We start from the raw sequence: 1,153,433 nt of genomic DNA on the forward strand, positions 1-1,153,433 counted from the left end.
GAGTTAAAAAATAATCTTGTTAAAAACAATTTGAGCCGCTTGTATGCATCGTATAAAGATGTAAAATGGAATATTTAAACAAAAACAAAACTTTTTTCATTACTTATTAACATTAGTCAACACCGCAACTGTCAAATAAGCGTTACCAATTTATGCCAAACTATCACCTTCCTTCGATTCGTGTGTTCCGAACAAATATTCTTCATAAAAGCGCTTTATAATGCATTTATACAAATTAAATGAAACATATTATTGTGTATTTCTTTAAGTTAACATTAATAGAAATCGTTAAATATTATTTCTACGCGTATATAATAAAATATATCTTGTGGCTGTAATGCCAGTGTACTCGGCAAAGTGATTCTAAAAAAGAACACACCTACCGCCTAAATATTTCGTGTTGGTATCATGTGAGCTCACGGGCTATGACACGAATAACGTGAAACGGTAAGTAAATTAAATGAAGTATAGATACTGTAAGCTTCAAATATAAAAAGAGACAAGCCTTAGAAAAGTACATTTTGTTTATATTATGTGATAAATTCTGCAATTTTTGATTTATATAAAACAAGAATGAGTATGTATTTGTTTCTTTGGAGATTTAAATCGACTTTACACTATATGATCTATCATGTGATTTGTCATATGATTTGGTCATGAAGTGAAATTTACATGTTTACACTGTGTGATTTGTCATATGATTTTGTCATAAGCACTGTCATGCGGCTCGGCATAGCTTGTCACAGGAGAATAGGACGGTATACTATTTTTTATATAAAAATGCGTGCACGTCATGACGATTTACGACGTCAGAACCCCACAGCGTTGCCAAAAAATCAGAATAGTTAGTAAATAAGGAATTTTTAAAATGTCAACTATTTGTCAAACTATTATATTAATAAATACACTTAGTTTTAAGATTATTGCAACACACTAAAATACATAAGAAAACATTTTAATACAAAATTATATATTCTAAATTTGAAACTTACTACTTTTAAAGCATTAATAATAAAACCGTCCCGCCATTATTTGTTGTTCAAAATAATCTATGTTATATGAAAGCTTATTAGCTTTCTACAGACTATTTAGTTGTTTTTGTATAGCACAATCACAATACACAACAATAATTAGTTTTTAAAGCTATTAATCTAAATTTAATATGTATTTATAAATACAATTGATTAATATATAATATATTATGATCAAATTGTGTAAGAAATTAAAACATAAACAAAATTCTTACTTTAAAAAAGCGGCAACACTTTAAACAATTTTACCGTATCATTTGCGTACAATTGTCTAATATTTAATTAAAATTATTATTTTGTGGAATATTAGACTTAAAAAGTTATTTCATAAAATTTATATTAGTAATAATAACAAATGTTTTTGGTTATTTAATCAATATAATTCTAAAATTCCCAATATAATGAGGATTACATTTTTTCTGATTATTATACCATGTTGACGCCTATGAAAGATCGAGCAGTTCCGTATGGGTTTCGTATTATTAGATGTGTTAGGAAAATTTGAACTCTACGGTTGACATTCTGGAAATTTTAAATGTCAGTGACGTCACTTTATATAAATTGTGACGTGCACACATTTTTATATGAAAAATACTATACCTACTCCGCATGATAAAATCATATGATTTTCGGTAATAATACGGGTAACACCAACATATTTAAATATTGCTTCTTCTTCTTATGTCAATTCAGCAACATTCCCTTACCGAGAGACAACATTCTTTATTTATTTATTGAAGTTATACTTCTATACGCGCGCTCGACGTTGGAAATTTGCACGGGGGTGAATCGGTGAAATCATTACATATGTAAAATATGAGTAAGAGAGAGACAGAAGATATATTTTCTTTCTTTCTCTCTCGAGAATAAAAATGTTCCTTTTGTATATATATATTTAATATTATATATATATATACATATATATATATATATATATATATATATATATATATATATATATATATATATATATATATATATATATATATATTATATAATATAAAATATATTAATATTATTATTTATGTGCTATGTTTTGCATTATTTACTAAATGTTCATAATTATTTTATTATTAGATTTCAAAATAATAATTACAATAAATCACTGTATGACCGAAAACTATCAATTTTGAAATACGTTAGTGTCATGTCTAATTGGCAAATTTTTGACGTGACAACGTCTTAAATTAGGTTGTGGCTCGGAGTCATTCATGAAAAAGTGTAACGCCTGCTCACGTCTGTTACAGTGAGTCACCGAACGAGAGAGAGGCCCGCCGGACCGGCGAATGCCTTGCGTCTCTCTCCCACTCAAACATGATCGGTCCGCTGCGCGCGCAGCACTAGAGAATTAGGCGCGTTGAATCGGTGCGTGCTTCCGTGCTTGTGTCTCTGTCTTTCTCGAGCGTTCTTGGCGTTCAAGACAGATTACAGCAGAAACACTTCTTTTCATTTCATATTTCTCCTATCATCGTCCTATCCTCAACAAAATCACTCAAATAGAAATTAGTTAAGTTTAAGTTTACATGTACAATGTTTTAGTAAACAAAATATATTTCTATAGTTAAAATTTGTGCAATTCTTATTTTCATTCAATTCCTTGTTCCTATTGTGCAATTTAATAATATTCATATCAATAAATATTCTACCGAGAAAAAGACGTTGTCACGTAAAATCTTCGCCCGTAAAACCGACTTTACAGGCAACCGATTTTTTTTACGTGTTTGGTTCATACGCTGGTATATGTGAGTTCGAATCCCAATATGAATTTCCTTTTTTATTTTTGAAATATTTAAAAACCCCACCTTAATTTAAAATAAAATGAAAATTTACAACATAATCCAAGTTGTTGGTTTTTTATTTTTATCTTCCACAAACATTTTTAGTTATACTTCTATACGCGCGTTCGACGTTGGAAATTTATACGGGAGTGAATCGGCAAAATCATTACATATGTAAGATATAGGTAAGAAAGAGAGAGACAGAAGATATATTAATATTGTTCTGAAGCTATTTTCTTGTGGCATTTTAAAGTAATTACTATTTAAATGGGAATAAGCCACAATTAAAGGTTAAATTACGTTTATTGACGTTTCAATTTCCACTTCGGAAATCGTTCTCAAAATACAAACATTAGTTTGTAATTTAACCTTTAATTGTGGCTTATTCCTATTTATATAGAAGATATATTTTCTCTCACTCGAAAATAAAAATGTTCCTTTTGTAAATATATTTAATATGTATTAATATTATTATTTTTTTATTAATATTATTATCATGGTAAATTAAACATATGCGTAAGTAAGTTATGTATATTGTCATTTGTAAATACTTAGAAATATTGCATTTTAATTTGTATTGTATTATTATATTGAATTATGTTGCAGTGTATTGTATTGTATTTTTATATTAATAACAAAATAAACAATGAATTTTACTGCAGAGTATGTGTAAAAAATTTTTTGCATTCAACTCCTTTTATACATATATATGAAAATAAATATATATATTTTCATTAAAATATTGATTCAATCCTTCATTTACTATACTTCTATTACAGGTCAAATGTTTATATACAGCAAACGATGCACCATATACCTATATACCTAATTATTTTTCAATTTCTGCTCTCTCTTACCTATAACATTACATATGTAATGATTGTGTAGATTGACTCCCATATAAATTTGTAACGGCGAACGTGTGTATAGAAGTATAACTTCTACTGGCACTGCCACACCTGTTTTTTTTTATTTTTTGTTTGTTGCATTAATATTGAACCTATCATCTAATGTGTGCTATTGTGTCGTATTTTTCTTTTATTATTTATTTAGTTTATTTTATTCTTAGTTTAGTGTTTTATAGTCTTCTTATTCATAATTTTAGTTTACTTTCTTTATTAATTATTTTTAATTTCGTATAATATCAACACTAAATTTGATATACTTACCTTATCCACGTTTCTTCGTAAGAGCCACCTACAAGCCCAAAGGCATCTGATCTTTTTCTTCTTACTGCTGTATGCTGTACGCAGTTGTTGCCGGCGTATTATTATTAAAAGTCGGGAAGCCAGTTTAAAAATCTAATAGTTGATACCTATACTGTGTCTATCTCTATGACCATAAACAAAAAGAAAAATCAATAAAACATCACTCATATCATAAGTCATATCTTATCATGCAGTGTAAACACGATTTTTTAAAACATCATAGAAATGAGGAATCATAACAAATCTCATATGATATTGTCATATGATAAAATCATGTAGTGTAAAGACTACTTAATTGCAGTTAATCATTACACATTTGTTGTGGCAATTACCCTTTGATAGGTTAGGGGCATCGATTAGGGGATACATTTGGCAATCGTCAAATCAGCAGTTGCCAGATTGCAACAGATGTTTGCAATTAATCTCGAAAGAGATAAATATTTACTCGTTATTGTTTCATATAAATTTAAAAACGGGTGTGGCAGTCCGGTGGGACTGCCGGTAGAAGTTATACTTCTATACACGCGTTCGCCGTTACAAATTTATATGGTAGTCAATCTGCACAACCATTACATATGTAATGCTATAGGTAAGAGAGAGCAGAAAGAGAAACAGAATTAGGTATATAGGTATATGGTGCATCGTTTGCTGTATATGAACAACATTTGACCTTATAGGAGTATAGTAAATGAAGAATTGAATCAATATTTTGATGAAAATATATATTTTTATTTTCATATATGTATGAAAGGAGTTGAATGCAAAAATTTTTTTTTACACATACTCTGCAGTAAAATTCATTGTTTATTTTGTTATTAATATAAAAATACAATACAATACACTGCGACATAATTCAATATAATAATACAATACAAATTAAAATGCAACATTAAAATAAGTTCCACCTAAACAACTCTTTTCTGAACCTTAAAACTTGAATTACTAAAGTTTTAGGTAACTAAACTAACCCTCAGTTTTATTAATAGCGTCTTGATACTTTTAGATAGATACTTTTAAATGGGACCATGGAGAAATTAATATATTATTTGAAAGCACTTGTATAAATCATTAGGTCCTTGAATTTTTTGATTCTTTGTGGCATCGTTTCAAAATCCTCACTAAATTGTAAAAATCCTATTAAATTAACTCTCGGTGAAAGAATAAGTCTAGAATTGAATCAAGAACTGCAGAATATCTACAAGCATACGTTTGGTGGTAAAGATATTACCACTATAATTAAGCGAAACCGCCTGCAGTGGGCAGGACATGTAGCCCGGGCCCCTGAGTCAAACATGATAAAAAAGATTCTAACAGCGCAACCCGTGGGAATGAGAAGACGGGGCAGACCAAAGCTGAGGTGGATGGACGGGGTAACACAAGATGCCGAGAAGATCGGAGTCGGCAACTGGAAAATGCAAGCGAGGGACAGAATAGAATGGCGTAGAAAGCTTGAGAAGGTCGAGGCCCTCTAATGGCTGTAGCACCAAGATGATGATGATTGTGATGAAAGAATAAGTCTTTCCTCCCAGATGGATAACGTCACTAGTATCATATATATGCCAAAAATCATAATTTAAAAATAAAATCGACCTTTTTTGAAATTTATGTCATTCATATAAACATAATTAGGTATACATAAAAGAATTTTAAAATAACAATCATTATATTTGTCCCTTTCATCTCTACGCCCATGACTACTATATGTACTAAATAATCAATGGTAAATAAAATAGTTTGGAAAATTAAATAATGTATAAATTAGCGAAACAATATTAAAAAATATATTATGATTTATCCATTCTTTGATTTTTAAAACTGAAGTGACAAAAATCAGAACATAATAATTAAAAAAATACATTCCCTCGTTGGGAGCGAACTCGCGACTTCTGGTTCTAAATACCGCGCCTCAACTTATTCGACCAAAAGTCTTAAGTAATAAGGTGGCTAATCAATGTCATTATTTGTCAAAAACATTATGTCAGTTTTTTGATTGTATTTTGTGTTTGTGTTTATTTATTTATTGTATTCCAAAAATGAAAAGGTTATTACGAATCATAGAAGTTCCCGGAAGAATATTTATTTGCAAAGACTTTGGCCAAATGTATATATCTACCGAATTAATATAAAATAATGGTTGAGTTTACCGAAAATACAAGCTGAATATAGCCGCAAATGTCAAAAATATTTCGGTTTGGCAGTGTTGGCATGTTTTTATAATGCATGTGTTGTATGCTTCAAATATAAAGAGATAAAGCTTTTAAAAAGTCCATTTTGATTATACTATTTTATGAATTTTGCAATTTTTAATTTATATGAAGCAAAAACGAGTAAATATTTGTCTCTTTCGAGATTAATTGCAAACATCTGTTGTAATCTGGGAACTGCTGATTTGACGATTGACAAATCTATCCCCTAATCTATCAAAGGGTAATTGCTAAAAAAATTTCTAATAATTAACTGCAATTAATCTCCAAAAAAACAAATATTTACTCATTGTTGTTTTATATAAATCAAAAATTGCAGAATTCATAACATAATATAAACAAAATGTACTTTTCTAAAGCTTTATATTTGAAGCATACAGCATCTACATTATAAAAACATGCCAACATTGCTATACCGAAATTTTTTGTTCCATGTTTGACATTTGCAGATATAATCAGCTTGTACTTTCGGTAAACTCAACCATAATAATAATACTTATACTTAATATTAATAAATATTAAATATATTTACAAAAGGAACATTTTTATTCTCGAGAGAGAAAGAGATAGAGAAAATATATCTTCTGTCTCTCTCTTACCTATATCTTACATATGTAATGGTTTTGCCAATTCACTCCCGTACAAATTTCCAACGTCGAACGCGCGTATAGAAGTATAACTTCAAAATTGCAGAATTCATAAAATGGTATAATCAAAATGTACTTTTTAAAAGCTTCCTCTCTTTATATTTGAAGCATACAACAGTTGCATTCTAAAAACATTTCAACACTGCCAAACCGAAATATTTTAATTCTTGGTTGATATTTGCGGCTATATTCAGCTTGTACTTTCGGTAAACTCAACCAAAACTGTAATCTAAATTTTAAAGATTAATTTAATCTATTCTTCAACTAAAAGTACGAATAAAATAATGCATATTATGTCTGTAGTTGCCGTAAATAAATACCGGGTTAATTTTTCTATGCACACCAGATAAAATGTCACTGTACAGCACTGGTTCCGTTTAAAACATGACTGATTCCGTCTGCGCGAACGAGATGCGCGTACTTATTTTTTCAAGCAGAGTGGGCATTCTGATTGTTTATTATTCTGTGGTAGGGTCACAGAATAAGGGTCATGTCGACAACACTGTCAGCACTGCCACAGAACACAGAATAGAAAACAATTACTATTTATGTGACATTGCCGCATCGAGCAAAAAGACAAAAGAGGGAATGTAATCCTTATGAAAATGAGACCAAAAAAGTTGGCTCTGATGGCGGACATATCCGGAAATGCGAATGCGCCAAATTTAAATTTTCCGACACTTATTAACAGTAGCTATAAAATATTTTTCGAATGTGTCTTAGACGAGAAAGTTTTAATTAAATATTAACGATAATAGTCTAAAATGCGACACAATTGTTAAAAAACTTCAATATAAATAAGATTTTATGTGACAGTTGAGACAAACAATAACATAACCCAACTAAATTTGGTGTCTTAAACAAGGAAAGGGACTCTCTTTCCTTGTTTAATGTGGCCTCTCAAGATGGCACTTCCTGTCTAACAATATTTTTGCCCCCACCAACTTTACATTCCCTCTTTTGTCTTTTTGCTCGATGCAATTGCCGCATAGATAAGAGGGTTAAGTTAGGTGCATTGCCGTTAGTTAATCGCCATGGTACAATGAATACACAAGGTATGATATTGCGCATCACATTTGACAGCTGGCCCAGGAGTGTGACGTAGTCAAGACCGCTCGAACCACCTCGAACCCATTATTACAGCTTAACGTACACATTAATTTTGAAATTATGGTCAAAAAATGATCTAATTTTTTTTTAAATGTTTTCTTTTGGTTATAATTGAATAAAAAATATATTTTCAGAAGCGTAAAACCTTTACTTTTCCTAGGGATTCAGGCGAAATATTTATTTTTGTTTTCATACATATACTAATAATATAAGCACTCTTTTTGTATGCAATCCGTTGAAATTTAAAAAGTTTCTGCAGAGGAAATACTGTGAATAGGTAAATAGTAGTAGATTTGCTTATTCTGATTCACTGTCACTCACTTTCAAGCTGTTTTACTGAAATAAAAACAAAACAGATTCCAATTAGGAAAAATCTGTTTTACAATTCAATATGGTATTTTAGATGAGTTATAATGAAATTTAGTAAAATAAAAAATATACAGATTACTATAACCTACCGATTATTATATGCAAAATTTACTTATCAAACAATATAATAATATGAAAATAAGACACTAATTAGTTCAAACGCAAAACACAATAAATATCGACTTCAGACGACTTTACACCGGCAAGACAGAAAGCTTGCTATTGCAAATTGCAAGTTATGAGATAATAAATATATTTTAAAGTAACTCAATACTGACTGAGTCATCTATTTTATAATAGAAAAATAATTGAGATATATGCTTACATATGTGTCTTTATACCAATGGTGTTTAGTTATTGTTTATTTATACTGTATAGTATTTTTTTGCAAAACTGAAAGTTTTTATTTGACATTGTATATCTGGTTTTGTACCTTTTTCAAAGTACGCTGTGCAATTGCTTGTTGCAGTAGTGACAATGAAGATAAAATCTTTAGGTTTCATACATTTCCTAAAGATAGTGTGACCAGAAAATTGTGGATTATATCTTGTTGTAGATAGGATAATTTTAATTGTAATACTGCAAGAATTTGTTCTAAATATTTTAAAACTGAAGATTACCAAAGAAATCTACAACAGGAACTTTTAAATTACGTTTCTAAAAAGGGTCTAAGACTCAAACCTGAGGCAGTACCTAGTCTTTATTTGCCTAAGTCAAAATCGGCTACCCTTTAAACCAACCAAAAGAAACGCGTACAAAGAACCGAACACAGGGAGTTCAGAAAGTATGTTGAGCAGCTTCTTACTACTTCTAGGTCAACGACGTAAGTCTAAATCTTTATTTTTATTAATTATTAGTCATGAAACCTTAAAAGGTTTTTTCATATCGATTTGTTAAGTAAGAAACTAGCCGCATCCTGCTATGCAATTTGCAAGAAGAACTGTTTCGGGGGAAATCAAGTTAGCATCTTCCAAAATAACATATTTTTCTTTGTTAAATCATGTTATCATTATTAAAATATATAACGTTATTATTATTATAAACAATACCAAGAAAATTTTATGTGTGAATATTACAAAAGATGTCATTTTAAATGTTGTGCAATATTGTGTGACCTCACTACACTCATATTCGATGGCCAGCTAGCTTATTTGATATAAATAAAGTTGACTTTATCATTATTTATTTTGATTTTGTGTTTAGTTCAGTAGGTATATACGTACAAATTTTGTGTACCTTAATAATAAAAGATAACTAAAACTTGTTTTATAAAGGATATCTATGTTAACAAAATAACTGTACCAAAAATCAATAAACTTAAATTAACTTCAAAATTTTATTTATGATTAAATATTATAATAAGATAATTTTATCATCTCTTTATAATTACTATAATTAAATTAGCCAAATTATATAAAAAAAAACTTAAAATTAAAAATCTTTCCTATACAACTACATTCAAATGTTGCGGGAATAAGCGTTCTTGACTACGTCATGCGCGAAAGCGAACCGATTTTAAAACATTATGTATCATACCTTGTGTATTCATTGTACCATGGTTAATCGCAATCGCTTGTGTAGTGAAGTTATTGACTGATGACAGGTGACAGGCTACTATCTGTCTAAATTTCCTCCATGTCCATTGCTTTGCTTTACCGGCGGTTGATATTTGTATCTCGTCCTTATTATCTGTGGATTTGGTTATAAACTAGAATTTTAGTTATAATCATTCGATTGTACTTAAAATCAATATAAATTTACGTTTAATATTTGTTTAAAATAAAAATAAACAAGTTATTTCGTAGAAGTAAACATGGAAAATAGCGAGGAGAACAACACAACCAAACCGGAGTTCCTGCTTACTCCTGAAGTTGCAAAGAATTTGAAATGCACTTTCTGCAGTTTGTATCTATCTTACCCTCCAATAATAATTATGCCGACTCAAGAGGAAAGTAAAGTAAAATACAAATGTGGAAGATGTTCACTCAAAACGCGATTTAACTTTAGAAACTCGCTGTATGAAGATTTAGCGGCGTACATGAAATTTCCATGTATTTTCAAGGGCTGTTCTGAAACTGTGGACTTGGAGTCAGTTAGGGACCACGAAAAGGTTTATATTTTTATTACGTTCTTTAAAAACTCAAAACTTAACCTATATTTTTAATATTTAATTTGAGTAAAGTGAATAATTTATATAAATTCAGGAAATGCCTAGATCAAATTTTCCTAAATACATAATTTTTCACCAGAAAAGTAAGTAGTGACTCAATCAGCTGAGCTATATTGGGAGAGCTGTCCCAACAATTTACATTATTTGAAAAGCTGCTGAAAACATAAATTAATATCAGTAGCTTTTTATTTGAATTCATTTTGTAGTATCTGAGGGATTAGCGGTTAACTTTAAATTCTTTCATATGTAGGTATATTATTGGAATAATAATTTAAAGCATAAAATACAAGTAAGTAACATCAGATTTTAGTAATTCAGATTAGACTAAAAATATCAAAATAAATTCATGTATGGTAATTTGGCTTAGGTTAGCTTAGATTGACCAAATAATCTTTTGTAGACATTATTACTAAGTGAACATATGTGATACAGTATGCTCCCTCTATAACGAACACGGTTATTATGAGGTTTCGCTTATAACGAGGTACATTAGATGTCCAGTGAAATTTCTATTGAACTATAACTCTCTATAGCGAGGTAAATTTGCTTATAACGAGAGAAAATAAAAATGAAAAATGTGTTTTTACACATTACATTTTGACCCTGCTGTGGTTATAAATAAATACTCTTTTTAACTGCTCGGCAATAAACTTAACTGCCACCCGCAATAAACTTCTTTACAATAAAGACAACTGTTTCACATCATTAGAAAATATGATAGATAGAATGGTACTGGACAATATAAAGCAGTCAAAATAGTTTATGTTATCCTTCAAAATGCGGTTTATACATTATGTAGTTGGAAAACAATTTAAGTACAGATTTTTTGTTTTAACGTAAGTATATCATTGACGATATAGAACATGTAAATAGATTCACATACCTAGGAATGGATCTGGTCGCAAGCAATGAAGAAGAACCGGAAATAAATAGAAGGCTTGTGCTGGCAAATAAAGCCTATTTCGCGATGGGCCACATATTCAAATCGCGAGACGTACACCGGAAAACAAAACTCCGGGTCTATAAAACAATAATCAGGCCCATAGTAAGTTATGGTTGCGAAACATGGGTGGTGACACAGAAATCTGCCAATGCATTAGATGTGTTTGAAAGAAAAATATTACGTAGGATCCTGGGCTCAATAAGTGAAAACAACAACTGGCGAATTAGGTACAATAGAGAAATATACGAGCAATATAGCGAACCAACTCTAGCACAACATACTAAACTGCAGAGATTACGATGGGCAGGGCACGTGGTCCGCATGCATGAGAATAGAATCCCCAGAAAATTATTAAATGCAAGAATGCAGGGAAAAAGACCTGTTGGAAGACCTAAAAAGAGATGGGAAGATGAAGTCGATGAGGATGCCAGGAACTGCCTGGGAACGCGTTCATGGAAAAGAACAGCGGTAAATAGAGATGGTTGGAGAAGCCTGTTGAGGGAGGCCAAGGCCCGATTTGGGCTGTAGCGCCATTGGATGGATGGATGGATGGATATCATTGACAATAAAAGTAAACAACTCTTTTTTGTTTTAACATATTTATTTGACAATAAAAGTAAACAACTTTTTTTCAAGAATGCCATTCAAACAATATTTATTAGTATCTTATATTGCTCTGAATGGCTTCACTATAGGAAGTTAATGATTTAGAATTCATAATGTATGCACTGTAATATTGTTGTCTGATATAACGAGATTCGATTATAACGAGGTAATTAGTCTGTCATTTTAGTTCTCGTTATACAGGGATTCTAGTGTACATTGAACATGAACAGGTGAAATAATGCTGTAACATATAAATTTCCCACATTTTTATGAATGAAGCATTTCTCTTTATATATCATCTGGAGTCTTCCATTAACTCCAGTCAAACTAACTGTTACTCAATTTAAGGCAATTTTTCAACTAGCATATACCTTTGCTAAATTGTTTGAATACAAGTGAGACATAATCCATGCATATTGGAGTAGCAAGTCTGACTTTTAAACAGTGTTGCTATATTTCTGTTACATCATTCCTTCTAAAATATTAGTAGGATACATGAGTGTAAAATAATATTTAAATCCACTACAGTTTATATAGTCATGTAACTGTTATTTTTTAAATGATTCCATCAATTGATTAATTAACAAAGGACTCTGAATTGAGGAATTGATGTGTGACAATAGCTTGAGATCAACAAACAGCACACTTCAGTAGGCAGACAGATAGTTAGTATAAACATTATTCCCCTTCTGGGTGCATAAATTTCCCTAAAAAGAGTATATATTATAAGGATGGGAAAATATCATTAAAAATAAAAAAAATATATAAAATATTACCTAGTTACAATAAAAACATTAAGTATTTTTATAATTAAGTTAAGTTTCCACACTCTAAGGTACCAGTAACTCTTTTCTACAAATATTTATATATTATGTATTGAGAGACATTAAATACATCTACATTCAGGTTGTTTAACAATCTATTCAGATTGTTAAACATTTAAGTATCTATTAAAATAATTTAATTTAAACTATTAAGTATCTATTTAGTGGGCTATTAGCACCATAGGTTGTTTTACAAAATAAAACATTAAACGTACTTAGATGATAGAAACCATGGTAATATGGTACTCTAAGACCAATCTGACTCACAAGAGAGGGACAATCAATTCTACCATTTATTAATTTAAAAATCAAAGTTAAACCAAATAGATCCTGCTTACACTTAAAGCAGGCAAGCTCATAGACCTCTCCATGATAGTGTAGACATGGTCTGCTATTCTACTCCCACTTTGAAAGGCACAAGACCCATAGGAGTTTATGGTCTAAGGAATCAGAATATATCCAGAAAAAAAGGAGACCATACAACTGAACAGTACTCCAGCATAGATCTGACCAAAGAACAACTTGTGGCTGCCATGGAGAAAAAACTAGAATTTCTAGTATTATTTCATGGTTCATCAGTCTTCTATATTCTTCTTGTTCTGTCTGTATACAGCATCATATTCTCATAATTTTTCTTTCGAGTACTCTTAGTTTTCCTTCATCTTTTCTGGAAGTCATATCACTTCCACTCTATATGCTATCACCAGTTGAATTGCTGCTTTATATATTTTGTCTTTGTTTTTTTCCTCAGATTTTTGTGTATAAATAAAATCAGTGATATTTCTAGTACACCCTGTTAGCCTCTTTAATTCATTCAATTATTTCTGCACTTCTTCCATTTTTGTCATCCACTAATACACTTAAGTAATCAACCCTTTGGAATTTATTTTCACCTATTTTTATTTCTGTTATCCTGTTACATTGTCTCTTGTACTTATTATACTGTTATATTGTACTTAAGTATTGTGATTATGAGTCATCTGTTCTTTGCTTCTCTTATCAATGTTAGAAGCTTCTAGCTTTTGCTTGTCACTTTCTACCAATGCTAGATCATCCATGTATCCTATGATTTGTATTGAACTTTGAATAATTGTTTTTTTCGTCTCTGTGTCTCTGATTACTCCTAGTATGATATCAAATAGTGCTGTTGACAGACTACCTCCTTCTCTTATGCCACATTCTATATTGGTGTCATTTGTATCTTCTTCAGTTTTAACTCTTGCTGATGAGTCCTTAATTGTCATTCTACTGAGTCCTATTGACTTTACTCGTATACCCATCCTTATTTCTTCTAATAATTTTTGTCTGTGTATGCTGTGAAAGGCCTGTTGGAAGTCAAACAATATGTCTAGTCCTATGCAACTTTTTTCAATGGTTTGTATTAGTATCTGTATTGCATCTATTGTTGATCTCCCTGTTTTAAATCCCTGTTGATAGTGTCTTATATTTTTTCTATGCAATATTTTAGTTGTTTTCTCCCCTCCTTAAAAATTGGTATGATGTGTCTGTTTTTCTATTCTACAGGTATGTTTTCATATATCTAAATTTGAACCATTAGTTTGTACATCTGTTTGAGCAACTCCTCTCCTCTGTTTATTGTCAGTTCATTGTTAATTTCATCTAGCCCAGAGTTTTATTTAGTTTTAATGGCTTTTTGACATCTATGAATTCGATAGGTAGTTGCATGTTCCTCTGCATCTCTATTAAGTATCTGTTATTTCTTCATTTTCTGCATATATCTCTTGGTTGGTTTTGTATAGAATAGATCCATAAAATGTTTTTCCCAATCTTTTTTGTTTATTTTTATGGTTGTTTTTTTGGTACTAGATTGTTGTTTTATATATTCAAGCAGTCTCTTGTCCCTAGTATTTATTTTTAAGTGTTGAATTTGTTCAGATATTCATGTCAATTTGTTTCATCTATAGAGTTTTGTGGCTTCTTGCTTTTCTGTTCGGTATTGTTCTAGTTGTTCCTGCCTTCCATTCTTAGCCATTTATTTCTCGCGAGGTTTTTAATTTGAGATTCTTCATAAAATCATGCTTTTGATTTTTTGGAAGCATAGCTTTCTTATCGCAAGCTACGGTCGATGGATAATGACAAACCGCTCAACCACACACTACGTTTGTGTTTCAAGCGTGTTTCTTAATAAAATCAACTAAAATAAAAGAACTTAACCTAATGTAATATAACATAAAATTTGAGTTAAATCGATTGGAATCGAAATTGAATCGCATCAATGGAATGAAATCGATTGGAATGGAATCTAATTGAATCCATTGGAATTGAATCGAGTCAAATCAATTCGATTTTACGATAAGGAAGCTATGCTTCCCCTCCTCTGTCATTCCTGGAGTGCCACATCTCGTTTTTAAGTTGTTTTCTTGAGGGGTCTTATTATTTGTTCTGCAGTTTCTATTACACTGTTTTTTATGTTGTACCATTCCTTTTTTATGTCCTTATTGTTCTATCTTTTCAGTTTTTTAATTTTGATATTAGTAAGTAGTATGTGATCAGTGTCTGCATTTGCACCTCTATAAGATCTTACGCTTTGTACTGTTTGTGTTCACTTTTTTTAAATTAACATATGGTCTATTTGATTGCTATCCATTCTTCCCGGTACTATCCATTTTATGTTGTGTTCTCTTTTGTGTTTGTTTTGTACTGACTATATATGTTTTTGTTCCAGATTCTAGGTTGAAGATTTTTCCTCCATTTTAGTATGCGGCTTCATATATGATTTCTTTGCCCGCTAGTATTGTATATTTGCTTTTTAGTTATATTTCTCTTATCTTTTCCTCCCTTTGCTATTTTCCTAATTATTGCCTATTGCTTTATCTCTCTATCCGAATATTATGTATGTATATATATTTATGTATATATATATATATATATATATATATATATATATATATATATATATATATATATATATATATATATATATATATATATATATCGAGAAAAGGAGTACAACCGTCAATCCAATATAAATTAAGGATCATTCAGAAGAGTGGTGGGTTTTTTCGGTCAAAAGGTGGAGAAAAAAGACAAAGTTGATGGCTACTTCATCTATTTATTGAAGACGTTTCGCTTTCTTAATCAGAAAGCATCATCAGTTCATCTAAAAAGAACAATATGAAAAAACCACACAAGCATGGAAAAGTTGTTACATGTGTTACCTTAAAAAGATATGTAGCAGTCAGTGATATTAAAGTTGTAAAGACACTTAACTAAATGGACATTATACGATTACGATGTATAAACAATAAATTGAACTAAATAAGTTAACAATTTGTTCAAACTAAGAACACTAAGCACACACAGCAAAAAGAACATGTGGTTTTGTTTTTTATATAAAAAATGTATAAGTAAAAAACATTGAAAAAGAGAATGAAGCACTTCCAACAATACAGCAATAGTTATGATTCGATTTTAACTTTAGGTAGCATTATTATATTAATTAAAATTATTATATTAATTAATTGAATTAATTATAATAATTAATTCAATTTCAATATTAATTAATATAATAATGTTACCTAAAGTTAAAATCAAATCATAACTATTGCTGTATTGTTGGAAGTGCATCTATGATTTTCTTAGTTCTTCATTCTCTTTTTCAATGTTTTTTACTTATACATTTTTTATATAAAAAACAAAACCACATGTTCTTTTTGCTGTGCTTAGTTTGAACAAATTGTTAACTTATTTAGTTCAATTTATTGTTTATACATTGTAATCGTATAATGTCCATTTACTTAAGTGTCTTTACAACTTTAATATCACTGACTGCTACATATCTTTTTAAGGTAACACATGTAACAACTTTTCCATGCTTGTGTGGTTTTTTCATATTGTTCTTTTGTTCTTTTTAGATGAACTGATGATGCTTTCTGATTAAGTGATCCTTAATTTATATATATATATATATATATATATACATCTTTCCAACAATGTCGCGTCTTTTCGTACTTGCACCTTCTTGCGTCTCCTTGATGACGATGAGTTACGTTCGATTCGATAGTGAATATTTGTTATAAACTGTTTATTAATAAGGGCTGCTAATTTTGGTTTTTATAAAATATTTTTTTTTTAATTCAAATTTTCATTCAATTTGCAAATATTGCTAACTCCTTTAGGTATCTCACTTTATTAGCTCCAATTTAGCGTATATTATATATTATTGCGTCATTACAGTGTTGCCACACTTACTTTCCACAAAATGTTTAAACACCTGTTCATTCATGAGTCATGAGTTAAATTTAGATTCCTACAAGTGGAATCTGTTGTAGATGCTTTATATGGACTTTTTAACTTTGATTAGGTCCTAGTGAATAAATTGGGATTTATTTGATAGGAGCATTAATAAAACGATAATAAAATATTTTCTAGTTTTTATTGGTTAAGATAAAATCAAAAATTATTTAAAATACAAAACTTTTATTCTTTTAAATAAACAATCATTCTTAAAATGACTTAAAACCCAAAATTTAATAAAAAAACATACGTTAATTTGTATGTTTGCAATATCTATTTTGTATAAACACTTTAATCTTTAACCAGTTTTTATTGTTTAATAGCTCAGGAAATTGATTCTTTAGTTCTTCACACTCCCTTTTTTTGGATGCCGTCTAGATTTGATATGATTCTTGAAAAAGTTTATAGTGACAGACTTTTGTCTTTCAGTCCATGACACTAGTTTCCGCGCAGTCTTATTTTTAAATGTTTCATTTTCTTTCGTTGGAGAAACGGTATTCTCTATTTGACTAGTTGATGGTTCATTATCATCTTGCAGCAAACACTTTAACTCATCGTCATCATCATCATCGCTTTCAGAAAAGTTATCTTCGAACAGATTTTTGTCCATATCAATTTCCACTTCGTTTAAAGATTTCCCTTTATAATTGTTGGCTGTTCCATTTTCCATTACCATCAACAGTTTCGCTATTTTAGTAGTTTGGTAAATATCATCTGGCAGTCTGTAGGAATTTCTATGCACACCGGGCGTATGTCCCATGAAAGTAGCTAATTGCTCAATCTCTCCATCAGATAAATTTAATAATTGTGACAAAGTTGCCAGATGCTTACGCAAACGAGTTGATATTATAGAAGTAGCATTTTTCGCACCGGATAATTTTGCGTGCTTTCCTAATATTTTGTAACCGATTAAATGTGAAGAAGATTTAGCAGGAGCAAATAGGTAAGGATTATCCCTTGGTACAAATGAATTTCTAACCGCAAGCAAAATATCGATATGATTTTGTACCTCGGGGTTGAATAAAACTGGAACACCCCTGCCCCTTTTACCTCTAATGACTACTCTCTTCATTGAACTTAATAATATTTTTTCAGAAGGTGAAACTGCTTTTTGAAACTCTTCATATTTTTCATTTCCGATAGAGTTAACATAAGTGTGAAAGTACATTCTCTGTAATTCTCCAGAACGTTTTCTGTTTAGCAAAATTACTCTACAGTATACGGATTCAATGAGATTGTTAAACGCTTTAATATCTTCTAATTTTAGTATAGTTTCGGAGTCAGTCTTTTGAGGTGCATTTTCAACTGTAGCGTCATTTAAATAATTCTGCAGAATTTTCGTTGCATCGTCAGCAAGTTTAACTAAATGGGATCTTAGCAATTTTAGATCATTTGCTAGTGGAACTATTGTGACCTTATTCCATTTGTTAAGATTTAAATTATTAGCTGCTTGGGACGAGACCTTAAAACTCCAGTTTGTTTCAAATAGATGAATTAAGGTTTTAAGTTCTGCCTCAATTGTTGCAGTTGAAACAGATAAGTATGCAGTTTGTTTCTTATAGGCAAAAGTGATTGCAATATCGCAACATTGTTTGAGTGATCTCACTATATTCATGGCAAAAGTTGGAGACAAGTAAATGTCTTTTTCAGGATCATAACAGGCTATTCGTTTTGTGGCTTCAACAAAGGCATCAAAATACTTTGGTCGCAGTGCTGAAAACATAGTGGATATAGATGGGTCTATTTTTCTCATTTCTATAAGTATATTTGACAGTTCCCTCATTTTGCGTGATGTAACGGCTATAAAATGCTTTTCTCTGTGCGTCTTCAAATAGCGGGTTCCAAATGCACGAATTAGAAAGTCGTTCTTAGCTTCCATTGAAATCTTGTCCGCTCTCATCCTAGGAAACACTTCTTCTTTTAGTCGATGATCAATTTTAATATTGGGAAACATTTTTGATTGACCAGCAAATTGTGACCTCTCTTGATTGCTTCTATTTCCACAATTTTTTCTATGTCGGTATAATAGTTTGGAAGAGAAAAATCCTAAACAATTGTCACAAGGAATGAGAACCCGATCTGGTACATAAGTCTGTCTAACAGCCTTGAAACAGTTTCCCCCATCCGCTAAAAAATTTCCTTTTCTTCTGAGTTTATCAAACAGACTTCTTCTTTCTCGTGATCTGATTGGTTTGGAGATAATTTCAGCCACATCGAGTTCCATAGAATGGTTCCTTATAATATGGCGACCAAAATTAAGAACTTCCGTTTCACAGTAGTAACAATAATCTGGTTTTCTTTTATAAGGAGGTTTGAGATTACCAGTGTTTCTACACTTTTGTTTATTGGAAAAGTGTAGATCTTCTTGTACCTTAGTTAACGTTGCATCGAGTGCTGAAATATCTTTCACTTCATGGGTTAACTGGTTGTTCGTACAAGGTTCTGTGAGAATCCTGAGATTTTTTTGACTTAAGTTTGTAGCACTGCTGTTATCTGAACCATTCTCCTATAATAAAAAAATATAGAATTAAATTATATACGAGCTTTATTCAAGCAATCCGTCAAATAATTTTGTTCAGTATGAGTTATCTACTGAATAAATATCTTTGTACTTTACAAAGTAAATGGGGCATAAAGATATTCTATATCGCTAAGAAAAAGAGCACACACCAAGCCATAGATTGTTATCAAAATAAATTAAAGCTACATAGGTTCGTTCATAGCTACATAGGTACATACAGTTCGTAATAGTATTAATATTATGAAGAATAAATTAATATTAATAATGAGGTGTGCTGTTAAAAATTGTAAAGACTGATAAAATATTTGCATATGTTTATATACTGTGCAAAAACAGTAATTTCTAATGTAATGGGCATTATGATCAGAACACGACGGGGTACTAATAACGGAAGGACAGGTAACAGAATTACACCCTGGCAAAAATACTGCTTGGGAAGATTGAATTACTGCGTAGCGATATTGGCTTATCGAAAAAGTACTAAGAGGCAAAAAAGTTTTAAAAACATTTTGTTTAACTAATGCTACCACAATAATAATTCCATTGGAACGTACATAAATATTTAAGAGGTTTAAGGGAATAAAACCCCTATAAAATTTGTGTGGGGTGCACAAACACTGTTATTTTGTTTTAAGATGTTCCTTCCATAAGAGTGCCACATATCCATTTTCAATAAAAAATCTCCAATAGTTTTCGATATATTGGAAAGAATCGATTCTCATTTTGTACCTTCAAAGGGCTATAAATTTTTTTATTTTTTTTATGTGCAGATTTGTACCAAGGTAAGTTAGGTTCAATCGAACTATTTTTGGTCCCAGAATATGTGATTTAATTATGACCTGTATTTTTGTACACACTGTATATTAAGTATTACAATAATTGAAACTTATAAGTGGTCATTTTGGTGCTGTGTTGGTAAGTTTATCTCAATTTATTCAATAAATAAAAACAGTAACTGCTTTCGTTAAGGATTTACTAAACAAAGTTGTTTATTCAACTTCTTTAACTGATGATTAAAAAATATTAACAAAAAACATTTTTAATATATTTTCCACTTTTAGTGCACAGTTTAATAAATAATCTCGAAATCAAAAAGAAAAAATAATTAAAAATATTTTCCTTCTAATAAAAATATTGACAAAGAAATTCACTTACCTATTTGAGGGTTAACATAACACATTTTAAGAATCTTCTTGCTTCTAGACATGGTAATAAATATACGACGCAATAAGCGCTACGAACAAGCTGATATTAAAATTAACATCACATCAACGTCAACGGATCAACATCAACGAGAAATAAACCGAAGTCGAAAGATTCTGTTCTAAAAATAGATACTAACAGCAACGTTGCCATATATCCTATTTTGACGCAATAAAGTACTAGACGAAACGAAGTATACGATAAATATGTATATTATAACCGCGCCACTTCCGTCAATTCGATGAACTAACATTATTCATTTGGTTACAGTTTTAGAATATTATTGCGTCTCCCGATTTTTAGAAGAAGTTTAATATTTCAGAAATCTAACTAGAGAGCGCTATGACGTTTTGGGCTATGACAAAATATAGAAATCTGCATTTAACTAAGGGGCCATTTTTAAGTAGAAGTAGCGGGAAGTCCATAAATTCAGGATGGTTTTATTGCGCCCAATATTCGGACGTAATAGCTCGAAGGACGCAACATTAAATGCAACAGTATATAATATGGAAGCAATAATGATATAAACATGAATATATATATATATATATATATATATATATATATATATACATACATATATATAAATAAATATATATATATATATATATATATATATATATATATATATATATATGTATATATATATATATATATATATATATATATATAATATTTATATATTTTAATATTTATTATAGAACATTTATTTTGTTTAATACCCTTGTTATTGTTGGCACCATCATAGTTAAGCCTTTAATTATTATCTCTTTTTTCTTTTGTCTCTCTCAATTCATTTATTTCTTTGAGTCCTTTATCTAACTCTGATACAATCCAAAGTCGATCTTTGCTCTCTGCACAGGTTTTTTATTTCGCTTATCATATCATTATGCTTTCACAGAATTTCACACATCATTTACACAATGTCCTCAGTTTGGTTACCACTCTTATTTGGTGATTTCCTCGTAGCTCTGCTATTTTCAAATACCTCTTCTTCGTCATACTCATCTCTGCTTCTCTTTTTCCAATTCTCTTCACTGCTACTCTCATACTTTGTTCTTAGTTAGCAGTTAGCAGTTAACAGTTTCTTATATGCTCCGCTGCTGGCCATTTAATTTACTGTAAATAAAGTCTAATATTCTGTATAATAATATGTAATGTATTGCTTATTTACGGACTTGCCATTTTTTTACAAATCAACTTAAATTTAGCTTAAACTATTAAAACACAATGTGATTACATAAAAAGGTATTTTTGATCTTATTCTTAATAGTACTTAGTGGTAAATGAAAAAAATCATTACTATTAAATTTATTTGCATTTCTACACATTCTCTGTAAGGGTTTATTTACTGTATAAGTTCAATTATGAAATTCTAAATAAAATAAGTCTTGGGATCTGGTGTCTCTACAGGGAGTTTGGAAGTAAACCTTTTCCAAAAGAGCACTAGCATCAATGCCTCCTAGTATTAATTTATATATAAATGCTACATTTATACAGCGTTCCACGTTAAGAAAATAACATTAGGCTTATGGAGATCAGTGTTGCCAAAACTCTCAGGCATGCGATTTACTAGATTGTCGATATATGTTTCGAATTTCCATTTGCAATTAACATTTAACTGTAAAGTCAGAATAACAACTGAAGAACCACAAAGCCTTATTATCATTATGTAGTCTCAGAGAACTACATAAAATCGCTGACATACGTACACCGTATTATTTTAAGTTGCAATTAGTAATTAGATATATGCATTCCAAGCGGTCCGTTTATTTGCTTTTAAATCTTTAATATTTTCTACTGATTTCTATGATTCATGGTATATGATATTCTTACCGAAAAACAAATCAACTGTGGTTACTATAATTAAAATAAGATAAAATAAAATTATCTTTTGTAAATACTATTTCTATAATTAAAATCATTTCCCTACTTTTCATCTCTTGTTTCGAATGGGCACTTTTGGTCAATTACGTTAAAAAACATTAATTTAATTGATGTCTGTGAAAATGAAAATACAAATAATTATACAACCCTGAATCGTGCTTGTGTTCATCGTGGCATCGCTGCGCTTCTATCGTCCATAAGAAATACATGGCCCTATCTCCGCAATGTTATTTTCTTAACTTGGAACGCTCTATGGCATTATTCGCCTTTCTTCAAGAGTAGGCAATTTAAGTAAAGATTGCAAAACAATGTATTCAATTTCATTTACAGGTATTCTCAATTTAAAAGCAATAAATCTTAAGAACTTTTTCTGTACTCTTTCTAATAGATCTTTGTAGCATTTATAATGAGGAGACCAAATATTGCTACCATATTCCAAAACCGATCTAATAAGGGAACAGTAAATATTTTTGGGACAATAAATATTATCAAATTCAGAGATCTTTAAATGTTGTGATTACCTCTAACAATATTCTGTCCAATATGGTATTCAAATGAAATCGGATGTTTGTTTCTATCCAATATAATCTAATGTTTGTTGTAATAAAATTTAATTGTACACCTTTTTCTTTTGTTGTACTAATTAACGTTCTTATCACATGTAGAGATCTTGACCCTTATCCGTATGGTGGCTTAAAACTGCTAATGGATTCTCAGTATTATTTATTATAACATTATTTATCTTCACTTACAGTTTTTAATGATCTAGGCACTTCCCTTTCAAATACTATTTGTAACCATTTAATTGTGGAAAATTAAACACTTCTTCCCAAACTAATAGTTTGAAACATTAGAGCGCAAATTTATCATATCTCTCCCTTATTTATTATTATGCACATGTCTATTTGATTAGTGATTAGTGTTTAAAGACCACATTCATGCAGTATTTAATATTTTTTTAGGACAGCTAATGATTTCTGTTTATGAATATAGTTAAGTGTGTCATCAATGCATTCCTGCATTTTATTTCTCTTTTCTTAAATTATCATCTGCTCATATAGTTATATGCACGCCTCGATCTTTCTTCTTTATGAGTTGACAAAATTTAATAATTCCACTTTTACTAGGAATATCATTATATGTGATGGAATACCACATGTTTCTACATAAGACTTGAAATAAATGTTATATTTTTGCTCCATTGATTTATGTGCGTTTCTATGTAAAAATTAATTTGATCATTAATCGTCATTCTTTAAGTATATAAAAAAATTTTATTACAGGATTGTCAACATCGAACAATACCATGCCTGGCATCTGACTGTAAAGAAGCAGTATTAGAAACAGACTTTGCCTCTCATTTCAAAGAGAAGCACAAGAAACTATATCATTCCGAAAAAATATATATAGAAAGTTTCCATGGTAGTGGCTTAGCTGTACTAGAGAAAGATAATGTGTGCTATATTTTGTTCTATGATCTGAATATAGACACATATCGATTGGCTTTATGTGGTATAAAGAACAATGACAAACAATTTGAAATAGTTTTGAAGGCTAAAGATAGTAAAAATTCAATACATTTGACTGAAAATAACATTGTGATGCATAATGATCGTGTTTACTGTTATAGGTGTCTTAAAGGAGATTGTAAATATGAGTATCACTTACACTCTCACTACAGACGAGGTATGTTAAAGTATGCTAATGCAAAAATTGAAAAGTACATTTTAAAACGTACATTTGGTAGTGATTATTCTTGTACTATAAATGTTGTTGAAGTAAAAGCTGAAAATGACAATGACCTAGAAGATCTGCTTTTGGGGAAAGATGTTGTTATTGACGAAGTTACAGAAGAAGATGAGATAGAGGAAGAGAAACCTTCAGAGCCAACAAAAGCTGATGCATTGAAAAATTTCCTGAAATGTCCTGGTTGTGAGATTCCCTTCACAGAACCCATTTTCCAGGTAATTTTTTAAATAGTAAAAGTATTTAAGTACTCATTAATTTTTTTTCAGTGTTTAAATGGCCATGCTCTTTGTAAAGAATGCAAAGAAAAGGCTGATGGAGATGGTTCCAAGTGTTTCTTCTGTGATGCTCATATAGAAACTACAAGAAATTACATAATTGAAGAAACAATTACCAACCTAAAACTAAATAAAGATTCTCCAAATACTTTCCAAGATGCAGAAGTAGTATGCCCAACATCTAAGTGTCATCAAAAAGTCAAACTATCAGCTATCAGCACCCACTTCAAAGAGAGTCATATTGAAAATTTCCATTTTAATAAAGTAAGTATGAAAAAATAACAAAACCATGATTATGCTATGATAAAATATTTATTTATTTTTTAATAAAATTTAATAATGGAGTCAGATAAATTTAAGTTCAATTACATTGTACTGTTTCGTAATTGTTTGACTAAAGTCATTAGTAAATATTCAACAGTAAATTGTATGATATAATACCTGCAGTTTTTATTTAACTCCATTGAGTACAGCAATCTGCCACATGGGCCTTAAACATTTATTTTGTTAAATATACTGACATGTAGGGGGTTACTCCAGTGAGTAACCTCAACATTTAGATTTTATTAGTCTGAATGTACTTCACTAAATTGGATTTGGACCTGAGTGCAGAAAGGCAGTAATCGTTTCAGTCTATGCACTTCAGAAATGTGCACATTTAATTGTTAAACTAGCAAATTGGAATGCATAAGTACTAGTTCACAGTATTCAGCATTAAAACTTTGTATGGTTTCTTTGACATATTCTACAGGGGATGTTGTGTGGAATCACCTCTTTGACAACGTAATATGCCACATTGACTATGGCATGCAACACCTTATTTTGAAATTTCTGTAAGATGTTTATATTCGAGACACTGGTGGTGCCCCATAGCTGGATCCCATAAGTCCAAATGAGCTCAAGATAAACTTGTATAATAAGACATTGTTAGCCAAGGACAATTTTTATTTGTGCTCAATCAGGCAATACATATTACTTAATTTAAGTCCAAGGTTTTTGCATTTGGTATATGTTTTTTCCATGTCAGGCGGTGGATCTAAACACATGCCGAAATATTTGGCATCTTTGGATTGAGAAAGTTGATAATTATTGTTAATATATACAGTTCTCTATGTATCGTAAATGTTACTTAAAGTCATTAAGTTTCATTAGATTTGATGCACCATGTTTTTAACCATTGCTGAATTCTATTTAGGTTTGAATGGATGTTTCTTGAGGCTGATGATGAATCTGTGTGGAATGCCAAAGTAGCAGTATCATCTGCATATGTTGCTACTCTTGTTGATCTTGTTGGAATGTCCACTGTATACAAGAGATATAGTATTGGGCCAAGGACGGGGCCTTACGGGACACCTTAATATATAGGATATATCTCAGTATACCTGGTTCCTTGTTTCACCAGGAAGTATCTATTTTTCAGGTAGGATTTTAAGACCTGGAAATAAAGATAGGCTAGGAGCTTCTTTAGTTTTATTTGCAGTGCTGTATGCCAAACTTGATCCATTGTCTGAGAAATATTAAGGAAAGCAGCGGAGCAATATCTTTTGGTGTTGCAAAAAGTGCACAGAATTGCATTGAATATAAAATTTATTAGTTTTATGCGCTTATCTGAGACTTCTTTCAGAATCTTGCCAGAGATTGGGTCAAAACGGGCGGCTTTTTTTTACATATTGATTTCTTATATTTTATTTGTTTTACTTAGTTTGCAGTAAATTTTGTGTAAGGGCAGGTACATTTGAAACGGTGCTGTTACAAATTTGGTTAATTCTGTTTCTTCCTCTGTGGAGAGTGTAAAAGGATATAACCACATAAACACATTTTGAAGGTGGTTGCCAAATAAATCAGCTTTGTCGTTATTGTTCCTAGTCCAGTTATTGGATGGGTTATGTTATTGGGACCATTTGAGATTTCTTGTGGTTTTCCAAAGCGAATAATCTGTAGCTTCTGTTAGAGATATTCCCGAATTCCAAAGTTTTCTTTTTTATGAATTAATTCTTTTACTTCTTTTGTTGCTTTATTAATTTTTTTTCTTATTTTCTTCCGTTCTTTATTGTTGCCAATTTTTTTACACATTGTTTTCTTTTGGGGGTGACTCATAGTCAGGAATCACATGACAAGCTGCAATTTGTATGTTTTTTGTTAGGAACACTGCTGCTAATTCTATTTATGATCTATGGGCAGATTTAGCGAGATCATACTGTCCATTTTTTCTTGAAATTTTTGCTAATATCAGTGAATAGCAGTAAATCCTGCTGAGTGGGGCTATTGTAAAATCCAGGGCAGTAAAATTATAATAAATTTGAAAAATATAATAGATGAGAAAAAATAATCCTCAAATTCAATTTTATCGCATTAAATAATGGTTAATCGTTATTAATTGTTGTTATGACATTGTTTACATACATCAATTGAAGTAACGATTGATGTGTTGTATGCTGAGAAATGTAACAAAAATGTACATGTATCAACAGTTAATTCTGAAAAATTAGTTTTTTCTGTCTAAAAATTTGGTTTTCGAAAATTATAATAAATTTAGGAATTATTGTAAAGGCATAGTAAACATTCATAGTAAAAAGGAGTGTAATTATAGTATGTCTTCTATAATTATCATAGTATGGTTGCTAATACTGATTTTGAGCAATTTTGTATCTAGAAAGTCCTTTGTTATGGGCCACAATAATGGAATTTAGTAAATCGTTAGATAAACAACAAGTAAATAAATTAACTCACTCACTTCAAACTTGCAGGAATTCCAGAAAAAATATACAAGAGATTTTATTGGAAAAATAAATATTTATCACTGATTGGGTGATGGTTTAATTAATTTGTCAATAATTTCATGTCTCCAATATTAAATCTGAATTATAAAGAAATTCCATTATTTATTTACTAGTCAGTTGTTTGGGATTTTTAGCAATAATTTTTTTTATGTTTGTGTTATGTGAAATCTGAGGGGACAGTTAAAATTCCTTCATTCATTTCACCAATAACCCAAATTTACGCATAGGTCACAAATTCCTCCTTATTAATTTCATTACGCATTCTGTGAACTACATAAGCTTCGATGCCACCTTCGAATAGGTGAATAACATCAAGACTTTATAAAGAACAAATATTACCGAAAACTACTTCAGCTAGGTGAGAATATGCGGATACAATTTTATGATGTAGTCTTAACTACAAGATTTGTATTAATACATTTTTTTTTGTGTAGCTTCCCATTTTTAATAAATTGAACTATTTGCATGTAGTTTGCAATAATTTGCCTGCTTTTGTTACGTTTCTTAACAACTGCTTTTATTTGTTCCAGTTTTACTTAAAGAATGTATATGGTTACTATAATGTGGAAGTACTGGTTAAAAATGAAAAAACTTATCTTTTATTCTTTGATTTCAATGAACAGCAGTTTGGAGTTAGCGTATGTTCAATTGAAGATACTGACGAGACGTTCGACTTAAAGTTGCTGTCAGAGAACAAGAAATATTTTATATTGGCTGAAGATCAGAAAATTATCAAATTCAATGATAAAGAACATTGCTTCAAATGTTCAAGAGGTAAGTTGTTTAACCAAATAAGTCAAATACCGCCAAAAAATTGATTAAAAGCTTTTTTGTTGTCGATATGTGCTATATTGTATCAATAGCATAATTCAAGCGATGTTTATTTATCCAAATCAAATCCAAATCAAATTTAGTCAGTGTTGTTCAGACAACAGATAAATGAAAAAATCACAACTGTAGTCATATCCTTCTTTAAATATTTTTTTAGGAACATGTAAAATTACGGACCATATCTATAGAGTGAAGAGAAAAGAAGTCTTCCGCCGGCTAACTACTAAGTTGAACAGAGATTCTGTAAGAAGGTCATTCAGAACTGATAGTTTGAATTACCAGATCGTACTGAAGGAGTACAAAGAAGATAAAACAGATAAATTGATAAAACAATTATTTGAATGTCCCATCTGTAAAGACTATATGGTGCCTCCAATTCACCAGTGCAAAGCAGGACATACTCTGTGCAATGTCTGCAAGGCAAAGGTAAGAATATATTTTCCAAAATTGTTATTATATAACCATTACTTAAGAAACTAAGAGCCACGTAGAGTTTTTAGGAGTGTTGTTTAAAATTCTATGAGTATTTTTGTTATTCAAGCAATTTCTATTTTTATATTGATTATGTTTGTAATTGAAAACGGCTCCATTTGGTAAAGAATGTGCTGCGAAAAAGAAATTATTGTTTCTCGTGTTGGAGCATGGTCCATAACTTTCATTCAAAAAATTTCTTGTCAGTGAATGTAAGGTTAACTGTTTTAATTGGTGTAAGTTCTGCTTCCAAGTTTTCTTTAAGCAGAGCACCATTTGCCAATCTTCGAGTTATTGGTTTGCAATGGTGCTTGTTTGTAAAATTCAAGCAGTTCTTAAACTGGATCGTCACTTCAAACAAATCGTTTAAAAGACATTGCATTTTAAATAGCAACAAATCAATTTTAAACAGCAAGACTAAATTGAGCTGGACTGAACACGCTGCTTAGATGGCTAAATTTTGAACTTACAAAATAGAACTGATGTTTTTACTAGCTGCAAATTCCATAAGATATCCTCTGGCGCAAGGACATCTGGATGTCCCTCCAACGAGGGCAAAAGAGAATCAACCAAGAAAGGAAAATTTAGAACTGGGAAAACTGACAATACCAGAAACAAAGAAATTTGAAGAAGAAATAGAGAAAGTTGAGTAAATATGAAGAAAATGAAGAGAGATCATTAGAAGACCAGTGGAACCACATTAACTGCTGCAAAATCAATGCTAGGAACTAAAGGAAGAAAAGCTGACCAATAGTTTGATGATGAGTGTAAGGCGGCACTTAAAGAACGAAATGAAGCACATAGAATATATTTGACTAGACGAACTAAGAAAGAAAAATGGTATTTGAAAACAAAAGACGAATAGCTGATACACTGTGTAAAAAAAAGAGAAATTACATAAACAAACAAAACAAACAAAACACGGAATGCATATAAATTAAAGAAACTTGAAAGGTATATATTGAAAAACTGCTAACAGAAAACTGTCACAATGATAATGTAGAGAACACAAAACATGAGCTATTAGAAGAGGCAGAAAATGAAGAGAATGAGATAGCAAAGCCACCGATGATAGAAGAGGTTGAAAAGAAAATTAAACTGCAGAAAAATAAAGGCCCCTGGATGCGATTGAATATCCACAGAATTGTTCAAGTTGGGAGGAAGGGAAATAACGAAAAGGATATATAAGGTCATACACAGAATATTGAAACAAGAGAAAATGCCAAAAGAGTGTAATAAGAGTATCATCTGCCCAATCCATAAAAAGGGCGATAAACTCCTGTTAAAACTATAGGAGAATCTCCTTTGCTATGTTGGAATATAAAATATTTACCAGTATACTTAACCATAGACTACAACCCCTCGCAGAGATGATCATCAGAGTATGTCAGACAGGATTTAGGCAAGGAAGATCAAGAATCGACCTACTATTCACGGTTAAGCAGGTATTAAGCTAAGCTTGGGAACATGAAATATATATCTATAATATTTTCGTCTACTTAAAACAGGCATACGACTCAATTAACGGGGCACAGTTATACAAAATATTAATTGAATTTGAAATACCGTCCAAACTAGTTAGGCTCATCCGAATGACGGTGACGGATACAGTGGCTCAGATACAGATACAACATGAACTGAAAGACCCATTTCAAATAACACATGGATTAAAACAGGGTGATGGGCCCTCACGAAAATTGTCTAATTTAACACTGGATTACGTTTTTAGAAAAATAGCAAAAGGTAGAAACAACACACGTATCAATAAATCAGTCCAACTGGCAGCATATGCAGATGACATAAATATCATGAGCAGAACCAAAGCAACAAGTGAGGATACATATGCGGAACTTAAATCACAGGCTAAACAAATAGGCCTGTCAGTAAATACAAAAAAGACTAAAATCCTAGTACAAGTAAAATCCTAGTACAAAGTCGATCAGACAGAGTAACACGACCCTACCTGCCAGTTGACAACTTAGAAAAACTAGATAGCTTTATCTATTTAGGAGTCAACATCACAAAGTACAATATTGACTATGCAGAGCTTAGCAGAAGCATTTAAACCACAATATGTCCGTCTACAGACAGACAGACAGCGTCTTCAATGGACAGGCCATGTATTTAGGATGGAAGAAAACAGGCTTCCAAAAAAACGGAAGAATGGCTACAAACTGTAACACATGGAGAGGTTGGCTGAGGGAGGCCAGGGCTAGAATTAGGCTATAGACCCATGGGATGGTCATCGCACACAATACTGGTACTCAATTTCAATAAGTATCTATTCTACCTTTACTCGCTTGCTCTTTCTCTCTCTATCTGTGTTCCTCTAATTCAAGATTTTCATCTTACATGTAGTGTAAGTAGAGCATACTTTCTCTTTTTTATTAAAAATCGTACTGGAGTGTAAACAGAGTAATTTTTTAGGTTGAAAAATGTCCATCATGTGAGGGCAGTATTGAAGACACTCGAAACTTCATCCTTGAAGACATTGCAGAAGGTGTTGAAATTCCATGCAGCTTTGAATCTAAGAGTTGTAACTTTAGAAGCGGAGTTAAAAGGATGGCAAAGCACGAACTGGAATGTCCTTTGAATAACAAGAGACGGTGTGTAGAAGAGCCTAAGCCATCTAAAGATGAAGATAAGCCTAAAGAAGATAGTACTGCGAATTCAACTGAGGTGACCAATAATTCACAAGAAGAGACAACTAATTCTGAAGATCTAGTGGAACTGTCGCTGGTGTAAATGAAGCAGAAAATCGAGCTTTAGCTGAATTTAATTAGGTAAATATTGTTTGATACGTAGATATTTATTACGTTTGCCGTATTTTTGAGGCTTGAGGAGAATTATAGTCTTCTTGTGGTAGAAAGAATTTCGTGATATTTGTTTACCTCTTGGGTTATTAGGAAAGGTATGCAGTTGCAAAATCAATTATATTTTATTATGTGAACTTAGGTTTAACAATGCAATAGTTAGTGCTAAGAAACAAATAAATTACTAAAAAAATAATAGAAGTGTCACTTACAAACTTACAATAAACCAAAAATGTCATTAATAAGTTGCAAAAAGGAGAATAATGCTAAATCCGCAAAATTATTTATCATATCTCGAATGATATTCCTACATTTAGTACATGGTAAATGAAGGTAAAAATCAAATAACAAATTTCGGTGAACCTCCATCGATTTGCATGAAAATTTGGGATTGAGTATATTTTACCCCCAATTTGAAAAGTGACATATGCTCGACTTGCGCTTTTTGCGTACAAGGGGTAAAATATACCCCTTTTGTTAAATATGGTAAAAAATGCAGATTTGAGCATTCTGGTGTATGTAATGTCGTTTAATTCAATAAAATTAATATTTTTCAACATATATACGCATGATTTATGATTTTAATTAATTTTTCAACCCATTTAGCAATTACCCCTTTTACCAATCACTCCTTAAATCTTATATTTTATATTTCTGAAATATGAAACCGCTTATTAACATTACACAAACAGTTCGTTTAATGTTTAATATAATTTTTTGTTGACAGCAAATTAAGCATTGAAAATATTGGTCTCAAGAAACTTTAATCATTTCAATAATATATTACTGAATTGAAATCTCATTTACTGAGTATTAAAGTGCTTATTTATTGCGAAATTTTTCACTTTGAAAACTACCCGTTGTCATAAAATAATGGAAATTTTTTTTTATCGGCTTTAATTATTTAGAATCTTTTTATTGGTTATGATAAACTTTATTAATATATTTCAAATTTTATTAATATTATTCCTTCTACATTCCCCAAACAATTTTTAGTGCTTATGTGACTTATAAAAATTTAATTTATTAATTAAGAGGAAAATGCTTAGAAAAGGAAAGAGAGATAACAGGTAACGTTCATTTAATAAACCTTCGAAAAGTGAAGCCAGTTTCGATGTGACCGCCATGTTTTGTGACTGTACGTTGCCCATTACTACCTCTCGCAGGATTACCAGGTCTACTGATTTCAACTTCAATTTACTGATTTACTGAAATACGATCTACTGATATCGATCTACTAAAAAATATGTAATGATAAAATCATGTGATCAAAAAGTGATCATTATGCCAGTTCAATTATAAATTAAAAAAAATCTATTTATTAATATATATCCATTATTCTCAATCTACTGAAGAAATAAAATATGAAGTGGCAACTTTTTTGGTGCCGGTTGGTGCCAATTTAGGCTTCAGTCAATTCCATACGCTTGCGCGTCCCCTCTCTTTCCTTGTCTAAGGGAAAATGTATTAAAATAAATATTAAAATATATAAAAAGTTTATTCATTTTTTATGTAAATAATGTTTCATAAATTAATCAAATATGAATTGTACATTAATTTTTAATTTATCACTCTTCATCAGAGCTCTCTTCGCCAATTTCTCCTTCGTCATTAATTGGAGGACTATTTTTTCAATTGTCCCCACTGCATGATCCGGAAGTTGCATTGCAAAATAATCCTACTCTTTGACACCCGCAAGAAGCGTCGAATCCTTTTTTTGCAGTTGCAAAAAATTATTTTTAACAATCCAATTAATAAAGGACTCATAACGCATATGTGCCAGATGAGCTGATAGGATTTCGATGCGTTGCAGTGTACTCATTTCCGTACGCACTTCCGTACAATAATATGCAGTACCTGCCAGCTTCTAAAATGGCTATTTGTTTTATACAATAACTCCCTTAATTTTTATGATATCATATTCATCCAAAAACCTTTTGAATTCCTTATTTTGTAAAAGATTAAGGGTTAAAGGGCCCCGGTTACATGGTTCTCGCAATAAAATTTAGGCTTTGAACGTTTCTATCTCGGATTTTTTTTATCTTACAAAAATAAAAGAAAAGTAAAATCTTTGTTAAAAAAAACTGAAATTTCGTTCTGAATCATTTTTTACGTATATCGAGTATTTTTTGGGTTAAAAGAAAGAAAATTTAGCAAAATTTGAAAAATCCTGATTTTTTTAAATCTTTTGTTGTTTCAAAAATATGTCTTTTAAACCGGTCAAAATGTTTGAGATCATTACTTATGCTAAAAAAAGAATGTCCTATAGGAAATACTATAAACTTTAATTTTTGTGGAAATGGATGTTTTACTTTTCACTTTTTCCTAAAAAAATCGAAATGGTCCTCTTATTTTCAGCAGAACTTAATTAATTTTGATTCTATCAACTTCTTCTAGAACTCATTTGATAGGTATTTCTGAGTACTTTAAAAAGTGTTCAGTAACTATATTTTATAAAATTCATCGTTCTCCCTTTATTCAAAATACTTAGATTTGAGTACTCGCCGAAAAAAAAAAAATACATATACATTCAATTACCTAAATTCAATTTCCCTTTGAATTAATATTTAAAAGTTTTTAAGTAAGGAATTTATTTGATTTTTTATTAGCTTCAATTTTAGTAATGACAACTTTTTTGTAAAAACTTATAGTTTTTGAGTGATTTATGAAAAACCTCTTTAAAACATGAATTTTTTTCACGAAAAATCAAAATATTAGATCTTTAATAATTCAAAAAATATTGATTTATTTTAATCACTTTTTGTAACAAATTTTTAATATTTAAAGGTTAGGATTGCGAAAATTTTAACTTATTTTACTGGCGTACACTAAGTCAAACTGCTGTAGAGTTGCTTGAATCCCCGGCCAGTGTGGTAAACACCCATTATAATCATAGAAACCTACGCGTTTTATATCAGGGAATCCCCTAATAATATGTGATGTTCTCACTTTCTGTTACAATACAAATGTGTAAATTTATATCTCGTGTGCGTAGATACATTATATATGTTTGTTTATGATAAAATATTATGTTTCTCTTACAAATGCATTATATCCGAAGTCTGTTAAATAGAGGTCTATTATATCAAGGTATTACTATAAAGATGGATTTATAGTTTGACGGACTGTAGACAGACTGTAAATATTATTTCAATTTATTTATAAATCGATGGAGTGGAATTTTTGTGCATGAGTAGAAACAGTGGCTAGAGTTGGTGACCATGATACTATAATATCCTTTTATTATTTATTATTATTTTATAAATTCTTAACGTCCATTGTAACAAATCAAAATTCTAATATGTTGATACAAAACTTCACAAAATGGTGGGCGGGTCAGACAGTTCACTTTGGTTGACAGCACAAAATTCTTCCTTTTGATTGGCCAGACGCAAGTAACGCACTGTAAAAGATGAAAGTTGGTCAACTCTTCCGTTGCATTGTGTTTTAGTTACGTTTCGTCATGCGTTCACGTTCATTTATAATAAGAGTACACAAAATTTTATGTTGATCTTTTTCCAGTGCGTCAAACTATAAATCCAGCTTAATGCAGCCAAATAAAAATTTAGTCAAATACATTAAAAGAACATAAAAATGAATGTATAGTTAATCAATTTTAGTTTAAATTGTGATTAAAGTAGAGACTAAATTACAAAATATACTATAATATTAATTTGTCATATTAAAATAATATGATATTCAGATGTTAAATTTAGATACTAAAATTGATATAAATTTATTGGATAAATCCAATTTCGCTGTCAATTTTATTATATACAAGTTTGTAACCGTGTAACAAATCAGTAAATGATTATGACCATTATATTGGTTGCAAAATTGGGGACCTCGCTCCAAATGGGGATTCTACATATTAAGATAAGGAACACTGTCCTGAATTGGGATATTGGGATATTGAGGCAGCAGCCTCTCCACATTGAGATCAGAGACCTATGGGAGTTCACATTGGGATGAGGAATTTCTGATATTGAGATTGCAAGGTCGGGCTAGAATTGGAACCTCCACATTAGGCCTCTAATTAAACGAACAAATGTACAAAGATGATCGAAGAAACGATAAGTACAAAAATAAAGAAGATAATTGTAATATAGCTTATCCAAATTATCTAAAGAATGGGTCTCTTTCAACGAATATAAGTTATGTTTTAGATCTTACTGCCCAACGGTACTTAGACGGCAAATAACCGTACTCTTTTTGTGGCTAAGATATTATCAAGGGTGGTTTAATATAAGTTTTAACGGGATTTTATGTTAATACAGAAAATTTGGAAGGCAGCCATAAACTGATATTGTGGAAAATGTTCGACGAGAAATGAGTGACTATACTGGGTGTTTTGCACATTTTAGCAAAATAAAACTTTAGATAATAAAACTAGAAACTTAGAGAAACTTAACGTGGCGGTTTTTAACGCGTTACAAAACCACACAACAGTACACAAAACCCGCAAAAAGTGTGCCTCTTGCTTAATGTAAAATGCATATTTTGAGATGTTTTCCGATTATTTGATTTATGAAGGAATTATGTACCAAACTTGACTTCACATGTCTGGAAGAAAAAAGAAGGAAAGAGAGAGAGACAGACAGACAAATATGTGACGCGGCTATCACTTATATATCAATTTATCATTTGACTTAAGATCGTGATAAAGGTCCAAAAACATGAATGTCAGAGGTAGAGCACGGACATCATCAAAGTTTCCATCCCTAACGGAATGATTGCTGTTCTTTTCTTAGAGCTCTTTTGATTGCGGTGAATCAATCCTCATTATTTTTCAATTTTCACATATTGTCGCGTGACTTGGGTTTCGCATAAATTTTTCTCAATTCTCCATTTTTACATAGCTCTCTACAGTTTTCCACTTTCATTATTTTGATGTGTAACCATTGAAATACCCCTTAGAAACGGCCGGTGCCAATGTGTAACCATTGAACGACCCATCAGAAACGTTGGGTGCCAATGGATAACAATATAATTACCTCCGAAAGTTGGGAGACAATGTAGAACAATAAAACGCACAACTTTCTTTGGGAGCCAATTACTGTCTCGTTTCTTTCTTTGGGAGCCTCGTTTTGCTCAGTCCCTCAGATGTGAGAACGTCTTATCTTATAAGTAAATCTGAACAATGAGTTTGGCTGAAACAAATAAACCAGGATATTAACTAATCATATTTATTGTACATAACAAGATATAAAATAAGTTTTAATAAGATATTAAAGCCTATAAGCTTTAGAAATATAAAATATGATACTTATGGCATTACTAGATAACTTGTTGGTTTCAAAGGATTTCAGAATGTAGTGGTTAATTGCTGATGTTGGCTTCACAGTCATGATAACTTGCTGAAGATGCCGGGATCGAGACCGTTTTATTTCTGAGCAGCATATGTGTGGTGCACCACAAGGCTTTTATAAAGTTTCACCCGGCAAGGGGAACAGGAAAATTAATTAGGCCAAAAAACTAAAAAAATTATCCTTGTGTTAGCCACTGCACGTGCAGTGGCTAACTGCCACTTTAAAATATTTCCTTGCCATATGAAAATTGAAATTAATTACAATATTAAATAGAAAATAGCAAATTGGCAAGGATAAAATGGATACAATTATTATTAAACAAATTAGTTAACTGATTGATGACGAATTATAAGTTTAAAATAAACATGTGCGGAACAGACTGAAGTCAAATAGGGGAAATATAACTGAAATAAATGAACATTGAAAATGAGAAATAAAGACTAAGTAGGATATTTAGTTGATTGAAGAATTGATACGATAAGAATTGGACGCCAACTATTTTTAGAATAAAAATAGTACAATAAAAGATAAAGTTAATAAATAAATAAAATCAAAAGAAATTGAAATAAAATAATTATTAATAGAAAAATAACAAACATGTGGCGTTTATAACGTTACAATGCCTCTAATAACATGGTCCTCTCATTTCTCTAAGGTCTTCCTATTTCTAGCTTCCATCTGGTAACATTCTTAATACGGGAGTCGGATTTTCATCTAAGTATCTATGCTTTGATGAAGCTGTGTCTACATGAAGCTACATAGCGTGTCTTATTTTGTGATTCATTATTTTTCTCAGTTTTCCATTTATTCGTAAAAATTTCGTCTCAAATATACTTAATATTTCTTTATCTGTGCTTTTAAGGCACGAAATAAAATAATTATTAATAGAAAAATAACAAACATGTGACGTTTATAATGTTACAATGCCTCTAATAACATGGTAGTCTCATTTCTCTAAGGTCTTCCTCTCAGTCTTCCTATTTCTAGCTTCCATCTGGTAACATTCTTAATACGGGAGTCGGATTTTCATCTAAGTATCTATGCTTTGATGAAGCTGACTATATATTTTCTGTACATAGCTTGTCTTATCTTGTGATTCATTATTTTTCTCAGTTTTCCATTTATTCGTAAAAATTTCGTCTCAAATATACTTAATATTTCTTTATCTGTGCTTTTAAGGCACGTTGTCTTGACTGAATGTGTGACTATTGGTGAAATTGCCACTTATATATTTTTTGCTTTGTCTTTTTTTTGCTCAGTTTCCTTTATTTAAGTAGTCTGTGGTATCTCTAGTAGCTTTTGTTACCTGCTAGTATACGCTCGTATTATTCTCTTCTCTCGTTTCTTCCGCTTATTATTAGTCCTAGATATTTGAAGTACTCAAGTTTTTCAAATATATAGTTTATTTTGTTATACTCTTTTTGAAACATTTTAGGTAATTTGTTTTTCTTTGTTTTAGTTCTAGCTCTCTTTGTTTCGGTTATGAATTATAATATAGGACTCCTGGACTCAAACGCTATATTGATGAGAGTGGATGAAAAGCAGTCAGTCACCTTACTAGTCGTTTATGGTGTTATGATTTTTGCTTGAGATCCTTTCATTATCATGTTAATTAATCTGATTATCTTTGCAAATAATGTACTGGTTTTCTCCGGTTGCATATCTCGGCCGTTTGTGTAATTTGGATGTTAGGATCTTATATGTCTTAATAAATATTGATATCATCCTACCGCCTTCCAGTTCTCATGCATTTCTCTTGTTTCCCATACTCCAACTATTAATTTGTGGATGTTCGTGAGTAATTTCGTACCTGGGTCTTTAATTAAATCATTACATATTCGTAGACCGGATGGTTTTTCTGCTTCATTTTCTCATAAGTTTTAATTTCCTTCATATGCTTCTTTCTCTCATTACCTCTAAAGCATGATATAAATAATAGAAAAACTAGAAAAGTTCTTCAATGTTAAAAAATTAATACATTCTAAGGATATCTTGATTTTTGAAAAACTACCAATTATTTAACGTTCTCAATAAATATGTGAAAATATCACCGAAATATATCAAACAGTATCTTCTTTAAGTCGTTTAAATGTATGTGTTACTGATGATTTTTTATTTTTTCAGGGATATAGAATTTGTGCAGGTTTGACTTAAATTAATCGTGTATGAATTTCTGAATTTTAAAAAAATATTTAGAAGAATATTTCTGTATAGTTGGCACATTTATTTGTGATTATAAGGATAATATACTTCTTCAATATTGTATTTTGATTATTTAAGTAAATATAATATTTCACATTAGTTGTTTTTATTTCCCTTATAGAAAAAAAAAAAGAATTTCGTTCTATGGAATTGTCGAAGGAGAAACATTTTCAGCCAAATTAAGAAAAGATGGATTATTGATAATTTAAAACCCACAGTAATACTACGATATAGAATAGAAAGTAGTGGTTTCTTTCTCCTTTAACTAGGAGACCTAGCACATATGGCCATCCATACGACCGGTCAGTTTAAACGTGGTCGTGTTACTACAAATATTTAACTCACCGATTGTAGTATGGCAGATGGGCGATATATAATCTATTATGTATATAAAAATGAATTCTTATTGTCCTATATCACGCCATAACTTGAGAACGACTACCGATTTCATTCAATTTTTAAGTTTTCTAAAACTGTGTAGAACAGGGGGAGCAACCTTTTTATCAGCGGGCCAATTTAAATTTTAAAATTTTTTATATAAAAATATACCTATTTTATATAAAGGAATTTTTGTGATACATGGTAGGCAGTAGGTAGGTATACAGCCAACTACAGTAATTCAGTTTCCTTGTGGATCATACAGCAATACTTATTAATAATTTACAAAACTTTATAATAAACATTAGAATAAAAAAATATAACATTTAAGAAAAGTAAAGTATTTCATGTACTTTTAATGCAAAATAAAAAGAAATAAGAAAAGAACAGAAAAACGAATTAACTTGATTAATGAGAAATTTGGCATTGTTTTTTCGATACAAGCTGTTCAATATCAGCAGGAATTGATGATATAGCCACACGTACGCAGCTTTCTAATCGTGCATCACTGTCTTGATCAGTGGTCATTTTGATTAATTTCATGGTTGAACATAATTTTTCGCAATTATACGTACTTCCGAGCATTTCCAACATCAATGAACAATCATTTACTTTGCATTTTTCGCCAAAAGTGGAAATTTGTCAGGGCTCGCATAAGTAAATTATACAACAATAAATTATATTCCACATATAAAACATTCGCAAAGTGTCGATTCAACAGTAGTGACGTAACCAGGATTTTATTTCGGGAAGTGTCCACTCGTTTTTAATATATTTTTTAGTAAGGAGTAGTTTTGTCAACGAAAAAACTACCACAGAAAAATAATGACAATACATTGGTCCTGAAAAAGTATTTTTGTAAGTATTATTAATGAATATGTAGGCTGTTGCGTTCTGCACATACGATGACCTCAATATAACAATTTTGGTCATCCTGAAGGGGGAGAGAAGATATTCTGTTCAATCTAGAACTCGCTGGTTTCCCCCTTTCAGATTGGGTATGTATATTCAAATAAAGAAAAGAAATGAAAACCAGTGGACTGTATAAAACTCTATTTTAAACAAGAAGGTGAAATTAAACATAAATACACATAACCCAATATACAACTATAAATAAGGAAGAATATATTACTTAAAAGAAGAAGAATATATGTAGTACAAACTTAAATATTAATCAATACGTAACGACACACAAAAAGAGAACCATAAACAAACCATAGATAGAAATAATATACAAAAAAGAAATAAAAATATGAATATATATGTCATATAAAAAAATTGATATTAAACGTGAAAGAGTGAAAAATATACGCACATATTATAATATACTTAATTCGTAATAAAATGAATAAACCTTGTTAATACAGTTACACAAAATGCAATCAAAAATATCATATATGAATTATATCAAACTCAACTCAAATTATATATTCAAATACAAATATTTAAACTCAATTCAAATTATAACCGGGAATGACATTACAAAAAATAAGAATAGAGTAAATACTACACAAAACAAAAGCAAAATGTCCAATTGACAACGTTTAATGTTCTGAATAAAGTTCAAAATCGCGACACAATATGTAATAATTGGGCACCAAATAAATGTACTTAGCCCATGCAGCAACAAAATTATGGTATTGTTCCTTACCCAATGAGAAGATGGCACTCCGGCCACCGCAAAAAATATGTCTTCACCGACGAATAACAGGAACCACAAAATTCCTAATGTAACTTTTCTGCATCAAAACGACTTCCTCGGTCAAAGGACCGATGCTAAGTGTCGTAAGGTACTTTTAACCCAAACGCACACACGTGTGTGGTTTGAGAGATAAAACTCGACTCTGATTGTGTAGATGCATCGCTTATCTCCAATACACATCTGTGTCATTTTGCAGATTGCCCGTCTCGTAGCATGTAGTTTTTAACCCAGATGCACCCTTATACATGAAATCTTGATAGACGGGGAGAATCAAAACTACCATAAAGTCTTAATATTTAATAAATGTTTATTAACAGTTGCGAAACTGCAACATAGGCATATGAAAAGCATTATTTGAAAAACAGTATTTGTAAGAAAAATAATTCTTTTAATTTTTTAAAAATTATAATAAATAAAAATTTATAAATTTTGTTTTTCATCATCAACGTCATTCTGGCTTTACAACCCTGCGTGGGTCCTAGTATCCTCAAGAATTCCTCTCCAGTCGTCCCTATCTATCGCCTTCCTCCGTCAAGCACGTATTCCCATATTTTTCATGTCTTCATCGATGTTATCAAGGAATCTTGTTCTGGGTCTTCCTCTTCTCTGGCCAATGGGTCTATCAAGGAGGGTTTTTTTAGCTGGGTCATTTTGTTCCATCTGCATTAAATGCCCTATCCACATACGACGTCCTATCTTAATATGTTTTACGATATCAGGTTCCTGGTATATTCTATAAAGTTCGAAATTGTGTCGTCTTCTCCACACTTCATTGTCATTCACTGCTCAATAGATTTGCCTTAGTACTTTTCTTTCGAAATATCCCAACATGTTTTCATTACTTTTTGTTAGAGCCCAAGTCTCTGAACCATATGTTAGGATTAGACGTATTATTGTTTTGTAGGGTTTTATTTTTGTATTTCTGGATATATGTATTTGTGGATTTAAGGAGGAGATTAAACCCAAAATAGCATCTCTTGTTTTCTACGTCGTTTTCTATAACAAGTGGTCGTAGGATTTGTGGTTGCGTGCTTATTTTCATTTACTTCGTTTTGTTGGTGTTTATTATTAAACCCATTTTTGTAGCTGATTCTTTTAATGCTACATACGCCTCGCGTACAGCGTTTTGCGTTCTCCCAGCAATATTGATATTATCAGCATAGTCAAGGATTTACACTGATTTATTATATATTGAACTGATTGACTTACGTATTAATTTTTCCAGAGCCAGATTGAACATTATACAGGAGAAAGGGTTTCCCTGGCGCAGCCCGTTATTTATTTTAAAAGGTTCAAACAGTTCCCCCTGAATTCGTACTCTACATGCAACTTTTTCAAGAGTTAGTTCTGTTAAATTTAACAACTGATTTGGTATTCCTAGCTCTTTCATTGCTTTGAACATTTCTCTTCTATTCACAGAGTCGTAGGCTGCTTTCATCATGGTGCTACAGCCCTTAGAGGGCCTCGACCTTCTCAAGCTTTCTACGCCATTCTATTCTGTCACTCGCTTGCATTTTCCAGTTGCTCGACTCCGATCTTCTCGGCATCTTGTGTTACCCCGTCCATTCACCTCAGCTTTGGTCTACCCCGTCTTCTCATTCCCACGGGTTGCGCTGTTAGAATCTTTTTTATCATGTTTGACTCAGAGGCCCGGGCTACATGTCCTGCCCACTGCAGGCGGTTTCGCTTAATTATAGTGGTAATATCTTTACCACCAAACGTATGCTTGTAGATATTCTGCAGTTCTTGATTCAATTCTAGACTTATTCTTTCACCGAGAGTTAATTTAATAGGATTTTTACAATTTAGTTAGGATTTTGAAACGATGCCACAAAGAATCAAAAAATTCAAGGACCTAATGATTTATACAAGTGCTTTCAAATAATATATTAATTTCTCCATGGTCCCATTTAAAAGTATCTATCTAAAAGTATCAAGACGCTATTAATAAAACTGAGGGTTAGTTTAGTTACCTAAAACTTTAGTAATTCAAGTTTTAAGGTTCAGAAAAGAGTTGTTTAGGTGGAACTTATTTTAATGTTGCATTTTAATTTGTATTGTATTATTATATTGAATTATGTCGCAGTGTATTGTATTGTATTTTTATATTAATAACAAAATAAACAATGAATTTTACTGCAGAGTATGTGTAAAAAAATTTTTTTGCATTCAACTCCTTTCATACATATATGAAAATAAAAATATATATTTTCATCAAAATATTGATTCAAGGTCAAATGTTGTTCATATACAGCAAACGATGCACCATATACCTATATACCTAATTCTGTTTCTCTTTCTGCTCTCTCTTACCTATAGCATTACATATGTAATGGTTGTGCAGATTGACTACCATATAAATTTGTAACGGCGAACGCGTGTATAGAAGTATAACTTCTACCGGCAGTCCCACCGGACTGCCACACCCGTTTTTAAATTTATATGAAACAATAACGAGTAAATATTTATCTCTTTCGAGATTAATTGCAAACATCTGTTGCAATCTGGCAACTGCTGATTTGACGATTGCCAAATGTATCCCCTAATCGATGCCCCTAACCTATCAAAGGGTAATTGCCACAACAAATGTGTAATGATTAACTGCAATTAAGTAGTCTTTACACTACATGATTTTATCATATGACAATATCATATGAGATTTGTTATGATTCCTCATTTCTATGATGTTTTAAAAAATCGTGTTTACACTGCATGATAAGATATGACTTATGATATGAGTGACAATGAGTGATGTTTTATTGATTTTTCTTTTTGTTTATGGTCATAGAGATATTAGACACACTATAGGTATCAACTATTAGATTTTTAAACTGGCTTCCCGACTTTTAATAATAATACGCCGGCAACAACTGCGTACAGCATACAGCAGTAAGAAGAAAAAGATCAGATGCCTTTGGGCTTGTAGATGGCTCTTACGAAGAAACGTGGATAGGGTAAGTATATCAAATTTAGTGTTGATATTATAATATAATAGTCTCCCATTTTATACCGCTTCGCGGCTTTGGGAGTATAGCAGGGTAGTCTGCTATATCTAGGGCCTACGGTATACAAGGAAGGTAACATGGCCAGTGCTACGCTTCAACCGCCTATTATTACCCCTGGTTTTACCCAAGGTACTCATTTTATTCAGGCTGAGTCGACCTGGGGCCTATAGACATTTTTTAAAAATGTCTAGTTGTTCTTGCCGGCGGTAGGATTCGAACTCCGGACCACCGACATGCGAGGCAAGCATCCTACCGCTTGCGCTACGCAGGCCCTTTGTTGATATTATACGAAATTAAAAATAATGGAATATCCTATGAATTTGACAATCGCAAGTTAATAGTGAGGTTAAAAGTTTCAAAAGTTTGAGATTATTTGGTCTCTTTGCAACTTGTTGAAACATTAATGCATACTTTTTCAATAAGTCAGCGCAGCCAGATTAACCTAAAATTTCAAATTAGTGCGCACGGAATGTCATTCTGATCGTTTGCTAATTGTCGACATACTCGACATTGTCGACATTGGCAACAACTTTAAATCACTCGACATCGACATGATTGTCGACAATCGAATTGTCGACATGACATTATCGACACCGCCCATCCCTGATTGGAAGTCGGAAAACGGCGGAGAACGTTATAAACCGACAAGTAGTAGTAGTAGTAACAGCAACTTCACAAGTGTGACTACTTATATGTTTTTGAAATTCAGTTTTAAACTCCATCACTAACTGGATACGGAACTACAGTTCGATGCTTAAAGCTGGGAAAAAACTGAGTAATAATGATGAGAATTTATTAGAGTTGCCACCAATAGTGATTTGACCGAATACCGAATATTCGGCTAAGCTCTTGGCCGAAGCGCCAAGTATTCCGCAAAAGATGTGTGCAGTTCGTGCGTGACAGGTTATGACTTGTCTCAATGCGGTGCTTACGATAGTTGTTGTACTATCGTAACAAATATAGCTGTTTGTTTACCAAAATGACATCATTGAATAAAAAATCACCTATTTGGAAATATTATAAGATTTTTAGTGATACTAATAAACTGACTGTATGTTTGCCATGTTCAAGATACTGGCAGTTCTAGGCACGTCTAGAAAACAGTTAATTCTGAAGAAAATAACTGAAAGAAAATTACTGTGAGAAATTAATGACCCCAAATAAATAAAATATTATTTAATCGATGAGATGCCTTAAGGCAACAACCGCTTTCACTTGTTGAACGAACTAGCTTTAAAAGGCTTATGGAAAGGGCAATGCCTCAATATAAAATACACTGGCTTCACATTAGTGAAGACACACGCGAGTTCTTAATGAGCATTGCTAAGCTTTGTGCCCTCCAATTTTTAAAACTGGCAGGACCTTGGTCTACCTGGCCTTTCGGCTATACGACCGTTAACGAATCCACTGCCCCTACGAGTCCGACACCAAAATGAAGGTGCCACGCCACGTACGCCAGGCACGTTTCGTGGGGCTCAACCTTCCCCGTAGTACCTGTGTTGCGATTACCTCACCTACCCGTTATCCCCTCCCACAGGCGGATAGGTGATGCAGGCAGAGGAATTTCCACCTCGCACGTAGACAGGTCGCCGCCGAGGATCTCTCCTCTACCACTCTTAAATCTTCTGGCAGTTACGTGCCGGGACACCAACACCACGCTTGACGCAAGGCCAAGAGAGGTGTGTACGGGCCCAGCTCGTTCTACCTCGCCTGGTTCTCTTGGAATGAGAGTAGAGAGTGGTCCCACGAGAGTCTCGTCTCGGATAGTAGGAGGAGTGTAGACCGGTGACCGTGACGCCTAAGCGTCCGTGTGCGTTTCTACAAACCCGACACCTCAAGCGACGGCTTTCCACGTCTCAATTCCTACCCATTAGTCGCCTCTTACGACAGGCAGGGCCTTCTGACCTCGGCCGTATTCTTATCTCCGCGAGCCGAACGGAGAGTTCTTAATGAGCAGTGGTAAAATTCGAAAAAATGGTAAAAGCTCCACTCTCTCTGAATTCGCAGAGCTGATATATTCATATAAAATGTGCGAATACGGCAAGTTATAATAAATCATCAACCGCAAGAAGTAATTTATAACCTTTTAAATAAAAAAAAAAAAATAAAGCCGAAAACGTGTTGCTGATTTAATTTGTAAAGATTTAATCTTTTACACATTTCGCATAGACCAGAGGATAGAAAACGATATTATTATATCGTTTTCGTTCACGGCCGCCAAAGCAGGTGGCGCCACTGTACGCTAACCACTGTAATGGTGAAGTTTTAGGAGACATTTGTTGGACTTTCCGAGTTTGAATTTTTATCAACCCAAGTGTCTGATAAGGCTGGGATAGGCCGAAATGATTCATAACACTTTATTGATACCGATTCGAGCACGGGAAGTTTAAAGAATTTGTCCTCCTAGGTCATATTATATATATATATATATATATATATATATATATATATATATATATATATATATATATATATATATATATATAGTTATCAATAAAGAATGAAAAAGTACAATCTTTATTTTTCCGAAGTGAAACTTGGATAATCGGTTGGGCTAGCCGTGTGAAGGTCAATTACCGATAAAACCTATTTGCATTCAGTTACACTAAAAAATATAATTGGAGTGAGGCAAAAGCAGACAGGTCTTTGAAAACCCGTTTGTAAGAGGCAGAAGCTTATAATTGTTGGTGCTGAAAATGGTTTTGTGAAAGGTTCCCTACTTAAGGTGGAAATCACAAACAAAAAATCGAGACTATCGCGACAAAATGGATTCTATAAGCAGTGGTTGATAGAAAAATTACTTGTAAATTTACCACCCAATATGTTGACAACACATCATATTACAATAAACAATCGGGTAAAGCTGCATTATAGTAGTAAAAAAGTAGGCATGAAAACACGGTTAAGAGATAGAAATATTTTATTTGATGATAACATACTCCCACCTTACCTTCTTTTTTTCATGGAGGTCGTCTATTTTAAACCGGTTATACTGCAGTCAATTGGCTTATTGTGCATCTTATTCCTTCATGATAAGTATTCCAGGGTTCTGGAACCTTATACCAGCTCATACAGATCTAGTGGATGAGTCTCTCTCTCTCCAATTCTGACCTCCCCAATCCTGAGGGAGTGTAGTGGTCATTGTGATGTCGTGTATTGTGCTCTTCCAAAGATCTCTCTCGTCATTTCTTTTAACTCATGCATAGGTCTTTTGCATATGCTTGTAATTTGATCGATCCATCTTGTTGGAGATCTTCCTCGTGATCTTCAGTCTTCTATCTTTCCTTGGATAATAAGTCTTTCCATTTTTTATGTGCCTGATCTCATAACATGTTCAAAGTATTTTAATTGTTGGAGATGTACTTTGCTGGATAGCCGTTTGCTGACTTTTAGCTCATTTAAAATTGAAATATTAGTCCTGTGGTCGGTCCACGGAATTCGTAACATTCTTCTCTAACAGAACAATTCAGTGGCGTCTATCTTTCTTCGTTCCGCTTGTTGTAGGGTCCAAGATTCACATCCGTATGTCAGTATTGGGGATATTAAGCAGTTGATCAACCTCATTTTTAGAGTTCGTGAAATTTGAGAGTCCTTCCATATTTTGGCCATCTTTAGTAAGGCGATTTTTGACAGATAACATCTACGTTTTATTTCTTCCTATAGTGACCCTGTGTTTGTGATCAATGATCCCAGATATAAATATGAGCTCAGAACCTCAAATCGGCCAATCGTGGTTATGTGTGGATGATTGTTATGTAGTCTATCCACTATCATGATCTTTATTTTTGATATGTATAACTGCAAACCAAATATTTGACTTTCGTTTTCAACCAGTCGTATAATATCAATTAACCCTTATTGACTATTTGCAAGAAGGGTTGTGTCGTCTGCAAAATGTAGGTTGTTTATTTTTCGGCCATTTATTGAGATACCTTTTTCCCATCCATCAAGCGCTCTTCTCATAATATGCTTCCCATATAAATTAAATAATTGTGAAGACAATATACATCCTTATCTGAAACCTTTTACTGGGTGGAATTCGTTTGAGAGTGTGTCAAGCACTTTAACTGACTATGATTAACTAATGAACCTCGATTCTTCGTCTACTCTATTTATATCATAACACATATGATGAATTGACTCGTTCACTAGGCCAGATATTATTGAAATTGCTTAGCCTGCAAGGTTGCACTTTGCTTCAAGAATGTATTTAAATAGCATGTTATACAACACGTGCTCTAGTTTCTAATTCTATTAATAAAAATGGATAAACAATTTACGTAATTTATAATAAGTATTCTTTCGACTTTTTTTATGAATCTTTAATATCTTAATATCTCACCACATAGGGTTCCGCAAATTCCTCATTTCGGTACTCCAGTTCTGTGTTGTAAGTAGGTTCCCCTTCCAGCAACTCTTAAGTGTTTTACTCATTGTAACAGGATATCCTCTTTATTGCTAAGCAAGTTGCCTTATTCTTTTTCTCTGTGTAAGTATTCCGTATTTAGTCCTTTGACTTCGATTTTTGTTTGTGTTAGCGCCGCTCAAATTAACTAAATAACATGTCAAAAAAGAAAACACCATGGTTTATAAAGGAAGTGACGAAAAACGAAGAAATAAATATTGAGAAGGAAGAGGTAAAGGAAGAATTAAGGAAATTAAAAAAAAAACAGAAAATCACCAGGAGAGGATAGAATAGCTAACAAACTTTAAAGTACGGAGGACCAGATCTGACCAAACAATTATTAAAACTAATTCAAAAAATAATACAATAAAACAGAATTTCTCAAGAATAGAGATCAAGCATCCTAATACCTCTCTTTAAAAAGGGAGACAAATCGGACCCGGAAAATTACAGAGGAATTAATTTATTAAACACAACACTAAAATTAACAACCAACGTTATAACAAATAAACTGAATGAAATTATAACATTAGCAGAAAACAACATGGTTTTAGGTCAAGAAGATCATGCGCCGACGCTACATTTATAATGAAGCAAGTGCCAGAGAAATCATTAGAATACAACAAACCGGCATATCTATGTTTCGTGGACCTTGAGAGATCATTAGACCGGGTCAAATAAAAGGACGATATCCACTTATTGTACGCAAGAGAGATATCTCTAGTAATAATCAAAACGATCGAAAATATCTACCAAAGCAACACAATAAAAATAAAAGTAGAAGACGAACTAACTGACCCTATTGAAAGTGGCAATGGGATAAGACGGGGAGATTCCCTGAGTCCCCTATTGTTCAACCTGATTATGGATGAAATAATAAAAAAAGTAAGAACTAAAAAAGGATACCAAATGAAAGAAAACCAACTTAAAATAATCTGCTATACAGACGACGCAATAGTACTCTTACAAAGTGAAGACGATTTACAACGTATGCTACACCAATTCAATATAACCGTCAGAAAATTTAACATGTTAATTTACCGAAAAAAGACAAAATGCATGGTTACAACAGCAAATGTACCAAGATGTAAATTGATACAATTGATAAATTGAACAAGTGATATAGTGTAAATATCTAGGCTTTACATTATCTAGCTACCGAAAGCTCGAAACTGAAGTGGAGAATCAAGTGAATAGAGCAAATAGAGCCGCAGGCTGCCTGAATGAAACAATATGGAGAAATAAAAATATCGGGAAAGAAATGAAAGGCAGAATTTACAAAACAGTCATCAGACCAACAACGACCAACACGACCTGACACAGAGAGGACCAAATTGATGGTAAGAGACTATGGTGGAGCTAGAAGTACAGATATACGACGTAGATGCAAGGTGGAGAACATCAAGAACTGGGTAAGAAATAGAAGAGTAGAATGGAACGATCATATAACCCGAATGACAACAAATAGAGTCAGCGTCGGTTTAACCAGGGGTCTTTTCGGTGCTGTAGCACCGGGCGGTAGAAGGTTTCAGGGCAGTACGCGCGAAGCGCCTGCTTTTCGGAAATTATAAGGTTACGGTAACACAAAATTTGCATACAAATCCACGTGATATAATAATAATAATTTTTTTTGTGTTTGATCATTAACTTTGAAACTTAACAATTTATAAATAAATTATTATTATTAACATCGACGTATATGGTTTATGCACGGTGTTCAGTTTATATGTTATCTAAATGTCAGATAATGCACAAACATGCCGCCGTAAAATTATATCATTTTACAGCGTTTAAGAAGAATGTGCGAACACCGCAAAATAGCCCAAGTTTGGATTGGCGAGCGGCGGATTGAATTGCGGAAAGATAAAAGTTTGGATATTTTATACATCCTGTCTGACGAGCGCCGTAGCGATGAGTATTATAAGAGGTTTGTCTTACATTTGAAACTGTGTAGGTAATTATAATTTAATAATTTGTGAATAAAACATTAATATAATAAATATTCAATAGAAAAATATAAAAGGGCGGAAACAATCTGGATCTTTCTGGCGTAAAAGGAAACAAGAAAAGCAGGAAAGGCAAAATAAAATTTTGAAATGTATACCCAAAATGACAACATTTTTTACAACGGATGGAAATCAAGAAGACGACACTACAAATATTTCCCAACCTGGTCCTAGTTCTACTAATGATAAATGTATTCACATGCGACCACATGAACCTATTTTGGAGACTTCAGAATCAGTGCCAGAGCACTTAGTTTAGTATCACCTGTTTCAAAAGTATTAGAAGATGAAGCAACCACCAGTAACACGGGTAAGGCATATTTAAATCTTTTGTGACGAGGCTAAAATGCAAAAAGATAACGGTATCTTTACAAATGGTAATTCAAACAGGACAATCACAAACAATTTTTTTTTGTTTCTTTTCAGAGCCAAAACAGGATTTACTTAATTTTAAAGATCCAGCACTTTGGCAAGATTTTCACAATTATGCAGAAATGATTCTAGAAAAATGGGTCGAACGGAATCTTACAGATATAGACTTTTCAATGTCAAAGAAATTTCAGCGAACAAAACAGATGCCAGTAAGCAAATATTTTATAAAAAACTGATTAATGGAGAAGTGGTTCGCCGCGATTGGGCAATTTACTCCGAGATCACTGGCAATATATTTTGTCTGTATTGTGTCTTATTTGAAAAAAAAAAACAACCGATTTAAAACAGAATTTTCATTATGGAATAAATGTAAGGAAAGATTTGACGAACATGAAAAATCCAATGATGATATAGATAATATGAAAATTTACACCACTCGCTTATTAAAACAAGGAAGAGTCGATGTAGAACTCGAAAAGGAAATTAGCACTGCGAAAGAATTATTGGGTTAAAGTACTAGAAAGAATCATAACTATAGTTCGTCCCAAACCCTTCTTTCAGTGCGTCATAGTTGATCGAATTCTCTCTAACACATTAAGCTAGAAGTGACAGAGAAAAACGTGAGTCTGTGATTATTATACATAGAACTTAGAAAATTATTTATCGTAAAGCTAATTCTACTTACGGATGTATAATTGGTTGGAGTTTAGAATTCGCTAAATAGATATCCAATGAATGATGCGCATAAATATAATTTGACGCAGGTCTCGATCTTGACAGTACTTTCACAACGTCAACTGATAAAATAATTGTTATTCCAGGTTAGTATTATCAGACATTTTACAGTGAAAATTTAATTTTGTATTTATTGTCATAAAAATATTTTAAATATGCCGAGATATATCGAGAAAGAACAAAGACTAATATTAAAATTATTAAATTATTTTCAATTAGAAAAAGAGGGATTACGATCCTGCAACTGTCAAATTCAACTAAAATGACATGCAATAATTCTCGACATTCTTAAAATCCTATATTATGTCAAAATTATTGATGCACTGAAAGAAGGGTTTGGGACAGACTGTATAATAAAGTTCCTGGCTATCAGGGAATTGGCATTTAGAGGTACTCATGAAAGAATTGGCGAAAAACGGAATGGAAACTACTTAGGTTTACTGGAACTATTGTCAGAATATGATCCATTTTTAAAAGATCATATCAATAAACGAGCAAATTTAGGTAAGGGCAAAACGTCATATCTATCAAAAGATACATGTAACGAATTATTGAATATTTTGTCCAATCGAGTCATTAATGAAATTGTTAGGCAAATTAAGGCAAACAAATACTATTCTATAAGTGTAGATTCAACACCTAACATAACACACCATGACCAACTTACAGTAATTTTGAGATATTGTAACAATAAAGGGAATCCCGTGAAAAGATTCGTGGGATTTTATAAAAATACTGGGCATAGCTCACAAGAACATGCGGAAACAGTTATAGGGATGTTAGAGCCTTTGAAATTAGAGATTAAGTACTCTAGAGATCAGTCTTACGACAATGCCAGTAATATGAGTGGCAAGTATTCTGGTTTGCAAGCACGTATTAAAGTTTACAATGATTTAGCTCTCTTTGTGCCGTGTGCTGCTCACTCTTTAAATTTGGTTGTCCAAAATGCAGCAGATTGTTGTTTGGAAGCAACATCTTTTTTTATGTTGGTACAAGCTATCTATAATTTTTTCTCCGTGTCTACACACAGTTACCTAAAAGAGTGAATACAACTCGTTGGTCTTCTCGTTTTGATGCCGCAAAAGGCGTTAAAAAGCAATTATGGTTTAATCTCTATCGGAAAAACTTGATTTGTTGGAAAACGGAATAATTTTATCGTTCTGGCTTGACGTTTTACAAAGGGTTAATGAGGTCAATAAAGCAGTACAAAAGGAAAATGTGGATTTAAGCACAACCACTCATATGTTATCATCTTTAGCAGATTACTTTGATTTCTTACGTGATCGTTTTAATCACTACGAGGCCTTAGGAATGTTGTTAACAGGAAACAAAATTATGCTGAGAAGAGGATTATCAAAAAAAAACTGCAATTAGGAGAAAAGAATTCGGAGACAAGTTTAAGCCAAAAAGAAAAAAATGCGAACACAATGTTATGTTTTTATAATAGACAATCTTAAGTCGGAGATTATTCGCCGATCTGAGAGTTATAAATATTGTTCAAGACCATTTGAATTTTTGTTTAAACTAAAAACTACGGAAGATAAAGATATTTTCAGATCGACAACCGAATTACAACAAAAATACAAGGAGGATTTGGATGAGTATTTTCCCCAAGAATGTGTTCATTTAAAGCATTTGTTAACGTCTCTTCCCCAATTAAAAATAGACACTCCTTTAGAATTGGTACAGGTTTTATACGATAACAAATTAATATCTTCATTTCCAAACGTTAATATTTGCCTGCGTATTTTTTTCTCCATAACGCCATATTCTTCCAATTATGACGATATCATCAGCGTATGCCATTATTTGTATACTACGGGTATATATCGTACCTTTTAAGTTTCTACCTACCTATAGTTCTTCGTCCTATTTTCATTGTTACATGATCCTAAATGTCTCGTTCTTCCCATCTGTTATTTTTTTGCAATATTGGTCGAACCAGTCGTTTCTCTCTTGGGTTCGGGATATTCCCAATGTGCTTACGCCTGTTAATTTCAAAGCTTCCTTGTAGTTGTTCCACATTCCTTTGTTTGACTAGTTGGACTGATTTTATAATGTAACTGAAACTGTTTCTCTATGTTTTCATTATTTAGCATAGGTAAATTGTATTGTATTTGTCTAGTTCTTCTTTCTTTTTTGGCGTTGGGAATTTTTTGTCGAAACTTGGCTACTACCATGAAGTGATTTGAGTCAATATTTGCGCCTCTGTAACTTATGACGTCCATTAGGTTTGTAAACTGCCTTCTGTCATTATAACATGGCCAACTTGGTTTGAGGTGTTTCCATTTGGTGATATCCAAGTTGCTTTATGGATATTCTTATGATTAATACATGTGCTTCGCATAATTTCTTTGGCAACTGCCATAGTAATAAATATTAACTCATTGCCATTAGTAACATCGTGAAGACCGTATCGACCAAAATAATCATGGTAGCATATCTCTTTTCCTATCTGAGCGTTCATGTCTCCAATGTTATGCCCAATTATCCTATGCTCATTCAAGGTCTTCGTATAATTGATCTTTAATTTCTTCGTATTTTTCCTCGGTTGGCACATGCACGTTAAAAAATGTTTCTTTTATACGAACGATACATGTTCGATCATTTACGGCTTTAAAACCAGTATCATGATTTATAGTTTATATATAATCTGTGTTACCAATATATTCCATTGTTTTCTTTTCTGCTACTTTTTCCCGCTTTCCATTTAGCTAAAATGTTCCCTCCATCCTCCTTTTTTCCCAGGGTTTTAAGGACCTATTCTATAAAATATTGATATTTCGTCAAAAATTGTTCTAACTTTTCTATTTCTCATTTTTTAAACTTTTATATTATCCATATTTTTGTTGTTACATATCTTTTCCACCACAACATTGATGGTTTACACAATGGTAAGAGATTTGAAATGCAAACCGTGTGTTCAATATTTTAACCTTTTTTCTTACCAACCGCACTGGATATTACCTTTAAATACATAAAATTGACGCAACCGATTTGAATGATGTAAAGGACGATTGTTGTGAAATTAAATATACGTAATAAACTAACAAACTCCCTTTTACCAAATAAATTTTTTTTTTATTTCCGATGTATCATAATCAATTAATATTTATACCGGTTACTGTCTGTTTTATGATTAATTTTATTTTTCTCGTTTCAGATCTAGCACAATTTTTGTTCTGATTAGCCTATGGTTGCTGCCTGTTTGAAATTTATTTATTACATTGACATATTCTATTGTAACAATCTTGTTGTTTAGAATGAAGTCAATTTCGTTCTGATTGGTGCTACCCAAGTTTGATTTTTTCATTTCTCTCACCGACTCCATACTTTCCGATTACTTGTTCCTTGCCGTTTCTCTTTTCCACTTGGCATTAAAATCACCAATTAAATACTTGCAAGTGGCATTTAATGCTTCAGCTCTGTTGCTGTAAATTACGATAAAATAATATTACGTTTTGCTCATATGTAAATTAATTTCTCCTTTAACTATGTGTAAATAAATTAAAAGAGAGACCTAGTTCACTTCTCACATTTGAACTAAACTGAGCGCTCTTTATGATGAACTATTATGCCCAACACTAGATTAAGGTGGGCACAAGAACATGTGCAATGAGACTTACAAGAATGGAGTTCTGTGTTATTCACAGATGAAGCTAGGTTTTGACTCTACCCTGGTCCAAGAAGAGAACCTTGTCGACAAGAGACTCTGGCATGTACAAGGTATTCGCCATCGAGTTAGAATCTATGAGCATATTAACGTATGTACAAAAACGGCGTAGGTAGGCGTGGCTAACTGTGATATCAATATGGCGGTGGGATCATGGCCGGACTCAATAATATTAAAATTACTATAAAACTATGACTAGTTATTCAGAAGATTTAATCATAATCTAAACAAGTGCAATACATTTTTAATAAACTATGATTTATTTATCCCGCGGTAAACACTAAAAACACGATATATTATACATAAAGATAAATTAATACAGTCAAATACTATTAATTTATTCTCTGAAGTACGGGCCATTACTTTGTTTACATATTGGTATACTAACCTGTAGAACGTAATTCCTGAAGATTTTTTATTAACATTGCTTCTGCCACTGCAACTACGTTGAGAACAAGAAACCATTATTATGCACTATCACAGTTTTTATAAAAGTATTATAAAACTAAAAATATTCGAAAAACAACATACGTAAATAAACATATACGATCTGTCAAAACAATATGGCCGAAGTGAGGTCGTTTTTAGTCACGTGATGCCCTCTCCATAGATTCTAACTCAACGGTATTCGCCCATCTATATGGACGAACTGTTCCCGTTTTTGTGGAAGGTGCTTAGGCATGTATAAGGTTCGTCCACCTACATGGACGAACTGTTCCAATTTTTGTGGACGGCACTTTGAATCAATCTCAATATATTGGTAGTACAGTAGACTCCCTCTATAACGAGAACTGAAATGACAGACTAATTACCTCGTTATATCAGACAATCATAATACTGCGCATACACATGAATCTGTAGTTTTCTAAACCATTAACTCCCTATAGTGAAGCCATTCGGAGCAATATAAGATGCTAATAAATATTGTTTGAATGGCTTTTTTGAAAAAAAGTTATTTACTTTTATTGTCAATGAAATATATTAAAACATAAAAGAGTTGTTTACTTTTATTATCAATGATATACGTTAAAACAAAAAAGCTGTATTATATTTTTTCCAACTAAATAAGTCGTATTTTCAAGGATAACATAAACTATTGCTTCTGCAATTTTAAGAACTCTGTTATTTTTAACTGCTTTAAATGGTCCAGTATCATTCTATCATATATTTTCTAAAGATGTGAAACAGTATTTATTCATTGTAAAGAAGTTTATTGCGGGCTGCAGTTAAGTTTATTGAGGGGCTGTTTGAAAAGGTATTTATTTATAGCCACGATCGGACTAAAAACGTAAAAAACACGTTTTTGGATCTTATTTTCTCTCGTTATAACCAAATTTGCCTCGCTATAGACGGTTATAGTCCAATAGAAATTTCACGGGACATCTAATGTATCTTGTTATAAGCGAAACCTCGTAATAACCTCGTTCGTTAGGGAGTATACTGTATATTATAACCTGTTGTTCTTTCATTTTCCACTGCTGCAGGTCCTGATTTGCGTTACGTGCAGTATAATTCAAGGCCACCAACAGTGAGCGATTGGTTTTATGAGGATATTACACTGGCCAGGTCAATCGCCAGATCTAATACCATGAATCATGAATGGGATATGCTTCAGACAGGTTGCTCCTGTCTAATGTTTATACTAGACAAGGTTTTTAACATGGACGTATAAACACGTTCAAGATCTTTTATGTATCTGCCACTCATCTATTTAAAACTATTCAGTTTTTCTTTTTCACTTGTGACTTGCACTTTGCATCTTCACTCGATCTCGTTTGTGGTCGACCGACCCCTCGATATGGTTTATAGTATTGACGGGAACTGTATTGTGCCCATTGTTTATAAATTTTTCTTTCTGTTTCGCAATAATATTCCCGGTATTTTTGTTTTTTTTTAATGTTGATTAAAAATCTAAAAAACGCCGTCCTTCCCACTATTCATATTATTCTTCAGTAGTAATTGTGTAAAATAAAACTCAAAAGGCATATATAGAAAGAATGTTTATTTTTTAGAAATTTCATTAAACCTAAATACAAATTACTAAGAAAACTATTGATTCATTCAAAACTTACAAATTAGGTATGTGCACACATAAAACTTCAACTATACAATTAATCATGTCAGTTGAGCTTTTTTTAGCAAAAATTTGGTATATATAAACCAAATTTTTTGTAAGTAAAAAATGTAAGGACACAACATAATGACTCCAAATAATTTAAACGACTGTTTTTTATTTAAAAAAATTTCTAATTTTATCAACTGTTGATTCCAATCAGTTATTTTATTTTGAATTTAGAATAATCACACAAATAATTTTTTATTTACCTAGTTAATTTTGTAATTGTACAGGCGGTATGATATAATCTCCGTTGCAAGTTTAAGATCACTTGGTAATACTAATATACCTAATAGTTTTTTTTTTGCCCGAGCTGAGCTGATAAATCCGTCAGTTAAGATAGGGTTTCTTAGAAAAGCGGCGATGTTATTAAATGTACTTGTATGTTGTGATTCGAGGAACTGCGCTTAGATTCACAATGATCTAGACATAGCATCATTGCTTTTACTAATGAAGATTTCGTCAGTCACCATGTAAAATGGTAATTATGAAAAATTGAGACAAACTTTCGACTAACGATTGACGACAGGAGAGGTCCCGAAAGATGAAGAATCCTAACTTGTGAAAGTAGCTTGGAACAACGCCAACCAAATTATTTCAGTGGAAGTCCGTATTGCACGGGTCACCTTAAGTCCGTATTACATGAGATGCATTAAAAGTTTAAAACCATAGACACAGAAACAATTTGCCTAAAGGAAAAGCTAACTTTTTAAGGGGCTTAAAACACTACAAAACAATGCTTTGTAAGTGAAGTTTTGAAAATAATTTGTCAACGGTTTATTCAAGAACTGCAGCGAACATTTGATGAAACATTATACACAAAGAATGTCTGCTTTATATAATTATAGACCATCTCGTTAAGATAAGATAGTGGCTTCGATATTTTGATTCCATTAAGTGCAACTTCACGGACAGCAAGCAGAAAAATAGATGGAAATACATTAAAAAAGCGTTAATAATTTCATTTTCAATAGCCATATCTACTTTATGTCCATTTGATAATTAAACGAAATTGTCACGGTGTCAAACTGTTTCCGACGCCGTCACAACACACCATTTGATTCACACACTGAAATGAGTAATACCGCTATCTACAAAACCATTTCCATTACTTTCTGTAGATGCTTTTGAGCCGTCATCTACCGGCACTTTACTGGTGCTTCCTAGCGGCATCGGTTCTCTAGATAAGTTTACAGTCCAGAAAAAAGTAACATTATCAATTCAAAATAAATAAGATTAATATTCAATTAGGAATAGAATAAATAGTATTATACTTTAGTTGGAGAAAATTTCTGAATACTACCAAATAGTCATGAACACCACATAACATATACATAGAACTGATTCATACCAAGTCAGAAACAAACTATCATTTACATTTAAACTTTTGTTCATTCCGTACAAATATTGAAAAAAAAGCGTTTGGGACCTAGCGAGTCGTAGATCGTCTAGTTTCTGATAACCGAAATTAAATACGTGCAAATTGGACATGTACTCAAACCGGCATACATCACTAACTATTATGTGATCAACGTAGTAAACACACCCAGATTAAAAAATATATTACCAAATATAACTTGGTAAAAAATATGGTTTTTCCATTGTAACACTGAATCTCTTTAACATTAATACTTACATGCAAATCCCACGATGGACAAATTTAGCCGCAAAATCGTGTGCTTCAAAAACTACATTGTACCAAAAATGAATTGTTTAATTAACTTTGTTAAAACGATCTGCCAAATGTTGTACATATTTCTTGTACTGTCGCCATAATACAAAAAACAATAATTCCAGTAATTATAAGAACACTAATTAATGATTAAAAAAAAAACATTTTCACCTTGGCTCATCGGAGGTCAATTGAAAATTAATTTTTCGCAATTTTTGCTTGATTATCGGCATTGCCGTTTTCTTCAGCAGCTCTCTTTAAGCTCGTGTCAGGTTTGACTTTCTTATCATCAGCTGGTAACTCCACTTTCTTGGACAATTCCTCCAAGGTGAAGTTACGGGTTTTCTGGATGAGTTCTTCACAAGACGGGCATTTCTCATAGGTCGGTTTACACACATTGCAGACTGTGTGCCCTGCCAGACACTGATAGATAGGTGGAGACATGTACTCCTTGCAACACGGACATTCCAGCAGTTGCAAAAAGATTTTCTTAGCTTTTCTGATTATGGCATCCTTAACCTCAATCTTCGAGTCATCCTTGGGTTTCTCACCTGAAGAAAAAAGTTTAATACTTAAAAAATTAAAATTCTTAAAAGTGAACAAAGAGGGCCTCTTGTTCCTCTTTTAGTAAATAAAGAATAGGAACTAACACAAAGCAATTAATTTTCTTCTATGACTTGTGCTTTTTCATGTTTGGAATAAATTTATGTATTCCTTACATCTTCGTGTTATTTTTTCCCAATTTTGATTCTATTCACCTGATTCTCTCGTATTTATTTGTGCTTTTCCTGTTATGTATAATTGCATTTGTAAATTGTTTTCGTATGTATCTTGTTGCTGTTCTAGCTTCTTTCTGATCATTTGTTACAATATTTCTTCTTTAAATTCTTTTAAATTCGATTGTTTCATTTATCTTATTATTTTTAAAAAAATCCATATTTCTTTGACTGACTGTCCAATTAGGTTTACTGTTAGCCTCTCAGCTTCTGATCGCTTCTAAATAGTGTCTCCATATGAATTCAATTATTATGTAGTTGTAGTCATATTTTCCTCCTATGGATTTCCCTATTTCCATACATATATCTGAGTTTATATTTAAAAATATTTCCATCTCTTGAAGCCATACTGTTCGCAAAATTTGATTAATTGATTTTTGTTATCATTTCCATGTCCCATTCTCTGCTGCCCATCATTAGTTCATGTTCAGTACTGTTATGACCTAATTTATGGTTTTAAGTTTCTGATTCTGAGGACTCAATCTTTCTGAGTAAGTAAAGTTTGCCGTTTCGATGGCACTCGATTTTTGCTTTAGGTGAGTTTGCCTAGTTTAAGTCCAGATTGAAACACTGTTTTTTTACTTCAAATTTCAAATGCTGTCGGGTTCTTTAATAGCCCATCATAGAGCTTTATTATTTTTTTTAACATTGTTTCTGTATTTATTATTTATATTATTGTATGTCACTTGTAATACTTCAAAGAATTCTTCTATATGATCTTGGCTGCTTTCACTTGTATGAGCATAAATGTTCAACAAAATTATATTACAATGTCTCACCCAAATATTCTTTCCAATACTGCTCATATTAAAGTACTTTTTCCTTCTTGGGGTAATATTGTGACTCATTTTCTTATTCATTTGTTTTAACAGTGTATATTATGAATTGTTGGTATCCTACTTCAATTGATCTATTGTCATTCCAGCGTGTTCCGCCAACACAATAATTGTCAAATTCTATGTACTATCTCTTGGTTTCCTTGTTCTAATTTGTCAATTTCAGGCTGCATTATTACATTGTACATTACAATGGATATGGCATTTCTCGTGTCAGTTTCAGTATTAACTCCCATTCTCCTTCTACTTCTACATTTGCGTTTCAATCCAGTTAATTTGCCATGTTCGTCGTTTGTGAACTGAAAAAAATTTCTAACTGGTTTGTGCTCATGTTCTATTTTCCCATTATTAATAATTTGTCCATTTGTAATGTTTATGTAAAATAAATGAACATTTATTTTTGTATAAAAAAACTTACCAGGAAGGAAGTGTAAAACTCTTTATGTAATTTACTTGAACTCAATGATAATTATGGATTTTTGTATGAATTATGGAAACTTTTTTTATGTGGTTTTTTGCAAAGTATCACTGATGATGGCCTGATCAGACCAAAAACGTTTTGAAAACAATTTTGTAATCCTTTTAGATATTTTCATTATTAATTTAATATACCAATTACACAAGAAGTTTACACTTTCTTTGTAAATTTTTTTAAACTATGGTATGCAGCCAACCACTGGGAATTTTCCCTCTACAAGTTTATTTTCATACTTTTATCCTAATTTTTTTCTTCATTGGCTACTTACCTTATTTTTATATATCTATGATTCTACTTTTTCTGTCATTATTTATGTATTTTTGTGGTTTTTTATGTGCCTCATGTTTTTTTCTCATGTTTATTTCATGCAAAAATACTAACACTTTTACAATTAAGTAATTACAAATATATAAAAATTAAAAAATATTACAAGCTTGAAAGGTGGAAGTAACAAAAAAAGTACACTGGTCTTACCTTCCTCATAAACATTGATTGTATAGGACAAGTTTCCAGTTCCAATCATTCTCTTGATGCAGTCTCGGTTGATTCGTGTAGTCATCCGCTTTAGAATATCCCTGCGATTTTCTCTATACATGTGAGATTTAGACTTGCATGTGCCACCTATACATTTAATACAGTGTTCACGGTCATTAAAAGCGATAACATTTTGGCCAGCTATATTGATGGTATAGTTGCTCTTCTCATTTCTAAGTTTTACTTCATACTGACCATTGTCTGAGGGATCAAGAGCACATACACTCAATCCAAAATTAACATCATCAAAATCGAAGATAGCTAAATATGTCTTTCCATTTTTTTCCAATACATCTATATTAGAATTGATGTAGATGTTCTTAATCAAAAATGAATTGACATGGTGAGCGTCAGCATGCTTTTCTTTAAAATGAGCTCCAAATTTAGATACCTTAACAACTTCATTACATTTTTCTTTCGGACAGGCTACACTTTTTTGGTCACAAACTTTTTCATGATCCCTGACATCAGTAAAGGGAATCTTCTTTCCACATCCGCTGTAGTTACAGGAAAAGGTCATAAGTTTAGCGAGATGCTCATAAATAAGGGCTCTCGTGTTAATAATGGTTTTGACAGTACTACAACGTCCACACTTGTATTGATTTCCATCTTCAGAAATTAATGTGATTGGCAGAACTGACAAATAGCTCTCACATAATGAGCACTTAAGCAATGAAAGAACATTATCAGGAACTGCGCATAAAGGTTCCATGGTCTCTATAAAAAAAGAAATATATTGTAAATATTGCGCATTTGATCAGACAATAAACCAGATGTGTTTTTACATAATTTTCCAAAGAGCTGCAGTAATATGGCACTATAGTAAAATTCACAAGAAAACTTCAGCATTGGCTCTTAAGAACAACTTAAATCAAGTATTGAACTTTGCGAATGTAAAAGTGTATTGATCTTAAAGGCGAATACTTTGAAAAACCAGCTACTTTTTTCCAAAAATATGTTTTCCTTCTATTACTTGTGCAAAATATTTATTGTACTACTCATACTCTCTACCCACTATTGAGAGAGATACAGTTCATTTATTTAAAAGAGGAAAGAAACCAGTAGTGGAGCATCCTCATTATAAATTGCGAAGAAGAGTTTTTAAGAAAATTAAGAAATATTTATAGGAAGGGTACAATATTTTTTTCTTAAATGAAAGTTAGGTAAATATCGGACATACAGTAAGTTAGGTAGGTATATAAAAGATCCAAAACAATCTAATATATAAATTAAGTGCCTCATGTTGATAATGCACTTTTGTTTCATTGATGATGTGCTGGCCAAATTGTGCAGGACATGATGCTGATAGAAAAGTCATCTAGGAATCAAATATCTGAAAATCTTTTCAAGCCATAATAATGAAAAGGTCTTCTTAAATGTAATAGATATTACTGAAATAATGGTATCTCCCAAGATAAAATGTTCCGGAAGCAAACAGCCTCAATTCAGATTTCCGGGTGAAGACTATTTCAGTGGACTATTACAATGTTAGAAAAATCTGGATATCGTCTTGGAAGTCTTATAGATACGAGCACAGAGTTGTTACATTAGCTTAAAAAAAGGAGAGCATGAATTTCTTGCATTCCAAATATAAAATATTTCTTACATTTAAGAAGTTGACAGGACAAAGGGTGAAAGAACTATGTAAAAGACACAAATTCTGGTTTGTACAGAAAAGTAACACTAGGAATGAAGTTGGAATAATTGCTGATAGAGAAATGAAAAGGAACGTAATAGAAGTTGTAAGAACAAGTGATAGAATAATGTCAGTGAAATTTGTACTCGATAAAAAAGTGTTAAAAATTGTGTGTGTGTAGGCAGGGGCGCGCGCGCGGGCCTAAGTCGGTCTGGGTGAAAATGAAAGAAAATCAGAGGAGATGGCGATTTAAGATGATTTTAATGCATATGTGGAACAATTCAACTAATGGAAGGGGGCGAATGGTTAGATGTGTGAAAAAAGATTCTGATCAAACTGAAAGAAAAATTTTATATAACATAAGATGAGCTCTGATGATTGGAACTGAATATTGGATAATTAAAAAGAAACAATGAATGCATGTGGTGGAAATGACAATGCTTAGATGGATGACTGGAGTGATAAAAAATAATAAAATTAAAAATGGGTATATTAGATGATTAGGACATGTTCAATGTCGAGATGCTAACCATCAAATACAGAGAATTGCTGAGTTGTAAGTTCTTGAAAATAGTATGAAGGGAAAACCAAAGGAGATCTGGTAGGAGAAGCTTAGGCAGGGCATGTCTGTGAAGAGGACTGATATTTTATATATTCTCTTGATATGATAAAGAGAATGATGATGACAATATCCAAAAGTCAAACAATTTTACCCTTCATTGTCTCTTTACAATCTTCCGCTATTATACTTAAGAATTATAAATAATTCCCTAAATTCTCGTTCTGTCTTTTTTTCAATAATTATCAGAAAAAGATGTCCTGCAAAAAGCCATATATTTGGACCATTGTAATTTTATTATTATGCATTAATTAATTAATACAGACACTAATTTTAAATGTCTAATGAAGTTACACCACACTACTTCAAATTATTTTCCTGGCTGCAAATACTAATGGTAGGGGTGCTGAGAATCTTACCAAATTTGTATCCACTAAAGACATATTTCACATGAGCTAAAAGTATCACTATATAAATAAAAAAGAAATGTTTTACAACCAAGTGCATCTACTTGATTAAGATATGAAGAATTGGCCAAATATATCATCTGCAAGTGTAGATCAATTGAACACCAATGTCAGAAGTTCCCGGAACAGGTCTTTTTAGAACCTGACCATTTAACACATATCTCTTATATACTTACTGATATGTTTTCTTAGAACCTAAATCTTTTACATTTAATATAGATGGCATGTAAGCTATACACATCTTTCAGGTTACAGTGTAGAAACATTCTGAGACTAAAAGATCTCTTGAAAACTACAATCCATTCCATGTACACTAAACCATTTGGCTGCAGTAAGACCAATATATAATAAATTGCTTTCCAGAAAAAAAATTTACAACAAATTTATTTGTTAAGTGCAGGGTAAAATAAATCAGACAAATCCCATATTGTTTGTAAGGTTAAATGCTCAGAACAAGTAGGTCTCTGCCTTAATTCAATCTTCTCAAATAACATCTTATCAGCAATGAATAATAGTCAGCAATTGTTTATATCATTTTTTATACCTTCACTTGATTATTAAATTATAATTTGACCAAGCCTATCCTGTGTAAAACAAAAATTATACAATTATATGTAGAAGAAAGAAACTTAGACCACATTTATCTAACTTAAAATTTAACTTAGACCAAGTACAAGAAAAAACATACAGGAAACCTCATCTCAACTCTATTAACTGCTAACATAAATGATAGAAATGCCAAATGGGAGGATTTTAAAAGAGCAAGAAATGTGGTAGTTAATATTTTAAAAGCAAAAAAAGAACAATATTATTTTGATAAAATCGATAGGTATAAAAATAACTCTAGACTTATGTGGAAAACGCTAAAAACACTAATTAACAATAATTGTCAAAAATTCACTAATCACATTGAATTTAAGGTTCAGAATCAGTTATACATTCTGAGTGACAAAGTTGAAATGGTGTGTCATTTTGGTGAGCATTTCGTCTCTAGTATTCAGCAAATTGTTGAAACTATCAACTCTGAAGAATTATGGAGTTATGATAATCAGAATTTGTATCCCAGTATTCATGAATTTTGGTTACCATCACTGAGTGACTTGGAAGTCATGGTTAAGACGTTAGATAATAGGAGTAACATTAATGAAATACTAAACTCCAACATATTATAAGAGTTTTTTGTAACTTGGCGTAACATTATCTTCAATTTTATAAATACTTCTCTTAGATCATCAAATTTTATAAATACTTCTCTTAGATCATTCTCAAATCTTAATGAATATTCAGTAAGGTTTTCGTAAAAAGTATTCATGGGAAACTGAACTGCAACTTTCACTTTGTAAATTCAGGTCTGAATTGGACAATGATAATTATTTAGTAGTATTATTCCTTGATTTAAAAAGAGCTTTTGAAACTATTGATCGTAATATACTAAATTAGAAGCTATGGTATTGGAGGAAATTTTCTTGAATGGTATAAAAATTACTTATTGGATAGAAAGCAACAAGTGAGGATTAATGATATTACTTCTTCTGCAATTAGTGTTAATATTGGGGTACCTCAAGGTAGTGTCTTAGGACCCCTTTTGTTCATATTGTATTTAAATGATATAAACTTGTTTGTTAAATGTGATTTCTTTAATTTGTATGCAGATGACACCCTACTTGCATGTTTTGATTCAAACTTAAAAATGCTGTATCTAAAATGAATTCAGCATTGCAGTCTGTTAATAAATATTTAAAGATCAACAAACTAAAGTTAAATGTGTTAAAGACGAAGGCTATGATAATAACTAAATACAAATACTCAAATATTGATATAAATACTATTAATCTTCAAATTGACAAAATAGAAATCATCAAAATTAAATACCTTGGTTTTCAATTGGATAATTTATTGTCTTTTAATGACCATTTTAATTACATATTAAAAAGATTTCTAAAAAATTATACTTTTTTTCAATATCTAAAAATTTGTCAACTTCAAATAAAATTACAGTTTTTAATGCAATTATTCAACCTCACTTCGATTTTTGCTCGTCAGTTATTTTTCTCTTCAATTTAAATCAATCGACCCAGTTGCAGAAATTACAAAATCGTGGAATGAGAATCATTCTTGGTAGAAGCAGATATACACCTATAGCAACAATGCTTAGCATGCTGCAATGGGTTTTAGTTCAAAAAAGGGTCTTTTACCTTACAATGGTGTTCATTTATAAAATTTTAAATAATTTGGCCCCTGCTTACTTTTGTGAGTTTATTACACGGAATTGTGATATTCACAGTTACCCTACTCGAGGTAAGTGCAATTGACACATTGTGAAAACAAAAAGGACAGCTTTAAGGAACTCTTTGTTGTTTAACGGTTTTGATCTTTTTAATAAGCTTCCTCAAACAGTAAAAAGTTGTTCATTTGTACAAATGTTTAAAGGCAAATTAATGGATCATATTAAAAGCACCAATAGTTAGGTAGTTGTTTTGTAGTCATGTTTTATGTTATATATTATTGTTTTATATTTTTAATAAGTGTAGGTACTATATTTTAAGTGTAATTGTTATTTTTATCCTATTATGTATTCATGTTATAAATTGGTTACTTTTGTATGTATTACGCTATTTTTGAATAAATAAACTTCTTCTTCAACTGTTAATATTTTGTGTGTCAATTTATACCAAGATCATAAAACCATAATAGGTTTTTAATATTTTATGTACCAATGGCATACATGTGATCCACATGGTGCCTTCACCAATATGCAGAAAGAATGCATATATGTGACTGATTATAAATATTTTTATCAATAAATAAGTTTCAGTTCCGAGTATAATCTCATGATCAGACATTCGCACACAATGTGTCAACAAATACTGAAATATATATACTATATTAACATATAGATTGATTAAGTGTCTACAAGATTCCTTTATGTATAATTATTTCTTCCTCATGACATTTTTAGAAAAATATAAGTTATGTTTGCCTTATTTAATTGGTAAATTTTACTATTGTATTCTATATTCATTGTTTCATGAAACATGTTTATTTTTTTATAACCAAATTAAATTTTACAGGCTTTGATTGACAATAACATATTTCCTATGAATATTTGATTCAGATCATGATTATATTAAAAAAAATAAAAGTTTTTTTATATGTGAATTTTTTGTTGTTATGAATTTAAAGAAGGTAATCAAATTATATTAGTCAGTCAGATAGCTACATGGGACAGGCAGCTGACTGGCATTTGCTTCATTGTTGAAGGATTTAGAGGATGATGGTTCAGACCTAAGACCTGACCATAAAAACAAAAAAGCTAATATAGTAGTTTAAAATTATAAGTGAATCTGCTAGAGTCTGCTTAACTTTGGAGGAGCAGTATGGTCTGAGATGAAGGCGTGAGGCTTAACCATATCTACTGGATAGGCATGTAAACACAAAAAATAAAACAGTTATAATTCATTATAGTAGATTTAACCTTTCACACCCCAAAATTGCACCTGTGGTAGTTTTAAGAAGTTGTTCAAATATAAATAATTATTGGAAATGGTAACAGTAACAAATATATTTAAATAGAATCAGATTCCTTATAGACATATAATTAAAAAATTTGATACAGAGGATTTTTTTTATAAAATACATGTTTTTTGAACATAACCTATGTAAATGTAAGATAAAATGAACGAAATTGCGACAAATCGAATTTTCATATAAATATGAAGTGCAAATTCATAGAGACTTAAACTACAAATAGCGCTTAATAAACTTTATTAGTAGATAACAATATTGGTTCAACCGGTTAAACAAAGCGGCATTATACTACTGGGCGACCCTCCTTAACTCATAACCTATCTACGAATACTGTACATAGTATTGAAAATTTAGGTATTTTATCTTTAAAATATAAAACTATGGAATAACAATATACTTACACCGAAAAGTTTTAATACACAGTAAAAATCGATAATTAAAACGGCTTACAACGCTTCACCTTTTTTCCGGTTTCCTTCCGAATCGCCAATCCACGAAATGACAGTTTACTAGCCTGAAGTTAGCTTAGCCGTAGCGTCCCGATTACAAAACACAAATTAGCGTTAGAATATGTGTTCCGTGCTTCGAATACAAACAATGACGTATTATATACGTCAAACGTCATTGAATACAAATCTCAACTTGACGTCTGCATAAAATCGGTTAATATGTTATGTTTGGCACAAATCGCGCAATTCAGTGATAATTTGATTATAAAAAAAGAATTACCTATTTATTTCTTAATCCCTTTTAAAAAGTATCGGTTATAATTATTAATGTACGAAAGGTAGGTACAGTCTGTCCCAAACCCTTCCTTCAGTGCGTCACTAATTTTGACATAATATAGGATTTTAAGAATGTCGAGAATTATTGCATGTCATTTTAGTTAAATTTGACAGTTGTAGGATCGTAATCCCTCTTTTTCTAATTGAAAATAATTTAATAATTTTAATATTAGTCTTTGTTCTTTCTCGATATATCTCGGCATATTTAAAATATTTTTATGACAATAAATACAAAATTAAATTTTCACTGTAAAATGTCTGATAATACTAATTGATACTAACCTGGAATGACAATTATTTTATCAGTTGACGTTGTGAAAGTACTGTCAAGATCGAGACCGAGACCTTCTGCGTCAAATTATATTTATGCGCATCATTTATTGGATGTTTAGCGTATTCTAAACTCCAACCAATTATACATCCGTAAGTAGAATTAGCTTTACGATAAATAATTTTCTAAGTTCTATGTATAATAATCACAGACTCACGTTTTTTTCTGTCACTTCTAGCTTAATGTGTTAAGAGAGAATTCGATCAACTATGACGCACTGAAAGAAGGGTTTGGGACGAACTATATACTTGGTTTTCCCTCCCAATTGTCTATAATCCAGCCAAGAAATAATGAAATGAGTCATACGCGTGATCTGTTTGGACAGATTTGTACGAAGTTATGAGGTCCGAATCGTTTTATAATGCCCCTTTGTCCGCTTCTTGTCGATCGACGATGATAAATATAATAAAAAGTTGAAGTTGTCTAGAAAAAATGTTGATTTTATTGACAGCTACTACAAATTACACTATATGATGATGTTTAGGTAACTCTCTATAATAGACTGTGTTCACATGAGCTCAAATCCCCAATTCATAATCTCACAAATAATTCATACCTCAGCACAGAGGTTATTGCTTCTATCATACTAACCAAGGCCCTGATTCTATTTCATTTCGATGTCGAAATTTAAAAGCGACTACGCCATGACAGTCGCAACCGCTAGCGATTCTCATTCATTTCGATTGTAGTTAAAACTGGGGATATTTACTTTATCATTTTGACACTGCTGAAAATTTGGGTTGGCTCTGTTGTTTATTGGCTGCACTACGCTTGTTGAATGTTTGTTTTGTTTACGTTACGTGAACGTCTTTTTTTTCTTGTTTGAGTTGTTAAATCATAAATATTGGCCATTCTCAATTATATTTTGAATTGAAAGAAAAGATGGCAAGAAAAAAAAGGCGATGTGGGAGATCCTTAAGTTATAACCACTAAGATTTGACTTAGTGGTTATATTCTAATATATTTTTAAATTTACTGCAGCTTAGTAATACTAACCCTAAACATTTTGGGTATCCTAGAGGCATAAACACCTTCTTCCAAATATGGTTCTAATACCCTTATTAAATAATTTGCAGCTTGTTTATTAAGCCGGAATTGCTGCCTAAATTGAGCATCACTTAGTGAAAAAGAATTTTGAGTATCCCGTAACATTCTTCTTATCCTCCGTTATGAACGTCGGATATCTAACCTCTCTAATTCCTCCAAAACTAGCAAATGTCCGTAAAACACAGCCATATTGATACTTTTTGCCTCAGTTTTCCTTGCAAGGATCAAAACACCGCCTACTTAAACTGAACCTAAGTTCACTTCTCCCAGTCCAGTCAGTCATGTCAGATTAATTTCGACTCGAAATGAAATTTCAACCACTTTCTTGTGGTTGAAATTAATTTCGATAAGTCGAAAACTAGTGACGTCGTTTGGTTAGTTCAGCTGAAATCCACAAGGTTCGCAAAGTCGCATTTCGACGTCGCCATATTAATTTCGACATGTTTTGAGTCGAAATCTCAATTAGAATCAGGACCCAACTTTGAACTATTAGCTTACATTACAATTTAATTTAGGCCATTATTGCAATACTTAGGAAGTTTAATTAGAAAAAAATATATTATTCGACAATTCATTAACAGGTGAATGGACTTTAATTATTAAAATATTACTCGATATCATTTTCACAATGTTTGAATTATACACGGTGAAACCATAAAATGTTAAGAAGTTAAGAATAATGTGAGATTACAAATTAAGGGATTAATTTGTGATTGGACATCTTAAAACTGGATTTATAGTTTGACGGACTGTAAACGTAGACGCACTGGCAACAGATCAACATAGAATTTTGTGTACTCTTATTTATAAATAAACGTAAACGCATGACGGAACGTAAGTGAAACGGACTGGAACGGAAGAGTTGACCAACTTTCATCTTTTAAGTCCGTGTCAGACGGTCAAATATTTGATCAAACTAGTTTGAGCAAACTGACGTAATGACGTCATAATTACAGTTTGTTCAAATTTTAAAAATCTACCTGTCACACGATCATTCAAATTTGATCAAATTGACGTATGTTAATGAAATTAATCGTCTTTTTTTGCATATTTATTAGTTGCATGTGCTTTAATTACGATTTAAATTTTTTTATCCACAATAAAAATAAAAAGACTGAAAGGATTTTTTTTATAGTAATGTGGATGCTCGACATTATATAAACAGCTTCTTTTTCGATATAAATCAATTATGAAGAAACTTATTAGAGCCTCCAAGATATGTTAAAATTTTATTTTTATTTTATAACAAAATAGGAAGTTATGTCTAACTGCTAATTTTCATTTATCTTAAATATTTTTCGACCAATCAAAATTAAAGTTTGGCCAAACTGACCTTGAAAAATAGAAGATCCTGTATTTTTAGAGGATTTGATCAAACTCAGGATGTGACGTCATGTGCTGTCAATTTTTTAGTTTGGTCAAACTAGTTTGATCAAATATTTGACCATATTGTTCAATCACAAATTAATACCTTAATTTGTAATCTCACATTATTCTTAACTTCTTAACATTTTATAGTTTCACCGTGTATAATGAAAGTGATATCGAGTAATATTTTAATAATTAAAGTCCATTTACAATATTTTATTATTAAAAATTTAACTTATTATAAAAGCAATTAGTACTTTAGCAAAAAAATCTTTCTGTCTTTACTTTAAATTTTAATCACTTAAAAAGTTACCTGAATTTCACAGTTTAACTTTAAATTTCTGAAACCATAACTGGAAATATAACTGGGGTTGAACTATCTGCCACACGATCAAATACAAACTGCTCAGGGACAGAACAGGAACAAAGCGAGGTTGAAGGGGGCACTTATGCAAATCTTGAAAACGGGAACCATCTTATTTACTTGTCAGATGTTAATACAAATCTTTAGAAGTTAGAAACAGTGGTCACTCTTCCAAATTCGACATATTACATAGAGTGAAAATTCCACTATTTCGACAAATTTTTGCCGGTCTCTTTACCGACACACTAAAACGTCTGCATACTCTCGTTACCCATTTCAACCTGACCTGAATTCTCCTCGGCCGATCTTTCTGTCTCCACCGGCCGGCTGCTATCCCCCTTTTTTACCTAAAAACTCGTTCTCGCAACCAAATTCTTGACAAACAGGGTATCTAACCTTGAATCAAAACAACTCTTTGAAATTGTAGTAAACACGTACCAATCGATAAAATCATATTTTCGTAGTAGTTAAAAACTGGATTTTGGAATTTGGGGTGTTTTCTTTACATCACAATATAACCAGAATCGGCGAAATATTATACTTGGCCAGGAACGTACTAGGAAATTGTTATACCTTAAATATTGAATAGTTTAGGAATTTCAAAATGCTACACAGTTCATTTCAACGTCAATTTTTTTTAATATATGTTTTTTTCCATACTATTTTTCTATTTAAAGTTGCCTTATACATACATAAACAAAAATTACCCCTGTTTTTATAGTTTACAAAGAAAAACAAAAGATTATTTATAAGGTAAATATCAAATATGTTACCTGTCACTTCAAGGGCTGCCATCGAAAAGATCAACGGTTTATTTGGGGATAACTATTAATACTTTTTTTCGATAGCAATAAGTTCTGTTTGTATTGCTTTTTTTACAGTTACCAGTTTGTCTAATATGTATATCATAAATAACGAAATTATTCTAAGAATTCTTAGTGTCACACCAAACATGGTCAAATATGTTACCACTGACGTTATACGATTTTTGTAAGACTTGGCAACATTGAGATTCAGTGTCAGTTTACGTTTACCCTTGAGTAGGGAATTTTACTCGTCAAATGAGTGACCGCAACGATAACAACAGTGAAGCCGAGTGAGCACCAAACACGTGTACCAGTGGCGTATCACCTAGGTCAATAAGAACAATATAAAACTAGATAAAAAAATTCCAAATAATAGTAATCATAATTTTAGTTTAATTTTCTATTTTTATTAATGTTACATAACATTATGCAAGACGTACACAAAAGATTTTAAAAAATGACAGTCTTTTAATTTGTCGAACTTTTATACATAGGTCGAAATAAACCATGATTAGGGATTAGGGGATGTGATAGAGGCAAAACAACTTTTTGAATTATTGATTTATTGTCTACTAAAAAGTATTCACAACTACACGCTAATAGCAACCAAATAAAAATCCAAAGAGGTATCCGACAAGGTGACACGTTGTCACCTAAACTTTTCATATCGGCTCTAGAAAAAGCGATCAAAACCCTCGAATGGGGTGACAAAGGAATACATGTGGATGGAGAGATGCTACACTACCTAAGCTACGCAGACGATATAGTCCCGATTGCAGACGATTTGGGACAAATAAAGAAAATGTTGGAAGAACTTAGTACAGCCTGTCATAAAATAGGTTTAAAAATGAATATAACAAAAACAAAATATATGACGAACTTAGTACCAAGTAAATACCTTGAAATACAAAATGAAGAAATAGAACTGGTAGACAAGTATATATATCTTGGTCACGAAATTAAGATAAGTAAGGACAATCAAACAACCGAAGTATCCAGAAGAATAATACAAGGATGAGCAGCATACGGAGCTCTTAGGAACGTTTTTAAGAGTGATATCCCAACTAATATGAAGAAAAAAGTTTTCGACCAATGCGTGCTACCGGTGATGACCTATGGTGCAGAAACATTATCGCTCACAAAGAAAAACGCACAAAAACTAAGAGTAGCTTAGAAAAGAATGAAGCGATTAATGATAGGGGCCACTTTGCGAGACAGGATTAGAAACGAAGATCTACGAGCTAAGACCAAAGTCATAGACGTAATTGAAAGAAGCTATAACTTAAAATGGAAATGGGCTGTACACGTTGCCAGAATGTATGACGGAAGATGGACTCGCAAACTAGTTGAATGGAGACCAAGAGCCGATAAACGTAGCAGAGGAAGACCACCAACACGATGACAAGACGACTTACGAAACACAACAAAAAACTGGATACAGCAAGCACAAAATAGAATACTTTGGAGACAAACAGGGGAGGCCTATGTCCAGCAATGGATTGATAGAGGCTGATGATGATGATGAAACAGTATTCATTTGTTATATTTATTTCGAATAACATTATCAAATTCATTTGGTTTTTTTGTTATAAAATGTAATCTTATGTTTAAATATTTATCCACTATTGCTTCAATTAAAAAATATATATGATTTGAAGCACACCCTAAAATATGTTCTTGTAGATTGCAAAAATATTGTTCAAATTGAACGCAGTTGAGCATGATTTTATTTTTTAGAATAGAGATAAAATTAGGTTTTCCCAAATTTTGCTCGTTTATTCTTAAAAAATAATCCGATGTTTTGTAAATTACAATCACATCTTTGGACGGATATTTTAATCCTCCTTGATTTTTTCTCGTAATTAATGAGTTTAAATAATTTAATTTGTTTCCAGACAATGCATCTACACAATCTACACATTTTATTGTGATTTGCAATTTTCGGGCTACAAAACCTGCTATGTAAGTAATTATTTGAATGGAACACTCGCTAATTACAGTCGAATTCATTATGTAGTCATGTTCGCTCCAAATAGTTTCTAAAGATTGTTCATACACTGTTTCTAATAATCGAGCTTCAGGTGAACAAATATTCAACTCAGGTTTTTTAAATCGACTTGAACCACTTAAAATAGGAATATCGTCAAAAGGAACACAATTTCCTAAACCACCAGATCGAATTTCACTACGCACTAACAACCTCTTTTAAGCAGCAGTGAATTGTCTGGCAGACGGATTATTATTCAATCCCCCTTTTGATCTAATACTAGAAAAAAAAAGTTCAACATGATCTTGACTAACTTTGTATAAGGGAAGGTAATGCAATAATTTTTTCTGATTAACAATGTCATTGTACAACCCAAGAGCACTTTTTAAAGAGACGATAACTCCCAAAAATCCAGTTTTTTTCCCGACCCGGTTACTAACTGTCCATTATCAAATTTAAGATTTGAGAAGTACGTAATAGCCTCTTTGTTTTATGGCACTGCCGTAATGGCACTGTACAATCATTTTTAACTGAAAGGTTCACATCAGTGACTTCAAACTAGTTGTACTTAATCTATAATTTTTAATGTGGACTCAACGTAAAATTATTTTTTAAGTTTTTAATTTTCAATCCAAAGACTTCTTTTTGGTTCGTTTGTTGGAAACCTATATAAAAAGTAAATGTTATTGATTTCATTTTCGTAGTTGCCATAATATATTTTATAAATCCCATTATAAATTAATTTAATCATACACCACTGGTAAAATGGTGCTCCTTTATGCTGTTTTTAAGTTTACATGTGAATTTTTCGAAATGTAATTTTAGTTATGTAATTAGGTACATTAAGGTGTTGTTTTTTAAATAAATAACAGTTTAAAAGGCAATATGTAAGAATAAAGGAGTAGGTATTTAGTCTCATAACACAACTATTTATTTACCTGTGAAATGTAACTTCCACTTCATTCTTTCTGTTGTTGCTTTTAAAACTGTAAGCCAAACACATCACCATTTTAAAGAGTTAAAAAATTGCTACTTTTCACTCAGAAATCGCACAAAAATAATTAACAAAACGAGTTGTGTCAATCCGAAAATGAGCACCAAACGAATGGCGGACCGGTTAAAATCGGCTTCACTTTCGATTGAAGGCTAGATGGCGCGTTACCTCTCCTGTGACGAGTAGAATTCCCTACTCTAAGCGTTTACCGAATGCACGAGTAACGTTTTCCGTTTTTATTTTTGAAACATTAGTAGTGTTTTTTAGTAAAATTTTACAGTTTTTTGGCAACAAGCTATTGATATCAGGTACGAATGCTTATTATATGTCAAATATGTTATTACAATTACTTTAAATAATTCTAAATTAAATTTATTACATTGTCGTAAAACATAACCTTAAATATGCATGCTGCTTTTGGTTAAGCAACCGTCAACATCTGAATGAATCTGGCGGCAATTTTAAAATATATATTGTAAAATGTCAAATATGTTACCGGCAATAATGTTACCACATCTATGGTAACATATTTGACACTAGGTAGCATAAATGACAGGGTTAAAAATTAACCAAGAAAAAAATATTAAAGTATTCTTAAGTTTTTTTATAGGTGGCTTAACAGCAGCGGAGAAGCAAAGGCGCTACAGAGAAAGAGTGAATGCAGACCCAGAGCGACGAAGTGAATTTCTAAGGAAATTGCGGGAGCATGCAAAACGAAGGAAAGAACTTAAGATTGATAAACCCATAAATAAGTTATCGGAGCGAGAACAGAGACGCAAAAGAAAATACTGAAAAGAAACTCAACGAAAATATCGTGAAAATAAGAAAGTTCGTGGAAGAAGATTGGAAGCTATTGTAAACAATGCACCACCGAGTAGCCCATCCTGCGAATTACAAGTTTTACAAGTCAATGCATCTACACGAGGCATAAAGAAAGTACGAAGATATCGAGCAGCAGCTTATAGGAAAATAGCAAGGCTAAAAAAGGAATTAGATGATGCAAAGAAACGAATTAACCGATACAAGACTAAAGTTCGGCGTTTAAAGAAAAAAGAATTGGAAACACCTAATACATCTCAGTCTCCTCTTGTACAAATTTACCATAAATCTGTATATTGTAAAAACTTTTATTTTCATTTAAATACTCCCCTTATTTATAGTCCCTCAACTAGTCCCTCAAAACCAGTCGATTCTCGGCCCTGAACTATTAACAACCAACAAGTTCCTCAAAAATATAGTCGTCAAGCTGACTTCGTTGACTCCAGGTCATTTTTTGATCGGTGGCCCCTTGACAGCTTATCCTGATCGTGATATCTCATCTATCCCAAAAAAATAGGTTAACCTTCTGGAATCGTTGTACCAAAATAGAAGACAAATTCTGGAAAAGATGGAGCACCGACTATCTGCATCGACTTCAGCATAGACCTAAGTGGTGTAAATCATCTAATAACCTTCAACTTAATCAGCTTGTATTAGTGAGAGCTGAAGACCGTTCACCTATGAACTGGCCTCTTACCAGAATCGTTGAATTAATAACTGGCAAGGATGGAAAAGTCCGGGCCACTTGCGTAAAACGCAGGATGACTTGTATACTCGTCCTATCATCAAATTGGCTCCTCTTCCTTTTGAGAATTAGGTGATATGTTAGTAGAAAACTTTTATTTTCATTTAAATACTCCCCTTATTTATAAACTTGTACTAGTCCCTCAAAACCAGTTCATTCTCGGCCCTGAACTATTAACAACCAACAAGTTCCTCAAAAATATAGTCGTCAAGCAACCTTCGTAAGTAAAGGTCCGACAAGCAAGAGCTTGCGACCAGTCAGTTTCATTTCTTAATACACTATTTCTCTATTATAAGTTTTCTAGTTTTGTGGCCAGTATTGTTGGCAGTAAGTGAATGTGCTAAAAAGAATTAGATGCTGTTCCTATTGTAAGTAATAATCTAACTTATATCTACTTATTCAACCTCTCAATTGTTCTAAGTCGCGGTGGTGCCATAACGTGTCGCGAGTGCTTATAAAACGATTTGCCGATCCAACAACGGTTTGAATATTACATAAACATTTACTGTTCTTATCTATAAACAATACACTTGTCTTGATATTTTCTACATTAATATATGATATTTTCTACAGTGCTATAGGCTATTATTCCTTTTAATGAAGATACATTTTGACTAATCTTAATTAAGACTTTTACCAATTTAATGTTTACTCCTATCCCTTATCAAGGGAACAACCTTTCAGGTGCTGGATTCCCCAGCTTGTCCTTCGAAGCTAAGGAGTATGTCAGAAGCTTTGTGCGGTAAGAAAAAAAATCTTCCATCGAACTTTAACTCATTCGTACACGTCTATCTAAACTCAATCGAGAACTTAAATACCAAGAAATTTCAAAATCGGTAAAACAAAAATTGTTATTTCAAGACGTTCTTCTTGGAGAATTAAAAACGACTTACAAAAGAAGTCCCAATGAAAAATAAAGCAAACACTCTCACAAGTTTGTAAAGGACCAAATTTAAAAAAATATAAATTTGTGACTTTGGTTTCTAAGAAAATGGGATTCAGATCCGATGCCACAAAACAAGATGCTCAGAGAAAGCGGCTTAGTAAATTATGCTTAAAGGTAAAGAAGTTTTTTGTCGAGATAATAGCCAACAAACGCCTAGAAAAAATCAAACAATCACTTTTCGAGGAATTAAAAAACAAAAAAGATTTTTGTTGCAGTCAATTAATAGTCTTTATCAAAAATTTTGCAAGGAATTTAACATAAAATGTGCAAAAAGCAACTTTTTCAAATGGCGTCCTTTTTAGGTGGTGAATACACGAAGCAATTAAAGACAAAACGAAGTTTGAAGGTTCTACATAAGTTTAAACACATTTTCGACTCCAATTTTTACTCATTTTTTTCAAATTTGTTCACATCTATTCACTAGCCAGAGATACAAACTACAAGAAAATTTTTAATTTTTTGAGTTCAGATGAAGCTAGACCTAGATATCATGTCCACCGCAAGAAAAAGACTGTTGGCGAAAAATTACTGTGAAATTAACAAAAATTAATATTTTTGGCTGAAATTCTTTTTTCAGAGTACTTCAAATACTATACTTTTTTATATGTCTTAATTACAAATAAAAATAATTTTTAGTTTTTGAGATACCCTCACGACCTATGTAACCTCTTAATTTTTAGTTTTTTTTTTTCAATCAAAACATTTAACAAATATAACTCGTCCAGATAAAGAAACAGTCTATAAAGGGCTGCCTGTGATCACGATTTTTCGCTCACACTAAGACTAAGGCTCACATATATATCAGGCGTTCTTGTTTTCTCATTCACGCTCACGTTCAGATAGCCGTCGCCATTTACAGTTTGTTTCTTTATCTGGACGAGTTAAACCTACACCTTATTTCACAGAAGTTTTTTTTCTTTTCAGATTTAATGCTGCTCCAGTTACACCAATATTAGTTAAATGTCTCTTGAAGATGATAAAAAAAAAATGTGTGGTACTTGTTCACAAAACTGGATGAGGGGCGAAGTGGAAGATGCTCTTTATGCTCAAAAAATTGTTGATTAGTAACCGCCCAACAACAGGCTTAAAAGGACATCTGAAAAAGATACACAACGTCTCTTCTTCAAGTTTTAGCACCAGCACCATTATACCAGCTCCCCATGCCCCCAAAGCAACCTCGTCAAAAAATGAAGATAATCAGGAAGTAGTTTCGAGCAAAAAGTCGAAGAAGACTATTGATTTCTACTTTGAAAGAGAAAATTCTATGGAAGATATGGTTTCTAGGATGGTTTGCAAAAATGGTTTTAGCTTGAGTTCATTTTGTACCTCACCCGACTTGAGACGGTTATTCGGAAAAAGTGGATTCCAATTACCAACTTCTCCGAACACTATAAGAGCGATAATTTACAGGTATGCAAGAAAGTACAAGCAAACCATATAAAAGAATTTACTATTTACGTTGGTCAAAATTTGAACTGTTTGAATTTGATTGGAAGTGGCTAGAAGTTACTGTATAATTATGTAGTGGTGTCAGTAGCCAATAGTAATTGTAACTTAAAAAATATTAACATGCAGTTATTAACGAAATAAAACAGCCTCAATTAAAACGAAGGTTTCAATGTTTATTTTTGACATTTTATAATAGTTTATAGATTGGTATTAACAAATGGAAAATTTTGGAACTTAGAATAGACGGCTTCCAAAAAGAAAAACAAATTTTTAATGAAAATTAGTGAATATATAGGACTATACCTACTCTAGGAATATATATGGACCTACTCCCATTATTCCTGATTATTTTTGTTTTTCCAATAAAAAAGTTCCAACATTAAATTTATTTAAGCTAGTAATACTCGGTTCGCTGATCTCAGTTCCAACTGACTAGTAAATATACAATTGCTAATATAGAATGCTAAAAAATAACAAATAACAATATGTAGCTAACGGACCTGCTTCCAAGCCATATTATCATACACACACAATAATCGCAAGGATTCAAATCCGGCGACCTTGCAACTGGATAAGCAACTGGGTCGCCTTCTCCAATCCAGTGGTCTTTGTAGTTATTTTTAAAAAAGTCTCGTTCATTCCTGCTAAAATGGGCCGGACAGTCGTCATATAGAAACCATAAGTTTTGCCGAATATTGGCACGTCATCTAACAAATCCGGTAAAAATTTTTGCAGGAAATGTAAGTAATCAACACCATTTAAATGAGCAGGCCATTCCACAGGTCCAAGTAGATAATCGTTAACTACTCATATCCAGACGTTTATGCTAAACCTATGCTGATGCTTGAACCTATAAACAACGTGTTGAATGTCACCAACGTACGAATAATAATGTGCATTATGTACATTAAAAATTCAATATCGTTGCAAAACAAAATGTATCTGAAAAAATCTTCATTTTGATTTTTCTGATTTTTTAACCATCTAACGAATTCTTCACGAGCAAGAAAATCTTCTTCTAGCAGTGCTTGTACCTTTGTAAAATAAAGCGGATAGAAATTTTCGTTGTTCAAGATATTTTTTACGGAAGATTTTGCAATTGTGGGATACACGGTAGATATTCGAACGCTAATTTCTGGATTTTCCTCAATTTTCATTAAAATAACATCTTCATATACCTACTGCTGTTACATCATTATGTTGTCCTGTTTCATTATTTTTTGGGGCCACTGAAGCTGTTTCTCTTAATGGTTAATGAAGAGCTGTAAACGTTAAGTGAGTGGGATGGTCACGATTGGAACATTTTTCAGCGTATCTACGTTGTGCTGCTCGAGCGCTATACCTCATTTCGCCATAAACTAAATGCATATTAAATTATTCCTCATTAGTAAAAACCATTTTTCTTGAATTGAAATTGTTTTGCTTTAATGACTCAAAGTAAGAGTACCATTAAATACTAGAATACCTACAAATTTAATAATCTAGTATCACGAAAGCTTGAAATTAAAGACAAAAAAGTTATGCGTTAAAATAACCGCTGACCTACCCAAAACGGACGCCTATGACCGGTACTAGGAATTCGCAATTGATCGAATCGATTTAACTCTGGTGGGTACATAATTGTACCAGTTTTAGTTTTACTAAATAGAAGCGTTCTGGAGGTATTAAAAAAATACAAGGCGCCATCTTCAAAGAGCTCTAGCTCCCTTAGGAAGCATTTTCGGGCAAGGTGAATTGGGTTAAATTGTCTGAAAATTATCTGAGGAATCTCTTCCATTCGTTTCTCAGGAGAGCTTCTGGACGAGTGTCTGAATATACAGGGTGCTGCAAACGTCTGGCTTTCTTTGATTATGGCTAAACTATGGAGTATATAGATAAATGTTTCAAACAAAACTCATGTACAACAAAGAAATCTATAATTTAAAATTATTTTTGATTATACAGGGTCAGTCAGAACAACGGAATGAATCAAAGTTGTGTTTTTTAAATTGAACACCGTATATATTAAAGCATTTTTGAATATATTGTTACGATAAATAATATGAGTCATAACTTTAAACAAACATAGTATTTCTAACCCATTCGTCTTTTCTAGATCATAAATATACCTGCCGGCAGAAATTTCTAGATCCAAGGGTCCCCATACGATATAAAAAAACCTGCTTTTGATGGAATTCCTTCGATGGAAGGTCATCGATTCTTCGCCGTAATTCCAGAACTAACGGTTACTTATATATATGGGACATTTTATTTAAAGGGACAGTTAGTTTTGAACATCGCCTCGAGTTTTTAAAATGTAACGCACCTATTGTAATAAATGTAAATAAATTATATAATTATTAGTGTGAAATAAATTAGTTATATTGTACAAATAAAGACTTTCGTCCATAGTGTTATAGTTGCTGACATCGAAGAGGATGTTATATTAGGAATGGACGTAATGAATATGCATGGATTCCAATTGGATTTTAAGAATAAGGTTATCAAAGTTGGCAACGAGGAGGTATTTCTTCATCCACATGATGACAACACTGTGCAAGCAGCCATTAAAGAAGATACAGTCGTGCCTGCGAGAAGCGAAACGATCATAGCAGCACGGCTACAAGGAATTGTGTTCGAAGGGACACCTGTTATGATGGAGCCCTGGAACAATGACGACGAGGTTGGCGGTGGAATCATAATTGGAAAGGAATTGGTGACTTCGGCAGGGAATTCGAAAGGGAATTTCTTCGGCAGTATCGTGATATTTTCGTACCGAAATGAGGAAAAACGAAAAAAACAACCGTTGTTAAGCATAAAATTGATACTGGTAATGCTAAGCCAATTCGTCAAACAGTTCGACGATTGCCACATGCGAAAAGAGAGGAAGCTGAAACAATTGTTCAGGGAATGAAGAAAGACGGGGTGATAGAACCTTCTACGAGCCCATGAGTCTCTCCGGTGGTCCTGGTTAAGAAGAAAGACGGAACGACGAGGTTCTGTGTGGATTGCCGTTTGCTGAACAACATTACCAAGAAAGATAGTTATCCTCTGCCTCGGATCGACGATACATTGGACACATTGGCTGGAAGTAAATTGTTTTCTACTTTGGATTTGAAGTCAGGATACTGGCAGGTAGAAAAGAGAAGACAGCCTTCACCACAGGATCTGGATTGTGGCAATTCAACGTTATGCCATTTGGACTCTGTAATGCTCCTGCGACATTTGAGAGGCTTATGGAAAATGTGCTGAGAGGATTATCTTGGAAAACATGCCTGGTTTATCTAGATGACATAATCGTCTTGGGGGAGACATTTGAAGATCATCTGAAGAATTTAGAAAACGTTTTTAATCGACTTAAAACTGCCCCATTGATGTTAAACCCCAAGAAGTGCCAGCTATTTCAAGGTAAAGTCAATTGTCTGGGTCATATAGTCAGTAAAGAAGGAGTGGCCGTGGATAAGGGAAAAATCGATTCCATTAAGGAATGGCCAGTACCAACGGACAAACATCAAGTGAGAAGTTTTCTTGGACTATGTACTTACTACCGGAGGTTTATTAAGAAGTTTGCAGATATCGCTAAGCCATTAACGCAACCTACAGAGGAAGCAAGAGACTACCGCTGGGATACAGACTGCCAAAATGCCTTTGAGACCTTAAAAAAGCATTTAATCACAGCACCAATTTTAGGGTATCCGCTGCCAGAAGGAGAGTTCATCTTAGATAGTAGCAAGTAATGTGGGAATTGGAGGAGTGCTGTCTCAGATTTAAGGAGGACAGGAACGAGTCCTTGAATATTATAGTAAAGTTCTTTCAAAACCTGAGCGGAATTAATGCGTCACGATAAGAGAACTTCTAGCAGTAGTGAAATCAGTAGAGCACTTCTATCAATACCTCTATGGAAGGAAGCTTTTAATCCTAACCGACCACGCCGCCCTTAAGTGGTTGATGCAGTTTAAGAATCCAGAGGGTCAGATAGCCAGATGGATCGAACGACTCCAAGAATACGATTTTAAAATTGAGCACCGGGCCGGAGTTAGCCACAGAAACGCTGATTCTCTTTCCAGAAGGCCATGCCCAGCAGAGTGTTCCCACTACAACACAACGGATTCCAAGGAAGCAGCAGTACTAAGAACAACGATGGTCGACGACGATTGGACGCCTACTAAGATAAGGAAAGAACAAGAGAGAGATCCAGTTATACAAAAAATCCGAAAATGGAAAAGGAAAACCGTCGACCACCTTAGCAAGAAATATCAAACCTATGCTCAGTAATTAAGACGTATTGGGCCCAGTGGGACTCATTTATCATGGAAGATAGCTTGCTCAAACGAGTACTGGAAAATGATGAGGGTTCAGAGAAGAGAAGACAGTTGGTGATCCCAAAGAGCAGAATAGCCGAAGTACTTCGTCAGCTACACGACAATCCATCAGGAGGGCATTTCGGTGTAAAGAAAACCATTCAGCGAATTCGGGAACGGTGTTATTGGATGAACAGTTCAGACGACGTAAAGGAGTGGTGTAAGAAATGTACTATTTGTGCTACGAGTAACGGGCATCACCGAAAAAGGAGAGCTCCTATGAGACAATATAATGTTGAAAGCCCGTTTGAAAGAATAGCTTTGGACATCGCCGGGCCATTTCCAGAAAGTGAAAATGGAGGCAAGTACATGTTGGTAGTAATGGATTACTTCACTAAGTGGGTCGAGATTTACGCACTTCCAGACCAGAAGGCCGCCACCGTTGCAAATAAGTTGATCCAAGAATATATCAGCCGATTTGGAGTGCCTTTGGAGATTCATAGTGACCAAGGAAGGAACTTCAAAAGCGACCTATTCCAAAGAATATGTGATAGACTAGGCATGAAGAAAACAAGAACTACCGCGTATCATCCGCAATCGGATGGTATGGTAGAACAAATGAATAGGACAGTTGGCAAGTATTTGAGAAAGATGGTGTCCGATCATCAGCGAGACTGGGACCAATATCTTCCGTTCTTCACAATGGTCTACAGATCTGCTGTTAACGAATCAACAGGCCAGACACCAGCCAGAGTCCTATTCGGACGCGAGATGCAACTACCTTGTGATCTAGAATTTGGGTGTCAACCTGGAGAAGATGTATCAGGTGAAGATTATGTGATCGAATTACGAAGAAGAATGGACGATGTACATGTGTTGGTCCGTTCTCACCTTCAGATCGCTAGCGACCGAATGAAGAAACGGTACGATACACAAGCCGAAAAGGATTGCTTTAAGAAGAACGACAAAGTCTGGCTCTATAATCCCAAAAAGCGAAAAGGTTGTTCTCCCAAATTGCAGCAGTTTTGGGAAGGTCCATACCTCATTATGGAGAAGATCAACGATGTCATCTACGAATAAGCAAGATTCCGAGGGGAAAGCCGATGATAGTACACCATAACCGGCTGGCGTCTTTCGAAGATGACCACGACGTAGATGAAGAAGTGGAAGTAAACCAAGTCCAAGATGTATCTGAGCTCACGTTTGAGGAATTCATGGGGGCCTATGGAGGTACCGGTAAAGCAAGACATGGTGTTACCACTAAAGAAAAGCAAGATCTACTCGCGATTCCCGATGACTACTCGCTGGCCCTTACCATCCCGGCCAGTATCAAAGACGCACCAGGGTTGGCATCCGTATTTCGAAGGAAGTTCGGTCGAGTTGCAGAACTTCAATACCAAGTGCCAGCTCCCGGGAAAGCCTTGAAACTCCAAGAAGCATCGCGTTACCTTTTCCACCTGGTAACAAAAGACACTGCCCGTGACCAACCTACCTACCGAGGTTCCAGGAGGAACCATCTTTTAAAAGGGGGGCAATGTTACGATAAATATTATGAGTCATAACTTTAAACATTATTTCTAACCCATTCGTCTTTTCCAGATCATAAATATACCTGCCGGCAGAAATTTCTAGATCCATGGGTCCCCCTACGATATAAAAAACCTGCTTTTGATGGAATTCCTTCGATGGAAGGTCATCGATTCTTCGCAATAATTCCAGAACTAACGGTTATTTATATATATGGGACATTTTATTTAAAGGGACAGTTAGTTTTGAACATCGCGTCGAGTTTTTAAAATGTGACGCACGTATTGTAATAAATGTGAATAAATTATATAATTATTAGTGTGAAATAAATTAGTTATATTGTACAAATAAAGACTTGTAAGTGTTATAAATGTAGAACCTTTGATAATAAATAAAGACAATAAATTAGATTAATTAAAAATATTACAATATTGTAGCAAGATTAAATAAAACGAGCGGTTCGAATTTATATAAATATATTTATTTATAAGTTTATAGTTCGATAGTATCTTAATAACTAAAACTCATAACATCGTTACATATATATACCAAAAGTATTATTCTAGAATAATCTAAAGTAGTCCCACCTCTAATTCGCCTACGTGACGGGTTGTTCTATCTCGCACTCGATATCGCCGGAAACTTCTAGTCGCTTTCGAGATGCAACCGTTACACGGGCTACGCTGAATGCATGTTCGTAACAATATTTTTTAAAAATATCAAGAATTTTAAATTTAAGGTAATTCATATTTAAAGATCTGTGGATTAGGTTTCCAAGGTAATGAAAATGTAAATGATGTCAAAGATTTTTTAGTGTACTGTTATTTTTAAATAATTTACTATCTTTGAAATCGAGCTATACAATATACAGTGGGATCACTATTTACAAATACAAAATTTTCTGTCGCTGTAGTTATTATTTAGCACACGCCTAACATTATTTATTGTACGATGCGATGATGATCCGTCATGTTGACCTCACATGTTTCGTATAATTCTCAATATCCTCTAACAAGCCAGGCAACTCGTTTGTTAAAAACCTATGACACTCATTGCCAGTAACCGTTTGGAAAAATAACATATGATCCAACAATGCCTCTTCAAATATTCAACGACCACCTGTTCTCTGAAGTAACTCCTTCAGTCTTGTTTGATCATTCCTAGCGAGAATACGTATATTTACAGGTGCTTAAATAGTGATTAAGACCAGTTTTTTGTGACTATTAATATAGTTTATTTTTATGAACGAGAGAGTAATTAGCATAATTTTAACTGGTAGCTCCGACCACTCCATGGGCGTGCTCAAGATTAATTGAAAAATTACTTTGAATAATTGTAAAAAATAAATGAATTATTTCAGTGTTATAAAGTGTTATGTGTATGTAAACAAAAGTGACCTCTTTTATCACACACTATATTAGAACTGACTGGCCTACATTAAAAAGGGTTTTAAAAAATTCACATTTTTTTTAATTTTTAAAAATTACAAAAGAGAAAAAGAGTTTTTAAAACCGTCTAAGGTATGTTAAATAGATGAATAAAAATATTAATATAAAACTTACAGCTACTTGTTACAAATCCAAATCAGATTCAGAAGATGAACTTTCAGAACCAAGATTTTTTAATAACTGGCTCGATCATTTTATCAGTAATATTGTCCAGCTTCCACATTTTTTCCTCTTCTTTAATAGTGTGATTTACTGCCTTTTCCCAGTTTTCAGGTTTTACATTATTTACGGCCTCCAAAAACAACTGTTTAACATCATGAATTTTAAAAGTGGTATTTTTCTTGAAACTTCACTCTTTATCTGTGCCCATACCAGTTCAATCGGGTTTAATTCACAATGATATGGTGGGGATCTAAGTACTGTCATTCCACGATTTTTGGCACGATTCCTGGAATTAAAGAATTAAATGTTTGATTGTTGAAACCCTTACTTCGTGGAATGCACTCATTTCAGATAAAATAAAACGTTTTATTTTATCTAAAGAATTAAACTTTATTTTGCAAATAGGCAAAGAATTAAACTTTATTTTGCAAATAGATAAAATAAAACGTTTTATTTTATCTAAAGAATTAAACTTTATTTTGCAAATAGCTACGTACTTATTAAACTTTTATTGGTTATATATATAACCAATAAAATAAACATCTTACATTTCTTGCAAATTCATTAGTACCTGTTAACCTCCATCACTCCGACACCGGCAACCTTATTTAGGGATTAGTAACCCTCACAACTATTGTATTCTATTCTGCTCCAACCTTTATACCTGGTGGTCATACTCAATTTAAAATTGTTTTCCTATATACTTCTGTAAACTTGTTGACAAATATCTGTTTTTCATTGAGTCACCCGTATCAACAGTTTAGGGATTTGCATACATAATTTATTGTTTTATTACTCTCTCATACATAAAAATACACTATAGTAAACCAATTTCACTCCGGGCAAATAAGTCCAGTTTTTGTGTTTACTTAAGTGTTTATTATTGTTTTTGTTTGTGTGTATGTAGTGGTAGTTTACAAAAATAGATGAAAACTCTCCCCCTGACAAAGGGGGATCCAAAATATGGACCAAGTGGAAGAATGCCTACAGACCAAGGAACAGGAAAAAGGAAGTAAGCTGTTTAATCTACAAAAAGGTATATATACGGATAAGGTATATCTATTCATTGAAAAAACAATTGAAAAAAATATTGGCAAACTGCATCTTCAAGAATATTCTTAGTATTGACAGAGTAGGGAAGAATAGGGTAGGAGTACAAGTTAAAAGCCCCAAAGATGCAAACAATTTAGTAAAAAGTGAAAATTTAAAAGAGGAAGAACTAAAAGCATATATTCCAAATAATTTGCTTCAACGAAAAGGCATAATAAGAAACGTAGATACTGCCCTTAATGACGAATATCTTTTTGATAATATAATATCCAATATAACAGTAACGGAAGTCACTTGACTCAAAAGAAAAATTAATTTAATGGAGAAAAAGCATATCAGACAAATGGTGTTACTTACTTTTGAAGGAAACATTCTACCCAGATATGTATATATAAACAGTGTTGCCTATTCCGTAGATCCCTATGTGTATAGAGTTATACAATGCTTTAAATGCTTGCAACATGGATACATATTTCGTAATTGTAACAGTACAAAAACCAGATGTATTAACTGCGGATAGGAGAAAAACGATGATCATAACTGTAGAGAGCCACAAGACAGAGTTATTGTATACACTGTAAAAATTATGAACATAAATCCATTTCCAAACAATGTCCAAAATTTAAAGAACAAAACGAAATTAAAAGACATATGGCCGAAACAAAGGACAGTCTAAAAAACTCTTATACATCTACTGTTAGTACAAGGAATAGTTTTGAGATATTAGGTATGCTAAATAATTAAAGCTTTTCACCTCTTCCAAGTCAAACTAACACCAAACATATACCTAAACCATCTTCATCCATTACCCAAAAACAAACACAAAAAGTACCTCCAAGTCAACCTGAAACTTCTTCACATTTAAAAAAAAAGAAAAGCCCAATATCCCTTACCTGAAGCTACGTTTCTTTTTGAATTTGGTCCAAAAAGACCTCTTCCCTTAAATATTTTACACAGTGCCGATCCTGATCCTAATACAGATAAATTTATAAACATATTATTCAATATTTTTAAAAGTGTACCTACTCGAAGAGTTTGATTCTTTTAGCGATTTAGAAAAGTTAGATAAAGCATACATTTATGATAAAATTAACAAATTCAATAAATTTAAGTAATGGCTAATAAAATAAAAAATAAAATAAAGATTTTACAATGGAATGCACAATCGGCTGTAGCTAATAAACTGAGTTTAGTTAGATGTTTAAATGAAAATATAATTGATATTGCCTTAATTTCAGAGACATGGTTTAAGCCAGATAAACAATATAATAAGATTATAATATTCGTAAACATAGAAATGATGGTTATGCAAGTGTGGCAATCCTTGTCAGAAATGTAGGTATTTTGTTTTAAAGAAATTTTAATTAAAAAATAATTAATGAAAATATTTTAATGTGTGGTATACAAATATTGAATAACATTGAAATAACGCTAACATGTTTCTCATTATACTGCCCACCTGACATACGAACAACAACTGCCGATTGGGACGCAATTCTTAACTGTACCAAGTCAAATAGTATATTTGGAGGTGATTTCAATGCGCATCATTTAACATGGGGATCATACAAAAGTAACACCAAAGGCACGCAAATTTAACCGCTTCAGATAATACGGAGTTAGTATTTTTAAACACTGGATCACCTACAAGGTTCACAAATAGTGGGAATAATTCAGTCATGGATTTAACTTTTGCAACTCCAGATATAGTAATTAATTGTGCATGGGAAACTTTACCTGATGTACTGGGTTCAGACCATTTTCCAATTATTATAGAAATTAACAAAGGCATGGAAAGTAAAGACATCATAATACATCTAAAAATAAAATGGAATTTGAATAAAGCAGATTGGAGTCTATATCAAGAAGTTGCGAATACATATTTCTCACAACACATTAATAATAGTAATAACGCGGAATATAATTATAACTTATTAATTGAAGGGATAAATAACGCAGCCAATGCCTCTATACCCATTCATCATCATCAGTGGCATTACAGCTCGTTATGTCCCCTGTCTCTGGCAACTCTTCTCCATGCTTTAACTCCGATGGATTTTAGATCATCCTCTATGTTATCTTGATACCTAAGTTTTGGTCTTCCTCTGGCTCGTCCTCCCACTGGTCCTCTTCGGTCGAAAATTTTTCTGATCGTTGCATCTTCATCTCGCCTAATTACATGTCCTACCCATCGAATGCGTGCTAATTTAATATATTTTACAACGTCAGGTTCCCCAAAACTTCTATATAACTCAAAGTTGTAGCGCCTACGCCACAAACCCTGTTCTTGGATTCCTCCATATATTTTTCTTAGAATTTTTCTCTCGAAACGTTTAAGCAATTCTTGGTCGTTCTGTGTAAGTGACCACGTTTCAGACCCGTATGTTAACACTGGCCTTATGAGTGTTTTATATATGGTAACTTTAATTTTTCTGGGTAGTTTTGGGGCCATATGTTTCCTCAAGCCATAATAGCACTTATTGGCAAGCACTATTCTTCTTTTAATTTCTTCGCTGACATTGTTGTCTTTGGTCAGCAGCGAGCCCAGGTAGACGAAGGTATCCACACCTTCCAGTTCCAGATGATCAATTAATAGTCTAGGTATCTGGTTGCCTGATCTAGTACAATACATAAACTTGGTTTTCTGTGCGTTTATTTTTAATCGCATTCTAAGTGCAGACGCCCTTAGTGATCGAAATGCTTCGATCAGAGATTCTGTGGACCTAGCAATAATGTCTATGTCATCTGCATATCCGACCACTTGTATGCCATTGTGTGCCATTCGTATTAATATGGCACTCTCGAATTACTTTTTCTAGTGCAAGGTTAAATAAGAGACACGACAGTCCATCTCCCTGTCTCAGTCCATTTTTACAATGGAAGGGTCTGGAAAAGTCGTTTTGGATTCTGATTACACTCTCTACGCCTGTGAGTGTAAGTTCCGTTAGTTGAACAAGATGAAGCGGCATTTGAAATTCCACCATAGCCTGTAGAAGTTTTTGTCTGTTGACTGAGTCGTATGCGGCTTTGAAATCCACGAATATGTGGTGAGTGTCGACTCCGAACTCAAGCGTTTTCTCAAGAATCTGCCTGACTGTGAAGATTTGATCCGTTGTTGATTTATTGGGTCGGAAACCGCACTGGTAGTTCCCAACTATTTGTTCAGCATAGGGGATCAATCTTCTGTACAATACGTTGGACAATACTTTATATGCCACGTTAAGTAGGGTGATGCCCCTATAATTATCACACACCATCATATCTCCCTTTTTGTGAAGAGGGTACATTACACCTAATTTCCAGTCCGCGGGCGTTTCCTTCCATTGCCAGATTTTGGTTACTAATTTATACATGTGTTTAAAAAGGGTGTCACCACCATTCTTAAAGAGTTCGACAGGAAGATTGTCCAAACCGGAAGCTTCGTTATTTTTCAGTTTTAAAATGGCTTCTCTAATTTCTTCTTCGGTGGGGGGCGGCTCTTGAGCGTTTTCATCAATTTCAGGCAAAGTAATTTCTATTTGGTCTTCTTCACGACTATCGCTATACCCATTTAACAACCCTTTAAACTGAACAAAAAAACTTTTCTTCTACCATGGTGGGATCAAAGCTGCGAAGAAACAATTAAAAAAAGAAAACAAATGCTCAACATGTATAAGCAACAAAGCACTATGGAAAATTATGTGAAATATAAAAACGAAATTTCAAAAACAAAAAAGTTTTTTAAATTTAAAGCTAAACTACATTGGCAGCTCTGGTGCGATAACTTAAATAGAAATACACCATTGACAAACATATGGACTCAGGCCAGAAAAATGAATAGGATATATGGAAAAGGTAATACATCGGGGAATTATAATTGGCAAGAACAATTTTTAGATAAAATTACACCAGCTATGCTTTGGATGATACCTCACACATTTTCTCAAAACAAAGACAAAATAACACCAACCATAAGATTTTTAGTCAATCAATTAGCTTACCAGAATTAAATTATATCATAAAAAACAGAAAGAATACATCACCTGGATATGATGATATTAGATATCCTATGACATTCCAATTACCAAACAATGCCAAGATGTTTCTAATCAAAACTCTAAATGATATCTGGATCAATGGGGAAAGTATAGAAGAATGGAAAAAGGCTATTGTAATACCAATACACAAACCAAACAAAGACCCCCACCTATGTGACTCATATAGACCCATTTGCACTTATGCCATGTATACTCAAGGTTTTCGAAAGAATAATTAAAAACCGATTGGAATGGTGGTTAAATACAACCGGCACTCTGCCAACTACACAATATGGTTTTAAAGAAGGTTTTGGCACCACAGATGCGGTGACACACTTAGTTACAGACACACAAATAGGCTTAACTGAAAACGAGTATAATGGAACGATGTTTCTAGATGTTAAGTAAAGGTGCCTACGACAATGTCAACTGGTTCATCTTACGGGAAAAAATGATGCAATTACAAATCCCTCAAAAAGTTGCTAACACGATATGCAAATTATATATAAACAGGCAAGTAGGGCTCAAAGGATATTATAGGTGCCCAGTAAAATACCAAACTGCAAATTTAGATTTGCCACAAGGATCTGTCCTTGCACTATTACTTTTTAATATATATACTACTAATTTACACACCTCCATATCTAAAGCAACTATTATACAATATGCCGATGATTTTGTTGTTTATACATGTAGCAAACATCTGGACGAATGGATCAATAGTTTGAATTCAAGCCCGAAACTCGTTTTAAGATCCATAAGTGATTTAAGGCTACAAATCTCCGCAGAAAAAACCAAAGTTATAATCTTCACCAGGCATAACATGAAACCGATGCAGAAAATTACAATAGATGGTATAGAATTTCCGGTGGATACCAATGTCAAATACTTAGGAATCACATTAGACAGAAAATTGATCTGGAAACTTCATATTGAACAAATAGAGACAAAATGCAATAAAGGACTAAACTTCTTAAAATCCATTATGAGAACTTGGTGGGGCGAAGAACCTCAAACAGCTCTAATCTTCTATAAAGCTTACATAAGATCAATAATTGATTATGGTTGTACACTTTATGGAACAGCCAATAAAACAAATCTACGTAAGCTGGATATTATACAAAACAAATCACTCAGAATATTGAACTGAGTTTATTAGTCTAATTTATTAACTTTATTATAAAATATTCTAACACTTAGTTTATTAAAGTCTTTATTTGTACAATATTACACTAATTTATTTCACACTATAATTATATAATTTATTTACAACATTTACTACAATTTATATTCCCGACAATACGCGCGTTATATTTCAAAACTCATTTCGATATTATTATTCAGACTAGCTTCAAAATGAAAAGGACATATATATATATATATATATATATATATATATATATATATATATATATATATATATATATATATATATATATATATATATATATATATATATATATATATATATCAAATACCGTTATTCTATAGTCCCCTCGGCGACCTGTGTTGACCTTTCTCGAACAGAAGGGAGCGCCAGACAGGTTTCTAGCGGGTCGAGAATCTACGAGAAAATTCTTGTTAGAATAATAACATGTTTACAGGTTAAATATGAGTCATATTTATCGTAACAGTTGAACCGTTAAGAGTTGAAACAATCGAACCTCCATTAGAACTGAGAAGATCATTTTTAGCTGAAAAAATGATTAAGTCGCTAAAGAAAAACTCACCATTCATTAGCAGCATATATAAGTTAAACGAATACGGCCTAACTAAGCCTTTTTGGATTCATAAAAACTCTCCTCCTATTTGTGATGGATTAAGAAACGTGACCTTAAAACCACAAACAAAGGTAGGGACCGACTACTTTGATCACTTTGTTTCTTGTGATGTGAATATACCCCTTTATTCATAGTTAGCATCATTTAATAGTATAGTCATAAATCAAATTTTAGAGGAACATCCAAACTACGTCACTATATACACTGATGGATCAAAAAACACCGAAGGTACAGGTTGCTCTTTCGTAATACGTAAACGTATACAGAAAAAATATAAGTTCAGAGGCAATATCAATTCTAAAAGCACTAGAATATGTTCATCAGGAAGAGTATCAGAATGCTATAATCTTTTCCGATTCACTTTCCGTTCTTAAAATTTTAAAATCAAACTCAAACACAACCAATGACATTATTTTTAGCATCCAAGCAATACTTAAAACATTTACAAGATCAAAATAAATATATAAAATTCTTCTGGGTCAAAGCACACGCAGGAATAACAACAATGAAATTGCAGATCAAATTGCCAAAGAAAGCATAGTAATGGGGGAACAAATAAATTACGAATTAACCACAGATGAACAAATAATCATAGCAAAACGGAGAATGATGAAGAAATGGTCATATTTATGGCAAGAGTACAGCTTTACAAATCCAACACGTTACACCAGACTTGAACTCAAATTAAGGAGAAAACCTTGGTACAATGAGTACGATTACAGTCGAAAAAGTATAACACTATCAGCAGAATGAAGTTTGGTCACGCATGTTATCCAGCACATTTATTTAAAATAAAAATACTTGAGAGTGATCTTTGTGAAGCCTGTAATAAAATCGGTAATCTGGACCACACCTTTTTTGATTGTTTAAAATATAGAGCATCAATCTAATGAGCTTTTCAGAAAACTTTTAAAATTAAACATTGAAAGCCCATATAATATACTGCATCTTCTTGCTTTAGACAGAAAAGAAATTTACGATTGTTTGCTGTCTTTCGTCAGAACAACGAATATACAAATATAACTACCTTTGTTGATACCTGATGTCTTTCCTTAATGTATGTATACCTATCTGTCCGAGGCCTACCTTTTATCGTTTATAAAAATGCCCTAATCGGCCCCTGGGCGAGAAGAGTGTAATCCCTGTGTAATCCTTGTATTGTACATATCTGTTTTTAAAAATTTGTGTCTGGCTGTATGGGTATTTACCCTAAAGCCAATAACAAAAAAAGTAACTCATTTCGATGTAATTTACGTTTCGACTTAACATTTCTTCCGCCCATATACAAAATTCATTTTTCTTAGAAAATCATTTTCATTTAATTTCTGATACACATGAATTTTAAATGGGTAAAGTTTTTTTAATTTGTTATTTATGTTTTTTTATCATCGTTATGTCCTTTATTGTTGCTCTGTTTTAGTGCTCGATTGGTGGATATTTATATGTGAATTCTCTATTAAATGTACCATAACTAGTTTGTTCATTCCCATCATTCCGTTTTTGGTATTAATGGTTATAAATATTGCACATTGCTTGAAGGAACGAAGTGATTTAAAAGTTTAACGAAAGTTTTTTTTGTATGATGTCTTCTGCGCAGATATATCTGATTATACATGTTTAAAACTAGTAAAAAATTTCTAAAGCTAATAAACAGTTCAGTTGAAAAATTCATAGTTAAAATATAAAAAATTGTTACAAATATGCTGTAACTACAAAAATATTAATAACCTTTGTGACACAGGTAGATATTTTGACAGATACAATTAACGTTTTTTTAAGGCATAAGTACTTTATACGTTCTCAGAATGTTGTATTGACATTAAAAAGTCATTTAACTGATCTTTCTCGAAAAAGCAAAATAACCTGTGAATGTAACTTAGGATAAATTTAATAAAGCAAAACGATCATAAATTCATTTATTTGCTCAATATAACTAAGTTAGATTTTAAAATATTAGTTATTCATTTCTAATAATTAATTTATGGATTTTGATTACATTTATTACTTTGATATTTTGATTTATGTTTATAAAATTAGATATTTTTATAATTATTGTTTCGTTATTTGTTGTTAATTTTGTTGTTGTTATAGTTCTTCTCTAAATATCTGCAAAACTAAACATTCCAGGTATATGTAAAACATCATATAAAAAGAAAGGTTATAATGTTTTCTACAAAATACAATACTAATATACAGGATGTTCAATTTAAAAAATGAGAAAATTTTGAATTTGAAAATAGTGATCACACTGTATATTGTATGGCTGGATTTCAAAGATATTCAATTATTTAAAAACAAAACTACACTAGAAAATTTTTGACATAATATTTACATTTCTATTACCTTGGAAGCTTAATCCACAGCCCTTTAAATGTTACTGTTTTTATCAAGAAAAGTGTAAATATTTCGACAATTAATAACTTAAGGTCTATAAAACCTTTTATAAACTCTTCATATTTTAAAAAAATACATTCAATAATATACAGGGTATTCCATTAAAAAAAAACAAAACTTTGGTTCACTTCGTTGTTCTGACTGTATAATCAAAAAGAATTTTAAATTGTAGACGTCTTTGATATTCATCAGTTTTGTTTGAAACATTTTTATATACACCACAGTTTAGCCGTGGTGAAAGAAAGCCAAAGGTTTGGCGCACCCTGTATATATATATATATATATATATATATATATATATATATATATATATATATATATATATATATATATATATATATATATAATATATATATATATATAAATATATATATATATATATATATATATATATATATATATTGTTATGTTTTTTCTTTCCCAACTTTTTCCGTTTCAAACAAAATTATCAAAAAACCTTTGTTTAGAATTAGAAGACATTTTACCTGTAAGTTAATCTTTTCATTGTTTGTATAATCGAGTATTAAATGACCATATTCTAATCTTTTAAAATATGTATAAATTGTGTATTGACAAAACCAATTTTAAAGTAAGCTATTTAGTTTTTCTCTGAAACCAAAATTCGGCTTTTCCAAAATCATGGTAAACACAATTTGAGCTTTTGATTGGACGGTCGTTTTTAAATGGGAATTTGTGAGCCGATCATGAGAACCGGAGAAGGCAGTTATAATTTGGTCATCGAAGGAAACAGTCGTTTGTTTCAAGATAGGGTGTGGTTCGTGAGTTGGATACCGGCATTGTGTAAAAGAATTGAATAGTTTTGCAGAAGGAGATAGCAAGTAGATTGAAAGAGGTTCTTGTATCTACCGTTGGCATTTTGTGAAGATTTGTGAAAGTAGTTTTACGGCATCAAGTTGACAAAAGGAGGTTGTGTCATTAATAAGTAGTTGAGTTTTTGGAGAAGCGCATCAGGTGTTTTTGGTTAGTGCAGCAGGTTTGCAGGAGAGATCACATCGTTGAGGAGACTGGATTTTTCTGGGTATGTTCCAACATACAACTCAATAAGAAAATAAGCTGTAAGTGTTTTGTACAATTGAATTTTATATCTGTGAAGGATCGGTTTGACATCATGGTCATTAGCATTCAAATTTAAGAACTGAGGTTTTGTTAGGCTAATCAAAAGTTTAAAGTTTTGTTGTTTCTTGTTTCAAGTAAAGAAAAATTTAAGTAAAATTGGTTTTCACTTAATATAAATGTATGTAGATTTAAAATCTGATTATTATAAAAAATTGATTTATTTTCTTGAATGATGATTGATAAGATAACGACAGAATTTGATAATTGTTTTATTCGTTCATATAAAATAAAGAAACGTAAATTTTTGTAATATAATATATTTTTTATTCTTATCCTTCTTCTCTATCCCGATAAAAGACAACTAGAAAATCTTTGAATCCATCGAACACAGGTAATATAAGGAGTTTATTTTACTTTTGATAACAAATAAGTTATATTTTTTTATTGGCTCAATAAACTAAGATTAAAGTCAAAATAAACAATCATAACAATATATATAGGGTATATATATATATATATATATATATATATATATATATATATATATATATATATATATATATATATATATCCTATATGAGTGTGATCTTATGATCTTGTTAGTTCTCGGCAAATACTTATTTTTTACATAAGTTTTTTTTACATACTTTTTTAAATTACATGTACAATAACCACATGGTCTCTTGCTGTGCTATGTTTAAATCAAACTGTAAACTGTATTTAGTTTCAATTGATTGTTTATACAACCTAACTATTTAATGTCTAATATCTTAAGCTTCTTTACATATTATACCATTGACTGCTACATGTCTTTTTGAGGTAACACTTTTATATTGACTTTTCTATGGATGTTTGGTTTTTCATATTGTTCTTTTTAGATTAAGTGTTGATGCTTTCTGATTAGAGAGCGAAACGTCTTCAAATAAATAGATGAAGTAGCCAACTTCTTTGTCTTTTTTCTCCACCTTTTGTCCGAAAAAATCCACCACTCTTCGAGTGATCCTTAATATATATATATATATATATATATATATATATATATATATATATATATATATATATATATATATATATATATATATATATATATATATATATATATATATATATATATATATATATATATATATATATATATATATATATATATATATATTGTTGTGAATTTATTAATTGTTTAGTCTTTAATTTATAATGTCTTGTTCTTATCTTAATTCATTAAAAAGCACAGTAACTGATATTTATTTATTTTCACTAAACATACATAATTTATTAAAAAGCGAACGTAACATTTTATCGCGAGCGCGTCATCCGAATTAACTGTCCCTCCATAACCAAAATTCCTCTATAAATATAAAGTCCTGTTATTCGAGAATGAAAACAGTTGTTTCTCGAAACACATCGAACATAGACCGCTGTTTTGCTGAAAGGCCTTCTAGACAGAGCGGCGAATTGTTCTCAGAACCGGTATGGTTAAATCGGCTTGTCTCCAGAAGGTTCGAACTGTTATGTTTTTATTACAAAGGGGGACCCATCGTGTGTCAGGTAGGCATTACCTAAAAAATACGTGAATGAATGAAAATATTAGTAATAAATATATATACGGTTTTGGGTCAGAATTTATCGTAACATTGCCCCCCTCTTAAAAGATTGTTCCTCCTGGAACCTTGTCGGGACTGGAACCGGAACGGTATGCTGGTATCGGCAACTGGACCCTCTTTTACAACTTCCAGTTTTATAAAAATGACAAGGGACGGTTTTCTCTCCGCACCAGTAACTATGCGGATTGCAACAGACTAACACCCGGACTTCGGTGTCTTTAAAGATCTCTTCCACCATATTTCGGATAACTCTCCAATCTAATTGGCGGCACTCCAACTTTGGCATGGCTAACTTTTGCACGTCGGACTCCAGTACGTGCTCTCTCAATTGAAGTAAGGCTTCCCATACATCTCGGTAGGTAGGTTGGTCACGGGCAGTGTCTTTTGTTACCAGGTAGAAAAGGTAACGTGATGCATCTTGGAGTTTCAAGGTTTTACCGGGAGCTGGCACTTGGCATTGAAGTTCTGCAACTCGACCAAACTTCCTTCGAAAGACGGATGCCAACCCTGGTGCGTCTTTGATACTGGCCGGGATGGTAAGGGCCAGCGAGTAGTCATCGGGGAGCGCGAGTAGATCTTGCTTTTCTTCAGTGGTAACACCATGTCTCGCTTTACCGGTACCTCCATAGGCACCCATGAATTCCTCAAACGTGAGGTCAGACACATCGTGGATTTGGTTTACTTCCACTTCTTCATCTACGTTGTGGTCACCTTCGAAAGACGCCAACCGGTTATGGTGTACTATCATCGGCTTTCCCCTCGGAATCTTGCTTATTCGGTAGATGACATCGTTGATCTTCTCCATAATGAGGTATGGACCTTCCCAAAACTGCTGCAATTTGGGAGAACAACCTTTTCGCTTCTTGGGATTATACAGCCATACTTTGTCGTTCTTCTTAAAGCAACCCTTTTCGGCTTGTGTATCGTACCGTTTCTTCATTCTGTCGCTAGCGATCTGAAGGTGGGAACGGACCAACTCATGTACATCGTCCATTCTTCTTCGTAATTCGATCACATAATCTTCACCTGCTACATCTTCTCCAGGTTTACATCCAAACTCGAGATCACAAGGTAGTCGCATTTCGCGTCCGAATAGGACTTTGGCTGGTGTCTGGCCTGTTGATTCGTTAACAGCAGATCTGTAGGCCATTGTGAAGAACGGAAGGTATTGGTCCCAGTCTCGCTGATGATCGGACACCATCTTTGTCAAATACTTGCCAACTGTCCTATTCATTCGTTCTACCATACCATCCGATTGCGGATGATACGCGGTAGTTCTTGTTTTCTTCATGCCTAGTCTATCACATATTCCTTGGAATAGATCGCTTTCGAAGTTCCTGCCTTGGTCACTATGGATCTCCAAAGGCACTCCAAATCGGCTGATATATTCTTGGATCAACTTATCTGCAACGGTGGCGGCCTTCTGGTCTGGAAGTGCGTAAATCTCGACCCACTTAGTGAAGTAATCCATTACTACCAGCATGTACTTGCCTCCGTTTTCACTTTCTGGAAATGGCCCAGCGATGTCCAAAGCTATTCTTTCAAACGGGCTTCCAACATTATATTGTCTCATAGGAGCTCTCCTTTTTCGGTAAGGCCCGTTACTCGTGGCACAAATAGTACATTTCTTACACCAGTCTTTTACATCGTCGGAACTGTTCATCCAATAAAACCGTTCCCGAATTCGCTGAAGGGTTTTCCTTACACCAAAATGCCCTCCCGATGGACTGTCGTGTAACTGACGAAGTACTTCCGCTATTCTGCTCTTTGGGATCACCAACTGTCTTCTCTTTTCCGAACCGTCATCATTTTCCAGGACTCGTTTGAGCAAGCCATCTTCGATGATAAATGAGTCCCACTGGGCCCAATACGTCTTAACTACTGAGCATAGGTTTGATATTTCCTGCCAAGGTGGTCGACGGTTTTCCTCTTTCCATTTTCGGATTTTCTGTATAACTGGATCTCTCTCTTGTTCTTCCCTTATCTTAGTAGGCGTCCAGTCGTCGTTGACAATCGTCGTTCTTAGCACTGCTGCTTCCTTGGATTCCGTTTTGTTGCAGTGGGAACACTCTGCTGGGCATGGCCTTCTGGAAAGAGAATCAGCGTTTCTGTGGCTAACTCCGGCCCGGTGCTCAATCTTAAAATCGTATTCTTGGAGTCGTTCGATCCACCTGGCTATCTGACCCTCTGGATTCTTAAACTGCATCAACCACTTAAGGGCGGCATGGTCGGTTCGGATTAGAAACTTTCTGCCATAGAGGTATTGATAGAAGTGCTCTACTGATTTCACTACTGCCAGAAGTTCTCTTCTCGTGACGCAATAATTCCGTTCAGGTTTTGAAAGAACTTTACTAAAATATCCGAGAACTCGTTCCTGTCCTCCTTGAATCTGAGACAGCACTCCTCCAATTCCCACATTACTTGCGTCCGTATCTAAGATGAACTCTCCTTCTGGCAGTGGATACCCTAAAATTGGTGCTGTTATTAAATGCTTTTTCAACGTTTCAAAGGCATTTTGGCAGTCTATATCCCAGCGGTATTCTCTTGCTTCCTCTGTAAGTCGCGTTAATGGCTTAGCGATATCTGCAAACTTCTTAATAAACCTCCGGTGGTAAGTACATAGTCCAAGAAAACTTCTCACTTGATGTTTGTCAGTTGGTTTTGGCCATTCCTTAATGGAATCGATTTTTCCCTTATCCACGGCCACTCCTTCTTTACTGACTATATGACCCAGATAATTGACTTTACCTTGAAATAGCTGGCACTTCTTGGGGTTTAGCATCAATTGGGCAGCTTTAAGTCGATTAAAAACGTTTTCTAAATTCCTCAAATGATCTTCGAATGTCTCCCCCAAGACGATTATGTCATCTAAATAAACCAGGCATGTTTTCCAAGATAACCCTCTCAACACATTTTCCATAAGCCTCTCAAATGTCGCAGGAGCATTACAAAGTCCAAATGGCATAACGTTGAATTGCCACAATCCAGATCCTGTGGTGAAGGCTGTCTTTTCTTTATCGACTGGGTCCATTTCTACCTGCCAGTATCCAGACTTCAAATCTAAAGTAGAAAACAATTTACTTCCAGCCAATGTGTCCAATGTGTCATCGATCCGAGGCAGAGGATAACTATCTTTCTTGGTAACGTTGTTCAGCAAACGGTAATCCACACAGAACCTCGTCGTTCCGTCTTTCTTCTTAACCAGGACCACCGGAGAGACCCATGGACTCGTAGAAGGTTCTATCACCCCGTCTTTCTTCATTTCCTGAACAATCGTTTCAGCTTCCTCTCTCTTCGCCTGTGGTAATCGTCGAGCTGTTTGACGAATTGGCTTAGCATTACCAGTATCAATTTTATGCTTAACAACGGTAGTTCTTCCCGTCTTTCCTCCTTTCGGTACGAAAATATCACGATACTGCCGAAGAAATTCCCTTAATTTCCTTTTCTCCATCTGATTTAGAGACTGTCCTGCAACTGCAACCATTTGGTCGAATTTGTCGTTGGAATTATCAGATGTTGTCGCCTGACGGATTATGGATGTCACAGGTACACAAGTTCCTACCTTTGTCTCTTTCTTGATGGTCACTGGGTAGTCGTTGACATTGATAAGTCTCACAGGAATTTCTTTAGCCGAAGTCACCAATTCCTTTCCAATTATGATTCCACGGCCAACCTCATCGTCGTGGTTCCAAGGCTCCATCATAACAGGTCTCCCTTCGTCCACAATTCCCTGTAGCCGCGCTACTATGATCGTTTCGCTTCTCGCAGGCACGACTGTATCTTCTTTAATGGCTGCTTGCACAGTGTTGTCATTATGTGGATGGAGAAATACTTCCTCGTTGCCAACTTTGATTACCTTATTCTTAAAATCCAATTGGAATCCATGCATATTCATTACGTCCATTCCTAATATAACATCCTCTTCGATGTCAGCAACTATAACAGTATGGACAAACTTTTCTGCTCCAATTCCCAATTGTACCTGGATTTCTCCATGAATGTTGGCATTTTCACCTGTAGCGGTCCGAAGTCGCAACCTCGTTGGTAACAGTTTCTTTCGGCTGTTTATAACTGTCGGGCGTATAATGGTTCTGGTCGCTCCGGTATCCACCAACAACGTATGCTTTTTGCCATTTATGTCTCCATCTACATATACACTATCTTCACGACATTTCAAAGAAGCTATTAGTATGAGAGGGTCTTTGGAAAAGTTCTGGGTCGAAGCTGCCCCCCTAAGGCTGACCCGTTCTAGTTTTCCTGATGGTGAGTTTCTTGATTTGCGTCGTACCTAGGGTGCTTACAGGAGCTTCGTACGTGTCCTATTTCGCCACAATTCCAGCATCTGATGGTCTTCGTTTTCTTGTATGTCATGCTTTTCATCATATTAACGAGCTGGTCAAGTTTATCTTCATCTCCTTCCTCTTTTACAGTCCTAACTTTACTGTACCCGCCAGAGGCCTGCGTAGCTGACTCGTATTCGAGGGCGGCGGATAGGACATCAACCAGCGTCTTGTGACGAGCTAATCGCAGTGTTCTCTGCATTTCATGATCACGAAGACCATCAATAAACGTTTGAACGGCCAATTTTTCCATCATGTCTTCGGGATCTGTTGGATAAGCATATCGTACTAATCTGGCAATATCTACCTCATATTTTTGAAGAGCCTCATCTTTCTTCTGTCTACGATTTTTAAGCTGTGACTGATATACATGCTCCAAATGTTCGTGGCCATATCGCATATTTAACCTCTTCTTCAGTTGTTCGAAATCATCGGTCTCCTCTACGGCTATGGTCTGAAGCACATCTAAGGCATCTCCTCGAAGAGCGATAGTCAGGTTTACAGCCTTTTCTTTTTCAGACCATCCATTCGCTCTTGCTGCTGATTCGAACTGTTTCATGTAGTTGTTCCATGACGATTTTCCGTCGAAAGTTGGGACTTTAACATGAATAGAGCCTCCACTTCCTTCAAATTTCGGCCGTGTCTCCAACTTACATTTCGTCTCGTCTTCCTTTATCTCCACTGTAATCGGATTGTTACCTCTCTCTGCTGTCCCTGTTTCCTCCATCTTCCTTTCCATCTCTTTCATCTTTTCTTCGAAGGCCAACATATCGGCAGCAACTTGATTTTTTAACGAAGATATTCTATCGTCGAGGGCAGACATCTCAGAAGTTACTTTAGAGATGTTAGCAGAAACTTTACTTTCCAGAGACGAAATCTCGTTAGAAACTTTGTTTTCTAATGATGCGATGTCACCAGAAACTTTCGAAATATCGCCAGAAACTTTGTTCTCTAATGATGCGATGTCACCAGAAACTTTCGAAATATCGCCAGAAACTTTGTTCTCCAATGATGCGATGTCGCCGGAAACTTTGGCTACATCAGAAGAAACTTTCGAAATCGACGAGAGGACAGCATCTTCAAATATATAAGTCTCTGGATCTAGACCTTCTTCTAGCAAAGCGTTCTTTAGTCGTTGGACTAACTCAGCCTTTTTTCCGGTAGAAGCTAATTCTCTGTCTTCGAGATGTCTTCTTAAATTAGTTACTGTCAGCTCATAAATCGTCGTCATTTTCACAATTTATTTTATATTCACTTGTATTATTATTATAAGTCTAATTTATGTTCGATCTCACTTCTGCCACCATTTGTTGTGAATTTATTAATTGTTTAGTCTTTAATTTATAATGTCTTGTTCTTATCTTAATTCATTAAAAAGCACAGTAACTGATATTTATTTATTTTCACTAAACATACATAATTTATTAAAAAGCGAACGTAACATTTTATCGCGAGCGCGTCGTCCGAATTAACTGTCCCTCCATAACCAAAATTCCTCTATAAATATAAAGTCCTGTTATTCGAGAATGAAAACAGTTGTTTCTCGAAACACATCGAACATAGACCGCTGTTTGGCTGAAAGGCCTTCTAGACAGAGCGGCGAATTGTTCTCAGAACCGGTATGGTTAAATCGGCTTGTCTCCAGAAGGTTCGAACTGTTATGTTTTTATTACAAAGGGGGACCCATCGTGTGTCAGGTAGGCATTACCTAAAAAATACGTGAATGAATGAAAATATTAGTAATAAATATATTTACGGTTTTGGGTCAGAATTTATCGTAACAATATATATATATATATATATATATATATATATATATATATATATATATATATATATATATATATATATGTATAGCTATATATATATATATATATATATATATATATATATATATATATATATATATATATATATATATATATATATATATATAATGTTATATGCATTGTACCCACCAAGGTTACTTATAACTTATAACGACGATTCCCATTGTAGTAGAGGTTCCAAGTTCTAACTACCAGAGCCGATAAGGATCCCTGCACATGCAGTATCCTGAGAGTCAGCAAGACCCGAGGTTTTCACACCTTCCCACTGAGTCAGCAGTGACCAATATTATAAATTAATTTTTCGTTCTTTATATTCACTCATTATAATTAAAATTGTAGCACGTACTTTGCTTTTTGTATTTTTGAAATAAAATTGTTTTTAAAAGTCAAAAAAGTGTTTGGTGATATAAAAAATGGTGCAGTTAGTAGGATCTGGAAACGTTTACAGAACAAGGAATAACTTAACTGACAACTGTGGATTCCAATCCTTTAATCAGTAAAGAACCAGTGAACTCCAAAAAGCAGGGGCATCCTAACTTGGCAGAAATCTACGGAAGGAACACTAGTGAAACCCTTGGTAGAACAGCTGTAGAGAAGAAGACGACTTGATGTTTTTGGAACTAATGTAAGTCTAACATTGAATCATCTCGTATATAATTTTTTTTGTACTTTTTATTATTATATACTGTAAGTACATGCCGAATCTGAATATTTTTGCTTATAAATTTTTGGCGGTTGGACTATAAATCATCGATCTCTTTTTATTTTTATTTCATTAAACGATTATTTTAGTCGATTCTTCCGCTAATCAGACAGTGTCTTAGAAAACTACTTTTCCGATATTTTAATTAATTATTCAGCTAATCAATCCATAACCCAATATTTGTATTTAGTTTATTAATTTTTTGACCACCATGAATGACAACGTCAACACTTTTCGTCCCGCGTCTCGCACCAAGAAATAGCCTGAAATAGAACCTTATAAATTATCTGAAATATTTTCGATCGTATCCAAATTTGAAGGCGATCAGATATTTTTATACACATATTTAAATGCTTGTGAATATGCCTACAATATGTATACGCGTGATCAAAAACAACTATTAGTAATTCACGTAAAAAATAAACTTCGCGGAACAGCAGCGCAACTAATAAGTTCAAGAAATCCATTATCGTATCTAGAAATCAAGCAGCTTCTTAATTCCCATTTTGAGGATACTAGATACCTTCTTTGATACAAGATTTACAGAGTGTCAAACAGCTTCCGAATAAATCGGCTCTTGCATTCTCCAATCGTGTCTAAGTCCTTAATGCAAAGATGTATTCTAATATACAGAAATCTAGCCTCTCTGCTGTAGAGAAATAAATCCAAATTGTATTAATCAAATGAATGGCGCTCAATACCTTATTGACAGGCCTTAATCCAAGGATCGCTCATATTATTCGTGCTAGTAATCCAAAAGATCTTCTTGAAGCTCAGGTCTGCATCAAACGAGAGTTACAATTATCCTATTTCGAAATACAGAAAATCAATCGCCCAATCCTCCAAAATCTAATAAAAATAATCAAGCCATCAGAAGACCAGTCCTTCAACTACTAAGATACACATTTTGTGGACATATGGGCCACTCGAAAAATGAATGTCGTTCTAGGCAAAATTCTCAAAATAACTCGCAGAATTTCAACAATTCCCGAAATAACGCCCAAAACAGTGGCTTCCAAAAACCAACTTTCAGTTCAAATAATAATTACCAAAACAATAGACCTAATGTCCAACAAAGACCTCAATTCACACCCAATCAAAATAACTCGCAAGTACGCCTTTCTGTAATCAATAAGAATCCTAATTTTTTGTTTTACAACGTGACTATGTTAATGATTATACCCTAGCTCCCAATGAAAGCTACAAGTATGATGATTTCTCTGTTAATAATTATCCACCTCCTGATTATTACCATTCATTCAATCAATCAACCGATTTAATTGATAGTCACGGCTATCATGATTTTCTCACAGTTCCGAATCAGAACTACCCACCATACAATGCCAGTTCAATGAACGAATATTTGTTTCAAATACAGAATCAGATCCCAACTCTGAATTTAGACGACATGAACCAATCTCTGAACTTTCCAGAACAGAATTTTCTCTGAACCCTCTTCTTGCTGTGAACCCTAAGAACATGTATTATATAAAGGATGCATCAAATACGTTTAAATTACTCATCGAAACCGGTGCTGGTATCTCTATCTTTAACACTTTGGCTATTGGCTATAAATTTGAAGTTTTTTTGTCAGAAACTGAAACTATATTTTGGTGAAATTCACAATATTTAATACTAAAAACATGTAAACATAAACATTTAGGTATTTTTTGAAAAAAAAATCATGTGTAAAGACCGTGTCAAAAAATGGTACACACAGTTTGTGACAGATATAAACGCGTAATTATCTTCTTAGAAACTGTGTGTACTATTTTTGGACACAATGTTAATTTTTTTTGCTTGATAGTAATGAGTGTCAAAAAAGCAGTTGTTACACAAGAACTTCTCACAGCATGCTAGACAAGATGTTTTAACACGTTTTGTTTCTTTTATAGCAAAGTTACGTCCATTTCTATCACTATTAATTTTATAGCATCTTGTACACCGAACTCTGTTCCACTTCGAAAAGTTTGTGATTTCTTTCTTGGTTAACACGACGATCATCCAAATTTTTAATGTGATGATTTTAACTACAAAAAATTTCTGAGGCGATTTCTTCTCTAAATTTAGTGACACCTATTTTTTTGTTTGTTATAGTCTACTATGCAGTATGTGCATTTATAATAAATGTATTAAACAGAAGTTATATGTAAAAGTGGTTCCATAAGCTGTAGCACCACTTTTGTACCAATTGGCTTTTCATTAAGTGTTTGCTCTTTTCCTGTATACATTTTAAAATTGTGTGTGTAACGTTTCACTCCACACAACTTAATAAATTGACACCGTCATCGTGACGCTTCCTCGGTATATATTGACGAAAGCTCAGTCGTCCTCGAAAAGGAATCATCGTCTCATCTATACACATATTCTTGGCAGTAACATAGGCTGATTGGAACTTCTTGATTAGCAAATTTTGCAAGGGAAGGAATTTTTTGAGCCTATCATCTGAGGCAATTTCGTTGTTTGAGACGTGTAAATTGGACAAAAGGAGCTCAAACCTTATCCTGGACATATACACAAATTTTCCAATTTTATTTTTGTAGACCATATTGGTGCTAAAATGATCTTTTAAAGTGGGTTTACGATTCAACCACATCCAAAATAAAAGACCTAAGAAAACAATAATTTCGGATTGATTTGTGTTTCTCCATTGTCCCAATAATGTTGTTTTTGTTAATGTTTCATTTGTAATTCCTAATATTATTTTCTGTTCAGCATATCTGTTGGTTTATTCGGCAATAAGTGATAAGATTTCGTCAATAAATAATTTATAAAAATGAATTGGATGATCTCCTTCCCTCTGAGCAAAAAAACTTTGGAAAAATCCTTAATTTTCCGTGAAAGTAAATGTGTTCAAATTACCTACAAAATTGTAAACCAAACTCAAAACTATATAAGTGAATACTAATTTATATATTATTCAAAAAATTATCAGGTTCAGAATCGTTGTTGAGAGATTCAAAATCAGATTCGAATTCTAACTCTTGTCCATCAAAGTTAATTTCTAAATTAGAGGAAGAAGAACACAAATATTGATAATTTGGATCATCTATTGAATCATCATCATTTTCAATAATAAAGTCATACTCCATTTCACTCAAATTTTCCGGTATTTCAAGCGTTCAGCATCACTTAATTTTTTATTTGCCATTTTACTAATTTTAGAAACGTAAACACACAAGAGTAATGTTGTACAAATTAATACAGCGAATCACGCCTGCAAGTCAGTAATATGCCATCTGCTGAAGGTGTCTCAAACTGTTCCGACAGAATTTTAAATAATCGGTCAAAAATCGGCCATCTGTTGAATAAGTTTCAAACTGCTTCGCCAGAATTTAGCCGTAAACTGTAGGAGCCTAGATGCGCATATAAAAGCACCAGAACTGTGTTTACCAAACGTACACACAGCTTGAAACATTACCACTTCATGTTCATGTGACCAAATTTGGTACACGCAGTTTCTGGTAAACATTAACTGTGTACCAGAAATGGTACACGCAATAGCCAAAGTGTTAAAAGAAAATATCGCGAAAATTTTCGAACCACGTTTTCCCGAAAAAATTATCATATACTGAATCAACTTTGGTCCCGTTTCAAGTGGGAAACCCCCATAAGGTGTTCATCCATAATTTAGATATTGATTTTGATGGAATCTTAGGCCTCGATTTTTTAGAACATTACGAATATACAATAGACCTCAAGAGCAAACAACTAATCACAAACTTTAAAACAGTACCTCTCTACAAAGTAGAAACTAATTCGCGTAACAATGAACCCCTAATCAAATTAAAATAGATCCGAGATTCGAGCAAATATTCAAGCTAACATGTCATCTGTCGAATACAGATACCATGTTGTACAAAAAAGAAAAAGATAAAGTCCATATCCCCAACGCGTTAGTATACGTTAATGAAAAAGGAGAATTTCTGATATCCGTAGTAAACGCAAATGCAATATCCAAAATTATCGATTTTTCCGATATCGTAATTGAACCCTATTCAATTACGATGACTTGGTAAATTATTGCTCTAATAAAATTGACCGAACCAACAACATCAAATCTCGACTTCGAATAGAACATCCTAACGAGGAAGAACAAGAACTAGTTACAAATCTTTGCTTAAAATATGAAGATATATTTTATTTAAAGGGATGCAACCTCACTTTCACCCCTGATATCGAACATCAAATTCCGACCAATAAGGCCAAACCCATTTTTACGAAGTCATACAGATATCCGCAGGTCCACAAAGAGGAAGTAAAATCTCAAGTGAATAAGATGGGGAACAAAGGCATCATGCGGATACTTCTCCTTGGTCATCTCCTGTTTGGGTCGTTCCCAACAAAAATGGACTCTCCTGGAGAACAAAAATGGAGAGTAGTAATAGACTACCGTAAGCTCAATGAATGTATCATTGACGATAAATATCCTCTTCCTAATATCTCCGATCTCTTAGACCAGCTTGGAAAGTGTCAATACTTCACAACTTTAGATTTTGTTCCCGGGTTACATCAGATCGAGATCGATCCCAAAGACATTCCAAAAAGACACTATGAATTTACGTGTATGTCTTTTGGACTTAAAAAATGCACCATCCAGATTTCAGCGTGCCATGGATAATATTCTTTTAAGTATTTAGTATTATTTACTAACGTAATGGATACGAGGCAACTTTATATGTATTCCCCGCTACTGTACACATACAATCATACGCATATTCTGCGTACTTTACCTCATCACTACGAGACTCGCACTAAAACCAATCAACATGTTCAATTGGGAAATATCAAAAAATCAATAGGACAGAGATCTGCTATGTATCTTGCTCCAAAAATATTTAATCACTTGCCCAACATGTATAAAATAGTATATATTAATACTCTTAATTCAATAAATATGGTAAAATCTATATTTAAAAAGTATGTGTTAAGTCTGGATCGTATGTTCCAGTTGTTCAACTTCGGTATATAACCTAATGCTATGGTAGCCCTAAATATTTTTGTTAGGATGGGCAAGTTTAGGTCATTCTAGGTTTTTAGTCTAAGTCTGCTCATCAATATTTGTTGAACCTGGGAAGTAGTTCTGTAGTAAAAACCTAATATACCCTACATGGAGTGTTCTTTGCTTCTTTATTTCGTATTCTTTGCTGCTTCTTGGAGGCTTATTTTCATAAGGTGTTAATTTTTTCATTATTAGGAAATTGTTTGATTCTTAACTTCTGATCTAGCCTATTCCTCTATAATTCCCTCAGACTTTCTTGTTCTAAGGTGTTATGTTTGCTATATTTTTTTTTCAAAGAAGCTATCTGTTGTAAACTCCAATGTGAAACAATGTATCTGATCAATCGGCAGTTCGTGGAAACAACAAAGCATCACAACAAGCATATACATTGAGAGATACTTTTAAAACATATTTGTTAACTCATTAAAATTTTCAATACATTATATTGTATATATAGGTGTTTTTGGGAAATTGTTTATTACTAGCATTAGCAACATTTAACTTTTATTGTCTTGATTATTTGGGTATTTTGTTACTGGAAAAACTATTATTATTTATTAACAACACTAACGTTAACATTTTTATATATTATTCAGAGTTCTGTTTAATTAGTTTTGATAACCCAAACTAAACTAATCTTTTTAGCGAAGTCTTCATTTTCGGACAGAATGTTTTTCCAATAACAAACACCTCAAATAAGCAACCACATATGTAGTAGCGTAATTATAAATAAATAGTGATTTATACTTACTTGTCACTTGTAACTCCTCTGCAACCCAACCCATAATTTATTCACCTTGTCCCTATTGTGATAGTCTTTTGATTGTTGATCCCATAGGGCCGGACATCGCTCGCTAGACATGCGGCTACTGGCGATGAAATCAAACATTCTCGAAAACCAAACCGAAGCGCATACTAGCCGCTACTAGCATTGCATCGCACTAAATCGCGCGCTATTTGAACAAGGCGCTTAAAATACAAGTGTTTGATATCATCGCATCGCTGATAGCGCCATAGCAGTCTGTGTGAACGTACACTAACATACCCTACATGGGAGTGTTCTTTGCTACTTCATTTTGTATTCTTTGCTGCTTCTTGAAGGCTTATTTTCATAAGGTGGTAATATTTTTCATTATTAGGAATAACTTCTGATCTAGCTTATACCTTTATAATTCCCTCACACTTTCTTGTTCTAGGATGTTATGTTTGCTATATTTCTTTTTTCGTGGAAGCTATCTGTTGTAAACTGGTTGTACAAGTGACTTCCCCATGTACCGGTACATCAGTTTCGTTTTTTGCTTAAGGATTGTTTAATCTATAATGGATTTTAATCGTCCCGTGTTTTGTCCACGTGTATTTGTATTTGTCTCGGTGTTAAAATAACCTCTTGGTTATTTTCATTTCGTTTTATGCATAGAGGGCAATCATTCTGATACATTACCATTTAGTATCTTAGTCATATTTACCTATGACTGTACTACGTTGTTTTCTCCCTTTTATACTATTTCAGTTTTCCAGTAATATGATTTCTCGTATTCTAATTTTTATAATTGCTCAAAGAAATTACCTTTAGCATTGATCAGTGCGTCATATTTTACTGCCATACTCCTGTAGTTGTTAATTTGTGTCCTCTCACTTCCGGTTCATTTTTATCAGCCATTCACTGACAGCTTCCCAATAAGTTATGATTTTCGTCCGTATAGGTATGGCCACTCTCTTATCTTTTGTCATACAGCTGTAAAAATAATCATATTCGCCGATGTTTTCCGATCCTTGATCTTTCGCTTTGTTTCTCATAGAAATGTGATGTTCACATTCTGTCTAATTAGTTCATAAATGACCTCGTTTATTTTTCGGTTAAAAACTTTTAAAGTTACAAAATTCATTTTTCTTTTTTGCTGCGTATGTCGTCGTTTTTTCATCAATACGTTCTTTAGTAATTTTATCCTGTTTTTTTAACATTTTTCGTTTTTTTTTTCCGAGTAACGTGGAGTTATCCCACTGTCTTAACCCTCTACTTGAAGGGCCAAGTTTTTGATTTTGGAGTGTCCCTTCTTCCAGACACCTCGCTTCAACGGCAGCTTAAAAGTGTGATCATGTCTTTCATTTAATCCATTAATCTCGTTGCTTCTTATTCTTCATGTATCATATAATATAGTCGTATCGGACCCTATGCCTTTCTCTCAAATATACTGTCTTATGTTATGACAAAAAATCATATTTTTTTGTCATACCCCAGGTCTCATATCCTAATAGCTTGCTAAGGATTTAATTAGGCGTATTTAAATGATCATTTTGGTTTTTTTATCTAAAAATTTGATGTCATCAATCTTTTATTGACATAGGCAGTACATTTATTTTGTTACCTTTGGAATTTTCTTGATTGGTTTATGTACGTGAAGATATCCATATATATTCCAAGGTATATTTGTTTCATATATGTATTTCATTTTTCAGGCATTCTTTTAACTGCCACATTTGGTTTTATCTCTCTTTCTTAACTTCTCCGATAGTTGCTTCTGCAGCTTTCCTTATTATCATTATCATTTTCATTCCTTCTCTGCAGCAGTGTTTCTCTTTAAGAGTCGAAAAATATCCTACGGCAGAACTGGCACTTTCGATGAATCCTACATCCTCAGACGCTATAAGAAAAGTAACATAATACCTCTATTGTTAACCCGTTTTCTGCTAGCGTAACCGTATGGTCACACTAAATGGCCCCTTTTAAATATACAACATTTAACACATACAGCGATATATGCAACTAGTAATACGACCACGCGGACTAGGGATATCAATGTAACGAATGACATACCCGGTACCTGATCTATTCGCTGGCAAAGTCGTGTTATAGTTATTGTTTGTTGGTTTTACAACGAGAAAGCATCAAAATGGACGTTCGCTTTGAGTAAGTAATATTTTTTAATCTTATTTTTAAAGAAACCAAAAATATTTTTGAACAAATAAGATCTGGAGACATGTGTTTAAGATATATTTATATAATTTATCATAAAAGTATTGTATCAAATTCGGTAGAGCTTCTAATATTTGTTTGTGACCATAACGTCACACAGGGATAATATGTGATAATTATTAGGTTTTCTGTTTTTTTCTCTTTAGACGTGGTTTTATATTACAAGAAGCATTGACCATGTTATATGATGACGAAAATATAGAAAATGATGAAACATTGTTTATTTCTCCTCCAGATGTTCATGAGGATACGGATGAAAATTCCGGCGACGAAGACGATGGTCGTTTAGTTGACAATTTGTCTCATAGACAGTTATTAGCGCCAGCTGAAGTTCGAATAAATCGTATCAAAAATATGGAACAAGGAGAGGAAGACTCTGTGGATAAAATAAAGACAACAGAACCTGATGAACAGGTGAGTCAAATAAATAAGGGAAAAAATAAAAAATATAGAATTTCTAAAAAAACTGAGATCAAGCAATGGATAGAGGAAGATTTGATACATAATAAAAAATTTAAAAACGGGAATAAATCTGAAAGTTATGAATTTTATGACATGATTATTGGGATCAACAGGATGACATGGCAGTACACATGGTGAAAAATTCTATGCGCAGGAATAGATTTGATCAAATCATGAAATGTATACATTTTGCCGATAACAGCAGAATTGGAAGGACTGATAAAATGTGGAACCTACGCCCCATTAAAGAAAAAGTACAAATGAAAAGTACTTTCAACCAAACCAGCACATGAATTATGATGAATTAATGATCAAGTATTTTGGGACACATAGCTGTAAACAGTTTATCAAAGGTAAGCCAATACGCTTTGGCTATAAGGCTTGGTGTTTGAATTCCGAAGACAGTTATTTGATTCATTTTCACTTATGTCAAGGTAAACAGATTTGAACTGATAACAGTTATGTAGAAAAATTTGGAAGTGCAACAGCTCCTTTACTTCAAATGCTTAACGATCAACCAAATAAGATGCCAAATTACCATATTTATACTGATAATCTATTTACGAGTTTCAATTTACTTGCAGAATTAAAACTAAGGGGATATGACTGTACTGGAACAATAAGACAAAATAGAGTTCCTAAGTGTTGCCTTTTGCTGGACAACAAAGTAATGGCTACTAAAACTAGTTCTGTTGATTATGTTATATATAAAAATGACGGAATTATCTTGGTCAAATGGATGGATAATGCTGTAGTTACGGCTGCATCAACTTGCTACGGCATCAATCCTCAAAGTTACGTCAAGAGATACTCTAAGCAACAGAAGAAAATTATTCGAGTACAAAGGCCTTTGATTATTGCAAAATATAATACATTCATGGGTGGCACGGATAGAATGGATGAAGATGTGGCACGATACAGAATTGGCATCAGAAGTGAAAAGTGGTATTGGCCTCTTTTTACTTGGCTTGTTGACGTATGCCTACATAACGCCTGGGTGCTTTATAAGAAGTCCTCAAAGGAAAGAAAAAAAAACACCTAATATAGTTTTCCGCCGAGAAATTGCACAGATGTATTTGCGGAAATATGGAGTACAGCCTAGACGTCCTGGTAAGCTTTCAGTCAGCGGGAATAGTCTGTCCATAAATAGAATGTCCGACAATCTACGATATGACAAAATTGACCATCTTGTTCCAGTTCCTAACGGCAAAAGACGTAGGTGTGCAGGAGAAGGATGTTCTTCTGTGATACGTACACAGTGTAAAAAATGTAATTTAGGACTTTGCATTGAGTGTTTTGAAATTTTTCATACACGTAGTAAATACATAATGTATATATAGGTAACCTCCCTGTGTGACCATATGGTCACAGCGTTTTTTTCTTGTTTATAAAAAAAAATAATAAAAACATATTTTTACGTTTATTTAGTTTCATCCCATTGTCATCTGCAGTTATATTTATGAAAAAATATATTTATTGATATTCTGGTAGAAAATGGGTTAATTACAAGTTTGGCCACGAAAAAGTATTACTTAAAAAAAGAATACTGATAACCATAGTTTAATTTGTGTATCTACAAATGTACGAAATTGACCAAACAATAAGCAAACATACAAGGATTAAAAAGATCCCAAGAATACGTAAAATGTCTCCCTTAAAACCTATTACGTTTTGCTGTATCCTCTTTTCCGATATTACAGAGATATGAAGCTTAAGTATTGCGCAGAGTGTAGAACGTTGTAATTACGTTTTTGCTTGCCTTTGACAAATATATGGGTCTTTCATATGGGATTAAACAGTATCGACTACACAGAAAATAAAAAACAAGGTTAAAATGAGATTTGTTAAAATTTTATTTGGTGACTCTTACGCATATCAACAGAACCAATGAATGAATATTTACAAAACAAAATATATCAATCATCAAAATTATCAATTACAAATTTCGAAATTCATTCAAATAAAGATGGATTGTTATTTTGGAACCAGTACAAAAAGATAATTAGTGCACATACTAATAATGAATAAGTGACACATTTTTTTTTTGACCATATTTACAATTTACTCATTCATAAATCTATTTTTTACCTAATTTAATAGTTACTTTTGGCATGAGGGATGATGTTGACAACAGTGTGACATATAGTTATTGTCTCTAGATTTGCTCAATACATATTTTTTTATTATACATTTGTTTTATAACCGCCTTTGAGAACAATTTGCTTTAAAAATTAATTTATTTGTATAGTTTTTTCAACGAACATACTAATCTAGCAGAGAATATTTACAGAAATATATATATTGATTCAACAACTATGGGCACCAATAACGAGCTAAGTGCCAGAAATTAGGCCAGACCACAAAAAGTTAGCTAAATGCGTTCACCAACAACCTATACAGTCGACTGAGTCAGTTATGTTAGTTTAAACTATGCCTGAAAATGCTTATTGAGCACTCGGTATTAACCAATTAACTAGTGCCGACATTTTACAGCTGATCACGAAATTTATGTTTGAAAACAACCAATAACAATAAACCAATACAATGGAATGTCGAAGGACCCGATGGCATATTTCATAATGTATCTAATATTATTATCGAATTTGGATCAATTTAGCGCGAACCAAATTGTTTTGACCTGCAGAATATTAGCAATTTAAACTTCTGATGTAATTCGATAACATCGGACGTATATTTTGCAACATATGTACCTTTTTACTCCAAATTTGACACGCCGTGTATTTGTTGTTTATATACCACGTTTCAATCCTCTATCTGGAGATATCTGTAACTTTGCTCCTACATTCAATACATTTCATCCATGGGCCAAAAGGAATGTATGTATCAAGTTTCAGTATTCTAGAACTCTTCCTTCAACAATTATTGCAGATAGACGATATGAATTCAAGGACTTGTCAGGTCTTTTATAAAATAATGGAATATTTGGTTTCTTCCCATTAATATTTGTACTGTGATATTGATTTGAACACCCTGATTACACTTTGAAGGAGCAACATAAAACACAATCTCTGTGTCGTTACTAAACTTCAACTACTAAAAATTCTGACTTTAAACGAGTAGCTGATTTATACATAAACAAAAAAAAACTTAATATTTCCAAATGCAGTTGATTAAGAGTTAAAAACCTCAGCCGGAATTGTTTAAACAAGAACTATATAATAAAGTATGGAGCACCTGCAAGATATGAAATATAAATAAATTTAAATAGACTGGCGGAAAATGACGGTAGCTGTCCACCGACTGCTCGGGTCGTAAATTGTATCTGCGCCAAATATAAAATTGATGAACGCGCAACTTGAGTGAGGGGCTTATATCGGCCACACTATAACATATGAGCAGTAATAATGTTTATTATTGTACAGTAAAAGTAATAAATGTATTAAATTTACCAAAACAAACTTCTTTTGCTGGCACTTACCTCGATGTTCCAGATAAATATTCTCATTAGCATATTTTATGTATTCTTAATAAAATAAGTATGGCATATTTAAATTTAAAAGTTGGGGTGCCCAAAAATTGACTTGTTTTAGAAATTCCTATGCTAGATCTAACTACCTACTATTTTTTAAATTTTATTACTAATTTTTATACTAGGAAAAATATTGACTATTTAATGCTTAGTTAGAAAGCTATTTTCTTCCTTATTTTTATTACTGAAGAAATATCTCAGATTGATACCATTCTAATTTACAGTTATCCTGTGTTGTGATGGCACTGCCTTCTTTCTATCGACATCGGTTGGCGACTTCTAATGCACAAAACTATTTATTTAAAAGTTTGACATTATTAACACCAAATTTGTTCTTATTAAAAAAAATCCATAAATAGTTTGCCGGTTTATAGGCTGCGATCTGCAATTATTAATAATTAACATGATTTCGTCTATAACTGGTAGACATTATCAAAGGCGATTCAGGTTCACTGATGATGGTTCTCCTCTAGAGTAGGAACCTACCATCAACAGAAACGTTGGTGGGTTTCATATTGGGACTAAACTTTCAAGTTTGCGTCTAGCTCAAATCATATATTCTTTCTCAGTCCATTTTCTCAAATTGGATTGTCTGTCCACGACTCGCATCATCAAGTAGCTATTATTAATCAATATTCCCATGTAGATATAGAGGAGGAGCGAATATTGATAATAACTAAATAAATATAACCTCCAAACATTTTATAGCATTAACCTCGTTACCTATCACGTTTCATACATTTTATTTAAGTATAAAAAAAAACATAATATTTGGACTGGTTCCGACATAACATTTTCTTTACTAACAAGTTCCTCTAAGTAGCAAACACGCACGAAATTTGGCGATGAAAAAAAATAAACTGAAACGATTGTATATAAAAATATATTTATACAGAGTCAGAAAAGAACTGTGTAAAACATAAAACTGTTTCTATGTGAACCGAAAAAAAAAAAAATTTGAAAGAAAAAATAAATAAGAAATATCGATTTGTAAATTAAGAGAAGCCGTTTCCATTATTTGAATTGAATATCCTAAGTATGTTGTTTATCTAGTTAAATAAATAGATATTACCCTTTTCTAGTAATATCAGATATAAAATAAAGTAAAACGGCCGAAATAATGCAACATTTTAAATACTAACATTCACTTCTTTTTAAGAATATTGAGAACTTTATTATTATATAGTTTACTATCCTAACCTATAAAACAACCAACAAAAACATGAAGAAATCTTAATTTATCTTTAATCTTTTTAACCTTTAGAAAATTTTAGTATTTAAAATGTTTTGAACATGTTTATGTTGCGACTAAACCTAACCTTATAAATATATTATTCATTCACTTCTTCTTGTTTTTATTCGTTGCGCCTCTTGGCGGCGTCACAGGTCTGCCTGCGTTCATGTTGTACTGGAATTTCCTCTTGTCTGCTGGCTTTAAAATTTGAAAACTACACATTAGTGTCTCATCCACCGACATCATCGCACCTGCGTTATCAAACTCTCCTGAAAAATCAAATTATCATTAGAAATAGTTAATTTGCAGATAAATACTTAAAAGTAAATTGAGAATATACTAAATTGAGTGGTACACGTTTAATACAAAAGTTGCTAAATCAAATTAGACGATAGTTCAAACGTTTTGTGATTCCTTGATTTTATATTAGGCCTATTTCCTTTTATAAATATCCTCTATAATTCAAATTTATTCTGGTTAATTAAAACTGCCATGTCTCTGTTTTGAAATGCAGTATGTATGTATTTTGATGGCTGAACAGATTCTGGTTCAGGAAATTAACGGTTATTTCTTTAGCAGAATTTGGAGAGAGGGTGGAGAAGTTTCTGAATGCATTAGTTTCGTTCGCGGTACTACTAATGGACGTGTTCAGGATCTATTCAAGGCTCTCTTAAGCGGGTTCACGTTCCGATATTTAGTCAGACTTGTGGTCCAACCTCCGAAGTTGGATTGTTGGAAATCTAGTTGTATGAGTCGGAACATTTAGATGACGGAGACATTTAGACTGGCGACGGAGTGGGAGCATGAATGAAGGAGTCGGATCAAAACTTTATTCAGTCAGCGCTTTGGAAAAAACCCTTGAGTACCTACTACACGCCTTCAGTAATGAACAGCGAAGTAATTTCTGAATTTATTGATAGACATCTTGTCAGACATCTTTAACTATCTTATAACTTTATTCTTTATTAAATTTATTCTGTTAAAAAAAAATAATAACAGACGATTCAAAAATAACCCACAAAATCAAACGATGTAAAAAATAAATGAAAACCCAATAAACTTCTATAACTTTTGAGTTAAACAAAAACAAACACATAACCAAAAGTAAATAAACATAGGCCAATGCTAACGAATCAGCTGTTTAAAGATGTGGTTTAGCCCTAGCGCACAAAGAGAGAAGTCAGGCGTTCTAAGTTCCTTGTAGTACTTACATTCTAATCTAATAACACACACTGCCAATGGTCAGAACTCGGCGGTCACTGAAAACTCTGCTAGGTCGGAAACAAAATTGATTTAGTTTGAGAAAGATATATCAGACTCAGTTAGTTTCTGATAACAATCCAAAATGATATGATTCTCTGAATAGGCAAAACAGGAAAACAAAGCAAATATGCACAACAGGTACCCATAACAGATGGAAGGCAACCCGTAAATACATATATCTGACTATTTGGTCATTATCAGTACGGTGCAAGTTATAAAAGTAACATGTTAACTTGGGAAAGGATCACAATAATAAATAAAAAGTTTGGCTTGAAATCACAAGAGAGACGGGAAATAATGATGGTAAGTAAAAGAATATTTTTATTTTTTTTTAATTTATATTTAGTGTACTATTTCAAGCACTACTCATTAAAATATGAAATGTCTTTCTATGTATCTACAATTTTATATAACTAATAAAAACATTTATTTCAGGTAAACACTGGAGTATTAAATGGAAGAATCTCAAGGATAACTACAATCAGTTCCAAGAAAAATTTTTCAACTCACTCAGGCCAAGAGTAAAAAAGAAATATAAAACTGGCCCTAGGCAGATCTAATGAGATTTTTAGACGCTTTTAACCAGAAGGACAACCGAATCAATGAAGATGATTAGCATTTATTTCTAAGGTATGCTCAAAGTTTTAAAAAGTTTGCACCCAGAACGCAAGATACGCTAAACTAAATATAGCAACTTTATTTGCTCGGTATGAGTTGCAAGCAGCAAGGTATAATAGTGATTTTATCCCTGAAATTAGGACACAGTTCCAATCAACAGATCTTTTCACCAAACATCACCAAGACGGTTACATCCCCATCATCAACAGGGCAGATCGCTGTCGACACATTCAAATTTATTTACTTCTAGAATACGTCCTGGAAGTAGATACCAGTTGATACGATTAGAGAAAATGCTAGTCTTTCTACATTGACATCACAAGCAGTTCAAGAAGAATCACAAACTTCTCAAGAATTCACCAACTATGTTACTACGCTGAGATCGTAGCATACGCATTTCCGGATTCAGACACAGATTGTTTGATTCTTTCACCTACTTACCAAAACTCGCAAACAATAAAATGCTTAGTAATAATTTGTTCAGTAGTAATCATAAGTAGTTTTTAGTTAATTTTTTTTTTAATTATATATTTATATGCAATTTCATTTCTTGATGTATATCCTTTAAAATAAAGAAATACTATCTTAAAAAAACTTCCAGCCTCTTTCGCAAGAATGGACTTCTACCAGTTGGTATCTTGTTTTTATATAGCATGCCTTATTAAAGTGTACAATGTACAATATTAAGTTCTCCTTGATCTTCTCGCTTGCTGTTAATTGGGTCCACCCAGCATTTTTTTTTCGTTTTTTTCTCTTGGGCGCCACCAGACTCAGTAAAAGTAATGCTTCGTCGTCGAAAGAAGAACTATCTGAGAACATGTTTCAGGTTAAATACTCAGAAAGAAACTGGAAAGCTGTTAATTGACCGCCACATGTGTGCGCTCTGACCTAAAAATAAAAGAATACAGAACTCGGAACGCCTGACCGCTGTCTGTGTATGCGCGCGGGCTTAAGACACCAACATAGCATATTAACCAACATTAATTTGTTTCAAATATTTACCTTATATAAACGTGTTCGAACCTTAATTTCGTCATTTCCGCCATTTAAAGACTATTCGCTAAACTCTTTTGGAATGTGTATGAATTGCAACAATTTTAAAATAACATTTATATTTTAGAATACTATCAACAAAAAAATTATTGATAATTACATTTTTTGCTTACAACTATCAAAAAAATCATTTTAAATGTCAACATTTTAAATACTCAAAAAGTTTTTATGAAGCTTTACTTTTTGTTTTTTAAAATTTCCTCGTTCAAGTTGGTCCAACCAACATTTTGCGTTTTGACTTGCATCTCTATTCTATATAATTATCCAAATATTTAAGAATAAAGGAGAGAAGAAACAACCTTGATTTTGAAAGGGTTAACTTACCACAATAATTTGGCGCACTAAAGAGTGTCACTAACTGTCTTTTGGCGAAGAATTCATATCCATCTTCTACGACTTGATGCGCTCGACATATCAAATCAAAATCGTGTTTGTGCAAGAACTTTCCTACAACTTCGGCACCAAAAGTAAAACTAACTCCTCTATCGTTTTCTCCCCATCCCATCTGGTCTTTGTCTGGATCAGACCACAAAAGATCACAAAGAAGTCCTTGGTCAGGTACATCGGTCGGTCTCATAATCCTTCTAATTTGTTCCATTGATTGTAAGTCCGGACTTAAACCTGTAACAGAGATAACAAGCGTAAATAAAGGTACTATTGAGTTCAAAATATAATACACATACTCATACACATTAAGAATTAGTCATTAAAAGAAATTGTTTCCCTTGCTCATCCATAAAATTGCTGCGGTTGCTGCCAACCACAGTGACTTAAATTATATCAAAATATGGCAGCAAATGAAAGACTATGTAGCTTTTTCTACTTTTCGCATTTCTTGCGAAAATTGCGAAAGAGCGTCGGAGGTCTGTGTAGCTACACATAATAAAAAAAAATTAATGAAAGATAGTCGTGAATTTATGAAGTATTCATAGACAACTGCAGAAAATTGGAGAGCTGTTGTGAATCATGTGATTAAAGAAGAGGAGACAATATAATGTTCTGGATAGCCTCACATAATAGACTGTAAAACCAACAATAATTTCCGTAGACGGTTCTAACGATTCATATAATTTTAGCGAATAGGATGATGCTGTAGACTGAATTTCCTATCCTGTAAAAATTTAATATTTACCTTTTAGAGAGCACCTTAAATAGTATTTAAAATTTATTACTCCATTGAATTTTTTAACTATAGAGGTATGCAAGAAAATACATACATATACCCGTTTGCGAATTAGCATTTTAGTATGTATTTGTAAAATTGTTAGGATCTGTGTAAGAGATAAATCTCATTTTGAATGTATGCCATTGCAGACTGGTCTGACATTAAGAAATGTGATAAAATTTGATCGAGTAAAATATACACAAATGAGGTCTTATCGGCAAAGATCTTCAAGTGACTTAAAAACCTGATATAAAAATTAAAAAACAAGAAGTAAAAACTGTGATGTTTGCCAATGTCTGTAAAAAAGACTAAATGAAAAAAAATGTCTGTAAGAAAAATCAACACACGTTAAAAAAAACTATGCTTCTCAAAATAATAATATATGACTTCTATAAACGTGATTAATTAATTAACTTAGATATCTAGAAGGAGAAATAATTATCAATATGCAAAACAAATATTTTTACCACTTCATAACAAGATGTTTTGCAATAATTGTACTTGACCTATTTTATCTTTATACAAATTATTTGAATATGAACCAAAACAAACATGTACTCATTTTTATTATCTTATTTTTATTGTCTTTATGTTAATAGAACAGACTTCAATAGAAAAAAGACAAAAAAAGCAATTTTTGAAAAATATAAACGGAAACCACATAATTATACAGACAAATTTACTAAATAGCAATCCCGATCTTTGAAATATATCCATGAATACCCTGTGATACAAAAAATCTAAAAAATGTAAGCTATTTTAAACCCCTTTGACAGTAAACTAACTAAATATATTCCTTCAATAAGTTGAGATTCAGTGATATTTTCAATTCTCTTTTGGTTCAATCAATAATAGAATATATAACTATGATATCGAAATAATAAGGCCTCTCGTTCACTGGATCCGGAAACGGACGAAAGTTCCAAACACGTGGCTAGGAGAGGTGCGCGTCCACTGGGCCCGTACCATTCGTACGTTTTCGTCCGATTTCGGACGGTGCCGGATCCGATCCCAGCCTGTTGGGATCTAATTGCGAAATGGTGCGAAACTTGAATCAGGTGAGATTGACACAATGGACCGTGAACGGTTAATTTTGCTAATACTGAAGAGAAAATATCTATGGAAGCAACGTGAATAGAAGTATCAGATACGAAATGTACAAAAACAGTTGTGATATGAGGTTTCTACTGAAATGTAATTTCCAGATAGGTGAAGGCTAAGAATGTGTTGGAATATGTCCTTTTTCATTTAACAATAGTGAGAAGTGGTGGTCATCGTCAACTTGGAGATCGTACCACAAATGAGCCAATATACCCACACTTCTCTTCTTCGTCAATATTGCCTGACACGTCAATGAATCAGAGGAGATTGTTAAAAAAAAAAAAGCACGTTCCGTAGAGCTTTCATTACACCATAGAGTTCGGACATACTGAGACAATAGACGATCGGCGTTCGCACAATTTCCGACGGAAGGATTAATACAAAAATAAAATTTCGATCCTATAAATTATTTTTGTCTGTCCGTTCGTATGTCCAGCCTTAGATGAAAAAAACTGTAATAGATAGGGAAAAACTGGCGATGGATTCTACTCAGCACTTAAAAGTTATTACGACAACAATTGCCAAAACTGAAATAATCACTTTCGGTTATGAGAAAATTAATAAAAAGTATATAACTGGCAAACGACGGTAGATACATTTCTTTTGACAACGGATATTCGTGATCAGTGTGCGAATACTTCTAGTGAATACTTTTGTTGACTTCCGGTTTATTTTTGATCTTTTCAGATGTAGATTTAGTCATGGATCATGCAAAAGTTGTTAAAAATTAGAAACTCTTATTTAAAAAGATTCCTTATTTAATCGAAATAATTTCGATCCACAACTTTTTCCTTGCAAAATAAAAATTCATACATAAAAATTGTAATAATATAGCCGCTGGAGATTTAGTACATAATACCGGGCGATGATAAATGAATAAATACTGACACTAATCAACGTAGTGTCATTAATGTCATCACTTTTTCCCATCTATGTTCTCGACTTTCTAATGCTCGCCTACAGAATATTTGTTCGGAAAAGAATATCATCTTCTTGTATTACGTCTGTTCTTGTGACATTGACTGCCATATATCTCGCCATCTTTTAAATGAACTTCCTGGTGGTCTGGTGTCTATTGGCCTTTTGTTACTGGGGTTAGTCTTTCACTATTCATTTATGTAACATGTTGGTTCCACTCCCATCTTCTCTGTCTTCCCTATCATACAATATCCTGTATTTTATAAGATCTTTTTTTTTTGGTTATTTGATCTCTAGTTTCCATCGCATATGACATGATTTTTCTTACACATGATTTATATATACATACTTTCCTTCCGAATCTCATATCAGTATTTTTCCAGGTGACATCCCTTAGCCCTTAGACATCCCCTAATATATAAGCTGCTTTATTTGCTTGTTTTCTGACACGCTCTTTATTCTATAACTGCATATTTCTACTCCCAGATGTCTTACATTGTCATTATCTTGCATTTAAAATATTGTTCCCACACTTTTTCAATTATTTCATCATTAAAATCTATTTTGCATCATTTGGGTTTTATTACCACTAAAGATTTCATTTTAAATGTAGATATTTTCATATTGTATGTCTCAGCCACTGTATTGAGTATTTGTGCCTTTCGCTTAGGTTATCTGCGTTATCTTAGATCAGGATTGCCAGATAATCAGATTGATAACCAGACTAATGTCTGTCAGGAGAGTAATGTTGATCGCCAATATAGGAAATGGATAGTCAACATACGAAGAAGTTTAGTGTTATCTTTAATTATCTTTACCATTCTGTTACACATTTTTGTAATGCTACATTATACTCGATATGCTTTCCTCTTCTCTTGTGTCAAATCTCTGATTACAGTTTGAATCATGGTTGATATTTTTGTTGCGTTAAAGTTAATTTTTCTGACTTTTCGAGAGGCAACATCATATACGTAGTTATCTTGTTAGCTGTGAAATATTTTTAGATCCAATTAATAAACATGTTACCAATGAGAGAAAACTTTTACATGAACTCGGAAATAAACCATAAATATTTATGATACATAACATTTATAAAATTTCTTTGGAAACTGGAAAATTGCCAGGAAATTCTAACATAAAAAGTGTACTTCTAGTATTAACGGATATATGATTCAGGGATAAAAATAGTTTATAATTTGAGACTACCCAATTAAATCTTTTTAGGTCTTACCATATCTAGAATTATAGAAAATTTTAAATATGGTTCGTTATATTAGAAAGAATGTTTTCTTCCTAGACGTAAAGATAATTCGATAGTATAAACAGATCTCAACACAAAAAAAAATAAATAAAATGAGAAATTCTTCTTTTTCAGGTTATATCTCATCGCCGGCGATTGTGAGATAAACATGCCATGATCTTATTTGCAATAGTCTCGAATAGTCTCGGAAGTTTTTCATCCAAGAAGTATTTATTCATATACATATAGGTCCTCTAATATGTCTATAATATGTAAGTGAAAAGTGTGCCGATTATTTCATTTATACATATAACCATTCAAATATTTATATTGATTTATTCGCTCTATAAATCTCTCTTATCAATCATCCTGTCTTATTTTCAGAATGCTAGGAATTTCAGAAAAACAGTGTGAATTAGTTTTTGACTAGTCTAAATAGTAAAAGAAAAATTAAAGTTCTGTAGAGATACAGACAGCATAAAATGTACAGCTGAGAATAGACAATTACGAAGAGTAATTACACAATTACTATTGTTAATGATAGTGCAACGGCAGCCAATCAGAAAAACAAATCAATATCTCAAGGGTTTTTTTGGTGACATTATAAGAAGGAACCCTGAAATTCTATCTCCAACTAGGTATTAAAATTTAAATGAATGCAATATTACTGTAATGTATGTTTCTTACTGTTATGTATGTATGACTGGAAAAAGTTCAAAAATGCATCCCAGAAAAGTGTGAAGATAACAACAATTTATTAGATAACAACATATGTTACACAAAGTTTTGGATTGGCAAAAAGACTTGCAAAAAGGCAAAAAAAATTTGTAGTTTTATGTAAAGTTTGAGTCTAATTTTTCCATTAAAAGAATTATTTGTTTTTTTTTGTTGTATCATCTTTTGGTTTTAAAGTTTCTACTCTGCCCATGTTTTTGTGGGCTGAACTGAGTAGCTCTATACCCGATACAGCCAGTCCGAAACCCGGAGAAAAAAAAAGAGAGAGATATCTCAAGGTAAAGCATATAAAAAACCAGAGTTCGGTTGCCCCAGCTGATAGCACTCTGTAGAAATCCTTGTCCAGAGTACAGAGACAAAGACCATAACGACATTGAAGGTATTGAAAGATAAGAACATTCGAAACGTCTAATTCGGCAGAAGCGGCAGCTCACGAAAGGAAACGAAAAGGACGGGAAATCTTTTACCATCGACCTCGTGTCACTTGTAATTTTAATTTTTAATACTTTTAATATGTAATCTTAAAGGTTATTACACCTTTTCAAGTGGTTAGCTTCAATTGTTAACTATATGTACACTGATGATTGTCTGATAAGACCGTAAACATTCTAAAAATTTAATCCATTTGGAAAATATAAATTTTCCTTTTTGTACACGGTTCACAATTTGTTGATAGCTCACTACAAGTTTAACCCTAATTAGAAAACTGAAATACAGAGAGGATAGGTAATACGATATAATAGTAAAAACCAACCTAAAACTGATGGTTTAAGACGTTTTCAACTAACCCACCTTATATCTGAAGGAATACAATACCTTATAATCCTATTACGGGGGTATTTTGAATGGTTAGAAATGAACGACCAGTGTCGTAGAGTATATGATTGAAACATTTATTTGAACTAAATAAATATATTTTTTAAATTGTACTTATGTAAATTGTATTTTTTAATAAAACTTATTTATTTTATTCAAAAATAAAAAGTTTCTTGCCATTTGTAAAAGATACGTTTATTTAATTAAGGAAAAAGGCGCCAAATGTCGCCTGGCAAAATTTCCAATGTGTTTTAAATGTATCCATTATTTTCGAATCCGGAGAAAACTAATAAATATTTTTGAAAAATTTAAACGCAGAATGAAAGATTACATTATTACTCAGGGCAGAAAGTCCCTGAAAACTTCTACAATGTTTATTTTAATATGTTATGTAACAGGGGTGAAAATAAAAGAGAAAATATAGTATAATTTTTAATTGAAAATATTGCATGCAAAAGAAACTTTTTATTTATTCTAAAAAATATTTCATTCTGCCTTTAAATTTTTCAAAAATGCTTTTTAGTTTTCTCAGGATTTGAAAAAAAAAATGGATACATTTAAAACACATTGAAGATTTTGACAGGCGACATTTTGCGCCTTTCCCCTTTAATACCTTACGATTACAACTACTATTACTTACCTTATATAATTACGATTAGAAAACTATTCAAATTCAAAATAAATAGGATCAACTTCGGAATCCGAGTCGTCTTGAGGGTTAATAATTAGGTTAATAATCTCTACGGTCGCATTAATTATGTTATCAAGATCCCACATTTTGTGTTCTTCTTCTATTACATGTCTTACTGCATCTTTCCAGTTTTGTTTTGTAATATGTTATAAAGACTCGTATAACAATTCACGTACAGCTTGTATTTTATATGACGTATTTTTTCTAGCCACATAACTTTTCATTTGTGCCCAAATGAGTTCAATTGGATTTATTTCGCAGTAGTAGGGTGGAAGTCTAAAGACTGTGATGTTTCGCCTTTCCGCCATTTTGTCAACTACGTATTTCTTGAACTTAGATTTGTGTTGCCGGGCAATTTTTAAAAGTTCTGCTTTTACCATTCCATCTTCGTAAGGCAGATACTTATTCCGCAGCCAGTCAAGAACATCCTGTTTCTTCCACGCATTCGTTAGAAGTCTTTTTACTAGTCGTGAATGATAAGGTGCATTATCTAATACTATAATTGAATTTGGTGGTATGTGTTCAATCATTTGCTCAAAATACTCTTCGAAAACATCAGCTGTCATCTCCTCGTGATAGTCTTTTTGCTTTTGGAATGAAATTCCAACAAACCATGCTTAACAAATCCTTTTTCACTGCCAATGTGAGAAATTATTAATCTACTGCCTTTACCAGAAGGTAGACCAACCTTCCATAAAGGCTTGCCTGGAGCTTAATATATTTTTATCTGACCAAATTTTTTTTAGAGTATGACCTGAATTTACCTCCGTTTCATCCTGGTAGAAGATGGGTCTTTCTTCAGCCCGGAATTTTCGTATGAATCTTAGATAATTTCTTCTCCAACATCATCTTCTCCTCCCGGTCAATCAAAAGTGATTTTCGGTCTGATTTCTCCCACCGGAAATTTAATTCTTTTAAAACTTGCCACAATTTAGTTTGTCCGATATGAGGCAAATCCGGGTCGTCTCTAACTTCTTGTAAAATTTTGTTTAGGTTTGGTATTTCTTTTTTGAAAAAAAATCCATGAATTTTTCTTCGAATACCGTTTTTGGCAAATTCATCAATTTCAATAGGCTTTTTCCCTCTCTTTAAGTTTTCGTTTGTGTTTGGGTTAGCTATACCGTGTTTTTTTCTTTCTGATAGGAACCTATATAAAGTTGACTCTCCTACGCCAGTCATGTTGGCACAACTTTCGACTATGTTGCGAACAGTGTTTGTGGGATTCTGAGAAACCAGAGCATCGTGAACATTCAGGACAATAGTCTTCTCTCTTGGTGAATAGACAGACTTACTGACTGTACGCAACAGTACCGGTGTAAAACTTGATGATGAAGCCATCACAAACAATCCAACAAAACGAGCACGAGCGAAAGGTACGTATATGTTCGTAGGTATATGGAATAAAAAATCACTCACGCACTGCATATAATTCGCAAAAGAAATATTCGAGACGCTAATTACTGCCGTAGACGCGGAAACACCGACGAGCCGTAAATTACATGCGATCAAAAACGTACTAAACAAAAAAATTGTTTTCGTTCGTAATAACTTCACCCTTTCAAGTTAGTTTCGAATATAATTATATTATTAAAAATCTGGGGAATTCCATCTTAATTATCTTGCAACGAATAGTACATTCGGATATGAATTCCAGGTTTTCTAGTAAAGTGATTAAACGCGAAGATTAGTATTGAAATATCCAAAGAGATAAGGTATTCTTATTTACAAAATTGTTAAAGGTTAAATTCTTATTTTTATTAATATAATATAATAACCAACATTAGTCGTGAAAGTTTTAATTGTTTTTTTGCTAAATATATTAGTATTAAAATATTATCAATATTATATATAACAGTATTAAAACATTATATTATTATTTAATGAATAAACACCTTAGGAACGCCTATGATTTACGACCGTTTTATTAGTTTGAGGCATATTTCGTGCTCTCAACAATTTGTGAACAGAGAATACACTAGAAGTTTTTACTTCACTGTAAGTTTTTTCAAACTATGGTATATGGTATGGTTTTCCTTTTATTAGTGAAGGAATGGAAGTTTTTTATTACCTAATGAAATTATCAAAAACTCGTTTAGACTGGAATTCTCAAATTTATTGATGGTTGAGTTTACCGAAAGTACAAGCTGAATATAGCCGCAAATCTCAACAATGAAATAAAATATTTCGGTTTGGCAGTGTTGGGATGTTTTTATAATGCATATGTTGTATGCTTCAAATATAAAGACAGAAAGCTTTTAAAAAGTACATTTTGATTATACTATTTTATGAATTCTGCAATTTTTAATTTATATGAAACAATAACTAGTAAATATTTGTCTCTTTCGAGATTAATTGCAAACATCTGTTGCAATATCGAAACTGCTGATTTGACGATTGCCAAATCTATCCCCTAATCTACCAAAGAGCAATTGCCAAAAAATATTTCTAATACTTAACTGCAATTAATCTCCAAAGAAACAAATGTTTACTCATTCTTGTTTTATATAAATCAAAAATTGCGAATTTATAACATAATATAATCAAAATATGCTTTTCTAAAGCTTTATCTCTTTATATTTAAAGCATACAGCATATACATTATAAAAACATGCCAATACTGCTACACCGAATTTTTTTGTTCCATGTTTGACATTTGCGGGTATAATCAACTTGTACTTTCGGTAAACCCAACCTTGATTGATTGAATCATTAGTAGAAGTTTTAGGAGAACAATTCCAAAAAATTCGAAAAGAACAAAAATGGTCGTTGTCAGTGAGCAAATAATTCCTTTCAAGTCATTTCATTTCGTACATATCAAAAAAGGCTTACATACTATAAAATTTATATATTGGCAGGTTCATAAGATTTTGAGGAATATACTGGAAAAACTTCTGTTTTTCAGGTTGCAATGATATTGGTTCCAGCTGCAATACTATTGTATCACTTTGTAAAAGTATCAAGAGGAAAACAATTTCCCTATATTGACAATTGGTTTTCACCAATATCTCTCTTGAACGATCTGGTTGAAAAGAAAGAATATTGCCTAAAAACATCACATTCAAATCCTCTTCCTAGATAGCCTTTATTGCCTGACCTTCAAATAGAGTTAAAAACGGAATATTTGTCTAGCAGAAGCATAGTGTTGCTTATCTCTAACTTTTCTTCTGCCAAACTTGTCAATACCATTATAAGATGGGATACAAGAAAAGATAATCTAGATTTTCAGTTCTCTTAATAAACATTACAGTTGTGAATTGTTGGCTTTTAAATATATTGCAACCATTTTGGTATTCAAACACTGAATTGTTCCTCTTTCAAGAGTCTCAATGCCGAGACCTTACTGAAACAAGAAAATACGTTGGAACATATTCAAAAATTCATCAATCATATAAAATATTTTGAAAGTTAATGCAACGGTATGTACTAACAAATTTTTAGTACTAGTTTTACCCAATATAAATGTTTATTCTCGTTACATATATCGAAAAATCAGTTTTGATTTGTATACATATAATACCTAAAGAAATTTGTAAACATAATTATGTATGTAAATTTATTTAACAACTTCCAAGATTTACGTTAATCACTAGATAATAATAGGAAAAACCTTAACACAATCACTGGTAAATAACAATAATTGTAAACAAGAATTTGTTACCGTAATTTGTAAAAAAATATATATATATATATATATATACAAAAAGGGAAAAGCTCGGTTTAGACACCCCAAAATAAGGTTCGAGAAGTCGCTCGTGCGAAAAGGTGTCCTAATTTCAAAGTAAACGGGAAAATCTCTGTGGTTGGCTGTATACCAACTTGAAAAAAAAAATTACAAAGATGTAAAGACTTCTGATGTATGATGGAATATTTTACATAAAGGAACATACAGGAAAAATGTATGTTCCTTTAAAGTGATATACTATAACACCAACCTTGTATCATTACAATTTTACAATATATCTTCATTTAATCTAAATACCCCAGGAAACGAAGCAGACAAAGCATTTAAAAAATTGAAAAGTTACTGGGCGCTATTTTTCAACTGGAATATCTGGGAGAAGTCAATAGAAAAGGCTCGTGAGCCTCGAAATTTTTTCTGCGTCATGATTTTTTATTAACATTTAAGCAAAAAAAAAACGACTTTTTTCATTAATTTCAATATTGTGAATAAACTACGCATTCTAGATGAAAACGATCAACAGAAGACTTTATTTAAAATACATATTCAATAATTATCTATAAAATGACATATTCAAAATTAAAAAATGTTTATATAAAAAAGACATTGCAAATTAAACCCGAAAGTAAGCAATTTTTTCAAGTGTTTATAATTATTAAATTAAACGATAAAAATATTTAAAACACATTTCACAATGTGAGTTTTTATGTAATTACTTATGCGAAATATGGGCCCGATTGGTCGAGTAGTTTTTATTAACAATTCTATTTGTTTGCTCTGCTACATAGGAAACATTGGAAGATCTGATATGTTCACTTAAAATGCAATCTAATAAATCGTTTTGGCCTGAGCTATGTTTAAAGAGGGGGCTGTATTTGCACAGTAGATCAAAAACGTGCCGTCATCCTTTTACTTTGAAGTCAAACCGGTAGTCACATGAGTTGAAAAGAGCGGGTGAAACCGTCCAAAGCGACAAAAAAAAAACGGGATATGGCAATCCGGGGGCAACCGAGGAAGCATATCTTTCTCATCGTCTAAGCACAGAGCGCTGGATATATATATATATACATATATATATATATATATATATATATATATATATATATATATATATATATATATATATATATATATATAATTATTTTATTAATAAACATGTATGGAACTGCATTTACTACTCCATGTAGCATGTGGTCGCGCGATCTGTTGTTACAGTCGTTTAATTTTATCAATCGCAATACAAGCCAATCGCAAAACACAACAGTACATACATTGCGCTTCAAATAGCTGCTGCATACAGTATTCTTCAGATTTCGTCCCAGACACCAACTGAAGCAAAGAATACTCCAGGGAAAAAGATTTGAATCAAATAAAGAGTTGGAATCAGTGTATCACCCTAGAAGGAAAATAGGTTGAATAAGTTCGAATTTTGACTTAGGTACAAGGTTTTATTTTAATAGTTAGATCTGAGACTTATGAAGTGATGTATTAATAAACAAACTTATAGACCAAACAGGGACTAATTTATTATTAATTTATGCTTAGTACTACATAAATGGGAGAGAAAAAATCTAAATATGTTATAGATGTAGAGCAATGGGATGTAGTATGTGAGACTAAATAAAAAATAAACTGTTGCAATTGATGAAGTCTAATAAGTTATCAGTGCTTAATATTCTGTTACTTCTCTCAAATAATACCACCTACACTAATATAAAATTAAATACTTAAAGTATGTTATGATTATTTATGTCTTGCAAATCACACAACTGCAAAATAAGTGATATGGAAGTAATAGGGATTCAAAAATCACATTAAAAGTAATTAAAATTCAATTCTAAGTATTGTATTATAAATTCGCTTTTTATTAGCTTTATGTGGCTTGTGTAAAAAAACCACTTTTAAAATCATCAAAAATTCCTATTAGTCACGAACATAAAAGCTAACTTACCACCATGACAACAGAAAATTTTCTCATCGACGATGGCTGCTACAGGTAGGCAATTGAAACAGTCCGTAAAAGTCTTCCACAACTTGATGTTATACCTTCTTTTACATTCATCATAGAATCCATATATACGATTAATTGATGCGCATTCATGGTTGCCTCTGAGTAGGAAAAAGTTTTCTGGGTATTTAATTTTGTAAGCGAGAAGTAAGCAGATGGTTTCCAATGATTGTTTGCCACGATCTACGTAATCTCCCAAAAATAAGTAGTTTGATTCTGGGGGGAAACCTCCATATTCAAACAGACGAAGCAAGTCATAGTATTGACCATGTATATCACCTGAAACAAATTACAAGTTATTTATAATGTATCTATTATACAAATAGGATATTTACTACGTTAAATGAAAATAATAAAGTATAATCTCTAGTTAGGATAGTGTAGTTTTCCTAATAAAAATTGAAATTACATAACTGATATAGCTTCTATGAAAGAGTATTCTTTTCCAAAATATTCCTAATATAAAATGTATGTAAGTAGTTCTGCTGTGGTTCAATAATTCTATATGTTTGACAAAATAAGATTACTACTATTAGTCACTTCACGATTTAACTGGCTGATTGGTTTCACGGTAACGGTAAGTAAGGTACATTCACAAATATAGTGCATTGACATTGCATAATTTTGGTTAGCGAAAGTACGAATGTTATACGGAATATCGCGATTTACAGAGAAAATTAAAGTTACAAAATCATTACCAATTTTTATAAAAAATAAAATAAATAAATAAAAAATAATTAAATATTTATTTACAAAATTATAACACTGCTATACAAAAATATTAATATGGGAGGTCAGTGTCACTATCACTATCATCTGTTAAATTAATTACAATACTTTGAAAATTATCTATATGAAGATAGGGTTTCTTAATTTTTATAAACAAACAAGCTATGAATTCAAAGTGTACTCCGTACGTAATTGTATTATGACTTTTTTTTAATTTCTGAAAAAATGCCAGCTTTTCAAATAAGAAAAATAAATTCACGAGCAAGGGCGAAAAGAATATTATAAATGTTTATAAGCAAAAAATTGCAATGATTTTGCAATTAAGTTTTGCAATGTTGAAAATGGTCTTTTTTAACTTTTTTTAAACAACTCTCTCTCTCGCTTATGCTACCTGTAGAATCATTGTTCAAGTTCATTATTTTCTAGAGTTATACTTAGTTATTGAAAAAAAGTTGTTTAGGATAAACAAATTGAATAAATTTTAAACTAATTTATGAGGCACTCTGAAATTTTAACCACATTTTTAATTCTATAAGGACCAAATTTCCACGCAGTATAAACTTTTTCTATATGCAATTGCATTTTGACAGTTGCTAAATTAATATTTTGTACTTCACTATTAATAAGTTGAACTACCTACAGGATTAAAAACACAGTATGGTGGCAGTCTTAAATTATACGACCCATCCTTTCTACACACTATCACATATTTTTTTTTATAGATAAGGTCTTTAAAATTTGTAATAATTCTTTTTTGCGATATGTTTCTTCAAAATAAATATCATTATCGAACATGTAATTTTGAATAGTAACTTTAGTATCGTTGGCACAAAGAGCTTTTTATTAATTGTCTCCTATGATCAGACTCATTGTCTTATCTTATATAATATAGTCTTATAAGACTATATTTGGTATTAATTTATTTTTAAACCAGGCTTCAAATATCTCCACGGTTGGGTCTTGGTTATAATCGACGCATAATTCACAATGTTTTTGACAAATAAAGACAGAGCGTTTGGGACTCATCCGTCTGATCCGGTTTGGAATATCGTTACGCGTTTTCTCTTATTGGATGGTGCTTTTGTTGCAGTGTTCGCTGTTGTCAAACCAACCTTTTGATGAAGTCTTATTTGTGTCGAACCATGTCTCATCTACACAAATTATTTATTTTCTCCCCGGTACTGTTTTATTTTCCTTAAATATTCTGTTCGTCATATGCGTAGACGATCAGGTCTTTAAAATTTGTAATAATTCTTTTTTGCGATATGTTTCTTCAAAATAAATATCATTATCGAACATGTAATTTTGAATAGTAACTTTAGTATCGTTGGCACAAAGAGCTTTTTATTAATTGTCTCCTATGATCAGACTCATTGTCTTATCTTATATAATATAGTCTTATAAGACTATATTTGGTATTAATTTATTTTTAAACCAGGCTTCAAATATCTCCACGGTTGGGTCTTGGTTATAATCGACGCATAATTCACAATGTTTTTGACAAATAAAGACAGAGCGTTTGGGACTCATCCGTCTGATCCGGTTTGGAATATCGTTACGCGTTTTCTCTTATTGGATGGTGCTTTTGTTGCAGTGTTCGCTGTTGTCAAACCAACCTTTTGATGAAGTCTTATTTGTGTCGAACCATGTCTCATCTACACAAATTATTTATTTTCTCCCCGGTACTGTTTTATTTTCCTTAAATATTCTGTTCGTCATATGCGTAGACGATCAGATTCCATAATTATCTGCCTTCTGTTTATTTTCTTAAACCTAAATCCTATGCGCCGCAAACATTTCCACAAACTTGTTATATCGTTTTTAATTCCAGTGTCACCTGCATAGAGTTTTTTGTTTATTAAGAAGATTGCCTAATGTCAAAATCAAGGCAGGAGTGCCACAGAGAAGTGTGCTCAGCCCAGTTCTCTACATGTTATACACTAGCGATATCCCTGAACTAGAACATGGAACAATCGCAACATTTGCGGACGACAAAGCTGTTCTGACAGTGGGAAATATTCATGAAGAAGCTGCAAGAAATCTACAATCCTCACTGAACAAGATCGATGATTGGACCAAAAAATTGAGGATAAAATTGAATGGGACCAAATCAGTGCATGTGAATTTCACTAATAAGAAAAAGCAATATGTGCCAATTGAAATAAATTACACCCAGATCCCTGTTGCAGATACTGCGAAGTACCTGGGTATACATCTTGATGCGAGACTTTGTTGGAAGGTCAATATAAAGAAAAAACGAGAGGAACTTCTTCTTAAAGTGCCTATCCGTTTCGGATGTTGGGATCATCCGGCGAGAGGAACTGAAAGACAAAAAACTGTACTGTTTGCTTGAAATAAACTCAAAGCTCTCTATAGATAATAAATTTTTGATCTATAAACAAATACTCAGACCGGTATGGTCATACAGTGCGGTTATGGGGTTTTGCCAGCAAGAACAATATTTTAAAGATACATCGCTTTCAGAACAAAGTATTAAGGATTAGCGTCGATGCCCCTTGGTACGTAAAAAACAGCTACATTCAGCTAAGGAATTGTGTTAACAATAATGGGCAAAAATTGCATCATGGAAATATCGAGGCTCTCCAACTTCTGGATAAGACAGAGTTAGTGAGAAGACTGTTGAGAGAGAAGCCCTTCGAGTTAGTGTAGTGATTAGTTGAGTATAGTGCGGCTTAGCGTACATAGAGTGCTTGTGTAAATGATTACTGTCAGTAAGAAACATTCTTGAATGTAACTATAGTTTTAAGATTTCTTAGTATTAATTTAGGACAGTGCTCATTGATCTTTCTGATCAAATTGCAGTGTGAAACACACATCTTAAGAGGTGATTTTTTAATTATAAAAAAAATCATTTTGACCCGTTTAATTTTATTCATGATTTGGATAAAGTTTTAATATTTTTTCAATCAACTATTTAAAAGTCATTTAAATGTCACCCTTTTTTAATGCATTTTCCTTTCTTAAACATACATTGCTAATCGAAGAGTAAAAACCCACAACAACAATAAGTAAAAACAAACAATAACAAACTGTCTGACAAGAGTTTGCTCTCACATTCTGAATTCGTTAAAGACGTGTAGCCCAGTCTAAAGGTCGATGATATATATATATATATATATATATATATATATATATATATATATATATATATATATATATATATATATATAAAGCCGAGTGGTAAGACACTCATCACTGTATATATATATATATATATATATATATATATATATATATATATATATATATATATATACAGTGATGAGTGTCTTACCACTCGGCTTTTTAACGTAAGAGATAGAAAACAGTTACCTTGTGAAATAAAAAGAGATGAAACTCATAGAGGTGAGAAATAATGTGTGACGTATTTCCATTTTTTAATTTCGCATAAAGTAAAAACTGATTGACCACAATAAAGCAAAAATGTGAATAAAATAATTTAATTAATAGTGATTATTTAATCTAAAGTTTTAAATTATTAACCAAGAATAATTTCTACTATGATTTGAATAGCAGCAGAACAATAACCCAAACTGTCACTAAGATGGATCAGAGTTCAAGGCACGATGTTCTCATCCAGGCGCTCAGTGTTCGAATCCAACATGAAGGTTTTACTTTTTTTAAAATTAAAATTTGAAATTATGCAGATATTATATCGTTTTGCTTTAAATCACTAAACATTTATTTCAGTCTTTATTAGAAGTGTTTATAATAAAACATGAAAATCTTATTGAAAAAAAAAAATGTCATACTTTCGAAAATAAAGTAAAAATTCTTCAAACATAAAAGAACGTTCTAAATAAATGTACTTACAAAAAATGTTTAAATAGGTAGAAATTCTATAAAAATATTCTAAATAAACGTATTTTATTCTAATGAAATGTATTTACAAAAAATGTTCAAATAAGCCTCCATTAGCAGCAGAACAATAACCCAATCTATATATTATAAAAGTTTCGTCTAACATTAGTTAATGTTTCTGGACTAATACCTCTCATTGAATCAGAGATTTTTTCTCTTAATTCTTGGAGAGAATTAGGCCTATCGTCTTCAATTCCATATATTTTGGACTTGATATATCCCCACATAAAAAATCACAAGGTGTAAGATCAGGTAATCTTGCAGGCCAAAAAATATCTCCGTGACCACTAATCAATCGATTAGGAAAAGTCGCACTAAGATATTCACTGACGATGCGAGAATTATGTGCAGGACAACCAAAGTGTTGAAACCATATGGAATCGAAAGGTATTGGTAAATTACGAAGGGCTGGGACAATTTGATTTTGCAGAAGTTCCAAGTATTTCCGCCCAGTCAACATACCGTCTACAAAAAATGGACCAATGACATGATTCCCTATTATGCCTCCCCAAACATTTACTTTTCGAGGACGCTGAGTACGAGCGACATAAATCTGACGAGGATTTCCGACGGCCATGCAATGAAAACGTACATTCATCGGTGAACAAAACGTTCTCTAAAAAATGTTCATCTTGATGTGACATTTCCATTGCAGTTTGACAAAATCCTAAACGTCTATATTAATCCCCAGGGAATTGTTCGTTGGATTTATTAAGTTTATAGGGACGGTATCCATGTCTTTTATTGTATATCCAATAATTGTTTTCGGACTGAACATACCTACCTTTAGTTTAGTCAAATATTTTAGTTGAGTTATTTTTATTATTAAATAAACTTTTATAATTTAAAATCGCTAGTAATTAATGTTTTTTACTATAATATATCTTAATTTTTTATTCAATCATTTATTCTAACATCAGAAATTATTAAAATAAAATATTTTCGAGGTCATCCGTATAATTATGACTGAAGTCAAATAGCCACGTCTAGAAGAACTAGTTTATCTCGTACTATCTCACAACTTAATCTGTCTTCTATCCTTTCCGCTATTTTTCCGGGTGGTAAGACACTCATCACTGTATATATATATATATATATATATATATATATATATATATATATATATATATATTATATATATATATATATAGTATGTTGATTTTCCGGAGGGTGGGGGTGAAAATTATGTCATCATTATTAATACTGCGACAGACTATTCCGGCCAAATTTAAAAAAAAGTAAGTTTTTACGGTGAATTTCAAATGGACTCAATTTTTCCGAGGTTTCCCATATTTGCCGGCCAGTGAAAACTATGTAGTTATTCATATTTCGACGAGCTACCCCAGATTTTTAAAAAGAGGCTTCTAGCTGCAATGGAAGCCGAGATAATGTAAAATTTTCCTACGTGTTTCAATTTGAAATTCCGATCTCGAAAAAAAAAACGGAGCTGAAACAGTTATCCCCTCCACTTTCCTACGTCGATCTTTCGAAAGTACCTTCGTTGTGAAAAGCTGTAAGTTTCGAAAAATTGGATGAATTTTATAGCTATAAGTTTCAATATAAAGTTTAGATTTTCATTCAAAATTTGTGCAAATTTTACTTCTTAATGTTTATAAACAATGGAGATATGATTTTTCAAAAAATAGTCCCTAACTTCGTTCCTATTCGTCATAGAAGGTTTTTTTTAATTGTGAGTTTTTTACCAGCTATCCAATGGTTGACGTGGTTGTACGTGTCTGTAGCTTGAAAAATATAGAAGTTATTACAATTGTTTATAAGTAAAAAACCCCTTTTTCAAACGTTTATTTTGTAAATAATTTCGATGAAAACGCAATATGCAGGGATAAATAAATTAAATAACTTTTAAACTATTTGTCCGATCGGGGAGAAACTTTCGCACAGATTTAAAAGACGGTAATTCCTCGATGTTCAAATGTATTATAACATTTTATTTTGTTAATAAAAACGTTAATAAAATTTATAAATTAGTGCAAAACAAAAATGTTTTTTTGCAAATATCTCCGTAAATTATTTATCAATTTTAATTTAAAAAACGGGAAAATAAACATATTCTTAATATAAAAAAAATGATATAAATATTGTTTATGTAAAATATATGGGAAAAACTTATAGAAAAAAATCAAATTGTGACCATAAATTATTGTTTAAAAAACACAAGGTAAAAATACGAGTAATTTTTCATCTATTCGTTATCTAGTAACCCCCACCTTTGTCTTAAAAGCTTCAGATAACTGCCAAAAATTTTGCCGTGAAATTGATGATTTTTTGCATAACCAGACTGGGCTAGTGCATCTTTGGCTTGTGCTTCCTTTTCTATCATCTGCGCACCTCGCGGCTCTTCGCTATTTTTAGCTAGCGGGTGATACAAGGGTGATTAAGGGTTGTTGAAGTAAATAGTCGTGTTTTCACTATATTTTATGTTGAAGTTTTCTAATTTTTTTTTGTAATTGGACCCTAGGGATTAGGAATTTCAGCAAATTTAACAAATTTCTAAATTCTTCTTACTGATGCTTCAACACAATGGCTTATTAATTATAGGGTGTATTCGAATTTTTCCATAAAAAGCTTGCATTCACTGATGAAAAATATGGATGATGTCTTCTGAGAACTGCTGACCAATTCAATGTATTTATAGTTTCTGTTATGAAAATTGGTAATTAGACTTTTGTCATAATCACTCAAATGTAAAGAACACCCAACTACATGTTCATATGTCCTAAGTCCGGAAAAGAATTGATCATGATAAGATACTCACTGTAAAAGCCTGCTGTTTTAATTTGCGTTTTTATAAATTTCTTGTTCGTATCAGGTCAAACTTGATATTAATTTTTTAAGGGGTGAAATACAATAGGTCACAGCTTATTCAACATCTACTAATTTACTAGAATTAACCTTGCTTAATAACCTAGCCAACTAATTTTCTAAAATTAATTTATTTTTATTAACATTTATAATTGCATTTAAGCAATTAAAGAGATCTCCTTTCATTTTATAATGAATGGGTCATAACAATTAATAAACATAATAAAGTCCATTCGCTCAGCTCAGAAATATTTTGACAGATTCATAGTCGGAAACCTACAACACAAAAATTCTTACCTCACACTATTAACAGCTCAAGTAAACTTACTATTGCAGAAAAGAAGCATTATTATAAATAGTGGAAGTGTATACTAAATCCATAAATGTTCTGTATACATATATTTAAAAAATATATTTGTTGTTACAATTTAATATAATAGTAAATATTTGTATTATTCACGCTGTTTATTTTCTTTAGTATAGTTCTCTTAAAATATAAATATAATTTTAAACTTATTTACATAATGGAAGTTTTCAACATTGCCGAATTTTAATTAGTAAAAATTAATATTCGACACAAATCTGACTAGCATAACAGCGTCAATTGTTGAAAAATTACTATTATTTGATTGGCTAAATCTTCTTTCCATGGGGAATTATACTTACTTTGTAAGGTAAAAAACCAAAGTTTATGGTTGGATCTATCATACAAAAATGTCAAAAACAATGAAGTATGTCACATTGCCTTAACCTTTTCTGATTGAGTGCCTAATTTTGTGGAATTTATTTTCTTAAAATTTTTAAAGTTTTATTTTATTTATTATCTTTTTACTATATTTACACCAAACAAATGGTGATGGTACAAAAACTATTTTGTAAATGGTAATTTTTCTAGTTGTTATACAAATATACATAAACGATTATACAATTTCAAAAATATAAACATGAAATCTTTGATTTATGGTTTTAATTTACGCAGTTTTATTTTGTTAATAAACTGCATGTGAATAAATGCTTACGTACAATTGATATTGGCTATGAGCACATGTGCTTGGTTGTAAAGCAGCTATTCTAGTCTATCAAAATATAACTAACTTATAATAAATTAAAAATAATTAGTAAATTTACTAGACAGTTGGAGACTGGCATTAGCGAACCGACTATAGGATGATCTCCACAAGTTAAATAAATTACTGAGTGTTTTATTAAACTGCTAGCAGAACAAAATGATTTAATACAGTAGTACTCACTCGTTAAGTTACCTAGCTTTTAAATCAAACAATATATTGATGAATATAATTATGAATTTTCTCCACAAGAAATGACAACTCTCCTTACTTAAACCCAGAAAAATATTGCATTTAACTGTTGACTGTCTGTACTTTCACATTTTACAGAGCGATTGACAATAAAATATGCGTAGCTATGATGATAACCCATAGTATCATGATGATAACCCACCTCTGACAGGGATGGGAACCACAGGAAGAAGAATCCTTTTAGAAAAGCTTTAAAGTATATCGGTGGTGTAATATCCCTGATTTGTATTTTGATCTATTATGTTTTATGGTTCTCTTTTTTTCGGAAGCCATTTTTTGTTATAATCATTGGCTTATCATATATTTTCCATTAGTGTAACTTTCTGGCTCCAGTTTTAGTATTAACGAGAAATTGAAAATTTTCTAAACCCTATTCATTCTACAAATTCCCAGTCGTCAACAGAACCACGTGTAAGCCAAACAGGGTCGTACTGATGTACGACCTATGTATCATATGATTTTTAAAAATATTTACTTTTGAAACTGTTAGTGTAAGAATTTCTTGAAATTTAATCATTATATCACAATTAAACTAAACTCTAAAAAATAACACGACCAGTAAATAACTTAACAATAACTATAACATAAATATAACACAATATAATAACTTAAAAATCAACACGATACAATTAGAATTTAAAATAATCACAAGTTGGGATCTGTAACATGAGAATCTGTCTCGCTTACGGTAATAAATTATATTTTATTGCCTCTTGACGAATGAGACGGCGAATATCAACACGTGCTCATGTTTACTGATGGGAATTTGGTAAACGAATATACTTTAGTGCCTGTACCGGGATGGAACCAGGGCCGTCCAGCTTACAACAGATCTCATATTAAAATTTACAATTTCGCAGTTGGTAATACTTATACAAAAATATATTTATTTCTTCTTTAACCTTGTAGACGTTGCATTTTTCATGTATGGGAAACGAAATATTATATTGTAAGCAATGACATCACAAGAGACCAGGCCAATAATGTTTGAGTTTATCGTCTGGCTTTAAAAAAAAAAAGAATATGTGTTTAGTTTAGTAATCAATCAGTCACAATTTGCATCGGTCCGCGATACATACAAAAATACCTTTCCTCCGAGAATTAATTACGTTTTACGAAAATAAATATTATTAACAATTTTTTCTACGTTTTATTCGATTTTATTATCATTTTTATTTTATTTCCGTGGAAAATAAGTTTATTACACACGCATTCACACAACCACGGTACACATATATTATTTGGCGTGACTTCTTCTAGCTTAATTCTCAATCTTTGTTTTTCTTGTAGGAAAACTTTACATTCGAAAATGCGACGTTCCGCTTCATATTTATTCTGTACCTACATTTATACTAGTCTTTTACATCAGGTAATAACATTTTTGTCCATTGTGTCCCCATTCCGATTGCTATGCATCAAGCATTTGGTTTCTAATTTCATCTCTTACCTGTATCAGGTGGCCGTTCCCACTACTATATAGGATGGCTCTTTCTTTCGCTATGAGGTGAATGGAGACTGGAGAGCGTACCTGCAATCGCCTGTAAGGGAGTTGTTATACGAGCGCTAATGCCGTCGCGGAAAACAGGGCGAATAATTTTAATGTTATAAGTGACTGTAATAGTTTGCGTCATATGTTACGTCAACGTCAATAGTTAATCTGTTTTAGTTGCGTCTCGTTTACATCACTGTATCCGCGTTGTCAGCGCTACGTATAACTTGATGAGCGCTATGTGCAACGCGTGAACTGCGTGCTACTAACACGACCTGTCGCGCTAGCAACGGATATCGTTCGTGCCATTGACGCTAACGTGACGACATTAGTGCACGTATAAAAGGGGTCCTTAGCCAATCGTAGATGTAGTTCGGTATGCACTAACTACTTTAAGAAGGTACTTTCTTTGAGCTCTTATAATCAAATCTATATACCTGGCAAACTTTAAGATTTCAATTCATATGGGATTGATTGGATATATACATACATACAAAAGGGTCGAATGTACTATTTGCAGGTACATTCTTGTTTTATGATTAGTTGGCCGCCTAAAGAGAGAAATTTAATGGTTTGATACTATGTACCAAAAGGCAATCAACTGAAGGCCCTGATTAGGCATAATTTTCATAATGGCTGCTGTTCTGCTGTCTGAACTATATTTATCACGTGTTTGGTAAATCTTAGACCTGTATCAAGGTGTATGCCTAGATATTTAGCACAATTGGTTGATACTATATTAATACTTGCAAAATGAAATGTCAGTTTGGATATCGCTTTGGGTCCTTTTAGTATAATTATCTGTTTTATTAGATGCCAGCTCTAAGTTGTAAGTTGTAGCCAACTTATTATCTTTTTCCAGCACATATTAACTTTATTTATTACATCCGAGTTTGTGTTACCTTCTATTAGTATTGCTAAGACATCTGCAAATGCAATTGCTCCATTATACAAGACCACAACGCTTGACCTAACACAGATTCCTGAAATACTCCAGTTGCCAGTTTTGTTTTTCTTTACATGCCACTTTAATATATCTGTCGGTGAGGTAACTATATTTATTAGGTAATCTGACACTCCAGCCGTTTCCATATAATGTGTACCCAGTTGGCAGAACTGAAGGCATTCTTTATATCGAACATAACAAGGATTGCCCATTTATTTTGGCTTGGGATGGCTTATCAAGAATTTCACCATAATATCTATAGCTGATCTAGTTTTCCTAAAACCATACTGCTGGTCAGAAATGGTACTTGTCTTTAAGAGCTTATTAGGCTTTCAATATAATCTAATAAAAATACAGTGTACCTGTCCAGTGTCAGTAGGTACCTGTACAAATTATTAGGCCAGGCATTGAAAATTTGCATTTTTTAGAATTAACAATTTTTATCACCAGATGTTTTTTTTTCGCATAACAATATTTAATATAGTATAACTTTATTTTACTATTTTAACGTTGGCAACACCGACCTATCCACCATTTCTAGCCAGCATTGCGTCCTGTCAAGTAGTGTGCATTTTATAATCTCTAATACCCTGTGGACATTTGAGTTTTAAACAGTTTTGACCTTGAAATTTAATTGCAGAGGTGAGTGTTTTTTTATTATTTTTTTTTAGATTATAAACATATGCAATGCAGTTATTTGTATAATTAATGTTACTATACATTTTTAGATGGGGAAAACACTGATCTGTCACCAAAAACAGTAGGTCTAAAAGCTGTCCAAATGTATCAAAATGAAATAGCAACAATGGTAGGATTATCAAGAAGTTCTTTCTGTAAGGAATGTAAAACAAAAAATTGCGCCTGGAGTCAGTTTGGATACAAAGCGAAAAGGTCCCAGCGGAAGACATCATGTGACTGCTCCTAGGACTGATGGCAAATTAAGAGATATTTGTCTAGAAAACAGAAAAAAACCACTGCTTACCGAGGAGATAAAAGAAAAGGAATTAGCATTTCAGAAAGAACAGTTCGTCAGAGACTTGTCAAAAACTGCTAGCTAGGACACCAGTTCGAAAGCCAAGACTTAGTCTGGCCTATGTTTTGAATGGACACAAAAATACAAAAACTGAAAAGGTATATTTGTGTTGTTTTGATTGAATATCAATGTGAAAATTAATAAAATATGAGCATTTCTTAAAAATTTTCCGTTTTTACAAAAAAAAAATAAAGTTTCTTTGGAGATGTCCCAACGAGAAATACAAGCCTGAATGCATTGTGCCCATCATCAAACACCAACTGTCACTAATGGTCTGGTCTGTGGTATCCGGCAATGGTATAGGCCATCTCTATGTGGTGGAAAACATGATAAGACAAGACCAGTACCAGAAAGTACTTGATACAAGATTTTTGCCACAGCAGCAAGAATAGTTTCCTGAAGAAGCGCAACCCATAGTTATGCATGATGGTGCTTCTTACCACAAGGCTAAGAGTATTTCAGCTTATTAAAAAAAATTACAAGTTCTTGACTGGCCTGGCAACTCGCCTGATACGAACGCTAATGAGAATGGATGGGAACTACTGAAATGAGATTTGGAAAAAAAACATTACTAATAAAAGAGGGTTACTTAAAACGCTCATATATGAATGGAATCACAATTCTCACCTCCAGGAAACTATTCAAGCTGTATCTAGAGCATGCCTTGACATATTCAAACTCTTCTAGCAGTCAAAGACGGACATACAAAATATTGAACTAATTAGTATGTACTTTGTAAAAATTAGTTTTTTAATAAATAAATGTTCTTACTCAATTTTTTAACACTGTTTTATTACCTAAGAGTTAATAGTCACAAAGAAAAATAAAACAGTAATTTTTTTCAAATATATTCATAATCATGAGAGAAATAACTTCATATAGTAAATTTTTCCTAGCTTGTCCTAATAATTTTTCCAGGCACTGTATACTCTATGAACTACAGTGGTTTCCAGGTTTTAATATTAATGCTAAATTTACAATATTCAGTTGATCTGGGACTTCTTGATTGTGTTGGAGCTTATTAAATACCTTTCCGGCAGTAAAGAGTGGTCATGTGCCAACACACTCCTGCTTAATGAAGCGAGGACCAACAAAGCTATTTTTGCTCTTAGGAACACGTGGGCTAAATACTCGTACATGGATGTGACAATTGTAAAGTTCCTAGGACTACATCTGGACCTCAAGCTTCAATGGAGTCAACATATTGACTACCTGAGTAAAAACCTAGCAAAGAACCTATATGTGCTCAGAAATTTAGCATCAGGCGTTTCATATGAATCTTATAAACAGCTTATTATGCCATTTTTCACTCCTGTTTAAACAATTTTCAATAATTGTGTTTGCTAAAAGTTTGGTTAAAAACTTTTGACTTTTATCATCAAAGATTGGATAATTTCAGCCCTTAATGTTGTTAATTAAAGTAACAGTGATTTTAAAAGATCTTTGCTACTAAAGGTCGTAGGACCTTTTTTTTTCTGAAAGTTGTGTTTTTTAACTAGCTTTCTGAATATTGTTTGTCATTTAATTTAAACTAAATTCTATGGAGGTATTGTAAATGTTTATAAGCTTAAAAAGTGTTATTTATTATGAAATCATTTTGTGTACATAAATGTAATTTTTAAACTTTTTATTCCATAGGTTATTAACATATGTCTTAACAAGGAAAATAAGCCCCTGTTTATTGAGATACATTGGGTCAGATTATCTGGACTGGCATTAGAAATTAGCTTATTTTTAAAAAAATCTTATAAACAAATTAAATTTCGCAAAAACTATTCAACTGATCTGACCCATCCATCTGGATCCTTCTTTTGCACATAATTCAAACAGGATAAAACTTAAGTTCAGGTACATTTAAACAATAAATAAGTTTTTGTATATTTTGTGTATCTTTTTTTTTTTTCAAAAAGTTGTCTGTTGATGTTAAATCTCTAATAGCCCAGTCTGGTTAAAAAAAAAAGGTTGAAAAATGTTTCGCAGATATCTGAAGCTTTTAAGACATAGTTGGGGGTTACTAGATGACGAATAGATGAAAAGATACTCCTATTTTTACCTTGCGTTTTTTTAAACAAAATTTATGGTCACAATTTAATTTTTTGTCTAAGTTTTTTCCCTTATATTTTAAATAAACAATATATTATTTTTTTATATCAAGAATATCTTTATTTTCCCGTTTTTTCAATTAAAATTCATAAATAATTTACGAGATATTTGCAAAAAAAGCAGTTTTTTTGCAATAATTTATAAATTGTATTAATTGTTTTATTAACAAAATAAAATGTTATTAATACATTTAAACATCGAGGAATTACCGTCTTTTAAATTTGTGCGAAATTTCCCCCCGATTGGTCAAATAATTAAAAAATTATTTAATTTGTTTATCCCTGAGGCTAATTATTTAAACTATTGAGCTTGCCCTATGCATGATGCTAGACACATTTAGCAAATTTCATAGGATTCTTTAAGACTTTCTCAGAAATTAAATGTATATTGCGTTTTCATCGAAATTATTTATAAAATAAACGTTTGAAAAAGGGGTATGTTTTTTACTTATAAACAATTGTAATAACTTCTATATTTTTCAAGTTACAGACTTGTACGTACAACCTTGGATAGCTGGTAAAAAAACTCACATTAAAAAATAAAAAACCTTCTATGACCAATAGGGACGAAGTTAGCGACTATTTTTTTTAAATCATAACTCCATTGTTTATAAACATTAAGAAGTCAAATTTGCACAAATTTTGAATGAAAATCTAACTTTATATTGAAGCTTATAGCTATAAAATTCATCTAATTTTTCGAAACTTACAGCCCTTCGAAACGAAGGTACTTTCGAAAGATCAACATAGGAAAGTGAAGAGGATAACTTTTTCAGCTCCGTTTTTTTTTCGACATCGGAACATCAAATTGCAACACGTAGGAAAAATTTACATTATCTCAGCTTCCATTGCAGCTGGAAGCTGGAAGTTTTCACTGGCCGGAAAATATGGGAAACCTCGGAAAAATTGTGTCCATTTGAAATTCACCGTAAATACTTACTTTTTTTTAATTTGGCTGGAATAGTCTGTCGCAGCATTAATAATGATGACATAATGTTCACCCCCCATAAATCTCGGAAAATCCCGGAAAATCAACATATATATTTTTTCATTTTATATCAATGATGTAATAATACTTATATATTTTATAAATTAAATTTCAGGTAATTTTTTACACAATATATTAATATATTCCTTATATTAATTATATTTTTTTGTATTTTTATAATTAACAATATTGATTTTTATTCTATTTTTCGTACAAATATGATATACAATATTAATCTAATCTGCGTTACTGCTTTGATAAAATAAGTCGATTTTTTCATCACTTGTCTTATTAAATTTTGCAATGTTTATTAAACTTTACTTTTTTTATTTTCTTTACATACATTGGTTATAAGTTAAAATTTGGTTCATTCATTTGACTTCACTGCCAGCTCTGAACCTTTTTGTTGCAGGTTGTTTGTCTTCACTTATTAAGTCAGTCTATAAATATACATCTTCAGAATTACTGTCGTCATCAAACGTAACTGTACCGAGGTTGCAGCATATTTTCTCCTCTTCTTCTTCCTCAGTACAATTTATGCACAAGTTCGTTCATTTTAAACCACGTTTTCTGCACCCACATCTAGTAGTTTTGCAACCTGTGGTGCATTTGCATGTAATGTGCTTTAATGTCTCTTCGAGAATTAAATTATCTGCAGTATAAATTGGTTCAAAACCAGTGGCACTTTGTCTCCAACCATAGACACAAGCATCTAACTTATTACCTAACCACATTTGTAATTGATAGCAAACCCGAAGAACATGCTGTTTGGCTGCACCTTCAGTTGGTGGCAGAGTTTCTAGTTTAAAAGATGATTTACCGATATTTCTGTTGAATTGTAAGTATCTTAAATCATTTAAAGATATTGTATTGTTGTGTTTTTTTATAATTTATATCAACTGCAGTAGAGTATAGAACCACAATCACCTCACAACCAATTCTCATTATATTTTCTTTACTTGCGTTGGAATCATAGAAAATATCCATAAAACTAAGAGTTTCTTCGTTTGCGTTGAATAATGTAAATTTCCCCTGATTAAAAAAGCATGAAGTGGTATCACATCCAGTGAAAATGTACAAAAAGCCGGCGTACTTTCTTAAATGAGGGTGTTGGAAACTGTTACAACCATAAAGTGTGGATTTATCCTTTTCATTTTTCTTCTCAAAAAATATATTCATGGGTGGAGAAGAAAGTTGAGTCATAATCACGAGTAAGTCAGTGTCATTACCTATTATTACTGTACTCATTTCTGGTTCATTTCTGTACTGCTGTAGAGCTGTTTGTACGATGAGCAAGTCAGCATCTTCCTCTGCGACTTTAGTCCGATACCCAGCTTTGTTTAATTCTATACATAATAATTGTATTAGCCGCTCTTTATTTTTGGAAACTATTAAAAAAAACTTTTTGCTTTATAATTATCGTTGTATTTACGTCTAATTTAATTTCCAGTGCAGATACACCCACCATATTTCGAGGTAGTCGTTCACAACTTTTTATTCCAGGGGTGCCGTATCCATCGAAAACGATAATACTGTTCTTAGCATGTCTTTTCAGTCTTTAATTTCAGCTACTTTAGAAAGCGAACCCCATACCAAATGTTGTAAAGTATCCTCCGTCGATTATATGCAAAATATTATCTGTCGTTATTGCTGTAATTTCATTAAATAAGCTACAAGATGCAGACTTTTGCAATTTACTCATACCACCTTCATTAAATAAAGACAGAGGGAATGGGGCACGTTCATACTGTAACTTACTTTTCATATCAATCTAATTTTCAATGCTTGCTCAAATTCTTTGAAATAATAGTAGAGGATTGATAGGTATGGTCTCCTATCACATATGGTAACTTTTGAATTTAGTGAAAACATATTTGCAACTTTATCCTTTCTTTTTGCAGTGACATCATCAACATTTTTACCAATTATTTTATTTTGTATATTGGTACCTATTTCAAAAGCTTTAAGGCAATTGATATTTTTATTTCCAACGAACCCTGAGGCAATAGATGTTACTTAATCACTTTGTTGAAAAGGATCGTGCGCCGAAAAAAATTCTTTGAATTTAACCAAATCTGTGGCATCTCTACGCATTCTAGATGGTAAACACTCAACATGCTGCTCGGAAGTTGGTCATGCAAAATCTCTCCATTTCATTACATATTTCAAGAGAAATTATGGAGCCAGCAATCCATTTGGCTACAACGCTGTCTGTGATTCCTCTACCATGAGCAATACCACCAACCAACTTGATTGCTCTCATTAAAACTTGTTCTATCGTCATATCATTCCATATGCCACACCAAAATTTAGAAGATCTTCTTATAATAACCAAACTTTATGGCAAAAATTATTGTACTCGACCATATCCATTATATTTGGCAGTTGGTACATATCCTGTAAATACAAATGACAGGACTTTCCTCCACTTTCCTATATCGATCTTTCGAAAGTACAGTACAAGGACAGTAATTCCTTGATGTTTAACCCTACAATGCGCAATTTTTTATTATCAAATAAAAAAAATATAGGAGGATAGATAAACTGATTATAAGTAAGGGAAAAATAGTAAAAAAAATCAACCATCAAAATTTTGTTTATAATTTGATATTTTATTGGCGATGCATATATGCATCATTGCGAACAAAGGAGCACAGCATAAAGTAGTAAGGTGAAAGTAACTAAGATTTATGAAAGGTTTTAAAACAGTTTTTTTGTGTAAACACAAAGCTGTATTACACTTTTCACACACTATAAAAGTTTGATTCTCACACAGAGGATTCTTACAACGTAGATGTGTATTGTTCCAAATGGAAAGTTGATTATGGTTGTCCAATTTGACATCCTGATGTGACAAGGGAGCAACATTAGCTTTTTTTCTTTTAAAATCGATTTGTTGTTGCAAGTCAGATGGTCGTCTTCTTTTCGTCGCATTTTGTGAGCCAATAGTAGATAGTGTACATGCTAAGTCAACTCTAAATTGTGCAAGTTTTGAAAGGTTTGGCTTGCCTTCATTACATCGTCGATAAAGAAGCCAAGCATTTATTACAGTTACGTCAATGAGGTGATAAAATAACCTCATGTCATAGAAAAACTATTAGTAGAAGTCTTGTTGGATTTGATAGCAGCTTCTTCCACTTCATCTCCAGTGTCATCTGAGTTATCCACGTTACAGTATTCGTTTGATTGATTATGTTCGACATCAGATACCATAATCTTTATTTCATTGGTGCCTCGCTGATTTATATATTTATCCAACAAATCCGCAGAAATAGATACAGGCATATTTGTAGATTGTTTAGTTTCATCTTCGTTGTCAATAAAATCATCTAATACATCTTCACTGCCACTGGGTATGTTTACTAGTAAATCAAGTAAGCCATCGTTGTCTAATTCATCCAACCGAATTGTTTTATGTCCATCTTTATATAAAAGAGACATCTGCAACAAAAAATGATAATATCAATGAATCTATCATTTTTGCGAACGTATTATAGAATGTTACAACTCTTATATTTTTAGGTGCAATTATGTATCCGAAAGCTCAGTGATTCAAATATGAATCGACTGTTATTTTTCCAATTACAAAATAAGTAAATATATTCTTCAATTATTATATCAACTAACATTATTTTATTAAAGTTACAAATAACTCAGTAATTTTTTTGTACTCACCCTGGTAATAATTAACAAGTTATTAGCAAAATAAAACACCACAAAAGCACAAATAGTGCAACCACGTGAACGAATCCGTTTACACTGAATAACTAAGATTATTGTGTAGCCCACGATGTTCTAGGTCTGTTTGCCAGATGGACGGGTAGTACATAATTGAATCAAGTCGTTTTCTAAGCATAAAATTTATTAGAGGGTACCGTGGAAGCGAAAAACCAGGGTGATGCAAATATGCATCGCTGCGCATTGTAGGGTTAAATGTATTAATAACATTTTATTTTGTTAATAAAAATGTTAATTAAATTTATAAAAAAAGTGCAAAAAACTGCTTTTTTGCAAATATCTCCTTAAATTATTTATCAATTTTAATTGAAAAAACGGGAAAATAAAGATATTCTTGATATAAAAAAATGATATAAATATTGTTTAATTAAAATATTAAGGGAATATGTAAGGGAAAAAACTTACAGACAAAAAATCAAATTGCGACCATAAATTATTGTTTAAAAAAAAACGCAAGGTAAAAATAGGAGTATCTTTTTATCTATTCATCATCTAGTAACCCCCACCTATGTCTTAAAAGCTTCAGATATCTGCGAAAAATTTTGCTGTGAAATCAATGATTTTTGCATAACCAGACTGGGCTATAAATAGAGTTTTTAAGTTATGAGCAAAATAATGATTTTCACATTTTGATTGTTTATTTAAACATATTTCCATTAAAAAATTGATGAATCACTAGATAAGAATCTTCTTGTATTACCTCATATTACACATTTCAACTGTCAAACCCATCTATATGGTGATGTTGAGTAAAAATCTAACTTAATTGGCTGGCTCTCTTTTATGGTTTATCACTTTCTACATTCTATTTCATCCTTTTTTAATCAATTACCCTATTAACCATTTTCTCTTTTGTCTTTCTCTTCATTCTTATCTTTTTAATATGTGAAGTCTTATATTCTTAGATTTTAATACCAGTTCAATTTTCAGCTATTTTTTTACAATTTGGTTTTTCAGTTAAATTAACATTAAAGTGGCAAACTACTACATTCATTAAGCTGACCACATTGCCACTAAATCTTTTACAATTCAGTAAAAAATTATTAGACAATTATGCGACAAAAACAAAATATTAGTAAAGAAATACAACATGAAAATTTGAAAATAAGAAATACTATTATTTCTCCAATAGGTAAGACAACATCATTTTGATGGTTTAGCACCTGTGATAGATAAAAATAAATACAATGAAAAATAGTTATGACACTGTATTTGTCATCAGAATATTATATCATCTAATACAAGTTTAAGCAACACTTGACATAGTATATATATATATATATATATATATATATATATATATATATATATATATATATATATATATATATATATATATATATTTATTTTAAAACATGAGATAACATTATTAATCTTTATTTTGGCTCTCTAATACCTTTATCTCCATATCATAATAAATCTACATAGCAAACAAGCTACATAATATCTTCTCATAGCATATTTCATGTCAAATATTTGTAATATTGAAAATCTTATCTAATATCCAAAGGAAGCAAAAACTGTACAATTGTTGTAGCACATTGTGTCAAAATAATAAAGAAACAATAATTGTTAAATTTCTACATATATTACACTACAAAAAATTAACAGGTGATGTTTTCAGAAATTTTCGTATACTTGAGAAGTGTCATAATTTTTTTGGGATGTAATAAATAAGTATATGCTAATCACACTGAACTCTGACCAAATAGGTTGCATTTCAAAGATTTTTGACCTGGGCAAAATAAATAACAGTTTTGCTGTCTTGGACCCAGATGCTTCATAAGAGAACACACATTGGATTAAAATCTTGTCAGACATATTAAACAAACAATAATAGTATAATTACATCTATTCTGCTTCAAAAAATCACTAAAAAGTATTTTTGTAATGAACATTATTACATACAAAAAATGACTAAATTCTTTCACCCCTTAGAAAAATAAAATAATATGTTGCTTTTGATCAAACTCATCTATAAACATGTATATCACTCATGATTACTGCATATCCTTTCAAAATAACACTGACAAACAATGTGATTAAACATATATTTGCTTTCATCTATTTCATCATACATTTTTCAGTACTGATATGTGAAAATTAAGTGATAGCTATTAAATTTATCATTTATATCTGAGAAGAAAATGTTGAATAGTAATACCTGATAAATTGAATTCAAATTTCTTACAATCATATTGGAAAATAATCATACCAGGGAGCAGAGATCAATTTAGATCTCAAAGTTTTCCATTATCAGGATATATAGAAAAAATCTACCACAAGAGAATATAGCTCAATGATTTAAAAATGTTTTAAATGATTCTATGAAGTCCACAATTTCAGGGTAGTTTCAAGAAATGGTCACATTTACTGGGTGGTATCTATTTAATGTACAAGGTGACAAAAATCTCTAATATAGACATTCTTGAATTTTTTGGAACACCCTACAGTTGACATTAATGAAAGTAGTTTTAAAACATAGTGAAATTTGTGTAAAACACAATAGCACAGGGTATGCTGGTAATCATCTAAATTTCTATCCTAAAAAGGATTTCATGTAAGGCAGGGTCTATATTACTTAAGTTTCACTATAATTTCCATTATCTAAAATATTTCCTTATAAATAAATATTCAGATTATTGAGTGATTTCATACTTTATTAATTTAAAACTAAAATTTTGGTAAGTGCTATGTGGTGACTGTTATTTATTTGTATAGTTTGACATCTTGAAACAAATTTACAAAAGAAAAAAATAGTTATTTAAATTTGGATTTGACTGAACATCTGTTAATAGTATTACATTATGAATTTTTAGTGGAATGTGAGGTGTTAATTCCATTAGCTGGTCATGTGATACAGATCATTGGCTTGTACTGTATTTGGCCAATAATTGTAAAATATTTAAAAAAAATAAAATTAAAGATCAACAAAACATTTAAATATCTAACACTAATAAGAAAATTTTGTACCCCAACATAATTGAAGATTGCATTACTTACTCCATACACTACTGACGTGAAAAAAACAGAAAAATTAATAAAATGGACATATATGTTGGTAAAATTTATGCATATTCTACAATCTGATATAACTACTAGTTAAAGAATTCAATTCAATAAACTCCATCCTGATAAATGTTATACTTTTTCTAATAAGAATTGAAATAAAACTGAAATGAGTTCTATCAGGAGTATTATTTTGCAAAATATCTGTAATATTTTTTCCTGCAGCCTTATCACTTTTTGGTGCCATTTTATTTCTTGAGGTGTTTTACATGTTTTCTGTAGAAAGGGCACATCTTCATATACCACAACTTAACATAAAAGACAAATAAAAATTGAAGTCTGTTTATAAATGGCACAAGTCCTGGACTTTCTAATGAATAGGAGTGGTAGTTTTAATTAATGGACTTGTGTCCTTTTCCAAATGTTGAATTCAATTAGCTTATTGTAAATAATAATTATAAAGGTATATACTTTCACTGTTCAGTGTTAATTCCAATAAATGCACCTTCTATACATGTAAGTTCACCAATATAATATTTATCTAACAGTGATCCCATTTGTGGACTTATCTTAGCTCCAAACAGGTCTTAAGCACTAAAGGAACCCAATTATGTTCAATTAGCCTTAGTCTATTAGTTATTGCTAGAGAACATAAAAGTGCTGAGTACTTGTATATTAATTGAAAAAGTAGGCAATGGGCTCTGCAGTATGACAATTTCAGTGGAAAAGACAGCTTCAGAGATGAAAAAGATTTTAAAGAATTTTTAGTAACACAGTGACTTATTGCATTTAAATTTAAAATAAGCAACAATCACAAAAACAACAACCATGATTCAATCTGCATAAATTTTAAACCAGTCAGATTACAGACTGTTTAATAACCAAAGTATGGTTTGGAGATAAGATTGCAAAACATCTCAGCAAAATTGATCAATAATTAACTTTCTACAATTTGTTGAATATTAAGTAATTTGAAAACATCTCCAATATTTATATTGGAAAATAAAAAATAAAATTATTCACAACTTAATTTGTAAATAAACTTTTTTTAAATACCTGTATTCTTTATTATTGTTGAATTATGCATTGGCTACAAGTATAGTTAACTTCAAAGAGCTGACAAAATAGGATCACAATACCTTAGTATTGTAATTTGGAGCTAAGTAGTAAAATCAGCGACAAAAAAATACGAATTTTTATTTTGTTTTCACAAATTTCAAGGATTTATTGTATTATCGTATAGGTATTATAGGCAATTTATCAAATTAATTCGATTTGATTTACTTTAACAAATAAAATATGAAAGTAGATACATACAGCAATTTATTAAAACCAAAAAAACATTGACTTACTTAGAATGTGTCTCATATTTGAGTTGATATGCAAAAAAATAGTTTAATATCGCTTACCGCAAATTTTCAGAGGGGCTTCAAGTTCCAACAAAATTGGCTGGCTAAGGAAGATCTCTCTAGATTTTAAACAGAGTCCCCTAATTTCATTTTCTGTGAGTTGTACATTTTTGCCAGGTCTTGCTCCACGCACTAAAATTCCACAAACAAAAATTATTTTTGACGTTTATCTAGCTAGGCGTTCACCAGACGCCATTATTTTTGTCAACATAACTTGACCTTCATTAAATTACCTTCTAATAAACGGGCTATTATACTGTCGATATTCAATTTATCTGCTTCTGCCATTTGAGAGATCCTTGTGATACTCTTTGACAATATTTAAAAAACTTAAAACTAAAAGATGGCTCGGATTTTTAATGATTTTTACAGAGCCTTTTTACTACAAACCAAACAACACTTTTTTGCGGCAGCTTGAACACGGTAGCGTAGAGGTCGCTTCTGTCATTCGTTTTTCGTATATATGTCACTTGTCACTTTAACACCACATACCAACATTATTTCGGAGATATTTTGGTTTGCAATAAAATTAATTTTACCAAAGTCCCTTGGTACATATGAGGAATAATTATAAAATACATTATAAATAGGAAAACTAAAAATGATGTATTGTTATTACTTTTTAAAGAATATATGTTATAACAATTTATTCAAAACTATTAATTTTTGACAGATGTATGCATGAAATGACATCGAGTGTCACTTGCAATTGTAGCGGTAACTTCAGAGTAATTGATATGAAAATTATCATTTAAATTTGGTAGCAAAAATCAAACATATTTTAGAAAATTTAGTGAATTTATGATTAAAATTAATAAAAGAACATATTTTAGTCATTAAACTGAAAAAAATGTAATTTTAAATTTTAAAAACATCAATTTTTAAGTTATAAGTTTTGTGACTATCTTCAGTATTATTCAAAGAGATGAATAGGAAGGTTTATAAACATTTTAATTTAATTTAAAACAATGGGGGACATTTCTCAAGAAATATCAAAATTGGAGTTAAGAGAAAACTTATTTTGTGAAATAAAGTTTTTTGTCAGTGGAGAAGTTGATGAAAAGGTTAGAAATGCATATATAAACTATGGATAAATTAGTTTGTGTACACATAGTAATATTTTATATTTATTTTGCAGATCATTGAATTATTGAAAGCTGGGGGTGCAGAACGGTTAAATTATTTCTCTGATTATATCACACATTTGATTGTAGGAGAAAATCCAGAAGAAAATGATATTGTTGATGCAAATGATTTATATGAAATACCAGCTTTGACTCCAAAATGGGTTTTAATGTGTGTATCCCTTCACAAGCTTGTCAACATAAGGCCCTATTTGTTTGCTGCAAATGGCAAACTATTCTCAGATTTTACATTTTGTCTTTCACAAATTAGAGAAGACAGAAATTTCCTATGGTCTTTGATTACCTATCATGGAGGAAAAGTTCAATTAAACTTTAATAAAAACTGTCAATTTCTTATAGCTATTGAAGCAAAGGGACCTAAAGTTGAAAGGGCTGAAGAGTTAGGACCTAATTTAGTAAAAATTGTTACTCCAGATTGGGTAGTAGAAGCTGTCAAGAACAATTCATTTCCAGATACTTCATTATTTCATCCAAAATTGATCAACTGGCCTAAACCAATTGAATATGCAAGTACTGCTGCTATTACAGGATTTGAGCCAGAACAGCCTTCAGAGGAGGAAAAAAGTGAAGAAAATATTATTCCAGGTATTTTATTCAATGTTTTGTGTAATTTACTAAAGGGTAGCCCTTAAAATGCACAATTTTTAGTGAATTTAAATGAAAAAGTAAAAAAAAAACTCAAATTTTAATGTTTTCTTTGGTGCAAACTAGTAAAGGTATTAAAAAATGATAGGTACTTATATAAAGTAATAGGATATTCAAAAATTTTAACTGGAAAGAAAACACATATATAATTGCTTTAATCATAACAAACAGAAGTAGAAAATAATAAATATCAATGATTTTTACTAATAAAATTGTGTTAAAATATAGTCCACTTGGATTGAATAATATAAAAATCATTTACAGGTTTAACTAAATAAGTTTATATAATAAAAGGATACTAAAAATATAAAATGTTTTATAATAAATTTTTGCTGAAAAGACCAAACCTCACATATTATGATCTGACTTATTTTAAAAGCACTACTAAGTAAATTTATTAAAATAGTATATTTATGACATATTTAGTGTTATTTAGAGTCCACCACAGATCTTGAGAAACTCTATCATATGATTTCTCAAGATCAATGAATACCATAGAAGCATTTGTTTTTTTTGTTGTTATTGCTTTCTTTTTCCATCAGCTGCCTTATAATGAAAATTGCATCTGTTTTTGATCTGCCTTGTGTAAATTCAACCTGATTTTTGCATATTTTGGTTTCTTCATGTATCCATTTATCAATTACTTTCTCTCATATTTTCTTGGTGTGGCTAAGTAGTTATATAGTAGTAGGTATTCATTATATATAGTGTAGTATATATTGCTTGATGTATATCTTATTTGTTTTTGTAAACAGGTACTAACATATCACTTCTCTATTCGTCTGGCATTTGTCCCACTTCCATAATTCTATTACACAAACCTGTTAGCCAACTTGTTCCTATCTCTTCTAAAGCTCTCCACACTTCCCAAGAAAGTTATATTATTTGGTTATACCGCTTTACCTTATTTTATTTTTTGAAGTGCTTGAGCAACTTCCTTATTTATTATTTTGGTGACCATTGCTGTTACTGTCTCCATTAGCTCAATAGGTTTGCTGTAAAATTTTATTTAGTGCAAAGTATTTTTCCATCATTTCTTGACATTCTTTTCCTGAACGAATATTTTAATAATGAATTGGTTGCTCTTGTGAGTTCATTTCAAACTAAGTAGTAGAAATAAATGACAGACTTACTGACAGTCTATTTATTTAGTAAGTGACGACCAGTTGTAACTACTACAGTTTTCTAGTCATCATCAGGTCACCAGTAAAGTATAATCTTTAGAATGCTGAAAAAATTACATATTGTAATTCTACCAATTTGAACAAACCATACATCAGGTATGGTACAAAAGGTATGTTAGTTAAAAAATGGGGAGGGTTTTTTACTTTATTTAATGAATGTAAGGGTGAGATTAGTATAAAATAATATAAGCAGTACTTACATTCTGGTACAAGGTCTATTGTTAAGATGGGGTGTTTCAAATACTCATTTATGATTGTATTGTCTATGGATTTTCAACTTATTATACATCAACCTTAAAGGGATGTTTCTTGAGGAGCTAGTCTAGAAGCTTCTTTGTGTTTTGAATGATTGGAAACAAGATGGATGTTATTGTTTGTAACTGTATCAGTGATGTTGTATTAAAGAAGTTATTGCCTGCCTAAAGAAGCTATTCCACTTGGAAAAAAAGGCTTGGGAAGAAAGAAGAAATCTTGGCTAAGGAATATCAGAGATTGGAATAGCCTCAGTCTTCTTCTTCAGCTTTTCCCTTTTCAGGGGTTGCTGCTCCTTAGTCTTTGTTGCCGATCAGTTCTGTCTATAGGGTCTTCTTCACCTAAACCTTTCTCTCACAAGTCCTCTGCCACAGTCCTTCCATTTTTTCCTCGGTTTTCTTCTACCTCTCCTTCCATCAACTTCTAACAGCTCTATCCTTTGTCCCACATAGTTTTCATCTCTATGTCTGACATGACCAAACCATTTCAGTCTTTGTTCTTGAATTTTTTTTTGAGACTATAGTCAACCCGGCTCTTTCCCTAATCAAGTCATCTCTGATCCTGTTCCTTCTAGTCTTACCCAACATTCACCAAAACATGTTCATTTTAGCTACATCCATCTTCTTTTTCTGAATCTTCTTTACTTCACCCTTCACCGCCATACACCAACACAGGTCTCACCACACTATTGTATATCTTTCCTTTCAGTCTTGCTCGATTTTTTAATCACAAAGTACAACAGTAATTTTGAAAACTCACTATCTGAGAGATTACAAGTTGCTCTCATACTAGTAGAAACTTGGTGCAAAGAATACTCACTATCTATAAATCCTAAGAAGACAAAGATAGTCTTCTTCACCAGAAAAAGAAGGATCACAGGCTTAATATCCTTAAGGATTCTAAACTACAGTCTAAATATCACAACTCCTCAGGCCAGACACGTGCACAAGGATCTCACTATGCTGTACAATTTATTTCTCATCTATCTAGGTCTGCAAATCAGTATACAGTGTGAAGGGTAGCTCTTTTTTAGACAACAGAATGAGTAAAACGCAGGTTTAAATTAAAAGAAAAATATATTTGGAACAAATAAATAAAAAAATAAAGCTATATTTAAACCAATAAAAATAAACTGCCAATCCTGCGGCTGCGACCATTATGTTACGGCTCGGCGACCCACTGTTTAATACTTACGAAAATAAAATACAATTATTGCCATAAAATCTAAACAGTAATTATGGTGTCTTAATCGACACGCGGCGAAGAAGGGAAAGGACGTGTCAAAGTCATAGATATGGAACGGGCTGATCAACACTCGGTCCAGCGAGGAGCGGAAAGCGACTAATCAGTACTTAGTCACGGGAAAGAATAGGTCTATCCGAATCCGAAATCAATACTCCAAGACCAGGTACGGAACTACACTGCACATCGATGGAATAGGAATTTGTGGTGGGAGTGCGTGTGTACGGAGTGCTGACGAGACGAAGGCAATGCACATCGTTACAACAGATAGGTTAGATTGCTTTGAAAAGCAAAGTATTTTTAAAGTGCAATTAATATCGCACGTGATTTTTGATGCTTCTAGCTCTGTATTTGGTTTAATCGATTTTAAATTGTGACCTGGTTTTTGTTTTGTTTTGTTTCTTTCTTTTTTGTCTATGTTAGTTTTGTTTTTATATCGTGTTACAATATATTGTTACTTTATACTGTGATACAATCGTGGTTCGATATTATTCAGCGATTTGCATAAAATATAACTATATATACTTTATTAATGCAAAATGCAAATGCAAAATTGTTAATTTTGATATTACTCTGGTTTTAGAGGCATATTTTAAATAAAGAATATATTGGGGTTAAGTGAACCTCATTCATTTGCAAAAATAATGTGTAAGTTATGTTTTAAGTGCAACAAAGACTGTCATACCGACAAATGCAACAAAACAGGCATTTTTGGCTATCCCTGTGACTTATGCTCGAGATTTGTATGCCGTATTTGCACAGGCTTACAAGTGCAAGAAATTCGGTGCATACCCAGCCCATCTACGGTTATGCTGTTTGTCTGCCCAGATTGTCGCAAAAACATAGGAGTACCTGGTAGCCCCAAAGCCTCAGTTGACATGACTGATGATGTTTATGATGTTAATGTCCCTGATTTTCCTAACACCAATGTTGACATGATTTCAAACAGTTTAAAAACTTTGATTTATTCTGATTTGACACCAAATCTCAAAGCATTGATTTCTTCCTTTAAAGATGATATCATTACACATATTACAACAAAACTGAGTGCAGCCCAGGAGGCTGTGGCGAATAATCATTCAGTATCACTTAAAAATCACTCGGATCAAGTTTCATCGAAGGTGGATGGTTTGAATATGGCTATACAAAAATCCAACAAGAGATTGTGCTGAATAGACAAACCTTACTGACGAGTAAAATTGATAATGAACCCACTCAAAATCAGAGTGACATAACTTCTACTGCATCAGTCATAAGTTCTGCTGTGCCGAGTGCTACGCAGTCTCTCTTGAGTAGTCCCAGGCCCAGTGAAGCTACCCATCATAATGCTCTCAGAAAATCTTCATATGCACTAGTGTGCGATACTGGCGCCTGCTCAGACCAATTAAAAGGTGTGCCCAAAGCTAATCATATTAAACACTCATGGTTTTACCTAGGTAGGGTTCAAAACTCTGTTGGTGAGTCCATTGTAAAAGATTACATAAAGAAGGTTGCCAATATTGGTAATGAAAAAGACATTTATCTTAAACTGTTAAAATCTAATGAAGAATTTAACTCATTTAGATTTGGAATTCCTACTGAGTACGAGACAATAGTGAATATTAGTGATTTTTTCCCCAGATGTCCTTTTCAGGAAGTTTGTGTTTAACTACCATAGAAACGTTTATGCTGCCGAAATCCACAACAGTTAACCTGCCAAAAAACTGAGAAGTAGCCTAAAATGTTACTTTCATAATGCTGGCAGACTTCGAACTAAACTCTCTCAGTTAAGGGACTCTTTGCTACTAAATGATTATGATATTGTTATTTTGATTGAATCGTGGCTTTCTAAAAAGTTTCTGGTTAGTGAGACTGATCTATTAAACTATAATGTTTATAGACAGGACTGCTATCAGCATGGATTGGACATTGTGGGCGGAGGGGTGTACATTGCAATCAAGAAAAACCTATCCTCTAAACTAATAAGTAAGTCAAATTTGTTTAACATAGAACAACTTTTTGTGGAAGTTAAACTGAATGATGATCAGCGTATAATAGGAGGAGTCTATATACCACCTAGTTCATTAGCTGAGGCATATGAATATCACTGCACCTTTCTTGAGGAACTGATAAGTCAACATCCACAAAGTTCTTGGCTGGCGATTAGAACCTGAGAGATGCTCAATGGGCTAATGATCAAAACGGGGTTTATTTATCTACCTTACTTCCTGATGGCTCTCATGCGAATACAGTATGTGGATAATATACCAAACAGACATGGAACATTCCTGGATCTCATTTTTTTACATATACCTGATCTAAATGTGTGTACGCCGGTAGATCCATTGTTTTGTGAATCATTCAGGCATAAGCCATATGAATTTTTTATCCCTATTGGCTATTTTAAAGAGTCGGTTTTTTATGAAGACTATGTTTATGGTTTCAAAAACTGTAATTTTAATTCTGTTAATCTTTATCTGTCTTCAGTTAATTGGGATGCATTATAATATTGTAATAATATAAATGAGGCTTGTCAAATATTTTACAGCTGTATGTATCAGTGTTTAGATATTGTTGTTCCTATGAAGGGTGTCAAGTGTTCCTACAAGTTCCCAATTTGGTTCTCAATAAAACTTGAAGATCTTGTTATTCAAAAGAAAAAAGCTCATCTGAGGTTTAAATTATCTAAATCAAACGAGGACTACTTATTGTTCTTTAATCTGCGTGATCAATGTAAAGTTGAACATAAACTTTGTCAGAAACAACATTTTTCGTCTCTTGAAAAAAATTTTAGTAATAACCCCAGGGAATTTTGGGGATACATTGGCAGACTTCGTAAATCTTCGAGTTACCCCCAAGAAATGTATTTAGGTAACAGAAGGGCACAAGGCAATATCGAAATTGCTAACCTTTTTGCTGAGTTCTTCTCTAGTGTATATGAGAACGATAAAGGTGCTCCCATTCCAGATTTTGAAAACTGTGTCAGACACATTGACCCTGTAAACCTAATTCAAGTTGACACTATATCAGTGTTTGATGAATTAAGAAAACTTCCAAACAAATTCTCCTCGGGCCTGATGGAATCCCACCGGTATTATTAAAGCACTGTCTATGCTCTCTTACTATGCCCCTAAAATATCTTTATAATTTATCTCTTATGACTGGTGAGTTCCCTTCTTTCGGGAAGAACAGTTATATTGTACCCATTTTTAAGTCAGGTAAAAGGGAAGATATTGAAAAATACCGAGGAATTTGTATACAGTCAGCAATCCCAAAACTTCTTGACAAGCTAGTGACTTCTCACTTATCAAAACTAACAAATAATATAATAATACCCCAACAGCATGGCTTTCAAAGGGGGAGGAGCACAGTGTCAAACTTGTTGGTCTACCAAGATGATATATTGGGTGCCTTTGAGAGGAAGTACCAGGTGGACAGCATCTATACTGACTTCTCAAAGGCATTCGATAAAGTAAATCATCGTTATTTAATCAGTAAATTAGGAGCCATTGGTATAGCTGGCAAATGGCTTGATTGATATGATAGTTTTCTTGTGGATAACACCCAGAGCATTAAGATAAATGGTGTGTTGTCTCAATCTGTTGATATCCTCTCTGGAGTACCACAGGGGTCACATTGTGGTCCTCTACTTTTTGTTCTCTTTGTTAACGATGTTGAGAAAGTCATTAAGTATTCAAAATTTCTCAACTTTGCTGATGATAAAAAAATTTATAAAGTCATTACTTGTCAGTATGATCAAATTCAGCTACAAGAGGATCTCAGCAGATTTAGCGATTGGTGCAAACTAAATGAATTAAAATTGAACATTAATAAGTGTTGTGTTATTACTTTTCACAGGAAGCAAACAATTTTAAATTACGATTATATCATTGATAACACTCAGCTGTCTAGGCAGGACTGTGTTAAGGATTTAGGTGTTTATTTTTATTCTAAATTAACATTTCGTAAGCATCTAGAGGTCACAGTAAATAGTGCATTTAAACAATTAGGGTTTATAACTAGAAACACTTCTCAATTTTCATGTTTTGTTTTACCAATTCTTTTTAATAGTCTCATTCGCTCCAGACTAGAATATGCAATAGTTGTATGGGGACCTTACTATCAAACATCTATAGACAAGCTTGATCGTGTTCAGCATAAATTTGGTAAACACTATCATTACCGTAGTGCTTTTCATGACCTCTCTGTCCCATACAGTTATAGTATGATAGCTGATCACTTGAAAATGGTTTCTATGAATCAGTGAAAAGATTATTTTTGCCTAATATTCCTTTACAAAATTGCTAATAATTTCATAAATTGCCCTGAACTTTTAAATCGATTAGGTCTTAACACTCTTCATGGAACTAGGCATACTTCGTTCTTTCATCTACCATTTCATCAATTGAATTATGAATACTTCAAGCCTCTTACTTATATGGTGAGACTATATAATAGGTACCAAAGTGATCTGGACTTATTTTTCCAGTCCATAGAACAATTTAAAAATGTGAAAAAGAGACTGCTATTTGTGTGATATTAGTTTGTATTCAAGTTAATTATTAGTTTTTGTTAAACTTTACTAATTATTTTCCAATGTTATGCTTACTTTGAAAAATTTTATATATTATATTTTGTTCCAATGTAAATGATATATCCGTTAATAAATAAATAAATAGTTTCAAATTTTATGACATAATAAATTGGGCAATTATTCGTTGACAATCAAATAATAATAACTTTACTGAAGAGGTGAAATATCTTGGTATTACCCTTGACAGGAAGTTAACATGGAACTCCCACTTAGATTGTAAAGCTAAAAGAGCATGTAGTGGCTATGAACAGTGTTCGCGAACGGTCAAACGCACCTAGGGCCTTTCGCCCATGGTGATCGCTGGATCTACACTACTGTCATTAGGCCAATGCTAACTTACGGAACTATTGCTTGTGTACCAAAAGTTCAACATTCAACAGCAATCATAAACTAAATCATATTCAGCAAATATCTTGCTTAAATATCACAGGTGCCATGAAAACAACATTAACTGCTGCAATGGATTTGCTCATTGGCGTCACCCCTTTAGACATATATGTCAAAGAGGTGGCGCTGGTGACCATGATACGACTGCGCTCGGTGGGTGAAAACCTTGATATAGGAATGGGACAGTTGAGATGTCGTTTCTTGAGGGGAGAGCTGGCTGCGACTCAATTAAACCTAAGTTTGTTTTTGACAAAAAATGATAAATGTCTATTGTATATACACTGATGGCTCCAAAATGGAACAAGCCTCAAGATACAGATATACTCTAGATCTAAAAAGGTATAGCTGGAAAAACCATAATAAGTGTCACATCAGGTTAGTAATGGACTGTCACAAGTCACTAACTCAATCTGCGGATGGTAATAACATCATTTGAGGTGGGTTAAAGGACACAATAGGTATAAAGGCAACCTTATTGCTGACTAACTAGCTAGGAAGGCGGCAGGCCTAACACTTTTAGGACCTGGGGATCTTTCTGGTTATTCAACAACAATCGCGGCAAAATATGGGAAGAAGTACAAGAATGTAGACTTGCCAAGGTAATACTAGGGAACATTGAAAAGTTTGCATCAAAGAAGTACTTGGGAATGGCCAGGAAAAACCTACGCTTGACAGTTGGTTTTTAACTGGTCATTTTCAACTGAACCTACTGGGCATACAAGCAAACACCTCCACATACTGGGGCTAGTAGACACACCTCTATGCAGGAAGTCTGAACGAGAATATGAAACTGTAGAGAATGTCCAATGCGAATGTCCAGAGTTATCATCAATTTGAGAGTGTGTTCAGCGACCCCTAGCCTACACCTGTCCACATAAGGGAGATATCCCCTGGTGACATGTTCATCTTCCTGAAAATGGCAGGGTGGACAATGAGCTGAGTACCACAGCTCCATGGGAGGAGGCACAATGGGTCAATTGTGGCATAAGTTCTGTGAGACTTGACTCGCCCTCCCTACTTTACAGATATAGATATCATGCGCATTCGCTTCCAGTTAAACCAACCAGCCTGTATCCTGTGGGCAATTTCTTGATCTAGTGTTCCATTTTTCATTTTGTAGAAGCCAAGGTATTTAAATGCTCCTACTCGTTCTAGTTTTTCTCAAAGCAATTATATGTGCCCAACCATTCCTCTTCCTCCTAACCACATATTCTCCGTATTCTCCTGCTAACCTTAAGTCCTCCCTCTTCAATAGCCCTTCTTCAACACTCAAACTTCAACATTTTTTTGCTCCCCTCTACTAACATATCATCAGCAAAGAGCATTGACCAAGGAGCCCCCTCCCATATTTTCGCTGTCAGTACATCCATAACAATCTTAAATATGTAGGGACTCAGTGAAGAGTCTTGATGCAAACCAACCGTCACTAGAAAACTTTCTGTCAATCCGACATAAGTCCTTACTTTGGTGTACGCTCCCTCCTACATATACTATTAACCTTGGCTCTACAGTTGTCTGCCAAATTTTCTTTGTGTGCAACATTAACTTTATACCTCTATAGTCCTTACAAGCCTGAATGTTCCCTTTTATCTTTATACAATGATACTTCCTCATATCCTATCAATCATTTGCCACAAAATATCAACCCCTTCCTCTTCTAGAGCCTGGACTAACCTTGAACTAACCTCAGTGTTGAACAGATATTTCATGTTGCAAAAGATAGGGAAGCATTTAAAGAAGTGGTCGTCAGCCTAGAAGATGGCACAATAAGAAGAAGAAGAAGTTCCTGCCACTAGGAGGCACATACTTTATGTTATATATATATATATATATATATATATATATATATATATATATATAACAATCAACACAGTATATTAGGGTTACAGTCAGAAAGTTGGCCGGGATGTTAATGAAACACTCTTTTGACTTTGTCTACCTTTCGGAATGGTTTTATTCCTTTTTCAAGACATTGTAATAAGAAAAATATGTAAATATTTATAAAATATCACAATTCTTCAGTGCAACTTACTAGTCGTTGAGATTATTTGTAAAAGCAATTACCCTAGTTTCAACTTGTCACACATCGAGTTCAGAGACAAGGAACTAAAAAAGCTGAGATCTATATTACAAGAGAACTCCTATCCTATAGGGCTGTTAAATAAACTCATTTTCGGTTCTTCTTTTCCTTCGTAATTTTCTGACAACCAAAATTTTCATAACAATGAGGTCCGACAATTGACACTGACACACAACACATCAGTGATACCATCTAAAATATCTTATGGTTGCCTACCCTACATTCCATTTCTGACACCGAAGCTAACGAACATCTTCAAAAATTAGTGGTTTAAAAATTACAACCAAAAATGTGAAAACGATATCGAAGTTATACACAAAAACAAAAGATCCTTTCACAATACAGGAGTCATCGAATGTTGTTTATTCTATACCGTGTACCAATTGTAACAAAATATACATAGGAGAATCATCTCGTAATTTTCACAGTAGGGTGATCTCACATCGTAGTGGTATAAAAACCAAAAAAATAAATGCATGTGCATTGACAGAACATGCATTAACGTTGAAACTAGAATTTAATTTCGAGGATTCCTGTATTTTGGCATAGGAAAAGAACCATTCAAAACGTGTTTTCTTGGAAATGTGTTCCATAAAATCTAGTACATCGTGCATCAATAAAAAGTCTGACATAGATAAACTGGGCAACATTTATTGTTACTTACTGGAAAAACATCCAAAATAAAATAAATATTTACCTGTACATAAATTACACTTGCTTGCATAACATGTTGCATACCATTAAGACAGGTTTAAAAATTTAAAAATTAAAAAGTAAATCACCCAAGATGGGCATCTAGTATTTCTTAAAAAGAAATATAATATTTAGTGCACCTAATTACTTTTTAATCATAGGGTTTTTACTTTCTGTTCTCTATGTGTCAGAGTTAAAACACGCCAGTAAAAGATGCCATAAACTAAGTTTTACTAGCTGTACCAAAATTTTAAAAATTTTAGAATGTATTTTGTCCATTATTTTATATGTGTGTTATTAATGTTGAGTGTCAATGCTTTTACAAATAATCTTAACGACTAGTAAGTTGCACTGAAGAATTGGGATATTTTATAAATATTTACATATTTTTCTTATTACAGTGTCTTGAAAAAGGAATAAAACCAGGGGCGGCTGGTCCTATGAGGCAGGTGAGGCAGTGCCTCACCAGTATCAATCGACTATTTACGTTCTTTAACTACAATTTAACTTTTTGGAATTTTCTAAATAACTTTATTTTCATTATGATAAAAAATTAAAATATGTACACCCCTGATGTCTTATCTTTGTATATTTCTTCATAATCTACGGACCGGACAAGGGACAAGCTTAAACCACAAAATATTAAATAAACAACGGCTCAATTTTCCGCGCCAGCTTCTAATATGTATATCATCTGTGCATCTCATTCTCTCTTTAAAAATTATAGCCGCCGAGGCAAGCCTCACGGCATTGCTCTGTCTGACATATTAGACATCACATTATCTAGCGAAATTCAACATGATTTATTTATTTTCTGCCCACGATTTCACCGAACAAGAGAGGCATGCCGCTTGCCGCTCTGGTTTGGTGTTTTTAACTAGCAGCGTTGCCGTTTGGGTACAAAGGTACCCAATTCGCTACATTTTTTCCCTCGGGGTATAAAAGTACATTTTAAATAAAACATAGATTTTTATTTGAAAATTGTAACAACATTGTTATGTTGTAGTAGAGTATTTTCCTTTAGTAGATGGTACTATACATATTGTTCTATTGTTTTCCGATTTAACAAAAAATATTTTTTTTCTATGCATTTACCAGATTGGCAACATTGGTACATTTTGGAACATTTCTATTTCTGCAAAATTGTTGTAGTAAGAGTAAGTAGTAGTTAAATTACTTCCTGTTGACCTCTTTGTGCGGCAGGATCACGTTTGACGTATCTCGTGTTGTTTTTCATTAAAAAAACAGTAAGATTACATGTTATATAATAAGTGCAATTCTAATTAAGTTTTTTTAATAATTTTGGTGGGTTTGTTGTTTGTTTTTGTCTGCAGGATTTTCGGTTTTAGTGAAAAATGGATTTAGCACCGAGCACTTCGTCACAACTTTCCCAGGTAAATGTAAATATTCGTAATACTTGTGATCTCGTAAATTTTTTAGTCAATCAGCAGAATTTTTCAAGTCATTCATATGAAGATAAATTATATATAGTTAAAGTCGTAAAACGACCTATTCCAGATTTAAGTAAACATCTTGTTTCTATCGGTGGCGTCGGAAAACCAAATCGGGGATTTCAAAATGCATGGTACGAAAAGTTTGACTGGCTTACGGGTAGTATAACATTAAATAAATTGTTTTGTTGGCCATGCATTTTATTTGCCACAGCTAATACTAGCGACAAAGTTTGGTTCAAAAGTGGTTATACTGATTTGAAAAATTTGTCTCGGAGTCTATTGTTACACAATAAAAGTTCTCAACATATTACATCGAATTGCAAGCTTACTCTTATGAGAAAACAAAAGCAAAATATCGCCACAGCACTAGACAATTCGCGTAAAATAGATATTGAAAATTTCAATGCTAGGGTTAAAGAAAATCGGCAAATTTTAAAAAGCCTTATAGATATTACGTTACACCCCTGTATGCAAGAGTTACCGTTTAGGGGGCATGATGAATCTAATGAATCTTTAAATCGCGGGAATTTCAAAGAGCTAGTTGTTCTTGTTAGTAAATTTGACACTAATTTAAAAACATTTTTAGAACATGATAATGACTCTAGATCAGTTTTTTCTGGGACATCTAAAACCATACAAAATGAATTAATCGATTCAATTGCTTTTGTTATAAATAAAAAAATTGAGGAAGAAATTTCAAAATCATTATTCTTTTCCTGGCAGGTGGATGAGACTACTGATATAAGCTGCCATTCACAACTATCCGTTATTTTTCGATACGTAATAAACGATAAACCAGTCGAACGATTCATGGGATTTTACGATGTAAGTTCCGGGCGTTCTGCTCAAGATTTATTTGAATTTTTATCTACCAAATTTCGAAAGTTCAACTTGCATAGTAAATTAGTGGCTCAGACATACGATGGAGCTTCTGTAATGTCGGGAGAAGTGAATGGTCTACAGGCAAAAATTAAATCTATAGCGCCTCAAGCCATGTTCATTCATTGCTATGCACATGTATTTAATTTAGTTTTAAGTAACGCATGCAGTTCAATTCAACAAGTTAAAGTTTTTTTCTCAACCTTATCCGGTTTTTCTTCATATTTTTCTAAATCTACAAAGCGTACCCAAGTGTTAGAACACATTGGAGGAAATCGTATACCTTCTAATGTAGCAACTCGCTGGAATTTTACTTCACGCGCAGTTCTCACAGTTAATAATAATAAGGATAAATTACTTGAGACCTTTGATTTTATTATTAATAGTCGCGATTTTGATGACAAAACAATAAGAGAAGCAGTAGGTTTAAAAGCTTTTTTAGAAGATCCTCAGAACATATTTTTTTTAGAAATATTTTCGTTGATTTTTCATCAAACTGATACTGTTTTTTCCATTCTACAAAATAGAAATACAGACATTGTTAAGGCCAGAAATTTACTTCAAAATACCCTAAGTAAAATACGTGAATTTAGGAGTAACACTACTTATTTTGATACAATTTATGAAAAACTGGATACCGCTGCGTTACACTCGAAACGTCGTCGTAAGGGAGTTGAAATGACTGATAAAACTCAACAATTAAGGCAAATTTTTTTTGAAATTCTTGACATTATAGCAACCCAAATAGAGGTTAGGTTTTGCGACGTTGAAAAATTACATTTCTTTGATCTGTTGAATATATCAAAATTTCCCATTTTTGCTAAAGAATTTCCTCACGATCTATTAAAAAACTTGACAACGCAGTATAATATTTTTGATATAAATCAACTAAAAAGTGAGTTATCCGCTATGTACGGGAATGATATAATAGAAAATTGCGCAAGCCCTTATGAAATGTTAACTTTTTTTCACGATTATGATTTAAAACTTTGTATGCCAGAAGTTTTTAAATTATTATGCATTTGTGTTGTTTTGCCAGTGACAAGTGCTTCTGCAGAAAGAAGTTTCTCCGCGCTAAAAAGGATTAAAAATTACATCAGAAATACAACTGGACAGACACGATTGAGTAATATGGCAAAAATCTCAATTGAAAAATCATTTATAAAATCACAGGATGAGAACGTTTTTATAGACGATGTAATAGATCATTTTGCAGAACAGAAGTCTCGCAGAATTCCTTTAATTTATAAAAAACTTTAAATTTTAGAACTCAGTTTTCCTTTTAGAATTTATATTTTTTGAAGTTTTTCTAAAATAATTATACTTTTTAAAAATCGTGAAATAAAAAACCAAAAAACAAAATTTAACCCTTTGTTTAAGTTTATTTAACGTAAACGGCCTCACTTTATGATGTCACAAAATCGACCTTCCGACTAACATCTTACGACGAGAACGATCAATGGAGATATGCTAGACCGAAGCTTCAACTGAAGGGATATGTGAGAGCGTGAAGAAGATGGCACTAGATTAGCAGTCGCCATTTATAACACTTACTAACAAATCTCCCAGATAAAAAATACCTACTAACCCCCAAAAAAATATAAAAATCCCAAAAAAATTAATAAAAAATATAAAGATTCAAAAAAAATATAAAATAATAAAAAATTCACAAAAAAATTATAAAAATAAAAAAAGGCCACGGGAGATGCCACCTAGATCCTTGAGGCTACAACTTGGCCGCTAACCAAGGTGCAGGCTCGAGGATTAGAGCTCCCTCGTTTTTCGTTCGCTTTTATCTCACGATACGAGATTTCATGATAAACCGGAGTAAGTCGCTTAACGACACCTTGGGTATCATTTAAGTTACATTTATGAGCACCCTATTACACATGGTGCTCATAAATACAGCTCAATCGCGGACTTTTTCAAAAAGCAGTCAGCCCTTATGTTGCACCTTCAGTGCACATAAGGGAGGGTGGAGGAGGGCTTAGGAGAGCTTTGAGGTGAGGATGACTTTTGTTGATCCGCGCGCGTATCGTCAGAAGTCCTTCTCACGCCAAGTCATTGTTTGCTGGCGCGAGCAATGCCTCCTTAGCCGGGTATGACTGGAGCAAAGAGAAGCTAACCATAATAATAATAATTTTCCTTAAGTGTAGTGTGCCTCACCATCTTGTACTATCACGAGCCGCCCCTGAATAAAACCATTCCGAAAGCTAGACAAAAAGTCAAAAGACTGCAACCCTAATAAACTGTGTTGTTTGTTTATATCGACAGTCACTAATATCCAGTATTTCTTATATATATATATATATATATATATATATATATATATATATATATATATATATATATATTTAAAATATATTCAATAGTTGAATAGCAGAGGTTTGATCGGTCAATAAGTGGCAAATGAAAGTCGTCAACTACTTCATTGATTTATTTGAATACGTTTCGCTTTTATTTTTAAAAGCATCATCAGTTCACTACAAATAGAAAAGATCTTAGAATATAAGTAAACAACGAACAGAGTTCATACTTACAAAAACAATTTGTAGGTTTTTTCTAGATGTTATAAAAACTCTCCGATAACTTAACATTAAAACTTACTAACTAAACGAGAAAAAAGAAACAAAAACACAAGAAAAACTGTAAAAGAGCACTATTGTTCATTTAATTTTGACCGATGGCTTCATTTGAATGTTGGTTTAAGCTCTTTTAGGTTTCAGGGGTCAAACCACACTAATCTTTTTGATTGTTTTCTATCCGCTGTAGGATGTCATAATTTCACATGTGGCTTGTTTTCGTACATGTGTTTTATTTTGAATGCAGGGAGGTACGATTATCGAGGGAATTGGTAAACGAAACGGGACCGACCTTTTTTAAAAAGGGATTCATTTTTTCTTTAAAAAAAAGGAAGAAGAATAGGAGTGAAGTTAATGTCTTGTAAGGGTTTTTTTATGTTTTGTATGATGAGAGAGTGATATATATGGCTCAAGTTGTCGATGTCGGTTCTTTTATTTAGGGACGCTGGATGTTTTAGAATTTGGCACATTTCTAGGATGGATCGCTTGTGATAATTTTGTTGTTTGCACAGTATTTATGTATTCGTGAAATCGATACTGTATTTAGTTAGAATGGCATGTTGTGCAAGGGCACAAGATGGTTTAGAAATCCTAATGTCGCTTTTGTGGGACGTTAGTCGACCTTAAAGAGAGCGGCTGGTCTGGCCAATGTAGCAGGAGTTGCACTCTGCACAGGGTATATGATAGACGACATTAGTTTGTTCTAGAGGGGCCAATGGAGTTTTTGTCTTCGAAAATAACTTTCCTAAGGTTCTGGTGTTTTTTAAGGCTATTTTAACAGGTAAGTTTTTGAAAAGTTTGTTAAGTTTGTTAGTGATTTGTGGGAAGTACGGGAGCGAAGCATATTTTGTGGTTTGTTCAGGAGTAAGAGGGGACTTCATCTGTATTTTGTTAGAAATGGACGCTAATGTTAGCCCGTTGGGTGTTTCAATAGTGGACTGCCCATAGCTTTTGGAATATAGAAATTTATTGATGATGGATGCCGGATAGGAGTTATCTATGAGAATGGATTTCAGTAGATTGAGAGATTCTTCTTTGTAAAGCGGGTGTGTCAACATGTGTACTCTAAGGCTGAGGGCTTGTACCAGTTTGAGTTTATATCTGATTGGTTGTGTGTCGAATGGTAATTTAAGAAACGGTTGCTAGCCATTTTTTTTCTGTACCAGGTAGTGACTAATCTGTTATCTGGTGTGCGAATAATTCGCATATCTAAAAACGGGATACTGCTATCAACCTCAAATTCACATGTAAATTGTAGGTGAGGATCAAAGCAGTTAAAAATTGATAAGGTGTCCACCGTCTTGTCCGGCGGGGTTGCTAAAATCAGATCCTCGACGTACCGTTTTATAAAGGGAACCTGGAAATCTAACTTCTTGATACTCTCATTAATAAGATCGTCTAGTACAAAGTTGACTATAATAGGGGAAATCGTGGATCCCATAGGAGTTCCAAAAATTTGACGATAATATTTGTCATTGAAAATTACATAATTGGTGTCAAAAATCAATTTTAATGATTCGGAAAAAGTTTCCCAAGATATCGGCCTGTGGGGTTGGATTTGATTCCAATGGTTACGGAGAGAAGTTAATACACTGGAAAGTGGAAGATTTGTGAACAAGGATACTACGTCAAAACTTACTAAGACAAAGCCTCTGGGTACTTGATAGTTATTAATAAATTCACTGAACTGGAAAGAATCTGTTATGTTGAAGTCATTATAATTTTATGCTTGTGAAAGAATGTTCGTTAGAAATTGAGCTATATTCGTGTTCGGAGTATTTATTGATGATAATATGGGTTGCATACTTAGTTGTGGTTTGTGAATTTTGGGGAGACACTAAAATCTAGGAGCATAGCCATTGTAATTATGGAGGGATTTGGCTAGTTTCTCGTCAATAATTTTTTTGTTCTTAAGTTAATGTAATGCTCTCTCATCATAAGGACTGTGGCATTACCTTTATCGCTACTTAATACCATTAGGTCAGGGTGTTTTTTTAGAAAAGTGGACGCTTGTTCATATAATGGATCAATATCGGTTTTAAAAGGCTTATGTGAGAAGTTAGTGAGAATGTTATTGGCAGATGATCAATGAATCAATGATTAATTCGAGGTCATTGGTTTCAGAGTGAGTGAGATAATATGTTTTCTATGTCAGCTACGAAATTACATACAGAGTAGTCCTTGAATGAGGGCTTTAATCCGAACTTTGGTCCGAGAGAAAGAAGTTTGAGGACGTTGTTGGGTATTTGGATGTCTGTGAGATTGTGTATCCATTTCTTGTGAAATGGTAAGCGATTGAACGGAGTGGTCCCTAGCTTGTTTAATTTGTTTTGGAGATGAGATAGAGATTTATGTAGAAAGAAGGAATTTTTGATTAGGGAATATTCAAACTCATCCAAAATGGTGGAGGGAAGGAGATGTTCAAGTTGGATGAATAGATGAATGAATGCTATATCGGAATATATGGACGAATGTATGGATATATATATATATATATATATATATATATATATATATATATATATGTATGTATGTATATACATCTATTACACATTTGTTAAAATTATCATATATAATCAAATTTAGCTGTCCAAAATATTATACATTATTTTTTCTTTTTATTTGTGTTGTTTTAAATTTACATCTATCTGATACAGTTAGTACTATTATTTAATGGTATTTATATAATTTATTGAATGTTTTAGATTCTACACAAGCTTTGCTGGACAAGCTCAAGCAAAGGATGCCATGGAATCAACCCAAGGTACCAACCTCAAGCCCAATGACTTCAAGTTCAGATCCCATAGCTCCTCCCAATGTGGTTGCACCAAGTTTCATGCAAAAAACGCAACAGATACAACAACAAAATCAGTCTCAAAAAATGCAGCCACCAGTTGTACCAACTTCCCAACAACAAGCTCAACTACAGCAGCAGCAAACCCAAAATACACCCCAATCTCCTGTTAATTCCAATTTCCCTCAAATTCCACAATCACCTACTTCCCTGAGCAGCCAAGTTCCAAAGAGTATAATACATCATACACCTAATCAACAACAGCAAAGTTTTCAGCAGCCACAACAGCAAATATCACAGCAAGCTCAGCTTCAACAGCAGCAGCAGCAACAACAGCCACAACATCCCTTAAACATTAATAGATTGATTGGGCAACCCCAAGCAAGAACTAACTTACAGTTAAGAGGTCAGTTGGGACAAAACCAGTTGCATCAGCAGCTATTACAACAGCAGCAACAACAGCAGCAGCAGAATCAAGGTAGAAACTACCTTCACATATCTTCATTTTATCTTACATTTATATATTTCCTTTTAATCCAAAAGCCATTATTTTTAAGGTATTCAACAGCGGGGAAGTGCTCCTCAGGTTTCAACGCCACAACATATCCTCCAACACCAACTTGCTCAAAGACAGTTAGCACAGAGACAATTGTTGCAGAATCAGCTAAACCAAAATCAGTTGTTACAGCAACAAATAAATACAGGCCAACAACAAATTATCCAAAACCAACAACAAATAACAACTTCTCAGCACATAAGTCAGTTGACATCCCAACAGCTTGCACAATTACAGCAACAGCAACTACAACTTAAACAGAACAAGCAGATGCAAATGACTCAAAATCAGCAATTGATAAATCAGAATCTTCAGCAACTTAACCAGTTGAATCAAGGGCAGCAGCAATTGCAGATAAATCCAAATCAACAGATTCAGCTCAATCAGAATCAGCAACAAATTCAATTAAACCAAAGCTCTCAGCAAATTCAGTTGAACCAAAGCCCACAACAAATCCAATTGAACCAAAGCCCACAACAAATTCAGTTGAACCAAAGTCCCCAACAAATTCAATTGAGCCAAAGCCCACAGCAAATTCAATTGAACCAAAGCCCACAGCAAATTCAGTTAAACCAAAATCAACAGCAGATTCAGCTCAATCAAAATCAAATTCAGTTAAATCAAAATCAACAATTACAACTTAATCAGAATCAACAACAGATACAATTGAATCAAAATCAACAGCAGATACAATTAAATCAAAATCAACAGCAGATTCAATTAAATCAGAATCAACAAATACAGTTGCCTCAACTTCAGTTGGGCCAAAGTCAACAGATTCAGTTGAATCAAAATCAGCAAATTCAAATTAATCAAAACCAGCCTCAGTTGCAGCTTACTCAAAATCTACAACAAATCACAGTTAATCAGGGCCAGCAAGTTCAGAATCAACAAATTTTGCAAAATCAAGTAATTCAACCCCAACAAAATCAGATTATTCAACAACAGAATCCTCAACAAATCCAGATGAGTCAGGCACAGAACTTCGTGCAACAGAGTGTCAATCAGCATATAATTTCTCAGCAAAATCAGCAAATTTTACAACAGAAACAATTCTTATTAAATCCACATCAAGCTGTAACTAGCCAGCAACAGTTTGTTACAACCACTTTTAATCAGAACCAAGACTTAAACCAGCAAACCATTAATCAGCAGCCAACTCTTAATATTCAATCCCTGAATCAACAGTTAAGCACACACAATCTGGGACAACAACTGAATCAACAACAGTTGACACAACAATTGACACAGCAAACCTCGATTGCCCAACAGATAAATACACAAAATCAACCCAATCAACTAGTGCAACAAATTAATCAGCAGGATCAATTAGAACAAAGAATATCTCAACAAAATCAGCTAAATCAATTAACACAAAATAGACTTGGACAACAAAGTCAACTTAACCAACAAATCAATCAACAATCTCCACAAAACCAAATCTCTCAACAAAACCAACTGGCACAGCAACAGATAAATCAACAGAATCAGTTGGCACAGCAACAAATTGGGCAACCAAGTGCATTAAATCAGACAACTTTAGAACAAGAATTGGGCAATTTAAATCAGCAACTGAATCAGGGCTTGAATCATCAAATTCAGCAACAACAGCAACAGCTAAGCAGACAAACTCTTCAGCAGCAGCAGATTGGCCAGCAACAGGGTCTAGGACAACAAAATATACAACAGACAAATATGCAGCAGCAGTTAAATCAGGTAATAAAGTTTATATTGGGTGTTCTATTAATGATAGGAAGTACACTAGTTCAAAAGCATTAAGAAAATAAAATTATTATAAATTACTCAGATAAAATTATACAGTCACTCCATTTTATACATTTGTGCACCATTATAATTTACAATCATATACTTTTATATACCTACTATTCATACAAGTAAAGTAACATAAACATAACTTTCATCAAATTTATATATATTTAGGGATTCTACAGTATTCACTGCCTTCCCTCGCTCAACCGTTTCCATCTCTCTCTGTTGTTCCATTCTCCATCGTTCAGTCCTCTCTTACTCATGGCGTTGTCTACTTCGTTCCTCCAGGATTTTCGGGGTCGTCCTCTTTTCCTCCTTCCTATGGGGCTCCATTCGGTTATTTTCTTTATCCATCTGCTGTCGCTAGTTCTTCTTACATGTCCATACCACTTTAGTCTTTTTTGTTCTATATATGTTAGTATGTCTGTTTCTATTGATGTTCTTTGCTTTATTTCGTCATTACTTCTCCTATCCATTCTTGTTACTCTGCAGCATCTTCGCAGGCATTCCATCTCTGTTGCTACTATCTTACTGCTGGTTTTCTTGTTTATGATCCAATTTTCAGCCCCATATGTCATAATACTTCGCACTAATGTTTTATAAATCTGCGTTTTTGTCTTCATATTTAGGTGTCTATCCCACCATACTGAGTTAAGTTGTCGGATTGCTGTTCTTGTTTGTCCTAATCTTTGTGTAATTTCTTCCTCTGTTGTTGCCTTTTTCGTGATTATAAACCCCAGGTATTTGAATTTATCCTTTCCTTTGATTGTTACGTTGTCATCAATCTGTAGATCTTCTATGTCTTCTTCACTTGTAGATAGGTACTCTGTTTTCGCGAGGTTAATATCTAGGCCAGCCTTGGTATATTCTTCTTGTAGTTTTTTCATCATGTAGCTGAGGTCGTCTTGGTCTTGTGCAATCACTACTTGATCGTCTGCAAAACTTAATGTATATAGGTATTCGTTCCGTACCGGTACTCCCATGCCTTCGCATTTTCTTTTCCATGTAGTCAAGGCTTTCTCTAAGTATATTGTGAATAGGGTTGGAGATGTGGAACAACCCTGCAGGAGCCCTTTTGTTGTGGTGAAGTCTCCTATGATTCTTGTTCCCATTTTAATGGACACTTTATTTTCTTTATACAGAGCTTTTGTAGCTTCTATGAGTTCCGTCTGTATTTCTAATTTGTACATTGCCTCCCATAGTTCTGACCTTGGTACAGAGTCATAATTTAAACAATAGTAAAAATAAATTTTTAAGCAATATTGTCAATAAGAGAATTTTATTTGCGTATTATATTACTTCCTTGTAGATCTTAAACTACACTCAGAACATTTTCTTCTACTTTTTGTGTAGAGATGACTCTGTATTCTGTCTTTTTGAGGAAATTAATATGTTAAATTTTCTGTCGGTTATATTAAATTGGTGCAGCATACGTTGTAAATTATCTTCACTTTTAGAGATTAGTTGCGTCGTCTGCATAGCAGATTATTTTAAGTTGTGTTTCTTATCCTTTTTTAGTTCTTACTTTTTTATTATTTCATTCATAATAAGGTTGAATAATAGAGGACTCAGAGAATCTCCCTGTATTATCCCATTACCAGCTTCAATAGGGACAGTTAATTCTTCTTCTACTTTTACTTCTATTAATTTAATCGCCTGTGACTGTTACTTCTATTGTGTTATTTTCGATAATTTTGACTATTCTTAGACGTATCTCTTATGCATACGATAAGTGGATAAAGTCCTTTAATTTGACCCTTCAAATGCCTTCCTAAGGTACACGAACATAAATATGTCGGTTTGCTGTATTCTAATGATTTCTCTTTCAGTTGCGTTATGACTTTAGTTGTTAATTCCTCTGTAATTCTTCGGGTCCAAGAGGAAGATCTCCAACACGATGGGCAGACCAAATGAAGACTCCGATATGGCACAGGATTGCAACCAATGGAGACAGCAAGCTAGTAATATTTAGAGAGGAGGAGGAATTTTCCGGGTCCGATTTGTCTCCCTTTTTGAAGTCTGTCCATCTGCAGCTCGTCTCATATATTCCATTTAGACAAATCATCCTTGTGATTGTTTCGTAGGATGTTTTGTCGAATGCTCGCTCTATGTTGAGAAATGCGCACATCTATATTGAGAAATGATATAGTGGATACCATTTTATCTCCCGCTTGATCAAATACACTTTGAGTACAGTATTTCTGGAGAACTAATTTCGTCAGTTGATGTTGTACGAGATTTAGGTGTTTATCTTGATCAAAAATTAACTTTTACTGCGCATTATGATTATATTATTTTCAAAACTTTTAAATGTTGTTTTTCATATTAGGAACAGCAGAGAATTTAAAATGTGACCGCAGTTAAAATTTTATATTTTACGCTTTTAAGATCCATACTGTTTTTTTTTCTTTTCTGAGGGTGGAAATTTTATAAAAACCCTACCAGGTTAACCCATCCCTAGTGATGGCTAGGGATGGGAGTGTGTTGGATTCAGGGTATAGGAGTACTTCCGAGTCCATTTCCTCCTGGAAGGAGGTCCTACAAATGGATGCTTTCCTGTTATTCTGCGTACCAACTAAAACCATCATCTCCTACTCAGTTGGCTGTCGCATGTACCTTACTCCAAAAGTGGGATGGCCGCTGTATGGCTGACGACACTTTGAGGGCATTCTTTTCTCTTATCTAGACCTTATCTCTGTCGTTGGTCCGGCTGCTGTTTCTCTTCTTCTTTCTTACAGCCATGCCCTATGAGCACTTGCGTCAGGAAGTAATTTAATCGCCTGTGACCACATTCCCCCAGTCCCTTAGGCTCGAGATCAGCATCTTAGTACACTGGGCAACATCTTCCGTGCTTCTTCCCTTTCTTCTTCTTTTATGGCGGTAGTCAAATGCTCTTTTCTATCTTAAAGATATCTCCTTTCTACTGTTAACACATGCAGAGTGTGATACGCAACCCGTGATAGTCCACAATGCCACCGCAGATGCAGTCCTGTAGGCGCATGGCGCATGGTACATGCAACAGACTCGTTCTGTCCACTCGTATTATGAGCCCCTTATAGGTCGGTATCTCTACCGCCCCACTCCAAACTGGTGTCGCGTAAAGGATGATTGACTGCACAACACCGTGTAGTTCCCTCCTTTTTAATTTGGTCCCCCATTGTTGGGCATCACCCTCCCTAGCGCAGCCGCACTCACGTCACTCCCAGATATTTGACGCATTTATTTGATGTTAGCTGTGCCCCTAAACATTGTAGTACCATCCCTTATCTTTTTCGTTTACCCTTCAGAAGGATGACTTCGGTCTTCTCTGACGAGAGTTCCAGTCCGTGATTTGTCATCCAGTCCTTCACGATGTTGCCCGTATGTCTCACCCGAAATCGAAAATCCAGCTCGTCCCTCGCTACTACCATTCAGGGTTATACATTCTCTGTATTCGCAGTTTATGACCCCGTAATATGCCAGGTTCAATAGCGTCGGACCCAAAACCGATCCCTTTGGGACTCCAGCCGTTACGTCAACGAGCGTGCCCTTCTTAAGATCCATACTGGAATATTGTTCTAGCGTTTGGAATCCTCTATATGACATTCATATTGATGATATTGAAAATGTATAAAATAGATTTATTAGATTTCTTGCATTCAAAATCAATATGTGATTAAGTAGGTATCATCCAAGTTTAAATTGCTGTAAATATCCTGTGCTTGGATTCACTAGAATTCACTTGATTCACTAGAATTTAAGCAGATGTTATCCTGTATAAATTACTTCATTCTATCTATCTACTTCACTCTCCGGAATTTTTGTCTTAAAGTAACTTTCCATACCATAGATATAATTATGATAAACTTTCACTAATATCAAGGATTCTGAGCAGTGGCAACAAAGTTAAGAACACTTTTAAGCACCTTACAGAAAAAATTATCCCAATTGTTTTAAATTTTTTTTTATATTTTTTGTATACCTACTTTCTGACACTTAACGTAATACTTTGACTATAGTTTGTGACATACCACGGATTATTGAAAACGCGGATACGATGGTACTTACAGTAGACCTGCTGAATCTTTGCACGTTGTCACCATCCGTATTATATGAAATAAACCAAAACATTTGAGCTAAACTTACATGAGTTGTAAAAATTAAAATATTCCAATGGTTGTTTTTATAAATCTCTTTTATTTCATTTATTGCATTTTGATAACTGGTAATACATTTATGAACGTGATTTTCCAATTTTTTGAAACCTACAGGTTGTCCAACAATAACTACAGTAAATAAATATTTAACCGTATTAATCAGAAATAAAAGTGTTTTCATTGCATATGATCTAAAAAACTGAATAGAAATCTATCTCAGGGCTCCATCATCTTGATCATTTTGTTTATTCAGTGTTAAATATGGTTTTCGGAATTAATTAATGACTTTGTTTTTACTACTGTTAAGGGGATTGATGGATTCAATATAGCAGAGCTTTGAGCCTAGCAACGGGTATTATTCATACAAAATGTCTAAAACTCTAATAAACATAACCAGACTAGTTGTGAGTTATATATGTTATGAAACTAAATTGAAAAAAAATGTATCTACAAAAATAACACAACATTCATATAAAGAACCGATGTAAAATACATTGTAAAACTTTTGAGCTGGGTAAAAAAACAATTTATTTAAAATATTTATTTAAGCATCGTATACAATCATAAATTTCAGATTTCTTCACTGTCAGAATCTAAGCTACATATTACCAGTGTTTATTATGATTGGTTTAATGTTAACGTGAACCATATTTTTTTCGAATATACCACTTTTTAATAATTTCATTGGTATATCTCACACATTTTCTCAAATTTCTGTGTTACATTGGTTTAGTGCCTGTTTACACATATTTATAACAGCACTATCAGAATTTCTATCTCTACCAATATCCTCATTGTAATATGACTTGCAGTTTGCCCAAATAGCGTTGAAATTGCAGTATATAGTAGCTTATATATACATTCTCTTAATTATATACATTCTCTTTTCTGTTCATATTATATTTACAGTAATATTTACAATAATAATTCCGATTTTCTGAGCTTAGTTTTCAACCAGTTAATAATTTCTATTCTAGTTAAAACAATAGAAGGTTGTTTTTCTAAAAAAAACACTTTGATATTTTTTCCCCTTGGCTTGGACAATTGTCATTCAGCCAGTCTCAATCAACATATTATTTTTTATTAATTTTTTTCTATAATTTAAAAATAAACAAATCATACAAATTGGAACCTGGAATGTCAACAGTATGTTTGAAGCCGGCAAAATCCACAACACCATCCAAGAAATGAATAGACTTGTTATTAGTATCCTTGGCATCAGTGAGATGAGGTGGCCTAATTCAGGAACGATGAAAATTGACAACAAGACAATATACTACTCAGGTAACAATCAAAGACAGCATTGGAATGGAATTGGTATCATCGTAAGCGAAGGTATAGAAAAATGCATTAAAAACGTGGTCTACCACTCGGATCGTATGCTACTTCTACAATTACATGGAAGTCCAATCGATATCAATATCATACAGGTATATGCTCCAACAACTGATAAATCCGACACTGAAATTGAAGAGTTCTACGGAGACCTATAAGGACTAATGCAGCTTACAAAAAAGCATGAAATATCGATAATAATGGGAGACCTCAATGCAAAAGTGGGAAAAGGTAGATCTGAGAAATCACTGGAGAACATGGATTAGGTCAGCGAAATGAAAGAGGCGATAGGTTGTTTCAATTTTGCCAAGAACTACTTACTTACTATTATGAATACATGGTTAAAATTACCTGCGCGCAGACTATATACATGGAAATCGCCACAAGACAATGATAAAAATTGCATCAGAAACCAAATAGATTATATCATGGTCAACCAAAGATACCGAAATAGCATACAAAGCGCAAAAACTTACCCCGGTGCTGATGTCCCTTCCGACCACACCTTGCTCGTCGCCAAATTCAAAAACACATTGAAAAGCATAAAAAGAAAGAAGAGAGAACAGAAATCAGACATGAGCTTACTCAAGGATATAGAGACGAGACAGAAGATATCACAAGAACTTAACCACGAATGTCGAGAACTTAAAAGCAGACAAAAGGAAAATGATGTTCCAGAAGAAGCCGACGACTTAAACCAAATATGGAAATAACTTAAGACTGTGTTTCTAAAAGCTGAAGACCACCTTAAATACACGAATCAAAGAGGCAAGAAACCATGGATAACTGATGAAATATTAGAAATGATGAATGTGAGACGACAACACAAGAACAAAGACTGGAATAAATATAAAGAAATACAGAGACTAATAAGAAAAAAGATAGTTGGAAGCAAAAGCACAGTGGCTTGTAGAAACTTGCAAAGAAATAGAAGACCTACAGAATAAACATGATGATAGACTTCTCCATAAGAAAATTAAAGAAATGTGTGGGATCAGAAACGCTAGGCAGTATGTCACAATAACAAGCACGGATGATAGAGTCCTGACCACAATAGAAGAAATAAGCGTTGAATGGCGAACATACATACAAAACCTATTCTCAGACGATAAAACAATAAATATTGATAGACAAACAAACATCGAAAATAACGACTTGCCCATCTTAACATCAGAAATAAAATACGCCTTAAAAAAATATGAAAAAAATATTTTAAAAAGCCTCTGAACCTGTTTGTGCCTATACCCAAATCAAACTACGCAAAAAAATGTAACGACTTTCGATTAATAAGTCTCATGCCCCATATTCTGAAGCTATTTCTAAAAATTATCCATAACAGAATTTACAAAAAATTCGAAGAAGATATGGGTCCGGAACAATTTGGCTTTCGAAACGGTATGGGAACTCGAGAAGCTTTCTTCAGTTTCATTGTTCTCATGCAAAAGTGTCGGGATCAACAAAAAGATGTCTACTTGTGCTTTATAGATTATGAAAAGGCTTTTGACAAAGTCAAACACGATCAGCTAATAGAATGCTTGCAAAAAAAGAACCTGGATCCAAACGACATTAATACAATACGTGAACTCTACTGGAACCAGAACGCCTCTGTCAGAACTGAAATGGGTGATACTGAAACCATAAACATCCAAAGAGGAGTTAGACAAGCTTATATACTATCACCATTATTATTAAACTTGTACTCAGAGGACATCTTTGCACATACTCTAGATGAAGCAAAAGAAGGAATAAAAGTCAATGGAAAAATCGTGAACAATATCAGGGATGCCGATGATACAGTACTGCTTGCTGGCAGTGAAGAAGAACTACAAATTCTGTTAACCAAAGTAGTGCGAGAAGGAGTACTATATGGCCTTAAGGTGAATGTAAAAAAAACCAAAACAATCGTAATTTCAAAAAAACACACACCAGTTATAAACATACTAGTCAACGACAATCTAGTTGAACAAGTGAAAAAGTTTAAGTATCTAGGCTGTTAGGATACATGAAACCTTAGACCAAGAGCAAGAGGTTAAATGTAGAATAGAACAGGCAAGAAACACCTTCTTAAAGATGCGACAGTTACTCACTACCCGTAATCTTGATTTATCCCTACGATACCGCATCATAAAGTGTTATGTACATAGTGTACTATTACACGGCGTGAAAGCTTGGACGTTAACAGTCAGCTCGTTACGACATTTAGAGAGCTTTGAGATGTGGGTATTTCGTCGTATGCTGAAAATTCCATGGACCGACCGTGTTAGAAATGAAGAAGTTTTAAGGCGTATGAATAGAGAACGTGAACTCACAGAAATTGTCAAGAAGCGTAATACGTCTTATCTTGGACACATATTTAGACACGACAGGTATAACTTCCTTCACCTTACTATAGAAGGGAAAGTAGAAGGCAGACGCGGCCCGGGTAGACGACAAATGACCTGGCTGCGCAACATCAAAGATTGGACAGGATTAGACTTTCAAAGTTTAATAAGGAAAGCCCAAAATAGGGAAGACTTTGCAGAGGTCATCGCCAACCTTGGCTAAGAAGACGGCACCTAAAGAAGAATTTTTTTTTAACATAGGTTACCAATCTAACTTATTACAGGCATACTTTACTATCAGACAAAAAGGTTATCATTCTGTCAAACATTTTCTTTTCATTGAGTGATAGTAGAGAATATTAACAGGAAGTGGGATGTTCTTGTCTATCATTATTCTAATTACATAGGTTGCTGGTGGGTTGTTTATACTTTTGACATTCAAAAAATATGTGGTTTAAGTCACTTTTAATCTGACATTCTTGACAAATATCCGAATCTAATATACACTCGCGATCCTAAAATCCGGGTCATCTTGAAAATTTCAAGTTTCTTAAATATTTTTGCCTCTGGTGCAGTAATAACCTTTTTTTTTGGCTAATGTATTTTTTATTTGTTATCAATGTTTGTTTTGAAAGAAAAAAAAATGCTTTTTTCTTGTTTTTATTGAAAAAAGCAGAAAACAAATCAAATTGTTGATAAAATAGACATACGAAAAAAAAATGGAAAATACAGAACGTGGTAAAAAATCAGTGAAATTTCAATGACCAATATCGTGTATTGCCTCCCCTTGCTCTAATAACCTCTTGCAGATGACGGGGCATACTCTCAATTTTTCTCCGGATTACATGTTGTGGTATGTTATTCCATATTCCACTCTTTCACTAACAGATCCTTAAGCTCCTGTGCGTTGTTAGGAGGAGGTTTATGGGGTTGAATACGTTTTTTCAAATCGTCCCAGAGATGTTCGATGGGATTCAGGTCCGGAGACCTAGCTGGCCAGGGTACCCTCGTAATTCCAACTTCGTCCAAGTATTACATACTGATCCTGGCAACGTGCGGTCGCACGTTGTCCTGCATAAAAACGGCGTTTTCTCCAAGCCCTGCCATGTTGGGCATAACATGTTCTTCCGGAATCTCCGTAATGTACCTTCGTGCAGTTAGGGACCCATTTTCGATGAAGGGTAATTCTGTGTGGAAGTCAGAAGATATACCTCCCCAAGCCATGACCGAGCCTCCACCAAATGGCATTCTTGGAGCAATGCAAGCTTGTGAAAATCGTTCACCGGTTCTCCTCCAAACTCTTACATGTCTATCGGATCCAGTTAGGCAGAAACGGGTTTCATCTGAGAATAACACTTTGCTACAATCGTTAATTCCCCAATGCGCGTATTGTCGAGCAAAAGCTAGTCGTGCAACTCGAGGCACCCGACGAAGTGGCGGTCCTCTAGCCATTACCCGAGAAGATAGTCAAGAAGAACGAAGTCTTCTTCTGACTGTTGCAACACTAAAATTGCGGTTTCGTACTTCGTCTAGACGATTTTGATGCATAACCGCAGTTAAGGTCCGGTTTCGTAAAGCCTGAAACACAAAGAAACGGTCATCTAGTGCCTTGGTCGTTCTTCTTCGTCCAGAGCCAGGTCGCCTGGTTAGCAAACTTGCCTCCTGAAAGCGTTGAAGCACTCGTTGAACCGTAGAAAGGCTTACGCCAACAGTTCTTGCGACTTGCCGTTTAGTGTGACCGTCTTCCACAAGTGCAACAATTTGTGCCGTTTCAACAACAGTCAAAGGCATTTTTGTTAAAAAATAAACACTAATAATGGCACTAATAAACACTAATGGTGGCAATAATAAACGTTTGTCCGTTGCATTTGAACAGAAAGTCGAAGTACAAACGAGACATTTAAAACAAGCGGAGTTAGCAGGTAGCGTTCATTTTGGGAAGTGTGCACTTTACAGCGAAATCGGCACTATTGGAATTTTTTGTTACAAAGGAAACCGCAACAATTCTCAGAAACATGCATTAGTTTGTATTTGCGTTATTATTATTTACGATAAAGCTCGTTAAAAATGAAATATCGGTGATTTTCAAGGTGACCCGGATTTTATGATCGCGAGTGTATTTATTTTAAATAAATGTGCAGGATAACATGCATGGTAGTCTACTGATGGTAGTTATGTATTTGCAAGGGAGCATGAAATTCTTATACCAAGGTTTTTTTGGAATAATTGGTTGTATCAAACATACAACTTATTAAAGGGTTCTCATGATAAATAGGTTGTATATATGTACTTAATTCAGTAACTCAAAGAAATCTTCAAAATGTACCACTTTGTTTGCAACTGTAAGTTCAGTATCGTTATTTGTAGTATTTCGAAATGCTTCGCATAACGGTGAAGAATTCTTGTGAGTCCAATATTTATCGAAATAATTTAAACTACTAATATCTTTATATAAACAAGTGTTGTAACAACGAACTTTAAGAAGAAATTTTTGACTGGGCGGACTGAATTTACTGGGCGGTTCCATTGTCTCAACATAAAGTGGTTCAATAGGGGTAGATCTCATAGCACCCATGCAACACCGCAAAACACTTTGATATGGAGCATTATCTATCACAATTAATGACTCTTCTAAATTAGGAATTAGTTGTTCACTTATCCATCTAGTGAAAATTTCACTGTTCATGTCCACATGATAATCGCTACTTTAGATTTTGAGCAAAACAATAAACTTGCTTCAGTAACAAATCCTTTCGAAGAACCAGTGTGGACAATTATAAAATATTTACCATCATACTACCCTTCTGGTTTACGTGCACTTTTAACACAATTGTCTTGCAAGAAAATTGTTTTATTTCCCTTTAAATAAGTCCATGTTTCTTCCAAAAAATAAGGTCTCAGGGATGCACACTATTAGATTTTCCGTATATTTTCGAAGGAACTTGGCTCTTGAAGCAGCAATACTGGTGCACTCAATTAATGCTCTTCTAATATTGCCTTTTTCGTATTTAAATCCCAATTCTTTTAACAAAATGCCAACGTATGGTTTGCCAATAAATACAACTTCATTATCCCTTAAATCGATTACTTATACTTTGTAAAGTAACATGTTTCTCTAAAAAAAAAAAACAGATAAGTACATAATAAATCGCACTTCGGTTCGATGTTAAGAAAATAAATACTTTGCTTTTATAAGACTATAAATTAATGCAAATTAAAAACTCACAAGAAAATTGATTTAATATCCCTCAGATAGATCGGTTGCCTTGTTTTTCGGACGAGGTCTACTTTTGCCTGGTTTTGAAGGAATATGATTATTTTCTTTCCTTTTCATAATTGTACATACTGTCTGTCGTGATATTTTTAATGCAGCAGCTACTTTCTTAAGTAAATAATTGTTCAATGGTACATTTTTGTCACATTCCAATATGTTATCTCTTGAACAGATGAAAATAGCTCCAAAGGCCCTCCATTCATTTTTTCAATTCGAAATATTTTAATACATTTAGCACAAGTTGTGCTTGAGAATACAATGGTTTACCAGGCATGTTCTAAAAATAAAAACCCTTAAAAATATGTCATATCACTCCGTTGACATGGTTTTAACCATATTTAAATAACTAAATGTCAATTAAGAGGTTAGAATAAATATTATATTATTCGTCATTAGCTAATGAATAAATCGAATACAAAGGTAACGATTAGTCGTTATAGCCACTGTTTGTTAAAAATATGTAAGTATATTTAAATTATGAAAAAGGATTTAATATTCAAATTACACGAAATAATTTATAAACACTACTAAAACGCTGTCAAAACAAAACTTACAATTCCCAGTAGGTGACTCAATCAGAGTAGATTATGTGAGTAGGAAAGAGACGTAATATAAAAAATAATTCGTAAATTATGTCATACTTGTGCAAAGATCCAGCGGATGGACTGTATGTAGTAATAAAATACTATATCTAAGGAAAATAAGTTTTGTCTTTACTAGTCTTACTAAAAAGACTATTATGTTGTATTAAATGAATTACCTTTGCTGAACCATATATTTTTTAGAATATCCAGATAAACCAGCAAGTGAATCCTGGCATGCAGCAAGTTGTCAGAACACAGTTTCAACAACAGCCAAATATTGCCCAACAGATTCTTATTAACCAATCTGCTCCTCAAACCCCGACTCCTCAACGTCAACACATTTGGACTCAACAGCCAACTCAAATAGCTGGACAACAGATAATACGACATCCTGTTAATGTTATTCAGCAGGTATGTAATAAATAAAACTTTGTAATATTAATATATTTAAAAAAAAAGCAAAGGTTTTCCAATTGAAATCTATTTAGTCCGGCGAGTATTTGTACACACTCCATTATCAGTTAGTTTATACGTATTAAATCTAAACATTTAAGTCAAAATCTTTAAATTAAATTATGGAAAACTTATATGTGAGATGTGAGAAGAAGGATATACCAAATTAATTAGAGATTAGAATATCAATTAAAGCTTAGGACATTATTCTTTTTATTAGCTTATAAATGTACTTACCCCACGAAATCAAATCCTAAGGTTGTTATAATACTTTTTGAAAAAAAAGTTATAGCTTTAAAAATGTATTCAAAATTGAAATCATAAGAGACTCTTATACGATATTAATACTATATTATATAATATGCCCATATTTATGATCTCATTACTCATTGTTGTTTCTCGGTTCGTGCAGTGTACATCATGATAGGCCGAATTGCAAAGTTGTAAATGCGTTTTTTTTTTATTTTAAGTATTTGTTTCTCGAATATTGTTGTCAACTGATAAATTCATTCCAAGGTATTTAATTTCATTATTTGTTTTATTTATTATTCATTTTTTTATATTAGAATTTTTGTTTTTTTGTTCTGACCTACCATTGTTTGTAGATCATCTTCCTTCTTCACTATGAGAACTGCGTCTTCTGCATAGTATACTATCTTTATTTCCTTCTTTCCCGATGCAAAAAATTTTGCTACTTCTACTCTAAAACCCCTCTCGTTTTTATACTCTGTAGAAAGAAATTGTTGTCGATCGGATAGCCAAGCGGGCTGGGCGGCTGGCTTCTCCTTCGCTTCAATGCGAGAGATGTCAGTTCAAATCCCCGGCTCGGTGAACAGAAACCAAAAAGGCTAACGCAGTAGTTTAAAATTCTAAAATCAATCTGCGGCTTAGTCTAGAATATGCTGGTATCTGATCGGCCTATGGTGGAGCAGTACGGCAAGAGATAAGGGCTTGCGGCTAGGTGATACTCCTCCATAGATCCCTACCGGAAGGGCGTGGAACGCCTAAATACCGGGTATATATATAGAAAGAAATTGTTTTAACAAGAAATGTAGCTGTAGATTTTTAAATAGAATTTGTATCAACTCGACGGTAAAAATTCGATATCTTTTGATCAGACTCCTATCAACAAAAATCAAAATGCATTTTAAAAGTGAAGTGTGTAGCTTTCGGATGCAAATTTGCACATTTCCGTTAATGAAGTCAGTTTCTATAAAGCTGTTAAATAAATAAATGTTGCACAATATTTGCCATTTTTTACGATTCTCATGAAACCAATCAAATTTATGACGTCCATTGACCGTTCACTATGGAATTTCCATTCTTAGAACCTAATCTAAAACCTATAATATGAAATTTCGATTCTGAGTTTTGGTAACAAATATGTGGCATTTGAAATATGCCTAAAAAACGCTGAATTTAAACTTTCACATTGCAAACGATCTAAAACGTTTAAGACTGTTTCTTTTTTAGGCATATTTCAAATGCTTCATATTTGTTGCCAAAACTCAAAATCGAAATTTCATCCTATAGAAAATTAGGCTCTAACAACGGAATTTTCACAGCGACCGGTCAAGGAAGTGATTGATTTCATGAGAATCATAAAAATCGCGCAATATTTATTTATTTAACAGCTTTATCGAAACTGATTTCATTTGTGACAAAATTCAAAAATTGTATGCGAAAGCTGCGCTCTTCACCTTTAAAACCCATTTGGTTGGTTTTTGTCGATAGGAAACTCTGATCAACAGATATCGAATTTTTACTTTTTATTTTATTTAAAAATTTATTATCAAAGAAATAGATCGGCAGCGGTTTATTAAGCAGATAAAAGTAAATTTATTTTTCTCCTACTAAAACCCCAAAAATCATGATTAGTAGCGAAAAAAAATCATTTACGATTTGTTTACATATGTGGATTTAATATTGTTCTGAAGCTGTTTTCTTGCGGCATTTTAAAGTAATTACTATTTTAATGGGAATAAGCCACAACTATATTTAAAAGGGCTTCGTAATAGTGCAGTGAGAAATTTCTAAAAAAAAAAATCCGCTTCCAATAAAATTTTATTTATTTAATTAAAAACATTACGACGATAGTTCACATTTGCGGGGCATCTCGTAACTACCGTAATATATTTTTTACTATTTTGAAACTATTATTTTTTTATATCTAGCCTGGCGGTCCTAGAGTCCAATGGTCCCCAACTGCTCAACAAGGAAACGCTGTTCCACAAAGACAATTCATTCAGCTGGACGCTAGAACACATCAAGAGTTACAAAAGATGCCACCAGAGCAACAAGCCATTTTTGTTGCTAAGATACAAAGACACAGGCAGTTTCTTAAGCAGGTGCAACAAAGAGGCAGTCATATTTTGATAAGAGGTATATTTCTGTTAATTTGTAACGCATACATACAATTTCCATAGCATACAGCTTTATTTATCGAATTAAGATAGGACCATTTTAATAGTTTACTTAGGTAAACTATGGTGGGTTCAAATGAAGACTGTAGATCCCCTGTTCTGATAATCGGTTTTGTTTTGTCTAGGTATTCTATTATTCCAGTGGGGATATGCTTAAAAATAGTTTAAATCGGTTTCAGTGATATGGGACTTAAATTTTTTAGTAATGAGGTTCTAAATAGACTGCAAAAGAACAAAAATAATGCCAACGTTCAAAAAGAGTAAGCTAATGTACATCGGACATCTAATGAGAGTGTACCAAATATAGTGAACTAAATACTAAGAAGTAAACTTAGGGCACTAATACACTATGTGACTTGAAGTCCCAGTTGCTCGGTCCTTGTAGATTATGGGTGGGGTCGTTCATAGAGGCGAGAAACACAAGAAAGATAGATACAAAACACGGAAGAAAACAACTCTTCAAAAAAAAGACGCCATTGTTTTTAAATATTTTAATCCCAAAAAACAAATTGAATATTCATAAGAGGGGGCTCCGTGCTAGGATGAGAGAGGTACTCTGTCCTAGGACATAAGGTACATAAACAAAAACTAAAAGGTGTCTGGAACACACCTGAAAAAAATAAAAAGAATTGAAAAGGTAAGCTGTTTTTATAAACACAAAAAAAATGCCTGGGCAAAATACCGTTTCCTAATTTTAACTGGAATAATCAGAATTCTTGGGTGGCCTTTAACGGTATCCTTTAAAAGAGATTTAGAATATTTAAAAATAAATAGATAACGGTCTGTTCTAGACCCTTTACGATAACGGGATTTTATAAAAGTTCGGAACCGGTACCTTTTAAGCGGATTATAGCGGCGTGTTTATACGAATTAGTTTAAATATTTGCAAACAAATGGTATAATGGGTAGGTTATCCAATACAGAAAATTTATTTATACAGAAAATTCGAAAGACTGTCGTAAACTGATAAAACAAAGAATATTTAGTTAAGAATTGCAATGTTTACTGTTTTACAAAATTTAGTAAAATAAACGAAATTTAGACAAAATGTAACTTATCGGCTTTTTGACAAGTTACAAGAGGGGATAGATACGAATTAGTTCGGTTGATCATCGAAGCATATATTGCTCCGATTGCGTCAATTGGATTGCCAACCTTCGACGTGTGATTATGCAATAAGAAGAAGAAGGAGAATTTTGGGAAGGGTCTTAATATATTTGGTTATAAACAAATAGAACATCCTCGCAAGTTTTTACTCAATATAATTTAAAATTTAAAGGACGAAATTTTATGAAAAAAGCTGCATAGGGTTTTTAATTTATTTATATGCAGAGTTCATGGCCAAAGCAAATATATATTTTTTCAAGCATTGGCCTTGTAGCATTAAATATTTACTTGCCAATACAAATTTATTATACAAGAACAAAAAACGTATTGCATTTTTTTTTCGCAATTGTTTTGGAAATAACTCCAAATTTATCATATCAATTTTCATACTGGACAATTTTACCTCTATCCATTTTTGTCGTGATGGTGACTTGTAACGTAAAATTTTTCCTGATTTTTTCACAAATTTTTCAGCTGAGACATATCGAAATTCTAGTTTGTAAATAATTTAAATTGTTATAATATAAATTATAAAGAATAACAGTTTAATTCAATATCTTCACTTATTCAGGCAACGTTCCACCGGGCTTGACAACACAGCAACAAGTCCAGTGGCTGCAGCAACAAGCCAAACAACAAGGAATAGTTTTGCCGCCAAATATACAACAAAATATAACCCCAGGGACACTGACACAACCTACTTTGGCTCAAAATATGCAGCATGCACCTGGACTGAGTCCTATCAATCAAAATAACACTCAGTTCACTGACCAGAATCAGCAGCAGCAAATTCAGCTGAGACAGTTCCGGCTTCAACAACTGCAATTGCAGAGAGAACAAGCGCAGAAAAACCATTTGGCCCAACAAGGTTAGTTACTGTTTAAAAGCATCCGAGATATTTATTTTATTTAACGCTTTCACTTTTCTGTATGTGGTATTATTTCGTATTCCTAGGTGCAATTACTCCGGCTGCAGTAATCCGTCCAATCGGCCAACCTCAATTGGCAGATTCGACCACCAATTTACCCCATGTTCAAGAAGCCAATATTCCAAGCCCCTTGGTTGTCAATGCCAAGACTAAAACTGCCCTAGCTAATATGTTAAGCATAAAGTTACAGAGCGGAGGCTCTTCAGTTGGTGTTCAGAGACCGGAAGCCATCCAAGAACCGTCTGCTGCTGGAACTTTAAGGTATAATTTTAATTTCCTAGGTCACTAATAATTTAGTATAATAAGTAGTAAGAGAAATCATACGATTTCCTACCTGGCGAAACCGAATTCAAATTTTTAACACTGTGCCTTCTACAACTTGCAAAGCAAACAGCTTGATGAATTACTCGGCAAGGGAATCTAAAATATGCATTCCACCTGCCGTTCATCTTGGTCAAAATTCGTAGTGAATTCAGTTTCTGGTACTCCAAGAATAGTAAAAAAATAAAACATAATGACGGTATTAGATTTTTGTTTCGATACAAGGCAGCGACAAGCCGCTTATACGTATTTCGACCTCTTTAAGTCTCATCAGAGCGGTATATGCTACTGCTCTGAATCAAAACAAAATCTATTCCGTCGTATGCCAATAATTACCGAAATAACTATTTACAGACGTAACAACACCATCTAATAACAAGAGAAATCATACGATTTCCTACCTGGCGAAACCGAATTCAAATTTTTACCACTGTGCCTTCTACAACTTGCAAAGCAAACAGCTTATGTAATATATAATAATTTAATACATTTTTGAATAATAACAGAAACCGAAGCTTTTAGTACTATTTCTTTAATGTTTTTATAAATAGGTTGATGACGGCGCAACACAATGCTGCACTGAATTCGAAACCCCAAGAAATTATAGCTCTGCAAAGGAGGACCATCAACGGTCCAAGCGGTGAAATTATAAAGCCACCTGGTGCTCAACCACATCCTCCTACACCTACGACCGAGCCGCCAAAGCTACAGTATGGTACAAAGACTACACAACCTGTACAACATCGACCAGGGCCATTCTATGGTCATAATCCAAATCTTAAATGTAAGTACTGTAACAGCAGCGTTTTTACTTACCTATTTTTATTACACGTTAATAATTAAGCACGTACGTGGTAAGAGAATGAAAAAAGTGCCACGTACTTTTTATTACATAAGTTAATGCCAACAATCCAGTTGGAAGTACCACAGAAACCCATTTTAGGACCTTTTTACCAAGAAAACAGGGCACGACATGGTAAATATCCTCTAAATTTGAGATCTGGGATTGTCCTAAACTAGAAGATCATTGAATTGACTGTCAGAGCCATGAAATCAGAAGAATCTGACCATAATATTTCGAGACGTGTACTTCTTATATTATTAACTGTGAGGCTTTTCGCAGGAAAAGACCATACTCACAAGACCAGTTTGCAAACTCAAGAGATCTTTGAAAGAGTTGAGACTTTTCGATTGAAAATTGGAGGCGCTGAACAGTATTCCAGAAGAGTTCTCAGCGTCCTTCCAGCAGAGGAGACGACTTTGGAAAAGTTATATACGTTGCCAAGGAAGTACTTTGTAGGAGATAATGTTGAATGATTTATAATAATTATGTTTATAAGTTTTAAGGAGTATGTAAGCCCTTGGAACTTTTTGATTACCCTACGTAAGTCATATGTAAAGTTTATAAATGATGTTTATGTTGATTTTAGTGCCTCCTGATTTATTTTTGTTGGGATGTGTATTTGTTGTGGTAGAATTGGAAGATTTTCTTGAAGAAAAAATACCTGGATGGCAACAAAAGATTGCAAAACATGGTGGTAAGCTTTTTTTTTTAATAATTTTATTATAAGAAATGATCCGAAATGTGCAAATACTATTTTGATTCGAAGAAAAAATTTATTATTTTAAACATTTTTGTATTCTCTTAATTACAAATAATTGTCTTCCAGTAGTCAAATAAAAGGCCTAAATTTTAATAAAAAGAAAGAAAATTTTTAGCTAGATTTTATTTTAAAATTGTATAATTTGTGAAACAAATATATTTTAAATTAAATTTTTTGATAGCTATGCAGGGTAGGACCTCCGGCAACTGCATCGATCGATTATGGAAAAACTATAGTTAGTAAAATTTCGATAGGTAATAGATTTCGTGTACCATATCCTATATCTAAGTAAGTTCAATTGTTTCTTAGTTATTGATGTTTAAAAAGTGGCCATTTTTACAGTTTGGACAGTTGTGATATCCAAACGGTTTAACTTAGAGCGAAACGGTTTGCACATTTCTATTCCAACTTTTCATAAGCTATCAAAAAGCTTTCCAACGGAAAAATACCGAATAGTAGGGGAGAGGTAGGTACAGTGAGACGGTCGGAACACTGAGACAAACGCGGTAGAGCTTACCACGTTCGGTATTATAAGGTAGAACTAAACGAACATGCCTATTACCACCTTAAAGTGAAGCAAACAAGAAACCATTAAGATTCAACAAGAAATGTTTTAGTTATCGCTGGTCATTTGAAGTGAGTGCATCGTAGTAAATATACCGTATCCACGTGGCCGCTGTTTTCACGAAAATTGAAGTTTCTTAGACAAGGTAGGTTATTCTAACTACAAAGTAAACCATTTTACGAAACAATTAAATTAAAACAAACGATATTTGTACATATTTTATTAGTTTTTTTCATATATTTTTATTAACGATTTTTTAAGGAACAGTGAGTCAACACAGCAGATGGAACAGTGAGACGCGTCTCACTATTCCTTTACTGTCTCACTGTTCCGTTATAGTTGTATAAGCCAGGTCATTTGCAAAATAATTTCTCTTACAGAACGAAGATGCCAAGAAAAAATAAAACAGATCGGAAAATAGGAAGATTCTCTGAAGATATGATGAAACAGGCTGTTGAATTAGTACAAGGTGGCACTTCTATACGGCAAGCAGCACGAATAAAAGGAGTATCTTTCCAAACAGTCCACAGATATGTTAAAAAATATCAACAAGATGAGAACGTCCGTTTATGTCCTAATTACAAAGTAAAACAAATTTTTACTATCGAACAGGAGAACGACTTGTGCGAATATATAATTAAATGTTCTAAAATGTTTTATGGCCTATCAAGAGAAGATACCCGAAAACTGTCATATGAAGCCGCAGTCTACAATAACATAGTGGTTCCAGCAAACTGGCATACTTCAAAAATCGCTTCACTTGCCTGGATGAAAGGATTTCAGAAACGTCATTCCAATAATTTATCCCTCCGGACCCCAGAAGGTTGTAGTCTTGCAAGGGCAACCGGTTTCAATAAATTTAATGTTGAAATGTTTTTCAGTAAACTTGAAACCGTTTTACAGCGTTTCCCTGTGTTTGGAGATGGTAGTCGCATCTTTAATTTAGATGAGACAGGAACCGTTACCGTTCAAAAGTCCCAAAAAGTGTTTGCAGAAAGAGGTATACGACAGGTTAGTAAAGCCACAAGATTTTATGATAAATGGATCGCCTCCTGGAACTTTAGGACTAGCTTCAAAAACAGGTTGGATGAATACAGAGTGCTTTGTGCAAGTTGTTAGGCATTTTATTAAGCACACTGGTAGTACTAGAGAAAACCCTTCTTTATTGCTAATGGATAATCATCAAAGTCATTTATCGATTGAGGCAATCGATTTATGTAAAAATAATGGCGTTACAATCCTGACTATACCGCCACACTGCACGAACAGATTACAGCCGTTGGACGTAGGTTTATTTAAGCCATTTCAGACTTTCTACAATGCTGCAGTATATGCATGGATGATGAACCATCCCGGTCAGACATTTACAATTTACAACGTAGCAGCCTGTGTGGGCACAGCATATCCACGAGCAATGACGCCAGTTAACATCGCAAGCGCTTTTCGAAAATCTGGAATATTTCCATTCGATCGGCATGTCTTCTCTGAAGAAGATTTTTTGTCAAGTTTTGTGACAGATAGGCCGCTTGTTGCAGTTGAAGCTGCTGCTGAAAAGATAAGTGAATCTCCAGATGTAGAAAATCCAGGTCCAAGTCATACTGCTACTACTACTAAAACCTTTGTTAGTACAACAGTTTTTAAGGGTTATCCTAAAGCTCCGACAAGAAAATCTGTAGAGGGCAACAAAAGACGCAAAGGAAGGACGATGATAGCTACGGATACCCCGGAAAAAATGTAGCTGATTAAATCTAAAGAAAAAACACCAAAACAGAAAAAAATAGCAAGGCGCGTATTAGATAGTGATTCTGACGAGCAAGACGAAAATGAGATGGAACTACAAGATTTCAGCGGAGGGGAAGATTTTATTGGTGAAGATCCAGAACCAATTATTTTCGAAGATCTTGATCGCTGTCCAAATGATGGGAATTATGTGCTCGTTGAATTCAACTCTAAGCAAAAGACATATTATGTAGGCAAAGTTTTGTCTCAAATAAAAGAAAATGATTTTAAAATATCGTTTTTGCGAAAAAGCGCTAAATGTGAAAATAGGTTCTTCTTTCCAGTTGTCCCAGATGTCTCACATGTATTAAAAAGAGACATTAAAATGATTTTGCCGCCCCCTTTAATGCAAGGGTTAACCAAGCGCCAAAGTTCGCTTTTAAAATTTGAATTAAACTTTGATAGTCTTAACGTCAAATAATGTTAATTGTTACGTCTCAGTGTTCCCACATTGAAAGGAACAGTGAGACATTTACTAATTTTTAATTTTTATATTTTTGAGGTTTTAACATTAATTTTTATGAGAAAACGACATGATTTTTCAGTTCTTATTTATATACCAAATATCATTGTACAATATAAGTTTAAAGTAGCATTTAATAAAAAAGTTATTGGCATTGAAATTTTTTCGTCTCAGTGTTCCTACCACTCCCCTACTCGATTTCTATGCACCCAGCACAATACCCGAAAAGCTCGTACTGTGATTGGACTGCTAAATGCATTTCATTGGTTATAGAATAATCGAGGTTACTCACAGATATTTAATTATACTAATGTCGTCCTCTACAAACGTCGCTTTCGCTACTCTCCATTGTGTTCGCGTGTATAATCAATTGATCTACGTCATCTGGCGTCGTCTTGGTTGTCCGCAGTCCGCATCTCAGTTTCCGTTTTCTCAACGACATGAGTGACATAATTGCGCCAATTTTGCTTTGTTACATGTGCGAAACCGTCGTCCATCAACTCATGCACCTCTTCGTTTTTAAACGTGGTTCTATGGGTAGCTTCATATCGTTTAACTTGGTTCCACACCATTTCTATAGGATTTAATTCGCAATGATACGGAGGAAGCCTTACATCATGTTGTGTAACATATTTATCAAGATTATATTTACCGTATTGATCTTTAAAAGCACGCGCTGCTTCTAATAGCTCGGATTTCAAATAGCACTCCTCAAAAAAATGTCTTTCCGCTAGCCATTCCTTGATTGCAGCTTTATTCCAGGAATTGTTAGGGAATCTCTCTTTACGGGAGTGATGCGATGCATTGTCCATTACAATGACATTCATGTGGTCATTATTTGGTAAATTTGGTATTAAAGTCTCTTTAAACCACGATTCAAAATATGCGGCATCCATTTCATCATGGTAGCCTCCATCATTTTTCTTTGCCTTAAAAACACGCTATGTGTCAGGAAGGAAACCTCCTGAAAACCCTGCATGTAATAAAACATATCGTGGACCTCGTTTCGTAGGTGCTTTTAAACCAGTACTTAAACCTTTAAGGAAAGCATCGCGACTGTTTTGTATACTGGTATAAAAAATTCCCAATGAACTATTCTCTATAGAGAACTTCTTACAACCTCGTCATATGTGAATATTTTACAATTGGTTTGACTCACCTGTTTTTTACGTTCTTTTTTTGCGATTTCAACGTTCCACTTAGTTCATTTTTTTTTTGATATTGTTAATGCTTCTTTCGCTAACACCAGTCATCAACGAAGTACGCCTTACAGCAGTCGTATTTTGTAAAAATCAAGACATTCAATACTAGCAGTTTAGCGCAACCATTCAATGATCCACCAGGTTTAAATTTATGGAACTTTATGCTCTCTGCTCAAAGTCGGACTAAATACTGAAGTGTAGTTTCGTTTTTCAAATACACTTTCAACTAGTGTTGTGTCAATCGTTCATTTTACAAGGACCGAATCAATCAGTGACCGACTCTGAAAACGATCGAATCATTTTAATCGTTCCTTCGTTTCAATACTTTTCGTTGCCGTTTAGAACAAATAACAAGTAACCGATTGATTGAGCTGAATCAGTCGATTCAGCTCAATCAATCGGTTACTTGTTATTCATATCATCTGTATTCACCTTCATTGTCCTTCATACGTTTATGTTAGTGCGAGTAGGGCTTAGATTCTTAAGAAATATTCGAGAAGCTAGAATTTATTATGTTTTTGTTTTTAGGTTCTTAATGTAACTCAGAAATAATTATAAATTTATATGGAAATATGTGCTGCATCCAAATATAAATATTTATTGTCATTGTGCAAATTTTAATTTTGCGATATTTTATGATTTTAACTACCTAATAACTATTAACACAAGCGAAAGCAATCGCTTGGGCCCGATAGAATAGTTTCCAACTCCAATACTCCCGGTCTGTAGCTAAGTCGCTGCCTTGCACGCAATTCTTAATTCAATATGTAGTATTTTACTTTTTCAATCATTCAAACCAACGCAATCATTCAGCTGCATGGCATATATCGGTCTTCGTCGCAAGTGTGGAACGACCGAGGACCGAAAGTAATGACAAAGAATAGACACATATAGAAGGACAGTTGAAATGGGAGATTTGGTTACGGTTATCATACTTCAAAACAATCCTTAAGAGGGCGACTGCATAAACTTAAACTGTGGCCGTCGGCTTAAAACCATCATGAAAGATATAGTCAGGGGAAAGTGGGAAAGGAGTACGAACGCAGCTATTTATTTAACTTATGCATTCATGCTTAAGCAAATTTAAATGCCATTGATTTGCAAACTATGTTTTTTTTTTGTTTTTTTCACAATAAAATCTTTATTTTTAATGTATTAAATTGTTAAATTTTTAATTTTAAAACTTAAAAAGGTATGAAATTTACAATATTCAGAGTATTTTTTTTATTACATGTAAATAAAATTTTATAACTTTGAATTAAAAATAGGTTTGTTCCAACGCTACGAAAAACCGGCACGTAACTTTTTATTGTACTGTTTTCCTGCCCAAAAACATAAGAAACATTTTAAAAAATTTTCAAAATATATTCAACTAAAAATTTCATTTTCTCAGGACTTTTCATTAAACTTTTTAAACTATTTTCGAAATTATTTAAATAAAGAATTTTGTCCTGTCCAAAAAATATTTGATGAAACTTTTTACTAAATTTTGAAATTTCCCATTTCCCAGAAATTCCAAACTTCGATTTCACCATAATCTCTTAATAATCACTTTTAATAACCATTCCAAAAAGCATTCATAAATTATTTTTGAAATATTTAAGAGTAACTTTTAAATAATAGTCTCTGTGAAAGTTTTTACGCTGTATGGGTACTGTTTAATCTTGTTTTAAAATAACAACTACTAGTAAAACATAATTTTCACAATGAATAAATATTAGTGAAATTATTAGTCTTAAATTGATTTATACTTGATTGAAAATTAACTGGCGACATTAATTAATATTAAAATAAATTTTATGTATAAATTTATGACATTTACTAAAATATAATTTTCATAACTGGTTTTTTTATTCATATGATATAAATAAATTAATAAATTATTTAAATTAAAAATTTGAATCATATTTTTTTTAAAAGTTAAAATAATATTTTATTTTCTTCAAAAAATTTTATAAAATGCAAAAATTTAATGCTATTCTACGACCACAAGGCATCTACATATAAAAATATCTAAAGTTTCATTTGTTGCCCCACTCTTTCTTATTTTAGAAGCAGAAGTAATAGCGCTGACATCAACTTCTATTGTTTTGTGTATAACCTTTGCTGACGCTGAAAAATGACAGTGAAAGATCCTTCTATATGCGTCTATATTCTTTGGTAATGAGAATGAGAGTATTGGCTGTGCGATTTTGTTTTGGTTCGATCTCGATCGGCGGTCGATCAATAGATTTTTGTCACCATACGATTGGATCGTTTTGAACTAGCGGGATTCGGTCGTTCAATACATTGAAGTGATTGAATCAAAACGAACCAATCAATCGCGATTGACACAACACTACTTTCACCCATGCCCATCCGTAATTACAAATTGGAGGTTTCTATATGCTATAGCCATATTTGGCTGGTTATGTTAATAATAGTAATTTGCAGCGGAACTTTTACAAAATAAAATGTTACTCTTACGAATATTATTCAATTTTGCATAGATCGAGAATTATTTGTTATGTTATTTGACACCTTTTTATTATTTATGAATACGATACAAGTAGGTACATAAGATACGATATAAGTATTTACAAAATCTTCCTCAATATTGCTCAGTTTTTGTCAAAGAAATTATCCATTTTTTTTGTTTGCAATTTTTTTTTGCTGTTTCGCTAATCTACTGTCTTACAACAATCCTCATCGAACCGATACTTGTGTCTTGTTCGTTTGTCTATTGGTACTACCTATTTGACCGTATTCAGTATTAGACGATTTATTTTAATCTATCCATCTTCTATATCTTATGATGGATAGCTCTATTAGACACCAGACTCAATTAAACACAAGTTTAATATAAATAAAAATGTATTCAAAATAAAATTAACCTATATTTATAATATGAATAAACCAATATACAATAAAATAAAATACCAATCCTAGTGAATAAATCGACGACGCTACGATCCGCTGTTGATACCTGCGAAAAATCATTAGGGAAAGTCTAATCAATACTTAGTCTAGGCGGCCGAATCGATGACTACTCTATACAGACGAGGAATGGAAAGCAATCAATCAATACTTGGTCGCCTACTGCCCTTAAATGAATACTCCATGATCGGGGTAGCTCTTATCAGTACTTCACTCTTGAACTACCGACGATCTTTTGATCGATACACAAAGGCTTGGGCTGGAGTGCTTACCAGATCAGTTCTCCGGTTTGAACTCAGTTCTATGCCAATATCTACGCTGTTTTATACCTTCGCCGATATTACACCTTCCGCGCGCATCGTATGGTAGTAGTAGGTATCGGTGGGAATCTTTTTTTTTAAGCCCTTCTCTCTATTCGAATTGCCGAATATAGGCCTCTCCTATTCTCGTTGGTGGGAATGCGTGCATACAAATAGGTGGCAAGCAGGCGGCGAGAGTCAGCGATCCCATCGTTACAATCTTCCGTTGATTTTTGGGTTGCTAGTCCTTCTTCTATTCATTTTCTAAATTTATTTGTGATCTCCTCCTTTTGTAGCTCTTCTGCCATTATACCTCTTGCTTAAATTACTTTTTGGTCAATGGGTTGAAGAAATCATTTGTTCCATTTTTACTCTTACTAGTAAGTGGTACGAATTTGCATCTGCCCTCTGTAAGTGCGACTGTCTTTTATAGACTTGATAAGTTTGGCTTCTCTTAGTATGTGGTTAATTTGATTGATTGTTTGTTTTGTAGCTTTGTGAATTTCTTTGTGATCGAAATATACACTCATGATTCGTATACTATGCATATGTATATAAGCAGTATACATACAGAAGTTTCTAATTGACCTTTCAATTTTAATTAAAAAACCATATATCATAGTTCAAAATAACGTAATTGCTTTTTATTAGTCAGAGATCTTGTGATTGTGAAGTAAAAAAGTGCACGATTTAATTTCATTTAATTGTAACAATGATATGTGAATAATAATTATTTAAATGGCAACTTTTGTCTAGGTGAGGTAGAAAAGCAATACTGCAGCAGAGTGACACACGTTCTCTGTGAGACCCAGCGTCACGGTGTAGTAATGCAAGCATTAAGAGATTGTAAAAGGTGCGTTACTATACTTTGGTTATCCGACGTGATGCAAAGAAAACAAGTATTACCACCTTGGACTGCTCTACATCTTCCAAATATTTACTTAGACACTACACCAGCAGCAAAACACTTGATTTCTGTCAGCGGATTCGAAGGGAACGATAGAGCAAGAGTCAAGCAGATGGTTAAATATACAGGAGCAAAGGTATGTAATTTTTCTTACGCTATATACGCAATTCATATTATAGGTATTGGTCATTTCCTTTTAAATCCGTTGTATATCATTCAATTCGTCCTTATCTTTTTCGCTTAACTTTGTCTTACTGTCGGCATAGTAGAGAATGTCAGGAATTATGAGATAATAAAAATTTAACTTGGTTTCGTTATTATTACTATTGTATTGTGTATAAGAATTTGTATTAATAAATTTAAATACAAAACAAACTGTTATTGACAAAATGTTAACAATGAATAACGTTATCCAAAGCTGCTTCTAAATGAGCAATATTTTTACTGCAAAATATGGGTAGAATACTGGCAACAATGGCCCAGCCATTTGTGACAATATTGAATGCAGCATATGGCTCGACAATATATTTATATCTCAGCAACAGTATGCCCCTTAAATTTGTTCGTAAACGGGAAATACAATTGGGTGCAGTGGATGACAAAATCATACTCGTTGCAGCGGCTTATGTTGCGTTAACCCATTTTCTACCAGAATATCAATAAATATATTTTTTCATAAATATAACTGCAGATGACAATGGAATGAAACTAAATAAACGTAAAAATATGTTTTTATTAATTTTTTTTTATAAACATAAGAAAAAAACGATGTGACCATATGGTCACACAGGGAGGTTACCTATACATACATTATGTATTTACTACTGTGTATGAAAAATTTCAAAACACTCAATGCAAAGTCCTAAATTACATGTTTTACACTGTGTACGTATCACAGAAGAACATCCTTCTCCTGCACACCTACGTCTTTTGCCGTTAGGAACTGGAACAACAAGATGGTCAATTTTGTCATATCGTAGATGGTCAGACACTCTATTCATGGACAGACTATTCCTGCTGACTGAAGGCTTACCAGGACGTCTAGGCGGTACTCCATATTTCCGCAAATACATCTGTGCAATTTCTCGGCGGAAAACTATATTAGGTGTTTTTTTTTTCTTTCCTTTGAGGACTTCTTATAAAGCACCCAGACGTTATGTAGGCATACGTCAACAAGCCAAGTAAAAAGAGGCCAATACCACTTTTTACTTCTGATGCCAATTCTGTATCGTGCCACATCTTCATCCATTCTATCCGTGCCACCCATGAATGCCATTACTTTGTTGTCCGGCAATGGGCAACACTTAGGAACTCTATTTTGTCTTATTGTTCCAGTACAGTCATATCCCCTTAGTTTTAATTCTGCAAGTAAATTGAAACTCGTAAATAGATTATCAGTATAAATATGGTAATTTGGCATCTTATTTGGTAGATCGTTAAGCATTTGAAGTAAAGGAGCTGTTGCACTTGTAAATTTTTCTACATAACTGTTATCAGTTGAAATCTGTTTACCTTGATATAACTGAAAATGAATCAAATAACTGTCTTCAGAATTCAAACACTAAGCTTTATAGCCAAAGCGTATTGGCTTACCTTTGATAAACTGTTTACAGCTATGTTTCCCAAAATACTTGATCATTGATTTATCATAATTCATGTGCTGGGTTGGTTGAAAGTACATTTCATTTGCACCTTTTCTATAATGGGGCGTAGCTTCCACATTTTATCAGTCCTTCCAATTCTGCTGTTATCGGCAAAATATATACATTTCATGATTTGATCAAATCTATTCCTGCACATAGAATTTTTCACCATGTGTACTGCCATGTCATCATGTTGATCCCAATAATATGTTCTGCCCGGTAAGGGATGGTAGCCGGATAAAATTAAAATTCCGAAAAAACATTTTAATTCATCAATGGAGAGATTTGGATCTGGAAAATTCTTGAACGCAGCATATTTTTTTGTTTCTTGTAAAATATGCTCAAACATATCGTTGTCAAAAAATAGTTCGAATAGTTCTAATGGACCCGTGTCATAAAATTCATAAGTTTCAGATTTATTCCCGTTTTTAAATTTTTTATTATGTATCAAATCTCCCTCTATCCATTGCTTGATCTCAGTTTTTTTTTAGAAATTCTACATTTTTTATTTTTTCCCTTATTTATTTGATTCACCTGTTTATCAGGTTCTGTTGTCTTTATTTCATCCACAGAGTCTTCCTCTCCTTGTTCCATATTTTCTATACGATTTATTCGAACTTCAGCTGGCGCTAATACCTGTCTATGAGACAAATTGTCAACTAAACCACCATCGTCTTCGTCACCGGAATCTTCATCCGTATCCTCATGAACATCTGGAGGAAATATAAACACCAATGTTTCATCATTTTCTATATTTTCGTCATCATATAACATGGTCAATGCTTCTTGTAATGTAAAACCACGTCTAAAGAGAAAAAAACAGAAAACCTATTAATTATCACATATTATCCCTGTGTGACGTTATGGTCACAAACAAATATTAGAAGCTCTACCGCATTTGATACAATACCTTTGTGATAAATTATATAAATATGTCTTAAACACATGTCTCTAGGTCCTATTTGTTCAAAAATATTTTTGGTTTCTTTAAAAATAAGATTAAAAAATATTACCTACTCAAAGCGAATGTCCATTTTGATGCTTTCTCGTTGTAACACCAACAAACAATAACTATAACACGACTTTGCCAGCGAATAGATCAGGTACCGGGTATGTCATTCGTTACATAGACATCTCTAGTCCGCGTGGTCGTATTACTAGTTGCATATATCGCTGTATGTGTTAAATGTTGTATATTTAAAAGGGGCCATTTATTGTGACCATACGGTTACGCTAGCAGAAAACGGGTTAAAAGAAAATTGAAAGAAAAATAGGATTGTAGATTTGACCTTACTTAAACAGGCATGAAACTTTATATAACGTAAGTCTAGAAGTAAGAGTCTTAATAACAACTTATTTAAAATCCACAAGGAAACTAAATTCCTGTAGTGTATACCATGTATCACAAAAAATTTTTATTTAAAAAATTCCTTTATAAAAGATATATGTATTAATTTTTTACTAGAACGTTTTTGGAATATCTAATCCATCATCAATGCTATCTGGATTTACATGTATTAAGCCACTAAATATGTTGGTAAAAATGCTTTACATGTAGTTAGATTTACTTTGAATTACATATTTGATATTTAAAAACTATGATGTTTAAGTTATAAACGGAATTGGTCACATGGTAACATAGGACTCCATTGGGTTGCTAGTCCTTAGATGTAATGTCTGTGAGGACTTGTTGATAGCTAAAGTTACTTTAAACTATGAACTATTGTAAGAATAGTGATAAAATTATTGTTTTATGTTTTAATTCGCTGAACATAATGACGCTCGGGATAAGCAGCATAGTAACCAAGAACATTAATTGTTTGATTATTGCTATCAACAATAAGTTTCGCTTCGTTAAAAAAACAAAAAAAATATGTTAAATTTTTAAGTAATATCTTCACAGTCTCACGGGTTCTTCGTCGATCTGAATATCTTTTAGCAAATAAAGCACATGTTCTAGTAATTAGTAAGTAACTGTTAGTCAGTTGATGGGAATGAATATTCCTAAAATATCTTTTGTATCACTTCCGTTCATTAAGGATGTCTTTCCCAAATTGACCAGAATTTTTGCTCAGTACTTACCAGATGTAAATTATAAAAGCACTCTAGTAGTGTGATCGTTGTACAATGTGTTTGACTCTTTACAAGAGTGACATTAGGTTACACCCTGATAGATGTTCCCTAGCCACACATGCAACCACAACAGGGTACACTTTCGATTTTCCGAATGTAAAAATCCTATCCACGGAGAGTAATTATTCAAAAAGATTGTTTCTCGAGATGGCTTTCATTTTTCAAGAGAAAGAAACCCTTAATAAAAATACATATACCAACAATTTAAGCAACTTATACTCATTATTGTTAACTATATATACTCCTTATATATGAGATATATAATATCTCTTCTACTTCATAAAATAAGTCTTTTTGCCTCTTCTTTTTCAGAAAATTCTGCGTCTATCAGGTATACTATTACCTTTACATTGTTATCATTTTAATATCTAAAGTTCTGTCGTTTTAAGTTGGTAGTAATGAATTCACAACCAATTCTTTTGTTTATGATAATATTATTTATAATCTAAATTTTATATTATGACTACATGTTTTGTAATTATTTTATAACAATTTTATATTTATTTATTTATTTAAATGTTTATATATGTGTGTTTTTAGTGTTTTTAAATATGTGTTTCGTGAAAGAAAGTTTTTTAAAACAATTTTTTGGATAGTTTTCGCCATTAATTGTAGGAGTCATATGAGTTGTTTATTTCATTTTATAAAACACCATGACAACTAACCTCAATTACTATAAGATACAAAATAATTTTTATTCTGTAATTTGTACTAATTTTCTTTATTTTAGCACCCTGATGATGCAAATAAAGATTTGCAAAAGCTGGGTAGACTAAAAAGAGTACTTCTTTGTCCTATGATCCGCTGCATACCCAAATAGTTGTTTGTATATATATATATATATATATATATATATATATATATATATATATATATATATATATATATATATATTCACTGCACAGAGCTTTCGACATTATCTCTGATGTCTTCTTCAGGGCTTCGGAGGTCTCAGTCTCCCCAGACTCTACTACGCTGATCACTAATCAATCCATTACTGCTACTGGGAATAGCGGACGGTTCATTTATACCGTCGATGGTGACGTGGTTTGGGCGGTGGTGGGTTGGCTTGGGGATTGGCGTGAAGGTTGGCGCCAATATTTCTGACATATGGATTTTAATTGGAGAGTTCAGCGGACGATATTTTCTTTATGAGCGGCCTCCATGTCGAAGGTAACCGAATGCCGTCATCTCTTTTATTGAGACAATTTAACCTTTTTTCAATTTCTATGGCTTCTCGGATAATTCTTGGTTTATAGAAGTGGATGGGGGCTATGGTTCTGCAGTTTTCAAAATCAATTTTATGACCTGTATAAATATGGTGTTGACCTAGAGCTGAAATTGAATCGGAAATACGAACATAAATCCTATTTTGGATTCTACGATTTGTTTGCCCCATATAAGATCGGGGGCAATGTACACAGGGAATTTTATAAACTCTGTGTTGTTCATTTGGAATTTTGTTGTTGTCTTTGATTGATCGGACAAGACATGCAAGTTTTTGTTGGGGGATAAATATTGTCTTTATTCCTCTTAATTTAAGAATTGTGTCAGTGACACCTTTGATGTAAGAAAGAAAAGTTTTCATATGATGAGGGTCTGAGTCCATATATTTTGTTTTTTTCCTCATTTATTTATCATCCATACTCCTTGGTTTTCCCGTCTAATCTATTAAAAATTCCTTTTAATTCTGCGAGTCTTATTATGATAAGATCATCTGCTTATACATTCTTACCTGTGATGATATATTTTTAATCTATAGTGTGGATGTTACTTTCTCATAAAATTTTCTTTAAGATTAAATTTAATAATAGAGGTGATAAAGCTTCACCTTATCATAGGCCTCTGTTGATATTAAAACGGTCTAAGACTTTATCCTTCTATTATACCTGTTCTTTTAGTGTCACTGAGTATGCATTTAGTTAATCTTATTATTTTTTGTCGTACTTAATTCAAAAATATTTTAATGTTTCGAAAGTTTGATTTGTTTATTCTATCATAAGCCTATCACATGTCGGAAATCGACAAAAATATGTTTAATGCTAAATTCAATTCGTATGAGCTAAGTACGATTTGTTTCATTGTAAAAATTTCGTCTACTAGTGATCTGTCAGCTCTAAAGCCTGCTTGCTGTTCGTCCAGATTATTTTCAACTTTTGTTTTAATGCTATTAAAACCAAATCTTGTAATGCTATTCAGCTATAGTTTTTACATTGTGCAACATCTCCTTTTTTGTGTCTTGGATGTAGGATGGTTTCTTTCTACTGCTTGGTTATTTTTTTTGCCCACATTTCTGTATCAACTCTTGTGATTTCTTCTTGCAGCCTTTTGCCACCTTATTTGGAAACTCAGAAATGATATCGGTTTCCCAAGTGCTTTGTTGTTTTTGAAGTAATTCGTTTATTAGTTTAGTAATTTTTATTATCGTTAATCTGGTAGTTGCATTTGTTGGATTTGATATTAATCCTGTGGGTTTAATGTATTTGAGAAATATTTGGTCTCTTCGTCTTTATAATATCTTATAATGTTATGCTTATAACAGCTGTTTTCCTTCTACATATCTTCTTCGATTTCCGCATTTTTTTGGCAAATACTTCTTTACTTTCTATATTGTTAATTCTTATGTTATCTGTCTTGGTTATGTCGGTCATCAACTGCTCTCTTACAATCTTCATCATACCAGTCTGTCTTTTTTCGTCTATTCCTTAGTAGTACTAAGTCGTTTGCTTCTTTGCATCGTCGTTTGTATTTTTAGTTTTTGACATCAGCTTTCTATATCATCTAGCGTTGTCTGGCTTTTAAATCTCTCTTCTTCAACCTGCTCTCTGGACATTTTCTTAATATTTTCATTCAGTAATAATTCGTCGTTATATATTTTTACGTTTTTACATTTAAACTTTAATTCAAGACAGATATATACAGTAATTAGAACACGAAAAGGAAATACTCGTCACTAACTATAGTATTTGCTATAGATTTTAATCAAAACATTCAGATTGCGCCAAACAACAGTAGTTAAATGTTATCTAGAAATCGTTTAAACGGTTATCTTTTCATAAAAAGTTCGTAAAATACCTTATTTTTAAAAAGCCAAAGTGCGTGAACAACGGGGTTAATCAAAATTTATTTTTTCAACTATAAATTCTGTCAATTTTAAAATATTCGCTGAATTTGTTCATGTATGTATCGGTCCTAGACTGAATATTGTTTATTATAAATTTTCTGTTTTAGTGCACAACATATTTCTCTAAACACAACACATTGTTGATATCTGCCAAGGCTGATGGTAAAAAATGTTCCTATGCTAAGAAGTGGCAAATTCCGGTAGTTAATCTACAGTGGTTAACCGATATCATGTTGGGACACTTTACAGCACTGAATCAACTGGAGCACCAAATATATCAACAGTTTCATAACCCACCAAATTTCAGTTTCGATCCCAAACTCGTACCTAATTTAATGGGTAAGCAAAATAAATATATATTTACCATATAATATGAAGCCTCTAACTTTCTTTTATAACTAGGTCACTCCAGTACATATTTACTATCGTTATATCGCAATAACTATTATACTCGGTCCACTGGTTCTTTGCATATGTGTAAGTAATAAATTTATACATAAATCAAAACGTTTACTTCAAACGTATGTTGTCGATGTAAGAGGTAGGAAATAACTTAAAATTCCGGTGAACGGTATATTAAATATCTTGGATTTTGAAAATCTGGTATAAATTTGGTATAAGACGATTTTCAAATTTTCTGAAACATACAGGTTGTCCAAAAACCATGTCTTTATATAGCACCAAATTTATTTTAGTTTTTACTTTAGTTATGTGTCTAGATAGTATATAAATACATCTTTAGATACTCCTTTTCCTTAATTCAGCTTAGTTTCTACTTCAGGTGAATTGAAACCTATCTTGTTCTTCTACTGGTAATATTTAAAATATGATTTATGAATGAATGATGAATTACAGAAATTTTTATTGCGGATGAACATATTGGTGATATTTATAAACCAAAAATGGGTAATATTTATTCAATAGACAGTCGATGGACGTTTCCATTTATTTCAAATATTCATAAGCGTTCTTCTCAAAAATGTTAGCCGGTGCATTAACCGTTCTAATTCTTACATCTACGATATACGTTTGACTGAAACATTTGATTTCATTCATATAAGTTAAATGATGATGTTTATGCAAATAACCAACGTACTGATTATATCTAGCTGTTAAATAACCTGCGTATTTTACATACAGTTAACATTATTAAACATTCTAATTGTTTTAGTGGCATGGAAGGCTCCGATTAACATTTCCCAAGAATCTTATGAACGTGTAAAAAGAAGTGCCTCCCCCACGGTTACACCTAAGAAACCAAAGAAGCCTAAGATTGAACCGACAGACGAAAACGATAATATTAGCGATGAAATAATGGCCAATTGCTCGTATAAAATACTCTTCTCGTTGGTGAGCAACCTTAACAAAATGAAACAAATGGTCAAGTAAGTATGCATTTTTCCTACTGAAAAAGTGATATTTGAGTAATCCTAGAACATACCAGTTATTTTCTTAGTTATCACAGGTAACAAATAAAACAGTTAGTCTTTTGCAATTTTTTGGTTGTCAGAAATACTCTATCAGCTTCTTCTTTCTTTCTCTACCGGCTTTTAATCAATATTTGGCCTTGGCTAAAGCCTGCACCCTTCTAGAAAATCTTTATGTACATGTTGAGGCAATTTATTGTTTATTTGCATGCATGTTTATTTAATCTATCACTATAATTTTAGTGATAAATAATCTCTTAATTAATTTTCTTCGCGTTTGTATATCTTTTTAGTTCAGGATATACAGCAGTTTTCTTAAGGAACTTCTAGACATTTTCAATCAGATTTATATCTTGTGAAATAAATTAAAACTTCGAGTAGGTTTCCTATACATACTTTTACGATTTTATTCGGTCTATTAGTGTAATTCTAATGGTAAATTGTCATTTGAATCAACTATATTCACGTTTTTATATCTTTTATATCGTTTGGAAATACCTTAAACAGCTCACGATCTAAGGAGATATCTTCTTAGCTCGTGAGCTGTTTAAGGTATTTCCAAACATTTTCAATCAGATTCATGTCTGGTGAATTTCATAGGTTATAGTATCCACCTCTCGATGGAGGCTTCCTCTATGTGCCATTTTATGTGATTTTATTCGGAGTGTCAGTGTAATTTTAGTGATAAATAATCCTTTTAATCTAATTCCTTCGCGTTTTATGGCTTTCTAGCTCACTAGATTTTTCAGGCAATTCCAAACATTTTTAATCAAATTTATGTCAGATGTGAACTGAATTGATCTGTTCTGTTAGATAGAACTAAAAATTGGTTTTTTTGAAAACCTACATGAAAAATTTTGAACCATTCTCAAACCATTGGGGTAGTTAAGTTTTGTCTCTAAAAACATTTTATACTAATGTCTTGTCTTAAATCATTTTACCTTCGACCGCATACAAGCAACTCGCACCTTTTCTACTTATAACTGACCATATCACTACAAATTTTCGACGCTGGGAGTACACAATCAACACAACACAATACAAACTACCTCATCCTTCCTGCTCATTACAATCTGCGACTTCTCTTCAATTGAAAGTCATTTTATCGCTGAAGGATACTTCAAAAATACAATTACTTCCTTTATTCTTCTTCTTTCATATAGGCATATAGTCTATCTTATATTATCATTTCAGAGTTTTTCAGTGGTCATTCCATTGGGGAATGATCTCTCTTTATTTTACTACTCTGTTTGCAGGCATTCTATCTATATATATATATATGTTATACCAGTTGTCAATGTGGTTCTTTCTTGAACTGTTTTGACGTACTTTAGAGGTTTACTTTCTGTAACTTCTCGCTGCATTAATTAAATAACATTATACATATAACTTCACTTGTTTGACTACACAATACTTAATTTTGATCTAAACTCCATTCTCATCCTACTTTCTTCCAATACCTTATTTCTAGATCGACTGTACAAGATGCTTATTGTGTAAATGTCACAGTCAACTGACAAAGCTTGGAACTGCTCGCCGCTACTGTCTAGTGTACGCTGTGTTCACGAATCGGAATCTTTACTCTTTTGTAAAATTTGATAAAGGGCTTTTTGACGGTGTGTATCACTTCAGTCACAGGTCACACTTCTTATGGTGCCTATCCTTTGTTGGATGTTGAACACTAACATGGCTATTTTGACTTTATTGGCTGCTGCCCTAAAAAGTACTGAAGTGGTCAAGTTAAACCACTTTTGTAGATTATGAAGCCAGGATATTCTTCTTCGTCCTGGACCTCTTTTCCCATGCACTTTACCTTGAAGTATGGTCCTAAGTAGATTGTATCGTTGTTCATTACGGATTATATGTCCCATGTATTCCAGTTTACGACATTTTATGATTAGTTCGCTCTCTTTACCCATTCTGTGTAGAACTTCTTCATTGGTAACTTTGTCTATCCAGGAAATCCTCAACATGTGTCTATTGCACCACATTTCAAATGCTTCGAGTATATTCAGTTATGCGTCAGTTAAGGCCCATAGCTCCACTCCATATAGAAGAACGGATAATGTAGCATATTAGTAAACTAACTTTTAGTGTAATTTTATATCGTGACTGTTAAAGACTTTTTTCATTTTAACTCGCACATTCATCTTCCCTCGTCTATATCAGTTAGCGCTAGGTTCATAATCTGCTCGTATATATATATATATATATATATATATATATATATATATATATATATATATATATATATATATATATATATATTTGCAAAATGAACAACAAAATCGTTGTTTTAGAATATTATTAATAACTGTCTTGCTATTTATTAAAATTTGTTTAAAAGTACCTGAACTTGAGGGTCTTATCTTGTTTGAATCGTGTGCAAAAGATTAGCCAGATCAATTGAATAGTTTTTGCGAAATTTAATTTGTTTATACGATTTTTTGAAAAATTAGCTAATTTCTAAGACTGGTCCAGATAATTTGACTGAATTGATCTTAATAATCCAGGGCTTACTTTCTTCGGCAATACGTATACTAATAACTTATGGAAAAAAGCCCATGGTTTAAAAAATTACATTTATGTACACAAAATGATTTAATAATAAATAAAAACGGGTGTGGCAGTCCAGTGGGACTGCCGGTAGAAGTTATACTTCTATACACGCGTTCGCCGTAAAAAATTTATATAGGAGTCAATCTGCACAATCATTACATATATAATGCTATAGGTAAGAGAGAGCAGAAAGAGAAAAAGAATTAGTTATATAGGTATATGGTGCATCGTTTGCTATATATAAACATTTGACCTGTAATAGGAGTATAGTAAATGAAGGATTGTATCAATATTTTAATGAAAATATATATTTTTATTTTTATATATGTATAAAAGGAGTTGAATGCAAAAACAAATTACAAATACTCTGCAGTAAAATTCATTGTTTATTTTGTTATTAATATAAAAATTACAATACAATAAATACACGGCAACATAATTCGATATAATAATACAATATAAATTAAAATGTAATATTCATAAGTATTTAAAGCTGCCAATATACATAACTTACTTTACGAAGATAAAAATAAAAAACCAACAACTCGGATTATGTTGTAAATTTTCATTTTATTTTAAAATTTATGTATTTTGCGTATATTACATATATTTAATAAGATTAACGTGAGGTTTTTAAATATTTCAAAAATAAAAAAGGAAATTCATAATTGGGATTCGAACTCACAACCACCAGCGTATGAACCAAACACGTAAAGGATTTGCCAATTAGACATGACACTAACGGATTTCAAAATTGACAGTTCTCAGTAAAACAGTGATTATTTTGAAATACAAAAGCCTGAAATACTTATAAACGTTAATTTTAAATAATACAAAACATATCACATAAATAATAATATTAATACATATTATATTATATATAATATTATATATATATATATATATATATATATATATATATATAATATAATATTAAATATATATACAAAAGGAACTTTTTTTTCTCTATATATAAAAGGAATATAAGGGGAATATAAAGGAATATAAAAGGATATAAAAGGAAATATATATACAAAAAAGAATTTTTATTCTCGAGAGAGGAACAGAGAAAAAATATATCTTCTGTCTCTCTCTTACTCATTATCTTATATATGTAATGGTTTCACAGATTCACTCTCATGCAAATTTCCAACGCCGACCGTGCGTATAGAAGTATAACTTCAATAGCACTTTTTAAGCTTATAAACATTTACAATAACTCCGTAGAATTTAGTTTGAATTAAATTCCAAAAAAATATTCCTAAATCTGGTTAAAAAACACAACTTTTAGAAAAAAAAAAGAGTCCTACGACCCTTAGGAGCCAAGTTAACTGGTTTTTTTTAATCACTGTTGCGTTAATTCGTAACATAAGGCCTAAATTTAACCAATATTTTATGGGAAAAGTCAAAGTTTTTAACAAAACTTTTAGCTAACAAAATTATTGAAAATTGTTTAAATAGGGGTGTTATAACCAAAGAGTACCTTGCAATCCGACTAGAGTAAAATGAGTAAGGGTAACCGAATGAAGAGCCAGCCGCGCTCTTCAAAAAATCTAACACAGTTTCAAAATATAGCTCTCGGAAAACAATAACTTATCCCTGGATCCACTGGACTAATTTTTTTTAACATCCTATTTATTTACAATCTGTAATAAGGATTATAATAAGTAAATTGTTTAATTAGATTACAAGAGACTTGCAGGAGACTGTCCAGTGACAATAACCTATTAAATCATAATTTTAGCAAATTTAATAACAAAATTATTTGACTCTAATATAACACTGGACTAAATTTGCTCTTTCTTATTTTAAACTGGGGTACAACGTTAAAATAATAATATTTATCGTATTTTCATTGCAAAATTCAAATCCAAAAGTAAGCAGCTAATGACTACGGGATGTATAAATCTTTTCTTAAGTCACCTGTTTATTGTTATTTATATATTTATTTAAAATATAATTATATTCTTCTTCCGGTGCACTCCATTACTGAAGGTTTACAATCACCGCATCAAAATGTTCTCTACTCTGCACCACTTAGTAATTGTTGAATAATTATATTAAATAAATGTTATTTATAAACATTATTAAATTGATATTTAAGTAGAAACAATTTTTTTCATATACTCTTATTAAATTTGAACAAATCAGTTTTTTAGTATTAAAAGTTTTTTTTTAATTTTATATTATATATATTTTATATTATATTTATTCTATATATATTTTATATTATATATTTTTTATATAAGCCGAGAGATGCGACAATTGCAGAACGGTACTCGGAAAACATCACCAACAGGCTACGGCATCAAAATGTAAATGAAGAAGGCCAGACAGATACAGATTCCTATTGGACCAGAATAAAGGAAGACATTGAAGCAGCAGCGAAAGAGGAAATAGGAACAGAAATTTGTGCCTGTAAATATCATTGGTTTGACGATGAATGCAAGAATGCAACTAGAACAACTGTAGAGAATTACCAGGCAAAGAGAAAAGAAGAAAAGAGGATACACAAAAGAAAAAAACGAAACCACCTTAATGAGGAACTTAAATATATAGAAAACCTCAACAGAGAGAAAGAATTCAGAGCATTCTATAGGAAAGTTAACATCAACAGAAAAGAATTCAAGGCAACCACAAGACAATGCAAAGGACGGAATGGAGACCTATTAATAACAAGGAAAGATATATTGAATAGATGGGTGGAATACTTTAACCAGGCACTTCATATAGCGGAAGAAGAAGAAAACCTGGAAGACGAAAAGAATGAGGTAAGGGGAACAGACGAGAGGGAAGAGGAACCACCAACGATTCTTGAAGTTAAAGATGCAGTTAAAAAGCTAGCCAGAAACAAATTCCCCGGAATAGATAATCTCCCAGCTGAACTATATAAAGTTGGCCATGATACCATAATGGTATTACAGCAGCTTATAAAAGAAATATGGACATAGAAATGCCCCCGATGATTGGAATATTGGAATACTTAGCACCATACACAAAAAATGCTCTAACCACAGAAGAATTACGCTTCTAAATGCAGCGTATAAAATATTTTCCACAGTACTATGTCACCGTATAGCACCATATGCAGAACGGATAGTAGGAAAATACCAGGCTATTTTCAGAAGTGGTAAATCGACAATTCGTCAGATTGCAACCCTGAAACAAATTTTGGAAAAACACTGGAATATGGCATTGATACTCATCACATATTTATAGACTACAAAACAGCCTACGACTCTGTGAATAGAAGGGAAATGTTCAAAGCAATGAAAGAGCTAGGAATACCAAATTAGTTGGTAAATTTAACAAAACTAACTCTTGCAAAAGTTGAATGTAGAGTACGAATTCAGGGGGAACTGTCTGAACCGTTTAAAATAAATAACGGGCTGCGCCAGGGAGATCCTCTCTCCGGTATACTATTCAATCTGGCTCTGGAAAAAGTAATATGTCTCTCCCAAATCACAACCACTGGTTCAATATATATTAAATCAGTGCAAATCCTGGTCTATGCTGATGATATCAATATTATTGGGAGAACGGAAAACGCTGTACGAGAGGCGTATGTAGCATTAAAAGAATCAGCTACAAAAATGGGTTTAATAATAAACATCAACAAAACTAAGTATATGAAAATAAGCACGCAACCACAAATCCTACGACTCTATAGAAAACGACGTCCGCGAAGCAGTGAACAAATTTGTATACCTGGGAGCGCTAGTTAACACTGAAAATAATAGTACCGCAGAGATAAACCGCAGAATTTGCACGGCCAACAGATGCTATTTTGGGTTCAATCTCCACCTTAAATCCACAATTATATCGAAAAACACAAAGATAAAACTCTACAAAACAATAATACGCCCAGTCTTAACATATGGTTCAGAGACCTGGACTCTAACAAAAAATAATGAAAACATGTTAGGATGTTTAGAAAGAAAAGTACTAAGGCGAATCTATGGAGCAGTGAATGACAATGGAGCGTGGAGAAGACGATACAACTTCGAACTTTATAGAATATACCAGGAACCTTACATCGTAAAACATATTAAGATAGGACGTCGTAGGTGGATAGTGCATGTACTGCGGATGGAACAAAATGACCCAGCCAGAAAAACGCTCCTTGATAGACCCATTGGTCAGAGAAGAAGAGGAAGACGCAGAAAAAGGTTCCTTGGTAACATCGATGAAGACATGAGAAATATGGGAATACGTGCTTGACGGAGAAAGGCGATGGATAGGGACGACTGGAGAAAAATTCTTGGAGGCTAGGACCCACGCAGGGTTGTAAAGCCAGAATGATGATGATATATTTTATATTATACGAAATTATAACTTCTTAAATATTTTATATGTGGTTTCGACACCGTATATGTATATATAGCGGTCGCGGAACTAGGCGCGGCGCGAAATTAACAATTAAAAAACAATGGATTACTATAAAGTTATTGCTAAAAACTCTTCGAGATCTAAAATAGAGTTTTAGGTTTAATTTGATGATTGCTAATCTTATAAATATTATTTTTTCACTGAGTTATCGGGCCGTGAAAATGGCCATTTGCGCGCTTTTTAAGAACTTAAATTGTTTATAACTCGAAAACGATGAATTTAAGAGAAAAGTAACATTTAAGAATATTTTTTGCCGAGAATGAGCCAATTACCTAAAAAAAAACTTGTTATGGTTATGGTATTATGGTCAAAAAAATTTAATTTTACATTTTGTTTAAAAGAAATTACTTAAACCATTTTTGATTATCATTTTCTCTTGTCAACATGTACTTAGAAGACTATTTCAAGTAAGATTGTGCAAATATATGAAATAGAATATTTTTCCAAGCCAGTGTGCCCATACTACCCGGGATATAATTAAAATATACGAGGCAAATTCAATTAGTGAATTTAAACTTTAAGAAGTTATAATTTCTTATATGATATTAATGTGATATATTATATATGCGATTTTATGTTCTAAAAATTTTTTTTAGAACTAAAAAACTTATTTGTTAAAATTTAATAAGACTATATTGAAAACTTGTTTATAAATAATAATTGAATACTGTTTATAATAAATAATATTTATTTAATATAATTGTAGTTTAAAAAAATAAATAAAAAATAACAATAAAAAGGTGATTCAAAAAAAGATTTGTACATTCCGTAGTCATTAGCTCCTTTGTGGTGGATAACTTGGCAATAATAATAAGATTAGTGTTATTATTGTAACGTTGTACCCTAGATTAAAAAAAGAAAGATCAAATTTAGTACAGTAGAACCCGAGATATATCATTTTTTTCCGAGCGCACTATTTTGAAACCGTGTTAGATTTTTTGGAGAGAGCGGCTGGCCCTTCATTCGGCTACCCCCACCCCTTTTACTATAATCGAAACGCAAAGTACTTTTTGTGTACAACACTCCTGTTTTTCAGTCATTTTGTTTGCTAAAAGTTTTGTTGAATAATTTTCTCTTTTCTCTTAATATATTGGTTAAATTCAGCCCTTAATGTTGTTAATTATTAACGTAGGTGATTTAAAAAAAAGGGGGCTATCTTGCCTCCTAAGGGTCGAAGGACTTCTTCTATTTTCTAAACGTTGTATTGTTTAACCAGCTTTCTGAATATTTTTTTCCCATTTAATTTGAACTAAATAAGTTCAGGTACATTTAAACAAATTTTAATAAACAATAAAAAGTTATCAAAAACAGCGATTTTATTGTTCATGTTGCAATAATTTTTGTATTTATTAACCCCATTTTAATTTAGTATATCTCATTTTCTATATCTTTTTTTCTAAAATGTTGTTTGTTGACGTCAAATCTCTAAATAGATTAGTTTTTAACTTGTGAGCAAAAGAATGAGTTTGATGTTTTCATTGTTCATTTAAAAATAGTTCCACTAAAAAATTGATAAATCCCTGGATTAGAGTCTTTTAGTACTATCTCAAACTTATCTATAGAGTTGTGTGCAGTAAAAAACCAATTTAATTGGCCTATAAGCAATTTTCTTGCATACTATTTTATTAGTTTCTGACCATATAGGCTATATTTGTTATTTCTGACATTATGGAAAAACGTACTTCTTATCGGTCTTCTACTTATACATGTAGTTGCATATAACTAACGAATATAGAAGCTTATTGCAAGCTAACGCTTATGCAGACGATGTCCTTCTTTAAATGCAAAAAAAAAGAGTTTTGTAACTCGCTCTAGAGAGGCGCTGTTAAAACACGCGATTATTATTCTTACGGATCTGGAATCGAAACCAGGTCGATTTTTTAAAATTTTTGTTTTACCGTTTATTACACTATTTTTACACTAAATTACTAAAAATAGGTATAAGAAATTCATAGTTACACATAAAATATAATTTTTCAGATATCAGATCTCAGATATCCTGATTTATTATAAGTACTTTTAAGAGTTCAGATAGTCAAATTTGTCATGCACGTAAAAAAAATCGCGCCATACATACATAATATCAGTCAATATTCGTGGCTTTATCAATTATGCTTAAATTTCATTAAAGCCAAACCATTTGATTTATATTTCGGTGTAATCACCAGAGTCAATTTTGTCAAACACGCAAGAAAATTACGTCAAATATTCAGCTGAATGTGATGGAAGAGTGGTATAAGATTACATCATAGACAATAATTCAATTTTATTACAATATCGTAATGGTTAAACTACTAAATATTAAAAAATAAATAAAAAAGATTATTTGGTGCCGGATTTTATCCTCCAAATAATTATTACCAGGTGCGCCGGTCCCAGAGCTTCATCTTAAAAGTACTTTCACGAGTTTTTATATGAACTGCACAAAAGTTGATTATCAGCATCTCTATTGACTGGGTTACAAAGCTTGTTTGTTCATATTCCGACATCGTCTGAATCGAGGGACACTTTTTTGTTAAGTAATGGCCTTTGAGGTGAAAAAACTGTATTTTACGTGATATACACCAACATACATTAGTTTCTGGCCATATAGGCCATGTTTGTTATTTTTAGCATTATAGAAAAACATACTTTTGATTTGTACATTTTTATAGTTGGAAAGATTATTACATTTGAATATTTTGATGTTTTAGAGAATTAGGTGGATGTGTAGCTAAAGACCACCACGACTTCACACACTTAGTAATGCCGCAACTTGCCCGTACTAACAAACTCTTCTTCGCCATCTCCAAGGAAGCGTATGTGGTGTCGGAACATTGGGTGAGGGAATCCCACGAATCGAATCAATTTCTACCAGAAAACAAGTACGCTCTGCATTCCAAAGACTTCAACTTCGAATACAAATGTGATATAGACCAAACGTTTCAAACCCGTAACAGGAACAGGTTGTTCGAAGGAAAGTTTTTCTTCGTAACCCCAAGTGTGTTTCCAAGTAGGCAAGTAGTTGTGGAGCTCATACAAAATTGTGGAGGAATCGTAGAGAAACATAGGCGCAGTTCTTCGCAAGTGGAAGCCACTACTCTCAACTCCCCTTATAGTTACTTTATCATAACACACGAAGATGATCTTCATCTCGTTGCTGACTTGCTGCGAAATAAAAAGGATAAACTGAAAGTAGTTTGTAATGTAGAACTAATTTTTAGCGCTATCTTGAAACAAACGTTTGAAGTTGAACCTTACGCTGTATGTGTGTTATGATTTTCTGATGATTCTAGTAATGAAGACGATTTGGATTACTGAATATGCCAATATTATCTATATTTTTATTGCGTACACGTATCAGTGGATGAAATTGGGCCAAATTTTCAAAATATTTTGACATGTTAAGTACTAACAACTAACGATTATTCCAAAACTAAAGAGATTATATTTTAACTATATTACCTGGCTAGATGGTTGTGGTTGGTTGCAACACGACCAGTTTTACCCAAGATAAATTCGGGTAACGGAAACTCAATTGTCATTTGTAATTGAGGTTGTACTTTTTATCTGGTATAAGTACTGGCAGTACTTTTTCGTAGGCGTGTATAGGATAATTTATTCGTGAATTTTTTATTGCAAAAATATTTCATCACTGAATTTAGAGTATTCCCAGTATAAAAGTTTATTTATTAATAACGAAGTAAGAAAATCTTACTGTAGATAGTGCTTCTATCGATATTTCTCAAAAGAAGGTATGTTACAGCTATGACAAAGAACTTTAACACGTTCGCTGCTCTTAAACAAAAGATACATGGCTGGTACCACGTACTTAAAAACTCAATACTGCCTCTTCTCATGCCGAGGAATGGTAATATGCCCATCTTTTATATTATTACCCACGCTTTTTTGCTTTAAAACGTATGATGCCTACAGTGCATCGTAGGCACGGTCTTTGAGTTTCTGAACACCAGTGCCCACTGATGCCCCTGTCGTCAGGATTGAAATACCAACAAAATCGTCCTATGTTTATTATATGTAAAAATGGCAGGTATTATATTGTAAATATCATAAAAAAAGGTTACTTACAAGTACATGTACATCCAGATAACACTGATGATGGAATATTAATTCCGAAAACGTTCTGTGATGTAGCCCGATAGGGTGGTTTAATTATATACCTCTTATACAGGAATTTTTAAATAAATTTTTTACTTACAAGTCAGCAAAATTAAAAAATATATATATTCCTTTATAGCACAATGCAAAAAAATGTCGAATGTTAAAACCTAAACTGAAAGAACGAAAGGAAAATAGAGATCATTATCACTGTAGACTACTGTGGTATGCCCCAAAATAAGGCTCTAAACATAGCACTGATGAGGCTGTACACTTTCTGCAGTAATACATAGCATATTTGCGAATTCACTGTTCGAATTCGCAGTTAAAGTTTTCAGCCGTTTCGCACTTCGATGGTAGGTGTAGCTCTGGATCTTCTTCTCCATTAGCATGGTTTGTTTTCCGTTGGTTAACAACGGCAACAAAACTTCTATGATTCATTGTCGAAAATTAAGAAATGACATCTTTCGTGCTGAGTATTTATTATGCAATATGTACGCATTGTACAACATCATTTCAATTATGTATATACCGACTTTTTTTGTACCAACGAATGGTTTTACTTTGCGATGGATAATATGACCATTTGATGAGCATTTGATCTTGGAGATCAATGCTCGACATGTATTTGTTATACTAACATACGGGTGTCGTGATAATTTTTATATGTCCAGACGTGGAGGTGACTTCTGTCATACGTGCTTAGTAGAAATATAAATAACTTCTCGTTTGTCTTTCCAACATATACACGTCCCCCATAAAGTTGAATCGATTCGTCCGTTTTTAGTTTTGCCTTACCTAGTTCGACCGGCGCGCGGCGTTTCTTTTCGTCGCGATCTGAGAGTTCCCATACAGTAGGTACTCCTCTCTAGCAATTGTCTTCCGAATGTCTACCGAATTATAAAAATTATCCGTATACAAGCTATGGCCTCTCATGAGGTGAAGTACAACATTGGCAGCGTTTCCTTTTGCTCCCATGCCATCACATACTCCAGTATAAATCTGAGCCTTGATTATTGTTCCATTGCTTTCTGTTAACAAGTAACATTTCACGGCATATTTATGTTTTTTATTTTTATATATTGACGAAACGGAAGCTGACCTCGCCATAACATCATAGATTCGTAAATACACAGGTTTTTCATAGGGCTATAAATGGCATGACTTTCTGGTATTGAAAAAGTCCAGTAATGATCGAACTTTGTACAATCTATCGATAGGGATAGCCTCACCTACTTAAAGGTTTTGAGCAAAATGGAGACACAGTAAAATGATCATGAATCGATTCCTACCCATAAACTTTCTTATCGTAAGCTGATGCCCAAAAATACTGACATTTCTCGCCTATCAACAGGCTTTCAGCGATTTATCCTTGAATGAGGCCTTGGATTGTTCATGAAGACATACTTAGCATAAGAGTTTGTTTCTCTGCCCAGCAACTCGAAGAAATCGTCAGTAGCTAGAAGATAAAAGTAGTCTATCGCTTTACCCTCAGGGGGTACGACCACGTTCAATTTTGGTTGCCCAGTGAACAGAATCCTTCGAAGATTAGGTGGATTCTCCGCCCATTGCAAAGTTGTCTGCAGTACTTGCAGTTCTTCAGGAACCACAAGTTCAATTTCTGGTTCAGGGATGTCTTCCGTAAAACCTTCGGCTTTTAGTTCTAACTTCATTAAGAATTAATCTATTTTTATAATATTTTATTCATTACTAACTGGTGGTACTAAATCCAGTGACCAATAATATTTGTAATAAAAAATTTCCCATTTACAACTACGAAAAAGAATAGATAGATAGATTAGAATAAAATATTCTACAGAATGAGATATTTTATTATCAGATTTAAGCCATACGGCTGTCACTCCCTCTAATGGGAAAACTCTCCCATCCCAGGTAACTACTGTATCAAAAAGATTGACCTCGGGTAAGTTAGTTCTTTCCGTATCGAGCTTGGTATACTGAAGTATCTCCAAAAAATTCTAGACGTCGAAGTTTTCAAATGATCTTATGAGCTATTCACTCAACCCACCTTTTTTATGCTTTCTAGAAGGTTCTTAGGAAGGTTCCGTAAATAGCGAAATTAATGCACGTATTTCCAGTGGGAATCGTACATATATGCTTATAAAAGATTGACGATATCGAAAGTATTAGACAAAAGAACCAAAATGACGTATCTGCAGAATATTAATTAGACCCGTAGTGTAACCTATGGTTGTGAGGCCTGGGTAATGACAAAAATATATGAAGCGCAACTCAAGAACTGAGGGAGTTTTCCCATTTCCCCACCCGCTTAACAAGGTCTAAAATTAAAGAAATCCTATCATTTATATCATTTGAGTTTGTCTTTTTGTCTTTTTTTTTTTTTGGTTAGTGTTAGAAAAATATACGGCCCGGTGCAACAGGAAGGCCATGGAGAATCAGGAGAAACGATAAGATTAATGAATTCAATGAAGGGCACGATATTGTAGCATTTGTTAAAAGTGAGAGATTGTCATGGCTGGGACTTGTCTAGAGACATCAAGAAGATACAAAATCAACAAACAAAAAAATATTACAATGGACGCCGATTCGCCGAAGACGAAAAAAAGAAAGACCCAGAACGAGTTAGTTGGATGAAGCGGGAGATGACCTGACAACTAAGAATGTAAGACAAGGGAGGAGAAGGACACAAGACAGGTCTGAGTGGAAGGACACAGCCAGACGGGCAAAGACCCATCCAGAGTTATGATGCCAAAAGAAGAAAAAGAAGAGAGGGGGGTTCTTCGGAATAAACTAGTATAGAGGATAATAGGTATCGGCTGGTTATCTCTATACCTGGCGGTCTTATATTTAACACGCATATTATTATTGTTAGGTATCGCCACATTAATCAGTGTTGTTTGTCTAGTTACTTTATTAAGTAGTATACTATCTGGTCTATTATGCGCCACTGATTGGTCTGTGAGCACTGTGCGGTCCCAGTATAGCTTGTAGTTATCATTCTCAAGCATAATGTCTGCGACGTATTGATAATAGTAGAGATGGTTGGTTTAGAGAAGTCCCACTTTATCAGCTATCTCTTGATGAAGGATCTCCTGAAAGCTGGACTGCCAAGCTGCCAAGATGTTGTTTGGATTCTTGGGCTGAACATCCATATCGGCATTTGTAGTTTTGGACCTAGGATCTTTGACGATATATTTCAGGTAATTTTTGATCCACGAGGAAACTGAATTCCTGTATTGTATACCATGAATCACAAAAAATTTTATTTAAAAAAAATCTTTTATAAAAGGTATATTAATATAAAAACCCTATCGGCTACATCACAGAATGTTTTCGGAATAACTATTCCACCATATCAAAATAATATAACCTAGGTTGGTATAACCTAATCCTGAATGGCGAGTAGGGAACCTTGTGTTTCAGAGAACATCTTTCCTGGATGACTTCATTGGGATGTCGCCCATGCAGAGGTTTATCCTTCCAGGTGCATATCTTTTCGTCCTTAGGAAGGTGGTTTATGCGCATTTGTGGTTTCCTTAGTTTAAGCGGTGTAAAGTAGATGTCTCAGCGTGCATCTGAAAATAAGTTTTTAAATTGACAATCTGTTTTTCTAATTGTTCGCCTATATCCCTCTCTGGTAAGTAGATCCGCTTTTTTGTTCCCTGTAATATTAGCATTTCCGGTTGTTAGTAACTTTGTACCTCCTTAGTCGGCCTAAATTATCAGGGACTTTTTGTTTTAATCTATCGAGGCACTATTGGGCCGTGTTGTTTTCTGGATCATATTGTGAGTGTCTTGCAGTGCTCGGCACTATTTCTTCGGCTTTTTTTATTACTTTTCTACTTGTTATTCCTCGAATATATTCCGTGATTTGACCAATATCAATACGGAATAATCTTCCTCAGCAGCCATTTTTCCAGATCTGACTTTCCGATATTATTACCCCGCCGTGTTCTCATCTTAATGCCCATAACATTAGCAATTGCTGTTGCTTCACAGTAAATTTGTATGTGTAAATATTCCAATGTATGGGCTTCTTTTAATTGGGTATGACTTCAGTGTTTACAATTTGTAACAGCGCACTTAGTTTCATACAAAAGTTTATTTTTAGTATCGGTAATCTGCTTACCGGGTTGATTATACGTACTTATAAAGTACGTGCCATTTCACTTACCAGGCTATCGTGCAACTCATTGTTATCACTATGTATTATCAGATTGAGTTTCTTGTATGGCAAGTTTAGAAATCTGTTGATGTATTTTAACTTGATCTACAACTGCCTCTTGGTTGAGAATCTCCCGTTTGACTTCGCTTGATGGTATCGCGTTTAGTTTCTGTGATAAGATTGTTATAATTACCCGGTATTGCTCTGCTAGTCGCTGAACAGATACTTGAATCTCTGGGTACCTCTTGCCTAAGTCGACATACACATGTTGCTATCAACTGCCAATGGTTTCTTGACCGAGGTTTGTACCCTTGTAATAGGAGCGCAAAATATTTTCCTTCATGGATTTTCATTCATTTTTTACTATTCTTATTATCTGTTAATACGAAGTGTTCATTTGTTAGTGTGTTTGTAAGTTAAGATATTCTGTTTTCGTTATTAATAAATAATAATATTAATTAATTAATAATAAAATTTTTATGAAAGTTATTTTGTACTTTTTTATGAGATTTTAACTAAAATTGATTAAAATGCAAAAGGAAATATCTGATTTTAATTTTTACATGTAGGGCCTTCTCCTTTTTGAACACATATTTATGTTATCTATTTAATAGCAGAGTAAATATCTATATAAACAAAAGAATCTGGTGAGAGTTTTTTTAATTTTTGAAGGTGTAAATCAAGTATTACAAATGTGGTATCTTTAGTTGTGGAACAAATCATTGAGCCTATATATGATGCTTTGATAAATTCTATTCTTTTTACTCTATTTCTTTTTGTTTTTTATTGTTACATTGTAAAAATATTTAAAAGAAAGTCTTTATTATATTTCTATTTCATTTTCAAAACCTTTATTCATTATATTAAAATTTTTATATTTTTTGGTTACATATTTTAGTTTCGATGAAGTAACAGACATGAATCATTTTATTTAAATTGTTTGTTTCATGCAAGAAATTACAATTACTAAACTATTATCGACTCATCAAATACCGATAAACAAAAGTTTTAGAATACAGTAAACTTATGATTAAGAATCATAAGAATAAATAATAATAATTTAACTAGATACTTGGTTGGGCACTAAAGTGTACTCGGCAACGCTTTTGGATTTACACAAAGATTTCGGAGCTTCAGTCTTCTAGAGTCCATAGATACTTGTTACTTTTATACCGTCAATGGCGATGTAATAACTCAGTGTAGAATGTCACGAACGTTTTTGACGACAGGACTGGATGGATGGAAGAAATGGACTGAATGCCGTCATCTACTTTGTTCAGAAAATCGAAGCCATTTTCGATCGCAAGGGCTTCTTGATTAATCCTCGGTTTATGAATATATATGGGGCAATATATCTGAGATTTTTAAAAGCAATTTTATAACCACTTTGCAGATGATGCTTGCCTAGGACAGAAATAGAGGCGAAATTGCAGACTGAAACGGAATGTTCATATATTCTATATTGAATTTTTCAGTTGGTTTGATCTATTTGAGAATAACTGTTGCAGAATCTTGTTGTGCTAAAACTTTTGTCGGTGCTTTAGTTTCTTTCATGAACATTTCAAACATTTTATTAAATATTGTACATAGTACTGCCGTATAATTGTTAAGCTCTATGTATATATGTATTTAAACGGGTAGTTAGCTATAGTAATTTCCAAACCTATTGAACCGTAGACCTAAGTGTACAAAATAAGCATAGAGATTTTGACGGAAACGAATTTGTGGATTTGCTCCTTATTGAAGTCATTTCTAAGTTTAATATTTACCATAAATATTCAGCATGGTTTGATTATATGTTTCGTTAATTTATGTCAGATTTTTGCGTCTCAGTCTTAATATTTTCGTCACAATAAATATTTTTCTTACTTATTCTTTCTTTAAAAACTTGTTTTCTATTTCTATAAGATCTTTCTTGTATTTATAACTTTAGATTTTCAAACTGTAAGAACTGTTCTTGACGTCAGTTTTTATCAAATATATTGTTGGGAATAAAGAAAAAAATATAAAATACACTTATTTGACGTATTAGATCGTAATTTAATTCAAAAACTTTACCAATAGATGGCGCTAATGGGCAATAAGATGCGCGGCTTAGACGGTGAGGAGCAAATTCTATGTCGTTTTACTTTTTCATTTAGCCGTTAAGAAGCTCCGTTTCAAACATCATAATTCTACAAAAATATTATTACTATTACTGAAAAATATATTATGAAACGATTCAACTTGCCTAACTGCTCTCTAATATTCATGCAATAGAGTATTCAGTTAATTTTTTCTATTTTTTTTTGGTGAAGGTTTATGATTTTTATTAGCAACTTTTTACTCTGTTTCTACATGTCAATTCAATATTTCATGTTTGATCTTAGCTCGGAAACATAGTGAAGTGCCAAACAATAAATTCTTGGACAAAATTAAAGCACTACTTTATTAAATTTAAGTAAATAAATTAGAAAGAAAAATAAATTATAACGAAAACAATTCATTTGAGAAAGAAATCGGCAAAATAACATGCAGAATTGCATGCCAATATCATCCAGCTACCGTCACATAAAGTGTATGCCGATACCTTCACTGACCTTCATGTATCTGGCGTGCAAATAGATTTCACATTTGATTTTTTATGCCAGATTGGTGGTAGTCGGATACAGTTCACATGCTTGAAGAACTGGCAGCTACCGGCATATGATATACCAATCTATCTCCCTCTTTGGACGTGACGTCCAGTAATCGCCTTCTTCTTTAAGTTCCTTGTATCGTAGGTTGGAGATCATTATGGCGATTCTAACTTTATTCACAGTTGAGTTGAACTAATATTAAACTATTCTCCTGCATTTTTAAGCCGTCTTCCAGCCAAGAAAGTATCCATCTTACTTGCGATAGTAGATTCCCCTTTATCTCCTTTCATTATTAGACGCCCTTTCATTATTAGACGTAGCATTTCATATCTAGGTCCCCTTATTATATGATCAAAATACTACAGTTTTTTCTTTTTCACTGTTCGTATTATTTACACATTATCATTATTATTATTTATAATACGGTATATCCACGGTATACGTAGCATTCTAAGGTAGCACCATCTTTAGAAAACTCGTAATCGCCAGTAGCTAAAAATATAGGTAAGAGTTATTTTCAAATTACTTCTGGCTGGCATTTCATTTCGGACATGGATATTTTAAAGTTTTGTTTCCAATGTTTACTAACAATCCATCCAATATTTCAGGAAGCATTTTTAAATGGTCTCTATAACCCCCTCTTTATGTTTTGGTGTTATTTCTTTAAACCATTATTTCTTCATAATTTTCTAGACTGCTATTGTAATCTTTTACCCAAATTTGTTTTAATGTTTTATTCGTTGTAGATCGCAATAATTTGCCTACATATTCTACTGCATGTAAAAATCATACCGTTAAATTCACTTCATATACTTCGCATGGGTGGTTTTCCTGCCATACCTTCCAAACTTTTAAATACTTACAAGAACTGAACAGAGTTAATACACTCGCAAAAAGTACATGTATACCCATGCTTGTCTTTTCAGTAATGTCACGAACACGCATTCAAACAAGTTACATGCCAATTAATTGCAAATATATTTTTCGTGTGTCAGATCCTAACATAAGCCAGAAAGCTACTTTCAACAATGACAGTGCGTCTAAAAAAAATAATTTTTTTTAGAAAGCGACATAATTAATTTCCAAAAACAAATTTCTTTAATTTATTTAGGGGGTGGAGTATTATGTACCAGAAGATATGAATGTCTATCTTTTAAAAGTCTGGCTTCGTTCACACTACGACATGTATCGACCTAGGTCGGGTACTTGTAGTGAAGAGAGAAAGGCAGTATTCTTAGCCCAGCTTACTAAACAGTATAGTCACGCTATGTAGCACCATCTAATTTAAATGCCATAAAATAGATACCACTATGTGGTAACAATGCTGTCTCTGAGTTTTTCTTCGAGACTACCAGTGACAACGAGATTGAAACATTTAATGTTAACGAAATGGATGTTTAGAGGGAATGACGGGCATTCATATCTTCTTGTACTTTCTCCGCACTACAGAAACTTGTTTCTTGCTGAAAGAGGTGTTTCTCAAATCATTCAGAAACAAATTTCTGTAATTTGTTTTATAGATGGCGGCGCATTATGTACCAGAAGGTATGAATGTCCATATTTTCCCTATAAACATCTGTCTATATTTACGTGACGTTTCGATCTAGTTGGATCTCATTAGATAGGGTTAGAGCCGAAGATCTACGTGGGAAATCATTCTTAGCCAAGCTAAGAGTATTTTTCAAATATTTTAGTAGATATCTTAGCCAACCTAAGAAATATTTTTCAAAGTAGATACGCTAATTAGCTCCTTGACAGGGCTGTCGAATGTCAGATGCTGTTTCTGATTTCAGTTTTCAACTATTTATCTGCAGCCTTTTACACGTGTAAAATTTCAATCAAGCTGAAGGGAAAATTCTATAAAACAGCAATAAGACCAGCTATGATGTACGGAACTGAATGTTGGGCAGTTAAAAAGAAAGAAGAACAACGGATGCATGTGGCGGCAATGAGAATGTTTAGATGGATGAGTGGAGTGACAAAAAAGGATAAAATTAAGAATGAGTATTGAGACCAAAATGAGACAGCATAGATTAAGATGGTTTGGTCATCTTCAACGTCGAGACGTTAATATGAGAAATAAGGATTACTTGTAAAATGAGAAAATTGCCACACCAGATGTGGCAACGGTATTTACCTAAAACATTATTGCAAATATTGAAAAGCATATCTTGCCAAACGTACATTTTCGCTTATCTTTGTTGGAGTATGCAAATATGAATAGCAACTGGTATCTAAAGCGAAAGAAATGATTAATAATTCTTACTCATAAGACGTTCAATGGTTCCATTTTTAGCCGCTACTCAGTGTAGACCTTAGTCTATCTCCTCCATGGTCATGTACGGACCGAATACTAGTATATTAAAAATGGTTGTTCCCCAAATATTCTTAAATTATTTTTTGTGCGTTAATGTTGTCCAGGAATTTTTATTTCTTTGAAATACATGAAGATAAGCTTGTAGAGTAATAAAGCCATTTTAATTAATATTTCGCATGTAGAAGAGTACTCATCGTCATTCCAAATAAAACAAGAGGGTTGTTTCAAATTTGTTACTTTACGCGATATCCGGATAAATTGTAAAATGTTTTATCAAACTAAAAGTTATATAATGCTTTTGTAAATAGTGTAAAATTGAATTTAATAGTATTGCTATTACATAACGTAAATACGAACATGTAAAGACTAATATAAGAGCAGTAAATATTATAACATTTACTATACTCAACGACTTGAGGGACTAAAAAGGGATACACAGTTACTACGAGTTAATAAGGTCGCTCGTTTACGTCTTCCTTTTAAAATATACTAAAACTAGCGAATGATATCTTGAAACAATTGCTATTAGATCACTGTATTCGTTCAAACCATTGACTTTCAAGTTGCCTACAGGGTTCTCTTCGGAGAAAAATATAATATTAGAGTTGAACTATTGATGATTCCAGTACGTCGTATCCCAACTTTCAGTTTGTTTGATTTATCAATTCTTAAAATTGTCACTGATTAGAGAAATAAATAGCATACTTACTTAAATTTATGTTCTAAAAGAATTTAGAAATTAATATATTGATTTGAACGGATCGTTCACAAGAGATTCACTGTCAATTACAAATCAAGCAAAATATTGTTTAATGTTGTGCATGAATAAGTAAAAAATTGTATTGTTCGATATCTAACTGTCAAAAACAAGTACACATATTTTTCGAAGTTTAACTTTTCAAACTTTATACGATCCGTTATATGTTGCTTAATACGCCCAATGTGTCAATAGCCTACTATAAATAAATGATTGTTATGTCTACTGTTTCTTCTTCTCAATCATATTTCGTATTATAAAAATATTGTCATAAAATGTGCTATATTAATATTTTGACAGACAGTAGGGACAGTTTTTTTTTAAATATTCAAAATTTATGTCGTTGAGCGTATTTTTTATTGGGAACATTATTCTTATAAACTGGTATAATAAATGTAACTGTAGAAAACTTCCAATTGACTATTACGAATGTGTAAAAAGATAAAAGAATTATGGGTGTTACTTAAATTTTTAAATACTTTTTAGGATATTTTAGCCGTAAGAAAATTATATTATCACGAATTTTTGTATATGTTTTTGTGATATGAATAGATATGTATACAAGTTATTTATTAAAATAAAAGATTTCTCTTGTGCAACTTTTTTTGCCTTTAATAATATATTTAAAAGCGGCACAAAAACAATTGTAAAGAATGGAGAATACTCTAATCAGCCTTCCTTTCATACAGTGAGTTTTTTATGAGAAGAAGGTAGTAAATCTTCTAAAGACCGTACCAGGCAGCACCGGTTTAAGCAGGGGTCTTTTCGGGGCTCTAGCCTAGCACCGGGCGGTTGAAGGTTCCCGGGCGGTATGCGCGAAGCGCGTGCTGTTCCGAAATATGGTTATGAAATAAAATTTGCATACAAATCCACATGATATAATAATAATAAAATTTTGTTTTATCATTAACTTTGAAACTTAACAATTTATAAATAAATTATTATTATTACCGTCGACGTATATGGTTTATGCACGGTGTTCGGATTATGTTATCTAAATGTCAGATAACGTAAAAACATGCCGCCGTAAAATTATATCATTTTACAGCGTTTAAGAATAATGTGCGAACACCGCAAAATTGTAACACCGCGTTTGTACCGCGTACAAACGTACAACTAAACTACGGTAAGAGATTTGAAACTGTATAGGTAATTAGAATCTGCAAATAAAACATTAATATAATAAATCTTTAATAGAAAAATATGGAAGACGGAAACAACCTGGATCTTTCTGGTGTAAAAGGAAACAAGAAAAGCAGGAAAGGCAAAATAAAATTTTAAAAGGTATACCCAAAATGACAGCATATTTTACAACGGATGTGTTCAATTTTTTCACATGCGAAAAATCATGTCAATGTAGAAATACAGACAATTTTAAAATAGCAAGAAGAAAGACTTTCTCTTGATTGTTGACTGTCACTAGGGACAGTCGTTGGCTCTTTCGTCTGCTGAGTCTCGCTAGGCAGTCGTATACTCTCTCTCGCCTGTTACTTATCACTTGGGACAGACGTACCTCTCTTGCCTGTTACCTTCCGCTTGGTACAGACGTACCTCTCTTGCCTGTTGTCTATCGATGAGACCGGACGCTCTTTCTCCCCTGTTGACTGTCGTATGGTGACAATGGTTTCTCTCTACTGTTGACTGTCGCTAACTAATTATCTTTCTCCTGCTTTTAGTTACGCGAAAAATACCGCAAATGCTGTTTTAAATTGTGTACAGTCGCAAAATATCAGATAATGCGATTACTGAAACTGTAATATCTGCATCGCCTATACTTCTTAACATTTCTTCCCCACAAATATTGCAAGAATCCAATACTTTGGTTTCAAGTCAAGTTCTACATACACAAAATGTTTTAGTCTCTGCTCCTATTCTAAAAACTGTCAATTTGTCTCCATTAGTTATTGAAAACTTAACTCCAGTACCGCCTTCCTGCGGTGTGCCAGTAGAATTAACAAATATACCTCCCCCAACTCACATACAAATTAAAGATATCTCTCAACCTGAAACTTTAAATGCTCTAAATATACGACAGGTTAATAAACTCTCTATTCACTGCATTGCACTGATATGGTGAACGTTAATGTAACGTGCCCCACTCCGTTGTTTACTGTCTCTCAGGTTCAAACTTTTGCTAACCAAACCCCGCACTCAATGGCTTCTCATACTTTTAAAGTTTTGCAATTATCGACAATATCTTGACCAGCGCCAATAACTTGGAAAGGATACACATACCTTATTCTCAACTACACTCGCTTCTGAACATTCGGTTTCCAACTCTATAAAATATATTCAAATTCTCGTGCCTTTTCTAATGGGTGTAATATGGTCTTCACTTCAGAAGTCAATCTTGACTTAGTTAGTAGCTTCTCTAAGGTAATAGGTATTAACAGGTCACCTTATCAAGACGATTTCTCTTTTAAGTTGCCTATTTGTGAAGAGGCGCCTTCCTTAACAAAAAGAAAATTATGTACCTGTTTCTCGAATGTGTAACTCCTTAGGAAAACTCGTTATCTTTTAGAGTACACTCTAAATCTTTCTTACAACGTATCTGGTCATTGCCCTTAGACTGGGACAGCGATATACTAGATGACCTATTGATCTCGGATTGGAAATCATTATTGGATATATTCCAATCAATTAATTACTATTTAAATGGGAATAAGCCACAATTAAAGGTTAAAATACGTTTATTGACGTTTCAATTTCCACTTCGGAAATCGTTCTCAAAATACAAACATTAGTAAATTAGTAAATTTTTTTGTATTTTGTAGTTTGTATTTTGAGAACGATTTCCGAAGTGGAAATTGAAACGTCAATAAACGTATTTTAACCTTTAATTGTGGCTTATTTCCATTTAAATAGTAATTAATTTAAAATGCCACAAGAAAATAGCTTCAGAACAATATTCCAATCAATATATAAAATTCCATTTCCCAGATGCCTGACGCTTCCACTGCTTGTATCGGATATGTTACTGCGACAAAGTAGGATTAAATGGAACATCGCTACTGATATTTTAAAGATAGTTGATGTGGTAGTAATCAAAGATGAAGAGACTTACCCACTCCTCTGGCCTCTGACAACGGTCATCGAGTTGCTCCCAGGCAAAGATTATCTTGTTCGAACTGTTAGGGTATCCACACCTAATGGCGAATACCTTAGGGCAATAAAGAAAGTAGCTAGGTTACCCTTTAACCAATAGTAGCGCTTTCAGCCAAATATATATATATATATATATATATATATATATATATATATATATATATATATATATATATATATATATATATATATATATATATATATATACCGATTCGGCAAATTTTCAACTACCGTATACGTTATTCAGTATGTGGAACAAAGATAACACTTAATTGTTTGAATACGAGTGAGACACAATCCACGCACTTGGAGTAGCGAGTCTAATTTTTAAACAGTGTTGCGAAATTTCTGTAACATAACTCCTTCTAAAACATTAGTCGGATACATGAGTGTAACATAATGTTTAAATCCACTACAGTTCATTGTAGAATGAAAATTAATATTGCCCCAACAAACCTTACATGAAGTAATCATGTAAGTATTATTTTTTAAACGATTATATCATTACTTCATTAATTAACAAAGAATACTGAATTGAGAAATTGAGATGCGACAACAGCGTGAGCTAAATAAATATCGCACTTCAGTAGACAGACAAATAGTATAAACCATTTGCCCCCTCTACGACTTCCCCTCAAAAGAATAGGCGGTCCTTATCTGTACAGCAGGTTTAAGGTCAATAAGGTAAGGTCTATTTCTTTGATTTTTAGCTGTCGTGGTAAAAGGTTGAAAACAAATAATTAACATGCCAAGCGTATACAGTAGTAGAACCTCGATAAGTTAAATTCCAAGGGAAAAACCAAATATTTTAAGTTATGCAGGTTTTAAGTTATCAAGGGTCTATGTTGTGATGGATTAATATAGGTCAGAAGTTCATTAAAATATAGGCATTTATTATACACTACATACACTACATTCATTTAATATATTCGTTACAAAAAGTTAAAGCAATAATTAAAGGTATAGTCTACTAAAAAAAGTCTGAGATTTTCTTTTGATTTAAACAATTCATAGATTCTAAATCGATTTGATTTTAAATAACATAGAGAAGAAAATACGTTATCTTTTATGTTTCTACACTGCTCTATAAATGATCGTACAGTCGTTATAGCACTCTTGCTTCGTTGATTGATATGCTATTAGATGAAGTTTGTGGGTCGTCATTAAATTCATCGTCTTTATAACTTTAAATACAGTGCATGTTGTTATTCCATTATTCAGGATCATTATTATCTTCCTCTTCAAAATGATTTCTTGAGGTTCTGAAGAAAAACCACAGGTTCTAAAGCAGTTTTTCACTGTGAGGAGTGTTACGTTTTGCCATGTTTTGTTCATTATCCTCATTACTTGAAGAACATTGATAGAAGAAATCGTATTTTGCTCCATATCAGCTATCATTCTTCTAACAACTTCTTTTCTGTATAATGTTTTAAAATTTTTAATGATACTCTGATCCAAAGGTTGATGTTGTGTTGAAGAAATTGTACTTTGATTGCCTTTAATGGTGGTATGCCTCCGTGTGCTGTTCAGTTGTCAATAAACAGAACAATTTTTCTATTTCAAGTTGCCCTTTGCTAATCTATATTATTCAGCCATTTTTTAAAAAGTTCTGCTGTCATCCATGCTTTTTTATTGGCTTCATAATCCATGGGTAGTGATTTTAAACCTGCAAAACACCGAGGTTTTCTTGACTTACCTATATAATTAAAGGTTTGAGTTTTTCTGTGCCCTTAGAATTTGCACAAAGCAGAATCGTAAGTCGTTCCTTGCTGTGTTTTTCTCCATGACATTTTTTATTTTTGAATGTTAATGTTTTTTCGGGAAGACATTTAAAAACAGACCAGTTTCATCAGCATTAAAAACATCATTGGGATCATAATTATTCACTAAATTATGCAAGTCAGATTTCCATTCTTGGCAGACTGATTTGCTTACGCTTGTACTTTCGCCGCACATTTTTTTAAGGCTAAATCATTCGTTTATTGAAATTCCCTAACCAGCCATTGCTGGCTTTAAAATTATCGATTTTTAGTGAATTAGCGAACTCTATAGCCTTTTCTTTCAGTATGGGTCCACTGATACTGATGTTTTTGTTTCGATACTGTTTTAACCACGTAAGCAAACACTGTTCCAAATTAGAGAATTCGGCAATTTTTGTCTCGTGATTCTTGTTTTTTCAATAGTTCGGTTTCTTTTTTTATGATGATTGATAATGTATTCTCGTGTATTCCAAACAGAGCCGCAACTTCTTTTCTTTTGAATCCATTTTTCACTGCTTCTATAGCTTTTAATTTATCAGCATATGTTAGCGTTGTTAATTTTCTTTTTGAACTCATTTTAAGCAAGGTATCACACAGTACCTAAATCGATGTTTCTAGAACAGTGATCAAAACTTATGATACAGTAAGCTGTTCAGCTGTCATTGGTAAACAATTTTATGTTATAGGGATTGTGAAAACATTTCTTTAAGTTACTGAGGGCCAATATTGATATTATTTATTTAAGTTATCGAGATTGTGTATTTTAAGTTGTAGAGGTTTTGGGCTCCGATGGGAAGGGAACATATAATTTTTTGAAGTTATAGAGGTTTTTAATTTATTGAGGTTTGACCTATCGAGGTTCTACTGTATTTTCAAAAAGAAAAGATTCAAATGGTGAAATGGTATTATGGGAATCATTCTATTGTAGAAATAATACAGTTATTTATTGCTGCTTTTTAAAAACAATAACTTTTTAAAAAATGTTTTCCGATGAATCTTCATTCACAATCCATAAACGTCATAATCCATCTGTCGTCCGCTATTGGTCTAGGGAAAAGAAACATTTGAGTATTGCTGTGAAAACACAATTCCCAAAGAAATTAAATGTGTGGGACTGGCATTTATAACGATAATATAATTGGTCCATTTTTTATTACGGGAAATCTGAATGGGCGAAAGTATCTAGATTTATTACGCAATCAGATTATTCCAGCTGTTCGAAACCTTGCGGTCAACTTCGATGATGTTTGGTTTCAACAGGATGGTTGCCCAGCACATAATGCAATCGAAGTTACAAATTATTTGGAACAAACATTTCCTGGACGAATAATTTCTACACGAGGAACAATAAAATGGCCCCCGAGATCACCAGATTTAGCACCTTTGGTATTTTATTTCTTAGGAATGCTAAAATCAAAATTATATCGGCATGATTTCGAACGAGCCACCAATTTAGCAGAATTGTAAGAAAAAATTGTTCAACTTTGTAGTCGAGTACAACCAAATCAGCTAAATGCAATGAGACTTGCTTTAATTGATAGATTCGGATTTTGTTTAGCTTAAAATGGTGGTTTGTTTGAACATTTAATTGGTTAGAGATTTTTTAAAAATGCCTTTAATTTTAATTATTTAGAATAATTTTTTTGATTGGTTTTTTTCTTATAAAAATAATATTTATATTTAGTTAATGTTTCTTAAGTTAATTATTGTTTTATTTCCTAGCTACCAGAGCTAAAAATCTACAAAAATTACATTTAAAACTCGAATTCCTATAAGTGTTTGAGTTTTTCTTAAAGATTTACTGACGGAAAGTTGGCGACGAAATAATTTTATGCAAAGAACTACACCCCATCAACGTCCGATAATTACTGTCGGTCATCGGTGTATTTTTATGCCGCTTCGCACTGTAAAAGAAGGCGTTGCTTAAAATTTCAAACTCTTCAGGGGAATAATGCTTTGTTGCCACACATAAATTACTTAAATCACTGTTCTTTGTTAACTAATAAAGTAATTGATAAAATCGATTAGAAAATAACAATTACGTGGCTACTTTATTTGAATTTTTTTGGGACAATTTTAATTTTTATTCTACAATGAACTGTAGTGGATTTAAATATTATTTTAGACTCATGCATCGGACTAAAATTTAGAAGGAAATATGTAACAGAAATAATAGCAACACTGTTTAAAAGTCATACCTACTCCGTCGAGATGATGACTGCCTCTCACTTCTATTCAAACAATTAAGTGTTATCTTTGTTCCACATACTGAATAACGTATACGGTAGTTGAAAATTTGCCGAATCTGTATATATATATATATATATATATATATATATATATATATATATATATATATATATATATATATATATATATATATATATATATATATAGTTTCTCTAGATTTTAAATAGTTCTTAGTTATCTTAGTTCATTACAACAGTATCCCTAATGTATACTGGTTTACCCTCGTTCTCGAAGTAGCTGTTTAATACCATATCCCAGTGGCGTAACTCTTCTCGCCCGCCCCCAGTTCAATTTTTTCACATGCGAAAAATCATGTCATTTTTTCGCTGTATTATTAACTATCCTTCTACCTTCTTCTTCTTCAGGTACCATCTTCGCTACGGAGGTTGGCAATCATCATAGCTATTTTAATTTTTGAGGCAGTAGCTCTAAAAAGTTGTTTTGAGCTGCATCCAAACCATTCTCTCAGGTTCTTGAGCCATGAAATTCGTCTTCTTCCGATGCTTCTTCAGCCATCTATCTTTCCTTGCATTATGAGTCGCAGGATGCCATACTTCTCGCCCCGCATCACATGTCCGAGATACTGTAGATTTCTTTCTTTAATTGTTAGTTCAATTTCCTTCTCTTTATCTGATCTTCTCAGTACTTCATTGTTCGTAACTCTGTCTACCCAGGAAACCCTCATAATTCTTCTATAGGTCCACATTTCAACGGCGTTATCCTTCCTATCATTATATCCTATCCTATATCCTATCCTTCTACCACAATTTTACAATCATTACCTTAGTCCAACCCTTGATAACCCTTCCTATTCCAGTTCAAGCTCCCCTCCTTTAGAAATACAGACAATTTTAAAATAGCAAGAAGAAAGACTCCCTCTTGATTGTTGACTGTCACTAGGGACAGTCGTTGGCTCTTTCGTCTGCTGAGTCTCGCTAGGCAGCCGTATACTCTCTCTTGCCTGTTACCTATCACTTGGGACATACGTACCTCTCTTGCCTGTTGTCTATCGATGAGAACGGACGCTCTCTCTCCCCTGTTGACTGTCGTTTGGTGACAAGGGTTTCTCTCTACTATTGACTGCCACTAACTAATTATCTTTCTCCTGCTTTTAGTCCTCATTAACTGAAATTATATTTATAATTTCACATATGTACACCCTTTTTGTACAGGATGGAAATCAAGAAGTCATTACAAATATTTCACAACCCGGTCCTAGTTCTAGTGCTACTAGTGATAAATAAATTTATTTTAGACCACATGAACCTATTTTGGAGACTTCAGACGCAGAGCACTTAGTATCACCTGTTTCAAAAGTATTAGAAGATGAAGAAGCAACCACCAGTAACCCGTGTAAGGCATATTTAAATTTTTTGTAACGGTGCTAAAATGCAAAAAGACAACGGTGAGTTTACAAATGGTAACTAAAACAGGACAATGGCAAATCATTTTTTTTTATTACTTTTCAGATCCAAAACAGGATTTACTTAATTTTAAAGATCCAGCACTTTGTCACGATTGTCATAATTATGCGAACAAAATTTCGCCGAACAAAACAGGTATGCCAGTAAGCAACTATAATATATATTATAAAAAACTGGTTAATAGAGAAGTGGTTCGCCGCGATTGGACAATTTACTCCGAGAGTACTGGCAATATATTTTGTCTTTATTGTGTCTTATTTGAAACAAAAGAACCGATTTAAAACAGGATTTTCATTATGGAATAAAAGTAAGGAAAGATTTGACGAACATGAAATATAGATAATATAGATAATCTGAAAATTTATACGACTCATTCATTAAAGCAAGGAAGAGTTGATGTAGATGTCGAAAAGGAAATTAGCACTGCGAAAGATTATTGGGTCAAACTACTAGAAGAAATCATAAGTGTAATAAAGTTTCTGCTCCGCAGTCCCTCCAGAGAAGTCATGCTCACAGATTCGTCTATTCTACCAACTAAAGTCCACTCCCTCCTCCGGACTACTCATACGGTAGGTCCTCTCTAGACCAGTGCATCGCATGAATAGCCCGTCTTATCTCTCATTTTCTCTCTTATCTTTGCTGCAGATTCTTCTCTAATATTTCCTTCTTTCTGACAATTCGAGTTACAGCCTCTACTATTGCCTTGTATTCAGTATTTCCCCTCATTGCTACCTGCATTATGGCATTTTTACTTACACCCTGTATACCTATCTGTGTAATTCGTTTCTGTCCTCATCGAACATTCTGCACTCGAATACACAATGTTCGGCCATGTCAGTCACTCCACAGTCTGTGAAGTTTCCATCCGCAACCTTTTCTACCCTTTCTAGGTACTCTGAAGAAGCCGGACCTGTTAGGAATTGGGTGAAAAAGTAATTAGTTTCTCTGTCCTCGTACTTCATCCAAGTCTATTCCAAATATCCGCGATATTTGGAATTAATACGTTCGTCTAGGCCGCCCTGTGCTCATTTCTCCATTCCTCCTGCCACTCCGTTATGCTGCTATTCCTAGCTACTATTTTCTTCTGCTGATCCTTCCCGAAGGCTTCCGCCCTTTCCTTCGCCGTCTGGCCGATGGGTAACATACCCGCGATCACTTGTATGGCCACCGTTGATGTTCTGTGTGCAACTGTTATCCTTACTAGTGCTTTTGTTTGGACGTTCTCTAGCATGCTCCTATATTTCTTGATGTTTATCATTTGTTGCCATACCAGTACCGCGTACATTACAGTAGAGAGACCACTTTCATTAAAATTCTCCTTTTGGTAATCCCTGGTCCTCCCACATTTGGTATAATACTTGTCAGCACCGAAGTACTCTACCTTGCTAACGACGTATATCTCGTATTCACTAAAGTTCACTTCGTATCTAGAATTACTCACAAGTACTTTACTTTTTTGGTAGGTAAGGTCCTTTCTCCCTTCAGGACAAAAATGATATGGTCTAGTCCTCGGATTCTTGAGGATAATAGCTTTAATTTCTCGGCCGCTAGCATGAGGTCCCTGCTTCCCACCCACGTCTTCGCTTTGTTGTGGAATCTGTTCCCTCTATGCATGATTGGCCAGTATTCGTTGTGCTCCACTATCACCACCAGGTCATCCGCATGTGCTATTGCATGTACACCCATATCCTGGTCTGCATCCAATATTTTGTTGTACAGAACAATTCATAGCAATGGCCCCAGGTCAGAGCCCTGCTGCACTCTCGTCGTGGTGATTGGTGGTCATAGAGTTACCCCTTGCAATGGTTATGCATATATCCGTGAAGTAGTTCCTGAACAAGTTCTTCAGAGAAGGACATATCCCCAAGTCGCCCAGTAGTATGACGATAATTTTCCAGCTAGTACTATTAAAAGCATTTCTTATATCGAAGAAGAAAGCCACCATCCACCTACACCTACATATTGATATCTCCCTCTTGATCCTGCTTATGGCGTCTACCGTAGATTTTCGCACTTACTGGCGGTCGGAAATGCTACTTTTCCCCATGATCTTTCTCTCCAGACTTACTGTACTCTGATTTGTACTCAATATTAATGTATTCCTTTTATCCTTCCATTTACATTTAACTGTTGTGTGAGTACAAAGAGTACCCATAAGATAGTGGACCGTTTGGCTAAAGCGCTAAATGAGCAATTGAATAAAAATTACTAGTGTGAAGGCATCATATATGTTTTTAATTAAATTTAAAAGTATTGACAAAGCGATGGGTAGTTCTGATTGACCATGTTGCTGCGACTTATATATGAATGAAATGTAATTAATTTCTATTATCATGTAGGTACCTAATCTTGCCTCCAGACCCCATGAATAATATCTGATTCATGGCGATAGCTATTAAGAAAAAAACTGATACCATTGTAATAAAAGGGTATGGCCTGTACGAACCTCAAATTTATATCAAAAGGTCCTGTTTCAATTAGTGATTGATGTAGATACAATGCTTTTTATTTGGTATTTAATGTTAATTTCGATGTATTTTTAATTTAAAATATGCCTGTTTTTAAAAGCCACTACAATGAAATTACAAAACTCAAATTTCTTCATGTGTATTTTATCACATGCATTAAGAAACTAAATAGTAAGTAGTTCCTCGGCAATTTTTTTTGTTAATATGGCAGTCAACGTGTTAAAAATGTCCAATAGTTCACAATAATATAAATTTTGGGACAATCTGTATAGAACATTATAAATCATGGTGTCCCATGGTGTAATAAATGACGTCCTGTGACTCCTGTGTCAAAAAATTAATCTGCATGTCTATATACTACTTAAGCGTCTATATTCTTTGCGCAAATGCACAAGCACCAAGCACATGAGCTAGTATGTTAGGTTATGTTTTTATTTGAATGGGGTTTCTTGTTCTTGTAACACTTTTTTGTTTTTAAAATGAATAATTCTGAAACTGTAGAAAAGAAGACATGGACCGAGCAAGAAAGGTTGGAACTGGCAGCCAAATTAGATAAAGAGTTAGATGAGTTTATTGACAAATTACCAAGAAAGAAATATGAAGATGGATGGCCCGAAGATCGTTGGGAAGAGGTAAAGATATTTTAGCATTTATGTATAAAAAGTATTTAAGACACATAAAAAAATTAATGATATTAGCAAACATTTTTTAAAGAGTTTTCAATGAAATAAGCAAAACTTTGCTAATGCACATGTTTCTGGTCTTTATGTAGTAGATTGCAGAATATACTTTATTTTAGGAAATGGCAAAACATCCATTTTTTATGAAAGAACCCCCAAAACCTGGTGATGAGCTTCATCCCCTTTTTGAAGGACTTCAGAAGTTAAAATATGATCCTGAAGAAAATGAACCAGAAGGTATGAGCACTTCTGTAAATGTAAAAGTATTATAAACATGAAATATCAAATTAAATTTTGCAAGAGTTCATCTTCACAACCTTGCTTATAAAATTAAAGAACGAGATCATCATTATCTTTGGCTTGAAAATCCTCTGTGGATCCTTGCCTGCTCTAAGATTCATTGTCATTCTGTTCAGTTTGTGGTGACATGCTGCCATCTTCTGATTTTTGAATCATATAATGAATGAGATCAACAATACATTAAAGTCTATCATTAATAATAATAAAATATTAAATATTTTGGACATATTTAAGCATTATCGTGAGAGTGTAATTGTTGAACCTAAAGGCAAAAGTTTGGGTAGATCGAGAATTGTGTCTAATAGGAATCAATGATTACTGATTAAAATTTATATACTGGTCTGTCACAACACTTTACGAGCTATCAGAGCACAATGTAACACAGAAATAGAAAAAAAAATTATCAAGGGAGAGCTGCAGGAAGTGGATACACAAATCAGGACTGTGAAGAAAAACCTATGCTAACAGAGAAACAACAAGCAAATCACTTCAATTGGGCAATGTCGAAGATTGTATGGACCGTTAATGACTGGCCTAGGGTTATATTCAGTAACAAATTGAAATTTGATCTTTGCGACTTTCAAAAATGGTTTATTAGAAGTAAAATGAAACATTCCCTAAATATTGTCCTAAAAGAACTGTGAAGTTTCCCAAAGGAATTATGATTTGGGAGTGCATGTCATCAGAGGGTCTCAGAAGATAAGAGTGCATGCCATATGACTAAAATAACTAAAAAATGGTTTGGAGACAACAGCATTAAAATCCGCTCGTGGCTTTCAGTCCAGACCTGATCCCCAGAAAATTGTCACTGACTTGAAGAGGAAATTTGGTGAATTATGGGATAGTTTCTTGGAAACGTCACCAACGACAATGGAAATAGAATAATAGGATTTGCAGCATCCAAGGGCATGGTCGTTGGAAGTACCTACTTCCCCCATAAGAATATCCATAAAGTAACATGGACGTCGCCTGATGGTACAACCAAAAATCAAATAGATCACATCCTAATAGAAACCAGGCACTTCTCTAATCTAATGGATGTACGTACTTATCGTGGAGCTAATATAGATTCAGACCACTTCTTAGTAGGCGCAAAAATAAGAGCAAGAATCTCAAATGCAAAAAAAGAAAAGGGCAAGAAAAGTACTCGCTACAATTTAAAACTCTTGAAAGAGCCCCGTGCACTAGAAAGGTATCAAAATTACCTTGAACATGAAAGCACAACAGATGAGAATTTAACAGCTAGCGAGCAATGGGATATATGTAGAAGAACAATTAAGGAAGCGGCAAACAACGTCCTAGGACCAGAAGAATCCACTCCACGCAACAGTTGGTTCGACGATGAATGTGAAGATATCACTAAAAGAAAAAATTATGCATATAAACTTATGCAACAAAGAAGAACACGGGATAAGGAGCAAATGTACAAAGATCTTAGGAAGGAGGAAAAACGCATACATCGAAGGAAAAAGCGGACCTTCGAAAACCAGATTATGCAAGAGCTTCAATCATTAAAGGGGCAAAATGAAACTAGAAAGTTCTATAATATCCTAAATAAGACAAGAAAAGAATTTAAACCACGGCTGACGATGTGTAGAGACAAAAATGGACATATAGTCAGTACCGCTGACGCAGTACAAAGCAGATGGGTTGAGCACTTCAAAGAACTACTTGGTACCGAAGTGGAAAATGATGCGTCACCCCAAAAACCAAGAAATAACACTCACGTAGAACCTCCCTCAATATTTGAAGTGAAAGACGCAATCACACGACTCAAAAATAGCAAGTCCCCAGGAGTGGATTGTATCCCCGCAGAGCTCATCAAACATGGAGGTAACAGCATTATGCACCAAATTCACAACATCATAGTCAAAGTCTGGGAAGAAGAACAAATGCCAGAGGAATGGTGCACTGGAATCATATGTCCACTGCACAAAAAGGGAGATTTGTTGGAATGTAAAAATTATAGGGGTATAACTCTTCTGAATACAATGTACAAAATATTCTCCAACACCCTGTACAGCCGTTTAAGTACGTACGTGGAAGAAATCCTTGGTGAGTATCAAAGCGGTTTTAGGCCAGGTAGGTCAACAATTGACCAGATTTTTGTGCTACGTCAAATCTTAGAAAAAACCAATGAATTTAATATTGACACGTTCCATCTCTTTGTGGACTTTAAGTCAGCGTATGATAGCGTCCTAAGAGGTAAATTATACGAAGCCATGAATGAACTTAACATTCCCCATAAATTAATAAGGCTCGTAAAAACAACTATGAGTAAAGTGATCTGCAGAGTGCAAATACAAGGCGATATGTCACAAGCGTTTACGCTGACGATCTGGATTTGATCGCACGTACTACACAAGGACTTAAAGAGATGACTTCCACCTTCTTGACAGCCGCACAAAATATGGGCCTTAAAATAAACGAGGAAAAAACCAAAATGTTAGCATCTATTCCAAATAACAGAGATAGAGCTAGAAACGCCGAAGAAAACTTCAGTATAGACCAATATAATTTTGAGGTAGTAAATAAGTTTACATATTTGGGTTCTCTCATAACAAACGATAATGACACATCTAAAGAAGTAAAACGGAGGGTACTGCTAGCAAACAAATGTTATCTTGGACTAAGCAAGCAGCTAAAAAACAGAAATTTAAGCCAGAAAACCAAACTAATAATATATAGAACACTCATCCTACCAGTGCTGACATATGGGTCAGAAACATGGACCATCTCCAAAACAGACGCAAATCTTCTGCTCGTCTTTGAAAGGAAGATACTAAGAAGAATAATGGGCGCATTCTGTGAGAATGGTATTTGGAGAAGGCGATATAATTTCGAATTGTACGAGAAGTATAAAAAAATAGTAAATGGTAGAGATGTAATATCCTTCATAAAAATAGGTAGGCTTAGATGGGCTGGACATGTGTCAAGAGCAAATGAAAATTACCCACCCAGACGAACTCTATTATCGGTCCCAGTGGGAAATAGGAGTAGAGGCAGACCACGACTGAGATGGAGGGACGGTGTGGACGAGGACGCAAGGAAAATCGGCGCGGCAAATTGGCAACGGTTGGCGATGAACAGAAACGACTGGCGAAATAGACTGGGGAAGGTCAAGGCTCAACTAGAGCTGTAGCACCACTGATGATGATGATGGGATAGTTTCTACCCTGACTTGTATCCATCCTTAGCAAGAACAATGCCAGACATGATTGCTGCGGTAGTAAAGGCACATGGAGATGTAACCCCATATTAACAAAGTAATTTCTTGAATTGTCTGAACATTTAGTTCCCACAATATTATGCAATATTTTTGTTTATTTTTCCCCCAACACTGCAATTCAAAGCTTATAGAAACCACCTCAACCAATATTGTACTGTTTATGCTAGACTTTAATCTATTATTGCTTTTATCATTTAATTCAAAAATCAAGGTTATAAAGATGAACTTTTTTGAATAAATTTTCGTTTATTTTAATATTTAATTGTTAGGGCTCATATAACCACATATCCTAAGAGTTTATAAAGGAAAATTTGTCCAATTGTCAGTTATTTCATTTTTTTTATTATATTTCTTATAATCTTATCTACTACTCCCATCATATGAAAAATGGCAAATCTTCTAGATTTTAATTATTGTTTTGGTACTAAAATTTTCAATCCTGACTTTTTAAGTGTTTTATTGTTAATGTCTCATTTTGTGCTTGGATTTTTAATTCAGAATCCTAATTATCCTTACATTACATAATATTTCCCATTAAGCTTTGGTCTCCCACAGCATTTATGTTTTATTTCCTTAAAATCTGATAGATCCCACGAGTTGGCTGTAAACCATAGAGTTGAAAACACTAATCGTTTTTGGACTAACCAGTCCATCTTCAGTGAACTTTGTAGTACTTGCAAAATAACCTCAAAAACAAACAGTGGTTGGTTTAACCATACTTAAAGTTATTAAATTATCTGGCAATAGGCTGATGGACTTAGATTGCCTACAGGGAACATAAGTCCCTACTTGAAAGTGTTTGTACATCTGACCTGTAGGAATGTTAAATGCCAGCTGTTTCAGTTGGCATGTTATTATGTTCCCTGTAGGCAATCAGCAGGAAGTTCATCGGCATATTGCCAGATAATTTAATAATTTCAAGTATTGTTTAATCCATTTAAACCCAACCACTGTTTGGTTTTGAGTTGATTTTGCAAGTACTACAAAGTTCACCACCCAAGATGGACTGATTAGTCTGAAAACGTTTTGAACTTGATCCTTTTGGATTTTAAAATTTAATTTAATAATTAAATATACCAATTACAACAGAAGTGTTTTACTTCAATGTTAGAGTTTTTTATTTCCTTATGTACTTGTTACAAATCTTATAATTATTTCTTAAACTCTTCTAAATAAGCAAGACAAAGAACAACATCATTTGTATTTCTGTTACAGTTATTGTTTTACCAAGTACTAATACTTTCTTAAAGATCTTTTTTTTAGCTTTTTAATATGTTTTATTATTTTCTCTTACATGTCTTACAACATCATCATTAATATCCTAAGGGCCAATTGTTCGAATGCCAATCAAAACTTGATTGTAATCAAATATTTAATTAAAATCAAATACGTCACATTTTGAAGTTATGTTGACTGATTTATTTTATTCAATTTTATTATTTTGCGTTTTAATTTAAAATAAACCATAATTAAACTCTTTCTAATGTTAATTTCATGTTTTTATTTACAAATCAATAATCATAATAAGCAATTTTTAATAATTTTGATAGCTGCTGTAACGTTTTTGATTGTAATTAAATATTTGATTACAATCAAGTTTTGATTAGCGTTCGAACAATCGGCCCTAAGTGTTAAGAAACCATTGGTATAACATACATATTTTTCATTTCAATTTGCTCCTGCACTGTTTTGTCATAAACTTCTAATCCTATTTTCTAGGTCTCTAGATCTAATTTATTCTTCAACCTCTATAAGATTGTTTTCACCCTTTTATATCTTTGTTTTAAAATATTTTTTAAGTATGTAGTATTTAAGATATTAAAAAAGGAAGGATATCTAAAATAAAGAGTAATTGTATTTATCAGTTGTAAATATTTGAGACTCATGCTAGGAAGGATTCATAAATAGGTATATATACAGAAATATAACAAAATAATTAATTATTGTTGTTTGTGGGTGCACCACAACAAAATCAGAAGGTTTGCTTTTTAGCTCTTGTTTAGATCTGTTATGTGATTTGGAAACTATTTTTTGTGGCATTTCTATATAAACTATTATATTTTACGAGAGTAAACAACAATTTTAATTAAAAATACATTATATTTGATGTTGGTGACGCTGAGCTGTAGGATACCAGCAGGATCACAGATGATAGACACTGAATGGCCTTCGGATATGAATGATATGAGATAAAAATGGTCATAATTATAGTGATCAACCTTTTATCATTTGGCATATTTTTTAAGCAACATCTAAGGAGTTATATAGTGGGAAATAATCCGCAGACTGAGAAGGAAGAATCATCAGGAATCAGATTTACTTCATTCTACTTGATCTGAACTTTAGGAAGTAATTGAAAACTTATTCTGTATCAGACATTTATGAATGAATGAAATCTTTATTGAATTAGGAAACCCTGATATGGACGTTAATATAATACATAATATTGACATATTAAAATATTAAAATCATTAAAAACACTACATAAACTTAATAAAAATTGTATAATACCATTATAATTCTAAAGTTAAAAAAAAAAGAATTTTACATAAAAGCAGTGATATATATATATATATATATATATATATATATATATATATATATATATATATATGTACATATATGTATATATATACATATATATATATATATATATATATATATATATATATATATATATATATATATATATATATATTTTTAGTGGATTTTCTTGGGCTTAGGTTCATAAAAAAATTTGATTTGATACTAAGGCATTTTCATATATTTTTTCGACGTTTCGGCAGGAAATCCATGCCTTTTTCAAGAAGTAATATTGACTAAAAAACATTTTATGATAGACATAATACGATTTAAAAGTTAAACTTTTGACTTACCAAGCATGTAAAAATTTGTTACTAACAAGTAGACGTCACAATTAAAATAATATTAAAAACATAGGACATACCCACTAAGTCACTACATGTAAAATATATTTTAGATCTAATGTGTTGTTTATTGAAGTTAGTTTATCGTTTAAACAACCAGTTATTTTAACATCATAGGCGTTCTGAGATTGTCTTTTTATGTGTTTTTAAATTAAGTTAAAATATATTTTGTTCAAATTTTTGACATCTTTTTTATCATTTATTGCATTATTATTTTTTTTTATTTGTATAGACTCTAGAAGCTCTCTCTTTTTCCTGTTGGGTTCACTTTTTAGGATCTTGGTTTTCTCAAAATCAAATTTATGTTTTTTTTTCGTTTTCATGTTTTGTGAGGGCGGTTGAGTTTTTTTTGTCATATTTGTGGGAACGTATTCTTGAGTTAAGTAGCTGACTGGTTTGTCCAATATAAACTCCATCACAATTCGAGCAGGGAATTTCATATACAACATGCGATCTTTTTAATAGAGGGGTTTTTGTTTTTAATCTTGTAAAATTCTTTTTCAAAAGATTGTGCCCTTTATGAGCAACCATAATATTATGTTTGGACAGAAGATTTGCAATTTGTTCTGATAATCCTTTTATATAGGGAAGAGACATATAGTTTTTCTTTACCGTGTTGGTTTCATTGTTATTATTGTTATTGTAAAATTTATGCAGTCGCGATTTGAAAGTGTTGTCGATAAGGTGGTGTGGGTATGAATTAAGTGTTAGTGCTGTTTTTGCTTTTTTAATGGCCTGAGGTCTATTAATAGGATCGGATAATCTAATAGCTCTATCGGCGAGTCCGATAACTACTGATTTCTTTTGAGACAGGGGATGATGAGAGTTGAAATTCAGATATCTCGATGACCAGGTTTTTTTGGTGTACCATGAAGTAGTTATAGTGCTGTTTTCTCTATGTAAGGTCAGGTCCAGAAAATTAATTTGATGATTTTTTTCAATTTCTAATGTAAATTTTAGTTTTTGGTGAAAGTTATTGAATTCATTTAGTAAAATATCCATTTTATCCTCTGGTGCTGCGCTCAAGCAGTCATCTATATAGCGATAGAAAAAAGGTATATCAAAATCTATTTTATTTAAAACAGTTTCCTCTAGATGCTCTAAAACTAATTGAGCGATGGCACTGGATATGCTAGCACCCATAGCACATCCATCTGTTTGTTGGAAGATTTTGTTTTTATATAGGAAATAGGTTGACTTTAATGTTGTTTCGACTGCTAGCAGAAATTCTTCTAGAGGGATGTCTGTGAACGCTTTGATTTCATTCCACTTTTTTTTAATAATGTCTTTCGCTAAAGCTATTGGAATATTGGTGTATAAAGATACCACATCGAGAGAAACTAATTTATAATTTGGAGGTAAATGTATATTTTTGAGTTTTAATTTCAGGTGATCAGCGTCTTTTAAATAGTGTGGATTTTTATTTATTACGTTGGAAATAATGTTCTTCAAATATTTTGAAAGGTTTTCAAAAGGAGACTGAATGCATGAAACAATAGGTCGCAGCGGCACACCCTCTTTATGTGTTTTGGGTAGACCGTATATCCGCTAAAAAAATATATATTAAGGTTCAAGAACTAAACTCAAACTATATATATATATATATATATATATATATATATATATATATAAATTAAGGAAGTGGTGGGTTTTTCGGTCAAAGTGGAGAAATAAAAAACAAAGAAGGTGGCTACTTCATCTATTTATTGAAGACGTTTCGCTTTCTACTCAGAAAGCATTATCAGTTCATCTAAAAAGAACAATATGAAAAACCAAACATCCATAGAAATAAATCCGCAAAATAGTTTCGAAACACAATTCAGATTTCTGCCTTAATCTGAGCCTTCTAAAAATTGCAAGGCAAAATTCATTTTATCCATAGAAATGTTTGGTTTTTCATATTGTTCTTTTTGACATCAAAGAAAAGCAAGAAAAATGACATCACACAACGATAAAAAGAGAGTAATACACAATGTAAAAAACTAAATAATCTAATTTGCAATATTAAGATTTATAAATTTAACAGATATTATATTCAGTAATAGCGAGATACAACTTTTAGAGAAAGGATTTAAACACAACTTGCCTCAACATAATAATCAAAAAACTTTAGAATACTTGGGGGTAGAATGTGAAGTATCGTTAAACAAAAATGCCAATAATATAGATAAAAGTGTCATTGCAAAATCTATTGCCGATAAGTGTAGTGAAACTAAAAAGTCCTGTTGCAAAGAGAACCAAATAGCCATTTCAATTAAAAATAAATCGATGGAAGACAACATAGTGTTTACAAAAGCAGACAAAAGTAACACTACTATTGCTATAGATACAATAGAATATAATAACAAAACAATAGAATTTTGAAAAAACAAAATATAACAATAAACAAAGATCCGACCGAAAAGTATCAAAAACAAATTAAACTGACGTTAGAAAAATCAATATTAAATTCAACAGAACAGAAATACCTCAATATTATGAACCAACAAACCCCTAAATTATACTCTTTTATTAAATCACACAAACCTGACCACCCAATAAGACCTGTAGTTTCTTTTTATACAGCTCAGTCATATAAAATTTCAAAAAAACTTAGAGATCATTTTAGAACACACACACAAATTTTTACCTAAATTTATTGTAAAAAACACAATAGAACTAGTTAATAAAATAAAACATTTTCAATTATCCAACAATTCTAGATTAATTTCATTTGCTGTAAAAAATCTTTTTCCTAGTATTCCTCCTAAAGAAACTTTTGTTTTAGTATAAAACCTTTTAGTTTTAGATATAGAAAATGTCACACTGAGAGTGCAGTACGGCCAAGATACGGCAATGCTTTTCTTATGGAGAATAAACGCGCAGGGTTGTCGGTTTTCTCCAGCTGTTGATTGCTCATTGTCTCACAGGACCGGCTTGGATAAAATGCATCTGCCGTCAGTACGAGTAAAATATTTTATATCATGTATACGTATACAGTAGAATAAAAAGGCATTGATGAGTTATTGACAACGAAAACTATGAATTTTGCATATAAAAACGTCAACATGAGATATACAATTGAATCATATTCATAAGAGTAACATTTGAACACCTCTTTACAAGAACAACATACAATAACTGTAGTTTTAATGTTTTACATAAAATAGAAAAAACCTACATAATTTCTAGGAAAGAATTTGGAAACTTGGAAATGATATTATTTATAGATATATATAATATTCAAATTTCCAATTCTTTCATAGAAATTAGATTTTTTCTATTGTATGTAAAATATTAAAAATACAGTTATGTTGTTTCTATAAATAGGTCTTCATTTCTTTTGAAAAACTTCTGATACAAATTACCATCATTAACATAATCACCTAAATATGGCCATAAACTTGTTTGTCATAATTAGTATTTGATAAACTCCAAGCTTTCCCTATTTCACCCCCTACCCATCCTAAGGATGCGTAGGGGGTGAAAGTGCTTTTTGAAAACGAAACTACACTTCAAAATTTAGTCCGAGTTTTAACAGAGAGCATGGAGTCCCATAAGTTTAAATCCGGTGAATTATTTAACGGTTGCGCTAAACTCGTAGTGTTAACTGTGTTGTGTTTTTTACAAAATACGGAACAACTTAATGTAAGTGCTGCTGTAGCAAGAACAACTTCGTTGATGACTGGTGTTAGCGAAAGAAGCATTTACAATTTCAAAAAAGAAAAACAGAGTGGAACGTTGAAATCGCCAAAAAAACGTAAAAAACGAGTGTGTCAATCAAATTCTAGAATATTCACATATGACGAGGGTGTAAGAAGTATTCTACGGAGAATTGTTCATTGTGAATTTTTCATGAAAAATTTGCCGCCATTCTTAAAGCATATACATAACTTCATACAAGGTAATGAGAATATACAGCCGTTGTCTCTTTCTACTTTATACAGACAGAAAGATATTGGATTTGTTTATAAGAAACGTGGCCGAAGAAGCATCATGGTGGAGCGAGAGGATATTATTCATTGGCGCCATAATTATTTGAGAACTATACGACGTTTGCGAAAAGACCATTGCAATATCATATATTTGGACGAATCGTAGGTTAATGTTGGCCAATCTATAAATTACGAATGGTGCGATACTACGATACAAAACAGTCGTGATGCTTTTCTCAAAGGTTTAAGTACTGGCTTAAAAGCACCTACTAAACGAGGTCCACGATATGTTTTATTGCATGCAGGTTTTTTAGGAGGTTTCCTTCCTGGCACCAAGCGTGTTTTTATGACAAAGAAAAATGATGGCGACTATCACGATGAAATGGATGCCGCATATTTTGAGTCGTGGTTTAAGGAGACATTAATATCAAATTTACCAAATAATGGTCGCAGGAATGTCATTGTAATGGACAATGTATCGTACCACTCCCGTAAAGAGAGATTCCCTAACAATTCCTGGAATAAAGCTGCAATCAAGGAATGGCTAGTGGAAAAAGACATTTTTTTCGAGGAGTGTTATTTGAAATCCGAGCTATTAGAAGCAGCGCGTGCTTTTAAAGATCAATACGATAAGTATCATCTTGATGAGTATGCTTCACAACATAATGTTTATATTTTAAGGCTTCCTCCATATCACTGCGAATTGAATCCTATAGAAATGGTGTGGAACCAAGTTAAGCGATATGTAGGTACCCATAATACCACTTTTAAAAACGACGAGGTACGCCAGTTGATCGACGACGGTTTCGCACGCGTCACAGAGCAAAATTGGCGCAATTATGTCACTCATGTTGTTGAGAAAACGGAAACTGAGATGTGAACTGCGGACAACCTGCAAGATGACGTAGACCAATTGATAATACACGCGAATACAGGGGAGAGTAGCAAAAGCGAATCCGACATCTCGGATGTAGAGGACGACTTTAGTATAATTAATTGAATATCTGTGAGTAACCTCGATTATTTTACACTGTATAACCAATAAAATGCATTTACCAGTCCAATCAGAGTATGGGCTTTTCGCATATTGGGCTGGGTGCACGGAAATCGAGTTCCCGGAGGTTCCACCCTGTATATTTATAGCTATCAAGAAATGTAATGTAAAATATATTTGTTAGTTTAATAAAGTATAAATATAATATAATGTTAAATAACTTACACTATAAACCTTATACCTGCTCGTGTGGGCAAGGAAAACTATTATCCCATATGGAATAACACAAGGTTTCGCTGAAAACTACCAGGTTGCTATGCCAAGGAACTAGGTAAATTTATGTTGTGTGTAAAAAATGCGAGACTGTATTATGTTTTAACAAGGACAAAAACTACACTTCAGATTTCCACAAAAAAAAATTTCATAGGTGTTAAAATTTCGCAGTGATTCAAGTGCGCAACTTGTTTTTTTAATAACATCGCCGGGATTAAAAAATGTGCAAAGCTTTTTCAATATTCCCATTCCTGATAATTTTTCACATATTTACAAAAGAAAAAGTTTTTCTTGGATATTGGGCTGGGTGCACGTAAATCGAGTTACCGGAGGTTCCACCCGGTATATTTATAGCTATCAAGAAATGTAATTTAAAATACGTTTGTTAGTTTAATAAAGTATACAGTTTTATAATAAAATTCTCGCTAAAAACTTAAGGTCTTTTTCATTCAAATTCATGCCTCTTATTTGGCTACTTGAGGCAATTATTTTATCAATATATTATTTTATAATAAATAACAGAGCCCGGCGTAGAGATCTGGGTATGGTTCTGTGACTACCACTTGGACCTGTTTGTATCGCCAAGCACAAGGCGTGAAATCCGGCAATTGTGCATTCCTATATTAGCCGTACTGCACTCTCGGTGTGACATTTTCTATAGACCATAATATAAAAAATCCAATCATTACATCTGAAATTTTAGGTCTGCTTGAAATTTGCATAAATCAAGACTACTTTTAGTTTAATAATGAAATATATACAAATAACAGTGTAGGACATCATGGGTAATCCTTTAAGCCCATTACTATCAGATATTTTTATGGATCATCTATAAACAAAGATTTCAAAACATCCCGTATTCAAACAGTTTTTATATTGGTGGAAATACATGGACGATATATGTATGCTTTACAGGAACTAACAGACAACTTGACCAATTCTTATCTTCCATACCTCCTCCATAGTCATATTGAATTTACAATAGAAACAGAACAGAATCAATTCATAAATTTTCTAGATTTAAACAAAAACAAACATGAGCTTTCCGTATTCCATAAACCTACCCATACTAACACGACTATATACAATTCCTCATCCCATCTTATACAGCATACATTGTCAGCGCATCATAGTATGTTACACAGATTAAAAAATATTCCCATGTCAAAAAACAACTTCGAGATATAATTTAATATCACTGGACAAACAGCAGTAAACAATGGCTACAAGCCCTGAAATTAGTCTTTCCACCAACAGGAAAAACCCAATACTTTTTGCTCGATTACATATGCAAGCAAGATATCACCAAAAATGCAAACACATAAAAAAGAAAGGAATAATGTCAGCTTTCAGAACATTGAATAAATTCGTGTACCCTCCAATAAGAATATTGGCAGGACCCAGGTCTTCCTGGCCTTTCGGCATACGACCGTAAGCGGAACTCTACCCCTACGAGTCCGACAACATTTGAGGGTGTCGTGATTACATAAAGTAACACGGGGCTCTACCCTCCCCGTCCTCCGTTAATTTAATGAAGCCAAACGATTCCTGTAAAATCTACAGTCTACGATAATATGTATTTTATTGTTTCAGATTTGGCTGTAAGTTATAAGGATGATGGAAACTTTAATTTTAAGTATAAAAACTACAGATTAGCTGTTATTTCATACACGGAGGGAATTAAAGTTAAATGCAAAGATCCAGATATCAATGCAACTCTATTAAATAACAGGGCTGCAGCACACTTCTTTTTGAAAAATTTTAGGTAAGCTTTACATTGTACATTATTGGAAATATTTTTACTAATAAAACATATATAAAATAAACTACTGGTAGGACTTTTAAATTCAAAAATAATCTTGAAATCTTTGACATAAGTAATCTGAAGTGTGTAAAAAGCAGTAGTTAAAAGGTTTTTATTTATAAAATAAATTCTCCTAACGTGATTTTTTTACGTGATTGTCTAGTGATTACGAATAAGAATTTCGAATATAGATACAAAATAATGATTTCAGCAAAAGTACCAATTGCAACATTCAAATCATTACAGTAAAAATAAAAGAACTCACAATTGCTAATATATATATATATATATATATATATATATATATATATATATATATATATATATATATATATATATATACAAGCCTCCAGAAATCCAATGGCCCCTGAAGTACTGCCTCATCTTCACCATCCGCAGTATGGGAGGTTTTAATAGCCATCACACGATGTGGAAATATGACAGCAATGACAAGAACGGCAAAACACTTGTAGAGTGGGCAGAAAGTAACCTTAGTCTAATATTTTATACAAAAGACAGGGGAACATTTAGATCCGTAGCGTGGAATTTGGATTTTTTTTTTCTGAAAAATGGCTAAATGGCTTTGGCAGAGCCAATTAGCCAGACTTGTTTGTGTTTATTGTTAAAATCGACTGAATTTCAATTATTATTGATTGTAGATTCATAGTCAAATGTTAGTACTACATATGGCTAATATTTTTATGGATAGGTACATACATTTTGTTTTGATATATTTTTATTTTGTTTTTTTTATTCTTTTATTATTTTTTTGTTTTGTTGCTGTTTTGATTTTTTTTTGTTTTTTGCTTTTTTTTGGATTTATTTTTTTGTTTTTTGTTCTATTTCTATTTTCTTAATTCTTTTATGTTTTTTTTTTAATTTGTGGTATACTTTTTTTTTTGTTTTATTTTGTTTTTTTTTTTTCAAACCATATTAACAGATTACGCCTATATACTATTTACAACTTATATTTACATATTTTAACATGTTTGTAAATGCAATGAAGAATTTCCATATTATTTGAAAATATTAAAAGATTAAGGTTTGTTGGAAAACAACACTTAGAATTTATTAATTCTTTATAAAGTTCGTTTATATTAATAATTTGTAAATCACATTCTAATATAATAATATGTGTTAGATCGCCTATTTTACCACAAGTACAATTGGGAGTATTTGATAAGCCGATTCCATGCATGTAAGATGGCGTAAGAGCATGATTTGCTCTCAGCCGATTAATGGTCTTTATAAAATGTCGATTAGATTCTGTGTAGAACCATCTTATGGAGGGTATCCTAGTGTTACAATGATAAAAGTTTAAGCCAGTCTTACATTCTCTGTAATGTAAATGCCAATTATTTTTAAGTTTTTGTCTACTAACGGTGTCAATATCTGTCGCTGGAATTAAATTTCTGTTTACTTTTTCTCCAAGCATGTATGCTGATTTAGCCAAATTGTCAACGATCTCATTGCCTTTTATTCCCGAATGGCCCTTGATCCATGTAATTATTACATTTAATCCTAATTGTATAGTTTCATAAAGAATTTTAAGAATTTCCAGTTCAATGTGGTTTATTTGTTTAACTGTTTGAATGTTGTTAAATCTGTCGACCACGCTTTTACTGTCAGTAAATATAACATAGTTGCTAGTCGGATTCAGTACTACATACTGAAGAGCAAACATTATTGCCATCATTTCTGCTGTGTATATTGAGCATTCACTGAGTAAGCTATACTGGTGATGGTAATTTTTATTTTCGTGGAACATTGCACAGCCCGTTCCATTTGCATCTTTTGACCCATCAGTAAAAATGTACTGATAATTTGTCCATTTTTCTTTAATAATTATATCAAACATATTTGGGAGTAAATGTGAGTTTAAGTAACATATCCTAACCTTTCTAGAAAATAGTGTTTTTGCCATTTCACCGTAGTAGGGCGGAATTTGGTTTTTATAGAGAATATCGTTATATTTTACCGTACTTAGATAGCTTTCTACCAAAGGTATAGATTTTTTAGTTCTCCAGTACCTATGGGTGAGGTCTAAAACTGATAGCTCATTAAGATCTTGAAGGTATTTATAATTTTTGGACATAATTCGGACTGTGAATTTGTCGCTAAGAAATTGGCGGCGTAAATGCAATGGAGGTTCCACCGCTTCATTTTCCATTATTTGGACTGGAGTGGATTTTAAATAACCTAGGCATAATCTCAGGCATTTATTTTTTTGAATTTCAAGTTTGTTTAGATGTGTTTAGATTTATACCAAGATACTTAATACAGTTTTTTATAGGGAAATTAAACTTTCCCACATTAAGATTGCCTTGTGGAACTCTATGTTTTTGTGAAAAGTAACACACCTCAGTTTTTGTGTCAGAAATTGATAAACCTATTTCTTCATAGTACTGATTTACGATTTCTAATGTGACTTTCAAATTATCCTCACAGGTACTTAACAATTTTCCTGCTGTGTATAAAACAACATCATCAGCATATTGAAGAATTTTTGTATGGTTCGGTATACTAACTTCAAGATCTATGTTGTACAGGATGTATAAAATCGGGCTTAAAATACTCCCCTGTGGCAATCCAATATTAGTGAGTCGAGAGTATGAAAATTCCTCATTATTAATTTTTAAAAAAGTTAGTCTGTTAGAATACAAAGATTTTAAAAAGAGAGCAAATGATCTAGGGATTCCAATATACAACATTTTTTGGTAAAGAATGTTTAAATTAACATTATCAAAAGCAGCAGAAACGTCAAGGAACGCAGCTGCTGTAGACTTATTTGATGTAAAATTAAGCTGAATTGAAGTAACTAGAGCTGTAGTTGCGTCTTGAGTGGACCTAGACTTGCGAAAACCATATTGGGAACTTGGAAGTATACTATCGTGTTCTAGCCAATGTTCAAATCTATTTTTAATTATTCTTTCAAATGTTTTTAAAACACATGAAGATAAGGAGATAGGTCGGTAAGAACTTGGATCACGTTCTGGTCTGCCAGGTTTTTTAATCGGAATTACCAGGTACTCTTTCCAACTATTTGGTACCGGTGTCTTATTTTTCCAAATATTGTTGAAAATGTTTACTAGTGAAATTTTATATTCTATATGTAAGTTGTATAACAGCGAATATGACACATTGTCAATACCTGGAGAAGTATTATTTCTTTGTTCAAGGGCTCGATGCAATTCCCATAAATGAAAATTTTCGTCAAAATTGTGGTTTTGTCGGGGTACTGTTTGGATATGTTCTTGTACAGTGTCGTCATTTGGAACCCATGCCGGTTGGATTCTGTTTATAATTTATAAACGCATGTTTTCTATTTTCAGCTGCTAACTGACAATGATTGTTCCACCATGGTTTCGGAATATGACCTTTGTTTTTTTCTTTAATGGAAGAATGTTTTGGGATAGCGACGTTGGCTGCTTGGTTTATATTTGTCAACAATTCTTCGTAGATTAATGGTATTTTCATTGTTTCCAAAGTACTGGTATAGATCATTCAATTGGCTCTGCTAAGGTTCCATATTCTATGTTTTCTACTGGATGTGGCTTCTGCTGCGGAGAAACTTTGTGATGAAAAAATAATTGGCACATGATTAGATCCATAAGGTTCTTGTAGAGTATTCCAACGAAAATGAGAGGCAATATCTCGGGAACAAATGGTTAAGTCTACAGCAGAAGGTTTATTGGAAATAGCAAGAGTGGGGGATCCGTCGTTTAAATATTCTAAATTACAGTATTCTATAGCATCTAGAAGATCTTTACCTAATCTATCATCAACTTCGCAGCCCCATGCCAAATTGTGTGCGTTAAAATCGCCTCCAATTATAAATGGTTTTGGTATATTTTCTAAAAAATTGATCCATTGTTGAATTAAAACTTTATTCCTGGGTTCATTATATAGAGAAATTATATGTAAAGGTTTCTTGAAATGTGAAATTTTTATTGAAATACACTTATATGTAAACGAATACGTATTTTGAAAATTTATTTCTTCATATATGATGTTGGATTTCAAAAGGATTGCACAACCGCCATATCCATCAAGGCGATCAGCTCGAACACAATTAAATTCTTTAAAATTATAATATTTTCCCAGTTTGAACCAGGTTTCAGATAATAGAGCTATAGTGATGTCGTTCTGATGAAGTAAATATTCTAAATTTTCTTTATTGAATACTTCTTTCTGCTTTGTTTTATATTCAGATGATACATATTTTGACCTTATCATTAATTAAAGTGTTGATCCGTCTTCTCTTACTTGTACTGAAATTTGTCATTTGTTCTTGTTTCTAATTACTAATGCTATTATGTAAATAGAATACAAATTTATTATTCAACTACTCCTAATTTTTCAGATCTTCGCTGCAGGATTGTGAACTAGCTTTAAAACTCAAACCTAACTATGACAAAGCGCTAACAAGAGCTGCAAACTGTTGCTTTGAAATGAAGAAATACAAAAAAGCTGTTGAGTACTGTGATATTTTATTAACGAAAGACAAGGAAAATAAAACCGTATTAGATTTAAGAAAAAAGTGTACTAATGCAGAAAAGTTAAAAGAGAGGGACGAAAGAAAAAGAGAGCAAGTAGCAAAAAAGAGAGAGAAAGAAGAAAAAGTGCTAATAAATGAGATTATTAGCAGAGGTTATAATATAGAAGGAGGATCAAAAGGTAAGTTAACAATACATACTATATATATTTATATATATATATATATATATATATATATATATATATATATGTATATATATATATATATATATATATATATATGTATATATATATATACATATATATATACATATATATATATATATATGTATATATAATATATATATATATATATATATATATATATATATATATATTATAGCGGTTATATTTGCCTACCACATTGGGTAGGAAAACTGGGGACAGAAATTACTGGGCTGGAGATAGTCTAAGCAAACAAACCGAAACGTCTGCGAATGGCTACTCTTGGTTTGGTTGGAGAGCTGGGTCGTAAGTAAGTGAATAAAAGAGGGACTGGAAAGAGGTAACTACAAAGAAATGAATCAAAAAAATACTTACATAGATTTCCTGGGCAACACACACAAGAAGGTTCCTAAACTATTTTAAAAGGACGCCGTTTACAAGAATCTTCCTGCTGGATGGAAAGAAAGGCATTTCTTTCCTAAAAATTATTAAAGGAGTGAAAATCTTTTTAAAGGAAATAATTCTACACTTGGTTTAGAGAGAAACATTACATATTTATTATTACTTCACCATAAACAGTTATTACAAATAAAATTAACGGAATTTAAAAACAAACTTACAATGGTGGTATTTGTAACGGTTTACAACAAGCTCCAGACGTTGGGGACACAATAGGAATTTAAATTATTATTAAAATGAGAATATCTAGATTTTTGAGGTTAACCTTTTAAAACAAAACAAATCAAATTTATAGTTATGTACCAATTATTGTCAGAAAAAGATAATACTAACTGTCATATGTTGAAATGAAATATTTAACCTTGTGAAATATTAATTAAATTTTTAAAATTAATTGCATTTACCTACCTAATATGACTATCAGCTAATCCATAAAACGTATAATTTTATTTATTACAATTTTTTAACTTGTCATGAAAGCAATTTTTTTTATTAATGAAAAATGTCTATTTTTACTTAAAAAATTTTTTAACAAAAATGTATCTTATATCACTCTGGCTGATGTATTTCCGTTAAGAAAGTTTTTGGGATCTGAAATGAACCAAAATACTGCAAAATAACACACAACTGTGTCCCATAAGCTACAAATTTGTCTGAAATGACCAGGGAACACAAATAGACGATTCTTTGGAAGTTGGACACTGGATTCGGGCCTCGGATTATCCTGGATGACAAAAAACTGCAATCTTCAAAGCTCGGTCTCTCAAACGGTCCTGCTTGAAACCATGTGGACCTCTCAAATTGTTGTAGCGCTGCTTTACAAATCTCCCACTTAGGACACAATACAACAAAACGGTGATTAAATCAACAAAACTGCCACATTGCATTTGATTAAATTCACCTCTCCACAAAAAAATTTGCCGGCTTTTGAAGACTACAAACGCCGAATGTTTTTTCTTCGAAATCTTAATCCAAACTTCACTTAAACTACACATTTAACTGCTACTATGACTTTACACTGTATTTCCATGAAAAAAACGAACAACGAACAAACAATAACGAATTTGATGAAAAACCAGGACTCACAATAAAACCAAACGCTATGACGTTCTATCGTAGAGTAAATCACTTATATAAATCACTATATTTCCATGACAAAAAAAAACGAAAACCGAACGTACAATATCGAATTTAAAAAAATAAAAATCCGGACTAAACAATGTAGTGACCACTTCGGCAATCCATTGCAGAGTGATGTCATTCTCTTCCCCGCAATACTTTCTCACCAACCCAAATGGATATTTATTTGACGCGGAATATTAGGCGGCATCACGATCAAAGGATGCAATTAATAATATATGCAAACCAGAAATGTTTATATTGTTACGTAAAAATATGAGTCATAGTTTTTAACCTTTAAAACATGTTTTTATTCTAATATGTTGTAGAGATTACGAGAGGCCTCGATTTACCTGAGCGACCTTCCAGAACCAGTGCGAGGGAAATCCAGTTTGCCTTTACCGTTTCGCCATCGAAGGTTTTGGATTTTTCGAGATAACGGCACTGGTATATAATAACGGAACTTTATTTGGAAGGGACAGTTAATTCGGACGACGCGCTCGCGATAAAATGTTACGTTCGCTTTTTAATAAATTATGTATGTTTAGTGAAAATAAATAAATATCAGTCATTGTGCTTTTTAATGAATTAAGATAAGAACAAGACATTATAAATTAAAGACTTAACAATTAATAAATTCACAACAAATGGTGTCAGAGTGAGATCGAACATAAATTAGACTTATAATAATAATACAAGTGAATATAAAATAAATTGTGAAAATGGCTACGATTTATGAGCTGACAGTGACTAATTTAAGAAGACATCTTGAAGACAGAGAATTAGCTTCTACCGGAAAAAAGGCTGAGTTAGTCCAACGACTAAAGAACGCTTTGCTAGAAGAAGGACTAGATCCAGAGACTTATATATTTGAAGACAAACATGATGCTGTCCTCTCGTCGATTTCGAAAGTTTCCGGCGACATCGCATCATTAGAGAACAAAGTTTCCGACGATATTTCGAAAGTGTCTTCTGATGTAGCCAAAGTTTCCGGCGACATCGCATCATTGGAGAACAAAGTATCCGGCGACATCGCTTCTTTAGAAAGCAAAGTTTCTAACGAGATTTCTTCTCTGGAAAGCAAAGTTTCTGCTAACATCTCTAAAGTCACTTCTGAAATATCTGCTCTTGACGATAGAGTGTCTTCGCTAAAAAACCAAGTTGCTGCCGATAAGTTGGCCTTCGAAGAAAAGATTAAAGAGATGGAAAGGAAGATGGAAGAAACAGGGACAGCAGAGAGAGGTAACAATCCGATTACAGTGGAGATAAAAGAAGACGAGACGAAATTTAAGTTGGAGACACGGCCGAAATTTGAAGGAAGTGGAGGTTCTATTCATGTTAAAGTCCCAACTTTCGACGGAAAATCATCATGGAACAACTACATGAAACAGTTCGAATCAGCCGCAAGAGCAAATGGATGGTCTGAAAAAGAAAAGGCTGTAAACCTGACTATCGCTCTTCGAGGAGATGCCTTAGATGTGCTTCAGACCATAGCCGTAGAGGAGACCGATGATTTCGAACAACTGAAGAAGAGGTTAAATATGCGATATGGCCACGAACATTTGGAGCATGTATATCAGTCACAGCTTAAAAATCGTAGACAGAAGAAAGATGAGGCTCTTCAAGAATATGAGGTAGATATTGCCAGATTAGTACGATATGCTTATCCAACAGCTCCCGAAGACATGATGGAAAAATTGGCCGTTCAAACGTTTATTGATGGTCTTCGTGATCATGAAATGCAGAGAACACTGCGATTAGCTCGTCACAAGACGCTGGTTGATGTCCTATCCGCCGCCCTCGAATACGAGTCAGCTACGCAGGCCTCTGGCGGGTACAGTAAAGTTAGGACTGTAAAAGAGGAAGGAGATGAAGATAAACTTGACCAGCTCTTTAATTTGATGAAAAGCATGACATGCAAGAAAAAGAAGACCATAAAATCAAGAAACTCACCATCAGGAAAACCAGAACGAGTCAACCTTAGGGGGGCAGCTTCGACCCGGAACTCTTCCAAAGACCCTCTTATACTAATAGCTTCTTTGAAATGTCGTGAAGATAGTGTATATGTAGATGGAGACATAAATGGTAAAAAGCATACGTTGTTGGTGGATACCGGAGCGACCAGAACCATCATACGCCCGACAGTTATAAACAGCCGAAAGAAACTGTTACCAACGAGGTTGCGACTTCGGACCGCTACAGGTGAAAATGCCAACATTCATGGAGAAATCCAGGTACAATTGGGAATTGGAGCAGAAAAGTTCGTCCATACTGTTATAGTTGCTGACATCGAAGAGGATGTTATATTAGGAATGGACGTAATGAATATGCATGGATTCCAATTGGATTTTAAGAATAAGGTAATCAAAGTTGGCAACGAGGAGGTATTTCTCCATCCACATAATGACAACACTGTGCAAGCAGCCATTACAGAAGATACAGTCGTGCCTGCAAGAAGCGAAACGATCATAGTAGCGCGGCTACAGGGATTTGTGGACGAAGGGAGACCTGTTATGATGGAGCCTTGGAACCACGACGATGAGGTTGGCCGTGGAATCATAATTGGAAAGGAATTGGTGACTTCGGCTAAGGAAATTCCTGTGAGACTTATCAATGTCAACGACTACCCAGTGACCATAAAGAAAGAGACAAAAGTAGGAACTTGTGTACCTGTGACATCCATAATCCGTCAGGCGACAACATCTGATAATTCCAACGATAAATTCGACCAAATGGTTGCAGTCGCAGGACAGTCTCTAAATCAGATGGAGAAAAGGAAATTAAGGGAATTTCTTCGGCAGTATCGCGATATTTTCGTGCCGAAAGGAGGAAAGACGGGAAGAACTAGTGTTGTTAAGCATAAAATTGATACTGGTAATGCTAAGCCAATTCGTCAAACAGCTCGACGATTACCACAGGCGAAAAGAGAGGAAGCTGAAACGATTGTTCAGGAAATGAAGAAAGACGGGGTGATAGAACCTTCTACGAGCCCATGGGTCTCTCCGGTGGTCCTGGTTAAGAAGAAAGACGGAACGACGAGGTTCTGTGTGGATTACCGTTTGCTGAACAACGTTACCAAGAAAGATAGTTATCCTCTGCCTCGGATCGATGACACATTGGACACATTGGCTGGAAGTAAATTGTTTTCCACTTTGGATTTGAAGTCTGGATACTGGCAGGTAGAAATGGACCCAGTAGATAAAGAAAAGACAGCCTTCACCACAGGATCTGGATTGTGGCAATTCAACGTTATGCCATTTGGACTCTGTAATGCTCCTGCGACATTTGAGAGGCTTATGGAAAATGTGTTGAGAGGGTTATCTTGGAAAACATGCCTGGTTTATTTGGATGACATAATCGTCTTGGGGGAGACATTTGAAGATCATTTGAGGAATTTAGAAAACGTTTTTAATCGACTTAAAGCTGCCCAATTGATGCTAAACCCCAAGAAGTGCCAGCTATTTCAAGGTAAAGTCAATTATCTGGGTCATATAGTCAGTAAAGAAGGAGTGGCCGTGGATAAGGGAAAAATCGATTCCATTAAGGAATGGCCAAAACCAACTGACAAACATCAAGTGAGAAGTTTTCTTGGACTATGTACTTACTACCGGAGGTTTATTAAGAAGTTTGCAGATATCGCTAAGCCATTAACGCGACTTACGGAGGAAGCAAGAGATTACCGCTGGGATACAGACTGCCAAAATGCCTTTGAGACCTTGAAAAAGCATTTAATAACAGCACCAATTTTAGGGTATCCACTGCCAGAAGGAGAGTTCATCTTAGATACAGATGCAAGTAATGTGGGAATTGGAGGAGTGCTGTCTCAGATTCAAGGAGGACAGGAACGAGTCCTCGGATATTTTAGTAAAGTTCTTTCAAAACCTGAGCGGAATTATTGCGTCACGAGAAGAGAACTTCTGGCAGTAGTGAAATCAGTAGAGCACTTCTATCAATACCTCTATGGAAGGAAGTTTTTAATCCGAACCGACCATGCCGCCCTTAAGTGGTTGATGCAGTTTAAGAATCCAGAGGGTCAGATAGCCAGGTGGATCGAACGACTCCAAGAATACGATTTTAAGATTGAGCACCGAGCCGGAGTTAGCCACAGAAACGCTGATTCTCTTTCCAGACGGCCATGCCCAGCAGAGTGTCCCCACTGCAACAAAACGGAATCCAAGGAAGCAGCAGTGCTAAGAACGACGATTGTCAACGACGACTGGACGCCTACTAAGATAAGGGAAGAACAAGAGAGAGATCCAGTTATACAGAAAATCCGAAAATGGAAAGAGGAAAACCGTCGACCACCTTGGCAGGAAATATCAAACCTATGCTCAGTAGTTAAGACGTATTGGGCCCAGTGGGACTCATTTATCATCGAAGATGGCTTGCTTAAACGAGTCCTGGAAAATGATGACGGTTCAGAGAAGAGAAGACAGTTGGTGATCCCAAAGAGCAGAATAGCCGAAGTACTTCGTCAGTTACACGACAGTCCATCGGGAGGGCATTTTGGTGTAAGGAAAACCCTTCAGCGAATTCGGGAACGGTTTTATTGGATGAACAGTTCCGACGACGTAAAAGACTGGTGTAAGAAATGTACTATTTGTGCTACGAGTAACGGGCCTCACCGGAAAAGGAGAGCTCCTATGAGACAATATAATGTTGGAAGCCCGTTTGAAAGAATAGCTTTGGACATTGCAGGGCCATTTCCAGAAAGTGAAAATGGGGGCAAGTACATGTTGGTAGTAATGGATTACTTCACTAAGTGGGTCGAGATTTACGCACTTCCAGACCAGAAGGCCGCCACCGTTGCAGATAAGTTGATCCAAGAATATATCAGCCGATTTGGAGTGCCTTTGGAGATCCATAGTGACCAAGGCAGGAACTTCGAAAGTGATCTATTCCAAGGAATATGTGATAGACTAGGCATGAAGAAAACAAGAACTACCGCGTATCATCCGCAATCGGATGGTATGGTAGAACGAATGAATAGGACAGTTGGCAAGTATTTGACAAAGATGGTGTCCGATCATCAGCGAGACTGGGACCAATACCTTCCGTTCTTCACAATGGCCTACAGATCTGCTGTTAACGAATCAACGGGCCAGACACCAGCCAGAGTCCTATTCGGACGCGAAATGCGACTACCTTGTGATCTAGAATTTGGGTGTCGACCTGGAGAAGATGTAGCAGGTGAAGATTATGTGATCGAATTACGAAGAAGAATGGACGATGTACATGAGTTGGTCCGTTCCCACCTTCAGATCGCTAGCGACCGAATGAAGAAACGGTACGATACACAAGCCGAAAAGGGTTGCTTTAAGAAGAACGACAAAGTATGGCTGTATAATCCCAAGAAGCGAAAAGGTTGTTCTCCCAAATTGCAGCAGTTTTGGGAAGGTCCATACCTCATCATGGAGAAGATCAACGATGTCATCTACCGAATAAGCAAGATTCCGAGGGGAAAACCGATGATAGTACACCATAACCGGTTGGCATCTTTCGAAGGTGACCACGACGTAGATGAAGAAGTGGAAGTAAACCAAGTCCAAGATGTGTCTGACCTCACGTTTGAGGAATTCATGGGTGCCTATGGAGGTACCGGTAAAGCGAGACATGGTGTTACCACTGAAGAAAAGCAAGATCTACTCGCGCTCCCCGATGACTACTCGCTGGCCCTTACCATCCCGGCCAGTATCAAAGACGCACCAGGGTTGGCATCCGTCTTTCGAAGGAAGTTTGGTCGAGTTGCAGAACTTCAATGCCAAGTGCCAGCTCCCGGTAAAACCTTGAAACTCCAAGATGCATCACGTTACCTTTTCTACCTGGTAACAAAAGACACTGCCCGTGACCAACCTACCTACCGAGATGTATGGGAAGCCTTACTTCAATTGAGAGGGCACGTACTAGAGTCCGACGTGCAAAAGTTAGCCATGCCAAAGTTGGAGTGCCGCCAATTAGATTGGAGAGTTATCCGAAATATGGTGGAGGAGATCTTTAAAGACACCGAAGTCCAGGTGTTAGTCTGTTGCAATCCGCATAGTTACTGGTGCGGAGAGAAAACCGTCCCTTGTCATTTTTATACAACTGGAAGTTGTAAAAGAGGGTCCAGTTGCCGATACCAGCATACCGTTCCAGTTCTAGTCCCAACAAGGTTCCAGGAGGAACCATCTTTTGAGAGGGGGGCAATGTTACGTAAAAATATGAGTCATAGTTTTTAACCTTTAAAACATGTTTTTATTCTAATATGTTGTAGAGATTACGAGAGGCCTCGATTTACCTGAGCGACCTTCCAGAACCAGTGCGAGGGAAATCCAGTTTGCCTTTACCGTTTCGCCATCGAAGGTTTTGGATTTTTCGAGATAACGGCACTGGTATATAATAACGGAACTTTATTTGGAAGGGACAGTTAATTCGGACGACGCGCTCGCGATAAAATGTTACGTTCGCTTTTTAATAAATTATGTATGTTTAGTGAAAATAAATAAATATCAGTCATTGTGCTTTTTAATGAATTAAGATAAGAACAAGACATTATAAATTAAAGACTTAACAATTAATAAATTCACAACAATATTATCAATCATCCCAATGACACAAAAGGACTGAGAAAATATTTCGGTGTTTTAATACATACAGGATGATTTGAAATGCTATAATATATATATATATATATATATATATATATATATATATATATATATATATATATATATATATATATATATATATATATATATATATATATATATATATTCTTTGACAGAAATCTTTCGTGCAGCAGTTTTCAAAGCTACAATTGCCATTTGGATCGCCAACTCTCTAAAAGAGACAGCGCAATAAGAAGAAAAAGAGTTCGGGATCTCAATCTGCCTACTCCCCTCACTCGTGACGTACCAGTATCTTGTTCTCCAGAAATATGAGAATCGTCAAACGGCACTGAGGCCTCAATCTGCCTACTTCCCATTGACGACTGGTTTTACTATGTGTAGCTGCTTTTATACTCTCGCGGTATGAGCGGAAACGCTCTGAGTGAAATCAGTTGGCGCGGGAGGTCGCTGAAGCACCGATCGCCATGTTGCCGGCAGTCTTTTGGCGTCATCGCGCGTGTTTAAGCTGTGTTTAAGCTGTTAAAGCGTTTTTCAATTTCGATGAAGAAAAAGTTTACATAACTCATTTACACTTAACAATGCAAACTTTAATAATGTAGTACAGTAGACTCCCTCTATAGCGAGAGCTGAAATGGCAGCCTAATTACCTCGTTATAATCCGATCTCGTTATATCAAACAACAATAATACTTATGAATATGTAGTTTTCTAAAACATTAACTTCCTATAGTGAAGCGATTCGGAGCAATATAAGATGCTAATAAATATTGTTTGAATGACATTTTTGAAAAAAAGTTGTTTACTTTTATTGTTAATGATATACGTTAAAACAAAAAATCTGTACTTACATTTTTTTCCAACTACATAATGTATAAAGCGTATTTTTAAGGATAACATAAACTATTGCTTCTGCAATTGGAAGAAGTCATTCATTTTTGACTGCTTTAAATTGTCCAGTATCACAATGACACTTGTGATTTATTGTGTATTTATTGTAAAGAAGTTTATTGCGGGCGGCAGTTAAGTTTATTGCGTGGCAGTTAAAAAGGGTATTTATTTATATCCACGGCCGGCCAAAAATGTAAAAAAACACATTTTTCGATCTCGTAATTTTTTTCTTTTTTTTTTTTTAATTAATAAAACTCCAACAGGAATCTTATGATTATTGCTATCTGATCATTCACTCTGATCAATAAGCAAGTTAGTTCTATATACAAATATTACGAAAAACTTATCTAAGGTTACATTCAGCAATATTCCTTAGGCTCTAATACATTATAGTACTACTAGCTAACGTGTACACTTTAGCCGCACTTTGCTCTGCTTTTTCACTTTCACTCACTTATAGGCACTAACGCACTAACTCAAACGACTTCGTTCTCTTAAGTCTTCTTATCTGGTTGGCATTGTCTAGGAGTTTGATGGCCTCGACATTCACGTGATTGGAGAGCCTTTGTTCATGACTCTCGGCAAACTTACTTATTGTCTGGATAACCGTATCCATCTGGAGTTATCGATGAAGATCACAGTTTCTGAAGTACCATGGAGCGTTAGCGATGTTCCTTAATAATTTATTCTGATATCGTTATATAATTTGGATGTTACTTTCTTTTGTACAGCCCCATAGCTGTATCCCATATGTCCATATCGGTTTAAAGACTTGCTTATACAATAACAATTTGTTATAAGTAGACAGAGTGTATTTTTTTCCCATCAACCAGTACATCTTTCTGAACTTAATTTCTAATTCCTCTTTTTTTTCTTAATATGTGCTTTCCAACGTAGCTTGGAATCTAATGTCATACCCAAATATTTTGCAGTATTTTTATAAGGTATTTGGTATCTATTTATACTAACTGGGATATGTTGTTCTCTTTTGTTAGTAAAATTGACATGAACAGATTTTGTTTCATTAAATTTGATACGCAATCGCTTGGTCCCGATGTTAATTTGTTCAACAGAGTTCTGTAGCATGGTTGCTGCATCCTCGTGGTTTTGTCCGACTGCTAAAATGCATGTGTCGTCTGCAAATGTCACAATTGTGTTAGGTTCTAATGATGGAATATCGCTGGTATAGAGCAGATATAGCACTGGCCCCAGGACACTTCCTTGTGGAACTCCAGCTTTAACTTCTCTTAATTCTGAGTATGCTTCCTCATATTTAACTCGAAAGTATCTGTCTGATATATATTATTCTAGTAGTTGAGAATATTGTTTTGGTAAGTAGCATCTCATTTTATGATATAATCCGTCATGCCACACTTTGTCAAAAGCCCGCGCTAGATCGAGGAAAATTGCGGAACCGACTTTTCCTTCTTCTAGAGCTTTTTCTACTATATCTGTTATTCTATGCACCTGATCTATCGTTGAGTGGCTTGCTCTGGCCTAAACTGATGATTAGGAATTAGATTTTTTTCCTCTATAATCGGTTTTAGTCTCTTCAAGAGTAATTTTTCGTATAATTTAGACATGACAGGTAACAGCGAAATAGGCCTATATGAAGAAGCTTCTTGTGGAGGTTTTCCTGGTTTTAGTGTCATTATAATTTCTGCAACCTTCCATAACTTTGGTACGTACCTCAGCCTAAAGGAAGCGTTTATAAGATGTGTTAATTTTATTATAGCTTTCCTTGGAAGTTGCTTTAACACTTCCCCAGTAATCAGATCAAATCCAGAAGCTTTCTTTGGATTTATATTTTCTTTTATTTCCAAATATACTTCTTTTGGAGTTACAGGGCTAATCTTCATTTCATCTTATTCGGGGAGCTCCCAGTTAATTATTTCTTGTTCTTCATTTGGTTGAAAAGTATTTTGTAGGTGGTCAGCAAACCTGTTGGCTGGCCTTTTGTATATTGCTTCTTGCCCAGCTACCATTAGTATTTCTAATTGGTGGATTCTGTAAGATTGGCCTTTTTAATCGTTTGGTAGCCTTCCACAATGAGTAATCAGTAGCGCTATCATTTGATAGTTCACTTAGGTCTCGTTATAACCAAATTTGTTTCGCTGTAGGGGGTTATAGTTCAATAGAAATTTTACGGGACATCTAATTTACCTCGTTATAAGCGAAACTTGTAATAACCGTGTTCGTTGTAGAGGGAGTATACTGTACTTTACTATAGGGCCTGTATATCACGGTGTTTATCATATCTCAGGTTAGGGAGGCACCTGAGGGATTATGTAATTAAGCTTCTAATTAACAAATAAACATTTAATGAAGTTATTTTAATTCGTAATAGGGTATAAAGGAGCCCTTTTATGATGCTTGTCTTCTTTGAACCATTCTATTCCTGCAATGCCATATTTAAAAATATTGCTGCATTCCATGAAGAGCTCGGTAGTATAAGTTGATTTTATTTATTAGTAACCAGAATTAGTAAACATAACATTTAGTAAATTCAAGAAAATCACCTTTAACAACACAAAATTCTCATTAGATTTCAATTTTTTTAACATAGGATAAAGAGAGTAAAAATTTAACGTTACTCCCGGCATAAAAAATGCTAAAGCACAATGAACATCAAAAATTAAAACGACCAACAGTTTGTTAAATAGTTTTGAGGTCAAACGCTGTGTTTGATGTGGCGTATAACTCGTTAGCTATGGTCCAATTAATTACAAGATATCCTCTATAATAAATAATAAATTCATTATAAAATTCTTGAAACTGTGGTATTTTATTGTATGTTCAATAATGTTTTTGTTTCAGGAAATCTCTCATTAGATAAGTTGGAACCATGTTTTCCACAATTGGTACACAATAGAGTGTATTTGGATGAAAATAGTATTTTGGTATGGCCTGTAGTATTTATATATCCGGAATATAAAATAATGGATTATATACAGGAATTTAGCGAAAACCAAACGTAAATATTTTCTTTACATTTAAATATATGTTACGGTTCTGGTAGGTCTATTTTTCAGTATTTACAGATACATACTATAATTATATCGTCAATAAATATACGCTGTTCACCAAAATTAACGCATAATTTTAAAATTATAACGTTAGCCGATAAATATTTACTATATACCGATATAAACCGGTATATTGTAATGATTTATCGGTAGAACTGCAAAAAGGCAGTTTTTTTCATTTGTTTGTAAGTAAATTGAAGTTTATTTAGTGTTTTTCCTTAAAATGAACCACCAGCACCAAAAAAATGAAATTTGTTAGAATCTGACTGCATTAGAATACACTTAAGGATACACTTAAGTTGAACTCGCTGAAAGGTTTCAGTATTCAAATAGTAACAGCAAGAAAACTAGGAGAAAAAGCATGCCTGATGCCATTTCTCCGAAGTATTTACTCCCAATCTGATATATTCACCTGTGGCAGTAGACGTATCTTCATTTATTAAAATCCCCTAGTCACCTGAAGTCACGTTAGCTATTAATAATTTAAATGATAGAAAATCTCCAGAGTATGACTTGATCAGTGGAAAAGTGATGAAAGAATTACCTCCCAAATGCATGAAACTTATAACGTTTATATTAAATGCATACTAAACTTAGGTTACTTCAACGATCAATGTACAGTATCTCAATCTCAGATAATAATTCTAAAACCGTGAAAATCTCAAGTAGAAACTACATCTTACAGACCAATCAGCCTCTTGCCAATCACGTCTAAACTGTTCGAAAAACTTTTAGTCAAAAGACTCGAACCCTGGATCAAAAATCTAATTCCAGACCACCAGTTTGGATTTCGGTATCATCACTCAACAATCCAACATGTTCACATTGTGGTAAAACATAAATGACGATTTTGAGGCCAAGAGGTACTGTTCAGCGGCGTTTCTGGACGTTAGGCAGATATTTGACAAGGTGTGGTATTAATGCCTCCTGTACAAGCCAAAAAGGAAATTTCCGCATAGCTTTTACATCGTTCTTGAGTCATACTTTTCAGCTAGGTGTAACGTCATTAAATATCGAGATACAACTTCCAAACTCTATTCTATCAAAGCTGACAGGGTACCACATCTCCTTCAAGCGTATCTAAACAGAATACAAGATTGGTTATAGTAAATATGTATTGGTTAATGGGTCGTTCATCAAGATTATATCTGGATAACAAATTGCTCTACAAGGCAATACTTACGCCCATCTGGACATATGTGTTAAAACAATGGGAACAGCTATTTACTCCAACATCAAAATCATTCAACAGTTCCAATCAAAAATCCTCCGAACTATCACCAATGCACTGTAGTACATCAACAACAGAATTATTCATCGTGATCTTAAAATAGATATGGTACAGGAGGTCATTTAAAACGTAGCACGGCATACATTACCAAGCTAGAAGATCATGAAAACCAGTTTACACTTAACCTCCTAGACAATTCCCAGGAAAAACGTAGGTTAAAGACATTCAAACCACTTACCATTTAGAGTAAACTTGTAAACTAATTAGTTATAACATGTATATCTATTTCCTATATAACTTTATATAATTGTACTTTGATTTTACCAGTGGGTAAAATCATTTTTGTCTTAGTCTTTAGAATCGGGTAAAATTGGTTTCGCCAAAATAACAATTCTAGAATAGAAATTGATTTGGAACAAAGATTCCAAGTAAGGGGATTAACCACAATATTGTATTGCTAGAATATAATATGACCTTTATATTATAAACTAACCCATAACAAAATATTTTTTAGATTTTTTGATCAGCTTAGTGTGGTATTTGAATATCCACCTGATTGGGACGATCAAAGAAAATACAAAACTGATCAACTCAATATTTATTTCGAAACACCACAAAAGAAAATGAAACATGTTGAACATGGCACACTTCTAGGCACGATTCTTAAATGCAAAGAGTAAGTACTTTTAAGTTTATTTTGAGAATGTATTTTCACTATCAGAATTTTCTTCCTTCATATAAGTCATTTTGCTTGTTCATTGGTGGTATGTTGCCTCTGAGGTAGATTGCCACCCCATCCCTTGCGCGATCGGCCGATACTTCTACTACTTGATGATTTGTCCCTTGCTAATTTAACGACTTTTATGTCCGCCATTCTACTGATGTGATTGTTTCATTTTCATTTATCTATTTCATTTACTATTCACTCATTTCTTCCACTGACATTATTGATCTTATACTGGCCTTATAGAATCTTGATTTTATCTCGCATTTATGTGTCGGTTACACCATTGCGTTACGGTTACGGTTATTAAGGAATCCTGCTATTTTATTTGCTCTTTATACTTGATCTTTTAGTTCTTTTTCGACGTCTCTATAGCTGGACAGTGTAATCCCACCGCTATGAGAATCTTCGCCTAAATTATTGTACATGACGTCATGGCAGCATCAATTCATTGGCACGTTTGTTTTGTTGTATATTAACTTTTAGTGAAAGTCAAATTTTGACCAACATAGCACAATAATTCCTAAATTTTCTAGATATTTGAGCTGAGTTTGGGATAAAGAATATAGCCAATATTAATTGTATCATTGTTCACATGCAGTTTATCAACAAAATAAAATTACATTAATCAAAACAACGGTTTAGATGATTATGTTTCAAATTTTATAGTAGTTTATAGATTAGTGCATATTTACAAATGGAAAGTTTTTAATAAAATTTAATGAATATATACTTCCATTATTTATGATTATTGTTCTTTTTTCAATTAAGGAAGTTTGCAACAGTAAGTTTTGTTTGAGCTGTTTGTAATGGGTGGCAGGAATGTGTATGTTGTATGTTTCCGACAATGACTCTGTCGAAATTATAGACATATGACATATAATACAAATAAAATGACTGCTGCCATACAGTCGCGTTCCCCCAGTGCGACAGAGCAACTGACTGATGCAAAGCAGTCCCTGCATCTCTTTCTAATGGGACGGATTTATCGACCGCGTGACCTTCTCATTGGTCATATAGGTCACGTGGTCGATAACCCTGGCAAATTCAAAATAGATGCAAGGATTGCTTTGCGTCAGTTTTCTCTCTCGCACTCTGTGACGGCTGTTGAGTTCTCACGTAATGTCATTATCGAAGGTTTAATGTCAAACCACTCCTGTATTAGTCGGAATTGGTAGGAACAAGAATTAATCTTTTTTTTTTATTTAAGGTATGTTATCAGAGGTGGAACTCCTTCCTTTATTATTTTGGTCAAAAATAGTCCCGCCGAGAAAAGATTTTTGGAAGAAAGTTAATGGTTTTATTTTATATATTTTTTATTAATAAAAATAAATTAAAAATTATTCTCTTTGTAGTTTGTTTATACAAGTATATATTTTTGAATATATTTGGTAGAATGGAATATAAAGAAGAAGTAGATTGGAGGACATTTTTGTAGTAATTATTATTAAAACTGCAGAACATCAATAATGAACTTAAATTGCGTTAGGCTTTCACGGCCATCGTCTAACTTGTTAAACTGTTTGTTCGGGCTGTTAGGCCGTTGTCTTCTGAGATTAGTTCTCGACGTTTCGCCAACACTAGGGGTTGGCATCTTCTGGAGATGTTACTGCTTCGCTTGTAACCTGAAAATGACGTCATTTTCAGGTTACAAGCGAAGCAGTAACATCTCCAGAAGATGCCAACCCCTAGTGTTGGCGAAACGTCGAGAACTAATCTCAGAAGATAACGGCCTAACAGCCCGAACAAACAGTTTAACAAATAATGAACTTGATGTTCAAAAATTAGTTGAGTTGCCGAAAAAACTTCTACTTGCTATTTCTGACGAATATAAAGCTGGGTAAGTACCATGATCAGATCAGAGGGCCTGCGTAGCGCAAGCGGTAGGATTCTTGACTCGCAAGCCGGTGGTCCGGGGTTCGAATCCCACCGCCGGCAAGAACATCTAGACATTTTAAAAATGTCTATAGGCCCCAGGTCGACTCAGCCTGAATAAAAATGAGTACCTTGGGTAAAACCAGGGGTAATAATAGACGGTTGAAGCGTAGCACTGGCCATGTTACCTTCCTTGTATACCGTAGGCCCTAGATATAGCAGACTACCCTGCTATACTCCCAAAGCCGCGACAGCGGTATAAAACGGGAGACTATTATTATAAGTACCATGATCATGACAGTAGTCCATACTAAGCCCCAAAAATAGTCTAAGATGCTTGAAGGGCGGAGTGCCATTAACTTTATGACGGAGTGCCATTAAGTTCATTATGAACAACTAACAATTTATACAAGACAACTACCAATAAATGATTTACATTTTTTAGAATACAACCTCATTTGAAAATATTTAGTTTTGTTGTATGGTGCATCAACTTTTTAAGGTCATAGGATATGATAGGTTGGAGCATATTCTTCTTGGGATGCCATATCCTTACCGCTGTTTTGCAATTACCAATACAATACCGATTTTTTTCGCTGCACCATGAAATAATTCGGATGCAGTTGTTCCAAACCAGTTGCGTAAATTAGAAAGCCAGAGGTTCGTCCTTCGAAACCGGCAATTTGTCCTTTTGTGTATTTCTTCCTTTCATAATGTTTGATGGAATCACGTGTAATTTTGGCACTTCCTCCTCTATATGCTCCACCATCTGTTTTTCGTATGATACAAATTGTAATTAGAAATTCGCATGTAGTGTTTTTCTGTAAATTATGTCTCAGATATCATTATTATATCAATATTTTGATAAATGTTTTAGATTCGTTGTCTCGTTGATGAAGGCTATTGGCGTTCCAAATGACTATTTTATAGTTTGGTTGTAGAGCCATTTGCATCATAACCAATTTATGACCCTTTCCTAACTAGTTATTGAAACTAAAAGTAAAACTGGAACAAACCATGAAGTGGAGATATCCAGGGGGTCATGTAAGATGCCCCCATTTTCAGTTTTTAATAATCAACAAGTTAACAGTCTATTGCATTTACCTTGATAAATACCATGAGGATTTTTTAATACGGATGTCCTTCCAATGTTTTTATGTGGCCATACAATGTTTTTGACAACTTTTTATGTAAGTAGTAAAAAACCAACGTGTTCTTTCTATATATTTAAATTTTAACTTATGATTTAATTCCGAAAAGATCTTCTTTAAAATAAAAATTTAAGCTTTTAATAAGCATTTTTTATACCTTAATACACACGAACACCACGTGCTTAGTTATTGAAACCTAATTGTCATCTTCTTCTCATTGCGCCGTCTCCTTTCGAAGGTTGGCGATCCAAATGGCAATTGTAGTTTTGGAAACTGCTGCGCGAAAGATCTCTGCGGATGAGCGGTCGAACCATCTCCTCAGGTCTTTCAGCCACGAGTTCTGGCGTCTTCCTACTGATCTTTTGCCCTGTACTTTTCCTTCCAGTATAACTTGAAGTAATTCATATCTTTCGCCTCTCAGCACATGACCCAAGTATTGCATTTTCCTCTCTTTGATTATTCTTAGTAATTCTTTTTGTTTACACATGCGACGAAGTACCTCAACATTTATATAAAAATATAAAAATTTTCGAAGATAAAGCAGACAACCATTATTAAAATACAGAAGAAAATGAAGACCATTTAGATTACGATCTGAACAAATTTCCTGTATTCTACTCTACAAGACAAGCAAGAAGGCACTATCATTGGATAAAATTAAATGAAAAAACTGTTATCATCACTGAGTTGGTCAATTTGCTCACCAACAAGTGCTAGAGGGAGAATAGACACAGAAATGGAAATTATATTTAATGTTAAGGAAAGGAAGCTAAGAAGTTCCTGGGAAATATTTCTGACAATCCAAAACATGACATACTTCAACTTATAAGGCAGGGTAAAATCATAGGCCGAAATAGTGTAGGACGTAGTAGAATTTTCTGGAGCTCAATCTGCGAGAATGGTTTGGACTAGTATTTTGCATTGGTACATTATTTTCGGTGATTATACGCCGTGAAAGGTATAAAAAAGCAGAAGTAGGTATAAAAATAAAACTATGATTTATATGCATCGTGCGATATACTGATTATAAGAGATGTAGAGTTACATAATAGGGGAACAATCTTTAATAAGTTGACGCAGATTATGACTTTCGCTGGTGATTGGAATTTGATCGCACGCACAACACGAGGACTTAAAGAGATGATCCCCAACTACTTGACGGCCGCACAAAATATGCGCCAATATAAAATAAACGAGGAAAAAAACTAAAATGTTAGCGTCGATGCTAAATAGCAGAGATAGAGCTAGAAATGCTGAACAAAACTTTAGCATAGACCACTATAATTTTGGGGTAGTAAATAAGTTTACCTATCTGGGTTCCCTCATAACAAACGATAATGACACATCTGAAGAAGTAAAGCGAAATTATGTAAAAAATATAAATTTAAGTTAAAAAACCAAACTAACAATATATAGAACATCCACAAGGAAACTAAGCTCCTGTAGCTGGCTGTATACCATGTATCACAAAAAATGTATTAAAGGTATATAATTAAAAAACCCAATCGGGCTATATCATAAAGACAAAACGTTTTCTGAATCCATATTCCATCATCAGTGTCCTAAAAAGAAAAAAGTGGTTATATACTTTTTTGGACACTGATGATGGAATATGGATTCCGAAAACGTTTTGTCTTTATTATATAGCCCGATTGGGTTTTTTAATTATATACCTTTTATAAAGGATTTTAATATATAGAACACTTATCCTACCAATTTTGACGTATGGGTCAGAAACATGGACCATCTCCAAAACAGACGCAAATCGTCTGCTTGTCTTCGAAAGGAAGATACTGCACAGAATAATTAGCGCAATCTGTGAGAATTTTATTTGTAGAAGGCGATATAATTTCGAATTCTAAGAGAAGTATAAAGAAATAGTTAATGGTAGAGATGTAATGTGAAATCTTTCATAAAAATAGGTAGACTTAGATTGGCTGGACATGTGTAAACAGCAAATGAAAATTACCCACCCAGACTAACCCTATTAGCGGCACCAGTAGGAAATAAGAGTAGAGGTAGAAAAAGATTGAGATAAAGGATAGGGTGGACGAGAACGCGAGAAACATCGGCGCAGCAAACTGGCAACGGGTGGCGATAAACAGAAACAACTGGCGAAATAAACTGAAGAAGGTCGTGGCACAACTAGGACTGTAGCACCACTGATAATGATGACGTGATACAGGTACTGTATTGTTAAATATGTGGATAGCAATAAATTGGTCGTTCAAGTATTACCTAACGAAATTAAGGGGAAGGGGGTCTTGTAAAACGTTACGGTGCATTACAGGAGTATGAGGGCGATTACCATATCGCGTTACGTAACATTGTTTTTTTACTTAAATAGAAAAAAAACTATGGAAATTAAGTCTTCCAACTTGGCAATCCTTTTCGTTTATGTTTTATGGAGGATCCTTCGATCGTATTATACAATATTGCTATTTTGTTCCTTTTGTTTGTTTTACAGGGAATCCTTAGAGTGTGTTGTAAGTCCGTTTTATTTTGTTTTCGTTGTACATATTACACGTTTTCTGTGTAATACACATAAACACGTTGCTGTAATCACTGAAAGCATTTAAGCAGGTTCCCTACTATTTCTTTAGTCCATCAGTACAATGCACAACCGGTAAGATTTATTGCACATCCTACAGCGACTTAATGCCAAAAAGCCAAATGAGCATAAGTTGATGCAAGTGGTTTAATAATTCCGGATGCCAGTATTGATATAATGTGAGTGGCTGACAAACCTATGGACTAGTAGACCTAGTAACTCCAATTAAATTGTTTTTTAAATACCTACCTCTTTCTTCCATTCTTATCAACAAAAGATTTAGGAACTCTATCAGTAGAGCTCCATACCCTGGACCAGATATTGGATCTAATCTCACCCTTTAGCCGCCGATGCAAGAGTTGGGCTAAAACGAATATCGAGAGAAAAAACATCAGCAAAGAATTTTATTTTGGCTTCCAAAACTTTTAATGTTCCGGCCACGACACTCCGTAGACGTTTTGCAAACAACTCCGGTGGAAGAAAAGGAGATTTGGATGGCCGAAGAATTACACTACCTCCTCATCTTGAGCAAGAGTTAGCTACTCATGTGATTGATATGAAAACAAGATTTATTGGTCTCACAACACTAAATTTGAGACGATTAGTTTTCGAACTTGCTGAGAGAAATAACATCAAACACAAATTCAACAAAACGACTCGTGTTGCTGGATGGAAGTGGGTGAGGGGTTTTTTAAAAGAAATAGTACCATTTCACTCAGAACACCAGAAAATACATCTCTCGCGCGAGCACATAAGAACAATATTAAAGCATATTTTATCTCTTTAACAAAAGTTTTAGATACATACAATTTTCAATCCGAAAATATATTCAACGTTGATGAATCAGGTCTTAGTACTGTTCAAACAAGGCGTCAAAATGTGTTTGCAACCAAGGGACGGAAACAAGTTGGAGCACTGAGCAGTGCGGAACGAGGTCAGCATTTAACAGTTGTATGTTCAATGCATGCAATAGGTACTTTTGTACCACCTGCATTTATTTTTCCCAGAAAAGGTTCAAAAATGAATTAATGGACGTTGCCCCACCGGGAAGTGTTGCTTTTTGCCAGGAGAAAGGGTGGATGTCTTCAGACATTTTTGTTCAATGGTTTAAACATTTTATTCACTATACCAAAGCTTCGAATGAAAACAAAATATTATTATTGTTAGATGGCCACAGTAGTCATAAGGGACTGGAAGTCTTACAAGTTGCAAAAGAAAATGGTATTGTACTTTTCTGCTTTCCACCACACTGTTCCCATCGGGTGCAGCCACTCGACGTGGGCTTTTTTAGTCCTCTACAAACCTATTATAACCAAGAGATACAAAATTGGTTAAAACAAAATCCTGGAAGACTCGTTATCCACTTTCAAGTTGCTGGGTTGTTTAAAACAGCTTACCTTAAAAGTGCTACTCGTGCCAATGCCATAAATGCTTTTGCCAAAACGGGGATTCAATCTTTTAATTTTTTTTTTTTTTTTGGAGGAATGGATGTTCGCTCCCTCAATGTTTACAGATAAACCTATAGAGAGCAATCAAGATCGAACTCAAAACATCCATCTAAACAATCCAGATTATAATCTAGAAGAAAACCTAGAAAGTGGACAAAATCACCCACCTAAAGACTGCCAACGGGTCCTTCTAGAAAATACTCAACAGGATATTCTTCACATAACAATCCAAGATTTATCGCCCATTCCAAGTGTTTCGCAGTCAAACATAAGAAAGCAAAAGTAACGTGGAAAAACGATGGTAATAAATTCAAGAATTAAAGATAAGGTTGTTGAAAAAGAAAATGTAGAACGAAGAAAACTGTCAAACAAAGTTAAATGCCAAATAAAACAGAAGATAGAACCTAAAGGAAAAGCTACGTACAACAGTGGATTAGAACGGAAATCTGTGGATGACACTTTTCCTGAAAAACGAACATTATACCGAATGGCAAAAAAAGCGATAGAGAGAAATGATGAGAAGGAACAGGAAAATTTTGAAGATGATGATTCCGACGTCGCTTGCTTGTATTGTAATGGCCTGTATTTCCTCTAAAAGTCGAAAGAATGCTGGATTAAATGTCAAGAGTGCCAATCCTGGTGTCACTCTGAATGCGTGGAGTCGATAAAAAATGTAAGATATTTTATTGTGATTTATGTTCTTAATTGTTTTAATGTGTGTTACTTTTTTATTTGTTGTATTATTGTTCTCTTTGAATAAAATGCGAAAATTCCACTAAAACATATTTTTTTTCTATTATACTGTGCAGCCATGCCATCATAGGCAAGGAATGTGCCTATGATGGCACACTTGACATTTCTGATATTTCAATTTTTTAATATAAAAATCCACATTCCCTTTGACCTTTATATGTCCAGCTTAATTGGTACATTCAACTGAACTAGAAAAAAAATTGAAACAAATATGATCATGTATTTTAATAAAAAAAAACGGGAGGTGAAATTATGTATGCCATCATAGGCATACTTCCCCTATGACCAAGATAGTAGAAGAACATAGTGTAACTAATATATTCAATGGATGACGGAAGAAATACTAGACCTTTTTGAACAAAGAAGGAAATACAAGGCAGACGAATACAGAAAAAACAAAGAGAAATAAAACAAAAATTACGAGCAGCTAAAGAAAAGTTGCTTTAGAAATGGAAGAATTAGAAAAGAAACATGACCTGTTCAATTTGCAGCACAACAAAGTTCGAGAAATATATTTGAAACATGAAGTAATTATATAACTGAATTGTTCCAAGATAACAGGCAAAACATACCGAGCAATCTAAATCAAGAAGGACCTGAAATTTTGAAATGGTTTATACTACTGGTTAAAATAACTGAGGAATGGCTAAAGTCGGTTTTTATAGCAATTCCGAAGAAACAGCGGGTAAAAAGTTGCGATGAATACGGATTGATTAGTCTCATCATTGAAAATTTTTTTCTTCGAATTATTCATACCGAAATAGACCTACGTGAAACCCAGTTTGGATTTAGGAATGAGCTGGGTATCCGTGAGCCACTTTTTGGCTTAAATGTACTTCATCAAAAATGCCGCGACGAACGTAAAGGTATTTATGAGACTTTCATCGATTACGAAAAAGCTTTCGATACTGTGAAACCTGGAACAGTTTTGAATATATTAAGCATCAAAAGTTATTGATGGTAGAGATCTACGTATCATAGAAAAGTTATATTGAAAGCAGTCGTACGAGCCAATGGGAGATTAACCAACAGATGTTACATTCAAAGAGGCATGAGATGAGCATGCCTTCTACCCCCACTGTAATTTAATATCTATTTGGATATAATTTTCAAACATGCTTTGCAAGATGAAGATGTTGGGAGTGAAAATTAGTAATGAACTGATTAATAATAATCTTAGATACGACGACACTGTAATCTTATGCGATAGTCTCCAGGGCATTCAAGAGTTGTTGCATTTCGTAAACACGACAGGAAGAGAGATGAGTCTAAAAATGAATGTTCCTAGAACAAAATTTACGATTTCAGTCGCCAACCTCACGACAATACTACAGAGAATTACTATTTTTAAATATTTGGGATGCTAAATTGCAGACCAACTATTATAGACCCAAGTAAAGAGATCAAGGTAAAATCAAGGGCCGCAGGAAATTGGAAGGAAGATGTTATGGCTCAAGAACATTCGCGATTTGATAGAAATACGCAGTGCTACACAACTATTTCGATTAGCTGGAGACCGTGAAAAATTAGTCAATGCAATTGCCAACGTTGGAGACCTATAATGGCACCCGAAAGAAGAAAATACCTACCACTTGATTGTAATTAAAAAAAAATTAAAATAGAAGAATGTATGGGAAGGATCATAAGGATGAAGCCAAAAATGTAAATAAGGATGGACTAACGAAAACGTAAGAAATTGTAACGTTAGCAGTAAAAATTTATTAGTGCGAGTTATAAATCTCTTGTTTTATTTATTATTACCACTAATGCGATTAAAACATTAACAAAGTTATTTTATCGATTTTCCGGTACTTTTGGCAACATAATTGTTACTTTTAGGTAAAAATGATCACTTGGGTGTTGCGTAACATTTAGGTAGGGGACGGAGGAGGTCTTGTATAACGTTACAGTGCGTTACATGGGAGGGAGGGGGTCAAAAATCTTCAAAAGTTGCGTTACGTAATACTTGAACGCCCCCAAATACGCAGAGCCCATGACAGAGACCAATTGCAGAACTTGGGTGAGACCATCTCCAGAAGTGAATAAATATTGATTTAAAAAGAAGAAGAGAAAAATGCCACAAAAACAGTTTTGCTCCATGGATCAAGATCTTATAAAAAACTTTGATGGAAGAACAAAGTTGATGATGATGCATGAAAAACTGGTGTGGCAACCGTCAATGAATAGGACTGAATGGCGAAGAATCCTAAAGAAGGATGAGGCCGTACTTTAGGGTTGTAACACAAGTAATGATGCCCAGAAAAACCAGTACCCAAGAGCTAGATACAAGAAAAATTTTGTGAAACGTAAATATTTAATGAGTCTGAGTTCCCCTCAACACCACGCAGGACACACCTAAAACACCTCCCCAACACACATTGGGTACACCTTAATGACTAATGGGAAACTTTCGGTGGGTATGTAGGACCACAGGACAGGGTAAATAAGGTACAAACATCCGCGTATCAACTGAGAACATAGCATGGGGGTTGCAGCTATGTAATTAACTGTAGATTTGTGATTGAATATGTGAATATGAGACCTTCGAAGTTTCTCAAGCATCGGTGACTCATTATTCCAGCCATTTCTCAATACATATTAGCCACTCCTGTTCTAGACTGCCGTTAGTCTGACAATTTGTGAATCTTACGCTACAATATATCTGTGTTTTGGTTTACACGGTTAAGTGTCTATCCCTCTAGATAGGGTTCATTTGTCCAATTACTGTGCTTATTTTCCTGCTTTGGTTTAACTTTTTCTTCTGTTAACGCTCGTGTTTTGACGATATCTTCACCCCCAGATAATTTTATTTAGCTTTCTCTTTTATTATTAAATACTAAAGTCTTCAACTCCCCAAATACCATAAAAGCCCTAATTATGCAGGAAAAACAACTGGGTTTGCAAACCAAAAATCCTGAGGTGGATGTACACGGCAATAATGAGACCAATCGCAAATTAGAGCCACTCTAATCAACACGAAGAACAACCCCGCGAAGCTTCAAAGATTAGCTTGTGTATACATAACAGTTGCATTGACTACATACTTGACGGCTGCCATGGAAGTAATCCTTGATTTCACACCTCTACACTAGTATCCCAGTGGAGAGCATGCAAATGAAGACGATATGGCATGACCAATGAAGAAACCATTAGAACAAATTCTCGATTAAATTTTCAAAAAAAATTTATTTTTTTTTAATGAGTTTGCTATAAAATTAACTTACAAAAACTAATGGGACAAAGACACAATTCCTAAGCTAAACAATAATGCCATCGAGTGGACACCGATATAGCTCTAAAACAGCAGAAGGAACTGGAAGAGGAGAGAGCGGGCCTAAAACTAAACATTCAGAAAATGTTCTCAGAATATCAACCATAGTGGAAATTGACGCTATTGAAAGATGGGCCCAGTTCAACTTACAGAAAAAATATCGAGGTCAAAAAATTGGCATTTTTTATGATAATAAAGTAGCCATCAAAGCTTTGAAACCATATCTGATCAGCTCCAAAGGAGGGGGTAGGGGAAGACTTCCGATGGAACACCAATCAAAAAACACAAAAATATAACGTTCCCTTAATTTTCATAACTAGCGGGTTTATTCAGTTGAATTTGTCTGTTAGTAGTTTAAGTTTCGTGTCATCTAATATATTTTTATATTTTTGGACATTGTAGGAGGAGTGAATTTCCTACCCCCCCCCCCCGTGTATCCGCCACTCAAAGGGTCAGAATTAGCCAAAAGAGGGATAAATACAACTTTATTGCACCGGAATCCTTTTGCGGAATTATAGTAACAGCTTAATACTGAAACCAGGCAAAAGAGAAGTAGACCACAAAAAGAAAACTGCTACTATACTACTATAATGCTACTAGGTACTCAGGGCCGCCGCTACCATGTGTGCCAAGTGTGCATCGCACACGGGCGGCCAACAATAGAGGCGGCCAAAAGCAGTCCACTGATGATAATACTTTTTTAAAACGAAAATAAATTCAAATAATTAAATAGTAATGATTCAGATAATTCTGTGAACTCTAATATTCCAAACAATAATAATTATTCAGTACGTGATAATACTCAAATGCGTTTCATTTATCATGTATACTTCTTTTTTTCATCCTAATCTAAAAAAATGTCAGAAAATATTATTTATTGTATGAACTGCCGCCCTTTTGCAGGTAGAGCCATGAAGCAGTTTCGGGAATACTTTTTAATTCAAAGCGGCTGGCGGCTTTCGGACTTCAGTTATTTGGGATTTCACACGTAGATACTTTACAAGAATTTAGGCAAGTGGTTGTGAAGTTTCTGTTATAATATTATTCCTATGGTTATGTTTATAGATAGGTTATTATGTTCAGTCTTAGTTGAGAATTCGATGAATTTAGATGTTTGTAAAATATAGTAATGTACCCGTTTCTTTTGCACAGTAGGTACTGTATTTCGAAGTAACGTCGAGATCAGAGCAATTTTATTCGTATACGCGTTGCGGCTAGATAATATTTGGATAAACATTATTTGGACAACTTATTTGAAGTGTTTTCGGATTTATTTTGTTAAATTCGCCCGGCTTCATTCTTAAGTGATAATTTCAAAATGTCCGAAAGAAAAAGAAAACGACTTTCAGGCTTTCAATATAGAAAAATAAAAGAGGCAAAAACTGAGGATAAAAAAAAATCGGTTGCCTGTAAAGTCGGTTTTACGGGCGAAGATTTTACGTGACAACGTCTTTTTCTCGGTAGAATATTTATTGATATGAATATTATTAAATTGCACAATAGGAACAATGAATTGCCGCTATAAACTCAGTTTCTCAACTTTTGTGTCAATCTAACAATTAATCAATCAATCATAGTTTACGATAATGAAATATTAGTGTACAATTATTTACCTTTATTGTTGTAGTTGTTGTAAATGACGAATCTAAGCACTCCACATTTTCACTACAGACACAGCTGACGATACTTTAACCACACGTGTGAACTTGTATTATGACGCTTTCTCGGTTTTCCAACGCCAAGAACGCTCGAGAAAGACAGAGACACAAGCACGCACCGATTCAACGCACCTAATTCTCTAGTGCTGCGCGCGCAGCGGACCGATCATGTTTGAGTGGGAGAGAGACGCAAGGCATTCGCCGGTCCGGCGGGCCTCTCTCTCGTTCGGTGACTCATCGTAACAGACGTGAGTGGGCGTTACACTTTTTCATGAGTGACTCCGAGCCACAACCTAATTTAAGACGTTGTCACGTCAAAAAAAAACTTAGCGGTGTACTGAAATCATTTTTGATGAAAAACATACATGAAAATATAGAAGACTCGGATATAAATTTAGGACCTTCAACTTCAAGCGAAGTCAAAACCATAGAAAAAAAGTACCAAACAATTGAATATTCCTGCGGATAGAGATGGAGGATTTGATGACAATAATAGCGATAGTGTGAGTGCTGATGCTAAAACGCCTGAACCTGAAGGTCAAGTTCAAGTGAAGTTCAATTTGTTGTTGAAAATTTTCCTCAGCAAATTAAAAAATTAACTTCCCCAGAGATACAAATAATAGGAAATTTTCAAAAACTTATAATTATTGCACATTACCTAATCAAAACCAAATTCATCGTCCGTGGTTACTTTACTCATTATCACTAAATAGTGTTTTTTGTGCACCTTGTAAACTGTTTTGTTGTGATGAAAGCAGTCGACAATTACTTAGTGGAATTAATGGGGTAAGTGACTGGCAACATTTAGCTATTATTTTAAAAAGATATGAATCCGGTGCAGCTCATATAAAATATTCTCAAAAACTGTTTGAACTATCTACAGCATTAAAAAAGGATTAACAGTTGACTTTGCTCATCAAAAATTATATGAAATGGAGAAAAAATATTGGGGCGCTGTTGTTAAAAGATTATTATCAATTGTAAAATTTTTATCTAAACAATGTTTAGCTTTTAGAGGATCATCCAATAAGTTATTTAAACCAAATAATGGAAATTATTTGCAGTTAGTTGAAATGATTTCTAAGTTTGACGCTGTATTATCAGGACATCTTCGTCGTGTGGAATCCAATACTACAAATATACCACATTATTTAGGATGGCAACATCAAAATGAATTGATTGTTTTATTGGCAAACTCTGTTCAGGACGTTATCCTAAAACAAATTCGAGAATCTAAATATTTTTCTATCATATTAGATTGTACCCCAGATATACCGCACGTAGAACAAATAACAATTATAGTAAGATGTGTTTCAACTTCAACACCAGTTCAGATATTTGAATACTTCTTGGGCTTTTCTCCTGTAACTGACGTAACTGGACAAGGTCTGTTTGAATTTATAGAAAATAAACTGAATTAATTAAATATAAATATTAATAATTTGCGTGGACAGGGTTACGATAATGGAGGCAATATGCGTGGTAAACACATTGTATTGCAGAAGAAAATCTTAGACGAATATCCTCGAGCATTTTTTATTCCCTGTTCTGCGCATAGTTTAAATTTGGTGGTGAATAATGCAGTAAAAATAAGTTTTGAGTCAGTGGAATTTTTTAATACTGTACAGGAACTATATGTATTTTTTTCTTCTTCCAATATTAGATGGGACATTTTATTAAAGCACCTTCCAAAGTTGACATTAAAAGCATTGTCGGACACGTGATGGGAGAGTCGGATCGATGCAATCGCACCATTAAAAACCCAGATTAGTGAAATATGTGATGCTTTAGAAGAATTGTAAAATGATAACACAAGAGATATGAATACTAGGACTTTAGCAAAATCCCTTAAAAATAAAATGTAATAAAAATAGTGTAGCCAGATATTTTAAGTAAAATAAACGTGGTTAGCAAAATCCTTCAAAGTCCAAAATTTGACATAAAATCTTCACTTGATGCACTTGATAATAATTTAAAAAAATATTTTGCGTTCTGTATCATTGAATGTTATATACGTTCTGATGAACATTTTCAAAATTTTGTAACCGAATCCAGAGAGATATCTACAAAAGCTAACATAGAAGAAGATTTCCCTAGCTCCTCTACCGAACGAATTAGAAAAAGAAAAGTGCATTTTGAGTATGAAGGAGCTGATGAACCTATATTATCTCCGGAATTGTCATTTAAAATAAATTTTTGTTTTAAGATTTTGGATGCCACCATAACAGCAATTGAAGAACGGTTCCAATTACTTCAACAGCACACAGACATTTTTAGTGTAATATATGGCATAACCAAAGTTAAAAACGATGATGAACTTAAAACCAATTGTGAGAAAGTGAACCAAGCCCTTACAGACATAAACAGCTCAGAGACTTACATTAGTGCAACCGATTTATATGAATAAATTAAAGCTATTCAACCATTTTTTCCGCAGAAAAAAGTCCCTAGTGATATTCTTGAATATATTTACGAAAATAATCTTGTATGAACATTTCCCAACTTAACTATAATAGTACGTATATTCCTAACTCTACCTGTTACTGTAGCTACGTAAAACGGTCGTTTTATTAAAAACTATTTGAGATCCTCAAACAAGATAGACTTTCTGCTTTAGCAATGTTATCTATAGAACATGAAGTGTATACGACATTGGACATTAAAGATATTGTCAAAAAGTTTTCCGAAAAGAAAGTTTTCCGTTTTTTTATGTGTTTATGTTTCTATTTTATGGGTTTATTTTAAATTAATGGACGTTTAAATTAGGATATTAGGATATACATATTTTGGACGTTGGATCATGGATCATGGTTATTAAATTAGGATAAAGGACGTTTAAATTAGTATATTAGGATGGGATATTAGGATATACATTAGGATAATATATGAACGTTGGATCATGGAAATTAGTCCAAATGTTCGTCAGTATTTATCTATTTACAAATTATTATTGTTATATTATGCATCTTCTGAACATTTCTTTAAATAATAGTATGTATGTCTAAAGTGTTGGAAGGGGGGCGGCAAATATTAAGTTGCACACGGGCGGCCAATACCTTAGCGGCGGCCCTGTAGGTACTACTACAAAAGCCTTTTTGTAAAGTTAAACTTTTTGAGAGGAATAGGACTGCGTGAGCTTCTCTAATCACTGAGAAACCATCAGAGAAGGCAAAAAAGGGTAATAAAATAGATCTTATAGATCGCAATGTAGGCTCCTCTAAAAATAATAACAGCAACAGCAATTGTATATGGATAATTTTTGTTTTTTCTTTTTATTTTTATTACGTTTTTTGATCAAAAGATCAAATGTTGTGATTTAACCCTTAATTATGTCTCTTGAATTAATACTAAATAATATTCATTTATTTACGGAAAAGTCCACATTAGCTAACTAAGTGCTAAAGCCAGAAACAAGTCCACATTATTCCTTTCAAAACATGTTTTTTTTTTTATCTATCAGTTATAGAAATTGATTATGTACTTCAACATACTGGTAGAATAATATGACGAAAAATAGTTTGCTAATATTTTATTATAATTGAAATATTGATTTATATTTAGGTATATAAAGAACACTTGCTAGAGTAATGAAGCTGGTCAATAATAATAAATTATCTACCGGCAAAGACAGAATAGTATCTGTAAGATATATTTCAATTACAATTATTTTTTTAATACAATTAAGTAATCAGAATAATTTATAAAAGAAAGTAATACCTATTATTTCGAATATTATTTCGAAATTATTCTTTAAATTTTTCTTTATAATTCGAAATTTGGAATAAATAATACTAATAGAAATATTTTGCTACTTAATATTTTATTATAATTTAAATATTAATTTATATTTATATAAAGAACACTTGCTAGAGCAATGACAATAATTAAGTATCTACCGGCAAAGACAGAATCATATCTGTCATAAGTGTAAAATTTATTTCAACTGCCATTAAATTGCTTTATTACAATTAATCAATTACTTCTTTACAAAAGAAAGTACCTAATACCTAACTATTATCATTCCTAACATTATTTGAAAATCATACTTAAAATTTTTCTTTATAATTCGAAATTTGGAATAAAGCCGGTTTTATATTCGTTTGATGCCACTTATTCATTGCAGTTGTTACATAATAGTGTTTATATTATTATTTACTTAGTAAAACGCAGTGCATAACACTGTCATTCTAGAGATTAGTCATTTTCTATTGAAAAAAAACAATAAAAACATTAAAAGGCTCAGCAACTTTTTATGTTATTGTTGTGGTACACGAGCAAGTGTGCATTCACCTTGATCACAGATTTCGGTCTTCGTGCATGTGGCGTGGCAGCACTGTTAAACAATATACAAGATGGCGTCGTGATGTTAGTCGCTGGATTCGCGGACGTTATCAGAATACTTATCAAAATAAGTAAACATTTTAACACAACCGGCGCCTGAATTCGCGTTCGATGCATTTGAACATAATTAAACTAAGTGACAAGTGCACAAATATTGACCCTCGTGAAGTGAATGTGTGAAAAACCCCGTTGAAAAATGTAATGTTTCTTTGTCTACACAAGTAGACTATGCAAAGTGTTCATGATTGTTTTTTACTTCTGGTGACTGTTTCTCATCGTTTAACCCTCTAGGATTATTTTTTGTGATATATACTCGTAAGTAGAGCTTTAACATTGCATGTTTCATTGAATATTTGGTAGTTTTCATACAGAATTTTAAGTAGGACAGCGAGAATCTTGGGCGTATACAAGAAAAATGTGAGCACTATACAACTGGTCCACAAATTTGATGTGTAGAGGTTTCTTCCAATTTTTATTAAAAATATTGATTTTATCCAACCTTACGTGCTTTTTGAGTCTTTAATAGGTACTTACAAGTACATCTAGACATTTTTTATTACCCATAAAATCCTGTTTAGCCGCATTGTAGTAAACAATGTGAGGACATTCTTTGGAGATGATCAAGATGATCTCGAAGCATTCAAACCAGCATCCTATATGTTACAGTCACTTTTTTTTATTGCAGATTCCCTATTTCGAAGACTGGTTCAACATTCCTGTGACTTTCATTAATCTGTAAGTAAAATACTTTAATTGTTGGCTTGCTGCAGACATTTTTATGTTTGTTTCTTCCATCTCTTATCTGTTTTGATGAATGAGATCTCATTTGTTTTTTAATGTTTATGCCTTTTTGTTGTAAAATAGCTTTTTTAGTTGGTTCTCAATTATTTTTTTATGTTACTGCGTGAATGTTTTATTTTTCTCAGTTGACAAAATTCATTTTGTTTTCATTTTTATTTGTTTCAATTGATTCTCAAAAGTTATAATAATTGTTTTTGTTGTTATAATTTTTATCAGATCTATATGTGGTTAGAGGTTTAATTGTACATTTTTAGTCAGAAACAAAATATATACTTTATAAATCTTTTTACCATAATAAACAAATCATAATAAAAAAAGTCAATAACCAATGACATAAAACTACTTAACAGTTAATATAACAGGATAATTAATTTGTGTTATGATTATTGATTTGACAATAACAAAAAATTGCTCACAAATACCAATTTTCTATTATTTCATATTATGAACAGATATAATCTCATATTGTATAACACATTCAATTAACAAAGGTCCACAGAATATCTACAGAAGATAAAATACTACAACAAAAATTGTAGAAAAAAAATTTATATCTGATTTTTTCAGAAAAATCACAAATCAAGGTAGTTAACAAAAAGAGATAATTTTTCCGGTTAAAACAAGGCTAAAATTCAGCAGAATGAATAGAAACACAAATTAAATACTTCACAGAAGATTAAAGAAAAATTATTTATTATTGTCTTAGTAGAAGACAGAATCTGTAATTAGGAAGTAAAGTCACAAAAAATAGAAATGGAAAGGTCTAAATTGCATGTAACCAGTGGCGGATATATAGGCAAATGGGGAAATCTCCTCCCCCCAACAAGGTCTAAAATGAAAGAAAAAAATTGTCCAAACATAAAAATATATTAGCTCACATGAAACTTAACCACAGACAGACAAATTCAACCCAATTAACTTGGATGTTAGGAAAATTATGAGAACTTAATGCATACATACTTAATATGTTAATTTATTTAAACATTAGGAAAATTGGATTGTACAATTTATTTCTTTTATGAGTTTGGGTTATTTTTTTTTGTCTGTTAAAAAAACTTACAATTAAGTAAAAACTTCCTGTAAATGGTATATTTAGAAGTATGTTAGAAATTTTTATTTCATTATAAGTTTTTTTAAATTATTGTATACAGCCAACCACTGAGATATTTTTAATGTCTTTTGGTTGGTGTTTCGTTTCATTGGAAGTTTCCCACCCAAGGCAAATGTCTAGATCCACCACTGCATGTATCAGGAATATATTATAAAATAAATACAATTACTGACATATATCCTATGACATTACTTTTAGAAAAACTATAGAAACCTATAGAAGGGAATTTGCTTTTCCAAGAAACTTGTTTTTCTTTAGCTACTTTCTTTAAATACAGTCATATTTACATTAATTATAATTTTAAATTTTAATTTACTAAGGACAATGCAATTCTATAACTGGACAATGCTTTTTTCTTGTTATTTAAAAGATCTGAGCCCTAATAAGTTAGTCTTGATGAATGAGTAATCAGTTTTTACTGTATTTTAAATACTGAATGCTTGTTTTATCAGCTTTGAGGTATAAAAGTCAGATGAAGGGGAAAATAAAAACTTTGGTTTTTATTTCAAGTTTTTATTTTAAGTCTAATATAGCATGTTTAGATAATAACAACTGGAAAAATATAGTTGCTGGATTATTAAATGCACCTACATAATGAAAAGAGAACAAAAAATTGAAATTCTGTTAGCCACTAATTATAGAAATACATACACAGGTTCATAAAAATATTGATATTCTACTTTATACAGACAGTGTCCATGGAGGAGAAACTGGGAGGTTTTGAAACTTTTTTCTTGTGGCATGTTAAGTTAAATATTATTTAATATGGGATTAAACTACAATTACTATCAATGTGGTTTATAAACCCATATAAAATATATTAAAAAAGTTTTATTTGTTCTAAAACCCTATAAAATGATATACAATTGCAAGTTTTCAAAACCTACTTCATTTTATAGTTAGTTTTATGTAAATCCATATAATTCTTTTGTACTAAGGTCAGAAACATAATAATTTAGTGAGTGGAGTTTTACTCAATAATCTAGAGACATTTATATCATTACTTAGGCAATAATACTTAAAATTGTTAGACAACATTACATTTTAGTTATAAGCAATAGCAATAATAATAAAGAAAACTAACAATAAATAAAAAAAAGCAACTATTTCGCATAGCCTCCACCAACTTCAAAACATCTCTATACTGTATGGCCAAATCATAAACATGTTTGTTGTAATTTCATTTACCGAATTCATTATTACCTGTTTTAGATTCTCAATACTTTGGTTTAAATTTGTTTTATAAACTTCCTGTTTTCGGTGGTCCTGTAAAAAAAATAATTCAAAATCATTAACTTTCATGATCAGGGCGGAAAAAATATCAGTTCATAATGTTCTATCCATTCTTAAGGAAACTATTCATTCAGCCATCCCCTTATCAGCAAAGTTGAATGTGTCTAAATATAATTTGTGATTTAATGCCTCCTCCAGAAAATACAGTCCATTTATTCCATCTGGTAAAATTGTCATTAACATTGCTACACCAGAAAATAAAATATAGTTGTGAAAGAACCAGACATTTATTAAGTTTTTAACCAATGATTGGTCCAAAAAATTTCCAAAACAACTTTTGTTGCTCTTTTTTGTAAATGCTACTTTGGATTTTTTCTTACTGAATGAATAGCTAGGGCAGTAGCTGCATGATCATCCCCATTTGTTTTTCGATTTTTTTGTCTTTAATAGAACTTGTCTCTTGAATTTCTTTAATAATCATTTTAATCCACTCCTTGTAAGGGATACTTACATCTGGACATTTTCGATTAAATATTTGAATTGCATACCTATTCAAATCAGGCCAAGTACCATAGCACTTTACAAGATATATTCTTTGTTAAAGAGTTAGCCTTGTTGAATTTTAAAATTATGTACTGGAGTTGAAAGGTACTTAGATCATACATTGTAAATGTGACTCACTAGATTATTATTACATTTCCAAACTTAGTACAAAAATTCATAGGGATTTAACATTGACTATACAATGAAAAACTTTGAATGAATTTTATTTCATTTTATGAGGTTTTAGAACAAGCAAATAAGTATTTACTATTTTTACTGTGAAATTTATTTCCACTTTGGAAATTTCCGAAGTGGAAATCAAAATGTCAAAAAGTAAACTTATTTTAAAGTAAAATTGTGGCTTATTCCCAGTAAGAATAGTAAAAATAAAAAAGTTTTTTCTCTTGGACACCCCATCCCAAAGGTCACCCTTTATTGTGAATGTTATAACTGCAACATCTCCAATTTTACAGTCAACATGTAAAAAATTATTAAATATTTATTTTTGCTGCTCTTTAACATCATCATTGTTTGTAAAGGGTCTTTTAATAAATTAAGATAGTGTGGGAATGTTTTAAGTGGGATCAGGGACATAAATACTTGTGTAAATAACTTTAAGGCATAAACAAGTATTAGTTAGACAAACAAGATTGTGTGCTTGTTTGTTATATATGATAGAAGATTATGAGATCAAAGCTTTAAAACATCTAAAAAGTAAAAAAGTTTTTATGATCTCTGTTAGGCATGCATAAAATTCCTCTATTTTTGATACCTTGTGCAATCATGAGCGGCAAGAAAGAACATAAAGAATTTTTAAAAATTAAAATCACTTAAAATAAAAATTAAATTTAAATTTAAAAGAAAGTTAGCGCGCAACGACACTGATTTGACAAGTAATAATATGTATATTATTATTTATATCTAGGTATCGACGCATGCTTTAAAAACTCACGTAAATGACACTTCAAACGCGCTAGCTGTCTTATACTTTATCTTTGATACCTCGCGTTTTTAACAGTTAGCAACCCTAATTTGCGACCATTTTTTTTCTCAGACAGCTTTATTTTGCATAAGCTTTAATTAACTTTAATTTGATATAAAAAACATGCATATTTGTCATGGGCAGCATATTTTATTTAAAAAATAAATTACTGAAATAAAATTTTTTTTCAAAAATTAATTACTATTAATTGAATTAAAAATATTTGAGGCCAGTTTTTTACTATTATCAATGCAATACCTATCCTAATTTTGAATGTATGTAAAAATGTGTGTTTGATTAACTACTTTATGAACGTAGTGATCCTGCAGTGGATCTTAGACTATTCGATTATTGTAAATAAAAACTTCATGTCTCCAATTTTAAAAATTGATAATCGTTTACCTGTCTTGACAACCTGCGTTAAAATTAAGATCAGAAAACAATTCAATTAAATCTGATAACTCATCAGTAACGAAGTGGAAAGAGGGTTAACTTCTTGCGTAAATTCTCAGGTTTATTGGATCGGTACTCGCCCGAGGTATAATACCGCAGTCGTTCGGATATAACAAGGAATGCGTTTTTAAGGCAATGAAGCCGAATGTACTTCTTAGTATAAGTTTGTCTCAAAATATATCGTTTTGACTTTCCCGTCGTTAAAGGATTAGTGGTATTATCGCCATTATTAATAGACAAATACGTTTTAAATTTCTACCTGACCGCTCAGGGTTGAATCAGGTACTGCTAATGTAATCAGTCATTAAAAATCTCTACTTGCTACTCTGTGTATAGTATATTAGTGAAGATTGTTCGTAACAAATATGTTTCGTCCACGGAAAAATAATCGCTCGAGATCTACTAAACATAATCAAAAGCATTTGTCATTGGACGCAAAAAATAGTTAAAAATGTGTGTCATACTTTAATAGATAGGGGCCTAATCAAACACGAAATGTTGTGAAAAGAACATATTTACTTACAAAAACGTCGATATCGTCGACAAAGGCTATTGTAAGCGAAGTACCATTGACAGGACGAAAAAAAGTAGTAAAAAAGAGTAGCAAGTAGAGATTTTTAATGACTGATTACATTAGCTTTACCTGATTCAACCCTAAGCGGTCAGGTAGAAATTTAAAACGTATTTGTCTATTAATAATGGCGATAATACCACTAATCCTTTAACGACGGGAAAGTCAAAACGATATATTTTGAGACAAACTATACCAATACATTCACTTAACTCACTATATAAAAGATTATTCCTTTAATAACCTTGTATAGTTATATAGTTTCATTCTCGTTTTCTTTGGAATCCCTATCTGACGGTATCATGTACTTTACACTTGTCTCTGATTTGTGTATTAGGGATTCTGTCTCTTGAAGTTTTACCTGCTATCTCCCTTATAACATAGGTTAATATCGGTCATACACAAGTCTTATAATATGCGTTTTTCCTTCTATCCTCGTATTCTTATTTCTCCATATCACGTCTCGTAGGCGTGCTGACACGTACGCTGCTTCATTAGTTTCAAAATATTCACATTACCAAAAACTATCACTATCCTTGTTTTCAGAACTTGAGTTTTCATTTATATTTATAACCACCGTTTTAATTGGTGGTAAATTGCAATACCCTTTTTAGTTGACGTGAGATGGAGATTCCATATTTTTTTCTTATCTGGAAGCGTTTTGTGGAATACCAGTGGCTTGTTGGCTTATTTTACATCTATTAACTACTATTATAGTAGATTTGCTATACATTTTCCGGTCACACCCGATATATCTTTTATTTGGCCCTGGTATACTGGCCTCTTTTATCAAGTCAATATCAAATCCTCCCATAGCACCCGTAGAGATTCACCTGGAGGACCCTGATTGGATCATCCTTTCTACAATTCTACGTCTGGCAAATTCACATGTTCTCCTGAGAGTCGTGTTTTCCGAAAATATAGAATGTTCACCTCATAAAAAGGAAATATGAAATTCAAATGGTCGGTGTCGGCTGTCGCCAAAAAATTGAAGGCATATTTGACTAATTTAAAATTAAAAAGAATATACACCAGCTTACATATTGCACAAAATTAGAGATTACAATAGAAATTATTATAAACAAAAATTTTCAAGTACATATACAAAATTTTGCTTTCACTAGATCACTGATATGATATGCAATATGACGCCAAAAAATACCCAATAAAATTTTGCCTATGATACCTCAGTAGTGCCCAATAAGATCCCTGCAATTGAAATAAATAACGCCCTAGTCCTTAAGATATAACAACAGAAGAGGTTAAATACGCAATTATCATTATCCAAAAAAATAAATCGGTAAGACACGATGACATACACTCATAGGTCTTAAATGTCATAAAAAATGCGACTCTAATTTAAATCTACGTTTATCATATTTCTAAAAACATTCAACAAGGAAACACTCTGATCACCGCCCAATCAGCCATGTTTTAAAAATGTTTTTAAAGGTAATTCATGTTTTGAAACAAGAGAAGCATTCTTTAGAATTCAGGCCCTAGTGCAAAGCTGTACTTAGTAGAGATGTGTCAGTGTCAATATACGCTTGTTTTATAGATTATGAAAAGTCTTTCTATCATGTCTAACACGTAAAACTTCTGGATACCCTTAAAGAGGTTGCCTGGATAATTATGATTTAAACTTAATTGTCAATTTGTACTGCAACCAGACTGCCCAAATAAAAGTTGATGACTGTTGATCTGAAGCGATCAGAATTAAAGGAGGTGTATGTCAGGGTTGCTGTTATTCAACGTTTACAGCAACAAAATAATAGATAATTCACTTCTATGAAAGCCTAACCATAAATGGTATAAAAATAAATAACTTAAGGTATGCCGACGATACCGTTGTCATTGCAGATACTATGGATGGTTTACATGAGTTGCTCGATCGAGTAGCATCCAAAAGTTCTGATTTCAAGCTTAACCTGAATGTAGGAAAAACAAAGTAGATGGTGGTCTCAAAAATATAAAACATTAGAGGTATGTTGAGAGCGAATGGCCAACAAGTAGAACGGGTTCAATTCTACAAATACTTAGGCTGCAAGCTTAATGAAAACTGGGATAATATGAAGGAGGTTGCTGCAAGAATCGAACAACCCACGACATCATTTTTCTTACTAGCGCCATGTGTAAAACACTGGTAGCCTTTGAGATGTGCTGCTATCGTAGGATGCTTGGAATACCATGCATGGACAGAGTGTGTAACGAAGTCTATCTATCATTGAATAAGAAACATGAAGCTTTATTTACTATAAAAAATACATGCTCGAATATTTTAGATACATCTTTAGAAACAGGACAATATTTAGACCAATACGAATTCCTAAAATTAATAATAGAACGAATGATCGAAGGAAAGAGAACTCCAGGTCGTAAGCGTACTTCCTGGCTAAAGAACCGTAAATAATGGTATGGAGTCAGCACATCGACTCTCTGCGTTCACCACGTTCGTTGTGAATACAGTGTTCCCAACCTTCGAGACCTGGAGAGTTGGATTATTGTGCCAGGGCCATAAAATTCTAGTCAATTTGAAATAATTATACTAGATGAGAAAACATAATCGTCAAATTCAAGTGTTCAATTAAATAATAGATAATGGTTATTAATTGTTTTTATAAAACTATTGAATTAAAAGATCAATTTAAAATCAGTATATTATTTAAAATATTATTACTGACTCGTTATTGGTTTACATAAAGGCGCGTTAAAATTCGCATTTTAAATGTCTACAACTGTAGTATAAAAACTTGGGAGTTTAGAGGTATTAAAATGTATGCCTATTTCATAATCACAACTATTTGAGCTGTCACTGAAGCAGAACAGACTCAGCATTTAACTTTATAAATATTATTGTAAATATACAATATCTATAGCAGGGCTTCCCAAACTTATTCGTACTGTGACGCGCATGGGACTTTGCTATTTTTTTGCGACGCCCCTCAACCCAACTCCCAATAATACTTTTACCAATTTTAGTGCTAGCATAGTAATATGTTATGGTTATAACATAAAAACATAATAAGCACAGCTTATGAAACCGGGGTTCCAGTTTGGAAATTGTCACTCTCATTTCTTTTTCTTTTTTAAGTTTATGTTTGACCTGTACTTGTTTTTAATTACTGCAACTGCAGAAAAGCCCATTTCGCACAAGTACGAAGTCGCAAATGGTAATAAAACCTTTAATGCAGCAGTGCTGATGGCATGATATTCATCAGAAAGTGTGGACTCAGTTCAAACAGTTTTTCCTTGTCGTATTGAAGCTTTAGGCTGCAATTACAGGACAATTTTGTCAGTTGTTTTTCTTCCTCTGTTGAATGTGTCTTTTGGCTTACCGTGTAAATGAATGTGAGTTGATTCCAAATGCCGTTTTAGTTTATTAGGACGCATACTTTCAGCCGCCAACACTTTGTGACGAACATCACATGTCCGGATAATTATCCGATTTTCTCGTATAAATTTCGTAATAATAATCGTAATAATTTCGTGGACCATCGGATAATTTTCGGATTGCATAATTTCGGATAATTTAAGGGTCTATCGATGTTATATTTTTTATTTGATTTATTTATTATTACGTATATTTTATACTCATTTAAAATCAAATAAATATATTTTCTGTGTTAAAAGTCCACGCTGACACGCGACACCCCTGGGACAACGCAGCGACGCCCCAGGGCGTCGCGACTCACAGTTTGGGAAGTCCTGATCTATAGTAAAGTCAGCTTTATTGAACCAAAACTCCCAAAACTTTCGTGCAGTTTTAGTATTGAGGCCAATTTTCTTTTTCGGTGGAGTATTTTCAATTTTCATCATCTGGTGATTCACTCATATTTTGAACAATTAAACACGAGATTTATCTAAGTACTACAAGACACCGTGAACTGTTGAATTCCACAATTTCAGCGACGTCGTCATTTCATTATTTTTTTGGGATTGAATTATTTTATTACAATATACTTAATTCCTTCGTAAAAATATGGTTTAGGAAAATTGTAGTAAATTAAAGGATTATTGTAAAATCATGATAGTACGCAGTAAAACGGAGTGTAATTATAGTACATATGTCTACTATAATTATAGTATAGTTGCTAACACTGTGCGTGAACATGGTACTTGAAGAAGAAGAATTATCATATACCAATGTTTCTCTATATTCCAATGATCATGGAATATTACTGACCATACTTCATAAATTGGTTTGACTCAATTGACATCCTAAGCTCCTTAGATACATAGATGTGCTTAAATAGTACATAGGTATTCAATAAAAATTGATAAATGCGGTCTATGTTTAAAACAGTTGTTTCAGTTTAAAGCAACTCTTAAGTTACCCATTCAATATTATGTGAATTATTATTTTATAATTTTTTATTTAATTCTTTTGTTTGTGTAACCATTTTTTTGCTCGATAATTCAAAATTAAATCGGAAGTTATTTTTATGCTCAAATTCATTTGTAAATGATTTAGTACATATCTAATGAATATGTTTATAACAAACATTGGCTTAATTAATTTTTTCAGTTATCTAAGGAATTGTTAGTTTTTGTTTTGTTTGTGGTTTTTGTTTATATTGTGGTTTATTGAGAAAATTGGAATAGAATACTTCTATTTGATAGTTTACATTATTTTGATTGCTATTTTATAATGTAATAAAGAAGTTATTTAATTCTTTAATATAGGGTGATTCATTAGTAATAGTAACATGATATGCTAGATTATGGTGTTTTGTATCACTAAATATTTCTCAGTGTATAAAATCTTCATTCTCACTAGGTCTCTAGGTGATCTGGCTTTTTATGTACAATCACTATCCATGTATTTCTAATCACTTTCCTCCAAATCACCTTTTCCAAATCACCTAACTTTTTTGTAATTCGATCTTGATGATTTTAAAACTTGTACTATACTTTTTTATACCATCGTGATTGCGGCAATTTTACTGTTCTTTTTCTTTCTGTTTGCAAATTTGTTCTGTTTGTTATGTATTTTGCATTATAACACATCTAATTTAACTTTAAGGTATTTTTAAGACTCTTGAATATTGCACCAATATTGTTGTCCCTTTTATTTGCTTACATACATTTCTTAATCGTGTGTTTTTTCATATTTTTAGTATCGTTTAGTTGTTTATTGTCATACTTCATTATATTCCTGTAAGTTATGTTTATGTGTGCATTTCTTGATACAATATTGAGAGAAGTTGGTTTTGTTATTACTTAATTGTTATATACTTAATACATCTCGCAATAAGTCTCGGGCCAGACATATTTTTATAGCTGATGCTTTATAATAACAAACCTTTAGATAGTTGCTACATAAAGTTGCTTGGTACCAACTTGCTACCAAGTTCAAAGGTCACCCGCCAAAAGTCCTGCGTAATCGGACCATTAGTTTTTTTTTTAATTACGGTGGTTTAACTAACGCCACATTTGCAGTTTTGAAAATAATGGAATATCTGAATTTCATGTCGTATTGATAAGAAATTCTAGATGGTAAGAAATACTTTTTAACTAAAACAATGGCTTGATAAATGTTACTCGGATACTGTTTTCCCTAAAACAATGAGTAATAGGCCATATTTAATTCTGGCAGTACAGGTAGAATGCTGTGGTGACCCAAATTCATAAATTCAATTTTGCGTGAATATTTGTCAATTAAAAAACTGTACTCAAAGTGGGTACCGTCTTTGCTCACATTCGATCTCATTCAGAGCATTGATTGCAACTTTTTCAATGCTATAAAAAGGGGTTTTTGTGGCGATATGTGACAATAGATGAATCACGAATCCATCATTTCAGTTCCAACTTAAATCGGCAGTCGGCTGAGTGGATGCGAGTAGGGAAACCCGTCCAAAGCTGCCAAAAACGCAAATATTAACTGCTAGGTTTGAAATGATAGTAGATTTCAAAGGGGTAGTTTTGTCCCGTAGATCTTTCCATATCGCGACCCGGAAGATCTTTTGTGTATACCCTACATAGTCCAAATTATACAGACTTCTTAGAAAACCTATCTGTTTCGGAAATACGGTTGTGACCTGATCAGATTCTAAAAATAAGTATTCCGGGAATTTTTAGCGTTGGTCTTGGTGAATAATTACATTGCAGTCACAGACAATATGTTTCGGTCAAAAATACTTTGCCCACTTGTCAGAGATGATTTGTGTGGATAGGGAACCCCTGTAGTTAATCTGAGTTGAGTTTTCTGAAGCTCTAAGAGTATCTTTTGTTGCAGTTTCGCAACTGTTAATAAACATTTATTAAATATTAAGACTTTATGGTAATTTTGATTCTCCCCGTATATCAAGATTTCATGTATAAGGGTGCATCTGGGTTAAAAACTACATGCTACGAGACGGGCAATCTGCAAAATGACACAGATGTGTATTGGAGATAAGCGATGCATCTACACAATCAGAGTCGAGTTTTATCTCTCAAACCACACACATGTGTGTGCGTTTGGGTTAAGAGTACCTTTGACACTTTGCATCGGTCCTTTGACCGAGGAAGTCGGTTTGATGCAGAAAAGTTGCATGAATTTTGTGGTTCCTGGTGTACGTCGAAGAAGACGTCGTTGGTAATATCGGTTGGTGCTGTGATTTATGGGGTAAGCTACAATACACCATAATTTTGTTGCTGCATATATCAAGTACGTTTACTTGGTATATAGATGTCATATTTGCTTCGAACTTTTTATCAGTTGTGCCGCGATCGCGATTGAACTTGATTGAGAACATTTCATTACCTTTATGTAGATTTGTATATTTTTCATATTATAATAATTTCACTATTCTTTTTGTATATATATCACAGTGTTGTGTATTTTATTACCTAATATTAACTCATAATGTGTATTATGAGTATACTTTTGCATTGAGTTTAATAATTTGTTTTTATATGACATATATATTCATATTTTTTTATTTTTTGTATATTATTTCTATCTATAACGTGGTATATATACAATCGACAGTTTTGTTTTGTTTATGGTTCTCTTTTTGTGTGTCGTTACGTATTGATTAATATTTAAGTTTGTATATATTTCTTCTTTATTTATAATTGTAGGTATATTGGGTTATGTGTATTTATATTTAATTTCACCTTCTTGTTTAAAATAGAGTTTTATACAGTCCACTGGTTTCATTTCATTTCTTTTCTTTTAATATACATACCCAATCTAAAAAGGGGGAAACCAGCTTGTTCTAGATTGAACAAAATATCTTCTCTCCCCCTTCAGGATGACCCCAATTGTTATATTGAGGTCATCGTATGTGCAGAACGCAACATCTTTAATACAATTTTTGTTTGTCTTCAGTCTGGAATTTTTACCCAGTGGTCTGCAGTAAGCTCCTTTTTTCATTTCATTAAGACATATTCTATGATACAGAAGAATGGCGATGATCTGATAAAATGAGTACTCATTCTTTATCAAGAGACTCACCAATCTCATTACTAACTATTCCTTTATACCCTGGCACGGACATGCGAATTGTAAACTTCACAGCCTTTAGTAGCTTGATTGTCAGAGAATAAATATTTTAGATGAATTAAGGTGTTTTCAGACACTCTTGAGCACAAAAATCTATTGCTTGTATTTTCGCTTGAAATATTTTATGAGAGTGATTCCTAGATCCTTACGCGTATTTGACTCATCAGTATAAGTAAGGTCATTTCTTATATTTTGAGCAATTTCTTTTTGTGTTAACTCATAATCGTTTATAATGCATTTACATTTAGTGAAAATTCGAAATTAAGTTTCATCTACCTTAAGAATGAAAAAATCGTCAATAGCGAAAATTATGTAGCATTAATTATGCTACTAACTACACTATTGCAAAAAACCGCCACGAATCAAGAAAAAAGTGCTCTTTCTCCAAGATAATGCATTGCATCGTAGTTCAATCGAAGCGAAGACACAAATATATAATGAATTCAACTTGCGAATAACTGCAGTACCCGCTGTATTCTTCAGATTTCGCCCGTACTTATGGCCGCTTGCAGACTTCAAAGATTGTTTCGTGAAAGAGATTTGGATCAATCGATGAGTTTATTGCCAAAACTAAGCCATATTCTCTGGCCAGTTCTATGGCCTTACAAAAAAGATGTGGAATTATTAGAGAATCGAATTAATGTGAATCATTCGAATATTATATTGATGAATAAGGTCGGATTTAGCCTAACATCTGTTGTTTTATTATTTAGAATGGCACTTATTGAATGATTGTCCATTATGTACTTAACTGTAGTTAGATAAATTATTTATTTTCTAAATACCTGGTACACCCACTGATGCTAGAGTAACCAATTGTCTTTGCATTGTTACCATTTTAGTTCTAAACCATTTTGCTCCATTACAAATCAATTTTTATTAATGATTTTTATCTTCAGTAGTAACATTCATTACCTGGAAATGTCAACTTTTATTAATAGCACCAATTCATCTACGTCTATTTTTAGTTTTGAGTATACAATTTACTTGTGAACTTCAATTTCGAGCATTAATGGACGTTTAAGAAGACAATAATGGGTATTTAAAAGTACAGAAATACGAGTTTATAAAAGAATATGAATATGTGTGTAGAAAAGTTGGGATTATTAGTGAACGGTATGAAATGATTAAGTACTATACTTTATTTCCTAATGGTTGACAGCACGCTCAAGGGTCAGAGGTTGTAAACTCTCCCCTGAAATGTAGGTAATAACAATTTAACGTATATCTCGGCCCGTGGTGGCCAATTCTCGAAAGGAACATTTATAAACCAAGTACTATTCATCGTCTGATAAACCCTATAATGGAATTGAGATTGTCGGAATTTTGATAATCACATTATCTACAAAAATATCGCTGTGTTTATAGTTATTACATAACTGTGTTGTAAAAAAGTCGTCAACGTTTACCCAAGTAAAGTGTAATGGTGTACATAATTTACAAAGTCGTTAGTGTTGAATGTGCATGATGCTGTTTTACATCAAATACCGCTTGCTACTATTAGAACAAGTCTCAAGATGTGCTAATATGACAGGAGTAAGTAAATCTACTGTTAAAGTGCTTCTTAGAGGGAGGAGAAATGGAAATGTAGCACCTCCTACGAAATCAAGGAGGATAAAACCACGTGACATTAATGAACATAATATGTTAAATAAATTAAAACGAAAAGTGCGTGGCTTTTATTCTAAAAAAGAGATCCCAACACTTGACAGCATTCTAAGGGCTGTAGAGGGATACAAAAATTTGCCACATATAGGCAGCATTTTTTGGAAAACCTTTCCGTAAGTGAAAATAAATAAAGCCTTCCTCAAATAAGAAACTTTCTCAACTTGAGAAAGGCACTCTGCCGAAACAGCTGCAGTGATAAGATGTTATAATAAATTTTGTGGAAGTTTTGAAAACAAAAGTTTTCAGTGTTTTATTGTTATATAATAGGTACTGATATTTTCAACGCTATTATAAAAATTAGTTACTTTCCTGTTACGTGAAAAGTAGCTAAAGTGATTATGATGCCAAACCTGGCAAAGACCCAAATGAGATCTCATCATTCTCTCTCTTGCAAAGCTTTTTGAAAAGATTCTTATGCTTAGAATCAAACCTATTATCTGGGAAAATATCTTAGTATCAAACTACCAATTTGGCTTTAGAAAAAAACATGGTACCATCGAGTAAATACATAGAATAGGCAGAACAGCTAGAGATGCCTTGCAAACAAGTCCTAAAGCACAGCTGCCTTCCTAGACATCTCGCAGGCATTTGACAAGGACTGGCATGATGATCTAACTTACAAAATCAAGTCATAGCTATCTCATCCCATAGCCAAAATTCTAGTCATATGTAACATCCTTTCTACTTAATCATGACGAAGCTTACACTTCACTAGGTAGTGTACTCGGTCCAAAACTGCATTTACTGTACACAGCTGACATCCCTACCACAAATAATACGCTTGCTATATATGCAGATGAATATATATATATAGCAGCTTGCTATATAGTGTACTCGGTCCAAACCTGCATTTACTGTACACAGCTGACATCCCTACCACAAATAATACGCTTATATGCAAATGATACCGTTATAATGGCCACTTATGTGAATCCAAGATTAGCATCCAGAAATTTGCAAAACCATTTAAACCAATTGGAACGTTGGTTTAAAACTGTGGCGTGTAAAAGTAAATACTAAGTACTAAATCGACTCACATCACGTTCACGTTAAAAAGAGATAACTGCCATCTTGTATCTATAAACCGAAAATTGTTACCTGCTAGGAACGATGTCAAATATCTGGGTGTCCACATAAAATAGATAGATAATCACTTAAATATACTGATTTATGAATCGTACTTCTTCTGTATAAGGCAATATTGAGACCAGTATGGATATACGGGATTCAAATCTGGGGAACTGCCAGTAATACAAATATGCAAAGACTACAAACATTCCAATCCAAAGACCTTTGTGATGTCTGCAATTCCAAAAAAACTATGTCATGCATCATGATCTGAATGTTGAAACTGTTAAATAAGCAACCGTCACTCAGTGTAGAAATTACTACAAGAGACTATCATCTCATTCAAATTCACTCGCCAATTACCTCCTGATTACATACATTTAAAATTAGGAGAATACATTGATAATATATTGCCAGTCAAAAAGTGGACTCCAATATTTTTAATTCAATTAATAGTTATTAATTTTTGACAAAGATTTTGTCAAAATTTTGGCAGATATTTAAGATACGACCCTGAACCACTCCTATTTTAAGATACTGACACTTCAAACCAATAGCGTTGCGCCCTTGCTGTCTTTTCTTTTATCTTTGACACCTCGTTTTTAACAGCTGGCATCCCTAATTTTCGACTATTTTTCTAAGGCAAGCTTGTATCATCATATTAAGAAAAAAATTAGCTTTAATTTACGTATACGCATATACATATTTAAAAAATAAATGAACGAAATAAGATTTTTGTCAAAAATTAATTACTATGAATTGAATTAAAAATATTTGCGGCCACTTTTTGACTGGCAACCTATTATCAATGTATTCTTCTAATTTTCAATGTATGTAAAAATCTGAGTCTGCTTAACGACGTTATGAACGTAGTGATCCTGCAGTGGGATCTTAGGCTATTAGAAGACTAAAAAGGCTGGATCCTCTTGATCTCTGCACTGCTAGGATTTAGATAAACGTTCGAAAATACAATACAATAAGGAAGAAAAATCTATTATCTGGAAAGAAAGTGGATCAATGAAGGACATTCAGTTAAAAAACTATGGCAGGATAAAAATATTCAAACCAGTCGTCAAGTTTTCATAGAAGGCTTATCTAGTGCTTATATTTTTCATAGAAGGAGATAAATGCAGATGCCTTTGAAGAGTATTTTACATAAATGATCAAGTTGATTCCAGAAAATGCTGTAATCGTTACACCACTTATCATTCGCGATTAACAGAAAAATTTCTCTCAACCTCTTGGAGAAAAGCAGAAATTACAAACTGGTTAATCGATTAAAATATATCATTTGGAGATGACATGTTGAAAAGCAACTTTTAAAGGTAGCTTCAGGTAGAATGGTACATTTTATAAAATTGAAGAGAAAATAGAGAATGATTTCCCCAGACTCTTCTTGTGAAGTTCCCCAGACGCCTATAGCAGCGAAGAAGATGATGCCATGGACTGCATTTTCTATTTCCAATAAAAATATAAATTTACTCGTAATATATGTAATAAATAAAAAGCTGAAAGTACTCGTAAAAGTTACATTGTCTTCATACAATTTTTAAAACTTTCAAGGCGTCTCCTAGAAAATTAAAAAAAAATCAGTTAAGTACCATTATTTACACTTTAATAATCTCCGCTACTGTAGAAACATTTATCATTTATCAAGCCTTTATATATATATATATATATATATATATATATATATATATATATATATAAATAAGGTAAAAGTAAACAGTAATGGCATGTCTCGCAAAACAGAAAACCAAAAATGGTATATCGATGGAAGGCAACCGTATATACGTATTTCTGACTATTGGTCGTCTTCAGTACGGTGCAGCCAAGTTAGAAAAGGAGCATACTAACTTGGGAAAGGATCAATACAGGAACAATGCAACCAATTTGTGTATATTTACACATATACACATAAGGAGCACATACATATATTTACACATAAGGAGCATATTAACTTGGGAAAGGATCAATACAGGAACAATGCAACCAATTTATATATATATATATATATATATATATATATATATATATATATATATATATATATATATATAAAGAGGCTTGTATAGAATGAGAAAGAAGATTTCTTCGAATTCGTGTCGTATATGTAGTCAGTCCCCGTATTAGAGTCAGAATTCGTCAAACCTCGCCAACCTCCGACAATAGGGCGGATGTCAAGTAAAGAGCAATACAACATTGTAAATAAACATATTTGTTTTATCACACCCTATAAACTGAGGCGCCCTATTTTAGCCAATTTGTTTTCGTTGTATCATCACATCATCGATAAACTCAGTCGATAATACCATCAAAAAGCAAATCCCCAATCTAAAAGCATCAACGCGAACTTCGAAACAGAAAAGTGAACATCATTAACATGGGTAATAAATTACGATGGATGGAGCAGTAAGCCCGCATATAGCCAGCCGTTTCGAATACTTTATAGCACCTTAAAAATAAAACACAAACTTTCCAACATCTCTAAACATCCTCCTTTACAATCTTCCTGTTTTAGTTTTAAACGACGACAATGCTTGTTTTCGTTTTTGTGACGAGTCAAAACCAGAAGGAAGGAAACGTGTTTTCTTTTTAATCGGAAGGCACAAAACCATGTTTGCAAGTTTCGGGGACAATCCATTAATTTTCAAAAGTTTCTGTCACAAAAAGAATGTAATTTATAAGTTTTATAAACTGACTTCTGGGACAGGTTACAGATTTATGTATTTAAAAAATCGGTTCAGTGTTCCTAAACTGCTTCTATCGTAGCCGTTGAAATTTCCCGTTACCTATTTCAAATTCAGATTTGTTCCAGAAAGGAAACGAAGAATTTATGAAATTTGCAAACACAAGCATATTCATTTGAAAAAGTTGACAATTTCAGTTATGTTAGAGAGAATGTTTTTTTTTTATATAAGGAGCATAAAAGTGGCGAAAATAATCGATTAATGGGGTTGATAGTTCATTGGGCTGACAGACACAATCTACACACGAAGTATCTTTCTTAGAGGTAAAAATTCTCCCGATGTCGTTTTCAAAGATTGCACCAAAACTTTTAGAAATTGTCCATGTTTCAGATCCATGTGTAAGCAGTGTTTGTATTTTCGTATTTCTAGCTCTAATATTTGGTATGGACATCATTACAATAGTTTTCCCTTCGTTTATAGTGGGACCCATATTTTTGCGGCAGATACTTAAACACATTTACAGCACACTCGTAAATAATATCGCACTGTCTAATGTTGTAAATATGAATAGAATACGACAAAGAATATTGAATTTACCCTGAAAAATGTTGATACGAAACTAACATACGTGAAGATTATGCATAAAAATCAACGGGGATGGAAAAGACATTAGAAAAATATCACCCAGAAAAAAAGCAGGCGAGAGCGAAAACAAGCGTGGTACAGTGACATCGAAAAATCAAAGAACACGAGAAACTGTATTGTTAAGATTATTCTGGAGCTGTTTTCTATGGTATCTTAATGAAGTTTACTATTTTTGTTGGGAATAAGCCACAATTTTTCTTTAAAATTAAGTTTATTTGACCTTTCAATTTCCACTTCGCAAATTGTTCTCAAAATACAAAACATTAATAAATTAAACAAATTTTGTTTTTGTTGCTTGGTGATTTTTTTTTCTAATAATTTAATTTTATCCGACTCATTCATATTGACAATTCAGATATATATCTTGTACATTTTAAAGTAAATGGCTTTAAAATAGTATTGTCATTATTTTTGAGTTGCGTTCCTGGGACGACTTTATTGTAAGATAGTTAGATCATTCGATAAAATGAAATCAACTCTAACTTAAGAATATCCTTCAGAAAAATCATAGCATGTGACTTGTCTTTACCATGGTAAAAGGCAACCATATGCAATGATGACAGTGAAATTCTCCTGTTAGTGATCTTGTCCCGTCCCGTCTCCCGCATATTTCCATCTGTCCCGTCCCGCAAAGCTAACTGAAATTATATTTTGTAAATTATATTTATATAATTTTATTATTATATTTCTATATTATGGAATTTTATATATATATATATATATATATATATATATATATATATATATATATATATATATATATATATATATATATATATATATATATATTCTTCTGAGCAAATTTTGTTTATACAAATTTTATCAATAATTAAACATCAAAATTATATTACTTATTAGACCAATTTAATAATTACTTCAGTTTCAACAAGTAGTACCTTTCTCTGTACAATGTATGTGCAAAAAATTATATTTGTTTCGAGTTTCTCCCGTTTAAACTGTTTCAGATGCTATATTATACAGGATCATTCACTCAACAAGGCAATTAGAAGTTTTCAATGTTTTATTGTCGTATATTTCTGAAAATTTAGACCAAGAGAAGTGAAAATGCTCCACCCTCTAATTTAATAATTTTTTTTTATTAATTATTACTTTTGGTTAGACTGAAAATCCCTGTAAACTTTCTTATTTTAAATGGAATGTTGCAATTCTATGGGTCATATACGTATATATACGTAATTTTGGAGTGTAATATTATCAAATTATATTATTGATAACAATGTGTTTATTATTTTTTTTTAAATTTACAAATTGTCTATCCATCGATATTTAATATAAGATGGATTGACAAACCAATGAATTTTTGGCTGCAAACGTTTAATCGCTAATTAGAATTTATAAAATAAAAGAAATAGCACCTCTAGTAACACACATTTCGGACCGTTTTTCATAATCTTTTTCCATTAATGTATGTACAAACTGGTTCTTGTATAGAGTATAGATGATATAAACCCTAGTTTTTAACTAGAATCAAATTTTCTAAATAGCGGTGTCGCATATTTTTTTTGACAAACTGCAGAACTTTTTAAAGAATAACTTTTTTCATAAAACCAAAGTTTTATTACGAGGACTTAAACCAAAACAATTTTTTGCATCCCAGTCGTGCATCGCAATAATAAAAAAAGAATTGTCGATATCATTTTAAAATTTTCTGTTATTCTAAAAATATTAATTATGTTTCATTAATATGAATTATTTAATAAAACAGGAAACCTTTATTTTTACATTGCAAATATAATGCAGGTGCTTGTATAACTTTAATTACCAAATCATTCCCATAATAATAAAAGTGCAGTTTTTGTGGGACGTCCCGCGGGGATATTTTAAAACATAAATGATGTATCTTCGATATATTATTGAATTCCTAATAGTGGAATTTTTTTTTATTGATTTCTTTTTTAATATGGGTAACCAGATCTTACTGTATTCTGCCGAGGAATTTGTAACGCAATTGGATTCATTATTTATCATAATTAGAGCCGCTTCATTGATTTTTCTCTTTTTACAATCTGTTTCTTTCAGGACTATACTTACACTTAAATCTTTCCACTTTGTTCATTTTCCCAAGCGTGTTTACATATTTGAGATCGTATCAAATTCTCTATTTTTAATATAAGATTAATGTTCACTTCTTTTAACGTTTAATGATCTTGATGTTTCACCTTAAAAAAATGTTCGCATTCGCAAGGTATTTTATAAATACAATTCTTTGTTCTTTCTTGTTTATTGTTAGGCTTAGTTTTAGATAAAATAGATTTCAATATATTTGTTTTTTTGGATGTTGTTAAAATTTCGAGTGTTATAGGATCCCGTTCTAAGTTGTTATGTTCCATTCGGTCTATTCTTGAAAATTTCTTATTTATAAGCGAAACGGATAATCGTTTTTTAATAAAACAGATGTTAACAAATGTTTTTATTGTAAGAACGAATTTTCGGTAGAACAAGTAATTTTGGCTCTATCGTATGATTTCATGATTCTCTTTTTAATATTAATGTTGTGATTTGATTTATAATTTAGATATCTGTTAGTGTGTGTTGGTTTTCTATACACCTGAGTCTCATATTCCTTTTCCATCGTAAATGTTATTGTTTCTTCTTTATCGTTTATATTATTTAGGAATGTGTCCACTAACTCTGATCCATGAGGCAATATTGAGACATCATCTACACGTCTCAACCATATTGTAGGTTTTAAATTTTGTTTAGAAATAATATTTGTTTCGAAATCTTCCCTAAATACATTAATTAATCGTGGAGTTAAAGCATAGCCCATTGCTAGATCCAAATTTTGTTTATAGAATTCATTATTTAATTGAAAATAGGTATTATTAGTACATAATGTCAATAACTCCATTATAGTTGATACATTTAGTCTTGTTCTTGTTGCCAATGTATCATCATTCTGTAATATTGTTTTGATTTTATTTTAAAGTCTTATATAATGGTATATTTGCAAATAAACTATTTATGCACAAAACTTATTAAAATATTATTTGAATTAAATTCAATATTTGATAATTTATTTAAAAAATGATTATTCTTTATAAAACTATTTCATTATTATTTGCAAATGATTGTATAATATGTAATAAAATATTTAATAAACATTTTGAGAGTTCACTACAAGGAGAATTCATGGTACTACGAAGTACGAACAGGTCTAAGTGGTGTATTCGCTTTATGAATTTTCGATACTCCATAAAAATGAGGTGTATATAATTTTCTTTGATAATTTAAACTTGAATAAAATTCTATTATCCTGTTTTCTAAATGAGTCAGATAAAATTAAATTATTAGAAGAATGTTTCACCAAGTAACAAAAAACAAAATTTGTTTAACTTATTAATGTTTTGTATTTTGAGCACGATTTCCGAAGTGAAAATCGAAACGTCAAATAAACTTAATTTTAAAGTAATAGGTGTCCCAGGTTGATATTAGTTTATTTCTATTCTTTCATTAATTTTTTTTACAGCCATTCATTTCCCCATTTTTTTTTAAACCATCGACCGATGCTCTACTTTTAAAGTAGCAATTGAAGTGAAAATAAGTAACAATCGTATAAAAGGTAGATATCATAGCGTACAAATACCTGCTGCAATGAATAGAAAAGTTATGGTACCTTCCTAATCATAGAGCATCCCAGTTATTGCTGCGTTCCAGTTTAAGTTTGTAATGAGGCAATTATCTATAGGACTGAAGCAGGGTTGGATTATCAGGAATATCTGATGTTACAAGGATAGAAGTTAGAAGAGAACACAAAGTCAGGTCTTAAAATAAATTTAAATTGGACATCTACATGTAGGAGGCATATCTTGAACATGAATATAAATATGTAAGTAGGAAGGTATATAGAACATATACAGTATAATCGAAAAGGTTAGTAAAATCGAATAAGACAAGTATTATTATAAAAAGAAATAATAAACTTACACTTTCTGGTTTATTTCGCGTTAATTTTAACCGACTTGACATTTTTAGGTAGAGTTATCTTCAGAACGGTTTTGTTGCTGAGACTGTCTGCTCCAGATTACTTCAAAAATGTGTGCTTTTGCTACAGTAATATTATGTTCTAGTATTGAGTTTGGAACTCGTATATGAATACTCGATATCTAGTATCTTTGACGTATTGGTCTTCTTATTTTGACCTTCGATAACCCTGATTGGGCCTTTGACTTTCCCGTTGTTTTTCCTTTATTCAGACCACTCGTGAGTATTTTTTCTTTATCCTCTTATATTTATCGTTCTTAGTCCATTCTCCACGTCATTTGAACATTCAATCTGGATCTTCCTCTTCATCTTCCTATCTGTTTCCTCATTAAATTTGCTTTTTGTGTCTTCTAGTCTCTTGAATGTTCCCAGCCGTATTGGTCTCTGATTTTTTTATAAATCGTTTAGTGTAATGCTCATTATTAAATTAAGTGGTTTCATGTACTTTTCTCAGTAACTTTCCTTCAAATATCTTGAGATGATCTATATTTTTTATAAATTTGTTAGTACGGAGACTTCGCAGCCATGCGATACTTACTACAGGTTTCATAAGTATTCTGTTGATTATAATTTTTTTTTTTGTAAATATTTACTCTTTTATTGGTAACACAATTACCAATAGCGATATGTGCTTTAATTTCTTTATTTATACAGGATGTCCAGAAACTCTCCTGACAAACGAAGAACGGAGATTCCTCAGATAGTTTAAAGACAATTTTACTCAATTCACCTAGTCCGAAAATACTTCCTAAGGGAGCTAGAGCTCTTTGAAGATGGCACTTTGGTATTAGTCTTTTTTTAAATACCTCCAGAACGCTTCTACTTAGAAAAACAAAAACTGGTGAAAAATTATTTTCAACGGTCAACGGTTATTTTAACGCATAACTTTTTTTATTTTTAACTTTTAACCATTAGTGATACTAGATTATTAAATTTTGAGGTATTATATTATTAAAAGGTATTCTTACTTTAAGTCGTTCGGATACACCATTTTGTAGAAAAATCGATTTGAAAATTTTAAAAAACGTTGGTGACAATCCCCACGTTGTTCAATAATTTAAGCATCAGCATAGGTTTAGCATAAACGTCTAGATATGAGTAGTTGGCGATTATTTACCTTGACCTGTGGAATTGTCTGCTCCTTTAAATGATGCTGATTGTTTTCATTTCCTGCAAAACGTTTTACCTAATTTGTTAGATGATGTGCCTTTAAATATTCGGCCAAACCTATGGTTTCTACATGACGGCTGTCCGGCTCACTTTAACAGAAATGTACGAGACTTTCTTGATAATAACTACGAAGACCACTTGATTGGAAGATGCAGTCCAGTTGCTTGGCCAGCAGGGTCGCGGGATTTGAATCCTTGCGGTTATTGTGTTTGGGGATACATAAAAGCATTTGTTCATTCCGTTCGGATACAAAATCGTGCACAAATCTGACTAAGGATACAAGATACTTGCACCTAATTTAGAAATAAGTTTGGAATATTTCCAAAAATTTAATAATCCAATATCACGAATGCTTAAAAGTTAAAGACAAAAAAAAAGTTATGCGTTAACCACACACCCTTAATTGATAGAATTGATTCAACTCTGGAGGACAAATAATCGTACCAGTTTTTGCTTTTCAAAGAGCTCTAGCTCCCTTAAGAAGCATTTTCGGACTAAATGAATTGGGTTAAACTGTCTTAAAAGAGGAATCTCTGGTCTTCGTTTGTCAGGAGAGTTTCTGGACACCCAGAGAACTCATTTATTCATTTCTGTACCTCAATATCAAATTAGATGTTCTCTTGACCTCCGACGCCATTACTTGGTGTTTACTTCGTTGATTCTAAATCCTCTTAATTATGTCTCAGGATCAATTGCTCCTAACAATACCTATAACCTTGCTCGCGCCTGCTAATGATAGCTGAATCATCAGCGTGTGCAGTGGTTTGTATTGAATTTGTATTTATATTGATTTTTCGATTGGTTTCTTCAAGATCTAGGTTGAACGATCTGTTTGACAATGCTTCTGTCATCCTCACTCAAATAGATTAGTATGTTCTTCTTCCACCATAATTTTATGACGCTGATATATTCGGTAGGTATGATCAGGATGATGATATCTTATAACAATTTTTTTTCTCTTCCCACTGTATCGAGAGTGTTGGCTTTTTGGTATTATTAATTAAATTTAAATTAATCTTTACTTTCTTCTTAGGTGGCATTTAATTTTTGATGTTTTGATGAAGTTATTACAAATATATGAGGTTTACACCTCGGTCAGTTGTCTTATATGGCGTTGAAGCATGGTCCTTGAACATATCTACTATTAAGTAACCACTTAGAAGCTTTTGCAATGACGAATACTAATAATACTATGGATGTCTAAGCAGACAAATGAAGCGGTTCTTAACAGAGCAGAAGCTACTCGTCAACTGATTGATAGCGTCAAATCCAGACAAATAGCAAATCTTGAACATATAATGCAAGGAAAACAATATATAATATTCTTTGACTAATTATGATAACTAAAATGGAAGGATGTAGGGAAATTGGTAGAAAACAAACCTCTTGGTTTAAGAATGTCTTCCCGTGTTAATCACCAGCGTTAAGGGGAATTGATAAGGCACGTTAAAAAGAAAACACCTCTTAACTTATACTGTTTATATACCAAACAAAACTATACTATGTCTAAGGAGAATATAAGTTAATAGAAAAATTTCAATCTTAACACAAAAAAGTGAAGATTGAACAATTACGAAGAAACGTTAGTACAATTAGTGTACTAACGTTTAAACGTTTTAACGTTTACTAACTAATTAAAATAAATCTATAATAAAGAAAATACATTTGTTCTACGATCATATAAAAACCTGAAGTTTGAACACATTCTAGAGCTGGGAAAATTGATTGACAATTTTAACTTTTATACTTTTTTTGTTATTTATTTGATATAATAATGGAGATATATAAATTAAACGTCAGTATTACAAATATACAATTGTTGTGTTTACAATTTGACTCTACTAGTTAAATTGGAAATTTGTGGAAATTTTAAAATTTTTATCATGTAAACTATTAGAGGACTCTAAAATTCTTTTGAGATCTATTTCTAGTTCCTGATACCTTACAATATCAAAAGCTACATGATTCTTCATAAAAAAGGAATTTTATACACTAAAAATACATTAAGTCCTCTTGCTTTAATCTTGTAAATATTCTGAAACCTCTAGAGAAACTGATTAGCTACATTATTTGACATTTAGACAAGAATCTTTTTGAGTTAAGTGTCCTAAAGCCGTTCCTGCGACTGCACTATACTCCTTTTAGTGTGCAATGGAGGTCTGCGCGCATCGGTTCATTGTGTTTGAAAATTGGACTTTGATTATCTCGATGGTTGATGTGACCTTAATGCTACAACAGCTTTGTACCAGCATAGATAATAGAGACAGTATTTGTGGAAGGTACGATTCGAAGCGACATCGTCAGAGGTACATAAACTCTCACGATCTTCATTAAGGATTTTAGGGAAAATCGTTAAGTGGAGTTAATTAAAACGATACGTTACATACATGTGGTCACTTTTAATTGTTTCGTTTTCTCGCTCACTAATGTAACTAACTCCTAGATTCGGTAATAATTATTGATATTGAGGTATTAAGTTAATTAAAGGAAGTAGACGAAGATTACATATTGGAAATGAGTGCTAGGATTTTAACGAGTAATATCTATATTTAGATTTTTGTATTCTATGAATAAAAGTCTACTTTCGAATAGCCACAACTTTGTTAAGTAATATTAAGTTTACGGGAATACTGCAAAACGAATCTTTTTGTTTTATAAGCTTTATTTTATATCCAAACAGTTTTTTAGATTAAATCTAAATCTTTGGAGTTATTCGCGAAAAACTCAAAAGAACAAAAATTTACTTTTCTAGCGGCTACCATGATTTGTTTTTAATAAAATTTTTCCACCCCCTAGTTGGGGTGGTAATCACCTCCAGGGTAAAAATAAAAGTTATTAAATTTATTCACTAAGTTATTAAACCACTAAGTATAACATTATTTTTTTGGGGAGGTATTTTAAATTCGTACATTACAAGTTAATACACAAATTATTAAGTTGAAAAATTAAACTCATTGATTGTGGGGTATTAACAAACAAATGTACTATTACAAATTAATAGTACTTAATTAACAGAACTATTCCTTCGGTAACTCTGGCGAGAAAATGGACTTTTCCTCATTGGTGCAAATAATTATTAAAATTTAAATGGTTGCAATAAACAATCAAAGACAATTTATAGGTTTAGGTAAAACTAGGTAAAAACTTACCGCTGGGTCTAATTACCAGGGTTTGCACTACAAAACAACGAACGAAATCAATTCAATATGCGTGCATGGGTTCCCGTGCCGGGTTGCGTCTGTTCTTTTCCACGACTGGTGCTCTTCTGTCTTAAAGGGACGCATTCCACGAGCCCGATGGCGGTACTTATAGGGATCGTAGGAATACAGGGAGGACAAATGTATTGATTAATTTATACAACCATATTTAAATTTAAACATTCTCCCCCCTTTAAAGGCCATAAGGTCTTTAAAAAACAAAACGAATTCCAAATACTATAATTACTTAAACAACTAAAACGATAATTAATACAAACAATTCCTATACAAATCTTACACAAATATTCAAAACTTAAACTACAATAAAAAAATTAAAATTAAAATGGTGGTTTCGTCGCGGTTATATTGACAAAAGCCGAACAAAACAAAATTAATAAAAACGTTGTAAAGCGGCCAAAAAAGCTTCCGCGGTCAAATCACTAGCTAATTCAAGATTTAAAGCCTTTGTAGCGCAACATACAAACAGACACAAATAGGCCTTTTGAGTTCTAACTCCCCTGTAACGAGACATGGTTATCGAGAACGGTCCACCATAATCTAACCCACAAATCGAAAAGGGTTTAATGGCACCGAGACGAAATTTAGGCAAATTACCCATAGGGGGTTGTAAGTTTTTAGGAGATTGTTTCCAACATCTAATACATTTGGACAATACCAAATTAACGGCTTGTTTAGAAGACATTATCCAAAACCTTTGACTAACCAAAAACTGAGTACTCTTAAATCCAGCATGTAAATACTTCTCATGATAATGACGAACTAGAAGAGTAGTAAGGCGTGATTTCTTTGGTAACAAAAACGGGTGTTTTGCTTCATACGATAACGAAGACTGCGATAGACGACCACCTACTCTTAAACACTGAGTACTATCATCTAAAAATACTCCCAGCTTACGAAATGGTTTTGGAAAAGAATTTGATTGAAGATGTTCTTCAAAATACTTTTCTTGTGTAAATCTGACAAGAATAATCAACGAGTCTTCTAATTCTACGAAAGTCAAGGGTCCTGACCGTTTCGACCTTTTATAACGAGAGTTGTGCGCGAATCGCAACATAAAAGCCAAAATTCTTTGGATCGAGGTAAAAGACGATTTATTTTTTAACAAACAAGACAAAAAATGTTCCTCACGAGTGGAAACAAACACTAAAGCTTTCTTTATCTCTTCCAAAGAGGATTTTTCCTGCAATGAGGGAGGAACCTCTGAAAAAATTAATGGAATATTACACAAAAACGAAGGACCTGTTAACCAGTCTAATTTTGATAAAAAAGCGGCCGGTAGCATGCCTCGCGAAGGCGCATCGGCTGCATTATTTCGAGATTCGATATAATGCCAAGAATAATTTTGACTATGGGACTGGATATACGAAATGCGATTTGCAACGAAACTTTTGAATCTCGAGTGGGAGCTTTTAATCCAGTGCAATACGATTTGAGAATCTAACCAAGCATACACATTTTGAAATATTATATGCTTCCACGACTCTAACACAAACGACATAAGTTTTACCAAATGAACAGCAGCTAACAATTCTAATCGAGGTATAGTAATCTGTTTTATAGGAGCTACTTTCGATTTGGCACACAGTAAATTAACTTGAACTAGGTTACGAGTATCAATACTACGAATATAAACGACACAAGCATATCCCTTTTCACTAGCATCGGCAAATCCATGAAGCTCTAAGATGGGACATGAGGAAATATTCAAAAAACGAGGAATTTCGAACTGTGAAATAAGAGATAGTTCGCTCTTATATTGCTCCCATACACGAATTATTTCCGAAGGAGGGCGATCATCCCATTTAAGACCGGTTGCCCAAAGTTGTTGGATTAAATGTTTAATAAAAAAGGTAATAGGTGTTAAGTAACCACAAGGATCATAAATTCGAGCTAATTCGGACAAAAACGATCTTTTGGTACAAGGGACGTCTTGCAATTTGACTGAAAATTGAAAGACGTCGGACTGTGCAATCCACTTCAAACCAAGGATTTTTAATGAAGGACCATTTGCTTCTGGATCAAAATTAATGGAGTGAGGATTAATATGGGATTCAGGAAATTGCGACAACAATTTGGATTCATTCGAACACCATTTCCGTAACTCAAAGCCTCCTAACTTTAACAAAGCGACTAATTCGTCAACTAAAGTTTGTGCTTCTTCGAGAGTCGAAGCACCAAAAACAAAATCATCAATATACGAAGCATGACGAATAAGCGAGACGGCTTTAGGAAAACGAGAGCCTTCGTCTAATGCTAATTGTTGGAGAGTTCTTAAAGCGAGATACGGCGAAGATACTATTCCAAAAGTAACGATTAATAAACGATATTCCTGAATTTCCTCAGCGCTAGAAAATCTCCATAACACGCGTTGATAATCCGTGTGTTCAGGAGCGACTAAAATATTACGATACATCTGACGAATGTCCGCACACAGCGCAAAACGATCAAGTCTAAAATTCAACAACAGCGAGACTATGTTCTGTTGCAGCTTAGGACCGACCAGTAAATAGTCGTTCAAAGATTTACCGCGACTGGGACTTTTCTGAGACGCATTATATACAACTCGAATTTTACTTGAAACACTATCTGGTTTCACAACGCAATGATGTGGAATATAATACTTTCCCCTTTTCTTTTCGGCATTAGGGACTAACTGCATATGACCTAAATCAAGATACTCCTGCATATGAAAAGAATATTCTTTTTTCAAACTTGGTTGACGAGATAAGCGTCGTTCTAATGATAGCAATCTATTTAAAGCAATATCATAGCTAGCTTGCAAACAAGGCGGCGATTCACGAAAAGGCAAAGACACAACATATTTACCCGAGACGTCCCGATTATGCGTTTCCAGATAAATGTTCTCACACAGAACGTCTTCTGGTTCTGAAACTGGCTTTTCCGGTACGTTTTCCAGTTCCCAAAATTTCGTTAACGAAGAATTTAGTGGGTCTTCAATATTTGAAAGACAAACAAGCGAAGTCGACGAAAGGTTAGGTGTGCTAGTAGGTCCTAACAAAATATAACCAAAAACGGTATTTAGGGCATCTGGTTGTCCCGCTTTACCTTCAATTTTACCTTCTAACAACACCTTCGAAAATATGCTACAACCAATTAACAAATCTATAGATTGACTACAGTTAAATTCGGGATCGGCTAACTTCAAATTTTTAATATAATTCCACGTCGATATGTCAATTTTGGTGCTCGGCAAATCCGAGCAAACCCGATCTGTAATAATAGCCTCCAAGTGAAACACCGGTGACTCCTGATGACGAGGTTGGATAGAAAAACTTATTTGACCTTGATTCAGTTTCGTTTGCATCGAATTGAGTCCGTTAACTTCAAATGAACAAGGAGTTTTAGGCCAACCTAATCTACTGGCAGCTTTACGACTAATGAACGAACTCATTGAACCTGAATCTAGCAGACATCTCAAGGGCTGTTTACACCCCTTACTATCAATCGCGTGAACTAAAACAGTACCGAGCAAGATTTCCTTTTTTGTCTCGTTTTTCTTCCCTATAAAACTAGCAGCACAATGTGATATTTCAGGCGAATTTTGTTCGACTCCCGATGCCCCTGGATTATTAGTATTTTCTATGGACGACTGATTATTGGAAAGATTTCTATCAAAGTGCAACAAACTATTATGAAGGTGACTATTACATTTACTACATTTAAAGGCCTTTGGACACGACTTGACAGAATGATTAGCCTGATTAAGACACCTAAAACACGAGGAAGATTCTTTACAAAATTGGTATCTTTCTTTTGGAGATTTTTTCAAAAAAAAACGAACAATGGTTAAGAAAATGACTTTGTTTACATAAAGCACAACATATTGACGACGAATTTGTAACAAAGGATGAACTACTATTATGCCTTGACTCATTGGAATGTTTATAATTACACTTTAGCTCCGTATAAGTTGGATCCCTCGACGATTTCTTAGATTCACTTAAGCTACTATTCAAATTATCGTAAGCAATGTACTGAGTTTCAATAAACTCTACCAATTTTTGAAATGACGGGATTTTATTCGATTTATTTTCTAACTCAAATAACTTTACTGAATCCGCGTCTAATTTCGACAAAAGTAAATTAAACATAATAAAATCCCAATGTTCTGTCGGAAGACCTAATGTTTTCAATGCGGCTAAATTTTCTAAAAACGTATCTACTAATTTAGCCAGATTTTTCGAATTAACTACCGATATTTTCTGCACGCCCAAGATCGCATCCCAATGCGCGGTCGCACAACGACGAACATTTGTGTAGCGTTTAACAATTAGATCGTAAGCAATTTGATAATTATCGCTATTTATTGACAAATTACGAATCAAACTAAGTGGAGTCCCTTCTAAACATCCTTTCAAATACTTAAACTTTTCTACGTCTGCTAGGCCTGCGTTATTATGTACAACCGAATTATATAAATCTAAAAATGAACTAAACTCCTTAAAATCACCCTTAAATTTAGGCAGCTCTATTTTAGGCAAGCGAATATTTGATTGTGGAACTACTACCGATCTAAATGGTTCTGGAGTTTCAAATTGTGGCTCAGATAATTCCGCACTAAATAGTTTTATTTTATAAAATTGTTCCAAAAATAATTCCCGAACATTTTCTTCAACCCTCGTATCCGCGTCTGGTACAGAAAGAATATTACTAATAATATTAGTGTGATGTTTTAAGAACTCTTCGCGAATCGAATCTAATTCTTCCAGTCTAATTTTAAATAAAGGGCGAATAGAAACGTCTGAAAGGGCCTTAAAACCTAAATCGAAAATTAACTGAATATCATTTAAAGCAGTTTTTCTTAAAAATTTGAGCTTCCTATTCTTTTCTTCAAGTTTTTCCATTTTAAATTTTTAACAAGTTCCAATAATATTACACAAACGAAAGTGTACAAAAATGTGGTCTAAAACCCCGAAATTACCGATTTGTAATTCGATACTTTATTAAAACGACGATAATTCCCTTCTAAAAAGTCCCATATGGTCGACTTTACAAAAAGGTCATAAATTATTCTCGAGCCACGACAAGAGACGCAAACTTAAGATAAGAACCCTCAAAACGATAAAAAATACGACGAGACGAAACCAACCATTCAAATTTAAATATAACAAAAAATATTTTTTCAATAAATGAGTTCAAATCCGGCTAGATAGGCCAATGTGGGGTATTAACAAACAAATGTACTATTGCAAATTAATAGTACTTAATTAACAGAACTATTCCTTCGGTAACTCTGGCGAGAAAATGGACTTTTCCTCATTGGTGCAAATAATTATTAAAATTTAAATGGTTGCAATAAACAATCAAAGACAATTTATAGGTTTAGGTAAAACTAGGTAAAACTTACCGCTGGGTCTAATTACCAGGGTTTGCACTACAAAACAACGAACGAAATCAATTCAATATGCGTGCATGGGTTCCCGTGCCGGGTTGCGTCTGTTCTTTTCCACGACTGGTGCTCTTCTGTCTTAAAGGGACGCATTCCACGAGCCCGATGGCGGTACTTATAGGGATCGTAGGAATACAGGGAGGACAAATGTATTGATTAATTTATACAACCATATTTAAATTTAAACATTGATGGTTAAAAAAACAGTAACTAAGCTATGGGCACAATATATTCGCACAGCTAATATATTCTTTTCTTCCCACGGGTTACGTATTAAGCGAATAATCCGAATTCGTACACGAATATTCATCAGCCACCATATGCCTAAATACATGTCTACATAATATATGCATGTATTAATATGTACATGAACGGGTTTTGGTAATATACTTGATGACTACTTGCATTGACTAGTACAATTTATAAGTTTGTTAATTAGACAAGGCGAAAAGCTCGGGTTCGTTCGGAAAAATATTCCCATGAGATTTTTTTGCATAATCACTTTCATGAAATATCCCGAAATAAGGCGTATTTTGTCAGAATAGCCCAAAAAATTCATTGTTACAATTTGTTTAAAAAAATTTGAGCAACTTTTCGCCTGGATGGCCTATTTTGGGGTATCTCATAAAAGTGAATATGCAAAAAACCTCATAGGAATATTTTTTCGAACGAACCGGAGCTTTTCGCTATGTGTAAATATAAAATTTATACATAAAACGCCGTCTACACTCTCGATCGAAGTTCTTCGGAAGAAGTGTCGAAGTGAAGTTAATCGAGGCGAGGTGACTCTTCTACATACTCGTGAAGTCGATTAATGCAGTGTGACACTTCGTATTCGAACTTCGGGCCCTTTGACTCGAACGCTAAAAACCAACACAGAACGGAAGTAGAACGAAGCGAAGCGAAGTCGCATGAAGTACCTGTCTACACTCTCGTACTCTCTGAACTTCGATCAACTTCGCGAGTAGTATAGTGGCCGCTTAAAGGTTTGTTACATCAGTGAGTAGGAAGTTTTACTTACACTTTAACGTTATGAGTCATAAACTAAGAGCTTTTTTCTTTTATATGCTGCTTTTACTACATCAGGATTTCAAGAATTATTGGAATATACATATTTGTGTCCGGTCATAGGTGTGAGTCTCATGATTATTTATTTCTCATGATTAGTTACTTATTTATCAGTCCCAGTATATTTACGGTTCGTAACGCATATTTATCATTTTCAGAAAAAAGTTTCCCAATCCCAATGAAGAAAATTGCTGTTAATATAAACTGGAACACGAGATTCATTCGCAAAGTGGGAATACATGTCCATTTGAATATGAATTTGAACGTAATCAGCTTAATACCTGTTTCCACTCTATCTCGGCGAAGGTTAAATGAGGTCGGGTATAAACATCCAGGTAACCGGATTTGTGTGAATTTTTAACTGCCAATGATATCATTATCTGACCGGAAATCATTCCTGGATATTAGTGCGGGTTGGATACTAAATTTGAATTAATGCTTTCGCTCTATTTTCTTTTTACGCGTTTTATTTGGTAACACAAAATTGCATGTATACGAGTTGTTTAATATATCGCATCAACACCAGAAAATCATGAGCTATATCGTCCAGAAAATCATTTAATAATCTTACATTTTGTGCGTATAAATGCACAACGCTTCGTAGCCCAACATTGAATTCGGATCCTATAGAATAATCTTTTATACCAGGTTAAAGGCTCAGGCACACAAGACGCGATCGGTTGCGGTGGGCTGCAATCGTCGCGGCGGTCTGCGATATGGGACATCACATAGGACGCGATATCTTTGTAAGCTTTTCAATATACTGGGTTCCTATTTAGAGAATATGTCGTGTTAGCTTTCATAGTTATTTTATTATTTATGGTTCAACATACTAATTTTACCCGAAAATGAGTAGTTCGGATGAGGAAGAACTGTTGTTTCTATTATTGTTGCGAAATTTTAGAAAGAAAAGACGATGTTGGGTGCATGATATCAATAAGAAGAGACAACATTTGGAAAAGATCACCGTTTGTGTATTTAACTGCAATCATATGAAGATAGATTTTTCAAGTATTCTCGTATGTTGCGAGAATATTTCGATCACCTGATAAATGAGAGCATTGAAAATGCACAACTAACTAGAAAAGACTAATTGAAACAAGAAAAAGACTAGCCATTTGTTTGAGGTAATTTCTCTCTTTTTAATCCTGACTCCCGGAGGGAGTGTAGTGGTTATCGTGATGTCGTGTACTGTCCGTCTCCAAAGATCTCTGTCTCTGGATTGATCGATCCATCTTGTTGGGGATCTTTCTCGTGATCTTCGACCTTCTACCTTTCCTTGGAGAATAAGTACTTCCATATTTTCTGTGTATGCTCTCATAATATGTCCAAAGTATTTTAATTGTTGAAGATGGACTTTGAAGTGAGCTATATATTTATTGATATCAACGATCAAAATTAAGTTTATGTATGAAAAATAAGAAACGAATGTACAAAAACTACTTTGAATACAAACATCATTATAAATTAGAAAAATTCTCGTAAATATTACGATAAGAAATGAAGGTGGAAGATGATTCCGTAGTATTTAATTTAAGGTAAGTTTTGGGTATAGGCCTCTGTCTCAAATTTGTTCGAAAGTGTGGACGATGTTCCAAGTGACATCGCTTTCTCACCAAGCGCATTAGCTATTTCATTCCATGGTTGTACCTTCTTTACCACATTAATATTTGTGGAAAGTGTCAAACAAATTCACATTTTCGCACTTTTTCAATAAGTAATTCATGTTTAAAAAACTGACCGCACCATAAATCTGTAATTTTGTACAACTTTATCGCCAGGCAAAACGATAAAGACTGGCTCGCTGCGACAGATTGTCCTTTGTGTAACGGGGATGATGTAATACGAGTAGATTGCCCGTCGGCCTCGGCCAGATATTTCTGCCCGCCGCGACAGATCGCGTCCTGTGTGCCCGAGCCTTAATTATGACAGTAGATAATGATCTATCAATTACATAGTTTGTTTTTGAAAATGCACCGCGTGTGATTTTATAAAAACTATAACTTAAAAACGTGGTTTGTTCTGTGTTATATTATTATTTATCAACTTGCTTTCACTTCTTGTTATGCCTGCCATAGTGTCTTCGTTACATTAATTCCTTATATTATCTTCTATTGTGTGCCTCACTTCTTCAATTGTTTATTTTAAGTGTCCCCTAATCTTCTTTGACGTTTTAAAAATTCACTTTTTTTAAGAAATGGCCTGGTTTTGTTATGTTACAGTACTTGTACCGACAATTTGGATATATTATGTATTTTAAAATAAAGAATTTTGTTCATTTACTTTAAAAGCACCCAGGAGAATCTTACACGAACCATTAACGTTTTTGCTAAAAAGGAGCGTTTTTATCCTATTGTACATCTTCCTCTAAGCTTCTGGCTCAGGTCTAGTGGTAAGGTTTTCACTCGCGCAAGCTCCCCTAACATGACAAGTGCTAATTACTTACGCAGTCGGGACAGACGTCTTTACGTGTCCTAAGCCCGATGGCGGCTCAGTTAGATTAGAAATTGAAAAATTTATGGTGTCAATGTCGGGAATCGAACCTGGGTCATCCGAATTGATAAGTACCATAGCTACTGAGCTACGGCCGTCACTAAAAACTTCTATTTCATCAACCAAATTTAATGTCTGTTTTGAACATAGTTCGGCATAATTCGTCAATATGTAGTATTTATCTTCATATAAACAGCAGCTACTATATTGGTTTATTGTAGCGTTTAAAGACCGAAATTGCAAAGAAAAGGCCTCATTTGTTCAAGAAAAAATTGTTGTTTCACCAAGACAATGCACCGTGTCACAAGTCGATGAAAATGATGGCAAAAATGAACCAATTGGGTTTTGCATTGCTTCCGCACCCACCGTGTAGTCCAGATCTAGCCGCCATAGATTACAACCTTCTCTGATCTAGAAAAAATACTCCGTGGTAAGAGATATCGCTCCGATGAGGAAGTAATCGCCGAACCTGAAGCTTATTTTGAAGGCAAAGATAAATCGTTTTACAAGATCGAAAAATTAGAAAAGTGTTGGAATAAGCGTATCACCGATAAACGAGATTATTTTCATGAATAAATAATAATTTTTTCAAAAAAATATTGTTTTAATAGTTAGGCGAGAGACTTATTAACCGACGGGTTAGTTTTTTAACTAGAGATCTATCTCTGTTTTGTTTGGATATTCTAAATAATGATCTTCTCCATACGTCTATTTCCATGGCTCTTAATTTTTTGGAAGTATAGCTTTCTTATCGCGGGCTACGGATGGAATGCATTGGATCGAAGTGAATCGCGCAGAGGTGTGAAAAAAATAAATAAAAACAAAACAAACGCGATGAAACGCAACGAAACGCTAATCGTGCGATCACACACTACGTGGAGTAGTAAACGCAGTCCCGTGCGTATTTCTTAATAAAATAAAATCAAATCAAATAATACAAAATAAAATAATCGAGTCGAATAGAATCGAAACGAATCGAATGGAATGAAATGGAATCGAATGAACTGGAGTGGAATCGATTAGAATGGAATGAAATCGAATCTAATGGAATTGTATCGAATTGAATTGTAATCACTGCAATTAAAATTAAATTCATTTAAATTAAATTAATCACGATCGCTTCGTGCGTAGATGATAAGAAAGCTATGCTTACCCTCCAGGGTCCTTCCGGAGTACCACATCCCGTTTTTTGTCGTCTTCTGTCCATTTTCATGTTTCAGCATTATATATTTCGTAAGTTGATATAAATGAAAACTATAGTTCTCACATGCTTTTATTTTCTAATTCTCATTATGTAAAATTAGGTCCGTTGTTTTTTCACTAGACACTGATATTTGTCTTGTTAACGTCGATTGTCAGTTTTGTTCCTTGATTTTCCTTTTTCTTTTTAATACCAAATAAAGCGAAGAAAAGGTCTATTATGTACCTACTGGTTCCCAATAATTTATTCCCATTATTATGCACTTCCGTCTCCAATTAGTTAATGCCTTGTGGGTGTACAATTCGTTGGGGATAAGGAACATCTTTGCCTTATCTCGTTTTCTGGCTGGAATCTGAGAGAACGGTCGTCCCTGCTTTAATTGCATAGCATGTATATGTTCATTACACCATTGCTTGTGTATTACTTAAATTATTTACATTACTTTGTCAATATTTTCAAGAGGTTTTTAACAACTTAGCTAACGTGCCCAACCGATGGGACCGGCACAACAATATTCCATCACGCCACACCGATTCGACGGGACCGGCAGTCAAGTGGTGACATTATTTTAGTAAAAAATTGGTGTTTGGAAAAATGAACGGTATTAAATAATTTGTCAAATTCATTCGGCTTGTAGCACCAATTTAAAAATGTAGTTCGGTATTTAAGTTGTTAAGGGCAATGCTGTATTAGTTTAGTAAAACTATTATTATTTGATAATACCATCTTGTCATCCAATGTGCAATTGAATAACTAACTTGTTTTTGCTATTGTTGTTTTTATCTTAATATAATTGGAGCATATTTACATATATCTGATATAGTTTCATATTTTTGTAGGATTCCAGTCGGGTTTTTATTTCGTTTGACAAAAAACCCGCTAATTGTAGTTTATGAGTTTGCTGTCATCAGTAACGACTTTTCAAAGTAACTTACGCAAGGACGAAGTCCTAATTTACCAGTTTTTTAGAGAAGCACGCATTGCATGTCTAAAATGTAGAGATTGCTACGTTTTAACCGTATCCATTTAAATATTCTCGTCGAATAAAAATGAAACTTTTACAATTGCTGCGAATTTGCATAATTTATTCCCTGAAAAATATGCATTTCTGTTATTTTGTTAAAAACTCCTCTTTTGTTCTTTTACGTTTGAAGTTTGACAATTCCATGCAAATGTCTAAATTCTTGAATTTGATGACCTACTTCTACGAAAAACAGAATAATCAGAGTACACCAAAGTTTACCGTAGCTGCATTAAATATTACAATAAATTATTAAGTTTCAAATGTTTCCTATTATCTTTTATATCTTGTTACTTGTAAACATGTTTGAATTATTATAGGACATGACGATATGTGCTGTAATTTCTGTTTTTAAAAAGAAAGACAGTCAATTCACCTAAAACTATCGTCTCGTATTCAAATGTTATGTTTCTAAAATTTTTGAATCTGCTATGCTGGACCGCTTATCGGACTACTTAATTAAAAACTGATTTGTAGTTGGTAGAATCAAGCTTGTAGATTGTAGACTTGTTCAATTTTCAGGACAAAATTCTGGATCTAATTATAATCGAACCTTACTCCAAATCTTTGAAAAACAAAATGTACAAACCGTTATTTACGCTTAAGGAATATTTACCAGATTACTACAGGAAATCATTGATGCTCAATAGAAAGTTATTGAAACAAGAAGATGACAGCCGGCTTTATTACAGGATTCTTTAATACAGTACGAAATAATTCATATCTAAAAGAGAGTTATTGCTAACATGTTAAAGAAATCTGTTATTTTGTCTAATGACATCAAATATTTTTGTATAATATAAATAACCTATAAATGCCTGTAAGCTCCCATTTGTTACTTATATAGCTAATCCTAGATTAAAAATTAAAATTAAGATCATTGAAAGGAGTAAAAATTCAATTTAATTAAATTGTTATTTAAAGAATTCCATAATCCATAATACTCAGCTTACAATGTGGAAGAACCATTTCAAGAAGCCAGACCAACCATACCTAGTTTAGCTGGTGCAAATGATGAAGAAATTGAGTTGTTACTTATGAAAATTATCGGTATAACGTAAAACAATAATCATGAAGATTGACTAATTAAGAATAATAATAAAAATAATACTAACAACAATTTTGATTAAATAAAACAAACAAATTTGATCAAATATCTATATAAGTAAAGTTAGATGTCTGTCTCCCTACTACACGTAATTTGGCAGGTTACGTCAAAATAAAGCCCGCCACTCACGTTCCAACGGCGCAGTATGATTTTGTCGAATGCGATTGCAGTACAATAATGTTGAAAATCGGATGGGAACACACACGTACCGATATTGCAGTACGAGTTTTACTTTCAAATCAGAAACATGTCAGACAACGATATACTTTTAGCGGCTCTTGCTCTTTGTATAAACGAAAAAAATACAAGAAACGTTGGTGGTGGTGCAAAGATTGGTTTCTGAAAAGACTACATACTGTCACGTATATTTATTAGAAGAATTGCGATTATATCCAGATAATTTTAATTCTCTTTTGTAACATGATTAATATTCTTTTTTACCAACTCTTCATTAGTATCCGCTCTCACTTCTTGAAATTTAGCAACCTAAATATTCACAGCTTTTTTCTAGCGGGCTTATCCTGATATCATATCGATTTTATTTTCCTTGAGACACTCTTGTTCTTTATAAATGTCAAAGAAATCTTAAAAACTTCTAGCTATAAGCCGTTTTCGAAATTTACCAGCAAATAATTTTTTTGCAGTCGTACGATTTTGTCGTCACAATATACACGATCAAATTTACGACCCAACCAACTGTGCCGTACTGCTGCAGACTGACTTGATTGTCTGCCGTCAAATCGCGCCGATTTGGTCAAATGGTGCAAATATACGATCAAATTACGTTCACTTTTGTAGCATTCGACAAAATCGTACTGCGGCGTTGGAACGTGAGTGACGGGCTTTAAGGATCTTTAAGTAAAAGTTCTCTGGTCTGTATTTAATTTAAATACAGGCGTCCTATATTTTATTAAAGAACAAAAATAAAGGACGCAATACTGCACATGCGTATATGTCAAAATGAAGGTGCTTTTATTACAAGACGACATAAAACACCTCTTTAATAACTCTCGTATTATAACAAGACCTCATCTTTATAGATTACCTAAAATACTCAAAGCAAGTACACCACTTAAATCCATTTATAGTAATTTGCATTCTCCTTACAGTAAGATACCAAAATTGTTATAAGATGTTATACAACCTTTATAAGCACATCTTAAAAAAAATATGAATTTAATTTAATCCTAATAACATTTTGTCATTGAAAACCAAAACAAACCTGAATATATCAGCTATAATAGAATTATTATGTACTGAGAATACTTATTTTCGATTAAGTAAATAATAATTTCTGCATACAAAATTTTGGTCTACCAATGGGCTTTTCTTAATCTTCATCATATTATATTTATAGAAGCTATATATTTTTGTTTTCATACAGGGCAGCGACAGCCGCTTATACGTATTTCGACCTCTTTAATCTCAAAAATCTAATACCGTCATTATGTTTTATTACTTTACTTCGGTTGGAGTACCAGAAACTGAATTCACTACGAATTTTGACCATGATGAACGGCATGTGGAATGCAATTTTAAATTCCCTTGCCGAGTAATTCATCAAGCTGTTTGCTTCGCAAGTTTTAGGAAGCGAAGTGGTAAAAATTTGAATTCGGTTTCGCCAGGTAGAAATCGTTTGATTTCTCTTTTTGTAAATTCTGATAGTTTTCTGTGAGTTTTGTGTTATATATTTGTGTAAACTGTAATTGAGATTATGTAACGTAAAATTGTGAAAACGGATTTGTGTTTTGTATATTGTGTTGCATATATGTTGTGTATACGATTGTAGATGATGTTTTTGACCCCCTGTTACTCCGCTCTTGTTGGTATATTCGTTACTCCGCTCTTGTTGGTATATTCGTGTTGTTGACTTCTTCTTTAAGTATTGGCAACCAAAGCCTGCTACATTCTGCTGATGGGTTTGCTACACATTTTTCTTTGTTAAGTAGGATGAGGGCTGCTTCTTTGACTTTTCTCTTATTCATGTCTGGTTCTTTCATGATTATTGATGCATCTTTACCTTGTGGTCTGTGTTCGTTGTCCCAGGCATGTTTACATATCTGGGATTTCTAGAAGTTTCTGTTCTTGATGTATGTTTCATGCTCGTTTGTCGTGACACTTGATGGTCTTGTAGTTTCTTGATTTTTTTTGTTTGTTGTTAGGTTTCGTATTGGACAGGATATATCTCAGTGCGTTGTGTTGATTTGAATGTTGTTGTGATTTTATACTTGTTTCCTATCTTCTTCAGACTTTCTGATACGCCCTTTGTATATGGTATTGTTGTTATCTTTGAGTCCCTTCTTATGAGTGCTTCTGGAGTGCTTTTTTCTTCAATCTTGTGGAATTTATTGTTTATGAATGACAATGGTTAGCCATTTTTAGTCAAACCGGCTTTGTTAGCCGGTTTTTTCTTCCCGAAATTTATTTTTATTGGAGCGGATGCTTCGGGTTCTATCATATAGGGATTTGATAATTCCATTTTTGATGTTTATGTTATGATTGGAGTGGTAATTTAAATATCTGTTGGCGTGGGTTGGTTTTCTGTAGACTTTGGTTGCATATCCTGTGTCCTCTTTCATGATTAGCACATCCAGAAAAGGAAGTGAATTATTGTTTTATGGTGAGTTTTATTGTTTCTTCTATATTGTTGATGTCCATCAGAAGTGTGTTCAATGCTTCTGTTCCGAGAGGTCGAATGAAGAACACGTCATCTACATATCTCCACCATACTGTGGGTTGTTTGTCTTGTTTTTGTACGCAGTGCATTGTTCGAAATTTTCCATGAATATATCTGCTAATAGTGGAGATAAGTATGAGCTCTTGGCTAATCCGAAATTTTGCTTATAGAAATGATTATCTAGTTGAAAATAAGTGTTATCTGTGCAAAGTGTTAGTAGCACCATGATAGGTGATACATTCAGTTTGGTATTTATTATCTATGTATCATTCCTCTCTAGTTTGCCTCTTAATATTTATAGAGTTTTCTCCAACGGTACATGCGTGAACAGACTGGTGATATCAAAACTCACTAGCATATTGTTGGAATTGTAATGTATTTCTGCTAGTTTTTGCCATCATTTTGAATTTAAAAATAAACAAAACATTTTCCGAGAAGTATTTTTTGACGACAGGAAAACCTCCCTAATTTTTTATTTCCAAAATAGACTTCTGCTGACCTAAAAAGCCGAGAACTAACAAAAAACCTTTATTTAAATTTTTCAATTTCACAGATAATCTCAAACTCTCACTTGTGAGAATCAAATGAGAAATCATATCCGAGAATATTAATGCTAAAACCATCAATATGACAACATCGAGTTAAAAGATAATCTATTTCTTTAAGTATAAGTAATCTATACAAAGTTGCTTTAATTCATTAGTGATGATTTCCATTGAAATATTTAAGTACCTAGTTAATTAACTTAGGTAGGTATATATTTTTTAAGAATATTTTCATCTTATCTTTCTAAGAGTGTTATTGACTAACAATTAAATACTAAACATGTTTATGTTGGAAAATTGTGCCTAGATAAGCTATACTAACTTTTTGTTTTTTAATTAATCCTGAGTAGTTTTCTGCTTTCTGAAATAATAATTCCATTCAAGTAGATAGTATATAATATGGAAGATGTCACAAAAATATTGGTCATAAAATATCACAATTTTTAGAGTGCATTTCATTCCATTGTCAATTGTCCGTTGTAGGGTTATTAGCGGAATAATTTTTTTATAGTGCGTTTTGAGTAAATGCCTTATTACTAAGTAAAGTCGGCGTCATTGCCTTTACCATGAGTCGCTTATTATATCCGAATAACTGCTGTATCTTGAGTGAGCACCGATCTGACTAGAATGAGAATTTCTATTTTTTTTTAATAAGAATTCCTACTTACGGCCTTATTCGAACACAAAACCTTTTGAGTTTATATGCTTAGTAAGTTGAAGCTACTACCATTGCTCCACTGAGCTCAGTACTGTAAGTGACAGAAACGTTTATTGTTCACTCAATATTGATTTAGGGGTCATTTCCCTTCATAGAAATGATGTAATACCAAGATGCTCTGGTTTCATTTATTTGGACATATAAAGAATTTAATTAAAAGAGAAAAAAATAAAGTAGAAAACGTCATAAGAGATTATATAACTGAAAAAAGTTCAAATTGAAGAGCTTCAGCGATTGATGAACAAAGAAAGAATACCATCACTGGTTGGAAATTAAACACTAGCGCCAAGAAGAGAAAAAACAAAGAAGACACGAAAAAGAAAAAAATACATTCATATGGAAATCTAGCAGAGATAGAGACAAATTACTAATAAATTCATACCTTTTTTGATGATAAAATATCATGACTACAAGTCGTGTGCGTTTGTTGTATGCCATATGTATGAGCTTATTCTTGTTTTTCACCAGCGAAACTTGGATCGATCCGGCATTGAAAATAATAAATAATCCATAAATAATAAGTTGCAGTTATGACATCACCACTAGTTTATAATAAATAAAGTATCTTTATTAAGATTTTACTCGTATATTACCGATATCTATAGCTATTTACAATCGTTTTGCAGTTCAACCCAAATTCCAAAATTGTATTGAATCATTCGACCTTAAATCAATAAAATTTAATTCGAGCTTATAATATAGCTGACCTTTGTGGAGGCGGATTACAATATTAATAAATGTTCTAAATAGTATTAACTACCATATTAGGCCAGTAGTTTCTGTACCATTTGTATATAAAATGTGAAGATGAATGAATAGAATTCATTCATTTTCATTATATTTTTGAGTTTTGTTTTGATATTTTAGTCGTATTTTTTGTTTGTTTCCATTTGTAGATGTGCCTATATCAACTTCACAAATCAATAAAATCCCATATTTTATCGCATATTGTCATGGTGTGACTAAATAGTTTTACGTCCCTGTAGTTTGTGAATTATTAATCATATTTGTGTTTGTTATGAAAGACTTGTTCATAATACTGTTTTGAAGCTATTTTCTTGTAGCATCCTAATGCAATTACTATTTTTGCTAGGAATAAGCCACAATTTAAGTTTAAAGTAAGTTTACTTTTGACTGTTCATAAATTAGTATTTTATTATTTTCGTGTCGGATACTGTAACCGTTTCAAAAGTTTAAAATATTTAATTATTTTAATTCCTCGTAAATATTCAAATCAATGTTCTCCCTCTCTCTTTCTTTTTTTGAACGTCCAACAGCCAGGACGAAATTTTTTTTAAGTGGTCTCTTGACGAGGTAAGCCGAAAAATTCCTTTTCTCTTATATATTTTCAAAAAAATATTTATTTTATATATTTATTTTATACCCTTACCGGGAGCCCTAATAGTTGCTAGAACTATGTTTATTGGCCCGAGGTTAAGTAAATAGCTATGGATTTATGGTATGTGTTCTGAAACCATCAATTCGTTTGGAGAATATCCCGTTTGCTTAGCCGCACAAAGACGAATTACATGCTATGATTTTTTCTGACGGATATTCTTAAGTTAAAGTTGATTTCTTGTAATCGAGTAAAGTTGTCCCAGGAACGCAACTCAACAATATTGTCAATATCATTTTAAAGTCGTCTACTTTAAAATGTATAATGTATGTCTGAATTGTCAATATAAATGAGTCAGATAAAATTAAATTATTAGAAGAATTTTTGATCAAGTAACAAAAAAACAAAATCTGTTTAATATACTAATGTTTGTATTTTGAGAACGATTTCGGGAGTGGAAATTGAAACGTCAGTAATCGTAATTTAACCTTTCATTGTGGCTTATTCGTATTTAAATAGTAATTACTTTGTCTGACAATAGTCTAAAATGTGACACAATTTTTAAAAAACTTCAATATAAATAAGCTTTCATGTGACAGTTGGGACAAACAATAAAATAACCCAACTAAATTTGATTTCTTAAACAAGAAAAGAGACTCTCTTTCCTTGTTTAATGTGGCCTCTCAAAATAGTAATTTTTGCCCCCACTACCTTTACATTCCCTCTTCTGTCTTTTTGCTCGATGATACACGCACACAGGATTCGACACTTCTTATTACAAGTATCACTGATATTACTCTATTACTCCTACTTAAAACTTGTAATATTCCTATTCAATTCCTAGTTCTTGGTCTTTCTATTTCGTCTCTTGCATGTAAGCAATTTCTTTTCTATTCCTCTATTAAACGCATCTACCAACTGCATATTTTTACCTGTAAGACTCCAAGATCCTGATTTTTTCAAACTGTAATGGTTTCCCTAAAATAGTCCTCACCCGGAAATCTAAAGAGAGCCCTGTTTGTTTCCGGAACATATTACCTTAGAGGCCATTTCAGTATAATTTTTGTTTACCAGAGAACGTCTTTTCATTATTACGGCTTGAAAATAATTTCTGATATTTGATGTCTGAATTCCTTTGCTATCAGCTCAAGTACATCATACGTTTTTAAGTATATACCTACTATACATTATTTCCTTTTAGATTTGTTATACGACATGAGATTTTTGCTTCGTCACGGTGTAACCAACTGCTCAGAAATTTCTTAAAACTGTTCGATTAATAGTTTTAGAGCTGTTGAAGCGAAGCTTCTATACTAGCGTTGTATTACTTTTTCTCTATAGTAAAATGCTGAGGCGAGCGTCACGGAAGAAGCGCCTTGGTAAGACGCTGTAAACAGTTGGAAGAGTCCATTTACGCGACGAGTAGAGTCCCTTGTACAACAAGTAAACTTTTTCAATGTTATTAAAATCTTTAACAAAATTAAGCTGTTACTAATTTCTGCAAATGGTATCGGCGCCATAAAAGGTATTTTTAAATCTCGTCCTGGAAACTAAATTTTCCTTGACTTTGGGGCTGATCATATGTATATATGTTTAACTCCGTTTTGTTAATTTAGAAGAAATGCTAGATATTAGTATTGTAAGAATAATATAAATATGGAAGTCTCAAGAAAGGAGAACCAGAGGAAGGCTCCGTAAAAGATGATTTCATTATCTAGACGAGGATCTAAACGATGAACATTAGATAATCGAGAAGGAAAGTAGCTGAGAGGGCAAAATAGATTGTTAAGCAAGCCAAAACCCACAAAGGATTGTAGTGTCAAGAAGAATAGTGGAAATAAATAATTAAATAACGCATTCGGTGTCACTGTTACTCACAGCTGTGAAAAAACTGAATATTTTCTTTTTTATTTCATTTAATTCCCATCCGAGATTTTTACAGTGCCAATCTTAAGTTTTCAAAGGATTTCCTTTTTTTACTGCTTAGTATCAGTAATTTATAATAGTTCTTATGATTCGTACGATTTGGGAGAATGTTTATCTATCTATTAAGACAATTGTTTTTCTATCAGCGGTATGAATGAAAGTCTTAAATGTTTCTATAAGACATTGTAACATGCTATTTTTAACTTATATCCATTTAATTTAAATAAATTACGAAAGCGATAAGGTCTGCAATACCCAACTAAAACAACGATAGTTCAAAGCTTACATGACTGCAATTATAGGCATTTAACAAATTTGGCGTAAAACAACCATTCATAACGAATCTTAAATAATAGAAAGTCTCTGGCCTATTACGCTTAACATTCTGTTTGTTTTGATTAATAATCGTTTCTGAATTTTGTAACAGTTATGCCAAACCTTCGGCTAATCCACTAGGTATTTCTCTTGACGATTGCCTAATCATGTAGCTAGCGAGAGGTGAACTCCACAGTGCGGGAAGTCTACTCTTTACTCTCGTTATCGTGAAGGTCCTTTGTGGTTGAACATGATACTATATGCAATCGTGTTCCGTTTTCTATTTTGTTCGTGAGAGAAAAAAATAAAACACGTTGGGGCGGAAACTATTTGTGATCGAAATCGAGAATTTTTACTACTGCATTTTAATTCGTTTCAACTGAAGGACGTACAGTGTACCAGGATTCTTTCTTATACTAAATATCCCCGTTTTTCAGGTATACTTCTACGTGAGCTTGTCGTTAAAGTATCAAAGACATGGTTTCAATATTGGAAAGCTTTAAAAACGAACACAATAATAGTCACCATTCAAATGTGAAAATTGAATTAAATGAGACCAGGACACATATAAATGAGGAGCACAAAAAACTCATAATGTAGAAACGTATGTAATACAAACTATTCATGTACAAAAAGAAGAATTGACTACAATTGCCTCTATACACTGTGATCCTATCGGTATGGATGTGTATATGAGTTGATATTCACAAAATACTGCGTACTAACCGAAGGGACAGACATTTTCTAGAAAATTTTTATAGGTTCGGACTACTTGATGCATTCGTTGTGTATCAATATAGATATTGGCACTATATTCGGCGTTCTGTTCATTCTGAGTAAAAGTTCGTTCACTTGGAGAAATACTTCGAATAAACCAAATGAACGTTTTCTCGAAATCATCTAGACTATTCTAGACATAGTTGATTGATTCGGAATATTTTGCCAATTTTACACCCATCGTTAGAATAAATTAATCATGGATCTTAAAGAGCTATTTCTCTATTAAGTAATATGCCCAATAAGCTAATCTTCACTATTGGTTACCTGCTTATTGCAGATGTCCTCACTATGATTATGTCACTTCTAACAGTTACCAAGTTCATTTGACTGATGTTTCAGCTTTGCCACCTTTCAAACTCACTAAATTACTTAAATTCTGTACCAAAAGCAACTGTCGAATATTGACAACAACTTGCTTAACTGCAAATTTGTAACTTGAAATATTTGTGTATATCAGTCAGCATGTCTACCAGAGAGTTAGAACTCTTTCAAGAATGGCATACCATAAGAATGCCATTAGAAACAGTTGCAAGCATGTACACATCTACCATTTTAATACAAATTTCCTATTCCTTATGTACCATCTCCCCTAAGTCATGATCAGAGTTATTTGTATTTTTGATGTCGCATCATCTTTAAACAGGTCAACTTAACTACATTTCAACCAGTTCCCTACATTGTTCAACCAGGTAATACGTCAGTAGACCTTTTCTTTTCCCATTCTTCTCAATACCTCGACATTTCTAACTCAATCCTCCAGCTTATTCACAATATTCTATTGTTGGTCGAATTTCTAAGGCTTCCAATATGTCTGTTATATTTAATAGCTTATATTTCTTAGAATATGGACCAAGTATGAAACGTAGCATCAGTAGCATTTTAAGACCTAGATTGGAAGGGGTAAAGGAACTTCACGCCGAATGTAGGCATTAAATTTACCGAAGGCAGTTTTAATGGCCACTTTCCATTTCTATTTTATTTTTCAACCTAATTACTTTATTAATTTGAATTGGATCATTTTGGCTTCTTTACAAAGATCTTCAACGGGTTAAATATTATCAACTGCGTTGTTGCCCCCATTTTTATTCAAATTCTCAGTATACACAAATTTATTTTGAAGTTTGTGAAAATTTGATTATAACTCGTTCATTTTTGAGGCGTAAAAAATCACTTACTGAGCCTAAAAAAATATCGAGCGTTACCTTTTAAGTTTATCTTAATTTTTGTAGACAAAGGGCCATTCCATTTACGAGTAGAGTAGCTATTACAACTAATGCCTTTTTTTATGACAGTAGTGGGAAAAATAAACAACAAACTAGTTTTCACTGATGTTTTTTTTATTGTCTAGCTGGTTAATGACGATGAACTATTTATATTTATAACCCGAATTATTCAAACTTTTTAGGTTATCTACTGTGTTTAATTGGAATAAAAATAACAAATTTAATTGAAAAATACATCGAACTTTCGATTTTCATTTCATAAATTGTTTTTCATGTTTGAACCATACCATGGTTTGAACCATTTTCTAAACATATGTTTAGAAAAGCTGTCACTATAACTTGTATGTTTCAGTCTGAAAATAGCTATCATGACCCTGCTATTAGAAAAAACGGAAAAAATATATGAAAAATCTTTCTTTATTTACATGCAGTTGGTTGTGTGCTAAAAACATAGGAAAAATATCAAAAAAGAGGTTTGTCGTATTTTGGGCATGTTCTGGTCTGAAAATCACAAACCTGATCCTGGTAGTAGAAATAACAGAAAAATATATAAAAAAATCGTTATTGATATGCAGTTGAGGTTATGTGCTAGAATGGGTTTTTTCTTTTCGAATTTTAAGGATGTTCCGAATTTTAAGGAAAGAAAATGGCAAATTTAGCCCTGCCATTTAAAAGAACGAAAAAATACATGAAAAATAATTATTTTGCCAAAAATTTCCTACATAACCTAAAAATTCTTGGAAAAATTCAAATAATTTTCCTGACTTCAATTTTGGTCCAAAAAATCTGAAAAAATCAGTAGTAGAAAAAAGAGCATTTTTGGACATTAAAATGTATGTTCACGAATTTTTTCAGATTTTTTAAAGCAATGGATCGCTCAGGAAATTTGTTTTTCGAACAAACACATTTTTTGCGATGTGGAACCCCTGAGGCCAGCTAGGGAGCTAAACATTTCGCTAAAGAGGTTTCTAGACATGTACTTTCGAGTGCCCAATTCCAAATAAGAGTCCAGCCGAGTGCAGAATTTATAGACTTCCGCTATAGCCTTTTACAGAATCAAACAAATTTAAGTTTATTATTCGTCACTTTAATTTATCTAATGAAGTAAACTTATTACGATTTTTTTATTTTTGGACTGTGCCATTTTTAGTGCAACGGTACATAAATATTACAAGTGATATATGTAATAATTAAAATCTAGTTATTAAGAATGTCAAATAACAAATATTTCTCCTGTGGAAATTATAATCAAAGTATATATCCGTATCGTACTGGTCATTACCACCCTCCATTAGAATCAAACGTAATCTTGAGATAAAATTTAATGTATTATGAGTTGAAAGGCTTTCCTTCAAATACTTAAGATATTAATAGTTGGGAGATAGTGTCAATATCCATAAACGATGAAATAACGCCTCTAATTGTTTATTAAAAGGATCATAAATTTATATCCTCATTAATTAATAACGAATAACGTTTTAGTAATGACGAAAGGCCAATGACATCTTTGTTTTTATAGATGCCGGTCTTTTTATTTATTACCCTTCAAACAATCTAAAAGAATGGAAAAAAGTGACTAATGCCAGCTAATCATCAGATTTATGTCTGTGCCAAAGTGTTTTGTTCTATTAGCCGAGACATAACTTCGACCGTTTTAAATAATCCACATAATTAGCTTAATCTTATCTTAATTATATTCATATTTATTCGATATTGATTATTGATGTATATATACTACGCATTTTTATAAAATGAAGTTAAACTACTTGTTTCAAAAATATCGTTAAAATGTTTGCCGAAAGCAATAATTTTTCGTTTTTCAAAAGAGGTTTGCCTAGGGCAACCTCTTTTTTTTTTTTAGATATTTAGGTATATTGTACTATTTTCTTCTGATAACTAACAAGATAGGATCTTCCCGTAGACGCAATTCGTCGCGTTCGCGCATAAAGTATTTGGAGAGATGAATTTGAAGTCATAGTTAAGTTAAATGGGACTTGTAATTTGTATGCGTTCTGCGGTGAAATTTAATCATCTTTTAATGAACAGAATAAACGAAATTTGGATTTAGGTTATACTTACCCTCCACTGGACTTTGCCGTTGGTTGCTTTTTATTTTTCAGGGGTGAAAATACCTTGTCTCCACTGATTTGCATGGAAATTGGGATTTAGGTTATACTTACCCTCCACTGGACTTTGCCGACTGTTGCCGTTGGTTGCTTTTTATTTTTCAGGGGTGAAAACTATACAATTGTAAATTCAAGCAATTTGGAATTATTTAATTATACAATGACATTCAATTTAGATTTCTGTATTGTTTTCATTTTATACCTCATAATTTCTACCCTTATAAAAACCACCCTTTGCGAATAAGTTCGAATAGTTGTAGTTTTTTTTTTTCATTGAAACTATAAATACAATAAATTTTTTAATCAAATGTTATGAATTTATTTTATTTCAACTTAAAAAACAACCCTTATTTGTTTGTAAAGATGGCTGAAAGCATGTCTGTGTCTTCATAGCATATTATGTGTATCTTGCAATGCTTCAGTATACGCGTTCTGGTAGCTCCTAAAATATCTTCTTCTTTGAGTACCGTGCCCAAGTTTTTTGCCATTTGCCGATATCGTTCTCAATCTTGCGCGGCATGTAAGAATTCATCTGCTGATAAGCCAGTCCATTGACGAAGGTTTCGGAGCCATGAGTATTTCTTCCTACCAATTCCTCTTTTTTCGTCGATTTTTCCGTTGAGTATCAACTGCATTATCCTGTATTTCATTTCTCTCATTATATGCCCCAGATATTCAAGTTTTCTCTTTTTTATTATCTTTATTAAGTCGCCTTCACCTTGACCTACTCTGTTCAAGACTTCTCTGTTTGAAATGTGTTGAACCCATGATATTCTGAGCATTCTACGATATAACCACATCTCGAAGGCTTCTAATTTGTTCATCATGTTAACCTTCATAATCCAGGTTTCACATCCATACAGTAATACAGGATACACATAACATTTTAGGAACTTAATTCTTAGCTGTAAGTTCAGCTGAGAATTGCTCAGAATAGATCCAAGTTTTATAAATGCTCCTCTTGCAATTTCTATACGAGTTTTAATTTCTTTATCCGAATTTAGTGTCTCTTTTATCCAACATCCTAGGTATTTAAAATGGTTAACTTTTGTTATCGGTTCATTATTGACAATTAGTTGTATAGCGCCGAGGTCTTGTTTACTAACCACAAGTAACTTTGTCTTTGTTGTATTTATGCTTAGTCCGTTATTAGAGCATTCTCTTGTGACTCAATCTATAAGGAATTGAAGATCTTCGATACTTTCAGCCATGATCGCAGTGTTATCTGCATATCTGATGTTGTTAATAGTTTCTCCCCCGATTCGAACTCTACATTGCCCTTCCAAGGCTTTGTTAAAAATTATTTCTAAGTAAACGTTAAACAAAGTTGGGGACAACACACAACTATGTCTAACACCTCTTTGAATACAAATTTTGTTTGTTTCTTTGCTGTCAACCAGAATAGAAGCTTCTTGATTCCAATATACAGTATTGTGCGAGTTAATATGAACAGATATCGAAATTCAGTTTTCATAAGTTGGCACACCTGCTGTGCCTATTCGGTTAACTGTTTTGTCAAAAAAACAACATAACCTCAAAACCTTATTAGTATATTGTTCAAAACACGTGCTTTGTGTTTTATATCATTATTATATTTTGTTGTATCTCAGGTTATGTGCAATATCACTCCTAGGAAAAGAGAAAGGATCATAACACTTAGTGAGCATACACCAATGACTCAGAGGGACATTGCAAATTAGTGTTGTGTAAGTTTGGGTGCAGTAAACAAAATAATTAAACAAAAAAAGGAAACAGGGTCAGTTGAAGTGCAGCGGAAAGGAAAATGTGGAAGAAAACGGAAGACTACTCCTCGAGATAAAGCCTTTCTTTTGCGCGATAGCAAACTTCATCAAAGAAAAACAAGTTATGACCTCCAGCACGATTTAGAAAAGGCTGGAATAAAAATTCACGACTCAACGGTATGCAGACGTCTCTTAGAAGGAGGGAGAAGAGCCGTGAGACCGCAGAAGAAACAACTTCTGACATCGCCTATGATGAAAAAAAGACTAAATTGGGCAAAAAAATACGCTCATTGGAGTGCAGAAGATTGGAGAAAAGTGTTATTTTCTGATGAGACCCAATTCCTAGTGCAGGGCCAGCGATCAAAATTCGTACGAAAGGCAGCCTATGAGTCACTTTCAGCTTGCCATATTAACCAAACAGTTAAACATCCCACCAAAAAAATGTGCTGGGACTGTTTTTCATACTCAGGAACTGGCACTCTTATTCTTATTGAAGGTATGATGAACAGTGAAAAGTACAAAGCCATGCTAGCGCAACGGTTAGCTATAGAGCTTGACAAAATACAGGCCGAAGAGACTGTAATTTTTCAACAAGATTCAGCTCCGTGCCATGTATCGAAGGTTATGATGAAATACTTCAAGGATAATAATATTACCCTTCTTGATTGGCCTGGGAATTCACCTGACCTTAATCATAATGAAAATTTGTGGGCAATATGTAAGGCTAAACTGCAAAAATTTGACTGTACGACAAAAACAAAAATGGTGGAAGCAGTGATTAAGGTGTGGTTTAGAGATGAAGCAATCACAAACAATTGCAAGAAACTTGTGGATTCCGTGCAAGTCGAGAATAATTTTACCTTTGGAGTTTCTCATAAAGTGAGGAGTTCTGTTTCTCTGAGTGTAGGTAATTTTTCCTTAAGTTCTCTGTGTATATTAAACTCATCACTTATCATGTTTTCTTTGTAGTTCTTCCATCTCACGACATCTCTGTTCCATCCAGGCCTCTTTTGCTCGCTTAACCTCGTATCATATTTGTCGATATATTTCTCTATATCCAGTCTCATCTTTATTTTTACAATTTCTTCTTTGCTGAATAAGGTCTAGTATGTTATCGGTCATCCAATCCTTTTTCTTTACTGGCTCTTTTTCCAATTTCAAAACTTCGTCTGCTATGGTAACCATGGCGGAATTCATTATATCTATATTTTGTCCAATATTTTCTTGTTCAGATCTTTCTAGCTGTTTTTTAATTTCATGATTTATCTTATTTTCGAACTCATCTGCTATTTCGGCATTTCCTAGGAGTCGATTATTATGTTTTTTTCTGAGCTGTCGAGGTTTTTATTATTTTTAATTTTAGTTTGAATCCAGCACATAGCAGATTATGATTAGTTACTGCGTCTGCACTTAAGAATGTTTTTGCAGATGTAATACTGTTTCTTTGACTACCTTTCCTTCTTGATCAGCTGGAGATTTTCAGGTATATAGTCGTCTTTTAGGTTGTTGAAACAAAGTATTTTCTATAATGCAATTCTCTTCTTGCCAGAACTGTATTAGTTTCTGCCCTCTTTCGTTCCTTTCTCCAAGTCCATACTTTCCGGTTATATCTTGTGTTAATTCGGCTCCAACTTTTGCGTTGAAGTCTCCCATATTAATCGTAGCTTCATGTTTTTTTGTGCTCCGGAGATTTTGTTTAATTTGGTTGTTGAATTGCTCAATTTCTTCATCTGGTTTGTCAGCTGTTGGTGCATAGACTTGTATTATATTAACCCATTAGCGTCGAGAATAATAAATTATTGATTTTGTATTATTTTTTGCAATATTATTAATGAACTGTGTTTAAATAATAAAAAACTTCATAAAATATTTTTTCTGAGATATTTCATTTCTGAGATGTTAAGTGTTGCCTTAAAGCAACGCTAGGCGCTTACACTACCTAGTTGTTGTTGAAAATAATAAACCAAAAAATTAAAGCATTTGAGATACAGTAAAGTAGACAATAAAACAAAAATGGATATTTATTCATAAAAAATGTAATTCGGTGTGATTAATTATAAAAATTTACACTATCGAGAGGGAAACGGTATAAAACAAGAAGTACATAGTCCAATATCACATTTTAAACACATTGTTTTCCTTTCTGCCTTTCCCGAGTGGTAGACAATATATCCATTGCTCTTAATTATGTTTGACCCTAGCCATTTCGTCTCGCAGATACCTAGGATAGGAATGTCTAGTCTGGCCATTTCCAGCTGAAAATTATGTAGCTTCACGCCTTCAAACATAGTTGTGACGTTCCACGTAGCTATCTTGTGGACTTCTACGACACGGGGTTTTCGTGGGTTTACTACCTGAGAGGGTCCGTGGTCTGATTTTGATTTTCCTCCCCTGCTTGGATCTTGGATTCCGAAGTCCATGATCATTAAAAGTATGCATACTTTCTTCCTCTGTCATGGGAAGCTGTACTAGACATATTCACAAGGATCTTTAATGTAGTGGTTTCTCCTGGCCTTCTACATCCTGATGCCGTTGACCATTTCTTGGTTCCTCCGCCTTTGAGACCGATTTCCCGGTCTCAGGACAACAGAATGCCCTACCACTCACCAACTCATCCTTCCCGAAGCCGTTGGCTAGTAAGTGGGAGATTGCTTATACCGGCAATCACTCGGTTTATCCGTAACCATAGACAAGGGGTCCTTACAACGTGCTATCAGCCGGGCCAGCTGAACCCTGGTTTTTTATAGAGGTGTTACTCCTATCCCCTAAAGCACATCCTAAAATATGTGATGGTTTTTTACTCATAACTCGGTTAGCTTTTAAGCTATGAAGTGATTAAACAACTATTTTTGTAGGTTTTTTAAAGGATAAGATCGTTTAAATAATTTTTTTTAAACCCTTATTTTTAAAAGAGTTGTAGTTGAAAGGGCTTGAACGAGTCACTAATCACGAGTGTATGCAAAATTTGAAAAGCCATATCTTAAACAATTTTTGTCTTCAATATTTTTTTACTCTTCAAGATTTTTCATATTACTAATTGTTTTTAAGTTATTTTGAAAAAAGCTCAAAAATTTTTCTTTTGCTTTAAAACCAATTTTTTTTACACACAACACAACACTTTTAACCGCTCAAACTTATAAATCATATACATAAACAATATACATATTATATTGTTTATGTATATGAGTACATAAACATAGTACTAATATACATAATATTAAAATTACATAAACAAAGTAAATTATAAACCGGTATCGATTAGTATTTTGGGGTGCTAATAATTAGGGGGTGATTTTCACGATGTTTTTACCATAAAAAATGGCCAACTTTATTTTGAACGTAACTCGCTTAGGTTTGATGGTAGAAATTAAAGAAAAAACAAAAATAATGCTTTTTTAAAACACTTTCTAAAAGTTTTGATGAGTTTTTACTGAAAAGTGCATAAGTTTTTCGCTATTTCACGTTAAAATATTCGATTTGGAATTTGAAAAATAAAAAAATACTTTTGATGAGCTTCAACTCTGCTTGGACTGGATCTGCAGATTTCATAAATAGACAATTATATTTGGAATTTGAAAAATAAGAACCTACTTTTGATGAGCTACAACTCTGCTTGGGCTGGATTTGCAGACTTCATAAATAGACAATTTTTTTGTTTTTTTTTATAACTTACATTTTTGTTAAGAAATTTTTTTCGATAAATACTTATTTTTTGAGTTATTTGTGAAAAACCGTCTGAAAATGTGGTTTTTATTTTGAAAAATGGACATTTTCACTCGCAAATAACTCAAAAAGTATTAACTTAGCTAAAAAACTCTAAGAAACGCTAAAAATGCTTAAAATTAGTCTATTTATTTCCGGACTTATTTTTAACGTATGTGTTTTCATCCCTGAGAAGGAGTGGCTTTCACCACCCAAGTAAAATTAACCCTGGGTTTAAGTCCAAAAGTAGAGTGGATGATAAGGGGAACTTAAATTAAAATTTTCAAGCAAATCCGTCGTGACGATTACACTCCAAAACAGTCATTTACTGGAGTATTAATAATATGACAATGATCGTACACATAATATCTCAAAACTGTTTATTAAACATTACTTATTTATATAAAAAAAAAATGGTACAGTAGGCGGTACTGTAGACTAGCGCGAAGCTTTATATTATGTTTCTGTATTTTTAAATTTTAAAAAAATAATGTCGCCTTTAGACGAACATCAGGGCATTATAAGGAACCAAATAGTTTATGTGACAATTAATAGAAGGTACAGGAATGCTATTACTAAGGTATCTGCATTACCTGGAGCAGACATAGGATCCGACCACAATCCCTTAGTAGCAAATATCAAACTGAGGCTCGCTACAGCTAAAAGAAAACACCAGAAGGCATTAGTAAACATTAGAAATCTCAAAAACAATGAAACAAATGAAGCGTACACAGAGGAAATAAACAATAGGTTCTCTAATATGGCAACTGAGAATGATGTTGAAAAGTCATGGACCACCATAAAAGAATCATTTGATGAGTTGAACAACACTTTTCTACTCGAGAGTAAAACAACTACCAAGAATGAGTGGATGACAGAAGAAATATTAGAGATGATGGAACAACGCAGGCAGTGTAAGATCAGTCAGGACGAAGTAGGGTACCGAAATATACACAGTCAAATTCGTAAAGAAATTATAGCGGCGAAGGAGATCTGGATGACTACACTTTGCGCCGAGGCCGAAAGCCTATATAAACTCGGCGACAGCTTCAATCTTCACAAGAAAATTAAGGAAATTGCTGGTGTCTTCAAGAAAAAACAAGTCACTGGTATACATAATGACCAAAATGAATTAATAACGGACCCTAGCGATATACTTAATACTTGGAAAATGTACACAGCCAATTTGTTCAATGATGACAGAACAAAAAAACCACCACAACTGGGAGACCATTTGTATGGCCCAAGTATTTTGAAAGCTGAAATTGTACACGCTATCAAACTATTAAAAAGTAACAAAACCCCAGGACCAGATGATATGTACGCAGAAACAATCAAGTTACTTAATGAAGAAAACCTAGACATTATTGTCAAGCTCTTTAACGACATCTACGATACGGGCCAGATTCCAAAAGATTGGCTTCGATCCACATTTATCGCCCTACCAAAAACACCACGTGCGAACTTCTGCAAGGACCACCGACTAATAAGCCTAATGAGTCACTTTTTGAAACTTTTCCTGAGAATACTTCACACTAGATTGTTTAAGAAATGTGAAGAGGTCAGTGGATGGAGTCAGTTTGGTTTCAAAAATGGACTTGGCACGAGAGAAGCGATCTTTAGTATGCAAACATTGATACAGAATTGTTTAGATCAAAGAAAGGATGTTTTTATCTGTTTCATCGATTACGAGAAAGCATTCGATAATGTAAAACATGAATTGATGATAAAATACCTACAAGAGTTGGGATTGGATGCAAAGGATATAAGAATCATTGCCAATCTGTATTGGAATCAGACAGCAACAGTACGTCTTCAAAATTCCAACGAAACAGAAGATTTCTCCATTAAAAAAGGAGTAAGGCAAGGTTGTATACTGTCTCCAATGCTGTTCAATTTATACGTAGAAAAAGCCTTCGCAGAAGCAGTGGAAGACTCTAATAAGGGTATTAAAGTTAACGGCATATTTATTAATAACATCAGGTATGCCGATGATACAGCCATAGTGGCAGATAACATCGAAGATCTTCAATGCCTTTTGAATGATCTAACTTTTGCAAGTGAAGCTCGGGGTTTGAAAATAAATATCAAGAAGACAAAATCAATGATTATAAGTAGAAATGATTACCCCAACGCAAAGATATATGTCTCTGGAGAAGAAATCGAACAAGTCAGGCAATTCAAATACTTGGGATGTTTGCTGAATGAGGGTTGGGACCCCGAGAATGAAATAAAGAGCAGAGTTGAACAAGCCAGAAATGCTTTTTTGAGGCTTCGTAAGTTTCTGACTGATCGCAAATTGGACTTCAACCTCAGATACAAGATGCTTAAGTGTTACGTGTGGCCTGTTCTCCTGTACGGAATGGAAGCATGGACGTTAAAGGCCAGTTCCATTAACAAACTTGAAGTGTTCGAAATGTGGTGCCTGCGTCGAATGCTCAGAATATCATGGACGGACAGGGTCAGAAATGAGGAAGTACTCAGAAGAGCGGGCTTACAGGATAGGGAACTTTTTAATTATGTAAAAAGTAAGAAGACTGCATACTTGGGGCACATTATACGAGGAGAACGATACACTTTTCAGCAACTGATACTCGAAGGGAAAATAGAGGGTAGGAGAGGTCTCGGACGTAAAAAAAATGTCATGGCTGCGCAATATTCGACAATGGACAGGAGTCCACAGCTATGAAATGCTTCGCAATGCTGCTAAAAACAGAATTATTTAATCCAGAATATTTAACATCTCACCTGACAAGACGATGTACGGTGGACGCCTACGCAGAAATGCATGGCACCTTAAGAAGAAGAAAAAAATTATAAAACATTTCAAAAATCAAATTAACAAATTATGATCAGTTTTGAAATTTTGTAAACCCAACGCCCATTCCTTTGTTAGATACACAAAAATGTTTTACTAATTGTATTTATATTATATATATGTATATACAGTAGGCGGTATTGTAGACTAGCGCGGAGAATTGTTATAAAAATTTAAACAGATCATTCAATGTTGTTATTAATCCGAACTTTTATTAAATTTTGACAATCGTTACGAATCGTTATGTTTTAGTGACAAATATTCTTTAAATTTTTTACTTCTCATTTAATGTATCTATTTTGTTACTTATTTTTAATGCAGTTTTTAATTTAAACTTGCTTAGAGTAAATATATGATGACTAGAAATGAATTGATGAAGAGTAGTGAATCGATGTCAAGAACCGCTATTTTATGACACTACCGGTGACGACGCCTTCTCGTGGCGCTAGTTCTGTAACGCTCGCCTCAGCATTTTACTGTAAAGAAAAAAAGTGATACAACGCCAGTATAGAAGCTTCGCTTCAAAAATAATATAAGCTCTATGAGTTTCATTTAAAAGTGGATAATATGAATTACGTAATCGTAATATTATTGAAGGAAAAATGATAATAGACAAAGAAATTAGCAGATTCGAAGTAGCGATTTTCCTTATTCGAATCTGCTAATTTCTTTGGCTTATTATTTTTCCTTCAATATTATTTCTTATTTCATATTATCAACTTTTAAATAAAACTCTCATAGAGCTTATATTTTTTTTGTTATTGTTGTTTTCTCTAAACAAAAATAAGACACATTTTATATCTTCCTCACGTACATTTTAACTTGGGAATTTTGTATCTCATTTTTTTTTCAAAAATTAGTCTCCAAGTTTCTCCCAAAGTCATTTATTTCTTCACCCATCCCTAATACCTCTAAAAATCACAATCACGTCCCGTTTTTATTTTTCGTAATTATACTCCAACGCGTCTCAACGCCCTAACGATACAGCTAACCAAATGCCATTCAACCAATAAGGCATTTTGAAAGTATTACCTGTTATGTAACCAGATATGTTATTTTAGAATGTTATAAAAATAACATGAGAATATACATCCCTCGCGGTTGTTAAGACCTTTCCCTTGCATCATGCCGGAGAGGGTAGCATAAATAAATCAGCGGCGTACAGAATTTATATTAAGATTGTTGGCTGATATTGTCTTGATTATTTAAAAACTTTTTAAAAAACTGTAAAAATAAAGATCTAGTCTTCCAAAAAATCGTAATGATAATAAGCTGGAATTTAAATTTACATGTCGTTTTTCGTCAACTGGATGATGAGCAATTACGAGATGGCTATTTCCAACACGACTGTGCAACAACACGTACAACCAGTGAAATAATTCAATCTCTTGAATATATATTAGATAACAAAGTAATAAGTAGTAACATTCCATTGTCAACTTAATGATATTTAAATATACGAAATACATTTTTCATGGCTATATACGAGGATTGTCTTTTTAGTTTTATACAGACTTAAAGTACTTTATTGCTTTTCAAAATATGTCCCACCAAGATCGATACACTTTTCAAACCAATTGGTAAAACAGTTATTCCAGTCTTCAGTTGACACCTGCAAAATCGTTGTTTTAAAGGTATCGATGGCTTCTTCTGGACAGTGGAATCGCTGCCCACTCATTGAATTCTTGATCTTTGGGAACGTGAAGAAGTCGTTGGGACTTAGGCCGGAGCTATATGGTGGATGGTTAAACAATTCGTTGTTTTGAAGCTCCAAAAACTCTATTATCTTTAGGATAGTGTGAGCACTTGCATTGTCCTGATGTGGGATGATTCGCTGTTATTTGTTGCTTTGTCGGAGTTTCGCGATAACTTCTGGTAAACAAACGGTTATATACCAATTAGAAGTAACCGTTCTTCGATCTTTTAAGGCAATTATTGCCACATGACAAGATTTTGATCCAAAAGTTGCGACCATTTTCTATGACGATCATTTTTGTTGGTTTTTCCTCATCGTGAAACGCCCACAAAGCGAATTGGCGTTTACTTTCCGGTTCGTACGAGTAAATCCAAGATTCATCGTCACTAACAATACTATAAACGTTTTTTGAGCGTCCTTAGTTGAACCGTTCCAATGATTTTTGACACCTATTGACGCGAACCGCTTTTTGAACTTCTGTGAGCAAATGAGGGATCCAACGGGAAACCAACTTCGTAACACCCAGTAATTCATGTAAGATATTTTCGATCAAGGTCTTTGCCAAAAGGTGCCTCTATCTTCCGGTATGTTACACGGCGGTCATCCTTAATTATCTGACGAACCGCATCAATGTTTTGCTGTGTGACTGCTGTTTTGGGTGGACCTGACCTGGATTCGTCGCTGAGACTGGAGCGACCACTTTGAAATTCGCAATACCAGCTGGAAATAGTTAACTGATGTAATGTTTCATTTCCAAACACAGAAACCATTTCAGAGAGACATTCCTGTTGGGATAATCTTCTCCGAAAATTATAAAAAATTATTGCTCGAAAATGTTCTCGGCTCGATTTATGTCAAATATTGAGGTTACATTTGTGTCGGAAGGTTTTATTGGTTCTAAGCGGATATATGCAAAACTAAAAAGACAAAACAAATGTTAAACTAAGTTTTGACTGAAAAAATTTGACTTGAAGTGACTGGAAGTTATTACCAAGCACAGGTGCTCATACCCAATATTAATTGTAACTTAAAGTAAAAAATATTCACTTTCAGTTCATTAACAAAATAAAACTGCATCAATTAAAGCAGAACTTTAAATGTTTATTTTTGAAATTTTTTATCGATGTGTAGATTAATATAATTAGGTATACAAATAAAAAGTTTTTAATCAAAGCGAATGATATCCACTCATATTAATCATGATTAATCTTCTTAGAATACAATTTGTACTTACGTTGACTAGCTAACATTAATAATAAAGTACAAAGGATAATTGAAATAGAACATTTGGTATTTTCATGACATACGTGTTTTGAAAGTTTTGTTAAGTCGTGGACAATTCCTAGAAAGTCATGCAATAGCGGCGTGTTTGACAGAAAATTTCGATGGACAAATGGTCAAGGTTTTAATTCAAATGATCCAAAGACAGTAAGTTACCACCGATTTGTATTTTCTTCCTATAGCTAAAATATAGCCACCGTTGTTTCCGAGAAGAATACCTTGCGGACCAGATGGAGGCGAGTTACCAATTATTCAGGAGATCAAGATAATGGTGACAATGTGCCGACGAACTCAGCTAGACTGAATTAATGGAAGACATTGGGATTGCTGCGTATCTGCAGCACTCTTAACAAACCATTTATTAACCCGAATAAGATACAAAACAGAATAACATATATTTGAATAGCATATATACCATTTGACAAAACCCGTACAGAGTCTCTAAAAAGAGCTTTTAATCAACCATCCCAGAAGCCTCGAAGTACTAAAATAATTTTTCACTGGATGAAATTAATGAAGCGCTTAGCCCAACCAACGCAGAGAAAGCGGCTTGATGTAAGCAGTATATTTCGAGTTCCTGGTCTATGCCGATGCCAAAACTGGACAGGGGTGCAATTAATTTTTTAGCGACATTATGGAGACTTGTAGAGAGAAATGTGGGACGTAGGAGGATTTCCTGGTTGCGAAATTTAAGGGAGTGGTATGGGTGCAGTTCAATACAGTTGTTCAGAGCTGCAGCCAACAAAGCATCGAGTTAGAATCTACGGAGAGGGCATCAAGTGACTAAAAACGACCTCACTCCGGCCATATTGTTAAGATTGTTTTGACACTTTTGACAGATCGTATATGTTTGTTTACGTTTGTTGCTTTTCGAATATTTTTAGTTTTATAATACATTTATAGAAACTGTAATAATATATTGTGATAGTGCATAATAATGGTTTCTTGTTCCCAACGTAGTTGCAGTAGCAGAAGCAATGTTAATAAAAAATCGTCAGGAATAACGTTCTATAGGTTAGTATACAAATATGTAAACAAAGTAATGGCCCGTACTTCAGAGAATAAATTAATAGTATTTGACTGTATTAATTTATCTTTATATATAATATATCGTGTTTTTAGTGTTTACCGCAGGATAAATAAATCATAGTTTATTAAAAATTTATTGCACTTTTTTAGATTGTGATTAAATTTTCTGAATAACTAGTCATATTTTTATAGTAGTTTTAATATTATTGAGTCCAGCCATGATCCCACCGCCATATTGGTATCATCGTTAGCCACGCCCACCTACACCGTTTTTAATACACACGTTAATATGCTCATAGCCTCTCCATAGATTCTAACTCGATGCAACAAAGTAAAGATTGCTATGATGGAAGCCAACCTCCGATAGGAGACGGTACTGCAAGAAGAAGAAGGAGACTTGTATTACCTCCAGAATTTAAGAAAACCAGGTTCTTGCGGTCCTGAATCTTAGGAAAGATAGCAAACAATATGATCGGCTCATCGCCCTTCTCAGCTGATATTAAAAATTACTGGAGGCACTCATATGAGTGTGAATATAAGTATCGGTGCCTCAGTATCAATCAGAACAGTCTGGATTTAGAGGCGTCTCTGCAGTTACATTGATTAAATACTGTCTCTAACATCATTAATTGACTAATTTTGAAAGGCGGGAAAGTAGTGTCGTATTGTTTACAGATCTTACCGCAGCAAACGATAGTGTATGAAGAGCCCTATCTGTAAACTGACGAAAATTGTACCACGTCTGAAAACTTAACTATCTAATAGACGACCTAATTTATTAAAACAGTACATTGTTTTCGATGTTTGTAGGCCATGGTCTGGTCTAAAATTATTTCTTCTTGAAGTTTCTGCTAGTGAGCGGAAGCTTAATTTTTTAATTTTTATCGGTGTTTATTTGTAAACGCTGAATCAAATTGACGTAGTCTTTAGAACAATCGTGAGTGTCAGTTTTCTGCATTTTAGTTAAAACTCGTTCTACTCCAGTAATTATGTAAAAATATTACTAAATAGCAATATGTATATAGCTAAATACCAAATATTTTAATTCCACAAAAAAGTCATATTTTAGTCATTTTACTGGTTTGCATACTTGTAAAAATTGTATAAAACTGCTACCGAGGGAAAATAAATGTATTTCCTGGGAGCGTAGGCATAAACATAAAAATATGGAATATATCCAAACCATGTTTTGAAAAATTAACAACCCTTGAATGTGCGTAGTCGCGCCAATGGACGAGGGTTAGTAACTTGCAGTACACGAAATCCCTATCAGGAATGATAAATGAAGTATTAAGTATTCAGAAATAGAAAGAGGTTTTTTCTCTTTCATTTCAAAATAAACATTCGTGAATGTTTGGAGAAGTTTCGGTGACGGGTTTATGTAAACTTGAGTGGAAGAGATTTCGGTTCGGGCTTCGAAAGGTGGTTTAAAGGAATGAAATGTCTCTTTCGACTGCTTTTTTAGATGATTGCTAGGTGCTTTTGTGAATGGAAAAAGGGATGCGTGGAATTATTCCGAATACTCCACAAAAGACTCCAAAACAAATGTGGTGTCTACATAGCATACATAACGGGGACGGATAAAAATCAGGAATTCGCGTTATACTGGAATTCATATTACCAATATATTTAGGAGAATTATTCATATTTTATGTATTAGTTTTTATTAAAACTACATATATAGATATTTTATGTATGTCTAAGTATGTAGTTTTCTCCACCTGTTAAGTTTTACTTGGTTCAATTCAATGTTAGGTGATCCTTGTTTGTACATAAATTATCTATATTATTATAAAAATAAAATAGTGTAGTGACAAAAAGAAAGTTTTGATTGATATGAAATAAGCTAGTATCTTCTTTATATGGTTACATTGCAGTGGCCACGTTTTCATTAGTACAGGATCAAGTTCTTTTCATTGGGGTACATCATATAATAATTATTTTGCATATACTACCACGTTTTGGTTAGTAGGTTGTAGTTAGTACAAGTTCAAGTACATTCCCTTGGGGTACATCATAGAATAATTATTGTTTTGAATTTACTCGTATACATTAGGGTCACCCAATTTAAAGAGAAATTTGAAGTATTTTAGAAATCCTCATTTTTTATTTCGCATTTTTTTTAGGTTTTAACTTAAGTTATACGTGCAACAGAATGTTTTTTGTTTACTGTTTACAGTTTAAAAGTAATTATAACGAATAATTTTATTGTGATGTGATTTAAGTTAGAATAAACGAAATTTTAACTACTTTAGTATATTTTCATATGGACTGCCAGCAGGCCAAACCAATCGCATGATTTGTACTTTGTCAAGATATTCAGTAACTATCTTACACTGTAGGGGTCATGCATTTTTGATAAAGATCAACTCCGTGTGATCGTCAATAGATTCCTTTCCCTGTCATAACTCATCATCCACCAAATGGAGATCGTTCTCTCATACACTCTTAAGCATTTTTCAAACAATCTTTAGGTCTATCTAAGTCCGTAAGTTATATTTCCGATTTCTCGGAAAACAATACACGACTCCAATCCGCTATTGTCCAAGCCAAGTTTTCTCGTGAAAACCTATATATTATGGCAATCCTTTGTACACAGACAAAGAGCGGTCCAGTAGTTTCAATTTTGGAAGATAATCTAACAGAATAAAATCGTTTCTTAAATGTCATCACATCATGATTTACCCTGAATCAGATGTTCGAGTGACCAGACCATTACTTCTTCGTAACGCCATACTCGTTGCAGTTTCCCTTAGTTTTGAGTTGACCGCTGCCATCTTCTAAAGCCGTCACAACTTATTCTTTTCCAACTTATTCGCAACATCTGTAGCCACATTTACATTTTAAATGAGTTCAGACTTTTGATGTCATCTTGATTCAGTATCCATATTTTGTATTCGTGTAGTACTAAGGCCCATATATAGCATTTGAGAATTTTAAATCTTATTAGTATGGATATTTATGGGTTACAAAGCATTTTACGCATGTTCATAAAGCCAGATCTTGCTATTTCTTTGTGCCTTATAATTTCTTTAGAGTGGTCTAATAGGCTCTTTACCTATCTGCCCAGATATATGTAAGTGTTCATTCTGAAGACTGATGCCGTCTAAATTTATATCGGTTGTAAACGGTTGTAATCGGTTGTATATAGTTGGGATTTCTGTTAGATACCAATTCTGTTAAATACCTTTTAGGTTCAGTTTTGAGAGCAATGATTTCGAAACCCATCTTGTGCCTTTCGCTCAAAAGTATATTCATTACTGCTATTCGCGTATTCTCTTTGTTCTTGCACCTTCTAAACGGTCGTGAAGGTACCTATACTGTGATGACGTCTTTAGCATATACATTAAATGGCAAGGAAGTTAAAAGCAACCATGTCGAACTCCTTGCTTTATATCTATCTAATTTGTGCAAAATCACAGCTTTGTTTTTATTCGGCACGTAAGAATATATTGTAAATTTTTCATGAAAGCCAAAAAGAGTTGACAAAGGTTCTCTTGTTTTTAAAACTTTTACTTCTTGAGAAATGTATGGCTTGTTTTTTTAAAGTGTCAAGGATAGTGGGGTTTCACGAAAGAAGAGCTTTAGCTAAATGCGTGAAGTCGTGAAAATCTATCCATACAGTTTTTGTCAAGATACGTTACAGGAACTAAATCTACAGGAACAAAAACTATCGATGACATCGATCGATAAATAAATAAACAGTGAACGTTCATAATGGTTCACATTATTATAAAAATACAATATTTAGGTAAGTGCCACAATGCCTACCTAAATATTTTAGAACAAAATCATTAAAGACTAGTGAGAACTCAACTATGTTGTTTACATACTAAACTGAATTGTACACCATACACAGTGTTGCTAGAGATGTATACAAATTGGAAAATAAACTTGTGACATCTCCGCATGTACATCTAAATCAACTTACTGTCATAATAATTGCCATATAAGCTTTTTGAGATTCAGATCCTGACTTTTAGATGTCGACTCCAGGATCTACATATTTACTTTGAATATTGACATGAACCTAACCCACTACTTGTAGACGGCAATTAAAGAAGTTTTCGTCAATAAATGGATCAAACGGCACAGCATGCGCTTCTAAAGTATTGTCAATATATACAACAATTTGGGTTTATTTACGTCCTGTAAATAGGTACCAATTATGTGCAAGCGTCTAAAAAAATTGCTCGCTAGAACATTACCGACCCACCAAAAAAATAGAAAAATAAATATATCATTTATATATCATATATCATTTCGTATATCATTACTTGTAAGCTCTTGTGTACTATCTTTCCTGTACACACTTTCTGGTGACTTATCTTATCACACAATCTGGTGACTTCAGATTGATTCGTATTTCATCCGAAAACATTCCTTGTTTCCAGTCATCAGTTGTCCCGTTTACATAAGCTGTAACAAACAGAACTTAGTATATATATGTTCCCTGGTGAGCATTGGTGCAATTACTGGTCTCTTGAGTATTGCTCCATTAAGCCTTCTGGCTGTTAGTCAAGAAAACTCTACATTTCGAACTTCTGCGAAAGCTATGACCGGTCGATCGTCCCCATCTTTAGTAGAGTTGTCTAGAAATCGATAATTTCTGACAATTGGAGATCCCTTAAGTTCATTATTGTTGATTGTTCCGCTTCACAAATAAGACTATCATTAAGCAGATGTATTGATTGCATTGACCTTAATGTTCACCTAAATTGTCTCGACAATTCGTATGTTCAACTGCTTCTAAATTAAACAGGACGATTATATGGTTATGATTTTAAACAACTGAAAATCACACTAACGATCAACAAAATTAAAGTGATCAATTTTGCTATAACACGTTTTTACGAACTAAACACTAATAATTAAAAAAAAACGAGATGTGTAACACCAGGAGTGACGTAGGAGGGGAAGCATAACTTTTTTATCGTCTACACACGGAGCGATGGTTTTTAATTTAATTTATTTTATTTTATTGAGCAACACTCATGGTACTGCATTTAGACATACGTAGTGTGTGCTCGTGCGATCTGCCGTTACAGTCGTTTCATTGCGTTTCAGTCGTTTTTATTGTATCCTCCGCTCCGTCCGTAGCCCGCGTTAAGAAAACTATGCTTCCAAAAAATAAATTAATTTAACTCCACATAACATTCAAAACATTACAATAGTAAAAGTAAAAAGCGATGTGATATTTTTTCAGTTTACAATTCATAAAATTACCAGAAGCCGTAATGTAAAAAGTTATACTAAGTTATTAAAAAACTATAACTAGCCCTATTAAACCGCAAATCCTGTATGTATACAGGTAATTTATGGTAATTATTTTTTAAGAATAGATCCGATGTTTTGCTACAGTGCCTTTTTTGCGATAATAGGTATCAATTAAAACACCGATGCAAATAATTTTATATAACCGTTTAAAGCGAGATCGCTGATTTAAATTCCAACTATAATTATCTTTGGAATATTAATACGTTGCTTACAACTGTAGGTGTTCCATAAAATTGTCGTTCCATTAGCTTAATAGGATTCTTAAATACTTGTTATCTTGGAACGGAAAATTGTTTTAAAATCCTAATCCTTGTCTCTTCAAACTTTTTATTACTTGCTTAATCACCCTAAGAGTACTGTATAGACTAAAGTGATTAGCATTAAGCTCTTTTAGAACTTTGATAAGAGTTATATAATATTAACCCTTAACGTAATATCTAATATATCAAGAGATCCCAATATATAGAAACTTCGTAATATTCACTGCTTGTTTTTTCGTTTACACATTTTGGATGTTTCGGGATGAGTTTTTACATAATCTTATCTGTTAGTCTGTAGATATTTTTAATATCCGCCGCGGAGGTATAAGCACATCTCTAAAAAATCCGGACGTGACATGGTTCTTGCCTTTAACGTCCATCCCTTAACTTCGTACAACAACATAGAACTGTAGACTAGTGCTTTCATTGTGAAGAACGTACTTCTGGTTATTTCCATTCTAATTTTGACTTCATCATCAGGATCCCATTTACCGTTTACCTAGCATCCCAAGTACTTAAATATTTTTCTTTTATTAATTCATTAATTTATTATTATTTATTAATTTATTAATTGGCTAATAAGCTCATTTTTCTGACCAGTTGGATAACGTAATATTTTATGACTTTACGAGAGCTTAAAGACAAACCGGTCTTAGAAATCAGGCAGTTACTAGTAATGTGTTAAAAAAATTAATCAATATTTAGTAATATACCTAATATTTGCGCGAATCATCAGATTACGTTTAAATGAAGTCGGATTTTACTTATATTAGTGTAATTATTATTTAACTAATTTATAAGTTAACCCTGTTAAGTTTGTTACACTGTTACTCGTATATCATTATTTGTATCGTCTTTATGTACTACCCTTTGGCTTCCATATAGAAAGAGCATTAAGCCTACCGCACTATAAATAGAAACAAAACGGAAATTTCCTTTTACTATTAAAACGTCCTCATCAACATTGGTAAAGTGCTCTATAACGGCTTTTCTTCAACATTTTTTGTCGTAAACAGATCCTAATGCCTTTTTTATCTCAAAATAACGAAGACTGAGGGAAAAAAGGAATGACTTCTTGTCCCATGTCTAAAACGCGAGACAGCAGTCGGCTACCAACAATTTTTGCGGAAACACGTTGAAAACGTAATAATCTCCACAGACAGAAAGTTGGATGGTTTTTGTTCTGGAAGTTCTTTTATCCTTTTGTGCGCGAAACGAAGGGTCCTTGTCCCTCCTTCTGATAAAAATATTAGCTATATTAAACCTCAGAAACACGCAACGTAATATTTTGTAATTATGAAACTCTGTCGAGATATTATTCTGGAGTACATTTTCTATTGACGGTTGTGCATTACCTCTAAAGACCTCTTTTTGAATACGGTTTCCATTGTGAACAGAAAAGCTCTATTTCGAATGAGAACTGTAACAACTGCAAACTGTGAAAGCCTTAAGAAAACCATAAGTGAACATTGTAATTACAACATATTCTGATGCTATCCAGACTATATTCTATTGAAAACTTAAATAGATCGAATGAAATTTATCAGTTTATGTTAAATGTAATTCTAAAAGTGAATTTAGTATTGGTAAAATAATTGTTATAATAAGCTAGTCATTAGGAAAAAGCAAAAGACAAAATTGAGGACGAACCATAAACAAAGTAGTCAAATACATAAATGCGACAGTCGTCAAATATTAGGCGCAAGCCTTCACTAATTTCTTCCATTCGTCTCGATTTGTGACATAATATCCTCTCATGTAGTCGTTCTCTTATGTTTTCCCAAGGTCTTCACAATATGATGAGATATTCATACTTTTAGCAAATTTTACAAAATTTTACAATTTATCAAACACCCAAGCACACCTTGTTCTTCTTTTTTTTTATTATTTCTAATTGTCTGTCATACACTGCTAATTATATCAGAAAAATTCTTTAAAAAATGTTGTTTCATAAAATAACTACTTGCAAAAATTTTTGTAATAATGTGAATTCTTATTTTCACATTTTTGAATCAAAATGTTTACTAAGAATAATTTCGACATTATACATATTTATAAGTTTGATAATGCGGGCGTAGTGAACGCAGAACACCCTCGGCATTTTTAATGCTATTTACTAAATTAAACAATTGGACTCTTTTAAATCTGTAGTAAAAACATTTTAATAATAATTTTGTCCCATATAGTTTTGAAAGGAATATTCAATGTTCTACACTGACTACAGTCCTCTTATATAATATTGCATTGTCGTACTTGTATTACGATCTAATTATTGTAATAACAAATACATTCCGCCAAAATGTTGCCTCTATACCGGCAGATCACCAGCAAGTACACCTGAACGTGTGATCCGTAGTAGTGATGGGTCGTTTATCAACGATATATAATCTTTACAGTGATACTTAAGACTAGGTTCTCAAAATTATTATGAGGTGGGTCTCTTAAGATCCGTTATAAGTTTTATTATTATTAATTTATTCTTGTTCTTCTTCTTTATTTTGACTTTGATCTTAGTTTATTGAGCCAATAAAAAAATTTGTTATCAAAAGTACAATAAACTCCTTATATTACCTGTGTTCGATGGATTCAAAGATTTTCTAGTTGTCTTTTATCGGGATAGAGAAGAAGGATAAGAATAAAAAAATTATTATATTACAAAAATTTACGTTTCTTTATTTTTGTATGAACGAATAAAACAATTATTAAATTCTGTCGTTATCTTATCAATCAGCATACAAGAAAATAAATCAAATTTTTATAATAATAAGATTATAAAGCTACATACATTTATATTACGTGAAAACCAATTTTACTTAAAATTTTCTTTACTTGAAACAAGAAACAACAAAACTTTAAACTTTTGATTAGCCTAACAAAACCTCAGTTCTTAAATTTGAATGCTAATGACCATGATGTCAAACCGATCCTTCACAGATATAAAATTCAATTGTACAAACACTTACAGCTTATTTTCTTCTTGAGTTGTATGTTGGAACATACCCAGAAAAGTCCAGTCTCCTCAACGATGTGATCTCTCCTCTTTGGCACCTCGGCTCCTTCTTAACGTCTCTGCAAACCTCCTGCAGACTACACAAAAAACACCTGATTCACTTCCCCAAACTCAGCTACTTATTTATGATACCAGGACCTCCTTTTGTCAACTTGATGCCGTAAGATTACTTTCACATATACTTTATAAAATGCCCACGGTAGATACAAGGACCTCTTTTAATCTACTTGTTATCTCCTTCTGCAAACTATTCACTTCTTTTCGTTACGCCGGTATCCAAACTCACGAACCACACCCTATCTTGAGACAAACGACTGTTTCCTTTCGATGACCAAAATATAACTAACCCCTCCGGTCTCCTGATCGGCTCACAAATTCCCATTAAAAAACGACCGTCCAATCAAAAGCTCAAATTGTGTTTACCATGATTTTGGAAAAGCCTAATTTCGGTTTCAGAGAAAAACTAAATAGCTTACTTTAAAATTGGTTTTGTCAATACACAATTTATACATATTTCAAAAGATTAGAATATGGTCATTTAATACTCGACTATACAAACAATGAAAAGATTAATTAAGACAGGTAAAATGTCTTCTAATTCTAAACAAAGGTTTTTTTGATAATTTTGTTTGAAACAGAAAAAAGGTCGTTTGCCAAACAAATTTCTATTCTTATCTACACTAAATCTTATCTTAAATTACTATATTATACATTTTTGTTTATAATGATATCTTGAAATTTTATTTCTATGGATTTTTTTATTTATTTTTCTTTGGTTGGGAAAGAAGAAACATAACAAATCCCCGCCTTTGCATATGATAAAAATTACTGAATTATTTAGGGATTTTTCTCTATGCAAAAACAATAAAGAATAGTCTTTCAACATTTTATTAATTTCTTCTTTCACCTGTTGTCGATATTTATATGGGATCGGGTACGTCTTCGATTGAAAGTTTCCCAAGTTTTTAACCTCAAAAGAATGTTCGTACTTTTTTGCCACTCTGTTTTCCTCATTTATTAAAGTTTCGTGTTCTTTTAACATCAGACGGACCTCATTTTCTTTTTCTTCTCCACATATCAATTTTCTTTCTTTTTCCTCAGATTCTTGACACATATTTATCGCACATTTTTCCTCCTCTTTTTCATCAATCTCTTCTTTAAATACCACTGTTTCAATCATATCCTTTTCATTTTGCTTTGTTGACACTATTTCTTCTTCTTCTTCGGGGCTCATCCCTTCTTTTGAGGAATCTCCGGTATTGACTTCCTTTATCCTTTTCTTAAGTTTTCTTCCTTTTCTTCTTTGTCCTTGCTTCGTTGCCAAATTCATTTCCACTGTTTGTTCTTTTTCCGAATTATCAATTTTCTTTTTCCCATGTTCATTTTCCTGTTCTCCTTCTTTTTCTTCTGTTAGTTTCATCGTATTATTTTTGAAATCTATGACTACCTACATGTTTTTCTGTCAGTTCGTCCACTCCTACAATCATGTCATGCGACATGTTTGGCATTATTACACATTGTAGTGCATATATTTTCTCATCCAATCGTACCCTCACTCGTATTCCTTCATTTATCGTTGCCAATGTCCGTTTATTTGTACCCACCAAATTTACCCTTGGTATTTTGTAAATTAAATTTGTCAAACTCACTTCTTCTATTAATTTTCTGTTTATCAGTGTTATTTCTGAACCGGTGTCTATCAAAATTTTGATTGGTCTATTTTTTATGAAACCATCTACAAATTTTAAATTAACTCCTCTTCTTTCCTTATTATTTCCTGCTAATTTAATGAACTCCTTCGGGTGACAAAAAATTCCTACCTGGTTTTTTGGTTTTAGTTGGTGCTTTCGTGAAAAACCGTCTGTTGTTCTTCCGTATTTCTTCTTTCATCGCTGTGTCTTTCATTCTCATTTTCCTTTATTTGTGTATGATTTACCTCTCTTCTGTTTTCTTTTGGTCTGTCATATCCGTTCCGGTTTCCACGATATTCCTGTTCATTTCGTCTATTGTAATTTCTGTTTTCGGGATATGCGCGTGTGTTATTTCTGTTTTGATTTTCTCGATATCTGTCCTCATTCCATAGCCGATTTCTGAAATCATCATTTCCTCTTCTGTTTTCCGTATTTTCGTTTTCCCTCCTGGGAATAGATTCTCGTCTAGTGTAATCCCTCCTAAAATGTTGTCCTCTCTCTCTGTATTCCTGAGTTTCTCGGTGTCTGTAATTTTCTTGTGACCTTCTTGCTCTTTTTTCCTGTATCCGTGATGCCCTTATTTGTAGGAATTGGCATAAACTATCGATGTCTTTGTAGTTTTTTAGATTGATTTGATCTTCAATTGTGTCATCAAAGTGTCTTGCAATCAACTCTACTAATTGCTCGGATGAATAATTGTATTGCAGATGTTTTGCGTTATTGTACATTTGCAATGCGTATGTTATTTCTGATATACCCATCCTCTCATGGTATTTCCCATTTTGCAATTCCTTGTTTATCTGTAATTGCTCTGTCTTTCCCCAGAAAAAACTCAGAAATTTATTTTCAAATTCTTGCCAATTTTCAAATTCCTCCACTTTGCTGTGGAAGCATAGACACGCCTCATCTTTGAGATGATTTCTAATCATTTCCTTAGCTGTCTCAAAATTTCCCATGTATTGTATCTTCTTCTTTAGATTATTCATGAACGGTACGGGGTGAAGTTTTCTTACATCCCCGCCAAACTGTAATTTTACCTCGCTTGTTCCATGGACGATAACTTCTTTTCTCTCTGCTCCTCTTAGTTCAATTTCTGCAATATGTTTTTCATTTTGCTTTAATCTCCTTTCTACTTCTTTCCTGTCTTCTTGTAGCGCCATTTCAAATTTTTCTTCTAACTGATCTAATTCCTTTTTCTGGCCAATCTTGATTTCCTTCATCATATTTTCTACTTTCTTTTCTTGTTCTCCCATTTTATTTTTAATTTCATTAATCTCTTCTATTTGTTGTATCAGTTCTTTCTTTATCCCCTCAACACATCCTTTAATTTCCTGTTCATAGTTTTCCAAACGCTGCTCTATATTGCTCATTGTTTGTTTTGTTTCTTGTTGATTTCTATCCATTTTTTGTGACGATTCTTGTATTTGTTGTGTCTGTATTTGCATCATAGCTAATAATTTTTCTAACATCCCTGTTTCTTTTCTTTCCTCCATTATTGTAGCATTTCCTTCATTATCCGATCCTTCATCTATAATTGTTTCCTCTTCTATCTTATCCTCTTTCCTTTCTTGCCTTTTGCTTTGACTCCTTGTGGTCGACATGTTCGTTAGATTATTTATCCCCGCCAAATATGAAGCTTTGAAATGTGTGCAATAATATCCCCGCCAAATATGAAGCTTTGAAATTTGTGCAATAATATCCCCGCCAAATATGAAATTCGAGTAATGTTGCAAAGACGAAAACTTTTCCTCTTATCCCAAATGCAATAAATTCAAATAAATGCAATAAAATATTAAAACTTTTGTCAGTTGTAAAAATCAATCAAATATCATAAATTATATCATGTAAAAATTTGTACCTAGAAAAATTTGAAATGTAATGTCATAAAAGCAAATATTATAAACTTTAACCATCGGCAAATAAATTTTCAATCAATCTGCTTTCTTTCTCTATCCGTTTAAATTTTAACTAGAAATACTTTCTACGCCTTACACGTTGGGGGCCATTTATTATGATTGTTTATTTTGACTTTGATCTTAGTTTATTGAGCCAATAAAAAAATTTGTTATCAAAAGTACAATAAACTCCTTATATTACCTGTGTTCGATGGATTCAAAGATTTTCTAGTTGTCTTTTATCGGGATAGAGAAGAAGGATAAGAATAAAAAAATTATTATACATATTACAAAAATTTACGTTTCTTTATTTTTGTATGAACGAATAAAACAATTATTAAATTCTGTCGTTATCTTATCAATCAGCATACAAGAAAATAAATCAAATTTTTATAATAATAAGATTATAAAGCTACATACATTTATATTACGTGAAAACCAATTTTACTTAAAATTTTCTTTACTTGAAACAAGAAACATCAAAACTTTAAACTTTTGATTAGCCTAACAAAACCTCAGTTCTTAAATTTGAATGCTAATGACCATGATGTCAAACCGATCCTTCACAGATATAAAATTCAATTGTACAAACACTTACAGCTTATTTTCTTCTTGAGTTGTATGTTGGAACATACCCAGAAAAGTCCAGTCTCCTCAACGATGTGATCTCTCCTCTTTGGCACCTCGGCTCCTTCTTAACGTCTCTGCAAACCTCCTGCAGACTACACAAAAAACACCTGATTCACTTCTCCAAACTCAGCTACTTATTTATGACACCAGGACCTCCTTTTGTCAACTTGATGCCGTAAGAATACTTTCACATATACTTTATAAAATGCCCACGGTAGATACAAGGACCTCTTTTAATCTACTTGTTATCTCCTTCTGCAAACTATTCACTTCTTTTCGTTACGCCGGTATCCAAACTCACGAACCACACCCTATCTTGAGACAAACGACTGTTTCCTTTCGATGACCAAAATATAACTAACCCCTCCGGTCTCCTGATCGGCTCACAAATTCCCATTTAAAAACGACCGTCCAATCAAAAGCTCAAATTGTGTTTACCATGATTTTGGAAAAGCCTAATTTCGGTTTCAGAGAAAAACTAAATAGCTTACTTTAAAATTGGTTTTGTCAATACACAATTTATACATATTTCAAAAGATTAGAATATGGTCATTTAATACTCGACTATACAAACAATGAAAAGATTAACTAAGACAGGTAAAATGTCTTCTAATTCTAAACAAAGGTATTTTTTGATAATTTTGTTTGAAACGGAAAAAAGGTCGTTTCTATTCTTATCTACACTAAATCTTATCTTAAATTACTATATACATTTTTGTTTATAATGATATCTTGAAATTTTATTTCGATGGATTTTTTTATTTATTTTTCTTTGGTTGGGAAAGAAGAAACATAACAATATATATATATATATATATATATATATATATATATATATATATCCTCTCTTATACAAGTGTCTGTTCGTAGGAGGCCCTTTACTAGATGTTTTTCTAGCACTTCCTCTCCCACTCGTACCACAAATTTGCTGTTCCAACACTCTACTCTTAAAGACTTTTGCCAACTGCTTATCCTTCAACTCCTACCACTTTACTTTCTAGTATCCTACTTGCTTTCCTTTCCAACTCACCTTTATCTCCGTATTCACTATCACCGGTCGGTTTTGACTAGCTATACACTCACCCTTCATCACTTTACAGTTGGTGACCTCTGATCTGGCTTCTACACAGCACAAAATCTGTCTGACACTCTCTTACTTGCTACATACTGATCTTCAGTCTTCATAAAGAACATATTAATCACAACCAAATCTAATGCCACTTCGAAGTCAATCAGACTATTTCCTTCATCATTTCTTATTCCCATATCCAAAACTCCATGATTTCTTTATATTACCGCTCTTTCTCTACCAATATGTCTATTCAAATCACATCCAATAAAAAACTTTTCGTCCACAGGAATCTTGAGCATCTCGCTATCAACGGCACTCAAATTCTTTGTTTTCCTGTTCTTCACATCCTAGCTGTGGGGTGTAGGCACATATGATGTTCACGTTGGTATTGCCTGTATTTAGTTGAACACTCTTTATCCTGTTACTTCTTCTGGTTACCCTTACAAAATAATACCCACTTCATTTCTGCCATGACTATTCTCACTACTGTATATTAACTTGCATCCATCTCCAAGATCTCTCAATTTCTTACCTTTCTGACGAGTTACCGGCATACAAAGTACACCAATCCTTCTCTACATGACATCGGCGGCTGTCTTCCTTTACTAGTCATATATCCGACGTTGAGAGTTGCAATCCTCAGGACTAGCTTCTTTGGCCCCTTTCGTTCTCTAAGGGATAGTCCTAGTTCACTTTTCGCAGGGGCCAGGTGAGGCCGCAACTGCACGTCGCTTACCGGGAACGCCCTAGCCCCTAAATTGTTTTCCATATTCCTTCTTTCCATGGTTTTAGCAAGGTTTTAGATGCTCTTTTAAAGGAGATACCCCTTTAACTGGGCTTGGGACCACCACAGACAGATACCGAGCTACTAAATCCATCCAGTCACTACCAGAGGCTAGTTATTATTATTAATTTTTTCTGAGATCTCTTTATTTCTGATTGGCATACTTTCTGAGTTCAAAGTTTGAAAGTAAGTTACCTTGAAAAGTAAGAACCATCAATATCGAATATTATAGTTATAGCGTTATTAGTGCATTTAAAGGAAGACATTGCGATCAAAAAAGGTCATAAATGAAGAAGAAAAAATTATTAGCTCAATTAAGATAATCAATCCTGTCATAAATCCAATCACATTAAAAACAAAAATACATAATATACAGGGTGATCCTTAAGTAATTGTACAAACAAAAATCGTAGATTCTGCACTTTAAAATATTACGATTTAAGCCAACTTGCTTTAATAAAATTTTGATATTAAGAAAGATACAGGGTGTTAAAGTGGAAATTTAAAATTTTATTTTTCGCTATAACTTTTACGTTTGTAAATATTTTTGGACAAAAATCTACAATTGGATGCTTTTGAGTAGGATAAATTATAATTTTATACATACTTTAATGTAACTGATAGAGGGCGCCACATATGCCACATGTGCGGCATAAATTTGTGCTTAACTTTTTTGCTCTTCAAGTTAGCTCTATTTGTGTTAAAAAATATTAAAGATACATTATTTTTACAACGAAAAGGGTGGAGTTAGTAACAACCTTAAAATTCAACCGTTTTCGAGATAATCGCATTTTATAAGTCAGCTGCATAATAATTAGCCAGCTGTAGATAAGCTTAATTCATAGTTTATTCTTATTAAAACAACTCAAAGATGATAATGTAACATCACAAAATCTTTTATTATAGCTGCTAAATGTCTTATTGCAGAAAAGATTCTTCATCTTCTTTTTTAAGTGCTGTGTCCGTATTCAGACGTTGGCCGTCATCATGTTTACAATTTCCCTTGTCTATCGCTTCTTAAGTTTCTATACTGACGTCGTATTGAAAGAAGGCAGTGAAGAAGGCAGTGAGAACATATTTAAATACAACTTTTCTGAACGTTGGATTGGTCGTTGTAGTCATATTCCTTGGCAATGTGGTGAGATATTAATATAAGTATTTAATTCATAAAAAATCCAAAAGAATACGTACTATTCATTAGGTAAATTGTTTACCCATTTTTATTAAGACAATTAGAAACTAGAGCACAGGTATTGAATAACACATATGTGTCTTGTTTCATAATACAATTGCTACAAATCCAACCTTAAAGACTCAAAATTTTTACAAAAACATCATCGTTGGTCTAATAACCAATATTGTTATAAATATAGTAAACACACAGGCAATTTAGTTTAGCATAATATTAGTTCGTTAGTAAATCATAATAGTCTATTTGTTCGAGATGTAATTATAGTTACTCGTAAGCTGTAACGTAATAATATAAATAAGTAATGTCATCGATAGATTATTCCTTGTATATATAAGTAACCAATTAACAAGATACATCACAGTTTAATATATTATTTAACCCCTTCAACAAATAAGATGTAGTTCCATAATATACCATAAGATTGGATATGGATCCAAAAGAATATATTCATCCATTATACGTTATAGCAACCACGTAGCCCAGAATTTAATCCGCTTGATTTTGGTGTCTGGGGTGCATTAAAATAAACGTGTATATAAGAATCCCATAAACATTCGTAACCAACTATGGGAAGAAATAAATACTGCAGCAGTTTCTTTAGAACCAATGATGCTATTTAATATGAGACGATCTTTTATGGAATATATTGACAAATGAATTAAAGAAAATGATGGACATATCGATCACTTACTTTGGCAAAAAGTTATGTTATTTAGTTTAACTACCTATTAATTTGTAAAGTCCTATTATTCTGTTATTTTATCAAATCCTATTATTATTTATCCTGCTGATATATTTATTTTATTTCACATTTCGTTAACTATTAACTTCAGTTAAAGGTATTTTATACCAAAATCCAGAAGCAATAATGTTTTTGTCTATTTTTCCTTCGTTGCCTGGAGTGATTGCCTTAAATCAGAATTATGCAGCTGATTTGTAAAATGTGATTATCTCGAAAACTGTTGAGTTTTGAAGTTATTAACAAGTATACCTTTTTTTGTTAAAATAATGTATCTTTAATATTTGTTGTCACAAATACAGGTAACTTAAAGAGCAAAAAAGTTAAGTGCAAATTTGTGCCACATATGTGGCATATGTGGCGCCCTCTATATACCCAGTTGTAAAGTTTTATACATAAATGTTTACGAACATGAAAGTTATAGCGAAAGCTAAAATTTTTAATTTGTCCTTTAACACCCTGTAACTTTCTTAATATCAACATTTTATTAAAGCAATTTGGCTTAAATCGTAATATTTTAAAGTGTAGAATATACTGTTTCTTTTTGTAAATTTTATATTCGACAAGTTAAAATTTAAACTGGTTCCGTAGTTATTTCATGTTTGTTCAAATAATTCTTCGTACAGAATCCAATAGTTATTTTCTTTGTTAGGCTATATTCAGTATTGTGGTACCTGTAAACGTGAAACAAAATATACGTTCTGGCTGTCGACGTCGATATGAATAGACTGGGTATTGTTCTGAAGCTATTTTCTTTTGGCATTTTAAATTAATTACTATTTAAATGGGAATAAGCCACAATTAAAGAATATATTTTGAGAACGATTTCCGAAGTGGAAATTGAAACGTCAATAAACGTATTTTAACCTTTAATTGTGGCTTATTCCCATTTAAATAGGAATAGACTGGGTTCAAAGCTGCAATGTATAATTTTTGTTAAGTTTGCCATACGTGTAATTTTTTTTTAGTAAATGCCGTATAAACCCATCAATGTCATGATACTTCTGCAATTATATTTATTTTGAAATTGTTGCAAATGTTACAATATCGTTTCTGCAATCAAGAGCTACAAGTGAATACCTCAACATCTCGCTTCAGTAGATGATGTGGGCCGTGATACAATATACACTGGATTTATCCAAGTTTCAATTAAGGTCAAATGCAGATATTCCTGCAGAGCAAAGTTTGTTTTACCTTGTAAAGTTCAGTTTCGCAGGAATGTCGAGTAAGCAACTTTCCTCATATTGCCTACAATTAATTATAGGAGTAGTGAACTACGAATTCTAAAACACCCGAGAAATACCTAGAAGGGTTTTTACTAATTTACTAGAAAAATAGTAGTACGTACGGGAAACGAATATCAAAAAACTTTCCTCCATAGTTGTCCTGTTACACAATTTTAGTTTTTTTCTGAGATTGGTAAGTGTTAGTTAGTACGGATGTCTCACGGTGAAACTTCTTAATTCTTAATTTCCAAAGTAAAAATCGAAACGTCAAAATAAACGTATGTTAAATTAAAATTGTGGTTAATTCCCAATAAAAATAGTAAATTATATTAAAATATATTAAAATATCTTCAGAACAAAACTTCTAAACTGTCTGTTTTAATGATGAGAAAATCGTTCGCCTCTTTCCATTCGGAAGACACTTCCTTCCTTTATTCTCAAATTGAACAGAGTGTTATGTGTCTTACATGTTCGTTACTGCCAGCAGTAATAATTTCTATAGTGTGTACAGTGGCTTTATTATTTGACATTTTAGCCACAACTGTTTCTATTTTTTCCTCCATGAACTGATACATTTTACCCATACAGCATAACTAATAAACCAAGTATAAAACTTATACTCAGAATAAATCAGGTATAGACAAAATCACTAACAATAAACATGGAATAACTTAGATATAGGTTATACTTGGTGTAAGAATTTATTCCAAGATTATACCGACCCACACCCTGGTTTAAGTCTAGTAAACTCGGTTCGCTATTCCCAGTCCTAACTGTCTAGTGAATTTAGTAATTATTTTTTTGCGAAGTTAGTTACTTTTTGACAGACTAAAAGTGGCTGGAAATTACTATACAACCAAGCACACTTACTCATAGCCAATATTAATAGTAAACAAACTAAATAGTAAATAAAATAGAACTTTGCGAATTACTGACAATAAATATTTATTTATCTGCACCATATAATAAATATTTATGTTAAATTATAACAACTAAAATATATTTTTTAAAATATATACTTCCTAAAATTTGATGTGTTTAGTATACACTTCCACTATTTAGAATAATTCTTCTTTTTTTAAACAAAGTAGTATGCAATGGTAGGATACTTTAGCTATTAATACTGAGAAGTAGGAATTGTTGTGTTGTAGGTTTCCGACAATGAATCTGTCAAAATATGCCCGAGTTAAGCGAATGGAGTTTATAACCGTGGTATAACCTATTTTATGAATGTCAAAGTCATCAGTGACAAGAATATTTTATTTTTTGTATTGTTTTGTGAGTAGCTATATAATAAAAAATGTGTTTAAGAGGTGTTGCTTTCAAAGAAAGAATAAATCCATTTTCAAAATACCTACACTGGTAATTTTTGCAATTTTTTGCAACTTTCTGCAACTTTTTTGCAATTTTAAAATACTCAAACTCAACATATAAGATAACAAATAAAGAAAAAGATATATTTGGTATCAGTTGTCAGTTTCAAAGAAAATCAAAATTGACATATTTCACTCAATATGTCATTGTTCTATGTATTTGTGCAAAAGATTGCGACATTGCCAAACTATTATTTCGGAATAAAGTGGGAATACTTATAACTAACATATACCGAGTTTATTTGTAACAAATTATTTTAGTATTATATTTACCTTATACATAGGATAACTACTCGTATTCTAGACGGAATAACCTTAGAATACGAGTGTTTTATTAGTAAGACAGAGTGTTTTGATAATTTAGCCTCGGGCTTCCAGCTAGTTCTGTTTGTTGTCTAGCTATATCTCGTATAATGTTTTGTGTGTTATTAAGGAGAAACTTGATATCGTTCTTGGTGTGTTCATCTGGGCTTTCCCAATTCCATTTTTCGTTGTCCCTTTTATAGAATGTGTTTTTCTTCTGGTGTCTTACAGAATGTGTTCTTCTTCTGGTGTCTTACATTTTCATCATGTATACGTTTATCTTACGTTTTAGTTGGCTATGTAGAGTGTCCCTTCCTCTGCATTTCTGAATATAGTCCAATCCTCACTCCAATATCAATTCCTTATGTCTCGAAGACACGAGTATTATTTGCGTCCGGAGGCTTTTTTGTCGTTTATTTTCTTCATTGGTATTAACCTTAATAGTTCATATTTTTTATTTAACGTGGCGTAAGTCTGAGACTTCGAGTTGTTGCACCGAATGGAGTTCTCGCCCAGTTTCAGCTCATAGTAAGTCAGTCTTGGTTTGTGACGTGATCTACCCAATGAATTCGGAGAAGCGTCCGTAACGTCCACATTTCAAAAGACTCTGCGAGTTTAAGATTTAGTTTCATTGACCATGTTTCATCGTACTACTTGATTATGCGGTATTTGCAGTATTTGACCACAGGCTGAGTCAAGAGGAGTCCCTCTTTGATAAATATATTTGATAAATTTGTAAAACAGTAAAAACTTTTTGGTGTTTAGTAATTATTGATTTCTGCGTATCTTTTTCAATCCTATAATGTCCGATTTAATGTTATTATTTATATTACCTTTTAGATAGTCTAGTATATCTATCCTCCGCGTTTAGAGTTCTTATATTGTAGGTTCATATTTATCGGATGTTTTGAGCGCTTATATTTATGGAATCAACCCATAGCCCCACCCTTAATTAACGGGACAGACCGCAGCTGCGATGTGGGATTTTGTACTCTTTCTTCTTCTCTTCTGGGATCCAATTCTCTTCGCTGAAGAGTAAATTGTTTCAGATCTTGACCTTGCAATACAATATTCAGTTTTTCGAAAAAAAAAAAAACAAAAGAAAGAAAAAACAGTATGAACAGTTGGCATCTAGTTTATATTTTTCCTTAAATTTACAATATGAAAAAGTTATTCGTCATTCTGAAAAATCAATAGATTAACATTTTTTGTAATAGATAGCATTTTCATTGTTGCTTATATTATTCTACTGACAATTGTAATGTCTACATAAAATTAAAATAAAATTTGAGAATTACGGATATAAATATCCTTATTTTTTTTTTTTCAAATATTCAGTTAATATAAATTCTTTATACTATTGAAGTAATACAAGATTTTTGACCAGTTTTTAATTTCAGTATAATTTCACTAATAAAGTGTTTCCCAAAATCCTAAATTGTTTCCCAAATTTTAGGGTAATAACGTGCTACAACAAATTGCAACGTAACTGCGACCGCGGGTGCTAGGTCGAACAAAATCGATTTCAGACTAATTGGGAACTAATTATTTCAGTTGGATCGCCTCATGGGGGAATCCCCGTGATATTCACTGCCAAGAGCACAAAGCAGTTGCGAGCCGCAGTCGGTTTCAGACCGTAGTTTTAAAACAGTTGCACTGTGGCGCTGGAACTTACCAGTTAAAATGTAAAATTTTAGATGCTGATGTCAGACTTGAAATTTCTAAACAAATTTTGTTAAATCTTCAAACATTAATTAGATATTCTCATTTATTATATTGTTACATTAAAGGACACATTTTTGCAGCTGATACTAAAATGAAGATGCTCTTGCCATATAAACACCTTTGTATAATTTCTCAAAACAAACAAAACGTCAGTTGGATCACTTATGTTTCTCTAACCACTATCCAAAAGGGACCCACGTTTACCCTGTCACAAATAACAAGTATATACATAAATCGTGGTAGCAACCATCAACCGCAACTACCCCCGGGAATTCTGTTTAAATATTAAATATTAATTCTAGCAAGAAATAACGAAAATACGATCGTTGGTCGACGTTTTGGTGACAGCTGTCAGACCTAAATTCCTTTGCCGGACGTTACCGCCGTAATACCACCTACGCTCCGTGAGGTGGCTGGGGAATTTTAATTTGGTGGTCTAATGAACCTCTAACAAAGATAAACGGCTTTGATAGTTATTAAGTGAAATTGAAAAATGCTGTAACTGGCTCAGAATTTTAATTTATTTATAATATCGCTGAAGTGGTCACGGTTATGTGGGAATGATAATTTAAATATGAAATTCTCACTATTAAAAAACTTTCAAATCCTTCGACGAATTAGCCTCTGTCTGCAGTGTTGTATAAAAATATTGATTGCTATAAAATAATTCGAAGATCCAGGAAGAGATAAAAGAAGAGAAATGCTTCTTAACTTCTTACTTCAGAACGACCTTTATCAAATAATCTTTTTACCGAAAAAAGTTACAGGAGATGGACATTGAAAAACCGAAACATGAAACACCAAAACACGGAACAAATTTATTTCTTCATAACAGATAAAAAATAAATGTTCAATTGCCCAATTGATTCAATACGAGAAGCGATCAGAGAACGGTAAACAAAACATACAGTACAAAACAGAAAGATACAAAATAATAAAAAGTAAAGAAGTCCGAAAAATGTTTCAGTGCCTCTTTAAAAATTCAAAAACTCATCAACACTGTAATAATAAAAGTAAAATAGGAGATCAAAATCTATGCCTCAAAAGTGACCAAAAACTTACCAGAAAACAAAAATTCTAATAAAATAAAAATGAACTTAAAAAGCAAAGGAAACTTATTTAATAAGATAAAGAAATATCAAAAGCCATAAATCGAGACTTCGCTCTTCTCAGCCTTTACTTATTCACTTCTGTTTATAGGCCTCTTACAATTTTCCATCTCTTTCTCAATAGAAATAAGAGTTTTCTAGCGATACTTTGTGTAATGTATTCCTCTTTAGGACTGTTGGACATAACATAAAGCTACTTACGATAGGTTTTATTAATTTATTAAGCTTTATAAGAATTGTATAACTTAACCTTAATTCAGTTCACATGTAGTCCATGACCTAAATCTATTGTCATGTGTGGTTGTCATGTCACTGCTGTCACTTAAGGTTCCGTTTGCCAAGTGCAACGTTGCCAAGTATATCCGTACATGAAAACCATACATAACACGTCCCCTTTAATAAAAACAAAATAAACAAAAATTAATTCACATAATATATCATAAGTACATAAATAACAATAATTCACAAATATATCAATAGGTAAATCTATCAGGAGGGCGAATGACTCTACCACTTCTGGAGGTTTTCAAACCAGGTGAAGTACTGTATGATGTAGAAGGTACATTAATGTCATTGATGGGTGATGTTCTATTAGATGTTGAAGGTACATCAATATCTTTGATAGTGTTATTTGTTTTACAGTCCCTTGTATCATCAGGTACATCAGGACAAAGAACTGCTCTCATATTTCCCATACTTGTCCTTCCAGTAGTCACAATATCATTTTCATGACTAGTTTTCACATATGCTTGCTCACAATTTGCATTTGCATGTTGCTGTGCTTCTGACCGTACAGGTCTAAGATAGTGTCTATTACGTCTATAAGCAGTATCATTTACTTTAACCATGTAATCCCTTGATCCTTTCTTTGCCATAACCACTCCAGGGTTCCATTTCCTTTTCTTTTCTTGAAGTAAAATTTGTTGTCCTGATTTTAATTCTGGTAACCTATTTGTTCCTTTGTCATAATAGTGTTTTTGTTTTCTTTGATTTTCTCTCAATTGTGTAAAATATCTTTTATTAGAATGTCTGGGCTTTAGAAATTCCATACTGACTGGTAAGTTGGTTCTGAAATTTCTTCCAGTTAGCAACACACAAGGAGCAGGTAAATTTTGTTTTGGAGTTGTATTATAATCTAATACAGCTAGAAATGGATCTTTCTTAGTTTGTACAGATTTTAAAAACAAGTTTTTTATTGTTTGTATTGTTCTTTCCACCATGCCATTGCTACCAGGATATTGTGGACTTGATGTTGTTACTTCAATATTATATATACGGACAAAATTTAAAAATTCATGAGAGCTGAATGGAGGACCATTATCAGAAAATATTTCACAAGGCAGTCCATTAATAGCAAACAAATTTTTTAATTGTGTTACAACACTGCTAGCCGTTTTGTTCATTAGTTTATTAACAATTGCAAACTTCGAAAAATAATCAACCACAACTAAAAAATCTTGTGAGGCTACTGTCATGAAATCAATACCAATTTTTTGCCAAGGTATTTCAGGTACATCATGTGATTTTAATGGCTCCTTATTGTTGCTCTTATAGCTCATTTGACAAGTCAGACAGTTCAGAACAATGTTTTCTATATCCTTCATCAATCCCAGATAATAAATTGCTTCTTGAGCCTTCTTCTTACATGATACTACACCCTGATGAGACTGATGTATAACATCAAGAAATTCACCCTTCAATTCTTCAGGAATAATTAACCTTTTTTTATAAAATAATACAATCTTTAATAAATATATATCATGTCTGTCAGACCAGAATTTTTTCACCTCAGAAGGTACAGAGCTTTTATGCTCAGGCCACCCATTTAAAACATAATATTTAACTTTTTGTAAAGATGGGTCAGTATCAATTGCATTTTGCAATCTTTTTTCATTTTCTTTTGATGTTGCTACAATAGAATACACTTTTAAATTATTTTCATCATCTATAAAATTAGTATTTATGGTTTTATTCAAAGGATCTCTACTTAAATTGTCAGGAACTTTGAGATTTTTACCAGGAACATATTTGAGTGAAAATTTATATCTCATTAATTGCATTGCCAGTCTTTGGATCCTAGGTGACATTTCATCTAAAGGTTTTTTTAACAAACCTAAAAGAGGTCTGTGGTCTGTCTCTATTTCAAAATCTATGCCATAAAGATAGAATGAAAATCTTTCACATCCATACACTATACCAAGAAGCTCCTTTTCAATGTGGTTATACCTCCTTTGGGTTGGAGTTAATGACACTGATGCAAATTCAATTGGAAACCCATCTTGCGAGACCATGGCCCCCAAACCATATGGGCTGGCATCAACAGAGAGTATGGTCTTTTTGTCAGGGTTAAAATAATGCAAAGTAGTGGCTGACGCCACAAGATTCTTTAGTTTATCAAAACATGCCTGTTCATTATGTCCCCAATGCCACTCATTTTTACTAGAAAGTAAACATCTTAGAGGACTAGTGTGTTCTGACAGGTTTGGTATAAATTTTGCAAGATATACTATGGTTCCCAAAAAACGTTGTAATTCTTTTTTATTACTTGGTGGTGTCATTTTTGTAATAGCTTCTGTTTTATCATGATCAGGTGAAATGCCAATATTACTAATCTGATGACCTAAAAATTTCACTTTTGTTTGACAAAATTTAGATTTTCCTAAATTCAAAGTTAAGCCACTCTGTTTAATTTTTTCTAAAACACATTTCAAATTTTTATCATGTTCATTTTTAGAACATCCAAAAACCAAAATATCATCAAAATATGTTATTGTTCCTGATATACTATCTAAAAGTTCAGACATATATTTTTGAAAAATTTCAGGTGCACAGGTAAGGCCATATGGTAATCTCAGATATCTATAACGACCAAAAGGTGTAGTAAAAGTACATAAAAGTGAACTTTCATAATTCAAAGGCAACTGAAGAAAAGCAGATGACGCATCTAATAATGTGAAATAATTAGCCCCTGAAAGCTTAGCAAATAAAGTATCTTGAGTAGGAATTGGAAACCTTTCTCTTTTAACATATTTATTTAGATACACAGGATCCATACATATTCTAATATCAGATCCCTTATTTTTCGGAACAACTACAATAGGATTTTGCCATTCTGTGGGTTCACTAACTGGTACAGTAAGGTTTTTACGTACCATATCATCAAGTTTATCTTTAACTTGGCTCCTTATAGCCAGTGGAATTTTTCGTGTCCCACTTATGAATGGCACTGCATCACTAGATAAAGTTATATTAAAATACCTGTTGACCTTTCCTACACCTGAAAAAATGCTCTTATAACTATTTATAATATGATTTGTTTCATTATCTATCATACTAACACTAGGCTGATCACAAACAATTTGAAAGTCTCTTGCTGCCTTTAGGCCTAATAGAGATTTTTGTTTATCATTATCTAAAATATAGAACAGACAATCTTTAAATATTTTCTTGAAAGAGCAAGGTATATAAATTTTACCAACAACATTAATAACATGTCCAGTATAGCTAGATAATGAACTATTAGTATTTTCAAGCATTTTATAATCAATATTTAAATTTTTAAAATCACTACTGTTCAATATATTGACTTCACTTCCAGTATCAACTTTTAAAATACTCTCTTTACCATTAATAATGATTTTTTGGAACCATTCTGAAGAGTTCGGATTAATTTCATTAACAGTCCACACTAGTACCTGTTCATCAGTTAAATCAGTGTCAGAATTGCTACAACTACTATCGTTATCATTGATTTCATGGACTTTGTTGTTATTATCAGGACAAAATTTACGGTAGTGTCCTTTTTTAGAAGACAGAAGACAGAAAGAACAATATCTGAAAAATGCAGGACACTTACCCCTAATATGCTGAAGTCCACATTTATAACACTGAATATAATGGTTACCTGTATTTTTGTCAGTAACTTTGTGGCTTGTAGACTGCTCCTTCTCATACTTTGAACCATACCTTGACTGTCCTGTAGATCCAGGTCTGTTTTCTTCATTTCTTTTCTTCACAACACTAACACTTTCACTTTCTTTGGATATTTCACGTTGAGTAACAGCACTATTTTCCATAGCCCTACAGATGTCTATAGCTTGTGCTAGTTTTAAATCAGCACATTGTAATAATTTTTCTTGAATTCGTAGATCATGTGTACCCAAAACAATCCTGTCCAAAATTAAAGTATCCTTTTCTTTAAACTCACATGTTGATGCCAATTGTTTCAAGGCAGTTACAAACTGATCGATACTTTCATTTTGTAATTGATCTCTTTTAAAGAATTTAAAATGTTCATAAATTAAATTCTTAAGAGGGCTGCAGTATGTATCAAACTTACACAAAACAACATTGTACTTCTGATCATCTCCAACATTTTCATACTCGAAGGTATTGAATATCTTTAGCCCTTCATCTCCCAGCTGATTTAGGAGAATAGCGATTTTTATGTGGTCTGGTTTTTCACTTTTGCCGGAGGCTGTTAAAAATAACTGGAACTTTTGCTTCCAAAATTTCCACTCGAGAGAAATATTATTTCCTTGGAAACTAAACGGTTCTAAGCCTTTACAAGTATCTGTCATATTGATTCGAGCACAGTATAGCTCCTTTACTTACATATATTTTTTATAGGCTTTTGTCACATGCACCGGCTTTTAACACAACTTAACCTATCGTCACTTTTCCGCTGTCACCATGTAATGTATTCCTCTTTAGGACTGTTGGACATAACATAAAGCTACTTACGATAGGTTTTATTAATTTATTAAGCTTTATAAGAATTGTATAACTTAACCTTAATTCAGTTCACATGTAGTCCATGACCTAAATCTATTGTCATGTGTGGTTGTCATGTCACTGCTGTCACTAAAGGTTCCGTTTGCCAAGTGCAACGTTGCCAAGTATATCAGTACATGAAAACCATACATAACACTTTGTACATCATCTCGCCGTCTACTCCCCACACTTCTTTTGGTTTCTGCAGCACGCCAAACTAACCGTCTTTGTAGCCATCTATATAAAAGCCGCCCAATACTGTTCCAAAATTCTGTCCACATCAGAACTCTGGTTTTCTTATCCCTACTTTATTTTGTGTCTATATTCAGATACGTTTATCAATATATTCTAAACCGAACTGAGACATTTTAAGTTAAATATAAAATTATAAAATCAAAATTTTTGCATTTTTCTTCTTTATTAACATGTCCCCCACCCAAATCAGAAAAATTATTAAGAAAAGTTAAGCAGGTTTTATTACGAATATTTTGGTACCAGATTTAGTCATACTCATCTTTTTGGGGTCTCGATGCTGGCCTAAGCAAACCATAATAATCAATCATACAAAAATACCAATTTATTCTATCTAAGAATCAAAAATATTGTATGTTCAGGAAAAAAATCTTATAAAAAAGTTATATTGAAATGACAAATTTATCTTTTTCGACTTGCTAAATGATTTACCAATTTTTATATATTTTTTAAACCGATTTCTCGAGTACACCTGCGATTTAAGGTGTTTAAATTCTAAACAAAGTAAGTCGCTTCGTTCCATAGCGAGCGCTAAAGTTTTCACTTGATTCGGTAGAGTTAGCGACAAAATGCTGCACCTAATTTGAATTTAGTGGTGTCATTACCCTTCATGTCGTCACCAAAACAAAAATTGAGCACAACCTTACACTCCCACCCCGGGGTAAATTTAGACGCATAGGTAATTTACATGCGATATGGACCCATTCGGGATTTTCGGTATCATATTCGGAGAGTAGGAGAAGCTGTATTAGGGGAAAGGAGATTGGGGAGCGCCGTCTAGACTCAGTTATATACATATATCGAGAGAACGCTCGGGATAGATACCGCTAAAATCCCTCATAAAAACTGCAGGATTACCGATGATTGCGTGTACCTTAGAAACTGAAATGGAGACGTTCCCGGCTATTTTTTACAGTATTATTTACATTGGGGACGAATTTTAAAGGATGAAAATGAGAATTCAGATCGGTCTAGTGTTATAAAGCTTTGATATGGGACTAACATAACATCAAATATTTACTTAGGTTTATACGCATTATACGAAAGAACCTGTTTCATAAAGAAGATACGAAACGAAAATATAAAAAGATCTTTGAGAATTAATATATTTATAAAAAGCACAAAAAATGGATGTAAGTTTGATTTAGACATCAGCACTTCTTTGAGATTTTTTTTTCTAGTTTTATGCAAAAAATAAAACTGTCCATTTAGTCCAATGCAACTAGAACTCTAGTAACGTCAGTCGCACATTTATTCTGACAATTATATAATTTAAAGTTTTGAAATGAGTAATATCATTGAAAAAATAGATAACAGCGTTTTACAGCTGACTTCTTTAAATTTTTGGTATATTCTTGAATGAAGAATTCTTGGTAATATTTTCAGGCGCCATTCATTAGTTTATAAGTCTGTAGTCTACACATTTGTACGCGTTGGCCTTTATGATAAAGCAAAATTGTGACACTGCCACGGTTAAAAATTGACAAAGGGCGAAATTTTTTTGGTTGAAAAAGAGGTGGAACAAGGATTAAATTTGATCGATCTGTATCATAAATACACGAAACTATGCTCCAGTATTGTTCCACACAAATATTTTTTATCAAATGCCGTGTTCTATCCAAGCTATTATTGGGAACATGTTTGATAAATCCGCATGAAATTGAAAAATCTCGGCATTTGAAGAATCCACTATACGAGTAGTCAAGGAACTGTTTCAAAAGAGCCTCCGCAACGCTTCTCGCAGATACTGGAGCATAATACAAGATCTCTACGACACGGCGGATGTAAATCGTCAACAGTATTGTAGGGATAGGTATACCAATCGAGCAAGACAAGCTAAGCTTTTAAAGAACTTTTCTTGTATACGCAGTATACAAGAATGGACGGCATTCACTAAATAAACATAAACAAAAAAAATCCATTAAAACTTTTCTTAGGAAATTCTAAAACTATGAGTACGTCAACATTTTTGGATATTCTTCCGGGTGTCTTATTAGATGCGCAAAATACGTTAATTTTCCTAATTTAATGGCCAGAACTATTAGTGACGCAACCAGTTGCTTTAGTCTAATAGGGTACATATAACATAATTCCCCAACTCTGTGGCGCCACCAGATCATGTTACCCTTCTGGTAGCCGGGTTCGGTCACCAGAACGACAAAAATGTCTGGTTGCGCAACCAGTTGTCGTAGTCTAATAGGTCACGTTTACTTAAATGCCCCGTGACGTAATGAGTCACTAGTGGAGCATCTTGGTGGCGCCACCAGTTGCTTAGTCTAATAGCGGCATTAGCTCTACAATTTAGCGTATTGGTAATACAACTAACATTTGCATAGGATATATTATGACTAACTGATATTTTCTTTATTTTAGCTTTGAAGAACTGAATAAACATTCACGAAAACGTTATACCGTACAATTGATACACTTTTAGATTTAAAACTTATATATTTATTATGTATATATGTATATATATATATATATATATATATATATATATATATATATATATATAGATTAATGTAAACTAACGTTAATATCTGCAGTAAAATAACCACACACATTCAACAAATATCTATTTTCTAATGAGTAACAAAGACACATCATGGATTTCCTCCTACTGACAGTTTTACAATTACCTAACAATTTACTACACTAAAGTTTTACCATACTTACATATACGAACACCTCTTGAGTCAAGACCGTGAAATTGACTGAACCTAATTTAACTTTTCCGTCCAACCTTTGGTGGATTCGAGATTAAATAAAAATAATAACTGTAACTGATTAAGTAAACTGTTTACCGTAAGTAGTGGAACATATTCACCACTCACTTTACTCATTTGGCTGTGACAATTAAAGATCATACATACTCACAGTAGTCCCTGTATCGTTTAATCTATGGTACTGGTTTAACAATCTAGCATTATATTGGTCTAATTAAACCAAAACTAATATTGGAATTAAAATTGTACACTTTACAGGAATGCTAGGAATGGAATACTTGTTATTATCGAACTAATTTTTAATAAAAATTTAATGATATAAAAACTTATCAGATCTCAGTTGCCCCCATTAGTCTTCTTCTTCTTCTTCTTCTTCTTCACGTGCAATATCACAGTTATCCGACGTTGGCGATTACCATTGCGAAGGCTTCTGTCTCTTCTGCCACATGGAATAATTATTGTAATTATAACAGTCATTGCCATTTGCCGAAAGATCTCATAACAGTTAGTTTATTACACAAGATCTCACAAAAAGTAATGCAGACCTTACGATAGCACTTTATTAATTACTCACCGAAACTTACCTACCTTAAATATACAGAATATATGTGGTATAATTTTCTTTGTCTCAGATTTTTAATCGAAAATTAACAATGAATATTCCATCCTATGACGATGATAATTTATAATGAAACATTAAACAAAAGATTATCTTTAATTTAAACATAATTATAGTCAACTTGACACTTTTCTTTGAAAAATAATCTTAAACTTAAAAGGGTATGTTTTTTGTTATCTGTCATAAAATGAACTATAGATTCTATATTTAACTATATTTTCTTTATTTTAGGTAATTCAACTAAAAACAATGTCTACTTAGCTGTAAGTACCAATTACTGTTTTATTTTTATTAAAAGGGTATGTTATAATATTAACTAGAAAGGAAAAATCAACTACATCGACCTGAACCTAGTAATCATCGTCGTCAACCTCCAGCCTCTCATCTTCACCACCGGACATAAGCATCCTCCATACGCTTCTAGGAATTTCGTATGTTTCATGTTTCAGACCCGTATGTATTCCTCTCCGATTCCCTGGTTTCTGACTGTCTCTAGTAATTTTTAAATCCTTATGAAACTATTTTATATTGTGTAATTTTTTCTATGGTAATTCAGAAGTTGATTTTATGTAACAATTAAAATATTTTCCAATAAAGCTGTCTCAGGAATGCATTTCAAAAATTCTTCTGTGGTGTTATTTTCTAATTCTTTTCTAATTGTTTTTCCGATAATCAGGTTAGTCATAAAATTAATTTTCTTTTAAATGTACCTATCTTGTAGATATGTTGGCGACCACATTGACCCATCTTATTCTATCGACTGTGTTAATCATTCAGAATTAGTAAGATTGCTCCAGGAACCTTTGATGGATGAGAATGACCTTAAAATCATAAAGAACCTTTATATGAATCATCTGTGGCATCTGTGAGAGTAGGACTGGAATCTACATCATATTTCTTAATCGAAAAAAGTGTACGACAGGGTTGTGTTCTGTCATCCCTCCTTTTTAATCTTAACTCTGAAACGATTTTCGATAGAGCCTTAAGTGACACTGAAAATGGAATCAAAATCAACGGACAGACTATTAGTAATCTTCGCTATGCTGATGATAGTCATAATAGCCGATAGCCAAGAAGCGCTATAACGACTAATATATAGAATAAACACTGAAGGAGAACGACTGGGCTTGAAGATAAATATAGACAAGACGAAGGTAATGGTGGTTAGCAGAACACGAAATCTGCAATTAAATAAGAGGAAACAATAAGAACATCCAAAAGGTCCCCAAGTTCAGATATCTCGGTAGGAGTTGGATAACTGAAGATCTAGATCCAGACTGCTATATGGCGTAGAAACCTGGACCATAAAGGCCAATGTGATGAACGGATTGGAGGCCTTTGAAATGTGGGTATTTAGAAGACTACTTAAAATTCTCTGGACAGATCACACAACAAATGTCGAAGTATTAAATCGAATGGACAGTGAACAAGAATTGCTTCCAATAATAAAAAGAAGAAAAACTGCTTATCTGGGTCATATGTTTCGAAATTCCAAGTACCAGTTTTAAAGTTTATTATGGAAGGGAAGATAGAAGAAAAACGGGGCATCGGAAGAAAGAAATACTCATGATTTAAAACATAAGGGATTGGACAAACCTCGATGCCCATGCACTCTTTAGAGCCACACAAGACCGAGAGGAGTATGCCAGAATTGTCGCCAAATCCACTAATTGCATATGGCACCATAAGAAGAAGAAGCAAAATATTTTTAATCATAATTGTGATTTATTCTCAAAAATATAGTAGTTGATACATTTCACCGGTTTGCAGAAGAAACTGGAGAAGAAATGATGAATGATATTAGTTTATTAGGAGTATAAGCTCTAGAAAGGAGTTAAATTTTATAGTGTGCGCTGGAAAATCTTCGGATGCACATACAGAATTGTTAAATTTTTCTAAGTCTACATTTTTTCGGAATACTGATAGAGGTAAATGAATTAGATACTCGATTATATTATCCTATGTGCATTATTTATTGAAGAATATGCTATACCTATGCATGAAAGTGCAAGCAATGCCTCTCACATTGTTAGTGGATATTTCAACGAATTATTTACCAAAAGCCGTGGTCAGCGTCTAGTTCCGTCTTTAATTTCCATTTAGCATGTTTGGGTTAGGTATACGAAGCCTGTTGCATCAGCTTATAGTGTGTCTTTTAGTGGAATGGGACACAGTTCGATAAAATAGATGCCTATCTACAGGATGGTGCATGTAACATGGGTTATTAGTTGCACAGACAAGTGATTACTACTGTTATAGCTTATAACGCTTGTCGATATTGGATGTCGATTTCAAACAAAAACTGCCTTTAGTCGAAAAAACTAAGCTATCACTAAAATAAAAATTTTAACCAAATGTTTTAATTATTTTGTGCAAAATATTTTTGAATTCGTTCTATTAATCAATATTTGAAATTTTTATATTCAAGATAGGACAGAAGAGCAATTTCTCTTATAAATTTTTCTGTGGTCAAATATTTTTAACTGTACTAATATGCACGTGTTGTCCAATTTTTATTAAAGCCGAATATTCCTGTTGAGTGAAAAATCATTTGCAATGAGTAATTAAATATTTAACAGAGATATAATTTTGAAGGGAGAAATATCGATGGTGTGTACTGTATATTTAAAAAAAATCGTTTTTTGTGTTAAACTAAATTTTCCAAAACTGTTTTTTCTACAAAACATACTTGATAACCCAGTATTTATTGCCAGTGAGTAGATTGAAGTTATTATAAAAATCTCCTACGAACTAGATAGAAATCATAAGATTGTTTAAAGTGTTTATATTTTTTTGAAACTGTCGCTTTCGTGACAAGTTCGACGAACATTTTTTACAATAATTAATTTTACTCCAATTAAGAAGCCGTTCTCAGCCTAATTAAGTTGAGAAGCAATTTGGTACTTTATTATAAATTATAGTAAATAACAATGATTAATGATACCCTTAGCGCATTATAGATAATTTGCAGGTCAGGTTTATGTCTCTGGTATTAAATTGTTCAAACACATAAAACAAAATACAAATGTAATTATGTCTAAACGTGAATGTGTGTGTTTCCTGTTGCTATTAGCGTCGCTTGTCGTTTTGTTCTGTTCTTTTTTTTTAGAATGAAAACGCATTAGATTCCATTAAGGTGCAGCACAGTCGTCACAAGCGCAGATCTGGAAATTTTCACCAGATTCGGGAAATATTCCAGTGCAAACTGACAGGGATGGAAGACGTCTACAGTGTGTGGTCATTTAATGTATACGTTCAACCATTTTTTTTTTACAGTTTATGTTTTCTCATAATCTTTCTTTCCCAGGAAATTTTTTGAAGGCCTAGTTTGAATAATTTATTTTTATTTTTGAATATTAGTCTGTTTCAAATTCAGTTCATAGTGTGATTTATAGATCATTCATAATTTTTATTTCAGATTTCTTTCTTACACGATTTCCGGATTTGAAATAGAAACGTCAAATCAAATGTAAAATGTAATTCTAAGTACATCAATTGTACTTTTATCCCGTATAAAATAACAACCTCAGGCTAACTCCTTCAAATATTTCATTGATAGGTCGAGTATAGATTTAAGGCGATTCCTGTGATTATTCTCCGTCCAGCAAAGTAACTCTTGACATTATCAAAGTCATGCTTTTAAACCAATACTTCCAACGAGAAGGAAGCTTAAGGCTTGAATCTTAAATCACACACAATATAACGGAATTGTGTGTGACCGCTGAGATGCCAGAAAAGAACGAAGAAATGTCTGATGAACGAAAAATTCTTCGAAATGATCGAAGAACCGGGATCATTAAGCTAATAAATCTGAAATATGTGCATTGTTAGGTTTTATTGTCTTCGAAATTTTGATGATTATTGATATTAGCCACTGTTAAAGAAGATTAGTCCAATGTACCATCGTAAAAATATGGTATAACCTCAGATTTACGTCAACACGCATTGATTTTTGACAGTTTGGAATTAACCTCTATTTACCCTTTTCAAAATCTACCCCATGCCTAAGTGTGCTTTTAACACATTACACATTTTTTTGCTTGGAATACCTATAAATATTTTTCTATCGATTTTTAAGCTGTTTGTACGAGTGAATCCTTACTTTTATAAAGTTACAACAAAATATCCAAGGGCCCGACAGAATTTCTGAACGTAACTAAAGTAACGTGTTAAATTAACACGTCTAACGGCCTGATGCAGTTTGACGATATCACATGTGTGTTTTTGCAATTTCTGGACCATTTGTTTCCAAATTTAACACACCGTGTCCGTGTCTATATGTCTTAAAGGAACTACATACAAAATTACACGCGTCTACGTTAGTTCTACCCCGAGTTAACGGTAATGTTGGTACCCTTTGATCTATTGACCCCGGATTAAAGAAGTTTCTTCTATGAACTAAGACGTATATACAAAGTTTAAAAACTCTGAAACTTTTTCTTCAGGAGTTATCGCTTAGACAAAGAGTCTGACAGAAAACGAGATGATTTCAAGAAGGACCTTTCGGGTCCTTGACAATATTGTCAAAATGTTTAGGTTAATATTTCGGTAACTGATTATATGGCTCTATGGCGTACGTAAATAAGTATATTTAATACACTTATCTAGGTTTGAAGTGTGATTTTTAATGCTACTCATAGTCGGTGGGTCACGTGTTTCTTATGAAAGAATTATTTGGCGGACAGCGTACAGTTGAGAATTTCTAAAAGTGTGTAAACTTACTTTACTCCTACTTAAAGTATAGAATTTCTTGGTAATTTTCGGCACAAAATCGAAGAAAGGACCAGTTTAGATACATTTAAAAATCTATAAAAATCCACGGATCCTTCGAATTTTAGTAAGACTCTACATCATTGAAATTATCCACATAAAATTAGAGTTAATGTAATATACATGTTTTTTAGGGGCGCCCTGGATTAAAATAATAATATCTATTCTAGATAATTTCCACTGCTAGATTTGAATTGAATATAATAGTGTCCAGTATACACGGAAGGTAACAAGGAAGGTAACGGGCCAGTACTATGCTTTATCCGTCCAATATCCTGCTTGTTATCTAAGGTACTCATTTGATTCGTTGGGCTGCGCCGTTGAAAATTTTTAAAACGATCTCGTTGATTTCGCCGGTGTCATATCAACCCGGACCTTCCACGTGATAGTCAAACATTCTACGGTTTAAGTTCTCGGTGATTTGAATTTATTTGTAATTACAGAAGAGCAATTTTTTATCATAACTACTCATAAATTTGATACAAAAACTGTCGGTGAGTGTGCATGTAGTTCTCCTCATCGCCATGTTTAGATCGATAAGATTTTCTATGAAAAGACCTTCTACCTATGTGCAGCATGACAGCGCACTATAAAAGTGCGAACGTATCTTTTGTTTTCTAGATAAACTCGTTTAAAATATTTCCTTGCGTGATTAAATGAAGCGTTGAATAAATTTTAGCACTTCTTATCCACAAATCTTGTAGCACTGCAATAAATTACAAGTTAGTATATGTTTTTCCTAAAATTTATGGGATTTCTGTTTATTGTTAGTGCCTTTGCAACTGGCAAAAGACTTCCTGAAACGATGTTTATTTCGTAAATCTTTCGGCGATTGTCTTTTCCGATGAAACAATTAAAACAACAAAACTTTGAGCAATATACCACGGGAAAATTTATTATTCAGTCTACATTCATACCGAGAAGAGATTCAGATGACTGAATGAGAGTGCGAATACAAAAGACATCTTGGGAAAATGTTTGAAAAGGTAACAGCTAGCTGTGCCGTTCGGCGCCTCGCAGCACGTCAAACTTTATGGATCGTTCCAGAAATCGGGATTGTCGTTTGTCGAAAGAAGTTTCAGGTTCTCGGAGATAAGTGTAAAAAATGTTTTTGTCGTGATTGTTGCTCGTAGTTTTTATTCCCCGTTCGCTTTCTCTAAGGCCGAATTACAGAGTCGAATTTGTCGTAAGCTCGTATGGAAACCAAAAACGATAGTTGTTATTTTCAACAGTACATATTATTTACAACAGATTATAATCATGTACTTTGTTTTTCCTTTACTTATGTCGTTTTCTTAACGATTACCCTTAGCAGTTACCCCCTGTTGTTCTTCAATTGTTTTCCATATTATTCGTGCTAACTTGAGTTTTAAATTGATAATATCGGTAGTTATCAATATCGGATTCAAGCTCTGCTCTATTTTATTTAGTCGAGCTTATTCTTCTAACCACAATTATCATTTGTCGTTTTAATCTTATGTCCCTTTAAATAACAGGTTCTGTCATTTTCCTATGAATAGAATATTTACATCTTTTATATGAATATAGATTATCTTTGCTGCGTATTTCTTCTTCTTCCTTCACTCCTTTCGCCTTTCTTTTTATCTTCCATTATGTTTTTTAATGTGCATCAGACCATTACTTGTTAAAAGGAAAACTTTATTTTTTTAATATTTTAAGTTGTATAAATTAGGAGCTATTTGCCCAATTTATTTAAAAGAACAAAAGTCCAAATGACCTCTGGAGACTGTATTTATTCACCCATACTTTCGTTCAGAATCACACCCCATAGAGATGCCAAACCGTGTCTCCAAAGCGTTTAGATAAGATTAGGATAGTAAATACCGAGTTCTTTAAATTCAGGTTTAATTACTGTAAATAAACGTAAACAAAAAAAAAGGAAAAATATACCCTATAATTTTCACAACATAAAACATACTCACATACACAAAAAGGAAAAATTATTAATGTACACACTCTAGTAAAATTCCACATCTATATTTATAAAATATAAACTAACTCACGAAATATATTTTAAGTTTGTTGTTTTAAAACCCTTGAAAACTGTATATAGCTACCGATAGACTTTTCCACACACTGCCAGCGGAACTTGGTAAATAGGCCATTATCACTATCTTTCAAAATTTTTATGTACACCACATATTGACTACAATTTCAATTAAACACAGTAACTTGACGCTCAACGGTCAACCACATTTCTCACGTGATAGCACTTTTACTCCATACATCTATTTCTCCAAGCGAGAAATGGTACTAACTAACTGGTAGCTGTCCGGAGCAGCCCCAGCGTTCTTTTTGTTGATAAACTTAAAGATTTTAACGGCTCACTTTCAGAATACGAGTCACACAGAAACGGCCTTTAAACAAGATAGCATTATTGTCCATTGAAAAGGACATTTACATTTAGGATTGCATTTTTCATAGGACGCAATTTTATTTTTTTTTTATGTGTAGGAAGGTTAGTATAAGCTCAAGTTCAAGTTTGTGGGGTCGTCACCTTTGTCTCCCGGCTGCCATCTTGGGAAAAGGGATGTAAAGGTTTTTTTGCGCTGTATCTCGTAAATTAGCAGCCCTAAAGAAAATTTTATTAGACATCATCTGTTGCAAATTAAATTGTCTACAACTTTATTCATTATACATAAACTTAATTGTTTACCTTTTATCGTAAAATGGAAAATAAAAAAGTTATAAACAAAAATAACTGCAAATTTTTAAACACATATTTTTTGGGCGTTATAACTTTTTCATGGTTATTTTACAAATATATTAGAAATTATAAAGAGGTTTTTCAACGAATAATTTCCACTACAAATTTGTTTAATTTCATTAAGTTATCTGGGTTTTACAGCGTTTCGAAATTGACGGGGTTCTTGAATACTTGTAATACGATAAAAACGAACCAGGCTTAGTTTTTCATTATATATTTTTGTATTCATATAATTTATCTTTTTCTTAACATTTCTATATTGCTATTAATTTATTATCGACTCTTTCCCCACACCAAAAATGAATATCATCGGTTTTTACAATAATTTCCAATTAGTGTACATTTCATGATTATATGAGATAAATGTACTTATTATTAGCAACTATGCTAATTCGGAAATTATAAATTATCATCGCGCCATTGATCTAGGAGAAGGATTGATAAGTAACATCATAGGATTTGATTTTTGACGACTGTCATTTCATTGTAAATCTAAGGTTCTTCCCTTTAGTGCCATGACAAGTACTATTGAAGTCGAAAAATTTGTCGTCATAAATCCCTTTCATTTATTTTAACGGATGTGCATTTCGAGAGAAACAGTCCCTGATATCAAACAATATTGAAATGAGTTTATTAATCTAGTTTATTAACTTTATTTATTAGAAAATGTTCTAACACTTACAAGTTTATTTAAAGTCTTTATTTGTACAATATAACTAATTTATTTCACACTAATAATTATATCATTTATTTACATTTATTAATACGCGCGTTACATTTGAAAAACTCGACGCGATGTTATTTTTCAGACTGTCCCACACAATGAAAGTTCCGCTATATATACCAAAACAGCCGTTAGCCTGGAATTTCTCGAAGCCCATGGATTTTGACCTGAATTGTCTCGAATGAACGGGAACCCAGGACTGGTTTTATAGCGGCTCGCAGCTGTGTTGACCTTTCCCAGACAGGTTTTTTAGCTGAGCGGCGAAATTAATATAATAGAATAGAATTAGAAATAATATGTTTACAGTTTTATGAGTCATAATATTTATCGTAACAATATCCTGCATACGAGTGAGCACCTTAACATTATTCGCTGAGGATGGCATGATAAAAGGTACCAAGTCGTCTTTGTTTAATGCTTTTACACCAGTAGAACGATTCTCTAATAACAGACACAAAAGTCATTTTGTTATCGATGGTGGTTTTCTGTTACTTACATAAAGTGGTTTGTGATCGGAATTCGTTAATTATTATTTGAAAAATATTTTTGAGAAGTATGTTGGGTGTGTATCCGCAGGTATAATATTTGATGGCTACTCCGAAAATTCTGATATCGCAGGAATAAAGTCGTGGGAGCGCTTGCGTTGCACGAAAAAGTACCAATCGACACAGATAAACTTTAGTAAGAGCACCGTACCAACATTATCCCAAGATATATTTCTTGGTAATGAAAGAACAAAACAAACTTAATAGACCTTCTCAAAACTGCTTTATCCGATGTAGGTTTTAGTGTCGACCAGGCTGAATCAGATGCAGATGCAGTCCTCATCCGTTCTCCATTTACTGCATCACTATCCTATGATAATATTTAATAATTGCTGTTTTTCCATTCTTTTACATAATACATTTGCAGCTTACAAGATCGGCAAACTTAAATTCTTCAAAATTTTACAGAAACATCCTGAGTTACCTAGCGATACAGCATTATGTCACAAAACAATTAACAATAAAATCTCTATTTCTAAAAATAGAAATTGTTCAATTTTTTTTTACTTAGTAAGACGTATTTCCACCCCTGCTACGAATGACAGCTTGGCATCGACGATTCATACTTAAAATAAACGGTCTTAAAGTATTCTGATCCAGTTCATTCCAAATTTGGACAAGACGTTGTTCCAGTTCCTGTAGAGTGTTTGGTTGATTAGGAAAATTCCGTAGACGTCTACCAACCAAGTCCGAAACATTCTCTATAGGATTGAGATCGGCACTATTCGCTGGCCATTCCATAACGTCGATTCCAACTTCCTCTAGATAATTTTGCACTATATTTGCAACGTCGGTCGTGCATTATCGTGCATTAGAACAAAATTTTTGCCAATATAAGGAGCAAATGGCACAACGTAGTCTTGAAGAACGTCAATGTTATATCGGTAAGCGTTGATGGTACCGGTATTCAACACCACCAAGTCTATACGACCCGTTAAAGAAACGCCACCCCAGACCATAACCGACCCTCCACCGAATAACGTCGTTCCTCGCATGTTATACTCTATCCCAATCAGCCTCCAACCAATGGATATGATTTCATGCAAATTCTAAACGCGCTCTGCGATGAGCTACGGTCAAGGCTGGCCCTCTGGCAGATATACGATTTACCAAATTACCTTCCTTGAGACGTTGGCGAACAGTTTCACAGCTGATTCGAACATTATAAACATCTTCAAGTTGGGATTGTAAGCTTCTGGTAATTACAAATCGTGGTCTTAGGGTGCGAAGTCGTAAAAACGGTCTTGAACGGACGTTGTTACACGATGTCGACCTTGTCCTGGACGCCTAGAGTGACTACCGGTCTCTCTGTACCGTTCCATCATTCGTGAGACCGATGTATGGTGTACGCCGAACCGTTCCCCTAAATGTCTGTAACTCCAACCTTCTTCGTGCAAAACCACTATTTGAGACACTCTTAATTAGTCAAATTTATCGATTCGCGTTGCATTTTGATTAAAACAATAGCAAAATGTTACCACCAAACGGCAATATTTCACACAACGACTGAAAAATGACACTAACCTCTTATCGACATTAACAATTTTACAGCACCTGTGTTTTGTGTTCCTTAGAAACCGCTTAAAACAAAAAAACAATACAAGTAACCTGATAAAAACATTCCAAATATATGATATATTCCATAAAAAAAATAAATACAATTAAATTTAAAACACCAATGGATTGCTTTTTTTGTTTTTGTAAATGGTGCGTTAATTTCTTGGAGTAGTGTATAATGATGCTCAATATAGCTTAGTTTTTAAATATATCTCACCTGAAAATTGCCGCGGATTAGGTCTATTGGGAATACCACGAAAAAATCGCGCCACGCCGATAATACTAAGTAGCAATGTCAAGAAAATGATAAATTATATGAGTATATATATATATATATATATATATATATATATATATATATATATATATATATATATATATATTGAAAAAGTTGTATTTTATTAATTTTATTTTTATTTATAATAAATGTTGTAATTTTTAAAATATGTGGTTCGTTGTTTAATTTAATATATACCTCAGCTAGCTCAATTATGTGTTCTAAGCCATCTGTCACTGTGTGACGTCGACTCTGTAGTCTCCTGGTAGAGTTCAAAAGAAATTAAACCAAAATTTACTTTAGACTTTTGATAAATTAACCCAAATGAAGCACGTTATTTATTAATATTGAACAAATTTAATATAAACAATAAAATTCGTCTGCAACTGGGGTTGCCTTTAAAAATTTACAAAAATGGGAATCGTATAAATCTTAATGTGGTTTAGTGTCGTGACAATAAAAATTTATTACAAAATGTGGAGACTCTCTACAAGTACATAAAAACTAAATAAATATTGCAACTTTATAAAGTGTTTAAATGAACTATAAAGAAAAAGAAAATGAACCCTTTATTCCGCTGACTTTTAACTTGCATTCAAATATAATCAAAATTTCAAATGATCCCCAAAATTATTATCCAACCTCACTTTAAAACAGTTCTGATTTATTTAAAGAAAACTAACTACTCACAAAATAATCGGTGAAACTGGAATATCAATCCTCTCTTCGGAAGTTAAGGTACGTACTATTCTATTTTTAATTTAATGATCATTAATATTTTCCATTTTTTAAGGCCTATCGCAATTATGTTAATTCATGAATTTTAATTTTCTCAATTTAAATGACATTTCTGTACTCCAATAATAATTGATAAGTCAAATTGTTTCTCTTACTCTCTGGAACAAATTCTGGATATCTCTGCTGTGGAAACTGTGGAAAAACTAAAATTCTAATTAGACGAGTTAAAAAACACTCCCGACCTATTCCACAGTTTCAGGGCTCCCCTTCGTCCAAAAATCCTCCTCGGCCTCCCCAAAAAAACGATTATCCGTTGCTAACAGCAACCAACGTTCTTTTTCTTTTCGTCTTCTATTTTTTTTAAACCATAAAACTGTCCTGTTCTGACACATTTGTCAATCCACATTCATTTCTCATAATCACTTTAATCACATCTAATTTGGGAATTTATAAAAAAAAAATGTTCAGATATAAAACTTATTCTATTACAATGCTAATACAATTTATTCTTTTCATCTCCACATCATTGTAATTTCTTTTTGACATTTAACAAAACCCCTATTAATTTAGCTCCCACAGACTTGCTTGACAGTTTATTTTCTGACGTTTTTTAAAATTTCTATATTTAAATATTTTTTAAGAATTCTTCTTTTTGTTCTTTTTAAGGTTTAGACGATTCACCTATACACTAGGCAACTATACTATTCAGAAATTATTAACACTATACCAGGTAAGTCAAAATTAATTTATTTAACAATTTACTAATCTTTTTCTCTCTTTTATTTCAGAGTCGAACCCACATTGTGATGGCTTCATGAAATTCATGAACAACAAACTCATATAAAAATCCATTTAAGTTGTATCCTTTTTAACATATTGAAATCATTTATATATATATATATATATATATATATATATATATATATATATATATATATATATATATATATATATATATATATATTAGTCTCAGTCATAAATTAATGAAATTAAACAAATTTGTAGTGAAAAATATTTGTTGAAAACCCTGTACAATATTGTTCTGCTGTCATTTTATTTTAAAATGATCATAAAAAAGTTATAAGGCCCAAAAGATAATTTGTTAAAAAATTTTTAGTTATTTTTGTTTATAACTTTTTTATTTTAAATTTTACCATAAAAAGTAATAGAAATAAAGTTGTAGACAATTTTAATTGCTTCAAATAATGTATAATATTTTCTGTAGTTGCTAGTTTAGAGATAAAGTGCGAAAACTCTTTGCAACGGTTTTTGCAACCCTCCTACACATAAAAAAAATGGACTGTTTTTGGACGACGCAACATTTAAATGGACTATTAGAATACCGTGTCAAGAACGATTAGACTGAAAACTGAAAGAGCATGTAGGTATACGAATATATTGAGAAATACATGAACATATCAAAGAATCGATTCATGTGGCAGCGTTGGCACTAACTGAAAAAAGAGATACGTAAATAAGAACATGCGGTGGACAGAAGAGATCGAGGACGAAGTCAATATAAAAAAGTAAGTATACTAAAAAAGAAAAAAAAAAAAAAGGGCCTGCGTAGCGCAAGCGGTAGGATGCTTGACTCGCAAGCCGGTGGTCCGGGGTTCGAATCCCACCGCCGGCAAGAACATCTAGACATTTTAAAAATGTCTATAGGCCCCAGGTCGACTCAGCCTGAATAAAAATGAGTACCTTGGGTAAAACCAGGGGTAATAATAGACGGTTGAAGCGTAGCACTGGCCATGTTACCTTCCTTGTATACCGTAGGCCCTAGATATAGCAGACTACCCTGCTATACTCCCAAAGCCGCGAGAGCGGTATAAAACGGGAGACTATTATTATTAAGTATACTAAAAATAGCTACGTAAAAGAAGTTAAGAAGACAGTAATATGCTAGACAAAGAAACTTAAACATAGGGGAAAAGATGCATAGAAGCATTGAAATTCATCCAGCTTACAATTAATGAATTAATAAAGAGAGAAGAATGGGAAACATATTACAGAAATCTGCAAAACAATAACCAAAAGAGACCCAAAAAACTAATAATGGATACAGTATTATCCATCAAAATATTAAAAAATTGAAGACCGAGTGGACCGGGTAGGATCACAGCAAACTGATAACAGGATATTTAACACCAATACACAAAAAAGGAAAAAATATCACTTAAAATATATGACAAGGAAATTACGAGAGAAATACCAAAAGGTTAGACCAAAAATAAAATAAAACGAAATACATTAGTATATGTGAAGAGTCAAAAGACCTAAATTTAGCCGAAAACGACATAATAAGGGGGGTGTGAAAACTAGGGGGCAGGAAATTAAAGAAAGATTAACGCAAGGACGAAGAGCTCTAAGCAGATTAAATATGGCGGCACAAAAATATCAGCAAAGGAAAGAAAAGAAATATTTACAATACTATCATCCAAAGTATCACACTATGATGCAGAAACATGGAGATGGACAAAATATGAAAAAAACGATTGAAAAATATGTAAATAGATATATTACAGAGATCGTTCAGAATGTTTTAACGTACATATTTATTATTATTATATTAACGGTCCTCTAGCCATTACCCGAGAAGATAGTCAAGAAGAATGAAGTCTTCTTCTGACTGTTGCAACACTAAAATTGCGATTTCGTACTTCCTCTAGACGATTTTGATGCATAACCGCCGTTGAGGTCCGGTTTCGTAAAGCCTGAAACACAAGGAAACGGTCATCTAGTGCCTTGATCGTTCTTCTTCGTCCAGAGCCAGGTCGCCTGGTTAGCAAACTTGCCTCCTGAAAGCATTGAAGCACTCGTTGAACCGTAGAAAGGCTTACGCCAACAGTTATTGCGACTTGCCGTTGAGTGTGACCGTCTTCCACAAGTGCAACCATTTGTGCCGTTTCAACAACAGTCAAAGGCATTTTTGTCAAAAAATAAACACTAATAATGGCACTAATAAACACTAATGGTGGCAATAATAAACGTTTGTCCGTTGCATTTGAACAGAAAGTGGAAGTACAAACGAGACATTTAAAACAAGCGGAGTTACAGGTAGTGTTCATTTTGGGAAGTGTGCACTTTACCGCGAAATCGGCACTATTGGAATTCTTTCTTACAAAGGAAACCGCAACAATTCTCAGAAACATGCATTAGTTTGTATTTGTGTTATTATTATTTACGATAAAGCTCGTTAAAAATGAAATATCGGTGATTTTCAAGGTGACCCGGATTTTATGATCGCGAGTGTATTATTTCAGTAAGGTCTGTTTGCTTCAAAAACTTGTTAACTTTAGTTACAACACTATAAAATAGAAGAAGAACTGTCACACTTTAACCTACATTAGCTTATCAAATTTACCTCTTAAAATGCTAGTAGACAACAAAAACCTCAATTTTACCAGTTCCTCTCCTAAAAAGTGATGTAGTGCCAATAAGCCTCCTTTTTTAAAAGTTTTATGTCTGTTTTGTTCTTTTAATGGTGTTCTGTTTGTCCCTAATTGTCCTTAATTGTTTTTAGTTTTATAATTTTAGCATATGACATCACAATTTTCTGCCAAAACAGAAATTAATTGCCTTTTATCAAAAAATTTTATAATTACAAGTCAAAGAAATTGCACACCCACAAAATAGTACATCTAATTTCATTCATTGTCATATAACTGTCCTCATACTGTAAAAAATTTCAATAAATTAACACACATTTCTAAAATATATCTCTTGAATAAATATAAATAACTTTAATAATTTAAATAATATAAAACACCACTTTCATTTCATTTAACAAACAATCACATATACCTTACTCCTATTTCATTTGTTAACATCTCTCCCCTCAAGAAACTTCCTCGGTAATTGTCAGACAGTTACAACATTAACCGAAGATCACCCATAATCAGCAATTACAGGATAGTTTGAACTATGTATCACGAATCATTATATAAAAATTCTTGTACAGGAATGTAAGTAGTATTTTGTTTGTTTCTAATTCATTACAATTCAATAGATTATCTCTTACCAATTTGTGGGTTTTCACTTTGTCTGCTAAATCAATTTTATTCATATTAATAAACACAGACATGTAATATGGGCATAATTACTATAACCTTTTTTGATCTTTATCTTTATAAGACAGCACCCTAATATGGGCTTTTTATAATTTCAGCGTTTAATTTACTTTGTACCGTTTGACCTGAAGATGCTTTGCAAAGTGTAGAAAGCGAAACCGTTCGTTTTGGTAGTAAAATTAAATTGATTGTGAGTAAGTCTAATTTTATTTCTTTTACCTATTTGAAATGGACTCACACAAGCAACACATTCATGATTTATTTATTTATTTAATTATATGATTGGTCTTTGATTGGTAATTTGTGGTTAAACTGTGCTTCAAGTTTCAACATTTTACTATATTATCTCGTAGTAAACATGGCACTGATTATAAAATTCACTAAATATTTGCAATTTTTGGAATATAAGTAATTTGGGCATTTTCAAAAATTGTTTTCAGTACATATTCAAATAATGGGTACACGTAAACTCATCACCAATTACCATAAATACCCTCGGACATAGTACAAACTCATCACCGCCATAAAAGTAGGGTTTTCAAAATACACCCTAAGAGATTGGTAAACTGATCACTGGCCTACCTGCAGCCTGGATCAGGTATAGACCATAAAATCCCAGCAAACTGCTTTTGGTGGATTGCCTTTTGTGGACTTGTGCGACGAAAGGGCTAAATGTCATACAACTGGTGAGTAGAAATGTTATACCGTTTTTGTTTAGTTGTTTCGCACTGGTTTTCGCGAATAATCCTGATCAAACAGAAAAAAATCAGTGAAATTAAGTTCTTTAAGTTAACTGTATAAGATGTTTCTTGTAGGCAAGGCATAATATTACTTTGTTGCTGTAGATTACCTTTTCTGATATTATATTTTGAGATTTCTAAATATATATATATATATATATATATATATATATATACATATATATATATATATATATATATATATATATATATATATATATATATATATATATATATATATATATATATAAAGTCGGCACCATATGTGAAACCTTTTTATTTTTAGTTCTATGAATTTTGTTATATAAAATAATTAATTGGTCTGAAGCTATTTTCTTGTGGCATTTTAAATTAATTACTATTTAAATGGGAATAAGCCACAATTAAAGGTTGAAATACGTTTATTGACGTTTCAATTTCCACTTCGGAAATCGTTCTCAAAATACAAACATTAGTAAATTATAATTATGTTACATAAAAAGTTTTGAATGATCTAAAACCTAGAATACAATGATCAGATATAAAATTTTTTTTAGTTGTATACGCGGTTTGTCAAAAAAAAAAATGAATTGTGGATATTCTCAAGTCTTAATAAAATTCATGTTGTTTAACGAACCGCGTAACTGACTGAAGAATACTAATATCTGATTCTGATGACTGAAATTCTAGATCATTCAGAACTAGAGAATAATTTTTTTTTCATAAAACTAAAAATAAAAAAATTTTCCATATGGTACCAACTTAATTGGACTCTTAGATACATATACTGAAAAAGCGATAAACGCTTGTAGTCAACGCTGATCAGTTAGACTACAAACACAACTATATATTTGGGTGTGCAGCCGAAGATAGGACAAAGAAGTACTCTTTTTAAACTACCAAGCATTCGCAAATCTCTATTTGCGTTATCAGGGTGCTACAATAAACAAAATTAGTACAAATTACAGAATCAAAATTATTTTGTATCTTACACTAATTGAGGTTAGTTGTCATGATGTTTATGAAATGAAATGAACAACTCATTTGACTCCTACAAATAATGGCGAAAACTAACCAAAAAATGTAAAAATATTTCTTTTAAAAGCACTTTAATTGTGGGATCTTTGTACAAGTCATTGAAAGATAAAGTACAGGAAGCTGTACTTAATACATTTTGATACATTCTGTCATAATAAATGCATTGCTGATTACTTCAAATTTAAAAATTTCCGCCAATGATGCCATAAAATTTAAAGCTTTGCACGTGTAAAAAATTAGGTTTCCTTCGACTTCAATGCACTAATAGCACACTCAAGTTTTTAGCTTTTCCTATTTTTCAGATATTTTATATTTACTAACTGTCCAAAATCATGTATTATTTTCAAAATAGTCAAATAACGCCAAAACGGTAAGACTTAGACCGAATGTATGCTTAACAAATTATCTCGAGAATTCAATGAGAAATATAAAAATGCAATGAAAATCAAATAACGAAGTTGGGACTACTTCCGATATAAACAAAAATAACACATATTGACAAATATTTTCATTTTAAAGTTCACTATCGAAATCCTATGCAACTAAATTTTTAGATCTCAAAACCATTTAGATTGGCAGATACGTCTAATAGGCCACACCGTGAGACATATTAATATCTCAGTTAAATTTTAAAGCAACTTACTTAAAATAATTTATGAATTTATTAAATTATCACATAAACGAGAAGTATAACAGGTAAGAGGCAATCTTTCGCATTAGAAACCAGGCAAAAATCCCGGTGATGAGTTTACCTATCTGCGGTGATGAGTTTACCAATCTCCAAAGGATGCCGGTGATCAGTTTACTATATCTCCGAGGGTCTAATAATTTTATGAGGGGCTATATAGTGATGAGTTCGTACACGTCCCAAATAATTTCTAATAACTTTTGACTAGGCCAGAGCTATCATATTTCTATATTTTATAATGTAAAATACAATAATTTTACAGTCAACATCCACTAACTTAATATCTCTTATACACTCTTAGTAATCGAAAGAGTTAGAAACCGTACAAATAATAAAAGCAATGAATTTTAAGTTTGCAACTCCTGTCCTGTCCTATCTCGTCGAGACTTCTACTTCAAATTTTCGAAGACGAGAAAAAAATCATAAAGGCCCGAAATAACAATGGTGAGATATATTGCATTCTTTTCGATCTGACATAATACCAATCTGAAAAAATTGTCCTTATGTAGGTCACGATTTGTCGTAAAAACTTAAACCTGTTATATATAACTTGCGGATTGTCAGTTTATTATGGAGCATCCATCAATTAACTGGAGAAGAGATTTACTTGACAAATATATATATATATATATATATATATATATATATATATATATATATATATATATAATGTTTATATGGGATTACGTCACAATTGATTGTAATGAAAATTACATTTTATAATTTTTGTTTGACGTTTGGATTTCCACACTGGAAATCGTTTCCAAAAAAGATTATTTTAAATTAGGGAGTTATTATTACATCTAAAGTTGTTTCGCGGTTACGTTTTCCAAATTGACGGGTAAATTACTTGGCCTCGATCCTGTAGGCAAATAGCCATGCTTTTAGTTGAAAATTCTGGGGGTGGTTTTGGTACCCTCTGGATAATATCAAATTTTGATCATTTGGCGTATTTGTTTTGGTGTATTTATTTACTGTGTTTATGCATATACGTGTATGTATTGTGTGTTGTATATGTATTATCTATAATTTTGTAGATGATGTCTCTGAATTTCTATTAATCCGCTAATGTTGGTATATTCTTCCTGCTGACTTCTTTTAGTATTAGCAACCCGAGCCTACTACATTCTTCTGATAGGTTTTACTTATTTCCTATCCTTTTTAATTTTTCTGATAAAGACGACATATGGTATTGTTGTCATCTTTAAATCCTTTCTTGTGAGCGTTTCTGGATTGCTCATGACATTTTGTCCTTTCTTTAATTTTGTGAAATTCCTTGTTTATAAATAACATTGACTCCGTCATTATAATGATTTGATAATTCGCTTCCTGACGTTTATATTGTGGTTTGAGTAGTAATTTAAATATATCTTGGTGTAAATTACCGATAAACCGAACAACTAAGTAATGCACTCCTAATCTTCGCAAATGTTTTTATAATGTCGAATACACTTACTAATAAAGTTTGTGCCACAATATATTTTAAGTTTATAAATTATATAAATGATAAATCCGACACTGAAATTAACCGGAACGGGAATTAATTTCAGGGTTCGATTGGTTTACATTATTGTTTTATAATTTTTACAATTGTTTACAAACTTCTGCTTTCTAAAACTAAAAGTTCCATAAAAATAACTCGTCTTTACATAGCTAAGTAATAAGTTCGAGATAATTCGGTTAAACCGGGTAAGAATCCAGAATTCTCTGTAGATCATTCCTCCGAATCCGGTTTACAGTCCAACATAAGACGTTCTACTAAAATGGAATGGTGACTTATTATTCGTGTCCCATGTCATATAAGTGTTGTAAAAATTGCAGGTCATTGAAATGAGGAAGAGAAAGGCGTCTAATGAAGTTACGATCTTAAGAAATATGCTGGAACAGGTCGGATGACAGGAAGACTGCCTACAGACCACTGGGAAAGATCACCTGAGGTCTTCCTCTTTCTCTCTTGCTTTATCATTTTGCCGAACGGAATGGTATAAAATGCAAATTACGATTTTTTACCGGCTTATAAGTAATGTTTTTCATTGTGTGCCCTTCCCTCGTCCTAGTAGTAGCAAAAGAAACAATATGATGCAGACTTGAGATTAAATACTAAATGATATAACAAGCAATATATTTTAAATACCTTGGAATGAAGTTAAGTATTAGGATATTGGGGAAGTAGTGAGAGAACAGGTGACAAAAGCAATCCGAACACTGGGATGCCTCAACTCCAATGGAGAAACAAACAGCTAAAGAGAAAAAACAAGCATATACAAATATTTATATGCGCATAGTGGTAGAAAATGGAATTGTTAGAATAGTGCTACGCCAAGCCCTTACTACGCCACGATTGGATCCACGACTGTCTAACACCGCCGAGAAACTTTCGCAGGGTTCCGCAACGACTGAAGCGACTATATTTATATAAAGATAAATTAGATTGTACATAGAAGTCAGTCAAAAATATACTAAGTGACATAGAAATCCGAACACCCAGTTTAAATGATTTTATTTTAATAAAATTTTGTATAAATACTTAATGAAGCATAATAAGTAAATGATTAAAATTTCAAAATGATTGCATTGCTTTAAAGCCCTTTTACCTTTAATAATGTGTGGATGCACCCCGATGTGTTACGCATTCTCCAACGCGCCTAGGCATGCTTCTGATCAGGTGGTCAATGTCCTCTTGTGGTATCTCATTCCAGGCAACCACCAACTCCTCTCGAAGTGCTTGTAGAGTCTGAGGAGAACGTTGCAAATTGAGCAATCTCCTACCTATCATATCCCACACGTGCTCAATTGGGGATAAGTCGGGAGATCTTGGTGGCCATGCTAACAATGTGACATCATTATATAGAAAGAAGTCTATTGTGACTCTTGCAACATGTGGTCGGGCATTATCTTGTTGGAAAGTTGGATTTGCCAGGGTGTCAAGATAGGGTAAAAGGTGGGGTTCTAGAACTTCTTGGATATAACGCTGCGCGTTCATGTTACCTCTGATGAAGATTAAAGGTGACCTGGAACCATAAGCTATAGCACCCCAAACCATAACTCCAACAGTGTGATGAACATGTCTTTTAACAAAAAACTGTGGATTCCTCCTTTCACCACGTCGCTTTCTAACCCTCGCTCGACCATCGTGCATGTCTAAACAAAAACGAGACTCGTCACTAGAGACAATACTGTTCCATTCCTGATTCCAGAGTGACCATTATCTGCACCACTGAAGGCGATTACGGCGGTGTTCTGGAGTTAAAGGGAGGACCCAGTGTGGTCGGTATGAAAACAGGCCAAAACTTCTCATTCGTCGGTAAACACTTCGCATGCCAATAGGACTTCTGTGTTCTGCAAACCATTCATTTGCAATGGAGCTGGTAGTGGAGAAACGGTCTCTTAAAGCCAATAATCTTAGGCGGCGATCTTCACGGTCTGTTGTTCTACGGCGGCGTCCAGTGCCCCTTGCTTTTTGCGTACGGGCTTCTTGAAGCCATGCCTGACAACACCTAACCATGGTGTCTACACTTCTTTGCACTCTAACTGCAACTTCCCGAAAAGAAAGTCCAGCTTCCTGAAGTCCCATTATACGGCCCCTATCAAACTCACTAAGTTGACGAAATCGTACAGGTCTCCGTACTCTAGGCATCGTAACCAATCGTAAAGAATGTCAAGAACCACAATCCGCCAAATTTGAACAAAGTATAAAAACCGGAATCTCCAACTGATAACGCTAAAAACTTTATCACTTGTTTTTTTTTTTCAGTAAGATAAATAAATTACACCAAATTTTATTGAAATAAAATCATTTAAACTGGGTGTTCCGATTTCTATGTCACTTAGTATATAAATTTGTACGGTTAAGTAAATAAAAATTAATTGTGTTTTAGTGTTAGTATTAAAAGAGTTTAAATAAATTAAAATAAACATTATAGTAGCCTGAGACAAGTAAATCGGAAGAAGTAAGAATGGCTCTAGGAGATGGAATGATAATATTCCAATAGTATAAGAGGTAACGTTGAAGGAAAACGTAAAATATGTCTCCTCCTCAGTCCTAATCCCAACGGCTTGGAGATCTTCCCCTAGGTCTCTTTCCTTCAGTCCGGTCAAAATATGTCTAAACACAAGAAAAAAAATACAAAATATTTGATATGCATCATTTTACGTCGTGATACAATATTTTCCTTATTGATCATATTTTTATTTTAGTTTAATATATAGCTAGCTGTATTTGTTCATTGTGCTTCATTGAAATAACGTAGCCATAAATACATTAAGTATTCCATATATTTATGACTTTTTTTGCTAAAGGCCGCTTCTGATATATAAATCACGAATAAAATAAGCGCAGATATATCTCCGTCGTCCATAAGCTGACGATACTGTTTGTATATATCGTATATCATTTCCTGTCTATTAAATCTTACATAAAGTCATTATACACCAATGCCACAGAATAAATTCAAAGAAATATAAAAAAAAATGCTTAAATCATGCATGAAATTGTGTAAGTAAAAGTGTACTTGTTCGGAATATAGAGATGGAATTAATGCGGAAAATTTTGTGTAATTTCAATGTTTAATGACCAATAATGGGCTTGGAAAAAGCGACGCCAGTGAAGCATATCTGAACTAATCTCAATCGAGGACAAAAACAAAAAAGTTTGAGTAAAGACAGTAGATCGATAAATTTAATTTAAAAAGGTATCAATTAGTTGTGGAATAAATCAAAACGTTATGGAGAACACAAATACTTATCTTATTCATAATCTTAAGCAATTGATATAAGGAGTTTTTTAAACTATGTTTATGGTTGGGAGTAATATAGTACGACTGAAACTTAACAATAAATTATATCGAACGTAATCAAAAACTAAAGATCAAACCGTAGTAGGGGTGTTTAATGCAATTTTTTCTATATGGATGCAAACTGTTTTGGCAGTTTTGAAGTGTCAATTTTTACTTTCATGTGAAATTTTTCTTCTGTTAATTTCTGGGGTTGTCACCAAATATAGCTTAATCATTGTGATTAAGATAGGCCGGGGATCGAGGCACCTTCAAATGGGCGTCATGGAGATAATAATACAACCCAGGTGAATGTTTTGTCAGTAAAAAACAGGAAAACTATCCCTTTCCAACCAAGAGAAGAGTACCTCCTGACTTTCCGCGTAGCCAGTATATGATTATTATCGAGATTGTCATGGAACTTTAAGAAAGCTAACTGTTCGTTTTTACCGACAAACTCCATAAACTCTTGCGATGGATACCACCAACATAAATATTATAAAAAATTTAGACGTGCAGTAATTTCTACAGTAAAGAAATATATTCCCAAATGCTACCAAGCAGCAGTAAATTGAATCTCTACACTTCTAATCTAGCCCCAAAGCGGTAAGGGGGCACTACAAACCCGTCACATCAATCTCAACAAAACTACTTCATACATAGTTCCAGAGGAGGACACGCTAAAATAATTGATGACTATGTTCACGATAATTTACTATAAAAAATGAAGATTTAAAAACTCCTACCCATGAGAATCAGAGTGCTCCCTACCGTTCACTCTAGAATAAATCGCAAATGCTATCAAAGAGATTTAACCTGGTAAGGGACCTCAACGGATGGCATACCTCGGAATTCCTGATCAGTTGTGGGAAATCTTGCAAAACTCTGGTTATTTAAATTTTGTATAGATATACTTATATCACGTAACCTACCAAACCTCCTCAAACAAACCCAAATCATAGCTATCCTTAAATCAGGAAAACTAACAGACCCGTCAAAGAGTTACTGCCCCATCGCCTTACTTAGCTCAACTTACAAGGCAGGCAGGTTACTAAGCAAAACTAAAGACTTGGGCATTTATTGACTTATTTGTCAGCGTCTACCACAAATCTGTTTTAAAACAACGGTTAAAAACTAGTTGTATCTGCAATCGGTTACAACCATTTTACAACCTAAATAAAAGCTGTGTCCGCCCATGGTGCGACTGGTTTTGGTTCAGTTGTGTTATATATACAATGTGAAATGTGTCAAAATCGTGGATATAATAAAGACCAATTTAAGAAGTTCGCTTTTAAAATGTTATTCAGTTTTTCTGAAACAAAAAAAAAAACAATGCTTTTGTTCACAAAATATTTCTCGGCTACCATTAGGCATAGGAACAAATAACATCATGTTCAGATTTTTCGTTAAATTTACAAATGTGAAAAAGGTTATTCTGAATAATCAATATTCTTATTTTTTTTTGTAATAGCCTCTTCATTTTTACTTATCTGCAACTGACAATTATTGTAATGTCTACACAAAATTAAAATAAAATCTGAAAATGGAAAAATCAGTAATTTTTTTTGTTAATAATAAATTCTTTATACTATTGAAATAATCTAAACAAGAGTTTTTGACATGCCTTCCTTTCCGTATAATTTTAGTAATTTTAAAGTATTTATATACTAAAATGTTTCCCAAATGTTCTGGTAATAACGTGTTACAAAAAATTGCAACGCAACTGCGACCATGGGAGAAGGGTCAAACAAAATCGGCCTTAGACTTATTGAAAACTAGTATAAGTCGAATCGCCTCTTGGCGAATCCTCGTGGTTTTACGCTGCCTAGCTCACAAAACAATTGAAAGAGCAATCGGTTTCAAACCGTGGTTACGCAGTGGGCACTGGACCTAAATAAAATATCGGGCCAAAATAAAATAACAGAAACCTTCGTGCAACAAGTATGCATACAGTAAGCAAACAGAAAAAAAGGTTATCCCAGGGATCCGTACTCGCACGGCTTCTATTTAGTATGTGTATAGCTTATATTGGATATGCAGACCACTGGGTACTTACAACTCAAAACGTCTTCTTCTTCTTTTTATGTAGACATGAGTTTGTCTGTTTTTCAATGTGTCTGCAGTAAGTTGTCGTCCCATCGTTTTCGTGGTCTTCGTACTGATCGTCTTCCTGTTGGGGAACTTAAAACTGTTCGATCAAAAACTTCGAGGATATCCTAACGGCTGATCTTGATAGATTGGTTAAGTACTTCAAACAACGGAGACTTAAATTTAATCCCTATCTGTTGTCTGACACACAGTCTCTGTTCCACACTGAATTTCGTGAAGGTTTTCTAAAATCTTTTGTTGTGCAGAAAACACGGGTGTGTGACCTGAATTAAGGTTTTAATATTGTTGTATACCTTACAATGAAATTTAAATGTGCTTGAGCATTCCACTTACGTAGAGATTTGGGTGATAAAAAATATGTTCACTTCGAATACTGATAATTTTATAATCGTTAGTTTAAGGAATCATGAATATATGAACGTATTCGATATATCTAAACAAATTTATATTATTAGGAGATATACTAATTAATATTTTTTTATTTTAGGTAAGTTTAACCAACAAGAATCTATACATATAGATGTAAGTACCAATAACTTAATTTTATTTCCAATCAGTATATACAGGGGATGACTAAAAATGGAATAAGTTTAATAAAAATTCCGGAATTTTTCAATAATTAACATTTTAATTGAATTTATTCCAGTTAAGATTCACTACTCTGCAATATTCGTTTGTATTCTATATCTTATCATTATCAGCTTCGGCTTATGGACAGTTTATTTTATTGCTTGGTATGCTTGTGTATATTTCTGTTCATACGAAAACCAAGTATTAGTACGAAGACGGTTGCGTTTCGATTTAATTCGAGTCTCTTACCACTCCCTGACACGTGTTTCTGGGTCCACCCGTCATCAGAGAGAGTTTGTAAGAAGACTCAAACTAAATCAAAACGCACCGACTACTATGGCAATTATAGGAAAAATAATTACCAGAGTATGCTACTAGAGACCTCTAGTGAGGAAAGATGAAGTTAAATGTGTCGATAGCAATTAAAGTAAACTGTATACCCAAGCTTAATCAAGCCATTCAGAGCGATGCTGAGAATATTTATATTCCACTATGCATAAGTATGCATAAGTATTAGTCTTCTTTTTCCTATTTTTCCATAAACCCTCTCACTTAATCAAACCCTGGTGATGAAAAAGAAAACAACTTTTAGACAAAATTCGACATTATTAATCAGCATAGTTTCCTTCTTGAGTGGTACACTAATTCCAATGCTTCCCATAATGCGATGTCTTGTTTGTACAACATTTCTCAGTTCACAGGATCCGCCATAAGCTCATTTGACAGAAATCTCTTGTCCTGGAGCATTCTTTAAATAACCAGTAGTCGCAGGGTGCCAGATCTGAAAAATATGTAAGACGCAGAAGCAATTAGAATTACAGTTGTTTATGTACTTCGCTTAGATCTACTTGTGACAGGGTGCATTTGGAGTTTTTGCGGGAAAACACTTTTTTCTTCTATATTTGTAGCTTTTTTGTACAATTATTTCTTTTACAGGCTTCAATGAGGCCATATAATATTCGGTAGTCTTAGTTCTGTCATTATCATGATGATAGTGGACAAATTAAGCAATTTATCAGTATACCTCTGATTATTTAGAGTTTCACCCCTCATTCTTCCAACAAAAGGTCGGGATACAGCCCTGTTAGAAATTGCGCACAAACCAAGGATTTTATCTGCAAATTTAGATTTGTTTTGTATCTAACGTTGTAAGGGTAATCTTCTACGTTGTCCGTATAAAATCCATCGTTTCCCTTCATTTCAGAATTACTCAAAGTGAAATATTCTTTTTCATCTAAAATAATGTTTTCATTGGCAAATTGTACCCGCCTCAGTTGACAACAGCATCTTGGTATACGAAGGAGTTGCGTTTGAGAGTATTTAGGGGGCACTTACATCGCTTTCGATATTTAAGACCACTCCTCAATTTCAACAATATTGTATTGACAAGCCAGTCTCATCGTTGACATTTCAACGTGCTTCTTTGCTCTTCTCGCCAATTTCTTTGACCTCTGTAATAAATGCACGTGGTCTTCCACTTTTTGGGAGATTCAGACATGGTACTTCCTGATCGCACTCTGCTATTGTTATATAAATGGTTCTGCTTAAAATGTTTTAATTTTGGAATATTTGACTGATTTCCTCTTGGAGTACCCGCCCAACCAACTTGTAGATATTTTTTCTTATCTCTAATTACAATATCTTAAAGCGAAAACCTCAAAATAAATAAATCTCAACTGACAGTAAACAAAGGAAACAAACTTTTATACCCAAAGACAACTTAATATTATTTTGTTTTTGTTAGTATTAAAGCCAAGGAATTTTGTGCCGAAAAGTATTTGTTATAAAATATTTTTTTAATTTTTTAACCAGAACGTTCAGCAATTTTTGTTTTCTAGCACTTTTCAAATATATCTCCCAGTTTTAGTATGTACTACTTTGCAAATTTATTTATTTTCGTAATAAGTAATTGATACCTGACACATGATGCCTACACAATGAGCTGTGCAATAGTCACGTTCTAGGAACATAACGTTGCAGTATATGCAATTATACAATCGTCAATTGTTTATTAAATCATCATTTGATTAAATCATCTAAGAAATTATATGTTTTCACTATTTGAAATTAAAAGATAATGGTACCTATATGTATATTATTAATGTCTTTTCTAATTGTATATTTATCATTTATCTTATTCATATTCAAGAAATCTAACGCGGATATTGTATGCACAGGTTTTTTAATATACCTACTGCAGTTACGGGGAAGATTCCAGAAGTACTGAACATAACTAATGGATTTCGATTGATTAGCAAAATATTACAGATATATATTACAATGATTGAAAGTACTACAGTCATAAATTTTAAGTTTTAAATGTGAGTACTCTATGTTACTTAACATTATTTAGTTAAATCGTTGATTGAATAAGTTATTCAATCAACGGTTAAATGCATATCAACCTACAATTCTAGAATGATCCGGTGATAGTTAGATTGTCAGCAGCAAACCTTGATTCATGTTTAATTATCTGGATATCCAAGTTCTTCTAATTATCCTTCAACAACTAGGTACCATTCCATTTGACGTGTAATTCAGTGTGAACTTAGCGGCTCCAGCATGTATAAGAAGTCTTGCCAAAAAGGTACGGCCGATTATATTGTGATAAGACCTATACTCATAGTTCACATACCGTACCAAAAGCATGGGACGACGGTAAAAATATATGTTTACCCGTAGCTATAGGTCAACTGCTTATTATCATACATGCTGGAGGTGAAGAAGGATTCGTGTCTGAGGCACTGGCTATTTTTAAATTGGGAATGAAAACTAGAGAGTATCACGATGATATGAATAATGCAAACTTTTTCAAGTGAGGCACTATTAGATCCCCTTCCAAATTTTTCGTGCAAAAAAGATGCAACAGTGAACTGGCTTGATGAAAGAAATATTTTCTATTCGGCAAAATCAAATAAAAATTAAATTATTAACAATTATAAAAGTATACAACAAGCCAGTTTGTAAAACGTACATAATAAATAGACCCAATTCCAGCAAAGCATGATATTTTCACGTTGCGTCTACACCTATTAACCGCAAATGAACCCAATAGAAAAAATATGGAGAAAAGAATTTTGTGAAGTCGTTGTAGAACATTGGAAAAACATTTGCGCTAATGTGATAAAAGGCGAAAACGATTATAGGAAAAAAGATATGTTATGGATATTGTGGTGGATTTAATAATAAACACATGAGATACTAGCAGTTACCAGTGAAAGTGAATTTTCATATGATTAAATAGACAATTTCAGTTTTAGGTTCCAAGTCATTTGTTTAATAGTAAATCTTTTTGTATCGTATGTACATTTAACTATCAATCAATTTGTGATAAAAGAATAAAAACATAGCTAACAATTATTGCTAAAGGGGATTAGGTATTAATAGTAATACTGAACACTGGGTGGCGCACATCAGAAATTTTCCATGACTGGCGCATAAATCAGTCTGAATTTGACCAATGGCAGATTCATTAAAAAAATGGGCTACTATAAATAAAATGATATCTTTGGATGGTGAAATGATTGTGAAAAGTAATAGTTTTAAGTACCTAGGATCTGTATTACAGAGTAATGGGGAATAGATGGAGATGCGTGCAGTAGAATTATTGGATGGGTGAAGTAGAAGGAAGCGAGTAGAGACGTTAATCATCCAGTAGGAGTAGGAGAAGACCTGGAGGTGATACTTAGAAATGATATGACGGTAAAGGGGATTGATATTGGTATGACCTTAGATAGAAACATATAGAAATGTAATTATGAAAGCCGACCACGCATAGGGATAAAGGCAAAGAGAATGATGATGATGCGACTTCCAGCAGGATGGAACGTTCTGTCATACGGCCAAGACTTTTATGGAATAGTTGAGAATCTATGGACTTTTTAATAGAAAACGTAATTCGAGATTCGGGTCGAGTTGGTTGTTTATCCAGAAACCCAGGTACTTTATCTTGTTTACTTGTTCCAAGATTTAACCATTCGATATGATAGGTATTGGAACACTCTGAAATCGAGAAAAGGTCACAGGTCACCACTTTGGTCTTATGTCTGTCAATTTTCATGTTAAATTCTATTATAATAATATTGAGTCTGTCGATAAGCCTTTGTATCTCTTTAAAATAACAAAAGAGATATAGCAATATTAACTATATAATAAAACTCTGAAACTTCTGCGTCAATATCAGTTATGTTTAATGGAAAATGCCAATTGATTCCGCATAAGTTTTTTAGTTTTGAAGCCATCCTCGTATTTTTAGGGATTTTATATTATGAATTACTTTATTAATATTGTATCGACAAACTTTATTACCGCTATCACGGTATGTCATTTGTCTTCTCATTTTACAATAATTCATTGTTTACAAAAAACGACAATAGTACTGTCATTATTTATGATTTATGGACAAAATATATATATATCATTTACCGATATTTCAAGTGTCATAGAGTATGTTTAATGGAATTCAAGTCAATACTAAGTGGTTAACGGCAAATTAATTGTTTAAACTGTCACGAAAGCTTTCGAAAAAAAGTCTTGAGTGGAAGTAAATATAACATGCAACAAAAGTGAACAAATATATATACATCGGTTTAGAACGTCTTTCGACGTTGTCCGATACCTAAACACCATCTCTTCCTATCTTCGCAGTCGTTTGTTGTTAAATTTCTTTCGCTCATGGACTTGTTTACGCCGTGTTGCCATTCTAATCTGGGTCTACCTCTTTTCCGTCGACCTATCGGTTGCCATTCTACTACTTTTTTGGGGAGTCTTGTTGCTGGCATCCGTTGAACATGCCCGTACCACCTTAATTGTTTCTTCTCTATATCTTGAGTTATATTTCCTTCTATTCCCATACTTTGTTTTATTACATCATTTCTGATTCGGTCTCGTCTGGAAATAACTAAAGATCTTCTCATTGCATCCATATCTACTGCTTCTATTCGCTTTTTGTTCTTTTGTAACCTTTTGTAACCAGGAATTCTTCCGTTAGATATTTTCCTGTTTTTATCTGTGCCTTTGAGTCTCCATATGGTTCTTGTACAGCATTTATCAATGTGTGGTTTCACGCATAGTGGAAGTTTGGACTCCCCTCACGACTTCCACTCGGATATCATAAGCCATGCTTCATACCCTCTGAAGCCACGCTCCTTACTACGTCCACTCATCCAAATCTAGAACATGTCTCAAGCAGGTCTTGATCAGGTCTCGAAGATATCTCAACCATGTTGAGTAATAATGCTATTGGTATGCACTATGTTCTGCGGAATAAGTTGAAACCAGGCGGGTGATGCAGGCATATTGTTAGTTTCGACTCCATGTTTTATGTTTATTTCAGTTTTTATAGTCATTTCCACGGTCTTGTTAGTGGGTTTTTAGTGCGTGGTCAATTTTGTTGATATCTTCAATATTTTTGCTATATTTGCCCATTGCTGTATACATTTACAGATATGTACTCGGCCATTCTACGAATCCATTCGCTAAAGGTGTAATCGGCGATGAATATGTTAGCAACTTTGTGTATTTGTTTGTCATGGTGTTGTATAAGCGAAGGTGTGGCGATGCATTGACTAGAGGGACCGGATTTGATTACGCTAGCAATCAGTCCAATCGTTGAGTGTTTTTTTCATCTTTGTTTCCGTGTTTGTTACGTGTTTTGTCCATGATATTTTCCACATTTTTCGATAACACCACATCTCAAAGCTGGCAAGTCTTTTTTTCAGTTGCATCCATAATTGTCCAACAGACTCCATATAAAAGGACAGAGAATACGTATTAATTAAGTAATATTACCACATGTTTTTTTATAAATTACTTATTACTTTATTAATTACTTACTTTGAGGACTCAATGATGATGGTCTGATAAGACCGAAAACGTTTTGACATTTCAACTAATCCATTTTGAAGGAATTTTAATTTTTTTTCCTAATTACTGGCTCAACAACCCTTTTTGTCCGAAAACGGAATAATTTAAACATCTAAGATCTGATATTACAAGAAAAACATACATTCTAAAAAAGCGATAAGAAACTACTATTTTGACATCATAACATTTATAAATACAATTTTGTGGAAGTGAATTCTTTTAAATTTTCCTATATTTTTCTAAACACCCTCATATGTTACGACAAACCCTCATATAATTCTCTCAGCTAGTAGCATGAAAATGGACGAAAACTACGTGCAGAGTTGGCAGCAGTCGGTAATTTTCCGGCGGACTGGCCTCTACCAAAATAATATCAGATTAAAATCAAGAGACGGAGAGAGATACGGAGATAGCGTGACGAGAGAGCGAGAAAACGTTAGAGAAGCGGAAGTTGACACAACAAGTTATGCATATCCAAGTGGGAGGGTGAAGTGGCAAAAGGGGTAGTAGTTGCGTTGCGGTGGTTCCTGTAATAGACTTAAGAGGATTTTGCTAGCGATGGCGGTGGCTGAATTTCAACACTTTCGTTAGCCTCCAGCCGGGGAAAGGTATGTACGAATATTCGCGAGGATGGACAGACATCGGCTTATTCGCTTATACCTTAAAATTATAATACAGCGGTGTCCCACTAACAACTTATCGTTTATAATGGTCATACAATCGTTATAAAGTCAAATTTAATTAATTTTAAACTGAGTAGTAGAAATAAATGACAAACTTACTCACAATCTATTCATGTAGTAAGTGACGACCAGGTTTCGACAACTACAAGTTTCTGGTTATCATCCTGTCACCGGTAAAGTACAATCTTTACAAAGCTAAAAAAATTTACATATTGTAATACTACTAATTTAACCAAACCTTACATCAGGTATGATACAAAAGGTGCCAATATTGTGTCACAAAAGGTGACATTAGTGATAATATAAGCATTACTTTCATTCCGGTACAAGGTCTATTGTTAAAATGCTCAGTTTTACTAACGTAATTACTAAATAACGAAATCAAATACCTGAGAATGACACTTGATCAAAAACCCATTGAGAAAGCACACATGAATATAAAAACCAGGTAAAATATAAAACTACAACACATGAGTTTTTTAATAGGTGGCAAATCACAGTTCTCCGCACTTATCTTCTATGTATGTAAGTGTATAATGAAATATATGTGGACATATGAACTGTAACTATTGGGAAATTAAAATATAATAATAATAATAGTAAATTAATATAAAAATGAATAAAACCAATCCAACATAATCCTAATACTCTACAACGCGCCGTGTTTCAACAGTAATTAAACCTTGCATGCCAATTCGAATATACTATTAATTGCAAAAGAAATCAGCAGATTAACAAGAAACTACCATCAAGATCTACCATTCCACCTGAATAAGGAACCAAGAAAGTTGTATCTTTATCCCGAAGTAAGAGGACACTTTTCTACCGATATAGTAAATCAGTTACCCCAGTCTATCTTTGAAAAAATCATCAATTTCACGTAAAAATCTTATACAAATTTAGCTGCTGACATATCCTTGAATACGTACCTCTGCTGGTTTTGCTTTGTTTGATTTTGTGACTATAAAACGTTTTTTATACATTTTAGAGAAGAATGGTTCATATAAAATTTGTAAAAAGTTCTTTAAGTTGCGAGGTTTTAAATTAAAATACATAATTAATTGACCGAGATAATTGCAAAAAAGCGTTATTTTTGCAGTAATTTATAAATTTTAATAATACTATTTTTAATCATCATCATCATCGTTCTGGCTTTACAACCCTGCGTGGGTCCTAGCCTCCTCAAGAATTTCTCTTCAGTCGTCTCTTCACACTCCACACTCCATTGTTATTCATTGCTCCATAGATTCGTTTTAGTACTTTTCTTTAGAAACATCCTTTTCAACACGTTTTCATTATTTTTCATTGGAGTCCAGGTCTCTGAACCATATGTTAGGACTGGGTGTATTATTGTTTTGTAGAGTTTTACTTTTGTATTTCTCGATATAATGTGGATTTAAGGAGGAGATTCGTTGTGTTGGTGTTTGTTATTATACCTATTTTTGTAGCTGATTCTTTTAATGCTAGATACGCCTCTCGTACAGCGTTATCCGTTCTCCCAACAATTTTAATATCATCAGCATAGGCCAGGATATGCACTCATTTATTATATATTGAACCAGTGGTTGTGATTTGTGACATACGTATTACTTTTTCCAGAGCCAGATTGAACAGTATACAGGAGAGAGGGCAGATGCAGCCCGTTATTTGTTTTAAAAGGTTCAGACAGTTCCCCCTGAATTCGTACTCTACTTTTTTAAGAGTTAGTTTTGTTAAATTTACCAACTGATTTGGTATTCCTAGCTTTTTCATTGCTTTGAACATTTCTCATCTATTCACAGAGTCGTAGGCTGCTTTGTAGTCTATAAATATGTGATGAGTATCCATGCCATATTCCAGTGTTTTTGACATAGTACTGTGGAAAATATTTTATACGCTGCATTTAGAAGCGTAATTCCTCTGTGGTTAGAGCATTCAAAGATATCTCCTTTTTTGTATATGGTACAAAGTATTCCAATATTCCAATCATTGGGGAGGGATATCTGTGTCCATATTTCTTTTATAAGCTGCTGTAATGCCATTCTGGTATCATGGCCACCTTCTTTATATAGTTCAGCTGGGAGATTATCTATTCCGGGTGATTTGTTTCTGGCTAGCTTTTTAACTGCATCTTTAAGTTCAAGAATCGTTGGTGGTTCCTCTTCCCTCCCGTCTGTTCCCCTTACCTTATCTCTTTCGTCTTCCAGGTTTTCTTCTTTTTCCTCTATATTAAGTTCCTGGTTAAAGTATTCCACCCATCTATTCAGTTCATCTTTCCTTGTTGTTAATAGGTCGCCATTCTGACTTCTGAATTGTCTTGTGGTTGCCTTGAATTATTTTCTGTTGATGTTAACTTTCTTATAGAATGCTCTGAATTCTTTCTCTCTGTTGAGGTTTTTTTATATATTGAAGTTCCTTATTTAGGTAGTTTCGTTTTTTCTTTTCTGTATCCTCTTTTATTCTCTTCTCTTTGTCTGGTAATCCTCTACAGTTGTTCTAGTTCGTCGGGTATCTTTTCTGTAGGCTTCATTTTTTCCTTTCGTTGCGTTCTTGCATTCATCGTCAAACCAATGATTTTTACAGCCACAAATTTCTGTTCCTATTGCTTCTTTCGCTGCTGCTTCAATATATTCCTTTATTCTGGACCAGTAGGAGTCTATATCTGTCTGGCCTTCTTCATTTACATTTTGATTCCCTAGCCTGTTGGTGATGTTTTTCGAGTACCGTTCTGCAATTGTCGCATCTCTCATCTTTTGCACATTTCATTTTTTGATCCATTTTATTTTCTTTACTGGTGTTTAAAATTCTAGCCCTCAATGTTGAGATCACTAGGCAACGATCTGAGTCTATGTTTGCGCCTCTATAACTTCTGCAGTTTATTACGTCTGTTTCATGGAATCTGTTAAGATGTGATCAATCTGACTCGTTGTTCTTCCATCAGGAGAGGTCTAGGTTACCTTGTGTATGCTTGTATTCTTGTGTTCGTATGTTCTTGTGTTCAAAATAGGTGCTAGCGACTGTCATATTGAGTGTTGCTGCTAAGTTTATCAGTCGTAATCCATTATCGCTACTGATCTTGTGTAGGCTATGCTTTCCTATCGTGGGCATGAAAACTCGCTCTCGTCCTATTCTTGCATTCATGTCACCTAATACAATCTTAATGTCATTTCTGGGACATTCCTGTAGGCTTGCTCTAGGTCTTCAAAAACTGTTCTTTTATTTCCTCTGGTTTGTCATTAGTTGTTTTTGTGAATAATGACGTGTAATATAACTACCTGAAATTATGGGAATTAGTGAGTTATTGAAGTGTGCTAAATCTTAGCGAGGTCGACCAAATAGTTTATATGTTATTCAATTTGTTTATCCCGGAGAGCGATTGTTTAAACAACTATACTTGCCCAAACAGTGACTTTCGATGTATGTAACAGAGCGCAATCGATTCTTTTAGGCTTCAATTTTAAGATATATTATACTCTCAAAATGTGTTGTAGCCACTATGGGCTGTTGGCCTACAAGATTTAGGTCAAGCATGTCAACTTTGAAATGACATAACCAATAACAAAATCTTTGGTTATATGAATGTTTACATGTTTATTTTTGAAATTTTATTGAAGTTTATAGGTTTGTAACTACAAATGGAAAGGTTTTACTTAAAAGTAAATGAAGTGAACTGTCGTTTTTGTGTCATCACCCTTTTTTTGGTTTAAATAAGGTACTCTTACTGCTGCCAAAAAAAAACCTTAAAACCAATTACAGACCAATTAATATTTTTGTCATTTAGAACAATTTTTCTTTCAGAAATTTTTGTATTTTTAAAACACTAAAATTAACAAACATTCAGCTTTCAAACTTCACATATAGAATAAAAATTTTATAATATTTATTTAAATTAAGAATCACACTAATTATATTGTTACAGAGTCCCTTTACTATAGTTTAATGGAACACGATATTTACGGAGTTTAAAAGTTAGTAAAATAAAAGCGTTTCATGTCATATCGTATCATTTTATAAATGAATCGAGCTCATATTTTGCTAACAAATAAATAACGATTTTTAGAATATCAAAATAAACTAAACAACAGGAATAATACAATGTTTACTACAATAATGTCAAACTATGACATGTAAATTTTATCATTTTATTTTTCGTATTTGAATTAAAAAATATGCAACCGTAGATTTATTCCAGCTATTAATAACGAGTTATAGGAAATTTTATGTCGTTTTCTACAATTTCTCAAGCTGTGAATTGACGTGAAAATCAAATTGTGAAACCAAGCTTTCAAGAGCAGGTTGTAAATTTTCAAATAAATAATTTAAAAAAGAACTTACTTATCATGCTTTCAAATTCTACTATTATTCTACTATAATACTATAGTGTAACGATACACATTATGTTCGTTTATTGCGGGAACACTGTTGTGTCGAACATCGTAGAACAGTTCTAGGAGGTTCTTATCCAGTGCAGTAAACGAACGAATTGATAAGATGATGTTGCTAAGCTATTTGATAATTTATGCAATCAGAATTATAATCAGCAAAAATGTTCTAGAAAAAGTTGATCTTAAATAAAAAAGTTAACTTAGCAGATGAAGCTAGGCTAAATATTTTTTCCGTACACGCATTATGGGTATTAATTTGGGGAATATTCCGTGTAACATTGAATGCTTTCAAGTTCCATGCATTGAGATATTTATTGCAAACATACATTTTTAAAAATGCTATGCTATGTTGCGTTCTGCACATACGATGTCCTCTATATAACAATTGAGGTAAACAGAAAGAAAGAAGAATGTCTATATTCAACCTAGACACGCTGGTTTCTTCCTTTCGCTTTTGGTATTAACAAGTATTAATATTAAAATAGAAAAAATGAAAGCCAGAGGACTAAATAAAACTCTATTTTAAAAAGAAGTAAAATACATACAATAACAAACATACAATATATAGGTTAATCAGTTTTAAAAATAATTAATAGGTTTTAAAACACATTAACAACAAAGGAATTTGAGATTGCGGTTGCTATGGTTGAGTAAGATTAGAAATAACGCATAAATTGATATTAGACGTTAAAAAGTAAGAAATATGCGCACATATAATAATATAATTAATCCGTGGTAAAATGAACAAACCTTGTTGATAAAAGGTACACAAAATGCAATCAGACATAGAATATATGAATTATATTGAACGTAATACAAATATTAATAAACTCAATTCGAAAGTCTAAGCTTTTAAACACAATTAACTTAACAAATTAATTAATTAAGAAATTAACACAATTAGTAAACTCATCACTTAAACGCTGTGATATACATACAAAAAAAAAGAATAGTGAAATTATTACAATCTAATAAATATACAAATCTACGATAAAAGTAATAACGTTTAACCAAACGTAAAATATTCAACACGCGATATAATGTGAAATATAGTTTAGCACAAACAATTTTAACTTGCCAAATAATTGAATAATAATGTAACGATTCTGTATATAACTTACGTGTATATCAGCATCAATGTAATGGTTTATATAAGTTGTATATCAGCATCAATGTAATGGTTTATATAAGTTGTACTTTACCCCGTGAAGCGGTTTCAGCCACGAATGGATTGCGAACCCTCTGGTTCGGTGAAATTCAGGAATCAAAAACTAGCCCATTTATACGCCAGGAACGCACAGGAAAACGTGCTCAAATAAACGGTTTGAACCGAATGAACGTAGGATATGGGCCTGTTGTGAAAACAACAAGTTGTATTAAAATTAGTTTATTTAGTAGTATATAGTGCCGTAGGATATGGGCCTGTTGTGAAAACAACAAGTTGTATTAAAATTAGTTTATTTTTCGTTTTCACAAATATTAGCTTAAATCATATGTGACAGACTGTACTTCTTACCTACAAAATATTTGTCTCATAAATGCCTTATAAGGGCGTTGGGTTATGACCTACTCATCTCTATGTCTAAATAAATGCAGTGCAAACTGCATTAGTTTTCGCTATATTCGCGAGCCAAAAACACCGAGATGAATAATAAACAATGTGGTAAAGCAAACTCTTTAAGTAGTAATAGTTGTCTCTAATTATTAAATGTGTAGTATCGATTGATCTCGCTTTATTTTTCTATAAGTACAACCCGATAAAACCAAACCCATAGGAATCATCGCCGTGAAGGTTGCTTACGTATATCGAGGGAATTTCTTTAACAGTCCATGGTCCTAAAATATTTGGTACTGTACCCGCTGGGGAAAGGAATTTAATAAGCTTCCCCCAACAATTGGTGGAGATCAGACAAAGTTCCATCAGCGGCTTTTAGTCTTGCCCAATTATTCTAAAATATTTTGAGCCTCCTACCACTTCCGGTTATATCGGAAGCTGACTAAAACTTCCTTATTCTAAATATAACGCCTGTATATTATTATTCCATATGGGCATGGGCGTCCCTCAGTCTCTTCCAATGTTTTCTACACTGGACCACTTGTAGCCAGTTTTCCGCTACTATTTTCTCGTCGTCGGTCCGTCTAGTCGGTGGGCTTCTCTTATAGTTTCTGGACCTCCATTCCATGATTGGTCTTGTTCACCATCTATCTTGTGCCCTCGCTAATTGCACTGCCCAGTTCACTTTAGCGTCATTATTCTTTCGATGACTCTTTGCCTGATCTTTGCCTGATTTGTTGGTTTGTTATGGGGTATCGAAGGCTCACGCCCTGTATTGCACGTTCCATGGCTCATTGTCCTACATTAAGAAAAAATTAATCCTAGATATCACAGGGAAGTGCACTTGGACCTTTACCTATTATGCCCTAGTGATCTGCATCAATTAGAAACTTGCCACATTCGATGATGATACTGCTATAATGGCAGTAGACAGCAGTAATAAAAAACGCGTCTCGATCTACACAATAGACTTTTCAAACACAAGAATTGTGTATAATACCTTGGCATAACTCTTGAGAGGCTTCGTTGAAAAGCTCACGTAAAAAAGAAAAGAAAAGCTTAGTCTTAAATATAGACATTTGGTACTGGCACTGGTAATGGTAATGGAAGAAATTCTACTCTGTCCATATATATGAAAACCTTAATTTACAAGCAGCCTGCAAGTCAGTGGGGATTCGATAAAAAATTTAGTAGTAACATTATTCAATGATTTCAGAATAAAATACTAAGTAACAGGGTAAATGCTTCTTCTTCTTATTATGGTGCCTATCCGTTACGGATGTTGGGCACTAACATGGCTATTCTGACTTTGTTGACTGCTGCCCTGAAAAGTCTGGTAGTGGTTAAGTTAAACCATTTTCGCAGGTTATGCAGCCAGGATATTCTTCTTCGTCCTAGACCTCTTTTCTTGGACATCAGAAATCAAGACATTCATAAGGACATGGGCGTTAAAATAGTCTGTAAAGAAACCAGAACGTATGCAGAGAACCATGAAAAATGGCTTTGTTGACATATCACTGCTCTACATCGATGCTTTTCAGCTACTCGACAATATATGCTTAATAAAAAGGCTTAAAACGATGACGCCATTAAAACTATTTTAGTAGTGTTAGATGTTTAGTAGTGTTAGATGTGAAAGCAGGCAGTAGAGCTAAAAAGTGTGCATGTTATTGACTAATGCAATAATTTGTGAAATATCTTAACACATTATTGTTTGTTAATTTTAGGTTAGAATAAAATTGCTTATTGGTTTAAAAGAAGACCAGACTGTTAGAAAACAGATCTTACAACATTATGTGATAATCTGGTGTTAGAAACGCCAAAGATTGATGCTTTAAAGCATTTTTGAAAGCTCGCCTCAATAAATGTTTTCAGCGTTTATGTCTAATTTTAGCCGCTGTGATATAGTGGCTATGTAAAAATTATATTTATGTCAAATGCCCACAACGGAGTGGATATACCTATCCATTCGTTGTAATAAAATGTAATCTTATTCTTCCCGTAATAGCTGCAATTGTGTTAGATTTCTCACAACGTTATTGCAACACTTATTTCTGTATTCGAGTGCGAAGGGTTATTTCCGTTGGGAAGAATCGAGTATTCAAATAAGTTGTACGAACAAGAGTTCTCGTTGTTTTCGGATGTTCGAGAGATCGGAGATAACTATAAATCGCACAGACCATTCTTAAAATTTTTGAAATTTTACCAAAATAAAAGACGCGACTGGCTTCGTTCCAGATAGTTGTACAGACCATTGAGAAAACGAACCGGACTTTTCGGAATGTTAATGTAACGAACTATTTATACATCTTCACTTTGAATTAAACGAAGGCACTAAGATTGAAATCGAGTGATTTATTTGTAAAACGGAACATATGTTTTTGTTTATTCGTGTTATCTTGATTTTAAAATAAAATAATAATATTTTTCCTTGCCAGTATATCTATTGCCGTTCTTTGAGAAATAAATGGCCGAAAATAACATGCAGAACAAACGAAGGACAGTATAAAGCCATCAGCAAGACGAAGTATTTTAAACACAAAGAGACATCGGACCAAAAAGTTACTAAATTATACAACTAGATCTTTATCCATTCCGTTTATGTAAAAGAAGCTGCTTAGCTGCAGTATGAAAAGTACATAACAGGGGGCTTTCAGGAAAAAACTCTATATGTACATATCCATACTGTAAGATTTGTTTCTGGCGTTCATCAATAATAGTTCTTTCTCTTGTAACAATATGACTACCCTCACAAAGTTTCGTCTAGCTCATTCTCTCAGGTGTAGGTGTCTTATCTCTCTGCAGATAAGTATAATATCCTCATTATAAAACCAATCCGTTACTGCAGCTGCAGTATATGGCCTTGCATTATTCTGCATGTATCACAAATCAGGATCTGCAGCAGTGGAAAATGTAAGGAAAACAGGTTAAAAGATACGATCAAAATATTAATATTGATTCAAAATTCTTTCCACAAAAACGGGAACAGTTGGATGATGAAAAATTATTCGAACCCATATCATAACTTGTAGACCACTATTTGGACGAACCTTCCTTTACCATCCTGAGTCTCTCTTGTTGATCAGGTCATCTCCAAACTCCAAACCCTCTTCTTGAATCAGGATAAAGACCAAACCTTCACTGTGAATAACACAGTACTGAATTTTTGTAAACCCCAATGCACATGTTGTCGTGCCACTCTTAATCTGAGACCACGATTTCCATGGCGTAACATGAAAATCCTGAATGAACGTCTGGATTGAAGGCCAGCTTCATGTAATTTCTCAAAGTTTGGTCACATACAGTAACGTTGTGGGTATTTTCTAATGCACATTAAGACAAGCTAATCCTACCACATATCGATCCTGTCGAAGAGTAGTTGCACGTTAACGACCTCTGTGTTTTTTAGCGACAATACAAAATTGTTCATATCAACGTCGCAATCGTTAAATCACGCTCCGAGACACGTAAAAAGGACGTGCAACATCAGCTTGTGAAAGACCAGCCTCAATCATACTCACAACACTTGCCATTTGTACATAGTTGTTAAATATCGACGCTCATGACTATCGTTGCGTTTAATAATCTTGTTTTAATAAAATTTTTAAGTGAATACAGTTTATTTTTAAAATTTAAAGCACTTTTTCTTTAAAATTTGAAGCAATTAATCGTACGAATTTGAGATGCTCTCACTTTTGCCTTTATAAAACAGTGCAATTGACAGATTAATTTTCATGGAATACCTTGATTTGTAGAGAACAAATTTTCAATCGAATGGTATGTATTAACAAAAAAGTTTTTATTGAAAAAAGTGGAATAATATTGCTGTTCCTTAGACATTTTTGATGTGTATATTTTCTTTCTTCATATTTCAGACTGAATATTTTATATTTTAAGAATAAAGCACAATAGTTAGTAATTATTTTGTTTTTGGTGTTTCGCCTTAAATAGAACTATAAAAAACTAATATAATCGGTAAACTATTGTTTTTGTCACTTGGTCGTCAATATCTCGATCTAGGTAGGCGTCATACATGTACTGTATATTTCTAGAGCTGAAAGTCACTCTAAAAGATACTTCTGATTGTATTATTATTAATTATTAATTATGTGTCCCTGACATATGTTGCTACCTTATTAGTGTCTGTATGTTCTTATTGCTAATTTCTTCTATCAGAACCTAGTTATCTAGTCATGGGGATCTATTGGATTGTGAAGATTAGGTTCTAAAACAAAAAAAAAGTTTATGTTAGTTATGCCATTTTAGTGAGGAGATGAGAGTGTACAGGGTATCTCAAATTGGTATGTGTTTTGCAGGGTATACCGAAAACTAGAGGAAAGAGAAAAAAGTAGTTAAAAGGTCATGACTTCTTTTGCTCATCATTTTCAATCAAATCATTACTAGCTACCCACATTAGCGAGATACAGGGCGATTATTGAAAAATGTCGAAAACGACAAGGATTAAATATCTTCTTTATTAATATAAGAACATTTTTTAAAAACTATATATATCTTGTAGGAATTAGCACCACTTCAAAACAACTCTTCAAAGACCAACTCTTAAAAATGACATTAAGGTTTAAATAACTCTAGTCTAATCACAGGGACGTCTACGAACTCAATAATAATAATGATAATAATACTTTATTTCCTTTTTGACAAATACAATTTGTATAGGATCAGTCACAGTTTAGTAAACAAAATAAGTAAATATAAATGTAAATCTAAAATTACGCTAAACCTAACATTACAAGACAAACACAAATAGAAAATGTAAAATTACTAGTGTATACTTAAAATAATGTCAACTACTAAAATATTCATCAACAGAATAAAATGTATTCTGCAATAAAAAATCTTTTAAAGTTAATTTAAATATTTTCATATTCTTACATTTTTTTATTGGCTCGGGTAACTTATTATATATTCTTTGACCTATTATTGTAGGTGAGTAAAAATGCATATTTCCTTTAGAAAAAGGCACATGTAATTTTTGATTCTGCCTTGTATTTATATTGTGAATTTGACTATTAGTTTTAAATTTCTCAAGATTTGAATGAATAAAAACACAAACTTCAAAAATATACAAACACGGCACAGTTAAAAGTTTATATCTAGTAAAGTAACTCTTACAGCTAGTGATTCGAGAAATACCAGCAATACAACGGACTATTCTCTTTTGAGACAGAAAGACTTCATTGAATTTACAAGACCTACCCCAAAATACTATGCCATACCGCAAACGAGACTCCACCTGAGCATAATACAGCATAATTAGCTGTTTTTCACTTAGTATATCTTTGAGGTTTCGAAGTAGGTAGCATGATGAGTTCATTTTGGAAATAATATCATCACATTGCCTTTTCCAATTGAGACATTCATCAACATACAAACCCAAAAACTTTAGGCAATGAACTTTTTCAATTTGTTTAGAATATATTGATAGTTCGATATCTAACAGATGTTTCTGTCTATTGTGGAAATGAATAGCATGCGTTTTATCCGCATTAAGATGTAAGTAATTCGAGGAAAACCAATTACTAAGATCACACAAAAGTTCGTTACATTTATTTTCAAGAGATATATGTGATTTATCTGATATAAGTATTGAAGTATCATCTGCATAAAGTGTAAACTGTACAGCAGAATTTATTGAGACAATATCATTTAAGTAAATAAGAAATAATATTGGGCCAATTACAGAACCTTGTGGAACACCCATATGAATGTAAATGTAATCTGATTTGCAAATATTTACTGATTGTTGGGATACATCTGTTAAGGAGACATACTGACGACGTTCTGATAGGTAGGATTCTATCCATTTTAGAGAGAGATCTTTTATTCCAATATTTTCTAACTTATTAATGAGTAACGTATGATCGACACAGTCAAATGCCCTACTGAGATCACAAAAAATCCCGACAGGGCATTCATCCGCATCAATATAGTTAGTTAAAGTCTCATAAAATGAATGAACTGCTGTATTTGTAGACTTACCTGTCTGAAAGCCATGCTGATATTTACTAACAATACCTTTCTCCAATAAATAAGAGTTTAATCTGTTAAGATAACAGTATTCAAATATTTTTGAAAACACTGAAGGGACAGTTATTGGGCGATAATTACTAATATTCTTTGGATCACCTTTCTTATGTACAGGAACGACTTTTCCCACCTTTAGATAATCCGGGAAAATACCATTGCAAAAAGACAAGTTTATTAGAAATGTTAAAGGTGATAATATGAATGGAATTACTTTTTTTAATAAAAATTGAGGTATTTCATCAAATCCACACGATTTTGAAGATTTCAATTTTCCTATCAATAAACTCATCACTTTATAGCCCCCCATAAAATTATTAGACCCTCCGAGCTATAGCAAACTGATCACTGGCATCCTTTGGAGATCCGTAAACTAATCACCGCAGATAGGTAAACTCATCACCAGCATTTTTTCTACACGCTGATTTCTAATACCTGTTTACCTGTTACCTGATTGCCTGTTACCTGTTACACTTCTTGTTTACTTGGTAATCAGTCAAATTGCTTAAATACCAGCCAATACATTGCATTTGCATTTAATATCTTATATTTAATTTTATTGCGGTAATGAGTTTGAACTATCTACGAGTACATTTATGCTAGTTTGTGATGAGTTTACGTGTACCCATTCACGGAGGGAGAGTATTATATAATAAAGTAAACTAATGAAAAACACAAAATTCTGTTTATTGTAGAAAATTAAACATTTACTCCGATGAGGGTCTCTTACTACCCTGTTATTACCTCAACTTCTATACAGGATAATTTAACCTTAAGATAAGGGTTAAATGATTTAAAGCAACCGCCGTTAAATCATGCCTTTCATCCAATATTTTCGGCATAGATATTAAACCGAACATTTTCCATATTGCAACTATAAAATCCGAATGTCGCTGACTAAACAGACCATCTGCCTCATGTCAAACGCTTTCCTAGTGGGTGGTCCATAGACAAAAACGACGAACATTGTGCAAAAACGTATCTAATACTAGCAGCGATTTAAGTAGTCAGCCCAAACGATAAAATAAATACATCTAGACAGACAAAAAAAAGATTGAATCTGTCTGGGACGATATTTCTCTACGGCTACAATTTAAAAAATGACAATCCGTTATTTGACGAAGAAAAGAGAACGGAATCTACACTAGAAAAAGTATGTTTTCCAGAGAAAATGACGCAAAAATCTGAATTGAATTGTATCCGTCTTGTGATAATAAATAAGTCTAAGAATATCCATAGATTCTGGACTGTGATGAGTTTTTGTATCATAAAGAGTCATTTGACAAAGGTTGTTTTTCTTTACGATGTGGGATCTTAGACAAGGGTCAAGGAGATTTTATATAATCATAAGGTGAGAAAGGTATATCATATTAACATAATGTAAACATTAATAATTAATATATCCTTATATCGCCGCGAATGTTGTCTTCTAAGTTTTTAATTATTTCTGGCTTATCAGCGTAGACTAGCGACTTTATATATCTTAGGAACGAAAAAGTCAGTGGTCATGGCTCTATAGCGGTCAACATTGACTGTAACATCTGACCAGCATCGTTTTTTAGTCAGTTTTTTTGGATGTAACGATTTGTTAAAATACCCTTGAAGATGATCTTCACTCCAAATATGGCAGTTTTGTTTATTGACATAGCCATTCAACCAGAAGTGAACTTTATGAAAATCTCTGACTTGCCCGGCGATTGTGTGGCTTCAATTCTTGCACGATGGCGGATGGACTCATTCGGGACTTCCTGTATGATATGCTCTAAAGCAGCAGTAACTTCTATGCACACTGTACGAGGTTTCTGTGGATGCTTGTTATCATTCGATGTCAAAAATGGACATAGTCCGCGAAACTTATTTCGGACAGAACCATGATTTTCGAAATAAATTTTCATTTGGAAGCGTTGTGTCGGCGGCAATCTGTTCATATTGAAATGATACGCAAATGACATGATAGGCAAACCTAAACATACGTCACTTGACAGCTGTCAATATGTACAAAAATGTATTCTTAACCTAAGTTCTAACCTTTAGGATATTTATATATAATTTAACAAAATTGTATCTAAATTATGTGAAGTAACTTATTCTGCAAAAGTTTCTTATATCGCGACGCACCGCCTTATATTATCACGTAGATTTCTATTATATTATTAACACTTCTAATTTTTAAATATGTGACGGTTGTAAAGATAAGTAATATTTCAATAAAACCGTATATTAATGCATGTTTACATCAATAATTACTTTTAAAATGAGCATGTAACAATTCGCATTTGTTTATGTTGCAGAATTGTCATTGTCGATGTAAGAAGTTCTGGCATAATTTTCGGAACTAATTACTGCATCAAATTTAACAATTTTTTTTATAAAAGCATGTGTTGATTTTTTTATAAAAACTGCATGAAATATGAACATAATCAAATACAGTTTTTTAGTGAAAACATGCGTGAATAAAAATTATCAGGTGTATTTTGATGTACGAATATAATTATTATTCTGTAGAATATATTTCTCGAATGGAAGAAATAAATTAGAAAAGTAAAGGACAATAAAGAGTATAAATTAAAATTTACGGTACATTACTGTAATAATATCTAACATAAACTAAAAAGTACTGCTGTGTCTATCTCTATCTCCATATATTGTGAATATCTCAAGACTGAAATTTTTGCAAATGCGATTTTCTCCAATTTCTTCTTTGCAAATTGTGCGGTCTATATTTTCCGAGTTAAGGGGAAAAATAAAGAAAAAGCATAATTATTGAATTATCTTGTTTATTATTAACTTTACGACATAAATGTACATAAACAAAAATGAAGAGCATTATATTTTATACAGTTTTGATTTCTTTGATTTTTTGCACTATAATCGGTATTTAAGGTCCTACGCCTAGGACAAGCCTAACGATACACAAGTGATTAACGAACCCTAGGCGCTGATGTCATCAGTAGCAGGCCATAAACAGGAACGAACCTGTCTCGTGAACAAAGGTTTAGTTTGTCGATCGACGATTTTCGAAGTAGACGTATTGTAATCAAAATAGAGTAGTGTTTTGTGTTTGGAGACGTTACAACCTAAAATAATATTAATGAAGTGGAGCTCAAACTCTTTTATCATCAAGGATTATACGTGAAGTATCATACGTGTCAGAAAAGGTCTGTGAACAAGAGGCTAGCGGAAATCTCACGTAGAAGATGCACTGACGCATCGCAACTATCATTATACCTACATAAGATGTACTACCTTAAATATTAGTTATAGCAAAAAAATGAAAAGGATCAAAATTGTCCAAAATATCATTACCATACCACCTACCCTAAAGGTTAGAACAATAAAATTGGGGGTAGATTGCCATTCATGGTCATATGATATCCCGACACATCTCTTGCATTACACAATCTTTCTTTCCTCTTCGTTATTTGCTATATTCCACTTCTACATACTTTTATGAAACTATTTCATACTTGTGAACAATTAAAAAGTACTTAAAATAATTCTAATAACATGTCTGAATTGGATGCCAATTTGTCGAGTCATGTCCAAAAAACTTTTTTGTTTCAGTGTAGAATACGATCCCTTCGGGAGCTAGTACAAACAGGGTCTAGAATGTCTTCTATTACAAGTTATTTTTCCGCACGACAGAATTGCGGTTGGTTGAGGATTTCTAAGGTGTAAGGGCTTCGTCGCGACGCCCCGAGCTATTTCTCATCTAAATTTGTTTTAAATTAGGTTTGTGGTGATAACTCCATAATTGGAGTCATAATTTGGAGGGTTAGATGTAATTTCCAAAAATGTTTTGAACAGCAGATATCTTTTACGTATACAAGAATGTTAGGAGTTGTATAAATCTCACAAGTTTCAAATTATTGTTTGTTTATGCAGAGAAAATTCGGTCATACCGAAAATAATGATAAGCGTTAATGGTTTAATCCTTTATTTTGTTTTAAACGATTGTTTTAAACGATTTTGTCGAATGCAATTGCAGTACAATAATGTTGAAAATCGGATGGGAACACACACGTACAGATTTTGCAGTATGAGTTTTACTTTCAAATCAGAAACATGTCAGATAAGGACATACTTTTAGCCTCTCTTGCTCTTTGTATAAACGAAAAAATACAAGAAATTTATTAGAAGAATTGCGATTATTTCAAGATAATTTTAATTCTCTTTTGTAACATGTTCGAAAATTATTAATTTTCTTTTTTACCTACTCTTCATTAGTATCCGCTTTCACTTCTTAAAATTTAGCAACCAAAATATTGACACGTTTTTTTCTAGAGGTTTTATCATGATATAATGTCGATTTTATTTTCCAAATACACTTTGTTCTTAATAAATGTCAAAGAAATCTCTTAAAAACCTCTAGCTATAAGGCGTTTTCAAAATTTACCAGCAAATGATTTTTTTTGCAGTCGTATGATTTTGTCGTTGTCACAATATACACGATCAAATTTACGATCCAACCAACTCTGCCGTACTGCTGCAGACTGACTTGTTTGTCTGCCGTCAAATCGCACCAATTTGGTCGAATGGTGCAAATACACGATCAAATTACGTTCAATTTTGTAGCATTCTACATAATCGTACTGCGGCGTTGGAGTGCCGGGCTTCAGGATGCTGTATCTTTCACCTCGCTTATGTGCCCACGTATTGCAATTTTCTTTTTTTTTTAAGACTTTTATCACCTAATATCTGAATACGTTCCAAAAATGTACATCAATTATAATTCAAATCGCTCTATATTTTCCATTGACAGCACTTTTGTGGAAGGGCTATTTTTCCGACAAAAGACTTAAACAACAATGGTGATGGCTTCTATCCCCTTATTCGACTGTTGTTTTCATTTAGATTGAAAATCGTGAACCGAAATTACTTAAAAATTTAGCTTACTACAAAGCTTAATACAGCTTTGATATCCGAGTTTTGAATATTGAATGTAATATTTTTCAACTTCTGTTCACCTCCATTTTGTAAATTACGTAGTATTTTTGATCTTTTCCTTCCGGGAACACTTTTATTTGCCGGATAATTACTTATTTCTTCGTCACTACCTAATTCAAAATTTTTATCCCGAACGCTATCATCGCGGTCTTGGTCTGCAACAAATTTTCCAAAAGCTTTGTAAATGTTCATACGACATGATAACTTTTAAGAAACACTTAGTAACACCTGGCCCACCGACAACTAGTAACTAACGCGTAGTGCGTATTACATTCGTATAGCGAATCCAACGTATAAAATAAACAAGTTACAACAAGTTCATTCGTGTCTTATAAGAGAAGCAAGTGTGCACCACATGACTTTCTGAATCCAAAAGTTATTTGTGGCCACGAGATGCATAGTTGCTTCTCAATGTAAGGTTGTAACAATATAAGATTTTAAATTAATAATGTAAACGTGTTTAATATTTTAGCCCATTCGATTGTTTTATCTGTATAAAAATCGTTTTGCTGAATAAATTATCATCTGGTATATTTTTTTTATATGTATTCCAACATAATTGTAGCGCTGTAGAAACGCTATAAGAAATATATGTTAAAAAAACATACTTAAATCAAATTATTGTAGATTAGACGCACAGATAGTCTAAAAATAGTTAGTGGATAAGTTAATTTACTCAACTCTCATAGCGGGAGCCTGTTTGTCCATTTTCTCTTATTTCTTTTAATGATAATTGAACTAATTTATATATATTTAAAAAATTTCTTATTTTTTACTAGTTTAATCTCATAAGTACAGAAAATACAAAAATGTTTCTCTATCAAATACTTGGTTTACTATTATTATGATAGCAATAAACGTGATAAAGAAATGTTTCTGTCTTTGGTCCCAAGCACGTGAAAATTCCCAGAGCAATAGGCTTGCAAAACGTGAGACAGTTCAAGTCACATAATTTTGTACTGTCGTATTTTCTTACTAGAGCTGTTTACTTCAGTGTACTATTTTTTTAATATACCAAAAATAATGTGAAATATATATTGAATGAAATTACGATCAGGAATAAATGACAATTGAAAACAATATAGCGAACTGGCTTAAAAAAAGTAGCAATAACAAACGAGTCAATAAAAAAAAGAAACAAATAAGAAACTTCTCTTAATTAAAAAAAATGTAGCTCATTTTGGCAACAATAATTGGTGCCATACCTATCCCTAACACATTAATTTTTAATTTTGTTATTTGATTTTTTTATTGATACTAGTCTACAGTCAACTTCATAAGGAAAAAGAATTTCAAGTAAATGTGCTGAGAGCGGTTTGATGTTTCGTCGACGACATTGTATGATATTATTTCGTAAGAATATTCTAGTGTAGCTGTAATGTACCTACCTACTCACATGTAAGATAATTAAAGTATCTATGTATTTCTATATAGTTTTTAGTCACCTGGTATATGTTATTTACAATTATGAAAAGTTCTCATGTATAATCACTAATAATTATTTGCTGTTAGAAATCAGAATCAATACTCTTCATAAATATTTTCCTATTTAGAATAAATAAGTTTCGCTAGTTTATTCACCTAATACTTCGTATCTATGGAATAATAATAATTTATTTCTCTTATTTCTTTGTTCGATAAGCTATCCGTATTTGCTATTTTAATATTAATATTTGAGTCCAATCTCTTGTACTCAAATCCATCCAGAAACATCGTTAAATAATTGTAGATAACAGAACTTATATATTCATAGTTTTAAGAAATAACAAGCAGAGTGTAATTTTCATCCTCTAATATAATAAATTTATACATGTCAATATATTCTGTTTAATTCCAAAACAAAGAGTTAGTCCGGAGAAGAAATAAACGCATAGTATTCCATAACAAAATTTGGTGTCAGAACGTGGGATATTAGTAGCAGAGTTCCTCTGATTGCTGATAGAAGGAGAGCTGAGGAATTTTTGAATTGACTTGTTTCCTTCGAGGAATCATTCAAAAAAAAACTGTCAGTGTGGAAAAATCGCCACTACAACTAATTACATTGGGGTCCAGTACATCCAGTTCGAAATCCAGTTCCAGTCATAACCCAATTGTAGTTCCATCGGAAGTAGAGGTGAACCCGTGGAATAATAGACTATGCGACCAACAACAATATTCTACTTGTAAGTACATTCTATCTTAAATTCTGTCTCATATTTTAAAAATCTTGTAAACGTATGTCTACTTTATATCCTGATATAAGTAACTTATTTGACGAACAAATACCTTCTCCCGACTCAAATTCTCTTTCAAATTCTTCTACTTCTAATTCAAATAAAATGTCAGTATCAATTGAAATAGCTGAAAAACTTCTCATTCGATTTGATGGTACAAAATCAAAATTATACGAATTCATAGACAATTGTGATAAAGCATACAATTTAGTAAATCCGCAATCCAAACCCATCTTATTAGCCATTATAGAAACTAAATTAACCGATAAAGCTAGGGCCATAACTAGAAACAGAACATTTGACGAATGGAAAGATTTAAAAGACTTCTTATTAGATGCTTATTCTGAACGCCGAACTGAAGGTCAGTGGCAATTGGAATTACATTCCTTACGTCAGATGCCCAGTGAAAATGTAATGTCATTTGCAAATAAAGTTGAAAATTGCTATATAAAATTAATAAATACACTTGATCCAGACTTATCTCCAGATGCAAGAAATGCATGTACTAAACTCTTAAAAACTCAAGCACTAAATGTCTTTATTAGAGGATTAAACAAAGACCTCTCTATTTTAATCAAAGCCCGAAATCCAGATTCCTTAGAAAGAGCTGTTGCTATAGCAATTGCCGAAGAACAAGAACAGTTATCAAGACAAGAAATTTTCAGACCATTCTGTAATATTTGCAAACGAAATAACCATTCCTCAAATAACTGTCGATATAAAAACAATTCAGATAGAAATGTTAGACATCTTCAAAATTCTAGTTTTCAAAACCCAAAATATCCTAATTCAAATCTTCAAAGGTCAAATTCTCAAAATCAAAATTATAAACCTTCAAATTCAAATTCCAATTCTGATTTTCCTCCAAACTTAAGAAAAGAAAATACCAACACTTCCCAACGTTTTTGCAGATACTGCAAAAAACCAGGTCACGTTATAGAAGAATGTAGAAAACGCGAATTTAACAATAAAAACAAAAATCCAACAAATTCTTTAAACTTCCAGAATCCTCGACAACCAACGGTCGATTCTCGAGGAGTTCGTTCAGTTCAGGCCGTATCACAACCATCAACTTCTCAGTCACTTCCTATGTAGATTTACCCTTAGTAAATAATTCTAATCCATCCTCTTGCAAGTTTCTAATCGATACAGGCGCAGATATTTCTTTAATTAAATATTCAAAAATACTAAACATTCCAAAAATTTATTCTAAGTCTATTACTCTACGAGGCATTGATAAAAATGTCTTAAATCCAAATAAAACTATATGTAGTTGTAACGTAAATTTCAAGATAAAAGATTTTGTCCAAACTCATGTTTTCTATGTCGTAGAAGACGATTTTCCTCTTCATTTCGACGGTATATTAGGTAGCGATTTTTTTGAAATAAATAAATGCCAAATTGATTATAAAGAAAATAAATTAAACTTTAAAAATTGTTCTATTTCAATCGAATATATAAAATCTCCATTAAACAATGACAATGACGAATTTCTGAGAGATCAAAATATCGAGACAAGTTCTAATATCGATGAAATATTTCCTTATGATGCTAAATCCATAGAGGATCATTCTTATTTAGAAACCAATGATATCCAAATAACCTTAAGTAGTGAAGAACTACTATCCAATCCAATTCAATCTAAATCTAACTCTAAATCCAAAGAAAATTCAAGTCCAAAATGTGTAAAATCCACTGAGATATGCACAAATAAAACTTGTAACTCTTCACGAAATCATAAATCAAAATCCTGTTCAGAAGAAAAATCCTGTTCAGACGATCTTATACTAAATCAAAACTCTAATTCTAACTCAAGAAGTAATAAAACTATTCTATCCGCAAGAACTGAAACAATTGTTCAAATTAAAGTAATAAATAATGAATTAAGCGAAGGATTATGTCCCGAACGCGAAATCTTTAAAGGTGTATTTTTATGTCCTAGTGTTGTTAAAGTAAAAAATGATTTCTTTTTAACCTCAATCGTAAACACTACTGAAACGGATGTTGAATTAAACGATATTCAAGTAGCAATAGAAAAAATTCCAAATTTACAAAACAATGCAAATATACGAAAAATGTCTTCTTATAAAGATAATACGAATTCTAACAGAATTGCTAAATTAAAAAATGCCTTGAGAACAGATCATTTAAATAGTGAAGAAAAATCATCTTTAATTTCTATTTGCAAGGAGTACAATCATATCTTTTATCTGGAAGGAGATCAACTTACCAGTACAAATGCCATAACTTGCAAAATTCCTTTAAATTCTAATGTACCTATTAGCACTAAATCATACAGGTATCCTGAAGTACACAAACATGAAGTCGAAACTCAAATAAAAGGTATGCTAGATCAAGGTATTATCGAAGAATCAACTTCGCCATGGAATTCGCCCCTTTGGGTTGTGCCAAAAAAGGCCGATGCTTCAGCAAAGAAGAAATGGCGAATTGTTATAGACTATCGACGACTAAATGATATTACTATAGGAGATTCATTTCCACTTCCGAATATAGTCGATATATTAGACCAATTGGGTCATTCAAAATATTTTTCAACAATAGATTTAACATCAGGATTTCACCAGATCAAAATGGATCCTGAGGATTCTCCAAAGACTGCTTTCTCAACTCCGTCTGGACATTATCAATATTCACGAATGCCATTTGGATTAAAAAATGCTCCCAGTATTTTTCAAAGGCTAATGAATACTGTCCTCTCAGGAATACAAAATTACAGATGTTTTGTCTATCTCGACGATATAGTCATTCATGCCGATACATTAGAAAATCATAATAAAAGATTAAAAGAAGTATTCGAAAAATTGTCTACATTCAACTTAAAAATACAACCAGATAAGTGCGAATTTTTTCGTCGCGAAGTAATGTATTTAGGACATTTAATAACTGAATTTGGTGTCAAACCGGACGAAAAAAAGGTATGTGCTGTTACAGATTTTCCTATACCCAGAACACAAAAAGATATTAAGAGCTTTTTGGGTCTCACTGGTTATTATAGACGCTTTATAAAAAATTTCAGTGCTTTAACACAACCTTTAACAAAACTGCTGAGGAAAAATGTTGAATTTAATTGGACAAGCATTCAACAACAGTCATTTGAGAACCTGAAATCAATACTTTGTTCAGAACCAATACTTCAGTATCCAGATTTTACCAAACCCTTTGTCTTAACAACGGATGCTAGTAATTATGCAATAGGGTCCATACTTTCTCAAGGTAAAGTACCAGATGATTTACCTATTGCTTATGCTAGTCGTACCTTGAACAAAGCGGAATCAAACTATAGCACAACAGAAAAAGAATTACTTGCAATTGTATGGAGTGTTAAACACTTTAGACCATATTTGTACGGAAATAAATTTTTCATTTATACGGATCATAAACCACTCACATGGCTATTTAATGTAAAAGATCCCGGATCAAGACTCGTTAGGTGGAGATTAGCATTAGAAGAATATAGCTATGAAATTATTTATAAACCAGGTAAATTAAATCAAAATGCTGATTGTTTAAGTCGTCCTCCTTTAACCATATCTGAAACAAATATTTGCGAAGAAAACAAAAACCCGGCAACAATCACCTTACAAATAAACAAAATGAGTAAAGAAAATAATGACACTTATTCACAGTTCTTATCTAAATCCGAAACTATATTAATAACAAATGATAATATAAAAGAAACAAATGAAAAGATTACATCATTTTCACAAAATTTAGCATTGTTTGTTTCCGTAGATTTAAATTTTAATGAGATCGTTCAGAAACAAATAAATAAACAATTCAGTCATATAGAAAAATTGAAAGCCAAAAATCCAAGACTAAATGACATTATATATATTTCTGATCAAAATAAAAACTTTTATTACATATTTATAAAAAATAATTATTGGGACAATACCTCTTATGAAGATATATTTAATTCCCTAATAAAATTAAGAGACTGGTTATTAAACGATAAAATATTAAAAATTTGCCTACCCAGAATAACTTTTAGCTACGATAAATTAAGTTGGGGAAAAATTAGATCTATGATTAGATTTATTTTTAGAAAAACTGATATATCTATTATCATTTATCATGATATACTAACAAATCCTGAACCTGAGGAAATAACTACAATATTACAAGAGAATCACACTAGTCCTACGGCTGGACACTCTGGTTTTCATCGGACATACAATCGTATAAAAAAACATTTCAAATGGAATAATATGAAAAATGATATTAAAAACTTTATAAAAACCTGTGAATCTTGTCAGAAAAATAAACTCGTTAGAAAAAAATTCGTAAAGCCCATGGAGATAACAACAACAAGCTCAAATCCATTAGAAAAAATATTTTTAGATATAGTAGGTCCTTTACCTTTAACCGAGTCAGGTAATAAGTTCATATTAACATTACAAGATGACTTAACAAAATTTTCTCAAGCTTATGCAATTCCGAATCATGAAACCAAGACTATCGCTGAAAATCTGGTTCGTGGATTTATTTGCAAGTTTGGAAAACCCGATATAATAGTTACTGATCAAGGCCGAGATTTTACTTCCAAATTATTTTCTCAAATCGCCAAGCTTTTTAAAATCAGACATATAAATTGTACTGCTTATCATCCAGAATCAAATGCTGCATTAGAAAGGAGTCACGCTACTTTAGCAGACTACCTTAAACATTATATTAAAGCTGATCAATCCGATTGGGACGAATGGCTAGATTTTGCTATGTTTTCATATAATACAACTAATCATACTTCAACCAAATTCACACCATATGAACTAATATTTGGATATACACCTAATCTACCTAGCAGTATAATACGACCAGTAGAACTCAAATATACATATGAAGATTATTTAGATAATTTAACACTTAAGCTTAGAAAATCTCATGAGTTAGCAAAAACGAATCTATTAGAATCTAAAGTAGTCAGTAAAAAATATTATGACCAAAAGATTAATGACACCGTTTTCTTAGAAGGACAATTAGTATATCTCCAAAATGAGCAAACAAAGAAGGGTCAAACCAAAAAACTTACACAAAATTATAATGGACCTTATAAAATTCTAGAGATAAATTCTCCTGTCAATTGCACAATTTTAGTAAATAAAAAACCAATAAAAGTTCACATGAATAGATTGAAACATGCTTTTGTTTCAGGTATGCAATAATATGGCTGACAAATAGTGAACAAATTCACAAGAAATATACCAATACTCCTATCAACAAATCACCTGGAATCTATTACGAACACATAAAAAATGTTCAATTTATTGAAACTCATTGGAACATATTAAGTCATATTCCTTTACAACCTTTTACAGACAAATTAAATTTTGTAGATCTCACCTATCAAAAAACATTAAGACTGTGTCAAAACAAACCAGTTCTTATTGAATTACGATTATGCGATACTTCACTAAAACTCTTAGGACAAATCATACCTAGACTCTTTCAAGATGAACAAACTTTAAAAAACATAATTCTGCATGAACATTTTAGACCAAAACGCGCTCTATTTAATGCAATTGGATCTGTTTTCAGGACCTTATTCGGTACCTTAGACAGTGATGATGCTGAAAATTTCAATAATGCTATTAACAAAGCTGAAAGTAACGAAAATCATCTTCTTGATTTACTAAAACAACAAATTCATGTAGTAAAAGCCACGATTGCAAATTTTAATAACTCTATTACAAATCTAGACCGAAACAAAGTGATTTTTGATAAAAATTTTGAATCAATTACCAATTACACAGATAAAATGAATAATAAATATTTTAATTTAGATTTAAAACAAAAAATTGAAGAACATTTTACCTTACTAACTTTCTTTATAACAGAATTACAACAAGAATATTCTACTTTAATAAACGTTATTCTATTTGCAAGAAATAATAACCTTCATCCTTCTGTTATAACACCTGAGCAACTAATTCAAGAATTATCTAAAACGGTAACGCATTTACCTAGTACATCGACTTATCCATTTCCATTGACTATCGATTATGCTCATAAATATTTCGATATCATTTTACTTAAATATATATATTTTGATAACAAGATTTTAATTACGGTTAGTATACCTTTGGTTAGTAATACTCCTTATTCTCTTTTTAAACTAATATCTCTTCCTATAATTCATCCAACATTAAAGAGACTTACCTTTATTCTTCCATCTGTCAAATATCTTGTTCTTTCAGAAAATAGAAACATTTATGTTACTATTGATACATTAGAAGACTGTTATTCATTAGATGAAGAAAAACTTATTTGCAAAAATCCTGATACTTTCCGATTTACACACACTAATCCAATTTGTGAAACTGAATTGTTAACTTCAATAACAAACATACCATCTAGTTGCGATACTCGTATAATTCAAACAGAATATGAAATTTGGCATAAATTAAACAAACCAAATTCTTGGATATATGTTTTACCCAAACCAACAGATTTAACTTTAAGCTGTCAGACTAGTACGCCAATATCTATTGTTCTTTCAAACACAGGTATTTTTTCTACTTCGAATAATTGCAAAACTTACACCGGATCAACTATTTTGATATCTGTCTCAAATCCAAAAGAAAGTAATTTTCAGTCTATCATTCCAGATTTATCCCTTCCAGAAGTCTGTTGTGATGATATTAAGATAAATAATGAATCCAAATTACACCTTGTTCCCTTACAATTAAATAATCTCGATCGAGATGCATTAAATTTAGCAAGCCATAAACTAGATAATTTAGAGAAAATGACCTCAGAAACAAATATTAATTTTTCAGACACAATAAAAAATAGTTCTTATTTCACTTATGCAATCTTATTTTTGATAAAATGTATGTTACTTTATATTTTATACAGGATAATTAAATATTTTTACCGACGATTTCGTAGAAATCCGTCACATAGTTGTCAACAAATTACAAATTGTTTAACACTAAATATATGTCAAAGTAAACGAAAACATGTACATGAGACAGATTTAAGTATAGATTGTAAACATAATAAAGACAATAATTATAGTGAATCCAAAAAGTGTGAAGAGACTAGTTTCACAGAGACTACACCGATAAGACGAAGTGAAAGACTATCGAGACTAAAAGAAACTATTTAAATGTGTTAAAATAAAATAATAATGTATACAAATGTTTTATACCATTTAAATGAAAATTCATTTTACAATTATTTTCATTCTTACAAAAGGAGGTGTAATGTACCTACCTACTCACATGTAAGATAATTAAAGTATCTATGTATTTCTATATAGTTTTTAGTCACCTGGTATATGTTATTTACAATTATGAAAAGTTCTCATGTATAATCACTAATAATTATTTGCTGTTAGAAATCAGAATCAATACTCTTCATAAATATTTTCCTATTTAGAATAAATAAGTTTCGCTAGTTTATTCACCTAATACTTCGTATCTATGGAATAATAATAATTTATTTCTCTTATTTCTTTGTTCGATAAGCTATCCGTATTTGCTATTTTAATATTAATATTTGAGTCCAATCTCTTGTACTCAAATCCATCCAGAAACATCGTTAAATAATTGTAGATAACAGAACTTATATATTCATAGTTTTAAGAAATAACAAGCAGAGTGTAATTTTCATCCTCTAATATAATAAATTTATACATGTCAATATATTCTGTTTAATTCCAAAACAAAGAGTTAGTCCGGAGAAGAAATAAACGCATAGTATTCCATAACATAGCCAAAATGCAGAAAACCTTCTATTTTTCTAGATTCTACCAAAACACTAGCATTTTACGATTTCAAAACCTTCCATTTTTGTTTTAACGGCCAAAACAAGTCCAAACTTCCAATATTATAGCTTTTAAAAATAATGTAATAAAAATAAGAAAATATAAAGTTTTGTGGGGCATTCGAGATTATTTATAGAATTTATATTTATTGGATTGGACGTTGCGATCTTATCATTCATATTAATCGATGTTAGGGAAACTGTGAACACGAATTTTATGGATTTTACAGTACGTATAAAACTCGACGCGTACGAGTATCTCTCGTGGAACAGAAACATAAAGAAGATTATGTAAAGAGTGTCTAGTGTACTTAAGGTTATTTGCAAAAACATTCAAAGCAAGCGCTTTATGCCTGTTTTTATGGGAACGCCAGTAAATTTGTTTAGAGCTGTGCTACTGGCACGTTATCCCCTAAAATGTGGGATTATCGTCGACCTACATATTTTTATTTCGTATTTTGAAACTGTTGGCTCTTAGTATTACGATATATTAAGAGTAGAGAGTATAATTTATAGGGTAATTTGGAAAAATATATGCATATAGACTATTGTTTTACAATTTTTCGAATAAGAAAACATCTGTTTGACATCCCAACTACGCAGAAGCTTACAATACCCTTAAAAATATACACAATTTAAGACTTTTTGGGACATTTACTTAAAGAGTAAATAAAGTACAATATGATGAGTTTCGTATTTTCCCTCCCCCATTATTTTGTTCTCTTTTGACGTTTGTATAGACCGTTAATAATAACACTTACTAAAAAATATAAAAGTATCAGCTGAAGCTATGTATTTATTCCTCGTATGACGACTCTACGGTTCTTATCTTTCTTTTTCTTTTTCTTTTTTTTGAACATCTTTGAACGTGTCCTGTTGTTGATAATGATCGTGTGCCGCTTTAAATATTTTTTTAGCGTATCCAGTTTGATTCCACATCATTTTCATATTCGATAGAGTTAGTTTTGATTTTATCTTTTAGGTTTGGTATATCAATTGTATTGATTATTCCTGAAAACTCTCTATGTTTAGTTTTTTGACCCCACTGGGCTGCATCTCTCTTTTCTGACATTACCAAGGCGAAGCTTGCCGTTAAATCTACTAATAATTCCTCTTATATTTTCATTGAACCACTGCTTCACTCTTAATATTACCGAGTCTTCAATTTTGGCATTGGAATTGCGCAGTATTATCGCTGATTCTTTGTTCTTTCTTCCATCCATCACATGTCTAGTTATCATATGTTGTAGTTCATCATAAAACTCTGTCCAACTTTCCTTCGCGATATATAGTGACACTCATGTATTATATCTGATGTATTTTTTCTAACCAATAATGCCACTTATTTTTTGGTTTCTTGGTATACACCTGTATACTGATATATAATGTACAGTTATTGCTTGTCGTTTTCACTCATATCCTTTAAGGTACATAAATATGTCGATGTTATGCTATTCTAACTCTTTTTCCTAATTCTAATATCCTGTAGTATTGTATCCACAGTATCCACAGAAAGTTTTGGCTTTCCAGATAAGTTGGCTTCGCCAGAATAGGTATGTTCATTTATTTTTTTAGATCTAGTGAGGTGAGACCTCCGCCATACCATCTTCACAAAAGTCTTTCTTTTCAGTTCGGATAAAAAATTGCAAAAGTAGGATCACATAAACCTCTGTAACTTTTAAGCTTATGGTTCGATTGAGTTTAAGTTGTCTCAGGTGACGTTTCAAGGTTGATACTTTCTAAATTATGTAGTTAATTATTACTGGCGCCCTCTAGTTATTCTGGCCCATCTTTGGTCTAGAAAAAATTGATTATCAAATATATCTATAAATAATTACCACTATAATGAAAGCACATCCACTGTTTCACTTGCTTAAAGAGTTCTTGTGACAGTTTCTCAAAGAATTCTTTTACAGCTTTTCGTACTTTTTCGTCCTACTGAAAACTATTAACTTTTAACGTCTTTTTCAGTTCCCAAAGATGTTAAAAATATGGCGATAAATCGAGACTATAGGGTGGATGCTTTAATAACCTTCATTTCTTTCGTTGTAGATTTTATTTCAAAACTTTGGCAACAGGAGGCTGAGCATTTTCTTGCAGAGGAATGACAGCACGTGAAAGCTTTTCTGGACGTTTTCGTCTTATTGCTTGATGGAGCTTGTTCAAAGTTTCATTATACAGGTTTGTGTAGATATGCATTCTAGGTTTTGTAAGCTGTATGAACAAGGGCTACTCGTGGTAAAAACCATCCCTGTAAAAGATTGAACTTTAAACTTCTTTGGTGGCGAAGAGTTTGCGTGTTTCCATTGAATCGATGACAGTTTACTGGATGGTTCGAAATAATGACATCAGGATTCGTCGATAGTCGATAGCAATTATTGACAATAGAAAGTCATTACCGTTTTGCCTGTATTCTGTGAGGTGTTGCAAGGATAAACCCATTAGCAAGCTTTGGTCCTCTTCGCTGTAACTCAGTTTATGTGCGATATAATGGACATATCCTATATTCACACCAACATTTTCTAAAATTGCTCTGATTGAAATTAAACGATTTTCTCTAATAAAGTTTTCCAGACATGGCACATTCTTGTGTGTTGGCGCAGTAAGCATTCGTCTCCTCTCTTCCACTCTTAAATTATCCACATTATTCCTTGATAGTTGGATATGCAAAACACGCGTTTCCATACACTGCTTGTATTCGTGCATGAATTTGGAATGGTTGCAAACATACAGGACACAAAAATTGAATGACTACACGCTGATGTATATTTGCACGGATTGTTAACAACAAACGCCACTTTAAGTCACAATACTTAAAATCGCAGTCCAATACAAATGATTGGAACTGATCAGTGTGACTTTTACAAACATACCTAACGTTGCAGAATGTCAGTTGAGTAATTAAAATTTATTGCTTCCAAGGCTAACCTGACCAAAGATTGGTTTCAGTTGAACAAGCGTACATTATTAATAAAGAATGTATAGATTCTACTAGAACTAAATATTATTATACACAAAACTATAATAAATTATACAAAAAAATAAAATAAAAATGCAAAAATTTTCTCATATTGTGTGTGTGTGTGTAGGTAAACAAGAACTAAATTTAATAACGACGTTTTGTTTCTATCAATGTTAACAAATTGATATGGGTAGGACAAAACAGGCAGGGCAATGCAGGCATTATTTTGCTTTTCTTTTAATATATACATGTATCCCACATAAAGCTCTTCTAATGTTCTTTTTTCCATTATTATGTACATCCTTTTACTTTACTTTATATATCGTTGTTAAGAAAATCTTTAATAATAATTACTACAAATTATGTACCTGTTTGTGAATAATTACTTTAAGAATATTAATTAATTTGACAACATATTTTCAATTCCTTCGCGGCTATTTGCTTTTTTTTTTAAATAACACTTAATAACTCGCCTAACAGGGCAATTTTACACGAATCCTTTTGGTTTAAATAACACATGGAAGACCGAGTAAATATCAGCTCGAATAATCTGCATACGTACACTATAATAATTCAAGGATAATTGGTCTCTTTCCTGTGTTCAAGATCAGGCTTTTTGATCTCTCTTGCTACGCTTGAGAAAGAAATGCGAAGATATAAAAAAGGTGAGTTATATTGAAAGAAATTTTTTCCCTAGACTGAGACCTTTGAGGATAAGATAATTGAAGTTTTATTTAAATCTTTGGTATCTTCGTCGATTCTTGACGTCGTACTAGGGGTGCTTTGTTTAAAAGAATATTCGCTTAATATACAGGGTGTTTCGACACAATTATCTTATTTGTTGACAAATCGGTTTAAGAATGTTTCATTATTTTAGAATTCAAGCCACACATGAATTACATAATCAAAACTGTACTGTTCGTAAGTATACTTAAGTTTAAAAATCTATAAAACTATTAAGAAATTTATTTATCTGGGTATATAACTTTGTAAAACGGTATCAGAAGAAATTTAAAGGTTTCAAACGCTACTGTGGTATTTTAAAATATATTTCTAACAAAGCTATCAAAGAGACTCAAATTCATAAAATTTATTAACAAAATTGACACTAGAAAACTGAAAGAAGAAGAACATAAATATAAATAATGACATCAAAAATCGCTAAAGAATATAAACAATACAGACGATATAAACGATATGATGGAAAAACGGACAAAAATCATAACAGCGAGCCTTAGAAGTTGCTAGAAAAAAATATAAAAAAAATAAAGTTACAAAAGGAAATGATAGAAAGGTGATTATAGTTACTATACATAGATGAAAAAAAAAACAAACGAATACAAAGAAGTAAAAATAAAAATTAGACAAATTATTAAAAATATACAGTAAGTGTTAACAATAAGTGGAAAAAGCCATAGAACAGAACAAAAGTGTGAAATGCATGGGAAATAAGGAAAGAAAAAGAGAGATAATAGCGTTAAAAGATGAAACAGGTAAGGGACACGGAAAGAGTTACAAAAATCATAAAAAGCTACTACAAAGAATTGTATGACTCAAAAATGAATAAACCAAAATAAGTAAAAAAATATTAAATAATTAACCTAGCGTTCGAAAAAGCGTTTGACTCCTTAAACACTTATTAATCATGGAAGAGTTAGACAATGCAAGCATAGACTACAGATTTCAAACTCCTATTAATAATATCTATAGCAGAGTAACTTCACAAGTACACGTTCATGAGAAGATCACAACCTTCCTAATCAGAAGAGAGATTCGACAAGGAGACATAATATGTCACCACAATTTAACTGCGATGGAAAAGATTTTCAAAAGCTGAACTGGGAGGACTTCGGAATAAATATATGATATCATCTTTACTTTTAGAAAACTTAAGAAATTATGAAAACGGGTAAGAGAACTAGAGGTCTAAAAACAAAAGAGGTAGGTAAGTCTAAAGATGAATGTGTAAATATGAAAAGAAGAAGACATTGACACGAGACAACGTTTAGGCAGTGTGGATCTGCTGCTGTTCTGACCTGACACCATCTTTGATTTTCCCTGCCAAATGATTTTAATTGTCTTTTCTGACCATACCCTGTATATCTTTTTAACTTAAGCCTAGAATAACATAGTTGATGTACTGATCTTAAGTAAAAAAGAAGACGACGACATGACGAAAAAGAAGAAGCCGACATGTCACATTACAGGTTTACAAGAAGCCAACGAAAGGAAGAAGACGAAATGGTACGAGACGAAAGGAAGACGAAGACTTTCACGACTTCGTCTTTAGCTAAAGCTCTTTTTTCGAGGAACCCCACTATCTTTGGCAACTCAAAAAAATAAGTCAGACATTCCTCAAGACATGAAAGCTTTGAAAACAAGAGAACCTTTGTCAACTCTTTTTGACGTTCATAAAAATTTACGATATCTTCTTATGTAACGAAGAAAAACAAAGCTGTAATTTTACTCAGCACGATGCACTATGACGATAAGACGTCTGATGCATAAGATACCAGAAATGGTTTTTTTTTATAATAATTACAAAACTGGTGTTGATACAGTGGATCAAATTTGCGCGAGATACACCACGCAACGGGGAACCTGCAGGTGACCACTGCTTTTTTTCTACAATATCTTCTCTTTGGCTACATATTATTATATTGTTTATTATTGATACCACTGATGAAGAGAGAGCTTCAAATCAGCAGCTCACGTGACACAATTCGACAACCTATTGTGATAAGCCGATTACAGTTAAATCAACACATTTGTTTATGTGTAGTTTTTTACTTCCTTTTTGCATAATAATATTTAAACGTTATTTAAAATCTATGATTTTTGTGGGCGGGTACCCGGTTGGCCTATACGTGTATTTATTTTCAAAACGAAAATTTTCTTGATTCAAATAAAATCAAATAAATCTTTTAGCTTACACGTCTATGGAGAATTATTCAAATCATGTGGATTTGGGAGATTATTAGTGAATTATTGGTTAGAAAAAAATTATTCAACCATTTGTAGGTCGATTGGTACCCGAGTTGGAAACACAAGGTAATCTTAGTTGGCAACACAAGGTATAAATAACAAGAGGAATACACAAGTATTCCCCTTGTTATTTACACACATATGCATTCAACTCAACTTTAAACAAAATTTGTTAAATAAAACCGGTCAAGAATATTACGGCGTGCAATTTTAACTATTTGAAAACATTTTTCAAGTTAGAATATTATTTTCCTGCACAGAAAGGTTAATTATTGCTGTTCACGAGCCTTAAAATCACCTCCCACTTGAAAAATAATTTGCTATTAATCTTGTGAGATTTTCCTTTAGATAGAGAGTTAAATTAACGCAATTATTCACATTTCACGCCCAATCGAAGAATGGAATGCTTATTTATTTAAGTAATAACTCATGAAATTTCATTTCGTGTTTTCTCACTGCAGAAAAATATTTTTACACACGTAAAAAATGCTCTGCATTGTTAACCTTATATGCATGACAGAGAGCTGCTCATGCAGCTCCATGCCACGATAGTGGTTCTGCTTGAACAAAGGAAATCGAAAGTTTTTTTAGTGAAAATGAGTCTTAAAGAGTCAACAACACCTAAAAATATCGAAATGTAACCAAAGTTATATCAGATTACTTTCTGTTTTAATTAATTTAATGTACGTATGGAACTATATTTTTTTTTATAGTACATATTGGTTCTGGAAGATAGCCTAAATGATGTTCGACACAAAAAATGTAAAAAACAAAGATGAAATTTCGGCTTCTAAATCTGAAACGGTATAAAACAAAATAAAATAATTATAGAATATTTTTTATCTCAATAAATGAACCCTATTTTTTTTTAATTGTAAACTAAAGATTTTGTAGACTCCACCTCTACAGTTGTATAATTTAATGTATAATTTAATCTATATATGAAAATTAAATGACGTTTAACAAACGTCATTTTATTTTCATAACTTTTTTATAACAACTCGAGAGCAACTGAATCAATTTACCTAATTTTGATTTTGACATATTTGCAGAAGTCCAAGAAGGTTTAAAATGTGATGAAATGTAAGGAAAATAGTAAACACAACAATTTTATTTTCACATATTAACAAAACCGTAGTTATCTTCACGTCTATTTACTTTTTTTACTTTGCACGCGAATGACGAGTTCGATTCTCCTCGGAGGAGAAATTTTTTATTTTATCAATCCATTAACTTTTAATCTTTTATTATTTTAAATCTTATAAATGATTAAATTCAATCAAATTAAAATGAAATAACTTAACCAGTAAAATTACATTTTACACCCTTTAAAAATGCCCCATGGGCATGAATTGGTGCATTATTATAGGTATTGTCAATTTTAGCTCCCAGTGATTATCGTATGTTGCCAAATGTGAAGAAATGCCTCGGTTGTAAAAAAAATTGTTTATTTCTAATGTATTCCATGCTATAAATAACATGTTGGTCTACATGTTTTTATTTAGCAACTAACTCTATTGATAAATACAATGGTTTTGGCCGAAAAAATCCTCGTACAATATTAAAATATTAAATAAAAATTATTTTTTGTGGTTTGTCAATTATTTTATTGTAATGCCGAAGCGGATTGAAATCGTTATATCTGTCATACAAAATTATGTTTACTTTGAAGGTACAACTCAAGGCATTCTTAATTTAGATATTTTCAAGTTAAATTCATCTAGATAATCCGAGTGGTGTCAGGCGCTTACGTTTGTAACATAGTTTATAATACGATTATGAAAATGTGTAATTATCTAGTAAATAATACAACGAACTGCGGAAACAGCCTTCGGCTCAACTTATTCACGTTAAGACCTTAAAAGCTGTTCGGAACAATTACACCCCTTTCGAGTGCTGCTGCCGGTTAAGGCAATTTTTCCGTTTTTCTTTTTTATCAACATGTGTTAAAATGGAAAATTTTGTTTTCTTTTGGGTTTCTCGGTTGCCGTTGAAGGGCCAAAATTAAACTAAAAATGAGAAATTAAAAAGATCAAAAACTTTAAAAACTTGGTTTGATATTTATAGATTTATTGAGATGTTGATTCCGGTGATATAGCATGTCTTGGGATGAAGATTCTCAGTTACCATTTTCTTCTATATATGTCATCCTTTGAATGATTGCTGCTTTCTGCTTATAGCCGTTCGATTTCTTTCATTGCGGTGAATCACTCAGTACTCTTCTTCTTTTCAATGGTTTTGGTGACCTGGTGTTTACATTTTTTTTCATTCTTTTATATTTTCACATAGTTCTTTCCAGCTGTTATATTTATTATTTGTTCTATGCTATTATTGCGCGGTGTAGCTAAATACACGTGATTCTCGTGTACTTGCCAGAAACATATTCGTGGATATCCACACGTAAATATCCTATACTGAATGGTCTGAATAAAAGTGGAGAAGTGTCCTTTTTCACTTTTTCACATTTTAGCTTCCCATCCTAAAAGTATGTGAAAAGTTGTCGCTTTAAAACTTCTCCTACTTTGTTTACCAGAATGGTTGTTCAATAGTGGCCTAACAGCCTAACGTAGCGATTAGAAGTAACATTTGAGTAACCTTGATAAAAAAGTACTTAAAGAATAGAACTATTTGAAGCAGTCTGTTTTAATCCGTCTTTTATGGTTGTTTCTTCTTGATATTTTCTTCACCGTGTTATTTTCTTTCATGATTTGTGGCTTCAAGTTGTTTCTCCCACGTCTTTTTTTCTTCGTTAGTATCTTAGTAATAAGTAATCATGTTTTCTTCCAAAGCTGTTGTTGTCCTTCGATATTTATTGATCATCATGATTATTTGTATTCTGCTTGCTACTGCTCTAAAAATTTGGCTGGACGAGTAATGAAACCACCTAGTGGGTAGCTATCCATTTCAATTGGGAAATAAGCAGGGACATTCGCTGGCGGTTCTGTGTGTGAATTTGTATATACCCGGATCCCTGACGATGCAGGGTTATGCTGAAATAACGTTTGATACCGATTCATACACGGAACGTTTGACAAATTGTGCTCTTGCGCCACCATAAATATTTTCAATATATATATATATATATATATATATATATATATATATATATATATATATATATATATATATATATAATAAAATGTTGATATTAAGAAAGATACAGGGTGTGAAAGTGGAAATTTAAAATTTTATTTTTCGCTATAACTTTTACGTTTGTGAATATTTCTGGACAAAAATTAATAATTGGTTGCTTTTAAGTAAGATAAATTATAATTTTATACATACTTTAATGTAACTGATAGAGGACGCCACATATGCCACATGTGTGGCATAGATTTGCGCTTAACTTTTTTGCTGTTTAAGTTAGCTCTATTTGTGTTAAAAAATATTAAAGATACACTTGATTTTTACAAAGAAAAGGTATACCTTTTAGTAACCTCAAAAATTTAACCATTTTCGAGATAATCGCATTTTATAAGTCAGCTGCATAATAATTCTTAATTGTGATATTTGTGCGGTAAAGCACTGAATACCTGTAGATAAGCAAAATTCATAGTTTATTCGTATTAAAACAACTTAAAAATGATAATGTAACATTACAAAATTTTTGTTATGGCTTCTAAATGTCTTATTGGAGAAAATATTCTTCATCTTCTTCTTTAGGTGACGTGTCCGTATTCAGAGGTTAGCCGTCATCATGTTTACAATTTCCCTTTTTTATCGCCTTTTAAGTTTCTATGCATACTGGCTTTGTATTACTTTTTCCCTATTGTAAAATGCTGAAAACCCAAAATATATGATTTATGTAAGATGGTACACCACCACATTCTAGAGAGAAGACTTACTTAAATATCTGAAAGTTGGATTGGTCGTGGCAGTCATATTCCTTGGCAATGTGGTGAGATATTGATATAATTATTTAATTTATAAAAAATCCCAAAAGAATACTTATTATTGATTACATAAATTGTTTACCCATTTTTATTAGGAGAATTAGAAACTAAAGCACAGGTATTGAATAACACATATGTGTCTTGTTTCGTAATACTTAGAGGTAATATTTTTGAAGCTACATCTGTCAAATTAGCTGTCATTTATTCAGTATGTTCTTCCATGAATTGATATAACATACAATACGTACAAATGATATAATTTTTTTATCAAAATGGCTGTTCTGTTCGGACAAAGTCGCCATAGTCGTCCTACGGAGAGGAATATTCGCAGTATGGTGGTTAAAATTCGGTAAACATTCTGGTTTAGTAAACAATCAACCAATATACGTCGACGGAATGCAAGCTCTACCGAAATCATCATCGCTGTCCGTGAGAGTGCCGGAGAATTCGAGGCAGTTGATTTCATGGTGTTCACAAGAACTCGGCCTTTAACAGACCACAACTTGGCTAACTGTCTGTCCCTACTTGGGCAACTCTATAAAATTCAATTGACCCAGGGGCTGAAGGTAAAATACCGACATAGACATGTGTTCGCGGAATGGACTCTGGAGCAGTTGGACACTGACACTAATTTTCATTGAAAAATCATCTTCCGCAATGATGCCCATTTTTGGATGAATGGATACATAAAAAACAGCATTGTTGAATTTGGGGCGATACCAATCCAGTTGAGATCCAAGAACGTCCAATGCACCTTGAAAAACTTAGTTTGGTGTGGATTTTAGACTGGAGGTGTCATCGGTCCCTATTTCTTTACGAACGTCGTTAGACAAACCGTCAAATTCAAGCACTATGGGTCAACGATTACCAACTTCTTTTGATGATACGAACACGCCTTTACGTGTCTATATACCTATATTCATCTTTTTATTAATTTTCCGTACAACCTGCTGAACGATGGTGTTACTGTAATGCATCAATAGTTATCGCATGTGGTTTTATCCCCTTTTTTGTGTATTGATCTTAAATATCCCGTTTTTAATTCGTCCGGTATTTTCCCCATGTTAATACTATTGTTGTAATACATTTAACTGTGTACAAATTTCAAGAGTCTGGGACCATTACTTGATGAAAAAGAAAGAACATAAAAATATGAGAAGAAAAATACCCAGTGACCTCAAATTCAATAGGGTTCTATCTTATATCTAGAGGAACATATGTACTAAGCTTCAAGACTTTTTCTTTAAGAGCTATCCCGCAGACAATTAACGACACAATTTCAATAAGGGCCTGTCGGGACCTTAATAATGACCAAAATGAAAATATAAAGAACTGTCAAGAGGGATAAAATAAAAACACAGGATATTACAGAACACTACTCTGATGAGGTAGTTTGAGCACACAAGCGATGTTGGAAAAATCATGTTGGCGGAATGTCGGAAGAGAACATCATAAGACCCAGAAATCCAACATATAGAGACCAGTAGGAAGTCCACTAAAAACGTGGTGAGCGTGTTTGAGTTCAGCGTTATAGAGAGAACTCTGAACACTAAATAGGATCTAGTCTAATTAAAAGAAGAAGAAACTTCATTATATTAACTCTAAAATAAAAAATAAAACAAACTAAATCATATTATTTATTGGAACTGGAACGGAATCACTCAATTCACACTGACCTGTCGTTCCTATGGCCATCCACTCACAACCTCACCTCTAGTGCGCATTCTTTGTTTCTGTAGTCAATACTTCCTGACAGTGATGTTAGATATTAGTAAAATAATGAAATTTGTGTTTGACGCGAATTTTAATTGGAAACAAGTTTCATAATGAGTTTATTTGATGATTTTAGTTGTTTATATTGCGTGTAATTAAAATTGTTAATGAGTATAACATACGTTGTGGTAATAGATTAACGGAGAACCGACGAAAAACACTGTCAATTCTCTATGATGATTATATTTTTTTAACAGTCCATACACACAATACAAAGTATAGTGAATAAATAATCATAATGTTTAACAAGTGACGATTTATGGCATAATTTAATATTTAAATTGATGTAAATTAATACAGACAACTCTAAAGAAATCTTGTTTTCGAAATTTTCACATAATTGATAAAATTTATAGAAGACCAGCTATTTCTGAATCAGGTTCTTTCTTAATTATTATTTTAATACTCTTTTTTCGTTTGTAATTTTTAACCAGGTATCAGAATTTCGCTGGATTTGGTATAAATAAAAGAGGTCTGTTTGTAGTACTTACGTTTTAAACACAAAATAAGCGGCAGCTTTGAATTATGAATAAGTTTTGATCTTAAACCTTTTTTATACATTATACGTGAAAAAACTTTATATTTGTCGTCTTTATTTGAGACTCTGTGGTGAAATACTATTATAGCTTTTGGATAACATTCAAATCTATCCAGTATGTAACCTGATTCATTCGGTATACCCTATTACATTTTTTCATTCATTTTGATATCTCGATTCGCTTCAAGTAATGAATTATTGAATTGAGTTTTGATTGCATTTTTTTAAATTTTGATCATAATTATGAAAGAAAATATATAAGAACACAATAAGCCAATTTGTTAATATCAGGTGTTGCTCCCTTATAGATTTTACCATGGCTTGACAAAGTCATTTCACGAATTAGCGTTCGAATCTACTCCTGGAACATGCTACGAGTATTAAACTCTCTATTAGCGACACGAAGTTAATTTTTGTTTATCGGTGGTCTTGCACTACTTCTTACACCTCTATCTCAGACATGTTTAATTTGATTTCCATACGGCTAGTATGCTTTCCAATTTAATATCTCTATTCTAACTTCAATTACGTAATCTTTAACATAACTCTACGTGCCTTGCCTGAAAATAAAGACTTTGTCTATAAAGTTTTATTATGGAAAAATATGATCGGCTAAAATATCATGAATGTATCCTCGTGCTGCCCGTGGTCCATTTTCAACAAACAATCACTCAATAGCACAGTCCATTGTTATTCCAGTCCATAACATTAGCGATTCTCCTGTTTGAATGATGCAGGAGCTAAAAGTAATCTCCTTAAATCTTTCACCCGTTCTCCTCCAAGCGCGCTTCCTACGTTTCGGAGAATGGACGCAAAAGCTCGGCTACGGAATCATTAGAATTAAGATGTAGATGAACAAATGCACTTACCACCCTCTGACGTCTAATCAATCATGGATCGCTGGCCGGTCTGCAAGCCTTAACTCCGTTGCACTTAACCGTCGACGTACCATACAGCTTTTTTAATTCTGTGCTCTGCGAAGTTGATTTTTTATCTGGACTGTGTCCATTTCTTGAGGCAGTCTAAACAATAAACGTATTATGAGCATCGAAAGTCTTATATCTTCAACCATTTCATTTTTAATCACAGATCTTCGTTCATTGCTATCAGTTTTTCTAAATCACTGATTCTGTTTATAATGGAACGAGTGACATCTTCTATTGTTCCTAGTTATAAAGCGGTTGGTACATTGGACGTTAGATAATTTCTGGTTTAGATTCTTTCTCGGGCTCTAGAAGGGCTATTGCTTTTAATATACTCCATAATTTAGTCGACACACAAAATTACCTCAGGAGATTTTTCATTTTTCGTGGCATTTTTAGTGTTTTCAAAATAACTATGCTTGATACGCATTGCTTATATGGTGCGGAAAGCTGGTCACTAAAAACGCTAAACCGGATTGAAGCATTCGACATGTGGATTCTCTGCAGGTTACGGACGAAGCGTCATATGAACGAGTAGGTATTGAGCACACGCAGAGATGTAACTTTTATCTAACAATAAAACTCTGAAAACTTTTGTTCCACAAAATATATCACTAAAACTGTTTCGGCAGAGTGACTTTTTCAAGTGAGCTATTTTTGTTATTCGTCTACACTTTATAGTGTATAACTGAATAAGTTGAGGAGGGGAGAGCTGTTTTTCTCATGTTGATAATTCAGAATGGCCAAAAAATAAAGATTTCAAAACATCCCGTATTCAAACAGTTTTTATATTGGTGGAGATACGTGGACGATATACTGATATGCTTTACAGGAACTTACAGGCAATTTGACTATACTCCATTCCACGAATATACGACTGTTTTAAATTCGCTTTAAGGAATCGATTCAAATGGTCCAATGTGCTGAATTATACAATAGTAAATTCTCCCCATTTTTAAAATACTGTTATGACGAATATAAACCTTAGATTTAAATATGAAGTTATGATATAAATATAGAGTTAATAGTTTATAGAACAGTAATTCAGATTTTGAAGTATATAATTACTATCATTGAGTTTAGTATTGTAAACAAGTTGGTTTTTGAATTAATAACATCTATTAACTGAAATAATTTTAGTTTAGATGTCATACTAGTAGATCCTTTTTATTGGAATAATGATTAGACCAATTTACCTTCATACTTCTACTTGCACAGTAAAATCAAAGAATATAGATGCTTAAGCGTCTATAAGCGTCTATATTCTTTGGTAAAATATTCGTTTTCGAAGTAATCCAAAACAGTCGTATATTCGTGGAATAACCTATAATTCTTATCTTATATTAATTCACTCCATAGTCATATTGAACCGAATCAATTCATAAATTTTCTAGACTTAAAAATTATCAGACTTGAAAAAAAAACATTAGTTCTCCGTACTCCATAACCTATCCATACTGACACGACTATACACAATGCATCATCCCATCCTACACAAGATAAATTGGCAGCCTGCCATATCATGTTACATAGATTCATATAAATACACATGTGAAATAACAAATTTGGGATTGAATATCATGAGACAAATAGCAGTAAATAATGGGTACAACGAGCAAACAATAGATCATATTTTAAACCAAAAAATGCATAAGAAAGTCCTGAAAAGACGCAGTGGTGTATACAAACAAGCTTATATGTGGCGACTGCCCAAAAACTTACATCTGTCAAACTGGTAGAGCCTTTAACAAACGGATAGCACGACACAAAAGGGCTTTCAATAATAGAAAAACAGATTATACGTACGTACTTCACCTTCGAGATCATAATCATTCTCTTAATGACCAATTTCAAATTCTTTACATTCAAAATAGAGGTCTAAAGCTATTTTTATTAGAAGCTATGGAAATTAACAAATTAAAAAATACAGATATAATTCTGAATGATCAACTTGACAAACAGCTCTCATCTCCTCAACTTATTCAGTTAAATACTATAAAGTGTAGACGAATAACAAAAATGGCTCACTTGAGAACGGCATTATGCCGAAACAGGTGTAGTGATAATAAATTATAATAAATTTTGTGAAAGTGTTGAAAACAAAAGTGTTTTATTGTTAGATAAAATGAACTTTCATCAAATAACGGTCGAATCCATCACTTATATAATTTTTAAATACTGTAGAACAAAGAAAGTATCATATTCGGTACCTTACTGAGAAGTTGACGATAGTCCACATCAAAGATGTGGTACACTAGACAAGTACCTTACAAGGTACACTAGAGGATAGAAGAAAATGTTCGTGTGTGCGTATATACGAGACTATGTGTGAAATTTTAACATATTTCGGCATGCAGAAAATAATACCCTCTAATTGTTAAATGAACAGTGGAGAATGTGAAAGGTTAAGCTTAGCATGTCAAAATATGTACGGAATTGAGGTAAAAGCATTGCTGGGTACCACTTTAGGAACCGTCCTTTATGAGTGAAAGTTAAAAAAAAGTCTATTAAACACGGTTTATTCTACTTGTAGCAAAATCCGAGTAAAATGAATTATGTTGCTAAACAAAAACCCATTATGAGGTCATTAATAACACATACACAGTTATGACACTGTATCATTTTACGTACACTCTTTTCTAGCAATCAATTGTACAATTGAAATATTTTTCATATTACTACTCAATTATTCATTTATGGTACATTAACAATGATATCATTCTTAACATATTTGTAATAACAAATGTGAATAATTGATATTAAGATTAATGGATTCGATTATGTTTTAAAACCTTTGATATATTGTTAGTCTGAGTGTTTGTTTCTTCGGTTATTATTACATATGCCTGGTTGGTTAAAAATTGACCCAATGGTTAAGTATTTTTCTTAAACACAAGTTGCTATTATCATTATGAATTTTCATTATTAATTTTACTGCTATCCACAATCTTCTTTAGATCCCGTCTCCTTTAACGAGACTTTCATTTTTGACAATGTAGCTGTGAATAGTTCTACTGATTTGCATTTATGCAACTTTCTTAGATTATTTAAGCATGAAATGCGTCTTCTTTCAAAACTCTCCTCGTTCCTTGTATTTTATCTTCTATCGTCAAATTACCCAGATATTGTAACTTTCTTATGTTAATTGTATTTATCATTTCTATTTTTTTCCATTCTACTCAGTATTTGTTACTTTGTTCATCTAACTTATCTTTAATATTATTCTGTAGGACCACATCTCAAATGGTTCTAGCCTATCACTAAGTCCTTTCTTTCAGTTGTAAGTTAAGATCACTACTGACTAGCATTTTTCTCATTTTATGATTGATAATGATGGTCCAATTAACTTAAACTTTCAATTTTGTGTTTGTGCAATTTTCATAAATTTGTTTTTTTAACGTTTTCTTAACTACACTTTTTTTGCTAGCATCTATTACTCGATCCAGAGTGTCTTTAAATCTCATAAATAAGATTTGGAAACTTTGAATTACAATTTTATTATTTTATTATATTATATAATATATTCCTAATAAATTACTATTAGATAGAAAAAATGGTTCATTCCCAGAAGAAAAAACACTAAAGTTAAAATATTCTTTCATCAAAAAATGTTTACATGAAGTGGCAGATAAAGTACTTGACCGAATAGAGAAAATAAAGAATAAAAGGATCCCTTGGTAAACGGAAAACTGGTACAAATAAAGAAGAGATTCTTAAAAAAGTGCTTCAGTATAAGAAATAGCGAGAGCAGAAAAACTTTTAACGGAAACAAATATGAAGTTAAAAAACAAATTAGTCAACAAAGATCAAGAATATATACTGGAAAACATCACAGATTATCAAAATGAACAGCAGAGAATAAGAACTATTGTGTTTGGCATAGAAACATGAAAACTTACTTTCAATACTTACTTAATTACTTATTTCCTTACTTACTTAATACAAAGAATATGGAAATCGATACCAGAACAGGCTAAACAAGGAAAAGTTGCAATAAATTGGATGCAGTACCTTTCGTTGGCATAGCAAGAAGTATAGCTAAAATAACGATGTAGGACTAAATGGAACGGATGAAACTGAAAGGTAATTCACCCTTGAATCGCTAATTATTATTTAACAGAAAAATCCTACAAAAACTATAAACAATTTGCAACAATGTTAATTTTTCAATATACTAACCAGCTTTGTGAATTACCTCGCGAACTTGAACCTAAATACTGAAATTCTTTTAACGCACATTTGCGCACAAATAAGATTCTACCTACATATGATGATCATTGTGTATTTGATAAAGTTATGATTCATGCTAGTCAATAGGTTTGCTATTGTTCACATTTGTGCCCGGTTAATATTCGAAAGTATAAACATAAACAATAAAATAATATAGTGAATTAAAATGTATTCGTTTACCAACTAAGCCTAAAAGACATCTCATCATAACATCATTTATTTATTATTATAAAACGTAACGATTTGTACGGATATGGGTATTGAGTATTTGAAGGCTTTTATACATGAAATGTGACTTTATTGTCGAATCCTGAAGATACCCACGTTACTAACCAGGACGTTTTATTAAGAATGCAAAAAGGAAAAGAGTTGTTAACCACAATAAAAACAGCCAAAATTGAATACCTCAGTCACATCATGGGGAACAGCGAAATATATGGGTTGCTGAAATTAATTATACAAAGAAAAGTAGAAGGAAAACGTGGACTAGGAAGGCGAAGAATTTCTTTGTTGAAAAATCTACGTACGTGGTTCAACACAACAACCACAAAACTTTTCAGAGCCGCAGTTTTCAAAATTCAGATTGCCATGATGGTCGCCAACATCCGAAACGGATAGGCACTACAAGAAGAACAAGAAGATACATGAACATTTGAAAAAGAGATCCAACGATCTACTAAGATATGAATAGGAATGATCTGTGAATTATCGTAGGTTTCCTAACAGGACACTGTCGCGACAAGGGATACGTGATTAAAATCGGACTGACAGAAAGTGCGGATTGCAGATTTTTTCAGGATGAAGACGAGACGATGGAACACTTTCTGTACAACTGCTCAGGGTTGTATAGGATAGGACTCAATACATTTGAGCATTATCAACCCGAGACCTACGATTTCGTATAACTTTAACCTATTGATGAACCACAATAGACCTCTTAGGTCGAGTTGAAGGTTTAGGTTCAATATGAGCCACTCATATTTAACCTAAACCTAACGTAACCGATACACCATATTATTTTTATAGCAGTAGTTTCAAAAACAATTGGAATCCTATGCAGGTTTCAGACGAATTGCATATCCGATTTTTTATTATGCCCATAAATTTTTTGTGTGCTATTTATACAAATTGAAAAATGGCATTTACAAATACATCAGCAACTTAAAGGACAGTTCTTTTTCCACAATAAGATGAACCAATTTAACCAGAGGAACCAGATTTATCACATTGTGCCGATTACGGTTAATTTATAGTTAATTTATTCTCGAAGGAAACAGTAGTATCCTTTTCTCAGTAGAATTCTGGAAACTCTAGAAGATATTTGTGGTGATCATCGCGTCAAAATGTGGAATAGACGATCATAAATATTTGATCCCTAAATCCAACATTAATTCGGAATGGTTTCGTTATTGTTTTACCATATCTTCCAACTCGTCCAAAATTGTGACTTTATGTTTTAGTACATGTTTTTCTTTACTTTCTTCCTGGCTTCCTTGAACATAGCTACAGATCATCTTTTTATCTGCTTAATATGTTTAGTCTGGCCTTATTTTATTAATAACCAATAACACATACAAATATATTTTTGTTGGTTTTCACTCGTAACTTCTAGATAAAATATTGGTTGCTCAAGCCTCCTTACTAATATCAAACCGTTAAGGAAAACTGCGAATGAGCGCTAAGCACTTACGTTTATTATAGCGCGAAAAAATGAACAGCAAAGAAAGGAAAAAAATAAGCGAAAATAAATATACAACCATTTTTATCTACGAAAAGGCTCTACATACAACGGTCGGCCAAACATCGTCAACATATGAATGGGGAACATTTGAAAAATGACTAGAATATACGTTATTGCCAAATTTGGCCACAAACGCCGTTATTGTAATGGATGCAGCTTTGCTACAGCTGTCGAATAAATAAAGCCGAGTTACGACAACGCAACGGTGCTGTTAGAAGAGGAAAAAGGGAAAAATCGCGAGATTTATGAAACGCGATCTAAAAACTGAAACTACTAAGATACTATGTCGGTACAGTTGTAAGAGGGGTTGCGGCAAAATGGATAATCGATTGATCTTGATGAATCGATGAATTTTATGAGAATCGATTTTACAAGTTTTCAGTATGTTATCTAAGTTAATTACCGTATCCTAAAAAGTATATTCTATCTACTATTTTGAATAAATCAGCAGATTTATACAAGGAATGATTGACTTCGATTTTTGTTTGTCCTCCTAAAGACAGATGCTAAAGAATGCAACATCATGGCATAAGAAGTGTGATGTCTGTCTTACATACTAAAAATGTTCCTAAAGATCATTTACAAACGTATATACAAAAAACTCGACATGGACATAGAACAAACACATTTTGGATTTCGTAGATTCTTTGGAAAAGACAAGCGCTTTGTGCATTCAGTCTTAGTCCAGTCGGGATGTCATTTGACCTTGCATGGCAAGCTACCACAAATTTTATTGTTCTTACCTTTAGGGGGATTAATAGTAGTGTAAATTTAAAATCACAACTGAATTCCGCCGCTGCGTTAACTAACATCTTGAATTTAAAGGAGAACCGTTTTTGCTCAATATATCCGCCATTTTCAACTTTTCGACAAAACTGGTACGAACTGAAATTGTTGTAAATACGATTTTCTACAATTTCTTCTTTGCAAATTTGTTCGTACGGTCGATACTTTCCGAGTTAAGGAGGAAAATAGTGAGAAAGCATACTTTGCTTTGAATTATCTCGTTTATTATTAACTTTACGACATGAATGTACATAAACAAAAATGGAGACAATTTTGATATCTTCCATTTTTTTGAAAAAAATAATATTTAAGATCGTACGTATTTGGTAAAGGCGCAAGTGTAAAAACGCACACGCAAAACACTGCTCTATTTTGATTGCAATAGGCTAGGCTTGTCATAGGCGTAGGACTTTGAAAGGTTGAAAATAGCATAGATATTGAGAATATTCTCAGTTAATTTTAAGTTCGGCTTCAACATCTTCTATTGCTTTTTAAAAGATTTCCTCAGAGTATATGTTGAACAGCTTGGGTGATAGTATACATCCCTGTCGGACCCCACGTTTGATTTTGATATCATCGGATTCTCCTGCCTCTGTACGGATAGATGATGTTTGATTTCAGTAAATATTGCTAATAATTCTTAGATCAAGTGTTTATTCCAATATTTGTTAATTATGTAATATTAATATTAATACATATTATCATCTTGTCGTTGTTTGCTGTATCGAACGCTTTATGGTAACCAATGAAGCATGCATAAATATCGCAATTCACGTCTCTACATCGCTGAAATAGTACTTGTACGCTAAAGAGAGCCTCTCTCATACCCAATGCATTCCGAAAATCAAACTGTGTATGGTTGATTATTTATTCGCATAGTCTATATCCTTTGATGTATCATTCTTTGTGTCATCAAGTGCTAACACATTTTCGTATGTTTATTAATTACACCGGAGACGACATTTGTTTAATATATTGTATTGCGGACGGACGGATATATGAGACTGAGAGGCAACGAACAAAATCTTGACCAGACTTGTTTAGATATACCTAAGGCCAGGAAAATGAGTACAGCTTTTATATCGTTCATGCCTTCAACTATCTCTGAATATTACAAAAATAAATTATCTTGGAGATTCCGAAACGAATAGCTAAAGTTAGTAAGAGTGCTAGAAGCCAATTTAGATTATTAACACATTGATGGACACTCTTAAATTAAAGGGTATGCCTGATACAGCACACAATCTCTTTTTATTTTTACAAAAGATATCTAAAAAATATTATTTATAGCAGTAAAAAATAATGATAATTAAATAGAAAACAACCGATATAGACGCCGGTGCCACATTACAAACATTTTTCTATAGTTAATAGTATATAGACGTTTTTCTTATTTAAGAAAAAAAAAATTAAAGAAATTTATTGTCTCATAAATAACACAAACTTTTTAAGTATGCCACAATTTAACACACGATGCAGGACATAAAGGTGGCTTGTCTGGACAGCTTTCACATCTGTACCTTGTTTCTTTTATTTTCTTCTGTACACTGTCTGTATTTTAGAAACAAATGTTTCTTATTACAATTGTCTGGTAATGGAATCTCTTCTAAATAATGTATGTATGATATTATTGTCTTCGTTGTTTTCTTAGATGATTGAAATTTAACGAAAACAATATCAGAGACATTTTCAAGCTGTAAAAGTGATGTTACTAATGTTTTCTTGGAACAGGGAAACATAGAACATAGAACAAGGGAATTCCAATATCCAATAAATGGAATAACACTTGTTTGTACCATCTAATTGTCTTGCGAGGGCAGCTATAATAACATAACATTTGATCGCTTTTGTTAATTTCGGACAGATTATGTTGATTGTATGCATGGATTTCGGAAGGGTTTCATTTTTCTATGCCGCGTCTGTTTCTGACTGAACTATTTCTGGTTGATAAGCGGTTTTTATTAGCGTGAACATCGCGTTTGTCCTTTTACTTGTTCATATATACACTGGGTTTGATTTTTTTCTCCACACGTGCTCACCTTAACGGAATTTCTTCTTGATAACAACTGCAGGATTGTCTTTTCGGTTAGCTCTTAAAGTTCCAGTGATATAATTATCAATAAACACGTCATGCCCCTTTGTTAAGATAAAGCCCCAATAATCTTAAAACAAGTTCTTCGGTTTTAAAACTATCACCTGATGCTGGATGGTTACTGTCGACTTAGATAAATTTCTAAATTCAAACTGAAACCCTCCTGTGTAGTGAGTTCGTGGAACTTAATCTTCATACTTTAATTTTTTATTTTTGATATACTGTTTAAAAACAAGACGCCCCTGAATAATAATAACATCAATTTATCAAGGAATAAGTGTTCACAAGGGAATAATATTTTGTATCAACAGATCTAAGAGGCTTCTGACTTTTCTGGAACAGCATTAAAACATCTAGGTATTTATTATAAATTATTTTCATCAGTTGACTTTATTTCTATATGATCCGGCGGCTTCTTTAACTTTTTTAGATATATATATATATATATATATATATATATATATATATATATATATATATATAATATATATATCTATATATATATATATATATATATATATATATATATATTATATATATATATATATATATATATATATATATATATATATATATATATATATGTAGATTTTCGATTTCACTACACTGAATAGACCGCCAGAACCACTTCTGTTTTGCTTGTCTGATCTTGTTTCTAATTCCCTTGGCTCGTGGGCATACTTTTCTTGGTTTTTATTTTTTTTATATTCCCTTCGAAAAGTAATATACTTATTATCAATGAAAAGATAGAAAAATGTGATATAATAAAATCATTTTGAGTTTTGGTAGGCGAATAGATTTTACAAAAAATATTACGAAGTGCCTGCCATTGTAAGTGGTAAATTTCGACCCACTGGGCAATTTATGGATCAAACACCAACAAACCAACTAAAACAATAATTTTTCCCATTTTTAACAGACAAAATAACAGTTTACTCCATCATACACAATTTTTATTCCAAAATCATATTCTTGAAAAAACTAAATCACCATAATTGATCCACCATCTGTTTGTTTGACTGACAATTAAACATTTGTTAAAGATCATTAAGAATAATATACTGGTCTGAGAAAATATGAAATTCAGAATTATGGAGAAAAACAAAACAAGAGAAGATAACAACTATCATGATTGGGTATGCACTAATGAAAGATCAAACCAACATATCTACTCATGCAATCGTGCAGGAATCTGACGAAAAAAGAAGAAGATATGTGATAATAGCTGGCAATGAACCACAACAAGAGAACATGAAAGAATTAAGAGTGAGAAATAGAGACGACCGGAGAGGACTAGTAGAGGGCACGACGATGTGGAGAGAGAGAAAGAGAGAAAGATGAATAGATAGAGAGAAATAAAAAGATAGAGAGAAATGTAAAGATAGAGAAAAATGTAAAGATAGACAGAAATGTAAAGATAGAGAAATAGAAAGATAGAGAGAGATAGTTAGATTTTCTGCTTATTATGGCGGTTTTGACGAAGGTAACGAAAAAAAGTTCTTTTCACTTTTATGCCATTTTAAGTGAATGGCCCATATGTATTCGTGTCCTCTCCCTACTGAAATACAGAGATGTATAATCATTTCTTTTTTGAGTTTGTGCTCAATTTACCTTAGCTGGAAAGTGACCAGTACAGCGAAACTAATCCTAGAGTGGCTGGAATACAAACTTTTTACTGGAAATTTATTATACATGTTAAATGTCCTCTATAAATATGTAATGCCGTAACCGATATTGTACACGTACCATTTGAGATAAGAAATCGATATCGCTGTTCGAAGAAGAAAAGTTTCGGGTAAAAAGTTGGAAGGAAAGAAACACACGAATTTGCATATAGACGACCGAAAAGAACAAGAGGCTGCGAGAACCTCATTATTGAAATCGGGCGGTACGTGTCAAAAATCGAGAAAAATAAGAGAAGGATTGGCTATTGAATTGAAATTGATTGATCGCCTTATTTCATGGATGGAGGAGAATCGCGTCAAAAAATTGAAATATATACGTTATTAATCAAAAAGTTTGCAGAGAAAAATTGTATTTGTAAATATGCAAAGGAAATCTTCACTAAATCGATTGGAAGATATTCGGTAGACTTATACGTCTAAAATGACAAAAGATCTTTTCTGTTTTAATATGAAAAACTGAGGTCAAAAATTTTATATTATCTTTGAATGCAACAAATATTAGTTACAGAAGAATATTATAAGTATGAAAAAACAGATAATATAAAATATTCGAAGTCTTTCGGTGGTAAAATATTTTTAAGCCTTTTGGTGATAAATGGTAGTCGTAGCTCAGATGAATCTGAGCTGAGGGTTCGGTTCTGTGAATATAATTGTTTTATTTTATTTAGACTCCCTTTCTGTAGCATCTCATTTATAGCTTTCTTTATTTTTCCCATTTTATAGTGATGAACAGCTGCCAATTGTTTGCAGGCACTGAGGTATATTTTGTATCTCGTGATATATTTGTGAACTAATAGGGCTGATGAGGTTTGTTTATTCCTTAGCTTTAAATTATTTGAAGTCTGACGGAGTTCTCGTCTATATAGTTGCTGATATGAGTCCATACTGACTGTATATTTACACAAATAGAAACAAGTACTCACAATCCAAATTAATTTTTTTTATCGTTATCATCAGACACGGTAAAATAAACTCTTCATGCTAAAATAGTACATTTTTTAAAAAGAGTTTATTGAATGATTTATGAAATTAATTTCCAACTTACACTGGAACTGACTCCGGACAACCGATTCTGTTTTGTAGATGTGGATCAGTAAGGAGTGACCAATATGTTTCTTACGACTAATGGACGATTCCAACAAACAACATGAACGCAAATAGGACATACTGGAAGTCTTTTTGATTTTGTTTTTCTTTGCTATACAGTTCATAGTTGAGAATGAAGTTAAATGAAAAAGACCGGATATATTAAAATACGCTTTCCTTGTTCCAACAGGTCTGTAGTTTTATACTTGCTCAAAAACAAATATACGTCAGAGAGGTATCGAGTTTCTGCAGTTTCCCGATCCCATTGGACAATAGATTTTAGAATCGTATTGAAAATCTTACAACTAAAGTGCTACTGCGAATTAGCTATAAAAATATTCCGAAGAAAAGTACCAATAAACCAAAAAGATCCCTTGAGCAGCAGTTAGTACAAAAGCTACCAAGAAAGCACGACAACCACTTAATATAATTATATAAAGTACGATAAATATATCATAAGTACCATTACTAAACTCAAGTCTTCGGAAAAAATCGAAAAAAAAACCTACTAACAAAATAGTCACGCATTTTTTAGGTCTGCTCCCAAAGATTTAAGATCTTTTGTAGCTTCTAAGGATTTAAGATCTTTTTATCATTATCATCCCACGCATACACGCATAAGCCTTCCCCGTAGGCCTCTAGGAATTTGTATTTTACTCAAGTTATAGACAATTATGTTCAATTCTTCGTATATTTCTTAATTTTATTACTTACTTGTTACTTTTTCTATAATCGTATGCAGTCCAATCTAAGCCTATTTTTTATATCTCTTGGATATGGTTGTGTCTAGAAACTTTTATGTACTGTCCAATGCATCTTAATGGCTACCCAAAAAGACGCATCCAGAAAGACCCACGTAATAACTGGTTCGATGCTGAGTGTGAGGAAGGAATATTATTCGAAGGAAGAATAATGCATATAAACTGTAGTAAAACAGCAAAAAAAAACAACAAAATTAAAAACAGCTTAAAAGAGAAAAGAAGTACGTATATTGAAAAAAAGCAGTTTTTGAAAATGGAATATTGAAAGAACTTTCATTAAAAAGGCAAAATCAAACCAGACAACTCTGAACAAGAAAATAATGCAAACCAAGGCTGAGAATATGTAAGATAAGAAGAGACATAAACTCAATACACAAGAAGACGTATTGGACCGGTAGGTGGTATAGTATATCCACCGAAGTAGAAGATCAAAATCCACCACCTCCAGGAGCTAGAAACAATACACCATTAGAACCTCTTTTAATTCAAGAGCATACAGTATTCAAAATATTTTCGAGTATCTTATGTGGTCGCCTAAGTGCTTACTCAGAGAAGTTTCTTGGCGAATACCAAAGTGGTTTTAGGTCCAGTTGATCAGCAATGAGACATGTACTGGCGTGTCTCCTTTTCAGTATAGTCCTCGAAAAGGCGGTTACGGACGCCAAAATAGACAACAGTCTATAATAAATCATTATGGCTACGTAGATGATTTATACCTCATTTCGCCTACAAAGCGCAGTGTTAAAAGAAATGTATACTACTTTCTCAAATGCCTCAATAAATATGGGCCTGCAAATAAATAAGAAAAAAACCAAAATAATGGCGTCAATACCCAAAAGCCAGAAACATCGGCTACCAGGTCAGAGCCTACGAGAAGTAGGCGGAGAGGTAGGCCAAAACTGAGATAGAAGGACGAAGATGCTAAAAAAAAGTAGTGCAGTAAACAGGAAGCGGTTGGGAATAGATAGGGCTGACTATCAAAATAGACTTAAATGTGGGTGCCCTAGTATAGGCTGTAGCACCATTGATGATGTTGATGATTTTAAATTAAAAAATCCACAAGGAAAACAAATTCCTGCAGCTGGCTGTATACCATGTATACAGCCATCAGCCTTTTAAATTGTTATCAGAATCGAAAGATAGTGATTTATTGCTCTGATACACATCAGATAAGAACTCTAGACTTTATTCTTGGTTACCTTATATAATGGTGGGAGAGTAAACATAAAATCTATATAATTTTTCCTTACAGATCATCGTCATATTATCGTCATATCAATCATCTAAATAAACCTGGCACATGTTGAGCTGTGTTTCAGTGTCTAGGAAAAATTTCACTTATCTTATCTACTAAGGCCAATTGGTAGATTCTCGCCCAGAAGTATTAGTTGTGTAGCCATTTAAAATTGAAATTGCATTCCGGACAGCATTTAACTGTAGGGCTACAAAGATTATATTGAAAAATAAAACTTATTTGAAATCATAAAGAGTAGGTTTGACTATCATACCATGAAATTTTTAGGTCATCAACATAACAGAACTATAATTTTTAAGAATACATTATTTTCTCTTTTCCCAAGCTTAGTGTATACTCATAAAGTCTTTAATTAACTTTTTAATAGTTTACCTAGAACATTAGCTAGAACATTTTTTAAAGCTATTCGATATATTTCGCTTTCGTGCGTGTATCTAATTTAATTTCTTTTCCATTCCTTGAATTGGATGCTTAAAACAATTGCAATTGCATACTGAAACAGTTGACTTTGTAATAATGCATTAAAGAATGTCTAAGTAAAAAACACACACCATTTGAACTTTATTTTATGTCTGACATCGACTACATATTTAATTGCGATCGATTTTGAATGCACCCTTAGAAAGAAACACCCCCAGTCTGTTGAATATTGCATTAGTTGTAGCAGTTTGAAATCTAAAAAATAGGAAGAGCTTTAGTTTAGCACAATTTGTTCTAGTAAGAGTAGTTTGGTCCAGAAACTGTTGCCAAATTATAATAAAAATTGGATCTCACGTGTAAAATACTTCCATATTTTTTCTCTATTGCAGATCTGTATTTTAAGGCTTCTCTGTATCTGTCCGTTTTTTTTTCATTACTTTTGCAAGTTTCTCTCTACTTTTTTTTTCTTGTGTTTTCTATTAATCAGAATATTTATTTCGGTGCATTTTGAATGCCTTTTTGTGTACTAGCATCTTATTATTGTGAAAATCTACATTTTTTTTTTCACCGCGCTTTATGCAGTTTTCTCTTTTCTTTTATTTTTTCTTGGACTTAGTTCACCACTACTTATTTTAATTGCATTACTTTTAGTATTATTAGCCATATTCCTCCAAATTTTATTAAAATTACTTTTCATACTCCCAACTCATTTTTTCTTCTATTTTCTCCAGAATACACATTCTTTCCTACTTTTAATTTTTACCATTTTAAACTTTGTTGTGATCTTATCAATCTCCTTAATTTTTACCTTGCATTTTTTACTATCAAATTTATCTTCTTTGATTGGCATAAATAATCTATTTGAGTTTGTTAACTTTTGCATTGTATTTGCATTTTTTCATTCCTGTATAGTCCGGTGAGTAGCATACATTTAGCAATTCTCTGTCAAATAGATTGATGTTTCTCTGATATTATCCTCATTTGACAACTTCCTCGACGCACGCTTTCAGTTCTCTATAAGAAATTATATCAACTTCATTTCACCTAGTTCTTGTGCCCTTTGTGCTTATTTTGGATACAAGAAATTTTAACTCATCGTCTTTTAAGCGCATAAATTCATTCTGTTAGATTTCCAAAACAAAGATCGGAGCGTTGGATTTCAAGAGTTAACATAAATTCAGTATAATTTTGCTTGTTTTTTAAGGTCTTACAACACAGCCTGATGGAGTAATTGAACAGGACAATCTTGTCCACCTCCAGCAGCCAAGTAATAGAACCCACGTTCAAATGGTGGACTTACTCTGGTGAGATCATCAGAGTAGTCTGTGATGACGATGGGGCGCTTGCATTGCTGGAAAAGGTTACAGCCGGCTTCAAACCGTGAGAAGAGGCATCACTGGCTGTTGTCAGTCAGGATATTCTCCCGAAGCTTACCAAAGCCAGGCTAATGCGCAATATCCAGACAAGGCAGTTGAGAGATGGTGCATCTTCCACTATGAGGTAAAAACGGATCCTAAAGCACACCTGTTCGTCTTCGGAATGGGAGATGAGGACATGACTGTCCTTAGGAAAAGAGAAATGAGGCTGAGCTACGCATTTGCGTCATTGACTTTAAAAGCAAGCACTACCAAAGCGGGGGACACCTCCTCGGAACCAGGAACATCAGACACTCGGCAGCCGAAGACGGCCATGGAGACTGAGACACCCCTGGTCGCACAAAATGGAGACGACTATCAGATGGTGGTCGCCGAAATCTGCAGAGGAGGCACCAAAACGACTAAGGCTGCCTCCTCCTTAACCGAGAAGGAGATAGACATCTAAAAAGAACCGGAATGACACCTAAGCCATGGGCAAGGACGTCGGAAAAAATAAGGTTAATATTAACAGAGAGTTTAAGAAAGGCTGCAGACCAAAACAAAGAGCTGCTTGGAGAGCCTACTATAAGGAAATCGCAGATTTCTCGCAGGCTTCCAGGCTACAACAAGCGCTCGCAAAACATCCACATCGGCATATCAGCTTATTAACGAAGAAGATGGAAGCAAAACTTCCAACTTCCTTCCAGTTTTAGTGCCTCAACGGCACCGAACTGTCTGACGCCTTGCCAAAACAATGATTAGTGAAGAAATGGTAAGATGGGCCATATCGTGCTTCACTCCTTTTAAGTCACCAGGGTCTGACGGCATATATACAGCCCTACTACGGTGGGTACTTGATACTTTACTATCGCACCTTGTGGAAATGTTCAGAGCCTCCTTCGGTCTGTGATATATTCCTAGGAAGTAGGGAGAGGTACGTGTGGTCTTCATACCAAAACCAGGTTGAACTGACTACACCCTACCAAAGGCTTACCGACCAATTAGCTTAACATCGTTTCTCTTAAAAACGATGGAATGACTATTCTAAAGGTACATAATGAATGACTTTCTTGTTCATAGCCCACTTCACCCAAATCAGCATGCATATTCTTTGGGAAGATCTACCGATTCTACACTGTATTAAGTAGTGGGAAGAATTAAAAGATCGCTGCATAATAAAGTATCCACCCTAGGTATATTCATAGACATCGAGGGAGGGTTTGATAAAACTACACTCCCAACCATCACCTAACAGCTCAATGTCAGGAATGCTCTCTAATAGATCAATAAACATAAATGTAGAAGACGTGTTAGAGGTTGGTTACGAGGTGGTGTCCACAGGGAAGGGTGCTAACACTATTCCTCTGGATCTATATATCCTGGTTAACCAACTCAGCAGCAACTGGTTCTACAAAATAGCCTATGCAGACGATATTGCTATCCTGCAAAGCGGTAAATTTGAAAAAACACTATGTGAGAGATTACAAGTTGCTCTCAGACTAATAGAAACATGGTGCAAGGAACACACAAAAGAAGAATTATGGGCTTAATACCCCAAGGATTCTAAACTACAGTCTAAACTTTGACAGAAAGTTAACATGGAGCTCCCACTTAGAATAGTAGAGCTAACAGAGCATATATTGCCTATGAGCAGTGTCGACGAATGGTTGGACGCACCTGGGGCCTTTCGCCCAAGGTGATCGATTGGATCTACACTTCTGTCATTACGCCAATGCTAACGTACATAATAATCTACACGGATTATAGCAGACAAGAGCTACTACCCTGGAATAGTCCACTTGTCACATCAGGGTTAGTAATGGAGTATCACGAGTCACTAATTCAAGCTTCGGATGGTAATAACATCATTCTGAGGTGGGTTAAAGGACACGATAGGAATAAAGACAACCACATCAAGACGAGAATGTAGGTTTGCCAAGATAATACCATAGAATAATAAACAATCAGAATGCCCACTCTGCTTAAAAAAATAAGTACGTGCATCTCGTTCGCGTTGACGGAATCAGCCATGTTTTAGTCGGAACCAGTGCTGTTCAGTGACATATTATCTGGTGTGAATAGACAAATTAACCCGGTTTAATTTATTTACGGCAACTACAGACATAATATGCACTATTTTATTCGTACTTTTAGTTAAATGTGTTGTGAACAATGTTGTGTTTTTATTAATCTAATTTATTGTCTTTATTTATTATTAAAATGTTTTAACACTTAGTTTATTTAATCTTTATTTCCACTTATTCTAATTACAGTCTTCTACACTTATTTTAATTCGCTAAAAACACAATAATTTATATTAATTTATTTTACAACTTATTCGATACAACCATTTATTTTCGACTAACTGTTCTCAGCAAAGTTCCCTCTTTAAATATGAAATGACGTTTTCGAGAATTCCGGCGATTCCCCTTCGAAGAGACGAGAAGGTCACTCATACTGGTTTTGTTCGGCCTGCTTCTAGAAATTTCGAATCGTGGGTGACCCATCAGAATTCAGGTTGGCAAACAGATCTTTCAACTGAGCGGCGAAATTACTAGAATAGAATAGAATTAGTAATAATATATTTACAGTTTTATTGATGTTCTTTGCTTTATTTCGTCATTACATCAATAGAAACAGACATACTAACATATATAGAACAAAAAAGACTAAAGTGGTATGGACATGTAAGAAGAACTAGCGATAGCAAATGGATAAAGAGAATAACCGAATGGAGCCCCATAGGAAGGAGGAAAAGAGGACGACCCCGAAAATCCTGGAGGAACGAAGTACACGACGCCATGAGTAACAGAGGACTAAACGATGGAGAATGGAACTACAGAGAGAGAGATGGAAACGGTTGAGCGAGGGAAGGCAGTGAATACTGTAGAATCCTATATATATATATATATATATATATATATATATATATATATATATATATATATATATATATATATATATATTGTTATGATGTATTGTTTGTTAATGATGAGCAATGAGTATTTTTATTAATATAATATATAGGGTTTTTATCGCGGTTCTCAAAGAATTAGTTTGTAAGTACTTTTTTAAATTATCTTTATTAGATCTACTATGAAACACACATATATATCTAACCTAGCCAATGTAAATTTAAAATAAACTATCTTTAAATTGAAATTTTTATGAAACTAATTAAATTCTATAGACAATGTAACATTTAAACAAACTATCTTCAAAATTGAAATTGTTATGACACTAACTAAATTATATTAACAAAATTTTGTACCTTTCTGTCACTGAATGCCTAAATGAACTGTATTCCACTATATAGATTCTAATCACTACTCAATGTCTTCCTGCTTCGGTTATCCTTGTTTTTGTGAAATTACTTTTTCCAATTATCAGCTTCCACCAATTTAAAATATATTTCTTCTTAAGCATTTATAAACCACCAAGCAAACCAGCAAACAGCATTTATATTTATTCTTCTTTTCTATATACCAATATCCAATCACCAAATATATTATTTAATTTTAATATTCAATTAATACTTCTTCCATTATCCAATTATCATTTATACATAACATAATTTTTAATCTTCAATAATATTTTCTTTATACTGTTTCTTAATCTTGATTTAACTCACTATATTGAACAATTATAACTGCTTGACTGTCTCTAACTAACTTTCATACTAAAAAACTGGCCATCATAGTAACTGTAATTCATAACTAATTGACTAACTGAATGGACATCTTGAATCCAAATCACCGGGTATTTATATCTTTTTTTCATGTTCCAGAATCATCTAGCAAGAAATCATATTCCATTTGTTCTATTAAATACATGTCTGAATTTTCTGGAACAAACCATAGAGAATTCATTACTTTTCTTATCGAGAATTTTGTCGACATTTAGGCTTTTCAGATCAGAATATACACTTAAATCAGTAACTTTATATAAAATAAACATTTTAAACTAACATTATTATTATAACCCCACTTTATATTCCTAATTATGAATTTCTATCTGTCACTTTAAAGAGTATGTATATCTGTCTGTCACTCAAATGTATAGTTGGTTGCCTAGTCACATGGCTCACTTAAATATATCTACCACATTATAATTACTAAAATACAACTTTTTACAATTATTATATGCTAATTTCTTAAAAATGCCCTCACATAAATATATTTTTATAAAATTCTCTAGTATATAACTTATTAAAATAACCAAATACTTTTTATATCTAATATTATCTAGTATATAATTTATAAATTATTTTCTTTAAACACCAATCATCTCAATATATATATATATATACACAGTTTTATCCGTCATAATATTTATCATAACAATAGATTAAATTATTTCAAATGTACTAAATTATTAATCTCTATTAAATTTAAATTTAAATTACAGTTCTGTCACAGGTTGTCACGAATTTCTCAATTCGAGTCTATGTTTCCGTCTAAAACATGGCGTTCGCGTGCTGACAAACTTCAAAGGCGGCATCTGAGAGTGGGCATTCAGATTGTTATTTATTCTGTGATAATACTAAGGAACCTTGAAAAGTCTGGATCAAAGAACTATTTGGGAAAAACCTACGCTTGACTGTTAATTTTTTAACTGGTCATTGTCAACTAAGCAAACACTTCCATCCACTGGGGCTAGTAGACATACCTCTATGTAGGAAGTGTGAACGAGAAGACGAAACTGTAGAGCAAGACCTATGTAAATGTCCAGAGTTATCGTCAATACTAGAGTACGCGTTCGGTGAGCCCTGGCCTACATCTGCCCACATAAGTGTCCTCTGGTGACTTGTCCACCTTCCTAGAAATGGTAGCATGTTCAATGAGCTAAGGACGATAGTTCCCTGGGAGGATGCACAATGGGTCAATTGTGGTCACAAGTGACCTACTACTAATGCAGCCAAAGTGTCCTTATCCTGATACTAGGAGTCTCGTACTATGGGATACCCAAAATAGATTACAATATAAAGGATTGCTATTTATTTTCAAAAAATACATATGTACTCGTATAGATAAATATTATATATATATATATATATATATATATATATATATATATATATATATATATATATACATATTATGTAGATAATCAATTGAATTATTTAGAAACTGGCCGTAACAAGCTGGAAAACCGACACTCTAAAGAATGGCTGTCGCAGTGTAAATTCGAGGGAGAAAAACGAGACAGCGGGCACTTATCACTAATTAACTGTCTCCAAACTGCAGCCTGTTTCGGTGTCACTCGGGAAACTACCATTTGGCACCGTTTTCCGCTTTTTTATCCGAACTTAATTTCTACAGCATAACGCGCCGCTTTATTTCCTAGCGGCAAACTTTAAGAAGTAATACAACTTTGTAGAAGTGCAAAAATACATCAAAAGGAAATTTAAGATTGGCGTTGCTAAACTACAGCTTAAAAATTAAGAGGTTGTGTATATATAAGAGAGTATAACGGTATTCGATAAAACTTAGAACTAAGTTTTTACTATAGTTTCATAATATAAGATGATGACAGAGCAGAAGACCAAAAAGAAGGCCACGATGGGAGAGTCAAATTGGCAGCGGATGCGCACAATTTGTTGAACGTTAGAACATGGTGGCGAGAGGCGAGCCACGTTGAAAGAAGAATATGAAGAATACATTAGATAGCAGTCTATAATACTAAGAGATATAAATGAGTTTTGACAATTATTTTTCTCTTTCTACACAAAGTCATACAAAAATAAAACCATGAAATTACACCACTTGTCGGTCCACAATAGAATACATATATTAAATAAAGACAATAATGGACAATGATGGACATATCATAATTGTTCTTCTTTGACCTATTTTGTATAAATTTAATGATGGATATGTGCAGAGACTTGTCGAACTGAGTATACTAAACTTCTTGCTAAAAGGATCTATAATATAGCATGTTATATGATGTATTGCACTGATTCGCAGGACGTAAACTACATCTACCAGCTACATCTTACATGTCATAAGAAAAACATAAAAACTGACAGTTTTAAAAACGACATAGAAAACACTTCTAAACATAAAAAATGTTCGATCGATTGTTCGTTCAATAGTAAATTAATTAATTGGGGGATTTATTTATCCTGGTATATAGTGTCATACTATTTAGTATTGTATTTGATAAATAATATATTATTGTTTTGAGCACGACTTTGTTTTCCATAAATCTTAACCTAAAAAGCATTAACCGAAAATAAAAAGCACCGTTATGTCAGTTCCTATACGCGAAAATTCAATATTGTATACATATACCTATCGTTCGCTGGTTGTCATTACGAACATGTCGCCTAAATATTTTCAAATGTGATTCCAGGAATGCGTCGCATCGGCTCTGAACCGGTGTTCCAAATACTACTGGATAACTGGATAACGAACAAATATTTGATCAATGGTATTTACATCTGTCATTCCAGTGACACGGCCTCTCTCGCGTCCAAAAATTTATTTCGTTTGATCTGATTTAGCAAGAACGTGAGACATACTGGCATTTCGCTTTTTTATGTGTACACAACATTTATTCTTATTTGGGCTTCAGTCTAGACGGGCCTTCGGTTTGTTTGCTAATGAATGGATCTAATGATCAGAAAAAATGTGGTGGATGGTATAGAAAACGTTTTAATTCAATCCCGTATTGCGGTTGGTGAATTTATACGCCTTTTATTATATATATCAAAAAAACTAACTGTATTTTTGGTTTTATTACATCGAATACCTTTCGGGGTTGGATTTCACATTTAACCTATTTAATGAGTTTATATATATATATATATATATATATATATATATGTATGTATATATATATATATATATATATATATATATATATATATATATATATATATATATATATATATATATATTGTGACGATTGGGGTTTATAGAAAATAATTTATAAGTTATATACTACATAATATTAGATATAAAAAAGTATTTGATTATTTTAAATAAGTTATATACTAGAGAATTTAATAAAAATATATTTATGTGAGGGCATTTTTAATAAATTAGCATATAATAATTGTAAAAAGTTGTATTTTAGTAATTTTAATGTTGTAAATAGATTTAAGTGAGCCATGTGCTTAGGCAACCAACTATACAGTGGATTGACAGATAGAAATTAATCATAATACGAATATAAGTGGGGTTATAATAAAAATGTTGGTTTGAGGTGTTTAATTTATATATATTTGATGATTTGAATGTTTATTCTGATCTGAAAAGCCTAAATGTAAACAAAATTATTAATAGAAAAGAATGGAATTCTCTGGATCAGCGGAGATGGCCATGTTTGCGAAATGGTTTGTTCCAGAAAATTCAGACAAGTATTTAATAGAACTAAATAATACATGATTTCTTACCAGATGGTTCTGGAATATCCAAAAGATATAAATACCCGTGATTTGGATTCAAGAGGGCAGTTTTGGAAGTTTTTAGTCAGAAGAGAGTTTTTAGTCTGAAGTCAAGCAGTCAGGCAGTTTTTAGTTAGAAGTCAAGCAGTTTATTATGAAAGTTAGTAGAAGATAGACACAATTAATTAGTGAAGTCAATTGTTCACAGTTTTAGTAAATCAGTCAAGCAGTTTTATAAGAAATATGAAAGTTAGTTGGAGATAGTCCAATTGTTTAATACAGTGAGTTAAATGAAGATTAAAAATTATGCATATAATTTAATGCACATTTATAATTATACACAAATAATTATTGAAGATTAAAAAAAGTATATTGGAAGAAATTAAATTATATTATGGTTGGAGATTAGTATAAATCAACTTATAATAAGTGGATATTGGTATATTGAAAAGAAGAATAAATATAAATGCTGTTTGCTGGTTTGGTTGGTGGTGTATAAATGCTGGTGAAGAAAACTATATCTTAAATTGGTAGAAGCTGATAATTGGAAAAAGTAATTTCACAAAAAACAAGGATAACTGAAGTACGAAGACATTCAGTGGTGATTAGAATCTATATAGTAGAAAACAGTTCATTTAGGCATTCAGTGAAAGAAAGGTACAAAATTTTGTTAATATAATTTAGTTAGTGTCATAACAATTTCAATTTTGAAGATAGTTTTGTTTAAATTGTAGATTGTCTATAGAATTTAATTAGTTTTATAAGAATATCAATTTAAAGATAGTTTATTTTAAATTTACATTGGCTAAGTTAGATATATATGTGTGTTTCATAATAGTTATAATAAAGATAATTTAAAAAAGTACTTACAAGCTAATTCTTTGAGAACCGCGATAAAAACCCTATATTATTAAAAATACTCATTGCTCATCATTCAAACAAAAAACACATCATAACAATATATATATATATATATATATATATATATATATATATATATATATATATATATATCTATATCGTTTAACGTCTTTTCACTATTTTTGCAACATTAGTTCGTCTTAGTTTAAAATGCTACTACTTCGGTATATAAGGTTTACAAATTATCGGCCTAACTTTGTGTTATTTTTTTGTTGAAATACTAAAACTGGCCCTCTGTTCTGGTTTTATCCAAAGCGCAGTCGTCGGGTCTTAAGACTTCCTTCTTGCTTCGTGCTTCTAACTGCTGGAGAAGTTGGTGTACAAATATAATATATAGAATACGCACAACAAATGCAGTTGTACATCACATTTATTTTTGCCGTGTTGACAATCTGGCAACACAAGCTGAGATCAATCAGAATTTAGTTTCAGGTCTTATCAGCATATGATTACCTGCCATGTCCTTTCTGTCTAAAAGTTTGTGCTCCGGTCATTCTATGACATGTTCCGATTTATATTGGAGTCATCAGTGTTAGGTCACAAATAGGAAGACAAATCAAAAGAGAGGAAGGCAGACCTTTTACTTATATTTTCCACTACATAGTAGATACGTGAGTACGTATCTAGTCTGACACTTTCAGTTAGGCTCTGAATAAATACACAGTCGCCATTCTTAATTGAAACTGAAACTTTTTTTAATCTAAACTCTAAACTTTTTTTATTGACATCCTAATTTATTTACCATGTTCAATATAAGTACAAATGTGCTAAGTTGTTTGGGCGGTTTGTTAGTTTCTGTTCACAAATTTGGTGACTTCCTTTACGATCTTTAGATATGCTGTTATTTGGCAAAATATCAATGAACATTAGTTATCGTACAATAGTACGGGGTACATTGCATTGACATGTTTTCTTTATATTAATACTGGAATTAGACGATCTAAATCTGGTCTAAATAAGAACACAAATAAGCCCCCAGGAATAAGAACTAACTGAAGGCTCCGTTGAAGATGGTTGGATGTTGTAAAGAAGGATCGTAAAGCCAAGAAAATCGTGCAATGGAGAAGGAAAGATCACGCCAACATAATGTTTAAGAAAAATTCAAAATGAACAAAAATAGATAACTTGTTTTTAAACAGTTACCAAAGCTGTATGATAAACAAATAACATCGCAAGGAAAAGATGATATAATGATTATTACGAAATGAACAACAATAATGAAACTGTCTCATGTTTTGTATTTTGAATTGTATCTGTCATAATTATATAGAAAATAAAATATATATATTAATCGATATTTTTTGTTTTAGGTAAGTTCTACATGTCTATTTAGATGTAAGTACTATACATTATTATATATTTTGTATCCAACGAGCAGTTCTTGAATATTTAGCATACCGGAAAAAATAGCTATATCTACCTGAACTAATAAGTTAAATAGTAAGTACGTTCAGTGAATTTTTTCTGATCACAAGAGCATTTTCTTTTTTAATTTAATAACAAAATACACAACAAAGCTTTAGAAAATCAGCAAATATAACAATACATTTCTTTAACGACTAAAAAGACGTCATTAATTTACTATTTTCCTAGAAATGCAATATGTGGTACTCCCTTGCTCTCCTGTGATTGATTAGTTTATACCACAATATCTGAAGTGACATAACTTATTTAGGTTGCAGTAGATTGTTTTAAAGAGTTTTCCACTACATTAGTGCTTTTTTTCTTCTTTTCTAGTTTTCTGAAACGATTTTTTCACATAATTTACTTAGAACAAACCTCTCAAACAAATTTCGTTTCGTCTTCTATAAATAAGATTATATTGAAAATTGAGAATATGTTGCTCGTGATTGAGCTATTTAAATTCTATAAGAGAAACACTCACTCATAATTGTGTATTTAGGTGCTGGCTTAATTTAATATGAAAATAAGTTATATGTAAATTTATCAATTAATATAAATACTGTGTGTGTATGCAATCAAATTACGGTACTTGTGATGTTGATGTAATACTTCTTCTTCCTCAGTGCACTGGGTTGATTCGGGAACAAAATCTTCTCACAAGGTCACGTGGTCAGGTTTACACAAAAAATACTGAAGTGTTTATCGCGCCGATCTATACAAGACTGTTTCTAAACTAAGATTAAGATTGAAGTGCGTAGCGTGTCGTAGCCCTGCTCCCTTAGGACTTTTAGGGGGGGCGGACTGTACAGGTCCGTATTAATTCACGATTGACAAGACATACACACACGTTAATTAAAGAATTAAATATAAAAATAAAATAATAAAAATTATTAATAAAAACTAAGACTATGTGTGGAGGGACGTAACATTCCTACCCACCAAAATGCATATTTGCATTTTTAGTCAATATAAGGCAAAGGGTATAGCTTAACCAAAGGTCGCCTAAGTTCACCTTTCGCGGTTTGTACGATAGCTACGCGAGCAATATCATCTTGACCGAAAATTAAAGTTTTAATTCGACCCATTTGCCATTGTAAGGGAGGCTTGGTCTCATTACGTATTAATACGAGTGTACCTACATTAGGGTTACCCTCATTATGCCACTTCGAGCGTTGATGAAGAGTATGTAAATATTCTCTGCTCCATCTTTGCCAAAAGTCTGCATGTAACCGTTGCAGCAATTGCCAACGACTTAGTCTATTTGAATGAACATCATTGTAATCCCGATCGGGAATTATCTTTAAAGGCTCTAGTGTAAGAAAATGACCAGGTGTTAACACTGAAAAATCATTTGGATCATTACTGACAGGACATAAGGGACGACTATTTAAGACAGCCTCTATTTGTATGAGTAATGTATTGAATTCTTCATAGATTAAAACCTGTTCGCCTATGACTCTAGACACATGTGTTTTTACGCTTTTTATACCCGCTTCAAACAATCCACCAAAATGGGAAGCTGCCGGAGGATTTAAATGCCATGTAATGACGTCGTTTTTATCAAAATGTGACTTAATGTCTTCTAAATAGGATTTTGCTCCTACAAAATTTGTTCCGCAATCAGAATAGACAACAGAGCAACGTCCTCGACGTGCTATAAACGTCTGAATGAGGCTAAAAATGCCTCGGTACTAAGTTCGGATACCAATTCTAAGTGCAAAGCCTTAGTGGCAAAGCATACAAATAGGCAAATATAGGCTTTCGTTCGTTTAGCATTTTTAAGCTTATTGGCTCGTATCAGAAAAGGACCGCCAAAGTCGACGCCAACGCAAGAAAATGGTTTGGCCTTGGATATCTGTAGGTCAGGAAGGTGGCTGATAATTTTGAGGTTTTAGCCTCCAACAGGAAAGACACTTTGAAAGAACACTACGAATAACACGTTTGGATGAAATTATCCAAAAGTTTTGTGACAAGGCGAAGTGCGTACCTTGAATGCCTGCATGTAGATGTACAATATGGATTTCCAAAATAAGTAATTTAATAAAATTACCTTTGGAAGGTAAAAGAAGAGGACGCTTGTCATACGCTAATTCTGACTGGCTAAGTCTTCCGCCCAGTCTGAGGAGATCATGTGAATCAAAGAAGGGATTTAATTTTGTCAAATATTTGAATTTTATAGAATTACCCTTAACCTGTTCTATTTCCTCCTTCAAATATCTTTGTTGCACTAATCTAATTAGTTGATTAGTGGCGTTACTTTGATCCTGAATAGAAAGCTTTCCAACTGTTCGTTGATTGGCTGATTTTATTTTACCAACAAATCTAAGAACATAGGAAAAGATACGTTTTAATTTTAAAAAGGAAGAAAATCGATTACGGAGATTATCGACAAATTCATCAGATGGAAAAGACAAAAGACAACTTTTCTGTTTCAATTCTAAGTTATGCTCGATAGAATTGGTCAAGGAGAATGACCAGTTATCTTCAGTAGTGCGAAGAAATTCCGGACCCACCTACCAAGCAGAAGTATTTAAGAAATCCTCAGGGAAAAGTCCACGGGATCCGTGATCCGCACTATTTAATGAAGAAGGAATATATCGCCAGTGTATTGAAGCAATTCTGGCTTGAATATAAGAAATTCTGTTACTGACGAAGGTTTCCCATTTATATGGCTGTGAATTAATCCAATGAAGAACAACAGTCGAATCAGACCATGCGTAAATTCTACTAAACGGTATAGTGAGAGTCTGCAGTATATAAGATAATAATTTACTAAGAATTACTGCTGCATTGAGCTCGAGACGAGGAATAGTTTGTACCCTGGTAGGAGATACCTTTGTTCGGGCTAAAAGAAAATAAGTTTTGATGACTCCTGTATCATAACACACACGAAGGTATGTAACAGCAGAATATCCACGTAAAGAAGCGTCGCAAAAGCCATGAAGCTCACAGGAAATAATTCCATTTAAAGAAATATGACGAGGTATAGTAAACTTAGACAGTATAGGCAGTTCAATTTTAAATTGTTCCCACCTTGAAGTAATTTCCAAAGGTGGAGTTGCATCCCAATCTAAATTAAGTAGCCAAAGACGTTGAATAATAGTCTTCACTATCAAAGTGACAGGATTAAGAATACCGTAAGGATCGAATATGCGAGCTATTTGGGATAAGAGATTTCGCTTTATACAGGAAGCTTGAAGAGGTAAAATTTTGTAAAAGAAATCATCAGATGATGGATTCCATCCAAGTCCTAATACCTTCAACGAAGATTGATCTAAGTCAAATGAAAAAGACTGTTGCAGAATATGATCCAAAGGAATATTAGCGAGAGAGAATAACTGATGTGGAAGAAGACCTACAGATTCTAGGGGTTAGAAGATGGAGGGAAGTTGCCAGGAATCGACAGGAGTGGCGACTTCTTTGTGAGCAGGCCAAGATCCACAACGGATTGTCGAGCCGCTTATGATGATGATGATGATGAATAACTGAGGGGCATTACTTGCCCATTTTCGTAACTCAAATCCACCACGTTTCAATAAAGATATTAATTCTTTTATAGCAAGAACACTATTTTCTAAAGAATCCTTTCCTGTCACCACATTATCTACGTAAGTATCTTTTAGGAGTATAGATGAGGCTACAGGTAAGTCCGGTTCGTCGAGTGCTAGCTGCTGTAGAGTACGAATTGCAAGATATGGTGAGCTAGACACACCGAAAGTAACCCGAGTAAGTTCGTATTCAGCAATAGATTCCTGTTCCGAAAAACGCCAAAGTATTCTTTGAAATCTTTGTTGCTCAGGAGCGATAAGAATCTGAGTAAACATGGATTTAATATCTGCAGTAAAGACATATTTATGAAACCTGAATTTAAGCAATAAATTTACAAGATCATTTTGTAATTTTGGACCTGAATATAACGTATCGTTTAAAGACGGAAAGTTAGGGGCGTGTGCGGAAGCATCAAACACAACGCGCAATGGAGTAGTACTGGACTCCTTCTAAATACAATGGTGTGGTAGATAATAAGCATTATTTATTGCCGTATTTGGCTGAATAGGATTTAAATAATGATTATCTATGAAACTTTTGATAAAGCTTGAATATTGAATCTTAAGTGATTCATTTTTGGCAAATCTGCGCTCTAAAGAACTAAATCTTTGTAAGGCTAAACGTTTCGTGTCGCCAAAAGAAGATATTTCGTTTTTGAAAGGCAGCTTTACTACAAATCTGCCCTCGGAATTTCTACAAGTGGTATGAGTATACAGCTTCTCACAGAATGAGTCTTCCGGAGAATAAGATTTAACTTCTGGTACTTCCTCAATGGCCCAGAATTGTTTTAATGTCGCATCTAATTGCTCAGAATCATTAGCAGAAAATGACGTGAAAAAGGAATGAATATTTGTTATATTTGTAGGTGGAATATTTCCCATCAAAACATAACCGAAACTTGTTTCAAGAGCTGAAAGCTGATCATTACGGGTTTTAATAATTCCTCCTGTTAAGATGTAAGGAAAGATATTTGCTCCTAATAGAACATCAACTTTACCTGGAATATTTGCCATTTTATCAGCCAACCTTAAATGTTGAAGATACGGCAAGTTGTCTAAAGAAATTGGAACAGTTGGCATGTTTTGACAGATTTGAGGAAGAATTATTGCATCTATTTCGCAATGAAAGTTTATGTCATAAGACGAAGAAATGTTCAATTTTACGCCTGATTTGGCTGGGGTGCACATTCTATCAAGACCTTGTATCGATAAAGCCGCATTGAATTTAGGGAGACTTAATTTGTCTGCACATTCTTTACTAATGAAGTTAGCTTGAGACGCACAGTCTAACAAGGCTCTAACTTCCAAGGCTTTACCAAAACGATCGAGAACATGGATTGTAGCTGTAGCTAGCAAGACATTATTTGTCAAAGTATTTGATAAGGCGGAAACAGAGGGGATAGGATCGTTAGATGAACTAGCAACCTCGTTGTGAGAAGAAGAAGAAGAAGAATGATCATTCGCATTGAGATTATCAAAATGAAGAGCAGTATGATGTTTTTTATTACAATGTGTACTTCTTTTGGATGAAAGGCATTTGATCGTAACATGAGTTTTAGACAAGCAGTTTATACAACATTTATTCTGTTTAGCAAAGTCAAAACGTTTTTGAGGTGATTCAGCAAGAAATTGATTACATTTAAATAAAGCATGATCCGAACCACAAAATAGACACTTATTTTTGACAGAACTGGTCAAAAATGTAGAAGTTTGACGAGATGAATACCTTACGTTATTAGATGTATCGGAATTAATAGATTTAACATTTTTGCTAACTTGTCTTTTATACGACTCCAATGAAGTGCAACGCTGCAATGCGAACTTATAAACTTCCTCATAGGAAGGTACATTTTTTGAAGCAAAGTGTAATTCGAAAGCTGTAACTGTTTCTACATCCAATTTGTCCATCAGTAAATTCATTAGAATGAAGTCCCATTGAGAGGGAGAAAAAAGTAATTTTTCTAGAGAGGCTAAGTTTTCATTGAAAATATCTAATAATTTTCTAAGTGAGATAGGATCATCAGTTTTAACCACACTGGCATTTTGAATATTTTTCCATAATGCTCTAGATAAGTCTCGTTTACCTTCATAGCGATCAATTAAGGTGTTGTAAGCAATTATATAATTAGAATCTTGAAGCTTAATGCTTTTAACTAAATTGTAAGGTACTCCCTTAAGTGATTGCAGAAGATAACTAAACTTTTCTATATTAGAAAGATCAGAATTATTATGTACAAGAGCATTATACAAATCTATAAATGTGGGAAAATCGGTAATCTCGCCCGCAAATATACTTAAATTTAGTTTCGGAAGATTTACATTAGTTTTTGATCTAATATGTGAATCAGCGGACACATTTTGAGTTCCACTAGTAGTATTGTTTAATAAAGAATTATGTTTAAAATAAAGAGAAGCTATTTTATTAATACTATTAGCAAATTCAAATCTAATTAATTCCTCCGAATCCAAATTTGCGTCATCCTCGACAGCAATTAAATTAATTAATTCAGTATGTTGATTATTAAAACTATTATTGATAGCTTCGTAATCTTTTGCAGCAAAGAGAAACCCTGGAATTAATGAAGCATCAACTAACACTTCATCTGCCAGCTTTTCCATTTGTTTAATCTTACAAATGTCAACGTTTCTCAATGCACGCAAACGAACAATTCTATTTGAATTTCTGGAAGCCATTATTATTTATAGAAAGAGAAATTTATGTAACACAAAGAACCTTTAAAGAATGATCTCAATAAATTCAGTATGTACTCGTATATGTAATATATGTAATACTTTTAAAGTTATGAAACTCAATAAGTATCAGTAAGAATAAATATTTATTATATGTGAGTATGTATAATCGAGCAAATAAAAACACTCCAAGTATTATTTAAACAAAATCAAAATATATTTATTTAATTGTAACTAGAAATATACGCATAAATATTTTTAAAAACCAGTGTTCAATTAATATTGCGTTTTTTACAATTTCCTAAGTTATTTAAAATAAAATATATAATCATATAAACCCCTTGTATTTAAAGAATTCTAAATTGTAGATTGTACTACCTAGTCACAGAAATTGTACGTGATTTTTGAGAGTTTTGAAGGCTATACCTAGATTTAACAATAGTTCAGGTAGAGACCTCGTTTGGGATTAACGGAGCTAAGATGCCAGATGTGTACCGCTAGTGGAATTTTTTCAATGATTTTAAACGAACTTTGAGAGAAGCTATGCACAAAAATTTAAAAATTTATATAATTTGATCACGTTTTTAATTGAATAAATTACTTTAAACTAATTTTAATGTGGATCTGAAGCACCAAATGATTGAGCTATTTAAATTCTATAAGAGAAACACTCACTCATAATTGTTTATTTAGGTGCTGGCTTAATTTAATATGAAAATAAGTTATATGTAAATTTATCAATTAATATAAATACTGTGTGTGTATGCAATCAAATTACGGTACCTGTGATGTTGATGTAATACTTCTTCTTCTTCCTCAGTGCACTGGGTTGATTCGGGAACAAAATCTTCTCACAAGGTCACGTGGTCAGGTTTACACAAAACATACTGAAGTGTTTATCGCGCCGATCTATACAAGACTGTTTCTAAACTAAAATTAAGATTGAAGTGCGTAGCGTGTCGTAGCCCTGCTCCCTTAGGACTTTTAGGGGGGGGGGGCGGACTGTACAGGTCCGTATTAATTCACGATTGACAATACATACACACACGTTAATTAAAGAATTAAATATAAAAATAAAATAATAAAAATTATTAATAAAAACTAAGACTATGTGTGGAGGGACGTAACAGCTCGTTATATATTTTTATATTGTTATATTATTTTTTTTTTAATTTATGACTTAAGTATGTTTAATTTAGTAATTTAATGAATTTAGCATTTTTTAGTACATCATATGATTTTATTGTTACTTCAGCACACTGTATCCGTGTAATAAAATATGAACTCATGTACCAACTATTTTTTCTATCTTAATTGCTATATACTACCCTTTCATGTACTGTGTCGCATATTAGTATTCGATTTGTTGTTTTTTTTGTATTCAGCCAAAGGCATTCGTTAAGTCAATAAATCAAAATTTGTCTTAGTGGAAATATATCAATAGTGCCCTATGATATCTCGTATGTAGTTATATATTCATTAATAATGAAGATACTGTGTACTGCCCTTCTGGTAGTCGCTTTGTTTATTTTTTTATCTTCATAGATTCTTTATATCATCCCCTTCCATTTAACGTATCACACGCTCCAATCGGACCAATAACAACGGAGATATGATGTAATGCCCTTTAGGCAATGCCGCCATTTGTGTTTTTTCTCTCTCAACATATTTGCTACCCCTCTCCTTTCCAAATATGTATTATACGTCACGATCCGACGAACTTTTTTACCCCCACCATAAAACGCTCATAAAATGAGCGGAACAAACCTTAGCGTTTTCTTATGGAATTTTATATGGGAAAAGAGGCAGAAACAGTGCCTCGTTGCTTCTAACATAAAGCTTTAAATTATTTTGCTTGGTAAATCTTACCTTACAATTATAGTAACCTATATTTTTAGCAGTTTTGCGAAAAAATTAATTACTGGTGAAGTAGTAAAATTTCCGAGTAATATATATATATATATATATATATATATATATATATATATATATATATATATATATATATATATATATATATACCAAACGAGTCACAAGTATATATCACCTTTAATAATGTCTACGACGAAACGCCTGGAAAAAACAATTCCACATCACGAGCTATAAACCTCGTTAACAATGTATCTTTACACACAAAAAAAAACATTAGTATCAGGGTCAAATGAAGAATCTGCGAAACATGTATAAAAGTTATCACCGCATAAAATATGTATGTATGTACAGCGTTAACAGGCCTTTTAGGCCCATTGCTGGATGGATAATTTCCATCGTTTTCTATTCTTAGCTAACAGCTTCCAATCTCTGATTCCCATCTCTCTGACATCTTCCATCACTGCATCTCTCCATTTCTTTCTTGGTCTTCCTCTCTTTTTTTTGCCCTCAGGTACTCTCCAAGCAATATTCTTGACTAGTCTATTACCTTGCATTCTTTCTAGATGGCCGAGCCATTCTAGTCTACGTTTTTTCACCACATTTGTTATTGTAGGGTTAGCATACAACTGATACACTTCTGCATTAGTTTGTCTTCTCCATTCTCCTTCTACTACTTTTCCACCAAATATTCTGCGAAGTATCTTTCTTTCCCATGCTTCCAATGTGTTCTGTACGGTTTTGTTCATAGTCCATGTCTCGGCAGCGTATAGCATTGTGGGTCTAATTATAGTTTTGTATACTCTTATTTTTGTATTACGAGATATATCTTTGGCCTTAATTATTTTGCTCATGGCTCCAGCACACCTGTTGCTCTTGGTCAGTCTCAGGTTGATTTCAGTTTCTTCTTTACATGTCTGATCAATAAGAGTACCTAAGTACATATATTCATCCACCTTCTCGAATTCTACAACTGATCCATTCTCCACCTCCAATTTAAAGGATCCCCTGGTGCTTATTCCTTTTTTGCTCGAGATCTCCATGTACTTCGATTTATTAATATTAACTTTCAGTCCCATTTTAGAGCTTTCCCGAATCAGTCTTTTTGTTATATTTGATAGTTCTTTTCCGCATAAAATACCGCATAAAATATAGAAACATCAAAAACCAAGAGACTATCGAAATCAGTAAAAATGAAAACACTTCGTTAATTAACTGGGAATTGAAAAGAAAAAGAGAGCTGAATAAATAGTAATTGATAGAATGGAAGAAGCAAAGTAGTATAAATCGCTCGAGATAAATCACCAGTAGGGCATTGTGGGCCATCCCTTAAAGATATGGTGCAATAACTTAAGAACGGGAGCAAAACGAACAATTTACTGAAGATCAAGAAAGAATCATTTTTATTTACATTTTACTTGTCCCCAGTTCAATCTCTTTAAATTTCACTTGATTTGGACCACCCTATAAATATATTCCATTTGATTGTCGCTGCTCGATAATTTCTCGGGCGTTAATCGAGTTTTCACTTATCAGTAGCATTCGCTTCACCTGTTGTTCCCGTTGTCACTCTGTTGAAAATATCCGTAGGCAGCTATCTAAAAGACGCCGGTGATCGAAACGACGATAATGAGTTGGCTGGGATAAAAGAACAAACAAGTAGGTAAATAATAAGGTTGTCTAGACTTCTTCATTTCGGTGTTTGTGCCCTCTTAATGAATTATAGTAACTGATCCTGGTGTTCGTCTTCTGGCGTTTCATATGTAGACAATGGATCACGAATTTGTATAGTAATACATAGCAAAACAACGGACTGAGAATTACTAATGCATATCTTTCCAATAAACTTCATTACATAGCTTGAGAATAAATAGACCTAGTGAAAGTCAAGTGAAGGTCAAAAAAAAAATAAAGAGAAAAAAGAAGGAAAGAATTGATTTATACCAATAATAGAAAAACAGATTCTACGTACACACGTCACTTTCTAGATCATAATCATTATTTTAATGACGAGTTTAAAATTATTTACATTCAAAATAAAGTCCGTAAGTTATCTTTATTAGAATCTATGGAAATTAATAAATTAAAAAATACAGACATAATTCTAATTCAAGAATACCTTCAGACAAACAGTTCTCCCCTCCTCAACTTATTCAGTTAAAGACTTTAAAGTCTAAACGCATACCAAAAACAGACGAATGAACTAAAAACAGATCACTCTGCCGAAACCGCTGTAGTGATAAAGAAATAAAAATTATAATAAATTTTGTGGAAGTATCGAAAACAAAATTTTCATGGTTTTATTGTTAGATATGTTTATTCGCCTAACCTACTGTAATGCCGGGCACATGCATGCGGTAGGTATTCGGCGAATTACAATATTATTCACTATTCGCTGAACTACTAATTTGTATTTGGCGAACAAGGTACACATACATAATAATATGGCTTAGTTGCCGAAGCCAGCTCCGTGTTATTTGTCTTTGATTCGGAACGCAAATAAATACACATTAAACTGAAAATATTTATATTTCCTTCAACAAGACAGTAATCATTTGATTCCAAATGAATTCGAAAATATTGGAAATTTTGTTTATTTTAATAGACTTGTGTTTTTCACTTTTTTATATACCTTCTTGTATGTTTTCAACACTTCCACAAATTTTATTCTAATCTATTATCACAACAGCTGTTTCGCCATAGTGCCTTTCTCAAGTGATAAAGATAGCTTAAAGCCTTTATTTAGAATATGAAAATTTTGAAATTGGTCATTAAAGGAATGATTATGATCTAGAAGGTGAAGTTGTTACTTAGAATCTGTTTTGCTATTATTTAAAGTGTACAAATTTACCATAAATCTGTACATTGTAAAAACTGGACTAGTCCCTCAATACCAGTCCATTCTCGACCCTGAACGATTAACAACGAAAGACAAACAACAAGTTCCTCAAAAATAATACAGTCGTCAAGCTTACCTTCCTAAGAAAAGGTCCGACAAGCAAGAGCTTGCGACCAGCCAGTTCATTTCTTAATATACACTATTTCTCTATTACCTAGTTTTGTGGCCAGTGTTGTTGGCAGTAAGTGAGTGTGCTAAAAATAATTACATGATGTCCCTCTTGTAAGTAATAATCAAACTTATATCTACTTATTCAACCTCTCAATTGTTCTAAGTCGCGATGTTGCCATCACGTGCATAGAAAACGATTTACCGATCCAACAACGGTTTAAATATCACATAAACCTTTACTGTTCTTATCTATACAACATATAACATACAAGGAGACGAAGGTCCAGAAATAACGGAAGAAGAAGTAATGTACGCACTAAAAAGAATGAAAAATGGTAAAGCCCCAGGTCCAGATGAAATACCAACGGAAATCCTTAAACTAATAGAAAAAGACTCGATTCACATTTTGGTTAAACTTTTCAATAGCATTTATACATCAGGAAAAATACCACAAGAATGGCTTTTATCCACCTTTGTTACTATACCAAAAAAGATAAATGCCAAACAATGCAGTGATTACTGTACAATCAGTCTGATGAGCCATGTACTGAAAATATTTCTGAAAATTATACACTCTAGAGTACTCAGAAAACTGGAAATGGACATCAATAATACCCAGTTTGGATTCCGAAATGGACTTGGAACAAGAGAGGCGTTGTTTGCACTGAACGTTATGTCTCAAAGATGTCTTGACATAAATCAAGATGTATTCATGTGTTTCATAGATTACAACAAGGCCTTTGATAAAGTGCGGCATGATCACCTAATCAGACTCCTGACAGAAAAGAATTTAGATAAACGAGACATCCGACTAATAGCAAATATGTACTACAATCAGAAAGCAGTAGTGGGAGTAGAGAATAATACCACTGAAGAAATCGAAATAAAGCGAGGTGTGAGACAAGGGTGTATACTGTCACCAACCCTGTTTAATCTCTATTCCGAAGACGTAATGAATAGAACACTCTCTGAGCAATCCGTAGGTATTAAAATAAATGGTGTTAGATTAAACAATCTGAGATTTGCCGACGACACCGTTCTGATCGCAGAAACACTTGAAGAGCTACAGACATTGGTGAATAAGATAGCAGACTGCAGCGAAGAATATGGACTATCTTTGAACATAAGGAAAACTAAATTTATGGTAATATCGAAATCAACACAAAATGTCCAAAATTTATATTTACACAATGAAATTATCGATCAAGTTAGCAAATACAAATATTTAGGCACTTTTATAAATGAAGACAACGATAGCTCAGCAGAAATCAAAATAAGAATAGAAAAAGCCAGATCCATATTCACTAAAATGAAGAGAGTGTTCTGCGGAAGAGATTTGAGCCTTGAAATGAAACTTCGCCTGATGAGATGTTACGTACTTTCTGTGCTGTTCTACGGAATGGAGTCATGGACGTTGAAAAAGATTGATACCAAAAAATTAGAGGCATTTGAACTGTGGATGTATCGCAGAATCCTGAGAATATCATGGACCGAGAGAGTCACAAATGTCGAGGTCTTGAGAAGAATGAATAAAGAAAAGGAAGTCATATTTACGATCAAAAAACGAAAACTGCAATACTTGGGACACATTACAAGAGGCGAAAGATATGAACTGCTTCGAATAATTATGCAAGGGAAAATAGCAGGAAAAAGGTCCATAGGAAGAAGACGAAACTCCTGACTAAAGAATCTACAGGAATGGTATAGCTGTAGCAGGAACGAATTGTTTCGGTCAGCAGTTTCGAAAATACGTATAGCCCTGATGATCGCCAACCTTCGGAACGAAGATGGCACTTGAAGAAGAAGTTCTTATCTATAAACAATAAACTTATAACTGATATTTTCTACAGTGCTATAGGCTATTATTCCTTTAAATAAAGATACATTTTGACTAATCTTAATTACGACGTTTACCAATTTAATTTTTACCCCTATCCCTTGTCAAGGGAACAACCTTTCAGATGCTGGATTCCCCAGCTGATCCTTCAGAGCTAAGGAGTACCTCAGAAGCTTTGTGCGGTAAGAAAAAATCTTCCATCGAACCAGCAAAGTTCTCTACGGCGAACTCCTTATTCGTACACAAAGCCTTTTCGTGTTCTGCTGTACGTTTTTTACAGGTTCTACCAGTTTGACCGATGCATGTTTTGTAGACCAATAACTTACATCGGTCAAACTGGTAGAGCCTGTAACAAGCGTATAGTAGAACACAAAAGGGCTTTTAATTCACCTTCGCACTTCACCTTCTATATCAAAATCATTCTTTTAATGGCCAATTTCAAATTTTCCATATTTAAAATAAATTTAGAATCTATGGAAATTAATATATTAAAAACACAGATATCATTCGGAATGACTAACTTGAGACAAACAGCACTCCCTTTCTCAACTTATTCAGTTAAAGACTATAAATTGTAGACGCGTAGTAAAGATACATACATCACTTGCGAAAGGCACTCTGCCGAAACAGCTCTAATAATAAATGATAGTAAATTTTGTTGAAGTGTAAAACATAAGTTTTCAGTGTTTTATTGTTAGATAAAACGAATTTTCATCAAGTAACGGTCGGATTCATCACTTAATTATAAATAAAATTAGGCTAGTACTTAATTCAATTCGATTGGAATAAACTATTCTTTTTTTACGTTTAAAAAATAAAAAATTGCAGAAAATGTACGGCATATGGCGCGTAATTTGTTTTTTTTTCTTGTGAGGCGACGTTTTTATAAAAGAAAACTTCTTAACGCGTGTTGTTTATTTCTTTAATACATTGTCGAGAACTATCTAATACAATAACTTTTTTTTTAATACCGATCGGCTAGACATGCATTTTTGTTATTTAATATAAAAAAATCCTGTGCCCGACAAAGACTCAAGCGATCCTTTCCTTATCTTAATATATTCTCTATTTCGTATTTTTGTTTCGTTTTCCTTCATATCTCTTAATGATTAAACTACAAGAAAAATTCTCAATTTAGCTGTCAGAAATTTTATGTAAATAAAATGAATTTCTCTAAATTTACCTATTTGTTTTAAGTATCTATTTTACAATTTTCTAACGTAACTTACATTGACTTCAAGATCTTATTTCGCTAGGCATTGAAGAATGTTTTACAATTCTATTTCATATTAATATTAAATGCTTAGATAAAATTTGAGAAATTCATATATATATATATATATATATATATATATATATATATATATATATATATGAATATATATATATATATATATATATATCTTCTCCCTAGTTCTTAATAAATATTTCATATTAAGAACAATAGAGGTAAAACCTCGCTCACTACTGGATGCCTTTTATATTTTCATTATAGATAGTTTTATCTACGGTTCTTCTGGTCATGTATGTTTATCAATATCATTATCATCCAAGCTGTTACTGCCTTTTTTAAGTATCTGCCCATCATGTAGATGGTCTTCCTACACTTTGCTTCTCGCTTCTCCTGATTTGACACCCCAATCCTTTTGTCCATAGATTATATGCCACTATGTGTCCTATATATCTCGATTTTAGCATCGCAATTTATCTTGATGACGTCAATCATCTTAACTCTGATTATTATTTCTAAATGTTTTTTCGGGAATGAGTGGTAACAACTATTTTCATTTTAGTGGCTTTTGTCAGTGTGTCTTTCTGCTCTACATATCATTACGTCTCTTAAAACCGTAACTTAATGTTATCTGGGGTGTTTTTATTCGTCTCTTGTATTTCTATATTCGCAGGCTGAGAAAATATACCCGGTCAAACACATGACAAAATATATATTGGACAGATATGTGCTAATAGGGCTGAAGTACTGCGTAAAACAAGCATGAATCAGCTCATATCATCATCATCAAATCAGCTTATAATCAGAGTTATACCAGGCTTCCTTACTGGACATTCGCCAGTCAAGGGACACCTGTATACAATTGAGCTATTTCATGGAAACGTAAAGCTGCAGACTTTGTCTGGCGAATCTGAAACAGTCAACCATATCCTACACGTCTGATGTATTAGAGGCAAACACTTTTTTTTTGAGATTACCAAGTGACTCAAAAAATGTATGGTATCCATCCACTAGACCTCTGTAAGCTGGTACAGAATTCCAGAAACCTGAAATGGATGTATCATGAAAGAATGGGCTATGTACAATAAGCCAACTGGCTGCAGTACGATGGATGCTTCCAAGAAAAAGAGCTTTAAAATTAACAGTCCTGTTATGATATTTATTTCAATGTCTATTTAATTTATAATGTCTTGTTCTTATCTTAATTCATTAAAAGGCACAATAATTTATATCAATTTATTTAAACGAATAATACACATAATTTATTTAGGCGAGCGTAACAATAAATATCGCGGCCGCGGGTTCAGAATTAACTGTCCTCTTCAATCAAAGTTCGGTTATTTTATATGAAATCCTGATATTCGAGAACAGCGTCGTCTCGCATCGAAAGATCGAGAAGCTCAGACCGGCTCATTCACCATAATTTGATTCTAGACCTCCACCGAAATTTCTACAACAAAATAGAATTAGTCATAAAATTTAGGCCAGTATATTTATCGTAACATTGCCCCCCTCTTAAAAGATGGTTCCTCCTGGAACCTTGTCGGGACTGGGACCGGAACTGTATGCTGGTATCGGCAACTGGACCCTCTTTTACAACTTCCAGTTGTATAAAAATGACAAGGGACGGTTTTCTCTCCGCACCAGTAACTATGCGGATTGCAACAGACTAACACCTGGACTTCGGTGTCTTTGAAGATCTCCTCCACCATATTTCGGATAACCCTCCAATCTAATTGGCGGCACTCCAACTTTGGCATGGCTAACTTTTGCACGTCGGACTCTAGTACGTGCTCTCTCAATTGAAGTAAGGCTTCCCATACATCTCGGTAGGTAGGTTGGTCACGAGCAGTGTCTTTTGTTACCAGGTAGAAAAGGTAACGTGATGCATCTTGGAGTTTCAAGGTTTTACCGGGAGCTGGCACTTGGCATTGAAGTTCTGTAACTCGACCAAACTTCCTTCGAAAGACGGATGCCAACCCTGGTGCGTCTTTGATACTGGCCGGGATGGTAAGGGCCAGCGAGTAGTCATCGGGGAGCGCGAGTAGATCTTGCTTTTCTTCAGTGGTAACACCATGTCTCGCTTTACCGGTACCTCCATAGGCACCCATGAATTCCTCAAACGTGAGGTCAGACACATCTTGGACTTGGTTTACTTCCACTTCTTCATCTACGTCGTGGTCACCTTCGAAAGACGCCAGCCGGTTATGGTGTACTATCATCGGCTTTCCCCTCGGAATCTTGCTTATTCGGTAGAGGACATCGTTGATCTTCTCCATAATTAGGTATGGGCCTTCCCAAAACTGCTGCAATTTGGGAGAACAACCTTTTCGCTTCTTGGGGCTATAGAGCCAGACCTTGTCGTTCTTCTTAAAGCAACCCTTTTCGGCTTGTGTATCGTACCGTTTCTTCATTCGGTCGCTAGCGATCTGAAGGTAGGAACGGACCAACTCATGTACATCGTCCATTCTTCTTCGTAATTCGGTCACATAATCTTCACCTGCTACATCTTCTCCAGGTCGACACCCGAATTCTAGATCACAAGGTAGTCGCATTTCGCGTCCGAATAGGACTCTGGCTGGTGTCTGGCCTGTTGATTCGTTAACAGCAGATCTGTAGGCCATTGTGAAGAACGGAAGGTATTGGTCCCAGTCTCGCTGATGATCGGACACCATTTTTGTCAAATACTTGCCGACTGTCCTATTCATCCGTTCTACCATACCATCAGATTGCGGACGATATGCTGTAGTTCTTGTTTTCTTCATGCCTAGTCTATCACATATTCCTTGGAATATATCGCTTTCTGCCTTGGTCACTATGTATCTCCAAAGGCACTCCAAATCGGATGATATATTCTTGGATCAACTTATCTGCAACGGTGGCGGCCTTCTAGTCTGGAAGTGCGTAAATCTCGACCCACTTAGTAAAGTAATCCATTACTATCAACATGTACTTGCCTCCATTTTCACTTTCTGGAAATGGCCCAGCGATATCCAAAGCTATTCTTTCAAACGGGCTTCCAACATTATATTGTCTCATAGGAGCACTCCTTTTTCGGTAAGGCCCGTTACTCGTGGCACAAATAGTACATTTCTTACACCAGTCTTTTAGGTCGTCGGAACTGTTCATCCAATAAAACCGTTCCCGAATTCGCTGAAGGGTTTTCTTTACCCTAAAATGCCCTCCCGATGGACTGTCGTGTAACTGACGAAGTACTTCGGCTATTCTGCTCTTTGGGATCACCAACTGTCTTCTCTTCTCTGAACCGTCATCATTTTCCAGGACTCGTTTGAGCAAGCCATCTTCGACGATAAATGAGTCCCACTGGGCCCAATACGTCTTAACTACTGAGCATAGGTTTGATATTTCTTGCCAAGGTGGTCGACGGTTTTCCTCTTTCCATTTTCGGATTTTCTGTATAACTGGCTCTCTCTCTTGTTCTTCCCTTATCTTAGTAGGCGTCCAGTCGTCGTTGACAATCGTCGTTCTTAGCACTGCTGCTTCCTTGGATTCCGTTTTGTTGCAGTGGGAACACTCTGCTGGGCATGGCCTTCTGGAAAGAGAATCAGCGTTTCTGTGGCTAACTCCGGCTCGGTGCTCAATCTTAAAATCGTATTCTTGGAGTCGTTCGATCCACCTGGCTATCTGACCCTCTGGATTCTTAAACTGCATCAATCACTTAAAGGCGGCATGGTCGGTTCGGATTAAAAACTTCCTTCCATAGAGGTATTGATAGAAGTGCTCTACTGATTTCACTACTGCCAGAAGTTCTCTTCTCGTGACGCAATAATTCCGCTCAGGTTTTGAAAGAACTTTACTAAAATATCCGAGGACTCGTTCCTGTCCTCCTTGAATCTGAGACAGCACTCCTCCAATTCCCACATTACTTGCATCCGTATCTAAGATGAACTCTCCTTCTGGCAGTGGATACCCTAAAATTGGTGCTGTTATTAAATGCTTTTTCAACGTCTCAAAGGCATTTTGGCAGTCCGTATCCCAGCGGTAATCTCTTGCTTCCTCCGTAAGTCGCGTTAATGGCTTAGCGATATCTGCAAACTTCTTAATAAACCTTCGGTAGTAAGTACATAGTCCAAGAAAACTTCTCACTTGGTGTTTGTCAGTTGGTTTTGGCCATTCCTTAATGGAATCGATTTTTCCCTTATCCACGGCCACTCCTTCTTTACTGACTATATGACCCAGATAATTGACTCTACCTTGAAATAGCTGACACTTCTTGGGGTTTAGCATCAATTGGGCAGCTTTAAGTCGATTAAAAACGTTTTCTAAATTCCTCAAATGATCTTCGAATGTGTTCCCCAAGACGATTATGTCATCTAAATAAACCAGGCATGTTTTCCAAGATAACCCTCTCAACACATTTTCCATAAGCCTCTCAAATGTCGCAGGAGCATTACAGAGTCCAAATGGCATAACGTTGAATTGCCACAATCCAGATCCTGTGGTGAAGGCTGTCTTTTCTTTATCTACTGGGTCCATTTCTACCTGCCAGTATCCAGACTTCAAATCCAAAGTAGAAAACAATTTACTTCCAGCCAATGTGTCCAATGTGTCATCGATCCGAGGCAGAGGATAACTATCTTTCTTGGTAACGTTGTTCAGCAAACGGTAATCCACACATAACCTCGTCGTTCCGTCTTTCTTCTTAACCAGGACCACCGGAGAGACCCATGGGCTCGTAGAAGGTTCTATCACCCCGTCTTTCTTCATTTCCTGAACAATCGTTTCAGCTTCCTCTCTTTTCGCCTGTGGTAATCGTCGAGCTGTTTGACAAATTGGCTTAGCATTACCAGTATCGATTTTATGCTTAACAACCGTAGTTCTTCCCTTCTTTCCTCCTTTCGGTACGAAAATATCAAGATACTGCCGAAGAAATTCCCTTAATTTCCTTTTCTCCATCTGATTTAGAGACTGTCCTGCAACTGCAACCATTTGGTCGAATTTGTCGTTGGAATTATCAGATGTTGTCGTCTGACGGATTATGGATGTCACAGGTACACAAGTTCCTACTTTTGTCTCTTTCTTTATGGTCACTGGGTAGTCGTTGACATTGATAAGTCTCACAGGAATTTCCTTAGCCGAAGTCACCAATTCTTTTCCAATTATGATTCCACGGCCAACCTCATCGTCGTGGTTCCAAGGCTCCATCATAACAGGTCTCCCTTCGTCCACCATTCCCTGTAGCCGCGCTACTATGATCGTTTCGCTTCTCGCAGGCACGACTGTATCTTCTGTAATGGCTGCTTGCACAGTGTTGTCATTATGTGGATGGAGAAATACCTCCTCGTTGCCAACTTTGATTACCTTATTCTTAAAATCCAATTGGAAACCATGCATATTCATTACGTCCATTCCTAATATAACATCCTCTTCGATGTCAGCAACTATAACAGTATGGACAAACTTTTCTGCCCCAATTCCCAATTGTACCTGGATTTCTCGATGAATGTTGGCATTTTCACCTGTAGCGGTCCGAAGTCGCAACCTCGTTGGTAACAGTTTCTTACGGCTGTTTATAACTGTCGGGCGTATAATGGTTCTGGTCGCTCCGGTATCCACCAACAACGTATGCTTTTTACCATTTATGTCTCCATCTACATATACACTATCTTCACGACATTTCAAAGAAGCTATTAGTATAAGAGGGTCTTTGGAAGAGTTCCGGGTCGAAGCTGCCCCCCTAAGGTTGACTAGTTCTGGTTTTCCTGATGGTGAGTTTCTTGATTTTATGGTCTTCTTTTTCTTGCATGTCATGCTTTTCATCAAATTAAAGAGCTAGTCAAGTTTATCTTCATCTCCTTCCTCTTTTACAGTCCTAACTTTACTGTACCCGCCAGAGGCCTGCGTAGCTGACTCGTATTCGAGGGCGGCGGATAAGACATCAACCAGCGTTTTGTGACGAGCTAATCGCAGTGTTCTCTGCATTTCATGATCACGAAGACCATCAATAAACGTTTGAACGGCCAATTTTTCCATCATGTCTTCGGGAGCTGTTGGATAAGCATATCGTACTAATCTGGCAATATCTACCTCATATTCTTGAAGAGCCTCATCTTTCTTCTGTCTACGATTTTTAAGCTGCGACTGATATACATGCTCCAAATGTTCGTGGCCATATCGCATATTTAACCTCTTCTTCAGTTGTTCGAAATCATCGGTCTCCTCTACGGCTATGGTCTGAAGCACATCTAGGGCATCTCCTCGAAGAGCGATAGTCAGGTTTACAACCTTTTCTTTTTCAGACCATCCATTCGCTCTTGCGGCTGATTCGAACTGTTTCATGTAGTTGTTCTATGATGATTTTCCGTCGAAAGTTGGGACTTTAACATGAATAGAACCTCCACTTCCTTCAAATTTCGGCCGTGTCTCCAACTTACATTTCGTCTCGTCTTCTTTTATCTCCACTGTAATCGGATTGTTACCTCTCTCTGCTGTCCCTGTTTCCTCCATCTTCCTTTCCATCTCTTTCCATATCTTTTCTTCGAAGGCCAACATATCGGCAGCAACTTGGTTTTTTAACGAAGACACTCTATCGTCAAGAGCAGATATCTCTGAAGTGACTTTAGAGATGTTAGCAGAAACTTTGCTTTCCAGAGAAGAAATCTCGTTAGAAACTTTGCTTTCTAAAGAAGCGATGTCGCCGGATACTTTGTTCTCCAATGATGCGATGTCGCCGGAAACTTTGGCTACATCACCAGAAACTTTGGCTACATCACCAGAAACTTTGGCTACATCAGAAGAAACTTTCGAAATATCGTCAGAAACTTTGTTCTCCAATGATGCGATGTCACCAGAAACTTTGTTCTCTAATTTCGAAATCGACGAGATGACAGCATCTTCAAATATATAAGTCTCTGGATCTAGACCTTCTTCTAGCAAAGCGTTCTTTAGTCGTTGGACTAACTCAGCCTTTTTTCCGGTAGAAGCTAATTCTCTGTCTTCGAGATGTCTTCTTAAATTCGTCACTGTGAGCTCATAAATCGTAGCCATTTTCACAATTTATTTTACGTATTCCACTATTCCGACACCAATGTTATGATATTTATTTCAATGTCTATTTAATTTATAATGTCTTGTTCTTATCTTAATTCATTAAAAGGCACAATAATTTATATCAATTTATTTAAACGAATAATACACATAATTTATTTAGGCGAGCGTAACAATAAATATCGCGGCCGCGGGTCTTCAGAATTAACTGTCCTCTTCAATCAAAGTTCGGTTATTTTATATGAAATCCTGATATTCGAGAACAGCGTCGTCTCGCATCGAAAGATCGAGAAGCTCAGACCGGCTCATTCACCATAATTTGATTCTAGACATCCACCGAAATTTCTACAACAAAACAGAATTAGTCATAAAATTTAGGCCAGTATATTTATCGTAACAGTCCCTTTTCTTCATCCCAGTTTTTCAATTAATTTATTTATCCCAGACTTATACTTTCTTATTCATTTTTTATTTATTTCATAAGATCTTTATTTATATCGACGCTTTTATTCATTTATTTCCATTTTTAAATTAGTTTTTCATATTTCATATACTTATTTTAATACATATAATCCTCTCTTTGCAGAACTTATTCGCTTAATAAGTTTTTCGAAATAACAAATACACGAGTTCATTGATTTTTGTTTCAAATAAACCACTCTACATTTATTTTTTGACCTATAGCTCAATGGACAGCAACACATTTAAAACACAGTAAGTAGTTTTGAGTGTTTTATTCATAAAATGAATATTATCCAGTGTTAGCGAGTCAGTCAACAATTTAATTGAGGGAGTTGATTAAAATGTGACATTAAGTGGTGGTGATCTGCAAATAGGTCGAGTGTATCGTTTATTAGTTTATTTACGGGAAAAAGACAAACAATAATATTAATTAATTACTATTTAAATGGGAATAAGCCACAATTAAAGGTTAAAATACGTTTATTGACGTTTCAATTTCCACTTCGGAAATCGTTCTCAGAAATCGAAGTGGAAATTGAAACGTCAATAAACGTATTTTAACCTTTAATTGTGGCTTATTCCCATTTAAATAGTAATTAATTTAAAATGCCACAAGAAAATAGCTTCAGAACAATAATAATATTAATTACTATTTAAATGAGAATAAGCCACAATTAAAGGTTAAAATACGTTTATTGACGTTTCAATTTCCACTTCGGAAATCGTTCTCAAAATACAAACATTAGTAAATTAAATAAATTTTGTTTTTTGTTACTTAATGAAAAATTCTTCTAATAATTTAATTTTATCTGACTCATCTATATTGACAATTCAGACATACATTATACATTTTAATGTACATTATACATTGTAAAGTAAGACGACTTTAAAATGATATGGCCAATATTGTTGAGTTGCGTTCCTGGGACGACTTTACTTATAAGATAGTTCATTCGATTACATGAAATCAACTTTAACTTGAGAATATCCGTCATAAAAAATTCTCCTTGTAGTGAACTATCAAAATTTTTATTAAATATTTTAAAACCAATGGCAAATAAAAATGACACATTTATAAAAAATACACATTTTTTAAATAAATTTTTAAATATTGAATTTAATTCGGAGAGAGTTGCTAGGAAATCCGATTTTAAATAAATGTGCAATTATTATTATAAATGCAAGTACAAAATATATTTATATAGAAAATTTTGGCATCAAGATCCTTGTAGGTATGTAATGTGAAGATGATGGTATAATAAAAACTTGGAGTATAATAAGAAATGTGAATATTGATGAATATTTCACATTGTGAAGTATATAACATAATATTAAAAGAAACTACTTCCTTTATCCTAAAAAGCATGTGGCCTTTCGGTCTTATTCCTAAAAACCGATGTTCAACTTGTTCTTTACATCTGTTCGATTAAAAAATACGCGAAATTTTTATCGAGACTTATTTCTGCCATTAAAATTATCCCGGATATAAAAATGCCATAAAAAATATTTAAAACGTTGATCAAATTGCTATCCCCAGTTGTAAAGAAAAAAAGCAGCAGCGATCGTGGCGTATTTCCGAGCAATGTGATAGAATTTTAAACGTTTCGTGATCCCCATCAAGCCGCCCAGCCCAACAAGCTCGCTCCATTTTCCAACGATTGTGTAGTTTTATGGATTTTTGGGGATTATACGGATATATATGTATATATTTACCTTCCAAAGAATACGAAACAGGCAGATATACTTATTTCAATAATGTACGAGCTTTCAGGCTGAATTTATCGTGTTAAGCCTACATTGTGAAATCCCTTTTGTATTCAACGTGACTCCATTTTCAAGGGAAAAGTTTTTAGTGTCTCGGAAAAATATTTTCTATTGCTGCTCGACTGACGGTAACTGTAGCCGTAGCCTTTCTAGGGTCGTTGGACCCCGAGAGTTTTAAAAATCATTTGTTAACCATTGGTTATGATTTCTAGGGAGAAATTAAATTAACACCAGCTAATAAAGTTGCACCTTTATTATGTCAATAAAAAACATTAGTTGATATCGATCGATTGGTCAGGTTTGATAAAACGCTAAAGTGAACGGTTCGTGTGATTATATTAATTAATGTAAACATCTGAGTCGAGGGTAGTGACCCACTATTTTCAAAGTAGAGCTGAATTCAATTCTATTGGAATCCCTTCCTTGGTGTTCCAAGTGTTTAGCAATTGAAATCGAATTTTGACTCAAAAATTCCACAAAACTTAATAATGGTTATTGATGACATATTTAACTATTTTGTGTAACATGTTCATTTATTTTCTTAATATTTACCTAACAAGCGGAATGTTACTGCTCACTAAAAATTACGTACCGTAATAGACCCAATTATTTTTGATTTTGCAAATGATGTTTGGAACACTCATGCTTTTTCATCTTACCATTAAAATGAACTAAGCCTGTTACATAAACGTCTGTCCATAATTTATCACCACAAAAAATTACACAGAGAAAATATTTTTTTTTTCAACACTATTTTATTTTGCCATTATAATATTCGGCAGTGGACATAATTCGCGTTTTATTTTAATTTTTTCCACAACTGAGTATTTGAAGAACTTCTTAACATATAATATAGTAAATATCTTAAAGCAGCTCAATTATTAAGACACCTTATATAAAATTCTACTAGTATACAGATCTCATTTCTACCATATAGATTTTCTGAACAAATATTAGCTCACTGTCGCATGCTTTATGTATACATGGTTATCGGGCAAGTATTGTGGGGTGTTGAAAAAGAGTTCGAAGTTTAAATGTTAGCAGTGTTTGTTATTTAGAGCGACCGAAAAAAAATCGTAATTGAGATAGGTCATGGAATCGCATAAATATACAGCCTGGCCACCATGTTGAATGATGTGACATTTTTGATTTGACATTGTGAATGTAAAGTTTGGGTAGGTCAATGTTTTTAACAAGCTTTTTTGGATAGTGGTATTCAACACAGGAATTATCGAATATATTACTTCTATATAGATGTACAAGTAAATAGCCAATCGCAAAACAGTGTAAGTAAATAGTGTGCCAATTATAAAAATAGAGACAAACTATGTTCAGTTTTTAAGAGGATTGACGGAGATTTACACAGCACTGGTTTACAAATTTTCTACAGTGACAATAGTGTATGATTGATAATAGTCAATATAATAAATATTGGTTGGTACTATTCTTTTAAGGCAAACTGGAAGCAGTAAGCTGTACAATATCATAATGAGATATAGTTGGAATACGAATTATGGTTTATATACACAACCAGAGAAACGATTCAATAAATTTTAGTGTTTTGATGACAGAATAATCAGCAGGAACACTAGATATTCAATTAAGATTGAAACGTATGAATGCTTTGGTATGTTGCAAAAAAATTTGTTTGGTTTTTTTGCATTTTTTGCATGTTTTTTTTTTATTTAGTGTAGTAATGTTGTGACGTGTCAAATTCCGATACGCTACATCTTGTCATTTTCATTATTTCATTAAAATATTATTTCAACCTGTACATACATTTTAATTCTTATAAATATTCCCCCACGAGTTCATTTTCAACCACCCACTTATCTATTCTGACTTACAGTTAGGTCAGTTAGTATATTTTGATGTATTTTATCCTCTTCAGACTGAGATTATTTCGAACCTTCAGTTTTTTCTACTAAATTAGACAGCATTTTTTGAGTCAAGCAAATATCTTCTGACGTCGAAATATCGCTTGGCAATTGAGGACTTTCTATTGAGCTGTTACTTACGCAAGATTCACTAGTTTCAATAGTATTGCGACATTCTGTAAAGATCGCCGGCGAATGTTTTTCTAAAATATACCACCTTAATCTATATTTAAAATCTATTGGCGAAGGATGATCATTTGCCTCACCAATTCCTCGAATATAAGAAAAAAAGTTTTCTAGCACGTCTTGATTTGAAGTTAAAATATAGTTAACGTTGTATTTTGTTTGTAGGCAAGGAAGGAACTCTTTCAGAGATCTATTAGTTTACAATATTATTTACTCTTATTATATATTATTTATATTATTTACTCTAAGTTACTCTTTTTGAAATGGAATAAGTCCTTTATGTTTACCAACCAGCATTGAATTGACCATTTCTGGTATTTCATTCAGTAGACGTGCCTGCTTATCTCAATCTGTACAATATGCATTTCGTGTTCCAGTAACTATCTTTTGGCATAAGTCCATTTTCTCCAGCATAACTAATAGTTTTTACTACAGAATTTGACAATGATTGAACTGCAGGTCTCACTCTTTGCCTCATAGAGCCTTTTAAACAGAGATGATGTAGTGTCAATTTATGCGCAATTGTCAAATCTAAAGTTAATATATTTAGTAGCGCTTCAAAGTAATCCTTGTTGATTATTTTATTGTCAGTAATAAAACCATCATCAAGTACTTGATTTCGGCCAAGTTTAATCAAAATGTGGAGGATGTGCGGAACTAAAAATAGTTAAAGCCTTATCAGAGGGGTGATTAATAAAACAATTTTTGTCATATCCAACACTCAGCTGAGACCAAAGGGCAGTATTTCCAATATCCATCTCACTGGTGATCTTATATAAGGGGATATTATAATTTTTACAATTAGCTACGGCACAACCCGGCATGTTTGTAGATAATACACAAAATTGAAATAAACAGACTAAACACTAGAAAAAGAGATCGAAATGAGAGGCTTTGTAAAATCAATTTAAGTACCACACGATGTACAAATACAGGGACAGGGAATCCTATATCTCGAACACCGTAGTACCTTGTATTGTTGCTTCACAGGTGACGTCATGCACGTCGGAGTACACATTTCTATTCCTTGAGTATCATACCGCTATTTATGTATCGTGTACAATAATACGAGACAGTGGATAAAGACATTTTTTAAGTTGCGGGTTATATGTGTTAATAGTTATATTATGATTTTTTGTTACATATTTAATTTTAATTAATAATTTTAGACTCTATTAAACATGTTTAATCGGAATGTTAATGATTTCGCTTCGTTTTCTAAATATCCCATTTCTGTTTTTTTTTTGGTAACTCAAAAATTTAAAAATAGTGGCGCCCCTTTTGTTTTGAAGATTTGCTCTCTTCCCTGTTTGTTTTTGTTGTTTTTATCTATTATTTCTTGTGTTTCTCACCTCTATAAACAACTTCGCCCATAATCTATCAGTACTAAGCAACGGATCCTTCGAGCCTATTGTGTACCGGTGTCCTCAGATTAATTCTTCATAATCTAGATCACTAGCTATGGTACAATCTTAGTAGATAAGTATTATCAATATTATTACATACTGTCTTCATGTTGTCAATTAGTTTCTCTAGAGCATTTGTTTTTGTTGACTTATAACTCTTTCAGATAGTACCGTCGCTATTCTTCATCTTTCAAATTTTTCACGGCTAACTTATTGTTCTTTAATTTTTATTCTAAATTTTTCCACTAATCGTTTTTGTAACAATTTTTAACCCCGTTAGTAAATCTATGATTCTATGGAAGCTTGTGTCTTTCTCTTGTATCTCAAACGTAAGTGGAATACGATATTTTACAACATAATTGAATTTTTTGATTTTCTCTTTTTTTCAGATACTTCAATTATTTCACATACTTTTATTCAATGTAACTGGAGCTTTTTGCCTTATCGGCGGCTTTTTTCTTAGTTCTAAATTTATAAAGTGCTAGTATAAAATAAATTAAAACTACACACAAATCACAATTTTTGAATTCATAAATTCATGTGAAAATTATTTAGGCAGCTTATTTAATATTGAATATGAGGTTAAAGTTAATATTGATGATAAGATTCTTAATCTTCACCAAACAATTCATATTTATTAAGTGTCTGTTTAACAAACAAGTTCCATTTCTTAAAAAAATATTTAATTACCTTCTCTTTAATTAGTTTAAATTCCCTCGAAAAGTCGGCATGTCAAACGCAGACTTTTTGACTGTTACCCAACGAAATTTAAAATTAAAAGATCTGTTATTTCCATAATTGTTCATCATTATTCAGTGACCCACAAGAAAAGTAAAACAATATGGCAAGAAAAATACTTAATTATTGTAAAATATTCAATGTTCTTGTCGACAAGCATAATTAGCAGTCATTTGCCATCATTTGTTTCACAAATGTGGGGACGGATGGGATTTTATTTATGAAAGTTGTATAATGTTCCGGAATAAAATGATGAGCCGTTTCTATCATCGGACACCGACTGATCGCGGACGACCTACAGGTGGATTCATATTTTGTGTCACTTATTTAATGTACAATTATGTAAGAGTTGGAACGTACGAGGACCACTTCTTATTTTCTCAATTATGTTTTAATAGTTATAAAAAATTATATAAAGTATATAAAGATGACGTAAAAAAGGTGTACAATAAAATGTTTAAAAAACTGACTAATTCTAAATTGACAATATGTTTATATTAATAAAATTACAGAATAATAAAACATGGTGAACGGTTATACAGAGCAAACATCAAATTATTAAAAATATCAAAATAAATATCAAATTTTAGTGCACATGTGGGCTAATCCAAGGCAGTATATACAGCAATACATGGAGGACTACAGCTACTAACAGCATTAGATATGGCGATTATTATTTCAAAAGAGAGAAACTGAACTTATTACAATAAAATTAAAGACAGTCAAGATTTCCTTTCACGCAAAAATAGTCTATGTATCTGTTGATACGTATTTCGCTTTAATAAAGCTCATCAGAACAGTTATTCATAGGCTTTCTCAACGTGAAAATTAATCTTTTCCTGTCTTTGTGAAGCAACGATAAAATGGCTTCGAAACGGACGCAATAGCGACATCTGATATTAAATCCGTAAAATAGTTTCGAAACACAATTCAGATAACTGCCTTAATCTGAACCTTCTATAAATGCAAGGTATAACAGACGCTGATAAAGATGTTAATAGAGACATGGGGAATCTAAAATTTGCATTCCACGACATGTCTCCTCAGCTAAGCAGAAATCGTTAGCGAATTGGTTTCTTGTACTCATACAGAGTAGATCCGAATAAAAATAAAATTAAAGACAGTCAAGATTTCCTTTCACGCAAAAATAGTCTATGTATCTGTTGATACGTATTTCGCTTTAATAAAGCTCATCAGAACAGTTATTCATAGGCTTTCTCAACGTGAAAATTAATCTTTTCCTGTCTTTGTGAAGCAACGATAAAATGGCTTCGAAACGGACGCAATAGCGACATCTGATATTAAATTATTACATTCAAAAGTGCAATCACATATCGAATATTTCATGACAAGAAAAGAAGATATACATGAATGCAAGGATTGCAAGGTAATAGTTAGTGAGACAATAAGCAAACAACATAAGTTGCTCTTATTGGACATCGAAGTAAAAAGCAAAACTAAAATAAAATATCGGAGAGGACCACAAAAAATCAAGTGGTGGATGTTCAAATATAAGAAAGAAGGTCTATTCAGGGCAAGAATAGTAGAAAAAATGTGTTGGTACATGAACGGAAGTCCCCTAATACAATTTGGAGGAATATGACCAGTATCATTAGAGATTCTATCACAGAGCAAAGAACATCAATAGAAACAGACATACTAACATACATAGAACAAAAAAGACTAAAGTGGTATGGACATGTAAGAAGAACTAGTGACAGCAGATGGATAAAGAGAATAACCGAATGGAGCCCCATAGGAAGGAGGAAAAGAGGACGACCCCGAAAATCCTGGAGGAACGAAGTAGACGACGCCATGAGTAAGAGAGGCCTAAACGATGGAGAATGGAACAACAGAGAGAGAGAGATGGAAATGGTTGAGCGAGGGAAGGCAGTGAATACTGTAGAATCCCTGAATATATATATATATATATATATATGTATATATATATATATATATATATATATATATATATATATATATATATATATATATATATATATATCATTAGAGATTCTGCTATTGAAATACCTCCTTGGAAAAACGTTAGGACAGAAGTTTAAGTATAAGGAGACCTGGTGGCGGTCAAACGAAGTTCAAGAAAAAATAAAAGAGAAGAGAAAATTATATAAACAGTGGAAGACAATAGGTCGGACACAGATCTTCAAAACTATACGGTCGCCAAAAAGGAAGCGAAAGTGGCAGCAGCAAAAGCTAAAGTAGAACCGCATAGAAATCTATACGATCAACTTAATATCATGGAAGAAGAATCAAATATCTATAAAATACGCAAACATAGAGCAAAGAAAGCAAAAGATTTTAATTAGATTAGATATATCCGAGGTGAACAAGTACTTAGACAGTTTATTAAATGAAGAACTTCACAGAAAACCAGTTGAATTAACAAAGACAGTAACAACAATGGTAACCAAAATAACAAATGGGGAAGTGGTTGAAGCACTTCAAAAAATAACGAAAGAAAAAGCAGTTTGGTTAACAGGTTTATTTAATAGAATTATGAAAGTTGTATAAATGCGAGACGAATGGAGAAGCAGTACCCGCTTTTCCACATCTGTCAACTCGTTTATTTTAAAAATAAAACAAAATCGCTCGGACCCATCGATTTTTAAACTTGTTCTAATAACTGACGGTATCCAGTTTCGGTATTTCCATAAAACCCAATCAGGTGACAGCCACACACTCAATTCTTTTAAATAGCAAAAGGGTCATGTGGTATTTATTTGAAATGTTATCAAAGTCTGATTCCAAAAATGTATTAGGTACAATAATAATTTGTGTTCAAGTTAGTTTAAGATGCTACCTTAGACTTTTTTCTATTAGGTCTAAAAAGTAGCGGATTCACAGTTGGTATTGCACCTGGTTCCTGTACTTTTTAAAGCCATTCCAATGTTTAATTTTTTTGTAACTTACCGCCACATGAACAAAGTCATGTTACGAAATATTTCTACTCTCGTTTGACTAGACTACATTCTGCAAGTTGTTTAATGATGTTAATGTGTAAAAGTCAAATTTGAATGACAAACACAAAATGTTTTCATTACGACTATTAAATCTCTTTACTTTGTAATTTACAACATGTCACAACTCTTAAATAATTTTGGTAAGACAAAATTCCCTACACCTTATTATTATATCAGATAACACTCTATTATAGTGGCGTATTCGATTGTACCATTAAATTCGTATTTATAATATCACATATAACACGAATAGTATCTATATAATATGCGTTGGTAAACCCTTATTACAAATACATTACAACTAATCTCTAACCTCACCCTATGCGTACGTTAGTGTCAAGTGGATCTAAAACGAGAGAAACTAATGTGTTTTTAATTAAAAAAAAAAACCCTAATGCATAAAAAATGAAATCAATTTGATAGCCGTGTAGGAGAAAAAATAAAAGTCACCGTAGGCGACCTACATTCGGAGGAAAATCTATACTTTGGATATCGTTTAATTCAAAAACGATTCCATTTCAATATGAATACATTTTTTATTCCATAGTAAAATGGATGCTAATCCAAAAATGTTTGGGTGTGGCTGATCAAACATATGTAAAAATTGTAGACGTAGTTAATAATAGTTAATATAGATAAAATAATAGTTAATAATTTTATTACTAAATACATGAAATAAGAATTAAACCAATTCTGTTTAATAAATAACAGAAAATAGGAAGAAGTTACAAAAATCTTCTTAGGCAGGCCGGAAAACATAAAATGTTGTAAGACTTAAATATTTCAATAGATAAGCTCAAGCAAAGAAGCAAAAAAAGTACCCTGTTACTTAGGTATTTTATAAGTTTTTTACGTAGTATAGCCTTCTAGGACAAAAGGGGAGGTCTAAAGAGAGGTCTCAGGCTTCTTATTGCTTCATAGAGGTCTCTGCTAGCATGTTCAGGCGTATTATGTTACTATAATGACCAAAATAGATTGTATTTCATTTCAGTTTGAACTACCACAAGTTTTCGAGATGAGAGTTAAATAACTAGAAACATGTGTAAAAGAATGGTGGAATTCGAATTGAAAGGAAATTGGAAGGCAATGCAATCGTCTATAATAATATAAACATATATATATATATATATATATATATATATATATATATATATATATATATATATATATATATATATATATATATATATATATATATATATATATATATATATATATATGGTAATAATTTAAAATAAATTTTGTGGAATTGTTGAAAACAAAAGTTTTCGGTGTTTTATTGTTAGAACTCTTTTACTTTTTGCATTCTTAATAAAACGTCCTGGTTAGTATCGTGGTCAGTATAGAATATGTATAACGTATGTATAAAAAAGTACCCTGTTACTTAGGTATTTTATAAGTTTTTTACGTAGTATAGCCTTCTAGGACAAAAGGGGAGGTCTGAAGAGAGGTCTCAGGCTTCTTATTGCTTCATAGAGGTCTCTGCTAGCATGTTCAGGCGTATTATGTTACTATAATGACCAAAATAGATTGTATTTCATTTCAGTTTGAACTACCACAAGTTTTCGTGATGAGAGTTAAATAACTAGAAACATGTGTAAAAGAATGGTGGAATTCGAATTGAAAGGAAATTGGAAGGCAATGCAATCGTCTATAATAATATAAACATATATATATATATATATATATATATATATATATATATATATATATATATATATATATATATATATATATATGGTAATAATTTAAAATAAATTTTGTGGAATTGTTGAAAACAAAAGTTTTCGGTGTTTTATTGTTAGAACTCTTTTACTTTTTGCATTCTTAATAAAACGTCCTGGTTAGTAACGTGGTCAGTATAGAATATCTTCAGGATTCGACGATAAAGCCTCATTTCGAAAGCCTCAATTTTCTTGCAGGTAGCCTCTGTGAGAGTCCACGACTCAACTCCGTACAGCAGTATAGGAAAGATATAACATCGTAGTAACCTGATTTTTATGGGTACTGATAATCTAAGAATTTAGTTTTTGATATTACTGCCATAAAACTTGGCTCTTAATTATTGAAAATTATCTATTTTGTTATTTAGGTCAAATTACCGGACAAAAGATCAATTCCTATAACTTCTTGATTTTAATTGACACAAATTGCCGTCTCAGAAACCGGGAATGATCGAAGATGGATTATTATATTAATTTTTAATTAGATTCTGAATTATAAATGAAGTGTTCCTACTGACTAGAAAATTGGATCGTATTCTTTTATTTATAGTTAACAAGAAATAACGAGCGTGATAGTTTTTAAGAAACGATTTATTCATCAGAACTTTTAATGAATATACTTGTGAGCGAGGTGTAGTTTACTTTGCAGAAATTTAAAAGTCAACAGACATTTTTCAGAAAAGTTAAGTAATTGGCGATCATAAGTTACATGAATTTGAAAATACGAAGTTTAAAAATTTGTAAAGTGTAAAAAATAACGAGAAAAAAATGGAACAGATCTATTAAAAAAATAATAAACAAAATGTTAATAATAAAAGTTGATCTTGAAAACTATGCAAGCTCTGTATCATGCAATGAATGTGAGGAGACACTGCAAAACTTTGGCCTGTTTCATTATCTTTAATAATCTTCTGAACACGTGGAAAAGGCTCAAACATTTTGTTTTGCAGAGAGGTTGACCACAAACGAAGTTTTGCTTAAAATGCTTTTACTTTATCTTTAGCTGTTAAAATATTTTCTTCTTTTACTTGAAGATTCTTGTTCAAATTGTTAATGTGACTAAAAATATCTGCCAAAAATGCTAATTTCAAGAGCCAAATAGGACCAGAAAAACGAGAAGCATATTCAGATTTTGCATCTTGTAAGAACATTAACAATTCAGCTCTCAGTTTCAGAACTCTTGTCAACACCTTTCCTTTGGATAGCCACCTGAATTCGGTGTCATAAAGGAGATTTTGATAAAGCGAGCCCAGATTTTCACAAACGATTCTGAATAGTTGGGTTTACAAAGCTTCCTTTGCCTTTGATAGAATTCACAATTTTTATTACCTCCTTGAGCACTTCATTTAAATCAGAAGATACTATTTTAGTAGTAGACGAAGAAACGAGTGTGTTCAGGATATGTTTGGTACCTATTATCGATTTTAATTTTGCAATGAGTCCGCTTATTTTGCCAGTCATAGTTTTAGCGCCATCGCTACAAATAGCGATACATTTTTTCCAATCAGTATTGTAGTTGCAAGTGCTTTCTAAAAACGTCTCGTACAAACACTGGCCAGTAGTGTTTGTAGGAAGTGCTTTGCAAAATAAGATTTTTTCCGTGATACTGTCATCTGTTGCAAAATAGGAAAAAATCATTACCTAATGTATGTAGTCTTATAATTAAATTATTTCTTTTACTTTCTATGAGACAGGGTGGTCGCCAGAATATTTCATACCTGTAAAGGGGTCGCGAAAACAAAAAGATTGAAAAACACTGCTCTAGACAATGAAAAATTTAGAAAAAGTTCAGAAATTGATTATTCGCTAGAAAGCGTATACGACAGATGAAACTGTGACTGAGCTGCTAAAAGTTCATAATCTGGTAATAACCATCTGGAATCAGCTGATTCTCAGTAGTGACGCTAAATCGTGGTCAATCAATCGGTTTCTAAAAGTGTTAGTGCCAAGCTTCATAGTAAAAAACATCTGTTCACAGATGTATAAAGTAGTAAATATCGCAATTATCTTTTGCATATAGTTCAGGTTTGGTAAACCTGATTTTGACAGGGCCTTGTAGAATTCAATTTTAGAAACGTTGGAAAATAGTTACTTCGATTCAGATTTCACTCCGCCCTTAAAGTAAGAAAAAATTTCTGACTGATATTCTTAAGTTAAAGTTGATGTAATCAAATGAACTATCTTACAATAAAGTCGTCCAACGATCTCAACTCAGCAATATTGGCAATATCATTTTAAAGTCGTCTATTTTAAAATGTATATTTCACCAAGTTACAAAAAACATGTTTGTATTTTCAGAACGATTTCCGAAGTGGAAATTGAAACGTAAATAAACTTATTTTAAACTTCAATTGTGGCTTATTCCCATTAAAATAGTAATTACTTTAAAATGCCACAAGAAAATAGCTTCAGAACAATATTATATTGATATATTAAACGTTCGTTTGTAATACTCCATTTAATATTTTTTATAAAAATATTGCTTTTAATTATATGTGTTCTCACATAATTATGTTTAAATTCTCCGCTTCTGACACGATTCTTGGTAAAACTCATAGGGACATACGATATCTTAAGAGATCACTCGTATGACTGATTTCATTATTTCTTTGCTGGAGTATATGATGACAAATACTGCGCAAAGCCGATCTGACACAGTAAGAACAGAGCCAACGCTAGAAAGCGCAAAAATAAAAATCTTCGAAAGAATTGATGTACAAAAAACTTATAGGAATAGATCTAAAAGCGCATTATGTAAATGCAGATGTAAAATAGAAAATATTGATGAATTGGTAAAAAAAGGGACGAAACGACCCTATTAACAAAATGATCTATTACAAAATAGTAAAAATAGCAAGAAATCATTCACCAATTGGAAGGTGATCAGTTGGACAACCACGAAAACGCTGAAACGATACACACTGAAAAACATACTATATTTCTATATGAAGTAATAAACAGAAGAAGATTCAGAACCAAGAAGATAAAACGATACACACAGATTTTTGCAAACTCCTGCAAACTTTTGCAAAAAGATCTCCTACAAACATCTTTAACGTGAATATCCGGACCAGTAGCTATTCTGTATATATCCAGTTTATTTGATTCCGTCTCCTGTGTTTCCTACGAAAATTGTCGGTGTTGATTGGTTATCAAATCTGCAAATCAATTATTCGTATTTTCTATTCACGCTTATTTTTGATATATCCTTGATAATCTATTTATTCCTCTTGTTTCAAATAATCCTACATAAAAACTAGGTCGTTCAAAAAAAATACAGCTGAAATTAAATCCTCGACATTTGAAGCTACAAGCAAAACATTTCTGTTTTTCAGTAAAAAGTCTGTTTCACAATTGTACACAAAAACAGAACTTTTCACTCGGATTTTTTTCAGGCTTAAGTGCAAATCGTTTATAGTGACAACCCCTGTTATATGTTTTTCCTTTTTGTATCGGGTTCATTCATCTAGTTTAGAATTAACCCGTGGTCGGTTACCGGCTGATTTATTGCTCATCTTCAATTAAATGCCACTGGATTTGGTTGTGTCAATCTCGAACTTTTAAAATAAATGGAGCAGCTCTCGAGCGACTGGCTGTACAGAGAAGACTCCAATTTGTCAGTTTGTAATGAGAAATGAGAATTTTGCTTGTATACTTTGTAGGTACAATAAATCATTATTATTTTTTTAATTTTATTTTATTTTTATTTAAAATTTTACATTAAAAATATAAGTTTGGCATGGCATATTAAATGCTTATTTTTTTTGTTCTTGTTCTTGTCCCCTACATCTCAGCGAAATATACTTCCTTTTTATATTAACTTTATATATTATTACTCTAAATATTTAGTGTTACCATGTACTTCTTGCTGTCAAGAGTCTGCTTTCTTCTGGACATACTTTTTATTAGGTCATCGATAAAACTTTGTGGAATTAAATCACATTCTTCTATTTAAGCATGTGTCAAATCTTGTAGTAAATTAACTGATGCTGAGGTTATATAGGCCTTCTTATGTTTTTCCAGTTTATTCCAAACCTGTTTCGACGGGTTTAGCAAAGACGTTGACCGCTCCAAAACCTCGATTTGGACTTAGCTCAAGACACTCACTGTTCGGTGGAGAAGAAAATTATTTCCAATGTATGGGACGAAAGGTATCATAGCCTTCCTCCAACAATGTTACTCTAAGCGTATCTTCTTCAATGTTGTATCCATACTTTTGGCTTCTTTCATCATCTAGCTTCTGGCAAAAAGATACTGATCATTAAGCAGTAACTGGTTTAGTAATTTTATTCTAGTTTAAGTATGAGCAAGCGAAAGTAGACTAATGTACACGATTTATTGTAAAAAATAAGAGTCTTTTGTCAGGCAAGTATCATCATATTCCAGTACAGGTGGATTTGAGTACGAAGGACAATTTCGTTCCATGTTTTCCATGTGGCTTCCCCGCATTTTCTTTCCGATTGGTTTTCTATTTAATACCATTTTAAATTCCAATTCTGTTGTTTTCCGACCAATTATCTTATTCGCTGGGTTTTTATTACTGATATTATATTTGGTTGATTGTAAAAAGTTCCTAACTCCTTGTTAGTCCTTTTTTCTCTTTTTGTGTGTATGTAATCCTTCCTAAATTGATTTTAGAATTTTCTTCTCCTATCTTTCTAATTTCTTGTCTTCAGTCTTGTTTAACACACTTATTTCGGATCCACATAATATAACCGTAGGTCTAATTTCTCTCTCTTAGATTCTACCTTTTGTTTTCCTTGATACACATTTTGATTAGTTTATCCAGGATCTTAGAATACCATACTTTGTTTCTCTTTTGTAATTCTTCTTCATCTATTTTTTACCTTCATATACTTTTATATTTACACCTAAATATGTAAATTGTTGGGAGTCTTTCATATGTGTAAGGTCGTTCTTCATCCGCTAGTACCATTTATAATTGTCATATCACTAAGGACCAAAATCCAAACAATGTAAAAGTATCAACAGGATATTAGATTAGTTAAAAATAGACTAAGACGTTAAAATCACGTCTTAGTCTTCTTCTTCTTGATGTGCCTATCCGTTACGAATGTTGGCGATCATCATGGCAATCTTTATCTTATCTGCAGCAGCGCGGAAAAGCTGCACAGATGTATTGAACCAGATTCTGAGGTTCTTTAACCAAGATGTCCTTCTTGTTCCTGGACCTCATTTTCCAAATATTTTTCCTTGCAGGAGGGCTTGAAGGAGAGCATATCTGGATTCATTTCGCATAATATGTCCGAAGAACTGTAACTTTCGAGATTTGATGGTGGTCAGTACCTCTCGGTTCTTATTCATTCTTCTGAGGACCTCCTCATTTGTGACTCGGTCAGTCCACGGGATCTTAAGCATTCTCTGATATAGCCACATCTCAAATGCTTCCTTCCGTCTTAGTCTTATTCATGTTTTAAAATTTACTTTATCAAAACGGACTTTTTCATTGTCAGAATACTCGTAATACATCTAATACATATTTTTTATGTGTAATTATTTTATTTGTATTTTATTCAGAAAAAAATTATATTTTATTTGTTAATAATTATGTTTATATCGATAAAAAAAATATCCTTTATTTCTTGTACTCTGTATCCATAAACAACATATTTTCTTTCGTCAACTAAAAAGCTAACACATTACACCAAAATTTAAAAAGCTAAACATTGCACCAGGTAGTTCTTAATCTGACAAAGAATTTATATTTTGTAAGGCTAGCGGATTACTAGAAAACTTTTTCAATTTCAAAAGAGGCTTTCGTTCTAATATTTCTACGCTGCTTAAGATTGAGATATTAAATAAAAAAGTAATCAGAGGAAGAAACGAGCTACACAAGGATATATTTACTAGAATATGGAATGTTATCGTAACTAAATTATTTACAAAACATTTAAGAAGTAAATATGAGTCTTGATCAAATGTTAAGGAAGATAATCAAATAAAGATAAAATGTAAAAACTCAGAATTGGAAATAGTAACAACTTACGAATACCTGGGAAGTATAATAACTAATGATGGAAAAATAGACTGGGAAATAACAAATAGAGCAAAGAAATCAAACAAGTTATATTATGCGTTAGCCCCAATAATGGGAAAAAGAGAACTTGCACGAGAAACAAGAATAAAAATATATAACACAATAGTGATACCGACTGTGCTCTATGCAAGTGAAAACTGGACAATTCTGGAAAAACATAAGAGCAGGATAAACGCAATGGAGATGAGACATCTAAGAAGGATAGTTGGAAAGACAAAATGGGATAGATTAAGCAACGAGACTATTAGGAGAATGGCCAACCAGGAACCGATAATGAACAAAATAGCAAAGAGACAAATGAACTGGTATGGGCATCTGATGAGGATGCAATCCAATAGAATAACAAGAAAAATTTATGAAGCAAAAAACATCGGAAAAAGAAAAAGAGGCAGACCAAGAAAAAAATGGATACAGCAAGTAGTAGAGGCGGGAAAACTTAAACAAAAATCACTCGAGGAATTGAAAATAATAGCAGGAAACAGAAAAGAATGGAAGAGGTGGGTAAATGGAAATTAAAATAGCTAGCCCAAATCCGACACCCTGTTAGGGTAAAAGGAAGGGGAGAAAGAAAGAAAGAAAGAAAAGATCAAATGTTTGACTTTAAAACGATCTTGATCACATTACTGGACGCAAACGATAATCACCAGAAGCAAACAGTAAAAAATTTACCGATTATTGTATCTTTCTAAAAATGAAAAGGCTAACAGAATCATAAGTTTGACGAACCACGTATTAAAACTCTTTCCATTATACACAATAGAATATACCAAATCCTGTAGTAAATAGTAGTAAAACAATTCAACATTTAGAGAGAAATTCAACAGGGACGTGTTTTGTCACACTTATTATTCAATATTTGTTCTGAAAAATATAGTTGCGATGGCTGACACTGAAGACCAACTTAATACTTAATCTCCTACTTGCGGATAGTGAAGATCTGTAATTATTTCAATTTAATTCTATTTTACCTAACTATTGCAGAATGAAAACTGGAAAATATGGGTGCCACAGGATTGTGTATTGTCGATACTACTGAATAAAGGACGATGAAACACCGATTAACAACATTAGGTATACGAACAATGCTGTTATATTATAGGACAGTCCCCAGGACTTTCAGGGACCGATGAACCAGATAGTTGAGTCTGAAGAAGAATATGATTTATTAATAAAGATCAAAAAAAATATTTATTATTATTATATATATATATATATATATATATATATATATATATATATATATATATATATATATATAATCGGAAAAATTTCCGCGGTTAGTACAATTAAACCTAGAGCTAAGATTAATACTATTATAAAAATGTATTGTGATGGTTTTATTTCAATGTCTATTTAATTTATAATGTCTTGTTCTTATCTTAATTCATTAAAAAGCACAATAACTGATATTTATTTATTTATCACTAAACATACATAATTTATTAAAAAGCGAACGTAACATTTAAATTCGCGAGCGCGTCTTGAGAATTAACTGTTTTCTATTCTCCAAAAAGTCCTGTTATATATTCACTACTGTTAGACTGGAAACGTCTACGGCCTTCTAGACAGAGCGGCGAATTGTTCTCAGAACCGGTATGGTTAAATCGGCTTGTCTCCAGAAGGTTCACATTGTTGTTTTTGTTACAAAGGGGGACCCATCGTGTGTCAGGTAGGCATTACCTAAAAAATACGTGAATGAATGAAAATATTAGTAATAAATATATTTACGGTTTTAGGTCAGAATTTATCGTAACAGTATATTAAACTCACCAGTCTTCCGGGTTGAACCGCGTCGATATCCATTGGGCCGAGCTTTCGACATCTCTCTGATGACTTCTTCGGGGCTTCCGAGGTCTCAGTCTCCCGAGCCCCCAGACACTACTACACTCACTAGTCACTTAACTACTGGTGACTAGTGAAGTGCGAGTGTGTAGTGAAGTGACTAGTGAGTGTAGTAGTGTCTGGGGACTCGGGAAACTGAGACCTCGGAAGTTCTGAAGAAGACATCAGAGAGGATCTCGAAAGCTCGGTCCAATGGATATCGACGCGGTTCAACCCGGAAGACTGGTGAGTTTAATAATAATTTTTATAATATTATGAATCTTAGTTCTAGGTTTAATATATATATATATATATATATATATATATATATATATATATATATATATATATATATATATATATATATATATATATATATATATATATTCAGGGATTCTACAGTATTCACTGCCTTCCCTCGCTCAACCGTTTCCATCTCTCTCTGTTGTCCCATTCTCCAACGTTTAGGCCTCTCTTACTCATGGCGTCGTCTACTTCGTTCCTCCAGGATTTTCGGGGTCGTCCTCTTTCCCTCCTTCCTGGGGCTCCATTCGGTTATTCTCTTTATCCATCTGCTGTCGCTAGTTCTTCTTACATGTCCATACCACTTTAGTCTTTCTTGTTCTATATATGTTAGTATGTCTGTTTCTATTGATGTTTTTTGCTTTATTTCGTCATTACTTCTCCTATCCATTCTTGTTACTCTGCAGCATTTTCGCAGGCATTCCATCTCTGTTGCTACTATCTTACAGCTGTTTTTCTTGTTTATGATCCAAATTTCAGCCCCATATGTCATAATACTTCGCACTAATGTTTTATAACTCTGTGTTTTTGTCTTCATATTTAGGTGTCTATCCCACCATACTGAGTTAAGTTGTCGGATTGCTGTTCTTTTTTGTCCTAATCTTTGTGTAATTTCTGCCTCTGTTGTTGCTATTTCGTGATTATAAACCCCAAGTATTTGAATTTATCCTTTCCTTTGATTGTTACGTTGTCATCAATCTGTAGATCTTCTATGTCTTCTTCACTTGTAGATAGGTACTCTGTTTTCGCGAGGTTAATATCTAGGCCAGCCTTAGTATATTTTTCTTGTAGTTTCTTCATAATGTAGCTGAGGTCGTCTTCGTCTTGTGTAATCACTACTTGATCGTCTGCAAAGCTTAACGTATATAGGTATTCGTTCCATACCGGTATTCCCATGCCTTCGACATGGGATATATACACATATACACATCGGAAATCGAAGACTTTCAAATGATATTGTCAGTATTTTTGAGGTGCGTTCCTGAGACGAGTTTATTGAAGGCTAGTTCATTTGATTACATGAAATTAAAATACAATGTTATATTATAGGACAGTCTCCAGGTCTTTCAGAGAGGGATTAACCGACTAGTTGAGTATGGAGAAGAATGTGGAGTATCAATAAACATCAAGAAAATATTTATTTTGTTTGTTATGCACGAATAAACTTAAAACAACAAAAAAAAAGTAAGTAAGTTTTACAAGATACATGAAATTAAACTTGAGAGTTAAGCTGACAAGGTGACACATTTTCTCGACTCTGCTCTATGGAATGGAAACGTGGAACGTTAACGTGCTGACTACTAAGAAACTGGAAGCATTACTGTTATGTATATATAAGAGAACTCTGGGGATATCATGGATAGAGCATGTAACAAGCAACAATGTTATGAGAAGAATTAACTAAGAAATGGAACCATCAGAACGGGAAAGCTGCAATATCTGACACATTTTATGTGTGGGGGAGATAGTAAAATTAATTACTAAAATCCACTACAATTCCTAATGCTGTAAGGTCTACATATACCGCAAAGGAGATTATAAACGACGCGTGACTGAAAAATAAAAAACTGTGAACTACCAAAACATTATTAGAACTGATTCTGAAACTATTTTGTTGTGGCCTGTTTCGCACTTAATATTTTATATTTTTGAGATCCATTGTGGATCATTGAGAATCAATCTGGTTTATTCCCAAAAAATATAAAATATTCAGCATTGAAACTGCTCTTCAAGAGAATAAAACCAATTTATTGAAGCAAAAAATTTGATTCCGACACATTATTTCGGATTTATAGATAAGCACTCAACAATCGACCATGTGCACAGAATCACGAATATTATCGAAAGATCTTTAAAAGAAAAGAAAGTATGTTCAACTGTCTTCCTTGATGCTGCACAGGCTTTTGATAAAGTCTGTCATGAATGTTTAATACCTAAACTAATGTTTTTTACCTAAAAAGTACTCAAAACTTTTACAATCGTACATAAAAGAACGAAATTTTAGAATTAAGCAAGAAGACTGTTTTCAGACTTCAAAGAAATTAGAGCAGGTGTTCCACAAGGCAGTGTGTTGGGTCCGGTCCTATACCTACTATACACGTGTGATATACCTGTACTGGAAGACAACACAGTTGCCATCTTTGCTGATGATACAGCTATCCAAGCAGTAGGAACGACTAGTGAAGTGACCAACAAGATCCAAATAGCAGTTAACCAAATCCATAAATGGACACAAAAATGGAGAATCAGGCTGAATGAAGCTAAATCTGTCCATGTTAATTTCACCAACAAAAAAATACAATGTATACCAGTTATAATCAATAATATCCAAGTACCATATGCAGATACTGTTAAGTATTTGGGTATAACATTAGATGCAAAGCTACGCTGGAAGGCTCACGTAAAGAAAAAAGGAAAGAACTAAATATAAGGTACAAAAAAATATATTGGCTAGTTGGAAGAAACTCCACATTGTCGTTGCATAATAAGTAATTACTTTACAAACAAATATTGAGACCTGTATGGACTTGTGGATGTCCACTATGGGGGTGTACTAGACCAAGTAATATAACAATAATACAAAGATTCCAGAATAAAATACTGAGAAATATTGTAGATGGTCCTTGGTATGTGACAAACAGTGACCTCCATAAGGACCTAAGAATGGAAACTGTGGATATAATCATGAAGAAGATGGCAGGAAGGCACGAGCAACGACTTCATAGACACTAGAATATTGAGGCAATCCAGCTTTTCGATACTACAGGGCAAACTAGAAGATTTAAGAGGACAAAGCCTTTTGAACTGGTTTGAGGTTAGGTGATAGTTAAAAGCAGAGCATAGTGCTTGTGCGCGTGTGCATGTTAGAGTAGTGCACTATCTTGTTAGTTAAGGTAAGAGACGCTATAGGATAAGCTCTTAATTGTAAGGAACAGTAGTAATTTAGGTTAAATTAAAATTGCTCATTGGTCACTTATGACCAGATTGTAGTTGTAATAATTAATCATCGTAGTGATGATTATATAGAATAAAAAAAATCATTGGAACTGTTCCGATTCGCTGTAAACCCACTTACGTGGACTGAAGGTGCGTGCATTTTTTATAACGGTAAGCCAGTACATACGTCACGCAAATTTTTTTTTGTTGGTTAAACAAAAAAATTTGGAATTTTTAATTCGTTCTGAATTTTAACGTATTATGTTAACAGTATGCAGAGAGTCTCAAGGTAATCCCCTGCTTGATTTGATGTGGATTCTATCGTAGATATTGCAACAAAAGCATAGCCAGGCGCTGATGTATTTTCTAATCGCGTCCCTCTTATAGCTAGATTCCCACTCAATTTAAAAAGATACAAATAAAACACAAAAACGAAAGGCTAAATATAAACAAGTTAAATACGGAAGACATGACACAGAAACTAAAACAAGACATCAGTGACAATCTAGAAAGATCTCAAAGTTCACCTAGATTAAAAGATTGTAACGATCAAAAAATTATTAAGAATTCTTTGTTGTATAAAATTTTAATTCACGTATTTTAAATTCCAAATGATTCAGAAATCAGTAACTTTTATGCGATTCTTTATAAGGTTTTAATTCAGCTTATAAATTTGAACGGTAATTTTTTGATATCATAATTGAATTCCGAACGGATAGACGTATTATGACTGTTTATTTGTACAATATTTCATTACAGCAGCCGCGTCCTCTTTAATTCGTATTCTCTGTAAGAATTGCGTTTAACAAATAAGCACAATATGTGTCGAATTCGTTATGAGGGTGTGTGATTTTTTTACAGGCAAAAATTGTACATGTGTGAAAATTGAAATCATTACCGGTCCAGCTTCCGAATAAACCGGTAGTCTGGCATTCTTTCGCCAGTACTAAGGGCTTTGAGCCCTAGTACCAACAATTTCCATCCATTAAAAACTGAGTAAAAATATCTGTCTTCGTTTACCCGCCAAAGTTGGTTTAGTTAATATTGGGAAAAATTTTTATTAAAAGAACGCGCAAGTCTACAGTGAAACAAAGAAATTCACAATAAGTTTTTACCTTTTTTTTATACTGGTTCAGTAGATAATTATTAAGCTGGATATTTCCGTTTGATGGTCAATATGAAAAAGGAAACACATAATTTTATTTTTATTTTTCTGTGCTACCCAGTGTTGTGCAGTGTTAGTAATTTTTGAAGGGGCACATCCCGTATTTTTTTTATGTTGTGGTTACTATTGTTTTTTGTGTATACGACACTAAATTTTGTATGTATGTATGTAGATTTTAAGAACCGAAAACTATATATCATGATATAATAAGGGTCCAGATAAATTTTAAATTAACTTTTTTAAAAAACATTTAATATTAAAATAATTTTTTTGAATATCTTAGAAGGTATTAAATTTTAATGGACATTTCTTTTTGTAAGGTCTAAATTAATATGTCCAATTAAATCGTATGTTTTGGCTAATATTAAATATGGCTTGTACGTAACAATTTTATATTGTTTAATTTCTCCAACAACCTTGTTTTCTCTTGGATCTTAAATAAATAATGGCTAACAGTATTACGGAGCGTATATACTAGGTAGGTGTAATTATAGTAGTTATCATCTCCCTAATTTTTCTTTTGTTTATGTGCTAGTAAGAATGATGGTAAGAACCACGGCTACATCTCGTCCGATTGTGAACAACGCGGTCTCGTTCATTTTGTGTGCTTTAGACACTGTCTATTGTGTGATGTGTTACAAAATAACCACGTTGAAAATCAGTGGCAGATTGTTAAAACAGCGGTCCCATTGTTATGGGACCAAGTGCTTTCAACAACAAGATACAAGGAACAAGACTAGACGACACATGAAATTTTTGAGATAATGAATGAAGAAAGAAAATTTAAATTACAAAAAATTAAGAGTGTCAAAAGAAGTATACTGTTCAGAAAAATGTAAGGAAATAGGTGATTTGTAAAACAATTATAATAACTTCAATTTGCTTAAAAAAGTCAAACACTCGCTGGATGAAGAAAGCGGAGTAACTAACTCAAATAAAGAGACAAAGATCTTTATGGAAAGAGAATAAAAGTTACCCAAATGAAAAGAAAACATTATTTCAAGATATGTTTACGTTAAACATAGGTTAGAAAATAAATTTCTTTACTACACATAATTATTATTCCCAATTACAAAAGTAATACTTTTTACTAGAATATATTCAAGGTTTTAAAGCATACAAAAATCAACCTAAATTTGATTTTTAAAGCTATTTATTTGCGTTTCTTATCTTTATAATTTTTGAAATTATTATTTACTAAATAATTATGTTCCTAATAGTATCCTAATTTTTGGCTTCCCTTCAGTATTCATATCCATATTCCACAAATATTGGATTAGGATACATCAAATCCTTGAAATATGATCAAATGAATATCTGCATGTAAATTTAATCAATGATGTATCCCATCTATTATTTAATCATATTAAAGTATATTTAACCATACGTTATTTGCGCCGCAACCCTCGGCATTTTGAACGGAAGGCTTTGACGTTTTTCAATTTCTATTAATATTTCCGAATTCGTGTATCACATACACCCACGATCCCGACAGCGCTGTGCAGATAGGAGACATTTTTACTATAAAATATTCATAGAATTTCTCCGTTTCTAACGACTTTCGACTTTTTCCTTTAATCACTGCTCGTACGGAACACTACCTAGTTATTATTAAGTTTTATGGGACTCTTTATGCAATGTTATGATAATGTGTGTGGGTCTGTCACGATATTTACCTATAAAAAGCACTGATTGAAATAATATGACTTTCCTAATTAGAGATTAGCTATTTTTACAACTCAAAACCAATAACAAATGTCACTAAAGAGGTTGTAACATTAGATTAAAAGTCAGAAAAAATAATGTCGAGTACTTTGTACAATATTCTTAAAGCAGACTTAAAAATGATATCAATATTTTTGAGGGGCATTACTGGAACGACTTTATTGAAGGCTAGTTTGATTACACATAAAATCAAAATACAAATTAACTCATTAACCGTAAGGTAAAGGTTCCATATTATTCTAGAAGGTTCCATTATAGTTTAAAATTTTCTGGAATTTTCTAGATTGTTTTAGAAGATTCTGTTAAATTGCAGAGTTCACTGGAAGGTTCTTGGTTTTAATAATGTTGTGGAGGCTATACATACACCTGCTTGTTGTCTTAATTCTGCCTTTTATCTCTTCCAATAAAAGAAGCAAGACAGCATATTTGGAGCTCACAGAAATGAGAAGTACGAGTTGTTGCAGCTGATTATGAAAGGTAAAATCGAAGGAAAAAGGGATCATGTCAAGGTGTCAAGGGACTACAAATATCCTGGTTGAAAAACATTGGCAACTGGACGGGGTTGAACACACAGACGCTTTTAAGAAATGCAGCAGATAGAGACGAACTTGCAATGGTTATACCCAACCTTTATTAGTGGACGCGGCACTAGAAGAATAAGAATGTCTTCTGTGATATATGGTGATCGTCGTTCTGAGATATATAAAACGCCTTACCTTTATCTTTCAAAGTTTATTGAGTCTATTGTTACATTTTACCCTATTGTATCTCCTTTTTTGTCTGTTAAGGCACATATATTGGGTTATCTCTTTATTGACCATTAGACCGTTTTTTGCCTATATCCTATTTTGTTGAAAGTTTCCTTTACAGTGGCGACGGTTTTTCCAACAATGTCAATGTCATCCGCGTATGTTAGTAGCAGTTTTGGTTCATTTACTTTCAATAATTCTATTTTAATTTATGCTGTTCTTATTATTTTTTTCAGGATTGTATTAAAGAGGAGAGTTGATAGTGCGTCTTCTTGTTTTAGGCCATTGTTTATTACAAACGATTCTGAGAGTTGGTTACCTATACGCACTCTGGGATCTACAGCAGTTACACAAATTTTAACGAGATAGATCCGTTTTTTTTGAATAGAAAGTTCCGTCATTCCACATCTCATTCCTTTTAATGCTGTCGTAGGCTTGTCGGAAATATATGAAAATATTATGGATAGTTCTATTGAATTACTATCCTTTTTCAAGCTGCCTTAGAGTAAAAATCTAATATATGATCGATCTATTTTTTTTTTTTTTAAATCTACTAAGGGCATTAGTCTACTTAAATCTTCTTCTTCTTTTTAAGTCGACATGACTCTGTTCAATGCGCTCTCCAGTAAGTTGTCGTTTTATCGTTTAGGTGGTCTTCCTGCTGATCGTCTCCTTATGAGGGAACCGTATCTTGCCGTCTTTACTACTCTATTTGATGTCATTCGGCTTATATGATCGTTCCATTCTACTCTTCTATTTCTTACCCAGTCCTTAATGTTCTCCACGTTGCATCTAAGTCGTGTATCTGTACTTCTAGCTCTGTCCCATAGTGTTTTACTATCAATTTTTTTTTCAATATCAAGTGTTTTCATCTCTGCTGTTTCTAACATCCTTTTTGTCCTCTCTGTGCCAGGTCATATTTCTGCCGCGTATGGCATTATTGGTCTGATGACTGTTTTGTAAATTCTGCCTTTTATTTCTTTTCCGATATTTTTATTTCTCCATAGTGTTTCATTCAGGTAACCTGCATCTCTGTTTGCTCTATTCACTTGATCTTCCACTTCCGTTTCGAACTTTCTGTAGCTAGATAATGTGATACCTAGATATTATAACTCCGTCGCTTGTTCTATTATCTGATCTTCCAGCTACAATTTACATCTTAGTAATTTGCTGTTATAACCATGCATTTTGTCTTTTTTGGGGAAATCAACATTTTAAATTTTCTGGCGTATATATTAAATTGGTGCAACATACGTTGTAAATCATCTTCACTCTGAGAGAGTAGTATTACGACGTCTGCATAGAAGATTATTTTGAGTTGTTATTCTCCCATTTGGTATCCTCTTTAAGTTTTTACTTTCTAATCTTCTATCTAATATTCTAATTTCATCCACTATCAAGTTGAACAATAGAGGACTAAGGGAATCTCCCTGTCTTATCCCATTATCAGCTTTAATAGTTTCAGTTAGTTTCAGCTAGTTCTTCTACTTTTACTTTTATTGTGTTACTTTGATAGATATATTCGATCGTTTTCTATTCCTAGAGATATCTCTCTTGCGTACAATAAGTGGATAAGTGGTCCTTTAATTTGAGCCTATCAAATGCCTTCTTAAGGTCCAACAAATATAGATATACTGGTTTATTGTATTCTAATGATTTCTCTTGCACTTGCCTTATTATAAATATAGCGTGGATGCATGATCTTCCCGACCTTGTTGTTCTTCTGCTAACAGAAAAACAACTGCATTATAATTTCATTCAAGTGTACTTATATCGAATGGGATATTCAATTTTTAAAAGATTTTGCACATCGTATTAAGTAGGCAGATTTCTCTACAACTAGAGCACTTGGTTTTTTCTCTCTTTTTATGGATAGGGATTATTAATTCTATAGTACGTCTGTTTGAAATGAACATTGTGTTTAAATTTATTTTAAGCTCATAACAGTTTGTCTGGATCTCTTGTTGATCCTGAAGCCAGCTTGATATGGCCCCAATAAAGATTCCGCTTACTCATTTAATCCTCTCAGAATTCTGCTAAATATTATACAACAAGTGTCCAACAGATATATTATCTTTTAAAACATATAGTTCCTCGAAGAAGTGTTTCACTAATTTTGTGCAGCAGTGTAAAACGTCATCAGGTAACTTTACTCTAATATTTGTTTACCTGTGTTTACAAAGTGATGCACATTCCCTGCTGTTGATCTAAATATTAGCTCACAGATGCATGACCAATTTAGAGTAAAATCTAATTATTGTAAAACTATTAATTTGAAGGAAGAATTGTGTTTCTTTGTCAAACGAATAATATTGGAAGAACTAAACATAGTTATGTGCCACTTTGTTTTATAGTTTATTTTTCATTGGCTTTCCCAACAATGCATCAGCGAATTTCCAATTTTTATAGCATTAAATATAATCGATCTAAGGATTGTAGGTAGGTATATACGCCGCATTATTTTGGGTCAGCAGTTCGATCTCGCAATCCGTTTCAAATTCAATTTGTTCCATTGATTTCATTTTTGTAATCCATTAATTTTGGGTTTGGTGGTTAACTTTTACCAATTTTAACATTTTTACAACGAATTCAATTAAAAAATACTAGATTTTGCAGATAGTGTGAACTGCAAATACTAACTATTAAAATAATGCTCCAGTTGGCTAGTCAGCTATTGAAATTAGTGAGATAAAGTACTTAAAATAAAAACTATCAAAGTGAATAAAATTATATGTGTATAAAAATGAGCCTTTTAAACACGGGCAACGGGTTTAAGGCCACCCACGGCACAAAGGAGAGTATCCACAATAATAAAAATTAAAATAGGAAACAAAATAACCTTTTAATTCCGTATTCACAAAGCTTTAAACAAGGATGTTTGTTATTTTCAACAGTTTTCATAATATATGGAATCCACACCATATCACGGAATGGGTATATTTACTTATTTATTTATACAATACAAGCGGAGACCGAATTATCTTGACACTGGACAAGGACAACTTATAGGACGTAAAGAAGAAACTAAGAGAGAAATAGCTAAAAGCAGAAGTGACAACAAACAAAATTTGTACATAGGAGAATCTGTTTTGAAGTTATACTTCTATACGCGCGCTCCACGTTGGAAATTTGTATATATATACATATAATATTATACATATAATAAAATATTTATTAATATTATGATTTATGTGATATGTTTTGTATTATATATTAAATGTTCATAATTATATTATTCTTTTGTATTTCAAAATAATAATCTCAATACATCACTGTATGATCCAGAACTGTCAATTTTGAAATACATTTGTGTTATGTCCTCGGTAGTGTAGTAGTCAGTATCCCCGCCCGTCCCGCGGGAGACCGGGGTTCGATTCCCAGTCGGGGAGGACTTTTTTATTAATGTTATTACATTATTGTCATTTTTAAATACTTATGGATATTGCATTTTAATTTGTATTGTATTATTATATATGGAATTATGTTGCACTGTATTGTAGTGTATTTTTTTATGTATATTATTGTCATTTTTAAATACTTATGAATATTGGAGTTTAATTTGTATTGTATTATATTAATAACAAAATAAACAATGAATTTTACTGCAGAGTATGTGTAAAAAAATTTTGCATTCAACTCCTTTCATACATATATGAAAATAAAAATATACATTTTCATCAAAATATTGATTCAATCCTTCATTGTTAGTAAGTTGTTATTAATTCTGTTTCTCTTTCTGCTATGTCTTACCTATAAAATTACATATTTAATGATTGTGCAGATTGACTCCCAAATAAATTTGTAACGGCGAATGCGTGTATAGAAGTGTAACTTCCACCGGCAGTCCCACTGGACTGCCACACCCGTTTTTTTCAAAGAAAAATAACCAAACACATCAGAACAATAATAAAAAGAGTGCGGATAGACAAAATGTCAGGGACAACCTAGTAGAGAAGGAAGAGGATATTTGGTATATTAAGCTCTAAGATGATGGCAAAAGACGTAATAAGTATTTATGGTGTAACGATAAGACTACCAAAGAGAATTGAAATACTATTATAAAATAATACCTCAATCAACTATCGGAGCTTATCGTCTATGCTTCGCCTAGCTCAGTTTCTCAAGTGTGAATCCGTCTTGTCTTAAACTATGAATTAAACAATGAAAATTCAGTTGGTAACAAACAAAACAATGCATGAACTAATCATATTTATTCAGCATAAAACAAAATAATATTTAGTTTGTACAAACAAACCCTGCCTAAAGTTTTACAATAAACAAATTTAAAACTGATACGTATGGCTTCATGTGGTTGACAAGGTAAGTTATTGATTGCTCCTGATGGTGGTTGGATGGTCTTAAAGACAGCTTAGTTGGTTGGATATGTGGTTAATCCATCGTTTAATTTAATAAATTATCCCATAATTTATTCCATAAATTATTTCATAAAGTATTCCATAAAATATTCCAGAAACTAGAATATAACACAGTCTGTATCAGAAAGACATTAAAGGGGATTAACTTCTTTGCCAATTATTTTACAAAATCACAATCAAACAAATACCAGATGGCAGGGATAAAGTGAAATAGAATTATTATTCAAATTAGTTTAGTTTTGTAAGATTCCTACATGCATAAAATCGAAAACGTTGCTTTGGAAGAAGTAGGGTTATGAATACTGAAAATACTGTCAGAATTATAAAATATAGGTTACAATGAAATTACTCACCCCAAGAGATTTCTGCAGACCATAAAATGAACCATATAATAATTTTTACCTTCTTTTATAAATTTTAACTACACACACAAAAGAATATCCTACCACGTTAGAAAAGAAATAAGCGGGAGACAAAAGTTGTGACTACAATGAAGTATAGCACAGATGCCATAGAACATTTATATAGGACATATGTCTAAGATGAAATTAGCTCTTCTGTCAACATAGAACAGAATATTTAGTCTAACGAACGGAAAGAGAGAGGGCGCCAACTATTTTTTGAAGAAAAAATAGTAAAAAAAGAAGCTGAAGGTTAAGGAATTAATAAATTAATAAAGAAATTAAAATAAAATAATTATTTAAATATAAATTAATAAAGATGTGACGTTTATAACGTTACAATAGAAATAAAAATAAACAAAGAAAGAGTATCGATTTCTTTAATAGTCAAACTTGGAATATCCATACGATGCAACGAATAAATGAAATAATGGGAACCAAACAGACAATTATTATAAAGAAAGTACAAAAACACCAGTTGAAATGATACGAACACGTAAACTAAATCGAGGAAAAGCAACAATCCCATAATCCGGTAATAAAAAGCACGTGGTGTCAAGTCTTGACATTGACGGGTACTAACTGATTTTTCATACCATCTTTCTATCAGTTAGCCCTAGACTCCAGAACAGATCAGAGGCAATGTAAGTCGATAAAACCTCACCAGCTACAGGGGGTCATGTAAGATGCCCCCATTTTCAGTTTTTATTAATTAACAAAGTTAACAGTCTATTGCATTTACCTTTGTAAATACCATGAGGATTGTTTTTTAATACTGATGGCGTTCCAATGTTTTTGTTTGGCCATACAATGTTTTTTAACAACTTTTTATTAAACTGATGATGGAATGATTCAATTCCGAAAAGATCTTCTTTTTAAAAATTTTAAGCTTTTAATAAGCATTTTTATACCTTAATACACACGAACACCACATGCTTTGTATTTAACAGGCATATTCATACTAGCCACTCCTGGATATCTCCACTTCATGGTTTGGTTCCAGTTTCACTTTTAATTTTAATCCGGTAATAATTATATACCATAAAACACAATAAATACGACTGTAGAACCAAACACAAAAATTTATATAATTTTAAAAGTGTCTCTCGCTGGATCAGGTTTTTGGTCATCTTCTAGCTCAGTAGCTCAGTCCATTTTGTTCTGGCTTATTATAGTTAAGTATAGATGTATAGATGATTTGTCTCGAACCTGCCATTAACTTAGTATTGGTATGTTCTTATTGCTAACTTCTTCTTTCAGTATTGGTAACCAGATATTACTACATTATATCGATATATTTGCTACCGATTTTTTTTCATTTAGTAAGATGAGTGCTACTTCTTTGATTTTCCTCTTTTTGTTGTCTGTTTTTTTCATGACTATCGATGCATCTTTCCATTGCACTCTGTGCTCATTATCCCAGGCATGTTTTCAATTCTGGAATCTGTCAAAGTATCTGTACTTAATATAAGATTTATGCTCATTTATTATAACACTTCTTAGTGGACTTATAGTGGTCTTGAAGTTTTTCCCACATAGATTCTCATTACAATCAATTGTGCTTTAATCCCAAATAATATCGAAAATTGTTAATTTTTAAAACTTAGCATATTAGTAAAATTGTTAATTTTCATTACTTTCAATAAACTTTAACAACAATTTTTTTGCAAAAATCAGTTAAACTAATTTACAATCGAAAAACATCCGAGCAAAGTAAAATTTTCAAAAATAATTTCAAATTACAGGATAACCCTAATTTTATGCTCGATAAAACTTCATTTATTTGTAATATCTACTATACAAATAGTAAGCATGTACATGGACAAAGAGATGTCAGATGTTATTGAAATAATTAAATGGCATTAAAAGAGACAGACTCCGTTTGGACCCAAAACTTTATTAAAAAAGCTTAAATAAATAGATACACCGCAAACATTTAGTTTTGGTCACAAAAAATAAATGAAATCTGTCATAACAGTTTAATTACCCCATAACAAGACAATATATCCATTGATAAAGCTCCCAATAACAATAAATATAACTAACGAGGGAGCATTGAACCGGCGTTAAAACCAGTTCATGTGTAGCTTTTTATGTGCCTAAATGGACATTTCCCACAAATGACTTAATTAAAAATGCTAGTATGGTAACGTTATGCCACCCATTAGGTGTCGTTTCTATTGTTCATTAGATATATTTACCTACCTACATCACCTTATGCGTTGTATCGCTGTCATTAGCTATTATAGATCCATTAGAGCAATCTACTAAACTTTTTAGTTGATACAAATTGAAAATGACTGGTTTTTATCTAATGTTCCTGTTTATATTACTATTTCTGGTAAATTTAATTGATTTTATCACGTTAGAGCTATTTTATGTGAAGTGCTTATTAATAATCTACACTTTATATATTTAATCATTATTAACGAATAGAAAATCATAATATTAAAACAAAGTCAAAATTGAGTTCTCTTTAAATAGGGAAAATTATGAGATTTTGATAAAATTTAATGTCGGTCAGATAACCAAGCAGAAACGCATTCACTTTTGTGAGAAAAGTGATTGCAGAATTGCTTGTGCTTTGGCAGAGCATGTAATCGATAAACACCATATTATGGATTTTGATAACATTAAAATTTTATGTAGTGAAAGTAATAAATTCAAAAGGACTTTTTTGGAAATGGTTTGTATTAGCAAAAGTGATAATAGTTTAAACAAAAGATCAGAAATTCAAAACCTAAGCAAAATTTATAATTTATATATAAAACTTGAAAAATATCACATTTTTATTTAATTTTCCATATATCTGTTACATTTTTTCAGACATCTATCAATGGTGAATAAATCTTCTTCTTTTTTGTTACTAAACAAAAAAGAATTTTTAAACAAAATTTTGAAAAATTATTAAAATTTCAGGGAAGAATTTATTAGGTAAGGGCATTTTAGTATTAATTCTTTTTGACATGTATTTGCAGCAATTTTTATTAACGAAACTAATTTTATTTGGTGAGTTAACAAAAAATGTTTTTCTTTATAGTTCAACTTTGTAAGATATTTTGTCTTTTTTAGCAGCTCTTGATAAGAATTGTAAACACAATTGAAAGCTCGAGATATTAAATAGTTAACCAATCCCCTTTTATTGACTCCAACCCATCAAAAACATTTATATATTTTTTCCAAACGAGTCACAAGTACTTCTTTTTTCTTACTCTTATATATATATATATATATATATATATATATATATATATATATATATATATATATATATACATAAATCATCATTTATATCATCATCAAATGACACCATCCGAACGGCATCACTAGCCTGCCAATTTCTCAAAGCTCTGTCTTTTGCTTCTTTCTTTTTAATTATTTTCGTTATTAATTGGTACCCTCGTTGCTAGTTTTGCCACTCTCTAGCTAGCATGTAATTTATCAGGTTTCTCATCTGGGTGGTAACCTGTTTTAGTAATAAAATGCTGTTTTTCTTCGACTCATCTATCGCACTCAAAAATCGCGTATTTTAAGCGTCACATTAATGGCAGTTTGGGCTTAGAGTCTTCGAATCCTATGTTCGAAAATAACCATGACCTTTCGAAAACGTCTAGAATTATTAGGCCCTTATGTTTGCAATCTATCCAATTTCTGATGTTCGGTGTTTACTACCGTGTGCACAGTCCCTTATCAATGTTGTTCCATAAATTTTCTATTTTTGTATGATCGTCTCTCTGACTTCTTTCCTATTTTCACCAGCGTTGCATTGTTCAATATCTCTCTCCTGCACAAATAAAATTATTGAGATTGATTACGTTATGACTTTAGAGCCGTCGTAGATATTGTCCTGAAACCACTATCCATACGTAGCATTATTTTCCTTGGAGCACTCTCCAGCTTACTTTATAATCGACTGCACTACTGCTCGGAGTGCTCGCTTACCTGAAGTTGGTCCTCCTACATTGGGTAAAACTCTATATGCTGCTTAAATTCTTCAAATGTGAGATTGTTTCCTATTTCGATCCCCAGGTACTTTATAAAGTATTTTGGCACTATAATTGACTGCTCTGTTTCTTTGGCCAGTAATTTATTTCTTACGGTGTTTTATTCGCTAGAAGAATCAGGACCAGTTAAACTTATTACTAGTAGGGCTGTTATCACTGCAAACCATATTGTGCAGACCAGGTTTCTTAAATATATAGAGACCTGAGGTGCTTCAAGATTCTTAATGTCTATATATTCTAGACCGTGGCGTGAGTGGTGCCGAATTGAAGGCATTACGAGTATCTACCGTACTATTTTCTTTTTGGGGTAACTCTTCTAGCTTCTAGAGCCAGGTGCATCACTTTCTGGACAGTTTGGATGATTGAGCGTCCTTTTCGGAGTACATACTGGTTTTCGGATAGTTTCTCTCAGGATTCCAAGTATTGTTATATTTTTTACTTCAACACTCGTATAATTTGTAGATTAGCATCAAGAAGACATAGAAATCGCAATTCGTTTGGCACTAGTTCAGTTTTTTCGGTTTTGGTGTTAACACTAACCGTGAAACTTTCAAAATTTTAGGGAATTCTTGTTCCTTCAACAAGTTGTTCATTGCGTTCAATGTATAATTTGGTTCTAACTGGGTGGTTACCTTAATAACTTCAGGTGTTATTCCGTCGGGACCAAGTGCTTTTCCATTTTTTAAATGTTTCACGACTTCGTCAAGTTCTTTCAGGCTGAAGAGGTCTACATCTTCTGTAGGTGGGTCTGCACTCTAATTGTCTTGCGTTGGAAAGAGTTCATTTATCCTCTACAGCTCTTTGTCTTTCATCAACTGTATATGTGACCTGCACTTTGGAGTTCTCTTATCACCAGTTGAGAGCTTTTTCCCCATATGTTTTCTTCCCATAGAAATATTTTCAATGGCTTTTCTGATATTCATTTATATTAGCTTCTTAACAGCATTTTTCTCGGCTTTGTAGGACTATTAACAGTAGAGCTTCGTCGTTTGTCATACTTCCTTGACCTTGTCTATTTTCTTCTTACTTTTCCGCTGCCTTCAATAGCTTCGGACCTGCCAATAGATATTAGGCTTTTGAAGGTCCTTATTCTAAACTGCGACTTTTTATAATAATTCTTGATTAATTTAATGCAGGTTTCTAAATCGGGTTGGATTTCTACCCGACATCGCTTCTTTTATTAAATTTCCATACACATTTTGGTCAAACATGGATTTTCTCTACGGCTACTTTTGTCCCGATAGCTCTTGGAACTATCTACTTCAAATAAAATGTGCTGGTGTTATGTTAACGTTTTCGTATCCAGCACATTCCAGTTGATAATCTTGGGAGCTATCTTCTTGCTGCTGAATGTAAGATTAATGAATGACGTGGATCTCTCTTGTATGAAAATGGGCTTCTTTCCTTTGTTGCTATTATTAAGTCCCTTGCCGAGATAAGCTTTAAAAGTATTTCGTTTCTTTTCTCGATTATGGTGGAACCCCATTCTGCGGTTTTGGCATTCAAGTATCTCAAATTATCTCTCCTATAGTCTCTTCGATTTTGCGTGAAATTATCTCTACTTGCTTCTCAAAGTTTTCGTTTTTCGTTTGGTGACATATAGCAATCCATTAGAGTAAAAGTTTCTGTTGTTACTGTCAAAATACCATTTAATTTTCTTATTTTAATCTGATATTTTTATTTTTTACTAGGATTCCAACATTTCGCTTTTTATCGACGATTCTTTTTATCGACGATCCAGTTTGTTTCAGTCTATGTTTGGTTCGCTGGGTACTATGATATCGACTGAGTTCTCTATGAATATATCATGTCACGGCCGCGGTGAGTTCGACCGATGTTGACTTATGCAGTATCGTAATGTTAATCAGTGTGTTTTTTGACTATGCTGTTATTTGGCAGTATCGACTTCCAGTATGATGCCTCTCTTGATCGAAAATAGGGTAGGAAGGGTCGTTGTTGCAATCTTTGATTAGGTGTGCTTCTTTCCCACATTTATAACAAAAGTTGGTCATGTCATTACAATCGAAGAAGTTGAAAAATTTACCTTTGTCTTCGTATGTTTTAGTACTAATTGATTAATAATGCCTTATTCTTAACATAGTCGAGACAAATGGTTGCTGAGGCTGAGGGTTACTAAGGATAAAATTGATATTGAGAACACACCTTAATAGTAAAAATTTAGTTAAAGTACTAAACACCTGCTGAAGTCTGGTCTTAGCTATTCATTTGTTATAATTAATTGGAGTACATCATTCTCGGAGTGAGATATGATGAACAATATTATCAGAATACGTGGAGGAAGAACGACTAAAAGATAATAAACAGTGTAGCTAAGCCGACTCTGTGCGCGGCATCTACGCTCCGACTCGTGAGCAATTGTCAACCGAGGAGACAGATCCATGATGGCGACAAAAGGGACAGTTCATAGTTTTTAAGTTTTGATTTGTAAGAATGCGGTATTATCTCTAAATATAAAAATATACAGTCCACTTAAATCGTACGGATTTAATTTCATACCGAACTTCGGCGATCCAATACAAACCAGATAATAAGTCAAACAATTAGGAAGACAGTCTGAGACATTTATTTTGCACCACATAATTACCGTAATATATGACATAACCTCACTTAAATTTGTGCAACAAAAACTGCACACACATCATCTAACGTGGAATATCCACACCTGCCTGAAGAATCCTTTTCATGGGTGATGATCCAATAAAGTCATACAAGAGTATGGTAACAATACGTCCAAACTATTGGTTGACGTCAAGAAAGATGTTTCCTGTAGAAGAGGGATTTCTGTTTAGTATTCAAAATCATATAATTCCAACAAGAAAAAATTGAAATATCCTTAAAGATCCTCAGCTCAAAAACAAGAAGAAACCATTCAGTATCTTATAGAGTCCTTCCAGGCATTTGCTTTATCTGAATATAAGGAACGGCATGACCAGTAGACATCATATTTCATCATGTACTAGCCATTAAACTGGAAATTTTTTAAACTGACTATCTCCCGTGTTATAAATATGTCTCTAATAGTATAATTAAAAATGACAAATACGATAACGTAATGTGGTTCATAAAGAGACGCCGTGGGTTGTTAACTTCCTCAAGATTTATTGTGTTCGTTCTTCTGACTGTTCAAGTTTACTCACTGACTCTTTAATTTAGCAAGTATGAACGTACTCAATTTGAGGTATAAACACTGTTTTTTCGGCAGAGCGTAGGTTAGACATCCTATCTTCACTCATTGAAATAATTTAATCACTCTCATTTAAAACCTTTCAGTAGCGTTAAAAAGCCCTGGAATAGTATACAGCTGTATCTTGTATCTTTTCATATTTTACACCGCGAGGGATAGATACTTTGAAGAGCACGATTAAATGTAGATGTAGTTCCCATACAACTTTAAAATAGATGTATGATATTAAAAAATACAAAGGCGCCATACATACAGGCAAATTAAAGTTGCAAATATATGTCTTTAAGAAATAAACAGAAGTGCTCAGCTATATTTGTTCACGAACACACGAGAGATACAAGATAAATCCCAACTCCTGAGACTAAACAAAAGAGACGCCGCCCTAGGTCACCATTCAACGAAAGCGTTCGTTGCAACCCTAGGTAAAAACACCAATAAAATAGTAACTAAATTATTCTCGAGAAACAAGAGCATACAATGAATTCCATGAGATTCTACTTCCGAGAAGCTCGCAAGGCACTCCGCTCAACAAATGTATAAATCTCGGCAGATTTAGGGCGGGCGATCAGTTTAGATGACACCTCAACACGTCGAGAATGGCAAATGAGGTTTATTTTTCTCGCTGAAGAAAAAAACAATTTTGGACGTTAAATACCCGGAAAAATACGAATCTAAAGAAGTTTTTGTGATATGGATAAAAAAGGTATGTTTTTCCTTTTTACCTTTTACTTTTCCCATTTAGAACGTTAATGTGTTGTTTAGTTTTGTTATTTCGAGTTAAAATAAAAGTATTTAGGGCAAATCGTTATTTTTAGTAATATTTCAACAATATTATATAATATAAGATTATAACAACATTCCAGAACCTAAAATGTCTCTTCTTTTTCTTCCTCAGCTTTTCCCTTTTCAGAGGTCTCTGTCCCTTACTCTTCTACGACACTCATTTCTCTCCATCGTGTCTTCTTCATTTAAGCCTTTCTCTCGTTAAGTCCTCTATCACACATTCCTTCCATCTTCTCCTCGGATTTTCTCTACCTCTCTTTCCCTCAACTTCCAACACTCTATCCTTCGTCCCACATAGTTCTCATTTCTACGTCTGACGTGACCAAACCATTGCAGTCTTTGAACCTTTTTTTAGACTGTAGTCACCCGGGCTCTTTCTCTAATCACGTCGTTCTTGATCGTGTCTCTTCCAGTCATATCTAACATCCACAGTAAAATTTTCATTTTAGGTACCTCCATACTCTTTTCCTGAACCCTCTTTGCAGTCGTCACTTCACCGCTTTATGCCAATGCAGGCCTCACCACACTCTTGACTCTTGTATATCTTTACTTTATCCCTTTCCCGATATTTCGATCACAGAGTACCCCTTTCATTGGCTTCCAGTTAAACCTACCAGCCTGTATCTTGTGGGCAATTTTTAGATCTACGGTCCCATTTTCCGTTTTGTAGGAACCAAGGTATTTAAATTCCCCTACTCGTTCTTATTTTTCCCCAAGTAATTCGATGTCCTGTACCATTCCTGTTCTTCCCAACCACATATACCCCGTTTTCGACATGCTAACCTTAAGTCCTCCCTATTCAATAGCTCTTCTAACCTTAAGTCCTTACTTTTCATTAGCTCTTCTTTAACACTCCAACTTCTCCGACCTCATTTCTTTAATCTCCTTGACTAACACGATATTATCATGAAAGAGCATTGACTAAGGAGCCCCCTCCCTTACTTTCTCTTTCAGTACATCCATAACAAGATAAAACAGGTAAGTACTCAGTGAAGAGCCTTGATCTAACTAACCGGCACAAGTCCTTACTTAGGTGTACGCTCCGTTAGGTTAGGTTAGGTTAGGCTCCGTTATATACATGTGTAAAATGGGTCTTTAATATCACTATTTTTTTGTTCTATACATCTACTATATACCCTTATATTTTTATAGACCAAGCGGTATCTGTTTTGGGTTGGGTAAATCCAATTTTGCTTTAATCGCTTCGAAATATGATTAGAAAGGATAATTTCACTATGCGAACCCTTCAAAAGGTGAGCTAAATTTTTATGAAACAATTTGTGAAAAAAATTGGAAAAATTCAATTTTTTCCTCTTTTTGTTACTATATCTAGGTAGCAATGAATTTTAGAAAAAAAATTTAAAGACAAAGACAAAAGAGTTTTGCAATTAAAATTCCTACAAGATACTTATTGATTTCAAATTGAAAAAGGAGTTATTTTTGCAAAATTAGCAAAACACGTTAAAAAAAGGTTAAAAATAAATTTTTTTTATAATTTTTTTCAGGCATTTACATTAAACAATAGTTTAGCACAATCGATCAAGTAGTTTTCGCAAAATAAATTTGCAATCTAAATTTTTGAATTTTTTTTATTATTTATTTTTCCATTTAAGTATATTATAATATAATATCAAGGTACACTGTACTCTTTTGTATCAATTATTCTATATACATTCATTTGTAAATAATAATTTTAGCTAAATAATAATTAATAAATAAATTTCATCAAAAAATCATTCAATAAAAAATTAATTTAATAAATCCCGGATCGATTACTTATTAAGTAATTTTTTAAATGCAAAAAAAAATATTCGTATTATTGTATTTGTGTTAAATACAAAAATATGCAAAAATAAGAAATTAAATAATTTTATAAATCACAACTGTAAAATCTAGTCTAAGTTTAGAAAAAAATGTTAATTGAAAATTAAAAAAGTTTTTTGTTTATTAGCTTAAAATTTGTACAGTTGCTTAAAAATTCCCTAGACTCTTCTATTCAACTGATTTCAATGATTCGAATTGTATTTAAAAGAAGTAACGCCCTTTTATATTCAAAAAGAAATTTCAATTATTTACACCTTTTTGTTGGCTTTTTTGCTGCTGTGTAAATCTTGAAGGTTCTATGTGGCTTTTATATATCTGAAAAAGATTATTGAAAAAATATTGATTTTTGACCCTTTTTAATGTTTTTTTTTTAATTTTTCAGTAATAATAATTATTGTTTTCATTTGCAATTAAATCTATCTTATAGAAAATTTAACTGCAAAACTTTTTTGTTTTCACAAATTTTTCCTAAAATGCATAGCTGCCGAGATATAGCAAAAAAGGAGAAAAAATTGAATTTTTCCAATTTTTTTCAAAAATTGTTTAATAATTTAATAAAAAATTTAGCCCAACTTTTGAAGTGTCCGCATAGTGAAATTATCATTTCTTATAATATTTCGAAGCCATTAAAGCAAAAAATAGGATCATATACGATTTGCCCAAATGAGAGTGTTTTAGATATTGCCTGGTCTATTATACAATACTCGAATATTAAGCAGACAAAAAAGTAATAATACGCTAATATTATCGCAAGGTGTACGGGGAAGAGTTCCAGCACATTATTTTCGAGCATTCACTTTTATTCTTGGAGGTCGAAATTGATATTATATCACGAAAGAGGAAGTAAATTACCTATTGTCAAATAAGGCTGACATTACTTATCGATTGTGTCGACAGTGGAAATCGTCGTTGTCGTCTATTCTAATTATATTATTCTTTTTGAACTGTATGACACTAAGTATATGTGTTGGAGCCATTGTTTCTGGCTTATTTGAGATGATTTGACAGAATGTTATGGCACAACACACAAATTAAATAATAATAGGAGTCTTGTTTGTTAAGTCGTTGTTATTTACATGAATTGCTTAGAAATTCACTGTTGCAGGTAATATGTAGAACTGCAGTTGTAATTAAGGTATTCAGCTTTTATATATCTAGAAAATTATTAGTCTTGGGCGCTACTCATTATACGCAAAATCAGAGCTGAAGTAACATTTTTTCAAAATTTTCTTACTGCAAATTTTTTTAAGTACCAATTCAGACTCATTCTGTTGGAGTTAGATCGCGATGATACCCTTAATAAGCTAATAACTAACTTCTTTAGATTCCACCTTTGGGATTCTTCTTTCCTGAATTCTAAATTTATAGAGGGTTCTTTCATGTTAAAATAGTTCAGAAATATGTTAATAATTAATAATATATTTAGAAAACCCTCACAAAATTCAGAAAACAAGTTTATCAAATTCGTTTATTAATAAATTTGTTTATCTTTCCTGCTAGCAAAACCGTTTATTTCATTGGTGGCGGAAAAACTTTGTTTATTATTAGGAATGTTCTTTGAATTCGACAGTAAAATGGTAGAGCCAGGTTTTATCGACGACCCAAAAAATCCGTAGAATTATGACGAAAACGTCCCAAAGGTTGCGTTTAACACTAAACAATTTCACTTCATGTGCTGTTACTCTTCTTCTTTTCTTCTTTATATATATTATTAGTTACATTATTGAACAGCGTATGTGCAGAGATTTTCTGAACCGAGAATTACGCTATATATGAGATTTTATTGCAAATGATGGAATTGATTCACTTTTACAATGAAAGTTATGACGAAATGGGATCCTATTAAACATTTTTTTTTAAATAGAATTAGGTACATCGCTTTTAAATGAGCGAGTTAAATATTTAATAGATTTTATTATGGATAAAACATTAAAATAAAAATTTATTTTTAGTGATCATTAATTTATTTCTGTAAAATTTTCTGAACGGATTCTCTGAAAATTATGTTCTTCGTTCTTAACCGTACTAATTAATTACTCAATTACCCCAGAAAATTCACAAAAGATAGAATTTAAAACTAATTTTGTGAAATAATATCTTCGTTGAAATTCATGAAACCATAAAATCACATTATCACCGTTCATAAAAATTGTTCCGACAACGAATGCTTCCGAGTGCGGCCTCTATGAAGAAATTTAAGCTTATTAACATTCTGTGACAAGTATAATCGCATTAAAATTATATAAGTGCCCGAAAAGGCTTTTCAATGCTCTCAAATCCCCCTTGTTTACAATAAATATGTCGAGCGGCCAGTAAATTATAAACTTGAAACTCGCTTTTGAAACCGTGCCATAAAGGGACGAAAAAAATTACTTTCTGAAGGGCTCTAATAATGAGTGACGGGTTCAAGACGAGGGTTATGCTGTGATTGCGAGTAGACGAATGATTACTTCAGATTATTTCACTTCGCCGAATGAGACGTGAATTTTAAACCTCAATCGTATCTCGGTATAACTAAATTTACTGTACTCGGTCAGTGATATCTCGTTACTCAGTGGTATTGTAGGTCTATTTAATAGATTCATTGAAGTGGGACAAATGTCAGGTAATTGGGGAAATAGTATCTTAATATAGTGCAATTCAAAATGTAGTGTTTTATGACTTTGACTTTTTTTGATGAAAATTTTTACAACTATACTATAATCCCTCTTGTTGTTATATAAACATTACGGAATTAATCGACACGTGTCAAAAAACTCATGACACCTAGCGTGGAAAAAGAGAGATTATAGACGATTATAATTGTTAAAAGGTTAAGGAGTGAAACTTAAAAAACACTATAATCTTGATTTACCTTGTTTTGATTACAAATCAAAAGTGAATTACAGATTTAAGATTACAAATCAAGTGAACCAAAACAAAGATTATATCCAAAGTGTCCAAAATAGAGCTATAAAAGTATGTAGTCATTCCATAAATACATTGAAGAGAATAACTACTAGACAGATACGTGGAAGGAAAAAAATATTCGTAAACCTTAAGAGATTTTATGCCAGACATTAAATGGAAAAGCAGTTTGCGGAGAATTCGTAAAAATTGTGAAATACGAGTATATGTATGATAGAGTAACAATTATGGTAGGAGAGATGTAAGCGTCACTTCAAAAAATTCATGTGAGTTGCATTGCTCTCTCTCTCTCCCTCTCTCTCCCTCTCCCTCTCTCTCTCCAATGGCGCTACAGCCCAAATCGATCGAGCCTTGGCCTCCTCCAAACTATGCGTGCAACCTTGCCGGCCCCGCGCCGATCTTCTCCAGGTTCTCATCTAGTAAGTAAGTTTTGCGCGTCCGCTGCCACTTCATCCTCCCAACTTTTCCGTGGCCTTCCTTTTGGTCTTGCACATTTTACTATCTAGGTCTCTTTTTGGCAATCTTTCAGTCTCCATTCTCACTACATGACCAACCCACCGAAGTCTCTGATGGTTAACGAATTCTGAGATTGGTCCTTTCACCGATCTCATCACCTATTCGTAAATATATTCTCATTAATGTTAAATTAGATAAAATTTAATCCCGAGAGGAATGCCCTGGAAGAAAAAGGTTTACTTCAAACATTGTAGGATAAAACAGACTATTTGGAATGTTCATTTGATGATGGATGTTAGTACTAAATGATGGCCAGTTAAAAAAAGATACAAAAAATGTATAGGTGGGGTTTGTATTTCTACTTTTATTATGTATTGTATTATTTTTATTATGTAGGGGGGTTTTTTCTCTTTTAGTATTTCTATTACATGTAGTCATACCGTCTTGGATAAATCTGCAAAACACGTATATGTTGGTGTGTTAAATTCTCCGTTTTTTTATTTTCTAATACTTAGTGCGTTTATTGTAGATCTGTCATCTGTCAGGTTGTAGATCCCTGTTACTCTGTCTTGATTTCTATATTTCTGATATTCCTTTGTAGTTTTCTGGCCTGGTTTTTTTTCCCATTTTAGTGATGGTTATTGTTATGCTTACGTACCAATTTTACGGTACCTCTGCATTTTCTAGTATTTTAATAAATAAGATAGTTGATGCTTTAGCTAATTCGGGATCGACATACTTTAGTAATCCATTTACTATACTGTTCTAAGAATGGAAGGATTGAACAATGGAATAGATTAAACATTGTCAAATATGGGGTTCCACAAGGTTCGATAGATACTAGGACCCACTTATGTTTTTTATTTATCTAAAATATTTGTTTCATTCTATTTTTTCTATAAAATTTGTATGCTTTGCAGACGATACAACTCTCAATAGGTAATATTTATATTAATCAAAAACTAAATTGATATTGATACTCAGAAATCAAAAAACCTATTTTTGCATAATAAGCTGAAACTAAACGAAGACAAAAATCAGAATTTGATTTTTGTTCCGATCGGAAGTATATCTTAGAAAATAGTGTTAAACTATTAGGAATCTTTCTAGGCGATAATTTAGACTGAAGTGCTTATACAGACTACTTACGTTCGAAACTTGCTAGAGCTATGTTTGTACTACGCAACTTGGTTTATATGATTCCTAAGAGTACCCTTAGAATGTGCTACTCTGCACTGGTCCATAGCCATTTAAAGTACAGAATAACTGTTTGTGGTAACTCTTGTCACGCAAACATACTTTTTAAACTACAAGAAAGAGTAGTGAGGATACTTGCAAGAGCATAGTAGAGGGAATATTGTAAACTTCTATTTTTGGATTTAGGTATTATTCTATATATATATATATATATATATATATATATATATATATATATATATATATATATATATATATATATATATATATATATATATATATATATATATATATATATATATGAGAGGCTGATTGAAATTCATGCCAACAAAGTTAAGTTTAACATAAACTGCACTTCCATGATCACGATACATCTAGAGATTCTATTAGAGCACAACGTTTTAGGTTGACAAACAGTATAAAATATTCGAATGATGTTGGTTTGTATAACTTTTTGCCAGATGAATAGCCCAGTCGTCAGACGAGTTGACCCCTAAAAATCATACGAACAAGCTTCGTATATTTTGCAGAAAATATTAATTTTGGGACTCCAAAAAAGATGCAAAAAACTTTTACCACTGAGCTTCCCCCTAAAACACCACTCGCAGGGGGTAAAAACGTGAAAAATGATTCTGACCAAAACGACCAAGAATCTGTACATCGTAGAAAAAAATATTTCAAATAAAAAATGAAGCTGAGATAATTTTAAACAAAAATGTTTATAAGCATTTTTTGTATAGAATGAACCGTTCTCTTAGAGACAACGCTTGAAGCGACCGTCACTTTTACCTGTCAGTTACGCGCGGAATCAATGTTCAATAAAATTTGTATCAGCTGGACGGTAAAAATTCGATATCTTTTGATTAAATTGTGCTATCGACAAAAATCAAGATGGGTTTTAAAGCCAAACAGTGCAGCTTTCGTATGCAGTTTTGTATTTTCCCGAGAATAATCTCAGTTTTTATAAAGGTGTTTTGGATTTAGATTATTGCAGTAGTTTTGTTCTTTTGAAAAACGTACTAGTGTAATCGAAAAAAAAGTTTTAAATGTTTTAGTTCGTTTGTTGTGTAAAGTTTAAAATCAACGTTTTTTAAGCATATTTCAAATGCCTCACATTTGTTGTTAAAACGCAAAACTAAAATTTCATGCGATAGCTTTTAAAGATTAGGCTCTAGTTATCAAAACTTCCTAGTGACCAATCAATGAAAGGGTTAGATTGTATTGATCTCGTGAGAATCATAAAAAATGGCAAAAATTGCGCCACGTTTATTTATTCAACACCTGTATAAAATATGAGTTTATTTGCGGCATAATACAAAAACTGCATACAAAAGCTAAACCCTTTACCTTTAAAACGCATCTTAATTTTTGTCAATAGGTCACTCGAATTAAAAGATATCGAATTTTTAACGTCAAGGTGATACACATTTGATTGAACATTGATTTCGCGCGCGTAACTGACAATACAAAATCGACGGTCGCTTCAAGCGTTGTTTCTAAGAGAACGGGTCATTTCACAGAAAAAATGTTTATAAACATTTTTGTTTAAAATTATCTCAGCTACATTTTTTATTTGAAACATTTTTTTCTACGGTGTACAGATTCTGTGTAAATAGATTTTTTTGCGTTTTACCCCCCTGCGAGGGGAGTTTTAGGGGGAAGCCCTGGGGTAAAATTAGTAAACTTTTTTGCACCTTTTTTGGAGTCCCAAAATTAATATTCTCGGCAAAATTCAGCTTGTTCGTATAATTTTTAGAGGTTCAGTGGCATTTTCGTCTCTGACGACTGGAGTAGAAGTGAAGACTTTTCATTTAAGCTTAAAATCGATTCACATTGTTTATATTCAAACAGAGTACCTGAATACAGCTTTTACACAATAGTGCTAATTTGGTCAGGGTATTTGCCGGTCTATTATGACTATATTTCATTTTTTTATGTTTTTATTTAGTGTGTTTGTCGTTTGTCACTATTTCTTTTGACTTGTCAAAAACAACTATTTTGTATATTGTAATATATCACCAGAAAGTTATTTAAAGCTTACATCAAATAGTAAAACTGAATACATAATATGTTGGGGCCAAAATATAAACCTAGAAATGAGCAACGGATATACAGATTGAACGAATTTAAAACGGAACATACGAAATCAATGTATTTCGGCTCAACTCCGCTCTAGGTGGTTGGCCAACAAAAGGTTGTCAAATAATTATATTATAAAAATCCAATACTTCAGCGGGCTGCTGGATTCTGAATTCTTTCAAGAACAAGTCAAAACTCCACCCAAATAGGTTGCCTAGAATCACTGAAAAAACTAGACTACACAAGCAGTTATTATGCTGTCAAACCACTTATCGCTTCCTTATAGTCCAAGAGATAGAGCCGAAATTTTGAACTGATCAGTAATATGACATTTCTCTATTGGAATATATTCATTGTAACTGGGTTAAGACTTTGCCTTACAGGCGGACGCCCCTCGTGGTACAGGGGGTGGCTATACAGGGATGAAGTTGTCATTTTTTTCGGAAAAATTAACGATCGATAATATGGCTGAAAATTTGCCCAGAGGTATATTTAAGAAAAAAATGTGATTTGTAAAGTAAATATGACTTTAGTTTGAAAAAAAAAAACATTATCATAATATCATTTTAAAACTACAAAATATTCTATAAAATATTCAGACGATGACGTAGAGTTTTATCAAATGTTTTAGAAAAGTTTTTCTAATTTTTTTTTCTTATCGGAAAAATCGTTTGAAAAAAATCATGGTATAACTGACAGAAAATCGAAAGGATTCTACAAATTAGATTTTACCTCAAAAAATTACGAAATTTTTCATTTACGGTAATTTTTTTGGAAAATTTTGAGGAAAAATCTACTTGACGCTTTTCAGAATAGTAACAGAAGTGAGCATACAAATTTTCAAATCAATCGGTATAAAAATATCATAATAAAATCAGTTTGAAAATTGTTACCGAGACCTAAAATGCGCAGGCAAGTGGTACATTTGATCCCGTTTTATGGCTCCCTGTAACAACCCAGCTGTCCGCTCTTTTCGATTTAGAATTTTTAGGGGCTAAATAATGAGCCATGAAAATGGCGGACATATTACTTATCGTTAATTTTTCCCCAAAAAATTGCAATTTCACCCCTGTCCGCCACCCCTTATGTATCCACTCTCGCGTCCGCCCTTTGGGGTTTCGTCTAGTTATACCAAGATCTTACTCTGGGCAAATTTTCAGCCATATTATCGATCGTTAATTTTTCCGAAAAAAATGACAACTTCATCCCTGTATAGCCACCCCCTGTACCACGAGGGGCGTCCGCCTGTAAGGCAAAGTCTTAACCCAGTTACAATGAATATATTCTAATAGAGAAATGTCTTATTACTGATCAGTTCAAAATTTCGGATCTATCTCTCCGACTATTAGGCAAGCTCTTCTTTCCTTTAAAGGAGACAGATAGTTGAACGATATTTTATACAATGTCTATCACCGGGTATGGATTTATTTTTGTCCAAGTTTTATATTGGTCCACTATTTCAAATGCAGTTCAAACAGACATATATTAAATTGTATGTTCCGTTTTAAATTCGTTCAATCTGTATACTAAAATGGAAAGTATGAAAATATGAACACAAGATTATCTCTAGAATAAATAATGCTCGCAAAATCATAGGAGCATTAAATTGAGTCATTTGGCAAAAAATACCTTTACAATAAAGTTTCACATTTTTGTGATTCTCTTGATAAAAGTTCACTCATATACGGAAGCGAGGTTAGGGAATTCAATCGCCAGCCAGTGCCGAACCGAAAATAAACTAACGGTAACGGAGATTGATTTTCTCAGCAGATCAGCATGAAAATTCAAACTAGAAATAAAGAAATGAAGACACCAGAGAAATGTTCTTATGGGAAAGACTGTTATTGAAGATATGCGCCACAAATAACTAATATGTTACGGATATATAAACGTAATGAATGCCACTCAAGGTGTAAATATTTTCATAAATACTCATACTCATCAAGTAAAAAAGCTGTTTACAGCAAAACGTTATAAACAACTTCCGTATTGCGGGAATTTAAAAAATTATTCTTTTTCTGATACTCACTTCTGCTGGGCAAATAATTTGGATGTTTTAAAGTAGAAAGAAGGACTTAAATATTCGTAACCAATAAGTTCAATTTTTAATGACTTGTTGCATAAGAAACATAATATTTCTTAGTAGATGTTTTGCTGATTAATATGCAGTTACTGATTGGTTTCATTGAAACTATTTTAGACGTATCATTAAATAATTTTTATTTTATAATGTGAAAATCAATAGGAGGTAGTAATGATAAAATATTCATTTTCACGTTTACTTGACATATTTTAATAACATATACGTGCAGCTGTTAGGACTGGAGTGGGTTATTGATAGAGAAATGGAAGAGAACATAGTAGTTCTGTCCATTTCACAACACAAGTATTGCACAAATTTTTTTGAAAGAGAGAAAATAAATATGTTTTTCAGCCTGTTTGTACCCACTTCTGGTCAAAGGCCTTCCTACTTTTGTTTTGATGTTGTCTAGCCACGTAGTTGTTTCACTTTGGTGCAAACATACGTTGAATAATTCCTTTATATTTCTCTAAAAGTCTGTCTCCTACAATGTTCGCGACTTCTATAACGATATTATCTTCTCCCAGAGCTTTATTTCTCTTCATTTTCTTCACTGCGTTCCTTATTTCGTCTGTTGATATATCAGGCATCAATTCCGATCCTTCCTTGACTAATCTTTTTCCTGAATTTTCTAACTTTTCTGTTAGTTGCTCATTATGATATTGTTGACTTCTGTATAATTCTGTATAGAAATCTTCTACTACCTTTAGTACTTCATCTCTGTTGGTGATGGTATTTCCATCTTTAATCTTTAATTTCGTTATTTTTTTTTTGCCGTTTGTTAATTTTTTCTTTAGAACTTTGAAGCTCTTGTTATCTTCAATCGTTTGTTGGATTTGGTCACTTTTATGCTTTTGGTTGTCCGTCCTAACAGATTTTTGTATTCCTTTTCTTATCTTTTTAAGTTCATGGTGTTCTTTGCACCTATTACTTTGCATTTTTCTCTCTCTGCCATTAATGCTTACTCTTTCGTTATATGATTTCTTTTAGCAGTGTATCTTCTAGCTTTCCTCTATAGCTTCTATTATAATGTCACTCAGGGATTTGACATTTAGGTCTGATTTCTTATTGCTTTCGAGATGCTGTGTGTGTTCTTCAAATGCATTTATACGAGTATTATTAAGCTCTCTCCAGGTAGATGTAGACTTCTTTTTGATCATGCGGTATCCCTTTTTTCCAAGGTCTATTTCATTCGACGCTTTTACCATTCTATGGTCGCTACCTGATGAAAACTGGTTTAGGACTGTAACATCTTTAAAGATTTCCTTTTTATCAGTGATCATAAAATCAATCTCGTTCCTAGTTTTTTCATTCGGTCTCGTTGAAACCTCGGAAACCTTTTTTGAATGGTGCTAGAAAGATCACCAATGGAGACACTGCGGACGGCAGCCAGATGGTTGGTGGAGAGCGAGTCGTGGGTTTGAAACTAGCTTTTGGAACCGGGAATGGGTCCAACGGACGAAATAGTAAAGGTAGAACAGGATAATAGATATTAGAAAAGATATAGAAATAAACAAAAAGATAGACTGGCAAAATTACCAAAAATAAGATAAGATAGAAACAGGGCGCCACTTAACTTTTTGGGTTCAAGTATCGGCATATTTGGGTATTTGGGATATCGACAGTTAATTATTAAATAAATTTGGTCAACACACTATATAAACAAATAATAAATATTTAGGTGGACTCCGTCCACCTACTTACCTACAAAACTTAATCAGCCTGATCTTTCTTCTGGTCGAAGGTATAATAATTATTTAATATAATAAACAAACATTCAGAGGTATTGTTTTATGCAAACTTACTAGGAGTCGAGAAATAAATTTCATTGATAAAACAAAACAATATATTCAACACCACTATGATATAGGCAGCTGAATGTACACACATGTTAAAAAAATGCACCATCAATTATTGAATGGTGGTATACATATAACAATAAACAGTATTATAATTCGGAAATAAATTTACAAATGCACTATAATAAAATTATGCACAAATTTAATTATCAGCGAAGAGAGCCTGATAATATTTAAGAAAATTCAACTAATGCTGATATAAATCTCTCTTTGCTGTTTATGGGCTTATCTCGAGATAACGGGTACACTAAATAAAAAAAAAATGAATAGCAAATAAAACAAAGTGAATTAAAGTTAAATTCAAAAGAATACAAGAATAAGATAATAACAAACAATAATAAAAAGGTTACGAGAATTCTATATTATAAAAAATAAACCAACTCGCACTTGGCTAGTTAATTATCTGTATCGCACTGTTGTTTAATGATTGACTGAGAATTAAAATTTTCGTAATTTAGAAGTTCTTAATAGCTGATTAAAAGTTCGTATGAAAATATTAAATGTTGCTTGATTGAATGCTAACTCAGTAGTTAACCTTAACTACAGGAGAAGAAATAGTCGACGGAGATTCGCCCAGATAGTTGAAGATAAAATGATTATGATAACTTATGATAAGTCTTGATGACTGCTGCACTCTTCACTGAAGCTAAATACTTTACTTGTATTAAAGACTGAAGTTAATTAACTTAAAGGTAGTTTATACCAATCTTTAATCTAATATGATATTAGATTAAGAACTGAAACATTTAAGTGTTTACACACTTAAAGAAAAAATTCACAGAGACGGTAAGATAACACATAGACGGTAATATCAGCAAGCGAATTTACGCAAAGATCGCCCTGCCAGAAGTGCCGTTCTTTCTCTCAAAATTTCACAAGCTTCCCCAAAAATAGCTGAGATAACCCCCACTTAAAAATGATAGCTTAGCCTGTATATATTTCTAAGAAGGTAAAAAGTTCGAAAGGTTCGAGGTAAAGAACGGAACTAGCAATTGGAAACGTGAGAAACATAAAACTTTGTGAATTACGTTCTCTCAGAAAATTACTATAACGTGCCTTCGACGATGTTTATCAAATTTATCAAAAGAAATCGCCTGAAACCGGAAAGAATTAACCGAGGATTAACGAGAATAATAAGTCGGACCTTCCGTGTTGTGAGACAGTCGGTATATTCCAAAGATTTTTCCTAATGGTAAACACGACCAACCGCGTATATATTATTTGCAAATACGGCCAAAGGCGTCTCAGCAACAGGGGTAAAAGGATTAAAAATTATTTAATATTTTAATTATATAAAAAAAATGTTACAACGTTCATCTCCGATGTTCTTTTTTTGTAGAAGAAGCTGTTCATTTGGAATATATTTTTTCCAGTAGGAAACTAAGTAATGTTTCACCGCTCTAGTTTCTGTTTTCCAAACCACATTTTCCCATTGATGTTTCTGACACATTTGCCTTTCTCCCTGTTTTAGCGTTGAAGCATATATTGAGCAAAAAATAAAAACAATTATAAAACAACAAGTTATTAATATCCAGATTTAGCCATACGCCTCACACTCCCTCTAAGGGGAAAATTCACTAATCCCAGATACCTACGGTATCAAAAGGATTGAGCTCTGGTGGGACTCTTTCCGTGTTATCGAGTTCCAAAAATTTTCGTACACATCTGGACGTCGCGAGGAGTACAGCTTTCTGCATGGCCTTATAGTGATGTTCATTTAGACCCAGCTGTTTTATGTTCACTAGAAGGTTTTTGGGAATAACACCACAAGTAGGTAGAATAATAGGTACTGTCTGGGTACTTTCCAGTCTCTATTGTCTTCTGATTTGTATTTCTAGATCTCTGTACTTGGCGATCTTTTCGTTGTATTTAACACGTAAATTATTGGTGTTGGGTATCGCCACATCAATAAGTGTTGTTTGCTTAGTAGCTTATTCACTAGTATGAGATCCGGTCTATTATGCGCCACTGGTTGGTCTGTAAGCACAAAGCGGTCCCAGTATAGCTTGTAGTTGTCATTTTCAAGCATTCTGTCAGGGACGTATTGATAATAAGGAAGATGGTCGGTTTGGAGAAGTCCCAGTTTGTCAGCTAGTTCTTGGTGGATAATCTTTCCTTCTGAGTCATGGCGTTCTTTATAATCAGTAACGACAAATGCCTGGAAGCCACCGGTAAGATGTTGGATGGTTTCTTGGGCTTGGCATCCATATTGGCATTTGTCATTTTGGACTTGAGGATCTTTAACAATATATTTCAGGTAATTTTTAGTTGGAATAACCTGATCCTGAATGGCAAGTAGGAATCCCTCAGTCTCGGGAAACATCTTTCCTGATGTCAACCAATAGTTCGACGCTGTATTTAGGTTTACTCATCCAGGTGCCAGTGGCGGCTGGTGTGGTAAAATTTTGGGTAGGCCAAGCCAGCAAATTACATATAGCTATGTGTAATCAGTGGCGGATCCAGAGGGAGGGGTCACGGGGTCATGCCCCCCCCTAAAAATATTTTAAAACCCACTTATCCTATTGGTGGTAAGACTAAAAGTGACCTTGCATCAGAGAAAAGTAATCACCCTCAAGATCCATGACCTCCCCAAACAAAAATTCTTGTAGCCGCCAGTGTGTGTAATACATTTTTTTTTGTGAGAGGTAATCTTTTTTTTTTCGAATTTTACGATTTTTTTTTTAATTTATTTGGGCAACCGTGCACTTGTTTGCAATTGTGTTGTTTGTTTAAAAATATGTTACAATTATAGATTATGTTACATATTTTTTTATCATAATTTAAAAAAAAAAATTTATATTACAATTCGATAATTACGTTACAAGTGACAACGATGATCGGCGTAGGCCCGATCGTCTGGTGCCTAAACAGCAAGCATAAACACGACAATATAAATCGTTGTCTGGCAAGCTGCTTAAAGCCGCGTTTACACGATGACAATTGGCGAGACAATTCTCAGAAGACAACTGACTGGCATGAAATTATTGTCTTCGTTTTAACACTTCAGGCCAATTGCCTTGCCAACTGCCCTCACAATTGGCCCAAAATTCAGTTATCTCCGGTAGTAGACTGAGGACAATGAGCTGCGCCCAGTGAGCCCCCCCACCACTCGAAATCTCAATTGTCGCGACAATTGGCACTGTGAACGGTGTAGGCCAGTAGTGCTGTCTTGTTTTTTGCCAGTTCCCTCACCGGACACAACAGATTACGAGCAGTCGGCCATGTTTTAGCTGTCTACTGCCATGGCAATAGTTGGCCCCGTATAAACATCTTCTCGTTCAACTGGACTGGCCTCCGACAATCCTCAACCACGTGATGACAATTGTCCAATGACAATTGTCTCGCCAATTGTCATCGTGTAAACGCGGCTTTACTTCAAACGCTTTTTGTACGGGGATCTTATGTGAACTGGGTCGGCCAGTTCCCATTGGGCCTATTAATGCTATTTAAAATGCCTGAATACGATTCGATGCTTTCTATGGTATTATTGGACGCTAATGTATTAAGTTATTTAGTACATTTAAAAGTTATTTACATGCATTAACATAATTTTTGAATATAGGTTTTTCAATTTTAAAGCTCTTTAAATTATTGGGTAGGCCCGGCCTATCCTGCCTACCCCCAAAAGCCGCCACTGCCAGGTGCGCATTTTTTCTTGCTGAGTCAGGTGGTTTATGCGCATTTCTTGTTCCCTTAGTTTAAGCGGCGTTGTATCATCTACTGCGCAAATTGCTCGATGTAAAGCAGATGTCTCAGCCTGTACCTGAAAATAAGTTCTTAAATTAAAAATTTGTTTATCCAATTGCTTGTTCATCCAATTGCTAATATATTATTATTAATAATATTATTAATATTAGTTGATTTTTCGTTTTCACAAATATTGGTTTGAATCTTATGTGACAGACTCTACTTCTTGGCTACAAAATATTTGTCTCATAAGTGCCTAGAAGGGCGTTGGGTTATAACCACTGATGCGGCCTGTCAACCCTTTTAGATAAAAATGGGTTCAAGCAAAAAGAATGAATTGCAGATGAGTGTGTGGTCTCAAGTTGCTAGTCGAATGTGCGGTACGCTCTCTCTTCGTCTCCAAAATGCAGTGAAAAGTGCATCAGTTTTCGCTATATCTCCGCGCCATTCAAATACCGCTGGAAATAATGAACAATGCTGTAAAGCAAGTTCTTTTATTCGTACCAGTTGTGTAAATATTCTGTTGTTAGTTAATGTGTAGTATCGATCGATTACTCTTTATTTTTCTCTAAGTATAACCTGATAAAACCAAACACATAAGGAATCATTGCCTTGAAGTCTGCGTACTTATATCGAAAGGATATCTTTAACAGTTCCATGGTCCTAAAATATTTGGTACTGCACAATGTGAGGAAATGAATTCAATAAACTTTCCCCCAACAATTGGTGGAGTTTACGACAAAGTTCCACCAACAATATTCGGAGAGAAACAAATAAATACAAGAGTTAAACTCTATTGTCCCATCTATTACATATGCGAGTGAAGCATAGACATTACATAACAATAACAGCTATGGAAATATAATATAAATATCTTAGAAGAATTGCTGGAAAGACCAAAATGTATATATACAGAAATGGATAAATTAGATAACAGATAAATCAAGAAGCTCTACTGGAAAAAATTGAAAGGAAACAGTTGCGACTGACACAGACATATTCTTCTAAATGTGCTTATCTTCTAGAGATATTGGCGACCACATTGACCCATCTTATTCTATTCACAGCAGCTCGAAATAAATCAGTTGACGTTAGACCACTCCACTTCCTAAAATTAGCCAGTCAGGATATACGCCTACGTCCAGAGCCTCTCTTACCCTCAATCTTGCCTTGTAGAATCAACTGTAAAAGTCGGTATTTATTATTACGCTTGATGTGGCCGAAGTAAGCCTTTTCTTAGCCTCGTAAAGAATAGTTATATTACTTGTGTGGTGTATATATGACACCCTTAACATACGTCGGTAGCACCACATTTCAAATGCCTTTTTTATGGCATCTTCTGTATGAAATCAATGAAAATGCATACACATCGTTGACATCCCTGGCTCTCTATATTAGTACTTGCTAACTAAAAAGTGCTTCCCTCGTTCCGAGTCCTGCTCTGAATCCAAATTGAAGTTCACTCAAGTGTTCTTCTAATTTGGTGTATATGCGCGAGTGAATGATAGTAAGGAGTACTTTGAGTACATGGCTCATCAAACTAATTAATCTACGGTTTTGACATTTTCTAGCATTGGCTTTTTTAGGAAGTGGAATGAATATTGATAGTAGCCAGTCTTTTGATAAATAACCAGTCTCGTAGATGTTGTTGAATAGCTTCGTAAAAGCTGTGATTTGGTGTGCCTCTAATAGCTTTAAAATTTCACCATTCACCTCATCAGGTTCTGGTAATTTCCCATCTTTAATCCGCTTAATGGCCACAGTTACTTCTTCGTTTGCTATTTCTGGGCCGTAGGGATTGTTTATTTCAGTCGGATTTCGTGCTGCATCTTCGATATATAATGACACATAAACACAGACATATAATGAGGAAAATCGAAAACAATTTAATTAAGAGGATAATAAAAGCAAAGGAACCAAAGAAAAGAAAAAGAAAACCAAAAAATGAATAGATAGAATAAACGAAAATGGACCAAAAAGAAGAAAGGGAATTGAAGAAATTAAAGCAATGGATGAATTCTAAGAATTGGATAACAAACAAACATTAAGATAAACAATACGACGCTGAGAGGCGTAATCATTCACGCCAAGAAGAAGATGAAGTAACAATTCATTAGCAGAATTTTTTCATACAAAGATAATGCACTATTTTTTGCTTACTTAGATTTTTTTCCCTAGAGGCGCTCTGTTGTACATCGGTCGAACTTCAGCCAATTAGTTGCTAGCCGCATGTTATCGTACATCTTCCATTAACTATTATATAAGTTTCGGCAGATCTGCTATGTATATACCTTTTACAGATTTTACAATATAAGAATAGGTTAATTTAAGTGAACGTTGTTACACATTTGTTGCTGGCTGGATGGGCACTTAGCCCGATTGTCAAGAAAAAAACAAACTCAAAAACTGCCTTGGTCATATTTGTTCAATCTGTTCAATCAATACAACAGTATAGTGGTCAATCTAAAGTAATTATATAAAGTTTCATAACAAATCATAAAGCCATAAAGCCACTGGTAGTATATATATATATATATATATATATATATATACCGGTATATTAGGCATCAAGCCCTTCTGGTAGGGATCTATGGAGGAGTATCATCAAGCCGTATTATTAGTTTGAATGTTTGAATGTACCTGGCCAGGATTCTTATACCCCCCACTAGAGCATGAGCATAGAGTTGACCGCCGGCCTCGCTTGGCTATCTGACCGACTGGATATATACTACTTGACCGTTAAAAAAGCTAAAAGTTAAAAAAACCATAAAGTTAGAACAACAAAAAATAAAATTAAGAATGCTAATTGGAAAATAAAGAAGACTTAGAAATAGTCAAACAGTAAATTCCATTAGATCGAACATTTACAAAAAAAACAATGAAACTTTTTAAATTCATTTATGCTTTACTTTATCTGTCATCTATAACATCATGGCTTAATTTAATTTTGAGTTTAAATAGTGGAGTAGAGAAAAAACGTTTAAATATTAAGCAAGATTCTGGATCTTCATTTTTTGTTTCTCTATTGTTGGCACGTAACCTTAGTTTGCCCTTTAATGCCCATATCAATTTTGGCGAGGAATTTAAAAAGTTTCGTATAACTTTTTGACAGCTTGACGCCGCTCCAACCCAACAATTGGAAAAGCGTTTTTTTTTCTATCTCGGCGAGTCTCCTGAAATATTGTTTTCAATTCAGCCGTCTCAACTAACTGGATTAAAGTTGTTTTCAGGCGATCCGGCCAGACTGAGATTGAGTTGCGATTTCACGATCTGTGATTTTAACGCTGCGACTCATTTGTCACAGTTGCAGACTAAAGAGTTAATCAGTTTCTTAGGTAATAAAGAATGAATATGCTAACACAGAAAATCAACCGAAAGTTGTAACAGAACTAATATAAATTGTCAATGTAAGCAATTTTTTAAATCTAACTTATATTTAACTCTGAAAGACAATTGTCCAATCCACTATTGTGTGTACTTTTGGGTCTAATAATTAGAGTACCCAAACTACGTAAAGTGCAACAATTATTCCGTATAATATTTGTCTTTTAACTATTATTATCACTGAGAAAGTTCAAAAGGCTTGGACCTCTTCAGGTTTATTGCTAATATAATGATGGGATGTCGGGATATCGACCATAACAAGAAGGACACTGCATTATCACTTCATAATACCTACGTTTAATCTGAACAGTAATGAGTTATAAGATGACTGCTGGTCCTACGTGTAATATTCGAAATATCTTACTGTATAAACATTTAACCATAACAATACGTGTCTGCACTCATATCGTTAAGTAATCAGTTGGCTCGCATAGGGAAGTTACCTACAAAAGTGTCGTGACAGCTGTAGTAGGGTGATGAGTTGGCCATAAAATGTAAAGATATCAACGAAACTATCATATTAGACAAATACAATCAGATTAGAAAATCACACAACAGCAATAAAAATGTTTCTGCCACTTTAGAAGGCTATTAACGAATGTCATTTCTGGCTAGTTATAAAATATGTTTTGCTATTTTATGCTTGACTAGTAGTTTATAGAGCAGTATACCAACAAGGATATCCATAAAGCTAAAGGTGCTAAAATCTGAAACTGCTACAGTTTTTACAAATTTTAAACGAAGCTTTACCAAAAATCAAAGAAAATCTAAGCATAGAAGAACACTGGACTAAATGTAAAGAATCTATACATTATACATACAGCGGCTAAAGGCGTTTTAAAATCTAACAAGGCCAAAAGAAACGAAGATTGGTTCGACGAAGAATTTAGATCTATTGACCAACAAAAAAATTAAGCATATAAGATACTTCAGCAGCGTAGAACGAGGTTAACAGGAACAAATCTTTAGTCAGGCAGATTCTTGAAAAAACTCTGTGTTCTGCGTCGAAACTTCCCACAAATTCGTGGATTTCAAAGCTGCATAAAACTTAGTTAAAGATATAAACTTCTACTGGCTATGGTGAAATTCCAAATACTGGAGCAGCGGGCATGGTCAGAATCCAGAACGATTTATCCTTCCATTGCAAAAATGGACTGACAGGGTGATGAACTATCGTATCTCTTATTTAACCTCGCTTTAGAAAAAGTAATTCGAGAGTCTCAGATTAATACGAATGGTACTATCTCCTACAAATCTGTACAAGCTGTCAGATATGCAGATGACATCGACATCATAGCTAGGTCTACAGAGTCTCTTACCGAAACAATGGGACTATAAATGCACAAAAGACCAAATGTATGTGTTGTATTAGATCAAGTAAGCAGACATCTAGAATAATAATAATAGAAGTTTTGGGAAACCTGACGTTAAGATAGCCTTAGATGGATAGGGTATGAAATCAGGCGAGAAGAAGGTGCAACAGTCAGACAAAATTTTTGACCGAAGAGAGCCGATGAGACAACGATCCAGAGGAAAACCGAGACTTAGGTATCAAGACAACCTAGAGAATGATCTAAAATCTATATAGGTTAGAGCATGGAGAAGAGTTACTAGCGACAGGGGCTCATGAAGGATTGTTCTGAAGAAGGCTTTGGCTCATAACAAACTGTGATGCCACTGATGATGATGGAGTCTCTAGCAGAGTATCAATGTCGTAAAATTGCTTTAAATATTAATCGTTTTTTTAAAGACTAATTCGAATGATATCTAGTTATGATATCTGCTTGATGTTGTATTGTACACACCATAACGCATAAATGTATGCACCACTAGTCCCAGTGTGTATGTGTCTCATTTATGTAATATCTGTCGTATTCATTAAACACTCAGATTTCGTTCACAAATGTCTTTGATGTTCACAAATGATTTTCGTTCACAAACTTTGCCTCTGATATGCTGTCGAGATGCTGTGTCTGATTCGTAACTATTTGATTCTATTTGCTATTATTTCGTTTTTCCACTGAAGGCCTATATGTGTTCTAATTTCTTTCATTGGTAGGTATATTACTATGAAATATTCTAAAATTGCCGTAGCTATAGTTTTGGAAGCATAGCTTTCTTATTATCTTTTCATTTAGAATGTTTATTTAGAATGTGTGTCATTACATTTTTAACTAGTTTGCATTGGATTGTTACGGTATACAGTTTGATTTGATTTGGTTTAGGGGAAGGTACTATCGTGTCACTGCATACTATGTACATCAAAGGCCTATTGTAGATTTGGTGTGATTACAATGAGTTTGAATATGTGTTACTCTTGCCATCTAACAATTAGGACAATTCTTTACAAACTTGGCGACATCATATGCCATATATTTTCATTTGTAAGATTAAATGTATCTAATAATTTTTTTGGCCACAGTGTAATCCAAAAAGTGGGTCTTTATGAAATGTTTTTATCAGTTTTCATTTCAACGTAACCGAAGTAATGCCCTTGTGCGTAATGCCTATTCTACATAGCTTTATACATTCTTTAGATTTTCATTACTTTTTAACTTAAATTAAATTAGAACAAAATCCGTAAACTAATTTTCCTTAAATTAGAACAATTTTATTTGAAAAGTCCTTTATAAAAAGTATAATTTATAAACCCTATCGGGCTAATATAGCACGTTTTCGAAATAACTATTCCATCATCAGTGCTTTTCTAGGTTTACATGTTTGAAGCTACTAAATACCTCGGTAAAACCCTTTAGTAATAGTTAACTTAATTTCAAGTTACATATTTAACTCTTTTATGGGGTTACTTTTTGAGGAAATTTTGTGTCTATATCTTTTCTATTTAATATTGATGCGGTAAGCATTGGTATCTGCGTGATTTATTTGTTAGCGATCGTCTAGTGAATGAATCACTTACATTATTGGTACCGTTGATAAATTGTATATCAAAATTGTACGCGCCTTTATCTAATTCTGGTTAATTAAGGAGTATATATCACTCACTAAAAAGAGATATTGTAATGCTTGTGATTTGATTGTACTAAAAAATTGTAGTTCTGAACGAATATTGAATGCTCCAATAATAGATCCTTTAAAATATTTGGTTTTCTTAGTTGGCCCTTTGAAAAATCTCCTGGTGCATGCTCTATTGGTAGTTATTCTTCGTCCTCATTTTGAAAAAGTTCTTAAAAGATCTAATTCTTAAAAATTCCATGCTTAAATTGGTATATTGTAAAATTGTAGGGTTGATTCGAGTGGTTTTTAGTGTATCAAAGGTAGGTTGTCGTATTTGAATTAAGCAATTTTTAGTTAACGTGTTCAGAGGTAGACACGTTTACGGAGAACCATTTAGGTCTGCCTAGTTGATCCTGGCAAGATCGTCATATAATAGTGAGTTATCAGAATAGCAAACAGAACAAAAACGATATCACAATCTTTAAAATATATTTAATCAGAACATTAAATAATTTTGTACAAGATGATAATACTTATTGATCGAAGTAGCTTATATTTGTACGACTAATAATGAAATGTAAATTCATGCTACATTCGAATCTCTCTTTAAATAACATATTTATATACAAGCATACAAGCAACAAAAGAAATCTGCTGCATTGAAATTGCGCGATCAACTTTTATCAGAATGAGAAAACTTTTCTGTAATCGCAATATCAATATAACGCTCCGGATAAGAATGCTTCGATGTTATATTTTCTACACCCTTTTGTATAGTGTTAAGGCATGGACACTGAAACATTCCAAAATTAAAAACCTGGAAGCATTCAAATAAATGTGGTGTTACCAGCGTGTTCTGAAAATGTCATAGATGGATCGCAAAACAAACGCACAATTTTTCGAACAACTTGGAAAGCAATGCGAAGTTTTAAATTCCATAAAAATCAAGAAAGTGGAATACTTAGGGCGCATCAGGGAAGGTAAAAAATATGAACTATTAAGAAATATAATGCAGGGCAAAATCATGGGCAGAAAAAGTATAGGAAGATGTAAAATCTCATGGCTACGAAATCTCCGTGAATGGTTTAATTGATTTCTTCAGGCGCTTAACCAACAAAATTATAATTGCCAGAATGATTTCCAATCTCCGATAGGAGCGGAACTTAAAGAAGATACAAACATGCAACCGTAATAATACGTGTCTACCCTTATATCGTTAATAGTCATGGAAAATACGGATCTTTTTAAAGACCCAGATTAATGTAGGATCATTTTAGAGACCTGGGACAGTTTCGGATAGTCATTTGGATCTTTAATGATGGAACTACTCTCTAAAGACTTCATTTTAAACCAATACAGATCTGCGTCCTAAAAGACTCGGGATGTAATAATGTGGAGAACGTGTCTTTCGGGTTAGTGTAAAGATCCGGAACTTTCGTGAACGACAGACGTAGCACGTATCATTAAGTAGCGAAGGTTGGCTCGTGTAGGTATGGGTCCTTCAAAGTGTGTCAGGAAATTATATCAATTATAAATATAACAATATACGGCGTGACGTCTTATGGCCGTTACATTGAATTGGTATTATCGAGGAGCTGAATAATATCAATATTCTCATGCTGGAACAGTCATTGTTCGCAGCTTTTGGCAAATTTGTTTATGATCTTGTCAACAGTTTTTATATCACGGCTCCTAGAAGATCACTATTGCCATAGCAATAAATTGAATTGAAAATATTGAATATTACTGTTTCATGCACAATCCTAAAGCTGACTGCCATATATTCAAATGTATTTCAATAACTGCTTGTGCAGAAGCAACTTGTTGCATAAATACCTTTAATACGCTGTCTTTTAGTCAAGTGTTAGCATGGTCTATAGATATTTGAAATTTCGTGTCAACTTTTTTTAAAAACTAGAATGGTAGCACCATCATTAATTTCGCAATAGTGTCTTACTAATTTACTGTTATTGTCACAGTAAAGTAAAGTATTGGTCCTAATAGGTACAGTACCTTGAATTACTCATGTAATTTGTCAGAAACATTTTTTCATTTTATTCTGAAATATTTGTCTAATAAGTAGAACTTTAATAGTTTCGCATCCAGACTTTGAAATAACAAATTTAAATTATAGTAGTTAAAGTAGGTAGCTAATTTAACAAGTAACTACTGATCTGTTACAGTTCCGCAATCCCCATCTCTGTTTTAAAAAATAAAAACAAAAACAGTTAGAAATATTAACATCAACGAATTAATTTAAACTTTGAAAGATTCTCTGACAATAAGGAAAGTTCAGAAAGAAAGAACGAAAAACGTAATTGGTGATTGTAACCGTTTCATAAGTTTGAGTTTGCAAATCCCATCAGTGAAGTTGGACGGTAATGACTTTCTTTACTGTTCCTTTTTTGTTTTCGCGACATAGAACTGCATTATTGAGAATGAGTCATATCAAATAAAATTGATGCTGAATCTTTATTCAAATTGGTATTTATGGCCTTAATTTTTGGTAAAAATATGGAAGACGATATTTGGAATACGGAAATTTCAAGAAAATACGTTTAATGTCTGTTTATTTTGCTATATAAATTTGGATATATTTTATGTTTGTAAGAAAAGTAATTTAAACTATTTTATTACGTAGAATATGATTTATCTCCAATACCGGTATTTATACATTGGCACTTATTGCCACGTGTTTTTTCTTCTCCTTTTTCCTTTTTTGTCTTGGTATCTGTTCCCTAAGGTTTACAGACATTTTTAAATAGACAGCATATTGTAATACTATTAAAGAGAAATTTTAAGACCAAATCTTTGCTTTCCTACAAAAATTAAAGTATATTTTAAAACTGATAGATAAAGAGAATATAAAATTGTAAAAGTAGTAAAACTTTTGAATGCGCTATATAACACGGGGGTAATTCCCATATACAGCGTAGAAGACTTCCAATCCTACTAATTTTTTGCTGCTGTTACGATCTACTATAAGACCTTGTAGGACCATGAAGATTTTTTATCTTTCTCATGACTAAGAACTCCTCAGACTCTCCTCTGCCAGTAGGTTTTCATTTTAATCGAATGTTCTTTCCTTTCTTGTGACTACTTGCTAGCTAATAGAGGAGCTGGGATAGTCAGAGGGATAAGGTCTTTAGTTGATTTCACCGATGCTTTGACCATCTTGAAGATTACCAGGTGAAATTTTCACTTGTTGAAAATCTTTTTTTAACCTGTTCATTCGTTCTAGGTGACCATAGCACATCATCCTCCGTTTTCTCTTGTTGGTAACTGTTTTGTATAAAACTTAAGAGGTCGCTGGTTAAATGATATTAGATAAATAATTATAAAGTAAAAAAGGTAATATTTTGTTTGTGAATAAATTAGCGACAAATAGCAAACACAACTGTAAATAAATTAAGAAAATTAACTGGTCTTACTCATTATTGATGTTTGTACAAAGAATATCGACTTACCCTTTGAAATATTGATGGATTCTTAGCCAAGGAGATCTCGTTGGTACGTCGGGACGCCCGCCGACGCGGCTCTATGGCACGAGAGCCAACAAACTTGGTGTGTTTCGTTCGCTGTCTTGGGATGAAGTCTTGAGATTGCAGGTCAGAAAAGAATCTTTTGGCCGTTGGGTGGAAGAGGGTACATCAATAAATCACCTTATTGTATTGTGATTTGTGACCGTAATACGAAACCGTACACTTGTGTGTATTGGCGACACAAGACAAAAGAGAAGTCAAATTCTCCGCACTTAAAACATAATACATGAGATGGCCAGTTTAACAATTTTACAGGAAGCAATATATTTTACGAAAGTCGTTAGAATACATAGCATTGAATTAGACCACATTACAGTACCGTAACAGAAAAATATTAAATATAAAAATAAGAAATAAATAGTATATACTTTCCCAAACAGTAACAATGTCTTCCAAGTGTTCATATAAGTCATGATTGTGTCTTTGGCGGAATTCTTCATTTTTTTTATTGGTCCTAAAAGTTTTCTGACCTTTTTTTTTCAAGTTTTCGTAATGGATCTTTTTTTGCCACACTTTAACATTCGGATGCATGTAGAACCGACGGCCTGATCACTCTCTGTTGAGACCTTTTCTTTTGTATATTCCATAGTTTGACGGTATGGTTGTTGTCCACTCTCAATAATCTTTTCTAAGACTTAGTTAAACAGAAGAGCCAAAATCAGATCACCTTGTTTGATTCCTCTATGGATTTCGAATGGATTTATACTTTACCTCTAAATTTTACCTTTGATATGGTATTTTTTAAAGTGGCACCACTTAAGTTTTTAGTTTTTCTATCTAAGGCAAATTCAAACAAGGTATTCTTTATTGTTTCTTGATCATTATGTTTAAGATCAAAACAAACATTTTTGATCTAGATTTAGCATATGTTCTTACTGACTTTATGGTATGGATTTGTTCCGCATAGGATCTTGCTGTTCTAAAACCTGCTTGGTACTTGCCCAATGTTGATCTACAATTAGCTGCTCTATTTAATAATAGCCCAGATAAGATTTTGTAGATCATTGGAAGCAAAGAGATTTCAGTGAAAGAGAATAGATTGACAATACTGCAACTGAATCTCATTTGGAAAACAAAAGAAAAAAAGCAAGACAACTTTTTTCGGCGAAGACTGTGAAGTCTTCGCCATGGTGATCTCCAACGCAGTTTGATATGGCATATAAAGAAGAGTTTTCCTCGTAGAAATGTGTATTTTATGTCAATTTTTGTAAAAATTTAGGAATACAGTAAATATGTGGTTTGAACATTCAGTTTACGTCTTGTAATTCTGAACTTAGTTTATTATCTCGTTATATTACTCTGGAATACCGGTCTCTGATAAGTCTGATAGACCTAAAGTAACATTAGTGATGGAAGATAAATATATGGATAATTTTATCAGGAGATCTAAGTTTCTCCCATTAGTTTACGAAATCCTTTTTTAAGAACATGCCGGTGGCGGCGGTTAGTTTCGAAAGAAAATTACTTTCCCCTCATGTAGGGGCAAGAAAAAGGGCCAATGTGCTTTTTTTTTCTACTAGGCCTGGTTTAGCGTACTGAGTGATACTTAACGGAAGAGCGTTTAGAGGTGTTCAGGAAAAGCCGAATTACTTGCATGTTTTGGAGTGCTATGTTTTATCTCTATTGTGCCATTAATGGCTGCTATCTTGTACACAGATAACTTTATTGAAAGAGTCGTTCTGCTATTTCGAAACGAAATTGGGGATGATTCAATTTTTAAAAATGATACTGGCAGACCATATGGCCCGCAAAGTTTAGAAAATATACTATCACTAGGAAATATCCAGAGTGAACTGTCCAACCAAAACACCCTAAATGAATCCAATTGGTACTATTGTACATAATAATATATAGGAATATATTCAATCGAGAAAACTCCCTTATAACCTTTTAGTATTTAATTGTCTTTATACAAGAACAATGGAAGCTCCAGTAGTTTATTACTTTATTCGCGTGATGCCAAGAAGTGATGATGAATTGAGTATTAATAATAAAACAAAATGATAATTCCACAGTTTGCAAATGAATTTTTAGGCTTTTGGAATTGTATAAATTTTTATTAGTTTTGTAACATTTTTTAAGATCTAACTACATTTCCTTCTCTCTCGCGCGATCAAACAGATTTCATTTCAAAATCGGAATTTATTTTTAGCTGTATCGATATTCCCAGGTGCTCGATGAACCCGAATAACCCCTCGAAATAAATAAGCTGGCCCAATTAATCTTCTCGAATTGTCATTCCCACATAAATGTTTTATCAAATTTTTACATTTCGAACGAACATTATTCTCTTCACACGTTATATTTTTCTACTTATATTGTAAATTACCGACTAGGAAAGTGGCCAAATCATAATTATATACTTGAAGAGCGTAAGCATGTTTATCATCTTGCTTAATAGATGATGATGGGATGATATAGTCAATATCACGTGTGATGTGTGTTTTGATGTCTTCATTTACTCTAAGCTATAATTCAAGATTGGTTAGAAGAGATTTGAAAAAAAATCAATAAATAACTTCTTAACGTGACTTCGATTTTACGTTCTAGGAGTATAAAAAGAACCAATTTAAATTAAATATCTTGCTGAGTTTATCTGATCGTTAAGATATCTATACATATGGCTTTTAAAAATCTTAAATTACAAATAGGTTACGAACAATAGTGGAATTGTATGTCTCTGAGATAACTCTTAAAGAATTCTTGTCCTTGCTTGTTTTATTGTGCATTTACCCATTTACCCAATTTTGTGCATTGACAGCTCCTCTGTATACATCTGTACCGTGTATTCTTCTTCTTCTTCACTGGCTTTAGAACTCATCCACTATCGCCCTCCATCCTCTACGATCTTGCGCTTCTATTTCTTATTGTTGTACCCCAGTTCTAGATAAATCGGCTTCAACATCATCCTTCCATCTTTTTCTCGGCCTACTGATCTTCTACCATCTGGTCTCTCAAAAAACACTGTCTTTAACACTCTGTCATCCTCTGATCGTACCACGTGACCTGCCCATCTTATTCGGTTTGCCTTGATATGTCCAACTATGTTTTCAGTTCCATACAGAGTCACCAATTCAGCATTTTGGCGTCATCTCCAATCCCCTGTGAATTCATCTCTTTGAGGGCCAAATATTATTCTGAGAATACCGTGTATTATTGTGAACAGATATATACTAGATGTACAGTTTAACGTCGATACCGAAGATTAAGTTTAGTGGAGCTGACAAATTACGACTTAGTGACTTGTCAGGGCCTTCGAAGCGGTAACCTAAGCAGTATTTTTAGATTTTGTAGCATTAATCGAACCCATATCATTTGGTACCAAACGATACGCTCACTCACCTTTGAGCTAGCTAGACAAGATAAATCCCAGCGGCTTGAAACTTGGGACATAGTTCTTCTTGGCCCAGGAAGGAATTATTTAATTTGGAGTTAATAGATCAAAAAATAGATCAAAAACTTGACATAAAAGCGGTTTGCTTAGAACATAAATAAACTGTGTTTTAAATTTTGGGAAAAAATTACTCGGCCAATATTGTCGAATTCCTTTGTATATACATATAACTAAAATTTGAATTATTTTTGAATTTGATATGCTGCACATAAAATTACCTTAAGCAAACTAGAGAAGATATAATTTATAACTTTAAAATTGGTACTTGGATATTTAGCATTAGAAACTGAACTCGAAACAACATAAATAACATCTATTCTTTCAAATTTACAATACTAGCATTTAATCTGCCAAAAAACAAAAACCTGCAGACTTCTTATATATAAAACTTTCAAATTTGAATGTGGATAAATTAAGTATGTCTTTAAACATACACGTAAATTCTCCTTTTCGGTGGACTGCCCATCTGTTGACTCTTAATCTAACACTCACAAAGAATACCAAATGAAGTACGAACTTCCATAATTGACGGAAATTAGGTTACATTACTTAAACTGATATGATGAAATGGACAAGTATATGCTTCTGCCTACTATTTTAAGAAGCTTCTCCTTGTATCATAACTACAATTTTATACTTCCACACACCTATTTTGGAAGTGTAAATTTCTTCAAAACGAGTGGGGAGATGCGGCCTCAGTACAGATAAAAAAAATAACTGGAAATAGATAACTTTACAGATTTACTGGGTAATGTCAAAAACACAGTTATCTACCACAGCTATCTATTGGTTATAAACCACACCCTAGATAGCTCACCTCGTGGTAACCGAAAGACGTATCAACAACTAGATGGCGCCATTCGAAAACCGTATCGAGATTTCTCATTCTCTCTCTGACTTGCGAGGAGATAGGAGTAGTGTCAGGGCCGAAATTACCCTATAGGTGTATTATCTGTGATTAGTGTTGTGAGAAGTTATAGCGGAATTTTATCAAAAAAAGGATTTTAAATAAAATGGCCTCTGTAACGCATAAGTGTGTTTACGCGGGATGTTTTGAAAGAAACGATGGAACAAATAATAATATATCTTTCTTTAAATTTCCCCTGAAAGACGCAGAGCGCACAAAAATTTGGCAAAGAAATTGCGGGAATATTGATATTTTATTGATGGATATCAGTGACCTGAAACAGAGGGTAAGTTGCCAGCATCATTTTGCAGTGGAACATATTTACCAAAGTGGCCAAAGAAAATTATTAAGGAAAAATGCAGTTCCTCTAAAATTTATACAGTTAGCAGCTGATTTAGGTGAGTACTCAACTTAGGAAATATTTTTATGTTTGCCTAATGCGCTTTGTCAATGAGAATAATACTGTTAAAATATATTTTATATAAAATCAGTTGATATTGAGTGATTTATATATTTTTTATACAATTAAATCAAAAGAGATTTTTTAATATGAATGCGTTGTTAGTATCATCATCATCACTGGCTCGATGATGATGATGCGACCTTTTTGGGTCCTGGCCTGTTCCAGGATTCTTCTCCATTCTGATCTGTTTCGTGCTTTTTTTCTCCAGTTTTTTATTTTTAAGGTTGTTATATCATTTTCTATTTGTTCTAAGTATCTCAGCTTCGGTCTTCCTCTTGTTCTTTTTCCTACTGGCATCTGTTTGAATATTTTGTTTGGTATTTCGCCTTCTTCCATTCTTTCTACATGTCCTATCCAATGCAGCCGTCATATTTCCTTATCTCTACACATCGTTGTTCTCGGTTTGAAGTCTTTTCTGCTTTTGTTTAGTCTCTGATAAAATTTTCTTGTCTCTGTTGAATTACTTAGTTCTTGTAGTTCTTGAAGTTCTTTGTTCATATATTCTCTCTTTTTTCTTCGGGAGTTTTCTTTTTTTCTTTGCGTAGTCGTTGATATTCTTCTTCTGCTTGTCGGGTTTTGTGCCCCTGTTGCATCAGTAAATATGCTCTGTTTTTTTTTAATCTGTTATGATCTGACATTTTTCGTCAAACCAGTCATTCGTTCTTGTTCTTCTTTCTCTACCTTCTCTGTCTTCTGCGTTGTTAGTATCACTCCAGAAATAATGGAGATGCTTGTTTTGCTTTAATTAAAATTACACATACATTTCAATGATTACCTATTTTAGGTGATACCCCACCAGTATGCTCTACATACGTTAATTGCGGTACGAAACGTAAAAGATCTACAAGTGGCGATTGTATGGTTAGGTCAACTCCATCGCCTAAGAGATCAAGTAGTAGTCTCAGTGATATTTCCAGTTTTGAAATTAATTTGCCCCCAAAACTTGAAACTGAATTGACGGAGAAGGTAAAAAAATTGGAGTATAAAGTAAATGTTTTAAAGAAGAAGTGCCGTTAGAAGAACAGTCAGCGTTGTAGAAAAACAACAAAAAACAGAAAATCGGCAACCAAATTCATGTTACAGGTACTGTTAGAAAATAAAAGCAAATACGTGCACATTTTTGTTAATATGCAGTTTTCACACAAAACTCGTTCACAATGGAGTCACAATGAAAATGATTTAGCTCTGGCTATTTATTATAAGTCTCCTAGTTGTTACAAATTTTTAATTAGATCTCTTAACTTTGTATTACCTTCAGTAAAAACAATTCAAACTTGGTTGCGTGTCATAAAATTAAGAACTGGTTTACACACTTCCTTAATTGACAAGTTGAAGAAAAAAGCAGAGACAATGGATGAGTGGGAAAAAATTTGTGTGTTAATGTTTGATGAAATTTCTTTGAAAAAACAATTGGAGTACAATAAATTAGATGACATTATAGAATGGTTTCAAGATTTAGGTGCTTTAGGAAGAACAAACAAACTTGCCAACACAGGTCTGGTTTTCATGATGCGCGGCTTGCTACATAACTGGAAGATTCCTATTTGTTATTTTGTTACAGGTGGTCCAATACATAGCGACAACTTAAAAAACATTGTAGTTGAAGTTGTTTTAAAATTACAAAATATTGGGTATATACCAAAAGTGTTAGTGTGTGATCAAGCATCTAATAATAGAGCTTTATTTAAGCTGTTAGGCGCATGTAAGAATCAGCCTGCAATAGAAATAGGAAATCAGAGGATTTTCACTGTATTTGATACACCCCACTTATTAAAAAGTCTAAGAAATAATTTTCTTAACAAAAAGTTGACGTTTTTTGCCGATTCTAAACAAATGGCTGGTACTTTATTGGCGGTTGCTCTGAAAAGATCTATTGAGCTGCAACTATATCACTCTCTTAAGTTTTTCAGCCAGGAAATTCTTCTTCTACCTATGGATCTCTTACCCTTAATTTTACCTTGTATTATGAGCCTAATATCTCATATTTCGCACCTTCGGTAATGTGACCTAAATATTCCAGCTTTCTTGAATGTTCTTTATCACCTCGCAATCCTTTTGTAACATTGTAACCTTCTTAACACTTTTGCATTTGTAACTCGTTAGATCCGTTAGATCTCGTTAAATCGTGAATAGACTAAATCTGGAAATAAATACTGAATATTAGCTTGAAATATTTTAATTTGCATCAATTCTCGAAATTAATTTGTTTGAAAAGTTACAAAAAAGTAATTTACATGAGATGTAATTTATCACTGCTAATTGTATTATGTATTTTATATTTTGTTATTTTTTTTGTAGTGTATTGATAAATAAATAATTTTTAGAAAACCTCTACTGTTTTCATTAATCAATTTTTAGCGTTTTTTCTGAAGTAAAATCGGAATTCAATAATATAGATTACAAGCACGTTAAAATTATTTGTGAAAATGCTGAATGCCATCCTTATATTGTCATCTATTGCACTAGACAATGGCCGGAGCAGGTAACTCAAATTTATTTTTCAATCTTGGCAAAGATTTGAATTAATGTCGCCACCATACAGTCTGGTAGTACTTAGGTGTGAGGGGCAAAGAGGTGTAAGTGGGCGGAGTTTAACACTGAATTAGTTTTTACCTTAGAGTGAGGTATCTATGTGTGGTTTATAATCAATGCTAAAAGCAAATACTCTCGAATAAATTTTCAAGCAGAAAAAAACAAATTATTATCAAGAATGAGAATTAGTCATACTGCACTAACATAAGAATGTTAAATGAAAAGATCTACCTCTAACATGTACCAACTGCTTCGTTACTTTGACAGTAAAACTTATCGTGCTATTTAAACTAGTTTAACCCTTGAATGCCTAAGCGGGTACCACAGGAACCGCAATAAGTATATTTATTAGTAATAAAATTTCTTTTATATTAAATTTATTAAATTTATTTATAACAACAAAAATAAAAGACATAATTTGTTGTTACACAAATAAAGAAGCATATAGATATGTTAACAACTGGAATAAAGAAGCCTACTAATCCAAAGCAATGTTCAGGGACAGATTTGAACAAATTTCGGTACTTACAGATAAACTTGCTATATTTAGAAAAATTTGGGATATGTTTGTCAGCAACTGTCAAAAGGCCTTCGAGCCATACGAATGTATTACAAAATTGTTGAACTATTAGTTTCCTTTCGAGGAAAATGTCATTTTCGACAATTCATCAAATCGAAACCAGGGCGGTATGGCATTAAAATTTGAGCAGCTCCTGATACCAAGACTTCTTATTTGTGCAACCTTCAAGTATACACTGGCAAGAATGCTGGAGCTCAACCAGAAAAAAACCAAGACTATCGAGTGAGTAGTAACCGATTTAGCAAAATCATACCATAACAGCGGGCGAGCCATTACCACCGATAACTTTTTTACTACTGTTTCACTAGCCAATTATCTACTGACAAAGCGACTAACTTTACTAGATACTATTCGCAAAAACAAACTAGATATACCAATATTACTAAAAATTAAATCCAGACCTCCACAATCGTCAATATTTCCAATTACAAAGAATCTTGCCATGGTGCCATATGTTCCGAAGAAAAATAAAATGGTTCACATTTTATTAAGTCAGCACAATGACGATAGTGTGAAAAAAGATGGAGAGAACAAGCACTTATGAATATGATATTAGATTATAACAGGTCCAAAGGTGGGGTCATCAACGCTGACAAACTCATAGGGGAATATTAGTGTAGTCAAAAAACTTCTAGATGACCCTACAGACTCTTCACAAATATGATAGATATTTTTATTTTGAATTCATTTGTCATATTGAAGCCTGAAAAAAAATTCGTTCTCATCGACGATGGCATGTTACAACTGGGAGATGAACTTACTAGAAACAAAGGTGGCACATGCAGGAAACGTCATTCATATGTAAAAACAGCTCTGGGTAACTGCGGAATATTTGTAAACATGACGGAGGAGAGACGCGAATTGGCCACCTATACTAGAAAAAAAGGTAGATGTTACCAGTGTCCGAGAAATATTGACAAAAAAGTAAAAACAATTTGTCATCGGTGTAAAATATTTATGTGACTATTGTTGCAGTTTCGCAACGATATATAAACATTTGTAATATGAACAGACTTTTTTGTGTTAGTTTTGATTCTCCCCGTAGTATATTTAAACGAGATTTGCGTGTACAAGGGCACAGCAGTTTTAAGGGCTAAACATTCCAAGACGAGCCATCTGCGAGATAAGGGCGAGTTCCATATGCCAGATAAGAATATGTGTTTTTGAAGTTAAGATCAGCGCGTCGAGACACTTCATTGCGGTCAAAATCAGAGTCGAGTTTTATCTCTCAAACCACACACATGTGTGTGCGTTTGGGTTAAGAGTACCTTACGACACTTTGCATCGGTCCTTTGACCGAGGAAGTCGGTTTGATGCAGAAAAGTTGCATGAATTTTGTGGTTCCTGTTATTCGTCGTTGAAGACATATTTTGGCGGTAGCCGGAGTGCTATCTTTTCATTGGGTAAGGAACAATACACCATAATTTTGTTGCTGCATATATCAAGTACGTTTACTTGGTATATAGATGTCATATTTGCTTCGAACTTTTATCAGTTGTGCCGCGATCGCGATTGAACGCGATTGAGAACATTTCATTACCTTTATGTAGATTTGTATATTTTTCATATTATAATAATTTCACTATTCTTTTTGTATATATATCACAGTGTTGTGTATTTTATTACCTAATATTAACTCATAATGTGTATTATGAGTATACTTTTGCATTGAGTTTAATAATTTGTTTTTATATGACATATATATTCATATTTTTTATTTTTTGTATATTATTTCTATCTATAACGTGGTATATATACAATCGACAGTTTTGTTTTGTTTATGGTTCTCTTTTTGTGTGTAAGTTTGTACTACATATATTCTTCTTCTTTTAAGTAACATACTTCTTTATTTATAATTGTAGGTATATTGGGTTATGTATATTTATGATTGCTTTTACTTCGTGTTAAAATAGAGTTTTATACAGTCCACTGGTTTCATTTCATTTCTTTTATTTTAATATACATACCCAATCCGAAAGGGGGAAACCAGCGAGTTCTAGATTGAACAAAATATCTTCTCTCCCCCTTCAGGATGACCAAAATTGTTATATTGAGGTCATCGTATGTGCAGAACGCAACAACTATAATAACTAATAACGTGAATTTAAAATAATATATTATCTGCTCCACTTTACTTCATTAGTACAAGTTTTAAACCCTTAAAAAAATTTTAAGTGTTGAGACATTTAGTAATATCTAGATTAAGTAATATCTAGATAAACTAAATTTTTATGTGAAATAATATTAAAAAATAAGTTTTGTTAACAATTGGCTAAAGAGTTGATATTTTACATAAAAATTAGTTGGGGTTCCTAAGGTACTTCGCTTAGGCATTTCCGTTACATTTAGTTGCTTTGACACTCAAGGGTTAATGTAAATCGTAATAAACCAAAATCCTTGTGTATGCCATTCCCACTAATAGCATTGCGTATTTGACACCAACATAAGTGTTAAAAATGTGAATATGAATATGAATTGATGTATATAAAAATATATAGAAAAATGTATCAATATTTAATAATTCATATAAATAACAAATGCATTATGTTATATTGGTGAGGACTCAATGAAAAATACATTATTAAGGTTCATAAAAGAATTATTTCAATAATGGATATCGTAACAATGGATATTATAACAAAAAAAAAACATTAATTAGTGGAAAAAAGGAGAATATGTATATTTTTATTAATCCATTACTAAATTGAAACAAAGTTCAAACATATAAACAAAAGTATAAAATTAAAAGTTTTTAAGAACATAAACAAAAACTATTTAAACGTTAAAACATAATGACGGTATTAGATTTTTATTTCGATGCAGGGCAGCGGCAAGTATTTCAACCTTTTTATGTCTCATCAGAGCAGCAGATGCCACTGCTCTGAATCGAAACAAAATCTATCCCGTCGTAGGACAATAATTATCGAAATAATTATTTTATGTAAACATTATTTGCAAGAATAACAAAATTAACTAAGTTCAATCTGGTCTAACACTGAACAAAATTTGTCAAACCTTTTAAATATCCTAGCTCGAGTGAACTGGTACTGATTGTAAATCTAACCCACATCTCGGGCATGTTTTCGGAGAGAATATAGATAAGACATAACTTATGGTAAATCGATGAATCCGCTTGGTTTGCCCGGTACCGGCTACCGGTACCGAATCACCCTTTCATTGACCTCTTTTCCTTCCAATGGTAAATAGCACAGTTCGCCTCGATCAAAATCTACTTCTACTGAAATGAACGTACAGATCAAGTATTAAATGACTTAATCGAGACCTGATTGTTAGTGGGATACTTAGTTCGACCAATCTCGTGCCAGGCGATCGAGATCATCTGGAATAAGTACCATGCAGTCAAAAGCTAATAGTGTATGCGATAAGAAATACAATATATTATGTCATATTTACGGAACGTTTTTCGAAAGAGAGAAATATGAATGGATTTTAAGTATAAGATAAAATTAAATCTTTAACTGGAAACTTATTTGTGCTAAAGTAATAATGAGGCTCATCTAATTGAAATTTTTATGATGGTCGGGACCAAGTGCACGGAGTTATTATTATCATAAACCAAGACTTGAAAAAGCGCTATTGTTCTACAGTCTTCTTGGACAGCACACAAGCTTTTGATAAAGTGTGGCTTAGAGGTTTGCTGTATAAAATTAAACAACAACTGCCATCTGAATACTATAGGACATTCAAATCCTACGTATCAGACAGATATTTTCTAGATAAAATACGGTGCCGTAGTAACATCATTGAGACATAAACTTCGGCGTTCCTCAAGGTAGTGTGCTTGGTCCAGTCTTATACCTATAATACCCGGCCGACCTACCGACTTTTGATCAGTGTTCCTTAGCAACATTTGCTGATGACACCGTCATCCTTTCGTTCCACACAAGTTGCATAGAAGCATCTAGAAGGTTACAAGTCCACTTAAAAAACATTCAGATGTAGTTAAGAAAATGGCGAATCAGGGTTAATGAAAGTAAATCAAACCATGTAACTTTTACAACTTAACGTTTGACATGCCCACTTGTAGAACTAAACAATCAAAATTTACCGCAGTCTGATAGTGCAAAATACCTCGGCATTCATCTTGATAGACGACATACTTGGAGAAACAATAGCTTCAATAAACGAATAACAACTTATATTAAAATTAAGAAAACTACTGGCTACTTGGAAGATCTGAACTATCTCTAGAAAACAAATTATTAGTGCATAAAGTAATACTAACTCTAAAACCCATCTGGACCTAGGGTATTCAACTGTGGGGGGTGTGCAAGCGAATCAACTATTATAATCCTGATGTCTCTTACGAAGTCATATATCGTGATCTTTCAGTGAGTGTTGTGCGCGAAGAAATAAGAAAGCGTGGCAATAGACATTTAAACCGGTTAGAAGCTCACCAAATTCTAGTGCGGTAAACCTACTAGACAACAGCATGGAAGTGAGAAGACAAGAGACACAAACTCTTGGACTTACCAAATTTTTTAAATATTGATTTTAGTTCAATTCCATTGGGAAGTTTGTATTTTGAGAACGATTTCCGAAGTTTAAATTGAATCGTCAATAAACCTAATTTAACCTTTAATTGTGGCTTATTCCCATTTAAATAGTAATTATTTCATTGGGAAGGTACCATCGCTGGCAGTTAATCTTCGCTCATGTTAATATCTCTGTTTGAATTATCAAATTTTATTATTGTGCAAACAGGACAGATTGCAAATATTTACTTCGAAAAAAAAAAAAATAATAATAATAATTAGAGACGAGGTTGTTGCTGTTTTGACAAACATACCGAAATGCCACTGATCGGAGCTGTTCGAATGAAAATCTTTTGTTTCGTAGGATGGAGTTGTAAGAAAATATTTAAACGCAATATTTCTTAATAGACGGATTGTACGAAAAGGTAGGTATTGAATGGCCCAGCTTCATTACCAGATCTTACGCTGTAGGACTTTTTTGAGTGGTTATCTGAAGTATAAATTATAAGGTATGACCAACACAACCAACTAGCATTGCAGATATTAAAGGAAGAGAAATTAAGAATGTTTCACCTGAAATTTTAAATAAAGTTGTTGATGAGTTTTATCGTCGCACAGGTAGCCAAGCGGACCAGGAGCGCGAAGCTCACTAACTTTACTGTGAGCGGTCTAGTGTATTGATGGTTCAGATCTCGCCCAGAAAACAAAAAGTTTAACGTAAATCTATAACTTAAACTAGCATACATTGCTGTATTGGATTGACCTGTGGGTGAGCAGTACCGTAGAAGGTGGATCTTGCGTCTCTGTATACGTTTTAACACATGCGTAGTGATTATGATGAAAGTTACGTTTCTTTCAGGGATCGTATTGCTCTTTTTACGCTGTCTATCCATCTATTCATATTTTGAATGACACATACCTCATTAACGTGAAATTCGTGTTTAATATCTTCTTAACTGCATCAGTCCATCGGGATGGCGATCGCCCTCGACTTTTTCATAGCTACAGGCTACTATTGACAAAAAGGGTAGCGATAATACTAGTCTTACATGAATCACCCGGTACATTTATATTTTTGTTCAGAGAACGTACAATCACGTTTGAAAGTTGACTTGTTCCTCCGTTTTTATAATTTTCTAAAATAACGCAAGTAATGAATTATTATATTCCAAATAGTTTTCCGCAAAATATACAAATGATTTTAAAAATTATTTATTGAAATTTTCGTATTAATTTTTTTTCTTTCTTTTTTTCAGAAAGCTGATGTTTTTATTTGGTAAGTCATCTTTTGTGTTAGTAGTATAGAACCATCGAAAAAAATCGTAATTTAAGCCGACCATGAAATTACGGCTCGTTAATAGCATAGTCATTCTAAATGACGTGACATTAATAGTTTTACAGTGTCAATGTAAAGTTTGGCTAGGCTTATATTTTTAAGATTTAACTGATTTAATAACTGAAATTTCTCCACACTTTTTATCCATATCCAAAGTCAAAAGGTAGAAAGAAATGTGCTTGTTTTGCCATTACTGCTCCAATATTTTTAATTATCTGTTGTCAGTATCACTTTTCATTTATGTTAATGTTTATCGTCATTGCGATTTTATCAATTTTGTATCTATGTAAGTGTCTAGATTTGTGAACGATAAATAAAATAAATTATTATAAATTTCACCATTTTTCAATTCCATTCTTTGTACAATTAAAGAGTATAACATCTACAAGCTGATTTTTATGAAAACTATTATTATTTTTTAATTTTTAGTTGCTTATGGTTGATGATATTTCTTTTTCAAGATAAATAAAAGTTACAATAAAAGACATTTAAAAATAAGCAGAAACAGAAAAAGAATACTTTTACAAATTGTTATGGGAAGTATGCATCAAGATAAAAAAAAACGATATAATAACCATGGGAGACCTAAATTCTCAATTGAGTAAAGAAGAACATCGCAAAACATTAGTAGGAAATGGGAACAGAATATGTCAGTTAGCAGAAATAATGAACTTAAGATTCGTAACGACAATTAACGCAGAAAGACACATAAAATAACTTGTAGATACTCAGTTGGGGATATAGAAAACCAAAACTGAAAAATATTATAGATATGATGGATGACAATTGGTATTTACTTAGAAACAAAGCCAGAGGAACTATTATTTCAACGTTATCTTTTCGTGTACGAAAAGATGCTGGCGAATAATAGTTCCGAAATTTTCCATTTGTGTTTGGTAAATATACATTTTGTAACGAGTCTGTCACTTAATAAATTCTGAAATCATTTCTAACTAAAATTAAAATTACTAATATTCATTCGTTAAAGTTGGTATGCGCCGCCCTCATCTCATAGACATCTCAAGAGATACTTTTGAACTAGCAGCCAAGCAAATCGGTTGTTTGTGGAATCGACGATGATATTATGATTTACGAATATATAGTTTTGTTTGTTGATGATAGGGTTTAATTTTTAGTATTGGATTAAGCTTTTATTTATGTTTTTGTAATACATTTTTCTAAGAATCTTTCTGAACCGTCTATGCTAAGTCAAAGAAGAAAATTTAAGTTGAGGCCTTTCGTTTTTTTTTTTTTTGGATCAACAAGAATTGGGATTCCTCCGGACGTCGGTAGTTTTCCTGTTCGGCACAACACCCGAATCTCCAGAACCGACAGGAAAATGCACATTCATCGTTTGAATTAATTATTTGTACTTTTTAATATCTATTTCTTTATCTTCAAGATTTAAAATTGTTATTTGCATTTTCTATTTTGTGGTTGATCAAATCAGTATACAATAATTAGTAATTCTATTTTTTTTTTCTAAATAATATTAGCTTTTCAATTATATATTAATTAGTATCGATCGATTAGAAGTTGAGGTCATAAGCCCCCTTTAATCTCTCACCTGTCGGGTAACTATGTACACAATTAACCGTAGAGAGTACAATATTGTTTTTTATTTGTTTTAACATTATATACTTCTCGTTTACCCTGTCAGGGTAAATCTTCATTTAACTTATTTCTATATTTCTTAGATCGAACGCCGAAGTTACAGAAATACTCTTTCTAGTAGGTTAGTAAACTATAATCATTGTTAAAGCCTAAGTTCCTACTGCGGATCACTACATTCATAAAGTACTTAGTTAATAAATCTAATATTTTTACATACATTTAAAATTACTAGAATGAATTAATAGTAGGTTGCCAGACAAAAAGTGACCGCAAATATTTTTAATTCAATTAATAGTAATTAATTTTTGACAAAATTTTTATTTCGTTCAATTATTTTTTAAATAAAATACGCTGCTCATGACGTATATATGCATGTTTTTTATATCAAATTAAAGCAATTTTTTTTAATATGATATGTTTGCCTGATAAAAAATGGTCGAAAATAAGGGTTGCCAGCTGTTAAAAACGCGAGGTATCAAAGATAAAGACAGCTAGCGCGCAACGTTACTGATTTGAAGTGTCAGTTGTGTGAGTTTTTAAAGCATGCGTCGATATATATATATATATATATATATATATATATATATATATATATATATATATATATTTATATATATATATAAATATATATATATATATATATAAATATATATATATATATATATATATATATATATATATATATATATATATATATATAATATACATATTATCACTTGTTAAACCAGTGTCGTTTCGCCCTAACTCTATTTTACTTTATCTTCGATACCTCGAGTTTTTGACAGCTGGTAACTCTAATTTTCCACCATATTTCCCAGGCAAAATATTTGTCAAAAACTCATTACTATTAATTGTATGCAAATGTATGTAAACATGTGAGTTTGATAAACTAGGTTATGAACGTAGTGATCCGGCAGTAAAATCTTGTACTGTTAGTGTTTTCACTCTTTTCATTCTTATAACCATTACAATTTAAAGTCAGGGTATTTTTTGTTGATATAAATTCATGGATTATAATTATTAAGCTAGTTTAACTGTACGTATAGGCGAAGGGTGACATACAGAAATTGAACAATCCTTAAGCAGTATAATATACTTTGGCAAGTATTGGCTGATACTTTCCTGGCACTCATTTATTCATTAGAGCAACTTCCTGACTACATTTTTCATATTTTCATCAATTTATACCTTTTTATTTATTTTCCATCATATTCTCATTTAACTGTCTATGAAGGGCATGCAAATTGGCCGAATCCTTCCTTTAGTTTCAAGTGGTCATCCTCCAACATAGCCTGATAGCCAACCGTCAATTTTGTTACATTTCTATATTACTATTTTGTTATATTTATACATTTTTATTACTTTGCTCCATTCCAGTACCTTCATAGTTTAATTTCTTGTTACGTTGGCCCTCGTTCAGATCGCCACACTCTCGCACTTTTTGTTACAATTTCTGGAATTAAAGTTAAAAAAAAAAACAAATAATTTCGTATTTGGTATTTGCGTAGTCCGACAAAATCCATAAACATTTGTCTAAGGCAATAAATCTTACATAAGATACTATAGCCTATGCGTTCTCAAATTTTCGTGTCATTGCATATTTTTTCAACATTATAACTTTAATTTACTGTACTATAGTTTCTGGGAGCCAAAAAATCTACATTATTTATATTTGCTATGGTTATTATAATACGACATACGATCAATATGCAGTAATAAAAAAACAAACTTATTTATTAAGAGATAGTTTGACAGCTTCATGAATAATTTTTTGAACATACTAAGAATTATAAGGGTATAAAAATTACCTATTTGTGAGTTCAGTTATAACACATCCTAAATTTAGACAAATATTTTGTCATAAATATCGAAAATTCGAAGAAATCTTCATGGAATATTTAAAATTATTGTGTATCAGCATTTCCGGTGGTTTAAAAATAGTGTACTAAATAATAGATAGGGCGGATAATATCGCATGTTGTAACTTTCAACGCTGGATATTTTTGTATTTTTTTAAATAACATCCAGAGTAAATATAGGAGCATTGAAAGATATGTATGCAAACATTTTCTAGGAACAACATATTTGGGTCATAGATATATACTGTGTGATATTAAAAATACCACACCCATTAAACTTCAAAATATTTTTTGGGTTTCTTACTCTTTGCGTCAAAATTTTAATAACATGTTGATAACCGTTTTAATTTCACTACAGTCCTCATATATCCCAAGAAGGTTAAAAAATAGTCACTAAGGAATGTGGTACTCCACTGCTGGATAATGAAGTGTAGCCTCGTTCTCTTTAAAAATTGGGTTTTCTAGTTGCTATAATTAGGGTATAGCCACTAGTTTAAGGACATTGTAGATATAGTCCTAAGCATTTAAATTTCTTTTAGGGAATACTAGAATACTCTAGGACGTTGTCGTCTTTGCTCTGAGGTCCAGTCATTCCCAATTTAACGTACCATGGATACTATCCTGTTGCCAGTTTCCCGAATCAAAATTTTAGACGTTTAGAATGTTTTTAAAACGAGCAATCTAATAATCATGTAAAAAATCGTCCATAATTCTGGTCCTATGTGACTTGTAGCCTCCTTAAGAATTGTTTTGGGTCTTCCTCCTCTTCTCTGCGCATCACATATCAAATAGTGTTTTTTCTACTTGATAATTTTGCTCCAAATGAATTAGTCACCATGCTGAATGAGTGACATTTTTGGTTTGACAGGCATTTGTAAAGTTTGCTTCGACTTTTATTTACAACAAGCATTTTTAGAAAAATTAAATAGATCTAGGTACATTCATTAAAATAGGACGGCTGCGTTGGATAGGACATGTAGAAAGAATGGAAGAAGGCGAAATACCAAACAAAATATTCAAGCAGATGCCAGTAGGAAAAAGAACAAAAGGAAGACTGAAGCTGAGATACTTAGAACAAATAGAAAATGATATAACAACCTTAAAAATAAAAAACTGGAGGAAAAAAGCACCAAACAGATCAGTATGGAGAACAATCCTGGAACAGGTCAAGACCCAAAAAGGGTTGTCGAGCCAGTGATGATGATGATGAAATAGATCTAGGTATATGTGAATAGTAGGTATTCAACACAGCAATGATTAACGAATATTACTTCTATATAGATGTAAAAGTAAACTGCTGGTCGTCAAATAGTACTGAATTCCACGAAATCGGTTTCAAAAATATTTTTTAATAAGTACTTATTTTAACCTGTAGTTTGTTTATTAATTGGCACTTTGTTTAGCATATTGGCAGGTGACTTCCTTGTCTAGATCTTTGAGATCATATTGTCAATAGATATACTTTGAGTTTATTTTTGTATGTTTATATGTTATGTTTTTGTGTATTATGTGCTTAAATAATATGTGAAATTGTCTGGTCTTGTTGCTGAATTCTTGTTTTAGCATTTGTAACCATAGCCTGTCACATTCTGTTGTTTTTGCTACACTTTTTCTATATTGAGTAATATGAGTACTGCTTCTTTGATTTTTCTCTTTTTGTAGTCTGTTTCTTTCATGGCTATTTTTAAATTTGAAACCTTCTATTTCACTATTTTAAGCCTGGGAATTTGTAGCACCCTTTGCGCATCTAAGAGCTGTCCAGGAGTAGGGACCGATTTTTTTTTGTTTCTCACCATAGTGATATTCTTGGATAATTGTTATGCGGTGGTTTCCCGTTGCCTTCCGCATGGCACTATCACAGTCGGTTGAATCAGTATGTAACTTCCGATTGTGACTGTCTGGAATGAAACCTATGGAATATGCAATTTTCTACAGCTGCGACCGTTACAGTTTGGACCAAAATACGTTATGCCAGAAGAGCGTGAAGCTTTCGAAGTGGTAATCGCCAACGCCGGTTAAATTGTGATATGGTACGTAAATAAAAACGTTAACAAACACAACAACCGTTTCGATGTTATTCCACTTATTCAACTTATCCGCAACTATTTATTGTTAGGTGTGCAAAGCAATATTATAGAAGTGAAGGTGTTTTTCACCTTTTTTTAGTTTTTGTTTTGTCATTTTTATATATCTTAGTAGATTGCTATTCCTAAACAGTTTCGCGTATAATGTAATATAGCAATACCTTTTATGCATTGCTTTGTTACAGTATACTGGAAAAAATATTGTTTTCATTTGTAACGATAAGACTACCAAAGAGAATTGAAATACTATTGTAAAAATAATACCTCAATCAACCATGGGAGCTTATCGTCTATACCTTGCCTAGCTCAGTATCTCAAGGGTGAGTTCGTCTTGTCTTAAACTAGGGATTGAACCTGAGTTCTCAGTTGATAGCAAATAAGACAAATTTTAACCAATCATATTTATTTAAATCAATAAAAAAAACAATAATTAACCCTGCCAAAGCTTAACAGTTATAAGTGTTACTTATTGCTTCGATGGGCGGCTTGTGTGTTCTAGCTGTTGGATCCTCCAATTAGAAGTTGTGGCTTCTGGAGAGCTGCAGTCACACGTGGCTGTATGTCCTGACTAAGTTTTGGTGTCCAATAAACCAATAAATTCAATAAATCCAATGAAATGTCCAATAAAAATAAACTGTCCAGTAAACCAATAAGGTTTATATCTCCAATAAACTAAAAGGATAAGAAACAACATGCATTAGAAACACATCAAAAAGAAAGGTTTAACTTCCTTGCCATCTTACAAAATTACACTTAAAAAAATAGCATATGGCAAGGATAAAATGAAATATGAATGTTACTACTTAGTTAAATTCTGTTAAAGAGTCCTAATGCATATATCAGAAAAAAAAAACGTGCTTTCGAAAGAAAGTAAGGTTAGAAATATTGGAAATGTGGTCAGAATTATAGAATAAATATCACAATGAAAGTACTTACCCCAAGAGAATTTGTAGACTATACAAATGAGTCGTATAATAATTTTTGCCTTCTTTTATAAATTTCAAAAAGAGGCAAAAAATAATCCCACTACAGAAAAGTTGTTTTGACAGAAAGTGGGAGACTGAATGAAGTTAGCACAGATGTCATAGAATGTTGGTATAGATATCATGAAACTAGCTTGTCAGTCAACACAGAACAGAATAGTCTGCCGAACAAAAGTGAGAGGGCAAATATTTATTCTATGGGACAGAAAGAGAGAAAATAAAGACAGAGGAAGAAGAGAAAAACAGGGGCGCCAACTATTTTTTATAAACAAAAAAATAGTAAAAATTAAACTGAAGATAAAGAAATTAATAAATTAATAAAGAATTTAAAATGAAATAATTATTAAAATATAAATTCATAGAGATGTGACGTTTATAACGTTACACATTTATCCCAATCTAGATTTTATAGTTCTCCTTGAAACGTCTTAAAAGTATCTGTCATTGCTCTAAGAAACATCCACTCCCCTTTACCATCAATCACGTTTAGCGACCACCCCGTTGCCCGAAGGGTATAATATCAACAGCCTCTTGCGGTTGACTGCTACTGACGACAGACACACAGACACTTAGGAGTTTGGGCTCCGGCACCTCTGCAGAAATCCAAGTTTTATATGTTTCGAAAGCGATCAGAGGTGGTTTAGGGTGTGTCGAAAAGAAATATTGGCCAGGAGGAAAAACATCACTTAATGTTAACAATTTATTATGGAGTGTGTTGAGGAAATTTATAAAAACTTTTTGTACAATTTTACTCCACCTGATACAAATTTCTGTGTATGTTCTTATTAAAGTAAAGTATTAGAAAAATGTGGAATTAGTAGTTTAAATATCATATAGATTTTAAAGTAATTCCTTTTTTACTACTGTTTCAACTTCCAAAGCGAAAAAGTTTGTTCTTGTCCCGCAAATTGAAACATTCAAAACAATTAAATTCATTAAATCGTTTTTAGTATTTTTTATGGTAGGATATAAGCAAGTGATTATAATATTTGAGCATTTAATTAATCATGTTTTTGAGTATTAAAAAAAATTGTTTATTCAATAATAGTACTAAAAATCGTTGCTGATGTTAACGTATGTTAACAAAAAAACTATATTTTGTATATACAAAACTTTTCGGAAAAATATAAATCAAGGATTTAAAGAAAATGGTAAATAAAGTTCATTCAAATAATATTTTTAAAAACGTATTCCTTAATAGCTAATTAACTGCAATACAATTTAAATTAAATTTGAAGGTCCATATTCTTCAATGATACGCAATTTTCGATTCACGTATGGCATTATGTTCTGGGTGATATTCGAGATTTTTTTGAAATATTCGGCTTAATTATTCGTTTTTGGGTTCTCAACCATTATCGCAAACACTATATATTATAATATTCCTTTAAAATCTTCAATCGGACGAGCATGGTGTACATTTGGGGGATTTTCATCTTATTTTTGTGCTCAAATGGGAAGTTGTGGGTCTCTAACGACAAATTATTGTTGTTTTAGAGTATTGACTAGATGCAAACTCAGGACCAAATGTAATTTCATGGATAGCGTGATGTGAAATATGTAAATGGTGATATTTAACTTCTTTGCCATTACGTTAAATTTATGGACCAATCTTTGTACGTTGTCCTCATTTCCTGCTTTTAGTATGACTTCGTGTGCATAGCATAGTATCATAGTGTATATATTTCCCACCTTTGCCGCTCTTCACGGCTTTAATTATTTCATTCATTATGAGATTAAAGAGTAGAGAGGGCTTAAGAAGTTTCCCAGCTTTATATCTGTACCTGTGTGTATTTCATCTCTCAGTTGTCTATCTATTCTGGTTTGTATTTTGTTGTCCTTGTATATATCTTGGATTGTTTTAATGATATCTAATGGAATTTGTCTATTGTATAAAGGGTGACTAACGCCCTTCAACCTTACTCTGTCAAAGGCTTTTTTAAGTCAATCAAGCAAATTAACGCCGGTCGATTGTATTCTAGTGCCTCTTCCGTGATATCCATTCCTATAGTTTTTCGGTTCTTTTTGTCACCTTTTTTTAAACATCCCGATTATCACGCTTATTTTTCATTCTTTAGGTACCTTGTTTTACTGTAATATTTTGTTGATGAGCTGTTCTAATTAATCTGTCATCGCATGTTCCGCAATATTCCGCAATACTGTTCCGCAATATTCCGCAATGTTCCGAAATATTGTAATGGCCAATTTGCTATTCCGTGCATGCCTGCAGCTTTTCTGTGTGCTTCCTCCACTTTCACTGTGTCTGTTCTGGTTTGTTCATTATTGCCGGTTGGTCTTCTGAAATCAGTTTCTTCAAGTACCTAATCTATCCACTTGTTTGTCTCTACGCTTTTCTACAATTTCTCTCATTTCTTGTCTCTGTTCTCTTATAAATCTCCAAATTTCCTTTTGTAATCCGTAGAAGTCATATTCCAGTACTTGTTTTTTTTTGCTCTAACACGCTTATGTTGTCTCATTGGGAATTCTCTTATTGTTTTGATATGAATGTGGTGTCTTATTATTCATATATTTCAGATACCTATGACTTTTTTTTTGACTTCTGAAATCTTTGAAGAAGAAGTAACACCATCACTATTCCTCGAGAGATCCCGTTTGTAAATGGATAAGATACATTATAATTATCTTAAATAGCTCTTTTTTTATTTTTGTATTTCTCGTTTCTTCGTCGGTTCGATATCTTCTTGTTAATATCTAATAGGGTCTTATTTTCGACTGATGCTCTGCAAAGTTTCACCACCAATATTCTTCATTTCGACGGTACTTTCATTTCTTTCATTAATACTTTGGAAAGAAAGATATTAAGATTGATATTTGAACCCATTTGCGACAATGGTTTGTGGAGAATAAGGTTGAAATGACAAACCACGAGATATACCAATATTACAAAGAACCCTCTATAGCACATTATGCAAAATTACAAAGATTGCGCTGGGCAGGTCACCTTGTAAAAATGGATAATAACAGAACACCTAGTAGAACGCTTAGTGGAACTATGGAGGGACGTCGTCCAGTAGGAAGAGGTGGATAGACGAAGTGAGAACCGATGCGATATTGAGGGTAGATAACTGGAGGAGAGCAGCCAAGGAAATGGATGCTTGGAGGCGAATGCTGTGGGAAATCAGGGTCTGACTTGATCTGTAGCTCCATAAGAGATAGAGAGATAAATGGTTGCATTTCGATTCAATTAAAGTCTCTCATCATTATCCTACATGTGTTTCAACTTTTAAGTTTCATCAGGAAGACTTTGTGAGAGGACTGAATTGAATCGACGTGTACCATCCAGGTGACCATTATTAACAAAATAATGCACCAATAAATGCTAATATAGGTATATTATATTAAATAAATTTTTTTATATAATGACTTTATATTTTTTTATTTTATTATTATTTTTGTACTCTTTTTACACCTGGTTGACGTTTATTTACGTGACTATATGCGTATATTGAGTATACCTACTTTCTTTTCTTTTTTGACATTTACATCGGTGCTTCCATTTAGTCTTTCTTTTTGTATTATGAGTATCCCCTTTGATTACATTCTAAACACTTTTTTAAGTGGCTAGTTTCAATGGTTATATTTTTACTGATAAGACCGAAAACGTTCTGATGAAATTGCTTGCAATCCGTTTGAAAAGTTTCATTTTTATAGTTTCTTACTATATGAAAAAAAAACTGTTGAATCGCTTTAAATATTTAAATTTGTTCCAGTTTTGTATAGATCCCCAATTTTCTCCCAGAGTCGATATAAAAAATAATTGGAAATTAAATTCTCCATAAAAAAACACCCGCTTAATATCGATTATCCATAAATGACCGTAATAACTTCAGTGTAAGGTACTTTTAAATTTCATACCTCTCGCAGATTAAGATTAACTATCCTCAGCCTGATTTTTCACTACTCACACCGTTACTGGAGCGGAGACAAACGTTAAATTCTCTTCAGCAGTGCCAGTGCCATACCGTCAGTTGACGCGCATTCGAAATTTGAAAGGCAAACGGAGTTAAAATTGGATAAAAGTATTTACCTAACAGTCAACTATTTACAGTCCACCGGCTGATTTAGCGCTGTTCTCAGTAAGTAGATGAATTTCGGAGAGTAGAGTGAGGCATTTGAATCGAAATCGACACGACTCTCGTTTGCCGTTGCCGATAGAACACCGCGCCGGCGAATCATAGCCACCCGATTGCGATGGTGGTATACTGTACTGATGATGGTGCGCCTTGCCTTAGTTTGAATTTTCACTCGTTAATAAACCATTAGAGAGGTGGACGTTAGCTTCAGCGCTTTTTTAATGGGAAAAACTATCATTCATGCCCGTTATCTGCGGTGACAAGTGTTTTGGTGCTGCTACTTGATTTATTCGAATTTATATTTTCGAAATGCCAACAGGCGGCGCATTTTTCGGGCAAACAGTGATTCATAAGTGTTGTTTTGTATTTTAGTGTATGTGAAAAGGCTTTCTGTGATAAATTGTGGGTGATTTTGGCGTACTCGAGCTTTTGGGGGTTTCGCTCCTCCAACTTTTCAATGGATTAGCTGAAGTTTCCGCAATTAATTTTCACTTGATATGTAAGTTGACACGTTTGTATTATGCTTTAACTCAACTTCCAGTGGCACAAATATGTTTTATATAGTTACGTTGCTGTGCAGACCACAATAAAAGTACACGGCTTACAAATATTTAGTTAAACTATTTTGCGGGTTTCATTGTTTGGGACATTAAAACAAACTTTGACATGTTTAATGTTTCAAATAATTACAAGTAATATATCCAATGCGAGTTATTCCGTTGTAAAGCAGACTTTTGCAAATATGATTTTTCTTCTTCCACTTGTTGAAGTTCTGTCAAAAATTTTCACTAACATCGCATCGTTTATTTCTTAACATGACATGTAAACTGTCAATAATACTTCTGCCATATTTTAGTTCTTTTTAGAGGAGTTTTTACTACTAATATTGACATTTTCCTAAAATAAGTTACTATTAATTTTCTTTTGTTTTCAGCCTTTTTTTAAAAGTACATCATTATTTTGTTTGACAATGAAAATAGAAATTCGTACATACGTACAAAACAATAATTTTTTGTTTTTTTTTTATAATGGTGCTTAGAATGTCACAATACATTTCTATATCTTAGTCTTTTCTAAATCTTATAAATATCTCCGGTGTGTCCATTCTGATGTCTGGCCGCAGTCATCAGAACTTTCATTGTATCGAACAGGTGAAACTGACCTCATAACGGAAATTATTTTTGGCCTTAATGCAGAAATATGAAAAAAGTCCAAATGTAATGTTTTTCGTTGTGGAATTTATTGGCATTGTTGATAAACCAAGAAAAGTATACAACATTTAAAGAAAGTCGGATAGCGGAGCTACAGAAAATGCTGATTACTGTCTTAATCATACGATTAAGCCTTTTAGGCCTTGGAAATCACATAGCAATAGGCCTTGGTTTCACGTTTTCAATTTTTATTCCATTTCTGTAGTATACATTGTTGTCACATCACATTTATTAAATTTTTTTTGAATTAAAGTTACACACTTGATCTTGGTACTAGTATAGTAAAAAGGTACGATGTCTACGGATATGTAATTTACATCAATGAATTCTGCTTCACTTACTAATGATTGTACAATAATTTTTATTATATTATGGAACACGTTGTTTTATGTAATTGTTATTAAAAATATTCTTATTAGTCTTATTTTTAAAGACCACCGCTATTATCCACAAACGTACATCCACCATTATATAGGTACCATGAAACAACAAAAAATGACACTAATGACAACCGTAAGTAAGGTAATTCTAACCAGTGTTATACAATAGTATAGTGCAATAGTTATAGTCGGTTCGCTATTCCCAGTCCGAACTGTCTAGTGAATTTAGTAATTATTTTTTTCCGAAGTTAGTTACTTTTTGACAGACTAAAAGTGGCTGGAAATTACTATAGAACCAAGCATACATACTCATAGCCAATATTTATAGTAAACAAACGTAAATAAAATAGAACTTTATTAATTACCGACTAACTGGATAAACTTTAAATTCTGGATTAAACTTGATTAAACTTTATTCGTTTATTGAAACTATTCTTAAGAAACTCAAGCTAAATGTTACCAAAAACTTTAAGTTGGTTGCCTACATTTAACGCAACTCAACGATATAATTTATATTAGCCCAACTTTTTTATAAAATATATTTTTTATATACCTATAATAGAAATTTACTTTCTTCATAAATGGGATACATTTTCAAGCGAATTTGATTTTTGACGCTTTGTCAGTCGTTAATTTCCTTTTGCGACTTTTATTCTTTATCCCTCCGTTCATCGGGTGACCATTCTGAAACACTTTCGGTCGGGTGTGGTCTGTAAGGACCAAAATGAAATACCGCCTCCCGAGCAACAGCATACATTTTATTGCTAATTTCGCATCAACGTGTTTATTACAGAAACAATTCAAAAATTGTTTTAAGTTGTATTAGGTAAATTTTAAAAATGTTTACAATTTCAACGCATATTATTTCAAATTTGTGAACAGCGACTAAATAATGAAAAAAACATTTAAAACTTTAATTAGAAACAAAGTACTACAAAAACATATATAAACTAAAAAATTTAATTGTGGATACAAACTACAGTGGTCAAACTTTGGTGGTCAAATTTTCTAAGCAATCTTTGCAGCATGCCATTGTGTGGTCCATACATAGCCAGGATTTGCAAATTTTGCAAAAAAAAGCGAGTTTTGCGTCTTTTGTCATACCTAGGTTTTTTTGGAATAATCTTCGCGTTTTGGAAAATTCTTCATCTGAGTTGTTGCCTTTGTAAATTACAAATGCATTAATTGCTGCGAGATTAAGGAGATTATAAACTAATACCATTGGCCAACGTTTCGTATTTCTGGAAATGATGTGATCATTCTGTCTACAACATCTACTCCACTCTTTGTGGAATTATAAACAGTAATTATTTCTGGTTTTTTCTGATCACCAGTATCTTCATCAATCCGATCATCTCTGTGCACAGTGCAAACAGCAATCACATTTTTTCCTTTCTTCGGTATATATGATACGGCAGTCATATCGTTGCTAAATGCAAAAACTGAAGAATATACCTGCCTATTTTTAATTTGCGTTATTTCTGGCCAAGTGAAACAAGATTGCAAGAAAAATACAACTAAGAAGCAGTGCAAATATTGTTACACATTTGATCGGGTGGGGTCTGTCAGGGCAAACGGCCATGCAGCAGCTATTTAGAAATTTCACAAACAGTTTTGTATAAAAAAAAACGAATGGTATTTAGTTTCTAGAAAGGTGCTGAAAAGGTAGAAATTTAAAAAGATAAAATGAGAGAATTATCCAAAATTTTTATTTTGTCGTAGACTCACAGACCACACCCGATGAACGGAGCTTTAATGTGAGGGTTGTATTAGGCTCATCTTTATATTTCCGCACACTTTTTCCTGAGACTTTCAGACATTTGGATGTTAACTGAAATGTTTTTGTTATTAAGAATATTTTTAACATTTACATAATTTGATAAATACATTTTATTGCTCAACTTATCTCAACAGGGTTTTCATACAGCAAATAATTTAAAAAAACATGTTAGACATTTTGAATTAATCTTATAGAACTAACTAATTAACTAAATAAAACTAACAAAAAAGTAAACAAAAATATTAAAACAATAAAGCTATAATAAATAAAATAAACAATGCGAATAATTCAAATATTTACTACAATGTGTTAAATTGTAATACCTCAAATATTATATTTTAATTATAAAGGGAAAATTTTATGGGTTTAGTATACACTTCCACTATTTAGAATAATTCTTCTTTTTTCAAAGGAAGAAGTCTGCAATAGTAGTATATTTGAGCTGTTAATACTTAGAAGTAGGAATTTTTGTATTGTAGGTTTCCGACTATAAATCTGTCAAAATATGCCCGAGCTAAGCGAATGGACCTTATACAAAATATGTTTCCTTATGAAAAAAGAAAATTAACAGATTTTTAATTAAATATTTTAACATTTTATTCTTGAAAAAAAAAACTGCTTTTAACAAAAAATTACTGGTTTGATAGCAGGTTTAGCTTAGTTTCGGTTAGTTTATGGTCTAACTTCTTTAAGTGTGAATGTGTATTTTGGGTTTGTACGCCTGTATGCGTGTGCATATATGTGACATTTTTAATAAAAAAAATCTACGAACTTTAACGTACTCGCAGCCCCTACTCATTTGATCCACGGGTGTTTATTTGGTTATACCTTATTCACACTTGTCCTATGTACTGATAAGACGTTCCCTATGACTATAAGACTTTCATGCATAGTTCGGCTTCTGGATACAGTTCCGTATACATGGAAGGATTGATAGAAAACTATTTTATAGTATGTAAAATGATCAACTATCCACACTTCCATGTATACAGAGAGATACCCAGCCGCCGAAGTATGTCCCGGACCTAAATAGTAACGATCGAAAAACTGTCGTTGTTTTATCGAAGTTCATTCAGAATTTATCAGATCTCTTCAAGCGAAGATTTCACTTACAAGTAACCAGTATATCGTTCTTGTTGCCACGCTGGTTATAAAACCATAGTTGGGATTTGTAAGGAGGTTTGCAGGGTCTAAATTTCGTACTAATTTATTTATGCAATCAACGTAAACGCTTCATGCTCTGAGCGACTATTTCCTGTTTAATTTTTCGTTGTTTCCTATGAACTTTCCTGTAGATATGTTTTATGCAATGCATCAAAGTAGCAACTGTTTTCTACAGAATTATATATACAACAAAAACGGCGCACTTCCTTTTAAGGATATTAATTTTTTATTCAAAATTATTTTTATAGCTTATAATATACATTATTATGTATATAGTTAAGTACAATTTTAATATTTAAAGTTACACTTTCGGGCTTTCAGAACACAAAATTGTCTCTATACCTAGCAGAAGAGGATCTATATCTAGCAACATGTTTAACGTTGTGGTCGAATATGTTTTGTGTAAGTAGCTAGGTTAAGTTATTGCTGAGAATTGTAGTACGAGGGTAAATTAGTTCCGGGCCTAACCATGAGATGGCGACTCTAATGAATTATCCACATGGCATTTCGTTAGTGCCAACCTTCAAAAACATACTGTCAAAATTTGATGTCATTCGTATTATTAATTACCGATTATTAAAGTTATCAAAGGGTAGAGTAGTCACTATTATATTATACGAATATTTGAGTATGAGAAAGCTGTTTTCCAAATGGGTGATGCGTTTTCTCACACCGAAGTAAAACAACAACGAATTGATGAGTCTCAGCGCTGTTTAATTGGAATTAGTCGGAGTTTTTGCATTGGTATGTCACAATGGATGAAACATGGATCCATTACTTCACTCTGGAATTCAAATCCGTCACAGTTTCGTTTTAACCGAAAAATGAACATAGGACAATGGCAAAAAAATGTAACAGAAATGACGTAAATAAGGAAACTAGAGTAGAAAATCCAGAATTACTTACGAATGACGGACTGACTGCATTTTTCTATAGGAGTTAAGGAAAGGATCTTTATTAAAATAAATATAAGGTTAGAACATGCCTTGCTATTTAGTCCCTGTTAAGGATTTTGTAATCAATCGTCTTCAGGGATTGCGGTTGATGTGTTTTGTTAAGTACAAAAGCCCGTTTTAGAGTGTTATGGATTTAGTGGAGGGAGGGCTGCTTGAGATGACATTCTGAATCGGAGGAGAGAGAAGCTAACTGTTTTGCAGATGCGAAAGCATTGCTTTTCTATATTGAGGTGAAAAACATATTACAAAATCTTTGTTAGTAAGGGATTTTTGTATTATTAGATGCCGACACTAAGAATATATCTACACTTCATTCAGTATTGGGAGAGAGTTATTAACTCCAAATATGTATGCGAAAAAATTTATATTTAGATTCTATTTAGATTTACATTGCAATTGGACCTACATTTTCTGTATTCGCTTTACTCACAATGTAACAAGTCCGAATGCGATAGAAATGGGTTTCTATATTTTCTCTTATTGGCAGGCATAGGTTTGTCTTCAAGTGAGGTGACTGATTAGCGATATATTTTTAAAGTATACATCAAATAAAAAAAATTAATAGCCAGTGTATTACCCCCTCTTATTTGGCACATATTTTTTCACTGTTTGTAGGCTATTTCACAGAAATTCTGACCTTTATTTATACGAAATACTTTAATTTCGGAATTTTTGTCCTGAAATAGGTAATCAGTTTATTATTTAGTTTTGCAGTTATATGTAGTATAATTGTACGCGTATAAACAGGTACTTTAAAGGAATGCCCATACATGATTTTTTAGTTACTTTTTCACAATACCAAATACATTTTAGAAAAACGGAGATATTAATCCTATTCACTTATACCTACCTTAAAATAAGGGAATATTAAGGAATAAGTAGAATTGACGTGAGATGAATGCAGAAGTTAAATTGGAAAATGGAAAAGAGCGACTGGGGTTTGTGACAGAAAAAGTTTATATTAAACTGAAGAATAAATTCTTTAAAACCAGACCAGGACACAAAACTGAAGAATAAATTCTTTAAGATCAGGCCAAGACACATACTTTTTTATCGCAAAAAAGATAGTGGGATCGTACGAGGTTTAGTGACACTGTGAGGGTGAGAAAATTTATCAATGTTTTAATATTATATTTGCTTTGTGTATATTTAATTGTGATTTACATTATTGATCTCTTGGCCTGTCCTGTCTTGCCAAAGTTTGCTGATTTGTTCAGGATGGGACTCTGGTAGGATCAATGGGTAATTAGACCATCGATCAAAAGCAGGAATATTAAAAATGAAGATTTCTCTCGTATAGCCGTTTTGTATGAAACCTCAAATGACTCAAAATTGTGAAATTTGAAGACAAAGATTGGAACTCCTGTAAATTAATTCATTTTAAGTCCTCAGTTTCTAATTATGGACTCATAAATCAGTATCATTCGTAATGTGTAGTTTTAAAATATAAAATGAGACGTTAACATCGTAACCCTGGAAGTATATCTTGTTAAAAATCTTATTCACGATCGTATTATTATTCTCAGTAGTTACACACATACTAACACAATACTATTGATAGTTTTATGATCTTATTGACATAGGAGTGTGTAATGAATTTATTTTATTGTTAATTATAATATTTCGTATTGTCCTCGAATGCAACAGTATCTTTAATATAACTTAACTTCAGTCTCCGACAATGTTTTGAATAACATTTTCCGTATATGTATCATGCACACTCAAAGCTGCTTATTAGAAACTAGATCTTCGGCATTTGCTATAGCTTTAATATGTTACACAAGGGGACTTTGTATCTACGAACCGGTACATCCTGGTGTACGATGAAAATCCATACTGCTGAGTCGCAAAGTCATTTATACAGGTTGCTTGTAAGGTCACTAGTGGTATGTTATATTTGCGCATTAAATTGATATTTTTAGGGGACAGTTATTAAAGATTGTCACATATTGATAGTAAGCCCTTTATTTCTTGGTTATTAGTTTGTATTTAATTATACTCAGGTGCACAAAACTATGTTCACGCTTAAAAAATGAAGTCGTATAGGATTATTCTAAAATAAAAAAAAAATAGCAGACTATTTTCAACAAAAAAAACGGTTATAAGAGAATAGAAGCTAATCTGATTTGTTAATTAATATCTAGTGTCTTTACAACACTTGTTCCAATTCGTCCCGTCTTGCCTAAAGTGTCCCTTCGATTTATGATCGGATTGAGATCGAGATTAAAATGTTTTAAATCACTCATGCATATTTAAGTCGAAAGACACACAGATGTCGATACTGCCAATGATCAGGACGTCCAACAACAGTGTCCTCGCGGTAAACGAACATACTTAAAAAGGGTAACACACGTGTAAATCGTGTAACAATGGCACAATTCGCTGCCTTGTTATTTTTTGCCTCCACAGAAATAATGCGCTTAAAACAAGCCAAACAATCAGTCTCGCAATAAACGTGTGTAAGACAGGAGCTTTAATGACGATTAAATAATTCTGAAGTGAACAACGTATGACATACATCCATGGAACTTTATAGTTAAAACATACTGAACGTATGCGATATGAATATCGGCCGCAACGTGTTTAAAGAATTAACTATTTTTTACAAGTCATCTGTTCTACACAGGTTGTTGTGGAACTAATTCACTTATTGTACATTTTCCATTAACTACTAAACAAGTCCTCGAGGCTTCAGAGCAGACTTGTTATATATAGACTCTCCGCCAACACCCGATGGACTCTCTGTTTACGGCAGCTGCCTACTGTGTTGAAATTTGATCTGCAGGATCTAATTGGGACTGAGACAGAGTTCGTGACCGGGCTCGCCCTCTGCTCGTTCCCACTACATTTTATTGGTGGACTCTAAGAGTCAACTCTTTTCAGAGCGCTCTTCTGGGCACCTCTTTTTGTCTCGTGTTCTCTCTTTCCGATGAGTTAAAGAGAAATGCTGTCAGGCACGGCATGGGCGCTCAGCCTAGTCTCGGGGTAATCTATCTAATCAGAATTTGCCAGTTTTCTGGGAAATTGTTTAAGGAAAACTTGCCTAAACGATGCCATGCATCTTCTGGGTACGATGGTGTTACACCTCGGGATGAGGAAGTGCAGCAGTCGCGGAACAAATTTCACCGTATTATGAGTCATTTGTGTTGTAGCTGTATACTGATATTTGTGTTTTTCGCGTGTGTATGATTGTATGTGTGTTTGCGTGATAGTAGGTGTAAGTTTGTATATGTTTGAGTCATGTCAACCAATATGCAGTTAATAAGTTTATTTGGTTATATCTTATTCACAACTATTCTATGGTTGTATACACATATAGGTCATTCCATAGTATCTATTGTAACGAGCGATGTCGGAGATCAGAACTTTCTCATCCAGTTTGTACTTCTCGTGTAGTACTGGCGAACACAAACTCGGCATAGTCTCGGATACGCACGGAAATTTTAATAATAAATCATTATTTATTTTTTAAACTTTTAAACTAAACTATTAATGTTTTAAACTAAAAGCACGGAATATTGTGTTTTTGATGATATCATATTCACTTTCTTTAATGAACTAGGTTTGATGCATATTTTCTATACGAAAATAGTTTCGGCGTTTCACATCTACCAGGCGTCCCGCAAGGGCACATTTTTTTTATTCGTTACGATGATTCATATATGAGTAATGTTAATAAATAGTTTTAATGAGTGTCATACTTGATGACTACTAGGTAGACCATTGTGGTAAATATCATATTAGTATCAATAAAAGGCGAAAAACAAGATGTACTGAAAGTGAATTAATGAGATCTAGTTTTCTTTCATTACCATTTCACTGTTTAAACATTTCTATTACGATCGTTACGAAACTTTATATTTTGCTGCTGGTGAATTCTTCTCCAAAATACACCATAAAAAAGAATGAAATGTTAACAAACTACTAAATATACCTTCTTTAAACTTATTTATTGGCAGATTACTAAAGAAAAATACCCGATTTTTTTTCTTTTTCTCCTTAAAAACAACCAAGGCTAAAGAATATTGTTTTCACCGAGCTACACAACTCAGGGAGATCGTTAATTTCAATTTGTTCGATAATTTATAAGCTTTCCCAACGAGATGAAGTGAGATAAATTTATGAACGAGTCTTGAACAAAAAGTAAAGGGGAAAATTACCAACAAATCGGGAGCCACTCCAGTCCGTCTAAGAGATCTTAATCGTTTAATTAGATTTGATTTTGGCGTTATATCCATTAAGTAATCTAAAATAATTATTTGGAGAGCACCGACTGACGATTGTTTTTGTAGAGTCTGCAAGCAGAGAGGGGTGGAGTTGTATTACACTTGTTCAAACAGAAGCACTGAATAAATCCCCTTCTATATTGTTCTTTATGTGCCGAAGGTCAGCAAGATGATCGGCCGGAATTGTGAATTACCAAAGGACAATGTGGAATAAATATATAGGGCTGTTTTTGTTCCTTGGGTATTATTGCGCGTAAATAATTTATTTTCTCGAAGGTTCTACACTTGTTATTTTGAGATAAATAATAGTGTGAAACTGAGGATGTGTTATCGATTTGTTCTTTAACATACTTTTGAGCAGAATTTGTAAGGGTAGGATTTTTTCCTTCGATTTAAGATTTGATTTAGATTACTCATATTTTTTATTGTTAACTCCACTGTTCTGATGAAATAATTTTTTCGGATTATTTCTAGTAGGCTTTTTAATTGTTTCAGTTGTTTGAAAAAAAAAATTAAAAATTGTGATTTTATTCCAAGAAACAATAAGAACAAACAGTCTTTTCTTTTATGTATAACACTAATTACTAATTCCAAACAATTTATACAGATACTGCCTATGTGCTCTGGACATGTTTCGTATATTTTTTACATGTTTATTTTTTGTATTGGTTACTTATTAAGAAATGTCTTGGGTATTTCCTGGTCTAATTGTTGTCTAATTATATCTTGGAGTTCAATTTTCCTAGTATTTTGATCTCTTCTTTGTCAGATTGACAGTTTAGCATAATGTGAGTACTAGCGGTAGTTATATTTAGCAATCCAGCACTTTACAAAAAACTACCTTGTTCAGCGCCTCGTTCATCATTTACTAGAATAACTAGCGCGCAATTGATCTAATGCATTCACGCTGGCCTGAATCATATTGTAATTGTAGATTATTTCTGGCTTAGACGCATCATGCGTTGTTGGTTTTCATGCACTGTTGAAGTTAGTGTAAGTCCAATTTTTTTGACACATTCAGCAAATTGCCAATTTATTATTATTACCAGGCAATGATGATTCTACTTGTCGATTCTCTTTCGATTTGAATTCAACTGGTTATACTTGTGACTGATTGATTCCCATAATTCGAAGAAGATTCAGTGCATAATCTTTCAGTTTTTCACGCAATTCAGTCGAAAAAAAACCAGTGGTCTGTCTTAATATTGCAATTTGTTTTCTATATGGGGAAGACAAGTGTAAAACCATAGCTAAAGTCCTTTTACCCTATGACGGCCGATATGCAATTAAGATATGATCAGTTGGCCTCAAACAGTGGGGCGTTAATATTTAATTCCGATCGCTTGAAAAGTAAAAATATTTAATTTCCTGTATATTATGTTCAGTAATAATATTGGATTTTACTGTATCAAAGGCAAATAAAATGAATATAATATGTATATACAGGGCGTGTTAAAAGAAGTGGTACGGAATATTTCGAATACTCGAAATTATTTGTCGACATCAAATGATCATCAAGGTCTCTATAAGTCTCTATTTTGCGTAGAGTGAAAATTATACGAATGGTTTTGCATGCAGTAAAATTGGAAAATACTTGCCAATTTGCTGGTATGTCCAAATTTGAATAAAATACATCCAAGACTTTACTTTCTGTAGACACTGTATTAAATATAACCTTGAAACAAATTGGCACTAAATCACTTTCGAGTTTTCAACAAAACAAAAGGGTTAAACACGTGTAGTCCAGTAATTAATACCAAAGCTATTGAGAGTATGCAGTCCAGTAATTAGCCCGAAGGTACTTTATCGTTTAACTAAAACACACCACAAAGTCCGAATTGAATTCCCGAAACATTTTTTTGTTAGTTCTTTTTAGAGTCCTGAGTCACCTGTATTCTTTTTGGACGAAAAAATTAAACTAGCGTCAGGAATAAAACCCTCATAATTTCCAGCATGAAGTATAATGTAGCGTTTACTATTACCGTAACGGCTAAAAGAATAACATTTCGTGGTGCCATCTTCCCAGGATGATTTTGACATATTTCCTTTAGCGAAAATCCAAGTTTCATCTAAAAATACAACTTGCCTCGGACTATCAGACGTTTTATTGTTCATCTGTTTTCTTAAAAAATGCCACCGTTTTGAAACAACATTAGAGAGTTCACAGAATACTTGTCTATTATTTGTATTTTTATATCGAAAACCTAAATGTTTCAGCACTCTCCACAAACTTGTTCAACTAGTATCACACAATTCCTTGTCTTTTATTTTTTGTAACAGCACTAATTGTTACATGTTCTTTGGCTTTATACATATTATAAATATATAATATTTTTAATTGCAAGTTTAATTAACTGGTGCAAATCTAAAGTTTTTGGATGTCGACGATTTCTCTTGCTTACTTTATTTATATCATCCTCATTCATGTTATTAATTCTTCGGAATGTCCTCTCTGAGAGACCATAACAGTTTCTGAACTGCCATAACAGATGTCAATGGACCCATATTATTTTTTTCCAAATTAAAATAACTTTCGACTTTCAGAACTAAACGCCGTTTTTCTGGAGATAACATACGTTTCGACTGTGTTTTATTTTCTTCCAAATTATTCATTTTACTTTAAAGTACCGCTTCACTACACTACTATAAAAAAAATAGGTACTTATATACAACTACTACACCCTAAAAAGGACGAGGGTTGTACAACAGACGGAACAATCGAACACAAATTATTTAACAGCAATGTTAAACAAGCATAGACGCTGCATTGATTGTGATTGCAAAAACCGTTCGCATGTTTTAAATAAGATTTTTGCTGATTATGTATTTTGCTAAATTATTAAATAACACCAATACAACCCACGACCATAAATTAATTTTTAACGATAAACAGAAGTGTAATATGATGACAAGTTTGAATTTGATCTACTTCTTCGATAACAGTATCGTTAACAGAAAGATATTTTTAAATATCATGAATCATTTTTCAATGATTGTGTGGATTTGTATACGATACGTCAGAAGAAATTAAAAAAAAATTAAAATGTAATAAATTCACTGTTTAAATAAATATTCCGTACTCGTACCTACTATTGCAATAAAATATTAAAACCAATAAACGATAACTTGTTGAGCAGTGCTGATTGAAACAACAGAGCAGTAAAATGTTATTCATAAAGGTAGTGTAAAATATATCGCCGCTTATCTGGTCCACTAGTAATAAAGTTATCAGCATTTAATTGCAAAGCGGTCTTCTTAGGTGGAAAATACTTTAGTAGAGATTTATATATCTGCTTCTCTTGCCGATGTAAACAAAATACAACATTATGTTCTTGTAAAATGTACCTACGTGCATCACGTACATGCATTATCTTTAATCCATATTTATGTGGATCCTTGGGGAAATTCATTTTAAAAGAACGTGTTCTCCGATCTATACATTTTAAAAGAGCATCTGGAACGGCACAAGTACTTCATCTATAACCAAATAATCTCAAGAAATATAATAAGAAAGTTGTTTTGGCGTTTGACGCAGTTGTATATGAAGTTTGTTTTAACTCGTTTAAATGGAACTAAATAAAAACTAAAACTAACTTGGCACCACCGTTTATTTAATGCCAAAAATGATTTCATGGTTTTCCGTAACTGCTATATAGTTTTTCTGTTTTACATACTTAATATGTGTATGACTTTGTTTGATGGTATATTTACAATGTTTAAACCATTTCATTTTATATGGATTTGGATATTAATAATTATTTTTGGGTTTCAGCACTAAATATTCAATATTTATTAACAATATAATTTGAAATATACTAGTCGATTTATTGTCAGCGTTTATACTTCCTCTGTATACACAAAGATTCCTTTCATTTGCATTTCAGACAGCTATTTAGGTAATCTAATCATAGCGCTAATTGTGTTATCGCTGTGATAAGTAAGTTTAACATGGTGCACATCTCTGCCATAAGTCCTTTGAGCATTAGTTTCGACTCTGTTATTATGGGGAATACGTAACGTACTTTAGGCTTCACAATCCGAGCTCGTAAGTTTTCATATCATGTTAAGTATTTCACTTTACAAATCGACAATTTTGACCTTATGAGCAAGCAGAAAACTAAAGGGGCCAATATTACACTGATAAATATATCTAACAGCAATAAAAGTAGCTGAATTCGAAATTGTGAATTTTTAAAATAGTTTCTTTTCTCATTTTATTATTTTGATTTTTACAATTAATTGTAATAAGCAACAAATTTACATTTAAAATAAAATTTGTGTATTAAAAAAAAAACCAAAAATGATTAAAAACTTTTGAAGTTATACTTCTATACGCTCGCTCCACGTTGGAAATAATATTATTATTTATGTGATATGTTTTGTATTATTTATTAAATGTTTATAATTAGATTAGTCTTTTGTATTTCAAAATAATTATGATCCAGAACTGTCAATTTTGAAATACGTTTGTGTTATGTCCTCGGTAGTATAGTAGTCAGTATCCCCGCCTGTCACGCGGGAGACCGGGGTTCGATTTCCAGTCGGGGAGGACTTTTTTTATTAATATTATTACATTATTGTCATTTTTAAATACTTATGGATATTGCATTTTAATTTGTATTGTATTATTATATGGAATTATGTTGCACTGTATTGTAGTGTATTTTTTTATGTATATTATTGTCATTTTTAAATACTTATGAATATTGCAGTTTAATTTGTATTGTATTATTATATTAATAACAAAATAAACAATGAACTTTACTGCAGAGTATGTGTAAAAAATTTTTGCAGTCAACTCCTTTCATACATATATGAAAATAAAAATATACATTTTCATCAAAATATTGATTCAATCCTTCATTGTTAGTAAGTTGTTATTAATTCTGTTTCTCTTTCTGCTATGTCTTACCTATAGAATTACATATGTAATGTGTATAGAAGTGTAACTTCCACCGGCAGTCCCACTGGACTGCCACACACGTTTTTTTATTTAACTCCTCATTACTATACTTAATAGCAATATGAAATTTTTCATTATATACAGTGTGACCCATTTAGATTGGAAACACCTCTATAAAATTTGAAGTTGTTAACCGATTTTAAGCAAATTTTTTTTTAATGTCATGTAATAAAAGGTCTACTGCGGGACAAAATATGAAATATTTAGTTAAATTTTTAGGGCATTCTATGATACTTTTTCTTCGTCGAAAATGGAGAATTTGTATTAGCGATTTTTTTATTAAAAAAATTTCTACGCTACTGGATTTAGAGTGGCTTTAAATAGCTATGACAAAAATTTCATTAAAATATATTTATTAATAACGAAGTTATGACAACTTAAAATTTTAAAACTCACTAAGCTACGAGTCAAAAAAGAACACCCTGTATCAACAGATAACCATTAAACTAATTATTTTTCAAATAATTTTAATAATAAACCACTACTAGACAAAAAAATGTTTAAAATAGCATAAAAATTTAATGCAAGTAACGCACTTACATTATTATTAACTTTACATGCTACAACTTAAATCTCAGTTGCCATGACAACGATATTACTGTTTGACATTATTTGTGTCATACAAATTTCAGTGCTAGCATAAATTTATGCATAATATTTGCAACAATATTTACTTCAAATTCTTTTAATAATATTTTGTGTCATGGCTGCAAGATTAAGTTTGAGAGAAAAAATTAAAATTATACGTCTTTTGGGAGATAACGATAGAAGTGCCAGGGAAGTTTGTACAATATTTAATGACAGACATGTAGATCGTCCTAATATTAGCTGCGGTACGGTAAACAAAATAAATAGAATATTTAATGAATATGGTGCAGTATTAAAACTAATTTTAAAAAATAACCCGTTACAAAGAAGAAGAGGAAATGATCAAATAATTTTAGATCATTTCAGAAATAACCCTAATGCCAGTTTAAGGAATGCCAGTTTATATTTGAATGTGCCTCGAGAGAGTATTCGGCGATGTCTTAAGGTAAATAATATTAAACCTTTCAAACCAAAATTCTTACACACATTACAAGAAGGCGACGAAGCAAAACGTTTAGAATATTGTTTATGGGCCCAAGGGGAATATTTAAACAATATAAATTTTCTAAAAAACGTGTTGTTTACCGACGAAGCCACTTTCACTAAAAATGGAGTAGTATCATCACAGACTTGTCGCTATTGGACAGCAGATAATCCCCATTGGGTAATAAACTGTAAAAGCCAGTATTCTCAAAAAATCAATGTCTGGTGTGGTATACTGAACGAGCGAGTTATTGGTCCTTTCTTTTTTGAAGAAAACTTGAACTCACAGAACTTTTTAGAATTTTTAAATACCGACTTGTGGGATGCTATTCATGAGCTCCCAATTAATGAACGATTAAATTTGTATATCCAGTTAGATGGGTGTTCTGTTCATTACGTCAGAACCGTGATGCAATGGCTAAATGAAAATTTTCGGAACCGTTGGATAGGCCTGGGTAGTCCGTTGATAGATTGGCCACCCAGGTCTCCAGATCTCACAATTTTAGACTTATTTCTCTGGGGAATTATCAAACAAAAAGTTTACCAAACCCGTGCAATAGACGTAAACGAACTTCGTGCAAGAATTCGACAAGCATGTGCAGAAATTACTCCCCAACAACTAAGAAATGTAATTAGAAATATTCATAAACGCTACGACAAATGTATCCAATTAGATGGTGGATTGGTAGAGGCAACTAGAATTTAAACTAAATTTATGTTTCCATGTTTCTGTTAATACAGAGTGTTTTTTTAACGTTAATACAGAGTGTTTTTTTCTTAGTGAGTTTTAAAATTTTAAGTTGTCATAAGTTTGTTATTAATAAATATATCTTAATGAAATTTTTGTCATAGCTATTTGAAGCCACTCTAAATCCAGTGGCGTAGAAATTTTTTTAATAAAAAAATCGCTAATACAAATTCTACATTTTCGACGAAGAAAAAGTATCGTAGAATGCCCTGAAAATTTAACTAAATATTTTATATTTTGTCCCGCAATAGACCTTTTATTACATGACATTAAAAAAAAATTTGGTTAAAATCGGTTAACAACTTCAAATTTTATAGAGGTGTTTCCAATCTAAATGGGTCACACTGTAGATATGTAATATATATTTCTTATATATGTTTCTTCATCTAACTCGTTATCCTGCTAGCAGGTATCATGATAGCTTGACTTTATGAGTTGATATAATTTCCCTATCTTCTGCCATCTCTTTTACCTTCGACATTTCGCAATAAGTAAATTTCTGGTAAATAAATTGTCTTTTGATAACGTCACCTCCTCTGCTATATCGCGAATTTTCAATTTATCAAAACGATTTTTTGAATTTGTTTAATTTCTCAGGACAAATGTCGAATTTGGGTAACTAGAGCGTAAATGATTATTTTTAAAAACAATAAGAAGGAAGCGGCTGACTAATAAGAGAGGGAGGATACATTGATAACATCTATTTTCAAGTAGACAACGTTTCAGTAAGTAGGTACACAAAATTTATTAATAAAAAATCTGCAGAAACATAAAAATATATAGTTCTTCTCTAAACAGCTACGAAACGAAACACGGTAAGCATGTAAAATCCCTCACCAAACGAAAGGCCGTGACGTTTTCTACAAAATACAAAACTAATATACAGGGTGTTCCATTTAAAAAAATGAGTAAATATTGTATTTGAAAATACTGATCACACTGTGTATTGTATGGCTGGATTTCAAATATATTAAATTATTTAAAAGTATCGCTACAGTAGAAAATTTTTAACATATCATTTACATTTTTATTACCTTCGAAACCTAATCCAAAGCCCTTTAAATATTATGGTTTTTCGGTTTTCTCGAGAAAAGTGTAAATACTGCAAAAATTAATAAGTTTAGGGCTGTAAAATCTTAGTCAGTATAAACTCTTCATATTTTATTTTTTCCATGTAAAAAATACATTAAAAAATGCTTTAATGTACACAGGTGTTGTTGTTCTGACTGACCCTGTATAATCAAAAATATTTTTAAATCGTAGACGTCTTTGATATACATTACTTTTTTTTGCTCCACATTTTTTATATGCTCCATAGTTTAGCCATAATCAAAGAAAGCCAGAGGTTTGGCGCACACTGTATAAAGATATTCTACCCGCCATCCTTTTTTACGCAGCAGTCGATTATTCAAAGTAATTGTATTCACAAATCGTCGAAACAAATGATCCAAATTAATCTATATAATTCCATAAAGATATGAAAACGTTCGAAATAATTTTCCTGATTCCCTTTTGCTTTACCATACACACGATTTAGACATATTTCAATTAGGGCAACAGGTGTCGAGTATACTCGACTCTTTACACGAAATCACGCAATAACTCGAGGGTTTCCTAAATATGTTTTCTGAACAGCAAAGTAAAGGGACCTTATACCGGCTGCAAAGCTTACACGGCTCTTAATTTAGCTACTTTTGATACATCAATTTATCACAAAAATCCTTTTTTACGTATAAAATTACTATTTCCTTGTTATTTCTTTTAATAATTTGTTGGAAATATTGCATTTTTATAATACTGTTTCAAGATATATTCGCTGTGTACTCTAAATTTTTCATATTTTCTTAAATGTGAACATTCCTTGAACATGGAGGAGTGCTTAAATTGATAGTCAAGTCTAGTTTAATATCTCCCTTAAAAAAAATGAACATCAATTCAACAATATATTCAATAATAAAAAATATAGTACACTTGTGCAAGCACTTTTTCCATTTTCAAAACACCTATGATGTGTGCACTGTTTGTATAGCCTTGAACTCTCTAGCGCTCTTTATCGCAATCGTAGAAAACGAATCCCTTTCGCGATTTTTTAAAGTTTTGCGAGCTGGTAGTTTCAGCAAAAAATTTAATACACACATAAAATATTTTTTACCTTTGTATCTGTCAGAACTAAAAATACAAAATAGTGATAATATCAACATGGTTGAGGATATGTATACCAAAATAAAAAAAATCGAAAATCGTATATATTTGCGCTTTCGAAAATTTCCTCACTGATATTTTAATAACAATATTCAAAAAGGTCATTTTCAATGCAAATGGGAAAAATTCTAGATTTGTTTAGTTTACAACCGGAAATACTGAATTGAGAGAAAAATATATTCAATTCATTATTTCGCTTGAAATTGTAAATATCAGTTTTCTGATCATAAAAGTTGGAATAAGTAAGATGGCTGAAATTGCTACCTAGTATAATATATAAATAAGTCTTATCGATGAAAAATTCTCATATGAAAGTCACAATAGGTGGAGAATGCAGACAAAAGAAACATGGAGAATGGAGACAATATAGCAAAATAAGAGTATTAATATTATAAATGTTGATGCGTTAGAAAATATATAAATCTTCATAAGCAAATATTGAAACATGTATCTAACTTGGACAGAAACTACAGTTGTAAAAAACTAGAGTTCTGACGTGGATATACAAGGCAGCAGATTTGGGCGGCTTTTGGTAAATTGGACTTATACGTACATCTCGGTAAATTCCCGTGAATTTAAAACTAAAAGTGTTTAATTCATGCTTGTTTCAAGTCTTATGATCTTAAAACAATAGCACTCATGTGTAAAAAAGCAAATAAGTACCAAATGCACAACGAGCTATAGAAAGGACTATGCTGTGAATGCGTTTAAGAAACAGTCAACATGAAGAAACTTAGAGAAAAACTCATGGCCCACATAGCGCGGCAGTCGTCAAATATGTGGAAGCATGAATGTATATTCATGATACGACCTATAAAATCGACCTCGTGTCATGATATTATTACAATTAATCATGATTGTCATATAATTCAAAGATTTTGACACCTAGCTTCGTAGCTAGTTTCAATTACTAATATTTTCTAAATATATTTTCCACATTTTTAGTAATTTAACAGTAAAAATTTTACCTATGTTTGTGTGATTTTAAAGTGGAAATATACTTCTAGGTTTCATTGATGATGGTCTGACTGGAGCAAAAATGTTTTGAAGAATTGTAATCCTTTTGGATAAATTTTAAATATTTTTAATAAAATATACCATTATACACCAAAAGCCTTTACTTTTCTGTAAGTTTTTTTAAACTATGGTATACAGCTAACTTTGCGCAAGTCAAAGAATTTACATATCTTGGATCGCTAGTAAACGCAACAAACACGACAAGCGACGAAATAAAACGACGCATAGCAATAGCAAACAGAACTGTTCACGGCCTCCAGAAACATTTAAAAAATAAAAATATAAAACGTGCAGTAAAGCTTAATATATACAAGACCTTAATAAGACCGGTTTTGATATATGGGGCTGAAACGTGGATCTTATCTGAAAATGATAAAAGACTTCTTGGTATTTTTGAGAGAAAAATTCTTAGAAAGATTTTTGGGGCCGTAAATGAAAATGGGCTATGGCGTCGAAGATACAACTTTGAACTATATCAGTTATACACCGATCTAGATATTGGTTAAAGTGCAGAGATTTAGATGGGCTGGACACATTGCTAGGATGTGAGATAACGAATACACGAAGAGATTAACACTTTCAAAACCAGAGGGCACAAGAAGCAGAGGACGACCACGAATGAGATGGATTGATGTTGTGGAAGAAGACCTACAGATTCTAAGAGTTAGAAGATGGAGGGAAGTTGCCAGGAATCGACAGGAGTGGCGACTTCTTTGTGAGCAGGCCAAGATCCACAACGGATTGTCGAGCCATTTATGATGATACAGCTAACTAATGAGATTTTCCCCTTTTACTTTGTAATTTCATATAAATTTAAATATTTTTCCAAATAATCTACTTTTCTGGATTATCAGCTCTACATTTTATTTATTTTATCCCACTAATGTTTTAGTACTTATTATTAAATCCTTAATTAATTGTAACAAGTTTCAACAAGCGTCTTAATTATTTTAAAAAAGCCTCAGGGCCATTCTCTGTTTATTATGATACTTATTTATTTTAAGAGACAGTTTGAGATGTAAAATGAAATCTACGAAGGTAATTTTCTCAAAAAGTGTAAATAAATTCGAATCATCCCATGTACTTTATGATGAAAACAGCTCTTGGAAATCTTTATTGTAAAACCGTAGTAAACCGTTTGTTAGGAATTACTTAAATGAGATGATCTGTTCTTTTCTTGATGAAACTGGGGGTTTTTTATCTTTAGAGCTGTAGAATATTGAATAGTTTGAGTAATGATCTTAAATATCCTTAAAATTATAGTAAATACAGTATGTATGATATGTAAACTTAGATATTTCGATAAAACAAGTAACATAAACCAGACATAAAAAGTACAAATAGTACGATTAGACAAGGCGACAAGCTCAGCTTCGTTCAGAGAATTATTCCCATCAGTTTTTTTTTGCATAATTACTTTCATGAGATATTCCAAAATAAGGTTCAAGAGATCTCCCTGGCGAAAAGTTTTTTTTTTTAAACAAATTGTAACAATCAATTTTTTTGAGCCAGACAATTTTTTTTAATTTTTTGGATCATTCTGAACAAAATACATCTCCTGTGTAATTTTTCTGTAAACTTGATCGTTTTCGAGTTATAAACAATTTAAAATTGAAAAAAAAAACGCAAAATTACGGTTTTAACGGCTCAGAAACACAAGTAAAAAATATTATTTTTGAATTCATTAAGGACCTTAATTCAAGTTCAAACCTAGTTCCATCATTTCCCGATAAGTATTTTGTGCTTATTTTATTTTGAAACGTTGCTTTTTAATCGTTAATGAAGCGCTTATGACTAGACAGCACAAGATCTGTGGCACAAAGAATCCCGGCACTTTTTTTAAGTGGTTTCAGTTAAATTGGCTGAAACTTTGCAGAGAGCTCGCTTTGGTAATTCTGATCAAAAGTTATCATTGCGCCAAGACTCAGAAATCAATTGTATTTGAGTTACATAAGTTGAAAATGTCCGTAATAACCAACTCTTAAAACCCACCAAATTTCATTTGCATATCTCAACCAGTTTTAAGTCAATAAATAAATCGTTAGTTTGTAAGAAAAATTTCAACACCCCTTATCACGTAAAAGGAAGCAGTTTGCGAGCAATATTTTATATAGCAAACTGTCATTATCTGTCATTATTTTTCATGCAGAATCACTCCATGAAGTTAGCTGCACGTATTTACTAAAACTGAAATGTATATTTACAAATATTATTCAAAAGGACTACAATTTTAATGCGCGCTTCATTTATAATTAAAAAACAATGTTTTAAAATAAAATAAGCTCAGAATTTTCATTGGAAGCTGATAGAAGAAGGCTTGAACTTGAATTTAGGCACATGATGATTTCAAATATAATATTTTTTACTTGTGTTTTTGAGCCTTGAAAATCGTCATTTTGTGTTTTTTTTTTTCAATTTTAAATTATTTAGAACTCGAAAACGATCATCTTTAGAGAAATACAACATACCTTTTTTGATCATAATGATCCAAAAAAAAAAAAGTAAAAAAAATTGTCCGGGTCGAAAAAATTGATTGTTACAATTTACATAATTAAAAAAAATTGTTTAAAAAAATTTTAACAATTTTTCGCCTGGGCGACCACTTAAAACTTATTTTATGGTATCTCATGGGAATATTTTTCCGAACGAACCCGAGCTTTTCGCCTTATCTAGATTGATAAATTCTTTCTTCAAACTTTAGGTGTCTTTCGAAATATTCCCGGGTCTTCATATATTTCGTAATACTTCGGGGTTTTTAGTGTTAAAGTAGCTCTGACTATTCTTTCGGCTGTTAATGTCTCTGAATATTGTTTCCATTTTTTCTATATTTCTTATATTTTTTTAACGTTTTCAACTTCGAGTACATTTCTAATTTCATTGTGTAATATCAAGTCTTGTGCAAGCTTCAATCTTTCTTTGATAATTTTATTCTGGATTTGTACGTTTTTGTGATTGTCCGATTTTCGTCTCCCTACGTCGCGAGTACTGATCTGGTTTTATAGAATCTTATTTTTCTTTCTTTCCTACCTGACTGCTAGATATTTTTATAGATATTATTACAGGTTAGAACAGTTGTAGTTGATTACACACCAAATAAAATATAAAATATCTTATTCTCTTATTGCAAATATGCATTGGCCATAAAGACTTTAAAGAACAAAAAGTCAGGGGGACCAGGAGGAATCGTTAATGAACTTAAGTACGGAACGGACAAACTACACACAATTATACACGAAATGTTCAGTAACGCTATAAACTTGAACGAAATACCAGATGAATAGTCCAAAGCATATATAACCTCGATACATAAAAAGGGAGATAAGAAGAAATGCGGGAACTACAGAGGCATCAGTGTGATAGCATGTATGGGCAGGTTATATGGAAAAATACTGAAAGAGCACATATATAAATACACATATATACACTCCAACAATTAATTGAAAAAAACATGGCAAAAAATAGACCAGTACACATGGCATTCATAGATTTAAAAAAGGCATATGACACAGTCCCCAGAAAACAACTATGGAACACGATGAAGGAAATCGGAATAACTCAGAGGTTAATAGAAGCCGTAAAAAACCTTTACAACAACAACAAGGTAAGAGTTAAAACCAGCAATAAATACTCCAACGAATTTAAGACCACAAAAGGCTTATTGCAGGAATGCTCTACATCTCCGACACTGTTCAAGATATTCCTCGAACAAATATTAAAACCATGGAAAAGGAAATGTGAAGGGATGGGAATACCAATCCGGGACAACTTCTTGTACACATTAAGCTTTGCAGATGACCAAGTGGTAACGGCTCAAGATGAAGAAGATCTGTGCTATATGCTCCGAAAATTAGAAAAGGAATACACAAAAAATGGACTGGAAATAAATCTAGAAAAGACCGAGTATTTAACAACAGAGCAAGAACCAGTGAGAAACTTGGAAATGGACGATAATAGGGAAATTAACGGCACTCACAAATTCAAATATTTAGGATTCATACTCTCAAAAAATGGAACCACCGAGCAAGAGATAACCAGCAGATTAGCACAGACAAGAACATGTATTAAACAAATGAACGGGGTACTATGGGATAGACAGATTACCAGTAATACAAAGAAGAGAATTTATAACACCTTGGTACGCAGTATAATGACCTATGGAGCAGAGAATTGGGTAATAAATAAACGAAACAGGCCCAAAATCACAGCAACTGAAATGGAGTTCATGAGAAGAAGCTGCAGAGTGACAAAAATGGATCGCGTCAGAAATGAGGAGATAAAACGAAGAATGGCAGTAGAACAAGACATTCTCAGCTACATCGAAGAAAAACGTTTAATTTGGTATGGACATGTGAGAAGAACAGATCATACAAGGTGGATAGCAAAGATTTCGGATTGGAGCCCAATAGGAACGAGGAAAAGAGGTAGACCCCGAAGATCATGGAGGGATGAAGTGGACGAGGCCATGGAAAGACCTTAGAGATGAAGAAAGGCAGAACGGAAAGGACTGGAGACGTTGGCTGAAAGAAGGAAGGCGGCGACAGCTGTAAAAATCCTTATATAGATAGATATCATTGGCTAGTAATGTTGCCTAACACCTTGCTTTTAAGTAAATATACTGTGAACTTTAAATTTCGCTATTTCCCAAACATAAACATTCTTACAATTTATTAATTTCCAGTATTTTAGTAAAATTGTTAAAACGTAATAAGGTAAATATTTCGGGTTGGTGCTGAGATGGTATGCGTGCGTCTGGTTAGAGTTGCACTAATATTTCAGGAAATTTAATATGCTTCGTTATGAGTGTGACTGTGGGTCACTCGGGTATAGTTTCCCAGTGAGAGTTCTGTTGTGTTCGGTTCCAGGTTTTTTTCTGGTGGTTGACGGTACTTTTTGGCACACATACGGCCGGCTTTGGACCGAAGTATTTTGTAGCTACTCCTCGTCTGGTAAGTTCATCAGCCCTTTCATTACCATGTATTCTTCCATGACTTGGCACCCATTCTAATATGACAGTTATGTTCTGCCAGTCTATTAAGTCCTCTATCCATTCCTAGATTAGCCTAGATAGAGTCTAGATTAGGACTCCTAAGAGCCCTTATCGCCGCTTGACTATCTGTGCATATATTGATCCTTTTATGTTCGAAGGCACTTATATTAATTTCTGTTGCATTAGTTTATATTCCTACACCCCACCCTTCAGTAGTTTTATAACCGTCTGGTCCGTTTACAGGTATATACCAGCAGTCCGTGTTTTCTTCGTATGAGGTATTGTCGAATGCTCCCCCTATATCAGGAAATGCACTCAAGAGAATCCTGGTCTATACGCATTTGGTCCCTGATGTATTGGACTTTTAACCAATTCTTAATGTGGCTATCGAGTTGTTTTTTTAAAGTCTTCAGTACAAATAACAATACAATACAGACTTATCGGCCTCAGGGCTACCCTTACGAACATGCTTTTGGTTTGTACACAGTTTTACGCTAACTTGTAGTCACACATAATTTTTTATAAAGAAAGTCATTTCCCTTCTGTAGAAGTATTGAATAAATCCTATCCAGATTTGGGGATTTATAACGCTAAAATGAGTTATTGTCCATTTAATTTAGTCCTGATCTAGTACTTTTTTTTGCCACACGCCAGGTTTCCCCTAGAACTAAAGGTATGGTCTCCAGTCCAGTGTGCTATCATGTGTCTAGTGGTATCAGTTTTGTTTAGGACTCGGGAAAGTGCACATTAAAAAGTTTTTTCAGGGTTTCTTCACCATTCTTAATGTATCCACCTGACTCATTTTGAAGTGAGGGTATACTTATCTGAGGGTTCTTAGCGAGAACGAACTTTATGGAACCTTTAAATTTCTGCAGTTTCTTCTATTTTCTCGCAATGCCTTTACCACAATTCACTTTTTGTCCTTCTCAGTCCATTTGCGTCCTTTGAATTGTTGGAATTCCTTACTATCTCCGGACAGCTTAAAAGACAACATGACAATTTCTTGATCTAGGTTTTGTGTATGCCTTATTGTTCCTTTATTTAATTCTGTCTAAACAATACTCCTATTTTTATGCTTCTCAGTCTGTTTTACAAAGTTCAGGATAAATTTCCTGGATAGGCTCATTACGTGTTATTTCAAAGCAGTTATGTCGATGGTCTGAACAAGACACCTCATCTGACAAAAGCCATTTTTTCTCATATACCTTGCAGTCGTCTATTGATTATTTTAACATATATTTTTTGAAGTAATAACAGCATTGCAGTTTTTCAACCCAAGCAGTGTTTCATGGTTTTCCAGCACAAGTAAATAAGTGTAGCAGATGTAATTTTAATAATAGTCGTTATATTTCATAGTTATATTTCAATATATTTGCATTTAGTCCATCTAGATCTGTTGTTTGGCAGTTTTTGTCCTGTTAACTTCTTGATTGAATTCTTAAAGTGCTATGCGATAGTATGGGGTATGAGGGCTATAGGATGAAGTATTGGTGATCTTTATTGGTGACTGTATTGTTGGACTTTTAAGTGTTCATTTCCATGATTTTTATGAAGATGTTTCATGACTTTGTATGCCATTCATTGGCTTCGATGTATAGGTAAGGCACCATTTTAGATTTCACTTTCGTTACTAGTTTTTTGTTACTCCCTTTGATTTATTCCTCTTCCGATATTATTCCCTTGTTGCTTCCGTTTTTTAAGACATTTGGTGGTAGGCTATTTGTTTTTCTTTGAAAGTTTGATTTATTTCCTCATTCCATATTCCGAGTTCACATCTATTTGTACCTTGCTTCTTTCTATATGACCCTATGTTTCTCTAGATCTATATGACTTGTTGTTTGCTGGTTTGCTTGAAGGTGGGATTTTTGGTACTAAAATATAGTGGTCTGAAGATATTTGTTAATTTCTCTTTGTAAATATTCACAAAATTATTTCATATACTCTCTCATATCTATTGTATTTCTTTTAATCAATAACTGTTCATTGCTATGGAGTTCTTTCGACTGTAAATCGCTTTGACGCTATCTCTAACTGGAAAAACTGCAATAATTATAAAGAGTGCGATGCGAATATACGAGATTATAGAAAAGGAATGAAGACAAATAAACCAAGATGAAGTTAAATGTGTCGATAGCAATTAAAGTAAATTGTATACTCACGCTTAATCAAGCCATTAAGAGCGATGCTGGGAATATTTATATTCCACTATGCATCAACAATTTACCCATATAAATTACCATCTTTCTTGTACTCATTGCGTCGAGTAAGGACGATAAATATACGAAAATGGTTGCGTTTCGATTTAATTTGAGCTTCTTACCACTCCCTGTCGGTGCGTTTTGGTTTGGTTTGAGTTTTCTTACAAGCTCTCTCTGATGACGGGAAGACCCAGAAACACGTGTCAGGGAGTGGTAAGAAGCTCAAATTAAATCGAAACGCAACCATTTTCGTACAAATAAACCACATATTTGAAAAATTTAAAGGAAAAGACTACATATTTCCCTTAGAGCAAATGAAATGTAAGTAACAAATTTATTGTAAATTGAAGAGATTAATGATTGTAGAGCAGGAGTATCGAATAGACTAGATCTTTCGTGGTTCGTGTCATTCTAAAAAAAGGGCACACGGCATTTTATTTAGTATATTATTACTAGTAACAGCACGGAATTTTATGTTACTTCAGTCATTTAGTTATTATTTTAGATTGCGTGTCTCGCTTTTCTTGTTCTTAAATAAAGTAATTTGTTATTATCTACCCATAATTACAAGAAGTTACGGCTTTCCGGGAATAAAAATATGCTACCAGTAAATTATATTGTTTAGGTGGTAAAAGAAGCCGGTCGGTGACATCAAAAGAAAAACACTAACAGTATTACGCTGTAGTTGTTAACTAAATTTGAACGCTCTGATAAATAAAAACTGTCGGTGGATTATACCATGTCATAGGTTTCAAAGATACTAAACAGTTGGCCAACGTAAATGAATTATTCTGACTAGCGACTGTACAATTATGTCTGTAGCGGTATTAAAAAAGATTGGCTTCGGTGATATGGTCAAAGTAGTTTTGTTATATAACTAACTAAATTAAAAACAACACTTTCCATGGGAGGCTTACATAAAAATACGCAGGATTATATGAATATGACAACATACATAATCTTCTTTTTTTTTATAGTGTAATACAACAAATACAAACATAGGACGGTGCAGATCTTATCATTAGATATTATAAAAACTTAAAGAACATAAATTAGGCAGCCTCTGAAGCGTATACGACAATAATAAAGTGTATAAGCCCTAAAGTTGAGATTCGCAATTAGGAGAAATTAAGAATGAGAATAAAAACACTACACCCATTTAAACACAAAAAAGACTTGAAGAACATAACCATTTGGAATATTTCCATAACTGAATGCAATAATATCAGTAATTATCAATTACCTCGTTCAGCTGTCAATTCGGGGTTCTAAGAGTTTACTGCAATTTGTAACAATAGACATATTTCTGCAACATTGAAAGGAGCATTTTATCTTTAGCTGCCACTTGCGTCGCAAATGTTTTGTGTTAATTTGATGTTAAAAGGTGGGAATCCAACAATACATCTTGCCTGATGGTAATATGTGTAATATAAAAACCTTGGAAGGTGTTTATTGTAGTTTCAATACCCGCGGAAGAATTCTTGCCTATAGCGGGCCAAAAGAGAGCTGCTGAGTTATTGAGTGTATTTCTTACGGATTTGAACTTTCGTTTATTGTAGTTTCAATCGCTTCTGTGGGATCATCGGTGTTAAATGTGTAGGAAGGTATAGTCGATGTGTTATCGAAGGAAATTTTAGATGAGTCTGTAGTGGAATGGTTTTCTAATTTAACAATGGATGAAAGATTTTAAATGTGATGTAAGTTTGTATGACACTTCTTCCCGACAAATATCGATATAACTTAGGCAGATGTGTAGATAAGGGAGTGGGTCCTAGGATGTTAATATATAAACATAGCCAGAAGTAAGAGAGGTAGGTCCAGAACAAAAGTTAAGAATCAAGTGGAGGAAACCTAAACACATTACGAATATCTCAAAATTTAAAGTGAAGAAAGGGCAGGGATAGAAAATAATTTTAGAACTGCAAGTATAATGATGATGAGGCTACAATAACCGACGTCGCAGCAATAACATTTATTTATTCTAAATTATCAGTGAAATAGTTTGGACAGTCTCAGTACATCCGCTTTGTCGTATTTACCTCACAAGCTCTGCTTCACGATATAAATTTCGAACCTGCCTTGCTAATATAATATTTGAACGGTATTACCACTATTGGTCGATCCTCTATAACAATTAGAGATGGACGGTGATTTTAGCTCATTTACCTGTTTCTACCCACAATGAAATTACTGAATGATCTTACACGAAACAAAAATACTCACAAATTACTATACACAAAACGATTACGAACATTCATAAAATTACTAGGAGCAAATATATCATTTGATGTATAAAGAAAACAAACAAAAAACTAGTAATAAATTCAACAAACCTTCTCCCACTCAGATACAATTTCATTGAAGCCATCAATTATGAAAAAATTAGAAATTTAGTTTTACAGGCAAATTTCCATAGGAGGTGAAATTCATGAAGTTCCCACATTTCAAATCGTTACGTAATGATATTCGAAAAGTGTTCGGGTGAAAAGAAAAAATCCGTTTTTATATAATCTAGATGTATATATACACCGTTAAATAGGGGAACACCATTTATGGGCACATGCTCTATATCAAATAGTCAATATATATATATATATATATATATATATATATATATATATATATATATATATATATATATATATATATATATATATATATGTGTAGTTTTAAAAATTATGCCCCACCTTTCGTCTTCACGATTTTTACACTTTTATAAATCCGTATCCTTGTCATATATTTTTCAGACATGTTTTTCACCGCCTCCAGCGGGCTCAAAAACACATACAGCTCTCTCAACAGTTTTGGAATTTTATTTTTTTTGTCAGGCGAGACCAGAATCTGTTTATATAATGATAGCCAGCGAATTCGTATTTGGCAAGAGCCAACAAGAGCTGCACAACTAACACATGGCCGTCCCATACTTGCTTTCGTTGGTTGCAGTGTTATGTTTTGGGCAGGTATTATGGCAGGTGGGCGCACGGAATTGGTGGTTATCACGGGACTCTAACAGGACAAACGTACATCACACTGATTTTAGAACGTTATGCACATGGCCGTCCCATACTTGCTTTCGTTGGTTGCAGTTTTATGTTTTGGGCAGGTATTATGGCAGGTGGGCGCACGGAATTGGTGGTTATCACGGGACTCTAACAGGACAAACGTACATCACACTGATTTTAGAACGTTATGTGAGATTATGGCGAGGAGCTGTGGGTGAAAATTTTGTATCTATGGATGATAACGGCCGCCACATAGGACTCCAAGCAATTAATGACTATCTTAAGACAGAAGGTATTCGCTGTTTGGAGTGTCCTGCGATGTCTCCAGACATAAACTCTTTGATAGTGTATGGAATGTACTCTCCAGAGCTGTTCATGTCCGAAGGAATCCTAGAATCCATCATGAGCTTAAAATTGTCTGTAGAGGAGAATGAGAGAATCTGTCACAGGAAATGATTGATCGACTTGTTAGCAGTATTAGAGCTCGAATCCAGGCTTAAATCGATGCCCACACTGGAAATACATGATATTAAAATTGTTAAATACATGTATTTTTTTATAAAAGACAGTCGTTTCTGAAAATAGTTAAGTAATACTAGCTAAAATTTTGAGTAATGCATAACTTGTGAAACTATGTTTTATAACCTTCTTCCATGTCTTCCGATTTTGAATTTCCATCTTGTTCTATTATTTTAGAGATGAGTTATCTCTAGTTCTCGTTCTTGGTAATCTTTTTTCTGATATTTGTCGTGCGACTTTCTTTTCTATTAATTCAGTAATCGAGAAAACATTATTTTATTATCGATCGTCCTGCGCGAAAACCTGCATGTTCTTGCAGGCTACCCTCTTTTGGTATTCTCCTTTTTATTTTCACCTATATTTTACTCACTAGTAACTGCAATTCCTCTATAATTCTCAGTTTTCGATATGAATAGAAAAATAATGTATAGGACATGAACCAAACTTGCATACGGGATAGTTTTGAATGACATTTCGCAATAGGGACTCTTAAACCTAGATGATAGAAATAGAATTTTGTTTTCCTCTTATAATATGTATATGCTTGTTCAATTGAAACTTATCTTTGGTCAGGTTAGCCTTGGAAACAATTGAAATCATTCAAATGACATTCTGCAATGTTAGTTATGTTTGTAAACGTCACGTTAATCTGTTCCTATCATTTGTATTTGACTGCGATATTAAGTATTGTGACTTTAAAATGGCGTTTATTGTTAATAATTCTTCCAAATAGTTGTGGTAAAAAAACATTTTTTTCAACTACGAAGGACCCTTGCTCATGAGTTTACATCACCTAGAGTTCATATCAACGCAAACCTGTGTAATGAAACGTTGAACATTCTCCATCAAGCAATAAAATGAAGACGTCCAGGGAAGCTCTCACGTAGTGTCATTTTTCTGCACGACAATGCTCGGTCTCATGTTACTAAAGTAGTGAAAGAAAATAGAAAAAAATAGATAAAATTAAAGCATCCACCCTATAGTCCTGATTTGTTCCCTGCGATTTTCACATTTGGTTCATTTGGTTGAAAAAAGGCGTTAAAAGGTAATCGTTTTCAGTCGAATGAAGAAGCACAAAATACCGTAAAAGAATTCTTCGAACAACGGTCACAAGAATTCTTTAAACAGTGTATACATCGGTTCGTGAAGTAACGGGATATGTGCCTTAATTGTAATGGTAATTATTTGTAGATATATTTGCCAAGAATTTTTTTATGGAGCAAAGATGTGTTTAAATTGAACAAGCCTCGTATAAATAAATCAGACTTTAATCCGTAATCCGTAATACAAACAAAATACAAAATTTGTATTTTGAGAACGATTTCCGAAGTGGAAATTGAAACGTCAATAAACGCATTTTAACCTTTAATTGTGGCTTATTCCCATTTAAATAGTAATTAATTTAAAATGTCACAAGAAAATAGCTTCAGAACAATTTTTGTGTATCCAGAAAGCTTGTTTTAACACCTTAAGCGCCACCATACAGTGAAAATTGTTGGTCTCTGGGACCAATTTTTTTTGTAATAGTCTCTGTTTGCTAAGGTATTTTACAATCTATTTGAATAATATTTTTGGGAATCTGTCTTTTTTTGTAAATTTTAAAAGATTTTTTCGTGGCTTAAGATTTGTGCCACGCGGCCCAAAGAATTTATATTGCTTCTACAGGGCCATGTGGTACATACGTTGTGCCATGGCATTGCCTGGTATTCAAGGACAAAGTAACCATCTTGAGAATCAAGAGACTCGTGCAAGCCAGTCTGTAGTTAGCTCCTTAGATGAACAGTTTTTGAGAATAGCAGTGTAGTAAAGTGAATGTAAACAAGGTGTACGCACAATGGGAGTTACGAAAAAGGGCAGAAATTAATTATATAGTTGTAGGATGATGATCTAATGTCGGATGAGGAAAGTGATTCTGTAATAATAGGTGACGTTTATTCGTCTGATGCTTACTCTCCTAGTTCGCAAGCTTTGAGTAACTCGGAAGATGAAAATAGCGATGTTAGTGCAGTTTTTGTCCCAAAAAAAACGAAAATTATGTCAAGAAGTAAATGTTACAATGGATTCCGGAGCATCTTCAAGCAAGTCATTCAAATTTACAAAATGTAGACAATGTTATTGAATACGTAATTTCCCAATACAAAGCTGAAAGTGACCCAGAAAATAGAAATAATCATCAAGATGACCTAATTGACTTAAATAACATACAGTGGAACCCTGTTGACGGATCATCTTTTAAGAATTTCGACTTTGATGGAAAAATACAGGAGTTAGAGCTCAACTCTATGAAGATTATATAATTAGGGATCCCTATAGTTTTTTTAAGTTATTTGTTTGTGACGAAGTGATTACTCTCATGGTTAACGAAACCAATCTCTATGGCGAGCAGTTTTTGGCGAAAGAAGGACTGACACAAAAATCGCTCATCAAAAAGTGGACTGCAACTGATCATCTGGAAATGGAAAGGTTTATTGGTATCCTATTATGGATGGGCTTGTGTAAGTTGCCCACTATACGATCGTATTGGAAAAAATCATTATTATATCAAAATGAAATCAACCGTCTTACGTCGAGGAACCGTTTTGAGTTATTGCTAAGTAAGTGGCATTTTAGCGATAATAATAATAATACTTTTGCAGACGACAGACTTCGTAAAATTACTCCCCTCCTTACAGTTCTTTTAAAAAACTTTAAAAGTGTTACCGCCTGGTAAAAAAGTGTGCACTGACGAGACCATGGTACCAGTTCGTGGTCGACTACGATTAAGGCAATACATAAAAAATAAAAGGCACAAGTTCGGTATAAAACTGTACAAGTTGTGTACGGAAGGAGGGTACACTTATAGTCTTCGGCCAATGTAGCGTTTGCTCTAATGGACGATCTTCTGGATTCTGGTAGAGAAGTGTGTACGAATAATTATTATACAAGTGTTGCCTTGGCAACCAGATTATTAAAACGAAATAAGCATCTGGTGTGCACCCTCGGTAGCCTCCGAAAATATAATCCTAAAGAGGTGGTCAAAAAAAATTAAAACCAAGAGAAATATATGCCAGAGAAAGTGATTTCGGAATTATGGTCATGAAATAGCGTGACAAGAGGGATGTGCTTATGCTCAGCACCCTTCATAGAGGTAATACAAAAGAAGTATTGCAAAGAGGTGGTGCAGTAGAAAAACCCGAAGCAATATTCAATTATAACGGAGCTAAATCTTACATTGACCTGTCTGACCAAATAAAAGCATATTGTCACTGTCTACGCAGAGGAACAAAATGGTACAGACTGCTTGTCATCGAATTATTATTGGGGTCTGCAGTTGTAAACGCTTTCTTGGTCTACAAATAAGTTACACAAGAAAAATTGTCCATAGCCGATTTCAAAGAAAAACTGTGTTATTCATTGTTACGCATTGGAACAGACGATATAGATGAACATAAGTCCGAAGGTAACACCAAAAATAATGCTTTGGAATAAACTAATTCAAGATTGAGATGTGGTGTTTGAAAATTTGAAAAATTCTGATGGCCGAAAAGTTGCAACAAATAAAAGTGCTCGAAGTAAATGGCAATGTATGCTCTGTAAAAAACATTATTATGTTGAATGCTTCTTTACTAGACACCGAGCAAAAGTTGTATAAAACATGAAATTCTATCCTATATTATATTTTTTGAATAAATATATCAAGTACACAAAGGAATATATCAATAATTTGTATTTTTTCAAGCGACAGAAATATACTATATACGTGTAATCTTTTTTCGGACCAAAATCACTACTTGGCTTTCCGGACCACATATTTTCAACTTCCATATAAATACTACACAAGTGCGGCACACCGTGTAAGCCACGAACTCTCAAAATACCTGACTGCATTTAGGCACAACATATGTGTCACGCGGTCCGAACAACAAAATTGGGTGTGGCACGCGCATTATACCACGTGGCACTTACCGTGTTAAAATACTATCTATTGGTTAAAAGTTAAAACACTACCTTAGCTTAAAGACTATTCCAATTTGTTATTCGTTGTTTGCAATAACGTCTTTTTAATGTACTGGTAGTCTTAGGTCTCCTGGCTACTGTATCTATAAAGCCGAAGATTATGTTACATGTAACATATCATATTCATAAATTTTAAAAGAAATACTTTTCATTTCATTTTAACTGACTAGAATCAGCCATTCTACTAATAAATCTTTATTTTATGGTTTTATTAGTAATAAAAATGTTGGCGTATTTTGTAAAAATGTAGAAAAGGAGGTCATTTGCTCTTTTCTTCGAATCAATACATCACTCGTCTTAATGCATACCATACATATACTACTTTGTTTGAATTATTGCTATGTTCCTGTTCAAGAATGTTATTTAGTGCTTAAGTAATTTTCAGATTTATGCATATTTCTAATGCGCTCATTATGCAACGGTATATCTTCTCAAAGGCCAGTATACAACGATGCCTCGATTTATCACATTTACATGTAAATATTGATTTCTAAATGCTTTTTTTTTTTATTAAAAACTACTTTTACCTGCGATTGTTTATTGCATTGATATTTATCGTTCATATTTCATACACCTGCAATACAATGGGAATGACCATATACATATATTGGTTAGAGAAACTCCTATCAGATTATGGCTATTCGGATTAATTTACCTTTTAGTGCTGCCTCGGTGGAACGAATGTTGACAGCAGATTTTAATATTCAATAGAATAAATAATAAATTCTTAAAAACAACCTCGTGGTATTCCTATAAAAAAGTTAAGATAAATGACTAAGAGAAAATAATTGTAACGGTTAAACCTTACAAATGTTCTAAATGCACTACGCGTTAAAACAACTGAACAGGATAATGAAAACCGAAGTTTTATGAAAAATTAAATAATAAAAATTCAAATATAAGTTCTTGAGTTTTCTTTATGGTCAATAGTGGACATTGGGTTTTCCGTAAAAACGCCATATTTCAGCATTGTTCATACGTAAGCAGCAATAATTGTTGTATCAGCTGATACCCAGAAGGGTAGAGACAGTTTGTGTTAAGGAAAATTACGCAGTCTCCAAAATTTTCTCTTGAAACAATTTTAATGATAGTCTCGTAGTGTAGCAAGTAGCCCCCTTCTGTTAGACACATTGGGTATTGAACTGGAGTTTCTGGAACGGCGTAATTGTATGAGATCAATCAAAAATGGAGTCAAAATTTATCGACATATCTCAATTGGTTTGTGATCACAGGTATTCTAACGCTGATCTTCCACGAATTTTTGGGATATAACGAAAGAGAGACCTTATATCGATAAAATGTCGCTTTTCAAAAGGTTACTACATTTAGTAGAAATTTACTGAAATAATCCACGGACACCAAACAATAAGTATATGTTCCTAAAAGAACCCATTAATCCAGCTTGTGGCAGATTGCTAGGGTTGAATGCAGCTTAAACTCTGCATCTAGATATGTACTTCTTACTAGAGTTGCCCACCAGGCCAATAATATAGTTCAGCTATGCTACTAAATGTTTTAAACGAGCCAATTTAGCATATATTTCTTCGAAGTATTCCTTCCATCTTTGGATTATTTCTGTCTGATTTTTTATTGTTTTCTTTGTTTGTCCGTTTTTTCTCGTTTATTTCTTTTTTGCTCTTCCGGTTAAATTTCGTATTGTGTTGTTCTAGCAGCTCATTTTTATAGTTTCTTTTATCCTTTATGGTTTGTTTTTTTTATTTACGTGTTTTCAAATTTCGAAATCCATTCAATCGTTTTTAGTGTTTTTATTGATACTGTTTCCAACTTTCTGATTATTATTAAATCAAATCGTTAATGAATATTAATTAGATATTTTGTTTTATTTATTAGAAGTCTATTAAACAAACATTTTGTTAAATTAATTCATTTACGGATGAATTCGCTTATGTATTTATAAATATGCATTCCATTTTAATGCATATGAAACTTTTACCACTTGTATTTTTTACGGAAGTATAAATATGCAGAACTAAATAAATATTGTTTTGTACAAGGTATAGTATAAATATTATATATTAAACAGCGTTTTTATTTAAATCATGAAAATTTTGAATAAATACGCCAGCAGTTACTTTTTTTAGAATTTTTTTCATGGTGTTTATATTTAATTTGTAGTTTTATACAAACGAGAGATAAAACGTTAAGAAAAGTTATTTAGGAAAAATATTTTACTAACGACAAAATTTGTAAAAGGGTGCGAAAAAAAAATGTAGGAATATCTTCCACGAAAATAGTGAATTTATTTAAGTATATTTTTCCATTTACTAGAATGCATTCTTTTAAAATAAGCATTCTAACGGTGAAATAGATTCTTATACAAATACAGAATATTACATCTAATATAGAAAAATTATATTAATTTCGAAATGTTAAATAACCAAACAAATTTTTATTACAAAATTAACTATGTAGAAGTTTTTGAAATCAATAAATACACTTCTCCAAGAAATTAACGCACCACTTCAATAAATCAATTTTATTTGTAAACAGGCAAAGAAAAAAAATAAAACTTCACCAGATTTATTCTACATTTTATTAGTAATTATAACAATTTGTCTAATCATCAGAAAATGTTGAAGTACAGGAGAAAAAAAAATAAAACGGAAAATTCTAAAAAAATAATGATAAGAAAAGTAAACTAAAATATGAAAAAAGTCTTAATAAGGAGTGTTTCCACCTCTATTACGTATAACAGCCTCACATTGTTGGCCCACACTTAAAATTAATTGCCGTATTTCATTTTGGTCTAGTTCTCTCCAAATCTGGATCAGCCTCTCTCCCACCTCCTGTAAGTTGTTTGGTTGGATGGGTGTCGTTCCTAATCGCCTACCAAGGATATCCCAGAGATTTCCAATCGGATTTAAATCCGGACTATGTGCTGACCATTCCATAGTGTTAATTTCTATCACTTCTAGATAATTTCTGATGATCTGTGCAGCGTGAGGTCTGGCATTATCTTGCATTAGTAAGAAAGTTTCACCGATATAAGGAGCGAATGGTACTACATGTTGGTCCAGGATCTCCAATATGTACCTTTCAGCTGTACCAGTTCCATTTTGTATGACCACTAGGTGCGTATGTGCGGTCAAATAAATATCACCCCACACCATAACGGATCCTCCACTAAAAAATGTGGTGTGTGAGAAGTTACACTGAGCATATCGTTCGTTGGGTCATCGCAACACACGAACACGTCTGTCGTTATTGTACAAACAAAATCGAGATTCATTAGTAAATAGTTCTCGTTCCCAGTCAGCCTCTAACCAATTAACGTGTTCTCTGGCAAAATGTAGTCTCCTCCTTCGATGCTCTGCAGTTAATAGAGGAACTCGGGCGGCAATCGTAGGTGTTAAGTTGTATTCCCTAAGTCGCTGGCGAACAGTTTCAGTACTAATTTGTATAGCATGCACGTCTCGAAGCTGAATTTGTAGACTTCGATGTGTTACAAAACGTTGTCGAAGAGCAGAAATTCTTAAAAATTGATCTTGAATAGGGGTAGTTACCCGGTTTCGTCCTTACCCTGGTCTGCGAGTATGATCCCCTGTTTCGAGGAATCTTCTAACACCCGTGAGACGGATGTGTGGGACACATTAAACCGACGACCAATTCTTCGGTAACTCCAACCTTCTTCCGATAGTATCACTGCTTGGGCACATTCATCTCGGGTTAAATTACGTGATTGACACTCCATAATAAACACAATTAACAATAATCAACAATTAAACAGTAGCCGAATAAAATTAGTGAAAACTTGGAAATTAATATATTTATAGAATTAGTACATTTTTTGCTTCTTTTTGTTTTGTTGCAAAAAAAACTATAGCGATAAAACACAGTCAATAAATATAGAGTGTACGAATAGCATATACAAGGGGTTTGCAAAATATAACATTACAATGGAAATTTTTATTAACGCTAATAAAATATTTTAATATTTCAAAGTGGTGCGTTAATTTCTTGGAGAAGTGTATGAAAGTAGAGATAATCTCTTTAATGTGTTACTGTCTCATGTTTATCGTAGCAACATTCTTCTTTTATCTTTCCCGTAGGATTAGCTAGGCTGAAGCATAAAATCTAACAAGAACTATTTACACATTATATTTTCACGCAGTTATATCATTATATATTTTATTTTTCTACAAGCAAATTGTTTGGGTTGTGAATATTTTATACACATCGGGAGATTATTTGGCAGAACTTAATGGAAATATAATTTTACGTAGTGTAAACGTAATGTGGAAAAACTGGATAGCTTCCTTCTTTTTATCTTCCTTCCTTTGGGGAAAAAATCAGTTTTGTTGCGGTCGTATTCAAATATCTATTCTAAAGAAATAAACTAGGAGAACGTTTTTATTTTGATAAAAATGATAGTTTTATGTTGGGTTTATTTTTCTCAACAACTTTCCTGCTAGGTGATAAGGTGAGAATCAGTTGTCCATTTTGAAATTTATGTAGGTCCCATATCCACATAACTTAAAAGACATTTTGCGTTGGTAAAACTTCTATTCTTAATAGTTTTATGAGCATCGTCACTATTTTTATTCCCTATTTGTCTGACTAATTTGTCTGGAATATAGATTTTGAACGTGCAACGCCTACAAAAACCAAGGGATTGCTACTCAATAGGTACGTATTCTCCTAGAACATATTTATCATCTTTTTGCCTCTCTTATTTTATTCTTTTTCATTACATCGCATCGCAGGCAATTGATAAAAAATTCAAAACGCTTCGCGCTCACCGTTGCTCTAAAAATAGTCCATATATAAAAGCTTCGTAAAATCTTTCTTGCTTGTTTGTCCTATGATACTGCCTTTATTATTTACTTATGATGATCATCCAGCCTTCTGCGTCCAAAGTTAAACATAGACCTCCCCTAATTTCTTCCAGTTCTGTCGGTCTTGAGTTTCCCGCAGCCAATTCTCAACGATTTTTTTTGATGTCGTATGTTATTCGTGTAGGTGGTATCCGTTTGCTTCTTCTGCCTGTTCGTGGCCTCCACATTGTAATTTTTTGGGTCCAGCGCCCGCCCTTCATTCTGGTCACATAACCTGCCTAGTTCCACTTCAGCCCTGTTATGCGCTATATGACATCTGTGACGTATGTCCTTCTTCTTATTTCTTCGTTTCTAACCCAGTCTCTGAGAGTCAGTCCGAGTAGCGAGCGCTCCATTCTTCTTTGTTTGGTTGCTGTGGCATGGGTTAAGGAAAGTGTTTCGGCGCCGTAATTCATGACTGGAAGCACACATTGATCGAACGTCTTTTTCCTCAAATAATTTTGCATGTTGCTCTTAAACATGTTTGATAGAGGTCCATATGCGGCCCATGCTAAAGTGATTCATTCTTGCAGTTCAGCAGTTTGGTTGTCTCTGGCAATTTGGATTTGATGACATGGAAATTTGGTCATTGGTAATGATACTGCCTTTCAATTTCTTCATTTTTATGTTCAGTAATCGTCACAATCGCCGAAATAGTCACAGATGTCCAAAATAAACTCTGTCCGAAGAACAAAAAAGAAATAAAAATGAGTCTCGAAACGAGGACGAAAAGAGAAAAATTAAGTAACGGAAGGGAAGGAAACGCGAACTAAAGAGAATTAAACAATATCAACAAGGATGTATCGAAAGCAATTAAGAAGGATTTAAGAAAGTATAAAAACAAACTAATCAGAGCCATAGAAAATAACAAAGGAACAAAAGTACTCTCTGGGAAAAACAGATTTTTAAATTAAAAGACGCAAATGGAAGAATTACACATAAGAGAGAAGAAATACCATATATAGCTGAACAATTCTATGGAGAGCTATATACAAATTAGTACCAAATGACAGAAAATTGAATAACGCTATTATGATCATACTCCATAAAAAGGGAGATCCAACTGACCTAGAGAACTACATACCTATTAGTCTTTATAAATTATTATATACAAATATACACGTATACTTCCCAACATGATACAAAGAAAATTTGATTTATATCAACCTCGTGAACTGGCTGGATTTCGGTCAGGATATAGTACAATGATATTAATTTACTGGTGATATGTCTGAAGATCTTAATTGAAAAAACAATCGAATATAATTGATGGATTCGACCGTTACTTGATGGAAATTCATTTTATGTAACAATAAAACACTGAAAACTTTGTTTTCAAACTTCCACAAAATTTATTTTAAATTCTTATCACTACAGCTGTTTCGGCTGATTGCCTTTCTCAAGTGAGAAAGGCAATCAGCCGAAACAGTTGTAGTGATAAGAATTTAAAATAAATTTTGTGGAATGAGAAAGGCAATCAGCCGAAACAGCTGTAGTGATAAGAATTTAAAATAAATTTTGTGGAAGTTTGAAAACAAAGTTTTCAGTGTTTTATTGTTACAATCGAATATAACAAATCTTTGGTGCTGATTTTTATAGACTTTCACAAAGCTTTCGCCATATGTCAGTCAAAGTCAATATTGACGCCATATTATCAAGTCACTAGAATAATGTAGAACAAGCGAAATATGTATTGGAAGAACTTATTGGAGCAATAGGGAAAGTGGGACTGAAAATTAATGAAACCAAAATGATGCCCAACCTAGTACTTAGTGACAATATTAAGATCGGCAATAGGAAATTGAGCTCACTTACAAATATACATATCTGGCACATGAAGTGACAATCGGAGAGAAAACCAGAGAAATGAGAAACCTTACAAAGAAGAATATTCCTGAGCTGGGCGGGCTGCCTATGGCAAATTAATATACGTCTTCAAATCGGGTGTGTTCATCAGGATCAAAACAAGGGCGTTTAACCAGTATATCTTGCTATTTTTTACATACGTAGCCGAAACTCTTGCCTGTACTAAAAAATCAGCCGGACAGTTAGAAATAACCCAAAGAAAAATGGAATGCTTGGCATAACACTGAGAGATAGGGTTAGATATGTAGATGAGAAGAAACGAGGAGATACGTAGAAGATCAGAGATGGATGATGTTCTCGAACGCATTGCAAAACTTAAATGGAGATGGGCGTGACCTGGAGCACGATTGCGAGGCAGGAGATAAACCAAGAATATTATTGAATGTCAAAAAGTGATAAACGTAACCGTGGCAGACCTCCCACTCGACGCCGACGGTTAGATGACATCAAGAGAATTTCAGAAATATGCCTTACCGAGGAGGCCTATGTGCGAAAGTGGAGGCAAACAGATGCATGATGTTGATGACTCCTCTCTATACTAGGATTCCTCCAGATCTATTTCGCCTGCTTCTTATCTCAGTAATTATTTTCCAATTCGGTTTGAGCAATATTTTTGTGCTGTAAGCCATTTTTGTAAAATATCGCATTTGTGATAAAAAACGGTAGTTTTAGACACTGAGGGAAGAAAATTTTGGGAAATCAAATATTGAAAAATAAGTTACTACTGTTGCGTAATACACTAAATGCCCGTCTAGTACTGAGAATAAGATTCTACTGGTGCAATAAAGTTAACATCAGTCATTGAGAGGGGAGTGGTGTCACCTGCCCTACCATTATTGAGTATATTCTAAACCATTTATAATACAGTCTTTAAAAAAGTTGTGGTTCGTCAGTAACTCTTAATCTCTGCATTGTGTGCTACTTACTTCTCAGTTTATTTTTCTGAGTATTTTATTATGTATATTGTATCAAAAATTATACAATTTGGAGCAGTGATTTCCTTGGCAACGCACCAAAAATGCTTCTACATAGACAACAAGAATGAAATGTTAGTTTGGGGAGCTACATTGGGCGTTTTTGTGTGATAAATTTTTTGTTTGTTTTCTGTATCATATGATGAAATTTTTATTTTAAAAATTAGAAAATTTTAAGCTTTCTCTTATCGTCATTAAAATTGACAATGGTCCAAAGAAAACGATATTTTAATGAATTCGTCGAAACACTGCGATCTTATCTGGGATTAGTAGAAACTCGATTATGCCTCGTTCGATCACAATATATCTATTTGAGATAGTCGATGAGACCGTTACTTTTAAATAACGAAAGAAAATAGACGCGACCAGAACCCACGGACAAATATTTGATTTCGGTGTCCGATAGAGACACTATTCCGATTTGGTATTGGATATTAGGAGCTATACGCTCCGAAATTATAGATGGTTAAAGTGACTGTGCATTATCGGTTAAATAAATCGATTAAATATGGTCCACTTTCTTTTTTCTTATTTTTGCAATGTTGATCAACTATTTACATAAGCATTTTCATAAAGTAATAGAAACTTTCATATATTTTATTTTTTGTATATTTAGTACTGAAGTTCACCTAAAAACAGAGTCCTTATCTGTACATTCAAATATTAAAAAAAAAACACCACTAGTACGATAATGTATTGAAAGAGTTTTTGGTTACTATAGAAGAAAACGAAATTTGAAATTCAAAGTATTAAAAAGCCAAACGTACGGATCAAGCCAAAGATACCAACAACAGACAACCAGTTGGCTACAGACATGGTTTTGGTTCTTGTACGAGCCATAAGATATTTTGTGCATCGATTAGTTTGAGAAACGAAGAACCATCAATAGCAAATATTAATGAGATAATGTAGATCAAATCCAGTTCGACGTGCCTTCGCAACATTCTGCAGATTTGGCCTTAGCGACTAAAGGCTGTTTACATATCTCAAAGGATGCTCCAGGGAAATAGATTTGGATTTAGTGAAGAGGTTTCTGCAAAAAGAGCAATTTCTGAAAACCCAAGTCAATTCATTATAGTAAAAAGGCATCTAGTTATTAGATAGATATTAATTACTATTTAAATGGGAATAAGCCACCATTAAAGGTTAAAGTACGTTTATTGACGTTTTAATTTCCACTTCGGAAATAGTTCTCGAACGATTTCCGAAGTGGAAATTGAAACGTGAATAATTGTAGGTACTTTAACCTTTAATTGTGGCTTATTCCCATTTAAATAGTAATTACTTTAATAGGCCACAAATATTCCCATTTAAATAGTAATTACTTATTGATTGATGGTGTGTGATGGATTGAAGTGTATATTCTCGGTTTTTACCAAATTTACCCTTGCTTATGTTCTTTCCAATGTTCTAGGTATACATAAATATCGGGATTGGGGATCGGGATTTTCTCTTTCGTATCGTTCCTCAATTGTTAAAACTTTTGCTTGTATTTCTTATTCTTTATATACCCATAAAGAATGAATAAAGCCTAAATTATATTTTTTTTTACCTTCTGTATCATAGAAAAAAAAATTTACGCCTCTGAAAAATAATTGTTTCTTGCTGATTTTCTGGTTTTTCCTGAAACATAATTTCATTGATCTCTGTATAAAGGCAGCGGCGACTAGAACTTCTAACATTAGTCATTTTTAACTAAACAACTACCTGCAGATCATTGTTCAAAGAATAAAGCGCCATGTTGTCTCCCCCTTAGTTTCTAAATCGAATATTCTAATTATTTAAATCCTTTAGACTTAGACCTATCAAAATCACCAGGTCAATGACTGAGTCCGGTTACCAATTTTGTTCGGAGGTTCCTCGGAGGTTATGAGAATTCTCTGAATAGATAAAAACAATTCTTAAGTTTTTACTTTCATCGTGTAAATACTAAATATTTTTGTTATCACTATTGTTGATAAAATAAAATATATTTGGAAATGTCTATTAAAAGAACATGACAGCTCGCCCATTACCAGCCATTACCATAATTAACATAAAAGCAGCACAGTGGTGTGGGTCGATAACTTCCAGCGAAAAACAAACAAAATTAAATTAATTAATAAAAAAATCTAATGATGATGTATAACGTGTGTACAGTTACGAAAATAGGAATACACTTCTGATAATAATAAACACATTAGAGAATATTAATTATTTTTATTAAAAAAGTATTACTATATTTTACAAGAGTACAATTTAGTTTCCTCCTTAGCTGATTTATAAAGAGAAGAAACAACATGTTCATCTTCTCATGACATATCCTCATTGGACGTTGGCGATCGTTCTGGCCCGCATAAGTTTGGTTACAGCGGTTCTAAACAGTTCTGAGGATGTTTTACCCATCTACTTTCAGATTTTTCAGCTAACAGATTCATAGTCTTGTAAAATGTGTTATTTATCCTTTCTCATCACATGACCAAAATATGAGAGTTTTCTATGTTTTGTTGTGCAGATCAGCTTTTGGTCTTGATCCATTCTTTGTAAAATATTTTCTTTGGTAACTTGATGCGTCCACGAGATTCGCATCATTCTTCGCTAACACCCCATTTCGAATGCTGTTATTTTCTTACTGCTTGTTTCATGTGTTAGGTAACGGTTCCTTTAATATTGAGTGGAAACTGGCATTATCCGTGACCATTACAGAATTGTTCGGTAATAAATGTATTTGACTGAAATATTCCTCAAAAACATAGTCGTTTCTTCATGGTAGATGAAGATTATATGAGTGATAATTTATCGGCAACATTTACCATTTGGAAATTTTAAGCCCGTAGACAAACCCTCTATAAATACCTGACGAGCATTGAGAACCAGTTTATCTTGTCAATATTTTTTACAAAATTCCCTTCATTTGTCCATGTTTCATCTAAATAAATCTTGCCTTGAATCATAATTCACGTAAAGTTTTCCACGATTTTTTAATTTTTGGCAAAGATTCGTCTTCATTAATGTCTACTAAAAGTTTATTCAAAGTAGGAATCTTTTTTTGTAAATAAAATGAATGAACTTTTCTTGGAATCCATTGTTTTACAGTATCGTCTATATGAATACTTCCACTCTTTGGTTGCTTTAAAAGTCTATAAATAGTTGCTTCCTTTTGTATATGATTTGTATATGAACTCCGGTCATATCTGAACACTTAGAAACTTAACTCCGAACAGTACTTGTAAAATGTTCATGTACAAGAGCATCATGTGCATTTATCACTAAAGTTTTCATTGGCACGGTTAAATGACACTTTAATTTCACAGGAGTAAAATTAGACGTTTGTGACATTTTTACTACACAAGTTCACTTATTAATATCGCTTTTTATTATAGAACTAACAATTCTGCGTGTTAGAATCACAGGACTGTACAAACGCAACTAACTAAAATGATCACAATTTGCAAAACACGTTCTGCCGCTTGGAAATTTTAATCCTTTCTAAGAAAGTTGAGGGCTTTAAATTGACTCTCCTTTTTGGAAATTGTAAATATTTTGTACCTGTAGAGATTACGTACTTATATCATTTGTTGATTAAGATGACTACAAAATTTAAAACAATGTCTTTAGAGTGATCCCAATTATCATTTAAGTTGCACTTGTAGATATGGACGTTTTTTTTCTACCAGGTAAATGGTAAAGATTCCTTCGGATTCGCGTCTTCTATGTCGTTGGAGTATGTATTTATCGAAAAATCGTATTTAAAGTGTCAGATGACTATATCCGCTTGTTATACATGATATGTATTGTATTTTCCCATTCATTTTATTTTTGTCAATATAATATATATTGAGAAAAATAAAATGGATGGGAAACACATCAGAAATATTATTATAAGAAAATAATTTGCTAAAAATTGCGAACTGTCTAATATTTATAATTGTTTTAGGTAAGTGTATGCGAGACTGTTTACATAATGTAAGTATAGAAAAACATAAGAATACATTTACATACACAATAAACAATATTTTTTCGCAGTTGTGTCTGAAATATTTTTAGGAAAACCTTATGAATGTGGCTCGTACATAGTGGTAAATGAGTGTTTTTGATGTTTCGGAGCTTATTTCATTTCGTTTTAAGTGTTTTATTATGTTTAGCTATCACATTTCATTTGGCTCATTTCAACTCTATTGCATTGCAAGTCACAGTCGAAGTGCTTCTATCCCACGACCATCAATGTTTCAGGGTGCCATTTTCAAATGGTATATCTTTTTGATTAACCAGTTTCTAATACTAAGAACTTGGTTTCGATAAACAACGGAAAGTTTTTTTGTTAATCGCGAATGATCAGTGGTTTGTCCGTAATGATTACAAAATTTTCTCGAGTTAACTTTTATCTTCTGGTAACTTCTACTTACAGCTTGTAGACGTTCATTGTATTTTTAGTTGGTTATGTGGGGTGCGCCTCCCCTGCTTTCCTAAAATACACAACATTCGCATTCCTTAACAGCATAAAGGATAGTACACAGCCTTGCCGGATACCTTTTTTTGTTTTATGTTGGTTGATATACTGAATTATATAGCGCGAAGTTTTGCTTTTTAACCCCAATATAACATCTGTATTTTTCTAGGTTTTTCGAATCAATTCCTATTTACGATCCGTTCTATGAGTGTTTTAAGTTGTCAAATGCCTTAGTAGTTTCGGTTAATTTCGGCCAATTGTCACCGCCAATATTTATATACGATATTTACAATTTTTTGATATCTGACTGAGAACTGGAAGTGAAAACATAAAAATATGTAATTTTATTTACAAGTATTACGGTTCGAACCACAGTTTTTTCAACTATCCACATCCACACCCGTCCATGCATACAGAAAAAACTGCCATGTAACAACACTGACCAAATATATCATTTGATCATTCTTTGACGTAATTTTATATTTAAGCTGTGGTTACAGAAGAATGATTTCATTTTTAGAAATGTTGTGCGAGCTGTTTTGATTTTGCATTTGATCTCTTTACTTGAGTCTAGTTGTTTTGTAATGTAGCATCCCAGATATTTAAAGTGAATAATATCTCAATGTTTTGTTGATCTATGTGTAGGGAAGCATTATCGTGATATTGACGGCTAAATATCATAAATTTTGTCTTAGAAGCATTCATTTTTAGACCCAGTTCTCTTTCTGTCGTGTTTACGCAATACGCAATCCAATAACTTTTGAAGGTGTTGGAGACCTTCACATAAAATAACAGTGTGGTCAGCGTATCTTAAAATTATTGATCAGTGCACCATTGATTTTCACTCCAAAGTCCTTATTTTCGAAGCCTGTTTGAAAATTATTTCCGAGTAAATATTAAATAACATATTGTACTAATAGCTGATAGGATAGATGAGGCCAAAGAACTTTTAAATCAGCTCTACCTTTCCTCACTAGAAGGGGGATTGAAAATAAATATATCTAAAACCCAGATGATGACAAATCTTGTAGTCAGCGAAGATATATGCGTAGGAACAAGATCCATAGACCAGGTAATGGCCTATAAATACCTAGGTCATGAGATTCGCATAGGAAAAGATAACCAAACCGTTGAGCTTCTCCGTCGTATAAGACTGACTTTGGCAGCCTTCGGCAATCTGAACCATATTTTCAAATCGTCTGATATACCAATATGCCTTAAAAGTTAATCAGTGTGTTTTGCCAGTGTTAACTTACGGTGCCGAAACGTTGACCATGACAAGGAGAACAGTTCAAAAGATCCGTGTGTGTCAAAGGGCGATGGAGCGTGCTATGTTGGGCGTTTCACTACGAGACAAGATCCCAAATCGCCAGCTACGACAAAGAACAGGAGTGGCTGATGCAGTAGAGAGAGTAGCAACACTAAAATGGAACTGGGCAGGTCACGTGGCTCGAATGACAGACAATAGATGGACAAAGCGGATACTGGAATGGAGACCAAGAGATGATGCCTACCGAAGTAGAGGTCGTCCACCAACACGTTGGACTGACGATCTAAAACGTTGTCATAGGAATTGGATGCAAGAGGCACAAGATCGAAATAGATGGAAAATTATGAGGGAGATCTATGTCCAGCAGTGGATAAGCGAAGATTGAATGATGATGATGATGATGATTAAATAACAGCGGGAATAGAATGAATCCCTGTCTGACGCTGCTTTCAATGTAACATTCTCTGTGCACGGCTACACTTTTGTCTCTTTGTGGTGTGAACCATACATAAAAATCCTCATTAACTTATCCTCATAAACACATAAGTAAATTTCACTTTTTCTCTTATTAACTTCTTAAATTGGGCAGCAATCTTTTGAAATCGGGCGTGGTTCGGTAGTTGTCTGATCTACTTACTGAGAGATTATCGTGTTGTAGCTGAGTTGTGTTGTTCGGAGTTGTTCTATTGGCCAATTCATGTTGGGTGGAACGGTCTTCAGAATTTTTGGGCTTGATTTTAGCTTTTGACTTTCAGGTTACTGATTCAGCAGATTTGATAGAAGAAATGACAGTTTGGTTTGTGAAATCTAATAATAATCTCTCCACGGCCACGCCTAGTGTGACGTTTTGAGCACGTTCGATGGGTCCACGTACTATTGGGACTCCGAATCTTTTGAAGTGATTTGATCCGATTGGTAATGCGATCGCTACCAGCAATGTTGTCAGATGTTATCATTGTTAACATTGACATGTTATCATTGTTATCACTGAACACAGTTACTTGGCAAGACGAATTAACAAGAAATTCGACGTGAACTGAGCTAAGTAAAATAACTCGACAACAGTGTAAAATATAGTACTTCCGTAACAATTAGTCAGACGTAAATCAAGGACAGTGATTGAACTCGCCGCCCACAACCCTTGCACTTTTACCACTCTTTGTTGGTACGGGGAAGTCCGCAGCAGATATCGTCCTGGTTATTAATTGGATTTCGATTAAGAGAGATTTTACTGTAGTTCTAGGACTACTGGAAAAATGACCATGAGAGAAAGTGTACACGAGTATACACAGGAATTATATTTTTCCGTAATTCTCATTTAACAAATATCAGATAAAATCCTTTCTAGACCCCTTTACGGACCACTCTGCCGGAAAGAACAATTCGTTCTATTCCATAGTATTAAATATACAGTTCAATAAATCCCACCACCCATTCATTTGTTAAACAAACGATACCAAATGATTGCTAATTATGTAATAATTACGGTTGTTAGACGAGAAAATTGAATATTTTATGGTAATTAACTTGCGTCGCGCCGCATTCTTTTCATCTTTCTTTTACTCGTTGAATTGTGATGAACAATAATTTAATATAATTATGGTAACAGTTTTGGGATGTTGTGAACGAGCATTTTATAATATTAATTCATTTGGAAAATATAGTATGTTATTTCCCATAGTAAGAGATCATAATAAACATTTTTTTATTTGTATAGATGAAAGCAAAAGTTCAATAAAAACACATACCTAATTATGTATTTTTTATATATATTTATTATGTACATATACATATTATGTATATATACAGTACTTTTATTGATACTGTGTTATTGATCTAGTATGTTGAAACACATGCTACTGTTAAATATGTAATTATGTATTTTTAATTTAGCTGCTTGACGAATATCCTTCTTTGGGATATATAGGGATATAGATATAGATATATATATATATATATATATATATATATATATATATATATATATATATATATATATATATATATATATATATATATATATATATATATATATATATATATATATATAAACTAAGGTACACTCGAAGAGTGGTGGGTTTTTTCGGTCAAAGTGGAGAAATAAAAGACAAAGACGATGGCTACTTCATCTATTTATTGAAGACGTTTCGCTTTCTGCTCAGAAAGCATCATCAGTTCATCTAAAAAGAACAATATGAAACCAAACATCCATAGAGAAGTATTGGATTATATTGGATTGACGGTCGTACTCCTTTTCTCTCTCTATATATATATATATATATATATATATATATATATATATATATATATATATATATATATATATATATATATATATATAGGATTCTTTGGGATGGATAGACTATATGAAAGAACACTAAAGAGTTCTTTTGTATAGGCTATCCATTGCTGCCTTTCTATTAGCCTATTTTGTTTATTTTTCTTCTTCTTTGAGTGCCTTCACCTGTGAAAGATCAGCAAGATGGCAAATTTTTCTCTGACCTGGCTCTTCCTCAGCAAATCTTTTGAGCCCAATCCTGTCAAATCTCGTATGTCCTTAAGTCATGCGCACCGTCTGCGTCCTGGTCCGTCTCTACCCACGATGTTACCCTCTATTATGAGTTGCAGGAAGTGGCCAAGATATGCAGTTTTCCGCATTTTAATGATTTCGATCAACACACGTTTGTACCCATTCGATGCAAAAAATACAAAGTTGACAGCTCTTCGAAACATTAGTCGATATACTTACATTTTAAATGCCTTGAGTTTATTCAGACTAACAAATTTTTAGCGTCCATGTTTAAATTCCATGCAGAAGTGTGGAATAAGTATATGTACCACTTTATAAAATTATATATTATTTGGGTAAAAAAAGTTTGCCCTGACTATTTCCATTAGAGCTCCAATTTCCAAGTCAGGATTAAGATTTTACCAATATTCCATTCACTTTTATGCCATCTTCTGCACCTTCGATCGCTTTTTGGAATACTATCTCAGGGTACATTTTTAAAAAAACATGGAGCTCAGTAAACAACCTTGTCTGACTCCACATTCAATACACCTTTTCTTTGGCTGTTTTCAAGCTCTACTGTTGCTATTTGATGTTCGTAGAGGTAATGAATAATTTTTAATTCTTGGGAGTCCAAACCTTTCCTGTCCGAAATATTCAACATGGTGCTACGTTTGATACAGTCAAATGCTTTGGCATAATGTATAACAAAGCCATTCTAGTTTCCAATTCTTCTCGAAAACCCATCAGTTCACTCAGATCTTGCTCGCATTTTTTACGGATTCGACTATGTAGATCTTTAGAAACCTGAATACCTTTAATACCCGACTCATTAAACTGATCAATCGAAACACAATGGTTTTTTAGGAATAGAGTTAAATTTAGATTTTAGTCATCTTGAGGAATAAGTACATCCGCTATTTATAGAAGGTGTTAAATATTTGGCTAGGACTTTTTTTTAAACTTGTTTGTTTGACCGACGACTGTACGTGCCCTGAAACGTTATCATCATCATTCTTGCTTTACAACCCTGCATTGGTCCTAGCCTTCTCAACAATTTCTCTCCAGTCAACACTATCCATCACCTTCCTCTGCCAAGAAGCACCTATTTCCATATTTCTCATGTCTTCATTAGTGTTATCAAGGAACCTTGTTCTGGATCTTCCTCTTCTTCTCTGACCAATGGGTCTATCAAGGAGCATTTTTCTAGCTGGATTCGCCTTAGTACTTTTCTTTCGAAACATCCTAACATGTTTTCAATACTTCTACAAAGTTTATTATAATTTATTATCCCTACAGCTGTTTCGACAGAGTACCTTTCTCAAGTGATCTATTTTTGGTATGCGTTTACACTTTGTATGTCTGTCTATATTTTTTTATTTGTTAATTTCCATAGATTCTAATAAAGATAGCTTAAGAATAATTAAAAAATACAGACATAGGTCTGAATGACCAACTTGAGACAATCATTTCTGTCTTCCTCAACTTATTCAATTAAAGACCATAACGTGTAAACGCATACCAAAAATGGATCACTGACATCAGCTGTAGTGATAATAAATTATTATAAATTTTGTGGAAGTGTTGAAAATCACACTTATCATCATCAATTATCCTAACATGTTTTCCTTACTTTTTTAGAGTCTAGGTATCTGAATCATGTATTTGGATTTTGCGTACTATTGTTTTGTAGAGTTTTCCCTTTGTATTTCTCGATATAATTGAGGATTTAAGGAGATGGAGCCCAAAATAGCATCTGTTAGCCTTGCAAATTCTGCGGTTTATCTATGGGGTAGTATTATTTTCAGGGTTAGCGAGCGCTCCCAGGTATACAAATTAGTTCACTGTCTTCCTGGCGCAGTTCTTTATTTTTTTTAAAAGGTTCAGACAGCCCCCTGGATTCGTTCCCTACATTTAACTTTTTCAAGAGTTAGTTTTGTTAAATTTACCAACTAATGTGGTTCTCCTAGCTCTTTCATTGTTTTGAACATTTCTCTTATATTTACAGAGCCGTAGGCTGGTTTGTAATCTTCTTCTTCTTCTTGTGCCACTCCTATCCGATATTGGAAATCATGAAGGCTATCCTGACCTTGTTTACAGCTGACCTAAAGAGTTCATTAGTGTACAGCCAAACCACTCTCTCAAATTACGCAACCATGACATTCTTCTACGGCCTGGATTCCGTTTTCCTTCTATTTTTCCTTGCATTATATTTTGAAGTAACGCGTATTTATGTCCTCTAATCAGGTGACCTAAATATTCGAGTTTTCTTCGTTTCATCGTTGACAAAATTTCTGGGTCTTTTCCTATCCTTTGTAATCTATAAATATGTAATAACTATCTATGTCATATTCCAGTGTTTTCTCTAAAATTTGTCTCAGAGTTGCAACCTGATGAATTGTCGATTTACCACCACTGAAACCAGCCATGGAAAATGTTTTATACGCTGCATTTAGAAGCGTAATTCCTCTGTGGTTAGAGCATTCAAACATATCTCCTTTTTTGTGTATGGTACAAACTATTCCAATATTCCAATCACTAGAGAGGGATTTCTGTTTCCATATTTCTTTTATGAGCTGCAGTATTATGGTATCGTGGCCACCTTCTTTAAATAGTTCAACTGGAAGATTATCTATTCCGGGTGATTTTTTTTGGATAATTTTTGAACTTCTTCTCTAACTTGAAGAATCGTCGGTGGTTCCTTTTCCCTCTAGTCTGTTCCGCTTACCTCATGTCTTCGTCTTCTAGGTTTTCTTCTTATTCCTCTATATTAAGTACTTTGTTAAAGTATTTCACCCATTTATTCAATACATCTTTCCTTGTTGTTAAAAGCTCACCATTATGACTTCTACATTGGCTGTCTTGAAACGTACGAGAGAATATACTTACTGTATCTTACGTACTGTATCTTAAGATAAAACACTACTTGCCCTGGTACGACTATATGAGAAATATGGAAAATACTAGACTATTATAAATGCTTGGAAGAGACGACAAAAAAAGGAAGTTATTCATTGCGCATTTACTTTATTAATTTAATGCATTTACTTCGATTTTGCAAGCACACAGTAGCATTGAATTTTTAATTTTTTTCTACAATTTTTTTTTCTTTTTTATAAAAAATTGTATTTAATAATATAATTATATCAGCAACACATGGCAAATGTTTAGTAATATTTCGAAAACATATGTTTTCCCGATAAGACTTGTGTAACACTCGATTTTTTGAGAACTGCATTTTAAGTTGGTTACATATTGATATTGCTATCAACTGTGTTTAAACAGTTGACATATAAATAAAACGTCTATAAATGCCAGTTGCAGATTTAGATAAATAAATGTAACTATAAAAGTAATGTAGTTGATGAACATGGTAATAAAGAACAGTTTTATTAAAGGGTTTCTTGATTCTATTGAAATAATATTTGTTCTTTTGCTTGCTTGTTCAGTTCCCTTGCATAAAAGGAACTCTACAGTATTTAGAATCACAATGGACAATTGAAAACGACGGTAAATGTGCAGATTGTAGACCACACAGATGTTTTCTTGGACTTCCACTTAATACATATAAAGCATCAAACAATTTTTTGAGAAGATATCAGTTATATCAACAATACGAATATTTAACATCATATATGTCATTGTTTTTCACTTAAGAGCTGGGTTCCTCATTAGTGTAATTGGCTTGACTCAATTGGAGAATCTAAGTTGGTGATGGTTTCATGTTTACGTGAATTTTGGCATAATTGAATCTTATTGATAATGGAATTCCAAAGTCCTTATGAGTTGTTATGTCCGACACGTCCAAAGCACGATTTTTGATGAGTTTGTTTGAATGACGGTAGATTCTTAAGAGTCTGAAATATTTCCCCAGACTTAAGCTCTAGACTCCAGACAGTATTGGTTTTATTATGGTGGCTACTCAAGGAATAGAAATGTGTACTCCGACGCGCATGACGTCACCTGCGAAGCAACAGTACAGGGTACTACGGTGTTCGAGATGTAGGATTCCCTGTCCCGGTAGATGTATTTGTGCATCGTGCGTTAGATGAATTGTTTGTACAAATTAATCACCCCTGTGATAAGTCTTTAAATATTTTTGTTTTTGCAGATTCTCCACATTTAATTAAACTTCTAAAAAGCAACTTTAGTAGCGCTAAAAGCGCTACTAAATATATTAACTTCAGATTTGACAATTGCGCATAAACTGACACTATATCATCTCTGTTTAAAGGCTCTATGAGGCAAAGAGTGAAAGGCAGGTCAATTATTGTCAAATTCTGTACCAAAAGCTATTAGTTAAGCTGGAGAAAATGGACTTATGCTGTAATTGTTCAGCTATTTAATGATTGGTTTGATCTATTAAATTCTCGATATAAGTTCGTTGCCAATTCTCCAACACGAAATGCATATGGTATAGATTTAGATAAGAGGTCACGTCTACTGAATGAAATGTCAGAAATGGTCAATTCAATGCGGGTTGGTAAACATATAGGACTTAGTCCATTTCAAAAGGGGATATTGCTTATTAATAGATCTCTGAAAGAGTGACTTTCTTACGTACAAGCAAAATACAACGTTGACTATATTTTAACTTCGAAGTAATTATTAAAGAAAACTCGACAAAAATATGTCAAAGTTTGTTAACTTTAAGAAATAAATTTTTAGAATGTAGTATAAAATATTCAATGAATCTTTATTATGAATTGTCAGCCGGATTCATTACTGAAACATTGTAAATTAAGTTAATGTTGGAAAATGCAATTCAAAGTTTGAATTAATTAAATGATTCAGAAAGTGTTTTTAATATTAAACCATTCTACATACTTTGTTCAAAATACACGATTTTGGAAATATTCCAGTAATAATTCCGACCATCGAAATATGTATAAAATTTTTATGCTTATTAATTGAAAAGACATTATTATATTTCTACATTAATATGAATATACATACTTTATGTAGCGAGACGTAGAAAAAAGTTTTTTTATTTTTCAATAATTAGATCAAGACCTACAAGTTCTTATGAACAAAATCACGTATTACAGTCAACAATATGGACTCAATATAAACATTAAGAAGACAAAGCTTATAATAATAAGCAAGAAAAGGATAACAGAAGGTCAACTCTACGTCAACCAATTCCCTGTAGAAAGAGTGACGCACTGCAACTACCTCGGCACCATAATAAATGAAGAATGGACCAACATCCAGGAGATTAGAGCACGCATCGGAAAAGCTAGATCCACCTTCAATGGGATGAGGGCCTTCTTCAAGAAGCATTTGAGATGTGGCTATATCGGACAATACTTAAGATCCTGTGAACTGACCGAGTCACAAATGAGAAGGTCCTCAGAAGAATGAATAAGAATCGAAAGGTACTGACCACCATCAAATCTCGAAAGTTACAATTCTTCCGACATATTATGCGAAATTAATCCACATATGCTCTCCTTCAAGCCATCCTGCAAGGAAAAATATTTGGAAAATGAGGTCCAGGAAGAAGAAAAACATCTTGGTTAAAAAACCTCAGAATCTGGTTCAATACAACATCTGTGCCACTTTTCCGCGCTGCTGCAGATAAGATAAAGATTGCCATGATGATCGCCAACATTCGTAACGGATAGGCACATCAAGAAGAAGATACCCAAGAAAAAATAAAAACATTGTAAGCTATTATAATATATAGTGCCAAATATTCATGTTTATATATATATATATATATATATATATATATATATATATATATTTGATTGCCTATATAATTTGATATTAACCGACTAACAGGGCAAACATTAGTGTTCTAATAGAAACTTTGCTTCGTACGTGACGTCACACAGTGCGAGAGAGATAGAGCTAGCGTGCGCAATAGCATACCGGTATTTGTGTATCGTTGGTGTATATTTAGTCATTTGGTTTTCAGAATTTTGGTTATATTAACTTCTTGGTTATTATCTTGTTTTCTATTGTTATGTTTTCTAAATAAATCTGAAGTAAATATATGCCCAGGCACGTTAAGGACTTGTTATTAAATACAGATATATGTCGATTGGTGCACGCTGATTTTTTCTTGATATTGTTGTGAAAATATTTACTGGTAGCAACGAGCTTTTGTTAAATAAATAGATAAATTATTTATCAAAGGTTTGTAATCATTACAAGAAATTTTAGAAGGAGTTGGTGTCGTTTCTGCTGGTACTATTAAGAATTTATATTAAATATAGTATGGTTCAAGAAATTCCATAAAGTTATATATATATATATATATATATATATATATATATATATAATATATATATATATAATATATATATATATATATATATATATATATATATATATATATATATATATATATATATATATATATATATATATATATATATATATATATATATATAGTTGCCTGTATTTTTTAATCGCAATTCATTCCTATCTATCCTTATGAGATGTATATCGGCGCTACAAAAGTGTGTTTGTATCGATTTAATAAAGCCACAATAATCCGACCACAATGACTTTATAATATACCGACTGTTGTTTCGACATGATTACTAATATGTAACCTCATATCAGCACCACTTGCAAAATCCCAGTCGGTGTAACTGAACCGTTGCTGGGCGCGGCAGGACTGTGGTTGCAGGAAAATTCTATGGATACCTGTATCAGTTTCAATATTCATCGAATAAATTACACTTACAGTTCGTCCCATGTTTCATTATTTAAATTATGTTTACGTTTGTCATGTGTCATATTTCGTACATCTGCGGTTTCGTAAAAGGGAAATAATAATTTCAAATTAAATTATAAAGTACCACGTTTAGACTAACGTGAAGGTTTTTATAAATAAGGGGACTATATATTAAATAATATTAAAAGTAATGATTTTTTTTAGTTTTCTTTGCAAATCATTAGCAGAATTATCGTATGATCTTTATTTTTAAGATGGACACCACTGATGTTCAGAAATTGTAAAACAACTATTTAATATTAATTAAGAGCTCAAAGTCTTGATTATAGGTTCTACGTTTACATATTCCAACTAGTAATAAAAATTAAGAAATAAAACAGAATAAAACTAACTTTATTTCATTAATACAAATTCTGCAGAAATCATCAATAGTTTATGATGAGGGATTAAAAAATAAAACAAAATGTTAGCCGGAAAATAAAAATTCTCTTCAGAATATTGTTATCACACTCGGAAAAAATATTTATGATGAATATTACCAACACAGCAAATTAAATACCGGCACTGTACTTCTTCTCAAACTCAAGAAGTTAATAACTGCTGTACCACCAATCTCTTCGGGATCCAAAAAACTACTATCTGTCTTCGATCCTTCCTTCTCTACTATCATCCTTGCCTTCTATCAGTAATTTCTTTTCTCCTTTAATTTTTTTTTGATGCCATCTAATTGTTTAATATAAAGACATCATAGTTCTTCCCAATCAATTTCAATCCATAGTACACAAAACTATGGTTTTTCCAAATTCGTAGTATTGAAAAAAGGTCAATTGTTTCATTCCAGACAAATACCGGTGTTGTCTGAACACCTCACAATAAATAAAAATTTCAATAGATATTATAACTGTGGCTTATTGGAAAAACCTAAATACTTTATCATTTACAACAAAATTGAAATACGGGCACTGTACTTCTCTCTGCTGATATTTTTACAGGGTTGGCCAAACACAATACTTATATTGTTCTGAAACTATTTTCTTCTGGCATTTTAATATTATTAACACCAGAAACTTGCAAGAAAATAATGACATGTATCATCAAAACATCAAATAATTCGTTGTTTGTGTTACCGAAAATGATGAATTGTGTAAAAACATTTGTTCGATTCAACTTGCACGCAAATCTGAATCACTATTGACGTTTTCAAAATTATATCGCGCGCGGCGGTCAAACTATTATGTATCGAGCCACTTCGATAATAAACTAGTGAAGGCGACTGTTGTTAATGAACAAAAAGAATTTTATCAGAGTTTGTTTATGTTGGTAATTTGCCCAACCAGCCATTATTCTTTAGTCGTTTTTTTCTGTTTTCATACAATAATTTCATTCTTTATGGGCTGCTGGCACGGCAGTTTTTCTTAAAGGCAGTAACATCAACAGAATTAATATTTTCCTGCTCCATATTTTAGTTCGCTGTTCCCATTAACGATTCATTGTTTCAAATCATTTTTGTCATGTTTGCTCTTTATGATAATATATGCCATTTGTTATACGAATTGTCCTCCCCAAAGGCGTAGTTATATCAGTAGTAAATTAGTAATTATTTTATCCCTGGTAAAATAGAAACTAATTTTAGAAACTAAGCTGTTTAATAATCTAATATATTTTTGTTTGTTTATATGTAATTTTATTAACAAAAAAGAAAAAGAGGAAAATAAGTTACAGTTCCATTCAAAACAACAAAATGTGCAAAATGAATCTTCCAGAAAACTTTTCTGTGGCTTATATGTATGTAAAGTAGTCTAGGTCTCATAAACATAACGCTTCGTCAGTCTCTGTACTTGAAATTTACTAAGTACATATAATTATATTATATTATATTATATTATATTATACCAGCATGTTATCGTAATTTTAAGGTACATGGTACATGCCGAACATCAGACATTGGCACGTACAATTTCAAACTGGAGAGACCGGCTTGAGTGTGTGCTCATCCTCATATTCTTTTCGTAGTGCTAACTATTTGCTTTGTATGTTCACCTAGTATGATAACTAGTATTTGACTATCTATTTGAATTTCAAATACAGATGCTGACAAGACGTTGTGCTTTCTAGACAAATTCTCCTACATACAAAAAACAGTCACCAACCTTACTTAAGATGGTTCTGAAGAGATCCCTAAATGAATCCGTAAAAAAAATTGATAGAAATAGGGGGACAAACATTCTCTTTTTAAACTATTCTTCGCTGAAGACCAAGTAGTGACCATGAAAAATGAAGAAGACTATGACTGCGACTAAGATGAAGAAGTTATGATAAAGTTGTAAAATCAGTTGCTTTGATGTAAAAATGAATATATGTAAACATTTTACTTCTTTATATTGCTCTCCTATCGAAGATTGGATATCATCAAGGATGATCTAATTGTGTTGTTTAGAACATCTGTAAACAAAATTCTGCAAATTTTATAAAAAGTTGTAAAAAAACGAGGATCGAACGAATAATCAAACGCACCGATTGTGACTCTGGAAGTACCACAGGCTGCACGGCTGTAGGGGGCTAGATCCGAGAAAGTCATAAGCGATATTGAGAGAGAATCCCAAAACAAACATGTATATAAACAAATAGGTACAAAAAGAACAAAGGAACTACTCCATATCGCAGGAATAAACTGAGAATAGTAAAAGAAATGCAGGAATACACCAAGCAAAAGACATGTACAAACTTCTTCAGGGTACAAAAATTCTAGACTGGGTGTAGGAAGAACAATGGACAGCAAACACAATATGTTTCAGTGATAATGGAGATCTTTGGATCAGACGGGCCCAGGGGAAAAAACAAACGACTTGTTTAGTTTGTTGTACAGCCAAACTATTCCTTTAAATTTCTCACCAGGACATCGTTCTACGGGTTGTGTCAACCTTGGATCTTTTCTTGCATTATATTTTGTACAAGTCTGTATTTTCGTCCCCTCATCAGATGGCCAAAATATGCGCCGATGTTTTTTAACTCTCAATGTTTTTTATATTTTATTATATTACAATATTTTATATATTGGTTTGTTTGAGAGTCCATGCTTTTACACCGTACAGTAAGGTACTGAACACATAACATCTTAACAGTCTTATTCAAAAAGGGAGACTTACAAAGATCATAGACTTAGTTTTCATAACATTAATATGTATACCGTGATTGTGTATGCATAATTATTAGATCCATTATTCATATTTTTTAGTAAAAGTATAAACATCTATACTAAAGTTTCAGAATTCTAGACAGTTGGTTCTCAGAAATGTTAATGCGGTTAAAATCGTTGCCAGTTTGTGATGATAGATATTCTAGCAATTTATAATTTAATCATTGACATGCAGCAAAATTATCATAGATTAATTATCGTTTTGTATTTGTTAAGGTATGTAATAAAATGTATTTAATAAAATCAATATTTACGTATAATATTATATTTATGTACAATATTTATATATAGAAAACATCCTAAGTACAATAATATTATTTGTAAAAGTCATACACGACAACGTCGTGTTCTAGGACCAGTAGAAAAGAATAGAAGATCAACGTTGCCATAAGATATAGAGAGATAAATTGCTCATTTATTCCGTAGTGTAGTGTTCAGCAGCGTATCGTTCACACTGTTGCAGTGAATTTTAAAAATTAATCATAATATAATATGATATGAGACTTAAAGAGAAATCAAACGATTTCTACTTAGCGAAACCGAATTCAAAACAAAACGACTAATACCGTCATTCTGATATAAGACTTATTTAACTTTTGAAGTGAATACTTCTTATCACAAAAATTGTGAAACACTTCTCAAAAAACGACTTTCAAATTCCATAATTTTGTACAAAAAATACGAGACAAAGAAAGTTTCAATCGTTAAAGGCCTTTTTTTGTTTTTTTATAAAAATTAGTCATCGAAAAGGTAGGTAGAGAGATTTGCCCTGCTGTTATTTCAATGAAAGGTTCTTTTTATTGGAGCTACTTATATCTTAAATATACTAACAACTACGATCCATTCAACTTATATTTAGAGGCCAACTGAATATATAGTGTCCTCTGCTTTTTTAGGTGTCCACTAGGAAGGTTGGAAATCGTTAGGGAAATTTGTACTTTTGATGCCCCTTAAACCAAGTCCTTATATTGTTCGACAGGAAATCATCTTCTACGACTTCTTCTTTCCTGTATTCACCTTGCACGATTATGTAAAACAAATTGCAATATTGGTCTCTTATGGCAAGTCTTTTGTAATTTTCTAATATTAACGGTGTTCAAAACTTCCTTTTTTTTTCTGATTGTTCACAATATTCGTACATTTATAACCCGATCCACCCATCTTATTCTCAGTGTTCGTCTATAGTCAATATTTTAAAAGATTCCAATACGTCTGCAACATCTTAACTTTTTAAACTTCCATTTCGTAGAATAACACGTAGAAAGCAGTCTTATAATTAAGCCCATTGTGATGCCTGCTGCCGAGTACCTTTGTTTTTGCTTTTGTGTCTTTATGTCAAAGATAGATCGTTTTCTTCAACGACTTCTATTCACTCAGCTATTCGTACCCCATCTCCTGCAAATCGTATATTGTTGAGCATTTACTTTTATACTCGTCGTTAATTCTTCCAATGATTCCTGGATGATTTCTTCCGAATACATGTTTAACAGAATAAGGAACGACACATTACTTTACCTCCTAACAATAATTTCAATCTTTATTCTTGTCTAAAAATTCGTTTTCTTTTAAAACAGCTTTCTGATTCAAATATAGGTGGCTGAGTATTCGAATAGTTCTAATATCTAATTTTCTTCAATATACTATAGAATTATATTAAATTTCCCACAAAAGTGACTGTAGAATAAACAAACCATCTTGTGCTTTGGCAGAGCATGTAATTAACAAAGATCATATTCTGACCAAAGAAACCATCGGTGCTTTGGCAGACCATGTGATTAACCAAGGTCATAGTCTGGGCTTGGATAACATTAAAATTTTGTGTAATGAAGGTAATAAATTCAAAAAGACCTTTTTAGAAATGGTGTGTATAAGCAGCAGTGATAATAATTTGAACAAAAGATCAGAAATTTAAAATCAGTAAAATTTATAACAACTTTATTTCTTTATAATTTATTCATAACACCACCAAGACATCACACATCGGTAGCTTTATTAAACTAACTATAAGCTATTTTCTCTAAAGATTGGAATTCATGACATTAACGGTTTTTTGGGCTTCCTTATATAATTAGTAACCATCTTCTGATACTTTTATTGTTTCTTTTCTTTAATTTATTAACTGGTCATACTCTTTTGTCATTTCTTAGCGTTTACAGTAGATTTTTTTGTATCAGGGTGGTGTAATATCAAAACTTTTGTTTAGTAAAATAATTTTTTTAGTAGGAATTGGTGAAGAGATAGTTGCGGCTATTTCCTCAGGGCGGACAGGTATCGTTTTGCAATGAGATTGGGAAACCGAAAAAACCAATCTGAGCTTGTCCGAGGTTGGAAGTGGAAATTGGGTAATGAGGTGCGGTATGTCAGTGGGTTCAAGCTTCTACGTACTCGTCCGGAATGTCGTCGATACAGGTTTGCAGTAGGATTGACGAGGTGTGAAGTTTTTGTTTTTGGGTTTGTGGATTCCGAAAGATGATCAGTAAGATTTTAGGGTCTCTTAGTTCTGGAATGTTGCATGTTGATACCTTGAAAGGTAAAATTCCTATTCCGAGAGTTTAAGCTCTCGATAATTGTGGGAATGTTTTAAGATTTTATAGACTTCGCTAGAGGGAAATCGCCAGGTGTTATAGTTTGATCTACGTAATATCCGGCGATAGGTATTTAGAAATTTTCGTTTCTGCGAGGCATTTATGTTCGATGTAGACACTATAACGGATCGAATGTAGGCTTTTTAAGTGTAGGTGAGAGTTTTTACATGCCTTTTACCAATCTAAGTGGATATATTATTTATTAACCTTATTTAAATTTTACTTTAACTCATCATCCCAGCTGAGAATCCTGGTGAACAGAACTTCCATATAAGTTCGTGTTGGTCTGATAAAGAACCTTCACCCCATCAGTTTAGTATTGGTTTTTTTGCTACGTTTTGAGTAATTTTGCCTAATAGATTTGGGCAGTGGAAAACCATAGTTTACATAACGGTTACTAAAGTATTTGTTAAATACCTCATATTTTAACGATACAAATTTCTGTAATTCGTTTTATAAATAGTGACGTATTGGGCATGAAAGTATCTCTCTTCGTTCCCACGACATGTTTCGGTTGATTTGGACTTACTCGGTAGAGAAAGACATGCTAAGTCAAATGAACTATCTTCCTCTAAAGCCGCCTCAAAAATACTAATTAAACTTTTTTACTTTAAAACAAATGTAACATATCTAAATTGTCATTTTAAATGAGACAAATACAATTATTGAATATTAGAAGAATTTTGTTTCGAACGCGACTAAAACTAAATACCTAGTTTGTGAAGTTATTAAATCTTTTTCGAAAATATGTTCCCATCTGGACACCATAACGTTAAATAGCATTTTTTTAAAAAAAGCTATAAGAAACATAACTTCAGAATATTACTACCATAGGTACATTTTAGTTTTACTCGAAAGCAATTAATTATAAATGTATCTCCTTATTTAAGTGTCATCACTGCAACGGAGATCAGAAATGATCGTACTTATTCGGACTTAGAGCGGACTGCTGAATGAACTCTAAAAGTTCATTTGATGTAGATCCGTACCATTATCTCAGGTTGCGCAGCCATGATATTATTCGTCTTCCTATGCTTTTCTTTTCTTGGATCTCTCCCTGCATAATGAGTTGTAGCAAGTTGTACCTCTCTCCACATGTCCAAGATATTTCATTTTTCTTGTTTTGATTGTATTTAAAAATTTCATTGCTTTATTCATCGTTTTCGGAACCTATTTATTTGTGACGTTATCTTACATGACATTTATTATATAAATTATAGGAGTTATAAATTTAAATTACGTAGAATCGGAAGGCACAAGTAGCTGTTGTGCCAACAGATAAAATTGCATTCTTATTTGGGAGAGGTACACCATCGATTTTTATAGCTTACACCCTTTCAAAATGTACATAAAGTAGTGTAAATTCTAACAATCATTTTGGTTATATGTCTTGATGATGCATATGTTGCTCATTCATTGTGTGACTTCATCATATTTACACATTAGCGTTGTATTCGTTCTCTTTAAGAAGAGATAAAAACTTTATTTTATTAAAGCATTTATAGCTAAATTTTCAACCATGAAACACCTTTCTTAATTACACAAATATAATGTAATATGTGTACTCCTTACTGCGGTTTAAAAATATATTGCAATGGCTCCTTGTTCTCCTTCTCCGCACATTACATGTCGGACGTGTTTGTGTATAGCCCAGAGCTCTGTAATTATTGCGGAGTCTGGTTTATATTGCTAATTGGAATCTATAGTTTAAATGGGTTTCTTGGTCTGTTATTACCTGCATGAGAAGCACACACAAAGCTAATTGGTCATCGGTCAAATTATTTCTTTGTGCTTGTCGCTTATTAAAAAATATATTGTTTTAGTACTAGTATTTACTTGTAAACAGACTTATGGGACTTCTATTGGTTTAGTTTTCAATACATATCTTTTGGAATTTAAATACACTCTAAATTTGTTGTGTTTTTGGTTATCACAAGACATGTAATTCCAGACAAATCTGAAGTTATCAGGATTGTATTAGCTAAATATGCAAATTTTATAGAAAAAATTTATATATCTATAGAAAAAGTTTGGTAAAGCGAAAAATAAATCTTCGAGTTATGGGCGAAGGGTGAATAAAGCCAAAAGTTTTAAAGACTTGGTTTCAATCATAGCATATCTTAGCTTGTATTGAAGCAATTGTAACGTACAACCTCGCAAAATGTTTAAGACATAATAGTTTACCCTAATTTTTTTTATATATATATATATATAGTCATCTTTCCATTTAGCTCGTGAATCATGACATCGTTATTTTTTCCCACATAGGCGGTAAAATGCAGATGAAGTACATAGGACAGTCTAAATTTCTTAAAATTAAAAATGAAAATTGAAAATTTTTAAAATTTAAAATTTTAAAATCTTGCACTAAACTCAAAAGGGCATTCGTACAAAAAAATATTTAGATTTTTTGTTTCAAATGACATACGGAATCGATTCCACTTTATGTTATGATTCAGGCTTTTTTCCGGTCGCGGAAGATGCTTTTTGGCACTCCTACTGCCGACTCTCCACTGAAGTATTTTATAGCTAGTAAGTTCATCATCTCTTTCATTCCCAGGTATGTCCTGATGACCTGGTATCCACAGCAGTGTGACACTGTTATGTTTCAGCACTATCTGGAGATCAAACAGAACGTCCCATAGAAGACGGTACCTCTGACCCTCCAAACTATCCGACCACCCGCTCCAACCGCAAGAGATTACGTTGGGGAGGCTTACTAATTTTATCTTGGATACCCGGAAAATGGGGTATCTTTGCTGCAGTGGAGCCGCTTAATTATAAGACACACTTTTAGTTTTGTGTTCAAAATTTTTGTTTGTAAAAATTCAACGTGCCGTATAGACAATGTCATGCACAGACGAGTTTGCCAGTATTATTATACCTAGTGGATCTATTGATGCCTCGAAACAGATTATTATTAATATTCCCAGTAATATTCGTGGATCACATATAGTTGTTCCGCCAAAAAATAATGAAACCGATTGTCATCTCGCAAGAGATTTTGACGATGAAAAGATAGAAAATGTGCTTAACCTCCTCAACGATTTCAAATGTAAGCGCGATACTTTGCTACTATCCAATATACGTTAAAGGTTGCGGCTTCTAAATCAAATGGAGTATGTCGAAACAACGGTACTGAAAAAAGATATCAGGGATTACCAACAAGCTAGAAAAAAGTTAGTATTTGATTTACAGACTATAGCTTCAACACTTCCGGATCTTAGAAAATGATTGGCTTCACTTCGTTTCGCAGTTACTATGTCTCCTGTTTTTAATCGAATATTGTGACTACACTTAATAACTAAATTAATTATAAGGTTAGCGTTAAGCGCCTTTCTTCCTTTTTTTATCCTTGCTATCGTAAAACCTCTTGATTTACTTCTTTTTCATACATTTGCCCAGTCAGCGAGCCAATGAACTTGATTGATGTCTCACTGTACAGCGTTGTCTGTGCCGGTCGATCAGCTGCCAATTTGGCAAAATCAGTTTTGCTTTCCTCGCCAACTGGTCTCCAGGGGGTCTGGCCACAAACCCGCATCTGTCGATACGCAATCTCGATGATCAGGGTGATGATCCTGATAGTTCTGATTCTCTGTAGTCGTAGTCTAGAAAAGAAAACGGTGTGTAAAAGAAACTTACTAGTAAATGGTGCAGTATTTAAATAATGGGGGTGTATAGAGCAATCACATGCATCGTATATACATTTTTGAACTTTCATTCAGAAATTACCTACCATGTTGCATATAAGTCGATGTTTGAGCCGTCAGCGGTCTATGTTTTGTGTCTAAATTCTCGCCATAGTTTGTCATGTCTCTTAATCTCATGATTCGGATGATTTCTTGGATTGTTGAAGATTTCATGCGCCTTGTCAACCATTCTTTTAATATGCTTTTCTGTTTTGCGTACCTGAAAAGAACTACTAATAGTTAGGGATGTTTTCATCATTCTTTCCTTTCCCCTCATAACGTAGTGCAGAGGAGAGGGGGTCCAGTAAGCCTCCGGTGGGATTGGTCTTCTTGGTGTAGCACCTCGGTTTTCAAAATGCTTATATTGTAAAATATGAGAGGTCCTCATAAGAACTGCTTATTTTAAAACTGGTTTTCGGTTTTTAAAACTTACAGTGTGTTAAAAAAGATAATAGGACACGACTAGATTTTCAAATTATTTTTTAGATTGAAATGCAGAAGAATCTGATATATTATAATCTTATTATTATTCTGTATAACTAAAATATTTGTTATTTTTTGTTTTACCTGAAATATTGAAAATTAGGAAGGAACTTAATTTGCAAGCCATAAAATAGTTGTTTACAATTAAAAGATTTTAGAATAGTTTTACTTTTCCGCACTGGTTATGGAAAAGTACGAATTCTCGTAGGAAAACTTTTATACTTATTTTTTTTAACATAAAATTTTTTTTTGTTTGAATGCTTTAGAAGAGGTTAAAGTTCGCCACACCCATTTCACCGATGCATGCGACCCGAACATATCTACTACACTCAAAATATGTAGTATATGATGACATTTGTATTGTTTAGTTAAACAAGAAGTATATTTTTCTTCCGTTCTTTCTCGAACCTGTTATCTGGGTCAAGTTGTGTTAACCTTAACTTTTCTAATAGATCCTCGCTAAGAACAAATACTCAGTAAGAAATAGATCAGACAACGTTTGCATACATCTTTACTAAAACTGTAAATCTACGTGATGGAATATGGCTTTCGAGATTTCAGTTAAAATTAAGAAACTGGAAAATTTTGTGAATATAATTAAAATTCTTTATGTAAAAAAAGTTCCTTATTCTGAATAAATGTTTCTTCAAATAGTGTTAAAGAAAAACGTCAGAAAAATCAAACGGCATTTCAACATAATGGCATATTAAAAATTTACACTTATTATTTATAATATATAGTTATATAACTTATTACACTACCCACTTGATCCGAGTTTTTGTAGACTCTATCGTGCTGGTGTCATCAGTGTACATGAATATCTTCCTTGTTTCTAAAAGACTCTAGCAAGTTATTCAGCCAAAGAAAAAGTAACGGACCAAGTATTTCCTCATGAGGAGTTTCTAAAATATTGCGAAGTGGAGTGTTTAAGATTATATTTTATATATATATATATATATATATATATATATATATATATATATATATATATTTATATATATATATATATTTATTTATATATTATATACTTATTTATATATATTTCTATATAATTTACAGAATTTCTCTTATCAACTGCTTTGAGCTTTTTGCCTAGAAATTTTGGTCATCGTAGTCAAATACCCACCAAAAATCAAACAACAACTCACTTCATTTTCTGGATATGTTTAACACAAAATAGGATACCTACAGGTATAAAAAGTTTACAGAAAACCAACCACACCAACAGATATTTAAGTTACCACTCCAAACCACAACGTAACTATTTAAATGAGAACATAAAATTATATGATAGAACCCAAAATATCTTCTTCTTCTTCTTGTGACACTCCTATCGGAGATTGGAAATCATCAGGGCTATCCTGACCTTGTTTACAGCTCATCTAAAGAGTTCATTAGTGGTACAGCCAAACCACTCTCTCAAATTACGCAAACATGACATTCTTCTACGGCCTGGATTCCGTTTTCCTTCTTTTTTTCCTTGCATTATATTTTGAAGTAATGCGTATTTATGTTCTCTCATCCGGTGACCCAAATATTCGAGTTTTCTTCGTTTGATCGTTGACAAAATTTCTGGGTCTTTTCCTATCCTTCGCATTACTTCAAAGTTTGTAACTCTTTCAACCCAACTTATCTTTAGCATTCGACGGTAGCACCACATCTCGAAACTTTCAATATTTTTTATATTGTTAGTATTGTACCCAAGTATTTGTAACTTGATACTTTTTCAATTTGAATGCCGTTTATATACTAATATGTGCTGGTTGTGTCATGTTCTTACTGAAGACCATATTACTTGGTTTTTTTGGTATTGATGCTTATGCCATAATTGTTGCAGGCAATATTTATATTTGTAAGTAATCGTTGTAATTCTTCTACTGTTCTTGCGACTAGTACAGTGTCGTCTGCGTATCGAATATTATTTACAACCTCTCCATTGATTACGATTCCTTCGTTTGCTTGCAAACGGGTTTCCTGGCAGATTCTTTCACTATAAACATTAAATAGCAGCGGTGACAAAATGCATCCCTGTCGTACTCCTCTACCTATTTCTATTGCTTGTGATATCTCATTTTCTATTTTGATGTTAGCTTTCTGATTCCAATATAGATTGAGAATTATTCGCAGATCTTTATTATCTATGTCCTTTCTTTTAAGGATGTCTCTTAGCTTATCATGGCGTACTCTGTCAAATGCTTTTTCAAAATCGATAAAACATGCATGTACTTCCTGCGTACATCGATAAAACATGCATGGCTTAGACATAGCTTGTCAGAAAAATTAAGAAGGATAGGCAATAAGTACAACATTCAAAACAACCAACACGCAGATCTATCCTGTCCAAAATTTAACCTAAAAACACACGAGAGAGATCAAATAACTGAATCTATAAAATACCCTGTGAAGGCAACAATTTCCAGGTGGGAGAAACCGCAAGATCACTAAGTGTCCGGATAAACGAGCATGAAACACGTCAAAAACAAAAAATTTGAGAAATCATAGATATGCAAACATGCCTGGGACAACGAACACAGACCACCATGGAAAGATGCATCAATAATCATGAAACAGACATGAAAAAGAGAAAAGTCAAAGAATCAGCCCTCATCCTACTCAACGAAGAAAAAGCAAAACGATTTCCGAAGTGGAAATAGAAACATCAAACAATAATTATTATAAAATGTAATTGTCATTACAATCAATCAACGGTGGCTTAATCCTATATAAACGTAATAGGTATTTAACTCAGACATGCCACAAGAAAACAGTTTCAAAACCTTTTTAAATGTATTTCTGACAAAACATCTTTTTTAAACCAGTTGGTAGTTCAGCGGTATTTGTTGTATTGCAGACATATATGTTAATATATGTAATTTTATTATTATTTTCGCTTTCATGAGGAGAGTAACTGAATTTTATCATAAAAACTTTTAAACATTTGAACGGTGTAAACTTTATTTTATTTGGAATAGAAAATAAACAATTATGGACATATTATTCGTAGAAATTGTATATGTATAGGATACGGTAAGTATCTGTATGAAGTAAGTTAATAAATAGCGTTAGAAGAACTGTGAAATGACACTGTCACTACCTAAAAGAGGTACTAATATGTCAAATAATAGTTCCCTTTCAACGGAGATTAACAGCCAATCTGTTTCGCTCCATCGGATCGTCCTTCCGAGACATATCTCTAGGGACAGTTACTAATATAATGCATTCATATTCCCTAGGGTGTTCCGAATATTCCGAAAAGGGCGTTCTACCGTGACAAAAGATGATAAATCTTTTAGAAAACAAAATAAAAATACTTTACGACCCTACTGTAATAAAGTTGCCAAAATTTTCGGATCCGTTATACATCTGTAACTTTTATTTGTACCTCGCCGAAGTTCCAACTTCTCGAAATCTGCTAAGGAGTGTGGCAAAAACGGGCAGTTTTATGTATTTACGACCCCGAGTTATTACTTTTTATGTTTTATTGTAGTTTGCCTTACCTACCGATGTTCCGTTAGTGCGGGAGCTTAATCTCTTTATGTTTATTGATATAATTTCTGTCATTTAATTATGCTCGGGGTTTTGGTATGCCGAAAAGAGTAGCACATTGATCTATTAGGTATAGGAAAAAAAAAATTAAAATTTTATTTTTAGCCCCGTAATAAAAAAAATAAACTTGAAATAGTTCTACAATATTGCAAATATGGTAATAATAACGGTAACATAATTAATTACAAAGAAAAAATTGCGCATTAAAGATAAGACGTGCATATAATTGCGAAGGGATCAAATTACTGGAAATGTACTAATAATAAAGGTCGTGTAGAATATTCAGCCTAAAAAGGAATAAAAGAAATCATCTGGGACGACGCAAGACAATTATAGAGGACGTATATAAACAACGGGTGAAATGGTAGGATTATTAATTTTTGTGGATGGAGAAAAAGCGATTAACGACGGCGGTATTAATTTGGAAACTTCGAAGAAAAGAAAGCGATGAAGACCGAAAACAAGCTTTGGAACTAACATGAGAAAAACAATCAGGACCAGAAACGTGGACGAAAAAATATGAATTGATAGGTAGTGTTAGGTTAGAATATCTGGCTTATAACGCTTTACTACAAAAGCCAGAAAAAAATTTAATAATTTAGATTTTATGCTTTAAAACGAGCGTTCACACATCGAAACGTGTTAGGTTTTAACTTAAGAAACTCAAGTATCTAATGACAACTGTTGGAATATGGCGATGTTCTGAGATAGATAATCAAATTAATAAAAAATAAAGAAAATCCAAGAACATCCAGACAGCAGCTTGACATTATCTCTCGTTGACTGATGTAGATTATGCCGTAAATGGTCGCTGCCTTGTTACGTGTTAGATATCAGTAAATTAATATAATCAGTGCACAATAGCAGTTGCTTTGATTTATTGCTTTATACCTGTTGATTCCTGAACTTCATTTTTACATCTATAGACGGATTTTTACATCTTCCTATATACGTTTTGGTCTACAGCTACCGTCAAGCACATCGTTGTTAACCTCCTTGTCAATCTGAAATACCTGCCTTCTAACCATCAGTCTGCTTCCCTTATAAATTTTTGTTATGAAATGTAAGCATTAAAGTGGAACTTTAAATAATTTTAAATGTACAATAATTTTAAAAGTACTTTTTTTAATTATTTATTTAATTTTTTTGATATTCATCTGTGTATGTGAACGCATATTTACGTTTACATTTTATGTCGTCAGCGGCATATAACTAGCTGTATTATTATTAAAATGCTTTCAAATCTATATATTTTCTCTTCCTCAACCCCTAATCTTTTTGTCCTAACCTACTCTGCATGTCTGCTTTGCTGGTGACCATAGTTGACAGATGTTCTACTAATCGGCTGTGATAAGAAGCATTATTCATCACCATTACCGAATTTGGCGTCCGCGTCTTTGTCATAATCCCCCATTTTTTTTGGATAAAAAAATTAGTGCACTATTGTGTAAACATTTAGTCTCACTCCTTATATGGGCGGCAATCAGTCGTTGCCCTTTACCTGTTGGTTCTCGTAACCCTGTTGTATACAGTTTTGTTTTTGTAGTATTTTACACGTGAAATTCTTATAATATTTAACTACAACCCCTACAAGCAGTGCGTACAAAATTTTTGTGGTACTCGTCAAATTCAATTTTTTTTTCTACCACAATGTACTTTTGGAGCTTGCACAATGTCAGTCACCTTTTTTTTCATGTACGATGCGTTCAATCGTCGATACGGATACTCCCGTTAAAAATGAACACTGAACTACAACAGGTTCCGCTGTACGAATGTATTTTTTAAATTTTGATACTCTCTACAGACAATCTGACATAGACTTCCCTTTCTTTGTATATTACTGGAACAAGCTACGGCATCCATCTTAATGCTATAAACGGAATAAATCTTATTATTCTGCCCTTTGTTTGTTGTTTACTGACCTCAAAACGTATTTTAAAGTTAATAAATATAATAAAACCTATAATAAAAAAATAATAAATATAAAACAAAGTTACATTCACAAGAAACAGAACACGCTTATGCAGATACGGACGCTTGATGTTGACGAAACCGAACGAATAAACTATTTCCCCCATTTCCACTCTTTCCAAAGACGTAAATATATAGACCAGCGAAGTGTTGATAAGTTTACCGATGTTTCAAAGTATTCAACTAATTTGTTTTAACTATTCTCTCGTGAATCGCATCGGTATGCAGAAGGTATATTGTTACGGGAGCAAATTTTATTAACCACCTTACTTTTCACTTATTCACATTGGCGAATTATACACAATAAAAATGACCTCGGTAAGTGTCAGTAAGAACATTGTTGCCGTTAGCTCTCAGTTTAATTTATAGATGAGTCACCTTCAATTAAAAATTGTAATAGTATAGCTATAAATATTGTAGAAATAATTTAACTTGTAGCACATTTTTTTGGGAAGCTGTTTGTTTTTACATATAACCTGTCTTACTGTACATTTGTCAATCATGTAATCTTCTGGCTCAAGTTTTAGTGGTAACGACTAAACCCGGGACAAACGGCTGTATACTTCATCTAATTTACTTACCGTTGCACGTCATCCGCGTCATAGCCCGTGACGTCACATGATACCAACACGAAATATTTAGTCGGTAGGTGTGTTCTTTTGTAGAATCACTTTGCCGATACACTGGCATTACAGCCACTAGACATATTTTATAATATACGCGTAGAAATAATATTTAAAGATTTCTATTAATAAAAAATTTTAAGTAAAAATCCTTTATAAAAGGTATATAAATTAAAAACCCAAACGGGCTATGCCATGAAGACAAAACGTTTTCGGAATCCATGTTCCATCATCAGTGTCTAGGTGTACATGTTTTGAGCCACTAAATATCAGGGTAAAAACCCATCAAAAGTTATATGGTACAATTTAGTTTACGCAACTGAGTTGCTATCATCAAGTCCTCGTAGACACTTCGTCTCAGGACCAGCAACTTCATGTGAAGTCATACGTCGCCATGTTATCATATCTACTGGTAACTTTAACATCTTAAAATATAATACCAAATAATGTAAACTAAATTGTAACATCTTTTAACGGGTTTTTACCCTGATATTTAGTGGCTCAAAACATGTACACCTAGACACTGGTGGCATGAATTCCGAAAACGTCTTGTCTTCATGACATAGCCCGTTTGGGTTATTAATTTAAATACCTTTTATAAAGAATTTTTACTTAAAAATTTTTGTGATACATGGTATACAGCCAGCTACAGGAACTTAGTTTCCGTGTGGATTTCTATTAATGTTAACTTAATAATAAACTAATTAATGTAACTTAAAGAAATACACAATAATATGTTTCATTTAATTTGTATAAATGCATTATAAAGCGTTTTTATGAAGAACATTTGTTCGGAACACACTGTAACTGTAATCGAACGAAGGTGATATTTTGGCATAAATTGGTAACACTTACTTGACAGTTGCGGTGTTGACACTTTTTGTACTTTATTATTTTGTATTTTAAAGTGAATACCTCTTGTTTTATATTTTTACCTATTTAATAAAATCTGTTCTTTTTAGAACAAAATTAGTGTATTTTATTTTAAAAATGTCACGTAAGAATGGAAATAGTCGTTGTAAAGAATATAATAATAATTATGTGACCTATTTGATTTAAAATGGATTCAGGATTTTTTTATACTTTGGCAACTATGCCAACTTCGATCTCTGTTAATGATAATGACGTGCAACGGTAAGTAAATTAGATGGACTGTACGTGTCCTCCGAACACCGTAGCGGCTCAGTTAAATAAGAAATTGAAAAATGTCTAGTGTTTGCGGGGATCAAACTATGTGTTCGGCTAGGTAAGTCAGTACCTAGCCACAGAAATATGGCCGCAATAAATTTGGCACATGCCACATTATTTATGAATTTGGAAAAGTTAAATCACTTCTTGACAATCTCAAAAACTTAATTCAGTACACTAAAATATTAAAACAGCAACCCATAAAATTATTGCAAGTTAAAAGAGACCTAGATTCAGCATTATTCTTAAAAGATAATTAATTAGTCGGATATAAAGATTTTCCTATAGCAAATCATCTATATCCATGGTATAATTACTAACTGTTTACCGGCATCCTTATCGAATCTCCAACGATTTTTATGGATATTCTTTTCGCCAAACGGATATTCCCGCATTAATAAATTGAAAACTACCAAGAGAACGTTTTTGGCATAAATAGCTTCTACGTTTTTTATGAGTTTTCAATTAGATTGCTTTTTATTGCAAGTTCCAATCAGAAAATTGGCAATAGTTTTGCTGGCGTATGTTCTCTTCCATGATTTCTGGCGCAATAAAGGTATAAGTAAGATAAAAGGTGCATTCTTACTGTTAAAGTTTTATAGCTGCGGCCAAATATTTATATATTAGAGTGCAGTAAATTATTCTTGTTACAAGAAAAAAAATGGATAGTGATAGTTGGAGTATAGCGATATTTTATTTTATACAACGATTTTTCGATACCAACGTGGTCTAACAAAGGAAATATAAATTTTTTTTTAGATAAAATTGAATTTCACCATAATTTTACATATTCTCCCCTATTTTACATCTTCTCTGTATAGACGCCTTATTATAAATTCTAGATCATAAGAATCTTTGCCTAGGACGACTTGGTCATCCGCAAAGTTCAGGGAGAACAGTACATCATTTTCTATACGGATTCCCATTCCTTGGCAGTGGTTTTTCCAATTTTGGAGGGCTGCCTCAATATATAAATTAAACAGTAAGGATGACATACTACATCCTTGTCTTAGTCCTTTATTTACTTATTGGCTCTAATAGTCTATTTCCGATTTTTAGGTAAGTAGTGTTATCCCTTTATACCTCCGTGATTATTCCTAGAGTTGTAAAGCTGGCCATAATTTAAGTCTTGGAACTGTATCATACGAATTTACTAGGTCGATGAAGCCTAGATGTACTTCGGTACCAACCGCTATTCTTTTTTCTATTAATTGTTGGAGTATAAACAAGTTATTAGTGCAAGATCTACCAGGCGTAAATCCACTTTGATCTTTGCTAATTAGATGTCCTACATCATCTTGTATTTTTCCATTTATTATCATTCCAAATAATCTCCCGAAAGTAGGTAGGACACTTAATCCTCTGTAACAGTTAGGATCTTTTCATTTACCCTTTTTAAAGATGGACACTTGGTGAGCGGTTTTCCATTCAGATGGTACTTTCATTTGTTGGCAGCATTGATTCATTAGAAAAGTTATTCGTTCTATTAGGAGTGGACCTCTTGCTTTAAGTAACTCTACAGCTATATTGCCAGGTCCTGGAGATCACCGTTTTTCATTTTAATTAATGCAGTACAGACCTCGTTGTTAGTAGTATTAATGTTACTATTTGTTTGTCTCTCCATACTGTATTCCTCTCCCATATATTCCAATCTGGACTAATGGAGTAAATTTTTATAGTGATTTTCCCACTTTTCTATAGGAATTAAGTTGCTTAAGGTTTTATGGGTGTTTTTCTTTAGATTAGTGATAGTTCTCCATGCTTCCATAGTCTAAGAACATAGATCACATGTTGATACATTAATTGGGGAGGTAGAAATGCGTCTCGCGTTGTGGGACATGAGAACATTAGAATACAGTCATAGAAATATCAAAAAACAATAGCAGAAATTAAAAAATTATCCTCATGACTCCTCAACTCAAAGAACAAATTATTGAAGTGCACTTTATCTTTTCTTCCTTGAATAATTGGGCGTACCCACATCCTCCGACTTTTCCTTCTTCTTTTCCAGCGGTAGTACAGAAGAGTCAACATCAATACTTCTTCTTTATCACTCATTTCAATAAATCACAATCATTTTGTGAAATTTTTCTAAATTCTTCTGAAATAACTGAAAACTTCAGTCCTAATTAAACCAACTGGTTAAAATACTCACTATTCCAGAAAACCGCGTCGATAAACGCTTCGGTCAAACCGCTCGGTGTGTCATTAGCCTAAGCTCTAAATTATTTGGCTTAATAAATCCTCCCTTACAATTATTACAGTAACCCATATTTTTAGCAATTTTGCGAAAAAATTAATGACTGATAAAATATGATTGAAAAGGTAGTTGGTAGTTCAGATTTCTTTCCTAGGTGGTACTAGGAGTTATCTTAGCTATCTTAGGATATTATTTGTGCCGGACAAACTGCGTGACGTGCCATCCTAGCCTTTTATATAGATAGAAGATAATCGTTCGGAGCTATATATTTTGGGAAATTGGATAAATTAGGGACTATTGCAGAATCCAAATTTTAACCATTGTCAAAAAATAACTTTCTTTTTTATTAATTAAACCCGTGTGTCTTTGATTTTTTCACTAAATTGTTACAAGTAATAAGAATTGAATTTTTTCTTGTTGTATTTTGTCGTCAAAGATATAATAATCAAACATACAGTTATAACCTTCCTTGCTGATACAACCATTTTTGACTCCTTCATATTTTCATAGCTATTCCTTCTAGGTCCTATTCTGTGGAAGCTCGTTCAATCCTTGGTGTCTTTAATGCCATCTTGTATAACCGTACCTCTAGTGTAGCTTGTAGCATTTGCAAATTTCTTGATATTATATTGAAATCCCCTCGTATAAATCGAAGAATATTTTTAGTGTATTTCAGTTCTTATCGTACAAGTTAAAATACCGAAATAATATTCCGAGTTAAAATAAACCATTTTAGAGTTTGTTTATTATTTCACGGATGGTTATTTACTTGGTATTCTTTGATCGTTAAATCGCTCGATACTGCGTTTTAAAAAAATATTTCCGTTTTGTGTTTTGTTTGCACCAAGTTAAGCGAATGATTTTTAAGAATTAGCTCACTCTCGCTGAGGCGTGGTCAAGAGCGGTAGGCTTCAGCGTTATATCCAAATTTTTCATCAAATTTGTTCTTCGTCTAACGTTATGGAAAATAAGTTTAGTGGCAGTTAATTGTTCATTTAATAGTTACAGTTAAAGTGAGGATTTGAAATATACCCATATTATTCCAGTCTTTTTAAGAAGCAGAGCTCCAAAGTTTGTGTTCCAGTGCCCCAATTTTCAATCTCAATTTTGTCTTGTCCTATGTTGCATGCCCTGTTTCATTCACTTATCCACGACCCCAGCTCTCCAAATAAACCCTGAGTGCCGTTCGCACAAATATCGTTTATTTTGCTTGCCCTATCTCCACCCCAGTAATTTCTGTCCCAATTTTCAACCCCCATAGTAACACCCTATGTGGTAGGCAAAATATTACGTTACAAGCTTAGTGTTGCGTTGCTTCAATTCAGTAGTGAAAAATTGAATCTAATACAATAGAGAAACAGTTATTCATTTGGAAGAATGTGCTACATCCGATTTTGCTGCATATGAATTTAATTTCGACGTTATTGTTTCGGTTACTGTTTATTAACATTCCTTGGAACTTATATTTTCAGTACACATCCTGTACCTGAAGGCATGTCAATTGTTCTATGTTACATTACCAAGACGGTTTCTGAGACCAATAAATCGTTTTCCTTCGACTTTTCTCTGAATAATGAATCGTAATAGTTGGTATTTAGGTCATTGTATAATGATATACCCATACTTATACCAAAGTATTGTGTGTTTCCTCTTTTAATTCTACTTAGTAATTACTTCTCTTCATTCAATATTCGAATCATTTCATTATTGGTACCTGTTTATCAATCATTGCTTCTAGAGCTACCATACCTATCATGTTCCTATTCAGTTTCGTAATGCAGTCTGTGTTATCACTCAGTTTCTCATTCTCATAGCCGAACGAGTACATAATGATTATTGGGAACGCCATGGATTTAATTTTCTTCATGTGAAAACTTGGTGCAAAATATGTAATCTTGGCTTTCTTTCAATCGTTTAATTATTCTTTGCAGCTGTCTTCCCACTGCCTATTATTTATTATTTTTCACTAAAAAATCGTAACCAGTAGAGATTTTTTTAAGTCTACTCTTAAATTCACTCTGTTAATTTATGGATTTTACCGTAGGAGTAATCTATGAATACGTAAATTTGATTCTGCTACATATCATAAATTCAAATCAATATAAGAACTAGAAATGAATGATTTTTAACTTTAATTCAATATGAATGATATGAAACGCCTTATCCATTATACTTTCAAAAAGAGAACCATTGTATAGGAAGAAAATGTTTGAATATTGAGATTTTTACAGCCAATTGGATATTATGATCGTTTGGATTAGGAGCGAAATTGGATTATTAAATTTTTAAAATGAAATTGAAAGAGATTTTTATATAATATTTGTAGGGTGGTATAGAATGTTATATTTCTCTACTGTTTTGTTATTCGTAGTGACGAAAATCAAGTACACATAAATAGGTGTTATAAACATAAACGATGTGTGACTTTATTAAAGGATTTAAGTATAATAAAGTCTTAAATTGAACTAACTGATACTGTTTGAATTGTTCTATCTGTCTATAAGATGACAAACATATTTTATTAACGTCAACCACTTAACATTTTGATAAGTCGCAGATCGCTATTACATCCCCCCCATACCTATAACCGTCACCGTAGGGATTATGGTTTTTACGGTACGGCTTTTCAACTTTTATTTAATAATTATTATTCACACCATATTAACGTTTCTGTGTAATCTGATTAATTTTTACAGAAATTGTTTAAAAATTGGTAACTACTATATTCTTCTTTTTTATTTTCAGGTAAGTTTGTATCGAGCTCTTCATAGATGAGCAGCATGTGAGTATAGATTATAAGATTTTTAAATTTTTTATCACATCACCCCAAAAAATGAAACATATCTTTTTATTATCTACTGTCAGCATTCCCATGTTTTCATAACTTCTTCATTCATTTAGCACTGTCTCAATGCAGATTGAACAAGAGTAAATCTTTTCAAAATTTACGTTATTTTATTAAATTTTATAAAATCACCCAGTTACACTTTTATATTTTAATTCCTATAAATATTTTTCCACGAAATCATTTTGTTAAGATCCACGTATCTATTTTGACTTATAGTTATATACACGTAATAAACCCTAAAAAAATTACCGATTTTATATTACCAAGTGTGGTCGGTTTGTTTGAATCTTTATTATCCCTTTTGTGGTTGTTGACAAATGTACCAATTCAGTTCCGATACGTCTTGTTTGCAAATCTTGTTTGGAGTATTACTGCCGAAAATATACCGTTAGTTAGGTGTAATAAGTTTGGTCTATTTTCGACCCCCTTTTTGTTTAAATATTTCTCTATAAGATGGTATATCTTTTAAATTAAATTTTGTTTTCCGCTGTGCGGTAGGTAGTGAAAGTTGGCTTGTGTTTGCGAGACCCCTGTCAAAGGGTAAGATATTTTGATACATTTCGTTTTTTTTATATTGTTATCTTTTGTTTTCTTCGCCTGTTTTTAATTTGATTTTTCTCATCTAATTAGGGTCCAATTATAAATACAAAGATTGTCTAAAATAATTCCAAACATGGTCCAAAGTCAATCCAACGTTAGCTCAAGGTTAATTGCAAACGTAAATCCAACGTTAGTCCAACTTTAATCTCAAGTTAGCTCCAAACGTAGTCCCGAGTTAATCCAAACATAAGTTTAAGTGTATTACAGAGTTGACTACGCAGAAGGTCAACATCCCGTTGATTTGCTTTACAGCTCAATCTGAGTGATTGTGAGTACATTTCTTTTTTGGTCAACAGATTTAAGTGAAGTTATTTCAAGTTAAGAAAGTTACGCAGTAATACGAGAGACTGAATATAGACGTAACTTTTTTTAAACTCTTTCTTATGTATGTAGATGGAGAAACAGTAAATTTTGTTATTCTCTTTTGCGTATTTAACATTTAATTGCATATTTTGTTTTATTTGCAGTTAATCCATTGCAAAGAGGACTTAGTTTAGTTCTCATGTTTTCTCATAATATCTGATAAATTTATTGATCTAATTATCTAATTAGATAATCATCATAGATGATCAATTATTTTGTATAGTTATATTTCATATAATATTTGATATGATATTTGGCTACTTTATTTGACTACGTTTTATCTGATTATGGTAATTGATTATTTTGTGGTATATATTTGATATTTTTGAATATAGTTTGATATAGTGAATTTTACTATCTTCTATTTAACGATATTTGCTTTTCTGTTTGTTTTGCTAATATCTTATTTCTGTTTTTTGGAATTCACACATTTAAAAACAGTGGTGCCCTTTTTTTAAGACTTGTTGTCTTCCCTGTTTTTTGTTGTTTTATATCTATTCTTTCTTGTGTTTCTTACCTGTATGAACGACTCGGCCCATAATCTAAAGAGACTGAGCAACGGATCCTTCGAGCCTTAGCGTACTGGTGTTCTACCCTGTCCGTAACTGATCGTTAAATATCCTAATTCAAGCATATAGCTATGTGATTGCGGGATTTTTTGCATAAAGTTATGTGCGGACAGCTAAATAGAATAATTTAGAGTTATGCTAACTTAAATACTATCTCATCTCTATTTGATTAAATTTTAGCCGCACATCGCTATGTGACCTAGTCACATATCGATTTAGCTGCTTAAAGTCGGTGTATGTATAGCCGGGCACGTACTACGGTAAAGATTTATTTATTTGTAATTCAATTATTACATGAATAATAAACATAATAAAAATTTGCCGGGAGCAATTGAGTGCTAAGTAATAATCGAATAAAATGCCGAGATTATGGATATTTTAATGACATTTCTTTTAAGAATGAGCCTGGTATAATTGCGGGTTGAATGTCGTAAGGATTTGTGTATACGGCGGTTATCTGGCGCTGTTAAAACCAAATGTACAAGGTGTTTATCCTTATCTTAAATACGTAAATATCTTTCAATACTTCCTTGAATGAGCATATTCTTAAAAAATTACTTTTAATGAGTATTTATATTATAATATATAGCTAGTAGTAATATATTAGCTAGGTTATATCGATCATCTGATAAAAGCAGGTTTTGCGACAGTACTGAATTTTTGTTTTTATTTATGTTATTTCTAAACTTTTAAAATTTACCGAGATATGATTGCCGTCTAAAACTTGTTTATAATATCGTATGTCATTTTATCATACCATGTATGTTAATTTTGTTATATTTTCGGTACGTGAAGGGACTGTTTTATTCTTAATTTTTTTTTTCTGGATTTCATTCTAAAAATATTTTTTATGCGTTAAAATATTCAGGTTTCTTGTTTAATCGGAGGTTGAAAATCACCATCGCTATCTTAACCTTATTAATATTTTTCCTTAACCACATTTCCATAACAGGTAATCAAATTGTAAGATGTAAATCTTACAATTGTAAAAAAAGTGTAATCAAATCACTCTGCTAGATTTCTCAGCCAGGACATTTTGCCATCAATCCCTTTTACAAATATTGAAGCATATTTATTATGTGATGGTGATGATGGGTAAAATATATCTAAACAAAGCTTTGTTGTTTCGTGTTGTATGGCTTAAAATCGTTATTTTGCTTGAACTGTGGGACACACTTTATACGCAATAGGAATGTTATGTATTACGTCGGGGTATGAAAAAAATCAGCAATACGCTTTATGAAATGCAGTGCAGTTGTAAAACCAAAATATTTAAATAATTCCGTCTATGCTGCATTATACCTATTAACATTCCCTTTGAAATATGATGCCAGTGATATCGAATACCGAATCAGAGATAAATTATGCGTTGTTATCCGGCCATAAAGTCAGCGAGTAGGACGAATTCTCCTTTGAGTTATTCAATTTTATTAGTTTTTAATGTAAATAACTTGTTTTCTTATATCAGCGAATTGTTAATGGTTTCAGTTAATATAACTTAGAGCAAGAACAAGGTTGCCAGACAGAAGAATAATAAAATAAGGATTGAAAACAATATAGTACAGGTTATCATATTGATTTTATTAATTACGATATTTGGATTATTTAAAGAAACTAGTACAATAGAGAGGTGAATAGATCAAAGAAAATTATAAGGTATAAATCTAAAAAGTCGGATATATCACAAAAGCAGGACGAGGGAGGTATAAAAAGAGAATCAGTGAGAGGGTGAAGAAGATAAAGTTATATAGAAGCACAAACTCACACATCCTTGTCGTTTGTAGAACTCTGATCTCTAGCAGTTTCCTCTTGAAAGAATTACCCCGCAATACACCAATCTGCTGGAGTTCGTTTACTACGTTATCTAGGTATTTTTTTCGTGGCCTTTCGTAAGCCTTTTTTGTTCCTCGTAGGTCGTACAAAGGTTCCAGGGGAGCCATCTTTAACCGGACAATTTTGATTTCTGCTATAATTGCCCTCTCTATAAAGCACATTGAACGCTACATTGGTTCTTATACGCCGTTGCCGTTGCTTTTTGATTGCTTCGTAGATTCTTCTTAGAATCCTTCTGTCCCATACGGTTTAGATCATTTCATCTCGGCTAGTTATAACCTATGTTTCTTAATCGTACATTATTACCGCAGGTCTTATAATAGTGCGATATATTTCATTTTTGGTTTTTCACTATAGGAATTCCGATGCAACTATGTAAATGTCGTAGGCTTTGTAAGCAGTAAACATTTGGTAGACGCGGATATTGTGTTCAATATAATAAAGAAACGCAAGCTGGAATACTTCGGTCACATTATGAGACACCTTGAAAAATATGATCTTTTACATCTGATCATTCAGGGAAAGATCCAAGGTAATCGTGGTCCTGGTAGAAGAAGAACATCATGGCTGAAAAATCTAAGGCAATGGTATGGAAAATCAACTACATCGTTATTTAGAGCCCAGTTGTTTCGAATACCTGAATACTAATACTGATATGTCTTGACCGCAGACCTCCAGTTATGATGAGCCTTAACAGCACTTTTACTTTTTAGACAGAGTTTTCTCAATGTACACTCATCATATATTTTCTTCTCCATGTTTCAGTAGACCTGCATTGATTCGGTCGTTTTCAGAATGTATGCGACAAGTTAATCCCAATCCGCTTCGTTACTTCTTTATCTACGTCATTAGTAAATAATTAAGTAAGTTAATTATTTGTTCCAATGCAAATAGTTTTTTCCTAGAAAAATCTTTGTTTTAAATTTATTTTGGTAATTTATGATAGGGACAGTAGAAAAAAACAAGTTAGTAATTTTACAATTGACAGGTAGTATCATCTTTCTATCTCTTAGTACACGAAAAACAAAATTAACCGAAACTATATTCGAATTATGATCGGAAAAAAGAATTTAATGTCGATTTTTAAGTCGCATAAAACAAGTTACAAAATACGAAGAACGCGATGATACATAACGAAAATTTAAATGCAAATGCTGCATGGCTTAAGCATATTTAGTACTATATTTTATGGATTTAATTTCCATGGGAACGCACCATAGACGAAGAAAATGTAAAAATAATTTTAGGCTTTTTTACAGCCGTTTGTCAATATTAGTAGGAAGCTTTGTGGAAGGTAATATCAAGGATTTTTCACTATCATTTCTTATCTAACACTTTTTTAAGTATTCGTACTCTTGGTGTACATCTGGCAACTGCGGTGCAAAACCGAAAGGATTCGCCTTGTAAGAACTGACATTAAAGCCAAAAAGTAGAAAAAAATTCATTTGGAATGCTAATAAAAAGCAATTAACGAAATCTACCGTAATAATGACCGTAATTAGCGAGGTTCACTTCCTAATTTAGTCGGGTACAAGTGTAGGAGAGACTAGGACGACAACAGCTAATTTCAGTCCGGAGGAATATTCTTTATTTTTAAATTGGAACTTTTCCGGGAATATGAGTTCAGGACTTTTTACGACTTGCAATTGTTAACTAATTCTACGTTTTCGTCTTGTTTAGCTCGCTCCTCTCTTCAAACAACTTTTAATCCCGATATTTTAGTAACTTGTTAGTTTTTTCTGTTCGCATAAAGAGATTATATAATTAACGAAATGAGCTTTTATCATTGTAGAAAATTGAGTTAAAAGATAATCTGCGAAATAAGGTGGACATTTCCAAAACATTCTTCTATATAACTATAATCCAGAATACACCGAGAAAAATTATTTATTGTGTACAGAGCTTTTATTGAGTAAAGAGATAAGTGATTAGTTTGGAGCAAAAACACTACAATGGCTCCTTCAAATGATGAACAGCTGTGTTCAACGTATGCAGATACCCAAAGTCTGAAGACAAGCCAAAGTCGATGCCTTGCTTAAGCCTGGCAAAGGTACCAACGACGCCAAGAGCTATAGACCAATATCTTTGCTCTGTCACCTATTTAAAATACTTAAGCGCACGATCCTTAATAGAATTTCATCCAGAATAGACGAAAAACTCAGAAGAAAGAGGCTTTAGACCGGGAAGATCATGTACATCATAAATATTAAATCTAAAAACACGTCGCGTTTGTGTATCTTACTGCCGCTTACGACACCATAAATCACAGGAGACAAAAACTATACGACGTCACATTAGACCTTAAACTTATTTGTCTATTTGCCGCGTCTTCCTGCAGAACAGAAGGTTTTTCGTATCTCCCAATGGTAAGAATGGTAGATAGAAAACTCAGAAGAACCGTCTGTCTAAGGGCAACGTAATGACATCTACACATCTGGTCTACACTGTATAACATTTACACAAACCACCAAGCAATACCCAATTTCATATATGCAGATGATAAAGTTATTGTTGCACACGCAAAAACTTTTGTGGAGACAACACTAAGCCTTAAACACAATGACAACATACTACGAGTTAAACTCTCTTAATCCAAATCCTGAAAATACTCAGATGGGCTTTTTCCACCTTCAACAGAGACGCTTTCAGAAAACTGAACATTCAATGGGGTTATAAAACCCTTGGACGCTGTACTTGTTCTAAATATCTGGGAGTTTTTTTTCTCCTTTGGCCTGTCTGATCAAAAAGATCTCTGTTATCACTGAAGCTAAAGCTTATTGTTTTTGCTACACATTGTTGTTTCCTACACCCAGTCTAGAATTTTTGTGCCTTGTAGAAATTTGTACAGATCTTCAGCTTAGTGTGTCCTTAATATACCAGGGTCTCCTCTTGGTTGCCCATACAGTTTTTGTCTTTTACGGTCTAGCGCCTTGCAGTCTCATAATACATGTTTTACAGTTTCTAGTTTCTTATCACAGAGTCTGCAGTTAAGTTCTCCATTGTAAATTCCTATTTTATTCAGGAAATCTCTTACTGCTGCATACACGGTCAGCATTCCTGTTACTGTTCTCAGTTTGTTCCTGCCCACGGGAAGCCGTTCCTCCGTTCTTTTTCTACATGGTTCACCAATGAAGATTTTTCCATGTGTTGTTTTGGGATTATCTCCTAATACCGCTCATGACTCTCTTTGATCCAGTCCTCTACAGCCTTACGAACTGCAGCCTTTGGTATTCCCAGAGTTACGGCCGGTTCGTTTGATTCATTCGATCTTTTTTTGCAAGTGGATCTGCCTTCGATGCCCTGATGTCCTAGTACCCAGACAAGCTCAGTATTGTTCTGGTCTCCCAGTTCATTCAGTTCTTTGATGCAGTCCCACACCAGCCTAGACGTCACCTCCTGACACTCCAGTGTCTTCAGTGGTTATGGTACTCCTTATCCTATTGGTTATGGTACTCCTTGTTTCTCCATACATTCCTGCATAGAATACATACAATATCCCTATATGAATTCTTAAAATTGTATTTAAATTTTTTTGTCATGTAATCTGGTTTCTCATTAAAAATGTCCTTCGTCACAGTCCTTGTGATACTCATATGCCCTGTCCCTTCATTGCAAAGTTTCAGTGATTGCTTTATTCTGTTCCAATCTTGCTTCCCCTTGTGTTATCAAATGCAAGGGAGGCAGGCTAGTAAAGCCTCCATAGCTGCTGTTGGAGTAGTACGCATGGCACCAGTTATCCCCTTACACGCAAGTCTTTGCACCTTGCTAAGTTTGGCTTTTGCAGCTGTTTGAAGTATCTTAGTCTACCGTCGCTGTATAGGTAATTGAGGGTTTGATAACCATTATGTACACCCAGTGCACCAAGTCCGGTTTTAATCCCCATTTCTTCCCATACATACGCCTGACCCTCATTTAGTGTTGCAACTGCACTGCTTTTTATTTTTTTAATTGCTGGTTCCAGGTAAGTTTCGAGTCTAGTATAACCCCGAGATACTTTATCTCTCCCTTTGGCTGAATTACTTGTCCCTGCAATTTTAGAGGACCTAATCCCTCCAGTTTCCGTCTACGTGTGAAGGCGACTATGATGGATTTGTGGGAACTTTCGTCTGCAAGACGGAGTGTCCAAGTGTAAAACCAACACGAATAAATGGGAACGTTGCCTACTGACTCCCAATATCCTGTATAAATGAGGGGCGGTACAAGATTTAATACGTCTACTTAGTTTTCCTCTCTTGAATAAGTCTTGCACTGAACACGATATCCTACACGTAACTGACACGGCCATTCCGCTCTTTTCTGGATAGGCAATATTTAATTTGTTGAACTGAGCACGTAAAATAAGCAAGTAAGAAGAAATATTTGAAATAATGGAACGAAAAAGGAAATGAAAAACAAGGGATATATGGAATACATAAAAATTATAACATAAAAAGGAAGAACTAAACGGAAGAAACAGAAGACTGAACTGTGAGTAAGCTATGCTGCTGGCCGGATAACGTAATTATTTAGTTTTTTAATAATTATTTAGAAAAAAAAATCTCGTCACACTTGGATCTAGACTTAAGACCAATAAAATATCACAACAGGAACTTTAAACGTTTTAAAAATTTTATTATAAATTAAACAAAGTGATAAAAACACTAAGTAAATACGGCCCCACATATGTACGAGCTTTTCTAACAAAACAGACTTCCTGTCACGAACCTCAAGCCACTTTCTCAACTTTTATGGTCATTTAACATAAATAAACACCAAAAAGTCTTAATAACTACATAAATATACGATTACTTATTACTCGAGCTAATGTTTTATGCTCACATAAATCGAACCAGTTTTGGATCGTTAAACTTTTTAAGATCAGATTAATTGATATAATAAACGCTTGGCATTTGAAAGATGTAATGGATAAATTGAATTCGTTTAAGTTCTCATAAAGAATTTTGTTTACATTCGTAGAGTGCACTGCATCTCTCTCGAAGTCGCTTTGTCTGCAGTTCAACGAAAGCATCTTATTTAATCAGATTAATCTGCATATGACGTATACAGATTCGGCAATATTTTCACATGTAAATAGCAGTTAATAGTATCAATTCGTGGACAGTGAAGGCAAATATATACAGTAATATAAGAATTAATATTTGAAAGATTTTGTTATATTCTAGACTCTAGAATATAAGAAAATCTTAGTCTAGAATCTAGACCATTTACTTATAAAATGTATCCGGTAAGTTCATGGGTTTGTATCTCTTAAATCATCTCACTTTCCTTTACCTAGATGAGAAATGTCTAGCATAATTTGTACACCATAGGAAACGTATACCATAGGAAACGTGACCCATAGGAAAGTATTGTATCAAGAGATTGGTATTGTTAAAAAAAACAATGCCCAACAATTCTGAATTCCAATGAAATAGAGCTCAGGAATAACGAAAACAATAACAATTCAAAATTTACAATATTTCGGTCATGTAATGAAGCATCCAGAGAGATATAATCTTCTACATCTAATAATACAGGGCAATATCGCCGGAAGAAGGGGTCCAGAGGCCGAAGAAGAGGCCGATACCGAAAAAGAACATCCGGGCTCCGAAATCTCTGAGAGTGGTATCAAGAGACATCCGCTAATCTGTTTTGAGTTGCCGCAAACAAAGTTATTATTGCCAATGTGATCGCCAACGTTCGATAGTCGGACAAAGTACTGAAAGTAGAAGACAAACAATTTTGAAAACACCTTCTTTTTTTAGTTCCATGACCCGATTATTGCTCATTACACTAAATATCTATTGGCCAATAGATCGTATCAGAAATCTGAAAAACACCCTCAGCTGCAATAATACAATACCTCAGTAGACGAAACAACTACCGAATTACTCCCTCCGAATTTATATCCTATTCCTTGAACATCCTCAGCTGCAACAATACAATACCTCAGTAGACGAAACAACTATCGAATTTAGATCCTATTCCTTGAAGAGGTAGAACCCTAAAACCAGGATCTCACTTGATTGCAAGCTAATTTTTAAGAAGTTATCAATAAGATAAAAATGAGATTCAATTAAGTATTTTCTTATATGTATATGTACTACTAAAATGTAGTAATTACTGAACCATCTCACTAATTTCATAGCCAGGCTGGCTTGGTTAGTGGTAAGAGCACAAGGGGGCATATTCTCCAGGTCTCTTTAACTTCAATGAGTAATATATAATTAGAAAAACATTTTTTGACAAATGGAATAGCGCTATCTGTATCGCAGGTAAAAATATCTCAAACCGTAGATATGCAAACGATATAACCCTAATAGCTGCATCCGAATAAGAAATGTCAAGCCTGCTGTAACTAGTGGAAACCGAAAGCAATAGATGTTGCTCAAGATCAGTAAACATAAAAATTATGATAGTCGATTATTCAAACTCATTGCAAACAACCGGAGGCTTGGACCAGCTTGAAATTGTTAAAGAGTCCAATTATTATCTACTTAGGATCCTGCACTAGTAATGAAAACTCTTGTGAAACCGAAATACATAGGAGAAGAGGAATGACCAAAAATGCTATGAGTCTATTATCAAAACTATAGAAAGATCTCTTTTTGTCGAAGAACACCAAAGTGAGTTTGGTACGTGCCTTAATTTTTCCTATATTCAGTTACTGGTCCGAAATATGGACAATGAAATTGCACGATAGGAAAAGAATTGACGCCTTCGACATGTGATGCTCAAGGAGAATGCTTCGGATCTTATGGACAGAGCACAGAAAAAATTACTCAATTATACAAGAGCTTAACACTGAGACTGGACTCTCCTCTATTTGTCTTTCAGGCGTTTAAAGTTTTTCGGACATATTGGAAGAAGAACTAATGATAATCTCGAAAGATTAATTTCGGGAAACGTTGAAGGTGGCTGGGATGGAAGTCGCTCACCCATTCGATGGACAGTTTAAGTACTAGTAGAGTACGTACTACTTAAGTTTCAGTAACTAGTAGAAACCCCAATATACTTGAGGCTTACCTCGAATTGGTCATTAATATTTCTTGGCCGAGTTAGTGCCCCCCTAAAGCGAAAAACTAAATTTGTTAGAATTAATTGATTTACTCTTCCTTATTCTTTAAACTGATTTCGTCCTTAACCTATCAAAACTTAAAACTGAAGGCTACGACACGATCGCATTCCTACAATACAACTTGCAATATTTTTCTCACTGCTAGTAATTTTCTTTTTCGGTCAAATAAAATTCGTAAGGAATAAGAATTATGGCATGCCAAGCACGATTTCTGATATTCAATTTATATCGATTTTCCCAATATCGTGATAATATCTTGTTTAGTAAAGTATTATTCGGGGTTATCCAGATGTCGACGGTAATTTCCTGTGTAACAAAGTAACTTAAGTTTCCTTGTGGCGTAATCGATAATCCTTATAACATTGTCAACAGTTGCGCGGCAATTTAATTTGTCAGATAATCCGTCGTAAAATAATATCGAAACTGTTTTCAACATTATACACTGTTGTGTAATACAAAGTGGGTCAGTCTGACTAATAATACAATAATAAGTCAATCGATACTCATTAATTAGTCTTCCGTAAAACGAAAAAAAAAAAATAGAGATGGGAACGTACGTTTTTGCGGAACAAAATCGTCAAATATCTGCACTAATATGTAAGTCATTGTCACGTAAATCTTTTCTATATATATATATATATATATATATATATATATATATATATATATATATATATATATATATAATGTAGTGGCATGTATCGCAAAACAGAAAACCAAAAAAGGTATATCGATGGTAGTGATCCTTTCCCAAGTTAACATGCTCCTTTTATAACTGCACCGTACTGAAGACGACCAATAGTCAGAAATACGTATATACGGTTGCCTTCCATCGATATAACTTTTTTGGTTTTGTGTTTTGCGAGACATGCCACTACATTTTACTCTTATATATTATATATATATATATATATATATATATATATATATATATATATATATATATATATATATATATATATATATATATATATGGGTTTCAATTTCCGAAGTGGAAATCGAAACGTCAAATATTAGTTAGTTAAAAATGTTATTTTCATTATAATCAATATTTGTGGCTTAGTCCCACATAAAAATAATATTTAAATTAGACATGCCACAACAAAGTAGTTTCAGAACATTGTTATATAATTTTCTGCATATGTTGTCACAATTCTCTTTCCCGATGGTTTATTGTTATGCGAAAACCTAATATGCTAGACTCGAATCACCCTATAAATCAATCTAAAGCCATAACGTCTCTATCATCAAAATTAGATAGAAATTGTTATTAGTACTAAATCCGTCGAAGTCTCATTATAGGCGATTTACCAAGATACCCATAAATTCGAAGCATATTTCACGATTGAGCGTTTCGGAGCTCGTTTTCAAGCTCTTGCTCTTGCTAATTCGTCGCTTCCAATAATTCTGGATAACAGTAATTTTTATTTCGATGGAGGTGGATAATGAATTAAGCTACCGTCCTTTCATTTAATCTAGATGAGCAGTGCCGTACAGAAAAAAACTTTTTTCTTTTTTTATTTCGTAGCTGCCATAAAGTATTTAAATTGCATCACGTTTAGGGTGATTTCAAAATTATTACATTATTACTTATATAGTAACAGGAGAAGTAAATATGCTTGTATACAACGCACGATTTTGATTAATAAGTGTATTTTTAAATGTTGATTTTGTTCATCTAGAACAGTTGATGGAAAAAATATTTTTACAGTTTATTAAGTGAAGAGTTTGACAGAAAGTTTTGCTGTCACAGTTCTTGCACTTAGGAATTAGTACAGTGATATAGAGCTTCTGGTGTGTCTTCTACCAAATCCACGTTGTGAATAATTGAGGTTTGGCGGCATCGTCTAATTTCAATTCTCGTCATACCGATATGCGATAGAATTCATAAAAAATTTACGGTGACATACTTTTATCCAAATTCATATAAATAACTCTTTGTGAGCCGTAACAATGGATAAACTAGGAAAATATGGTATGAGGTATACATATAACTATGGGAGTCGGTGGTTATGATACATTTAAGTTAGCGTTCAATTGCATACACGGTTACCATCAGTATTTAAGTCTACATACCTAATATTTATTTAATCTAATTCCAATTCGTTTATATAGTCACCTCCAACTGATGTTAAATTTCTCTTTCTTTGAAAGGTTTCTGTGTGTTAGCACTCAAAGTATCTTCTCATGTTCTTCAACGTTTTCCTGATAATCTTTTACCCTGTACTTTACCTTCTAATATGATATGGAGTAATTTATCTTTCACCTCTTAACAGATGACCTAAGTCTCTTTTTGATCGTGCTTAGTAGTTCTTTTTGTTTATTCATACGCCGAAGTACCTCATCATTAGTAACGTTTTATATCCTTCTCAGCATTCCTCTGAATATAAGGCACGTGTTCTTTTTTCTGCTTCAGAGTCCATTGTCCAAGTTTCCAATTCATAGAGCAAAACAGAGAAAACGTAACATCTAATCATTCGGATTCTGAGCTCTAGACTAAGGTCTTATCTTGTAAACAATGCTGTTATGTTCATGAGTTCATGCTCTCTTGTTCGATTTGTGATATGATCTCTTTTTTGGTTACACTGGCTGTTGATATTTACTCCCAAATATTTAATGGAAATTACTTGTTCTATTATTTGTCTATTGGCATACGAATGAACGATTATTGTTGTCTTTGAAAATACTAGAATTTTAGTTTTGGAAACATTTAGATTTAAACCGAAAATTTATCTATGATGAACTATCAAATTTATTATATTTTGAAATTATTATTTGTTTTGAAGTTAAAGTTACTTGCAATTATAAGACGGCATCATCAGCATACCTGATGTTGTTTATGCTAGTTCTGGGTGTGTGTTTAAGCTAGTGTGCTTGGTCTTGATTCCACCTTGAACCTACTCTAATGCTTCTCAGAATGTAGACTCTTAAACAGATTAAAATATTAGCGGTTATAAGACGCAATCCTGTCGCACTCGTCGTCTGATTCGTATATTTTCAGATGTTCTGTGCGAATGATCAAATTTACATCGACGAAATAAAAATGACATATTGTTTGTATGTCGTTAACAAACAATAAAAATTTAACATATAGATAGATACATTTAAAAAATGACTAAATATAAAATATATATATAATATATATAGAGTGGCTCAAAAGTCTGGAAACGACCAATTATCTCGTAAATTGCTAGTTATAATTTTACAAAATTTGAGGTACACCTATTTTGGGATAAGGAGATTCCATTTTTAATATTTGCAATGTTGTCAGATTTGCCGTTTCACTTATATTATTAGTAACTTTGGTTTTTCAAGTTCATCACCCTGTATATTCAGTCACTATTGGAATCTCCTATTTAATACGAGTTCAACCATATGGAACACTTATGATTTTATGTAGTCTGTAAGGTCTTAAATACATAAAACAGTGCAAAATATGTAGATTTTAATAAATTTAAATATTTAAATGTAGAATGCTGTGATTTTGACATTTGTTCACCATTTCCATTATTAACTAAAACCGACAGTAGTTGTGTTTCGAAAAGTTCTGCAAGATAAATTGCTTCTCTAAAATGGCTCTTAACGAAAAAGAACGAATTACTATTCTAATGATGAGAGGGTACGGTGACAGAAAAAGATCTTATTGTGAAGAAGCCAACTTGTTCAATGATACTTTCCCAAATCGTTCTCCTATTAATAAGGCGACGGTACAAAAAACTGTAAAGCGATTTGAGGAATCTGGAGAAGTAAAACATAGATACTGATCAGGTAGACCGAAAAGAGAATGACAACAAAACTTTAGATATAATGCATTTGTTGAAGATCCACATACATCCTCACGCAGGTTTGCACAAGTACATGATGCAGGTCGTTCTTCAGTCTTACGTGTATTACTTAAGAATAAATTTAAACCATACAAAATTAACTTATTGCAAGAATTAAGTGAAGATGACTTCGATCGTAGATTAGAGTTTACTGAGGTAATGATGGATAAAATTGAAAATGATGAAAATTTCGTTAACACAATATGGTTTTCCGATGAAGCGACCTTTACACTATGTGGAAGTATAAATCGACACAATTTAACGTACTGAAGTGACGTAATGCTGTCTCTAAACTCTCATTTAGAACGTAAAATAAATATAATCCAAGTATATGCACCTACTGCAGACAAGGATGAAGACACCATAGAGGCCTTCTATGAACAAATCGACAATGTCTTAAGGCTAACTAAAAGACAAGATATAAATATTATAATGAACGATTTGAACGCTAAAGTGGGCCAAGGAGAAGTGGAGAATTGCGTGGAGCGATATGGACCCGGGGAAAGGAATGAACGTGACGATAGGCTTGTCGATTTCTGTGTCAATGAGGAACTCATAATTACAAATACCTTGTTCAAACTTCCTAAACGTAGACTATATACATAAAGGTCACCAGCTGACAATAACAACAAAATACTCAGAAATCAAATAGATTATATTATCGTCAACAGAAGATGTAGAAATTCTATAATGGCTTTAGAAATTGTATGAGTACAAGAGATGCTTTGTTCGGCTTGAATGTGCTGGCTCAGAGATGCATGGACATGAATCAGGACATGTACTTATGTTTTGTAGACTTTGAAAACGCATTTGATAAGGTTCAACATAAAAAGCTTGTAGATATATTAAAAAGCATGAATATTGACAGTCGTGATATGAAAATTATATCTAATTTATATTGGAATCAAACTGCCAAGGTAAGAGTTGACAACCAGTGCACCCAAAATATCAAAATACAGAGAGGAGTCCGCCAGGGTTGCGTGCTGTCCCCACTACTTTTCAATGTCTACAGTGAAGCGGTATTTCAAAAAGCGCTCTCAGACTCAATAGAAGGTATATCTATCAACTAATCAAAGAGAAGTTTTGAATAACTTACGTTTTGCAGACGATACAGTAATAATGACGGATAACAACAATGATTTACAGAACGTAATGCAACGCCTTAATGAATGCTGTCATGAGTACGGACTGAAGATAAATTTAAAGAAAACTAAATGCATGATCATGACTAAATCTGCACATGCAAATATCCAACTGACTATTGAAGATACTGCAATTGAGAGTGTTAATAACTATAAATACTTAGGGACATGGATAACATCAGATGTAGACCAAACCAAAGAAATTAGGACACGCATTGAAATAGCACGTGCATCATTCATTACATTTAAAAAGTTTCTTTGTTGTCGGGATATAAGGTTAGAACTACGCCTGAGAATGCTTCGATGTTACGTGTTCTCTACTCTTCTTTATGGCTTGGAAGCGTGGTCACTAAAACAAGTCCTACGAATCCTACGAATATCATGGATTCAAAGAATGCCAAACGTGGAAGTAACTAGAAGGATAGGAAATGAGGCGGAAATAATATTAACTATCAAAAGACGAAGGAAAGCGAAATGTGAGAAGACGAAGAATATCCTGGCTTAAGAACTTAAGGGAATGGTTTGAATGCAGTATTGAAGAACTTTTTAGAGCGGCAGTCAACAGAGTCCGCATAACCATGATGATTTCCAACCTTCGATAGAAGATGGAACTTAAAGAAGAATAAGAAGTGACGTAAATCCACACTGGATGCGTGAAAACCATACTCAAAGACCACAACAATTAAATGTATGGTCAGGTATAGTAGGTACTCAGTTAATTGGGCCATTTTTTATCGAAGGAAATTTAATGTCAGGTAGTTACGAAATGAAATTGTACCTATACTGAGAAACTTGTTTGGGGCCAATTTTAATCAGATATGGATCATTCTCAGCAAGATGGAGCTTTAGCTCATTTTGGTGTAAATGTTCGGCGTTATTTAGATGATATATTTCCCGGACGATGGATTGGTAGACGAAGTAGAATTGAATGGCCTCCACGTTCACCTGATTTCAATTCTAAAAATTATTTTTTTTGGGGATACTTGAAAAATTCAGTTTACAAAACTAAACCAGCAAGTCTGGCAAAGTTAAGGCAATGAATTAGCAATGAATCTCGAATAATTTTTAGACAATCATGAAGAAATGTGGCAGACGCATTCTACCATCGATTAGGGTACCGTCGACATACAAATGGGGCATTTTGAATACTTGATAAAGTAATCATTATGTTAAAAAATGTTGTAATCTATCAATTGTTACGTTTTAATGTACTTGAAAATAGTTAGTATTAAAAAATTTATTAAGACAATTAGGCCTTGCCAGACTTCTGTTTTATGTATTTAAAACCTTCCAGACTATATAAAATCATAAGTGTTGCATGTTGAACTCGTATTCAACGGGAGATTCCAATAATGACTGAATATACAGGGTGATGAATTTGAAAAACTAAACTTACTAATAATATAAGAGAAACGACAAATTTGGCAACATTGCAAATATCAAATATGGAATAAATGGTATAAATTTCTGTCATTTGTTTTCTAAAGGACGGTATCTTATGCACAAGAAGGCATAAATGTTTAAAAAACTCGAACATCAAATTATATTTCTACATTTGAACTGTCAAACGGGAGTTTGCCCGTTCTGGTTTTGTATCTCTTTTTTCGTTAAAAGTGTACTGGTCACATTACATGTTTCGGTTTAGTTGGTATTCACCAGGTCCATCTTCAGTGAACTTTGAAGTACTTGCATAACTAACTGCAAATCCAAAAAGTGGTTTCATTTACATTGATGAAAACATACTTGGAAGTATTAAATTTTACGGAAATATGCCGATGTAATTGGATTACTAACCGGGAACACAAGTCCCTACTAGAAATAAAATAATTCTACATTCGAACCGTTGAACGGGAGTTTGCCCGTTCTCTCTATGTCTCCCTTTCTCATTAAAAGTGTACTCATACCTATTACATGTAGTTGGCACTCATCTCTTTCTCGTTAAAAGTGTACTCGTTCACATTACATGTTTCGGCTTAGTAGGGTCTCATCGGGTAGTGGTAGAAGTAGAAGTTGAAAAAAGAGTTGGAGAAAAAGGCGGGATAAGCAAATTTTTGCCTTAAGCGCCATCTACTTTGGGCAACAGAAAATAGACACCGCTATCTATCTGAACTATGTAGCAATCGCCAAAATATCTGAAGAAAATAATTTGTGTGCAATAACTACAACAAACACATAGTGTACAAATCAACAAATTAAACACACCAGCCCTAGCCAAGCATTTTCTAGAAAATAGCCATTCTCTTGATTTTGAAAATGGACAGATTTTGGAAAAAGAACAAAACTACAACTAAAGATGCATATTGGAGATGATTCACATTAAAAAGATCTACAATCTATTAATAATAAGACTGACATCAAAGATCTTTCCAATGTATCATAATGTAATGAATTGAGTTTGGTTTTTAAAGCACCCTGAACCACTCGTGTTCTAAAATACCATCTGATCTCTGTTTTTTTCAAGCCATGTTAAACTTTTAAACAATGCAAACATAATATATAATTGTATAAAGCAATGTTTATAAAATAAAGTGCTTATTGAAAATGAAAAATAGTCGTAACGTTTAAGCAATAATTAAAGTATTTTTATTTATAACAGACCGACAAACGCAAGAATTAAAAAAGTTTTTATTTAAAAATTCACGATCAGGAAATAAAATGCTATATGTAGTAATATATATTAACCCTTTGTCAAACCAGTGTCGTTGGGCGCTAACTCTAGTTTACTTTATCTTTGATACCTCGCGTTTTTAACAACTGGCAACCCTAATTTGCGACCATTTTTTCTCAGATAACCTTATATCATCATATTAAGAAACACATTAGCTTTAATTTGATATAAAAAGCATATACGTCAGGAGCAGCGCATTTTATTTAAAAAATAAATGAACAAAAATTGTTCAAAAATTAATTACTATTAATTGAATTAAAAATATTTCCGGCCTCTTTTTCACTGGCAACCTATTATCAATGTATTCTCTTAATTTTAAATGTATGTAAAAATGTAAGTTTGATTACCTACGTTATAAACGTAGTAGTCATGTAGTAGGATCTTGAGCTATAAATAAATTTGCAACTGTCAAATTTAGAATCATCAAATCTAAGTTGAAATTATTTTCATCAAGTTGAATCATCAAATCTTGACCAATTCATCCTGCATAATGCAATTAAATTAGAAAAAGGAATTTAGAACAAAATAGGATTAGGATATATATATATATATATATATATATATATATATATAAATATATGTCTTCCATTCAGTTTTATTTATAGCTAGGATGGCTCTTCGTATAAATATAGACATTATGATCAAAAGATGTTTAAATATTTTGTAAATGACAGGAACAGACTACGAACACAACCAACTCTCAGCTCATAATTCATCTTATCGTCAACTCCCATATTTGAAGTTTTGATTAACCACAATTTGATAAACCTTTATTACCAGTATGGGAGGGGACTTGGCGACCCCAGCTCCCTTTCGGCTACAGAATTGATTGCCGAAGCGAATACAAAAGGAACAAGATATTCCTGGAAATAATTTCCTTCGAAAAATATTTTCATCCGCATGGAAATTAATGTCTGAGTTGCGAATGGCAAAAAGTTCCCCTAAATTAGTCGTTTTATGGTTTGTTGCTTATGAAATGACAATTCAAACTTTTTGGAAGGGGACGAATTGTCGATATACAAAAATCGTCGTGAAACTTTGTTGGATGGTGATTATAGTGATTTTTGGTAAGGACGAGGGAGAATCTTCTGTTGGAAAGTTTGAATGAAACATTTTGTAACCACTTTTATATTTGTCCTAAACAACGTAGGTTTTTGATTTCAGTATATTGTTGATTACTAGAAATGAAAGTATAAATAGATACGCACGTCGACATTTTAACCGAATTGGACACATTTTACAAACATTTTCTTTTCATTATAATTCATAAATAAATTTTATTACAAACAATACCCATATTGGGCTATTATTTGAGTGGTTACAGAAAATCCACTTTTGATTCTTTTTGAAGACCTTGTCAATTTTAATAAATTTTACTTCCTCCCTACTCTAACCATTGGACGAAGTTGTCATTTTTTCGAGCAGGGGAAATGTATTTTACCTCAAAGTGATATTCTATAACATCGATCTTGTGTTACTACAATTTTATAATATTGTTGTGAATTTATTAATTGTTATGTCTTTAATTTATAATGTCTTTACTAATTTATTATATTGTTCCTACTTTAATTTATTAAAAGGCACGATCATTTATATAAGTTTATTTATCACTACATATACAATAATTTATTAGTAGGCGAGCGTAACAATAATACCACGAGCGCGAATCTTCTTTATTAACTAACTGTTTTCAAAATAAAAGTTCCCTTATATTTATACGAAAACAGCTGCTTTAGAATCCCATGGATTTTGACATCAATTGACCTGGTTTCGCCTCGAATGGACAGGCCTAATTCCGGAAGATTCGAATGGAACCAGTTTTTTTTATTACTTGGAGTTTATGCCAGCTATTCGAAAGGTCTCGTATATTCTAAAACAGAACAGCATTAGTCATAATATAATACGGTTATTTTAGGCCAGGATAATTATCGTAACATTGCCCCCCTCTTAAAAGATGGTTCCTCCTGGAACCTTGTCGGGACTGGAACCGGAACTGTATGCTGGTATCGGCAACTGGACCCTCTTTTACAACTTCCAGTTGTATAAAAATGACAAGGGACGGTTTTCTCTCCGCACCAGTAACTATGCGGATTGCAACAGACTAACACCTGGACTTCGGTGTCTTTAAAGATCTCCTCCACCATATTTCGGATCACCCTCCAATCTAATTGGCGGCACTCCAACTTTGGCATGGCTAACTTTTGCACGTCGGACTCTAGTACGTGCTCTCTCAATTGAAGTAAAGCTTCCCACACATCTCGGTAGGTAGGTTGGTCACGGGCAGTGTCTTTTGTTACCAGGTAGAAAAGGTAACGTGCTGCATCTTGGAGTTTCAAGGTTTTACCGGGAGCTGGCACCTGGCATTGAAGTTCTGCAACTCGACCAAACTTCCTTCGAAAGACGGATGCCAACCCTGGTGCGTCTTTGATACTGGCCGGGATGGTAAGGGCCAGCGAGTAGTCATCGGGGAGCGCGAGTAGATCTTGCTTTTCTTCAGTGGTAACACCATGTCTTGCTTTACCGGTACCTCCATAGGCACCCATGAATTCCTCAAACGTGAGGTCAGACACGTCTTGGACTTGGTTTACTTCCACTTCTTCATCTACGTCGTGGTCACCTTCGAAAGACGCCAGCCGGTTATGGTGTACTATCATCGGCTTTCCCCTCGGAATCTTGCTTATTCGGTAGATGACATCGTTGATCTTCTCCATGATGAGGTATGGACCTTCCCAAAACTGCTGCAATTTGGGAGAACAACCTTTTCGCTTCTTGGGATTATACAGCCAGACTTTATCGTTCTTCTTAAAGCAACCCTTTTCGGCTTGTGTATCGTACCGTTTCTTCATTCGGTCGCTAGCGATCTGAAGGTGGGAACGGACCAACTCATGTATATCGTCCATTTTTCTTCGTAATTCGATCACATAATCCTCACCTGCTACATCTTCTCCAGGTCGACACCCAAATTCTAGATCACAAGGTAGTCGCATTTCGCGTCCGAATAGGACTCTGGCTGGTGTCTGACCTGTTGATTCGTTAACAGCAGATCTGTAGGCCATTGTGAAGAACGGAAGGTATTGGTCCCAATCTCGCTGATGATCGGACACCATCTTCGTCAAATACTTGCCGACTGTCCTATTCATCCGCTCTACCATACCATCAGATTGCGGATGATATGCTGTAGTTCTTGTTTTCTTCATGCCTAGTCTATCACATATTCCTTGGAATAGATCGCTTTCGAAGTTCCTGCCTTGGTCACTATGTATCTCCAAAGGCACTCCAAATCGGCTGATATATTCTTGGATCAACTTATCTGCAACGGTGGCGGCCTTCTGGTCGGGAAGTGCGTAAATCTCGACCCACTTAGTAAAGTAATCCATTACTACCAACATGTACTTGCCTCCATTTTCACTTTCTGGAAATGGTCCAGCGATGTCCAAAGCTATTCTTTCAAACGGGCTTCCAACATTATATTGTCTCATAGGAGCTCTCCTTTTCCGGTGAGGCCCGTTACTCGTAGCACAAATAGTACATTTCTTACACCAGTCTTTTACGTCGTCGGAACTGTTCATCCAATAAAACCGTTCCCGAATTCGCTGAAGGGTTTTCCTTACACCAAAATGCCCTCCCGATGGACTGTCGTGTAACTGACGAAGTACTTCGGCTATTCTGCTCTTTGGGATCACCAACTGTCTTCTCTTCTCTGAACCGTCATCATTTTCCAGGACTCGTTTAAGCAAGCCATCTTCCATGATAAATGAGTCCCACTGGGCCCAATACGTCTTAACTACTGAGCATAGGTTTGATATTTCTTGCCAAGGTGGTCGACGGTTTTCCTCTTTCCATTTTCGAATTTTCTGTATAACTGGATCTCTTTCTTGTTCTTCTCTGATCTTAATAGGCGCCCAGTCGTCGTTGACCATCGTTGTTCTTAGCACTGCTGCTTCCTTGGATTCCGTTTTGTTGCAGTGGGAACACTCTACTGGGCATGGCCTTCTGGAAAGAGAATCAGCGTTTCTATGGCTAACTCCGGCCCGGTGCTCAATCTTAAAATCGTATTCTTGGAGTCGTTCGATCCACCTGGCTATCTGACCCTCTGGATTCTTAAACTGCATCAACCACTTAAGGGCGGCATGGTCGGTTCGGATTAGAAACTTTCTGCCATAGAGGTATTGATAGAAGTGCTCTACTGATTTAACTACTGCTAGAAGTTCTCTCCTCGTGACGCAATAATTCCGCTCAGGTTTTGAAAGAACTTTACTAAAATATCCGAGGACTCGTTCCTGTCCTCCTTGAATCTGAGACAGCACTCCTCCAATTCCCACATTACTTGCATCTGTATCCAAGATGAACTCTCCTTCTGGCAGTGGATACCCTAAAATTGGTGCTGTTATTAAATGCTTTTTCAAGGTCTCAAAGGCATTTTGGCAGTCTGTATCCCAGCGGTAATCTCTTGCTTCCTCCGTAAGTCGCGTTAATGGCTTAGCGATATCTGCAAACTTCTTAATAAACCTCCGGTAGTAAGTACATAGTCCAAGAAAACTTCTCACTTGATGTTTGTCAGTTGGTTTTGGCCATTCCTTAATGGAATCGATTTTTCCTTTATCCACGGCCACTCCTTCTTTACTAACTATATGACCCAGATAATTGACTTTACCTTGAAATAGCTGGCACTTCTTGGGGTTTAACATCAATTGGGCAGCTTTAAGTCGATTAAAAACGTTTTCTAAATTCTTCAGATGTTCTTCGAATGTCTCCCCCAAGACGATTATGTCATCCAAATAAACCAGGCATGTTTTCCAAGATAACCCTCTCAACACATTTTCCATAAGCCTCTCAAATGTCGCAGGAGCATTACAGAGTCCAAATGGCATAACGTTGAATTGCCACAATCCAGATCCTGTGGTGAAGGCTGTCTTTTCTTTATCTACTGGGTCCATTTCTACCTGCCAGTATCCAGACTTCAAATCCAAAGTAGAAAACAATTTACTTCCAGCCAATGTGTCCAATGTGTCATCGATCCGAGGCAGAGGATAACTATCTTTCTTGGTAACGTTGTTCAGCAAACGGTAATCCACACAGAACCTCGTCGTTCCGTCTTTCTTCTTAACCAGGACCACCGGAGAGACCCATGGGCTCGTAGAAGGTTCTATCACCCCGTCTTTCTTCATTTCCTGAACAATCGTTTCAGCTTCCTCTCTCTTCGCCTGTGGTAATCGTCGAGCTGTTTGACGAATTGGCTTAGCATTACCAGTATCAATTTTATGCTTAACAACGGTAGTTCTTCCCGTCTTTCCTCCTTTCGGTACGAAAATATCACGATACTGCCGAAGAAATTCCCTTAATTTCCTTTTCTCCATCTGATTTAGAGACTGTCCTGCAACTGCAACCATTTGGTCGAATTTGTCGTTGGAATTATCAGATGTTGTCGCCTGACGGATTATGGATGTCACAGGTACACAAGTTCCTACCTTTGTCTCTTTCTTGATGGTCACTGGGTAGTCGTTGACATTGATAAGTCTCACAGGAATTTCTTTAGCCGAAGTCACCAATTCCTTTCCAATTATGATTCCACGGCCAACCTCATCGTCGTGGTTCCAAGGCTCCATCATAACAGGTGTCCCTTCGTCTACAATTCCCTGTAGTCGCGCTACTATGATCGTTTCGCTTCTCGCAGGCACGACTGTATCTTCTGTAATGGCTGCTTGCACAGTGTTGTCATTATGTGGATGGAGAAATACCTCCTCGTTGCCAACTTTGATTACCTTATTCTTAAAATCCAATTGGAATCCATGCATATTCATTACGTCCATTCCTAATATAACATCCTCTTCGATGTCAGCAACTATAACAGTATGGACAAACTTTTCTGTCCCAATTCCCAATTGTACCTGGATTTCTCCATGAATGTTGGCATTTTCACCTGTAGCGGTCCGAAGTCGCAACCTCGTTGGTAACAGTTTCTTTCGGCTGTTTATAACTGTCGGGCGTATAATGGTTCTGGTCGCTCCGGTATCCACCAACAACGTATGCTTTTTACCATTTATGTCTCCATCTACATATACACTATCTTCACGACATTTCAAAGAAGCTATTAGTATGAGAGGGTCTTTGGAAGAGTTCCGGGTCGAAGCTGCCTCCCTAAGGTTGACTCGTTCTGGTTTTCCTGATGGTGAGTTTCTTGATTTTATGGTCTTCTTTTTCTTGCATGTCATGCTTTTCATCAAATTAAAGAGCTGGTCAAGTTTATCTTCGTCTCCTTCCTCTTTTACAGTCCTAACTTTACTGTACCCGCCAGAGGCCTGCGTAGCTGACTCGTATTCGAGGGCGGCGGATAAGACATCAACCAGCGTTTTGTGACGAGCTAATCGCAGTGTTCTCTGCATTTCATGATCACGAAGACCATCAATAAACGTTTGAACGGCCAATTTTTCCATCATGTCTTCGGGAGCTGTTGGATAAGCATATCGTACTAATCTGGCAATATCTACCTCATATTCTTGAAGAGCCTCATCTTTCTTCTGTCTACGATTTTTAAGCTGTGACTGATATACATGCTCCAAATGTTCGTGGCCATATCGCATATTTAACCTCTTCTTCAGTTGTTCGAAATCATCGGTCTCCTCTACGGCTATGGTCTGAAGCACATCTAAGGCATCTCCTCGAAGAGCGATAGTCAGGTTTACAGCCTTTTCTTTTTCAGACCATCCATTCGCTCTTGCGGCTGATTCGAACTGTTTCATGTAGTTGTTCCATGATGATTTTCCGTCGAAAGTTGGGACTTTAACATGAATAGAACCTCCACTTCCTTCAAATTTCGGCCGTGTCTCCAACTTACATTTCGTCTCGTCTTCTTTTATCTCCACTGTAATTGAATTGTTTCCTCTCTCTGCTGTCCCGGTTTCCTCCATCTTCTTTTCCATCTCTTTCCATATCTTTTCTTCGAAGGCCAACATATCGGCAGCAACTTGGTTTTTTAACGAAGATATTCTATCGTCCAGGGCAGACATCTCAGAAGTGACTTTAGAGATTTCCGAAGAGATGTTAGCAGAGACTTTGCTTTCCAGAGAAGAAATCTCGTTAGAAACTTTGCTTTCTAAAGAAGCGATGTCGCCGGATACTTTGGCTACATCAGAAGAAACTTTCGAAATATCGTCAGAAACTTTGTTCTCCAATTTCGAAATCGACGAGATGACAGCATCATGTTTGTCTTCAAATATATAAGTCTCTGGATCTAGTCCTTCTTCTAGCAAAGCGTTCTTTAGTCGTTGGACTAACTCAGCCTTTTTTCCGGTGGAAGATAATTCTCTGTCTTCAAGATGTCTTCTTAAATTAGTCACTGTCAGCTCATAAATCGAAGCCATTTTCACAATTTATTTTATATTCACTTGTATTATTATTATAAGTCTAATTTATGTTCGATCTCACTCTGACACCATTTGTTGTGAATTTATTAATTGTTATGTCTTTAATTTATAATGTCTTTACTAATTTATTATATTGTTCCTACTTTAATTTATTAAAAGGCACGATCATTTATATAAGTTTATTTATCACTACATATACAATAATTTATTAGTAGGCGAGCGTAACAATAATACCACGAGCGCGAATCTTCTTTATTAACTAACTGTTTTCAAAATAAAAGTTCCCTTATATTTATACGAAAACAGCTGCTTTAGAATCCCATGGATTTTGACATCAATTGACCTGGTTTCGCCTCGAATGGACAGGCCTAATTCCGGAAGATTCGAATGGAACCAGTTTTTTTTATTACTTGGAGTTTATGCCAGCTATTCGAAAGGTCTCGTATATTCTAAAACAGAACAGCATTAGTCATAATATAATACGGTTATTTTAGGCCAGGATAATTATCGTAACAATATAATATGATTTTTAAGAATCTAAAGATTTTTACACCTAGATTGGTAGCTAGTGACTCCTTAAGATGTAAGTAGTCTCCACAACTTTATTAATTTTACAGTCAAAATTTTACCTTATGTTTGTATCATTTTAACGCGGAAATCCTTCTAGGTTTTACTGTTGGATATTCCGAATGGATCGACAACGTTTTGAAGATATTTGTAATCTTTTTGTTACATTTTAAATATTTTAATAATCAAATATACCATCATTCATCAGAAGTCTTTACTTCTTTGTAAGTTTTTTTAAACTATGGTATACAGCCAACCACTAAGATTTTCCTTTTATTTCTACTACACTAGATATTAAAGTATTTGTAATAACTAGGTACTTACCACCAATCCAATCGTCCGTATTCAATATCATGTTAAATATAAAAAAACTGAAAAACTGGGATAAGGATAACGGAATAAATAGCCTTTGTCGTTACGAGAAATAGTAGGGCACGATTTCTGTCACTGATGGAAGCACAAAAGATCCAAAAAACTGATTGTCAATGTATAAAACCTAATTAGAACTGTAAGTAACTCTATCCAAAAGTCGATCTCAACTCTATCCAAAGGTCGATCTTAACTTTTTCCAGCACAGTACTTCTTCATGTACCATGTCCGTTCAGAACGTTGGTTACCATCATAGCTATCTTAATTTTATTCACTGCCACCCTAAATAGCTTGATCACCATGACCATATCAACCTCGTAAGTTCTTCAACCATGAAGTCTTTCTTCGTCCTGGGTTTTTCTTGCTATTTTCCCATGCATAATATTTTGCAACAATCTATATTTGGGACCTCTCATTACATGTCCGAAGTACTCCAGGTTTCTCTTGATGCAGAGCACGATAGTCATTTATTCCTCAAAAAAAAATTATAAAAACCATTTAAAACGGCTTCAGCCTTTAAAAATAAAAAAGGCTAATGCCAAAAAAAATATTAACAAAATAATAAACAGAGTTAGAGAGACTTCACACTACAGAACGTCAAGTGAATGTCCCATTACCTAGAATAATGACATGACTCGTATTTTTTAAGAAGTAGTATCCACAGTATAAAGTTACGTGTGGGGAGGGGGTAATGGAATGTCTGGGGAGTATTGGAATTGTGAAGGTCCCTCTCTACATAGCTGACACAGTTGTCAACTCTCCTGATTGTAAGACATGGATGTCCGAATAATCTTTACGAACATGCATGCCTCTTGGGTCAGAGTTTACTACTATGCGTGCACGCGTGCCTCGCCTCATGTGTTTGTTGCTCTTTGACGTATCGTAGTTGTCGTTATAGGTATAATATTTTCTGTCTCTGTCCCATTTGAAAGTATAGCATCAAATCTTATGTTTTTAACTTCCTCGACGTTCAACGCTGTATAAATGGATCACTTATTATAGTAATCATGACCCTAAAATTTCCATTCTTTTTTTATCCAGTAAAATTGCTAAGATCTTTTATTCAATTTTATTTTATTTTAGTCCTATAGTTCTAAATATGGTATTTTAGTTAACGAATATTTCTATAGTTTGTTTTTTGCAATTATTGTTCCACTTACATCTTTTTTAATAATTTTCCATTGTAAGAGGATCAAAGCCGACCGTAATTATTAACAATTGAGAGCATTTCGCCCTAATTTCTTTAATCGTTTCTATTATTTGTTTAGTTTTATTGATTACGACAGGTTTGATGAATGGATATACACCGAATAGTCCTTATAAGTTACTCTAATTAAACTCTAAAAAGAAGCTATAGAATCCTGATAGATTTTCATATCCCGGCAATTAATAGAAAAATTAATTAAATCGGCAGTTGTACAAAAGGGTTGTGTTGCCTACAGGGCCGGCAGATTTCATTACGTAGTAATAATATTTTTCATTTTAAAATATCGAAAAGAGGTCAGTGGCGGTCGAAAACCAATAAGGGTTAGTTGAAGGACGTAATTAGTAATAACCGATCAAATTGGGCCTTGGTTTTCGTTAGGGTGATTTGATATTAACGTTTGTTAATCGATAACGATATTAATTTGTGTGACAAAAAATAAAAAAAGAAACTATTTGACAAAAATAACAATCGTGCACAGAGTATTTTAAGCTTATAGATCATCGATTATATCACGTTTTGTAAGGAAGAAAATATCATCTATACATATAACTTGCCGCTCTTGATATATAGATGGCTCAAATAACAAATCAATTGATCATTTAGAAGGTACTAGTCGTCATAACAATTAGAGGCATTTGAAATGTGATGCTGCCGACGTATGTTAAGGGTCATATATACACCACAACTGTTAAGAGGCTAAGAAAAGACAAAAAAATTATTAACACTGTAAAGAATAGAAAATTGGCTACTTCGGCCATATTATGAGTAATAGTAAATAATGACTTCTACAGTTCATTCTACAAGTCAAGATTGAGGGCAAGAGAGACCTTGGACGCAGACGTATATCCTGGCTGGCCAATCTTAGGAAATAGACTGGTCTAACGTTAACTGATATTTCGAGCTGCTGTGAATAGAATAATATGGGTCAATATGGTCGCCAATATCACTAGAAGGTAAGCACTTTTAGAAGAATAAGTAAAGAGTTAAGACGTGGTTAAAGGCTATCCAAATTTGAGCTCAATTTGAACCTTAGTTAGTTTAGAACTTACATTGTAATGTAAGGAAACAAAATCTTACGAAATCTTAATAAATTCATAGTAAATTGATTTACATGCGTTTGAATTGAAATTAGGTAAATACCTAACGTGATACTAGTAAAAAATTAAGAAACAAGAAAGTGCAAACTGTTACTGTACATTATTAAATATTTAACGAAGAACGTAGATACAAAGCGATCATATTTCAATCCAGTGAGTAGTATAGCTGACCCTCGTAATATAAGTCTCGATCGCGACCTGCGTCAATTGTAAGCACGTTAAAGTTAAAGTAAAGTGTAATAAAGTAGAGCAGTACCTAAATGTCAACCTAAATCTAAGTTGGGATATTGTATGGAAGCCCAATGCCACATGGCGATCTAGTGCCAGTCCAACTTCACAACATACTTTTAAGAGAAGTGAAGGTTTTACTTCTCTTTGTGCAATTTTCAAAACAATGGAAAAATATAAAATGTCGTATGCTAACTTTAAACGCGGTGGAAGAGACGCAAATGACGTTGAACACAATTTTTACACCAATTTAGTATATTTATATAATAGTAGCTCTGTCCAGACTTCAAAGGCTTAATTGTTAGTTAAGTGTCGATATTTATGAATAAGGTCGAATTTTGCCTAAAAATTGTTGTATTAGTTATGCTCGGTATCTACTTATTGAATAAAGAGTAGTATAATGTCAAAAAGAGCTGTTGAAAAATTTACGAATTGTTAAAGTGTCTGTTGGTATATAATATTCAATAAAACCAAGAGGCCACCTTATTTTTTTCTTTTTTTTTTTTGTTATAGAGGGAATCACCCACACCTCAGTTTGATTAAAATTGAACTAAAAACGGAACGGTAAGGGCATGAAATATCTATTGTGTAACGTTTTTTGTCTGTTATTATTTGTTTGTAAAATCATTTGTTTAAAAGATGCAGTCAATTTTTATACCTTATTTTAATTCGTAAACTACCAATTAACAAATAAAACTATTAATAATATATGTTTATTTGTTATATATCTTCTATGGAATCAGTTAGATAAATAATTATTGAGGTCTATAAGATATATAAAAAGTAAAAGGTAAGTTCATGTAACCTTCTGACTTAGGTCTAGTCCTAGGGTTTTCAGGTCGCGCAAGCTCCCCTAACATGACTTAACGACCACTTACGTAACTGGAACCGACAGTTTTACGTGCCCTCTGAAGCACGTCGGCAAGTTGAATGATAAATTAAAAATTTTCTTGATGTCAGTGCCAGAAATCAAACCTGAGCTCTCTAACTTGTTAAGTCAGTAAAATAGTTGCGCTAAGACGCTACTATAAGACATTTCCAAAATATATCTGATAGGTTCCAAGAAAAGGACTTGATATTAAAACAATCGATTTTTATTTTATGTTTCATAAACAAAAAAAGGTGCAAATTGTACAAGATAGTTATCAAGAATGTCCATTATAATATAATAATGATCATTTATACTGCCAAATCCCATCACGACTTTGTACGACCTTGGGAGACCCACCTTTCAGGCCACGACTGATCTTTTTTCCCATTTTGATTTATTTATACTTTTATACTCTATATACCTATATGTATAATGTAATATTTTTGTCTTGTTAATCTAGTATCGTTTACTTGTAATTTTGTTTTATGTTTATATTCATACCAAATTCGAAAGACCTCCTTGGTAGACAAGTAAGCAGGGCAGATCTAACAAGCTTTTCGCTCTGTGGCTGGTGGGTGTGAATACAGGTCACGGGAATTTTTCATTTAAATAAGAAGAAAAATTCTCGTATCTATCGGATCTGTACTCATTTGGATATACTAAACGAATTTTTGTTAAGACAAAGAAGCTGACTTTGGTTAACAGGGCATTTACTCAACAAACACAGTACACGAAGATTTTGGTAAATGAATCTATCTATATAAGGATTTTTACAGCTGTCGCCGCCTTCCTTCTTTCAGCCAACGTCTCCAGTCCTTTCTGTTCTGCCATTGTCCATCTCTAAGGTCTCGTCTTTCCATGGCCTCGTCCACTTCATCCCTCCATGATCTTCGGGGTCTACCTCTTTTCCTCCTTCCTATTGGGCTCCAATCCGAAATCTTTGCTATCCACCTTGTATGATCTGTTCTTCTCACATGTCCATACCAAATTAAATGTTTTTCTTCGATGTAGCTGAGTATGTTTTGTTCTACTGCCATTCTTCGTTTTATCTCCTCATTTCTGATGCGATCCATTTTTGTCACTCTGCAGCTTCTTCTCATGAACTCCATTTCAATTGCTGTGATTTTGGACCTGTTTCGTTTATTTATTACCCAATTCTCTGCTCCATAGGTCATTATACTGCGTACCAAGGTGTTATAAATTCTCTTCTTTGTATTTCTGGTAATCTGTCTATCCCACAGTACCCCGTTGATTTGTTTAATACATGTTCTTGTCTGTACTAATCTGCTGGTTATCTCTTGATAGGTGGTTTCATTTTTTGAGAGTATGAATCCTAAATATTTGAATTTGTCAGTGCCGTTAATTTCCCTATTATCGTCCATTTCCAAGTTTCTCACTGGTTCTTGCTCTGTTGTTAAATATTCGGTCTTTTCTAGATTTATTTCCAGTCCATTTTTTGTGTATTTCTTTTCTAATTTTCGGAGCATATAGCACAGATCTTCTTCATCTTGAGCCGTTACCACTTGGTCATCTGCAAAGCTTAATGTATACAAGAAGTTGTCCTGGATTGATATTCCCATCCCTTCACATTTCCTTTTTCATGGTTTTAATATTTGTTCGAGGAATATCTTGAACAGTGTCAGAGATGTAGAGCATCCTGCAATAAGCCTTTTGTGGTCTTAAATTCGTTGGAGTATTTATTGCCGGTTTTAACTCTTACCTTGTTGTTGTTGTAAGGTTTTTTACGGCTTCTATTAACCTCTGAGTTATTCCGATTTCCTTCATCGTGTTCCATAGTTGTTTTCTGGGGACCGTGTCATATGCCTTTTTTAAACATATGAATGCCATGTGTACTGGTCTATTTTTTTCCATTTTTTTGACAAAATGGCAAAAAAAAAATGGCAAATGAATAAACTAATAGTAAATAAATAATTATGAAAGCAAAATTAAAAAGGTAGAAGTATGGTAGATCGGGGCAGGGCCCATTTAAAAGGTAGACGTAAATGTAAAAATTATACATGGTGTATATATATATATATATATATATATATATATATATATATATATATATATATATATATATATATATATATATATATATATATATATATATATAGAATCCGACGAATTCGTGGGATACCACGACATCCGACATTTTTGTAGTATTCGGCCCTGTATTTTATCGACACTATTAGAAAAAGCACCTAAAAAGGTGCCCTTTAGTGTTCTTCTGTAATTAATTAAATAAAGAGAATCAATTAAGTTTTCCAATGGTGTGGATTAAGGGTTTTATAATTGGAAAAGTATAATTAAACTTTCGACTGTTGTGTGCCTTAATGATTGGAGTCGACCTCAAAAAAGTGTGCCGAGAATAAATTGGTATAGTTTCCAAACTAAAATCCCGTATAACCACGACTAGAAATAATAATGGGACGGTTATCTCAATTGTGGAAAGTTATAATTATTTTCAGACGTCGACGCGGTAGTTCCATTGTTTTGATTGAAAAACACTCGGTGAACATTTTTTTAAAGTCAAAGCTAGCATTTTAATGGGGTAGGTTAGCATAATAATAGTTTTAGTGTATAATACAGCATTTAGTGCACGGAGAATCTACGGAATAGTTGTAAATGAAATATTTTAAAATTGTATAAGGAATTCAGTCACTGGAGTTCTGTTTCTGAAAAAAGTTTGCAAAAGATTCAAGCTTTTTTTGACAAAAAAAATATTAGATTGGTTGAATATTATATATTAGACTGAGTGTTTAGATATTTTATCTACAAATTGTGCATTGATTTTGAAATTTATCCAGTAGACAGGATGTTTAAATGTCGAAAAGCTTCAATTTTTATATGATTTTAAAAATAGAAAACAATTGAACCTGTCATTTCGAAAAGGGTATAAGTTACATTTTTTTTTAATATCACTTTTTGGTGCCATTTTATTTGTTAAAGCGTTTACATCTTTTCTGTGAAAATGGCACAATTTCATATACCACAAGGCAATATAAAAAGTCTTGGGAGTCCTGGACTTATGCTCCTTTCTAATAAAATGGAACAGACGTTGTAATTAATGTGAATGAAAAGAACCTGTGTTCTTTTCGAAATGACTATTGATTCAATTAGATTTTAGGCAGCTCGTCTGCATGTATCTGTGTTGTGTACCATTAAGTATATGGGGCTCTTATAGCTCTTGCTGCTTCCCGCACTTCAATCTCCACAATCGTTGGTATTGCCAGCCGTTTTCTTTATTCTCGAGGATTCACATGGCGTCTCGGATTGCATGATTCCAAGGTTTTCGGGGTCTTCCCCGTCTCTGTCTATTTGATGAAAGATTCGCTAAGATCCTTTTAGGCCTTCGCTTTCTCGGTCATTCTATAATTCATCTCTTCTAAAATAAATTCATAAAAAATCTCTTCTTGAGCGTTCTATAATTTCTTCGTTTCAGATATGGTCTAATCGAGAAATTCTGCAACACCTTCTTAGAAAATCCATTTCTAGCGCTTTAAGTCTATCCTTAGTCCTTTATGTTTGCCAAAATCCTGCGTGATATGTTGTGATGGATTCCACTCCGCTCCGATATAAGTCTAATTTTTTTAACATCCTTGTTTTTGGACCACAATAGGGAATTTAACTGTTGTATAGCTACTCATCCTTAAATAATTCTATTAAATATATCCTGTCCGCTGCTACCCTCTTCGGTTGTATCAGTTTCCAGGTATTTATATGCCTTACAATCGTTTATATTCCTATTTGAGAGTGTAATGTCTGGCTGTCCACCAATTACAAGATGCTCCGTTTTTGTATGTTTATTATCCACCCCCATTATGCTTGGTTATTTGAAAACAGTAAGATATATAGGCAGTCTTCTTCAATTTCAATTCTCATTGTCAAACACTTTTTTCTTCATTCCTTCTTCTTTTTCATGTACCATGCCCTTTCAGAACGTTGGTTACCATCATGTCTATCTTAATTTTATTTACCCTAATTAGCATGCTTGTATCAATACCATACCAATCTCGCAAGTTCTTCAACCATGAAGTCTTTCTTCGTCCTGGACTGTGTGTGCCTGCGATTTTCCCTTGCATAATATTTTATTATCATCATCATCATCTTGGTGCTACAGCCCTTAGAGGGCCTCGACCTTCTCAAGCTTTCTACACCATTCTATTCTGTCCCTCGCTTGCATTTTCCAGATGCCGACTCCGATCTTCTCGGCATCTTGTGTTACCCCGTCCATCCACCTCAGCTTTGGTCTACCCCGTCTTTTCATTCCCACGGGTTACGCTGTTAGAATCTTTTTTATCATGTTTGACTCAGGGGCCCGGGCTACATGTCCTGCCCACTGCAGGCGGTTTCGCTTAATTATAATGGTAATATCTTTACCACCAACGTATGCTTGTAGATATTCTGCAGTTCAAAGTTATATCTACGCCTCCATATTCCGTTCTCACAAACCGCTCCGAATATCTTGCGTAGCACCTTTCTTTCAAAAATGGATAGAGCGGATTCATCTGTTTTCGTTAGCGTCCATGCCTCTGATCCATATGTGAGAACGGGGACTATCAGTGTTCTATACAGCCTTATACGAGTTTTTTGAGACAGACGTTTGTTAGCTAAGTACTTTGATAGACCATGATAACACCTATTTGCAATTATTATTCGCCTTTTTATTTCCTCAGATGTGTTATTATTGGGGTTAACCGATGTCCCTAGATATATGAACTCTTTGACTGCTTCGAAGTTTTGGTCATTGATGATTAAATTTGTGTCAACATTTCCAGCTCTTGTGTTTGTGTTAGTCGCCATGAATTTGGTTTTATTTTGATTTATCTGTAACCCCATTCGTTCTGCTGCTGCTACTAGCTCGGTTAGGATTTCCGCAGTTCTCGCCCTAGTTCTTGTTATAATGTCCACGTCTTCTGCATATGCTAGAATTTGAACTGATCTATTAAATATTGTTCCCCTGCTATCTAAATTAGCGTCTCGTACAACTTTTTCTAAGGCGAAATTAAAAAGCTGACATGCCAGCGCATCTCCCTGCCTTAACCCCCTATGTATTTGAAATGGGGTTGACGAGTCGTTTTGAATTTTTACTGCTGATAGCATCTTCGCCATTGTCACTTTTATCAAACATATGAGTTTTTTTGGAATTCCTAACTCATTCATAGCGTTGTAAAGACTTGGTCTTAAGACACTGTCATATGCCGCTTTAAAATCGACAAAAATATGATACATATCTATGTTAAACTCTTGCGCTTTTTCGAGGATCTGTCGTAGTGTAAAGATCTAGTTAATGGTTGAACGTCCACGCCTGAATCCTGCCTGATATTCTCCTAGAAACATTTCAGTATAAGGCTTTAATCTCTCGTGCAAAATATTTGACAATATCTTATATGCTGTATTTAGGAGAGTTATTCCGCGGTAATTATTGCATTCCAGTTGGTTCCCCTTTTTGTGTAACGGGCAAATTAAGCCTAAGCTCCATTCTTCAGGCATTTGCTCCTCAGACCAAATTCTACAAACAATTTCTCGCATCACCTTGGTGAGCTGCTCTCCACCGTGCTTAAATAACTCTGCTGGGATGCCATCGCTACCTGGGGACCTATGGTTCCTTAGTTTTTCTATAGATATTTTCACTTCATCTACCGAGTTGGGCTCCACGAGTTCCTCATTTCGGTACTCCAGCTCTATATTGTTAGTGGGTTCCCCTTCCAGCAACTCTCGAAAGTGCTCTACCCATCGTAAAAGGATATCCTCTTTGTTGGTAAGTAAGTTACCTTCCTTATCATTACAATAGTTGATTCTTAGTTTGAATTCTTTTCTAATAATATTTATTTGATGATAGAACTTTCTTGTTTCTCCGTGACTCATATGGCTTTCGAGCCGTTCTAATATGTCATTTTCCGAGTCTCGTTTCTTTTTTCGGTGTATGCGTTTTTCCTCTCTCCTTAAGTTTTTGTATCTATCTATTGTTGTTCTAGTTTTTCGTTGTTGCATGGTCCTAAATGCCTCGTTCTTCTCATCTGTTATTTTTTTGCAGTCTTGGTCGAACCAGTCGTTTCTTTCTTGGGTTCGGGATATTCCCAATGTGCTTTCGGCTGCTAATTTCAGAGCCTCCTTGCAGTTGTTCCACATTTCCGTGCTTGACTGGTCGACTGCCCAGGTGTGTTCTAGGGTTTCTTTTATATGTGACTGGAACTCTTTCTCTTTGTTTTCATTTTTTAGCATATGTAAATTATATTTTACTTGTCTAGTGCCCTTTTCTTTCTTGGCATTGGAAATTCTTTGTCGTAACTTGGCCCTTACCATGAAATGGTCTGAGTCAGTATTTGCGCCTCTGTAACTTCTTACGTCCATTAGGTTTGTAAAGTGCCTTCTGTCAATTATAACATGGTCAATTTGATTTGTGGTGTGTCCATTTGGTGATATCCAAGTTGCTTTATGGATATTCTTATGATTAAAACATGTACTTCCCACAATTAAATCTTTGGAAGCTGCCATACTAATAAGCCTTAAACCATTGTCATTAGTAACGTCGTGAAGGCTGTGTTTACCAATATAATCTTGGTAGCATATCTCTTTTCCTATCTGGGCGTTCATGTCTCCAATGATTATTTTAATATCGTTTTTGGTTATCATATGCTCTTTCGAGATCTTCGTAGAATAGATCTTTAATTTCTTCGTCTTTTTCCTCGGTTGGCGCGTGCACGTTGATCAGGCATATGTTGAAAGATTTTCCTTTTATTCGAAGGATGCATAACCGATCATTTATGGCTTTAATATTTATAATATGGTATAATATTTTATAGCAATCTGTATTTGGGAGGTTTTCGCGAGGTTAATATCTAGGCCAGCCTTGGTATATTCTTCTTGTAGTTTCTTCATCATGTAGCTGAGGTCGTCTTGGTCTTGTGTAATCACTACTTACTCTCGAAAACAGAGTACCTATCTACAAGTGAAGAAGATATAGAAGATCTACAGATTAATGACAACGTAACAATCAAAGGAAAGGATAAATTCAAATACTTGGGGTTTATAATCGCGAAAAAGGCAACAACAGAGGAAGAAATTACACAAAGATTAGGACAAACAAGAACAGCAATGCGACAACTTAACTCAGAAATATACTCAGATAATGACGAAATAAAGCAAAGAACATCAATAGAAACAGACATACTAACATATATAGAACAAAAAGACTATATATATAGATATATATATATATATATATATATATATATATATATATATATATATATTTATATATATATATGTATATATATATATATATATATATATATATATATATATGTATATATATATATATATATATATATATATATATATATCTATATATATATATATATATATATATATATATATTTATATATATATATTTATATATATATATATATATGTATATATATATATATATATATATATATATATATATATATATGTATATATATATATATATATATATATATATATATATATATATATATATATATATATATATATATATATATATAGTACTTCAGCTTTCTCTTCTTGATGCTTTTTATAATAACATGATTTCTCTATCCCATTTCAAGAATTACTGAAAAAGTTCTAGAACGATGTATTTTATACATACCTTTGAACTAACTCTATACACGGATTAATATAACGAGGAGGAAATTATTATTTTACCGAGAAAGTCACAAATGACAGATGTCAATATCACCCAAGAGAAAAAAATTACTTTTAAACACTTTTTTTGGTTTTAATACTTTTTCATTCAAATACACATCGTTACAGAAAATTAAATGGTTTTATCGATTGGATATTGCGTTTTTATTAAAAAAAGGGATTTATAAACGCTGTAAAAAGTTTTAATATACATGAGTTGGCAACATCCTAAATAAAATCGTTCGAAGCGGATTATTCCGGTACAAAACATTGGGTTGCCAATTTTCTCAAAATTCCGAATCTACTCTAAAATCTTTTTTCCTAAAATCAGATAAAAATTTAAGCTGTTTACTATTGAAAGGATATTATTTTGTGTTGAATAATCCGGATCGTTGACAGCTTGAAGATCGAAGTGGAATAGAGGAGATAAAAATATATAAGCATTGGTGAAATTTATTGTGGCAAAAACTATCGGATTGACATGCTCTCAAGTGTTTGAGATGTAAAATTTGAAACAAAGGAATATTAGTTACCATAGTAATTGTTTTACGTTGATCAAATTTTGACTGGTTACAAATGTCATTAGGTTTTTTTAAAGGCATGACATTTAAATTTTAAAGTAAATTTATTAATTAAACTTGAAAATAAAAAAGTATTTTTTATTTCTTTTCTAACATTTTGGAACATTTCTCATGAAGTTCTATACGCGTTAAAAATAAAATATAGTGGGAAAAAATCTGGTGATCTTGGTGGTAAACGTTATTTAAATACTAATTTTCATCATTTGTTATTTAAATAATTCCTGATATCTACAGAAAATGCTGTCTTGCTGTAAAATAATTTTTCCTATTTGCTGATAAAACCATGTTGCCATTGTTTGGATTGTTCTTTGCGATATGTGCCGGGATATGAAATGGAGTTTCATAGGATTTTGGTTACACTAGTCCACTATGGGTTCTTGAATTAGAAGGCATTTTGCTTTAGAAGCTAATCAGATATAACATGTAAGCAAAACATCATCTCATTGATTCTGTACCATGAATAGGCTATCATCACAAAATACTTGTAAACTAAAAATTGTCAAGAAAAGTCGACAAAACAACTACTGGTGTTATATAACGGGGTGATCACTTGTGCTCGTACACCCACGAGCAGAATAATTCTATAATGATGGAAAATTGTCTATAGTGTAATCAGATATTATGAATTAACATTAGATTCCACTTCGAAGGACAATAAAGTGATAGGTATAAAAAATTAGCCTTCGAAATATTTCTAAACTCTACAAATCTGGGACATGTGCAAATAGACTGGAGACAACAAAGATTTTAGATAAGCTTTTGCATATATAGTTCCTGTACCAAGAAGTAACTTTAGGCATCATTGGGTACACAATCATATAAGGAGTGAAATTTTGTCTGCGGTCTTATGGATCAAACTGGCCTTATACATAAGTACCTTCTGAACCACCCAGTTTTTAAAATACATAACGAAATAGCCGATTCCAGTTGCGTTAACCCAGCTTTTCCCTGACTTCGGTTGGTGGTAACCCTTTTATACTTTATTACTAATATCAGTTCAATTTTTTCGTTGGTTACAATATCACACGACAACTTCACTTTTAATTGTTATCAACAATACTTTATTTAAATGTATGACATTGACAAAATTGCACTTATAATGTTCTTTGCTTGATTACATATATAAATTTAAATTTTATTTATGGAAACTGAACATTCTTCTTCTTCTTCTTCGTTTGTTTTTGGGTTTCGATTATATAATCATTTACCCAGTACATGTAAGGTTATGCTCGTCTTGCTCTAGGCAATGCACAACCAGGGATAAATTTCTACTTCTGTTTACTTTACTGCTAATTGACAACTGGGTGATACTGAAAGATCAGCTTTTTCATTTGTTTATCTTCTTCATTTGAGGTTACTTTTTACTGCTAATTGACAACTGGGTGATACTGAAAGATGAGCTTCTCCATTTATTTATTTTCTTCATTTAAGGTTACTGTTTACTGCTAATTGACAACTGGGTGATACTGAAAGATCAGCTTTTCCATTATTTGTTTATCTTCTTCATTTAAGGTTACTGTTTACTGCTAATTGACAACTGGGTGATACTGAAAGATTAGCTTTTCCATTTGTTTATTTTCTTCATTTAAGGTTAGATTAGACTTTTCTCGTTTGGGGGTAGCTTCCAAACATTGTCACATTAGGTATATGGGTAATGCTACCTTCGGTTAGGATTAAGGATTTTAAGGACGTACATTTTTGTATGTTAGGATATTTCCGGAACTGACATTATTCTTGTGACAATACGATTAATACGTGTAACAATTGACTGAATCATCTATTTACTCAGCTGTTGACGTTAAAGTAAGTGACAAAGACGACTGGTATCTACTGGCCGCGTAAATTTACAAGTTATTCAGAACGAAACAATCAGTAAGGCAATTAGTAAACAATTTAATATTTCACTATTAGAAATTCCTGTTTGCAATTTATTTCATTGGCAATTAATACAATATAAGTACACACATCAAAAGAAATGAAAGTCTTTTATTATTGGTTGGGCATATCTTATCACAATTATTTACTATATCGATTTGTGTATTTGTTGATTTTAAAAAAGGTAAATTTTTTGAAGTTTATGTATTTAACTTAAAAGTATATTCAGTACAATTTTGGCTGCAGGTGTATTTAGAATTTGTTGTTATTGTGGTTTTAACTAAGTAATATGCAAAGAAATAATCTTGATCGTGAAACACAGCTACCAGCCATAATAGGTATGATACAAAGTGGTATGAACATCCGCGACGTGGCAGAAACTATGTATTCTACCAAAAGTACTGTAGGACGGTTGTGACAGCGTTTTCAAGAAACTGATGATGTAAGGGAAACACAACAAAAGCAACACAACCGCATGACAGGTTGTGTTCGCCTTCAGGCAATAAGGTCTCTGCTCAAACTTTCCAGTATTATCCCGTGGGAATCACACAAGGAGATTAGAATGGACCGAAGAACACCAAATTTGGCAAGAAAGAGAATAGGCAAACATTCGTTTCACCGATAAATCCAGGTATGGTTTACGACCCGATTCGCGAAGGTTTAAGAAGTTGACAGATTTCAATTAGGAACTTTGATGGTTTGATGGCAGGAGTTTCAATAGGTTTTCGAACTGATCTCGTTTATATTTAAGGATTTTTATCGGCAAATATTGACCCTATTGTTCGTCCATATGCTGCAAAATTCGGAGAAAATTTTGCGCTGATGCCTACCATTGCACGTCCTCATGTTTCAAGAATGCTAGATACTGACAATTTGATAAGAAATATTCCAGATCGATGTCGAGCTGTCGATGTCGAGTCATGAATAACAGAGGTGGTTATACACTCTACTACTAAGAGCCTGCTTTTTAAATTTTAGTTGAAAATTTTGTTTATTTTTTTTTCAATTTTTTAAACCCTCTGTTGTTGTGTTATTCACAATTTATCGTTAAGCAGCGTCCAGATTTGTTGAATTTCAATATTTTTCAAATAATTTTTCAAATTACCATTTAATTATTGTTGGATTATTTTGTCCCCTAGACGATGTTGAGGTGTGTATTTGCCTTTTTCTTGTGAACTAGGTCTGTACAAATACGCAATTTGTCTCTAAATGCATGAAATAATTTTGGTTTTAGGAAAAGACTACTTCTACTCGTGATAATACCAGATAGTGCCTTATGACATAAATAAAAATCCTTTATAAAAGGTATAATAATATAAAACGAACCCTTTCCGACTACATCACACAACGTTTTTGGAATGGTTATTCCATCATCAGCTTTTACCTGAAATAAGTATTACCACATTAATTAAAACAAACGTGAAGGTAAAATTTTGACTAAGATTAGAGCAAATGTGGTTTAATACTTACTAGGTATATATGAGTAAAGCCACTAAATATACGGGTAAAAACCCTTTAAATATAGTTAAATTATTTTGAAGATACATTGTTGCCGATAATATTCTATGATGTTTAAGTTTTAGACGGGATTTACTTCATGGCAACGTAAGACTCCTAAACTGGGATTGCTGGCTTTGAGACGAAGTGACCACGGAAACCTGCAGTTGTATGCAACAACTGATCAAAATGACGTTTTAGGGCGAAGTCTGAACAAATCAATCAATGTAACCGGAAGTGTGTGTCTAATTGTGACTATAGCCAACATTGTGTACAATTGAATATATTAAAAGTTATTTACTTATAACAGTAGCAAACATCAATATGTTGGGATTACAATGTAATCTACCCTGAAGGCTTGTTAGAAAATTGTAGAAGAGGTAGTGTTATTGGCGGGATTAAGTTGGAGAAATGTTTTGATAGTAGGTAGGCAAACATCAATACATATATCTGATTAATCGATGATGAGCTGAAAAATTGATTAATAAGGCCCTATATGTTCCTGGAATTTGGATGACAGATATGTGTAATACGCTGGATTATTGATTATCAAATAATGATTGTATGTGTGGATTAAATAAATATATAGAAAACGAACAAAATAAATGATGCCATGTAATGCGAGTGGAATTAAAAACGAATATATGAATTAAATTAAATGTTATTGTAATGGTATATTACCTGAGTATGATTTAACTGTAGATGAATTCTGGAAAAATTTGCAGTTGTAGGAAAATGGTTTTAAGTTAACTTAGGTAACATTAAGGCCCTATATGGTAAAAACCAATATTTGGTACTTGAGAAATATAATGTATTTAAGTTTCTAAGTTAATGAATGTTACAAATATAGAGAGAGATGTGTCTGAGTTATGTATGGATTCGTGAAATAAAGAAAACCAGCAAAATTGATAAATAAAGGATGACTCTATTTAGCTAAAAGGACACGTTATGATTTTATATAGGTATTATGAGTCAGAGTAATAAGTGAAAAAGAGACCGAGATCTCCAGATATCTGACACCAAAACATCGGAAGAATGTGTGAAGAAACTGTAAGTAATATAATCTATCCATATAAAAAGCTAGGACGACAAGTCACACTGTTTGTCCGGTGGGGAAGCTATACCACCTAGGAAAGAAATCTGAATTACCAACTGACATTTCAATCTACTGAGTCAACCATATTTTCTTCTTGAGACGATACGTTTAATTAATAATAATATTAATTACATATTAATTTAATTAATAATAGGATTATTTAAGATAATATTTAATAACAAAATAATTTAAAGCTTTGTTAGTTTAGATTTAAACACCTAGTGCCGCCTAGGAAAGAAATGTGAACTACCAACTGATATGAATAAACTTATCTGACAGATAAAAAATAAAATATTTATTTGCCAAATAAAGTACCGCATAAGCAGGTATCTGGAAGATAAATTGTATTTATTGTAGTCTGTTATTATGTTGTAGGTCATCGGGAAATCAATAATATAACTTATATATTGTTGTTTATTAAGTCTTCATATAGGTTCAATCTTATAAAGAAAGTTTTTATGGGGGAAATTGTAAATCAGAGATACATCGTCTGGGATATTGATAGTGTTGTTATGTTCTTTCAAATGTTGAGAAAAAGTGGAAGTGTTTTCTCTTTTGATGTATTCAAGAGAGCATGAAGATAAATGATCTGCAGATTCTTCCTATTTGGGTAGCATCACAATCTGAATATTTTAGTTTTTAAACACCACTATGATTCAAGATATATCAAGACTTAATTAGATTTGATGGTCAGATCTCTGGAGAACGCGATCTCCTGTAAGGCTAAGTTTATTGATGATGTTAGGATTGCATCCTTTATTTATTGCTTTTTGTAGAAGGGCATTAAATTCTTTGTTGTAATTGAACTGAGATAGTGGAAAAGTCTTAGAAATAGACGAATTTCTTCCAGGAACTTGCAACTCTGCAATTCCTTCTATTGATTGATTATAATTTCGACGTTAAACGACAGTTCAACGCAGTTGATGCGACGTCTAGACTTCGTCAATCCACACATTTACCTAAGAATCCTCAGAAGTAGTTGAGCTTGTCTCAACTACTTCTTTTGCTCTAATGCTCTTTCAGTATTTTCAGCTATAAATACAGAATCAGTCTCCAGTATTTTCATGGTTTGACAAAGTTGTTTTATGGTCCTTTATTTGTGATTTGTTGAATGTCTACTTTGTTTTTTTATAAAAATACTAAGATACTGCTTCTACTTCTATTTCCATAATTATAATATCATCTGGTTGCATAAAAATACAAGAATAAATCTTTGTTTCCATTTCCTAAGGTAGTAACTTAGTGATATCTATATTGTGAGTTTGGACGCTGTAGTTCCTAGTCAATGAGTTAAATACGTGGTGGTTGCAGCATATTAGTTTTTCTCCCCTTAATTTTATCTAGTTATCTTTATAAATTACAATTTATTAATATTTAAAGATATTGATAGCTAACATATTGTATATTTATATTGACAAATTTAGCGTGGTCGAGCTCACTCTTAACTGTAGAAGTAGTATTTAAGAAAATACTGAGGTTACGGATTAAAACTAATCTTGAAGACGACTGCACAAAAGAAATCGAAGACTTGATTTCCTAAAAGTAAATTACTAGAAACCATGTCGTTCTATTCGTAGACTGTTTTCCGGACTACAAATAAATTTTGTTTGTTTGGCTTTTGTTTATTTATTTGGAGCTTTTCATAACTTTTCCTAAAGTATGTAGTGCAATATAAAGGCAGTCAAAACGTAGCTCATACCCAATAAATTAAGTATACCCGGATCTTTTATTACAAAACAAAATACTCGAGTTTTGATACCCGTAGATGAAATATTTCATAAAAGCATCTAGCCGCCTTTATGTCGGAAGCTAGACATATTTTCGGCATTGTTGACAAGAAATTACAAACATTTCTCGTTGCGTAAGAATATAAAACCGTCCTACTGGTTGTTCTAATAACGGAATCGACTCGGAAAACAAATATTTTTGTAATTGGGTCGATTTAACCAAAACAAACGTCAAATGTGGTTAAACTTTTGTTTGCATTGGGGTCCGTAAGGATTTTTCAGTTTATGTGTCTTGTTAATTAAAAATGTTACATTTGGTTGTTTGGTTTTAAAATTAAATTTTGGGGACACAGGTCAATACATTGTTTATTGAATTTGGATTACTTGCCATTTTGACCGCTTTCATGTATATTAGACAAATAATAACATTCCTGTAATCGTAGGGAAAATATTTTTGCTTGTTCAATAATTGTTTAATGTTCAAAAACAACCATGAAATTGTCAAACTTTAGGATTTTGAGGTTTATACACAGCTGTTTCCATAACTCACGATTTGTGTGTGAGATTATGGTTATTAAGATTTAAAAATATAATATATTAAAAAACTCTGTCTAATAAACAAAAACAAATATTTAACTGGTAAACAGGTTTTCCGAAGTTAGGAAATAGAAAACGACTAGGAAAAAATATTTACTTTAATCAAACTCCGGAAATATAACACCTACCGTTTTAAAAATCGTATTTGCAGCTTACTTAATAAGTATGTACTTTGATCAAATTACCTACATAATACCTACCAGTTTAAAAATCATATTTGCAGCTTACCAGTATGTAATTCATGACGAAGAGAACACGTAACACTGAATATGTTGGAACCTCTGCTTGATATCTAAAAAATACAGCATGAAAGTATCAACAAACAAGTTCTTAATTGCCTTTAAGACATTAATGTCCAGCTAGTGAGTCAAACTACTAAATAATAGAAGCATAATTTACGAATATGATAAATTTAGTCAACAAAATCTATAAATTTAAAAAGAAATGCCGAATAATAAACCAAAAGGTTATGCAAGGTAAAGTAGTAAAACAAAAAAAAATTAATTACTATTTAAATAGGAATAAGCCACAATTAAAGGTTAAAATACGTTTATTGACGTTTCAATTTCCACTTCGGAAATCGTTCTCAAAATACAAACATTAGTAAATTAAACAAATTTTGTTTTTGTTACTTAGTGAAAAATTCTTCTAATAATTTAATTTGATCTGACTCATCTATATTGACAATTCAGACATACATTATACATTTTAAAGTAGACGACTTTAAAATGATATTGCCAATATTGTTGAGTTGCGTTCCTGGGACGACTTTACTTATAAGATAGTTCATTCGATTTCATGAAATCAACTTTAACTTGAGAATATCCGTCAGAAAAGATCATAACATGTAATCGTCTTTAAAAAGACAAATACATGCCATGATGACAGTAAAATTCTCCTGTTAGTGATTCCATCGTAAATTATGAGGGAAAAACCAGGAAAAAAAAACCTCATAATACTATCCCAACATGGTAAGTATTTGATCATGCATTTAGTTTACCTTCAATAAATACCAAATTCCGATTTTATATGTTTGTTATTTAAAAAATATAAATGATGTATTCTCCATATGTTACTGACTTATCAATATTGGTATTTTCTTTTTAATAACTTCCTCTTTCAATATGGGTAACCAGATCCTACTACATTCTGCCGAGGAATTCGCGACACAATTGGTCTCATTTAGCATAATTAGAGCTGCTTCTTTGATTTTTCTCTTTTTACCATCCGTTTCTTTTAGGACTCTATTTGAATCATTCCATTGAACCCTATGTTCATTATCCCATGCATGTTTACATATTTGAGATCTATCAAATTCTCTATTTTTAATATAGGATTGATGTTCACGTATTCTAACATTTAATGGCCTTGATGTTTCACCTAAATAAAACTGATCGCATTCACCTTGTGAATGCGTGTGATTTTAAATGTTAGAATAAGTGAACATCAATCCTATATTAAAAATAGAGAATTTGATAGATCTCAAATATGTAAACATGCATGGGATAATGAACATAGGGTTCAGTGGAATGATTCAAATATAGTCCTAAAAGAAACGGATGGTAAAAAGAGAAAAATCAAAGAAGCGGCTCTAATTATGCTAAATGAGACCAATTGTGTCGCGAATTCCTCGGCCGAATGTAGTAGGATCTGGTTACCCATATTGAAAGAGGAAGTTGTTAAAAAGAAAATACCAATATTGATAAGTCAGTAACATATGGAGAATACATCATTTATATTTTTTAAATAACAAACATATAAAATCGGAATTTGGTATTTATTGAAGGTAAACTAAATGCATGATCAAATACTTACCATGTCGGGATAGTATTATGAGGTTTTTTTTCCTGGTTTTTCCCTCATAATTTACTATGGAATCACTAACAGGAGAATTTTACTGTCATCATGGCATGTATTTGTCTTTTTAAAGACGAATTACATGTTATGATCTTTTCTGACGGATATTCTCAAGTTAAAGTTGATTTCATGTAATCGAATGAACTATCTTATAAGTAAAGTCGTCCCAGGAACGCAACTCAACAATATTGGCAATATCATTTTAAAGTCGTCTACTTTAAAATGTATAATGTATGTCTGAATTGTCAATATAGATGAGTCAGATCAAATTAAATTATTAGAAGACTTTTTCACTAAGTAACAAAAACAAAATTTGTTTAATTTACTAATGTTTGTATTTTGAGAACGATTTCCGAAGTGGAAATTGAAACGTCAATTAACGTATTTTAACCTTTAATTGTGGCTTATTCCCATTTAAATAGTAATTAATTTAAAATGCCACAAGAAAATAGCTTCAGAACAATATTAAAAAAAAAAAAGACAAAATTCTATAAAACGGCCAGGCCAAGCCAGTATTGATGTAGGAACTGAAGAAATTTCAAAGAAGAAAAGTGAAGAAATTTAAAAATAAAATATAAATCTTCATTTATAATCTGTTCAATTATCAGCTTAGCTCTTAATGTTAATAAACAATGGAAATTAATCTTGGTTAATATTGGTCATATAATGTTCTTTTTGTTAAAGATTGTGTCACACTATTTTGTGCCTACAAGTGAGTAAGAGCCGAAAAGCGTGTGGCATAAACAATATTTTAAAGTTATTATAAAATTTTGTAATATATCTTAAAATTGAAGCCTCAAAGAATCGATTGCGACCTGATAAAATACCTCTACAGTCGGTTCACAATTTGTTGATAGCTCACTACAAGTTTAACCCTAATTAGAAAACTAAAATACAGAGAGGATAGGTAATACGATATAATAGTAAAAACCAACCTAAAACTGACGGTTTAAGACGTTTTCGACTTACCCACCTTATATCTGAAGGAATACAATACCTTATAATCCGGGGGTATTTTGAATGGTTAGAGATGAACGACCAGTGTCGTAGAGTATATGATTGAAATATTTATTTGAACTAAATAAATATATTTTTTAAATTTTACTATGTAAATTGTATTTTTTAATAAAACTTATTTATTTTATTCAAAAATAAAAAGTTTCTTGTCATTTGTAAAAGATACATTTATTTAATTAAGGAAAAAGGCGCCAAATGTCGCCTGGCAAAATTTCCAATGTGTTTTAAATGTATCCATTATTTTCGAATCCGGAGAAAACTAATAAATATTTTTGAAAAATTTAAACGCAGAATGAAAGATTACATTATTACTCAGGGCAGAAAGTCCCTGAAAACTTCTACAATGTTTATTTTAATATGTTATGTAACAGGCGTGAAAATGAAAAAGAAAATATAGTATAATTTTTAATTGAAAATATTGCATGCAAAAGAAACTTTTTATTTATTCTAAAAAATATTTCATTCTGCCTTTAAATTTTTCAAAAATGCTGTTTAGTTTTCTCAGGATTTGAAAAAAAATGGATACATTTAAAACACATTGAACATTTTGACAAGCGACATTTTGCGCCTTTCCCCTTTAATACCTTACGATTACAACTATTATTACTTACCTTATATAATGACGATTAGAAAACTATTCAAATTCAAAATAAATAGGATCAACTTCGGAATCCGAGTCATCTTGAGGGTTAATAATTAGCGGTTGTGTCTCTACGGTCGCATCAATTATGTTATCAAGATCCCACATTTTTTGTTCTTCTTCTATTACATGCCTTACTGCATCTTTCCAGTTTTGTTCTGTAATATGTTGTAAAGACTCGTATAACAATTCACGTACAGCTTGTATTTTATATAACGTATTTTTTCTAGCCACATAACTTTTCATTTGTGCCCAAATGAGTTCAATTGGATTTATTTCGAAGTGGTAGGGTGGAAGTCTAAGGACTGTAATGTTTCACCTTTCCGCCATTTTGTGAACTACGTATTCCTTGAACTTAGATTTGTGTTGCCGGGCAATTTTTAGAAGTTCTGCTTTTACCATTCAATCTTCGTACGGCAGATACTTATTCCGCAGCCAGTCAAGAATATCCTGTTTCTTCCACGCAGTCGTTGGAAGTCTTTCTACTAGTCGTGAATGATAAGGCATTATCTAATACTATACTTGAATTTGGTGGTATGTGTTCAATCATCTGCTCAAAATACTCTTCGAAAACATCAGCTGTCATAGTCATCTCCTCGTGATAGTCTTTTGTGCTTTTGGACTGAAATTCCAACAAACCATGCTTAACAAATCCTTTTTCACTGCCAATGTGAGAAATTATTAATCTACTGCCTTTTTTACCAGAAGGTGGGGAGATACCAGTAGACCAACCTTCCATAAAATAAAGGCTTGCCTGGAGCTTAATATATTTTTATCTGACCATTTTTTTTAGAGTATGACCTGAGTTTACCCACGTTTCATCCTGGTAGAAGATGGGCCTTCCTTCAGCCCGGAATTTTCGTATGGATCTTAGATAATTTCTTCTCCAACATATTATCTCCTCCTGGTCAATCAAAAGTGATTTTCGGTCTGATTTCTCCCACCGGAAATTTAATTCTTTTAAAACTTGCCACAATTTAGTTCGTCCGATATGAGGCAAATCCGGGTCGTCTCTAACTTCTTGTAAAATATTGTTTAGGTTTGGTATTTCTTTTTTGAAAAAAAAATCCATGAATTTTCCTTCGAATACCATTTTTGGCAAATTCATCAATTTCAATAGGCTTTTTCCCTCTCTTTATGTGTTCGTTTGTGTTTGGGTTAGCTATACCGTGTTTTTTTCTTTCTGATAGGAACCTATATATAGTTGACTCTCCTAAGCCAGTCATGTTGGCACAACTTTCGACTATGTTGCGAACAGTGTTTGTGGGATTCTGAGAAACCAGTGTATCGTGAACATTCAGGACAATAGTCTTCTCTCTTGGTGAATAGACAGACTTACTGACTGTACGCAACAGTACCGGTGTAAAACTTGATGATGTTGATGATGAAGCCATCACAAACAATCCAACAAAACGAGCACGAGCGAAAGGTACGTATATGTTCGTAGGTATATGGAATAAAAAATCACTCACGCACTGCATATAATTCGCAAAAGAAATATTCGAGACGCTAATTACTGCCGTAGACGCGGACACACCGACGAGCCGTAAATTACATGCGATCAAAAACGTACTAAACAAAAAAATTGTTTTCGTTCGTAATAACTTCACCCTTTTAAGTTAAGTTTCGAATATAAACTGAACAAACGAGGCACGTGGCCGAAGCATACCCATTATATTATTAAAAATCTGGGGAATTCCATCCTAATTATCTTGCAACGAATAGTAGATTCGGATATGAACTCCAGGTTTTCTAGTAAAGTGATTAAACGCGAAGATTAGTATTGAAATATCCAAAGAGATAAGGTATTCTTATTTACAAAATTGTTAATGGTTAAATTTTTATTTTTATTAATATAATATAATTACATAACATTAGCCGTGAAAGTTTTAATTGTTTTTTTGCTAAATATATTAGTATTAAAATATTATTAATATTATATATATAACAGTATTAAAAAATATTATATTATTATTTAATGAATAAACACCTCAGGAACGCCTATGGTTTACGACCGTTTTATGAGTTTGAGGCACATTTCGTGCTCTCAACAATTGATGAACGGAGAAGATGGATCTAGCTGTGATCTAAGAATTGTTAACCATCTTCACTGGAATCAAACATCGTCTATCCGTACAGAGGGAAGAGATTCCGATATCAAAATCACCCCTGTAGTGAAGCCCTCCAGGAGTTAAAAAATATTATAACAGAAGTAAGCATATCTCTATATGGTCTTTCAATAAACGTTAAGAAAACAAAATGCATGATAATCTCTCAGAAATAACAGCAATTTGGACGAACCTTAGTACGAACGTAAATGAAAATTGGGACCATTCCCTAGAAATCAAATGCAGCATATTAAAAGCAAGATCTGTATTTCAAAAAATGGCTAAGCTATTAAGTGTCAGTATTTATCAATACACATAAAAATCAGGTTACTTCGATGTTATATCTTTCCTATGCTGTTGTAGGGAATTGAGTTATGGACTCTCACAGACGCTACGTGCAAGAATGTTGAGGCTTTAGAAATGTGGCTTTATCGTTGAATCGAAGATATCTTATACCCACCACGTTACTAATCAGGACGTTTTAATAAGAATACAAAAAGAAAAAGAGCTGTTAACCACAATATAAACAGCCAAAATCGAATACATTGGTCACATCATGAGGAACAGCGAAAATATTGATTGTGGATTGCCAAAAAACTAATTTTACAAAGAAAAGCAGAAGGAAAGCGAAGACCAGGAAGGCGAAGGATTTCGTGGCTTAAAAATCTACGTACGTGGTTCAACGCAACAGCACAAATCTTTTCAGAACAGCAATGTGCAAATTACAGATTGCCATGATGGTCGCCAACATCCGAAACGGATAGGCACTACAAGAAGAAGAAGCTGATATTTAGCACACTTCAATAACTCATCTTCTTTTTTAAGTTCCATCTTCTATCGAAGGTTGGAAATCATCATGGCTATGCGGATTCTGTTGACTGCCGCTCTAAAAAGTTCTGCACTACTGCATTCAAACCATTCCCTTACGTTCTTAAGCCAGGATATTCTTCGTGTTCCCACATTTCGCTTTCCTCGGATTTTGCCTTGCATAATAAGTTGTAATAATGCGTATTTTTGCCCTCTCATCACATGTCCTAAGTACTCAAGTTTTCATCTTTTGATAGTTAATATTATTTCCGCCTCATTTCCTATCCTAGTTACTTCCACGTTTGACATTCTTTGAATCCATGATATTCGTAGGATTCTTCTGTAACACCAAAATTCAAAGGCGGCCAGCGGCAGATGGACTTGTTTTAGTGTCCACGCTTCCAAGCCATAAAGAAGAGTAGAGAACACGTAACATCGAAGCATTCTCAGGCGTAGTTCTAACCTTATATCCCGACAACAAAGAAACTTTTTAAGTTTAATGAATGATGCACGTGCTACTTCAATGCGTGTCCTAATTTCTTTGGTTTGGTCTACATCTGATGTTATCCATGTTTCTAAGTATTTATAGTTATTAACACTCTCAATTGCAGTATCTTCAATAGTCAGTTGAATATTTGTATGTGCAGATTTAGTCATGATCATGCATTTAATTTTCTTTAAATTTATCTTCAGTCCGTACTCATGACAGCGTTCATTAAGGCGTTGCATTACGTTCTGTAAATCATTGTTGTTATCCGTTATTATTACTGTATCGTCTGCAAAACGTAAGTTATTCAAAACTTCTCCATTGATAGATATACCTTCTATTGAGTCTGAGAGCGCTTTTTGAAATACCGCTTCACTATAGACATTGAAAAGTACTGGGGACAGCACGCAACCCTGGCGGACTCCTCTCTGTATTTTGATATTTTGGGTGTACTGGTTGTCAACTCTTACCTTGGCAGTTTGATTCCAATATAAATTAGATATAATTTTCATGTCACGACTGTCAATATTCATGCTTTTTAATATATCTATAAGCTTTTTATGTTGAACCTTATCAAATACCTTTTCAAAGTCTACAAAACATGTAGACTTGTACAGAACAAGTACATGTCCTGATTCATGTTCATGCATCTCTGAGCCAGCATATTCAAGCCGAACAAAGCATCTCTTGTACTCATACCAGTTCTAAAGCCAAATTGTGTGTCACTAATTTCATATTCAAGAGTTTAACAATTCTGCTGTGAATTATTTTCAAAAATGTTTTAAGTTTCAATAAAGTAATAGTTTTTTTTTTAATTAATAGTTTTAAATGTTTTCAATAACTCATGAATTTTCATAATTTCAAGTAGTTATATTACATACTATTATTCAAAAAAACGTTTTTTGTCATTAGCTATCCCTCCTCATATACCTTTTAGAATACTAGAAGATTTTTACGTGAAGTCGATGATTTTTTCACATATAGACTGGGATAATAGTTTCCCATTTGATGGTAGAGTTTTCCATTTGATGGTATAGTTTCTCGTTAATGGTTTAAATCTAGTAATTTGATTGGCATATGAAATGAGGGTACTAGTGGGCTTATTAGTATTTCGTATGCTTTAAAATATTTGGACAGTATTTTGTTGGTTGTTTCGCAGAATTTCTTACCATTTTTATAAGATATACTTTATTTCAATACTTTTATTCTTAAATTAGTCAGTTTATTATTTAGTTCTGCAGTTGTGCATATTAGTCAGAACAAATTAATATAATTGTATGCATATAAACAGGTACACCTAAGGAATAACCAGAGCGATTTATTACTCTCCCATTCACTCCCCCCCCCCCAATCCTTCTGACACTGTCAAATCAAAATAAAATATTGACGGTTTGAAAAGTGTAAACTAAGTAAAGCGCTAATTAATTGTATTTAAGATATACATAAATGTGCCAAATTTTAGTTGCGCCATAAAGTACCGTGGGAGACTAAGGATATACAAACTTGTTAGTTTTTTATTAACTTTTTTAAAATAGTTAATTGTAATATTGCAATGCCTTATTTTATCTAGTGCTTAAGCCATTACCTCGTTTTTAATTTTGTACACCATTATTGCTGTTACTGTATATGTTGATTCTACCGGTTCTTTGTCAAATTATTTGTTTAATAAGCTATCATTTTATATAAAAAAATTCCGAGGAAATATAATTTTTATAATTGGGAATTTTCTTTTATTGCAGGTAGACCCTCGTTCTCTTGTTAATAAAATACTGTTCAGTATCATTGACATTCTTTGAAATCGTCTTTAATGACTAGACTAATGATTTCATAATGATTTGCCGTTATTGAAAATTAGGATCCAAATACTGACAAGTACAAATTATTACTTTCTTAGAAGTCTATTCTTACATGAATCATGTGGTTTTTGCTTATATGAATTTGTTTTTGTTTTCTCATGCAAACAAAAAATCTCCAACCGTATCATTATGTTGTGATTAATGATTCAGTAGTAGTATTAAAAAGAAGTCAAATAAAATATCTATCTAATAGTATGTCATATATTTGTATGACATACTTGACTTGAATAAATCGGTTTGGGTTTTTCATCTCAGCTTTTTGTAGATTTTGTTCGTTTAGTCCGTTTTTATTCATTGTCTGTATATCAATTAGTTCAATTTGTAGCGGTCGTTTCTTCTGTTACTGATAGTGACTTTAGCAGTTTTCTAGTGCATATCCTTCATAAGCATTCATTGGGACTATGAGAATGTTCTGCTCAGTTCGTAAGTTTCGTTATATTTTTCCCTTCTTGAAGTACTATCCCCCTTTATAAGAGGTCAAAGAGCGGAGGTTATTGAATTAAAAGACCCCAAACACATTGAAAAGGATGCAAGGATTGACTGTCTAAAGAAGTTATATACAGAGGAACAACAAATGACGTTGGAACCCCAAACACCAGAAATTACCTAAACGAAGAAGTTCACATAAGCAATCATGAAATTCAACAATCACTTGAAAAGCTTAAGAACAAAGAAGATGTAGATAAAGACGAGATACGAACTGAATTGTTGAAATATGGTGGAGCGGCAATGACGGATCAACTGACAACATTAATTAACAAGATTATAAGACACAATAAAATACCAGAAGAATGGAGGACAAGTGAGCTAATCCTATTATACAAAAATGATGTTAAGAAACTACCAGAAAACTACAGAGGTATGAAACTTGCAACTAAAATTTTGCAAGAACGAATAAATCAGCTTATAAATTTAGCAGATGAGCAACAAGGTTTCCATACGGGAAGGTCGTGTACAGATGCAATATTCGTCATAAAACAGATTACAGAGAAAACATTACAATACAATAGACAGACAATAGAATGTTTATTCGAGTTGAAGAAGGCATTTGACAGAGTACGAGTTAGATGTAAATATCTCTTGTATAATAAATAAATCCCGCTGGATATTATAAATCAAAACAATCATATGGAAGTCAGAATAGATGTACAACGTACGAAACCTATAGATACAGGCAGTGGCTTGAGACAGGGGGATTCACTAAGGGGGCTATTCAATCTAATCGTTGATGCAGTCATAAAGGGCGTTAATAAAGGAAGAGGATACAAAATGGGGAACAATGACATTCAAATTCTCTGTAAAACATATATTGCACTATTCATAGCCCAAAATGAAGATCGATGACAATAGAAGACAAAAGTTTAAGTTCTTGCTAGATGCAGAGGGAAACATGCAAGTTCAAACTTCATTCTGATTAAGGTTGTTTACTGCATGATAGTATTTCTTTCTTGGTACTTTGTGAACATATATCTTTTTTGTCGAAAGACATGTGTTCTAGATTTCCTCTTTCGTCTTTGAACAACTAAGCAGTAAAGTACCGTATCATGGTGTCTTAGTTATAAATCTGCCATTTCTGTAAGCTTCTTATAGACTACAAACCCATGGGACATTTAAAGAGGTTTTTGACCCAGCAAAAATCACTTATCACACAAGGGGTCGGGGGCATTTTGGCCAAACATATTTCTACGGCATTTATAACTTATGTAGTTAATACAAAAATAATGACCTGCGACCTAATGCAGTACAAAAATGTTGGTACCAGTAGCAGGGACAATCCTTGAATACTGTGCTGTATCTCGTAAACTATCAACCCTACAGAAAAGTTCATTGCACATTTTTGTGCAATTTTTGGTACAATTGTTTGTAGCAAATTAAATTGTCTACACCTTTATTCCTATTACTTTTTAGTGTAAAATGGAAAATAAATACGTTATTAACAAAATAACTAAAAATTTTTGAAAAAATTTTCTTTTGGGCCTTATAATTTTTTTAATCATTTTACGATAAAAGGACATCAGAGCAATATTATAGAGGGTTTTACAAAGAATAATTTTCACTACAAATAATTTCCTTAATTTCTCTGGGTTTTACATAGCTCCGAAGTTGAACGGGTTCGTGATTACTCGTAAAAATACGACAAAAACGAACCATTAGACTTAGTTTTCTATTATATATTTTTTTATTCCTTTTTTCATTTTAAATCTATTTATCATTTTCTTGTCATTATTAATTTATTATCGACTCTTTCAGTCACCACCAAACTTATTATTATTAATTATCTTCAGATAAATTTCTTGGTAATGAAAAGAACAAAACTAACTTAATAGACCTTTTCAAAACTGCTCTTTAATTTAGGGACTTTTCAACCTGAAAAAGATTAATTTTCATATGAGTTTTCCAGCTTCGGAAGTGTTAATTTCGGCTTTTTTGAAATTTTAAATTGTTTATAACTTCAAAACTATCAACTTTAGAGAAAAATGACACGAGACTTTTTTGTTTAAAATGGCCCAAGAAACCTAAAAAATGTTTCTCGAAGCAAAAACCAGTAATTTTTGAAATTTGTAAAAAAAAATTGTTTTAACAATTTCGACCCAAGAATTTTTACGGTACCCTTCTGATTTGTTTAAAGGGGACATTTTTGAATAGGAATCAGTAAAGAAACCGAATCAGAAACATTTTTCCTACGAAAGCGGCCTCACAACCTATAATACTTTTAAAGCCATTTAGAATTTTTTTTTGTACGGCATTTCGTATTCGTTGATAATTGATGTCAATACAACACAATACATAAATTGTATATAGAAATTTTTGATCGTAATATTCCACTTATCAGAGAAAAATTATTTTAATATTTAATAATATTTAATAAGCACATGTACCGTGAAAAATGTACACAATGTTCAAAAGGCTCAAATCACCTAAGCCGAATGTACGGCACTGCAAAGAAAGTAATCTATAAATATTATAGTTATTATAAATAACGATCCGAACTATATCTATGAATGCCGTTGTTTAAATTCAAATATGGTTGTATAAATTAATCAATACATTTGTCCTCCCTGTATTCCTACGATCCCTATAAGTACCGCCATCGGGCTCGTGGAATGCGTCCCTTTGAAAGAGAAGAGCACGAGTCGTTGAAAAGAAAAGACGCAACCCGGCACGGGAACCCATGCACGCATATTAAATTGATTTCGTTCGTTGTTTTGTAGTGCAAACCCTGGTAATTCGACCCAGCGGTAAGTTTTTACCTAGTTTTACCTAAACCTATAAATTGTTTTTGATTGTTTATTGCAACCATTTAAATTTTAATAATTATTTGCACCAATGAGGAAAAGTCCATTTTCTCGCCAGAGTTACCGAAGGAATAGTTCTGTTAATTAAGTACTATTAATTTGTAATAGTACATTTGTTTGTTAATACCCCACATTGGCCTATCTAGCCGGATTTGAACTCATTTGTTGAAAAAATATTTTGTTTTATTTAAATTTTAATGGTTGGTTTCGTCGAATGTCGTATTTTTTATCGTTTTGAGGGTTCTTATCTTAAGTTTGCGTCTCTTGTCGTGGCTCGAGAATAATTTATGACCTTTTTGTAAAGTCGACCATATGGGACTTTTTAGAAGGGAATTATCGTCGTTTTAATAAAGTATCGAATTACAAATCGGTAATTTCGGGGTTTTAGACCACATTTTGTACATTTTCGTTTGTATAATATTATTGGAACTTGTTAGAAATTTAAAATGGAAAAACTTGAAGAAAAGAATAGGAAGCTCAAATTTTTAAGAAAAACTGCTTTAAATGATATTCAGTTAATTTTCGATTTAGGTTTTAAGGCCCTTTCAGACGTTTCTATTCGCCCTTTATTTAAAATTAGACTGGAAGAATTAGATTCGATTCGCGAAGAGTTCTTAAAACATCACACTAATATTATTAGTAATATTCTTTCTGTACCAGACGCGGATACGAGGGTTGAAGAAAATGTTCGGGAATTATTTTTGGAACAATTTTATAAAATAAAACTATTTAGTGCGGAATTATTTGAGCCACAATTTGAAACTCCAGAACCATTTAGATCGGTAGTAGTTCCACAATCAAATATTCGCTTGCCTAAAATAGAGCTGCCTAAATTTAAGGGTGATTTTAAGGAGTTTAGTTCGTTTTTAGACTTATATAATTCGGTTGTACATAATAACGCAGGCCTAGCAGACGTAGAAAAGTTTAAGTATTTGAAAGGATGTTTAGAAGGGACTCCACTTAGTTTGATTCGTAATTTGTCAATAAATAGCGATAATTATCAAATTGCTTACGATCTAATTGTTAAACGCTACACAAATGTTCGTCGTTGTGCGACCGCGCATTGGGATGCGATCTTGGGCGTACAGAAAATATCGGTAGTTAATTCGAAAAATCTGGCTAAATTAGTAGACACGTTTTTAGAAAATTTAGCCGCATTGAAAACATTACGTCTTCCGACAGAACATTGGGATTTTGTTATGTTTAATTTACTTTTGTCGAAATTAGACGCGGATTCAGTAAAGTTATTTGAGTTAGAAAATAAATCGAATAAAATCCCGTCATTTCAAAAATTGGTAGAGTTTATTGAAACTCAGTACATTGCTTACGATAATTTGAATAGTAGCTTAAGTGAATCTAAGAAATCGTCGAGGGCTCCAACTTATACGGAGCCAAAGTGTAATTATAAACATTCCAATGAGTCAAGGCATAATAGTAGTTCATCCTTTGTTACAAATTCGTCGTCAATATGTTGTGCTTTATGTAAACAAAGTCATTTTCTTAACCATTGCTCGTTGTTTTTGAAAAAATCTCCAAAAGAAAGATACCAATTTTGTAAAGAATCTTCCTCGTGTTTTAGGTGTCTTAATCAGGCTAATCATTCTGTCAAGTCGTGTCCAAAGGCCTTTAAATGTAGTAAATGTAATAGTCACCTTCATAATAGTTTGTTGCACTTTGATAGAAATCGTTCCAATAGTCAGTCGTCCATAGAAAATACTAATAATCCAGGGGCATCGGGAGTCGAACAAAATTCGCCTGAAATATCACATTGTGCTGCTAGTTTTATAGGGAAGAAAAACGAGACAAAAAAGGAAATTTTGCTCGGTACCGTTTTAGTTCACGCGATTGATAGTAAGGGGTGTAAACAGCCCTTGAGATGTCTGCTAGATTCAGGTTCAATGAGTTCGTTCATTAGTCGTAAAGCTGCCAGTAGATTAGGTTGGCCTAAAACTCCTTGTTCATTTGAAGTTAACGGACTCAATTCGATGCAAACGAAACTGAATCAAGGTCAAATAAGTTTTTCTATCCAACCTCGTCATCAGGAGTCACCGGTGTTTCACTTGGAGGCTATTATTACAGATCGGGTTTGCTCGGATTTGCCGAGCACCAAAATTGACATATCGACGTGGAATTATATTAAAAATTTGAAGTTAGCCGATCCCGAATTTAACTGTAGTCAATCTATAGATTTGTTAATTGGTTGTAGCATATTTTCGAAGGTGTTGTTAGAAGGTAAAATTGAAGGTAAAGCGGGACAACCAAATGCCCTAAATACCGTTTTTGGTTATATTTTGTTAGGACCTACTAGCACACCTAACCTTTCGTCGACTTCGCTTGTTTGTCTTTCAAATATTGAAGACCCACTAAATTCTTCGTTAACGAAATTTTGGGAACTGGAAAACGTACCGGAAAAGCCAGTTTCAGAACCAGAAGACGTTCTGTGTGAGAACATTTATCTGGAAACGCATAATCGGGACGTCTCGGGTAAATATGTTGTATCTTTGCCTTTTCGTGAATCGCCGCCTTGTTTGCAAGATAGCTATGATATTGCTTTAAATAGATTGCTATCATTAGAACGACGCTTATCTCGTCAACCAAGTTTGAAAAAAGAATATTCTTTTCATATGCAGGAGTATCTTGATTTAGGTCATATGCAGTTAGTCTCTAATGCCGAAAAGAAAAGGGGAAAGTATTATATTCCACATCATTGCGTTGTGAAACCAGATAGTGTTTCAAGTAAAATTCGAGTTGTATATAATGCGTCTCAGAAAAGTCCCAGTCGCGGTAAATCTTTAAACGACTATTTACTGGTCGGTCCTAAGCTGCAACAGAACATAGTCTCGCTGTTGTTGAATTTTAGACTTAATCGTTTTGCGCTGTGTGCGGACATTCGTCAGATGTATCGTAATATTTTAGTCGCTCCTGAACACACGGATTATCAACGCGTGTTATGGAGATTTTCTAGCGCTGAGGAAATTCAGGAATATCGTTTATTAACTGTTACTTTGGGAATAGTATCTTCGCCGTATCTCGCTTTAAGAACTCTCCAACAATTAGCATTAGACGAAGGCTCTCGTTTTCCTAACGCCGTCTCGCTTATTCGTCACGCTTCGTATATTGATGATTTTGTTTTTGGTGCTTCGACTCTCGAAGAAGCACAAACTTTAGTTGACGAATTAGTCGCTTTGTTAAAGTTAGGAGGTTTTGAATTACGGAAATGGTGTTCGAATGAATCCAAATTGTTGTCGCAATTTCCTGAATCCCATATTAATCCTCACTCCATTAATTTTGATCCAGAAGCAAATGGTCCTTCATTAAAAATCCTTGGTTTGAAGTGGATTGCACAGTCCGACGTCTTTCAATTTTCAGTCAAATTGCAAGACGTCCCTTGTACTAAAAGATCGTTTTTGTCCGAATTAGCTCGAATTTATGATCCTTGTGGTTACTTAACACCTAGTACCTTTTTTATTAAACATTTAATCCAACAACTTTGGGCAACCGGTCTTAAATGGGATGATCGTCCTCCTTCGGAAATAATTCGGGTATGGGAACAATATAAGAGCGAACTATCTCTTATTTCACAGTTCAAAATTCCTCGTTTTTTGAATATTTCCTCATGTCCCATCTTAGAGCTTCATGGATTTGCCGATGCTAGTGAAAAGGGATATGCTTGTGTCGTTTATATTCGTAGTATTGATACTCGTAACCTAGTTCAAGTTAATTTACTGTGTGCCAAATCGAAAGTAGCTCCTATAAAACAGATTACTATACCTCGATTAGAATTGTTAGCTGCTGTTCATTTGGTAAAACTTATGTCGTTTGTGTTAGAATCGTGGAAGCATATAATATTTCAAAATGTGTATGCTTGGTTAGATTCTCAAATCGTATTGCACTGGATTAAAAGCTCCCACTCGAGATTCAAAACTTTCGTCGCAAATCGCATTTCGTATATCCAGTCCCATAGTCAAAATTATTCTTGGCATTATATCGAATCTCGAAATAATGCAGCCGATGCGCCGTCGCGAGGCATGCTACCGGCCGCTTTTCTATCAAAATTAGACTGGTTAACAGGTCCTTCGTTTTTGTATAATATTCCATTAATTTTTCCAGAGGTTCCCCCCTCATTGCAGGAAAAATCCTCTTTGGAAGAGATAAAGAAAGCTTTAGTGTTTGTTTCCACTCGTGAGGAACATTTTCTGTCTTGTTTGCTGAAAAATAAATCGTCTTTTACCTCGATCCAAAGAATTTTGGCTTTTATGTTGCGATTCGCGCACAACTCTCGTTATAAAAGGTCGAAACGGTCAGGACCCTTGACTTTCGTAGAATTAGAAGACTCGTTGATTATTCTTGTCAGATTTACACAAGAAAAGTATTTTGAAGAACATCTTCAATCAAATTCTTTTCCAAAACCATTTCGTAAGTTGGGAGTATTTTTAGATGATAGTACTCAGTGTTTAAGAGTAGGTGGTCGTCTATCTCAGTCTTCGTTATCGTATGAAGCAAAACACCCGTTTTTGTTACCAAAAAAATCTCGCCTTACTACTCTTCTAGTTCGTCATTATCATGAGAAGTATTTACATGCTGGATTTAAGAGTACTCAGTTTTTGGTTAGTCAAAGGTTTTGGATAATGTCTTCTAAACAAGCCGTTAATTCGATATTGTCCAAATGTATTAGATGTTGGAAACAATCTCCTACAAACTTACAACCCCCTATGGGTAATTTGCCTAAATTTCGTCTCGGTGCCATTAAACCCTTTTCGATTTGTGGGTTAGATTATGGTGGACCGTTTTCGATAACCATGTCTCGTTACAGGGGAGTTAGAACTCAAAAGGCCTATTTGTGTCTATTTGTATGTTGCGGTACTAAGGCTTTAAATCTTGAATTAGCTAGTGATTTGACCGCGGAAGCTTTTTTGGCCGCTTTACAACGTTTTTATTAATTTTGTTTTGTTCGACTTTTGTCAATATAACCGCGACGAAACCACCATTTTAATTTTAATTTTTTTATTGTAGTTTAAGTTTTGAATATTTGTGTAAGATTTGTATAGGAATTGTTTGTATTAATTATCGTTTTAGTTGTTTAAGTAATGATAGTATTTGGAATTTGTTTTGTTTTTTAAAGACCTTATGGCCTTTAAAGGGGGGAGAATGTTTAAATTCAAATATGGTTGTATAAATTAATCAATACATTTGTCCTCCCTGTATTCCTACGATCCCTATAAGTACCGCCATCGGGCTCGTGGAATGCGTCCCTTTGAAAGAGAAGAGCACGAGTCGTTGAAAAGAAAAGACGCAACCCGGCACGGGAACCCATGCACGCATATTAAATTGATTTCGTTCGTTGTTTTGTAGTGCAAACCCTGGTAATTCGACCCAGCGGTAAGTTTTTACCTAGTTTTACCTAAACCTATAAATTGTTTTTGATTGTTTATTGCAACCATTTAAATTTTAATAATTATTTGCACCAATGAGGAAAAGTCCATTTTCTCGCCAGAGTTACCGAAGGAATAGTTCTGTTAATTAAGTACTATTAATTTGTAATAGTACATTTGTTTGTTAATATCCCACAGCCGTACTGTATCAAATTGCCGAAAATGGGGTCAAAATTTTCCGAAAATCAAAGATTATCCCTGCTACTGTATCAATATTTTTGGACGGCATTAGGTCGCAGGTCGTTATTTTGTATTACCTACCTAATTATAAATGCTGTACAAAATATGCTTGACCAAAATGCCCCCTTTTCGTTAGTAGTAAGTTTACCTTACCTGTGTAGTCAGCTGTACCAATAAAAATTGACGGCATAGTTTCTAAAGTTTTTAGTACATATTGTAGTATGGATTTATATGTGATTCATGCTGGGTCAAATGGCCCCTTAAAAATGTCCCATGCGCTTGTAGTCTATTATGTAGGTTGATCAGGTCGAATTAATTTGATGTTCGTTTATTGATGTTAGTGTTGTTAGTCTCTGATTTATCGATGTATTCAGATATTTTGTGTTGGAAGGTTCTCCTTTATTACATATTTCTTCAGTTTTCTTATTTCTAACGTACAAGTTTTATGGTATTGCGGTATCTCTCTATGTAACAATGATATAGTATATCTGGTTTTTTACTATTTTCTCTGCCTTATTATCTGGCGAGCACTACGTTTTTAACCATCCCGTTAGTAATTTAATGTATAAGAATCCCAGGTATTGTTTTTAATTCCATATGTTAGCCTCAAAGCTACTAGTTCTGTTACAACCATACCTTTGCAGCTTCTATTTAAAGTTAGAAGAATTTATTGGCGTAAAAACCTGAGAAATTGGTTCACCGCGTCTAAAACCGGACGGTTCTGAATAGCTTCCGGCAAAGTAAAGGGACGTGTACGAACTCATCACTATATAGCCCCTCATAAAATTATTAGACCCTCGGAGATATAGTAAACTGATCACTGGCATCCTTTGGAGATTGGTAAACTCATCACCGCAGATAGGTAAATTCATCACCGGGATTTTTGCCTGGTTTCTAATGCGAAAGATTGCCTCTTACCTGTTATACTTCTCGTTTATGTGATAATTTAATAAATTATTTTAAGTAAGTTGCTTTAAAATTTAACTGAGATATTAATATGTCTCACGGTGTGGCCTATTAGACGTATCTGCCAATCTAAATGGTTTTGAGATCTAAAAATTTAGTTGCCTAGGATTTCGATAGTGAACTTTAAAATGAAAATATTTGTCAATATGTGCTATTTTTGTTTATATTGGAAGTAGTCCCAACTTCGTTATTTGATTTTCATTGCATTTTTATATTTTTCATTGAATTCTCGAGATAATTTGTTAGCATACATTCGGTCTAAGTCTTACCGTTTTGGCGTTATTGGACTATTTTGAAAATAATACACGATTTTGGACAGTAAGTAAATTAAAATATCTGAAAAATAGGAAAAGCTAAAAACTTGAGTGTGCTATTAGTGCATTGGAGTCGAAGGAAACCTAATTTTTTACACGTGCAAAGCTTTACATTTTATGGCATCATTGGCGGAAATTTTTAAATTTGAAGTAATCAGCAATGCATTTATTATGACAGAATGTATCAAAATGCTTAAGTACAGCTTCCTGTACTTTATCTTTCAATGACTTGTACAAAGATCCCACAATTAGAGTCCTTTTAAAAGCAATATTTTTACATTTTTTGGTTAGTTTTCGCCATTATTTGTAGGAGTCAGATGAGTTGTTCATTTCATTTCATAAACATCATGACAACTAACCTCAATTAGTGTAAGATACAAAATAATTTTTATTCTGTAATTTGTACTGATTTTGTTTATTGTAGCTCCCTGATGATGCAAATTTTAAAAAGTTTAAAAAGAGTACTTCTTTGTCCTATCTTCGGCTGCACACCCAAATATATAGTTGTGTTTGTAGTCTAACTGATCAGCGTTGACTACAAGCGTTTATTGCTTTTTTAGTATATGTATATAAGGAGTCCAATTAAGTTGGTACCATATGAAAAATTTTTTTATTTTTGGTTTTATGAAAAAAAATTTATTCTCTAGTTCTGAATGATCTAGAATTTCAGTCATCAGAATCAGATATTAGTATTCTTCAGTCATTTACGCGGTTTGTTAAACAACATGAATTTTATTAAGACTTGAGAATATCCACAATTCATTTTTTTTTTGACAAAACGCGTATACAACTAAAAAAAATTTTATATCTGATCATTGTATTCTAGGGTTTTAGATCATTCAAAACTTTTTATGTAACATAATTATTTTATATAACAAAATTCATAGAACTAAAAATAAAAAGGTTTCACATATGGTGCTGATTTTATATATATATATATATATATATATATATATATATATATATATATATATATACATATAACAATGTGACTTTAACAATTTAATTAGAAATCTCAAAATATAATATCAGAAAAGGTAATCTACAGCAACAAAGTAATATTATGCCTTGCCTACAAGAAACATCTTATACAGTTAACTTAAGGAACTTAATTACACTGATTTTTTTCTGTTTGATCAGGATGATTCGCGAAAACCAGTGCGAAACAACTAAACAAAAACGGTATAACATTTCTACTCACCAGTTGTATGGCATTTAGCCTTACACCCTTTCGTCGCACAAGTCCACAAAAGGCAATTCGATTTTTTTAGTCTTTCGCAATCAATTGAAATTTGAAATTATTGATAACCATCATTTTTTGTCCGCGTTGGCTCAGGACGTAATAAATTAGCAGTTCACTATCCATGTTGAAGAAACAAGGGCAAATGAAGAGAAATTTTTCTTTTCGCATGATTTTAGGTAGCTATCAATAGAATTTTGTGGAATTCCCAAATAAAAACCAATAAATTGCAGTTGCATTTAAGACATCTGGATTTGGATTATTCTGTGAAATTACCAAAAACTAGCCGTTTACTGGGATTTTATGGTCTATACCTGATCCAGGCTGCAGGTAGGCCAGTGATCAGTTTACCAATCTCTTAGGGTCTATTTTGAAAACCCTACTTTTATGGCGGTGATGAGTTTGTACTATGTACGAGGGTATTTATGGTAATTGGTGATGAGTTTACGTGTACCCTAAAGAATAGCCATGTTGTTCGCCAACATCATTACAGATATCTGAATTTCCTTGGTTTATCGGTCTGGTATTAATGGAAAAAAGCCAAGTCATGTATCATAAGGTGCTTTTACTAGTACTTTTATGCTAGTACTGTATATTTGTTTAATTCGTTACTTTATCATTATTTTACGGTTTTTTTAGTAACATTTTTCCACGGAGGGTAACTCTTGATATCAGTGCTCTTGCTTATCTTATATATATAACCCCGAGAAAATAGAATATAAAATATTTAAATTTTTGGGAGCTAAATGACCAAATGGAATCATTCTTTATACTGAATTTTCGTGAAAGTCTTAATTTACGACTCGACTAGAAAGTGAGTGACGTAGAAATGTGGATGTAGAAATTTTAAGCGAAAATCTATAATAAATGTCTTTTTTAAAATTCGATTTTGTTGTGATTTTTTGAAGATATCACAAAGTAATGAATAAGACAACGACTCATTTAGAATATTTCGCCATTTCATTGAAATATAACTGATAGAAAGTTACCTTTAATACCTCGTCTGATCTTATAAATATAATTAAAGTGCTTATTTTTCATTCTCTTTTTATATTAATCCCGAAAGGTAGGTTTCTTTGAGTAATGCCAAATGAGAACAAAAGCTACATTAAATATAGACTAGACGACTTTTTTAGACAATTTTTCTGGATGAATACGCGGGATTCAAGGTTGACGAAGTTATCCTATAAATACAGAATAAAAGGAATGTCCTCAAGGCCGTAAAGCAGACGCATGGGACGATAATATAAACCCCTTTTGACTGTCAATAAACGTCCTTCGATTACACTTTTGATACATCACTGGACACGGGTCAACCTAATATACACACAAAAACTACAATATTTTGAGAGACAATTTATTGTATTTGGAAAGTATGATATACTCCTTTATTATATACGTTTTTTCTAACTTAAACCCTTTGAAAGTATTACTTTACACTCCAGGTAGAACAATATTATTTTTTCAATCTAGATTTGTCTTGTTGGGAATTGAAAAGCGTCGATCGACATCTAAGTTTATTTTCATTGTTTCCTGCGCCCTGTGGGCACATCTAATAATGCTCACTATTAAATTAAAATGAAATCTTGCATACATCAAAAACTATTCACAATATTTCTAATAATTTATTCTGTATTTTGGATTAGATTAAATTGGTTTTCAAAGAATAGGTAATCGATTATGTTTTAAAAAAAATAGGGCTAAAAGGAACTAAAACGTTAAAGAGGTTTTATTGTTTCATATGGTCAGTGGATCCTCAAATATGAATAAACCGCGGAGTGCTACCATTTAAAGGGGTGCGTTTTTGAGAAAGGGGTGAAATTTTCCCATAGTGCATAGCTATGTTGCATGTGGGTGAATTCTTTGCAGTGTTCGTGCATATACATCTACAGAAAAGTTATTCAAAATTAAATTTCCTATCGAAATGCCTCCTTTTAAAGTTAAAAATAATTTTTGCTCCATAACTTTTTTTCCAAGGCGATATAGGTATAGGCATTGCTTTACAGAAAAAAAACTTTTATCGTTCCTCTTTAAAATGAAGTTTGGTAAAAGTTTTTAGGATTTACAGTATCCCAGATACCATTTTTCCCACACGTTAGCCACACCATTTTTGGCCATTTTCCCTATTTTTTCTCAAACATTGTTCTACAACTTATTTCTACGCAGATTTAGATAGATGCAGTAGAATAAATTACCTTTAAAATGGTCTACAGTAGAAGATTATAGGACTAATTTTAAGCAAGATACAGTTCTTCAAAGTTCTTTACGTTAACGATTTTTGTCAAGATTTAAGGCTATTTTTTAAATTTCTCATAAATATTTTTCTTGTACATTTAAGTATATGCATTACTAAATAAAAAAGTTTCTATACTTTAACATAGTTTATTGGAGAATATTTTAGGGCTAACGGTAACCAAGATAGTATGGTTCGTCAAATTCTGATACTTGCTACGATTTGCATATACCTAAATGTGCAAGGAAGCACACTCCAGTCGCAGTCGTCAGAGCTGAAAATGCCACAGATCCTCTAAAAATCATACGAACAAACGGAACAAGGCTGAAGGAGTAAAAAGGGATCATGTATCATTCAAGTCAGAAATAGCTAGATTATAAAGTAGGGTAGACCGGGGCTAGTTGACTAATTGCCTCTCCTTCCTCTAATGTGTAACAGATGTCGCCTCTAGACTCTAGATACGATACCTCGATACCTGAACTACCCACTCTTGCGCCTCGATGTTAGAATATCGCTGTTATGGTCGATTGTGTTTTGTGTCGGTGAGAACGAGAAATCTAGAGTCATCCTTGGTAAGTAATTATTTTGGTTCTTAAGATTTTCGTATTATTATCTATAAAATCGTTCGTTACAAATTTCACTCAATATTTTTAAGAAATAACATACATTGACTATGATTTGACGTGATTTGTTTGTATCTATGGTAACACATGTCTATCATACGGACCTAGGAATGACAATGTGACGCATGGGGCTTGTCAACTAAGCTGTGCCGGGGTCTGTTGACTTAGTCGATAAACCTTATTATGTACTCAAATTTTAGAACGTGTGAATTAAGTTGGCATTTCACAATGGATTAATAAGTTCATAGTGATATCGAGGCATTTGGAAACTATTAGCAACTGTTATTTTGCATATGTTTTTCCAAATGTAAATAGATCTGAAGCGTTAATCGTCTTTATTTTTGTTACAGCAGAGCTATGAGAACCTACAAGAGGAAAAGTGATAAGGGCAAGACAACACCTTATATCATTCAACGGGCAGTTATAACAGTTTTAAATGATGGCAGAAGTGTTAATAGTGTCGCAAAAGACTTTTCAATACCATAAAAAAAACACTTCAGCGCTATGTGGTTAAAGCCACATCAGATGGTGGAAATTTAAAGCTAGAACGTGTAGGTTATTTCAATGGGCGTAATATTTTTTCTGTGGATCAAGATACACTTCTAGCTAATTACTTAAAAAAAGCTTTGTATATTTATTACGGTTTAACCCCCAAGGAGCTTAGAAAATTTGCCTTCCAGTATGCCAGTGCAAACTGGCATACTGGAAGCATCTAAGAGTTCCAGATAGCTGGACAAACAATAAAATGGCAGGTTCAGATTGGTATACGTCTTATATCAAGAGGAATAGAACATTATCCTTGAGGACACCACAAGCCATCTAGTTTGTCAAGAGCCACTTCATTCAACAAATCAAACGTAGACATGTTTTTCAACAATTTGAAAGCGGTATATAAGCGTCTGAATTTGCAAGCATCGGATATTTGGAACTTTGACGAGACAGGTATCACAAATGTTCAGAACTGTTCAGAAGTTCAGAAGTCGGATAGAATAGTGGCACGACGTGGCTTCAAACAAGCAGGCAAACTCACGTCCGCAGAAAGAGGAACCCTTGTAACCCTCACTGTTGCAGTTTCAGCAAGTGGCAATACTGTTTCTCCGTTCTTCATTTTCCCGAGGGTAAACTACACGGACCTCTTTATTAGAGATGCACCTGTCGGAAGCCTAGGAGATGCAAATCCATCAGGATGGATGAAAGAGCAACATTTTGTGAAATTTGTCAAGCATTTTGTGTTTCACACAAGATGTTTTAAAGAGCGCCCAATACTTTTGCTGCTTGACAACCATGAATACCACCTCTCTATCGAGGCTTTAGATATTTGTAAGGAAAATGGAGTAACAGTTTTATCTTTTCCTCCGCACTGCTCTCATGAATTGCAGCCTATAGATAGGAGTGTTTATGGACCCCTAAAAAAATACTGCAATTCAGCTATGGATAACTGGATGGTGAACAATCCAGGTAAGATATTTTCCATATATGATGTTCCTGGCATTGCCAGTCTGCCTCTAGGTGCTACTCCAACCAATATAATGGCAGTGTTCAGTAAAACAGGGATATGTCCTCTGAATGAGGTTATCTTCACAGAGAGTGACTTCTTACCATCATATGTGACAGACAGGGCCACACCAACAAGTGAAGGAGAAAACGCTTTTGAAAACAACGGAAATATTTTACCAGTGGAGCAAGCTAAAATCATTGAGAACCCACCGAAACATTTCCCAGATGTCAACGACCATTTGTGTGCAAACACAGTCGCATCGACAATAATAGAACCTCTAAGTTCGATATTGCGTTCGATAAGGCCCACTTAAAAGAAAAGCATGCAGTCAAAAGAATGATATCAAGAACACGAAAATTAGAGAAGGTCGAAAATTTCTTTTCCGGGAAGAAAGTCCGATTCCATCTACATCTGCAGCTTATCATGATCCTACATCCTCAGAATCTGAGAGTGAAACTGAATGCTTAGTATGTGAAGAACCCTATCGAAATAGCACTAGAGGTGATGACTGGGTGCAATATACCCATTGCAGCAGATGGGCTCACATCAAATGCACGAACAAAAGTAATATCACTTTTTTCATATGTATCAATTGTAATTCAGATGACAATTTGTGAGTTTCGTTTTTAATTGTTAGATTTTATTAATGTCAACGGTCAAAATAAAAATGAAAAATTAAATCTGCATTTATTTTTGGATTGTGTCTCTATTATTAACCTTACGATATCACTAAGAAAATATTGAGTCAACTAAGCCCAGGCCATTAGTCAACTAAACCCGCACCTGGGGCTAGTTTACTTACTTTGCAAGGCAGTCAAAATTTGCTTGAAACTTTTTTCTATGGAGAATTAGAATAAATTTGAAATGTACCTACAATACCTGAAGGAGTATAGAACCAGCTGACATATTTGAATTTAACAGTAAGCAAAAAATAAATTAGCAAAAAATAATTATTGAAAAAAAGTCGACAAACCCCGGTCTCCCCTAATTAGTCCTTGGTATAATATGTATATATTAAATATTGAGACAACCTTTCTAAGGAAATATGGCACTTGATAAACAAATGTGTATATCTTTTTCCTACGACGAATATGTCAGTCTTCTAATTTTCAGCAAATTTTGTTTAGATTGTAAGTTTAATTGAATTATTTTTTTATTAACATTTCTATGCCACGTAATTTTTGTGTCTATAAACTTTATGATATTTTATAGCTTGTTTTTTTAGATAACCTTTGATAAGACTTTTTGGCGAATGTGCCATAAACCTCTTTACAAATGCGTGTAGCGTTAATTAAAAATCTACTACTTCGTGTGCTTTTTGGTTTTGTCACTATTTGATTACTAATTTCTCTAGTAATATCAGTTCAGCTTCAGCTTATATTAATTTTTTAACCGATTACAGAATGTATATTATTTGTAGTTAGAAGTTATATAATATTTCTACAAAAACTCATTATCTGTTAATTTAAAATAACATTTTAAATTTAAATTTAATTTAAAACCGTTTTTACCTAATGATTATACATATTAAATTCTGAAATATATACAACGATATGCAATATAAAATTAAAAACCTCTAAATTCATTCTAAGAAGTAAATAGCTAGCAGTTAAGCAGTCATTATGTGATATAACTTTTGTCTCAAGCTGTTTAATGAAGGTTTAGTCACAACGCAACGGTACGGCATTACAATAATAAATATTTAGTGATAAGTAGAAGATTGACTCGTTTGGTTAAAAGTATTTAGTCGGTTTTATGACCAATATTAACTTTGTGTATAACAACATAGTGTATCAATATTAACTTTACCGAAACCGATTGGTGTTTAATGTGTAGTGTATGTATCAAAGTCTCAAGATTGTGTCAATTTTAATATGTATCCTTAATTTTATCTTGCGAAATAAAATTTATGTACGGAAAACTTCATTTTAAAAAATACTACTAAATAAAAGAGTGAAAAGGTATTTATACAATTACTATTTTTAATTTATTAGTTCCTTTGTTATAATTTGTTTTGTCATATGTATGGCTATTAATATACACTTCTGGAAAAAATTATCGCACTAATTTGTTGATGTTTCTCTCTAGTCGTTTCCGTATTACCGAGAGTCATGATTTCCTACCGTACGAGCAACTATCTTTTTCCATCGGTTTCTATCCTGGGCTGCTCTCATGGATTTAGAGAATGTCTTGCATTTTTTTTTTTATTTTTATAACCCTTTTTTTTCTATTGATAATAGACAGACCGAGACATCGAACTAAAAATGAAGCTGTCCAACAATGACTTGTAGAGGGTAGAAGTTACCGTTACGTGGCCCGTGTTTTGGGTGTGCATCACACAATGATCAGCAGAGCTTGAAACGGTTTTGGATGACTGGAATACACACAAGAAAATTAGAACAAGGATGACATATAGCTCCTTCTCAAAGAGATACTAATTTTTTGCGCTTCAGTCTTTTGAGAAACAGCCGTAGCTGCGATTAATTATTTGATTATAGAAGTACGTCATGTCGATATTTCTGATTGTACAGTTAGAAGACATCTCAAAGAAGTAAAAAGAGTTTACAATGAATGTACATGATTTGAAGTGTGGTCCAGTGGCCGTTCTAGAGTCTGGAGGAAAATAAGTGAACGATTTGAAAGCATGCATGTTTCCAAGGAAGGTATTTACAAGAGGAAGTGTAATGTTTTGGTTAGGTGTGTTGGAGATCCTTGATGACCATGTAGTTCCATTTACACGTTGTAGGACTGGATTTTTTTCCTAATGCATGATAATTCTTGATATCTGTACGGAGTTAGTGACTGTACCTAGACCTGTGCTGGAGATCCTTGATAAACATGCAGTTTCATTTACACCAGCCGTAGGACTGAATTTTTTTAATGCATGATAATACTTGGTTTTACATGGCTGCGTATGTTGTTGAGCACCTTGATGAAGTGGGAATTACCACTTTAGACTGGGTCCCACGCAGCTCCTACAGGAATCCAATTGGGAAAAAGGCGTATCCGGCATAAAACTTCAGCAGAATTTAATAAGGGGAATGCAGCGAAGGCTATTATTGTGGCTAGAGGTAGCAACATTCGATATTATAAATAATATGTCTGGTGTCTGGGGCTGCCGTATTTTTGTTTTGTAGCCGAAGTTGAAATTCTAAAAATGAAAATTATTCCGTAACAAAAAACCTATTACTTTAACCTCGTTTTTTGGATAGAATATAATTTTTTGATTGTCAGTAAATGATATACATGTAAAAGTATAGTTTAAAATACAAATTAGTAGATTCTTTAGTAATTCTTTTCTCAGATTTTATTCAAAATATTAATTGTTTAGAACAGGCAAAATCACTTGATATCAATATGTTAGCCAAAGGTATTAATAATGTTTTAGATAATATTTTTAAAAAATAACTAATCTAATTACTTTCAAAGCTAAACTCAAAATAATACAATGGAATGCTCGATCAGCTGTTGCTAACAAAAACAGCCTTCTCAACTTTTTAATAACCGAAGATATTGATATAGCTTTAATAAGTGAAACTTGGTTTAAACGGGATGTTGTTTATAGTTATAGAGGTTATGATGTAATACGCGAAGATCGGGATGACGGCTATTCCGGAGTTGCTATTTTAATTAAAACTGGTATTCCCTTTGAAAACATAAAAATTAAAAAAAATTATAATAAAGAATTGCTTGCTTGTGGTATTAAAATCAACTATAACAAAAGTCATTTAACTTTACTCTCTGTATATAGGTGTCCGAAAGCTAAAACTAACACCGAAGATTGGGATAAGTTATTTTCTCAATTAAAACACCCTTGTATCATTGGAGGAGATATGAACGCACATAATTCTCTGTGGGGCTCATCTAAAAATGATAAAACAGGCCATCAAATTGTGGAGACAATTCAGAATCTAGATTATGTGGTAATGAATAATGGACAACCAACTTGCCAAACGAGACCAGGAAACACAGATTCCATGATTGATGTCACATTTAGCTCACCTTCTCTCTTTGATAAAATTTCGTGGTCTGTAGATACTGATACCTTGGGATCAAATCACTTCGTTATAAGGATTGTAATCGATATCTTGGGAACTGATGCGAATATCATTTATCCCAGCAGTAAGTGGAACATTAAAAAAGCCAATTGGTCATTATACTCTCAGTTTATTGAAACCTTATTAACTAACAACCCTCACGCCTACTCAGACACGCAAGAAAAATATAATTTCTAAACAATCAATTTGTCAATATAAATCATTTAAATGTAAACGTACTCCCGCTCCGTGGTGGGATTCGGAATGTGATGAATCCGTTGCGGAAAGAAAGAAAGCATTAGTAAACTACAAAAAAAATCCTTCTCTTGAAAATTTTTGTAAATGCAAAGAAGTGAATGCTCGTGTCAAAAAATTCCTGAAATTAAAGGCCAAACAAAGTTGGGTTGAATGGTGTTCAAAATTAAATAAACAAACTCCATCTAGTCTTATTTGGAACCAAGCAAGGAAAATGAACAGGAAAAAAGTTAACTTTCCACTGCCTCTAAGTAACACATGGGTAGACGACTTTTTTGATAAAATAGCTCCACCTTACGTAAATAATCAGATAGATGTAATACCATCTGAAACTCTCTCATCTGATCAGAATCATTTTCTCTTAACACCTTTTTCAAGAGCTGAATTAGAGTTTGCCCTTGATAATCGCGTTAGTACCTCACCAGGTTATGATGCAGTCAAATATCCTATGATACAAAATTTGCCAGATAACGCAAAAGAATTACTTTTAAATATATTTAACCAGATAATTTTTGAGGGTAAAGGCATAATCGATTTTAAGCGTATTATAGTTGTCCCTATTCCCAAACCGGGAAAAAACCCTAAATTAGCTGAAGCTTACCGACCTATATCATTATTATCATGTATATTGAAGACTCTTGAACGGATGATTAAAATTAGGTTAGATTGGTGGCTAAGGGATCAAAGTCTCTTACCCGCTAACCAACATGGCTTTAAGAAAGATTCCTTAACAACACTTGTTGTAGACATTCAGAATAGTTTTTCCAGGAACAGTTATGTACCTGCTTTATTTTTAGACATCGAAGGTGCTTACGACTCGGTATCTCTTACAATTCTCCAAGAAAAAATGATTAAATTTTTTCATATTCCAGCGCAGTTTGCTTCTAACGTTGTGAACTTGTACACAAATAGGATAATTTATTTAAAAGACAATCATACTCTTATAGGACCTAGACTTAATAACAAAGGATTACCTCAGGGCTCCGTTTTGAGTCCTATTTTGTTTAACATTTACACAGCAGATCTACACAACATCACTATTACTAATATTGCATTTAATATTGTACAATATGCTGACGATTTCTGTTTGTATACAGAACACAAAAAATATCAGCAATCTATTGAAAACCTGAATGAAGTGTACGGATTCCATAAAAAATGGTTTATAGAAAATGGTTTCGAATTATCCTGCAGTAAATCACAAGTTTGTTTATTTACCAGACATAACTTTCCTAATGCTAGTACAATCAATTTAGGTGGGCACCAATTTTCCCTTAAAAACACAATTAAATATCTGGGAATGATACTCGACCAGAAATTGACCTGGAAGTTACATATTGATGACATGTTGAACAGATGCAATAAGGGATTAAACTTTCTTAAATCAATTAATAAAACTTGGTGGGGATCGGATGTTGAAGTAAGTTTATTATTTTACAAAGCTTACATACGATCTATTTTGGATTACGGAAGTGTTTTGTATGGATCAGCAAGTAATGTACTACTAAATAAAATCAACGTTTTACAGAACTCAGCCTTACGAATATGTTTAGGAGCCATGAGATCCACTCCAGTACAAGCTTTATATTTGGAAGCCTTAGAACCTCCTTTAAATATAAGACGAAGGTTTTTGTCCAAAAAATATTTAATGAAAGTATACATACTGAACTCATCTCTATACGAAAAGATAGTCACTTTGAATTGCCATGACCTGACAAATAAATATTGGCAAAAAAAGAAATCTCCCTTACTTTGCGAAGCGTATAATCAAAATATAGCACTTTTAAAAAATATAGATAGAACGAACTACATATTCAAAAATTACTCTTCTTTCTTTTTACATACAGATATTATTGTACCAAATTATAGTGAAAATATATATTTAAATAAAAATATTGTTCTATCTATAACAAGCAAATATAAAGAGGCAATAGCTCTATATACAGATGCGTCTAAATCTCCAGATGGAACCGGATGCGCTTTTTTTATACCATCGGAACATATAGAAAAGAAATTCAAACTGAACCCGGAAACTTCGATTTATACAGCAGAGGCTATTGCAATATATGAAGCTTTATTATATGTAGCTGAAGCTGAAGTTGAGTTTGCCCATATTCTAATTTTGTCGGACTCCTTAGCAGTGTTAAAATCCATTGGTAAATATGGACCACCTAACTTACAAGACTGCCCATACATTTATAGAATTAAACATATTATTCAAACTCTTTTAACTAAAGGAATCAATGTACATTTTCTCTGGATTAAAGCACATGCAGGATTTGAACATAATGAATATGTCGACTTATTAGCCAAAGAAAGCATTTTAACCGATACTGGTAGTCTACATAAAGTAACGCTTTCTGACAGTATTGTTTCTTGCAAGTTAACATTACTTCGAGAGTGGAGCTACCAGTGGAAGGAATACTCTTTTGTGAACCAAAATAGATACTCGATAATTCAGCCAGATATTCCCAAATTTCCTTGGTACAAGTCTTTTAGAGCTTCCAGGAGGCACATAACCTCCATTATTAGAATACGTTTCGGACACGCATGTTATCCAAAGCACTTATTTAAAATAAAGGTTTTGGATGATGACAAATGTGAGCATTGTGGAGAGGAAAGTGATTTAGATCATATATTTTTTGGTTGTTCTAAAAACAGAGTCTTCTCATCCAAACTTATAAATGATTTATTAAAATATAAAATAGCAGCTCCTTGGAATATACTATATTTATTATCACTTGGCTCTGTAGATATTTACAACTCCTTAATTAAATTTTTAAAAGACAGCAAATTATCATTATAATTCTCTAAAAATTATTTAGTTAATCTTGTTACCTTTGTCTTAAACCATTTGTATAACTTCCTCCTCCCCGTGACCTAGTGTTGTTGTGTCTTATATAAATAAATGCCTTTGTAATAAATAATCTTCACTTATCGTCTCGTATGGTAGATTTATTTAAAATACACTAGATACTCATGATTTAGTTTATTGGTTATCTAAGTACAATACTAGATAGTACTCAGTTGACTTTGACTAACTTAGACCGTTCTCTTGATTCTTCATTCTTAACAACATTGATAATAATACCCCTAATCCCGTGATTTCCAGCTATTTAACACACGTTAGTTTGTTATGATAATACGTTTGTTATTTGTTAATTGATACACGTTATTTAAGAAGCTTTTGATTACATTGCAAGTTTCACTAGGTCAGAGTGTGTCCTCGTTACAACGATATTTTCGATGTCGTAAACAAATAATATATTTTCGCAAATGTGTCACGGTATTAAAAAGATTATTTGAATCTGATGCTTAATTAAATCCCGTTACATCCCTATCCCTCAGAAGAAAAATTTTCTGAGTGCTATTCGTTTTCAATCAATTACAGGAGCTGGTTTTACTCTTCCCCTCCGAAAGAAGAAAATTTTTCGTGTCATCATCAACTGATTACTGTACATATATACATTAATTACATTCAGTATTTACATATACATATTTATAGAATTATATACAAATTTTTGGTACATATTTCCTTATATCTAAAAAATTTAGTAACCTAACCTAACCTAACCTCAGCATATTATAAGGTTACCCAAATTGTTCCCTTATGATATGCTATCTCGTATCCTTCATTATGCCTTACTGGTATATTAATTTAATATTTTACGTACGTTTTTCTTACCTTACGTTAAATCATTTAGATTATATTACCTTATATTACCACCTATTATGTGGTTGATTACATATTATATCTTACCCCCTATTATGTTATTATGTATTATATCTTACCCCCTATTATGTGCACATAATATTTACAATAACCTTTACATATTTTAAATAATAAATAAAAATTTATAATAATAAAATCTTATATTAATTCTTGTATTAATTCTTGCATTAATTCTTGCATTAATTCTTGCATTAATTCTTGGTACCAAGTAATAGTTCTGTTTTCACTTTTCATTTACACTAAATCTAAGTACAATACTAGATAGTACTCAGTTGACTTTGACTAACTTAGACCGTTCTCTTGATTCTTCATTCTTAACAACATTGATAATAATACCCCTAATCCCGTGATTTCCAGCTATTTAACACACGTTAGTTTGTTATGATAATACGTTTGTTATTTGTTAATTGATACACGTTATTTAAGAAGCTTTTGATTACATTGCAAGTTTCACTAGGTCAGAGTGTGTCCTCGTTACAACGATATTTTCGATGTCGTAGACAAATAATATATTTTCGCAAATGTGTCACGGTATTAAAAAGATTATTTGAATCTGATGCTTAATTAAATCCCGTTACACCTTGATAGGTCCCTAGGCGAGAAGAGTGTGTCCCTGTTCTCCTAATATCGATGTAATAATCTTTTATTTTGATAGGGCATTTAGGTAAAAATTTTAGGTAAAAATTATAATGATGACTGTCTTAGTCCTTTTGTGTCTGGCTGTATGACGATAAGTCTAAGCCAAAAAAAAAAAAAAAAAAAAAAAAAAAAAAAAAAAAAAAAAAAAAAAAAAATACGTTTAATATTCTTCCGTTTTAAAATACATAAATATAACTCTTAAAATCAAGTGGTGCGATAATTTTGCGCAGAAATTTATTTTCACATTGTATGTACCCGTTATGTGGTTTGAATCAAACAATAACATGAATATCTCTGTTCTTTTAAAATTAAAAATATCGTAAAACGAATCAAATCAAACTTCTTTTAATATAACTATATTCTGTTATCCGTTTAGCCTCTTTTTAAGCTCTTCGTGTGGGGCTGTTCTCCCAAGTCGTACAATCTTTTTCTAGGTCTGCGTACTGTGTTTAGAGAGTTTTGATTTCTGAGTTTTACGACATCTTGCCAATATCTTTTCCGGAATCCTGTTAACTGGTGATCTGCCTACTGTATTTCGAGTGTTTTGATTTCAGAGTCGTACGACTTCTTACCAATATCTCTTCTGGAATCCTGTTACATGATATTTCCAAAATATTTCGCATACTAACCCACCTCAATACATCGTCTACCTTTCATTTTGGGGACGTTCTCATAATTTTTTTTGTTGTTAATCTTTTGGTAAGATTCTGATGCTTCTGTGGCTAAGAAATCTAACCTATAAATGGCATTAATCTTATAAATTTTGATCTTGGTTTTTTTGCTCGCCATTTTCAGTTAGGTTTCCTTCACTTTATATTGTTCATCATCATCATAATGCAACCTCTTTTGTCCACTGCTGGACATAGGTCTCTCCCATATTTCGCCACTCTTCACGGTTCTGTGCTTCTTGTTGCTATTTCTTGGATATTCGTCTAATGTCGTCCATCCAGCGTGTTGGTAGTCGTCCTCTGCTGCGTTTGTCTTCTCGTGGGCGCCAGTCAATTAGTTTTCTGGTCCATCTTGTGTCTTTCTTGATTGAACTTGATATACTTTTCTATAAGTTTTGTTTAATCTTCTTGTTAAGTTTTCTTGATGTCTTTTTCTATAAGGTTTTTTCTATATGAGTATTCTCTATAAGTTAAGTTGGCGGGCAATAAATATTTCCTTCACCGCTGATCTATTTATTATCTGTAGATGCTTATTGTTCCTCAGAACATCAGATATTGGCAAATTATTTCCAATAAATGCTATGATCCAGATACAAATATTAAGAGAAGAATAAGGTTATATTTCCAAAATAATTTGAGTTTGTTTTTCTCAATTTTTTACAGAAAAATTTACTCTTGATTTATTTGATTTAATTGATCATATTTCATGAACTTGATATTGACGTTATCAGCGCTTGGTGTCGTTTCAGTTTTTTAAAGTCTGAAATTAAATAAACTGAATTAAACAATTAAATTTTATTAGTTCATAAAAGTTAATAGACGTGGGGATATTTTTCAATATGTTTCATTGAGCAACAGATTTTTCATTGCAAAGATTGTATTCCTTAGAAAAACGAGTATTAGATCAAGAAGATAGTAGCTTTGTAATAATTTAGTAAATTTTATTTAGAACGGTACGTTCTAAATAAAATTTACTAAACTAAATAATAGATACTTCTTGTAATAATAAACTAAACGTAAGTGTTCAATGATCTGTGCTAGATTGTGGTTCCTATACGGGTGTATTTAAAATATTTTCTCTTTCGGCGAGATTAGCTATCACGACCTTGATTAATGTCTCCGGGTGCTGATTTACGAACATTTTAATTAGTAAAACGTTAAGTAGATCACGTCGATCGGCTTACGGTGAGATAAAAAAATCTGCGACAATTTATTGATTGATCCGACATTACGGGAGAGGTGGTTTAAATGGCTTAATTGGACCGTACAACGTACCGCTGAGAGCCAGCCGTAACGACAAACGTTTTTTTGTTTTCGCAAAAATGAAGCCTTTTGTACGCGATCAGCAAAAACACGCTTCGAAAAATTCAAATAATCCACCGCCGAATCTCTGTAAGTAATTAATTATTGATTGACCCCTTTTTTTTTTCATAATGGCCACATATTTTCAATTGAGTTCAGAAGCCTTCGGTCTTTGTTGAAAGCGCGCAGTGGTGGGGTCCACCAATTACTTTTTCGATTCTTTTTCTGTAACAAAAACAACTATTAGCTGTAGGCCGATATTAAACCGTCTCGAATACACCATGCGGAAGTTTTCTTATTGTCGTCGAGACATATCACGCCATACAATACAAAAGTTCGCTAATGTACTGTTATTTTGATAGGTGCTTTGTTATTGCTTTTCCGTTTACTTTAATAAAGACTGATAAATTTAATTTTGACTTACCCTTAACATTTATTATACAAAGTTACTCATTTCACAGTAAAAATGTAACCGTGTTTTATTATTTTATCCATCTGTATCAATATCTATTAGATAATTGCTAACGGAGGATATTAAATATAATCTGCATGAGATGGGTTAGATATATTTATTCTAGCATTATCCAATTGTGGGCTAAGATTCCGTCTCCCGATTGTAACTGCCATCATGAAAAATAAATCACCAATCAACAATTTTCACTAAATGCCATCTCTGCATACCTAGTCTTAACGACGCATATATATTTTAATGTTGTTTGTATTCTTTTAATCTATGTTTGCGCAAAATGACATCACCGCCTACATAGTCTCAACATCAACGACTTTGGATTTGTAGCTTTAGCCTAAAACTTTTAACCTTTTTGCCTCAATTTTAGACCTCTTTTCTTTGTGCCTTACCTGATTCTTGCCCTTTTGCACCAACTTTGTTGGCTTCTTAACTTTTCTCTATTGGCTAGGGCTTTCTCTATCCACAACTTCTGCCGCGACGTTCAACGGGTTTGAAGATTATCTACTATAATCTGGTTCATTTTCTGGCTCAATATCACTATGCTATAAGTTGATGAATTATAGTTTATCTCATTAACACAGGTTTAAAGGTCTCAATGTTTTCTATTTGCGACACCTTCAGTCTCAATAAAATCACAAAGTATAGCAGGAACATTCAAACTAAAATCACAGAAGACATCAAGTTCATCTCATAAAGACCGTATTGTTTCGTTTTTCGTGACATGACAAATATTAGACCCAGACTACAGGTGAAGCGCAACTAAAGATTGTCTATTTTCTTGACAATTTGATTCACATTTGATGCACTTTTTCCAGAACAAGAATCGCCTTGTTTTACAATTTTTGATGCAAAAAACTGTAAAATGAGTATTTTTGAGTTAGGAAACTTTTCTTCGGGAACAGCTACATGTATTTTAAGAATGTTCAGGGAACGCACCAAAGATCCGTCATTGGTGGAACAGCGGTTGAATGTTTAAAGTTTTAAAAACTCTAAAAAAAGAAATTGTTTATAAAAATGTTTTGGCAACAATACTTCCACACGGAATACGGCACATAAGAGCAACATATATTACGTCAACACATGGAGCTCTAACGTGTGAAAATATAGGATTATTATTGATTCAATCCATAGACTTGCTACTCCTGCCATAGAAAATTGAGTCATATTTTTTAACGAGGTCAGTTATGTTGTTTTTGAACCAGCCTGTTCTTCTTCCAATGTTCTTCCAATTAAATAGGACTCAAACCATTGGAGAATGGAGTTATCAAGCCCCCAATATCTCCACGTTGGTTGTTTTAACTGGTTTTGGAATATGTATTTTTTTCTATTATGCAAAGTGTTTCAGACACTGACACACATTTAAGTATTCTATTGTTATATTCTTACATATACTTTGATTTCATACCCAAGATGTTTTCTAAAAAAGAAATACTGGTGAGTAAAAATTAAATCATTTATTTTTATCAGAAACATGTCCAATGATTCCAAACCTTGAAGCCATAATAGAGAATACATTCTCCCTATTGGGGTTAAAGACCGCTTAAAATATATCTAAAAATCTATATTGAGTACGTTGCAAAATTGTCGTCAGTTTATAGAATCAAACGTTTCTACGTACAATAATTTATTAAGTGCTCTATTATTTTGTTTATTTAATGCACATTAAATACTACTAAATGTTTACAACACGCGACAGTAGTATGTGCTTTTGAACGTTGCCAGCAGCATTTTACATCCAGAGAGAATATTTGGCTAATTGTAATAATATATGGAGAATGTACCCTATTTTGTGAAGATTAATCCTAATCCTTTTGGCTCGTTCTCCTATATTTTTAGAAGCAGTTCACTAAATCGTAAATTATAATTTTGATAAATCTTTATGGAGGTCCTTAGGGGCGCTACTGAATAGACTTGATTAAAATAAATGTGGCGGAAGAACGATGGAAAACAATTTCCACTGTTCCGCTATACAATTTATAAAATATCGAATGTCGGCATCTCGTCGATATTTTGCCGACGACGATGACATAATGGCATCATGATTAAAGTTGCGGAAATAAAGTCAGCCGGGAAAATCATTTGACAATAAAGACGCGAAATGAACGTACGTACCTAGCGGAAGACGCAATAACCTGAACTAATTTCAACTTTTACAGATTCGCGCTTTTTACTGAACCTGTTAAAATGGTAACTTTTCGCCAGGTTGAGTCCAATATGTAGGTACGTAGGTAGGTATGTAGGTACATATACACCTTTTATTTATTTTTGACAGTTTCTTTCTAAATTCTATAATTAACGTCGGTGTCGTTGATTCTGTATATTGTTCGCAATCGTTTACCCCTTTTGGTTTTCTTTTCTTTGGCTTTGTTTGATTTTTTATGTTTATAATTCTCTACCCCTCATAGTCCCCATAGTGATTTTTTTGTTACTTAAAAATTAATTTCTTCTTCCACTTTTATTTACTCTTTCCAGCTGTGGCTGTTTTTCTTTATTGTTTCCGTTTTTCAGAAACTCCTGAAAAAGTTAACATTCAAAATATTAAATTATTGTACTGGGTTTTTGTTTTTCAAATGTAATGAAAAAAAAAAGTGTAACTTCATTGAACGTTCCGTATCACTGTTATGAATTGGCACGGCAATGAAAGACCTGATGAACTTACCAGAAGAGGATCAGCTACAAAATATTTCGACTCAGAGCCGGCGTTAGGGGTGGCAAAAAGAACGTCCGCGACCTAAAAAAAAGCCTGGATCCGAACACAACACACTCATTGGAAAATATACTCGGTCAGCACAAAATGTACATTAGACGGACTGGCTCTAATAGAGCTGAAGTACTGTGGAAAGCAAGCAGAAATCAGCTAAGAGTTATAGCAGACTTCCTTACTGAACATGCGACAGTACACTTACACACAATGAAAAAGCTGGTAAACTTGCCAGAAGAGCATCAGCTATAAAATACTTCCCACTGGCCGTGGGAGTACCTACTAAAGTGCATCTTTCGGAAAAGCCCGGATCCGAAAGCAACATAATTCTCACTAGGAAAACATACCCTGTCAAACACATGGCAAAATGTATATGTGCTAATAGGGCTGAAGTACTATAAAAAAATCCCTACATCAAGCCGTCTATATGGCGCAGGATCGCAGCCAATGGAGGCAGCAAGCCAATAATATTTAGAATGTCTCCACGCCCTGACAAGGGCTCAATGAATGAGGAGGAGGACTGCGAAAAACAAACAGCCATCAGCTGAGAGTCATACTGGATATGGGCCAATCAAGAGTATGTATTAAATTTACTGTTGGTTTACTTTTAGATGAACTGATAATGTGTATGGATTCATATACGAAACGTTCTCAATGAAGGAGTAAGATCCTTTTCTTTTCTTCTTCAATTGTGTGACCGATCAACCTCCCTCAAGTATTCTTGTGAACTACACTTTATATTTCAATGACGGTCTTACTCCTTTTTCATACATTTCGTTGATTTCACGGCTATCGTTTTGTATATTTCCGGGTATTTATTTGTTAAGATGTTGAAACGTTTGTAGACACATTGGCGAACTTCGCCATTCGTCATTTCTGCTACGTCGATCTTTGAAACAAAACTATCGCTAGTCAAAATAATAAGCCAATGCACCATGTTACAAGTCAATTCAAGCCATTCGCCATTTCTGCTACGTCTATCTTTGAAACAAACCTCATGCTAGTCAAAATAATAAGCCAATGCACCATGTCACAACGATGTCAAAGGTACCTGAAAGCTATGCACAAAAGTACAAAAGTGCACTTCGAACAGGTGTAGTTTAAACTCTAATACGTATTGTTCTATAAAAAGGCATGGAATTGTTAAGGAAGTATTGAAATTAGTGTGTCGCTCTATTAGGGAGACCAATGTTTATGAATGGGTTCGAATATATTTATATTCGTTTGTTTATTTGTTTTTTATTAACGGATTCCTGTTCCATGCTTCTTCTCAATGTATAATTTTTGAACTATGTTTAATAATTATTTTAATCTAGTATTTAATTTAAACAAGAAAAGTGTATACAGTTATGAAATATATTGGGCTGTGCATGATTTAACTGCAAAAGAAAATTTAAAAGAAACTATTTCTGGTTGTGTATAAACTGCTTGTGAGGTCACCTCTAGTGATCCGTAAAATTTTAATATCTAGAACAGTTGTGTATATTGAGAGAAGTCTTGGTTGAGTCAGATATTTTTTATTTACTTTCTGTACCAATCTTGTAGTTTTTATCTTTTCCAACATAATCATGCACATTTTGTAAATAATTTGTGTAATTAGTCGTGAATGGTTTATTTATACATATGTATTTTTTTTATTTATTGTTGACATCCGTAATAACCTATAACTAAAACTAGATATTTGTCACATTATATCATGCATTTAAAAGATATCGGAGGTTTCAATAGGATTTAATATTTAATAATATATTACGTTCCAAAGGTACTGATGAGGAACTTGTAATGACACATTTTATTCAGAGTTTATTCGCCATGGCAAGCAAGCAAGCAATTTAATTAAACCCAGCCTGTGAGAAATGTTCACCCCTAAGAATTACGTTCGGGTGTAACAATTCATTGGAGCGAGGTGTATTAACTCGAGTAAAAACAGGAGTCACTCCACCGCGCTCGAATGCTCCAGACCATCCCTTTCCCCCCTATAGCACTCTGATGCGCGATAGGGGCACAACTATCAGCCAAATGCTCTTCATGTGGAGATCCTGGGTAATAGAACCCCAACATGGTTTCCTAACCGAATTCAAAACTCAGGACAGCGCATTGTCGCTATATTCCTGTTATCTTAATGTGGCTTATCCGCGAACTAAAATTGCTTACTTGGGCCTCAAGTCTCCGCTCTTCGGCGACTTGGTGCTCAAGGGGTTGGGCCCTACATGCCCGAGTTTTTAGTGGTTTTTGTTTATATTTTTTTGTGGCTTGCGCCGGTTTTTGTTAGTAGTTTTTTGATTTTTTTGATGGCCGAAGCCGTTTTTTTTTTTTTTTTTTTTTTTTTTTGTTTTTTGGATTTTTTTTTGTAGGATGCCTGAAACATAAAATCAGAATTAGTGCATATTTATATAATAAATTATCTACATAAAATTTACTGGGTCCACGCTGTATGTTGCGATTGTCCACAAGGGTTATGAGCTACGAACTATCTTCATTGTGCGTTGTTGTTGTTTTTTGAAGTGTTTTCTCTCTGGTGTTTTGTTTTCTCTCTGGTGTGATTGTTGATTTTCTCTCTAGTATTATGATTTTATTCTACTATTTGTTGTTTGGGTCTTTTGTGCTTCCATCTGTGGAAAGCGTCGTACCTCAATATCCCTCGCAATATGTGGTTGGGGTGGTTCTCTATCTCCGCGAACTTTGTCCTAGCTTTTTCTTTCATTGTGTCGGTCACTCTGATTTGTTGTAGTTCTCTAAAGAGGAATCTTTCTGCTACGTATTTCGGTACGTTGACTGCTTCTCTTAGGCTGTTGTTATGTGCCGCTTGTATTTTCTTTTTTGATTGTATTGCATATGTGTCCCCATGCGAGAGATGCATATGTTAGTATAGGAAGAATTATACAATTTATTAATCTTATTTTTGTTTTCAATCTAAGTTTGCTTTTTCTTCCTGCTAGGCCTCTTATTGATGCTCTTGCCATGTTGGCTTTTTGTACTGTAGCTTCTACATGTTTGCTAAATGTTAAGCCTTTGTCCATGATTACTCCGAGGTATTTTGCTTCACTTTTCCACTCGATAGGATTGTCTTGCACAGTTACTTGTTCTTCTGGTTGTTGGTGCCTCTTTTTGAAAAGTACAGCCTGTGTCTTTTCGGAGTTTATAGCGATTTTCCATTTTAAACTCCATTCTTCTATGTCATCTAGCGCTGTTTGTAAGTTGTTTACCGCTATGTCTACATTTCTGTGTTTGGCCGCTATCGCTGTGTCGTCGGCATAGAGGCTTAGTAGTGTACCTGGTGTTCTAGGTATGTCTGCTGTGTATATCGTATACAGTAGAGGTGACAGTACCGCTCCCTGTGGCACTCCAGCCTCCGGGTTCCCGAGTTCGGATAGGACTTGTCCTATCCGGACTCTGAAACTACGATTGCTTAAGTACGAAGAGATTAGTCTTGTCATTGCTCCGCTGTAGCCGTATCGTCTCATTTTGTAGATAAGTCCTTTATGCCAGACTCTGTCGAAAGCTTTGCTTACATCTAGGAAGACAGCTCCTGTGAATTGTTTGTAATTAAATCCAGCTGCTATGTACTCTGTTAATCTGAGTACTTGTAGCTCACTGGAGTGTTCTGATCTAAAACCGAATTGGGCTTCGGGTATTATATCTAATCTGTCTGTTTCAGCTTGGAGTCTGACGAGTATTATTCTCTCTACAATCTTGCTGATTGCAGGTAGTAAGCTTATTGGCCTGTAGTTTTGCGGGAATGTGCTGTTTTTTCCAGGCTTTGGTAACATTATGACATGAGCCTCTTTCCATCTGTTTGGGAATTTCTTGAATCTTAGCATCGCGTTGATAATATTTGTTAGATATACTATGGCTCTCGCTGGTAAGTATTTTAGAGCCCTGTTCGTTATTTGATCAGGACCAGATGCTTTTTTCGGCGAGCTATTTTTAATTAGCTCGTTTATCTCCTCCGGTGATGTAGGAGGGATGATTTCGTTCGGGTTTTCGGGTCTTCCTCTTTGTCTTTCGACTTCTTCTATGAAGTCGATGTCCTCATCTGGGTGGTAATTTAATGTACACTCTCTTTCGAGAGTACTCCTCATTACTTCTGCTTTTTCCTCTGTGGTGTAGACTATTCCGTTTTCTCCATGTAATGGAGGGATTTGCTTTTTGTCGTTCCTCAGTATTCTCTGGAGCCTCCAAATATTTTGCATATTTGGTCCTTGCTCCTCCATGTCTCTTATGTGGTTTTCCCAGCTTTCACTACGGTGTTGTTGTAGTGCTGTTTTGACCTCTCTGTTTAGCCTATTTGCTCTATTTTTGTCTGCCTGGTTCCTTGTCCTTCTCGCTGTCTGCTTTGCTCTGTTCTTTTCCCTTATTAAGTCTTTTATTGCTTGTGGTATATCCTTAAATCTTTCCGTGTGCATTTCTACTTCCTCTTCTGTAGTGCTGTTTCTGAGTGCTTGTTGGATGATGTTTTCCAACTCTAGGACTCTGTCTTCTATTTCTCGTGGGTTGTCTATCACTGGAACTATGTTAATTCCAGTGCTCATGACTCTTTTAAAGTTTGTCCACTTTGTTTTCTTTTTAACTCTTTTGATTGTACTTTCTTCTTCCCACGTTCCTAGTTCTAATAGGATGGGGTTGTGGTCCGTTGTGCCTTCGCTTAATGTTTGTATTTCTGTTTGTAGTCCTAGGTTTCTTGCTACTACAATGTCTATGTGTGTAGGAAGTCCGTTTCCTGGGTAATGCGTTGGGTCTGTGGGGCCCATTGCCATAACGTCGTCATTATGACTATTCGCCATGGTCTGGAAGGGAAGCCGGTCGAAAGTAATAGATTTGTACTGGAGCGAGGTTGATAAGGTCTAAAGAGCGAATTTTGCATTTTTATAAAAACAACTAAAACACAGATTTAATCCTGGGAACCTATGCAAGAAAGATTAATAAAGATGAAATTACCTTGGAAAAAGACTACCTGAAAATTAACCCTTTATAGGGTACAGGTCAATATTTCAACCAGTCAAATTAAAATGCCTCCTTAACACTTACTGGTTTAAATATTAATCGTTTAACACAAAACACTATTTATAGAGGTACAGTGGTTGAAAAATAAGCCCCATGTTTATTTGTACATTACAGAAGAACGGGTTGTAATTTCGACCAGTATCTGATTAGCTCCGTTTGGGCACACTTATAATATGATATACATCCTCCAAATGTTCGTGGCCATATCGCATATTTAACCTCTTCTTAAGTTGTTCGAAATCATCCGTCTCCTCTACGGCTATGGTCTGAAGCACATCTAAGGCATCTCCTCGAAGATTTGCTCTTGCTGCTGATTCGAACTGTTTCATGTAGTTGTTCCATGACGATTTTCCGTCAAAAGTTGGGACTTTAACATGAATAGAACCTCCACTTCCTTCAAATTTCGGCCGTGTTTCCAACTTACATTTTGTCTCGTCTTCTTTTGTCTCTATTGTAATTGGATTATTTCCTCTCTCTGTCCATGTTTCCTCCTTCTTCCTTTCCATCTCTTTCATCTTTTTTTCGAAGGCCAACATATCGGTAGCAACTTGGTTTTTTAACGAAGACATTCTATCGTTGAGGGCTAGTATTGTAAATAGTTATATTTTGTACAAAACTACAGTTTTCCTTAACTCCAGCCAGAAACCTAAAAGTCATCTAGTTGTCAGTAGTATCCTCGCCAATGAATTATCGTGGAAAGTCTAGAGGAAGTGGAGAAAACGTAGGAAGAAACAAAATGAAAAAGATTTAAGGTAGAACTGTAACAGTTGAGAACTCCACTAAAATGTCTAACGTAGGCAATCACTTGCCAACTTCCACTACATCAAGGCGAGTGCACGATGTGGTACTGAGAAAAAACCAAAACGATCTAATATCCAATGTATAAAATGTTAAGTTGCACTGTGCATTCCGTTTTATGCGCCATTCCACAACAGATACATTGCAATTTTTATTTCACTAAACGTAATTATTCTCAATGTTTTCGTATACTTTTAGAATATTCATTTTGTGTAGTTATCCAGTCGAGTTTTTGGTTGAATGTTTTACAGCTACAATAAAAAGTTTTTTAAATAAACCTTGTCTTTTTATCGCTTGTAGTTTCAGAAATGGTGGATAATTTATCCAGTGACCATAAGCTATTTTACTGACTGTAAATAAATACTGGTTGAAATATTTACCACGTTAAAAATATTCTGTTAAAAAAATTAGTAAATGTCACTCTTAATTCATTGAACAACAATAAACACATTAGCTTTATTGTTTGAGATTATTTTAAAAAAATCAATTGGTCCCATAAAGGATTTTGATATAAAAAAAAGTATTACTTACCACCAATCTCATGAAGAGCTTTTGAAACATAATATTAATATTTTTTTTATTTTTTCAGGTGAGTGCCTTATTCAAGCTAAGATTACTAGTAAGTACTTATACACTATTACTATATACTATTATCTATTATAACAATAAATGTTGGGCCTCAGTACTAAACTTGCACATATCGCGGCAGACTGACAGATCCATGTCAGTGGCTTGTGATCGCCAACCTTTTCGTAAATGACATACTTTATTTTCTCTAGTACTTAATTGTTTGATTTTCCAGCTTTATTTGTAATCGAATGTGCTTTAAATGACAGAAAATAACCTTGCCGTGTAGTATATGTTGTTTAAATTGTTGAATTAAATTGACTGGTCGCTGGTTAATCGTGGTGGTAAATAGTTGGTCGATAGGGTGAAGAAATAACTTTTAAAACAAAATCTCTTCACACGTTCTTTATTTTGTGCTCTTATGGCAACATATGGAAACGTACTACTCTAATAAAATTGTAACGACTTTGCCTAGGGCTGACATGGTTGCCGTCTAGGCAAATTAAAACTTAGTGTTAAGAATTTACATATAGGTACATAGAATAGAAATATTTTGAAACGATAGAATAAAAATATTTTGAAACAATTTTAAACATATGTTTTTGCACATGAATTTTACGTTCTTTTTATATTATTGTATTTTTCTTTTAGATCTTGACTTATCAATCCCTTCTTCTTCTTTAGAGGTTTATCTTGTTGACATAAATAAATTAAAGTAACTAAAGTCTTTAAAGAATCACGTCACGAATTGGTGCTGGAAAATATCTTAATTAAAGTATCATTATTAATCAAGAAAACCACTCAAATACTGTGGAAACTGTTTAGAAGTCTCTAGAGGATCACTCTACGAAATAACTAAAGTACGAAATGTACACGGCATAGATGTCCGTCGTTTTCCCCCCGATGTTTATTTAGGTATTTGTTTGATTTTGATACAGAGTATTTAAAAAAATAATTTTCGAGGCTATTTTGTCATTGATGCATGTGTTTTTATTGCTTTGTGACAATTAATCACGGAAGTGATAAACAATTAGGACTTTTGTACGGAAGTGATACCTCTTCTTTTTAAAAATACTTTTTGGTTTGATATGTATGGCTTCGTTAAATGTAGTATTTTGTTTTTTAACTAAAGGTGAAATTAAATTTATACATATTTTAACTGAATCCTATTCATTTTAAAATATCCATAATATTTTTCATCGTCATCAATTAATTCTCTCTATAAAGTGTAGTATTCACATTCCTTCTTCCTTTCTCTTAGCATTGGATGTACTTCAAACCTTCTTTTTAACACAGTTTTTCATTCTTCATCATTCAAGTAGAAGAGCAATTGCACATAATTTTTGTCGAGAAAAGCGAGATCATATCTTCACCGAACCAAACTGAAACGTTCTATGTATGAAAATGTCAACGCGCAGCCCAATTGCTGGAGTGGAAACGCTACGTGCCGGAAACTATACGTGCACGATAGTATGCCGCTTCCTTTAGGATAATTAACGCAAAGAAATATCAAAACTATGGTTCAACACCGAAATCAGCAAATCAGACAAATTGCCGAGAAAACATTGGATTATAACAAACCTTCCTATATAGTATTTTTCATATAAAAATGTGTGCACGTCATTCAAGATTTACGACGTCAGAACCCCACAGCGTTGCCAAAACATCAGAATAGGTAGTAAGTGAGGAATTTTTAAAATGTCAACTATTTGTCAAACTATTAAATAATAGTAAATACACTTAGTTTTAAGACTACTGCAACACACTAAAATACATAAGAAACCATTTTAATACAAAATTATATATTATATATAAAATTTAGAATATATAATTTTGTATTAAAATGTTTTCTTATGTATTTAAGTGTGTTGCAGTAATCTTAAAACTAAGTGTATTTACTGTCAATATAATAGTTTGACAAATAGTTGACATTTTAAAAATTCCTCATTTACTAACTATTCTGATGTTTTGGCATCGCTGTGGGGTTCTGTCGTCATAAATCTTAAATGACATGCACGCATTTTTATATGAAAAATACTATATACAATGTTATATATTGGTAATCAGGAAATGCAGGGCTACTCAAAATTATAAAAAAATACAGGGTGTCCCATTTGAAATATTGAAGATGCATTTTATTGGGCACTCTCTGTATACAAAATTTGGTCTGTTGCTACATTGTTGGTCGGTACAGATAAAATAATGCAACTTTTATTTGAAACTTTTTTTTGTATTCCAGAAATTAAGGAAAATAATTTGGAGTCAAAATATAATGAGAAACCCAGTACATAGAATAAAAATATTTTGAAACAATTTTAAACAGATGTATGTTCCCTTCACGTGAAATCTTACAACATCGAGCTCTTATCATTATATTGTTACAATTAACCATGATTGTCATCTATTTTCATAGTTAGTTTCAACTACTTTTAAAATGTTTCACTGATGATGGTCTGACTGGACCAAAAACTTTTGGAAGAATTGTAATTATTTTGGATAAATTTTAAATATTTTTAATAAAATAAGATACCGTTATACATTAGAAGTTTTTACTTCTCTGTAAGTTTTTTTAAACTATGGGATACAGCCAACCACCTTTTACTTTGTTTAGGGCTTTCCCCTAAACCACCCCCTCCCCCGCAGAGGGGTAAAAACGCAAAAAAGTCAATTTACCAAGAATCTGTACACCGTAGAAAAAAATGTTTCAAATAAAAAATGTATGATACAAATTGATTGTATCATCCAAAAGTATGGTAATTTCATTATTTGAGAATCAGACGACTTAAATCTTAAAAATCTTAAAGAACGTCGATTTTAATTTTTGAATGGTCGTCAATTACTATATATGTGTTCGACATTACGTCATCAGTGTTGGCGTTATGACGTACACGACGATTTTTTTTAAATACAAATCGAGATCACGTGATTCAGAAAGTCTCCTAATCGCTTTTGCAACGATGTATTAGTTAAATTAGAAAATTAGAGACTTATCAACCAAGAGAACAGGCAGGAAAAAGTTACGGAACAAATGACCATCTACAAAGTATAAAAACCCTAATAGAGAAAGCAGTGGAATACAATAAACCGCTAGTTCTAATATTTATCGATTTTCACAAAGCCTTTGACACAGTTGAGCTAAGCAAAATATTACAGGCGCTTAAAGAATGCAGGCTAGATTATAGATATACTAAATTATTATACAAAATATACCTGCAGGCAACAACCACTGTCAGATTACATACTAACAGTAATCGCATAAAAATAGAACGGGGGGTTAGACAAGGAGACCCAATGTCACCTAAACTTTTTAATACGGTGCTAGAACATGCTTTTAAGAGTTTGGATTGGATGACAAAGGGAATAAAAATAGATGGAGAATATCTAAACAACTTACGTTTCGCCGATGATATACTTATAATAGCTGAAGATCTAGGTATGGCAAGAGAGATGGTACAGGAAATCGTTGTGGCTACAGAAAGTGTAGGTTTAAATATGAATATCTCGAAAACAAAAATCATGACCAATTTGGTACCCAACCAGAACATCAGTATTGGTGGGAAAGAAATAGAACTCGTAGATAGATATAAATACCTGGGACATGAAATTATGATTGGCAGGGATAACCAGACTCATGAACTGAAGAGAAGAATCGGCCTTGGGTGGGCAGCATTTGGAAAACTGAGAGAAACTTTTAAAAGTGAGCTGCCCACATGCCTAAAGAGAAAGGTATTTGATCAGTGCGTCCTCCCAGTCTTGACGTACGGAGCAGAAACACTTACCGTAACAAAAGCAGCAGCTACCAAACTGAGAGTCACGCAGAGAAGAATGGAGCGGTCCATGTTAGGAATAACTCTGCGAGACAGAATAACCAACGAAGACATCAGGAGAAGAACCGGAGTGACTGACATCATCGAGAAGATAGCCAGACTAAAATGGAGTTGGGCAGGACACATAGCCAGAATGACAGATGGGCGATGGACAAAGAGGTTATTGGAATGGAGGCCAAGGGAAGACAAGAGAAGCGTCGGTCGACCACCTACAAGATGGACTGACGATTTAAGAAGACTCAATAAAAACTGGATGAGAGCGGCGCAAGATAGACGGGGTTGGAAACATGAGGAAGAGGCCTATGTTCAGCAGTGGACTCTTGAGGCTGGATGATGATGATGATGATGATTAGTTAAATAATTATTTCTACAGATTTAACCAAAATTATGAATGTACTTAGTTAAGTATTTTTTTCTTTGTTTCTTTATTGTCGGGATATAAGGTTAGAACTACGCCTGAGAATGCTTCGATGTTACGTGTTCTCTACTCTTCTTTATGGCTTGGAAGCGTGGACACTAAAACAAGTCCATCTGAATAAGTTGGCCGCCTTTGAATTTTGGTGTTACAGAAGAATCTTACGAATATCATGGATTCAAAGAATCTCAAACGTAGAAGTAACTAGAAGGATAGGAAATGAGGCGGAAATAATTTAACTATCAAAAAAAGAAAACTTTAGTACTTAGGACATGTGATGAGAGGGCAAAAATACGCATTATTACAACTTATTATGCAAGGCAAAATCCGAAAAAGCGAAATGTGGGAAGACGAAGAATATCTTGGTTTAAGAACTTAAGGAAATGGTTTGAATGCAGTAGTGCAGAACTTTTAGAGCGGCAGTCAACAGAGTCCACATAGCCATGATGATTTCCAACCTTCGATAGAAGATGGAACTTAAAGAAGAAGAAGTTAAGTATGATGTAAAAGTACGGAATAAATACATTATTTCAAAAACAGGCCACTTTAAAAACAATCTTAAAACATTTAATTAATTAAATTAAGTGGTTATATATTTTATAGGACACTGATGATGGAATAATGGATTCCGAAAACGTTTTGTATAAAACAGCCCGTTTGGGTTTTTAAAAATATATACCTTTTACAAAGGATTTTTAATAAATTTTTTTAATATATGGTATACAGCCAAATACAGGAACGTAGATTCCTTGTGAATCTTAAAACACGTCAATTTTAATTTTTGAATGGTCATCAATTGCTGTAGATGTATTGGACCTTACGTCATCAGTGTTGGCGTAATGACGTAATCAACGATTTTTTTAAATATAAACGACAAAATTAACGACTTTCAGCAATGATACAATGAGAAAGACGAGCATTGAATTCTTTTCTAAGGTAATTTAGTCTAGTGGATGAGTATTTATTTTAATTCCATTTTACTCAACTAATTATCATAGTTTTGGTTAACTCCCTAGAAATAAATATTCGAATAATACATCGTTGTAAAGGCGATTAGGAGACCTTTCACATGAGGTGTTCCGTGACCTCGGTTTGTATTTAAAAAAATTATCGATTACGTTAACGCTGAGGACGTAATATACAAAACATAAATAGCAATTGATGGTCATTTAAAAACTAAAACTGTAGTGCTTTAAGATTTTTTTCAAAGTCGTCTATTTCTGAAGTAATGAATTTATTTTTTACTGTATATCAAAATCATCATCATCATCAATTAGCCTATATTTGTCCACTGCTGAACGGGATTTTACGGCCTCCCGTAAAATTTTCCACCTATTTCTATCTTGAGCTTCTTGCATCCAGTTTGTGGTGATGCGCTTGATATCATCCGTCCATCTAGTCGGTGGTCGTCCTCTGGTTCAATATGCCTCTTGCCTTGGTCGCCATTCCAGAATCTTTCTGGTCCATCCGGCCCAAGCCCATTTAGCCATGGCTATTTTTTCAACTGCATCTGTGACTCCAGTTCTTCTTCTTATTTCTGAGTTTCTTACAAAGTATATCAAATCTTATATCAAAATAAATACAATAAAATTCTATTTATAATAGATTTGATAATGCTGATTTTGCTTTAGGGATTCAGAAACTCTTGAACATCTTCAATTTTCTTCTTTCTCGTAATAAGTTGGTTGTTCGTCTAGAGACTGTACTCTTATATCGGGCATATATTTTTCCAGTTCCAGTAAACCAGTTCCTTTTCAGCTTCCAGTTCATTTTACTGTCTAGGCGTGTAAAACTTCTTCTTTCTAAGGTCGCTCTCGTTTTTCTTTCATTGGCGTTGTTCGTTAGATTGTTTAACTGGTTCGATACTTCGTGGATATTGTTGAACGACTCACCACACTGATAGACCCATATATAAAAGTGACCGGAGTTATGAGTTCATAGTTACAAATTTACATTATTCTGAAACTATTGACGACTAAATAGAAATTGTCATTAAATGTTTGAATAATATTTTGGTTTAAAAACCGCAATTGATTGAATATTAGTTATGCAGTAGTGAACAATTTTGATGGCATTATTTTTAATACTGAAATTAAGTACACATTTCCATGATTATAATTCAATTATGTTATATGGTAAATAATATTGAATCTAATCACTTTAACAAACATTTATTTCATTTCGAATGGCCACATTATTCATTTATGCAGGTATTTATTGCTACAATTATGTTAATAGATTATTTTATAAGTTTATGCATTAAATCAATTAGTAATTTTGAATGCACGATTTATTTGGGATAGATATATGGGATATTTTCATTTGTTAACAATATTATACAGACGTACAAAGTGTAATAATGTATTTTGTCCAGAAAAAGAAATAAATTCTTAATTTTGGTTACCTTCTTTTTGTATACATTTTTGGGTTAAGACGGTACAAAAGCAATAGTAGATAATAGAAAATGTAATTGAGTATTCACAAAATTATTATTTTTCATCTTTTTACTATTTATTTCCATTATCCATTTATTTGCTAATAAATGGATAAAAAGATCGGTAAATAATCGATCGATAGTTTTATCCTAATAAAGTACGAGAATCAATATATTTTCTATTTTAATTTTGAATTTGAATCATTTACTACATAATTTAATTAATCTAATAACGGACGTAAGTATATATATATATATATATATATATATATATATATATATATATATATATATATATATATATATATATATATTGAAATGAATAGAATATAGGAGAAAGAAAAATAGTGTTTAAAAGGTTAATTTACAAGTTATATACTAGATAATATTAGATATTAAAAGTATTTGGTTGTTTTAATAAGTTATATACTAGAGAATTTTATAAAAATTATTTATATGAGGGTATTCTTAAGAAATTAGCATATAATAAGTATAAAAAAAGTTTTATTTTAATAATTATAATATTGTAAATATATTTAAGTGAGCCATGTGCATAGGCAACCAACTATACATTTAAGTTACAGAGAGATATACATACTCTGAAAGTGACATTTTAAATAATAATTAGGAATATAAAGTGGGGTTATAATAATATGTTAGTTTAAAATGTTTAATTTATATATAGTTACTGATTTAAGTGTATATTCTGATCTGAAAAGCCTAAATGTCAACAAAATTCTCGATAGAAAAGTAAGGAATTCTCTAGATTACCGGAGATGGCTTTGTTTGCGAAATGGACTGTTCCAGAAAATTCAGACATGTAGGAGATGGAACAAATTGAACATGATTTATTGCCAGATGATTCTGGAACATGGAAAAAGATATAAATACCCGGTGATTTGGATTCGAGTAGTCAGTAATCAGTTATCAGTAATCAGTTACAGTTCAGTCAGATGGCCAGTCAGTTAGTAAAAAAGTTAGTTAGAAGATAGACACATTTAGTTAGTGAAGTCAATTGTTCAGTAAGTTCAAGATAGTCAGAAGGTCCAGATGTTCAATATAATAAGTTTCATGAAGATTAATAAACAGTATAAAGATAATATTATTGAAGATTAAAAATTATGTTATGTAAAAATGGTAATTGGATAATGGAAGAAAGTATCAATTGAAAATTAAAATTATATAATATTTGGTGATTGGAGATTGGTGTATTAAAAAGAAGAATAAATATAAATACAGTTAAGCAGAAATATATTTTAAATTGGTGGAAGCTGATAATTGGAAAAAGTAATTTCACAAAAACAAGGATAACCGAGGCTGAGAACGAAGACATTGAGTGGTAATTAAAATCTTTATTTTGGAGAACATTTTCATTTAGGCATTCAGTGAAAGAAAGGTACAAAATTTTGTTAATATAATTTAGTTAGTGTCATAATTATTTCAATTTTAAAGATAGTTTGTTTAAATTTTACATTGTCTATATAATTTAATTAGTTTCATAAGAATTTCAATTTAAAGATAGTTTATTTTAAATTTTGCATTGGTTATGTTAGATATATATGTGTGTTTCATAATAGATATAATAAAGATAATTTAAAAAAGTGCTTACAAACTAATTCTTTGAGAACCGCGATAAAAACCCTATATATATTATTAAAAAACACTCATTGCTCATCATTCACAAATAAAACATCATAACAATATATATATATATATATATATATATATATATATATATATATATATATATATATATATATATATATATATATATATATACAATAGCACTAAAGGCCTTAGAGGCCCATGGCTTAAAAAGTTTGTTCTTTCTTCATTTTCGCTTTTCTTTATGTACTGAGATCTTCTCTGGCTCGATATGTGATTTTTCTCCATTCCTTCTTGTTATTCATTTTTCTTTTCTGGCCTTGTAGTCCAATTTCTTCCATATCTTTTTCTACCTCCTGATTCCATCTATTTTTTGGTCTTCCTTTTCTCTTTTTTAAAGTTATAGTGTAGTTCATTACCCTTTTTGAAGTCCTCGTGTTCGGCATCCTTTCTAGGTGACCTCGCCATCTTAGTCTCTGTGCCTTTATGACTCCTATTATGTTAGGTTGATTATATAATTTCCTTAACTCATCATTTGATCTTCTTATCCATAAACCGTCCCTTATTATTCCTCCATATATCTTCCTCAGGATTTTCCTTTCCCATATCTCCAGTAAATTTTGTTCATTTTTTGTCATTGTCCATGTCTCACTGCAGTACGTTACTATTGGTTGTATAGTTGTTTTGTATAACTGTATTTTTGCCTTTCTTGATAAAAACTTGCTTTTCAACATTCCACTAAGAGCATGTACACTTCTATTGCCTGCCATTATTCTAGCTTGTATTTCTTCTTTAATGTTAGGTTTGCGTGATATTATTGTACCTAGGTATGTAAATCTTTCTACCATTTCGAATTCGTATGATAATCTTTCTTCTACTTCTACTTTGAACTTTTGTCCATCCCTGAACTGATCATCTGTCCACTGCATACATTTTGTTTTAGTTTCATTTATGTAAAGTCCCATTTTCTTTGCTGCTTTTACTATTCTCTGTACTATCTCCTGTAGCTCTTTTTTTCCTCTTGCCAGCAACACTATATCATCCGCAAATGCCAAAACTTGGTGTCTTTTATGATATAGGAGTCCTTCTCTATTGATTTTCGCTTCTCGCATTATTTTTTCTAGGCATAAATTGAAGAGTAATAACAATATATATATATATATATATATATATATATATATATATATATATATATATATATTAATGTGATATTAAAAGTCAGAGGTGCGCCAAGCAATTAATTAGCTAATTAATTAATTAATTAAACTTATTTAAATGATGCAATTATGATTTTATCACACTATTTAATTCTCTTATCTCAGGGTTATATTCATGCTTCAATATCTATGCTTTACATATGATAGGTAAGGTCTAAAAAATACCGGAATATTAAAAAACATATGTGATACAACATTATATATTGAAATAAAATTCACACTCAAATATCTTTAACAAAAAATATCTCATATAATGATTATCAAAATTTTGTTCTACGTACGTGAACCTTCAAAAATTAATGTTATATACAATATAAATTAAAATTTCAAATCAAAATTGTTGTTCTAAATCTCCTGATCAAAATATTTCTATCTTTTCTACAGCAATTAAAAAAAAAACTTTGCTAATAAAGAAAAACTGACGAATGGTAAAAAAAAACTATCTCTCTGGTGATGAGTTGTCCAAAGCCTTGGTCCTTGTAGCCTACACTATCTATTCTTAGCAGTTCCCTAGGTAATCATCAATCTTAAATAAATTATTGCGAGCCTCTCGTCTTTAATGATCTCCTTCAAATGCACGTATCGTTCAAAAGATGATAGCCTCCTCTCCCCTCGATAAACCGAATCTCTCGTTCCGGCCTGAACAGTGACTCTTGGAATATATAAGTAGAAAAGTATGACTTACAATATTTTACTGGATCAGCTTCCGTCAGATACACTTACTCCACGAAAACTCACAAACATTCACTTCTAATGCTTACTATCACTTGGGAACCGCCAGAGAAAAACGACTGTTCGCCTTGCACCCTTGGAAAACAACTGATTATCTTTTCTCCCTCAAAAAACTAGCTAAACTCTCATTCCTACATATCTATCCCACTTTTTTTCAATCTCCTCCAATCAGAGTTCGTCACACTTATCCCCATCTACCATTTAGCTAACAAACAACAATTTTACCTACAATTATAAATTTCCTAAAAACTATTAACATGCTAATCGGTTTCTACAAATTCTTAAGAACTAACGGAGAAATATAATTTCTAAATATTCTATTCTATTGTCTTATTCACTGTAAAGTCCATTTGGAAAATCCGCTCGCATTGTTCATTTCACTTAAGCTCACTCACGTCACTCGAATATATTTTACAAAGAAAATAATTTATGCATATCTTAAATTTTGTTTACTACAGGTCATCCAGGATAATGGGTTTTCATTTCTTCGAAATCTTTTATAGTTTATTAGTTGAATTACTTTAATTATTATATTTTGTACTTTGAAATATATTAAGACCAAACCAATATTATTTTCAATTTTACATAGCATAACAATATATATATATATATATATATATATATATATATATATATATATATATATATATATATATATATATAAATATATATATAAATATATATATAAATATTTATATATATATATTATATATATAATATATACATATATATTTATATATATATGTATATATATATATATATATATATATATATATATATATATATATATATATATATATAAACTAAGGAACACTCGAAGAGTTGTGGGTTTTTTCGGTCAAAGTGGAGAAATAAAAGACAAAGAAGGTGGCTACTTCATCTATTTATTGAAGACGTTTCGCTTTCTACTCAGAAAGCATCATCAGTTCATATAAAAAGAACAATATGAAAAGCCAAATATCCATAGAAAAGTTATAACATGTGTGTTACCTTAAAAAGACATGTAGCAGTCAATGATATTAACTGTGTAAAAAAGCTTACGACAATGGACATTTAGAGATCAAGTTGTATAAACAATTAATTGAAACTAGGTACAGTTTACAAATTAACAAACTTAGCACAGCAAAAGAACATGTGATAATCATACATGTATATAAAAAATTATTGTAAAAAACTTAAGTAAAAAACATTAAAATTGATATGTAGAGAACTAGAAAGATCATAAGATGCACTTCCAACAATATATTATCAGTTAAATTTAATTTTGACTTTAGGTAACATTATTGAATAGGTTAAGATTAAAATATAATATTTAAAAGTAAAGTGAAGTTAAAAGTCTTTAGCTTACTAGGTGCCGCAGGTAAATGAATCTAACAGGTGTAACACCCACGCCAACAACGTGAAAAGACAGTGGGCTTGAGGTCAAAATATGACAGAACAACAAGGCGAAATACCAACCTCTAGTGCGATAAATCGGTACATTTAAAGAATATGATAAATTTGGGTGACAACTTGTCATAAAAGCCAAAAAATGAAAGGAAAAGGTGTTTAAGATCACCATTTTCCCCCCAGTGATTGGTTTAGAAAACCAATGAACAAAGCAAGTGAGGTCAATCCAAAATATCATATATTATAATATCTACGTTGTGACTGGTTAGCCAGCCAACATATATATATATATATATATATATATATATATATATATATATATATATATATATATATATATATATATATATATATATATATATATATATATATATATATATATATATATATATATATATTAAAAGGAGTCTCCTTTGGAATAAAAATCGACCTGTTATTTATTTCACAAAACCCAATGAATATTGTGGCTAAAACTATATAACAAATATGACTTCCATTAAGATAATAACTAATTAATATGTTCATTAAAAAGTACTAACCTTCAAACGTCATCGTCAAAATTTCAATTTGGTTGCACCGTTAATTTTCAAGACGCAGTGGTTTAAGAAGTGACCCTTCTTCTAAATGTACCTATCTTCTAGAGATATATCGACCACATTGACCCATCTTATTCTATTCACAGCAGCTCGAAATAGATCTGTTGACGTTAGACCAGTCTACTTCCTAACATTGGCCAGCCAGGATGTACGTCTACGTTCAGACGTCCAGGGCCTCTCTTAGCCTCAATCTTGCCTTTCTGTCGTGTTTTCAATACCAACTTCTACAGTAGAATCAACTGTAGAAGTTTTTGAATAGGTATTTATTATTACGCATGATGTGGCCGAAGTAAGCCAATTTTCTGTTATTTACGGTGTTAATAATTTATTTAATTTTTCTTAGCCTCTGGAGAATAGTTATGTTCTGTAAGGCATAGTACATCTTGTGTAAGGCTCCAGCTTTCTACTCCATAGAGGAGGACACTAAAGACTTAACATCTAAGAATTCTTATGCGTGTATTGATACTTAAGGATAAGTTGTAGATAATCTTCCTAAGACTGTTAAAAGAGCTTCTGGCTTTCTCAATACGAGTTTTTATTTCGTAGCTGTGATCCCAAGTATCCTTAATATTGCAGCCCAAACAGCATATTTTTTTCACTCTTTCTAACGGTGTAATTTGGGTGCTTATGTTGGTGTTCTTACTAATGATCATTATTTTTGTCTTCTTGCAATTTAGTTTTAGGTCGTATTTGTTACATGTTTCTACAACGTTATCCATCATCCTTTGGAGCCCCTGCGCACTATCTGCCAGCAACACTGTATCGTTTGCATATCTAATATTGTTTATAAGCTGGCCATTTACAGCAATCCCATCTTCTGATTCGTCCAAGCCCTCTCAAAAGATGTTTTCAGAGTATATGTTAAATAATGCCGGTGACAATATGCAACCCTGTCTAACTCCTTTTTCGACTGTGAAGATCTCGGACAGTTCATTTTCTAATCGCACTTTTGCTTTTTGTTGGAGATATGAGTTTGAGATCAGTCTTATATGTTTATATGCTTATGTTTTATATGCTTATATGTCTTATATGTTTTTAGGATATCGATTAGTTTCCCATGTGGGACTTTATCAAATGCCTTCTCGAAATCAATGGAACATACATACACATCGCAATCATCATGGCTATTCGGATTTCGGATCCTAGATGCTGCTGTTCTGAATAGTTCGATTGATGTGCATCCATATCATTCCCTCAAGTTATGCAACCATGAGATTCTTCTCCTTCCTACACTTCTCTTGTCCTGGATTTTCCCTTGTATAATTAATTGAAGTATGTTGTATCTTTCATTACGCATAGCATGCCCCAGGTAGTGCAGCTTTCGTGTCTTAATGGTTTCCAATAGTTCCATTCTTTTGTTGAGTCTTCTCATGACTTCGTTGTTTGTTACATGCTCGGTCCATGATATCTTCAAGATTCTTCTATACACCCACGGTTCACATGCTGCCAACTTTTTAGTAATCGACGCGTTAAGTGTCCATGCTTCTATCCCGTAAGGCAGAGTCGAGAAAATATAACACCTTGCCAGCCTAACTCTCAAGTTAACTCTCTCTGTATTAGAACTTGCAAACTAAAAAGTGCTTTCCTCGTTCCGAGTCCTGCTCTGAATCCAAATTGAACTTCACTCAGGTGTTCTTCTAATTTGGTGTATATTCGCGAGTGAATGATAAGTAAGGAGTGCTTTAAGTACATGGCTCATCAAACTAATTAATCTATGTTTATAGATTAGGGATTGTTTATCCGTAGGGCCTAGGGATTGTTTATTTTAGTCGGACTTCGTGCTGCATCTTCGATCTTCAATGGTGGTCAAAATCTGGCTCAATATCTACAACTATGCCTGTATTGCGTTGTTTACTGGTGTTCTGTACCTCTTTTAATTTTTTTGTGCATATGGAAATCGTCATGTTTGTGTTATAGTATTTCAATTTCCGTACATTTCTCCGTCAGCCATGCTTCTTTTTCTCCTTTTATCTCCTTTAGTATAGTATTATGCAACTTTTTGTATTCGTTGTCATTTCTACCTTTTAATTTTCTTCGCTCTTCCATCATCTGCAATATTTTATTTGTCATCCATTCTTGCTTCTTTTCTGTTTTTGATTTTAAATATTCATGCGAAATTGTGGTAATAGATGTCTTCATTCAAGTGACCCTACTTGTGCAATTGTCAAAACAATAAAAAATCTCAATTTTGAATTTAAATAACTAGGCGATGCAATGAAGCAGTAAAAAGTCCAAAATCTACCAATTTTTTGCAGTTGGATGGATCACAATGAAACTTGTTGCATTCCATTCGTAAGAGCGTTAGTGAATTAAAGTGATGATGTCAAAATAAAAATTGCATTATTGAACAAGAAAAACGCATTTTCCAAAGTGAAGTGAAGTGATAAAAAATGGTAAATTTGTAAGTCGTAAATAATTGACGGAAGTTCAATTTTACTACTCGGGGTTTTTGGGGCCGCTAAGTACGAATATCATGACGGCGATAGTCTCGGAGACACTTGGTGCTCAGTCGAAATGATTTTGTATCCAATTTCAATAAAACTCCAGGAGACGAGCCCCTTCTGAGCACCAGGTGATTCAGACACGATTGCCGACATAATATTTGTGTTCAGCGACCCCAAAAAATCCGAGTAACGACTTTGCACTGAATTTGTATCTAATTTTGACAAAACTCCAGGAGACGAGGCTCGTTCTGGGTACCAGAACCTGGGAGACCATCACCGAGTTGAAATTCGTGTTCAGCGATCTCAAAAACCTTAGAGTAATAATTTTGCACTGATTTTTTATCGAATTTCCATAAAACTCCAGACGAAGTCCATCCTGGCACCAGGTGTCTCGGAATGGCCCCAAACCACCGAGTAGTAATATTAAACTATGTCCATCAATTATTTCCGAATCACAAATTTATTACGTTTCATCACTTCAAAAAGCACATTAGAAAATGCGTTTTCCTTGTTTAAGAATGCAATTTTCATTTCGACATCATCACTTTAGTTTACAAACTTTCCTAACGCTCTTACAAATTGAATGCAACAAGTTTTATTAAGATTCATCTAACTGCAAAAAAATGTAGGTTTATTGTTTCACTGCCTCGTCTGATTGCTTCATGATGTGAAAGCAACTGTTCTTGGTACTCTGAATATCAGATATTTTAGGATGACCAACCTTGAAAAAAGATAAATCGCTTTACTCAAATAACGTCAAATTGTTGGATAGGCATTGATTTCCCACTACACGAGAACAAAATTGTGTTGATGAATAAGGTGTATTTTTTTTCTAATAGTTGTTTTTTTTTATTAATTAAGCCCAGAACTCATTCAGTGTTTCGAACAATTAGCTACAATGTGATCTTTCTGAAACTCTCGTCCGGTGTTCCTATTGAATACCGTGATGTTCAATGCAACTCTAACACTTGTAGTTCCGTATGTATTTCTTATGCATTTAACGACCAAAGATTTAATTATTCTGTACACAATAACGTTTACCGTTGTTGGTTTTTATTTTGCAAATTACCATTTAAATTGTACATAAAATACATCATTAAGTTTTTGAGTAAATACCAACAATATATCCGTAAATGCATAATTTAACTTGACTGTAATTTTATTTAAATGGTTTTTTACTTTTCTGTTTATGGAAAGTTCTGTATTTTTCCTTAGTTCCTTTCTAATATTCTAATTCCCTTTCTAATACTTGTATGGATTGATTGATATTAGAAACTAGTCATATGACAGTCTTAATTAGATTAACATTGCTACAAAATATTTCATAAACTTAAATTCCGACCCTTTCTTTATTCACTTCTTCTATTATTTGTCATTCATCTCACTTCTATATGCTTTACTCGATTTATTCATTTCTTGCTTCATCTATATTGTCATATTTTTCTCGATATCGATACATATATACCAAAATGTAAAATTAATAAGTGATGGATTCGACCGTTACTTGATGGAAATTAATTGTATATAACAATAAAACACTGAAAACTTTGTTTTCAAAACTTCCACAAAATTTATTATAATATTTTATCACTACAGCTGTTTCGGCAGTTACTTGAGAAAGGCACTCTGGATTATGTAGATTAAGGCACAAAATGTGTATTTTCCTCCACGCGTTATACGCTCAAGAAATTAGAGTTTTCTTTCTTTTATTGCCTTTTTGTTGTCTTAGAAAAAAATAGTTAAATTGTCACTTTTTTAGTAGTTGAGGAGTAACGTTGGTGTTTTTATATCAGACGTTCTCAGCTTTCACAGGTTTTTTTAGATCTTCTATGTACGTATTTTATATAGAAATGATGGATTTTCCGTAAAATTTTTTAGCATCTTGACCATGTTTGTACTCTAATTTAATCCCTTCCACTATTTAAATTGTTCTCTACTATTTATTCATAATAAACCAAAAAAGTGTGCAATCAGTTTTCTCTCCCTCGTCCTCTCTTTCTATATCTCCTTTTCCCCTACTCTATATTTCTGTCCTTCCTGGTGTATTTTAAAACTACAGCTATTTATTACCGGATAAATACCCATAAGCTCGTTCAAGAAATATTCGTGTATAAAAGAAAAGAGTTCGAGAAAAGTAATAATCTTCTAATTATCAGCGAATGTACCAAGTTGAATTCCTTTGGATTTGAACATCTCTGCTTTATAGAGTAGATACAAAAGGATCGTAGGACCTTTAGAATTTAGTCCAGGATTGGTTTAATATATCATTTTGTTTGCCTTTTTATTAGTCTTACGTGTCATATCTATCAAATGTTTGTGAAACCTCCAGAAATATTCAAGACAGTCATTTTTAATTCGGATGCGTTTATTTTGAACAAGATCACGGTGACACCCATTTTCTGTAATTTCTTTACATTATAAAATATTATTTTGTCTACTTTTCTTTTAAAATACTAGATATTACAAATCAAAAAATAAGAAACAAACCATATTGAAAGAAATCTAAAGATTTTCTATTTATCCTGCACGTGTGTAATTTTTTATATATTGCTTCTAATACTTTAAATTTCTATGTAAAAACAATATTTGAAATCAAAACTAATTAAAAATCAATTCAATTCCTGGAAATATGCAGGACAGTTTTTTTCTTCTTCACACGTGCATTTTGAACTAGATCAAGATGACGTTCAGTTTCTTTAATGTCTTTACATTATAGGTTTCTTTTTTGTGTTTTTCGTTTTTTTTTTTAATAAGAAACAAACTATACTGAAACAAATTTAAATATTTCATTATTTATACGCCACTTGGTATATTTCTTATTTATTGCTTTTAATACTTGGAATTTCAATTTAAAAACAATATTTAAGTCAAAACTAATTAAAACTTAATTCATTTCCTGGATCTCTGAAAACCATACATGTAGTGAAAGTGCTTACGTTCAGGAGCAGTCATCAAACCAATCCAAAGAAAGTTGCAAATTGCCTATTACTGTGTTATCCATTCATCCATCCGTTCCTTCTCATTTAAATATGCAAATTATTTTTCCCATGGGTCTGGGAACGAGCATTTTATATTAGAGATGTCATTAATCGAATCCGTATAGTGATCCGAAGTTTTTGAATTGATAAATTGAAGATTTTATGCATACAAAAAGGTTTTAACAAAATGTGTGGATTGACAGTAAAGAGCTATTACACAATGGTAAGTAAAAAAATGAAATTGGACCGATTTATTACAAGAGTGACGAATATGGATTATCCTGTCGTGTATGTTCTTTATGTTTCACCTTTGCCTATGGTTATACGTTGTTTGTACATATTGTTCTAATTCTTCTGAATATCGTTATTGCACGAATTGTCTTCTCCACATTTTCCCCCGCCTCCGGACTCTCCATTGTCTCATCGATTTGTCTCCCTATACTCTCTCGCAACGGTTTCAATTTCAATGTGCAGATTATCGACATTGAATATGTCGTGTTTTATATGTATATGGTTCTTTAGGTTTCATATTCTTTCTCTGATTTTTCCCATTACTAGAAAGTAATCACTATCTATGTTTGTACCTCGGTAGCTTCTATGTGATCTATCTGGTTAATAGTTTCGTTGTCAGGTGATTTCCATGTTCCTTTGTGTATCATTTTATGGGGAAATCTTTTTCCCCCTGCTATCATGTTTTTGGCCTTTGCAAAGTTTATTAGTCTCAACCCGTTATCATTTGACTCTTCATGTAACTCTCACATTCTATAGTTGCCTGGAAAAATTGCTCATTGCCAATTTTTGCATTAATGTCATGGACATCATATTCTTTGTCTAAGGTGTCGTAGAATTCATCTTTTTCGTCGTGTTCCTTTTCTTCTGTGGGTGCGTGTAAGCTTACTAAGTAAGCTATAGTTAAAGAATTTTTCTTTAAGACGTGGATAACATTTATGGGTTTAAAGTTAAGGACTAATTGCTTTGATTTTTTACTGACTAGAAAACCACTGCCAAACTCATGTCGGGTGCTATGTCCGCTACGGTATATATTGTAGTTTTATCTATCGATAATTCCTGGACCAGTCGATCTCATCTCTTGAATCGCTATTCCATCGGCTTTCATTTTATCTAGTTCTTGTATTACCAATTTAATAGGGCTGGGGCATAAAGGGTGCGTATGTTCCACGTGGAGATCCGTAAATCGTTATTCCTTTGTCGTTTGCTAGGTCGTCGTGAATTACTCTGGCTTTTCTTCTTTGTGCTTTCATAACAATAAGTTTTTTTAAGGGAAGAGGTCATGAACCTTTTGTCCAATCCCCTAATATTCGAAGGACCATTTCGCACGCTCTCGTTTGCCCTGACTCTGCTTCCCACAATCTTCCACAGAGTTGCTCAGGTTACGGGGGTTCACCACGTGGAGTTGAAAATTGGAATTGAGTAGGAGAGGCCAGTGACGCTAACAGGATACAGTGTCATATTTTGCGCATCACTACCCCATTTAAACCCCCATACTTTTAATTGATTTGTGTAATAGTGTCCAAAGATATTACTGGCAAGTTACTTTCGAATTCTAAACTGTTTCCCCATATCTTGTAGGTTTGTTAATATTTCATCTATTCTATAACTTTCATATTTCATCCCGGTAATTTTATTACTGGTTCTTTTCTGTGAAAAACTGTTCAAAACATTTAGTCTGTTCTTTTTGTTCGTTGTAATTTTTCTGTTATTTGTTTTCCTCCAACGAAATATTAAGTTATGCATGAATTTTCTCAAGCTTTTGTAGAACTAGTGTAGCTATTTTCAGATACAAATTTTCGATATATGTACTGAAATGTTTGAATTTTTCTATAAATATTATAATAAGTATTAAACGGTGCGGCGATGCAATCCTTTATTCTCCAAGTGAAATTTTTCATGGTGTCAAAAAAGTAACAGAATCCCCACGTTCAATAGATAACTTTCTGTGTAATTTTCTGTTTACTACTTAAATCTATGCCAGTTGTCATCCCAGCTGTTTCCTGCACATGTAAACAAATGAAACATAAAAAATACATATTTTAACAAGTTGTCAACTAGTCTGGCTGTTTAAAATAGATAATTGATTCAAATCGAAGATTCGATTCGAAACTTCATCATTCAAGCTACTCATCTCTACGTCGTGATTATTTTAAAATCGCCGATTATGTTCTCGTTTCAGCTAAATACGTAGTTTGCATATTTTAATTACATACCTAAAGTTTAATAACGTGGAGACTATATTGTAGAGAGTATTTGTATGTACATATATATATATATATATATATATATATATATATATATATATATATATATATATATATATATATATATAGTCTTTTTCAAATTTCGTATACAAACTTCCTCCATTTCTTCTTGTTCCTTGTTTATCTTCTTAGCTTGCTCTCCGCTTTCTTCTCTTAACAGTAAAAGTAAATTGTCTGACAATTTTTAACAATATAAATACATATTATTAAAGAAAAAAATGTCTTGTAGAAAATTGTCCATAGCTAAATTCCATAGCTCCAAATGGGTTTTAAAATAACTTTATATGTTAATTGTCGTATTTGTTGGAAACCCGGTAAATTTGTTCAGTAGTAGCGTGCTATGGCCTAAAGCCAAACTAGCGATGAGGTATTATATGGTTGTCATTAAAATTGGCTCTATTCTGGATAACAGCAATTTTTCCAGTATTTGAGACTTATAAAGATCAGGCTTAGAGGTCTGTAGGACTTTATTTTCCCCAAGGATTTTTCGGGTATTGGAATTAATATTATTTGGGCTAATTTTCAAACTAGACAAATCCTGTTCTTTATACGACATTATAGAGTTGTGTAAGATATATTAATACGTTCATCTGCAGGAAAAGGCAAAATAAGGGTTATAAAACATTAAAATGTGAAACGTGCCATAAGAGCGTAGTTTTAGAACCATATTAAGAAAAACTGAAACAAAACGCATTTGACATCTAATATATATATATATATATATATATATATATATATATATATATATATATATATATATATATATATATATATATATATATATATATATATATATATATATTGTAAAGACTACGACCGTCAATTTATATTTCTAAAGTATTCAACTAGTGAATTCAGAGGTTTAATCGGTCATTCAGGTTGGCAAATAAAAAAAGAAGTTAACTACTTCATAAGTTTATCGAAGGCGTTTCGCTTTATATTTCTAAAGCTTCATCAGTTCTCTAAAATATAACAAATGACATAGAGTTTATAAGAAATACAGATGTTTATAGTTCATAACTTACAACTCAATATGTAGTATATTATCGATGTTATCATATATCTACTGTACACTTTACTCATTATTTAAAAACCAAACCAACTTAACTTAACCAAAAAAGAAAAAACAAAAAACAACACACAAACTTTGCAGAAAATAATATATATATATATATATATATATATATATATATATATATATATATATATATATATATATATATATATATATATATATATATTCGGCAAATTTTCAACTACCGTATACGTTATTCAGTATGTGGAACAAAGATAACACTTAATTGTTTGAATAGAAGTGAGAGGCAGTCACCATCTCGATGGAGTAGGTATGACTTTTAAACAGTGTTGCTATTATTTCTGTTACATCTTTCCTTCTAAAATTTTAGTCCGATACATGAGTCTAAAATAATATTTAAATCCACTACAGTTCATTGAATGAAAATTAATATTGTCCCGAAAAAATTCAAATAAGGTAGCCACGTAATTGTTATTTTCTAATCGATTTTATCAATTACTTAATTAGTTAACAAAGAACATTGATTTATGTGTGGCAATAAAGCATTATTCCCCTGAAGAGTTATAAAATTTTAAGCAACGCCTTCTTTCACAGTGCGAAGCGGTATAAAAATACACCGATGACCGACAGTAATTATCGGACATTGATGGGGAGTGCAGTTCTTTGCATAAAATTATTTCGTCGCTAACTTTCCGTCGTTAAATCTTAAGAAAAACTCAAACACTTATAGGTATTCGAGTTTTAAATGTAATTTTTGTAGATTTTTAGCTGTGGTAGCTAGGAAATAAAACAATAATTAACTTAACAAACATTAACTAAATATAAATATTGTTTTTATAAGAAAAAAACCAACTAAAAAAATTATTCTAAACAATTAAAATTAAAGGCATTTTTAAAAAATCTCTAACCAATTAAATGTTCAAACAAACCACCATGTTAAGCTAAACAAAATCCGAATCTATCAATTAAAGCAAGTCTCATTACATTTAGCTGATTTGGTTGTACTCGACTACAAAGTTGAACAATTTTTTCTTGCAATTCTGCTAAATTGGTGGCTCGTTCGAATTCATGCCGATATAATTTTGATCTTAGCATTCCCCAGAAATAAAAATCCAAAGTGCTAAATCTGGTGATCTAGGGGGCCATTTTATTGTTCCTCGTGTAGAAATTATTCGTCCAGGAAATGTTTGTTCCAAATAATTTGTAACTTCGATTGCATTATGTGCTGGCCAACCATCCTGTTGAAACCAAACATCATCGAAGTTGACCGCAAGGTTTCGAACTGCTGGAATAATCTGATTGCGTAATAAATCTAGATACTTTCGTCCATTCAGATTTCCCGTAATAAAAAATGGACCAATTATATTATCGTTATAAATGCCAGTCCACACATTTAATTTCTTTGGGAATTGTGTTTTCACAGCAATACTCAAATGTTTATTGTTTATTTTCCCTAGACCAATAGCGACAGATGGATTATGACGTTTATGGATTGTGAATGAAGATTCATCGGAAAACAAAACATTTTTTAAAAAGTTATTGTTTTTAAAAAGCAGCAATAAATAACTGTATTATTTCTACAATAGAATGGTTCCCATAATACCATTTCACCATTTGAATCTTTTCTTCTTGAAAATACAGAACCTCGATAGGTGAAACCTCTATAATTTCAAAAAATTATATGTTCCCTTCCCAACGGAGCCCAAAACCTCTACAACTTAAAATACACAATCTCGATAACTTAAATAAATATAATATCAATATTGGCCCTCAGTAACTTAAAGAAATGATTCCACAATCTCTATAACATAAAATTGTTTACCAATGACAGAAGCTGAACAGCTTACTGTATCATAAGTTTTGATCACTGTTCTAGAAACATCGATTTAGGTACTGTGTGATACCTTGCTTAAAATGAGTTCAAAAAGAAAATTAATAACGCTAACATATGCTGATAAATTAAAAGCTATAGAAGCAGTGAAAAATGGATTCAAAAGAAAAGAAGTTGCGGCTCAGTTTGGAATACACGAGAGTACATTATCAATCATCATGAAAAAAAACCGAACTATTGAAAAAACAAGAATCAGGAGACAAAAATTGCCGAATTCCCTAATTTGGAACAGTGTTTGATTACGTGGTTAAAACAGTGTCGAAACAAAAACATCAGTGTCAGTGGACCCATACTGAAAGAAAAGGCTGCAGAGTTCGCTAATTCACTAAAAATCGATAATTTTAAAGCCAGCAATGGCTGGTTAGAGAATTTCAATAAACGAATGATTTAGCCTTAAAAAATGTGCGGCAAAAGTGCGAGCGTAAGCAAATCAGTCTGCCAAGAATGGAAATCTGACTTGCATAATTTAGTGAATAATTATGATCCCAATGATGTTTTTAATGCTAATGAAACTGGTTTGTTTTTCAAATGTCTTCCCGAAAAAACATTAACATTCAAAAATGAAAAATGTCTTGCAGGTTTAAAATTACTGCCCATGGATTATGAAGCCAATAAAAAAGCATGGATGACAGCAGAACTTTTTAAAAAATGGCTGATTAATATAGATTAGCAAAGGGCAACTTGAAATAGAAAAATTATTCTGTTCATCGGCAACTGAACAGCACACGGGGACATACCACCATTAAAGGCAATCAAAGTACAATTTCTTCCACCAAACACATCACACCTTCAACCTTTGGATCAGGATATAATTAAAAATTTTAAAACATACAGAAAAGAAATTGTTAGAAGAACTATAGCTGATATGGATTAACATACGATTTCTTCTATCAATGTTCTTCAAGCAATGAGGATGGTGGACAAAACATGGCAAAACGTAACACTCCTCACAGTGAAAAACTGCTTTAGAACCTGTGGTTTTTCTTCAGAACCTCAAGAAATCATTTTGAAGAGATGGAATAACCACATGTCTGCGTTAAAGATTACTTTTGACGACTTCGTTACTTGTGATGATAAAGTAGTCACAGCAGGGACGTTAACAGAGGAAGAAATATTCGAATCAGTTAATAACTGTATTGAAAGTGATGAAGACGATGAATTTAATGACGACCCACAAACTTGATCTAAGAGCATATCAATCAACGAAGCAAGAGTGCTATAACGACTGTACGATCATTTATAGAGCAGTGTAGCAACATAAAAGATAACCTATTCTCTTCTCTATGTTATTGAAAATCAAATCGATTTAGAATCTATGAATTGTTTAAAACAAAAGAAAATCACAGACTTTTTTTAGTAGACTATACCTTTAATTATTGCTTTAACTTTTTGTAACGTGTTTAATAAATGAATGTAGTGTATGTAGTAATGTAGTGTATAATAAATGCCTATATTTTAATGAACTTCTGACCTATATTAATCCATCGTAACATAGACCCTTGATAACTTAAAACCTCTATAACTTAAAATATTTGGTTTTTCCCTTGGAACTTAACTTATCGAGGTTCTACTGTATACGCTTGGCATGTTAATTATTTGTTTTCAACCTTTTATACCACGACAGCTAAAACTCAAAGAAATAGACCTTACCTTATTGACCTTAAACCTGCTGTACAGATAAGCACCGCCTATTCTTTTGAGGGGAAGTCGTAGAGAGGGCAAATGGTTTATACTATTTGTCTGTCTACTGAAGTGCGTTATTTATTTAGCTCACGCTGTTGTCGCATCTTAATTTCTCAATTCAGTGTTCTTTGTTAATTAATCAAGTATTGATATAAATCGTTTAAAAAATAACACTTACATGATTACATCATGTAAGGTTTGTAGGGGCAATATTAATTTTCATTCTACAATAAACTGTAGTGGATTTAAACATTATGTTACACTCATGTATCCGACTAGTGTTTTAGAAGGAGTTATGTTACAGAAATTTCGCAACACTGTTTAAAAATTAGACTCGCTACTCCAACATGCGTGGATTGTGTCTCACTCGTATTCAAACAATTAAGTGTTATCTTTGTTCCACATACTGAATAACGTATACGGTAGTTGAAATCTTGCCGAATCGGTATATATATATATATATATATATATATATATATATATATATATATATATATATATATATATATATATATATATATATATATATATAATAATCTTAATAAAAATCGAATATGTGGCTACCGGAAATATATTTTTATCTGTTAATATAAAGAAGTTTGTACAAACTTTTTCCAATTTTAATACCATTTCTCTTTATGTGCGATACATCGATAGAAACTTTTGATTACATTGTATATTGAACCATTTTTATTACGGAAAAATTTCCGCTGAGAAAATATGTTAAATTAAAGGAGTGTTTTTTCTACGAGTTTCTAATTTAAAACAGTAATATAAAATTGACGCAGAAACTCGTTTGAAATAATATCTAAGAAACAACTCAAATAATGTTATTGCTTTTTTGCTTTTTTGAGCTGTATAAAAACAGTAGAGGTTATAAAGAAATTATGTAAATATCGTTTGGATTATCTTGATTTGATAGGTTCTATAGATTTTAGAATTTTGGAGGAACTTTGACAAACGCAGTGGATATTTAGAATGTCTTATCGAACACGCCGCGCGGATAATTTGGATCCTATTTTAGTTTTAGTTCTGTTTTGTTGAGAAGAGAATCAAAAATGTTGAGAATACAGATAAATCCACGTCTTACGTGAGGCTATATTGAAATAATAGTGGTTTGGACAGATTGGTCGCCGTGAAATAATAGGGGTTTGTACCTATATCAATTATTTATATCATTACACAACCTGTAGCGCCCACCGGGTATAGGTCTCTTTTAGTTATATCCAGTAGTTCCGGCTTGTGGCGTATGTAAATTCAATTTATTGTAAAATTGTTTATATTATCCGTCCACAATGTCGGAGGTCTATCCCTAATTATTTATGCCTGAAATCTAGGACGCCACGTCATTATTAGTTTAGTTCTCATAGCATCATTCATTCTGCATTCCTTTCTACAGCATCCGTAGTTACTGCACTTGCTTTTATAATTACATTTGGAACTATATCTCTTAACGGTAATATGTAGTTAGTTTCTGCATCATACTTCATGAAGTTTCTGCGTCATAAGTCAATACTGGAAGCATACATTGGTTAAAAACCTTCTTTTCCGACATATTGGCATGTTGGTTTTAAAACTGTACTTATCAGTATCTCAACAAAAAATTAATTTTATTTATCTTTTATTTTCGCGGGTTTGGTTATCTCGACCTATTCTAAGTTTGTGGCCTAAATATTCATTAGATATTATGTACTCAATTTCTACATCGTTTGTTACTACTACTATTTTCTACTACGTCACTAGCGTTAGTGTTTTCAGGTCGCGCAAACGCCCCTAATATGACTTATGGACCACTTACATAACCGGAACCGAAGGCTTACGTGCCATCCGAAGTAGCGGCTCAGTTAAATTAGAAATTGAACAACTTTTGGTGAGATATTATCACCTACTACTATACTACGCGTTTTTTTAGGCATTGATGTACTTTCACTACCCATTTATTATACATTTTTATTTAATATTCCATATCTGCTCTACAATCAGCTCGTGCAACTATTTGTCTTGATCAACCGAGTCAAATGCTTTATCAACTATTTCTATGAAATAGTATGTTTAAGCTAATACATTATTGAAGTTGGTTTCTTCCTATCAAATTCTTTAAACTTATGAGTTTACGCTGAGCTTCAAATTAAACTGAGTAAACTATAAGTGCCGTCACAACAACACGTTTAAATCACATGAACATAAATTAAGTTATGTCGGCGTGCGTTAGTCCAAAGCGTTGCACCAAAATCAATGTACTAGGTCAATATGACAGTGAAACAAATGAAACATTATTAAAAATATACAACTTATATTAAATATCTTCTTCTTCTTATTTAGTCTGTTTACATCCACTCCTAGACAAAGGCTTTCCCATGAGTTCTTCACCCTATTTTGTGCTATTTAGTGCCAGTTTTTCCCCACTTTTGCTTTGATGTAGTCTAGTCACCGTTTTGTGGTCTTCTTCTACTACGAATGTGCTGATGTGGTCTCCAATGTATAATATTTCTTGTTCATCTTTGTCCTACCCAGCTCCATTTCATTTACGCAATTATTGCAATTACATCTTGTACCTTCGTCCTGCTTCGTACGTCCTCATTTCGTATATGTCCTCTTAGAGAAATTCCTTACATAGCTCGTTCGATGGTCCTATGTGTTGTTCTTAATCTATTGGCTGATAACTGTGTAAATGTCACAGTTTTCATTCCATAATTACTTCTAATACTTTCCAGAATACTTTACAGGATCTAAGAACATATCTTAGTCTAACGGAGCATTAGGTAAATTGATCAGATTAGATGTTCAAATTGAACCTATTGATTGTCCTATTGACCTAAGATTGAACATACTAATAAAGTAATTGCAATGCCTTATGGTGAAAATTGAGCTATTTGTGATTTTGGTTCTAATAACAATTAATCTTAGAGAAGTCCAAGAAATTTTAAATGCATATCAATACACTAATATTTACAATCATATTGTATACATTATACAGCAGAGACGTTGACACAGAAAATGCTTACAGTAATCCATTAATGCTTTCGAGATGTATCTTGAAGAATACTAACAAATTCATATGGGGAACATTAGGAGTTCAAATTGAAATTGTGAATGTGGTTTAGTTTGGGGCATGATATTTGACTGAATCCAAATTCTACTAATAAAGAGAGGTATAGATCGACGAACAACGATTGTGGAACTTCCATATTCTACATATCTACACATTTGTTTGTGACTTTCGGATAAGCTTTAGCGCTTGCTGTCGAACCTCTTTTTGACCAAAGCAGGTGTTTAACACGACAAACTAGGGAATGAACCATTACTCCCAAGATCCTCACATACTGGAAAAACGTATGAAACCGGATGTCGCCTAATATCTGCTGTCCGCATACTAGGCAACTCATTTAACATTGTAGCGACTAATAAACTCCTTAGATCCGCAACACAGTTTCTAGGCTACGTTTAAACCAAGTCCTCGGCCCAGGCAGCCTTCTTCTTCTTCCTTTGCCCTATCCGTTTCGGACGTTGGCTATTAACAAGGCTATTTTGACTTTGTTTACGGCACCTCTAAACAGTTCGGTCGATGTTAGTCCGAACCATTGTCGCAGGTTATGCATCCATGAGTGTCGTCTTCTTCCCGGTCCCCGCCTACTGTCGATTCTTCCTTGGACTATTAACTGTAGCAGCCAATTAAAGTAAACCTCCATATCGATAAGTACGTCACCTCAACAGCCACCACCGTGTTGATACGGTATATACCAGAACAGTTATGTGTAAAATCAATATTTGTGGCAAATATTACACCTTTCAATAGAGTTTTAGGTAACACTAGAACAGTACAATAAAAACATCTGTAACATAAGTAAAAGTAGAAGATCAGAGACCAAGAGACAGCCTGGTATGAATATGGAGTTGCTAAAAAGCCGAAAGAAAGAGTGAATGGATCTCAATAATAAATAATAAATAAATAATAGATGATGCAGTTGGAGAATTTTTTTAAATACTGATACACATGGTTGAAATATACAATATTTAAGAAACTCGAAAAAAAAAATAAGAAAAACAATTTAGAGACACCAGAATATTCTTAAAAGTCCCTAGCTGCTATCACAGATAAACCTAATAAGGTTTATCTTTGATTTAAATTTCGTCAGACCGTAATTTATTTGGTGGTTCCAGCGATATTTTATTAAAATTAATTAAATTTACAACACAAAGCCCAAATCCACAATTATTGTGTTAATAAATAGTATCGCACGATGGATCCATTGTGTATTAGCCATTATTTAGTAGCCGGTATTCATTTTTCACAAAGTGATTTTTCAGCATATCTGCTCTTTTAATTGGTCGTTATGTCCCTGGAATAATAATGTTGATAAAGTTTGATAAACTGGCGTCATTTGGTTATTTATCGAGGTTCATTAAATGGTCGGGTGTCGCTCTGCGATGTGATTATAGGCCTGTTGGAATATTATTGTGCAGGTTCCTCAACAGAAATCGAATTTAACATTAAGATAAGTGAAGTTTGATATTGCTTCGGTTTTAGTCGACCATTTAATCGTGATTATTAAATCTCTATTGTATAAATACATCGCTGGTATTTATTTTAGTTGATTATCTGGTTTGATATTTATCTCAATTATTTACTTACTCACATTCATTGACTATTACAACGAATGTCGTCCATTTTTTTATTTAGCTTCTGTGTAACTGTGTGATGTGCAAGCCTTATGTAATACAAGAAAATATAATGCAAAAATGGTAGCCTAAAAAATAGCAATTATATATATATATATATATATATATATATATATATATATATAATTGCTATATTTATATATAAATATATATATATATATATATATATATATATATATATATATATATATATATATACGAAATAATAAATTAAGGCTACATTCAAAAACTTCGCCAAAAGTATTGCTCACAAATGTCTAATGGGATTCCTAGGCCTTCTACCAAATCTGTCTTGACTAATCGACCTTTTTCCAAATCCATATTCTATATTTTTGGTTTGATTGGTGTTTTTGATGGACTTCCGAACGTCCTTCACGTGGATCGTCTTCCATACTTGTAGTACCATATTTTTACTATTCTAATTGAAGATAAAGTTTCCTTATAATTATACTATAGAAACTGCTTTTTCTCTCTTTCATTTTGTATGTTAAAGAGTTGATTTACGGAAGTGTATTATTGTGCACGTTGTATTAGAAGCATTGTAAAGCTTCATTAAAAGCTGATCAGTAGTATAAGTATTAATACTCAGGGTAACTTGTTGACACCTGATGTGATTTTTGTTAGATTATTTAATATAATATTGTGGATTGATAAATAAGTGTTTGAATAAATTTGCCATTCTATTCAATCAGGGGGGTGTGGCCTTGGAATGTTGCTTTGTTTTGGAAGCCATTTAAGATTTGATTCTCATGACATTAGTGAATTGAACATTTGTCGCATTACACTTTTTTCACATCAGCCTATTTTGATTATTTGTTATGGTTAAGTAGCTTATTTAGGTTTTCTCCGGATCAGCATGTTTACAGGAAAATAGCTTACTTCAAAGTAACTTTGCATAATTGTGAAGCCTTTGGGAAAAATGTGTTCCGTCTAATTTGATTTTTGTTCGAATGTGTTTAATAATACATTTATTGGCAATCAGAGCATACTATTATAAAGGCTAATTTGTTGGCTAGAGAGCTTTAAGGTTCTACAATAACGTGGCAAAAGTTAAGATACTGCATGTAGTCTTCATGCAGTATTTGGTTCATTTTTTTTATTTTTATTGCGCATCTTTTGAATTTATTTTATTTACACAATGAACAATATTGTTCGATGTTTACCAATTAAGAAAATATAAATCCATTCTGAAGTTTTTATTGGTGCGTTAAAGAGCAATAATATGACATTAAACTAATAATCGCCGATAGCAGGCAACAAATAACTGAACTTTTAATTGATCTTTGATATAGTATTGCCTGAATCAATTAAAACAGACCACCCGTATCCCGAGGGATTCGACCTTTTATATTATATCAGTGTATTTTTAGACGAACTAATTCAGTGATTCGAAACAATAATAAAGATGATAAATAATACGAGGCCAAGTTTAAAAGTTTTGATGAACAAAGATCCGTTGTGATGGCACCTTAAACTGTAGGTGGCCGAATTTAAGGGGTAATTACTTCATAAACTATCTGATATCCTTAGTTCAAATCATGTGTTGATCTGAGCGGTGCATTTCCTTAATTAGATCAAAAACTGTGTTGGCCACGGCCAATGATTGTTTTTCACTTCATTTGGACTTATAACTGTAAGTGTGTCTTTGCCTCTCTTCACATCTCTCTTGCGTCCTTCTCCTCATTTCTTTCCAACCTTTTCTTTGTTGTTTTTGTGTCTTGTAGTATTTGAACATGTTAAACCGTGTAAGGAATTTTTAAAATTTGTTCAATATCATGTTCATGATTCAATTCATTGAGATCCGTGATCCGTGTGTCTTTAGTGCCATTTTAATACTTTATACTTTTCTCAGTACCTATTCAAATATCCTAACTTATCTGCATCTTTTTTGTTATTACCTAGGTCTCGCGTTCATAGGTTAGTTACTAACTGTACTGTACTTGTCTACTTGTATTCTTTAGTTAATCGTTTTATTTTTCTGTCAATAATTTAGATACCATTAACCTTTTATTGGCGTAATAGGCATTATTTCAACGTGCTTTTATTTCGTGACTGACAGAATTCTTTAATTTATTTCTATGCCCAATACGTGAAGGCATTAACACATTCAAAAGTATAGTTGTTTACCTCTTATATTAACTTTAAGTAAGATTTGGAAAGGATGAATAGAAAAAAATGATGAAGTATATTCGTATCCTGGGTATATCTAGCAAATGTATCAGCCACATAAAAATGGCATTATCTGGGCAATAGCCACTGTCAGTTGGAAGGAGAACTGATTCCACCATTTGGCATCAATGCTTGAGTGAAAACGGCAGTGGTGAAGTATTAACCCTGTTGTTCGACATAGTTCAGCAGTAATCCGAAAACCCCCAATAAAAACAAGGCAGTACAAATTACTATATACATATGATGCACTAAAAGCAAATAACACCTATACTGAATAGATAAGAGTAGGATGAAACATAAATGAGTCGCTATATACAGGGTGAGTCATGAGGAACTTTACATACTTCTACCATATGTAGAGTCCCTCAGGGAGCATATCATGTGGCCACTAAAAAATGTCAACTCCTCTTCTTTATTAATTAACAGGGTGATTTGTGTAATTGACCATTTATTTCATTTTACTGTAGTGTTTATACGGCTCATTTGATTTTTTTAATTTTTGCATGATACAGTACACTACTATCAAGCATTCGACTGGTATAAGCTAAACTAAAAAATTCCAGGACTGGCTTTGGAAAAATTAATTTAGGGATTCGTATTAAATATTACACCCTGTATATATATTTTTTAAAATGCAATAAGTGATTTTCAAACTACATAAATAGCCAATGAAAACGACATATGCGAAAATGTTGTCGCACTTTTATTAAATTTTTAGTGAACGATCAAATCTTACCAAAAATAGAACAACCATAATGAAGTATCAAATTATAAGGTAATTAATTTAAACAAATGTTATAAATTTCAAACATTTTAATTGAAATGATAAACTGAGTCACTGCACAACAAAAAACAGTAACTACTAACAATAACGAAGAACAATTTAAAAAAAAAACTAAAAATATGAAAATATGTACATAGTTATGAAAAACCCATAAATTAGAACTGGAAAAGATACAATAATGGTAACAAAATAAAAATAATTCAAAATAGATTTTCGAAATGGAACCCTGCAGCCTGTACACATTTTTGTTACCGAATTGTTAATTGACGTATTGAATTACGGATACTCTGGGGATCGTTTCTAATAGTATTACAACAATGTATAATTCTATCAATTAATTGTTGTCGGTTATTAATATTCACTGCCTAAACTAGTTGCTTCAATCGTCCCCAAATATGGTAATCAACGGGATTGAAATCAGGGGATCTTGAAGGCCACGAAATAGGACCTGTACGTCCTATCCACCTGTTGCCATAAACATTATTGAGATATTGTCTCACTGCCAGTAAAAAGTGTGGGGGTGCCCCATCATGCTGAAAATACATCCCTCGGATAGCAACGTTCGCGTTGGCAAGCAAATTCGGCAAAATATTTTGTAGAAAGTTCAAATTGACCTGCCCTGTTAAAGGACCATCAAAAAAGTGAGGACCTACTAATTGGTTATTTATGACACCAATCCACACGTTAACCGAAAACCTTAACTGAGAACGACGTTCTCGAATAGCATGGGGATTTTCTTCTGCCCACACATGTGAATTTCGTGAATTATTTATCCCGTCTCTGGTAAATTGGGCTTCATCTGTAAATAGTGTCCTGTATAGCGTTGGTCGATTATTGTTAATCCATCTACAAAATTCCAACCTATCGATCTCATCTTCAGCATGTAGTCGCTGAACCATTTGAATGTGATATGGGTATAGATTATTTTTTTGTAAGACTCTACTTACTTTTGATTGAGTAACATTGAGTTCTCGACTTACTTGTCTAGTGCTTATTGTAGGGTTCAGAGTAACTGCGTCCATAATGTCATCTTCCTGCGCTTCATCTACATGTCGCTCTGTTGTTCCACTAGGGAAAGTGCCATTTTCTCGCAAATAATTAAAAACTGACCCAAATGTTGGATGACTGGGAGTTCGACGATTAGGAAATCTCCTGGGATATTCTCTACTAGCAGCCCTACCATTCCCATTACAGAATCCATAAACAAATATTATGTCTGCATATTCTGTGGTCGAAAACTGATGTGGCATTTTGAACGAAAGTAACAAAAGCTCTACCAAAACTAACACAATGTACTTAACGTAGATATGACAGAAGAAATATGTATTCTTGTACACATAAATAACAATTGATAATGACAATAATGACAATGGGTATAAAATATCAAGAAACGTCACACGGTCAACGCCAACCTTCATTTTAAACTTTTTTAGATTTATTTTTATTTAGTACAGTTGATGCAATGTATTATTATTTGACATAAAATTTTAATCATTTACAATCACCAAAAACTAACACATACAAGAGGTTTGACTTTTTAATCAATTTAATTTATTATTTATCGAAAATAATGCCCCAATACGATTTATGAGTAAAAATTTAAAATTGAAAAACAATTGATTCTATCGTAGAGATAATACAAAGTGACAGTAAAGATGTTAATTTTCTACGTATTAGATTATGTTGTAGGAACTCATTTTAATTAAAATTTTTGAAATTTATAACATTTGTTTAAATTAATACCTTATAATTTGATACTTCATTATGGCTGTTCTATTTTTGGTAAGATTTGATCGTTCACTAAAAATTTAATAAAAGTGCGACAACATTGTCGCATATGTCGTTTTCATTGTCTATTTATGTAGTTTGAAAATCACTTATTGCATTTTAAAAAAAATTTATACAGGGTGTAATATTTAATACGAATCCCTAAATTAATTTTTCCAAAGCCAGTCCTGGAATTTTTTAGTTTAGCTAATACCAGTCGAATGCTTGATAGTAGTGTACTGTATCATGCAAAAATTAAAAAAATCAAATGAGCCGTATAAACACTACAGTAAAATGAAATAAGTGGTCAATTACACAAATCACCCTGTTAATTAATAAAGAAGAGGAGTTGACATTTTTTAGTGACCATGATATGCTCCCTGAGGGACTCTACATATGGTAGAAGTATGTAAAGTTCCTCATGACTCACCCGTATTTAGGTATATTTTACCACATCTAAAGTTAGAGATAAAACACATAAATACTTTCATAATTTGACAGATGGGATGATGTATAAATTTAAACAAAAACACAAACAATCAACAAACAAACAAAAAATCAGTACAAATAAAAACATAACTGTAGATGTAAAATAATTTGTAGAAATTTGTAAAAAGTCGAAGAATTTTGCATCTGACAGAACACTGTTTCTAGTTTTTCAGTTTTGATTCGTTCCTAGGTTTTAGGACTAAGTTTTTAGACTTCATTTTCTCTGATATATTATGGGACCAATTTAAATTTATTTGAGCTGTAGATCTGAAAAAGAGAGTGTTGTGAAAATTGAGATTTAGATATAGAACAGTAAAAATTTCTAAGCCGAAGGTTTAGAAACATAATCATCGGGTGGGGCTGAATCTGAAAAATAGGGCGTAAGAATTTCTTGAAATTTGCACGTTGAAATCACAGATTCAAACTCAAAATCATAGTCTTTAACTTTTTCGTTAAATAACATTTTATATTTAAATCAAAGGTTTTTTTGCAAATGTTAATGTCAGTAAATATCACTGAGGATGGTTTGGTAAGACCAAAAACGATTTGATATTTCAAAAAATTTGTTAAAATCCTTTATAAAAGGTATATAGGAGCTAGGTCCAGCTACAGGAACTTCGTTTCCTTGTGGATTTGATATTTATGAAATATCCTTTTGGATATGTTTGTTATAAATTAAATATATCGATTACACAAGAAACTTTACACTTCCTTGTAAGTTCTTCTCAAACTATGGTATACAACCACTGGTAATTTTTCGTTTATGTTATTAATTTTCTTCTTTTCTGAATAGTCGACCAAAACAATTTATCGGGAATCCCCCAAACACAGTTGCATTAACTTTCGTCTTACTGACAAAACATTTCTGACTTCCTTCGTGCTAAAAATGAAAAGGATCTAAGGATAAGGACCTGATTCCAATAGTGTTAAAACTACATCTGCTTTGATTTTGAGAAATGGAAGAAAACATTTTGTGGAAGGCTCGACTGCTATAATAATTCTGCGCCAGAAAATGATTGAAACGATCAAACTAATTTTTTGAAACCTGTCATATATTTTGTTGTCATTGCTTACCGATAATTACAACGCACATATTTAATTGAATAAGACGAGACTATTAATTAAGCAAAAAGTGTCATTTGCGGGAAGAATTCTCTTTGTTATTTATTTATAATTCTCAATAAAATTATTTATGATTCACCTCTCGGTTCAATTTAGCCCCCCTGAGTAGTCCTTTTAGAGGAGAAAAACATCCCGTAGACGTTGTTATCGTTTCGTTTATGGAACGTGTTTACGAGCCCGTAATTCCATTTCCAAATCTGTTATTAATCACGGCAATTTCAGGCCTGGCACAAGGGCGCTAGGTGAGGGTGGGGGGGGGGGGACGAATAGAGGCTGCCATGTGCCAGGCGAAGATTAAAAGATTTTCTTATACACTACTTAACAATTTCGAAAACGAGGCGCAAGCATGTACTTACAAACATCTCGACAAAGGGCAGGTGAAAAGGGAATAAAGAAAATCCCGAGACGAGCCAGCTAAGAGGTATTCATGCTTAGGACAGCTCGTTGACAGGACCGACTTAGGGATATTTTTACGAATATTACCGATCATCTTTAAGTATTTTTATTCACCTGATATAAAACTTATTCTCGGATAGTTTATCTTTTAGGCCAACTTTATGTAAAAATTTTAAAAATACTGAGCACTACTAAATAAAAAATAATTTGTAGATATTAGTTTCTTCCCATTTTATTAGTATTTTTTAAAATATTTGTTGCAGTTTTTTTATTGACAAATTTTATTAGTAGTAGTAGCATTAAGTTTTAAAAACTCTAGGGGGCTCTTTTTATTTTAAGTCTATAATTCAGTAATATTTTTCTATAATACTCAACATGTTTAAAGTTGAGAACTTAAAAAAATCAAGGCACATACAATCAAGGTAAAAATCAAAAAACAGTTTTTTCAGACTCTATCGCGACAAAATTTGAGCTTCATGATTACTTACACCATCAGGTGGTGTCTTGACCCAACTTTATATTTTTATTGTACATAGCCAACAGTCGACATAAATATCGCAAGTAGGACAATGATTGTCAACATCGTCAATTCCTAAAGTGAATTAAACAAACTGGAATATTGGTTAAAACTCTTAGGGATCAAAATAAACAGCATTAAGTCGACTGACACAGCGTTTACATTAAAAGATAACTGCCTTCGGTGTCTATAAATCGAAACGACTTGATGATTAACAAGCCAAATCCGGTATCATATATTCAGAAATTCATTAAGACTGTCGTTTAAGTTGGGGGCAATACATATGGTTCAAACGATTATACTTAATTAGGCGTACTACCTATAAAAATGTATACAACAGGATTCAGCAAAGCAGGGTAGCATGCCAACGTTTCTCTCTCCCCTCTCTCTCTCCCTCTCTCTCTCTCTCTCTGTCCTCCCCCTCTCTCTCTCTTCCCCTCTCTCTCTCTGCGCATCTACCTCAATCATACAAAACACACTGGATCTGTGATGAACGTTGACGATCATTATGGCAATCTTTATCTTGTCTTCAGCAACTCGGAAACTACACATAATATGTTGTGTTGAACCAGGTTCTGAGGTTTTTTAACCAGGATATTCTTCTTCCTGTATTTCGCCTTCCAGAGACAAAAGTCTTGGTCTTATCATTACTACAAAAAAACTTTAAAATGCTACAGATCATTAAACTTTTTTTTAAATATAGCTATCAAATCTGGAATAAAACGTGACATTTTTAACGATTATGAAAGGAAAAAAAGTAAATTGAGTAAAATTTATAGATGGCTTATCTTTATACATATATGTTCTATCTGGGAAGAAAAACTGTTTTTCAAGTAGAGTAGATTTCTTGAAACTTTTGTTCTGTGGACAGTTCCCAGTGCTGAATGAAACTGGTATTTTCTTTGGAAATTATTGGTTCCTTGACAGGTCATGTTGGCAATGGACCTTTTTAACCCTTCTTTTATCGACTGTAAATCTTGTAGGCTTGTTTTATCATCCTCCCATTAATGGCACTCAATTTTATGCATATACTACTCAACACTAGTAGTAGAACAGTAATACTGTAGCTTAAAGTTTACAGTAAGTAGAGAACAGCAAATAGCAACAGTAACAATATTGTTGGTAAAGGTAAAGCTTAATTGAAAATATGTAAAGCAGATAATATATTGGCGACCTTGGGAATGCAAGAAAGAAAGACGAAGACTTTTCATCAGATGAAGTGATAATAATATTTAGCAAAGAACTCATGTACCTACTCAAATTATTAGACTCACCTTAGAAATATCCGTTTTTTGAATTTGAAGTGTCTTAAAAGTATCTTCAAAGTGATACAGAGCTAGTGAATGGATTGTGTAATGAATAATGAATAATCATCATAGTTAAGTTAAAAACGGTGGAACTTTTTGATCGAATTTCCAAAACTTGACAGATGGCAATATAATCCGCTAAAAGTGTGCAGTGACTCGACTTTTCCCAACTTTAGTTTTTTTCTTTAATTTGTGATTGGTGTTCAACTTTTGTAAAATTGTCAGTGGTGAGTATTGATATGATTAATGAACAAGACGATTAATCTCCCATTGGAATTTTTTCAGATGAGTAATTGTAAATATTTTTCTGTTGAGCAAATCTCTCTTGTTACTGCTCTATTAGAAAATACTACATTTAGTCAAAGAAAATAGCAAAAAAATATGGTGTATGTCAATCGTCAGTTTGCAGTTTGAGTCAAAAACTTACATAGAAACGTGCTGTTACTTCGGTTCGGAAGGCTCGGTGTGATAGAAAGCTTTCAGTCACCCCCATGGGGCTAGAGTTTTAAAGAATTTGGCTGTAAAACGCAGAAGAGATACCCATAGAGATATAAGGAATACATTGGATGAAGCAGGGTGTTCGATATCGGTGTCCACTGTACGACTAAATTTGTACAGTATGGGTTTCAAATGTCGTATATCTGTTAAAATGCCAAAATTTAGACCAAATGTGCTCGAGAAACTCTAAGCTTGGACCAATTGGCATAAACATTGGACTGTTGATGATTGGCAAGAAATTCATATTTCATAATTTTTATTCACATTTGGAGGTTTGCTTTAGTGATGAAGCAACATTTCAAATTATGGATGAAAGCACAAAATTTGTCCGAAGACCAGGGGGAAAATATGAGTAGGGATGTGTAATAAAAAACAAATAAACATCTCACATTAGCAATCATCGGGGCTGTAATGAGTTTGGTAGTTGTTGCAAGGTTTTTTTGCAGGATAAGAGTACAAGCATTAAAAATTTTTTAATTGGACAAAACATTCCTCTATGACCGTGGCCCAGCAACTAACCAGACGTGAACCCCATCGAAAATATCTGGTAGTGCCTAAAAAGGAAATTAGTCAAAGAAGCAATAACAAATAAGGGTCAATTGATAGAGAGAAATCATTTTTTATCGAAACCATAATAACCATTTAAAAGAAATAGCAACAAGATGGAGAGCGACAATTAGGAGAGTGGCTGCACTTCGTAAATCCAAGGATGGCTTAATATACAAAATTAAAATTAAAAATTAAAATGAATTAAAAGGTTAATATTGTCATTTATGTAATCCTTTTATATACAGCGAACTTAATAAATGAAATAAAGAAAACCATAATTTGCTAAGTGAGTCTATAGCAGTGTTATATGAACATTGGCAAAAAATCTTCGGAATATCTGAATAACAATTTAAAAGAAGTTTGTAATTTTGGCGGATCATCTTATTTTCCTTTATTGACCCAGGTAGTAGGTAATACTTTTAATTCGATTTATGTAGTTATTAGCTTCAACATTGGTTATGTCATTGTCCATTGTATTTTCTTTAATTTTTATCTCCTGTATTCTATTTCAAAGCTGATAAATGGTAAAAAGAAACATCCATGTTATTTGAAGTAATAATACAATAATTAGTTGTGTCGAATCCGGCGATAATAGGTTTACACCCCACCAACTTTGACAAAATATCCGTTTTGTGAAATAATTGCCCTACACGCAGGTAGAAAGCTGCTTCAGTACCGACCCTGCCTTGTGTTCGTCCCGTTCTACCTGAATGTTATTATTGAGTTTCTTGGTATTTTATGTGTACTAAAGATTTTATGGTTTTGCCAGTTTTCATAACCGGCGATGTTGTTGTACCGAACATGATATTGATTACGACTCTCTTCTTTATTTATCTGTTCGTCGCCCGTCATCAAACGAAGATTTTCGCGTTATTGTCGCTCGGATACGCACTCTGGGACGTGCAATAAGTTAGTCTTTTATGGAAAATGGTGAAAATCCTTATTTTTACAACTGTGCAAAGTAAACACGGCATGCATTGAACGTTTGGCGATAGGACACATGTGACTTCTTTTATGAATATGTGATGTTTGTGCCGGAATATGTGCTTAAGTGTAGTTTATGCTTGGTTTCAGTTTTTTCCACCTAAAAGACCATGGGCTGCGTCGAAGATATTTTTGTAAGTGTATTTTTAAGTTAACATTCTCATGTATTTTTAAATTACTTAGTCTATGATAAGTATGACCAAAGTATGACTTCAACAATATCGAAATTTACGTGCTCATTGTTTTGTCATGCATAATGACACGAAATAAGGAAGAAATATTTTCATATTGTATTTTGAAACTGTATTCTTTAAATACTTCTATATATTCTCCTATTAATAAGGGCCGATTGTTCGAACGATAATCAAAACTTGATTGTAATCAAATATTTAATTACACAGCAGTAATTTATGTCACAGCAGCTGTCAAAATTATTAAAAATTGCTTATTATTATTATTGATTTGTAAATAAAAACATGAAATTAACATCAGAAATAGTTTAATTATGGTTTATTTTAAATTAAAACGCAAAATAATAAAATTGAATCAAATAAATCAGTCAACATAACCTTAAAATGTGACGTATTTGATTTTAATTAAATATTTGATTACAATCAAGTTTTGATTAGCGTTCGAACAATCGGTCCTATGTGTTTAATGTGTTCTTTTCTTAATGTCTTGGTTATATTCCTTTTTGTAAATTGATTGTGTTATTAAATACTTTTATAAACATATATCATTTAGTACATAAACAAGTACTATTTAAATGTGCTAAAAAGCTTCGATTGTTTACTAGTATTAATCCATATTATCTGGCATTTAAGATATCACTTAGAATAATGTTTAAGGGTGAGGATATACTAGTTTTTTAATTAGTTAATTTACAATAGTATCTTACAATCGTCTCCAATATTTCTTTATGCTCTTTCCCATTTTGCATTTTTATGTTTATTTTTCTTTCTTGTCTGCTGATAGTTGTCATCACTCTATTTACTGTTTCCGATAATTTCTTACGTATATAATTTTATCCATCAGATTTTTTTTATTTTTTATTGTAAATTGTTCGTATATTTTGAGGTGCTGAAATCTCTATACTTTTTTTCCTATCCCAGTTCCCATATAATTCCCAAGGTCTTCTATAGATCAAATAACTCGTCAGAACTAATGCCCCCGTCATAGAAATCGTTTCAATTAGTGATCTGGACCAGACAGCTTTATACCCTGAAGCCAGGCTTTCTTCTTCTTCTTCTGGTGCATTACTGGAGGTTTGCGAGCATTCTGCTGTAAAGCCACATTTCAAAGGGTTCTAACCATCTCATTGTATTTTCTGTTAATGTCCATGCTTCAACCTCATACAGAAGGACTGGCCAAACATAGTCTAAGCATAGTTTTGGGTTATAATTTGCTTCCATTTATTGTACATGTTTCTAGTCATGTTTCTATTTGTGGTTTTATTTCTGTATCGGGATCCCACTTATCATTTAGTACTACTCCTACTAAGTATCTTATTTAGTACTAATCCTACTGAATTTGTGAACTTGTTTTAATTGATTGTTATTTAGGCCAATGTGACAATTTTCATCGGTGTTGCTAATCACCATTACTTTGTTTTTTGAAAATTTATTTTCGGTCCCATTGCTTCACTTACATTATTAACTTTGTCTAGTATATTTTGAGGTCTGTAAAGTTAGCATATCCATTTTATAAGGCCGAATTCAGACCAACACTACCTACATCTCGGCAAAGAAAAGGGGTACAGGGCTTATCTTGACGGCATATTTTATTCTCATCATACCTTAGCTCAAAACACACTCCCGAAAAACCGAGATATCGGCCAAAAGCGAACCTCCAGGAGTTGATTGCTAACTTATTGCTGGAATTTTACGCCAAGAAACAATTTATAGCTGCAACCGTTTTCGAGAAACAACGATTATGCTAAACGGGAAAGCTAGTATAGCAATTGTCTTGTCGGACACCTTTTTGTATACGGATGCTTTTAGTAGTGTGGTTGGAATATTTTAAGGTTGCTTCTTGGTTCTAAAAAGGTTTTGAATTATGCGGAGATCTTTTCCGTTTAGCTTCATTTGCTTTAAGTTCATACAACAATTTTTCATGCTGGACTCTATCAAAAGCCTTCTGGTAATCGATGAAACAAAGATATACTTATACACTTAGTACAGTATTTCTACTTTTTTTTTGGTATTGGTAACAAAAAAATGACTTGCCTTTTTCTTAAATTGGGCGGAAAAACACTAAGTAACTTAAATATTGTTTAATTAGTTCTTTTGTTCTCATGGGCCTCTAGTAAAGATATTTTGGCGAATGCGAAAGAATAACATATCCGTAAATAGAAGTGAATAAATCTTCAAAAGAAGGAATCGATCATTAACGGAACTGAGCTAAACGGCCAAAAAGTCAAATGATACAATTATTTTGTTTTACTGCTACTACCTACTGAATTATAGTTAAATAAAAACGTTTGTATTTACTAGAGTAAATACTAATTTGAAATAGAGCGCCTGCTAAAAATTGCTGTCAACCTAAAGCTTTGTTAATGTGCTTTTTATAGTAATAAATCACAGTCAACGCGACCTGATCCATCTACATGCACATTACATTAACCTTTTGGTCGAATTGGTAATGAGGGGATGAATATTCTGGAAATATGTAACCCATTTTACGTTTGTACATTAAATATGAGACTTGTTATATTGTATGAAAGTATACCGCATATTTTGGAATGTTAAATCTTAATATTTTTAAACGGTACATTTTTTGTGACTTTAAATCCATTGTATAAGCTGTTAATCCAGTGACTGGAACAATAGAAGTTCACGTCTATGTCCGCTCCCAGTGGAAAAGTCTGAATAAATAATTTCAGGTCCTATAAACCCCGATAACAATGTACCTTTACAAAACACCGGCTGCGAAATCCTACAGTCATTGAGAAGGAAAGTAGATCGGTTCTAAATGATATTTATGGTCATCTATGTAATTTTCGACGAAGAATAAATATCAATATGCCAATTGTGATTTAAGTAATATATTATTTCTTTACCTTTTTGAATAATAATGTGAAGCAGTTCTATGTTCATAAGTTTCGGTCCATATTCGGTTCATATGCTCGGTCCATAATATTCGTAGCATATGCCAATAACGCTATGTTTCAAACAACGAATTTAATTCCGAACCTTAATATCAAATTGATCCCACCTTTTTATGTGTGTATTCCCTTCTTACATGTCTATTATAAAATTGCACATAATTTGTTTGTGATTGTCATTAATTTGGTTAAGTTCATTTTTAGACGATAGAATTTGCACATATCGTGTATTTGTAAGAGTGTTTTTAGATCTTTAAAATTATCTTTGTTAACGGAATCTTTTAAATATCCTGCGAATGACAGGATATTTAAAACTTCCCGATTGATTGAATACCTTCTTTTAGGTCATTCGATTTCGGTTGTTTATTGGGTTTCACTTTTTACGATCGGTAATTATTTTGGATTTATGGTTGTAAATTATTTGAATTTTATGAATGATATGAAGTTCGATTATATACTTATACATTTTTATTATAAAGAAATCTTATCGGAAGCGACTACAGTTTGATTTAAATTGGATTTAAAAATACTATAACTTACTAATAGAATAATGCAAATGAGGAGGTGGCGTTCAAAAAAGGATTTGTCACAACTAGAAAAATGTTCAGAAAATCAAAAAAACTATTTCTTTCTTCTCCATGTCTGTGGTTATGACAATTTGTTTTTAATGATAAAATGGTAGTTGTGGACACTAAAAATAAATATAAAAGTAAAATATTATGTGCTTATTTTATAAAAAATAGTTTTATTCAATGGACTAAGACTAAACGCGTTTTGATCGACCGGTATGAACCAAACTTCTTTTGAATAAACTCTATGAGGGCTAATTCTCTTTTGATTGATCATGTAGATAGGTATATTTCAAAAAATGAACTTACAAAACAATAAATTTGATATAAACAGTAATACCTTTATGGCTTATGAGTATAAAATCAAAAGTTAAATGTATAAAATTCAAAACGTGCACCCAACATCTTCATCTAGACAGTCACAGTTTTCTTCATCATGGTCAGCTTCTTCTCTTCCAGGGACGTTGTTAGAAACGATACGAACATACCAATATAGTGTTTGATCGTCCTTCCATTCTTTCCCAAAGATCTGCGTCAAAAGCTTGTCAACATCTTTTTTTTTGCTGGAGGTATGCTGTGACCGAGTGGCAACTCATCTATCTCTAATAAGGTGCATTTTTTAGCAGGTCAACCTTTCCTCTGAAGAGATTTCCATGCCTCCGTCTTACATTCAAACACAAAGTTCATTCGGCCTCTGACCAAGAGTTTAGTTTGTCGATTAGCAACTTCTTTTTTTACGAAAATTCTCTTGCAGTCTGAGATACCGTCCAGACGCCTAAGCAGACTTTTTCTGTTGATGAAAGACTTTTGGTGTCAAACAGTTTCCAATCTTCTCCCAGTAGTTTTACTGTTCCAACTGATTTGTATACATCGATTTAAGTTTCTTTGTGGATGATAGTTGGCTGTTTACGCAACAAATATGCAAAAAACTTGCTCTTCTTATTTTTTTCTATGTGTTTTTTGTGTATTACAAAAAAAGTTCATTAGTGGAAACGAATTAATTGAAACACTGTTTTCTTAAAAAAATTAATTTTAGTGATACTTAACTCGTTTTTCTCGGACTAAAGTTGGCGTTGTTTATACCGAACGTGGACGGACTGTTTGAATTATAATACACTTTAATTTCTCCTTTTGGAAATAATTTTGCTTCTGTGTATAAAGAGAAAATTGCAGATCAACACAAAATAAAATATGTTTATGTTATGTAAAGATTTGCAATTTTAATGATGATTATTAAACTTGTCAGGATCGCGCACGAAATGTATATGATAAGGAATTTATTATCTCACTACACATAAATATTAATTCGTTAAGTAATGATTTACTATCAACATTTTATGTCTCTGTGACACACTAACTCTAATTTATCTCTACGGATACCAAAAATTTTCAAAGATATCATTAAAAAAGTCGGAACTTTTTATTTCGAAGAATGCTCTTTAAGTTGAAATCGGAGGAAACACTATTTCCTGTTTTTATAGTTCGACAGTCACATATCTCCAGTCGACAAGTTATAAATTTGAAAGCTGGGTTGCTAGTACATCTACATGGATTGTATTAGCAGGAATGACATGCCCTGCGTCTGTTTAGAATTCGATATATCGAGTTTTTGTACAGAGTGGTATTACCTACTTTATTACTGTCAACTGTTTAAACAGCCTTCCAAATTACTTTAGTTCGTGAAGCTCTTTAAATATAAAAAGTACTTTTATACACGGGATCAATTATCACGGGAACAAACTTTAAAATATTATGCATTGAGCAACAAGTGCATAAAATAATACTAAACGAATGAGTGATATATGATATACAGCCTTATCAAAATAGATATTTGTAATATTTTAATTTAGTAAAAACCTTATAAAATTTAATTTAAAATTGTAAAAAATCGCGTGATTCCTTATCCTTTTCAGCGTCGGATTTGTATGAACCAAAACCAATAAGTAAATTATGTATTTTTTTTATTTTACGATGTAGATATTAAAAGCAAAATTCTTATGGATGTACTGACAGAGAAAGTAAGGAAGGGGGCTCCTTGGTCAATGCTCTTTGCTGATGATATCGTGTTAGTAGATGAAAACACAGAAATGCTGGAGGAGAAGTTGGAGTATTAGAGAAGGACTATTGAAGAGGGAGGACTTAAGGTTAGCAAGTCGAAAATGTAGTATATGTGGTTGGGAGAAAGAGGAATGGTTGGGGACGTAGAATTGCTTGGAGAAATGCTAGGACGAGTAGGAGAATTTAAATACCTTGGCTCCTACATAACGGAAAATGGGCCACTAGATCGAGGATTTGCACACAGGATATTGGCTGGTTGGTTTAACTGGAAGCGAATGAGCGGGATACTTTGGTACTTTGTGCTCCAAAAATCGGGGAAGGGCTGAAAGGAAAGATATACAAGAGTGTGGTGACCTGCGTTGGTGTAATGTTGGGTAAAACTAGAAGGGACAGGATCAGAAACGACTTGATTAGGGAAAAAGCCGGAGTGGACTACTTCAAGAACAAAGACTGCAATGGTTTGGTCATATCAGACGTAGAGATGAAAACAATGTGGGACGAAGGATAGAGCTGTTAGCAGTTGATGGAAGAAGAGGTAGAGGAAAACCGAGAAGAAGATGGAATGACTGTGTGGCAGAGGACTTGAAAGAGAAAGGTTTAGGTGAAGAAGACTCGATGGACAGAAATGAGTGGCGACGAAGAGTAAGGAACAGCGACTCCTGAAAAGGGAAAAGCAGAGGAAGACGAATATTAAAAACACAATTGCGTGGTTGGCTGTATTTTGAATTCAATCATGTTAGTTTTTTATTGCTTCGTGGTTAAATATTCATTTTAAATTGTTAATATTTGGAATAGTAAAATACGTTTTTTTATTTTTAATCTGACGTTGAAGGTCGTTTCAAAGAATTGCTGAAAATTTAATCACCGAATTTTTAACAGCATTTAAAACTGCTTTGTACATTTTCGATTTGTATAATATAACCTTATGAAATGGATTCTTTTTTCTGTTTTTCATACAGTGTGCTATTGCTAGCGAACTATTGCTGATGTTGGACGTATCATTAAATCATTAAGGAAGACCCGAATTACTCCATCCGTTACCTTGCACAACAATTATTGGATTTGCGTCAAACCGCTTTATGAAGCCGAGTTAAGAAATAAAGTTTAGGACTACCGAGCACAGCGTAATGTTCTATGAATAGGTCCACAACGAGATTGAAAGACTACGTCATTAAAAAAACGGCTTCCTTATCCACAACCAGTTGTTGAGACGCTGTTAGATCCAAAAAACTGATTCTTTGGTGTGTTTTATAAGTGGCTGGAATCATTAGTACCTACTTTTTCAAGAACGATGCAGGCCAGAACCTTACAATTAACCTTATAGTGACCGCTGAAGAGGTACAATTAACTACCTTTTTGTACCGGAATTTAACCACTTTAATGTGGGAGATAAGTGGTTTTAATTAAATGGCGAAAGATGTCACACAGCGCGTGCCACCACGAATTGTTAGGTGTATAATTTCGAGTTATGGACCTGTGAATTAGATTGTGTGATTTAACAGCGCTAGACAATTTTTGATGGCGATATGTGAAATCGTTAGTCTACTCAGATAAGCCAGAGACCACTTGGATTGGAAGACAACATTCGTGGCACTATTAATTATTACCTATATACGGTCCCAAATGCAAAAATAAATAATAACAATTTACCGGTGTGTTCATTTTAAGGTTATATACATATATATTCAAAAAAACACCCATTTAAACAAGAAAATGTATCATATTTCATTTGTTACTGTTACATTTTGTTTTGTATAAATTGTTTTAATATTAAATTTCGCTGAGTCGAGAAGAAAAGTCGCGGTAAACCACTCTGTACAATTCGGTGTGTATTTCTTTCCAATTCCAATCGATGGACATGGACAGCAAATTCCCTTGACGTTCTTTTTATTTCGAAAATATAGAAAATATCGGAGTGAGTATGTGACCGGAATCGGGAACACCGTGTTATATCCATATCGATATTGCTTCGAATTTTCGGTGTATATATGTGTTAGTAGCTTTTTATATTTATGATCTCTCTGTGTGTTCGTTTTTGCATGTATCAATGACTGTGGAACTAACATTTTGCGGAAAAAAATTAATATCTGGATATGCACGATATTAATAGTATATTTTATATATACTTGATTGATTTGATTTTTATTATAGTCAAAGAACTAACAGACACTGTAGATGTATAGGGAATACTCTCTATTTATTGTGATTTTTCTATCCCATTACTGGACGTAGGCATCTACTTGTCTTTTTCACTAATCTCTATCCAGCACTTTTTTCTTAAGCGATGCTTCTTACGGTCATCAATCCATCTCATTTTATTACCTTCCTGTTTCCTTCTAACATTTTCATGATTTTCAGTAAATGCATTTTTTTCTCTAGAGAAAACAATGTAAGTTTGTTTTTTTATATATATGAGTAGGTAATTATAATTGTTATTAATTGATGTTTCGATTTTCACTCTGGAAATCGTTTTCAAAAAAGATTATTTTAAAATAGTTAGGTAACCAAAGTTGTTTAGCGGTTATGTTTTTCAAATTGACGGTTGACTTGCTTGGTCTCGATGTTGTAGACAAATAGCCATTGTTTTAGTTAATAACTGATGGTGGTGTTTGTACTCTCAGGATGATGTCAAAGTCTTATTGTTTTGTGTGTTTATGTATTATGTGTTATATTCCAGTTCCTTTGGCTCGATGCCCTACCTCACGGGGAACTTCAAGCTTTTCCACTCTGTGCCGCTCATACTTGCAGGGCATGTCCTTTTTCGGTCCTCATTGAGCTTCAATGCGATTGATGTTTTTTTGTTCCTGGTCCATGTTTGTCCAACGAGAAGCTAAGAACTGTATGGTCACTCTCGGACGAGCTCCGCATGCCTCGAAAAATCTAATGAAACCTGTTTGTGGCCTGAAACTTATAATTAAGTCATCCTTAGCTTCCACCCAGTCGTGATCACCTGGCAGAATTATCGATCATGACCATAAAACAAGATTACAGTAGTTAGATTGTGTTCATTAACAAGTTCCAATTTTGATTATTGGTCCATAATTAACGAAAATAGGTTGCCGAAGACATAATGAAAGAAAGAAAACATATTTTGATGTTTAATGGATGTTAAAGTTTGAAAAATTTTAATTCATTTTCACATTTTTGTGTCTCTACAAAAGTCACATTATCCTAGTAGTTTATTCTGTGAAAAGAAATAATATTTTTATGCATCTTACATAAAGAATGTTACTTATTTTCAACTCCCACTATGTTCTAATTGGCAATGAATATTTCATAAGAAGTTCTTGTCAATTATACATTTTAATTGCTAGGTTAAAATGAAATTAGATAACTAACTTTAGTTAAATCAATGCAATCGAGGTCATAAAAGTATCATAAATTAAACAAACTTCCATTTCGATTGTTTTTCACTTCAAAGTCACTATTATTAATCCCACAGCGAATAGAGGCCGAGTCTATCATTGCATTGGAGCCAAGCCTTTAGTAATCGCGAATTTGTTTGTTACGATAAAGGATTTTATTTAACCATTTGATATGTTGTTGATTAATGAAGAAAAAAATCAGGCCCCACCCAGCATTTAAATATTACAGCATGCACTCGCATCATACTAATGTTTGATAATATGTTTTATGATTTCGAAATCTTTAATGGGATAGATCATCGACATCAGTGCTGTACTATCGCTTTCGATTTCTATAAGAAAAGAATTGTGTCGTATAAGCAAAGAATATAGACGCTTAGCGTCTATATTCTTTGGTATAAGTATGATTGTGTCGTATAACAAAACTTTTTTCTATTTCTACTATTCTATAAAATAAAATAATTTTATATAAAGGCGATTACTGATTTTGCAACTAACAATATTAGCTAGAACGAAATACAACTTGAAGCAGTTATAACGAAATAGACACAAAAGTATATTATTATAAAATTAATTAAGGATATTATAGTTTTTACTACGTTTCCTTGTTCAACCTTTTCCATTTATCCCTTGGGTTAAACTGCATTCTGCAAGTGTGAATACCTATTTTGTTCTTTGGATTGCTAAAGTTGAAATATTTGCAATATTAAGGTCCATATTGCAATCGTATCTTGTCTGTCAATTTATGGGAAAAACTGATGTAATCAACTGGTTTAATTAACCGGCTCCCAAACTCTAAAAAAATCTCTACATATCGTCTCTCTCGTGCATTGGTATACAAGGCAACGATGCTAGTCGGATCATCCGAATGAGAAGTAAAAATAAAAATTTATTAAAACAAAATAATTTGCAATATATGTGGTACTACTAATGTCAAATTTGAGGAATTAAAACAATTTTTCACAAATCTTGATGAAAATTAAATGCAGAGATTGGAAAGGAAATTCGATAATCAAAGCTTGACTCCTCAGAGCGAACTTGTGGAGAGCTCTGAATGAAACAAAATCTTTCTGTCATATTAGCAATTATTTTAAAAATATGTACACCGGACGATACAGCAACATCTATTAAAAACAAATAGAACTTCAGTTCAGGAAAATGACAAATATGTTCATTCTACAATTTACAAAGCAAACAGACGACAAATCTAAAAATGAGGAATTTAAAAAATACGTTCCGTAACACGTCAACTTATCTAGGCAAAAACCCATCGCGAACTGATTTATAGTACTTAGATTGCGTGAATAAATGAAAAATACGAAAGACAGTTTAGATTTAATTTCAGTACAGAGCACCACCATTGCATCACTTTGTTAAAATTGTAGAAAGCACAGATTTGGCATTTTCCTGAATTGATTGAGTTTGAGTTTCAGTGCTTATGACATCTTACAAAAACAAAAATCAAATTAGCATATAATATGTACATTAAAAATATTCAATCATCCCTATCTAAGAATCCTAGAAAGTTCTGGTCATATGTAAATGCTAAAAATAACACTTCAAGAATTCCCGGTAAAATGAAATATCAAGGCATTACTACTGGAACCACAATATATTGTTGATATATTTGTATACTTTAATAGTGTTTATCAACCAGCTAATGTAATAAATATTAACAATTTTTTAGTGGTTAACACAGACTGTCTAAATTTTTATTCTGTTTCAAAAACTGAAATAATTTTAGCTAGCAAAAAATTGAAAAATAAAATGACTTCTGGATCCCTCTTTTTTATTAAAGATTGCCTAGGTGTTTTTTTAACTGAGCCAATATCAAATATTTTCAATTTTTGTCTATGAACTATGAAGTTGACGTTATATATGTTACTGTGAATGCCCGAAATCCAGTGAATGTCGAGACACACCAGAGAATATCAACATTCACCAAGTCGCTTGGCATATGTTCGAATTATTGGTTAAATATATTTTCTAACATACACCGGTGACTGTCGACATTCATCATACATGTTTTGTGTATGTTGAAAACATAAACCATATTTTTTATCTAGTACAAATAAAAATTACTTGGGTATGTTTTTTATTTGGGAAAATTAATATAAAAAAAACATAATACGAAATATATAATACAAAAACAATCAAAACAAAACAAAGGAAATGTATTATGTGTAATATTATTAATTGCAACAACTTAAACTACCATGACACGTCGAATTGAACAAAAGCCCCTTGCCTTTACAACTACATTTAGCCGTGGAACACTTTCTTTTGCAGTGTATAGCCTTATCCTCCACTTTTCGAATTAGCACAAGCTGCTTCTTTTATAGACATTTCATCAATAATTATAATTTCACTCATGAAAAGTAAGTTTTCTTTTCAAATTGCAAACTGACTACATGTGAAAAGCTGCATTTCTGTTTGCTAATTTCTAATAGTCTGAATCCTCCATTTCAACAACAAACACATTTCGTGGGTCTGTGCGATCACGGCCAACATCAGACGCTTTAATTCTTACAGTATCCACCTATTTAGGCCGGTTGTTGCTTGAAGTAAAAGATTATCTTTTACAACTGCTCGGCTTGAAAAAAATTGTTCGTGTTGTTTAGCCACTACATGGGATGAAGACGTGCTGGGCTGCAGAACGGCTATTTCTTCAGATGTAGTAAGTGCTACTCTGCGAATCAGTCGGTGGTTGGGATATAGGCGTGCTAATCTGCGGATTTGTTCCAATCGAATTTTCTTGAAAAGTATTCAAATCGGCCTTTAGCTGTTCCTCAGTTCAATATTTCCAATTTCACCGTAAAGGAGAGATGACGTCGCAAGCCGCTTTTTGGTTCCACTTCCACAAGGATCAAATTTAGGTTCACTGTTATTTTTACTGTTTATTAATCATTTATGTGAGAACATTTCTGTGCCCTGTTTATTTATTTACTGCAGACGATTTAAAAATTTATTCACTAATTAATATTATCAATGATTGTCAGATTTTCTAGAATGTACTGAATGGTGTGAACAAATGGTGTAATAAAAACTTTTAAGTCTTAACGCCAATAAATGTAAAGTAATTTATTCAAGGAATCGCAATATTAGAAACTATGTTTATAATATTGATGGTAGTACATCTAGACATAATTTTTGACTGTAAACTTTCTTTTATTGAGGATACAGACGTAAAAGTTTCTGAAGCACTTAAATTATCTTTATACTCACAAATAACCGGAATTTTAACATAAGACCTGCTAAATTGCTATGTTTTTCGTATGTAAGTTGTAAGTTAGAATCCTCTGTAATTTGGTCTCCTTTTTGTAAAGCTCATATTCAGTTGACTAAATGGTGCAGTGTAAATTTTTAAAATATTTGTTATTTAAGATTAACGGTATATATCCTGAGAGGGGCACCAGATGTCAGTAACAGTTAGTCATGTACCGGTTTAGACATGGCTTCATTGCAAATGAGGCTCTTTACCAGTATCTTTACTTAAACTCTTACATAATTCAATTATATGCCCCGATATTCTCAAATAAATACTTTTTTTTTTTCAAACGTTACAAAAGAATTAATTTTTGTGACGTTATTGTCAATATAAAACTGTTACTTTGAGGCTGCCGACTATCTGGGACTCTGAGATGTGATCAGTCAATTTGATGATGGAAAATATTGAAGATCATGGCGCTTTATTACACGTGAAAATTTCAGACAGCAAAACTCGAAAATCAAGGTCGTTTACTATAGTAGATATTTATGAGTATTTAAAACTATATAGAAAATATGCCGCTTTTCGTACAGTTCGTTACAATGAAAACCGATTTTTTTAAAGTACCAGAATGAGGCACGCTATCGAATGACAACATCGGCAGTGCTGCAAAGGAGGTTGCATTTTACTTAAAACTCACAAATTGCGCGCAATACACTGGCCATTGCCTAAAGCGTACATCAGCCAAACTACTGGTAGGCAAAGCAGCTGATATTACCTGCCTTAAAAGACACGGCGGTTGGAAATCTAGTAGAGTAGTTAAAGGTTATATTGAAGACTCGCTTTCCAATAAGTTGGTGATTTGAGAAAAAATATTGGAACCACAGTTAAAGCTGCCACAATCTTCTACAAGTGGATCATCTTTACTTCTATCAAGGTCGTTCAACCTAGATGTCGATGGCATAAGAGGATTTTTTAATAGTGCAACCATAAATAATTTCACCATTAATGTAAATATTTTGAATAAATAATACAGTTAAGTTTTGAGTTATTTTTTTCCTTCTTTTTTCTAAATAACATATTATTGAACTTTTGTCTCTAGGCGTAAAAGTGCTTCATTTTTATGTCAGAATATTATGGTCGTTATATACCCAGAAGTTTAATATTTTATCAAAATCTGTTAGACTCTTCTGTTATTAACAAAAAAATTAGTGAACAAATATCTTAAAGTAGATACGTGTAAAAATCATCAATAGACTACAAAAACCGACGAACTTTTTTGGTAATAAAGCAATAAAATACAAAATTGCCATAAGTGAAATCAAAACGTTGATTATCTAAACTTGAATCACTTTGTACTAAACTTCGAACATTTTGGCGATTCACTGCAATTTTATGTGTGAAACGGTTCGTCTCGGTGCAAACGTTTGTTTGAGCTTACGTTCTTTACAGTTTTATCTTTAATCCAAATAGGTGTATAGAGGAACTAATCCAATAAGTCAATTGCGAATTCCAAGCCTGATTCCCGGTAGAAACCGTTATATCGGTATCGCAGCAGAGGGACACTAAAGAGGCGTAGCAGGTCTGAAACCGAGCTCTGATGAATTAAACCACCTGTTCCTGTCTGGAATTATTAGACCGGTTACGGTTTGGCACAATCAGGAATTGGGCATCGCTTGAAGTCAGCGTTATATCGAAACCTCATCAAAGCGTTGAAATTCTGTTAGTTCAATTGAGGTTGACGAAATATATAGGGGGGAGTGATGTTAGTTTGTAGTGGTCAAAGAGGTAGGCGTCAGCCGGAAATAATGAATGGTCTGAGTATTCACTGAGTATACACATACACATTGTAGGCTTGTTAGTTGTAGGATAATTATTATGAAATAGTATAAATATTACGTAACAAGAATTTTAAGTAATATAATTACTGATGAGTGGAAAAAGTTTAAGTTCCACAAGTACGTAATATACTTTCAACTTGAGTTACCTACTATATTTTTCTGTTCCCATTTATATAGTTAAGAAAACTATTTAAACAACTTAGGACCCTGCTATACCATGGACAATGGCACTCATGGAGTAAATTGTAGAAACGAAATTGTCGTCGGCGAGTCCGCTTTATCCTAACGGCAAGCGTTGCGGGACGGCCGGTCGCTGTAAAGTAGCGAGCATTAAGGCGGGTACACATATGCGAGCAGAACTGTTCGCGAACCGTTTGTGAACGCTATATTCGTTAATTTGTACGACGGGACGAACCGCTTGCGAGCTGTTCGTTCGTTGCTCGTCAGGAACCACCGCCTGTCGGTTTTTGGGACGAACACAAAGAATGTTCGCAGAACTATAAATTGTGTCTATAAATTGTTTCTGCCAAGTGTGCGATGATATCATTCTGTTAAACAAAATTGCTGAACGAGCGCGGCTTATCTAAGTAGCGAGAGAAATTAATAACAGATAATGTAAACAAAATACCGAAATGTTTAGATTAACGAAGTAAATTAATTCTCGGTTTGTTATTAGATACTTAGGGTATTGGATAGCCTGAACATAAACATATTTTCAACGAACTCTTCGCGAACAGCTCACGAGCAGTTCGCAAACAGTTCGGCTCGCATATGTGTACCCACCTTAAAAGTTATACGTAGCGCTCACAACGCGGACAAAGTGGAAACTTGGGCAACTTGGAAATTATGTTTAACGCGACGACATTAGCGCTCATATAACAGCTCCCTAAGGTGATGACGCGGAAAACAGGGCGCATAATTTCCAAATAAATGACTGTATTGTAGTTACGTCGCGTTGAGATCATTTTTTCCAGGTTGTCAGCGCTACGTATTATAACTTGATGCGCGCTATGTGCAAAGTGTGCACTGCGCACTACTGAGGCGACTGGTCGCGCTAGCAATGCTTGCCGTCGGGATAGCGCGGACTTGCCTACGGTAATGTCGTTCGTATAATCAAAGAATATAGACGCTTAGCGTCTATATTCTTTGGTATAATTTATTTCACGGTAGTGACATTAGCGTCTATATTCTTTGGTATAATTTATTTCATGGTAGTGACATTGTCCGGCTGGGCCGACGCTAACGTGGCGCTGCTAACGCGACGGCATTAGCGCTCGTATCACAGGGCCCTTAGGAGCAATTAATCTATTTTATTTATTAAAATCAAACATTTTTACATTATTATTTGTCATATTTCTTAGCATAGAATAACTGGTCCAGAGGGAAGACAGTTTAATTTGTTATTTATAATTCCTAAAAATCTGGCATTTAGTGTCTAGATTTTAATTTAATTTAACGGGGATTTTAATATATTTTACGGGATAGTGCACATTCCATCTTCATTATTAGCAGTCACTAGACATAATGAAAATTTTCTCTACGACCATTAGTAAGTGTAATAATTCCAACACCATTTTTAATAATAAAAAGTAAAAATTCTGCTTTTTATGTGTTTTGCATTTATTTTTTTCCATTTTGTAATAAGTGGTAAAACCAATATTCCATATAGTCTAGTCGCCAGAGATTTGATCTGTAAAAACGAGTAAACACGAGACTACCTTATATTTGCTGAGAATGTCAATTTTGGGACCCCAAAAAGATGCAAAATTTTTTTAAATAAAATTTGTATTAACTCGATGGTACAAAAACTATATCTTTTGATCAGAGTGTCCCATCGACGCATTTTAAAGGTGAAGAGTGCAGCTGTCGTATGCATTTTACCGCAAATGAAGTATGTTTCTATAAAGCTGTTAAATAAATAAACGTTGTTTAAATAAATTAATAAACGTTGCGGGATTTTTGCCATTTTTTACGATTCTCATGAGATCAATAAAATTTTTCACTTTCATTGGCCTGTAGCTATGGAATTTCCATTTTTAGAGTCTAATCTTTAAAATTTATAACATGAAACTTCGATTTTGAGTTTTGGCCACAGAAAATGAGAAAAATTAAAAACGCTGAATTTAAACTTTCACATTACAAATGATCTCTCGTCACGGAAGATGCTTCCACGAAAACAACATTGGGTGGAATTTGTAACTTAAATTCTATAGTTTTAAAAAACGTACTTGTGGAATCAAAAAGAAGCAGTTTTAAACGTTTGATAGTTTGTAATGTGAAAGTTTATATTCAACGTTTTTAGGCATATTTCAGATTTGCCTAAATATTGTTGCTAACACTCAAAATCCAAATTTCATGTTATGGATTTTGAAGATTAGCCTCTAACAATGGAAATTCCATAGTGACCATTGATCTAATGAGAATCGTAAAAAATCGCACAACGTTTATTTATTTAACACCTTTATAAAATCTGAGTTTATTTGCGGCAAAATACAGAAATTGCATATGAAAGCTACACTCTTCACTTTTAAAACGCATTTTGGTTTTTGTCGATTGGACACTCTGATTAAAAGATATCGAATTTTTACCGTCGAGTTGATACAAATTTTATTAAAAAAAAATAATTCTCACGCGTAACTGACATTTAAAATCGCCGGTCGCTTCAAGCCTTGTTTCTGAGAGAAACGGTACATTCTATACAAAAAGTGCTAATAAACATTTTAGTTCAAAATTATCTCATTTCTACATTTCTTGTTTGAAATTTTTTTTACGGCGTGCAGATTCTTGGAAAATGGATGTTTTCCGTTTCTCCCCTATGCGGGGGGTTTTTAGGGGGAAGCGGAAGGGAATGAGAGTGGCAAAATCCTTGCATCTTTTTTGGAGTCCCAAAATTAACATTCTCAGTAAAATTCAGCTTGTTCGTATGATTTTTAGAAGTTCAGTGACATTTTTTTATCTGATGACTAGACTAAAATTTATGCACAAGGAATTAAATATGGATTTAAAAAAAGTGTTAGCTGTAAATGCGGCGTCCTGGGTGTTTTGAGACATAATTTAATTTTAAAAAATTAAGTCAAATATTGAATTTAAAGAGTCTATTTGAAATTACAAATTATGCACATAATATATCCCACAACCTACTGTTGCATTTTAGTAATGAATATTATAAAAAGAATTATCGATAGTTAGGTATTGGCTCCCTACGAAGCTGCCCTAACAACCCAAGACATAGGTGCTGACAGAACCACGCTATAAGCGAATGTGACATGATTTCACTATACTGACTATACATTTTTTAGGTGACTTAAAAAAAATGAAAATTATTGATTCTGTGGAAAATAAATTCATCCCAAAAACAACGATAAATGTGAAACAGGTTATCGATATTTCAAGTTATAAAAAATTAAAATCTTAGTTAAAATGTTCTATTAACTACGTAGTTAAGAAATCAAAGGCTTTTACAGAAGACAGTGTTTCAATTTTTTAATGTCCGTAATGGTTATAAGTTATTATTATACTATTATGTCAATGTAATATAATTGTTTCAATTAATAACTTGTTTTGATCCGATTTAAGTGTTTCTTGTTCATATATTTTAGTCGTGAGAAACCGAGTCGTTTTGTTTTACAATTAGAATGAACAGTCGATCTGCTTGTGGTTCTCATGAATGTTCGACTCTAGATTTTTTCACCCATATAGTTTCATTCTAACCGTGCCACAGAGTGTACTATACTTTTTTTCACATATGTTATATAATTATTAGATTACGTGATTTAATGAGTATTTTCTCCATCACTTTTTATAACATTTTTGTCTTTTATTTACATTTAACACAAAAGTTTCTTGTGAAAACAGAAAAAAGCAATTTCCAGCATGTGATGCACGTTTTGTTATCACGTAGCAGAGTAGAAGCTTACATGAAATTGTACAGTTTCAAACATTGCTGGGTTAAGAACCGCGGCGTGCCGCAAAAACTTCCCCTCGCTTATTTCGTCATTATATTTTAAACTGTAAAATTGTGAGACATTGGTCTTCCATAAAAAAACTAATTAAATCTCAAGGTATTGTTCAGTCTCATCTCGAACTTTTGTAAAGAAGGAGATTTGTTGTAATTGCAAACGGTAAATTAATTATTTGGTAGCTTATGGCTTCCAATTAACTGACTATCGGGAATGTCATTCATAAATAACTATACAAAGAGACGATGGAATTTTTAAGAAAATCTTAAGTAGTTGGATTTTTGTATGGCAGAAAATTATTAAATTTTATATCAGTTACAAATAATTTTTCATTTCGTATATACGACTTAAAAAATTACTGAGAGTGTTCATGTATTTATTCTATTATATAGAGCGATCGAAAAAAAAAGTAATTGAGATAGAGATACTTCTTTTGTATGGTTATCAAGAGATCCAAAACAAATTTAATTATTATAGCCTCATTTTTGGTATAGAATGTATACAATTGTTTGATTTCTGTAAAATACAATAAAAAAAATAGAGCAATTTAGAACACTTTTTTAAGTCCTTTTTGTTACTTTATTTGTAACATATACAGGGCCTCTATTTGTCAGGAATGTAACTCATACTGAAGTTATTGATCGTTTTCTATGATTTTAATTAGCAGAAGGATCTTGACTAATACAGTTTCTTTTTATAATTAGAAGATTGTAAAATTCTGGTGGGTAATTAATATTTTTGACTTTGTCAGAGGTTTAAAACTGAGTCTGGCTGATGTCCGCCATTGAGCTTCATTTGTCTAATTATTTAAATATCTTCCAGACCAAACATCTTTTGTAAACTGGTTTTAGTCGCAGTTATTCGATCAATCTGTGTTGTATTTCAAGCATAAGTCAAGACTTATTATTTTCTATTTCGTGTGAGTGAGGAGTATATTCAACTTTCTTATTTGAAATACAAAGTAAGCAATCATCTTTTGCAGAAATGTGAGTTTTAGTTAAATTTATATAATATGACATAGTGTTTCCAGTACTTCCATAACTTAGTTTTTAATTTTTACCAAAATTGTTGAAAACATGACTTCTGCGAAAATCTCAGACTAATACATTGTAATGTTGAGCTAAAACAAAATTCTACATCTACAGAATGTTTGCAGAGCATGAGAAATAAATTTTTTGATTGATGTTATTCTATTTCTGTTAGTGTCACTTTAACGTCAAAAGATATGGTTTGTGGTTTATGAGAATAGCGTCTTGTGGAATAAATATATGGAAATCTCATGACTCCTGTACATGTTTCAGTTTTACTCAGGACATTGCTGTAAATTCCAGACACTACTTTATGATTGATATTATGGCTTGTGCTTATTTGATGGTTAAAATGACTTTTAATTCCATGATTTTGTTATCCTTTTAATTTTTATTAATTTGTCAGCTATTTCAAGATACCACCGCTTTGTATAACTACACAATAATAACTGCACAATATAACTACCTCCGACAGTTGGGAGCCAATGTGGAACAATAAAACTTTTTGGCAGCCAATTTTTAGGCCTCGTCTAGCTCAGTCTCTCAGGTGTAAGAACGTCTTAACTTAGAATTAAATTTAAAAAATGAGTAGGGCTGGGACAAATAAACCAAGATATTAACTAATCGTTTTTATTGTACATAAATAAAATATAAAATTGAAATTTTAATATTTACTTAAAAAAAAACAAAGCAAATCTTGTCTGCAGCTTTACAAAAATTTTAAAATGATACTTATGGCTTCTGTAGATAGATAGATAGATAAAAAGTCAAATATAAAGTTATGAAAAGACATATATACAAATTAATATTAAATTAAATAAAAAATCAACCAGAAATGTACTCACCCCAGAACATATTTAACGATATAAATGAATTTTCAAAGCATACCTTTTTGTAGATGAACGACAATTTCTCTTTCTATTTTGAAGTAGAGCTGACATCACAGAATTCAAAGAGTAGCCAACAGATATACTTTGTCGATTGAAGTGGGCATAGAAATTTTATGTTTCGGGCATAGAACGTAATGGGTCTGAATAAAGGAATTAGAATATTAAGTGAAAATTAAAATGGAATTTAGTTTATGAGAGAACAATTAGTAAATAGAAAGTTGATCGAGGAGTTGAGCGCCAACTATTTTCAGAATAAAAATAGCACAATCAAAGAGACACGTTAATAAATGAATAAAATCGAAATAAATTGAAATAAAATATTTATTTAAAGAGAAAAAAACATGTGACGTGTATAACGTTACAACCTCTATTTAAGCAAATTGTGATTAAATGAATAGTATATTGTTCCTAATTATTTCTAAATTATTCAGTAAATATTTTTTTGCTGTTTTATTCCAAAAATTATTTTTGTTCTAGTTCGATAACGACAAGAAAATGAATATTGAATCCATATTTTTGTATCATACCATTTTTGTTTAATTACCATCGTGCAATATTACTGATATTCACGCTTGCTTTTCATTAATTAGTATGCCCCATAACTTTCAAAAGATTAGACACCAATTTGTAACTAACTGAATTTTGTAATTAGCTGCATTGTGAATTTCTCAGAACGAAATCCAATGAATTGTCCGCATCGTTTATTCCACACGAAAAAAATCAATGAAACAGATTTTATTTAAGATTAATAAGCCTTGATTGCTTATTATTGCTTAGCTTCGACCATGATTGTGTATTGCCATAATCGCTCGTTGTTGTACAGTTAACCGTTATACAGAAGATGCAATTAACACTATAATAGTGATCGACGATCCTTAGATTCCTCAACTGCTAGTCGGTCGAGAAATAAACGAAGTTTTACATCTAGGAAGAATTTACCTCAAATTTAAAACATTGTTAAGCAGTAGGGAAACGTTATACTAGGTTATTCAATGCAATGTTTTTTTGTTCGACAAGAAAATTACTATTTTGTGGTTTGAAATATCATTCAATATAATATTCATGAAATGAGAATCCGAAAGCTTATCTTAGCTCACTTGTATACTATTGTTTTTAAAAAGCATTTTTATGCAACACTATTATGTTTAATTGTTTTCTTTTTTTTTAAGTATATGTTATGTCTCTTCAACAGCTTTTAAAGATATACAGGAATATCGACTTAAAATTTTGGGAATTGTTGGTGAATACATCACAGTTGTAAATTTTTTACTATTGGAAGCATATGTATCATTTCGCCCACTTTCCAACCAGCCTACGTACGCATAAAAGTGCATTGAGAGGCCTCGACCTTTTAGTTATTCCCCTACCCCTCTATGCTCTTTGCATAAGGACCTTCTTTTGGAATCTCTCTGACGAACTGTGGGCATTGCACCGAGATTTCTCTTCTCTGCTTTCCTACAAGGTGGCTCATAAGACCTTTGTCTCGCACTTCTTGTTTTTATTCGTCGGTTTCTGTTTGATATGTAATATTTACCATCCCTAACGGATTGGATTGTATTATCTTGAGTGTCGGTTTTGTATGGGTTTTCTGCTTTGTCTTTTCTTTTGAGCAAACCTCATCTGTTTTATCAACTCCTTTTTTATGTGCTGGCTGCTTCTTTCTCCTGAATTTTGAAAGCAAGGATAAATCAGTTTTGTTCACCAATTTCTACTGGTGTTTTCGGTCATCGCATCTCTTCCTGTCGGATCCTTTCTGGGAACTTGGTCATTATTTGCATAAATGTGGTGATTATATGTATGGCTTCTGTATTTTTTGTCCTGTTTTCTGCATCTTTTAGGGTGTTAGCTGTCGTACTGTCTTTCAATAGGGAACTTTCTTGTCGGTAGTTGGCCGAATGTGGGCAATCGCAGTTTGCCCATATCGCCCATTGGTCTCGTGAAATTGTGCATTTTAGAACTATGAAGTTGCAAGCGTATTTCACACACTTAGTGCGGGCGTGACGTAACATCTGCTAGTTACGTGCTGGAATTATTGGCAATTATAACACCGGGTATGTCAACTTTTAAGTGACTCGTGAAGGTTAGTTCGCTCACTTTCCCCATTGCCTCTTTTTTTTCTGTCGGCACTTGTGTAAACGTCAATTTTTTTAGTGCTGTCAGATAATGATGTATTTCTTCTTCTTCGTTTGTGGCGCTTTTTGTTTTCATTTTCATCTTTGCTCCTTTAGTCACTTTTCCTTTGGCTTTGATATGATCGAGATTGATATTATCGAGCTGATCATGTCTGATATTGTTCCCCATCAATCTTTGCTCATGACGATTTCTTTAATTTAAGTTTCTCTTTCTGCATCCATGGGGATGTGCCCATGGAGCTTGAAGGTGTCGAAGCCACAGGCTGGATGTCTCTATGGTGAATTTTAGTGTGCTTGGGTGAATTTGGATTTTGTCTGTGTTGTTCAGCTTATGTTACTGACGATAGTTGTTGTGCCTTTCTATCCTGGAAGGCCTTAATTTTTGTGTCGTGTCTCGTTTTGACGTGACAACGTCTTAAATTAGGTTGTGGCTCGGAGTCACTCATGAAAAAGTGTAACGCCCGCTCACGTCTGTTACGATGAGTCACCGAACGAGAGAGAGGCCCGCCGGACCGGCGAATGCCTTGCGTCTCTCTCCCACTCAAACATGATCGGTCCGCTGCGCGCGCAGCACTAGAGAATTAGGCGCGTTGAATCGGTGCGTGCTTGTGTCTCTGTCTTTCTCGAGCGTTCTTGGCGTTGGAAAACCGAGAAAGCGTCATAATACAAGTTCACACGTGTGGTTAAAGTATCGTCAGCTGTGTCTGTAGTGAAAATGTGGAGTGCTTAGATTCGTCATTTACAACAACTACAACAATAAGGGTAAATAATTGTACACTAATATTTCATTATCGTAAACTATGATTGATTGATTAATTGTTAGATTGACACAAAAGTTGAGAAACTGAGTTTATAGGTTATGTCATACTATTGACAAATGTTGATAGTGTTAAGTAAATTATTAGTTTAAATCACTCTGCAATCAATCGTAATTCAGTCGATTGAGAAGAAACAGCGCGTTTCAACTGCAAACAACTATTGTGCAATTTAATAATATTCATATCAATAAATATTCTACCGAGAAAAAGACGTTGTCACGTAAAATCTTCGCCCGTAAAACCGACTTTACAGGCAACCGATTTTTTTTTAATTCTCTGCTTTGGCATGGCATTGTATCATCTATGTGTGTGTTGTAATCCTCATCTAGCCCGTTAAATTTTGGTTGCCGAGAGTTTAGCCGGTCTTTGGTTTTGTTGATGAGATTTTTTTGTTACTCATCTGCTTTCTTTAAGTGTTCTATGAGCCCGCTTTGAGATGCCCGTTGTCAGATATGGGCTCCGTCCGGCTCGCGGAGATAAAGAATACGGCCGGGGCCAGAAAGCCCTGCCTGTCGTAAGAGGCGACTAATGGGTAGGAATAGGGAGGTGGAGAGCCGTCGTTTGAGGTGTCGGGTTGGTAGAAACGCACACGGTCGCTTCGGCGACACGGTCACCGGTCTACATTCCTAGTATCCGAGACGAGACTACTCGTGGGACCACTCTACTCCCATTCCAAAAGAGCCTGGTGAGGTTGAACGAGCTGGGCCCGTAAATACCTCTCCTGACCTTGGTCAGGAGGGGTGTGGACACACCGCGCCTGACGGCGGTCAGGAGCGGTGTAGGTGCCCCGGCACGTACCCACCGGGAGATCCAAGAGTGGTAGAGGAGAGATCCTCGGCGGCGACCTGTCTACGTGTGAGGTGGAAATTCCTCCGCCTGCCGAACCTACCCGCCCGTAGTGTGGGAGTAACGGGTAGGCAAGGTACTCACAACACAGGTACTACGGGGAAGGTGGAGCCCCCGCGGGTTGCGTGTGCTAGACGTGTCGTGGTAACCCTACGGGGTACCCCCACGGGGGGACCCACGGGACGTCTTTGGTACGCGCCCCGTGGCACCTTCACTTTGGTGTCGGACTCGTAGGGGCAGAGGTTTCACTAACGGGCGTATGCCGAAAGGCCAGGTAGCCCAGGGTCCTGCCAGTTTTTTAATTGGAGGGCACGCCATTCATGTCATGTCAGATATGGGTTCTTACATACTTTATTTCTTCCGATACCATCTTGGTTTCTTCAAGTGGGTCTATTTTTATATTTTCGTCGGTGTTTTGACTGGAGTCGCTTGCGTTAGATATTTCGCTAACTCTTATTTTCCTAATTTCTTCCATTGTTTACCTCCGACCAGCTTAATAGCTCTTGTAGACGTCTTTCTCAACAAACTTGCGTAACTCACCGCTTTTCTTAAAACTGACCGTTTTGCTTCGAACAACCGTGCAAGGGATGTGCACTTTTTCTATGCTTTCTATGTTATAAGCTAAGTAACAGAATGAGTTTATGTAAAAAAACGATCTGCGGTCCGTTAATAAAAAAACGTCTTCATGAAGTGTGATTGACGTCAAATGTGATTCCAAATAAGTAATTTTGTCATGGTAATGACCATGCCAGTTTAGTTATTCAAAAAGTTTAAAACTCAACATAAAAAGAAATTCTCCAAATTTTTTACATAATAAAATAATACGTAACTATTCCCTTATATTTTTTATCTTTTTATTTGTATATAAGAATTTTAAAAGAGTCGTTACTTTTACCTCTATTTGTAAACTAACGTCAATTTTACGAATGTCTATGTCTTTTTGCCTTTTTTTATGACCATTTTACTCTTTTCCTCATTCTCCTGTTCATAATAATGAGATAATTACTAAAAAATCTACACTTCAAAGAAAGTTATTTGCATAATTCTAATTATAAAATCACAAATTATTAAACAATATGACTTAAAGTAAGATGTGTATAGAACTTATAAATAACAGAAATGTATAAAAAGGTGTGCATATCCCACAAGCAATCTGTTTTTGCAATTGCAAATTGCAATCATTAAGTTATTAATTATCTAAATAAATAGGCGTTTTAATTAATAATACTCATTAAGAAATTAACATAGTATAACTGAAGATTCTCTGCTTTAAAATCCGATTTTCCCACAAAGAATGCTTAGGTAACATATTGCAGGGTGTTAAAAGTTGAACATTAGAAAAATATTGACCATATTTTTTACTACTCTGTATAATTTTTCTAAATGTGATAAATGCTTTTTGTGTAATAATATACATCTGTTGTGGCGGCTGTTGCTCAGTGATTATGGTACTGGCGTATCAAGTCGGACGGACCAGGTTCGATCCCCTGCACAGAGAGCACGTAAAGCCGTCGGTCTCGGTTACTAATTGTCGACACAAAAAACCTGAGCCAGAATGTTACATGAATGGAAGATGTACAATAAACCAATTAGTTGCAGTACGATCGGTTATAACATCAATCGGCTTCTATAAAAAAAATAAAAAAAAATTGTCAATTTTACTTTTACCAGTAGGGTACAACATAGGTAAACGGCACCTGTTTGGTTTTAAATGTTACGTTACCGACAGTACACTAATTCTGAATTTTTGAATATTCGCACTCAATAGAGGATACCTTCAGTTTACTTAAATTAAAGACAGAGTACACTTTAGGCCAAAATAATCAATTAAAATATCCCAATTGAGTATCCATTATCCGTAACAAATGAAAACTTGATATTATCAAAACAATGGTAATGTGTAAAAAAATGACACATAATTATGATGGGTTCACACTTTCTAACTTCATTCTTTTACACATATCTTTAGACGTTTAACTAAAAACTGTCCTATCCTAAACCATTTATGGGCTGCGTTTTGTCGGATGATGGCTTTTTGAACCTTACCCTTACAGTTAAAAGCAGTATTTAATGGTTCCTGAAAAATTTCCTGGATAATGTTGCCTTTCCCGGTTCATACATACTTTTTTAATTTCTATTTTTCAATATTTGGTTGATTCTCTTTTCGGTCGAGGTTTCGCTGGTTGACGAACCTAAAGGCCCCGTCTCCTTTCCTGCCAGATCTTGGTCTCAAAGTCTCATGATCAGTAAATATTAGGTTACCATCTTTTATCATATGCTGTGATGATATCTATGATGCTTTTACTGCGGATATCCTGTGTGGATCTTTAATGTGATGGTTTTCTACTTGCCTTTCAAATGTCAATGCTGGTGACTTAGTCAATTCTTTCGCTTCCGGAGTCAATTTCTTAACACCAGGACAATGAAGTGCCTGTTGGCTGGTAAGCGGTGGATTGCTTATACTGGCAATCACTAGGTCGCCAAAGCATCGTTAGTTATCCACCTGAGTGCACCACGTGCAAGTGAGGTTTTAAAATTGGGTTGGGGGATTTATGATTGGCCATCACTTCTTACACCCCTATAAAATTGTATTCCTTTCACCAAACCAGTCGTAGAGACATTAAAAAAATATATATGTTTTGGTTGCCTTCTGTTGGCAACAGCCATGTTTTGAGTTAAAAAATTCTGAGGTTGGTGGTGTGCCCTCTGGTTGATATCAAGCGCCAATTAAACATTAGACATTAAACAATAATAAAATAGGAGATGATGAAGAAGATCCAGAGTTAGAAATTAGAAACACAAAAACATGCAATGAATATAAATATCTCGGATCTATAATATCTAAAGAAAGCACTACCAAAAGAGAAATCGTAAACAGAACGCAGCAGGGAAAAAAATACGGTAAATATTCTAAACTCTCTACTATGGTCTAAAGATATTAGACATGAAACGAAATTGACAATCTATCGAACCTTGGTAGAGCCTATTATGATTTATGGGGAAGAAGTTTGGCAGATCTCGAAAAAAAAAATAAAAAAAGAATAGAAGTAGTAGAAATGGATTTTCTAAGGAGAGCGTGTGGTGTATCCAAAAAAGATCATATCAGTAATGAAGATATTAGAAGGAGGACAAATACTGTATATTCCAGTGTAGACAGAATTGAAACGAGACAACTAGTGTGGTATGGTCTCACGTGAAGCGAATGAATGAAGATAGATGGCCAAAGAAAGCTTTAAATTACGTACCACAACAAAGAAAAAGAAGGGGAAGGCCTGCAGTTACCTGTGTAGAAAATGTACGGCACATAATGAGAGATAGAGTCATCAAAGAAGACGAATGGATGGACAGAAAACGGTGGCGGTCGAAATGCGAGAAGCGGCACCGGCTGTAGGAACTTCGCTTATATATATATATATATATATATATATATATATATATATATATATATATATATATATATATATATATATTACAATCAATTGTTTAATCTCGTATAAATAAAATATTTAACTTAAACATGCCACAAGAAAACAGTTTCAGAATCACTTTAAATATATTAAGCTTTATTGTTATATCGCTATTTTTATTTTTTAAACAATTAAACTTTTAGTAAATTCACTCTTACTCATCAAGGATACAAATAGTGGAATCCCCCCTTTTTTTAATCTTTTTCAACACATTTTGTTTTTGGTAAATATTTGTCGTAAGTAGTAAATAAACAGTTTTATGGATAATTAGAAAATGCAGTTCCCATTAAGTCGAGAAGTCTATCGAAAAAATTTTAAAATATGTAGGAATGTTGTATTATTAACTTTTCTTTCTCGATGACAGCTAGGAAACAGTTTCAATTAAAAATTTATTTGTGCTTCATAAGATAGCAATAAAAACATATCTTAGGATTTATAATTAAATTTATTTATATACTCTTATGTATACTCAATTTATAGGATATGGCTATTACTGATAATGTATATCAAACAAGTTCATCCAATATCCCTTTTTTTCTTTCAACAGGTGACACCTTGCTCCATAAGAGGCTTCGGTGATTAGTTTTCTTAACTTTTATCCATTTTTTTCGGTCCTTCCGGTTCCTGCTCAATTATTTCGTTTCTCTTATGGTTTTTTCTCTTTTCCTGTCTATTTCGAGTATTTGTTGAGAATATGTGTTCCTTGGCCTTCCTTTCGTTCTACGTCTTTTCTTCTTGCTTCGCATATTACGTTATGCTTTTGTCCACTCTATTATCTACCATTCTGCAAATGTGTCCCTAATAACTTACCTGGATATTCTCCATCGAATTTATTATGGGTTCCTGTTGTAATTCAGTTCTTATTTCCTCATTTCCAATTCTATCAAATGTTGGTATTCGTGCTATTCTTCTGAGGTATTTCATCTGTGTTGTATTTACATTACTGTCGTCGTGCTTAGGTTATCTTATCTATGTGTCACTTGCGTATAGTATTACTGGTTTGGCTATTGCTTTATACACATGTAATTTCATATTTCGTCCTATCTCCTTTTTTTTTAGTATAGTTTTATTTATGGCATAATATTTTTGTTCACTTTATGTGTCCTATCTCAATATTTTTCTCTCTCCCATTTTTCCATCATATGTTATCAAAACTAGGTATACGAATGTTGTTACTTTCTCTAGTTACTATCCTTTGCAGAAATTTTCTTATTCTTATTTTTTTTATTTATTGTTCATTTATTATTATTTTGGCCGTTTCTGTATTTATTACCATATATTCATTTTTTTCTGTTTATTCAATCCATATATTTAGAATTCTCTGTAGTTTTATCTGCCATCAGTATGATATCGTCCGCATACAAAAGCCCCATAATGCAAATTTTTGTATCACACACAGGTTTGGAATAATTTAGTTTTCTCTGTCGTATTCTTTTTTATCCTATCTAATACCATGTTGAAAAATAGAGGGCCAAAGGTTATCTTCTTGTTTTATTCCTTTTTCTATATGGATTTTATCAGATTTTTTAAAATTTATTGTATCCGTTCTCTTACTGTTCCATAGATACTCTTGATTATTTTTAGTATGTGCTTTGGTACTTTCAGTTGTTCTAGGCAATTCTATATAGTCTCTCACAAATGTCAGGTGTAGTTTTTTTCCTCTTTCTATTTTTTTCTGCATTATTTTTCTTATTAAGAAAATCTGTTGCCCCTCCACCTTTTTCAAAAGCTGCTTCCATTCTATTTTTCACAATTCTTCCCAGTCTATTCTCTATAATTCAAGTACATAATTTTAAAACAACAGATAGCGTGCAAATAGCTCTATAATTGTTGCATTCAGTTGTATCACCTTTTTTATGGATCGGAAGGAACAGATTTCCTTCTCATGCCTTCGGTATTGTCCTTTGATTTCCTTCTAGTCCAGTATAGGTACTTTCCTAACTCCGGTTCAATATTGTCACTTCCGCTTTTTATCTTTAGCTTCTTTACTGCTTCTTCCAATTCTTCCATACTGTCTGGTTCAGATATTGCCTCGCCGTCATTCCAATTCTTTCCGTCATATTCTTCATTTAGTTTAAATTTTTGTGTATTATCGTTATGATAAATTTTTAGTATATCGTTTGTTTTTCTTTGAAGGTTATTAGAGTCGTCTTTTAGCGCTCGAACTTGTTTTTTTTTTACTTATTGCTTTGATTTTCTTCCAGCGTAATCCATTATTTTTCTTGTAACTCGACTTTATTCCTTCCTTGCTTCCTTGCCATCCTAATCAATTTTTTATCTTTCTCTCTTTTGTCCTGCTCGTTTTTTGTATTTATGTATTCTTTCCATGCTTCTTTCTTCTTTTTAATTTTTGCTTTTGTTAAATATAAATTATGAAACTAAAAAATATTTCTTATTCACGTTTAATAGCCAACATAGAACTAAAATAGAAAATAAATATTTCAAATTTATTCACGGAAATTATTCTAAACTATATTATGTACATAGGAATAATCTTTAATAATTTTAAAATTAAAATTGGCGAACATGAAATAATAGATTAATTATTCGTGTTCAAAGCATTTATAAGCAGGTACATAACAGTTTTTTTACAAAAAGTTATCATAAAAATCATACGAAACAATAAAAAACATCTTTTTTATTATAAGAAATGCACGAACAGCAATTTTTTCAAGATGTCACGAACTGCTGCGGGAAAAAGGATATTTTTGAGCATGAGTATAATTCTTAAAGATGCGCAAATTCTTCTTCCTTTCATATCAAACTTAAGTTTTTCATTCTTCTCAATATTGTGCTAAATCCATACCTCTTGCCTTGCTCTTCGCCGTTTCTATTCGTATTGTCTTAAATATATTATCGCCCTCTACTACTGTTCCAGCTATAATAGCATGCATTATTCAACACGGGATCAAAAGAAATCGCTGTTTCCTGTAATAAAGAAAATGTTACATGTTATTAATGTAATTAAATTTTTAGAGAACATAATACAGGTATTTATGCACTTAAATTCATAATGTACATGTGTTGATAACCGTCGTTTTTATTTTTATACCTTTTCCGATAAAATCAACTGGCTCGTGTTCGAGTCATGCTCCAGATTAAAAAATCGATGCAAAGCCAGCGGGCAATTACTTCCAATAGAACAAATAATCTATAATAATTAATCCTTAGAATCCGGGAAACCAGAGCGAGTTAAAAATAATAAACCTTTTACAAGAGACCCAGCTGGCTGATGATATATTACTAAGAAAGACAAAAGAAACAAATAGTCGGTTCCTTCAGTTCAAAATCTTAATTGTTTATTATAAAAAAGAATTTCCGGTTCATGTAGTTCACGTGCATTGGCGGCGAAAAAGGCATTGTCTTGATTTTTTGAATAAAGATTAGTATTCTATACTTTCTACGAAACTATTGAAAGATTGGGAGAGATGCTGACAATACGTTAATCAGTGTCTCATATTTCCAAGCACTGATAAATTTAATCAGCAAATTAGTAGCACATATCACAATGGATTTTATCTCTAATTCCTTTATTGTACTGAAAAAGTCATTATGAGATAAGTAAAAAGAATAGGAATTTTAGAGTTGAAACGGTTTCGTTTTTCTGAAAATCGAATTTTTCTTATTTTTCCGCAATGTTTCCAATGTAAAATTTTTCGTTTTCACGATCTGCCGGTATACCTTTTTTGTAGATTCCTTCGTCAAACTAACAAACTTTCAAGTAGCATGAAGGAGAAAATCACGAATACTGACCTATTACCATTCCATGTTTCGGGCATAATTAACACACACTGGGCACAAGTAGCCCTTATGCCAACATTTTTAAAAATAAAATCAATAAGTACTTTATCGATTCGTAAAGTGGAATCAGGGAGAAAATCCTCGCAGCACAAGTGATTTTCTTTAAAAACGAAAATTCCATTTTCTCGCAAATTTTCCTAGGAAACCTTACAGTTTTCACATATTTTTCTCTCTTTGATTTCATCTTTCAGTGTTCTCAAAGGCATGATGGATAAAATCGTGGCTCAACTTCTATTGAAATCTAACGGTCTAATACCTTGGCACAGACGTATCTAATCGAACTTGAAATAAAGTATTTAACCGTTTCTAGTATACATATCAGAAAATTTGAAGTTATGAAGAAATCGTTTCGAGGTGACTTATTTACCAAGAGAGGCTTTGTATACTCCATGTTGTAAAAGTCGTAGTAATTTTTCGTAGTTTTGATCGTGGTCGTTGATCTAATCTATTAAGAAGCTTTTGATTTACTGGTATACGTGAGTAAATAGTCGGATTTGCTTGAAATAAACCGTTAAGGGCTTCTCCTATGAGGGCGCGCTCTTTATGTCTTAAACAGGTTCTCCCGACAGTCTAGAATAAGTGACATGCAAGGTTATCGATGAATACAAGATGTGGGGATTAGAAATCAACATAAAAAAATTTAAGAATATCTTAACAAATCTCGATGTAGAAACGGAGAGGAGGTAGACAAAATAGACAAGCAAGAAAAGCTCGATTGAACGAATCAAGTCGTAAATACGAGATATTATAAAACTTAAAAACAAACAAATTGCCTAGACGTGGAAACAGTGACACTGTTAGTCGCCTATAAAATTTTGAAAGCCCAAATTTTGGGAGATACACCTTTCAATATTGATCAATGGATATAGTCACCACGCTTTGCTTGGAAATATGACAGATTCAGATTATCATAGACGAATTGAAGCTTTAGAAGCTTTTGAAAAATGCTTTAGATATATTGACTGGAAAAATTTGGAAATATTACCAAATTTGAAAAAGGATCTTTTAGACCTGGGTACTCCAGTCAGCATAGTCATAGATATATGTAATATCCGTTTTCTTTTCGTCCTGCGCCTTCCGGTTTTCAGTCTCCATTCACATCTATTGGCCCAGTCTCCGGGTCATATATATCTCTCTCAAATGGACTTTTCGACTATAAATTCGACCGTCATTCTTTGTACATGCCCGTACCAAATAAGCTGTATTTTTTCTATAATGGTGGTTGTTCTGTTCATGGTTTGTCTTATTCTTTTATTTGTTACATCGTATATTGTCGTAAATAAGTTGCAAATATGTGATGAAATAATTTAATATGAACAATATATTATTTTGAATCCATTCGCTTATTTATATATATATTTTATAGTATCTGATGAGTTTTCAATTATAAACCTATTAAAAACTAATTGTTGTTTGCCCAGAACTCTATTTTTCTCCGCTTTGTTTGCATACTGAATATTTTGTATCCATTTTGAAAAGAAACAACGGCCACCTTCAATATTGAATTAGGAAAATAGTTTCCTAATTCCGAACATTTACAAAATAAATAACACAAAAAAGTATTTACTCAATTTGCGTCAATTATCATACTTGCAATTGGAAGCATAAAATAGTCAAATATATTTTTTTAATGTTTGCGTTTCTTTTGAAGAGCTATCTGCAATAATCGTATTAGTATATATACATCTGTTTCCAGATATATAGATTGGTATTAGTAATTATAACGAAGTACAGACTCATTTACTTACTCATCCTCCTCTAGAACCGCTCAGAGCATTGACGAGAACGATCATTGAATGATGAATGTTTGTACACATATCGTGAACTCATTATCATTCTGCCAGAAATAATGTACCGCCTCTACTAGTTCTCCTTTAGTTCCCCTAGTGTGATACGATTTCTGACGTAATTTTTGTTTAAAAAAGTACCAATCATTCTCGATCTTTTATGTTACTGATCATTTGACACAGCGGATGACTTAAAACTGAATGGTCTTAAATTGATTGATCTTTTTAAAGCTAACCAACGTAACTTAACTTTATAAAACCTCACCAAGTTACTTAACCTTGTCCGCTTCGCCTCTTGCTGCACACCTCGAAACGTATGTTTTTCTCTAAAATAATAAACTGTGTGACCAATGTTCTGCAACATGGTTAGTACACACCCCTGTCTTCAGACCTTTTGAAATATTTGCTCTGGTTAACGAAAAGTAAAACTTTTTAAAGTTATGTGTCTTCCTGATTGATGATCCGTCCATGTTTCTTTCCTACCTTTTCTAACCTGTTCTTATGGTTTTGATTAAATCTTTCTATTTGCTACTTTTTAAATAAGTAATGTAACCTTCCCACTGTTCGTGCTTTGCCCTATGGTACTTCTTTTTGTCATTTTCATACGTTTTATTCCACATGTAATACTAACAATATTATTAACTAAAAACTTTTAAAGCCCATTTGCGCTATCATTCATTCACCTAACCTGGACTTCCTTTAATTCAAACTGAGAAATACCGTTATTAAAAATATAATTTTCGTTTTATATCCGTTACTCTGGTAAAAGTTATTAAATATTTCACACTTATTTATTTTCCGTGTCTGGATTACTTCTTTAAATCTGATATAACTCATACTCCACCACTTGGATGGCTTTTAAATTGGTTGCCATTAAGACAAGGAGAGTGCCGAGGTACGTACTAACCAATAGATGCGTCACACATACATCTATCATCATCTGGATACCATTACCTTTTTTAATTTGACTTGAATCGTAATGTGCTGGTAAAAGTAATTGTTAACTCGCAGCCAGTTTTTTAGGATCTAGGACACTAACAGGCAGTTTCCTTGAAAGCTGTAAGTCGACATTGGATTTTGAGAAACATAGGATGCCGCGGTTCACTTTCTTGTTTCTTCTTTACAATTTCAGAAACCACGATTTTTCTGACGTTGGGAGGAACAAATTCTATTACATATATGGTATATGGTATATCCCTTTATTGGCGCATGTCCAGTAGGGAATGTTCAATATACATTTTGTCATTTGCAGTGCAGAGCACTTTTGCTTTTAGGCTCTGAATCGAAATATTTTATACCTGATTGTATTTTGCAAGTTCATCAGCTCTTTCATTGCCATTTATTTCCCGATTATCCTGACACCCATATCAGTGACATGGTTATAGTCCGGCAACTTCTTTCCGGCATTCTCACTACACCTCATTCAAATTCGACGTGCAGTAAAAGTAAACAAAACCAGGCTATGCTACGTAAGACTCCATAGGCGTGCGGTTTTGCTTTCATATTTTCTATCAAATTAATAAAACAGTATGTACAATTAAAGATTTGTTTACTATGAACAACGAAGATAAAATATACAATGTTAGTATTATTTTCAAGGAAATTCAAAATTAGCTTCACTACTGTAAAATAAAAAGAAACTTATGGTTTGACAAAAATAATAAAGCAGTAATTGCAACGTTGTTTTGACACTTAAACGATCGAAATCGAAACATCAAATACACTTATTTTTTTAAAGTAAATTGTGTGTTAGTTCGCCTCAAAAGAAGTAACTTATTATTATGTTTTCAGTTTTTATTTAAAAAACAATAAAACTCACGTGATCTAGATTACAAATGTTACCAGAAATTGAAATCTCATTTTATATAAATTTCGTAAATTTGAATACAGATATACCTTAACTTAAAATGTTTTCATAACGAAAATTTTGTATTAAAAAAAAATAAGGTGCACTTGGAGAAGTGCCGCCAGAAGTAAAAACTTCTTAAATTTTCATTTATGACAAATATTTTAAGTTGCTGCATTGGATTTCCTTGAAAACCATACTAACATTGCATATTTTATATTTGTTATTCATAGTAAACAAAACTGTAATTTTACATATTGTTTTAATAATTTAATACGAAAGCAAAACCGTATGCCAAATTTTGATTTATTGACTAAGAAGGCTTCTGGCTGAGTACAAAATAAACAACTGATCAAATCCTATCACGCGATATAGAAAATGAAAGGGATATAACGAATATATTAAGATAGAAAATCAATTACATATCTTAATAGATTCGTTATATCGTCCCTTTTCATTTGCTATGTCGCAAGTTAGGTTTCGATCAGTTGTTTATTTTGAACTTAGCCAGAGGCCTTCCTTAAGTCAATAAATCAAAATTTGTCTATAGTAAATTTATTTTCATTCATAGTGCCTTATGATATCTCGTACATAACTATACGTTCTATATAATCAAGATCCTGTGTAGTGCCATTTTGGTAGTCGCCATGTTTTTTTCTATCTTAATATATTCGTTATATACTCCCCGTTTAATAAATATCGACAACCGAGTTGAAGAAAGCGGATATTCAAAAGTGGCTGCGATCAAAAGTTTTGACAATTCAGTTCTAAAAGTCGAGCTTTTGACTATTGTGAATAAACATAAAAAAATACACTATTGTAAGCATATTGTAGATGAAATGGGTAAAGAAAAAAGAAGGTATTCACAGGCAATCGAGGTAGATTCTGAGTAAAATATTACCTAAGTTACACTTTGAGTTTTTTGTTTTATTTATTACTCAGATATGTTGAATGTTTTTATTTTTGACAAGATTTTTCTGACCTTTGCATAGGTTTTTGCTTTGAAATTTCGTTTTCCTTAAACCAACGAATGGAGTGCCATTAAGAGCTCAGTTCACGAGTGGCAACTCCGTTTCAACCTTAAATATTACGTTTAATTTTAAAACATTTTTACACATTTAATGTAATTGTATTTTAATTCCGTGCATTACAATAACGGATTCACGTTATTATGTTGTTGGAAAACCTCATTCTAACATGTTTATTCAGTTATTTTCAGTTCTGTTATTCCTGTGAACGACTTATGCTACGATGTCTACTTCATATTTTCATATGTATTTCATAATACAGGAAAATATAGGTTTATACATCGTTAAAATCATGATGTGGGAGTGCCCCTCGTAACAATCATACTGTTGACGGTTTATTTATACTTACTGCAGCTCTATCTTGTATTTAGTGTAGAAATGTTTAGAAAGGTTTTCGAAGCCCCGCCCATTGTAACGTCAGAGGTGAGGTAGTCCATTAATAAACACAACTGACCGTTTCCACTAAACAGACTCGAGTTTCAAAAACTCGGGACTCGAAAAACAAAACGAACTGTTTCAAAACACGCCAGTCTTTAGTAAAGTTTGTGAAAAGTTGCTATTTTGTTTTATTGGATATGAGTTTGTGTTTTGTTTTTATTTTGTCCGTTTGGTGGGAAACCGCCATTAGATATTACATTTAATTTTAAAACAATTTTTACATATTTAATTTAATTTTATTAATTCAATGCATTACAATCACGAATTCGCATATTATGTTGTTGGAAAACCTCATTCTAACATTTATTAATTTAATTTTATCTTTGTTATTCTTCTGATCATAAAATATAAATGATAACATTTATTATAAATATAAATGAATAAATTCAAGCACTGTAATTCCCTGACGCACGCCCTGGCTATAATATTATCACTAGAACAACAGTGGTCCAATTAAGTTATAGCAATTCTTCCGCGTACAAGGACTACTAAATGATATGGTATGCTGAGTTTCGTATACGATGTCTATTTATATATTTTATGAGGTGGATATTATGTACGTTTATACATTGTAAATCGTGATTTGGGAGTGCTCCTCGTAATATTCATAATGTTGATAACGTGTGTTGGTTTGTTTACTGCTACTGCATCTTTAAGATAAATTTGGTGTAGCTATAGGGCTCCGAAGACACCCCCAGCTGTTTGTCTATCTATATACTAAAATGTAGTATAATTTAGGACTAAACACGAATTGATATCTAAGAGACACTTTTTAAAATAGTTTTAGAAAAACAATAGTTTTCACAGTGTTTTTTTTTGTATCTGGTTTGTGTTTTTATTGTTATATTCTACAGTCATTTGAATATATATCTAAGAAAGATCGTGCATTATATAGAACAGACATTTGGTAATTACATTACTATTCTCATTCATGTCCTAAGCCACTGCATTTGTTTGAGAAACACATGGTCTATTAAATTATCATTATTATTGTCTGGGTCTGTGTTGTGGAACATGTATACACGAAGTAATGTCAGGTTCATAAAAAACAGTAATTAATTTCTTGTACAATAGTACGTTTCAGCTTTATTCGAATTTGGAGATTGATACGGACCAGAAAATTTATTACTAGAAAAAAATAAAGGAAAAAATGATAGTCATTACTGAAATTGTGGGTTGGTTACATAGTCTTTCTAACATTTTTTTAAATGAAGACCAATTAGTCGGAACATAGCATTAGTCGTAAGCGGTTTTAGTATGTGATTTTTCAGTTGGAACAAACCAAACAATGACCTTTTCGTAGGAAGAAGTTGGCTAACCGGTATTTATTTTTATTTCGCTATAAACAAAAGATTCTAATTGAAAAGGTGCCACTGGTAGAAAGTGATGTAATTATTAAATTAGTCTAATAATATAATTTTGATGTTTAATTGGTAAAACAATTTGTAAAAACAAAATATGTTCAGAAAAAAGTTTAACTATTAAATTTGTCTTTATACCATTTTTATAAACATATACTTACTTATTTCGAAAATATAATTTAAGTTAGCTTTGCAGGACACGGAACGGGACAGATAGAAAAGTGCGGGTCACGGGACGGGACAAGAGCCTGTCCCGTGTGAAACCCTAGATATTACACTCAGTAACTCAAGTTTTAGTCTAATTTTGGTATTAATATGCTCAAGTATGAAGATGTGGTTGATATTATAGTTATTGCCATAATGTTGTCGCCACCTAGCGACAGTAAAATTGTATTGAGTCAAAAAACTGTAGTATTATAACGAGAACACATGAGAGAACGTATAAAATTTGCACAAAATTCAGATGTGTATGAAATCCTGTAGAAATAGAATCACTCCTATGAATATGCCTCATAAATATCAAAAGACAAAATATCCTTTTCCGATAAAAAAGCTTCTTTCTATGCATGCAGAAAAACTTAGTTGTTGAATCGCCTTTTTGAATCGTATATTATCTAACCTAAAGTCTATAAAACAGTTATTAGGGCCACGCTGAAGTGAAACATAAAAGAAGGGTGGTTTCAAATACATATTTTATGGTTCACTGACACTTTACACACTGAAATTTTTTTTGTCTTTCGATTCCATTACGATTACGTTTTTCTCATATCGTTTATATTGTTAAAACTTTTAATCTTCTGTCAAACATACTAATACCTTTTTTTTGTTTCAGGTACTTGACGCTATAATTCATTACCTGCACCTAGTCGTATTCTACAACTCATCTATCCTCTCCAATTCAGTTCCATTATGACAGAAGAATGAACTCATGTACGAAGCGCGATGTTGTCGACACCAGTCACACAAGATTGGTAAATTTGGTTGTGCCACAGGCTTCGAGCTTTCCTTCTACTATGGACGTTAGTTGCACCCGACTGCTCCACGATGACGAACTCAGCATACGATTACTTAGTGATCGAATTCGCCCAAGATCTCGGAGTTCTCATCTTTATAACAATGATAATACAGGAAATACCCCTGGCCATAAATCTAGCAGTACTGCTTCCTTGGACGCAGTTAGCCCGTTTAACGATAGTGACTTAGATAAGTTAGAGAACTGTAATGCCTCCGAAGGCAACTATGTTATCTGTGATTGTTTATATTGTGAAAAAGACTGTACACGATTTATTAGTTATTTTATAATATTAAGTTTATGGAAAATATTTATGTGCCTATATAAAAGTCAATGGTCAATTGTAAAAAGGAAATCTCACTCGGGTCGGGTGTTGCTTGCTGCTGTGTTGTTAATATCTTTCGCGAACGTCGATGGCTTTGCCGATGAGTTTGACAAAACGGAACACTTTCTGGATAAAGTGAACTTGGAAAAGAGCATCGCTGCTGTTTTTAATAAAGTAGCTTATGGTAGTACGACCAAACGATCCATTCCTGATAACGTCTATCCGGTAACGACATTGGCAACTCCCTTATTAACTACGTATCGATACGTCAACGGTAACGAGGAATGGCTTAGGGTGGATCTGAAGAATTCAGATCCGGTTCCCGAAAGATCAAATGTAGAATTCGAACAACCGGATTTTGAAAGCGAAAATAATCGAAGAGATCTTGATAATGGATATGGTGCTGATCTTGAAAAGGACCATGCGTTGCCCACTTCAGCTCCTGCTGCCGATATTCTCAAAAACAACAACAACAAACACTATAATAATCCTAACAGGTATAACAATGACCGGTTAAAACCGGACTTTAATGTAAATAACAATCCTGAACAAGTTACTGAAAACATATACAAGACTACGACGTCGTATAACTTACTAAGAAATGTTAGACCCACTAAATCTATTTATGGGAAAGAGCCACCGAGTTATGTTCCCCCTAGTCGAGCATTTTTCACACCTCCTCTACCACCTGAATATCAAAACCCATTTGCTGACAAACCAACTTTAAGAGGTACAAATTCTGATAGTTTTGCTAATCGTAGACCTATACCACCTCCAAGTCTAATGCCTACGAAAGACAGAATTCCCTTCAGACCAGATTTACCCAAAGTTAATATGGAAAAAGTACCTGAGAGGACTAATAACAATAATAACGAACAATACCGCCCATCCAATCCAAACCATTCACAAGAGAATAAAAACGAAAAGAAGAAGTCGTTGAACACGCCTTCTCAAAACGTTAGAATAGGTGAATTTCATGGATTAAACAGAAACATGAACGAAAGCACTTTCGAGTACGAGAAAATACCGGCAATAACGTCAATTACGAGAATCTTAAGCGGATCAAATGGCCGACATGAAGATATATCCGATATACTTTTGAGAACGGTTACAGCCACTCCCAATGTTCAACATTTCGAACCCAAAATACCAAAAACTAGAGCACCTGCTGCCGAACCCAGTTTGAAAATCGACGATTCCAGTGAAGAACCCGTAAAACCTAAAATAGAAGATACCAGAAATGACGATACCACTTCCAAAAAAGATTTTGTCCAGGAATCAGGTCCTCCTGATCGTTCAGAAAGTGTTACCATAAAAAAGGATAATACCATATCTGAGAAGAAAAATAATCCCGAAGACGTGACCACGCAGATGTCAGATGTTCTTAATTTACCCAACGTAAAGGAAAAAGATATCAACAAAGAAATGAACGTTACCATAGCTAAGTCAGATGAAATTTGGTTAATCTGTTGGAACGTTCATGTCTATTTGGTGGTTTTTGGTTATTTCCTTTTGGCGATGTTTTCGATATATAAATTAATTCGCTATGAAAACGACCCTCACATGTTTTCTAAAAGTTATTTCTTAACTATACATTTAATGCTTACTGTGATCTGTGTGTTGCGTATATTTTACCTTATATACGACCCCTACAATTTGTACAACTCTTTTAATGTTTTTCTTTATGATTTCCTTCATAATTTTCCTTTAAGTCTACTTGCGACAACTTTTGCAGTGCTGATTTTATTTTTACTGAAAAGAACTTTGACGCATTTGGAAATTAAAACTCGTCCAGTTATTCTTGTGGTGGTTGCGTTATTACACATAGCTTTATGCTTCTGTCTAAGTATTGTGGAAACCTTGGGTCACTTTGACAAAGCCAGCTTAAATGTATGTAAGCCGTTCTTCGTTCTGCTAGCTTGGGCTCTTGGTTTCAGTTATCTGTATCTTTATAGGATAATCAAGAATGTTCTTGCAAAGAAAAGTCAGAACTTGTCTGAAATGTGCACACAAAATATCTCTTACGCTAGTCATATTACTATAGCTGTAGCTCTTCTATTTATTCTCTTGGGTCTAGTACAGGTGTATGCACTGTTCTTTATAAAAGTTGATCGTTTTAATAAGGAAATCAAACACCACTGGATATTGTGGAGTTTTGAACTATCGGTAAGATTTATAGAAATATCTATAATTACTTTACTGGCCATTGTTGTGAGTCTCAAGATGTCCCAAAGAGAAAAACAGTCTGCGGGCGGCTTCCCACTTTTCCCATGCACAACAAGCGATTCCAGCACTGATAATATTTACCCTAATAATTGTAACACTAATCCTAACGCCCTTAACTATAGTAGACAAGAAATGATTATGGATAACATTCCAACAGAACCTGTAGAAAGACCAAATTTGTTGAAAAACGCTTTCCAGAACGACTCTTTCGATAAGAAATCTACTTTGGAGAGATATCAAAGTGATAGTGAACGTGGCAGTAATTTTGATAGATTCGAACGACCCAAATGGGGATCTGACAGATTTGACGCACGCACAAATGATGGTTCTAGTTTAAATAATTTTGTGCAACCGGGCTCTGGTAATTTCGAAAGAGGTCCTCACAATTCTGTCCAAAATTCATTAAGAAACGATAGATCCTCCGCAAGAAAAGCTTATGATTCCGCGAAATACTATGTTAAACCTAAGTATGACATGGAATATACTAATGACGATTACCAACAAGATATGTTCGTTAATAACGCCGATAGGAACATATACAGTGAGCCTGTTGATAATCCCGGTTCACACCAGTATGAGAGAACAAGACATGAATTTGAGCGATCAGACTTCGACAGGCGATCTAGAAACAGTTCTAACACCTCTGGTCGCAGGTCTACTGGTCGAACGCGAAAGAACCACCCCAGACCACATTTAGGAGTTCAGACCTTACCGAATCACGACAGGCATCAGTTGCAGGATTCTATGTTAGTAGACGAGCAAGGATTCGTGCGATTCAGACATATGCAAGAGGAATTGGACAAGCCGAAGAAGATCAAACGCCAGATTAGTGACCAAAATCACTATAGTGATGCGTAACTTTACGTTAGGGCTAAGCAGAAACGCACAGACGGTGAGGTATTTTTGTAAGACAGCTAATCGAGTACAGGATGTTGTTTATTGACTGGTAAAAATCGGTTATCTAGTAAGATTTGGTCAAATAGTCGATCAAATTTGATAGATGACTGTAGATATTTATTTATTTTTTATAAACTAACCTGTACTTAGCGGTTCAAATAAAATAGCTCCAAGAATTACATACGTAGAAGAAATATCATTTTCTGTGTGTTTCTTTTCTTAGCTCGTTGATCATATTCTCAGTAAGTCAAAATGTATATATTTTGGCCTAAAATTTCTCATCTTTGTAGAAAAAAATATGGAGCCAAAACTAAAGATCTGATGTTAACAACAATGACTTATAAATAAATATTTAGCCCCAAGGAGAGAGAACAGTTCGTGTAAAGGAGTATAAAAGTGTTGTACAATATAACTTATCGATTATTATTTTTAGTAATCCAGATCAAATTTTCAATAATTTCTGATTTAATTGAATAATAAATAGATAAAATTACCATCATCATATCTGAGATCTCTTAATTAACATTATTGTACATATCGTTCGAGCTATGTAGCCTTGTTAGAAGCTAACTTCAAGAAGTTCTTGCTATCTTGTGCCTTTTGATACTCACATTTTCGTTTCATTCTGAAAGTTGATTTCTCTGAATTTTTCTTATTATTTATTTTAAGTTGGTTTGTTTTATTTGTTTGTTATATAATTGCGGAATTAGCAATTTAAGATTAATTTTTATTAATACTAACAAAAGATTCATAAGTTATTTATTGGTGAAATTATCGGCGTTAGTCAAATTTATTCGTTAGGTTCATTTCATTATTAATGTTAGTAGTTAAAGTAGTAGCGAGAAGTAAAACCAATATTTACTTGACTAAGCTTAGATTTTCTGTGATGTTCCAACTGTTGACTTATTTGTCCCAGTGAAAGTTTTATTGGTCCTTTTTATTTATATTAAATTCTAGTTAAATTCAGAGTTTGTCATAATCCATATATCTCATTCCGTGTATCATTTCTAATTGTCTCCGTGTGCTGTGTTTTGCTATCATATATATATATATATATATATATATATATATATATATATATATATATATATATATATATATATATATTATAAATTAGCTATTCTATTGCAGGATACCAAAAACTAGCGAAGGATTCTGTATCCTATAAAATAACTAAATATTTGGTTTAAGTCTAATAACATGAGGCTTGGATACCAAATGTCTTTAAAGATTTCTTGATATGTGGTGCTTTACGATAATGCTAATCATTAAAATCAAAAAAGACATAATAAAGAGATGAAATATTTGTACAATTTTTGTTGAATTATATAAAAATATCTCGTTTTGAGAGGTAGATTTTTGTTAGTACCTGCACCGTACCGGCTACGTTGATCGTGACTATTAGTTTCTGTGATAATCCAGCAATGTATATACAGAGTGAACTATAAATATTGGATCGTAGCCTATGGTTAGGTTGTTTGGGCCAATATATGCCCATTTGTCCATATATTCCTTCATGCTTTTTTTTCTCGTTTTTTGCTAATAATATCACGACACAAAGGCATACCTTTGAACAAGGAATATGATTTTATATTTTTTTTATCGGTGACTCTCTGGATGATTCCTGATGATGTATTTGAGTAGAAACTTTTTAGTAATTTTGTTTAGAAAATATGGTATAAACAATTATTTTTATGTTAAATTTATACTCGTGTTTAAACACATACGATACTGTTTTCGAGATTAACGTATTTAAATAGTTGAAAAAGAAAAAAGTTGTTTTTCTTCCATTTGGTATTCTTTTTTAGTTCTCCAATTCAGGGATTCTATATATAAACTATGACATAAACTAATGACTTCCGATATCCCCAAAAAATAAAAATCAAACGGATTATAGGTACTCGGGACTTCTGGGTGGCCATTGAACATCACTTCCTCTGTCAATATACCGTTGAGGAGATATATCATTGATGATTTCCAATAGTTAATGATGGGAACTGACGTGGAGCTCCATACTGTATAAACCACATTCATTTGTCTTCTTGCGTCCAGTAAAAGAGCAAGAGCATCCAAAAATCACAAGTTTTTTGCAAAAAGAGGTAATCTCGATTTAAATTAAATAATATATATATATATATATATATATATATATATATATATATATATATATATATATATATATATATATAAAATTTAAATAAGATACACATGAGCCCAGTAGATTTTAGTTTAAATTGCTGCTGAAAATGTCGATCCTTTATACCGTGCAGATTTTTTCCCTTGTATGACTGTTTCGACAAACAAAAATTCTTCTTCTGGTAAAGTTGGCTTCATCGATGAACGTAATATTCTTAATAAAATATCAGCATTTTAGATTTTCATTCTTTTCGTTTATGTCTATCACCACAATTATTAGTGCAAAATTACCCCGTTTCACATCAACGATGAAATAAATTTGAAAATGTTTTGTGAGTTAGTATCCGCTGTCTGCATATAGCAATCTATATCATCTAACTGCCAAGCCGACGCAAAAATGTTCTTGTGTATATAGACAAATCATATCCCGCATTTATAAAATAATTCTGACCTTGAGTACATAGAATGTCACAGCAAAAATAATTCTCTTCTAATCACATTTTATAAAAAAAAGACACTAAACAGTTTAATCAATTTCGTTATCAGGAATCATCCTAGCTCCTCTTATAACAAAATATAAATAAATTAATAAAATATTCTCTTTCCAAAGTTATGCCTGTGTGCCGATTTTGGTATCAATATATAAATATACAGTGAAATTATTAGCAAACAGAAACCAAAAAAATTTAACCTACACTATTTGGCCAAATGGGCATATTTTGGTCCCGATAGAAAGCTCACTCTGCTTACTAATATTTGCGGTACTGATGCATTCTTTCACTCTATTTGCTTAGTTTCACAAGTGCCATGTGAAGTAACCACTATCTGGTGAAACATGTCATGTCCAATCAAGTGGACATTTTCAAAAATGTAGTTTGAATTTATATATTTTATAATATAATAATGTATTTCTATCAAATAAAGGTCTCCTCAATTAAACGCGTTGTTATAAATTTGATCTGATTACTGTAAATCATAATTGATGTAACATTGATATTGATTATTTATTTTGAAACTGTGCGGCACTTTTAACTGAATAATTTGTCAATGCATTGGGGTAATAGGCATTATAAATGTTTAATTTTCAAATTGTTTTTAAAGGTGATATCTACTGAATACTCTTGCATCTTTCAGTGTTGAAATATGGATTATAAAAGATTACACTTATTGTTAGAGATATTGTACCCTAAAATATACTTTAAAGTAGCAAAACTTGTATATTGCAAATTCTGTAAATAATAATTAAGAATCTATAATTTTAATTTTTTATATAATTTTATACATTATTTGTACGATACAGGGTGTTCGTATTTAACAAAACAAGGCAGCTGGCTCTAGCTCTCTAATCGTTATGTAGAGGAATGAAATGTGAAAAACTCGAATCTCCTTTTTCCCTAATACTTTGTAGTTGTACCCTGTATGATGCTTTTATTTATAGAACAAAAAATGACTGAACATTTGTGTAATTTATTGATTAATTGAATCTATAATTAAAATCGGGCTAAACAAAACAAAATTTTAAAAGATAGATTTATTGACCGTCCTTACATTTTAAGGGGGTTACGTCTGTAAGTTTATTGTGACGTCTCGGTATTTTTTACTTTTTGCGGAAATGAGTATACATTTAATAAATCAAATACAATACAATAAAACCATATTTGGAACTGCATACTTTAAAAGAAAATAATTGACATTGATCTAATAAGATACGAACAATGACAATATGAAAATGTTACTAATTCTAACTGTTTTTTTTTAAATTATCATTTCTGTTCGATATACAAAATCTGCAGGTTGTTAGTAAATAATAAACATATTTATTTGCTCAAAAGCAAATAATTATGTTGTCAGTTTAGTAATAAAAACGAAGGTCACATGTTAACGAATTATACTAAAAGAGTTAGATTTTATATCCCATTGTCGATGGATATAGGTCTTTTCGTAAAGGTCCACAGTCTCTTCTAAAATGAGATCTTTACAAATCAAGATGCACTTTGAACAAATCAACAGGATCAAGAATCTAACCATGAACATAATGAAGTCCTGCCACTTCAAAAGATAGATCTTTTCATTTCTCTTTAAAAACTTTGCCATGGGAACTTTAGGAAATTTAGGAACTTTGTCACACATCTACTTAAAAAAACTACTGATTCACAAAAAGGCTCTTTCGAAATATACGACTAAACCGATAGTTCACTTCACAGCAAACAATGCAGAGAATCAGTTACTTTTGGATATTCTGCAGTTCTACCACTACTTTCCAATACCAAACTGGATAAAAAAAACTTATTACAGTCCGTAAATATATTTTTTAATGTGTCCAGAATATCAAAGAAAATTTGTTGAAGTATTGTTGTAACATTGTCATTCAGTAATAACTCTTTCATTAATGATTAACTGAAATAGTCTATTAAAATTTTTCAAAAGAACCAGACATACTAGACATCTTAGCATTGCAGTATCTTATTTTTGCAAGATGTAAGAATATACTGAGATAATACGTTCACTAAAACATGTTAGAGAGGATCTTGGATGTTACGATTCTTGAATCTGGGAAACCTACTTGTAGAACTAAAAATAAAATAAAATAAAGAGTTCTATCACCAAAAACCTCTCTAGCGAAGATCTCTTTTTTAATGTCACCTGAACTTATAAAAATCTCACATGAAAAAAGTTACATGAAGGTTATTACATGAAATCGGTATTGGGTATTACGTTTAGATTTACGAAACTTATTTCACAGGGTATTTTTATTAGATTTTTAACTATTGTTGTACTTACACGTGTTTGATGTTCTTTTTGTGTTAAATGTACCAGTTTTACTTGAAAACTGCAAAAAATGGATTGCATTGTTGCGCATTAAACATATTCATTGTATATTGTTAGACTACCAACGTAAAACATAACCACTACCTTAATGAGTAATTATGTCTTACGCAGTGATTAGGAATTGGATTACTTTTTGCTGTCTTCACTCGCCATCTCTTTTTATATCCGTATACCCACTCTCTCCCTTTCTCTCTCTCTCTCTCTCTCTCTCTCTCTCTCTCTCCATCTCTCTCCATGAGCTGTCAAATAATCTCATCACAAGCATCTTCTTTTCTGAACTAGATATATTCAAACTATATTGTTAAACAATTTCCACTGCAATTAACTTTTACATGAGATCTTTCGCCACACTGGGGTTGGTGACTTATGATACCAAGAATTCTCCTAATTTTCTTCGTCATTCCCCCACAAGTAATGTTGATCGTGTGGAAAATATTACTAGTACTCCGCTATGCTACAGTTCACGGGACCTTACCATGGCTGTCTACGTGTCTACCTCCATGTAGATCGATCTTGACCACTGTTCTCTGTGTTTTGACTTCTAGATTCGTCAGATCTTCTTCAAAGCCGTTTATTGAGAGAACATTTCTGTCTCGTTTTTTTAACGAATCGTTTTTGTTGCGTTCCTGCCTACATGCATTCAGTGATCTTCCGTTGCATGCCTTTATCTCTTTCTTAAGTTTGTATGCCTTATAAGTTGTTACTTATATGCCAGAATCCTTGTTCATGAACGGCTCAGTATACTTTCTTCAAAATGTTTCGTTGCCATCTGCAGGAAAACAGAAGTGATACTCTTCCTTTTTTGGGGAGAGACTGCAATGTGAACCTGAGTAAAGAAATTACATTATGAAAACTAACATTTGGTGGCCTGAAATCCGCTGCTTCTGCTGACTGACTTTTGTGTATCCATTTTTTGCTTTTATCGGTAAATGCGCAGTAAGTCCACGCTCACGTTGACTGAATATTTGTTTGACTCATTGTAAGTTGGAAGGCTATATAATGTTTGACTTACATGGCCTTATAAATCATACAAATGAAACCACTGGTTTGATTCCAGCAACACTGGGCAACAAAAGACTTTGTAAATTGTTTTGTTAGAATAATGTTTTATTTTAAACGTTTTTTTTTAGTTTCAAGCATCACAATTGGGTATAAAGTTCCTCTATATTGACTTTCGTTAAGAATGCTTGTTGATCTGATAAAGCCTTATTGTATATATTTTTTCATGTCGAAATTTCTGGTGACTAAGAATTTTCTTGTAGATGTTTTTTGTATATATGTATGAATATATTGCCAACAATTAACTCACTTGCCATTTATATTACTGGGTTGATAGATTATGGACTTTATTTTTGTATATTTTTTACAGTATTATTCTTTTTACAGTATTTATTATATTAACGTATATAAGTACGTCATATTAATTTCGTTAACAACGAACTTTTATGTTTTGTTTTACGTAGAGGCGAATAATAATTCTCGGAAGTGAAGCAAAGTGAATATTTTATTATATACATGAACCTACGTGTTCACCACTGATGTAAACATTGGCAGCTTTAAGTATTATATTGGACTCAACAGAAGTGATTAACAATATTCATTATTCCTTTGTGTTTTTGGTAAAAAGGTCATTATGTAAATTTTAAATTTTTTGAGTTTTGTTAATTATTAATACCAATAAAATAATTTGTCAATCCCTTAATTATTCAGTATGTAGATATATTTCATTAAGAACCTATCCTCCTTTAGACTTTTGTGAAAAAAAGGCTTGTTTCTAAGAATAATTTAAATTAATGTATTAGTGAAATTAATGAAATTTTATGAATCTTTCTTATTTGTTAAATATTTATACAGCATTTGTAAGTCATTACACAGAAATTCTGACCATTTGTTATACGAAATATTTTATTTCTGTACTGTTATCCTGAAATAGACTGCTTATTATTTAGTTCTATAACCAGATATGGCTAAGGAATGGGCACTCTCCATGGTTTATAAAATCGCTTTTAAAAAAAGTCAAACAATTTAAATTACAAATAACATTGACAATACAAACACTGGAAATTGTAAAGACACAGGAAGATATCAATGCGATGTGGTCAGCAGGTGCAACACGTTGCCTCGCTTTTATGACATGCGTACTTCCATGTTTGCTTCAGGCTCCAGATACATGCAGTTGTACGAAAAGTGGATATTTGATAACTTCTGAAATTGTTTTCTGATATTAGACCAGATAAGTTAGATACATTAGACCAGAGAGGCTAGATAAATGCGGATAATTCTGAAAGTTGCTGAAGTAGATTGAATGAGAAACACAAAAATATGTGGGAGAATTAACTTGGATAAAGGTAGCCTTTTGCTAAAGACAAGTTAATTGCATACTACCCACAAGTTTTGATAAGAAGAGCGTAACGTGGGTTCTAAATGTCTGGAATAGGTAGTAAATAAAGATTTTATTCCATTTTAAGTATAATATTTTTCTAGGATAAGTCCCCTGTATCTAGTTTGAATATATTTTACACGTTTATAACTAATTTAACAAAACGAAAGAATCATGAGCTGATCTTTTTTTTTTTTACAAAAACGAATCGTTATATTTTATTATGGATTAACGTTGCTACACACATTTCGAAACGTTTTATATTGCTTTTGGCAAGTATTACGAGTGGCTTTCCATTGAAATGTATCTACATAATAAAAAGACTCGATGTACTTTGATACTATACTCAAACTTTAAATTGGACAAAATGTATGTAACAAAATATTCTCGCCTCGCTGAAAATTTCATGAATTATTATCCCGACTAAAGTTTCTGAACTCTTTGAAATAGTTTTTCTGTTTTACATTCCCTACTCCTTCTCCGGTGTTTGTTAAAATGATATTCATCATCATCTAATTGTTTGTTCCTATGCAACGTACTTATAAAAATAGCTTGTTGAAGTTTTTTTGCCAGTATTTTCTCTGAAAAGCTCTATTTGTGTAGTATAGAAGAAAAGACGTTTTTTCTTTTTGGATGTCTTGCAAAAATGTTGTTTTTAATATATGAGGAAATATGGCGATTTTTAAAACTGTGTCAATTGTATATAGGCAGTTTTTATGTTTTTAAAAGTCGCAATATAGAAAGATTAACTTGTACTATATAACTGTAATATATAAACAAATGATATATATTGTGTTTTAATTTAAATCTCCATTCACCAAAGTTCATCACCTTCATACACCTAACCAAACAGGAATAGATGGTAGTAAGCCTGATTCTAGAATAGTACATTCAAGTATTATTAGAGAGACAATGAAGGAAAGAAATTTGAGAATAGTGAGACCTAAACAATGGTGGTGGTGAAATGAAGTCCAAAAAAATAAAAGTGAAAATTATATAAAGGGTGGCACACAAAGAGGTGTAACAAGGATAATCAAAAATTATATAGTTAGTAAAGAAAATAGTAACAGTCGGGATAGTAAAGGAAGCGAAATTAGCTGTAACAAAAGTTTAAGCAGAACCGTATAAAGATTTATACGATGATCCTAAAACCAAAGACAGTCAAAGAAAAATACATTACAGTCCAGACAATATCAATATTGAAATACTTAAATTAATTGCAGACGACGAAAGTAAAAATCTCGACTTGATAACAGCAATATTCAATAGATGTATGACATAGATAAAATACTATCGGACTGATTATTCAACATTCGTAACATGTATATATATACAGACGGGCGCTGACAATACCATGGTTACTTAAAGTTACCAACGGTGAGGTACTTCGGCACATGAGTAAACAGAAAGAATTTCTAAGCATAATCAAATAGAGGAAAATACAATACTTGTGTCATCTGTTGAGAGGTGAAAGATAAGAATTACTCGAATTCGTATTTGAAGGTAAACTACAGGGCAAAAAATCAGTTGGAAGACGCCAACACTCGTGGCTGAAAGGCCTGAGGAGATGGTTTGACCGCTCATGCGCAGAAATCTTTCGTGCAGCAGTTTTCAAAGCTAAAATCTCCATTTGGATGGCCAACCTTCGAAAGGAGACGGCGCAATAAGAAGTAAGATAAAGCTAAACTAGGTATAAAAATAGTATAAGCTAGGAAAGTACCTAGCTAATCGTATCTCCAGGATAATCACAATGCATCAAGTCTACTTAGGAGCGGCCCTTACATCTCGCACACTCTTATTCTTTGAATACCGTGCCCAAATTAGGCGTGGGTAGCTTCTATGACTAATTGCCGATATTGTTCTCGATCTTGCGCGGTATGTAATAATTCATCTGCTGATAAGCCAGTCTATTGACGAAGGTTTCGGAGCCATGAATATTTCTTCCTACCCTCTTTTTCCCTTTCAGTATTAACTGCAGTATCCAGTATCTGCTACCATTATATGTCACATATATTCAATTTTTCTTTTTTTTGTTTATCATATTCGTCAAGTCACTTTCGCCTTGATCTATTCTGTCTTCCTTGACTTCTTGAGATACGTTGAAGCCATGATATATTTCGAAGGGCATTTTTATTGGTAGAATAAAACAGAATATGAGCGGGAGGGATGCACAAATAAACCAGTTTACGATATATATATATATATATATATATATATATATATATATATATATATATATATATACCCATATGAATATATAAAACAATTAAGACCAAGCGACTCGGATAGCTGGGTCACTTGGTACGAATAGAAAAGTCAAGATTCATTAAATATATAGCACTAAAAATCAAGAAGGGAAAAGAAAAGGTGTAGACTAAGATTATGTTGCCATCCAGAATGGGAAGAGACCGACAAGTTTTGACCACCATTAAAAAGAGAAAGACAGCATATTGCTTAGAACATGCTTAGACATGCTTAGAAATGAGAAGTACGAGTGGTTGCAGTTGATTATGAATGGCAAAATCGAAGGAAAAAGGAGCCCTGGTAGGCGACAAATATCCTGTCTGAAAAACATTCGCGACTGGACTGGGTTGAATACACAGACGCTTTTAAGAAAAACGGCAGATAGAGACGAATTTGCAATGGTTACAGCCAACCTTCATTGGTGGAGTCGGCACTAGAAGAAGAGGTAGACTAAGAAATAGATACGCATAACATTTTAGGAAGTTAATTCTTAGATGTAAGTTTAGCAGAAAATTGCACAGTAAGATCTAAGTTTCATAAATGCTTCTCTTGCAATTTCTATACTAGCATTGATTGAAATATTGTATTATAATATTTCAATCAACGATACTATTTCTTATACGATTAATTTTGTAATCGGCTCATTGTTGACAATTAGTTGCATAGGGTTAACGTCTTGTTTATTAACCACAAGTAACTTTGTCTTTGAGGTATTTATACCAAGTCCGTTATTGAAGCATTCCCTCGTACATTCTAAGTGGGGAGAAAATTCCCTGGTTGCCATACACAGATAAACTAAGACAATATGATAATATTGGTGCATGGAATATACTAAGTCTATTTTAAGCTGGATATGTGAATAATAGTATGTCAGAAAGACACTCGTCTGTGTTTATTATATTTCTTGTTGTTGATAACTTGAGTTGTCAATTGTTGTATATTGAGTGTTGAGCAATTAAAAATGTAAAAAAGCAGTTCTTAACAGATATTACTTCAGATATTACAGCTAGTTGCAAAACAGTGGTAATCGCATAATAGAAATTACTAATCATTGTTTAACAACTCACAACCAGGGAAACGATTCAGTTTATTTGTTTGTTGATGAGAAAATAAAAAACAGGAGGACTTAAATCGCATCTCCAATTAGATATTTAATTAAGATTTAAACAAATGAAATGTTTTGTATGGCTCTTAATAAAAAGTTTTATTTATTCATCACCAATTCACAACATGGAAATACTCCGAAAATACTGTAAAAACTGTTATTTTGTTTGTTGCAGCGAAAAGTTACTGTGTGTTTAGACTTCCAAGGACAAAATTTTCAACAGTTTTTGTAGTATTATGTAAAGTTTGAATATAATTTCGTTGTTAAAAGAAATATATAAAGATGAAAAATACAACTAAGCATATTTTAATATCCACCGCAAGATAAACAAATATTTTCAATTATAACATTAAAAAATATTTTATATTACAACCTTTTATTTTTGCATTAGTCATATTCTAACACTACTCTGAATAGTTATGTAGAATTGCAGTTCTACATAATGTTCTTAGCTAAGCTCTAAGCATTATTCTGTAAGCCCACGTTTCGAAAGCCCCAAATATATCGGGAATCTGTTTGTTTAGCGTTCAAGCCTCCACTCCATACAGAGAAGCACATAAAACACATAACATCTCAAAAATCTAACTCTTAATCCGATCGACGAATCACTGTTACCCAAAACATTTTTCATTTTACTAAATGCGTATCTTGCTTTGTCACTCTACAAATTATGGTTTGTCTAACGCTATTTAAGTAACTTGCTTAAGATTTGACTAACATGCTCTCTTGATAGCAAATGCGTAATAAAATGGACACAACAAAACAAAAATATTAAAATACTGAACTACTACTAAGCTTTCTGTGGTTTTTGTACATTCAATATAAAATTTATCACTTAATGACCAGTCACAATACAGGGTGTCCAGAAACTCTCCTGACAAACGAAGACCGGAGATTCCTCAGATAATTTTAAGACAATTTAACTCAATTCACTTAGTCCGAAAATGCTTTCTAAGGGTGCTATAGAAGATGGCGCCTTGTAATTAGTTTTTTGTTGATACCTCCAGAACTTTTCTAGTTAGAAAAACGAAGTAAACGTAAACTGGTACGATTATTTATCACCTAAAGCTGAATTGATTCCATTAATTACGAATTTATAGTGTCGGTTATAGGCGTCCGTTTTGGGTAGGTCAATGGTTATTTTAACGCATACCTTTTTTGTCTTTAACTTTAAGCATTGGTGATAGTAGATTATTAAAGTACTAAAAGGTACTCTTACCTTAAGTCGGCAGGATCGATTTAAAATGTTTCGTTTTTTTTTTGTCTCGAAAGTTAAATTGATAGGTATTTACCTTAATTAATTTTATAAATTATCTTTTGTTTCAATGAATGCGGCATACAATTTGTAAAAACAGTTTAAGAAAAGAAGCAAAAAATCAAATTGAAACAAAATTTTATTTAGAGGGTTTTTAAAAACAAACTATTTATTACGATGGAACGAAACACAAAAGAACAAGTATCAAAAGTAAATAGTTACAAAAGATGCTCGATATTGATGACCATTAGTCTTGATGCATAAATTTGCCCTTTTGCTTAGAGAACGCCGAATACTTGCAAAAATTCCAAAGTTATTTCTAAATTCGTTACAAGCACCTTGTATTCTTAACTAGAGTTGTGCATGATTTTGTATCAGACTGGAATATAGAAATGCTTTTATGTATCCCCAAACACAATAATCTTCTTCTTCTTCTTGTGCCACTCCTATCGGAGATTGGAAATCATCAAGGCAATAAAAAGTTCATTAGTGGTACAGCCAAACCACTCTCTCAAATTACGCAACCATGACATTCTTCTACGGCCTGGATTCCGTTTTCCTTCTATTTTTCCTTGCATTATATTTTGAAGTAATGCGTATTTATGTCCTCTCTTCTTCTTCTTCTTCTTCTAATGGCGCTACAACCCTTTGTGAGTCTTGGCCTGCTTAACAATGTTCTTCCATTCTGCCCTGTCGGATACTTTCCTTCGCCACTGCCTGATATTCATGGTTTTAAGATCCCTCTCTACGTCGTCTATCCATCTTTTACGGGGCCTTCCTCTTGTTCTGTTTCCTTGGGGCTTCCATCCCTGGACTACTTTTACAGCTTGATTATCTGGCATTCTTTCTATGTGATCAAGCCAGTTTAGTCTTTGTGACTTTACAAATCTGACAATATCTGCGCTCTGCATTAGTTCATCCAGCTCGTGGGTCATTTTAATTCTCCACGAACCATCGCTGCATTGGGTTGGTCCAAATATCTTCCTTAGTATTTTGCACTCAAATATTCTCAGTTGATTTTCATCAGTGGTTGAGAGGGTCCACGTTTCACATCCATATGTGACCACTGGTCTAATTACTGTTTTGTAGATTCTCAGCTTAGACTCACGATTCAGTAACTTACTTTTCATTAAGTCTTTGTATGCATAAAAGCACTTATTACCGCTAAGAATCCGTGCTTGTATTTCTTGACTGATGTTGTTGTTGTCATTTATTATTGAACCTAGGTAGGGAAAAGTGGAGGCATATTTGTAGGTATAGTTGTCTACCTTCAGATTCTCATGTTCATTCGATTTTGTGCACTCCAAATATTTTGTTTTGCTTTCATTTATATATAGACCAAACGTAGCAGCTTCTCGTTTCAGTTCTATAACTTTTTCGCTTAATACCCTTTTGTTGCGGCTTATTATGGCAACATCATCCGCATATGCGCATATTTGCATAGATCTTGTATTAATACAGCCGTTTATATTCAGTTTTCTAACAACAGCTTCTAAAGTTAGATTAAAAAGTGTTGTTGATTAGGCATCCCCTTGTCTAACTCCATTTTCAATATCAAAGGCCTGCGGCATATCTCCATCTATTCTCACCATAGCTTTGGAACCCTCCAGAGTCATTCGTATAAGTTTAACCAACTTATTGGGTATCCCTAACATAGATAGTTGCTTTAACATCTTTTGTCGATCTACTCCATCAAACGCCTGTTTGAAATCGATATACAAGTTGTAAATAGGTATGTTATATTCAACACATTTTTCATGTATACCTCTTAACATATGTATTTGGTCTATAGTTGACCTCTTTGGTCTGAAGCCACATTGGTATTCACCAATAATCTCCTCCGAAAACGATTCCAGGCGGCTGATAATATCTTGTAGATGACATTTAAAACTGTCATGCCCCTATAATTTTTGCAGAGTCGTTTGTCTCCCACTTTGTACATAGGAAGTATGATTCCTACTTTCCAATCTTCTGGGATGACTTCTAGTGTCCATATACGGTCGATTAGTTTATGGATACGCCTCCATAGCGCATGTCCACCATTCTTTATCAGTTCTGCAGTTATTCTATCTGTGCCAGGTGCTTTGTTATTTTTTAGATGTTTTATGACGTTTATCGTTTCTTCCAATGTTGGTTGCTCAACTGTCCTCTCATCAGGTGACCCAAATATTCAAGTTTTCTTCGTTTGATCGTTGACAAAATTTCTGGGTCTTTTCCTATCCTTCGCATTACTTCAAAGTTTGTAACTCTTTCAACCCAACTTATCTTCAGCATTCGACGGTAGCACCACATCTCGAAACTTTCAATATTTTTTATATTGTTCTCCTTGAGAGTCTAGGCCTCTACACCGTATAATAGCGTGTTAAATACGTAGCCCCTTAGCATTCTTAATCGGAGAGGGATGCTTATATCTCTGTTGCAGAAGAATTTCCTCATCTTTATGAAGGTGGCCCTGGCAATTTCGATACGCCTTTTTAGTATGCCGTTTATACTAATATGTGCTGGTTGTGTCATGTTCTTACTGAAGACCATATACTTGGTTTTTTTGATATTGATACTTATGCCATAATTGTTGCAGGCAATATTTATATTTGTAAGTAATAGTTGTAATTCTACTGTTCTTGCGACTAGTACAGTGTCGTCTGCGTATCGAATTTATTCACAACCTCTCCATTGATTACGATTCCTTCCTTTGCTTGCAAAAAGGTTTCCTGGCAGATGCTTTCACTATAAACATTAAATAGCAGCGGTGACATAATGCATCCCTGTCGTACTCCTCTACCTATTTCTATTGCTTGTGATATCTCATTTTCCATTTTGATGTTAGCTTTCTGATTCCAATATAGATTGAGAATTATTCGCAGATCTTTATTATCTATGTTCTTTCTTTCAAAAATGTCTCTTAGCTTATCATGGCGTACTCTGTCAAACGCTTTTTCAAAATCGATAAAACATGCATGTACTTCCTGATTAACGTCTAGGCATCTTTGTGTAAGAACATTCAAACAGAAGAGAGCTTCTCGAGTACCTAATCCCTTTCTGAACCCCATCTGTGTATCACTAATATCTGAATCCAACTTTTGATAAACTCGGTTGTGGATGACTTTTAGAAATATCTTTAGTAGATGGCTCATTAAAGATATTGTTCGATGTTCTGACCATTCTTTTGCATTGGATTTCTTTGGCAGAAATTCTCTACTATGGTCTAAATATATTAAGACAAGAAACGAAATTGACAATCTATCGAACCTTGGTAGAGCCTATTATGACTTATGGGGCAGAAGTTTGGCAGATCACGAAAAAAGATAGAAAAAGAATAGAAGTAGTAGAAATGGATTTTCTAAGGAGAGCGTGTGGTGTACCCAAAAAAGATCATATCAAGTATGAAGACATTAGAAGGAGGACAAATGTTGTATATGCCAGTGGAGACAGAATTGAAACGAGACAACTACTGTGGTATGGTCACGTGAAGCGAATTAATGAAGATAGATGGCCAAAGAAAGCTTTAAATTACATACCACAACAAAGAAGAAGAAGGGAAGGCCTTCAGTTGCCTGGGAAGAAAATGTACGGCACATAATGAGAGATAGAACCATCAAAGAAGATGAATGGATGGACAGAAAACGATGGCGGTCGAAATGCGAGAAGCGGCAGAGGCTGAACTAACGCAGTCGTGTTTGACTGCAAAAATTTGACAAACATCCGTCTTTTACTGAATTGACGGCCCTCTGCTTTACCTTCATTTGCAAAAGCTAGCCTCTGAATTGGGAGATATTTCCAGAAGTACCTCTGGAACCTCTTTAAATTCCTGAGCTTCGTGTTAGTCACCGCTGAGCTTCTCTTGATAAAGACCTATCTCCTCCATCCTATGGCATTACTTAAAGCGACTTAACCACTTAGATGATACATCAAAATTTCCTTCTAAGCCCAATGCGTTAAAAAGCTGTTTTGCTATTGCAGTAGTTATTATGATATGGGTGTAGCCATTTTACTAACTTCCTATCCTTTCCGTTCTACTAACCTGTCTCACGTAAGACGAGGTTTTCATTGTTTTTATTTTCATCTTGATAGAAGAGCTTTGTAACATTGACTCAAATGAAAGAAGTTTGGCCTTTCGTTTTAAAAAGTCTCGCACTGTCCACTCACCGATACCGTACTGAAGGCACATGAGTGATAAGCACAGTTTTCCATTTTACTTATGAGCTCTAACTTTTGTATCGTCAATACAAATTTTTTTCTTTTTCTTGGACATGGTAACACAACAATAAAAAAATGTAGTGTAATCAACCAGCATGTACAACCTAAAACAGCATGTATCTATATCTATCCTACATCCATCTCTACACAATCCATTTATCTAGTCGTCGTCACCTACAATTCAATAAATTATCCACCTATTTAATTTTAAATGAGACACTTTAGTGGTGGTGGATCTTTATCCGGTCAATTATTTTCTAAGACTATATATCTAGTGTATTTCTCATTCGTCACTGTCAACTATTTAATAACAGCAATATCTGTGATTCATCGTAACATTATCGTTTAATCAATATTTTGAAGATTATACATATGTGAAATTACTGCTTTTTCACTGAATATTTTACAGTTTTTGGGAATAAACCACAATGATTGTAAGTAACATTACATATCCGGAAAATTGTCCGGAAAACTTTTTCAAAAAACTCAAGTAACTATAAAAAATATAACCTCTAAAATAATAGGTTTTTATGGTTTTATGGATAGGCTATAAATAAATTCTCGATTTAAGACTTATTTTACCTCGATTTTAGAGGCATCAGCAATGTACTATGTTTCTATATGTTCAAGCACACATGGGAAAACTTTTTAAGGGGAGGGCCCGATAACCTAAAAAAGTATGTAGGTTAGCCGAAAAAACAATAGAGTAAAACAAATTTTTAGAAGTGATAAACTTTATTTTTGATTTTTACATCACACACAACTTATATACTACAATGGTAAAAAAACTTTACAAAAGTATGAAGGCGTATGTGACAGATGAAACTGTGACTAAGCTTATAAAGATTGTTCATAATCTTTTAAAAACTAGGATGAACTGATTCACCGTAATAGAAAATACCTGTTTCCAGTTGTAGGAAGAGATAAAGCTTAATTATTTTCTGAGCGTGATTTTTCATGTTTGGGAAGCTTGAGTTCGACAAGGCCTTTTAGAACTCAATTTTACAAACATTGAGAAATAGTTACTGCAATTTAGTACTGCAATGTAACTCAATCAGTTCTAGTTGCAATTTTAGTTTGACTGATTTACAATCAGCTTTTTCTCTAACTGCAATAGTTTTTAGTCTTAGACAGTGAGTTTGAATAAAGCCTTGATTGACTAGTTTTTACTTTCAAGCGTTCGCATTCGTTCTTGCCTTTTTCTTCCACGAAAGAAATTGTTAGTCTTTTAGATCCCAAACTCGTTCGAAAACATGTTCTGCACTGATGAGCTATCTTACTTTACTGTAGTAAAGTACATCAGAATATTTAGACTACAATGAGTCAAGATACTCTGAAAGTTGTCTATGATTGAGTGTTCGTGAAGCAATGCTATTAATAAGCTCAATAACTTCAAGCACATGTTTCATATCTAGAGCATATTTACACAAAACTTCTTCTTCTTGATGTAGGGCAAAATGAAGAAACACAACTTCGGTCCCAGGAAATAATTCCTAAAATATGCATACAAAAAAAAATTCATCCCTATTATATTCGATGCTACATAAGTAGTAATATTATAAATGAGGTCAAATGTACTTTTAAAGACGTAACAGTTTCATACAAAAATATTTTTAAAATATCTTATCCTTTTATCGTTTTCTTTAATGAACACATCCAAGCTAATACTTAAGCAACCTAAAAGTTGTCATTAATACTTCTTAAAAATATTAGCAATTGAGTTGTGTCAGTTGTATCCGTACTTTCATCCAACGCAAAAGAACATAATTTAAACTCACTTATATTTAAATATTTAACTCACTTATATTTGACGTTTCGATTTCCACTACGAAAATCGTTGTCAAAAAAGATTATTATAAAAATTCTGCAAAAATGTGTAACCAAGTTGTTATTAGGTTATGTCTTTTATTCTTCTTCTTCCTTTATTGGGTAATATCCCAGGGGATAATTTGCCCAGCTAATTCAGGAGGGGTATTCTCAACTTGCTCTAGACAATCGAATATCCCCATATAAAACTAAATTGAAATTATTTTATATTGAATGAACACTACGTTGAAACTTCTTCTTCTTGGGCCAGACAGTTAGTATAGGAAAGACAATTCAACACAGGATAAAACTTTTCTCGCTTGGGGGTAGCAACCAATCTTTTTCTACATAGTCTTTTCTTTTCTATTAGGTGCTTTTTAGTTATTTATATATAAAATAAGTGATGAGGTCTTCAGAGTTCCACAGCAGCAAACTCTTCTGCAGCTATCTACTTAATTCAATAGCTACTTTACTGTGGACTGTCCAAGTTCTTCATTTTTTTTTCTACCAACGGATGATAGAGAACCCAGGTGTAAAAAAAGAGAGGAATTTGTAAGGTTATGTTATTGTAGATAAAATAGGAATATATTATAGATTGATTTTGGCTAGATTAAGAAAAGTAATCAACAAATTTAGTCTTTGAGGATTAAGATTGGATAGGATAGGAGAGAGCAAATCTCTATAAAAGTTTTTAGTTTTGTTTTAACCAATTCTTTGTAGAGGTCAAAATTTGGAGAAACGTTTATTGGACACTCTAGGATAACATGATTCAGAGATCCAATTTGATCACATTCACAGTATGGGTTGTCCTGAATACCTATGCGGAATAAATGAACGGGAGTGGAACAATGTCCTGTTCTCATTCTAATTACTGTGCTGATATGCCTTCTGTCTTTATAAGGAAATTGATTGAACCATGGTGATTTATTCTATTTATTGACTATTTTACTATAAAACGACCTTTTTGATCTGTTTGAATTCCAATGGACACAAGCATCGAGTCCAAATTAGCTTTTTAATATATAAAATAAGTAGTTTTAATAATGAAATTTAACTTTGGCTGGCATTTTTAGTGATCTTCCTATGTTTGCCAATTTGTCTGCAACACAATTGCCCTTAATATACAAATGCCCTGGAATCCAAGCCATAATAATACTGATGTTCTGTTGATTGGCTTCTATAATGCCCCTTTTGGTCATAATAGAGGTATGTTCAGTTTCCATTGAGTAAGATGTTTTCCCTATCTTTTGGATAGCACCCTTAGAATCAGACAAGATTAAGGCCCTCTTGATATCCTTCTACAAGACAAATTGAATCGCATGATTAATTGCACTAATCTCTGCAGTGCAAACTTGAGTCCGCGTAGGGAGTTTACTAGAGTATGAGTATTCAAAGTCAGGACAAAAAACACCAAATCCTGCTGAGCCCTTACTATCAACTGATCCATCTGTAAATATTATAGTGTGAAGTGGTTTGTCAAGTGAGATTCTTTGAAATTGAATTATTGCATGCTCATCACCTTTATTAGATTGCACATTCCTAATAGGGATAGAAGTTAATTGATATTCTAATTCAAAATTGTGGCACGGAAATAAGTCACTAGAACATAAATTTGGGGTATGCTGGAATTTATTCATGATGGAAACTAAGAGGGGAATACTTTTTTTATTCCAGTAATAATTATGATTTGATTGCATTGATATCTGTAATTGATTCAAGGCAGAAATTATTGGATTATTAATTAGCATAAGATTTTTTAGGAGGAATTTAGAATTAAGCCATTCCCATCTGTACTTTAGAGGAATTTGACCACTTTCACCTAACAATGCATGAATACGGGTAGATCTCATACATCCTGTTATGATACGAATACTCTTATATTGTAATTTATCTAACCTGTTGATTAGCGCCTTAGGACAATCTGATAATATTTGACATCCATAATCTAAATGACTCTGTATCAAACCATTATGAACTATCTGGTGAATTTTAGGATCACTACCCCAATATGTTCCATATAGAGCTCTCATTACATTCAAGCTACGACTTACTTTTAATTCTATTAAATCCACATATGATTTCCACTTTAGGTTTTTTTGAATAACTACCCCTAAATAGTTCACTGTATCCATCCATTTAATTGCATGACCTCTAATTTTTACGTTTGGAGGATCAATTTTACGATTCCCTATTTGAAATATAATTGCTGATGACTTATTGTAAGATAGATTAAAGTTGTGTTCTAATAACCAGAGATCCATTCTATCCATTAACAAGTTCAAAGAATTAATTAATTTAAGTAGATCAGCCCCACTAACCAAAATAACCAAATCATCTGCATACTGTATCAGATTACAACCGCTGGGAATAATCTCGTATAAAGATAGGAAATACAGATTAAATAACATTGGACTTAGAGGGGAGCCCTGAGGTAAGGCCTGATTAGTTTTCCTTGGACCATTAATTTGACCAGTTTTGTCCTTTACATAAATACTACGATCATTTAATATAGAATAAATGACATTTGCTAGTTGAATAGGAATGTTATATTTAATTAATTTAGAGTATTTAAACGAGAGATGTTGACACTATCATAAGCTGCTGAAATATCTAGAAAAGTCCTACGGTAAATTGATTCAATGAAAATCCTTGTAGTATTTTAGAATTTAGTAATGAAATGCATTCCATGCAACCTGTACCCCTTCTAAAACCAAGTTGCAATGGATTTAAAATATGATTGTGTTCTAAGAACTACTCAATTCTGTTTTTAATTAATGTTTCCAGCATTTTACCAACACACGATGATAGAACTATTGGCCTATAATTAAGTGGGTCAGTTTCATCCTTTCCATGCTTAACAATGGGTAATATGACCGTTTGTTTCCACGAGAGAGGAACCTTTCCCTTCCGGATACATTCATTAAAGAATTGAATTAAAGGTAATGATCCAGAGTGCGGTAAATTTCTCAAGATAGAATATGAAACCTGATCAGGACCCGTATCAGAATCAGTTTTAGACAGAAGGGTATTATGATATTCATCAAATGATATGGGATTCTCTGAATACTGCAGAGGACTGAAAAGTAATTCAAAGTCTCCAGAAATAGGTGACAGAAATGTTAAAATTTCCTGGGCTACCTCCTCAGGTTGCAATTGAGATAAAAGAGACAATTTACTACCAGAAACCTTGTTAATTTTATTCCAAATATCTTTAAGGGGAGTATTTCTATTTAGTTTGCTACAATAGGATTTAAAGGTTATTTTTCGCTTTAATTTTACAAATTTTCTAGCTTTCGCTATGAATTTTTTAGCCTCTATATAGTTTTCAATACTAGGAGAATTTTTAAATGTATTAATAGCTGAAACTCTCTTTTGCATTATATGAGCACATGAATCATCCCACCATGGAATGTGATATTTGTTATTATGAGAGGAGGTCCAAGGAATTGATGTGTCTGCCACTGATGATATATATTCGATAAAATTTTCATAGTCCTCAATTGGAAACGATGAGAAAATACAGTCTAGTTTTTCATGGAAAGAAAACCAATTAGCCTTTTTGAAATTTCTTCTTTTAAGAACCTGATTAGAGTCCTGTGTTGGGATACCGACATAGCATAGAATGGGAAAATGATCACTAGATCCTGTATCTGGAATGGTGTTCCATCCACTAATTTTAGGTGCCACATCTATCGAAGCCAATGATAAACTACTGATTTGCTGCCACCAGGACGAACCAATCTTGTTGGAGAACCATCATTAAGAAAAATTAACTTAAGATCTTCTGCAGTTTGCAAAATATTTCTGCCATTAACACTATCTTTTGAGCTTCCCCATGCTCTATGATTACAATTTAAATCACCCATGATAAGTAGAGGTTTGTTGATCGAGTTGGCCAAAGAAGACCAGCATGTTTTGGAAATGAGATTCTCCAAAGAACAATACATATTTAATATATTTAAATTATACTTGGGTAAAAAGTTGAGTTGAAATTGAACATCTGAATTAAAACCAGGATTGTTAATATGAATATCCCGAAAATCTATATTGTATTTGATAAGGGTAATTAAGCCCCCATATCCATTACCTCGATCCTTTCTGGAAATGTGATACCCCCTGCATCTAATTATGTGTTGGTTAGATAGCCAAGACTCACTAATGAGGACAATATCAGGGTTATAGTCTTTAATAAGGACTTTTAAGTTATCAACATTGGTATTATAAGATTCTATTGTATAATAGTTAGAAAATATAAAATGTTAAAAACATGTGTGTACCAGGTCAAGACGAGAGGGGAATCAGTATTCTGAGTCGTCAGACCCAGATACCTCCATCCCTCCTCGCTCCTGACTAGTAATTATAGCATTATGTGCTACACTTTTGTTTTTATGATTACCAATCTCTACATTTAATCCAACGTGATCCTTAGGATTATGACATCCAATAAATGTCATAATCAAATCCCTGTGATTTTGATTGAGCATTAATATAGCCTGATTGAAATCTCTTTGGGTCTGAAAGTTATTTATAAAGTAACTAGGGGATTCTTTGTGGGATCTCCCATTAGGATTGTTCAATACTTTAGAATGAGAACTTTGATCAAAGCATACATTTAATGGTCTTTTCCTTTTTGATGGAGTGGATTTTGTAATCTAACTGTAGGAAACAGAATTTGAAGACAGTGATGTAGCAACTGATCTCCTCTCTTGAGCTGAAATGCTATTTGCAGAGGATATATTATTTACAAGATTAGGAAAATCCTTAATGTTCAACTTTGGGCTAGATGTTTCCCTTGGAATGTTTTGGTTAGCTTCCTAATAGGATAAGTTGGCAAACGACATAAGTTCCTTAATACTCTTTTGTCTTTTTCTGACTTCTTTGAGAATCATGATTTGCATCACATCTAATACATCTGTTTTTTCCCTTGCATTAAGAAAGCATGCCCATATAAAAGACAATTATTACATTGGTGAACTGGACTAACAAAGGGTATCACCTTCATAGGCAGACCATAAATTTCAATTTCTTTGGGAATATTCCTTCCTGGAAAAGTTAAACAGATAGTACCTGTAGGGATGAAAGTGGTTTCCGAATTATTTTGCATAACCCTTCTATTCATTCTTTTAACAGAGATAACTCTACAAAAGGGTAGATTAGTAGAAGTTGACATTTTAATTTCCTCTTCTGACAAAGATTTAAAAACTCCCCTTACCTTTACAAGAGATAAGATGAGTGGGAATGATAACCTCATAACCTATTTCTTCCCAGTCCTTCTAAAGGATAAACGAATTGGCAGATTATCTGTCATTGAATACTACCCTCACTCTATTTTTTCCCTTTCTATCAAACTTAGCAATCTCTTTCAGTTTTAAATTAAAGATAGTCTTAGCAATACTTAGGATATGATAGTTACCCACATTACTATTTTTACCCCGAAACAAAGACCTCAAAGGGCCCCAAATCTGATTCAGAATATTAACTCTTTTCTTTAATGTTTACTTTCTCTATTGCATTGTTTTGAGACAGATTTTGACTTATAGTAGGGTCGGGATCTGGTGGCCGGTCGGGAGGAATTTCTTCCTTCATAATGGGGAACGTTAACAAAGTTTAAATCTACCAAAACGTTTAGATGTGGTTTGACTATATAGAAGATTAGGAAATATGTAAAGGAATAAGATCACAAAGAAAATGTTAGTAAAGCCCTTACTTGTATTTTTCCACCATTCACCATCAAACTTCGAAAAAAAAAGACCAACCTGGAATGACAATATTTCTAATCCAAAATAAGCGCAAATTCGTGAAATATACTGTACTTAAATTACAAAAATTCGCAGAGAACTTTGAAATGCGTATTTAAACTTTGACAGTTCAACTTCTTCTTCTTCTTCTTTTTGGCTTTTATTCTTCTGAATAATCAGCCAGTACATTTGTTTTGTTAATTTTTGGGCCACTGTCGTGAGTCTGAGAATATATCTCATGCCCTATTATCAATTATCAGTGACATAGACATTTTTTCTACATATCTACATTTTATTTATGTTTTCTATTTTCTTATAGTTGGTTTAAATGTTAATATTGGATAGGTTATTATTAAGGTTATAATTTTATATGGTTGATCTGTAGGAATCTGATAAGAATTTTGATAATTTTAGGGTTAATCTCGCATAGAAGCATTGGTATGTTAATTGGGGTTTTAATATTAATTTTGATCAGCTCCTGATAGATCATAATCTTTTATTTTGTTTATTGGGCATTCCCAAAATATGTGTTCTAGTGTATCCATTTGCCCACATTCACAGTATGGGTTATCGCGAATGTTGATTTTATATAAATGTACTCCTGTCAGGCAATGACCACTCCTCATTCTAATAATGGTAGTAATATGCCGCCTATCTATGTATGGGATTGTGTCAAACCATGGTTTATTAGGAAAAAAATTTTGTATGTTGTTATACCACTTGCCTTTATATTGAAAAGAATTTAACCAATTATTTTGATGCATAGAACATATTTTATTTTTTAATAATGGCATGATATCCAAGTTACTTAATCGAATTTTAGCAGGAATATTTAATTCAGCCCCAATCTTTGTCAGCTATTTCATTTCCCTTGGTATCATTATGTCCAGGAATCCAACATAATCTAATATCTTTCCCATATTTTTCAGTTCAACTGACCATTTCCAGGTTGTGTCTTTTCAAAATTGACATACTTGGCCTCGATCTTGTAAGCACCAGCATGTAAATGGCTGAAAAAATCTGAGGGTGGGGTTCATGTATTGTGTGTGTTTTTTTGTAGGTATTATAATATAATATGTAATTGTGTAAACTACATCGTAATTGCGATTGTGTAACGTAAATCATGGAATGTAGATTTGTGTTATGTGTTGCATGAATTTTAACACCCGAATGTCATTCTAAGGGGTGTGCAAGTCTCTCTGACTAGGTTTAATTAAATTGTTTGCGTGCTTGTATTGTGTATAAGATTGTTATTCAATTGATTTTCGACCTCTTGTTACTCCGCTAGTGTCTGTATATTCTTGTTGTTGACTTCTTCTTTTAGTATTTATTGGCAACCAAGGCCTGCTTCATTCTCTGATAAGTTTGCTACACATTTTTCTTCGTTAAGTAGGATGAGGGCTGCTTCTTTGACTTTCATCTTTTTCATGTATGTTTCTTTCATAATTATTCATGCATCTTTCCATTGTGGTGTATGTTCGTTGTCCCAAGCATGTTTGCATATTTGGGATCACTTAAATTTGACTCTTGTTTAGTTGTGAAACACACTGCTTCAAACTTTCTGTCTTAAAATTCTGTTTTTTTTAGTACACAAAATGTCACGTTACTTGCAGCCTATAAGTTTTTTTAACAAATTCTAGCAGACAATATTTCAGACTGAATACGTTTGAGAACAGCTTCGTTATTCAAAAATATTTTGGCGATTTGACAGTTTTTATGTAGAACTCGTGCTTTTTGCTTTTCTTTGTTCTTCTTACTAATCGTTCATAGGTTTATAAGTTATGTTGATGTTTGGTCATAAAGTGTCGTAAGAGATTAAATTATTTAAATGCGGCTTTCAATCAACTTTACGTTTTTTACTTGCATTGTAACGATCAAAAGTGTCAAAAATCACGACCAGCAGAATAAAACTATAATAACACAAGCCAAAAACAGCCACAGATACCGAGGTAACTTGACAATGACTACGTGACTGTCCGAATTACACTGACCTTGAGAACAGACGAAACGAAAATGGTAACACCCGATTCGTTTCGAGCTTAGGCGAGCAACACACACATTGTACTTCACCTCGCTATGCTACCTTTTTAGAGGCATTTACTGCAGTAGCAGGCGTACTACTACAGTTGTAATATGCGTACGCGAGGTAGTGAGCACACTTAGTCAATATTAGATGCGATAATACCGTATTAAGAACGCGATGAGAATGAAATTTAGTTTGTCCAGAGAGCCGTACTTTGCCTATGTCTGGCACAGACTTTCTCATTTTTACTATCCACTTCTCTTAAAAGTATTCATATTCCCATTGGACTTCTATGTTCGTTATCCAAGCATGTTGACACATCTGAGATTTTTCAAATTCTCTGTTTTTAATATAAGATTCAAACTCGTTTATCCTAACAGTTCGTGTTTTTTTTTCATTTCTTTTATTGTGTTAAATTTCTCATTTATTAGTTAAAATGAATGATACTTTTTTTTACTAGGACAGATGTTATCAAATTTGTTTCTTCTAAAAAAAAAAGGTTTTTGCTAGAGCAATTATTCTGGGTTCTATCATATTTTGACTTGATGATCGTCTTTTTAATATTTATGTGGTTTTAATGGTAACTGAAATATCTGCTAGTGTGTGTTGGTTTTCTGCACACTTTGGTTACTATGATGTATTCTCCTTCCTTTTCCTTTCCTTTCGTTTTCGATGGTGCTGTGACGTACGACACTGAATATTGGACAGTTAAAAAGAAAGAAGAAAAACGAATGAACTTGGCGGAAATCAGAATACTTGCATGGGTGAGTGGACTTAAACTAATGGATAAAATTTAATAATGGGTAAGTCTAGGGATGGCAGCAATTGATGCTAAAATGAGAGGACATAGGTTAAGATGGTTCAGGCATATTCAACGTCGAGACGTTAATCACCCATACGAAGAATTACTGATTTCAAAGTTCCTGGAAGGAGTAGAGAAGGAAGATTAAACGGAAAACGCTTAAACAGGACACGTTTGTGAAGGCGATATATATTGGTTTAACCCAAGTTCGAATATGTATAAATTACTGAAGTTATAGTAATTTATATTTCTACTTTTACATCTTTAATAAAATTTATTAGCAATTCTAAGGTTTCTCTATTAGCAATTGACAAAATGTGTGATAGACTTAACGGAAGCAAATATTTCATTTCAATAAGAGTTTGAATTAATTTATTAGATTTATTTGTTGCATGAAAAGAAAATATGGTAGATCTCCGTAAGAACTTATATCACGACTGAAGGATGGTGCCGGTAATATTCCAAGCTTAAATAAATGCGACGGGAATCGACCATGATTCGTTTTTAGCCGAAATACACTTGCCGAGAAGAATTTGGTACTCGAGTAATTAAATATGTATTGGGGTGGGAGTGGTAAATGTAGCATGTATCTTAAATTACGTATTTTGCGATTTTTCAACAATATTTTCCCATTGCTGTTCCCATTTCAGCATTATTTTTTATTGAGTTAAATATATATTATATCTTACTTAGCTGGAGTATCAGCTTTTCCATTCCCTGGTATACCTACATGGCCTCTAACCCAAATAAAAGATATATTCAAATTTGTAATCATGTTTTTTATACAACATAACATAGGACACTTCATTCCTTCAAATTTTGTCTTTTTTATAGAGTCTAATGCAGATTTAGAATCTGTTAATATAACTCCTTCGAGTATGTTATTGGATGTTAACCAAGTGACACCTTTTATAATTGCAACAAGCTCGGCAGTATAAATGCTACAAACAGGTGCTAGTTTATATTTCAATGATTGGTTTGTATTTTGGATAAATACACCACAACCAACACCTTCCTTCGTTTTAGATCCATCTGTAAATACATATAAGAGTTTTGTTATAGAAATCACCTAGTATGGATTTTAGGAGAATGTGATTTATTTGATGAGATTCAGTATATTTGGGAATTTTAATTCTGTGTGTTTTTATTAAAGATTTAAAAGGTATGGTGTACATATATTGTAATTTGTTACTAACAAACAAATTTTGGACTCCATTGTTCTCAGTAAATGCTTCTGCGAGCGGGGAAGAATTTTATAGTTTCCAATACTGTCTAGTACTTTTCCTGTGTCTAGTTTTTCCTCTCCATTCTCTGACTCCTACCCTTTGGACGTCTTCTTCAACTTCTTGCAGCCACTTTGATCTTAGTCTTCCCCTCATATTTCTTCCTCCTGGATTCCATTCTATCATTGCGTATGTCACTGCTTCATCTCCTGCTCGCCAAATGTGACTTAACCATATAACTCTGCATTGCTTTATTTTAGTCAGGATGTGTCTTCTTTATCTTTTTTGATCGTCGTCATTGTTTCTCCTGCATATAATAATATTGGACTAATTATGGTGTTAAATGTTTATCTTAGTTTTCTTAGTCATTGTTTTGCTTTTCAGTAATCTTTTGATTGGTTGTAAGATAAAACTCGACTCTCTCACAAGACCGAAGCGTACTCTTCGCGTCAGGTAGTCTTAACCTAAACACACGTCTGTCTCATATGGCATATGGAACTCGTCTCTTATCTCATTCTAATCTCAAGTACACGTCTGTGTCATTTTGCAAATGGCTTGTCTCATAATATATAGTTTTTAACACAGCTGCATTTTTGTACACGGAATCTTGAAATACGGGGAGAATCAAAACTACCCCAAAGTGTCTTATATATCGTTGCAAAACTGCAACAGGTCCAATAAAATATATATTAAAATAAAAAGTTAGGCCCAATTAACTTAGAAGTTATAAGGTAACTCCAAAATTATAGAATCACATTTATTTCAAATCAAAAGTTTTCTAAATTATAGTTATTGGTAAAGGCGTTATCTGTTGCAGATCAAAGGTCATATAGTATACGATTTTATTTTCAGGGGTATATTGTCTATCAGTTTTGTTGGTCAATAACACAATTATTTCCGAAACCGGCACCAGACGTGGAATGTCGATCTCGGAAAATGTAGTAAAAAGAAAAAAAAAATACTGTTGCGAAGGGTCAACTGTAGAGTAATTTGTTACTTTTCAACAATGAAGAAGTGATAATTTGTCACGAAAACTTTTGGCACTTTGTACATTGTATGCACATTGTATGCGTTGAACCTTAAATGCAGATATTATTTCGCTCACTTCGTCAATTGAATCATTAATGGAACGATAGAGGAAGCTGCACTGAGCTAATTATCGTAAAATTGAGCATCTGGTAGAAATAAAAAATACCAGAAAGCAATAAGATCTCCAAAAATAGAACATTAATTATAAGATAATAGCCAACACATTCCCACCACTATTTATTAACAAAAAGAATGGATTGTCATTGCCGACATTCAAAATATATGTATCATATAGTACTAAATTACAAACCACTTATATAAATGCGTAATCTTCAAAGTTAATTTACAGAATATCTTGCGAAAGATTTTAATTGATATAATAATATTAAATTTATTTGAAACGTGACCATTCGAGAGAAAGAATTCAAATTAAGCAATGATAAATGTTTATTACTGATGAATAATATTAATCTTTGCTTTATGTAATAATCTATTATGAATCTAATGAATTGCCTTTCGACGATGAGATTCGTAAAACAGCTATGAGATAACGTTTCGTTGTGTTGATCTTTCTTTTGAATAGTTATATTACAAAAGGATTACCCAAAAAGTGTGTATGTGGTGGTTGTGTAAGAGAATAAAAATATTTGTGAAATACTTAGCGCATTCAGCAATTTTTAGAATTTTGCAGTATGATTTTTACATTGAATGACAAAAAATCTAAACCTTTATATATGATTTACATCAGATAAATTTTATTTCATGAACTGCTAACTCTAAAAATTAATGAAAATACATCATTTATTTAAAACATACAATAAATTTTGTTACATAAAACTAGTGATTTCTCGATCATCGTGTCCAATAGATGCTTCCGTGTGATTACTTGTATTGGCTGATAAAACTTTCTGCGAAAATGAAATTGTAGGATATTGTTATAAGATTCCAGCTTGTTTAAAAGATACTGAATTTCTTTCAATTCCTCTTCCTTAATTAAATGGCCTGCACTCTTTTGATTTGGTTTAGCAGAACACAATTTTTTTTTAGTTAACAGCGTGCAAATTGATACTGAGGTAATTAGTTTTGCAACCATTTTGCTACTTGTTATTAATATAGGTTTCATTTCTGTTATATTGAAGTATATTTTAAACTTCAGATTAATCCTTTAGCAGATTGTTTTCAGTCATAGGGAAACCTGAAAAGCATTACGTTTACAAGCTAATCTGGGCAACTAGCCATCATTGGCATAGTTACTTTGCCTGTGTCAGTTTATTTACATTAAATCCAGGCTTTCGAGATGTGTTTACAGTGGACCGACCCGATTATTACGATATACTACTACTTTTTCAGAACTAGTCTTTTTTTTTATACATAAATAAACGGAATAAACAACAAACTAGCACTAACATATCAGTTATTTACCGCGCATGGTAACGTGAGACGCCAACACGATTCACGTGACTCCTCTGTTCCTTAGGATTGACCAGGTGGATCTTAGCAAATAGGGTGGCAGTGTCTGTATGAAATAGTTTTTAATGCGTGGCTGTGGCATTATGAGGCTTCTTAGAGTAGGGAATTTTACTCGTCAACGAACTTGACGAGTAAAATTCGCTACTCTAAGGGAGGCATGAAAAGAAAGAAAAGTATTCGAAAACATGTATGTATGTGTATGTCCAAAAGATACCAGTTAATTATACAGGGTGGTCCTTAAGTAATTGTACAAACAAAAACCGTAGATTCTGCACTTTAAAATATTACGATTTAAGCCAACTTGCTTTAATAAAATGTTAATATTAAGAAAGATACAGGGTGTTAAAGTGGAAATTTAAAATTTTATTTTTCGATATAACTTTTATGTTTGTAAATATTTTTGGAGAAAAATTTACAGTTGGATACTTTTAAGTAGGATAAATTATAATTGTATACATACTTTAATGTAACTAATAGAGGGCGCCACATATGCCACATGTGTGGCATAAATTTGCACTTAACTTTTTTGCTCTTTAAGTTATCTCTAGTTGTGTTAAAAAATATTAAAGATACATTATTTTTACAAAGAAAAAGTATACTTATTAGTAACCTCAAAATTCAACCGTTTTCGAGATAATCGCATTTTATAAGTCAGCCGCACAATCATTTTTAGTTTGATATTAGTGCGGTAAAGCACTGAATACCTGTAGATAAGCATAATTCATAGTTTATTCTTATTAAAACAACTCAAAGATGATAATGTAACATCACAAAATGCTTTGTTATGGGTGCTAAATGTCTTATTGGAGAAAAGATATTTCATCTTCTTCTTTAGGTGCCGTGTCCGTATTCAGACGTTGGCCGTCATCATGTTTACAATTTCTCTTTGCTATCGCTTTTTAAGTTTCTATAATGACGTTGTATTACTTTTTCTCTATTGCAAAATACTGAAAACCCAAAATATGTGGTTTCTGCAAGATGGTACACCACCACATTCTAGAGAGAAGGCAGTTATAACATACTTAAATACAACTTTTCTGAACGTTGGATTGGTCGTGGTATATTCATTGGCAATGTGGTGAAATATTGATATAATTATTTAATTCATAAAAAATCCGAAAAGAATATTTATTATTCATTACGTAAATAGTTTACCCCTTTTTATTAGGACAAATAGAAACTAGCGCACAGGTATCGAATAACACATATGTGTCTTGTTTCATAATACTTAGATTAGTTTAGACAGTTTAGCAACTTGTACGTAGACGTTGTTTTACTAGCTCATATAAAAAAAGATATACTGCAAACTCTCGTGTTAGTAGTGATATGTTTTAGTAGCGGGCGATTATGGAATAGTGGCTATTTCGTCAGGGAAGACCGATATCATTGTGCAATCAGATTGGGAAACCGCAAAAAAACAATCTCGTCCTGAGGGTGCGAAACGCTAGTGGTGTAGCTTCAAGGCGATCTGCGTACGTGTCTGGAAGTTGTGAGTCATATTTTAATTGTTTAGACTTCTAATTCTTTTGTAACAAACAATCTAAAACTGGCATATATCCTATCAAACATTCTACGAATCACCCATTTATATAGTCTGACTTCATCAAGCTCAAACAAGGTAATTTTTGAAAAACACTGGGTTTTTAGGATGGCCAATTGGTCTATAAAAACACTTAGTAGCTACAACTTAACTCTTTAAAGTCCAAATAGCTGTGATGATTAGCGACCTTCATCGCGGATATAGCACTGAAGAAGAAGAGCTATAACTTGATATTGAGATATAGGCTTGTAGCAATTTCGGAATGATATGGGAAAAAATACAAGAAACAAAAGAATAGTTTTCTAACAATGCGTATAAAAATTAAACCGTTAAGAAATTAGCGTGGTCGGAGTATAGTCCACACGCATGATTAAGAGCAATTGTGGCCATGTAATTTTTTAAAAGAAAATAACTATAAGAGCTATTACATTTGATTGTGTAGGTATATGGTAATGCCATGACATTAAATAACAACGTACTTTAGCTATTATCTCTGCTACCATCAAATTTGAAAGTTCATTCGAAATGAAATGGTTTGGTGGGTATATAATCGAAATATAATTTTAATTATTTCATGAAACGTTTTATTTCTTTCCTCCCACGTAATTAATTCTGTAGTTTTAATGGCTTAATACATTTATAGGAGGCAACAGCAAATAGAACTAAAAAAGAGTTATGAGCTCATGAGAGAATTGTTGTGTCGCATTCAACGCAACAAATTTGTTGTCTGTGAAGATTGCATGTATGTAAAATAGGATTGATATAATAGTTATGGCAATATTAATGTAATGAAAAAAATTTTAAAAATATTTTTCTCACACATAGGTAATACTAATAACACTATTACGTTAATTTAAATTACAGTTTTATACACTATACGGTTTATATACACTATTGATTTACAACTTTTATTTATGTTTACAATTGCTTCTTAAAATCTATTTATAGACTGTCCGTCTAAATAAAAAAAACCTACTTCTATACTCTTACAAGCCTGCATAGTACGAGTTATTCTAAAGATTTCCAACAAAAGGTCGAAGTTACTCGAGTTAATCACCTGCCTGGTCGGTTCTGATTCACGTAAAATATATTTCTTGGCTACAAATTCTATTACTCTGTGAGCGCTTATCGTCCTGGTCTAAAATTATTGGCACTAAATTTGTCTTTGGTGGCTAAAGCGACACGTGTTCCCGGCTCTGCACAAGCTTAAAGAAAGCAGTAACAATTCACAGTTTTTGAAGGACATGATCCTTTGAGATTAAAGAAACATACGGCAATTAGTACGCTAGTATCTTGAAAAAAACATCAAATCTTGCTTCTCATGATCTTCCAATCTAAGTTTTAAAACCTATATCTTTGGTAAAGCTAAATTTATTTATGTTATAATTGCACACAATTTCCTGGAATCAAATTAGTTGCGAAGACATATCTAGCTGTAGCTTGCACTTTCGGTAGAGGTTCTTTTGGTCACCATGATAACAACGATTGACTGTAATCTTCTATACGTAGCACTTTATCAACTATAGGCTGCTAATTTTCACCTCTTCTAATCAACCGAACGTTTTTGTTAAATAGAAACGATACTCCTTTGGTCATATTGAAATCTTTCGAAATCTGTTTATTCTTGTGTCTCTCTTGGACCTTTTTCAAAATTTGACATAAATACTGTTATGTGTCGCTAATTACGGTCTTGTACTTCATGAAGCGAAGCTCTTTTCTTTCGAGAAAATTCCAGTCAGCAGTTCTCGGCTTTCAGTATAAAAGACAAGAAAAATTTAGAAATTACGACCTGATTATTTAAGGTTGTCAACCAGCGTTTGAAGTTAGTTTTAATGCGAAGAGCAAAGAGTGTATTTTGTAAAGCGATATACGATAATTAGTAATAATATATTTGATATTTAGTTACTATTAATGAGTTTTTGTAGTTGAGTGAGTTAAATAAAATGAGTTAAACTACGTTTACTTCACTTAATTCCTAAACCCACAGAAAAACGTAATAATTGGTGTCAGAATAAAGTGGTGTTCAGGGAAAGAAGTTATTGTCGAAAATTTGTATGGTAATAACAAGAAACGAGACCAAGAAAAACGTCGACAAGAAGATGAAGAGATTGAAGTAACAAGAGGTCTAGCAGAGAAAAGACATGATGAGATAACGAGAAACTTTTGAAAATATAAAAGGTAAAGTAGAAGTGATTTGTTCCCCTGTCAACGGAATAATTAAGCCTTCTATATTTGAGTGCGAGATCTCCTGTCCAGCCTATAGACGACAATTCGAAGCCGCTGGCCAAACTAATGGATGGACATATGAACAGAAGGCAACATCTAGGCATAAAATCAACACCGCATTAAAAGAAAAGGAATATTGCCCAATGGTATCACTAGATAGTGATACCATTGGGCAATTGCCCAAGCTTTTAATAATGTTTAGCATAAAGAACTTCTTTATAAAATTAAATCAATAATACCACCATTCTTTCGAATACTTAGATTATACTTGGAAAACCGACAGTTCAGAACAAAAGTAAATAAATAAATATCCAAAATGGGGCTAATTCTGGGACCATTTCCAGTAACAACAGCAGGAAACAAGTATTTGATGGTTGCTATGGACCGTTTTTTTGAATGGCCAGAAGTAGTTGCACTATCCAACCAAGAAGCAATCACAGGTGGTAAGGTCCTGCTTGAGAAGGGATAGGTCGTTTCCCGACACGGGGTTGCACTTCTGCTTCATTCTACCAGTGGCGCAACTTCGAATCGGAAGTTGGGAACACCATGATGGCTTTGCTGGGAATTAAGAAGATCAGAACGACACCGCTTCATCCTTAGTCCGACGGCATAGTAGAAAGACATAACTGGGCCATCAACAACTAATTGTTTCTGTTTGCACATGAAAATCAGAGAGACTGAGACAAACTGGTGCCTCTGTTTCTAGCACCCTACTGAAGGTCTCAACATGAAGCAACTGGTTACACCCTAGCAATGGTATTGACTAGTCAAGAGATGAAGTTTCCCATCGATCTTCTACATGGCAATCTACCAGACGGAGAGGAGGAGCAAGAGACACTCTCCGAGTATGTCAGCGGCCTAAAAGATCGCATGCTTAAGGCCTACGATTTCGCCAAGAATAAGCTACAACATAGCAGGGACCGGGTGACGGTTAAGTTCGATTAGAAATATACTCCCGTTAGCTTTAAGAAAGGTGATGCAGTCTTGCTCTACCAACCAACGAGAAGAAAAGATCTGTCTCAACTTATAGAGGCTTTGGGAGGGACCATACCTGGTCACTAAGGGGATAAACGATATATAGTGTGCAGCTGACGCCACAAAGTAAGCCAACGGTCGTCCACCTGGACAGACTATCTCCTTATGAGACAGAATCCCCCGACCTGGTTCATTTAGGGTTCTGTTTGGGGTAAATAGCCTCGAAGAAGGGTTAGTTTTATGCAATTATTAATGAGATATTTGTTATTTAGTTATTATTAATGAGTTGAGTGACATTAATTAACGTTTATTTCACATAATTCCTGTACCCACAGAAAAACCGTAACAACAGCATCAACGTTTTGATGTTGTTTAAGGGTTCTTGCTTCTTCTATATCATTGGAACTGACATAAAGTGCAAGATGATTTATGTGAAGAACTTTCGGTTTTTCTTTTGACAGATTCTTAATCCGGTATATCACATCATGTATTCTTTTTTCTCTTTGTTTTTTGAGAAATCGTTGTGTATTATATAGCCATACAAAATCTCTACTTGGAAGCGTTTTATTCGTGGATCGATAATTATATTGATCTTCATTATATCACTGGCTAACTGAATATTTTGTCGGATAAGTTCGTGAATGATATTAATCCTTAACTTCATTTGGTGACTTATTAACAAACTGCACCAGTCCAATATAGCAACAGTACGACTAGATCGGAAGTTCTCAAATCAAGTCAAGATCGAGAGAGGTGTTAGACAAGGATGCGTGTTGTCACCTGACTTATTCAGCATTTATGGTGAACATGTCATGAGGGTGGCTTTAGATGGATGGGCCGGTGGAGTAACAGTGGCTGGTAGGAAAATCTCCAATTTAAGATTTGCTGATGGCATTACACTTATAACAGCAAATGAGCAAGAAATGTTTAATCTCCTGTGAAGAGTTGAGTACGAAAGCAATAAAGTTGGTCTGAAAATCAATAAAGACTGCTTGTTGACCTGGAGGCTTACATGTATTGCCCTATCCTCAGACGCTTGGAAACCAAGATTGCCCACCTTTCTACTCCGAGTCCACTTTTGACTTCTAAAATTTGGGCCAGCATATGCTTAGATTTAGGTGTTCTTCAAACTACAGAAGCCAACACCTTCTACGTATTGTATGATAGTTGCATCTTTGGTTGTTTTGGATGATTTTTCCCTACTGCTGTCCACTACGTGTCTACAGATTTGACTTCCAAGTAAAGTGACGGATCTATTATTCATCCATTCTCACATTCCGTGGTATTTATTACGCCGAAATAGTTGTAGGCAAAATGCTGAATATCATCATCATCATCAATCAGCCCTGAGTTGTCCATTGTTGAACATAGGCCTCCTCTAGACTTTTCCATTTGCTTCTGTTCTGCGCCTCTGCTCTCCAATTGGTCACGATTCTTTTGAGGTCGTCGGTCCATCGCGTTGGGGGTCTTCCTCGAATTCGCTTGTCAGCCCGTGGTCTCCACTCAAGCAATTTTTTTGTCCAACTGTCGTCTTTCATTCTTGCAGCATGTCCTGCCCATCTCCAGTTTTGCCTTGTAATATGTTCGATACTGTCTTCCACTCCGGTTCGTCTACGAACTTCTTCGTTTCTTATTCTATTTCTTAAGCTTATTCCAAGCATTGATCTCTCCATCTTTCGTTGTGTCCTTCTCAATTTTTCGGCTGATGTTTTTGTGAGAGTTAAGGTTTCTGCTTCGTATGTGAGGACTGGTAGAACGCACTGGTTAAAAGCTTTTCTTTTTAAATGGATCGGTATATTTGTTTTAAATACGTCTCCTCATTTTTCCGAATGCAGCCCAACCCAGACTTATTCTTCTGAGTAGCTCGCATGTTTGGTTATCTCGCGTTAACCTTATTTCGTGACCCAAATACACATATTTTTTCACAAGTTCTATGGGCGACTTTTCGATTTCTATTAGCTCATTAGGGACGAGATTGGTCATCATTTTTGTTTTTCCATAGTTTATTTTTAAACCGACTTTCTGGGTTACTTGCTGTAGTTGTTGTAGCATAACTCTGACTTCTCCTAAGTTGTCTGTTATGAGAACAATATCATCTGAGATGATTGAATATCTTTCCATCGATGCTAATACCCTTTGATTCCCACTCTAGCCGTTTAAATGCGTACTCCATAACTGTTATAAATAGTTTTGGCGACAAGGTATCTCCCTGTCGCACCCCTCCGCCAATTTTTATCTTCTCAGTCATGCAATAGAGGTTAACGGTTGTTGTCGCATTTTCGTATATATTTCGAATAATATTTGCATACCTGTGATCTATTCTGCATTCTGATAGTGCTTTTAAGATAGCAACTGTTTCGACTGTGTCAAATGCTTTGTGGAAGTCGACAAAGATAAGAGCAAGGGGTCTGTTATATTCGATAGACTTTTCAACTAGAGTTTTAAGGCATTGCAAATGGTCGTTTGTTCCGTGTCCCGCTCGAAATCCTGCCTCTTCTTCTGATTGATAGAAATCGAGTTTTGCTTCTAATCTGTTTGTCAGTATTCGAGTAAAGAGCTTGTATAGGTGGTTAAGCAAACTAATTAGCCTATAGTTTTTGAGATCTGATTTATCCCCTTTTTTGTGGAGGAGGATTGTAACCGAATTCTTCCATTTACTTGGAATGTTTTCACTAAGCAGACATAGATTAAAAAGTGTTTGGATTAGGGACATCAAAAGTGGACCTCCTGGTTTAATTGTCTCAATGACTACACCATCTTCCCCCGGAGCTCTATTATTTTTCATATTTTTGAGGGCATGTTGAATTTCCTCTCGTGATATATCTGGTATATCCTCTGATCCTACATTATGTACCTTTTGTATTGGTTGTTCGATGAGCTCTGGAATAACTTGACTTTTATATAATGTTTCATAGAAACTTTCCACTATATGTAATATGATTGGTCTATGTGAGATAATATTTCCATTTTTGTCTTTAAGTTGGAAGATTTGTTTTTTGCCATTTTCCATTTTTCTTCTCAATGCTTTCATGCTTTTGTTGTCTTCTATAGTTTTTATAATTTTCTCGTTGTTGTATTTTCTAATATCCCGTTTGACGGCTTTAGAGATTTCTTTATTGATGCTGTTTATATCTTGTGAGTCAACATTTCCTTGACTTCTCAGCATTCTACGATCTTCCGTTTTTTGTTTCGTTTCTTTACTAATTTTTTGTTCTTTTCCATGTTTAGGGCCAAATTTTTCCTGAGCTTATGTTAATGTATCTACTATTTCTTCGTTTAAGTTATTTACGTCTTCTCTTGTTGGATTTCTGAGTAAGTTACTGGTGATATATTTTTCAAAGTCAAGTTCATTCGTTGGGCGCATCCAAGGTTTGAATTTTTTACTTTTCATCATCTTCAGTCTTTCTTGCTTAATATTGATTACTACAGTTGCTCGGACCATTCTATGATCGCTTGCAACCGAAAATTGATTTAAGACTGTAACATCTTTGACTATATGTTTTTTGTCAGTGATGATGAAGTCGATCTCATTTTTTGTCTTACCATCGGGGCTCTTCCAAGTCCATCTTCTATGGATCTTCTTATAGAAGAAGCTATTCATTAAATATAGATTGTTTTCTAATAGAAAATTTAAGAGTATTTCGCCCCTTTTGTTTCTACCTGGTGTGCCAAAATTTCCGAGGGCATTTTCAGCTGGGTCAGTGCTTATTCCTATTTTGGCATTAAAGTCGCCACATATTACCGTAAAATGTTCTTGGTCTTCTGAAACAGCTGTGTACAAGTCATCATAGAACTGTTCTATTTCTTCGTCAGCGTGACTCGATGTTGGTGTGTCCTCGACGCATCAAGGAATTTGGATATCGGTTAAAATACTTGGGAATTCCAAGGTTGGCCAAATCCAAATTTCTAATTGATTCGATGCAGGGAAATTCCACTTTCGCTAACGTAAAACAAAGGATTTGTTTTACAAAAAAGCAGGTAGATTTTCTCTCATCGGTCAGTCGAGCTTGCCTCTTCTACTGTAGACCTAGTCGGTGCTATTATTGTTCCAACTAAGTTATTGTTTTATTTCTGATTTTCTGTATACCTTTTTATTTTAGCATTATTGTATATTCAGACCTTTTCAGGTTAGAATAATACATTGATCTATATTTGTTCATGTACTGATTGTTTGATATTTTTATTTGATTATTTTTCTTGTATTTTGTGTCTAAGTTGTTCTTCCGTAAGTTAAGAACACTTAGAAATATTTATCTTGCTTTTTCTATTTTATATTTTGATTTGTACTTTGTCTAAGTAGTTCTTTCCGGTAAGTCAAAGAACTCTTAGAAATATTTCTCTGAATATTTGACTTGTTATTTTAATTGTGTGTCTAAGCCATTCTTTTCCGGTAAGTCAAAAGAACACTTAGAAATATTTTCATAATCATTGTTGCATTATTATTTCCGATATTTTATTTAAGATATTTTCTTCCTTAAGTTAAGAAAATACTTAATACATTTGTCTCTTTCATTTTCTATTTTATGCTAAGTTGTTTCTTCCGTAAGTCAAGAAACACTTAGCAATATTTCCACATCTTTTCTGTATTTGATTTTTCGTATTTGTAAATCGTTTCTTCCGTAAGTCAAGAAACACTTGTAAATATTTGTATTCTTATTTTTGCATTTTATTTTCTTTCTATTCTATATTACAAGTCGTTTCTTCCGTAAGTCAAGAAACACTTGTAAATATTTATATTCTTCTATTGCATATTTGATTCTCTTGTTGTTTTTTTGTTCTAAGTTGTTTCTTCCGTAAGTCAAGAAACACTTAGACATATTTTTACATATTGTTTTATATTTACTTATTTCATTTGTTTATATTCCTCTCTTAAGTTGTTTCTTCCGTAAGTCAAGAAACACTTAGAAACATATTCTTTGCACTACATTTATCATACCATTTTATTTTATTGTTTACCAAGTTATTCCTTCCGTAAGTCAAGGAATACTTAGATTATTTTACCTGTTCTGTTTTCCATTTTTGATCTGTTATTTTGTAACTGTTCCTTGGAACCGTTACCTGTAACAGATACTTCTCGCTGTAACGGTTATTCTGTAACGGCAACAGTACTGACCCATTTCACTAGCGACAAACGAAGATGGTTAACACCCGTTCCAATTCCGGAGACAGGAAAAAGTCCGAAGAGCCGGCGATGGGTCCTACAGGCCCAAATGCCCCCTCTCGGCAACAGGTGCATAGACTTGAATGATATTTATGGAGTAACGGGTTTTTAGTTGTAATTTTGCAAGTATAACTCTTGTGAAAACTACTTTTACTGATATGATATTCTCAGCTAGTTTTTTATTAATCAAGAGCCCAATGCCTCCATTCCCATCGTTTTCTCCGACATGATAGAAAATGTGACCGGATTTTAAAGTGGTTAGGCTAAGACTTGCACTGATGCTATATATACTGCATTCTAATATCATATATATATATATATATATATATATATATATATATATATATATATATATATATATATATATATATATAGCAAAGGAACTAAATTGAATTCCTTTGCTATATGACGAAACTTCAATTAACGACTGACCGAAGAAATATTTGAACAATATTTTTTCCACAGGAGGCAACTTTGTATAAAGATTAGTATTAAGACAGAACACACGAAGATAAGATTTTTCGATTGTTTTGAAACTTGTATTTCTTCTTCTTAGAGTGCCTTCCTACAGAAGTTGTCAATTATAATGGCTTTTTTTGACATTTCTGCTGTAAACAAATCAGTCGGTCTGCATTAATGCCAATCACACTGATTATGTAACAAAGAATTCATTATTCGACCTACAAATCTTATTCCTTGAACTTTTCCCTGTATTATTGGTTTAAATATTTCATATTTTGGCCCCCTCATTACGTAACCCAGGTATTCTAGTTTTAGTGTTTGTATAGTGGTGATTAATTCTTTTTCCTAAGGCTCATAGGCCCCTAGACAAGTGGTCCTTACAGGGTGCTATCAGCCTGGTCGACTGAACCCTTGGTTTTATGCAGGTGTATACTCCTGTATCCTTCGTCTTTTATCCGAACTTGGACCGGCTGCATCCGGTTTACCCCACAGCCAATGCAGACAGAGCTACACAACTCTAAATTGATGAACCTATTGAGCTTAAATTTTACATTTGACAGTTGTTACTTTCTAAATCATATACATTTATTAGCTATTAGACAAGAAAACTATCGAGACCGCACTACGAAATATGGGTAAAGAAAGACAATTAAAAGGATTTAACAAAAGTTAAAATATCTCAGACATACGTTTTGCATCAGTTTTCTCTGTTGCACTGGGGGAACGCCACTGTATTGCAGCTGTCAGTCTATCTTGTATTATATCTCTATGATTATTAACCGACTTACAGTGTTTGAAGTGACGCTACTTTTGTGATTTTTATAAATAATGGATTCAAAGCGATTTCGTGTGTTGATGTACTGTTATTTGATGGGGAAAATACCGTCCAAACTGAGTAATGGTTCAAAAAGTGTTACTGGAACTCTGCTCCATGGATTACAAACATTAAACGATGATTTGCTGAATTCAAACGCGGTCGTACCGACACCAATAAAGCTGAGCGCTCCGGTATGCCAAATGATGCAGTTATTACCGAAAACATCAAAAAAATTATTATGGAAAACCGCAAAGTAAAGTTGAAAGAGATAGCTGACATTCTAATGTTATCAAAGGGTAGCATTTTGACTATTATACACGAACATTTGGGTATGAGAAAGCTGTTTTCCAAATGATTGTTTTCTCACACCAAAGCAAAAACAACAATGAATTGAAGGATCTCGGCAATGTTTGGACATGTTTAATCGAAATAAGTCGGAGGTTTTGCATCGGTATATTACAATGGATGAAATATGAATCCATTACTTCACTCTGAATTCAAATCAGCAGTCATCTGAGTGTACAGCACCCGGAGAAATCCGTCCAAAGCTACCAAAGATGCAACAAATCGCCGGAAATCGCCTCTGTATTTTGGGATCCACAAGGAATTATTTTCATTGACTATTTGAGACATGAAGAAACAGTCAACAGCTACTACTATATTGGTTTATTGTAGCTTTTGAAAGCCTCAATCGTAAGGAAACCTTCCTTCGTTTAAGAAAAAATTGTTGTTTCACCAAGATAATGCACCGTGTTATAAGTCTATGAAAACGATGTCAAAAATGCACGAAACGGGCTTTAAATTGCTTCCGCACCCATCCTGTAGCCCAAATCTGACCCACAGCGATTACCACCATTTTTCTGATCTAGAAAAAATGCTCCATGGTAAGAAATATAGCTCCGATGAGGAAGTAATCGCTGAAACTGAAGACTATTTTGAAGGCGATGATAAATTGTTTTACAAGAGCTGAAGGGCTGAAGGTCAATGAAATTATTTTGATGAATAAATAATAATTTTTGCAAAAAAACAATGTTTTTTTACTAGTTAGACCCGGGATTTATTGTCCGACGAGTTCCTGAAAGTCCATTCTATAGGTACAAAACTTTATCTACCGTCAAAAGGAATTAATTCCAATACATTTTAATCGACTTAAAGTTACCTTCGAAGCAAAACAGATAAAATGCCACCCACTTAAACACCAAGACAGGTAAAGTCCGCCGCAATGATTCCAACGGATCATAAGCATGCTTTAGACCCACGTGAGGTGGCGTTACATTTAGATAGCAGTCAGTATTTTATTTTAATATAGAGGATTTAATATAGACATCGCAAGTTATGAATATAAATCTTTTTATTGATGGCTGCGAGGGCCAACGCAAAAATAAAGCTATGCTTACTGTGCTACACAGATGACTGCTATTCGTTCCTAAGATTGTTAAAAGGGTAGAATTGACATTTACGGTACGAGACCATTGTTTCATACCATAGGATCGTTTATTTGGTCTGTGCGAAAAGGAGTTTAACAATATATACAATACAATAGTTCATATACAGTAGTATGCGAACATTAGACGACTAGGTATTAATGTAAATATTTTTTAATGGAACTAGTGCTATACGGTTGCGTCTTCACGGGTAGCGTCACAAATAGCGGTTTTTTATATCGACTCACTACTCTCGATCAATTCGTTTCCAGTCATCATATATTTACTCTAAGTAGGTTTAAATTAAAAACTGCACGAAAAACAACTAATAAAATATAGACATTAAATGAGAAGTAGAAAATTTAAAGAATATCTGCCGCTAAAAAATTCGATTCGTAACGATTGTCAAAATCATCCGATTACTAACAATATTGAATCATGTGTTTAAATTTTTATGACATTTCTCGTTTAAAAATAATTTCATATAAATACAATTATTATTTTTAAACATATTATTTAGTATACATATAGTCGGTTCGCTATTCCCAGTCCGAACTGTCTAGTGAATTTAGTAATTATTTTTGTGCGAAGTTAGTTACTTTTTGACAGACTAGAAGTGGCCATAGCACAAAAGAAGTGGCTGGAAATTACTGTACAACCAAGCACACGTACGGATAGCCGATATTAACAGTAAAAAAACTAAATAGTATATAAAATAGAACTTTACGACTTACCGACAATCAATATTTATTTATTTGCACCATATAATAAATAGTTATGTTAAATTATAACAACTGAAATATATCTTTTAAATATATACTACCCGAAATTTTATGGGTTTAGTATACCATTCCACTATTTGTAATAATTCTTCTTTTTTCAATGAAAGAAGTCTGCAATAAAAGTTTATTTAAGCTATTAATACTGTGAGCTAGGAACTGTTGTGTTGTAGGTTTCCAGCTATGAATCTGTCAAAATATGCCCGAGTTGAGCGAATGGACCTTAATAGTTAAATTTACTATCAAATGATATTTATATATATTTTATAATATATTTAATATTTGGTCTGAATTTGATAGGCCTGTCGGAAGTAAACAACGTGTGCTTTGTTAATACGTTAACTGGTGGCGTTAGGAGCAAACATAATAATTGATTGGAAATTTAAAAAATAAATAAATAATAAAATTACTTTCCAAAAAAGATACAGAAAACATAATATGAAGCTCCGCTTGTCTACGGTACTACCTAATGTTCCACTTTTTTTTATTATTAATAATGTAATGTAATCATTATGTACTATATTTTTTTTACTAATTATATGTTATTACTTATAAATTAAAGCAAACCAATTATCTCCATAAACTGAGATACAAAATATCCAACTTTTGGAAGCAAAACAGATAAAATCCATTTTCAAAATAAGAATTGAACCTCTTAAAATTTTTTTGAAAACTTGAGAACATATTTTACGTGTTTTGAAAATAAAATATCTTAATAATAAGTGGCCACTGTGTTTTGCCCTTTTGTCAAAAGCTGCATCTTTAGACTTACGCATTTTGCTTTTAAGCATCTCAACTAATCTATTTAAAGCACCAGTCAATAAAATAGTTATAGCCAGATTGATCGCTAATATTCAAAATGAATAGGAACCAAACGAAACAGAATTTCTTGGTCATTCTCGATTGAATATTGTTCCTAGATATTTGTATTCAACAGTCCCTATCTCTTTGCTGTTTGCAAGATTTGCTGCATCTGTTTCAATGATGAGATATTTAGTTTTTTCGGTATTGAGGTATTAATCCCTATTTCCAATATTCTTCGGTATATCATAAATCTAACATTATTTGATTGGTTCTCTACTTCTCCTACAGTGTATGTGGCATGTTATATATATATATATATATATATATATATATATATATATATATATATATATATATATATATATATAAGCGGGGATCCTACAGCTTCTGCCGCTTCCCGCATTTCGATCGCCATCTTTTTCTATCTCTCCAGGTGTCTTCATCAATGGCTCTGTCTTTCATGGTTTCCATAACACCTTGTATCCAAGACTTGGCTGGTCTTCCTCGTTTCCTTCTATTACTTGGATTGTATTCCATAGCTCTTTTTGGCCATCTGTTGTCGTCCATCCTCTGTACGTGTCCATACCATATTAACTGTCTAGTTTCTATTCTTTCAGAAGTTGTATGTACTCTATCTGTTTTTCTTCTAATTTCAGAATTAGGTATACGTTCTACTCTTGATATACGGCAAGCTCTTCTTAGGTAGTCCATTTCATTCTTTCCTTTTACTGTCATTTGCCAACATTCTGCTCCATATGTAAGAATGGGCTCTACAATTACTTTGTAGATAGTCATTTTAGTTCTCATAGTAGCTTTGTTGGACCAAAGTATCGAATTCAGAATTTGAACACTCTTCCTGCCTTGTTGCACTCTATAGTCTATATCTCGTTCCGTTGTTCCTTTACTGCAGATAATACTTCCCAAATATTTGTATTCGTAGCACCTTTTCATTTGTCTAATTTCCAAATCCGGGTCTTCGTCTTCACTGCCTATTCGCATATATTCTGTTTTAGACATATTCATACTCATCCCCCATTTTTCGTATTCATCTTTGAGCTTTCTAAGCATATAATCTGCATCTTCTTCACAGCTTGCAATTAGTACTTGATCATCTGCAAAGAACAGCGTTGTCAGATAATGGTTGTTAAGCTTCAACCCCATTCCCGCACATTTTTGTCTCCACTGGTGCAGTGCTTCTTGGATATATATTTTGAATAGGATGGTGGAAAGACAACATCCTTGTCTCAAGCCTTTCGTTACTGTAAATACCCTTAAGAAAGTATTTCCTGTTTTTACAGTGCTTTGAGGACATTTATAGATGTTCAGTATTGCTTTTAGATATGTTTTACTAAGGTCCGTTTTCGTCAAGACACTAAATAAGAGTTTTAAAGGAACTGTATCATAAGCCTTCTCCAGATCTATAAATACCAGATGCGTAGGGAGGTTTCGAGCCGTTCGTTTTTCAATTACTTGTTGAAGGGTAAATGTGTTGTCCACGCACGATCTTCCTGCTCTGAAGAAGCTTTGTTCTTCAATTTCTTTATACTCCTCTTCTATTCTTCTTTTCAATATACGACCATATAACCTTCCCAGCGAGCTAGTTACGCTAATGCCTCTATAATTTCCGCATTCTTTTCTATCTCCCTTTTTATAAATGGGGCTAATGTGGGCCAAATTCCAATCGTCTGGAATCGTTTGGCCTTCAATTAAGCATTTATTAAAAATATTCACTAAGCTTTCCAAAAGAGCATCCGGTCCATGTTTCACCAACTCGATGGGAATGTCTCCAGGCCCGGGTGTTTTTCCATTTTTCATTTGTTTCAATTCTTTTTTCAGTTCTTCTTTGTTTATCTTATGCACCTCTGAATTTTCTGTCATTGAGATATGGTCAGGTCTTTCCATAAATTCGTGCCTACTTTCTGTTAATAGCGTTTCGTAATATTTTTCCCACTTTTTATTTTGAATCAGGTTTATATTTCCCTCATCTTTTCTTTCTTTTCTAATACTTTTTATGAATTTCCAAGCTTGTGTCACTTTGGTTCCTCCTAAGCATCGGTCCATCTCTTCGCATTTCTCTTCCCACATTTCGTTTTTTCTTTTAGTGACTTCCTTCTTTGCTTCCCTGTTGAGTCTGCTGTAAATTCTGCGGTCTTCTGAGTCTTTCGTGGATAGCCATGTTTGATAAGCTTTTTTTTTGTCTTTAATTAATTTTCCTACTTCTTCGTTCCACCACTCAGGATTTTTTCTTTTGTCAGCTTCTTCGTACCCCAATGCCTCTTTGGCCGCCTGATGAATGCAATTTTTTATATCTTGATATTCTTTTTCGGCTGTTTCTCTTCGAGTTAAGTGAGTTAGTTTTGAGGCTAGTCTAAGTTTGTAGAGGAATTGTACTGATTCTTGTTTGAGGCTATCAATATTATATCTTATCTTTGTGGAAGCTACTACCTTCTCCTGTTCAATTTTGTTCTTGTTTACTTTCCTGTAGTGTATGGTTATTTTTGCGACCACCATATAGTGGTCAGATCCGCATTCGGCACCACGATACACCCTTACGTCATTTGTTTGGAGCCTTTTGTTTTCTGGTTGGATGAGATAGTCGATTATAGATTTTATCTTTTTCTTTGGTTGTTCCCAGGTAAATTTATGTATATCTTTGTGCTGATAAAATCCATTCATTATTTTAAGCTGTAATGTTTCACAAAGATCAATGAGTCGCTCTCCGTTGTTGTTTATTTTGTCTTCACCATATCTTCCTACCACATTGTCTTGTAATTTTTTGCATATTTATATTTTTGTTATATTTATACTTTGTATAAACTGCTATACTCGATATTAATTCACTATACGAATATTAATCATATAAAACATGTATCTTCGAATAAACCAACGTCGCGTCGTCTAATTTGTGGAAATTGAAATAATTCGTACTTAATAAATAAAACGCATGCCCCCGGCGTTCTAAGCGTAACTATCTACTCTTTGAAACCCCATTTAAATCCAAAATCAGAACGGCAAATAAACACAATTGCATTTAACACTTGAACTATGTTTTAATAATAAGTAAACCAAAGCAAACACCAGTCTGGTGCGGTACGGTACAGCTACTAAAAAGTAGAGATAGAGCGTTGATTAAAACTTTTGCAGGGGTTAAATGAATCTCTATCCAACTTTTAATGGCAGTATCTTCATTATAATTATTTAAAGTCAGCAGCGTACATATTTCACACTCGCTTTACCTCCAAAATAAAAATAACTTCTTGACTACGTTTAGTTTTGAATTTTAAATGTGTACTAGCGGAACTTAAAAGCCTTAATTTCCAGATATTCTCTTTCATTAAAAAGTTTATTTTGTGTGCAGCTTTTTCATGTTAGAGATACAAACTGAAAATTTCCGTTTCTAATTGGCATTGAACTATTTCCAAGTTAAACTCAAAAGCATCCATCAGTTGCTTGATGAATTTTCAGTAACATGTCATGGTTTGCCATGGAAAATCACCTCTGTTTCCTGTTTCCAATATCCAATCAATTAAAGATGAAAAACAAAATTGTCACTATTCTACTGTTGTTTGTTTAGAAAAAAAGTAAAGAATTAAATTGGCTGCCAGCTTGGTTCCGACTTGTCTAAACGTGAACAGTTTTACAAAAGAGAATATACTTAAATTAAATAAATGACAACCCAGTTACTATTTATAATTGACGTTAGATCGCCAATTTAGCTCATTTATTTTCTGTTTTATTTTAATATTTATTTTCACTTTATATACATCTTTCTTTTCAATCCTGACCCCCGGAGGGAGTGTAGTGGCCATCATGATGTCATGTATTGTCCGTTTCCAAAGATCTTTGTCTCTGGTCATTTCTTCTATATAAGTGATGGATTCGACCGTTACTTGATGGAAATTCATTTTATATAACAATAAAACACTGAAAACTTTGTTTTCAAAACTTCTACAAAATTTATTATAAAATCTTATCACTGCAGCTGTTTCGGTAGAGTTTTTTTAACTTTTGCATATGCCTGTATATACAAAATTACAAAATATATAATTATATTTGTATAAAAATCAGTCCTAAGTAGAAGTTAATTAACAGCTGTCAAAGGAAATTGAAATTAGACGTGGGGTGAGACATGGATGCGTAATGACCCCAATCCTTTTTAAAGCCTACTTGGAAAAGATACTGAAAAAAGCTTTTGAGGATGAAATAGCTGAAATAAAGGTAAATGGAATTCTTATTAACAATATTAAATATGCGTATTATCATCATAGCGGTAAATATTGAAGATCTTCAGAAACTGGTGACTCGAACAGCGGAGTATGGACAAGAATACGGTCTGACAACAAACGTCGCCAAAAAGATGAAATTTATGTGAATATCAAAAACTCAAAGGAACAACGATAATCTTCTAATAAACGGAAACAATGCCGAACGAGGGAAAATATGCATATCTGAGAACAAGAGAACAATGATTACTTGATTACTTTTAAATACTTTTGATAACTTTGATTACTAGGAAATTTAAATCAGGTTAGAAAAGGCTCGGTCAAACTTCAACAAAATGAGAAGTACACAAGGAAAATGAAATTCCTGTAATTAGCTGTATACCATGAATCATAAAAAGTTTTATTTAAAAAATCCTTTATAAAACGTATAATATATATATATATATATATATATATATATATATATATATATATATATATATATATATATATATATACAACAGACTACCTCTATAACGAGAACTGAAATGGCAGACTAATTACCTCGTTATAAGCGGATGTCGTTATATCCAACAACAATAATGTGCTACTGTGCATACATATAAATATGTAGTTACCTAAAACATTAACTTTCTATAGTGAAGCCATTCGGAGCAATATAAGATGCTAATAAATATTGTTTGAATGGCGTTTTTGAAAAAAAGTTGTTTACTTTTATTGTCAATGAAATACATTAAAACAAAAAAGAGTTTTTTACTTTTATTGTCAATGATATACGTTAAAACAAAAAATCTGTATTCTGTAAATCTGTATAAAGCGTATTTTCAAGAATAACATAAACTACTGCGTCTGCAATTGGAAGAAGTCTGTCATTTTTAACTGCTTTAAATTGTCCAGTATTCTATCTATCATATTTTCTAAAGATATGAAATGTTTTTCTGATGTAAAATAAGGGGAGGGATATAGGAATTTTCTGATTGGTTAACGAGTTTGGAATGGGGATGAAAGAGAGTGAATGTTTAAAAGTTTGGAGTAAAAAAGATTATTATGTGATGGTCATCCGAAAGAAGCAGTTGAAGTTTTGTGTAGACAGTTAAGAAGCAAGTGCCAGTGGTGTTAATAGTTAGAAGTGGGTGCTGAAAGATGGAACGAGAGATAGGTCAAAGTTGAGAAGTCGAATACCTCCTTGATTCTATAAAGTCCAAGTGAGTAAGTCACAAGAACTATAACATTAAAAATATTTGCGACACCAAGTAAAAAAATAATACTTGGGTCTAAGGAGATTGTTAGTATATGAAAGAGAGGAAAGAATTTCGAAGTTTGTCGAAAGGAGACATCGTCGTGTGTGAATTAAAAGGTCAGTCACTAATTTTTTGTGACAAATTTTTTTTTGTATGTTTCAAATAAAAGACCATATTCGCTATTTAAAATACCATAATATAAAAGTTTAAAAAAAAATAATTAAAGTTTTCTGATTCACATTGCAAATATCATAGTTTTCAAGTTATCAAGTTTTTTTAACGTCAAAGGATAATTATTAATATTGCTTAATAAATTTAAAAAGTTTCTTTTTATAATATTCAGAATTTTATTTTTTTTTGAGTACAAAAACATATGAACAAAGTTTCCAATATTTCAAAATTTTCATAGGAAGTGTAATTATTTTACGAATATCCAAATTTCTTGTTTATGTTGTTTTATCAATGTTATAAAAAAACAAGCCGATAAATATTTGGTAAATTAAAATTATTTTATGTGGTACAATTTTTATTGGGACAGTTAAGCCCATGGAATTTATTTGATAAATTTTCATATTATTTCTTTTGATAATAAAATATATTTGTATTTGTTTATTTATGTTATTTCTATTTATTTCCTTTTCCTATTTTATCCCGATAAGAACAACTAAGAGATACTGGAAGCCACGAGAAAAGATAAGTATATAGATAAGCTGATTTATTTTTTTTGTATAATAAAATGGCACACTGACATTGTTTCTTTTATTTAAGATTTGCGACACTTAGATAATTAATTAAAGTAATTAAATAAATAAAAAGTTAATATAAAAGTAAGAAAAAGCAGATCATAGTAATATATATATATATATATATATATATATATATATATATATATATATATATATATATATTGTTATGATATGTAAAATCGAGAAAAATATTGGTTTGTTTAAAAATATTTCAAAGTTCAAAAACATTAAAATAATTCAGATAAGTAGGATAATATCCAACAAACATTTCGGAGAAGGAAAGTTATTAAATCCTTGGATTTCCTGTACTAAACAAAGTGTAAGCTTTGCATTTATTTCTTTGTTATACTTGAGTGACCCGCATAAGTTTAAGTGAAAGCCACAGACAATTGAACGGGGTTTTTCAAAATACATTAATGCAGTCATTAAAGACAATAGAAGGGATTATAGAAAGTGGTTTTTGTTAGTTTTTAAGAATTATAGAAAAATATTATTTGTAAATAAGTTTTAGGAAATTTATAATTATAGGTAAAAATTTGTTTGTTATCGAAATAAAAAAATGGGGGAATTGTGACGAGTTTTGATTGGCGGAGATTGAAAAAGGTGGGATAGGTATGTAGGAGTGAGAGTTTGGCTAGATTTAGGAGAGAAAAAAGATAGTCAGTTGGTTTCCAAGTCTGTAAGAGGAACAGTGATTGTTCTCTGGCGGTTCCTGAAATGTAGCAAGCAGTAGTGTTGAATGTTAGTGAGTTTTTGTGGAGTTAGTGTATCTGACAGAAGCTGAAGCAGCAAAATATTGTAAGTCATATTTCTCTACTTATATTCCAAGAGTCACTGTTCAGGCCAACGAGAGATTCAGTTTATCGTAAAGAGAAGATATTCCAAGAGTCATTTTTCACTCGGGCCAACGAGAGATTCAGTTTATCGAGAGGAGAAAGGCTATCATAATTTGAATGATTTGTGCTTTTGAAGGAGATCATTAAGGACGATATACTTGCAACAATCTGTGTAAGATTGCTGATTACATAGGGAGCGGTTGAAAGGAGATAATACAGTCTACAAGGAACAAGGATTTGGACCACTCATCATCAGAGAGAGATAATTTTGTTTTCTGCAATTTTTTTCTTTTATTGATAACACAATTTCTACACGTAATTTAGAAAGGATATAAATATTTTGATTAGGAGAGTTAGAATAGTTTGGAATTTTGAGATTTCAATTAATATTGTTTGTACCATAAATTTTGATTGTTCACGTACGGAGAACAAAATTTTGAGAATCCTTATATGAGGTTTGTTTATTGAAAACGTTTGAGTGTGAATTATTTCATTATTTTTATTTCAATATATAGTGTTAGATCATATGTGTTTTTTATTATTCCGGTATTCTCTGGACCTTACCTTTCACATGTAATAGCATGGATATTGAAGCACGAATTGAACCCTGAGATAAAAGAATTAATAATTGTGATAAAGTCATAATCATATCATTTAAATAATTTTAATTAATCAAAAAAATTAATTAGCTAATTATTGCTTGGCGCACCAAGACTTTAAATATCACAATAACTGGCTTCCAAAACGTGGGGCTTGAAAATATCGCAGCTTTACATTTGAAGGAAGGGAAAGAGATCTGGAATAAGTACAGGTAATCCAGAGATAAAAACATATAACATTGAGGGAATTTGAATTTGAAAGTATTTTGACAATTTTTCCAGGGAATATAAATTTGGTTTATTGATTGATCGTAGTTAGTGGATATTTACTGCTATTGAATTATTTGATTTTATTTTCTTTACCAATCATGCATTTGATATTTATTTTGAATTATTTGAATTTTACTGATTGCATATTTGATATTTGTCGTGAAAATTTAATACATTTGGGGAGAAATATTGTCGTGTTCTGAAACATATAGAGTGTTGTAAAATTTCACATTTGGCGGGGACAAAAACAGTAACGAAAAGAAACAACATGTCGACCACAAGGAGTCAAAGTAAAACGCAAGAAAGGAAAGAGGATAAGATAGAAGAGGAAACAATTATTGATGAAGGATCGGATAATGAAGGAAATGCCACAATAATGGAGGAAAGAAAAGAAACAGGAATGCTGGAAAAATTATTAGCAATGATGCAAATACAGACACAAACAATGAATGAAACATCAAAGAAAATGGATAAAATGGATAGAAATCAACAAGAAACATCACAAAAAATGGATGAAACAAAACAAACAATGGAAGAAAACCAACGGGAAACAAGGCAAGCAATAGAACTAAATAACAGGAATATAGAGCAGCGTTTGGAAAACTATGAACAGGAAATTAAAGGATGTGTTGAGGGGATAAAGAAAGAACTAATACAACAGATAGAAGAAATAACCCTAAAGAATGCAAAACAAGAGACAGAGATTAAAGATATCCAAGATACAATGAAGGAGATACGAAATTTCCAGAAAAAGGAAATAGAACAGTTTGAAGAAAAATTTGAAATGGCGCTACAAGAAGACAAGAAAGAAATAGAAAAACAAATTGAGAATATCAGGAAACAACGAGAGATGGGAGACAGGAGAGAAGTACTCATCCAAAGTCCGGGTGACATAAAAATACAGTTTGGCGGGGATATTCGGAAAACACACCCAGTACCGTTTGTTAAAAATCTGAAAACCAAATTACAACATATTAGATATTTTGACGATTGCAAAGAAACAATTAGAAACCATTTGAAAGAAGGAGCAGCGTTATGGTATGAAAGCAAGGAAGATGAGTTTGAAAATTGGACAGATTTTGAAAATAAATTTCTCAACTATTTCTGGGGGAAAAATAAACAGAGAGAAATCAACCAAGAGCTACAGAATGGAAAATATCACGAAAAAATGGGAATATCTGAAGAAAGATATGCTTTGCAGATATATAACAATTCAAAATATCTAGAATACAAATATTCTACCGAACAGCTGGTAGAAATGATCAGCAGACATTTTGAGGAAACGTTGGAAGATCACGTGATTTTGAGAAACTATCAAGATATTGATAGTTTGTGCCAATTCCTTCAATTAAAAGAAGCGAAAAGAAAAGAAATGAGAAATAGAAGACAACATGACCAATATAATGGAGCGGAAAGAAGGTATTCATCAAATTATGACCAGAGAAACCGACATCCCAGATCAACAAACGAATATAGGCCGAGAAATTACAATAATTACAATAGACAACAAAATTACGATAACAGGAATGACACACAACAGAGAACATATGAAAATCACAACAGGAATAGAGATGCACAAAATCCTCCGAATAGGAATACTAACGAACAAAGGGACGATAGAAATAACCAGAGCTTCCAACAACAAAATAGAAGGGAGATGAATCATGTAGCAATAGGAAACGACAGACAAATTTCAAATTCTAATCTAATATTTTTAGATGCATTTATAAAACATAAAGCGATTAAAATTGTGATTGATTCTGGATCGGAGATATCGCTAATCAATAAAAAACTAGTAAAAGAATTAAATTTGGACAGATTTGTGTATAAGATCCCTAGGGTTGATTTAGTGGGTGCAAACAATAAAAATTTGACGACAGTAAACGAAGGCTTGGGAGTACAGATAAGAGTGGGAAACAAATTCCATATTATGAAATGTGTGGTGATTGAAGATTTAAATCATGATATGATAGCGGGAATTGATGAATTGAGGAAAAAAGATATCACCATAAATTTTTCGGAAAATAAACTGGAAATCAGAGCAGAACCAGACAACACAGGAGAAGAAAAGCAAACAGATAGGAAAACAAATTCTGGAAGGATCAATGCACAGGAAAAACGCAAAGAAATCGATATGACTGTAGAGGATAAACCGAAAGTACAAGAACAAGATCTAACAGAAAAGAAAAAGAGAAGGAAGAAAAAGAAGAAGAGTTCGAAAAGAAAGCAGGAAAATAAGATGGAGACCAGAGAAAAACAGGAAATAGAAGGCACAGAAGAATTGTTGGCAACCGACGATAAAACAGAATGGAAGCAGGAAGAAAAAGAAGGTATCATCAGAGAAATGAAAGGAATAGAAACATGGTGCTCGGAATACCAAAGGGAATTAGAGGATAAAAAGAAAACAGAAGAAAAAATGGCATTGATGGACGAGAATCCAGAATTTTGTGAAGAAGTATTATGGACAGTGAACACATGTGAACAAAAGGTGGATGAAAGAAAAATAAATTGTGGAAAAAACATGGAGAAGGAAATAGAGAAGATTTTAGGAAACCATGGAGATTTTGTTAATAAAGTAAATCAAGTGGTTAAAAATTATGAACTTTCTTTTAAGGGAAAATACTTGGAAAAATTTAAAACGAAAATATATCCAATCCCGTATAAAGACAGGCAATATACGGGGTATTTTAACATTCACGACATCTATCAATATCATGAATAGATTTTAATAACATAGTGAAATAATTTGATCCTAGAAAACTTTTGTCATTTTAAAATTTAACAAAGAGTTTTCGGCAGATCAAATGGCGGGGATTTGTTATGATATGTAAAATCGAGAAAAATATTGGTTTGTTTAAAAATATTTCAAAGTTCAAAAACACTAAAATAATTCAGATAAGTAGGATAATATCCAACAAACATTTCGGAGAAGGAAAGTTATTAAATCCTTGGATTTCCTGTACTAAACAAAGTGTAAGCTTTGCATTTATTTCTTTGTTATACTTGAGTGACCCGCATAAGTTTAAGTGAAAGCCACAGACAATTGAACGGGGGTTTTCAAAATACATTAATGCAGTCATTAAAGACAATAGAAGGGATTATAGAAAGTGGTTTTTGTTAGTTTTTAAGAATTATAGAAAAATATTATTTGTAAATAAGTTTTAGGAAATTTATAATTATAGGTAAAAATTTGTTTGTTATCGAAATAAAAAAATGGGGGAATTGTGACGAGTTTTGATTGGCGGAGATTGAAAAAGGTGGGATAGGTATGTAGGAGTGAGAGTTTGGCTAGATTTAGGAGAGAAAAAAGATAGTCAGTTGGTTTCCAAGTCTGTAAGAGGAACAGTGATTGTTCTCTGGCGGTTCCTGAAATGTAGCAAGCAGTAGTGTTGAATGTTAGTGAGTTTTTGTGGAGTTAGTGTATCTGACAGAAGCTGAAGCAGCAAAATATTGTAAGTCATATTTCTCTACTTATATTCCAAGAGTCACTGTTCAGGCCAACGAGAGATTCAGTTTATCGTAAAGAGAAGATATTCCAAGAGTCATTTTTCACTCGGGCCAACGAGAGATTCAGTTTATCGAGAGGAGAAAGGCTATCATAATTTGAATGATTTGTGCTTTTGAAGGAGATCATTAAGGACGATATACTTGCAACAATCTGTGTAAGATTGCTGATTACATAGGGAGCGGTTGAAAGGAGATAATACAGTCTACAAGGAACAAGGATTTGGACCACTCATCATCAGAGAGAGATAATTTTGTTTTCTGCAATTTTTTTCTTTTATTGATAACACAATTTCTACACGTAATTTAGAAAGGATATAAATATTTTGATTAGGAGAGTTAGAATAGTTTGGAATTTTGAGATTTCAATTAATATTGTTTGTACCATAAATTTTGATTGTTCACGTACGGAGAACAAAATTTTGAGAATCCTTATATGAGGTTTGTTTATTGAAAACGTTTGAGTGTGAATTATTTCATTATTTTTATTTCAATATATAGTGTTAGATCATATGTGTTTTTTATTATTCCGGTATTCTCTGGACCTTACCTTTCACATGTAATAGCATGGATATTGAAGCACGAATTGAACCCTGAGATAAAAGAATTAATAATTGTGATAAAGTCATAATCATATCATTTAAATAATTTTAATTAATCAAAAAAATTAATTAGCTAATTATTGCTTGGCGCACCAAGACTTTAAATATCACAATAATATATACATATATATATATATATATATATATATATATATATATATATATATGTATTCTAAAATTGCTCTTTCAGGTTACTTCACAGAACATTTTCGGACTAATAAGCCCATCATCAGTGCAGTTACCAAGTCTGCATAAGGGGGAAGCCACTAAATATGTGGGTAAAAACCCTTTAAATGATGTTAACTTTTTTAAATAATACATATTTGTTGTTAGATTTAAATGATGTTGTAGTTTTAAGGTGGAAGGTTATTCCATACGGTGGGCAAAGTAGTCCCCGTTTTTCAAGCAGGGAAAAAGTATGTTCCCTGTAGGTGTAATCTCATCGAATCGACCTTGTGTCATCACCTTAGTACTCATAATAATAAATATGTTTATATAAAGTTGTGAAACTTCGACATTCTCCCCGCGTTGGCATACGTCCCAAGAAAACGTAACTGTACTACGTACTACACGACACACTGCACAAATTCCGAAACCGTAAACACTTTTTTGGTTAAGAAACGAACGACACGTTTACAAAAAGCCATACATTTACAATATAAAGCACAAAGAATAATGAACTTAGTCTACATAAGCCATAGAACAAAACGATCATATACTACATAATAAAAATCGTAACTACATACTAAATATCATCATCGTCAACCTGTATGCGTCCACTGCTGGATATAGGTCTCCCTCAGCTTTACCATCTGTCTCTGTCTTGTGCAGCTTGCATCGAGTTATTGCTAACACGCTTCAGGTCGTCAGTCCATCTAGTTGGTGGGCGTCCTCTGCTCCGTATTGCTTCTTGCCTTGGTCTCCACTCTAAAATACGTTTTGTCCATCGGTTGTCTGATAGTCTGGCGACGTGTCCTGCCCAATTCCATTTTAACGACGCGATGTTTTCGATAACCTCTGTTGTTTTTGTTCTACGACGTAGTTCTTCGTTTGGCATTCGGTCTCTCAGATAGACACCCAACATCTGGCGCTTCATAGCAGACGGTTATGAATGGCTATGGTTCGCGTGACTCAGCGAATCTTATTAACTACCTTTTTTGTGAGTGTTAATGTTTCTGCTCCATAAGTGAGTACAGGTAACACACATTGGTCAAAGATTTTTCTTTTGAGACATATGGGTAGATCCGATTTAAATACATAGTTTAATTTACCAAACACTGCCCAGGCTAATCCTATGCGACATGGGAGCTCACATATCTGGTTATCTCTGCCTAACCGAATTTCATGTCCTAGGTACTTATTCGATGTAGTCTGCACAATATCCTTTCCATCAACAGCAATATTTCGATTTAGCATCAGATTAGTCATTATTTGTGTCTTGTTCATATTAATCTTTAGTCCGACCTCCAAGGAAGCGTGATATAATTTTTCAAACATTATTATTGCATCATCTATACGATCGGCTATAAGGACAATGTCATCTGCAAATCTCAAATGACTGAGCTTTTCTCCATTTATGTTGATAAAATGCTCGTTTAGATGTGCCTTCTTACAAGTATGTTCTAAAAGCGTCATGAATAGCTTTGGAGAGACTGTGTCTCCTTGCCTTACTCCTCGCTGTATACATAATTTATTGGTTTCTTGTTCAGATAGTCTTTCGCTAGCTGTGGCATTTTGGTAGATATATTTGATTATGTTAGTATAGCGATGGTCTATTCGGCATTCTGTCAATGCTTTAACATTTGTATAATGTATAATACAACAGTTTGTTGTATTCTGCAGACTTCTCTATCAGGTTCTTTATCTTTATTAAGTGGTCGTTAGTGCTGTATTCCGATCTAAATCCAGCTTATTCTCTAGGCCGATAGAAGTCTAATTTAGCGTCCAGTCTTTTTTTGATAATTTTTGTGAAAAGTTTATAGATGTGTGAAAGCAAATTAATGGGACGGTAGTTTTTTAAATCTGTTATGTCTCCTTGCTTGTGTAATAAAGTAATGACATTATTCCATTGAGAAGGAGCTTTTCCTTGGTAGATGCATTCCGTGAAAAGCTTGGCCAAAGCCTGGGTAATTTTATTTCCCTATAATTTGATGGCTTCGATCACTACTCCGTCATCGCCAGGGGATTTGTTAATTTTCATTTCTAAAAGTACCGTTTTGATTTCGAATGGAGTTATTTCTGGCATTAATTCTGATCCCTGGTTTGTGATTTTGGACAGAGGCTGATCTTGCCTTTCGTCGGTGCACTCATACATTTCGCAATAAAAGGATTCGACAACCTCAAGGATTTTGGTTCTATCAGTAGTAATGTTTTCATCTTTGTTTTTTATTTTGTACTTATTTTTGTTGCCTATGTTGTTCGTATTTCACCTCAAAACTTTTAAACTTTTGTTTTCTTGAATTATTTTAGATATTTCCGTTTCTTTTAGAGCCTTCATTATACCATCATTTGCTTGATCTACATCTTCTATTTCGTTTCGCAAGTTTTGTATATGTCTGGTTAGTTTATGTTTATACAGGTCGTTGTTTTCTGGGGAATCCAGATTGTTGTTTTCTTTTTTCTTGTGTTAGGATCATCTTTGTTCTTTCCAATTTGACATTTAATAGTACCTTAGCTCGGATTAAGCTGTGATCGCTTCCTATTGAAAATTTGTTAAGTACTTGAATGTCTTTGATTATTTCTTTTCTGTTTGTTATGATATAATCTACTTCATTTTTGACACTACCATCTGGGCTGATCCATGTCCATTTACGCTGAGGCTTTTTTTATCGAAAAAAGTGTTCATCATGAATAAATTTTTCTGGTGTAAGAAGTTCAGCAATCTTTGCCCTCGTACATTTCTTTCGTCATAGCCATACTTACCCATTGCTACTTCTGCATCATCTTGTTTAAACCCCATTTTCGCATTAAAGTCGCCCATAATTATTGTTTAATATGCTGATGTGGCATGTAACACTGTATCTAGGTCCTCATATAATTTTTCAATTTCTTAATCCGAGTGGGTAGTCGTTGGAGTATATGTCTGGATTACCTTAAGGTTATATCTTGCATTTAGTTTGAAGATGAGATATATATATACAGTCCTGGGGCTTATGCTGATAATTTCAACTATATTTTGTGTGTGCTTTCTATGTATAATGAATACTACTCCATCATTTGAAATGTCTTCTTCACCTCTAAAATGAAATACGTGTCCTGATTTAAGAGTAATTTGGGCTTCTCCTTTTCGTCTTATTTCAATGAGGCCGATGATGTCCCATTTTATGTTTTTCAGCTCTTCCTCCAGTTCCATCATTTTCTGGTCTGATATAAGAGTTCTAACACTGTACGAAGTAATAGGCATCTTTGTAGTAGCCTGATTTTTTCCGGGGATTCTTAGCCCCCTCTGCTCCAAACCTGTTCCAACCGCTACCTTGGTTGGGGGTGCTGGAGCCGCCGGAGACTGAAGGCCGTTTAGTAGTTTCGTCTTTCATGGAAAATAATTTTTGGGGTTTTGAAAAATTAAGACGCTATGCTTCTCTTGCGTATTTGCGAGTTGGTTTGGAAGTAGGGGGGAAAGGATGGAGATGAGAATGCTTTGGATTTGGACATGGTTATCCTAGGATACAACACATGAACTTGATGTCATCGAGATTTGGCTATACAAGAAAAGTGATGTATATCACGTATATGAAGGCATAAATCAGAATGTCTCAAACACATAATGAGAGACGGCACTCAATATAGATTCTACAAATAATCTTCTAAGATAAAGCATTCCGAAAGCGAAGAATTGGGAGAAGACAAATATTCTGGTTAACAACCTTAGTAAATGGTTCTGCAACAACAACTAAGTTAAAGACAAGTAAACAGAATAATTGTAGTTCGAATGATCACCACAGTATTCGAAACAAAGTAACAAATCAACACCAAAAGCAACAGAAGATAACGCATGAACTGTAACACTGTCCCTAGATATTAGTAATCCACCTGGACAGACATAAGCACGACGAAAATGCGAAAATATAAAAACGAGAAACTATATTCTTCCATAAACTTTATGGAAATCAATTTATCGAGAGCACCTTAACAAAAATTTTTTTTCAGCCACAAAAAATGACAAACTTTTGAAAAACGAACAGATTAAGGCAACTTATATTTTGATAAATCTATTTAATTATTACACAGGCAATTCAACAAAATTAAAAGGAATGAAGAAAGGACTTTGGAATTTCACGCGTCTGGTTAATTTTGTGGGCCAGTGTGGTTCATTATGGGCTCACATCAGCAACACTTTCATCATTCTATAAATTTTGCTTTACATTTTTATTTCTTTTATAATAGAAGTCGGGATATAATAATATATCGCACCCTCAGTGCAAGACTGCAGTAACTCAAAACTTTATGAAAATGAAGTAATCATGGAATTCGATTGTAAACATGCATATCTATCCCCTGTAAAACTTTAGTAACTTTCAAATGTTTAACCGGCTAAATATTACAACAACAACAGTTTAACTATTTTGCGTTTTTGTACATAAGTTCCGTGCAAAACTGTTGTAATTCTAATGTTATAGAGTTACAACAGTTTTGCACGGAACATTGCAATGGTTTCGATAACAAGCAATGAAAGGCGCGAAAAAAGTAATATATTTGTTATTTTAATATCTATATCTGTGGTGTTTAATTTTAATATACAGCGTGTCTACGTAATCCATTAACGGCCGAAACAATAAAGAAAGATTTACGAGACCAATCTATTCATGTAAGTTTTATGTCCTTTGTGTGACATTATATTTTCCATAAAATGGGTGCGATGTCGTTTGACCATTTATTTATTAGATTGGATTAAAAACACATAAATTAAGACTAATTATTTACAGCCAAAAAGTATTTTTTCTTATGAAAGGAAAAACAGTTATCTTAAAACTTGTGTATTAACAATACTGACAGGTTAAAAATATCTATTCTCAGAAAACTTGTTCTATAAAAACTAAATCCCAAATTGTATTAAATCGTCATGTAATTTTCCGGGGCGATTGTCTTATCATATTGTCCCCCCGTAATTCCCAACTTTTACTAAGGTAGTGAATTTCAATCCTTTTGTTAATCACTCTACTCAAGGTAGCCTGATTTGCATATTTTTATTATAGTCCTTTTGTTTTAAATTTAAATAAAACTATTGAAAAATTCAAATGGCCAAAAAGAAAGATTTGGTATACTTATGCCATTCGGGTATGATACCAGAAGCCCACCATAGTTTTTATAAAAATATTTTGGCCCAAGATGATATACGAGAAGAGGACAACAACTAACAGAAAATGTGTCTACACTTTTTACAATTTTCTCCATGCAAAAGTGTTGTAATTTTAAAATTCTAATACTAAATGTGTAGTAATTAACAATTTTCTCCGTGCAAAAGTGTTGTAACTTTAAAATTCTAATACTAAATGTGTAGTGATTAACAATTTTCTCCGTGCAAAAGTGTTGTAACTTTTAAATTCCTAATTTTTTTAGCATTAATATTATTTTATTTAAATTTCTATTTTTGGTTAATGTAATATAGGCTGAAAAGCATGCAAAATCATAATTAAATGATAATTTTTCTTAAAACTTGTGTCTTATTTCACCGATATTAGCACGAAAATAAACAAAATCGTCTTTATCTCGAAACTTACTTATTCTGACTTACTGCAGTCTTGCACTGAGGGTGCGATATGTTTTCTGTGTTTTAATTGCCACACCTCATTTAAATTATTTCATACTAAGGAATTTTGTTCTATAACAATACTTCAAACCATCGAACCGGAAATATTTCCCCACACATTTGACCGCTCGCCGGCCTCTGACTGTATCCCGATAACAAGAAAAACTGTTAAAAACGCAATAATATAAATCAAAAAGCACTTTTCGACAATTATCGAGAATTTTAACCTGTTGAACATCTTCGTGAAATGGGTGATTTAAATAAAAGGAATTTTGAGTGTCTAAAATTTTATAGATTGATGTTTTTTATACTTAAAAATCCATTAACTTACCGATGAAAGTCAAATTGGGAGAGATAAATTTATTTATTACGTCCAGCAGCTACCACAGTCAAGGTCGGATCAATTGCATTCGTTAATAGGGGTAAAATCCGTCACGATCGACATATTTTGATAAATGATTTATTTTAAAACATCATGTCAAATTTCATATCCCTCATTAAACCCGAATAATGAAATATGTGTTTGCTTTTAAATTTAATATTGAAAATCAATACAACTAATTGATAAATCAAACAGGAATTGTTCCGATTTTGTGTACGTTCATCATAAAACACATTTTTTCAAAAGAAAGAAAAACAACTTAACAAATATAAGCAGGAGAGGATTCAGTGTGAATTTAATATAGATTATTTTGTAACAAGAAGAGAATGTAACTTTTAGTTTTTTATTTATGTGTTAAAACTGGTTTGAGACATCAAACAATCTTATAAGAAATTAGTAGCAACAAAAACATTTGACTAGCTCTAGTCTGTCAGGTCTAGGTACTTCTTACCTTAAATCCAAATCCGAACAAAGAAAAATGCTAATGCGAATTAACTAATCATATTTAATTATGCACTAAAATTGAAATGCAATTTTAATATTAATAAAAAAAGAAGTAAATCCTGCCTAAAGCTATACAAAATGTGAAAATAATACTTATGGCAAAAGGTATTGTTGCCTTCATTTAGTTAAATGTATTGTTGACTTCATTTAACCTTGACTTTATTTAGGTGTTGAGTTCTCCATAGTAGCAGCCATGTTACTTTACTTTGTTCCCTGTGTTGTGGTACACTAAGTGGTTCGAAAAGTCGCACCAATAACGGGGACAAGAAAAATTTAAGTTAAAGTCAAAAAGTAAACAATAAATCTTGTGTTAGCAATAGCATAAATTTTAAACATTTCTTTAGCATGAGGATTTAGAAAATTACAAGTTTTTAAAAAGAAAATACTTAAATCTATCATATTAGTGTCGAGTGCTCGAAATAGACAATATAACAAGTGTTTTAAAGACCAGTTATCCCAGTTATTTGTGATGTACATCAGAATACCTTTCGTTGTTATGAAAATGAGAAAAGCAAAATTAATTTGCAATCTGTCACATAAGATAAATTGTTATTACTAGTTGTATATTGCTTAAATATGAGTTCTAACATTGATTACTTAAATAGTAAAGCATAATCGCGGTAAATATCGTAAAAATCGGAAGAAGCTTATAAAAAATAATAGGACAAGTTCAGTAAATGGATGGAAGAGCAAAAGCTAACAGATACAGATGAATGAGTTGTGCTTGCTTACTTTCAAAAAATGTCGGAGGAGTACAAGCAGTCGACTACGTGGGCTTTACATTCTAAATTGCAAAGTATGTTTAGGATCAATGCATCTTCTTCAGAAGATGTGAATTCTGCGATTTACGCTTACATGACATGAAGGAAGCGTATTGCTTAATACTATCCGACCATCTAACGCTCTGATAGCTTGACGTTTTACAGTTGCTGATAGTTATGTAATTAATTATGTGCGTTTTGTGAAGAAGTATTTATTATTGCGCTCAAAAAATGTAAGTACAGATCGAGTTTTCTTACTGTTCGATAAAGGGAAGTGCACTAATCGAGTAGTTGGCATTAATACATTTAAATCATATCCCTTGCAAATTACACGTTATTTAAAATTGGACGATCCTGAGAAATACACGGGACATGCATTAAGACAACAGAATTTTATTTAGGTGTGAAATTAGTGAGATGGTTCGATAGTTACTACATTTTGTAGTTACACCTTTCTTATGAATTGGAGTACACCAATCACTGGGCGATTTGCCGATTCTCCATATATGATTGCACAGTTTAGACACTAATTGGAGACCAGGTTCACCCATGTTCTGTAAAAGCTCGGCTGTGATTTCATTGCAACCAGGTGCCTTTTTTCTATTAAGGTGTTTTAAGGGTTCATCAACTTTAGACCTTGGGATATCTGGTTATAGGTTCGTTGGTGTGATTTCTAGTGCTGGGATATGATTTAAGTTTCCCAGTTTATGATTGAAGTTTCTCCTTATTTCAACAGAGAGAGACCGAATATAGTATGAAATTAGTACCGACATACGAGATTGTTTTTAACACCTATAACTAGAATTCAATCTAATTCTAGTTGTGTCAAAATGATATTCAGTTTTGATAACGGAAACGTCAAATAAACGTATATTTTCTTATTAATAATAATTCTGGTTTTATTTGCAAAACAACAGAATAAAGAAATTAATATTTCAAGTTAGGAAAATGGTAACCTTTACAACTGAACATACAATTTAAATTATTAAATGGCATTATTCTGGAAGTAGTGCGGACGACATAATCGGTAGGTTTTCGTTTTCATTCGAAAGCCCTGTACCAACAAAATCTACAATTCACAACATTATTTTTAAATTTGAAAAAACTGTTTGTGCCAAAAATTGTAGAATATTCACGGATAGTGATGAAAGCGAAAATCAACCAGCTCTTGCAATTAATGAAGAACGGGAACAGCGTGAAACTGCTATATGTAGTCTATCTGAAATAAAAATTGATTGTAACAGCACGCTAATTTCAAGAAAAACTGATATTAGTGCTAGAACTGTACGAAATATTTTAAAAAGAAACAAGTACCATTGATACAAATTGCAACAAACTCAGGAACTTTTCCCTGCTTATTATTAACGACGGATTTTGTTTTGTGAGGACATGAAGGAACGCACTAACCGTGACGAAAATTTCATGAAAAAAATCTTGTTTACAGATGAGTTTTCTTTTTCTTTAACTGGCCATCACAATCCATCTGTTACCGTAGGGTACTCTACAGAAAATATAAGTGTTCTTTCCAAAACACAATACCGCCAAAAAATCAACGTCTGGGCTGGTATTTTAGGTGACAACGTAATTGGCCATTTTTTCATTGTGGGTACTTTGTGTGGTCGTAAATACCTAGACCCCTGAGAAATCACACAATTCCAGCACTTCGAGCATTACATATTAATATGGATGAAATTTGGTTGCAGCAAGACGGCTGTCCAGCTCACAATGCACTGGAGGTGTTAGATTTTTTAAACATTACGTTTCCAAATAGAGTTATTAGTACAAAAGGTACCATAAAAATTCCACCTCGCTCTTCTGATCTTGTACCTTTGGACTTTTTCATATGGGGTTATGTAAAGCAACAAATTTACCGACATGAACATGAACGTGCCAAAAATTTATACGAATTACGTCAAAAAATCGTTCAGGCCTTGCAATGCATAACACCCGAAATGTTGTCGAACACCCAACTAAACAATATAATGGGATATTGCTTGGCGGAACGTAGTGGACTTTTTAAAAATTTAATTTAAAATAGTTATAATTAAAATTATAAAATTGTTATTTTTTAGAATAAATTGTTTTAATTAATTCTCTCGGATATATGTACAAGTCTATATAAGATTTTTTCTGAGTTCGTGGCGTTGTCTTAGTGTCATATAGTCAGATAATTTTTTTCCATACCTGTATAGTTCTGTGTAGTATTTTTGTCAAGTCTCTATAACCGCGTTCATAGTTCTATAGTATGGTTTCTAGGTTTAAATTCCCGAGCAAGTAGCTTCAGTTTCTGAAAGGGATCTCTTGTTTCACTTCAATGCACATGGATTTCTATTTGCTGACATATTATGTTAGACACATATTCGTTTTTATCTTTGCGACATCTTCGTTAAATTTCTCCGGGCAATGATTTATAATCATCTTATATACTAAAACGCTAAGCCCTTTTCTTGTCCACCACTTTACTCAAAAACCATATTAGATAATTAAAATATTTTTTCGGAATATTATTAGTATCACGTATGAGATTGTCAAGATATACTTTTGGTACAAAAATTCACTTCCGGTTTTGAGATGACCGGAAGTTAAAATTTACTTTAAGTTTTAGACCCCACAATGTATATATGGATCGAAAGGTCTCGTCGAGACGAATCTAAATATGTACTTCCGGTTGCGATCCGACACCGTAAGTGACCCAAAACGCGCATAAAACGTCAAGATAGAGCAAATCTGACACCAAATTCGTGATCAGCATGCAAAATTAACTGCTAAATGATATCCATGTCGACATTTGATGAACTAAAAATTGCATTCCGGTTTTGAGGTCGACTTCCGGTTTCGTTTTTATTAGTCAAATCAATAGAGAATTCAACGTAGAGTTCAAAAATGTAAGTTCACGAAATTATCATTTATAGTTTTTGAGTTATTGATAAAAATATTTTTACTTCCGGTCATTGTATATATTGTATATTTTTCTCGCAAAATAAAAATTTCATTTAAAAAACTCGATGTCGAGTTGGTCCGCTAGTTTAAATTCTAACTGTATACTAATTTTAAGTTGCTTTCTTTGTTGTATAATTTCCCATGTTTGATTACAGATCCATGGTTTACGACTACTACTTCTTCTTACGGATTGACATTTATTAGCTGTATCTAATATGGCTTTTTAAAGACCCTCCAGAAAGTCTCTCTCAACGTCTTTGAGAATACCGAATTATATAATATATATATATATATATATATATATATATATATATATATATATATATATATATATATATATATATATATATATATATTGTTATGATATGTAAAATCGAGAAAAATATTGGGTTGATTAAAATATTTCAAAGTTCAAAAACATTAAAATAATTCAGATAAGTAGGATAATAACCAACAAACATTTCGAAGAAGGAAAGTTTTTAAATTCTTGGATTACCTGTACTAAACAAAATGTAAGCTATGCATAAATTATTTCTTTGTTATACTTGAGTGACCCGCATAATTTTAAGTGAAATCCAAAGACAATTGAACCGGTTTTTCCAAATACATTAATGCAGTGATTATAGACAATAGAAGAGATTTTAGAAAGAGGTTTTTGTTAGTTTTTAAGAATTATAGAAAAATATTATTTGTAAATAAGTTTTAGGAAATTTTATAATTATAGGTAAAAATTTGTTTGTTATCGAAATGAAAAAATGGGGGAATTGTGACGAGTTTTGATTGGCGGAGATTGAAAAAGGTGGGATAGGTATGTAGGAATGAAAGTTTAGCTAGATTTAGGAGAGAGAAAAGATAATCAGTTGGTTTTCCAAGTCTGTAAGACGAACAGTGATTGTTCTCTGGCGGTTCCCGAAATGTAGCAAGCAGTAGTGTTGAATGTTAGTGAGTTTTTGTGGAGTTAGTGTATCTGACAGAAGCTGAAGCAGCAAAATATTGTAAGTCATATTTCTCTACTTATATTCCAAGAGTCACTGTTCAGGCCAACGAGAGACTCAGTTTGTCGTAAAGAGAAGATATTCCAAGAGTCATTTTTCACTCGGGCCAACGAGAGATTCAGTTTATCGAGAGGAGAAAGGCTATCATAATTTGAATGATTTGTGCTTTTGAAGGAGATCATTAAGGACGATATACTTGCAACAATCTGTTGTAAGATTGCTGATTACATAGGGAGCGCTTGAGAGGAGATAATATAGTCTACAAGGAACAAGGATTTGGACCACTCATCATCAGAGAGAGATATTTTTGTTTTCTGCAGTTTTTTCTTTTATTGATAACACAATTTTTACACTTAATTTAGAAAGGATATAAATATTTTGATTAGGAGAGTTAGAATAGTTTGGGATTTTGAGATTTCAATTAATATTGTTTGTACCATTAATTTTGATTGTTCACGTACGTAGAACAAAATTTTGAGAATCATTATATGAGATTTGTTTATTGAAAACTTTTGAGTGTGAATTATTTCATTATTTTTATTTCAATATATAGTGTTAGATCATATGTGTTTTTTATTATTCCGGTATTCTTTGGACCTTACCTTTCACATGTAATAGCATAGATATTGAAGCACGAATTTAACCCTGAGATAAAAGAATTAAAAATTGTGATAGAGTCATAATCATATCATTTAAATAATTTAATTAATCAAAAAATTAATTAGCTAATTATTGCTTGGCGCACCAAGACTTTAAATATCACAATAACTGGCTTCCAAAACGTGGGGCTTGAAAATATCGCAGCTTTACATTTGAAGGAAGGGAAAGAGATCTGGAATAAGTACAGGTGATCCAGAGATAAAAACATATAACATTGAGGGAATTTGAATTTGAAAGTATTTTGACAATTTTTCCAGGGAATATAAATTTGATTTATTGATTGATCGTAGTTAGTGGATATTTACTGCTATTGAATTATTTGATTTTATTTTCTTTACCAATCGTACATTTGATATTTATTTTGAATTATTTGAATTTTACTGATTGTATATTTGATATTTGTCGTGAAAATTTAATACATTTGGGGAGAAATATTGTCGTGTTCTGAAACATATAGAGTGTTGTAAAATTTCACATTTGGCGGGGACAAAAACAGTAACGAAAAGAAACGAACATGTCGACCACAAGGAGTCAAAGCAAAACGCAAGAAAGGAAAGAGGATAAGATAGAAGAGGAAACAATTATTGATGAAGGATCGGATAATGAAGGAAATGCTACAATAATGGAGGAAAGAAAAGAAACAGGGATGTTAGAAAAATTATTAGCTATGATGCAAATACAGACACAAACAAATACAAGAATCGTCACTAAAAATGGATAGAAATCAACAAGAAACAAAACAAACAATAGAACTAAATAACAGAAATATAGAGCAGCGTTTGGAAAACTATGAACAAAAATTAGAAGAAAATGATAGAAAAATGGAAAAGCGTTTGGACAAATATGAAAATGAGGTAAAAGTCTGTTTAGAAAAAGTCAGAGAAGAAACAGAGAGGAAACTAGAGATGCAGAGAGAAGAAATAGAAACTAAAATGAAAGATATTAAGACTGTACAGAAAAAGGAATTAGAACAGTTAGAAACAAAATTTGAAATGGCTTTACAAGAAGACAAGAAAGAAATAGAAAAACAAATTGAGGATATCAGAAAACAACGAGAGATGGGAGACAGGAGAGAAGTGCTCATCCAAAGTCCGGGTGACATAAAAATACAGTTTGGCGGGGATATTCGGAAAACACACCCAGTACAGTTTGTTAAAAATTTGAAAACCAAATTACAACATATTAGATATTTTGACGATTGCAAAGAAACAATTAGAAACCATTTGAAAGAAGGAGCAGCGTTATGGTATGAAAGCAAGGAAGATGAGTTTGAAAATTGGACAGATTTTGAAAATAAATTTCTCAACTATTTCTGGGGGAAAAATAAACAGAGAGAAATCAACCAAGAGCTACAGAATGGAAAATATCACGAAAAAATGGGAATATATGAAGAAAGATATGCTTTGCAGATATATAACAATTCAAAATATCTAGAATACAAATATTCTACCGAACAGCTGGTAGAAATGATCAGCAGACATTTTGAGGAAACGTTGGGAGATCACGTGATTTTGAGAAACTATCAAGATATTGATAGTTTGTGCCAATTCCTTCAATTAAAAGAAGCGAAAAGAAAAGAAATGAGAAATAGAAGACAACATGACCAATATAATGGACCAGAAAGAAGGTATTCATCAAATTATGACCAGAGAAACCGACATCCCAGATCAACAAACGAATATAGGCCGAGAAATTACAATAATTACAATAGACAACAAAATTACGATAACCGGAATGATACACAAAATAGAACAAATGAAAATCACAACAGGAATAGAGATGCACAAAATCCTCCGAATAGGAATACTAACGAACAAAGGGACGATAGAAATAACCAGAGCTTCCAACAACAAAATAGAAGGGAGATGAATCATGTAGCAATAGGAAACGAAAGACAAATTTCTAATTCTAATCTAATATTTTTAGATGCATTTATAAAACATAAAGCGATTAAAATTGTGATTGATTCTGGCTCGGAGATATCGCTAATCAATAAAAAACTAGTAAAAGAATTAAATTTGGACAGATTTGTGTATAAGATTCCTAGGGTTGATTTAGTGGGTGCAAACAATAAAAATTTGACGACAGTAAACGAAGGTTTGGGAGTACAGATAAGAGTGGGAAACAAATTCCATATTATGAAATGTGTGGTGATTGAAGATTTAAATCATGATATGATAGCGGGAATTGATGAATTGAGAAAAAAAGATATCACCATAAATTTTTCGGAAAATAAACTGGAAATCAGAGCAGAACCAGACAACACAGGAGAAGAAAAGCAAACAGATAGGAAAACAAATTCTGGAAGGATCAATGCACAGGAAAAACGCAAAGAAATCGATATGACTGTAGAGGATAAACCGAAAGTACAAGAACAAGATCTAACAGAAGAGAAAAAGAGAAGGAAGAAAAAGAAGAAGAGTTCGAAAAGAAAGCAGGAAAATAAGATGGAGACCAGAGAAAAACAGGAAATAGAAGGTACAGAAGAATTGTTGGCAACCGACGATAAAACAAAAGGGAAGCAGGAAGAAAAAGAAAGTATCATCAGAGAAATGAAAGGAATAGAAACATGGTGCTCGGAATACCAAAGGGAATTAGAGGATAAAAAGAAAACAGAAGAAAAAATGGCACTGATGGACGAGAATCCAGAATTTTGTAAAGAAGTATTATGGACAGTGAACACATGTAAACAAAAGGAGGATGAAAGAAAAATAAATTGTGGAGAAAACATGGGAAAGAAAATAGAGAAGATTTTAGGAAACCATGGAGATCTTGTTAATGAAGTAAACCGAGTGGCTAAAAATTATGAACTTTCTTTTAAGGGAAAATACTTGGAAAAATTTAAAACGAAAATATATCCAATCCCGTATAAAGACAGGCAATATACGGGGTATTTTAACATTCACGACATTTATCAGTATCATAAGTAGATTTTAATAACATAGTGAAATAATTTGATCCTGGAAAACTTTTGTCATTTTTAAAATTTAACAAAGAGTTTTCGGCAGATCAAATGGCGGGGATTTGTTATGATATGTAAAATCGAGAAAAATATTGGGTTGATTAAAATATTTCAAAGTTCAAAAACATTAAAATAATTCAGATAAGTAGGATAATAACCAACAAACATTTCGAAGAAGGAAAGTTTTTAAATTCTTGGATTACCTGTACTAAACAAAATGTAAGCTATGCATAAATTATTTCTTTGTTATACTTGAGTGACCCGCATAATTTTAAGTGAAATCCAAAGACAATTGAACCGGGTTTTCCAAATACATTAATGCAGTGATTATAGACAATAGAAGAGATTTTAGAAAGAGGTTTTTGTTAGTTTTTAAGAATTATAGAAAAATATTATTTGTAAATAAGTTTTAGGAAATTTTATAATTATAGGTAAAAATTTGTTTGTTATCGAAATGAAAAAATGGGGGAATTGTGACGAGTTTTGATTGGCGGAGATTGAAAAAGGTGGGATAGGTATGTAGGAATGAAAGTTTAGCTAGATTTAGGAGAGAGAAAAGATAATCAGTTGGTTTTCCAAGTCTGTAAGACGAACAGTGATTGTTCTCTGGCGGTTCCCGAAATGTAGCAAGCAGTAGTGTTGAATGTTAGTGAGTTTTTGTGGAGTTAGTGTATCTGACAGCAGCTGAAGCAGCAAAATATTGTAAGTCATATTTCTCTACTTATATTCCAAGAGTCACTGTTCAGGCCAACGAGAGATTCAGTTTATCGTAAAGAGAAGATATTCCAAGAGTCATTTTTCACTCGGGCCAACGAGAGATTCAGTTTATCGAGAGGAGAAAGGCTATCATAATTTGAATGATTTGTGCTTTTGAAGGAGATCATTAAGGACGATATACTTGCAACAATCTGTTGTAAGATTGCTGATTACATAGGGAGCGCTTGAGAGGAGATAATATAGTCTACAAGGAACAAGGATTTGGACCACTCATCATCAGAGAGAGATATTTTTGTTTTCTGCAGTTTTTTCTTTTATTGATAACACAATTTTTACACTTAATTTAGAAAGGATATAAAGAATGACAGATGACGTTACAGCACCACTGTGACAGATAATTTTAAATGGGACCTTATGGCAAGTGACACCTCGTTTGAGGTGTCATCATCTAGTCTTCGGTCGGGGTCATCATCTGAAAGTTGGTGCACAATTTTTAATTTGTATGGATGAAATTTGTTTTCAGCCAACACTCGGTGTACTGTCTTTTGACTGATTCCATAAATAGATGCAACTTGGGCTGTAGAAGAAGTAGGGTTCTCTACCATTTCTGAAATTATGTTAATTTTTTTGTCGTCACTAATTGTTGGTCGACCAGATCGTTTGACATCTTGAACACTACCTGTTTGTTTAAACTTCCGAAGAAGCTTCCTCAAATAAGCTCTCGATGTAGGGCGATCGGGGTACCTCTCATTAAAAAGACGTTCCGCTGCATTTAAATTATTTCCACATTCACCAATTATTAACACAGCTGCTACTTTGTCGGCTACAATACGTACCATTCTGCCTTCGTAAAAATTTTAATGTCTCGTTAAACAATATTTAAACTAAATATTAACTAAGAACAACTAACTAAAAACAACTTGACTAAATTAGGCAGAAACAGAAACTAAATATTTAGGTATAAACGCGTTTGCAAACTAAAAGTAACCAGAGAATTGACTAAACTAAGTAGAAACAGAAACTAAATATTGAGCTATAAACGCTTTTGCAAACTAAAAACAACTAGAGAATTGACAAACGTCAATTTTTTTTACAAATAATCAAAGGCGGACGTTAGAATTTTTATTAATTAAATGTCAAACCAGAATTTTAATGTTTATTTTCTTTATTTATTCGTCAAAATCATCTTAAATCCAAACAAAATTAGAATGATTGAATAGGTATATTAAAATAATTGTAGTTTCGCATTTAATTAATAAATATTCTAACGTTCGCCTCTAGTTAATTGTTTTTTGATTGAATTGTTTAATAAAATTTTTTAATTGAAACTGATTCATAGAATCTTTTTCAATCTTAGTTCCAAATGCTATGAATCTTGGACTGTGTAAGTTGAATCAATCTTCACCTGTTGGCTGGCTAACCAGTCACAACGTAGATTTTATAATATATGATATTTTGGATTGACCTCGCTTGTTTTGTTCATTGATTTTCTCAACCAATCACTGGGGGGAAAATGGTGATCTTAACCACCTTTTCCTTTCATTTTTTGGTTTTTTACTGACAAAGTTGTCACCCAAATTTATCATATTCTTTAAATGTACCGCTCTATTGCACTAGAGGTTGGTATTATGCCTTGCTGTTCTGTCATATTTTGACCTCAAGGTCACTGTCTTTTCACGTTGTTGGCGTGGGTGTTATACCTGTTGCTTTCATTTACCTGCAGCACCTAATAAGCTAAAGACTGGTAACTTCATTTTACTTTTAAATATTATATTTCAATCTTAATTTATTCAATAATGTTACCTAAGTTAAAATTAAATTTAACTAATAATATACTGTTGGAAGTGCATCTTATGATCTTTTTGGTTCTCTGCATGTTAATATTAATGTTTTTTGCTTAAATTTTTTACAAAAATTTTTTTATATACATGTACAATTACCACATGTTCTTTTGCTGTGCTGTTTGTTAATTTGTAAACTGTACCTAGTTTCAATTAATTGTTTATACAACTTGATATCAAAATGTCCACTGTCGTAAGCTTTTTCACACATTTAATATCATTGGCTGCTACATGTCTTTTTAAGGTAACACACTTGTAATAACTTTTCTATGGATATTTGGTTTTTCATATTGTTCTTTTTAGATGATTAGAAAGCGAAACGTCTCAATAAATAGATGAAGTAGCCATCTTCTTTGTCTTTTATTTCTCCACTTTGACCGAAAAACCCACTACTATTCGATATATAAAATCATACTGAGTGCCTGGAATGAGGAACAAATCCTAGAAGAGTGGTGTATTGGGATCGTTTGCCCGCTACACAAAGGGCGATGAATTAGAATGTAGAAACTATAGGGGAATAACCCTCTTTAATACAGCATACAAAATATTTTCGAGTATTTTATATGGTCGCCTGAGTGAATATCCAGAGGAGCTTCTTGGCGAATATCAAAGTGGTTTTAGGCCTGGTCGATCAACAACAGACCAGATCTTTGTGCTAAGGCAAATACTGGAAAAAACCAATGAATTTAATATCGACACATACCATCTTTTCGTAGATTTTAAATCGGCCTATGATAGTGTCCTAAGAAATAAATTGTATGAAGCCATGGATGAATTCCACATCCCCGATAAACTGATAAGATTGGTTAAGGCTACAATGCGTAAAATTGTTTGCAAAGTCCAAATACAGGGCGAACAATCACAGGCATTTGAAACGCATGTTGGGCTGCGACAGGGAGATGCGCTGGCGTGTCTCCTTTTCAACATAGCTTTGGAAAAGGCGACCAGGGATGCCCAAATAGACAGCAGAGGAAACATTTTTAATAAATCATCCCAAATTTTGGCATATGCAGATGATGTTGATCTAGTTGCCCCTAGAACACGCAAGCTAGAAGAAATGTATACCACCTTGTCACACGCCTCAAAAAATATGGGCCTGCAAGTAAATGAAAATAAAACTAAGTTAATGGCATCAACACCCAACAATAGAGCCAGAAACATCGGCCACCAATTCACGGTTGATAATTCTACCTTTGAAGTGGTGGACAAATTCACATACTTAGGCTCCCTGATCACCAAGGAGAACGTCATGACGGAAGAAATCAAGCGGAGAATAATCCTAGCAAACAAATGCTATTTTGGACTGAGTAGACATATGAGAAGCAGAAACTTAAGCCAAAAAACAAAAATAACCATATACAAAACCCTTATACAACCAGTGTTGACATATGGGCCGGAGGCATGGACTATTTCCAAGGCAGATGAAAATCTTCTGCTTATATTTGAACGAAGGATCCTGAGAAGAATATTTGGTGGCATCTGTGAAAATGGTGTTTGGAGAAGGAGGTACAACTACGAGATATATCACAGATATAAACATATATTTGGTGGTAAAGACGTAGTATCCTTTATAAAAATAGGAAGACTAAGATGGGCAGGACATCTGGCAAGATCACAGCAGAACAACCCTCCTAGAAGAATCCTTATGTCACAACCTGTGGGAAGTAGAAAAAGGGGTAGACCAAAACTCAAACGGAGGGATGGTGTAGATGAGGATGGTAGACAAATAGGCGCAGCAAACTGCCAACAGTTGGCAATGGATAGAACTGACTGGCGTAATAGACTTGGGAAGGTCGAGGCTCTTTTATAGGGCTGTAGCACCAATGATGATGATGATTCGAGTGTTCCTTAATTTATATATATATATATATATATATATATATATATATATATATATATTATATATATATATATATATATATATACGTTTTAGATAAAAATACACCCAAGTGCAAAAAAAATTCGATCCACGCCTATTTTATATAGAAGAAGACACATTTTTGGAGATGTCATTTATCTATAGATTGGGCATATATTTAAGAATGAATACTAAAAAATGTAAATAAGACACAAGTTAGGCGAAAAATTGTTTATTTATAAAAACACATGGCATTATTCGAAAACTGAAAAAAATAAAAGTAGCTTTTCGATACAAAAAATAATGTTGATCATTTGTCATTTAAATGATGTCATTTGTTATTAATAGCTATTATTTCTTCCTCTGGCCCTTATAATAGCCTGCATACATCTTAACATTGTGGTAATTAAATTTTAAACATGAAGTTATTCGATACACTATAATAGCACTAAATTAAGCATTAAATTATACCACCACAAGGCCTGAGAACACGGGATGCATTGTTTGCAGTGAGTGTTTTTTCGCAGATATGCCTAGTTATGAATCAGGAAGTATATGCCTGTTAATTGATTTTGAGAAAGGATTTGACAGAGTTCAGCATACTTGTCTTAAGGAAATTTTATTAAATAAAAACATTGGAATTAAACAGCAAAAGTAAAAGTTGAAAATGAACTGACTGAAGATGTCCAGATTCGTCGTGGGGTGCGCCGAGGGTGTATTTTATCACCGTTGTTATTTAATTTATACAGTGAAGCCATCTCATAATTAGCGTTGGCCAAAGTCGATGAGGGTCTAATAATAAACGATGAATCACTTAATAACATAAGATATGCTGACAATATCGTCCTCCTGGCGGAAACACTAAAAGAACTGCAGCACCTTGCTCAACAGCTAAATATGCATTGCAGTGATTATGGACTAAAAATAAATTTGAATAAAACCAAGTTCATGGTATTTACAAAAGCACAAAACATCAAAGTTAAGCTACTACTAGATAATACAGAAATTAAGCAAATATTTTTGTACAAATGTTTTGGAGCACGGATCACAGAAGATACTGATCAGACAAAAGAAATAAGATCCGCATTGATATTGCACGGTCAACTTTTAACAGAATGAGAAAACTTTTCTGTAATAGCAATATCAATATAACGCTTTGGATAAGAATGCTTCGATGTTATATTTTCTCCACCCTCTTGTATGAGGCTGAGGCCTGGACACTAAAACAATTCAACATTAAAAACCTGGAAGCATTAGAAATATGTTCTGAAGCTATTTTCTTGTGGCATCTTAATCTACTCTTAATAGAAATAAGCCACAATTTAAGTTTAAAATAAGTTAATTTTTTTACGTTTCGATTTCCACTTCAGAAATCGTTCTCAAAATACTTAATCGTCCTCAAAAAAAAAAAAAAGAAATTTATTCGAAATGTGGTGTTAGCGACGTATTCTGAAAATATCGAACTTCTGAAGTTCGACAAGTTCTCGAACAAATAGGAAAACAATGCGAAGTTTCAGGAAGTTGGAATACTTGGAGCTTGTCATGAGAGGTGAAAAATACGAATTATTAAAGACTACATAATGCAGGACAACATCAAAGGCAAAAGAAGCGTAGGAAGACATAACATCTCGTGACTCCGCAATCTCCGTGAATGGTTTGGATACAGTTCAATTGAACTATCCAGGCGCGTAACCCACAAAATTATAATTACCAGAATGATTTCCAGTCTCCGATAGGAGCGGAACTTAAAGAAGAAGAACAACTTAATCTCAACGAACTATATAACGTAGGATGAAGGGTCTATTATGAATAATAGAGGAAGTGTGGTTGTTGCGTTCTGCACATACGATGACCTCAATATAACAATTTTGGTCATCCTGAAGGGGGAGAGAAGATATTCTGTTCAATCTAGAACTCGCTGGTTTCCCCCTTTCGGATTGGGTATGTATATTCAAATAAAGAAAAGAAATGAAAACCAGTGGACTGTATAAAATTCTATTTTTAAAAAGAGTGAAATTAAAAAATAAATACACATAACCCAATATACGATTATAAATGAAGAATATGTTACTTAATAGAAGAAGAATATATGTAGTACAAACTTAAATATTAATCAATACGTAACGACACACAAAAAGAGAACCATAAACAAACCATAGATAGAAATAATATTATACAAAAAAGAAATAAAAATATGAATATATATGTCATATAAAAAAATTGATATTAAATGTGAAAGAGTGAAAAATATACGCACATATTATAATATACTTAATTCGTAATAAAATGAATAAACCTTGTTAATACAGTTACACAAAATGCAATCAAAAATATCATATATGAATTATATCAAACTCAACTCAAATTATATATTCAAATACAAATATTTAAACTCAATTCAAATTATAATCGGGAATGACATATTACAAAAAATAAGAATAGAGTAAATACTACACAAAACAAAAGCAAAATGTCCAATTGACAACGTTTAATGTTCTGAATAAAGTTCAAAAGTTCAAAATCGCGACACAATATGTAATAATTGGGCACCAAATAAACGTACTTAGCCCATGCAGCAACAAAATTATGGTATTGTTCCTTACCCAATGAGAAGATGGCACTCCGGCCACCGCAAAAAATATGTCTTCACCGACGAATAACAGGAACCACACAATTCCTAATGTAACTTTTCTGCATCAAAACGACTTCCTCGGTCAAAGGACCGATGCTAAGTGGTAAGGTACTCTTCTTAACCCAAACGCACACACATGTGTGTGGTTTGAGAGATAAAACTCGACTCTGATTGTGTAGATGCATCGCTTATCTCGAATACACATCTGTGTCATTTTGCAGATTGCCCGTCTCGTAGCATGTAGTTTTTAACCCAAATGCACCATTGTACATGAAATCTTGATATACGGGGAGAATCAAAACTACCAGAAAAGTCTTAATATTTAATAAATGTTTATTAACAGTTGCGAAACTGCAACAGTGGTAACCACTTATTGAATAAAATTGATTGTGTCCTTACTTTAGAAACTTTTAAAAGTCGCTGCAATACGTCAAACTTTAAATTCAAATGTGAACTTTTTTGCAAAAAAAAATTCACGCAAGTCTAGCGTATTCCATCATCTTTACTTTTAATCAAACACCCTGTATATTTTTATATTTTTAGAAGCTACTTAACAATCTTATCTCAAAAAAGTATATTTTTAGGGTCTACTATAAATAATGAAATAAAATATGAAATAAATAATTTATTACACTTTAAATAATGGTATTTTTTTAATTAGCTAAATACAGACATCAATGTTGTAAACCGAGTATCAATATATTGGGTTTTGTATTTAATTTCTTGAAGAAAATTATACACAATTTCAAACTTTCACCTTGTATAGACCATAATAGACCCTACATAATGCAGCTTGTTGAGATCAGGTTGGTAAGGAGTTTGTAAAAAACATAAAAATATACAGGGTGCTCCTTTAAAAATAAAGCTTATGGACTATACTAGGCTTGCGTGAATCACCCTGTATATTTAAATTTATGTTTATAAAACGCACGTTAATACATAAAAGTCAGCGTTTTTTATAATTTTTTTGTTTACTTCCTGTATATATTTGTTATATTTATATAATGGGTGGTGAATCGCCAAACGGGTCATAGGAAACTCAATGGGAAATTCTAAATTGTTGAATTTCTGCTTCCCTAATTATTGTCGCACCAAAAGTCATAAGAAATTGTTTGTAGAGGACTAAAATATGTATCGAAAATAAATGTTAAAATTGTTCTACGAATTAAACGTATAACAAAATTTTACATAAATATAATACAATTTTCAGGCCACCCCTTAAAAGTCAAGCCACAAACAGTGCAAGAATGTATATAACGTGTTGCGTTTGGTCATATATTTGACATTTCTTATATGACGGTTATCTTGACGTTTCTTATATTTGACAATATTTGAATTCCCAAAATTTTGACAATTCCAGTTCTGTCAAGAACACGATTTCATTATATCGAATACTCACTTTAAACTACCACCGAGAAGACTCTACAGCTGGAAGTCAAATGCAGAATCAGAGGACAAAATTATTAGGAACCAAATCGACTTCATTCTAATAAAAAATCGTAAGAACAGTAAAAGAAATCTGTGTCAGAAATATACAAGGCAGGTCAAGGTTAAAAAAGCAGGCTTGGATGACAGATGACATATTGGATTAGATGGAACAACGGCGACTAGCGAAAAACAACGAAACACTTTATAACAGCATACAAACTAATTCGACGTAAAATACGAGACGCAAAGAGTCAACATCTAGCCAAACAGTGTCATGACATTGAAGAACTTGAAAACAGATTAGACACGTTTAACATGTATAAAAAAAGTGAAAGAAGTGGCTGGTATCTTTAATAAGAAACAAACTTCATTGCTACAGGATGAATATGGTAAAGTAATATTTGAAGTAGAGGACAAACTTAAAAAATGGGAAAATTACGTCACAAACATATTCGAAGACGATAGGAGTAGTTCACCTCCAGATATTACTAACTGCGACGGACCCCTAATAACGCGCTATGAGGTTATAAAAGCCATACAATCATCAAAAGATGGCAGAGCGACTGGTCCCGATGAACTTAGTTTTTCAATACATTTTATACCAGCGGACAACTACCTAATGGTTGGTCCAATTCACTGTTTATAGCTCTATCTAAGAAGACAACAGCAAAAACCTGTGCTGATTATAGAATCATCAGTTTATTAAACCATTTATTGAAAATTTTTCTGAAGGTAATACATAGTGGTATCTACAATAAATGCGAGGAATACCTGGATGACACACAGTTTGGTTTCCGTAACTGGTTTGGAACGAGAGGGGCACTGTTTGGAATTAACGTACTTGCCCAAAGATGTCGAAATATATTTGTAGACATATACTGTTGTTTTATTGACTTCCAAAAGGCATTTGATTGTGTTACGCACTCTCTATTGATCGAAGCTCTAAAAGACATTGGCTTGGACGGCAGAGATGTTCGAATAATTTCAAATTTATATTGGAATCAAACAACATTAGTTTTAGTAGATGATGTGGAATCACAGGCTCGTAAGGATGCCTCTTGTCACCCCTGCTTTTCAACGTTTACTCCGAAAGAATTTTCAGAAAAGCACTTTTTGAAAAACAAGGAGGAATACTTGTGAACGGTGAAGTCATCAATAATTTGCGATATGCGGACGATACAGTACTCCTAGCTTCTAGTCAAGAAGATCTGCAAACACTACTTGATAGTGTCGTTGAGACTTGTAGGGAGGCAGATCTGGATCTGAACATACGGAAAACCAAAATACTCGTAATAAGCAAACAACATATAAAACCGACTGTATATATATATATATATATATATATATATATATATATATATTGTGACGATTAGGGTTTATAGAAAATTTATAAGTTATATACTACATAATAGTAGATATTTGGTTGTTTTAAATAAATTATATACTAGAGAATTTTATAAAAATTTATTTATGCGAGGGCATTTTTAATAAATTAGCATATAATAAGTGTAAAAAGTTGTATTTTAATGTTGTAAATATATTTAAGTGAGCCATGTGCATAGGCAACCAACTATACAGTAAATTGACAGATAGAAATTAATCATAATACGAATATAAGTGGGGTTATAATAATAATGTTAGTTTAAAATGTTTAATTTATATATATTTAATGATTTAAATGTTTATTCTGATCTGAAAAGCCTAAATGTCAACAAAATTATCAATGGAACATTAACGAATTCTCCAGAGTGCAGAGTGTGACCATTGTTTACGGTCGAACATTCTGGAATAATGATTATGTCGGTGGATGGAACAGATATTTTTTCGAGAACATCTATATAGAAGTAATGGAACAAATTGGAACATGATCTCTTGCCAGATGATTCTGGAATATCCAAAAAGATATAAATACCCGTGATTTGGATTCAAGATGGCAGTTTTTTAGTCAGAAGTCAGGCCAGTTTATTATGAAAGTTAGTAGAAGATAGTCCAATTGTTTAATATAGTGAGTTAAATGAAGATTAAAAATTATGCATATATTTAATGCACATTTATAATTATACACAAATAATTATTGAAGATTATAAAAGTATATTAGAAGAATATTGGATGGACATTGGAAGGAATTAAAATTATATTATGATTGGAGATTAGTATAAATCAACTTATAATAATTGGATATTGGTATATTGAAAAGAAGAATAAATATAAATGGTGTTTGCTGGTTTGCTTGGTGGTGTATAAATGCTGGTGAAGAAAACTATATCTTAAATTGGTAGAAGCTGATAATTGGAAAAAGTAATTTCACAAAAACAAGGATAACCGAAGTACGAAGACATTCAGTGATGATTAGAATCTATATAGTGGAAAACAGTTCATTTAGGCATTCAGTGAAAGAAAGGTACAAAATTTTGTTAATATAATTTAGTTAGTGTCATAACAATTTCAATTTTGAAGATAGTTTGTTTAAATTTTACATTGTCTATAGAATTTAATTAGTTTTATAAGAATATCTATAAGAATATCAATTTAAAGATAGTTTATTTTAAATTTACATTGGCTAGGTTAGATATATATATATATATATATATATATGTGTGTTTCATAATAGTTATAATAAAGATAATTTAAAAAAGTACTTACAAACTAATTCTTTGAGAACCGCGATAAAAACCCTATATTATTAAAAAATACTCATTGCTCATCATTCAAACAAACAATACATCATAACAATTTGGCGCCCAACGTGGGGCTCTCTATTTAAAAGAATTAGTTTGGGAAGATAAGTGCTCTCATATAATTAAATTAATTATCAGTAGAAAGAAAAAATTATAGATTTTATTTTTAATTATATTTGAACAAGTAAAGTCTCAAAATGTCTCAAGGAAAGAAAGGTACAAGAAGCAAAAAGAATGAAGAAGATGTGGAAGTAGAAACACAACCTATACAAGAGGAGAGTTTAGTACAAGCTCCACAAGATACTGCAGAAATGAATCCAGAAAGAGAGGAAAATGTCAATATGGCAGCTTTGATGTCATTAATGCAACTGTATAAGGAAACACCCCTGTCAGACTTCATTAGAATACAAAGATTGCAATGGGCCGGACATGTGATACGAATGGGAGAGGATAGGCTACCAAAACGAGCACTGAACGCCAGAATGCAGGGAAAGAGACCAGTTGGAAAGCCAAGAAAGCGCTGGGAAGACACAGTAAGCAGCGACGCACAAGCACTTTTAGGAGTCCGTGTATGGAGAAGAGCAGCCACAGACAGACAAGGGTGGAGGCAAAAAATAAAGGAGGCCAAGGCTCATTTTGGGCTGTAGTGCCGTAGAAGAAGAAGAATGATGCAGATGAACAAGACAATGGAAGAGAATACGAAAAAAATAGAACACAAAATGGAACAGAATTCACAAGAAGTCAAAGAAGACATGAAAAAAATGGAACAGAAATTGGAAGAGAATTATAAAAAATTAGAAAAGAAAATAGAAGATAATAATAATAAAATTGTAAAACAAATGGAAAAACAAATGGATAAAAAACTTGAAGCTGCAGAGAAAAAAGTTGCAAATGAAATAAAAAGTATACGGAATGACTACAAGAAAAGGATAGACAATGAGAGGACAGAAGTAAAGAGGATTATTCAAGATAATAAAATAGATATAGAACAGAAAATAGAGTTGCAGAAATGTAACTTAGAAGTAAAAATTAACGAAGACAGGAGATACACAGAAGAAAAATTAGACGATATACAACAAAATATCCAAATAAATAGTAATCAAATAAGAAATGTGGAACAGAGAATAGATGATATTTCACAAATGAGAGACATAGGGAGACCTTACTTAAATTTAACAAATGAGACTGGGATTAAATTCTCTGGTAATATAAAAAATTTGCATCCTAGAGTATACATAAATAGTTTAAAACATAAATTAAGATTTGTGAATAATATTAATGATATTAAAGATTATATTAGAATGACATTAAATGACAATGCAGCAACTTGGTTTGCTAGTATTGAGAATGATTTAGATAATTTTCAAACATTTGAAAATAAATTTTTAAATTATTATTGGGGTGAATTAGAGCAAGCCAAGTTTAGAGAAATTCTATATTTTGGAAAGTATAATCACAATTTAAAATCAAATATGGTAGATTATGCATTGAAACTGATAACAGTTGCAAAATATTTAGAACCACCACTTAGAGAGGAAGAAACAGTCTTAAATGTATCTAGACATTTTGATGCTGATGTTGTCCAAACAGTAACTGTACAAAATATTCAAACAATAGATAGTTTTATTAATTTTATTCAAAGAATACAAAGAGGCAATATGACAAGTAATAATAACAACAGAAAAAACAATAATAACTTTCAATATAATAAAAATGATAATCAACAATATAGACAATCATATAATAATTATAGATATGGTAATAATTTACAAAATTTTAATAATAATAACAGTAATTATAATAAACAACATTTTAATAACAGTACTAATAATAATAGACAAGATTTTAACAATAGAAGAAATACAGAGCGACCTAACTATAACAGACAGGTAAATTGTGTTCGAAGGAATAGAAGCTGCGAAGACAGGGAACGAAATAGTACAAGGCAGGAAAATGTGAGTAGAAGTCATAGTAGGGAAAGACATAGGACATCAGATCCAAGTGGTCAGATACAATCTGACAATTCTAATAATCAAAATTTTGTGCAGTAAACTTTCTGAATTACAAGTTAGGCCATTGCTATTATGAAAAACCTTCTGAATTTATTTCTTTAGATGAAGATAAAATTATTGAATCTATTAATTTAATTTATATAAATGCTTTGGCCAAAAATAAAATGATTAAAATTATGATAGATACTGGTTCAGAAAGTACTTTAGTCTCGGAGAATTTTATTTTTAATACATTAAAACTATCAGATATAATAAAGATTCCAAAAATTAAAATTGTTGGTGCAAATAATAAGAAGTTGGGTGAAATTGATAAACTAGCCAATTTTAAAATTAATATTCTTAATAAAGAAATTAATATGCAAGGATTTATTGTTAAGGATTTATGTGTTGATATATTAATGGGAAATGATGAATTGGAAAAGAAGAAAGTAAAGATAGATTTTGAAGAAAAAATGGTAACTTTGGAAGGGCAAATAATTAAATTTATGCAGAAAGATGAGGTAGAAGAAGGAATAAGAGTTGATAGGATATTATTAAAAGAAAATAATGATGTTTATGAAGAAGAAATGTATTTTGATGATAGGGAAATGTCCCAAAGGAATGTAAAGAATAATTATTGTAGTGAATATTTAAGGAATGGAAATTTTAAGCAGATGGATGCCTACGAGGCGGAGTGCGTAAAATTGGAAGCAAGGAATAATGAGTACATAATGAAGAATAATTTTATTTGTAAAGAAGAAGATATGATAAAAGTTTTAAGTTGCCCTGAAGAATATAAATCAATAGTCATTTCCATATTGCAGCAACACAAGGGACTTGTCAATAAAGAAAATAGAATTGCACAAAATTATATCCATAGTATAAAAGTTAAAGAAGAAAAAGATTTTAAAACAAAATCATACCCAATACCATATAAATACAGAGAAGAAGTAAACAAAACAATTAATAATATGTTAGAAGATGGGATCATTGAGAAGGCAGACACACGTTTTATTAACCCCATAGTAGTAGTACGAAAAAGATCAGGTGAAATCAGGTTATGTTTGGATGCAGGGAATATTAACAAGATTACTGAAAAGCAATTTGAAGCACCAATGAGTATAGATGGAATATTAGGAAGAATTACAGGAATGTCATTTTTCACTAAAATCGATTTACAGCATAGTTTCTGGTTAATACCTTTAGAAAGAAAAAGTAGACAGTATACAGGATTTCAGATAGATGGAGTAGTATATCAATTCAAAGTAGTACCATTTGGACTTCAATCATCTTGCAGTGTTCTATGTAGATGTCTTCATGATATTTTGGATCAATATGAACATTTTGTAATTCACTACATTGGTGATATATTAATTGTTTCTAAAACGGCTGAAGATCACGAGAAACACCTAAAAATTATAATAAACAGATTAGATAAAGTTGGACTTAAAATAAATCAAGAAAAATGTACATTTTTTCAAAAAGTAGTGATATATCTAGGTTATAAACTTAACACTAACAGATTACTGATATATCCATTTTATTCAATAGACTTGATTTGTTAAATAGATGGTAGATTTCATTATTTTAAATCAATTTGACATCATATTTATTGTCTGATACTTATGGAAATTAATTTGTACCCTAAAAATCATAATTTGGGGTTAGACACAACATTGATACTATAATTGCTATAAAAATGTCTTTCTAATATAATAAAGTGGAAAAACTTACCAATTTATATTGATGAAAGTTATTTTAAATAGAAATAATTCCTATATTTTGTCTATAAATAAACAGAACACCATATCAATTATATTTTTAATTAAGGTTATATTTTATTCTCTGATGTAGCATCCATTGCTTCATTTGACATGACAGTTTGACCATAGAATAGCCGAACTGTGCTACGTTGTTCTCTGCTTTGATATAGACAGCGAACATGGATGTATTTAACACATTTTAAATAAAAAAAATTTTGATTTATTAAATTTAATAAGGTATGAGAAAATTAATATTTAAAAAAATAATAAGTAAATTATTTATTTTAAATATTATTTTGGGGTATTGTGACGATTAGGGTTTATAGAAAATAATTTATAAGTTATATACTACATAATATTAGATATTTGGTTGTTTTAAATAAATTATATACTAGAGAATTTTATAAAAATTTATTTATGCGAGGGCATTTTTAATAAATTAGCATATAATAAGTGTAAAAAGTTGTATTTTAATGTTGTAAATATATTTAAGTGAGCCATGTGCATAGGCAACCAACTATACAGTAAATTGACAGATAGAAATTAATCATAATACGAATATAAGTGGGGTTATAATAATAATGTTAGTTTAAAATGTTTAATTTATATATATTTAATGATTTAAATGTTTATTCTGATCTGAAAAGCCTAAATGTCAACAAAATTATCAATGGAACATTAACGAATTCTCCAGAGTGCAGAGTGTGACCATTGTTTACGGTCGAACATTCTGGAATAATGATTATGTCGGTGGATGGAACAGATATTTTTTCGAGAACATCTATATAGAAGTAATGGAACAAATTGGAACATGATCTCTTGCCAGATGATTCTGGAATATCCAAAAAGATATAAATACCCGTGATTTGGATTCAAGATGGCAGTTTTTTAGTCAGAAGTCAGGCCAGTTTATTATGAAAGTTAGTAGAAGATAGACACAATTAGTTAGTGAAGTCAATTGTTCACAGTTTTAGTAAGTCAGTCAAGCAGTTTAGTAAGAAATATGAAAGTTAGTTGGAGATAGTCCAATTGTTTAATATAGTGAGTTAAATGAAGATTAAAAATTATGCATATATTTAATGCACATTTATAATTATACACAAATAATTATTGAAGATTATAAAAGTATATTAGAAGAATATTGGATGGACATTGGAAGGAATTAAAATTATATTATGATTGGAGATTAGTATAAATCAACTTATAATAATTGGATATTGGTATATTGAAAAGAAGAATAAATATAAATGGTGTTTGCTGGTTTGCTTGGTGGTGTATAAATGCTGGTGAAGAAAACTATATCTTAAATTGGTAGAAGCTGATAATTGGAAAAAGTAATTTCACAAAAACAAGGATAACCGAAGTACGAAGACATTCAGTGATGATTAGAATCTATATAGTGGAAAACAGTTCATTTAGGCATTCAGTGAAAGAAAGGTACAAAATTTTGTTAATATAATTTAGTTAGTGTCATAACAATTTCAATTTTGAAGATAGTTTGTTTAAATTTTACATTGTCTATAGAATTTAATTAGTTTTATAAGAATATCAATTTAAAGATAGTTTATTTTAAATTTACATTGGCTAGGTTAGATATATATATGTGTGTTTCATAATAGTTATAATAAAGATAATTTAAAAAAGTACTTACAAACTAATTCTTTGAGAACCGCGATAAAAACCCTATATTATTAAAAAATACTCATTGCTCATCATTCAAACCAACAATACATCATAACAATATATATATATATATATATATATATATATATATATATATATATATATATATATATATATATATATATGTAAATAATACCAAACTTAAGCAAGTTGATAAAATCGTTTACCATGGACAGCAATTAAATTGTAACCCAGAAAGTCACGGCGAAATTAGATCTAGGATAGAGCAGGCTAGAGCGACTTTTAGAAGGATGTCCAAGGTGTTATCTAACAGAGACCTAAAATTGGCATTGAGGATCCGCCTACTTCGCGCTACGTGTTCTCGGTCTTACTTTATGGTGTAGAGTCTTGGACTGTGAATAAAATCGATCTAAACCGCCTTGAGGCTTTCGAAATGTGGTGCTATAGAAGAATTTTGAAAGTTTCCTGGGTGGAGAAGATTCGAAACTCCACAATACTAGAACGTCTCAGCAAGACTACTGAGATCATAAAAAGCATCAAGCAGAGAAAGCGGGAGTATTTCGGACATGTAATGAGAGGACGAAGGACAGGACGAAGAAAAACCTCATGGTTGAAGAACTTGCGAGATTGGTATTATTTAGGGTGGCAGTGAATAAAATTAAGATAGCTATGATGGTAACCAACGTTCTGAAAGGACAAGATACATGAAGAAGAAGAAAATATTGGCGTTTAAAAAACAATAAAGTTGATAAAAAATGTACTAAGAATAATTTTACAAAGTAATATTTATTGTTCAGTACTAATAGTAGTATTTAGTAAAATTCATCGTTTATAATATAATCATAAAATAAAAATATTGACAATTCAAAAATTGTCAAACATCTTACATCAATATGATCAAATGCAACACGTCATACACATTCTTGCATTACGTGTCGCCTGGCTTTTAGGGGTGGCCTTAAAAATATTATATTTTTACAAAATTTTGGAGTACGTTTAATTCGTAGAACAATTTTAACATTTGTTTTTAATACAGATTTCAGTCCTCTACAAATAGTTCCTTATGTCTTTTGATGTAAAATAATTAGGGAAGCAGGAATTCAACATTTCAGAATTTCTTATTGCGTTTCCTATGTCCCGTTTGACGATTCACCACCCGGTGTATATATATATATATATATATATATATATATATTGTTATGGATCAGTTTATCGATCAGAAATAGAATAAAGAGTTTTTTTTATTATTTTAATATACCGCGGGCATATAAGTTAAAATACAACCCTGTACTTATTTGTAATAGTTAGAATAAGAGAAAAAATTGTTCCGTGACGGGACCCTGACGAGTTTTTCCGTGAAAGACTGAGTGAATAGTGAAAGGACAATGGAACCCGTATAATTATCGATTTAGGAATAAACTTGTAATTGTATTTTGCGGTGGGCATTTTTCGAAAGTAAAGAAGAATTAGATTTAGATATGAGATAACAAGAATTTGGAAACTTATTTCTGTTGAAAAAGGCAAAATTGTTAATGGTTTCTGAAAAGTAATTTGAGTGAAAGTAGTTTATTTGTTTTAAATATCATGTTGGAAATTTTCTAAATCGAAAATAAGTGGGAAAGATGAATGCTTATGATTGGTTAAAAAGGAATGGTGGGAATGAGAGAGTTGAGAAGGTTGTCTGGGAGAGATTGAAAGAATTTTTATGTTACCGGCAGACCAGAAGAGAAGACGTGTTTTCGTGTAGTCAATCTGAGTACCAGTGTTTTCGTTTGTTAGTGAAAAAGGTGGAAGCTGAGAGCAGATCAAAATCGAGAAGATTAATACCTCTTTTGAGTCTGCATAGTCCACGAAATATAATTGAGAAAGAAAGGAGAATTTGTGAATAAAGAGTACCGGTCAAAAGAGGCTTGGGCTTGTGTTTTCGGAGGAGTAGTTTGCTGGTATGCGGTTTGGATCGATGCTGAGAACGGGAAAGATTTGATGGTAGCCGGACATAATCAAACAAGGAAGGTGTAACGAGTCCGTTACTTAAATAATCGTTTACCTTTTTTTTGTGACTGGAATCTTTTAATTTAATTCTAAATTAAATTCATATTGAAATATTCTTAAACTAAATATTTAAATAACTCCCAGTAAATCTTATTTTCTAAGGTTGGCATTAAACCGCTCGGTAAGTGGTAAGATTCTGAAAGTACATCCACTCGACGACGTGTAGAACCTGAACAGGGCACTTGTCAACTGGATGTGATCGAAGAAGGATCATTTCGATCAGAGTAGTTGCGGCTGGGAAGTGCCATTTTTTTTCCCGAATTGAGTTTAAGTTTATTTTGTTGTCAAGAGCTGTTTGTTTTAGAAGAAATCATTTGAGTTGTTTTGTTGTTTGTACGAGGATACTTTCAGTTGGGTCACCCTAGCCGGTAAGATGAAAATTACAAATAAATTATAAGGAAAAATCCTTCATATCGTCCGCCATTGTTAGTAAAATTCAGATCTATTTTTAATTTCGTCTTTGATAGGTATTTCATATATTTTATACATGTCATATTTCACCTTATTTCATTAAGGAAAATGTTTATACCTAAATAAATTATAAGTATTAGATTCAATATCTCAAATTTTTATTTCCTTTCAAGAGTGAAAGAAACAATTATTTATTTCAATTTCATACCGTTTAAACCGGCTAATATTTCTTTTTTTTTCCTATTCTATAATATATAAAGATCATGCTTTCCGTTAAAATTATCTATTTAATATATCCATACATTATAAAAACATTGTCACACCATTCGAAGGTCACTATTTACCGAAAACCATTAAGGTTTTTATTTCAATTTAAGGTCACTTGTTGACATTTCTTGTAACGCCTTTCAAGGTTGATAACCCTTGTGTTTTTCCTTACCTTTTGTATGTACAAAGAACATGAAGTAACACAATTGTTCCTTTTAGCCTACTCCCAGAATCCAGTTGCAAGTCAGGGGAAGAAATCTTTTTTAGTTTTTTTTTTGTTTGTACTTACTAAGGACAAGGGGAAGAAGTTTCAAGTTCATTTTATTGGAAATTAAGAAGAATTTTAAGTTGACTTATTTGTCTAAGAGTACCTGATCCAGGGAATACAGGTTTGGTGTACCTTTTACCACCTGAGTCTAGTTCTCCACCGGATCATCTTCAAGGGAAACCTACGGCAACTAATATAATAAAGTGGAAAAACTTACCAATTTATATTGATGAAAGTTATTTTAAATAGAAATAATTCCTATATTTTGTCTATAAATAAACAGAACACCATATCAATTATATTTTTAATTAAGGTTATATTTTATTCTCTGATGTAGCATCCATTGCTTCATTTGACATGACAGTTTGACCATAGAATAGCCGAACTGTGCTACGTTGTTCTCTGCTTTGATATAGACAGCGAACATGGATGTATTTAACACATTTTAAATAAAAAAAATTTTGATTTATTAAATTTAATAAGGTATGAGAAAATTAATATTTAAAAAAATAATAAGTAAATTATTTATTTTAAATATTATTTTGGGGTATTGTGACGATTAGGGTTTATAGAAAATAATTTATAAGTTATATACTACATAATATTAGATATTTGGTTGTTTTAAATAAATTATATACTAGAGAATTTTATAAAAATTTATTTATGCGAGGGCATTTTTAATAAATTAGCATATAATAAGTGTAAAAAGTTGTATTTTAATGTTGTAAATATATTTAAGTGAGCCATGTGCATAGGCAACCAACTATACAGTAAATTGACAGATAGAAATTAATCATAATACGAATATAAGTGGGGTTATAATAATAATGTTAGTTTAAAATGTTTAATTTATATATATTTAATGATTTAAATGTTTATTCTGATCTGAAAAGCCTAAATGTCAACAAAATTATCAATGGAACATTAACGAATTCTCCAGAGTGCAGAGTGTGACCATTGTTTACGGTCGAACATTCTGGAATAATGATTATGTCGGTGGATGGAACAGATATTTTTTCGAGAACATCTATATAGAAGTAATGGAACAAATTGGAACATGATCTCTTGCCAGATGATTCTGGAATATCCAAAAAGATATAAATACCCGTGATTTGGATTCAAGATGGCAGTTTTTTAGTCAGAAGTCAGGCCAGTTTATTATGAAAGTTAGTAGAAGATAGACACAATTAGTTAGTGAAGTCAATTGTTCACAGTTTTAGTAAGTCAGTCAAGCAGTTTAGTAAGAAATATGAAAGTTAGTTGGAGATAGTCCAATTGTTTAATATAGTGAGTTAAATGAAGATTAAAAATTATGCATATATTTAATGCACATTTATAATTATACACAAATAATTATTGAAGATTATAAAAGTATATTAGAAGAATATTGGATGGACATTGGAAGGAATTAAAATTATATTATGATTGGAGATTAGTATAAATCAACTTATAATAATTGGATATTGGTATATTGAAAAGAAGAATAAATATAAATGGTGTTTGCTGGTTTGCTTGGTGGTGTATAAATGCTGGTGAAGAAAACTATATCTTAAATTGGTAGAAGCTGATAATTGGAAAAAGTAATTTCACAAAAACAAGGATAACCGAAGTACGAAGACATTCAGTGATGATTAGAATCTATATAGTGGAAAACAGTTCATTTAGGCATTCAGTGAAAGAAAGGTACAAAATTTTGTTAATATAATTTAGTTAGTGTCATAACAATTTCAATTTTGAAGATAGTTTGTTTAAATTTTACATTGTCTATAGAATTTAATTAGTTTTATAAGAATATCAATTTAAAGATAGTTTATTTTAAATTTACATTGGCTAGGTTAGATATATATATGTGTGTTTCATAATAGTTATAATAAAGATAATTTAAAAAAGTACTTACAAACTAATTCTTTGAGAACCGCGATAAAAACCCTATATTATTAAAAAATACTCATTGCTCATCATTCAAACCAACAATACATCATAACAATATATATATATATATATATATATATATATATATAATATATATATATATATATATATATATATATATATATATATATATATGTAAATAATACCAAACTTAAGCAAGTTGATAAAATCGTTTACCATGGACAGCAATTAAATTGTAACCCAGAAAGTCACGGCGAAATTAGATCTAGGATAGAGCAGGCTAGAGCGACTTTTAGAAGGATGTCCAAGGTGTTATCTAACAGAGACCTAAAATTGGCATTGAGGATCCGCCTACTTCGCGCTACGTGTTCTCGGTCTTACTTTATGGTGTAGAGTCTTGGACTGTGAATAAAATCGATCTAAACCGCCTTGAGGCTTTCGAAATGTGGTGCTATAGAAGAATTTTGAAAGTTTCCTGGGTGGAGAAGATTCGAAACTCCACAATACTAGAACGTCTCAGCAAGACTACTGAGATCATAAAAAGCATCAAGCAGAGAAAGCGGGAGTATTTCGGACATGTAATGAGAGGACGAAGGACAGGACGAAGAAAAACCTCATGGTTGAAGAACTTGCGAGATTGGTATTATTTAGGGTGGCAGTGAATAAAATTAAGATAGCTATGATGGTAACCAACGTTCTGAAAGGACAAGATACATGAAGAAGAAGAAAATATTGGCGTTTAAAAAACAATAAAGTTGATAAAAAATGTACTAAGAATAATTTTACAAAGTAATATTTATTGTTCAGTACTAATAGTAGTATTTAGTAAAATTCATCGTTTATAATATAATCATAAAATAAAAATATTGACAATTCAAAAATTGTCAAACATCTTACATCAATATGATCAAATGCAACACGTCATACACATTCTTGCATTACGTGTCGCCTGGCTTTTAGGGGTGGCCTTAAAAATATTATATTTTTACAAAATTTTGGAGTACGTTTAATTCGTAGAACAATTTTAACATTTGTTTTTAATACAGATTTCAGTCCTCTACAAATAGTTCCTTATGTCTTTTGATGTAAAATAATTAGGGAAGCAGGAATTCAACATTTCAGAATTTCTTATTGCGTTTCCTATGTCCCGTTTGACGATTCACCACCCGGTGTATATATATATATATATATATATATATATATATATATATATATTGTTATGGATCAGTTTATCGATCAGAAATAGAATAAAGAGTTTTTTTTATTATTTTAATATACCGCGGGCATATAAGTTAAAATACAACCCTGTACTTATTTGTAATAGTTAGAATAAGAGAAAAAATTGTTCCGTGACGGGACCCTGACGAGTTTTTCCGTGAAAGACTGAGTGAATAGTGAAAGGACAATGGAACCCGTATAATTATCGATTTAGGAATAAACTTGTAATTGTATTTTGCGGTGGGCATTTTTCGAAAGTAAAGAAGAATTAGATTTAGATATGAGATAACAAGAATTTGGAAACTTATTTCTGTTGAAAAAGGCAAAATTGTTAATGGTTTCTGAAAAGTAATTTGAGTGAAAGTAGTTTATTTGTTTTAAATATCATGTTGGAAATTTTCTAAATCGAAAATAAGTGGGAAAGATGAATGCTTATGATTGGTTAAAAAGGAATGGTGGGAATGAGAGAGTTGAGAAGGTTGTCTGGGAGAGATTGAAAGAATTTTTATGTTACCGGCAGACCAGAAGAGAAGACGTGTTTTCGTGTAGTCAATCTGAGTACCAGTGTTTTCGTTTGTTAGTGAAAAAGGTGGAAGCTGAGAGCAGATCAAAATCGAGAAGATTAATACCTCTTTTGAGTCTGCATAGTCCACGAAATATAATTGAGAAAGAAAGGAGAATTTGTGAATAAAGAGTACCGGTCAAAAGAGGCTTGGGCTTGTGTTTTCGGAGGAGTAGTTTGCTGGTATGCGGTTTGGATCGATGCTGAGAACGGGAAAGATTTGATGGTAGCCGGACATAATCAAACAAGGAAGGTGTAACGAGTCCGTTACTTAAATAATCGTTTACCTTTTTTTTGTGACTGGAATCTTTTAATTTAATTCTAAATTAAATTCATATTGAAATATTCTTAAACTAAATATTTAAATAACTCCCAGTAAATCTTATTTTCTAAGGTTGGCATTAAACCGCTCGGTAAGTGGTAAGATTCTGAAAGTACATCCACTCGACGACGTGTAGAACCTGAACAGGGCACTTGTCAACTGGATGTGATCGAAGAAGGATCATTTCGATCAGAGTAGTTGCGGCTGGGAAGTGCCATTTTTTTCCCGAATTGAGTTTAAGTTTATTTTGTTGTCAAGAGCTGTTTGTTTTAGAAGAAATCATTTGAGTTGTTTTGTTGTTTGTACGAGGATACTTTCAGTTGGGTCACCCTAGCCGGTAAGATGAAAATTACAAATAAATTATAAGGAAAAATCCTTCATATCGTCCGCCATTGTTAGTAAAATTCAGATCTATTTTTAATTTCGTCTTTGATAGGTATTTCATATATTTTATACATGTCATATTTCACCTTATTTCATTAAGGAAAATGTTTATACCTAAATAAATTATAAGTATTAGATTCAATATCTCAAATTTTTATTTCCTTTCAAGAGTGAAAGAAACAATTATTTATTTCAATTTCATACCGTTTAAACCGGCTAATATTTCTTTTTTTTTCCTATTCTATAATATATAAAGATCATGCTTTCCGTTAAAATTATCTATTTAATATATCCATACATTATAAAAACATTGTCACACCATTCGAAGGTCACTATTTACCGAAAACCATTAAGGTTTTTATTTCAATTTAAGGTCACTTGTTGACATTTCTTGTAACGCCTTTCAAGGTTGATAACCCTTGTGTTTTTCCTTACCTTTTGTATGTACAAAGAACATGAAGTAACACAATTGTTCCTTTTAGCCTACTCCCAGAATCCAGTTGCAAGTCAGGGGAAGAAATCTTTTTTAGTTTTTTTTTTGTTTGTACTTACTAAGGACAAGGGGAAGAAGTTTCAAGTTCATTTTATTGGAAATTAAGAAGAATTTTAAGTTGACTTATTTGTCTAAGAGTACCTGATCCAGGGAATACAGGTTTGGTGTACCTTTTACCACCTGAGTCTAGTTCTCCACCGGATCATCTTCAAGGGAAACCTACGGCAACTGGCAGGAAGAACTTACTATTATTTTTGGTTCTCACTCAATTATTTTAAATAACTTTTGCTACATCCTCTTTAAGGTTTTAACTTTTGGTTCCACTTTTAATTTAAATATATATTCTTAATAATAAATACCTTCAATTTTCTTAAAACATTAATTATTGTAACTTAATTTAATTATTTATTGTCTACCAAGGGATGGGGTTATAACTCTCCCTTGAATTTCTCTTTGTTAGGTTATCGTGTGCACACATATCCAGAGAGTTTTCACTTGAAAACCTAGACAATTCTTGAACGAAAACTAAACTATTAGTGAGTAGTATATAATTATATTTATTATTTATACATTATTATTGGGTATAACTTTGTCACGATTTGTAATTAAGGGGTATATCAGGGGTAAATTGTTTTATAATTATATTCAGGGATTTTACTGTAAATATAGCTAAGTTAACTGTACATAAGAGGTGGTGGTTTAGTATATAAGCATTTAAAATAGTCTGTACCTAAGTTTGGTAATTATTAAAGTTGTGGTTAAAATTTAATATTTCAATTAGTACCTATATTTCATATTTCAGCAATACAAGATATCTCGGAAGAAAACATTTAACTTCCTGGCGCCCAAGCATTCATTAGAGCAACTTTTATCTTTCATCTGTTTATTTCTTGGTGGTTTTCTTGTCATTAGTTCTTATATCTTACGGTCTCTGTAGGGCATGCAAATTGGCCGAATCCTTCTTTGAGTGTCAAGTGGTCATTCTCCTGCATAGTCGCTAGCCAACACTTAATTCTGCTATATTTTAAAATTCATATTTACCTTTTATTTATTTCTTTTACATAATTTATTTCTATCTAACCCCTTCCATCTTCCGTTATTCCACATATTAGTTCGTTGGTGTATCAAGGTACATTTTAGAGTTCACCCATTTGCTACACTGGATAGAGTCACCTAGACTCCTTAGCACATTTGTTGTTACAAAGGAACTGTGGTTTGATCGAGAGGAGACATCATTGGTGTAAAAAAATAAAGGTCAGTCAAATAATTTGAATGAAAGAAAATTTTAAGATATTCTAAAGATAAAATCAAATATAAGCATACGAACTAAGATTCCAAAAAGAGTTATTTTTTTTGTGAATAAATTATATTTTTATATGGTCATTTTTTTTAGTAGATATTATTATAAAACAGATCAATAGATAGTTTGCAATTAAAATTAAATTTAGAGTATAGGAGTTTGTTGGGAAAGATAATTGCCCACAAAAGTTATTTATTAATATTCATCGTATTGCTTATTGAAAATAAATAATAATTTGTGTGCATATTTATGTTGTTTTAATGTTAGTTCCGTTTCCTGTTCTATCCCGATTATGAGCAACTAGGAGATACTGAACCCACTAGAAGAGATATATAAAGTAAACTGATTAAAGTAAAATTAAAAAGGCACCCTGAGAATTTTTAATAGTAATTGATTTGTATGACTCTGCATAAATAAGGAATTAATTAATTAAATAATTGGATTAATTAAATTAGTGTTAATTAATAATAAAACATCATAAAGCAGATCACAACAACATGGCGAGCCAACGTGGGGCTTAAAAGTATCTCTAGGTGTGAATTTGAAGGATCAGAAACGGAAAACAGGTGATTGAGAGAATTTATTTGCCCGTCGGAAAGAATTTGATATATTTATTTGAAAATTTATGAAATATTATTTGAGTTATTTTATCTAGGTACAATTTTACATTTATTCTATTTTTGATTGATTTAATGTTGAATGTTGATGAATTTAAAATTTATGTGATAAATTGATAATATTTGGGGAAAGAAAAATTTGTGTATATACAGCAGACCGGGTATTTTCGAATTTTATATCAGGCGGGGATAAAACTCAAATACATGTCGAACACAAGAAGCAAAAGCAGAGAAAACAAAAAACAAGAACATTTAGAACAAGAAGACATTTTAGAAACAATAATCATGGAAACGGAAAAACAGAACCTATCAGGTATGGAAAAATTTGTACAAATGATGATGCAGAAAATGGATGAAAATCAGCAGAAAAATCAACAAATAATGGAAAGAAATCAGAAAGAAACAAAAATAGCAATGGATGAAACAAAAAGGACAATACAAGAAAATCAGAAGGAAACAAAACAAGCCATAGAAGAGAACAACAGGAAAATAGAGGAACGCATAGAAAAGTATGAAAAGGAAATAAAAGGATGTGTGACAATGATGAAAAATGATATGAAAGAACAAGAAATGAGAATTAAAGATAATTTGGAGGAATTAGAAAGTAAATTTGAAAATGTAATGAAAGAAGACAAGAAAGAAATAGAAAAACAAATTGAGGATATCAGAAAACAACGAGAGACGGGAGACAGGAGAGAAGTACTCATCCAAAGTCCGGGTGACATAAAAATACAGTTTGGCGGGGACGTAAAAAAATTACACCCAGTAATTTTCATCAACAATTTAAAAAAGAAAGTACGACATATCGGTAATTTCGAAACAGCAAAGGAAACGATAAGGAACCATCTTAAAGATGAGGCAAGTTTATGGTTTGATAGCAAAGAAGAAGAATTGCAAAATTGGCAAACATTTGAACAAAAATTTCTGAATTATTTCTGGGGGAAAATACAACAGATAGAGATAAACAAGGAATTACAAAATGGGAGATACCAGGATAGTATAGGTATATCAGAAAAAATATATGCCCTACAACTATACAACAATGCAAGACTCTTTACATTACAACTATTCGTCCGAACAGCTAGTGGAACTATTAGCCAGACATTTTGAAGATACCTTAGAAGATCACATAACTCTACAAAACTACAAAGATATTGACAGTTTATGTCAATTCTTACAAATACGAGAAGCAAAATTAAGACAAAGAAAAATGAGGAGAACGCAAGAAAATTATAGACAACGAGAAAATCAAGACTATAGAGATAGAGGACAAAACTTTAGGAGAGAGTACACAAGAAGAGAATTTGTCCCGAGGAGGGAAAACGAAAGTAGAGACAAAGGAAGAGTAAACTATGAACAAAGAAATCGGCAATGGAACGAAAACAGATATCGAGAGAACCAGAATAGAAACAACACTCGCACATATCAGGAAAACCGAAATAATAATAGAACGAATGAACCGGAAAATCGCGGAAACCGATACGGGTCCGAGAGACCAAGAGAAAATAAAAGAGCGGTCAACAACACACACATAGAGGAATATGAGGATGAGAGACAAAGCGACAGAAGTAGAAGCGAACAAGAACAGCAAGCGTTTTTCACGAAGGCGCTCACTAAAGACAAAGAAACAAACAGGAATTTATTGTCACCCGAAGGAATTTATTAAATTGGCAGAAAATAAAGACAAAATAAGTGGAGCAAATCTGAAATTTGTAGATGGTTTTATCAACGAGACACCGATTAAAATTATGATTGATACTGGATCGGAAATTATACTGATCAACAGAAAACTAATAGAGGAAGTTAATTTAACGAATTTGATTTACAAAATTCCCAAGGTAAATTTAGTGGGCGCAAATAAACGGACTTTGGCAACGATAAATGAAGGAATACGAATAAAAGTACGATTGGATAAGAAATTTTATGCACTACAATGTGTTGTGATGCCAAACATGTCGCATGATATGATCGTAGGAGTGGATGAATTGGCAGAAAAACATGTGGTAATAGATTTCAAAAATAACACGATGAAAATCATAGAGGAAAAAGAAGAAGAACAGGACAGTAGAGATGGAACAGTAGAACAGATGGACAGTAGAGTAGGAGATGGAAAAGGAAAATGAGAAACGGAAAAATGATTTAGACAAAGAACAAACGGTGGAAATGAATTTGGCAATGAAGCAAGGACAGAGAAGAAAAAGGAGATTGGCAAAAGAAAGTGAAAAGTGGGTTTCCTCAAAAGAAGAGATGAGCCCAGAAGAAGAAAAGGAAGAAAGATTAACAAAAGAAGACGAAAAAGGTACAATTGAAACAGTGGTATTTGAAGAAGTATGCGAAATGGAGGAGGCAGAATACAAAATAAATATGTGTAAAGAAATTGAGGAAAAAGAAAGAAAATTGATATGTGGAGAAGAAAAGGAAAAGGAATTGCGTGTAATATAAGTTAAGATTTTATCTGTTGGGAGCAAAATTCACAATCGAAACTGATCATGCAGCTTTGGTACATATAATGAAAAATCGTCTGGTTAACAATCGTATACATAGAGGCATTTTGTTACTACAGGAGTATGACTTTGAGTTTCGATATATAAAAGGAAAAGACAACATTATAGCCGACGCTCTCACAAGGGATAAAGACTCGGGGAAAAAGGAAGTAATTGCTTTTCATGTAGGACTGAACATTTTGACACAAGAGGAAGATGTATTTTCGTTAAACGAAATTAGAACAAATCAAGAAGACCTGGAAGAAAGAGAAAAAAGAAGAGCGGAGAGGGAAAACGGTATATTTTTCAAACGAATGGATGGAAAGGAACTATACGTGATAACACAGACATTGGCAGAAAGGATCATACAGAAATTACACAAGGACAATGGACATATCGGCAGCAGGAAGGTTTGGCTGGTTTTTCGCGAAAACTATTGTTACGATAAATTCTGACCCAAAACCGTAAATATATTTATTACTAATATTTTCATTCATTCACGTATTTTTTAGGTAATGCCTACCTGACACACGATGGGTCCCCCTTTTGTAATAAAAACAACAATTCGAACCTTCTGGAGACAAGCCGATTTAACCATACCGGTTTTGAGAACAATTCGCCGCTCTGTCTAATCGAGAAGGCCGTAGACGTTTCCAGTCTAACAGTAGTAAATATATAACAGGACTTTTTGGAGAATAGAAAACAGTTAATTCTGAAGACGCGCTCGCGATAAAATGTTACGTTCGCTTTTTAATAAATTATGTATATTTAGTGATAAATAAAGTAATATCAGTTATTGTGCTTTTTAATGAATTAAGATAAGAACAAGACATTATAAATTAAATAGACATTGAAATAAAATCATCACACTATATATGCCGAAAAGATTACCGGATTGCAAAAGAAGTTACCCAAAGATGTGAAACATGTCAAAAATATAAAAGCAGAAATTTCCGAAATGAAAATGTGGCTAAAAATATTGTATCCCACCAAAAATTAGACATTGTAGCAATAGATATGTTAAGTGATCTGATAATGACCACGAAGAGGAACAAACATATTTTGGTGATGGTAGATATTTTTTCGAAATATGTAAAGCTATACACATGCCGTACGACAAAGGGGGAAGAAATTATGAGAAAGATAGACAATTTTATAGCCACCGATTCAACCGACCGATTCAAGAGACAGTTGCAAGACAGGGGAATAGGGACAAATTTTGTCAGTATCCGACATCCTAAAAGTAATCCGTCAGAACGTTTTATACAAGAGACTACAAAATTCCTCCGCATTGCTGCCATTGGACAACATCGACGATGGGATAGGAAAGTGGCAGAAATCGAAAACTACTTGAACACCACTCCAAGTACGGTGACAAAAGAGACGCCGGAATATGTCATGAAGGATATTATGCCAGTACGGCCATGGGAAGAACCGGAGCAGAGAGAGTATCAAATAGTATTGGAAACTGTTCGAAGGAGGCTGCAGCGCAGTAATGAAAAATATCTCCAAAGGCAAATCCAGAATAGAAAACGAAGACCAGTGACTTTCCAGAAGGGAGAAAAGGTGCTTGTAAGGGCGTTACGAGTATCAAATCTCACGGGGGACGTGTGTGCAAAGCTAATGCCTATTTTCGAGGGTCCATACATCATACAAAATGAAAATAGAATAAACAGCTATGTTCTTAGACATGTAGAATCAGAAAAGATACAAGGAGTTTACAATATCCAGGATGTGTACGAATACCATGAATAAAAATAAGAGTATAAATTTTAAGATGGAGTAATAAAAATTTAGGATAGGATAAAATGACTACAAAAGAAAAATTTTGTGTCGAGAGAAAATAATACTTTTTTTGGTTACACTTAATAAAAAGAAAATTTGTATCTCAAAACAAGGCGGGGATTTGTTATGGATCAGTTTATCGATCAGAAATAGAATAAAGAGTTTTTTATTATTTTAATATACCGCGGGCATATAAGTTAAAATACAACCCTGGATTTATTTGTAATAGTTAGAATAAGAGAAAACATTGTTCCGTGACGGGACCCTGACGAGTTTTTCCGTGAAAGACTGAGTGAATAGTGAAAGGACAATGGAACCCGTATAATTATAGATTTAGGAATAAACTTGTAATTGTATTTTGCGGTGGGCATTTTTCGAAAGTAAATAAGAATTAGATTTAGATATGAGATAACAAGAATTTGGAAACTTATTTCTGTTGAAAAAGGCAAAATTGTTAATGGTTTCTGAAAAGTAATTTGAGTGAAAGTAGTTTATTTGTTTTAAATATCATGTTGGAAATTTTCTAAATCGAAAATAAGTGGGAAAGATGAATGCTTATGATTGGTTAAAAAGGAATGGTGGGAATGAGAGAGTTGAGAAGGTTGTCTGGGAGAGATTGAAAGAATTTTTATGTTACCGGCAGACCAGAAGAGAAAACGTGTTTTCGTGTAGTCAATCTGAGTACCAGTGTTTTCGTTTGTTAGTGAAAAAGGTGGAAGCTGAGAGCAGATCAAAATCGAGAAGAATAATATCTCTTTTGAGTCTGCATAGTCCACGAAATATAATTGAGAAAGAAAGGAGAATTTGTGAATAAAGAGTACCGGTCAAAAGAGGCTTGGGCTTGTGTTTTCGGAGGAGTAGTTTGCTGGTATGCGGTTTGGATCGATGCTGAGAACGGGAAAGATTTGATGGTAGCCGGACATAATCAATCAAGGAAGGAACTGTGGTTTGATCGAGAGGAGACATCATTGGTGTAAAAAAATAAAGGTCAGTCAAATAATTTGAATGAAAGAAAATTTTAAGATATTCTAAAGATAAAATCAAATATAAGCATATGAACTAAGATTCCAAGTTTCAAAGAGTTATTTTTTTTTGTGAATAAATTATATTTTTATATGGTCATTTTTTTTAGTAGATATTATTATAAAACAGATCAATGCATAGTTTGTAATTAAAATTAAATTTAGAGTATAGGAGTTTGTTGGGAAAGATAATTGCCCACAAAAGTTATATATATATATATATATATATATATATATATATATATATATTTAGGGATTCTACAGTATTCACTGCCTTCCCTCGCTCAACCGTTTCCATCTCTCTCTGTTGTTCCATTCTCCATCGTTTAGTCGTCTCTTACTCATGGCGTCGTCTACTTCGTTCCTCCAGGATTTTCGGGGTCGTCCTCTTTTCCTCCTTCCTATGGGGCTCCATTCGGTTATTCTTTTTATCCATCTGCTGTCGCTAGCTCTTCTTACATGTCCATACCACTTTAGTCTTTTTTGTTCTATATATGTTAGTATGTCTGTTTCTATTGATGTTCTTTGCTTTATTTCGTCATTACTTCTCCTATCCATTCTTGTTACTCTGCAGCATCTTCGCAGGCATTCCATCTCTGTTGCTATTATCTTACTGCTGTTTTTCTTGTTTATGATCCAATTTTCGGCCCCATATGTCATAATACTTCGCACTAATGTTTTATAAATCTGCGTTTTTGTCTTCATATTTAGGTGTCTATCCCACCATACTGAGTTAAGTTGTCGGATTGTTGTTCTTGTTTGTCCTAATCTTTGTGTAATTTCTTCCTCTGTTGCTGCCTTTTTCGTGATTATAAACCCCAGGTATTTGAATTTATCCTTTCCTTTGATTGTTACGTTGTCATCAATCTGTAGATCTTCTATGTCTTCTTCACTTGTAGATAGGTACTCTGTTTTCGCGAGGTTAATATCTAGGCCAGCCTTGGTATATTCTTCTTGTAGTTTCTTCATCATGTAGCTGAGGTCGTCTTGGTCTTGTGCAATCACTACTTGATCGTCTGCAAAACTTAACGTATATAGGTATTCGTTCCGTACCGGTACTCCCATGCCTTCGCATTTTCTTTTCCATGTAGTTAAGGCTTTCTCTAAGTATATTTTGAATAGGGTTGGAGATGTGGAACAACCCTGCAGGAGCCCTTTTGTTGTGGTGAAGTCTCCTATGATTCTTGTTCCCATTTTAATGGACACTTTATTTTCTTTATACAGAGCTTTTGTAGCTTCTATGAGTTCCGTCTGTATTTCTAATTTGTACATTGCCTCCCATAGTTCTGACCTTGGTACAGAGTCATACGCCTTTCTCAGATCCACAAATGCCAAGTGTATATCTCTATTTTTTGCTTTTTTCTTTTCCAACAGTTGTTCCAGTGTGTATATGTGGTCTATGCATGATCTTCCTGCCGTGAAGCCTGCCTGATCCTCCCCGATTTTGCCTTTTATCGCTTGCTCTATCTTTTCTCGCAGTATCTTCCCATATAATCTTCCTATTGATGATATTACGCTTATTCCTCTGCAGTTTTCGCATCGTTTTCTATCTCCTTTCTTAAATATAGATGTCATATATGCCGCCGTCCATTCCTTTGGGAGCTGTTCTCCATTTATGGCTTTCTGAAATATCCATTGTATCATCCGGTGTAATTTTTTTGATCCGTATTTTATAAGCTCAGGTGAGATGCCTCCAGGTCCCGGTGCTTTCTTATTTTTGATTGCTTTTATGGCCGTTCTCATTTCCCTATCTGTTATTTCTATTTCTTGTTGTGGGAATCTGCTTCGTCTTCGCCTGTTTTCTTTTCCAATGAATTGTGGTCTTTGTTCTGTTAATAGTTCCTTGTAGTAGTCCTTCCATTCTTTGTTCTGTATATTTCCCAATTTAGTTTTTTCTTTTGAGTTTTGTTTCAATCCCCTCAGTACTTTCCATGACTCCGAAGTTCTTGTACCTCCTATATATGTTTCAATATTTAAGCAGATTCTTTCCCATTCTTCATTCTTTTGCTGTGTTATTTGTTTTTTCACTTCTCTATCTTTTTCTCTATATTCTTTATAAACTTCATCGTTGTTTGTAGTCAGCCATTTTCTGTATAGTTGCTTTTTTTCTTCAATTATTCTTTTTGTTGGTTCATTTATTTCATTATAGTGCTGTTTATTTGTTATATGTTCTTTTTCCCCAAGGGCTTCAAATGCTGCTTGCTTTATACTCGCCTTTATATGCTCATATATTTCTTCGATGTTGCCGTATCTAAATTCTATTAATTTTTGGTCTAGACGTTGTTGGTATAGTTCTCTTATTGATTGTTCTTGGAGTAGTTCTATATTGTATTGTTTTTCTCTTATAGTGTTCAACGGTTCTTCTGTGGAGGGGGTCTTGTTATGTTTCCAATTAATGCCCATTTTTGCTGTCAGTAGTCTATGGTCCTTTCCACATTCTGCTCCTCTTTTGACTCGCACATCTTTTATCTTTATTGTGGTATCTTGTTTGATTATTATGTAGTCTATTATCGATTTCAGCTTTCGTGTTTCTTGCGTCCATGTATATTTATGAATATTTTTATGTCTGAAGAATCCGTTGGTGATTTTTAGGTTGTTTAATTCGCATAATTCAATCAGACGTTCTCCACAAAAGTTATTTATTAATATTCATCGTATTGCCTATTAAAAATAAATAATAATTTGTGTGCATATTTATGTTGTTTTAATGTTAGTTCCGTTTCCTGTTCTATCCCGATTATGAGCAACTAGGAGATACTGAACCCACTAGAAGAGATATATAAAGTAAACTGATTAAAGTAAAATTAAAAAGGGACCCTGAGAATTTTTAATAGTAATTGATTTGTATGACTCTGCATAAATTAGTGAATTAATTAATTAAATAATTGGATTAATTAAATTAGTGTTAATTAATAATAAAACATCATAAAGCAGATCACAACAATATATATATATATATATATATATATATATATATATATATTTATATATATATTGTTGTGATTTGCTTATAATTGTAAATCTACTTATATAGAATGAAATGTAATAAATTTATCTTTATCAAACAAATCAAAAGCAAAAAAAATATCTCAGGGCTGAAAATAATTTTTATATATATATTTTTTTAATTAAAACGTGGCTTCAAAGTATCTTCTGCTAGTTCCATTTAAGAAAGATCAACAAAAAGAAAAAAAAATACTAGACAATCAATTCTGATATTATAACAATTATTCTTTATTTTAAAATATATCCAATTAATTGAAAATTCCGTTGAGGATAAATCTTACACCATACACTATAAATAGAATAAAAAAAAATATTATCAATCATCCATCAAATCACACATCCCTTAATAATCAATAAAATTTAACTACACATATTTCTAAATCAAATATCTCTTAACATAAAAATTTTAGAAAGAATTATTGGTTCCTTTGCTTGGATTGTGCCCTGACCAGATCGCAATTTACTTCCCGGATCCTATCAATTTCCCTGCTTGCTATTCCGCCTACTGTTTCTTTTGATAATAAAAGAAAAAGACAAACAGTATGTGAAAATGTCGTGATGTCTTTACCACAAACTCCAAACTCGAAGATAAACAAACTGCTTCCTCTCAGACACAATGAAAATATATCTGTGTGTACTTACACAGTAATGCCTCTATTTCTACTGGCATTCTTCTCTGCTTACCACAATGGCTGCTTAATTTTCCACACAAAACACTAAACACTACTTCTTATAAATTCTAAATTAGAATATCTTTTCTATAATATCAGAAAACCACCAAAAATTAATAAATTTTTTAGGAGCATCTCTCAATTCGCGTTCTAGTTTGACAGTTCGTTTTGACAGTTCTCTTCACAGTCCTCTTAGTCCATGAAATTTTTTTTGTTTTTTCAAAAATTACCTGACGTTAAAATACTTTCCTTCAAACGACCTTGAATTCTTTTTTTAACTTTTATAAAGGAGAAAACTCATTAACCAATAATCCTTACTTATTACTTTCTAATCTATTATAACCGCAAATTTCAAATAGTTGTGTACTAAATCTAACTGCTTATGTCCAAACCGTATTGTCTTGTTTATTGGAGAAAACTGTCCAAATCACTTATTCACTTATTCGGAAACCACTCATGTACAACTAAACTATTTCTATATACAGGGTGTTCTCGAATTTTTTAATGGTCGGATCTTATTAACTCCCCGCCTGGTGAAAAGATGAAAATTTTCCGCATATGCAACAAATTTTCTCGCGGTAACACTTAATTTCAAACTAATTCCCAAATTAATTCTTACCCAAATTCCTTAAATCAAAAATTTTATTTCTACCTTAAAAAAAATAAAAAAAAAAACCTTTTCGTTTTCTATTCATGATATTTGTATACATCGTGAATATTGAAAATTCCTCTGATTCTTTCAGAATCCATATGTCTCAGGACATAACTATTTACACCGTTTTCATTATTTACGATATATGGACCCTCAAACACCGGCATTAGCTTAGCACAAACATTGTTGGTGATGTTGGATACTCTCAGTGCTCTCACCAGCACCTTTTCGCCAACCTGAAAAGTGACAGGCCTTCTTTTTCTGTTACGGTCCTGTCTTTGGACGTATTTCTCATTACTTCTTTGCAGTCTTCTCCGCACCAATTCCAAAACTTGTTGATATTCTCGGATGTTTGTATCTTCCCACGGCCTCTCTGGCATTATTCCTTTCATAACATATTCCGGGGTTTCTTTTGTCACCGTGCTCGGGATCGTATTTAAATATTTTTCTATTTCTGTTATTTTTCTGTCCCATCGATTATGTTGTCCATCTGTAGCAATACGAAGAAATTTTGTTACCTCTTGGATAAATCTTTCCGACGGATTGCTCTGAGGGTGACGAATGCTGACAAAATTTGTCTCTATTCCTCTTTCCCTCAGCTGTCCTTTTAAACGATCGTTTCCAAAATACGTCGCGTTGTCCAATACAATCCTCCTTGGCGTTCTTACGGAATCTATGAAATCGTCAATTTTTCTCAATATTTCGACTCCTTTTGTCGTGCGACAACTATACAATTTCACATATTTTGAAAATACATCTACCATTACCAGGATGTGTTTATTTCGTTGATTTGTTATGATTAAATCACTCAACATATCGATTGCTACGATGTCCAATTTGTTTCGGGATACGATGTTTTTGGCAACATTTTCATTTTTGTAATTCTTACTTTTATATCTTTGACATTTACTGCACTTTTGGGTCATCTTCTTAGCTATACAATAATCTTGTCGACAAATATAATTTTCACGGAAAACTAACCATACTTTCCGGGCTCTAATATGTCCGTTATTTACATGTAGGTTTTCCATCAGTTTCTCGGCCAGTGTTGGTGTCACCAAATATAATTCTTTTCCTTCAATTCTTTTAAAGAAAATATCGTCTTCTCTTTCTGCTCTTCTTTTATCCTTTTCCTCCAAACCTTCTTGATTCCTTTTTATTTCATTAAGCGAGAAAATACCGTCTTCTTGTGCCAATCGGTTTAAACCTACATGCAATTCAATCGTATCCTTTTTTCCTGTCTCTTCATCCCGGGTTAAAGCATCGGCTATGATATTGTCCTTTCCTCTGATGTACTTGAATTCAAAATCGTACTCTTGTAGTAACAAAATTCCTCGATGTATTCTGTTATTTACTAATCGATTCTTCATGATGTGGACTAAAGCGGCATGATCCGTCTCGATTGTAAATTTCGCTCCTAATAGGTAGAATCGTAGCTTCTTAACACAAAATAATACACTCGCGAATTCGAGTTCAGTAACGCTATATTTTCTTTCATGCGTTTTCGTTACTCGAGAAATAAAACATATCGGAACTTCCTGTTCATTCTGTATTTGTGATAAAACCCCAGCAAATTTTTGAATTGAAGCATCGGTTCTCAGAATAAATGGTTGGTGGTAAATAGGATGATACACCTTGATTTCTTTTGAGAACTCTTCTTTTAATCTTAAGAAAGCTTTTTCTTGTTCTTCCTTCCAATTCCATCTAACTCCTTTTTTTAGTAATTTAATTAGCGGTATTTGTTTCTCGCTTATATCTGGGATTAGTTTTTTAAAGTAATTCACCATTCCGAGAAAACCTCTCAAAGTTTTCAAATTTTTCGGTCTCGGATAATCATTTATTAAATTTACTCGGTCTTCCGCTAAAGTAATTCCGCTCGTGTCCAGTTTAAACCCCAAATACACTACTTCCTTTTGGAAAAATTGGCATTTTTCTATGTTTAGTTTCAAACCAGCCTGATCCAATTCTTCCAGCACCAATTTAATGTGTTTCAAATGACTTTGCGTATCCGGAGAAAAAATCAATAAATCGTCTATATAGTGGACAATAAAATCTTCATGACGGTTGAGAATGGTGTGCAGAGCTCTCACCAGTGCTGCGCATGCACTTTGCAATCCAAAAGGAACTACCTTGAAACGATATACTATCCCATCAATTGAAAAAGCTGTATAATTTCGGCATTTTTCTGCTAATGGAATCAACCAAAAACTATGTTTTAAATCAATTTTGGAAAAAATATGTGACCCAGTTATTCTTCCAAAAATAGCCTCAATATTTAATGGTGATTCATATTGGGATACTGTATGCTGGTTAATGTTTCTCGCATCTAAACATAGCCTTAAACCTCCACTGCTTTTCTTCACTATCACTATTGGATTGACATAGGGTGAATCACATCTCTCTATAATCTGATCTTCCAACATTTTCTCGATTTCTCTTTCCACGTCTTGTCGATATTTATACGGGATGGGGTATGTTTTTGAACGAAAACTTCCCAAATTTTTCACCTCAAATGTATGCTCGTAATTTCTGGCCACTCTATTTTCTTCGTTTATTAAATTTTCGTAGTTTTTTAACATCAAACGCATCTCCTTTTCTTGTCCTTCTCCGCAAATTAGTTCTCCTTTGTTCTCCTTATCTTGTTTACATATATTTACGCGTATTCGGTGTCCTCGTTTGCATACACTTCTTCTTCAAATACAGTTGTTTCTAACTTATCATCTCGCTTTTCGTTTATGCTCCCTGGATTCCATACATCCCATGTATGACTGTCTTCTTTTAATTTTCTTTTTCCTTTCTCTTTTCTTTTTCTTCTTCTAAACTTTTCTCTTTTGAGGAAATCCATTCTTTAATTTCTTCTATCCTTTCCTTTTCTGGGCTCGTCTCATATGAGGAATGCCATTCTTTAAATTCTTCTATCTTTTCCTTTTCTTCTTCTTCTGGACTCGTCTCTTTTGAGGAATGCCAGGCATTAACTTCTTTTATACTTCTCTGCTTGCATCTTCTCATGTTTCTTTGTCCTTGTTTCGTTGCCAAATTCATTTCTACTATTCTTTGTTTCATTGTCCTTGTCCTTATCCAATTTTTCTTCCAATTCTATCAGTTTATTCTCGATTTTCATGGTTTTATTATTAAAATCCAACACTATATGCTTTTCCGATAATTCGTCTACTCCTACTATCATATCATGCGACATATTTGGCATTATCACACATTGTAGTGAAAAAAATTGGTTGCCTGTAAAGTCGGTTTTACGGGCGAAGATTTTACGTGACGTCTTTTTCTCGGTAGAATATTTATTGATATGAATATTATTAAATTGCACAATAGGAACAAGGAATTGAATGAAAATAAGAATTGCACAAATTTTAACTATAGAAATATATTTTGTTTACTAAAACATTGTACATGTAAACTTAAACTTAACTAATTTCTATTTGAGTGATTTTGTTGAGGATAGGACGATGATAGGAGAAATATGAAATGAAAGGAAGTGTTTCTGCTGTAATGTGTCTTGAACGCCAAGAACGCTCGAGAAAGACAGAGACCAGTGATGTTCCGTGGAGCTTATCCAATATCGGGAAATGCCTTCGGCAAAATTCGGTAGATTTCGTTAGATCATATGCAATGACGTAAATTATATATATATATATATATATATATATATATATATATATATATATATATATATATATATATATATATATATATATATTATAATACAGTGCGTCCAATTAAGTGAACACCATAATGGAATTTTTTTTTAGTTTTATGACCTAAAACCTAAAATCAATCATCAATTAAATTTTTTGAGCCATATACACGAGGTTTGTCAAAAAATATGAACATAAAATTCATATTTTTTGATAAACTGCCTATATTACTAAAAAAATTTAATATCTGATGATTGTATTCTAAGTTTTAGATCATTCAGAACTTTTTAGAAAGAATAACTTTTTTCCATAAAACTAAAAATAGAAAAGTTTCCCATTATGGTGGCGACTTAATGGTTCAATAGTTAAAGACCTTAAATAATTATGCTGAACTAATTATTAGAAATAACCATAATTCATGGAATTTTGTTTAATAAATAAAGAATCAAATTATTGGGACCAAATGATCACATCAGAGCATTAACCTTATTATGATACAAATAAGGTTTAATAATATTTTGAGAAATAGTTATAGGTCATAATATTTACAGAAAGTTAAAACGTTCTGGTTCAAATAGATGTAACAACCATTATCTGCTAATGGATTAAGTCGGCAGTCAAAGAAAACCGACAGCACACACACCGTCATTTAGCTAATAATTTATCACTTGATACTTGAGATTCTTTGAGAATTGAAGAGACGTGTGTGAATGATTATGATTACGGAATGATGTTTATACAATATGTTATTATTAGGTATAAAATTACGAACTTGAATCTCGGGGTATTTCGCTTTCTTTGCATCTTTGCAAATATATTTTTAAACACTATAGGGAAGTATCAAATGAATTTTAATACAAACGTATTAAAAATACCAAGTATTAGGTTACACTGAAAAGTTTTTTGATGGTAACAGAAATAAAAAGATAAATTGTATTATCCGAATTTATTTTCAAGTCATTGTGATATTTGTTTTAAAATTAGGTTGATTCAAGGGGCAGTTCGGTAGATCGGTAGATAGGAATCAAATTCGGTAGATCTACCGAAAAATCGGTAGACGGAACAACACTGACAGAGACACAAGCACGGAAGCACGCACCGATTCAACGCGCCTAATTCTCTAGTGCTGCGCGCGCAGCGGACCGATCATGTTTGAGTGGGAGAGAGACGCAAGGATTCGCCGGTCCGGCGGGCCTCTCTCTCGTTCGGTGACTCACTGTAACAGACGTGAGCGGGCGTTACACTTTTTCATGAATGACTCCGAGCCACAACCTAATTTAAGACGTTGTCACGTCAAAAAATTTCTTTCCCAATCGTATCCTAATTCGTATCCCTTCATTTATCGTTGCTAACGTTCGTTTATTCGCGCCCACTAAATTTACCCTAGGTATTTTATAAATTAAATTTGTCAAATTAACTTCTTCTATCAACTTTCTATTTACCAGGGAAATTTCAGAACCCGAATCTATCAAAATTTTTATGGGTGTCATTTATAAACCCGTTTATATATTTTAAATTTGATCCATTTTCTTTGTCCTTATGTCCTGCGAGTTTTATAAATTCCTTTGGGTGACAAAAAATTCCGGTGTTTTTCTTTGTTTTTAGTGAGCGCCTTCGCGAAAATCCTCCTGTTGTCTTTCTGTACTTCTTCTGTCCTCGCATTGTCTCTCTTCCCCGTATTCTTCTATTTGTGTGTTATTTACCTCTCTTCTCACTCCTCCTGGCCTTTCGGAGTCGTATCTGTTGTCCCTATATCCTTGTTCATTTGTCCTCCTGTAATTGTTATTTTCTTTATAGTCTGTGTATGTATTTCTATTGTGGTTTTCTCTGTATCTGTCTCGGTTTCCTTGCTGGTTCCTGGATTCGTATCTCTCTCTCCTGTTTTCTCTATTTTCGTATTCTCTTCTCGGAATAAATTCTCTTTTAGGTCGGTCTTGACGATAATTTTGTCTCCTATCTCTGTTTTTATGCATTTCTTGTGGTCTTCAATTTTTGCTGTCTCGTAAATGTGATTCTCTTATTTGTAAAAATTGACAGAGACTATCAATGTCTTTGTAATTTTGCAAAGTAATGTGGTCTTCTAATGTTTCCTCAAACTGTCTGGCAATCAATTCTACCAATTGTTCCGAAGAATAATTGTACTCTAAATGTTTGGCGTTGTTGTAGATCTGTAAAGCATAGACTTTTTCTGATACTCCCAACTTTTCATTATATTTTCCGTTCTGCAGTTCTTTGTTGATCTCCAATTGCTGTATTTTGCCCCAGAAATAGTTCAAAAATCTTTTCTCAAAGTTTTCCCAATTGGTAAATTCCTCTTCTTTACTGTCAAACCATAAACTCGCCTCATCTTTAAGATGGTTCCTTATCGTTTCTTTGGCTGTTTCGAAGTTACCGATGTACCGCACTTTCTTCTTTAAATTATTTATGAAAATTACTGGGTGTAATTTTTTTACGTCCCCGCCAAACCTTATTTTCACATCATCTGTACTATGGATAAGCATTTCCCTTCTTTCTCCAAAATTTTGTTGCGTCTTGATTTCCGCAATTTGTCTTTCGTTCTGCTTAACTTTTTCTTCTATTTCTCGCTTGTCTTCTTGTAACGCATTTTTAAATTTGATTTCCAATTTCTCTAGCTCCTTTTTATGATTGTTCTTTATCTCCTTCATTATATTTTTAATTTTTGTTTCTTGTTCTTTCATTTGATCTTTAATTCTCATTTCTTGCCGTCCCATCTCGTTTTTCATCATTGTCAAACATCCTTTTATTTCCTTTTCATATTTTTCTATGCGTTCCTCCATTTTTTTGTTGTTCTCCTCTATGGCTTGTTTTGTTTCCTGTTGATTTTTATTTATTGTTTGTTTTGTTTCTTCCATTGTTTGTTTCATTTGTTGTTGTGATTCCTCTATTTTCTTTGAGGTTTCTTGTTGATTTCTATCCATTTTTTGTGATTGTATTTGCATCAGTTGTAATATTTTCTCTAATCCTGATAATTCCTGACTCTCTCTCTCCATAATTGTTGTTTCGAAAATGTCTTCTTGTTCTAAATGTTCTTCTTGTTTTTTGTTTTCTTTACTTTTGCTTCTCGTTGCAGCCATTTGTTTATCTCTTGAAATATTATCCCCGCCAAATGCCAACTTTAAATTTCCTCGATTAGTTGCAAATACGGCAAATCTTCCGTTCACCCAAATATAAATATTTGTCAAAAATTTTCAAATGTTATCAAACGTCAATCAAAAAAAATTAAATAAATTGTTAGAAAATGTAAATTTAGATAAAAATTTTAAATGTCATAAAAAATGTACCAAATTATTATTCACTTGACCAAAAAAACTATAACTACCTGTTGTTTTTATTTTTCAAATTGTATCTCTTTTCAAATGTAACTAGTAACACTTTTTTATCAGCCCTCACGTTCTGGGGGCCAATTGTTGTGATTTGCTTATAATTGTAAATCTACTTATATAGAATGAAATGTAATAAATTTATCTTTATCAAACAAATCAAAAGCAAAAAAAATATCTCAGGGCTGAAAATAATTTTTATATATATTTTTTTTTTAATTAAAACGTGGCTTCAAAGTATCTTCTGCTAGTTCCATTTAAGAAAGATCAACAAAAAGAAAAAAAAATACTAGACAATCAATTCTGATATTATAACAATTATTCTTTATTTTAAAATATATCCAATTAATTGAACATTCCGTTGAGGATAAATCCTACACCATACACTATAAATAGAATAAAAAAAAATATAATCAATCATCCATCAAATCACACATCTCTTAATAATCAATAAAATTTAACTACACATATTTCTAAATCAAATATCTCTTAACATAAAAATTTTAGAAAGAATTATTGGTTCCTTTGCTTGGATTGTGCCCTGACCAGATCGCAATTTACTTCCCGGATCCTATCAATTTCCCTGCTTGCTATTCCGCCTACTGTTTCTTTTGATAATAAAAGAAAAAGACAAACAGTATGTGAAAATGTCGTGATGTCTTTACCACAAACTCCAAACTCGAAGATAAACAAACTGCTTCCTCTCAGACACAACGAAAATATATCTGTGTGTACTTACACAGTAATGCCTCTATTTCTACTGGCATTCGTCTCTGCTTACCACAATGGCTGCTTAATTTTCCACACAAAACACTAAACACTACTTCTTATAAATTCTAAATTAGAATATCTTTTCTATAATATCAGAAAACCACCAAAAATTAATAAATTTTTTAGGAGCATCTCTCAATTCGCGTTCTAGTTTGACAGTTCGTTTTGACAGTTCTCTTCACAGTCCTCTTGTCATCCAACGCATCATCGGATTCATAGTCCATGAAAATTTTTTTGTTTTTTCAAAAATTACCTGACGTTAAAATACTTTCCTTCAAACGACCTTGAATTCTTTTTTTAACTTTTATAAAGGAGAAAATTCATTAACCAATAATCCTTACTTATTACTTTCTAATCTATTATAACCGCAAATTTCAAATAGTTGTGTACTAAATCTAACTGCTTATGTCCAAACCGTATTGTCTTTTTTATTGGAGAAAACTGTCCAAATCACTTATTCACTTATTCGGAAACCACTCATGTACAACTAAACTATTTCTATATACAGGGTGTTCTCGAATTTTTTAATGGTCCGATCTTATTAATATATATATATATATATATATATATATATATATATATATATATATATACTCCATTCCACGAATATACGACTGTTTTAAATTCGCTTTAAGGTATCGATTCAAATGGTCCAAAGTGCTGAATTGTACAATAGTAAATTCTCCCCATTTTTAAAATACTGTTATGACAAATATAAACCTTAGATTTAAATATGAAGTTATGATATAAATATAGAATTAATAGTTTATAGAACAGTAATTCAGATTTTGAAGTATATAATTACTATTATTGAGTTTAGTATTGTAAACAAGTTGGTTTTTGAATTAGGTTATTTAAACGAAGTGTAACAATACTTAAGTGATCAAATAGTGTAATTTATTTAGTCGAATATTTAATTAGTATTAAAAAAAAACAAAAAAAACTTTCTTATTCTCTTATTTTCCTAATCTCCTAAAACTATCATCAACGATCAGATTCACAGCCATAATCAGTCGGCGATATATGAAACTGTATATAAATTTTCGTTACTTTTTAATATCTGTAACCACTTGTTACTTTAAATATCAATAGCCGGTATGTTATGCCCGATACTTTCGGAACTTTTAAGAGTACATCCACTCAAAGCAAACAAATATTTAAAACTAACAAAGTGAAATATTAAATCCTTTTTCTGGTTTCTGAACCATCGTTCTGCCAATTTCTTTTCATTTATATTAAAAATAGTATATTTCTTCACAGTTGTCATCACAGTTGTAGTACCTAATAAAGTAATAAATTAGTGTAATATCAAAGAAACCCGGCACGCCTCTTTGGTGTTTACATTTCACGGAAAGCTTAAGGTCCCTTAAGCTAGCGGGGACACATGAGCGGAATCCAATTTAACCTACGTAATATTTTTTCACCAATTTTTCACTAATTTATTACCACCCTAATAATTTTTCACCACCAAACCAACCTTAAGGGGAGCGATTCTGCTGGCTTAAGGTTCAAGCTAGCAGAATTCAAAAAAAAAACTTTTTGTTGATGGCATATTTTTTCACCAATTTTTCACTAATTTATTACCACCCTAATAATTTTTCACCACCAAACCACCCTTAATGGGAGCGATTCTGCTGGCTTAAGGTTTAAGCTAGCAGAATTTAAAAAAAAAACTTTTTGTTGATGGCATATTTTTTCACCCATTTTTCACTAATTTATTACCACCCTAATAATTTTTCACCACCAAACCAACCTTAAGGGGAGCGATTCTGCTGGCTTAAGGTTCAAGCTAGCAGAATTCAAAAAAAAAATTTTTGTTGATGGCATATTTTTTCACCAATTTTTCACTAATTTATTACCACCCTAATAATTTTTCACCACCAAACCACCCTTAATGGGAGCGATTCTGCTGGCTTAAGGTTTAAGCTAGCAGAATTCAAAAAAAAAACTTTTTGTTGATGGCATATTTTTTTACCAATTTTTCACTAATTTATTACCACCCTAATATTTTTTCACCACCAAACCACCCTTAATGGGAACGATTCTGCTGGCTTAAGGTTCAAGCTAGCAGAGTTCAGAAAAAAAACTTTTTGTTGATGGCATATTTTTTCACCCATTTTTCACTAATTTATTACCACCCTAATATTTTTTCACCATCAAACCACCCTTAAGGGGAGCGATTCTGCTGGCTTATGGTTCAAGCTAGCAGAATTAAAAAAAATATTTATGATATACCACAGTGTTCTGCTAGGTTTTTACGAATTTATTACAACTTTAGTAATTTTTCACCCCTTAGTACCCCTTTAACAAAAATTAAATAAATTTGTTTTTTTCAAAAATACTTCAATACATTTACAGGGTGTGTGTGCGAGTGTGTGTGTGTGTGTGTGTGTGTGTGTGTGTGTGTGTGAAAAACACTTCTGTTGTAATAATTGGTATATTTAATTAAAAATTACTACTTACCTATTACTTATTAATTACTTACTAAAAGTACTACAAATTTCACTGAAGATGGACTGATAAGTCCGAAAACGTTTTGAACTTAATCCTTTAGGATTTTTAAAATTTAATTAAATATACCAATCACAACAGTGTTTTACTTCAATGTTCGAGTTTTTTAACTATATGATATACAGCCAACTCACGGGAATGATCCCTTTTTAAATTGTAAAATTTTGTTAAAAAATAGGCAATGTACAAAACAACAATATTGCAATGTTTAGCATATAAAAAAGTTGGTGAAGTTGGTGTTTGTGTAAATTCTAGCATTTAAAGATGTAAACTACTTTCCTTATTTGAATTTCTAGTATTTATGGGAATTATCTTCCACACTGACACATACGGATTTCAAGATTGGAGGGTTATTGGAAAACAGATCCACTATTCAACTTAAAATCTTTTTTGCAGAACATCGGAAGAGATCTTTTTCTTATAATTTTAAGGTGCTTAATCTTCATCCATAATCCAATGGGACCGAATGTTATTCCTGAAGATCGGTTTTATAGAATAAGAACGGTTATAGACTTTTTAATAATAAAATGACTGCTCTGCGTTATCCAGTAAAAGAATTATCGCTAGATGAATCGATGGTACCGTGGAAAGTTAGACTTAGTTTTAAACAATATACTAAACAAAAGACATAAAAGACGATATCAAGGTTAGAATTAATTCGTAAGTTAATTTATAAAAAAGCAAAGAAAGACGGAATATCGCACGCGAACATTTACCTATAAATAATTGCTAATAAATCGGACAAACGCGAAACGAAAACGAAAAGATGCAGAGTATGTCCTATCCTGAAAATAAGAAAAAACCCAATTTATGAGTTTGTGGATTGTGCCGAGAAACCAGATCTCTCCGTGGGCGATTCTTTCAAACATTTCCATAAACAAAATAAATAAGTTAATATTTTTTTTGTAATAACCTTTAATTTTTACCTATATTCAACTGACAATGAATGAAAAATCGACAAAGAATTAAAATACAAATATCTTTAAATTTTTAAAATGCTGGTAATATAAATTTATTTTACTACGCAAATAATCTATATCAGCTGTTCTGACCAACCGGTAATTTCGGTCTCATATTTGAATATACCTACTTAAAATATTTATATCCTAAAATGTTTTCCAATTTAAATTCTTTATGTTATACACCTAATCTTAAAATTATGTTTTGACCAATCGTTAATACTCTTCTTATTTAAATAATATTAAAATATTAAATACCTAAATTATTTTTCAAATTTTCATCTACCTAATGAATACAAATCTTTTAACAATAGGTGCGCACGGTCCCGACGACCCTCCTTTACAATCAGATAAATAATGTAATAGACGTAATAAAATTATTTCAATTTGAATATTTCTTACCTGGTAATTTATTCTGTGAAATATAAAAATTTCATTGTATTTGCTCAAACTCAACTTGATTTCAGTTATTTTATATTTATAAAAGGGACTAACGATTTGATTTCGCTTAGCCATGTAATACGACTCGAATCAGTCAATTTTTTAAAACAGGTAAAACTTGTAGTTTTTGGAATAAAGTGTTTTCATATTTTTAATATTTAAACATTGAAAAAATAAATATTAATTAGTATAGAATAACATTTGAAAATGTTTTTCAATTAGGGTAGTTGAGAAAAACATGACTAGGCTGGTAAAAATATAGTAAAATTCTAGCAGAGCACTCTTGTGTTTTCAAAAAGATTTTTTATTCACCTAGCGTCAATGTGTATCTTGTTGAATGTTTCCCATTAACTGAGGCTTGGGGGGTCAAAAATTATAAGGGTGGATCAAATTTAGTAAAAACCAGGCAAGCAATTTATATTTTCAGTTACAAGTAGAATACAGTAAAATTATAAAAATAGATTTTTTATCACCTTAAATTTTATCGTAGTAGAATTATTGACTCCTCATGGAGGGTAGTTAAAGGGTGAAAAATTACTAGGATGATCATGTATTAGATACTGTAGTATCTCATATTTCCGAAAAGATTTGCTTTGCATTCAACCAGCGTAAATGTGTAGATGGTGGAATTGGTGAAGTTGGTTAACATTTAGTAAAAACTAACCAGAGAGTTTCTTATTTTATTTATAAATAGTATTTAGTAAAATTATAAAACAAAACTTTTTCACCTTTAATTTAAACGTAGCAGAACTATTGACTTCCACTAAGGGTTAGTCGAGGGATAAAAAATTACTAAGTTGGTAATAAATTAGTAAAAACTTAGCAAAACACTGTGGTATATCATAAATAATTTTTTTTAATTAAGCTGGCTCGAATATTAAGCTAGCAGGAACGTTTCCAAATAAGATTGGTTTAGAGATGGAAACTTATCAGGGTAAAAATACTTTTTTATGTCAGTTATAAGTAGAGGATAGTGAAATTGTAAAAAAGATAGCTAAGGGGTGAAAAATTACTAGGATGGTAATAAATTCGTAAAAACCTAGCAAAACACTGTGGTATATTATAAATATGTTTTTTTAATTCTGCTAGCTTGAACCGCAAGCCAGCAGAATGGCTCCCCTTAAGGGTAGTTTAATGGTGAAACAATATTAGGCTGGTAATAAAGTAGTGAAGAATGGGTGAAAAAATATGCCATCAACAAAAAGTTTTTTTTTTGAATTCTGCTAGCTTGAACCTTAAGCCAGCAGAATCGCTCCCATTAAGGGAGGTTTGGTGGTAAAAAATTATTAGGGTGGTAATAAATTAGTGAAAAATTGGTGAAAAAATATGCCATCAACAAAAAGTTTTTTTTTTTGAATTCTGCTAGCTTGAACCTTAAGCCAGCAGAATCGCTCCCCTTAAGGTTGGTTTGGTGGTGAAAAATTATTAGGGTGGTAATAAATTAGTGAAAAATTGGTGAAAAAATATGCCATCAACAAAAAGATATTTTATTTTATTATTCTGCTAGCTTGAACCTTAAGCCAGCAGAATCGCTCCCATTAAGGGTGGTTTCGTGGTGAAAAATTATTAGGGTGGTAATAAATTAAAGAAAAATGGGTGAAAAAATATGCCATCAACAAAAAGTTTTTTTTTTGAATTCTGCTAGCTTGAATCTTAAGCCAGCAGAATCGCTCCCCTTAAGGTTGGTTTGGTGGTGAAAAATTATTAGGGTGGTAATAAATTAGTGAAAAATGGGTGAAAAAATATTACGTAGGTTAAATTGGATTCCGCTCATGTGTCCCCGCTAGCTTGAGGGTCCTGAAAGCTTACCCAAATGTCTGTCATTATATTTATTTATAGTAGCGTTTGTGTAAAAATTTTTGTTATTTTAGAATTAAATTTCACAATAAATTTTGCGTCTATCTGAACATCTATTAACTGAAATAATTTTAGTTTAGATGTCATACTAGTAGATCCTTTTTAATGGAATAATGATTAGACCAATTTACCTTCATACTTCTACTTGCACAGTAAAATATTCGTTCTCGAAGTAATCCAAAACAGTCGTATATTCGTGGAATAACCTATATATATATATATATATATATATATATATATATATATATATATATATATATATATATATATACATATTTTGTATATATATATACACATATTATATATATATATATATATATATATACATATATATACACATATACATATATATATAAGAAATACTGGATATTATTGACTGTCGATATAAACAAACAACACAGTTTATTAGGGCTGCAGTCAGTAGGTTTGGCCGGGATGTTATAGAAACACTCTTTTGACTTTTGGTCGAGCTTTCGGAATTCTTTTATTCCTTCTTCAAGACACTGTAATTAGAAGAAAGTGTAAATATTTACAACATATCTCAAATTGTCATTACAACTTACTAGTCGTTGAGATTATTTTTGTCAAAGCTACGACACTCAACATTAAAAACACACATATAAAATATAACATTTAAAATAATGGACAATATACATTTTAAAATTAGTTGGAAAGTTAAAATTTTCTTAGTAACATCTTTTCATGGTGTGTTTGACTGATTCATAGAAAACAGAAAAAAAAAACAAAAATAGTGTGATTAAAAAGTAATTAGGAGTTCTTGCTATTATATTACTATGGAAGTAGTATATTAAACCTTTTTTTTTATGAGGGTGGAAATGTTCTAAACACCATACCATTGCTCGGCGTGTGTTGGATTCAGGGCAGATGAAAACATCTGAGCCCATTTCCCCCTATGTAGAGGAGGTCCTGCAAACGGATGCCTTTCTGTTGCCCTGCCTACCAACTAAAACCGCCCATTCTTCGTCAAGACACCCGCGTACGTGTTCAGTTAGCGAACGAAACTTAGAGATGCCTTGCGCTGCCTGAATTAGTAATAAAGTTTTGTTGCTGGTTCTTAGCTAGAAGCGGCAAGGAACCAGAAGAAAAATGTATGTAAAATAGACCCATATGTAAATGGCCTTGCCGATGGTATTACCTAAGAGCGGTAAGGAACCAGGGGGGAGTATATGGAATGTATAGGTATACAAGGTAACAATAAGGTGTAAGAATATTTGGTATTAGGTAATACTAGGTAACAATAAGTAAGTATACATACGTATGTAATAAACAAGTGTATTACACACATATGTACATACATACATACGTACATACACATACACACCTACGAACACACAAATACACATATACACATATCTACATACATATTCATACATAATATACAATGATAACTAGTTTTAAATGGAGATGGATTGCCCCAGATCACTCTCATCCTGTCTCAGTTTCTTTCTCTATCATGGACTTTCTCTTCATAATTTTTGTTACTTGGTCTATAAGAAATTCAAAGTTCTCTCTGCTTTCCATAGTGACACGTATCAAGTTGTCAGAGGATATCTCTCCTAGCTTTGTTCGCATTATATGTTGTTCCGACGCAAACACCTTGCACCTAAAGATACAATGCTCCGCATCGTCTTCTACGTTACATATGACACAATTATCATCGCTGGTTTTTCGTATACGATACGTGTAAGACCTGAAAGATCCATGTCCGGTCAGGAACTGCATAAAATAAAAATTTACTCGTTTGAACTTAGGTACATTTGTACCACTCTATCACATTGGGTATTAGTTTTTTGGTCCATTGTGCCTTGTCTATCTGTGTCTCCCATTCTGCTTGCCATTCTGTTAGTAATTGTTCTCTAATGGCGGCTCTGACCTGAGGTAGGTGGCCGTCTCGAGAGTTATAGAGCGTCTGCCGTTCTTTAGCTTGGAGGTGAATAGGAAGCGTGCCCGGTATTACCTGTAGGGCAATCGTTGAAGTAGTCCTTTAATAGAGGCTTTCGCTGGGCTCTGGTTATCATGTCTCTGTACTTTTTGTAATTTAGTACGTCTGCCCAAATGGGGGTTCCATATAATATAGTCGACTGTACCACTTGCAGGTACATTCTTCGTTTTTGGCTGCTTGGGCCTCCTATATTCGGCATGATTCTTTGTAGGGCTGCCGTTCTTTCTTCCGCCCTCTGGACTACATTTGTCAGGTGTTTTGTGAACCTTAGGCCTGTGTCGATGTATATGCCTAGGTATTTTGCACAATTTGTAGGGATTATAATAGTACTACCAATTTGAAAAGTCATCTCGGGTCTTCGTCGTGGTCCTTTTAGTATGACCACTTCCGTTTTGCTTCCTGCTAGTTCGAGATCGTTTCTAGCCATCCAGCTGTTGACTTTTCTGCAGCATGTGCTGACTTTATCTTCGATTTTCCAGTTCATGTCAGTCATGACTAGTATCGCCAAGTCATCTGCGTATGCAATAGCTAGAGTATCTCTACCATAGTCTATTTCTAGTACCCCGTTATATAATATATTCCAGAGTGTCGGACCTAATACAGAATCTTGCGGTACGCCGGCTGTTAACTTCTGTTCTGTATGTTTTGCCACTGTAACGTATCGATTAGTAAGATACCTTTTAATGATATTGATGAGATATCCTGACACTCGTGCTAATTCCAGTTTTGTTATGATATGTGCCCAGTTGGCAGAGTTGAAGGCATTCTTTACATCAAACATAACCAGTATAGTCCATCTTTTCTTTGTGTTTTTTACAGTATCGGTTAAACTTTTTACCGCATCTATGGCTGATTTAGCTTTTCTAAATCCGTATTGTCTGTTGGAGATAGTCTCTCTTTCACTTAATTCATCTTCTAGGCGATTTTTGACAATATTTTCGTATAGTTTTCCCAGACAATCTAATAAACATATAGGCCTGTACGAATTGGCTTCGCCCGGGTTTTTACCGGGTTTATGTATTAGCGTAAGTTTAGCTAGTTTCAGCTGGTCTGGAAATTCTTGTCTTGTTAGCAGCTCATTGAGTGCTATTCTAGTAGCTTCTGGGCATTCATTCACTAGTATTTTTATCGCCTCTGGTGGCACACGGTCCGGTCCAGGGGATTTACCTATTTTGATGGAATTGGCGGCTCTGGTGAGTTCAGCCGCCGTTAATTCTTTGGGACAGTTCTCATCGTCTCTAATCAGGAAGTCGTTTATAGGCTTGTTAGGAAACAGGGTATTCGCTATTTCCCTTCTTTTGTCATCGCATAGGTTATATGGGGTCTCTGACCTCAGCGTCTTAGTGGCGATCCTGTATGCTTCGCCCCATATAGCGTTCTCCAATGCCTCGCACAAGTTCTGCCAGCATGTACGTTTAGCCCATTTGATCAATTTATTGAGTTCCTTTTTGGCGTTCTTATACTCTTCTTTAACTTGCTGGGTCCTATTTCTCTGTGCCATACGCCTGATTCTAAGACATTCCGTCCGCTTTTGGTGAATGTTTTCATTCCACCAGTATGGTATTGTGTATGTGACATGTTTGCTTTTGCTGCTCACTTTGTGTGTTTTTATTATGTTGTCTCTAAAGTTATTAAAGTTGGTAGTTTCTTCTTGTAAGTTCCGTATCTGATTCCTGAATTTGTTCTTATCGAACTCGAGTAATTTCCTGCCGTGCCTGGTTGTGACCTTAATGCCGACTTCGTATGAGATGTACTTGTGAAACGTAAAGATGTTATCATCAAGCACATCCCATCCCGAGATCTTCTTGGCGCAGTTGTTGGTTGCTAGTGTAATGTCTATGTGACTTCGCGACTCACCTCTTTCGAATGTGGGTTTACCATTGTTTAGCACAGTCAGGTTTGCGGAGGAGATCCATTCGTTCCAAATGTCTCCTCTTTTGTCATTTTTTGGGGACCCCCAAAGAATAGATTTGGCGTTTATATCACCAGCAATTATGTATGTTGTTTCTCCCTGTGACTCCTCAATGATTTTTTCAACCCGCTCAGCATATTGTGTCATGTTTATATTAGGTGAGATATAACAGGCTATGATTGCTAGTTCGTTTATTTTTATCTTTAGGAATCCCTCTTTTTTGGTAATTTTGTTTATGCACACTTTGTTGTTTACCAAAAATACAGTAACGTCTGCTCTGTTATCGGAGATCCAACCAATTTTTTTTGAGATATTTTTATTCGGTTCTGGGACTATGATAATATCTGCGTCAATTTGCAGGGCTTTTGAGTAAATCAGGTCGTGTGCCACCTTTGCCCTTCCGATGTTCACCTGCAGTATTCTAAGTCCTTTTGTCTGGATCGAAGCCATTTCAAGTCGTTACAACTAGCTCTTCTAGATCACTAGGATGAGAGTTATCGGGGATCAACTGAGTATTTTTCGCAAAGTGTTGTCCGGAGATAGTCCAGACAACATCTGCGTTCTTTCAGTGTCGGGGACGGGATTGTTGTTTTTGTTTTCCGCTATGTTGCTAGCCATTTCCACTACCTTGGCACACATACTCTCGAATTCCTCCATTAATGAGGGGAACTTAGCCTTACGAAAAACGTCGTCATCTATAGTATCGTCATCAGGATTTGGCGCAGATGTCAAAGGTATGTCATTTTTCGCCTGTGCGATGTCTTCAACTATCGGTTGGGGAAAGGGTGTCGATGGCGGTTTAGCGGGCACGCTTTCTGTTAGTTCTTTTGCGCGCGTCTTGTCGGCTAGTCGCGCCCTTTGGAGAGCGCCACTAAATTCTCGGCACCGCGCGGTTCGAATGTGGCGTCTCTCTGTGCAGAGAACACACCACTCCTCATTTGTGCATGTGTCCTTCTCCTTACAATCCTTCTTTCCGCACTTAAGACAGAGGCCAATACGGTCAGGACCGTCGCACTTTGAGATGTCATGTGTGTACGACCAGTACCGTTGACATCTCCTAACTACGTATCTTTTTTCGACCTCGCATCTAGCAAGGCCTACTTTAATGTGTCCTATCTCCAACACTCTTTTGGCTGCCTCGGTAGACAGAACAACCGTGGCTGCCAGCGTGTCCCCTCGCATCTTTCTTAGACTTTTAATCAGGAAGTCCTTTTCCCACTTGCCTATCACTACAGACAGTGCGTTGCAATGTCTCTGTGTTTGTATTCGCGGTCATACCTCTGACATGTATAACCGTGGACCTATCTTGTCCCAGTTGTCTTGCCTTAAAGCCGCTATCTTTGGACGCAATGGCAGTCTTTATTGCCTTGACGGCATCTGGGTCCTTATCTAGGGTGATAAGTAACTTACCATCCCTAGTACTCCGGAGGCTACGGATTGCCTGAATAGCATTTGTCTTGCCCACGGCATCCTGTACCCCCTCTAGGAGTTATGTGTAGCTTGTGTCCTTTTTCGACACGATGAAGCCGTAGGTCGGCCTGTCCTTTCTTGTGGCAGTAGTATGTACTTGTACCATGTTGCTAGTCGCTTTAAAGATAACCTCTGCCATCTTCCTCAAATCTCCAACTGACATAAAGCTCACGTGGTGTAAGGCCACAGAGGCATTTGGGAAGGCCTCCTCTCTGACACGTTCTAGGATATGCCACATGTCTTCTTGCGTGCCAGCCGTTCTAATTTTTAAAATCTTCTGAGATTTGGTGCGTCTGTCTGCGCCCTTTCGTATTATTTTTGTCTGTTCCAGCACTTCAAAATTCTCTTCAAGGCCAGCTAATTCAGGGAATTTATCCCTGTATAGCCGCTGGACGCTGTGGGTCATAGTTAGGTCCGTATTTTCCAGTATAACGACCTTAACATTACACTGGGACTCGACGGGGTTCCCTATTGTGATCTCTGTCTGCCTGTAAAGGCTCTCCGGCCAATCGCGCTGGACGTTCCTCTAGAAGTCGGCATAAGTACTGACTCCTTCGAGGCTCGCCAGCCCGACGGGCCTTGAAGGACCATGCCAGGCATCCGTTTGCGTACCAATCTCCGCTGTAGCGGCTTTTGGCACGAGTCTGTCTTTTTTCGTCTCAAGGTCGAGACATATATCTGTCTGTATGTCAGCTTCTATGTACATCTTATCCACAGGCTCTGTGGAGCGTTCTTGTAGCCATTGTCTTATGTGCTGCATCTGTTGCATGGATTGTCTTTTATGCATCAGCCGGCATATCTCCTTTACCGGTTTAGGGATGTTAGGGTATTCTTTTAGTAGATTCATGAATGAATCTAGATTTCTGCTTACATCGTCTAGGAAGTCTATCAATTCGTTGGCTTGACTGCAAGTCAGTTTCTTGTGGCTATCGCTGCTCCTTGGGAAGGCCTTTCTTTTAAGGTAATTTCGCACGTCAGAGAGAGAATTCGTTCTCCTCCTGGCTTGGTCTGGTCTTCCCGGATTACCGCCCGGGTCGCACGCGGTTTTTTTTGTACTTGACGTTGGATTTGACATATATATCCCACGAGTAGCTAGGGAAATATAGTTTGGCCACCACAGAGCCCCGCTTGTGGAGGTAGGACTAAATACAATGGGGGGTCGCCAGGTACCCCAAGGGAACCGTTCGAGACCACGTATCGTATGGCCATGCATCCTTCGGCACGGTATCTAACACCTTAGCTTCCGGGTTTTTTTCGCTGGTTTTCTTCATCGGTTTTTGGTGTGTGCAGGTATTCTCCTAGGGAAAGGATAAGGAAAAAAAATTAACAGGTATTAAAACGATGTAGATGATTGACAGCAAATAAATGATAATGTGGGAGAAAGGAGCAGCACTTGGATCTGGTTGCCGCTCCCTCCAGCGTCCGGCGGCGGTGTCCGGTGCTCACCCTGTGCACAGTCACCGGACGCTGTTCGCGTTTGGACTGAACTTAGCTTCATCAGTCGTGCTCCCCGGGATAACTCCCACAAAAGAGGGACCAAGACCAATTACTGAGCCCTTCCACCTCGACAAGGTCATTACACAGTCCTGGAAGAGAGTATATTAAACCTGTCTTGATAGTATGCAACATGTTTTGTATGCAGGTGTATTACGGTGTGTATATGTGAAAGTAAATCTTTATTTTATTTTTGATGTTTTGTCAGTAAGTAACAATAAATGTTGCTCAATTTATCTATGTCTGACTTTTTATTTATACAAGACATATTAGATTTTATGAAACACATTTCCAAGAAAACACGTTATGACTGGTTTTTTCCTTTGCCAGAATACAGGAATCTTCGAAATTAAATTCATGTTTTAAAGTTAATGCATGTTATGTGAGCGCACATGCGTTTATCTTTTTGGTTTTTATGTCGCTGCGATGTGATATTACTCTATTGTAAAAATTACGAGATGATTCTCCGATATACACGTTTTTACAATTGGCACACGGTATAGAATAAACAACATTCGATGACTCCTCTCATTCGATGACTGATTCACAATACAGGAGTTATCCAATGTTGTTTATTCTATACCGTATGCCAATTGTAAAAACGTGTATATCGGAGAATCATCTCGTAGTTTTTACAATAGAGTAATATCACATCGCAGCGACATAAAAACCAAAAAGATAAACGCATGTGCGCTCACAGAACATGCATTAACTTTAAAACATGAATTTAATTTCGAAGATTCCTGTATTCTGGCAAAGGAAAAAAACAGTCAAAACGTGTTTTCTTGGAAATGTGTTTCATAAAATCTAATATGTCTTGTATAAATAAAAAGTCAGACATAGATAAATTGAGCAACATTTATTGTTACTTACTGACAAAACATCAAAAATAAAATAAAGATTTACTTTCACATATACACACCGTAATACACCTGCATACAAAACATGTTGCATACTATCAAGACAGGTTTAATATACTACTTCCATTAATATAATAGCAAGAACTCCTAATTACTTTTTAATCACACTATTTTTGTTTTTTTTTTTCTGTTCTCTATGGATCAGTCAAACACACCATGAAAAGATGTTACTAAGAAAATTTTAACTTTCCAACTAATTTTAAAATGTATATTGTCCATTATTTTAAATGTTATATTTTATATGTGTGTTTTTAATGTTGAGTGTCGTAGCTTTGCAAAAATAATCTCAACGACTAGTAAGTTGTAATGACAATTTGAGATATGTTGTAAATATTTACACTTTCTTCTAATTACAGTGTCTTGAAGATGGAATAAAAGAATTCCGAAAGCTCGACCAAAAGTCAAAAGAGTGTTTCTATAACATCCCGGCCAAACCTACTGACTGCAGCCCTAATAAACTGTGTTGTTTGTTTGTTTGTTTATATATATATATATATATATATATATATATATATATATGTATATATATATATATATATATATTTGTATATCTATATATATATATATATATGTATATACATATATATATATATATATATATATATATATATATATATATATATATATATATATATATATATATATATATATATATATATATATATACTATTCTAATTGTTAATGTGCACAAATATACACAATAACAAGTGTTAGGGAAATTAGCGAATAACCATTTTTATCATCTCGTTGCCTGATCCTTCAGATTTGACCCATTTCGATATTAGAAGTATCAGTTAAATCACACGCTATTCCTATTCGTTTGCCAAGAAAACACTTAAACTTTTTATTTAATGCCCTCTAAATGACTAAGCGATTATTTTGTTAGATGATCCATCGCCATAACTCCAATATAATGCATCCTTCATTTAAATCCTTATTTTATGCCTTTCCGAATAAAAGCCATAAAAATCGAGATCGCTCTATGAAATACAAATACTGTAAAAGAAATAGTGTCATGGCTAACCACAAAACATTCAGCGATGTAAAATTAATGGCTTGATTTTGCATTATATCGCATACCTTTTTGTATGTTCTACCTCTGCCTCCTTACCTAATCGCAAGTTTTTACGATTTTTCCCACAAAAGACATAAAAATTGAGATCGCCATATATCTAATCGTTATTTAAATATAAAAGTATGCGGTTGTTTTACCACAAGCGACATTTTTCTAGGATTCATCATTAAAATATTAGTGAATGTTTTAAAATTACCTAAAAGTCACGTACGCGTAGATGAAAAGTTTATCATAATATCATATAATATAATATCGTATAATATCAGAACATCATTAAAAAAGAAATACAGTAGTTCAAAGGGATTATATCTATAGCACTAGCGTTAATGCTCAAGGATCACTTCGAAAAATACTTAGTAAATAGGTTTATGATGATAGTAGGTGAAGATACATGATTATAGGTGAAGATATGAAAGTGGTAAATGATAGAATCAAAAACATGCAACTATTTCACGAGTAGTGGAAACAAATAGAGAACAGCTCTTATGTACTTACGAACATATTCTTTATACATAAATATGTTTATAAATACACGAGATAAGATACTCGAGTATACCGCACAACTGATATTATATTCCCACCACACTATTTATGTGTGTGTGCATGTGCGCGTGTGTGTGTGTGTGTGTGTGTGTGTGTGTTTCTTATCTCACGGAAACTTAGTAAATACTCTATAATAATTGGAAAACACACTTTTCTTCTTGTGTATTGTAATATAATTGGTCTATCTTATCATCATCATTAGTGCTACGGTTTGAGTTGAACCTCGACCTTCCTACGCTGATTCCTTTATTCGATCCTATTATGTGCAGCTTCATGCCAGTTGATAACTTCCTGGTATCCTGATCTATACCATCCCTCAGCTTTGGCCGGATCTTCTTCTTCGTCTAGTTCCCTCGGACTTTGCCAATAAAATACGTTGTGCATGGTAGCTTTGGATTGCTCTGGCTACATGTCCTGCATCGCAGGCATCTAAGTTTTCTTGTAGTGGCCATATCTCTGGCTTCGGCTCATTTATTCAATTGGTCTATTTGGTCTGATTAATTTTGAATTTCAGAAAAATGTTATTCAAATCTCTAGAAAGAGAAAAAAAAAATTAGAGAAAACACAAATACTGGTGAATTTACTATTCCTAACTTATGCAGATGGGCCGTATAGTTTTTGTGTCTAGTTTTTAATCTTACAATATTAAAAATATGGCGCTTGGGTAGGTTACATTTAAATATATATTCAAGTGACCAAGAAAGTTGTTGATGCAAAGAAAAATATAAATTTTTTGACATGCGTGTTGTTATTCCATTGATTTTGCCATATTTTATATATTCTAGCTTTAACGTCATTTATTGCATCACTCGACCAAGTAGTTTTATGGCTCTATAGTTCGTATATTGTTGAATATCTCCTTGATTTGTAAAGTTAGTTTTGCTTTTATATTGGATAATAAAATCTGTGATAAGATGCTCAAATTGAGATTCATTTACTTCTTGCGAATACATTGCAATGCCTTACAATTAAACATACTAATAAATGAAATTAACCTTTAAGCTCTAGAAATTTATTCTAGAGCTTTATTCTAGAATTCAAGCAAAAGTTGAGTACGAGTGCGGCCAAACCCATAACATTGGACACATAAGAGATATGAAAAGATTAAAAATAGACATATTGGGAATTAGTGAAATTTATTGGCCAAACTCTGGACAATGCGATATAAAGTTTATTACGCTAGAAACAACACAACACATCACAGAAACGGCGTCGCAATAATAGTTGCCTTACACATTTTTATAGAAGTAAAATATTTCATTCAATATTCAGATAGAATGATGATTTACAAATTCGAGAACAACACAGGTGGAAATTATCATACACGCCAATGTCAGAGAGAGATGAGGCAACAAACGAGGAATTCTACGAACAACTGAGAAGCCTGATGAGAATGACAAAAAAATAGATAGATAGATAGTTTTAATGAGGTAGAATTAAGCCTATTCCACTGCGACCTTTTCAGATCTATGGTGACCTTGATTAATCTAGTTCTAGATTACATTCCCTAGCCTGACACTTTTTAAAAGGTCTAATAGCTTCGAGACTGAACTTTCCATGTAGCTCTTTGTCGGTTGCTTTTCTTCGCCTAATGTAAAGAACTGCGCATTTGCCAGGCTATCGCAATGACACAAAATGTGCTCTGCTATTTGTTGCCACCATCTGCTAATTCCATCAGCTTTAACTGCCTATTCAGCTTACAGTGCACTGTTAACAGACCTACTATGTCTTTGACTGTTTTTCTGTCTTTGCTTATTAGGTCTGCAGTGTTATCTTCTTGTTACTGACTTTACCACGCCGCAGAAGAGTTCTGGGCAATGAATGGAAGTAATGAGCCTTGCTTACCATTTCATCTGATTATTCATTGCTCTTCTGACGCTCGTGCCCTGGTAACCTCGTGCCCTCGTGCAGTGATGGATTGCCGTTATTTTTGCCTAAAAAATTGTGACACACTTGGATAGACTTACTGGGAAATATATCCCTTACTCTCCTTCTCCTACACCCTCAGATGTTTTTGAGCCATCCGTGTACCAGGTAACTTCTGCTATTATGGATACACCTTCCTTCCAGTCTTCCCTGATTGGTATAATAATTTTCAATTTATTGTCAAAGTAATATCTCGTAGCTGTTACATCGATGTGTTACTTCATTACAATATCTGCCTTTAGGTCCTCGATTAGCTTTCTATCAGCACTATGCGCCTGGCGTATATATTGCTGACTATGTATTAATCTGTGTATCACAGATGTGGCTTCGCTCTGCATAAAGTGTGGAATTAAGTGGTGGAACATTCAGCAGGGATTCCATTACCGCCGTAGGAATTGTTTTTATTGCCCCCGTAATACATAGACATGCCATCTTTTGTGTATTACTTAGTAGTCTTATTGCTCCCACTTACTGCGTCTTTGTCCATTACTTCACAGACACATAGGTTATCATTGGTCTAATAACCCTTGTGTATAACCAAAGGGTCACTTTGGGGTTCAGCCCCCAATTTTTACCACACATGCTTCTACATCTGCCCAATAACATAGTAGCTTTCTGTGTGGTTTTCAGTGTGTGAGTATTTCATGTAAGCCTATGATAAAAATATAACCCTAGGTACTTTGTGTCTTTGGCAAATGGAATCTATGTTCCTCCCAATAGGTTTTAGGTCTTGTAATACTGTCTTTTTTGTAAAGTTGATGATTTGTGTTTTTTGAGCATTGATTGTCAGTCTCTTTTATTTACACCAGTTATCAACTATATTTAGGGCTACTTGCATTTTCAAAGATACAACCTGGGCAAATTTGCCCCTGACGACGCGACGATAGCAATATTTTCAGGATACCCTAGACATTAAAAATCTTTTGTAGGTAGATTTTTGAGAAGATCATCTACTAAGGTTACACAAAGTAGAGTTGACAGAACTCCTACTTGTGGAGAGCCTCCACCTAGTCCTGCTTTGAAAGCTGCTTTACCCAGAGTGGATATAGTATCTTATTTTTTAGGGATGCCCTTATCCATCTGCATATTACCGCATGTGTGTATTCTTTCTTTTTTCCGTACAGTTTTCATGATAAGCCGTAATTATAGCAATTACAGCCGTTTCTGCTGCCGAATTAATAGCCTCTACGCCTTTAACCAAGTTTGTACTTTCCCTGAGATTTCTACTGAGCGATTCTCAATATTATACCTAGTTTGTATCTCTAGGATTTCTGTATTTAATTTCCGATGAAAATAAATCTGTGATCTATGATCGGTGATCCGAACATCAGAGTCCATCATACACATACCAATGTGTTGTAATATCACTTACTTTTCTTGCACAGAGCGTTAAATCTAACACTTCTTTGCGTGCCCTAGTGACAAAAGTTAGTTTGTTTCCTATATTGGATGTAATTAAACCACCTTCAGATAGGACCAAATTCAAAATAGACCCTTACGTTAATGTTTGTGCTGCCCCATATGGTGTGGTGCTTTGGCATCACATCGTATAATTAGCTTTCTCTCTGTTCACTACGAAGAGTTGTCCGGTTCTGGTTCCGTTTAATTTTCCTTACTCTTATGTGGGTCCAACGCACTCTTGAACAGTAGTCCTTACGAGTGGGCTGGTTCCGCCTGAAGAAGGTTGTAACCTTCAAAGTTTACTTTATAGGCATTGGGCACCAATGTGCAATCATCGAACGACCCCTTAGACACTGTGGGTGCCAATGGGTTACAATATAACTACCTTCAAAAGTTGGGAGCCAATGTTAAACAATAAAACTCACAACTTTCTTTGGGAGCCAATTGTTAGGCCTCGTCTAGCTCAGTCTCTCAGGTGTAAGAACGTCGTATCTTAGAAGTAAATCTGAAAAATGAGTTTGACTAGGACAAATAAACCGAGATAATAACTAATTGTATTTATTATACATAAAAAAAAATATAAAATTGAAATTTTAATATTAAATTAAAATCAAAGCAAATCTTGAATACAGCTTACAAAAAAAAGTTGTTCATGTTGGTATTAAACTCCAGGGATATGTTTAGTTCCCATAGCAGCTGCTACCTACTGGCAGTATGTTAATCCCAATGGTCGACCATGTGGTTCGGTAAGTCTTCACCAAAAAGGTGGGCAAAAATTGGTATAAGGTCAAAAAACAGCAACTACATATGTTATAAATATTAAAAATATTTTCCTTGCCATATAGATGAAAATAATTACAATATTAAATACCAAATAGCAAATCAGCAAGGATAAAATAAATATAATAATTATTAAACAAATTAGTTAAATTATATTAAAGAAGACTGGAGTCAAATACAGAAAACATAACTGAAATAAATGAATGTTGAAAATAAAAAATAGAGATTAAATACGATATTTAGTTGATTTAAGAGTTAAATGAAGAGGCGAGCACCAACTATTTTAAAAATAAAAATAATAAAATGAAAGATACAGTTAATAGATGAATAAAGTCAAAAGAAATTAAAATAAAATAATTGTTTAAAGAAAAATAACAAACATGTGACATTTATATATTGTTTCTCTTCCTGAACCTCCATATTTAGGGAAGTCTCCCCTGTTTCACTGAGAAATTTGAGATTCAGAATCTATTGAGAAGGTCCATAAAACTCCTTTGCCTGAATGTTTGCTTCCCCAGACTATCCATGGATGTGTTCTGAACCCATGGTTAATTATCTTTGGTCTATTAAGGATCCTTTAGAACTCAAGATGTTCTCCATCTTCATCCTGTACGAATACAGCGTATGAGTGCGGCTTGGGTATATCTTCCCTTCCAAAGTCTTCAGAGATCATTCATTTAAGGCATCAGGATTAGAATCACCTTCTTTAGCCACCTCGCACTTGTGTCATCTGCACAGTTAAGTTCTAGGAAGCCCTGCCTGTGGCTACTCTTCAGAAATTTCTTCATAAGCCACCAAGATGGCTTTTGGATTGCCTTTAGATGGCTTTTTGAACCTTCGGTCTTGTTAGTTTGTTTTTGTTTTATCATGGCCTCTAATGGCTTTGACAACAACTCTTTTGTCCTTACAGCAGTCTTGATTACAGCTCTTTTGGCTTGTATGTCATGTTGGCCTTATTTCATTAGTTTACTAATTTTCTCTTTAGAGATGCTCGATAACTTTGCAGTCTTAATCTCTTCGTCTGTCACGAGATCAACGTCTTCCAAAGCTGTTGCTCTGATAAATTTTATGATTCCCTGCCTTTCAGCATGGGAGGTTTCTTCAGAACTTTCTGGCCTTTCGGCGTTTGGATTTTCTTTAGAAATTCCCTGTCCTTCGGCTTTAGGAACCATGGTTTTGGCTTTATATTTCCCTGGCCTTTCGACCTTGGGAGCCTTTGGCCCTGATTTTTTTTTATTTCGTTTGTCCACATTTGTCCCACGAGTAGCTAGGGAAAGATAGTCCATCTATCACAGAGCTCAGCTTGCGAGGGTAAGGTCTAAATATGATGGGGTGAGACCTGTTGCCCCAAAGGAACCGTTTGCGACACTTTCACCCTAGTGCCTTACAGCCTTAACTACGGTATCTCACGGCTTGGTTTGGGGAACGTTTATCGTTTCCAGTCTAGATCCGCTGGATTCAGTTTCATAGGGTCACCTCATGAAGGGTGCAATCAAAGATTATACACCCCCTATCATTGTTAGAGTACCCAGCGGTCTTGGGGTGGGTTAAGGAAGTGCAGGGTCCTAGCACTCTCCATGGGATTTATTCCTTCCCCGCTCGGCTTTACGCTGATTAGAAAAGGAACACATCCCCGGCCCAAAAAAAAGACATTAAGTAACATTGGTGATGGGGAATTTCAATGCAAAGTTTGGCAGAGGTTAGGTGAATGAGGCCGTAAAAAAATTCGGCTTGTGGAAAAGAAACAATGGAGGCGATAGACCTATATGTTTCTGTTAGGAATATAAACTGCTATTAAGTAATAAAATAGATTATATAGAAAAAATCGGATCTAAACGCAAGGTAACGTTATAAACGTCACATGTTTGTTATTTTTCTTTAAATATTTCTTGTTCTGTCTACTGAATATTTTGTTTAAATTCTTTAATTTTAATGTGCACTTGTTTCGATTCTATTCCCCGTATTCAGACACGTATCTGTTCCATATAAAATATATATAGAATGTCTGTGACCTATCCCAAGCGACAAAATATATTTGTCGGTTGCCAACTCCGTTCTGTAAAGTCAGTTTTCGCTTCAGTTGAAGTGGAATGCTTTTTATAATATCTTTTATCTACTTAAAAACATGTTTTATTTCAAAATTCATTGATATTATTTAAATTTCTATTGAGGTATGTTGATAACTTCTTTATATTTAATATTTTACCAATATCCAGTATCTTTTTTGATAATTTCTTATATTATTCTTTAACACAACTTAATCTCCAAACCACATTTATTTTAAACTTTATTAATCTTATATGCAGCTAGAATCTTTAATGCAATTTAACTAATTCATTGTATAATAATTATATTCATCTAGTCCTTCACACTTCCTATATTTGTTTCCCAAACTATGTAGTAGGTACTGCAGGAATTAATAAACTACAGTAGTGTTACGAACATGCTTTTGACATGGCTCATATAACGGTTACAACTCTAACAAGGCCATAAGAACATTCGCGATCCTTCGAGTGAGAGACAGAACAACAGGTCACGTAGGCGAATTAGAGGTGGGACAACTCCTGAATGTTCTGGAACTTAATACTTTTGGTATATAAATGACGCGATGTTAGAAGTTAGTTAGTTATTAAGATACTACCGAACTGTAAAGTTATAAATAAATATATGTATATAAATTCGAACCGCTCGTTTTATTTAATCACGCGATAGTGGTGTCACAGTGTGAGGATAGTTAATTTATTTAAAAATAAATTCAGCAGTGACTTTTGAAAAAGACTTTTGAACATTTTAAAAAAGTACGCGTGCCTGACCAAAGATGCTGCTAGTACAACTCTCAGTAAACCAGTTGCGTGAGCAGCTAGAAGAACGCGATGAAGATTGCAGCGGGTCCAAGAAGATCCTCCAAGAACGACTGAAGAATGTTCTTAACAAGAATGGAGATGACCCAGAGACATTCCATTTTCAGTCAGCAGAAGAAGCAGTTTTAATGAAGATCGAAGAGAGTTTCAGAAAAAATGATAAGAAATTTGAAAACGTCTCTCAAATGATAGAAGAATCTTCTAAAAGAGATGATAATAAATTAGAGAATGTTCCCAAAAGATTCGATGAAACATTCGAAAATGTATTTAGAAGATTCGACGAGACTTCACAAATAATTAAAGAAATATGTATTCAAAACAATGAGAAATTTAAAGAAGTCTCAATAACATTTGATAAAGTAGAAGAAAAGATCAAACAATTAGAGACCATGATAAGTAACACAAAAGTGCTACCACCAGTTAATACGGTAGCCTTAGATCCGGTAGTGAAAGAAGAATCACCAAGAGACGAAATGACACATCATATCAGATTCAAATTGCCACCATTTGATGGAAAGTCCTCTTGGTCCATATACCTTAGACAATTTGAAGCTATTGCGACAGCCAATCATTGGACAGAACAAGAAAAAGCTGTTTCCTTGACTGCTGCTTTACGAGGTGATGCTGCGGATATCCTAAGATCAATTCCTAAGGGTCAAGAAAAATGTTACCAGGCCTTGTTCACTCGACTAGATAAACGTTACGGAGATGCCCATCTACAACAAGTCTACAAGGCGCAACTAAGAAGTAGAATTCAACGAGCAAGTGAAAATTTGCAAGAGTTTGAAGCAGATGTTGCTCGTATAGCGTTGTTGGCATATCCAGAGGCACCAGACAACATTTTGGAAGAAATTGCTGTAGATGCCTTCGTCAATGGGTTAAGAGACAGTGAACTACAGAAAGCTTTACGACTAGCAAGACCGAAAGTTTTAGATGAAGCGCTCGGTATTGCCTTGGAACATGAAACAGCTAGTCAAGTTTCACGGAGCTATCGAGTACGAACCTCTGAAGAGAGCGACGAACAAGACGAGAAACGTCTGGAGGAAATCTTACGGAAAGTAGTTCGCAACATGATGCCGAAGAGACACGAAACCAGATGTTCGAATGATGGCGACGTAGGTCACATTCGCCGTAAATTGCAAGAGAATAATACAACAGTCAGAAAGCTAGAACAAATGGAACACAGGGCTGGAAAGAGTCATTCAAATGCTGATGCTCAGTCAAGACGGGCATACAGTGCAAATCCTAATCATTGTCTTGAATTAGAAGAACGACTTTGCCCCGTGAGACGAACCGCCGTCATTAATGATCAATGGCAGCCTCAACAGCTACAAGACGCTCAAGCAGATGATCCATGTATAAAAAGAGTATTGAATTGGATGCGTCGAAGTGGAAGACCTTCTTGGCAAGACATTAGTGCGTGTAGTCCAGAAGTCAAGTGTTACTGGAGCCAATGGAATTGCCTAGTGCTGAAAGATGATCTTCTGTATAGAACCTTTGAGAACGATGATGGTACAGAAACTAAGCTTCAGTTGATTGTACCTAAAAGTAAAGTGTCAGAAGTTTTACGTCAGTTGCATGCCGGTTCATCAGGTGGACACTTTGGTATTACGAAGACTCTGCAAAAGGTTCGAGAACGGTTCTATTGGGTGAACTGTAAAGATGATGTAAGAAGATGGTGCCGGAAATGTGAACTGTGTGCAACCAGTAATGGTCCAGTTGGTAAAAAGAGGGCACCCATGAAACAGTACAATGTTGGTAGTCCTATGGAAAGAGTAGCAATCGACATTGCAGGTCCACTTCCAGAGACGAATGATGGAAATAAATATGATTCTCGACGCAAGAGTGAAAGCTATGAAGTAGGTGATCTTGTTTGGCTTTATAATCCACAACGTCGTCGAGGCTTGTCTCCCAAACTGCAAAGACAATGGGAAGGTCCGTATGAAATTAAAAAGAAAATAAATGACGTAATATACCGAATTAAGAAGTTGCCGAAAGGTAAACCAAAAGTAGTTCACATAAATCGTCTTGCACCATATGCTGGCTCAAATGACACAGAAGAAGCACGAACCCTTCAACATGAGATCAAAGATGACCGGCGACCAAGCTTTAATGAATTTATGTCAAATTACGCAAAGAGAAAGAGTGCTAGATTCGGCGTGACCACAGAAGTTCAGCAGGATCTTTTTAGTGTTCCGCATAACGTCTCTCTAGCCCACTGTGTTGCCCAAGATCTGGAGATGACTAAAGGAATCTCATCCGTATTTTATAAGAAATTCGGTCGTTTGGACGAGTTAAAAAACCAGCAGCCTAAAGTTGGAAGAGTACTGAGATTAGAAGATGGTTCTCGATCTTTGCTGTATATGGTGACCAGGAAGTCGTATACAGACAGGGCAAGCTACGAGGATATATGGCGTGCTCTAACTAATTTGAAGAAAATCGTGTGCAATTATGACATCAAGAATTTGGCCTTACCCGAGATAGGCTATGCACTATAAAATCTGGATTGGAAGATTGTCAGAAGCATGCTTGAAGTAATCTTCCGAGAAACCGGCGTACGAATTACTGTGTGTTGTATTAATCCGAAGAGATCGTGTCTTTCAAAGTCTGTAGACTGTTATTTCTTCTTGAGGGGTTCATGCAGAGCTGGAGAGTCCTGTAGATTCCGCCATCCTGGGCCTACATATAGAGTTACTGATCGGGACGCTCAGATTTAAGAGGGGAGCAGTGTTACGAACATGCTTTTGACATGGCTCATATAACGGTTACAACTCTAACAAGGCCATAAGAACATTCGCGATCCTTCGAGTGAGAGACAGAACAACAGGTCACGTAGGCGAATTAGAGGTGGGACAACTCCTGAATGTTCTGGAACTTAATACTTTTGGTATATAAATGACGCGATGTTAGAAGTTAGTTAGTTATTAAGATACTACCGAACTGTAAAGTTATAAATAAATATATGTATATAAATTCGAACCGCTCGTTTTATTTAATCACGCGACAGTAGTATAGCTGCTACTATGAGGAATTTAACAGCTGCCTGATATCACATACATGCCATACATGCACACATTCAGCCACATTTAAACCAGTATCTGAAGCCAACAACTACGCCAACCACGTTCAACAAATGATCCAACTGCACGAAGCCCACAATAAATGCAACAATAATACCATAAGTATGATTTTAAATTTTTTGTACGGCGTTAGGCAGGCTTTGCTTTGTGTTTTTTTATTATTATTAAACAATTTAATTTTATTTTTAATGTACAATAAACATGATTAGTTAATATCCTCTTTTATTTGTCCCATCCAAACTCCCAATTGGCTCTCAATTTAAGTTTAATCGTTACATATTGGCCCCCAACTTTCTTTGAGTTATATTCTTTGGGTGAAATTGTTACAACAATAGATATAAAGAAACTCACTAACACAGAAAATGAATTGAAAGTACGAGAACAACTAAAAAAAAACAAATTAAGGACATTCAAGAGAACACGTCAGACATAATAGAGAAATTGGGAAAATCCAGGGGAAGCAATACGAACAACATGTGTGACTCTATTAAATTGTGACAGATAAAAGAAAAAAGAATGGATGTCTGATGAGATAATATATATATATATATATATATATATATATATATATATATATATATATATATATATATATATATATATATATATATATATATATATATATATATATACATCCCGCTATCATTTAGAGCTCTTTTCACGTTGCAGTAGTTTAGCATCACCAAGAAATGCTATCATTTCCTATTTATAAGTCGTGTATGTTCGTTTAGAGCACCTTTGTAGGCTTGGCACCGTTGTCGGTTTTTCAATAATCCGATTTTTTTATATATTAAATTTTTTACATCAAACCATCATTGTAACCTCGGAAGGTAAAATTATTGTATTTGGTATCATTTTAAAGCCAATAGATGTTGCCAGTATTAATACTTAAAATTATATTTGAAAACATAAAAATATCGATCGGTTTGGTCGGTCGGTCAAGTTCAAATAATAAAGACATTGAATCTACCTGCCAGCCGGCTGATTTCAGCCGGCTGGGGTCAACTAACAGGTTTTTTTATATCAATGTTCAGTTGTTATATCTATTTATTTAGATATTTTTTCCCAGAGAGTTGTGTCGGGGAATATTTTACATATTTTAATTTCCAACCTGTTTTATCGAAGCTATCAGTGAATAGTTTAAGATAAATATTAGGTTTTTATGGGATTAAGTCAAAAATATTGGTTGTGATTGTGATGAGAATTACATTTTTAATTATTTAATGTTTGACATTTTGATTTCCATTCAGGAAATCGTTCTCAAAAAACGTTTTTTGTACAAAATGTGTATACACATTTTTACATAATTTGTACAATAAACAAGGTTAAATATTGGAAAACATATCGTTAAATATTAGTTAATTAAAAATGTAATTTTCATCTCAATATCGACCAATAATTGTGGCTTAATCACATAGAAAAATAATATTTGACTTTGCCATAAGAAAGTAGTTCACGGAACCTCGCTAAATAGTTTAAAAAAATCTTATACAGAAATATAAATTCTAAATAGTATGAGGGGTAGCCGACGAAAAATTCGTTAAGACTGAGTTGACTAAAGTTGATTTTGCTTTGTTTTTTTAAACAATCTTAAAAGGCAAAAAGAAAATAATTGTTTGCTTATAAAACGTTTTGTATACATTCTAAAGAAAAACAATTCAAATAAATGTTGTAGACCATAAAAAGTTTTTTATGTAGACAAATACCAAATTTAAATACATAAATAATTGAGATAAGAAAAAACGAAAAAACCGTAAACTGTAAGATATTATGTTTGTAGTAATTTATAAATGTTAATAACTTTGTTTTTTGCCTAACGACAGGTAATATAGCTACTTGAAATTATGGCAATTGATGAGTTATTAAAGTGTGCTAAATATCAAGCAGATCAAAAAATATTTTACAATTTATTCAATTTGTTTATCACAGAAACCGATTATTTAAACAACTGTACTTGTCCAAACAGTATGACTACAAGTATTTTGTAACTTGCAATCGATTCTTTGCGCTTTCAGTTTTAGGGTATATTAAAAAAACTAGGGTATATTAAAAAATAAGCTGTTACCACTTCCGGTTGTGTTGGCGTTTTACTGACGACCATCACCTTTGTCTTTGCGGTGTTTAGCTTAAGGCCATATTCATCACACATTGTGGTAATCCTATTAATTAGATGTTGAAGTCCTTCGTCGTCCGGTATATTATAAACTGGTTCTCTTTCACAAAGCATTGGGAATATGGTTTACATTCTATATTTAGAAAAATCTTTTACTGCAAGTCTTGTTCAAACTAAACTAAATTAATACACAAAACAAATTAATCTACATATTCTTTTTTTATAGAAATACAGATTCCTGTCGGATTTTTATCAGTGCGGCATGAGTCACTGGTGTCTCGTATATCCGGACCTCTTATCGCATTACAAACATAATTCTCAATTAGCAGTGCGGTACAAGATACATTTGGGTCGAATAATCTTAAAGCCGTAATAAGACCATAAGACCGTATGTTATAAATACATATATCCCTATAAGAATTATCTTGAAAGATGAAAAAAATACAATAAACAAGTGCAATATTAAGTGTTACTTAAAAAATGGTAAGTCATTCATGGGCGTACAGTTAAAAATAAAAGTTTTCAGTGTTCTATTGCTTGACTATTATTATGTGGTATTCTGAAAATGTTGACATTTTTTCCTGGTCTGATCTTCCTCAACTAACGTCATCTTTCTTAAATGGTGAGTTGTGTTGTTCAGGTCTCTTTAAGTGTTTTTGTTGCTATTCATACTTAATGAATCTTCTTTAGACAATGTACTAATGTAGTGTTCAAATGTGGCATTGCCTTCATCATGTAGCGCTGATCTTAATTGTCTGATTAGTCGATTATATTTGTGTTCGTCATTAAGATTTCGGCTTCTTGGCCATCTACCTCTTGCTCTTCATTTTTGGACTATTAGTTGTATAATATAATTCGAAGTGTTATTTATGTTTTCTTGATTTGGAATTGTTAATCGTGTAGCTTCATATGAAATAGTAGAAGATGAAAACGGCAGAATATTCATCCATAAAAAAAGGAAACGCGATAAAGATATCTGAAACAACTGTTTTATGTTATAAGAGATGAAATAGTCCGAAATTACCAAAACAGGTGAACAGGGCACTATAAAGAGGAAGTAGAATTAGCTATGAAACAGCTTGAATGGGGAAAAGAAGTAAGCTTAGACCAAATACCAGCAGGAATTATTCAACTGAGAAAAAATATTAAATGGAAAACAATATTCACTCCATTTACAGAAAAGGCGGTGACCGGTGAATAACTTCTAATACCTCTTCATTTGTAATTATATCCACCCAACTTATTTTTAGTATACGGCGGTAGCACCACATCTCAAAGCTTTCAAGATTTTTAACATTCTTCTGTTTAAGAGTCCATGCCTCAACACCGTAAAGCAAAGTACTGAATAGATACTAAGTAGTTAACTAAAAGTGGACGTATGCAAAGAGATGTATGACGTAATTGTATGGTATTCGCTAAATCCTGTCACGTAATATGCCACACATCTCTGTGCGGTAATTCGTTTTATTGCTGCCAGTTTAAGGTGTTATTAGATGCCGCCATGTTTAATTTCTCTCTACCATCGTATTATCTCGGTTAAATCCTATCATTTTAGGCTTCATGTCATGATTAGACCTATAGGACCGGAGATACGCAACTAAGGCTCTTTTGACATAACATATATAGGAGCAAAGATATATACCTAAGGTCGTTTTGACGTGTTGATGTATTTGATTTCTACGTCGTAGTACTCTATTGGTTAAATGGTACCATTTGAGGTACTGTACGTCACAATTGGACAAATAGGATCGAAGATACATAACTAAAGCCCTTTTGCCAGACTTCTTCGTCTTCTAGTTCCATGACCGTTATCGATCGTTGGATATCATGTTGGCTACCATATTTGCCATCGTGACTTTATTGACAGCAGCTCTAAATAACGATGTAGTTGATTTTTCATACCATTGCCTTAGATTTTTCAGCCATGGTGTTCTTCTTCTACCAGGACCACGATTACCTTGGATCTTTCCCTGAATGATCAGATGTAAAAGATTATATTTTTCAGGGTGTCTCATAATATGACCTAAGTATTCCAGCTTGCGTTTCTTTATTATATTAACCAGTTGTGTAGTTTGGTTCAGCCGTCTAAGGACCTCCTCATTTCTAACTCTGTCGACCCAGCTTATTTTCAGGAGTCGTCTGTATACCCACAGCCCTATAATATAATATAACTGTATAGCCTCAGTTAGAGTCCACGCTTCCACTCCATACAGCAGGACAGGAAAGATGTAGCAAATGTCACTCGAACTCTAAGGTCAATACTAAGATCGTGACTGCAAAGTACGTTTCTCATTTTTACAAAGGCAGCTCGGGCTTGTCTAGCAGGCTTTTAATTTCTGCGGTTGGATCCCAGCTCTCATTGATATTACTGCCGAGATACACGAGTTTCTCTACTCTGTCCAGTGTGGCATCTCCAACTTTTATTCCGTCATCCTGTATATAATTATGTTTGTCTTCGGTTGTCTCCATTAAGGCTTCCTTAAATATTTCCTCCGAATATAAGTTAAAAAGTAAAGGCGACAATATACAGCATTGTCTCACTATTCTTTTTATATTTATTTCATCCGACAGTTCTTGTTCAACCTTTATTATTGCCACTTGATGCCAGTATAGATTTGTAATTATTCGTAGATCTTTATCGATCAATCCCGCTGTTTCCAATATTTCTAGCATTTTGTTATGTCAGATTTTGTCAAAAGCCTTTTGCCAGGCTACTCTATTTAAGTTTTATATCTCATAGTATTCTATTAGTTAAATTCTATTATTTGAGGTACGAAACGTCACGATTTTACTAATAAGACCGCAGATACACAACTAAGACCCTTTTGACAAGCTGATGTATTTTACATTTCTATCTTATTGTATTCGATTGGTTAAATCCTGTCATTTGCGGTACTGTACGTTATGATTGGGCCACTAAAAACGAAGATACGTAACTAAGGCCCTTTTGACGTGATGCTGTATTTGATTTCTATGTCATTGTATTCTATTGGTTAAGTGGTATCATTTGAGGTATCGTACGTCACGATTGGACTAGTAGGACCGAAGATACATAACTACGGCCATTTTGACATGCTACTCCATTTAATTCCTATACCTCATTGTATTTTATTTGTTAAATCCTTTCATTTGAGGTACTGCACGTCATGATTGGACTAATAGAACTAAAGATACACAACTAAGGCCCTTTTGACATTGCTCTGCATTTGATATTTCTATCTCATTGTTTTCTTTATGTTAAATCCTATCATTAGAGGTACTATACGTCACGATTGGACTAATAGAACCGAAGATACGTGACTACGGCCCTTTTCACATGTTGCTGTATTTAATTTTTTTATTTCATTGTTTTCAGTTGGTTAAATCCTGTCATTTGAGATACTGTACGTCACGATTGGACTTATAGAAACGAAGATATATAATTAAAGCCTTTTTGACATGCTGCTATATTTGATTTTTCTGTCTTATTGTATTTTATTGGTTAAATCCTATCATTTGAGGGGCTGTACGTCGCGACTGGACCAATTGGAGCGAAGATACAATAGGTAGTTGCAATATATAATAACCCGTTACTTTTAACTAAACATGATGCCAGAATGATTTGTGGGAGAAAAAAATATATATATATTCTTAAATTTACTATTTCGTTGTGGGTAATATTATATTCAACAGCGATGCCAAATTTCTGATGCTAAAATGATTGATAATGAAAGTGGGATATACATTTTCATGTATATAATGGCAGCGAGTAAACGGTAAAACCCTGAACTAAATATATATAATATTTTCACTGTACCATCATTTTAGACTCAAACATTTTCTGGAATAAACTTATATAACTCAGTAAGGGATAAAGAGAGAAAGCAGATATTTTAAAATACCAACACGGTATCAAAACTCTAATCAATGAGATGGTTAAAATTCTTGTAACAGGTACAGGAAAAAAGTTATTAAGGTCTTGTAAAGTAGCGTCGATATACAGATGCTACTTTGCAAGACGATGCTAAATTGATGGTAAAAGCATAATGTATCGATGCGAAAATGATAGTAGGATGTATATATATATATATATATATATATATATATATATATATATATATATATATGATAGATGAAAGACATAAATTCAAGAATAAAAATACAGAAAAATACTTGCAGATCCACAAAATTACAAAAACAAAACTTTGAGAAGCCAAAGAAAAATGGTTTTCCAATTAATGCAGGAAACAGAACAGTACGAAAGTAAATATGACAGTTACAATATGCATAAAAAATAAAATCAATGATAAGCCAGAACAAATTCACCAAATAGCATAAAAGATAGCGAAGGAAATCTTATCTCTGAGTCATCAAGGATCTTAGAAACATGGAAATCATATATAGAAAAATTATTTGCATCGGACAGGACCGATGATCATCAATATGGAGAAGGGGAATTAGGACATTATATCCTTAAATTAGAGATAGAAGATGCCATTGCATCATTAAATAAACAACAAGGCAGCTGGTCAGGACAATGTACACTGCAAAAGACTAAAGATCCTGTCTAAATCAGCAAACAATTCCTTGATAATCTAGTTGCAATTTTTTAACAACATAATATGATAGCAGAAAAATCCCAGAGGACTTGCTGCAGTCGACATTTATTACAATAACGAAGACATTGCACCTGAAGAACAAGAAGAAGCGAAGATTGGCTTATTACTAAGACGTGAGGTGATGTCAATTTGAGCTTCTTATTTAAACTGTCTTTTATTTAAATATCTTACTGTTAAAAGTTAAATATAGTTTCTTGAAACTGTCTAACTAATTATTTGACATTTAACACCTTAAAGATCAAAAACTACTTACTTTAGGCACAGAATAGTAAAACAATCATAATGCCCACTCTTGCTTGTTAAGATAAGTACACGTATCTCGTTCGCGAAGACGGAATCAGCCATGTTTTTAACGGAACCAGTGCTGTTCAGTGAAATTTTATCTGGTGGGCATTAAAATGTTCAGTGGTAGCTTGTGTTAGGGTGTTTACTATTTGTGGGATTAGTGTATATAAATACTAGCACTGGTTCCGTTTAAAACATGGCTGATACCGTCTGCGCGAACGAGATGCGCGTACTGATCTTGACAAGCAAGAGTGGGCATTATGATTGTTTTACTATTCTGTGCCTAAAGAAAGTAGTTTTTGATCTTTAAGGTGTTAAATGTCAAATAATTAGTTAGACAGTTTCAAGAAACTATATTTAACTTTAAACAGTAAGATATTTAAATAAAAGACAGTTTAAATAACAGGGTGGGTATTCTGATTGTTTATTATTCTGTGATACAACTTTAATAAAAGTGGAAAATTTTGAAAAGGATGTATAAAATAAATGTACGGTTCTGTCGTAGCTTGTCACAAATTTCTCAATTCGAGTTCTATGTCTCCGTTTAAAATATGGCGATCGTGTGCTGACAAACTTCAAAGGCGGCATCTGAGAGTGGGCAATCTGATTGTTATTTATTATGTGCTTTAGGGCAATAGTGATACATATTGCCGTTGACAGAATTTCATTGTATATTTCATTTTGACAGAATAGGTTTTCATTTAAAAAACAAATGGATGACATCATCACTCTTGCTATTATCCAAGATAAAACTAAAACTAAATTTAAAAATCGACCTGTTTCCACCTTTTCTAAAACTGCCCACACTTTCCCATTGATACCATCTAAAAAAATGATTTCCTTTTCTCTGTTTTTGAAGTGCTAGAGCAACTTACTTATTTTTTATTTTAGTAACTTAATTCTTAATTTGTTATTTTATTTTTATATATATATATATATATATATATATATATATAATAATAATAATAATATAATCGTATCGAGTTTAAATTGTAACACGGAAATAAATTAGTATTATAAATAAATAATATAAATTAAAGTAGTTGTGTTCTAATTTTTAGTGATAAGTGTACGAATATATATATATATATATATATATATATATATATATATATATATATATATATATATTCTTACACTTATCACTAAAAATTAGAACACAACTACTTTAATTTATATTATTTATTTATAATACTAATTTATTTCCGTGTTACAATTTAAACTCGATACGATTATATTTTCCGACTAACTTTAAAATGAAAGGGTCCTCTATTTATATAAAATAATATCCGTTATTCTGGAATCCCCTCGGCGACATGTGTTGACCCTTCCAGAATGGCATGGAAAGAAGACCGGTTCTATAGTGGCTCACAGAACCTACGAGAGAATTCTTGTTTAGAATAATAACATGTTTACAGGTTAAATGAGTCATATTTACCGTAACAATATTTTTGATTCACCCTTCCCGGTACTAAGTTAATCGTATAGATTTCTATACGCTTCTGCTTTGGCTGTTGCTACTGCTACCTTCTGTGTCCGAACTATTTTCTTGCCACTCGTTATATAGTTTTCTCTTCTCCTTTATTTTTTCTTGAACTTCATTTGTGCATAACCATTTGTTCTTTATTCCTAAAGCTCTTTTCTTATGTTTTTCCAATTATTTTAATAGCAGTATCTCTATTACTAGCCATATTTCTCCAAATTGTATTACGACTTCCTTTCATGTTTCATGTTATGAAATTCCTTAGTTTGTTAGTGCAGTAATATGTCATCATCATCCAGCCTCAAAAGCCTACTGCTGAACTTCGGCATATTCCTCGTGTTTCCAACCAAGTCTATCTTGCGCCACTTTTATTCAGCTTTTGTTTTGTTTTCTTAAATCGTCAGCCCGTCGTGTAGGTGGTCGACCGACACTTCTCTTATCTTCCTTTGGTCTCCATTCCAATAACCTCTTTCTCCATCGTCCATCCGTCATTCTAGCTATAATTTTATGTCCTAGATATTTATATTTATCTACGAGTTCTACTTCTTGCCCACCAATACTGATGTTCTGGTGGGATAACAAATTTGTCATTATTTTTGTTTTAGAGATGTATGTATTTTAACCTACATTTTCTGTAGCCACAACGAGTTTCTGTACCATCGCTCTTGGTATTCCTAGATCCTCGGCTATTATTATCATCATCATTCTGGCTTTACAACCCTACGTGGGTCCTAGCCTCCTCAAGAATCTCTCTCCAGTCGTCCCTATCCATCGCCTTTCTCCGCCAAGCACGTATTCCCATATTTCTCATGTATTCATTGATGTTATCAAGGAACCTTGTTCTAGGTCTTTCTCTTATTCTCTGACCAATGTTTCTATCAAGGAGTGTTTTTCTTATAGCTGAGTCATTTTGTACCATCCGCATTACATGCCCTATCTACCTCAGACGTCCTATCTTAATATGTTTTACGATATCAGGTTCCTGGTATATTCTATAAAGTTCGAAGTTGTATCGTCTTCTCCACATTCCATTGTCATTCACTGCCCCATAAATTTGCCTTGGTACTTTTCTTTCGAAACATCCTAACATGTTTTCATTATTTTTTGTTAGAGTCCAGGTCTCTGAACCATATGTTAGGACTGGGAGTATTATTATTTTGTAGAGTTTTATTTTTGTATTTCTCGATATAATAGTGGATTTATCTGCGGTTTATCTCTGCGGTATTATTTTCAGTGTTAAGGAGCGCTCCCAGATATACAAATACATTTTTGTAGCTGATTCTTTTAATACTGCATACGCCTCTCGTGCAGCATTTTCCGTTCTCCTAACAATATTGATATTATCAGCATAGGCCAGGACTTGCACGGATTTATTATATATTGAACCAGTGGTTGTGATTTGTAACATACGTATTACTTTTTTCAGAGCCAGATTGAACAGTATATAAGAGAGAGGGTGTCTCACTGGCGCAGCCCGTTATTTGTTTTAAAAGGTTCAGACAGTTCCCCCTGCATTCGTACTCGACATTCAACTTTTTCAACAGTTAGTTTTGTTAAATTTACTAACTGATTTGGTATTCCTAGCTCTTTCATTGCTTTGAACATTTCTCTTCTATTCACAGAGTCGTAGGCTACTTTGTAGTATATAAATATGTATCAATGCCATATTTTACTGTTTTTTCCAAATTTTTTTCAGGGTTGCCATCTGATGAATTGTCGATTTACCACCTCTGAAACCAGCCTGGTATTTACCTACTATCCGTTCTGCATATGGTGCCATACGATGACATAGTACTGTGGAAAATATTTTATACGCTGCATTTAGAAGCGTAATTCCTCTGTGGTTAGAGCATTCAAAAATATCTCCTTTTTTGTGTATGGTGCAAAGTATTCCAATATTCCAATCATTAGGGAGTGATTTCTGTGTCCATATTTCTTTTATAAACACCTGTAATGCCATTATGGTATCATGGCCATCTTCTTTATATAGTTCATCTGGGAGATTATCTATTCCTGGTGATTGTTTCTGGTTAGTGTTTTAACTTCAAGAATCGTTGGTGGTTCCTCTTCCCTCTCGTCTGTTCCCCTTACCTCATCTCTTTCGTCTTCCAGGTTTTCTTCTTCTTCCTCTATATTAAGTGCCTGGTTAAAGTATTCCACCTATCTATTTAATACATATTTCCTTGTTGTTAATAGGTCAACATTCTGACTTCTGCATTGTCTTGTGGTTGCCTTGAATTATTTTCTGTTGATGGTAACTTTCTTATAGAATGCTCTGAATTATTTGTCTCTGTTGAGGTTTTCTATATATTTAAATTCCTCATTTAGCTGGTTTCGATTTTTTCTTTTGTGTATCCCCTTTTCTTCTCTTCTCTTTGACTGGTAATTCTCTACAGTTTTTCTAGTTCGGATCCTCAGTTACTATGACTATATAATCGTCGAAATGTAACTTCTTAAGATATTCTCCATCTATATTTATTCCATTTGTCAGCCAATCCAAATTCTTAAAAGCATTAAAAAGTTTAGGTGGCATTGGGTCTCCCTGTCTAACTCCTCGCTCTATTATCGCGCTTTAAATCTGATCCTTGGTTCAGTACCCCAGTTTTTACTGTGATTGGAGGTTGCGTATTGTTATCTTTTTCTCTTGGTCTACATAGGTCTGTGTAGAACTCTTCGACTATTCTTAATATTTCATCTTTGTTTGTAGTTTCTTCTCCAGCTCTATTTCTTAGTTTGTTAATTTCTATTTTTCCCTTTTGCACGCTACTTCTCAAAACTTTCATGTCCTTGTTTTGCTTTATTGCTTGTTTAGTTTTTTCTACCTTGTAGGTTCTTATGTCTTTTATTATGGTCTTTGTGATCATCTTTTAGCGCTTCTTTGCTTGTACTGTTAACTCCTTTCATCTGTCGCGTTTCGTCTATAAAGCGTAGTGATATATAAAGGGAGATATATTGATTTGTAATATATTAAAAATCGAAAGAAACAACATAGTATAAACCACTATAGTGACTCTTTTCTGTCGCTCTTTTAACGGTTTCGAAATTTTTATGATTACTTGATTGGAAACCTTTGGAATCTCAAAATATTAAAAAAAAATCCTTTATAAAAGGTATATTTATTTAAAAGAACCCTTACGGACTAAATCACAGAACGTTTTCGGGCTAAAAAGTCCATCTTCACTGCTGATAGTGGTGCTGCCGTGTTGCTGAGCAATTCAGTTGCTACCTTAAGTTAGTTTAGAGGCTACGTCTACGGACCACTAACCCTGGTTAAGAGCTTACGTTGCCATGAAGTGAATCTACTTAAAATGTTATCATCCTACATAATTATCAGCAATTTCACCCACATGTTTAATGGCTTTAAACATGTATAACTATTAGCAGTACTGAAGATGGACTTTCTAGTTCGAAAACGTCCTGTGATTTACCCGAAAGGGTTATTTTAAATAAAAACCTTTATAAAAGATTTTTAATAAAAATTCTTGTTCTAATCGTTATTGAGGATTATTATTTGTAAATTACTGAGGAGGATACTATTTATTATAGTAATGTGGTATCTGCATGAATATTTTGAGAACATTTTCTGTTTGTTAGTAGAACTAATGGACAACACATGTTTCGTCTAATTAATTTCTAATACATCTGTATATTTGATACAGACGGGCAATTAGTCCATTTATCAGTTTAGATGTCAATTCAGTCTATAACGCGATTCAACTATGCATTATATGACCTATATTTTACCTGTCAAGTCAGATTACGTCCACTTGTTGACTTGGATGATACGTTATATCAAGATTTAATAAACCCTCAATGGGATTCATAGTTCATCGAATTAGTATAGGCATTCTATATTGGAAGATTTTAGTTTTAACTGTTTAGTTTTAATATATATTTAAATAATTATATATATATATATATATATAATTATTTTACGGCAGCTATTTTTATCATATTAACTAAATACAGCAAATATAATAAAACAAATATACACGGGGAAAGTGACAAATTTATTTTGTGTAAATAAAGAAGAAATCAAATGCACTAAGAAATGTATGTGAATTATTGGAATTATTTATACTGTGCTTGATCGTATTCACAAGATAGGAGAGGAAATGGGCATTAAAATAAACTCAAACAAAACCAAATTTTTAGTATTTAATCCTGACCCACATCCCGATGCAAAGCTTCAATAATTAAATGGAGTCCAAGTTGAGAAAGTTCACAAAATGACATATTTGGGAACTGTGATAATGGACCAACTAAATCCAGACATAGAAATAAAACGTAGAATAGCAATGACTAAAACTACTTTTATGAAAATAAAGTCATTTCTTTGTAATAATCATCTCAGTTTAGAACTAAGACAAAGAATATTAAGTGCTATGTTTAGTCCGTACTTTTGTATAGTGCAGAAGTGTCACCGCTAAAAGTATCGATCATGAACAAAATTGAAGCATTGGAAATGTGGGTTCATAGACGAATGCTAAAGGTACCTTGAACAGCAGGAAAACTAATGAAGAAGTACTAAGGAGCGTCAACAAAGATAGAGAACTGCCTAAACACTGTTAAACATCGAAAAATGTTTTATCTGGGACATATAGTAAGGGGAAGTCGATATAAAATATTAGAACTGATCCTTAAAGGCAAAATAGAGGGTCGTAGAGATGTAGGAAGAAAACAGGTTTCTTGGTTCAAAAACATTCGTGAATGGACTCGGATATCAAATGCAGGACAATTATTCTATATTGTAGAAGATCGAGAAGCCTTCGCAATGGTGATCGCCAACGTCGGATAATTCTGATAGGTCACGCGAATAAGAAAATTTATACTCATTAAAAACAGAATTACTGAATATAAAAGTATGAAAAATCTTTTTCTTATTATCTTATTTAATTGATACTAAATTACATGATTGCTGCTAATTTTATTACTGATCCGGAGCCGTGTTCTCTAATTGGAGAACAGAATTGGAGAAGATATATCTCGAATGGCGCTACAGTCCAAATCGAGCCTTGGCCTCCTTCAAACTATGCCTCCAACCTTGCTGGTCCCGCGCCGATCTTTTTGAACATCGGTTTTTGAAGATCGGTACCTTTTTGAACAGTTGATAGTGTTCATGGTTGTACCTGGATCTCCATACTCCGTTTTCGTTAATAGCTCCAAATATTTTCTTTAGGACTTTTCGTTAGAGAAATTCCAGCTTTCGTTTTGTGTCTTCTGTCACCATCCATATCTCGCATCCATAACATACAGTTGGTCTGATAATAGTCTTGTAGACCTTGATTTTCGATCTCCAGTGTGTGTTTTTGGAGCTGAACATATGGGCGAGTGAAAAGTAAGCTTTGGACAGACTCCATTACAGCTGATTTAGAAGAAATGACATTATATAACCAACTTGATATCGAAACTATAAATTCCAGCATAATTAAAGCCATCGGATGCAACGGAAATGGATTTCTGGAGACTTTCAGCGTTGAAGATAAAGATAGTTACTAACAGTAAGATAAGAGAAATCATAAAAGTAAATCATACAATGGTAGAAGATATTAGTACATAACAACTAAAATGGTATGGACATGTGCAAAGAATGCCCGAAGATGGCAAAACAAATCCTAACATGGCAACCTCCTAATACAAGGAAAAGAGAAAGTCCTTTCGGACTAGGTGAATTGGGTTAAATTGTCTTAAAATTATCTCCGGCATCTTCGTTTGTCGGGAAATTTATGGACACCCTGTATATATATATATATATATATATATATATATATATATATATATATATACATTATTCTTCTTCTTAAGGTGCCTTCTCCATTACTGAAGGTTGGCTATAACTACAGCAAATTGCTCTCTATCTTGAGCTGTTCTTAATATCGAATGTGTGTCCATGCCTGTCCAGTGTCTTACATTCTTCAACCAGGAGCATTTTCTTCTTCCTGGACCTCTTCATCCTTCCAATTTTCCTTCCATTATAAGTCGTAGGAAGTTGTATTTTTCTTCTCTGTAAATATGTCCTAGATAACTCGTTTTTTTGTTTTTTGCAATATTTAGGAGTTCTTTCTCAGTACACATTCTTCTTAGCATCTCGTTATTGGTCACGTGCTCTGTCCAAGAGATCTTCAGCATCCTTCGAAAAACCCACATCTCAAAGGCCTCATCATACGCCTCATACTTGTAATTCCGAGAGTCCATGTTTCCACTCCCTATAGCAATATGGAATAAATAAACGTTTTTACAAATTGGTATCGAATATCCAACGATAACGTAGAGTTTATTAGGAATTTTTTCATTCGTTGAAATGCAATACATTAATACATATAAATAAAATAAATGTAGACAAAATAAATATATCTTTTGTTTTTAGATTTAATTTGAGTCTCTTACACGTTTTTGTTGTCTCTCTGATGACGGGTAGACCCAGAAACAAGAAATACGTGTAAGAGAATGGTAAGAGACTCAAATTAAATCCCAGCGCAACCGTCTACATATATTTATTTTGTCATTGTCCTTACTCGACGAAATGAGTACAAAAATGAATGGTAATTTGTATGGGTAAATTGTTGATGCATAGTGGAATATAAATATTCCCAGCATCGCTTGAATGGCTTGATTAAGTTTGGGTATACAGTTTACTTTAATTGCCATCGACACTTCACTTCACTTCACTTCATATAAATATATATATATATATATATATATATATATATATATATATATATATATATATATTGTGACAATTGGGGTTTATAGAAAATAATTTATAAGTTATATACTACATAATATTAGATATAAAAAAGTATTTGATTATTTTAAATAAGTTATATACTAGAGAAATTTATAAAAATATATTTATGTGAGGGCATTTTAAGAAATTAGCATATAATAATTGTAAAAAGTTGTATTTTAGTAATTATAATGTGGTAGATACATTTAAGTGAGCCATGTGACTAGGCAACCAACTATACAAACTCTGTCTCCAAGTTGACATTTTAGGAAATAATTGGGAATATAAAGTGGGGTTATAATAATATATTGTTTGAATTGTGTATTTTATTAAATTAGAGTGTTAGTTACTAATTTGAATGTTTATTCTGATCTGAAAAGCCTAAATGTCAACAAAATTATCAATGGAACATTAACGAATTCTCCAGAGTGCAGAGTGTGACCATTGTTTACAGTCGAACATTCTCGAAATAATGATTATGGCGGTGGATCGAACAGATATTTTTTTCGAGAACATCTATATGAAAGTAATGGAACAAATTGGAACATGATCTCTTACCAGATGGTTCTGGAATATCCAAAAAGATATAAATACCCGTGATTTGGATTCAAGATGGGAGTTTTTAGTCAGAAGTCAAGCAGTTTATTATGAAAGTTAGTAGATTAGTTAGTGAAGTCAATTGTTCACAGTTTTTAGTAAGTCAGTCAAGCAGTTTAATAAGAAATATGAAAGTTAGTTGGAAATAGTCCAATTGTTTAATATAGTGAGTTAAAGGAAGATTAAAAATTATGCATATATTTAATGCACATTTATAATTATACACAATAATTATTGAAGATTATAAAAGTATATTAGAAGAATATTGGATGGACATTAGAAGGAATTAAAATTACATTATGATTGAAGATTAGTATAAATCAACTTATAATAATTGGATATTGGTATATTGAAAAGAAGAATAAATATAAATGGTGTTTGCTGGTTTGTTTGGTGGTGTATAAATGCTGGTGAAGAAAACTATATCTTAAATTGGTAGAAGCTGATAATTGGAAAAAGAAATTTCACAAAAACAAGGATAACCGAAGTACGAAGACATTCAGTGGTGATTAGAATATATATAGTGGAAAACAGTTCATTTAGGCATTCAGTGAAAGAAAGGTACAAAATTTTGTTAATATAATTTAGTTAGTGTTATAACAATTTCAATTTTGAAGATAGTTTTTTTTAAATTTAACATTGTCTATAGAATTTAATTAGTTTTATAAGAACATCAATTTAAAGATAGTTTATTTTAAATTTACATTGACTAGGTTAGATATATATGTGTGTTTCATAATAGTTATAATAAAGATAATTTAAAAAAGTACTTACAAACTAATTCTTTGAGAACCGCGATAAAAACCCTATATTATTAAAAATACTCATTGCTCATCATTCAAACAAAAAACACATCATAACAAATTTGGCGCCCAACGTGGGGCTCTCTATTTAAAAGAATTAGTTTGGGAAGATAAGTGCTCTCATATAAGTAAATTAATTATCAGTAGAAAGAAAAAATTATAGATTTTATTTTAATTATATTTGAACAAGTAAAGTCTCAAAATGTCTCAAGGAAAGAAAGGTACAAGAAGCAAAAAGAATGAAGAAGATGTGGAAGTAGAAACACAACCTATACAAGAGGAGAGTTTAGTTCAAGTTCCACAAGATACTGCAGAAATGAATCCAGAAAGAGAGGAAAATGTCAATATGGCAGCTTTGATGTCATTAATGATGCAGATGAACAAGACAATGGAAGAGAATTCAAAAGAAATCAAAGAAGACATGAAAAAAATGGAACAGAAAATGGAAGAGAATACAAAAAAATTGGAAGAGAATTCAAAAGAAGTCAAAGAAGACATGAAAAAAATGGAACAGAAATTGGAAGAGAATTATAGAAAATTAGAAAAGAAAATAGAAGATAATAATAATAAAATTGTAAAACAAATGGATAAAAAACTTGAAGCTGCAGAGAAAAAAGTAGCAAATTAAATAAAAAGTATACGGAATGACTACAAGAAAAGGATAGACAATGAGAGGACAGAAGTAAAGAGGATTATTCAAGATAATAAGATAGATATAGAACAGAAAATAGAGTTACAGAAATGTAACTTAGAAGTAAAAATTAACGAAGACAGGAGAAACACAGAAGAAAAATTAGACGATATACAACAAAATATCCAAATAAATTGTAATCAAATAAGAAATGTGGAACAGAGAATAGATGATATTTAAAATCCACAAGGAAAATAATTCCTGTAGCTGGCTGTATACCACGTATAACAAAAGAGGTTAGTCTTTGTATGTGGGTATATTTTATTTTATAAAAACCCTTAAAAGGGCAACATTACAAGCACGAACGTTTTCGGAACAACTGTTCCATCATCAGGTTAAAATGCCTAAAATAAGTATAAACCATTTAGTAACCATTTTTAACCTTAGTCAAAATTTTAAACCACGTTTGCTGTAACTAAATGGTTTATACTTATTTTAGGCATTTTAACCTGATGATGGAACAGTTGTTCCGAAAACGTTCGTGCTTGTAATGTTGCCTTTTTAAGGGTTTTTATAAAATAAAATATACCCACATACAAAGACTAACCTCTTTAGATGATATTTCACAAATGAGAGACATAGGGAGACCTTACTTAAATTTAACAAATGAGACTGGGATTAAATTCTCTGGTAATATAAAAAATTTGCATCCTAGAGTATACATAAATAGTTTAAAACATAAATTAAGATTTGTGAATAATATTAATGATATTAAAGATTATATTAGAGTGACATTAAATGACAATGCAGCAACTTGGTTTGCTAGTATTGAGAATGATTTAGATAATTTTCAAACATTTGAAAATAAATTTTTAAATTATTATTGGGGTGAATTAGAGCAAGCCAAGTTTAGAGAAATTCTATATTTTGGAAAGTATAATCAAAATTTAAAATCAAATATGGTAGATTATGCATTGAAATTGATAACAGTTGCAAAATATTTAGAACCACCACTTAGAGAGGATGAAACAGTCTTAAATGTATCTAGACATTTTGATGCTGATGTTGTGCAAACCGTAACTGTACAAAATATTCAAACAATAGATAGTTTTATTAATTTTATTCAAAGAATACAAAGAGGCAATATGACAAGTAATAATAACAACAGAAAAAACAATAATAACTTTCAATATAATAAAAATGATAATCAACAATATAGACAATCATATAATAATTATAGATATGGTAATAATTTACAAAATTTTAATAATAATAACAGTAATTATAATAAACAACATTTTAATAACAGTACTAATAATAATAGACAAGATTTTAACAATAGAAGAAATACAGAGCGACCTAACATATAACAGACAGGTAAATTGTGTTCGAAGGAATAGAAGCTGCGAAGACAGGGAACGAAATAGTACAAGGCAAGAAAATGTGAGTAGAAGTCATAGTAGGGAAAGACATAGGACATCAGATCCAAGTGGTCAGATACAATCTGACAATTCTAATAATCAAAATTTTGTGCAGTAAACTTTCTGAATTACAAGTTAGGCCATTGCTATTATGAAAAACCTTCTGAATTTATTTCTTTAGATGAAGAGAAAATTATTGAATCTATTAATTTAATTTATATAAATGCTTTGGCCAAAAATAAAATGATTAAAATTATGATAGATACTGGTTCAGAAAGTACTTTAGTCTCGGAGAATTTTATTTTTAATACATTAAAACTATCAGATATAATAAAGATTCCAAAAATTAAAATTATTGGTGCAAATAATAAGAAGTTGGGTGAAATTGATAAACTAGCCAATTTTAAAATTAATATTCTTAATAAAGAAATTAATATGCAAGGATTTATTGTCAAGGATTTATGTGTTGATATATTAATGGGAAATGATGAATTGGAAAAGAAGAAAGTAAAGATAGATTTTGAAGAAAAAATGGTAACTTTGGAAGGGCAAATAATTAAATTTATGCAGAAAGATGAGGTAGAAGAAGGAATAAGAGTTGATAGGATATTATTAAAAGAAAATAATGATGTTTATGAAGAAGAAATGTATTTTGATGATAGGGAAATGTCCCAAAAGAATGTAAAGAATAATGGTAGTGAATATTTAAGGAATGGAAATTTTAAGCAGATGGATGCCTACGAGGCGGAGTGCGTAAAATTGGAAGCAAGGAATAATGAGTACATATTGAAGAATAATGTGATTTGTAAAGAAGAAGATGTGATAAAAGTTTTAAATTGCCCTGAAGAATATAAATCAATAGTCATTTCCATATTGCAGCAACACAAGGGACTTGTCAATAAAGAAAATAGAATTGCACAGAATTATATCCATAGTATAAGAGTTAAGGAGGAAAAAGATTTTAAAACAAAATCATACCCAATACCATATAAATACAGAGAAGAAGTAAACAAAACAATTAATAATATGTTAGAAGATGGGATCATTGAGAAGGCAGACACACGTTTTATTAACCCCATAGTAGTAGTACGAAAAAGATCAGGTGAAATCAGGTTATGTTTGGATGCAAGGAATATTAACAAGATTACTGAAAAGCAATTTGAAGCACCAATGAGTATAGATGGAATATTAGGAAGAATTACAGGAATGTCATTTTTCACTAAAATCGATTTACAGCATAGTTTCTGGTTAATACCTCTAGAAAGAAAAAGTAGACAGTATACAGGATTTCAGATAGATGGAGTAGTATATCAATTCAAAGTAGTACCATTTGGACTTCAATCATCTTGCAGTGCTCTATGTAGATGTCTTCATGATATTTTGGATCAATATGAACATTTTGTAATTCACTACATTGATGATATATTAATTGTTTCTAAAACGGCTGAAGATCATGAGAAACACCTAAAAATTATAATAAATAGATTAGACAAAGTTGGACTAAAAATAAATCAAGAAAAATGTACATTTTTTCAAAAAGAAGTCATATATCTAGGTTATAAACTTAACACTAAGGGAATCGAAATGGATCCAGAACGGACACAAGTCATTCAGGAATATAAAACACCACACAATTTAAGAACTTTAAGAGGATTTATTGGAATAATTAATTATTATAAAAGGATGATACCAGATCTAAGTATAAAAGAAATTCCATTACTTGAATTACTGAGAAAAGGTGTAAAATGGAGATGGGATCAGAGAAGAGAACTAGCATTCCAAGAGATTAAAAACATTTTTCTGTCAAATTTGAAAATATACTATCCTGACTACACACAGCCATTCATATTAAGAACAGATGCATCAATAGAGAGATTATCAGGGGTATTATTACAAATACATGATGGGGTCGAATACCCAATTCAATTCATTTCAAGAATTACAAAGCCACATGAAAAGGGTTACTCAGTTTCAGAATTAGAACTAGCAAGTATAATACACTGTGTCACAAAATTAAGATTTTATTTGTTGGGTAATGAATTTACAATAGAAACAGATCACCAAGCTTTAACATCTATATTAAATAACAAATATGGAAACAGTAGAATACATCGGTGGAGTCTAATATTGAGTGAATACTCATTTGAAATCAAATACATTTCTGGAAAATCCAATATAGTGGCAGATGCTTTATCAAGGTTAGAAAATACATCACAAAAAGGGCAGCGAACAATAAAAATTGGATTAAATCAATTAGTAGAAAGTACTGGATTATATTCTAGAGAAGAAATTATAAGAGATCAGATCAATTTGAGTGAAAAACAAAAAGTCCTTAAGAAAGATGGAGTTTATTATAAAATAATAAATGGCATAGAAGTATATGTAATAACTAGAACTTTAGCAAAGAAAATATTGAAAAATTTACATAACAATTATATGCATATTGGTTCAAGAAAGCTATGGATGCTATTTAGGGACAATTATTTTGCAAAGAATGACATAAGTATAGCAAAAGAAATTACTACCCAATGCCCAATATGTCAACTAAACAAAGAAAAGAATTTCAAAAACCAGAACACATATAAATCTAATGTTGTATATGAAAAACTAAATACAGTTTCCATGGATTTTATTTCAAATTTAGTTCTCAGTCCAACAGGAAAAAAGCATATACTAGTGATAGTTGATTTATATACAAAATTTATTAAACTATATCCCTGCTCTAGAACAAATGTTAAAACATTAAATTTATATATTAATCAATTTTTCGAAGAAATAGGACCATTTAGAAATTGCATAGTAGATAATGCTACATATTTTAACAACCAAAAATTTCGGGCATTTTGTGAGAAAAAGGGAATCAACATTCATTTTACAAGTATCAGACATCCTCAGGCAAATCCTGCAGAAAGATATATTAAAGAAGTTATAAAATATTTAAGGATACTATGCCAAAATCAACAAGAAACTTGGCAGCAACATATACCACAAGTAGAATATTTTTTAAATAATACACATAATTTGAATACAGAGGAAGTACCAGAATATTTAATGTTTGGCCATATAGGAAACAGAAAGTGGATTAGTGAATATAATCAGGATATGTTAGAACAAGTAATGCAGAAAGTGAATAACCGAATTAGGAGGAAAGCTGAAAAATATATCAGAAGACAAAATCGAAATATAAAAAAACCAATCACATTTCAAAAAGGAGACCTAGTGTTAATTCGTTCACTTAGAAAAAGTAATGTTAAAGAAAACCGTTGTAAGAAATTACAACCAATGTTTGAAGGTCCATATACAATTGAAAATCAGAATGGACTAAATAGTTATGTGTTAATAGATGCAGAGAACAGACTAAGAGGCATATTTCATATCAATGACATTTTTCAATATCATGAAGAGATTGAATAATATTTTCTATACCTTTAACACAAATATAATAACACTAATAACTTACTGATATATCCATTTTATTCAATAGACTTGATTTGTTAAATGGTAGATGGTAGATTTCATTATTTTGAATCAATTTGACATCATACTTGTTGAATTTTGTATATATGGAAATTAATTTGTACCCTAAAAATCATAATTTGGGGTTAGACACAAAATTGATACTATAATTGCTATAAAAATGTCTTTCTAATATGATAAAGTGGAAAAACTTACCAATTTATATTGATGAAAGTTATTTTGAATGGAAATACTTCCTAGATTTTGTCTATAAATAAACAGAACACAATATAGATTATATTTTTAATTAAGGTTATATTTTATTCTCTGATAAAATCCATTCTCCATTTGACATGACAGTTTGACCATAGAATAGCCGAACTGTGCTACGTTGTTCTCTGCTTTGATATAGACAGCGAACAGGGATGTATTTAACACATTTTAAATAAAAAAAAAAAATTGATTTATTAAATTTAATAAGGTATGAGAAAATTAATATTTAAAAAAATAATAAGTAAATTATTTATTTTAAATATTATTTTGGGGTATTGTGACAATTGGGGTTTATAGAAAATAATTTATAAGTTATATACTACATAATATTAGATATAAAAAAGTATTTGATTATTTTAAATAAGTTATATACTAGAGAAATTTATAAAAATATATTTATGTGAGGGCATTTTAAGAAATTAGCATATAATAATTGTAAAAAGTTGTATTTTAGTAATTATAATGTGGTAGATACATTTAAGTGAGCCATGTGACTAGGCAACCAACTATACAAACTCTGTCTCCAAGTTGGCATTTTAGGAAATAATTGGGAATATAAAGTGGGGTTATAATAATATATTGTTTGAATTGTGTATTTTATTAAATTAGAGTGTTAGTTACTAATTTGAATGTTTATTCTGATCTGAAAAGCCTAAATGTCAACAAAATTATCAATGGAACATTAACGAATTCTCCGGAGTGCAGAGTGTGACCATTGTTTACAGTCGAACATTCTCGAAATAATGATTATGGCGGTGGATCGAACAGATATTTTTTTCGAGAACATCTATATGAAAGTAATGGAACAAATTGGAACATGATCTCTTACCAGATGGTTCTGGAATATCCAAAAGGATATAAATACCCGTGATTTGGATTCAAGATGGGAGTTTTTAGTCAGAAGTCAAGCAGTTTATTATGAAAGTTAGTAGATTAGTTAGTGAAGTCAATTGTTCACAGTTTTTAGTCAGTCAAGCAGTTTAATAAGAAATATGAAAGTTAGTTGGAAATAGTCCAATTGTTTAATATAGTGAGTTAAAGGAAGATTAAAAATTATGCATATATTTAATGCACATTTATAATTATACACAATAATTATTGAAGATTATAAAAGTATATTAGAAGAATATTGGATGGACATTAGAAGGAATTAAAATTACATTATGATTGGAGATTAGTATAAATCAACTTATAATAATTGGATATTGGTATATTCAAAGAAGAATAAATATAAATGGTGTTTGCTGGTTTGTTTGGTGGTGTATAAATGCTGGTGAAGAAAACTATATCTTAAATTGGTAGAAGCTGATAATTGGAAAAAGAAATTTCACAAAACCAAGGATAACCGAAGTACGAAGACATTCAGTGGTGATTAGAATATATATATAGTGGAAAACAGTTCATTTAGGCATTCAGTGAAAGAAAGGTACAAAATTTTGTTAATATAATTTAGTTAGTGTTATAACAATTTCAATTTTGAAGATAGTTTTTTTTAAATTTAACATTGTCTATAGAATTTAATTAGTTTTATAAGAACATCAATTTAAAGATAGTTTATTTTAAATTTACATTGACTAGGTTAGATATATATGTGTGTTTCATAATAGTTATAATAAAGATAATTTAAAAAAGTACTTACAAACTAATTCTTTGAGAACCGCGATAAAAACCCTATATTATTAAAAATACTCATTGCTCATCATTCAAACAAAAAACACATCATAACAAATTATATATATATATATATATATATATATATATATATATATATAATATATATATATAATATATATATAAAAAATGTGCACTCGTAAGTGAAAGGGATATTTTCGGTCAATTTGGAGATTAAAAAAGAAAAGAGTTGTGCTACTTTATCTTTTTATTGAATACGTTTCGCCCACTGTTCAATGGGCATCGTCAGTTCATCTAAAAGAATGGTATTAGCGATACATCTAATATAAAAAACAATAAGTAAACGATCTTACCTTTAAAAGATCTGTAGCATTAAGATATTAGTATGGTGAAGACACATCAAAAATTAATTTACTAAATAAAACAGCAAAAAACACATATAAATCTTATAAAAGCACTCAGCTGTAGGGTCCTTAGGTTAACACATCCTGATAACAAAAGGGATTCTCTTTTGTTACTCAGAAGTATACTATCTGACAATTCTTACCCTACATCTCTCATAAATAAATACCTTTTTTCAACAAGTTTTGGGTCTTCTATTGATGATTTACCTAATGGCGATCAACTTAGAATGATTTCTAATAATATTATGAACAACAATACTCTACTTTCTCCTAACATTGCAACTTCCACCACCCATTACTCTTCACTACCCTATTTCCCATATGTTACTGAAAAGCTTATTAAATTGTACAAACAGAACAATATCCCGGTTAAGATTGCTATCAATAATTCAAAGACTGTCAGGAACTTGTTTTCTAAAATTAAAACACCTCTTTCCTTTTTGGAACAAGTGAATGTAGTCTATCACATACCCTGTTCTGAATGTGATGCATGTTATATTGGTCAAACTGGCCGTTCCCTTAAAGGACGCCTTACTTCACATCGTAGTGACATTAAACTTTCTAAACATACTTGTGCCCTTGCAGAACATGCAATCAACACCAAACATACTGTGAATTTTGATGGTGTTAGAATTCTCTGTAGAGAACGTAACCTTAATAAGAGACAGTTTATGGAGATGTGTCATATTTTGAAACAACCTAATGCATTAAATAAGAGAACTGATATCAGCAACTTAAGCCAAATTTACCATGCACTAATACTACAAAATTGATTCTTTCTACTTTTAAATTATTGGTTTCTTCTTCAACTTCTTTTATTATATCATAACATTTATGTTGGCATCTAAAAAACTTTTCCTTCAATCTCACCATCTGATTGTCAGTTCTGACATTCGAACTTTCAAATACTTTATTTTGCATGATATGATCATGACAGTCAAGATCCCTAGCCTTGCCGTTGTTAATATAACATTCCAAAATTGACAATTAAATTTTTTTTTGATAGATTTTAGAATCCATCAATGTTTTTAAAAGTTAAATTATAAAACTAATTAATATAAAATTACTTAAATTGGGAATCTTCCGGCATTCTGTGTTTTTTGCTGTTTTATTTAGTAAATTAATTTTTGATGTGTCTTCACCATACTAATATCTTAATCCTACAGATCTTTTAAAGGTAAGATCGTTTACTTATTGTTTTTTATATTAGATGTATCGCTAATACCATTCTTTTAGATGAACTGACGATGCCCATTGAACAGTGGGCGAAACGTATTCAATAAAAAGATAAAGTAGCACAACTCTTTTCTTTTTTAATCTCCAAATTGACCGAAAATATCCCTTTCACTTACGAGTGCACATTTTTTATATTAAATTAAACGGTCATATTCCTTAAAGATATAATATATATATATATATATATATATATATATATATATATATATATATATATATATATATATATATATATATATATATATATATATATGTATATTATATACGTATTGTTGTGATTTGCTCAAACTTTATGTTTATAATATTTATTTTTTTAACAAATTAATATGATATCTCAAGGCTCTTTTACTTATTAAAAACAAAACGTGGCTTTAAAGTATTTTTTGCTAGTTGCCTTTGAGGAAAAAAGGATAGACAATAAGAGAATAAAATTACAGCACAATTATGACTTACAAAGCAAATGTTATATATAAAAAAAACCAATCAAATATTAAAAGTAAAAATTTTGAATAACCATAAATATACCATATATAATGATTAGAATAAAAATCTCAGACCTCCATCAAATCATACATCCACAATTATCAATACAAATTAATTAAGCTTATATGCAAATTTAAAATTTCTTAATTTTAGTGACTCCCGATAAATTATCATGTATTATAATTCTCAATAAAACCAACAAAAAAACGAATAACTCTAATTTAAATAGGTGGTCGTGATTGAAAGTCTCTGTTTCTAAAAATGACGAAACTAACCTTTTGTTCCCAACATTGATGACTTCACCTCTCTCTCCGTTGATTGTGCCTTGTCCACCTTGCTCGTACCTTTCAGTTTCTCCAGAATACTCCTGCTAAACTCCTCTGCTCCAAATCTTTACTACATGAATAAACTACTCCTCTCCAAACACAAGGATATCTCAACTAATCGACTTGGTCCAAGTCAGTACATCTGTTTATTACTTACAGCATGTCAGTTATTTCTTCTGTCTGCTACCACAGTTGGAACTCTTTCCACCAAACACAAATACAACTTTTCACAATCTAGACTTTTTTTAAAAAACTTGGCTAATCAGCAACGTTCAATCAAAACTATAGTATATTCGCCCGATATTCAATTCACAATGCCTTCCTCCCTCTTGCAAAACTCTATCCAAAATCCTTCCATCTCGCTCCTCTTTTTCCTTGAACCAATCAGAACGTATCTCCATCCAAACAAATTTTACTTTCTTCTAAGAAAAAAAGCTAACTTTCTCCGATCCAATAATCCGTCGGTCATCTAATAAACATTTTCAATTTCTAGAGAAAAAAGGATAATTACCTCTCACAAACTATTTACAAACCTACCCTATTGTATAATTCTTGGTAATCCATACAATAGAAAGTTTAAGGTGTTTACAAAAATGTCTATTTAAAACTAAACCGTTAGAAAAACCAATATATTGTCTTCTTATTTTCTGGGAATGTCTTTGAACGTATAAAATTCACTTTTCGAAAAAAAAAACTTCTAAAACAGCTGAACAAAAGAATATTTAAAGGAATCAGAAAAAACGTAAGAACTTTCAGTACAGAAAGTATAAGACAAGCATACGCATAAGACAAGACAGAAACCAAAACCCCCCAGAAAATGGAAATGCGAGATTGGAAAAGTAATTAACAGAAGAAACTTGGGCAAGAAACGGGGTGAAAGGACAGGGCCGACCGATTGAAACAGAGAGTTATTGCTGTTACTCTTGTTTGCATGTATGTCTGTATCTATGTATATATGTATATATGTATGTATATATGTATGTATGTATGTATGTATAACGTCATTTTCTTCTCTTATATCTATTGCCGTCTGCGGAAAATTAGTTTTTCATAGAATATACGCAGAATATAATCCACTGGTATTAATTAAAAATGATGTAATTTCCTATACAAGTAAACAATTTAAGGAATATTTATTAGGCATTGATAAATTTAAATAAAAGACTAATGATTTTGCGGTTAAATATAATGATGTTGGAGTCAGTCAGATAAATTTTATAGGATTTTATTACCGGGACTTTTCAAAATGTTTGTAATTAATACGTGGATTTGACAAAAGTTTACCTGTGTCAATCTACCTATTTTCTCAGGGCAGCCATTTTAATTTTGAATGATATTCTAAAACCAGTAAGGTAATAACATCAATGTTTATTTAAAAATAAATAAAAATAATGTTACCACACTTAAACAAATCTCAATTCCTTAGATTAAAGAAAAAGAAGAAAGAGTTTCTTTAATCTAAGCTCAAATCGCACCGTAAATTAGAATACTTTGTGGCATCTTGACATGATGGCAAGAATCAGTGGTACCAATCTTCTTCTTAAAGTGCCTATCCGTTCCGGATGTTGGCGATCATTACGGCTATCTTTACTTTATTTATTGCAGCGCGGAACAGTTCAGTGGTAGTCGTGTTATACCACTTTCGTAAATTTTGAAGTCAGGACATGCGTCTTCTTCCCGGTCCTCTCTTACCATTTACTTTCCCTTGGAGAATCAGCTGGAGAAGGCCGTAACGTTTTTGATTTCTCATTACATGTCCTAGATATTCCAACTTTTTAGTTTTGACGGTCATGAGAATTTCACATTCTTTCCCCATTCTACGCAGGACCTCCACATTAGTAACTCTGTCTAACAGAACTGTGAATATGTAGCAGTTCAATAGACGGCATTTTGTTTTTAATGATATGTCTCGACTGTTGAAACTGGTTCTCATTCTAACGAATGCTGCTTTTGCTTTTATTATTCGCTATTTAATTTTTGTTGAGTGGTCCCATTGGCTATTTAAATTGGTGCCTAGATATGTATATTGCTCGACTCTTTCGATATTCTGTTGGTTGAAGTTGAGCGTTTAGTATTGGTTTTTTACTAATTGTCATAAATTTGGTTTTCTTTATGTTAAGAGCTAGTCCGTATCTGTTGCTGACTGTTATGCGATTTGTTAATATCTGCAAGTCATTCAGATTATCGGCAAAAACTATAGTGTCATCTGCATATCTAATGTTATTCAACCATTCACCGTTTATTAGTATTCCTTTCGCACAACCGTCTAAAGCTTCCTTAAATACCCATTCAGAATAAATGTTGAACAACAATGGAGACAAAATACAGCCCTGTCGTACTCCACGTTCTATTGCAATTTTATCAGTTAACTGGTCTCCTATTTTGATTTTGGCCGTTTGATTGTAGTAAATGTTTCTGATAATTCTAAGATCTTTGTTGTCAATTCCAATTTCTTGCATTATAGTCATTAATTTGTCATGTTTTACTCTGTCAAATGCCTTCTGGTAATCTATAAAGCATACGTATATGTCACAATTCACATCCCTGCATCTCTGAAATAGCACCTGTACAGTAAAAAGGGCCTCCCGTGTTCCCAGAGCATCACGAAATCCGAATTGTGTTCTTGTTAGTTGTTCCTCACATTTTGTATATATTCTTTTGTGAATGAACTTTAGAAATGTTTTAAGTAAATGGCTCATAAGGCTTATAATTCTATAGTCTTCGCACCAGTGGTACCAATAGGATACCATAAAAGATTCGACAGATGTTTCGTCTAAACGTCTTCTTCTTATTCTAGTTCCATGACCGATATAGATCGTTGACTTTATTGACAGCAACTCTAAATAATGATGTAGTCGTAGACATCTAATGCAAGATAGACTGAGTGCTGCAATACAGTCGCGTTCCCCCAGTGCAACAGAGGAAACTGACACAAGGCAGTCTCTGCATTTCTGTCTATGGAGCCGGGTTTATCGACCACGTGACCTTCCCATTGGCCATTTAGGTCAGTTTTCTACAGGGACTGATTTGCGTCAGTTTTCTCTGTCGCAGTAGGGAAACGAGTTGTTATTGCAACGATCAGTCTATCTTGTATTATATGTCTATGGAGGTAGCCGATTTTCTATACCATTGTCTTACATTTTTCAACCATGATGTTATTCTTCTACCAGGACCACGTTTACCTTCGATATTTCCTTGAATGATTGGATGTAAAAGTTCATATTTTTCAGGGTGTCTTATAATGTGATCGAAGTATTCCAGCTTGCGTTTCTTTATTGTGTTGACCAGTTGTGTTGTTTGGTTCAGGCGTCTAAGGAAATCCTCATTTCTAACTTTTTCGACCCAGCTTATTCTTAGTAGTAGTCTGTCTACCCACATCTCAAAGGCTTCCAAGCGTTTAAGCATCGCTTCACTTAGAGTTCTTCCATTCCCTACAGTAGCACTGGAAAGATACATACAATACAAAGCAATATGCCAGTCGAACGCGAAGGTCAATAACAAAATCGTGGCTGCAAAGATACACGAGTTTCTCTATTCTGTTTGCTATCAAATATTTAGTTTTTTTAACGTTGAATTTTAATCCATCGTGATCACAGGTATGCTTTATTTTATTCATTGGATTTTTAAGCACTAAGGTATCGTCGGTATATCTAATATTGTTTCGGTTACATCTTTCACAATAATTCCTTCTGTTGTCTCCATTAGGGTTCTTTAAATATTTCTTCTGAATACAAGTTAAAGAGTAAAGGCGATAGTATACAGCCTCTAAATGCAGATATTTTAAATTTCTAGTGTTCTGCTGGGAAGCTGTTGCTATATAAAACAGCCATATTTATTATTTAGCGTATGGACTTTCACAGTACGATTAATATAAAAACAGCCATAGATCCGTAGTGACTAAGGAAGAAACTTCGAAAGCTATCTATTTCGATATAGGAAATCTTTGATAGACTAGGCATAAAGAAGACAAGAACTACAGCCTATCACCAGCAATCGGATGGAATGGTAGAACGAATGAATAAGACAATTTGCAAGTCTTCTTTTTCTTCCTTCTTGTATGTAGGTTTTAAAGCGTATTTCTTCTTCAATATTAGCCTCCTAAATTGTTTAAATTATCGCGCTCTCTTTTCCTTGGTCTGTCAATACTTCTTCGTCCATTTGGTGACTTATCTCATGCTATTCGTACTATCCTATCCTCTGCCATTCTACTAACGTGTTCGTTCCATTCCTGTTTCCGTTTTGTCACGCATCCATTTATGTCTTCTATATTGCATGCTCTTCTTATGTTTTCGCTTCTCTCCCTATCGAACAGACTTTTCCCTGATATTCGTCGGAGTATTTTCATCTCGGTTGTTTCTAGTAGTCGTCTCGTTTTAGATATGTCAGGTCTTGTCTCTGCCGTGTATGTTAATATAAGTTTAATTGCTGCTTTATAGATTCTTGTTTTTGTGTCTTGTCTTAGGTGTTTGTTCTCCAGATTGCGTCATTAAGAGATCCCGTCGCCTTACTTGCTTTTAAGCTTTGTTGTGGTACTTTTTCTTCAACATCTCCGTAACTAGTTATATCTATACCCAAATGTCTAAACCTTGCTTCCTGCTTAATTATTTTCCCATCAATTTCGATTTTACATCGTAGTGGGTATTTAGATATTGTCATACATTCGGTTTTTTCTGCTGATATTATCATATTGTATTTCTTGGCTGTTGTATTGAAAATATGTGTTAATCTTTGAAGTTCTTCTTCTGTGTCGGCGATTAATGCGACGTCGTCTGCATAACATAATATTTGGATTTCTTTGTTCCCCATTCTGTAAACATGACCTTTACGTACTGCTTGTATTACTTGCTAACTTGCAAGTAGTAAACAAAAATGGTGTCCAATGACTAGCGAGACTGGGACTTTATTCTTCTGAATGGTCTATAGATCAGCTCTTAATGAATCAATGCGACAAATACCAGAGTCTAGAATTTTGAAGTCGACCTGGAGAAGATGTAGCTGGAGAAGATTAGGTGAGAAAATTACGAAGAAGAATGGATGATATACATGAGTTGGTCCGTTCCCAGCTTCAAATCGCTAGCTTTGGCAAGCAAAAGTGTTGTTCTACCAAGCTGCAGCAATTCTGGGAAGGTTATCTACCGAATAAGCAAAATTACGGGGGATTTCCGTGGGAAAACCGATGATAGTACACCGTAACCGGCTGGCGCCAGTCGAAGGAGGCCACGACGTAGATGAAAAAGTGGAAGTCCAAGAAGTACCTGATCTTACGTATAAGGAATTCATGGGGGCATATGGAGATACCAGTAAAGCAAGACATGGTGTTACCATTGAAATGATGATACCATTCTTACCAGTACTAATGACTCACTAGAATTGGCAACCATCTTTCGAAGGAGTTTTGATCAAATTGCAGAACTTCAAAGCCAATTAATAGCTCCCGGAAAAGCTACAAAAGCCCAGATGCATCACGTTACCTTTTCTGTCTGGAAATAAAAGACACGGCCCATGACAAACCTACCTACCAAGATGTATGGGAAACATTACTTCAATTAAGAGTGTACGTGCTGGAGTCCAACGTGCAAAAATTAGCCATGCCAAAGCTAAAATGCCGCTAGTTGGATTGGGAAGTTGTCGGAAATATGGTGAAGGAAATATTTAAAGACACAGAAGTCCAGAGACTAGTCTCTTGTAATTCGCATGGTTACCGGTGCGGAGCGAAGACTTTTATACAACTGGCAGTAGTTCCAGCATCCAGTTCGCCTCGCTACGCCTCTAATCGAATATACTTCGCGTTCGATCGACATTTCGATCTAAAGCAATTATAACGTCTCCAAGAAAATTCCAATAAGTTCTGGAACCATTTCGAAGAAAGAGGCGAACTATACAAAGGCAATTAGAATTTATCGAGTGAGTTTAATACATATATTTGTACGGTTAAATAAATAAACGTGTTTTAGTGTTGTACCCTCTTTAATGACAGAGTAGATGTTACACAGGGAACGGTACTAGGCTCGGGCTTCAGTCTGGTAGAGGTCTCTTGGTCGGGGCTCTTATTACAGCTCAAATACAAATAATTAGTTAGTGGAGTACTGAAGATAAAGAGAAGAGAAGTTACAAGTTAAAAAGAAATGGGAAATAATTGGGCACCACCCTATTTTTAGAGGAACAGGGAAACCTACAACATATTAAATAAGATAACGAGAAAGGTACGGTTAAGATAATCACGCGAGAATAAAATAAACCGTGAGAGAAAAGTTATTATGATTGTGCGGTACACACTTAATATTTCGACACATATACACTGTTTATATGATAAATCATAATTCAAACAATGTCTGAAAGAGATACACCATGCATATGAAATAAATTTATATACATAATAAAAAAATAAAAGGCAAATAGTTAATCAACAAAGTTATATTGAGGTATAGTTAAAGTAAATGCACTATAACAATTTTTACTGAACAGTTAAAGGGTACGAGCTAAGTTATTGCACAATTTATTATTAAATACAACAAAAAATATCTTTGTGAAAAATAATTATGAATAATTTAGTATCCTCAAGAATAAGATAAAGGCAAAATAATTATAAATAATTTAGTATCCTCAAGAATAAGATAAAGGCAAGGAATATTATAATTGTATCTACGTCAATATTTGATAGCTTGAAATAAAACAAATAAGTGATTTTTACGCCTTAAGAATTCGTAAACATGAAGTTACTAAAATGTTTGATTGTGATCACCTCAAATATGTGTATAAAATCTATTATAAATATAACCTATATATAAAATAAATCTGTTCATACTCGTATGTATATATTATACCGTAGTTTTATACTAATAATAGTTCGTTGGGTTGGATTCAAAATAAACAAACCATAAATAAGGTAAAGACACTGAACTGGAGTCATAAACAAATTCCTAACGATTTAGGTAAAAATATCGGTACTCACAATTGAATGATCTATATTGTACTTAGTCGGCAGCAAGTAGGCACAGGTAATGACGTTCTTTCATAGAACGGTCTCGATAATAAACGCACTTAACACGTTGCCCTCGCAACAGGTACATTGGGACTTCTCAAGCAGCGTAGATGATTTAGGTAAGTTAACGAATTACGGTGGCTTCAATCAGTAATCTCTCAAATTGATGTAGGAATAGGTAACATATCAGTCAATTCTCACACTAGACTAGACTGAACTGAATGGATGCAGGAAGAAAGAAAAGAGAAGAAGAACGGCAAACAGAATTGACTCCGTGTCCTCGAATTGAAAGACGTCTGTTTGACTAAAGAGAAAATAGTTAATGTAGGAAGCACTGTGGAAGATAGATGGATAATGGTGAATTGAAAATACACTTACCGCCGTTTGATGAAGACAACCGCATGCCACAGGAATCACGATGGAAATGAACTCGATTTCTGATACTTAGACAAGCTAGGGATAAAAAAAAGAGTGGGAGTATTGGCCGAAGAGTGCCACGCGAAAATGATACTTAATTGGCAAGGCTAGTGTGGTCGTATTTATAACCTTACTACTTTTTCTCGACAGGTAAGATTATTTCAAAGAAACTCAACTTCTCCGATTTTTTAGAAATTAGGCCGAGTGGCTCGACAATAGAAACTAACTTCTTTGTTAAGAGGAAGGGTTTTTATTTAACAAATGAAAGATAAAAAGAGCAGGGAACATATGGCGAACTATTTCGTTGTTGAGAAAAAGGCATGACAAATCGCTCGTTGTTTGTGGGTTATTTTTAAGGTTTCTAGCTAAGTATATAACATAGGTGGCGTGCAAGTAATTTTCTAAGGGGAATAATTTAAGGAAATTTTAAACATGTTTCAATGTTATAATGTTAGACTTTAACCGCATTAAAATAAATAGTGAATTGATGTCAGAAGTGGATTAGTTAAATTAATTCTGTGAAAAATCGCTACGAGACCTAATGAGTTAAAACAGACAGATTTACGATGAGAATTGGAAGATAAAGAATTAAGCGATGAAGGTTCATAAGCGTATTTTTTCTTACAACTTTTTATTATTTTTAGATGAATTTGCTTTTATCAGTGAATTATATACATGAACTTTAATCAAATAAAAGGCAGATATCGAGCACAGTTTTTTATTAATAAATCTTTATTAAATCTGGGCAACATTTAATAAAAAACTGTGCTCGATATCTGCCTTTTATTTGAATAAAGTTCATTTATTCGAGCATTCAACCATATATCACTTAATTATATACATATTATTATTTATCTTATTAATATTTACTGTACAATTTACGTTGTACAATGTTTTTAGTTTCTTCAGTTCTTAATATAAATAGAAACTTTTGATAATATTTCCATTAAAATTTGTTTTGCTTTAATAAAAAACATGTGCTCGGTCTTTTTACGTATAAGTATAAGCATTTTTCTTTTACTTCTTGGGACCAAACATTCAGCATTCTTATGTGCTCAAATTGAATATAACTTATTCTCACCGGACAATATATTTAAAGGTCGTGTGCCCCCAAGTGGGCACGTTGTCATACGAAGTACTGGTGGGCACTGGTGGTCATGTAGATTTCAAAATGTTAAAGAAATAAAAAAAGACAAAACCTTTTATTATTATTTATTTTAGTTTTTAGTCCATTCTTTCGGTTTTTAACTGCACTGAGTCTCTTCTATGTTGCATCAAATGAGTGCAGGAGTTTTTTTGGGATTGGTCATGGTAGCCTTCTGCTAAGTGGTATTTTTGATAAAACAGATGCCTTCCTACTTTACATTCCTTACGTATATCCATGACTGATCCATGAAGAAATATGTTGTTTCTTCTATTTCCATTGTTCCTATGTTCCATTAACCAATCTAAGTAACTTTTTCTAGTGATTCTAGAGTATCGAAATTGCTATTGGCAATCTAATAAGATGAGCTTATTGTAAATCATTTAAAAAATGCATCGATTCTTTAATACAGCCAATAATGAAATTAATAAATGTATTTTCAAGAGATGACGCTTTCCCACAGGTCTAAAGATGTCACGTGTAACTTTTATTTAAAAAAGCCAAAGACTACCGTCTCATAGCGGTTACATTTCATCTTTCCAAGATCTTTGTATATGCTATGCTTATTTCATATTGGAGTATTTAAATAAAAACCAAATAATAGACGAAATTCAATATCATTTATGGTTGTTAAAACAATATCTACATATGGTTCAGAGATTTGGGTAATAAATAAAAAAGACAAAAAATAAAAGCAATGGAAATGAATTAAGTATTGGAGTAAATGTTGCCAAATCACTAGAAGAGATAAAGTTAGGAATACTGAAATCAGAAAGCGCATGGGCATAGATATTGATATCCTGGAAACTATAGAATGCAAAAAGCTGAAATAGTATGGCCATGTCGAAAGAATGAATAACTAAAAATTGCCAAAGAGAATTACAGAGGATTTACTTTAACCATAGGAACAAGGGAAGACAAGAGACAAGAAGTAAATGGAGTAATGGAAGATATATGTGTACAAGTAGATGACTGGAACGATCGCAAGCATTGGAAGCGAGGATGCGAAAAGCGGCGACAGCTGTAATAAACTCGTTATATATAAAACAATATCTACAATTATGTATATCTTTTTTACTCACCTGAGTCCAAGGAACATTCTGTTCTTTTGTGATAATTTGAGATCTCAGCAGGGCGTTTGATTTTTTTATAAATATTTTTATTTATTTATTTTATAAATTTTTATAAATACAATGGTAGAATATGGAATAGGTACAAATGTTATAGATTGGTTTAAGTTCTTTGTAAGAAACCAAAGAAAATCTGACGAAAAATGGTTTGGAAAATGTTTTCTTGTGGCATGTCTAAGTTAAAAATTGTATGTATATGGGATTAAGCCACAATTGATTGTAATGAAAATTTTTAACTAAAAATTTGATGTTTTAATTTGCACTCCGGAAATCGATTTCAAAATTTTTTTTAAGAATTTTGTTAAAAAGTGTATATAGCCGTTAAAAGTTGCTAAGGGGTCATTTTTTCGGTCGGTTTTTTTTTAATTGAAAATTGACTTACTTGGCCTTGGTAATGTAGGCAAAAGCCATGCTTTGGCTGAGGTGTGAAGGTTTTGCCCTACGGAACTTCAAATTCTGATTATTCTGTTGTGTGTTTCTGCAATATGTGTGTTCGTGTATTGTGTTTGTGTATTATTTGTTGCATTTATTGTGTCTGATTATAGACGATGTGTATAAGACTTTCTTAATCCGCTATGTTGGTATATTCTTGTCGTTGACTTCTTCTTTTGTGGCTACAGCTATATTCTGCTGATGGGTTTGCTACACATTTTTCTTCATTGAGAAGGATGAGGGCTGCTTCTTTGATTTTTCTCTTTTTCATGTCTGTTTCTTTAATGATTATTGATGCATCTTTCCATTGTACTATGTGTTCATTGTCCCAGGTTTGTTTGCATATCTCTGATGTGTCCCTGGTTTTGATGTATGTTTCATGTTCGTTTATCCTGGCACTTAGTGGTTTTGCAGTTTTTCCTATATAAAATCTTCGTAAATCAAAGAAAACCCCTGAAGAAAAACATACTAACTAAATAAAATACAATGTGTTACCAATCTAGAAATGTAAAATTTCATTGTGGAATTACGTCATCACTAGTGGGTCAACGCTCAAAAAACAATAAACTGAGCAAATAATAAAGCTACATGATTTATTAACTAAATAACTGTTTAAGCTAAAAATTCACCAAAAACCCTAAAAAAAATAGTATCAGCTTATTAAACACAAATAATCACAAGGGCTATTTGTATAATGTGAAATGTGTATCGTCGAAGTTACAGCTCTAAAAATCAGCACAGCACAACGTGAAATATTACGGGATGAGTAAGAGAGGAAGACGAGCCGAAGGCGAGTCTTCGAATCTTGCGAATCCCGTAAAAGTACTTTTGATCGTGTTACATACAATATTTTAAAAAGAATCTGAATGGATATATTACTTATAAACTTTTTATTAAAATTACATATTTATATAAAATTACAACAGTACCGTGGCAGTGGCGCACCCAGAGGGGGGTTTGGGTATTAAAACCCCCACAGGACCCTATTCCAGACACTGTTACTCACACATTTTAAGGACTCAAAATGGAGGTAACATCATAAAAAAAGTTCGGTGGCCAACCAAAACCCTCCCCCCTCATCCTAGAGGCAAATTCTAGGTGCGCTACTGTACCGTGGGTTTCTTGTAACACGTAGATCACGAACTCAAACTTTATTAAAAATGTATAAAATTCTGTCCTCAGTTGTCCCCGCGCACCTTATATAAAAAAATATCATCCCATGACACTTCTTGTTTAGGGATGATTCCACACACCAGCAGCTGTTACTCGATTGCCAGTGGTAACATTGCCCCCTCCTTAAGACTGGCGACCCTGCCAGTTCACTGTCCAACCAATGCAGTTGTACGGTCTTCATTGTTGTTCTTGGTCGTTTGATTCGATAGACAACATCATTGATTAGGGCTAAAATAAAATATGTACCTTCCCTTGACTTCTGTAGCTTGGCATATCGCCCCTTATAACGTACTGGAATATATAACCGCACTAAATCTCCTTCCTTGAACCAGGCAGAGTCTTAGCTTGTCTGGTATATCGAGCTTTCATCCTATCGTTCTCCATTATCAAGATGTTCTCGAACCTTCCCATGAACATCGTCAATTCTTTCAGATAAGTTTTGGGTGTAGCTATCATTATATTCTTCATGAGGTTCAGGAGCTCCAAATAATAGATCAACAGGAAGCATCAACTCTTTTCCAAATAAAACTTTCGCTGGTGTTTCGCTTGTCGACTCATAGATGGAACTTCGACATGCAAGGTTGCATGGTTCGATATGCAAGGAAGAGCTGGATATATTTGTCCCAGTTATCTTGATGTTCATAGGAGTTTGTTATATGGGAGCAGCATTTCCAGTATCTATTCGATGTTAAGTTACCTTTGTTCGCCCATAATCGTTGAATGTCAAGGAGAATAGATCTTCAGAAGTTTGCAGCACTTTGTAAAGTTTGTCATGATTTTTGTCGAGGTGTTCACAAGAGTTCTGGTATAGGAATTGAAACGGTGCTATTAATTTTGGAGCTATTGGGGATTTTTGTAGCTGTACAATACAATTTTTGATACTAGTGATACTTAAGCATTGAGAAATTGCTCCAGAGGCTCGAGGGCTTTAAGATTTTAGATTTTTTCATTAAATATGCAAGAATGACTTCTTCATTTATATTATGCACTTATTATCATTGCTCCATACTTGAAATAAATTGTAGACCAATTCAAACCCCTCTCTTCACTTTATGGGCAATAATTCATAAGTAGTCGTTATATCAACATCACTAATCTCATGTGCAATCAATCCGGCGTCACTTTCACTACACATTTCCATTTTATGAAATGTAAAAGCGAAATCAGTTTCGAATCTTATATGATAAGTTCTGTCATAATAAGAATACTAGTTAATATTATTGTTAATGCTGCCTACGTCTTGTACCTACAATTTGTGTAAAGAGGAACTTTCGATTTAATAAATCATACCTAAAGCACAGTATATTGCTAAAGAATTCTTTTAAGCATTAAACTGTGCCGAAAGTTTAGTTTTCATGACCCAGGACAGCTGCAGAAAAATATATTATATTTGACGTTTCGATCCGAGGTACAAATCCAAATATCAAATATAATGTATTTTAATTGGTTTTATTCTTATTAAATAAAGAAGTTAATACAAAAATGCAACAAGAACATAGTTTCAAAACACATGTTATTGAAATCATTTTAGACTTCTTTCTTGTGTGCAGTAGCATGAATTTTATGAGTTTCCCTTGTATGTAAGCCACTCTCATCATTCGTGTGGAGAACCACTTAATCGAGACATGTGCAATATCTACCTAATACGACTTTCACTTGTTTCTTGATTCCAGTAGGTATATTCAAATACAAATCAATATACACCTAGTGCGGTTGTGATATTTGGACAGTTCATTTACGACCGATCATTATTCTTGTATTGTTTTTTCTGTCTATCGATTCCGAGATGAAGTCGGTAAGTTATTACATCTATTATAGTTGCGTAATCCTCTGGTAACTTTTGTGTTATTGCGCTTGTTTGTGAGTTATATAAAAGTTTCGGTATCACGTGCGTGAATCACATAATGACGATGCTTAAGTTGTGCCGTTCGACTCGACAGCTTGTTTCTTAGTAACCTTCACCCAAATTATTTAAATTATTATTGATGTAGATATTGATGGAAGTATTAGTATTATTAATCCAAGTATTAATATTTGAAAATATAAAACAATAATTGATGTTTTTTATTTTACATTGTGTTTTATGTAGAAAGATTCAAGATATTGAGATAGTGTTTATTGCAATATGTTGGTATTGATAATTTGAAACTGCTAAATAGAAATCAATATTTTCTTATTCTTTTCTTTTTTCTTTATTTTAGGTAAACTTCTGGTTAAATCCTCACCCTCTGGTTCACCCTCCTCGCTTAGGTCATCGTTCCACCTCCTTCCAAGAAGGCTTACGCTCCGATGTCCTACTGGTGATTTATTTCGAGTGATTCTTCCTACTTTTCCTTCTTCTATTCTCATAACGCACTCATTTGTTCTTTTTTAATAAGTGCGTCTTGTGTTTTTGCTTCTTTATCTCAAATTTTTAGTAAAAGGTATAAATAAAATACCCAAACGGGCTATATCACAGATACAGAACGTTTTCGGAATGTAAATTCCATCATCAGTGTAACAAAGTGTACATGCTATGAGCCACTAAAATATATGGGTGAAAACCCTTTAAATGTTATAAATTTACAAATATGTTATATTATATACTATTAAAAATTATGATGTTTAAGTTGCCGTTGGAATTGGTAACATGGCCTCGAAGACACTTTGTCTCAGGACCAAGTAACCGATGTAGAGCCATACGTTGCCATGTTACCAATTCCAACGGTAACTTAAACATTTTTAAAAAATTTTTAATAGTATATAATGTAACATATTTGTAAATTTATAACCTTTAAAGGGTTTTCACCCATATATTTTAGTGGCTCATAGCATGTACACTTTGTTACACTGATGATGGAATTTACATTCCGAAAACGTTCTATATTTATCATATAGCCCTTTTGGGAATTTTATTTATATCTTTTAATAAAAATTTGAAATAAAATTTTTTTGTGATACATGGTATACAGCCAGCTACAGGAACTTAGTTTCCTAGTGGACTTCTTTATCTGTCTAGCAGTGTCTTTTCAACTATTCTACGAGTATTTTCGTTTTTGTTTTTTTCCAAAATATTTTGGTTTTTGTTGTTTCTGGTCTAGTCTTTGCGTTATATGTCATCATGAGTTTTATTCGCGAGGAACCGCTAAGTGGGCGACGCCTGGTGGTAGATTTCAAAAGCATCCACTTCGGGAAAACCTTGAAATTATCATTAATTTGTATACATATTAGCGACCGGTTTATATTGTAATTAACAATGATTTCGACTTCAAAAAACTATTGCAGTGTTCCTCAATGTTCATCCTATTATAATTCACAAAACAATTTCATACATAAGTTTTCGCTAGACAAGAATATGAGAAAAGTTTGGCAATGCATTTTGCGAATTGACAGACCTATAACCAAGTACATGACTGTGCATTTTACATTTTACTGAGAACGATTACTTTCCAAGTAAGTGTTGATTAAAATATTATTAATATTTTAATATATTTATATCTAATTTAGTTTATAGTACTACCTGAAACTAAATTGAGAAGACTGAAAAATGCTGTTCCATCAGCTAAATTGCCCCAAAGGTCTATTTTAATTTTATTTTTATTCAGGTTTGGGAGTCAATTACCGTATGTATAAACTCGAATCACAAACAAATACACTTTAAAGAACGTACTCCAACTTTTACTTTGGCAAAACACACGTGTAAATGATTTATAGATAAAACAAATCTATTAACTCTTGACAGAATACAATTTAAATCAATAAAAATTTGTCTAGGAGCTATGATGTCTTCACCAAACCAAGCAGTTCTAGCAGAAGCCCAGGAACCACCTTTACACATACGTAGATAAATGTTAGCCAACAAACGTCTAATAACATACAGATCGTTTAATACAACTATGGTTCACAAAATAGGTTTACTTTTGACACAAAATGTAACAAATTCTTATTGGAGAATAAAAAATTCTCCTCCTCTTACAGAATCTTTTATCGATACGAATTATTTCAATCTTATATATTACAGCTTCCAAAATTTCCTTTTTACATACAAGACTTTGAAGTTCTGATAGACAAACCAACCATTATAATGCCCTCTTATTCAGACTTGCCAATTTTAACTAATATGATATTCAAATCCATACTAAGCAAATTAGGGGAAGTTTTAACAATAATTTATACAGATGGTTCAAAAACTGTTGAAAGTACTGGTTTCGCTTTTTTTTGTTTCAAACAGCAATTATGTTGAGAAATATCAAATTCCTGAATGTTGTTCTATTTTTACAGCCGAGGCTGCTGCTGTACAGAAAGCACTAACTTGGTGTGTCACTAATTATTGTGAGAACATCGTAATGATTCTCATTCATCGAGATTCTCAGGCAGTATTACAAGCTATTCGTAGCCATCCATTGGATAGTTTTCAAAACTCCATTATACTTGATATCAAAAAATTATTACATGATCTAAAATTCACAAAAAAAAAACAGTTACTTTACTCTGGGTTAAAGGACATAATGGAGTAATTGGAAACGAATTAGTGGATGGTATGGCAAAAAATACATCTGAGATATCAGAAATTACAAATTTTTACTACTTTAAAGATTTGTTTTCTATTATCAGGAGTATTGGCAGGGAAAGATGGATGTCAAAATATAAAGAGGTTCAGAAGACTTCAAGAAACCATTATTTTTCTATTCATCCATGCTTACCAAAAAATATTCCCCATTTTAATTTTAACTATAATAAAGTACATTCTTCGTTAATAACCCGGTTAAAACTTAACCATGGCCTCTTTCCAGAGCATCTGCATAGGATTGGAATCTATGAAACCCCTTTCTGTCCTTGTGATGGTAAATCTGTCGGAGATTTGAACCACTTATTTTTCGATTGTCCTAATCATAGAGAACAGACTCGAAGCCTATATCTAGATTTAATTGATCTCAATATAAGCCTACCAGTTAACATCAGCAATCTGTTATCATATTCTGACAAATCTATATATAATATTCTAATCAAGTTTATAAACGATTCTAAAATAAAAATTTAAACATCCTTATAACAATTTTCTGTGGCAAAAAGATTTTTTGTCATTATTATTGTTTTCGAGATGTTTCTGCCGATTGGTGACATCTCTTGCTATTTTGACGACATGGGTCTCCCCCATTCTGCTTATGTGGTTATTCCATTCTTTTTTTTATTTATTTAGTGTCCATTCGTTTATAAGCTGTACCTTACATTTTCTTCTAATGTCTTCAATTCTCTTTAGATCTCTCAGAGTATTTTCTGTAATTCTTCTCAGTACTCTCACCTCTGCCGTTTCCGCGTATTCCAGTAACCTATCTTATTCCGCTGCCTATTTCTTTGGGTTCTGTAAGATGTTCATTTATTCTTACTTTGATTTTGTTGTTTTGGTAGATCTTTTCAATAGTTTTTATAATATTTAGAGGAACTTCTCTATTATATAGAAGATGGATTACATCTTTGAATGCTTTCTTTAAGTCAATCAGACACAGAAATACTGGTCTATTATAATTTATTGCATTTGTACAACATCTTCCACTACGAAAACCCTGTTGTTTATCTGCTAAACTTATCCTCTAATTCATTAGTTCTTGTAAAATTTTAGTTGTAAGTTTTAAGGTAGTATTCAACAAGTTTATACCTCTGTAGTTTGCTAGTTGTTTTTTTTTTCCTTTTTCGAATAGTAGAATTAGTTCGCTCGTTCTCCATTCTTCCGGTATTTTATTCGAATGCTATCAACTGGACTGCTTAAAAGCCAAACGGTGAGTTAACGGAAATCATAGAAGAAAGAAAACTATGCCTTTTGAATGCTCACTTTATTGGTTCAACATTTATCGAAGATGAAGCAAAGACTGAGCTTGATGAATCTACATACAAATCATCAAGAACATTAAATAGTCTATCGGAGAAAATATTCACAAAGATTAGAATCCAATGAGCTATCAATAGTTTTAAGCCTTACAAGTCTTCTGTGGCGGATTGTATCTTTCCAGCTCGACTACAGAATAATGAATATCCGACTACCTTACCTACCAATAATATCCAATAACATTTAAAATGAGTTTCTTCCTGGATAATATTCCAAAAAAAAATGGTGACAGGATAAGGTCCGCATAATCCCTAACAGTCGCAAACACCCTCCAGTGGAACCAAAGTCATGTAGACTTACAACAACTACATAAGAAGTGTCAAGTATACCTTTCACGAAGAACAATTTGCTTATTAGCTTAGATGCTTTGTATTGTTTAGTCAAAGACCTTATAAAGGCCATCTCGTGAAAAGAATTGTTATTGTAGGCGTTCATAGACATAGAGGGGGCATTTGATAACGTTTCATTGGGGTCTTCTTATATTGTCAATTTCGATTAAGACAATTTAATTTATATTTCGTTTAATTTTTAATCAAGTATTACTCCACATTTTCTAATTCAACTTGTTTATACAGTAATCATTTGACTCTCGACCTGTAAACATCGATACGAATTAGGCGAAAGTTTATAGTGGTGATTAAAAACGGGCTCCGGCCGCGTTTTTACCGTCATTATCGTGTATCAAGTGGATATACTATTTATAAACTATTTAAAAATTAAAAAATACAGTTTTAACAATTAAAATGAGTGCTCCACCAGATTTATCGGTGAGTGTTCCTTTTTATACTGCTACTGTTAATGGTCAAATAATAAATACTCAATATCAGCAACAGCAAATTCAACCAGAATGCCCAAATGTCCTTTTTCCACAAAATTTACAACCAAATTCAGCACAAATTTTAAACAACCCACCAACAACAATATATTATCTTCCCAACCAAGTACTATCACAATCTTCCTCAAACTGTCAAATAAATCCCACATTATCTACACCTCAAAATGAAGCTTATGATTCGATTGAGATGACATATACATTACAAAGTGAAAAATCTTCAGGGGAAATCAGCGACATTGAGTCATCGGACATCCACGAATGGCAAACTATACAACATAGTAACAAAAAACGCAAAATTAATCCTCCGACACCAACAGAAAACGAAGACACGGTAGTAACCAGCAATAAATTTCAGATTCTACAAAATGAAAACGAAAACGACAATAATAACAGTACAGAAAATACCAACAAAACTCCAGCAACCTCTAAACCCCCACCAATTTTTATATATGGTGTTACTGAATAGAATAAAATGGTTAATAGCCTATCGGAAGTAACAAAAACAGAGACATTCTATTGTACAGCATTAAAAAACAACACAATAAAAATAAATTCCCGGGACTCAGAAACATACCGAAAACTGGTAAGACATTTAAACAGCAAAAAAATTGTGCATCATACGTACCAAATGAAAGAGGATAGAGCATACAGAGTTGTAATTCGTAATCTACATCATACAATGCCCATTAATATAATAAAAAGCGAAATAGAAAAACATGGACATTTAGTACGCAATATTGTAAATATAAAACAGAGTAAGTAAGGACCCTCTAATGATGTTCTACGTCGATATAGAACCTAATCGAAATAATAAAAAAATATATGAAATTCAATTTATAAATAACGCGAAAATAGTTATTGAGCCACCGTATAAAAAGAATAATATTGTCCAGTGTACCAGATGCCAATTGTATGGACACTCTAAGACATACTGTAATAATAGACCTTATCACTGTGTCAAATGTGGAGGCAACCATATGTTAGCCTATTTTAAAAAACCTAGGGACACACCTGCCATATGTGCTCTCTGCAATGGAGCACACACCGCAAATTACAAAGGATGGTTGGTATATAAAGAGTTAATTACTTGTTGCACAAAAAAGAAGAGCTAGGCGCATATGGCAAAGAAGTCGCAATCCTATAGATAAAAATGAATACAATAGATTAACACGGCAACTTATAACTGCTCTACAAGACGCGAGGAATGATATATTTGAACTATTCATTAACAGCCTGTCAAAAGAAGACCACAGCATCTGGAAAGCAACGAAATCATTCAAGAGGCCTACACAGCACATACCACCTCTAAGGAAAGCCGATAGAAGCTGGGGAAAAACTGAACAAGAAAAGGCATCAATCTTTGCTGAACATCTCTCACACGTTTTTGGTGCACCTGAACTTAATAACAATAATAACGAAGAACAAGTTAAAAACTTCTTAGACACTCCATGCCCAATGATGCTACCAATCAAATGCTTTACTCCTAATAATGTGAAAGAACAAATTTCTAGATGCAATAAATACAAAGCTCCAGGCTGCGACATGATCACTGGGCTAATATTAAAAAAATTACCGAGAAAAGCAATTTTCCTACTAACAATGATATATAATAGTATCATAAGATTAGCCTACTACCCGATTAATTGGAAGTTCGCACAAATAATTATGATTAGTAAACCAAATAAACCACCAAATATTACTACTTCATATAGACTAATTAGCTAACTTCGAATAATGTCAAAAATCTTAGAAAGACTTCTGCTCCAAAGATTCTCAGAAGACATCGAAATTAATTCAGTGATCCCAACACACCAGTTTGGTTTCCACGAAGCCTATTCAACTCTACAACAGTGTTATAGGATTGTTAAAAACATTAATGTATGCCTCGAAGAGAAAAAAATTTGCACTGCTGCCTTCCTGGATATAGAACAAGCCTTCGACCGTGTTTGGTGTACCTTATATACACTGCTGATATCCCAACAACAAATACGACCACAGTAGCCATGTTCGCAGATAACACCGCCATAATATCCATCGATGATGACCCCCAAGTAGCATCAGGAAACCTTCAAATACACATGAACCTACTACAAGACTGGATGAATAGATGGAAAATCAAAGTTAACCATACTAAGTCTAATCAAATTACATTCACCAACAGGAACATCATATGTCCGAGAATCAGACTGAACAACATATTACTACCAGTAAAAACAGAAGTCAAATACCTGGGAATGACACTTGATCAAAAGCTCACTTGGAAAGCACACATCTTGGCAAAAAAAATCCAAATCAACATGAAAATACGTCAAATGAATTGGCTAATAGGCCGAAAATCACAGTTATCTACAGATAATAAACTTCTCTTGTATAAGTGCATAATAAAGCCTATATGGACATATGGAGTGCAACTATGAGGCTGTGCAAAGCCTTCTAATACCAAAATCATTTAGAGGATCCAATCCAAAATACTCAGAATGATTTTCAACGCGCCGTGGTACGTTAGTAACAAAACAATGCATGATGACTCTGGTATACCGTTCGTTGAAGACGAAATCAGCAGACTAACAAGAAATTATTTAGAACATCTGCCAGCCCACCCCAACGAGGAAGCAAGACAACTACACCTCCAACCAGAAGTCAAACGAAGATTGAAGAAACAGTGGCCAACAGACTTTATTCACTAATTTCAATTTTAATTTTAATTTTCATTTCAATTTTAGTTTCAAATTATAATCCTACATTAATTTTATTTGTTAGTGTTAGTATTGGGAGTGCTATCGGTGGATAATTTATCCTCTCATGTATTTGCAATACTCACATTTACTAATAGCTTGTAATAGCAGATTGTAAATTTGCAAATTTAATAAAAAAAAAACTTGTTTATACGAATATATGTTTACTATAACGTTACTGTATCTCTTACTTATGTACTTACTATCTCGGAGGATATTTCCAAGGTGGAAATCGAACCGTTAAATGTATAAATGTATTTTCAATTCAAATTGTCTGATTGATTTCGTGACTATTTGAAAGTATTTTTTAAGGGTACATTGTCATAGACCTTTTCTAAGTTGGCGAATACTAAATGTGTAGGTTTTCTGTCTGTTCCTTTATTTCTATAATTTTTTGTCGTATAAATATATGATTCTATTCTTTTATTTCATTATATTTTTTCTCAATTATTTTCTTTATCAATTTATCAACATATTTATGACCTCCCAATTGAACTGATAACACTTACACATATTTTGTTACAATTCTTATATTGGTTTTAAGCTAGACAGCGCTTAAGGCACTCAATTCTGTAGACGTCAATTCTAAGCTAGTATGGGATTGTGTGGGTGCCCTAAATAAATTAGGAAACTAGCAAGGTTATGGTAGCCTGGGTATCGGAGCACGAGGATCATAAGGGCAATGAAAAAGCAGATTGAAATGACCAAACAAGACTCATCGATGCCATTCGTTCGATCGAAACCCTTCTGTGGCATTGCAAAGGCAGTAAATGGTGAAGGAATTCACCAGGATAAAAGCAGGCAAAACAATCCATTATAGAACATTTGCCAAAATTTACGGCAGACCTAATAAGCAAAGATGGGGAAACACTCAAAGCCATGGTAGGTCTGCTAACAAAGCACTGTAAGCTGAATAGGCAGTTGAAGGTGATGGGATTGGCAGATGATGACCTATGCAGATTTTGTCACAGTGTGGCAACCTGGCAAAAGTGTGTTTCTTTGCAATACGCGAAGAAGCTATACGGAAGGTTTAGTTTCGAAGTTAACCTTTTAAAAAGTGCCAGGCTAGAGAATGTAATCTAGGACTAGAGGACAAAAGATCGCAGTGGAATAGTCCAAAAGCCACCTCATCGATTCTTTCTATCTATCTACATTGGTTTTTGTTTTCTTTTTTTGGATTGAATTTAAAAATAGCATAGTTCCAATTTTCTGGGATATCTTCTGGTTTCTAACGTGTTACTATGTACTAATAAAGTGATTTTTAAGACATTAGTATGGCTGTTTCATTTATAAACTTGTAGAACAGATTTGTTGCCATCATTTAATAGCTTTAGTAACATACAACCAGGTCAGAGAGATTTGTTGTTTTTTAGATTTATAAAATTTGTTTTATTGTTCGTTTTTTCTCAATTCTTGCTGAAGATGCTAGTATTATTACGTCCAGGTACATATTACTAGCCTCGGCCTACTATGCCATCCTCTTTCCATTCATACAGTCTTGGATTCAATGCTGCCTCACTCTAACACCAAGAATATGCAGTACGCCATCTAAGGGGTATCTTTCGTGAGTCACCAGCCTGTCTGTTTATAGCGGTTAGCCTTTTTTGTTCCACTTTATGCAGTTAAACACTACAGGTGACCCAACCATGTTAATCTAGCACTTTTGATTTCACGTACAATATTGGGCTCCCCAAGCAGCACACTGGGTACCGCATTTATGTTTATACAACATTGTCTGAAATAGAAACTTTTTTAAATTATGCGCCAATTAGCTCAAGTTGTCAATACGCTTTTTATTTTCTTCTTCTTTTTAGTTATTATATTCAACACGAAGAAACCAATGCAATTATACAGTACACCTTTTATGGTTTCTTCACATACCTTCAAACATTACGCTTGCTCTCTTACTATGTATGTATTATCAAGTATTAATAGTAAATTATGTTTGTAAGCACGCTTCCGTAGAACTTAGTTACTTATTTACAAAAAAATCGATTTCTAAAATGTTACTCTTGTTTAATTATTCCTTCCTATTGTCAGTGTATAAGTGGGTACCTATATCTAAATTGGGTAACATTTTTTGAGATGCTGCATTATAAATAGCTACACGATTTAGTAAGGTGAAGGCCTAAAATTAACTGTATAATAATATTAACCTTGGGTATTCGAATAGACAATATAGGAAATAGGTAAATCTTAAACCGGTGGGTGTATCTACAAAAAGATTTAATAGTCGGGTTAAGGTCGCGACACAATGGAAAGAAAATGTTGCTTTTTGATATAATCAATTAAGTTTTGTAGTTAAACTGATAATTTATTACTAATGCAAACGGTTAATATTAGTATTTGATTAACGATCGTAAAAACGTGCAGAACATTATTTACGCAATCGCACAGACTACAGACTTAAGAAAAAATCTTTGGAATTTGGCATTCTAATATTATTGCAAGACAGGATGCATATGGTTTTTTTATCTGTTTTGTATTCTTGCTCTCGTAAAGCTCGTAAAGCTCCTTCGACATTTTTAACTATCGCAATCTGGCCACATGACCATTTAACAATTCATACTTAACCCAATTTGTCAACGACTTAACTAAAGGCCGTCCTAGGAATTCTAAAAGCACTGCTCGATAAGCACATTAGGTAAGGGTGGAGTACGTTCTGAAAAACCAAGAGGTAATGCTGGATGCATTTCTAGATATAGAGAAAAGCATTAGATAGCACGTCCATACAAAGCAATTGCAAGAACAATTCGTTATCCGTGTGATATACACAACGTTACTGAGGGATACAGTGTCAGCAAAGGTAGCCAGCTCAGCGATCATCTTAGCCATCTCGACAAATTTAATGACACAGTCAGAGATATAATGCAACAGGCTCTGATTGCTTTAATTTAGGGCTTAACATAAGGCCCTAGAAGTTCAAAATTATAAAATTTGCCAAGAGGAATCTGTAGGAATAAGGTCTTTTAAGCCTGAATATTACAAATTTTAACTTGGTAAATAAAGTAAACTTGGAGTAATATTAGAGTCGAGGCTTACTTAGAATCAGATTATGGAAGTGATATCCAAGAGAGCGGTGACTACGTTAATTGTAGTCAGAGGCACTCATGGAAAATCTAAGGTTTAAAATCAGACATATGTTATATTGGATATATAAGATGGCGATAAAACCAACAATTGCGTATACATTAGTGGCACGGTGGCCAAAGGTCCAGTAAAAAATAAAATCTTAAAATTAAGAAAAGTTCAAACACGTTCTTACCGTAAAATAACAGGGACTCTGAGGGACATACCGATAGCAGCTGTGGAGGCGCTCTTCAAAACCTCCTAAGGGGGAGGTGAGAATGGGATATTATAGACTGCGGGAAAACCTGAACAACATAATGGTTAAAATAGGACATAGTAATGTCATAAATTAAATTAGGGATATAATGGATGATGAGTAATGACCATATGGTACTCAAATGCAGGTCTAAAGTATCTTTCCAAATGGGCATATGAGCACTACAGGGATGGTAGAGAGAAAACACAAAACTCAGGCTGTGTGGTTATGTCTGGTACGTATACGGGTCTAAAACTCCAAGCGGGTCGAGTATATGAATATACAGTAGTTGTGAACAGTAAACATTTTCATTCCACTAGGAGAATATGCCTCTGTATTTCAGACAGAGATTTGTGCAATCTTGCATTGTGTAAAAGAAATTAACTGCTTGCTTTGGAAGTCGATTAATATAATCACACATGGTCAAGCGGCTATGGAAACTCTTAAACGCCCCAAGGTGGACTCTATGCTAGTGCGGGGATGCCGAGAAAAACTTGACAGAACATAATACTGTCACACTGGTATGAGTTCCATGTTACCGGGAATACACGCCAATAAAAGAGCTGATTAACTTGCCAGGAGAGAATCAGCAGCTACAAAATACTTCGATCCAGATCCGGCCGTAGTAGTCCCAAGAAGCACCGTCCGCGAGCTGGAGAAGAATTACAGACGTGTGCCAGTCACGGCACACCTGCATAGAATGGGCTGTTTCATGGAGACTTACTCGTTAACTGCAGAGTCTACCGTGTAGAACCTCTGTAGCAGAAAATTTGAAACAGTCAACCATATCTTGCATGACTGCGAGTCATTAAATCAAGGGCGGTAAACACTTTTGAGACTATTAAGTGGCTCCAAAAACATATGGTACCCGTCTGCTGATACAATGGTGGACATGTATATATAATCAGTAATCGAAAAAAACGAATAATCTCTTTCATACGAACAAATTTTTCTGAAACTAATTTTTCTTTTCTATTACATTTATATGACGAGTTAATATACAAACATTTTTCTTAAACTTTTCAAAAATAACTAAGTAATTCTAGAAAAATATTTGGATATTGTACTTTATGAAAACAACAAATGGAGTTTGTCCACATTGAAAATAACTCACGAACATTATTTATTAAACTTACTTATTTTATTGAGATAATACAACCATTAGTCAAAAAAAGTTCACAAAGGACATAAAATAATGGAGTGAGGTGACAAAAAAATTAGAAAGTAACACTTTTAATTATTCAAAAGTACCTAGTTAATTAAATGGAAAGTCTATCGTTCTTCGATGTTCTTACACAACGTTTCATCGCCGACATTATCTTCTCGATTTGATGATTAGTTTCCTAGAATGATAAGATGCATTTTCCTTTACAATCACATTCTTTTTATTTTTTGGGAGATTTTGTATTAATATGTCTTCAAACCATTTCTCAAATAGATCTCTGTCCTTCTCTTCATGGTAGCCTTCAGCACCTTTTTTGGCGAGAAAAGTCAAAAACAAATTTATCTTTGCTTTCTGCATGGACTAAAACAAATATTGGTCCTTTTATTGTTGTATTTTGCCATACTTGTCCATTGATAGTTCCAGTAATAACCGTGGCGCCTTTCCCAAAAACCCGGTTTGGGGGCATGAAAAAATGTCTTCTCACTGGGAATACTACTTTAATGTTTCTTATTTTATCTTGTCTAGAAAACCAATAACAACATATAGATATGAGTGTCGTGTTTTTGTTTTAGCCTCCGCATCCATCACACACAAGCCTGATGTAGTGAAAGAATGTAGTAAATGCCCTTCCTAAAAAAAGGAACTCTTCTTGTACTCGTTTTCGGTTCAACAGAAAGAAGTGACAGTAGATAGATTTAAATTACTTTTTGAAGTTCCTCCCCCAACGGTAAAATTGTACATATAAAATTGACGTAAATAATAGGCCTGTTGATCCGGAATCTTAGGCAAAACTTGATTTTTCTGAAAGTCAAAAGAAAACGTTTCTACACCTTCGTCCCGTTCTCTTAAAAGGCTATAAAATGCTTTGGTCCTTAATGTATGTACCCTTTTTTGGATGAATAAGTTGACATTGATGTCCTTATCATTTTCCATCATCATATCCATATCATCATCCAAAGCTTTCTTTTACTGGAAGGTTTTCATTTTCTTTTAATTACATTCTCCACATCGATTTTATATTCAAAGAAGAATCCAGACACAACCGTTGGCTTTTGTCCTCGACAATAATGAGATTCAATTACGCGGAATTTGTTAATAAAATCCATAAAAGCATTTTTTCAATTACTTTTCTAGCTTTCTATCGCCACCTTGATTTTAGGTGGAAAGTTCTATAGAAATTTTTTGTAACTGTATCAATTCGCCTCCTTGCTATACCCAAAACATCCATGAAAGCCTTCTTACACAAAGCTAACATTTTGTTTTCATTCAATATAAAATCGTGTTTGAAATGTTTTTGCAACATGTCGCGAATTTTTTGGGCGGTTACGCTATATAGGAACTGTTTTGCAATATTTCAGCAGAAAATAATCTTGAAAGGTTTGCTCCTTCGACCGATAAAATTTAGATTGGAGACGTTTTATTTCGTTCGTTTGTAGTAAGGTACATTTAAAAGCACCATTTTTGTGTCCACATTTCGGATAAATTGGAAGCGAATGTGGACTATACCTAAAGTAAAATCCATGTCTGTACAAAGATATACAAAAACCTTTGATGCAACTTACCTCAATTTTTTTACCTACTTCTTTTCCACGATGTGGTAATATGTTACCTTTTTCTTGCTTTATTACTAGCTATATAGGTAGGTAGTAACTCCTACCGTTACTCCGGCAGGAGTAACGTTTACTTCCATTACACGATACAAAATACGATACTACTTTAATAAACAAACTGTGCTGCTTCACAAATCACATACAATTAACAACTAACGTAATAACGTAAAACAGAACGTTTTTAGCGTGTCGCCAAGGTAACCAATCACGACAAAGATTGTTACTTTAGCCGGCCAACCACAGCGCTCGTTATTAACTGCGCCGTCATTGGCCTCTCGGCGGAAGTGTGCTGAAAATTCTCAAACACGATGTGTATAAAAGAGCAGCATGTCACCTCGGGGGAACAATTAAGGGTCTAACCACCTTCTGTTATCTCCGAGTGCTCTGTAGAGGGCTTCGAATATCGCAGTCGAGAGCTCCTCCACCCAAGTCCATTTACTGGGTATGGACTTGTAAATATTTATCTTCTAATGGCTTGTCTTGAAAATGACAAGATATTTCTTACATGACAAAGGTACACCAAGTCGAAATAAAGCATCAGGTCGTGGTCTTCTGAAGGCTTGTCTTGAAAAAGACAAGATATTTCTTACATGACAAAAATATAAGTCGAAATAAAACATCGTAGTTGAATAATATCTCAGCCACAGAGTATAATTGGAACAGCAGGAAGCAGCGCCCCAAGAGCACTAAGCTCTCGGAGAGCCCGTGAGGGACTGACCTGGCTGACCTGAAAATCGCCAATATTTATATGTGCCGTTCGAGCGACAAATAGGGATTTCCAGGTCAAGAGCCAATGGGAAAATTCGAGGCGGGGCGATGCGCATCGAAATGCGCACTAGTCCACAGACTATGGCATTCGATGAAAAGCACATCTTCCGATCGGGATCCAGTCGTCATACACTCATAGCCCCATAAGACCTTGTTGGTTCGGTATGCTACCAAGCTACCTGTGAGTTTTATTAATTAACCAATATCCTTCTATCGTCGCAGACGTCAAATTGAAGAATAGTTATCCAATAATGGTTATCCAATTTAGAAGTTAAATCATCAAATGCAAGAACCGGCGTGTCGACTACAAACGCTTCCTGACAGTAGAACACGACTTTCTGAGATAAAAAAGACATTGGTCTTAGAACTATTTCAAATCGTGTCGAACTGACCACAGCGTTATTTGGGCCTGTCACGGTAAAGAGCGAATAAAAGCCCCGACGGGGACTTGTAATTGCTTTTCCGATCAGGTTGAGCTGCAATAACACTTCGTCTCCAAAACCTTATGCAAATAGTAACTATAAGAATTACTGTTAACAAAAGGTAGCTATACGAAGCGACTGGCAGCAGGAAGAGTCGACATTGCCGGCATTCTTGTACCTTGAACGCGGCTACACGAGGTGAGAAGGCCGACATCTCTTTGGAACTTGAGGCATACACCACGCATCAGAATTCTAACACATATTAAGTCATTGTAAGAATTTTTTGTCTGTAAAAAAGCTCGAACTGTTAGAGAATTCTGATTGCCGGTGTTTCCTCACCTACCACAAAGGCTCGGCGAAACTTCTTGCCAGTAGAGGCTGGTATCTCAATTTAACTCCTTATAACGAAGATGGACTCTCGAAACTTGAGATCCTCTTCGAGAGCGGTGGTCGTAGATCGTCCACAAACCCCTGAAAACTGAATACAAACGAAATTTGTATTGACAAGTTTGTACGGGATATTGCACGCTTTGAAATATTCGCTACTAAAAACAAAAAAAGCCCCTTGGAGATTGTACCATTTTATTTTAAATATTGGTCAGGAGATTGTACGGTTTGAAAATTTAACTTCATTGAAGATTGTACGTTTTGTATTAAGTCTAATTTTCTGCCTTCAAAAGTCATTGGATAATGACTATTTTGAACTTAATAGAGATTTTCTATTGTTTCGATTCTTGTTACTCTTCTATAACTTTCTCCTAATGTTATTTTCTGAATATTTTCTTTATTAATTTCATACCCGGTCATTCTATTTATTCTTTTTCATCACTCATTCACTGCCATAAAGCATAAAGGAGGGGCCTAATTTTAGGTTTGTCGCCTTTGAAGTATTACTGGATTTCAAAACATGGTGCCAAGCATGAACCTTTCTTTTTCACCTCACAAATTAGTTTCTCCATTTCTGGAATTTGTACAGCGTTACTTCTTCTTTGGTAAAGTTTTTCATAGAAACTACTAGAGATGTTCCAATTTCAGTTTTATTTAACGGCATTTTTATTAGTTTAGTACGTACTTATTAAATTCGGATCTCGAATGTGCAATAATCTTATTCCATCTTTTTTCCCTTTAATCCGATAACTATTGAGGTAATATGCTGAATCCGACCTGATGACTAACTTATGTTTTAGCTGCATTTGCGTTGTCTCGACGAAGATGTTTTTGTTGGTCTCGACATTTGTGAGTAAGAGTTATGAAACTATACAGAGCGTCTACTGTTCCGAAGCCATTACTAAAGTCAAACGGTCTATTACTCATGTCCGCTTCACACTTTCTGAATATTCTTGCATATACCTATAACCTTTAAAAATGTTTTCAATAATTGTGACATTAAGCTGATTAATCTTTAGTCATTACAGTGTTTGGGATTCTTGGTGTTTGCGGAACAAAGGTCGATAGTAGTCATTCTGTAGGTATCTCACCAGATTTATGTTTTAAATTTTTATTTTTTTTTTATTTTAAATATTTATGGTTTCAAATGTTTTTAAAGTGGATAGTTATTGAGCTTAAATTGTATTCATCTGTAAATTTACTCAGCTCGTGAACTTTATCTGGCCCAGGACTCTTCCAGGTTATGTGTTGTTTAGCATGTTGAACTTCAGATTTTAATATTTTTGTAGTTTTCTCACTATCAGTGTTGGTTCCGTTCTTGTGTTCATGAAAAAATCTTCAATATATTTAGACCATACTTGTTTTATTTCAATTGAGTTATTAATCGGTTTATTATTTTTGTCAATTAATCGGTCATAATTCTCTGACTTTTTATGTAAATTATAATGATCATGTTTTTTCTGTGATCTCCCCATTTCAATGCATGTTTCCATCGTCCACTTTTCCTTAGCCTCTTTTATTTTGTTTCTTATTAATTTATGTTTTTCTCTGTATTTATCTGGGATTTTGTTTCCATATTTTCTTCTTTGTTCCATGATGTCCAGTATTTATTGAGTCATCCAAGGTTTTTAGCTTTCTTCTTTCTTTTGTAGAGTTTAGTTCTGTACCTTTATAACAGAATCTTCGCTTTTGCTCCACATAATGTTCACATTCTCAGTTTATACTGAGAAATCTCTGTATGCTGAACATGAAAGAGTGAGCTTTTAAAATAAGGTAGAAAGATTTTAAAAAGCATAATAATGGCAGTTGACACACTCAACTAGTATTTAATACACACAATCATAACCCAGTCCTCAATATATTATCTAAGGTGTAAAGGAGTTGTATTTAGTATTTAATATACATTTATATTGATGTAAATAATGTATATGTATATATTATATTATTTTTTTAGTTAATAATATTGCCTTTTTTACTATCAATTGGCCTTTGTGACGTACATTTGCTTGTACCTGAAGAACATACACCCCCACCGCCTCCAAAGCCATATGCGTTTGGATACGCAGCTGGAAGGTTCCCGGGGCACATAGACAGAACCCACTCCGAAGTTTCCGATGGATCTGGGCTCGTTCAAGGTATGTAAAATAGCAATTTAGACGAAATAGCTTAGTATATAACATATATATATATATATATATATATATATATATATATATATATATATATATATATATATATATATATATATATATGTGTGTGTGTGTTCGGAAAGATTTCTGCGGTTAGTACAATTAAACCTAGAGCTAAGATTAATACTGTTATAAAAATTAATATTAAACTCACCAGTTTTCCGGGTTAAACCGCGTTGATTTTCGTTGCACCGAGCTTTCGACATCCTCTCTGATGTCTTCTTCAGGGCTTCCGAGGTCTCAGTCTCCCGAGCCGCCAGAAATCATTCATGGTTTTAAATTCTCAACGTGGTTCTTCCCGAAAACTTACGTAAGTACTTAGTAAACGTACTTACGTACGTTTACCTGACCACGTAAGTTTATCCGAACATTGACGACGTTTCGGCAAGGTCACACTTGCCGTTGTCTAATCGGTTAGTAATGCTTCTTGCTGGTGCAGTAAACAAAATTTTAAAAAAATTGACAAATTTATTTGGAATACCCACCAAGTTACCTTTAGTAATGACAGTAAGTAGGTATTATTTCGACTTTTTGATAAAATGACACCTTCTGCCCTCTACCAGCCTTTGAAAAACGAAAAAAAAAACAATATTGGAGTAATAGTCACAAAATTTTAAAAAACTGACAAATTGAATTGGAATACCCACCAAAAGTTACCTTTAGTAACGGTTGTTATAAGAGAGTATAATTACGACTTTTGAATAAAATTACATCCTCTGTCGTCTACAGGCTTTTAAAAAACGAAAAAAAAAACTTGTTGGCATTATTAACAGAAGCCCAGTTCTGACGGTCCTGGTTTGTTTAGTCTAGTCCCATCTGCGGGGCTGCTGCAACTTTCAGTAAGTCCGCACGTTGTGAAAGCTAGAAACTGATACAGAAATAGGTCATGAATTGCCTTTCACTTCGCATACCAATATCAATACAGAAATGTAGTGTACACAAAATGATTTCAAACTTCCTACCTTGGTCAAAGTCTGTGACCGCTATGGACTATCGGACAGACTGCAGCAGCTCTGGCAACGGCAGTGCTACACGACCTTGGAATTGTTACCAACGCTAACACGAAAAACGTAATAGACAGAAATAAACTGAGAAGTGCAAGAGACCAATCACCAAAACGTTTTATCCAAAACTACCGCGAAACTTTGAAGGTCATATATTTTGACGGAAGGAAAGATAAAACCTTCGTTATCGAAAATACTGAAAGCAATCCCCACAGAAGAAGCACACTCAAAGAGCATGTTTTATTAGTTCAAGAGCCAGCTTCTATATTTTTAGGTCACACAGTACCCATTTCTAGATCGGGTCTAAGCGTTTGTCAAAGTATTGTCAGCTTTTTAGAGAGTTATAGATATAATCTAGAGGAACTAATGGTAGTAGGCTGAGACAGAACTGTGGTAAATACGGGAAGCAAAAATGGTGTAATTTCTCAACTAAAGTTAATGTTAGGACGCCTTTTGCAATAATTTGTCTCTCAGCTTTACGCTAATGAATTGCATCTTTTCCAAAAGCTTGACGGTCAAACTCATCGTCCAAGAGCTTTTGCATGAACTATAGGAAATCAAACAGTTCAGTGCGAAAATATGTCAGTTGTAAACTATAACATTATTGACTGTGAGTTACAAGAAGTAGATTTAATTGACTTGAGTGCCGATCAGAAATATTTATTTCAAATTTATGTCGCAATTTCTACAGTAGAGTGTTCTGTTGATTTATTAAACCGAAGCCCTGGAAAGTTGAGTCATTCTCGATGGCTCACGTTGGCGAATCGCATTCTACATCTTTATGTTAGGACTAAAAATCCAACATCAGAATTAAAGAAACTGACCAAATTTATTGTCACGGTTTAAACTCCTTTATGGCTTCAGATTAAATGCAACTCATCATGCGCAAATGGTGCAAAGCATGTTTACAAACAATAAAACGTAGTCAATATCTAGAGCAAAATTTGAAAAGTGTTGTGGACCCTGTAATTCAAAGAATTGCCTATTTTGTACATCCGGAAAATCTTCTGCTATGTATGCTGCATGCGACTCGCCCGCATATAAGAGAGCTTGCACTTTTTCGCATTCTCAATGCAAAAACTAAGGCCAATAATGATTCATCTAATATCCGACCTTTTATTATTCCACAAATTAATTTTGACTATATTAATCTGATTGATCGGCAAAACAATAAAATAACTTGTCCTTCATTGCTTCAATGTTTGAAAGTAGAGAATGTGAAAAATAATATTTCTGGTTCTCCTGACAAAGTCATCGACATCGCTATGTTTCCCTGTCACACCCAATCTGTAGAAAGATTCGTGAAGTAACTTAAGCATCTTCATCGGTCGTTGGGTCACAAAAAAGAGATAGTGCAAAAATTGATTCGCGCAAAGATATGCCAAAATTGGAGTCAAAAAAAGACTACAAACAATATACATATAATCAAAATTAAGAGGCAGGGTAGGGAGTGGGTAGAGGAATAAAAATGACATATTTTGGCATTTTCCTTTTAAGGCATATGGGTAGATCCGATTTAAATACATAGTTGAATTTACCAAACGCTGCCCGGGCTAATCCGATCGACGTGGTAGCTCACATGTCTGGTTATCTCTGCCCAACCGAATTTCATGTCCTAGGTACTTATACGATGTAGTCTGCACAATATCGCTTCCATCAACAAGATTAGTCATTATTTGTGCCTTTTAAAATTTTGGATATTTAATACTCCTTTAAAATTAACTATTTCCAATATAAAGTAATATCAAACAAATAAAATTTACCAGTAATTATTATTACTAATTATTTTAATTAATGACACCCAAAATATCAATATATCTTTACTTCCAGCGCTCTTGTGTGAGTTTAGAAATACCTTTGCATATTTAATTAAACCGGTACAATACAAGAGTAGTAGAAGGAAATCAAATTTAAAAAAAATCTCTTCAATAAATTTAAAAATATAATAATAAAATACGGGAAGTGCTATTATACCAAATCGATATAATTTACATATTATAAGAAATGTTGGCCGAACTATGGCATATGTTGGCGCATACTTGATGTAATTGCTTTAATACAAATAAGTGCCAAAGAAATCGGAGGTCCGCAACAAGAAAATGAACATAGTAAACTGTCTGATAAAACTAAAATAATGCTAAAACAAAGAAGGGAAATGAAAGTAAGTAACAACATACAGAAAATACAATACACAGAACATTGTAAGACAATAAGGAAAAGTATTAAGGAAGACATAAGAAAATACAATGAAAGGCTGGTAGAAAATGCAATCGTAAACAGGAAAAACTATAAGAAAACAAGAAAAGCATTATTCATTGGGAAGAAGCAAATCGTTGATCTAATAAACGAAAACACCAGAATTACAGACAGAAATGAAATAATACAACTCATAACTAAATTTTGTAGCGACCTATACAAAGCCCCTGACACACTTGAAGAAGTAATAAGTAACCAAGAAGATGTACCAGAAGTCCTTCCGGAAGAAGTAGAATCGACAATTCCAAAAATGAAAAGCGGTAAAACAGCTGGAATAGATGGTATAACAGTGGAACTGTTTAAATACGCTGGCAATAAAACCTGGAAAATCCTAGCAGACATATTTACGAACTGCCTCCAATCAAGATGCATACCAGACCACTGGAATACAGCAAACATAATTCTCATTCATAAGAAAGGTTATTCAAAGGAGATATCAAAAACTACAGACCTATAAGTCTACTACCAAACTTATACAAGATATTCACAAAGATCATCAACAACAGATTCACAAACGCATTAGATCCTGCAGAGATGAGAATAAGCTGGCTTCAGAAGTGGATTCAGTACCATAGATCATATTCATACACTTCGAGAACTAATGAGTAGAGCTAAAGAATATGAAATACCGCTATCATTAACCTTCATAGATTTCGAGAAGGCTTTCGATTCTATTATATCTCAAGGCAATAATAGAAGCTTTGACCAACTAAGGCATTGACAAACCGTACATAGAGACTTTAGCAAATATATACAGACAAACAAAAACTAAGGTAAAAATGTATGAAAACACTCCAGACTTTCCCACTACCAGAGGCGTCCGACAAGGAGACGCAATATCATCAAAGCTCTTCACTGCAACTCTAGAAAATATATTCAGCAAAATGAACTGGTGGAACAAAGGAATATCCATTGATGGGCAATTCCTCAGTCATCTAAGATTTATAGGCGACATCGATCTGATTGCTAATAATCCTGCAGAACTCCAAGAACTTATAAACGACCTAAATGCAGCTATCAATGAAGTTGGCCTAAAAATGAACTTGACAAAAACAAAAACCATGTACAACGAGCTAGTGAATGTCCAAGATGTAATAATAAACAATAAATAACACTGCACTTGAGACAGTAGACGAGTATGTATACCTGGGACAATTAATATATAAATCTGGCTTCTTACTTCCAGAAATCAACAGAAGAATGAAACTAGCTTGGGCATCTTTTGGTAGAAATACAGTTATCTATATTCAAATCGAAGATGCCTATCTGCCTGAAATAAAAGCATTCGATCAGTGTATACTACCAATCATGACATACGGCTGCGAAACTTGGACACTAAAGAAAGAGATAATATCGAAACTCAAAGTCACTCAAGGGTCAATGGAGCGATGCATCCTAGGTATAACAAAGACAGATCGAAAAAGAATAGAATGAATAAAAGAATAGAATCAGACAGAAAACCAAGGTTGTTGATGCAATCTATAGAATTAAATCTTTAAAATGGCAGTGGGCGGGACATTTAGCGAGAAGAACTGACAATAGGTGGTCCACTAGAATTACAATTTGGTATCCAAGAGGCGTCAAGAGACCAAGACGACATCCAAATTTAAGATGGAACTATGACATAAGGAAACTAGCCGGTACAACATGGCACAGAAAAGAGAATTTTAGACAATCGTGGTCAGATATGAAGATATGAAGAATGAATATGTAAGGGAGGCTACACCATAACCGGTAGAATATGCTGAGAATGATGAAGATGATATATATATATATATATATATATATATATATATATATATATATATATATATATATATGTATATATATATCTATATATATATATATATATATATATATATATATATATATATATCTATATATATATATATATAGATATATATATATATATATACATATATATATATATATATATATATATGTATATATATATATATATATATCTATATATATATATATATATATATATATATATATATATATATATATATATATATATATATAATTATATAAATTTTGATCTGAAACGATCGGTGATTTTCTTCTTTTCTTCTTCACTGTCATTATTTCACTAGATTTCACTATAAAATATGTCATATGTCCTTCATTTTGCTATCTACTAGCTATCCAAAACGTTTACCCAAGGTGTCAATGTTGTCTAATAGCGTTGATTGAATATCCGATTTCAGATATTCAATCAACGCTAATATGTACTGAAGATCCTCTAATGTCGGTTTTATTTATGTATCGCCTGCATATCGTATATTGTCTATTGAAGTACCCTCTACTTTCTCTTTCCAGAGCCATTTCTTGCTTACTTTCATTGAAAACTATATGTTTTTTCATGAAATTGCACGCTTGTCGATGATGTTCTGTATATGTTTTAAATTAAATAAGTGTATCTGTAAACATTGCCGCATTGGGTTAGAGCCATGATTAGTCTATTAGGAATATTACAGAGCTCCCAATTATGTTTACTATGCTACAGTTTCTTTTCACTATTCCTTTTTTGTTTTTGATTTTTTTCTGACCATATTTATTTATTTTACAAGTTTCTCAGCTGCTGGAAAGATCTGGTTTAGACTGTAATTTTAACAGACTGTATGCAGTTCATACAAAGTCTACTGAACCGTCAAAACATGATTTTAATAACATTCAGCTTTGAATTGAAGGAAAAACTCTTTAAAATCTTTCTCTTTAATCTTCAAACAAATTCATACTTATCCTCAATGTCTGCTATCAAGGTTGTGTTACAAAGACGAATACAATATCCACAATGATGCTGTACTAATTGTTACGATCTATTTGTCTAATAAATGTTCGAATATCTGCTGGATGAATCAGGTCTTTCCTTTCAGCTATAACGTCAGAAGAGTTATCAGCTGTAATAACTCTCTGCGCGACAGTTCGTGAGGTTTTTCCACCAAGAAATGCTCTTCCTCCCAATGTCCTCAAGGCATAAAGACTAGGCATCAGCTCTCACTTATTTTCTTTGATTGTGGGTGCCTTTTTATAAATCTCCGTATAAGATAATCAAGTGATGTCGTAATGAGCAAAGTGGCCAACTTCTCATGCACCATATCTATTAATCCTTTTCCCTAAAATACTGTTTTTAGGAAATGACATACTTTTCTGATGGTATGGATCCTGATGATACCCGATGTCTTCCCTTTCTTATAATGTTGGGTTATCTAATACGTTTAGCAGTTCCTCGTTCAGGATGTCAAAATACCTTTTTCTTAATTTAACTTAAAATACGTTCAATGTAGGTGTCTTTAATTACACAGTTTATGTTAAAGAACTGCTGAGTCACTATTACTGATAAGCTGAGACTGACCTGTTGGCTATGAGCGGGGTCATAGGTGGCGGGTAGTGGACGGCTTTGAGATGTATAGGTTGCGAATATATCGAATAAGCAATCCTCGACCAAACAATGGCGAAAAAGGAGAGTTTAGTGGATAGTGGTAGTATCCTAAAAAATGATACAACAATCTAGAGGAAGTATCTTGAGTATTGCGATGGCGAATATTGCCGCCATTAAATAAGCAAAGGAATACCTAGCTGAATTAAGGAAAAGAATATTTCCAAACCAGTATGAACATAGAGGTAACGGGATTTTTTATTACTGTAGAAATTTGGTGATCAAAAAATATCGTGAGCATTATTTCGCAGAAAAATAAGTGACTGTATGATAGTGTTACACTTCGGAATTGGGGAGCACAGGAATGGCAGCACAAATCTCATGGTGTTATGAGCCAGTTGTAGTGCAGCTGACTGATGATTTGCTGACAGCATGATGTAGATATGTTTGTTTATGTATTTTGTGCTTGTGCATATGTGTCTGCGTTTGTGTATGTGTAAATATGTGCGCGTCATGTTTAATCAACAAATCTACAGCGAATGACATAGCTGTACCCCCGATGTCATGTTCTCAGCTGATTCATGGGTGTTTATTTGGTTATACATATCATATTCACACCAGTCCTATATATCCATAGCCATTGGTATGCATCGTAATAACGTTGTCGCCAATGCTTTCCTGTAAATGATAATAGAGAGCTCCTCAGATTTTCAAGATGTATTTATATATAGACGAGGTATCAATGTTCAAAATTTTGGGTCTGTCAAAGAAAATTTTTTTCAAAAAGATAAATAACTCTATTACATTATACAAAATATGTCCATAATCGTACACAGAATCTAAAAATACAATACTATACAAACTGCTCCATTAAAAAGTTGATGACGACATCAGATTTTACGGGAAATAACAGTGACTGATAAATGTTTTTCTAAACGCAAAGGCCTAGGAACACGTGAAGCTCTTTTTTCACTTAATATACTGATACAAAGATGCTTGGACGTCAATCAAGATATATACGTATGTTTTATTGACTATAATAAAGCATTCGACAAAGTACGACATAAACAATTAATGAATGTCCTGAAATCAAAGAAGGTTGACTACAACGACCTCAGGATCATATCAAATTTATAACGTGTTAACGAACAGCTGTTAGAAGAAATGGAAATAAGATGTGGAGTGAGACAGGGATGCGTATTGTCGCCAATTCTTTTTAATGCCTACTCCGAAGAGATCCTGAAAAACGCTTTTGAGGGTGAAACAGCTGGAATAAAGGTAAATGGAGTTCCCATTAACAACATTAGATATGCGGACGACACTGTCATCTTAGCCGAAAATATTGAAGATCTTCAGAGACTGGTGACCAGAATAGCGGAGTATGGAAAAGAGTATTGTCTAACAATGAATGTCAAGAAGACAAAATTTATGAGAGTATCGAAAACTCAAAGAAATAACGAGAATCTTCTAATAAACGGAACCAATGTCGAACAAGTAGACAAATATGCATATCTGGGAACAATGAATAACTCCACAAATGATTACATTCTGGAGATCGAAATCAGAATAGAAAAGGCTAGAGCAAATTTCAACAAAATGAGAAGAGTGCTACGTACAAGGGATTTAAAATTGGAACTAAGAGTTAGGTTAGCGAGGTGCTATGTTTTTTCGACTTTATTTTATGGAATGGAATCTTGGACCTTGAATGCGATATCAATGAAAAAACTGGAATCATTCGAGCTGTGGGTGTGTAGAAGAATTCTGAAAATATCGTGTACAGAACACGTCACAAACAAAGAGGTTCTGAGAAGGATGAATAAAGAAATAGAAATTTTAAATACACCTTGCTCCAACTGATTATGCAGGGAAAAATCCAAAGAAAGAGAAGCATAGGGATTCGTAGAATGTCATGGCTGTGCAACCTGAGAGAGTGGTACGGATGTACATCAAATGAACTTTTCAGAGCAGCCGTCTCAAAAGTACGAGTAGCTATGATGATTGCCGACATCCGCCGCGGAGATGGCACTTGAAGAAGAAGATAAATGTTTTACGTGCAGATCAACCCCCGTTATGAGAAAGTACAAATTTTTTGATTTCAAATCCGATTATTTTCAGTGATAAGTATAGTTTCTGTGATAAGCAGTGCGATATATGTATGTGAGTCACCCTATATTTCATATAAATTTATCCTTTATTTATTATATATAATAATGGATTTCCATAAAGTTATTATGTAACTCAGTTTGAAAGCTTTATTTATAAATTGAATCGCTTATTGTATAAAGGAAATAAGTCCACATAAGTACGAATTTAAAGTGAGGTATACATTTTGTTAAACCAAAGACGACGGTTCAATGAGTTTATAAGGGAAATTTGTATCTCTCTACCATACGCGAAATATCGCACGATAAAATTATTGTTGAGACTATAAAGGAAACTGGTTACCTTCTTCTTCTTCTTCGGCTTTTCCCATTATGAGTTCGCCGTTTTCGTCCTCCACAGCACTCTATTCTCCCAGTCACCTTCTCTGAGGTCTCTATCTATCATAGCATTTCCGACGTATGTTTTCCATCTTGTAGCAGGTCTTCCTCTCCGTCTTCTTCCTGGCGGGTCCCAGTTTAATATTCTTTTCGGCCACCTATGCTCTGGCATTCTTTGTACATGACCGTACCACTGCAGGGCTCTGTTTTCCAACTTTTTTGTAATTGAGCATTTTACTTCCATTCTGTTCCATATTTCCTCCGTTCTTATTTTATCCGCTCTTGTGATTTGTAGACATCTTCTCATAAAGTCCAGTTCAACTGTTCTTATTTTATTGAAAAGATCCTCTTTTTGTTTTCTTTGGTTAGAGTGTTGTTCCATATCACTCCATGAAATGCTCTTGTGGCTTGTTTTCCCCGTGCTATTTTCATTTCTATATCTTTGATACAAGTACCATCTCGACTAATCATTGACCCTAAATACTTAAAAGCCTTACAACTCTTAATAGTCTCTTCTTCTAAACTTAAGTTCAAATCTGCAACCTCGGGTCCAATACATAAGTATTCGGTCTTGCACATATTTATCTTGAGTCCCCAAAGTTCATATTCTTCCTTTAATTTCCTTGTCATATATTCCATATCCTCCCTGTCTTGTGTAAAAATGACTTGATCATCTGCGAAAAGTAGTGAATGTAATATATTCTCTTGTACCGGTATGCCCATTGTTCCGAATTTTCTATACAATCTTTTCAAAGCCTGATCTATATAATATATATGTTAAAAAGTGTAGGTGAGAGACCACATCCCTGTTTGAGGCCTTTTGTTGCGGTGATTGTTTTTGTTATTTCACTACCTAACTCTATTTGCACTTGTGTTTCTTTATACAGTCTTTGTGTTATATTCACCCATTTCTCTCTAACGCGCATTCTTCTCATTGCTTCCCATAGTTGTTTCCTGGGCACGCTATCGTATGCTTTCTCTAAGTCGATAAAGGTCATATGTGTTTCAATGTTTTTTTCTTTGTTCTTTTCAATCACCTGTCTCATAATGAATATATTATCTAAATATTTAATAATTAGCCGGAATCCGGCTTGTTCTTCGCTATAATGGTCCATGTGTTGTTCTAGTTTTTCTTTTATAACTGATGAATTCTTGCTATTGAAGGCATTACACTGATCCCTCTGTAGTTATTTGGTGACCTTTTGTCACCTATTTTGAAAATGGAGGACATGTATGATAAATTCCACTCATCGGGAATATTCTCTCCTGCTTCGATTTTATTGAACAACATTCGTATAAAGGATACTATCCTTGCGCCTCCATATTTCAGCAGTTCCATTTTTATGTTCCCTGGTCCTGGTGCTTTATTGTTTTTGGATTTCTTTAGTGCTTTATTATATCTTCCTCTGTGATTTCTGCTTCCTCAGTTATTATTGTCACAGGGTCGTATGAGATATACTCCGGCCTATTCTCCTGCAATAATTTTGTGTAATGCTTTGTCCACTCTTTCGATGTAATTATCTACCAAGCTTTCGTTGATCTGTTGTACCCTATCGTGTTGTCTATGTCTCTGCACATTCTCTCCCAGTATTCGTTTTTCTCGAGCTTTATTCTTTGTTTAACTTGTTGTCTGAGGGTAACATATTCTCCCCGTGTTCCTGGGGTTCTGTCGTTTAGCCATTTATGAAATGCACTTTTTTTTCTTTTAATCATCTCTTCTAAGTCGTCGGTGTATTTCTCCAAATATGTATTCTTATGTTGTTCAATACCCAGCACTTCGTTTGCCGCTTTGTTTATTTTTTCCTTTAGGTGTTGATACATTTCTGTTGGGGTCTATTCTTCGTTCATCTGTAACATAGTCTGTAGCCTATTCTGATATAGTGTTCGAGTACTAAATGGTTACCATTATATAATAATTCTCTTGGCGCCACCATCGTTTCTGTCATTTTGTCTACAGAGTCGTTTATTTTATTATTTCGGTTAGCTCTAACACGTGTGTCGTGTGTGTATTAGTATTGATTCCTCTTTAATCGTAAAAAAGATTTACGAAATGTTTTGCTCTGAAAATAAAGATTTGATAAACTTTTCAATGAAAATTTTGGATATAGGTTTGGTAGACCGCAGGTGGACGTATGACCGACATGCGAGGAACTATTAGTTAAATTAAAATCATCGGTACTAAATGATACCGCAAAACGAGTAGCAGCTGCAGAATTACATATGCATAAGAGGAGGGAAGATAAGTTTTACAAAAAAATTATATATGCAAAACAGATATGTAATAAAAACGATAATGCAGCAACCATCGTTTTTGATTTTATGCAAAATTTGGCATTACCATTTATGCCAGTGAATGATATGTTTTACCTACGAAAAATATGACAATATGTTTTTGGGATACATGACATAAAAACGAATGCTGGGCACTGCCTAACGCGGAGCGAATGAGGTAGCTAGCTTCCTGCAGGATTATACAGGGTGGTCCTTAAGTAATTGTACAAAAAGAAACAGTAGATTCTACACTTTAAAATATTACGATTTAAGCTAAATTGCTTTAATAAAATGTTGATATTAAGAAAGATACAAGGTGTTAAAGTGCAAATTAAAAATTTAATTTTTGGCTATAACTTTCATGTTTGTAAACATTTATGCATAAAAATTTACAACTGGGTACTTTTAAATATAAGAAATTATAATTTGATGCACACTTTGATGTAGCGGTTAGAGGGCGCCACATATGCCACATATGTGGCATAAATTTGCACTTAACTTTTTTGCTCTTTGAGTTACCTGTATTAGTGATAAAAAATATTAAAGATACGTTATTTCATCAAAAAAAGGTATACCTGGTAATAACTTTTAAACTCAATAGTTTTCGAGATAATCGCATTTTACAAATAAGCTGCATATATCTGATTTAAGGCAATTACCCCAGGCAACGAAGGAAAAATAGACAAAAACATTAATAAATCTAAATTTTGGTATAAAATACCATTAACTAAAGTTAAAAGTTAACGAAATATTAAATAAAATAAGTATATCAGCAGGATAATTAATAATAGGATTTGGCAAAAAACAGAATAATAGGATTTTACATCAAACATTTTATAGTTTATGTTAAATTAAAGTCATAATCAAAACATTTTGTTTACAAACCAAATTAAGAAATAGTTAAACTAAATTACTAAACTTTTTGTTAAAGTAAGTGTTCCATATGTCTACCATTTTCATTAATTCATTTGTCAATATATTCCATAAAAATCATCTCATATTAAATAGCATCATTGGTTCTAAAGAAACTGTTGCAGTATTTATTTCTTTCCATATTTGGTTGCGAATATTTATGAGATTCTTATAGACACGTTGTTTTAATACGCCCCATACACCAAAATCAAGCAGATTAAACTCTGGGCTACGTGGTGGCTATACTGTATAATGGACGAATCTATATTCAAATCTTATAGTATATTATGTCGCAAAGGTTAAATAATGTATTAAACTGTGATATATCTCATTTATTGGTTACTTATATACACGCATATAAGCTTACGAGTAACTATAATTACATATCGAATAAATGGACTATTATGATTAACTAACAAACTAATATTATGCTGAACTAAATTGCCTCTGTGTTTACTATATTTATAACAATATCGGTTATTTGGCCAACGATGATGTTTTTGTAAAACTGCTGAGTCTTTAAGGTTAGATTTGTAGCAAAAGTATTATGAAACAAGACACGTGTGATTTCATACCTGTGCTTTAGTTTCCATTTGTCCTAATAAAAATGGGTAAACAACAATTTACGTAATGAATAATAAGTATTATTTTGGGTTTTTTATAAATTAAATAATTATATCAATATCTCACCACATTGCCAAGGAATATGACTGCCACGTCCAATCCAACGTTCAGAAAAGGTATATTTAACTATGTTCTCAACGCCTTCTCTCTAGAATGTGGTGGTGTACCATCTTACATAAACCATATATTTTGGTTTTTCAGCATTTTACAATAGAGAAAAAGTAATACAACGCCAGTAGGTATAGAAATTTAAGAAGCGATAGAAAATGGAAATTGTATACATGATGACGGCCAACGTCTGAATACGGACACGGCACCTAAAGAAGAAGATGAAGAATATTTTCTCCAATAAGACATTTAGCAGCCATAACAAAAATTTTGTAATGTTACATTATCATCTTTGAGTTATTTTAATAAGAATAAACTATGAATTATGCTTATCTACAGGTATTGAGTGCTTTACCGCACAAATATCACAACTAAGAATTATGAGGCAGCTGACTTATAAAATGCGATTATCTCGAAAACGGTTAAATTTTGAGGTTACTAACAAGTATACCTTTTCTTTGTAAAAATAATGTATGTTTAATATTTTTTAACACAAATAGAGGTAACTTCAAGAGCAAAAAAGTTAGGCGCAAATCTATGCCACATCTGTAGCATATGTGGCGCCATCTATCAGTTACGTTAATTTATGTATAAAATTATAATTTATCCTACTTAAGAGCGTCCAATTATAAATTTTTGTCCAAAAATATTTACAAACCTAAAAGTTATAGCGAAAAATCGAATTTTAAATTTCCACTTTAACACCCTGTATCTTTCTTAATATCAACATTTTATTAAAGCAAGCTGGCTTAAATCGTAATATTTTAAAGTGCAGAATCTATGGTTTCTATTTGTACAATTACTTTAGGACCACCCTGTATAAAACAAATCCCAGAAACTATCACTGAATTACACGTATTTAGTGATGTTCGTGGGGGCCAATATAGAAATTATAGCCTTGTTCGATTTTTCTTAAATCTTAATTAAAGATTTAAAATAATTCATCAATATTTCCCGGTTCGTGGGCATTCATTTCTACCGTGTGGCAGAGATTTTGGACTTATAAAAAGGGTTCTCAGGCGCCATCACCGGGTTTATGTTCCAGTTTAGTACGTGACAACAATAGCAAACGCAAAATCATCGAGACCACATTTTGCTGTTAAAGTGGTAAACACGCATGACATTCTAAACTTTAAAATGTGGTATCCAGCCTATTAAAAAAATACAAAGGAACTCGTCATGGGTACCAATAAAATTAAAGAAAATTTAGCCATATCAAAATATAAACACTTAACTTATGTAAGGGAGACCCCCTGAGTTATAACAGCATTAGAGTTCATAGATGGATTTTTTTATCCAAATTTACTTAAGTCAAAAAAATGTTGCAGCTAATTCGTGTCCAAATAAGAAGGCTTACGAAGGAAAAGTGCCAATCAAGGCCAAAAAACTGGGTGATCTTATAAAAGTCTTGACTTACATTCCCGAAGAAGATAAAGAATTTTTTAGCAATTTAAGGACTGGCGTACGACCAATAAAGAATATGATAGTGATTAGTTTTTTTAAGTTATAAGAATTAAGATGTACTTTAGGTCTTGTTTGTAAAAATAAACGTATTTTTATAAATAAATTAATAATTATTACCTGTAGAGCAGCACATTATTTCGTCTTTTATTCATTGATTTTATAAAGGAAACAAGTTCCAGTCCTTTTGGCCTTAATACTTTTCAAAACCAAATTTGCAGTATCACATGTCACTCTACTAGTTTCGTTCTATATTTCATGTGAAGAACAAAGTTTGATATGTTTCTAAACTAGATAGTTTTTCTCAAAGTTTGTGGACTCATACCCTTTATACAATAAGCGATTCAATTTATCGAATGGCATTTTCTGTGAATGTAATTATAATTATGTATTTAATTTTAATATTATGCTGAGTTAATTTTACCTAGGTATTTATTTCTATATATCCTTGTTTTTAAAGAATACATACGTTCGATATTTGCACATCGTTATGTCATTTTTGTTTACCATATTTTCTCCGTATTGATCCAAAACTTTATCGTCTTCTTTATGAAATATTCATAATATCCAATAAATTCATCCAAGTTGCATGAAACTAGAAAAGCAATGTGACTTATTTCAACAAATATGATATTTAAACTTCAGTACGGATCCCTACTAACACTTTTTGTTAGAAAGTAGCACTACAAAGTTTCTGAAAAGTTTACTTCTCCAAATTAATTTTAAAGTATCAAACGTACTGTCAAGATTTCAAGTCATTTCAACATTAATGCTCTTAAAGAAGAGCATTACCCTCGTAAATATTCCTTCTGTTCCACAGCATGTTATACAACAAGTAATAAAAGTCGCATAAAAGTCAGTACTCATTACATGCCCCAGTAATAAAGTTTATTAGTACAAGGGTCAGAGTAAAGTCTAATTTTTAACTCATACAGAAGTTTTTTTTTTTGTAAAAATAAACTCTATACAATAAAACTCGAATATATGATTTCGAACGGTAGTGATTTTAACTATTTTCAATTTAGGAAAACGAAATATAATCAAAACCATTCTACAAGGCCAATTTGGAATTAGGCGGTGATCGGTGTTCCTCGAATAGTTGTTGCTTTAAAATTTAATTCAACATCTCTTGAAAAGTAAATTATTTAATTTCCTATATTTTATATTCAGTAAGAATGTTGAATTGTTTTATATTAAAATCAAATGAAATGAATATAATATTTATATATAATTTATTACAGACAATAAAATTTATTTTATTAATGACATTTTAAATATAGTAATCATTCGGTTTACTATACTATACTAAATATTAATTAAGAATACTAAATTAACTTAATTACGATATTTTTGTTATCACATTGGTGTAAAGTGAATAATAATAATACCTATTATATACTGTAAAGAAGAAAAAAAAAGCAATTTGAGTAAAAGCAGTTAGAAAGCATCGCATGGCTAAGAAATCAAAACAAAACTCGAAAGTTCTACGAAAATCTAAACAAAATGAGCAAAGAAAGCCAAGAATAGGTTGGTGTAAAGATAGAAAAGGAAATATCTTAAGTGATACGGCCTCAATATTGAACAGATGGGTGAATTTTTCGACGCAAAAATTAATGGCCATCATATCAAAGAAGCATATTATAACATCGTAGAAGATCTAAATGATTAGAATCTATTCAACCCAGACGAAAGATTACCTACCACTGAAGGGATTGCCCAAGCTATTTAAAAGCTTAAAAATAATAAATCACCAGAAACTGATCAAACTTGCAGTGAGCTCTACAAGAATGGTGGCGACGCCCTGCTACAAACACTGCATAAACTTTAACTTCTTGTCTGGCAAAATAAGACCATGCCTTGTAAATGGTCATAAGACGTGACATGTCCGTTACATAAAAAAGCAATTAGCTCCAGTGTGACAACTACAGAGGTATAACCCTGTTAACTAGCAAAGTAGCAAACATTATCTACGAAAGGCTATAAGTTTACACAGTGGGTATAGTTTAAAAATACCAGGCCGGACTTACTTCACGAAAATCAACAATTGACCAGGTTCATTTAATAAGACAGATCTTCGAGACCACACTAGAATTTAACATTGAAATCCATTACCTATTCGTCGACTTCAAGCCAGCATAGGACAGTGCCAAGAGAACAGTACTATACCAATCAATGCGTGAGTTTGGTATACCAGAAAAAACTTATACGATTAACAAGAATAACAATGTTTAACTTAAAAGCAAGTGTTAGGGATACACGAATTAGAGAGGGCCGTACTATTTACAATAGATCGATACAAATCTTAGAATACGCTGATGACGTTGACATAATGGGGCATGGCAAGCGAGATGTTGAGCAATGAGTTCCTAAAATTAGAAACGGCGGCAAAACAGGTCGGTCTAGTCATCAACGAAGACAAAACCAAGTACATGTTGGTTACTAAGGATCCTATAGCAAATGAGTAATGGGGAACAGTATTTGGAAGCCATGTCGTTGAACGTGTTAACGGCTTCACATACTTTGGCTCGCTAGTGACTATTACCAAAAAAACAAGCGGATATTAAAAGACGAATACTTGACGTTGCAACTGTTGCAATTTTTTAAATATGGAGAACAGTTACAACAGTTGTTTTAATACAGATTTCAGTCTCTTATAGTTTCTACTAGCTATTGATGCACAATAATTAGGAGAAATTTATCAGTTTAGAATTTTCCACTTTGTTTTCTTCGGTGTATTCAATGATTCACCACCTGGTATAAAATGCCCTTGTGATCCCCGAATCTATCTACACGTGGCAAGTCGGTATATCGAGTTGACATACTGTGTCGCCTTGTTTTTGTAAATAATTTAAACAATGCATATATCATACGTTTCAGGCCTCTAATACATTTTTTCTGTGATACATATATTATTTATAAAACAATATTTCATTAGATGTCACGCTGTCTGCGGCCCATAATTTTTCACGTTTTCAGATAAGTATCAAGCACAATAAAAAACCTTCCCGGTTGTGTAATGTTTAAGGGTTGTCGAGGGGAAAAAGAGAAGGGTGTGGTTCTTAACGTATTGCCAAATTTAGTTTGCGTGCGGAATGTAAACATAAAAGTACTTTTAAATTTTTTAAGTTAATGAGATGATAAAGTTGGAAATTTTAACATACTACACTGAAAGACATCACATAGTCAACACGTTTAAGTTAAACAGTAGTATAAAAACTTCTTTTTATAAAAGGTGTATTTCTGTAAAAATATCCAAAAGGATTATTTAAAATTCATCAAAATGTTTTCGGATATATTGAACCACCATATAAAATCTGAAAGTAAATTATTCCACTTAATTTAATACAAAAGGGTAAAATTTTGACTTGTTTAGACAAATTTGTGGTAATTACTTCTTCTTCTTCTTCTTCTTATTCTTCTGTCGTCCATGTTTGGACATAGGTCCCTCCCTCCTGAGCAACATATTTCCAATTTGTTCCGGCTATTCTATTAATATCATCAACCCATCTCATCTGTGGTCTTCCTCTTGGTCGTTTACTTTCGTAAGGTCTCCAATGTTGTATTGTAGTATTCCAACGTTGGTTTTTTTGTCTATAGAAAATGTCACACTGAGAGTGCAGTACGGGCAATGCTTTTCTTATGGAGAATAAACGCGCAGGGTTGTCGGTTTTCTCCAGCTGTTGATTGCTCATTGTCTCACAGGACCGGCTTGGATAAAATGCATCTGCCGGCAGTACGAGTAAAATATTTTATATCATGTATACGTATACAGTAGAATAAAAAGGCATTGATGAGTTATTGACAACGAAAACTATGAATTTTGCATATAAAACGTCAACATGAGATATACAATTGAATCATATTCATAAGAGTAACATTTGAACACCTCTTTACAAGAACAACATACAATAACTGTAGTTTTAATGTTTTACATAAAATAGAAAAAACCTACATAATTTCTAGAAAAGAATTTGGAAACTTGGAAATGATATTATTTATAGATATTATATATAATATTCAAATTTCCAATTCTTTCATAGAAATTAGATTTTTTCTATTGTATTGTTACGAACATACTTTTGGCATGGCCCAGGTAACGGTTGCATTGCATCTCTAATACTCTCGAAAGTTCGCGGCGTATCGAGTGCGAGAGAGAATAACCGGTCACGTAGGCGAATTAGAGGTGGGACAACGCCAGAATATTCTCGAAACCAGTAACTGTAGTATATATAGGTAACAATGTTAGAAGTAGAGTTAGTTGATAAGAGAGTACCGAACTGTAAACTTATAAATAAATATATGTATATAAATTCGAACCGCTCGTTTTATTTAATCACGCTACAGTGGTGTCAGGTGTGGGGTCAGTTGCATGACGGTGCATCAGGTGGACACTTTGGTATCACGAAGACTCTGCAAAAGGTTCGAGAACGGTTCTATTGGGTGAACTGTAAAGATGATGTAAGAAGATGGTGCCGGAAATGTGAACTGTGTGCAACCAGTAATGGTCCAGCTGGTAAAAAGAGGGCACCCATGAGACAGTACAATGTTGGTAGTCCTATGGAAAGAGTAGCAATCGACATTGCAGGTCCACTTCCAGAGACAAATGATGGAAATAAATATATCCTGGTAGCCATGGATTATTTTACGAAATGGACTGAGGCCTATGCGATACCAAATCAAGAAGCTGCTACCGTTGCAGAGGTACTTGTTAAAGAATTCTTTAGCCGATTTGGTGTTCCTTTGGAGATCCACTCCGACCAAGGGCGAAATTTTGAGTCAACCCTTTTCCAAAACGTTTGTAAATTGATTGGTGTCAATAAGACCAGAACGACACCCCTGCATCCTCAATCAGATGGAATGGTCGAGAGAATGAACCGAACAATGGGTAAACACCTGTCCAAAGTTGTATCAGAACATCAAAGAGATTGGGACCAGCACATTCATTTATTCCTAATGGCCTACCGCTCGGCCGTGAATGAAACTACAGGCCAGACTCCAACCTGCCTGATGTTAGGTCGTGAAGTTCGTTTACCCTGCGACCTAGAGTTTGGCTGCAGACCTTCCGAAGAACATGTTGCAAGCGAAGATTATGTCGACCGCCTGAAGTTAAGAATGAACAACATTCATGAACTTGCCCGACAACACATCCAGATAGCCAGTGACAGAATGAAAGATCAATATGATTCTCGATGTAAAAGTGAAAGCTATGAAGTAGGTGATCTTGTTTGGCTTTATAATCCACAACGTCGTCGAGGCTTGTCTCCCAAACTGCAAAGACAATGGGAAGGTCCATATGAAATTAAAAAGAAAATAAATGACGTAATATACCGAATTAAGAAGTTGCCGAAAGGTAAACCAAAAGTAGTTCACATAAATCGTCTTGCACCATATGCTGGCTCAAATGAAACAGAAGAAGCACGAACCCTTCAACATGAGATCAAAGATGACCGGCGACCAAGCTTTAATGAATTTATGTCAAATTACGCAGAGAGAAAGAGTGCTAGATTCGGCGTGACCACAGAAGTTCAGCAGGATCTTTTTAGTGTTCCGCATAACGTCTCTCTAGCCCACTGTGTTGCCCAAGATCTTGAGATGACTAAAGGAATCTCATCCGTATTTTATAAGAAATTCGGTCGTTTGGACGAGTTAAAAAACCAGCAGCCTAAAGTTGGAAGAGTACTGAGATTAGAAGATGGTTCCCGATCTTTGCTGTATATGGTGACCAGGAAGTCTTATACAGACAGGGCAAGCTACGAGGATATATGGCGTGCTCTAACTAATTTGAAGAAAATTGTGTGCAATTACGACATCAAGAATTTGGCCTTACCCAAGATAGGCCATGCACTAGATAATCTGGACTGGAAGATTGTCAGAAGCATGCTTGAAGTGATCTTCCGAGACACCGGCGTACAAATTACTGTGTGTTGCATTAACCCGATGGGATCGTATCCTTCAAAGTCAGTAGACTGTTATTTCTTTCTAAAGGGTTCATGCAGAGCTGGAGAGTCCTGTAGATTCCGCCATGCTGTGCCTACCGGAGTTGCTGATCGGGACGATCAGATTTAAGAGGGGAGCAGTGTTACGAACATACTTTTGGCATGGCCCAGGTAACGGTTGCATTGCATCTCTAATACTCTCGAAAGTTCGCGGCGTATCGAGTGCGAGAGAGAATAACCGGTCACGTAGGCGAATTAGAGGTGGGACAACGCCAGAATATTCTCGAAACCAGTAACTGTAGTATATATAGGTAACAATGTTAGAAGTAGAGTTAGTTGATAAGAGAGTACCGAACTGTAAACTTATAAATAAATATATGTATATAAATTCGAACCGCTCGTTTTATTTAATCACGCTACAGTATGTAAAATATTAAAAATACAGTTATGTTGTTTCTATAAATAGGTCTTCATTTCCTTTGTAAAACTTCTGCTACAAATTACCATCATTAACATAATCACCTAAATATGGCCATAAACTTGTTTGTCATAATTAGTATTTGATAAACTCCAAGCTTTCCCTATTTCACCCCCTACCCATCCTTAGGGTGAAAGTGCTTTTGGAAAACGAAACTACACTTCAAAATTTAGTCCGAGTTTCAACAGAGAGCATGGAGCCCATAAGTTTAAATCCGGTGAATTATTTAACGGTTGCGCTAAACTCGTAGTGTTAAATGTGTTGAGTTTTTTACAAAATACAGAACAACTTAATGTAAGTGCTGCTGTAAGACGTACTTCGTTGATGACTGGTGTTAGCGAAAGAAGCATTTACAATTTCAAAAAAGAAAAAGAACAGAGTGGAACGTTGAAATCGCCAAAAAAACGTAAAAAACGAGTGTGTCAATCAAATTCTAGAATATTCACATATGACGAGGGTGTAAGAAGTATTCTAAGGAGAATTTTTCATTGTGAATTTTTTCATGAAAAATTTGCCGCCATTCTTAAAGCATATACATAACTTCATACAAGGTAATGAGAATATACAGCCGTTGTCTCTTTCTACTTTATACAGACTTCTGAAAGATATTGGATTTGTTTATAAAAAACGTGGCCGAAGAAGCATCATGGTGGAGCGAGAGGATACTATTCATTGGCGCCATAATTATTTGAGAACTATACGACGTTTGCGAAAAGACCATTGCAATATCATATATTTAGACGAATCGTGGGTTAATGTTGGCCAATCTATAAATTACGAATGGTGCGATACTACGATACAAAACAGTCGTGATGCTTTTCTCAAAGGTTTAAGTACTGGCTTAAAAGCACCTACTAAACGAGGTCCACGATATGTTTTATTGCATGCAGGTTTTTCAGGAGGTTTCCTTCCTGGCACACAGCGTGTCTTTCTGGCAAAGAAAAATGATGGCGACTATCACGATGAAATGGATGCCGCATATTTTGAGTCGTGGTTTACGGAGACATTAATATCAAATTTACCAAATAATGGTCGCAGGAATGTCATTGTAATGGACAATGCATCGTACCACTCCCGTAAAGAGAGATTCCCTAACAATTCCTGGAATAAAGCTGCAATCAAGGAATGCCTAGTGGAAAAAGACATTTTTTTTCGAGGAGTGTTATCTGAAATCCGAGCTATTAGAAGCAGCGCGTGCTTTTAAAGATCAATACGATAAGTATCATCTTGATGAGTATGCTTCACAACATAATGTTTATATTTTAAGGCTTCCTCCATATCACTGCGAATTGAATCCTATAGAAATGGTGTGGAACCAAGTTAAGCGATATCTAGGTACCCATAATACCACTTTTAAAAACGACCAGGTACGCCAGTTGATCGACGACGGTTTCGCACGCGTCACAGAGCAATATTGGCGCAATTATGTCACTCATGTTGTTGAGAAAACGGAAACTGAGATGTGGACTGCAGACAACCTGCAAGATGACGTAGATCAATTGATAATAAACGCGAACACAGGGGAGAGTAGCGAAAGCGAATCCGACATCTCGGATGTAGAGGACGACTTTAGTATAATTAATTGAATATCTGTGAGTAACCTCGATTATTTTACACTGTATAACCAATAAAATGCATTTACCAGTCCAATCAGAGTATGGGCTTTTCGGATATTGGGCTGGGTGCAAGGAAATCGAGTTCCCGGAGGTTCCACCCTGTATATTTATAGCTATCAAGAAATGTAATTTAAAATATATTTGTTAGTTAAATAAAGTATAAATATAATATAATGTTAAATAACTTACACTATAAACCTTATACCTGCTCATCTGCTCAAGTGTGGGCAAGGAAAAACATTATCTCATATGGAATAACACAAGGTTTCGCTGAAAACTACCAGGTTGCTATGCCAAGGAACTAGGTAAACTTATGTTGTGTGTAAAAAAATGCGAGACTGCATTATGTTTTAACAAGGACAAAAACTGCACTTCAGATTTCCACAACAAAAAATTTCATAGTAGGTGTTAAAATTTCGCAGTGATTCAAGTGCGCAACTTGTTTTTTTAATAACATCGCCGGGATTAAAAAATGTGCAAAGCTTTTTCGATATTCCCGTTCCTGATAATTTTTCACATATTTACAAAAGAAAAAGTTTTTCTTGGATATTGGGCTGGGTGCACGGAAATCGAGTTACCGGAGGTTCCACCCGGTATATTTATAGCTATCAAGAAATGTAATTTAAAATACATTTGTTAGTTTAATAAAGTATACAGTTTTATAATAAAAGTCTCGCTAAAAACTTAAGGTTTTTTTATTCAAATTCATGCCTCTTATTTGGCTACTTGAAGGCAATTATTTTATAATAAATAACAGAGCCCGTCGTAGAGATCTGGGTACGGTTCTGTGACTACCACTTGGACCTGTTTGTATCGCTAAGCACAAGGCGTGAAATCCGGCAATTGTGCATTCCTATATTAGCCGTACTGCACTCTCGGTGTGACATTTTCTATAGCAGTGTGGCCCGCGAAGCTCCATTTAAGTTTGGCAATTTTTGTTGCTATGTCCTCGACTTTTGTTTTGGATCTTACCCAGTCGTTCCTCTTTTTATCTGACAGTCGTATACCTAACATTGCTCTTTCCATTGTTCTTTCTGTTGTGGCTAGTTTATTCATGTTTGCCTTGGTTAGGGTCCAGGTTTGACATCCATATGACATGATAGGAAGGATGCATTGGTTGAACACTTTGCTCCTCAAGTATTGGGGTATTTTGCGGTTCTTAAGTATCCAACTAAGTTTTCCAAATCCTGCCCTCTTTTGTTAGGTAATTACTTACCTAACAAAAATATACGTGCAGCTACTTGAAATATAGATGTAAAAACCTTAAAGTTACATTGTAAATCTTAAATAATAAATTTAAATATGTTAAAATAGTGTCGATGAATTTGGAGTTAATTGTAATGAAATATGATGATACTGTTACGCCAGCCCTTGCTACGCTCCTGATCGAAATTCAGAGGCAGAGAATTCTTTTAAACAGAAACTGGAAGATATTGAAAAGAAGATGGAGGAAAGTTCCAACTTTCCATAAGAAGCTGGATTTGTGGTAAAATGGGACACATACGAAGGTCATGTAAGCGCCCTAAGTACAACACAAATAAAAAACTCTTCAATCGTTTAAGAATGCAGAGGGTCAGACAGCCAGATGGATTGAACGACTCCAAGAATACGATTTCAAAATTAAGCATCGGCTGGAGTTAGCAACAGGAGCGCTGATTATCTCTCTAGAAGGCCGTATCCAGCAAAGTGTTCCTACTGCAACCAAACAGAATCCAAGGTAGCATCAGTGCCTTTTTGACCTTATAAGGGAATTAAAATTCTTTACAATGAAAAAAATATCACTAAAAAACAGTTTTTGGAAATGTGTTACAAACTTAAACATCCGATTGATCTTAACAAAAGAACTGGCATTAGTAACTTGAGTCAAATTTATCACTCCTTAATCTTACAGAACTGAATTATACTTTTGATTCATCATACAGTTTCTGATCAGCTAAGTTATTAATAATTTTTATAAATTACATACCTTGTTGATTCTTTAAATAAATCATTAAATAATTTAATTAATATTATAAATAAATAATTAATTAAATATTAAATATAAAAAATGTATACTTTTTAATTCCATTTACATAGTTTTTAAGGTGTAGAGTGTAGTGAACCACAGATTAACCACTATGAATTATTTATTTGAATCATTAGAGCAAGCACTAATTGTATCCTCACAGGTTAATGCAAAGTTCAGATCCACATTGTTGATAGAGGTTTTTAGGAAACCTTGTTTACTTCATTGATGTCAACTTACACTAATTTTGGCAACACCCTGGTATGTTAACGTATTTGAAATTACCGCTCTCTTTAGTTGAAGCTGAATCAAATGTGAGACGTGTGTTTCGGGTATACTCGTACTCATACTAGTTGTACTTGTACTTGTAAGTCGTATAACACACTTTCAAACAAAATACCTGTTGGATCTCTTCTTCTTTAGGCTTTGAAGTGTTCCATGATACCTCGTCGATAATATTACTTTGTCATTTACTGCTTTTCAACAAGCTTATTAAATAATGCTACCTAAAGTTAAATATAAACCATAGTAATGTCTATTATTAAATAATATCAATGCTATTTTGGAATTCTGTTTGTCCTCCATTTTGGATAGTTTTTTCTGTTACTTACACCAAAGTTTTTTCTATCATAGAGTTCTTGTAACATTTTATATCTTTTACAAAACTGACTTTTTTCTAACTTAAAATTCAACGTTTTGTATTTTAATCTGTTTGGTTCATAAATTAAGCTATTTCTTCACTTCCAATTTAATAAGCTTAATATTTCGTTGTTCGTTATTAATATCCGTTGTTAATTTGGAGTAAAAATGAGTATGATTTATATATCATAATCATCATAATCATTCTCATCATATTTTACCAATTATGGTGTAGTCTCCCTTACATATTCATTCTTCATATCTACACAAGATTGTCTAAAATTCGATTTTCTGTGCCATGTTGTACCGGTTTGTTTCCTTATGTCATAGTCCCATCTTAAATTTGGACGTCTTCTTGGTCTCTTGACGCCTCTTGGATACCACAGTGTAATTCTAGTGGACCACCTATTATCAGTTCTTCTCGCTAAATGTTCCACTGCCATTTGAAAGATTTAATTCTGTGCATTACATCAGTGACTTTGGTTTTCTGTTCTGTTCTGTCCATTCTATTCTTTTTTGATCTCTCTTTGTATGCATCGCTCCATTGACCTTTGAGTGATTTTGAGTTTCGATATTATCTCTTTCGTTAGTATCCAAGTTTCGCAGCCGTATGTCATGATTGGTAGTATACATTGATCGAATGCTTTTTTCTTCAGGTGGATTGGCATCTTCTATTTGAATATAACTGAATTTGTACCAAAATATGTCCAAGCTAGTTTCATTCTTCTGTTGATTTCTGGAAGTAATTAGCCAGATTTATTTATTAATTTTCCCAGGTATACATACTCGTCTACTGTCTTAAGTGCAGTGTTGTTTATTATTACATCTTGGACATCTACTAGCTCGTTGTACATGGTTTTTGTTTTTGTCAAGTTCATTTTTAGGCCAACTTCATCAAATCTTAGATGGCTGAGGTATTCTCCATCAATGGATATTCCTTTGTTCTGCCAGTTCATTTTGCTGAATATATTTTCTAGAGTTGCAGTGAAGAGCTTTGGTGATACTGCCTCTCCTTGTCAGATGCCTCTAGTAGTGGGAAACTCTGGAGTGTTTTCATAAATTTTTACCTTAGGTTTTGCTTGTCTGTATATATTTACTAAAGTTTCTATGTATGGTTTGTCAATGCCTTGGTTGGTCAAAGCTTCTATTACTGCCTTGGGATATAATAGAATCGAAAGCCTTCTCGAAATCTATGAAGGTTAATGCTAGCGATATTTCATATTCTTTAACTCTACTCATTAGTTCTCGAAGTGTATGAATATGTTCGATGGTACTGAATCCACTTCTGAAGCCAGCTTGTTCTCTCGGCTTTGCAGCATCTAATGCGATTGTTAATCTGTTATTAACGATCTTTGTGAATATTCCGGAAAGACTTCTGGTACATCTTCTTGGTTACCTATTACTTCTTCAAGTGTGTCAGGGGCTTTGTATAGTTCGCTGTAGAATTTAGTGAATTTAGTTACGAGTTGTATTATTTTATTTCTGTCCGTAATTCTGGTGTTTTCGTTTGTTAGAGCAACGATTTGCTTCTTCCCAAGGTTTTTCTTGTTTTCTTATAGTTTTTCCTGTTTTAGATTGCATTTTCTACCAACCTTTACTTTTATTTTCTTGTACTTTTCCTTAATACTTTTCGTTAGTGTCTTACAAAGTTCTGTGTATTGTATCCTCTTAATGTTGCTACTTACTTTTATTTCCCTTCTTTGTTTTAGCATTATTTTAGTTTTATCAGACAGTTTCCTATGTTCATTTTGTTGTTGCGGGTCTCCGATTTCTTTGGCACAATCAAGGATGATTTCCATTAATTGAGCTGTCGATTTGGTCATGTAATCTTTCATCAATATTGTCCTCTGGTAGTGATCTGAGTTTTCTTTTAGATTGTTAATATTTATACTGGTTACTCTTATATATATATATATATATATATATATATATATATATATAAATACGTTCAAATTATCGGGTAAAGTGGTCTATAATAAAAATCTTTCTTTTTTCTAAATTACTCAATATTTCGCCATTTATTTGCTTCCTTAGGAGTAAACTAAAAACAATTTGAAAATTACAAAAAATGGCGTACAAATACATTTTAAAACACTCACAGAATTTAAAAGATTTCGCAAATAAAAACTGACATTGAAGTATTTGAAATATTGAATGTCAAGATTAAATTGCCTTAAGCACGTTCGTTACAGCTATACGATAAAAAATTAAAATTATTTCAAATGTAAAAAAATCGGTTGCCTGTAAAGTCGGTTTTACGGGCGAAAATTTTACGTGACAACGTCTTTTTCTCGGTAGAATATTTATTGATATGAATATTATTAAATTGCACAATAGGAACAAGGAATTTAATGAAAATAAGAATTGCACAAATTTTAACTATAGAAATATATTTTGTTTACTAAAACATTGTACATGTAAACTTAAACTTAACTAATTTCTATTTGAGTGATTTTGTTGAGGATAGGACGATGATAGGAGAAATATGAAATGAAAGGAAGTGTTTCTGCTGTAATGTGTCTTGAACGCCAAGAACGCTCGAGAAAGACAGAGACACAAGCACGGAAGCACGCACCGATTCAACGCGCCTAATTCTTTAGTGCTGCGCGCGCAGCGGACCGATCATGTTTGAGTGGGAGAGAGACGCAAGGCATTCGCCGGCCGGTACAAGTAGTAAAAATTTTGTAAAATTTTTTTTTTACTACTTGTACCTAAATTTTAAAGAATTTTAAATGTATTTTATCCACTATTTTATATTTTATGTGTGTTGTTATTAATGTTGAGTGTCTATGCTTTTGTAAATAATCTCAACGACTAGTAAGTTGCACTGAAGATTTGTGATATTTTATAAATATTTACACTTTTTTCTAATTATAGTGTCTTGAAAAAGGAACAAAACGATTCCGAAAGCTAGACAAAAAGTCATAAGAGTGTTTCATTAACATCCCGGCTAATTTTCTGACTGCAACCCTAATAAACTGTGTTGTTTGTTTATATTGACAGTCACTAATATCCAGTAATTCTTATATATATATATATATATATATATATATATATATATATATATATATATATGTATATATATATATGTATATATATATAATATATATATATTTCAAAGTCTAAAACCTAAGATACAACCATCAGAAATTCGGAAAGTACCTTTATATTTCACAATATTGAAAATTGTTATTATGAAAAGCTGTTTGGAATTAAAAACTATGTTTTAATATGCAATTACATTCTTCTAACTGAAATTTTTTTTTTTTTATTTTCCCAAATTGCGGATACAAAACATCATTCTTATTGATTATAAATATGATAACTCTTATTATTAATTATACGAAAAAAAGTTATTCTACATAGTCTGCAAAAAAGCTCTGCATAGTCTAAAACCTAAGTCAATCATCAAATATTAAGTTTTATCAATATTATACGAGGTACTTAAAAAAATATGAATTTCGCTCAAGAGTACCTTTATAGGTATTTCACAATCTCGAAAATTTCTATAATGAAAAGTTGTTTGTAATTAAAAACTATGTTTTAATATATAATTACATTTTTTTTGATACATACATACATACATTACATTAACATTAAAAAGTTAATAACCTTTTTTCTATCGGAACGGAGGGGTTATAATGTTTGTAATAAATAAAAAAATTATGTTCGTTATCGAATATATAGAAATATATAGAAAGATATATTTACATATTAAAACGTAGTTTTTAATTCCAAAGAACTTTTCATAATACAAATTTTCGATACTGTGAATTATAAAGGTACTTTATTCTTGTGCCAAATTCATATTTTTTATATACTTCGTATAATATTGACAAAATTTGATATTTGATGGTTATATCTTAGATTTTAGACCATGCACAACTCTTTATAAAGAATACCATCTTTTCGTAAAATTAATAAAATAGTAAGTAAAATAAAAAAGTTTCCCATATGATGCCGTCAATATCACTCTTACCAGTGATGTCAAAGCTGTTCGAGAAATTCTTGCTAAAAAGAATGAAACCGATAATAGAAGAGAAAAAACTGATTCCAAACCACCAATTTGGCTTCAGAAATAAACACTCTACTATTGATCAAGTACATAGAATTACTAACATAATTGAGAAATCGTTAGAGGAAAAGAAAGTCTGCTCTACAAAAGTTTTAGATGTAGCTAAGGCATTCGATAAAGTATGGCATGAAGGTTTACTGTATAAACTGAAATCCTTTATGCCTAGACAATATTCAGAAATTCTACAGTCATACATATCTGATAGATACTTCAGAATCAAACAAGAAGACGTTTACACAGATTTAAAAGAAATTAAAGCAGGAGTCCCTCAAGGAAGTGTATTAGGTCCGGTCCTCTACCTGTTATACACATGCGACATACCTGAACTAGAAAATGATGCTATAGCCACCTTTACAGATGATACTGCCATTCTAGCAGTATGTGATACCAGTGAAGAAGCAGCGGAAAATTTACAGTTGTCAATAGATAAAATCCATAAGTGGACAAAAAAATGGAAAATCAAACTAAACGAGTCTAAATCAATTCACGTTAATTTTACAAACAAAAAAATCCAAGACATTCCAATTAGAATAAATGATGCCCAAATACCGCACGCATCTGCTGCAAAATACTTGGGTATCACACTTGATGCAAAGCTTCGCCGGAAAGCCCATATCAAAAAGAAAAGGGAGGAACTAGGTATCCGTTACAAGAAAATGTATTGGCTGATGGGAAGAAATTCAGTTTTGTCCACACATAATAAACAACTGATATACAAGCAAATACTGAGACCAGTATGGATGTATGGTTGCCAATTCTGGGGCTGTGCTAATAAAAGTAATATCCAGATCATCCAGAGATTCCAGAATAAAGTACTAAGGAACATCGTTGATGCTCCTTGGTACATCAGAAATGTCGACCAACACAAGGACCTTGAGATGGAAGATGTAAATAAAATTATCAAGCAGATGGCAGGTAGTCACGAACAACGGCTCCATAAACACGTAAACATCGAGGTCATTAAGCTCCTCGATAATACTGGGTTAGAAAGAAGACTCAAACGAACAAAACCATTTGAGTTAGTGTAAAGTGTAATTAGTGTAAAAGCAGAGCATAGTGCTGTGTTATGAATTTGCATGTTAGGTATTAGTGCATAGCTGTTAGATAAAATAAGAGGACGCCATAGGGTAAGCTCTTAGAATGCATCCTTTAGTAAATTAAGACAGATAAAAATTGATAATTGGTCAGCTTTGACCAGATTCCAATGGTATAAACACAGTAGGTGTTTAATATAAAAAAATATATGATGCCGACTTAATTGAACACACCGTATATAATATAATAATATAATTAACCTGCGAAGTCCACATTTTGGGCAAAATGTGTTTTACTCATCTTCATAATAGTATTAATTTATACTATCGATCCGTTAAATAGTCAAGTCACATTTTTTATCTAAAACCGAAAACATTGTATGACGTGAATACCAGCTTTGAAGAAGTCCGATTGCTTTGATTTTTCCGCGTAAATATAGCTAAGTCATTGACAGCCATGCATTTGCATCGTAAAACTTAACGTGACAAGTACGCGCTTTGCACCGATGTTTTTTTCAAGTCAATGGAGTGCTACCAAAGAATATAGACGCTAAGCGTCTATCTTCTTTGGTGCTACCTTTTAAAGATCGCCGTGAATGCTTGCTGCAATTTTTAGATTCTTTACCAGTTATGGAGTCACACTATTGCAGGCCAACTACTCAAAAAAAAAAATTTTGGTTGAATGGCGGTCTCTGCGAAGTGGTTATGAATTTTATGTCAAGGATTGGTGCAAGTCGAGGAAAGAAGAGCCCCTTTCGATAGCATCATTTTCTAAAACCTTCGATGAAAAGAACTTTGCACTTTTCCGCCCTAAAAAAGATAAATGTGAAAAGTGTGTTAGCTATAGGGTTGGATAACTTTCGGAAGAATAATTTAAAAGTTACATGATTATGAGGAATTTGTAAGTATTTATATGTATATTACAGAACAGAAAATTTTGCCCAGTGTCCCTCATTCCGTAGAAGGCACTGATGAAAGAAGCACCATTATAATGTATAGGTACGGACGGTTGTGAGTACCAAAATAGGAACGCTGTTACATCACATAGCAATCACTCATAATGTAATAATAGAGCAAAAATACCTTGAACCCGGCCATACGCAAATGGAAGTTCATTCTGTTCATGTAACCATCGAACAAAAACCCAAAAAAATATTTAGCACATGATTGTTTCAAAAATCTTGATTCAATTCAGCGCTATAAAACAATTAGACCAGGAAGAGGTAAAGGTGATTTAAAAGTTACAAATATTCGTGCTTTGAGGTATGAAATTTAATTAAAGCCATGTATCAATGGAAAACAATTCCTCAACGGAAGAACAACAAAATTAATTGACATTCTTCGGACCAATTGAAGCGACTATAACCGGAAAACGTAAAATAACCGCCGAAAAATATGAACACCTTCAGGAAATTAAGAAGACATTGTCGATAGACTACCACAAATTTTATGATGATCTTCCCTATGAGTAGCGTTATTATTGTTTTTATCCTTTTTGTACTTAGAATAATAAAGTTTCGTTGCGTATAGAATAACGCATATATTTGATTACAATAAACTGCCAAGTCCATTATTAATCTAATTTGAAAAACTGATAACCAGTATAATTATTTAAGTATAATTTAAGCGAACCCATGGCCACTCCAGAAATCTGAGAATAGTATTCATTTTCGTGTTGGAAGAACGTTGAATTGAGGCAGAATTTTACACCCTGTAGGAATTCTTCAAGAGGAAGAGAAGTATGTGTTTAGATGTCATTCCATCTAGTCTTGAAACTGTTTAAAGCTATTTCAATTCCTTTATATGATAGTTGCTTTTACCAATTGCATTTCCCAAAATGTCTGCAAAATATTTGTAGAGGTTGTATGTTAGACTTCCAATATTACTAATCTGCTAAATTCTGCCTCAATTCAACGTTCTTTCACCATGAAAATGAATACTATTCTCAGATTACTGGAGTGGCCATGGGTTCGCCTATCTCAGCACCAATGGCAAACTTAGTAATGGAAATATTAGAAACAACAGTCATCTCTAAATTGAAGTACAACATACATTTCTACAAACGATACGTTGATGACTGCTTACTCTGCATTCCGGATCATGAAATCGATCATACTTTTCAAATATTCAATAATTTCCATAACATTCAATTTACTTATGAACTAGAAAAAAACAATAAAATTACTTTTCTTGATGTAAGTTTAGAATATAACAACACTAAGCCAATGATAACAACTAACTGGTTTACAAAAGATGTTTGATCCGGAAGATATCTAAATTTTAATACCAACACACCCATAGCCCATAAAAGAGGTGTTGTGTTCAGTCTTACTGACAGAGTAATTAAACTATCTAGTCCACAGTAGTATTCCACAAATTTGAGAAAAGTTAAAGATATTTTAGAAAAAAATAATTATCCACCAGAATTTTACAACCCTCTAATTAAAAAAAAAAAAAGAAATTATATTATCAGAAATTAATCCAATTCCAATACCAAACCAAAACAAACCCAAATCATACCTAGCAATAATAATAATAATAATAATATCACTCCCTGTGGGAGTTTTTTGTCAGTTCTTCTATCAGGCGCGGCCCCCTGCGAATGGGGGATGCTCTCTGGGTATTCGTAGCGCAGATACCCAGAGGGTAGCAGGGATACCTGCCGTGGAACAAAAACTGACACCTGGCAGTAGGTATAAAATGCACACCCATGATAATGGAGTATAATAATTTATGTTTAGGGTCGCTGCCTGGGGATCGCCAGGGCACGTCTGGAGCCGGCGCTGGACGTGACAGCATGCGGGACGTCGGTGGCAGGGTGTTGAGGAGGCGGGCCCCTGTCATACAATCAGCTACAGCCCAACAAGAACAACAACCACAAGCGAGCCAAACAACAACAAGAGCTCCGCTCGCTGAAGGTGCTGCGCTGGAACATCAGCCGGCGCTCACTCAAGCGGGACGACCGAGGCAGCGCATGAAATGGACTGTGTCCATGAATGAAAATATTTTGCGCTTTTATTATAAGGTGACAAACCTCGGTCAAGAAACGATCGGCTATCGACAAAATCTGTATGCCGAATTTTGCAGAGAGTACCCAGAAATCCAAGTATCTGAACAACGAGTAGCAGATCAATACCGGGTAATTATCAGAAATAATCTCATCCCAGAAACTAGACGCAACAACATCAGAAGCGAAGTCGAACGGGAGATTCATAATCAAGAGGTAGTTGGAAATCAAGCCCTTAACGAAATACAAGAACCAATTCCTGAGGTTGTCATACAAGAACAAGAAACTCAACCTGATAATACACAGCAGGAGAACGAGTTGCGCGATAGCCTAGTTAACGAAATGGCACGCGCCGTACAAGAGTTTAATGGAACAAACCCACTTAGCAGACCACCGCTACCAAGAGTAAACTCTTGTAAGAAACTAGGAGTGCTGTTACAAATTGTGAACACTGAAGTTCTGCCCAATTATGTCGTAGAAGCCCATACATTGGAATATATGCACACGCTGATTTACTGTGCAGCAACAGCAATTGCTAATGTTATGGGCATTAAGACCAGAACACGACGGGGTACTAATATCGGAGGGACAGATAACAGAGTTGCACCTTGGGAAAAACGGCTGCTAACGAAAATTGAATCATTACGTAGGGACATTGGTCAAATCACGGAATATGTTCGAGGAACAACAAGTAGAAAAGTAATCAGAAGAGCTGAAGAAATAATGCTAACCACCGCAAGACACTCACAATATAATCCAGAAAACAACACAGCACAACAGTGCCTGGATACATTAAAACAAAAGCTTTCCGTTTACTCAGGCCGACTAAGGAGATACAAAATTAGTAACAAACGAAAATCTGACAATACGCTTTTTGAAAATGCCGAGAAGGTGTTCTATCGGAAACTCAATTCTACTGCAGAAAGTGCCAATAAATCTTACCCAAGCCGAGAAGAAATCCATGAGTTTTGGGGAAATCAACTTTCCACACCAGCCGCTCTTAACACCAATGCTGGATGGATCGAAGATACGGCGCACAACTGCCAACACTACGTCACTGCTCCCTACGAACCCTTCACCACTGAAGAAGTTTCAAATATTATCAAAGAGCTTCATAACTGGAAATCTCCTGGACCAGATGGCGTTCAGAACTTCTGGCTTAAAAAGTTCTGGAGTATTCATGAGTGCCTATCAGCAGTAATTAATAACACTATTTCTAATCCGCAGGAAATACCATCTTTCCTAACCCAGGGAACAACTTATTTAATTCCCAAAGATCAAAATAACACCCAAGATCCAACCAAGTACCGCCCAATTACTTGCCTTCCAACTCTGTATAAATTGGTCACATCCTGTGTAGCCCGGCGTATCAACCAACACTGTGCTCTAAACAATATCATAGAGCCACAACAGAAAGGATGCGCTAAGGGTTCCATGGGCTGCAAAGAACAACTTATCATCGACTCTGTCATTTCTAACCAAGCATATAGCAAAAAACGGAATCTCTTTACTGCTTTCATCGACTACAAGAAAGCGTTTGATTCAGTGCCACATGAATGGCTTATAGATATATTAAAAATATATAAAGTCGATGATAACATAGTGACCTTTTTAAAACATATAATGTCAGATTGGAAGACAAAAATTCACCTCAAAATACCTGGTGAAAACAATATCGAAACTGAAAATATTGCAATCAACCGGGGCCTATTTCAAGGAGATTCGTTGAGCCCACTGTGGTTTTGTCTAGCGATGAACCCCCTATCCCAGATACTGAACTCAACTGACACAGGTTTTAGCATCAAAAATAACACCACTGTTGTTGCAAAGCTTAATCATCTATTGTATATGGATGATTTAAAACTACTAGCTTCCACTCGAAACCACCTGGATCAGATGCTAAAAACAGTAGAAAATTTCTCTAATGATATTAGTATGCACTTCGGTCTTGACAAGTGCCGTGTCTTAAATATAATCAAAGGAAAGGTTCAGCCCGGCGGATTCGATATGCAAAACGGCCAGAACATCGAGGCCATGGGTGAAAATGATATGTATAAATACCTCGGAATAAAGCAAGCTCGGAAGATTGACCATAAGCAAATGAAAACTGAGATAACTACTGAGTTTATACGAAGGGTAAAACAGCTGCTTCGTTCACACCTTAACAGTAAAAATTTGTTTAAGGCACTAAACACCTACGCATGTTCCGCGCTTAGCTACTCATTTGGTATTGTTAAGTGGACAAAAACCGATATAGAAAATCTTCAGCGAAAAGTACGAACACACCTCACAAAGGCACAAAAACACCATCCTCGATGTGCAGTAGAAAGAACGACATTACCGCGGTATTTAGGAGGACGAGGACTTATGGATATAAGTGAGCAACTAGAAAAACACATTACTAATTTAAGAACTTATTTTCAGGTGCAGGCTGAGACATCTACTCTACATCGCGCGATTTGTGCAGTAGATGATACAACACCGATCAAACTGAGGGAACCAGAAATGCGCATAAACCATCTTACTAAGGACGAAAAAATGCGCACCTGGATGGGTAAACCTCTTCACGGGCGACATCCTAATGAGGTCAGTCAAGACCACGTCGACTATAAAGCGTCGAACTATTGGCTGACATCAGGAAAATTGTTCCCTGAAACAGAAGGTTCATTACTCGCCATTCAGGATCAGGTTATACCAACAAAAAATTACCTGAAATATATCGTCAAAGACCCTCAGGTCCAAAATGACAAATGCCGATATGGATGTCAAGCTCAAGAAACCATCCAACACATTACCGGGGGTTGCCAGGCATTTGCTGCAACTGAATATAAGGAACGGCACGACTCAGTAGGAAAGATCCTTCATCAAGAGATAGCCATCAAACTGGGACTTCTCCAAACAAACCATCTCCCATATTATCAATACGTTCCTGAAAGTATACTTGAGAATGACAACTACAAGCTATACTGGGACCGCACTGTGCTCACAGACCAAACAGTGGCACATAATAGACCAGATCTCATACTAGTTAATAAACTAAAGAGACAAACAACACTAATTGATGTGGCGATACCCAACAACAATAATCTTCGTATTAAACAAAACGAAAAGATCGCCAAATACAGGGATCTGGAAATTCAAATACGAAGACAGTGGAGAATGGAAAGTACCCAGACAATACCTATTATTCTCTCTAGTACTGGAGTTATTCCGAAGAACCTCCTAGAAAACATAAGAAAGCTAGGTCTGAATGAACACCTCTACAAGACCATGCAGAAAGCTGTACTTCTCTCAACATCCAGATGTGTACGAAAATTTTTGGGAGATACTCCAGCATACCAAGTCACCTAGGGCTCGATAACACGGAAAGAGTCCCACCAGAGCTCAATCCTTTTGATACAGTAGGTATCTGGGATGAGTGAATTTTCCCCTTAGAGGGAGTGAGAGCCGTATGGCTAAATCTGGATATCACTCATTCAGACAAATACTGTAGGTATATCCTTACCATACATTATTGGATTTTCTGAACAAATGTCAAAAATTTTTGCAAAAGTATAATATTAATGTTAGACATAAATCATCAAAAACATCTGGAAAATATTTTCAAAATTTAAACCCAAGGTTGATAAAGACCATCAATCAAACGTTATTTATAAAATAAATTGTAAAGACAATATTCAACATAATATATTGGGCAAACACACCAATACCTACATAGAAGAGTTGTTGCACACAAACATAGTGTACAAAACAATGCATTAAACACAACAGCCCTAGCCGAACATTCTCTAGAAAAAAGCCATTCTTTTGATTTTGAAAATGTACAGATTTTGGAAAAAGAACAAAATTACAACAAAAGATGCATATTGGAGATGATTCACATAAAAAAAGATCCACATTCTATCATTAATAAGACTGGCATCAAAGATCTTTCCAATATGTCTCACATAATTTAATAAATTGAGTTGTTGACTACGGCAGATGTTTAAGATACGACCTTGAACCACTCCTATTTTAAGATACCTGCCAGATGTCATCTAACAATGTCAGATACCAATTTTTTAACCCATGTTAAACTTTTTAGAAAAGTGTAAACATGAAATTTAATTGTAAAATGTAATGTTTATAAAATAAAATAAAGTGTTTATTGATAATGGCAAATTTGCCGAAACGTTTAAGCGTTTAAGTAAAACTGGTATGGGAAGAGATTCTCACAGGCAAAAGACCACTCGGACGTCCCAGAATGCGATGGAGAGATAACATCCAAGCAGATCTTCGGAAAATGAACATTCCATTTGACCCTAGGTTGATGGAAGACCGAACAAATTGGAAAAAAGTTGTACAGTCAGCCAAGACCCACCCAGGGTTGTAGCGCTACGTGATGATGATGATGATGATGTTTAAGCAAAAGTTAAATAGTTTTATTTACATCAAACCGACAAACCCAGGAAATAAAAAAGTTTCTATTTAATATTCACGGTCAGGAAATACCAAAAAAAAATTGTGCCTTTTGTTATTTCCTGACCGTGAATATTTAAATAAAACTTTTTTATTTCCTGGGTTTGTCGGTCTGGGTAGTTTGTCGGTATATATATATATATATATATATATATATATATATATATATATATATATATATATATATATATATATATATATATATATATATATATATATATATGGGATATATATATATATATATGGGATATATATATATATATATATATATATATCCCAAAAATTCCCTACTGATTTTTAAAAATTTTCGAGTAAAAAGGGTCTCTATTCGCTTTAATTCCTTCCGCCCTTTACTCCATTTTCCGATAAACATCGGACACAATAAAAATACCCCAGAGACAAATGTGTTTATTGTTGGTATTTACTTACAGCATAAATAAAACTTTGGGCACGCAACACGCCATCCTGTCGTTTAAAAAAGGACCTAACGTAATTGAAAATTAAAGTAGAATGAGATTTGCTAATGTAAATAATTGCAGAAAAGCGCCCTTATTGCTGTTTTCTAATGGGCATTGACATGCGAAGAGAAATTTTAACGCAATTAGGGATAACGTTCTACACTGACGTGATGAATACTCCAAATAAATAAATGAAAAGCATGTTCAAACTACTTTTTTATTCAATTATCTCATTAATGATTATCTGTAATTTTATTTGAAATATAGGTACTCTGTTTCCTGGGTGCTGAATGTGTTTTTTATTTAATTATTTTCTATTGCAAACTAGTGGATTTAACATTCGATATACATACACATACAGGCTCGGGACATGAAGTCTGAACATATACATATAATTTAACATTGGATTGAATGTTATGCTTTCAAATTGGGACAAAATTTCATTTTGACAAAATTACGGTATTAGCTACATTACCTTGTTAATGAAAGCGGGTAACAGGTTCCACTACTACCAACTTTCCCGGTTTATGCCGCTCTTCTATTCGGCCATTCATTAATATAAAACAAGCTACATATTGAATAAACATATATTATCTGTTGAGAAAAGAGTATTATTTATCGAGAAGGTTATTATTAAGATTTGTTGATCAAGGGAGTACTTAATTAGTGGTAAAGTTGGGTTAATGGAGACAAGCCTTTGACAAAATAAGGCTGAAACCTAAGGACAAAAACAGAATGCTCATTTAAACATGGGCTTAATACTTCAAACAATTGATAAGTTTGGATTGTGAAATGATTGTGATTAATTTAAACGTCCTATGAGTATATAGGACCATAGGATAGATGTGAAAAAGGTACAACCAAATAAAAAAACAAAACAACCGTGTATCAACTGAGAACACGACATAAGAGCTCCAGCTATGTCATTAACTGTAGATTTGTTGATTGAACATGACAACCACTCGCACATAAACATACGAGCATAATCGCACCCGAACACAAAATACACATACACAGATGCACATTTACAACATGCCCAATCAAATCACCAGACATCAAATTCAGGTGTAACACCATAGTGCCTATGCATGGCACAGGGAGAAAACGGGTCTCAGTGCACTGCCGTGCCTGAAAGAATTTCGTCGCTACCCGTAGCAATAAAATGGACACGAAACAAAATGAAATTTTCGCGTACTCTGACTTTGCTCTAAATAGGGTCTTACAGGTGAACCTGGTCTAGGTGCTAGGTCTTCTAGCACAGTAAGGCAGCTTTCGCAGAACTTATTGTTCCTAAGGGTGAATTTCCAAGTTCAAGCTGTCACCTTAGTACAGGCGCCCCGTTATTAACGGAGCCAAAAAAGATAGAAATTCCTTATAACTTATTTCTATAGTAAAATTCCCACTGAGAGTGCCGTATGGTTAAGATAGGATGCACACTTGTCGGATTTCAAGCCCTGTGCTTGAGGGAAAAAGACTTTTTTTTTAAGTTTTTGAAACTAACAAATATATTTTAAATTACATTTTTTGATAGCTATGCAGGGTGGGACCCTCGGGAACTGCATCATGTCCTATATCTAAGGCCAATTGTTTTTTAGTTGTTGACGTTTGAAAAGTGGCCATTTTCACATTGTGGATAGTTGTGACATCCAAACGGTTTGACTTAGAGTGAAACAGTTTGCACATTCCGATTCCAACATTTTATAAACTATTGAAAAGCTTTAGGCACCCAGCCCAATACCCGAAAAGCTCTTGTGCTGATAAATGTATTTCATTGATTATATTAGAGTAATCGAGGTTACTCACAGATATTTAATTATACTAGTGTCGCCCTCTACAATTATTCTTACCATATTTATCTTTAAAAGCATGCGTTGCCTCTACTAGTTCGGATTTCAAATAGCACTCCTCGAAAATAATGTCTCTTTTCACTAACCATTCCTTGATTGCAGCTTTATTCCAGAATTGTTAGGGAATCTCTCTTTACGGGAGTCATACGAGGCGGCAAAATGCAAAATATGCGGTCATTCTTCGTGATAATCTCCATCATTTTTCTTTCTCATAAAACACGCTGTGTGCCAGGAAGGAAACCTGCATCCAATAAAACAAATCGTGGACCCCGCTTGGTAGGTGCTTTTAAACCAGTACCTTAACGTTTGAGAAAAGCATCTTGACTGTTTTATATAGTCACATTTTATGGTATCACATTTGTGTATAATTAAAGATTGGCCAACATTAACCCAAGATTCGTCCAAATATATATATTGCAATCGTTTCTTCGCAAACGTCGTATAGTTCTCAAATAATGATGACGCCAATGAATAATATCCTCTCGCTTCACCACGGTGCTTCTTCGGCAACGTTTCTTATAAACAAATCCGATTTTTTTCAGAAGCTTGTATAAAGTAGAAAGGGACAACGGTGGTATATTCTCATTACCTTGTATTAAGTTATGTATACGCTTTAAGTATGCCCGTAAATTTTTCATAAAAAATTTGTAACGATATGGCATATTTCAATTGCCATATCGTTACAATTATATTGGCACCCAGGCGTTGGGTGCCAATGTGTAACGATAAGACTACCAAAGAGAATTGAAATACTATTATAAAATAATACCTCAAAACCCATTTACGGCCAAAGGTGCGTAAACGCAACCTTTATTGTTAATTTTTTTTTGGCCCGAAAATAATTTTTTTAATGTTTTCTTTTTATTGAAGTAACATCTCAATAGATTGAGGTATATAGTATCATTTTTCTTTTGACAAAAATATTACTTTTTAAATATTTTAAGATTATTATAATTTTGCATAATTTAATGATTTATGCACATCTTCATACAAAAAATTTTTCCGATACTAATTATAAACTTAATTCATATTTTGTATTCTATAATTATAAAAATATGTTGGAATTTTTATTATTCTAAAAACTTATTCATTCATACTTTAAAAATAAGGTCTATAATTGCATGTTTATACGATGGATTCGTATACGCACCTTTGGCCGAAACTATATTATATTTTTTTCGTAGACTAAACAATCTGAAATTATGATCTCGTCAATAGTCAATACACTTTATTCACTATTTATAAAATTGCTGTGTGCTGTAAACGTTATATTTGCTTTTTTCTTGACTTAAATCAGTTTGAAAGTTTCCTTGTGTTTATTTGTTTTATATTCCATATAAGTTGAAATGAGGTAAGCTAAATTATTATCATATGAATGCGTGTATATAGTAGTAGTAGTAGTGCATTTTTTTGTTTATTTTAGTAAATTCTCGAAATATGAAATGAAGAGGGCACTAACTACTATTAATGGCTTTGTTAGAAGAAGACTCAAACTGTGAAAATGCGGACGTGTACGAACTCATCACTATATAGCCCCCCATAAAATTATTAGACCCTCGGAGGGACGTGTACGAACTCATCACTATATAGCCCCCCATAAAATTATTAGACCCTCGGAGATATAGTAAACTGATCACCGGCATCCTTTGGAGATTGGTAAACTCATCACCGCAGATAGGTAAACTCATCACCGGGATTTTTGCCTGGTTTCTAATGCGAAAGATTGCCTCTTACCTGGTATACTTCTCGTTTATGTGATAATTTAATAAATTCAGAAATTACTTTAAGCAAGTGGCTTTAAAATTTAACTGAGATATTATATATCTCACAGTGTGGCCTATTAGATGTATCTGCCAATCTAAATGGTTTTGGGATCTAAAAATTTAGTTACATAGGATTTCGATAGTGAACTTTAAAATGAAAATATTTTTCAACATGTGCTATTTTTGTTTATATCGGAAGTAGTCCCAACTTCGTTATTTGATTTTCATTGCATTTTTATATTTCTCATTGAATTCTCGAGATAATTTGTTAAGCATACATTCGGTCTAAGTCTTACTGTTTTGGCGTTATTTGACTATCTTGAAAATAGTAGACGATTTTTTACAGGAAGTAAATATAAAATGTCTAAAAAATAGGAAAAGCTAAAAACTTAAGTGTGCTATTAATGCATTGAAGTCGAAGGAAACTTAATTTTTTACACGTGCAAAGCACATTTTATGGCATCATTGGCGGAAATTTTTCAATTTGAAGTAATCAGCAATGCATTTATTGTGACAGAATGCACCAAAATGCTTAAGTACAGTTTCCTGTACTTTATCTTTCAATGACTTGTACAAAGATCCCACAATTAGAGTGCTTTTAAAAGCAATTTTTTGGTTAGTTTTCGCCATTATTTGTAGGAGTCAGATGAGTTGTTCATTTCATTTTATAAACATCATGACAACTAACTTCAATTAGTGTAAAATACAAAATAATTTTTATTCTGTAATTTGTACTAATTTTGTTTATTGTAGCACCCTGATGATGCAAATAAAGATTTGCGAAAGCTTGGTAGACTAACAAGAGTGCTTCTTTGTCCTATCTTCAGCAGCACACCTAAATAGTTGTGTTTTGTGTGTCTAACTGATCAGCGTTGACTACAAGCGTTTATCGCTTTTTTAATATATATATATATATATATATATATATATATATATATATATATATATATATATATATATATATGTATATTAAGTTGGTACCATAAGGAAAATTTTTTTATTTTTAGTTTTCTGAAAAAAAAAATAATTTTTTCTCTAGTTCTGAATGATCTAGAATTTCAATCATCAGAATCAGATATTAGTATTCTTCATTCCGCGTCATTTACGCTTTACGCGGTTCTTTAAACAACATGAATTTTAGACTTGAGCATATCCACAATTCATTTTTTTGACAAACCGCGTATACAACTAAAAAAATTTAATATCTGAACATTGTATTCTAGGTTTTAGATCATTCAAAACTTTTTATGTAACATAATTATTTTATATTTTATGTAACATAACAAAATTCATAAAACTATAAATAAAAAGGTTTCACATATGGTGCCAACTTAATTGGATACCCTGTATATATATATATATATATATATATATATATATATATATATATATATATATATAACAATGTAACTTTAACAATTTAATTAGAAATCTCAAAATGTAATATGTATCAGAAAAGGTAATCTACAGCAACAAAGTAATATTATGCCTTGCCTACAAGAAACATCTTATACAGTTAACAATTACGCTGATTTTTTTCTGTTTGATCAGGATGATTCGTGAAAACCAGTGCGAAACAACTAAACAAAAACGGTATAAAATTTCTACTCACCAGTTGTATGACATTTATCCTTACACCCTTTCGTCGCGCACAAGTCCACAAAAGGCTTTTCGATTTTTTTAGAGTTTTTCGCAATTGAAATTTGAAATTATTGATAACCATAATTTTTTGTCCGCGATGGCTCAGAACGTAATCAATTAGCAGTTCACTATCCATGTTAAAGAAACAAGGGCAAATGAAGAGAAATTTTTCTTTTCGCATGATTTTAGGTAGCTATCAATAGAATTTTGTGGAATTCCCAAATAAAAACCAATAAATTGCAGTTGCATTTAAGACATCTGGATTTGGATTATTCTGTGAAATTACCAAAAACTAGCCGTTTGCTGGGATTTTATGGTCTATACCTGATCCGGGGTGCAGGTAGGCCAGTGATCAGTTTACCAATCTCTTAGGGTCAATTTTGAAAACCCTTCTTTTATGGCGGTGATGAGTTTGTACTATGTACGAGGGTATTTATGGTAATTGGTGATGAGTTTACGTGTACCCCCTCGGAGATATAGTAAACTGATCACCGGCATCCTTTGGAGATTGGTAAACTCATCACCGCAGATAGGTAAACTCATCACCGGGATTTTTGCCTGGTTTCTAATGCGAAAGATTGCCTCTTACCTGTTATACTTCTCGTTTATGTGATAATTTAATAAATTCAAAAATTATTTTAAGCACGTTGCTTTAAAATTTAACTGAGATATTAATATTAGAGACCGACCGATTAATCGGCTTCGGCATCGGCTTCGGCCACCTTCGGCCAATATTTAAACCTTCGGCCTAAATTCGGCTTCGGCCGAAACAAAGCCGAAGGTTTCGCCGAAGGTGGAATAATAAAATGCTCTGTCAGTATACTATACTACTATACTATAGAAATGAAACAATCTCTGAACAATATGCTTCGGCGAGTCTTTGATAATTTAAATAATATTTACACCCTATTTTATACCCTTAACTAAAACGTTTTACAAACTTTTAGGTCAGGTATTAGGTAGGATATAAATTTTAACAATAGGCCAAGATGTCTCAAAGATCATCATTTGAATATTTCTCACGTAGTAAAATTCTGATAATAATAATTTTATTGTATTTGTTAAAACTCACGATTACTGGTGTTTTGACTAGATACCTAAATGGCAAAACAAAGACTATTGACTATAAATTATTCGACTTTAATGTTTTATAATGTTATTTATTTTTATTATCGCTTCTATTACCAAATAATGTATAAGTGTTTGACTTTTTATCTCATACTTTCATATTTTTGTTTACCACTTATCAGGTAATAAAAAAATAAAGCACATTATTTAAATTTTTAACATATAATAGGTATATTTTTAGTCACCTTCGGCTTCGGCTTCGGCCGAAGGTAACCTACAGGCCGAACTTCGGCATCGGCTTCGGCTTCGGCCAAAAAAATCACATTCGGTCGGTCTCTAATTAATATGTCTCACGGTGTGACCTATTAGACGTATCTGCCAATTTAAATGGTTTTGAGATCTAAAAATTTAGTTGCATAGGATTTCGATAGTGAACTTTAAAATGAAAATATTTGTCAATATGTGCTATTTTTGTTTATATCGGAGGTAGTCCTTAACTTCGTTATTTGATTTTCATTTCATTTTATATTTCTTTTTGAATTCTCGAGATAATTTGTTAAGCATACATTCGGTCTAAATCTTACCGTTTTGGCGTTATTTGACTATCTTAAAAATAATAGACGATTTTGGACAGTTAGTAAATATATAAAATATTTAAAAAATAGGAAAAGCTGAAAACTTGAGTGTGCTATTAGTGCATAGAAGTCGAAGGAAAATTTAATTTTTGGCACGTGCAAAGCTTTACATTTTATTTTGAGAAAATTTGAGAAAATTTTTAAATTTAAAGTAATTAGCAATGCATTTATTGTGACAGAATGCATCAAAATGCTTAAGTACAGTTTCCTGTACTTTATCTTTTATTGACTTGTACAAAGATCCCTCAACTACAGTGCTTTTAAAAGCAATTTTTTTACATTTTTTGGTTAGTTTTCGCCATTATTTGTAGGAGTCAGATGAATTGTTCATTTCATTTTATAAACAACTAACCTCAATTATTAGTGTAAGATATTCAGTGTAAGATATTATTCTGTAATTTGTATTAGTTTTGTTTATTGTAGCACCCTGAATGCAAATAAAGATTTGCAAAAGCTTGGTAGACTAAAAAAAGTACGTCTTTGTCATATCTTCGGCTGCACACCCAAATAGTCGTTTTTTGTAGTCTAACTGATCAGCGTTGACTACAAACGTTTATCGCGTTTTCAGTATATATATATATATATATATATATATATATATATATATATATATATATATATTATATATATATTATATATATATATATATATATATAGGGAGTCCAATAAGTCGGTACCATATGGAAAAAAATTTTATTTTTAGTTTTATGAAAAAAATTTATTCTCTAGTTCTGAAGGATCGAGAACTTCAATCATCAGAATCAGATATTAGTATTCTTCAGTCATTTAGGCGGTTCGTTAAACAACATGAATTTTATTAAGACTTGAGAATATCCACAATTCATTTTTTTTGACAAACCGCGTATACAACTAAAAAAAATTTAATATCTGATCATTGTATTCTAGGTTTTTTATCATTCAAAAGTTTTTATGTAACATAATTATTTTATATAACAAAATTCATAAAACTTAAAATAAAAAGGTTTCACATATGGTGACGACTTAATTGGATACCCTATATATATATATATATATATATATATATATATATATATATATATATATATATATATATATATATATATATATATATATATATATACATAACAATGTGATTTTAACAATTTAATTAGAAATCCCAAAATGTAATATCAGAAAAGGTAATTTACAGCAACAAAGTAATATTATGACATTTAGCCTTTACACCCTTCCGTCGCACAAGTCCACAAAAGGCAATTTGATTTTTTTAGAGTCTTTCGCAATTGAAATTTGAAATTATTGATAACCATAATTTTTTGTCCGCGTTCGCTCATAACGTAATCAATTAGCAGTTCACTATCCATGTTGAAGAAACAAGGGCAAATGAAGAGAAATTTTTCTTTTCGCATGATTTTAGGTAGCTATTAATAGAATTTTGTGGAATTCTAAAATAAGGACCAATAAATTGCAGTTGCATTTAAGACATCTAGATTTGGATTATTCTGTGAAATTACCAGAAACTAGCCGTTTGCAAGGATTTTATGATCTATACCTGATCCGGGGTGCAGGTACGCCAGTGATCAGTTTACCGATCTCTTAGGGTCTATTTTGAAAACCCTACTTTTATGGCGGTGATGAGTTTGTAGTATGTACGAGGGTATTTATGGTAATTGGTGATGAGTTTACGTGTACCCGAAAAGGACGACTCACTTGATGTGGTTTATGTGCCGCCGGAAACAGATGAAATTTCCGATGTAGAAGACATTGATGATAATATTATTGGTACAGAAGGAATAAAAACAGATATTGCAGGTACATATGAAATACAAGTGAATGGGAATTCTGTCGATTCTGATGATGATATTCCTCTGAACCACAGATCAAAACGTCCAAAGAAAGAACCAGACAAAAATATTAAATCCAAATTTGTCCCAAGTTGGGTAAAAACAGATACTCCTTCGTACTCGGCAGTAATTCAACATCAGTCTGATCGATATTTAGAAAATATAAAAGCCAACCATGGAGGCAAGTCACCTATTGAAGTTTTTTCACTCTTTTTTGATAAAGAAGTAAGTGAGAGCATTCGATATTTTACAAATATTTATGCATCGCAGAATATCCGTCACGATTTTGAAATGAATGATACAGATTTAAAAAAATTTATTGGCATATGTCTATAATCTGGTTATCACACTCTGCCTCAAGTTGATATGTATTGGTCGAAGGATGAGGATAAAGAAGTGCACATTGTAAGAGAAAGCATGAGCCGACATAGATTTCGTTCAATCAAACAGAACATACATTTGTCAGATAACAATTTACTGAATAAAAATGATAAATTGGCAAAATTGTCACAAATTTTTGAAATAATTAACCGAAAGTTTGCACAATTTGGAGTCTTTGCAAAAAATCTTTCCATTGACGAGGAAATGATTCCATATTTCGGGCGACATTCGTGCAAAACGGCCACATTATAAAAAGAGACGATAATAGTGCAAGAAGAAAATGTCGGATGTGCAACAGTAATACTATTTATTTATGTAAAAAGTGTACAGTGCATCTACACCCCGAATGTTTCGAAAATTTTCATCTTAAAATTTAATTTACAGTTAAGATATAATATGTTCCTTTTTTAAAAATTGTATGCGTATTCGGCCAAAGGTGCGTATACGCACCCACCTGTTTTTCCTTTCATGAGAAAAAAAAAATCTTTTTGGTTGTAAATTAGTCTTAATTTATGTGTTTTTAATCCAATCTAATAAATCAATTGTCAAATTTCTCTTTGTTTATTGTCTCGGCCCTTAATGGGTTAACCATGGGAGCTTATCGTCTATGCTTTGCCTAGCTCAGTCTCTCAGTATATTGCTTCTTTATAAAGCAATATACTGTGTCATTACTGACGGTCTATGTCTCTATATATACGTCTATGTGTTGGGTAGTCTCTCTTGTGTATTTATACACATGCGATATTGAGCTGATATTGAACTGAACAGCGGGTTTATTATACTAATGGAGCATATACAGAGACAGGTTTATCTACATATTATATTAAAAGAGCAAAAATTAAAGAGCATTTTAAAAATGATGCTAGATAAATTCAAAAGGAATAAAACTCATAAAATTTATGCGAAGAGAGTTGAAGATCTCATTCACGATCTACAATATTTTATACTTAGTATTTTTATTTTTTGCGTTGCTTAATAAAAATTTATATATAGCATTTTCACATAAAAATGCTTGCACGTCATTCAAGATTTACGACGTCAGAACCCCACAGCGTTGCCAAAATATCAGAATAGTTAATAAGTGAGGAATTTTTAAAATGTCAACTATTTGTCAAACTATTATATTAACAGTAAATACACTTAGTTTTAAGACTACTGCAACACACTAAAATACATAGGAAAACATTTTAATACAAAATTATATATTCTAAATTTTAAACTTACCTCTTTTAGGGCTGTAATAGTAAAGACGTCCCGTCATTATTTCTTGTTCAAAATTATCTATCTTATATGAAAGCTTATCAGCTTTCTACAGACTATTTAGTTGTTTTGGCATAGTCCAATCACAATACACAACAATAATTAGTTTTTAAAGCTATTAGTCTAAATTTAATATGTATTTATAAATATAATTTATTAATATATATTATATTATGACCAAATTGTGTAAGAAATCAAAACATAAACAAAATTCTTACTCTAAAAAAGCGGCAACACTTTATACACTTTTGCTACACGCTGAACTGTCAATAAAATTTGAAGTATTCCGAAGTTGCGTACAATTATCTAATCCATTTAATTAAAATTATTATTTTGTGCAATATTATACTTGAAGAGTTATTTCATAAAATTTATATTATTAATAATAACAAATGTTTTTGGTTATTTAATCAATGTAATTCTAAAATTTTCAATATAATGATGATTACATTTTTCTGATTATTACACCATGTTGACGCCTATGAAAGATCGAGCAGTTCCGTATGGGTTTCGTATTATTAGCTGTGTTGGGAAAATTTGAACTCTAAGGTTGACGTTCTGGAAATTTTAAATGCAAGTGACGTCACTTTGTATAAATCGTGACGTGCAAGTGTTTTACTTTGAAAAATGGTATACTTACTTATAATTTATGTAAATAGCTGTTTTGTTGTCTTCAAAGCTGGCTGCTATTTTTTCTCACACGTTGTCCCTCTTATTTACATCCCTATAATGATTATGTGATGGATAGTAGAGCTCGGGTCTCTCAGAAACTAGCTCTATAAGTCTATCATCAAGGTTTATATTTTAAACAAAAGCACTACCATCTTCTCACATAACACGTGTCGAGCAATCTATAAAAGCTCATTTTTTTTAGTGTTTTGTGAATTGGACGCACGCCTGCAGAGTACTGCTATCATATGCACAGCACGTGCTCATTTTTTAATTTTATTTTCAATTACTCGTTTTTTATTCTTAATTTTTAATTTATTTTTATTTAATTTCAGGATCATATTCCTATGTAGATCCCAAATTCAGAATCCGGAAGGTAGACTACGTTGCCGATAAAGACGGATTCCACGTCACATCCAATGATGACGTACCAGCTCTACCATCAGATACACCAGTAGTGGCAGCTGCTAAAATTAACCATCTCAGAAAATACGCAGCAATTGCAGACGCACAACAAGCATCACCCGTACAAGTCTTCGTGCCCGCTGATACAGTGGCTGTGCAATATGCCAAAAACAAACATTTGTCTCTCTATGAAAAGATTGCAGCAGACCATGCGAGGATAGCTGCAGAACTTGAAGCGGCCAAGCATGAGGGTGGACATGGTAATGAGGTTGGCGATGGATTTTATGGTCAAGTTTAGTTTTTTTAATTGTATGTATTATAAAATATTTATGTCTATAGATTACTTAATAAATATATTCAAAACAAAAAGTTAATTGGACAAATGACTACACAACTAACTACCGTTAAACAAATTATAAGAATAGTTATTAATAAATAAATCAACAGCGATTCAGTTTCTTCAGTCATCCACAAAATCAACACCTGGCGGAATTAGACAATGTGGCAGCCTTAAGGCCGATTCACATTAGACGTTCAGGTCACGCTCCGCTCAAGTTCCGCTCACGATCAAGAATTGTGTACACTATTCACAGTAGGCGCTCAGGTGACGCTCCGCTCACGATCAAGAATTTCGGTATACTATTCAAATTGGCGGGACTCAGAGAATAGGCACAGTTCTTTGCATATATAAATTTGTTTAACATGTTTAAAGATTTTTCTAACAGTGATTTGGCTGTCATTGCTTTATGTTTGGACGAAGAAGAGCTTCAGTCAACCAATAAACAGCCAAGAATATGGGTGCACAATATTTTAAAAACAAGGAAAACAGAAGGGGAGTTTTTTACTCTGTATAAAGGTCTCTATGACGATGAAACTAAATTTTTTCAGTACTTTCGAATGACAAAACATAAATTTTATTGTACCGTATCAAAATACAGTCTATCTCCCTGGTTGTACAATTCCTTACAGCAGCGCACCAATTCAATCAACTGTTCGTCATCCATCGAGCTGCGAAAATCGTACCTTCACCTGACTGTTACTAATTCACACTACCCTGCCGCTCCACTCCACTCAGATCAAGTCACGATCAAACTATTCTCCTGGAGAATCGCCAAGGTCAAAAGAGCGGGACGGAACGTGAGCGTTGTGTTTACTGTGAATAGCACCATTTAAGATGCGTGTAAGAATACTTGACCGAACCTTGAGCTGAGCGTGAGCGGAGCGTGACCTGAGCTATAATGTGAATCGGCCTTTACTCCAAGTTTAGTAAATTGTATCATGGATTAAGTCACAAAGGATACTTTACTTTATTACCTGCTTTAAACTAGGATACAATATACTACAGAATAGCTAGGTAATCAAGAATTACTACATTTTTCCTATCTTGAATAGTTTCTTACGTTAAAATTAATATAAAAATTTGTCATTTTACTTTTTAGGTTTTTGAAAGGCAATGGAAAACCTTTCTATTTCAGGAAACATCTCTCCTCGTGATAACCAATAGTTCGATGCTCTATTGTTGACATAATGATCTCATTGGGATGGTTATCAATTAGAGATTTCTCCAACCAGATCCGCGTTTTCTACATTTTTCGCATGGCCTCGATGCTTTGGCATATTTCCATATCAAATCCTTCCTCTGACTACAATTTGAATTTTAATAAAAAGTAATTAATTTCAAATCACACATAATCAACAGATTATTTAGCTTGATCCCCACAGGTGACTTGGATGGAGATCTAAGAGTATTTTGCGTAGCGAACAAAAAGTTGTAATAACTTTTTTACTTTTTTACTATTTTTATTAATTTACATAATTGTATAAACAATTCCTTTATACCCTGGTATCCGTAACATAATTACATTACTATTCGCCAGTTGCTTCTTGCAGTTTCAAACTGTTACGAACAGAAATAGTTGTAGGCAGAGTTTTTAGTGTAGCGCGGTTGTAAAAGGTAAACAATATTTTGGTAGAATTGTGGCCTTTTTTCATGAACTTTGAACAAAAATCTATTGCTAGTAATTCCGTTTAAAATAATGTAAGTAGGAGTTTTTCTGAGGGCTATTTTTTTGTTAGGACTATTAACCCTTATTCCTACTCTTTTAAATGCTTTTGATCCAACAGTATAATTAGTGGGAGTATCACTTGTGATTTTTACGATTTTGTTTTGTGTTATCTGACACTCAGCTGTCAAGTCGCCGGGTTTCACTATCTATCTATAGTGATCCTACTTACATGTATATACAAGGGGGTCAAGTCTAGCATTACCTTTAAAGCTGTCATGAGGTACGCTCTCATCCTAAATGATCAGTCCGAAATGAGATTTTCAAAAAGGGTGAAATAAGATTTCATTCGTCTAGAAAGGTTTGTGTGAATATCTGAAGTTTGTGCTGTTTTTCTTAAATCCTAAAAATAAAGACAAGTGGTCTTAAAACAGTTCCATTATTATTCTACACTTAGAAGCCAAGCAATCCAAGTGTAGTGATAATAAGAGATCCACGTGCAGCATCCAAAACCATGTATAATTTAATTACATAAAAATACAACGTAACTACAAATCTGACCTAATCATATTTTTTGAACTTAACTTTGATTATCTCGAATACTTATTTTTTTGCACTTTGATCCCTTGGCTTCTGGGATTTGCAATACACAATGGGTTATATACTGCCAATCACTATCATCATCGAGGCCTTTCATTCATGTTGGAATGTTTGCCGCTCTTACTTAAAGGTGTTTGACTCGCTTATCGCGGTGAATCACTATGCATTATTCTTGTGTATTGTCAAAGTTTGTTGGATGACTTGGCTTTCGTTACAATTTTCTTCCACTCATTTCAGTCTGTGCATAAATCTCTCCAGTTTCTCACTTTCAGGATTTTGATATCATGACCTGGTCCTCCCATCTCTCTCTAGGTCTTACGTTCTTTATCTCTATCCCAGCCATATCAGTATATGCGCTTTAATAAATCTAACTATATCTTCTCCCTTCATTATGTCTCTTACTGAATGGTTCATTCTTTTTCTCATTTCTCCGTTTTCCATTCTTATCAGGTCGATTTTTTCTGAGAATTTTCCTTTCGAATATTCTTGATCTTTCTTCATCTTTATCTGTGAGGCACATTGTCCCAGCTGCGTCTGTAACTAAGGGTGTTTCAAAACTTCATGAACATTGGAAATACGCATGCCCGAAAAAAAATGAATCCTAAAAATATTAACTATTTTAATTTCATACTAACATAGAACCCACTAGACTATTATAGACAAATAAATATCTTCAGTAACGTCGGATTTCATGGTTTCGTTCGTAGATGGACGTGACCAAATGAGTAAGTCAGGTTCATGAAATTTTGTCGGACCAATAGTCTGATTGCAGTTTTGTATATTTTCTTTTTTTTTATTTCTGAATAAGTTCTTGTCCTTCATTAGCCTATGGTATCTCCAGTACCTATGTTTTGTTGTCTGCTAGTATTCGCTCCATTACTTCTTCACTTCCTTAATTTTTAAATTTTTAGTTTTCTATCTTAATTTCTCTCATCATGTTACCTTCTTTTCTAAAACAGATTAGATATTTTGTTTTTCCTTCGTTAATTTCTAGCGCTTTGTCCCGTGCTTCATTTGCCAGGATTGTTAACGCTTCTTTCGCTTACGCTTTCCAATGAATGGGCGACAGTTCCTTTAATCCCGCTGGCCTTGACGGTTTCTTCTACTGCTATGTTGAATAGTGTGGTTGACAGGGAATCGCCTTGTCGCACTCCCGTTTCTGTTGAAATTGTGTTCGTGCTCCCTTCTTCTGTTGTTATTTTATATTCCTATTAATTAGCATGAAATCCATTGGATCAGCTCCTGCAGCGTTAATAGATTCTGATGTTATTAAATGCCCCTTGTATGCAATGAACGCACATAATGCTACCCTTTTTGACGAGATAGCATTTTCAACACCTTCAATAAGACAATATAAAAGCATATATGGTGGATTTGTGCGGTTGATAGCCAATTTGATAAGTATTTACTTCTTGTGTAGTGCCTTTTCCATACCTTTTAGAATATAAGGCTTCTGGCCTATACGACTTGGATTCCTTTTAAAGAGATTTGCTACACCTACACTTAGAATTAAAGCAGAATCCTAACATATAAAATATCCATTATTTTGAACTAAAGTTTATAATGAAACTCATCTTAAATATTTTTTTCTAGTTAAAGTAGTAGAATATCAATGCCTCGATATACAGCAGGGATGGAAAGATACAAATTTCAAGAAGATTTAGAGAGGTTTCCCTTCAAGAGGTTTATTTTGGGGATACTTGGCTGGCTCTTGAATGTTTTTTGATCCTTCAGTAGCCAGTAGTAAGATTTATTAATATTTCTAAGTACCTGAGAGAAAAATCTTTAGTCAAAAATTTTAGACTCCGTCTGGTTCTGGAAATTTCCTGTAATGAATTCCTTTTTATGATATCCTAAATTTTGACAGCGGTAAAGGTTTTTAGGGAGTATGATTATTATTAAAAAGCATGCCTCGTTTATTTGACGCATCCGGCATTATTATTAAGCGTAGCTGGCGAAGTAATGTAAATTATTTTTCATATCATGAATATAGGGGCAAAAAGAAACGAGTAACTGCGCATGTCCAAATTGAGGCAAAACATAACGTGCTCTCCACACTGAATTAGTAATTCTTGCGTATTCACATTCTTTAAGTGTTGTCACTGTCAATTTGACTTAGTTAAGGCAGGTTACTCAGAGATATTTGGTTCAGGCGCCCCATGTTATTTGTCCAAATCTGCGGAAAAACTAGTCTTTTACCATCATTTTTACAAGAGTAAATTTCGTAAATTATTTCAATTTTTCCCTAGATTCTGGGGAAACTTTGGAAAGAATTTTATGGTCCGAAATAGCAAATTATAGAGTGAGGTCTCATTGGAAAGAGAGATGATAACTAGTACAATGGCGAACTTTAGTAATTTTTAAAAGCCATTAGTAAACATTAAATGGAAAATTCAGGCATGGCATATACTGTAATCTATTAGAATGATTATTTCAGGACAATTTTATCACTTTCTTAGTTTTTTCGTTTAATTTTAAAAGTGTTTAGTTTTTTTAATTAAATAAATATTCAACTAAACTAGGTAAAACTAAATAAAATTAATTTCGTTTACGTTCCACGGAGTGAAACATTGAGAAGACGTTGGATTTTGTAGAACAGTACTGTAGACAGCGAAAATAGAAAAAGATGTACATAGCAAAGAATTTTTCCAGCTTTTCATACAACATACAAAATGAAGCACCATGTAAGATAAGGATAATGTACTTGGGTAACAATTATATTAAATAATTTACACATTTTTTATAAGATTTGTATTTACATATATAAACTATTTATAACACAAAACAGAAAAATATAACTTACAATACCTAGGAATGTAACTGAGTATTAAAACAAAAACATATTTAAAGTATAGGAAACCTTATGCCAAACAATAGAAACAAATTTACATTTTTCTTACATCTAAGAACACACACAACTGTCTTTGGGTTTTTCCACAACATAAATAGCACTTATGTAAGGATATCTCTTAAAAATATATTCCTTTGATATAAACAATTTGTACTAAAATATTTCTTCTGACGCAAAGTGTATTTTCCTGTTAAATAAATGTGATATAAACACGTCTGCGAGGGTTATATTGAAGTGTGTATATTCATATCGGCGATAGGAACAATAATTGTGATCAAAATAAACAAGAAAGTTGCACAAGAATTAAAAAAAAAATAAAGTAACGCGAACAAAACAAATGATAGGAAAAAGTCTGAATTTAGACAAGACAAATCAACAACAAACAAGAATAAAGTAGCAAACGTTAAATAAGAAAGAGATTTCCAGTGAGTATGTGAACATTATGAAAGATATTTTAGGTAAGTAATGTTACCATTCAGAGCTAGGTCCTTATCGATTATCATTAGTACGGAATACGATATCAGGTAATTCCAAGGAGACATTCCTTGGTGTATACTTTTTCTTAATACTAAAAATAGAATAGGTATCTAAAATGTTTATTTCTAGATGGACTATTGCTACAAATAAGATGGCAATTTTGGACATTGAAATGAATAGAGCAAGATGGACAAGATGGAAAAAAGCGAGTCATGTGTGATGTAACAGAAAATTTTCATTGGAAGTGTAAAATGAAAATCTACACTTAATGTTGTGACAGTTAATATGAAAGAACAACAGAGAATGAGTGTATAATGATGAGTTTTATGAGCCTTATAGAGATAGTGTCTAGTAAACGATAAACTTTCATATTAATATAATAACAATAGATTTTAGCATAAAGTACGTTTTATACTCTTATAAAACGTACTTCATGACATAGTGTATACTTTTATAAGGAGTGTAGACATGTATGAAAGTTTTGATGTGAAACAATTAATGCGGCGGGTTCGGCCGACTGTTGTGGAGCCAACATTTCGCATTCCATGCGCGAGTTTGAAACTCTGCTCTGTCTGCCACTCCGCCTCGGCTCTCTCTCACCGCGCTGAGCTCTCTGGTGTAGTATTTTTAGCGTAACCTGACCTAACCATTCTTTCATTGTCATCGACTAATTACAACAGTAATGGTGTTAGAGGCAGTAACGAATAATAATATCACCGAAGTAACTGACTGAACAGCTCAACAAGCTCAAATACTATTTTTTTAAACTGAATGTTTTGTGTCTAATTATGCCATATTTATTCTCTTTAATAAACCGTCCTTTCATGCAGATTTTCTATAATAAAATAGTTTTTGATGTTTCACATCTGCCAGGTATCCTCCGACGTATCATTTCTTTTTTTTTAGATAAAAAAGTATGCTCCCAAATTTAGGGGGTCTCAAAAAATGATTTGAAGTGGCTACCATATTGTGCTTATTGTGCTACAGTACTGACTAGTATACAACAGACAGTTACGAATAATGCAATAACAATTGGTGAGAAAAAGGAAGCAGAGGGGACCGAAAAAGTGAGGTAGAGAGCGATATATAAGTGACAAAGGTGACGGACGGAAACGAGATGTAAGACCGTTTGAAGCCAACGTCTTATAACTAATTGAAGACACGCGTTGGCCGTGAACACTGGAAGATAAACTATACCTAACTCAGAGGGATTCATCAGGCATGGCTATTTTGGTTCTCATCTCAAACCGATTGGCAAGAAGGAGGCTGATATGTGTACCGCGCTGTGCGAATTAGACTCGATTAGCTGAACGATCTAGTGCACATACTTAAACGTAGTTTAGATGTTACATGGTTCAAATAATTCAAAAAGTATTATCAAAAGGTTCAAAATAAAAATAATAATTTGAATATAGTAATTTAAAATAACAAATGGACTTTAAATTAAAATACATCTGTAGATCGGTTCGGTGTTACTCATTATATTGATATCTACTAGAAAGTGTTCTGGGGTGCCAAAAAACCGGAATTCATATAAAAATGTTTTTCGCAATTTTACGTTTTTAGCAGTCGACAACACGCTTATGTCAAAGAACTGACAAGTTCTGATAGTCAATGAATAATGACACCTTCAAATACAGATTTATAATGACACTTACGGACTTATTGCATCTTTTTTGTGTTTTTTTTTTAGAATTACTGTGTTTTCCTAAATTAAACTGAACTATGGCTTTACTTGATTATTATTTTTGAAGGTGAATATTACTCACAAAACGAGCATTTACTATGAGTGAACACCCATCAATGACCCAAATATATATTATCTTTGAGTCACTACAACAGTAGCGCACCTAGAATTTGCCTCTGGGGGGGTTTTGGTTGGTCACCAAAATTTTTTTTATGATGTTACCTCCATTTTGAGTCCTTAAAATGTGTTAGTAACAGTGTCGGAATAGGGTCCGGGAGGGCGGGGGGATGGGGTTTAACCCCCAAACCCCCCCCCCCTGGATGCGCCACTGCACTACAACTACTTAAGGACAAAATCAGATAATTCCTTATATATTTTAAATGATACACTTTGTAAAATAATTTGCGCTAAAAAACAAAACTGATTGATTCTGTAAACCAGATATGATTTCGAGGCCAGCAAAGATACGAAATCTATCAAAAAACTTGTTGATTATATACCAAAACACTTTCAAGAAATTATGAAAGCTATAGGAGGATGTTTTTCTGATTAAAATAATTTAAATTATATTATTCTCTTTTTTTTTCTTTGTTTATGAATAATAAGTAAATGTTATTTTAAGTTATGGCATGCTCACATTAATTCTTATGTGTGAGGTTTAGATGAGAGAAATACGTGCATATGAGATGGGCTTAGGTCAGAGAATCACAGTAAAGACGTGGTTGAAACCACCAGAGAAAGAGAAAATGAGACTGAAGAAAGAGCGGGAAAAAGATAATAGCAATATTGTAGTAGAACCGCACAGGATTTCAGTCACACCCTCTACAATAGGTGGAGAATTTTATAGGATAGAAATAACATCTTACCATTCGGAACGAGAATAATAGTGGCTAATAAAAATTTTATTTCCAGTGATATAAAAAAGAGAAAAATAAACTTTGCAGAACATGATCATCCAATAATAAATAAACTATAACTTTTGATATTTACATCTGTTACAATATATTAATAACAAAATAAAGTTTGCTTTGACCTAATTATGAAATAATTTATTTTTTGCATTCAGATGATAAGACTAAATCTATTTAATTTATTAATTATATTAAACGACAAATAAACATAAAAGTCAGTTAATTGATGCACATTGTATGCGATATATCAATATTCAAACAAATAAAAAAGGAATTTTTGCCTTTACCACATGTTCATAATTGTTGACTACATATTTAAATTGTACAGTTGATGCAATTATAATATTAGATAAAAATTGCATCTAAAAATTATATTACATCTCAGGAACTGGTGTACATATTTTAGTTATTCCTAAGATGAGTTAAAAAGCAAGAGGTTGAAATACTTCCCTGAATACATAACTGAAAAATGGATAAATTAAATTGATTTTCATTCTCTTATTTATATTCAAATGGAAGTAACAAAAACGTGAAGCAATTTCACCTGCACGTGTACAGTATGGCCTACTTTATGGACATTCTGGGCAGGTAGATCATTGTGTTATCCCAAAAAATAAATATATGAATCATTTTGACAAATGGCAGAGGTGGATATATATAACGAAATTGAAACTTACTAACAAACATCCGCTTGGTATCCACGAGATGTCACATGTAAAAATAAGAGAATTAAATCTTAGGAGCCATTTTTAATTACTCATTATAACTATTGTAATTTTGCCTCTAATCTACTACCTTAGCAAATAAATCTTTAAAAATAATATCAATATTGGCAGTTGTATATATGTTTTTTTTTCTAATTTCTATTTAATTGTTTGCACCACCAATACATTATATGAAAAATTAAATTAAAATATTGGTAAACTGTTGGCGAATTGTTTAATACTCAAAGTAAACATAAAATACCCAGTAAAGTTGAATACATTACAAATGCTGCCTTTTTGTTAAGGAAAATAAATACACTAAACAGTTTATGATTCGAAGTATGATTTGTGAAGCAATAATATATGTAAATAAAAGTAAAAAGAGAAATCAAACGATTTCTACCTAGCGAAACCGAATTCAAATCGTCAATACCGTCATTCTGTAAATAAAAGTATGTGTACCAATCGCTGAGGGCAACGAAACAATGTACATATGATCGAGATTTCCTAGCGACAAGTATACACTATTTATATGGAAAAAAGATGAACTTTTTATAGATGAACTTTTTATACAGATAAAAACAAGAGGAAATAAAAGTTATAGTTATGTTATGGATGCGATACATAGATGATACACAAGATAAAAAACATGCCATTTATACTGATCAACGAAAATGGGATATAAATATTTAGATTCAATCATAAACTTTGCAAACTATTTGATGAAACTGAACCGCATTTCTCAAACTATAAATCATAAAATAATACCCGAACAAATCTGAACTCAGCACTAGAAATTCGTGGCCACTGTAAAAATTTTTTAGTAGATTTACCCTGTTTCAGTACATAAATACCTTTATATACAGTGATGAGTGTCTTAAGAACCGGCAAAATAACGCAAAAGATAGAAAACATAATACGTTGTGAAATAAAAAGAGATGAAAGTAGTAGACGTGGGAAATTATCGATAGAAACCTCTAATTTACATTACATTATATTAGGACTATCGATAGTTTCCCACCTTTAGACGTTAGCTTATAAGCTAGTTGACTTCAGTCATAATATTACAAGTATGATGTCGAACATTAACATTTTTTAAATTTCGCATAAAGTAAAAACTGATTGAAGGCAATAAAGCAAATGTAAATAATAAACAATTTAATTAGTAGTAATTTGATAATTAATTCTGTGTTGACGAATACAGAATAACAAGCTATGATAATTCTGTATTGAAAAGAATGTAAGCGACGTCACAAATCACAGTTTATTATTGATCAATACTTTAATTTTGGATAAAAAAATATTTGTACTTAAACTGTTTTTACTTACATTACGTGATACATATTACTATGACTGAAGTCAACCAGCTCATAAGCTAACGTCTAAAGGTGGGAAACTTTCGATAGATCTAATGTAATGTAAAGTAAATTATAGGTTTATATCGATAATTTCTCACCTCTACTACTTGCATCTCTGTTTATTTCACAACGTATTATGTTTTCTATCTTCTGCGTTATTTTGCCGGTTCTTAAGGCACTCATCCCTGTATACAGTAATTTTACTGAGTTATAAGAAAAAATGTTGTTAGGACTTAAATATATGTATAATTTAAGTAGTATTTTTACTGGTAAGGATGGTAAAAAGAAAATAATAATATTGACATCATGACTTTTGCTTGCAATAGTAGTAAATTTGCCTATTAAAATGGTAACAAGAAACTGTAAATGTACAAAATTAACAATAAATTTACTAATAAGTTTGTAAAATTACATTCTCATGAGCAATTTTACTAGCACTACTTAAATTAGGATGTAATTTTAGCACTGGTAATTTTACAACTGAAAGGCTATTTTGTAGTTGTCAGAAGGTAAATTTACTGAATTTTAGCAAAGTTGTGGAGAAAATGGCAATGAGTAAATGCATACAATTTCATTAGGTTAAATTTCCTGATCGTAACAGTAATATTACATTTGAGTAGTACATTTGCAGTTTTCTTATAGTAATTTTCCCTCATTCAATGAGGTTACAATTTCTTACCGTATATTTAAATGGGCAGATTTACTAAAAAAAATTTTACAGTGCAAATATTAAATCTGACACAGCACATAGACAGTTTTTTTGTATTTGATTTCACAAGGAAGCAAATTACCTGAGTAGCTTATACAGTCGAACCCACTTATTAGAATACTGGTTACAGGAATATCCCGGTTTAAAGAATAGAAATTTGAGGTCCCAAAACGTTTCCTTTACTTTTTCAATTTCTATTGCCCATCCACTTTGTTGCCTGTTAATATGTACATTTTTAGAAACAGTTAATTTAGAATTCACCCAGATACATAAATGTTTACAAGTGAATCATGGCATTGTTAAATTCGAAAAGAAAGGATCTCTAAAAGAAAAAGTTAATGTAATTTAATACATCAAACAAATCAAAATCAAAATTGCTAGAAAGTGGCAATTGCACAAGCTCGAGTGAGCAAACTATTAAAAAATCAAGACAGTTTCATCAACGATTAGCAAGATAATTCAAAATTAACCCAAAAACGAAAACTCAGTGAGAAAGATTCAGACATTGAACAGGTATTAGCCGAATGGTTTACTGAGAATTAGCCTGAAATGTTTCTATCAGCGGTCCAGTTTATTTGGGTAATGCGAACTTCAAAGCGTCAATTGGATGGTTCTGCAGATGGAAAAATCGTTCACAAGTTTCCTTCAAAAAAATTGTTGGAGAAGCAAAAGATGTCGATATATCTGCCGCAAATACATGGATAACAGATGTGTTATCTTCATTAATTTAAAATTATGAACCAGTGTGAGTGTACAATTGTGACGAAACTGCGCTTTATTGTCAAGCTACTCCAGACGGCAGCTTTTGTTTCCCAGAGTACAAAGCTGTAGGCGGAACAGATTGACGTTTATGTGCTGTGCTAAATCCGATGGAAGCCACTTCCACTAAATGGATAAATTGCCACTTTTTATTATAGAAAAAGCAAAAAGTTCAAGATGTTTTAAATCTGTAAAATCATTGCCTATAAAATAAAGTTTTAATAAAAATGCTTGGATGACAACAATTCTGTTTAAGGAGTGGCTTATTAACTTCGAAAAAAAAAATGACAGAAAAAAATAGAAAAGTTCTGTTATTTGTTAATAACTGCTCTGCCCATAAACTTGACATGAGGCTGAATAGTGTAACAATCCATTTCTTGTCTGCCAATACAACTTAACTTATTCAACCGATGGATCAAGGAATAATTTCTGCTTTTAAGAGAAATTATAGAAAAGGAGTTGTAAGAAAAATTATAGCAAATAAGGATTTTTATGATATGATGTCTTCAGCTAGCTCCAATGGCATGGCAAGAAAAATTTCAGTTCTCTCTGCTATTAATATGATGAAAAAAAGTTGGCATATTCTTTCGGAAAATTGCATAAAAAATTGTTTTATAAAGTTCAAGTGTTTTAAAGAGGCAGAAACTATATCATCCATAGAAAATGAGGAAAACCCAAAACTCAACAAAATGGCAAACAAAGATTTTTTAAATCATGAATGTGTTGCTTGTCTGAGTCCATTTCAAATAGGTAAAAGAAATAAAATTAGACTTACTCGCAATCAATTTAATTTTACTACCAAAACGACCGGTTTCACTTTCTAAACTTTGCAAAGCATCTTCAGGTCAAACGGCACAAAGTAAATTAAATAATGCTACTTTGCATGCTAATTTGCATCATTTAATTTACTTTGTACCGTTTGACCTGAAGATGCTTTGCAAAGTTTAGAAAGCGAAACCGGTCGTTTTGGTAGTAAAATTAAATTGATTGTAAGCCTAATTTTATTTCTTTTGCCTAAAGATTTTTTAAGTTGTTTATTTGAAGATAATTTATTGGTTTTCGAAGATACTGAATATCATCCGCCAAACAATGAACCTACCCAACTCAATATTGAAGCCACAGATAAGACAGAAGATGAAGATTTTTAAATTTCATGAAAATTCCATCCAATCAGCAAGTGCTAACTGCTTGTAATATTATAAGAACTTTTCTGGATTGCCAATCCAATGTTAATTCTTCTAATTATTACAATTTAGAGCAACAAGTGACTTATATTTTATGTACTAAAAAAATCAGGTGAAGATTACCTATTATTTTTCCAGAAAAAAATAATTAGTTCTGTTATATCTATTTTAATAAGAAAATATGTACATATCTAGGTACATCTTGCATACATTTCATACTTATTAGTGTATGCATGTATAAATAATGTAATTTGGTTTTTTTTAAATAAATTATAGTTACACTATTAATATATTATTAACATAAAAAGAAAAAAATATATACATATATGTATGTATATGCATACATAGTATGTATGATTATTCAGCCACCAACGATCAGTTATTAGAATATCGTAGTTATAGGAATATTTTTTCTTAGTACGAAGGCTATTCCAATAAGCGGGTTCAACTATACTTACATTACTGCAGTATATGATACTGTAAACCATAAAAATTATTAACAAAGGTATACAACATTACTAGAGATTTTAGTCTAGTTTAGAGTTGATCTGCACATACCCACTAGATTGACAAGGCTGTTAATGACTCAGAATTTCAAGGACTCAAAATCACCCCCATAAATGGAATTCATAGGTTAGTTGGCAAGTATTATAAACTACACTGTACCCAAAAAGTTAGCACTGCTTCTGCTGCGCTATATAGGCAATACATCTAGCAGTTTAGTAAACAAATTGTACACAAGAGTGTAAAATATCTATATGTAAGACAAATATGGTAAAATAAATGTGATTTGTGTAATGCTTGAGTGATAGCTAATGCAACCTAGTATACTTATTGGATCAAAACCTACTAACAAAAGTCAAGGAATACCAGAAAAAAGGACCAAAATCTATCCTGAACATACACTACCTTAATCAAACCTGTTTCTCCCTGTACTAACAACCACGTTCTTCCTTCTTAGATAGTAAATAAAATTTAATTGGTAATTTTTAAACCAATTAACTGACTAAGATTCATTCATCATAATATCCACTTAGTTATAAGGAAAGTTGAAATAACAATAAAGATTTTTCTGATCCAAAGTTTACCAGCTTAAGAGTGTAGGCGCAAAATTTCGATCCAATGCTTTTTAAATGCCATTCATTTTTTTCGAATTCTAAAAAAACTAATAAGTATTTTTGAAAAATTTAAACGCAGAATGAAAGAATACATTATTAATGAGTGCCGAAAGTCCCTGAAAACTTCTATAATGTTTATTTTAATAAGTTACAGGGGTAAAAAGAGAGAAAATTTAGTGTGATTTTTAATTTAAAATATCTCATTCAAAAAAACTTATTTGTTATTCTAAGGGACTTTCGGCCCTCGGTAATAATGTAATCTTTCATTCTGCGTTTAAATTTTTCAAAAATATTTGTTAGTTTTCTCAGGATTCGAAAAAAATGATTGCATTTAAAAAGCATTGATCCGAAATTTTGCGCCTATGCTCTTAAATAATCATTGTAATTATGATTGCTAATATATAAATAAATTACATATTTTTCTTTTAAATTCTAATTATTAAACAAATATATTTGTATAGAAAACACTATAGTTGATATTGCACTTATCCATTTTTATTTACTTTTTTTATATGTAATAAAGATTTCAATCAGTTTAATAGCAAAATAGTAAATAGCATTTTCAGAATAATATTGTTAGGCCAAAAGTGTACTACCTCATCAATTATTACAATTATTTTTTTAAAATCCTATTCATTTCTTTATTTTGTTTAGTAATAGTAATATCAGCAAGTAATGTCTTATCTGTAATGTCCCCAATCAATTCATTTTGGGATTCTATTTCTGTACCTAATTCTGAAGCCAGACCTTTAAGACGAGATATATTTGAACACATTTCTTGTAAATTTGCATCTAGTCTAGCACTAAAGTCTTTACTACCACCTGAAGATACCTGACTATAGTTGTTGTAGTCATTGTTCCTCAGTCTTGTTGATGGGTGGTTTTCATAACGATCATATGAATTGAGCTTTTCTTCTAAATTTGTGTTAGATGTAGATTGCTAAAAATAATTGATGTTAGTTAGATTCATTGTAAAATATAATAAAACATGTTCTATTAAAAGCAAATAAAAAATATTTCTTTTAAAATAACTATCTCTTATACATAAAATTAATACAGAATCATAACAAAATAGTTTTGGATGTAAAAGGATTCAAAATTAATAAAGACTTCTAATAAGACAACAACTTTATCAAGCTAATGAGATCAATATCTAATTATTTCATTACAGTATGGAAATTCTACTGAATCAGTTTTTACAGCTGTTTGTTAATGCAGATTATTATACTGCAATATATAGCAGATGGCTTTTGTTAAATGCCCTACATATGTAAAAAGAAGTGCATTGTAAAAAAGCATTTAGAAGTATGTACACTAAACTAAACTACACTTGAGAGATATAAAATCGAGACAGACTTCCAAATCTGAAGCTACAAAACATACTAAGCTTCCTGAAAGGAACGGGACTAGAAAAGCCAGTACCATTGAAAATTCCTCAGAAAACTAACAATAAAAGTAGCAACAAGAAGTTTCAACTTCCGAAAAGACTCTACTACAGAAGAGTATTATAATATATAGATCAACTGCTGTAATTATATTTCAGATGCATTGAATCATACATCTCTTGTCTATCCAGTATTTATTTCATTTCATTTTTTCATAAAATTCTTCCAATTATATTTAAGATTGATAAGCTCTAAGATCATAACTCAAAAAAAAGTTGAACATAACCCAATTTAAAAAGTTATACCTAAATTCCCCTTTTGTCTTTTTGTAAGTATTTAACTAACAAATACTAATAATTTTACAATTATATTAAAAGTCATTCATGGTGCTTTTCTTCTAATCATATTATATTTGTTTGCAAAGTGAATCATATTCACCTACTATAAAGTAATGGGGGTAATGGGATTAGCAGACACACTTTTTGAGGGATTTATGAACTTTTTGGTTTATTTTTTATTAGAACAAAGTATATCTAATCTGTATCGCTAATATATCAACAAACCATTGGATTATTTTAATTTACAATGATACTTACCTTAACAGTACTAGGAGTAGAACTAGAAGTTGTTGAATTGGGAGAATCACTCCTGCCAGCCATATAATTCTTCAAGCTGCTAAAAACAGATTTAATACCATTTATATGTTTCTGAGAAAACCTAAGTGTAGAGTTGATCTCATCCAGCTGTTTATCAGTTTTTTCAAGCTTCTCTCTTTGTCTCATCAACTCTTCTGCTGTAGCTATACCTACTTGTTCAGAGTCTCTTAAAATACTAATGCTTTTTTCTGTGCTATTAAGCGTACGTTCCTCTATAACTCGTTTTTTTTCTGCAAAAGACTGCAGCTGTTCATCAAAAGTGGGTTGTATATTGTTGTATGTTGGTCTTCTCGAATTTCGCAAAAAGGTTTCATCATCAACATCATCTTCTTCAAAAGGATTGTTAGATCTTGGATATTTTTGACGAGACATCTTGTTAATTTTATTTTTTCTGTCGACACTAAATATTATATTTTAATTATTTAAAATGACTTGTTATTGTATCACAATCTTACGTCTCATACAAACACGAAGTTCAAATATTTGACAATAGAGGCATAGAGGGTTGCGTTGAATTGACAGTATGACAGTTTCTGATAAAAAACAAAGAATAATTTACTTTAAAGATAGGTACGAAAAAACTAGGTCAATTAATTATATATTATTATAGATAAAGAATTTACCCTTAAAACCTGTTATTTAAATTTAAATTATATTTAGATTTTTTTTTAATTAGTGGTTTATGTTGGCTACCTGGAATTTCTCTTTTTGTTGTTGTCTGTCAAACAAATGTCAAGTGACTGGTGATAAAGCCAAACAAACGTATTTTGAACGTTAACTCAAAATAAAATATATCGGTTATCATCGAAGTTTCCTGATTAGATTTTACTGTAATATTATTAAAATATTAATTATTTGATATCAAAATGTCTATTGGTGTACCTATTAAAGTCCTCCATGAAGCAGAAGGTCATGTAATAACCTGCGAAACAATTACCGGCGAAGTATATAGAGGAAAACTGATAGAAGCTGAAGATAATATGAATTGCCAAATGACTCAAATTACTGTAACTTACAGAGATGGAAGAGTAGCTCAATTGGAAAATGTTTATATTAGAGGATCAAAAATTAGATTTCTAGTATTACCAGATATGTTGAAAAATGCTCCTATGTTCAAAAAACAAACTAAAGCGGGAACGGCAGGTCGAGGAAAATCTGCTATACTGCGAGCCCAAGGTACAAGAATAATTTTTTATACAGTTTACTTGATTACTTGCTCAAATAGCTTGTTTAAATCTTCATTTGCTTATTCTAAATAAAAAATAAGTAAGGTTTGCCCAAAACGAAATAACAGTGTTTATTTGAAAACAAATACTTAATACTAATTGGTGATGACTTGGTTATAGTAATATAATTTTAGTGGACAATCTATATATAGTACTCAACCTAGCTACTATCAACTATAACATGTAAAAGCTGGTGTAAACCTTTATTTTAAAATAATGCATGAACAGTATTTCAATATTATTTCCAAAAAATCATTTTAAAACAAAATTTTAATAGCTTACTTGAAATAATTTCATGTTATTTTCCCAGTTTTCTACATGCTTATTTTCACTTTTTAATGTGATCGATTTTATTTGTATAGCAAATTCAACCTGACTGGGCTGGTATTAACATAAATGTTAGAATTAGAAAAAGAACTTCTGATACAGGAATTACTGTATGAGCCCTAACAACTGTATGTTGGAACAAGCAATTATTTTGCAAATAACAAATAAATTGCCAATTTACTAAAATTTTTTTATTTAAATTGTAAATATGAAATTAACATTTTTTATGATGTATGAAATTATTTTTACTCTTATGTTGATTACTATTTAATTAATTGTTTGATAATCAAACATGCTGACAACTAAATATTGGAACAAGAGGTTTTTAACAAATTAAAATAAAAATTAATAAGGAGTAATGTTGCCCTTAGTTTGAATAATAGCCTGAACTCTATTAGGCTTTGTATGAACTAGGCCTTCACAGAATTCAGAGGTAAAACTGTCCTATATATCTTGCAATTTAGCATGTAGTTGTGGCAAAGTATGCTGAGGGTTATTTCTTAAGTGTTGTTTCATTTTGAGCCAAAGTGTTTCTATTGGATTAAGATTCGGCTACTTGAAAGATGTGACAAAACTTTAATGTCATGTTCTCCTTTTCATTTTTTGGTTGATTTAGCTGTATGGCTGAGGTTCTGTCCTGTTGAAAGATAAAATCTCCCGATGGATATAACTTTGCCACACTTTTTAAAAACAAAGGTTCAAGCCTATCTTGATATTTGGTTGTGTGTTCTATGTCTTCAATAAAGTGTAAAAAACCCTTTGGCTGACATACAACCCCACACCATGATGCCCTTCTCTATTTCACCTAGCAGTTACTTTTCTCAATGTATTTCTTCTTTCTGACTTCCATATTCTAATTAAATGCTTTGCACTAATTTGAGAAACAGCTTTTGGTTGGCCTGAGCTTTTGTCTTGAACATCAATACCGGCAGTTTCACCATATTTCTTAATTATGTTAAACACAGTAGTTGTTGGTGCAGGCAATTCACTGAAAACATCACACATTGTTTTCCTTTTATGGTACTGATGATTAATAATTTCTCACACTTTTGGATCAATAGGTTTTCCATGTGCCAATATTGTATTTTACTCTTAATAAAACTGACAGTTAATGATTTCAAATCCTTCTTTGCACCAGGCTGATAAAACTTATGAAATGTGAGGAAAGCCAAAAAATGTTTTAATATTATTTAGTTTCAGCAGTTTTAGATTATCAAACAATTAAGTAAATATATATATATATATATATATATATATATATATATATATATATATATATATATATATATATATATATATATAATATCAATATAAAATAATTCCATACATCATAAAAAATGTTAATTTCATATTTAAGATATAAAAAATTTTATATAGAATTTTGGTAAATTGGCATTTTATTCACAAAATAACTGCTTGTTTCAACATATAGTTGTTAGGGCTCGTAAAAATTTTAATATGATCAACTAAAAATTCTGTGTTCATGTTTTTACAATAAATTATTATTTTGTTGTAGCTCGGGGGAGAGGCAGGGGGCAAACACAACCAGTACGAGGCAGAGGTAATTGGCAACAGAATCAACAAGCAGCACCTGCAGGAAGGGGAAGATAAGAACTGTGCTATAAAAAGACTTATGGACAGTTATTGTAAATAGTTTTGTGGGTGTTGTTTAAAATTGAATATTAGTTTGGTTTTGATACATGTTGTACAGTTTCATGTTTTTTATGTTATAATTTCATTATATGAGCAGTTTGTCTGTAGCCTGCCTTGTTGGTGCCTATTTGATAGTTTTTTCACTGAATTCTTTTTTTAATTTTCTCAATTCTTTTTTTTTCACCATAATTTTGGCTTATAGCCTTCCCAATAGTATTAGGAAGTGCAAAAGTACACTTTTTAAAGTAATTACCATTGTCATATTCAGCCACTTTGCAGTGACTTATGTCCTTATATACAAAAATACTTTCTCATTTTTCTCATTAAACCTTCATGTACAATCTAAGTGTTAGTGATATCTATCTTCCCTAAATTATAAACCAAAACTAAGGATTTGATTGAACCCACCATATTTTCTATGTGACATTGATTTTTGAGTATATCAGGATGATCATAGATAAAGGAAACATAATGTAAGTATTTAATGTAAAAGAAAAATAAACATTTTTAGTTATATTATAGTTTGAATCCAGAATGCATTGCTACCATCCCCAAGGTAAGATTTTCATATGTCACTTGGCGAAATCCAGCCTCCTCTATCATCAGCTTAAAGTTTTCCTAAAAAAAATATGTTAGAAGTTGTTCATTTAAAAAGTCATAACTATTTTGAACCAAAAACATACTTAATACTGATAAACTTGTTAAAATAAATTATTGTACTGGATGGTGACTACAAACTGGGTAAAAATTAATTCATCATTAACAGACTAAAATATAGAAAAAAAATCAACAGAAATGTTGACAGTATTGAAATGTTGACAGTATTTTTTTATTATAATTTTCCATATATAAATATTTGATTATTTCCTTTCATATGTATGGAGGGGCAGAACACAAGTAGAAAATTATAAGGATACATACAGAAATAATTATAAACTGACAAAAATAAACAAAGATGGTTTAAAAAAGAGAAAGAAATTGTAAGAGGTATTAAACCAATGTTACTACCATATACACAGACATAGGGAATCACCACATTTTTATTGAGATTGGTAACTAAAACAAATGAAAACAGCAATTCATATTTTCTGATGAAATAAGGAGTTGAAATTAATTTAAGGATGTTATTATACTTGTTGTGTTGACCAAATTTACTTTTTGAGAAAGTGATTTTGAAGTGAAAATCAAAACATCAAAAACAAATATAAAATGTAATTTTAATTAAACTGTTCCATATAAACCTAATATTTAATTTAGACATGTCACAAGAAAACAATTTCAGAACCCCTTAAAATTAAATTAGTAATAAAATTACGATAACACATATAAACAATCTAGAGTGAAGATATAAAACAAGCAAACAGGAATAAAAAAGTGAATTAATTAGTTAATTACCCTAAGTGAACTTTTTAGAATAAAGTTAACCCAACAACCCTTGAGCTCTGGTCAAAATTAAAAAACCTCGTAGCCTAAGATCCCACTGCAGGAGATATATATATATATATATATATATATATATATATATATATATATATATATATATATATATATATATATATATATATAAACTTAAGCTTTTTTTTATGGCATCTTAATATAATTTACTATTTTTATTGGTAATAAGCCACAATATTACTTTAAAATAAGTTTACTTTGACACTTCAATATCGTATCAACTGTTGAGTAGGTTCTGCGACTACCATAATTGTAAGGGATAACGGGGAATTAGGGTTTGATTCCGGAGAGGGAGCCTGAGAAAAACGAAAAAAAGCCTGGGAAAAGAACGATACGGGACTCATCCACGGCCTCGTGATCGGAATGAGTACACTCTAAACCCTTTAAGAGGATCAATTGGAGGGCAAAATAAACTTATTTTAAAGTCAAATTGTGGCTTATTCCCAATAAAAATAGTAAATTGCTTTATGGATTTAAATTAAAATTAAACTTAAAAAAATTCACAAATAATATTGCTTTACTTTACATGTATTGGGATTTCAAAAAAGTTTGGTGTAAAAAGTTTAGGAGGAGGAGATCTGACGCATTTGTTTAAAGTTTAGGTTGGCGCATTTTTTATGAGCCAGTCCGGCCTTGCCTAACCCTATTTTCGACCATTTTTTCTCAGGCAACCTTATATCATCATATTACGAAAAAATTAGCTTTAATTTGATACAAAAAAACATGCATATACGTCATGAGTAGCGTATTTTATTTAAAAAATAAATGAACGAAATAAAATATTTGTCAAAAACTAAATACTATTAATTAAATTAAAAAGATTTGCAGCCACTTTTTGACTGGCAACGTATTATCAATGTATTCTATTAATTTTAAATTTATGTAAAAATGTGAGTTAATGAACGTAGTGATCCTGCAGTGGGATCTTGTACTATCAGATCCATTGCCGGCAGAAATAATATCATTTATATATTTAATATACACAAAGCGCGCTTACGCGTAGAAAACACTAATCTATAGTCATATTTGGACGCGCGTACGCGCCACCGGAGCTGAACGGGTTAATAAAGTTAGAGTAGGCATAATGATATCCAATCGCTGATAGGAGTAGCAGTACAAGAACAAGAATGAATGACTCAAGGGTCTTGATGACTGGTTAAAGCCAGAAGATGACAGTAGTACCCAAAAATTGCAGATTAAAGATGTTAAGTTATGCTGTTACAAAATATTCTCCAGTGATGCAACTAACCTGTGTAGGAAACTGTCTAATGCTTTCTACTAGATATTTATATGGTTGCCACTTTCCAGCAATGAGTTGCCCTAATACTGGAATTAACTGAAAGCTGTACTGGTCATACAACCTAAAAAAAATTTTAATTCATATTTTTTTTATTTTCAAAGTGTGATGTATAATTTTTTTTACTTTCAATATATTGTATAAAGAATTATTATTAGGAAATAATTTAAGGTGGGTATACATTTACGACGGTATGAAATAAGAGAAACTTATTCAAAACGACATAAGTTGCCCAAAATATCTTCCTACAAATTTAAAAGATTTTTATTACTGGGGGAAATAGGCAACACTGTTAACCAACATTTTTGTTGTTATTTGACCCTGTCGTCTTTTTAGAATTTAATATGCCACCAATATGGGCCCTGTAACCCTTTTCATTGCCTAGATATAGCTACGGCTATGCTACCGTAAAGTTAGCATAATTGTATCTCGGAAACGGTTGCAGCAATAAATTGTTTCTTGGCATAAAACTTTGACAATAAATTAGCAATAAATTTGTTGCGGTTTGCTTTTTGGTCGATATCTCGATTTTCGAGGGTGTCTTGAAGCGCACATTGATGTAGAAAGCATCTTACGAAGTCGATTATTATTAATTTTTAAAATTTTCACCTGCCTGGTGTGTTCAAAGGTAAAAGTAAAATTCTTTTAAAAAAACTGGATCTGAATTTTCTCCACAATGTCATAATACCGGAGTCCCCAAACTGGTGTACAATTAGCAACAATACTTAAAACTAGGGATTCTAAAAGATGAACTATGGAGGTCTAAGAACGGATTTTACTTTTTATAAGAAGTGGTAAGACAGAAACGACGGCAAGTTTTGTCTTTGACATTATTGAAACTGCCATTTTTTGAAATAGTCTAGAAGAAGTAAAAACAACACCGAGATAGGTGAACTTATTAGTGACATCGATTGTATAATTTTTATACAAAAATTCTGAATCTACATACTTGTGTCTCTGCTTTGAAAACGTATAATTTTAGTTTTACTGGACGTGTAAGTCCAGTTTATTTAAGTTAGCATAACTACGCAAAATACTGAATTTATTTCTGACATCTATTTCTGAGTCTGCGAGGATAACAATGTCATCTGCATACATTAATAGTTCAGTGTTTCCATCTATAAGGATGCCACGGCAACCATAGTCTTTGAAGTAATATTCTATGCCAGACAGAAACATTGAGAATAGAAGGATTAATACTTCTCCCTGGAGAACTCCTGATTCGACGAAAAATGGCGATGTGTAAGGGCCATTAGATCGGACAAGTGTAGTGGGATTCTCGTAAAAATTCAGCAATAAACCAACACGTGAAGTGACTCCACAGCTATACAATTTATGCCAGAATAAAGAGTCATTCAAATGCGCATTTAAAGTCAACGAATATGACAAAAACGTTTTCGAAGCCGGAGCTTTATTTGTATAGCGGAGGAGAGTGTGTATACATTGTCAGTGCATCCTCTATTCGACCAAAATCCTGACTAACATTCTGGTAGTATAGAAAATTGCTCGCACCATGGCATAAGACGGTTATATAAAATGTGCATAAACAATTTACATAAACAACTTATTAACGCAATGCCTAGGTAATTATTAGGGTCTTTCTTTGGTCCTTTTTTATGTATCGATGTTATGATTATATTACTCCAGGATGAAGGTACTTGCTTTTCCTCAAGTATTTTATTAAAAAGTGAAGTTAGGTATAAGATCCAGTAGTAAGGGAGATGTTTTAAGAATTCATAAGGGACCCCGACAGAACCAAGAGATTTGTTGCATTTGCAGCTGTTAAGACCTGTGTATACTTCCTCGGAAGTAATTGATATATCGAAATAGGGGTGATTCGCGTCAAGAAAAGATTTATTTTCTCTAATAATTGTTGGGAATTTCTGAAAAATTGTTCCCATAAATCAACCGCTATTCCGATATTACGTTGATTGCCATATGCTCTTTTGGCCTCGGACCAAAACGTTTTAGCATCCCTACAGTTAGAAAGGTTTGTTATAATTTCTCTATGCAGTTTTTTCTTTCTCCTCAGTAAATTTTTGTATTCTTTTTTGGAAGACAATACAAGAGATACTCTTTTTTGCAGAATTGTAGTCTATATTTCACATTTTTTTTTAATTTGATACATTCATGGTCAAACCAAAGCTGATGTATTAGGTTATTATTATTATTACTATTTATTTTACAAATATGAAGTGTCAGTTCAGTGGCAGTTTCGTTTACCGCGTCAAGAAAATTATTGTAAACAACTAGGGGCATTCAGCATTTAATGGTATTATGATTTAAAGCAGAAACCTCACTATAATAATATTTGGGATTGTATGAACCTGTAAATCGTCTACGACATTCAAGTAAAGACTGTATTTATAAAATATCTTGTGAATGTAACAATTTTTATAGGGGAGAAACTTTAAAACCAGTAAGTTTTCAGATAAATGAGCAATCATACATTAAAAACAGTGAATTTGATAGATCACAGATATGCATACATGCCTGTGATAATAAGCATGAGTTTATAGTGACCATGAGAGTCCAATAGAAAGATACATAAATAGTCATGAAAAACACAGACAACAAAGAGAGGCTATTACTAAATGAAGAAAACTGCAGTAAAATCAATAGAATGTAGTTAGCAATAACAATATACTCATCATCTATATATCAATTATAAACATTTCCAGGTTAACGGAGCAATGGAAAAATAGATGGAAATGCATGTAGTAGACCTAAAGTTTGATATACAAAATGAAGTATGTATTGTGTTACAGAAAAATTGTTGTGTAAATGAGAAGAAAGTTCAGTAAGACCAGCTATGATTTAGAGCATTGATTGTTGATCAATTGAACAAAAAGAACAACTAATGCATGTTACAGAAATAAGAATACTTAAACAATGCATGACTGGAAAGAGAAAAATGGATAGTTACTCAAATAAGGCATGTCTATGGAGAGATTAATATTGGTCTGACCCAAGATAGACACATTTATGGAGAAATACAGGGTTCCGCAATTGAACTGTTACCAACTTCACACCGATATGTCTGGTAAATCCTTAGAGTAGGGAATTCTTTGACGAATAGAATTCCCTACTCTAAGAAGGGTAAATCGATAATGACAACTACGTCATTCAGTATGTTTATAAGCCGTCAAAAGCATTTGCATTTAAGTTTTATACATACAACAAAAGTTATTTGCAATGGAATTTAAATGTAATAGTGTGATTGCATTATATTTGGTTGGACAATCACAACCAGCTATTGTTCGTCAGCTCAAACACTTCAAAGTGAATAAAATGTTTGTGTATCGCAACATAACTCATTATAATGATACTGGTGGCATTGCCAAACGCTATGGTGGTGGACGAAAAAAAACAGCAACATCACCTGAAATGGTTCGGAAAGTGAAGGCTCGACTTGAGTGAAATCCATGTTGTAGTGGTAATCAAATGGCCAAAGAACTGAAAATATCCCAGCGAAGCATGCAGCGAATATTGGAAAAGGAGCTCAAGGTCAAGCCTTACAAGTTCCAAAAAGCACACAATCTTACACCAAAGCAAAAAAAAGTTCGAAACAGCAAAGGAGTTGTTAAGCCTGCGCGAACGTGGCGAATTTCCGAACATGTTCTCTGATGAGAAAAATTTCCCTATTGAGCAGTTCATAAACTCTCAAAATGATCGTGTTTACTTGACCGAACGCACCTACGAAAGTTTGAGCTTACGAACGGCCACCAAAAGTAATATTATCAGGAAAATGTTTTAGAAGCTGCTTTAGAGCCGTGGGCACGCAAACATTTCGGTTGTAGACCATGGACATTCCAACAAGACTCGACACCGCCTCATAAAGCTAGTGAGAGCCAAGAGTGGTTAAAAAGCCATGTTCCACACATCATTTCATCCACACAATGGCTTTTGAATTCGCCAGACGCAACTCTGATGGACTATTCCATCTGATCCATTTTGGAGAAAGGTCTCCAAACTCCGGACTAAAAAATATGCCAGTATGGATGCGCTGAAGAAAGCAATTATACATGAATGGGCCAAAGTACCGGAAGATCACATTCATGCAGTATGCAACTCGTTTTTTGATCGTTTGAAGGCCATAGTCAAGGCAAAAGGTGGCCACATTGAGCTAATGTGTGTGTATTCTGAAATTTTGATTATTTTCACACATTTTTGTCATTTGAATCGATACAAAAAAATTCAGACAAAAAAATTATGGTTGTTTGAATAGGTTACAGTTCAATTGCATAACCCTGTATAGTAAGGGAAGCTGGCCATGCATAAAGGTAAAGAGAATGATGAGGGATTATTAAATAATACATATTTGTGGAAGGAGAAATTTCTAGAAGTATATGTTGCATGGAATGAGAATGACATCAGATTATTCAACACACAAACTAAAGAATAGAGCAACAAACACACTGTATAACTTAAAACTACAAGATTAGTATTATAATGGTTTATAACTGATTTACAAATAAAGTAGTAATACAAGTAATGCCATTATCTAATATGATCAGTTTTTGTGGAAAATCAACTAAATAAACAACATAGAACCATTTTTCTGTTATATTGTTTTGATGAATCCTCAACATTTTGTCACCGCATACCAAATATTAGTTTATCACATTTTGATTTGATTTATTGATATATATATATATATATATATATATATATATATATATATATATATATATATATATATATATATATATATATATATATATATATATATATATATATATATATATATATATATATATATATATATATATATATATATCAGTACATGGGTTCAAATTAGTTCACATTTTGATAAACTATTAACCCTATAACCTAAATCACCTGCAAAAAAAATTAAAAATGTTCATTTGGCCTTTCTGATTTTTAACAATAAAGTGGAAAGTTTCCTTTAAAGTCTAGAGTATTCTGTTACCATTTTGTGAATTACCTATAGATGAATAAAGCAACAAAAGCTAATTTACATCTGAGGAAATAGTTTCCAAACCACATACATACCACTGAACAGTACTATTTTCTAAATGACTGAATTCTAAACACAAAAATCTTCCACCAGGCTGTAATACTCTGTAAGCCTCTGATAGAACTCTGTCTATGTGTGTAACATTTCTGATTCCAAATGCAATTGTATAAACATTGAATGAGTTGTCTTCAAAATTCAATTGTTCTGCATTTCCTTCTTTCCAAGTAACCATATTTGCATCATAATTATATCTACTACTTCGCAATTTTCCCACTTCTAACATGTGGGGATTGATATCACATACTGTTGCATGACAATTCTGTAAATTCTGATTTTTTACAAAATCTAGAAACCTAAAAGTTATATCACCTAAAATACATGTAATGGTTAGTTTTGCACTGACTTTAGGTAGATTAATTTAATAAGGTACCTGTTCCTCCTGCAACATCCAATAACTTTGTGTTATTTGTAGGAGATAAGCTACACATAAAATAATCTTTCCAAAGTCTGTGGATTCCCATGGATAATGTATCATTCATTATATCATAGTCCAATGCAACATTTTCGAACACTTCAAATACTGCAAATGATTACTTTATTATCAATATAAATTACAATTATTTCACAAATATGGGATGAGCTTTTAATCTTTTAATTTGAAAATGAAAAAATGTTTTCTAATGTTTCACTGAATAAAATAAGTAACTTCTCATGTCTACCTTTCTTTTCTTTTTCCTTTTCTTTTACTTTTTCAAATCCAAAATGGGTTTCTCTCTCATTTGTGCTTTGTTGTGTTAATAACCTAACAGACGGTAGAAAGTTATATTTTACCGAAAAATTTCGTCCGATTATCCGCTTTAACTGTTTAAAGGATCCTGACATTTTATCTTGGGAAAATTAATAGTTACAATATTATTAAAAGTTATTTACTACTATTTAAAAAGTAGGGTTATGTCTAATTGTCAAACTTGTCAAAGAATCAAGAATTTTAAAGTTTTGATCGACAACTATCTCTCTCTGGCGGCAAGGAAGGTAATGTATTACTAGTTGCCTACCAAATTTTAAAAGACTAAATCTTGGTGAATGAACCTTTCAATTGGAAGCAATGAAAAGAAAAATTGCTGAAAGAAATGTGCGATAACCTCGAGAATCTGAGGTGATCCACACAAGGTACAAGATAGTTACCAAAAATCTCAAAGTAATATCCTAAAAATCGAAGAAAGCCGAAGAAGAGAGCTGGCAGAAGAGCTATTCCCACAGAGAGAGATAAAAAATGAATGAATGAATGATTGATCTCGAAAATAGAAGACGAAGAAATAGCAAACGAAAAGAAAGGAAAAAAGGTCAGCAAAAGGCAAAGGCCAAATGAAAGCAATGAGGAAGAAGAAAACTATAAAACAATTATGGATGACAAATTAAAAGCAAAAAAGAGGAAATTCTCAAGCTAGAAGAGACCATAAATAAGCTAAATGAGAAAGTCTGCGAATTGCAAAACTCGATAATCAACTCCAGCAACAACATCATACAACAAATGGACAAAAGATTTAACGAGTTAAAAGCTCCAAATAAAGAACCAGAAAAGAAGTCTACGGAAGCAATCCCAAAGGCTAAGAAGAAATAGGAAAAAAATTCCAAATACCAATAACAACAATCACAAACGAAAAAACAAAAAAGAACTGCAAAACTCATAAAAGAAGATTTTCCCTCCTTGTCAGCTAAGAAAAAAAACCAAAATACACAAAAAGAAGAAAATAATGCATATTCACTTCCGATTAAGGCAAAGAAAGATACCATGGATATTTGTGAAAACGCAAATAGCCAAACAGAACAAAATGCCACAAAAAAAAAACCACCAGTAATCAAGTTATACAAAGTGTTAACGAAACAGGTGAAATTCTTCAAATTGCCGAAAAAGATAAGCTTTATACAGTAAATAAAATCTCCAGAAATGGCAGAGAGATACTTATACAAACAAGAAATCCAGAGGAATATAGAAAAATGGCCCACATATTAGAAGAATATAACAAAATCACAAATATACAATGGATTGCATTCCCGTTATAAGAAGACATCAAATCAAAACTGGTTCTAAGAGGAATCCCCACAAATACAGCTGCATTTGTGGGGATTAAAGACATTAAAGAAAACTCAGAGAGAGAATATGACATTTGTTGTAAAAACAACCTGTATAGTATTGTAATCGTATATAAGTTGTTTTATCAAATTGTGCGCTCAGGTCGGCAGCTATCGTGTTAACGTGTGTGCGACTGATTTCCTAGATCAGGGACCCGTCCTCCCCTCGTTATGTAACTTAAGACAGACAGTGCCAATTTGCCTCTCGGCAAGTGAAGGCCGGGTGTGTGTGATCCCAAAAAGTGATAAATGCGCTTGTAAACCCGGTGTTTTGTGTTAAAACGTATATAGTTGGTCTCTCTCAATTTTATCATTTCATGTATATCTGTTACTGCCTCCCCGCACTCACTGTAAAGCTAATATTTGTATAACTCTTTATGTAACTATCAGAATTGCGATAATTGTCAATGTTTGAACCAGCCCTTAAGTCTATTGTGTAAATAAATCGAAGGAAAATACCTCTTAATTGTTTTATTGCTTCAGTGGTCCTTTATAAATATTTTGAAGCAATTAGGTGTTTAAATACGCCTCTCTTAAATGTGGATAGTTTGGCAACAAAGTTTACCCTTTCCATCCATTTGTGGTCCTTCGAGCCGGATATATTGTTTATCGCAATTCCCGCTTTGATTTATCTTCATAAATCAAATTAATTTTCTCTTATTTTAATTCTCTTCCCATAAAAATTAAAATAAACTCATTAGTAAGTGCTCTTCACAAAATAGAACTTTGCATAAGATAAACAATCTCACGGCACATGGAACATTACGTCACCACGCAAGTGTTTGAAGTGTTTCCACCCAACATTCTTAGATTTATCGCTTTTCGAGGTGCATCTCAAGTAAAACTGCTGACAAGAAACATGTGATGTGATTGTGGATTTATGGATTTTTTACGATTCCTCTATTTGGTGAGTTCGTTCCATATATTTTTATAATCACGCGTACAGGGACATTCAAAAGTTCGAACGCATATTATTAGTATACGGGACGAGTTTATATTTCGCAGGATTCGTACAGACATTATTTTCTGAGACTCTTATTTATTATACGGGGTGGTACTAAGCTGTATTTTAGACTCTAAAATTGTTTATTTCTCGTGTATCTCTCATAGATAAATATCTCGCAAAGGTTTCGATACATCTCTAACCGCAATGGATCAATTAAAGAAACAACGCAAACCGTTGAAATCAAAAATCTCTCGTATCTCTAATTGGTTAAGGGATAACTCTGCTCAAGAAACGAATCCCTTGCAGTTCCAACTCCGTCGTACTGAACTAACGAATTGTTACGCCAAATATGATGACCTCTTGGATCAGATCGAGGAACTGGACGAAGAAAACACTGAAGAACGCGATAGGGAAGAAATTGAAGAAAAGTACTTCTCAACTCTGGCAGGTCTTCAACATAGAATGGAGATGCTCCAACCTCTTTCACACCAGTCCAGTTCTACTTCTCCACGTTTAGCTAGTGCTAAAGTGACTCTTCCAGAAATTAAAATTCAAACTTTCTCAGGATGCTTCTCAGAATGGAGTGCATTCTATCAGCTCTTCGAGACGTTAATTATTAATAACCCGGAACTCAACAACGTCCAGCGCTTTGTTTATCTCAAATCTTTTCTACGCAACGAACCTCTCCAGTTGGTAGAAAACATCCAAGTTTTAGAAGAAAACTTCCAAATCGCGTTAGACACTCTTCGAAATCGCTACGAAAACAAATCGCGCGTAATTAGTTTACATATACAGCCTCTTTTGAAAGTTCCATCCTTAGTCAAAACTAATGCAAAGGCCTTACGTGAATTTTTGGTCACCGCAAAACAGACCTTACTCGCGCTAAAAAATATGAATGTACCCATCGAGCATTGGGATCTCTTATTAATAGAAATATTTTTGCAAAAAGTCGACTTTATCACTCACCGGTCTTTCGAATACGAGTTAGGGTCAAAAGATATTCCCACGCTAAATCAATTCTTTGATTTTTTAGAAAAAAAGTGTGACATTATGGAAAAGTTAAACTACTCGATAATAACGATAAAAAAGTTATTAAAACAAACTCTAAAACGGTTCTCTTCTCTTCGGCAAGTAATAAAAATAACTCATACTCCAAAACATGCGTATTTTGTAATAATGCTACACACAGTATTTATGCATGCACAAAATTTGCTAATCTTTTCTTACAGGATAAGTATAAATTTGTTAATGAAAACAAACTATGTAGCAACTGTTTAGGAACTAAACACTTCTCTCTAAATTGTTCGTCTCAACGTTCATGTAATATATGCAAGAAAAGGCATCACACACTCTTGCACAATGACCATGAAAATAGCTCTTCTTCTAGTAGATCTTTTCAACGACAAAATCACGCAACCTCTCGCAATGTACAAAACACTTGGTCTGATGGTGAAGCCGGCCCAAGTAATTCTGTCTCTCTCTCTGAATCTCAAACCTCTCAGGTCTCAAATGTGATGACTTCTCTCTCTGCTCTGTCAATAAAGCAGGATGTTCTGCTGGCAACCGCTCTAGTTACTATTTATTCAAAGCATGGCGTACCCATACACGCTAGATGTATTTTAGATAGTGGATCTCAGTCGTCATTTGTCTCTAAAGATTTGGTTCAAAAATTAAATCTCTCTCCTTACAGCAAAAGGTTACAAATCTCTACCATCTCTGAACATAGTTCATTCTCGAACAAAATGGTCGATCTAGAAATTTTTCCATACAAAAGAAATGGTAATGGTTTCAAAATCTCCTGTGCTATTTTAGACAACATAACTTGTAGACTCCCTCAGGTATCCATAAACAGAAGTAAATTTAATATCCCCTCTACAGTCACTCTCGCAGATCCCACCTACTCTGTCCCTGGAAATATAGATCTTCTTCTTGCCAGTGACATATATAGCGAGTTGTTATCGGATGGTTTAATACGTTTAGGTAAAGGACTCCCTGTTCTCCAGAACACACACTTAGGGTACATTATGTTTGGTTCTTTACCTTCTTACGCACTTCACAAAGGAATTTATCACTCACAGTTGTCCCCTACACAGTCAAATGTCTCTTTATTTGTCCAGTCCACATCTGAGGAAGATAAGCTCGATAATACAATTCGACAATTCTTCGAAGTCGAAGAAGTGACCCCCTCTGTTAAAATCTCCTCCTTTCAGGATCTGGCTGAACAAATATTCACTGAAACAACTCAAATTCTACCTTCTGGTCGGTTTCAGGTAAAGCTTCCTCTCATTTCTGAAACAGCACATAAAATGCTGGGCAATTCTTACAATATGGCTAGGAAAAGGTTTATTAGTTTAGAAAATAAACTCTTAAAACACGAAAATGTATACTCTCAATATAAAGCATTCATCAATGAATATGTTTCTCTTGGACATGCCAAAAAGGTTCCTCTTTCTCTCACAAATGTGCACTTAGAAAATAAATACTTTTTACCTCATCACTCTGTCATAAAAGAAGAATCATTAACTACCAAATTACGGGTGGTTTTTGATGGCTCCATGAAAAGCTCCAGTGGCTATTCTCTTAATGACATCCTGTTGAAAGGAAAAACTCTTCAGCCTGAACTTTTCGACATTCTCCTTCGGTTTAGATTGTATACCTATGTATTCACTTCCGACATACAAAAAATGTACAGGCAGGTACAAATTCATCCTGATCACACATTCCTGCAGAATATCCTTTGGCGGGATTCTCCGGAACAGGACATCGAATGTCTTGAGCTTCAAACCGTAACTTATGGAACAAAAAGCGCAAGCTTTCAAAGTACTCGTTGTTTGATGGAATTAGCTAAAACTCATCAAAACAACTCCCCATTGGCCTCCGATGCTCTCTTAACAGGCTGCTATGTAAATGACATTCTATATGGGGCCAATGACACGCAAACTCTTCTTAAGACTCATAATGAGATAACTGACCTACTCAAAAAGGCATGCATTTCTCTTCATAAATGGTGCTCTAATTCAAAAATGTTTTTAGAAAATGTTTCTACTCTCTCTACAAACTCTGCCTATGTTATTTCAGCAGAGAATGCTTCTAATAAGGTTTTAGGTCTCTGTTGGAACCCCAGTACTGATACATTTTCAATTTCTGTACCTCAATTATCAATAAAAGATAATTACACAAAAAGGGAAGTACTCTCTATTATCGCTCAAATTTTTGATCCACAAGGGCTCATTAATCCCGTAACTGTTCTTGCTAAAATTATTATGCAAAAAATTTGGATTTCTAAAATTAATTGGAATGACTACGTGGATTCAAATATTTTAAATGAATGGTTGAAGTTTATAACTGATCTCGCTGCTCTCAAATACATAAGCATTCCCAGATGTCTTTTCTCATGTCATGAAATTTCTTCTATTGAAATTCACTCTTTTTCTGACGCAAGTTTGAAAGCATACGCTGCTTGTTGTTATATACGGGTTATCTACAAATCAAAAAATGTCTCGTGCTCTCTCATTGCTTCGAAAAGTCGTATTGCTCCTTTAAAGACCATAACGCTTCCAAGGCTGGAACTTATGGGTGCTTTATTGGCTAGCAAGCTCACCACAAAGGTGGTTGATATCATAAAGGATAAATTGCTCTCTATTACCTCTATAAACATGTGGAGCGATTCTGAGATAGTTTTGGCATGGCTCAGATCACATCACTCCAGATGGAATCAATTTGTCGCCAACAGGGTAGCTCAATTTCAAGAAAATTCTTCTCACTCTCATTGGAGACATGTAAAGTCTAAAGACAACCCTGCTGACATCCTCTCCAGAGGAATGATGCCCTCTAACATACTCAACTCCACTCTTTGGTTTCACGGTCCTCAGTTTTTGCAAACATTTGACCTAAATTTGTCTGAATATAGTCCGAAGTTTAATTCTAATAAATTACCTGAAGAAAGAAAAGTTGTTCTTCACACTCGAAGTGCTCAATTTGATTTCTTTGTCATGCTTTCTGAAAGGTTCTCCAGTTTCACGAAATATGTAAGGACTATAGCTTATGTACTCAGATTTGGTAATAACGCAAAGTCTGGCACTCAAAAATTATCCGGTGCACTTGAAGTATCTGAACTTCAAAATGCCGAAATGAAAATTATAAAATTATTGCAAAACTCAAGTTTCTCCTCAGAAATTGCTGATCTCAAAGGCAATAAGATTATTTCTAATAAGTCTCTCTTACAATTTGCTCCTTTTCTTGACAAAAATGAAATGCTCCGTGTAGGTGGACGTCTTAGGTATTCCGAAGTTACCTTTGATCAAAAATATCCTCTCCTCCTCCCCTCGAAAAATCATGTTGTTCGTCTAATTCTCAAAAAAGAACATCTTAGGCTCCATCATGCAGGTCCTCAGAATACTCTCTCTCAAGTTCGCCTTAGATATTGGCCCTTGAATGGTCTACGTGAGATTAAGAGGATAGTCCACGAATGTCATGTTTGTTTCAAGTTTAATGCCAAACCCTTAGCTCAAATCATGTCTGATTTACCTAAGGAACGCTTATGCTCTGCTCAAGTTTTTGCTCATGTAGGTTTGGATTTTGGTGGTCCCTTTCTAATAAAGGCCTCTAAACTTCGTAAAAGTCCCTTGATAAAGTCATACATAACTCTATTTGTCTGTATGTCCACACGTGCGGTTCATATAGAATTAGTCAGTGGGCTCACAACAGAAGCGTTTCTTCTTACTCTTAAGCGCTTTATCAGTCGAAGAGGTCTCCCTCAGACTATATTCTCTGATAATGCGACAAACTTTCTTGGGGCTAAAAATCAGTTATTCGAACTCTATAATTTCTTGAAAAATAAGGAAACTAACTCTTCTATTCAGGCATTTTTAGCCTCCTCTCAAATTCGGTGGAAAACAATACCACCTCGATCTCCTCATCATGGAGGACTCTGGGAGAGCGCTATAAAGAGCACTAAACATCATATCTATAGATTGTTGGGCAATCTCAAAATTACATTCGAGGAATTCAGTACCGTGCTTACCCAAATTGAAGCCGTACTTAATTCTCGGCCCATTTGTGCCCTCTCTAATGATCCCTCCGATCTCACATATCTTACCCCTGGTCACTTCCTAATTGGAAGGTCTCTCACCTCGCTACCCGACCAGGAGTATACATCTATCCCGGAAAATAGACTTAGCATCTGGCAAAATCTCTCTAAGCTCCAGCAACTTTTTTGGAAAAAGTGGTCGACTGATTATCTGAATCGACTTCAAAATCGTCCGAAATGGTTTCTCCCATTCAAAAATTTAGAACCCAATGACCTTGTGTTAGTTAAAGAAGATAATCTCCCTCCTCTCTACTGGTCATTGGCACGAGTGATGGATGTCTTTCCGGGTAAAGATGGCCGAGTGAGAATTGCATCTGTTAAAACTAAGGATGGGATTTTCAACCGCACGATAACAAAATTGTGTCCCCTTCCTAGTGAAGGATTATGTTAATGTTATTAGGTTTAGTACCTTTACTCATATGTTGTTTGTATGAATTTGTATACTATTACTCATATTGTTTTTTTTATGTACTCTTTTTTTTTGCTTTTTATAATGTTAAAGCTAGTGCTTCAACTGGGGGCAGTATGTTGTAAAAACAACCTGTATAGTATTGTAATCGTATATAAGTTGTTTTATCAAATTGTGCGCTCAGGTCGGCAGCTATCGTGTTAACGTGTGTGCGACTGATTTCCTAGATCAGGGACCCGTCCTCCCCTCGTTATGTAACTTAAGACAGACAGTGCCAATTTGCCTCTCGGCAAGTGAAGGCCGGGTGTGTGTGATCCCAAAAAGTGATAAATGCGCTTGTAAACCCGGTGTTTTGTGTTAAAACGTATATAGTTGGTCTCTCTCAATTTTATCATTTCATGTATATCTGTTACTGCCTCCCCGCACTCACTGTAAAGCTAATATTTGTATAACTCTTTATGTAACTATCAGAATTGCGATAATTGTCAATGTTTGAACCAGCCCTTAAGTCTATTGTGTAAATAAATCGAAGGAAAATACCTCTTAATTGTTTTATTGCTTCAGTGGTCCTTTATAAATATTTTGAAGCAATTAGGTGTTCAAATACGCCTCTCTTAAATGTGGATAGTTTGGCAACAAAGTTTACCCTTTCCATCCAACATTAAAACACTAAATATTTCCAATATGAGATCCAGGAAAGCGGATAAAAAATGTTTGTGCTAACGGTAGAAAAAGAAGACTTCCAGGCTTAATTCATGTTTTAATTGCCAGGACTTTCACCATGCCCAAACTGCTTGTTACAAAGAACCAAGATGTGTAAAGTGCGGTGAAAACCACCTGACAAAATGGTGCACGATCCCACAAAAACAAAAGGCAAAATATGTCAACTGTCAAGGGCAACATCCGGCCAGCTTTAGAGGATGCCTAAGAATACCTGCCTTGGGTAGACCCAGAGTACAAGTAGCACCAACCGACAACAGGTTGCAACATCCAACAAGAACAAATGGGCAGTCAAATTGTGACGTCCTCTCGTGGGAGTCACTATCCGGGTAGCTTTTAGACAGTCAGAGACAGGGTTCAAAATAAAAATAAAACTTTATTGTCTTCCTTAAATTAAATTGACAAAAATCTTATGTACACATTTACAATTTGGTTTAGTCTTCTCAGTACCTGGCCTATTTATTCTAATTAAGTTTGACCTTGTCATATGGAACCAGTCTTATCGGCAAGCGAATGTGTATTTGAAATTTTACGGTAACGTTGTATCGATTTAATAACAGCGGACGATAGGTACAAAGAAAGGAAAGGAACTCAACACGTCCCTTAAGTGATTCGGGTTAATAGGACACTCCTCGACAGTCTCAACACGACTGCTTCAGAGTACGGGTAGTGAAAAGCTCAACACGCTTTTCGGGTAAAGACGGTATGGGACGGAAACAACTTGTGAACTCAACACGTCCACAAGCCGGGGTAGGGAAGAAGAGAACCTTCAGTCAACACCTGTCGATTCTGTCTCTATGAGGAAATGTTGCCGTTTATATAGCGGAGCTTTGCCCTTTCTACTGTCGATACACTCCTACTTCATGGGTTGGTTCGCGCGCACGCTGGTTTAACGGTGATGGCTTGGACTCATCGTTACACCCCCTCTTCCTGGGAAAAAAAAATTTTGGAACAAAATTTTTTTTATTTTTATTCCTTGCCAGGTACTTGGTTACCCTAAAAAAATTTACAATACATCGAAATAAAAAATGTCCGCCCTAAAAAAAATATAAATATCGTCTTCTTAAACAAAAAATCGTCTTCCTCTCTCTTAAAAAAAAAACGTCTTCCTTCGTGGGGCTTCAATTATTGGTTTTTATCCTCAGCACCTGGTTCGGGAGTCTCAGTCTGTATTTTTTTCCTTTATGCTGCGGCGGAACTATTGAGAGCAGCGGGATTGACACTGGAATTGACTGGACTTTCTGAATTTTTGTGATGCCCATGGTTGGTTCATCGAAAAGGTTCTTGAATTTGGAAATAGCCTTTATCAGGGGCTCGCAGCCTTTGCCCGGGGTGTTAGGTTTTGGTGTGTTTCCTAATGGTGATATTAATTCTGGAACGGTGTATGGTGGCGGCGTAACTGTGCCGTCCATTTCTATTTCACTGTAATATATTTCTAACGTGTCTGACATTGTATTTGAAGGTTACTGGTAAACTGTATTAAAATATACTGTCACTACTTGGTGTTGACTGTAAGTGCTTGGACTGATTAAGGAGTAGGGAAATCGGTAAATGCGGGTTTTAGGTCTTTGATATGAGCTGTTATTGTACGGTTTTTATCGTCGTGTTTTAATTTGAATATTACATTAGAACACACTTTTGTTATAGTATATGGGCCTGAAAATTTCGGTGCTAATTTGGCGTTAAAATTTTTGGCGGCATTTGAGAGTTGGTATTCCCTTTTCATGACTTTGTCGTTTATTGTGGGTTTCCACTCTCTTCGTCGTAAGTTGTAGTAATGGCTTTGAGTTGTAAAAGCTTTTGCCAGGTTTGTACGTACTAGTTCGAATGTTTCTCGTAGTTTATGCCATTTTATGTTTTGATCGGTATGTTGTGTGTCGTTTGGGGTTTTTACGACTTTACTTGGAATTTCTAGCTCGTGTCCAAAGTTCAGGAAGGCCGGGGAGAAACCCGTTGAATCGTGTTTAGCTGTATTATATGCGAATAATAGTTCTGGAAGGCTCGTGTCCCATTTCTTATGGTTATTATCGCAGAACTGAGCTATCATTGTTTTGATTACTCTGTTTGTTCTTTCTACTGGATTATTCTGGGGTGAATATGGCGGAATGTTTCTTTTAGAAATCTGGAATTCGTCTAGCAACTTTCGTACTTCCCTGTTATCGTATGTTCTTGCGTTGTCTGATATTAACTCTTTGGGTGATCCGAATCTCATAATGATTTTATCTTTTAAGTTCTGACAGACTGATTTTGCCGTTGCTGTTCTGATCGGTATGGCTTCGACCCATTTTGAAAAGGTGTCCTGGAATGTCATTATATATTTGTTTCCTTTGCTGGAGGTTGGAAGGGGTCCTATGATGTCGGTTGAAACGCTGTGCCATGGATGTGGCGGAATTTGTGTAGATTGCATGCGGTCTGGAGTTAAGCTTTGTTGCGGCTTAAATTGCTGACAGTTCTTGCAGTTCCTGACGAACTTTGCGGCGTCTTTAAACATCCCTGGCCAGTAGTATTTTCTAGCTAGGCGGGTTATTGTTTTGGCTATTCCTAGATGTCCTGCGGTCGGTTGCTCGTGGTTTTCTGCCAGGAGTTGTTGTCTCTTGTGGTTTGGGATGCATAGTTTCCAGGGGTTGGATACCTCTGTCTCTTTTAAATCGTATTTGTCCCAGAAGTGTCGATAGAGAAGTCCATCTTTGATAGAGTAGTCTGGAAATAGTTGCGGATTTGTCTGGATTTTATTTAAAGCTTTATTGTACCATTCGTCGGGTTCCACACCTTCTACGTTTATTATGCAAACCAGATCTACTGGTTCTCTAGAGAGCGCGTCGGCCAGGACGTTCTGGGAGCCCTTTCTGTAAATGACATCGAAGTCAAATTGTTGCAGCAGCATTGCCCATCTAGCTATTCTACCTGTAGGGTTTTCCATTGTTTGTAAGTATCGTAGACTTTGATGATCTGTGATAATTGAAAATGGGTATCCTTCGATGTAGGGTTTCATCTTTTCTATACCGAAGATGATCGCTAGTAGTTCTTTTTCTGTAACGCTGTAATTTTTTTCGGCATTTGTTAGGGTTCGACTTGCGTAAGCGATGACTTGTTCCTGTCCTTCGTCGTTTGTTTGTACTAAAGCTACTCCTAAACCGTGGTTCGAAGCGTCCGATTGTAAAAAAAATCTTTTCTGGAAGTCCGGGCAGATCAGTATTGGAGCTTGTGTCAGTAGTAATTTTATTTTGTTAAATGCTTCCTCTTGGTCTCTGTCCCAAGTCCAATGTTGTTTTTTCTTTAGTAGCTTTGTTAAAGTGGCTGTAGTTCGTGAAAAATCTTTTATAAATCTCCTATACCATGAGATGATGCCCAAAAATCGGCGTAGTTGTTTAACGGTTTTTGGCGCGGGATATTCGACTATAGCTTTTGTCTTGTTGTCGTCCACTTTTATTCCCGTTTTGTTTACTACATGGCCTAAATAATTTATCTCTTCTTTGCAGAATTTACATTTGTCTATATTAATTCGTAGTTTGGCCTGCTGTAGTCTGTGAAGTACTTCTTTTAAGTTTTCCATATGTCGTCTAAATAGGCGAAAGCATGTGGTTCCATTTCTGGGCCGATTATTGTATCTAGTAATCGTTGAAAAGTAGCGGAGGCGGCGTGTAATCCGAATGGAAGTACTTTGAACTGGAATAGTCCTTTTCCTGGTGCTATGAAAGCGGTCAAGGGTTTGCTTGCTTCGGAAAGTGGTACTTGCCAATATCCATTTTTTAGATCTAACGTGGTAAAATATTTTGCAGATTTTAACTTTTCTAGGATATGATTGATGTACGGTAATGGGTAGGCATCTTTTTCTGAGATGTCGTTGATTTTCCTAAAATCGATGCAAAATCTGTATCCGTTGTTATCCTTCTTTTTTACTAGGACGATGGGGAAACTGTACGGGCTATTAGATTTTTCTATCACGTTCTCTTCTAGCATCTTAGTTATCTCATCCTTTATGATCTTCTGCATTGCCGGGTTTCGGGGCCTGTATCTATGTTTGATCGGTGTATTATGTTTGAGTTTTATTGTATGTTCGGTTAGATGTGTTGTTCCTTTAATTTGTTTAAATTTCTCCAATTCTGTTAGTAACAATTCCTGTAATTGTTTTTTTTTCGGTATTGTTTAGTGTAGTACTGATGTCGAGCTGCTCTCGTTTCGGACTGTTCGTGAATTCCGGTATGTATGACGGAATATCTTCGGTCTGGTCGTCGGCCGCGGTATCGGTCGGTAGTTCGGTATATCTTCGGTCTGGTTGTCGACCGCGGTATCGGTCGGTAGTCGGTATATTTTCAGTCTGGTCTTCGACCGCGGTATCGGTCGGTAGTCGGTAGGTCGTTTTGTTATATATTTTGCTTCTCTGTTGGAGCGGATATCTTGCGGTTGGTGTTTCGTTGACCCTGGAATTGGTCGGTATTCGGTTATTGTCTGCATTGTACGATCTGGATCCGTGTTCTGTCCTGGTTGGGTATTGTTCTCTCCTTCTTATGCGATTTTTATTTAAGATGTTTGATAAATTAAGGCCCCCTCTTGTTATTTCATGCATTCCCAGTACTACTTCTGAAGCTAGGTTTGGTAAAAAATGTAGCTTGGCTTTTCTCCAAACGTTGTCTATGGAACATTTTGCTGTAAAACAGATTTCTATGTTGCTGGTTTTTCCATCTGCCAGCGTGATCTTTAAAGCTTTTCTGTCGCTTTTTGTTCCACATTGTTCCAATATTTTTTTACCTTTTTGTCCTATAAACGAATTTTGGGCTCCTGTGTCTATTAGTGCTCTTAACTTTTTACCGTTGCTGAACGTTATCGTTGTGTGGGGTCGTTGATCTGTATAGTGTGCGTAGCTGGAGGTTGTTAGGGAGGACTCTAAATGCTGACTGGGTTGCCTCCTTCTTGTCCAGTCCTGTTGGAGTTTTCCGGTCGGCTTCTACATTGGCAGTTATTGGAAGTTGTTCCTCGGGTTCCGCAATGGCTGCAGAAGAGTACAGCGATAGCTCTGCAGTTTCTTCTATTGTGGCCTCTGCGGCCGCATCTCCAACAACAAGTCTGTCTGTCGAAATTCTGTATTTTGTTGTTACGACTATTTGCCTGTGTCCAGTCACACCTTGTATTGTTTCTGTTATATATTTCTTTTTGGACCATATCATATTCTTCCGCTAGTCTGATGATGTCCTGTGTTGACGATACGTCTTGCCTCTTTATATACAACTTGTAGTTCGGGTTCATATTGGTGTATATCCTGTTTAGTTCTTCTTGGTGATTGAATTCACCATGTCTTCTGATCATTGTTTGAATATCAATGATGTAGTCTTTTACACCTTCGTTGTTTCGTTGGAGTCGGTTCCGGATTTGAGCTTCCAGAGATTGCGTGAGAACGGAGGAAACGAAGAAATTGCGGAAATCTTGTTCGAAGTCTTTTAATTCGTTCCAATATTTATTATTGTTTCTGTACCATAGTAATGCTTTCCCGTTTAATGTTCCTGGTAGAGCTTGTAAAACGTGGGTGTCTTGTAGGCCGTAAGCTGTCTGGAGTTCTTTCAACCGTTCTATGAATTCTATTGGGTCTCTTGAACCGTCAAAGTGTAACCCCCATTTGCGTACTATTTCCATCTTTCTTTGTCTGTCTTCCACCTGGTTTTCTTCTATTTCCTCTGCCTTGATGATTGCAACTAATCTCGCTCTTAGCTCGCTGAAATTCCCTTCCGTCGGCTGTTCTCTGTTTGTTAATTCGGCTATAAGTTCGTCTTTCTTTAATAGGTACACCCAACTAACCTTCGATGTTTCCGGAGCGTCTGTCATTTTTGAACTGTGAATCACCCTGTCTTTGATTAAAATTTGAAACGTAGTACTGTCTCATGAAAATAAAATTCGGAATTCGGTCGGTATTATTGTTTAAAACGTATTTTTCTGCTCGGGCGCCATTTGTGACGTCCTCTCGTGGGAGTCACTATCCGGGTAGCTTTTAGACAGTCAGAGACAGGGTTCAAAATAAAAATAAAACTTTATTGTCTTCCTTAAATTAAATTGACAAAAATCTTATGTACACATTTACAATTTGGTTTAGTCTTCTCAGTACCTGGCCTATTTATTCTAATTAAGTTTGACCTTGTCATATGGAACCAGTCTTATCGGCAAGCGAATGTGTATTTGAAATTTTACGGTAACGTTGTATCGATTTAATAACAGCGGACGATAGGTACAAAGAAAGGAAAGGAACTCAACACGTCCCTTAAGTGATTCGGGTTAATAGGACACTCCTCGACAGTCTCAACACGACTGCTTCAGAGTACGGGTAGTGAAAAGCTCAACACGCTTTTCGGGTAGAACGGTATGGGACGGAAACAACTTGTGAACTCAACACGTCCACAAGCCGGGGTAGGGAAGAAGAGAACCTTCAGTCAACACCTGTCGATTCTGTCTCTATGAGGAAATGTTGCCGTTTATATAGCGGAGCTTTGCCCTTTCTACTGTCGATACACTCCTACTTCATGGGTTGGTTCGCGCGCACGCTGGTTTAACGGTGATGGCTTGGACTCATCGTTACAAAATGCTTAAGCAACAAAAACACCAGCAATAGAAAATACCATCCTATTTTCCGAAGAATAAAAAAATGGACTAACCCACATGGTAAGAGAAATAGTCAATAAAGGGTATATGAAGCGATGGGGGGATAAAGATAGTACTAAACTAGGGTACGAAAAAAGGGGATACTTGAAGATAGGCTCCTGAATCCAGGCGGTATAAGAACAAATAAAAACGTTTTGGACGAATTAATTAACAGACACGAAATGGACGTCGTAGCAACACAGGGAAATAAATTGACGAACAGCATAAATATAAAGCTTTCTGGCTACGACATCTACAGAAACGATCATAGAGCAAATTCAGGAGGCACTGCTATTCTAATGAGAAAAGTAATTTCACACACCAGAATACTAATACCACAATTAAACACTATGGAAGCAACTACAATTAAAGTACAAAAGCGAGAAGAAATCAGAATCACCTCTGCATACGTAAGGACGATGACCTGAACGGGTTCCTGAATATAGAAGAGACGTCTATAATAATTGGAGACCTAAATGCGAGATCCCCAAACTGGAACGATCGAGCTACAAATAGAAACGGAAGATTACTGAACAATTATCTAGCAAACAATGAAGATACTGTAGTGTTTTTATTAAATCGAATTTATTGTCTTTATTTATTATAAAAGGTTCTACATTTATAACACTTACAATTTATTAAAGTCTTTATTTGTACAATATAGCTAATTTATTTCACACTAATAATTATATAATTTATTTACATTTATTAAAATACGCGCGTTACATTTTAAAAACTCGACGCGATGTTATTTTCAGACTAGCTGTCCTCAACAAAATTCCCTCTTTATATATAAAATGCCGTTAATCGAGAATGCCTTCGAATTCGGACGACGAACCACATTAAAAAGGATGGACGCAAACGGGTTTTCCAGCTGAGCGGCGAACTTACTAGAATAGAATAGAATTAGAAATAATATGTTTACAGTTTTATGATTTATAATATTTATCGTAGCAATACAATGGTAATGGGGTCTATCAAGCCGACCCATTTCTCAGGATATGCTCAACCCACCTATCTAGACACAGTAGTAGTTAAAATGTAGGACTACAGACCGAGATCAGGATATTAAAGGAATGATCACAAGACCACAACCCCATACTACTAGAAATAGGCACATGGGAAGAAAGCAACACAACAACAAGAAAAAGAAAGATAACAAAGTGGACAAATTACAAAAGACAAAAGACGTGAGTATTGGAATCAACAACGTCCCAGTGATAAACAATCCACAAAAAAGAGAAGAAAGAGTCCTAGAGTTTAAAAACATCGCACAAGAAGCACTAAGAAATAGCACTACTGAAGAAGAAATAAACATACACATGGGAAGGTTTAGAGGCATAAACCAGGAAATCAACGACATGATAAGGGAAAAAACACAGCCAAAAAGAGAGCTAGAAGGACAAGAAGCCAAGAGGACAAAATCAGGATAAATCGGCTAAACAGAGAATTAAAAAGAGCACTAGCAGAACATAGAAGCCGGCGGTAGGATAACCACGTTCAAAAAATGTCAAATGTCAAATGACAAGGTCCAAACATGCAAAACATATGGAAATTACAATAATAAATAAGAAATGAAACCCATACCTCCACAACACGGTGAAAATGGAATTGTCTACACCATAGATGAAAAAGCCGAGTTGATGAGAAGGACTCTTGACAGAGAGTGTACATTAAACTATCACCAAGACGAAGATGACATAAGTCGAAGAACAACAAGAAATGCCCGAAGAACCAGAGGAGATAATCACACCTACATCTCCTCAAGAAATAAACGAACTAATTAAAAATAGCTCACCGAGAAAAGCACCTGGTCTAGATGAAATTTCAAATAGAGCTCTGAAGTATCTACCAGGAAAAGCAATAGTATTTTTAACCAACATAACGATTGTAATCCTTAGATACAGGCTCTTCTCAAATCAATGGAAGGAAGCCCACGCAGTACATTTTGGAAAAGGCTATCGCCGTATTCCCGTTCTCCTCCGCCAATCCTCCCGGTCCAAAGCATGCTCCTCCTCCAAACCTCTCGATACGATCGCTCTTCTAATTCCTTCATTCCATGAGCGTCGAGGTCTACCTCTTTTTCTTCTTTCAGGGGGCTTCCATCTGTGAAGTTTTTGGGACCAACGTTCGTCAGGCATTCTCAATAGGTGTCCAAGTCATTTTAAATCTCTTCTTTCTATTCTGTCAATGACCGTTTCTATAGCATTCATGTTATTTCTTATAGATTCGTTGGTCTTCCTTTCCAGACTTGATGTTCTAGCATTTCTTCTCAACTAATTAATTTCAACTGCCAACAATCTTCTCTTCAGATCTGCTTTAATTGTCCATATTTCAGAACCATAACAAAGAACTGATTCAACCATGGTTTGTCCTATTCTTTTTTTGTTGCTTTTGAAAATGTTGCGATCCCACCATAAGAATACCATATTTCCGGTAGGGAAACAAAATACCTAGGAGTCACTATAGACTACGACTTAAACTTCTCGCAATACGTGGACATAACCATCCATAAAACAGCAACAGCCATAGCAGCAATAAGAGAATAGAATCGAATAGAAATATGTTTTATTGTCACTGAAAATTGTACAATTTTATGGACAAAGTTTACAAAAAATAAAAAAAATAACAATAACAATTAAAATTTACTAAAATTACATAAATGGTCAATATCACAAAATAAAACATAATAAAATATACAATCCATTGCAAAATTTCACTAAATTGCAAAATAAAAGAAAACAGTTTACGAATAAGTTTAAGCTGATGCATGTGATACGCAAATATAAATAAAAATAGTTTGTTGCTCGTACCTAAGTTACGAAAGTCAAAGCCAAAAACGGATTTTTAAAAAATGAATTTTTGTAACAAAATTTATTTATTGAGAACGTACAAGTATGGTAGCAACTACAAAACAAAAAGCTCTTAATCTAATTAAACACTGGTATATATAGTCTTTGTATATTTATGTCGTCACACATTGGATAATCCAGGGACGTAACTCCTCCTCCCTTAGAAAGAAGCATATCCTTGGGGTGTGCTTCTTTACACAATAAATTCTTGGGTTTCTTCTTTTCTTCTTTCTTCTTGTTTTCTTTCTTCTTGTTTTCTTTGACGCACAGTTTTACAATATTTAGTTAAATAATATAAAATTAAAATAAAAATTATTATATATATACAGATTGTCCAAAAACTTGTTTGCTTAAAATAAATTGAATTATTATCATTTAAATTATACTTTTGTGTTTCTAACTTTTCTAAAATATCTTTAGTCTTTCTAAGGTTAATTGTATTAAGATTTATTGGTGAAAAATTTGAACTTTCATTTTGAAAAATATTAATAGAAGGAATAACTTTTGGAAGATTTATATGAGCAAAGTGATTTTTACTAATTTTTTCTGTTTGGAAGACTTCATTCTTGATTTTCACGGTACATTCAGGAACTGATTCTAAAACGTAGCTTCCATGTATAGGTAAATTTTCTTTTGAGTTTGGGCACTCGATAATTGCTAATTCTTCTTCTGGAACTGTAACTATCCATTTTCCGTCGCTGATTCTTGTAGATTCTATCTTCTTTATTTTTACTTCGAAATATTCACATGACAATGCCTTTTTCTTGAAATTTATTAATTGGACTGCACAAGGGGCTTCTTCTGTTATCGTTAGTTTATTACTTCCTTTACATATGTACTCTTCTGAGTCTATTCCTGTGCATATATCTTCCATGTAGACATAGCTAAATTCATTAAGTGCAAGGAATGGTTTGTAAGGTAAATGAATAAGATAATTTGAGTTATTCATAGGAATAGGAATAGGGAATAGTTGGTAATAATCATATATTTCCGATTCAACTAATGGAATCTCTAATACAAATGTAATTATAGAATTTACTGAATAGCTCTTAATATTTATTATTTTCTCGTACTGAATTATTCAGCTAAAAATTGGTCGATATCAAAATCTATGTCACCGGGATTATTTATATTTGATTCTGTTTCAATTGCATTAATATTTCGTCGCTTGGATGCAGAAGTAGCCTAAGTCACAAAATGTTAATTTTACAGGAGAGCATTTTTTTTGTTTTTTCAAAATATTATAAAATTCTTTTATCAGAAAATTGTATAACAATGTTTAAAAAGCTACTTTCCCTACAGTTCATTGCTTTAACGATAAAGGCCACATTCTAAAAAAAAGCTGGACATAGACTAGTGAAGTCTCAACTGATGTAGTCTATGTCCAAATTTGGACATAGAATATACTTACATGGAAGTACTTAGGCTAGTTCTGATCAATCCATAATATCAATAATCTAATCATGTAGTAGGTATAGGTATAAATTATTTTAACACAAACAGTGTACTTACTTATAAATCGTATATTGTCGGCTTTCAGGTTTAACAAATAAGTTTCTGAAATTATTAACAACTGGGCCGTGTTAAAAAAAGACAGAAAATATTACCACTTAAAAAATCAAACAGATGGAACAAAATAGAAAATAAAACAAATAAATTTAACTCAAAATTAGGAACTAAAATTAAACAATTATGAATATTTAAACATCAATATCTGAATCTTCCCCTGTTCGTTTTTCATCATAAGGTAGGTTTTAAAAAAATCATGATATTGACATGAAACAACTTTCTTCTGGCAAAGAAATTGCAAATGGTCGTATTTCTTTTTCGTTAATGGAATTTGCCTCGTATAGTTTGGCTTCAGTTCAATATCTTCTATATTAATTTGAAGTGTTTTTCTACCCTTTTTGACCAGATTAATTTTTTTAAATTCAATGTCTTCAAAATTGTATTTAAAAAAACACATATTTGTATAGTCTGGCCGGGTTTGTAGAATTCGTAATTTGTTCCAGTAAACTTTCTCATTAGATTCATCCTTGTCCCAATTAATAGATGTTTTTCCTAGAAGTTCTTTTAGATCAAATATATTTTCTTGGTCTAATTCAACGACGTTATACGGGTTGTTTCTCTTTGCAGTTCTGACAATTGTGTACCATTGATGAGGAGAATAGACTGGAATATTACGTGATGCTCTTTCAATCACACTATGAATACTGTCTCCCTCATTTTGTGTGTGCCCTCGTTCCAGAAAGCTATGACAAATTTTTACTTTATATAATTGAGAAATGTAATTGTATAATAAAAATAAGTATTTATTTCTATTTTGTCCGGCACAATTGTCAGAAAAAAATGAAAACTCATTTCTACCGTGTTCAATATTACGCTTTATAAAATTCAAAAGGCAACTACCTATTTCACAAGAGCCTCTCTTGCCTATGGTTTCATACCACATATAACAGTTGCATTCTTTATTACCCATATTGAAAATAGTAAAGTTATAAGTTGACAATTTTAGCTTATAATACGCTAATCCAACTTCCGACTTTGGTACCTGAAGTATTTGTTGTAAATCAAAAACTGCGCAACAAATCTGTTGATTCTCCTCAGCTCTTTTTTTTCTGCATCCTTAAATTCTCTGGCTAAATTCTTGTTTTTCAAGTGCAGTTGATACATTTCTTCAGCTGCTAATTTCTCTTCAGTAGACGATTGTTCGAATCCATGGCAAATATCGCACAAGTCTTTCTTTGGCTGAAAGAATGACATATTAAAATCTGAATTAAAGACAGCCCTGTATATACTTTCCGTTGCTACTTCAGTAATGTTCATAGCGGAACAGTATTCCTTGTATAAAGAATACATTCTGGATATATTAAGAGATGCAGGTAAATACAAACGTGTTGTGTTTTTTCTGCAATAGTGACTTTCAATTGTCTGAAAGGAATTTATATGTTCTCGAACGGATTCTTTGACAGATTCGTTGAGTAAGGAGTTTTTGCAGGCCTTTCCTCTTCTGTCTTCGGAAATCGTACGAATGGAACAAGTTTTATTAAGTACAGTTTTAACAACCTTGGCACTTATACAAAGAGTATTTAAAAAGAAAATCTTACACACAGGTACTTGGATGTTGTCCTTTATGAAATAATAATCAAACGTGAATGTTCTTCTACTATGTTGGTTTGGAGAAGGCGATTCTTCATTTTTCTCTGCAGCAATATTTATCTTCTTTCGGCTAATTCTTGTTCTTTCTTTATTTTTTCTTTGCACTAATTTTAAAATGAAATCTCGTTGTCTGTTGATGTCTCCAAGATTCCAGTAACGACCAAATATAGATTGCCTTTCTTCTTCAGGAATCTTTTCGCTACATTTCATTCTACAATAACATGGATCTTTCATTTTCCGGGATGGTTGAAGTTTATTTTTCCAAGAGTTGTATTCCTTTCCGCTATTTCGAGATGTCTTTATTATATTTCTTCTCCAGGAAATCGGGTTTCTTTTTCTTTTGCCGACTTTCTTATTGATACTTCTTCTTGATCAGGTTCCTGATCCAACAAAACAAATTCGGGATCATTTTCATCGTTATCGGAAGCATAAGGATCAGACTCAGAAGATGACATGTCCAAATAATTTTCCAACAGATTCGTGTTAACCAATTTGACAGATCCGCTAGGTTTGGAATCTGTAAGATTGGTTGAACAGTTTTTTTGGCGATGCTTTGTGATGCTCAGTGGGTCTGAAACTATTAGCTTCTTCAGTGTGGTTTGGTTCATTAAAAAATATTTCTCGGAATGGTTTTGTCGGTGTCTGATTAAATGAATTGGTATTAAAGTATGTTGAATTTTCCAAAACTGTTGTAGAACAGGCGATGGTTCTAAATTTACAGAATCCATTAACTTAATGGCATATTTTGGAATGGAAACGTCATCGTTGGACTCTGAAGTTAATATTTTATCTGAAACAACAATAATTTGTTTATTGCCATAATAGTTACTATTATCTAAAACATTTTTATTGAGAAATAAACTTTAGGCCTACTCACTATAGGGTAATTAATAATAATAAATAAAATAGCATTTTTTAAATAATTTCTCATTTTTATCAGTAATATAATTTTATTAGATACAAAATGATAATTTTTGGCGTAGTCTCAGGTTCATGAATATAATCTAATCAAAAAATAATTTATTCAAAAAGGCCATTTAAATAAAATATTATAGCCAAATCCAATATGACATTTGACTAGGGTAGTATATAATAATGAGTGACTTTACCCTAATATTTGGTTGATATTAACAGTGCCACTGAATAAACAGCTACTATTTGACATAATAAAATAAAAATAGGAAATAGAAAATCACATGAACAATAAATTTTTGCCTTACCTGCACACTATCAAACAACTGAAGTATTTTTATACTTCGTGAGTTCAGCTCCAATGATTTTTGATTAAACATAATCTAAGTTCTTATTGAGCTATCTTAAATCGCGAATAAGTTTATGTCCTCAATATATATACGTAAATTTATGCAGAACTAGTCTATGTCCGGCTAAGCAACGGGGATACGATCGGTTTACTGCGGCGCTCTTACATAGACTGATTCTGCTATTTCTGCATGAAAACGAAAACTGACAACGGTACGGAACCATGGTACAATGAATCATTTGTTGCAGTTTCGCAACGATATATAAACATTTATAAAATATGAACAGACTTTGTGGTAGTTTTGATTCTCCCCGTATATCAAGATTCCATGTACAAGGGTGCATCTGTGTTAAAAACTACATATTACGAGACGGGCCATCTGCAAAATGACACACATTTGAGATAAGAATAGGAAGAGTCGAGTTTTATCTCTCAAACCACACACATGTGTATGGGCGTTTGGGTAAAAGGTACCTAAGACACTTGGCATCGGTCCTTTGACCGAGAAAGTCGTTTGATGCAGAAAAGTTGCATTATGAATTTTGTGGTTCCTGTTATTCGTCGGTGAAGACATCTTTTGCGGTAGCCGGAGTGAGTGCTATCTTTTCATTGGGTAAGGAACAATACACCATAATTTTGTTGCTGCATGGGCTAAGTACGTTTATTTGGTGCCCAATTATTACATATTGTGTCGCGATTTTGAACTTTTGAACTTTATTCAGAACATTAAACGTTATTTACCTTTACCTTTACGTAGATTTGTATATTTATTAGATTATAATAATTTCACTATTCTTTTTGTATGTATATCACAGGGTTGTGTAGTTTATTACCTAATATTAACTCATAATGTGTATTATGAGTATACGTTTGAATTGAGTTTATTAATTAGTTTTTATATGACATATATATTCATATTTTTATCTTTTTTTTGTATAATATTATTTCTATCTATAACGTGGTATATATACGAAATTATTTTACTGCTTTCGGTCAGTAATTTTTTTTGGAATCGACAGGTTTGTTTTGTTTATGGTTCTCTTTTTGTGTGTTGTTTCACATTAACTAATATTTAAGTTTGTACTACATATCTTCTTCTTCTTTTAAGTAATATATTCTGCTTTATTTATAATTGTATATTGGGTTTTGTATATTTATGATTGCTTTTACTTCGTGTTAAAATAGAGTTTTATACAGTCCACTGGTTTTCATTTCTTTTCTTTTATTTTAATATACATACCCAATCCAAAAGGGGGAAACCAGCGAGTTCTAGATTGAACAGAATATCTTCTCTCCCTCTTCAGGATGGCCCCAATTGTTATATTGAGGTCATCGTATGTGCAGAACGCAACATAATGGTCCTTCGAGCCGGATTTTCTTCTTCTTTTTCTGTTTTTTGTTTGTTTAGGGTTCTCTGATAGTAGATACCTTTTTCCATGTTCTTTTTCATGTGTAGTTGCGGTTTTCTTATGGTAGGAGCCTTGTCGGTTATGATAACTAGTTAATATGTCGTTGTTTACGGTTTCCTTATGGTAAGGACCTTATCAATTATGATAACCATTTTATTTGACTTGCTCACGGGTTCCTTATGGTAGGAGCCTAGTTGGTTGTGATAACTATTTGTTGGGGTATTTCTTTTATCTAAAAAGTTACCCAGTCGTCTGCCGAAAGACGATACCTAGTCTGCTGAAAGACTATTTCTTTGTCGAGGTTCTCTTATGCTAGAGACCTTATTGCGGTTATCACAACCATAGTATAGTTGGGGTATTTCTTTTATCTGAAAAGATACCCAGTCGTCTGCCGAAAGACGATACCTAGTCTGCTGAAAGACTATTTCTTTGTCGAGGTTCTCTTATGCTAGAGACCTTATTGCGGTTATCACAACCATAGTATAGTTGGGGTATTTCTTTTATCTGAAAAGATACCCAGTCGTCTGCCGAAAGACGATACCTAGTCTGCCGAAAGACTATTTCTTTATCGAGGTTCTCTTATGGTAGAGACCTTATTGCGGTTATCACAACCATAGTATAGTCGGGTATTTCTTTTAGCTGGAAAAGATACCCAGTCGTCTGCCGAAAGACGATACCTAGTCTGCCGAAAGACTATTTCGTTGTCGAGGTTCTCTTATGCTAGAGACCTTTTTGCGGTTATCAAAACCATAGTATAGTCGGGTTTTCTTTTATTTGAAAAGTTGCCCAGTCTGTCGAAAGACATTTTACTTTTTACGTTGTACAAGGTTTATTTACTGTATACCTTTTTGCGGTTATCATAACTATATAGTCAGGTATTTGTTTTATGTAAAAAGATACCTACTCGTCTGCCGAAAGACGATACCTAGTCTGCCGAAAGACTATTTCTTCTTTACATTCTTTGTTCCAGGTGCTCTTCTGACAGAGACCTTCTTTTCGTGGTTGTTATAACCATTTATTGTATATATAATTCTTTTCTACTAAAAGATACCTAGTCTGCCGAAAGACTATTTCTTTTTTTTACATTGCTTTTTCGAGGTTCTCTTCTGACAGAGGCCTTTTTTGCGGTTGTTATACCCATTTTACATTACGATATATCTTTTATACTAAAAGATATCCAGTTGTCTGCAAAAAGACGATTTTGTACTTTACATTAATTTTCAAGGTGCTCTTTTTACAGAGACCTTTTTACGGTTTTTATAACCATTTTACATTTAGACTTCTTTTATACTGAAAGATAACTAGTCTGTCGAAAGACTATTTCTTTTTTATATACTTTATTCAAGGTGCTCTAATGACAGAGGCCTTTTCCGGTGTTTTGATACCCATTTCTTTCTGATTTTTTCATAGTGCTTATAGTGGAGTATTTTTTTTGTCTGAGCATATACTCAGTCTGCCGAAAGACATTCTTACTTTTACTTGTTTAGGGTTTTCTTATGCTAGAGACCTTATTACGGTTAGTATAACCATTTACATTGGGGTATTTATTTTATGAAAAAAGATACCCAGTCTGTAGAGACATTTCTTCTTTTGTATTCGTTAATGTTTGTGAGGGTGGAAAAAGTATTTTCGGTTATTACAACCATTTTTTTTGTTTAATTTTTCCTGATTGTAGGGACATTAGTAACAGATTGTAATCGTTTTATGTTGGGATATATCTTTTCCTTGATAAGATACCTGGTCTGTGGAGACTGTTCTTTTTTTTATTTTGTTTGTGGTTGTCTTATTGTAGAAACCTGTTTCGACTAATACAAGTATCTCTTTGGTTTGTTTCTGTAAAAAATCCAGGGATTTACAATTACTCTTACTCATTCACAATCTTTTTTTTGTTTGTCTTGTGAGTTTTAAATATAAGCTGCTCCATTTTTGTCTAAACAATGGACACCCTCAAATTCAAGAGACGGTCTGCAAAGAATGCAATTATTCGTCACTGTAATTGGATTGCAGAAAATGTTTCATTGGTCGATATTGATTATCTTTTGAAAGTTCGTCGTGAGTATTTACAGGTTGAGTATGATAAATATGAATGCGCACAGGATGCAATTGAGAATTTATTGGTAGATTCCGCTGAAGATAGCGAGGATCGAAACATTGTAGATGATTTGTTTTGTAAGGCAATGGGACTTATAATATGGGAGCCCGTCCTCTCATCCTTTACGTATTATAAAGTAGGTAGTGCATCCCATTGTTCTTCTAGGTTACATGTGGGGGAAAGACCTTTCACACTTATTTCAGATTTATGCCATCTACTCAATGTAGTTAAATCTTCTCAAAATTATATGTTAAAAGACTCATCTTTTTCACAACCTCAACCTTCTTTCGAGACATCCACGTCTCAAATACCTCGTGTGATGGCGCCTAGTTCGTCAGGTCAGCTATCCTCGACTTTAGCTCATGTAGATACTGTCCCTAAGGCGTTACCTATGGGCCTTAGCAGTATTGCATATTCCCTTCCACCTGTTGCAATGTTAAATGATAGTGAGTCCTACAAGACTCGTGACGCTCATACAAGCGCGAGTTTTTCTTCGGGGCTATCCTTTAATGATGTACATCTCTCTGGGCCTCAGGTCCATTCTAATATTCAATCCTTGCCCAAGGATTTTTCTTTGTATGATTTCCTTGATGGGGTGTCTGACGATGATGCTGCCGATACAGCTTCGCGGGGAGCTAACCCCGATACACTTGCTCGATCGAAATATTGGCATTGTGAGCCAAAATTCTTGTCGTCTCGTGACAGAGACAATTTTAAAGAATCTAAAAACTTAGATATTGCGACCATAATTGGGCCAAAAGTTACTAGTCATTACACCCATCTCTAGATTTAGCATTCGGGGTACATCCGAGTAAAGGCATTTGTGTTTTGTTTCATCAGAAACGTTCGTAAAAAGCAAGCTGAATTGCTTATTGTTCCAAACTTAAAAAGTCTCTCGTTTCCTCGTATATTGGAATCGTTGCCATCCGGTATTGCCAATCCGGATAATCAGTTGGATATTCCGAATTTATTTCCAGAGGAAATTATTCACCGTACGACAGTAGTTAGCGGTATGTTGAGGAATGCTACCATTCCTTATACTCAAAAGCATCCTTTTCTTGTTTCTTCGAACAATCTAGTTGTTCTAAAGATGTTTGAAACACACGTATTGGGACATGTAAGGCCCCAAGGTACGTCCAATTGTAGACAACATTTCGGACTTAGTTGTTGCACATTTTATAACGTTGAGAATCCCACCCATCATTGTGTTACCTGTTCGAGATATCTTTTTATTGCCATAGATTATGGGATATATTTTTGCTTAAAGCTTACGTAGCTTTATTTGTTTATGAATTTGCGCCACGTTATATTAAAATAACGGTTATAACGTTTTAATAGTGAAGACATTTCTTGTAACATTGTAAGAATTCTTTAAGGTACAAAGAATTCTTAGGAGTCGCACCATTTTTGTTTTTGTTCATTTCAAAATTGCCTTCTTATGTATAAAAAGCCTTGTTTATTGAATAGCATAAATGTTCGTATTTTATCTATTCTCTTTATTTCTTATTTATCGTAATTTTGATTTATTCTAATTGGCTAAGTCTACTCCTAGCTTAGAATTAGTCGCCGCTTTTTTATCGAGAGGGAGCTAAGTCTCAACCTGAGATATAATTTGCTTATTGCTTTTCAAATTATCATAATTATCTTTTATGGATAAAGCTTATGGAAGAATATCGTTTCTTCAATTTACATTTTCGTCGTGATTATATCTGTCCAGGTAGATTGCTAATATCTAGGGAAAGTGTTATAATTCATACGTTATTTTCTTTTGCCTTTGCTGCTTATTCGTTTCGAATATTTAGTGGCCATTCGGGCTACAAATATTCTGTTTGTTTGTCCTTAACTTAGTTGTTGTTGCGGAGAACCATTTCCTTAGGTTTGTTAACAAGGATATTTGTCTTCTCCTAATTCTTTGCTATTCGAAAACTATTAGAAGGTTATTTGTAGTATTTATATTGAGTGCTGTCTCTCATCATGTGTCCGAGATATTCTGATTGTTGCCTTCTAACCATATACATTACTTTTCTTTCTTTCCTCGTTCTTTTTCATACGGTCCCGTTGGTTAACTGGTCCGTCCATGATATCCTGAGGATTCGCTTGTATAGCCACATTTCGATGGCGTCAGGTTCATGTATTGTATCCTAGGATAATAGAGGAATGCACTTCCTATAAGAGAGGGAATCTATTTTATGTATAGTACTGAGAATTGTATAATTGTAGTGATGTATATTTAGTATGTAGTTATGTATTTGTAACCTATTATCGTATGTATAAGTTATTGTTCTTTGTGCTCTTTTGTTAATGTAAAGCTTTGTAGTATTTTAAGTGTGACGCTCGTTTCGTAACCGAAGAAGTGTTTACGGTTTCGGAATTTGTACAGTGCGTCGGGAGTGCAAAGTACAGTTATGTTTTATTGGCACGTATGCCAACGCGGGGAGAATGTTGCAGTTTCGCAACGATATATAAACATTTATAAAATATGAACAGACTTTGTGGTAGTTTTGATTCTCCCCGTATATCAAGATTCCATGTACAAGGGTGCATCTGTGTTAAAAACTACATATTACGAGACGGGCCATCTGCAAAATGACACACATTTGAGATAAGAATAGGAAGAGTCGAGTTTTATCTCTCAAACCACACACATGTGTATGGGCGTTTGGGTAAAAGGTACCTAAGACACTTGGCATCGGTCCTTTGACCGAGAAAGTCGTTTGATGCAGAAAAGTTGCATTAGGAATTTTGTGGTTCCTGTTATTCGTCGGTGAAGACATCTTTTGCGGTAGCCGGAGTGAGTGCTATCTTTTCATTGGGTAAGGAACAATACACCATAATTTTGTTGCTGCATGGGCTAAGTACGTTTATTTGGTGCCCAATTATTACATATTGTGTCGCGATTTTGAACTTTTGAACTTTATTCAGAACATTAAACGTTATTTACCTTTACCTTTACGTAGATTTGTATATTTATTAGATTATAATAATTTCACTATTCTTTTTGTATGTATATCACAGGGTTGTGTAGTTTATTACCTAATATTAACTCATAATGTGTATTATGAGTATACGTTTGAATTGAGTTTATTAATTAGTTTTTATATGACATATATATTCATATTTTTATCTTTTTTTTGTATAATATTATTTCTATCTATAACGTGGTATATATACGAAATTATTTTACTGCTTTCGGTCAGTAATTTTTTTGGAATCGACAG

At 33.0% G+C, this 1,153,433-nt stretch overlaps 12 protein-coding genes across 23 annotated transcripts; 8 read left to right on the plus strand and 4 right to left on the minus strand.

The window, feature by feature from the left end:
- The first annotated feature begins 9,966 nt into the window (after positions 1-9,966).
- LOC140437021 (uncharacterized) lies at positions 9,967-39,287 on the plus strand. The gene is made up of 7 exons (XM_072526242.1): positions 9,967-10,457; positions 24,042-24,722; positions 24,774-25,046; positions 28,093-28,336; positions 28,551-28,819; positions 31,292-31,647; positions 39,111-39,287. The coding sequence occupies exons 1-6, from the start codon at positions 10,161-10,163 to the stop codon at positions 31,607-31,609; spliced, it is 2,082 nt and encodes a 693-aa protein (XP_072382343.1). The 5' UTR covers positions 9,967-10,160; the 3' UTR covers positions 31,610-31,647; positions 39,111-39,287.
- Positions 39,288-57,449: 18,162 nt separating this feature from the next.
- LOC140437022 (uncharacterized) lies at positions 57,450-68,627 on the minus strand. Its single transcript, XM_072526243.1, has 3 exons — positions 68,468-68,627; positions 61,817-62,593; positions 57,450-59,803 (listed from the first exon to the last, which is right to left on the minus strand). Exons 2-3 carry the CDS (start codon positions 62,586-62,588, stop codon positions 59,451-59,453), a joined length of 1,125 nt encoding a protein of 374 aa, XP_072382344.1. The 5' UTR covers positions 62,589-62,593; positions 68,468-68,627; the 3' UTR covers positions 57,450-59,450.
- Positions 68,628-116,182: 47,555 nt separating this feature from the next.
- Positions 116,183-158,265, minus strand: LOC140437023 (serine/threonine-protein phosphatase alpha-2 isoform). The gene is made up of 5 exons (XM_072526244.1): positions 158,065-158,265; positions 157,832-157,963; positions 134,308-134,643; positions 122,336-122,632; positions 116,183-119,346 (listed from the first exon to the last, which is right to left on the minus strand). Exons 1-5 carry the CDS (start codon positions 158,117-158,119, stop codon positions 119,183-119,185), a joined length of 984 nt encoding a protein of 327 aa, XP_072382345.1. The 5' UTR covers positions 158,120-158,265; the 3' UTR covers positions 116,183-119,182.
- A 287-nt stretch (positions 158,266-158,552) lies between these two features.
- On the plus strand, positions 158,553-231,032 carry Ptip (PAX transcription activation domain interacting protein). Its single transcript, XM_072526245.1, has 14 exons — positions 158,553-158,895; positions 158,970-159,561; positions 177,653-178,219; positions 178,299-180,013; positions 191,919-192,128; positions 194,345-194,552; positions 196,272-196,568; positions 196,655-196,889; positions 197,501-197,733; positions 198,380-198,487; positions 206,534-206,820; positions 213,692-213,923; positions 214,756-214,969; positions 224,653-231,032. The coding sequence occupies exons 1-14, from the start codon at positions 158,800-158,802 to the stop codon at positions 225,215-225,217; spliced, it is 5,559 nt and encodes a 1,852-aa protein (XP_072382346.1). The 5' UTR covers positions 158,553-158,799; the 3' UTR covers positions 225,218-231,032.
- Positions 171,963-174,552, plus strand: LOC140437025 (zinc finger MYM-type protein 1-like). The gene has a single exon (XM_072526246.1). It carries the CDS (start codon positions 172,297-172,299, stop codon positions 173,623-173,625), a length of 1,329 nt encoding a protein of 442 aa, XP_072382347.1. The 5' UTR covers positions 171,963-172,296; the 3' UTR covers positions 173,626-174,552.
- A 16,239-nt stretch (positions 231,033-247,271) lies between the features above and the next one.
- Dpit47 (DNA polymerase interacting tpr containing protein of 47kD) lies at positions 247,272-281,122 on the plus strand. Its single transcript, XM_072526247.1, has 7 exons — positions 247,272-247,535; positions 247,703-247,820; positions 260,814-260,985; positions 265,388-265,701; positions 277,616-277,772; positions 279,570-279,731; positions 280,990-281,122. Exons 1-7 carry the CDS (start codon positions 247,383-247,385, stop codon positions 281,072-281,074), a joined length of 1,161 nt encoding a protein of 386 aa, XP_072382348.1. The 5' UTR covers positions 247,272-247,382; the 3' UTR covers positions 281,075-281,122.
- A 15,621-nt stretch (positions 281,123-296,743) lies between these two features.
- On the plus strand, positions 296,744-856,666 carry LOC140437027 (uncharacterized). 12 transcript variants are annotated; one of them, XM_072526249.1, is made up of 7 exons: positions 296,767-297,142; positions 297,513-297,562; positions 391,577-391,608; positions 416,568-416,602; positions 488,220-488,244; positions 587,771-587,790; positions 845,500-856,666. In XM_072526249.1, the coding sequence occupies exon 7, from the start codon at positions 845,588-845,590 to the stop codon at positions 849,086-849,088; it is 3,501 nt and encodes a 1,166-aa protein (XP_072382350.1). In that variant the 5' UTR covers positions 296,767-297,142; positions 297,513-297,562; positions 391,577-391,608; positions 416,568-416,602; positions 488,220-488,244; positions 587,771-587,790; positions 845,500-845,587; the 3' UTR covers positions 849,089-856,666. The 12 variants fall into 12 exon arrangements, 10 of the variants coding, with proteins under 10 accessions (XP_072382350.1, XP_072382352.1, XP_072382351.1 ...); XM_072526251.1 differs by lacking the exon at positions 488,220-488,244; XM_072526250.1 differs by lacking the exon at positions 416,568-416,602.
- A 172,150-nt stretch (positions 856,667-1,028,816) lies between these two features.
- On the plus strand, positions 1,028,817-1,096,554 carry LOC140437028 (uncharacterized). Its single transcript, XM_072526258.1, has 3 exons — positions 1,028,817-1,028,980; positions 1,046,250-1,046,430; positions 1,096,111-1,096,554. Exons 1-3 carry the CDS (start codon positions 1,028,972-1,028,974, stop codon positions 1,096,476-1,096,478), a joined length of 558 nt encoding a protein of 185 aa, XP_072382359.1. The 5' UTR covers positions 1,028,817-1,028,971; the 3' UTR covers positions 1,096,479-1,096,554.
- A 9,002-nt stretch (positions 1,096,555-1,105,556) lies between these two features.
- Snap29 (Synaptosomal-associated protein 29kDa) lies at positions 1,105,557-1,113,107 on the minus strand. Its single transcript, XM_072526260.1, has 2 exons — positions 1,112,523-1,113,107; positions 1,105,557-1,111,481 (listed from the first exon to the last, which is right to left on the minus strand). The coding sequence occupies exons 1-2, from the start codon at positions 1,112,952-1,112,954 to the stop codon at positions 1,111,155-1,111,157; spliced, it is 759 nt and encodes a 252-aa protein (XP_072382361.1). The 5' UTR covers positions 1,112,955-1,113,107; the 3' UTR covers positions 1,105,557-1,111,154.
- Positions 1,113,108-1,113,292: 185 nt separating this feature from the next.
- SmD3 (small ribonucleoprotein particle protein SmD3) lies at positions 1,113,293-1,116,302 on the plus strand. The gene is made up of 2 exons (XM_072526261.1): positions 1,113,293-1,113,758; positions 1,115,652-1,116,302. Exons 1-2 carry the CDS (start codon positions 1,113,449-1,113,451, stop codon positions 1,115,744-1,115,746), a joined length of 405 nt encoding a protein of 134 aa, XP_072382362.1. The 5' UTR covers positions 1,113,293-1,113,448; the 3' UTR covers positions 1,115,747-1,116,302.
- Coq5 (ubiquinone biosynthesis protein COQ3, mitochondrial) lies at positions 1,116,256-1,124,498 on the minus strand. Its single transcript, XM_072526259.1, has 5 exons — positions 1,124,241-1,124,498; positions 1,123,952-1,124,101; positions 1,123,557-1,123,890; positions 1,118,493-1,118,604; positions 1,116,256-1,116,406 (listed from the first exon to the last, which is right to left on the minus strand). Exons 1-5 carry the CDS (start codon positions 1,124,401-1,124,403, stop codon positions 1,116,305-1,116,307), a joined length of 861 nt encoding a protein of 286 aa, XP_072382360.1. The 5' UTR covers positions 1,124,404-1,124,498; the 3' UTR covers positions 1,116,256-1,116,304.
- A 2,306-nt stretch (positions 1,124,499-1,126,804) lies between these two features.
- LOC140435951 (uncharacterized) lies at positions 1,126,805-1,132,080 on the plus strand. The gene is made up of 3 exons (XM_072524662.1): positions 1,126,805-1,127,128; positions 1,127,830-1,129,503; positions 1,130,146-1,132,080. Exons 1-3 carry the CDS (start codon positions 1,126,805-1,126,807, stop codon positions 1,132,078-1,132,080), a joined length of 3,933 nt encoding a protein of 1,310 aa, XP_072380763.1.
- Positions 1,132,081-1,153,433: the final 21,353 nt, after the last annotated feature.

Source organism: Diabrotica undecimpunctata, chromosome 3 (genome assembly GCF_040954645.1).
Source record: "Diabrotica undecimpunctata isolate CICGRU chromosome 3, icDiaUnde3, whole genome shotgun sequence".
Classification (NCBI taxonomy): Eukaryota; Metazoa; Arthropoda; class Insecta; order Coleoptera; family Chrysomelidae; genus Diabrotica; species Diabrotica undecimpunctata.

Excerpts from the sequence above, each read along its gene's own strand:
- Snap29 (XM_072526260.1), bottom strand. The coding sequence starts at position 1,112,954 with ATGTCTCGTCAAAAATATCCAAGATCTAACAATCCTTTTGAAGAAGAT. Across the intron at positions 1,111,482-1,112,522 it reads CTACTCCTAGTACTGTTAAG|CAATCTACATCTAACACAAA; the intron begins GTAAGTATCATT and ends AATTATTTTTAG.
- LOC140437022 (XM_072526243.1), bottom strand. The coding sequence starts at position 62,588 with ATGGAACCTTTATGCGCAGTTCCTGATAATGTTCTTTCATTGCTTAAG. Across the intron at positions 59,804-61,816 it reads AATCAATGTTTATGAGGAAG|GTGAGAAACCCAAGGATGAC; the intron begins GTAAGACCAGTG and ends TTTTTTCTTCAG.
- LOC140437023 (XM_072526244.1), bottom strand. The coding sequence starts at position 158,119 with ATGGCAGAAGCAGATAAATTGAATATCGACAGTATAATAGCCCGTTTA. Across the intron at positions 157,964-158,064 it reads AATAGCCCGTTTATTAGAAG|TGCGTGGAGCAAGACCTGGC; the intron begins GTAATTTAATGA and ends GTGGAATTTTAG. Across the intron at positions 119,347-122,335 it reads TAGTGCGCCAAATTATTGTG|GAGAGTTTGATAACGCAGGT; the intron begins GTAAGTTAACCC and ends TTGATTTTTCAG.
- LOC140437025 (XM_072526246.1), top strand. The coding sequence starts at position 172,297 with ATGGGATTTTACGATGTAAGTTCCGGGCGTTCTGCTCAAGATTTATTT.
- LOC140435951 (XM_072524662.1), top strand. The coding sequence starts at position 1,126,805 with ATGGATCAATTAAAGAAACAACGCAAACCGTTGAAATCAAAAATCTCT. Across the intron at positions 1,127,129-1,127,829 it reads CACGTTTAGCTAGTGCTAAA|GATAAGTATAAATTTGTTAA; the intron begins GTGACTCTTCCA and ends CTTTTCTTACAG. Across the intron at positions 1,129,504-1,130,145 it reads CTCTCTTAACAGGCTGCTAT|ACCATAACGCTTCCAAGGCT; the intron begins GTAAATGACATT and ends GCTCCTTTAAAG.
- LOC140437021 (XM_072526242.1), top strand. The coding sequence starts at position 10,161 with ATGGAAAATAGCGAGGAGAACAACACAACCAAACCGGAGTTCCTGCTT. Across the intron at positions 24,723-24,773 it reads TCACAGAACCCATTTTCCAG|TGTTTAAATGGCCATGCTCT; the intron begins GTAATTTTTTAA and ends ATTTTTTTTCAG. Across the intron at positions 28,820-31,291 it reads GCAATGTCTGCAAGGCAAAG|GTTGAAAAATGTCCATCATG; the intron begins GTAAGAATATAT and ends GTAATTTTTTAG.
- Coq5 (XM_072526259.1), bottom strand. The coding sequence starts at position 1,124,403 with ATGTCAGGATCCTTTAAACAGTTAAAGCGGATAATCGGACGAAATTTT. Across the intron at positions 1,124,102-1,124,240 it reads AAAGGAAAAAGAAAAGAAAG|TATTTGAAGTGTTCGAAAAT; the intron begins GTAGACATGAGA and ends AATCATTTGCAG. Across the intron at positions 1,118,605-1,123,556 it reads GAAAATAGTACTGTTCAGTG|GTTGTATGACCAGTACAGCT; the intron begins GTATGTATGTGG and ends AATTTTTTTTAG.
- LOC140437027 (XM_072526249.1), top strand. The coding sequence starts at position 845,588 with ATGAACTCATGTACGAAGCGCGATGTTGTCGACACCAGTCACACAAGA.
- Ptip (XM_072526245.1), top strand. The coding sequence starts at position 158,800 with ATGGGGGACATTTCTCAAGAAATATCAAAATTGGAGTTAAGAGAAAAC. Across the intron at positions 159,562-177,652 it reads TGAAGAAAATATTATTCCAG|ATTCTACACAAGCTTTGCTG; the intron begins GTATTTTATTCA and ends TGAATGTTTTAG. Across the intron at positions 180,014-191,918 it reads TGCAGCAGCAGTTAAATCAG|AATATCCAGATAAACCAGCA; the intron begins GTAATAAAGTTT and ends TATATTTTTTAG.
- Dpit47 (XM_072526247.1), top strand. The coding sequence starts at position 247,383 with ATGAATAATTCTGAAACTGTAGAAAAGAAGACATGGACCGAGCAAGAA. Across the intron at positions 247,536-247,702 it reads CCGAAGATCGTTGGGAAGAG|GAAATGGCAAAACATCCATT; the intron begins GTAAAGATATTT and ends ACTTTATTTTAG. Across the intron at positions 260,986-265,387 it reads TTCTTTTTGAAAAATTTTAG|ATCTTCGCTGCAGGATTGTG; the intron begins GTAAGCTTTACA and ends CTAATTTTTCAG.
- SmD3 (XM_072526261.1), top strand. The coding sequence starts at position 1,113,449 with ATGTCTATTGGTGTACCTATTAAAGTCCTCCATGAAGCAGAAGGTCAT. Across the intron at positions 1,113,759-1,115,651 it reads TGCTATACTGCGAGCCCAAG|CTCGGGGGAGAGGCAGGGGG; the intron begins GTACAAGAATAA and ends ATTTTGTTGTAG.
- LOC140437028 (XM_072526258.1), top strand. Across the intron at positions 1,046,431-1,096,110 it reads TGGATCTGGGCTCGTTCAAG|GATCATATTCCTATGTAGAT; the intron begins GTATGTAAAATA and ends ATTTAATTTCAG.